General features: G+C 46.6%; 2 protein-coding genes, 1 long non-coding RNA gene and 1 pseudogene across 5 annotated transcripts; 2 read left to right on the top strand and 2 right to left on the bottom strand.

Annotated features, from left to right (window-relative positions):
- Positions 1-48,700: 48,700 nt before the first annotated feature.
- Positions 48,701-722,196, top strand: GALNT1 (polypeptide N-acetylgalactosaminyltransferase 1). 3 transcript variants are annotated; one of them, XM_063922716.1, is made up of 12 exons: positions 48,701-48,758; positions 70,666-70,910; positions 255,745-255,919; positions 337,316-337,482; positions 403,144-403,351; positions 442,024-442,194; positions 510,173-510,290; positions 532,373-532,553; positions 629,399-629,538; positions 665,278-665,376; positions 702,423-702,557; positions 720,494-722,196. In XM_063922716.1, the coding sequence occupies exons 2-12, from the start codon at positions 70,775-70,777 to the stop codon at positions 720,638-720,640; spliced, it is 1,677 nt and encodes a 558-aa protein (XP_063778786.1). In that variant the 5' UTR covers positions 48,701-48,758; positions 70,666-70,774; the 3' UTR covers positions 720,641-722,196. The 3 variants fall into 3 exon arrangements, with proteins under 3 accessions (XP_063778786.1, XP_063778785.1, XP_063778787.1); XM_063922715.1 differs by lacking the exon at positions 48,701-48,758 and adding an exon at positions 48,775-49,022; XM_063922717.1 differs by lacking the exons at positions 48,701-48,758; positions 70,666-70,910 and adding an exon at positions 48,776-49,022.
- A 350,367-nt stretch (positions 722,197-1,072,563) lies between these two features.
- LOC134930973 (U1 spliceosomal RNA) lies at positions 1,072,564-1,072,736 on the bottom strand (annotated as a pseudogene).
- A 28,269-nt stretch (positions 1,072,737-1,101,005) lies between these two features.
- Positions 1,101,006-1,103,118, top strand: LOC134929065 (uncharacterized). The gene is made up of 3 exons (XR_010178249.1): positions 1,101,006-1,101,135; positions 1,102,701-1,102,850; positions 1,102,960-1,103,118. It is a non-coding gene; the product is annotated as an uncharacterized LOC134929065 (long non-coding RNA).
- On the bottom strand, positions 1,101,340-1,103,068 carry LOC134929064 (uncharacterized). Its single transcript, XM_063924906.1, has 3 exons — positions 1,102,986-1,103,068; positions 1,102,698-1,102,910; positions 1,101,340-1,102,074 (listed from the first exon to the last, which is right to left on the bottom strand). The coding sequence occupies exon 3, from the start codon at positions 1,102,061-1,102,063 to the stop codon at positions 1,101,395-1,101,397; it is 669 nt and encodes a 222-aa protein (XP_063780976.1). The 5' UTR covers positions 1,102,064-1,102,074; positions 1,102,698-1,102,910; positions 1,102,986-1,103,068; the 3' UTR covers positions 1,101,340-1,101,394.
- Positions 1,103,119-1,132,150: the final 29,032 nt, after the last annotated feature.

The following is a 1,132,150-nucleotide window of genomic DNA, read 5'->3' on the forward strand; positions in this document are numbered from 1 at the left end:
TCAGTAATTGTTATCTTGATCTCGCTTTTATGAGGAGATCGTCCAAGTATGGGATAATTGTGACACTTTGCTTGCGCAGGAGCACCATCATTTCCGCCATTACCTTGGTGAAAATTCTCGGGGCCGTGGAAAGGCCAAACGGCAACGTCTGAAATTGGTAATGACAATCCTGTACCGCAAATCTCAGGTACGCCTGATGAGGTGGATATATGGGAACATGAAGGTATGCATCCTTTATGTCCAGAGAAACCATAAAATCTCTCCCTTCCAGGCTGGCGATGAACGCCCTGAGCGATTCCATCTTGAATTTGAACCTTTTATAGTATAGGTTCAGGGATTTTAAATTCAAAATGGGTCTGACCGAACCGTCCGGTTTCGGGACTACAAACAGGGTTGAGTAATATCCCCTGTCCTATTGAAACGGGGGAACCTTGACCACCACCTGTTGAAGATACAATTTTTCGATTGCATTTAACACTATCTCCCATTCTTGAGGAGACGTTGGCAGAGCCGATTTGAAAAACCGGCGAGGAGGCACCTCTTCGAATTCCAGTTTGTAACCAAGGGAAACAATTTCTATTGCCCAGGGATCCACCTGTGAGTGGGCCCAGATGTGGCTGAACATTCGAAGATGTGCCCCCACTGGGGCGGACTCCCTTAGTGGAGCCCCAGCGTCATGCAGTGGATTTTTCAGAGGCCGGCGAGGACTTCTGTTCCACTAGCTGTGTTGTGCAGCTTTTTCCCTCTACCCTTACCTCTGGCAAGAAAGGACGATCCACTGCCTTTCTTGTTTCTATTTGATCGAAAGGACTGCATTTGATAATGCGGTACTTTTTTAGGTTGTGATGGAATATAAGGCAAACAAATAAGAATTTACTTACCGATAATTCTATTTCTCATAGTCCGTAGTGGATGCTGGGGACTCCGTAAGGACCATGGGGAATAGCGGCTCCGCAGGAGACTGGGCACATCTAAAGAAAGCTTTAGGACTATCTGGTGTGCACTGGCTCCTCCCCCTATGACCCTCCTCCAAGCCTCAGTTAGGATACTGTGCCCGGACGAGCGTACACAATAAGGAAGGATTTTGAATCCCGGGTAAGACTCATACCAGCCACACCAATCACACCGTATAACCTGTGATCTGAACCCAGTTAACAGCATGATAACAGAGGAGCCTCTGAAAGATGGCTCACAACAATAATAACCCGATTTTTGTAACAATAACTATGTACAAGTATTGCAGACAATCCGCACTTGGGATGGGCGCCCAGCATCCACTACGGACTATGGCCCTCATTCCGAGTTGTTCGCTCGGTATTTTTCATCGCATCGCAGTGAAAATCCGCTTAGTACGCATGCGCAATGTTCGCACTGCGACTGCGCCAAGTAACTTTACTATGAAGAAAGTATTTTTACTCACGGCTTTTTCTTCGCTCCGGCGATCGTAATGTGATTGACAGGAAATGGGTGTTACTGGGCGGATACACGGCGTTTCAGGGGCGTGTGGCTGAAAACGCTACCGTTTCCGGAAAAAACGCAGGAGTGGCCAGGGAAACGGTGGGAGTGCCTGGGCGAACGCTGGGTGTGTTTGTGACGTCAACCAGGAACGACAAGCACTGAAATGATCGCACAGGCAGAGTAAGTCTGGAGCTACTCTGAAACTGCTAACTCGTTTGTAATCGCAATATTGCGCGTACGTCGGTCGCAATTTTAAGAAGCTAAGATTCACTCCCAGTAGGCGGCGGCTTAGCGTGTGTAACTCTGCTACATTCGCCTTGCGAGCGAACAACTCGGAATGAGGGCCAATGAGAAATAGAATTATCGGTAAGTAAATTCTTATTTTCTCTAACGTCCTAAGTGGATGCTGGGGACTCCGTAAGGACCATGGGGATTATACCAAAGCTCCCAAACGGGCGGGAGAGTGCGGATGACTCTGCAGCACCGAATGAGAGAACTCCAGGTCCTCCTCAGCCAGGATATCAATTTTGTAGAATTTTACAAACGTATTTGCTCCTGACCAAGTAGCTGCTCGGCAAAGTTGTAAAGCCGAGACCCCTCGGGCAGCCGCCCAAGATGAGCCCACCTTCCTTGTGGAGTGGGCATTTACAGATTTTTGGCTGTGGCAGGCCTGCCACAGAATGTGCAAGCTGAATTGTACTACAAATCCAACGAGCAATAGTCTGCTTAGAAGCAGGAGCACCCAGCTTGTTGGGTGCATACAGGATAAACAGCGAGTCAGATTTCCTGACTCCAGCCCTCCTGGAAACATATATTTTCAGGGCCCTGACAACGTCTAGCAACTTGGAGTCCTCCAAGTCCCTAGTAGCCGCAGGCACCACAAATAGGTTGGTTCAGGTGAAACGCTGAAACCACCTTAGGGAGAAACTGAGGACGAGTCCTCAATTTCGCCCTGTCCGAATGGAACATCAGATAAGGGCTTTTTCAGGATAAAGCCGCCAATTCTGACACGCGCCTGGCCCAGGCCAGGGCCAACAGCATGACCACTTTCCATGTGAGATATTTTAACTCCACAGATTTAAGTGGTTCAAACCAATGTGACTTTTGGAACCCAAAACTACATTGAGATCCCAAAGTGCCACTGGAGGCACAAAAGGAGGCTGTATATGCAGTACCCCTTTTACAAACGTCTGAACTTCAGGGACTGAAGCTAGTTCTTTTTGGAAGAAAATTGACAGGGCCGAAATTTGAACCTTAATGGACCCCAATTTCAGGCCCATAGACACTCCTGTTTGCAGGAAATGTAGGAATCGACCCAGTTGAATTTCCACCGTCGGGCCTTACTGGCCTCGCACCACGCAACATATTTTCGCCAATTGCGGTGATAATGTTTTTGCGGTTACATCCTTCCTGGCTTTGATCAGGATAGGGATGACTTCATCCGGAATGCCCTTTTTCCTTCAGGATCCGGCGTTCAACCGCCATGCCGTCAAACACAGCCGCGGTAAGTCTTGGAACAGACAGGGTCCTTGCTGGAGCAGGTCCCTTCTTAGAGGTAGAGGCCACGGATCCTCCGTGAGCATCTCTTGAAGTTCCGGTTACCAAGTCCTTCTTGGCCAATCCGGAGCCACGAATATAGTGCTTACTCCTCACCATCTTATCAATCTCAGTACCTTGGGTATGAGAGGCAGAGGAGGGAACACATACCCTGACTGGTACACCCACGGTGTTACCAGAGCGTCTACAGCTATTGCCTGAGGGTCCCTGGACCTGGCGCAATACCTGTCGAGTTTTTCCCAACGGTTTATAATCATGTGGAAGACTTCTGGGTGAAGTCTCCACTCTCCCGGGTGGAGGTCGTGCTGAGGAAGTCTGCTTCCCAGTTGTCCACTCCCGGAATGAATACTGCTGACAGTGCTATCACATGATTTTCCGCCCAGCGAAGAATCCTTGCAGCTTCTGCCATTGCCCTCCTGCTTCTTGTGCCACCCTGTCTGTTTAAGTGGGTGACTGCCGTGATGTTGTCCGACTGGATCAACACCGGCTGACCTTGAAGCAGAGGTCTTGCTAAGCTTAGAGCATTGTAAATGTCCCTTAGCTTCAGGATATTTATGTGAAGTGATGTCTCCAGGCTTGACCATAAGTCCTGGATATTCCTTCCCTGTGTGACTGCTCCCCAGCCTCGCAGGCTGGCATCCGTGGTTACCAGGACCCAGTCCTGAATGCAGAATCTGCGGCCCTCTAGAAGATGAGCACTCTGCAACCACCACAGGAGGGACACCCTTGTCCTTGGTGACAGGGTTATCCGCTGATGCATCTGAAGATGCGACCCGGACCATTTGTCCAGCAGGTCCCACTGGAAAGTTCTTCCGTGGAATCTGCCGAATGGGATTGCTTCGTAGGAAGCCACCATTTTACCCAGAACCCTTGTGCATTGATGCACTGAGACTTGGCTCGGTTTTAGGAGGTTCCTGACTAGCTCGGATAACTCCCTGGCTTTCTCCTCCGGGAGAAACACCTTTTTCTGGACTGTGTCCAGGATCATCCCTAGGAACAGAAGACAAGTCGTCGGAACCAGCTACGATTTTGGAATATTGAGAATCCAACCGTGCTGCAGCAACACTACCTGAGATAGTGCTACACCGACCTCCAAATGTTCCCTGGATCTTACCCTTATCAGGGAATTGTCCAAGTAAGGGATAACTAAAATTCCCTTCCTTTGAAGGAATATCATCATTTCGGCCATTACCTTGGTAAAGACCTGGGGTGCCGTGGACCATCCATACGGCAGCGTCTGAACTGATAGTGACAGTTCTGTACCATAAACCTGAGGTACCGTTGGTGAGAAGGGTAAATTTTGACATGAAGGTAAGCATCCTTGATGTCCCGAGACATCATGTAGTCCCCTTCTTCCAGGTTCGCAATCACTGCTCTGAGTGACTCAATCTTGAATTTGAACCTCTGTATGTAAGTGTTCAAAGATTTTAGATTTAGAATCGGTCTCACCGAGCCGTCCGGCTTCGGTACCACAACAGTGTGGAATAATACCCCGTTCTCTGTTGCAGGAGGGGTATCTTGATTATCACCTTCTGGGAATACAGCTTGTGAATGGCTTCCAAAACTGTCTCCCTGTCAGAAGGAGACATCGGTAAAGCCGACTTTAGGAAACGGCGAGGGGGAGACGTCTCGAATTCTAATTTGTACCCCTGAGATATCACCTGAAGGATCCAGGGGTCTACTTGCGAGTGAGCCCACTGCGCGCTGAAATTCATTGAGACGGGCCCCCCACCGTGCCTGATTCTGCATGTAAAGCCCCAGCGTATACTGAGGGCTTGGCAGAGGCGGGAGAGGGTTTCTGTTCCTGGGAACTGGCTGATTTCTGCAGCCTTTTTCCTCTCCCTCTGTCACGGGGCAGAAATGAGGAACTTTTTGCCCGCTTATCCACGAAAAGACTGCGCCTGATAATACGGCGTCTTCTCATGTTGAGAGGCGACCTGGGGTACAAACGTGGATTTCCCAGCTGTTGCCGTGGCCACCAGGTCTGAAAGACCGACCCCAAATAACTCCTCCCCTTAATAAGGCAATACTTCCAAATGCCGTTTGGAATACGCATCACCTGACCACTGACGTGTCCATAACCCTCTACTGGTAGAAATGGACAACGCACTTAGACTTGATGCCAGTCGGCAAATATTCCGCTGTGCATCACGCATATATAGAAATGCATCTTTCAAATGCTCTATAGGCAAAAATATACTGTCCCTATCTAGGGTATCAATATTTTCAGTCAGGGAATCCGACCACGCCAACCCAGCACTGCACATCCAGGCTGAGGCGATTGCTGGTCGCAGTATAACACCAGTATGTGTGTAAATACATTTTAGGATACCCTCCTGCTTTCTATCAGCAGGATCCTTAAGGGCGGCCATCTCAGGAGAGGATAGAGCCCTTACAAGCGTGTGAGCGCTTTATCCACCCTAGGGGGTGTTTCCCAACGCACCCTAACCTCTGGCGGGAAAGGATATAATGCCAATAACATTTTAGAAATTATCAGTTGTTATCGGGGGAAACCCACGCATCATCACACACCTCATTTAATTTCTCAGATTCAGGAAAACTACAAGTAGTTTTTCCTCACCGAACATAATACCCCTTTTTTTGGTGGTACTCGTATTATCAGAAATGTGTAAAACATTTTTCATTGCCTCAATCATGTAACATGTGGCCCTACTGGAAGTCACATTTGTCTCTTCACCCGTCGACACTGGAGTCAGTATCCGTGTCGGCGTCTATATCTGCCATCTGAGGTAACGGGCGCTTTATAGCCCCTGACGGCCTATGAGACGTCTGGACAGGCACAAGCTGAGTAGCCGGCTGTCTCATGTCAACCACTGTCTTTTATACAGAGCTGACACTGTCACGTAATTTCTTCCAAATGCCGTTTGGAATACGCATCACCTGACCACTGACGTGTCCATAACCCTCTACTGGTAGAAATGGACAACGCACTTAGACTTGATGCCAGTCGGCAAATATTCCGCTGTGCATCACGCATATATAGAAATGCATCTTTCAAATGCTCTATAGGCAAAAATATACTGTCCCTATCTAGGGTATCAATATTTTCAGTCAGGGAATCCGACCACGCCAACCCAGCACTGCACATCCAGGCTGAGGCGATTGCTGGTCGCAGTATAACACCAGTATGTGTGTAAATACATTTTAGGATACCCTCCTGCTTTCTATCAGCAGGATCCTTAAGGGCGGCCATCTCAGGAGAGGATAGAGCCCTTACAAGCGTGTGAGCGCTTTATCCACCCTAGGGGGTGTTTCCCAACGCACCCTAACCTCTGGCGGGAAAGGATATAATGCCAATAACATTTTAGAAATTATCAGTTGTTATCGGGGGAAACCCACGCATCATCACACACCTCATTTAATTTCTCAGATTCAGGAAAACTACAAGTAGTTTTTCCTCACCGAACATAATACCCCTTTTTTTGGTGGTACTCGTATTATCAGAAATGTGTAAAACATTTTTCATTGCCTCAATCATGTAACATGTGGCCCTACTGGAAGTCACATTTGTCTCTTCACCGTCGACACTGGAGTCAGTATCCGTGTCGGCGTCTATATCTGCCATCTGAGGTAACGGGCGCTTTATAGCCCCTGACGGCCTATGAGACGTCTGGACAGGCACAAGCTGAGTAGCCGGCTGTCTCATGTCAACCACTGTCTTTTATACAGAGCTGACACTGTCACGTAATTTCTTCCAACAGTTCATCCACTCAGGTGTCGACCTCCTAGGGGGTGACATCACTATTACAGGCAATCTGCTCCGTCTCCACATCATTTTTCTCCTCATACATGTCGACACAAAAGTACCGACATACAGCACACACACAGGGAATGCTCTGATAGAGGACAGGACCCCACTAGCCCTTTGGGGAGACAGAGGGAGAGTTTGCCAGCACACACCAGAGCGCTATATATATACAGGGATAACCTTATATAAGTGTTTTTCCCCTTATAGCTGCTGTATAGTTAATACTGCGCCTAATTTGTGCCCCCCTCTCTTTTTTAACCCTTTCTGTAGTGTAGTGACTGCAGGGGAGAGCCAGGGAGCTTCCCTCCAACGGAGCTGTGAGGGAAAATGGCGCCAGTGTGCTGAGGAGATAGGCTCCGCCCCCTTATCGGCGGCCTTATCTCCCGTTTTTTTATGTATTTTGGCAGGGGTTAAATGCATCCATATAGCTCAGGAGCTATATGTGATGCATTTTTTGCCATCCAAGGTGTTTATTATTGCGTCTCAGGGCGCCCCCCCCCCAGCGCCCTGCACCCTCAGTGACCGGAGTGTGAAGTGTGCTGAGAGCAATGGCGCACAGCTGCAGTGCTGTGCGCTACCTTGTTGAAGACAGGACGTCTTCTGCCGCCGATTTTCCGGACCTCTTCTGCCTTCTGGCTCTGTAAGGGGGCCGGCGGCGCGGCTCTGGGACCCATCCAAGCTGGGCCTGTGATCGTCCCTCTGGAGTTAATGTCCAGTAGCCTAAGAAGCCCAATCCACTCTGCACGCAGGTGAGTTCGCTTCTTCTCCCCTTAGTCCCTCGATGCAGTGAGCCTGTTGCCAGCAGGTCTCACTGAAAATAAAAAACCTAAACTAAAACTTTCACTAAGAAGCTCAGGAGAGCCCCTAGTGTGCACCCTTCTCGTTCGGGCACAGAGATCTAACTGAGGCTTGGAGGAGGGTCATAGGGGGAGGAGCCAGTGCACACCAGATAGTCCTAAAGCTTTCTTTAGATGTGCCCAGTCTCCTGCGGAGCCGCTATTCCCCATGGTCCTTACGGAGTCCCCAGCATCCACTTAGGACGTTAGAGAAATTAGATTTGCCTGCCGTAGCAGTGGAGACCAGGTCCGAGAGACCTTCTCCAAACAATTCCTCACCCTTGTAAGGTAAAACCTCCATATGCCTTTTTGAGTCGGCATCACCTGTCCATTGGCGGGTCCAAAGGGCTCTTCTAGCCGAGATCGACATAGCGTTGATTCTTGAACCCAATAGAGCAATGTCTCTTTGTGCATCCCTCATATATAAGACAGCATCTTTTATATGTATAAATGGAATTCAGGGTAACCTCCTGCTTGCGATCAGCAGGATCCCTGAGGGTAGCCGTATCTTGGGAAGGCAGCGCTACCTTTTTGGATAAGCGTGTCAAAGCTTTGTCCACCCTAGGGGATGATTCCCACCGTATCCTGTCCGTTGGCGGGAAAGGATACGCCATAAGAATCCTTTTGGGGATCTGCAGTTTCTTGTCTGGAGATTCCCAAGCTTTTTCACATAACTCGTTCAGCTCATGTGAGGGGGGAAAATTAATCTCAGTTTTCTTTCCCTTATACATGTGTACCCACGTATCAGGGACAGGGGGTTCTTATGTGATATGCAAAACATCTTTGATTGCAATAATCATATATCGAATACATTTAGCCACCTTTGGCTGTAATTTTGCATCATCATATTCGACACTGGAGTCAGAATCCGTGTCGGTATCTGTGTCAACTATTTGGGATAGTGGGCGCTTTTGGGACCCCGAAGGTCCCTGCGACATAGGTACAGGCATGGGTTGACTCCCTGACTGTTCCCTAGCTTCAGCTTTATCCAACCTTTTGTGTAATAAATTTACATTGGCACTTAAAACATTCCACATATCCATCCAGTCAGGTGTCGGCGCCGTCGACAGCGACACCACATTCATTTGCTCCTCCTTCCTCAAAAAGCATTCTACCTCAGACATGTCGACACACACGTACTGACACACCACACACTCAGGGAACCCTCTTATCTGAGGACAGTTCCCCCACAAGGCCCTTAGGAGAGACAGAGAGAGAGTATGCCAGCACACACCCAGCGCTATAATAACCCAGGACAAAAACACAATATGTATGTTTACCCAGATAGCGCTTTTATACTCAATTCGCCAATTATGTGCCCCCCTCTACTTTAAAACCCTCGTCACCGTGATCTAAGCAGGGGAGAGTCTGGGGAGCTTCCTCTCAGCGGTGCTGTGGAGAAAAAATGGCGCTGGTGAGTGCTGAGGGAAAAGCCCCGCCCCCTCGGCGGCGGGCTTCTGTCCCGCTCTAAAATACAAAACTTTGGCGGGGGCTCGTAGGTATATACAGTTGCCGGCTGTATATACCCATCTTTTGCCAGGAGAGGTTTATTTGCTGCCCAGGGCGCCCCCCCCCCCCCTCCCGCCCTGCACCCTTACAGTGACACAGTATGTGAGGTGAATGGGAGCAATGGAGCACAGCTGCAGTGCTGTGCGTTACCTCAGTGAAGAACAGTGAAGTCTTCTGCCGCCTCAGATGTCTTCTAACTTCTCATACTCCGGTGGCTTCTACCTTCAGGCTCTGTGAGGAGGACGGCGGCGCGGCTCCAGGACGGACGGCGTGGATGAGACCTGCGTACCGATCCCTTTGGAGCTAATGGTGTCCAGTAGCCTAAGAAGCAGAGCCTTTCAACTCACAGAAGTAGGTCTGCTTCTCTCTCCTCAGTCCCATGATGCAGGGAGTCTGTTGCAAGCAGGCTCCCTGAAAATAAAAAACCTAACAAAATACTTTCTGTCAGAAACTCAGGAGAGCTTCTGAAAAGCACCCAGTCTCCTCTGGGCACAGTAATCAACTGAGGTCTGGAGGAGGGGCATAGAGGGAGGAGCCAGTGCACACCCAAATCCTAAAGTCTTTCTTAAAGTGCCCATGTCTCCTGCGGAGTCTGTCTATCCCCATGGTCCTTACGGAGTCCCCAGCATCCTCTAGGATGTAAGAGAAATTAATTTAATAGCCTCCAAAAGATCAAGAACATCCACAAGTGAACTACCCTCCCCATCAGCAGTATCTGAGTCAGAATCTGTGGGGTCAGTGTAAGTGCCATCTTCATTAGACGAGGTGTCAGTGACAGCAGTGGATTGTGAGGAGATAAGAGCTCGCTTAGAGCTGAACTTAGGCGAGCGAGGGTCAGACTTTTTAGTAGTCAGGGACTGGTTCAACTTCTTCAATTGAGCAGATAAATCGTCCGCCCACCGCGGATTAGCTGCAGGGACCACAAACGGTTGCACCGGCATAGGGGGTCCCATAGGGGGTGTTAGTTTATTAACTAGCGGATATAGAAGTGTGGAAAAAGCAGCCCATGGTGGGTCGTTATGGACCTCCGTTGCCACAGTCCCACTGGGGGGCAAGGAGCCCCCAGAACCAGAGCTCACAGCTGCTATATTCTCCTCATATGGATCTGTGGCTTCAGCAAATCCGGCAGTGTGTTCAGCCCCAGAACCGTTGCCTTCAGAAGCAGACATGATATAACTGGCAGTATCAGGTAACACAGTACAATTGGCAGCAGCACAATACCTCTTACACAAACCCCTGTGCAGTGCAGTTAGCACAAGCAGAGATATAGGAGAGATATGGTGACTAAAATCTAGAGATGTGCACCGGAAATTTTTCGGGTTTTGGTTTTGGGTTCGGTTCCGCGGCCGTGTTTTGGGTTCGAACGCGTTTTGGCAAAACCTCACCGAATTTTTTTTGTCGGATTCGGGTGTTTTTTTCAAAAAACCCTAAAAAACAGCTTAAATCATAGAATTTGGGGGTCATTTTGATCCCAAAGTATTATTAACCTCAATAACCATAATTTCCACTCATTTTCAGTCTATTCTGAACACCTCACAATATTATTTTTAGTCCTAAAATTTGCACCGAGGTCGCTGGATGACTAAGCTCAGCGACCCAAGTGGCCGACACAAACACCTGGCCCATCTAGGAGTGGCACTGCAGTGTCACGCAGGATGGCCCTTCCAAAAAACACTCCCCAAACAGCACATGACGCAAAGAAAAAAAGAGGCGCAATGAGGTAGCTGTGTGACTAAGCTCAGCGACCCAAGTGGCCGACACAAACACCTGGCCCATCTAGGAGTGGCACTGCAGTGTCAGGCAGGATGGCCCTTCCAAAAAATACTCCCCAAACAGCACATGACGCAAAGAAGAAAAAAAAGAGGCGCAATGAGGTAGCTGTGTGAGTAAGCTAAGCGACCCTAGTGGCCGACACAAACACCTGGCCCATCTAGGAGTGGCACTGCAGTGTCACGCAGGATGGCCCTTCCAAAAAACACTCCCCAAACAGCACATGACGCAAAGAAAAAAAGAGGCGCAATGAGGTAGCTGTGTGACTAAGCTCAGCGACCCAAGTGGCCGACACAAACACCTGGCCCATCTAGGAGTGGCACTGCAGTGTCAGGCAGGCTGGCCCTTCCAAAAAACACTCCCCAAACAGCACATGACGCAAAGAAAAATGAAAGAAAAAAGAGGTGCAAGATGGAATTGTCCTTGGGCCCTCCCACCCACCCTTATGTTGTATAAACAGGACATGCACACTTTAACCAACCCATCATTTCAGTGACAGGGTCTGCCACACGACTGTGACTGAAATGACGGGTTGGTTTGGACCCCCACCAAAAAAGAAGCAATTAATCTCTCCTTGCACAAACTGGCTCTACAGAGGCAAGATGTCCACCTCATCATCATCCTCCGATTCATCACCGTGTACATCCCCCTCCTCACAGATTATCAATTCGTCCCCACTGGAATCCACCATCACAGCTCCCTGTGTACTTTGTGGAGGCAATTGCTGCTGGTGAATGTCTCCATGGAGGAATTGATTATAATTCATTTTAATGAACATCATCTTCTCCACATTTTCTGGAAGTAACCTCGTACGCCGATTGCTGACAAGGTGAGCGGCGGCACTAAACACTCTTTCGGAGTACACACTGGAGGGAGGGCAACTTAGGTAGAATAAAGCCAGTTTGTGCAAGGGCCTCCAAATTGCCTATTTTTCCTGCCAGTATACGTACGGAATGTCTGACGTGCCTACTTGGATGCGGTCACTCATATAATCCTCCACCATTCTTTCAATGGTGAGAGAATCATATGCAGTGACAGTAGACGACATGTCCGTAATCGTTGTCAGGTCCTTCAGTCCGGACCAGATGTCAGCATCAGCAGTCGCTCCAGACTGCCCTGCATCACCGCCAGCGGGTGGGCTCGGAATTCTGAGCCTTTTCCTCGCACCCCCAGTTGCGGGAGAATGTGAAGGAGGAGATGTTGACAGGTCGCGTTCCGCTTGACTTGACAATTTTCTCACCAGCAGTTCTTTGAACCCCTGCAGACTTGTGTCTGCCGGAAAGAGAGATCCAAGGTAGGTTTTAAATCTAGGATCGAGCACGGTGGCCAAAATGTAGTGCTCTGATTTCAACAGATTGACCACCCGTGAATCCTTGTTAAGCGAATTAAGGGCTCCATCCACAAGTCCCACATGCCTAGCGGAATCGCTCTGTGTTAGCTCCTCCTTCAATGTCTCCAGCTTCTTCTGCAAAAGCCTGATGAGGGGAATGACCTGACTCAGGCTGGCAGTGTCTGAACTGACTTCACGTGTGGCAAGTTCAAAAGGTTGCAGAACCTTGCACAACGTTGAAATCATTTTCCACTGCGCTTGAGACAGGTGCATTCCACCTCCTATATCGTGCTCAGTTGTATAGGCTTGAATGGCCTTTTGCTGCTCCTCCAACCTCTGAAGCATATAGAGGGTTGAATTCCACCTCGTTACCACTTCTTGCTTCAGATGATGGCAGGGCAGGTTCAGGCGTTTTTGGTGTTGCTCCAGTCTTCTGTACGTGGTGCCTGTACGCCGAAAGTGTCCCGCAATTCTTCTGGCCACCGACAGCATCTCTTGCACGCCCCTCTCGTTTTTTAAATAATTCTGCACCACCAAATTCAAGGTATGTGCAAAACATGGGACGTGCTGGAATTTGCCCAGATTTAATGCACACACAATATTGCTGGCGTTGTCCGATGCCACAAATCCACAGGAGAGTCCAATTGGGGTAAGCCATTCTGCGATGATCTTCCTCAGTTGCCGTAAGAGGTTTTTAGCTGTGTGCGTATTCTGGAAAGCGGTGATACAAAGCGTAGCCTGCCTAGGAAAGAGTTGGCGTTTGCGAGATGCTGCTACTGGTGCCGCCGCTGCTGTTCTTGCGGCGGGAGTCCATACATCTACCCAGTGGGCTGTCACAGTCATATAGTCCTGAGTCTGCCCTGCTCCACTTGTCCACATGTCCGTGGTTAGTGGACATTGGGTACAACTGCATTTTTTAGGACACTGGTGAGTCTTTTTCTGAGGTCTGTGTACATTTTCGGTATCGCCTGCCTAGAGAAATGGAACCTAGATGGTATTTGGTACCGGGGACACAGTACCTCCAACAAGTCTCTAGTTGCCTCTGCAGTAATAATGGATACCGGAACCACGTTTCTCACCGCCCAGGATGCCAAGGCCTGTTATCCGCTTTGCAGCAGGATGACTGCTGTGATATTTCATCTTCCTCGCAAAGGACTAACAAATGAATAACAAGTGGCGCTTGACAATCAGAAAAGTAAAAAACATTTATTTATATAAAATATATCTGGATTACAACAACCTCCCGGGAGTAAGAAACAATATTAAAAATGTCACAATGATATGGATATGCACTGCATTATAACTTCATAATCAATTTATAGAACATGAATTATAAGTAATCTTATTCACATGTGACTATTTCTTAGTAACACCTGGAAGGTTTTAGACCATACTGGGTTCACTATGTGCACACAATAAATGTAAAATGTATAAAGCTGTAAAATGCTCACTCTCAAGATGGAGGCTGTATGCTGATATTCCGGAATATCAGCATACAGCCTCCATCTTGAGAGTGCGGAGGTACCGGAGGTGGTGTGGATCAGCGGGGATGGCTTGTCGGGACTCCCTGCACGGCGCGGCATCAGTTGCATCCGCTGAGACTCTGGTGTGTGTCTCTGTCGGGACGGCGGGACGACACCAGGGAGCAAGGACTGAATAGGCTCCTGCCCAGCGGAGGTTGTAGTTTTTAAATTATTCTCTCTTGCACCAGCTGCATATTGCCATGGATTTGTGATACATACAATCCCTTCAAAACATACAGCCGTGAGTGACTCTTGTTTAGATTAAGCATTTTACAGCTTTATACATTTTACATTTATTGTGTGCACATAGTGAACCCAGTATGGTCTAAAACCTTCCAGGTGTTACTAAGAAATAGTCACATGTGAATAAGATTACTTATAATTCATGTTCTATAAATTGATTATGAAGTTATAATGCAGTGCATATCCATATCATTGTGACATTTTTAATATTGTTTCTTACTCCCGGGAGGTTGTTGTAATCCAGATATATTTTATATAAATAAATGTTTTTTACTTTTCTGATTGTCAAGAGCCACTTGTTATTCATTTGTTAGTTTTGTTTTAAGGGACTGGCAATTCCCTTCTACAGGAGGCTGCTGACAATCTTAGTGCAGTGCTATTCACCTGAGCGCATAGTTTTTTCTTTCTCCTCGCAAAGGACTGTTGGACAGTCAATTGCTTGGTGGAAGTAGTAAAAGTGGTCTTACGACTTCCCCTCTGGGATGACCATCGACTCCCAGCAGCAACAACAGCAGCGCCAGCAGCAGTAGGCATTACACGCAAGGATGCATCGGAGGAATCCCAGGCAGGAGAGGACTCGTCAGAATTGCCAGTGACATGGCCTGCAGGACTATTGGCATTCCTGGGGAAGGAGGAAATTGACACTGAGGGAGTTGGTGGGGTGGTTTGCGTGAGCTTGGTTACAAGAGGAAGGGATTTACTGGTCAGTGGACTGCTTCCGCTGTCGCCCAAAGTTTTTGAACTTGTCACTGACTTATGATGAATGCGCTGCAGGTGACGTATAAGGGAGGATGTTCCGAGGTGGTTAACGTCCTTACCCCTACTTATTACAGCTTGACAAAGGCAACACACGGCTTGACAAATGTTGTCCGCATTTCTGTTGAAATACTTCCACACTGAAGAGCTGATTTTTTGGGTATTTTCACCAGGCATGTCAATGGCCATATTCCTCCCACGGACAACAGGTGTCTCCCCGGGTGCCTGACTTAAACAAACCACCTCACCATCAGAATCCTCCTGGTCAATTTCCTCCCCAGCGCCAGCAACACCCATATCCTCCTCATCCTGGTGTACTTCAACACTGACATCTTCAATCTGACTATCAGGAACTGGACTGCGGGTGCTCCTTCCAGCACTTGCAGGGGGCGTGCAAATGGTGGAAGGCGCATGCTCTTCACGTCCAGTGTTGGGAAGGTCAGGCATCGCAACCGACACAATTGGACTCTCCTTGTGGATTTGTGATTTCGAAGAACGCACAGTTCTTTGCTGTGCTTTTGCCAGCTTAAGTCTTTTCATTTTTCTAGCGAGAGGCTGAGTGCTTCCATCCTCATGTGAAGCTGAACCACTAGCCATGAACATAGGCCAGGGCCTCAGCCGTTCCTTGCCACTCCGTGTGGTAAATGGCATATTGGCAAGTTTACACTTCTCCTCCGACAATTTTATTTTAGATTTTTGAGTCCTTTTTTTACTGATATTTTGTGTTTTGGATTTTACATGCTCTGTACTATGACATTGGGCATCGGCCTTGGCAGACGACGTTGATGGCATTTCATCGTCTCGGCCATGACTAGTGGCAGCAGCTTCAGCACGAGGTGGAAGTGGATCTTGATCTTTCCCTATTTTTGGAACCTCAACATTTTTGTTCTCCATATTTTAATAGGCACAACTAAAAGGCACCTCAGGTAAACAATGGAGATGGATGGATACTAGTATAATTATGGATGACGAGCGACTGCCGACACAGAGGTAGCTACAGCCATGGACTACCGTACTGCGTCTGCTAGTATAGACTGGATGATAATGATATAAAAATATATATATATATCACTACTGCAGGACAGGTATATATTGTATAATGACGGACCTGCTGGACACTGTCAGCACTGCATACTCCTAAACTACTAGTATGAAGAAGATAGAAAAAAAAAAACCCACCACAGGTAGGTATACAATTATGGACGAGCGACTGCCGACACAGAGGTAGCTACAGCTGTGGACTACCGTACTGCGTCTGCTAGTATAGACTGGATGATAATGATATAAAAAATATATATATCACTACTGCAGGACAGGTATATATTGTATAATGACGGACCTGCTGGACACTGTCAGCACTGCAGACTCCTAAACTACTAGTATGAAGAAGATGGAAAAAAAAAACCCACCACAGGTAGGTATACAATTATGGACGAGCGACTGCCGACACAGAGGTAGCTACAGCCGTGGACTACCGTACTGCGTCTGCTAGTATAGACTGGATGATAATGATATAAAAAATATATATATCACTACTGCAGGACAGGTATATATTGTATAATGACGGACCTGCTGGACACTGTCAGCACTGCAGACTCCTAAACTACTAGTATGAAGAAGATGGAAAAAAAAAAAACCACCACAGGTAGGTATACAATTATGGACGAGCGACTGCAGACACAGAGGTAGCTACAGCCGTGGACTACCGTACTGCGTCTGCTAGTATAGACTGGATGATAATGATATAAAAAATATATATATATCACTACTGCAGGACAGGTATATATTGTATAATGATGGACCTGCTGGACACTGTCAGCACTGCAGACTCCTAAACTACTAGTATGAAGAAGATAGAAATATAATGAATGACGGACCTGCTGGACACTGTCAGCAGAATGCGTTTATAGAATAAAAAAAAAAACACCACACGAGTGTTTAACTTTTTCAGGCAGACAATATACTGGTGGTCACTGCTGGTCAGTCACACTGGCACTCTGGCAGCAAAAGTGTGCACTGTTAAATATGTACTCCTGCTATAACTGCTCCCCAGTCTCCCCCACAATTAAGCTGTGTGAGCAGTGAGCACTACTCAGCACAGTCAGATATACATAGATGATATTATCATGCAGCACACTGAGGCTGAGCACAGATATGGTATGTGACTGTGTATCGTTTTTTTTCAGGCAGAGAACGGATTATATTAAATAATAAATAAAACTTGTGGTCACCACTAGTATAACTATCAGCAAAACTCTGCACTCTCTGAGTACTCCTAATGCTCCAGTAAATCAAGTATCTCACTCTCTATCTAAACGGAGAGGACGCCAGCCACGTCCTCTCCCTATCAATCTCAATGCACGTGTGAAAATGGCGGCGACGCGCGGCTCCTTATATAGAATCCGAGTCTCGCGATAGAATACGAGCCTCGCGAGAATCCGACAGCGGGATGATGACGTTCGGGCGCACTCGGGTTAGCCGAGCAAGGCGGGAAGATCCGAGTCTGCCTCGGACCCGTGTAAAAAGCGTGAAGTTCGGGGGGGTTCGGATTCCGAGGAACCGAACCCGCTCATCTCTACTAAAATCACAGAGAAAAATACGTATCAGAGTATATCTTGTGAATATCCTATATTATTATAAAACCTGACGCACCAAGCCCCCTCAGGTTATAGAATATAGGGATAGCAAGTTGAGTCAGAGACACAAATGGAAACTACTCAGCAAGTTAATGCACACACTTATAGTCACAGTTGTACAATGCAGAGGTTATTACTAACAATAATACTGCACTGTACCAGCTTATATAGCTATGTAGTCAATAGATATAACACTGCACAGTAAGAACTGGATGTATATCACAGGGTAATTGTACTAGAAAACCCTGACTAAATGCACTCTTTCTTAACTAACACTGTCTAATAGGCAGGTAGAATACTTAAGTGTCATGTAAAGTCACAGCGCTGACAACCAGGCGGCTTTACACAGGAGGATTTGCCCAAGCAGTCCCAGGAACAGTGTAGCTGAGAGAAATGGCGCCCAGACACTGACAGGGAGTGAGAAAAAGACAGATATGCAGCTCCAGGGCGGGAACATTTGCAGGAAATGGCGCCCTTGGGAAGGGGGAGGGGCTGCATGTCTAAGCCTTATCCTCCTGCTGGCAAAACCACCGGGTACTGTGGGCTACTATTAGAATGGTTTTAAGAGAAAACCTGACCTGCACCCATGCCTTGGTGATCTAGTGGGATTGCCTGTACTGCCACAGTGTCCACCGCCAGCGCGCGCGGCCCGCCTCCCACTGACCGCGCCGGATCGCGATAAAGTACTGGTCCCGCAAGCGGGACCCACTCACCACCTCCCGAAGCGCGGCCACGCGATCCTGGAGAGCCCCCGTCGTGTGTGCCTGACCATGGAAGAAAACCGGAGCCTCCTGCTGTAGTTACCCAGCAACCAGGGCTCGGAAGTGTACAGCGCCGCTGGGGAGAGATGGAGCTGCAGCAGTGAATGTCAAAAGACATATACACACTGCTGCTGCCCTTGAAGTCTTCACTTTTCTTCTAAAAAGCTCTTCTCAGGGCTGCCCAGCGCAGCCCCTCTGTTATGTGCCTGCTATCTATGGCACAAACTACAAAACTGAGCTCCTGTGCAGGGAGGCGGGGTTATAGAGGAGGCGGCGCTATGCATTCTGGGAACAGTCTGTTAGGCACGGCGGTCTTCGGCCGTGCCCTGACTGAGCAGCGGTCACGGCCGCCGCGCCTCTCTCCTTCCCTGTCCCCCGCACGGCGCCTAGCAACGCCAGGACGCCGTGCGCACGATAGCCGCCGGGTCCATGGCAACGCAGGACGCCGTGCGTGCAGGGCCGCCGGGTGCATAGCATCGGGGACGCCACAGGTGGACCGCGTTCCCCTTTGCTAAGAATAGTTAATTAGGTTGCTCGTGCAGCAGGGCAGCTGCACGGCAACTAGTAATTAGGGTCTGGGGGCTGGTCCTGCTGGCCCTCCTGTTATTGGCCAGCAGGGCCTTTTTATGTGAGCCAGCACACTGCAGCCCCGCCGGTGATAGCTTCTTGTATGCTGTTCCTGCCTTGCAGAACTCTGTTCCTGTCAGCCGTGTTTGGTGGATCTTGTTCCCTGCCCTCTGGTACTTTGGAGGTCCGAAGCCGGTCCTGGGAATCCTTCTAGTCCTTGCAAACCTGTTTCTGTCATCTGGGGTTCTCGCCCGGTTTCGTGAGTAGCGGCTTCTGCCGCGTGTTGCGGCCTATGCCGCTTAGTGTTTACTTCACTGTGAATTGGTGCATTTGCGGAGGTTTCCGCTTTCACTGTCCTCCCCGGAACTCGGCGGTGCCGTGTGGGGGAGTGGACAGTGGTTTCTTTGTACTTCTTTTCCTTTGGCGGCGTGCCGCACATACGTTTAGTTTTTAGGTAGTTTATAGCCCCTAGCATTGTTGTTTCAGTTAGATGTCCCCTTGTTATTACCCTGTCTCAGTTCACGCCTTGTCTCTCTTTAAGACCTGAGGGGGCATCGGAGTTGGGCAGACCTAATCCGCCCTTCAAACGTGGCTGCCATGGGCCCAAGAAACCATAGTCGTTCAGGCGTGAATTGATAACACGGGTAAGACAACGGAGGTAGGGTGTTAGGGGCTATTTCCTTCCCATTTCCCAATCCCAGCATTCCGTCTTGGTGCTCAGGACTCACTACATAAGATCTCCTCTGTCCTGAGCATCAGGATCATAACACAGTCAAAGCTTTACAGCCTGTTGGTGCCTTGGATCAAGATCCTACTCTACACCCCTATGTCTTTCCTTGTGGAGCCCAGTGTACCCATCAGCAGAAAAATATTTCAAACACATAATCGGTGACCTATACACATGTATGTATTCATTTTGCAAATCAAACATTTGATTATATTGGGGAAGACAGGGAGGAGGACGAGACATCCTCTATATCAGAAGTTCTCAAACTCGGTCCTTGGGGGCACACACAGTGCATGTTTTGCAGGTCTCCTAACAGAATCGCAAGTGAAATAATTAGCTCCACCTGTGGACCTTTTAAAATGTGTCAGTGAGTAATTAATACACCTGTGCACCTGCTGGGTTACCTGCAAAACATGCACTGTGTGTGCCCCCGAGGACCGAGTTTGAGAACCTCTGCTCTATATGCACTTAGCGGTCGTGGGACCACTGGTTGGGTGTGGGATGACATTCAACCTATAGAGTATGCTGGGACAGTGCTATGGCCTATGATGTCTGATTTGAACGAGCGTTTCACACATACATGTACTTAAGTCTTTGTACACTGATGTTCGAATTCGATATAGGTTCTGCTGGGTAGAGGGAGAAAACACAAACAAATCATGAAAGAGACATATAAAATTTTCATGGTATATATTCCTATCACTCTCTGAACATTGTTTCCGTATGCTAGGTCTATTTCATCACTGAACAAGGGTTATTATTTCAGGTTGTATCCTTCCTAGATAACATAAACCTTTGGAGCTCAGGGAGAGTCATTCATAAACTTTTCTTCCACATATATTAATGAGCTCTTTATCTGCCATGTGTGAATAGCCATTGTCTGATTGTTCCTGATTACCTTCCAATTTCCTGAAATTGGTGAGATTTAAACATACCAGGGATTTATCTATGGTACTGGTGCATCATATAACTAGGGGGTCTAGTTATATTATATTCCTTGTCCACCGGTCACCCCCTCGGTGTAATTCAAGTACCTCAGCTAACTCTAAAAAAAAATGTCACTAATCATGCAGCATTTCATCCTAGAGGTACCTGTTAGCACATCCAACATTCCATTTGGTTTAAGACCTTACCCACTCAAGGGATGTCTGTCAAATGCTGCCTTATTGCTAGACTGACATCTCTGGATGCACTCATTTTCAATTATAGGGTCACAATAACTACAAAATACAGTATTCCTCAGACAATAGCCTATCATGTTACCTCCGAACTCCGTAACTACTAGACCTTTGATTTTCTCTGGCTTTAACAAAGTGATAGGCTGATCCTGGGATCCTATAAAGACATCACTCTTTCCTCCAGAACCAGTTCCAGTCCCGCACTCGACTCCTCATAAAAAACCTCATAAAAATAGAATGTCCTGAAAAATATGTTTGTTAGCGGGAAAAAGAAAGAAAGAACAAATCAAATCTTGTCCATAGCAAATCAATTACAATGACTGGTTTTTCTGTAATCTTTTAGTATGATCAGGTAGTGTTCAACAGTGCCGCCTCTTAGTCTTCATGGAACAGACTCTCTGGTGATACTTCTGCGATCTCACTCCATTTACGAGTTCCTTCCGGACTACCGACTTCCCTGCGATGGGAATCGTGGACCCAAGTCTCTCTCTCGGCTACTTTCACTGGGATCGTGCTGTCAATAAAACTTGGTACGGCCCTTCCCACCTGTCTATTAGGCAACCTGAACATAAGAACAATCACACAGTCTCTTGGTTCAGAATCAAGACAGTTAGTAGTTGGCATTTCAGGAATCAACAGTTTCAAGTTCTTTTGTCAAGTTCTCAAATGCTGGCTCATCTCGATAAGGTACTGTACTGTCACTTCATTGATGTATTTCTTTTTTTTTATATTAATTTTTATTATTTTGCGGGTAAACAAAGCAATTGGGATAGGGATACAGAAAATAAATAGGAGAGGGGGGGTAGGGGGGGTACACACAACAATCAGCATAATACAAAATAACATATAGAGCATTATACAAAACATTGGCCCTCATTCCGAGTCGTTCGCTCGGTATTTTTCATCGCATCGCAGTGAAATTCCGCTTAGTGCGCATGCGCAATATTCGCACTGCGACTGCGCCAAGTATCTTTGCTATGAAGATAGTATTTTTACTTACGGCTTTTTCATCGCTCCGGCGATCGTAATGTGATTGACAGGAAATGGGTGTTACTGGGCGGAAACAGGCCGTTTTATGGGAGTGTGGCTGAAAACGCTACCGTTTCCGGAAAAAACGCAGGAGTGGCCGGAGAAACGGGGGAGTGGTTGGGCGAACGCTGGGTGTGTTTGTGACGTCAAACCAGGAACGACAAGCACTGAACTGATCGCACAGGCAGAGTAAGTCTGGAGCTACTCTAAAACTGCTAAGTAGTTTGTGAGCGCAATATTGCGAATACATCGGTCGCAATTTTAAGATGCTAAGATACACTCCCAGTAGGCGGCGGCTTAGCGTGTGTAACTCTGCTAAATTCGCCTTGCGACCGATCAACTCGGAATGAGGGCCATTGTACGTAGAAAAAGCAATGCAAGAATAAATCATGCCATCATAGAAGATACATTAAGTTAACAGCGGATATACCTAGGCGTCTGGAGGGGGCGTGGGGTTTGGTGAACGGTTAAGCCAATAGGAGGACCACAGGAACCATCGGAGCAGTGGGGATGCTGGGGTGAAGGTATTGGCCACTCCCGCTGTCTCGAATTCGTAGTGCGACTGAACGGCCATTTCTATTGCAGAGATATGGGGAGCCTCGGTGGAACGCCAAAGGCGAGCAATTGAAAGTTTTGTTGAGATGAGGATATGGCCTAGGATATAGCGGTCACCTGGTGTTAAATCACCATAGTATAGATGTAGGAGGGCCAGTCGTGGATGGGGAGAAATATGTTGGCCTAGCACTGATTCTATGAGGTGGAAGATCGAAGTCCACAAGGGCAATCCCAGAAGACATACATTAAAGTACAGACCATGCCACAATTCCTCCAGCACATTTTGGATGTGGAGGGTTGCATCGCATGGAGGCGGGATGGGGTGAAATACAGGCGGTGAAGAAGTTTATAGGATAGTTCTATATGTGATATACATTTAGAAACTGTGTAGCAGGATCTATATATCGTTTCCCATTCTTCCTCTGAGATTGAGCATCGCAGATCAGCTTCCCATTTCATTTGGGAAGGGGGCTTTCTGTAATTTTTGGGGATTATTGATGTAATTATACCATTTGGTAATACCGCCCCTGCCTTCCCCCGTCTCCAGGGACCTTTGAACAAATTTAGGCAAGGAGGGGGGGGGGGGGGGGGGAGATAATGGGTGTCGAGACTCCGTGGAGCCAATGTCTAAGCTGCAAATATTTATAAAATTCCCCATGTGGCAGGAGGAAAATTTCTTGGATCTGGGCAAAAGAGAGGAGTGCACCTTGCGCCATAATATCCTGTAAGGACCGGATTCCCTGTGATATCCAGCCATCGAATCTCAACTCAGGGATCAAGGAGGCTATTCCAGTCAATGATATGGTCGTGGTAGGGAGAGTTATATCATTCCCACTTCGCACTATCTCCAGCCAAGCTTTCCTAGTAGATTGGACAGAGAGAGACTGATTGATTGAAACTGTGCCCTCAGATTTAGGGAGTAACAATACATCGGTCAGGGGTAACGGGGCTATAAGATCTTGTTCAAGTTGTACCCATGATTTATACGTGGGTTGGATATACCATGCCCCTATCTGTGCCAGACGGCAAGCCAATTGATATGAGTGTAAATCCGGATATGCCAGGCCCCCCGTCTCGTTTGGGCCGAGTCATTGTTTTCCTGCCTAACCTTGGTTTCTTGCCTTTCCAAACATAAGAATTAAATATTGCGTTAAATTTGGATAGAAGGGAGTTGGGCACGAGGAGGGGGATGGCCAGGAACAGGTACATAAGTCTGGGAAGGATCGTCATTTTCAACGCGGCTATTCTCCCCAGCCATGATACATGTTGCATCATCCAGTCCGAGACTAGAGTTGTGGATTTGCGCAAAAGAGGGGGGAAGTTAGCGGCTATCAGGTCGTCTAGCTTCGCAGTAATATGGATTCCCAGATATTTGAGCTTTTATCCTGCCACGAGTACGAGTAAGAAGCCTTGAGTTCAGACAAGAGAGGTGGTGTGAAATTAATGGGGAGGGCCTCTGTCTTAGTGTTATTAAGTTTATAGAAGGATACTGCTGAGTATTCGGACAAGAGTGTGTGTAGCGCTTTCAGGGAGGAGGAAGGGCTAGTGAGCGTCAGAAGGACATCGTCTGCGAAAAGACATATCTTATGGGAATGCCCCGAAAATTCCACACCCCTAATCGAGGGCGAGGATCGAATTTTCTCAGCCGATGGCTCCATTGCCATAGCGAAAACTAATGGGGATAGGGGACACCCTTGGCGAGTGCCGTTCGTAATGGGAAAAGGAGATGAGAGCAGTCCGTTCACACACACCCTTGCCGAGGGGAGAGAATATAAGGGTGGAGTAATAAGAGGCAAAGGAGTTAGCTATATCTGATGGGTCGGTTATCTTGATATTATGTGAATTGATGATATATTTCACCCTTTCCTTAGCATTTCCCCCCCGCAATTTGCGTGCAAGCATTCTACCCGCCCCATCTCCTTGCATATAGAACTTCTGCCGCAGTCGGAAAAGGTTTTTACGGACCTCCGTTAATTCTAATTTATTCAGCTCGTTGTTATGATTCCAGCACTCTGGTCAGAGGAGATCTTATGGCAAGGACCGGAGCACTGGAACGGAATGCTGGGGAAGGGAGCAGGACAGGAAAATAGCCCCTGGCGCCCTAACTCTGTTGTCTCACCCGTGTTGTCAGAAATCCCCTGCGAGACTATGGTTTCTTGAGCCCTTGGCAGCCGCGTTTGAAGGGCGGATTATGTCTGCCCAACTTCGATGCCCCCCGGTCTTAATGAGAGACAAAGGGAAACCCGAGACAGGGTGATAACAAGAGGCCCTCTAACTAAACAACCAGGCCAGGGGCTAAGCAAACTCAAAACTATAATATGTGCGGAGAAACCGCCAGGGAAAAGGACAACCAAAATATCCACTTGTCCAATTCTCCTACCCGGCACCGCCGAGTACCAGAGAGGACCTGTGGAAGCGGAACCCTCCGCAAATGCTCCAAACACAAAATATAAAAGGTAAAGCGGCTGAGCCGCAACACACGGCAGAGCCGCAACTCACGAACACCACTGGATATAAAACGGTGATCAGTCAGGACTCCAGGGAACCAAACGACCTCTTGGGATGAGATGACAACTCCCGAATACCGGACTTCTGAGGACTGGAATGAACGGATACAGCAGGACTGGAAACAGACTCTCAGCAAACAAAGGCAGCATGCAGGAAGCTATTACCGGCGTCTGTGAGAAGCCCTGGGAGTGTATTTAACAAGGAGTCCTCCAATCAGCTGCTAAAGGCTGATTAGAATAAATGCCGTGCAGCTGCCTTGCTGCACGGCCAGAGAGCAGGTGAATATCTTAATTTCCTAAAGCCTAGCAACGGGGAATGCGGTCCGCCAGTGGCGTCCCCGTTGCTAGGGTCCGTGCGGCTCAGCGCGCCCGGCGTCTAGCGTTGCTAGGGAGCCGGCGGCTGTACGTGCACGGCGTCTCTAGTTGCTAGGCGCCGGGCCGCGCAGACCATCAAGCGGACCCCGGCGCCTAACACTCGTCCCTGACCTGGGTCAAGTCTCGATATATTTTCTTATTAGAGGGGTTCAACTTGAGCAGAGCATCTAGGTCTTTAAGACGGGCTTCAAGTTCTACCTGTTTTTCCCGGGAGGTCCTGCGTATATAAGCAGCCGCTTGAATTGACGCTCCTCTAATCACCGCCTTAAGGGCGCACCAATGTGTGAATACGGACGTTTCTGCTGGGGTGTTAGTTTCAACATATAGGGAGAGGGCCTGAGCTATAGACCGATGGGCGTCAGGGTTTAAAAGGAGGTAGTCCCTAAGGCACCATAAGGTAGGAGTGGACCTCACTTGGCGGGGGTTCCATCGGACTGAGAGGGCAGAGTGATCGGACCACGATACTGGCAGGATAGAAGCCTTCGAAACCTGTTGGAGAGTCCACTTATCCGATATCACTAGATCGATCCTAGAGTAAGAGCCGTGGACTTGGGAGAAGAACGAATAGTCCCTGCAAGTCGGGTTCTTAGCCCTCCAAACGTCATAAAGGTCATATTCATGCATTATATTTCTAAAGGCATGGGAGCTGTCGCGTTGCGAATTTCCCTTGGGAGGGGGGCGGGCCTGGGATCTATCCACCGCTGGATCAAGGACTATGTTAAAGTCACCCAACAATAGTAAAGCATCCTAAGGAAAGGTATTTGTTTAGTGTTGGGAGCGTATAGCGTAGCTATAGTGACCGGCCTATCTTCCAATTTACCCGTCAGTATAAGGTACCTGCCTTCCTGGTCTGAGATCTGGTACTTTAGAGAGAAATCACAAGAATTTGAAAATAATATTGCCACTCCTGCTCTCTTTTTCGGGCCATTGGACATATAGCCCGAGGGGAATTTATTATCTCTGAGACAGGGGGGTGATGAAAACATAAAGTGGGTCTCCTGCAAGGCTACTATATGTGCCTTACATTTTGCAAAGTGACGCAGGGCTAGTCGGCGTTTATTCGGTGAATTCAGCCCCTTTACATTTAATGATAGTACATTAACCATTAGGCATATCTGAGAACCGTGCTATTATCAGGTTGCAATTAAAATTTATGTAACAGGATCTGCTAGAATGAGTGTGTGTTAAAACTTGGAGAGACGGGAAGAACAGGGAGGGTACAAGGAATAGTAAGAAGGGGACATAGAGCGGGCACCACGAGGGTGCTAAATAGGGTTGCCCAGTAAGGCAACACATGGGGTCGGGGCGAGGTGCGGGGAGTTATCTCCCCCCCACTCCTAAAGCATTCAACCTAAAAGTTAAGTAACTGACCGCGAGGGTCTACGAGGCCCATGCCTCCTCACGGGGAGCTCCACAAATAACATAAATAACATCAAGAGGAGCAACATCGTCCCGTTTAGAGGGACTAAGTTAAGCATGGCCAATATGAGTATAGTGAAAATATTACACAATAAACATCCTACGTTAAACTGGTGCCGCGTAAATGAATAGGGAAAAATAACTACTGTATGTTCCCCCGGGACAACATCCAGGAGGGCACAGCAGCGGCACAGTGTGTCATAAAGGTATGCAGGAAAAACAAAATCACGCTTGACAATGACATACAACCTGGTAGAGGAAATCAGTTTCTAATGTCCATTGTCTGCCATCGTCCACTCCTGCGTCAGCTTGAGAGCTGCCGGTGCCTTTTCAGATGTATCTTCTCTCCTCCAGGAATACAATATTTTCAGACCCGCTTCTGGCGTGATTATCGCGTGCATAACGCCATTACGTCTTACCAACAATTTCGTCGGGAACCCCCAGCGGTATAGGATATCGGCTTTCCTAAGCGCCGAAGTCACCGGGTAGAACGACTGTCTCAAGGCTAGGGTGGCAGCCGAAAGGTCTCCGTAGACTTGTACATCTCCCAGGGTCTTGGCTGGCAGGTCCTGGCGCATAGCCGCCCGCAGTATTTGTTCCTTGATATGGAAGTAATGCATCCTCATTAGAGTGTCTCTCGGAGCATCCTTCGGGGCATTTCTAGCCTTCAGTAGGCGATGGATGCGGTCGATGAGAAAGTCTTCAATAGAGTTGGTTGGGAGAAGCGCCATGAAGAGGTCCGTCGCAAATTGGGTGAGCTCTGCGTTAGTGACGGTTTCTGGAATGCCTCAGAGTTTTATATTATTACGACGTGACCTGTCCTCCAGGTCACATGTCTTCCGCCGTAGGTCCGCGACTTCGGCCTGGAGCTCTTCAAGTTGGGTAATCACCTCATTATGTGACTTCACCACCTCCTCACACTTATTTTCTAGATGATCTGTGCGTTGGCCTATAGCGTCGACCGACTGTTGGCAACTTTGAAGCGCTGTCTTGACTTCCATCGAGATGTCATCTTTAAAGGAAGCCAGTAGTTGCCGCATAGACCCTAGTGTGAGGGGTGCATCATCATCGAGTTGAGAGAGTTTTGTTTGATTCACCCTAGGGGTCACGGATATGTCATTGCCACTCCTGAGTTGCTTAGGTAAGGAGTCCGGTATGACGGAATGTTTCTGGCTTTGGGAAGACGGAGATTGTTTAAAGAAGGCGACCTGGCGGGTTGGGGTCGGGTCTTTTTGGCGTTTAGGCGCCATAGTCCCAATGCGAAAGTCCTCACAATAATGTCGTATATACGTTAAATCGGACCCAGGAGGAGTAGAGACAAGCCTATGTCGGCTCTATGTGCATGCCCCGGCAGTTTTACATCTTCAGGAGCGGGGGGAGTTCCACACATCGCGTTGGAGATCACATCAGAACGGCCCGGGAAGAGGTGAGTCACCCCACGGCATCCGGTCGACTGGCTTTAGCGGGGACAAATTATCCTTATACGTATGTCTAGCTTTCCCTTGTGTCGGCAAATTTGAGTATCAGGGAATGAGCAAACACCGCGCCTACCTCATGTGTAGAGGCACTGAGAAGCTGGTGTATTTTGCAAAGAAAGATGCTGGACAGAGGCAGAACTGCAGTACTGGCTATTTGCAGTATTCAAGATGGCGCCTCTAACTTCGAGTCACAGGCCTTTTATATCTCAGAGCCCTGGGTACCTTGTGAACATTGTTGGTTTTTGCGGGTGTGGGCCGAGGGTTCCGGGGTCCCTGTCTCCCCCTCTCTCGTCTGGACTCCCAGCAGGGAACTCGGCTCTCTTCTGGTGAGGCTCACAGAAATTCAGCCTAAGACTCCAAGATGGCCGCCGGCCAGTGCACAGCTGAGGAAAGTGCACTTTAAAAATATCTCCCGTGGTCTGCCGGTTAAAGGAACTCGTCCTGCAGGCGGCCGGGGGTCTGGGGCAGGCTGGGCAGCGGTGTGGGGAGAGGCAGACGGAGTCTGGCGGTGCTACGGGTCCCGTTCCGTCCACGAACCGGGCCCGGAGCTCAAAGTCGGGACGGCGGCAAACTCGAGGCCCCGGTCTCTGGAGCTCTAGAAGGCCGTGATCGCAAAAACGTTGCCGCGGCCTCCCGGCGGGTTCCCCTCGTCCAGGGAGACATCCACAGCCGTGGGCAAGGTCAGGCAGGGTGGGCCCAAGTGTAGGGAATAGTTGTTATTGCGGGTTTTAGCCTTGAATATGCAGGAGCCCCTGCACAGCACTTCTTCTCCTAATGGCGTCCAAGCCACGCCCCCTCATTGGTGTATTTCTGATCATTGTGCAGATCAATCATGACATGAGGTTGTCTTCCAAAAAACAAAATCAAAACAAAAATTTTGAAGAGGGTAATTCATTAAGTGAGGATCTGGGAGTGGTTCCGATGCTACATAACACTAGTGGCAGTGTCTATGACCACAATAGTCCAGTTTCAAGCTATCACTTTGCTCCTACTCCTAGGGGTACCATATCTACAAACAAATTTCTACACAATTTTCTTTGCGGTAAACACAGCAGCATCGGTGGCGGCAGGAAATCCCTCTACCCAGTTTGAGAAAACATCAATGCACACCAATACATAATTCAAATTCCTACAGGGTGTTAACTGTACGAAGTCGATTTGTATTACCTGAAAAGGTCCGTCTGCAGGAGGGATATGGGATGGCTCTGTTAGTACTACCTTACCAAATGTTCTTCCTCATGCAAGTAAGACAGGTCATTGCTTTCCTGCTTGCCTGAGAAGAGAACCCTGGTACACCCCAGTAAGCTCTTACCAATTTGCACATACCTTTCTTACCCTAGGTGAGCCAGACCATATGCCGCCTCAGCTACGCCTGGGAGATACATCCTGGGGGGCCACTGGCTTACCTCGTCCATCTCTCCAGAGTCCTGAGGACTCTTAACCATACCCCTTCAACTTCCAGACCTCCTTTTCCTGTAGGAAACACAAATTTGCATCTTAATTTAATTGTTGTGTGTTTGCAAATGTAGAGTACCATGAGAATAACTACAAAAAAAAAGGAAAAGAAAAACCTCTCTAGAGGAGAAACAGAAGAAGAAAATATCAGCTCTGCCTTTATCAACGGGCTTTCACTTATGTCTGGTCTCGTAGTAAAGGTCTGATTCAGATATTCCATACCATCATGCATATCAGTGTCTATACAAAATTTCCCTTCACCAGTATTCTCATCATTCCTCCACCCTTTGTGCATGACAAGGCACACTGCAGTAATATACTGGTGCTATCGTGCTGATGAGACATACCGGGTTCGGGCAGAACTTTGAAGGAACAATACGGCATGTGGTGTATGAACTGTCAAATCATGTACCAGTACTACGTCCCAGGTATTTGACCCTTGTTCTACACAACTGTAGTTTATCCCTTGATACTTGGTGTCCTGTTTGGAAGAGACGAAACAGAAACTGCTTCGTATCTGCCAGGGACGACTCAAATGAATCAGCGCACAACAAGTCATCAACATATTGTATCAGCACTGACCCACTCTCAGGCTGAAAGGACTGTAAACAGTCATGCAGGGCTTGGGAGACAATACTCAGGCTGTCACTCGTAATCTTGGGAGAGTCAGGTCCATGTATTGTACCACCCTGTGTGAACACAAAGATGAAGAGGAAAACTGTGAAGAAAACAGAATAGAGGTTGGTGACAGATAAGTTTGTAGAGGTGGAGGGGATTTTAATAAAATGACAACTGGATTGGGCACTATGGGGAATTGATTAACTACTTGGTCTACCCCCCTTAAAGCTTGTGCATGCTGTGTCACTACTGGGACTACCTCAGCCATCAATCCAGTGTCCTGTCCATCATAAGTTCATAGTATACTACCGTGACTGCCTGGTCACTGGAATGACTGATGTCTGATGCACAAGACATTACCACTGGTCTGATGCAGGACAACACAGCAACACTGTAAGGGACTTGTTGTTATTATATGGCAGCAGTGGACATATGGCAGCAGAGTATACCACTGTGACTGCCTAGTCACTGGAATGACTGATGCACAGGACACTACCACTGGTCTGATGCAGGACAACACAGTAATACTGTAATGGACTAGTTATTATTATTATTATTATAATACGGCAGCAGTGGACATATGGCAGCAGAGTATATCACTGTGACTGCCTGGTCACTGGAATGACTGATGGCTGATGCACAGGACACTACCACTGGTCTGATGGAGGACAACACAGAAACACTGTAAGGGACTTGTTGTTGTTATTATTATACGGTAGCAGTGAACATATGGAAGCAGAGTATACCACTGTGACTGCCTAGTCACTGGAATGACTGATGGCTGATGCACAGGAAACTACCACTGGTCTGATGGAGGGAGCAGATATATAATTTTAATATCAAAGCCTGGACTTAGCCTGGACTAAATACAGTAGGCAAAGGACTGCAATCTCCTCCTAACATCTTATTCTCTCACCTACAGGTAATCAAAATAATTACTACAACTCTCAGCAGTTGCACAGTGATCTAGGATACTATACTCTACAGTGTCTGTTTGCTTAGGTAATCAAAATAATTACTACAACTCTCAGCAGTTGCACAGTGATCTAGGATACTATACTCTACAGTGTCTGTTTGCTTAGGTAATCAAAATAATTACTACAACTCTCAGCAGTTGCACAGTGATCTAGGATACTATACTCTACAGCAGGGGTGGGCAATTATTTCAGCTGAGGGGCCACTTGACATTTCCTGTCAGCATCCGAGGGCCACATACAAAATAGCAGCTACCCCCACTTGCCAAAAATATAGGGACGTGGCTTCATGTGGAAGGGGTGTGGGCAAAAAATAATACAGATTCATATTAGGCTGCACAATAGTCTCCATTATTTAAATTGCGCCACACAGTGCCACTTACACACATTACACCAAGTAGGGCCCCTTTTACACATATTACGGCAGGTAGAGAGCCTTTTTACACAATAACATTTCATTTAGGATAATTATTGTGCAGCAAGCAAATTATCCAGTGTCTTATGGTCCCTGGTGAAAGGTGTGACACGGTGACAGAACACGGTGGGGGTGACACGGTGACAGAACACGGGGGGGGATGACACAGTGACAGAACACAAGGGGGGTGACACAGTCAGTGACAGAACATGGGGGGGGGGGGGGTGACACAGTGACAGAACACGGGGGGGGGGGTGAAACAGTGACAGAACACAGGGGGGTGACACAGTGACAGAACACGGGGGGGGGGGGGGGTGACACAGTGACAGAACACGGGGGGTACGACACAGTGACAGAACACGGGAGGGGTTGGTGCAGTGTGAGATAAAAATCTCTCCCCCAAACCTAAAACAGTCTGACGCCACTGCCCGCACACACAAATATACGCACACTGTCATTCAAACTTTCACACACACACACACACACACACACACACACACACACACACACACACACACACACACACACACCCTTTCTTTCTCTCACTTTTCCCATTAACTTACTGATCTGGCTGGCAGTGGCAGGAAGGATGGATCTGTAGCAGTCTGGCTCTTGTCCCGTGTAGCTCCGCCCCCTGAGGTCCCATGTAGCTCCGCCCCCTCACCGGCATGTAGCCCCACCCCTTTTTTGGCTGAACACAGCCGTTGTCACTGGGGACTCTGGAGGGGGGAGGAGGAGGCTGCTACAACGCAGCAGCAGCAGGGGAGAGAGGCGCCGCCGGCAGCTTGGAGGTACTGCAGTGCAGAGCAATGACAAGCAGCTCAGCCGGTCGGGCCGCTTGTCATTGCTCGCTGGTGGGAGGCAGTGGGCCGGGCAGGATCGGTTTGCGGGCCGCATCCGGCCCGCGGGCCATATTTTGCCCACGCCTACTCTACAGTGTCTGTTTGCTTAGTTAATCAAAATAATTACTACAACTCTCAGCAGTTGCACAGTGATCTAGGATACTATACTCTACAGCAGGCATGTCCAAACTGCGGCCCTCCAGCTGTTGTAAAACTACATATCCCAGCATGCCCAAACACAGTTTTGCTGTCAGAGAATGCTAAAGCTGTGTCAGGGCATGTTGGGATGTGTAGTTTCTCAACAGCTGGAGGGCCACAGTTTGGACATGCCTGCTCTACAGTGTCTGTTTGATTAGGTAATCTGGAGATATTGTTTTGTGCAGAATTTAGCCTGTTTAATTGTTAGATATTTGGGGAATTTGGGATGTCCTCCTCCCATATCATTATTTGTTTATTTTAGCTTTATTGCCCACCAGTGGATGTTGGGCAATGGGTGGGGTTTTAATCAGTGAAACTATACCTTACACGTTAATGTTAGTTCATATTAGAGAATACTTGGCTGATTGATCCAGGGTGTAGGACTCTAAGGGAGGAGGCTCAAAGGGAGCAGATATATAATTTTAATATCAAAGCCTGGACTTAGCCTGGACTAAATACAGTAGGCAAAGGACTGCGATCTCCTCCTAACATTTTATTCTCTCACCTACAGGTAATCAAAATAATTACTACAATTCTCAGCAGTTGCACAGTGATCTAGGATACTATACTCTACAGTGTCTGTTTGCTTAGGTAATCAAAATAATTACTACAACTCTCAGCAGTTGCACAGTGATCTAGGATACTATACTCTACAGTGTCTGTTTGCTTAGGTAATCAAAATAATTACTACAACTCTCAGCAGTTGCCCAGTGATCTAGGATACTATACTCTACAGTGTCTGTTTGCTTAGGTAATCAAAATAATTACTACAACTCTAAGCAGTTGCACAGTGATCTAGGATACTATACTCTACAGTGTCTGTTTGCTTAGGTAATCAAAATAATTACTACAACTCTCAGCAGTTGCCCAGTGATCTAGGATACTATACTCTACAGTGTCTGTTTGCTTAGGTAATCAAAATAATTACTACAACTCTAAGCAGTTGCACAGTGATCTAGGATACTATACTCTACAGTGTCTGTTTGCTTAGGTAATCAAAATAATTACTACAACTCTCAGCAGTTGCACAGTGATCTAGGATACTATACTCTACAGTGTCTGTTTGCTTAGGTAATCAAAATAATTACTACAACTCTCAGCAGTTGCCCAGTGATCTAGGATACTATACTCTACAGTGTCTGTTTGCTTAGGTAATCAAAATAATTACTACAACTCTCAGCAGTTGCACAGTGATCTAGGATACTATACTCTACAGTGTCTGTTTGCTTAGGTAATCAAAATAATTAGTACAACTCTCAGCAGTTGCCCAGTGATCTAGGATACTATACAGTGTCTGTTTGCTTAGGTAATCTGGAGTTATTGTTTTGTGCAGAATTTAGCCTGTTTAATTGTTAGATATTTGGGGAATTTGGGATGTCCTCCTCCCATATAATTATTTGTTTATTTTAGCTTTATTGCCCACCAGTGGGTGTTGGGCAATGGGTGGGGTTTTAATCAGTGAGCCTATACCTTACACATGTTAATGTTAGTTCATATTAGAGTATACTTGGCTGATTAAGCCTGGCTGATTGATCCAGGGTGTAGGACTCTAAGGGAGTAGGCTCAAAGGGAGCAGATATATAATTTTAGTATCAAAGCCTGTACTTAGCCTGGACTAAATACAGTAAGCAAAGGACTGCGATCTCCTCCTAACATCTTATTCTCTCACCTACAGGTAATCAAAATAATTACTACAACTCTCAGCAGTTGCACAGTGATCTAGGATACTATACTCTACAGTGTCTGTTTGGTTAGGTAATCAAAATAATAACTACAACTCTCAGCAGTTGCACAGTGATCTAGGATACTATACTCTACAGTGTCTGTTTGCTTAGGTAATCAAAATAATTACTACAACTCTCAGCAGTTGCACAGTGATCTAGGATACTATACTCTACAGTGTCTGTTTGCTTAGGTAATCTGGAGTTATTGTTTTGTGCAGAATTTAGCCTGTTTAATTGTTAGATATTTGGGGAATTTGGGATGTCCTCCTCCCATATCAATATTTGTTTGTTTTAGCTTTATTGCCCACCAGTGGGTGTTGGGCAATGGGTGGGATTTTAATCAGTGAAACTATACCTTACACGTTAATGTTAGTTCATATTAGAGTATACTTGGCTGATTAAGCCTGGCTGATTGATCCAGGGTGTAGGACTCTAAGGGAGGAGGCTCAAAGGGAGCAGATATATAATTTTAGTATCAAAGCCTGTACTTAGCCTGGACTAAATACAGTAGGCAAAGGACTGCGATCTCCTCCTAACATCTTATTCTCTCACCTACAGGTAATCAAAATAATTACCACAACTCTCAGCAGTTGCACAGTGATCTAGGATACTATACTCTACAGTGTCTGATTGCTTAGGTAATCAAAACAATTACTACAACTCTCAGCAGCTGCACAGTGAACTAGGATACTATAGCCTACAGTGTCGGTTTTGCTTAGGTAATCAAATCAATTACTACAACTCTCAGCAGTTGCACAGTGATCTAGGATACTATACTCTACAGTGTCTGTTTGCTTAGGTTATCTGGAGTTATTGTTTTGTGCAGAATTTAGCCTGTTTAATTGTTAGATATTTGGGGAATTTGGGATTTCCTCCTCCCATATCCTTATTTGTTTGTTTTTGCTTTTATTGCCCACCAGTGGGTGTTGGGCAATGGGTGGGGTTTTAATCAGTGAACCTATACCTTACACATGTTAATGTTAGTTCATATTAGAGTATACTTGGCTGATTAAGCCTGGCTGATTGATCCAGGGTGTAGGACTCTAAGAGAGTAGGCTCAAAGGGAGCAGATATATAATTTTAATATCAAAGCCTGGACTTAGCCTGGATGAAAAACTGAAAGAAAACCTGAAACAACAACAGATTAACTACTTATCAATATCAACTGCATATGCAAATTTATCACCCTCCAACTTTCACTCTGTGAACAATATGCAATCCATTTGCAGAAAAGAACATATGTAAGATCTGGTTTCCATCCACAATCAGGATCACAAAGATCTTCTTTGGGACAATTGTGAGTTCATCTTCTCATCTACAAACACTTAAAAAATCTAACAGAATTATCAGGGTGTGGTTCGTTTTATCGACAGTGTCTAGGTCGACAATGTTTAGGTCGACCACTATAGGTTGACAGTCACTAGGTCGACATGGATGGAAGGTCGACATGTGCTAGGTCGACAGGTCTAAAGGTCGACATGATGATTTTTTTTTTTGGGTGTCTTTTCTTCGTAAAGTGACCGGGATCCCAAATTAGTGCACCGCGTCCCCTCGCATAGCTCGCTTCGCTCGCCATGCTTCGGGCATGGTGCCTTCGCTCCGCTTCCGCTTCGCTCGGCACACTTTACCGTTCCAATCGTAGTCCACGTGGATCGTTAAGTATGAAAAAAAAAATAGTGTAAAAAACTCATGTCGACCTTTAGACCTGTCGACCTAGAAACCCTGTCGACCTTCCATCCATGTCGACCTAGTGACTGTCGACCTATAGTGGTCGACCTAAACATTGTCGACCTAGACACTGTCGATCTTCAGACCGGATCCCGAATTATCATTGCTTCTTAACCCTCTCACAATCCTTTCATTTCTTACAGCCCAAATACATTTCTGCACCCACTTTATCTACGCTTTTGACTCATTTCATACTAAATCTACACCCATTGAGCCTACACTGCTTTTCTCACCTGCATTTCTGCAATTCTTCTGCTCTGATTCCCTTAGTCTCCTCTCCTACTTCCACTTTCCCTCAACCTATTTACCTACTTAACACTATGTCAAGGTTTTTTTATACTCCCCACATCACTCAGTGTCTACCTAATAATGTATCTTTATCCTTCCACCCTAGTCTCCTACACCTCCTCCTCTGTCTCCCCTCCATCCCTCTGTTTCCTTCCCCCTCCTTTCCTGTTACCCCACTTTCATTTACCTCTGCCCCATGGTCCTGCTACCCAACAACTCAGCCCTGCTCCCTTTCTCCATTCCCTGTCACCTCCCCATACCCCCATCCACATTACACTGACCTCCCTCCCTGCCCACCTCCTGCAGTTTCCCCTCCTAGCTCAGGCACCCGCACCATCACTACTCTCTCATCATCCCTGCCCTCAAAGTTAATCTCACCTCATCGCTACAGCAACCCTGATAATCTCATTCACATCTCTCCCACAAACTCATACCCCCTATCCTGTGCCCTCTGGAATGCCAGATCTGTTTGTAACAAACTGGTCCCCACTCATGACCTTTTCATTTCCAACTCCCTACACCTACTAGCCATTACTGAAACTTGGATTACGCCCTCTGACACTACTTCTGCTGCTGCTCTCTCTGCTGGGGGCCTTACATTCACCCCCCCCCCGACCTGGGGGTCGCCATGGGGGTGGTGTTGGGGTCCTTTTACCTTCTAGTTACTCCTACCAACTCATACCACCAGAACCATCCCTTACATTCTCTACATTTGAGGTCCATGCCATACGCCTCTTCCAACCAGTCCATTTTAGAGTAGCTGTCATTTACCGCCCCCCTGGCACTGCTTCCAAATTCATCGACAACTTTGCTTCCTGGCTTCCTCACTTCCTCTCTTCTGACATTCCCTCCATTATCCTAGGCGATTTCAACATCCCTATTGACATCCCCACACAATCCACTGCCTCTAAACTCCTTAACCTCACCTCTTCACTTGGTCTCTCCCAGTGGACCTCCTCACCCTCCCATGTGAATGGGAGCTCACTGGATCTGGTCTTCACTCACCGCTGTGATATTTCTGATTTTTCCAACTCCCCATTTCCCCTCTCTGACCACCGCCTGCTCTCCTTTAACCTATCTCTCTCGACTTCCCCATCTCTACCTCCTAAGGCTACCATCACTAAGCGTAACATTGAAGCTATTGACACCACATTCCTTTCCTCCCTGTTTGATTCACTTCTCTCTCCTATTCTCTCTCTCTCATGCCCTGAACAAGCCACTTCCACATACAATGCTTCCCTTACTTCTGCTCTTGACTCTGTTGCTCCACCAACCACTATTCACCCTCGCAAATTAACACCTCAACCCTGGCACACCAAACGCACCAGATATCTGCAAAAATGCTCACGTACTGCTGAGCGACACTGGAGGAAATCACGCTCTAAGGCAGACTTCCTCCATTTCAAACTTATGCTCTCATCCTTCAGTGCTGCCCTTTCTCTTGCTAAACAGTCATACTTCAAGAACCTCATCTCCTCCCAGTCTTCCAACCCCCAGCGCCTCTTTGCCACTCTCAACTCACTCCTCTGCCCACCTCCACCTCGTCTCCCTTCCTCACTCTCTGCTCTTGACTTTGCCACTTACTTCACATCCAAAATTGACTCCATACGTCAGGACATCACATCACACCAGGCCATCAGTAACCAGCTTTCTCCCATCCGTTACCAACCCTCCCCATCCCTCGCACATACTCTGACATCTTTCTCCCATGCATCTGGAGAGGAAGTCATGGCCCTCATTCGTTCCTGTCCCCTCACCACTTGACCCTATCCCTTCCCGCCTCCTCCGCTACCTCTCTCCTTCTGCTTGTTCCCATCTTTCCCACCTTCTCAATCTGTCCCTCTCATCAGGCACTGTCCCCTCTGCCTTCAAGCATGCACTCATCTCTTCTATTCTTAAAAAACCTACACTTGATCCAAACACTCTCTCCAACTACCGACCCATCTCTCTCCTCCCTTTTGCCTCCAAACTCCTTGAGCGTATTGTCTACAACCGCCTTACTTCCTTTCTTTCCTCACACTCACTGCTTGACCCATTCCAGTCTGGCATCCGTCCTCTTTACTCCACTGAAACTGCCCTTACAAAAGTATGCAATGACCTCCATGCTGCTAAATCTAAGGGACACTACTCTATACTTATTCTACTTGATCTCTCTGCTGCTTTTGACACTGTGGTCCATCCTCTCCTACTGCAAATTCTTCACTCCATTGGCCTGCGTGACACTGCCCTCTCTTGGCTGCCCTCCTACCTTTCTGACCGTTCTTTCTCTGTCTCCTCTCATGACTCTACCTCCCCCTCACTTCCACTAACTGTAGGGGTACCGCAAGGTTCTGTCCTTGGTCCTCTTCTCTTCTCTCTCTATACGTCCTCACTAGGTAAGCTCATTAGTTCTTTTGGTTTCCAATATCATCTCTATGCTGATGACACCCAAATCTATCTTTCCTCTCCAGACCTCTCCCCTGCTCTCCTCACTCGTATCTCCAACTGTCTCTCTGCTACCTCTTCCTGGATGTCCCAGCGCTTTCTTAAACTTAACATGTCTAAGACAGAGCTGAATATCTTTCCTCCCTCCCGCATAACCTCACCTCCTAAAATCTCATTATCTATTGATGGCACTACTATCTCCTCTAGCCCCCAAGTGCGCTGTCTTTGAGTAATCCTTGACTCCTCCCTCTCCTTCAAACCACACATTCAGCACCTCTCACAAACCTGCCATTTTCATCTAAAAAAATATTTCCAGGATCAGACCCTATCTGACCCAGGATGCTACTAAGACTCTTATCCACTCACTGGTCATCTCCAGACTGGACTACTGTAATCTGCTCCTGACTGGCATTCCTGACAAATACCTCTCTCCACTCGAATCGGCTCATCTTCCTCACCAAACGCACTACGTCCACCTCTCCTCTCTTACTAGACCTTCACTGGCTCCCCTTCCCTTTTAGAATCCATTTCAAGCTTCTTACACTCGCTTACAAAGCCCTCACCCACTCCTCTCCCATCTACATCTCTGACCTTATCTCCCTTTACACTCCCACCCGTCCTCTTCGCTCTGCTAATGCACGCCGACTCTCCTGCCTACGGATTACTTCCTCCCACTCCTACCTCCAAGATTTTTCACGTGCTACACCACTTCTTTGGAATTCCCTACCTCTCCCCCTCAGACTCTCCACCTCTCTACAAAACTTCCAACGATCTCTCAAGACCCACTTCTTCACCAAACCCAGCCAAATCTCATCCTAACCCTCTGTTCTACGCGCTCTATGTACCCCATCTGGATGTCACCCCTGCCTGTCTACCCCTCCACTTTAGAATGTAAGCTCTCATGAGCAAGGTCCTCTTCCCTCATGTGCTTATCCTTTCTTACTTTAATAATCTTCAACTGCACCACATCCAGCAGACTTCTGCCACCTGATACTTATTCCAGTGTCATCTGCTGATGTAACTATGTTTATTTACCCTGTACTTGTCCTATATTGTCATCAACTGTAAGTTGCTGTTTTCCTGTTTGATTATTTGTTTATGTATTCTGTAATTGGGCACTGCGGAACCCTTGTGGCGCCATATAAAGGATAATAAATAAATAAACACAGTAACACTGTAAGGAACTTGTTGTTCTTATTATTATTATTATACGGCAGCAGCAGACATATGGCAGCAGAGTATACCACTGTGACTGCCTGATGGCTGATGCACAGGACACTACCACTGGTCTGATGCAAGACAACACAGCAACACTGTAAGGGACTTGTTATTATTATACGGCAGCAGTGGACATATGGCTGCAGAGTATACCACTGTGATTGCCTGGTCACTGGAATGACTGATGGCTGATGCACAGGACACTACCACTGGTCTGATGCAGGACAACACAGCAACACTGTAAGGGACTTGTTATTATTATTATAATACGGCAGCAGTGGACATATGGCTGCAGAGTATACCACTGTGACTGCCTGGTCACTGGAATGACTGATGGCTGATGCACAGGACACTACCACTGGACTGATGCAGCACAATACACCACCACTGAACTGATGCAGCACAACACAGCAGCAATAGATATATGGCAGCAAGAGGACACAACCACTGTGACTGCCTGGTCACTGGAATGACTGATGGCTGATGCACAGGACACTACCAGTGGACAGATGCAGCACAATACACCACCACTGAACTGATGCAACACAACACAGCAGCAATGGACATATGGCAGCAAGAGGACACAACCACTGTGACTGTGTAAGAGAGGCTGCGGTGCGTGTGGTGGTCCCTGCTGCCGTACAGGTGTAGTTTTAGTACTCACCAGGCGCCGCTCTCTCTCACCTTCAGGTACCAGAACCTTCAACGGACCTGAAGATTCTTTCGCCGGACCCGGACACGATGACCTAGGAGGAAGGAGATTGCTAAGTGTCGTCCTCCTAACCGTGGACCGAAACGCCCTCCGGAGCCAAGGAAAATAGTGCTTTCGGGCTAGGTGAGGGTCATCCCAGGCGTCCGCCTCAGAGCCCGAATTTCACCTATTGGCACTCTCGCATCAGGTGGAAATTCTACCTTGCACCGGCGTGCAAGGCTCACCGTTCGCCCTGAAGGAAGGGAGACAGATAGGGACACACAGAAGGAACACACAGACCGATGTTACTCACCGTCCTACGTCTTGTACTCCGATCTTCTCCACTTACAGGTCCCTGTAAGGAGGCAAAGAGAGAAACAGCCGTGCAGGGCCTAACTCTAATCTAGTGTGCGTCCGCTACACTAACTGCATAACAAAGCCCTCAAACTGGCTCAAGTGTAAGTGGTGCAACACAAACTATGCACATACTCTATAACAACATTTTGCCCTGCACGGTAACAACACACATCGGAGTACAACATAAAACGGTGCTGTCCCTTTAAATCCCTACCGCTGGAAAGGGGGTGGGCGCCACACAGCCTGCCCACCTCCTGTGCACTTCCTTCTTATAGGCTCAGGTCAAACGGACCTGTCTACCTACCACCTCAGCGTGGCCTGGGCCTAGTGCCCGGTGCCACCTTTATTCACCCTGGGGCAATTATTCACTGGGCCTAACGCCCCCTATTTGCGCACGGACCCGAGGCCCGACTGTACCCACGGGTCTAATGCCCGCCTAACTCGTCCCTCGTGGGGTGACCTGGGCCTGGTGCCCAGGGTCACCTTATATTCCCTAACTGGCCAAAATACTCTAGGGCCTAATGCCCTCTAATGTCTCGCAGGCCTATTGCCTGATGTGCCCCCGGGCCTAGTGCCCGCCTACTGCGCTGGGAGAGGGTGGCTTGGGGCCTAACGCCCGAACCCCCTATTTGATGTGTGGTCGGGTCTGGGTGCTTGGGCCACGGGCCGGGGGGAACCCCGACTGCGCGTGGCCTTGGACCCAGAGAGCCCGACTCACTTGTGCCCACGGGCCGGGAGGGCCCGACTGTATGCCCACAGGCCGGAAGGGCCTGACTTTGCCCACGGGCCTAATGCCCGAACACCTGGTGGTCTAGGGAGGATGCGGCTTATAGGAGGGTGGTACAGGCCCAAGGCCACTTACCAGGATCGTTGGGAGAGGCTGCAGAGGGGAGCTTCGTCAGCTCTTTTGCTTCCCTCTCTCTGCAGCACTCTCCGCCGATACTCTGCTGCTGGGCCGCCAGCTCCGCCTCTTCGTCCTGCTCCGTGCCGTCTTCTAACTTCTTCCTCCGTCCCGTGGCCGGTCTTCTCCGCCGCCGCTGTTCTTCTCTAGGCGTCTTCTGGAGCTCTTCTCTGCTCCGGCGCGCAACTGACCCCCGCCGCCGCCCAGCGCCTGATATAAGCCGCTGGGAGGAGGCGGAGCCATGTCGCGCGGACTCCTATTGGTCCACCGTGACGAGCAACGATTGGCCCGCCGCGGCGGCTCCTCATTGGGCGCCAAGCTGCGAGCAGCGATTGGCTCGCGTCCGGCGCCCATTTCAAATCCGGAGCCGCTGATTGGAGGAACTTGGATCCTCTCGGATCCTCGTTCCTCCATACCCCGGCCCGATCGCCGCGCCGCCTCACAACTGGACAAATACAGCACAAGACACGGACATTGAGAGAACGGAGACACATCCTCTCCAGTGCCGAAGTAAAAATGGCGGGGACGCACGGCTCCTTATATGGAGTCCAAACCCCGCAGGAATCCGACAGCGGGATGATGACGTTTTGCCTTGTTCTGATTTCCGAGTGACTAGGATCCGGGGCTTGAGACGTGAAGTCCGGTAGGGTTCGGTTCTCTGAGAATTGAATCCGCTCATCTCTAGTTTTAATTGGCCATAGAACTTGTGTAAAAATAAGAATTTACTTACCGATAATTCTATTTCTCGGAGTCCGTAGTGGATGCTGGGGTTCCTGAAAGGACCATGGGGAATAGCGGCTCCGCAGGAGACAGGGCACAAAAAAGTAAAGCTTTACTAGGTCAGGTGGTGTGCACTGGCTCCTCCCCCTATGACCCTCCTCCAGACTCCAGTTAGGTACTGTGCCCGGACGAGCATACACAATAAGGGAGGCATTTTGAATCCCGGGTAAGACTCATACCAGCCACACCAATCACACCGTACAACTTGTGATCTAAACCCAGTTAACAGTATGACAACAGAAAGGGCCTCTTAAAGATGGCTCCTTAACAATAACCCGAATTAGTTAACAATAACTATGTACAAGTATTGCAGATAATCCGCACTTGGGATGGGCGCCCAGCATCCACTACGGACTCCGAGAAATAGAATTATCGGTAAGTAAATTCTTATTTTCTCTATCGTCCTAAGTGGATGCTGGGGTTCCTGAAAGGACCATGGGGATTATACCAAAGCTCCCAAACGGGCGGGAGAGTGCGGATGACTCTGCAGCACCGAATGAGAGAACTCCAGGTCCTCCTTTGCCAGGGTATCAAATTTGTAAAATTTTACAAACGTGTTCTCCCCCGACCACGTAGCTGCTCGGCAGAGTTGTAATGCCGAGACCCCTCGGGCAGCCGCCCAAGATGAGCCCACCTTCCTTGTGGAGTGGGCTTTTACAGTTTTAGGCTGTGGCAGGCCTGCCACAGAATGTGCAAGTTGAATTGTGTTACAAATCCAACGAGCAATCGACTGCTTAGAAGCAGGTGCGCCCAACTTGTTGGGTGCATACAATATAAACAGCGAGTCAGATTTTCTGACTCCAGCCGTCCTTGAAATGTATATTTTTAAGGTTCTGACAACGTCCAACAACTTGGAGTCCTCCAAGTCGCTAGTGGCCGCAGGCACCACAATAGGTTGGTTCAGATGAAATGCTGATACCACTTTAGGGAGAAAATGCGGACGAGTCCGCAGTTCTGCCCTATCCGAATGGAAGATTAGATAAGGACTTTTATAAGATAAAGCCGCCAATTCAGATACTCTCCTGGCAGAGGCCAGGGCTAGTAACATAGTCACTTTCAATGTGAGATATTTCAAATCCACCTTTTTCAATGGTTCAAACCAATGGGATTTGAGGAAATCTAAAACTACATTTAGATCCCACGGTGCCACCGGAGGCACCACAGGAGGCTGTATATGCAGTACTCCCTTGACAAAAGTCTGGACCTCAGGGACAGAGGCCAATTCTTTTTGGAAGAATATTGACAGGGCCGAAATTTGAACCTTAATGGATCCCAATTTGAGACCCATAGATAATCCTGATTGCAGGAAATGTAGGAAACGACCCAGTTGGAATTCCTCCGTCGGAACCCTCCGATCCTCGCACCACGCTACATATTTTCGCCAAATGCGGTGATAATGTTTCACGGTGACTTCCTTCCGTGCCTTAATCAAGGTAGGAATGACTTCTTCTGGAATGCCTTTCCCTTTTAGGATCTGGCGTTCAACCGCCATGCCGTCAAACGCAGCCGCGGTAAGTCTTGAAAAAGACAGGGACCCTGCTGTAGCAGGTCCCTTCTCAGAGGTAGAGGCCACGGTTCGTCCGTGAGCATCTCTTGAAGTTCCGGATACCAAGTCCTTCTCGGCCAATCCGGAACCACTAGTATTGTTCTTACTCTTCTTTGCCGTATGATCTTCAATACCTTTGGTATGAGCGGCAGAGGAGGAAACACATACACTGACTGGTACACCCAAGGAGTTACCAGTGCGTCCACAGCTATTGCCTGTGGATCTCTTGACCTGGCGCAATATTTGTCCAGTTTCTTGTTGAGGCGAGACGCCATCATGTCTACAATTGGTCTTTCCCAACGGTCTATTAACATGTTGAAGACTTCTGGATGTAGACCCCACTCTCCCGGATGAAGATCGTGTCTGCTGAGGAAGTCTGCTTCCCAGTTGTCCACGCCCGGGATGAACACTGCTGACAGTGCTATCACGTGATTCTCCGCCCAGCGAAGAATCTTGGCAGCTTCTGCCATTGCACTCCTGCTTCTTGTGCCGCCCTGCCTGTTTACATGGGCGACCGCCGTGATGTTGTCCGACTGAATCAACACCGGCTTTCCTTGCAGGAGAAGTTCCGCCTGGCTTAGAGCATTGTAGATTGCTCTTAGTTCCAGAATGTTTATGTGAAGAGACTTTTCCAGACTCGTCCATACTCCCTGGAAGTTTCTTCCTTGTGTGACTGCTCCCCAGCCTCTCAGGCTGGCGTCCGTGGTCACCAGGATCCAATCCTGAATGCCGAATCTGCGGCCTTCTAATAGGTGAGCCTTCTGCAACCACCACAGAAGTGACACCCTTGTCTTTGGTGACAGGGTTATTCGCAGGTGCATCTGCAGATGCGACCCTGACCATTTGTCCAACAGATCCCTTTGGAATATTCTTGCATGGAATCTGCCGAATGGAATTGCTTCGTAAGAAGCCACCATTTTTCCCAGGACTCTTGTGCATTGATGTACTGACACTTTTCCTGGTTTTAGGAGGTTCCTGACCAGATCGGATAACTCCTTGGCTTTTTCCTCTGGAAGGAAAACCTTTTTCTGAACCGTGTCCAGAATCATTCCTAGGAACAGCAGACGAGTTGTCGGGATTAAATGGGATTTTGGAATATTCAGAATCCACCCGTGTTGTCTTAGCACCTCTTGAGATAGTGCTAAAGCTGTCTCCAGCTGTTCTCTGGACCTTGCCCTTATTAGGAGATCGTCCAAGTATGGGATAACTAATACGCCTTTTCTTCGAAGAAGAATCATCATCTCGGCCATTACCTTGGTAAAGACCCGAGGCGCCGTGGACAATCCGAACGGCAGCGTCTGAAACTGATAGTGACAGTTTTGAACAATGAACCTGAGGTACCCCTGGTGTGCGGGGTAAATCGGAACGTGTAGATACGCATCCTTGATGTCCAAGGATACCATAAAGTCCCCTTCTTCCAGGTTCGCTATCACTGCTCTGAGTGACTCCATCTTGAACTTGAACTTTTTTATGTAGAGGTTCAAGGACTTCAGATTTAGAATAGGCCTTACCGAGCCATCCGGCTTCGGTACCACAAATAGAGTGGAATAATACCCCTTTCCTTGTTGTAATAGGGGTACTTTGACTATCACCTGCTGAGCGTACAGCTTGTGAATGGCTTCCAACACCCTCTCCCTTTCGGAAGAGACGGTTGGTAAAGCAGACTTCAGGAAACGATGAGGAGGATCCGTCTCTAATTCCAACCTGTACCCCTGAGATATTATCTGCAGGATCCAGGGGTCTACCTGCGAGTGAGCCCACTGCGCGCTGTAATTTTTGAGACGGCCGCCCACTGTCCCCGAGTCCGCTTGAGAGGCCCCAGCGTCATGCTGAGGTTTTTGCAGGAGCCGGGGAGGGCTTCTGTTCCTGGGAAGGAGCTGCCTGTTGGTGTCTCTTCCCTCTTCCTCTGCCTCGTGGCAGGTACGACAAACCCTTTGCTCTCTTATTTTTGTAGGAGCGAAAAGGCTGCGGTTGAAAGGTCGGTGCCTTTCTCTGTTGGGGAGTGACTTGAGGTAAAAAAGTGGATTTCCCGGCAGTAGCCGTGGCCACCAAGTCTGATAGACCAACTCCAAATAACTCCTCCCCTTTATACGGCAAAACCTCCATGTGACGTTTTGAATCCGCATCGCCTGTCCACTGTCGTGTCCATAAGGCTCTTCTGGCTGAAATGGACATAGCACTCACCCGAGATGCCAGTGTGCAAATATCCCTCTGTGCATCACGCATATAGATAAATGCATCCTTTATTTGTTCTAACGACAGTAAAACATTGTCCCTATCTAGGGTATCAATATTTTCAAGCAGGGATTCTGACCAAACTACTCCAGCACTGCACATCCAGGCAGTTGCTATAGCTGGTCGTAGTATAACACCTGCATGTGTGTATATATTCTTTTGAATAACTTCCATCTTTCTATCTGATGGATCCTTAAGTGCGGCCGTCTCAGGAGAGGGTAACGCCACTTGGTTAGATAAGCGTGTGCGCGCCTTGTCCACCTTAGGGGGTGTTTCCCAGCGCGCCCTAACCTCTGGCGGGAAAGGGTATAATGCCAATAACTTTTTTGAAATTATCAACTTTTTATCAGGAGCAACCCACGCTTCATCACACACGTCATTTAATTCTTCTGATTCAGGAAAAACTGTTTGTAGTTTTTTCACACCATACATAATACCCTGTTTTACGGTATCTGTAGTATCAGCTAAATGTAACGTCTCCTTCATTGCCAAAATCATATAACGTGTGGCCCTACTGGAAAATACGTTTGAATTTCTACCGTCGTCACTGGAATCAGTGCCCGTGTCTGGGTCTGTGTCGACCGACTGAGGCAAAGGGCGTTTTACAGCCCCTGACGGTGTTTGAGGCGCCTGGACAGGCATTAATTGATTGTCCGGCCGCCTCATGTCCTCAACTGACTGTTTAAGGGAAGATAAACCATCACGTAATTCCACAAATAAAGGCATCCATTCTGGTGTCGACCCCCTGGGGGGTGACATCTGCATATTTGGCAATTGCTCCGCCTCCACACCAATATCGTCCTCATACATGTCGACACCACGTACCGACACACACCGCAAACTCACAGGGAATGCTCTAATGAAGACAGGACCCACTAGCCCTTTTGGGGAGACAGAGGGAGAGTCTGCCAGCACACACCACAAAGCGCTATATATACAAGGGATATCCTTATATTAAGTGCTCCCTTATAGCTGCTTTAATATATATATATATAGCCATTAATGTGCCCCCCCTCTCTGTTTTACCCTGTTTCTGTAGTGCAGTGCAGGGGAGAGACCTGGGAGCCGTTCTGACCAGCCGAGCTGTGACAGAAAATGGCGCCGTGTGCTGAGGAGATAGGCCCCGCCCCTTTTTCGGCGGGTTCTTCTCCCGCTATTTTTCCAGTCAGGCAGGGGTTAAATATCTCCATATAGCCCCTATGGGCTATATGTGAGGTATTTTTAGCCTTGTATAAGGTTTATATTTGCCTCTCAGAGCGCCCCCCCCCAGCGCTCTGCACCCTCAGTGACTGCCCAGTGAAGTGTGCTGAGAGGAAAATGGCGCACAGCTGCAGTGCTGTGCGCTACCTTATGAAGACTGAGGAGTCTTCAGCCGCCGGTTTCCGGACCTCTTCACGCTTCAGCATCTGCAAGGGGGTCGGCGGCGCGGCTCCGGGACCGGACTCCACGGCTGGGCCTGTGTTCGATCCCTCTGGAGCTAATGGTGTCCAGTAGCCAAGCAGCAAATCCACTCTGCATGCAGGTGAGTTTACTACTTTCCCCCTAAGTCCCACGTTGCAGTGATCCTGTTGCCAGCAGGACTCACTGTAAAGAAAAAAACCTAAACTAAACTTTCTCTAAGCAGCTCTTTAGGAGAGCCACCTAGATTGCACCCTTCTCGTTCGGGCACAAAATCTAACTGGAGTCTGGAGGAGGGTCATAGGGGGAGGAGCCAGTGCACACCACCTGACCTAGTAAAGCTTTACTTTTTTGTGCCCTGTCTCCTGCGGAGCCGCTATTCCCCATGGTCCTTTCAGGAACCCCAGCATCCACTTAGGACGATAGAGAAACATAAGGTTTAAAGTGATAGTAGTATGGTAAGTTTAGTTAAATCTGCTATGTTAGGCTATCGGTACACAGCGATGAAAGCAAATTATGCAGGAAATGTAGTTTCTTTTGTTCATCATAAAAAATGGCTTGATAAAAACGACCCTGTAACCCTAGATCCATGCTTTCAGCTTCGCCTTCATTCCATCTTTCTTCACAATTTCTACAAACACGAGACATCAAAAGGCTAAGCTGTACGATGCCCCGTGTACAGTGTGTGCCAGGAGTACGTGTCACCGCGCCTGCAGACAACACTGTACCACACGGTTACGGTTGGTTAGCCCATCATGAGATATGAGCAAAGCTAACGATGCAGTGACTGATACCGGCTAGACATGGAAAGTAAGCGGCAGCAACCATGAGGAGAATTGCCATTCATTGTGATGAAATATGACTGTGACGAAATGATCCCGGTATCTGTGACATCATCAGATCCCTCCCCCCTCCTACTATGTGTCTTGGGCAGCTGCTGTGACGTTGAAGCCGACGCTCAGGCCACTCCCCTAGAGGCGGATGTGAGTGTGTGATGAGCGGGTGATTCTGTGTGTGTGATGCGTTGCTAGGGCGGGCGGAGGTTGTGTGTCCTGCGGGGCGCTCCGTACAGGGGGACGGGAAGGATCAGGAGAGCTGCGCGGTCGCTCCAGTTATTCGGGGGTCATCGATCGTCTATACTCCGTCGTCCTCCGTGTCCGTATGGCCGTCAGCAGGAGATCGCGGCGAGTGTGTCCGGTGTGACTGGAACGGCACGGAGCATGGAGAAGCCGCGGGCACAGTGACAGGTGAGCAGTGTACTGTGTCCTGTGCCGGAGCTGCGGTTGGTGCCCTCAGTACTATCCCTGGCGGCGGTGGTGCTGTGTCCGCTTAGCTTAATGCTCCCAGGCAGGCAGACCGTGTAGCTGGGATAATCTCAGCCCTGACCCGGCACAGATAAACTTATCGTTATTATTGCCGTGTAGCCATCTCTGTGCTCAGCTGCCCCCTGCTAGCTGCTGGGGTGCATTCTCCCGTCGCCTTTATTTGTGTGGTGGCCAGGGGCATTGCTGAGGGTGATGATGTTTCCTGTCTCTAGGGCACCCTGTGTGTGTGTGTGTTGACCTTTTATTCTTTTAAACGCAAAATCATAATTTCTGTAACGTCATAGTGGATGCTGGGGACTCCGTAAGGACCATGGGGAATAGACGGGCTCTGCAGGAGACTGGGCACTCTAAAGAAAGATTTAGTGGCTTCCTCCCTCTATGCCCCTCCTCCAGACCTCAGTTAGAATCTGTGCCCGGCCAGAGCTGGGTGCTCCTAGTGGGCTCTCCTGAGTGAGCTTACTAAGAGAAAGGTATTTTAGTTAGGTTTTTTTATTTTCAGAGAGCTTCTGCTGGCAACAGACTCTCTGCTACGTGGGACTGAGGGGAGAGAAGCAAACCTACTAACTGCGGCTAGGTTGCGCTTCTTAGGCTACTAGACACCATTAGCTCCAGAGGGATCGAACACAGGTACCTAACCTTGATCGTCCGTTCCCGGAGCCGCACCGCCGTCCCCCTTGCAGAGCCAGAAGTACAGAAGCAAGAGAAGCATGAAGACATCGAAATCGGCGGCAGAAGATTCCTGTCCTCCACAGCACACCCGCACACTCCGGTCACTGTAGGGTGCAGGGGGGGGGGGGGGGGGGGTGCCCTGGGCAGCAATTAAGATACCTTTTGGCAATATTATACATATATACAGTCAGGCACTGTATATATGTACGAGCCCCGCCATTATTTTTACACAGAAACGGGACAGAAGCACGCCGCTGAGGGGGAGGGGCCTTCTTCCTCAGCACTCACAGCGCCATTTTCTCTCCACAGATCCGCTGAGAGAAGCTCGCCAGGCTCTCCCCTGCATGGTAGAAGAGGGTAAAAAGAGAGGGGGGGCACATAAATTTGGTGCAAAAGCAATATATACAGCAGCTACTGGGTTAACACTAGGTTACTGTGTGATTCTGGGTCATAGAGCGCTGGCGTGTGTGCTGGCATACTCTCTCTCCAAAGGGCCTTGTGGGGGAACTGACTTCAAATAGAGCATCCCCTGTGTGTGTGGTGTGTCGGTACGTGTGAGTCGACATGTCTGAGGTAAAAGGCTCCCCTAAGGAGGAGATAGAGCAAATATGTGTGTGAGAGGGTGTCTCTGCCGACACCTGTTTGGATATGTAAGTGCTAAGGTGAATTTATTGCACAAAAGATTAGGGAACAGACAGGAAATCTACCCATGTCTGTCCCTATGGCACAGAGACCTTCAGAGTCTCACAATGCTCACTATCCAAAATAATAAACACTGATATCGACACGGAGTTTGACTCCAGTGTCGACTATGATCATGCAAAGTTACAGCTAGAATGGCAGAAAAGTATTCAATATATGATTATTGTAATAAAAGATGATTTGCATATCACTGATGACTCATTTGTCCCTGACACAAGGGTACACAGGTTAAGGGGAAGAAAGCTGAGGTAAATTTCCCTCCTTTCATGAGGAAAAAGAGCGGGAATCTCCAGACAAGAGACTGCAGCTTCCCACAAAGTATTCTAAGGCAGTATCCTTTCCCCACTAGGGCCAGGATGTGATGGGAATCTTCCCCTAGGGTGTCACGTTTGGCCAGAAGGTAGCCCTAGCTATTCTCAGGGATCCTGCAGATAGCGGGCACATTCTGGTACACTACTCGGACCGGCGATTGTGTCGGCATGGGTTTATAGCGCTGTGGCAGCGTGGACAGGTACCTTATCAGCAGAGATTGAGACACTAGTATACATATAGATATGTATAGGTATATATAAAGATGCTGTCTTAAGAGATGTGTGTGTGTGTGTGTGTGTGTATATATATATATATATATATATATATATATATATATATATATATATATATTTTTATATTATTCATGACCAAGGTGACATGTGTATACTGGGTCCTAGAGTCAAAGCTAGGTCGATTTCTGCTTGACGTGTCCTGTAGAATATGCAATGGACAGATGATGCCGACTTAAGAGGCATATGGAAGGCTGTGGATTGTGTGGAGAAGGGTTCTTGGACCTGGTCTCCACAGCTATGGCTGGTAATTCTGATATTTTGCCTTATATTCCTGCACAGCCTAGGAAAGCACGGCATTATCAAATGCAGCCTTTCGAATAAAGAAACAAGAAAGTCCGAGGGCGTCCTTTCTTGCCAGAGAAAAGAAGCTGCACAACACAGCTAGTTCCCAGGAACAGAAGTCCTCCCCGGCCTCTACAAAAATCCACCGCATGTCGCTGGAGCTCCACAGGCGGAGCTAGGCCCGGTGGGGGCACGCTTTCGTAAGTTCAGCCACAAGTGGGTTTACTCCCTATTAGATCCCTGGGCAATAGATGTTGTGTCTCCGGGATACAAGCTGGATTGGGAGAAGATGCCTCCTCACTGACGACCCTGCCGGCTTCCCCCTGCAAGAGGGTAACCGGGTTAACTGCAATTCACAAGTTGTATTTTCAGCAGGTGGTGGTCAAGGTTCCCTTCCTTCAACAAGGAGGGGGTTATTATTCCACCAGGTTGTAGTCCCGAAACCGGAAGGTTCAGTCAGACCCATATTGAATTTAAAATCCCTGAACATATACCTGGAAAGGTTCAAGTGCAAGATGAAATCGCTAAGAGCGGTCATTGCAAGCCTAAAAAGGGGGATATTTTATGGTGTCTCGGGGCAAAAGGGATGCATACCTTCGTGTCCCCATTTATCCACCTAATCAGGCGTACCTCAGAATTGCGGTATTGTCATTACCAATTTCTGACGTGGCCGGTTGGTCTCACCACGGCCCTGAGAGTTTTCACCAAAGTGATGGCGGAAATGATGGTGCTCCTGCGGATGCAAGGTGTCACTATTATCACGTTCTTGGTCGATCTCCTCATAAGAGTGAGATTGAGAGAGCAGTTGCGGAACAGCGTATCACTTTCTCTGGAAGTGTAACGGCAACACGGCTGGATTCTATGTATTCCAGTGTTGCAGTTGGTTCCTACAGCTCATCTGACTCTTCTAGGCATGATCCTAGACACAGACCAGAAAAGGGGTTTATCTCCCGATAGAGAGAGCTCAGGAGCTCGTGACACTGGTCAGGAATCTATTGAAACCAAAACAGGTGTCAGTGCATCACTGCACTCTAGTCCTGGGAAGGATGGTGGCATCGTACGAGGCCATTCCCTTCGGCAGGTTCCATGAGAGGACCTTCCAATGGGGCTTATGGGACAAGTGGTCCGGATCACATCTTCAGATGCATCGGTTAATCACCCTATCCCCCAGGGCCAGGGTGTCTCTCCTGTGGTGGCTGCAGAGTGCTCACCTTCTCGAAGGTCGCAGTTTCGGCACTCAGGACTGGGTCCTGGTGACCACGGATACAAGCCTCCGAGGGTGGGGGGGGAGTCGCACAAGGAAAACAATTTCCAAGGGCGGAGGTCAAGTCAGGAGACTTGCCTTCACATAAATATCCTGGAATTAAGGGCCATATGCATCGCCCTAAGTCAAGCGGAGACCCTGCTTCGCGACCAACCGGTTCTGATTCAGTCAGACAATATCACCGCAGTGGCTCATGTAAACCACCATGGCGGCACAAGGAGCAGGGTGGCGATGGTAGAAGCCACCAGAGTTCTTCGCTGGGCGGAGAATCATGTAAGCGCACTGTCAGCAGTGTTCATTCCGGGAATGGACAACTGGGAAGCAGACTTCCTCAGCAGGCACGACCTCCACCCGGGAGAGTGGGGACTTCATCAAGAAGTCTTCGCGCAGATTGTAGGTCGGTGGGAACTGCCACAGATGGACATGATGGCATCCCGCCTCAACAAAAAGCTACAGAGGTATTGCGCCAGGTCAAGAGACTCTCAGGCGATAGCTGTAGACGCACTGGTGACACCGTGGATGTTCCAGTCGGTTTATGTGTTTCCTCTTCTTCCTTTCTTACCCAAGGTGCTGAGGATCGTAAGAAAAAGAGGAGTGAGAACAATACTCATTGTTCCGGATTGGCCAAGAAGGACTTGGTACCCGGAACTGCAAGAAATGCTCACAGAGGACCCATGGCCTCTGCCTCTCAGACAGGACCTGTTGCAACAAGGGCCCAGTCTGTTCCAAGACTTACCGCGGCTGCGTTTGATGGCATGGCGGTTGAACGCCGGATCCTAATTCCGGATGAAGTTATTCCTACGCTGATAAAGGCGAGGAAGGACGTGACAGCAAAGCATTATCACCGTATATGGCGAAAATATGTTGCTAGGTGTGAGGCCAGGAAGGCCCCTACAGAGGAATTCCAGCTGGGTCGATTCCTGCACTTCCTACAGTCAGTAGTGACTATGGGCCTAAAATTAGGGTCCATAAAGGTACAGATTTCGGCCCTATCCATTTTCTTTCAAAAAGAACTGGCTTCACTGCCGGAGGTTCAGACGTTTGTTTAGGGAGTGCTGCATATTCAACCCCCTTTTGTGCCACCAGTGGCACCTTGGGATCTTAACGTGGTGTTGGATTTCCTGAAATCCCACTGGTTTGAGCCACTTAAAACCGTGGAGCTAAAGTATCTCACGTGGAAAGTGGTCATGCTGTTGGCCTTAGCTTCGGCTAGGCGTGTGTCAGAATTGGCGTCTTTGTCATGTAAAAGCCCCTATCTGGTTTTCCATATGGACAGGGCAGAATTGCAGACTCGTCCGCAATTTCAGCCAAAGGTGGTGTCATCTTTTCATTTGAACCAACCTATTGTGGTGCCTGCGGCTACTCGTGACTTGGAGGATTCCAAGTTGCTTGACGTAGTCCGGGCTTTGAAGATTTATGTAACCAGAACGGCTGGAGTCAGGAAGTCTGACTCGCTGTTTATCCTGTGTGCATCCAACAAGCTAGGTGCTCCTGCTTCAAAGCAAACTATTGCTCGCTGGATCTGTAACACGATTCAGCAGGCTCATTCTGCGGCTGGGTTGCCGCATCCAAAATCAGTGACAGCCCATTCCACGAGGAAGGTGGGCTCTTCTTGGGCGGCTGCCCGAGGGGTCTCGGCATTACAGCTTTGCCGAGCTGCTACTTTGTCGGGTTCAAACACATTTGCAAAATTCTACAAGTTTGATACCCTGGATGAGGAGGACCTTGTGTTTGCCCATTCGGTGCTGCAGAGTCATCCGCACTCTCCCGCCCGTTTGGAGGCTTTGGTATAATCCCCATGGTCCTTACGGAGTCCCCAGCATCCACTAGGACATTAGAGAAAATAAGAATTTACTCACCGGTAAATCTATTTCTCGTAGTCCGTAGTGGATGCTGGGCGCCCGTCCCAAGTGCGGACTTCTTCTGCAATACTTGTATATAGTTATTGCTTACATAAGGGTTATGTTATAGTTGCATCAGGTTTATCTGATGCTCTGTTGTTGTTCATACTGTTAACTGGGTAAGTTTATCACAAGTTATACGGTGTGATTGGTGTGGCTGGTATGAGTCTTACCCTGGATTCCAAAAATCCTTTCCTTGTAATGTCAGCTCTTCCGGGCACAGTTTCCTTAACTGAGGTCTGGAGGAGGGGCATAGAGGGAGGAGCCAGTGCACACCAGATAGTACTAAATCTTTCTTTAGAGTGCCCAGTCTCCTGCGGAGCCCGTCTATTCCCCATGGTCATTATGGAGTCCCCAGCATCCACTACGGACTATGAGAAATAGATTTACCGGTGAGTAAAATCTTATTATTTTCTTTGGATATTACACATGTATATCTATGTATGTGCTACAAAGAGTTTTACTTATACCGCATTCAGATCTCAAATGCCGGATCCCACCCGGTAAAAGAAACGTGTCCTTACCGGGTGGGATCCGGCATTTGCTCCCCTCTGCTGGCTTTCCGACCCGGCAATATACCGGGGCTCATCTCCTGCGCCCTTTCTCCCTATGCTGTGAATGGGAGCCGATTCGCATCGGAACGGCTCTAATTCACACTGCGCCTGACCCGGTATTCAACCCGGGTATAATCCTTCTTTTATACCGGGTTTAATTACCGGGTCAGGCGACCCGCTAATTCCGGCAGAGTGCTTTCACATCGCACACTGACCCGTGTCGACACGGCAATATGCCGTGTCTATACCGGGTTATTTGTGCGATGTGAAAGGGTTATTAGTGTATAGACTGTATTATGGGTGATCATTGGGCTGCACTACCTGTACCCTGTCACCGGTTCTTGCCTTAACCCTTTACTTTCATTGTCTTGAATGTTAGCTGTAAAGCATTATTATGTCATTTATGATTTTATTGCTATGTGTTTTAATAGTCTATGGCAGTGGTTCCCAAACTGTGTGCCGTGGCACCCTGGGATGCCGCGGGACACTTGCAGGGGTGCCTCGGGTTGGTGGTCCAGGACCAATTCAAAATATTTATTATCCATGTAATAGGAAAAACTAGTACTTGTGGCTGCTAGTCATAAAATGTGTACAAATAGAAGAAAATCTTGTCACTCACCACATAACTGAACCTAAGTATGACATATAAACATAATTTACTTAATTTCATTTTTTTTATAAATTTCCCAATTAGAAACTTTTGGACTAGGGGTGCCGTGATAAAAATTCTGATACTCTAGGGTGCCGTGATTCAAAAAAGTTTGGGAACCACTGGTCTATGGGGTCTATTCTGTGGACGCTCTGTGGAGCTGTGGACGCTCTGGTAACACCGTGGGTGTACCAGTCAGTGTATGTGTTCCCTCCTCTGCCTCTCATACCCAAGGTACTGAGAATCATAAGAAGGAGAGTCGTAAGGACTATACTCGTGGCTCCGGATTGGCCAAGAAGGACTTGGTACCCGGAACTTCAAGAGATGCTCACAGAGGAACCGTGGCCTCTACCTCTAAGAAGGGATCTGCTCCAGCAGGGACCCTGTCTGTTCCAAGACTTACCGCGGCTGCGTTTGACGGCATGGCGGTTGAACGCCGGATCCTGAAGGAAAAAGGCATTCCGGATGAAGTCATCCCTACCCTGATCAAAGCCAGGAAGGATGTAACCGCACAACATTATCACCGTATTTGGCGTAAATATGTTGCGTGGTGCGAGGCCAGGAAGGCCCCTACAGAGGAATTTCAACTGGGTCGTTTCCTGCATTTCCTGCAAACAGGACTGTCTATGGGCCTAAAATTAGGGTCCATTAAGGTTCAAATTTCGGCCCTGTCGATTTTCTTCCAGAAAGAACTGGCTTCAGTTCCTGAAGTTCAGACGTTTGTCAAGGGGGTACTGCATATACAACCTCCTTTTGTGCCTCCAGTGGCACCTTGGGATCTCAATGTAGTTTTGGGGTTCCTAAAATCACATTGGTTTGAACCACTCACCACTGTGGACTTAAAATATCTCACATGGAAAGTGGTAATGCTGTTGGCCCTGGCTTCAGCCAGGCGTGTCTCAGAATTGGCGGCTTTATCCTATAAAAGCCCTTACCTAATTTTTCATACGGACAGGGCAGAATTGAGGACTCGTCCTCAATTTCTACCTAAGGTGGTTTCAGCATTTCACCTGAACCAGCCTATTGTGGTACCTGCGGCTACTAGGGACTTGGAGGACTCCAAGTTACTGGACGTAGTCAGGGCCCTGAAAATATGTTTCCAGGACGGCTGGAGTCAGGAAATCTGACTCGCTGTTTATCCTGTATATGCACCCAACAAGCTGGGTGCTCCTGCTTCTAAGCAGACTATTGCTCGTTGGATTTGTAGTACAATTCAGCTTGCACATTCTGTGGCAGGCCTGCCACAGCCAAAATCTGTGAAAGCCCATTCCACAAGGAAGGTGGGCTCATCTTGGGCGGCTGCCCGAGGGGTCTCGGCGTTACAACTTTGCCGAGCAGCTACTTGGTCAGGGGCAAACACGTTTGCTAAATTCTACAAATTTGATACCCTGGCTGAGGAGGACCTGGAGTTCTCTCATTCGGTGCTGCAGAGTCATCCGCACTCTCCCGCCCGTTTGGGAGCTTTGGTATAATCCCCATGGTCTTTACGGAGTCCCCAGCATCCACTAGGACGTCAGAGAAAATAAGAATTTACTTACCGATAATTCTATTTCTCGTAGTCCTTAGTGGATGCTGGGCGCCCATCCCAAGTGCGGATTGTCTGCAATACTTGTACATAGTTATTGTTACAAAAATCGGGTTATTATTGTTGTGAGCCATCTTTCCAGAGGCTCCTCTGTTATCATGCTGTTAACTGGGTTCAGATCACAGGTTATACGGTGTGATTGGTGTGGCTGGTATGAGTCTTACCCGGGATTCAAAATCCTTCCTTATTGTGTACGCTCGTCCGGGCACAGTATCCTAACTGAGGCTTGGAGGAGGGTCATAGGGGGAGGAGCCAGTGCACACCAGGTAGTCCTAAAGCTTTACTTTTGTGCCCAGTCTCCTGCGGAGCCGCTATTCCCCATGGTCCTTACGGAGTTCCCAGCATCCACAACGGACTACGAGAAATAGAATTATCGGTAAGTAAATTCTTATTTTTTGCAGCATTCTATATTTTCCTAGTAGCTCTTTTTGGTTGGGTTTCCTAGTGTTCTTTGGTTTGGTAAGCTGCAGAATTTTTGCCTGCCGCCTCTTACCATAGGTCTTTACAGCAATGAGCGTTTTAGTCATGAATCATGTGGTGTGGCAACTGGAAAAGAGGCCTTACAAATCTAGCTTTAAACAAGAGTAATATCGAGAAAGGTAGTGCCCAAAAAAATGCCACACTATTTTCTTACAGGGTATTCAATCTGGAGAATGGAGGTTTAGAATTTTTGCTACTTTCATTTCTTCCTTTTTACGTTTACTTCCACATTGTCATGATTTTCTTCCACAAATGAATGTCCTTCCTGTCTTATTTCAACTTCAGACAATATCCCTGGTTGTTAATACACTCAAGGGCGGTACTCACGGAGCGATATTCTAAGCACTCTCAGCACACATTGCGCTGTGCTGAGCGGCGGGAGAGATGTGTGCTGAGCGGTTCGCTCAGCACACATCACTCCTGCATCGGCCCGTCTATATGGGCCTTTAGACAGGTGAGAACCATTATTATATAGTGTAGAAATTACGGTTACATTTATTTTTCCGTCTGCATTTGTGACCTTACTAAAACTGTCTAATGGTTTTTTAATAGAAACTTTAGCTTTAGTAAAGCTATGAAATGTATCCGTTCACTTGTTGGGGTTCAACACACTTAAAGACAGGAAATCTCAAGTTTATTTGAATTCCTACCCCCAGGCTCATGCTACAACGATATACAGCTCATGTAACCATCTAGGCACAAATTGTTGTTGTACAGAGGTTTGCATATGTGGTATAGGAACAGTGAAGGCTGCGGAGGCAGGCTCACAGTGGTTAGCTGGATTCTGCAGTTTGCCCATACACCCAGGTTACAGTGCTGAAAATTGACTCCCAAATGTCACACAGAGTTGACATGAATTTAACATGGTTAGTCTGCTACAAATAAATGTTAGGTAATTGTATCCATTTAAGGCAGGTATATTTACTACGGTTCCGGTATGAATGGTCGACCATGTTATGGTCGACATTGACATGGACACATGGTCGACACATGAAAATGGTCGACACATGAAAGGTCGACACATGAAAAGGTCGACATGATATTTTTTACTTTTTTTTGGTGTCGTTTTTTGCGTAAAGTGACTGGGAACCCCAATTAGTGCACCGCGTCCCCTCGCATGGCTCGCTTCGCTCGCCATGCTTCGGGCATGGTGCCTTCGCTCCGCTGTCGCTTCGATCGGCACAGATTACCGTTCCAATCGTAGTCCACGTGGATCATAAAGTATGGAAAAGTTCCCCAAAAGAAAAAAAAGTTAAACTCATGTCGACCTTTTCATGTGTCGACCTTTTCATGTGTCGACCATGTGTCCATGTCGACCATGTCAATGTCGACCAATAGTGGTCGACCTAATGACTGTCGACCATAAAATGGTCGACCATGTGAACGGATACCATTTACTACTAGGGCATGCTAAAGCTGTGTCAGGGCATACTGGTATATGTAATTTCATAGTAACTAGAGGGCCGGATGTGGGATTTCCCTGTTGTAAGGTATAAGTCTGTGCTGGAATTCATGAAGCATATAAATGTAACATGATGTCATTGATAATATTGAAAGACATTTACTGATAGTTTTGTATGTTTTCTAAGTCCTATTCTATATAACATTTAGGATAGTACTATAGACTATAGAAATTTTAACAAACTTTTAAGTAATCTATCCATTGCTCTAACTTTTTATTTTCTCTAACGTCCTAGAGGATGCTGGGGACTCCGTAAGGACCATGGGGATAGACTGGCTCCGCAGGAAACATGGGCACTTTAAGAAAGACTTTTACTCTGGGTGTGCACTGGCTAATCCCTCTATGCCCCTCCTCCAGACCTCAGTTTGATACTGTGCCCAGAGGAGATGGGTGCACTGCAGGGAGCTCTCCTGAGTTTACTGTAAAGAAAGTATTTTGTTAGGTTTTTTTATTTTCAGGGAGCACTGCTGGCAACAGACTCCCTGCATTGAGCGACTGAGGGGAGAGAAGCAGCCCTACTCTCTGAGTTGCAAGGTCCTGCTTCTTAGGCTACTGGACACCATTAGCTCCAGAGGTATTGGTACGCAGGATCTCACCCTCGCCGTCCGTCCCAGAGCCGTGCCGCCGTCCCCCTCGCAGAGTATGAGAAGAATAGAAGACTTCAGAGGCGACAGAAGACTTCATGATCTTCACTGAGGTAATGCACAGCACTGCAGCTGTGCGCCATTGCTCCCATACACCTCACATACTCCGGTCACTGTAAGGGTGCAGGGCGCAGGGGGGGCGCCCTGGGCAGCAATATAAACCTTGTTTTGGCAAAAATATAACATATATACAGCTGGGTACTGTGTATATATGTGTGAGCCCCCGACAATTTTACATTTTTAAGTAGGACAGAAGCCCGCCGCCGAGGGGGCGGAGCTTCTCCCTCAGCACTTGCCAGCGTCATTTTTCTCCACAGCACTGCTGAGAGGAAGCTCCCCGGACTCTCACCTGCTTATACCACGGTAGACAAGAGGGTTGAAAAGAGAGGGGTGGGGTACATAATTTGGCGCAAATTACATACAGCAGCGCTACTGGGCAAACATTAAGTTACTGTGTTATTCCTGGGTTATATAGCGCTGGGGTGTGCTGGCATACTCTCTCTCTCTGTCTCTCCAAATGGCCTTGTGGGGGAACTGTCTTCAGAAAGAGCATTCCCTGTGTGTGGTGTCGGTACGCGTGTGTCGACATGTCTGAGGAAGAAGGCTATGTTGGAGAGGAGCGGGAGCAAATAAATGTGGTGTCTCCGCCGACACCTGATTGGATGGATATATGGAAAGTTTTAAATGCTAGTGTAAACTCATTGCAAAAAAGATTAGACAAGGCTGAAGCTTTGGGACAGTCAGGGTCTCAACCCATGCCTGATCCTATGTCGCAAGGACCGTCAGGGTCTCATAAGCGCCCACTATCCCAGATTGTTGACACAGATACCGACACAGATTCTGACTCCAGTGTCCATTACGATGATGCAAAGTTACAGCCAAAATTGTCAAAATCCATTCGATATATATGATTATGGCAATAAAAGATGTTTTGCACATCACAGAGGAACCCCCTGTCCCTGACAAGAGGGTACATATGTACAAGGGAAAGAAGCCTGAGGTAACCTTTCCCCCCCTCACACGAGCTGAACGAGTTATGTGAAAAAGCTTGGGAATCTCCAGATAAGACTGCAGATTTCCAAAAGGATTCTTATGGCGTATCCTTTCCCATCAACGGATGGGTTACGATGGGAATCCTCCCCTTGGGTGGACAAAGCATTAACACGCTTATCCAAGAAGGTAGCCCTCCCGTCCCAGGATACGGCTACCCTCAAAAATTTTGCTGACCGCAAACAGGAGATTACCCTGAAGTCCATTTATACACATTCAGGTACCTTACTCAGACCGGCAATTGCGTCGGCCTGGCTGTGTAGTGCTGTAGCGGCATGGACGGATACCTTATCTGAGGGGATGGATACCCTAGATGGGGATACTATTTTATTGACCCTGGGGCATATAAGAGATGCTGTCCTATATATGAGAGATGCTCAGAGACATTAGTCTACTGGGTTCTAGAATAAACGCTATGTCAATTTCTGCCAGAAGAGTCCTATGGACGCGTGATGCTGACTCAAAAAGGCATATGTAGGTTTTACCTTACAGGGGTGAGGAATTGTTTGGGGAAGGTCTCTCGGACCTGGTCTCCACAGCTACAGCTGGAAAATCAATTTTTTTACCTTATGTTCCCTCACAGCATAAGAAAGCTCCGCATTATCAAATGCAGTCCTTTCGGTCACAAACAAACAATAAAGTGCGAGGTGCATCCTTTCTTGCCAGAGGTAGGGGCAGAGGAAAAAAGCTGCACAACACAGCTAGTTCCCAGGAACAGAAGTCCTCCCTGGTCTCTACAAAATCTACCGCATGACGCTGGGGCTCCACTGACGGAGTCTGGCCCAGTGGGGGCACGTCTTCAGAGTTTCAGCCACATCTGGGTTCACTCCCAGGTGGATCCCTGGGCAATAGAAATTGTTTCTCGGGGTTACAAGCTGGAATTCGAAGAAGTGCCTCCTCGCCGATTTTTCAAATCGGCTCTACCAACTTATCCCCAGGAAAGGGAGATAGTGTTATATGCAATAGAAAAATTGTATCTTCAACAGGTGGTGGTCAAGGTTCCCCTCCTCCAACAAGGAAAGGGATATTACTCGACCATGTTTGTAGTCCCGAAACCGGACGGTTCGGTCAGACCCATATTAAATTTGAAATCCCTGAACCTATACTTGAAAAGGTTCAAATTCAAGATGGAATCGCTAAGAGCGGTCATTGCAAGCCTGGAAGGGGGGGATTTTATGGTGTCCTTGGACATAAAGGATGCATACCTTCATGTCCCCATTTATCCACCTCATCAGGCGTACCTCAGATTTGCGGTACAGGACTGTCATTACCAATTTCAGACGTTGCCGTTTGTCACAATTATCCCGTACTTGCACGATCTCATAAAAGCGAGATCAAGAGAGCAGTTGCTGAACAGCGTGTCACTTTCACTGAAGGTGTTACAGCAACACGGCTGGATTCTCAATATCCCGAAGCTGCAGTTGGTTCCTACGACTCATCTGTCTTTCTTGGGCATGATTCTGGACACAGACCAGAAGAGGGTTTATCTCCCGATAGAAAAGGCCCAGGAACTCCTGACTCTTGTCAGGAACCTATTGAAACCAAAACAGGTGTCGGTGCATCACTGCACTCGAGTCCTGGGAAAGATGGTGGCATCATACGAGGCCATTCCCTTCGGCAGGTTCCATGCGAGGACTTTCCAATGGGACCTACTGGACAAGTGGTCCGGGTCACATTTACAGATTCATCGGTTGATCACCCTAGCCCCCAGGGCCAGGGTATCACTCCTGTGGTGGCTGCAGAGTGCTCACCTTCTCAAGGGCCGCAGGTTCGGCATTCAGTGCTGGATCCTGGTGACCACAGACGCAAGCCTCTGAGATTGGGGAGCAGTCACACAGGGAATAAATTTCCAAGGTCTTGGGTCAAGTCAAGAGACTTGTCTTCACATCAACATCCTGGAACTAAGGGCCATATACAACGCCCTACGTCAAGCGGAGACCTTACTTCGTGACCAACCGGTTCTGATCCAGTCAGACAACGTCACAGCAGTGGCTCATGTAAACTGCCAAGGCGGCACAAGGAGCAGAGTGGCGATGGCAGAGGCCACCAGAATTCTTCGCTGGGTGGAGAATCACGTAAGCGCATTGTCAGCAGTGTTCATTCTGGGTTTGGACAACTGGGAAGCAGACTTCCTCAGCAGACACGACCTACATCCGGGAGAGTGGGGACTTCATCAGGAAGTCTTCGCACAGATTACAAGTCGGTAGGGACTGCCACAGATAGACATGATGGCGTCCTGCCTCAACAAAAATCGACATAGGTATTGCGCAAGGTCAATAGACCCTCAGGCAGTAGCGGTAGACGCCCTAGTGACACCGTGGGTGTTCCGGTCGGTCTATGTATTTCCTCCTTCCTCTCATACCCAAGGTGTTGAGGATAATAAGACAAGGAGGAGTGAGAACAATCCTCATTGTTCCAGATTGGCCGCGGAGGACCTGGTATCCGGATCTGCAGGAAATGCTCACAGAAGATCCGTGGCCTCTTCCTCTAAGACAGGACCTGTTGCAGCAGGGGTCCTGTCTGTTCCAAGACTTACCGTGGCTGCGTTTGACGGCATGGCGGTTGAACGCCGGATCCTAGCAGAGAGAGGCATTCCGGTTGAGGTCATCCCTACGCTGATAAAGGCAAGGAAGGATGTAACGTCAAAACATCACCGTATATGGCAAAATTATGTTTCTTGGTGTGAGGCCAGGTATGCTCCTACGGAAGAATTCCATCTGGGCCGTTTCCTTCACTTCCTACAAACTGGAGTGAATTTGGGCCTAAAATTATGCTCTATTAAAGTCCAGATTTCGGCCTTATCCAGTTTCTTTCAAAAAGAATTGGCTTCTCTTCCAGAAGTTCAGACTTTTTTGTTAAAGGAGTGCTGCATATTCAGCCTCCTTTCTTGCCTCCGGTGGCACCTTGGGACCTTAACGTGGTGTTAAGTTTTCTAAAATCACACTGGTTTGAACCACTTAAAACGGTGGAGTTGAAATATCTCACGTGGAAGGTGGTCATGTTAGCCTTGGCTTCGACTAGGCGAGTGTCGGAAGTGGCGGGTTTGTCACATAAAAGCCCATATTTGGTATTCCATGTGGATAGGGAGGAATTGCGGACCCGTCCTCAATTCCTACCAAAAGTGGTCTCATCTTTTCATATGAACCAACCTATTGTGGTGTCTATGGATATGCGTGACTTGGAGGATTCCGAGTTACTTGATGTGGTAAAGGCTTTGAAAATTTACGTGGCCAGAACGGCTAGGGTCAGGAAAACTGAAGCGCTGTTTGTCCTGTATGCAACCAACAAGATTGGTGCTCCTGCTTCAAAGCAGACTATTGCTCGCTGGATTTGTAACACGATTCAGCAAGCGCATTCTACGGCTGGATTGCCGTTACCGAAATCGGTCCAGGCCCATTCCACGAGGAAAGTGGGCTCTTCTTGGGCGGCTGCCCGAGGGGTCTCGGCACTACAGCTGTGTCGAGCCGCTACTTGGTCGGGTTCAAAAACCTTTGCAATATTCTATAAGTTTGATACCCTGGCTGAGGTGGACCTCATGTTTGCTTAACCGGTGCTGCAGAGTCATCCTCACTCTCCCGTTTGGGAGCTTTGGTATAATCCCCATGGTCCTTACGGAGTCCCCAGCATCCTCTAGGACGTTAGAGAAAAATAAGATTTTAAACCTACCGGTAAATCTTTTTCTCGTAGTCCGTAGAGGATGCTGGGTGCCCGTCCCAAGTGCGGACTACTTCTGCAATACTTGTATATAGTTATTGCTTCAATAAGGGTTATGTTATGGTTGCATCAGTCATGTACTGATGCTATGTTGATTTTTCATACTGTTAACTGGGTAGTTTATCACAAGTTATACGGTGTGGCTGGTATGAATCTTGCCCTTGCATTAACAAAAATGATTTCCTCGTACTGTCCGTCTCCTCTGGGCACAGTTTCTCTAACTGAGGTCTGGAGGAGGGGCATAGAGGGAGGAGCCAGTGCACACCCAAATCCTAAAGTCTTTCTTAAAGTGCCCATGTCTCCTGCTGAGCCCGTCTATCCCCATGGTCCTTACGGAGTCCCCAGCATCCTCTACGGACTACGAGAAAAAGATTTACCGGTAGGTTAAAAATCGTATTTTTTTATTTTATTTTATTTTTTATTGTTTCCTTGCGTATACATGAGTTGTTTAATATATGTATGTATGTATTTTTTTTTCAATCACTTTTATTATTTTGCGGGTGAGGGGTACAGAAAAGAAAAAAGGGAAAGGGGAAGAGTAGGGGGGTACACAGACAGTTCAGCAATAAAACATAATTGCATAGAGAATATTGAGGAAAATATCATACATTAAAACAACGTGAGGCTAAATCCTTCCAACTGAGAATACTTAATAAAGCGGTATACCACTGACCTAAGTGTCATGAGGGGGTGTGGGATCTGGTGGGCGTTTGTGCCAATAAGTAGACCACGAATACCAGCGGAGCAATGGGCAGGATGAAGAAGAGGTATAGGCCACTTCCGCTGTCTCAAATTCACAGTATGTATGTATTTTTTGTAATATAAGTAAGGCGTTGATTTTTGATTTCAGTCAGAAATTACATAAATATGATGACCCCCCCCCCCCCCACACGACAATAGACATTCAACTGATTTTGTCCTTATTACCCAATCTTTCAATTGCTGCATTATTAAAATATAAATGCCATCACACAATGCAGTGCTCATGGAGTAGATCTGTAACTTGCCACTGCGTGTTAGCAAGAATCCCTAAAACTAGCACGACGTATGCGTTACACTGTGTGAATGCCAAATGTGATTTGAGAGGCAGTGTATTGGAAATGTGCTGGTCATTCCTGGGCGGCTGGGTTGGATTTGTTTGTTTTTTGTGCGTTACTGTTTTAATGGAAAAAAAACTGTAATCTTGTATATTATATTAATACTGTGAAACATTGCTATGTATAATATCGCTTTCACATCGCAAACGCAGGTCGGACCCTGCTTTTGAACCTGAGTCTGACCCGCCTTTATTCCCAGGTTGGTGCCTTTCACACTGAACCTGGGTCACCCATGTTAAACACACTGATGTGATTTAAAATAGACTTTTCTGGCTCACATTGATGAGGTTTCAAAGAAAATAAAAGGAGGATCTGGGGACTTCTCTGAGCAGACACATAAACAGCCAATCCGCAGGTTTTTCTGAGACCCTGGTTGAAAATCCTGAGTCAGAAGCTTTCACACTGCACAGCGGCCAGGGTCCGACCCGTGTTTAACCCTTCTTTCTCTTACGTCCGAGAGGATGCTGGGGTCCACATTAGTACCATGGAGTATAGACGGGTCCCTTGGGAGCCATGGGCACTTTAACAGTTTAATAGTGTGGACTGGCTCCTCCCTCTATGCTCCTCCTACCAGACCCAGTTTAGAAAATGTGCACGGTGGAGCATGTCACAGCTAGGGGAGCTCCATAGGAGTTTTTCTAGTTTTATTATTTTTCTTAGAGTTGGGCACAGGGAGGCTGTGCGGTACCAGGGGGTTATAGTCACCATTTTACACTGTGTAGTCTATTAAGGTTGCACAGTCAGCGCCAGGCTTTTATGATATAACTGCCTACTGGGTCGCTGTGTGGATGCTGGCTCCATTAACTCTGTGTCTCTCTGAAGGTACCTGGGGGGGAAACTGTGTCTGACATTTTCTTGTGTGTGTGTCTGTGTGTGTGTGTACATATTTCTCACATTACCATGTCCAGGGACTCTGTGTTTATGCTGCAGAGTCTGCATCTTCCCCAGAGCAATCCATTCCATGTACTCAGGAATGTCATGTCTCAGTCTTCTGAATCCAAACCGTTGTGGGTGGCTTCAATTAAGGGAATGATATCCCAAATTTCATTTAGGATAGCTCATAATGAGGCTGAAACTCAGGTTTTGAAAAAAAATCTGTTGAGGTTTTGTCTGTTTCTGTTCCCACAGCCTCCTCAAACTCCCCTGGTATATGGCCAAAAGAAGCGTGCTCTTGCCCAAATCATGCAAGTTGACATGGATACTGACTCTGATACGGGAGACGGTGATGGGGATATGCGGGGTGGGGGGTTTGAGGCATCCCTTGCAAAAGGGGTGCAGCTCACGATTGAGGCAATTATGGGTGTGTTACGCATTACTGACAAAGTACCTGAGCAGGTCGAGGAGGCTTACTTTACAGAAAATAAGAGAGCCTCCCTTACCTTTCCTGCGTCTATGGAATTAAACGCATTATTGGAAAAATCCTGGTAAAACCCGGAGAAAAAATTCCAGATCCCAAAGAGGGTTCTTGTGGGTTTTCCCTTTCCACTTTCTTCAGAGAAACCAGGTTCCCAGGAACAGAAGCCTGACTCAGTTTCCTCAAAATCCTCAGCATGACGGTGGACCTCCCAGGTTGGAGAGTGGGACGGTGGGAGCGAGACTCGGACTCTTCAGTCATGTCTGGGTATCATCTGATCTGGATCCCTGGGTATTGTGTCCCAGGAATACAGACTGGAATTTCAAGAGCTGTCCCCTCACAGATTCTTCAAATCAGGCTTACCAGCTTTGCTGACAGAAAGGGCTATCCTACAGGAAGCCATTAAAAAATTGGAAAGGGCAAATGTCATTGTTACGCTTCCACCTAACCTGGAAAGCAAGGGTTACTATTCAAACCTATAGTGGTACCAAAACCGGATGGTTCGGTCAGACCAATTTTGAACCTGTAGTCGTTAAACCCTTATTTGAGGGAATTCAGGTTCAAAATGGAGTCTCTGAGAGCGGTGATCTCAGGTCTGGAGGATGGGGAGTTCCTGGATATCAAGGATGCGTACCATCACATTCCATTCTGGCCGCCTCATGAGGCTTATCTAAGATTTGCACTGCTGGACTGTCATTGTCCGTTCCACGCACTGTCATTCGGCCTCTCCACGGCATCATGGGAGTTCACCAAGGTGATAGCAGAGATGATGCTACTTCTCCACAAGCAGGGTTTGAACATAATTCCTTATCTGGACAATCTGCTGATAAAAGCGTTTTCAAGGGAGAAGTTGATACAGAGCATTGCTCTCTCAACTCATACTCCAGAGTCATGGATGGATCCTGAATCATCCAAAGTCTTATTTGGAGCCGACAAGGAGACTATCCTTCCTGGGGATGATCATCGACACGGAAGTACAGAGGGTGTTTGTGCCGGCGGAGAAAGCGTTGGTGATACAAACAATGGTCCGGTGTGTCCTGAAGCCAGCCCGGGTTTCGGTTCATCAGTGCATTTGCCTTTTGGGGAAGATGGTTGCCTACTACGAGGCTCTACAGTACAGAAGATTTCATGCACGGTCTTTCCAACTGGATCTCATCTTCACATGCACCAGAGGATACGCCTGTCGCCGAAAGCCAGAATTTCGCTACTCTGGTGGTGCAAACTTCTCCCCTACTAGAGGGCCGCAGGTTCGGAATTCAGAATTGCATCCTACTAACCATGGATGCAAGTCTCAGAGGTTGGGGATCAGTCTCCCAGGGGGAAAACCTCCAAAGAAGGTGGTCAAGTCTGGAATCCATCCTTTCCGATAAACATTCTGGAACTAAGGGACGTGTACAACGGTCTTCTACAAGCGGCACATCTTCTAAAAGATCAGGCCATTCAGATTCAGTCGGACAATGTAACGACAGTGACCTACATAAACCAACAGGGTGGAACGAAGAGCTGACCTGCAATGTCAGAGGTAACATGGATCTTCCTTTGGACAGAAAAGCACGCAGTGGCGCTGTCTGCAATCTTCATTCCGGGAGTGGACAACTGGGAAGCGAAATTCCTCAGCAGACATGATCTCCATCCAGGAGAGTGGGGCCTCCACCCGGAGGTGTGTTCTGAGGTGACGAGTCTGTGGGGCGTACCTCACATAGATATGATGGCCTCCCGCCTCAACAAGAAGCTTCAGAGGTACTGTTCCAGGTCGTGAGACCCACAGGTAGTGGTGGTGGGCGCCCTGGTACTCCGTGGGTGTTCCACTCTGTGTATGGATTCACTTCCACTCATCCCAAGGATTCTCAAACTAATAAAAAGAACAAGAGTTCAGGCGATCCTCATTGCTCCAGACTGACCAAGAAGGGCTTGGTACGCGGATCTTCTGGAGTTACTGCTGGAAGACCCGAGGCCTCTTCCTCTTCGCGAGGACCTTCTGCAACAGGGGCCGTTCGCTTATCATGACTTACCACTGCTACGTTTGACGGCATGGAGGTTGAACGCCAGATCTTAGCTCGAAAGGGCATTCCAAACAAGGTTATTCCTACCCTGATCCATGCTAGGAAAGGCGTAACGTCTAAAAGCTACCATCGAATTTGGAAAAAGTATGTGTCTTGGTGTGAATCCAAGAAGTTTCCTGCGGTGGAGTTTCAACTAGGACGATTTTTCCTCCTTTCTGCAAGCAGGTGTGGATGTGGGTCTGTGTTTGGGCTCCATAAAAGTCCAGATTTCGGCCTTATCCATTTTCTTCCAGAAACAATTGTCTGCTCTCCCTGAGGTTCAGACTTTCTTGAAAGGGATTTTGCACATTCAGCCTCCTACGGCACCTTGAGATCTTAATGTGGTGCTGCAGTTACTGCAATCGAATTGGTTCGAACCTTTACAGGAGGTGGACGTAAAGTTTCTTACTTGGAAGACAGTCACACTGTTGGCATTGGCATCTGCAAGACGTGTGTCTGAATTGGGGACATTGTCACACAAGAGCCCCTACTTGATTTTCCATGAAGATAGGGCTGAAAATATATGTGAAGAGAACTACTCGTCACAGGAAGTCTGACGCATTTTTTGTCCTTTATGATCCCAACAAGATTGGGTGTCCTGCTTCTAAGCAGACCATTTCTCGCTGGATCAGCCTTACTATCCAGCATGCTTATTCAACAGCAGGTTTGGCTTGTCCAAAATCTGTTCAGGCCCACTCAACATGTAAAGTGGGTTCTTCCTGGGCAGCTCCCTGGGGTGTCTCGGCTCTTCAGCTTTGCCGAGCGGCTACTTGGTCTGGCTCGAACACGTTTGCTAAGTTTTACAAGTTTGATACTTTGACGAAACTTTAAGTCCTCAGAGGCCAATCAGTTCTGCAGGAACCTCAGCACTCTCCCGCCCATACTAGGAGCTTTGGTACATCCCCATGGTACTAAATTGGACCCCAGCATCCTCTAGGACGTAAGAGAAAACAGGATTTTAATTACCTACCAGTAAATCCTTTATTCGTAGTCCGCAGAGGATGCTGGCCGCACGCCCAGTGCTTCGTATTCCTGCATTGTTACTCTGTTACGTTTGTTGGTTCAGCCATTGCTGACTCGTTCCAAGTTGGTGAGCTTGGCTTTCCTTTTTTGTTATGTGTGAGCTGGTGTGAATCTCACCACTATCTGTGTATTTCCTTCTCTCGAAGTATGTCCGTCTCCTCGGGCACCGTTTCTAGACTGAGTCTGGTAGGAGGGGCATAGAGGGAGGAGCCAGCCCACACTATTAAACTCTTAAAGTGCCCATGGCTCCCAAAGGACTACCCCATGGTACTAAATGGAACCCCAGCATCCTCTACGGACTAAGAGAAAAGGATTTACTGGTAGGTAATTTAAAATCCTTTTATTAGTTGTTTATACAGTATAGTGCCAGCTTACTCAGTTGTTCTTTTCAATTGGGAATAAACTGGTAATCAAACAAGAATAGGTAATGACCGAAGGTGTTTGATTTTTAACTCATTTTTAATTGTTTTTCCTTTTATCTATTGCAGGTTTTAAAAGACTGATGAAACTAGATTCCTGGTACAATCGTGTTTGTTTTTTTTATTTTTGTGTCGTATTTTTTTGCTATCATTTTTATTTAAATTTTGTAATTCTGCTATGAAAAAATTTGCCTATTTTAAGGTGGTCCTGGCCACCTCATTGGTTTGGGTATTTTTGGATATATTTCTACTGCTCTACTTCAGCGAATGCAACAAATGTGAGGATAAGGAGCGGGGCTTGCCTGCTGGAGATGGTGAGTAACAGTGATGTTCCGAAACTTTACAATTTTTTTTTTTTTGTCAGCTCGTGTTTTATTTTATTGTTGAAGCAGATGTTCAGAGTTTGTGTTTTCATGATTATTTAATCTGTGGAACATGATTTAATTGGTGTGCTTTTACTACAGATTACAAATGTAAATTTAGGGGATGATTTAATTCTTATGCGGGAGTTTAGCTCCCGGGCTAGGTGCCCAGGAGCTATTCAATTACTTCCCGTGACTAGACGCTCCTAAAAGTGTGAGCAGAAATAGTAAGGCTTCAGGGCTAGGCAACAACTGACTGCTTTGTCCCACTCTGCACTGGGAACTGCAGCTAACCCCAACATTTTCATGGTAAATAGTGGTCGTTGCAGGAAGTAGTGGAATAGCTCTCGGGTACTAGCCCTCGGAACTAAATTTCAAAGTAAGAATTGATTCACCCCTTTAATTTGTAATATTTTGAGTGTTTTCTCTACTTCAGGCCACACACAAAGTGATTGACACTGGTCATGTCCAATCTCAACGTCTAAGTGCGGTCACCTGTTGTCTGCACTGAATAGCTTGTGTGTTGTAGATTATGGAACACACACATCTCTAGAATAAAGTACCCAAACCAGTCCAATTTGTGTTTTGCACATTTCGGTCTGGTACAAAAGATCGGCGGTGGTGGTAGTTGCGAAGTGCAGCTATTCGTATGCCGCCATCGCTAATTGAATTGTCTCTAATGGTGTGTATTGACCTTGTTGCATATCGTATGGCCTATTTCCCCCCCCCCCCCAATATTACTTTATTGCATATAGTAAACTAATAATGTCACTTAAACCTTTCCTTTTCTGCTGCGGGGTACACTGGTTCCACAGGGAATAACATCCGGGTGTAGAGTAGGATCTTTATCCAAGGCACCAACAGGATAAAAGCTTTGACTGTTCACAGAATGCATTGCGCCGCCTCCTCTATAACCCCACCTCCATGCACAGGAGCTCAGTTTTGTAGTTGGTGCCATGCAGTGCAGGCATACAGTACAACAGGTGACCTGCTCCAGCGGGTTCACTACGGATTGCCGGCGGTCGGGCTCCCGGCGACCAGCATACCGGCGCTGGGAGCCCGACCGCCGGCTTACCGACAGTGTGGCGAGCGCAAATGAGCCCCTTGCGGGCTTGCTGCGCTCGCCACGCTACGGGCACGTAGCGCGCCACACTATTTTATTCTCCCTCTAGGGGGGTCGTGGACCCCCACGAGGGAGAATAAGTGTCGGTATGCCGGCTGTCGGGCTCCCGGCGCCGGTATACTGAGCGCCAGGAGCCCGACCGCCGGCATACAGAAGACCACCCGCTACAGCAGCCCTCAGAAGAGCTTTCTTAAATGAACTTTGAAGACTTCAAGGGCTGCAGCAGAGATGCTGTGAGTGTTAGATGTCACGTTGACATCTCCTGCTGCAGCTCCATCACCTCCCCCAGCGGCGCTGTATACTCCCGCGCACTGGTTGTCGGGTAGTTACAGCGGAGGCTCCAGTTTGCTTCAGTTAGTCATACACCCCGCCGCAGTTTTCCAGGATCGTGTGGCCGCACTTTGGGAGGAAGTAAGAGGGTCCCCCAGGCGGGACCCGCTGGAAACCACGATCCGGCGCGGCCGGTGGGAGGCGGGTCGTGCGCGCTGGCGTGGACACTGTGGTAGTACAGGGACCCCACTAGACCACCAGGGCAAAGGCACAGGTCGGTTTTACTAAAAAACGTTTGTTACATTGCCTGCAGTACCTGGTGGTGAAGCCCAGCAAGGGGATAAGGCTTTGACCTGTAGCCCCTCCCTCAGCCCCAGGGTGCCATTTAGAGTAAATGTTCCCGCCCTGGAGCTGCATCTCTCCCTCTCCCCCTCACCCCTCTCCCGCCCCCTTCCCTCCCAGCATTTGGGCGTCATTTCCTGCATGCTGAGCTTATCCTGGGACTGTTTGGGCAAATCTTCCTCTGTAAAGCCGCCTGCATGTCAGCGCTGCGTTTTACAGGACACTTAAGTATTCTACATGTCTGCTGACAGTGTTAGTTAAGAAACAGTGCATTTAATCAGGGTTATGTAGTACAAGTACAATGTGATATAAAGCCAGTATTTATGAGTGTATAGCTATACTTAGGATTGCTAGTCCAGTGCAGTTTTATTTAGTGTTCACTCTAGGCTGTTTTAGCAGGGCGCCGCGCCCTGCCCGTTTTTTAGAAGGCAAAACCCGCCCTACCTCTTTTGCGGCGCCCTGCTAGAACAGCCGCCCGCTTCCTGCCCTCACAGCGTGTAAAGATGCCGTGCGCATGCGCGCGGCATCCATTCATGGATTGGGAGAGAGCTGGGAGAAGCCCAGCACCGACGGAGGTGCTGGGCACGCCCCCAGACGTTGACTGCCACAGACTCCTTCTATAGCAGCGTCTGTGGGCTGCACGTCCCACTAAAATGACGGGGGCGTGGCCACACCCCTAATTTGCATGACCGCTCCCATTTCGGGCGAGCGGCTTCGACGCACGCATGCCAATGTGCCCCCGAACTCCGGCGCCTTGCCCCTTCATCATCCTAGAAGGAACACTTTTATTGCATGTCATAATTTCTGCATTGTACATGTGACTGTGTGTGTGCATATACAGCTGCTGCGTGACCTCCATTTCGTGTATTCTTAGAACACGTCCCGGGTACCGACGTAAGGTGGTGTCTTCTTTCCACCTTAATCAGGAGACTGTGGTTCTGGCCTTTGTCTCTCCTGAATGGTCTTCCAAAGAGAGGTCTTTGGATGTGGTACTGGCTCTCCGTATCTATGTGAAAAGGACAGCTCCTATCAGGAAGTCTGATTCTCTCTTTGTACTGTTTGATTTTCACAAACGTGGCTGGCCTGCTCACAAGCAGACCCTGGCCAGATGGATTAGAATGGTAATTGCACATGCTTATGTACATGCTGGCCTTCCAGTTTCTGCTACCATCAAGGCCTATTCTACTTGGTCGGTTGGGCTTTCTTGGGCTGCCCGCCGTGGTGCGACCCTTGAACAATTGTGCAAGGCGGCTACGTGGTCCTCGGTGAACACGTTCATAAGGTTCTATGCCTTTGATACATCTGCCTCCCAGGATGCTTCCTTTTGGACGCCGGGTTCTTGTGTCTGCTACAGTGCGTCCCCTCCCATGTGGAACTGCTTTAGGACATCCCCGATGTTATCCCTGTGGAACCCAGTGTACCCCACAGCAGAAAACTAGATTTATGGTAAGATCTTACCGTTGTTAAATCTTTCTGCGAGGTACACTGGGTTCCACAGGGCGCCCACCCTGACTCACTTAGCTTCTTTGGGTTGGTATGGCATTGGCCGCTGACACCTTCTCCTGTCGTGAGAATGTGTATGTGGCTAATAACGGTTGTCGTCTTTTACCTGCTACTGCATTGGACTGGTTAACAAAACTGATCTCCTGTGCACTGAGGCGGGGTTATAGAGGAGGCGGCGCTATGCATTCTGTGAACAGTCAAAGCTTTTAGCCTGTTGGTGCCTCGGATCAAGATCCTACTCTACACCCCGATGTTATTCCCTGTGGAACCCAGTGTGCCTCGCAGAATGATTTAACGGTACTTTCTTGCCATAAACCTCATTATTTTTATTTTATTTTTATTTCTCTGACGTCCTAGTGGATGCTGGGTAATCCGTAAGGACCATGGGGAATAGCGGGCTCCGCAGGACTGGGCACTCTAAAAGAAAGATTAGGTACTATCTGGTGTGCACTGGCTCCTCCCTCTATGCCCCTCCTCCAGACCTCAGTTAGAATCTGTGCCCGGCCTGAGCTGGTTGCACTCTAGGGGCTCTCCTGAGCTTCTAGTAAAGAAAGTATTTGTTAGGTTTTTTATTTTCAGTGAGATCTGCTGGCAACAGACTCACTGCTACGAGGGACTAAGGGGAGAGAAGCGAACCTACCTGCTTGCAGCTAGCTTGGGCTTCTTAGGCTTCTTAGGCTACTGGACACCATTCGCTCCAGAGGGATCGAACACAGGCCCAGCCTCAGTCGTCTGGTCTCGGAGCCGCGCCGCCGTCCCCCTTACAGTGCCAGAAGCAAGAAGAACATCCTGAAAATCGGCGGCTGAAGACTTCGGTCTTCATTAAGGTAGCGCACAGCACTGCAGCTGTGCGCCATTGCTCCCTGTGCACACCACATACTCCGGTCACTGATGGATGCAGGGCGCTGAGCAGCAATTAGAGTACCTTTTTAAAAGTGGCAAATCACACATAATATAGCCTAATAAGCTATATATGTGTAAAATACCCCTGCCACATTATGATTATAAGAGCGGGAGAAGTCAGCCGAAAAAGGGGTGGGGCTATCTCCCTCAGCACACTGGCGCCATTTTCTCTTCACAGTGCAGCTGGAAGACAGCTCCCCAGGCTCTCCCCTGTAGTTTCCAGGCTCAAAGGGTTAAAAACAGAGGGGGCACTAAATTTAGGCGCATAATTGTGTATTATAGCAGCTATAAGGGAAAAATCACTGTGGGTAGTGTGAATCCCTGTATGATATAGCGCTCTGGTGTGTGCTGGCATACTCTGTCTCCCCAAAGGACTTTGTGGGGTCCTGTCCTCAGTCAGAGCATTCCCTGTGTGTGTGCGGTGTGTCGGTACGGCTGTGTCGACATGTTTGATGAGGAAGGTTACGTGGAGGCGGAGCAGATGCCGATAAATGTGATGTCGCCCCCTGTGGGGCCGACACCAGAGTGGATGGATAGGTGGAAGGTATTAACCGACAGTGTCAACTCCTTACATAAAAGGCTGGATGACGTAACAGCTGTGGGACAGCCGGCTTCTCAGCCGCGCCTGCCCAGGCGTCTCAAAGGCCATCAGGGGCTCAAAAACGCCCGCTACCTCAGATGGCAGACACGGATGTCGACTCGGAGGCTGACTCCAGTGTCGACGAGGTTGAGACATATACACAATCCACTAGGAGCATCCGTTGCATGATCTCGGCAATGAAAAATGTGTTACACATTTCTGACATTAACCCAAGTACCACAAAAAAGGGGTTTTATGTTTGGGGAGAAAAAGCAGCCAGTGTTTTGTTCCCCCATCAGATGAGTGAATGAAGTGTGTGAAAAGCGTGGGTTCCCCCGATAAGAAACTGGTAATAGGATAGGTCACCCTAGGGTGGATAAGGCGCTCACACGTTTGTCAAAAAAGGTGGCACTGCCGTCTTAGGATACGGCCACCTTGTAGGAGCCTGCTGATAAAAAGCAGGAGGCTATCCTGAAGTCTGTATATACACACTCAGGTACTATACTGAGACCTGCAATTGCCTCAGCATGGATAGTGCTGCTGCAGCATGGTCTGTTACCCTGTCAGATTGTACCTCGACAGGGATACTATTTTGCTAACCATAGAGCATATTAAAGACGTCGTCTTATATATGAGGGATGCACAGAGGGATATTTGCCGGCTGGCATCCAGAATTAATGCAATGTCCATCCTGCCAGGAGGGTATTAGGGACCCGGCAGTGGACAGGTGATGCTGATTTTAAAAGGCACATGGAGATTCTGCCTTATAAGGGTGAGGAATTGTTTGGGGATGGTCTCTGGGACCTCGTATCCACAGCAACAGCTGGGAAGAATTTTTTTTACCTCAGGTTTCCTCACAGCCTAAGAAAGCACCGTATTATCAGGTACAGTCCTTTCGGCTTCAGAAAAGCAAGCGGGTCAAAGGCGCTTCCTTTCTGCACAGAGACAAGGGAAGAGGGAAAAAGCTGCACCAGACAGCCAGTTCCCAGGATCAAAAATTTTCCCTCGCTTCCTCTGAGTCCACCACATGACGCTGGGGCTCCACACGTGGAGCCAGGTGCGGTGGGGGCGCGTCTCGGGAACTTCAGCGACCAGTGGGCTCGCTCACAGGTGGATCCCTGGGTTCTGCAAGTAGTATCACAGGGATACAAGCTGGAGTTCGAGGCGACTCCCCCTCGCCGTTACCTCAAATCAGCCTTGCCTGCTGCCCTCGGAGAAAGGGAGGTAGTACTGGCGGCAATGCACAAGCTGTACTTCCAGCAGGTGATAATCAAGGTACCCCTCCTTCAACAAGGCCGGGGTTACTATTCCACAATGTTGTGGTACCGAAACCAGACGGTTAGGTGAGACCCATTCTAAAATTGAAATCCTTGAACACTTATATACGAATGTTCAAGTTCGAAATGGAATCGCTCAGGGCGGTTATTGCAAGCCTGGACGGAGGGGATTACATGGTATCACTGGACATCAAGGACGCTTACCTGCATGTCCCCATTTACCCTCCTCACCAGGAGTACCTCAAAATTGTGGTACAGGACTGTCATTACCAATTCCAGACGTTGCCGTTGGTCTGTCCCCGGCACCGAGGGTATTTACCAAGGTAATGGGCGAAATGATGATACTCCTTCGAAAACAGGTAGTTATAATTATTCAGTACTTGGACGATCTCCTTATAAAGGCGAGGTCCAGGGAGCAGTTGTTGGTCGGAGTAGCACTATCTCAGGAAGTGCTACAACAGCACGGCTGGATTCTGAATATTCCAAAGTCGCAGCTGGTTCCTACGACGCGTCTACTGTTCCTGGGTATGGTTCTGGACACAGAACAGAAAAAAGTGTTTCTCCTGGAGGAGAAGGCCAAGGAGTTGTCATCTCTAGTCAGAGACCTCCTAAAACAAAAGCAGGTGTCGGTGCATCAATGCACGCGAGTCCTGGGAAAGATGGTAGCTTCTTACAAAGAAATTCCATTTGGCAGGTTCCATGCAAGGATCTTCCAGTGGGATCTGTTGGACAAGTGGTCCGGGTCGCATCTTCAGATGCATCGGCTGATAACCCTGTCTCCAAGGGCCAGGGTGTCGCTGTTGTGGTGGCTGCAGAGTGCTCATCTTCTAGAGGGCCGCAGATTCGGCATACAGGACTGGGTCCTGGTGACCACGGATGCCAGCCTTCGAGGCTGGGGTGCAGTCACACAGGGAAGAAACTTCCAAGGATTATGGTCGAGTCAGGAGACTTCCCTACACATAAATATTCTGGAACTAAGGGCCATCTACAATGCCCTAAGTCAGGCAAGACCCCTGCTTCAACACCAGCCGGTGCTGATCCAGTCAGACAACATCACGGCGGTCGCCCATGTAAACCCAACAGGGCAGCACAAGAAGCAGGATGGCGATGGCAGAAGCCACGAGGATTTTCCGAGGGGCGGAAAATCATGTGTTAGCCCTGTCAGCAGTGTTCATTCCCGGTGTGGAAACTGGGAAGCAATCTTTCTCAGCAGACACGACCTCCATCCGGGAGAGTGGGGACTTCATCCAGAAGTCTTCCAAATGATTGTACACCATTGGGAAAGGCCACAGGTGGCCATGATGGCGTCCCGCCTCAACAAAAAGCTAAAAAGGTATTGCGCCAGGTCAAGGGACCCTAGGGCGATAGCTGTGGACGCTCTGGTAACACCGGGGGTGTACCAGTCGGTGTATGTGTTCCCTCCTCTGCCTCTCATACCCAAGGTACTGAGAATAATGAGAGGAGTAAGAACTATACTCGTGGTTCCGGATTGGCCAAGAAGAGCTTGGTAACCAGAACTTCAAGAAATGATCTCAGAGGACCCAGGGCCTCTGCCGCTCAGACAGGACCTGCTGCAGCAGGGGCTCTGTCTGTTCCAAGACTCACCGCGGCTGTGTTTGACGGCATGGCGGTTGAACACCGGATCCTAAAGGAAAAAGGCATTCCGGAGGAAGTCATTCCTACGCTGATTAAGGCTAGGAAAGATTCTTCGTTGGGCGGAGAGTCACGTGCAAGCACTGTCAGCAGTGTTCATTCCGGGAGTGGACAACTGGGAAGCAGACTTCCTCAGCAGATACGACCTCCACCCGGGAGAGTGGGGACTTCATCAAGAAGTCTTCACGCAGATTGCAAAACGATGGGAACTGCCACAGGTGGACATGATGGCGTCCCGCCTCAACAAAAAGCTAAAAAGGTAGTGCGCCATGTCAAGGAACCCTCAGGCGATAGCTGTGGACGCACTAGTAACACCGTGGGTGTTCCAGTCGGTCTATGTGTTTCTTCCTCTTCCTCTCATACCCAAGGTGCTGAAAATTGTAAGAAAAAGAGTGAGAACAATACTCATTGTTCCGGATTGGCCAAGAACGAATTGGTACCCGGAACTGCAAGAAATGCTCACAGAGGACCCATGGCCTCTGCCTCTAAGACAGGACCTGTTGCAACAAGGGCCCTGTCTGTTCCAAGACTTACTGCGGCAGTCTTGACGGCATGGCGGTTGAACGCCGGATCCTAGCGGAAAAAGGCATTCCGGATGAACTTATTCCTACGCTAATAAAGGCTAGGAAGGACGTGACAGCTAAGCACTATCACCGTATATGGCGAAAATATGTTGCTTGGTGTGAGCCCAGGAAGGCCCCTACAGAGTAATTCTAGCTGGGCCGGTTCCTGCACTTCCTACAGTCAGGAGTGACTATGGGCTTAAAATTGGGGTCCATAAAGGTCCAGATTTCAGCCCTATTCATTTTCTTTCAGAAATAACTGGCTTCTCATGAGGTTCAGACGTTTAAGGGAGTGCTGCATATTCAGTCCCCTTTTGTGCCACCAGTGGCACCTTTGGGATCTCAACATGGTGTTGCGTTTCCTGAAATCCCACTGGTTTGAGCCACTTAAGACCGTGGAGCTAAAGTATCTCGCGTGGAAGGTGGTCATGCTATTGGTCTTATCTTCGGCTAGGCGTGTGTCAGAATTGGCGGCTTTGTCATGTAAAGCCCCTATCTGGTTTTCCATATGGACAGGGCAGAATTACGGACTCGTCCACAATTTCTGCCGAAGGTGGTGTCATCCTTTCATTTGAACCAACCTATTGTGGTGCCTGCGGCTACTCATAACTTGGAGGATTCCAAGTTGCTTGATGTAGTCAGGGCTTTGAAGATTTGTGACCAGAACGGCTGGAGTCAGGAAAACTGAGTCGTTGTTTATCCTGTATGCATCCAACAGGCTGGGTGCTCCTGCTTCAAAGCAAACTATTGCTCGCTGGATCTGTAACACAATTCAGCAGGCTCATTCTGCGGCTGGCTTTTGCCGCATCCAAAATCAGTAAAAGCCCATTCCACAAGGAAAGTGGGCTCTTCTTGGGCGGCTGCCCGAGGGGTCTCGGCATTACAGCTCTGCGGAGCTGCTACTTGGTCGGGTTCAAACACCTTTGCAAGTTTGATACCCTGGCTGAGGAGGACCTTGTATTTGCCCATTCGGTGCTGCAGAGTCATCCGCACTCTCTCGCCCGTTTGGGAGCTTTGGTATAATCCCCATGGTCCTTACGGAGTCCGCAGCATCCACTAGGACGTTAGAGAAAATAAGATTTTACTCACCGGTAAATCTATTTCTCGTAGTCCGTAGTGGATGCTGGGCGCCCGTCCCAAGTGCGTATTTTCTGCAATACGTGTATATAGTTATTGCTTAATAAAGGGTTATGTTATGTTGGCATCTGTGGTTGATGCTTTGTTGTTGTTCATACTGTTAACTGGGTATGTTATCACAAGTTATACGGTGTGGCTGGTATGAGTCTTACCCTGGATTCCAAAATCCTTTCCTTGTAATGTCAGCTCTTCCGGCCACAGTTTCCTTAACTGAGGTCTGGAGGAGGGGCATAGAGGGAGGAGCCAGTGCACACCAGTAGTACTAATTCTTTCTTAGAGTGCCCAGTCTCCTGCGGAGCCAGTCTATTCCTTACGGAGTCCCCAGCATCCACTACGGACTACGAGAAATAGATTTACTGGTGAGTAAAATCTTATTTTTTTGTTTCCCAGACCAGTCCCCATTCCGGTTCTTAGTAATTACTATATGTGGGTTACACCACTGGTTGATATATATATATATATATATATATATATATATATATATATATATATATATATATATATATATATATATATATATATATATAGAATCGTTCGTTCGTGCTGGTATATTATCTATTGTACCTAATTACGACTTCCTAGACATTTGTTGTTTCTATCTGTTTACTCTATAGTCTCTCTCTCTTTTCTTGGACTTCTTCCTACTTTTTCTCACTCTTCCTATTTCTCCTTCTTCAGCTCTACGTTTTTCCTTCCTCTCCCCTATCTTATCTGTTTTTTATCATGTTGGTTTATTGAGCGGTTTCATGTATCTGTTTTCCAATTTATACGTGTTCTTGGTTGGACTCTGTTAAGTTATTCGGTGGACCGATTCATGGTGCTCTCTTCTTGGCTTCGTATAATATTTGAAATATTTTTGAATTGGGTTATTGATTTAATTGTTGCTCACACACATTATATGTCACTGTTACCATTGTTAAGTCTATTTCTATGCTGCTCTGGTCTAGGTGTTTCACCCGCTAGCCCGCTTGCTGGGACGGGCTGGGTAGGTCTGCTTTTACTAATTTGGGTTTCCTGGCCTAGAGAACGCATAGGTTAGTTGTCAACGACTGCTGCCACTTCCACAAAAGTACAGTCAGCTATCAAATTTGTAACTTGGATTGTTGAGGGTTTAAACACCCCGATCAAGAGAATAAAAATTCTCTCATCTTAAGCCTGATATTGCCCTCTTACAGGAAACTTACTGAAGAACCACTGATCCCAATGTAGAGCGAGACTCCTGAATAGGGGAATTTAAATCTGCCTATTATTCAGCTATATGAAGGGGTGTACTAATTATTTTTAGTAAACATTTCCCATATCAAATAAGTGATTGTTTGTGTGACTCTGAAAGCCGGTATTTATTTATTAAACTCACTATTTATGGAGTTCTTTATACCATAGCTACTATTTATGCACCCAATGGTCCCAATTCACACTCTTATTCTAATCTTTATATTAAGTTACAGGATTGGGCGGAGAGGGAAATTATTTTAAGCGGGGACTTTAATACTGTGCAGTCTCCTGGTTTGGATAGATTCACCTCTACTAGTTTGCATATTTCTACACCCCCCCATCTTTTGTCTTTGCTGACCGACACACTACGGCTTTGTGATCCCTGGAGGTGCCAAGATCCAGACTCCCGTGAGTTCACGTTCTATTCCCACCCACATCATTCAGACTCTCGCCTTGATTTTTGGCTGGTCACTGACACACTTATACAGCGAGTGGCCAAAAGTAAAATAGGACCTATATCTTTATCTGACCATGCCCCAGTCTGGTTTACCCTTAACCTACACTCCCCTGTCTCTCAGTCTTATAATTGGAGGTTTCCAACATATCTTGTGATATCCTCTGATTTTTGCACACATTTGGAACAAACGTACCTTAATTATGTAGACAACAATATTACACATGTGGATGACATTATTCTATTCTGGTCAGCTTCAAAACCTGTGATTCAAGGCCATATCACGGAGTATGTTTCCAGGAGGCGCAAGTTACTCGATACCCAATTGCATGATCTGTCGCTAACCAACTGTACGACTCATTGTGTACTGAACGGGTGAGATTTTCATATGATGTTCAACGGAATACATTTTTCCGTGGGGGCATTAAGTCCGGTAAAATATTGGCAAATCTGGTTCGGTCATACTCTGCTCCTTCTCATATCCCTCATTTAAATACTGATTCATCTACAGCTTTTTTTGATACACCCACTATTTCAGATACTTTCCTGTAGTGATGAGCGGGTTCGGATTATTCGGAATCCAAACCCCCCCGAACTTCACTCATTTTACACTGTTCCGAGGCAGACTCTGATCCTCCTGCCTTGCTCGGTTAACCTCAGCGCGCCCGAACGTCGTCATCCCGCTGTCGGATTCTCGCGAGATTCGTATTCTATATAAGGAGCCGCGTGTCGCCGCCATTTTCACTCGTGCATTGGAGATGATAGGGAGAGGATGTGTAGCGTTCTCTCAGTTTCTGTGCTCAGTGTGCTGCAAATATCTGTGCTCAGTGTGCTGCAAATATCTGTGCTCAGTGTGCTGCAAATATCTGTGCTCAGTGTGCTGCAAATATCTGTGCTCAGTGTGCTTGCAAATATCTGTGCTCAGTGTGCTTGCAAATATCTGTGCTCAGTGTGCTTGCAAATATCTGTGCTCAGTGTGCTTGCAAATATCTGTGCTCAGTGTGCTTGCAAATATCTACGTTCTCTGCCTGAAAAACGCTCCATATCTGTGCTGCATTGTAGTATAGGAGGACAGTGCAGATTTTTGCTGACCAGTGACCACCCGTATTATATAGCAGTACGGTACAGTAGTCCACTGCTCTACCTACCTCTGTGTCGTCAAGTATACTATCCATCCATACCTGTGGTGCATTTTAGTTGTGCGCAGTATATATAGTAGGACAGTGCAGAATTTTGCTGACCACCAGTATATAATATATAGCAGTACGGTACAGTAGGCCACTGTTCTTACCTACCTCTGTGTCATCAAGTATACTATCCATCCATACCTGTGGTGCATTTTTTTTTTGTAAACACATTTTATTGTATTTTCAAAGTTGAACAAATTTTTTGTACAATTACAATGAGAGATACTCCTTATAACAGGTACAAGTAAACCAACCAACAGGTCAAGTATTCGAGTATTGAGCGGGAGTACCATGTACTCTTAAAACTGCAAATTTGTTAAGACAATACAGACAGGTCAAAAGACAAGACAGGAACAATAGGAGTTAAAACCAGAGGTTGGGGTGGGGAATTAGGATAGAAAGGGAGGGCGCAGTAGAGAGAAGGGTTAGACCAAGGATATCAGTGTACAACGTATTATAAGCAAATGACTAGCATATGGATACAATCTTAAACTGTAAAAGATAAGAAGCGATTGACTGAGTATATATGACCGTAACAGTGTAGCAAAGTCCAGGTTATGGTACCACTCAAGGAGGTGGCTGAGCAGGAGGCATTCAGCAAACAAAGTGGGATTGTATTCTGGACCAGTCTTAGTTCCCAAAGGTTAGAGAGAATGTTCGTTTGGACTGAGCGTCCAACGAACGCAGAAATTAGTCCCATTTATTGTGGTATGTGGATAGAGATAATGGTTCATTGAGAAGCAAAGATTTCATGTCAAAATACATGGAGAAGTCGAGATTTCAACTCTTGTATAGTGGGAGCCGTTTTTTTAATCCAATGAAGTAGAACTAACTTTCTCTATCGTCCTAGTGGATGCTGGGGTTCCTGAAAGGACCATGGGGAATAGCGGCTCCGCAGGAGACAGGGCACAAAAGTAAAGCTTTTCCGATCAGGTGGTGTGCACTGGCTCCTCCCCCTATGACCCTCCTCCAGACTCCAGTTAGATTTTTGTGCCCGGCCGAGAAGGGTGCAATTCTAGGTGGCTCTCCTAAAGAGCTGCTTAGAGAAAGTTTAGCTTAGGTTTTTTATTTTACAGTGAGTCCTGCTGGCAACAGGATCACTGCAACGAGGGACTGAGGGGAGAAGAAGTGAACTCACCTGCGTGCAGGATGGATTGGCTTCTTGGCTACTGGATATCAGCTCCAGAGGGACGATCACAGGTACAGCCTGGATGGTCACCGGAGCCGCGCCGCCGGCCCCCTTGCAGATGCTGAAGTTAGAAGAGGTCCAGAATCGGCGGCTGAAGACTCTGACAGTCTTCTAAAGGTAGCGCACAGCACTGCAGCTGTGCGCCATTTTCCTCTCAGCACACTTCACACGCTGTCACTGAGGGTGCAGGGCGCTGGGGGGGGGCGCCCTGGGAGGCAAATGTAAACCTATATACTGGCTAAAAATACCTCACATATAGCCCCCAGAGGCTATATGGAGATATTTAACCCCTGCCAAACTTCACTAAAGAGCGGGAGACGAGCCCGCCGGAAAAGGGGCGGGGCCTATCTCCTCAGCACACAGCGCCATTTTTTCTCTCACAGAAAGGCTGGAGAGAAGGCTCCCAGGCTCTCCCCTGCACTGCACTACAGAAACAGGGTTTAAACAGAGAGGGGGGCACTAATTGGCGATATAAATATATATATAAAGATGCTATTAGGGAGAAACACTTATATAAGGTTGTCCCTATGTAATTATAGCGTTTTTTGGTGTGTGCTGGCAAACTCTCCCTCTGTCTCTCCAAAGGGCTAGTGGGGTCCTGTCCTCTGTCAGAGCATTCCAGGTGTGTGTGCTGTGTGTCGGTACGTGTGTGTCGACATGTATGAGGACGATGTTGGAGGAGGCGGAGAAATTGCCTGTAATGGTGATGTCACTCTCTAGGGAGTCGACACCGGAATGGATGGCTTATTTAGGGAATTACGTGAAAATGTCAACACGCTGCAAGGTCGGTTGACGACATGAGACGGCCGACAAACAATTAGTACCGGTCCAGGCGTCTCAGAAACACCGTCAGGGGTTTTTAAAAAAACGCCCATTTACCTCAGTCGGTCGACACAGACACAGACACGGACACTGAATCCAGTGTCGACGGTGAATAAACAAACGTATTCCTCATTAGGGCCACACGTTAAGGGCAATGAAGGAGGTGTTACATATTTCTGATACTACAAGTACCACAAAAAAGGGTATTATGTGGGAGTGAAAAAACTACCTGTAGTTTTTCCTGAATCAGATAAAATAAAATGAAGTGTGTGATGATGCGTGGGTTTACCCCGATAGCAAATATTGGCGTTATACCCTTTCCCGCCAGAAGTTAGGGCGCGTTGGGAAACACCCCTTAGGGTGGATAAGGCGCTCACACGCTTATCAAGTGGCGTTACCGTCTCCAGATACGGCCGCCCTCAAGGAGCCAGCTGATAGGCAGCTGGAAAAATATCCTAAAAAGTATATACACACATACGGTGGTTATACTGCGACCAGCGATCGCCATCAGCCTGGAGATGTAGTGCTGGGTTGGCTTGGTCGAATTCCCTGACTAAAAATATTTTATTGATATAGAGCATTTAATAGGATGCATTCTATATATATGTATGCGAGATGCACAGAGGGATATTTGCACTCTGGCATCAAGATAAGTGCGTTGTCCATATCTCCCAGAAGATGTCATGGACACGACAGTGGTCAGGTGATACAGATCCCATACGGCACATGGAAGTATTGCCGTATAAAGGGAAGGAGTTATTTGGGGTCGGTCCATCGGACCTGGGGGCCACGGCTACAGCTGGGAAATCCAACCTTTTTACCCCAAGTTACATCTCAGCAGAAAAAGACACTGTCTTTTCAGCCTCAATCCTTCCGTTTCCCATGTGGGCAAGCGGGCAAAAGGCCAGTCATATCTGCCCAGACATAGAGGAAAGGGAAGTAGACTGCAGCAGGCAGCCCCTTCCCAGGAAAAGAAGCCCTCCACCGCGTCTGCCAAGTCCTCAGCGTGACGCTGGGGCCGTGCAAGCGGACTCAGGTGAGGTGGGGGGTTAGTCTCAAGAGTCTCAGCGCGCAGTGGGATCACTCGCAAGTTGACCCCTAGATCGTACAAGTATTATCCCAGGGGTACAGATTGGAGAGTCGAGACATTTTTTCCTCGCAGGTTCCTGAAGCCTGCTTTACCAACGGCTCCCTCCGACAGGGAGGCAGTATTGGGAAAAAATTCACAAGTTGTATTTCCAGCAGGTGATAATCAAAGTACCCCTCCTACAACAAGGAAAAGGGTATTAGTCTTCCACACTATATTGTGGTACTGAAGCCAGACGGCTTGGTGAGACATAGTCTAAATCTGAAATCTTTGAACACTTACATAAAAAGGTTCAAATCAAGATGGAGTCACTCAGAGCAGTGATAGAGAACCGGAAAAAAGGGGACTATATGGTGTCCCTGGACATCAAGGATTACCTCCATGTCCAAATTTGCCCTTCTCAACAAGGGTACCTCTGGTTCGTGATACAGAACTGTCAATATCAGTTTCAGACGCTGCCGTTGAATTATCCACGGCACCCCGGGCCTTTACCAAGGTAATGGCCGAAAAGATGATTCTTAAAAGAAGAAAGGCATCTTAATTATCCCTTACTTGGACGATATCCTGAAAGGGGCAAGTTTCCAGAGAACAGTTGGAGGTCGGAAAAGAACTATCTAAAGTAGTTCTACGACAGCACGAGTGGATTCTAAATATTCCAAAAATCGCAGCTGTTTTCCGATGATACGTCTGCTGTTCCTAGGAATGATTCTGGGCATAGTCCAGAAAGAGGTATTTCTCCTGGAGGGGAAAGCCAGGGAGTTATCCGACCTAGTCAGAAACCTCCTAAAACCAGGCCAAGTATCAGTGCATCAATGCACAGGAGTCCTGGGAAAAATGGTGGCTTCTTACGAAGCGATTCCATTCGGCAGATCTCACGCAAAAACTTTTCAGGGGGATTTGCGGGACGAATGGTCCGGATCGCATCTTCAGATGCATCAGCGGATAACCCTGTCTCCAAGGACAAGGGTGTCTCTTCTGTGGGGGCTGCAGAGTGCTCATCTTCTAGAGGGCAGCACGTTCAGCATTCAGGACTGTGTTCTGGTGACCACGGATGCCAGTCTGAGAGGCTGGGGAACAGTCACACAGGGAAGAAATTTCCAAGGAAGTGTGGTCAAGTCTGGAGATTTCTCTCCACATGAATATACTGGAGCTAAGGGCAATTTACGATGCTCTGAGCCTAGGAAGACCTCTGCTTCAAAGTCAACCGGTGCTGATCCAGTAGGACATCATCATGGCAGTCGCCCACGTAAACAGACGGGGCGGCACAAGAAGCAGGAGGGCAATGACAGCAAGGATTCTTCGCTGGGCGAAAAATCATGTGATAACACTGTCAGCAGTGTTCATTCCGGGAGTGGACAACTAGGAAGATTTCCTCAGCATGAATGAATTCCACCCGGAAAAGTGGGAACTTCATCTGGAAGTTTCCACATGTTTGTAAACCGTTGGGAAAGACCAAAGGTGGTTATGATGGCGTCCCACATGAAGCGCCAGGTCTAGAGACCCTCAGGCAATAGCTGGGACGCTCTGGTAACACCGTGGGTGTACCAGTCGGTGTATGTGTTCCCTCCTCTGCCTTTCATACCCAGTGTATGGAGAATGATAGGAAGGAGAGGAGTAAGAACTATACTCGTGGCTCCGGTTTGGCCAAGAAGAACTTGGTACCCGGAACTTCAAGAGATACTAGAAAGGATCTTGATTCAGCAAGAATCATGTCTGTTCCATGACTTACCGCAGCCGCGTTGACGGGTGAACGCCGGATCCTAAGGGAAAAAGGCATTCCGGAAGAGGTCATCCCTACCCTGGTCAGAGCCAGGAAGGAGGTGACCGCACAACATTATCACTGCTTAGGTGAAAATGTGTTCCATGGTGTGAGGCCAGGAAGGCTCCACGGAAGAATTTCAACTAGGTTAATTCCTACATTTCCTGCAAACAGGAGTGTATATGGGTCTCAAATTGGGGTCCATTAAGGTTCAAATTTCGACCGGTCGATTTTCTTCCAGAAAGAAATTGGCTTCAGTTCCTGAAGTCCAGAAGTTGTTAAGGGAGTACTGCATATACAACCCCCTTTTGATGTCTCCAGTGGCACTGGGCGATCTCAACGTAGTTTGGGATTCCTAAAATCACATTGGTTTAAACAACTCAAATCTGTGGATTTGATATATCTCACATGGAAAGCGACCATGCTGTTGGTCCTGGCCTCGGCCAGGCGAGTGTCAGAATTGGCGGCTTTATCTCACAAAGCCATATCTGATTGTCCATTCGGACAGAGCAAAGCTGTGGACTCGTCCCCAGTTTCTCCCTAAGGTGGTGTCAGCGTTTCACCTGAACCAGCTTATTGTGGTACCTGCGGCTACTAGGGACTTGGAGGACTCCAAGTTGCTGGATGTTGTCAGGGCCCTGAAAATATAGTTTCCAGGTCGGCTGGAGTCAGGAAATCTGACTTGCTGTTTATCCTGTATGCACCCAACAAGCTGGGTGCTCCTGCTTCTAAGCAGACTATTGCTCGTTGGATTTGTAGTACAATTCAGCTTGCACATTCTGTGGCAGGCTTGCCACAGCAAAAAATATGTAAATGCCCATTCCACAAGGAAGGTGGGCTCATCTTGGGCGGCTGCCCGAGGGGTCTCGGCATTACAACTCTGCCGAGCAGCTACGTGGTCGGGGGAGAACACGTTTGTAAAATTCTACAAATTTGATACCCTGGCAAAAAGAGGACCTGGAGTTCTCTCATTCGGTGCTGCAGAGTCATCCGCACTCTCCCGCCCGTTTGGGAGCTTTGGTATAATCCCCATGGTCCTTTCAGGAACCCCAGCATCCACTAGGACGATAGAGAAAATAAGAATTTACTTACCGATAATTCTATTTCTCGGAGTCCGTAGTGGATGCTGGGCGCCCATCCCAAGTGCGGATTATTCTGCAATACTTGTACATAGTTATTGTTACAAAAATCGGGTTATTGTTGTAGGAAGCCGTCTTTCAGAGGCTCCTTTTGTTATCCTACTGTTAACTGGGTTTAGATCACAAGTTGTACGGTGTGATTGGTGTGGCTGGTATGAGTCTTACCCGGGATTCAAAATTCCTCCCTTATTGTGTACGCTCGTCCGGGCACAGTACCTAACTGGAGTCTGGAGGAGGGTCATAGGGGGAGGAGCCAGTGCACACCACCTGATCGGAAAAGCTTTACTTTTGTGCCCTGTCTCCTGCGGAGCCGCTATTCCCCATGGTCCTTTCAGGAACCCCAGCATCCACTACGGACTCCGAGAAATAGAATTATCGGTAAGTAAATTCTTATTTTTTTGCCAAAGTTAAAATAGTGACAAGGAAGGGGATTCGTGAATGGGGCCGAGGACCCAACACCCATCCGTCAAACCAAAATAATAAACATGCTTCAGGTGTGGGTGAGAGTGAGACATTAAGAATTTCATTGATATATCCTATTAACTTACACTAGAATCTATATATTTTGGAGCACCCCCAAAAACAGTGAAATAACTTTGCATTAGACATAGAGCATTTCATACAGACACCTGGTTCATTACTGGACATGTGTTTCCTCTGGGCGGGAAAAATGTAGGCCCTATGAATAAATCTAAAGTGGGTTTCTTGTAAGTAGGCAGATTGCAGATGTTTAGAGTATGCGAAGTATCGGGTACACATGAGATCAGAGTATGTATTGAGGGAAGGTATGTCCGTAACCCAGCTGCAGAGTATTTTATTTGAAAGTAGGGTGACCTCTGGTTTAGCAGAAATGAGCCGGGGATATATGTAATTAAGTCTGTATCCTATGGTTGAGCGGGACTGTAGGAGATGGATAATGATGTGTGTATTTGTCGGAGTGGGGATCGGGCGAGGGAGAGATTACGCATAATGTCTGACCTGGAGGTATAGGTAAAACATGTTGCTGGAAAGGGAGAATTGTTGCTGGATATCAGCGAAGGGGATGACATTGCCACCTGGTTCGAAGACCTCGTTCACGAGTGCCACACCCTTACGTATCCAAACCCGGAACGCAGGGTTGTTCAGGGAGGCGGAGAAGTCAGGGTTACCCCAGAGGGGAAGGTATGGGGAGAACCGAAAATCTCTCTTCAGTTTCATGTGAAGACTTATCCAGTTGATGTAAGTATTGTGAAACAGGATATTTGAATACACCGAGGGAGGGATACTTGAGGATTTAAGGTGTAATAGTGCCGCGGGGGAGAGAGGAGCAAAAATGGCATTGTCAAGTGTTACGTCTGTGAAGGTGGAGTCGTCTAGCAACCAGTCACCCGCATAGCGGAAAAAAACAGAGGTGGTGTAGGATTTGAAATCGGGAATCCCCAGGCCTCCCAGTATTTTGGGAAGCATAAGTTTGGCCAGAGCAATTCGGGGGCGCTTCTTATTCCATAGAAAAGAGGAGATGGCAGAGTTGATGGATAAAATATCTCCATTGGTGAGAGCAATAGGTAGCATTTGGATCATATAAAATATTTTAGGGAATACAACAGTCTTCACCGCCACCGCCCTCCCCAATAGAGATAAAGGAAGATGGCTCCATGACAGCATCAAGGCAGTCACTTTTTGGATAATGTGGGAAAAATTTGCATTATAGAAGTCCTCTACCCTTCTGGTGATCTGGACCCCAAGATATTTGATTTGAGACATGCTAATCTGAAACCGGGAGAAAGCTGGTGCAGAGGCTAGGTCTAAGGTATATGAACCTATCGGCATCAATTCTGACTTTTCTACATTAACCTTATAGCCGGAAACTGATCCGAAGGCTTCGATCAGGGTCATAATGTGTGGGATCGAGGTAAGTGGGTCCGTAACAAAGAGTAGCATATCATCTGCATAAAGGGAAACTTTTAATGTGTAGTTTGAGATTGTTATACCTTTAAAACCAGATGAGTTGCATAGGAGGATGGCAAGTGGCTCGATGGCAATTGCAAACAGGAGAGGGGAAAGATGACACCCCTGTCGCGTACCCCTGTGTAGGGGGAAGCGGTCTGAAATCTGGCCGTTACATAGTATCTGCGAGAGGGGGTTAGAGTATAAAAGTTTAATATACGAGATGAAGGTGGAGGAAAACACAAAAGTAGACATAGTATTAAAAAGATGTGGCCACAGAACAAGGTCAAAGGCCTTCTCTGCGTCCAGTGACAGGATGACTCCTGGTGGGGAAGAGCCTGAGGTGTGTTGCAAGTGTTGTACTGCCGATATGACATTCCGTACATTCAGGACAGAGTGCCTACCTGATATAAACCCGGTTTGATCCGGATGTAGAATAGAAGGTAATATCTTTTTAAGCCTTTCAGACAAAATCTTAGTAAGAATCTTGTAATCCGAGTTCAACAAGGAAATTGGCCTATAAGAGGCTGGCAGGGTCAGGTCCCGGCCTGGTTTGGATAGTACTCTCTGATATAGGCGGCATTAAAATATAAAGGGGCCTGTCCCCTCTGCAATATGTGATTAAAAACTAGCACTAATGTGTCCTGAATGCACGGAAGCATCATTTTGTAAAAGCTACTACCAAATCCTTTATGGCCTGGGGCTGTCTCTTGCCTCAAGGTCCCAACCACGCAAGAGACCTCCGCTGGACTTATGGGGGCTGTCAAATCTGTATCTAGAGGGGTGGCTAATTTAGGGGGAATATAGTCAGAATCAGGGAGGGACATGTAGGCTGCGAATGCGACATTCTCAGGGGATGGAGCAGGGCCAGGTGAGTAAAGGGAAGCATAGAAGTCCTTGAGGACAGAGACAATTTGGACATTAGAGGATGTCAGGAATCCGTCCGGTTTCTTTAGGGGGTGAACTAAAGAGGAGGGTCTCGTGCCATTTAACATGTTAGTTAGCAATTTACCGGACTTGTTTCCAAACCGATGGTAGCGATAGTTAACCGCATATCAGGATTTATTACCTCTAGTGTTTAAGAATTCATTGAAGTGAGTCTTAGCAGTGAGGAAAACCTGTTTTTTGGTTGCATTAGGGCTCTGGCAATAAGCTAAGTAAGCTGTGGATAACCGACTCTGCAATAATAAGAGGCGGCATAAGATTTGTTTAGGCGGGCCACATATGACCGAATGTTTCCCCGTAGGACCGACTTAGCTGCTTGCCAAAATAGAGGGGGGTTGTCAATCGCGTGGGACTGGTTATTTGTGTGGTATTCTCCCCAACTAGTTCGAAGCATAGATTTAAATTCTAAGTAGGTCAAAAGGTGGGATGGGAAACGCCATATGATTTTGTTAGGGGGTTCGTCAGAAACGTGTAAAGAGAACCACTGTAGAGAGTGGTCCGAGACAGAGAAATCGACTCAATCTCCACGGATGAGACTCTTGTGAACAAGGCCAGGGACAGCAACAGGTAGTCTATGCGGGACAGGGTGTGATATGCTGCAGACATACAGGTATACATTTTGACAGTGGGATTTGTAGCTCTCAAGATGTCCACGAGGGACAATTGTGTGGAAAAATGGGGAATACCGTACTTGGGAAGTGAGAGAGTGTGAGGGAGCAGATGATCTATCCAGGTAAACATCAGAGACGAGGTTAAAATCACCACAGACCATCAGACCTTCTTCCATGTAAGGTGTCAATAGCGTAATCAATTTCACAAAGAAGTGTCTTTTGTATACTGTCGGGGCATATACATTACATAGAGTGTATCGTTTGGAGTGAAGAGTAATGTAGGCGATGACAAACCTGCCTTACGTGTCAGGAATCATTTTTAGAAGCTCACAGGAGAGCGGACGTTTAATCAAAATGGCTACACCACGGGACCTGGAATTAAAAGAAGCACTGGCTAATAATTTCCACCCCAACATTTGTAGTTTCAACATTTCTGCATGAACCAAGTGTGCCTCCTGAACAAAAACAATATCTAAATGTAATCTATTACAGTACAGCAAAATTTTCCTTCGCTTCGCAGGGGAGTTAAAGCCCCCTATGTTTATGGACCCAATCTTTATTTCAGCCATTACGTATACACATGCATTGTAATCTGAATTATAAGATATCCAGGGAGAAGGTGCGTGGAACTAGTAGCGCCCATAGCGGGGCAGGGAGGAGGTGAGACACTGGGGAGACAAAAGAGGGGTGAGGGGGACACACAAAAAGAGAGAACATTAAACAACCCGACTAGCGCGTTCAGGACAGATATGAAACATTCACATAACTCCGGAAAAATTTGGAGAACCCATAGGTACAGGGACCAAATCAACATAAACCCGGAGCATTACTCCCTCCGTGCCCGGGGAGAATTAAGATCCTGAAACCTCTTCTGAAGGCGGGACAACATGTATTGGAGCAGAAACCTTATATGATTATAAAGAACAAAAATTGCAAAGACTTGAGCCTCAAGCTTCGGGTCAGAACAGTATGCAGGCGATGAGCAGCAACAGCTGAAAGACGAAAACTGCAGGATCAGTTAATGTCAGAGATGTCAGCATCTGAGCGAGAGCGACCTTCGCATAGGAAGTCAGCAGCGTCATCTGGGGTGGTAAAGTCATAATGTCTATCCTTGTCGAAGATCCTTAACTTAGCGGGATAAATTAGTGCAAATTTTTTCTTGTCGGCAATAAGCCGGGAGCAGATAGGGGAGAAGGCACGTCGTGCTTTCGTCAATTCGGCAGAAAAGTCTTGAAAAAGTCTGAGATATTTGCCTTCCCAATTCAAGACCGGCTGTTTCCTGGAGGCACGCCATATTTCCAACTTATGTGTGTAACTCAGACATTTAAAGATGGGCACTCTGGGGCGGGTGTCATTCTGGCGGGGAGGGGGGCCAATACGATGCTCCCGTTCTATAACCATTTCTTTACAGGCATCCTGAATGCCAAGGAGGGTGGGTAAAGTGTTAGTGACAAAATTCTCCAATGAGGCCCCTTTCAGGGATTCAGGCAGACCCACAATCCTGATGTTATTCCGTCTGGAACGATTTTTCGATTTCCTCCAGCTTATTAATAAAGGCATAGTTGTCTTTTTCAAGACGTTTAATTTCACACTGCATGTCAGCAAATATTGTGGGCTATGGAGCCTATCCTGTTCTCCGCTGTGGAGACCCGTGCGTTTAAATGCTGCAGCTGCGCTGTAATATCACTCACCGTCTTGGTCAGTAACGGGCCCATGGTGGATGAGATGGCGTCCACCAGATCCCCATACAGAAGAGGCTGTCACGTGCCTGGGTGAGGTCTCCGGAGCAGAGTCCTGCGTGTCCGCCACAGACTTCTTGGACGTCGGGGAGTGATCGCAGGAGACGCCGTCTGGCGCCATGACAGGAACCGCTCCTCTCGTCACTTGTAGCAGCGCCTGCTGCTGCGAGCGCGGCGGCTGCGTGGATGTTACAAATTTGTCCATCACAGGTAGACCACCGGTGGGGAGGGTTAAAGCGGTGAGGTTTGGAGGTGGTAAAGCCTTCTAAAAGTGGCAAAGTAGCCGGGCACGGAGCGGAGCTGTGAGAAGGAGCAGCTCAATCCATGCACCCGGAACCGGAAGTCCACCTGTGGTGCATTTTAGTTGTGCGCAGTATTATATAGAAGGGACAGGGCAGAATTTTGCTAACCACCAGTATATAATATATAGCAGTACGGTACAGTAGGCCACTGCTCTACCTACCTCTGTGTCGTCAAGTATACTATCCATCTATACCTGTGGTGCATTTTAGTTGTGCGCAGTATATATAGTAGGAGGACAGTGCAGAATTTTGCTGACCACCAGTATATAATATATAGCAGTACGGTACAGTAGGCCATTGCTATTGATATACAGTGGCATATAATTCCACACATTAAAAAATGGAGAACAAAAATGTGGAGGGTAAAATAGGTAAAGATCAAGATCCACTTCCACCTCGTGCTGAAGCTGCTGCCACTAGTCATGGCCGAGACGATGAAATGCCGTCAACGTCGTCCGCCAAGGACGATGCCCAATGTCATAGTAGAGAGCATGTAAAATCCAAAAAACAAAAGTTCAGTAAAATGACCCAAAAATCTAAATTAAAAGCATCTGATGAGAAGCATAAACTTGCCAATATGCCATTTACGACACACGGAGTGGCAAGGAACTGCTGAGGCCCTGGGCCTATGTTCATGGCTAGTGGTTCAGATTCACCTGAGGATGGAAGCACTCATCCTCTCGCTACAAAAATGAAAAGACTTAAGCTGGCAAAAGCACAGCAAAGAACTGTGCTTTCTTCTAAATCACAAATCCCCAAGGAGAGTCCAATTGTGTCGGTTGCGATGCCTGACCTTCCCAAGACTGGACGGGAAGAGGTGGCTCCTTACACCATTTGCACGCCCCCTGCAAGTGCTGGAAGGAGCACCCACAGTCCAGTTCCTGATAGTCAAATTGAAGATGTCACTGTTGAAGTACACCAGGATGAGGATATGGGTGTTGCTAGCGCTGAGGAGGAAATTGACAAGGAGGATTCTGATGGTGAGGTGGTTTGTTTAAGTCAGGCACCCGGGGAGACACCTGTTGTCCGGGGGACGAATATGGCCATTGACATGCCTGGTCAAATTTTAAAAAAAAATCACCTCTTTGGGATGGAATTATTTTAACAGAAATGCCGACAACATTTGTCAAGCCGTGTGTTGCCTTTGTCAAGCTGTAATAAGTAGGGGCAAGGACGTTAACCACCTAGGAACATCCTCCCTTATACGTCACCTGGAGCGCATTCATCAGAAGTCATTGACAAGTTCAAAAACTTTGGGTGACAGCGGAAGCAGTCCACTGACCACTAAATCCCTTCCTCTTGTAACCAAGCTCCTGCAAACCACACCACCAACTCCCTCAGTGTCAATTTCCTCCTTAGACAGGATAAGCCAATTGTCCTGCAGGCGATGTCACTGTCAAGTCTGACGAGTCCTCTCCTGCCTGGGATTCCTCTGATGCATCCTTGAGTGTAATGCCTACTGCTGCTGGCGCTGCTGTTGTTGCTGCTGGGAGTCGATCGTCATCCCAGAGGGGAAGTCGGAAGACCACTTGTACTACTTCCAGTAAGCAATTGACTGTCCAACAGTCCTTTGCGAGGAAGATGAAATATCACAGAAGTCATCCTACTGCAAAGCAGATAACTCAGGCCTTGGCCAGCTGAGTGGTGTTAAACGTGCGTCCGGTATCCACCGTTCTCTAGGCAGGCGATACCGAGAATGTACACAGACCTCAGAAAAAGAGTCACCAGTGTCCTAAAAAATGCAGTTGTACCCAATGTCCACTTAACCACGGACAAGTGGAGCAGGGCAGACTCAGGACTATGACTGTGTCAGCCCACTGGGTATATGTATTGCCTCCCGCAGCAAGAACAGCAGTGGCGGCACCAGTAGCAGCATCTCGCAAACGCCAACTCGTTCCTAGGCAGGCTACGCTTTGTATCACCGCTTTCCATAAGAGGCACATAACTGACAACCTCTTACGGAAACTGAGGAACATCATCGCAAAATGGCTTACCCCAATTGGACTCTCCTGGGGATTTGTGACGTCGGACAACGCCACCAATATTGTGCGTGCATTACATGCGTGCAAATTCCAGCACGTCCCATGTTTTGCACATACATTGAATTTGGTGGTGCAGAATTATTTAAAAAAACGTCAGGGGCGTGCAAGAGATGCTGTCGGTGGGCCGAAGAATTGCGGGCCACTTTCGGCATTCAGCCACCGCGTGCCGAAGACTGGAGCACCAGCAAACACTGCTGAACCTGGCCCGCCATCATCTGAAGCAAGAGGTGGTAACGAGATGATATTCAACCCTCCTATATGCTTCAGAAGATGGAGGAGCAGCAAAAGGCCACTCAGGCCTATACAGCTACCTACGATATAGGCAAAGGAGGGGGAATACACCTGACTCAAGCGCAGTGGAGAATGATTTCAACGTTGTGCAAAGTTCTGCAACCCTTTGAACTTGCCACACGTGAAGTCAGTTCAGACACTGCCAGCCTGAGTCAGGTCATTCCCCTCATCAGGCTTTTGCAGAAGCAGCTAGAGAGATTAAAGGAGGAGCTAAAACAGAGCGATTCCGCTAGGCATGTTGGACTTGTGGATGGAGCCCTTAATTCGCTTAACCAGGATTCACGGGTGGTCAATCTGTTGAAATCAGAGCACTACATTTTGGCCACCGTGCTTGATCCTAGGTTTAAAGCCTACGTTGTATCTCTTTCCCGCAGACACAAGTCTGCAGAGGTGCAAAGACCTTCTGGTGAGACACTTGTCAAGTCAAGAGGAACGTGACCCGTCAACAGCTACTCCTTCACATTCTCCCGCAACTGAGGCTGCGAGGAAAAGGCTAAGAATTCCGAGCCCACCCGCTGGCGGTGATGCAGGGCAGTCTGGAGCGAGTGCTGACACCTGGTCCGGACTGAAGGACCTGCCAACGATTACTGACATGTCGTCTACTGTCACTGCATATGATTCTGTCACCATTGAAAGAATGGTGGAGGATTATATGAGTGACCGCATCCAAGTAGACATGTCAGACAGTCCGTACGTATACTGGCAGGAAAAAGAGGCAATTTGGAGGCCCTTGCACAACCTGGCTTTATTTTACCTAAGTTGCCCCCCCTCCAGTGTGTACTCCGAAAGAGTTTAGTGCAGCCGCTCACCTTGTCAGCAATCGGCGTACGAGGTTGCTTCCAGAAAATGTGGAGAAGATGATGTTGATCAAAATGAATTATAATCAATTCATCCGTCGAGACATTCACCAGCAATTGCCTCCAGAAAGTACACAGGGACCTCAGATAGTGGATTCCAGTGGGGTCGAATTAATAATCTGTGAGGAGGGGGATGTACACAGTGAAAGGGGTGAGGAATCGGAGGATGAGGTGGACATCTTGCCTCTGTAGAGCCAGTTTGTGCAAGGAGAAATTGATTGCTTCTTTTTTGGTGGGGGTCCAAACCAACCAGTCATTTCAGTCACAGTCGTGTGGCAGACCCTGTGGCTGAAATGATGGGTTTGTTAAAGTGTGCATGTCCTATTTATACAACATAAGGGTGGGTGGGAGGGCCCAAGGACAATTCCATCTTGCACCTCATTTTTTCTTTCATTTATCTGGGCATCATGTGTTGTTTGGGGACAATTTTTTGAAGTGCCATCCTGTCTGACACTGCAGTGCCACTCCTAGTTGTGCCAGGTGTTTGTGTCGGCCACTTGGGTCGCTTAGCTTAGCCATCCAGCAACCTTGGTGCACCTCTTTTTTTTCTTTGCATCATGTGCTGTTTGGGGACTATTTTTTAAATCTGCCATCCTGTCTGACACTGCAGTGCCACTCCTAGATGGGCCAGGTGTTTGTGTCGGCCACTTGGGTCGCTTAGCTTAGTCATCCAGCGACCTCTGTGCAAATTTTAGGACTAAAAATAATATTGTGAGGTGTTCAGAATATACTGGAAAAGAGTGGAAATTATGGTTATTGAGGTTAATATTACTATGGGATCAAAATGACCCCCAAATTCTACGATTTAAGCTGTTTTTGAGTGTTTTTTGTAACAAAAAAACCCGAATCCAAAACACACCCGAATCCGACAAAATTTTTTTAATGGAGTTTTTGCAAAAAAGCGTCCGAATCCAAAATCAAAACACAAAACCCGAAAAATTTCCGGTGCACATCACTACTTTCCTGCAATATTATAAAACTGTTTATGAAGCTCCCCCAGATCATCTCAGTCTAGGAATGCAATTCCTTGAGACGGCGAAATTACCTATATTAACGGAATAGAAAAGAAAATCCTTAACGGATCTGGTCACAGAACCGGAATTACTTTCCTTGATCAAATCACTACAAAATAGCAAGTCTCTTGGCCCGGGTGAGTTTGGAGCAGAATATTAGCGAATCCTTGCTCTCCATTTAATACCCCATTTACCATCTCTTTTTAATGCATTGTTTGAAGGGAAATCTCCTCCTATTGGATTTAGTGAGGACAGAATAGTATTGTTTACGAAGCCTGGAAAAGATCCCCTATATACCCAGTATTATCGACCCATTTCATTATTGAATCAGGATCAGAAGCTTTATTTATTAAATGAATTTCAACACGACTTCAACCTATCCTTTTACATCCTGCACAAACAGTATTTGTCAAAGGTAGAACCTCTGTCCATAATATCCGTACGTTGATAGCAGCAATGTATAGTTCACAACAGCCGGCCTGCCCGACTGCTCTTATAGTAAGTTGCGATGCCGACAGGGTGTTTGACCCCGTCTACTGGTCTCATTTACTTCGTATTCTCCATGTTCAACAATTTGGTGTAGACTTCATCCATCTATTTAGAATGTTATATAAACGACCTCAGGCCCACTTGACTGTAAAATGGTCTAAATTCGTCCTCTCTTACGTCATGTAGAGGGACGCGCCAATGCGGCCCTCTTTTCCCCTTGATGTTTAATTTGGCCCTTGACCCGTTAATACGTAACTTTGTTCAAGATTCCTCATGGCAAGGTATTGCTGTTGGTGAAAACGAAGTTAAGGTTTCTGTTTTTGCTGATGACCTCTTAGTGTACTTCGTTGATCCTAAACGGGCATTTCCATCATTAAGTATATTACATGATTATAATTTAGTATCGGGATTCCTCATCAACTTTAATAAGGCGGAGGCACTGGCATTGGGAAGAGAGGCAACTTTAGATTTAGGTAATTAGTTTCCCTTTGAATGGGCTTGCCCATATTTTATATATTTAGGCTTACGCATTCCATCAAACCTCACCAAATTATATACTGTAAATTTTTCTCATTACATCACTCAAGTGATGGACGACTTTGCAAAATGGCAACACCTCCCTATTTCCTATTTGGGCAGGTGCCACTTATATAAAATAGTCTCTTTCCCTCACCTGCTTTATCCGATGCAGATGCTTCCGTTTTTATGGTCAAAGCGTGATGTCCATATTATTAACAAAGCTATTACCTTATTTATTTGGCTAAATAAACGCCCACGTATAGCACTTTTTAAATAAAGACAACCTCCGTCACTTGGTGGTGGTAATCTCCCTTGTCCAGAGCACTACTACTTTTTCCTCCAATTATAGATATGCTATAGATTGGATAGGGGGTAGTGACAACTTTGTTAATCGAGCTTTGGAACAAGCTGTCTCACCTCAGAATACCTTGTCACACGTATTACATTTTGCTGATAACCCTTCACTACCTGACCTACACCATAATCCATTGTTATATACTCCATGTAGAGCCTTGCGTATACTTAAGAAATGCTTAGGCCTTTCCCTTACAGATTCCTTATTCCTGCCTTTGTTGGTTAATCCACAGTTCCAAGGTGGAGAAGTCAATGAGGTTGTTCGTGATTTGCATCTCCAGGGACTCTGCGCTTATATACATTTTTGAATGTGGAATGTTCAGCGTTCTTAACTCTATCCCAACTGTAAGAAAAATACCCCACTCTTCATTTCCCTTTTTTTGCCTACTTTCAAGTCCATAGTTTTGTTACTAGTAAACTATCACGGCTGCACTCCCCCGATCTCACCTTCCCCCTAGATGGCAGTACCCTGTTTCCCCCATTCATACTTCTTTAATCTATAATCACACAAGGCGGAGGTTGAATTTATCTAAACTCACGACTGGGATGAACAAACGGTCAGACACATTCCCAGACACTGATCTCCCAACAGTGATTTGATGGTGTAATGTGCTCAATAAATATACGTTATGGTAAGAACTTACTGTTGATAACTGTTTCTCTAACGTCCTAGTGGATGCTGGGGACTCCGAAAGGACCATGGGGAATAGCGGCTCCGCAGGAGACTGGGCACAAAAGTAAAAGCTTTAGGACTACCTGGTGTGCACTGGCTCCTCCCCCTATGACCCTCCTCCAAGCCTCAGTTAGATTTTTGTGCCCGAACGAGAAGGGTGCATACTAAGGGGCTCTCCTGAGCTGCTTAGAGTAAAAGTTTAAAGTAGGTTTTTTATTTTCAGTGAGACCTGCTGGCAACAGGCTCACTGCACCGAGGGACTAAGGGGAGAAGAAGCGAACTCACCTGCGTGCAGAGTGGATTGGGCTTCTTAGGCTACTGGACATTAGCTCCAGAGGGACGATCACAGGCCCAGCCATGGATGGGTCCCAGAGCCGCGCCGCCGGCCCCCTTACAGAGCCAGAAGACTGAAGAGGTCCGGAAAATCGGCGGCAGAAGACGTCCTGTCTTCAATAAGGTAGCGCACAGCACCGCAGCTGTGCGCCATTGCTCTCAGCACACTTCACACTCCGGTCACTGAGGGTGCAGGGCGCTGGGGGGGGGGCGCCCTGAGACGCAATAAAAACACCTTTTTTGGCAAAAAATACATCACATATAGCTCCTGGGCTATATGGATGCATTTAACCCCTGCCAATTTTTCCATAAAAAAGCGGGAGAAAGGCCGCCGAGAAGGGGGCGGAGCCTATCTCCTCAGCACACTGGCGCCATTTTTTCCTCACAGCTCCGTTGGAGGAAGGCTCCCTGACTCTCCCCTGCAGTCCTGAACTACAGAAACAGGGTAAAACAAGAGAGGGGGGGGCACTAATTTGGCAGATAAATATATACAGCAGCTATATCAGGGAAAAACACTTATATAAGGTTATCCCTATATATATATATATATATATATATATATATATATATATATATATATATATATATATATATATATATATATATATATATATATATATATATATATATATATAGCGCTCTGGTGTGTGCTGGCAAACTCTCCCTCTGTCTCCCCAAAGGGCTAGTGGGGTCCTGTCCTCTGTCAGAGCATTCCCTGTGTGTGTGCTGTGTCGGTACGTTGTGTCGACATGTATGAGGAGGAAAATGGTGTGGAGGCGGAGCAATTGCCTGTGTTAGTGATGTCACCCCCTAGGGAGTCGACACCTGACTGGATGGTCTTATGGAAAGAATTACGCGATAGTGTCAGCACTTTACAAAAGACTGTTGACGACATGAGACAGCCGGCAAATCAGTTAATACCTGTACAGGCGTCTCAAACACCGTCAGGGGCTCTAAAACGCCCGTTACCTCAGGTCGATACAGACACTGACACTGACTCCAGTGTCGACGGAGAGGAAACAAACGTATTTTCCAGTAGGGCCACACGTTACATGATCACGGCAATGAAGGAGGTTTTGAACATTTCTGATACTACAAGTACCACAAAAAAGGGTATTATGTGGGGTGTGAAAAAACTACCCGTAGTTTTTCCTGAATCAGATGAATTAAATGAGGTGTGTGATGAAGCGTGGGTTTCCCCCGATAAAAAACTGCTAATTTCTAAAAAATTATTGGCATTATACCCTTTCCCGCCAGAGGTTAGGGCACGTTGGGAAACACCCCCTAGGGTAGATAAGGCGCTCACACGCTTATCAAAACAAGTGGCGTTACCGTCTCCTGATACGGCCGCCCTCAAGGAACCAGCTGATAGGAAGCTGGAAAATATCCTAAAAAGTATATACACACATACTGGTATTATACTGCGACCAGCAATCGCCTCAGCCTGGATGTGCAGTGCTGGGGTGGCTTGGTCGGATTCCCTGACTGAAAATATTGATACCCTGGACAGGGACAATATATTATTGACTATAGAGCATTTAAAGGATGCATTTCTATATATGCGAGATGCACAGAGGGATATTTGCACTCTGGCATCAAGAGTAAGTGCGATGTCCATTTCTGCCAGAAGAGGGTTATGGACGCGACAGTGGTCAGGTGATGCGGATTCCAAACGGCATATGGAAGTATTGCCGTATAAAGGGGAGGAGTTATTTGGGGTCGGTCTATCGGACCTGGTGGCCACGGCAACGGCTGGGAAATCCACCTTTTTACCCCAGGTCACCTCTCAGCAGAAAAAGATACCGTCTTTTCAGGCTCGGTCCTTTCGTCCCCATAAGGGCAAGCGGGCAAAAGGCCACTCATATCTGCCCCGGGGCAGAGGAAGGGGAAAAAGACTGCAGCAGACAGCCTCTTCCCACGAACAGAAGCCCTCCCCCGCTTCTGCCAAGTCCTCAGCATGACGCTGGGGCCTTACAAGCGGACTCAGGCACGGTGGGGGCCCGTCTCAAGATTTTCAGCGCGCAGTGGGCTCACTCGCAAGTGGACCCCTGGATCCTGCAGGTTGTATCTCAGGGGTACAAATTGGAATTCGAGACGTCTCCCCCTCGCCGGTTCCTGAAGTCTGCTTTACCAACGTCTCCCCCCGACAGGGAGGCGGTATTGGAAGCCATTCACAAGCTGTATTCCCAGCAGGTGATAATCAAGGTACCCCTCCTACAACAGGGAAAGGGGTATTATTCCACGCTGTTTGTGGTACCGAAGCCGGACGGCTCGGTGAGACCCATTTTAAATCTGAAAGCCTTGAACACTTACATAAAAAGGTTCAAGTTCAAGATGGAGTCACTCAGAGCAGTGATAGCGAACCTGGAAGAAGGGGACTATATGGTGTCTCTGGACATCAAGGATGCTTACCTCCATGTCCCAATTTGCCCTTCTCACCAAGGGTACCTCAGGTTTGTGGTACAGAACTGTCACTATCAGTTTCAGATGCTGCCGTTTGGATTGTCCACGGCACCCCGGGTCTTTACCAAGGTAATGGCCGAAATGATGATTCTTCTTCGAAGAAAAGGCGTCTTAATTATCCCTTACTTGGACGATCTCCTGATAAGGGCAAGGTCCAGAGAACAGTTAGAGGTCGGAGTAGCACTATCTCAAGTAGTACTACGACAGCACGGATGGATTCTAAATATTCCAAAATCGCAGCTGATTCCGACGACACGTCTGCTGTTCCTAGGTATGATTCTGGACACAGTACAGAAAAAGGTGTTTCTCCCGGAGGAGAAAGCCAGGGAGTTATCCGACCTAGTCAGGAACCTCCTAAGACCAGGCCAAGTGTCAGTGCATCAATGCACAAGGGTCCTGGGAAAGATGGTGGCTTCTTACGAAGCGATTCCATTCGGCAGATTCCACGCAAGAACTTTTCAGTGGGATCTGCTGGACAAATGGTCCGGATCGCATCTTCAAATGCATCAGCGGATAACCCTGTCTCCAAGGACAAGGGTGTCTCTCCTGTGGTGGTTACAGAGTGCTCATCTCCTAGAGGGCCGCAGTTTCGGCATTCAGGATTGGGTCCTGGTGACCACGGATGCCAGCCTGAGAGGCTGGGGAGCAGTCACACAGGGAAAAAATTTCCAGGGCTTGTGGTCAAGCATGGAAACGTCACTTCACATAAATATCCTGGAACTAAGGGCCATTTACAATGCCCTAAGTCAGGCAAGGCCTCTGCTTCAGGGTCTGCCGGTGTTGATCCAGTCGGACAACATCACGGCAGTCGCCCACGTAAACAGACAGGGCGGCACAAGAAGCAGGAGGGCAATGACGGAAGTTGCAAGGATTCTTCGCTGGGCGGAAAATCATGTGATAGCACTGTCAGCAGTGTTCATTCCGGGAGTGGACAACTGGGAAGCAGACTTCCTCAGCAGACACGATCTTCACCCGGGGGAGTGGGGACTTCACCCAGAAGTCTTCCACATGATTGTGAACCGTTGGGAAAAACCAAAGGTGGACATGATGGCGTCCCGCCTCAATAAAAAACTGGAAAGATATTGCGCCAGGTCAAGGGACCCTCAGGCAATAGCTGTGGACGCTCTGGTAACACCGTGTGTGTACCAGTCAGTATATGTGTTCCCTCCTCTGCCTCTCATACCCAAGGTACTGAGAATCATAAGAAGGAGAGTCGTAAGGACTATACTCGTGGCTCCGGATTGGCCAAGAAGGACTTGGTACCCGGAAATTCAAGAGATGCTCACGGAAGACCCGTGGCCTCTACCTCTAAGAAAGGACCTGCTCCAGCAGGGTTATGTCTGTTCCAAGACTTACCGCGGCTGCGTTTGCCGGCATGGCGGTTGAACGCCGGATCCTGAAGGAAAAAGGCATTCCGGATGAAGTTATCCCTACCCTGATCAAAGCCAGGAAGGATGTAACTGTGCAACATTATCACCGTATTTGGCGTAAATATGTTGCGTGGTGTGAGGCCAGGAAGGCCCCTACAGAGGAATTTCAACTGGGTCGATTCCTGCATTTCCTGCAAACAGGACTGTCTATGGGCCTCAAATTAGGGTCCATTAAGGTTCAAATTTCGTCCCTGTCAATATTCTTCCAAAAAGAACTAGCTTCAGTTCCTGAAGTTCAGACATTTGTCAAGGGGGTACTGCATATACAGCCTCCTTTTGTGCCTCCAGTGGCACCTTGGGATCTCAATGTAGTTTTGGGATTCCTAAAATCACATTGGTTTGAACCACTCACCACTGTGGACTTAAAATATCTCACATGGAAAGTGGTAATGCTGTTAGCCCTGGCTTCAGCCAGGCGTGTATCAGAATTGGCGGCTTTATCCTATAAAAGCCCTTACCTAATTTTTCATACGGACAGGGCAGAATTGAGGACTCGTCCTCAATTTCTCCCTAAGGTGGTTTCAGCATTTCACTTAAACCAGCCTATTGTGGTGCCTGCGGCTACTAGGGACTTGGAGGATTCCAAGTTGCTGGACGTAGTCAGGGCCCTGAAAATATGTTTCCAGGACGGCTGGAGTCAGAAAATCTGACTCGCTGTTTATCGTGTATGCACCCAACAAGCTGGGTGCCCCTGCTTCTAAGCAGACGATTGCTCGTTGGATTTGTAGTACAATTCAGCTTGCACATTCTGTGGCAGGCCTGCCACAGCCAAAATCTGTAAAAGCCCATTCCACACGGAAAGTGGGCTCATCTTGGGCGGCTGCCCGAGGGGTCTCGGCTTTACAACTTTGCCGAGCAGCTACTTGGTCAGGGGCAAATACGTTTGCAAAATTCTACAAATTTGATACCCTGGCTGAGGAGGACCTGGAGTTCTCTCATTCGGTGCTGCAGAGTCATCCGCACTCTCCCGCCCGTTTGGGAGCTTTGGTATAATCCCCATGGTCCTTTCGGAGTCCCCAGCATCCACTAGGACGTCAGAGAAAATAAGAATTTACTTACCGATAATTCTATTTCTCATAGTCCGTAGTGGATGCTGGGCGCCCATCCCAAGTGCGGATTGTCTGCAATACTTGTACATAGTTATTGTTACAAAAATCGGGTTATTATTGTTGTGAGCCATCTTTTCAGAGGCTCCTCTGTTATCATGCTGTTAACTGGGTTCAAATCACAAGTTGTACGGTGTGATTGGTGTGGCTGGTATGAGTCTTACCCGGGATTCAAAATCCTTCCTTATTGTGTACGCTCGTCCGGGCACAGTATCCTAACTGAGGCTTGGAGGAGGGTTATAGGGGGAGGAGCCAGTGCACACCAGGTAGTCCTAAAGCTTTTACTTTTGTGCCCAGTCTCCTGCGGAGCCACTATTCCCCATGGTCCTTTCGGAGTCCCCAGCATCCACTACGGACTATGAGAAAAATAGAATTATCGGTAAGTAAATTCTTATTATTTCTCCTATGTCCACGGGTTCCACAGGATAACAATGGGATATGATGGAGTGATAGTGGATTGGAACCAAACAATCACAAGCTTTCAGTCCTCCCAGGATGCAACGGGCCCGTCCATATATCCCCGCCCACTGGCTCCGGCAAATCATTTGGATTCCAAAACATTTAGACAGGAACATTATGTAGAACCCTATTCAGGCGATAAGAACACACATGCACACCCTTCCATGCAAAGGGAAGAGTTTAGTGAGTATAAAGATCCTCAAATCAGATGAGTCAGGGTGGGATCCCTGTGGAACCTGTGGACATAGGAGAAATACCGTTATCAACGGTAAGTTCTTACCATAACGTATATTTCTGTTACGTCCTAGAGGATGCTGGGGACTCCGTAAGGACCATGAGGACTAGACGGGCTCCGCAGGAGACATGGGCACTAAAAAGAACTTTAGATATGGGTGTGCACTGGCTCCTCCCTCTATGCCCCTCCTCCAGACCTCAGTTTGATACTGTGCCCAGAGGAGACTGGGTGCATTACAGAGGAGCTCTCCTGAGTTTCTCTGAAAAAGAGAATTCTTTTAGGTTTTTTATTTTCAGGGAGCCCTACTGGCAACAGGCTCTCTGCATCGTGGGACTGAGGAGAGAGAAGCAGACCTGCTTAAATGCTAGGCTCTGATTCTTAGGCTACTGGACACCATTAGCTCCAGAGGGAGTCGGAACGCAGGTCTCCCTTCGCAGTTCGTCCCGAAGCCGCGCCGCCGTCCTCCTCACAGAGCCGTAAGATAGAAGACTTCAGAGGCGGCAGAAGACTTCAGATCTTCTCTGAGGTAAAGCGCAGCGGTAACGCTGCACTCCATTGCTCCCACACACATGGCAGGCACTGATGGGTGCAGGGCGCCCTGGGCAGCAATTTTAAACCTCTAGGACTGGCCAAAATATATATGTGGGCTGTATATAGGAAATTTCCCTCCAATTTTTAAAGAAATCGTGCGGGACTTAAGCCCGCTGCTGAGGGGGCGGAGCTCGATCCCTCAGCACTCACCAGCGCCATTTTCTCCACAGCACACCGCTGAGAAGCTGGCTCCCTGGACTTTCTCCTGCTGAACACGGTGACAGAGGGTTTTAAAGAAGGGGGGGGGGCACATAATTTGGCGCAGTAAATAAATATATATATATATATATATATATATATATATATATATAATAAAAGTGCTATATCTATCTGGGAATTTTTTCCAGGGTCATTGGCGCTGGGTGTGTGCTGGCATACTCTCGCTCTATCTCTCCAAAGGGCCTTGTTGGGGAACTGTCTCCAGATTAGAGATTTCCCTGAGTGTGTGGGGTGTCGTTACGCGTGTGTCGGCATGTCTGAAGCGGAAGGCTCTTCTAGGGAGGAAGTGGAGCAAATGAGAGTGGTGTCTCTGTCGACAACGCCGACACCTGACTGGTTGGATATGTGGAATGTTTTAAATGCAAATGTGAATTTATTACACAAAAGGTTGGACAAAGCAGAGTCCAGGGAATGTACAGGGAGTCACTATGTCGCAGGGACCTTCTGGGTCTCAAAAGCGCCCACTATCCCAAGTAGTAGACACTGATACCGACACGGATTCTGACCCCAGTGTCGACTACGATGATGCGAAGTTGCAGCCAAAATTGGCAAAAAGTATTAATTATATGATTATTGCAATAAATGATGTGTTGCACATCACTGAAGACCCCTCTGTACCGGACACGAGGGTCCACATGTTTAAACAAAGGAAGCCTGAGGTTACTTCCCCCCCCCCCCCCCTTCACATGAGCTAAATGAGTTGTTTGAAAGGGCTTGGGAAACTCCAGACAAGAAACTGCAGATTCCCAAAAGGATTCCTATGGTGTATCCTTTCCCGGCTAAAGGATAGGATACGGTGGGAATCCTCCACGAGGGTGGACAAAGCGTTGATACTCTAATCTAAAAAGGTAGCGCTGCCATCTCAAGATACCGCAACCCTCAAGGCAGGAGACTACCTTGAAGTCAATTTACACACATACTGGTACATTACTCAGACCGACAATAGTGTCGGCTTGGGTTTGTAGTGCTGTAGCAGCGTGTACAGATACCTTATCTGCGGATATTGATACGCTGGATAAGGAAACCATTTTATTGACCCTGGGTCATATTAAGGATGCGGTCCTATATATGAGGGATGCTCAGAGAGACGTGGGCCTACTGGGTTCCAGATCTAACGCTATGGCGATTTCTGCTAGGCGAGCCCTATGTACCCGACAATGGACGGGTGATGCCGACTCGAAGAGGCATATGGAGGTTTTGCCTTACAAAGGTGAGGAATTGTTTGGGGAAGGTCTCACGGACCTGGTTTCCACAGCTACTGCAGGTAAATCAACTTTTTTGCCTTATGATTCCTCACAGCCTAAGAAAACGCCACATTATCAGATGCAGTCCTTTTCGGTCGCATAAATCCAAGAGAGTATGGTAATCTTCCTTTCTTGCCAGAGGTAAGGGCAAGGGGAAAGAGCTGCTAACTACAGCTAGTTCCCAGGAGCAGAAGTCCTCCCCGGCTTCTACAAAATCCACCGCATGATGCTGGGGCTCCGCTGAGGGAGTCCGCCCCAGTGGGGGCACGTCTTCGACTTTTCAGCCATGTCTGGGTTCAATCACAGGTGGAACCCTGGGCAATAGACATTGTTCCCCAGGGTTACAGGCTGGAACTCGAAGGCGTGCCTCCTCGCCGGTTTTTCAAATCAGCCCTGCCGGCTTCTTCCCCAGAGAGGGAGGTAGTTTTAAATGCGATTCAAAAATTGTGTCTTCAACAAGTGGTAGTCAAAGTTCCCCTTCTTCAGCAGGGGATGGGGTATTACTGAACCCTGTTTGTGGTCCCGAAACCGGACGGTTCGGTCAGACCCATTCTGGATTTAAAATCCTTAAACCTATACTTGAAAAGGTTCAAGATTGAATCGCTCAGAGCGGTCATCGCCAGCCTGGAGGGGGGGTGATTCTATGGTGTCCATGGACATAAAGGATGCATACCTTCATGTCCACATATATCCTCCTGATCAGGGGTTCCTGAGATTTGCTGTACAGGATTGTCATTACCAATTTCAGATGTTGCCGTTTGGGCTTTCCACAGCCCCTAGGGTTTTCACCAATGTAATGGCGGAAATGATGGTGCTCCTGGGCTGTCAGGGAGTCACAATTATCCCGTATTTGGACAATCTCCTAATAAATGCGAGATCAAGAGAGCAGTTGCTGAACAGCGTATCACTCTCCCAGAGGGTGTTGCAGCAGCACGGCTGGATTCTCAATCTACCAAAGTCACAGTTGGTTTCAACGCACCGATTGCCTTTCTTAGGCATGATTCTGGATACAGAACAGAAAAGGGTTTTTCTCCCGATTGGAAAAGGCCCAGGAACTCCAGAGCTTGGTCAGGGACCTATTGGAGCCGAAAAGGGTGTTGGTGCATCAATGCACTCGAGTTCTGGGAAAGATGGTGGCATCTTACGAGGCCATTCCATTCGGCAGGTTCCATGCGAGGATTTTTCAGTGGGACCTTCTGGACAAGTGTTCCGGGTCACATCTACATATACATCAGATGATCAGCCTGTCCCCAAGGGCCAGGGTATCTCTCCTGTGGTGGCTGCAGAGTGCTTACTTTCTAGAGGGTCGCAGGTTCGGGATTCAGGACTGGGTTCTGCTAACCACGGACGCGAGCCTCCGAGCATGGGGAGCAGTCACACAGGGAAGAAACTTCCAGGTTCTATGGTCAAGCCAGGACGCTTGTCTACACATCAACGTACTGGAATTAAGGGCCATATACAACGGCCTTCGTCAAGCGGAGAATTTGCTTCACGACCTACCGGTTCTGATTCAGTCAGACAACATCACCGCAGTGGCTCATGTAAACTGCCAAGGCGGAACAAAGAGCAGATTGGCAATGGCAGAAGCCACCAGGATTCTTCGCTGGGCGGAAAATCATGTAAGCGCTCTGACAGCAGTCTTCATTCCGGGAGTGTACAATTGGGAAGCAGACTTCCTCAGCAGACACGATCTACATCCCGGAGAGTGGGGACTTCATCTGGAAGTCTTTGCAAAGATTACAAGTCCGAGGGGGCTGCCTCAAATAGACATGATGGCGTCACACCTCAACAAGAAGCTTTCGAGATATTGCGCCAGATCAAGAGACCCTCAGGACATAGCAGTGGACGCCCTGGTGACACTGTGGGTGTTCCAGTCGGTCTATGTGTACCCTCCTCTTCCTCTCATCTCAAAGTTATTGAGAATCATAAGACGAAGAGGAGTACAGACAATTCTCATTGTCCCAGATTGGCCTCGAAGGGCCTGGTATCCGGATCTGCAGGAAATGCTCACAGAAGATCCGTGGCCTCTTCCTCTCAGAGAGGACCTGTAGCAACAGGGGCCCTGTCTATTCCAACACTTACCGCGGCTGCGTTTGACGGCTTGGAGGTTGAACGCCGGATCCTAGCTGAAAAGTGCATTCCGGATGAGGTCATTTTCTACTCTGATAAAGGCTAGGAAGGAGGTGACGGCGAAACATTATCACCGTATTTGGAGGAAGTATGTGTCTTGGTGCGAGTCCAAGATTGTTCCTCCGGAAGAATTCCATCTGGGCCGTTTTCTTCACTTACTCCAGACTGGAGTGAATTTGGGCCTAAATTTAGGCTCCATTAAAGTTCAGATTTCGGCCCTATCCATTTTCTTTCAGAAGGAATTGGCTTCTCTCCCAGAAGTCCAGACTTTTGTGAAGAGAGTGCTGCACATCCAGCCTCCTTTTGTGTCTCCAGTGGCACCATGGGACCTTAACGTGGTGTTATGGTTCCTTAAGTCTCACTGGTTTGAGCGGCTTCAAACGGTGGAATTAAAGTATCTCACCTGGGAGGTTGTCATGTTGTTGGCCTTGGCATCTGCTAGGAGAGTATTTGAGTTAGCGGCTTTGTCTCACAAAAGCCCCTATCTGATCTTCCATGTGGATAGAGCTGAGTTGCAGACTCATCCTCAATTTTTGCCTAAGGTGGTTTCCTCTTTTCATATGAACCAACCTATTGTGGTGCCTGTGGCTACCCGGGACTTGGAGGATTCCGAGTCCCTTGATGTGGTCAGGGCATTGAAAATTTATGTAGCCAGAACGGCTCGGTTAGGAAGGCAGGGGCACTGTTTGTCCTGTATGCAGCCAACAGGGTTGGCGCTCCTGCTTCTAAGCAGACTATTGCTCGCTGGATCTGTAACACAATTCAGCAGGCTTATTCTACGGCTGGATTGCCGTTACCAAATTCAGTAAATGCCCATTCCACTAGGAACGTGGGCTCTTCTTGGGTGGCTGCCCGAGGTGTCTCGGCATTACAGCTTTGCCGAGCGTCGACTTGTCTGGTTCAAACACCTTTGCAAAGTTCTACAAGTTTGATACCCTGGCTGATGAGGACCTCATGTTTGCTCAATCGGTGCGGCAGAGTTATCCGCACTCTCCCGCCCGTTTTGGAGCTTTGGTATAATCCCCATGGTCCTTACGGAGTCCCCAGCATCCTCTAGGACGTAAGAGAAAATAAGATTTTAAACCTACCGGTAAATCTTTTTCTCCTAGTCCGTAGAGGATGCTGGGCGCCCGTCCCAGTGCGGACTAGATTCTGCAAGACTTGTATATAGTTTTGGCTTACATAAGGGTTATGTTACAGTTTTGATCAGTCTCTGGCTGATGCTGTTTTGTTTCATACTGTTAACTGGTTCGTATATTCCATGTTATATGGTGTGGGCTGGTATGGATCTTGCCCTTAGGTTAACAAAAATCCTTTCATCGTACTGTCCGTCTCCTCTGGGCACAGTTTTCTAACTGAGGTCTGGAGGAGGGGCATAGAGGGAGGAGCCAGTGCACACCCGTATCTAAAGTTCTTTTTAGTGCCAATGTCTCCTGAAAAGCCCGTCTATTCCCCATGGTCCTTACGGAGTCCCCAGCATCCTCTACGGACTAGGAGAAAAATGTTTACCGGTAGGTTTAAAATCTTTTCTCCGACAGGGTCCACAGGTTATCCACAGGATAACAATGGGATTTCCCAAAGCTATTTTTTAGTGGTGGGGACACTCCTGATTAGACAAGTGAAGCTTCGCCCGAATTCAGAGTCATGAGAGGCAAAAGTATCCAAGGCATAATGTCTAATGAATGTATTAATGGAAGACCATGTGACTGCCTTACATACCTGTTCTGCTGAAGCACCATGTTGTGCTGCCCATGAAGGACCTACCTTACGAATAGAGTGAGCAGAGACATTAGCCGGGACAGGAAGATCAGCTCGAGAATATGCTTCTGAAATCAAAATTCGAAGCCATTTTGCTAGCGTCTGTTTAGTAGCAGGCCATCCCCTCTTGTGAAATCCGTAGAGAATGAAGAGAGAATCTGTCTTTCTGATGGCACTGGTACGATCCACGTAGATTCTTAATGCGCGGACTACGTCTAGCGACGTCCTGATACCTGAAAAGCTGATACTACAGTTTCTTTGTTAAGGTGAAATTTATATACCACCTTAGAAAGATAATCAGACCTAGTTCTGAGAACTGCTTTATCTGTATAAAAAAAATCAGAAAAGGAGATTTACATGACAGCGCTCCTAAATCTGACACTCATCTAGCTGATGCCATAGTCGGTAGAAAGAGAACTTTAGCTGTCAGCCATTTAAGATCCACTTTTTATTAAGTGGTTCAAACGGAGCAACTTGAGGGGCTTTGAGAACCAGACTTAAGTCCCAAGGCACTGCAGGAGGAACAAAAGGCGGTTTGAATGCGCAGCATTCCCTGAAAAAAAAAGTACTCTCATCCTGTAAATTGCCAATTTTCTTTTGAAACCATAAAGTCAATGCTGATACTTGCACTCTCAAGGAAGCCACCTTCAAACCCTTATCCATTCCTGCCTGAAGGAAATCTAAGACCCTGGATACTCTGAAAGATTTTGGGTCCATACATCTTTCACTGCACCAATGAATATAGGCTTGCCATATTCTGTGATAAATGCGAGCTGAGGAGGGTTTCCTTGCTCTGAGCATAGTTTGAAGTATCTGTTGTGAAAACCTCTTGACTTCAGGATAGAGGTTTCAATAGCCATGCCGTTAAAGACAGTCGATCCAGATGCCTGTGATAACAAGGACCCTGCATCTGTAGATCTTGACATTGAGGGAGAAGAGTTAGAGCATCCATCGACATCCTCTGCAGATCTATGTACCAATGCCTTCTGGGCCAAGCCGAAGCTATTAGAATCACGGCACCCTTTGCTTGTTTTATTTTCCTCACCACCCTGGGTAGCAGGATGATTGTAGGAAACAGATATGCCAGATGAAAGTCCCATTTCACTGACAGTGCGTCTACAAAGATCGCTCCAGGATCCTTTGTTCTTGACCGTATACTTTTTGTTCAGATGGGATGCCATTAGGTCTATCTCTGGCAAACCCCACTTGTCTACCAGAGTATGAAAGTCTTCCGGGTGTAGAGCCCATTCGTTTGCTTGAATGTCGTGTCGACTGAGAAAATACGCTTCCCAGTTTAGGACTCCCCGAATGAACACTGCGGACAATGCTGGAAGATAAAGTTCTGCCCATTTTAGTATGTGACTGACCACCTCCATTGCTTTTTTGCTGTGAGTTCCTCCCTGATGGTTGAGGTACGCTACTGCCAGTCGCATTGTCCGAGCGGATCTGGGCTCTTTTTCCTTGCAGAGTGTCCTTTTTCTGAATCAGTGCCATGTATATGGCCCGAAGTTCCAACAGGTTTATTGGCAGGCAACTTTCGTCTGTGGTCCACACTCCTTGGAACCATAATTTTCTGTACTCTGCACCCCAGCCCTGAAGACTGCCATCCATTGTCAGGATCTCCCAATTTGATATCCAACAGGGTCTCCCCTTGTCTAGATGGGATATCTGCAGCCACCAGGCTAATGACCTTTTTTACCTTTTTTGAAAGTACTATGATCTGTTTCTTTATTGTCTGATGTACTCCATTCCATCTGGCCAGAATCAGACGCTGCAGTGGTTTTGAGTGGAATTGTGCTTACTCCACCATGTCGAATGTTGACACCATCAAACCCATCACTCGCATTGCTGCGTGAATTGACATTGTTTGACTGTGTAACAACTCCTGAGTCCTTAACTGCACCTTGGATATCTTGTTCCGAGGTAAAAATATTTTCTGTAGACTTTAATCCAATACAGCCCCTAAGTGAATCATCCATTGTGATGAACTCAGAGATTACTTTGCCCAATTTATGAGCCATCCGTGCTTCTGTAGAGAAGTTGTCTGTTGGAGATGGCCCAAGAGCAATTCCTGGGATTGTGCCAGGATTAGAAGATCATCAAGGTATGGAAAAAATTCTTATCACCTGCTTGCGGAGATAAGCTGCCATAACCACCATAATCTCGGTAAATACTGTGGGGGCTGTGGCTAACCCAAAGGGTAAGGCCTGTAACTGAAAATGTTGCTGGAGGATGGCGAACCTGAGGTAACACTGATGAGACAATGCTATAGGAACATGCTGGTAAGCATCCTGTATATCCAGAGATACCATGTAATCCCCTGGTTCCTCGGCCAAAACTATGGAGTGTAACGTCTCCATGTGGAACCGTGGTATCCAGATGTATTTGTTGAACATCTTGAGATTGAGAGTGGTCCAAAACGACCCATTTGGCTTCTGAACCAAAAACAGGTTGGAGTAAAAACCCTGTCCCCGTTGTGCAGGGGGACTGGAATAATGACTCCTGATTGAAGCAATATCTGAACTGCTTCTTGCAGGGCTCTAGCCTTTGCCTCTATTCGAGACGGACTGGTGCAGAAGAACCTTTGAGTAGGTTGCTTCTTGAAAGGGAAAACATAGCCCAGAGATACCGCTTCTTGCACCCATGCATCTGTTGTAGACTGCTGCCATATGTGTGCAAACTGAAGAAGTCGTCCCCCTACCCTGGGGTCCGCCAGGCGGAGGCCCACACCATCAGGCTGATGGCTTATCTTCTGGTTTGGAAGCTGGCCCTCTGGTGGCCCATTGCTTCTTTGCCTTGCCAAACTTATTGTATTGGGGCTGGTTCGAATCACTTTTTCCTTTTGTTTTTCCTTGCGACCGAAATGGCTGAAAAACCGAACCCTTAGGCCTGGGGCTATTATTGGCAGGAAACCTGACCTGATGTATTATCCTGTGTAGCCTGTGAATTTGATGATATATTTACACTCTGTTTATCAGCTTGTTTCCTTGGAGAAGCTGTAGGGTGTATATACCGTAAGAAGGGAGCTGCTTGTATGGGTTAATAATGTACCCTACTCCTGGTATTGAAGCTGTAGGGATTACCCGTTCAGCTATACTGGACAAGGCCTGTGCAAACATAGCCCAAGGTGGATCTATCTGCCGTTGAACAGGGATCTACCTTGCAATCTGCTGAAACGCAAAACAATTTGTACATAAACCATCATGTACCAGATCCTGAGAGGATAATCCCACTTTGCAGGACAAACATGTTATGAGTGTTGGTGTTACTGTTATTGTAACCTCGTCACCTTTGCTGCTCTTAGACATGATAAATAATCAACTTTTTACAGTGTACTACTTATATTATATTAAAGTGATATCAATCTGACCCCATCCCATGCACCAGCATTAAGGCTCAGAAGAAACCACTGACAAACCTATATAAAGTCATCAATCACACTAGCAGTCAGTCACATGTTATATATTAGTCATATGAGCATATTATCAACTACAAACACATTTCAAAGTATGTAGGAGTACATATTACTGAATTCTGTTTTATACATATCTTAGCATATTGAGACGCATTGCGAAGAAAACCACAGTAATATACACAGACTCGTATGCAATAGGCACTAAACTTAACTATTCCTACTGATATAAAATATATAGAAATTAAGTGCTGTGTAACCCGTACTCGGTAGAGTGGGGTACAGGGAGACTCCCCTCACTTCCAAGATCGATCAATACATTCACGAACGCTGAGTGGATCCAGACGCTACTAGTGTACACTGCCGCTCCGGGAACTTTTAGTGAACACAGATGCACTGTGCATGCAGACGCACCGCTCATACAGACACCTGTACTGCGACCGGGTCTCCTCGCGGTAGGACTTTGTGTACACAGACGCAGCGGCTACACTGCGACCGAGACCACTCGTGATAGCGTCTGAGACAGAAGTGAGGCAATCGGTTCATGGTGGGAGACCGATGGAAACTGGTCATGAACTTGGGGAGAGGGGCGACCAGGAGAGCGTCTGATTCCCCACCACTGACTTCAACCCTAGGGATCCGCAGCCTCATACTATTCCTGGTGCCTTATGGTCTCTAAGGCCTATCGCTGGAGCACCTGTGGTGGCGGCGCGCCAGCTACTGTTTGGTAGTCTCCTCCCAATACAGTGAGGCTGTGTCCGTTATTCCCCTTCTAAGTGGAACCGATGCCTTACCTTCTCCCCGTGCTCTGGCCACAGCTTGGTAACATCTGCTGGACCTGCTAGTATATCTGACACAGACGCCCGTCGAGACAGCACTTGTACCGTGGGTAAGCGTTGTGACCCGGCGGAGAGTTGTTGGAGCGACTTTTTCCAATATGCGTGTAAGACGCTGTTAGGAAAGATCACTCAGAAAACGTAGTAAGACTATAAAATAAGAAAACTTATGGCTGCCAAAAACAGCATCCCTGTGACAATCGTCCGGCTCCTGCCGCACCAAACAAACTGATTTGATTGAGCCAGTGGGTGGGGATATATGGATGGCCCGTTGCATACTGGGAGGACTGAAAGCTTGTGATCGTTTGGTGCCAATCCGCTAATGCTCCATCATGTGGATAACCTGTGGACCCTGCTGGAGAAACAACTGGTTTTGTCGTCTTATGCCGAGATGCACTTTAAAATACTGCATAGAGCATATTACTGGTTCACTACGATATGCCGGCGATCGGGCTCCCGGCGACCAGCATACCGGCGCCGGGAGCCCGACCGCCGGCTTACCGACAGTGTGGCGTGCACAAATGAGCACTTGCGGGCTCGCTGCGCTCGCCACGCTACGGGCCACACTATTTTATTCTCCCTCCAGGGGGGTTGTGGAGCCCCACGAGGGAGAATAAGTGTCGGTATGCCGGCTGTCGGGATCCCGGCGCCGGTATACTGTGCGCCAGGATCCCGTCAGTCGGCATACTGAAGACCACCCCATATTACACCCCGACACCGTTTTCTCACAGGAGTGTCTGATAATTCCGTTTTTTTTTTTTTTTTTTTTAAATTTCAACAATTTTTATTGAAAAAGTATTTTTTCTTTTTTTTTTTTTTAGATTACATTACAAAAATACAACATAAACCTAAAGCATTGCTGTCGACGACAATATCAAGCAACATATAGAATAACGCACACAGACATATTAATAATCGGTCGACATCATCAAACATAGGAAGTAGTGCCTTGAGTGAGATATATAGTAAATAACAAGATTGTGCACGCAGTACCATTTCCTAGCTTCCTCAGGTAGCCCTGGGGTGATTATGGTGAAGTTAAGCTCGCAACCGCAGACAGTGCAATGCGGTCACCCCTAACATATGGTGATGACAGCCACCTATCCCATATCGCGTAGTATTTAGTATTGGCTTTCCTGGACACACAGATAAATCTTTCATGTGCCACTGTAGTATTCACTAAAGCAATCCATGAGTCAATATCTGGGTCAGCAGATGCCATCCACGCCCGGGCTATAGAAACCTGTGCAAGAGCACACAGGTTGTGATAATTCCCTATGTTTTAAATGTAACTCCCGTGATGCTGACATTATTCATTGTCTTTGTGTGTGCCCAGTGGTACAGACCTTTTGGACTGCTGTCCAAACGAATATTAATGTTGCACTCCATATCCCTTTTAATATCACCATGCTTTGGGCTTTCTGGAGACATTTTATTACTCAGGATCCTCCATATTCCAAAGGGACAAAATTGTTTCGTGTGGTTGCTGCCGCAAAGAATTTTTTTTTATCCGAATCCGATACCCCTATCCCTCATTTTCCCACATTTAACTTAAATTTATCAAATGGATTTGGTAGATTGCTAGATGCGGAGTCCCGTTCTTCGAAATTCTGTCCCATTTGGTTACCCTACTTGCTCATGCTGCCCTCTACCACCAAGGAATATGTACGTACGGTAGTTCGACTAATAGCGTGGTGTAATACGGAATCTCTCATCCTTGGCTCACCACCCTTTCTCTGACGTCCTAGTGGATGCTGGGAACTCCGAAAGGACCATGGGGAATAGCGGCTCTGCAGGAGACTGGGCACAAAAGTAAAAGCTTTAGGACTACCTGGTGTGCACTGGCTCCTCCCCCTATGACCCTCCTCCAAGCCTCAGTTAGATTTTTGTGCCCGAACGAGAAGGGTGCACACTAGGTGTCTCTCCTGAGCTGCTTAGTGAAAAAGTTTAAGTATAGGTTTTTTATTTTCAGTGAATCCTGCTGGCAACAGGTTCACTGCACCGAGGGACTAAGGGGAGAAGAAGCGAACTCACCTGCGTGCAGAGTGGATTGGGCTTCTTAGGCTACTGGACATTAGCTCCAGAGGGACGATCACAGGCCCAGCCATGGATGGGTCCCAGAGCCGCGCCGCCGGCCCCCTTACAGAGCCTGAAGACAGAAGAGGTCCGGGAAATCGGCGGCAGAAGACGTCCTGTCTTCAATAAGGTAGCGCACAGCACCGCAGCTGTGCGCCATTGCTCTCAGCACACTTCACACTCCGGTCACTGAGGGTGCAGGGCGCTGGGGGCGCCCTGAGACGCAATAAAAATACCTTAGATGGCAAAAAATACATCACATATAGCTCCTGGGCTATATGGATGCATTTAACCCCTGCCAGTTTTTCCTTAAAAAAGCGAGAGAGAGGCCGCCGAGAAGGGGGCGGAGCCTATCTCCTCAGCACACTGGCGCCATTTTCCCTCACAGCTCCGTTGGAGGGAAGCTCCCTGACTCTCCCCTGCAGTCCTGCACTACAGAAACAGGGTAAAACAAGAGAGGGGGGGCACTAATTTGGCAGATAAATCAATACAGCAGCTATATAAGGGAAAAACACTTATATAAGGTTATCCCTGTATATATATAGCGCTCTGGTGTGTGCTGGCAAACTCTCCCTCTGTCTCCCCAAAGGGCTAGTGGGGTCCTGTCCTCTATCAGAGCATTCCCTGTGTGTGTGCTGTGTGTCGGTACGTTGTGTCGACATGTATGAGGAGGAAAATGGTGTGGAGGCGGAGCAATTGCCTGTAATAGTGATGTCACCCCCTAGGGAGTCGACACCTGACTGGATGGTCTTATGGAAGGAATTACGTGATAGCGTCAGCACTTTACAAAAGACTGTTGACGACATGAGACAGCCGGCAAATCAGTTATTACCTGTACAGGCGTCTCAAACACCGTCGGGGGCTCTAAAGCGCCCGTTACCTCAGATGGTCGACACAGACCCAGACACGGACACTGACTCCAGTGTCGACGGTGAGGAAACAAACGTATTTTCCAGTAGGGCCACACGTTACATGATCACGGCAATGAAGGAGGTTTTGAACATTTCTGATACTACAAGTACCACAAAAAAGGGTATTATGTGGGGTGTGAAAAAACTACCCGTAGTTTTTCCTGAATCAGATGAATTAAATGATACCCTTTCCCGCCAGAGGTTAGGGCGCGTTGGGAAACACCCCCTAGGGTAGATAAGGCACTCACACGCTTATCAAAACAAGTGGCGTTACCGTCTCCTGATACGGCCGTCCTCAAGGAACCAGCTGATAGGAAGCTGGAAAATATCCTTAAAAGTATATACACACATACTGGTATTATACTGCGACCAGCAATCGCCTCAGCCTGGATGTGCAGTGCTGGGGTGGCTTGGTCGGATTCCCTGACTGAAAATATTGATACCCTGGACAAGGACAGTATATTATTGACTATAGAGCATTTAAAGGATGCATTTCTATATATGCGAGATGCACAGAGGGATATTTGCACTCTGGCATCAAGAGTAAGTGCGATGTCCATTTCTGCCAGAAGAGGGTTATGGACGCGACAGTGGTCAGGTGATGCGGATTCCAAACGGCATATGGAAGTATTGCCGTATAAAGGGGAGGAGTTATTTGGGGTCGGTCTATCGGACCTGGTGGCCACGGCAACGGCTGGGAAATCCACCTTTTTACCCCGGGTCACCTCTCAGCAGCAAAAGACACCGTCTTTTCAGGCTCAGTCATTTCGTCCCCATAAGGGCAAGCGGGCAAAAGGCCACTCATATCTGCCCCGGGGCAGAGGAAGGGGAAAAAGACTGCAGCAGGCAGCCTCTTCCCAGGAACAGAAGCCCTCCCCCGCTTCTGCCAAGTCCTCAGCATGACGCTGGGGCCTTACAAGCGGACTCAGGCACGGTGGGGGCCCGTCTCAAGAATTTCAGCGCGCAGTGGGCTCACTCGCAAGTGGACCCATGGATCCTGCAGGTAGTATCTCAGGGGTACAAATTGGAATTCGAGACGTCTCCCCCTCGCCGGTTCCTGAAGTCTGCTTTACCAACGTCTCCCTCCGACAGGGAGGCGGTATTGGAAGCCATTCACAAGCTGTATTCCCAGCAGGTGATAATCAAGGTACCCCTCCTACAACAGGGAAAGGGGTATTATTCCACGCTGTTTGTGGTACCGAAGCCGGACGGCTCGGTGAGACCTATTTTAAATCTGAAATCCTTGAACACTTACATACAAAGGTTCAAATTCAAGATGGAGTCACTCAGAGCAGTGATAGCGAACCTGGAAGAAGGGGACTATATGGTGTCTCTGGACATCAAGGATGCTTACCTCCATGTCCCAATTTGCCCTTCTCACCAAGGGTACCTCAGGTTTGTGGTACAGAACTGTCATTATCAGTTTCAGACGCTGCCGTTTGGATTGTCCACGGCACCCCGGGTCTTTACCAAGGTAATGGCCGAAATGATGATTCTTCTTCGAAGAAAAGGCGTCTTAATTATCCCTTACTTGGACGATCTCCTGATAAGGGCAAGGTCCAGGGAACAGTTAGAGGTCGGAGTAGCACTATCTCAAGTAGTACTACGACAGCACGGGTGGATTCTAAATATTCCAAAATCGCAGCTGATTCCGACGACACGTCTGCTGTTCCTAGGGATGATTCTGGACACAGTCCAGAAAAAGGTGTTTCTCCCGGAGGAGAAAGCCAGGGAGTTATCCGAGCTAGTCAGGAACCTCCTAAAACCAGGCCAAGTGTCAGTGCATCAATGCACAAGGGTCCTGGGAAAAATGGTGGCTTTTTACGAAGCGATTCCATTCGGCAGATTCCACGCAAGAACTTTTCAGTGGGATCTGCTGGACAAATGGTCCGGATCGCATCTTCAGATGCATCAGCGAATAACCCTGTCTCCAAGGACAAGGGTGTCTCTCCTGTGGTGGTTGCAGAGTGCTCATCTTCTAGAGGGCCGCAGATTCGGCATTCAGGACTGGGTCCTGGTGACCACGGATGCCAGCCTGAGAGGCTGGGGAGCAGTCACACAGGGAAGAAATTTCCAGGGCTTGTGGTCAAGCATGGAAACGTCATTTCACATAAATATCCTGGAACTAAGGGCCATTTACAATGCCCTAAGTCAAGCAAGGCCTCTGCTTCAGGGTCAGCCGGTGTTGATCCAGTCGGACAACATCACGGCAGTCGCCCACGTAAACAGACAGGGCGGCACAAGAAGCAGGAGGGCAATGACGGAAGTTGCAAGGATTCTTCGCTGGGCGGATAATCATGTGATAGCACTGTCAGCAGTGTTCATTCCGGGAGTGGACAACTGGGAAGCAGACTTCCTCAGCAGACACGACCTCCACCCGGGGGAGTGGGGACTTTACCCAGAAGTCTTCCACATGATTGTGAACCGTTGGGAAAAACCAAAGGTGGACATGATGGCGTCCCGCCTCAACAAAAAACTAGACAGATATTGCGCCAGGTCAAGGGACCCTCAGGCAATAGCTGTGGACGCTCTGGTAACACCGTGGGTGTACCAGTCAGTGTATGTGTTCCCTCCTCTGCCTCTCATACCCAAGGTACTGAGAATCATAAGAAGGAGAGGAGTAAGAACTATACTCGTGGCTTCGGATTGGCCAAGAAGGACTTGGTACCCGGAACTTCAAGAGATGCTCACGGAGGACCCGTGGCCTCTACCTCTAAGAAAGGACCTGCTCCAGCAGGGACCCTGTCTGTTCCAAGACTTACCGCGGCTGCGTTTGACGGCATGGCGGTTGAACGCCGGATCCTGAAGGAAAAAGGCATTCCGGATGAAGTCATCCCTACCCTGATCAAAGCCAGGAAGGATGTAACTGTGCAACATTATCACCGTATTTGGCGTAAATATGTTGCGTGGTGTGAGGCCAGGAAGGCCCCTACAGAGGAATTTCAACTGGGTCGTTTCCTGCATTTCCTGCAAACAGGACTGTCTATGGGCCTAAAATTAGGGTCCATTAAGGTTCAAATTTCGGCCCTGTCGATTTTCTTCCAGAAAGAACTAGCTTCAGTTCCTGAAGTTCAGACGTTTGTCAAGGGGGTACTGCATATACAGCCTCCTTTTGTGCCTCCAGTGGCACCTTGGGATCTCAATGTAGTTTTGGGGTTCCTAAAATCACATTGGTTTGAACCACTCACCACTGTGGACTTAAAATATCTCACATGGAAAGTGGTAATGCTGTTAGCCCTGGCTTCAGCCAGGCGTGTCTCAGAATTGGCGGCTTTATCCTATAAAAGCCCTTACCTAATTTTTCATACGGACAGGGCAGAATTGAGGACTCGTCCTCAATTTCTCCCTAAGGTGGTTTCAGCGTTTCACTTAAACCAGCCTATTGTGGTACCGGCGGCTACTAGGGACTTGGAGGATTCCAAGTTGCTGGACGTAGTCAGGGCCCTGAAAATATATGTTTCCAGGACGGCTGGAGTCAGAAAATCTGACTCGCTGTTTATCCTGTATGCACCCAACAAGCTGGGTGCCCCTGCTTCTAAGCAGACGATTGCTCGTTGGATTTGTAGTACAATTCAGCTTGCACATTCTGTGGCAGGCCTGCCACAGCCAAAATCTGTAAAAGCCCATTCCACACGGAAAGTGGGCTCATCTTGGGCGGCTGCCCGAGGGGTCTCGGCTTTACAACTTTGCCGAGCAGCTACTTGGTCAGGGGCAAATACGTTTGCAAAATTCTACAAATTTGATACCCTGGCTGAGGAGGACCTGGAGTTCTCTCATTCGGTGCTGCAGAGTCATCCGCACTCTCCCGCCCGTTTGGGAGCTTTGGTATAATCCCCATGGTCCTTTCGGAGTCCCCAGCATCCACTAGGACGTCAGAGAAAATAAGAATTTACTTACCGATAATTCTATTTCTCATAGTCCGTAGTGGATGCTGGGCGCCCATCCCAAGTGCGGATTGTCTGCAATACTTGTACATAGTTATTGTTATAAAAATCGGGTTATTATTGTTGTGAGCCATCTTTTCAGAGGCTCCTCTGTTATCATGCTGTTAACTGGGTTCAAATTACAAGTTGTACGGTGTGATTGGTGTGGCTGGTATGAGTCTTACCCGGGATTCAAAATCCTTCCTTATTGTGTACGCTCGTCCGGGCACAGTATCCTAACTGAGGCTTGGAGGAGGGTCATAGGGGGAGGAGCCAGTGCACACCAGGTAGTCCTAAAGCTTTTACTTTTGTGCCCAGTCTCCTGCGGAGCCGCTATTCCCCATGGTCCTTTCGGAGTTCCCAGCATCCACTACGGACTATGAGAAATAGAATTATCGGTAAGTAAATTCTTATTTTTAAATTATCATGCTAATATTATACCCCTTTTCCACCTACGTACCGTGTCCGATCCGGGATGTTTAACACGGCTACAACCCGTGTCGGCTCCCCCGTTTCCACTACACTTCGACACGGGTTATTCCCGTGTCTGATCTGTTTCCACCTAACCCGGGTAAGCTCTGTAAAAGCCTATTGTTGTCATTACACATGGACTTTTTACTGTCTCATCAAGATGATGTCATCAAAAGGACCAAAACAGAGGGGTGATCTCTGTGTCTGACCAGGTATGGCTAGCCATGTTGCTGTGCTGGAGCTTCTGCTGCTGTATATTGTCTGATTGTTTGGAAGCTGCTGCAATAAAAATATCTATGTACCCAGCGCGACTTCAGAGTGTTTTGTTTGCAAGCTGCCTCAATGCCTGCATGTGCCCAGCGTAGTGTTGTTTGCTGCTGCGGTGCCTGCATGTGCCCAGCGTGTCTCCCAGGGATGACATCATCTTCCAGTGCCCCAGAAGCAGCCAATCAGCGTCTCAGAGCGTTACTCTGGTCTGAAAACACGTGTGATGACCGTTTCCACTGCACCGCTGTCCGTGTCATTACCGTGTTCTACCCAGGTAAATAGCCGGGTTGGATTCCCGGGTCACTCAACCCGTGTTGACCCGTTTCCACCTACTAAAAATCCGTGTCGATGCGCGCCCCCGTGCAAAAACACGGGTATAAACAGCTAGTGGAAAAGGGGTATAATACTTTAGTAGTTTAACATTGTTGCTAACTATTCACGTATTCTGTTTATGGCATTCCAAATTTCTGTCTCATCCATCTTTTTGTGGTTTCTGTACCTTACAGTGGTTGTTCTTTTATTTATTATGACATACGATTCCTACCTATAGTGTGTGTTCCTTCTCAATAAATACATTTGAAAAAAAAACCCTAAAATGTCAGCCCTGGACTCCATAGTAATATCGGACCTTTTATAAATTTTCTGTTTTCCAATTGAGCTTTTGTGAGCTTGCCGACTACATTTTGGTGTAAATAAAGAAAGTAAATATTGTTAATTTACCATGAAGCTGGCATATTGTGTAAACTTAAAAATTGGCCTGCGATTGTCTGATAAAAAAGACTTCATATGTGTTACAAACCACTCACCTCTTCACACAAATGTGGATGTATTATTTCAGCATTGCTATAATAATAAGTATCATGTGTATATGTATTCTGTTTACTTGAAATTCATTTGTGAAAGTTGACACTTTTATGCAAGAGCCTTGTATTACAGTTAAGATTTAGAGACTCTGTAATCTTAAATACAAAACCATGCATCTTTTATATTTAATGTTCTTGCCCCTTTAAAGCCAGTGTCCAAAATCTCTAAAGACTCTTTGGGGGGATTTCAATTGTTTGAAAAGTGGGTTGGGTGTCTGTTTTTTTCCCCTGTCTATTAGATAGGAAAAAACAGATACCCAACTGACTTTTCACACAATTGAATATCCCCCATAGAAACGTGGTGATTAGTAAATTTACACTACTGTAGGTTTCACTTATTGATCTATTTAACTTGACTCACCTACTGTAGCCAGGGCTAAGATTCTTACTGTAGGTTCAAAATAACTCTTACTGCTAATTGGTGTGAATACTGTTATTTATTGTGCGGCATAGTGAAAGTGACAATCTGTTAACTGGTAGAGAAAAGTCACAATAACACTTAAAGGTCACAAATTTGGTAAGATTTGGTCATTTAATACTGGTCCAAACATCTGGGACACACTGGGGTTGACTACAACTCGGCAAATATAGTAGTCCTCTTCCTACCAGATATAAAAAAAATTGTTGATAGAAATTCCAGTTATTTTGATCATTTTAGCATAAAAGAATGTTTATGTACAAGAGATTTGTCCTTCTCAATGCTGTGTGTTAACATAAATACATTTTACTCATTAATGGCTTTCCTTTTTAAGAGTTTAAAACTTATAATCCATACAAAACCATATAGAGCTTTTTAAAATGTACGATAAGGAGTGTTTTAACAGAAAAAACAACTTCTTACCCTTTTAATCCCAGTCATCCAATTACATCTTTTCATACTACTAGAATATAAAAAGAGAGGTAACCTAGGATTATATGTCTGCACCCATAATTTTCAGATGGAGATAATACTATCCATTTCATATTTTCAGTAACACAACAGCACAGTTATTAGGAAGTGTTTTAGGAAGTTAGGATTCTTGTCTTGTAGAAGCATGTACCTGTCTACCATCCACATCTTCAGTTGGCTGTGGTGAATAGACAAGATTTGACTGGTCAGTACTTGGACCAAGTAACTGATTCTCTTCCAGCATTAATGGGACCTGTTGGAACAGTCCGAAAAGGACACCACCCAGTAATATAGTGCCTATGTGCGATTATCCTCTGACCATATTTACCAGCAAATCTGATCCGAAGATTAATGATTGGATTATTATTCAGGATGCAGGGGTTTTCAGATAACACAAGTTGCATATCTTGCAGTATGCGTTCCCACCTTTAGTACAGACCGTGCATATGACCAGGGCAGTACCCTTATATGGAGAAAGAGTCCATCAAAAAGTTGAGAAAACTGTCCCTAAGTGGCACAAGACTTATGGTGTTGCTCCTGTAAACCTCATGCAGACAGATCATTTAGTTTATAATGTAAGCTGGTAAAGGAAGTACAAGAAAAACAAAAAATGTAATTACTACTCAACTGCATATCTTTGGGTTCGGTATAATTTAACGGCGGCCGCATGCCAGCAGTCAATATACAGACAATGGCATCGCGGGCGCCAGTATGCCGGTAGTGGGGTGACCATAAAGAGTCTCCTTGCGGGCCCACTGCGCTTGAACCATGTTCTGTTCCCACTCTATGGGTGTCGTGCACACCCACAAGTGGGAATAGTCCTGTTTGGCCGGTATTGCCAGCTGTTAGGATCCAGACAGCCAGCAACTTAAACCTATACCATCGGCGGGATGTAATGCAGTCCGAGATCGCCGGAGGTGCGGGTTGCCGGACAATCTTGGATGTTTTTTAAAGGGATTTTTATTTATTTGTTGTTCTATTTGGCCAAGACTAGATTTTTGCAATAGAAATTTGTAAATGATCAGTGAAGCATAGTAAATAGACCGGTTAAGACTACACATTAGGTTTAAACATGATATTCACTGCTCCAGCTCTGTATCGGTGGATCTGATTTTTCTTTGTTCGGACATTCCTCTGTCATATTTAGTGAAGTGTTCAATCACTAATCCAAGATGGAGATGATTTTAGTCACTGCACTAATATTAGTAACAATGTAGCACATAAATTCGCTCGGAATAAGTAGCTTACCAGGTCAGTCATATATCTGGCCTTATATTTATAAGACATACTGACTAATATATAAGATATAGTGTGTATGTATGTGTGTGTGTGTGTATGTGTATATATATATATATATATATATATATAATATACAGTGATCGCGCTGAGCCCAAAAAAAAGTGGGTCCCAGGGACCCCTCATTTTTAAAAATTGGGGTCCTACCGGTTCTGTTCTGGGTCCCATCGGTATTAAGGTTTTCTCTAACGTCCTAGTGGATGCTGGGGACTCCGTAAGGACCATGGGGAATAGACGGGCTCCGCAGGAGACTGGGCACTCTATAAGAAAGATTTGGTACTATCTGGAGTGCACTGGCTCCTCCCTCTATGCCCCTCCTCCAGACCTCAGTTAGATTTCTGTGCCCGGCCCGAGCTGGTTGCACACTAGGAGCTCTCCTGAGCTGCTAGAAAGAAAGTTTTAAATTAGGTTTTTTATTTTACAGTGAGACCTGCTGGCAACAGGCTCACTGCATCGAGGGACTAAGGGGAGAAGAAGCGAACCTACCTGCTTGCAGCTAGCTTGGGCTTCTTAGGCTACTGGACACCATTAGCTCCAGAGGGATCGACCGCAGGACTCGTCCTTAGTGTTCGTTCCCGGAGCCGCGCCGCCGTCCCCCTTACAGAGCCAGCAGCATGAAGATAGTCCGGAAAATCGGCGGCAGAAGACTTCAGTCTTCACCAAGGTAGCGCACAGCACTGCAGCTGTGCGCCATTGCTCCTCATACACACTTCACACTCCGGTCACTGAGGGTGCAGGGCGCTGGGGGGGGGGGCGCCCTGAGCAGCAATAATATCACCTTGGCTGGCAAAATAACCACAATATATAGTCCCAGAGGCTATATATGTGGTAATTACCCCTGCCAGAATACAGAAAAAAGCGGGAGAAAGGCAGCCGAAAAAGGGGCGGAGCCTTCTCCCTCAGCACACTGGCGCCATTATTCCCTCACAGTTCCGCTGGAAGGAAGCTCCCTGACTCTCCCCTGCAGTCTACACTACGGAAAGCGTAAAAAAGAGAGGGGGGCACTAAATTTGGGCGCAGTTTAATATAATAAGCAGCTATAAAGGGTCATAATTCAGTTAGTCCCTGTATTATTATAGCACTCTGGTGTGTGCTGGCATACTTTCTCTCTGTCTCCCCAAAGGGCTTTTGTGGGGTCCTGTCTCCTTGTAAGAGCATTCCCTGTGTGTGTGTGCGGTGTGTCGGTACGGCTGTGTCGACATGTTTGATGAGGAGACTTATGTGGAGGCGGAGCAGATGCCTATTAATGTGATGTCACCCCCTGCGGGGCAGACACCTGAGTGGATGGATTTATGGAAGGAATTACGTGCAAGTGTCGACTCCTTACATAAAAAATTTGACGACATGCCAAATGCGGGACAGCCGGCTTCTCAGCTCGTGCCTGCCCAGACGATTCAAAGGCCGTCAGGGGCCCTGAAACGACCACTACCTCAGATGGCAGACACAGATGTCGACACGGACATGCAAGTGTCGACGACGATGAGTCAAATTTAATGTCCACTAGGGCCATTTGTGGCATGATTGAGGCAATGAAAGAGGTATTACACCTTACTGATATAAACCCAGTTACCTCAAAAAAGGGTATTATGTTTGGGGAGAAAAAACTACCTATAGTTTTTCCCCCATCTGAGGAATTGAATGAGGTGTGTGAAGAAGCGTGGGCTTTCCCCGGTAAAAAATTGGTGATTTCAAAAAAATTACTAATGGCGTTCCCTTTCTCACCAGGGGATAGGTCACGTTGGTAAACTCCCCCTAGGGTGGATAAAGCGCTCACACGTTTGTCTAAAAAGGTGGCACTACCGTCTCCGGATACGGCCGCCCTAAAGGAACCTGCTGATAGATTTTAGGATAGCCTCCTGCTTTCTATTTACACACACACTGGTGTTATACTGAGACCAGCTATTGCTTCAGCCTGGATGTGCAGTGCTGCTGCTGCTGCTTGGTCAGATTCCCTGTCGGAAAATATTGACACCCTAGACAGAGACACTATATTGCTAACCATAGAGCATATAAAAGACTCGGTCTTATACATGAGAGATGCACAGAGGGAGATCTGCCGGCTGGCATCTAGAATAAGTGCTTTGTCCATTTCTACTAGGAGAGGCTTATGGACTCGGCAGTGGACAGGAGATGCAGATTCTAAAAGGCACATGGAAGTTTTGCCTTATAAGGGTGAGGAGTTATTCGGGGACGGTCTCTCAGACCTTGTTTCCACAGCAACGGCTGGGAAGTCTGCATTTTTGCCCCATGTCCCCTCACAGCCTAAGAAAGCACCGTATTACCAAGTACAGTCCTTTCGACCCCAGAAACACAGGCGGGGAAAAGGCGGGTCCTTTCTGTCTATAGGCAGAGGAAGGGGGAAAAAGCTGCAACACACAGCAGGTTCCCAGGACCAAAAGTCCTCCCCCGCTTCTTCCAAATCCGCCGCATGACGGTGGGGCTCCACAGGCGGAGCCAGGTACGGTGGGGGGCTGCCTCAAGATTTTCAGTGATCAGTGGGCTCGCTCACGGGTGGATCCCTGGATCCTTCAAGTAGTATCTCAGGGGTACAAGCTGGAATTCGAGGCGCCTCCCCCCCGCCGTTTCCTCAAATCAGCCTTACCGACGACTCCATCGGGCAGGAAGGCTGTGCTAGAGGCCATTCACAAGCTGTATTCCCAGCAGGTGATAGTCAAGGTACCCCTACTTCAACAAGGCCGGGGCTACTATTCCACACTGTTTGTGGTACCGAAACCAGACGGTTCGGTGAGACCCATTTTAAATTTGAAATCCTTGAACACTTACATAACAAAATTCAAGTTCAAGATGGAATCGCTCAGGGCGGTTATTGCAAGCCTGGACGAGGGGGATTACATGGTATCCCTGGACATCAAGGATGCTTACCTGCATGTCCCTATTTACCTTCCTCACCAGGAGTACCTCAGATTTGTGGTACAGGATTGCCATTACCAATTCCAGACACTACCGTTTGGACTGTCCACGGCACCGAGGGTGTTTACCAAGGTAATGGCAGAAATGATGATACTCCTTCGAAAAAAGGGAGTTTTAATTATCCCATACTTGGACGATCTCCTTATAAAGGCGAGGTCCAGGGAGCAGTTACTGGTCGGAGTAGCACTATCTCAGGAAGTGCTACAACAGCATGGCTGGATTCTGAACATTCCAAAGTCACAGCTGGTTCCTTCCACTCGCTTACTGTTCCTGGGGATGATTTTGGACACAGAACTGAAAAAAGTGTTTCTCCCGCAGGAGAAAGCCAAGGAGCTGTCATCTCTAGTCAGAGACCTCCTAAAACCAAAACGGGTATCGGTGCATCACTGCACACGAGTCCTGGGAAAAATGGTGGCTTCATACGAAGCAATTCCATTCGTCAGGTTCCATGCGAGGACCTTCCAGTGGGACCTCTTGGACAAGTGGTCGGGATCGCATCTTCAGATGCATCAAATGATAACCCTGTCTCCAAGGACCAGGGTGTCTCTATTGTGGTGGCTGCAGAGTGCTCATCTTCTAGAGGGCCGCAGATTCGGCATACAGGACTGGGTCCTGGTGACCACGGATGCCAGCCTTTGAGGCTGGGGATTAGTCACACAGGGAAGAAACTTCCAAGGACTATGGTCAAGTCAGGAGACTTCCCTACACATAAATATTCTCGAACTAAGGGCCATTTACAATGCCTTAAGTCAGGCAAAACCCCTGCTTCAAAACCAGCCGGTACTGATCCAGTCAGACAACATCACGGCAGTCGCCCATGTGAACCGACAGGGCGGCACAAGAAGCAGGATGGCAATGGCGGAAGCCACTAGGATTCTCCGATGGGCGGAAAATCACGTACTAGCACTGTCAGCAGTGTTCATTCCGGGAGTGGATAACTGGGAAGCAGACTTACTCAGCAGACACGACCTACACCTGGGAGAGTGGGGACTTCATCCAGAAGTCTTCCTACTGTTGGTAAACCGTTGGGAAAGGCCACAGGTGGACATGATGGCGTCCCGCCTCAACAAAAAGCTAAAGAGATATTGCGCCAGGTCAAGGGACCCTCAGGCGATAGCTGTGGACGCTCTAGTGACACCGTGGGTGTACCAGTCGGTTTATGTGTTCCCTCCTCTGCCTCTCATACCAAAGGTACTGAGAATAATAAGAAGGCGAGGAGTAAGAACGATACTCGTGGTTCCGGATTGGCCAAGAAGGGCTTGGTACCCGGAACTTCAAGAAATGATATCAGAGGACCCATGGCCTCTACCGCTCAGACAGGATCTGCTGCAGCAGGGGCCCTGTCTGTTCCAAGACTTACCGCGGCTGCGTTTGGCGGCATGGCGGTTGAATTCCGGATCCTAAAGGAAAAGGGCATTCCGGAGGAAGTCATTCCTACGCTAATAAAAGCCAGGAAAGAAGTAACCGCGAACCATTATCACCGTATTTGGCGAAGATATGTTGCGTGGTGTGAGGCCAGGAAGGCACCAACAGAGGAATTTCAGCTGGGTCGCTTTCTACACTTCCTACAGTCGGGAGTGACTATGGGCCTAAAATTGGGTTCCATTAAAGTCCAGATTTCGGCCCTGTCGATTTTCTTCCAGAAAGAACTGGCTTCACTGCCTGAAGTTCAGACTTTTGTAAAGGGAGTGCTTCATATTCAGCCCCCTTTTGTGCCTCCCGTGGCACCTTGGGATCTCAATGTGGTGTTGAGTTTCCTAAAATCACATTGGTTTGAACCACTTAAAACTGTGGATCTGAAATATCTCACGTGGAAAGTGGTCATGTTATTGGCCTTGGCTTCGGCCAGGCGTGTGTCAGAATTGGCGGCTTTGTCTTGTAAAAGCCCTTATCTGATTTTTCATATGGATAGGGCAGAATTGAGGACTCGTCCCCAGTTTCTCCCTAAGGTGGTATCTGCTTTTCACTTGAACCAACCTATTGTGGTGCCTGCGGCTACTGGGGACTTGGAGGATTCCAAGTTACTGGATGTAGTCAGGGCCTTGAAACTTTGTTTCCAGGACGGCTGGAGTCAGAAAGACTGACTCGCTTTTTGTCCTGTATGCACCCAACAAGATAGGTGCTCCTGCTTCTAAGCAGTCTATTGCGCGCTGGATTTGTAGCACTATTCAGCTGGCGCATTCTGCGGTAGGCTTACCGCAGCCTAAATCTGTAAAAGCCCATTCCACACGGAAGGTGGGCTCATCTTGGGCGGCTGCCCGAGGGGTCTCGGCTTTACAACTTTGCCGAGCTGCTACTTGGTCAGGGGCAAACACGTTTGCAAAATTCTACAAATTTGATACCCTGGCTGAGGAGGACCTGGAGTTCTCTCATTCGGTGCTGCAGAGTCATCCGCACTCTCCCGCCCGTTTGGGAGCTTTGGTATAATCCCCATGGTCCTTACGGAGTCCCCAGCATCCACTAGGACGTTAGAGAAAATAAGATTTTACTCACCGGTAAATCTATTTCTCGTAGTCCGTAGTGGATGCTGGGCGCCCATCCCAAGTGCGGATTGTCTGCAATACTTGTATATAGTTATTGCCTAACTAAAGGGTTATTGTTGAGCCATCTGTTGAGAGGCTCAGTTATATTTCATACTGTTAACTGGGTATAGTATCACGAGTTATACGGTGTGATTGGTGTGGCTGGTATGAGTCTTACCCGGGATTCAAAAATCCCTCCTTATTGTGTCAGCTCTTCCGGGCACAGTATCCTAACTGAGGTCTGGAGGAGGGGCATAGAGGGAGGAGCCAGTGCACACCAGATAGTACCAAATCTTTCTTAGAGTGCCCAGTCTCCTGCGGAGCCCGTCTATTCCCCATGGTCCTTACGGAGTCCCCAGCATCCACTACGGACTACGAGAAATAGATTTACCGGTGAGTAAAATCTTATTTTTATTAATATTAATCTTATTTGGACACTACAGAAGTGTTGCAAGGTGGGGGAATGGGGTGACAGTGCTGCTGGGCTGTGTAGCATGCAGGACACTCTGCCCCAGAGCTTTAACTAGATATTTTGGTGCCCTTTGGCAGAAAGTGAATTGGAACTCCACCTCCCAGAATAGAAATTACAGGTGGTGCGCGCCGCAGGCGCGCGCAAAAATTTAGGGGCATGGCTTCATGGGGAAGGGGCGTGACCACATAATAGTGCCAATTCACATTACACCACACTGTAGTGCCGCTTATACACATTGCACCAGGTAGAACCTCCTCTATACACTGCGCCAGGTAGAGCATGTTATACACACTTCGCCAGGTAGAGCACGTTATACACACTGCGCCAGGTAGAGCACGTTATACACACTGCGCCAGGTAGAGCACGCCGTTATACACACCGCGCCAGGTAGAGCACGCCGTTATACACACCGCGCCAGGTAGAGCACGCCGTTATACACACTGCGCCAGGTAGAGTACGTACCTTCCGCACCACCAGGGCCCTGTGCTGTCACCGCTGTTTCCGTCAGGTAAAAGAAGTGAGAAGAAGTTTGAGGGGGGGGCACCTCGCGAACTGGCTCCCCTGTCACAGGCCCGCTAGCTGGGCGTCCGTAGGGATGCTGGGGACACCTGATGGTTAATGGTGCAGCCCGCTCTTCTCACGGCAGCAGTATGGTGGCAGAGCACGACAGGGGCTGGAGGTGAGGTTCCTGGCCGGTCACCGCTGCTCTCCTTCACACAGATCGCGGGAGAGCACACTGGAGGCAGCCGAGAGGGAGGAAGATATCGGGTTGGGAGGGAGCTGCAGTTCACTATCTTGGCGAGTCACCGCCCGCCCGCAGCACAGCGTACAGCAGCCGCAGAGCCGTCTTTTCTCTCTGTCCGGCCCCCATGTGAAGCCACTGCACGTCACCAGGAGGGGGAGGGGGCACCGCCAGACAGCCAGTGGTAAGGCTCCACCTCCGCTCTGTACGGGCAAGAAGCGCAGTCGCCGTCAATTTACAAGGAGTTGGCTGCAGCGGAGCGCGTCCCAGGGGACCCTCACATTTTTGAAAAGTGAGTCCCCGCCTTCAGATCCGGTTAAAATACGCGCTATAGCGGGTATTTGCGAACACTGTGTGTGTGTGTGTGTGTATGTATATATATATATATATATATATATATATATATATGTATGTATGTATATATATATATATATATATATATATATATATATATGTGTGTATGTATGTGTGTACGGAAGGTGAGGTAATAAAAGCAACCAATGGTGCTAAAAATTGTAGCAGAGCTGGGCAGTTATATAAAAGGATATACAAATTTATTACAATATATAGCACTAAACAACATTGAGTCACAAAGCTGTGCAAAAAATAACATACAGCTAAAATGGTATAAAAACATATAAAGCTAAAAAACATATAAAAGGACATAGGACATAAAATATACAAGGATAAAAAAAGGTTCAAAAGTATTCAAAAAAGGAGAGGAGTAAAGTATCTTAACTTTTAGTGAATGAGGTTAGATCAAGGCAGCACCCCATATATATATATATATATATATATATATATATATATATATATATATATATATATATATATATATATATATATACTAATATATAAGCTAATATATATATATATATATTATAGTATATAAGACATACGACTAAATGGATACTTCTGCTATATGCAAATAACACTTCAACTTTAACCCCTTTGTGTATGACTTTTGTGACCCCCACCTTCCCACTCACTTAGCCTAGTTTAGAACTTTCTCTTAGACTACATTCCAGCATCATAATGAAATGATTAGTCTGTACAGTACTCGCACATATTATATGTTCTATTTTTCAGAAAATACCATTGCTTTGTTTATAACCCCAAATATGACAAAATAACATTGGCCAAAACATGTATTACTTTTTTTCTTTATTCATTTGTTTTTCCCCCCTAAATTCTACAAATAATTATTTTGTGGTAATGTGTTTGGTGTCCATTCTCCTTTCCAAAATGGCATAAATAGGGTTTAGGCATATACTTCTCCATAATAAACTCAGCACTTGAAAATGCATTTTTTTTTCTTTACCGTGTAATGGGGGTAATTCCAAGTTGATCGCAGCAGGATTTTTGATAGCAGTTGGGCAAAACCATGTGCACTGCAGGGGAGGCAGATATAACATGTGCAGAAAGAGTTAGATTTGGGTGGGTTATTTGATTTCTGTGCAGGGTAAATACTGGCTGCTTTATTTTTACACTGCAAATTAGATTGCAGATTGAACACACCACACCCAAATCTAGCTCTCTCTGCACATGTTATATCTGCCTCCCCTGCAGTGCACATGGTTTTGCCCAATTGCTAACAAAAATCCTGCTGCGATCAACTTGGAATTACCCCCAATGTACTGAATTCATGAAAAAGTACTATGGATAGCCCAACACATTGCTGACCTTTGCAATACAAGATTTTTTCAATGCATAGTCCTTTTTGCTATGTGGTAAAAGTATGTAAAGCGTTTTCACTATGCAGGCTGGTAAAGCGGCATGTTTAAATTTGAACTGCATTGAGTAACTTTATCGTGTCAGAATACGGACACCGTTCTCGTGTCAACATAATCTTTGTCAACATACAGTTTACGTACATACCACACAGGATACTGTGCATGCATAATATGTTACTTTTTTGTATTTCTTGTGTTGATTTTAAACTGGAGATTGCTGTGGGTAGAAGGTATTTAATAGGTAAATAGTCTGTATTACATCATGTCTTATATATCTTTGGTGATGTGAATTTGCATGCTAAGAAAGACAATCATACTTTCTGTCAAGGGGGGTACACATGGAGATATCTGTGTTTTAAAATCTAAGCAATCTGACTAGATTGCTTAGATTTTAAACATGGATTTGTCGTGTGTACGCCCCCCAGTGATAGTGATGTGCGGCCCCGCGCATCACTATCGCCGGTTCTAGATTGAGTCTGCATGCAGGCTCAATCTAGCGGGTCGCTCACTTTAGCGTTGTGTGAAGTGAGCGCCCGCCCGTCATACCCCCACCTCGCTCAGCACATTGCGCTGTGCTGAGTGGGGGAGAGATGTGAGCTGAGCCAGTCTGTGTTAAGATCGCTCAGCACACATCTCTCCCGTCAGTACTGGCCTTTAAGGTCTTTGTTCAGACTTGTTCTGCAGATTCTTTATGGTAAATCCTAAATGATAAATATGTTTCAGAAATGTACACTTGTTTATTACAGACTAAACTGTAACTAGTACGTATTTGCAAAACCAGTTCTTCATTTAAACAGGAAAAAGTGTTGAGCAAATTATTATGCTCACCTTTTAGGGTGAATAGTTCAAATGTGAACCATTAAAAAGTCTGGTGTTTGTGAACACTTAATTACACTGTGGTATGTAAATTCTTCATGTAATGTCATATCTTATTAGTTAAAGCAACATTTAAAATGCTTCTCTTACCCATTAGTTATTTACATTATAAAAGCTTGTGCTGAAAATTCTTGAAAGTTGGTATAAACTCTTTTGTTATAAACATTCTGTTTTTGGTTCCTGACTGAAAGTTGTAGTTACAGTACGCTCTGTTTTAAACTTTCTATTTCGCAATAGAAACTGCTTATGGTTCTTATTTTTTCATTCATTGATTCACTTAAACAAGATCATTTTGGTGAAGCTTTCAAGGACCTTTTTATTTTTAGCTGTCTAGTTATGGAGTTAGAAAAAGCTAGTAGTATACTGTTTCTAAGGAATCCTAGTAGATAATGCTGTATCTGATTTTTCTGGCTGTGCTATGATAATGAATTTAAATGTGTACTGATAGTGTTGGCCTGTAATTTTGGTTTTACAATGTTGTGATTTGTGGGTTTGATTAGCTTGAAAGTATCGGAGAAATTATGTAATTGCAAGTGGTACTGTAAATTGTATGTTTCATTAAATCAAAGTGCCACTTGTATAAAAATGGAAATAGTGTTAGTGGTCAGATTGTGCTTCTTATCAGCTGGTCACTATGATGTATCAAACAATATAGAGCGTTTAATGCTGACAAGACCAACTGTCCATACTGTATTTTTTCTTTTTTTTGGATCAGTGGGACTTATTACCCACTAGCAATGTTTATTTTGGATGTTAACTTACACATTCACTAGTGACTATAATTACTCCTCACTACAGTTGGGGAAAATGCAAGAACATTTCAGATGCTAATTCTATTTACAAATAACCTTTTAAGTGATCAAATCTCTCTCTCTCTCGCTAATATATATATATATATAAGAAAACAATGGAGGGCGCAATGGTGAGTGTAATCAAAAGTAATTTACTGGCAAAGTATTCACTCACTTACATTGAAAGTAAAAGGTAACCAGCGCAGTGTAGACAGCTCGTGTAGTCTCCGGATGGCATACACCGATGTACAACGTTGCTCTAGGGATACCAACAGCCGCTCTGGACATCCAGCCGCACGGACTACAAACGGACCTCACACGCCGCTCATCTGGGCACTGGATCAACGTCACAAGTCCTGCTGGTCACGCCCAACGCGTTTCGTCACGGGACTTCGTCAGGGTGTGTGGCTAGCAGCACTATTACAACACACAATTTATATCCAAGCCGCATGATTGATGCAATATACATACATAGTTAAAAATCTACAATAACAGCAGCATGAACAACACTTATACACAACACTAAAACACATTATAGATACAGTATCATCATACATATTAAAACCAAATGGCTTAGTTTATTATAAACATCGTGCTGATAAACACACTATATAAAACCATCTCAATTGACAAGGGTACCCTGATTGATAATTGACGCACCTCATGAAAACGGTCAAGCACTTTTACTTTAACCGCAAACATTATGCTGATGAGAGAAGGTTACCTTTATATGAGTAATACTCTTTGATAGCAGGCTCTAACCTCATTTTTTCATACTGTCGGAATTTATTGAAGAACCATAACTGTTATATTGAGGCGCAAGGAACTAAAAACTACTTCTTATCACTAAATTTTTTTAAATTATTAATTAAAATTACATAAGGACCGCAAAAAATATATATAAATAAACATCAGCAGCCATCATTGCTGAAATATCAGTGCACACAGAACACAAAGGAGCCAATGGCCCAACTACAGTGTGTTAAAGTCACCAATACCAGCAAAAATGGGCCCTAATGCAAAAAGGGCGTGATGTCATAATTCTCATTAAGCCCATAGGGGCTGATAGTGTTTAATGTATGTATCCAATACATTTCCCTTTTTCCTAAAAGTTTGGACACATCACCCCCCCTATCATCCAGTTTCACATGCTCAATTGCTTTAAAGGTAAAATTACTCAGCAACCCTCTGTTATAATTTAAAAAATGCCTAGGGACACTATGGTCTTTAAGTTTATTGTGCTCAAGTAGCCGGAGCTTTAATTGTCGCTTAGTTTTTCCTATATAACGTGCTCCACATGAGCATTCTAAAAGGTAAATGACTGAGGTCGTTTGACAGTTGATCATACTTTTAATTTCCCAAGATTTTAACTTTTTACTGTCCCAAATTTTCTTTCTCTCTTTGTCCATGAATGGACAGACTTTGCAGTGATTACATGGGTAACATCCTGTTACGTGAGTTTTACTTTAACCATGTCTCATCTGTTAGTTTACTGAGATTACTAGGCGCCAGTGAGTTCTTAAGGAATTTTGCTCTCCTAAAAACCACCTGAGGACCTGCAGGTAAATGATCTTTCAAAACTGGATCAAGAGACAATACACCCCAATGATTCTTTAGAATTTTTTTAATTTCATTACTCTTTCAATGTATGTGAGTGAATACTTTGCCAGTAAATTACTTTTGATGATTACACTCACCATTGCGCCCTCCATTGTTTTCTTTTTCACATGTGCTGAGGAGTACAGGTTTTACTCCTGAAGGAGGACTGCAGCAATAATACATTTGGACTAATATATCTCAGAGACTATATTGTTTTAATGCGCGACTTTATTTTTTTATATATATATATATATATATATATATATATCAATTTGTAATGTCCGCACTCACAGCAGTCAATAGTCACCATAGGGGTGCTCCTCAAGAAAGCCCAAGTAGGGACATCCACATATACCGAGTGTATTTCCAGACCACAGATCCAGAATAGAGGGCACTCACCAGTCCAACTTCAGTTAAAAGGATTTATTGGTACATCAGAGTCAATTCATAATGTCGACGTTTCGGCTTAAGCAAGCCTTTTTCAAGACAACCAAGGAGACATCTGCTCAGCATACCAAGAATAAGCATACTGACAACCTCTCACGGGCTCCCCTATATACTGCACACAATCCATTAATTATCTTAATTACCGGAAGTGCATTACCCCATTAGCACACCTTAGGTTCTCTATATTGTTTCTCTCCATCATCAAACGTCTATACAGTGCACATCGTGTAATCATGACATAGGATACATAGGCATTATACATGAATAACGAACACACATCAATATCTAGACTAATTACAGTACTAACCGGGGTTTCTAACTATCGTTCATACCGGAAGTATCCTCTTTGCGTTCCACCGGCATCACTGAGCCTATCTCCACCTAACATCCGTCACGTCATATCCGTCGCGCCATAGCGCGTGACCGGAAGTGCGATCTATGCGTCTCATAGCGGAACTTTTTTTGCGTTCCATCTATTAGTAACTAGAGGGGCTTCACATTATACATAATATCTCCAAAGGAAATACCATTAGTCAGTAATATGCATAGTTGTCACAGAACGTATTTAGCATTATATAGAGTGTGTCTAACATTATATAGAGGAGCCCATAAGCCATCACCACACCACATTAAAGTACACATCACCCTCCCACATTGGATTGTCAGTCACACCATATTAGACCCAATGGGACCAAATGTGTATGTCGGGCAATCCATATGTGACATAGATTAAAACAACTAATTAATAGTATGATAAATTAGCTCATAAATGGTATAGGTACAACTCAAATAATACTCTAGTTTTCAATGTACTTCTCGCTAAAGACCAATCAGGATAAGACACATTCTGTTGTACCCAAATTTTTTTAATGTATAAAGAATTTCAGTGGGTTATTCTCATTTAACCCACGTGGTACGACAGTATCCAATGTATAAATCCAACGTGTTTCAAGTTTCTTCAGTGCGAGTACTCGGTCGCCACCTCGCACCAATTCCGGAACCTGGTCAATGACCATACACCGTAAGGATGAGACCTGATGATTGTACTGGAGGAAGTGTTTCGCTACCGGTTTATCAGTTTCTTTTGTATCAATTGCTGTCCTAATCGAGTATCTGTGGTTTGCCATTCTGTCCCTGAATGACCTGCTTGTCATTCCAATATAATATAAACCACAGGGGCAAATAACCACATAAATGACAAAGGCACTCGTACAAGTAAGATTATAGCGGATCTTAATTTTGGTTCCATTGTGCGGATGTCGGATATCTCTTCCACTTATCATCGAGTTACAGGTTGTGCAACCTTTGCATTTAAAGCAACCCGTTCTCCCTGATCTCAACCAATGTGAAGAGATCTTAGTTGGCTGCATCATGGGTCGCATTAACAACTGGCGCAGATTTGGACCCCTTCGGTAGGCTCTCATTGGGGGGCTGCTCCCCTTGAGATTCAATTGTGGGTCTGATGTCAGCATCGGCCAGTGTTGCTCATAAATGTCGCCTGTAATGTGTGAAGTGTGGTCATATGTGCTCACATGTACCATTCGATCACTTTTCACAACCCGCTCCGCTTTGCTCAATGGATTTCTGAAACGATGATATGCCTTTTTGATACATCTGTTTAGAGTTGTTGGTGAGTACCCTCTTTGCAAAAATCTGGTTTTCATCTCATCTATCTGCAGTACAGCAAGTTCATGTGATGAGTTTATTCTAAGAACCCTCAGGAACTGAGATATCGGTAGACTTTCTTTTAGCTTAGGTGGATGTTGACTGGTTGCTAATAAGGTGGTGTTCCGATCAGTCACCTTCCGAAAAAGCGTAGTACCAAGTCCAGTACCCTCCTTCCACACTTACATCCAAAAATGTAACTGTGGTCTGATCTATATTGTAAGTAAATCTGATGGGTCCCTCCAGTCCATTGAGAGTGTCTATCATATTGATCAATTCGTCCCTTGTGCCAGACCAGAGTAAAAAAATATCGTCAATAAACCTCATATATCTAATCAATTTAGACGCATACCGGGACAATATGTGATTACATTCATATACCGCCATATATAGATTGGCATATGCCGGTGCTAGATTAGAGCCCATAGCTGTGCCTTTAATTTGGGCATAATAATCACTACCATACATAAAGTAATTATGTTTCAGTACCAATGTAGTCAACTCAGTTAAGAATTTTATCGGTGGCTTATTGTGTTGGACTTCAGTTAGATGATGTTCAATTGCCTCTATCCCATCTGAATGCGGGATTACAGTATACAGCGACTGTACATCCAATGTCGCTATTCATATCTCTGAATCAGGTAACACAATATCTCTGATCTTAAGCAAAAAATCTGATGTGTCTCTCACATAACTACTGGTTTTGCTAACCAGTGGTTGCAAAAATTGGTCAATGTAAATAGCAAGTGGTTGAAGAAGTGACCCTTTCGCCGAGACGATTGGACGACCCGGCGGGTCCTCCAATCGTTTGTGGACTTTCGGCAGGGTATACAATATTGGTGTGACAGGATGTTCAACCTTCAAAAATGAAACTGTGTCATCATCAATCCAACCTGCCCCAAAACCCAAATCGATGGTCTCATCTATAATTTTCTTATATATGTTGATGGGGTTACACTTCAACTTCATATACGTATGTTCATCAGAGAGTTGGCGTCTAACCTCTCTGTCATACTGGCACCAATCTTGAATCACCACCGCCCCGCCTTTGTCAGCGGGACGTATGGTGATGTTCTTATTATCCCTTAGGGATTTTAGTGCCGACCTTTGTTCAATGGATAAGTTGAAGTATTTAGGTGACGTTTTCACCCTATTCACCTTCTCTGTTTCTACCATCCGTGTAAACGTTTTAATACTGGCATTATGAGATGTAGGGTCATAGTAACTAGGCTGTTTACATTTATTAGACTCATTAGATATGCTCTTATTACCAAATTGTTCCCTTAGTCTCAATTTACGTCCAAAACGATAATTATCAATCATCCAATTGAACGGATCGTGTGTCGTTGTTGGGACGAAAGAGAGACCAAGTTCCAATACTGACATTTCCGCATCATTCAGGGTATATGAGGACAGGTTAAAGACTGTACTCAAGTCCGTGGTTTCGGACCTCTTCTTTTTACACTTACCACCCCTCCTTTGTTGGCACCTCGGCCTCCGCCTCTTCGGAATGGGGGGTATACATAGTCGCCTGTCCCTAAAAAACGTTCCCTTCTAGTGTCATTAGAATCAGTTGCTTCTCCCTCAGACGATGATTGTTACGAGGAATTCCCTTCATCTAAATTAACTCTCTGACGACGATATCGAAATGGACGTCTGGCTCTATTCTCATTAGAGATTCCTACTAACCACCTGTACACTGTGTAATTTGTAATCACTGTTACAGTTTCCAACTTTTTACGTTTAAATTGTAGTAATTCTTGTTGGTACATATCGATCTGTCCCTTGAGTTTCTCAACCCAGGGTTCTGTTTTATCACTCACAATTTTTTTCATATATAAATTTTTAAAGGCCTCAATCTCAACTCGCAATTTCTTAAGCTCACTAGTTACTTCCTCTATTACAAGGAGAATAAGGTCGGACGAGCACTTATTGAGGACAGCACACCACCTTGCACAGAATGTGGGGTTATTCCTCCCCAGGGTTGGTATATTATGTACCCTAAACCCCCTGGGTATTTTTTTAGATCGGTGATATTCACTGAGGAATTGGCCATGTAGGACCAGATCTGTTTCACGTTTTCTCATTCTGAGGAGTTTATTATATAAATCAGATACTGTTTCAGCGGGTAGTTCAGAAAACTCAATCTGGTCAAAATAGATCTTATCCGCGTCATCATCAGTTAAAGATAAAAAATTGGTTTCAGCTGCCCTCAATAAGTCCTCGTCAAACACATTAACACCTGTTTGAGACATAATAAAAAGAAACTCTATTCTGATCTGGCACAAGTTTGGACAAATGCGAGAAGTACACACTATACCATAAAAGTATATACAATCTTCAAATCACCTCAGTGTGTGACTTGTTCATCAGTACATACTCCCAGCAGAAATACAGATATCACTGGAAAAAAAGATTATAAAAAATCAAAAAAATGTGTAAATAATTTTCATAATTCAGCTTCATCAGCGGGTGCTTGACAAAAAATCCAAAACAATATAGTCCTGGATCCACTAATATCAATTTGTAATGTCCGCACTCACAGCAGTCAATAGTCACCATAGGGGTGCTCCTCAAGAAAGCCCAAGTAGGGACATCCACATATACCGAGTGTATTTCCAGACCACAGATCCAGAATAGAGGGCACTCACCAGTCCAACTTCAGTTAAAAGGATTTATTGGTACATCAGAGTCAATTCATAATGTCGACGTTTCGGCTTAAGCAAGCCTTTTTCAAGAAAACCAAGGAGACATCTGCTCAGCATACCAAGAATAAGCATACTGACAACCTCTCACTGGCTCCCCTATGTCACATATGGATTGCCCGACATACACATTTGGTCCCATTGGGTCTAATATGGTGTGACTGACAATCCAATGTGGGAGGGTGATGTGTACTTTAATGTGGTGTGGTGATGGCTTATGGGCTCCTCTATATAATGTTAGACACACTCTATATAATGCTAAATACGTTCTGTGACAACTATGCATATTACTGACTAATGGTATTTCCTTTGGAGATATTATGTATAATGTGAAGCCCCTCTAGTTACTAATAGATGGAACGCAAAAAAAGTTCCGCTATGAGACGCATAGATCGCACTTCCGGTCACGCGCTATGGCGCGACGGATATGACGTGACGGATGTTAGGTGGAGATAGGCTCAGTGATGCCGGTGGAACGCAAAGAGGATACTTCCGGTATGAACGATAGTTAGAAACCCCGGTTAGTACTGTAATTAGTCTAGATATTGATGTGTGTTCGTTATTCATGTATAATGCCTATGTATCCTATGTCATGATTACACGATGTGCACTGTATAGACGTTTGATGATGGAGAGAAACAATATAGAGAACCTAAGGTGTGCTAATGGGGTAATGCACTTCCGGTAATTAAGATAATTAATTGATTGTGTGCAGTATATAGGGGAGCCCGTGAGAGGTTGTCAGTATGCTTATTCTTGGTATGCTGAGCAGATGTCTCCTTGGTTGTCTTGAAAAAGGCTTGCTTAAGCCGAAACGTCGACATTATGAATTGACTCTGATGTACCAATAAATCCTTTTAACTGAAGTTGGACTGGTGAGTGCCCTCTATTCTGGATCTGTGGTCTGGAAATACACTCGGTATATATATATATATATGTTGGAGATGGTCCGGCACTCCAATAACTGGTGCAATAGTCCCTGGTGCCCTCACTTTCCAATGGGTAAATACAATGCAGATGATGTGCGGCACTCAGGATTAAGAACAAGAATAACCACCGCTGGTGGTTATTCTTGTTCTTAATCCTGAGTGCCGCACATCATCTGCATTGTGTGTATATATATATAATATATATATATATATAATATATATATATATATATATATATATATATATATATATATATATATATATAAGACAGCATAGAGGGGCACTCACCAGAGTTTTGCACGTAAAAAGCATTGATTTTAATTTATACTTATCAAGGTGATTTCTCAGAAAGATAATTCATTCAACGCTTCGATTCCTCAAGATCATCATTAGGAAAATACAACAGGGACAGCATGTACAGCAGGTTGAATCTGTTCTGTGAATGCCAAATTGTTTCCTCACAAATATTTAAAATGCCCGCTCTAATATATATTGTAAATGCCTGCACATCTTATTACCATGTGCCATGAATGTGCACTATACATAGCAAAACACTGCATCCCATAAGAGAAAACAATACACCCACACATTATCTGAGTTCCAAAGCTCATTGATGTATATATTTGTTATTAAAAGGATATGGATTCAATATATATTACAATGTACAGTATACCTATAATTACATGATTACAACTCACACAGTAAGCAGTTAATACATACAGTTACAGTTACATGCTAGCATACAATACCATTATCCTTAAGTTATATAAATTCGTCTTTCCATATCACTCTCTCTCTGTAAAGTAATGCTGGGACTCCATCTTCCTCTGAGACCAAAACAGGAACTGCCTTCCTGTGTGATCAGCAATGTGTTATCTAGTTTGGGGGAGGGGACTCTCTCATTCATGATGAGTCCCTAGTCTCTTTGTATGTGCTAATCAGGTTCAGCCTTGAAAACATCCAAAGGGGCTGGCCTGAGCTTCCTGTCCACTGTCTTAATAAGAGTGATTTTTAGCTTTCATACATGTAATCATAACTATTTGTTGCAATGTCCTATAACTTAATAACAAGTATCAAATTAATCTACACATTAATCTGGTTGCTTTAATAGTAAATATGACAGGTCTATCTTGTTTTGTTCAAATAATACACATACATGACATTACTTCATTTTATATATAATTTTAAATCATCATGATGTCTGGCGCTTGATATTATAATTATGTACTGTATGAGATAAGTGTCAAATCAATCTCTGTGGCATGTCTGTGTAATGCGTGTGTTATCATATATTGCTGTGCTCGCTGCGCGTATTTGCAAGTATAGCGACTTATGTGTGTGTAGTTTGTATGTTCTTTTTATGTAATATTTTTTACTTCGACAGTCCACCCTTTGGCAGCAAACAATAACTGCCATCAATTATTAACATAAGAAAAAAATAATTCATAAATAATCGGTGACCTAGACACAAGTATGTATGCATTTCGCAAATCAGACACTTGACTATATTTGGGCAAGACAGGGAGGAGGACGAGACATCCTCTATATGCACTCTGCGGTCACGGGACCACTGGTTGGGTGTTGGACAACATTCAACCTATAGAGTATGCTGGGACAATGTTTTGGCCTATAATGTCAGATTTGCGGCGAATATTTCACACATACATGTACCTACGTCTTTGTACACTGATGTTTGGATTCGATTGAGGTTCTGCTGGGTAGATGAAGAAGACACAAACAAATCATGACAGTGACATATAAAATTTTCATGATCTACATATTCCTATCATTTTCTGAACATTTTTTCCATTTCTGGAACGTATGCTAGGTCTGTTTAATCATTGAACAAGGGTTATAAGTAGTGTCCTTCATAAATAACATAAACCTTTGGAGTTCGGGGAGAGCCACTCATAAACCTTTCTTCCACATATATTAATGAGCTCTTTATCTGCAGTGTGTGAATAGCCATTGTCTGATTGTTCCTGATTACCTCCGAACTCCATAACTACTAGAGCTTTGATTTTTTTCTGATTTTAACAAACTGATCGGCTAATCCTGGGATCCTAAAAGGAGATCACTCCTTCCTACAGAACCAGTTCCAGTCCCACACTCGACTTCTCATAAAAAAACCTTGCAAAAATAGGATATCCTGAAAAAAAATCCTGAAAAAAAATGTTTGTCAGCGGGAAAGAGGGAAAAGAGAAATAGAATAAAAGAACTCTTGTTCATAACAAATCAATTAGAATGACTGGTCTTTCTGCAATCCTTTAGTACGCTCAGGTAGTGTTCAACAGTGCTGCCTCTCAGTCTTCACGGAACAGAGTCTCTAGTGATACGATGTTCTCTTTGCCTTGCTCTTTGAACGCACAGTTCACTTTGCTCTCCACCTTGCTCTTTGAACACACAGTTCACTTGGAACACACAGTTCACTTGGAAAACACAGTTACCAAACTACACAAACTCGATGAAAGTGAGCAATAAACTACTTTGTCACGAGTTCTCTCTGGGTCAGCGACCTTCTTGCATTGGGACGAGTGGACCCAAGTCTCTCTTTCGGCGACCTTTAGTGCTATCAACAAAACTTGGTATGGTCCTTCCCACCTGTCTTTTAGGCAACCTGAGCGTTCGAACAATCGCACAGTCTCTTGGTTCACAATCAAGACAGTTAGTATTTGGCATACGAGCAATCAACAGTTTGAGTTTGAGAAAACATCAGTGCACACCAATACATAACAATAATTCCTAAAGGGTCTTAACTGTACAAAGTCGACTTGTATTTCCTGAAAAGATCTGTCTGCAGGAGGGATATGGGATGGCTCTGTTGGTACAGGTTGAGTATCCCTTATCCAAAATGCTTGGGACCAGAGGTATTTTGGATATCGGATTTTTCCGTATTTTGGAATAATTGCATACCATAATGAGATATCATGGTGATGTTGACCTAAATCTAAGCACAGAATGCATTTGTTACATATACACCTTATACACACAGCCTGAAGGTAATTATAGACAATATTTTTTATAACTTTGTGCATTAAACAAAGTGTGTCTACATTCACACAATTCATTTATGTTTCATATACAGCTTATACACACAGACTGAAGGTCATTTAATACAATATTTCTCTGACGTCCTAGTGGATGCTGGGGACTCCGTAAGGACCATGGGGAATAGCGGCTCCGCAGGAGACTGGGCACAAAAGTAAAGCTTTAGGACTAGCTGGTGTGCACTGGCTCCTCCCCCTATGACCCTCCTCCAAGCCTCAGTTAGATTTTTGTGCCCGAACGAGAAGGGTGCACACTAGGTGGCTCTCCTGAGCTGCTTAGTGAAAAGTTTAGTTTTAGGTTTTTTATTTTCAGTGAGACCTGCTGGCAACAGGCTCACTGCATCGAGGGACTAAGGGGAGAAGAAGCGAACTCACCTGCGTGCAGAGTGGATTGGGCTTCTTAGGCTACTGGACACCATTAGCTCCAGAGGGATCGAACACAGGCCCAGCCATGGAGTCCGGTCCCAGAGCCGCGCCGCCGGCCCCCTTACAGAGCCAGAAGCAAGAAGAGGTCCGGAAAATCGGCGGCAGAAGACATCCTGTCTTCACCAAGGTAGCGCACAGCACTGCAGCTGTGCGCCATTGCTTCTCAGCACACTTCACACTTCGGTCACTGAGGGTGCAGGGCGCTAGGGGGGGGCGCCCTGAGCAGCAATAAAAACACCTTGGCTGGCGAAAATACATCACATATAGCCCCCAGGGCTATATGGATGAATTTTAACCCCTGCCAGAATCCATAAAAAATCAGGAGAAAAGTCAGCGAAAAAGGGGCGGAGCCTATCTCCTCAGCACACTGGCGCCATTTTCCCTCACAGCTCCGTTGGAGGGAAGCTCCCTGGCTCTCCCCTGCAGTCACTACACTACAGAAAGGGTTAAAAAAAGAGAGGGGGGCACTAATTATGCGCAGTATAAACAATACAGCAGCTATAAGGGGAAAAACACTTATATAAGGTTATCCCTGTATATATATAGCGCTCTGGTGTGTGCTGGCAAACTCTCCCTCTGTCTCCCCAAAGGGCTAGTGGGGTCCTGTCCTCTATCAGAGCATTCCCTGTGTGTGTGCTGTGTCGGTACGTTTGTGTCGACATGTATGAGGAGGAAAATGATGTGGAGGCGGAGCAAATTGCCTGTAATAGGGATGTCACCCCCTAGGGGGTCGACACCTGAGTGGGTGAACTGTTGGAAGGAATTAACAGTGTCAGCTCTTTACAAAAGATAGTGGTTGACATGAGACAGCCGGCTATTCAGCTTGTGCCTGTCCAGACGTCTCATAGGCCGTCAGGGGCTCTAAAGCGCCCGTTACCTCAGATGGCACAGACGCCGACACGGATACTGACTCCAGTGTCGACGGTGAAGAGACAAATGTGACTTCCAGTAGGGCCACACGTTACATGATTGAGGCAATGAAAAATGTTTTACACATTTCTGATAATACGAGTACCACCAAAAGGGGTATTATGTTCGGTGAGGAAAAACTACCTGTAGTTTTCCTGAATCTGAGAAATTAAATGAGGTGTGTGATGATGCGTGGGTTTCCCCCGATAACAACTGATAATTTCTAAAATGTTATTGGCATTATATCCTTTCCCGCCAGAGGTTAGGGTGCGTTGGGAAACACCCCCTAGGGTGGATAAAGCGCTCACACGCTTGTCAAAACAAGGGCTCTACCCTCTCCTGAGATGGCCGCCCTTAAGGATTCTGCTGATAGAAAGCAGGAGGGTATCCTAAAATGTATTTACACACATACTGGTGTTATACTGCGACCAGCAATCGCCTCAGCCTGGATGTGCAGTGCTGGGTTGGCGTGGTCGGATTCCCTGACTGAAAATATTGATACCCTAGATAGGGACAGTATATTATTGCCTATAGAGCATTTAAAAGATGCATTTCTATATATGCGTGATGCACAGCGGAATATTTGCCGACTGGCATCAAGAGTAAGTGCGTTGTCCATTTCTGCCAGAAGAGGGTTATGGACACGACAGTGGTCAGGTGATGCGGATTCCAAACGGCATATGGAAGTATTGCCTTATAAAGGGGAGGAGTTATTTGGGGTCGGTCTTTCAGACCTGGTGGCCACGGCAACAGCTGGGAAATCCACGTTTTTACCCCAGGTCGCCTCTCAACATAAGAAGACGCCGTATTATCAGGCGCAGTCTTTTCGTTCCCATAAGGGCAAGCGGGCAAAAGGTTCCTCATTTCTGCCCCGTGACAGAGGGAGAGGAAAAAGGCTGCAGAAATCAGCCAGTTCCCAGGAACAGAAGCCCTCTCCCGCCTCTGCCAAGCCCTCAGCATGACGCTGGGGCTTTACAAGCGGACTCAGGCACGGTGGGGGCCCGTCTCAAGAATTTCAGTGCGCAGTGGGCTCACTCGCAAGTAGACCCCTGGATCCTTCAGGTGGTATCTCAGGGGTACAAATTGGAATTCGAGACGTCTCCCCCTCGCCGTTTCCTAAAGTCGGTTTTACCGACGTCTCCCTCCGACAGGGAGGCAGTTTTGGAAGCCATTCACAAGCTGTATTCCCAGCAGGTGATAATCAAGGTACCCCTCCTGCAACAGGGAAAGGGGTATTATTCCACACTGTTGTGGTACCGAAGCCGGACGGCTCGGTGAGACCGATTTTTAAATCTAAAATCTTTGAACACTTACATACAGAAGTTCAAATTCAAGATGGAGTCACTCAGAGCAGTGATTGCGAACCTGGAAGAAGGGGACTATATGGTATCTCTGGACATCAAGGATGCTTACATTCATGTCCCAATTTACCCTTCTCACCAAGGGTACCTGAGGTTTGTGGTACAGAACTGTCACTATCAGTTTCAGACGCTGCCGTTTGGAGGGTCCACGGCACCCCGGGTCTTTACCAAGGTAATGGCCGAAATGATGATACTCCTTCGAAGGAAGGGAGTTTTAGTTATCCCTTACTTGGACGATCTCCTGATAAGGGTAAGATCCAGAGAACAGTTGGAGGTCGGTGTAGCACTATCTCAGGTAGTGTTGCGGCAGCACGGTTGGATTCTCAATATTCCAAAATCGCAGCTGGTTCCGACGACTCGTCTTCTGTTCCTAGGGATGATCCTGGACACAGTCCTGAAAAAGGTGTTTCTCCCGGAGGAGAAAGCCAGGGAGTTATCCGAGCTAGTCAGGAACCTCCTAAAACCAAGCCAAGTCTCAGTGCATCAATGCACAAGGGTTCTGGGAAAAATGGTGGCTTCCTACGAAGCAATCCCATTCGGCAGATTCCACGCAAGAACTTTCCAGTGGGACCTGCTGGACAAATGGTCCGGGTCGCATCTTCAGATGCATCAGCGGATAACCCTGTCACCAAGGACAAGGGTGTCCCTCCTGTGGTGGTTGCAGAGTGCTCATCTTCTAGAGGGCCGCAGATTCGGCATTCAGGACTGGGTCCTGGTGACCACGGATGCCAGCCTGCGAGTCTGGGGAGCAGTCACACAGGGAAGGAATTTCCAGAGCTTATGGTCAAGCCTGGAGACATCACTTCACATAAATATCCTGAAGCTAAGGGCCATTTACAATGCTCTAAGCTTAGCAAGACCTCTGCTTCAAGGTCAGCCGGTGTTGATCCAGTCGGACAACATCACGGCAGTCACCCACGTAAACAGACAGGGTGGCACAAGAAGCAGAAGGGCAATGGCAGAAGCTGCAAGGATTCTTCGCTGGGTGGAAAATCATGTGATAGCACTGTCAGCAGTATTCAATCCGGGAGTGGACAACTGGGAAGCAGACTTCCTCAGCAGACACGACCTCCACCCGGGAGAGTGGGGACTTCACCCAGAAGTATTCCACATGATTATAAACCGTTGGGAAAAACTCGACAGGTATTGGGCCAGGTCAAGGGACCCTCAGGCAATAGCTGTAGACGCTCTGGTAACACCGTGGGTGTACCAGTCAGTGTATGTGTTCCCTCCTCTGCCTCTCATACCCAAGGTACTGAGAATTATAAGATGGAGAGGAGTAAGCACTATATTCGTGGCTCCGGATTGGCCAAGAAGGACTTGGTAACCGGAACTTCAAGAGATGCTCACGGAGGATCCGTGGCCTCTACCTCTAAGAAGGGACCTGCTCCAGCAAGGACCCTGTCTGTTCCAAGACTTACCGCGGCTGCGTTTGACGGCATGGCGGTTGAACGCCGGATCCTGAAGGAAAAAGGCATTCCGGATGAAGTCATCCCTATCCTGATCAAAGCCAGGAAGGATGTAACCGCAAAACATTATCACCGCATTTGGCGAAAATATGTTGCGTGGTGCGAGGCCAGTAAGGCCCGACGGAGGAATTTCAACTGGGTCGATTCCTACATTTCCTGCAAACAGGAGTGTCTATGGGCCTGAATTTGGGGTCCATTAAGGTTCAAATTTTGGCCCTGTCAATTTTCTTCCAAAAAGAACTAGCTTCAGTCCCTGAAGTTCAGACGTTTGTAAAAGGGGTACTGCATATACAGCCTCCTTTTGTGCCTCCAGTGGCACCTTGGGATCTCAATGTAGTTTTTGGGTTCCAAAAGTCACATTGGTTTGAACCACTTAAATCTGTGGAGTTAAAATATCTCACATGGAAAGTGGTCATGCTGTTGGCCCTGGCCTGGGCCAGGCGCGTGTCAGAATTGGCGGCTTTATCCTATCTGATTTTCCATTCGGACAGGGCGGAATTGAGGACTCGTCCTCAGTTTCTCCCTAAGGTGGTTTCAGCGTTTCACCTGAACCAACCTATTGTGGTGCCTGCGGCTACTAGGGACTTGGAGGACTCCAAGTTGCTAGACGTTGTCAGGGCCCTGAAAATATATGTTTCCAGGACGGCTGGAGTCAGAAAATTTGACTCGCTGTTTCTCTATCGTCCTAAGTGGATGCTGGGGTTCCTGAAAGGACCATGGGGAATAGCGGCTCCGCAGGAGACAGGGCACAAAAAAGTAAAGCTTTTACCAGATCAGGTGGTGTGCACTGGCTCCTCCCCCTATGACCCTCCTCCAGACTCCAGTTAGATTTTGTGCCCGAACGAGAAGGGTGCAATCTAGGTGGCTCTCCTAAAGAGCTGCTTAGAGAAAGTTTAGCTTAGGTTTTTTACTTTACAGTGAGTCCTGCTGGCAACAGGATCACTGCAACGAGGGACTTAGGGGAGAAGTAGTGAACTCACCTGCGTGCAGAGTGGATTTGCTGCTTGGCTACTGGACACTAGCTCCAGAGGGACGATCACAGGTACAGCCTGGATGGTCACCGGAGCCGCGCCGCCGGCCCCCTTGCAGACGCTGAAGAGAGAAGAGGTCCAAAATCGGCGGCTGAAGACTCCTGAGTCTTCATAAAGGTAGCGCACAGCACTGCAGCTGTGCGCCATTTTCCTCTCAGCACACTTCACACAACAGTCACTGAGGGTGCAGAGCGCTGGGGGGGGCGCTCTGAGAGGCAAATAAAAACCTTATTAGAGGCAAAAAATACCTCACATATAGCCCACAGAGGCTATATGGAGATATTTAACCCCTGCCTAACTTCAAAAATAGCGGGAGACGAGCCCGCCGTAAAAGGGGCGGGGCCTATCTCCTCAGCACACAGCGCCATTTTCTCTCACAGAAAAGCTGGAGAGAAGGCTCCCAGGCTCTCCCCTGCACTGCACTACAGAAACAGGGTTAAAACAGAGAGGGGGGGCACTGATTTTGGCGATATTGTATATATATAAAAGATGCTATAAGGGAGAAACACTTATATAAGGTTGTCCCTATATAATTATAGCGTTTTTGGTGTGTGCTGGCAGACTCTCCCTCTGTCTCCCCAAAGGGCTAGTGGGTCCTGTCCTCTGTCAGAGCATTCCCGGTGTGTGTGCTGTGTGTCGGTACGTGTGTGTCGACATGTATGAGGACGATGTTGGTGAGGAGGCGGAGAAATTGCCTGTAATGGTGATGTCACTCTCTAGGGAGTCGACACCGGAATGGATGGCTTATTTAGAGAATTACGTGAGAATGTCAACACGCTGCAAGGTCGGTTGACGACATGAGACGGCCGACAATCTATTAGGACCGGTCCAGGCGTCTCAGAAACACCGTCAGGGGTTTTAAAAACGCCCATTTACCTCAGTCGGTCGACACAGACACAGACACGGACACTGAATACAGTGTCGACGGTGAATAAACAAACGTATTTCTCATTAGGGCCACACGTTAAGGGCAATGAAGGAGGTGTTACGTGTTTCTGATACTACAAGTACCACAAGAAAGGGTATTATGTGGGAGTGAAAAAACTACCTGTAGTTTTTCCTGAATCAGATAAAATAAAATGAAGTGTGTGATGATGCGTAGGGTTACCCCGATAGCAAATATTGGCGTTATACCCTTTCCCGCCAGAAATTAGGGTACGTTGGGAAACACCCCTTAGGGTGATAAGGCGCTCACACGCTTATCAAGTGGCGTTACCGTCTCCAGATACGGCCGCCCTCAAGGAGCCAGCTGATAGGAAGCTGGAAAAATATCCTAAAAAGTATATACACACATACGGTGGTTATACTGCGACCAGCGATCGCCATCAGCCTGGAGATGCAGTGCTGGGTTGGCTTGGTCGGATTCCCTGACTGAAAATATTTTATTCATGTAGAGCATTTAATAGGATGCATTCTATATATATGTATGTGAGATGCACAGAGGGATATTTGCTCTCTGGCATCAAGATAAGTGCGTTGTCCATATCTCCCAGAAGATGTCAGGGACACGACAGTGGTCAGGTGATACAGATCCCATACGGCAGATGGAAGTATTGCTGTATAAAGGGAAGGAGTTATTTGGGGGTCGGTCCATCGGACCTGGGGACCACAGCAACAGCTGGGAAATCCAACCTTTTTTACCCCAAGTTACATCTCAGCTAAAAAAGACACCGTCTTTTCAGCCTCAATCTTTCCTTTCCCATGAGGGCATGCAGGCAAAAGGCCAGTCATATCTGCCCAGACATAGAGGTAAGGGAAGTAGACTGCAGCAGGCAGCCCTTTCCCAGGAAAAGAAGCCCTCCACCGCGTCTGCCAAGTCCTCAGCATGACGCTGGGGCCGTGCAAGCGGACTCAAGGTGGGGGGGTAGTCTCAAGAGTCTCAGGGCGCAGTGGGATCACTCGCAAGTTGACCCCTAGATCGTACGAGTATTATCCCAGGGGTAAAGATTGGAGAGTCGAGACATCTTCTCCTCGCAGGTTCCTGAAGTCTGCTTTACCAACGGCTCCCTCCGACAGGGAGGCAGCATTGGAAACAATTCACAAGCTGTATATCCAGCAGGTGATAATCAAAGTACCCCTCCTACGACAAGGAAAAGGGTATTATTTTTCCACACTATATTGTGGTACTGAAGCCAGACGGCTTGGTGACACATAGTCTAAATCTAAAATGTTTTGAACACTTACATAAAAGGTTCAAATCGAGATAAAGTCACTCAGAGCAGTGATAGCGAACCGGAAAAAAGGGGACTATATGGTGTCCCTGGACATCAAGGATTACCTCCATGTCCAAATTTTGTCCTTCTCATCAAGGGTACCTCTGGTTCGTGGTACAGAACTGTCAATATCAGTTTCAGACGATGCCGTTTGAATTATCCACGGCACCCCGGGCCTTTTTACCAAGGTAATGGCCGAAAAGATGTTTCTTCAAAGAAAAAAGGCATCTAAATTATCCCTTACTTGCACGACCTAAAAAGGGCAAGTTCCAGAGAACAGTTGGAGGTCGGAAGAGCACTATCTAAAGTAGTTCTTCGACGGCACGACTGGATTCTAAATATTCCAAGAATCGCAGCTGTTTTCTGACGATACGTCTGCTGTTCCTAGGGATGATTCTGGACACGGTTCAGAAAAAGGTTTTTCTTCCCGAGGAAAAAGCCAAGGAGTTATCCGACCTGTCAGGAACCTCCTAAAACCAGGAAAGGTGTCTGTACACAAGAGTCCTGGGAAAAATGGTGGCTTTTTACGAAGCAATTCCATTCGGCAGATTCCATGCAAGAATTTTCCAAAGGGATCTGTTGGACAAATGGTCAGGGTCGCATCCTCAGATGCACCTGCGAATAACCCTGTCGCCAAGGACAAGGGTATATCTTCTGTGGTGGTTGCAAAAGGCTCATCTATTGGAGGGCCGCAGATTCGGCATACAGGATTTGATCCTGGTGACCACGGACGCCAGCCTGAGAGGTTGGGGAGCAGTCACACAAGGAAGAAACTTCCAGGGGGTATGGACGAACCTGGAAAAGTCTCTTCACATAAACATTCTGGTACTAAGAGCAATCTAAAATGCTCTAAGCCAGGCGGAACCACTCCTGCAAGGAAAACCGGTGTTGATTCAGTCGGACAACATCACGGCGGTCGCCCATGTAAACAGACAGGGCGGCACAAGAAGCAGGAGTGCAATGGCAGAAGCTGCCAACATTCTTCGCTGGGCGGAGAATCACGTAATAGCACTGTCAGCAGTGTTCTTCCCGGGCGTGGACAACTGGGAAGCAGACTTCCTCAGCAGACACGATATTCACCCGGGAGAGGGGGGTCTTCATCCAGAAGTCTTCCACATGCTAATAAACTGTTGGGAAAGACCAATGGTAGACATGATGGCGTCTCGCCTCAAGGACAAGTATTGCGCCAGGTCAAGAGATCCACAGGCAATAGCTGTGGACGCACTGGTAACACCTTGGGTGTACAAATCAGTATATGTGTTTCCTCCTCTGCCTCTCATACCAAAGGTATTGAAGATTATACGGTGAGGAGGAGTAAGAACAATACTAGTGGCTCCGGATTAGCCAAGAAGGACTTGGTACCCGGAACTTCAAGAGTTGGTCACGGACGACCCGTGCCCTCTACTTCTGAGAAGGGACCTGCTACAACAGGGTCCCTGTCTCTTTCAAGACTTACCGCGGCTGCGTTTGACGGCATGGCGGTTGAACGCCAGATCCTAAAAGGGAAAGGCATTCCAGAAGAAGTCATTCCTACCTTGATTAAGGCAAGGAAGGAAGTCACCGCGAAACATTATCACCGCATTTGGCGAAAATATGTCGCGTGGTGCGAGGATCGGAGTGTTCCGACGGAGGAATTTCAACTGGGTCGTTTCCTACATTTCCTACAATCAGGATTGTCTATGGGTCTCAAATTGAGATCTATTAAGGTTCAAATTTCGGCCCTGTCAATATTCTTCCAAAAAGAATTGGCCTCAGTTCCTGAGGTACAGACTTTTGTTAAAGGAGTACTGCATATACAGCCTCCTGTGGTGCCTCCGGTGGCACCGTGGGATCTAAATGTCGTTTTAGATTTCCTCAAATCCCATTGGTTTGAACCATTGAAAAAGGTGGATTTTAAATATCTCACATGGAAAGTGACTATGTTACTGGCCCTGGCTTCCGCCAGGAGAGTATCTGAATTGGCGGCTTTATCTTATAAAAGCCCTTATCTAATCTTCCATTCGGATAGGGCAGAACTGAGGACTCGTCCGCATTTTCTCCCTAAGGTGGTATCAGCGTTTCACCTGAACCAACCTATTGTGGTGCCTGCGGCCACTGGCGACTTGGAGGACTCCAAGTTGTTGGACGTTGTCAGAGCCTTAAAAATATACATTTCAAGCACGGCTGAAGTCAGAAAATCTGACTCGCTGTTGATACTATATGCACCCAACAAGTTGGGTGCCCCTGCTTCTAAGCAGACGATTGCTCGTTGGATTTGTAACACAATTCAACTTGCTCATTCTGTGGCAGGCCTGCCACAGCCTAAATCTGTTAAGGCCCATTCCACAAGGAAGGTGGGCTCATCTTGGGCGGCTGCCCGAGGGGTCTCGGCATTACAATTCTGCCGAGCAGCTACGTGGTCGGGGGAAAACACGTTTGTAAAATTCTACAAATTTGATACCCTGGCAAAAGAGGACTTGGAATTCTCTCATTCGGTGCTGCAGAGTCATCCGCACTCTCCCGCCCGTTTGGGAGCTTTGGTATAATCCCCATGGTCCTTTCAGGAACCCCAGCATCCACTTAGGACGATAGAGAAAATAAGAATTTACTTACCGATAATTCTATTTCTCGGAGTCCGTAGTGGATGCTGGGCGCCCATCCCAAGTGCGGATTATCTGCAATACTGTACATAGTTATTGTTAACAAATTCGGGTTATATTGTTAAGGAGCCATCTTTAAGAGGCTCTTTCTGTTATCATACTGTTAACTGGGTTTAGATCACAAGTTGTACGGTGTGATTGGTGTGGCTGGTATGAGTCTTACCCGGGATTCAAATTGCCTCCCTTATTGTGTACGCTCGTCCGGGCACAGTACCTAACTGGAGTCTGGAGGAGGGTCATAGGGGGAGGAGCCAGTGCACACCACCTGATCTGGTAAAAGCTTTACTTTTTTGTGCCCTGTCTCCTGCGGAGCCGCTATTCCCCATGGTCCTTTCAGGAACCCCAGCATCCACTACGGACTCCGAGAAATAGAATTATCGGTAAGTAAATTCTTATTTTATCCTGTATGCACCCAACAAGCTGGGTGCTCCTGCTTCTAAGCAGACTATTGCTCGTTGGATTTGTAGTACAATTCAGCTTGCACATTCTGTGGCAGGCCTGCCACAGCCAAAAATCTGTAAATGCCCACTCCACAAGGAAGGTGGGCTCATCTTGGGCGGCTGCCCGAGGGGTCTCGGCTTTACAACTTTGCCGAGCAGCTACTTGGTCAGGAGCAAATACGTTTGTAAAATTCTACAAATTTGATACCCTGGCTGAGGAGGACCTGGAGTTCTCTCATTTGGTGCTGCAGAGTCATCCGCACTCTCCCGCCCGTTTGGGAGCTTTGGTATAATCCCCATGGTCCTTTCGGAGTCCCCAGCATCCACTAGGACGTCAGAGAAAATAAGAATTTACTTACCGATAATTCTATTTCTCGTAGTCCGTAGTGGATGCTGGGCGCCCATCCCAAGTGCGGATTGTCTGCAATACTGGTACATAGTTATTGTTACCAAAAATCGGGTTATTGCTGTAGTGAGCCATCTTTTCTAGAGGCTCCTCTGTTATCATGCTGTTAACTGGGTTTAGATCACAAGTTATACGGTGTGATTGGTGTGGCTGGTATGAGTCTTACCCGGGATTCAAAATCCTTCCTTATTGTGTACGCTCGTCCGGGCACAGTATCCTAACTGAGGCTTGGAGGAGGGTCATAGGGGGAGGAGCCAGTGCACACCAGCTAGTCCTAAAGCTTTACTTTTGTGCCCAGTCTCCTGCGGAGCCGCTATTCCCCATGGTCCTTACGGAGTCCCCAGCATCCACTACGGACTACGAGAAATAGAATTATCGGTAAGTAAATTCTTATTTTTTAATAACTTTATGTATTAAACAAAGTTTGTGTACATTGAGCCATCAAAAAACAAAGGTTTCACTATCTCACTCTCACTCAAAAAAGTCAGTATTTCGCAATATTCCGTATTTCGAAATATTTGGATAAGGGATACTCAACCTGTATTGCTTTACCAATATTCTTCCTCAAGCAAGCAAGACAGGTCATTGCTCTCTTACCTGCATGAGAATAGAATCCTGGTGCACACCAGTATGCTCTCATCAGCCTGCACCTACCCTCTTTGCCTAGATGAGTCAGACCGTGTGCCACCTCAGCTAGACTTGGAAGGTATGCTCTGGGGGCTACTGGCTTACCGTGTCCACTTGCCCACAGTCCTGAGGACTCCTGGCCATACCCCTTTGTCCTCCAGACTGCCTTTTCCTGTAGGGAACACACATTTTTGTATCTCAATTTACTATCGTGTATTTGCAATGTAGAGTACCATGAGCATAACTCAAAAAGAAAAAGAAAAAAGAAACATCTCTTGAGGAGAGAAAGAAGAAGAAAATGAAAAAGAAAATGTCAGGTTTGCCATACACCAACAAGCATATCAGTGTCTATACAAAATTTCCCTTCACCAGTAATCCCATTCTCCACCCTTTGTGCATGATAAGGCACACTGCAGTAATAGTGGTTTCATCGTGCTGTCGAGATATACTGGGTTTGGGCAGAACTCTGAAGGACCTAAGCATGTGGAGTTTGAACTGTACTTGGGTCCATGTATTGTACTACCCTGTGTGAACGCAAAAGATGAAGAGGAAACTGTAGAGAAACAGAATAGAGGTTGGTGACAGATGAGTTTGTAGAGGTGAAGAAGATTTTTTTAAAATTTGACAACTGGATTGGGCACTACGGGGAAGTGATTCTCTACTTGGTCTATACCCCTAAAAAAAAATTCTGTGTGTCTCATCTCTACTGGGACTATCCCAGCCATCAATCCAGTGTCCTGTCCATCCTAACTTCATAGGGAACCCGGTATCTGAGATAATTTCCTCTACCTGTGATGGACATGCATCTAGAACAGTAGAATGCGACATTAGTCTTCAAGTTTTGTCAAAGGGTAATATTGCATTTATTTTGTACTTCCCATTAGCCAAATCTGTGTTTTCTATATGGCTTATGATTCCTTACTATATGTCCCTTGGTCCCGTCTATGTGTTTAATAATGTGGCTTGTGTTTTCTGTCTAGGGGATCTATATTGACTATTTGTCCTACTACTCCTACAATCTCTGGCAAAATGCCCTTCCTTTCTACAAGTGTATCATATTATTGACCATTAGGGATCTGGGGTTTGGACAGATGGGTCTTTCCTGTGCCAGTATACTTACCGTCCTCAACCTCTCCACCTGTTGTTCTCTGCGCCTAGCACTATTCTTGTGATGTTCAATAGCACACTATCTAAGATTAGCTACTGTGACCCCTTTCCAATTTTGCAAAGAAGTCTGCACCCTGACACTCAATGCCTTATTGAGCCCGTCCATTTGCACAGAGACAGCCATCTCCCATTTGCCGAATTAGTGTTTACCAGTGGTCTTATCCAGATGGAGAGTTTTCTATTACTGCAAGAGACAAAAACAAATTTTTTTTTTAACAAGCTTCTAGGTCATGCGAAGTATTCATTCAATCCTTCTCATCCAGTATTAAGGGTCTGTACATGGTCCAACAAACATTTCCGAGCTCATCTATACTAGGGGCATTACTAGGAATGAATACTTCTTATATGGTAACTGAAAGAAATTCCCGGGGGTTACCTTGTCTCTGTCCGCTTTCCTACTGGCAAATACTTATGTGCGGACAGGTTTTTTTCTCCATTTCTAACGTTACTTTCTTTATTTTTTTAAATTGTATTTATTTTTGGGTTTCACTATATATGTACACAAATGATACCATACCATACTTACCTGTTCCACTGGTCTCAGCCACTTCCCCCACAGGCTACTGCTCTTCTTTTACCGGTTGGATACTCCTCTGGGTGCATGAGAAATGGCTGAACACGATCAGGTCACCTTCTCCTCCTAAATAAAACTTCAACATTCATTAGTACATATATAGGTTACAATCAAATTTATCATATTTTTATTATTTTCTATAGTTTGTATGCTGGCCGTAACTTCTTCCACATCTACATATGGCGGTGTACTTGCATTCTCTTTTTTTTTTCTTCCTACTTGTTTATTGTTGCTACAAGTTCAAACAGTTCTTATATTTCCAATCTTGTCTTATATGACTTTGGTTAAACATACCACCTGCAATACCTTAGGATCAAATTCACCAACCCCTCTTGCTGCCACAAGTTTAAACAATTTGTATGTCTGACCCTTTGTTTTCGGGATTTAAGAAGACCTATTTTACTGCTTAAGTTCTGCAATACCTCTGTTTCAAAGCTGCCCACCCTAGGGAATGGTTCTCTATCTTTGTCAGTCATACGTTTCCATTCAGACAAAAAGACTTCAGCGTGTTGACCATATTTCCCACACATTATACTTTTTCTTTTAAACTTCGCTGACCCCCTGGGCCGTGGCTCTTCAACCTGAACCCTGGTTAAACGTCCCTTACTTGAGCAACTGGCTCCCATAATTGTGGGCCTTTTTCCACAAACACCAAAATACTCAATATAAGGCGACGGTGAAAGTTCTCCGAGCGCTCTTCACCCGCTCACACCCACGTTGGCCAGTACTACAATACACTGTCGATAACGAAGGCAATGTACCCAACTTAGGGCCCCTATTGACCTATATTTACTGGAAGTTTTTAGGAATAACTTACCCTTTCCAGTAAAGTATCTGTCGTTGGAGATTTTGCTGAGAGAGAGACCAGCGAAAACTCCCTATGCGCTTTATTATTCACAAATCACGCTTGCTTATGCTCTATACAGCGCTAATGATACCGCAATTTTACGCAAAAGCTCGTAAAAAGGATATCACGTTGCGCTATATATCGCACCCACAAACGCATGGTCCAATCGCACAGCATATAGGTACTTGTTACTTATCTTCCTTACGACCACTGGAATTGAATCGCAAGCTGCGAAACCTCAGCCAGAGTGTATCACAAACTATATGGGTCACAACACAATTCACAATTCCCTACCATGCTCCTGTGTAAGTCTCACGACTTGCGTATTAAACCTTATACTAACGTGAGTCAGCCGCCTCACGCCACCAAGCCTCCACTCACGGTGTACCACACGTTAGGATCCCGAATTCCCTGGGTTCGAATATCCACTCACTCCTACGTTCGCTCACTCAAATACACTTTTTGGTTTTTCTGTAGAGAAAATTTTAATTCATTCAGATAGGCAGCTATACCCCAGAGGCAATACAGTTTTTTTAAACTAATTTTTTTTATACTAATCTGCTTTTGAAATCTGATAGTTATGTGCTATTGTATTAAATGTCTACTATACCACCTTTTGAACTAAACGACACTATTGTGTAATTTGTACTTAGCGTCCGCATTCTTACGCACTTTGTGTAATCACGCGACCGTGCGTGTCTTACGCTGCGTGCGCAGTCCTTTACTTTGTCCGAGACACGTGTACAAAACACTGCGTCCGCAATAAAACAAATGACACAGCTCTATAAATGTGAACAATACTAATTACTATTGCCCACTAGACACAGCTTGTTCTGTATAAACTTTTATGCAGACCTGTGTTTGTGTCTTTAAGCTTACTTCCTTAAAATACTGTTATTTCAAATTTACCTATATAGCAACAAGTGTATCCTATTTCACACAGATCTATAATGACTCTAGCAATAATCAATAATTTAAATGATATGATTCAGATTGGATAGCTATCTTGCAGAACATACACTGATAAAAATATACACATAATTATAATAATATTATATATATGTAGCATTCACTGGTCTCCTATCAGACTCCTTACCTCTTATTTGAATATCAAAGTTATTTGCTTTTCCACTGCTAAGAAAAAGCTGTTACACAGGTTAATTTGCATTTCAATGTCTATCCTATAGCAAGCAGATTCTACAAGTCTTGGAAGGAAAAAGAGAAAAAAACAAACAAACAAACAAACAAACCCCTTTCTTTCCTTTTTCTATCTGTGCAATTTCTCAAACCAAGCCAAGCATCTATCTCAGCATTTACTCTCATTAGGCCCAATTGAAACTATTTGTAATTGACCATGGCATGGGTTAAATAAAAGCATTGGTAACTCATAAATGGTGTTTGATGTGACCAAGGATAGCTGATTGTTCTGAGCAGAATGAAAATCAGCTATTTTGAAAATGACCTTCCTAAAATGGCCACTGCTCCTCCCCCTTCTACATCCATGAGGATTACACAAAATGGTGGACAGGCCATGTGGTTAATCCAAAATGGAGGACAGACCATGCGGCTTCCTTTGTCACAAAGAAATCACACACCATACAAGTACCAGATGTTTTTAGTCCGGAGTTAAAAAAACAAACAAAAAAAAAAACAAAAAAAAAAAAAAAACTATATCAAAGCTATGCAGCAACTTTTAAATGTACTTTTAACCCTACTTAACAGATAAGCAATCCAATCTGAATCAAACACAATATGACTTATTTGAACTTTGTTTTGCAACAATAAAAATAAATTTTAGCATATTAAATATTATGAGAAATGCATTGTCCCTAGAAATTTCATATCATTGGCTTACTGATACCACAACAATACACGTGGATGTTATTTTCATCAGCTTCGCGATGCGTCCATCGGAGCCGGTCAATTACAGCCGCGTTTGTAATGTACAGTGCATCATTAAGACCCTGATATCCCGTAGGAGCCCTCATCTGTGAATTCCAAATTGTTTCCTCACAAATATTTAAAATGCCCGCTCTAATATATATTGTAAATGCCTGCACATCTTATTACCATGTGCCATGAATGTGCACTATACATAGCAAAACACTGCATCCCATAAGAGAAAACAATACACCCACACATTTATCTGAGTTCCAAAGCTCATTGATGTATATATTTGTTATTAGAAGGATATGGATTCAATATATATTACAATGTACAGTATACCTATAATTACATGATTACAACTCACACAGTAAGCAGTTAATACATACAGTTACATACAGTTACAATTACATGCCAGCATACAATACCATTATCCTTAAGTTATATAAATTTGTCTTTCAATATCACTCTCTCTCTCTCTGTAAAGTAATGCTGGGACTCCATCTTCCCCTGAGACCAAAACAGGAACTGCCTTCCTGTGTGATCAGCAATGTGTTATCTAGTTTGGGGAGGGGACTCTCGTTCATGAGTCACTAGTCTCTTTGTATGTGCTAATCAGGTTCAGCCTTGAAAACATCCAAAGGGGCTGGCCTGAGCTTCCTGTCCACTGTCCTAATAAGAGTGATTTTTAGCTTTCAAACATGTAATCATAACTATTTGTTGCAATGTCCTATAACTTAATAACCAGTATCAAATTAATCTACACATTAATCTGGTTGCTTTAATAGTAAATATGACAGGTCTATCTTGTTTTGTTCAAATAATACACATACATGACATTACTTCATTATATATAATTTTAAATCATCATGATGTCTGGCGCTTGATATTATTATAATTATGTGCTGTATGAGATAAGTGTTGAATCCATCTCTGTGTCATGTCCGTGTAAATGCGTGTGTCACCATATATTGCTGTGCTCGCTGAGCATATTTGCAAGTATAGCGACTTTTATGTGTGTAGTTTGTATGTTCTTTTTATGTAATATTTTTGACTTCGACAGTTCATCTACACCAGTATCCTGGTGATGTCTGGACTCATACTCTGGACCTCTTGGGAGTCACCCCAGTTCATGCTATATGTTCTCTGTGCGAGTGCGACCACATCTGGAATAATAAAAAAAAAAAAAAAAAAAATATATATATATATATATATATATATATATATATATATATATATATATATATATATATATAGAGAGAGAGAGAGGGGTCGGCGGCACTCACAGACTGAGATAAGAGGCTGAATAGCTTCAACGTTTCGGTTTTATTAACCTTCGTCAGGAATAACAAATAACAAACATTGTGAACTTAAATACATACAGACAGGTAACAAGTGCCAATCACCTTCAACATTGAATTAATGAACATCCGGTGACGTCAGTCGGCAGGACAATCCCACCTCTGCTAGCTCACCGGTATCTCGGCTAAACTAATTAACCATCACCATGGTGACTATACAGCAGTGTAGCTCAATCAATCAAGCCACATATCTTTTGTACAAAATAATACAAAACAGATACATAACGGTTAAACAGCTCCTATAATTATATCAAAAGATACTAAATAAAGCTAGAGAACGACAGGTATTCATTTAGACCTGAAGGGAAAATAGTGTTTAAATTATAAATCCACCGTGCTTCCTTCTGTAATAGTAATTTATCACGGTTATCTCCCCTCACGTCTTCAGGAACCATGTCGATCATCTTGTATTTAAGAGTTGCCAAATTGTGTCTCATATCTCTAAAGTGCTTGGCTACCGGTTGATCTATATTTTTACCCTCAAGTGCCATCCTGATCGCACTGCGGTGTTGTGCCATACGTTCCCGAAATTGGCGTTTTGTTTTCCCGATGTAAAATAATCCACACGGGCACCGTATGAAATATACCACATACCGAAAAGTGCAGGTTAAAACATGTTTAATGACTATTCTTTTACCAGTATGGGGATGGGCAAATGTATTTCCAGTTTCCATATATGTACATGTTGTACACCCCAAGCACTTGTAAACACCTGGTTTCTTTACTAAAAAGTGGGTAGCTGCAAGCGGTTTTAACCTAGAGATATCAGTGTGTACAATGAAATCCTTAATATTCCTACCACGTCTGTAGCATGGTAGAATACGTTTATTCTTAAGCATAGATAATTCATCATCACATTGTAATATTGGCCAATGTCGTTTTGCAACACTTACTATATTAGGGGTTGCTGTGGTAAAGTCATTTACCCATATAACAGAATTGTCAATTTTATTAACCCTATGGATCTCTGTCGGGCACTTAGGTGCCAGCATCGCTCTGTGCATCGCGTCAACCAATAATGTATTCGAATATCCACGTTGCAGAAAGCGGAGCTTCATTGTTTCCATCTGTTGTAATTCATCAGTGGGATCAGTACATATCCTATGAACCCTTAAAAATTGTGAATAGGGCAATCCCCGTTTCAGGGACGGTGGATGGAAGCTGGAACAGGCTAGAAGGCTATTACAATCAGTGGGTTTATTATATAATGATGTTTTTAAACCCTCAGCAGTATGTATCACTACCACATCTAGAAAATGTATACTGTCCGCTTGAATATCATAGGTGAACTTGATATTTATGTCCCTGGTATTGACACACTCCATCATCTCAATGAATTGAGTTTTGGTTCCTTGCCAAATTAAAAACATGTCGTCTATATATCTGGTGAAGAAACAAATGTTTCTGGCAAACTGTTGTTCCCCCAAAAACAATTTGTCCTCCACCCCGAACATGAAAGCATTGGCGTACGCGGGGGCGACCGGCGTCCCCATCGCGCAGCCAAGTTGTTGTTTAAAAAATTGGCCATCAAAAAGAAAATAATTCCTATTGAGCACCAGGGATAATAACTGTTCAAAAAAAGATAAATCTGGGCCCGTATACAAAGGGTTATTATGTAACAATTCTTTTACAGCATCCAGTCCCCGTTGGTGGGGGATATTAGTATATAAGCTAACGACATCAATAGTACACAACCAAAACTCACTGGGGAGATCATTGAGAGTAGCAAGTTTAGTAAGAAAACTAGTAGTGTCTTTTAGATAGGTCTTTTGACACTGTACCACAGGCTGCAAAAAAGCATCCAGAAATTGAGACACGGCACTATACACAGAATTAGTGGCAGACACTATTGGTCTGCCAGGTGGAAAACGTTTATCCTTATGTACTTTAGGGAGCATATTAAAAATAGGTACCCTCGGGAACTTGTTAATAAGCGCTCCTGCAGCATAAGGTGTAATGATATGCAAATCCACAGCATGATTAATCACTTCACTCAATTCCTCATTGTAACACTTAGTAGGATCGTTACTCAAAGGTAAGTATACATTAGAATCAGATAACTGTCGATTGGCCTCAGCTCGATAATCAGAAACATTCTGAATTACTATCGCGCCCCCCTTATCAGCGGGGCGCACAACTATATCTGTATATCGAGAGAGGTCAATCAACGCCTGTTTTTCCAATCTGGATAAATTCTGTTTAAACGGAAGAGATTTTTTGGATATCTCATTAACGGAATCAGATAATGTTTTAGAATAAGTTTTTATGGCAGCATTAGAGGAAGGAGGATCAAACGTACTCTTACTTCTAATTGGACAAGGATCAGTTACAAAGTTAGAAGTAGAATTATCAAAATGTTCCTTCAGTCGTAGAGTACGATTTAATCTGCTAATATCAACCATAGTGTTAAAGGGGACATGAGGGTTAGTGGGGACAAAAGATAACCCTTTACACAAAACTTTAGTTTCAACATCAGATAGAACTCGAGATGACAAATTAAATAACATTACTTCGTTTTTGAAGTCTTTTTTTGCTTGCCTTTCGCATTGCTTTGATCGTCGGGTTCTCGGTCTTTTTTTGGAATTTTTTGGGCCCGTGTGCGGACACCTAAAGGGGGACGTCCTCTGCCTGAGGGTTGTCGTGGAATCTCCCCATCAATCTCACTCTGTGAGGATCTACCATCCATTGAGGAATCAGTTTTACAAGGTTGTCTAAATTTCTTCCCTCTGCGAAATCTATTCTGTCCAGGACCTCCGCCCCGCTGGTTAACCCATAAATACACACGATTGTCCTCATAGTGCTTGTTAACAATATCCCTCTTATTCTGTTTAAAGGTTATTAGTTCTTGCTTGTATTTATCAACTTGCATTTGTAATTTAGTTAACCAATCCCCCAATGTATCCTTCTGTAAAATCTCTTTGCCCGAAATCTCCAAAGTATTGATTTTGTCTCTTACTAAGTTCATCTCCCGTGTAGCCTCCTCGATCACCAGGAGTAGAAGATCAAACGAGGCCTTATTGAGAATGGCCACCCATCTCCGACAAAATTCCGGGCTAAAGCGTCCAATAGTGGGGGTATTGCGAATTCTAAATCCATGTTGCTTGATTGATTGAGCTACACTGCTGTATAGTCACCATGGTGATGGTTAATTAGTTTAGCTGAGATACCGGTGAGCTAGCAGAGGTGGGATTGTCCTGCCGACTGACTTCACCGGATGTTCATTAATTCAATGTTGAAGGTGATTGGCACTTGTTACCTGTCTGTATGTATTTAAGTTCACAATGTTTGTTATTTGTTATTCCTGACGAAGGTTAATAAAACCGAAACGTTGAAGCTATTCAGCCTCTTATCTCAGTCTGTGAGTGCCGCCGACCCCTCTCTATGTAAGCTTGATTTGGAAGGCACCCAGCACGTTGTTACCTGGAGTCGTGAGTGCCGAGTCCACGCACTTCTTTATATATATATATATATATATATATATATATATATATATATATATATATATATATATATATATTAGTAGCAAAGGTTACCTTATGGTGCTAAGTGGATTAAAACAGCTGCACTTTTAGAGGAACCTCCTATTAGTTGGGGCTCAGAAGATAACAATAGAGTATAAAACTAAGGAGCGCTTAGAGAGAGTACTGTATATCACAACTATATTGTATACATAAACCACAATATGAGCTAAATTTCATTATTTAATACATAAGAATGTCACAGTAAAAACACAGTAAAGATTCTCATATATCACATATTCAAAAGATTCGATGATTTTCTGTCAGTGAAAGTCTGAATATGACTTGTGATAATTCTTCCTTTACAGCATATGGCACAGATGGATAACAGTACTTGAACAAATAACCCATGTCCCATATCCAAATATTCTGAAATATGGAATTTTTGGAATTAAAACTGAGATAGTGAAACCTTTGTTTTTTGATGGCTCAATGTACACAAACTTTATTTAATACACAAAGTTATTAAACATATTGTATTCAATGGCCTTCAGGCTGTGTGTATATGAAACATAAATGAAGTGTGTGTATGTACACAAACAAACTTTGTTTAATGCAAAAATGTATTAAAAATATTGACTAAAATCACATTCAGGTTATGTGTGTCTGGTGGATATGAAACATAAATGCATTCTGTGCTTAGACTTGGGTCTCATTACCTTGATATCTCGTTATGGTATGCAATTATTCCAAAATATAGAAAAATCCAAAATACGGCTGGTCCCAAGCATTTTGGATATGGGTTACTCAACCTGTATTTGTATTACAGTACCAGTCAAAAGTTTGGACACACCTTCTCATTCAATGGTTTTTATTTATTTTAATTATTTTCTACATTGTATATTAATACTGAAGACATCAAAACTATTAAAGAACGCATATAGAATTATGTTGTAAACAAAAATGTGTTAAAAAAATAAAAATGTTTTATATTTTAGATTCCTCAAAGTAGACCCCTTTTGCTTTGATGACTGTTTTGCACACTCTTGGCATTCTCTCAATCAGCTTCATGAGGTAGTCTCCTGGAATGGTTTTGAATTAACAGGTGTCCCTTGTCAAGAGTCAATCTGTGGAATTACTTGCCTTCTTAATGTGTTTGAGACCATCAGTTGTGTTGTGCAGAGTTAGCGTTAGTACACAGTGGACACCTCTATTGACTACTGCTGTAATCCATATTCTGGCATGATCCACTCAACTCAGCAAATAGAAACGGCAGTCCATTATTACTTTTAAGACCTGAAGGTCAGTCGATACAGAAAATTTCAAGAACTTTGAATGTATTCTCTAGTGCAGTTGCAAAAACCATCAAATGATATAATGGATCTGGTCTCATGAGGACCGCCCCAGGAGAGGAAGACCCAAGAGTAACCTCTGCTGCAGAGGATAAGTTCATTAGAGATACCAGCCTCAGAAACCCTTACTTAAAAGCACCTCAGATAAGAGCCCACATAAATTCTGCACAGTGTTCAAGTAGCAGACAAATCTCACCATCAACTGTTCAGAGGAGACAATTGCTGCGAAGAAGCCACTACTGAGGATGAACAAATGAAGAGAATTGTTTGGGCAAAGTAATACAAGGAATGAACATTACACCAGTGGAAATCTGTACTTTGGTCTGATGAGTCCAAATTTGAGATTTTTGGTTCCAACTGCCGTGTCTTTGTGAGACACAGGACAGGTAAGCGGATGCTTTCTGCATTTGTGGACTGTGTGCACTGTGAAGCATGGAGGAGGAGGAGGTCTGACACTGTTGGTGATTTATTCAAAGTTCAAGGTACAATTAACCAGCATAGCTACCACAGCATTCTGCAGTGCCATGCCATCCCATCTGGTTTGCGCTTACTGAGACCATCATTTGTTTTTCAACAAGACAATGACCCCAAACACATCTCCAGGCTATGTAAGGGCTACTTGACCATGAAGGAAATTGATGGAGTTCTGCGTCAGATGACCTGGCCTCCACAATCATCTGACCTAAACCCAATTGCGATGTTTTGGGAAGAGTTGGACCGCAGAGTGAAGGAAAAACAGCAAACAAGTGCTCAGCACCTCTGGGAACTCCTTAACAACTGTTGGAAAACCATTCCAGGAGACTACCCCATGAAGCTGATTGAGAGAATGCCAAGAGTATGCATAACTGTCATCAAAGCAAAAGGGGGCTACTTTGAGGAATCTAAAATATAAAACATATTTTGATTTGTTTAACACTTTTTTGTTTCCAACATAAGTCCATATGTGTTCTTTCACAGAGTTAATGTCTTTAGTATTAATCTACAATGTAGAAAATAATGAAAATAAACAAGAAACATTGAATGAGAAGGTGGGTCCAGACCGTTTGACTGGTTTTATATAATAAATATATATATAGGATGTATTTTAGAGCTTAGCGGGTTCGGTTCGTTGAGATCCGCCCCCCCTCCCCCCGAACTTCACGTGGTTTATGCGGGTCTGAGGCAGCCTCGGTTCTTCCCGCTTAACACGCAAAACCCGACCGGGGGAAAACGTCATCATCCCGCTGTTGGATTCTCGCGAGATTCGGATTCCATATAAAGAGCCGTGCGTCGCTGCAATTTTTTACTCGTGCATTGTCGATTGAGCGGAGAGGATGTGGCTACGTTCTCTGCCTGAAAAGCTCAATATCTGGGCTCAATGTGCTGCATTGTGGTGACCACCAGTATATAGTAGTACAGTACAGTAGGCCATTGCTGTATCTTGCAGCTCCGTGTCAGACTCTGTTCTAGTATCCTGATCAGTGCTCAGTATCTGCTGCATTGTTGTGACCAGTATATAGTAGTACAGTGCTGCATTGTGGTGACCACCAGTATATTGTAGTACAGTACAGTAGTCTATTGCTGGATCTTGCAGCTCCGTGTCAGACTCAGTTCTAGACAGTATCCTGATCAGTGCTCTTGATCAGTGCTCGTGATCTTCCACGAAGATAGAGCTGAGCTCCGGACACGTCAGCAGTTTCTTCCGAAGGTTGTTTTGGCTTTTCATATCAACCAACCTATTGTGGTGCCAGTGGCTACTGACTCCTCAATTACATCAAAGTCCTTGCATGTCGTAAGGGCTCTGAAGAAATACGTGAAGAGATCTTCTCGTCACAGAAAGTCGTACTCTCTGCTTGTCCTATATGATCCCAAGAAAATTGTGTGTCCTGCTTCTAAGCAGACGATCTCTCGCTGGATTAGGTTCACTATCCAGTACGCTTATTATACGGCAGGACTGCCGTGTCCAAAATCTGTTAAGGCCTATTCTACTCGTAAGGTGGGGTCTTCTTGGGCGGCTGCCGGGGGGGGGGGGGGGGGGGTGTCTCGGCAGCGCAACTTTGCCGAGCTGCAATTTGGTCTGGGTCGAACACCTTTGCAAAGTTTTACAAGTTCGATACTTTGACTGAACTTCAGATAATCAGAAGCCAATCAGTTCTGCAGGAGCCTCCGCGCTCTCCCTCCCATTCTGGGAGCTTTGGTACATCCTCATGGTACTAATGTGGACACCAGCATCCTCTAGGATGTAAGAGAATATAGGATTTTGGTACCTACCGGTTAATCCTTTTCTTGTAGTTCGTAGAGGATGCTGGGTGCCTGCCCAGCGCTTCGTTTTCCTGCAAATGTTTTTTGGTTCAGTACAACTTCATTTTAGTTGAGTACTGCATTGTTACTTGGTAAGTAATGTTTTCAGCGGTTGCTGAGTTTTCAAGCTAAGTTAGCTTGATGTGCCTTTTATGTGTGAGCTGGTATGAATCTCACCACTATCTGTGTAGAATCCTACTCTCAAAGTAAGTTGTCTCCTCGGGCACAGTTTCTAGACTGAGTCTGTTAGGAGGGGCATAGAGGGAGGAGCCAGCCCACTCTCTCAAACTTTTAAAATGCCAATGGCTCCTGGTGGACCAGTCTATACCCCATGGTACTAGTAGCCCACGGTACTAACAGCATCCTCTACGGTCTACGGGAAAATGATTTACCGATAGGTACCAAAATCCTATTTTTAGTTTCATTATGTAATTTAATATATTTTTTCCTGAGTACCCGCGTGAAAGATTTATTTGCAGACAGCTCATCACGCCAACAGAGTGGCTGATTTGGTAAGCTATACACACTTTCCAATTGGCTGCTCCGATATCTCTTGGCAGACTTCACAAATGGTTGGGCATTTTACATAAGCCCGCCTGGTTGTGATGTCACTGTTGACAGATCCTGCAGCTGCCTAATGGACTGGTTGGCTAATTGCCTGCGTACTTATGCAGATGAATTGATATATCTGCTAGATATAACATCACTGGCTCTGCAGCAGGGCAGATCAGATATGTCTGTAAATAACACACAAAAGCTTTATGCAATATATCATTAGTTGGCTGAACTGACAATATATTGCAGAGTGTGTACTCAGCATATCATTGCACTTATGTTCTCTTGTTGAACCGTTTATTTTACCCTTGGATATGACAAAGTTGGTCTCTGGACAAAGCTGTATACAATGTATAATTTTTGCCATTCAGCAAAGCATCGGCACGATTATCTAAAAACTGCATACAATGACGAGATATTTAGTGCAAGCTGCAGGAAGTACTTGAACATGCTAGTAAATAAGTAATTTGACGTTTGGAAATCCCTGTAATCAGACCCATCTTTTTATAACAAATTGTATTAAAGTCTGTGCTTATTAAGTTGCTTTCCATTATAGCTACTCTGAATTGCCCAGAGGTTGTATACTGTATGTAAAACATAATTTCCCCCCCCGCCTCCTACAATAACTGCAATGCAAAGATATGGTCCTGTGCAAACTGACATTTCTCAAGAAATGCTTAAGCTACTGTACTTTCAACAATATTTCACTACAAAGCAAAATTCATTTGTTCATTCTTTCTTGTTTGGCATGAGTGCTATGTCATTAAGAAGGTAAGTGGTTTCTTTGCAGTTCCTGCCTTAATGTCAAAAGCCAAGTGGTCAATGTAATTGAATTCTCTTGGATTGATTTCCTGCACAGTTTGACGACGGTCACATCTCGAAAGTCCTTCATACTCTATCAAGTTTGATTCCTCACTTAGTTTCTTTCTTCACATAATAAAGAATATGCCAGAACAATTGCAGTAGTTTCAGTTTTTAACAAAGCAGGGTACTGTTATACGGAGATACTCCCAATGACAATTTATCAGAGCTACACAGTAACATGGTTCGCTATCATCGTCGTATGAACTTGAAACCAGCAATAAAAAAGTGTTTTGTACATATGAACTAACAGTTTGGTATCATGGAAACCATCTGTTTAAAAAATAAATTGTGATTTTTAAATCTGCACTTTTCCTAGAGTTTAAAATGTATGTTCACTTTAATATGAGAAGTGTGTACTGTAGAGGACCTGCTTATGGACCTTCCTCAACTCCTAAATCTTAATGTTTGGAATATAGTATGGAGCCCGAGGGAAACATGCTTGGACAGGGAGGAGTATGCACAGCTATAATGTGTATCCCTTTATTTCTCTGAAGTCTTAGTGGATGCTGGGTACTCCGTAAGGACCATGGGGAATAGACGGGCTCCGCAGGAGACTGGGCACTCTTAAAAGAAAGATTAGGTACTATCTGACGTGCACTGGCTCCTCCCTCTATGCCCCTCCTCCAGACCTCAGTTAGAATCTGTGCCCGGCCCGAGCTGGTTGAACACTAGGGGCTCTCCTGAGCTTCTAGTAAAGAAAGTATTTGTTAGGTTTTTTATTTTCAGTGAGATCTGCTGGCAACAGACTCACTGCTACGAGGGACTAAGGGGAGAGAAGAGAACCTACCTGCTTGCAGCTAGCTTGGGCTTCTAAGGCTACTGGACGCTATTAGCTCCAGAGGGATCGAACACAGGCCCAGCCTCGGTCGTCCTGTCCCGGAGCCGCGCCGCCGTCCCCCTTGCAGAGCCAGAAGCAAGAAGAACATCCTGAAAATCGGCGGCTGAAGACTCCGGTCTTCATTAAGGTAGCGCACAGCACTGCAGCTGTGCGCCATTACTCCCTATGCACACCACATACTCCGGTCACTGATGGGTGCAGGGCGCTGGGGGGGGGGGAGCGCGCCCTGGGCTGCAAGTAGAGTACCTTACATTGGCAAACAGCACATAATATAGTCTAAAAAACTATATATGTGCAAAAATCCCCTGCCATAATACAAATATAAGAGCGGGAGAAGTCCGCCGAGAAGGGGGCGGGGCTATCTCCCTCAGCACACTGGCGCCATTTCCTCTTCACAGCTCCGCTGGAAGACAGCTCCCCAGGCTCTCCCCTGCAGTTTCCAGGCTCAAAGGGTAAAAAAGAGAGGGGGGGGCACTAAATTTAGGCGCAAACTGTATATGTAAAGCAGCTATAGGGAAAATCACTTTGTGTTAGTGTAAATCCCTGATTATATAGCGCTGTGGTGTGTGCTGGCATACTCTCTCTCTGTCTCTGCAAAGGACCTGGTGGTGTCCTATCCTCAGTCAGAGCATTCCCTGTGTGTGTGCGGTGTGTCGGAACGGCTGTGTCGACATGTTTGATGAGGAGGCTTATGTGGAGGCGGAGCAGGTGCAGATAAATGTGGTGTCACCCCCTGCGGGGCCGACACCAGAATGGGTGGATATGTGGAAGATTTTACACGACAGTGTCAACTCCTTGCATAAAAGGTACGATGACATAACAGCTGTGGGACAGCCGGCTTCTCAGCCAGTGCCTGCCCAGGCGTCTCAAAGGCCATGAGGGGCTCAAAAACGCCCGCTACCTCAGATGGCAGACACAGATGTCGACACGGAGTCTGACTCCAGTGTCGACGAGGACGAGACAAATGTACATTCCACTAGGTCCATCCGTTACATGATTACGGTAATGAAAAATGTGTTGCACATTTCTGACATTAACCCAGGTACCACTAAAAAGTGTATTATGTTTCGGGAGAAAAAGCAACCAGTGGTTTTTCCCCCGTCAGATGAGTTAAATGAAGTGTGTGAAGAAGCGTGGGCTTCCCCCGATGAGAAACTAGTGGTTTCTAAAAAGTTACTGATGGCGTACCCTTTCCCGCCAGAGGACAGGTTACGTTGGGAGACATCCCCGAGGGTGGATAAGGCGCTCACACGCTTGTCAAAAAAGGTGGCACTACCGTCTCAGGATACGGCCGCCTTAAAGGAGCCTGCGGATAAAAAGCAGGAGGCTATCCTGAAGTCTGTATATACACACTCAGGTACTATACTGAGACCTGCAATTGCTTCAGCTTGGATGTGTAGTGCTGCAGCAGCTTGGTCCGATACCCTGTCAGAAAATATTGATACCCTCGACAGGGATACGATTTTGCTAACCATAGAGCATATAAAAGACGTCGTCTTATATATGAGAGATGCACAGAGGGATATTTGCCGGCTGGCATCTAGAATTAATGCAATGTCCATTTCTGCCAGGAGAGTATTATGGACTCGGCAGTGGACAGGTGATGCGGATTCTAAAAGGCACATGGAGGTTTTGCCTTACAAGGGGGAGGAATTGTTTGGGGATGGTCTCTCGGACCTCGTTTCCACAGCAACAGCTGGGAAGTCGACGTTTTTACCTCAGGTTCCCTCACAGCCTAAGAAAGCACCATATTATCAGGTACAGTCCTTTCGGCCCCAGAAAGGCAAACGGGTCAAAGGCGCTTCCTTTTTACCCAGAGGCAAGGGAAGAGGGAAAAAGCTGCACCAGATAGCCAGTTCCCAGGATCAAAAATCTTCCCCCGCTTCCTCTAAGTCCACCGCATGACGCTGGGGCTCCACAGGCGGAGCCAGGTGCGGTGGGGGCGCGTCTCCGGAACTTCAGCGACCAGTGGGTTCGCTCACAGGTGGATCTCTGGGTTCTGCAAGTGGTATCTCAGGGATACAAGCTGGAGTTCGAGGCCACTCCCTCTCGCCGTTACCTCAAATCAGCCTTGCCTGCTGCCCTCAGAGAAAGGGAGCTAGTACTGGCGGCAATTCACAAGCTGTATCTTCAGCAGGTGATAATCAAGGTACCCCTCCTTCAACAGGGACGGGGTTACTATTCCACAATGTTTGTGGTACCGAAACCAGACGGTTCAGTGAGACCCATTCTAAATTTGAAATCCTTGAACATTTATATATAAAAAAGTTCAAGTTCAAGATGGAATCGCTCAGGTTATTGCAAGCCTGGAAGAGGGGGATTTTATGGTGTCATTGGACATCAAGGATGCTTACCTGCATGTCCCCATTTATCCACCCCACCAGGAGTACCTCAGGTTTGTGGTACCGGACTGTCATTACCAATTCCAGACGTTGCCGTTTGGTCTGTCCACGGCACGGCGGGTATTTACCAAGGTAATGGCCGAAATGATGATGCTCCTCCGAAAGAAGGGAGTCATAATTATCCCGTACTTAGACGATCTCCTTATAAAGGCGAGGTCCAAAGAGCAGTTGCTAGTCAGCGTAGCACTATCTCAGGAAGTGCTGCATCAGCACGGCTGGATTCTGAATATCCCAAAGTCACAGCTGATTCCTGCGAAGCGTCTGCTGTTCTTGGGCATGATTCTGGACACAGAACAGAAGAAGGTGTTTCTCCCGGAGGAGAAGGCCCAAGAATTATCATCTCTGGTCAGGGACCTCCTGAAACCAAAGCAGGTGTCGGTGCATCACTGCACGCGAGTACTGGGAAAGATGGTAGCTTCTTACGAAGCAATTCCCTTCGGCAGGTTCCATGCAAGGATCTTTCAGTGGGATCTGTTAGACAAGTGGTCCGGATCGCATCTCCAGATGCATCGGTTGATCACCCTGTCCCCGAGGGCCAGGGTGTCTCTGCTGTGGTGGCTGCAGAGTGCTCATCTGCTCGAAGGCCGCTGATTCGGCATACAGGACTGGGTCCTGGTGACCACGGATGCAAGCCTCCGAGGTTGGGGGGCAGTCACCCAGGGAAGAAACTTCCAAGGACAATGGTCGAGTCAGGAAACTTCCCTACACATAAATATTCTGGAACTAAGGGCCATTTACAACGCCCTGAGTCAAACAGAACCCCTGCTTCAAAACCAGCCAGTTCTGATTCAGTCAGACAACATCACGGCAGTCGCCCATGTAAAACGACAGGGCGGCACAAGAAGCAGGATGGCAATGGCAGAAGCCACAACGATTCTTCGATGGGCGGAGAATCACGTGGTAGCACTGTCAGCAGTGTTCATTCCGGGAGTGGACAACTGGGAAGCAGACTTCCTCAGCAGACACGACCTCCACCCGGGAGAGTGGGGACTTCATCCAGAATTCTTCAAGCTGATTGTAAATCGCTGGGAACGGCCACAGGTGGACATGATGGCGTCCCGCCTCAACAAAAAGCTAAGAAGATATTGCGCCAGGTCAAGGGACCCTCAGACGATAGCTGTGGACGCTCTAGTGACACCGTGGGTGTACCAGTCGGTGTATGTGTTCCCTCCTCTCCCTCTCATACCCAAGGTACTGAGGATAATAAGAAAAAGGGGAGTAAGAACTATACTCATTGTTCCGGATTGGCCAAGAAGAACTTGGTACCCAGAACTTCAGGAAATGATTTCAGAAGACCCATGGCCTCTGCCGCTCAGACAGGACCTGCTACAGCAGGGGCTCTGTCTCTTCCAAGACTTACCGCGGCTGCGTTTGACGGCATGGCGGTTGAACGCCGGATCCTAAAGGAAAAGGGCATTCCAGATGAAGTCATTCCTACGCTAATAAAAGCTAGGAAGGATGTGACAGCAAAACATTATCACCGTATATGGCGAAAATATGTTGCTTGGTGTGAGGCCAGGAAGGCCCCAACGGAGGAATTTCAGGTGGGTCGATTTCTGCACTTCCTACAGTTAGGAGTGACTATGGGCCTAAAATTGGGTTCCATAAAAGTCCAGATTTCGGCCCTGGCTATTTTCTTTCAAAAAGAACTGGCTTCACTGCCGGAAGTTCAGACGTTTGTTAAGGGAATGCTGCATATTCAGCCCCCTTTTGTGCCTCCAGTGGCACCTTGGGATCTCAATGTTGTGTTGGATTTCCTAAAATCACATTGGTTTGAGCCACTTAAAACCGTGGAACTAAAATATCTCACGTGGAAAGTGGTCATGCTGTTGGCCTTGGCTTCGGCCAGGCGTGTGTCAGAATTGGCAGCTTTGTCGTGTAAAAGCCCTTATCTGATTTTCCATATGGACAGGGCAGAATTGAGGACTCGTCCCCAATTTCTCCCAAAGGTGGTATCAGCTTTTCATTTGAACCAACCTATTGTGGTGCCTGCGGCTACTCGTGACTTGGAGGATTCCAAGTTGCTGAACGTAGTCCGGGCCCTAAAAATCTTTCTTTTAGAGTGTCCAGTCTCCTGCGGAGCCCGTCTAGTCCCCATGGTCCTTACGGAGTACCCAGCATCCACTACGGACTATGAGAAATAGAATTACAGGTGAGTAAATTCTTATTTTTTGTATAGGTGTTTATCACATTAGGACATCCTTCCCTCTTGTCAGTGATCGCGCTGAGCCGAAAATAAAAGTGGGTCCCAGGGACCCCTCTCTTTTAGAAATTAGGGTCCTACCTGTCCTTTTCTGGGTCCCATCGGAATGAAGGTTCTTATTAATCTTATTACTGATTCAAATATAAAAACTCAGACTTGATTTGGACACTACAAAAGTGTAGCAGGAGGGTGGAAGTGACAATGCTGCTGGGCTGCTTGGCATACAGGACACTCTGCATCAGAGCTGTAACTAGACATTTTGGTGCCCTTGTGGCAGAAAGTGAATTGGTGCTCCCCCACCTACATGGTAAAGCATGGACAGTATGCGCCAAAGCAGCAAAAAGTTAGAGGCATGGCCACAATAGTGCCAATTCTCATTACACCACAGAGTACTGCCGCTTATACACATTGCACCAGGTAGAACCTCCTATACACACTGCACCAGGCAGAGCGCGTTATACACACTGCACCAGGCAGAGCGCGTTATACACACTGCACCCACCACCTCAGACTCCCCCAGACACGGTGATCGCAGGTGTCAGTGGAGGGGTTTTCCACAGTGATCGCGGGTGTCAGCGAGGGAAGGTGGTGCCTACAGTCATCACGGGTGTCAGTGGGGGTGTAGTGGGGAGGAGTGATGACTGACATGTAGTGCAGCTGCTCTGGTGCTGCAGCGATGGCCACTGACCTGGTCAGTCCATCTGAGTCCAGTGTGACAGATGTAGGCGCCCGCTCACATCTAAAAACTCACTCCCCCAGCACATACAAAGCAACCAGCTCTCACCTCTACCCCCCGCACAACACGTACACAGTCACCGACGCTCATGCCCCCCTTCCCCGCAGCACATACATAGCCTCCAGGTCTCACCCCTGCTGGAACAGCACATACAGTCACCAGCACCCCTTTCCCCTGCAACACATATAGTCTCCAGCGCAACTCGCCCCCCAATCCCCACAGCACATAGTCATCAGTGCCCCTTCCCCCCACAGCACAGTCACATACCTGCCAGCTGTTGGATACCCCACGGCAGAGAGACAGTCTTCTGCAGCCTCCCTGGGAGTCTTGCATGCTGTTCCAGGGAGCCGCGCCATCATGGCGGGACCCTGTGAAGCTGCTGCATGTGAGCAGGACAGAATAGGAGTGGTAAGGCTCCACCTCCTCCTATTTAAATCCAGAATACAGCAAGCGCTGATTTGCAGCTGCGGAGCGCGTCACCGGGAACCCTCCCATTTTTTTAAAGTGAGTCCCTGGACTTCAAAAAGTGTGTAAAATTTGCGATCACTGGTTCTTTCTGTCTAGCACAGAGATTTTCAACCTTTTACAACTCGCGGCACGCCGAACAAGATTTAAATATTGCCAAGGCACACTCAAATATAATGGTGATGCATGGTGCAGTTGCGTGTCCTAGGATGTCATGTCGCAGCTTCTCCATTTATAACGCCTGAGCCACACCTGAGAAAGCCAGAAGAGCCCAAAACTGCCCAGGTCAAAATTAGAACTGGCTCTGTAATCACTATACCCAACAATATTGATTGTTCCAGGGCCTCAGTAGTGGCAAAACACTGACGGGCCTGGCTCTGCTTCTATGGTGGCACACCTGGAGACTGCTCAGGGCACACTAGTGTGCCACGGTACAGTGGTTGAAAATCACTGGTCTAGCAGGTAGGTGGGCATTCATCTGGGAAGACTAAACAATTATCACATCTTCCTCATTCTAAATCATGATCATCACGCTTTCGAGAGGAGGAACTAAGTTTTCAGTTGCGAAGCACTGAATAGTATCAGAGTTTCAAATATGCTATGGATGGGAATGTAGAAGTGACATAACATTAACTTCCACACTCCTGTCCAATTGTAAATAACTTCATCTATGTATTACTCCAGGCTGAACCCTTGGTCCTACTTAGGCTGAATCAGGCAAAACAAATGTAATTTAATAGTTTGAATTGCTGCATGCTGTAGATGCCAAGATCTAAACCTATATTTCTCTTACGTCCTAGAGGATGCTGGGTTCCATATTAGTACCATTGGGTAGAGACTGGTCCACCAGAAGCCATTGGCACTTTAAGAGTTTAACAGTGTGGGCTGGCTCCTCCCTCTATGCCTTTCCTACCAGACTCAGTTAAGAACATGTTCCCAGAGGAGCCGGTCACAGCTAGGGGAGCTCTACAGAGCTTTCATAGTAAAAGTTTATTTTAGAGTTTTTTTTATTTTACAGGGAGGCTGCTGGCAACAGCCTCCCTGCATCGAGGGACTGAGGGGGGAAACAGTGTCCGCCCTGCGGGGTCTGAGTCACTGTCTCCGCTGACTGGGCACTGCGCTCCAGAGGGGATAGATCGCTCCCCACTGCAGGGGAACGCTCACCCCAGCAGCATGCCGCCACCCCCTTGCAGACCTGAAGTTGTGGCGAGTGAGACACCGACCCCCCTAGCAAGCGGGGGGGTCCATGTGAAGATGGCAGCATAAGGGTAGGAGCGCAGTACTAACTGCGCTCCCGGATGGCTCAGCAGTTCCTGGGTGCGGCGCTGTGAGGGGCGCCATGAGCCGGCGCCTTAACCCTACACTGACCAAAAACCCTGTTGGGGTCTGCGGATCTCATTCAACACAAAATCCTCAGGCCAGTATAATCTTGGAAGAGGGGGAAGACAGCGCCATTAAGGGGGCAGAGCTTCTCCTCAGAGCAGACCCAGCAGTGTTCAGTGCCATTTTCCTGACTGGCGACTCGATGCAAGTGTATGAACAGTTCCTCCAGAGCAACTCCAGCTATCTGTACAGTACCAGGGGGTTGTAAAAGGGAGGGGAGGCTGTGTAAAGACTGTGTCGCCTATTAAGGGACACAGTCGGCGCTGGTTTAGGGTTGGCTCCCTATACCTATGATAGCGCGGTGTGTGGGTTGGCTCCAATCTCTGTGTGTGTCTGCCATTTTTGGGGGGTATACTGTCTGCCCAGTACCCTGTTTGTATGTGGGGTGATTGGTGTGTATTTGCAAACATGTCTAGAGACTCTGTCACCTATGCTGCAGAGGATTTATCTTCTCAGGAAGATCCCATCCCATGTAATCAGGATTGCACTGTTGTAGCGCAGATCCCAGCTGGAGAACCGGAGTGGTTAGCCTCTCTTAGTGGGACTATTTCTCAGATTTCTGAAAGAGTTACAAGGACTGAGCATGCAACTCGGGTACTGCAATTCTCTATGGCAGTGTAAACGCTGGTTTACTTACAGGACTAAAAAGCATATACCTTAAACACACTTGATACACTTTACTATTGAGCCGCTGCTGCTGCAGTAATTAACCTTTCACATTTATATTATTTACAAACCTTACGTACACAAGGTCGCACAGTGTACGCACTCTGCGTATGTACGCCGAAAGGGCATAGGGACTACACAGTTTGCGTACACAGGCCTACACGCTGTTAGCACAATGCAGCAGCCCGAGTGGCTGTAAATACACTTTAAACCTTAGCAAGGAAATGGAATTGGACACCAATTATAATTCAAAACTAGGTTGGGGTCTAACCCACCAACGGTTCTTTACTTGTAGGGGGTAATAATATAAACAATACATTACAATAGAATAATGGCTACAGTCAATGGTACATACTTGTTTAGTTACGCCTGTGCTTCCCAGTCTGGTCCTCAGTCATCAGGGTAGATGACCTTAAGAGTCTCTGTGTGACCAGGCATGTAGCTGGCTCTTTTATACAATCTTCCAAAACCTAACATAATGGATACTGTAATCTCTTTGTCCGTTGGACACAGGGATGGTCATTTACAGTACAGGAGAGGTCATAGGTTGGTTTAAATAGGTGGGCGATGTCTGTTCCAGATGCACTTGTAGGTGGTCTCCTCTGGATTCCCGCAGCATAACAAATGTACAGTAAATACAGTTTATATTTATATTCTGCTCCTGCGCATAACTATTTGCAGGAGCGTGCGATCTTCTGCAAACCAACACCGGAATATTGCCCTTAAAATACCCTACAGCTGAATACCAAACACCACCTTATAACCTTGTTCTGTCCGCTTCTATCCTGTAAAGGTGAATCTTTGTTCTGATACCATTTAAACTGTTGTAACTTGCTGGTGTGATGCAAGGAGACTATGTGTACATTGTGCACTATTTAGATTAAATATGTAATGTGTTTTTATGGCTTTTCCATGCTACTACAAACACTACCGTAAATACTCATACCACACGCTAATGCGCAGGACCGCAGGAGCGACCATATGCAAATTGCGAATATGTGCACGCACAGCAGAATAAGTATGCGCACGGAGGCCATCTGTGTGTAGTTTGTACGTGATGTGTGTATTGCAATATTTTTCGACTTCGACAGCAGTATGGTCTGATACTGCTCCCTCGGGGGCCCCCTGCGGTACATTCTCACAAACGTGGTCTTGCCCAAATTATGCAGGATGACATGGATACCGATTCTGACACAGCAGACAGTGATGGGTATGTGTCGAGGGGGATGGAATCACTTGCTAAGGGGTTGCACTTGATGATTGTGGCCATGCTGGATGTGTTACATATTTCTGACACACCTCCTGAACAGGTTGAGAAGGCCTTTTTCATAGACCGTAAGAAGGCCCCTCTCGCCTTCCCAGCATCTAAGGAATTAAATGCTATATTTGAAAAAGCCTGGGAAAACCCGGAGAAAAAATGTCAGATCCCTAAAAGGGTCTCTGTTGCTTTTCCCTTCCTGGAAGATGATAGAAAAAAATGGGAGTCTACGCCTATAGTTGACGCCTCTGTCTCCAGGCAGTTAAAACAGTTGGTTTTACCAGTCCCGGGATCTACCGCGTCGAAGGACCCGGCAGATCGCAAGGTGGATGCTACGCTCAAATCCATATACACGGCTTCAGGGGTTATACTGTGGCCTACTATTGTCTGTGCATGGATTTCTAAAGCTATAGCCAAGTGGTCAATCACTCTGCAGGAGGACTTAACTACGATGGATAAAGGCGACGTTGATTTGTTTTTACGTAACATACAGGATTCTGCAGGGTTCCTGGTAGAATCCATGAAGAATCTGTGTTCCATGGCTGCGTGGATCTCCTCCCATGTCAGTCTCGGCTCGCAGGGGTCTCTGGCTGCGGCAATGGTCTGCGGATGCGGAATCCAGGAAAAGTGTGGAGGGCTTTCCATAAACAGGTCAGGCTCTGTTTGGGAAGGCACTGGATGCGTGGATTGCCTCCCCCTCGCAGGCTCCTGATGTCTGCTTTACCAACGTCTTCCTCCGACAGGGAGGCAGTATTGGAAACAATTCACAAGCTGTATTCCCAGCAGGTGATAATCAAAGTACCCCTCCTACAACAAGGAAAGGGGTATTATTCCACACTATATTGTGGTACTGAAGCCAGACGGCTCGGTGAGACCTATTCTAAATGGGAAATCTTTGAACACTTACATACAAAGGTTCAAATCAAGATGGAGTCACTCAGAGCAGTGATAGCGAACCAGGAAGAAGGGGACTATATGGTGTCCCTGGACATCAAGGATGCTTACCTCCATGTCCCAAATTGCCCTTCTCACCAAGGGTACCTCAGGTTCGTGGTACGGAACTGTCACTATCAGTTTCAGACGCTGCCGTTTGGATTGTCCACGGCACCCCGGGTCTTTACCAAAGTAATGGCCGAAATGATGATTCTTCTTCAAAGAAAAGGCGTCTTAATTATCCCTTACTTGGACGATCTCCTGATAAGGGCAAGGTCCAGAGAACAGTTGGAAGTCGGAGTAGCACTATCTCAAGTAGTTCTACGACAGCACGGGTGGATTCTAAATATCCAAAATCGCAGCCGTTTCCGACGACACGTCTGCTGTTCCTAGGGATGGTTCTGGACACAGTCCAGAAAAAGGTGTTTCTCCCGGAGGAGAAAGCCAGGGAGTTATCCGAGCTAGTCAGGAACCTCCTAAAACCAGGAAAAGTGTCAGTGCATCATTGCACAAGAGTCCTGGGAAAAATGGTGGCTTCTTACGAAGCGATTCCATTCGGCAGATTCCACGCAAGAACTTTTCAGTGGGATCTGCTGGACAAATGGTCCGGATCGCATTTTCAGATGCATCAGCGGATAACCCTATCTCCAAGGACAAGGGTGTCTCTCCTGTGGTGGTTACAGAGTGCTCATCTTCTAGAGGGCCGCAGATTCGGCATTCAGGATTGGATGCTGGTGACTACGAAGGCCAGCCTGAGAGGCTGGGGAGCAGTCACACAGGGAAAAAATTTCCAGGGAGTGTGATCAAGTCTGGAGATTTTTCTCCACATAAATATACTGGAGCTAAGGGCAATTTACAATGCTCTAAGCTTAGCAAGACCTCTGCTTCAAGGTCAGCCGGTATTGATCCAGTGGGGCAACATCACGGCAGTCGCCCACGTAAACAGACAGGGCGGCACAAGAAGCAGGAGGGCAATGGCAGAAACTGAAAGGATTTTTCGCTGGGCGGAAAATCATGTGATAGCACTGTCAGCAGTGTTCATTCCGGGAGTGGACAACTGGGAAGCAGACTTCCTCAGCAGGCACAACCTCCACCCGGGAGAGTGGGGACTTCATCGGGAAGTCTTCCACATGATTGTGAACCGTTGGAAACCAAAGGTGGACATGATGGCGTCCCGCCTGAACAAAAAACTGGACAAGTATTGCGCCAGGTCAAAAGACCCTCAGGCAATAGCTGTGGACGTTCTGGTAACACCGTGGGTGTACCAGTCGGTGTATGTCTTCCCTCCTCTGCTTCTCATACCCAAGGTATTGAGAATTATAAGACGTAGAGGAGTAAGAACTATACTTGTGGCTCCGGATTGGCCAAGAAGGACTTGGTACCCGGAACTTCAAGAGATGCTCACAGAGGACTCATGGCCTCTGCCGCTAAGAAGGGACTTGCTTCAGCAAGTACCATGTCTGTTCCAAGACTTACCGCGGCTGCGTTTGACGGCATGGCGGTTGAACGCCGGATCCTAAGGGAAAAAGGCATTCCGAAAGAGGTCATTCCTACCCTGGTCAAAGCCAGGAAGGAGGTGACCGCACAACATTATCACCACATGTGGCGAAAATATGTTGCGTGGGGTGAGGCCAGGAAGGCCCCACGAAGAAATTTCAACTCGGTCGTTTCCTGCATTGCCTGCAAACAGGAGTGTCTATGGGCCTCAAATTGGGGTCCATTAAGGTTCAAATTTCGGCCCTGTCGATTTTCTTCCAGAAAGAATTGGCTTCAGTTCCTGAAGTCCAGAAGTTTGTCAAGGGAGTACTGCATATACAACCCCCTTTTGTGCCTCCTGTGGCACTGTGGGATCTCAACGTAGTTCTGGGATTCCTAAAATCACATTGGTTTAAACCGCTCAAATCTGTGGATTTGAAATATCTCACAGGGAAAGTGACCATGCTGTTGGCCCTGGCCTCGGCCAGGCGAGTGTCAGAATTGGCGGCGTTTGTCTCAAAAAAGCCCATATCTGATTGTCCAGGGCAGAGCTGCGGACTCATCCCCAGTTTCTCCCGAAGGTGGTGTCAGTGTTTCACCCGAACCAGCTTATTGTGGTACCTGCGGCTACTAGGGACTTGGAGGACTCCAAGTTGCTAGATGTTGTCAGGGCCCTGAAAATATAGTTTCCAGGACGGCTGGAGTCAGGAAAACTGACTTGCTGTTATCCTGTATGCACCCAACAAACTGGGTGCTCTTGCTTCTAAGCAGACGATTGCTAGTTGGATGTGTAGTACAATTCAGCTTGCACATTCTGTGGCAGGCCTGCCACAGCCAAAATATGTAAATGCCCATTCCACAAGGAAGGTGGGCTCATCTTGGGCGGCTGCCCGAGGGGTCTCGGCTTTACAACTTTGCCGAGCTGATACTTGGTCAGGGGCACACCCTGACTGAGGAGGACCTGGAGTTCTCTCATTCGGTGCTGCAGAGTCATCCGCACTCTCCCGCCCGTTTGGGAGCTTTGGTATAATCCCCATGGTCCTGACGGAGTCCCCAGCATCCACTTAGGACGTCAGAGAGAATAAGAATTTACTTACCGATAATTCTATTTCTCGTAGTCCGTAGTGGATGCTGGGCGCCCATCCCAAGTGCGGATTGTCTGCAATACTTGTACATAGTTATTGTTACAAAAATCGGGTTATTATTGTTGTGAGCCATCTTTTCAGATGCTCCGCTGTTATCATGCTGTTAACTGGGTTCAGATCACAGGTTGTACAGTGTGATTGGTGTGGCTGGTATGAGTCTTACCCCGGATTCAAAATCCTTCCTTATTGTGTACGCTCGTCCGGGCACAGTATCCTAACTGAGGCTTGGAGGAGGGTCATAGGGGGAGGAGCCAGTGCACACCACCTGATCCTAAAGCTTTTACTTTTGTGCCCAGTCTCCTGCGGAGCCGCTAATCCCCATGGTCCTGACGGAGTCCCCAGCATCCACTACGGACTACGAGAAATAGAATTATCGGTAAGTAAATTCTTATTTTTTTATTAATAAATATCAGATATATTATACATTTCTTGTCACTCATTCTTCTACCTATTTTGCGCTGGGAAATACCCCCTTTTGTTCACACTTTCCGTATGTATAGTGGAATTAGGTAGTGATTCCACAATTTTCCATAACAGCATTTGAAGTAGAAGTGGGTGTACTGTCTCCATTAGCACTGCGTCAAAACCTTCTGTCCACCTCCTTGAACACCACCAGATGGAGACCCCACTGCCCTGTATGGAGATCGTGTCTGCTGAGGAAGTCTGCTTCCCAGTTGTCTACTCCCGGAATGAAGATTGCTGACAACGCCAATGCGTGTTTTTCTGCCCAGAGGATAAATCTTGTCACCTCTGACATTGCAGCTCCGCTCTTCGTTCCGCACTGTCGGTTTATGTAAGCCACTGTCGTCACAATGTCCGACTGCACTTGGATGGCCCGATTTCTTAGAAGATGGGCCACTTGTAGAAGACCGTTGTAGACTGCTCTTAGTTCCACAATGTTTATCAGCTGGCCGGCTTCCAGACTTGACCACCTTCCTTGGAAGGTTTCCCATTGGGTGACTTTGCCCCATCCCCGTAGACTTGCATCCGTGGTTAGAAGGATCTAGTCCAGAATCCCGAACCTGCGGCCCTCCACAAGATGAGGTTATTGCAACCACCAGAAGAGTGAAATACTGGCCTTTTTGGTGCATGTGTAGATGAGATCCCAACCACTTGTCCAGGAGATCCAGCTGGAAGGACCGAGCGTGAAACCTCCCATACTGCAGAGCCTTGTAAGAGGCCACCATCTACCCCAGAAGGCGAATGCACTGATGAACCGACACCTGGGCTGGCTTCAGGACATCTCGGACCATTGTTTGTATCACCAACGCTTTTTCCTCTGGAAGAAACACCCTCTGCACTTCTATGTCGAGGATCATTTCCAGAAAGGACAACCTCCTGGTTGGTTCCAAATGTGATTTTGGAAGATTCAGGATCCAACCATGTTCCCTGAATAGAAGGGTCATGAGAACAATGGACTGTAGCAGCTTCTCCTTGGACGATGCCTTTATCAGCAGATTGTCTAGATATGGAATTATCTTCACCTCCTGTCTGTGGAGAACCATCATCTCTGCCATCACCTTGGTGAACACCCTTGGTGCTGTGGAGAGGCCGAATGGCAGGGCCTGGAATTGGAAATGGACAGTCCAACAGCACAAATCGGATATAAGCTTGATGTGGCAGCCAAATCGGAAATGTGGAGGTACGCATCCTTGATATCCAGGGATACCAGGAATTCCCCCTCCTCCAGACCTGATATCACCGCCCTTTGAGACTCCATTTTGAACTTGAACTCCCTCAGGAAGGGGTTTAGTGATTTTAAATTCAGAATGGGTCTGTCCGTACCACCCGGTTTTGGTACCACGAAAAGGTTCGAATAGTAACCTTTGTTTTGTATATGGGGTGGAACTGGCACAATTCCCTGTGCCTCCACCAACTTCTGGAAGGCTTCCTGTAGGATAGCCCTGTCTGCCAGCATAGCTGGCAAGCCTGATTTGAAGAACCGGTGATGAGGGAGATCTTGAAATTCCAGCCTGTACCCCTGGTACACAATTTTTTGCACCCAGGGATCCAGGCCGGACGACATCCAGACGTGACTGAAATGTCGGAGTCTCGCCCCCATCGGCCTCACCTCCAGGCTACGCGGTCCACCGTCATGCTGAGGACTTTGGCGTACCTGAAGCAGGTTTCTGTTCCTGGGAACCCGCAGCCGCAGGTTTCTTGGATTTTGGCCAAACTCCACTAAAGAAGATATTGGATGGTTAGGCCTTTCTTGCTTTGGCATTCCGAAAGGGCTGTGATGCAGCTAAAGAAAAGTGCTTCTTCGTAGCAGGTGCAGCTGAGGGAAGAAAAGGAGACTTATCCGCTGTAGCCTTGGAAATCCACGCATCCAACGCTTCCCCAAAGAGAGCCTGACCTGTGTAGTGTAGGGTCTCTTCACCTCTCCTGGACTCCGTGTCGGCAGACCACTGGCACAGCCAAAGTCCCTAGAAGCGTAAATAGACATGGAAGATATCCCTGCAGCCATAGATCCAGGTCTTTCATGGATTCTACCATAAATCCTGCAGAATCCTGAATGTTACGCAAAAACAATTCAACATCACTTTTGTCCATTGTATCCAAATCCTCCAGTTAAGTGCCTGACCACTTTACTATAGCCTTGAAAATCCATGCACTGGCAAATAGTGGGACGTAGTATTGCCCCTGAAGCCGTGTATATGCATTTGAGCGTATTATCAATTTTGCGATCGGCCGGCTCCTTTAAGGCGGTAGATCCTGGAACTGGTAAAACCACCTTTTTTGAGAGTCTGGATACAGATGCGTCCACTATGGGTGGGTGTTCCCATTTTTTCCTATCCTCCTCAGGGAAGGGAAAAGCAACCAGAACCCTTCTAGGTATCTGGACTTTTTTCTCCGGGTTTTCTCTAGCTCTCTCAAATATAGCATTCAATTCTTTAGACGCAGCGAAGGTTAGTGAGGCTTTCTTATTGTCAGTGAAGTAAGCCTCCTCAACCTGTTCAGGTGTTGCATCAGCAATATTCAACACATCTCTGATAGCCTCTATCATCAACTGCACCCCTTTTGCAAGAGATGCTGCCCCCCTCAGCACATCCCCTTCACCTTCTACCGTATCAGAGTCTCTATCCGTGTCATCTTGCATAATCTGAGCAAGAGCACGTTTGTGGGAACATACAGTAAGGGGCCCTGAGGTAACAGAACCGGAACAAACTGCCATAGAGTTCTGTAAAACCTGAGTTGCAGATGCATTCTGCGCAATCCTAGTAGAAATCTGAGAGATCATAGTTTTGATAGAGGATAACCACTCTGACTCATGTCCTAATTACATGGAATGGGATCATCCTGAGAGGACATCTCCTCAGCAGCATATGGCACAGAGTCCCTGGGCATAGCTTTATGGAGACCACACACACACACACACACACACACACACACACACACACACACACTACAGCCCCTTGGTACCGCACAGGATAGCTGGAGTTGCTTGGAGGGACAGCTCTGTCGGCGTCTGCGTACACTAACTGCATGCAGGAAAATGGCGCTGAACGCTGCTGGGTCCGCTCTGAGGAGAAGCTCCGCCCCTTGAAGATGGCACGTCTTCCCACACAAATTCTTTATACTGGCCTGAGGATTCCGTCGCTAGGTGGATTCCGTCCCCTTTTAGCGTCTGTGTACGGAGGATTCTGACTCTAGCCTGGGGATTCAGTCTCCGGTTAGCGACTGTGTCCAGTGTAAGGTATTTAGCACCTGGCTCAGGACGACCCTCATAGCGCCAACACTGTGTGCCGCTGAGCCTTCCCGGAGCACAGCCGCTCAGAGCTTCGCTCCTACCCTTGTGCCGCCATATCTCGCCATCTCCTGATCTTCTGACTCTGGAAGGGGGTGAGCGATCCCCTGTGACAGGGAACGATCGATCCCCTCAGGAGCCTGTCGGCGGAGATAGTGGCTCAGACCCCACAGGGCAGACACTACCGCCCCCCCCCCCCCCCCCCCCTCCCTTTTAGTCCCTCGAAGCAGGGATGCTGTTGCCAGCAGCCTTCCTGTGCCTGAACTCTAAAATAATAAAACTAAAATAACTCCTATGGAGCTACCCTAGCTGTGGGCACATTTTCTAAACTGAGTCTGGTAGGAGGGGCATAGAGGGAGGAGCCAGCCCACACTCTCAAACTCTTAAAGTGCCAATGGCTCCTAGTGGACTCGTCTATACCCCATAGTACTAATGTGGACCCCAGCATCCTCTAGAACGTAAATGAAATATCTTACTGAAGAGGTCTTGCCTTGATGTGGACTGGAAGGTAATAAAATATTTTACTAATAATCAATGTAACTTATTTTACCTGTTAAAATACTTTTTTATTGATTCATTAAAATATAGTTCCTGTTATTTTAGTTCATGCAAAATCATATGGCAACCAACTACTTATTAGACGCACGTGTTTAGAATTCACCAGTAATTGTTTTCTGTCAGGAATCTGTATGCAGCACTGCAGATCTTACCTGTATGCTGATGTGTGGACTTGCAGAGTTCAGTTACTCATTTTGGCTGTCCGTCCCCTGGTAATCGCTGTCGCCCACAGTGCACCCCATCTCGTCCTGATCGGGTACCCTGCAATGTACCTGCCATTTCCGGGCCTGGGCGCTGCCATGGCACTTTTTGTCAGCTGACAACTGAGTCTCCAGTCGAGCTGCAGATGCCTTGTAGAATTTGTTGCTTCCTGAGCATAGTTCTGGGCTCCGCAAGTTTTATTTAAGATGGGATGTCCCCCATAGCAACCAATCAGATTATACTTCTCATTTATCTAGCACCTTCTAGAAGATAATACCTGGAATCTGGTTGGTTGCTATGGGCAACAGGCCATCTTAAATAGAACTCCCATCTTAGTAAATTTACCTCCAGATCTCTATCGGCTATTCCTATAGTTGATCGTTATCTGCTACTCCCATCAGGTGAAGCCTGACTCCTGTTTGTTTATTAAAGCGCTGTAAATTCCAGCCTGACTAATTGAACTTCCACTGTGCCTGTATTCATCTGAAGCACTCACAGTCCAGCCAGGCTACTGAACAACTACAGTGTCTGTATTCAGCCTGATACTAACTAGCTTTGCTGCATCCAGCCTAATCCAATTCACCTGCTGTGTAAGTGTGCACAAAACAACCCTCAGTTCCAACCGGACTCAGTGTTTCTGTGACTTACAGCTCGGCACAGTATTACCATCGGTTACAGTTCGATAAGCATACCATCTGTTCCAGTCTGATAAATCCACTATCGATTCCAGCCCGATTCCTTGTACCATCTGTTCGAGTATTTTCATTTTGCTACAGTGTTATCAAATCAATTTTGGATTTATAATCGTGTCATAAATTGCTGTCCAAGTTTGTGAAAAAGACTAACTATGCTAGGGTCATAGATTTTTTTTTTTTCCTGGTTATCTCTTACCGATCCCCTGATTGCTATACACAGCGTTGACAGTCTGGTTCAGCGCAGGTCCAAAAGTGAATGTTCTCCTTTGCAGAGCCTACCTGCCCCACTGGAGTGGACATAACTGTTACCATATGATTACCTTCTAGATTCCTATAGGTGGTTCTGTAGTGGTATCCCACAAGAAGTAGCCCTGTATAATTGAATGTGTATGGGGCACAGGAAAAGGCGGTCCCAAATATAGAGGGAATTTACCTGCATATCCAGCGTTGACAATTTCTATGATACAGGTAGAACCCAAGCAGAGAGCAAAATAACAATTGGGTATTCACTATCGATCTAAGTGTGGTCAACCCTATGAACCGCACCCCTTTAATAGACCTAATATTGTCATTCACTTGATTTGTTTCGCCTTTCCCTCATTCCTGTGCAGAATATTAATCCCTACTCTTACTAGAGAAATGCATCTGTAATCTGTTTTGTACAATGGAGAGAATTTAACTGTAGGGAAACACTAAGGGACATCTTATATTGAGCTATAGTGGACAGTAGATATGTACGTAAGAAACCGGTCTCAAAGCTGAGCAAATCCTGTTCCATTTCCCCACCTCTTGTCAAATCTACCTTCCTCTCTCCCAATAACCCCACTTGACACTTACCCTCAGTTTGTTCCGACATCCAGTCTGGTCTCTTCACATCAGAAACATAGCCACCAACCTCTCATAACCCCTTTTGACTACTGGATCTCCTCTCTGCCATCTATCTCAAATACAGTTCATCAGTTCAGACCTACACTGGCTCCTTTTGCCCTCCAGAGTTCAATTTAAATTGCGTCTAGTTACAAATCCCTCATAGCCACCACCCTTTCTTATATCTCAGAGTTCATTTCAAAATACACACCCTCTCACCCTCTTAGATGTATCTAGCCTCCCCTCTGGTAGCCAGCTCTCGCTCCCTCCCACTTATAAAGTGTTCTACCACTCCAGATCAGACTCACCTACAGATCTCATAACATTTATCCCCATCTCCTTATTGTAGCTTACATAATCCACACATATATTACTGACTATCTACCCCACAGCAGTCCTAGCCTCCACTGTGAGGCTACTGTATATTTCTTGCTTTTGTTTGCTGTGCCCTTTTCCTATGAGAATATACTGTAAGTTCATGAACAGGGCCTTTCCTACCGTTTATTTCTCTAACGTCCTAAGTGGATGCTGGGGACTCCGTAAGGACCATGGGGAATAGACGGGCTCCGCAGGAGATAGGGCACTCTAGAAAAGAATTAGGTCTACTGGTGTGCACTGGCTCCTCCCTCTATGCCCCTCCTCCAGACCTCAGTTAAGAATCTGTGCCCGAACGAGAAGGGTGCAACTTAGTGAGCTCTCCTGAGCTTGCTGAGAAGAAAAGTATTTTGTTAGGTTTTATTATTTTCAGAGAGTGTTCTGCTGGCAACAGACTCTCTGCTACGTGGGACTGAGGGGAGAGAATCACACCTTACCAACTGCGGGATAGGTTGCGCTTCTTAGGCTACTGGACACCATTAGCTCCAGAGGGATCGAACACAGGTACTAACCATTAGCGGTCCGATCCCGGAGCCGCGCCGCCGTCCCCCTCGCAGAGCCAGAAGCAAGAAGCACCGCGTAGAGCAGAAAAGCGGCGGCAGAAGAAAGGTAGCGCACAGCACTGCAGCTGTGAGCCATTGCTCCCACAGCACACCACACACTCCGGTCACTGTAGGGTGCAGGGGGGGTGGGGCGCCCTGGGCAGCAATAAGGTACCTTTTGGCAAAAGTAAGCAGACATACAGGTAGGCACTGCATGTCTGCATGAGCCCCCGCCATTATTCACACAAAATCGCGGGACAGAAAGTCGCCATGAAGGGGGCGGGGCTTCTTCCTCCGCACTCACCAGCGCCATTTTCTCTTCACAGCTCCGCTGGAAGGAAGCTCCCCAGACTCTCCCCTGCAGAATCAGTAGAGGGGTGGAAAAAAAGAGGGGGGAGGGGCACATAAATTTAGGCGCAAATCAGATAATACAGCAGCTACTGGGTAAACACTGAGTTACTGTGTTTTTTCCTGGGTCATATAGCGCTGGGGTGTGTGCTGGCAAACTCTCTCTCTGTCTCTCCAAAGGGCCTTGTGGGGGAACGGTCTTCAAAAAGGGCTTCCCCTGTGTGTATGGTGTGTCGGTACGCGTGTGTCGACATGTCTGATGTAGAAGGCTCTCATAAGGAGGAGATGGAGAAAATATGTGTGTAAGAAGGTGTCGCCGTCGACAACGCCGACACCTGTTTGGATATGTGTAATTTAGTGCTAAGATAAAGTTATTGCACAAAGAAGGTTAGGAAACAGACAGGAAATCTACCATGTCTGTCCCTATGCTGCAGGGACCGACAGAGTCTCTCAATGTTCACTATCCAAGATAATAGACACCGATATCGACACAGAGTTTGACTCCAGTGTCGACTATGATAATGCAGAATTACAGCCAGGTTGGCAGTAAAGTATTCATTATATGTTTATTGTAATGCAATGTGCATATCACTGATGACTCATCTGTCCCTGTCACGAGGGTACACAGGTGTAAGGGGGAGAAAGCTGAGGTAATTTTCCCTCCTCTCATGAGGAAAAAGGGCGTGAATCTCCAGACAAGACTGCAGCTTCCCACAAATAATTCCCAGGCAATATCCTTTACTCACTAGGGCCAGAATAAGATGGAAATCTTCCCCTAGGGTGTCACAAAAGGCAGCCCTGATGTTACAGCTATTCTCAGGGATCCTGCAGATAGCGTGCACATTCTGGTACACTACTCAGACCGGCGATGGGGTCGGCATGGGTTTATAGCGCTGTGGCAGCGTGGACAGGTACCTTATCAGCAGAGATAGAGACCCTAGTATGTATAGATATATATATATATGGGATATATATATTTATATTAATGATGCTGTCTTAAGAGATATGTGTATATATATATATATATATATATATATATATATATATATAAAACAAAAAATCAACCCTAATATCTTGCGCTATACCTCTAGTTTCAAACCAACAAGAAATACCCTCTGTCAGATAAGGTATTAAAAGTAGATTACAAATAGAAATGGATTCTCGTGGGAGCCAATATGCCTTTTGTATGACAATAATTAAAAGTTTTTATTGTACAGAAACAAACGATATTTATCCTAAGCGTTCGTTATTGACACAACCTTCTAAAAATTCATATAAAACAATATTACAATCTTATACATAAATTACAGTTGGATGTGAGGATTTTACAGCCAGGTGATCACAGTCAGAACTCGAAATGGATGTATCTCCAACCAGATGTTTGTGATAAGGACTTTGTTAACCAGACGTTGCAAAACCCAACGCGTTTCGTCCGTTAGGACTTCATCAGGGGTTTGGAATCAGTTCTTATAGTAGGAGTGATTACCATTGATTAGAAAGGTTTAGAATATCCAATGATTACATCCAATCACATATTCAATTCGATAAATATAATATCTAGATAGACTTCAAAAAAATATATATAAATTTGGTTGAAATTAGATGATGTTACGTTCCCTATTTTCAATCAAGAATGGTGGAACCTTATAGTCTACCTCTGTTTATACATGTCACCAAACAGAGAACTTAGGAAAATTTCAAATCCTGAACGAAACTATTCCTTTTTACAGGAACAAGTGCAACCTCATTGAATACCAACTACCAGGTAGTTGGTATTCAATGAGGTTGCACTTGTTCCTGTAAAAAGGAATAGTTTCGAATTGAATATGTGATTGGATGTAATCATTGGATATTCTAAACCTTTCTAATCAATGGTAATCACTCCTACTATAAGAACTGATTCCAAACCCCTGATGAAGTCCTAACGGACGAAACGCGTTGGGTTTTGCAACGTCTGGTTAACAAAGTCCTTATCACAAACATCTGGTTGGAGATACATCCATTTCGAGTTCTGACTGTGATCACCTGGCTGTAAAATCCTCACATCCAACTGTAATTTATGTATAAGATTGTAATATTGTTTTATATGAATTTTTAGAAGGTTGTGTCAATAACGAACGCTTAGGATAAATATCGTTTGTTTCTGTACAATAAAAACTTTTAATTATTGTCATACAAAAGGCATATTGGCTCCCACGAGAATCCATTTCTATTTATATATATATATATATATATATATATATATATATATAAAAACATGCCCATAGAGACATGAGTATACTGGGTCCCAGTGACAAAAGCTATGTCGATTTCTGCTTGATGTGTCCTGTACAAGGACAGACGATGCCGCCTTAAGAGGCATATGGAAGGCTGAGGATTGGGTGGAGATGGTTTATCGGATCGGGTCTCCACGGCTATATCTGATATTTGGCCTTATATCCCTGCACTGCATAGGAAAGCACAACATTATCAAATGTAGCCTTTCGAATAAAGACACAAGAAAGTCCGAGATGCGTCCTTTCTTGCCAGAGGCGGGGGCAGAGAAAGTCCTCCCAGGCCTCTACATAAACCACCGCATGTCGCTGGGGCTCCACAGGCGGAGCTAGGCCCGCTGGGGGCACGCTTTCGGAAGTGCAGCCGCAAGTGGTTTCACTACCTGTTAGATATTGTCTCAGGGATACAAAAAAAAAAAAAAAAAAATGCCCCCTCACCGACGGCCCTGACGGCTTCCCCTCACGAGAGGGAAACAGTGTGAACTGCATTTCACAAATTGTATATTCAACAGGTGGTGGTCAAGGTTCCCCTCATTCAACAAGGAGGGGATTATTTTTATTTGACCATGTTGTGGTCCCAAAACCGAACGGCTTGGTCAGACCCATATTGAATTAAAATCCCTGAACATATACCTGAAAAGGGGCAAGTTCTAGATGGCATCGCTTAGAGTGGTCGTTGTAAACCTGAAAGGGGGTTCGGGACGTAAGGATGAATACCTTCAGATCCCCATTTATCCACCTCATCAGGCGTACCTCAGTATTGCGGTACGGGATTGTCATTGCCAGTTTAGACCAGGGTAATGGCGGAAGTGAGGGTGATCCTGTGGAAGCAAGGTGTCACTATTGTCACGTATTTAGAAGATCTCTACATAGAAGCGAGATCAAAAGAGCAGTTGCTGAACAGCGTATCACTTTCTCGGGAAGTGTAACGGTAACACGACTGAATTCTATATATTCCAAAGTCGCAGTTGGTTCCTACAGCTCATCTGCCCATCCTAGGCACGATCCTAGACACAGACCAGAAAGGGGTTTATCTCCCAATAGAGAGAGCTCAGGAGCTCGTGACACTGGTCAGAAATCTATTATACACAAAGAAGGTGTTAGTGCATCACTACACTCGAGTCCTGGGAAAGATGGTGGCATCATAAGAGGCCATTCCCGTTGGCAGGTTCCATGCGAGGACCCTTCAGTGGGACTTGCTGGACAAGTGGTCCGGATTACAGCTTCAAAAGCATCGGTTAATCACCCTATCCCCCAGGGCCAGGGTGTCTCTCATGTGGTGGCTGCATGCTCACCTTCGCGAGGGCCGCTGATTCGGCATTCGGGACTGGGTCCTGGTGGCCACGGATGCAAGCCTCCGAGGGTGGGGGTGGGGGGGGGGGCAGTCACACAGGGAAGAAATTTCCAAGGTCTGTGGTCAAGTCAGGAGACTTGCCTTCACATTAACATCCTGGACCTAAGGGCAACGTCAAGCGGAGACCCTGCTTCGCGACCAACCGGTTCTGATTCACTCAGACAACATCACCGCAGTGGCTCATGTAAACCGCCAAGGCGGTACAAGGAGCAGGGTGGCGAGGATGGAAGCCACCAGATTTCTTCGCTGGGTGGAGAATCACGTAAGCGCACTGTCAGCAGTGTTCATTCCGGGCAACTGGGAAGCAGACTTCCTCAGCAGGCACGGCCTATACCCGGGGGAGTGGGGACTTCATCAAGAAGTTTTCATGCTGATGGAGAGTCGGTGGGAACTGCCACAAGTGGACATGATGGCATCTCGCCTCAACAAAAAGCTACAGCGGTATGGCGCCAGGTCAAGAGACCCTCAGGCGATAGCTGTGGATACGCTAATGACACCGTGGGTGTTACAGTCGGTGTATGTATTTTCCCCTCGTCATCTCATACCCAAGGTACTGAGAATCATAAGGAAAAGAGGGGTGAGAACAATACTCATTGTTCCGGATTGGCCAAGAAGAACTTGGTATCTAGATTCGCAAGATATGCTCACAGAGGACCCATGGCCTCGGCCTCTAAGACAGGCTTGGTTGCAACAGGGGGCCCTGAATGTTCCAAGAAGATGGAGCAAATATGTGTGTGAGTGGGTGTCTCCGTCGACACCTGTTTGGATATGTAAGGTGAATTTATTGCACCTAAGTTTGGAGAACGGACAGGAAATCTACCCATGTCTGTCCTTATGTCGCAGAGACCGTTAGTCTCTCAAGGTTCACTATCCAAAATAAGGGACGCTGAGATCGACACGGCGTTTGACTCCAGTGTAGACTACTATAATGTACAGTGTTCAATGTGACGGTTGAACATTATCACCGTATATGGCAAAAATATGTTGCTCGGTGTGAGGCCAGGAATGCTCCTATTGAGGAATTCCAGCGGGCCGTTTTCTTTCACTTCCTAATGTCGGGAGTGTCTTTGGGCCTAAGAATAGGATCCATTAAGGTCCAGATATCAGGCTTATCCATTTTCTTTAAAAAAGAACTGACTTCTCTTCTTGCAGTTCAGGCCTTTGTAAGGGAGTGCTGCATATACAGCCCCCGTTTGTGCCTCCAGTGGCACCTTGGGATCTGAACGTGATGTTGATTTTCTTGAAATCACATTGGTTTGAACTACTAAAATCAGTAGAGTTAAAATATCTCACGTAAAAGGTGGTCATGTTTTTAGCCTTAAGCTTGAGCTAGGCGTGTGTCGGAATGAGCGGCTTTGTCACATATAAAGCCCCTATCTGGTTCTTCATATTGACAGGGCAGAATTGCGGATTCGTCAGCAATTTCTGCCGAAGGTAGTGTCATCTTTTCATATGAAACAACTTATTGTGGTGCCTGTAGCTACCAGTGGCTGGGAGGATTCCGAGTTACTAGATGTAGTGCGGGCTTTGAAGAGTTATGTGGCCAGAACGGCTAAGGTCAGGAAAGCGGAGTCGCTGTTTATCCTGTATGCATCCAACAAGCTGGGTGCTCCTGCTTCAAAGCAAACTATTGCTCGCTGGATCTGTGACACGATTCAGCAGGCTCATTCTGCGGCTGGGTTGCCGCATCCAAAATCAGTAAAGACCCATTCCACAAGGAAGGTGGGCTCTTCTTGGGCGGCTGCCCGAGGGGTCTCGGCATTACAGCTTTGCCGAGCAGCTACTTGGTCGGGTTCAAACACATTTGCAAAGTTCTACAGGTTTGATACCCTAGCTGAGAAGGACCTTGAGTTAGCTCATTCGGTGCTGCAGAGTTATCCGCACTCTCCCGCCCGTTGGGGTGCTTGGGTATAATCCCCATGGTCCTTACGGAGTCCCCAGCATCCACTTAGGACGTTAGAGAAAATAAGATTTTACTCACCGGTAAATCTATTTCTCGTAGTCCGTAGTGGATGCTGGGCGCTCGTCCCAAGTGCGGACTTCTTCTGCAATACTTGTATATAGTTATTGCTTAACAAAGGGTTATGTTATGTTACATCAGGTTGTCTGATGTTTTGTAATTGTTCATACTGTTAACTGGGTTTGGTTATCACAAGTTATACGGTGTGATTGGTGTGGCTGGTATGGTACCCTGGATTCCAAAATCCTTTCCTTGTAATGTTAGCTCGTCCGGGCACAGTTTCCTTAACTGAGGTCTGGAGGAGGGGCATAGAGGGAGGAGCCAGTGCACACCAGTAGACCTAATTCTTTTCTAGAGTGCCCTATCTCCTGCGGAGCCCGTCTATTCCCCATGGTCCTTACGGAGTCCCCAGCATCCACTACGGACTACGAGAAATAGATTTACCGGTGAGTAAAATCTTATTTTCTCTTACGTCCTAGAGCTTGCTGGAGTCCATTTTAGTACCATGGGTATACACTGGTCCACAAGGAGCCATGGACACTTTAAGAGATTAATAGTGTGGGCTGGCTCCTCCCTCTAAGCCCCTTCTACCAGACTCTGTTTAGAAACTGTGCCCGGAGGAGCTGGTCACAGCTAGGGGAGCTCTTAGGAGTTTTCTAAGTTTTTTGTTTTAATGGAGCATTAGGCACAGGAAGGCTGCTGGCAACAGCCTTCCTGCTTCATGGGACTTTGGGGGGGTGGGAGTAGGAATCAACTCTTGAAGTTAATGGTTCTCTATCTCCGCTGACCGGACACTGAGCTCCTGAGGGTGCTGATCGCAAGCCCACGTGGCGACCGCTCACTCCTGCAGCACGGCCGCCACCCCCTAACAGAGACAGAAGATAGAAGAGTGGTGACTACAGCGCCGGTGTCCCAGTTAGCGGTTCACCGGCGGGTATGGCGACACACGGGTGAGAGCGCAGCTCTGACATGCTGCGCTCCATGAAGGCTCAGCAACATACAGTGTAGGTGCTTGGAGGGGTGTCCTAGGCCAGCGCGATCACCCTATACTGGTAAAAGCATCTAACAGGGGCTGAGCCCGCTGTTAGAATATAAGACCTCTGGCCAGTATAATCAAATTGTGCGGGAAGCCGAGCGCCATTACATGGGGCATGGCTTCTCCGAGCGAATCCAGCATTCACCAGCGCCATTTTCTCCCTGCAGAGATAGGAATCAAGAAACTGACGGGGAGCGCTGCCCTTCACATAACTCCTTATCCTCTGCGGTACCAGGGTGTTATAGATGGGGGAAAGTGTGTTGTTAGTACTAATTAACCTATTAAGGTTGGTTAGTCAACGCCGGGCTTTTATCATAACTGCCCACAGGGGCGCTGTGTGGCTGGCTCCTTAGACTCTGTGGCTCTCTGAAGGTACTCTGGGGGAAACTGTATCTGACATTTTCCTGTGTGTGTGTAAGTGTGTGTTTCTCATACGTCCTAGAGCATGTTGGGGTCACTTCAAGAACCATGGGGTATAGACGGGATCAGCAGGAGACATGGGCACCTCAAGACTTCAAATGGTGTGACCTGGCTCCTCCCTCTATGCCCCTCTTCCAGACCCCAGTTTAGAATCTGTGCCCAGTGAGACTGGATGCACTCTGAGGAGCTCTACTGAGTTTCTCTGAAAAAGACTTGTTAGGTTTTTTATTTTCAGGGAGAACTGCTGGCAACAGTCTCCCTGCATCGTGGTACTTAGGGGAGAGAAGTCAGACCTACTTCTGTGAGTTTAAAGGCTCTGCTTCTTTGGCTACAGGACACCATTAGCTCCTGAGGGTCTGTTCGCTAGGTACGCCTAGATGCTCGTTCCCTGAGCCCGCCGTCACCCCCCTTGCAGAGCCAGAAGACAGGTGAGTAGAAGAAGATCAGAAGACTTCAGTGATGGCGTGCAGGGCGCGGGGAGGGGGGCACCCTGGGCAGCATATAAATCCTCATTTTGACACTGGCAAGAGGGGACATTAGTGCCAAGGCACTGTCCTAACCCCCGCCAGTATAAATATTTGTTGAAAATTGCGGGAAGGGAGCGCGCCATTAAGGGGCCAGAGCTTCTTCCTCACAGCTCACATGCAGGGGGGGCGCCCTTGGCAATATAAATCCTTGTTTATGGCAAAAGGCACTCTGTCCAACCCACGCCAGGATAATTAACTATTGAGTTAAGAACTGGTGAAGCGTGCCATTAAGGGGGCGTGACTTCTTCCTCACTAAGCCAGCACACTAATCGGCGCCATTTTCTCCTCACAAGAGAAACGCTGGTCTTCCCTTTACTACTGACGTATATCAGGGTGCAAGAGGGGGTGGGGGGGAGAGAATGTATATGATGTTTGTATTGCGTATAAAAGCGCTGCAGGTCGGTTTTCAATGTAATGTTTTACAGATGGGTGTGCTTGGCGCTGGGGTGTGATCTGGCTTTTTCTTTTCGGTGTCCATCTGACAGAGGTCTGATCCCTATAAGTCCCAGTGTGTCTGGGAGTGTGTGTGGGACATCTGAGGCAGGGAGTTCCTCCCTGGAGGAAGCCATTTTAGGGACACAGAGTGGTAAGGTGGTGATGCTACCGATGTACCAAGAGCCTGCATGGGTGAAGAAATACGTGGTAGTATGCATCATATCAAAGATTAGATAAGGCTATATCTAATGCTGCATGCTGGTTATGTAGAAGATGTGTTTTGTCAGCATTTTGTTCTTTCATCTGCAGGTGACATTCTCTGGGTCACATAAGGTCCATTTACAAATGTTATGACTACTGCTACTGACATGGACTCTGAGTCCTGTGTCGCCGATAGGGATTCCTGGGAAATAAATCAAATAAGACTCCCTCCCACGAGTTTAATATTTTCTTTTCCAGCAGTCACCCCCTGGGTTAGATAGTGCACTGTCTAGTGTGAAAAAGAAGGTAATTCTTCCTGCACCTGACACGGCTTCACTAAAAGAGCCGGCGATCCGAAAGGTGAAAACTATATTAAAATCCATTTATGTTGAAAAGAGTGAACTGCTCAGGTCTACTATTGCTTGCGTGTGGGTGTCTCGCAGTATTAAAATAAAAAAAATGGTAAAAAAGCGTGTCATCAAAAATTTAAACAATTGATTAAAATAAGATTATGGAGGATCTCCTATACAAAGGTGAGGCCTTATTTGGTGAGGATCTGGAGACGTTGGTCTCGGTGGCTACCGCAGGTAAGTCAACATTTTTGCCCTCTTCACCTGCACGGGCAAAAAAGATCATCCTCACATGCAGTTCCTTTTTTCGGCCCAGTAAGTGCAGCGAGAAGATGTCTACAACGGTTTCAGGTTACCTAGAACAGAAGTCTACCCCTGCTTCTGCCGAGTCCACAGCAGCACGCTGGGGATCCCTTGTGAGAGATAGCACGGGGGGGGGGAGGGGTTGGGGCGGGTAGTTGGGGCACATCTTAAAAAAAACAAAAAAAAAACAAAAAAAAACTGCTCAGTCAGGATTGGAATCAATCTGACCCGGATCCCCGCGTGTTACAAATAGTGTCCCAGGGGTACAAACTGGAGTTTCAAGACGTTTCCCCATGCCAAATTTTAAGATTGACCTTGCCAGCGTCTTTTCCAGAAATAGAAGCACTTATGACGGTAATTCAAATTTTATGTCAGGACCAGGGCATAGTCCTGGTGCCTGGGTCACAACAAAGGAAGGTTTTTTTTCAAGCCTCTCTATAGTTCCGAAACCGGACGGCTCGGTCTGACCGATCCAGAACCTACAAAATAAAATAAAAAAAATCTGAATCTCTACTTGAATCGGTTCAAGTTCCAGTTGGAGTCACTGGGGGCAGTGTTTCCAGTCTGGATGAGGGGGATTACAGGGAGTCAGTTGACGTAAAGGATGCGTACCTGCATGTTCCAATTTATCCTCCTTACCAGGCTTATCTGAGATTCGCGGTTCAGAATTGCCATTACAATTCCGGACGTTACCTTTCGGTTTTCTTCACGGCGCTGAGTTTTTTCACCACAGTGATGGTGGAAATGATGGTCCTCCTGCGTCAAGAAAGAGTCAATTTAATTCCTTATCTAGAAGATCTCCTGATAAAGGCGAGATCCATTGAGCGCTTGGTACAAAAACACCGCGCTCTCCCTGTCCATACTCCAACAACACGGTTGGATCGTAAATTTTCCAGGAAAGATTATTTGTTTTTCGGAATGATTCTGGACAGGGTAATTCAGAGAGTTTTTCTTCCGGTGGAAAATGCTCTGGAAATCAATAAAATGGTAATACTAGGTTTGAAACCATTAAGAGTGTCGGTCCATCGGTGCAAAGATGGTGACGGCCTATGAGGCCATACAGTTTGGCAGGTTCCATGCCAGGGTATTCCAGTGGGACCTGTTGGTAAAGGAGATCCCACCTACACATGCATCTGAAGATAGTCCTGTTGTCGGAAGCCAGGATTTCACTCCTGTGGTGGCTACACAACTCGCACCTCTTAGAGGGATGCAGGTTCGGAGTTCAGGACTGGGTCCTGGTAACCACGGATACAAGTCTCCGAGGCTGAGGAACTGTCACTCAAGAAAAAGCTTCTACTGAAAATGCTAAAGTCTGGAACATGCTGGAATTGAGAGCCAGTTACAAAGGTCTTCAACAAGCGGTACATTTTCTTCAAGATCATCCCTTGCAGATCCAGTTGGATAATGTAACAGCAAGGCGGAACGAAAGGCAGAGCGGAAATGGCAGAGGTGACGAAGGTCCTCCTCTGGGCAGGAAAACTTGTAAGGGCTCTGTCGGTAATTTTCATTCCAGGAGTGGACAACTGGGAAACAGACTTCCTCAGCGGACACGATCTCCAGCCGGGAGAGTGGAACTTCCACCAAGAAGGCTTTGCAGAGGTGACAAGTCTTTGCGCAGTTTCTAAAATAGACATGATAACATCTCGTCTCAACGAGAAGCTTCAGAAATGTTGTTCCTGGTCAAAAGAACCTCCGACAATAGCAAAAGATACACTGGTGACCCAGTGGCTATTCCGGTCAGTGTATGTATTCCCTACACTTCCACTGTTCCCAAAAGTTCTCGTGATCATAAGAAGAATGAGCTTTCGGGAAAAAATTTCCTTGCCCAGACTGGGTGCCCAAATCTTTAGGAGTACTAAAAAAAAAAAAAAAAAAAAAAAAAAAAGATCCTGGGCCTCTTCCTCTTTGCGAGGACCTACTACAGTAGGCACCGTGCATGTACCTAGACTTACCGCAGCTACATTTGACGGCATGGCTGTTGAGAGACGGTTTCTAGGCCGAAAGGGGTATTCCCAAGTGAGTCATCACCACTGTTATTCAGGCCAGGAAAGGGGTAACGTCTAAACGTTACCACCGTCTCTGGTGAAAATAGGTGTCTTGGTGTGAATCCAAGAAAGCTTCAACGGAGGAGTTTCAGTTAGGGTGTTTTTTCCATTTCCTACGGGCTGGAGGGAATGCAGCATGAAATTGGACTCCATTAAGGCCAGTTTTCAACATTGGCAATTTTCTTTTGAAAACTATTGGCTTCCCTTCCGGAATTTCAGTATTTCGGGAAAGGCGTGTTGCACGTCTACCTTCCATTTGTGCCTCCAGTGGCACCATGGGTTCTTAATGTGGTGTTGCAGTTCCTTCAATCACGTGGTTGAACCTTTACAGAAGGTGAAGTTGCTGTTTCTCACTCTAAAAGCGGTCATCCTGTTGGCCTTGGCATCTGCAAGGCGGGTGTCTGAGTTAGGTGCCTTATCTCACAAGAGCCCTTATTTGATCTTCCATGAAGATTGAGCTGAATTGAGGACACGTCCGCGTTTCTGTCGAAGGTGTTGTCCTTTTTTCTGCAGGAACCGACCTATGGTGGTGCCTGTGGCTACTGACGCTGTCGCTGAGTCAAAGTCTCTGACTATGATTAGAGCTTTGAGAATTATGTCGCCTGGACGGCTCAGATTAGGAAAACAGAGGCTCTGTTTGTTCTGTCTGTTCCCAACAACATTGGGTGTCCTGCTTCCAAGCAGACCTTTGTGCGCTGGATCTGTAGTGCGATTCAGCATGCTCATTCCACGGCTGGATTGCCGTTACCGAAATCGGTGAAGGCCCAATCTATTAGAAGGGTGGGCTCGTCCTGGGCAGCTGTCCGGGAGTTCTCGGCATTGCAACTTTACCGAGCAGCTGTTTGGTCGGGTTCAAACACTTTTGAAATTTTTTACAAGTTTGATACCCTGGCCGCTGAGGACCTCATGTTTGGTGAATCGGTGCTGCAGAGTCATCCGCACTCTCCCGCCCGTTCTAGAGCTTTGGTATAACCCCATGGTTCTTGAAGTGACCCCGACATCCTCTAGGACGTATGAGAAAAAAGGATTTTAATACCTACCAGTAAATCCTTTTCTCTTAGTCCGTAGAGGATGCTGGGCGCCCGTCCCAGTGCGTACTGTATCTGCAGTTATTGGTTGTAGTTACACACAGGTTGTGTTACGATTTTTGTCAGCATATTGATGAAAATTCTTCATGCCCGTTGGCTTGTGTTCTGTTGAATGCCACTTTCTGCGGCATGCTTGAGGTGTGAGCTGGTAAGATGCTCACCGTGGTTTAACAATAAATCTTCTTTAGAGGAGGTCAGGGAAAGTCTAGAAAACCTTTACCATCATGTTCCCAGGAACAGAAACCAGGTTCTGCTTCCTCAAAATTTTCGGCATGATGGTGGACCTCCCAGCCTGGAGGTCGGGCAGTTGGGAGCAAGACTAAAAGCTTTCAGTCACATGTGGGCATCATCATGACTAGACCCTTGTGTAAAGGAAATTGTTGCCCAGGGATACAGACTGGAGTTTCAAGAATTCCCACCTCACAGATTCTGTGACTTCGCTGACAGAAAGTGCCATTTTACAGGAAGGAATTCAAAAATTGGTTCAAATTAATGTAATTGTTCCAGTTCCACTTCACCTACAACACAATGGTTATTACTCAAACCTGGTTGTGGTACCGAAACCGGACGGTTCGGTAAGGCCAATATTAAACCTATGGTCAATGAACCCCTACTTGAGGGAATTCAAATTCAAGATGGAGTCTCTGAGAGCGTTGATCTCAGGTCTGGAGGAGGGGTAATTCCTAGTATCCCTGGATATCAAGGATGCATACTTTCACATTCTGATCTGGTTGCCTCACCAGGCTTATCTCAGATTTGCACTGCTGGACTGTCACTATCCGTCCAGGCACTGCCATTTGGCTTCTCCACAGCACCGAGGGTGTTCACCAATATCATGGTATAGATGATGCTACACCTCCGCAGACAGGAAGTGAACATAATTCCATATCTGGACGATCTGCTGATAAAAGCATCTTCCAAGGAGATGATGTTGCGCTCTAAATTCGACTACTCCAGGATCATGGGTGGATCCTGAACCTTCCAAAGTCACATTTGGAGCCGACAAGGAGACTGCCCTTCCTAGTGATGATTCTCAACATAGACGTGCAGAGGGTGTTTCTACCGGTGGAGAAAGCGTTGGTGATCCAATCAGTGGTCCGAGCGCTGCTGAAGCCAGCCCGGGTATCTGTTCATAAGTGCATTCACCTTCTGAAGAAGACGGTTGCATCCTACGAGACTCTTCAGTACGGAAGATTCCATTCGAGGTTCTTGCAACTGGATCTCTTAGACAAATGGTCGGGATCACATCTTCACATGCACCAACGAATACGCCTGTCACTGAAAGCCAGAATTTCACTCCTATGGTGGCTGCAAGCTTCTCGCCTACTTGAACGCCACAAGTTCGGGATTCAGAATTGGATCCTTCTAACCACGGATGCAAGTCTCAGAGGTTGGGGAGCAGTCATCCAAGGGGAAAACTTTCAAGGAAGATGGTCCAGTCAGGAATCTCTCCTTCCAATAAATGTTCAGGAACTGAGGGCTATTTACAACGGCCTTCTACAAGCGGCACATCTTTTGCAAGATCATGCCATTCAGGTTCAGTCAGACAACGTCACAGCGGTGTCCTGCATAAACAGGCAGGGCATAACGAAGAGCAGAGCTGCAATGTTAGAGGTAACAAGAATCATCCTCTGGGCAGAAAAGCACACGGAGGCGCTGTCCGCAATCTTCGTTCTGGGAGTGGACAACTGGGAAGCGGACTTCCTCAGTAGACATGATCTCCACCTGGAGGTGTTCGCAGAGGTGTACCTCAAATAGACATGATGGACTCTCGCCTCAACCAGAAGCTTTGGAGGTACTGTTCGAGGTCGAGAGACCCGCAAGCAGTGGTGGTGGACGCACTGGTAACTTTGTGGGTGTTCAAGTTTCCTCCACTTCCACTTATCCCAAGGATTCTCAAACTCCTAAAAAGAACAAGAGTTCAGGCGATTCTCATTGCTCCGGACTAGCCAAGAAGGGCTTGGTACGCGTATCGTCTGCAATTACTGCTGCAGGGTCCGAGGCCTCTTCCTCTTTGTGAGGACCTTCTGCAACAGGGGCCGTTCGCCTATCAAGACTTACAGCGTCTACGTTTGATGGCATGGAGGTTGAACGCCAGGTCTTCGATCGGAAGGACATTCCGAAAAAGGTAATTCCTACCATGATACAGGCTAGGAAGTGAGTAACGTCAAAACATTACCATCGGATTTGGAAAAAGTATGTGTCTTGGTGTGAGTCCAAGAAGTTTCCTACTGTGCAGTTTTAACTGGGACGGTTTCTCCTCTTTCTGCAAGCAGGTGTGGATGTCTGCCTATGCTTGGGCTCCATCAAGGTCCAGATTTTGTCCTTATTCATTTTCTTTCAGAAACAATTGGCTGCTATTCCTGAAGTTCAGACATTCTTGAAAGGGGTTCTGCATATCCATCCCCCTTTGTGCCACCTACGGTACCATGGGATCTTAATGTGGTATTGCAGTTCTTGTAATCAGATTGGTTCGAACCTTTCCAGGACGTGGACGTCAAGTTTCTTAATTGGAAAGCGGTCACACTGTTGGCTTTGTTGTCTGCTAGACGGGTGTCGGAATTGGAGGCATTGTCATGCAAGTGCCCCTACTTGATTTTCTTTGTGAATAGAGCCGAGCTCAGAACCCGTCGGCAATTTCTTCCTAAGGTTGTATCCACATTTCATATCAACCAATATATTGTGGTGCCAGTGGCTACTGACTCCTCAATTACCTCAGAGTCCTTGAATGTTTTGAGGGATTTGAAAATATATGTGAAGAGAACTTCTCCCTGACTTGATCATTAAGGGATTAAGCAGTGTGTGGGTACATATAAACCTAGAACCCTGTATTGTTAGTTATGTCATGAGCTGCAATTCAAGCCGGGATTATGATAAATTTACACGAGTTAAACCAATGACCTGTATAACCTTTTTATTCAAAGCTGCACACTTTTTTTTATTTATGTTCTCCTTAGGAACTGAAAAAGCTATCACTCCAGAACAATCTTTTCTTTCCCTCAGGCAATGAAAAGGTCTTAATAATTTATCCTGTATAATTCCAAAACTCGCAGCTAGAAAGAACAACTAAATGCTCTCACAAATCCCATCATTTGGTTTGTTTACTCAGCTAAGGACAGGGCTGATAATGTAGAGTGGACAAAAAAGAAATAGTCTGGTGCAAAAACTGAAACACTTCTTGTTTTTTTTTTTGTTTTTTTTTGTTAAGAGTAATAGATGTGTCTCCGTAGTCAAAACTGAGTTTGAAACAATTCAGAAAATTCACGCAGAAAACGAAATTTTAATTAAAAACTTACAGTAACTGCAAAATATATCTGAATGTTTGTTTATACTGTAACTCCGCTCATATGGATTCACATGTTTTTTGGAAAGAAAAGCACAATTAAAAACAATTCCCCCCAAAAATAAATTGACTCAAAGAGCAAGTAAGGCCACTGTCTGGATTACTAAATTTCAAAGTCTTTAAACTATTCAGATGAGTAACCTACATTAAATAGTAGGAATTTTGATGTCCCAAAATAATTCCATCATTCACTTTGTCACTCCTGTGCTTGTCTAATATGGCAGGCACTAGTGACTGATCGCTCGGTAGTATACCAAGACTTGGCCAAGTGTCCGTAGTTCTGTAGATGTAATATTAGGGAAATACACAAAACAGTGCAATATAACAAGGTTAAACGGTTATCACTGTATTCTCATCCCCCTCTACACGCAGTGCTTGCCTAATGTGCATATCATTTGTATGTCATTTACATGTTTGAAGCATACTTGTTTCGATATAAACTTTGTAATGTGCCACACAGCCTACCCAGTATAACTTTTCTTTCTGTATTGCTTTCGGTGCGACGTTCAGGCTGTCTACAGCTATTCATGATCGGAGGAAGTATTGCTGTTAGTCACACATAATTAAATGGCATCTGTTCAATTGGAAGCTGGTTATGCTTTGTATGGTGGCAGGTTAAATGGAAGATTTTTGCTGACTATAGCATTTCAGTGCTCATTGTATATTCTAATGTGTGTTCGGTTCTAACCTCAGCCTGTGTACCCATGCTACTGCTTGTTTGCAGCCTGGACTTGACCTTTCTTTGTGTACTGTGGCTCTGCTGTTTGAGTACTGCCTTAACCGGCTGCTACCGGTGGCCTCGATTCCAATTGTTGGCTACCTTTGCTCCCTAACTCTGTTTTGTCTTATTATTTGTATCAAAGGCCCCTCTTTGCTGCTGTTACTCTCTTTCTGCTGCGGGGTACACTGTGCTCCACATGGATTAACATCGGGGTGTAGAGTAGGATCCTGATCCGAGACACCAACAGGCTCAAAGCTTTGACTGTTCCCAAGATGCACAGCGCCGCCTTCTCTATAACCCCGCCTCCGTGCGCAGGAGCTCAGTTTGTAAGTTGGTGCCATGCAGTAAGCAGGCAATCAACAGGGGCGCTGCCATTGCAGCCCATTTTATAGCTTAATCAGAATAAAAGAAGAACTTTTGAAGACTTCAAGGGCTGCAGCTCTCTTATGCATGTTACATAAGACATCCTTTACTGTAGTTCCATCACTCCCCCAGCGGCGCTGTATACTCCTGCGCCCTGGTTGCCAGGTAACTACAGCGGAGGCTCCGGTGTCCTCCTGTTAGTCACACACACCCGCCGCTGCCCTCCGGGATCGCGTGGCCGTAGGTACAAGGGGAAGTAAGGGGTCTCTTTGGCCCGCTGTTAACAGCGATCCGGCGCGGCCGTGGGAGGCAGGCCGCACACGCTGGCGTGGACACTTTAAAGGGCAGCCGCTCCACTAGTCACCGGGACACAGGACACAGGTGGGGGGTTTTCTCTCATAAAAAAACAGTTTTAATCAAAGTCCGCAGCGCCCGGTGGGGAAGCCAGCAGGGGGATAAGGCCTAACCTGTAGCCCCTCCCCCAGCCCCAGAGTGCCATTTCAGTGAATGTTCCCGCCCTGGAGCTGCATATCTCTCCCTCACTCCCTGTCAGCCGCCATCACACGGAGCTGCGCTGTTCCTGGGACTGGTGGGGCAAATCCTCCTCTGTAAAGCCGCCTGCTGGCCAGCGCTGTGCATTTTACAGGACACTTAAGTATTCTACCTGTCACTGGGACAGTGTTAGTTAAGAAAGAGTGTATACATTCAGGGTTGTGTGGTACAAACACCCTGTGATATACATCCAGCATCTACTGTGTTTTGTTATATCTACTGTGTACATATATAGCTATACTGAGTATTACTTTGTATTGCTAGTCCAGTTCAGTTTTATGGTGTATAATTTCTGCAAGGTATGCTTGTGACTATATATATGTGTGTGTGCATGTAGCTGGTGCGTGGCTGCCATATCGGGTATTTCACTCAGCGTGCTACACCTACATTCTGTAACCTGAGAAGCTAAGTGTGTAAGGTTTTCTAAATAATATAGGTTTTCACAAGATATACTTGCTGTGTATTTTTCTTTGTGATTTGTAGTCACCATACATCTCTTGGATTTCCCGGTTTGTGTTGACAGGAAGATCACACTACACTGGAAGTTCTTGCTAGGTATTTTGCTGCTAAGAATTGTACCAAGTTGCCTGATATTGTGCTGCTTCTTATGTCAGCTACACGGGGCAACGGAGCTGGGGCTTCTCCCACATTGCATGGTGGTGATGCTGCAGACATTTTGGAGGAAAATTTGGCAGCATAGAGTTCAGGTTCAGGGGGTTCCTTACACCCTAGTGGGTCCAGTGCATCGGGGGCAACAAATGACTCACCATGGGCTACCTTCTTCACACTGTTAAACACGTTTGTAACTAAATTGGTGCCCCCTGTGGGACCACCTGTGCCAATGCAGCAGTTCATGGTCCCTGCAGTAAATCCGCCATGGGCAGATCATCTCTCCACTCAGTTACAGCAATTGAACTGGTCACTGACTAAATATAAATCTCACTCTCGCCCACCTAAGACAAAGTCATCTTCTAAACGGGCCATTACCTCCTCACAATCTTGTGCTATCCCGGACACATCCTCTGAGGAGGATGGGGGATATACCGACCCCACAGACACTGACTTGGATGCTTCTGATGGGGAAGGGAAGTCAGTGGTGGGTGTCCCTGATTTGATTGAGGCTACCAGGCTCATTCTTCAGGTCTCTGATGAATCTGAGTCTGCGGTTTTCTCTAAAAATCTGGACAAATTTAAACCTAAGAAGGTGGTTAAACAAGTTTTGCCTCATTCTCAACACCTAGCTGACATACGTCAGGAATCATGGGAAAATCCGGGAACAAAATTCGCACTGCATAAGAGACTGTTGGTTCGCTATCCTCTCTCTGCGGAGCTATGCAAGAATTGGGAAACTCCTCCTCCTGTAGATTCTCATGTGGCACGCATGGTAGTTTCCTCTACTCTGCCAGTAACTACTGTCACCTTTCTGAAGGAACCGACGGATAGACGTGTGGAGGGTTGTTTGAAAGCAATTTACACCCTAACGGGGGTTGTGCATAGGCCAACCATTGCAGCAACATAGGCTGCTGAAGCTGTTGAGGCGTGGGCTCAGGAGTTAGAGGCGGAGCTGCCTTCCAACACATCTGAGCATGCTCGACAATGTCTCTGGTATATTACCACGGCTTCTCTGTACATTAAGGAGGCGGCCTCCGATGCGGGGGTGCTGGCGGCCATGGCTGCTACTACGTCCGTCTTGGCCAGACGTATCCTTTGGTTGAGATCCTGGTCGGTGGATATAGATTCCAAGAAAACCCTGGATGTACTTTTCTTCAAGGGAGACATTCTCTTTGGAGAAGACCTCAATAAGATTGTGGCTGATCTGGTTACTGCTAAAACAGCTTGCCTACCTAGTACGGCTCCTTCCGCACAGAAGGCTAAAAGTACTTTCCCTCTGCCCTTTCGTCCTCCAGGTAAAACAAAAGGTCAGGCGTACCCAAAGCAAACTCGTGTTTCCAGACCTGCAAAGCCCAGACCAAAGGGAGCCTGTGCTGCCCATCGGCCTGCTTCCAAAACTGACAAGCCTGCCGCATGACGGGGCAGGCCTCCCTCTGGGGGATCCCAGGGTGGGGGGCCGACTTCTCGGTTTTGCTCAGGAATGGTTGAAGACCACTTCCGATGCCTGGGTAAGGGAAGTTGTCACTCGAGTTTACGCCATACACTTCAAGAATCGTCCACCTCATCGATTTTGGCTGACATATGTTCTTCTGGACCCGGCAAAAGCAAACACTCTGCATTCGTGGTACATACCCTCCTTACCACAGGAGTGGTAGTACAGGTGCCTCTGGTCAGAGAGGCAAGGGGTACTATTCACCGCTGTTTCTAGTCCCGAAACTGAACGAGTCCTCTCAGCCCATTCTCAATCTGAAGTCCTTGAACAAGTATGTACGGATCTCCAAGTTTCATATGGAAACTCTGCGCTCTATTGTTCTGGCTTGGAGCCTGGGGACTATATGGTCTTCCTGGAAATACAGTATGCCTACCTCCATATTCCTATTGCAGTGTCTCATCAGCAGTACCTGAGGTTTGCGGTAAGCAACCTTCATTACCAATTTTGGGCGTTACCCTTTGGTTTGACTGGCTCCCCGAGTTTTCACCAAAGTAATGGCGATCATGAAGGCTACACTCCGCTGTCAAGGGATCAGGATCCTACAGTACGTGAACAATTTGTTGATCCTGTCAAATTCCCCAGATCTTCTCCTGTGTCATCTAGATCTGACGGTCCAGTTCATGAAAGCCCTCGGGTGGCTAATCAAGTGGAAGAAATCCTCCCTGCCTCCTGCTCGGAGCATGTTACACCTGGGAGCGTTATGTTGTTCTTGTCCCAGGAGAAAGTCCTGAAGCTTCAGGACAGGATTCGATGCTTCCTATCTCGTCTGCAAGTGTCGATACATTCGGCAATGCAAGTGCCAGATCTCATGGTGTCTGCTTTCGACATGGTGGAGTATGCTCAATTCCATTCTCGCCCTCTGCAGAAGTTAATTCTTGCCAAGTGGGACGGCCTTCCTCACCGGATCAGATCTTACATGATCTCCTTGTCTCCGGAGGTCCGCCTGTCACTGAGCTGGTGGCTTCAGGACCAAAGATTGAGCAGGGGCCGTCCCTTCTGGATATCCAACTGGGTGATCTGATGACGGATGCCAGTCTGAGCGGTTGGGGCGCGGTGTTGGAACAACACTCTCTTCAGGGTCGGTGGACCAAGGAGAAGTCTCTACTCCCGATAAACATTCTGGAACTGCAAGCAGTGTTCAATGTGTTGACAATGGCCCAGCATCTAATACAGAACTGACCTGCTCAAGTACAATCGGACAACGCCACCACGGTGGTGTACATAAATCTTCAAGGCGGCACTCGAAGCCGCATGGCAATGAGGGAAGTATCAAGGATTCTTCAGTGGGCAGAACGCCATCTGACGCCCATATCCGCAGTGTTCATTCCGGGGGTCCTAAACTGGGAAGTGGACTTTCTCAGTACATACATGCCAGAGAATGGAGCCTCAATCCACAAGTGTTTCAACTTCTCGTGGACAAGTGGGGCCTTCCAGATGTGGACCTGATGGTGTCTTGACACAATCACAAGGTTATGGTCTTTGGAGCAAGGACAAGGGATCCTCACGCAGTGTTCGTGGATGCTCTGTCAATCCCATGGAATTTTCAGCTGCTGTATGTGTTCCCTTCAGTGTCATTACTGCCCAGAAAAATACGGAAGGTCAAGCAAGAAGGAGGAAACCTACTTCTAATCGCTCCAGCGTGGCCCAGGCTGCACTGGTTCTCCGATCTACAGGGCCTCTCGCTAGATCATCCCCTTCTACTTCCACAATGACCAGACCTCCTCATTCAGGTCCCTTGTGTTTACCAGGACTTGGCCCGTCTGGCTTTGACAGCATGACTCTTGAAGCTTCCGTCCTGAGGGCCAAGGGTTTTTCTGAGGCGGTCGTTCAAACTATGTTGAAGGCCTGTAAGCCGGCTTCTGCTCGGATTTACCATAGGGTCTGGAATGTTTACTTTACTTGATGTGCGTCTCACAATCATGTAATTTTCAAGTTTAGCACGGCCAACCTGTTGGCCTTCCTACAATAGGGCCTGGACTTAGGCCTTCGTCTGGCCTCCCTCAAGGTTCAAATTTCTGCCTTGTCGGTGTGGTTTCAGAGAAAGATTGCTGCCCTTCCGGATGTTCATACGTTCACTGAGGGCGTGTTGCAAATTCAGCCTCCTTATGTGCCACCTGTTGCCCCTTGGGACCTGTCAGCGGTTTTGGAGGCCTTGCAAGAGTCTCCGTTTGAGCCTCTTGCCTCTGCTGACCTTAAGTGGCTTTCCCTTAAGGTGCTATTTCTCTGACGTCCTAGTGGATGCTGGGAACTCCGTAAGGACCATGGGGAATAGCGGTTCCGCAGGAGACTGGGCACAACTAAAGAAAGCTTTAGGACTACCTGGTGTGCACTGGCTCCTCCCACTATGACCCTCCTCCAGACCTCAGTTAGAATCTTGTGCCCGGCTGAGCTGGATGCACACTAGGGGCTCTCCTGAGCTTCTAGAAAAAGAAAGTATATTTTAGGTTTTTTATTTTCAGTGAGATCTGCTGGCAACAGACTCACTGCTACGAGGGACTAAGGGGAGAAGAAGCGAACCTACCTGCTTGCAGCTAGCTTGGGCTTCTTAGGCTACTGGACACCAGAGGGATCGAACACAGGCCCAGCCTCGGAGTCCGGTCCCGGAGCCGCGCCGCCGTCCCCCTTACAGAGCCAGAAGCAAGAAGATGGTCCTGGAAATCGGCGGCAGAAGACTTCGGTCTTCAACAAGGTAGCGCACAGCACTGCAGCTGTGCGCCATTGCTCCTCATGCACACCTCACACTCCGGTCACTGATGGGTGCAGGGCGCTGGGGGGGGGCGCCCTCAGCAGCAATATTAACACCTTGGCTGGCAAAAAAATCACAATATATAGTCCCAGAGGCTATATATGTGAAAAATACCCCTGCCAGAATTCCATATAAAAGCGGGAGAAGTCCGCCGAAAAAGGAGCGGAGCTATCTCCCTCAGCACACTGGCGCCATTTTCTCTTCACAGTGCAGCTGGAAGACAGCTCCCCAGGCTCTCCCCTGTAGTTTTCAGGCTCAAAGGGTTAAAAAGAGGGGGGGGGGGGGGCACTAAATTTAGGCGCAATATTGTGTATACAAGCAGCTATTGGGAAAAATCACTCAGTTATAGTGTTAATCCCTGTGTTATATAGCGCTCTGGTGTGTGCTGGCATACTCTCTCTCTGTCTCCCCAAAGGACTTTGTGGGGTCCTGTCCTCAGTCAGAGCATTCCCTGTCTGTGTGCGGTGTGTCGGTACGGCTGTGTCGACATGTTTGAGGAGAAAGGTTATGTGGAGGCGGGGCAGATGCCGATAAATGTGATGTCGCCCCCTGTGGGGCCGACACCAGAGTGGATGGATAGGTGGAAGGTATTAACCGACAGTGTCAACTCCTTACATAAAAGGCTGGATGACGTAACAGCTGTGGGACAGCCGGCTTCTCAGCCCGTGCCTGCCCTGACGTCTCAAAAGTCATCAGGGGCTCAAAAACGCCCGCTACCTCAGATGGCAGACACAGATGTCGACACGGAGTCTGACTCCAGTGTCGACGAGGTTGAGACATATACACAATCCACTAGGAACATCCGTAGCATGATCTCGGCAATAAAAAATGTGTTACACTTTTCTGACATTAACCCAAGTACCACTAAAAAAGGGTTTTATGTTTGGGGAGAAAAAGCAGCCAGTGTTTTGTTCCCCCATCCGATGAGTGAAAGAAGTGTGTGAAGAAGCGTGGGTTCCCCCGATAAGAAACTGGTAATTTAAAAAAAAATTACTGATGGCGTACCCTTTCACGCCAGAGGATAGGTCACGTTGGGAGATATCCCCTAGGGTGGATAAGGCGCTCACACTTTTGTCAAAAAAAAAAAAAAAAGGTGGCACGGCCGTCTTAGGATACGGCCACTTTGTAGGAGCCTGCTGATAAAAAGCAGGAGGTGATCCTGAAGTCTGTATTTACACACTCAGGTACTATACTGAGACCTGAAATTGCCTCAGCATGGATAGTGCTGCTGCAGCGGGGTCTGTTACCCTGTCAGGACAGGGATACTATTTTGCCAACCATAGAGCATATTAAAAGACGTCGTCTTATATATGAGGGATGCACAGAGGGATATTTGCCGGCTGGCATCCAGAATTAATGCAATGTCCATTCTGCCAGGAGGGTATTAGGGACCCGGCAGTGGACAGGTGATGCTGACTTTAAAAGGCACACAGAGATTTTGCCTTATAAGGGTGAGGAATTGTTTGGGGATGGTCTTTGGGACCTCGTATCCACAGCAACAGCTGGGAAGAAATTTTTTTACCTCAGGTTTCCTCACAGCCTAAGAAAACACTGTATTATCAGGTACAGTCCTTTCGGCTTCAGAAAAGCAAGCGGGTCAAAGGCGCTTCCTTTCTGCACAGAGACAAGGGAAGAGGGAAAAGCTGCACCAGACAGCCAGTTCCCAGGATCAAAAATCTTCCCCCGCTTCCTCTGAGTCCACCGCATGACGCTGGGGCTCCACAGGTGGAGCCAGGTCCGGTGGGGGTGCGTCTTGGGAACTTCAGCGACCAGTGGGCTCGCTCACAGGTAGATCCCTGGTTTCTGCAAGTAGTATCACAGGGATACAAGCTGGAGTTCACGGCGACTCCCCCTCGCCGTTACCTCAAATCAGCCTTGCCTGCTGCCATCGGAGAGAGGGAAGGTAGTACCGGCGGCAATTCAAAAGCTGTACTTCCAGCAGGTGATAATCAAGGTACCCCTCCTTCAACAAGGCTGGGGTTACTATTCCACAATGTTTGTGGTACCGAAACCAGACGGTTCGGTGTGACTCATTCTAAAATTGAAATCCTTGAACACTTATATACGAAGGTTCAAGTTCAAAATGGAATCGCTTTGGGCGGTTATTGCAAGCCTGGACGAAGGGGATTACATGGTATCACTGGACATCAAGGATGCTTACCTGCATGTCCCCATTTACCCTCTTCACCAGCAGTACCTCAAAATTGTGGTACAGTACTGTCATTACCAATTCCAGACGTTGCCGTTGGTCTGTCCCCGGCACCGAGGGTATTTACCAAGGTAATGGCCAAAATGATGATACTCCTTCGATAAAAGGGAGTTATAATTATCCCGTACTTGGACGATCTCCTTATAAAGGCGAGGTCCAGGGAGCAGTTGTTGGTCGGAGTAGCACTATCTCGGGAAGTGCTACAACAGCACGGCTGGATTCTGAACATTCCAAAGTCGCAGCTGGTTCCTACGACGCGTCTACTGTTCCTAGGTATAGTTCTGGACACAGAACAGAAAAAAGTGTTTCTCCCGGAGGAGAAGGCCAAGGAGTTGTCATCTCTAGTCAGAGACCTCCTACAACAAATACAGGTGTCGGTGCATCACTGCACGTGAGTCCTGGTAAAGATGGTAGCTTCTTACGAAGAAATTCCATTCAGCAGGTTCCATGCAAGGATCTTCCAGTGGGATCTGTTGGACAAGTGGTCGGGGTCGCATCTTCGGATGCATCGGCTGATAACCCTGTCTCCAAGGGCCAGGGTGTCGCTGCTGTGGTGGCTGCAGAGTGCTCATCTTCTAGAGGGCCGCAGATTCGGCATACAGGACTGGGTCCTGGTGACCACGGATGCCAGCCTTAGAGGCTGGGGGGCAGTCACACAGGGAAGAAACTTCCAAGGACTATGGTCGAGTCAGGAGACTTCCCTACACATAAATATTCTGGAACTGAGGGCCATTTACAATGCCCTAAGTCAGGCAAGACCCCTGCTTCAACACCAGCCGGTGCTGATCCAGTCAGACAACATCATGGCGGTCGCCCATGTAAACCAACAGGGTAGCACAAGAAGCAGGATGGCGATGGCAGAAGCCACAAGGATTTTCCGATGGGCGGAAAATCACGTGTTAGCACTGTCAGCAGTGTTCATTCCCGGAGTGGACAACTCGACCTCCACCCGGGAGAGTGGGGGCTTCATCAAGAAGTCTTCCAAATGATTGTACACCTTTGGGAAAGGCCACAGGTGGACATGATGGCGTCCCGCCTCAACAAAAAGCTAAAAAGATATTGCGCCAGGTCAAGGGACCCTCAGGCGATAGCTGTGGACGCTCTGGTAACACCGTGGGGGTACCAGTCGATGTATGTGTTCCTTCCTCTGCCTCTCATACCCAAGGTACTGAGAATAATAAGAAGGAGAGGAGTAAGAACTATATTCGTGGTTCCGGTTTGGCCAAGAAGAGCTTGGTACCCAGATGAAATGATCTCAGAGGACCCATGGCCTCTGCCGCTCAGACAGGACCTGCTGCAGCAGGGGCCCTGTCTGTTCCAAGACTTGCCATGGCTGCGTTTGACGGCATGGCGGTTGAACACCGGATCCTAAAGGAAAAAGGCATTCCGGAGGAAGTCATTCCTACGCTGATTAAGGCTAGAAAAGGTGTGACCGAAAAACATTATCACCACATATGGCGAAAATATGTAGCTTGGTGTGAGGCCAGGAAGGCCCCAACGGAGGAATTTCAACTGGGTCGATTTCTGCACTTCCTACAGTCAGGAGTGACTATGGGCCTAAAATTGGGTTCCATTAAGGTCCAGATTTCGGCTCTGTACATTTTCTTCCAAAAAGAATTGGCTTCACTGCCTGAAGTTCAGATTTTTGTTAAGGGAGTGCTGCATATTCAGCCCCCGTTTGTGCCTCCAGTGGCACCGTGGGATCTCAACGTGGTGTTGGACTCCCTGAAGTCGCATTGGTTTGAGCCACTTAAATCCGTAGAGCTAAAATACCTCACGTGGAAAGTGGTCATGCTGTTGGCCTTGGCGTCGGCCAGGCGTGTATCAGAATTGGCGGCTTTGTCATGCAAAGGCCCTTATCTTATTTTTCATATGGATAGGGCGGAATTGAGGACTTATTCCCAATTCCTTCCTAAGGTGGTATCAGCTTTTCATGTGAACCAACCTATTGTGGTGCCTGCGGCTACTTAGGACTTGGAGGACTCCAAGTTACTGGACGTAGTCAGGGCCCTGAAAATATGTGTTTCCAGGACGGATGAAGTCAGGAAAACTGACTCGCTATTTATCCTGTATGCACCCAACAAGCTGGGTGCTCCTGCTTCTAAGCAGACTATTGCTCGCTGGATCTGTAGCACGATTCAACTTGCACATTCTGCGGCTGGACTGCCGCACCCTAAATCTGTAAAGCCCATTCCACGAGGAAAGTGGGCTCTTCTTGGGCGGCTGCCCGAGGGGTCTCGGCTTTACAACTTTGCCGAGCTGCTACTTGGTCAGGTTCAAACGCTAGAGTCTACAAGTTTGATACCCTGGCTGAGGAGGACCTTGAGTTCTCTCATTCGGTGCTGCAGAGTCATCCGCACTCTCCCGCCCGTTTGGGAGCTTTGGTATAATCCCCATGGTCCTTACGGAGTTCCCAGCATCCACTAGGACGTCAGAGAAAATAAGATTTTACTCACCGGTAAATCTATTTCTCGTAGTCCGTAGTGGATGCTGGGCGCCCATCCCAAGTGCGGATTGTCTGCAATACTTGTATATAGTTATTGCCTAACTAAAGGGTTATTGTTATGAGCCATCTGTAGGGAGGCTCAGTTATATTTCATACTGTTAACTGGGTATAATATCACGAGTTATACGGTGTGATTGGTGTGGCTGGTATGAGTCTTACCCGGGATTCAAAATCCTTCCTTATCGTGTCAGCTCTTCCGGGCACAGTATCCTAACTGAGGTCTGGAGGAGGGTCATAGTGGGAGGAGCCAGTGCACACCAGGTAGTCCTAAAGCTTTCTTTAGTTGTGCCCAGTCTCCTGCGGAGCCGCTATTCCCCATGGTCCTTACGGAGTTCCCAGCATCCACTACGGACTACGAGAAATAGATTTACCGGTGAGTAAAATCTTATTTTTTGCTGGCTATTGCTTCAGCTAGACTGGTCTCGGACTTGGGTGCCTTATCCTGTAAGTCTCCCCATTTTATTTTTCAGCATGACCTGGCGGTTCTTAGAACGCGGCCAGGTTATTTACCGAAGGTGGTGTCTTCCTTCCACCTTAACCAGGAGATTGTGGTTCTGGCCTTTAATTCTCCTGAGTTGTCTTCCAAAGAGCGTTCTTTGGATGCGGTACGGGCTCTCCGTATCAATGTGAAGAGAATCTTCTTCATTAGGAAATCTGATTCTCTTTTTGTACAGTGTGGTTTTCACAAACGTGGTTGGCCTGCTTCCAAGCAAACTCTGGCCAGATGGATTAGAATTGTGATTGCAGATGCTTATGTCAGGCTTGTCGTCCAGCTCCTGCTACCATTAAAGGCCATTCTACTCGGTTGGTTGGACCTTGGGCGGCCCGACGTGATGCGACCCATGAGCAATTGTGCAAGGCGGATATGTAGTCCTCAGGGAACACGTTTATTAGGTTCTATGCCTTCGATACTTCCGCCTCCCAGGATGCTTCCTTTGGATGCCGGGTTCTTGTGCCCGCTACGGTGCGTCCCCCCCATAAGAAACTGCTTTATGACATCCCCGGTTTTAATCCTTGTGGAGCCCAGTGTACCCCGCAGCAGAAAACGAGATTTATGGTAAGAACTTACCGTTGTTAAATCTTTCTGTTAGGTACACTGGGCTCCACAAGGCGCTCACCCTGACGCACTTGGCGTCTTTGGGTTTGTGTGGCATAGCCGCTTACACCCTCTCCTGTGTTGAGTGTGTGGTGTAATTGGCTACGAGCAATTGTCGTCTTTAGTACCTGCTACTGCATTTGGCTGGTTAACGAAACTGAGCTCCTGTGCACGGAGGCGGGGTTATAGAGGAGGTTGTGCTGTGCATCTTGGGAACAGTCAAAGCTTTGAGCCAGTTGGTGCCTCGGATCAAGATCCTACTCTACACCCCGATGTTAATCCTTGTGGAGCTCAGTGTACCTCGCAGAAAGAGATTTAACAACGGTAAGTTCTTACCATAAATCTCATTATTATTAATTTTTTTTTTTTTTAGAAGGCTTTCCACCAAATTATTAACATTCTTCCAGGAATTCACATTCATGCAGCTATAAGAGCATTAGTAAGGTTGGACACTGATTTTATGCAGCAAGGCCTGGCTCGTCGGCATTTTCAATCTGCACAGTTGTGTTCAGGTCTGGGCAAAGTACAGGCCAGTCATGTTCTTTAACACAGAACTGATCAAAACAGACAATTTATTTGTGTTCTGCACATCACTTGCCTTACAGTCGACTAGCAACAGCTCTAGCGGAGTAAAAATTTTAAGTACCGACTTGTTGGAGAGGTGGCATCCTATGACAGTGCTTTGTTTAAACTTACCGAGTGTGAACCATTCTGCCACTAATGTTTGACTATTGAGTATTTCTGAATATACAACACGTCAAAACCTGAAGCGATTGAGCTACAGAAGAAGATGGTACAACTGATTTCCACTCCTGTCGGCTAACAGTGAACTGAAGCTACAGAGCTGATATTAGAGATAGCATTTAGTATAATCATCATGAATCCATTTATTCCATCCTTTTTTATGTCAACCATTCAGGGTGGTGGTATAATGGTGTGGGGTTTATCTAGGCACGCATTAGACATCACAATATCAATGTACATTGTTTAAATTTCGATCTTACCTGAAAATTTATGATGAATACATGTATCTCTTTATGGCCATAGTGTACCCATCTTCTGATGGCCATTTTTAACAGGGTAATATGCTATGTCTCCAAGCACCTACTATTTCAAGCTGGTTCTATTAACAAGAGCTCAGTTCACTCTAATGTCCTCTACAGTGACCAGATCTTACATCAGTAGAATACATTGTGATAAGGTGTAATAGGAGATTTGCAAGCAACAAATCTATATTGTTTGATGCTGCCAAGTCAACAAGGCCAGAATCGGTTGTTTCCAATTTCTCTTACGTCCTATAGGATGCTGGGGGCTCCGTAAGGACCATGGGGTATAGACGGGCTCTGCAGGAGACATGGGCACTCTAAAGACTTTAGATGGGTGTGCACTGGCTCCTCCCTCTATACCCCTCCTCCAGACCTCAGTTAGATCCTGTGCCCAGAGGAGACTGGGTGCACTGCAGGGGAGCTCTGAGTTTCTCTGTAAAATACTTTTGTTAGGTTTTTTATTTTCAGGGAGCTCTGCTGGCAACAGGCTCCCTGCATCTTGGGACTGAGGAGAGAGAAGCAGACCTACTTAAATGATAGGCGCTGCTTCTTAGGCTACTGGACACCATTAGCTCCAGAGGGTCAGAACGCAGGTCTCACCCTCGCCGTTCGTCCCGGAGCCGCGCCCCCATCGTCCTCACAGAGCCGGAAGATAGAAGCCGGGTGAGTATGAGAAGAAAGAAGACTTCAAATGCGGCTGAAGACTTCAGATCTTCATTTAGGTACCGCACAGCGGTAACGCTGCACGCCATTGCTCCCGCATGTACACACACACTGGTGGCACTGTATGGGTGCAGGGGGGGGCGCTCTGGGCAGCAATTATTAAACCTCTAGGGACACTGGCATAGGTATATACTGCGGAGGCTGTATATTGCAAACACCCCCGCCAGTATAAGGCTCTGAGCGGGACCGAAGCCCGCCGTTGAGGGGGCGGAGCTTGATCCCTCAGCACTAACCAGCGCCATTTTCTCCACAGCACGCTGCAGAGAAGCTGGCTCTCCGGACTCTCCCCTGCTGAACACATGTACAGAGGGCAAAAAAGAGGGGTGGGGGCACATTTATTTGGCGCAGTGAGTATATTTATATAAAAGCGCTGTACTGACTGGGATTTTATTCCAGTGTCCGGTGGCGCTGGGTGTGTGCCGGCATACTCTCTCTGTCTCTCCAAAGGGCCTTATTGGGGGACTATCTCCATATATATCTATCTATATCCCTGTGTGTGTGGGGGTGTCGGTACATGTGTGTCGGCATGTCTGCAGCGGAAGGCTCATCTAAGGAGGAGGTAGAGCAGATGATTGTGGTGTCTCTGTCGGCGACACCGACACCTTATTGGTTGGATATGTGGAATATTTTAAATGCAAATGTGTCTTTATTACATAAGAGAATGGACAAAGCAGAGTCCAGAGAAAAGACAGGGAGTCAATCCATGGCTTTGGCTGTATCACAGGGCCCTCCAGGGTCTCAGAAACGTCCCCTGTCCCAAGTAGCAGACACTGATACCGACACGGATTCTGACACCAGTGTCGACTACGATGATGCGAGGTTACACCCAAGGGTGGCTAAAAGTATTCATTATATGATTATTGCAATAAAAGATGTTTTGCATATCACAGATGACCCCTCTGTCTCTGACACGATGGTATGCATGTTTAAGGAAAAGAAGCCTGAGGTATCCTTTCCCCCATCTCATGAGCTGAACGCATTATTTGAAAAGGCTTGGGAAACTCCAGACAAGAAACTGCAGATTCCCAAGAGGATTCTTATGTCATATCCTTTCCCCGCACAGGACAGGTTACGGTGGGAATCCTCGCCCAGGGTGGACAAGGCTTGGACGCGCTTGTCCAAAAAGGTGGCGCTACAGTCTCCAGACACGGCAGCCCTCAAGGATCCTGCTGATCGCAGACAGGAAACTACCTTAAAATCAATTTATGCACATACAGGTGCCTTGCTCAGACCGGCAATAGCGTCGGTTTGGGTATGTAGCGCAGTAGAAGCATGGGCAGATAACTTGTCATCTGACATTGATACCCTAGATAGGGATAGCATTTTATTGACCTTGGGTCACATTAAAGACGCAGCCTTATATATGAGAGACGCTGCGAGAGACGTGGGGATGTTAGGTTTAAGAGCCAACGCCATGGCAGTTTCTGCTAGGCGAGCCCTGTGGACCCACCAATGGACGGGTGATGCCGACTCAAAGAGACATATGGAAGTTTTGCCTTACAAGGGAGAGGTTTTAGTTGGGGAGGGTCTCGTGGACCTCGTTTCCACAGCTACCGTGGGTAAATCTACTATTTTACCTTATGTTCCCCCACAGCAAAAGAAAACACCACAATATCAGATGCAGTCCTTTCGGTCGCATAAGTCCAGAAGAGGTCGGGGCTCTTCCTTCCTCGCCAGAGGTTAAGGTAGAGGGAAAATAATGCCTGCTACGGCTAGTTCCAGGAGCAGAAGTCCTCCCCGGCTTCTACTAAATCCACCGCATGACGCTGGGGCTCTGCTGCGGGAGTCCGCGCTGGTGGGGGCACGTCTTCGACTCTTCAGCCAGGTCTGGGTTCAGTCAGACGTGGATCCTTGGGCGATGGAAATTGTATCCAAAGGCTACAAGCTGGAATTCGAAGAGGTGCCTCCTCGCCGATTTTTCAAATCGGCTTTACCAGCTTCTCCCCCAGAGAGGGAAATAGTTTTAGCTGCAATTCAAAAACTGTGTCAACAGCAAGTGATTATCAAGGTTCCCCTAGTCCAACAGGGGAAGGGGTACTATTCAACTCTATTTGTGGTCCTGAAACCGGATGGCTCGGTCAGACCCATTCTGAATCTAAAATCCCTAAACCTGTACTTGAAAAAGTTCAGATTCAAGATGGAATCGCTCTGGGCAGTTATCTCCAGCCTGGAAGGGGGGGATTTTATGGTGTCTCTAGACATAAAAGATGCATACCTTCATGTCCCCATATATCCCCCTCAGGCTACCTGAGATTCGCTGTACAGGACTGTCATTACCAGTTTCAGACGTTGCCGTTTGGGCTTTCCACGGCCCCGAGGATTTTCACCAAGGTAATGGCGGAAATGATGGTGCTCCTGCGCAGGCAGGGAGTCACAATTATCCCGTACTTGGACGATCTCCTGATAAAAGCGAGATCGAGAGATCAGTTGCTGAAAAGCGTGTCGCTCTTCCTGAGAGTGCTGCAGCAGCATGGCTGGATTCTAAATCTACCAAAGTCACAGTTGATTCCAACGACTCGGCTATCTTTCTTAGGCATGATTCTGGACACGGAACAGAAGAGGGTCTTTCTCCCAATGGAAAAAGCCCAGGAACTCCAGAACATGGTCAGGGACCTGCTAAAACCAAAAAGAGTGTCAGTCCATCAATGCACTCGAATACTGGGAAAAATGGTGGCGACCTACGAGGCCATCCCCTTCGGCAGGTTCCATGCGAGGACTTTTCAGTGGGACCTTCTGGACAAGTGGTCGGGGTCCCATCTACAAATACATCAGAAAATAAGCCTGTCCCCCAGGGCCAGGGTGTCTCTCCTGTGGTGGCTGCAGAGTACTCACCTTCTCGAGGGTCACAGGTTCGGCATTCAAGACTGGGTTCTGGTGACCACGGATGCGAGCCTCCGTGTTTGGGGAGCAGTCACACAAGGAAGAAATTTTCAGGGACTGTTGTCAAGCCAGGAGACTTGTCTACACATCAACATACTGGAATTGAGGGCCATATAAAACGGCCTACGACAAGCGGTGAATCTTCTTCGCGGCTTACCGGTGCTGATTCAATCAGACAATGTCACAGCCGTGGCTCATGTAAACCGCCAAGGCGGGACAAGGAGCAGAGTGGCAATGGTGGAAGCAACCAAGATTCTTCGCTGGGCGGAAAATCACGTAAGCGCTCTGTCAGCAGACTTCATTCCAGGAGTGGACAACTGGGAAGCAGACTTCCTCAGCAGACATGATCTCCATCCAGGAGAGTGGGGACTTCATGAAGAAGTTTTTGCAGAGATAACAAGTCGTTGGGGACTTCCTCAAATAGTCATGATGGCGTCACGCCTCAACAAGAAGCTTCTGAGATTTTGTGCCAGGTCAAGAGACCCTCAGGCAGTAGCGGTAGACGCCCTGGTGACACCATGGGTGTTCCAGTCGGTCTATGTGTTCCCTCCTATTCCTCTCATCTCAAAAATATTGGGAATCATAAGACGAAAAAGAGTGCAGACAATACTCATTGTTCCAGATTGGCCTAGAAGGTTCTGGTATTCAGATCTTCAGGACATACTCAAAGAAGATCCGTGGCCTCTTCCTCTCAGGGAGGACTTGTTGCAGCAGGGGCCCTGCGTGTTCCAATACTTACCGGGGTTACGTTTGACGGCATGGTGGTTGAACACCGAATCCTAGCTGGGAAAGGTATTCCTTAGGAAGTCATCCCTACTCTGATAAAGGCTAGGAAGGAGGTGATGGCGAAACACTATCATCGTATCTGGAGGAAGTATGTATCTTGGTGTGAAGCCAAGAATGCTCCTACAGAAGATTTCCACCTGGGCCGTTTTCTCTACTTTCTACAAACAGGAGTGGATATGGGCCTAAAGTTAGGCTCCATTAAGGTACAGATTTCGGCCCTATCAATATTTTTCCAGAAGGGATTGGCTTCTCTCCCGGAAGTCCAAACTTTTGTGAAGGGAGTACTGCACATCCAACCTCCTTTTGTGCCCCCAGTGGCACCATGGGATCTTAACGTGGTGTTAGTTCCTAAAATCACACTGGTTTGAACCTATTCAAACGTTTGAATTAACATTTCTCACTTGGAAAGTGGTCATGTTGCTGGCCTTGGCATCTGCAAGGCGGGTGTCCGAATTGGCGGCTTTGTCTCACAAGAGCCCCTATCTGATTTTCCATGTGGATCGAGCAGAGTTGAGATCTCGTCCTCAATTTCTGCCTAAGGTGGTTTCATCATTTCATATGAACCAACCTATTGTAGTGCCTGTGGCTACGGGGACTTAGAGGATTCCAAGTCATTTGATGTAGTCAGGGCCTTAAAAATGTATGTAGCCAGGACGGCTCGAGTTCGTAAAACAGAGGCACTGTTTGTCCTGTATGCGGCCAACAAAGTTGGCGCTCCTGCTTCTAAGCAGACTATTGCTCGCTGGATCTGTAACACGATTCAGCAGGCTCATTTTACGGCTGTATTGCCGGTACCAAATTCGGTAAAGGCCCATTCCATTAGTAAGGTGGGCTCTTCTTGGGCGGCTGCCCGAGGTGTCTCGGCATTGCAACTTTGCCGAGCGGCTGCTTGGTCGGTTTCAAACACTTTTGCTAAATTCTACAAGTTTGATACCTTGGCTGAGGAGGACCTCATGTTTGCTCAATCGGTGCTGCAGAGTCATCCGCACTCTCCCGCACGGTCTGGAGCTTTGGTATAATCCCCATGGTCCTTACGGAGTCCCCAGCATCCTCTAGGACGTAAGAGAAAATAAGATTTTGAACCTACCAGTAAATCTTTTTCTCCTAGTCCGTAGAGGATGCTGGGCGCCCGTCCCAGTGCGGACTGAATTCTGCAAGACTTGTATATAGTTATTGCTTACATAAGGGTTATGTAACAGTTTTGATCAGACTCTGGCTGATGCTGTTTTGTTTCATACTGTTAACTGGTACGTATGTTCCTAGTTGTACGGTGTGGATGGTGTGGACTGGTATGTATCTTGCCCTTAGATTAACAAAAATCCTTTCCTCGTACTGTCCGTCTCCTCTGGGCACAGTTCTCTAACTTAGGTCTGGGGGAGGGGCCATGTCTCCTGCGGAGCCCGTCTATACCCCATAGTCCTTACGGAGTCCCCAGCATCCTATATGGTCTAGGAGAAAAAGATTTACCGGTAGGTTTAAAATCTTATTTTTCTCTATCGTCCTAGTGGATGCTGGGGTTCCTGAAAGGACCATGGGGAATAGCGGCTCCGCAGGAGACAGGGCACAAAAAGTAAAGCTTTAGGATCAGGTGGTGTGCACTGGCTCCTCCCCCTATGACCCTCCTCCAAGCCTCAGTTAGATTTTTGTGCCCGGCCGAGAAGGGTGCAATCTAGGTGGCTCTCCTAAAGAGCTGCTTAGAAAAGTTTAGCTTAGGTTTTTTATTTTACAGTGAGTCCTGCTGGCAACAGGATCACTGCAACGAGGGACTTAGGGGAGAAGAAGTGAACTCACCTGCGTGCAGGATGGATTGGCTTCTTTGGCTACTGGACATTAGCTCCAGAGGGACGATCACAGGTACAGCCTGGATGGTCACCGGAGCCTCGCCGCCGGCCCCCTTGCAGATGCTGAAAAGAGAAGAAGGTCCAGAATCGGCGGCAGAAGACTCCTCAGTCTTCTTAAGGTAGCGCACAGCACTGCAGCTGTGCGCCATTGCTCTCAGCACACTTCACACGGCAGTCACTGAGGGTGCAGGGCGCTGGGAGGGGGGCGCCCTGGGAGGCAATGTAAACCTATTTTTTGGCAAAAAATACCTCACATATAGCCTCCGGGGGCTATATGGAGATATTTAACCCCTGCCAGAATCCGTTGAAGAGCGGGAGACGAGCCCGCCGAAAAAGGGGCGGGGCCTATCTCCTCAGCACACAGCGCCATTTTCCCTCACAGAAAGGCTGGAGGGAAGGCTCCCAGGCTCTCCCCTGCACTGCACTACAGAAACAGGGTTAAAACAGAGAGGGGGGGCACTAATTTGGCGTTAGAAATATATAAAAAGATGCTATAAGGGAAAACACTTATATAAGGTTGTCCCTATATAATTATAGCGTTTTTTGGTGTGTGCTGGCAAACTCTCCCTCTGTCTCTCCAAAGGGCTAGTGGGTCCTGTCCTCTATCAGAGCATTCCCTGTGTGTGTGCTGTGTGTCGGTACGTGTGTGTCGACATGTATGAGGACGATGTTGGTGAGGAGGCGGAGCAATTGCCTGTAATGGTGATGTCACTCTCTAGGGAGTCGACACCGGAATGGATGGCTTATTTAGGGAATTACGTGATAATGTCAACACGCTGCAAGGTCGGTTGACGACATGAGACGGCCGACAAACAATTAGTACCGGTCCAGACGTCTCAAAAACACCGTCAGGGGTTTTAAAACGCCCGTTTACCTTAGTCGGTCGACACAGACACGGACACTGAATCCAGTGTCGACGGTGAATAAACAAACGTATTCCTTATTAGGGCCACACGTTAAGGGCAATGAAGGAGGTGTTACATATTTCTGATACTACAAGTACCACAAAAGAGGGTATTATGTGGGATGTGAAAAAACTACCTGTAGTTTTTCCTGAATCAGATAAATTAAATGAAGTGTGTGATGATGCGTGGGTTCCCCCCGATAGAAAATTATTGGCGGTATACCCTTTCCCGCCAGAAGTTAGGGCGCGTTGGGAAACACCCCTTAGGGTGGATAAGGCGCTCACACGCTTATCAAAACAAGTGGCGGTACCGTCTATAGATAGGGCCGTCCTCAAGGAGCCAGCTGACAGGAGGCTGGAAAATATCATATAAAAGTATATACACACATACTGGTGTTATACTGCGACCAGCGATCGCCTCAGCCTGGATGTGCAGAGCTGGGGTGGCTTGGTCGGATTCCCTGACTAAAAATATTGATACCCTTGACAGGGACAGTATTTTATTGACTATAGAGCATTTAAAGGATGCATTTCTATATATGCGAGATGCACAGAGGGATATTTGCACTCTGGCATCAAGAGTAAGTGCGATGTCCATATCTGCCAGAAGATGTTTATGGACACGACAGTGGTCAGGTGATGCAGATTCCAAACGGCACAAAGGTGTATTGCCGTATAAAGGAAGAGGAGTTATTTGGGGTCGGTCCATCGGACCTGGTGGCCACGGCAACTGCTGGAAAATCCACCGTTTTTACCCTAAGTCACATCTCTGCAGAAAAAGACACCGTCTTTTCAGCCTCAGTCCTTTCGTCCCTATAAGAGTCATATTTGCCCAGGGATAGAGGAAAGGGAAGAAGACTGCAGCAGGCAGCCCATTCCCAGGAACAGAAGCCTTCCACCGCTTCTGCCAAGCTCTCAGCATGACGCTGGGACCGTACAGGACCCCTGGATCCTACAAGTAGTATCCCAGGGGTACAGATTGTAATGTCGAAATGTTTCCCCCTCGCTGGCTCCTGAAGTCTGCTTTACCAAGGTATCCCTCCGACAAGGAGGCAGTATGGGAAAAAATTCACAAGCTGTATTCCCAGCAGGTGATAATCAAATTACCCCTCCTACAACAAGGAAAGGGGTATTATTCCACACTATATTGTGGTACTGAAGCCAGAAGGCTAGGTGAGACCTATTCTAAATCTAAAAAAATTTGAACACTTACAAAGGTTCAAATCAAGATGGAGTCACTCAGAGCAGTGATAACGAACCAGGAAGAAGGGGACTATATAGTGTCCCGGGACATCAGGGATGCTTACCTCCATGTCCCAAATTTGCCCTTCTCACTAAGGGTACCTCAGGTTCGTGGTATAGAGCTGTCACTGTCAGTTTCAGACGCTGCCGTTTGGATTGTCCACGGCACCCCGGGTCTTTACCAAGGTAATGGCCGAAATGATGATTCTTCTTCGAAGAAAAGGCGTCTTAATTACCCCTTACTTGGACGATCTCCTGATAAGGGCAAAGTTCAGGGAACAGTTGGAGGTCGGAGTAGCACTATCTCGGATACTGCTACAACAGCACGGATGGATTCTAAATATTCCAAAATCGCAGCTGATCCTGACGACACGTCTGCTGTGCCTAGGGATGATTCTGGACACAGTCCAGAAAAAGGTGTTTCTCCCGGAAGAGAAAGCCAGGGAGTTATCCGAGCTAGTCAAGAACCTCCTAAAACCAGGAAAAGTGTCAGTGCATCATTGCACAAGGGTCCTGGTAAAAATGGTGGCTTCCTACGAAGCAATTCCATTCGGCAGATTTCACGCAAGAACTTTTCAGTGGGATCTGCTGGACAAATGGTCCGGATCGCATCTTCAGATGCATCAGCGGATAACCCTATATCCAAGGACAAGGGTGTCTCTCCTGTGGTGGTTACAGAGTGCTCATCTTCTAGAGGGCCGCAGATTCGGCATTCAGGATTGGATGCTGGTGACCACGGAGGCCAGCCCGAGAGGCTGGGGAGCAGTCACACAAGGAAAAAATTTCCAGGGAGTGTGATCAAGTCTGGAGACTTTTCTCCACATAAATATACTGGAGCTAAGGGTAAATTTATAATGCTCTAAGCTTAGCAAGACCTCTGCTTCAAGGTCAGCCGGTATTGATCCAGTGGGAAAAACATCACGGCAGTCGCCCACGTAAACAGACAGGGCGGCACAAGAAGCAGGAGGGCAATGGCAAAAACTGCAAGGACTTTTCGCTGGGCGGAAAATCATGTGATAGCACTGTCAGCAGTGTTTCATTCCGGGAGTGGAAACTGGGAAGCAGACTTCCTCAGCAGGCACGACCTCCACCCGGGAGAGTGGAAACTTCATCGGGAAGTTTTTCCACATGATTGTGAACCGTTGGGAAATACCAAAGGTGGACATGATGGCGTCCCGTCTGAACAAAAAACGGGACAGGTATTGCGCCAGGTCAAGAGACCCTCAGGCAATAGCTGTGGACGTTCTGGTAACACCGTGGGTGTACCAGTCGGTGTATGTGTTCCCTCCTCTGCTTCTCATACCTAAGGTACTGAAAATTATAAGACGTAGAGGAGTAAGAACTATACTCATGGCTCCGGATTGGCCAAGAAGGACTTGGTACCCGGAACTTCAAGAGATGCTCACAGAGGACTTATGGCCTCTGCCGCTAAGAAGGGACTTGCTTCAGCAAGTACCATGTCTGTTCCAAGACTTACCGCAGCTGCGTTTGACGGCATGGCGGTGGAACGCCGGATCCTAAGGGAAAAAGGCATTCCGGAAGAGGTCATTCCTACCCTGGTCAAAGCCAGGAAGGAGGTGACCGCACAACATTATCACCACATGTGGCGAAAATATGTTGCGTGGTGTGAGGCCAGGAAGGCCCCACGAAGAAATTTCAACTCGGTCGATTCCTGCATTTCCTGCAAACAGGAGTGTCTATGGGCCTCAAATTGGGGCCCATTAAGGTTCAAATTTCGGCCCTGTCGATTTTCTTCCAGAAAGAATTGGCTTCAGTTCCTGAAGTCCAGAAGTTTGTCAAGGGAGTATTGCATATACAACCCCCTTTTGTGCCTCCAGTGGCACTGTGGGATCTCAACGCAGTTCTGGGATTCCTCAAATCACATTGGTTTAAAACCAGTCAAATCTGTGGATTTGAAGCATCTCGCATGAAAAGTGACCATGCTCTAGGCCCTGGCATGGGCAAGGCGAGTGTCAAATTGGTGGGTTTTTTTCTCAAAAAAGCCCATATCTGTTTTTCCATTCGGACAGGGCAGAGCTGCGGACTCGTCCCCAGTTCTCTCCCTAAGGTGGTGTCAGTGTTTCACCTGAACCAGCTTATTGTGGTGCCTTGCGCCTACTAGGGACTTGGAGGACTCCAAGTTGCTGGATGTTGTCAGGGCCCTGAAAGTATAGGTTCCAGGACGGCTGGAGTCAGGAAAACTGACTTGCTGTTATCCTGTATGCACCCAACAAACTGGGTGCTCTTGCTTCTAAGCAGACTATTGCTAGTTGGATGTGTAATACAATTCAGCTTGCACATTCTGTGGCAGGCCTGCCACAGCCAAAATATGTAAATGCCCATTCCACAAGGAAGGTGGGCTCATCTTAGGCGGCTGCCCGAGGGGTCTCGGCTTTACAACTTTGCCGAGCGGCTATTTAGTCAGGGGCAAACACGTTTGTAAAATCCTACAAATTTGATACCCTGGCTAAGGAGGACCTGGAGTTCTCTCATTCGGTGCTGCAGAGTCATCCGCACTCTCCCGCCCGTTTGGGAGCTTTGGTATAATCCCCATGGTCCTTTCAGGAACCCCAGCATCCACTAAGACGATAGAGAAAATAAGAATTTACTTACCGATAATTCTATTTCTCGGAGTCCGTAGTGGATGCTGGGCGCCCATCCCAAGTGCGGATTATCTGCATTACTTGTACATAGTTACAAAAATCGGGTTATTATTGTTGTGAGCCATCTTTTCAGAGGCTCCGCTGTTATCATACTGTTAACTGGGTTCAGATCACAGGTTGTACAGTGTGATTGGTGTGGCTGGTATGAGTCTTACCCGGGATTCAAAATCCTTCCTTATTGTGTACGCTCGTCCGGGCACAGTATCCTAACTGAGGCTTGGAGGAGGGTCATAGGGGGAGGAGCCAGTGCACACCACCTGATCCTAAAGCTTTACTTTTTGTGCCCTGTCTCCTGCGGAGCCGCTATTCCCCATGGTCCTTTCAGGAACCCCAGCATCCACTACGGACTCCGAGAAATAGAATTATCGGTAAGTAAATTCTTATTATTTTTTTAAATTGTGAATCCATACCATGCAAATTCAGACTTTGACGGTGGGTAAATTGGGATCAGATTTCAGTTGATACCGATATGGCGTTTGTCACGGAGTCACAGTGTGCCTGGCCGTAAGGCAGCGTGTTATGTCGCAGGGTGGTGCAAGGAGCTTAGCTAGGCATATGGCATTACCAGTGAGTTTAATACCAGTTATCATCCACCACGTGTCACTTTTGAAAATCACTAGTGCGCGTGGGTTGGGTTCGCAGAGCTGCCCAGCAAATGACGGCTCACTCAAGCCAAGTATCTCTCGATCTCTAGGTGCAAGCACAATGCCAACATTCTTTACAAATGAATGTGGTTTCTAGGTGAGACATTCTTTGCCGGGCAGCTCTGCTAATTTTCTGGTGTCTTTTCTTGCCATAAATGCATCTTACAGATGTGTCCTGTTACATCCTTGCGCAGTCACTCTAAACAGTGCTTGAAGTCACACCATGCCACGGCGGGACTTGGCAGCGCTGGGTGTATTTTTTTTTCCCTACGAAAATGCATCTTAGACGCAAAGTAATGTCATAGGGAACTACAAGCATCTTCTGCTGATTAAAATTTTCTCTGACGTCCTAGTGGATGCTGGGAACTCCGTAAGGACCATGGGGAATAGCGGCTCCGCAGGAGACTGGGCACAACTAAAAGAAAGCTTTTAGACTACCTGGTGTGCACTGGCTCCTCCCACTATGACCCTCCTCCAAGCCTCAGTTAGATTTTTGTGCCCGGCCGAGCTGGATGCACACTAGGGGCTCTCCTGAGCTCCTAGAAAGAAAGTATATTTTAGGTTTTTTATTTTACAGTGAGACCTGCTGGCAACAGGCTTACTGCAACGAGGGACTAAGGGGAGAAGAAGCGAACCTACCTGCTTGCAGCTAGCTTGGGCTTCTTAGGCTACTGGACACCATTAGCTCCAGAGGGATCGACCGCAGGACCCATCCTTGATGTTCGTTCCCGGAGCCGCGCCGCCGTCCCCCTTACAGAGCCAGAAGCAAGAAGAGGTCCGTAAAATCGGCGGCAGAAGACTTCAGTCTTCACCAAGGTAGCGCACAGCACTGCAGCTGTGCGCCATTGCTCCTCATGTACACCTCACACTCCGGTCACTGATGGGTGCAGGGCGCTGGGGGGGGGGCGGGGGCGCCCTGAGGGCAATATAAACACCTTGGCTGGCAAAATAATCACAATATATAGCCCCAGAGGCTATATATGTGATAAATACCCCTGCCAGAATCCATAAAAAAGCGGGAGAAAAGTCAGCCGAAAAAGGGGCGGAGCTATCTCCCTCAGCACACTGGCGCCATTTCTCCCTCACAGCTCCACTGGAAGGAAGCTCCCTGGCTCTCCCCTGCAGTCTGAAACTACAGAAGGGTAAAAAAGACAGGGGGGGCACTAAATTTAGGCGCAGTATAATAATTATAGCAGCTATAAGGGGATATAATTCAGTTAGTCCCTGTATTATATAGCGCTCTGGTGTGTGCTGGCATACTCTCTCTCTGTCTCCCCAAAGGGCTTTGTGGGGTCCTGTCCTCTGTCAGAGCATTCCCTGTGTGTGTGCGGTGTGTCGGTACGGCTGTGCCGACATGTTTGATGAGGAGGCTTATGTGGAGGCGGAGCAGATGCCTATAAATGTGATGTCACCCCCTGCGGGGCAGACACCTGAGTGGATGGACTTATGGAAGGAATTACGTGCAAGTGTCGACTCCTTACATAGAAAATTTGACGACATGCCAAATGCGGGACAGCACGCTACTCGGCTCGTGCCTGCCCAGGCGTCTCAAAGGCCATCAGGGGCTCTAAAGCGCCCGCTACCTCAGATGGCAGACACAGATGTCGACACGGATACTGATACCAGTGTCGACGACGAAGAGTCTAATTTAATGTCCACTAGGGCCATTCGTTTCATGATTGAGACAATGAAAGAGGTATTACACATTTCTGATATAAACCCAGGTACCACAAAAAAGGGTATTATGTTTGGAGAGAAAGAACTACCAACAGTTTTTCCCCCATCTGAAGAATTAAATGAAGTGTGTGAAGAAGCGTGGGCTTCCCCCGATAAAAAATTGGTAATTTCTAAAAAGTTACTAATGGCGTACCCTTTCCCGCCAGAGGATAGGTCACGTTGGGAAACACCCCCTAGGGGGTGGATAAAACGCTCACACGTTTGTCAAAGAAGGTGGCACTACCGTCTCCGGATACGGCCGCCCTAAAGGAGCCTGCTGATAGAAAGCAGGAGGCTATCCTGAAGTCTGTATATACACACTCAGGCATTCTACTGAGACCAGCTATTGCCTCAGCATGGATGTGCAGTGCTGCAGCTGCGTGGTCAGATTCCCTGTCTGATAATATTGACACCCTAGACAGGGACACTATTCTGCTAACCATAGAGCATATAAAAGACTCAGTCTTATACATGAGAGATGCACAGAGGGAGATCTGCCGGCTGGCATCTAAAATAAGTGCATTGTCCATTTCTGCTAGGAGAGGCTTATGGACTCGGCAGTGGACAGGGGATGCAGATTCAAAAAGGCACATGGAAGTTTTGCCTTATAAGGGTGAGGAGTTATTCGGGGATGGTCTCTCAAACCTAGTTTCCACAGCAACAGCTGGGAAGTCAGCATTTTTGCCCCATGTCCCCTCACAGCCTAAGAAAGCGCCGTATTATCAGGTACAGTCCTTTTGACCCCAGAAAAACAGGCGGGGAAAAGGCGGGTCCTTTCTGTCCAGAGGCAGAGGTAGGGGAAAAAGGCTGCAACAAACAGCAGGTTCCCAGGATCAAAAGTCCTCCCCCCGCTTCTACCAAGTCCGCCGCATGACGGTGGGGGGCCGCCTCAAAAATTTCAGCGATCAGTGGGCTCGCTCACAGGTGGATCCCTGGATCCTTCAAGTAGTATCTCATGGGTACAAGCTGGAATTCGAGGCGTCTTCCCCCCCGCCGTTTCCTCAAATCTGCCTTGCCGACAACTCCCTCAGGCAGGGAGGCTGTGCTAGTGGCAATTCACAAGCTGTATTCCCAGCAGGTGATAGTCAAGGTGCCCCTACTTCAACAAGGACGGGGTTACTATTCCACACTGTTTGTGGTACCGAAACCGGACGGTTCGGTGAGACCCATTTTAAATTTGAAATCCTTGAACACATACATAAAAAAATTTAAGTTCAAGATGGAATCGCTCAGGGCGGTTATTGCAAGCCTGGACGAGGGGGATTACATGGTATCCCTGGACATCAAGGATGCTTACCTGCATGTCCCCATTTACCATCCTCACCAGGAGTACCTCAGATTTGTGGTACAGGATTGTCATTACCATTTCCAGACGTTGCCGTTCGGCCTGTCCACGGCACCAAGGGTATTTACCAAGGTAATGGCCGAAATGATGATACTCCTTCGAAAAAAGGGAGTTTTAATTATCCCATACTTGGACGATCTCCTGATAAAGGCGAGGTCCAGGGAGCAGTTGTTGGTCGGCGTAGCACTATCTCAGGAGGTGCTACACCAGCACGGTTGGATTCTAAATATTCCAAAGTCACAGCTGGTTCCTGCGACACGTCTACTGTTCCTGGGGATGATTCTGGACACAGAACAGAAAAAAGTGTTTCTCCCGCAGGAGAAAGCCAAGGAGCTGTCATCTCTAGTCAGAGACCTCCTGAAACCAAGACAGGTATCGGTGCATCACTGCACACGAGTCCTGGGAAAAATGGTAGCTTCCTACGAAGCAATTCCATTCGGCAGGTTCCATGCAAGAACCTTTCAGTGGGACCTCTTGGACAAGTGGTCGGGATCGCATCTTCAGATGCATCGGCTGATAACCCTGTCCCCAAGGACCAGGGTATCTCTACTGTGGTGGCTGCAGAGTGCTCATCTTCAAGAGGGCCGCAGATTCGGCATACAAGACTGGGTCCTGGTGACCACGGATGCCAGCATTCGAGGCTGGGGGGCAGTCACACAGGGAAGAAATTTCCAAGGACTTTGGTCAAGTCAGGAGTCGTCCCTACACATAAATATTCTGGAACTGAGGGCAATTAACAATGCCCTAAGTCAGGCAAGGCCCCTGCTTCAAAACCAGCCGGTACTGATCCAATCAGACAACATCACGGCAGTCGCCCATGTAAACCGACAGGGCGGCACAAGAAGCAGGATGGCAATGGCAGAAGCCACAAGGATTCTCCGATGGGCGGAAAATCACGTCTTAGCACTGTCAGAAGTTTTCATTCCGGGAGTGGACAACTGGGAAGCAGACTTCCTCAGCAGACACGACCTACACCCGGGAGAGTGGGGAGTTCATCCAGAAGTCTTCCAACTGATGGTAAACCGTTGGGAAAGGCCACAGGTGGACATGATGGCGTCCCACTTAAACAAAAAGCTAGAAAAGATATTGTGCCAGGTCAAGGGACCCTCAGGCAATAGCTGTGGATGCTCTAGTGACACCGTGGGTGTACCAGTCGGTTTATGTGTTCCCTCCTCTGCCTCTCATACCAAAGGTACTGAGAATAATAAGAAGACGAGTAGTAAGAACGATACTCGTGGTTCCGGATTGGCCAAGAAGAGCTTGGTACCCAGAACTTCAAGAAATGATATCAGAAGACCCATGGCCTCTACCGCTCAGACAGGATCTGCTACAGCAGGGGCCCTGTCTGTTCCAAGACTTACCGCGGCTGCGTTTGACGGCATGGCGGTTGAACACCGAATCCTAAAGGAAAAGGACATTCCGGAGGAAGTCATTCCTACGCTGATTAAAGCCAGGAAAGAAGTAACCGCAAACCATTATCACCGTATTTGGCCAAAATATGTTGCGTGGTGTGAGGCCAGGAAGGCCCCAACAGAGGAATTTCAGCTGGGTCGATTTCTGCACTTCCTACAGTCAGGAGTGACTATGGGCCTAAAATTGGGTTCCATTAAGGTCCAGATTTCGGCTCTGTCGATTTTCTTTCAGAAAGAACTGGCTTCACTGCCTGAAGTTCAGACTTTTGTAAAGGGAGTGCTGCATATTCAGCCCCCTTTTGTGCCTCCAGTGGCACCTTGGGATCTCAACGTGGTGTTGAGTTTCCTAAAATCACATTGGTTTGAGCCACTTAAAACCGTGGATCTGAAATATCTCACGTGGAAAGTGGTCATGTTATTGGCCTTGGCTTCGGCCAGGCGTGTGTCAGAATTGGCGGCTTTGTCATGTAAAAGCCCTTATCTGATTTTCCATATGGATAGGGCAGAATTGAGGACTCGCCCCCAGTTTCTCCCTAAGGTGGTATCAGCTTTTCACTTGAACCAACCTATTGTAGTGCCTGCGGCTACTAGGAATTTGGAGGATTCCAAGTTACTGGACGTAGTCAGGGCCTTGACAATTTATGTTTCCAGGACGGCTGGAGTCAGGAAAACTGACTTGCTTTTTATCCTGTATGCACCCAGCAAACTGGGTGCTCCTGCTTCTAAGCAGACTATTGCTCGCTGGATTTGTAGCACAATTCAGCTGGCGCATTCTGCGGCTGGACTGCCGCATCCTAAATCGGTAAAAGCCCATTCCACGAGGAAAGTGGGCTCATCTTGGGCGGCTGCCCGAGGGGTCTCTGCTTTACAACTTTGCCGAGCTTCTACTTGGTCAGGGGCAAACACGTTTGCTAAATTCTACAAATTTGATACCCTGGCTGAGGAGGACCTTGAGTTCTCTCATTCGGTGCTGCAGAGTCATCCGCACTCTCCCGCCCGTTTGGGAGCTTTGGTATAATCCCCATGGTCCTTACGGAGTTCCCAGCATCCACTAGGACGTCAGAGAAAATAAGATTTTACTCACCGATAAATCTATTTCTATTTCTCGTAGTCCGTAGTGGATGCTGGGCGCCCATCCCAAGTGCGGATTGTCTGCAATACTTGTATATAGTTATTGCCTTACTAAAGGTTTATTGTTGTGAGCCATCTATTGAGAGGCTCAGGTTATAGTTCATACTGTTAACTGGGTTTATTATCACGAGTTATACGGTGTGGCTGGTATGAGTCTTACCCGGGATTTAAAATCCTTCCTTATTGTGTCAGCTCTTCCGGGCACAGTGTCCTAACTGAGGCTTGGAGGAGGGTCATAGTGGGAGGAGCCAGTGCACACCAGGTAGTCTAAAAGCTTTCTTTTAGTTGTGCCCAGTATCCTGCGGAGCCGCTATTCCCCATGGTCCTTACGGAGTTCCCAGCATCCACTACGGACTACGAGAAATAGATTTACCGGTGAGTAAAATCTTATTATATGCAACATGAATATATTCTGTGTGCTCTATATGCATCCAAAATTAAACGTTAGTGTTTTACAGGTAAACACTGTAGCAGAGCATTTTGTATGCAAATACAGTCGCAGTCACACACACAATATAGGCATGCAGCATATCATTTTAATCAGCAGAAGCTGCTTGTGCTTCCTATTACATTACTTTGCTTCTAAGATACATTTACGTGGAAAAAATGCAAAAAAAATACAATCAGCGCTACCGAGTCCCGCCGCAGCATGGTGTGACTTCAAGGGCTGTTTAGCTTGATTGTAGCAAGTATGTAAGAAGACACATCTGTAAGATGCATTTACGGCTAGAAAAGACGCCCGACATTAGCAGAGCTGCCAGGCATCTCTCGATCTCTAGGTGCATGCACAATGCTAACATGCCTTACAAATGAATGTACCTTCTGTGGCTTCTGGGTTCCCTTCCCCCAACCAAAGCCAGCATGAGCCATTTCATAGTTGTTGAGGTTAAAAAAAGACAAATTTCCATCGAGTGCAACCTATTGTACATTACATTATTTTATTTTTTAATTATTTTTTTTAAAATATTAATTAAATGCTGTATCCCTGAATATTTTTTTTCAGCTAGGAATTTATCTAATCCATACTTAAACTTATTGATTATGTCCACCATTACTACCTTCTCTGGAAGACAATTCCAAATCCTTACTGCTCTTACTGCTCCTTTTCTCCGTTGGGTATGGAATTTTTTCTCCTCTAACCTCAGTGGGTGTCCTCGTGTCCTATGTAGTATTTTTTTTGGTTAACAAATTGTTTGCTAGATCCTTGTATTGTCCCTTAATGTATTTATAATTATTAATGATGTCCCCTCTCAGTCGCCTCTTTTCCAGTGTGAACATATCAAGCCTTTTAAGTCTTTCCTCATAGTCCAATGCATCTAAGCCCTTAACCAGTTTGGTGGCTGTCCTCTGAACCCTTTCGAGTTCCAAGAAATCTTTTTTATAGTATGGTGCCCAAAACTGTACACAATATTTCAGGTGTGGCCGCACCAATGATTTACACAGTGGTAGGATTACAATCTCATCCCTTGTTTCCATACCCCGTTTTATGCATGATAACACCTTTATTGGCCTTTGCTGCTGCATTTTGACATTGAAAACGGCTACCAAGTTTATTATTGATGAGCACACCCAGATCCTTTTCAACTACCGTTATCCCTACATTTTCCCCATTTAATTTATAAGCTGCCTGATTGTTCTTAGTCCCAAGGTGCATAACTTTACATTTGTCTATATTGAACCTCATTTCCCCATATGTCTGCCCATGCCTCCAGTCTAGTTAAGTCATTCTGTATAGACTCAACATCCTTTTCTGAATTAATTATTCTACATAATTTAGTGTCATCTGCGAAAATTTACACTGTGCTTTCCAGTCCCTCACCTAGGTCATTAATGAATATATTAAACAGCAATGGCCCAAGTACTGAGCCCTGCGGTATTCCACTGAGTACTGAAGCCCATTTAGAGTACATCCCATTAACCCCCACTCGCTGTTCCTTTTTAAACAGCCAATTACTCACCCAAGTACAGATAGTATTTTACACCCCAAGCTCTCTTAGTTTGAGGATTAGTCTCATGTGTGGATCTTTGTCAGAAGCCTTAGAGAAGTCTAAAAATATCACATCCACTGCATGACCCTTATCAATATTATCGCTCAATTTCTCGTAGAAGCTTATTAAGTTAGTTTGACATAACCTGTCCTTCACAACTCTATGTTGATTCCTAGTAATAACCTTGGTATCCAAGTACTCTAGAGTGCTATCCCTTAATATAGATGTCAAGCTAACTGGTCTGTAGTTCCTGGGGAGCGTTTTAATACCCTTTTTAAATATTTGGTCTACCTCTGCTATACGCCAGTCCTTTGGTATAATTCCTGATCTAATTGACTCGCTGAAGATCAAATATAGAGGTTTCGATATCTCTACGTTGAGTTCCATAAGAACCCTGGGGTGGAGTCCATCCGGCCCAGGAGATTTATTTATCTAAATTTTACTCAGTCTCTCCCGGATTACTCCCTCGTTTAAGCAAGTTTCAAGCAATGGGTCATTATTATTATTTATGTTATGCTCTATTCTTATCAACCTGTCCTCTTTCGTGAATACTGATGAAAATAATTTATTAAATAAATCTGCTTTTTCCCCTATCATCATTAATCAAGACATCCAGCTTTCCCTTTAAGGGCCCAATATTTTCCCTTTTCAACCTTTTACCGTTTATATACTTAAATAACTTTTTCGGGTTTGTTTTACTCTCCTTTGCGATTTTGTTTTTCATTTTCTATTTTAGCTGCTCTAATCGCTTTTTTGCATTTATTGTTACATTCCTTGTAGAACTGGAATGATTCCACTTTTCCATCAGACTTAAATGCTTTGAAAGCACGCCTCTTTTTATCCATTTGTTCCTTGACTTTTTTATTAAGCCACATCGGTTTGGATTTCCTACTTCTGTTTTTGTTGACTTTGGGAATATATAAATTAGTGTACTTATTGAGCGGAGTTTTAAAAATGTCCCACATTTCAGCAGTATTCTTACCATGAAATGCAATTTCCCAATTAATCTCCTTCATTGCTTTTTTGAGCAATGTGAAATTTGCTTTCCTAAAGTTAAAAATCTTGGTTAAACCCTTATATTGTTGTTTTTGAAAGCTGATATCGAATGTGATCATATTGTGATCGATATTTCCTAGGGTCCTCCCCTACTTTAGTATTTGTTATTATTTCCTCATTATTTGTTAGTACTAGGTCCAGTATAGCCCCTTGCCTAGTTGGCTCCTCAATTACCTGTGACAAGTAGTCAATTACCTGTGACATTCATTTCCATAAAGTAGTGTACCGGCCATGTTGTGTTTTGTCATTTACTAAGCAGTGCACCCAGTCTGTGAAATCACGATTCCCACAGGAGGTGGGATTAGTGGTGGGGGAGGCTTCCTATTAAAGCAATGGGGAAACCTGGGTAGAAGTACAGTAATCTCAGTGTCATAAAGATAACACTCTCGTAATTGAAAAGCCACACTTGTATATTTGTGTACTAAGTAGCACCTAGAGTGTTTTTCTAATTTTTTTATTTTATGTGTGTGTGCATGTCTGAGACTGTATACGAAGTATGACAGAACTTCTTTTGGCAAAATTAGAAAAAAAACTGGATGGTAATTTTTACATGAATATACAGTACATGTGTGTCCTTTTCGGGAATCTATCTCTAGCTCACGGGCATGATAACCATCAAAAATACCACTATGACAAGACAGCTATGCAGACAGGTGACTGACACCTGCAGTGACATACATGTAGCAATGTTGCTCATTGTAATACTTGCTGTGTGTCCCAACTCAATTACTGAATATAATGTTTTTTTTTATTTTACTTTTAGAGAGCTGTGTTGAATTCTGATCTGTGCTTATCTTTGGCTCAGTGTCTCCAATGCACACAATCTACAGATGTGTCCTCTCACATCCTTGCTGCAGTCACGCTAAACAGCCCTTGAAGTCTCACCATGCTGGCGGCGGAACTTGGTAGTGCAGATCGTCTTTTTTTTCTGCAGAAATGCGTCTTAGGCGCAAAGTAATGTACTAGGACGCACAAGCAGCTTCTGTTGATTAAAATTATATGCATCATGCCTATATTCTTTGTGTAATAGTGGCTCTATCTGCATCCGAAATATAACGTTGGTGTTTTTCAGGTAAACACTGTAGCAGAGCATGATGTATGCAAATACAGTCGCAGTCGCACACAGAATATGCTGCATATCATTTTAATCAGCAGAAGTAGCTTGTGCTTCCTATTACATTACTTTGCGTCTAAGACACATTTTCGTGGAAAAAATGCAAAAAAATACAATCAGCGCTACAGAGTCCCGCCACAAGTATTGTGACTTCAAGGGCTGTTTAGCATGACTTGATGCATGATTTACTAATTAAGCCCAGCGTTCATTAGTAAATCATGGTATCAATGCGTCTGTGACACCTGCACATCACTGCCGAAATGACAGTCCAGGAATTGAGAGCCCACTGCGTAAAAATATGCCTCCTTCATTTATAGTACGCTATACACTTCAAGTTCCTGATTGACTCTTTCGATCTAACCGCTGGTCTGTATGTATAGCATTACAGTTGTCACTGGCATTTGCCAGGGCTCGCTAAAAGTACACTATTACAGTACGATTACTGTACTGTATATCCATCTCCTGCTATTCACTCTACAGTACTGGATTAGTGGAGCATTAGCCACCCAATTGTGAAGATGTGTATTGCATGCTGTGTATGTTGTCGCACCTCAACGTGCCTTAATACAAGACACCTCAACAACCTGAGCTATAGCTAAGGCGCGACAGAAACTAAGTTTAGGTGGAGAAACTGCATTGATGAGAGAGGCTCCATCTGTAGGTTAGTATGATAAATTTGTCTTTATTATTATTATTATTATTATTATTATTGCTGTTGTTATCCTTTTATATGGCGTCACAAGGGATCCGCAACGCCTATTACATAAACAATGAGCAAACAAGAACACAGTCACAGTTCAAGACAATGTAGGACAGGTATGAAAAACAAGGGGTTAGGTGCCCTCAAAGGGAGTATGGAGCATAAGATAGTGTAAGTAAGAAAAGGAAAGAGGAAAGAAGGCCCTGCTCTTGCAAGCTTACAATCTAAATGGTGAAGGGTTGATATGCTAGGCTGTTTTAGCCCTGCCCTTTTACGGAAGCCCTGCTAAAGCGGCATGCCATTGCCATTTTTTGCTACCACATCGTGTATAGATGCAGTGCGCATATCTATTCACATTAAGGGGATTGGTTGGGGAAAGCCCAGCTGCACACCCTCATTAGTGATTATGGTGACCGGGCATGCCCCCATTTGTGTACGGGGGCAGCACCGTCCCCAATAGTGATCACAATGGGACTGCACCCCCTTTTCGAGAGCGCACCTACTGTCCCCTTACCCTTGTGCCCTGCCCTGTCCTCCTGCTTCCTATCAGTAACACTAATAAATTGTTTGTTTTGCTATTGTGTCCATGTGGGTTATCATTATCATTTATCAACAATATGTAAAATATACAGTATCTCCTAGAAGGTCTGTGATGCTTGTTGTCAGATGGGGTAGGGTGTGGGGGGAGCAGTATTTGCTCCCATCAGCACTGCTAATAGGAGCAGTATGGCTAAGCAATGAAGGCTGGCCTGTTATGATACTGGCAGGCAGTGAACAGACCCCTGTTGGTGTTGGAACTCTATTGTGTTGTATATTGTGGCGCTACACGTTATTGCCCGTTCTCTGAATTGCAATACATAGAGCAGCTGCATGGTGACAAGGGTATTTCTTGTAAACACAGCTTTTACAATTTGCACAAAGTTGCAAAAGATTAGCACAATTTTAGCAAAAAAGTAGTAAATTAAAATTAAGACTGGTATACCCTAGGCTGGCACATGGGCCACCAGCTGTACATCCTTGTATTATGGGTTTAATATTTTTATATTTTTATTTAGAGCTCGATGGAGCAATTCAATTGTTTTTCCATTAGGGCACCCTTTAGTATTGACGCACCTAAAAGCAATGAGTTTAGCTGCTAAACCCATCTAAAGAAGTGATTATGGTGGCCAAACAAAGGACTTTGCACATGTCTCTTCTCGCACCTTAAGATACAGCCAGAAGAAATATCTCCCCCCTCTGCTAACAGACATTTAAAAAGAGCAATAATTAAAACACTCAGTTTTCGTGCATCCTAATGGTATAATGGTATAATGGTATAATGGGGCATACCAATTGAATCGACCCCTAACAATTTTTTATTTTGTTTTTTTTTTTATGTGTGGAGTAAACCAAAATGGGCAGGCCATCTAGCAGAAACACTTAACTTGCAGCTCTATCCTATCCTTTCTCCATATACAAGCTCTAGCCACTGATCCACTGACTGCTCCTTGCCAGATTCTATCTACAGTATAAAAGTATAAAAGGTAGATTACTGTGTATGGAGAATAGCACCAATAAATACAGTAAAGTTGATAACTACCTGTAGGAATTATGGGGTAGATTACTTTTTTTAAATAAGTTATTAGCTAGCCAAAGATATAGAGAAACAATCTTTGTAAAAAATATATTTAATTTGGGTTCTCCAACGTACACAGAAATCCCCACCCGCTCCCTATAATCTGTCTGCCTTTTTTTTTTCAATTTCAGATATGTACAGTACATAAACTGTGTTTCAGGCACAACATTTTTACAAACATTGTAAAAAAAATACATTCCGACTATGGGGTATATGCAATTTTGGTCAAATTCCGGCTGGATTTCGACCGTTTTTGAATTTGACACAATTCGACAGTCAAAACCCTCCTGCCGCGACCTGAATTCGACATATTCAATAAATAACGGATTCGATGGTCCCGCTGTCGAAAAATGTACCAATTGACGAATAGTGGGCGGCCTGGATTCAACTTCATGGACGGCACAAAAGTGTTAAAAAAATTGTGAAAAAAATTGCGTGGAGTCCCCCCTCCTAAGCATAACCAGCCTCGGGCTCTTTGAGCCGGTCCTGGTTGTAAAAATACGGGGGGAAAAATGACAGGGGTTCCCCCGTATTTTAACAACCAGCACCAGGCTCTGCTTCCGGTCCTGGTGCAAAAAATACGGGGGACAAAAGACGTAGGGGTCCCCCGTATTTTTCACACCAGCACTGGGCTCCACTAGCGAGAGAGATAATGCCACAGCCGGGGGACACTTTTATATAGGTCCCTGCGGCCGTGGCATTAAATCCCCAACTAGGCCGGGGTACCCTGGAGGAGTGGGGACCCCTTAAATCAAGGGGTCCCCCCCTCAGGCCATGATGTTAGCATGTATGTAATAGTTATACTATCACTGTGTGTGTATTGTTTTTATTTGGGTATTTTTTTTGTAGTAGAACTACAGGTACCAGCGGGCCCGTTTCCCCCCGTATGCTGGTACTTGTGGTTCTCCAAGTACCAGCTTGCAGGGGGAGGCTTGCTGGGACTTGTAGTTCTGCTACAAAAAACAATATTATTATTTTTTGACACATGGCTATCAGCCCCCCCCCCCCCCCCCCCCCATCCGCCGCCCTTGCATGAGGGGGACAGCCTCGGGCTTTGGGTGGGTGGTGGGGGGACCCCTTGATGTAAGGGGTCCCCACTCCTCCAGGGTACCCCGGCCAGGGGTGACTAGTTGGGGATTTAATGCCACGGCCGCAGGGACCTATTTAAAAGTGTCCCCCGGCTGTGGCATTATCTCTCTCGCTAGTAGAGCCCGGTGCTGGTGTGAAAAATACGGGGGAACCCTACGTCTTTTGTCCCCCGTATTTTTACAACCAGGACTGGCTCAAAGAGCCCGAGGCTGGTTATGCTTAGGAGGGGGGACCCCACACATTTTTTTCCGGAATTTTAAAACTTTCACACCCCTTCCAACCTAAAAACATGCACTGATCTCTTCATGTTATTGGCGTTAGTAAAAAAAATATATATATTCTTTTAAAAAATCGATAAAATAATACTTGTGGCTCCTAAGGACAATACAAGTAGATAATCCCTTCTAATAGAAATAGAGCACAAAAAAATTCAGGTTTTAAATTTTTTTATTAGATCACGACAGGAAAATGAGGCGGAATGAAATTGACGAAATGACTGTCGAAAAGCACTGTTGTTTGATCGACAATCTTCAATTGAATATACTTTTGACGAAAAACCGCATATAAACATTGCAGACATGTCGAATTGAAAAAAAGTCGAATTGCCAAAAGTCGAAAATGAAAAGGCAGGTTTTTTGTCGATAAGTACTGTATTGCATTGTCGAATCCAATTCGACAGGTTTTTGGTGTAGAAAATGACCTGTATTTTCGACATTTTCGGCAATTCGACCGCAATTGCATATACCCATATGGGTCTAAAGGGGGTTACCTGCGGAGAGATGTTTACTTTAATTCTAAGCAACTTGCTTAGAAATTAAGCACACATCTCTCCGTGTGTATGCCCCATAGTAATAGACATGCGCAGTCCCGCGCGCCGCTATCGCTGACTCTAGATTGGCCTGCCTGCAGGTACAATATAGTTAGATCGCTTATTTCACCGCTGGTGTTGTAACTTTTGAACCATAACTACTATTTCAAATCTGTTTGCAGCAATTAACTTTTCGGCAAATTCTGATGATGTTTACTATGTTACATGACCCCCTTTCCATTTAAAAAAAACGGATTTAGATTCAAGATGGCCGATTTCAAGATGGCGCCTATGTTCGGTACATACCCTAAAAGATAGCCCACCTAACTTATACTAGTGATGTGCACCGGAAATTTTTCGGGTTTTGGATTCCGTTCCGCGGCCTTGTTTTGGATTCGGACACGTTTTGGCAAAACCTCCCTGACATTTTTTGGTCTGATTCGGGTGTGTTTTGGATTCTGGTGTTTTTTTTTTTTTTTTACAAAAAACCCCTCTAAAACAGCTTAAATCATATAATTTGGGGGTCATTTTGATCCCATAGTATTATTAACCTCAATAACCATAATTTACACTCATTTTCAGTCTATTCTGAACACCTCACACCTCACAATATTATTTTTAGTACTAAAATTTGCACCGAGGTCGCTGGATGGCTAAGCTAAGCGACACAAGTGGCCGACACATACACCTGGCCCACCTAGGAGTGGCACTGCAGTGTCAGGCAGGATGGCACTTCAAAAAAATAGTCCCCAAACAGCACATGATGCAAAGAAAAAAAGAGGCGCACCAAGGTCGCTGTGTGACTAAGCTAAGCGACACAAGTGGCCGACACAAACACCTGGCCCATCTAGGAGTGGCAATGCACTGTCCTCCTACTATATATACTGCGCACAACAACTAAAATGCACCACAGGTATGGATGGATAGTATACTTGACGACACAGAGGTAGGTAGAGCAGTGGCCTTCCGTACCGTACTGCTATATATACTTGTGGTCACTGTCAGCAAACTGCAAAACAAAAATGCACCACAGGTATAGAATCTAGATGGATAGTATGCTTGACGACACAGAGGTAGGTAGAGCAGTGGCCTTCCATACCGTACTGCTATATATACTGGTGGTCACTGTCCGCAAACTGCAAAACTAAAATGCGCCACAGGTATAGAATCTAGATGGATAGTATACTTGACGACACAGAGGTAGGTAGAGCAGTGGCCTTCCGTACCGTACTGCTATATATACTGGTGGTCACTGTCAGCAAACTGCACTGTAATCCTATATAATACTGCTGGTCCCCAGTCCCCACAATAAAGCAGTGTGAGCACAGATATATGCAGCACACTGAGCACAGATATGGAGCGTTTTTCAGGCAGACAACGTATAATACTGGTGGTCACTGATCAGTAAAACTCTGCACTGTACTCTTCCTATATAATATACTGGTGCTCCCCAGTCCCCACAATTAAGCAATAAGCACAAATATTTGCATCAACATTAATAAACGGAGAGGACGCCAGCCACGTCCTCTCCCTAACATTTCCAATGTACGAGTGAAAATGGCGGCGACGCGCGGCTGCTTATATAGAATCCGAATCTCGCGAGAATCCGACAGCGGGATGATGACGTTCGTGCGCGCTCGGGTTAACCGAGCCATACGGGAGAATTCGAGTATGCCTCGGACCCGTGTAAAATGGGTGAAGTTCGGGGGGGTTCGGTTTCCGAGGAACCGAACCCGCTCATCACTAACTTATACCTTAATTAAGTATTCAGTTTTCCCATTTCCTGCACAGTTTTTGAAACAAAAGGGTGTACTGCGACTTTTGAATCACCCTGTAGTATACATCTATTCATAGTATAGCTGCTGACCAAATCCAATTTAAAACGTCAAGTCTTGCTTCATTAATTTCTTTTGCTGTTTTAAATCCATTGGTCAAAGACGCCAATATTGGCAGCTTTGAAAACCCGTTGATTAGGGAGTATGCCTCCAGGTCTGAAATGTTGAATGGGATACAGTTGTTGCTGTGTCTCCCTTTTAGCAAATGTACTGTCCTAGCATGAGTTTAATGACATTTTTTGCTTTGTCAATTTTATAGTAACATAGTAACATAGTATCTGAGGTTGAAAAAAGACAATTGTCCATCGAGTTCAACCTATTTGTGGTGTCCTATGCATGATGATTTGACTAAAATTTCTGACTGATGCTGCTGTCAGCCATTGCATTTTATCCCTATTTATAGTAACTATAATGCATGACTATGCACCATACCCCTGGATATCCTTTTCCAATAGGAATTTATCTAACCCATTCTTAAAGGTGTTGACAGATTCCGCCATTACAACTCCCTCGGGCAGGGAATTCCAAACACGTATTGTCCTTACCGTGAAAAAGCCTTTACGCCGTATTGTGCGGAATCTCCTCTCCTCTAACCTGAGCGAGTGTCCACGAGTCCTCTGTGTTGATCTAACCAAAAACAGGTCCCGCGCAAGCTCTGTGTATTGTCCCCTTATATATTTGTAGATGTTGATCATATCCCCTCTTAGTCTCCGCTTTTGCAATGTAAACATGCCTAGTCTTTCAAGCCTTTCCTTGTATTCCATCGTCTCCATGCCCTTAATTAGTTTGGTCGCCCTCCTCTGTACCTTTTCAAGCTCCAGGATATCCTTTTTGTAGTACGGTGCCCAGAACTGTACACAGTATTCAAGGTGTGGCCTCACTAGTGATTTATATAACGGGAGTATAATACTCTCGTCCCTAGCATCAATACCCCGTTTTATGCATGCTAATATCTTATTAGCCTTCTTTGCTGCAGTCCTACTTTGGATACTACTTCTTAGCTTGCTATCTATGAGGACACCTAAGTCCTTTTCCAGTACAGAATCCCCTAATTTTACCCCATTTAGTAGGTAGGTGTAATTTTTGTTCTTGTTACAACAGTGCATTACCTTACACTTGTCTGTGTTGAAGCGCATTCTCCATTTGGCTGCCCATGCTTCTAATTTAACTAAGTCGTTCTGAAGAGACTCGGCATCCTCCTCTGTATTTATAGCCTTACATAATTTGGTATCATCTGCAAAAATTGACACCATGCTCTCTAGACCTTCTGTTAGGTCGTTAATGAAAATATTGAACAATAGCGGTCCTAATACTGAGCCTTGCGGCACACCACTTAACACTTCAGTCCAAGTTGAAAAAGATCCATTAACCACAACGCGCTGCTTCCTATTATCTAACCAGTTTTTGACCCAAGTGCATATTGTGCTTCCTAGCCCTGATTCTTGTAGCTTGTATATAAGTCTCATGTGTGGTACAGTATCGAACGCTTTGGCAAAGTCTAAAAAGATTACATCCACGTCTTTATCCTGATCTAGGTTTGCGCTTACTGTTTCATAAAAGCCAAGTAAGTTGGTTTGACATGATCTGTCCTTCATAAACCCATGTTGATTCCTTTTAATGACCTTATTGGTTTCAAGGAACTTCTGAATACTATCTCTTAGAATACCTTCCAATACTTTCCCCACTATAGATGTAAGACTAACTGGTCTATAATTACCTGGTTCAGCTTTACTTCCCTTTTTGAATATAGGCACTACTTCCGCTATACGCCAGTCTTTGGGAACCATACCTGATATAACTGAATCCTCAAAGATCAAAGATAGCGGTTTTGCCAGTTCAGAGTGAAGCTCCATTAGAACCCTTGGATGAATACCATCGGGCCCTGGTGATTTATTAATCTTTAAATGTTTTAATCGGTCACAGACTACTTCCTCGCTTAAATAAGTACCTATCAGTGTGATATTGTCATTATTGAGATTGTGTGTCAGTCCCTGAATTGGGTCCTCTCTAGTGAATACTGTTGAAAAAAACTAATTTAGTGTGTCCGCTATGTCATTATCATTTTTGCTTAAGACTCCCAACTTGTCTTTCAAAGGGCCTATACTCTCCTTTTTTAATCTCTTGCTATTAATGTATTTAAAGAATTTTTTGGGATTCACTTTGCTTTCCTTTGCTATTAGTTTTTCAGTTTCTACTTTAGCCGCTCTTATTTCCTTTTTGCAATTTTTGTTACATACCTTATAGTGCTGAAATGACTCTGCATCCCCGTCAGATTTGTATTTTTTAAATGCTCGCCTTTTCTTGCCCATAAGTTCCTTAATCTTTTTGTTAAGCCACATCGGTTTATGATTTTTATTCCCTTTTTTGCTACTCATAGGAATATATTTGAGTGTATATTTAGCTAGCAGGAATTTTAGTACCTCCCATTTCTCCGTAGTATTTTTTCCTAAAAACAAACCTTCCCATTCAATATCCCTGAAAAATACCATCATCATTTCAAAGTTGGCTTTGCTAAAGTTTAAAGTCCTAGTTGAGCCAGTATAGGGCTGTTTGTAGAAACTGATATTGAATGTGACCATATTGTGGTCGCTGTTTCCTATGGGTTCCCCTACTATAATACCCGATACCAAATCCTGATTGTTTGTTAATACCAGGTCTAAGATTGCATTGTACCTAGTTGGTTCCTCAATTAGTTGGACTAGGTAGTTATCATTTAGTGTGTTTAAAAACATACTGCCCCTAGCAGTATCACATGAATCGTTTTTCCAGTTTATCTCTGGATAGTTAAAATCTCCCATCACTACTATGTCTCCTACTCCTGCTGCTTTTTCAATTTGCTTTAGTAACAATTCATCATCAGATGCGTTGATACCAGGCGGCCTATAGCATACACCCAATACTAACTTTTTTGTTCCTTTTTCCCCGCATGCAATTTCTACCCATAATGTCTCAACAGTGTCTACAGTCCCCTCCTGAAGATCTTCCCATATATTAGGTTTTAAAAACGGCTTTACGTACAGACACACCCCTCCACCCTTTTTATTTAGTCTGTCTCTCCTAAACAGTGTATAGCCCTCTAGATTGACTGTCCAATCATGAGATTCATCCCACCAAGTTTCAGTAATGCCTATAATATCATACTGTTTGCTTGCTGCAAGTATTTCTAGTTCACCCTTTTTACCAGTAATGCTTCTGGCGTTTACATACATACAACTAAGATAAGTATTTTCCCTTGCGTTAGGGACATCTTTCACCTTATGTGGCAAGGATGACCTGTAATCGTCATTGGTTAGTGCTTTGGTAAAATCCCTTTTAGTACCCATGTTAGTAACCTTACTGCCTGCTCTTACCCTCCCCCCAACTTCTCCCCCATTTCGATTACTACCGCCGTCCCCACTATTCTCGCTGCATGACCCGTAGTTTCTAGCTAAACCCTCCCCCCAGGCTCCTAGTTTAAAATCTCCTCCAACCTTCTAACCATCGTTCCCCCCAGCACCGCTGCCCCCTCCTCAGTCAGGTGCAATCCGTCATGACAAAAGAGATGGCGCCTGACTGAGAAGTCCGACCAGTGTTCCAGGAACACAAACCCCTCTTTCCTGCACCAATCCCTAAGCCACACATTTACCTCCCTAATCTCCCTCTGCCTCCCTGGACTAGCGCGTGGCACGGGTAATAATTCCGAGAATATTACCTTAGATGTCCTTGCCTTCAGTTTCTTTCCTAAGTCCCTATAGTCTTTCTTAAGGACATCCCACCTTCCGCTAACTTTGTCATTGGTGCCAACGTGCACCAAGACCGCCGGGTCTTTGCCAGCCCCTCCCAACAATCTATCTACCCGGTCCGCGATTATCTGTTATGCTGTAAAAGTGGTGACAATAGCTGTCGCTTAATTTTGAAAATAATACATACATTGTTAAGTAAGTAAGCTCTTTAATTACTCAAAATTCTAAGAAATAGCCTTTATTGATGATGTCAACACATTGTCTGTTTACATTTTAACTGGGAAGCGGTCACCATACCGCTAGTCGGGATCCTGGATGTCACAATGCTGACACCGGAATCCCGGCTAAAGGGGAAATGCCGACACCGGAATTCTGCGCTACAGGCTTTCCTCCCTCTGTGGGTGTCAACGACACCCATAGAGGGAAAATACGTCCTGTGGCGAGCGAGTCAAACCATTGTGCCCACAGCATGGCAAGCACAGCGAGCCCGCAAGGGGCTTTCTAGCACTCGCCCCGCTGCCGGCATACCCGTGGCCCGGTTCCCGCTGTTATACTGGCGGTCAGTATCCTGGTTGCCGGTTTTACGTACTGATCCCTTTTAACTATGTCAATCCTAATCGACTTAATGACTACATCACTGTATTTTGTGTTTTATTTTCTATATGGTGTCACATGTAAGTTAGCTGAAGATGGCCTTTGGGTTCCAGTTTTCTTAAATCTTGTTGATGGTTGAAACCTAAAAATTAGGTGTATTTCTTTACAAAGCCTTTCCACATATAAAAAGAACCAGAGGTAAAATGTCCAGTAATTGTGCTGATCTAATTTTGCTCAAGCAAATTTCACCATGTTTCTTCCAGGTGCTGGTGGTGGTCACAAACCACATGAAGGCCCAGGAGAAATGGGGAAGCCTGTTGTTCTTCCTAAAGAGGACCAAGAGAAGATGAAGGAAATGTTTAAAATTAATCAATTCAATTTAATGGCTAGTGAGATGATAGCACTCAACAGATCTTTACCTGATGTCCGGCTAGAAGGGTGAGTGCGTTTCATTGTATATTATCCTAAAATCTGTGTATTATTGGAAAGGAAACTATTTTGAGAAAATGGTCTGCATAATACTCATTAGGTATTAATTGATATTACCAAAAGAGACAGTGTTGCCTGAAAATTGATAAGTCCATTCTTTAAAACAAGTATATTTAGTATAATTATGATTCAGCAGTAAAGATAAATGTCAGTTATTAAGAACTGATTTTCTTTTTGTAAACATTTTTTAAATCCAAATGTTTTTGTTAAACATTTAGTTCATTGGGGGTTATTCAGGTTTGTTAGCAAACCAATAAAGTTAGCAGTTGGGCAAAACCATGTGCACTGCAGGTGAGGCAGATATAACATGTGAGGAGAGATTTAGATTTGGGTGGATTATATTGTTTCTGTGCAGGGTAAATACTGTCTGCTTAATTTCTACACTGCAGTTTAGAATGTAGTTTTAACATACCCCACCCAAATCTAAATCACTCTGCACATGTTACATCTGCCCCACCTGAAGTGCACATGGTTTTGCTCAATTGCTAGTTTTTTTTTGTTTACTAACAAACCTGAATAAGGCCCATTGTTCCGTGTTCTCCAATATCTTAAAAGCAAAAAAAAGTGGTAAAAATTATGGAAATGTAAAATAGTTTCTCTAACGTCCTAGTGGATGCTGGGGACTCCGTAAGGACCATGGGGAATAGACGGGCTCCGCAGGAGACTGGGCACTCTAAAGAAAGATTCAGTACTATCTGGTGTGCACTGGCTCCTCCCTCTATACCCTTCCTCCAGACCTCAGTTAGAATATGTGCCCGGCCAGAGCTGGGTGCTCCTAGTGGGCTCTCCTGAGCTTGCTAGAAAATAAAGTATTTTTGTCAGGTTTTTTTATTTTCAGAGAGCTTCTGCTGGCAACAGACTCTCTGCTACGTGGGACTGAGGGGAGAGAAGCAAACCTACTCACTGCAGCTAAGTTGCGCTTCTTAGGCTACTGGACACCATTAGCTCCAGAGGGATCGAACACAGGTACCTAACCTTGATCGTCCGTTCCCGGAGCCGCGCCGCCGTCCCCCTCGCAGAGCCAGAAGTACAGAAGCAGCAGATGCAAGAAGACATCGAAATCGGCGGCAGAAGACTCCTGTCTTCACTTAAGGTAGCGCACAGCACTGCAGCTGTGCGCCATTGCTCCTGCAGCACACCCACACACTCCGGTCACTGTAGGGCGCAGGGGGGGGCGCAGGGGGGGGGGGGGGGCGGCGGGCAGCAATTAAGATACCTGATGGCAAAAGTATACATATATACAGTCAGGCACTGTATATATGTGCGAGCCGTCGCCATTTTTACACATGAGAAGCTGGACAGAAGCCCGCCGCTGAGGGGGCGGGGCCTTCTTCCTCAGCACACCAGCACCATTTTCTCTTCACAGCTCCGCTGGAAGGACGCTCCCCAGGCTCTCCCTTGCAGTATACAGGTGCAATAGAGGGTAAAAAAGAGAGGGGGGGCACATAAATTTAGGCGCAGATATATATAATATATATATATATATATATATATATATATATAAACACAGCAGCTACTGGGTAAACACTAAGGTACAGTGTAATCCCTGGGTTATATAGCGCTGGGGTGTGTGCTGGCATACTCTCTCTCTGTCTCCCCCTCCCCAAAAGCCTTTGTGGGGTCCTGTCCTCAGTCAGAGCGTTCCCTGTATGTGTGCGGTGTGTACGTATGCCTGTGTCGACATGTTTGATGAGGAAGGATACGTGGAGGCAGAACAAGTGCAAACAGATGTGGTGTCGCCCCCGACCGGGCCGACACCTGATTGGATGGATATGTGGAAGGTGTTAAATGATAATGTAAGCTCCTTACATAACAGATTGGATAGAGCTGTAGCCTTGGGACAGTCGGGGCCTCAACCCATGCCTGCTCCCACAGCGCAGGGGCCGTCAGGGTCTCAAAAGCGCCCAATATCCCAGTTAGTTGACACAGATGTCGACACAGAATCTGATTCCAGTGTCGATGACGATGATGCAAAGTTGCAGCCTAAAATGACTAAAGCCATCCGCTACATGATTGTGGCAATGAAGGATGTATTAGACATTTCTGAGGAAAATCCTGTCCCTGACAAGAGGATTTATATGTATGGGGAGAAAAAGCAAGAAGTGACTGTTCCCCCGTCACATGAATTAAATGAATTATGTGAAAAAGCATGGGATTCCCCTGATAGGAAGGTAGTAATTTCCAAGAGATTTCTGATGGCGTATCCTTTCCCTCCAACGGACAGGTTACGCTGGGAATCCTCCCCCAGGGTAGACAAGGCGTTGACACGCTTGTCTAAGAAGGTGGCCCTGCCGTCTCAAGATACGGCTGCCCTAAAGGATCCTGCGGATAGAATGCAGGAAGCTAGCCTGAAGTCTGTTTACACACATTCTGGTACGCTGTTGAGGCCAGCAATTGCTTCGGCCTGGATGTGTAGTGCTATAGCAGCATGGACGGATACTCTGTCGGAGGAGTTAGATACCCTGGGAAGGGACTCTGTTCCAATGACCCTGGCGCATATCAAGGACGCTGTCCTATATATGCAGGATGCCCAGAGGGACATTTGCCTGCTGGGCTCTAGAGTAAACGCAATGTCCATTTCTGCCAGAAGGGTCTTATGGACTCGGCAATGGACAGGGGATACCGACTCTAAAAATCACATGGAGGTTTTACCTTATAAGAGTGAGGAATTGTTTGGGGACGGTCTCTCAGACCTAGTTTCCACAGCTACGGCTGGGAAGTGAAATTTCTTGCCTTATGTCCCTCCACAGCCTAAGAAAGCACCGTTTTACCAAATGCAGTCCTTTCGTTCGCAAAAGAGCAAGAAAGTCAGAGGTGCATCTTTTCTTGCCAGAAGCAGGGGTAAAGGAAAGAGGCTGCACCACGCAGCTAGTTCCCAGGAACAAAAGTCCTCCCCGGCTTCCACTAAATCCACCGCATGACGCTGGGGCTCCACAGGCGGAGCCAGGAGCGGTGGGGGCGCGTCTCCGACATTTCAGCCACCAGTGGGTTCGCTCACAGGTGGATCCTTGGGCTATACAAGTTGTGTCTCAGGGATACCAGCTGGAATTCGAGGTGACGCCCCCTCACCGTTGCCTAAAATCGGCCTTGCCAGCTTCCCCCATGGAAAGGGAGGTAGTGCTGGCAGCAATTCACAAGCTATACCTCCAGAAGGTGGTCGTAAAGGTTCCTCTCCTTCCACAGGGAAGGGGTTACTATTCCACAATGTTTGTAGTACAGAAACCGGACGGTTCGTCAGACCCATCTTGAATTTAAAATCCCTGAACATTTATCTGAAGAAATTCAAGTTCAAAATGGAATCGCTCAGAGCGGTCATTGCAAGCCTGGAAGAGGGGGATTTTATGGTGTCTCTGGACATCAAGGATGCTTACTTGCATGTCCCCATTTATCCACCTCATCAGGAGTACCTCAGGTTTGTGGTACAGGACTGTCATTACCAATTCCAGACGTTGCCGTTTGGCCTGTCCACGGCACCGAGAATATTTACCAAGGTGATGGCAGAAATTATGGTGCTCCTTCGGAAGCAGGGGGTTACAATTATCCCATACTTGGACGATCTCCTCATAAAGGCGAGGTCCAGGGAGCAGTTGCTGATCAGCGTAGCACACTCTCAGGAAGTGTTGCGTCAGCACGGCTGGATTCTAAATATTCCAAAGTCGCAGCTGATTCCTACGATGCGTCTGCCCTTCCTGTGCATGATTCTGGACACAGACCAGAAGAAGGTGTTTCTCCCGGAGGAGAAGGCTCAGTAGCTCGTGACTCTGGTCAGAGACCTCCTAAAACCAAAACAGGTGTCGGTGCATCACTGCACGCGAGTCCTGGGAAAGATGGTGGCGTCATACGAAGCCATTCCCTTCAGGAGGTTCCATGCGAGGATCTTTCAGTGGGATCTGCTGGACAAGTGGTCCGGATCGCATCTTCAGATGCATCGGACGATCACCCTGTCCCCCAGGGCCAGGGTGTCCCTTCTCTGGTGGCTGCAAAGTGCTCACCTCCTCGAGGGCCGCAGATTCGGCATACAGTACTGGGTCCTGGTGACCACGGATGCAAGCCTCCGAGGGTGGGGAGCAGTCACTCAAGGAAGAAACTTCCAAGGGCTGTGGTCAAGTCAGGAGACTTGTCTGCACATAAATATTCTGGAGCTACGGGCCATATACAACGCCATGAGTCAGGCGGAGCCGCTGCTTCGAGACCAACTAGTTCTGATTCAGTCAGACAACATCACGGCGGTCGCCCATGTAAACCGCCAGGGAGGCACAAGAAGCAGGGTGGCAATGGCGGAAGCCACCAGGATTCTTCGTTGGGCGGAGAATCACGTGCAAGCACTGTCGGCAGTGTTCATTCCGGGAGTGGACAACTGGGAAGCAGACTTCCTCAGCAGATACGACCTCCACCCGGGAGAGTGGGGACTTCATCAAGAAGTCTTCAAGCAGATTGCAAATCGGTGGGAACTGCCACAGGTGGACATGATGGCGTCCCGCCTCAACAAAAAGCTAAAAAGGTATTGCGCCAGGTCAAGGGACCCTCAGGCGATAGCTGTGGACGCACTGGTGACACCGTGGGTGTTCAAGTCGGTCTATGTGTTTCTTCCTCTCATACCCAAGGTACTGAGAATCGTATGGAAAAGAAGAGGGAAAACAATACTCATTGTTCCGGACAGGCCAAGAAGGACTTGGTACCCGGAACTGCAAGAAATGTTCACAGAGGAACCATGGCCTCTGCCTCTCAGACAGGACCTGTTGCAACAGGGGCCCTGTCTGTTCCAAGAATTACCGCGGCTGTGTTTGACGGCATGGCGGTTGAACGCCGGATCCTAGCGGAAAAGGGCATTCCGGATGAAGTTATTCCTACGCTGATAAAGGCTAGGAAGGACGTGACAGCAAAGCATTATCACCGTATATGGCAAAAATATCTTGCTTGGTGTGAGGCCAGGAAGGCCCCTACAGAGGAATTCCAGCTGGGTCGATTCCTGCACTTCCTACAGTCAGGTGTGACTATGGGCCTAAAATTAGGGTCCATAAAGGTCCAGATTTCAGCCCTATCCATTTTCTTTCAAAAAGAACTGGCTTCACTGCCGGAGGTTCAGACGCTTGTTAAGGGAGTGCTGCATATTCAGCCCCCTTTTGTGGCACCTTGGGATCTTAACGTGGTGTTGGATTTCCTGAAATCCCACTAGTGTGAGCCACTTAAGATCGTGGAACTAAAGTATCTCACGTGAAAAGTGGTCATGCTGTTGGCTTTAGCTTCAGCTAGGCGTGTGTCAGAATTGGCGGCTTTGTCATGTAAAAGCCCCTATCTGGTTTTCCATATATACAGGGCAGAATTGCGGACTCGTCCGCAGTTTCTGCCAAAGGTGGTGTCATCTTTTCATTTGAACCAACCTATTGTGGTGCCTGCGGCTACTCGTGACTTTGAGGACTCCAAGTTGCTGGACGTAGTCCGGGCTTTGAAGATTTATGTAACCAGAACGGCTGGAGTCCGAAAGACTGACTCGCTGTTTATCCTGTATGCATCCAACAAGCTCTGGGTGCTCCTGCTTCAAAGCAAACTATTGCTCGCTGGATCTGTAACATGATTCAGCAGGCTCATTCTGCGGCTGGATTGCCGCATTCAAAATCAGTGAAAGCCCATTCCACAAGGAAGGTGGGCTCTTCTTGGGCGGCTGCCCGAGGGGTCTCGGCATTACAGCTTTGCCGAGCTGCTACTTGGTCGGGTTCAAACACATTTGCAAAATTCTACAAGTTTGATACCCTGGCTGAGGAGGACCTTGTGTTTGCCCATTCGGTGCTGCAGAGTCATCCGCACTCTCCTGGCCGTTTGGGAGCTTTGGTATAATCCCCATGGTCCTTACGGAGTCCCCAGCATCCACTAGGACGTTAGAGAAAAAAAGAATTTACTCACCGGTAATTCTATTTCTCGTAGTCCGTAGTGGATGCTGGGCGCCCGTCCCAAGTGCGGACTTTCTGCAATACGAGTATATAGTTATTGCTTAACAAAGGGTTATGGTTATGTGGCATCGGTTGAGTGATGCTCAGTTGTTGTTCATACTGTTAACTGGGTAAGTTTATCACAAGTTGTACAGTGTGATTGGTGTGGCTGGTATGAGTCTTACCCTGGATTCCAAAATCCTTTCCTTGTAATGTCAGCTCTTCCGGGCACAGTTTCCTTAACTGAGGTCTGGAGGAGGGGCATATAGGGAGGAGCCAGTGCACACCAGATAGTACTGAATCTTTCTTTAGAGTACCCAGTCTCCTGCGGAGCCCGTCTATTCCCCATGGTCCTTATGGAGTCCCCAGCATCCACTACGGACTACGAGAAATAGAATTACCGGTGAGTAAATTCTTATCTTTGAATGGCCTACAAAAATCTGACATAACTGGTGCACAGTGAATAATTTACAGTGCCTTGCTAAAGTATCGCCCCCCTTGTCGTTTTACCTATTTTGTTACATTACAACCTGTCATTTAAATTTTTTTTTAATCTGAATTTTATGTGATGGATATGCACAAAATAGTCTAAGTTGGTGAAGTGAAATGAGAGAAATTTATATAAAAAATAATTTTTATAAATAAAAATTTGAAAATTGGCATGTGCATATGTATTCACCCCCTTTGCTATGAAGCCCTCAAAAGTTCTGGTTCAATCAATTACCTTTGGTAGTCACATAATTAGTGAAATGAAGTCCACCTGTGTGCAATCTAAGTGTCACTTGATCTGTCCGTATAAACACACCTTTTCTGAAAGGCGCAGATGCTGCAACACCACTAAGCAAGAGGCATCACACCATGAAGACCAAGGTGCTCTCCATATAAGTCAGGGACACATTTGTTGAGAAGTACAAGTCAGGGTTCAGTGATCATGCTGAGCCCAAAAAAAAGTGGGTCCCAGGGACCCCTCACTTTTAAAAATTGGGGTCCTACCTGTCCTTTTCTGGGTTCAATCAGAATGAAGGTTCTTATTAATCTTCTTAATGATTTGGAAACTACAAAAGTGTTCCAAGGGTGAGGAGGGGGTGACAATGCTGCTGGGCTGTGTAGCATACAGGACACCCTTCACCAGAAAGTGAATGCGTGCTCCCCCTCCTATAATACAAAGCAAGGACAGTGCGCGGCGAAGGCGCGCAGCAATCATATCGGGCTGTGGTATTGTGGGGAAGAGGCGTGGGCACATAATCGTGCCAATTCACATTACACCACACAGTAGTACACCATGGATTCTACATGGAGAAGAGGACCGACCTGCGTGGGTACATAGGTAAGTATGTATGTATGTTGGTGTGGATGTATGTATTAAAGTTTTACTGTCAAGGTGTGTGTGTGTGTTATGTCTTTATTGGGGTATTTTTTTAGTAGTAGTACTACAGGTACCAGCGGGCCCGGTTTTCCGCTGCATGCTGGTACTTGTGGTTCTCCAAGTACCAGCTTGCGGGGGAGGCTTGCTGGGACTTGTAGTACTGCTACTAAAAACAATATCAAACACTTGTCACTAAGGCTATCAGCCCCCCATCCGCAGCCCTTGGATGGGGGGGGGACAGCCTCGGGCTTCACCCCTGGCCCTTGGGTGGCTGGGGGGGGGGACACCCCTTGATTGAAGGGGTCCCCACTCCCCCAGGGTACCCCGGCCAGGGGTGACTAGTTGGGTATTTAATGCCACGGCCGCAGGGCACTGTATAAAAGTGACCCCCGGCTGTGGCATTATCTGTCCAGCTAGTGGAGCTCGGTGCTGGTTTCAAAAATACGGGGGACCCCTACGCTTTTTGTCCCCCGTATTTTTGGAACCAGGACCAGGCGCAGAGCCCGGTGCTGGTTGTTTAAATATGGGGGAACCCATGTCATTTTTCCCCCCATATTTTTGCAACCAGGACCGGCTCAAAGAGCCCGGGGCTGGTTTGGCTTAGGAGGGGGGACCCCACGCAATTTTTTTTTACATTTAAAACTATTTTAATAACTTAAAAAAGGTGCACAATGAACCCCAGCACGGATCTCACAGATTCATTGTGTTAAAGTCGGCAGTGTTTTGCAATTTACTCCCGTAAAACACTGCAAAAAAAAACGAATGACATCGACATCAGTAAAAACGAAAATGCAGAATACGACAGCTTAGTAAATTAGTCGTAAAAAATTCAAAAAGTTGCAGTTTTACACTTTCGATGTCATTCGTGATTAATCTCCCACCAAATCGGGAGAATTACGAATCTTAGTAAATATACCCCATTGTGTCTTCTTGTACAGACACCTGTTCCTCAACAGGAAAAGACTGTAATGAATGTTAAATAGATTGGTATGTTGATCCTGGCTTGTGTATGTACTCTGCAGAAGTATGGTATGTTATTAGTGTCTAAGATGGTAAAAGCTTTTTGGTTGTTAGCTGTGAATATGTTCAATTTTATACCATGCATGTTTGGTTTTATAGTGGCTATATCTTGGTAAAATGTTTTAACAGCACCTAAAGCATAATGTAATTCTGCAGTGCCTGAATTTAAGGGATAGTAGGCAGGGCACCTAAGATGTGCCCACATGTGGTGAAAATAAGCACTTTTCTTCCATGTATATATACACTAGGGTAGCAGTTAAGGGAGACATAGCATAGCAACTATGCAGCAGTCACTATGTATATGCCCAAAAGAGTGGGCAGCACAAGTTAGCTTTGTTGTACTGCACTGTTGTTATTGCTTTTATTCCATCTTGGGCCCTATCTATGTGGAGTTTGTTTTACACTTGGTGGCCTTCTGGCTTTCTTCCGCAATCCAAAAGGTTAGTGGTAGGTTACTTGGCTTCTGACAAATTGTTAGCGGTAGATTACTTGGATGTTGATATCCTGGTCAAATGGTGCCAAAAGTGGGGGGTGGGTGTGGTGGGGGTTTGGCGGGTATTATTTGCCTGAGCCTGATGAATGGGCTTGTTGGGGAGCAGAAGGGTAATCATTCATTATTGCTCTTTTTAAAATGAGTAGTGTTCATAATAAAGTAAATATTCAGCTAGCACTCGTAGGGATGTAGTTATGTGATCAGCTGTAAGGAGACCGCCGGTCACATTACCAGCAGCTACATCCCTCATCCCCCTAATCCTGACAGTCGACATGTCGATTGTGTGTGCTGTACCACAGTACCGTCTGATAGTTGATCACAAACTTTTCTGGTTCGCTGCACCGTTACACCACCAGCATTTTCTCTAACGTCCTAGTGGGTGCTGGGGACTCCGTAAGGACCATGGGGAATAGACGGGCTCTGCAGGAGACAGGGCACTTTAAGAAAGAATTAGGAATACTGGTGTGCACTGGCTCCTCCCTCTATGTCCCTCCTCCAGACCTCAGTTTGAATCTGTGCCTGGACGAGCTGGGTGCTACTTAGTGAGCTCTCCTGAGCTTGCTAAAAAGAAAGTATTTTGTTAGGTTTTTTTTATTTTCAGAGAGATCTGCTGGCAACAGACTCTCTGCTACGTGGGACTGAGGGAAGAGAAGCAGCCCTACTCACTGAAGATACAGTAGGTCCAGCTTCTTAGGCTACTGGACACCATTAGTTCCAGAGGGATCGTACACAGGATCGCACCCTTGGTCGTCCGATCCCGGAGCCGCGCCACCGTCCCCCTCGCAGAGCCGGATGACAGAAGCCGGTGACAGAAGCAAGAAGACTTTGAAATCGGCGGCAGAAGACTACAGTCTTCATATGAGGTAGCGCACAGCACTGCAGCTGTGCGCAATTGCTCCCACACTAAACCCACATACTCCGGTCACTGTAGGGTGCAGGGCGCAGGGGGGGGGGGGGGGGACGCCCTGGGCAGCAATTAGAGACCTCTTGGTAAAAGTGGGCATATATACAGTTGGGCACTGTATATATGCATGGGCCCCCGCCATATTTTTACACAGAAACGCGGGACAGAAGCCTGCCGCTGAGGGGGCGCGGCTTCTTCCTCAGCACTCACCAGCACCATTTTCTCTCCACAGCTCCGCTGAGAGGAAGCTCCCCAGGCTCTCCCCTTCAGAATCACGGTAGAAGAGGGTACAAGAGAGGGGGGCACATAAAGTTGGCGCAAAAACAGTATATACAGCAGCTACTCGGTTAACACTGTGTAATTCCTGGGAAATATAGCGCTGGGGTGTGTGCTGGCATACTCTCTCTATGTCTCTCCAAAGGGCCTTGTGGGGGAACTGTGTTCAAATAGAGCATCCCCTGTGTGTGTGGTGTGTTGGTACGCTTGTGTCAGAATGTTTGAAGAGGAAGGCTATGTGGAAACAGAGCGGGAACAAATGAATGTGGGGTTGCCGCCGAAGACGCCGACACCCGATTGGATGGATATGTGGAAGGTTTTAAATTATAATGTTACTTCCTTGCATAAAAGGTTGGATAAAGCTGAAGCCTTGGGACAGCCGGGGTCTCAGCCCATGCCTGATCCTATGTCGCAGAGGCCGTCAGGGTCTCAGAAGCGCCCACTATCCAAAATTGTTGACACAGATATCGACACGGATTCTGACTCCAGTGTTGATGGCGATGATGCAAAGTTACAGCCTAAAATGGCTAAAGCCATCCGTTACATGTTTATAGCAATGAAAGATGTGTTGCACATCACAGAGGAAACCTCAGTCCCTGACAAGAGGGTTTATATGTATGGGGAAAAAAGGCAAGATGTGACCTTTCCCCCTTCACATGAGTTAAATGAGTTATGTGAAAAGGCTTGGGAATCTCCAGATAGAAAACTGCAGATTTCCAAACGGATGCTTATGGCGTATCCTTTCCCGCCAACGGACAGGTTACGCTGGGAAATCTTCCTTAGGGTAGACAAAGCTTTAGCACGCTTATCCAAGAGGGTAGCCCTGCCGTAACAGGATGCGACCACCCTAAAAGATGCTGCGGATAGAAAGCAGGAGGGTATCCTGAAGTCCGTTTATACACATTCAGGTACCTTACTAAGTCCGGCGATTGCGTCGGCCTGGATGTGTAATGCTGTAGCAGCATGGACATATACCTTATCTGAGGAACTTGATACCTTGAACAAGGATACTATATTACTGACCCTGGGGCATATAAAAGACACTGTCCTTTATATGAGAGATGCCCAAAGAGACATTAGCCTACTGGGCTCTAGAATAAATGCAATGTCGATTTCTGCCAGAAGGATCCTGTGGACTCGGCAATGGACAGGAGATGCCGACTCAAAAAGGCACATGGAGGTTTTACCTTACAAGGGTGAGGAGTTGTTTGGGGAGGGTCTCCCGGACCTGGTCTCCACAGCTACGGCTGGAATGTCAAATTTCTCTGACGTCCTAGTGGATGCTGGGACTCCGTAAGGACCATGGGGAATAGCGGCTCCGCAGGAGACAGGGCACAAAATAAAAGCTTAAGGATCAGGTGGTGTGCACTGGCTCCTCCCCCTATGACCCTCCTCCAAGCCTCAGTTAGATTTTTGTGCCCGGCCGAGAAGGGTGCAATCTAGGTGGCTCTCCTGAGCTGCTTAGAATAAAAGTTTAGTTTAGGATTTTTTATTTTCAGTGAGTCCTGCTGGCAACAGGCTCACTGCATCGTGGGACTAAGGGGAGAAGAAACGGACTCACCTGAGTGCAGAGTGGATCGGGTTTCTTAGGCTACTGGACATTAGCTCCAGAGGGACGATCACAGGTTCAGCCTGGATGGGTCACCGGAGCCGCGCCGCCGTCCCCCTTACAGAGCCAGAAGAGACGAAGAGGTCCGGTGAAATCGGCGGCAGAAGACGATCCTGTCTTCAGACTAAGGTAGCGCACAGCACCGCAGCTGTGCGCCATTGCTCTCAGCACACTTCACACTCCGGTCACTGAGGGTGCAGGGCGCTGGGGGGGGGAGCGCCCTGAGACGCAATATTACAGTATATACCTTAGGTGGCTAAAAAGAATACATCACATATAGCTCCTGGGCTATATGGATGTATTTTAACCCTGCCATTTTACACAGAAAAAGCGGGAGATAAGGACGTCGTGAAGGGGCGGAGCCTATCTCCTCAGCACACAAGCGCCATTTTCCCTCACAGCTCCGCTGGAAGGACGGCTCCCTGACTCTCCCCTGCAGTCCTGCTTCAGAATCAGGGTAAAAAAGAGAAGGGGGGGCACGTTTGGCAGCAAATAAATATATTAACAGCAGCTATAAGGGAGTAACACTTATATAAGGTTATCCCTGTATATATATATATAGCGCTGGGTGTGTGCTGGCAGACTCTCCCTCTGTCTCTCCAAAGGGCTAAGTGGGGTCCTGTCCTCTATCAGAGCATTCCCGGTGTGTGTGCTGTGTGTCGGTACGCGTGTGTCGACATGTATGAGGAGGAAAATGATGTGGAGGCGGAGCAGTTGCCTGTGTTGGTGATGTCACCCCCTAGGGAGTCGACACCTGACTGGATGATTGTATTTAAACAATTAAGTGATAATGTCAGCAATTTGCAAAAAACTGTTGACGACATGAGACAGCCGGCAAATCAATTAGTGCCTGTCCAGGCGTCTCAGACACCGTCAGGGGCGCTAAAACGCCCGTTACCTCAGTGGGTCGACACAGACCCTGACACAGATACTGAATCTAGTGTCGACGGTGACGAGACAAACGTAATGTCCAGTAGGGCCACACGTTGCATGATCACGGCAATGAAAGAGGCATTGAACCTTTCTGACACTACAAGTACCACAAAGAAGGGTATTATGTGGGGTGAGAAAAAACTACCAATAGTTTTTCCTGAGTCAGAGGAAATAAATGAGGTGTGTGAAAAAGCGTGGGTTTCCCCCGATAAAAAACAGCTAATTTCTAAAAAATTATTAGCATTATATCCTTTCCCGCCAGAGGTTAGGGCGCGTTGGGAAACACCCCCTAGGGTAGATAAGGCGCTCACACGTTTATCTAAACAAGTAGAGTTACCGTCTCCTGATACGGCCACCCTCAAAGAACCAGCTGATAGAAGGCTGGAAAATATCCTAAAAAGTATATACACACATACTGGTGTTATACTGCGACCAGCAATCGCCTCAGCCTGGATGTGCAGTGCTGGAGTCGCATGGTCGGATTCCCTGACTGAGAATATTGATACCCTGGATAGGGACAATATTTTGTTAACTATAGAACATTTAAAGGATGCATTACTATATATGCGTGATGCACAGAGGGATATTTGCACCCTGGCATCAATAGTAAGTGCTATGTCCATCTCTGCCAGAAGAGCGTTATGGACGCGACAGTGGTCAGGGGATGCGGATTCCAAACGGCACATGGAAGTATTGCCGTATAAAGGGGAGGAGTTATTTGGGGCTGGTCTGTCGGACCTGGTGGCCACGGCAACGGCTGGAAAATCCACCTTTTTACCCCAGGTCACTCCACATCAGCAGAAAAAGACACCGTCTTTTCAAACTCAGTCCTTTCGTTCCCATAAGTACAAGCGAGCAAAAGGCCACTCCTTTCTGCCCCGGGGCAGAGGAAGAGGAAAAAGACTGCACCATGCAGCCGCTTCCCAGGAGCAGAAGCCCTCCCCTGCTTCTGCCAAGTCTTCAGCATGACGCTGGGGCTTTACAAGCAGACTCAGATATGGTGGGGGCCCGTCTCAAGAATTTCAACGCGCAGTGGGCTCACTCGCAAGTGGATCCCTGGATTCTACAGGTAGTATCGCAGGGGTACAAACTGGAATTCGAGGCGTTTCCCCCTCGTCGGTTCCTGAAGTCTGCTTTACCAAAGTCTCCCTCCGACAGGGAGGCAGTTTTGGAAGCCATTCACAAGCTGTATTCCCAGCAGGTGATAATCAAGGTACCCCTCCTGCAACAAGGAAAGGGGTATTATTCCACGCTGTTTGTGGTACCGAAGCCGGACGGCTCGGTGAGACCAATTTTAAATCTGAAATCCTTGAACACTTACATAAAAAGGTTCAAATTCAAGATGGAGTCACTCAGAGCAGTGATAGCGAACCTGGAAGAAGGGGACTATATGGTGTCTCTGGACATCAAAGATGCTAATCTCCACGTCCCAATATACCCTTCTCACCAAGGGTACCTCAGGTTTGTAGTACAAAACTGTCATTATCAGTTTCAGACGCTGCCGTTTGGATTGTCCACGGCACCTCGGGTCTTTACCAAGGTAATGGCCGAAATGATGATTCTTCTACGAAGAAAAGGCATTTTAATTATCCCTTACTTGGACGATCTCCTGATAAGGGCAAGATCCTGGGAACAGTTAGAAGTCGGAGTAGCACTATCTCAGGTAGTGTTACGTCAGCACGGGTGGATTCTAAATATTCCAAAATCGCAGCTGATTCCAACGACACGTCTACTGTTCCTAGGAATGATTCTGGACACAGTCCAGAAGAAGGTGTTTCTCCCGGAGGAGAAGGCCAGGGAGTTATCCGAGCTAGTCAGGAACCTCCTAAAACCGGGCCAGGTCTCAGTGCATCAGTGCACGAGGGTCCTGGGAAAAATGGTGGCTTCTTACGAAGCGATTCCATTCGGAAGATTCCATGCAAGAACATTTCAGTGGGATCTACTGGACAAATGGTCCGGATCGCATCTGCAGATGCATCAGCGGATAACCCTGTCGCCAAGAACAAGGGTGTCTCTCCTGTGGTGGCTGCAGAGTGCTCATCTACTAGAGGGCCGCAGATTTGGCATTCAGGATTGGATCCTGGTAACCACGGATGCCAGCCTGAGAGGCTGGGGAGCAGTCACACAGGGAAGGAATTTCCAGGGCCTGTGGTCAAGCATGGAAACATCTCTTCATATAAACATTCTGGAACTAAGGGCCACTTACAATGCCCTAAGTCAAGCAAAACCTCTGCTTCAGGGTCAGGCGGTGTTGATCCAATCGGACAACATCACGTCAGTCGCCCACGTAAACAGACAGGGCGGCACGAGAAGCAGGAGGGCAATGGCAGAAGCTGCAAGGATTCTTCGCTGGGCGGAAAATCATGTGATAGCACTGTCAGCAGTTTTCATTCCGGGAGTGGACAACTGGGAAGCAGACTTCCTCAGCAGACACGACCTTCACCTGCGTTTGACGGCATGGCGGTTGAACGCCGGATCCTGAGGGAAAAAGGCATTCCAGAAGAAGTCATTCCTACTCTGGTCAAAGCCAGGAAGGACGTAACCGCAAAACATTATCACCGCATTTGGCGTAAATATGTTGCGTGGTGTGAGGCCAAGAGGGCCCCTACAGAGGAATTTCAACGGGGTCGTTTCCTTCATTTCCTGCAAACTGGACTGTCTATGGGCCTAAAATTAGGGTCCATTAAGGTTCAAATTTCGGCCCTGTCGATTTTCTTCCAGAAAGAACTGGCTTCAGTACCTGAAGTTCAGACATTTGTAAAAGGGGTGCTGCACATACAGCCTCCTTTTGTGCCTCCAGTGGCACCTTGGGATCTCAACGTGGTGTTGAGTTTTCTAAAGTCACATTGGTTTGAACCACTTTCCACTGTGGACTTGAAATATCTCACATGGAAGGTGTCGATGCTGTTAGCCTTGGCTTCAGCCAGGCGTGTGTCAGAATTGGCGGCTTTATCATATAAAAGCCCTTACTTAATTTTTCATTCTGACAGGGCGGAATTGAGGACTCGTCCTCAATTTCTACCTAAGGTGGTTTCTGCATTTCACATGAACCAACCTATTGTGGTACCTGCGGCTACCAGGGACTTAGAGGACTCTAAGTTGCTTGACGTTGTCAGGGCCTTAAAAATATATGTTTCCAGGACGGCTGGAGTCAGAAAATCTGACTCGCTGTTTATCCTGTATGCACCCAACAAGCTGGGTGCCCCTGCTTCTAAGCAGACGATTGCTCGTTGGATTTGTAGTACAATTCAGCTTGCACATTCTGTGGCAGGCCTGCCACAGCCAAAATCAATAAAAGCCCATTCCACAAGGAAAGTGGGCTCATCTTGGGCGGCTGCCCGAGGGGTCTCGGCTTTACAACTTTGCCGAGCAGCTACTTGGTCAGGGGCAAACACGTTTGCTAAATTCTACAAATTTGATACCCTGGCTGAGGAGGACCTGGAGTTCTCTCATTCGGTGCTGCAGAGTCATCCGCACTCTCCCGCCCGTTTGGGAGCTTTGGTATAATCCCCATGGTCCTTACGGAGTCCCAGCATCCACTAGGACGTCAGAGAAAATAAGATTTTACTTACCGATAAATCTATTTCTCGTAGTCCGTAGTGGATGCTGGGCGCCCATCCCTAGTGCGGATTGTCTGCAATACTTGTATATAGTTATTGTTACAAAAATTCGGGTTATTATTGTTGTGAGCCATCTTTTCAGAGGCTCCCTTGCGTTTATCATACTGTTAACTGGGTTCAGATCACAAGTTGTACGGTGTGATTGGTGTGGCTGGTATGAGTCTTACCCGGGATTCAATATCCTTCCTTATTATGTACGCTCGTCCGGGCACAGTATCCTAACTGAGGCTTGGAGGAGGGTCATAGGGGGAGGAGCCAGTGCACACCACCTGATCCTTAAGCTTTTATTTTGTGCCCTTTCTCCTGCGGAGCCGCTATTCCCCATGGTCCTTACGGAGTCCCAGCATCCACTACGGACTACGAGAAATAGATTTATCGGTAAGTAAAATCTTATTTTTTTGCCATATGTTCCCTCACAACCTAAGAAAGCACCGTATTACCAAATGCAGTCCTTCGATCACAAAAAGGCAAGAAAGTCCGAGGTGCGTCCTTTCTTGCCAGAGGCAGGGGTAGAGGAAAGAAGCTGCACAATACAGGTAGTTCCCAGGAACAGAAGTCCTCCCCGGCTTCCACTAAATACACCGCATGACGCTGTGGCTCCACAGGCGGAGCTAGGCCCGGTGGGGGTGCGTCTCCGAAATTTCAGCCACAAGTGGGCTCACTCCCAGATGGATCCCTGGGCTATAGAGATTGTGTCTCAGGGATACAAGCTGGAATTCAAATAGATGCCCCCTCACCGTTACCTCAAATTGGCCCTGCCAGCTTCCCCCTTAGAGAGGGAAATAGTGTTAGCTGCAATTCACAAATTGTATCTTCAGCAGGTGGTGGTAAAGGTTCCCCTCCTTCAACAGGTAAGGGGTTACTATTCGACCATGTTTGTGGTACCGAAACCGGACGGTTCGGTCAGACCCATATTGAATTTAAAATCCCTGAACATATACCTGAAAAGGTTCAAGTTCAAGATGGAATCGCTCAGAGCGGTCATCGCAAGCCTGGAAGGGTGGGATTTTTTGGTGTCTCTGGACATAAAGGATGCTTACCTTCATGTCCCCATTTATCCACCTCATCAGGAGTACCTCAGATTTGTGGTACAGGATTGTCATTACCAATTCCAGACGTTGCCGTTTAGGCTCTCCACGGCACCGAGAATATTTACAAAGGTAATGGCGGAAAATAAGAATTTACTCACCGGTAATTCTATTTCTCGTAGTCCGTAGTGGATGCTGGGTACTCCGTAAGGACCATGGGGAATAGCGGGCTCCGCAGGAGACTGGGCACTCTAAAAGAAAGATTAGGTACTATCTGGTGTGCACTGGCTCCTCCCTCTATGCCCCTCCTCCAGACCTCAGTTAGGGAAACTGTGCCCGGAAGAGCTGACATTACTAGGAAAGGATTTGGAATCCAGGGTAAGACTCATACCAGCCACACCAATCACACCGTACAACTTGTGATAACTATACCCAGTTAACAGTATGAAACAATAATGAGCCTCATTAACAGATGGCTCATAACAAAACCCTTTAGTTACGCAATAACTATATACATGTATTGCAGAAAGTCCGCACTTGGGACAGGCTCCCAGCATCCACTACGGACTACGAGAAATAGAATTACCGGTGAGTAAATTCTTATTTTCTCTGACGTCCTAGTGGATGCTGGGTACTCCGTAAGGACCATGGGGATTATACCAAAGCTCCCAAACGGGCGGGAGAGTGCGGATGACTCTGCAGCACCGAATGAGCAAACTCAAGGTCCTCCTCAGCCAGGGTATCAAACTTGTAGAATTTTGCAAATGTGTTTGAACCCGACCAAGTATCAGCTCAGCAAAGTTGTAAAGCCGAGACCCCTCGGGCAGCCGCCCAAGAAGAGCCCACTTTCCTCTTGGAATGGGCTTTTACAGATTTAGGATGCGGCAGTCCAGCCGCAGAATGTGCAAGTTGAATCGTGCTACAGATCCAGCGAGCAATAGTCTGCTTTGAAGCAGGAGCACCCAGCTTGTTGGGTGCATACAGGATAAATAGCGAGTCAGTTTTCCTGACTCTAGCCGTCCTGGAAACATAGATTTTCAGGGCCCTGACTACGTCCAGCATCTTGGAATCCTCCAACTCCCGAGTAGCCGCAGGCACCACAATAGGTTGGTACAAATGAAACGCTGATACCACCTTAGGAGAAATTGGGGACGGGTCCTCAATTCCGCCCTATCCATATGGAAATTCAGATAAGGGCTTTTACATGACAAAGCCGCCAATTCTGATACACGCCTGGCCGAAGCCAAGGCCAGCAGCATGACCACTTTCCACGTGAGATATTTTAGCTCCACGGTTTTAAGTGGCTCAAACCAATGCGACTTTAGGGAATCCAACACCACGTTGAGATCCCAAGGTGCCACTGGAGGCACAAAGGGGGGCTGAATATGCAGCACTCCCTTAATAAAAGTCTGAACTTCAGGCAGTGAAGCCAGTTCTTTTTGGAAGAAAATCGACAGAGCCAAAATCTGGACCTTAATGGAACCCAATTTGAGGCCCATAGTCACCCCTGACTGTAGGAAGTGCAGAAATCGACCCCACCGAAATTCCTCCGTTGGGGCCTTCCTGGCTTCACACCAAGCAACATATTTCTGCCATATGCGGTGATAATGTTTTGCGGTCACATCCTTCCTAGCTTTAATCAGCGTAGGAATGACTTCCTCCGGAATGCCCTTTTCCTTTAGGATCCGGTGTTTAACCGCCATGCCGTCAAACGCAGCCGCGGTAAGTCTTGGAGCAGACAGGGCCCCTGCAGTAGTAGGTCCTGTCTGAGCGGCAGAGGCCATGGGTCCTCTGAGATCATTTCTTGAAGTTCTGGGTACCAAGCTCTTCTTGGCCAATCCGGAACAATGAGTATAGTTCTTACTCCTCTCCCTCTTATTATCCTCAGTACCTTGGGTATGAGAGGAAGAGGAGGGAACACATAAACCGACTGGTACACCCACGGTGTCACTAGAGCGTCCACAGCTATCGCCTGAGGGTCCCTTGACCTGGCGCAATATCTTTTTAGCTTTTTGTTGAGGCGGGACGCCATCATGTCCACCTGTGGCCGTTCCCAATGGTTCACAATCAGCTGGAAGACTTCTGGATGAAGTCCCCACTCTCCCGGGTGGAGGTCGTGCCTGCTGAGGAAGTCTGCTTCCCAGTTGTCCACTCCCGGAATGAACCCTGCTGACAGTGCTATCACGTGATTCTTCGCCCATCGAAGAATCCTTGTGGCTTCTGCCATTGCCACCCTGGCGGATTACATGGGCGACCGCTGTGATGTTGTCTGACTGAATCAGAACCGTTTGGCTCTTCTTGCTTCTGGCTCTGTAAGGGGGATGGCGGCGCGGCTCCGGGACCAGACGACCGAGGCTGGGCCTGTGTTCGATCCCTCTGGAGCTAATGGTGTCCAGTAGCCTAAGAAGCCCAAGCTAGCTGCAAGCAGGTAGTTTCGCTTCTTCTCCCCTTAGTCCCTTGTAGCAGTGAGTCTGTTGCCAGCAGATCTCACTGAAAATAAAAAACCTAACAAATACTTTCTTTTCTAGGTGCTCAGGAGAGCCCCTAGTGTGCAACCAGCTCGGGCCGGGCACAGATTCTAACTGAGGTCTGGAGGAGGGGCATAGAGGGAGGAGCCAGTGCACACCAGATAGTACCTAATCTTTCTTTTAGAGTGCCCAGTCTCTATTCCCAGTTGCTATTCCCCTTGGTCCTTACGGAGTACCCAGCATCCACTAGGGCATCAGATAAATGATGGTGCTCCTGCAACGGCAAGGAGTCACAATTATCCCATACTTGGACGATCTCCTCATAAAGGCGAGGTCCAGAGAGCAGTTGCTGATCAGCGTGTCAAGCTCTCGGGAAGTGTTACAACAGCACGGCTGGATTCTAAATATTCCAAAGTCTCAGTTGATTCCTACTACTCGTCTGCCCTTCCTGGGCATGATTCTGGACACAGGCCAGAAGAGGGTTTATCTCCCGATGGAGAAGGCTCAGGAGCTCATGACACTGATCAGAGACCTATTAAAACCAAAACAGGTGTCAGTGCATCACTGCACGCGAGTCCTGGGAAAGATGGTGGCATCATACGAGGCCATTCCCTTCGGCAGGTTCCATGCGAGGACCTTTCAATGGGATCTGTTGGACAAGTTGTCCGGATCACATCTACAAATGCATCGGCTGATCACCCTATCCTCCAGGGCCAGGGTGTCTCTCCTGTGGTGTCCAAGGTCTGTGGTCAAGTCAGGAGACTTGCCTTCACATCAACATCCTGGAACTAAGGGCAATATACAACACTCTACGTCAAGCGGAGACCCTGCTTCGCGACCGATCGATGCTGATTCAGTCAGACAACATCACCGCAGTGGCTCATGTAAACCGCCAGGGCGGCACAAGGAGCAGGGTGGCAATGGCGGAAGCCACCAGAATTCTTCGCTGGGCGGAGAATCATGTAAGTGCACTGTCAGCAGTGTTCATTCCGGGAGTGGACAAATGGGAAGCAGGCTTCCTCAGCAGGCACGACCTCCACCCGGGAGAATGGGGACTTCATCAAGAAGTCTTCACGCAGATTGCAAGTCGGTGGAAACTGCCACAAGTAGACATGATGGCATCCCGCCTCAAAAAAAGCTACAGAGGTATTGCGCCAGGTCAAGAGACCCTCAGGCGATAGCTGTAGACGCACTAGTGACACCGTGGGTGTTCCAGTCGGTCTATGTATTTCCTCCTCTTCCTCTCATACCCAGGGTGCTGAGAATCATAAGAAGAAGAGTGAGAACTATACTCATTGTTCCGTATTGGCCAAGAAGGACTTGGTATCCAGAGCTGCAAGAAATGCTCACAGAGGTCCCATGGCCTCTACATCTCAGACAGGACTAGTTGCAACAGGGGCCCTGTCCGTTCCAAGACTTACCGCGGCTGTGTTTGACGGCATGGCGGTTGAACGCCGGATCCTAGCAGAAAAAGGCATTCCGGATGAGGTTATTCCTACGCTGATAAAGGCTAGGAAGGACGTGACGGCTAAACATTATCACCGTATATGGCGAAAATATGTTGCGTGGTGTGAGGCCAGGAATGCCCCTACGGAGGAATTCCAGCTGGGCCGTTTCCTTCACTTCCTACAGTCGGGAGTGACTTTGGGCCTAAAATTGGGTTCCATTAAGGTCCAGATTTCGTCCCTATCCATTTTCTTTCAAAAAGAACTGTCTTCTCTTCCTGAAGTTCAGACGTTTGTAAAGGGAGTGCTGCATATTCAGCCCCCTTTTGTGCCTCCAGTGGCACCTTGGGATCTTAACGTGGTGTTGAGTTTCCTGAAGTCACACTGGTTTGAGCCACTTAATACCGTGGAGTTAAAATTTCTCACTTGGAAGGTGGTCATGCTATTAGCCTTGGCTTCAGCTAGGCGTGTGTCAGAATTAGCGGCTTTGTCACATAAAAGCCCCTATCTGGTTTTCCATATGGTCAGGGCGGAATTGCGGACCCGTCCGCAATTTCTGCCAAAAGTGGTGTCATCTTTTCATATGAACCAACCTATTGTGGTGCCTGTGGCTATTCGTGACTTGGAGGATTCAGAGTTACTAGATGTGGTCAGGGCTTTGAAGGTTTATGTAGCCAGAACGGCTAGAGTCAGGAAAGCTGAATTACTGTGTATCCTGTATGCACCCAACAAGCTGGGTGCTCCTGCTTCAAAGCAAACTATTGCTCGCTGGATCTGTAACACGATTCAGCAGGCTCATTCTGCGGCTGGATTGCTGCTGCCAAAATCAGTAAAAGCCCATTCCACAAGGAAGGTGGGCTCTTCTTGGGCGGCTGCCCGAGGGGTCTCGGCATTACAGCTTTGCCGAGCAGCTACTTGGTCGGGTTCAAACACTTTTGCAAAGTTCTACAAGTTTGATACCCTGGCTGAGGAGGACCTTGTGTATGCTCATTCGGTGCTGCAGAGTCATCCGCACTCTCCCGCCCGTTTGGGAGCTTTGATATAATCCCCATGGTCCTTACGGAGTCCCCAACATCCACTAGGACGTTAGAGAAAATAAGATTTTACTTACCGGTAAATCTATTTCTCGTAGTCCAAAGTGGTTGCTGGGCGCCCGTCCCAAGTGCGGACTTCTTCTGCAATGCTTGTATATAGTTATTGCTTACATAAGGGTTATGTTATAGTTGCATCAGGGTTGATCTGATGCTCTATTGTTGTTCATACTGTTAACTGGGTAAGTTTATCACAAGTTATACGATGTGATTGGTGTGGCTGGTATGAATCTTGCCCTGGATTCCAAAATCCTTTCCTTGTACTGTCAGCTCTTCCGGGCACAGTTTCTTTAACTGAGGTCTGGAGGAGGGACATAGAGAGAGGAGCCAGAGCACACCAGTATCCAAATTCTTTCTTAAAGTGCCCTGTCTCCTGCGGAGCCCGTCTATTCCCCATGGTCCTTACGGAGTCCCCAGCATCCACTACGGACTACGAGAAATAGATTTACCGGTAAGTAAAATCTTATTTCTCTGACGTCCTAGTGGATGCTGGGGACTCCGTAAGGACCATGGGGGATAGCGGCTCCGCAGGAGACTGGGCACATCTAAAGAAAGATTTAAGACTATCTGGTGTGCACTGGCTCCTCCCCCTATGACCCTCCTCCAGACCTCGGTTAGATTTCTGTGCACGGCCGAGCTGGATGCACACTAGGGGCTCTCCTGAGCCCTGAGCAGCAATATTAACACCTTGGCTGGCAAATCTGACACCATATATAGCCCTAGAGGTTATATAGGTGTAAATTACCCCTGCCAGATTTACACAAACAGCGGGAGAAAGCCCGCCGAAATAGAGGCGGAGCCATCTCCCTCTGCACACTGGCGCCATTTTCCCTCACAGCTCCGCTGGAAGGATCGCTCCCTGGCTCTCCCCTGCAGTCCTGCACTACAGAAAGGGTAAAAAAGAGAGGGGGGGCAATAAATTTAGGCACAGTATAGATAATACAAGCAGCTATAAGGAAAAACACTCTGTATAGTGATATCCCTGTGTTATATAGCGCTCTGGTGTGTTCTGGCATACTTTCCCACTGTCTCCCCAAAGGGCTTTGTGGGGTCCTGTCCTCTGTCAGAGCATTCCCTGTGTGTGTGCTGTGTGTCGGTACTGCTGTGTCGACATGTATTATGAGGATAATGATGTGGAGGCAGAGCAAATGCCTGTGAATGTGATGTCACCCCCTGCGGGGTCGACACCTGTGTGGATGGACTTATGGAAGGAATTACGTGACAGTGTCAGCTCCTTACATAAAAGGTTTGACGACATAGGACAGCCTGTCCAAGCGTCTCAAATGTCTTTAGGGGCTCTAAAACGCCCGCTACCTCAGATGGCAGACACAGATGTTGACATGGATACCGACTCCAGTGTCGACGACGATGAGACTAGTGTACCTTCCAACAGGACCACCCGTTACATGATTGAGGCAATGAAAAATGTATTACACATTTCTGATAGTACCCCAGGTACCACAAAAAAGGGTATTATGTTTGGTGAGAAAAAACTACCAGTAGTTTTTCCTGCATCTGACAAATTAAATGAGGTGTGTGAGGAAGCGTGGACTTCCCCCGATAAGAAATTGATAATTTCTAAACGGTTATTGGCAGCGTACCCTTTCCCGCCAGAGGATAGGTCACGTTGGGAAATACCCCCTAGGGTAGATAAAGCGCTTACACGTTTATCAAAAAAGGTGGCACTACCGTCTCCGGATACGGCCGCCCTGAAGGAACCTGCTGATAGAAAGCAGGAGGCTACCCTTAAAGCTATATATACACACACGGGCATTATTTTGCGACCAGCGATTGCATTGGCATGGATGTGCAGTGCTGCTGCTGCGTGGTCAGATTCCCTGTCGGATAATATTGATACTATGGATAGGGACAATATTTTGCTGACAATAGAGCATATAAAAGACGCTGTCTTATACATGCGTGATGCACAGAGGGATATTTGCCGGCTGGCATCAAAAATAAGCGCAATGTCCATCGCCGCCAGAAGGGGGTTATGGACTCGGCAGTGGTCAGGTGATGCCGATTCAAAAAGGCACATGGAAGTTTTGCCTTATAGGGGGGGTGGAACTGTTTGGGGATGGTCTTTCAGACCTCGTTTCCACAGCTACGGCTGGGAAATCGACTTTTTTGCCACAGGCTACCCCACAGCAAAAGAAAGCACCGTATTATCAAGTACAGTCCTTTCGGCCCCATAAACACAAGAGGGCTCGAGGCGCATCCTTTCTGCCGAGAGGCAAAGGTAGAGGGAAAAAATACAGCCAGTTCCCAAGAGCAGAAGTCCTCCCCCGCGTACGGTATGTCCACAGCATGACGCTGGGGCTTCACAGGCGGGCCCGGGGACGGTAGGGGCCCGTCTCAGAAATTTCAGCGCACAGTGGGCTCTCTCGCAGGTGGATCCCTGGATCCTTCAAGTAGTATCTCAGGGGTACAGGCTGGAATTCGAGACATCTCCCCCTCCCTGCCGTTTCCTAAAATCTGTCTTACCAGCAATTCCCTTTGCCAGGGAGGCAGTGTTGGTGGCTATCCAAAAAACTATATTCACAGCAAGTGATTGTCAAGGTACCCCTCCTTCAACAAGGAAAGGGTTACTATTCCACAATGTTTGTGGTACCGAAACCGGAAGGTTCGGTGAGACCCATCTTAAATTTAAAATCCTTGAACACTTATATCAAAAGATTCAAGTTCAAGATGGAATCGCTCAGGGCGGTTATTGCGAGCCTGGACGAGGGGGATTACATGGTCTCCCTGGACATCACAGATGCCTACCTGCATGTCCCCATTTACCCTCCTCACCAGGAGTACCTCAGGTTTGTGGTACAGGACTGTCACTATCAGTTCCAGACGCTGCCGTTTGGGTTATCCACGGCACCAAGGGTCTTTGCCAAGGTAATGGCCGAAATGATGATACTCCTTCGGAAGAAGGGGGTTTTAATTATACCGTACTTGGACGATCTCCTGATAAAGGCGAGGTCCAAGGAACAGTTGTTAGTGGGGGTAGCACTTTCTCGGGAAGTGCTGCAGCAGCACGGTTGGATTCTCAATATCCCAAAGTCACAGCTGGTCCCGACAACACGTCTTCTGTTCCTGGGAATGATTCTGGACACAGACCAGAAAAAAGTGTTTCTTCCAGTGGAAAAAGCCGAGGAGTTGTCATCTATAGTCAGAAACCTCTTAAAACCGGGACAGGTGTCGGTACATCAATGCACGCGAGTCCTGGGAAAATGGTAGCTTCGTACGAAGCAATTCCATTCGGAAGGTTCCATGCAAGAATTTTCCAGTGGGACCTGTTGGACAAATGGTCCGGGTCGCATCTCCAGATGCAGCAGCGGATAACCCTGTCAACAAGGACCAGGGTGTCACTACTGTGGTGGCTGCAGAGGGCTCATCTCCTAGAGGGCCGCAGATTCGGAATACAGGACTGGGTCCTGGTGACCACGGATGCCAGCCTTCGGGGCTGGGGAGCGGTCACACGAGGAAGAAATGTCCAAGGACTGTGGTCAAATCAGGAGATTTCACTTCACATAAATATTCTGGAGCTAAGAGCCATTTACAATGCCCTAAGCCAAGCAAGACCCCTGCTTCAAAACCAGCCGGTACTGATCCAATCAGACAACATCACGGCGGTCGCCCATGTAAACAGACAGGGCGGCACAAGAAGCAGGAGGGCAATGGCAGAAGCCACAAGGATTCTCCGATGGGCGGAAAATCACGTGTTCGCACTGGCAGCAGTGTTCATTCCGGGAGTGGACAACTGGGAAGCAGACTTCCTCAGCAGGCACGACCTCCACCCGGGAGAATGGGAACTTCATCCAGAAGTCTTCCAAATGCTGGTAAACCGTTGGGAATGACCACAGGTGGACATGATGGCGTCCCGCCTCAACAAAAAGCTAAAAAGATATTGCGCCAGGTCAAGGGACCCTCAGGCGATCGCTGTGGACGCTCTAGTAACACCGTTGGTGTACCAGTCGGTTTATGTGTTTCCTCCTCTGCCTCTCATTCCCAAGGTACTGAGAATAATACGAAGGGGAGGAGTGAGAACTATACTCGTGGTTCCGGATTGGCCAAGAAGGGCTTGGTACCCGGAACTTCAAGAGATGCTTTCAGAGGACCCATGGCCTCTACCGCTAAGGCGGGACCTGCTGCAGCAGGGGCCCTGCCTGTTCCAAGACTTACCGCGGCTGCGTTTGACGGCATGGCGGTTGAACACCGGATCCTGAAGGAAAAAGGCATTCCGGAGGAAGTCATCCCTACCCTGATCAAAGCCAGGAAGTGTCACTGCAAAACATTATCACCGCATTTGGCGGAAATATGTTGCTTGGTGTGAGGCCAGGAAGGCCCCAACGGAGGAATTTCAACTGCGTCGATTCCTGCATTTCCTGCAAGCAGGGGTGACGTTGGGCCTCAAATTGGGGTCCATTAAGGTCCAGATTTCGGCTCTGTCGATTTTCTTCCAGAAAGAACTGGCTTCACTGCCTGAAGTTCAGACATTTGTCAAAGGAGTTCTGCATATTCAGCCTCCTTTTGTGCCCCCAGTGGCACCTTGGGATCTCAATGTGGTTTTGGAGTTCCTGAAATCACATTGGTTTGAGCCACTTAAAACCGTGGATTTTAAATATCTCACGTGGAAAGTGGTCATGCTGCTGGCCCTGGCTTCGGCCAGGCGTGTATCAGAATTGGCGGCTTTGTCTTGTAAAAGCCCTTATCTGATTTTCCATATGGATAGGGCAGAGTTGAGGACTCGTCCTCAGTTTCTCCCGAAGGTGGTATCAGCTTTTCACTTGAACCAACCTATTGTGGTGCCTGCGGCTACTAGGGACTTGGAGGATTCCAAGTTACTGGACGTAGTCAGGGCCCTTACAATTTATGTTTCCAGGACGGCTAGTGTCAGGAAAACTGACTCGCTGTTTATCCTGTATGCACCCAACAAGCTGGGTGCTCCTGCTTCTAAGCAGACTATTGCGCGCTGGATTTGTAGCACTATTCAGCTTGCGCATTCTGCGGTAGGACTACCGCAGCCTAAATCTGTAAAAGCCCATTCCACAAGGAAGGTGGGCTCATCTTGGGCGGCTGCCCGAGGGGTCTCGGCACTGCAACTTTGCCGAGCGGCTACTTGGTCAGGGTCTAACACTTTTGCTAAGTTTTACAAATTTGACACCCTGGCTGAGGAGGACCTCGGTGCTGCAGAGTCATCCGCACTCTCCCGCCCGTTTGGGAGCTTTGGTATAATCCCCATGGTCCTTACGGAGTCCCCAGCATCCACTAGGACGTCAGAGAAAATAAGAATTTACTCACCGGTAATTCTTTTTCTCGTAGTCCGTAGTGGATGCTGAGCGCCCATCCCAAGTGCGGATTGTCTGCAATACTTGTAAATAGTTATTGTTAACTAATCGGGTTATTGTTGGGAGCCATCTGTTCAGAGGCTCCATTGTTATCATACTGTTAACTGGGTTATTATCACGAGTTGTACGGTGTGATTGGTGTGGCTGGTATGAGTCTTACCCGGGATTCAAAATCCTTCCCTATTGTGTCAGCTCTTCCGGGCACAGTATCTTAACTGAGGTCTGGAGGAGGGTCATAGGGGGAGGAGCCAGTGCACACCAGATAGTCCTAAATCTTTCTTTAGATGTGCCCAGTCTCCTGCGGAGCCGCTATCCCCCATGGTCCTTACGGAGTCCCCAGCATCCACTACGGACTATGAGAAATAGAATTACCGGTGAGTAAATTCTTATTTTTTTTGATGACGCCCTTAAGTTATGGGGGGACAGTCAATTAGTGGAGCAGTTATTTTGGAAGCTTGCATTCTTATACAAAGTGAATCTGGCAGTAAATTCTTGCTCATACCTAATAGAAGTGTAAACAAAACAGAGCTATGTCTTCTTATTGTAATATAACCGTTGCTCCTCTATATGTTCCTGCTGCATCTGATCAGCCTCTACTTACCTGTCATATGCAGCAGAAATTGAGGAAAAAAGGAAGAAATTGAATGAAGTAAAGAGAATGTGCAGAGCAATTGGGTTGTTACACTCTACCATACCAGCATTAAAGCCCTGCCAAATTTACTTTTCTCAGTTTTTTTTGTTTTTTTTTAAATTGTTCCAAAAGCATAAAGTTAGACATAGGACGGCAAGAAGTATTGCTTGGGAGTAGAAATTGGCTGTATATTTAACTTATCACTGGTGCTTTTCATGACCGATCCTTATAAAAGTAGTTTTACATGTAGTTCACTCCAAAAATGCAGATAAAAAGTTTAATTTAGACATTTACTGTATTTTAAATAAAATCACGATGCAAGTAGTTTTGTCCCAATGGGTTTTGTCACTTGGGCGGCTTCCATAGGTGGGTCATTTTTCTGTGTCGTGGACACTAGCCGAGATATTCCTCCCTCTTGACTGATATCTCTCTATTGGGTCCTTGCCTCCGCACAACTTGACAGTTTGTAGTCATACTGTAGGTACAGTTCTGTCTTTTAATTGTATTCTGCTGTATTAATTTGTTACATTAACTTCCTCACTGTTTGACACTTTTGGGGGGGAGGTGGGGGAGAGTGGAATTCAAAAAATGGGTTTTATCACAAATGTTTTGACAAATGTTATTTTTCGGGGAAGCCTGTTTTTATTCTCCCGAAAAAGAATCATCTTTTCTTGACTGCGAAAGTACAGCACTTAAGGGAGGTTTTGTTTCAGGACCTCAGCAGGTACTGAGAACAAATCCCAGATAAGTGTGTAGCCGGCAGCGCTTTGGGGGTAATTGGATAGCCCCAGGTTGGGGGGGTAGGATTAATTAGCCACAATAATTTACCCCAACTGATTGAATTCTCTACTTAGTGATGCCTGTATCAAAATACATTAAGTTAGCATAAAGCATATATTAATTTGATTCCTCATGTTTGAATTTGATTCACATTTATAGATCTTAATACATTACTAACATCAGAGTCACTAATGTTTGATCTACATTGTACAATCTGAAAACTTCTTCAGACCCCTCAGGTCCCTCGAAGCGTGCTATTGCACAAATAATCCAAGTCGACAGATGTCAACACGGGGGACATGGAAGGGGATAAGGAAGACATAATGCTACCCTAGCAAAGAGTATTCAAACTATGATTACAAACTTCAGGGAAGAGTTAGAGTAAATTTTAATATAGATACGAAACATGTGACAATGTTCCCTATTTCTGATACATTAAATGCAATGTTTGAATACGCCTGGGAAAACCCAATAAATTAGATTCCTGATTTTTAAGGGACTCTTCACGGCTTAGCCGTTTCATGAAGAAGATAGGACAATATGGGAGACTTCTCCCATGGTGGATACCTCCGTGTCCAGATTATCAAATATATATTGCCGGTACAGATTCACAAAATGAACCGGCTGACCGCAAACTTGAGACTACACTTAGATTTATATACACAGCCTGTGAATCTGTCCCCAGGCCAAATATTGTGAGTGCATGGGTTTCCAATGCTATTGAAAAGTATGCAGAAAATCTATTAGAATATTTTATATATATATATATATATATATATATATATATATATATATATATATATATATATAGCTTTATATACAATTAACAGGGATGCTATTATCTCAACCATAGGTCACATAAATGATTCTGCAGGGTTCATGGTTGAGACCATGACGGACATTGGATTAATGTCTACACGACTGTGTTCCATGGCGGTGTCGGCTCGCAGAGACCTCTGGCTGAACCAGTGGACGGCGGACGCAGAATCTAAGAAAAAGGTGAACATTTTTCCTTACACAGGAGAAGCACTCTTTAAGGACGCATTAGATACATGAGGGTCTAACGCTACATCGGGTGAGTCGGCCTGTCTTCCTTCTGCAGTACCTCCTGCGAAGAATCCATTTGTTTTGGGCCTGCAAGTTCAGTCCTTTCGAGGTGGGAAAACGGAAAGGTCCAGATGCTCCACCCCCCTTCTTCAGGAAAGGAGGGGCAGGAACAGAATAATGTGTTCTGCCAGCTACATTAACATGACGCTGAGGCTTCCTACTGGGAGTTCAAACAGGTGGGAGACAGGGATCCGCTAAGGGTAGGAATTACCTAGGGTCCAAGTCAATGACTTAAAGGCTCCCACCTGGCAGAATTATCAATGAAATTTGAAAACTGAATTTCTGATTACAATTCAGAAGGAAGTCTCTAGGACTAGCGGGGCTAGGCCCGCATCCTAATTAACCTCTGCTTCAAGCCCTAATAAGGTTGACAATGCTAAACTGTTTAAATCAGTATTAGACCTCTCCAAGATGCAGAGGGTCCTTGTCCAGATGTTAACATCATCCCAAATGACGAAATATCTCACAGCACGGCTGTGGAGGAATTAAATGATTCCAGAGCAGGTTCTTCTAGCAGTACCTCCAGAAAGAGTGTTCAGATCACATCTTTGGATGTAACAGTGAGTACGCCATTGAGCTTACACCAAGATTTCATCCCCTTAAAAGAGGGGAAAAGGGTTCCATCTACTCGAGGAACGCAGGTTCAGGAGTCAGACCTGGATCATCCTCTATCAGGAGAAAGTTTGGAAGACAACCACACAAAGGGGATAACTTTCACAAACTATCAAACTTCTTCGCACAAGCAGTATGGAAAGAAGGACATTTAGACTAAGGGGTATATTCAATTGCAGTCGAATTGCCGCAATTGTCAAAAAATTGGTCATTTTCGATACAAAAAACCTGTCGAATTGGATTCGACAATTCAGTACAGTACTTTTCGACAAAAAAAACTGCAGTTTCATTTTTGACTTTTTGCAATTGACATTTTTTCTATTCGACATGTCTGCAATGTTAAAAATGCGGCTTTTCGACAATAGTGTATTCAATTGAAGAATGTCGATTCGACAACAGTGCTTTTCGATAGTCATTTTGTCAGTTTCATTCCGCCTCATTTCTCATACGTCCTAGAGGATGCTGGGGACACCAAAATAACCATGGGGTATAGACGGGATCCGAAGGAGACATGACACTTTAAGACTTTGAAAAAGGGGGGTGAACTGGCTCCTCCCTCTATGCCCCTCCTCCAGACTCCAGTTTTAGAATTGTGCCCAGTGAGACTGGACGCACTACACGGAGCTCTACTGAGTTTCCCTGAAATACTTTTTTGTTAGGTTTGTTATGTTCAGGGAGGCTGCTGGCAACAACCTCCCTACTTTGTGGGACTAAGGGGAGAGAAATTATGACCCACTTCTAGTTAGTTCAAGGGCTCTGCTTCTGGCTACAGGACACCATTAGCTCCTGAGGGTTTGATCGCTGGGTACGCTCAGATGCTCGCTCCCGCAGCCGGCCGTCACCCCCCTTACAGAGCCAGAAGTCAGAAGACAGGTGAGTAGAACAAAAAAGGAGACTTCAGTGACGGCATTTCCACGAGCTATCGTGAAGCATACGGACGCTGTGTGCCAAGCTCCTGGATGGTGGTTTTATTGGCATTGGCGTCTGCCAGATGTTTCTCTGAATTTGGGGGTCTTATCTTGTAAGCCCTTATTTGATATTTCATGAAGACATGGCGGAACTTAGGACCCATCCTCAGTTTTTGCCGAAAGTGGTGTCAGCTTTTCTTGTCAATCAACCTATTGTAGTTCCAGTATTGTCTAATGCTTCCGTTGGTCCTGAGTTCTTGGATGTGGTCAGGGCTCTGAAGATTTATTTCAAAAGGACGGCCCATCATCGGAAATCTGACTTGCTGTTTGTCCTTTATGATGCCTCCAAGAATGGTCGGCCAGCTTCTAAGCAATCTATTGCTCGCTGGCTCAGGTCGACCATTCAACAGGCCTATTCTTCGGCGGCTCTGCCTTTTCCGGCATCTAATCAAGCCCACTCGACGAGGTCGGTGGGGTCTTCCTTGGCGGCTGCCCAAAGTATATTGGCCCTACAATTGTGCCGAGCTGCAACTCGGTCTGGTTCGAACACATTTGTTAAATTCTGTAGGTTCGATATCTTGGCCAATGATGACCTTCAGTTTGGTCTGGCGGTTTTACAGGGGTCTCGGCACTCTCCCACCCGTTTGGGAGCTTTGGTATTTTCCCATGGTACTAAATTACAAGACTCCAGTATCCACTAGGACGTAAAAGAAAATATAAATTTAATACCTTTTTGGTTGGACCTGCGTTACTGTCCAATTATGTTGAGATAGCTGTGTTATCCTGATTAGGTTGATGTTGCAGTCCTCTGTTCTGGTTAGCACCCTCCTTTTCGTTTATGGTTGTGTGTTGGCTTGTTGCCTCACCGTTGTAATGTTTCTTCTCTCATTTTATGTCTGTCTCCTCGGGCACATTTTTCTAAACTGCAGTGGGTGGGGTCAGTTAAAGGCGGTTAATGGAGCTAAGAGGGAATTCCCTATTGGTCTTAGTCTCATGAGACTCAAACAAATCTGATTGTTTGGACAGACAGAGAGGCCCATCCGAATACTACTTTTTACTATTAAAACACTTATGAAGCGATTTGCCAGCTTCCGGGCAGACTATAGCCAGATGGTTGAGGGCCACTGTTCAGCACCTGAATGCTTATTATTAGACTGCATATGTGCTGCTGCAATCATGCATGCAAATAGGATTTAATTGCAAAGTGATTGACAGGAATTGACCGCTTGGAGGTGTTAACGGTGAGTGGCAGCAAAAACGAAGGCGTCATGTTTCAGGACGTATCTTACATTAGCCGTAAACTTTAACAAACATAGTAGCTTCTGGTGCTACTCTCAATCCCAATGTTCATTGTGCTTGCATGTATGCTTTGTATGTGTATGCGACTGCAAATGAGGTGCATTAGCTGTAGTGGGCATCCCTTTTATTTCTGGGCGGCAGCTTCACTTGCTGATATCGGTAGTTGCAGGGCCAAGGAGATCGCAATTGCATTTGCGTCCATCGCTGAATCAGGCCCTGAGTTCATACAGAGCAATTACAGAGACCTCTCTGATCCACGGATGTACCTTGGATGGAAAGTTTGGGTTTCCCTTAGGGGCAGCCATGGTGCATCCCCATGGTAGAAGTGTCCCCCAGATGGATGAAAGCGAAAATACGTTTTTTGGTACTTATCTGTTAAATCTTTCTCTGATTCCATATGGGAGACACTTTGCTCCCTCCCATAATGGTTCTGTGTGTGAGAAGGATGTAGTCCTGTCCTTAGTTCTTTAACCTATCCTTAAAGCTTATGAAGTTCAAACTGAGGAACTGGTTGGAGAGGAGGAGCTTATTGATCTATTTAAAAAAGTTAATCTATTAAATGCTGGCTCCTCAACCCTCACTAAACCCCATGATGGTTTCAGAAAAAGAGATTTAACTGATTCTTTTTAAACCTTTTAATGGCCATCTTCATGATATTTTTGGTATCCGGTCTTTAGGTTGACACTCATTAGGTCAATCACTATTGGTAGACATGGCCATTAGATCGGCATAGTCACTAGGTCAACATGGCAAAGGTCGACATGAGTTTTTCACTTTTTTTCATTTTTTTAACAATACATACTTTACGATCCATGTGGACTACAAATTTCTCAGCGGTAGTGGAGCGAAACACCTTTCCTGTTCGCTCGCCATGCGAGGGAACACGGTGCACTAATTGGGGTTCCCAGTCACTTTACAAAGAAAATGACACCAACATTTAAAAAAAAAACCTCATGTCGAACTTTTTCCATGTGAACCTTTTCCATGTTGACCTAATGGCCGTGTTAACCTATTTCAGGTGTCGACCTAGTCATTGTTGACTAATAGTGGCCGACCTAATGTCTGTCAATCTAGTTACTGTCGACCCAATGATGCACACCCATATTTTTCAGGAGTCTCATTTGTATCATTTGTACGCGTGTGTGTCAGGTGTCGCGCGTGTACTTGCGCGCGCGCACGTGTGTCATGTGTCGCACGCGCGCATGTGTGTGTTTGTCAGGTGTCGTGCATGTACGTACGCGTGTGTGTCAGGTGTCGTGCGTGTACGTACGCGCGTGTGTGTCAGGTGTCGTGTGTGTACGCACGCGTGTGTCAGGTGTCGTGCGTGTACGTACGCGCGTGTGTGTCAGGTGTCGCGCGTGTACTTACGCGTGTGTGTCAGGTGTCGCACATGTACTTACGCGTGTGTGTCAGGTGTCGCACATGTAATTACGCATGTGTCTGTCAGGTGTCGCGCGTGTGTGTCAGGTGTCGCACGTGTACGTACGCGCGCGTGTGTGTGTCAGGTGTCGCACATGTACGTACGCACGCGTGTCAGGTGTCGTGCATGTGCGTACGTGTGTACGTACGTGTGTGTGTCAGGCGTGTACGTACGCGTGTGTGTCAGGTGTTGCGCGTGTACGTACGTGTGTGTGTGCGTCAGGTGTCGCGCATGTACGTACGCATGTGTGTGTGTGTCAGGTGTCGCGTGTATGTACGCATGTGTGTGTGTGTGTCAGGCGTCGCACGTGTACGTACGCGAGTGTGTGTCAGGTGTCACACGTGTGTGTCAGGCACATGGTTTTGCCCAACTGCTAACAAATTTGCTGCTGCGATCAGGCCCTGTGTCTGGTGCTGCGTGTGTATGCATCAGTTGCCGCACGCGCGTGTGTGTGAGGTGTTCTGCGTTTATATATGTGTGAGTGTCAGGTGCTGCGCGTGTATATGTGTGTGTGACAGGTGCTGTGCGTGTATATATGTGTGTGTGTCAGGTGCTGCACGTGTATACGTGTCAGGTGCTGCGCGTGTATACGTGTGCGTCAGGTGCTGTGTGTGTGTGTGTGGCAGGTGCTGCATGTGTATATGTGGTGAGTGGCAGGTGCTTTGCGTGTATATGAGTGGCAGGTACTGCGTGTATATGTGTGTTTTTGTGAGGTGCTGCGAGTGTATGTGTGTTAGGTGCTGCAAGTGTATGAGTGTGTGTGTCAGGTGCTGTGTGTGTGTTAAATGCCACATGTATATATGTGTATCAGGTGCAGCCTGTCTGTGTGTCAGGTGCTGCCTGTCTGTGGGGTATATGCAATAGCGGGCGAATTCGCGGCAATTATCGCCGTTTTTTCAATTCGACCAAATTCGCCAGGTGAATTCCGGAAGGTGGCTTCCGGAATTCACCATATGCAATGAAAAACGGATTCGCCAGAGTCGCGGGCGAAAATCGGCCGATTTGGCGGATTTTGCCGCGATTTTAAAAAACGGGAAAAAACGGGGAAAAACCCGAAAAAAAAATGGCGTGGGGTCCCCCCTCCAAAGCATAACCAGCCTCGGGCTCATCGAGCTGGTCCTGGTTCTAAAAATGCAGGGGAAAAATCGGCCAGGGATCCCCCGTATTTTTAAAACCAGCACCGGGCTCTGCGCCTGATGCTGGTGCCAAAAATACGGGGGACAAAAAGAGTAGGGGTCCCCCGTATTTTTAACACCAGCATCGGGCTCCACTAGCTGGACAGATAATGCCACAGCCGGGGGTCACTTTTATGCCGTGCCCTGCGGCCGTGGCATCAAATATCCAACTAGTCACCCCTGGCCGGGGTACCCTGGGGGAGTGGGGACCCCTTCAATCAAGGGGTCCCCCCCCCCCCCCAGCCACCCAAGGGCCAGGGGTGAAGCCCGAGGCTGTCCCCCCCCATCCAATGGGCTGCGGATGGGGGGGCTGATAGCCTTTGTGATAAAAAAAAAGATATTGTTTTTTCCATTAGTACTACAAGTCCCAGCAAGCCTCCCCCGCAAGCTGGTACTTGGAGAACCACAAGTACCAGCATGCGGGAGAAAAACGGGCCCGCTGGTACCTGTAGTACTACTGGGAAAAAAATACCCAAATAAAAACAGGACACACACACCTTGATAGTAAAACTTTATTTCATACGCCGACACACACATACTTACCTGTGTTGACACGCCGACTGCAACGATCTCCGACGATCCGAGGGTACCTGTCAAAAAATTATACTCACCTTCCAGCGTCCAGAGGTCCAGGTCCAGAGGTAAATCCACGTACTTTGTAAAAAACAAACCGAACACGATCCACCGGACTAATGAAAGGGGTCCAATGTTTTCACATTAGACTCCTTTCCCCGAATGCCGGGACATCACGTGACTCCTGTCACTGATGTCCCTTCAGCCAATCAGGAAGCGCTACTGCCGTGGCGCTCACCTGATTGGCTGGACGCCGTCTGTACTCTGACAGCGCCTCGCAATGCCGCTCCATTACTTTCAATGGTGGGAACTTTGCGGCTAGCGGTGGGGTCACCCGCCGGTCAGCCGCTGACCGGCGGGTGACCTCACCGCTAGCCGCTAAGTTCCCACCATTGAATATAATGGAGGGAGCTGTGCGATGCGCTGTCACAGCGATCAGCCAATCAGGTGAGCGCAACGAAGTTGCGCTTCCTGATTGGCTTAGAGACCTGTCAGTGACAGCTGTCACTGACAGGTCTCAATCGTGGAAAGGTGTCCCATGTGTCAGCATGGGACCCCTTTCAGTCCGTTCTGGAGCGGGTATTTGCGTTTTCTTTTTTTGCCAAGTACGTGGATTTATCTCTGGACCCTGAGGTGAGTATATTGAACTTTGCTTTTCAGGTATCCGTGGATTCTACATGGAGAAGAGGACCGATGTCGGCGTGTGAACATAGGTAAGTATGTGTGTGTCGGTAGTGTGAAATAAAGTTTTACTGTCGACGGTGTGTGTGTCCTGTTTTTATTTGGGTATTTTTTTCCCAGTAGTACTACAGGTACCAGCGGGCCCGCTTTTCTCCCGCATGCTGGTACTTGTGGTTCTCCAAGTACCAGCTTGTGGGGGAGGCTTGCTGGGACTTGTAGTACTAATGGAAAAAACAATATCTTTTTTTTATCACAAAAGGCTATCAGCCCCCCCCATCCGCAGCCCATTGGATGGGGGGGGACAGCCTCGGGCTTCACCCCTGGCCCTTGGGTGGCTGGGGGGGGGGGACCCCTTGATTGAAGGGGTCCCCACTCCCCCAGGGTACCCCGGCCAGGGGTGACTAGTTGGATATTTGATGCCACGGCCGCAGGGCACGGCATAAAAGTGACCCCCGGCTGTGGCATTATCTGTCCAGCTAGTGGAGCCCGATGCTGGTGTTAAAAATACGGGGGACCCCTACTCTTTTGTCCCCCGTATTTTTGGCACCAGCACCAGGCGCAGAGCCCGGTGCTGGTTTTAAAAATACGGGGGATCCCCTGTCAATTTTTTCCCCGCATTTTAGAACCAGGACCAGCTCAATGAGCCCGAGGCTGGTTATGCTTTGGAGGGGGGACCCCACGCCATTTTTTTTTCTGATTTTACCGTTCCAGCAATAAAATAAAAATAAAAATAATATTTTAAAAATATATAAATAATATTTGTGCCTCCCCCCCCAAAAAAAAAGTACCTAATCCCTTCTAATATAAATAGATCTGCTATTCCCAAAAAAAAAACACCAAAAAAAACATGTTTAAATTTTTTTTATTTGTTTTCACCCTCCAAAGTGTGGCGGATTGAAAATGACGAATTTGCTGTCTAAAAGCACTGCTGTCGAATTTCCAAACTTGAATTGAATATGCTTTGGTCGAATTGCAGCACTTGTATCATTGCAGAAAAGTCGAATTTGCAAAAAGTCGAATTTCAAAAAGTCGAATTTTAAAAGTCCGTTTTTTGGTCGGAAAGCACTGCATTGCATAGGCGAATTTTTTTTTTTGGTCGAAAATGACCCGAAATTCGCCAATTTCGGGAATTCGACCACAATTGCATATACCCCTGTGTGTGTCAGTTGCTGCATGTGTATATTAGTGTGTCTGATGTTGTGCATGTGTGTGTGTATATGTGAGTCAGGTGCTGCCTTTGTGTGTGTCATGTGTTGCACATGTATGAGTGTCTGGTGCTGCGTGCGTGTTAAATGCCCCCCCCCCCCCCCCCCCCAACTCACACATACCGAGCTCTCTAGATCTGCTCTCACTCCTGAGGAGCGCTGTCTTCCACAGATGCTGGCAGGTTGTCTTTCCCCTCCTGCCTGTCACCGGCTCTGCTGTAAGCGTTCTTCGACGACTCCTGTCAGCATGCACTGCTTGTATGACTGCAGATCAGTTGTTCTCCTCACACCCCTATATAAATTTTATATATATATATATATATATATATATATATATATATATATATTTATTAGTGGAAATCAACACTGAGGGCACAGGGGACTGTACTGAAGGGGGCAACAAGCAAGGCACAGGGAACTGGACGGGGGCGGCACGCAGGCACAGGACTTTACGGGGGATCGACACTCAGGGCACAGGGGACTATACAGGGGGACGACACATAGGGCGCAGGGGACTATGCAGTGGGGAAATGCACATGGCACATTTGACTGTACAGGGGGGCAACACACAGGGCACAGACGACTGTATGGGGGGCGACACACAAGGTGCAGGGGACTGTTAGGGAGGGGTGATACGCATGGTGCAGGACGCTGGGGACTGTACGGGGTGGTGACACGCAGGTGCAGGGGACAGTACCGAGTGTAAGCGACACACAGGGTACAGGAGGACTGCACAGTGAGGGCAACATGCAGGACATAGGGTACTGTAAGTGGGGCAACATGCAGGGCCAGGGGATTGTACAGGGGGGGAGCGGCGACAGACAGGGTGCAGGGGACTGTACGGGTGGGGGGGGGGCACATACACTGGAATGTACAGGGGTAGGACAACATGCATGATGCAGGTTACTGTACGGGGATATGTGTGACTTGAAGGGCGCAGGGGACTGTACCGGGTAAAGCAACACGCAGGGGACTGTACTGAAGGGGGGGGTGACATGCAGGGTGCAGAGGACAGTACCGGGGGAAAGCGACACTCAGGGTGCAGGGCACATGGGACTGTACATGGGGCAACACGGAGGACACAGGGGATTTTACAGGGAGGGGGGAAATGCAGGGCACATGGGGACTATACGGGGGAGGTGACACGCAGAGCATAAGGGACTGTATGGGAGGTGACATGCAGGGCTCAGAGTACTGTACAGGGGGGTGACATGCAGGGGACAGTACAGGAGGAAAGGAACACGCAGTGTGAAGGGGACTTTACTGAAGGGGTGACACACAGGGTGCTGACTCTACAGGAGTGGGAAACATGAAGGGCGCAGGGGACTGTACGGTGGGGGTGACACATATAGGGCGTAGGGGACTGTACCAGGGGAAAGGGACATGCAGGGCACAGGACTGGATGAAAGCGACATGCAGGGGACTGAAGGGGGCGATAAGCAGGGTACAGAGTACTGTATGGGTGGGGGGACAACACGCAGCCTAGTGTAGGGGGTAGAGTGACATTCAGGACACATAGGACTGTAAATGTAAGGGGGGGGTGTGGCACGCAGGGAACAGTGCAGGGGAAAACGACGCGCAGGGCACAGGACATGGAGAAAGCAACATGCAGGGTGCAGAGGACTGTACTGAAAAGGGGGCCATGCTGGCTGCAGGGAACTGTGTAGGGGGGGACAACAGCAGGGAGCAGGGGACTGTATGGGGAGCTACACCTAGGGTGCAAGGAACTGTATGGGGGGCAACACACAGGGCACAGGGGTGGCCAACACGCAGAGGGCTGTATGGCAGGGCTACACACAGGGACTGTACGAAGGAGTGTAACGCAGGGCGCAGGGGACTTTGTGGGTAGCGACACGCAAGGAGCAGGGGATTGTACAAAGGACGACACACAGGGAGCAGGAGACTTAATGGGGGCGACATGCAGGGGACTGTACGGGGGGGTGACATGCAGGGCGCAGTGGAGAGTACTGGAGGAAAGCGACATACAGGGCGCAGAGTTCAGTACCCGGGGAAAGGGACACGCAGGGCGAAGAGGGAGACATGTAGGACGCAGGGGGACTGTACTTAAGGGGGTGAAACAGAGCACAGGGGACCGTACAGGAGGGCGCAGGGGACTGTATGGGGGGCAGCATGCAGGGCGCAGGGGACTGTACTGGGGGGGTTACACGCAGGGGACTGTACGGGACAACACGCAGGGCATAGTGGGCTGTATGGGTAGGTGACACACAGGGCACTGTATGGGTGGGGGGAGATGGGTGGGGGGAGATGCACAGGGGACTACCAGGGTGAGCGACATGCAGGAGACTGTTTGGTGGGCCATACACATCGGGGAGGGGATGACACACAAGGTGCAGGGAACTCTACAGGGGGCGACTTGTAACAATCTGGGCAGCACTCACCTGGTGAGAAGAATCAGGAACAGGCATGGAGGAGTACACCGATGGACATTCCCTCTTTAGAGTGATCCCAGGCGCGCCCTGTCACCGGCTCTGCTGTAAGCATTCTTCGACGACTCCTGTCAGCATTCAGGAAAGCAACACTCAGGGCACAGGGGACTGTACTGAAGGTGGCAACAAGCAAGCAGGGGACTGGATGGGGGTGGCACGCAGGCACGGGACTGTACGGGGGATCAACACTCAGGGGATCAGTACTAAATCCCGCTGGATGGGATCCCGGCGGTCGAAATACCGACGCTGGAATCCGACCACAGAATCCCGACAGGGGTGGCGAGTGTAGCCGGACACACAGCGGGAGGAGGGAGGAGTGGCCGGACACACAGTGGCAGGGGGGGTGGCCGGGCACACAACGGGAGAGATGTGGAGGGGGGGGGGGGGGTGACCGGACACACAGCGGCAGGGGGCGGTGGCCGGACACACAGCGGGAGAGGAGATGAGGGAGGGGGTGGCCGGACACACAGCGGCAGGGGTGTGTGGCCAGACACACAATGGTAGAGGAGGGGAGGGTGGCCGGACACACAGCGTGGGGGGTGGGGTGGCCGGACACACAGCGTGCGGAGTAGACGGAAACACCGCACCAGGCACGGTGGCCGGACACACAACAGGAGAGGAGATGAGGGAGGGGGTGGGCGGACACACAGCGGCAGGGGGGGGGGGGGTGGTGGTGGCCGGACACACAATGGTAGAGGAGGGGAGATTTGAGTTTAGCTGAGAGCTGGTAGTATATACAGTGGAACTGCAATATCTATCAATGTAACATGAGGTATATGTTCTGATAGTGCCTCTTACCCCAGCGTTCAGAATGCTTCATGAGCCATCATCACCCAGCAGCAGTGCAGGGCACATGTAGAGGCAGGCACAGCCACTAGGAAGCTGTAGCATGTCAGCTCTATGAGCAAGCCGCATAAGGAGATGCCTCAGTAAGGGAACAGTGTCGTTACTACGTTGTGCAGTATAGCAGCAGCCTTTATTTCTTTGGCTGGATCCACAGGATAACATTGGGATATTGTCGAGCGACAGCTAAAATGGCACCAACACGGTCACGTGCTTTCCGGCCTCCTAGGATGCATTGGGGCCTCCACTATATAGTCCCGCCCACTGACTCAGTCAGATCAGTTTTTTGCTTGGTGCTGCAGGAAGCCGCATGGTCACAGGGCTGCTGTGAGAGCAGCCTCAAGTTTTCATTACTTTATTTTTCTAGACTTACTATAATGTTTTTTAGAGCGACTTCTTCTAACAGCGTCTTAAACGCATATTAGAGTCGCTCCAACAACTCCCCACCGGGTCGCAACAACGCTTACCTTCGGGTATCAGTGCTGTCTCGACGGGCGTCTGTGTCGGATGTTCTAGCATGTCCAGCATACTTAACCAGGCTGTGGCCGGAGCATGGGGAGACGGTGAGTCTATGGACTTCCTCTTACTAGAGGGGTCAGGACACAGCTACACTGATTTGGTGGAGACTACAAACAGTGTGTTGATGCGCCGAACATCTCGAGTGTGACAGCGCTACGCTCCGGGGATCATAGGCGCCAGGACTAGGTAGAGGCCGCGATCCTGGGAGTTTAAGTCAACAGGGGGTTTCAGACGCTCTCCTGGCCGCCCCTCCTCCGATTTCATGGCCAGTTCCCGCGGGTGTCTCGTTTCATGAACTGAATGACCTCACTTCCGGCTCAGACGCTACCACGAGGGTACTCAGTCGCAGCTTAGACGCTGCGGTTGTGTACACTGGAGATAAACCCGCTAGACCGAGTTGCAGGCCTTGGCGTCTGCATACACGTGGAAGTCGCTCAGCGTCCGTGTCCGTTGGTGAGCGCCCGTGTCCGTTATCAGTTATCAAGAGCGGCAGTGTACACCAGTAGCGTCTGAATCCACTCAGCGTCTTACAAGCGTATTTGCTTGGATATGGAAGTGTGGTGAGTCTCCCTGTATCCCGCTCTACGGAGGCAGGGTATACAGTACTAAAAAGTAGTGAGAAAGATAAAACAGGCAAAAGGAGCAATCATTCTAATAGCTCCAGCTTGGCCAAGAAGGCATTGGTACACAGATCTGTTGAGAATGTCCGTGGAAGCACCGATACTGCTCCCTCAACGTCCAGATCTGTTAATGCAGGGTCCTTGTTGTCACAGTCATCTGGATCGCCTATCTTTGACGGCGTGGCTGTTGAAACCTCTATCTTAGAGGCTAAAGGATTTTCGAAACAAGTAATCGAAACTATGCTTAGAGCAAGAAAGCCTTCTTCTGCCCGTGTGTATCATAGAATATGGCAAGCCTATATTCAGTGGTGCACTGGAAAAAATTACAATCCGAGATCTTTTAAAGTAGCTAGGATTTTGGATTTCCTTCAGGCAGGATTGGATAAAGGGTTGAAAGTTGCTTCCTTGAGGGTGCAAGTCTCAGCGTTGACTGTATGGTTTCAGCAGAAGATTGCTGACCTATAGGATGTACGTACGTTTCACCAAGGAGTAGTACATATTCAACCTCCATTTGTTGCTCCTGCGGCTCCCTGGGATTTGAATTTAGTTCTTAAATTTCTCCAGGGTCCTCTGTTTGAACCACTTGAGAGAGCAGATCTTAAGTGGTTAACTGTTAAAGTTCTTTTTTTACTGGCAATGGCGTCAGCCAGAAGAGTGTCAGATTTAGGAGCATTATCATGTAAGTCTCCTTTCCTAAGTTTTTTTTCCATACAGAGCAGTTCTCAGAACGATATCTAGTTATCTTCCAAAGGTGGTATCAAAGTTTCACCTGAATGAAGAGATTGTAGTCCAAGCTTTTCAGGTATCGGGACTATCTGCTGGAGAAGCGTCACTGGACGTGGTCCGAGCTTTGAGAGTCTACATAGATCGTACTAGTGCCATCAGGAAAATGAATTCTCTCTTCATCCTATATGGATTCCATAGAAGAGGATGGCCTGCTAGTAAACAGACGCTGTCGAGATGGCTCCGAATGGTAATATCTGAAGCTTATTCTCATGCAGGTCTCCCTACTCCGGCTAATGTCTCTGCACACGTAAGGTAGGTCCTTCTTGGGCAGCACAATAGGGTACTTCAGCAGAACAGATATGTAGGGCAGCCACATGGTCTTCCGTAAACACGTTCATCAGACATTATGCCTTGGATACTTTTGCCTCTCATGACGCAGACTTCGGCCGAAAGTCCTCCTGTGCAATCAGGAGCGTCCCCACCACTAAAATGGCTTTGAGAATCCCGATGTTATCTTGTGGATAATCCTGTGGACCCAGCCAGAGAAATATACGTTATGGTAAGAACTTACCGTTGATAATGTGATTTCTATTATGTCCACAGGTATCCACAGGGATCCCACCCTGACACATCTGATTTGAGGATCTAGACAATCACTAAAACCTCTTCCTTCTTGTATGGAAGGGTGTGCATGTGTGTTCTTATCGCCTGTACAGGACTCTACCTAATGTTCCTGCCTAAAATCGCTGTGGAAAGAACTGATCTGACTGAGTCAGTGGGCGGTACTATATAGTGGAGGCCCCAATGCATCATGGGAGGCCATAAAGCTTGTGACCGTGTTGGTGCCATTTTCGCTGTCGCTCGACAATATCCCAATGTTATCCTGTGGATACCTGTGGACATAAGAGAAATCACGTCATCAACGGTAAGTTCTTACCATAACGTATATATATACTGCGTATGCAGAACACCTCACTGTACTGCAGCTACTAACACCTACTGTCACCTGAGAACATAGCTCCCATACACATCATTCCTGCAGCAGTATTACATGTACATGTAAGAAAGCACCATACAATGCATGTACGCTGTAAAATTCCAACGCAGGTACCCAGAAGATGCAGCCCCTGTGACGCGGAGCATCAGCCCGACATACTATACTCCAATGACAGACACTGATGCACGGAGGATGGAGCTGGTGTGTGGACTGCAGCGGGGAGCACCAGCAGTAAGTCACTTACCTATAAGCAGCCAGATGGAGCCACCAGACACTAGGAGGAATGTCAGCATGTCTCGGTGTGCCGGCTGCAGCATGGACCACTCAGCTGATGAGAGAGCGTAGGGGGCGCCGCAGAGCAGGCACTGCAGTGAGCAGCAGCAGGCGGGACCACACGGCGCACCGCAGGCATCGGTAGGGCAGTATTTTTCGCCTCCCTGATCTTGGGACCTCCCGCAGGATGATGCTGCCTCTCTGACTGCCCCTCCCGCGGCTCCCACTTCGGGTAAGGGGACCATATTGCTCAGTAGGGAGCGGTTTCGTTATGCCTGCTCCTGCGTCTGCTATGCCACTACCCCTTTCCTCCACAGTCCTAATGGGTTGCTGCAGTCTGTAAGGGACCGCAGCGCACACACACCCAGGAACTGCTGGCTCTCCTCCCGCCGCCAGCAGCTACTTTTATAACCTCAGCTGCACGAGACCCCTTCCCTCACTCACTCTCGCTCTACTGGCGGCCACTGCGCAGCCGCAACAAATTGAAATGCCCTATCTCTATAATGGGGCATATTTCTCTAACGTCCTAGTGGATGCTGGGGACTCCGTAAGGACCATGTGGAATAGACGGGCTCCGCAGGAGACTGGGTACTCTAAAGAAAGATTCAGTACTATCTGGTGTGCACTGGCTCCTCCCTCTATGCCCCTCCTCCAGACCTCAGTTAGAATCTGTGCTCCTAGTGAGCTCTCCTGAGCTTGCTAGAAAAGAAAGTATTTTGTCAGGTTTTTTTATTTTCAGAAAGCTTAACTGCTGGCAACAGACTCTCTGCTACGTGGGACTGAGGGGAGAGAAGCAAACCTACTCACTGCAGCTAGGTTGCACTTCTTAGGCTACTGGGCACCATTAGCTCCAGAGGGATCGAACACAGGTACCTAACCTTGATCGTCCGTTCCCGGAGCCGTTCCGCCGTCCCCCTCGCAGAGCCAGAAGAACTGAAGCAGCAGAAGCAAGAAGACATCGAAAGCGGCGGCAGAAGACTCCAGTCTTCACTTAAGGTAGCGTACAGCACTGCAGCTGTGCGCCATTGCTCCCACAGCACACCGCACACTCCGGTCACTGTAGGGTGCAGGGCGCAGAGGGGGGGGGGGGGGGGGGGGGGGCGCGCCCTGGGCAGCAATTAAGTACCTTTTGGCAAATAATAGACATATATACAGTCTGGGACTGTATATATGCCCAAGCCCCCGCCATTTTTTACACAGGAAAGCGGGACAGAAGCCCGCCGCTGAGGGGGCGGGGCCTTCTTCCTCGGCACTGACCAGCACCATTTCTCTTCACTGCTCCGCTGGAAGCAGCTCCCCAGGCTCTCCCCTGCAGTATCCAGGTACAAGAAGGGTAAAAAGAGAGGGGGGGGGGGGGGACAAAAATTTAGGCGCAAAAACGTTATAATCAGCAGTTACTGGGTGGACCCTAATTACAGTTTAAATCCCTGAGTTATATAACGCTGTGGTGTGTGCTGGCTTACACTCTCTCTGTCTCCCCAAAAGCCTTTGTGGGGCCCGGTCCTCAGTCAGAGCATTCCCTGTGTGTGTACAGTGTGTCGGTACGTCAGTGTCGACATGTTTGATGAGGAGGGTTACGTGGAGGCGTAACAAGTGCAGATGAATGTGGTGTCGCAGCCATCGGGGCCGACACCTGATTGTATGGATATGTGGAAGGTCTTGAATGATAATGTAAGCTCCTTACATAGAAGATTTGATAAGGCTGAAGCCTTGGGACAGTCAGAGTCTCAACCCATGTCTGATCCTGCAGCTCAGAGGCCGTCAGGGTCTCATAAGCGGACAATATCTCAGCTGGTTGACACAGATGTCGACACGGAGTCGGACTTCAGTGTCGATGATGATGAGGCAAAATTACAGCCTAAAATGACCAAGGCCTCCGTAACATGATTATTGCAATGAAGGAGGTATTGCACATTGCAGAGGAAAACCCTGTCCCTGACAAGAGGGTTTATATGTTTGGGGAGAAAAGACAAGAAGTGACTTTTCCCCCTTCACATGAGTTAAATGAATTATGTGAAGAAGCGTGGGGTTCCCCTGATAAGAGAGTGGTGATTTCCAAAAAACTGCTGATGGCGTATCCTTTCCCGCCAACGGACAGGTTACGCTGGGAATCCTCCCCTAGGGTAGACAAGGCGCTGACACGCTTATCTAAAAAGGTGGCCCTGCCGTCACAGGATACGGCCGCCCTAAAGGATCCTGCGGACATGAAGCAGGAGGCTATCCTGAAGTCTGTTTATACACATTCTGGTACTCTACTCAGGCCAGCCATTGCTTCGGCCTGGATGTGTAGTGCGATAGCAGCATGGACAGATACTCTGTCGGAGGACATAGATACCTTGGACAGGGACGCTGTTTTACTAACCCTGGGGCATATCAAAGACACCGTCCTATATATGCAGGATGCCCAGAGGGACATTTGCCTGCTGGGCTCTAGAATAAATGCAATGTCCATTTCTGCCAGAAGGGTCTTATGGACTCGGCAATGGACAGGGGATGCCGACTCTAAAAAAAAAAAAAAAAACACATGGAGGTTTTGCCTTACAAGGGTGAGGAATTATTTGGGGACGGTCTTTCGGACCTTGTGTCCACAGCCACAGCTGGGAAGTCAAATTTCTTGCCTTATGTTCCCTCACAGCCAAAGAAAGCACCATATTACCAAATGCAGTCCTTTCGTTCTCAAAAAAGCAAGAAAGTCAGAGGTGCATCCTTTCTTGCCAAGGGCAGGGGTAGAGGAAAGAAGCTGCACCAGGCATCTAGTTCCCAGGAACAAAAGTCCTCCCTGGCTTCCACTATATCCACCGCATGACGCTGGGGCTCCACAACTGGAGCCAGGAGCGGTGGGGGCGCGTCTCAGAAATTTAATCCACCAGTGGGTTCACTCACCGGTGGATCCTTGGGCTATACAAGTTGTGTCTCAGGGATACAAGCTGGAATTCGAGGTGACGCCCCCTCACCGTTTCCTAAAGTCGGCTTTGCCAGCTTCCCCCACGGAAAGGGAGGTAGTGCTGGCGGCAATTCACAAGCTGTACATCCAGCAGGTGATAATACAGGTTCCCCTCCTTCAACAAGGAAGGGGTTACTATTCCACAATGTTTGTGGTACCGAAACCGGACGGTTCGGTAAGGCCCAACTTGAATTTAAAATCCCTGAACATTTATTTGAAGAAATTCAAGTTCAAAATGGAATCCCTCAGAGCGGTCATTGCAAGCCTGGAGGAGGGGGATTTTATGGTATCTCTGGACATCAAGTATGCTTACTTGCATGTCCCCATTTATCCACCTCATCAGGAGTACCTCAGGTTTGTGGTACAGGACTGTCATTACCAATTCCAGACGTTGCCGTTTGGCCTGTCCACGGCACCGATAATATTTGCCAAGGTGATGGCGGAAATGATGGTGCTCCTTCGGAAGCGAGGAGTTACAATTATCCCATACTTGGACGATCTCCTCATAAAGGCGAGGTCCAGGGAGCAGTTGCTGATCAACGTAGCACACTCTCAGGAAGTGTTGCATCTGCACGGCTGGATTCTGAATATTCCAAAGTCGCAGCTGATTCCTACAACGCGTCTGCCCTTCTTGGGCATGATTCTGGACACAGACCAGAAGAAGGTGTTTCTCCCGGAGGAAAAGGCTTGGGAGCTCGTGACTCTGGTCAGAGACCTCCTAAAACCAAAACAGGTGTCGGTGCATCACTGCACGCGAGTCCTGGGAAAGATGGTGGCGTCATACGAAGCCATTCCCTTCGGCAGGTTCCATGCGAGGATCTTTCAGTGGGATTTGCTGGACAAGTGGTCCGGATCGCATCTTAAGATGCATCGGACGATCACCCTGTCCCCCAGGGCCAGGGTGTCTGTTCTGTGGTGGCTGCAGAGTGCTCACCTTCTCAAAGGCCGCAGGTTCGGCATACAGGACTGGGTCCTGGTGACCACGGATGCAAGCCTCCGAGGATGGGGGGCAGTCACTCAGGGAAGAAACTTCCAAGGGCTGTGGTCAAGTCAAGAGACATGTCTGCACATCAATATGCTGGAACTAAGGGCCATATACAACGCCCTGAGTCAAGCGGAGCCTCTGCTTCGAGACCAACCAGTGCTGATTCAGTCAGACAACATCACGGCAGTCGCCCTTGTAAACCGCCAGGGCGGCACAAGAAGCAGGGTGGCAATGGCGGAAGCCACCTGGATTCTTCAGTGGGCGGAGAATCACGTGCAAGCACTGTCGGCAGTGTTCATTCTGGGAGTGGACAACTGGGAAGCAGACTTCCTCAGCAGACACTATCTCCACCCGGGAGAGTGGGGACTTCATCAAGAAGTCTTCAAGCAGATTGCACATCAGTGGGAACTGCCACAGGTGGACATGATGGCGTCCCGCCTCAACAAAAAGCTAAAAAGGTATTGCGCCAGGTCAAGGGACCCTCAGGCGAATGCTGTGGACGCACTGGTAACACCGTGGGTATTCCAGTCGATCTATGTGTTTCCTCCTCTTTCTCTCATACCCAAGGTACTGAGAATCGTAAGAAAAAGAAGAGTGAAAACAATACTCATTGTTCCGGACTGGCCAAGAACGACTTGGTACCCAGAACTGCAAGAAATGTTCTCAGAGGGGACATGGCCTCTGCCTCTCAGACAGGACCTGTTGCAACAGGGGCCCTGTCTGTTCCAGGACTTACCGCGGCTGCGTTTGATGGCATGGCGGTTGAACGCCGGATCCTAGCAGAAAAGGGCATTCCGGATGAAGTTATTCCTACGCTGATAAAGGCTAGGAAGGACGTGACAGCAAAACATTATTACCGTATATGGCGAAAATATGTTGCTTGGTGTGAGGCCAGGAAGGCCCCTACAGAGGAATTCCAGCTGGGTCGATTCCTGCACTTCCTACAGTCAGGTGTGACTATGGGCCTAAAATTAGGGTCCATAAAGGTCCAGATTTCGGCCCTATCCATTTTCTTTAAAAAAAAAAAAACTGGCTTCACTGCCTGAGGTTCAGACGTTTGTTAAGGGAGTGTTGCATATTCAGCCCCCTTTTGTGCCACCAGTGGCACCTTGGGATCTTAACGTGGTGTTGGATTTCCTGAAATCCCACTGGTTTGATCCACTTAAGACCGTGGAACTAAAGTATCTCACGTGGAAAGTGGTCATGCTGTTGGCTTTCGCTTCAGCTAGGCGTGTGTCAGAATTGGTGGCTTTGTCATGTAAAAAAATCTGGTTTTCCATATGGACAGGGCAGAATTGCGGACTCGTCCGCAGTTTCTGCCAAAGGTGGTGTCATCTTTTCATTTGAACCAACCTATTATGGTACCTGCGGCTACTCTTGACTTTGAGGACTCCCAAGTTGCTGGATGTAGTCCGGGCTTTGAAGATTTATGTAATCAGAACGGCTGGAGTCCGAAAGACTGACTCGCTGTTTATCCTGTATGCATCCAACAAGCTGGGTGCTCCTGCTTCAAAGCAAACTATTGCTCGCTGGATCTGTAACACGATTCAGCAGGCTCATTCTGCGGCGGGATTGCCGCAACCGAAATCAATGAAAGCCCATTCCACAAGGAAAGTGGGCTCTACTTGGGCGGCTGCCCGAGGGGTCTCGGCATTACAGCTTTGCCGAGCTGCTACTTGGTCGGGTTCAAACACTTTTGCAAAATTCTACAGGTTTGATACCCTGGCTGAGGAGGACCTTGTGTTTGCCCATTCGGTGCTGCAGAGTCATCCGCACTCTCCCGCCCGTTTGGGAGCTTTGGTATAATCCCCATGGTCCTTACGGAGTCCCCAGCATCCACTAGGACGTTAGAGAAAATAAGAATTTACTCACCGGTAATTCTATTTCTCGTTGTCCGTAGTGGATGCTGGGCGCCCGTCCCAAGTGCGGACTTTCTGCAATACGTGTATATAGTTATTGCTTAATAAAGGGTTATGTTATGGGGCATCCGTTGAGTGATGCTCGTTTGTTGTTCATACTGTTAACTGGATATATTATCACAAGCTGTAAGGTGTGATTGGTGTGGCTGGTATGAGTCTTACCCTGGATTCCAAAATCCTTTCCTTGTAATGTCAGCTCTTCCGGGCACAGTTTCCTTAACTGAGGTCTGGAGGAGGGGCATAGAGGGAGGAGCCAGTGCACACCAGATAGTACTGAATCTTTCTTTAGAATGCCCAGTCTCCTGCGGAGCCCGTCTATTCCCCATGGTCCTTACAGAGTCCCCAGCATCCACTATGGACTACGAGAAATAGAATTACCGGTGAGTAAATTCTTATTTTCTCTTAATTAAAAAAACCTATAACATTCTGAAAAACCACATCCCCAAAAAGCACTACACTGGTACATACTCTATCTAGTAAAACAAACCCCAAGTCTTAATTTGTCCTCTATCCTGAGTTATGACTTCCCAAAAAACTTTCCATAGACTATATGGGAAAACCATCCTCAAAAGCCAACTAGGAAGTCGCAGAAAAAAAACGGACAGTTAAAACTTTAGGTTACTCCCAATTCCTCATTTTATTATTTTGCCCTGAAATTTGGCATGCAGCACCGGGTGACGATTCTACGCGTCCATGCCAAATTTCAGCTCAGTACGTCCAATTACTTTGGAGGTGTAGCCCCTCAAACACCATGCCCCTATCTCAGAAGTTCCCTATGGGAGAATTCCGTTTGTTCGATTCAGCCTTAATATATACACACACACACATATATACATTTTTTTTTTCCTTTTATTTATTCAAAGTATTTCAATTTTGTTACAGTATGTCTTTTTTAATGTCTGCTGAGATACAGTACATTGACCAAGCTGCTAATACAATAACATTTTGTACCTCTATAGATCTAAGGTTTTGTAAATTTATGATGAAGATGCTAAAGTTAGCTCATATGATTTTTTCCAAAAACGGATGAAACCTGTGAAAAGTTGTGTGGCCATCTAAGGTGAAAATCAGCACAGACCTTTCAGTGAAAGGGCATAATCCCATAGTGACTTGTAATGTTGACACAAATCTTTATAACGTTTTCTGGATGTAGAAAAGTACAAATATCCCAACTTTCATGAAGACCTTGAGCAGGATAAGAAAGCAGGATGTGTTGAGGAAGTATTAGCGTGTGTCAGGGTTTGCTGATATTATTCCAGACTTCCTCTCCACTGACCAAACAAGTGTCCTGTATGGTAATCTGTTTTGTCTGACGTCCTAGTGGATGCTGGGAACTCCGTAAGGACCATGGGGAATAGACGGCTCCGCAGGAGACTGGGCACATCTAAAGAAAGATTTAGGACTATCTGGTGTGCACTGGCTCCTCCCCCTATGACCCTCCTCCAAGCCTCAGTTAGATTTCTGTGCCCGGCCGAGCTGGATGCACACTAGGGGCTCTCCTGAGCTCCTAGAAAGAAAGTATAGCTTAGGTTTTTTATTTTACAGTGAGACCTGCTTGCAACAGGCTCACTGCAACGAGGGACTAAGGGGAGAAGAAGCGAACCTACCTAACTGGTGGTAGCTTGGGCTTCTTAGGCTACTGGACACCATTAGCTCCAGAGGGATCGCACACAGGACCCGACCTCGTGGTCCGTTCCCGGAGCCGCGCTGCCGTCCCCCTTACAGAGCCAGAAGCAAGAAGGTCCGGAAAATCGGCGGCTGAAGACTTCTGTCTTCTCCAAGGTAGCGCACAGCACTGCAGCTGTGCGCCATTGCTCCTCATGCACACCACACACTGCGGTCACTGATGGGTGCAGGGCGCTGGAGGGGGGCGCCCTGAGCAGCAATATTTACACCTTGGCTGGCAAAACTAACACCATATATAACACCAGGGGCTATATAGGTGTAAAAATACCCCTGCCAGAATTACAAAAACAGCGGGAGAAAGGGGCGGAGCCATCTCCCTCAGCACACTGGCTCCATTTTCCCTCACAGCTCCGCTGCAAGGATCGCTCCCTGGCTCTCCCCTGCAGTCCTGCACTACAGAAAGGGTTAAAAAGAGAGGGGGGGCTCAAAAATTAGGCGCAGTATATTATAATAATGCAGCTATAAGGGAAAACACTCTCTATAGGTGATATCCCTGTGATATATAGCGCTCTGGTGTGTGCTGGCATACTCTCCCCTCTGTCTCCCCAAAGGGCTTTGTGGGGTCCTGTCCTCTGTCAGAGCATTCCCTGTGTGTGTGCTGTGTGTCGGTACTGCTGTGTCGACATGTATGATGCGGATCATGATGTGGAGGCGGAGCAAATGCCTGTGAATGGGATGTCACCCCCTGCGGGGTCGACACCGGTGTGGATGGACTTATGGAAGGAATTACGTGACAGTGTCAACTCCTTACATAAAAGGTTTGACGACATAGGACAACCGGCTACTGAGCTTGTGCCTGTCCAAGCTCTCAAATGTCATCAGGGGCTCTAAAACGCCCGCTACCTCAGATGGCAGACACAGATGTTGACACGGATACCGACTCCAGTGTCGACGACGATGAGACTAGTGTACCTTCCAATAGGGCCACCCGTTACATGATTGAGGCAATGAAAAATGTATTACACATTTCTGATAATACCCCAGGTACCACAAAAAAGGGTATTATGTTTGGTGAGAAAAAACTACCAGTAGTTTTTCCTGCATCTGAGGAATTAATATGAGGTGTGTGAGGAAGCGTGGACTTCCCCCGATAAGAAATTGATCATTTCTAAGCAGCGTACCCTTTTCCGCCAGAGGATAGGTCACGTTGGGAAATACCCCCTAGGGTAGATAAAGCGGTTACACGCTTATTAAAAAAGGTGGCACTACCGTCTCCGGATACGGCTGCCCTAAAGGAACCTGCTGATAGAAAGCAGAAAACTACCTTTAAAGCTATATACACACACACGGGCATTATATTGAGACCTGCTATTGCCTCGGCATGGATGTGCAGTGCGGCAGCTGCGTGGTCAGATTCCCTGTCGGATAATATTGATACTATGGATAGGGACAATATTTTGCTGACAATAGAGCATATAAAAGACGCTGTCTTATACATGCGTGATGCACAGAGGGATATTTGCCGGCTGGCATCACAAATAAGCGCTATGTAAAACCATTGCCGCCAGGCGGGGGTTATGGACTCGGCAATGGTCAGGCGATGCCGATTCAAAACAGCACATGGAAGTTTTGCCCTATAAGGGGGTGGAACTGTTTGGGGATGGTCTTTCAGACCTCGTTTCCACAGCTACTGCTGGAAAATAAAACTTTTTGCCACAAGCTACCCCACAGCAAAAGAAAGCACTGTATTATCAGGTACAGTCCTTTCGGCCCCAGAAAAGCAAGAGGGCTAGAGGCTCATCTTTTCTGCCAAGAGGAAAATGTAGAGGGAAAAAGCTGCAGCACACAGCTAATTCCCAAGAGCAGAAGTCCTCCCCTGTGTCCGGTAAGTCCACAGCATGACGCTGGGACTGCTCAGGCGGACCCGGGTACGGTGGGGGCCCGTCTCAAAAATTTCAGCGCACAGTGGGCTCTCTCACAGGTGGATCCCTGGGTTCTTCAAACAGTATCTCAGGGGTACAGGCTGGAATTTGAGACGTCTCCCCCCCGCCGTTTCCTAAAATCTGCCTTACCGGTAACTCCCTCTGCCAGGGAGGCAGTGTTGGTGGTTATCCAAAAACTGTATTCACAGCAAGTGATTGTCAAGGTACCCCTCCTTCAACAAGGAAAGGGTTACTATTCCACAATGTTGTGGTACCGAAACCGGAAGGTTCGGTGAGACCCATATTAAAATTAAAATCCTTGAACACATATATCAAAAGATTCAAGTTCAAGATGGAATCGCTCAGGGCGGTTATTGCGAACCTGGACGAGGGGAATTACATGGTCTCTCTGAACATCAAGGATGCTTACCTGCATTGTCCCCATTTACCCTCCTCACCAGGAGTACCTCAGGTTTGTGGTACAGGACTGTCACTATCAGTTCCAGACACTGCCGTTTGGGTTATCCACGGCACCGAGGGTCTTTACCAAGGTAATGGCCGAAATGATGATACTCCTTCGCAAGAAGGGAGTTTTAATTATCCCGTACTTGGACGATCTCCTCATAAAGGCGAGGTCCAAGGAGCAGTTGGTAGTGGGGGTAGCACTTTCTCGGGAAGTTTTGCAACAGCACGGCTGGATTCTCAATATTCCAAAGTCACAGCTGGTCCTGACGGCACGTCTTCTGTTCCTGGGAATGATTCTGGACACAGACCAGAAAAAAGTGTTTCTTCCAGTGGAAAAAACCGAGGAGTTGTCATCTCTAGTCAGAAACCTCCTAAAACCGGGACAGGTGTCAGTAAATGCACACGAGTCCTGGGAAAAATGGTAGCTTCGTACGAAGCAATTCCATTCGAAAGGTTCCACGCAAGGATTTTCCAGTGGGACCTGTTGGACAAATGGTCCGGGTCCCATCTCCAGATGCAGCAGCGGATAACCCTGTCGGCAAGGACCAGGGTGTCGCTGCTGTGGTGGCTGCAGAGGGCTCATCTACTAGAGGGCCGCAGATTCGGAATAACAGGACTGGGTCCTGGTGACCACGGATGCCAGCCTTCGGGGCTGGGGTGCAGTCACACAGGGAGTAAATTTCCAAGGACTGTGGTCAAAACAGGAGATTTCACTTCACATAAATATTCTGGAGTTAAGAGCCATTTACAAGGCCCTAAGCCAAGCAAGGCCCCTGCTTCAAAACCAGTCGGTACTGATCCAATCAGACAACATCACGGTGGTCGGCCATGTAAACAGGCAGGGCGGCACATGAAGCAGGAGGGTAATGGCAGAAGCCACAAGGATTCTGCGTTGGGCGGAAAATCACGTGGTAGCACTGGCAGCAGTGTTCATTTCGGGAGTGGACAACTGGGAAGCAGACTTCCGCAGCAGTCACGACCTCCACCCGGGAGAATGGGGACTTCATCCAGAAGTCTTCCAAATGCTGGTAAACCGTTGGGAAAGACCACAGGTGGACATGATGGCGTCCCGCCTCAACAAAAAAGCTAAGATATTGCGCCAGGTCAAGGGACCCTCAGGCAATCGCTGTGGACGCTCTAGTGACACCGTGGGTGTACCAGTCGGTTTATGTGTTCCCTCCTCTTCCTCTCATACCCAAGGTACTGAGGATAATAAGGAAAAGAGGAGTAAGAACTATAATCATTTTTCCGGATTGGCCAAGAAGGGCTTGGTACCCGGAACTTCAAGAAATGATCTCGGAGGACCCATGGCCTCTGCCACTCAGACAGGACCTGCTGCAGCAGGGGCCCTGTCTGTTCCAAGACTTACCGCGGCTGCGTTGACGGCATGGCGGTTGAACACCGCCCCTGAGTGAAAAAGGCATTCCGGAGGAAGTCATTCCTACCCTGATCAAAGCCAGGAAGGATCTCAGCCTGAAAGTCAGACGTTGTAAAGGGAGTGCTGCATATTCAGCCCCTCTTTTGTGTCCCCAGGGGCACCTTGGGATCTCAATGTGTTTTTGGAGTTCCTGAAATTACATTGGTTTGAGCCACTTAAGACCGTGGATTTGAAATATCTCACATGGAGAGTGGTCATGTTGTTGGCTCTGGCTTCGGCCAGGCGTGTGTCAGAATTGGCGGCTTTGTCATGTAAAAGCCCTTACCTGACTTTCCATATGGATAGGGCAGAGTTGAGGACTCGTCCTCACTTTCTCCCGAAGGTGGTATCAGCTTTTCACCTGAACCAACCTATTGTGGTTCCTGCGGCTACTAGGGACTTGGAGGATTCCAAGTTACTGGACGTAGTCAGGGCCCTGAAAATTTATGTTTCCAGGACGGCTGGAGTCAGGAAAACTGACTCGCTGTTTATCCTGTATGCACCCAACAAGCTGGGTGCTCCTGCTTCTAAGCAGACTATTGCGCGCTGGATTTGTAGCACTATTCAGCTTGCACATTCTGCGGTGGGACTACTGCAGCCTAAATCTGTAAAAGCCCATTCCACAAGGAAGGGGGGCTCATCTTGGGCGGCTGCCCGAGGGGTCTCGGCTTTACAACGTGGCCGAGCTGCTACTTGGTCAGGGGCAAACACGTTTGCAAAATTCTACAAATTTGATACCCTGGCTGAGGAGGACCTTGAGTTCTCTCATTCGGTGCTGCAGAGTCATCCGCACTCTCCCGCCCGTTTGGGAGCTTTGGTATAATCCCCATGGTCCTTACGGAGTTCCCAGCATCCACTAGGACGTCAGAGAAAATAAGATTTTACTCACCGGCAAATCTATTTCTCATAGTCCGTAGTGGATGCTGGGCGCCCATCCCAAGTGCGGATTGTCTGCAATACTTGTAAATAGTTATTGTTACACAAATCTGGTTGTTATGGCGAGCCATCTGTTCAGAGGTTCCGTTGTTATCATACTGTTAACCGGGGTTCATATCACGAGTTGTACGGTGTGATTGGTGTGGCTGGTATGAGTCTTACCCGGGATTCAAAATCCTTCCTTATTGTGTCAGCTCTTCCGGGCACAGTGTCCTAACTGAGGCTTGGAGGAGGGTCATAGGGGGAGGAGCCAGTGCACACCAGATAGTCCTAAATCTTTCTTTAGATGTGCCCAGTCTCCTGCGGAGCCGTCTATTCCCCATGGTCCTTACGGAGTTCCCAGCATCCACTACGGACTACAAGAAATAGATTTACCGGTGAGTAAAATCTTATTATTGTATCGTAACACTTGGCATTGTTAATTTCCAGGAGGTTTCTCTTTGCCAGCTAGTTTAAAAAAAATAAAAAATAAAGCAAAAACATAATTAACTTATATTTTTCATTGTTTCATGTACCTGACACACATTTCAATAATTTGTACAGATTGTTTGTAGGCCCATCAGTGTAAACAGGCATGATCAAAATCCTTTACAGCTAATGCCATTTTAAAGTAAATATGAAATTTGACATTGGTTATTCCACTAAGACTATGTCTAAGCTATAAATGTCTTGTTTAACTTTTGATGATATTAAACAAATATATTAAAGTTGTCAAGTTTAGTGTTTCTCAGCCATTTTTTTTCCACACATGGCAAGCTTTTTGTAAAAATAAAAGTTGGACTAATGCCCCTGTGACCCTGGAATTTGGCGGCTCTAGAACGCTGGAGCAGGGTCTGAGACCCAGGGCTTTTACCCCATACACATGGAGCGACTTGTGCCCGTGTACTAAGTAATCAAGTTAGCACAGATCGCTCAGCACACATTGCTATGCGCACAACGATGTGTGCTGAGCGATCTAGGCTAACCAGTGTTTTCTTTATGCATGCTAGGCGATCTGACTAGATTTATACTGCATGGATGAATGATCTGGCGATAGTGATGCACAGGGCTGCTCATCACTATGGGGCATACACCGGAGCGATTTGTGCTTAATTTCTAAGCGATCTAGTCATATCGCGTAGAAAATAGGCAAAAGTTGCGCAGTGTATATTCCCTATTATCCCGATTTCTCTGACGTCCTAGTGGATGCTGGGAACTCCGTAAGGACCATGGGGAATAGCGGCTCCGCAGGAGACTGGGCACAAAAGTAAAGCTTTAGAACTATCTGGTGTGCACTGGCTCCTCCCCCTATGACCCTCCTCCAAGCCTCAGTTAGATTTTTGTGCCCGGCCGAGAAGGGTGCACACTAGGGGCTCTCCTGAGCTTCTTAGTGAAAGTTTAGTTTTAGGTTTTTTTTATTTTCAGTGAGACCTGCTGGCAACAGGCTCACTGCATCGAGGGACTAAGGGGAGAAGAAGCGAACTCACCTGCGTGCAGAGTGGATTGGGCTTCTTAGGCTACTGGACACCATTAGCTCCAGAGGGACCGAACACAGGCCCAGCCTCGGAGTCCGGTCCCAGAGCCGCGCCGCCGGCCCCCTTACTGAGCCAGAAGCAAGAAGAGGTCCGGAAAATCGGCGGCAGAAGACATCCTGTCTTCACCAAGGTAGCGCACAGCACTGCAGCTGTGCGCCATTGCTCCTCAGCACACTTCACACTTCGGTCACTGAGGGTGCAGGGCGCTAGGGGGGGCGCCCTGAGCAGCAATATAAACACCTTGGCTGGTGAAAATACATCACATATAGCCCCCAGGGCTATATGGATGAATTTCAACCCCTGCCAGATTCCACAGAAAAACGGGAGAAAAGGCCGCCGAGAAGGGGGCGGAGCCTATCTCCTCAGCACACTGGCGCCATTTTCTCTCACAGCTCCGTTGGAGGGAAGCTCCCTGGCTCTCCCCTGCAGTTACTTCACTACAGAAAGGGGTTAAAAAAGAGAGGGGGGCACTAATTAGGCGCAGTATAACAATACAGCAGCTATAAGGGGAAAAACACTTATATAAGGTTATCCCTGTATATATATAGCGCTCTGGTGTGTGCTGGCATACTCTCCCTCTGTCTCCCCAAAGGGCTAGTGGGGTCCTGTCCTCTATCAGAGCATTCCCTGTGTGTGTGCTGTGTGTCGGTACGTTGTGTCGACATGTATGAGGAGGAAAATGTGGTGGAGGCGGAGCAATTGCCTGTAACAGAAATGTCACCCCCTAGGGAGTCGACACCTGAGTGTATGAGCTTATGGAAGGAATTATGTGACAGTGTCAGCTCTTTACAAAAGATTGATGACATGAGACAGCCGGCGACTCAGCCTGTGCCTGTCCAGGTGTCTCAAAAGCCATCAGGGGCTCTAAAACGCCCGTTACCGCAGATGGCAGATACAGACGCCGACACGGATACTGACTCCAGTGTCGACGATAAAGAGACGAATATGACTTCCAGTAGGGCCACACGTTACATGATTGAGGCTATGGAAAATGTTTTTACACATTTCTGATAATACCAGTACCACTAAAAAGGGTATTATGTTGGGTGAAAAAAAAAAAAAAAAACTGCCTGTAGTTTTTCCTGCATCTGAGGAATTAAATGAAGTGTGTGATGATGCGTGGGTTTCCCCCTATAAAAACTGTTAATTCCTAAAAAGTTATTAGCATCATACCCCTTCCCGCAGAGGATAGGGCACGTTGGGAAACACCCCCTAGGGTGAATAAAGCGCTCACACGCTTGTCTAAACAGGTGGCACTACCGTCCCCGGATACGGCCGCCCTTACGGAACCTGCTGACAGAAAGCAGTAAAATATCCTAAAATGTATATACACTCACACGGGTGTGATACTGCGACCAGCAATCGCCTCAGCCTGGATGTGCAGTGCTGGGGTGGCTTGGTCGGATTCCCTGACTGACAATATTGATACCCTAGATAGGGACAGTATATTACTGACTATAGAGCATTTAAAAGATGCATTTCTATATATGCGTGATGCACAGAGGGATATTTGTCGACTGGCATCAAGAGTAAGTGCGCTGTCCATTTCTGCCAGAAGAGGGTTATTGACAAGACAGTGGTCAGGTGATGCTGATTCCAAAGGCATATGGAAGTATCGCCTTATAAAAGGGAGGAGTTATTTGGGGTAGGTCTAACAGACCTGGTGGCCACGGCAACGGCTGGGAAATCCACATTTTTACCCCAGGTAGCCTCTCAACATAAGAAGACGCCGTATTATCAGGCGCAGTCCTTTGGGCCCCATAAGGGCAAGCGGGCAAAAGGCTCCTCATTTCTGCCCCGTGGCAGAGGGAGAGGAAAAAGGCTGCAGCAAACAGCCAGTTCCCAGGAACAGAAGCCCTCTCCCGTTTTCTGCCAAGTCCTCAGCATGACGCTGGGGCTTTACAAGCGGACTCAGGCACGGTGGGGGCCCGTCTAAAAAATTTCAGCGTGCAGTGGGCTCACTCACAGGTGGACCCCTGGATACTTCAGGGAAAGGGGTATTATTCCACGCTGTTTGTGGTACCGAAGCCGGACGGCTCGGTGAGACCTAATTTAAATATGAAATCCTTGAACACTTACATACAAAGGTTCAAATTCAAGATGGAGTCACTCAGAGCGGTGATGGCAAACCTGGAAGAAGGGGATTATATGGTGTCTCTGGACATCAAGGATGCTTATCTCCATGTCCCAATTTACCCTTCTCACCAAGGGTACCTCAGGTTTGTGGTACAGAACTGTCACTATCAGTTTCAGACGCTGCCGTTTGGTTTGTCCACGGCACCCCGGGTCTTTACCAAAGTAATGGCCGAAATGAGTGTCAGATTTAGGAGCATTATCGTGTAAGTCTCCTTTCCTAAGTTTTTTTCCAGACAGAGCAGTTCTCAGAACGAGATCTGGTTATCTTCCAAAGGTGGTTTCCAAGTTTCACCTGAATGAAGAGATTGTTGTCCCAGCTTTTCAGGTACCGGGACTATATGCGGGAGAAGCGTCGCTGGACGTAGTCCGAGCTTTAAGAATCTACATAGATCGTACTAGTGCCATCAGAAAAACAGATTCTCTCTTCATCCTCTTCTATATGGATTCCATAGAAGAGGAAGGCCTGCTAGTAAACAGACGCTGGCGAGATGTCTCCGAATGGTAATATCTGAAGCTTATTCTCATGCAGATCTCCCTACTCCGGCTAATGTCTCTGCACACTCTACACGTAAGGTAGGTCCTTCATGGGCAGCACAACAGGGTGCTTCAACAGAACAGATATGTAAGGCAGCCACATGGTCTTCTATAAACACATACATCAGACATTATGCCTTGGATACTTTTGCCTCTCATGACGCAGACTTCGGGCGAAATGTCCTCCTGCATAATCAGGAGTGTCCCCACCACTAAAATTGGCTTTGGGAAATCCCAATGTTATCCTGTGGACCCAGCCAGAGAAATATACGTTATGGTAAGAACTTACCGTTGATAACGTGATTTCTCTTATGTCCACAGGTATCCACAGGGATCCCACCCTGATGCATCTGATTTGAGGATCTAGACAATAACTAAACCTCTTCCTTCTTGTATGGAAGGGTGTGCATGTGTGTTCTTATCGCCTAAACAGGTCTCTGCCTGATGCTCCTGCCTAAATCGCTGTGGAAAGAACTGATCTGTCTGAGTCAGTGGGCGGGACTATATGGTGAGGCCCCGATGCATCCTGGGAGGCCAGAAAGCTCCTGACCGTGTTGGTGCCATTTCCACTGTCGCTCAACCATATCCCAATGTTATCCTGTGGATACCTGTGGACATAAGAGAAATCACGTTATCAACTGTAAGTTCTTACCATAACGTCTAATTCACACATACATGTACCTACGACTTCGTAAACTAATGTTCGGATTCAATTGAGGTTCTGCTGGGTAGAGGGAGAAGACACAAACAAATCGTGAAAGTGACATAAATTTTTCATGATTTACATATCTCTATCATTTTCTAAACATTGGGGCAGATGTATTAACCTGGAGATGGCATAAGGAAGTGATAAACCAGTGATATGTGCAAGATGATAAAGGCACCAGCCAATCAGATCCTAACTGCTAATTTACATATTGTAGCTGATTGGCTGGTGCCTTTATCACCTTGCACATATCACTGGTTTATCACTTCCTTATGCCTTCTCCAGGTTAATACATCTGCCCCATTGTTTCCATTTCTAGAACGTATGCTAGGTTTGTTTAATCATTAAAGAAGGGTTATAAGTAGTGTACTTCCTAAATAACATAAACCTTCGGAGTTCGGGGAGAGCCACTCATAAACCTTTCTTCCACACATATTAATGAGCTCTTTATCTGCAATGTGTGAATAGCCATTGTCTGATTGTTCCTGATTACCTCCCAATTTCCTGAAATTGGTGAGATTTAAACATACCAAGGATTTATCTATGGTACTGGTGGATCTTAAGACTAGGGGGTCTAGTTATATTATATTCTTTGTCCACTGGTCCCCTCCCCCTTCCCTGTAATTCAAGTACCTCAGTGAACTGTAAAAAAATATGGCACTAATCCTGCTTCTTTTCGTCTTAGAGGTACCAGTGAGCACATTCAACATTCCGTTTGGTTTTAGACCTTACCCACTAGTAAGTGATAATCACTCAAGGGATGTCTGTCACCTTATTGCTACACTGACATCTCTGGATGCTCTCATCTTCAAATATGGGGTCACAATAGCTACAAAATACAGTATTTCTCTGACGTCCTAGTGGATGCTGGGGACTCCGTAAGGACCATGGGGAATAGCGGCTCCGCAGGAGACTGGGCACATCTAAAGAAAGATTTAGGACTATCTGGTGTGCACTGGCTCCTCCCCCTATGACCCTCCTCCAGACCTTAGTTAGATTTCTGTGCCCGGCCGAGCTGGATGTAAACTAGGCCTGAGCTCCTAGAAAGAAAGTATAGTTTAGGTTTTTTTTATTTTACAGTGAGACCTGCTGGCAACAGGCTCACTGCAACGAGGGACTAAGGGGAGAAGAAGCGAACCTACCTAACTGGTGGTAGCTTGGGCTTCTTAGGCTACTGGACACCATTAGCTCCAGAGGGATCGCACACAAGACCCGACCTCGTCGTCCGGTCCCGGAGCCGCGCCACCGTCCCCCTTACAGAGCCAGAAGCAAGAAGTGTCCGGAAAATTGGCGGCTGAAGACTTCTGTCTTCTCCAAGGTAGCGCACAGCACTGCAGCTGTGCACCATTGCTCCTCATGCACACCACACACTCCGGTCACTGATGGGTGCAGGGCGCTGGGGGGGGGGGGGGGGGCGCCCTGAGCAGCAATATTAACACCTTGGCTGGCAAAACTGACACCATATATAGCCCTAGAGGTTATATAGGTGTAAATTACCCCTGCCAGATTTACACAAACAGCGGGAGAAAGCCCGCCAAAAAAGGGGCGGAGCCATCTCCCTCAGTACACTGGCGCCATTTTCCCTCACAGCTCCGCTGGAAGGATCGCTCCCTGGCTCTACCCTACAGTCCTGCACTACAGAAAGGGTAAAAAAGAGAGGGGGGCAATAAATTTAGGCGCAGTATAGATAATACAAGCAGCTATAAGGGAAAACACTCTGTATAGTGATATCCCTCTGTTATATTGCGCTCTGGTGTGTGCTGGCATACTCTCCCTCTGTCTCCCCAAAGGGCTTTGTGGGGTCCTGTCCTCTGTCAGAGCAATCCCTGTGTGTGTGCTGTGTGTCGGTACTGCTGTGTCGACATGTATGATGAGGATGATGATGTGGAGGAAGAGCAAATGCCTGTGAATGTGATGTCACCCCCTGCGGGGTCGACACCTGTGTGGATGGACTTATGTAAGGAATTACGTGACAGTGTCAGCTCCTTACATAAAAGGTTTGACGACATAGGACAGCCGGCTACTCAGCTTGTGCCTGTCCAAGCGTCTCAAATGTCATCAGGGGCTCTAAAACGCCCGCTACCTCAGATGGCAGACACATATGTTGACACGGATACCGACACATTTCTGATAGTACCCCAGGTACCACAAAAAAAAAAAAAAAAAAAGGGTATTATGTTTGGTGAGAAAAAACTACCAGTAGTTTTTCCTGCATCTGACAAATTAAATGAGGTGTGTGAGGAAGCGTGGACTTCCCCCGATAAGAAATTGATAATTTCTAAACGGTTATTGGCAGCGTACCCTTTCCCGCCAGCGGATAGGTCACGTTGGGAAATACCCCCTAGGGTAGATAAAGCGCTTACACGTTTATCAAAAAAGGTGGCACTACTGTCTCCGGATACGGCCGCCCTGAAGGAACCTGCTGATAGAAAGCAGGAGGCTACCCTTAAAGCTATATATACACACACGGGCATTATATTGCGACCAGCGATTGCATTGGCATGGATGTGCAGTGCTGCTGCTGCGTGGTCAGATTCCCTGTCGGATAATATTGATACTATGGATAGGGACAATATTTTGCTGACAATAGAGCATATAAAAGACACTGTCTTATACATGCGTGATGCACAGAGGGATATTTGCCGGCTGGCATCAAAAATAAGCGCAATGTCCATCGCCGCCAGAAGGGGGTTATGGACTCGGCAGTGGTCAGGTGATGCCGATTCAAAAAGGTACATGGAAGTTTTGCCAAATAGGGGGGTGGAACTGTTTGGGGATGGTCTTTCAGACCTCGTTTCCACAGCTACGACTGGGAAATCGACTTTTTTTGCCACAGGCTACCCCACAGCAAAAGAAAGCACAGTATTATCAAGTACAGTCCTTTCGGCCCCATAAACACAAGAGGGCTCGAGGCGCATCCTTTCTGCCGAGAGGCAAAGGTAGAGGGAAAAAACTGCAGCATACAGCCAGTTCCCAAGAGCAGAAGTCCTCCCCCGCGTCCCGTAAGTCCACAGCATGACGCTGGGGCTTCACAGGCGGCCCCGGGGACGGTAGGGGCTCGTCTCAGAAATTTCAGCGCACAGTGGGCTCTCTCACAGGTGGATCCCTGGATCCTTCAAGTAGTATCTCAGGGGTACAGGCTGGAATTCGAGACGTCTCCCCCTCGCCGTTTCCTAAAATCTGTCTTACCAGCAACTCCCTCTGCCAGGGAGGCAGTGTTGGTGGCTATCCAAAAACTATATTCACAGCAAGTGATTGTCAAGGTACCCCTCCTTCAACAAGGAAAGGGTTACTATTCCACAATGCTTGTGGTACCGAAACCGGAAGGTTCGGTGAGACCCATCTTAAATTTAAAATCCTTGAACACTTATATCAAAAGATTCAAGTTCAAGATGGAATCGCTCAGGGCGGTTATTGCGAGCCTGGACGAGGGGGATTACGTGGTCTCCCTGGACATCAAGGATGCCTACCTGCATGTCCCCATTTATCCTTCTCACCAGGAGTACCTCAGGTTTGTGGTACAGGACTGTCACTATCAGTTCCAGACGCTGCCGTTTGGGTTATCCACGGCACCGAGGGTCTTTACCAAGGTAATGGCCGAAATGATGATACTCCTTCGGAAGAAGGGGGTTTTAATTATACCGTACTTGGACGATCTCCTGATAAAGGCGAGGTCCAAGGAACAGTTGTTAGTGGGGGTAGCACTTTCTCGGGAAGTGCTGCAGCAGCACGGCTGGATTCTCAATATCCCAAAGTCACAGCTGGTCCCGACAACACGTCTTCTGTTCCTGGGAATGATTCTGGACACAGACCAGAGAAAAGTGTTTCTTCCAGTGGAAAAAGCAGAGGAGTTGTCATCTATAGTCAGAAACCTCCTAAAACCGGGACAGGTGTCGGTACATCAATGCACGCGAGTCCTGGGAAAAATGGTAGCTTCGTACGAAGCAATTCCATTCGGAAGGTTCCATGCAATAATTTTCCAGTGGGACCTGTTGGACAAATGGTCCGGGTCGCATCTCCAGATGCAGCAGCGGATAACCCTGTCAGCAAGGACCAGGGTGTCACTACTGTGGTGGCTGCAGAGGGCTCATCTCCTAGAGGGCCGCAGATTCGGAATACAGGACTGGGTCCTGGTGACCACGGATGCCAGCCTTCGGGGCTGGGGAGCGGTCACACGAGGAAGAAATTTCCAGGGACTGTGGTCAAATCAAGAGATTTCACTTCACATAAATATTCTGGAGCTAAGAGCCATTTACAATGCCCTAAGCCAAGCAAGACCCCTGCTTCAAAACCAGCCGGTACTGATCCAATCAGACAACATCACGGCGGTCGCCCATGTAAACAGACAGGGCGGCACAAGAAGCAGGAGGGCAATGGCAGAAGCCACAAGGATTCTCCGACGGGCGGAAAATCACGTGTTAGCACTGGCAGCAGTGGTCATTCCGGGAGTGGACAACTGGGAAGCAGACTTCCTCAGCAGGCACGACCTCCACCCGGGAGAATGGGGACTTCATCCAGAAGTCTTCCAAATGCTGGTAAACCGTTGGGAAAGACCACAGGTGGACATGATGGTGTCCCGCCTCAACAAAAAGCTAAAAATATATTGCGCCAGGTCAAGGGACCCTCAGGCGATCGCTGTGGACGCTCTAGTAACACCGTGGGTGTACCAGTCGGTTTATGTGTTTTCTCCTCTGCCTCTCATTCCCAAGGTACTGAGAATAATACGAAGGGGAGGAGTGAGAACTACGTGGTTCCGGATTGGCCAAGTAGGGCTTGGTACCCGGAACTTCAAGAGATGCTTTCAGAGGACCCATGGCCTCTACCGCTAAGGCGGGACCTGCTGCAGCAGGGGCCCTGCCTGTTCCAAGACTTACCGCGGCTGCGTTTGACGGCATGGCGGTTGAACACCGGATCCTGAAGGAAAAATGCATTCTGGAGGAAATCATCCCTACCCTGATCAAAGCCAGGAAGGATGTCACTGCAAAACATTATCACCGCATTTGGCGGAAATATGTTGCTTGGTGTGAGGCCAGGAAGGCCCCAACGGAGGAATTTCAACTGGGTCGATTCCTGCATTTCCTGCAAGCAGGGGTGACGTTGGGCCTCAAATTGGGGTCCATTAAGGTCCAGATTTCGGCTCTGTCGATTTTCTTCCAGAAAGAACTGGCTTCACTGCCTGAAGTTCAGACATTTGTCAAAGGAGTTCTGCATATTCAGCCTCCTTTTGTGCCCCCAGTGGCACCTTGGGATCTCAATGTGGTTTTGGAGTTCCTGAAATCACATTGGTTTGAGCCACTTAAAACCGTGGATTTGAAATATCTCATGTGGAAAGTGGTCATGCTGTTGGCCCTGGCTTCGGCCAGGCGTGTATCAGAATTGGCGGCTTTGTCTTGTAAAAGCCCTTATCTGATTTTCCATATGGATAGGGCAGAGTTGAGGACTCGTCCTCAGTTTCTCCCGAAGGTAATATCAGCTTTTCACTTGAACCAACCTATTGTGGTGCCTGCGGCTACTAGGGACTTGGAGGATTCCAAGTTACTGGACGTAGTCAGGGCCCTTACAATTTATGTTTCCAGGACGGCTAGTGTCAGGAAAACTGACTCGCTGTTTATCCTGTATGCACCCAACAAGCTGGGTGCTCCTGCTTCTAAGCAGACTATTGCGCGCTGGATTTGTAGCACTATTCAGCTTGCGCATTCTGCGGTAGAACTACCGCAGCCTAAATCTGTAAAAGCCCATTCCACAAGGAAGGTGGGCTCATCTTGGGCGGCTGCCCGAGGGGTCTCGGCACTGCAACTTTGCCGAGCGGCTACTTGGTCAGGGTCTAACACTTTTGCTAAGTTTTACAAATTTGACACCCTGGCTGAGGAGGACTAGGAGTTTGCTCATTCGGTGCTGCAGAGTCATCCGCACTCTCCCGCCCGTTTGGGAGCTTTGGTATAATCCCCATGGTCCTTACGGAGTCCCCAGCATCCACTAGGACGTCAGAGAAAATAAGAATTTACTCACCGGTAATTCTATTTCTCGTAGTCCGTAGTGGATGCTGGGCGCCCATCCCAAGTGCGGATTGTCTGCAATACTTGTAAATAGTTATTGTTAACTAATCGGGTTATTGTTGGGAGCCATCTGTTCAGAGGCTCCATTGTTATCATACTGTTAACTGGGTTATTATCACGAGTTGTACGATGTGATTGGTGTGGCTGGTATGAGTCTTACCCGGGATTCAAAATCCTTCCTTATTGTGTCAGCTCTTCCGGGCACAGTATCTTAACTGAGGTCTGGAGGAGGGTCATAGGGGGAGGAGCCAGTGCACACCAGATATTCCTAAATCTTTCTTTAGATGTGCCCAGTCTCTCCTGCGGAGCCGCTATTCCCCATGGTCCTTACGGAGTCCCCAGCATCCACTACGGACTACGAGAAATAGAATTACCGGTGAGTAAATTCTTATTTACTCAGACAATAGCCTATCACATTACCTCCGAACTCAGTAACTACTAGACATTTGATTTTTCTCTGGCTTTAACAAACTGATCGGCTTATCCTGGGATCCTATAAGGAAATCACTCCTTCCTCCTGAACCAGTTCCAGTCCTACACTCGACTCCTCATGAAAAACCTCGCAAAAATAGAATGTTTGTCAGCGAGGAAGAGAGAAAAGAGAAATAGAACAAAACAACTCTTGTTCATAGCAAATTAATTACGACGACTGGTCTTTCTGTGATCCTTTAGCACGCTCAGGTAGTGTTCAACAGTGCCGCCTCTCAGTCTTCATAGAACAGACTCTCTGGTGATACTTTTGCGATCTCACTCCATTTACAAGTTCCTTCCGGACTACCGACTTTCCTGCAATGGGAATCGTAGACCCAAGTCTCTCTCTTGGCTACTTTCACTGGGATAGTGCTGTCAACAAAACTTGGTATGGTCCTTCCCACCTGTCTATTAGGCAACCTGAGTGTAAGAACAATCAAATAGTTTCTTGGTTCACAATCAAGACAGTATTTGGCATATCAGAAATATCTGTTTCAAGTTCCTTTGTCATGTTCTCAAATGCTGGCTCATCTCGATAAGGTACTGTACTGTCACCTCATTGGTGTATTTCTGATCATTGTGCGGATCAATCATGACATGAGGTTGCCTTCCAAAAAATAAAAAAAGACACAAAAACCAAAACAAAAATTTAGAAGAGGGTGATTCGTTAAGTGAAGATCTGGGAGTGATCCCGATGCTACATAATACTAGTGGCAATGGCCCGCATTCCGAGTTGTTCGCTCGCAAGGCGAATGTAGCAGAGTTACACACGCTAAGCCGCCGCCTACTGGGAGTGAATCTTAGCTTCTTAAAATTGCGACCGACGTACGCGCAATATTGCGATTACAAACGAGTTAGCAGTTTCAGAGTAGCTCCAGACTTACTCTGCCTGTGCGATCATTTCAGTGCTTGTCGTTCCTGGTTGACGTCACAAACACACCCAGCGTTCGCCCAGGCACTCCCACCGTTTCTCCGGCCACTCCTGCGTTTTTCCCGGAAACGGTAGCGTTTTCAGCCACACGCCCCTGAAACGCCGTGTTTCCGCCCAGTAACACCCATTTCCTGTCAATCACATTACGATCGCCGGAGCGAAGAAAAAGCCGTGAGTAAAAATACTTTCATCATAGTAAAGTTACTTGGCGCAGTCGCAGTGCGAACATTGCGCATGCGTACTAAGCGGATTTTCACTGCGATGCGATGAAAAATACCGAGCGAACAACTCGGAATGAGGGCCAATGTTTATGACCACAATAGTCCAGTATCACTTTGCTCCTACTTCTAGGGGTACCATATCTACATGCACATTTCTGCACAATTTCCTTTGCGGTAACACAGCAGTACTTGTGGAGGCAGGAAATGCCTCTACCCAGTTTGAGAAAACATCAGTGCACACCAATACATAACAATAATTCCTATGGGGTGTTAACTGTACGAAGTTGATTTGTATTACCTGAAAAGGTTTGTCTGCAGGAGGGATATGGGATGGCTCTGTTGTTATTGCCTTACCAATATTCCTCCTCAAGCAAGTAAGACATGTCATTACTTTCTTACCTGCATGAGAAGAGAACCCTGGTGCACTCCAGTAGGCTCTTACCAGCTTGCACATACCTTCATTACCCTAAGTGAGTCAGACCATGTGCCACCTCAGCTAGACTTGGGAGATATGCTCTGGGGGCCACTGGCTTACCGTGTCCATCTGTCTTTAGACCTGAGGACTCCTGACCATATGCCTTCACTTTCCAGACCTCCTTTTTCTGTAGGGAACACAAATTTGTCTCTTAATTTAACTGTTGTGTGTTTGCAATGTAGAATACCATGAGCATAACTCAAAAAAAAAAAAAAATCTTAAGAGGAGAGAAAGAAGGAGAAAATGAAAAAGAAAATATCAGGTTTGCCATTCACCAACAGGCACATCAGTGTCTATACAAAATTTCCCTTCACCAGTATTCTCATCCTTCCTCCACCCTTTGTGCATGACAAGGCACACTGCAGTAATACTGGTGTTATTGTGATGGTGAGATATACTGGGTTCGGGCAGAACTCTGAAGGACCAATTAGGCATGTAGTGTTTGAACTGTAATCGGGTCCATGTATTGTACCACCCTGTGTGAACGCAAAAGATGAAGAGGAAACTGTGGAGAAACAGAATAGAGGTTGGTGACAGATAAGTTTGTAGAGTTGGAAAGGATTTTACTTAAAATGACAACTGGATTGGGCACTACAGGGAATTGATTACCTACTTTGTCTTCCCCGCGTTAAAGCTTGTGCATGCTTTGTCACTACTGGGACTACTTCAGCCATCAATCCAGTGTCCTGTCCATCCTAAGTTCATAGGGAACCCGGTATCTGTGAGATAATTTCCTCTATGTGTGATGGACATGAATCTAGAACAGTGTAATGCAACATTAGTCTTTGAGGGTATCTAACATACCTTGTACTTCCTGAGCGGGAGTACAATATATGTATTTCACATTTAACAAAATTTTTGTTACGTTAGTCAGGGGCCATTTCTATTAGGAAAAGGAAGGAAGGAAAGGGTTTAGCATTGTAGGTGCCCAATCGTAACTTCAGCATGTTTTTGTCAAAGGGTAATGTTGCACTTCTTTCGTACCTCCCATTTGCTGAATTAGTGTTTTCCAGTGATCTTATCCAGACGCATAATTTTCTATTACTGCAAAAGACAAAAAAAAAATAAAATAACAAGCTTCTAGGTCATGCAAAGTATTCATTCAATCCTTCTCGTCCCGTATTAAGGGTCTGTACATGGTCCAACAAACATTTCCGAGCTCATCTTAACTAGGGGCATTACTAGGAATGAATACTTATATGGTAACTAAAAGAAATACCCGGGGTTTACCCTATCTCTTTCCGCTTTCCTACTGGCAAATACTAATGTGCGGACGGGTTTTTCTCCATTTCTGACGTTACTTTCTTGATTTTTATTTGATTTTTTGGGTTTTGCTATATATGTACACAAATGACACCATACTTACCAGTTCCACTGGTCTCAGCCACTTCCCCCGCAGGCTACTGTTCTTCTTTTACCGGTTGGATACTCAGTGCATGAGAAATGGCTGAAACCAGTCAGGTCACCCTCTCTTCCTAGATAACACTTTGACATTCATTAGTACATATATAGGTTACATTCATATTTTTAATTTCTCTGACGTCCTAGTGGATGCTGGGAACTCCGTAAGGACCATGGGGAATAGCGCCTCCGCAGGAGACTGGGCACAACTAAAGAATGCTTTAGGACTACCTGGTGTGCACTGACTCCTCCCACTATGACCCTCCTCCAGACCTCAGTTAGAATCTTGTGCCCGGCCGAGCTGGATGCACACTAGGGGCTCTCCTGAGCTCCTAGAAAGAACGTATATTTTAGGTTTTTTATTTTACAGTGAGATCTGCTGGCAACAGACTCACTGCAGCGAGGGACTAAGGGGAGAAGAAGCGAACCTACCTGCTTGCAGCTAGCTTGGGCTTCTTAGGCTACTGGACACCATTAGCTCCAGAGGGATCGACCGCAGGACCCGTCCTTGGTGTTCGTTCCCGGAGCCGCGCCGCCGTCCCCCTTACAGAGCCAGAAGCATGAAGATGGTCTGGAAAATCGGCGGCAGAAGACTTCAGTCTTCACCAAGGTAGCGCACAGCACTGCAGCTGTGCGCCATTGCTCCTCATGTACACCTCACACTCCGGTCACTGATGGGTGCAGGGCACTGGGGGCGGGGGGCGCCCTGAGGGCAATATTACACACCTTGGCTGGCAAATCATCACAATATATAGTCCCAGGGCTATATATGTGATAAATTACCCCTGCCAGAATCCATAAAAAAGCGGGAGAAAAGTCAGCCGAAAAAGGGTTCGGGACTATCTCCCTCAGCACACTGGTGCCATTTTTTCTTCACAGTGCAGCTGGAAGACAGCTCCCCAGGCTCTCCCCTGTAGTTTTCAGGCTCAAAGGGTTAAAAAGAGAGGGGGGGGCACCAAATTTAGGCGCAAAATATGTGCATACAAGCAGCTATTGGGGAAAAATCACTCAGTTATAGTGTTAATCCCTGCATTATATAGCGCTCTGGTGTGTGCTGGCATACTCTCTCTCTGTCTCCCCAAAGGACTTTGTGGGGTCCTGTCCTCAGTCAGAGCATTCCCTGTGTGTGTGTGGTGTGTCGGTACGGCTGTGTCGACATGTTGGATGAGGAAGGTTACGTGGAGGCGGAGCAGAGGCCGATAAATGGGATGTCGCCCCTGTGGGGCCGACACCAGAGTGGATGGATAGGTGGAAGGTATTAACCGACAGTGTCAACTCCTTACATAAAAGGCTGGATGACGTAACAATTGTGGGACAGCCGGCTTCTCAGCCCGCGCCTGCCCAGGCGTCTCAAAAGTCATCAGGGGCTCAAAAACGCCCGCTACCTCAGATGACAGACACAGATGTCGACACGGAGTATGACTCCAGTGTCGACGAGGTTGAGACATATACACAATCCACTAGGAACATCCGTAGCATGATCTCGGCAATAAAAAATGTGTTACACATTTCTGACATTAACCCAAGTACACAAAAAAAGGGTTTTATGTTTGGGGAGAAAAAGCAGCCAGTGTTTTGTTCCCCCATCCGATGAGTGAATGAAGTGTGTGAAGAAGCGTGGGTTCCCCCGATAAGAAACTGGTAATTTCTAAAAAGTTACTGCTGGCGTATCCTTTCCTGCCAGAGGATAGGTCACGTTGGGAGATATCTCCTAGGGTGGATAAGGCGCTCACACGCTTGTCAAGAGGTGGCACTACCGTCTTAGGATACGGCCACTTTGAAGGAGCCTGCTGATAAAAAGCAGGAGGCTATCCTGAAGTCTGTATATACACACTCAGGTATTATACTGAGACTTGCAATTGCCTCAGCATGGATAGTGCTGCTGCAGCAGGGTCTGATACCCTGTCAGATAATATTAATACCCTAGACAGGGATAATATTGTGCTAACATAGAGCATATTAAAGACGTCGTCTTATATATGAGGGATGCACAGAGGGATATTTACCAACTGGCATCCAGAATTAATGCAATGTCCATTCTGCCAGGAGGGTATTAGAGACCCGGCAGTGGACAGGTGATGCTGACTTTAAAAGGCACATGGAGATTCTGCCTTATAAGGGTGAGGATTTGTTTGGGGATGGTCTGTGACCTCGTATCCACAGCAACAGCTGGGAAGAAATTTTTTTACCTCAGGTTTCCTCACAGCCTAAGAAAGCACTGTATTATCAGGTACAGTCGTTTCGGCTTCAGAAAAGCAAGCGGGCCAAAGGCGCTTCCTTTCTGCACAGAGACAAGGGAAGAAGGAAAAAGCTGCACCAGACAGCCAGTTCCCAGGATCAAAAATATTCCCCCGCTTCCTCTGAGTCCACCGCATGACGCTGGGGCTCCACAGGTGGAGACAGGTGCGGTGGGGGTGCGTCTCGGGAACTTCGGGTACCAGTGGGCTTGCCCACAGGTGGATCCCTAGGTTCTGCAAGTAGTATCACAGGGATACAAGCTGGAGTTCGAGGCGACTCCCCTTCGCCGTTACCTCACATCAGCCTTTGCTGCTGCCCTCAGAGAAAGGGAGGTAGTACTGGCGGCAATTCACAAGCTGTACTTCTAGCAGGTGAAATCAAGGTACTCCTCCTTCAACAAGGCCGGGGTTACTATTCCAAAATGTTTGTGGTACCGAAACCAGACGGTTCGGTGAGACCCATTCTAAAATTAAAATTCTTGAACACTTATATACGAAGGTTCAAGTTCAAAATGGAATCACTCAGGGCGATTATTGCAAGCCTGGAGATTTTCAGGGTATCACTGGACATCAAGGATGCTTACCTGCATGTCCCTATTTATCCCCCTCTCCAGGAGTACCTCAAAATTGTGGTACAGGATTGTCATTACCAATTCCAGACGTTGCCGTTGGTCTGTCCCCGGCACCGAGGGTATTTACCAAGGTAATGGCCGAAATAATTACCCCGTACTTGGACAATCTCCTTATAAAGGCGAGGTCCAGAGAGCAGTTGTTTGTCGGAGTAGCACTATCTCGGGAAGTGCTACAACAGCACGGCTGGATTCTGAATATTCCAAAGTCGCAGCTGGTTCCTACGACGAGTCTACTGTTCCTGGGTATGGTTCTGGACGCAGACCAGAAAAGTGTTTCTCCCGGAGGAGAAAGCCAAGGAGCTGTCATCTCTAGTCAGAGGCCTCCTGAAACCAAAACAGGCGTCGGTGCATCACTGCACGCGAGTCCTGGGAAAAATGGTAGCTTCCTACGAAGAAATTCCATTCGGCAGGTTCCATGCAAGAACTTTTCAGTGGGACCTGTTGGACAAGTGGTCCGGATCGCATCTTCAGATGCATCGGCTGATAACCCTGTCTCCAAGGACCAGGGTATCTGCTGTGGTGGCTGCAGAGTGCTCATCTTCAAGAGGGCCGCATATTCGGCATACAGGACTGGATCCTGGTGACCACGGATGCCAGCCTTCGAGGCTGGGGGGCAGTCACACAGGGAAGAAACTTCCAGGGACAAATCAGGAGATTTCCCTACACATAAATATTCTGGAACTAAGGGCCATATCCAATGCCCTAAGTCAGGGAAGACCCCTGCTTCAAAACCAGCCGGTACTGATCCAATCAGACAACATCACGGCAGTCGCCCATGTAAACCGACAGGGCGGCACAAGAAGCAGGATGGCGATGGTAGAAGCCACAAGGATTCTCCGATGGGCGGAAAATCACGTGTTAGCACTGTCAGCAGTGTTCATTCCGGGCATGACCTACACCCGGGAGAGTGGGGACTTCATCCAGAAGTCTTCCAACTGATTGTAAACCGTTGGGAAAGGCCACAGGTGGACATGATGGCGTCCCGCCTAAACAAAAAGCTAGAAAGATATTGCGCCAGGTCGAGAGACCCTCAGGCAATAGCTGTGGATGCTCTAGTGACACTGGGTGTACCAGTCGTTTTATGTATACCCAAGGTACTGAGGATAATAAGGAAAAGAGGAGTAAGAACTATACTCATTGTTCCGGATTGACCAAGAAGAACTTGGTACCCGGAACTTCAAGAAATAATCTCAGAGGACCCATGGCTTCTACCGCTCAGACGGGACCTGCTGCAGCAGGGTCCCTGTCTATTCCAAGACTTACCGCGGCTGCATTTGACGGCATGGCGAATGTACACCGGATCCTGAAGGAAAGGGGCATTCCGGAGGAAGTCATTCCTACGCTGATTAAAGCTAGGAAAGAAGTAACCGCAAATTATCACCGCATTTGGCGAAAATATGTTGCGTGGTGTGAGGCCAAGAAGGCCCCAACAGAGGAATTTCAGCTGGGTCGATTTCTGCACTTCCTACAGTCAGGAGTGACTATGGGCCTAAAATTGGGTTCCATTGAGGTCCAGATTTCGGCTCTGTCGATTTTCTTCCAAAAAGAACTGGCTTCACTGCCTGAAGTTCAGACATTTGTAAAGGGAGTGCTGCATATTCAGCCCCCTTTTGTGCCTCCAGTGGCACCTTGGGATCTCAACGTGGTGTTGAGTTTCTTAAAATCACATTGGTTTGAGCCACTTAAAACCGTGGATCTAAAATATCTCACGTGGAAAGTGGTCATGCTATTGGCCTTGGCTTCGGCCAGGCGTGTGTCAGAATTGGTGGCTTTGTCGTGTAAAAGCCCTTATCTGATTTTCCATATGGATAGGGCAGAATTGAGGACTCGTCCCCAGTTTCTCCCTAAGGTGGTATCAGCTTTTCACTTGAACCAACCTATTGTAGTGCCTGCGGCTACTAGGGACTTGGAGGATTCCAAGTTGCTGGACGTAGTCAGGGCCTTGAAAATTTATGTTTCCAGGACGGCTGGAGTCAGGAAAACTGACTCGCTTTTTATCCTGTAGGCACCCAACAAGCTGGGTGCTCCTGCTTCTAAGCAGACTATTGCTCGCTGGATTTGTATCACAATTCAGCTGGCGCATTCTGCGGCTGGACTGCCGCATCCTAAATCTGTAAAAGCCCACTCCACAAGGAAGGTGGGCTCTTCTTGGGCGGCTGCCCGAGGGGTCTCGGCTTTACAACTTTGCCGAGCTGCTACTTGGTCAGGGTCAATTACGTTTGCAAAATTCTACAAATTTGACACCCTGGCTGAGGAGGACCTTGAGTTCTCTCTTTCGGTGATGCAGAGTCATCCGCACTCTCCTGCCCGTTTGGGAGCTTTGGTATAATCCCCATGGTCCTTACGGAGTTCCCAGCATCCACTAGGACGTCAGAGAAAATAAGATTTTACTCACCGGTAAATCTATTTCTCGTAGTCCGTAGTGGATGCTGGGCGCCCATTCCAAGTGCGGATTGTCTGCAATACTTGTATATAGTTATTGCCTAACTAAAGGGTTATTGTTATGAGCCATCTGTTGAGAGGCTCTGTTATATTTCATACTGTTAACTGGGTATAGTATCACGAGTTATACGGTGTGATTGGTGTGGCTGGTATGAGTCTTACCCGGGATTCAAAATCCTTCCTTATTGTGTCAGCTCTTCCGGGCACAGTATCCTAACTGAGGTCTGGAGGAGGGTCATAGTGGGAGGAGCCAGTGCACACCAGGTAGTCCTAAAGCTTTCTTTAGTTGTGCCCAGTCTCCTGCGGAACCACTATTCCCTATGGTCCTTACGGAGTTCCCAGCATCCACTACGGACTACGAGAAATATATTTATCGGTGAGTAAAATCTTATTATTTTTATATTTATTAGTTTGTATGCTGGAGGTAACGGTTTCCACATCTACATATGGCGGTGTACTTGCTTTCTGTTTTTCTTCCTACTTGTTTATTGTTGCTACCAGTTCAAATAGTTCTTATATTTCCGTTCTTGTCTAATATGACTTTGGTTAGACATACCACCTGCAATACCTTAGGATCAAACTCACCAACCCCAGGGAACGATGCCCTATCCTCAGCAGTCATACATACCCATTCATTGCTAAAAGCCTCCGTGTGTGAACCATATTTCTCTCGCATAATAAACCGTGCTGACCCCTTGGGCTGCAATTCTCCAGCCTGAACCCTAGCTACCAAACGTCCATTGCTTCCCATCCAATCGCAGACTTTTTGCCTGTAAACGCAATCCCCAAATGCACAACATAATAGACTGTGATAGACACCTAACGCTTCCACTCGCTCCTTCTCCGCTGATGTACCATGACTCACTCCAATAGTGACCACCGCGTACCCAGTGAGGCCCTAACTGGCTTCTATTCACTGGAAGTTTTAGGAGTAACTTACTTTTTCCAGTGAATATCTACCGTTGAAGATTTTCCTGAGAGAGACCAGCGAAAACTTCCCTTTTGACGTACACAAATCACGCTTGTGTTTGCTCTACACAGCGCTAATGATAACTTTGTTTACGCAAAAGCTCACAAAGGGGGTATCAAGTTGCGTCACGTATCGCACCCACAAACATGTGGTCCAATCGCCCTGCGTTTAGGTGCTTGTTACCTATCCGCCCTATGATCACTGGAGTCGAATATACAAGTTGCGCTCCTCAGCCGGAGCGTAATACAAAACCTTTAAACTTCAATTCACAATTTCTAAACTACACAATGCACAATTCTATATCACGCTCCTCTGCAGTTCTCACGATTTGCGTATTATCTCTATCTGAATTAACGTAAGTCAGCCGCCTCACTCCACCAAGCCTCCACTTACTTGATGTACCACGAGACCCGGATTTCCGGGGTTCAACTCCACTCACTCCGCTTTTACTCACTCAAATGCACCTTGTTTTTCTGTACAGAAAGTACCACTCCCTTCGATTGATGGTTTTAACCCAAAGGCAGTACCGTTTAAACAAAGTCTTACACTAATCTGCTTTTGAAATCGGATAGTTATGTGCTATTGTATTAAATTTATACCATGCCACCTTTTAATTGAACAATTATCGTGTGATTTGTACTTGGCATCCGTACTCCTACGCAACCTTGCGTACACACGCTACCGTGCATGCCTTTTACGCCGCATGTGCGACCCTGCACTTTGCCCGTATCACGTGTACAAAAGTGCGTCTGCAATAAAACAAACCACACAATCTCTATAAATGTGAGCAATACAAACTATTATCACTCACTAACACAACCCACACTTGTTCTGTATAAACCTTTACGTCCTGGCCAGAACTGCATTTTGTGTTTTCATAATTACTCCCTTAACACACTAATACACTATATGTATATAGCAAACAAATGTATCCAATTTCATAATGATCTATAATGACTGCAATAATCTATAATTTAAATGCTATGATTCAGATTGGATAGCTATCTTGCAGAACATACACTGATATAAATATACACATAATTCTAATATTATATATATATATATATATATATATATATATATATATATATAGCAAACAGTTACAGCCGGCACTCCAACAGCATCAGTCCATTACCTGCTCCGGTGCCCTCCCTCAGTCAGCATGACTGCAAATGGACAGGAATCACGGCGGCACTCAGGAGACTGTTATACTTGCAGTAAGGTTTATTGCCAAATGTGCATCCAACACATGTTTCGGGACACAGCCCGTCGACGGGCTGTGTCCCGAAACATGTGTTGGATGCACATTTGGCAATAAACCTTACTGCAAGTATAACAGTCTCCTGAGTGCCGCCGTGATTCCTGTCTATATATATATATATATATATATATATATATATATATATATATATATGCCATTTACTGCTGTCCTATGAGACACCTCACCTCTTCACTGCCCCCAATTTGCATATCAAAGATACTTGCTTTTCACTTCTAAAAAGAAAAAGTAGTTACACAGGTTAATTTGCATTTCAATGACTCCACAAGTCTTGGAAGAAAAGAAAGAAGAAACAAAAACCCTCTTTCCTTTTTCTATCTGTGTGCAACTTGATGTAAGGTAATTACCCACAGACAAGAAAAAAAAAATAACTTAACTCGCCACTCTCACCTATGCCCAATTGAAACTATTTGTAATTGATTATGCATGGGTTAAATAAATTAATTGGTAACTCATAAATGGTGCCAAATTTGTAGATATGTGGAAACTTTGTGGCAAAGGAAACTGATTGTTCTGACCAGACTGAAAATCAGCTATTTAGAAAGTGACCTTCCTAAAATGGCCACTGCTCCTCCCCTTCCATATCCATGAGGTTTACACAAGATGGTGGACACGCCATGTGGCTAGGCCAAAATGGAGGACAGACCATGCAGCTCCTTTGTCACAAATAAATCACACTCTATACAGGCACCAATGTTACTTTAGCCCTGAGTTTAAACACATACACATTTTCTCAGCATACTAACACAGCTATATCATGGCTATGCAGCAACTTTTAAATGTACTTTAAATCTATTTAACAGACAAACAAACCAATCTGAATCAAACACAATATGACTTATTTGAACTTTGTTTTGCAACAATAAAAATATGTTTTAGCATTTTAAATATTGTGAGTCACACACTGTCCCTTGAATTTCATATCAGCGGCTTACTGGTAACAGAACAGAACACGTGGATGTGATTTCATCAGCGTTGCGATGCATCTATCGTTAGCTGATCGATCACAGCGGCGCCTGTACAGTGCATCATCAAGAACGTGATATCGCGGATGCGCCCCCATCTGTAAATGCCAAATTGCTTTCTATCAAATATTTAAAATGCCCGCTCTAATATATAATGTGGACGCCTGTGCATCTTATTACCATGTGCTATGAATGTGCGCTATACATTGCAAAACACTGCATCCCATAAGAGAAAACCATACACCCACACATTATCTGAGTTCCAAAGCTCATTGATGTATATATTTGTTATTAAAAGGATATGTATTCAATATATCATAATGTACAGTATATATATATATATATATATATATATATATATATACATACACACATACAGTTACAATTTACACAGGAAGCAGAAATCCATACAGTTACAGGCCAGCAATATAATGACCATCTCCCTCAATGCTCACTACGCTCCCCCTCCATGCTCAAAGGAGCAGAGTATCAGCAGAAACCCATCTCGTCCAGGACCAGGGGAAAAAGCACACTTCTTCGTGTCTCTTCGGCAATACACTATCGTTTGGGGGAGTGCACAGACTAGTGTAAGGGAGGGAACTTTCTCATTCATGATGAGTCACTGGTCAGTTCATATGTAAACAAGGTCCAGCCCTGATGGTGTAATTACAGGAGATAGCCACTGGTCAAGCATGCTGTCTTCCAGGAAATCCATTGTTCTAATAAGAGTGACTTTAGCTTTCATACATTTAATCATATCTACTTGTTGCAATGAGCTACAACTTAATAACAGGCATCAAATTGATATACACATTAATCTGGTTGCTTTAATACCAAACACAACATGTCCATCTTACTTCGTTCCAATGATACACATACATGACGTTACTCCATTTTATAATTTGAAACTTTATGATGTCTGGCGCTTGATATGTTCAAATTATGTGCTGTATGAAATGTGTGTCAAATCTATCTCTGTGGCATGTCTGTGTAAATGTGTATGTTACCATATATTGCTGTGCGTATTTGCAAGCTTAGCGACTCATAATGTGTGGAGTCTGTATGTTCACTCTATGTAATATTTTTGACTTCGACAGGTCATAAGAAGTACTTTTCATTTTACTATTGTGTGTAGCGGTTTCCAGGCTTATTGTGCCATGGATTCCCTGATTCAAAATAACAGGCATCATTTCTCCTTGACCAGTAGTAGGCTAAATCAAGCTGCCTTACAACTGCTCAGTTGTCAGGACTCATGCACGCAAGCAGAAGTTCTTTATTTTGAAACTTCTTTTTTTTGCATATTTTGACATAACAATCACAGGGGCAGATGTATTAACCCGGAGAAGGCATAAGGAAGTTATAAACCAGTGATAAGTGTAAGGTGATAAACACACCAGCCAATCAGCTCAAATATGTAAATTAACAGTTAGGAGCTGATTGGAGGGTGTCTTTATCACCTAGCCCTTTTCACTGGTTTATCGCTTCCTTAGGCCGTCTCCAGGCTTAATACATCTGCCCCATAATATGTAATTTTAAGTGCAAATCTGACACAAATTAACGTGTAAATTGTTAGATGTTTACTTTTTGTTTAGACTATGTGAACATACCACTGTATATACAGTTTGCAAATATGACTATGATTGTGCGTATATTTTTCTTACATTTATATTGTGCCTTCTTTAATCAGGATGGACAACTGCATACTTACATCCAAGAAAAACTCTTCTTGTATAGAATATTGTATTCAGTAGAGTTTTATGAACACTTTATTTTTATTTTGTTAAGTTTGTCTTTATTAATCCCTTATTTTATTGTCATGCTTGCAGGTGTAAAACAAAGGTATATCCTGATAATTTACCAACAACCAGTGTTGTGATAGTGTTTCACAATGAAGCCTGGACAACACTATTAAGGACCGTGCACAGTGTGATAAATAGGTCACCGCAACATCTTCTCCAAGAGATTATTCTCGTGGATGATGCTAGTGAAAGAGGTGTGTACCATTCCATTTGAAAATAATTGTGAGAAAATTACTTTCATGCGGCAGGCATTTATATATTTACCATTGTTTTTTTATATTCCTATAACATTCATCTTCTTAGAGTATTTCAAAATATGTGATACATATATCTGTATACCATTGAATACATTGTGGTGACAAATTATTCCTATGCACATTCCTGAATATAAGTCATTCAGACAATAGTTAGTCTAAATATATAATACTGATATTTAGTCTATATTCTACATGTTTATAGAATTACTGGGAACAAGTGTAATGCTAAAGTCAATTAAGAGTAGTATTAAATAACTTTGAAAACTGTGCAGGTTTAATACTGTAACTTCAACAATACTTAGAGAGGTATAAATAATTAAGCACATGTTTCTGTATATTAATGAATGAAACATATCTCCTTAGGGTAATGTCACGCTAGATATTAAAACACTGGAGTTAAAATGCCTTGTTAAAGCACTGATACATAATAATGAACGGGTGTCATACGGTATGCCGGCGGTCGGGCTCCCGGCGCCCAGCATACCGGCGCCGGGAGCCCGACCGCCGGCATACCGACAGACTCGCTGCGCTTGCCACGCTGCGGGCACGGTGGTGCGCTACGCGTGCCACACTATTTTATTCTCCCTCCAGGGGGGTCGTGGACCCCCACGAGGGAGAATAGTTGTCGGTATGTCGGATGTCGGGATTCCGGAGCCGGTATACTGTGCGCCCGGGATCCAGACATTCGGCATACAGAAGACCACCCATAATGAACAGAGACTAGTGATTTCTATAGCATGTAAATGCACCTGATTATTCATTTATTACTGCATATTTTGTGTGATGTGATTAAATCATGGTCTTTAAAAAAAATTATATTTATACTTCGTATACACTATATTCAATGCACCTTTCTAGAACTAGGTATGACAGCCTGAATTGATTTTTGCTTGGAACATTCTTTAAAGATTCTGGTCTATGATGACATAATTACATAACACAGTTGCTGCAGATTTGTCAGCTATGTTGCAATTTTCCTGTTCTACCACATCCCACAATGGAGAGATCTGCTGATTTCGGTGGCTTATGAATTTATGGAAACAACTTGAGATGATGAAAAACGTTTAGAATACAGCTCTTCTTAATTATGGTATGCACTACACCAGGGCTGGCCAAACCGGTCCTCGAGATCTACCAACAGTTCATGTTTTCCAGGCCTCCTGGAGATCTGTGGAATAGTCAGTTAGGAATGAATGCAGCACATCTTAATTAGTAATGACTACACCTGTGCATAAACTAGGTGGTCTGGAAAATGTGAACTGTTGGTAGATCTCGAGGATTGGTTTGGCCAGCTCTGCACTACACATTACCTAATGCGATAGATGAAGGAGTCTACAATGCAGGAGCAAACTGTCCCACAGGGGAAACCTCTGGTGGCCCCAATGCCTATGGGCTGCCCTCCTCCCCTAGGTATCAGGTTCCAGACTCTATCCTAGTGCACTTTAATAATGTATTATACGTTTCTCTAACGTCCTAGTGGATGCTGGGGACTCCGTAAGGACCATGGGGAATAGACGGGCTCCACAGGAGACTGGGCACTCTAAAGAAAGATTCAGTACTATCTCGTGTGCACTGGCTCCTCCCTCTATGCCCCTCCTCCAGACCTCAGTTAGAATCTGTGCCCGGCCAGAACTAGGTGCTCCTAGTGGGCTCTCCTGAGCTTGCTAGAAAAGAAAGTATTTTGTCAGGTTTTTTTTTATTTTCAGAGAGCTTCTGCTGGCAACAGACTCTCTGCTACGGGGGACTGAGGGGAGAGAAGCAAACCTACTAAATGCAGCTAGGTTGCGCTTCTTAGGCTACTGGACACCATTAGCTCCAGAGGGATCGAACACAGGTACCTAACCTTGATCGTCCGTTCCCGGAGCCACGCCACCGTCCCCCTCGCAGAGCCAGAAGAACAGAAGCAGCAGAAGCCAGAAGACATCGAAATCGGCCGCAGAAGACTCCTGTCTTCACTTAAGGTAGCGCACAGCACTGCAGCTGTGCACCATTGCTCCCGCAGCACACCCACACACACCGGTCACTGTAGGGTGCAAGGCGCTGGGGGGGGGCACCCTGGGCAGCAATTAAGATACCTGATGGCAAAAGTATACATATATACAGTCAGGCACTGTATATATGTAAGAGCCCCCGACATTTTTTACGCATGAGTAGCGGGACAGAAGCCCGCCGCTGAGGGGGCGGGGCCTTCTTCCTCAGCACACCAGCGCCATTTTCTCTTCACAGCTCCGCTGGAAGGACGCTCCCCAGGCTCTCCCCTGCAGTATACAGGTGCAATAGAGGGTAAAAAAGAGAGAGTGGGCACATTAATTTAGGCGCAGATATATATATATATATATATATATATATATATATATAAAAACAGCAGCTACTGGGTAAACACTAAGGTACTGTGTAATCCCTGGGTTATATAGCGCTGGGGTGTGTGCTGGCATACTCTCTCTCTGTCTCCCCCTCCCCAAAAGCCTTTGTGGGGTCCTGTCCTTAGTCAGAGCGTTCCCTGTATGTGTGCGGTGTGTCAGTACGCCTGTGTCGACATGTTTGATGAGGAAGGATACGTGGAGGCAGAACAAGTGCAAACAGATGTGGTGTTGCCCCTGACAGGGCCGACACCTGATTGGATGGATATGTGGAAGGTGTTAAATGATAATGTAAGCTCCTTACATAACAGATTGGATAAAGCTGTAGCCTTGGGACAGTCGGGGTCTCAGCACATGCCTGCTCCCACAGCGCAGAGGCCGTCAGGGTCTCAAAAGCGCCCAATATCCCAGTTAGTTGACACAGATGTCGACACGGAATCTGATTCCAGTGTCGACGACGATGATGCAAAGTTGCAGCCTAAAATGACTAAAGCCATCCGCTACATGATTGTGGCAATGAAGGATGTAGTACACATTTCTGAGGAAAATCCTTTCCCTGACCAGAGAATTTATATGTATGTGGAGAAAAAGCAAGAAGTGACTTTTCCCCGTCACATGAACTGAATGAATTATGTGAAAAAGCATGGGATTCCCCTGATAGGAAGGTAGTAATATCCAAGAGATTGCTGATGGCGTATCCTTTCCCGCCAACGGACAGGTTACGCTGGGAATCCTCCCCCAGGGTAGACAAGGCGTTGACGCACTTGTCTAAGAAGGTGGCCCTGCCGTCTCAGGATACGGCCGCCCTAAAGGATCCTGCAGATAGAAAGCAGGAAGCTATCCTGAAGTCTGTTTACACACATGGTACGCTGCTGAGGCCAGCAATTGCTTCGGCCTGGATGTGTAGTTCGGTAGCAGCATGGAAGGATACTCTGTCTGAGGAGTTAGATACCCTGGACAGGGACTCTGTTCTAATGTCCCTGGCACATATCAAGGACGCGGTCCTATATATGCGGGATTCCCAGAGGGACATTTGCCTGCTGGGCTCTAGAGTAAACGCAATGTCCATTTCTGCCAGAAGGGTCTTATGGACTCTGCATTGGACAGGGGATACCGACTCTAAAAAACACATGGAGGTTTTACCTTATAAGGGTGAGGAATTGTTTGGAGACGGTCTCTTAGACCTAGTTTCCAAAGCTACTTCTAAGAAGTCAAATTTCTTGCCTTATGTCCCTCCACAGCCTAAAAAAGCACCATATTATCAAATGCAGTCCTTTCGTTCGCAAAAGAGCAAGCAAGTCAGAGGTGCATCTTTTCTTGCCAGTGGCAGGGGTAAAGGGAAGAGGCTGCACCACGCAGCTAGTTCCCAGGAACTAAAGTCCTCCCCGGCTTCCACTAAATCCACCGCATGACGCTGGTGCTCCACAGGTGGAGCCAGGAGCCGTGGGGGCGCGTCTCCGACATTTCAGCCACCAGTGGGTTCGCTCACAGGTGGATCCTTGGGCTATACAAGTTGTGTCTCAGGGATACAAGCTGAAATCCGAGGTGACACCCCCTCACCGTTAACTAAAATCGGCCTTGCCAGCTTCTCCCATGGAAAGGGAGGTAGTGCTGACAGCAATTCACAAGCTATACCTCCAGCAGGTGGTTGTAAAGGTTCCTCTCCTTCAACAGGGAAGGGGTTACTATTCCACTATGTTTGTAGTACCGAATCCGGACGGTTCGTCAGACCCATCTTGAATTAAAATCCCTGAACATTTATCTGAAGAAATTCAAGTTCAAAATGGAATCGCTCAGAGCGGTCATTGCAAGCCTGGAAGAGGGGGATTTTATGGTGTCTCTGGACATCAATGATGCTTACTTGCATGTCCCCATTTATCCACCTCATCAGGAGTACCTCAGGTTTGTGGTACAGGACTGTCATTACCTATTCCAGACGTTGCCGTTTGGCCTGTCCACGGCACCGAGAATATTTACCAAGGTGATGGCCGAAATGATGGTGCTCCTTCAGAAGCAGGGGGTTACCATTATCCCATACTTGGACAATCTCCTCATAAAGGCGAGGTCCATGGAGCAGTTGCTAATCAGCGTAGCACACTCTCCGGAAGTGTTGCGTCAGCACGGCTGGATTCTGAATATTCCAAAGTCGCAGCTGATTCCTACGACGCGTCTGCCCTTCCTGGGCATGATTCTGGACACAGACCAGAAGAAGGTGTTTCTCCCGGAGGAGAAGGCTCAGGAGCTCGTGACTCTGGTCAGAGACCTCCTAAAACCAAAACAGGTGTCGGTGCATCACTGCACGCGAGTCCTGGGAAAGATGGTGGCGTCATACGAAGCCATTCCCTTCGGCAGGTTCCATGCGAGGATCTTTCAGTGGGATTTGCTGGACAAGTGGTCCGGATCGCATCTTAAGATGCATCGGACGATCACCCTGTCCCCCAAGGCCAGGGTGTCCCTTCTCTGGTGGCTGCAAAGTGCTCACCTCCTCTAGGGCCGCAGATTCGGCATACAGGACTGGGTCCTGGTGACCACGGATGCAAGCCTCCGAGGGTTGGGAGCAGTCACTCAAGGAAGAAACTTCCAAGGGCTGTGGTCAAGTCAGGAGACTTGTCTGCACATAAATATTCTGGATCTTTGGGCCATATACAACGCCCTTAGTCAGGCGGAGCCGCTGCTTCGAGACCAACCAGTTCTGATTCAGTCAGACAACATCACGGCGGTCGCTCATGTAAACCGCCAGGGAGGCACAAGAAGCAGGGTGGCAATGGCGGAAGCCACCAGGATTCTTCGTTGGGCGGAGAATCACGTGCAAGCACTGTCGGCAGTGTTCATTCCGGGAGTGGACAACTGGGAAGCAGACTTCATCAGCAGACACGACCTCCACCCGGCAGAGTGGGGACTTCATCAAGAAGTCTTCAAGCAGATTGCAAATCGGTGGGAACTGCCACAGGTGGACATGATGGCGTCCCGCCTCAACAAAAAGCTGAAAAGGTATTGTGCCAGGTCAAGGGACCCTCAGGCGATAGCTGTGGACGCACTGGTGACACTGTGGGTGTTCCAGTCGGTCTATGTGTTTCCTCCTCTTCCTCTCATACCCAAGGTACTGAGAATAGTAAGAACAAGAAGAGTGAAAACAATACTCATTGTTCCGGACTGGCCAGAAGGACTTGGTACCCGGAACTGCAAGAAATGCTCTCAGAGGAACCATGGCCTCTGCCTCTCAGACAGGACCTGTTGCAACAGGGGCCCTGTCTGTTCCAAGACTTACCGCGGCTGCGTTTGACGGCATGACGGTTGAACGCCGGATCCTAGCGGAAAAGGGCATTCCGGATTAAGTTATTCCTACGCTGATAAAGGCTAGGAAGGACGTGACAGCAAAGCATTATCACCGTATATGGCGAAAATATGTTGTTTGGTGTGAGGCCAGGAAGGCCCCTACAGAGGAATTCCAGCTGGGTCGATTCCTGCACTTCCTACAGTCAGGTGTGACTATGGGTCTAAAATTAGGGTCCATAAAGGTCCAGATTTCGGCCCTATCCATTTTCTTTCAAAAAGAACTGGCTTCACTGCCTGAGGTTCAGACATTTGTTAAGGGAGTACTGCATATTCAGCCCCCTTTTGTGCCACAAGTGGCACCTTGGGATCTTAACGTGGTGTTGGATTTCCTGAAATCCCACTGGTTTGAGCCACTTAAGACCGTGGAACTAAAGTATCTCACGTGGAAAGTGGTCATGCTGTTGGCTTAAGCTTCAGCTAGGTATGTGTCAGAATTGGCGGCTTTGTCATGTAAAAGCCCCTATCTGATTTTCCATATGGACAGGGGAGAATTGCGGACTCGTCCGCAGTTTCTGCCAAAGGTGGTGTCATCTTTTCATTTGAACCAACCCATTGTTGTGCCTGCGGCTACTTGTGACTTGGAGGACTCCAAGTTGCTGGACGTAGTCCGGGCTTTGAAGATTTATGTAACCAGAACGGCTGAAGTCCGAAAGACTGACTCGCTGTTTATCCTGTATGCATCCAACAAGCTGGGTGCTCCTGCTTCAAAGCAAACTATTGCTCGCTGGATCTGTAACACGATTCAGCAGGCTCATTCTGCGGCTGGATTGCCGCATCCAAAATCAGTAAAAGCCCATTCCACAAGGAAAGTGGGCTCTTCTTGGGCAGCTGCCCGAGGGGTCTCGGCATTACAGCTTTGCCGAGCTGCTACTTGGTCGGGTTCAAACACATTTGCAAAATTCTACAAGTTTGATACCCTGGCTGAGGAGGACCTTGAGTTTGCTCATTCGGTGCTGCAGAGTTATCCGCACTCTCCCGCCCGTTTGGGAGCTTTGGTATAATCCCCATGGTCCTTACGGAGTTCCCAGCATCCACTAGGACGTCAGAGAAAATAATAACTTACTCACCGGTAATTCTATTTCTCGTAGTCCGTAGTGGATGCTGGGCGCCCGTCCCAAGTGCGGACTTTCTGCAATACGTGTATATAGTTATTGCTTAACAAAGGGTTATGGTTATGTGGCATTGGTTGAGTGATGCTCAGTTGTTGTTCATACTGTTAACTGGGTAAGTTTATCACAAGTTGTACAGTGTGATTGGTGTGGCTAGTAAGAGTCTTACCCTGGATTCCAAAATCCTTTCCTTGTAATGTCAGCTCTTCCGGGCACAGTTTCCTTAACTGAGGTCTGGAGGAGGGGCATAGAGGGAGGAGCCAGTGCACACCAGATAGTACCTAATCTTTCTTTTAGAGTGCCCAGTCTCCTGCGGAGCCCGTCTATTCCCCATGGTCCTTACGGAGTCCCCAGCATCCACTACGGACTACGAGAAATAGAATTACCGGTGAGTAAATTCTTATTTCTCTGACGTCCTAGTGGATGCTGGGAACTCCGTAAGGACTATGGGGAATAGACGGGCTCCGTAGGAGACTGGGCACTCTAAAAGAAAGATTAGGTACTATCTGGTGTGCACTGGCTCCTCCCTCTATGCCCCTCCTCCAGACTTCAGTTAGAATCTGTGCCCGGCCAGAGCTGGGTGCTCCTAGTGTGCTCTCCTGAGCTAGCTAGAAAGAAAGTATTTGTTAGGTTTTTTATTTTCAGTGAGATCTTCTAGCAACAGACTCACTGCTACGAGGGACTGAGGGGAGAGAAGCAAACCTACCTGCTTGCAGCTAGCTTGCGCTTCTATGGCTGCTGGACACCATTAGCTCCAGAGGGTTCGAACACAGGGCCCTTCCTCGATCGTCCGTTCCCGGAGCCGTGCCGCTGTACCCCTTGCAGAGCCAGAAGCCAGAAGACAGAAGAAGCAACGAAATCGGCGGCTGAAGACTCTGGTCGCCATTGCTCCCACAGCACACCACACACTCCGGTCACTGTTGGGTGAAGGGCGCTGGGGGGGGGGGGGGGGGGGGGCGCTCTGGTCAGCAATTAGATTACCTTTTGGCAAAATCTGCGCATAATACAGTTAATAAAACTGTATATGTGCAAAAACCCCCGCCATTAATATTATACAAAACGCGGGAGAAGCCCGCCGCTTAGGGGGCGGGGCCTTCTTCCTCAGCACACCAGCGCCATTTTCTCTTCACAGCTCCACTGGTAGGACGCTCCCCAGGCTCTCCCCTGCAGTATCCAATACAACAAGGGTTAAAAAGAGATGGGGGGCACATGAATTTAGGCGCAATTGTGTTAATAAGCTGCTATTGGGGAAAAATCACTCTTTTTAGTGTAAATCCCTGTGTTATATAGCGCTGTGGTGTGTGCTGGCATACTCTCTCTCTGTCTCCCCAAAGGACTTTTGTGGCGTCCTGACCTCAGTCAGAGCATTCCCTGTGTGTGTGCGGTGTGTCGGTACGGCTGTGTCGACATGTTAGATGAAGGTTACGTGGAGGCGGAGCAGGAGCCGATAAGTGTGGTGTCGCCCCCGACGGGGCAGACACCGGAGTGGATGGATATGTGGAAGGTATTAACCGACAGTGTCAACTCCTTACATAAAAGGTTTGATGACGCAGCAGCCTTGGGACAGCCGGCATCTCAGCCCGCTCCTGCCCAGGCGTCTCAGAGGCCATCAGGGGCTCATAAACGCCCGCTAGCTCAGATGGCAGACACAGATGTCGACACGGAGTCTGACTCCAGTGTAGATGAGGATGAGACAAATGTACAGTCCACAAGGGCCATCCGATGCATGATTACTGCAATGAAAAATGTATTGCACATTTCTGACATTAACCCGGGTACCACCAAAAAGGTTATTATGTTTGGGGAGAAAAAGCTGCCAGTGACTTTTCCCCCATCTGATGAGTTAAATGAATTGTGTGAAGAAGCGTGGTGTTCCCCTGATAAGAAACTAGTAATTTCTAAGAGGTTACTGATGGCGTACTTTTTCCCGGCAACGGATAGGCTACGTTGGGAAACATCCCCTAGGGTGGACAAGGCGCTCACACGCTTATCAAAAAAGGTGGCACTGCCGTCTCAGGATACGGCCACCCTAATGGAGACTGCAGATAGAAAGCAGGAGGCTATCCTGAAGTCTATATATACACACTCAGGTACTCTACTGAGACCTGCAATTGCTTCAGCATGGATGTGTAGTGCTGCAGCAGCATGGTCTGATACACTGTCAGACAACATTGATTCCCTCGACAGGGATACTATTTTGCTAACCATAGAGCATATAAAAGACGTTGTCTTATATATGAGGGATGCACAAAGGGACATTTGCCGACTGGCATCTAGAATTAATGCAATGTCCATTTCTGCCAGGAGAGTATTATGGACTCGGCAGTGGACAGGTGATGCTGATTCTAAAAGGCACATGGAGATTTTGCCTTATAAGGGTGAGGAATTGTTTGGGGACGGTCTCTCGGACCTCGTATCCACAGCAACAGCTTGGAAGTCGACTTTTTTACCTCAGGTTCCCTTACAGCCTAAGAAAGCACCGTATTATTAAGTACAGTCCTTTCGGCCTCAGAAAGGCAAGCGGGTAAGAGGTGCATCCTTTCTGCCCAGAGGCAGGGGTAGAGGAAAGAAGCTGCATCAGGCAGCCAGTTCCCAGGATTAAAAATCCTCCCCTGCTTCCACTAAGTCCACCGCATGACGCTGGGGCTTCACAGGTGGATCCAGGTGCGGTGGGGACACGTCTCCGGAACTTCAGCGACCAGTGGGTTCGCTCACAGGTGGATCTCTGGGTTGTACAAGTTGTATCTCAGGGATACAAGCCGTTACCTCAAATCAGCTTTGCCAGCTGCTCCCAGGGAAAGGGAGATGGTACTGGCGGCTATTCACAAGCTGTACCTCCAGCAGGTGATAATCAAGTTTCCCCTCCTTCAACAGGGAAGCGGTTACTATTCCACAATGTTTGTGGTACCGAAACCAGACGGTTCGGTGAGACCCATTCTAAATTTGAAATCCTTGAACACTTATATAAGGAAGTTCAAGTTCAAAATGGTATCGCTCAGGGCGGTTATTGCAAGCCTGGGAGAGGGGATTTTATGGTGTCGCTGGACATCAAGGATGCTTACCTGCATGTCCCCATTTACCCACCTCACCAGGAGTACCTCAGGTTTGTGGTACAGGACTGTCATTACCAATTCCAGACGTTGCCGTTTGGTCTGTCCACGGCACCGAGAATATTTACCAAGGTGATGGCCGAAATGATGATACTCCTTCGAAAGAAGGGAGTTATAATTATCCCGTACTTGGACGATCTCCTTATAAAGGCGAGGTCCAAGGAGCAGTTGTTAGTCAGCGTAGCACTATCTCGGGTAGTGTTGCAACAGCACGGCTGGATTCTGAATATCCCGAAGTCGCAGCTGATTCCTGCGACGCGTCTGCTGTTCTTGGGCATGATTCTGGACACAGAACAGAAGAAGGTGTTTCTCCCCGGGGAGAAGGCCCAGGAATTGTCATCTCTGGTCAGGGACCTCCTGAAACCAAAACAGGTGTCGGTGCATCAGTGCACGCGGGTACTGGGAAAGATGGTGGCTTCTTACGAAGCAATTCCCTTCGGCAGATTCCTTGCAAGGATCTTTCAGTGGGATCTGTTAGACAAATGGTCCGGATCGCATCTTCAGATGCATCGGTTGATCACCCTGTCCCCGAGGGCCATGGTGTGTCTGCTGTGGTGGCTACAGAGTGCTCATCTTCTCGAGGGCCGCAGATTCGGCATACAGGACTGGGTCCTGGTGACCACGGATGCAAGCCTCCGAGGATGGGGGGCAGTCACTCAGGGAAGGAACTTCCAAGGACAGTGGTCAAGTCAGGAGACTTCCCTACACATAAATATACTGGAACTAAGGGCCATTTACAACGCCCTCAGTCAAGCAGAGCCCCTGCTTCAAAACCAACCGGTGCTGATTCAGTCCGACAACATCACGGCAGTCGCCCATGTAAACCGCCAGGGCGGCACAAGAAGCAGGATGGCGATGGCAGAAGCCACAAGGATTCTTCGATGGGCGGAGAATCACGTCCTAGCACTGTCATCAGTGTTCATTCCGGGAGTGGACAACTGGGAAGCAGACTTCCTCAGCAGGCACGACCTCCACCCGGGAGAGTGGGGACATCATCCAGAAGTCTTCACGCTGATTGTAAATCGTTGGGAACGGCCACAGGTGGACATGATGGCGTCCCGACTCAACAAAAAGCTAAAAAGATATTGCGCCAGGTCAAGGGACCCTCACGCGATAGCTGTGGACGCCCTAGTGACACTGTGGGTGTTCCAGTCGGTTTATGTGTTCCCTCCTCTTCCTCTCATACCCAAGGTACTGAGAATAGTAAGAACAAGAAGAGTGAAAACAATACTCATTGTTCCGGACTGGCCAGAAGGACTTGGTACCCGGAACTGCAAGAAATGCTCTCAGAGGAACCATGGCCTCTGCCTCTCAGACAGGACCTGTTGCAACAGGGGCCCTGTCTGTTCCAAGACTTACCGCGGCTGCGTTTGACGGCATGACGGTTGAACGCCGGATCCTAGCGGAAAAGGGCATTCCGGATTAAGTTATTCCTACGCTGATAAAGGCTAGGAAGGACGTGACAGCAAAGCATTATCACCGTATATGGCGAAAATATGTTGTTTGGTGTGAGGCCAGGAAGGCCCCTACAGAGGAATTCCAGCTGGGTCGATTCCTGCACTTCCTACAGTCAGGTGTGACTATGGGTCTAAAATTAGGGTCCATAAAGGTCCAGATTTCGGCCCTATCCATTTTCTTTCAAAAAGAACTGGCTTCACTGCCTGAGGTTCAGACATTTGTTAAGGGAGTACTGCATATTCAGCCCCCTTTTGTGCCACAAGTGGCACCTTGGGATCTTAACGTGGTGTTGGATTTCCTGAAATCCCACTGGTTTGAGCCACTTAAGACCGTGGAACTAAAGTATCTCACGTGGAAAGTGGTCATGCTGTTGGCTTAAGCTTCAGCTAGGTATGTGTCAGAATTGGCGGCTTTGTCATGTAAAAGCCCCTATCTGATTTTCCATATGGACAGGGGAGAATTGCGGACTCGTCCGCAGTTTCTGCCAAAGGTGGTGTCATCTTTTCATTTGAACCAACCCATTGTTGTGCCTGCGGCTACTTGTGACTTGGAGGACTCCAAGTTGCTGGACGTAGTCCGGGCTTTGAAGATTTATGTAACCAGAACGGCTGAAGTCCGAAAGACTGACTCGCTGTTTATCCTGTATGCATCCAACAAGCTGGGTGCTCCTGCTTCAAAGCAAACTATTGCTCGCTGGATCTGTAACACGATTCAGCAGGCTCATTCTGCGGCTGGATTGCCGCATCCAAAATCAGTAAAAGCCCATTCCACAAGGAAAGTGGGCTCTTCTTGGGCAGCTGCCCGAGGGGTCTCGGCATTACAGCTTTGCCGAGCTGCTACTTGGTCGGGTTCAAACACATTTGCAAAATTCTACAAGTTTGATACCCTGGCTGAGGAGGACCTTGAGTTTGCTCATTCGGTGCTGCAGAGTTATCCGCACTCTCCCGCCCGTTTGGGAGCTTTGGTATAATCCCCATGGTCCTTACGGAGTTCCCAGCATCCACTAGGACGTCAGAGAAAATAATAACTTACTCACCGGTAATTCTATTTCTCGTAGTCCGTAGTGGATGCTGGGCGCCCGTCCCAAGTGCGGACTTTCTGCAATACGTGTATATAGTTATTGCTTAACAAAGGGTTATGGTTATGTGGCATTGGTTGAGTGATGCTCAGTTGTTGTTCATACTGTTAACTGGGTAAGTTTATCACAAGTTGTACAGTGTGATTGGTGTGGCTAGTAAGAGTCTTACCCTGGATTCCAAAATCCTTTCCTTGTAATGTCAGCTCTTCCGGGCACAGTTTCCTTAACTGAGGTCTGGAGGAGGGGCATAGAGGGAGGAGCCAGTGCACACCAGATAGTACCTAATCTTTCTTTTAGAGTGCCCAGTCTCCTGCGGAGCCCGTCTATTCCCCATGGTCCTTACGGAGTCCCCAGCATCCACTACGGACTACGAGAAATAGAATTACCGGTGAGTAAATTCTTATTTCTCTGACGTCCTAGTGGATGCTGGGAACTCCGTAAGGACTATGGGGAATAGACGGGCTCCGTAGGAGACTGGGCACTCTAAAAGAAAGATTAGGTACTATCTGGTGTGCACTGGCTCCTCCCTCTATGCCCCTCCTCCAGACTTCAGTTAGAATCTGTGCCCGGCCAGAGCTGGGTGCTCCTAGTGTGCTCTCCTGAGCTAGCTAGAAAGAAAGTATTTGTTAGGTTTTTTATTTTCAGTGAGATCTTCTAGCAACAGACTCACTGCTACGAGGGACTGAGGGGAGAGAAGCAAACCTACCTGCTTGCAGCTAGCTTGCGCTTCTATGGCTGCTGGACACCATTAGCTCCAGAGGGTTCGAACACAGGGCCCTTCCTCGATCGTCCGTTCCCGGAGCCGTGCCGCTGTACCCCTTGCAGAGCCAGAAGCCAGAAGACAGAAGAAGCAACGAAATCGGCGGCTGAAGACTCTGGTCGCCATTGCTCCCACAGCACACCACACACTCCGGTCACTGTTGGGTGAAGGGCGCTGGGGGGGGGGGGGGGGGGGGGGCGCTCTGGTCAGCAATTAGATTACCTTTTGGCAAAATCTGCGCATAATACAGTTAATAAAACTGTATATGTGCAAAAACCCCCGCCATTAATATTATACAAAACGCGGGAGAAGCCCGCCGCTTAGGGGGCGGGGCCTTCTTCCTCAGCACACCAGCGCCATTTTCTCTTCACAGCTCCACTGGTAGGACGCTCCCCAGGCTCTCCCCTGCAGTATCCAATACAACAAGGGTTAAAAAGAGATGGGGGGCACATGAATTTAGGCGCAATTGTGTTAATAAGCTGCTATTGGGGAAAAATCACTCTTTTTAGTGTAAATCCCTGTGTTATATAGCGCTGTGGTGTGTGCTGGCATACTCTCTCTCTGTCTCCCCAAAGGACTTTTGTGGCGTCCTGACCTCAGTCAGAGCATTCCCTGTGTGTGTGCGGTGTGTCGGTACGGCTGTGTCGACATGTTAGATGAAGGTTACGTGGAGGCGGAGCAGGAGCCGATAAGTGTGGTGTCGCCCCCGACGGGGCAGACACCGGAGTGGATGGATATGTGGAAGGTATTAACCGACAGTGTCAACTCCTTACATAAAAGGTTTGATGACGCAGCAGCCTTGGGACAGCCGGCATCTCAGCCCGCGCCTGCCCAGGCGTCTCAGAGGCCATCAGGGGCTCATAAACGCCCGCTAGCTCAGATGGCAGACACAGATGTCGACACGGAGTCTGACTCCAGTGTAGATGAGGATGAGACAAATGTACAGTCCACAAGGGCCATCCGATGCATGATTACTGCAATGAAAAATGTATTGCACATTTCTGACATTAACCCGGGTACCACCAAAAAGGTTATTATGTTTGGGGAGAAAAAGCTGCCAGTGACTTTTCCCCCATCTGATGAGTTAAATGAATTGTGTGAAGAAGCGTGGTGTTCCCCTGATAAGAAACTAGTAATTTCTAAGAGGTTACTGATGGCGTACTTTTTCCCGGCAACGGATAGGCTACGTTGGGAAACATCCCCTAGGGTGGACAAGGCGCTCACACGCTTATCAAAAAAGGTGGCACTGCCGTCTCAGGATACGGCCACCCTAATGGAGACTGCAGATAGAAAGCAGGAGGCTATCCTGAAGTCTATATATACACACTCAGGTACTCTACTGAGACCTGCAATTGCTTCAGCATGGATGTGTAGTGCTGCAGCAGCATGGTCTGATACACTGTCAGACAACATTGATTCCCTCGACAGGGATACTATTTTGCTAACCATAGAGCATATAAAAGACGTTGTCTTATATATGAGGGATGCACAAAGGGACATTTGCCGACTGGCATCTAGAATTAATGCAATGTCCATTTCTGCCAGGAGAGTATTATGGACTCGGCAGTGGACAGGTGATGCTGATTCTAAAAGGCACATGGAGATTTTGCCTTATAAGGGTGAGGAATTGTTTGGGGACGGTCTCTCGGACCTCGTATCCACAGCAACAGCTTGGAAGTCGACTTTTTTACCTCAGGTTCCCTTACAGCCTAAGAAAGCACCGTATTATTAAGTACAGTCCTTTCGGCCTCAGAAAGGCAAGCGGGTAAGAGGTGCATCCTTTCTGCCCAGAGGCAGGGGTAGAGGAAAGAAGCTGCATCAGGCAGCCAGTTCCCAGGATTAAAAATCCTCCCCTGCTTCCACTAAGTCCACCGCATGACGCTGGGGCTTCACAGGTGGATCCAGGTGCGGTGGGGACACGTCTCCGGAACTTCAGCGACCAGTGGGTTCGCTCACAGGTGGATCTCTGGGTTGTACAAGTTGTATCTCAGGGATACAAGCCGTTACCTCAAATCAGCTTTGCCAGCTGCTCCCAGGGAAAGGGAGATGGTACTGGCGGCTATTCACAAGCTGTACCTCCAGCAGGTGATAATCAAGTTTCCCCTCCTTCAACAGGGAAGCGGTTACTATTCCACAATGTTTGTGGTACCGAAACCAGACGGTTCGGTGAGACCCATTCTAAATTTGAAATCCTTGAACACTTATATAAGGAAGTTCAAGTTCAAAATGGTATCGCTCAGGGCGGTTATTGCAAGCCTGGGAGAGGGGATTTTATGGTGTCGCTGGACATCAAGGATGCTTACCTGCATGTCCCCATTTACCCACCTCACCAGGAGTACCTCAGGTTTGTGGTACAGGACTGTCATTACCAATTCCAGACGTTGCCGTTTGGTCTGTCCACGGCACCGAGAATATTTACCAAGGTGATGGCCGAAATGATGATACTCCTTCGAAAGAAGGGAGTTATAATTATCCCGTACTTGGACGATCTCCTTATAAAGGCGAGGTCCAAGGAGCAGTTGTTAGTCAGCGTAGCACTATCTCGGGTAGTGTTGCAACAGCACGGCTGGATTCTGAATATCCCGAAGTCGCAGCTGATTCCTGCGACGCGTCTGCTGTTCTTGGGCATGATTCTGGACACAGAACAGAAGAAGGTGTTTCTCCCCGGGGAGAAGGCCCAGGAATTGTCATCTCTGGTCAGGGACCTCCTGAAACCAAAACAGGTGTCGGTGCATCAGTGCACGCGGGTACTGGGAAAGATGGTGGCTTCTTACGAAGCAATTCCCTTCGGCAGATTCCTTGCAAGGATCTTTCAGTGGGATCTGTTAGACAAATGGTCCGGATCGCATCTTCAGATGCATCGGTTGATCACCCTGTCCCCGAGGGCCATGGTGTGTCTGCTGTGGTGGCTACAGAGTGCTCATCTTCTCGAGGGCCGCAGATTCGGCATACAGGACTGGGTCCTGGTGACCACGGATGCAAGCCTCCGAGGATGGGGGGCAGTCACTCAGGGAAGGAACTTCCAAGGACAGTGGTCAAGTCAGGAGACTTCCCTACACATAAATATACTGGAACTAAGGGCCATTTACAACGCCCTCAGTCAAGCAGAGCCCCTGCTTCAAAACCAACCGGTGCTGATTCAGTCCGACAACATCACGGCAGTCGCCCATGTAAACCGCCAGGGCGGCACAAGAAGCAGGATGGCGATGGCAGAAGCCACAAGGATTCTTCGATGGGCGGAGAATCACGTCCTAGCACTGTCATCAGTGTTCATTCCGGGAGTGGACAACTGGGAAGCAGACTTCCTCAGCAGGCACGACCTCCACCCGGGAGAGTGGGGACATCATCCAGAAGTCTTCACGCTGATTGTAAATCGTTGGGAACGGCCACAGGTGGACATGATGGCGTCCCGACTCAACAAAAAGCTAAAAAGATATTGCGCCAGGTCAAGGGACCCTCACGCGATAGCTGTGGACGCCCTAGTGACACTGTGGGTGTTCCAGTCGGTTTATGTGTTCCCTCCTCTTCCTCTCATACCCAAGGTACTGAGAATAGTAAGAACAAGAAGAGTGAAAACAATACTCATTGTTCCGGACTGGCCAGAAGGACTTGGTACCCGGAACTGCAAGAAATGCTCTCAGAGGAACCATGGCCTCTGCCTCTCAGACAGGACCTGTTGCAACAGGGGCCCTGTCTGTTCCAAGACTTACCGCGGCTGCGTTTGACGGCATGACGGTTGAACGCCGGATCCTAGCGGAAAAGGGCATTCCGGATTAAGTTATTCCTACGCTGATAAAGGCTAGGAAGGACGTGACAGCAAAGCATTATCACCGTATATGGCGAAAATATGTTGTTTGGTGTGAGGCCAGGAAGGCCCCTACAGAGGAATTCCAGCTGGGTCGATTCCTGCACTTCCTACAGTCAGGTGTGACTATGGGTCTAAAATTAGGGTCCATAAAGGTCCAGATTTCGGCCCTATCCATTTTCTTTCAAAAAGAACTGGCTTCACTGCCTGAGGTTCAGACATTTGTTAAGGGAGTACTGCATATTCAGCCCCCTTTTGTGCCACAAGTGGCACCTTGGGATCTTAACGTGGTGTTGGATTTCCTGAAATCCCACTGGTTTGAGCCACTTAAGACCGTGGAACTAAAGTATCTCACGTGGAAAGTGGTCATGCTGTTGGCTTAAGCTTCAGCTAGGTATGTGTCAGAATTGGCGGCTTTGTCATGTAAAAGCCCCTATCTGATTTTCCATATGGACAGGGGAGAATTGCGGACTCGTCCGCAGTTTCTGCCAAAGGTGGTGTCATCTTTTCATTTGAACCAACCCATTGTTGTGCCTGCGGCTACTTGTGACTTGGAGGACTCCAAGTTGCTGGACGTAGTCCGGGCTTTGAAGATTTATGTAACCAGAACGGCTGAAGTCCGAAAGACTGACTCGCTGTTTATCCTGTATGCATCCAACAAGCTGGGTGCTCCTGCTTCAAAGCAAACTATTGCTCGCTGGATCTGTAACACGATTCAGCAGGCTCATTCTGCGGCTGGATTGCCGCATCCAAAATCAGTAAAAGCCCATTCCACAAGGAAAGTGGGCTCTTCTTGGGCAGCTGCCCGAGGGGTCTCGGCATTACAGCTTTGCCGAGCTGCTACTTGGTCGGGTTCAAACACATTTGCAAAATTCTACAAGTTTGATACCCTGGCTGAGGAGGACCTTGAGTTTGCTCATTCGGTGCTGCAGAGTTATCCGCACTCTCCCGCCCGTTTGGGAGCTTTGGTATAATCCCCATGGTCCTTACGGAGTTCCCAGCATCCACTAGGACGTCAGAGAAAATAATAACTTACTCACCGGTAATTCTATTTCTCGTAGTCCGTAGTGGATGCTGGGCGCCCGTCCCAAGTGCGGACTTTCTGCAATACGTGTATATAGTTATTGCTTAACAAAGGGTTATGGTTATGTGGCATTGGTTGAGTGATGCTCAGTTGTTGTTCATACTGTTAACTGGGTAAGTTTATCACAAGTTGTACAGTGTGATTGGTGTGGCTAGTAAGAGTCTTACCCTGGATTCCAAAATCCTTTCCTTGTAATGTCAGCTCTTCCGGGCACAGTTTCCTTAACTGAGGTCTGGAGGAGGGGCATAGAGGGAGGAGCCAGTGCACACCAGATAGTACCTAATCTTTCTTTTAGAGTGCCCAGTCTCCTGCGGAGCCCGTCTATTCCCCATGGTCCTTACGGAGTCCCCAGCATCCACTACGGACTACGAGAAATAGAATTACCGGTGAGTAAATTCTTATTTCTCTGACGTCCTAGTGGATGCTGGGAACTCCGTAAGGACTATGGGGAATAGACGGGCTCCGTAGGAGACTGGGCACTCTAAAAGAAAGATTAGGTACTATCTGGTGTGCACTGGCTCCTCCCTCTATGCCCCTCCTCCAGACTTCAGTTAGAATCTGTGCCCGGCCAGAGCTGGGTGCTCCTAGTGTGCTCTCCTGAGCTAGCTAGAAAGAAAGTATTTGTTAGGTTTTTTATTTTCAGTGAGATCTTCTAGCAACAGACTCACTGCTACGAGGGACTGAGGGGAGAGAAGCAAACCTACCTGCTTGCAGCTAGCTTGCGCTTCTATGGCTGCTGGACACCATTAGCTCCAGAGGGTTCGAACACAGGGCCCTTCCTCGATCGTCCGTTCCCGGAGCCGTGCCGCTGTACCCCTTGCAGAGCCAGAAGCCAGAAGACAGAAGAAGCAACGAAATCGGCGGCTGAAGACTCTGGTCGCCATTGCTCCCACAGCACACCACACACTCCGGTCACTGTTGGGTGAAGGGCGCTGGGGGGGGGGGGGGGGGGCGCTCTGGTCAGCAATTAGATTACCTTTTGGCAAAATCTGCGCATAATACAGTTAATAAAACTGTATATGTGCAAAAAACCCCGCCATTAATATTATACAAAACGCGGGAGAAGCCCGCCGCTTAGGGGGCGGGGCCTTCTTCCTCAGCACACCAGCGCCATTTTCTCTTCACAGCTCCACTGGTAGGACGCTCCCCAGGCTCTCCCCTGCAGTATCCAATACAACAAGGGTTAAAAAGAGATGGGGGGCACATGAATTTAGGCGCAATTGTGTTAATAAGCTGCTATTGGGGAAAAATCACTCTTTTTAGTGTAAATCCCTGTGTTATATAGCGCTGTGGTGTGTGCTGGCATACTCTCTCTCTGTCTCCCCAAAGGACTTTTGTGGCGTCCTGACCTCAGTCAGAGCATTCCCTGTGTGTGTGCGGTGTGTCGGTACGGCTGTGTCGACATGTTAGATGAAGGTTACGTGGAGGCGGAGCAGGAGCCGATAAGTGTGGTGTCGCCCCCGACGGGGCAGACACCGGAGTGGATGGATATGTGGAAGGTATTAACCGACAGTGTCAACTCCTTACATAAAAGGTTTGATGACGCAGCAGCCTTGGGACAGCCGGCATCTCAGCCCGCGCCTGCCCAGGCGTCTCAGAGGCCATCAGGGGCTCATAAACGCCCGCTAGCTCAGATGGCAGACACAGATGTCGACACGGAGTCTGACTCCAGTGTAGATGAGGATGAGACAAATGTACAGTCCACAAGGGCCATCCGATGCATGATTACTGCAATGAAAAATGTATTGCACATTTCTGACATTAACCCGGGTACCACCAAAAAGGTTATTATGTTTGGGGAGAAAAAGCTGCCAGTGACTTTTCCCCCATCTGATGAGTTAAATGAATTGTGTGAAGAAGCGTGGTGTTCCCCTGATAAGAAACTAGTAATTTCTAAGAGGTTACTGATGGCGTACTTTTTCCCGGCAACGGATAGGCTACGTTGGGAAACATCCCCTAGGGTGGACAAGGCGCTCACACGCTTATCAAAAAAGGTGGCACTGCCGTCTCAGGATACGGCCACCCTAATGGAGACTGCAGATAGAAAGCAGGAGGCTATCCTGAAGTCTATATATACACACTCAGGTACTCTACTGAGACCTGCAATTGCTTCAGCATGGATGTGTAGTGCTGCAGCAGCATGGTCTGATACCCTGTCAGACAACATTGATTCCCTCGACAGGGATACTATTTTGCTAACCATAGAGCATATAAAAGACGTTGTCTTATATATGAGGGATGCACAAAGGGACATTTGCCGACTGGCATCTAGAATTAATGCAATGTCCATTTCTGCCAGGAGAGTATTATGGACTCGGCAGTGGACAGGTGATGCTGATTCTAAAAGGCACATGGAGATTTTGCCTTATAAGGGTGAGGAATTGTTTGGGGACGGTCTCTCGGACCTCGTATCCACAGCAACAGCTTGGAAGTCGACTTTTTTACCTCAGGTTCCCTTACAGCCTAAGAAAGCACCGTATTATTAAGTACAGTCCTTTCGGCCTCAGAAAGGCAAGCGGGTAAGAGGTGCATCCTTTCTGCCCAGAGGCAGGGGTAGAGGAAAGAAGCTGCATCAGGCAGCCAGTTCCCAGGATTAAAAATCCTCCCCTGCTTCCACTAAGTCCACCGCATGACGCTGGGGCTTCACAGGTGGATCCAGGTGCGGTGGGGACACGTCTCCGGAACTTCAGCGACCAGTGGGTTCGCTCACAGGTGGATCTCTGGGTTGTACAAGTTGTATCTCAGGGATACAAGCCGTTACCTCAAATCAGCTTTGCCAGCTGCTCCCAGGGAAAGGGAGATGGTACTGGCGGCTATTCACAAGCTGTACCTCCAGCAGGTGATAATCAAGTTTCCCCTCCTTCAACAGGGAAGCGGTTACTATTCCACAATGTTTGTGGTACCGAAACCAGACGGTTCGGTGAGACCCATTCTAAATTTGAAATCCTTGAACACTTATATAAGGAAGTTCAAGTTCAAAATGGTATCGCTCAGGGCGGTTATTGCAAGCCTGGGAGAGGGGATTTTATGGTGTCGCTGGACATCAAGGATGCTTACCTGCATGTCCCCATTTACCCACCTCACCAGGAGTACCTCAGGTTTGTGGTACAGGACTGTCATTACCAATTCCAGACGTTGCCGTTTGGTCTGTCCACGGCACCGAGAATATTTACCAAGGTGATGGCCGAAATGATGATACTCCTTCGAAAGAAGGGAGTTATAATTATCCCGTACTTGGACGATCTCCTTATAAAGGCGAGGTCCAAGGAGCAGTTGTTAGTCAGCGTAGCACTATCTCGGGTAGTGTTGCAACAGCACGGCTGGATTCTGAATATCCCGAAGTCGCAGCTGATTCCTGCGACGCGTCTGCTGTTCTTGGGCATGATTCTGGACACAGAACAGAAGAAGGTGTTTCTCCCCGGGGAGAAGGCCCAGGAATTGTCATCTCTGGTCAGGGACCTCCTGAAACCAAAACAGGTGTCGGTGCATCAGTGCACGCGGGTACTGGGAAAGATGGTGGCTTCTTACGAAGCAATTCCCTTCGGCAGATTCCTTGCAAGGATCTTTCAGTGGGATCTGTTAGACAAATGGTCCGGATCGCATCTTCAGATGCATCGGTTGATCACCCTGTCCCCGAGGGCCATGGTGTGTCTGCTGTGGTGGCTACAGAGTGCTCATCTTCTCGAGGGCCGCAGATTCGGCATACAGGACTGGGTCCTGGTGACCACGGATGCAAGCCTCCGAGGATGGGGGGCAGTCACTCAGGGAAGGAACTTCCAAGGACAGTGGTCAAGTCAGGAGACTTCCCTACACATAAATATACTGGAACTAAGGGCCATTTACAACGCCCTCAGTCAAGCAGAGCCCCTGCTTCAAAACCAACCGGTGCTGATTCAGTCAGACAACATCACGGCAGTCGCCCATGTAAACCGCCAGGGCGGCACAAGAAGCAGGATGGCGATGGCAGAAGCCACAAGGATTCTTCGATGGGCGGAGAATCACGTCCTAGCACTGTCATCAGTGTTCATTCCGGGAGTGGACAACTGGGAAGCAGACTTCCTCAGCAGGCACGACCTCCACCCGGGAGAGTGGGGACATCATCCAGAAGTCTTCACGCTGATTGTAAATCGTTGGGAACGGCCACAGGTGGACATGATGGCGTCCCGACTCAACAAAAAGCTAAAAAGATATTGCGCCAGGTCAAGGGACCCTCACGCGATAGCTGTGGACGCCCTAGTGACACTGTGGGTGTACCAGTCGGTTTATGTGTTCCCTCCTCTTCCTCTCATACCCAAGGTACTGAGGATAATAAGAAAGAGAGGAGTAAAAACTATACTCATCGTTCCGGATTGGCCAAGAAGAACTTGGTACCCAGAACTACAAGAAATGATCTCAGAGGACCCATGGCCTCTGCCTCTCCGACAGGACCTGCTACAGCAGGGGCCCTGTCTGTTCCAAGACTTACCGCGGCTGCGTTTGACGGCATGGCGGTTGAACGCCGGATCCTAATGGAAAAGGGCATTCCATATGAAGTCATTCCTACGCTGATAAAAGCTAGGAAGGATGTGACAGCAAAACATTATCACTGCATATGGCGAAAATATGTTGCTTGGCGTGAGGCCAGGAAGGCCCCAACAGAGGAATTCCAGCTGGATCGATTTCTGCACTTCCTACAGTCAGGGGTGACTATGGGCCTAAAATTGGGGTCCATAAAGGTCCAGATTTCAGCCCTATCTATTTTCTTTCAAAAAAGAACTGGCTTCACTGCCTGAAGTTCAGACGTTTGTTAAGTCAGTGCTGCATATTCAGCCCCCTTTTGTGCCTCCATTGGCACCATGGGATCTCAACGTGGTGTTGGATTTCCTGAAATCACATTGGTTTGAGCAACTTAAGACCGTGGAGTTAAAGTATCTCACGTGGAAGGTGGTCATGCTGTTGGCCTTGGCTTCGGCTAGGCGTGTGTCAGAGTTGGCGGCTTTGTCATGTAAAAGCCCATATCTGATTTTCCATATGGACAGGGCGGAATTGAGGACTCGTCCCCAATTTCTCCCAAAGGTGGTATCAGCGTTTCATTTGAACCAACCTATTGTGGTGCCTGCGGCTACTCGGGACTTGGAGGACTCCAAGTTGCTGGACGTAGTCCGGGCCCTGAAAATGTATGTTTCCAAGATGGCTAGAGTCAGAAAAACTGACTCGCTATTTATCCTGCATGCACCCAACAAGCTGGGTGCTCCTGCTTCAAAGCAGACTATTGCTCGCTGGATCTGTAGCACGATTCAGCTGGCACATTCTGCGGCTGGACTGCCGCATCCTAAATCAGTAAAAGCCCATTCCACAAGGAAGGTGGGCTCTTCTTGGGCGGCTGCCCGAGGGGTCTCGGCTTTACAGCTTTGCCGAGCAGCTACTTGGTCGGGTTCAAACACATTTGCAAAATTCTACAAGTTTGATACCCTGGCTGAGGAGGACCTTGAGTTTGCTCATTCGGTGCTGCAGAGTCATCCACACTCTCCCGCCCGTTTGGGAGCTTTGGTATAATCCCCATGGTCCTTACGGAGTTCCCAGCATCCACTAGGACGTCAGAGAAAATAATAATTTACTCACCGGTAATTCTATTTCTCGTAGTCCGTAGTGGATGCTGGGCGCCCGTCCCAAGTGCGGACTCTCTGCAATACCCGTATATAGTTATTGCTTAACTTAAGGGTTATTGTTATGAGCCATCTTTGAATGAGGCTCAGTTTTTCGTTCATACTGTTGACTGGGTATAGTTATCACGAGTTGTACGGTGTGATTGGTGTGGCTGGTATGAGTCTTACCCTGGATTCCAAATCCTTTCCTTGTAATGTCAGCTCTTCCGGGCACAGTTTCCTTAACTGAGGTCTGGAGGAGGGGCATAGAGGGAGGAGCCAGTGCACACCAGATAGTACCTAATCTTTCTTTTAGAGTGCCCAGTCTCCTTCTGAGCCCGTCTATATCCCATGGTCCTTACGGAGTTCCCAGCATCCACTACGGACTACGAGAAATAGAATTACCGGTGAGTAAATTCTTATTTTTTACATTATGCTTCACAAATTTTTATATATTTACCAAATGCCACAGAACATGTACTCTGTAATGGATAGCCAAAAAAACTCTTAAGCATGGAGCCTTACAACAGCATTCACCCGGTGGGCCCCACATGCCCCAGTCAGACACTGCTACAGTGCATCCGGAAAGTATTCACAGCGCTTCACTTTTTCCACATTTTGTTATGTTACAGCCTTATTTAAAAATGGAATACATTAATTTTCCCATCAAAATTCTACACACAAAACCCCATAATGACAACATGAAAAGTTTTTTGAGATTTTTGCACATTTATTAAAAAAAAAAAACTAAGAAATCACATGTGCTGTACATAAGTATTCACAGCCTTTGCCATGAAGCTCAAAATTGAGCTCAGGTGCATCCTGTTTCCATTGATCATCCTTGAGATGTTCTTAAAAGTCAATTGGAGTCCACCTATGGTAAATTCAGTTGATTGGACATGATTTGGATAGGCACACACCCTTCTATATAAGGTCCCACACTTGTCAGTGCATGTCTGAGCACAAGCCAAGGATGAAGTCAAAGGAATTGTCTGTAGACCTCCGAGACAGGATTGTCTCGAGGCACAAATCTGGGGAAGGGTACAGAAAAATATCTGTTCCTTTGAAGGTCCCAATAAGCACAGTGACCTACATCATTCGTAATGGAAGAAGTTTGTATCCATCAGGACTCTTCCTAGAGCTGGCGGGCCATCTATACTCTGTGATCGGGGGAGAAGGGCTCTAGTCAGGGAGGTGACCAAGAACCCGATGGTCACTCTGTCAGAGCTACAGCATTCCTCTGTGGAGAGAGGAGAACCTTCCAGAAGGACAACCATCTCTTAAGTTATCCACCAATTAGGCCTGTATGGTAGAGTTGTCTGACAGAAGTCACTCCTTAGTAAAAAGCGCAAAGCAGCCCACCTGGAGTTTGCCAAAGTGCACCTGAAGGACTCTCAGACCATGAGAAACAAAATTCTCTGGTTTGATGAAACAAAGATTTAACTCTTTTGCGTGAATGCCAGGCGTCATTTTTGGAGGAAACCAGGCACCGCTCATCATCAGGCCAATACCATCACTACAATGAAGCATGGTGATGGCAGCATCATGCTGTGGGGATGTTTTTCAGCGGCAGGTACTGGGAGACTAGTCAGGATAGAGGGAAAGATCAATACATAAATATACAGAGACATATTTGATGAAAACCTGCTCCAGAGTGCTCTTGACCTCAGAGTGGGGCGACCGTTCATTTTTCAGCAGGACATCGACTAAGCACACAGCCAAGATATCAAGTGTCTTCAGGACAACTCTGTGAATGTCCTTGAGTGTCCCAGACTTGGATACGATTGTACATCTCTGGAGAGATCTGAAAATGGCTGTGCAACAACTCTTTTCATCCAACCTGATGGAGCTTGAGAGGTGCTGCAAAGAGGAATGGGCAAAACTGCCCAAAGATACTGTAGGTGTGCCAAGCTTGTGGCAATATATTCAAAAGACTTGAGGCTGTAATTGCTGCCAAAGGTGCATCAACAAAGTATTGAGCAAAGGCTGTGAATACTTATGTACATGTGATTTCTTAGTTTTTCAAGCAGCCATTGAGGGTTATTGGGGACAGATTAGTACGATGGAGTATAGACAGGTCCAAAGTAGCCAGTGCACTTTCATTTTATTCAACTGGGTGTGCTGGCTTCTCCCCTCTATGCCTCCTCCTTCAGCTCAGTTTAGTTTAGAAAAAAAGTGCCCTCAGGAGAGGATACACACTCTGCAAGCTCCAGAGTTTTTTATCAAATTTTTTTCAAGTTTCATTTCTTTCGGTATGCTGTATGGGCAACGGCATACCTCCACCGCGGGAGTTAGGGGAGGGGGAGTAGGGGGCGGTCACCGGCCTCTTGAGGTGCAGAGACGCTTCCCCGCTGCAGGACCACCGTCCTGATGGGCTGTCCCAGCTGCAGCATGCCACACACCCCTAATGCTGCATGAAGGTGGTAATCGGTGGTGAGTACCAACCGGGAGACCTGCTATGGGGGTCCCCCAGTTCACTGTGCGGCAGAAGCGCTGGTGAGGCGTACGGGTCCCTCCTTGGGGGGACCCCCTGTAGCCTTGCGTGAGACTGGCTAATAAAAACATTGTACCAAGCATTTATGTGAGGCTACATACATTAGTAGACATAGCCAGTATAAATATTCAAAAGTAGCACCGGCACCATGGTGGGGGGCGTAGCTACACGAGAGCGGGCTCAGCGGCATTTTGGCGCCTTCCTCTGCATAGTAGCAGCAGCCTCACAGCTCCTCCATATCAGTCCCTGGATCGCTTGTACCGGGTGTAGAAGGGGAGACCTGCTATATCTGTGCACAAGTAACATCCCTCTGAGGGATTTCTCATATCACAGTCTCATCCCAAGAATCCTAAAGCTCATAAGGAGAACAAGGGTTCAAGCGATCCTCATTGCTCCAGACTGTCCGAGAAGGGCTTGGTACACGGACCTTCTGGATCTACTACAAGAAGAGCCGAGGCCCCTTCCTCTTTGAGATGTCCTGCTGCAGCAGGGGCCGTTCGCCTATCAGGACTTACCACGGCTACATTTGACGGCATGGAGGTTGAATGCCTGATACTAGCTCGGAAGGGCATTCCGAACAAAGTTATTTCTTCTCTGATACAGGCTAGGAAAGGAGTAACATCTAAACATTACCACCGTATTTGTTAAAAATGTTTCTTGGTGTGAGTCCAAGAGGTTTCCTACGGTGGAGTTTCAACTGGGACGGTTTATCTTCTTCCTGCAGGCAGGAGTGGATTTTTTTCTTGCTTAGAAATACCCCTCCCTTTCGAGCACCTGAATGATATCACTAAGCTAATTGAGCATCTGCCACTATATATGTTTGTTGTGAGAGGCAGAGAGGTTCCTGCATTAGGTGGAGGTGCAGGCCCTGACATGCCACATGGAGCATTATGGGGTTGCTCCGAGGTAGGTAGCTCTTAGCTTAGACATATTGTAGTAAGGAGCCATTATCATGTGGCTCCTTGCTGGCTAATCTTAGACCCAGATTGGGGTAATGGAGGTGTGGTGCCTCTGGACTGGCTCATCTGGATGGCCTTAGTGTGGCATACCTTTACATTCTATTAACACTTTTCACTTATTAATTTTTTAACACTATTTTTCTATTTTAATTGCATTTCATTTTTGTTTCACTTTCTCTATAGCTTCGGCTTCCTAAATACTAATTTATTGACACTATAGTTTTTTCACTGGTATGCTACGCTGGGCTTTCTGGCTTATGCTGGTGTTTTGGGCTGCCACACCCTGCACCTAGATATAGCACTAGGGACCCCGAATATACACAGATGCCTTGATGCGGCTTTGGGGCTTATTCACACATTTGCGCAAATATGTGTAACGAAGATCTCTGAATTCTTTTATTATGTGGAATTTATTTCTGGTTACGGTTATCATTCAGGGTGCTGGGGGAAACAATGCCTTTTTTTCTTGCTTAGAAATACCCCTCCCTTTTGAGCACCTGAATGATATCACTAAGCTAATTGAGCATCTACCAATATATATGTTAGGAGTGGATATGGGCCTGAGGTTAGGATCTGTGAATGTCCAGATTTCGGCCCTATCCATTTTCTTCCAGAAACAATTGGTTGCCCCCAAAAAGGTTCAGACCTTTTTGAAGAGAGTTCTGCACATCCAGCCTCCCTTTGTACCGCCTACGGCGCCATGGGATCTTAACGTGGTGTTGCAGTTTCTCCAGTCTGACTGGTTTGAGCCTCTGCAAGAGGTAGAGGTCAAGTTTCTTACGTGGAAGGTTGTCACTTTGTTGGCCTTAGCTTCTGCTAGATGTGTGTCGGAGTTGGGGGCTTTGTCTTGTAAGAGCCCCTACTTGATCTTCCATGAAGATGGAGCTGAGCAGGTGAGCAGTTTCTTACGAAGGTTGTGTCGACATTTCACATCAACTGACCTATTGTGGTGCCAGTTGCTACTGACTCCTCAATTTCATCTAAGTTCTTAGATGTGGTAAGGGCTCTGAAAATCTATGTGAAGAGGACTGCTCATCACAGAAAATCTGACTCTCTTTGTCCTATATGATACCAAGAAAATTGGGTGTCCTGCTTCTAAGCTGGCTATCTCTCGCTGGATCAGGTTCACTATCCAGCATGCGTATTCTACGGCGGGATTGCCATGTCCTAAGTCTGTTAAGGACCACTCTACTCATAAAGTGGGGTCTTCCTTGGCGGCTGCCCTGGGTGTCTCGGCATTACAACTTTGCCGAGCAGCAACTTGGTGTGGATCGAACATGTTTGCATGGTTCTACAAGTTCGATACTTTGGCCTCTGATGATCAGAAGTTCAGTCAATCAGTTTTGCAGGAGCCTCCGCGCTCTCCCTCCCGTTCTGGGAGCTTTGGTACATACCCACGGTACTAATGTGGACCCCAGCATCCTCTAGGAGGTAAGAGAAAATAGGAGTTTAATTACCTACTGGTAAATCATTTTCTCGTAGTCCGTAGAGGATGCTGGGCGCCATCCCAGTGCTTCATTTTCCTGCAGTTGTTAACTGGTTCAGTACAACTTTGTTGTTAGTTATGTACTGCATTATTACTTGGTAAGTAATGTTTCAGCTGTTGCTGAAGTTTTTCAAGCTTGTTAACTTGATGTGCCTTGTACGTGTGAGCTGGTATGAATCTCACCACTATCTGTGTAAAATCCTTCTCTCGAAGATGTTCATCTCCTCGGGCACAGTTTCTAGACTGAGTCTGGTAGGAGGGGCATATAGGGAGGTGCCAACCCACACTCTCAAACTCTTAAAGTGCCAATGGCTCCTGGTGGACCCGTCTATACCCCATGATACTAATGTGGACCCCAGCATCATCTACGAGAAAATGATTTACCGGTAGGTAATTCAAATCCTATTTTTCCCTCTTGAGGCTGGAATTGGGTTAAACATCAGACTGGTAACTGCCTTTTTCGGCCGATGGCCTAACCAGTGTATTACATTCAACCCCAGAGAGGATTATTTGTGTGTGATATTTGCCCTTTTGTGTATATTTTTATGTATTTTTAGAATAAAACCCTTTTTTAATTTCATTCTCACTCCCACGTTATTGCATATAGAGAGGGGGCTGCTGGCTAAGCGCTCCATAAAGAAACCGAGATATGAGGATGAACATCTGTCTATGAGTGAGTACGGTACGCATCATCATATGTGGAAAATCATATAGAGAATAATACAGGCAAAAGATACCTTTATGTGCGGACATACATATGCTATATTGTGAGTGGGGTACGCATTGGATATTCAGTGGATTATAGAATAGAAATTTAAGGGATTATAACATCATTCTGGTATTAAGGATACATTGCACTGATTTGTTGTTATTGTCTTGTATGCTAGATACATCTTTGGATAGAAGGACATCACATATCGGGATAGAAGATCAGCGTCTGGAAGAGAGACATATGAATTGGTGGATCTTGTGCTCTACACATGGACAATAAGTGTCATACAGTTACTTGCTGTTAATAATATGAAACAGCTCTGAGCGCTTAATGCTTCAGAATTTGTTTTTGTAACTGTATTGCATTTAAGGGTGAAGTGGCCCTTTACATTCTCAAGTTGCTGCACAAGTATGTTTGCGCCTTGGGTACATGATTATTTTTTGGTTATACTCGTATGTCTGTGTCCAGGCTGTCTAAGAAATTGGTGCTGCCGGTACCAGGGTGCTATATCCCTTAAAGAACCGGCTGACCGTAAAATTTAGACTATTCTAAAGGTAACTTATACGGCAGTGTGCGCAGCACAGAGCCCCACAATAGTTTGTGGGTGGATTTCCAGGGCATGATAAAGAGGTCTTATTCTGTTATTGATGGTTTAGAGACTCTGCCTCGTGATGCAACACATTCAGGATGCTGCTATTTTTATGAGCGAGGCTATTAAAGAGTTGTGTAAGATAAATGGCCGCACTACTGATATGGCTGTTTTGGCACGGCGAGCTCTGTGGTTACGCCAATGGTCAGCGTATGCTGATTTCAAAAAGGTGGTAGAAAATCTTCCATTTACAGGTGATGTTTTGTTTGGAGACACATTTAATAAATGGATCTCTCGGGCAACGGCGGGTAAGTCTACATATCTGCTGTCGGCTGCGCCACCTGCTAGACGTTCTTACACAGGACCGACTTTGCAGTCATTTCGTGTGGCAGGGTTCAGAGGAAGGGGCCGGCGAGTCTCCAATGCTCCGAGAGGATCCCATGGTAAGTCCCGAAAACCTGTGGCTGCTGCCTCTCTGGAGCAGACCACCGGATCACCTGCCGCTAAGCCCTCCGCGTGACGGTTGGCCCCGGCGGCAAGGCAATTTTCAGGTGGGTGAAGTGTGGGCGAAGATCTGCCGGGATCCTTGGGTGAGGGATCTCATTTCCCAAGGATACCGGCTGGAAATTCAAGCACTTCCTCCTCACAGGTTCTTCAGGTCGGGCTTACCAGCTTTACCCGCAGCAAGAGTTACCTTGCAAGAGGCTATTCAAAGACTTTTGCAGACTGGGTTGATGGTTCCTGTACCTCCTCTGTCACACAAAGGGGGTGTTTACTCCAGTCTTTTTTTCGTTCCCAAACCAGGTTCAAGATGGGTTTCACCGAACCGTCTGAAGTCTCTGAACCCATATCTGCAGGTGTTCAAGTTTAAAATGGAATCCCTACGGGCAGTGGTGTCCGGTCTGGAGGAGGGGGAATTCCTGCTGTCTCTGGATGTCAATGATGCCTATCTGCACATTCCCATGTGGCCCCCTCATCAGGCTTATTTTAGGTCGCCATCTTGGAGGACCATTTCCAGTTTCAGGACTTGCCCTTTGGCCTTTCCACTGCTCCGAGGGTATTCACCAAAGTCATTGCTGAGATGATGCTGCAATTGCGCATGATGGGAGTCAACATAGTCCCCTATTTGGACGATCTCCTCATAAAGGCTGTGTCCATGGAGCACCTGCTACACAGCATCGATCTAACGACTCATCTGCTTACGGATCATGGGTGGATCCTAAATTTTCAGAAATCTCACCTGGATCCGAACCAACGTCTTCAGTTTCTCGGAATGATTCTGGATACAGTGTCTCAAAAGGTGTTTCTCCCGATGGACAAGGCCTTGACTATCCAGGCTATGATTATCTCTGTGCTCAATACTCGCAAGGTATCCATACATCTTTGCATCCAATTACTGGGCAAGATGGTGGCTGCTTATGAGGCAATCCAATATGGCAGATTTCATGGCCAACCATTTCAGCTGGATCTGCTGGACAAATGGTCGGGGTCTCACCTTCACATGCATCAGGAAGTGACCTTATCTCCGAGTGCCCGGGATTCCTCTATGATGGTGGCTACAAGTTCCTCACCTAGTAGAGGGTAGGAGTTTCAGTATTGACTCGTGAATTCTTCTGACAACGGATGCCAGCCTCTGGGGTTTGGAGTCTGTGACCAAAGGGGCCCAGTTCCAGGGGATATGGTCGAGACAGGAATCTGCTCTGCCGATAAACATCCTGGAACTCAGGGCAATTTACAATGCTGTTCTGCGAGCTTCTTATTTCCTGAAGGATCAGGTCATCCAGGTTCAGTCGGACAACGCCACAGCGGTGGCGTACATAAACCGACAAGGGGGAACAAGAAGCAGAGCGGCGATGTGAAAGGTGTCAACAATCCTCCTCTGAGCTAAGGCGAACGCAAGGGTCATCTCAGCCATATTCATTCCAGGAGTGGACAACTATGAAGCAGACTTCCTCAGCAGTCATGACCTCCATCTGGCGGAATGGGGCCTACACCCCCAGGTGTTTCAACAGTTAATTCACTGGTGGGGCTGTCTGCAGATAGATCTGATGGCTTCTCATCTCATCAAGAAGCTAGGCCGTTACTGTTCCAGACCGAGGGATCTGCAGGCTGTAGCAGGGGACGCACTGACCACACCTTGGACATTCCAGTTTGTGTATATGTTCCCTCCTCTACCACTAATCCCAAGGGTTCTAAAGAGACTACAAAGGGAAAGCATTCAAGCAATTCTAATTGCCCCTGATTGGCCTTGATGGGCATCGTACTCAGACCTCCTAACCATGGCTCTGTAGGATCCTTGGCCTCTGCCGCTCCAAAGGAATCTTCTTCAACAAGGTCCTTTCGTCAATCCAAACTTACAGCGGCTATGTTTGATGGCTTAGAAGTTTTTAGGGAGATTCTAGCATGAAAGGGTCTTCCCTCCCGGTTTATCTCCACCATGGCTCAGGCCAGGAAGAGGGTTTAGTCAAAACATCATCATCGTATCTTGAAAAAGTATGTTTCCTGATGTGATGGTCGAAAAGTTTCTGCCATGGAATTTAGAATTGGTCGTTTCCTACTTTTTCCTGCAAGCGGGAGTGGATATGGGCCTACAGATTGGCTCCATCAAAGTCCAGATTTCTGCACACTCTATTTTCTTCCAGAAACAGTTTGCCTTGTTGCCAGAAGTACAGACCTTCCTAATGGGAGTTCTTCATATGCAACCACCCTTTGTACCTCCCACGGCTCCTTGGGACATCAGTGTGGTTCTATCCTTTTTCCAATCGGACTGGTTTGAACCCTTGCATGGTGTGGAGTTAATATTTCTCACCTGGAAAATGGTGCTGTTATTGTCATTGGCGTCTGCCAGACGTGTCTCTGAATTGGGGGCCTTACCCTGTAACAGCCCTTATTTGATATTTCATGAAGACAGGGCAGAACTTAGGACACATCCTCAGTTTTTACCGAAAGTGGTGTCAGCTTTTCAGTCAATCAACCTTTTGTGATTCCAGTATTGTCTGATTCTTCACTTGGTCCTGAGTCCTTGGATGCGGTCAAGGCTCTGAAGATTTATGTTAAAAGAACAGCTCGTCATCGGAAATCTTACTCACTGTTTGTACTTTATGATGCCTCCAAATTGGTTGGCAGGCTTCTAAGCAATCTAATGCTCACTGGCTCAGGTCGACCATTCAACAGGCCTATTCTTCGGCGGCTTTGCCTTTGCCGCTTCTATTCAGGCCCACTCAATGAGGTCGGTGGGTTCTTCCTGGGCGACTGCCTGTTGTGTATCGGCCCTGCCATTGTGCCGAGCTGCAACTTGGTCTGGTTCGAACACGTTTGTTAAATTCTATAGGTTCGATACCTTGGCCAAGAATTACCTTCAGTTTGGTCAGGCAGTCTTACAGGGGTCACAGCACTCTCCCACCCATTTCGGAGCTTTGGGGCTTCCCCATGGTACTAAATTACAAGACCCCAGTATCCACTAGAATGTAAGATAAAATAGGAATTTAATACGTACCGATAATTCCTTTTCTCCTAGTCCGTAGTGGATACTGGGCGCCCCTCTCAGTGCTTCATTCCTGTTTACCTGTGTAAGTAAGAGCTGTGCTGCACTGGGAACCGGGACCTCACACCGCGCCAGTGGCTTACGGAATAACACTGCTGCTCGTCGGTACACCAACACAGGCAGAAGGCATAGACCGGTGGTCAGCTTGGAGGCAGGTACGTCTAGCAGACCACTAGACGTACCCGCCTCCAAGTTGAGCACCGGTCTGTGCCTTTTTGATGACTTTGAATATTCTTTTCCATTTTCGAAGTGGAAACTGAACATTAACCAGCGCACCTTTCATTTTGTATACATCATGTGGCAACCAGTCCACATGGGTGAGAACCTCGGTACGAGTTTCATTCATTTAATGTGGATTCTATGTCACAGTGATCCTATGTGGTAATGTGGATCCTACCTGGAGGATTTTACCTGTTTTAAATAAAAGTGATGTACCTTATGTGGGCCCCCTCCTTTGTTTCTGTATCTAGAATGAATATTTCTCTATCGTCCTAAGTGGATGCTGGGGTTCCTGAAAGGACCATGGGGAATAGCGGCTCCGCAGGAGACAGGGCACAAAAAAGTAAAGCTTTTACCAGATCAGGTGGTGTGCACTGGCTCCTCCCCCCATGACCCTCCTCCAGACTCCAGTTAGATTTTGTGCCCGAACGAGAAGGGTGCAATCTAGGTGGCTCTCCTAAAGAGCTGCTTAGAGAAAGTTTAGCTTAGGTTTTTTACTTTACAGTGAGTCCTGCTGGCAACAGGATCACTGCAACGAGGGACTTAGGGGAGAAGTAGTGAACTCACCTGCGTGCAGAGTGGATTTGCTGCTTGGCTACTGGACACTAGCTCCAGAGGGACGATCACAGGTACAGCCTGGATGGTCACCGGAGCCGCGCCGCCGGCCCCCTTGCAGACGCTGAAGAGAGAAGAGGTCCAAAATCGGCGGCTGAAGACTCCTGAGTCTTCATAAAGGTAGCGCACAGCACTGCAGCTGTGCGCCATTTTCCTCTCAGCACACTTCACACAACAGTCACTGAGGGTGCAGAGCGCTGGGGGGGGCGCTCTGAGAGGCAAATAAAAACCTTATTAGAGGCAAAAAATACCTCACATATAGCCCACAGAGGCTATATGGAGATATTTAACCCCTGCCTAACTTCAAAAATAGCGGGAGACGAGCCCGCCGTAAAAGGGGCGGGGCCTATCTCCTCAGCACACAGCGCCATTTTCTCTCACAGAAAAGCTGGAGAGAAGGCTCCCAGGCTCTCCCCTGCACTGCACTACAGAAACAGGGTTAAAACAGAGAGGGGGGGCACTGATTTTGGCGATATTGTATATATATAAAAGATGCTATAAGGGAGAAACACTTATATAAGGTTGTCCCTATATAATTATAGCGTTTTTGGTGTGTGCTGGCAGACTCTCCCTCTGTCTCCCCAAAGGGCTAGTGGGTCCTGTCCTCTGTCAGAGCATTCCCGGTGTGTGTGCTGTGTGTCGGCACGTGTGTGTCGACATGTATGAGGACGATGTTGGTGAGGAGGCGGAGAAATTGCCTGTAATGGTGATGTCACTCTCTAGGGAGTCGACACCGGAATGGATGGCTTATTTAGAGAATTACGTGAGAATGTCAACACGCTGCAAGGTCGGTTGACGACATGAGACGGCCGACAATCTATTAGGACCGGTCCAGGCGGCTCAGAAACACCGTCAGGGGTTTTTAAAAACGCCCATTTACCTCAGTCGGTCGACACAGACACAGACACGGACACTGAATACAGTGTCGACGGTGAATAAACAAACGTATTTCTCATTAGGGCCACACGTTAAGGGCAATGAAGGAGGTGTTACGTGTTTCTGATACTACAAGTACCACAAGAAAGGGTATTATGTGGGAGTGGAAAAAACTACCTGTAGTTTTTCCTGAATCAGATAAAATAAAATGAAGTGTGTGATGATGCGTAGGGTTACCCCGATAGCAAATATTGGCGTTATACCCTTTCCCGCCAGAAATTAGGGTACGTTGGGAAACACCCCTTAGGGTGATAAGGCGCTCACACGCTTATCAAGTGGCGTTACCGTCTCCAGATACGGCCGCCCTCAAGGAGCCAGCTGATAGGAAGCTGGAAAAATATCCTAAAAAGTATATACACACATACGGTGGTTATACTGCGACCAGCGATCGCCATCAGCCTGGAGATGCAGTGCTGGGTTGGCTTGGTCGGATTCCCTGACTGAAAATATTTTATTCATGTAGAGCATTTAATAGGATGCATTCTATATATATGTATGTGAGATGCACAGAGGGATATTTGCTCTCTGGCATCAAGATAAGTGCGTTGTCCATATCTCCCAGAAGATGTCAGGGACACGACAGTGGTCAGGTGATACAGATCCCATACGGCAGATGGAAGTATTGCTGTATAAAGGGAAGGAGTTATTTGGGGGTCGGTCCATCGGACCTGGGGACCACAGCAACAGCTGGGAAATCCAACCTTTTTTACCCCAAGTTACATCTCAGCTAAAAAAGACACCGTCTTTTCAGCCTCAATCTTTCCTTTCCCATGAGGGCATGCAGGCAAAAGGCCAGTCATATCTGCCCAGACATAGAGGTAAGGGAAGTAGACTGCAGCAGGCAGCCCTTTCCCAGGAAAAGAAGCCCTCCACCGCGTCTGCCAAGTCCTCAGCATGACGCTGGGGCCGTGCAAGCGGACTCAAGGTGGGGGGGTAGTCTCAAGAGTCTCAGGGCGCAGTGGGATCACTCGCAAGTTGACCCCTAGATCGTACGAGTATTATCCCAGGGGTAAAGATTGGAGAGTCGAGACATCTTCTCCTCGCAGGTTCCTGAAGTCTGCTTTACCAACGGCTCCCTCCGACAGGGAGGCAGCATTGGAAACAATTCACAAGCGGTATATCCAGCAGGTGATAATCAAAGTACCCCTCCTACGACAAGGAAAAGGGTATTATTTTTCCACACTATATTGTGGTACTGAAGCCAGACGGCTTGGTGACACATAGTCTAAATCTAAAATGTTTTGAACACTTACATAAAAGGTTCAAATCGAGATAAAGTCACTCAGAGCAGTGATAGCGAACCGGAAAAAAGGGGACTATATGGTGTCCCTGGACATCAAGGATTACCTCCATGTCCAAATTTTGTCCTTCTCATCAAGGGTACCTCTGGTTCGTGGTACAGAACTGTCAATATCAGTTTCAGACGATGCCGTTTGAATTATCCACGGCACCCCGGGCCTTTTTACCAAGGTAATGGCCGAAAAGATGTTTCTTCAAAGAAAAAAGGCATCTAAATTATCCCTTACTTGCACGACCTAAAAAGGGCAAGTTCCAGAGAACAGTTGGAGGTCGGAAGAGCACTATCTAAAGTAGTTCTTCGACGGCACGACTGGATTCTAAATATTCCAAGAATCGCAGCTGTTTTCCGACGATACGTCTGCTGTTCCTAGGGATGATTCTGGACACGGTTCAGAAAAAGGTTTTTCTTCCCGAGGAAAAAGCCAAGGAGTTATCCGACCTGTCAGGAACCTCCTAAAACCAGGAAAGGTGTCTGTACATCAATGCACAAGAGTCCTGGGAAAAATGGTGGCTTTTTACGAAGCAATTCCATTCGGCAGATTCCATGCAAGAATTTTCCAAAGGGATCTGTTGGACAAATGGTCAGGGTCGCATCCTCAGATGCACCTGCGAATAACCCTGTCGCCAAGGACAAGGGTATATCTTCTGTGGTGGTTGCAAAAGGCTCATCTATTGGAGGGCCGCAGATTCGGCATACAGGATTTGATCCTGGTGACCACGGACGCCAGCCTGAGAGGTTGGGGAGCAGTCACACAAGGAAGAAACTTCCAGGGGGTATGGACGAACCTGGAAAAGTCTCTTCACATAAACATTCTGGTACTAAGAGCAATCTAAAATGCTCTAAGCCAGGCGGAACCACTCCTGCAAGGAAAACCGGTGTTGATTCAGTCGGACAACATCACGGCGGTCGCCCATGTAAACAGACAGGGCGGCACAAGAAGCAGGAGTGCAATGGCAGAAGCTGCCAAGATTCTTCGCTGGGCGGAGAATCACGTAATAGCACTGTCAGCAGTGTTCTTCCCGGGCGTGGACAACTGGGAAGCAGACTTCCTCAGCAGACACGATATTCACCCGGGAGAGGGGGGTCTTCATCCAGAAGTCTTCCACATGCTAATAAACTGTTGGGAAAGACCAATGGTAGACATGATGGCGTCTCGCCTCAACAAGAAACTGGACAAGTATTGCGCCAGGTCAAGAGATCCACAGGCAATAGCTGTGGACGCACTGGTAACACCTTGGGTGTACAAATCAGTATATGTGTTTCCTCCTCTGCCTCTCATACCAAAGGTATTGAAGATTATACGGTGAGGAGGAGTAAGAACAATACTAGTGGCTCCGGATTGGCCAAGAAGGACTTGGTACCCGGAACTTCAAGAGTTGGTCACGGACGACCCGTGCCCTCTACTTCTGAGAAGGGACCTGCTACAACAGGGTCCCTGTCTCTTTCAAGACTTACCGCGGCTGCGTTTGACGGCATGGCGGTTGAACGCCAGATCCTAAAAGGGAAAGGCATTCCAGAAGAAGTCATTCCTACCTTGATTAAGGCAAGGAAGGAAGTCACCGCGAAACATTATCACCGCATTTGGCGAAAATATGTCGCGTGGTGCGAGGATCGGAGTGTTCCGACGGAGGAATTTCAACTGGGTCGTTTCCTACATTTCCTACAATCAGGATTGTCTATGGGTCTCAAATTGAGATCTATTAAGGTTCAAATTTCGGCCCTGTCAATATTCTTCCAAAAAGAATTGGCCTCAGTTCCTGAGGTACAGACTTTTGTTAAAGGAGTACTGCATATACAGCCTCCTGTGGTGCCTCCGGTGGCACCGTGGGATCTAAATGTAGTTTTAGATTTCCTCAAATCCCATTGGTTTGAACCATTGAAAAAGGTGGATTTTAAATATCTCACATGGAAAGTGACTATGTTACTGGCCCTGGCTTCCGCCAGGAGAGTATCTAAATTGGCGGCTTTATCTTATAAAAGCCCTTATCTAATCTTCCATTCGGATAGGGCAGAACTGAGGACTCGTCCGCATTTTCTCCCTAAGGTGGTATCAGCGTTTCACCTGAACCAACCTATTGTGGTGCCTGCGGCCACTGGCGACTTGGAGGACTCCAAGTTGTTGGACGTTGTCAGAGCCTTAAAAATATACATTTCAAGGACGGCTGAAGTCAGAAAATCTGACTCGCTGTTGATACTATATGCACCCAACAAGTTGGGTGCCCCTGCTTCTAAGCAGACGATTGCTCGTTGGATTTGTAACACAATTCAACTTGCTCATTCTGTGGCAGGCCTGCCACAGCCTAAATCTGTTAAGGCCCATTCCACAAGGAAGGTGGGCTCATCTTGGGCGGCTGCCCGAGGGGTCTCGGCATTACAATTCTGTCGAGCAGCTACGTGGTCGGGGGAAAACACGTTTGTAAAATTCTACAAATTTGATACCCTGGCAAAAGAGGACTTGGAATTCTCTCATTCGGTGCTGCAGAGTCATCCGCACTCTCCCGCCCGTTTGGGAGCTTTGGTATAATCCCCATGGTCCTTTCAGGAACCCCAGCATCCACTTAGGACGATAGAGAAAATAAGAATTTACTTACCGATAATTCTATTTCTCGGAGTCCGTAGTGGATGCTGGGCGCCCATCCCAAGTGCGGATTATCTGCAATACTGTACATAGTTATTGTTAACAAATTCGGGTTATATTGTTAAGGAGCCATCTTTAAGAGGCTCTTTCTGTTATCATACTGTTAACTGGGTTTAGATCACAAGTTGTACGGTGTGATTGGTGTGGCTGGTATGAGTCTTACCCGGGATTCAAATTGCCTCCCTTATTGTGTACGCTCGTCCGGGCACAGTACCTAACTGGAGTCTGGAGGAGGGTCATGGGGGGAGGAGCCAGTGCACACCACCTGATCTGGTAAAAGCTTTACTTTTTTGTGCCCTGTCTCCTGCGGAGCCGCTATTCCCCATGGTCCTTTCAGGAACCCCAGCATCCACTACGGACTCCGAGAAATAGAATTATCGGTAAGTAAATTCTTATTATATATATATATATATATATATATATATATATATATATAATTTCTGCCTTGAATGGCTCAGGATTTTGGATTTCCTTCAAGCAGGATAGGATAAAGGTTTGAAAGTTGCTTCCTTGAGGGTTCAAGTATCAGCGTTAATGTATGGTTTCAGCGAAAGATTGCTGATTTACAGGATGTCCGTACATTTTTTCAAGGAGTAGTACATATTCAACCTCCATTTGTTCCTCCTGCAGCTCCCTGGGATTTGAATTTAGTTCTTACATTTCTCCAGGGTCCTCTTTTTGAACCACTTAAGAGAGCAGATCTTAAGTGGTTAACGGTTAAAGTTATTTTTTTACTGGCAATGGCGTCAGCCAGAAGAGTGTCCGATTTAGGAGAATTATCGTGTAAGTCTCCTTTCCTAAGTTTTTTTTTCCAGACAGAGCAGTTCTCAGAACAAGATCTAGTTATCTTCCAAAGGTGGTATCAAAGTTTCAACTGAATGAAGATATTGTAGTCCCAGCTTTTCAGGTATCTGGACTTTCTGCGGGAGAAGCGTCGCTGGATGTGGTCCGGCCTTTAAGAATCTACAAAGATCATACTAGGGCCATCAGAAAAAACAGATTCTCTCTTCATCCTCTAAGGATTCCATAGAAGAGGATGGCCTGCTTGTAAACAGACACTGGCGAGATGGCTCCGAATGGTAATATCAGAAGCTTATTCTCATGCCTGTTCCGGCTAATGTCTCTGCACACTCTACACGTAAGGTAGGTCCTTCTTGGGCAGCACAACAGGGTGCTTCGGCAGAACAGATATGTAGGGCAGCCACATGGTCTTCCATAAACACATTCATTAGACATTATGCCTTGGATACTTTTGCCTCTCATGATGCAGACTTCGAGCGAAAGGTCCTCCTGTGCAATCAGGAGCATCCCGACCACTAAAATGGCTTTGGGAATCCCAATGTTATCCTGTGGATAATCCTGTGAACCCAGCCAGAGAAATATACGTTATGTTAAGAACTTACCGTTGATAACGTGATTTCTCTTATGTCCACAGGTGTCCACAGGGATCCCACCCTGACGCATCTGATTTGAGGATCTAGACAATCACTAAAACCACTTCTTTCTTGTATGGAAGGGTGTGCATGTGTGTTCTTATCACCTAAGCAGGTCTCTACCTGGATGTTCCTGCCTAAAATCGCTGTGGAAATAACTGATTTGACTGAGTCAGTGGGCGGCACTATATGGTGAAGGCCCCAGTGCATCCTGGGAGGCCAGAAAGCTCGTGACCGTGTTGGTGCTATTTTCGCACTCACTCGACAATATCCCAATGTTATCCTGTGGATACCTGTGGACATAATAGAAATCACATTATCAACGGTAAGTTCTTACCATAACGTATATATTGCTCATTGGCTCAGGTTGACCATTAAACAGGCTTTTTCATCGGCAGCATTGCCGCTGCCGAGTTCTATTCAGGTCTACTCCACAAGGTTGGTGGGTACTTCCTGGGCGGCTCCCGGGGTGTCTTGGCCTTACAGTTGTGCCGTGCAGCTACTCGGTCTTGTTCGAACACGTTTGTGAAGTTCTTTAGGTTCAATACCTTGGCCAGAGATGACCTTCAGTTTGGTCAGGTGGTTTTGCAGGGGTCTCAGCACTCTCCCACCCGTTCTGGGAGCTTTGGGACTTTCCCATGGTACTAATGTCATCCCAGTATCCCTTAGGATGTAAGAGAAAATAGAAATGTAATACCTACTGGTAATAACTTTTCTACTAGTTCTTAGGGGATACTTGGCGACTCGTTTTCCAGCTTAGCTGAATGGAAGTATTCTTGTTTGGGTCTGATGTTGTTGTTCCTGTTGGTTAGCGTTGCTATCCTTTGTTGTAGTTAGCATTGCTTTCCTCTGTTTTGGTTAGCACTACTTTCCTTTTTTGTTGTTGTGTGTTGGTTCGTTACCTCACCTCTTTCGTATTGTCCTTAACTCAAAGTATGTCCATCTCCTCGGGCACAGTTTTCTTACACTGAGTCTGGTGGAGGGGCATAGATGGGAGGAGCCAGCACACACTAATGATTTCTTAAAGTGCCAGGCTCCATTGGACCCGATCTATACCCCATTGTACTGAGGTCATCCCAGTGTCCCCTACAGACTAGGAGAAAAAGGAATTACCGTTGGGTATTAAATTCCTATTTTTATACTGAGGGTAACATACAAACTTATAACCACTTGGTGTACGTCCTGTTTGGTAATGTTTAATTTGTAATAGATATGGTCATGTTTCTATGCGGACATACAAACTTATAACCACTTGGTGTATGGGTGCAGAAAATGTTAGCTATATAATATACTAGAAAGTATTGGTTTTATTTACTTGTCAGAAAACCTATTTCTCCCTGATAAGAAAAATGTAAAGAGTTTTTTGTTCTGTTTTGTATGTAGGTGTTACTTCCTATTTGTAAAGAGGCAAATGAATTTCAAACATTTGCTTATTCTTTATACTGATTTAACATCTACACTTGTGCTTCTACTGGGTAATATTTAACAACACATAATGGCACAGTTTTATCAAGCCTTGGAGAGTAATAAATTACACAGTGATAAGGAACCATCCAACCAGCTCCTAACTGCCTTGTTACAGGATCTGTTTTGTTGGTACTTTATCACTCACCAAAGCTTGATAAATCTGGCTCACAGGATTTTAAAAGACTAGTAACATAAGTTAAAGATGCCATCTTCGCTTTGGAATCATATATATATATATATATATATATATATATATATATATATATATATATATATATATATATATATATATATATGTTTGATTGTCACAGCCAACTTTAACCTGGTGTGTGGTTAAATTGTAGTTTTAGGTGTAGAACTAAAGGGCTGTTTTTGGCAAAGGGCAATGACCCTTCTGCTCTGGAAAACAGGTGTTATTGCCACTGTGTTTGTTTTCACCTTGTCATATACTAATCTCAACAAACACTGGTTACCATGGCAACTAAGACTTTAGAGTTGGCAACCAGGTTCTAAAGACTGCTGAGTCTTTGAGCACTTCCATAGAGCGTTGATTATGTAATCCTAACCGAGAGAGAGGCTCATCTAGGATTTTTAACTTGAACAATTTTCCTGATTCCCCAGCAGATCGCTGATCTGTGGTTCTGTTCGGGTCATGGTATCTGGGAAACGTCGGCTAGAGGTTTTAGAAGGATGTGGGTGCTGTGAGCAGTCTTGAGTGGTAACATGCAGACACATAAGATGTCTAAATGGCATGTGGTGGTTTTAGCGCAAGTGAGGAGCATATAGGGCTATTATGGGCGTAGTAATGTGGGCGTTGCAAGGTAATTTTCTCCAGCAGGGTCCACCGGGTATCCACATGATACATTTGGATATAATGGAGTGACAGCGGATTTGCACCAAATGGTCAAATATTTTCGGCTTCCCAGCATGCAACGGGCCCGTCCATATATCCCCACCTCCTGGCTCAGGCAAAACATTTTTTTGTTTGGTGCTTCAGGAGCCCTACCATGGTCAGAGGGCTGCTGGTTTTTAGCAGCCATAAGCTTTTTTAATTTATTTTATTTATTTTTTATACATTTTATTGGATTTTTCACATTATTACAACAAAACATGGTAAACAAATCAAAAGAATAAGGTTGACACATTCATAATACATTGTGTTGAAGACAATATTATTCAGGTGACAAGAGAGGAACAAGTGTAACTGACAGAATTAACAGTATTTCTCTAACGTCCTAAGTGGATGCTGGGGACTCCGTAAGGACCATGGGGAATAGTGGCTCCACAGGAGACTGGGCACAACTAAAGAAAGCTTTAGGACTACCTGGTGTGCACTGGCTCCTCCCTCTATGACCCTCCTCCAGACCTCAGTTAGAATCTTGTGCCCGGCTGAGCTGGATGCACACTAGGGGCTCTCCTGAGCTCCTAGAAAAGAAAGTTTATTTTAGGTTTTTTATTTTCAGTGAGATCTGCTGGCAACAGACTCACTGCTACGAGGGACTAAGGGGAGAAGAAGCGAACCTACCTGCTTGCAGCTAGCTTGGGCTTCTTAGGCTACTGGACATCATTAGCTCCAGAGGGATCGAACACAGGCCCAGCCTTGATCGTCCGGTCCCTGTGTTATATAGCGCTCTGGTGTGTGCTGGCATACTCTCTCTCTCTCTCTCTCTTTGTCTCCCCAAAGGTCCTGTCCTCAGTCAGAGCATTCCCTGTGTGTGTGCGGTGTGTCGGTACGGCTGTGTCGACATGTTTGATGAGCTGGCTTATGTGGAGGCGGAGCTGATGCCGATAAATGTGATGTCACCCCCTGCGGGGCCGACACCTGAGTGGATGGACTTGTGGAAGGAATTACGTGAAAGTGTCAACTCCTTACATAAAAGGTTTGACGACATAGCAAATATGGGACAGCCGGCTTCTCAGCTCGTGCCTGCCCAACTGTCTCAAAAGCCATCAGGGGCTCTAAAACGCCCGCTACCTCAGATGGCAGACACAGATGTCGACACGGATACTGAATCCAGTGTCGACGACGATGAGACTAATGTAACTTCCAATAGGGCCACACGTTACATGATTGAGGCAATGAAAAATGTGTTGCACATTTCTGATATTACCCCAGGTACCACTAAAAAGGGTATTATGTTTGGGGAGAAAAAACTACCAGTGGTTTTTCCCCCATCTGAGGAATTAAATGAAGTGTGTGAAGAAGCGTGGGCTTCCCCCGATAAGAAACTGGTAATTTCTAACAAGTTACTAATGGCGTACCCTTTCCCGCCAGAGGATAGGTCACGTTGGGAAACATCCCCTAGGGTGGATAAAGCGCTCACACGCCTGTCAAAGAAGGTGGCACTACCGTCTCCGGATACGGCCGCCCTAAAGGAGCCTGCTGATACTAAGCAGGAGGCTATCCTGAAGTCTGTTTATACACACTCAGGTATTATATTAAGACCGGCTATTGCTTCAGCATGGATGTGCAGTGCTGCAGCTGCGTGGTCAGATTCCCTGTCGGAAAATATTGATACCCTGGACAGGGACACTGTATTGCTAACCATAGAGCATATAAAAGACGCAGTCTTATACATGAGAGATGCACAGAGGGATATTTGCCGGCTGGCATCTAAAATAAGTGCAATGTCCATTTCTGCCAGGAGAGGGTTATGGATTTGGCAGAGGACAGGGGATGCAGATTCTAAAAGGCATATGGAAGTTTTGCCTTATAAAGGTGAGGAGTTGTTTGGGGATGGTCTCTCGGACCTCGTTTCCACAGCGACAGCTGGGAAGTCAGCTTTTCTACCCCATGTTCCCTCATAGCCAAAGAAAGCACCGTATTATCAGGTACAGTCCTTTCGGCCCCAAAAAGGCAAGCATCCTTTCTGCCCAGAGGCAGAGGTAGAGGGAAAAAGCTGCAGCATACAGCCAGTTCCCAGGAACAAAAGTCCTCCCCCGCTTCCTCTAAGTCCACCGCATGACGCTCGGGCTCCACAGGCGGAGCCAGGTGCGGTGGGGGCCCGTCTCAAGAACTTCAGCAATCAGTGGGCTTGCTCACGGGTAGATCCCTGGATTCTTCAAGTGGTATCTCAGGGGTACAGGCTGGAATTCGAGACGTCTCCCCCTCGCCGTTTCCTCAAATCTGCCTTGCCAACAACTCCCTCAGGCAGGGAGGCAGTGCTAGAGGCAATTCACAAACTGTATTCCCAGCAGGTGATAGTCAAAGTGCCCCTCCTTCAACAAGGACGGGGTTATTATTCCACAATGTTTGTGGTACCGAAACCGGACGGTTCGGTGAGACCCATTTTAAATTTGAAATCCTTGAACACATATATAAAGAAATTCAAGTTCAAGATGGAATCGCTCAGGGCGGTTATTTCAAGCCTAGACGAGGGGGATTACATGGTATCACTGGACATCAAGGATGCTTACCTGCATGTCCCCATTTACCATCCGCACCAGCAGTACCTCAGATTTGTGGTACAGGATTGTCATTACCAATTCCAGACGTTGCCGTTTGGTCTGTCCACGGCATCGAGGGTATTTACCAAAGTGATGGCCGAAAAGATGATACTCCTTCGAAAAAAGGGAGTTTTAATTATCCCGTACTTGGACGATCTCCTGATAAAGGCGAGGTCCAGGGAGCAGTTGTTGGTCGGGGTAGCACTATCTCGGGAGGTGATACAACAGCACGGTTGGATTCTGAATATTCCAAAGTCACAGCTGGTCCCTACGACACGTGTACTGTTCCTGGGGATGGTTCTGGACACAGAACAGAAAAAATTGTTTCTCCCGGAGGAGAAAGTCAAGGAGCTGTCATCTCTAGTCAGAGGCCTCCTGAAACCAAAACAGGTGTCGGTGCATCACTGCACGCGAGTCCTGGGAAAAATGGTAGCTTCCTACCGAAGCAATTCCATTTGGCAGGTTCCATGCAAGGACTTTTCAATGGGACCTGTTGGACAAGTGGTCCGGATCGCATCTTCAGATGCATCGGCTGATAACCCTGTCTCCAAGGACCAGGGTGTCTCTGCTGTGGTGGCTTCAGAGTGCTCATCTTCAGGAGGGCCGCATATTCGGCTTACAGGACTGGGTCCTGGTGACCACGGATGCCAGCCTTCGAGGCTGGGGGGCAGTCACACAGGGAAAAAACTTCCAAGGACTATGGTCAAGTCAGGAGACTTCCCTACATATAAATATCCTGGAACTGAGGGCCATTTACAATGCCCTAAGTCAGGCAAGACCCCTGCTTCAAAACCAGCCGGTACTGATCCAGTCAGACAACGTCACGGCAGTCGCCCATGTAAACTGACAGGGCGGCACAAGAAGCAGGATGGCGATGGCAGAAGCCACAAGGATTCTCCGATGGGCGGAAAATCACGTGTTAGCACTGTCAGCAGTGTTCATTCCGGGAGTGGACAACTGGGAAGCAGACTTCCTCAGCAGGCACGACCTCCACCCGGGAGAGTGGGGACTTCATCCAGAAGTCTTCCAACTGATTGTAAAACGTTGGGAAAGGCCACAGGTGGACATGATGGCGTCCCGCCTAAACAAAAAGCTAGAAAGATATTGCGCCAGGTCGAGAGACCCTCAGGCAATAGCTGTGGACGCTCTAGTGACACCGTGGGTTTACCAGTCGGTTTATGTGTTCCCTCCTCTTCCTCTCATACCCAAGGTACTGAGGATAATAAGAAGAGGAGTTAGAACTATACTCATTGTTCCGGATTGGCCAAGAAGAACTTGGTACCCGGAACTTCAAGAAATGATCTCAGAGGACCCATGGCCTCTGCCGCTCAGACAGGACCTGCTGCAGCAGGGGCCCTGTCTGTTCCAAGACTTACCGCGGCTGCGTTTGACGGCATGGCGGTTGAACGCCGGATCCTGAAGGAAAAAGGCATTCCGGAGGAAGTCATTCCTACGCTGATTAAAGCTAGGAAAGAAGTGACCGCAAACCATTATCACCGCATTTGGCGAAAATATGTTGCGTGGTGCGAGGCTAGGAAGGCCCCAACGGGGGAATTTCAGCTGGGCCGTTTTCTGCACTTCCTACAGTCAGGAGTGACTATGGGCCTAAAATTGGGTTCCATTAAGGTCCAGATTTCGGCTCTATCGATTTTCTTCCAGAAAGAACTGGCTTCACTGCCTGAAGTTCAGACATTTGTTAAGGGAGTGCTGCATATTCAGCCACCTTTTGTGCCTCCAGTGACACCTTGGGATCTCAACGTGGTGTTGGATTTCCTAAAGTCACATTGGTTTGAGCCACTTAAAACCGCTGAATTAAAATATCTCACGTGGAAAGTGGTCATGCTCTTGGCCTTGGCTTCGGCCAGGCGTGTGTCAGAATTGCCGGCTTTGTCATGTAAAAGCCCTTATCTCATTTTCCATATGGATAGGGCAGAATTGAGGACTCGTCCCCAGTTTCTCCCTAAGGTGGTATCAGCCTTTCATTTGAACCAACCTATTGTGGTGCCTGCGGCTAATAAAGACTTGGAGGATTCCAAGTTGTTGGACGTAGTCAGGGCCCTGAAAATTTATGTTTCCAGTACAGCTAGTGTCAGGAAAACAGACTCACTATTTATCCTGTATGCACCCAACAAGCTGGGTGCTCCTGCTTCAAAGCAGTCTATTGCTCGCTGGATCTGTAGCATGATTCAGCTTGCACATTCTGCGGCTGGACTGCCGCATCCTAGATCAGTGAAAGCCCATTCCACAAGGAAGGTGGGCTCTTCTTGGGCGGCTGCCCGAGGAGTCTCAGCGTTACAACTTTGCCGAGCAGCTACTTGGTCGGGGTCAAACACATTTGCAAAATTCTACAAGTTTGATACCCTGGCTGAGGAGGACCTAGAGTTCGCTCATTCGGTGCTGCAGAGTCATCTGCACTCTCCCGCCCGTTTGGGAGCTTTGGTATAATCGCCATAATCCTTACGGAGTCCCCAGCATCCACTTAGGACATTAGAGAAAATAAGATTTTACTCACCGGTAAATCTATTTCTCGTAGTCCGTAGTGGATGCTGGGCGCCCATCCCAAGTGTGGATTGTCTGCAATACTTGTATATAGTTATTGTTTAACAAAAGGGTTATTGTTGAGCCATCTGTTGAGAGGCTCAGTTATTATTCATACTGTTAACTGAGTATAGTATCACGAGTTATACAGTGTGATTGGTGTGGCTGGTATGAGTCTTACCCGGGATTCAAAATCCTTCCTTATTGTGTCAGCTCTTCCGGGCACAGTATCCTAACTGAGGTCTGGAGGAGGGTCATAGAGGGAGGAGCCAGTGCACACCAGGTAGTCCTAAAGCTTTCTTTAGTTGTGCCCAGTCTCCTGCGGAGCCGCTAATCCCCATGGTCCTTACGGAGTCCCCAGCATCCACTACGAGAAATAGATTTACCGGTGAGTTAAATCTTATTTACTCTTCAGGTTGCACATTGTGCAATTGTAATTTTCAGCTTTGTAACAGGAGGAGGCTAAACTAGACAAACCACATCCCTCATGTCAACCCAAGCTGAACACATCATAATCGACCTTGTAGTCTTCAAAATGGTAACAAATACAGATTATTCAACAAACTAATAAAGTAAGAACAGGGGGTTCAAGGGAGAGGGAGAGGGGAAAGGGAGGATGGATATCATCTCCATGTCCAACATCATTTAATAAAAGGAATATTACTTTACTCATTCAATATCTAGTCAGATAGCCATTAATTGTATATAATATTGAAGAAAATAGAGGTGGGTAAATGGGGTCAGCGCCTCTTCTGTCAGAACATCACATTCTGAGTATTGTCGGATCTACTCAAATTTGCTGGGTTACTTGGATATGTCTAGGGAGGTGCAAATTTGGTTTTGTATCTCCTCTGGTTTTGATGAGATGTATACTCCCCACTTGCGCATGAAATCTGAGCCTCTTCCCTAGACATCAAGAGTCTCCTAGTAGCGATCAATATACATATATCTCATAAGGAGAGCATCAACTTACCTCAGTGATGGGGTATGACTAGAAATCCAGGAATTCAGAATCATTTTCTTTGCCACTGTCACAAGGTTCTTCAGAAAGGGAACCAAACAAGAGTGAGACCTACCCAGAGTCCAGTTCTCAAAATGTGCGAACAGTAAGGGAGTGGGATCTAGAGTTACTCTCACGGCTAAAATAGAATGTATATAATAAATCAGCTTATGCCAAAAAAAAATAATTTTCCAGCAGGTCCATAAGTTATGGAATAGCGTTGCTGAGGATGCTTTACATTTTGGACACCGGCCGGACTCCTCCACTACGAAATGATGTCTCTGGCCTTGAGCCATATATGCTCTAAAAATTGATTTAATATGCACCTCTTGTAAGACAGAGGTCCCCAGAGTCCTGAGGGTCCTGTCGTAATATTTCAATAAAGAATTGTCAGTCTCCAAAGACGGTACATCTTTGAGCCAAATCATTTGTGTTTTGTTTATCAGTTTGGGAGCTTTGGGCTTCATCAATATACCATATAACAACCTCGTTTTATACTTATTTTCAGTATAGCGGGAAACAATGTGGTTCAAGGGATCTAAACGTGTCTCTGACTCAGGGCTTGGGGAAATGGACAGGGCAAAATGTGTAACTTGCATTAGAGGGAACAAACTATTACTGGGAAGATTAAATTCAGACTGTAAGGCCCTAAAGGATTTAGCATTGCCTCCTGGGTCAAATACTTGCGAAACAGCTCTTAGACCCTTTGAGATCAATCTTAGACATGCTGAGTTCTCCAAACCTGGAGTGAAGGAGGGGCTACCTCATATGGGTATCCATTCTTTTCTTGTCGATCTTCTATTCAACGTAGTGTTCACTGTACCTCAAGCTTCATAAATATTTTTAAATAGTAAATTAGCACTGATATGTTTAGGGATAAGGCGTTTCGGGGTACGCAATAGAGCTCCGGAAGAGTATGGGTGGAAATATCCTCGTTCCAATTCAAAGTCTGTGAACTTGCTACCTTCTGTTAACCAGTCAAGTGTGAATCTGAACAAAAGTGCCCTGGAATAATGTGTGAGGTCTGGTAAACCTAATCCCCCACTCGCCTTTGGGCATCTTAAGTTCCAAGAAGTAATCCTAGGTTTTTGTTTTTATTTCCAAATAAATTTGTAGCAGATCCTGTCAATATGTTTAATGTCTTTCTTAGTAATTTTAAGGTGCAGCATTTGCAGATAGTACAACAGTTTGGGCAGGAGGATAGACTTTACCACCTCTATTCTTCCCAAAAACGATAATGTTATGTCATGCCACTGCTCCAGGGATTTTTCCATTTTTAAAATGGTGGAGCTAAAATTCAAACTGTAGATCCTAGATACGTCACTAGCAACAAGGATACCAAGATATTTTTAGTGGGAGGGCGTGATTTTTTTTTTTTTTTTGTTTGTAAATACTGTTTATTGAATTTTTTTTGTCAAAGTACAATAGACAATGAACAGTTGGGTGGGGAAGGGGAAGACAGAAGGAAAATGGGAGGGAGGGGAGAGGGGATGGGGTACAGCAATGCAAACATATGATATCAAATATGCGAATCAGGATGGGAACCACGTAACAGAGCGGAGAGCTTTAAAGAAATTATATCATAAACCGTGGGTCAACGGGGGGGGGGGGGGGGGGGGTGCATTTATAGTACGCTAGCCATGGGGACCAGATATCCGTAAAGGCTGATGCACTGCTTTCAACCACACTAGAGAGGAATTCCATATGGTAAGTATCCCAGACGGCGGCAACCACAGTCGCAATGGATGGGATTGTGTGTGACTTCCAGTGGAAAGCTATTTTACATTTCAGTGCGGTCGTGATATGCCAGATGAGCTTCTGTGAAGACCTCTGTGTTCCGGGGATGGGTCTCGGGAAAAGAAAGAAGGACGGGGAAGAGGGCATGTTTACTCCAGTGATTCACAAAATCAACCTTCAAATGACCTTCCAGAGTGATGCTATCCCGGGGCAGTCCCAAAATATATGGAGCAGGGTACCCTCCGACCCGCAACCCCTCCAGTACCTATCTGAGGTGGAAGGGTATATTCTACTCAGTCACGTCGGAACCAAGTACCAACGGACATATAGTTTAAATGAATTCTCTCTATGTCTAATAGAGGTTGCAGAGGAAACTAAGTTCTGTTTAATCTGTTCCCAGGTGTCTGTCTCTATGTTGTCCTGCAAGTCTGTTTCCCAGGCTATTTCGTGAGGGGCAATGTGGGTAGGTTATGAGTAAGCATAAGGCAATATATTGATGACAAAAGGCCTTTTGAGGGAGAACGAAGGAAGCATAATGATTCCAGAGGGGATCGGGACAAAGAGCCAGGCTAAGTGGAAGCTACGTAGTTGCAGGTACTGGAAGAAACATTGTGGGGGGAGTCCATATCGACTCTTTAGATCTGAGAAAGTTGGAAAAGAGCGTAACAATGCTATATCGTTGATAAAAAGAAGGTAATGAACCATCCAATGTTGGAAGGCGTGTGAGGTCCGTCCTTCTGCAAACTGTGGGTTGTCCCACAAAGGTGCAAGAGCGGGAGGGGTAGACAGTAGAACAAAGATCTTAGTGAGTCTGTCCCATAGCGATATGGTGAATGTTGTAGATGGGAAATTAGTGTATTCAGGGGGTTTGTGAGAGCGAGGGATCCATAGAAGGGTGGAGATGGAGCGCACCCGGTCCAGTTCTGATTCCAATTGAACCCATCTACGGGAAGATATGTGCGAGTGCCAGAGAACGGCCTGGGATAAATGGGCCGCATAATAATACAATTTGATATTGGGCACTCCAAGTCCACCCTCCCTGGCTATGTTATACAGCGTCTTGAGTCGAACACGAGGTCTTTTGCCTGACCATAAAAAGCGTGAGAATTTCTTCTGCAAATCTAAAAACACGTGTGAGGGGATCCGCACCGGGAGCGCTTGAAAGAGGTATAAGAGGCGAGGTAAGACATTCATTTTCAGGGCATTGGCTCGGCCAGACCATGAAATGAATTGACCAGACCACCTCAGGAGATCACCAGTAATACTATGAATCAACCCAGGGTAGTTAGCTGCATATAGTTGGGAATATTGTCTGGTGAGATATATGCCTAGGTATTTCAATCGGGATTTTTTCCAATCAAATTTGAAGTTACTAACTAGGGAGGCTTTCAACGGGGCTTGTAGGTGAAAGTCAAATACCTCTGTCTTAGCAGCGTTGACTTTAAAATTGGAAATAACACCAAACTCCTGTATAATTTTGAAAAGGTTTGGGAGAGAAATATGCGGGTTCGAGAGAGTAAGTAAAATATAATCCGCATATAGGGAGATCTTGAACTGGGAGGAGCCTATTGTGATCCCCGAGATATCCGGGCAGTTGCAGATCCCGGACGCCAGAGGTTCTATCATTAGAGCGAAAATTAAGGGTGACAAAGGACAGCCCTGTCTCGTGCCATTTGTAATCGAGAATGGAGAGGACAGTAGACCATTCACTAGGACACAAGCTGACGGGGAGGCGTAAAGAGATTATATGCCCGGGAGAAAACGGCCCGAAAGACCGAAGCGTCGAAGGGTGCAATCCATATACAACCATGATATGCGGTCAAACGCTTTTTCAGCATCCAGCCCCATCGCCAAGGAGGGGGTCTAGGAAGAGTCAGCAAAGTGCAGGGTATCTATCGCCCGTCTGATGTTGTCAAAGGCCTGTCTGCCAGGGATAAATCCGACCTGGTCCGGATGAACCAGGGAAGAGATCATCCCCGCAAGACGGTTAGCAAGTATTTTCGCAAATAATTTCAGATCAGAATTTAGCAGCGAAATTGGGCGATAGCTGCCACATTCCGTGAGATCGCGTCCAGGTTTAGGTATGACAACTATTTCAGCTCTAGTAGTGGAGCCATCGAAGGGTGTACCGGCTAGAATCGCATTGAACAATACTGTCAGGGCCGGGGTCAGTGTTCCACTGAACTTCTTAGACCATCTGGACCCGGAGCTGAGGCATTCCTCAATGATTTAATTGTAAGATCAATTTCCTACGCAGTGATCTCTGCATTGAGCAAATCTATCTGTTGGTTAGAAAGTACCGGAAGAGGGCAGGAAGAAAGGAAGTTGTCTAAGCGCTCCTGCAGACTAGTGGAATCGTCTGGAGTAGGCAGGTTATACAGGGACTGGTAATATTCCTTGAAACAGTGGGCTATTTTCTGGGGGTCATAAGTCAATTTGTGATTTTGACAAATAAAGAAATAGCGCTAGGAAACTGGATATAGAATCTAACACAAATTTAATATAGTGATTAAATTGATACTGTTGCAACAGATAATTACAATACAGTGTAATTGATTAATTCGGGCATATCATAGCACTGCAGAGATTAAAAAGTTCCATATATTCTATATGGTTAAAACATTGGTAGCTGATACTCAAATGGGCCAATTCATCCCCAAGGATTCTGCCACAGTCCAGGAACAATTTGCAAGCGAATGGAAAGAAACCAACTGCTGTTGGAGGTGACCTTACGTGGCTTGGTTCAAGATGCTACTTTATCCGATTAGTTGCTCAGGTCCAATAGTGTAAATGTCCAATTCGCTGAAGATGAAGGTTCCTTTATCTGACTTCTAGGCTCTTATGGGGAGAAGAGGAGACAGAGTCCAGCTGGCCCACCGACGCATTTCGCTGTTTCACCTTGAAAAAGCTGTTTGTAACAGCGAAACGCGTCGGTGGGCCAGCTGGACTGAAACCGGGGCCTCAATTTTGACGTCGGCTGACCGGACCTCCAGACGCTCCGTAGCGGCGGCAAACGGGCCTGTGTGTCAGGATAAATTATCACAGTATAATATATGTACATAAACTGTGACCTAGGCTGTGTGTATAACGTCTGTAGGAAACCTATGAATCTATCAGGGAAGGCAAAACGCGACAGACCATCGTATACGTGGTCCCAGAGCACCATGTCAAACACCTTTTCCGCGTCTAGGGAGAGTATAGCATATGTGGCGTTCGACATGGCACTCCAGGAACCACTTACCGCCAACAACACCCTTCGCACACTGATCTCGGAGCTCTTACCCTGCACGAATCCCGTCTGATCCTCATGAATAAGATTTGGAAGAACCAATTTCAATCGATTTGCCAGAATTTTATATTTGATATTCAATAACGAAATTTGTCTATAGCAGGGCTGGCCAAACCGGTCCTCGAGATCTACCAACGGTTCATGTTTTCTAGGCCTCCTGGAGATCTGTAGAATTGTCAGTTAGGAATGAATGCAGCACATCTTAATTAGTAATGACTACACCTGTGCACCAGCTAGGTAGTCTGGAAAATGTGAACTGTTGGTAGATCTCGAGGACTGGTTTGGCCAGCTCTGGTCTATAGGAACCAGGTTCAGAGGGGTCCCTGCCAGGTTTTAGGAGAACCCTAATATGCGCTGTTATAATGTAAAGGCAAATCCCCAGATTCTAAAATAGAATTTAAAACTGACACCAACATGCATATAATACAGGGGGGGGCAGAAGTTTATATAGCTCAGGGGTAAGACCGTTTGGACCAGGTGCCTTCCCCAATTTTAAATTAGAGATCGTCAGGGTAACCTCCTCTGTGCAGACTTTAGAAGTTAGTAATTCACCCATAGAATTTGGCATCTGCGGGATTGGTAAATCTTCCCAAAGGGACAATTTTTGAGAACTATCTACTGGTGGGGTGGAGTAGATTGTGGAGTAAAAATCTTTCAAGACTTCCACTATCTAAGTCTTTGAAGATGTCATGTTCCCATCTCCCATTATTAGGGGGTAAACCATGGGCGGTTTGCGCTGACCACTCAACAAATTTGAAAGGAGTGTACTCGATTTGTTTGCGAATCTATGGAATTTACAGCTCTTTATAAAAGTATAAGACGCCTCCATTTTGGTAAACAAATTTTCAAAGTGTTTCAAAGTGTTCTTTGTTATAGGAGGCTTTAGTAGCCACCGTTGGTTTAGATTTATAAAGCTGAAAGGAGGACGTCAGTGCATCATGTGCTTGAGTAAATTGTGAGATGGCTTGTTTTTTCTGGGAGACAGTATGTGAAATTATGACTCCTCTGAGCGTTGCCTTAAAGGCTTGCCAGTAGAGTACGGGTTTAGTCAATTTATTGTCACTATTGTCTCTCAAATTCATCCCAAGATTTGAATATTGAATTTTGCAATGATTGAGAAGTGGTAATTGTTGAGGGACATCTCCAACGTATTGAGCTACCTCTATCAGAAGACAATTGTATCTTAATCCAAACAACTGCATAGTCTAAAATCATTATTGGCTCCATCTCCACTCTAGATAGCTTCGGCAAGAGGGTGATTGAAGTCAATATATAGTCTATCTGTGACATTCGCCCAGAACTGCCAATAAACAGGAGTAATCCTTGTCAGTCGGGTGTAATGTGCGCCTAGAGTCAAGCATGTGCAGGGCTCGTGCAAATTCCGGTACACCAAATTTTGGAATCTTAATGTTAGAGGGTGTGGGAGACTGTTTGTCATGGTGAGCAAGGGATAGTACATTTAGGCCGCCTCTAATTACCAGTGGTAAGTGAGAGTGCGGCAGTAATATAGAAGTAAGTTTTGTCAGAAAATGTAAAGAGTATATGTTAGGTGTGTAAATAGAGCAACAAGCAAATGGCATTGTTTCATATGATAATCTACCCACAATGTAACGCCCCATAGTGTCAATGGTGACATCTGATACTTCTATGGATAGGGAAGATCTTGCGATGATCGCAACCCCTCTTGACTTTGAATTGTAAGAGGCTAACACCAGGACTCTCAAGCCCAAAATATTTAACCTGTGGATGTCACTTTGTAATAGATGCGTTTCTTGCAAGTAAACAATATCTAAATGTAACTTTTTCAAATACATGAGAACACTAGGGGAATTAAGTCCACCCACATTCCAGGTACCTATATTCAAGGCCATATCATCCTTTCAATGGTTCCAAACGGGAGCATCATGATATATACATAAATTACTGCAGTATGAGGGTCATGAACAATAGCAATTGGGACTAAAGGAGATGAGGAGGGGAGAAGGGGGAAGAACACCAAGTGGTGTTCAAAAATACAAACAAAAGGGATAAGAAATAACATTCTTAACAGTGGGAACACTTCCACAGACATTAAGCAGTACCTGCCGCTTAGAATGGAATCCGCAAACCGCCAAACTCCGTATCCGGCTTGCCACCAGCCCATTAAGGCTATAACAAAGCATCGTATTACTACTAGGCGACCGACAGGATCACCAAGCCCGGCAGAATGGAAAGCAACTTCCAACCTGTCAAGCAAAGAATCCAATCAGTTTAACTTTCGGAAAAAAAATGGGAGGGGGGAAGAGAGGGGAGGGGTATATAGAGGGGGGGGGGTACTCTACAGTTAACAACACACCTACCAACCGACAATTCTAGGATTGAAAAGCCAGGTAAAGGAGCAACTAGTGCAAAAACCCCACCCTGAAAGACTTAACATCCAACCGGGCCAATAGCCCGCTTTATCTGCCATGGCGGATACCGACAGGGAAAATGCAGAGCTTCGTTTAATGTTGGACAATCAAACTACAAATATAAATTCAGCATAATAGAAGGTACAATAGAAAACTGTATACTATAACTAAAGGCAGAGAATTGGAACTATATTAACCACTAAACATAGATAGCAAATTTGTCGCATTACAGTGAATGGTAGGGCTGGTCAGCAGCAACACAGGTCTATGTGTGAATTATCAAACATGGATAACGGAAATACCAATGTGATGCGGGTATTTCTAAAATTATACTCGTCCACTGAAAGTATATGAGTCATGAGCCATAAATGTTCCATTAAGCCGAATTCAGTCGAATTTCCACAGCGGCAGTTTAGAGCCGATCTCCTGCAGGAATTATACATATACTCATTCACAGTCAGACAGCCTGGGATTATGTGCATCAGCCACAGACACCTCCTTGAGATACGCCTCTGCATCCATGTGCGTTAAGAAATCTACAAATTGGGAACCATTATAAATGTGCAGCAGCTCTGGGTAGAGGAGGGCACATTTCCTGTTTTCCTGGATAAGGCGGGAACATATCGGAGCAAAGTCACGCCTGGCCTTGGATAACTCAGCCGCGTAATCCTGAAATAATAGGATTTTATGAACGTCCCTTACGAGCTGCTTTATCTTGCGGGACACAGACCACAACAATTCTTTATGAAGGAAATTCAAAGGTTTGAATATGACTGCTCTGGGTCTGGCTCGCTCTTGTGGTCGAATCGGGCCTAATCTGTGGGCTCGTTCTATAATCAAGTCGGAGCATCTATCTTCCACATGTAGTAATGCAGGCAATTTTATTTTTATAAAATCAAATAAATCTTGACCTTTGGCAGTTTTTGGTAAGCCTATGATTCTGAGATTCCCTCTATGGGACCTATTCTCTATATCTTGAATCTTGTGTAGCTGCAAGATATCCTTGATGTTTCTAGAAGTAGATTTTTTAAGGTTAGCTATGTCAGCAAAAGTCTCTCCTAAGCGCTGTTCAATGCCAAGGACCCTCTGTGTCAGCTGTGCAAGTTGATTATTAATGTAGGCAGTTTGCTCTTTAAACATTGGGATACTAGTCTGCTTAATGGCTATCACCATATCAGCATGTGTCAGACACCACATTCCTCACATAGTGTGATTTTACCTTCCCACTTTTAGGCTGCTGGGCTGGAAGAGGCTCTTCTGAGGAATCATCAGATCCTGCTGATTGGGAACCGCCATCCTGGCTAAGAAGATCCTGCTCATGTTGCCCCTGAGGGGAGAGAGCACCCTGCGCCAATTTCGTTTTGGGCGCAGCGCTTCTCCTCCCTCCTGGTGCGCGATTTTCCTCCCGGCATCACGGACAAGTACCTGTCCATATAGCGGCACTTGTCCCCCTCGATCTCCGGCGGTGTGGGATGCTGCAGAGAGGCTTAATAGCCTTGTTAAGGGAAGCTGGGGCGGCCGGGTTAGCGGAGCTCACTCCTTCAGCCTCCGCTCATCTGCACGCCGGAACCGGAAGTCTTTAGTTTATTTTTATAGTCTTACTATTTTTTTCTGAGTGCTCTTTATAAGCAGTGTCTTATACGAACCTTAGAAAGAGTCGCTCTAACATCTCCCCGCTTGGTCGCGACAACGCTTACCCACGAGTACAGTGCTGTTTCGGCGGGTGTCTGTGTCGGATGAAATAACAAGTCCAGCAGACGTTACCAGGCTGTGGCCGGAGCACGGAGAGAAGGTAAAGCATTGGTTCCGCTTAGAGGGGAAACACGGCCTCACTGTTTTGGGAAGAGACTACAGTCGCTGACGCAGCTGCCACCTAGAGTGCACCAGCTCTAGGCTTTAGGGATCATAGGCTCCAGGGGGGCAGTATGAGGCCGTGATCCCTAGGGTTGAGGTCAGCAGTGGGGAGTCAGATGCTCCCCTGGTCGCCCCTCCTCCCGGTCCATGACCAGTTTCCTCCGAGTCTCCCACCATGAACTGTTTTCCCGCTACCGTCTGAGACGCTGTGTACTAAGGGGACCCTGTCGCAGCATAGGTGGCTGTGTGACTGGTGCGTCAGTGTTCACTTGGGTGTCTGTGTTCACTATAGGTTCACAGAGCGGCACTGTACACTAGTAGTGTCTGGATCCACTCAGTGTTTGCAAATGTATTGATCCTGGAAGCGTGGGTGAGTCTCACTGTATCCCACTCTACTGAGTATGGGTTATACAGCACTAAGGGGGTAATTCTGAGTTGATCGCAGCAGTAACTTTTTTTTAGCAGTTGGGCAAAACCATGTGCACTGCAGGGGTGGCAGATATAACATGTGCAGCGAGAGTTAGATTTGGGTGTGGTGAGTTCAATCTGCAATCTAAATTACAGTGTAAAAATAAAGTAGCCAGTATTTACCCTGCACAGAAACAAAATAACCCACCCAAATCTAACTCTCTCTGCAAATGTTATATATGCCTCCCCTGCAGTGCACATGGTTTTGCCCAACTGCTAAAAAATTTCCTGCTGCGATCAACTTGGAATTACCCCCTAAGTCTCTATCTACCTTTGAGTACGAATAGTTGGATAAGTGCCTGATGCATATGAGTTGTATAATTATTGCAGTGGTTTCTTTCGCTTTGCGTCTGAATGTGGTTAAAACTTATATAAGATAATGCAGTACTATGTTTCTCCTACATACTTGAAATATACCTTTAGTTGATTGTGTGCTCATATTGCTTATTATACTAATGTATAACTTGTGACTGATTGCTAGTTATAATTTACTATAATTCTGTCTTTTTTTCTGTCTGTTCCGATCCTCAATGCTGGTGCTAAGCAGGGTAGGGTCGGATTGTTTGTCACTTTAACACATCTTATATTGATTACAGTCACATATCGTGTAGTAAACTGTGATAGGGTTTGATTATTTATCATGTCTAAGAGTGGCAAGGGTGAGGAAAATAGTCGCAGCAGCACCAACACTCATCATGTTTGTCATGCAAAGCTGGGTTAACCTCTCAGGATCTGGTTCAGTATGGTTTGTGTGCAAATTGTTTTAGCTTTCACCAAGGTCTCTTGAAAAATTCAATGCAGACACAGGTGCAAGTTGATCCCCCATGGGCTATGTTTGCACAGACATTATCCAGTATAGCTGAGCGGATAATTCCAACATCTGTACCAGGGATAGGTTACACTATCAACCCTTATATGCAGCATTGCACCTGCAGTTTATCATTTCCTGCAGTGGAAGCAGTAGCCTCTCAACAGAAGCAGGATGAAAAGTCAGTGCTAAGTAAATCACATAGACATGAAATAACATCTTCACAGTCTACACATTTTTCAAATGAGGATTTGTCGTAGGAGGAAGACTCATTACAGTCTGGTTCTACATACGAAGATGAGGAAGAAGGTCTTAGCTCAGTGGACACATCTGAGTTAATTAATGCAATGAGGGCCATTCTATCTTTAGAATAATCAGAAAAGCCTGTGTTAAAATCCAGGGCACCTGTATTTAAACGTCCTAAAACAGTTAAGACTAGTTTCCTGGGTCAGAGCATCTGACGGAAATTATGGAAGAGGCCTGGACTATGCCCAGTAAGAAATTTAGAATTATTAGGAAATAAAATTCCAATTATCCTCTTCCGGCTGGAGACTGTTTTAAGAGGGATGTGACTCCCAAAGTAGATATGCATGCCATTCGATTAGTGCGAAAATCTACATTACCTCTGCCTTCAACATCATTAAATGATGTCACGGATAGGAGAGTGGATGGTTTTCTAAAAAACATTTTTTCCCTGTCTAGGGCAATCATTAGACCAGCTATGGCTTCAGCTTGGATGACTAAAGCAGTGGCTGCCTGGGCGGATGCATTGGAAGGGGGACATTTCAATGGCATCTAGAGAGCAAAAATCCCATTTTGCACTTATCAAACAGGCTGCAATATTTTTTGAAGAAGCCTTGGATATGGGTACAATTGCCTCTCAAGCATCAGACTCAGCAGTAGCCTCTTGCAGAGCAGTTTGGCTATGTACATGTAATGCTGATTAAGAATCTAAGAATGTTTTGGAGTCTTTACCTTTTACTGGAGATATTCTTTTTGGTAAAGAGTTAACCAATATTTTGGTATCAGAAGCAGACTTCAAGAAAGTAAAGTTTCCTTCCACATACAAATTCAAGCCTAAAATTTCAGCTTTTCTGTCTCAAGGAAAAGGTGATGGCAAACAGTCCCAATACAACAGGTGTGGTAAGACTAAAAAGCACTGGGCTACCAGAGGGCCGGCTTCTAAAACAGAAGATAAGCCATCAGCCTTGATGGTGTGGGCCTCCACCTGGGGACCTCAGGGTGGGAGGCCAATTTCTTAATTTTGAACAGATCTGGCAGCAATCTACAATAGATGCATAGATGCAAGAAACAGTATCTCACGGTTATGCGTTTGCTTTCAAGAATAACCCTCCTGAAAGGTTTTTTTTGTGTAAGCCTGTTTTTGGTAGAGACGAAGACCAGGGCTTTGCAAGAGGTAGTTCAGAAATTGCTTCAGTCAGGAGTAATCATTCCAGTTACTCCTGCACAAAGAGAACATGATTTTTACTCCAACCTGTTTCTAGTCCAGAATCTGAATGGGTCGGTCCGGCCCATACTCAATCTCAAAATGCTGAACAAGTATTTGGGTGTCTCGTTATCATATGGAGACTTTATGTTCCATCATTTTGGCAATGGAGCCAGGGGATTTTATGGTATCCCTGGATATCCAGGATGCGTATCTACATGTTTCCTATAACCCTGTCTCATCAGTGCTATCTCAGGTTTGCTAGCCTTCAACAGCATTTTCAGTTCCAGGCCATGCCGTTTGGATTGGCCACAGCCCCCAGAGTATTTACCAAGATTATCGTGGTAATAGCAGCTTATCTCCACCAGCAAGGGATAATAATTTTTCCATACCTCGACAGTCTTTTAATCCTGGCACAGTCTCAGGAATTGCTTCTGTGTCATCTGCAACAGACAATAGAGTGTCTGTAGAAGCACGGTTGGCTCATAAATTGGGCAAAATTATCTTGTCCCATCACAAAGGATGACTCACTTGGGGGCTGTATTGGATTCGAGCCTGCATAGAGTAACTTTACCTCTGAACAAAATATCCAAAGTTCAGTTAAGGATTCAGGACCTGTTACATGGTCGAAAGGTATCCATTCATGGAGCAATGCGTGTGATGGGATTGATGGTGTTAACATTCAACATGGTAGAGTATGCTCAGTTCCATTCTCGGCCTCTGCAACATCTGATTCTTACCAAATGGAATGGTTTTCATCAGACAATAAAAACGCAGACTATGGTCCTTACTCTGAAAGTAAGGAGGTCAATAGCCTGGTTGCTAGAAACATCCCATCTGGACAAAGAGGGACCCTTTTTGATATCAGATTGGAACATTTTGACAACATATGCTATCCTTTAGGGCTGGGGAGCAGTGTCAGGAAATAATTTCTTCCAGGGACAGTGGACCAAGGAAGAAAGTTGCCTGCCAATAAATATATTCGAACTCCGATCCATATACATGGCACTGAATCAGACAAAGGACATCCTTCAGGGAAAACCGGTTCAGATCCGCTCGGACAATACGACGGCAGTAGTGTACCTCAACCATAAGGGAGGAACTCGCAGCCAGAAAGCAATGAAAGTGTTAAAGTGAGCAGAACTTCATCTTCCAGCCTTGTCCGCAGTGTTCGTTCCAGGAGTCCTAAACTGGGAAGCTGATTTTTTCAGTCTGCACACCATTCATGCAAACAAATGGGCTCTACACCCGGAAGTCTTCCAGATCCTGTTCAACAGATGGGGGTTGCCAGAGAGATTTCATGGCATCCCTTCAGAACCACAAGGTTCCCGCATACGGATAAAGAACAAAGGATCCCAAAGCGATTTTTGTGGATGCTCTGTCAGTAAGATGGGATTTTCATCTGGCCTATGTGTTTCCTCCCATCGCCCTGTTACCCAGGGTGGTGAGAAAGGTGAAACAAGGAAAGGGTGCCGTGATACTATTAGCTCCGGCCTGGGCCAGAATACATTGGTACACAGATCTGCAGAGGATGACGGTGGATGCTCCATTCCTACTCCCTCGACGTCCAGATCTACTGACTCAAGGACCGTGCTATCACAGACATCTGGATCGACTGTCTTTGACGGCGTGGCTCTTGAGACCACTATCCTAAAGTCAAGAGCATTCTTACAACAAGTACTTCAAACAATTCTCAGAGCAAGGAAACCTTCCTCAGCTCGCATTTATCACCGATTATGGCAAGCCTATATTCAATGGTGCAGTGATCTGAAATTTCAGAGTTTCCAGAGTCATGGCATTCCTTCAGGCAGGAATGGATAAAGTATGTGGAGTGAAATTGGGAGTGCAAGTTGGCGGTGAGATGTACTGTAAATGGTGATGAAAATGATTATAGAAAAAAGTGAAGGTGAAATTAATGGACTGGAGAGAATACTTATCTGGCCAATGATGAGTGGCGATGTTTTGTTCTTGATCTTGGCTCGTCAACGGTTATGGAAAATTTCCTCGGATTTTCGTAAGTGACATGTAATTAGGTAGGTCAATAGGTTATCAATTAGCCCAAATTGACATTATAAGTAAACCTATCTGAGGATAGCAATTTATGTGTGCTTGGGACCTGCAGTCCTTTTAGTGGTAGGGCTTGACAGTTCTATTTGGATAGGCCTTTTTCTGTCTCCATCGTATTTTCAAACCATTTTTTGTGGAAATCAGATTAAATTAATTCAACAGGCTGACTTGTTGGTTGGGGGTAATCTTGCTTGCACACCTCAATTTACACAGGGTGCGATGTAAATGGACTTGTCAAGGTTTCTTTATAGTGACGTGGGGACGTGGTAAATCCTAGGTTAGATGTACTCTGCAGTAAGGATGTCCTCAAATGCACACCTAACTCTCATAGAAAGAAGATATCATGTTCTTATAAAGGTATTTTTTTGTGCAGCAGGAAATGCGTACCGGTACTCACGGATTAAGTGAAATGTTTCAGTGACATCAAGGTATCTTTTTCTGCTCATAGAGACATATGTGTGTGTTGAAGTTAAAATATACAACAACTTAATAAGATACCAACAATAAATAAACAGTCATTTTCCTTTCTTAAAAAAATTAACACGTTGGCCGTATGAGACTCCGCACCGTCTGGAGGACAGGAGTGACCCAATCTATATTCAACCCAAAAAATGACCGGTTCCTTAAATGGTTAAACAGAAAAGCATACAGGTCATACCTTCATCCAGATGAGCAGAGTAATTTCACAACAGCTAAGAGGTTTTCCACCAACTCGTTTCGAGTTAAAAACTCTTTATCAAGGCTCTGTTATCCTAAGATAGGTTTACTTATAATGTCAATTTGGGCTAATTGATTATCTCCTATTGCAGAGCTTCTCAAACTCGTTCCTCGGGGGCACACACAGTGCATGTTTTGTACCACAGGGATCCCACCCTGACACACCTTATTTGAGGATCCTTTTACTCACTATCCTCTTCTCTTTTGTACGGAAGGGTGTGCATGTGTGTTCTTCTCGCCTGATTAGGGCTCTATTAGATGCTCCTTCCTTGAGCTTTGCAAAATAACTGATTTGCCTGAGCCACGAGGCGGGGTTATATGGATGGGCCCGTTGCATGCTGGGAGGCCGAAAAGCTTTGACCATTTGGTACAAATCTGCTGTCGCTCCATCATATCCCAATGTTTCCTGTGGAACCTCTGGACTTAGTAGAAATACCGTTATCAACAGTAAGTTCTTACTATAACGTATATTTTGGTACATTTTTTCATTCATGAAATTAAGGCTAACTTCAGACCCTTTTGAAGTGTGGGGTGTATCGCATTGCCCATTACTGAACTAGCTATTTTAATTAAGCCCGTAGTTCTCAATCTCAACCCTCAAGTTTTCACAACAGGTCATGTTTTGAGATTTTTAGACTGTGGAAGTAGGTGGGATAATTATTGACCCAGCAAAATAGATTAACTCACCTATGCATGATTAAAGAAATCCACAAAACATGACCTGTTGTTGGTACGTGAGAGAATTGGAGTTGAGAACTACTGCATTAAGATACACCTGCTCTTGAGTTTAATATCTGCCATTGCCTTCACATTGTTTTATTTCATTTGTTGTTAAGTCTGCCTCAGTGTACCAGCCAATCTGCTCCTAACTGCCATGTAACAGGCTGTGTTTGAAAATGACAGTGAGGAGCTAATTGGCTGGTACGTTATCTCTCTCCGAGGCTTATCACATAGACCAAGGGTTGCCACCTCATCCCTTTAATTTTGGACACATTAATTACACAAGTTCTGTGGCTAGCTGACTTCAAGACTCCATTTCACTTGGTTTTAATCAGCCACAGAACCTGTGTAATTAATTTGTCCAGAATTAAAAGGATGAGGTGGGAACCCTACATGGACCCCTCTGAATATAATTAGAGGTGGGGGAAAATGATTTTATTATCTCTTGTTACTCCAATTAAGCCATGGCCTAAAATCTGAAATTCCAAAACAAAGATAATTCTAAAAAGAATATAGTATAATGAATTTGGGAACCCTTACTTGCGGACCTTAAAGCACCCAAAAAACAATACATATTGCAGTTTTGGTGTTGCGAATGTATGTGCCATGTTTCCGCTTCAGTTGCTGTCCAAATATAAATATTTTTTATTTATAGTAAGGAATTTGTAGGGTAAAAGGGACATACTGCAAAACAAGCTGTGACATACAGTACATTATAGTGTTACCTCATTTTCAAAGTCTTAAATGCACTGTGCAATTACATTGGGTCCTGACTGAACTATAAAAAATATCAAGTTGAGTTTTATCAGAGTGCTGTTATTTGTGTTTGTATCTTTTTTTACTAGTGTATTTTATCAGTTACCTATCTTTTGTTATATCTACAATGGGAAATTTTCTTGGCTACAATATTTTATGGTGTGTCAAATTATGAACTGAGGTGCCTATCACAACGTTTTTGTTTTCTTTTTGATTTCTAAACATGTTATTCTTTTTATATCAGATTTTTTGAAAAGACCACTGGAGATGAATGTCAGAAAGCTGAAAGTGCCAGTCTATGTCATTCGAATGGAACAACGCTCAGGGCTGATAAGGGCCAGGCTAAGAGGTGCTGCTGCTTCAAAAGGACAGGTCATCACATTTCTAGATGCACATTGTGAGTGTACAGTAGGATGGCTGGAACCTTTGCTGGCACGGATTAAACATGACAGGTAAACATCTCCTAGCTTCTTATGTCAAACTCTCTTCTAATGTGTATGGTTTATTTTTCACAAATATTGCAAGCTTTTGAGGCACCAATTTTCTATGTAGTATTAAAATTTCTCTGACGTCCTAGTGGATGCTGGGAACTCCGTAAGGACCATGGGGAATAGCGGGCTCCGAAGGAGGCTGGGCACTCTAGAAAGATTTCAGACTACCTGGTGTGCACTGGCTCCTCCCACCATGACCCTCCTCCAAGCCTCAGTTAGAATTCGTGCCCGGCCGAGGTTGGATGCACACTAGGGGCTCTCCTGAGCTCTTAGAAAGAATAGACTTAGGTTTTTTATTTTCAGTGAGACCTGCTGGCAACAGGCTCACTGCAGCGAGGGACTAAGGGGAGAAGAAGCGAACTCGCCTGCTTGCAGCCGGATTGGGCTTCTTAGGCTACTGGACACCATTAGCTCCAGAGGGATCGACCGCAGGCTCAGTCCTTGGTGTTCGGTCCCGGAGCCGCGCCGCCGTCCCCCTTACAGAGCCAGAAGCAAGAAGATGGTCCGGAAAATCGGCGGCATGAAGACTCTGTCTTCACCAAGGTAGCGCACAGCACTGCAGCTGTGCGCCATTGCTCCTCTCACACTTCACACTCCGGTCACTGAGGGTGCAGGGCGCTGGGGGGGGGGGGGGGCGGCGCCCTGAGGCAGCAATAATAACACCTTGGCTGGCTAAAATACCTCAATATATAGTCCCAGAGGCTATATATGAGGTAAATACCCCTGCCAGAATTCCATAAAAAGCGGGAGAATAGGCTGCGAAAAAGGGGCGGAGCCTATCTCAGCACACTGGCGCCATTTTTCCCTCACAGCTCGGCTGGAAGGAAGCTCCCTGGCTCTTCCCTGCAATATACAGTAACAGTAAGAGGGAAAAGAGAGGGGGGGCATTAAAATTGGCAGTATATATACATATATTATATGAAAAGCAGCTATTAGGGACATAACTCAGTTAGTCCCTGTATATATATAGCGCTCTGGTGTGTGCTGGCATACTCTCACTCTGTCCCCCCAAAGGGCTTTTTGTGGGTCCTGTCCTCTGTTGAGCATTCCCTGTGTGTGTGGGGTGTATCGGTACGGCTGTGTCGACATGTTTGATGAGGATAATGAGGTGGAGGCGGAGCAGATGCATTTTGAAGGGACGTCACCCCCTGCGGGGCAGACACCCGAGTGGATGAACTTATGGAAAGAAATGAGCACGTATAGATTCTTTACATAAGAAATTTGACGACATGCCAAATGTGGGACAGCCGGGATCTCAGCTCGTGCCTGTCCAGGTGCCTCAGGGGTCGTCAGGGGCTCTAAAACGCCCGCTACCTCAGTTTGCAGACCCGGATGTCGACACGGATACTGATAACAGTGTCGACGACGATGAGTCAAACCTAATGCCTGTCAGGGCAATTCACTGCATGATTGAGGCAATGAAAGGTGTTAAACATTTCTGATTTACATCCAGGTACCACAAAAAAGGGTATTATGTTTGGGGAGAAAAAACTACCCGTAGTTTTTCCCCCATCAGATGAACTAAATGAAGTGTGTGAAGAAGCGTGGCTTTTCCCTGATAAAAAATTTGTAATTCCTAAGAAGGTACTAATGGCGTTCCCTTTCCCGCCAGAGGATAGGTCACGTTGGGAAACACCACCTAGGGTGGATAAAGCGCTCACACGTTTGTCAAAAAAGGTGGCACTATCCTCTCAGGATACGGCCGCCCTTAAGGAGCCTGCTGATAGAAAGCAGGAGGCAATCCTGAAGTCTGTATACACACCGACCTAGTTTCCACAGCAACGTCTGGGAAGTCCGCATTTTTACCCCATGTTCCCTCACAGCCTAAGAAGGCGCCATTTTATCAGGTTCAGTCCTTTCGGACCCAGAAAAGCAAGCGTGGAAAAGGAGGGTCTTTTCTGTCTAGAGGCAGAGGTAGGGGAAAAAGGCTGCAACAGACAGCAGGTTCCCAGGAACAAAAGTTCTCCCCCGCTTCCTCTTCCAAGTCCGCCGCATGACGGTGGGGCTCCACAGGTGGAGCCAGGTACGGTGGGGGCCCGCCTCAGAAATTTCAGCGATCAGTGGGCTCGCTCACAGGTGGATCCCTGGATCCTTCAAGTAGTATCTCAGGGATACATGCTGGAATTCGAGGCGGCTCCACCCCACCGGTTCCTAAAATCTGCCTTGCCGATTGCTCCCTCAGACAGGGAGGCGGTGCTAGCGGCAATTCACAAGCTGTATTCCCAGCAGGTGATAATCAAGGTACCCCTACTTCAACAAGGCCGGGGTTACTATTCCACACTATTTGTGGTACCGAAGCCGGACGGTTCGGTGAGACCCATTTTAAATTTGAAGTCCTTGAACATGTACATAAAAAAATTCAAGTTCAAGATGGAATCGCTCAGGGCGGTTATTGCAAGCCTGGACGAGGGGGATTACATGGTTTCCCTGGACATCAAGGATGCTTACCTGCATGTCCCCATTTACCATCCTCACCAGGAGTACCTCAGATTTGTGGTACAGGATTGCCATTACCAATTCCAGACGCTGCCGTTTGGACTCTCCACGGCACCAAGGGTATTTACCAAGGTTATAGCGGAAATGATGATACTCCTTCGAAGAAAGGGAGTTTTAATTATCCCGTACTTGGACGATCTCCTAATAAAGGCACGGTCCAAAGAACAGTTGTTGGTGGGAGTAGCACTATCTCAGGAAGTGCTGAACCAGCATGGCTGGATTCTGAATATCCCAAAGTCACAGCTGGTCCCGACGACACGTCTACTGTTCCTGGGGATGATTCTGGACACAGTCCAGAAAAAAGTGTTTCTCCCAGAGGAGAAAGCCAGGGAGTTGTCTTCTCTAGTCAGAGACCTCCTGAAACCAAAACAGGTATCGGTGCATCACTGCACGCGGGTCCTGGGAAAGATGGTAGCTTCTTACGAAGCAATTCCATTCGGCAGGTTCCATGCCAGAATCTTTCAGTGGGACCTGTTGGACAAGTGATCCGGATCGCATCTTCAGATGCATCGCTTGATAACCCTGTCTGCAAGAACCAGGGTGTCTCTTCTGTGGTGGCTGCAGAGGGCTCATCTACTAGAGGGCCGCAGATTCGGAATACAGGACTAGGTCCTTGTGACCACGGATGCCAGCCTGCGAGGCTGGGGGGCAGTCACAAAGGGAAGAAACTTCCAAGGACTATGGACAAGTCAGGAGACTTCCCTTCACATAAATATTCTGGAACTAAGGGCCATCTACAATGCCCTAAGTCAAGCAAAATCCCTGCTCCTACACCAGCCGGTGCTGATCCAGTCAGACAACATCACGGCAGTCGCCCATGTGAATCGACAGGGCGGCACAAGAAGCAGGATGGCAATGACAGAAGCCACAAGAATTTTCCGATGGGCGGAAAATCATGTACTAGCACTGTCAGCAGTGTTCATTCCGGGAGTGGACAACTGGGAAGCAGACTTTCTCAGCAGGCACGACCTCCACCCGGGAGAGTGGGGACTTCATCCAGAAGTCTTCCAAATGATTGTACATCAGTGGGGTCGTCCACAGGTGGACATGATGGCGTCCCGCCTAAACAAAAAACTAGAGAGGTATTGCGCCAGGTCAAGAGACCCTCAAGCGATAACTGTGGACGCTCTGGTGACACCGTGGGTGTACCAGTCAGTTTATGTGTTCCCTCCGCTGCCTCTCATACCAAAGGTATTGAGAATAATAAGAAAGCGAGGAGTAAACACAATTCTCGTGGTTCCGGATTGGCCAAGAAGAACATGGTACCCGGAACTTCAAGAGATGATCTCAGAGGACCCGTGGCCTCTGCCGCTAAGACAAGACCTGCTACAGCAGGGGCCCTGTCTGTTCCAAGACTTACCGCGGCTGCGTTTGACGGCATGGCGGTTGAACGCCGGATCCTGAAAGAAAAGGGCATTCCGGAGGAAGTCATTCCTACGCTTATTAAAGCCAGGAAAGAGGTTACAGCAAATCATTATCACCGCATATCGCGGAAATGTGTTGCATGGTGTGAGGCCGAAAAGGCCCCAACTGAGGAATTTCAACTAGGTCGATTTCTGCATTTCCTGCAAGCAGGAGTGAATATGGGCCTAGAACTGGGTTCCATTAAGGTACAGATCTCGGCTCTATCGATTTTCTTTCAGAAAGAACTAGCTTCAGTACCTGAAGTTCAGACATTTGTAAAGGGAGTGCTGCATATTCAGCCCCCATATGTGCCTCCTGTGGCACCTTGGGATCTCAACGTGGTGTTGAGTTTCTTAAAATCACATTGGTTTGAACCACTAAAAACCGTGGATCTGAAATATCTCACGTGGAAGGTGGTCATGTTATTGGCCTTGGCTTCTGCCAGGCGAGTATCAGAATTGGCGGCTTTGTCTTATAAAAGCCCTTATCTGATTTTCCATATGGATAGGGCAGAATTGAGGACTCGTCCCCAGTTTCTCCCTAAGGTGGTGTCAGCGTTTCATTTGAACCAGCCTATTGTGGTGTCTGCGGCCACTAGGGACTTGGAGGACTCCAAGTTGTTAGACGTGGTCAGGGCCCTGAAAATATATGTTTCCAGGACGGCTGGAGTCAGAAAATCTGACTCGCTGTTTATCCTATATGCACCCAACAAGCTGGGTGCTCCTGCTTCTAAGCAGGCTATTGCTCGTTGGATTTGTAGTACAATTCAACTTGCACATTCTGTGGCAGGCCTGCCACAGCCAAAATCTGTCAATGCCCATTCCACAAGGAAGGTGGGCTCATCTTGGGCGGCTGCCCGAGGGGTCTCGGCTTTACAACTTTGCCGAGCTGCTACTTGGTCAGGGGCAAACACGTTTGCAAAATTCTATAAATTTGATACCCTGGCTGAGGAGGACCTGGAGTTCTCTCATTCGGTGTTGCAGAGTCATCCGCACTCTCCCGCCTGTTTGGGAGCTTTGGTATAATCCCCATGGTCCTTACGGAGTTCCCAGCATCCACTAGGACGTCAGAGAAAATAAGATTTTACTCACCGGTAATTCTATTTCTCGTAGTCCGTAGTGGATGCTGGGCGCCCATCCCAAGTTCGGTTTATCTGCAATACTTGTACATAGTTATTGTTAACTAAATCGGGTTATTGTTGAGCCATCTGTTGAGAGGCTCAGTTGTTTCATACTGTTAACTGGGTTTCATATCACGAGTTGTACGGTGTGATTGGTGTGGCTGGTATGAGTCTTACCCGGGATTCAAAATCCTTCCTTATTGTGTACGCTCGTCCGGGCACAGTATCCTAACTGAGGCTTGGAGGAGGGTCATGGTGGGAGGAGCCAGTGCACACCAGGTAGTCTGAAATCTTTCTAGAGTGCCCAGCCTCCTTCGGAGCCCGCTATTCCCCATGGTCCTTACGGAGTTCCCAGCATCCACTACGGACTACGAGAAATAGAATTACCGGTGAGTAAATTCTTATTATTACAAATAAACTTTAGTTTCTAAGACCTGTTTTCAAAGTTGTCCTGCATCAGGAACAAATTGCAACAAATTCTACACAGCATAATACTGTAGAGTTCGGGTAAACTAAAAGAAATGAATTCTAAGTACACAAAAATAATTTTCAGGATTTACACGTGAAGATTTTTTTCGGGCATACTATACTACTCACAGGTGCAGCTGAGGCCCACAGGCCCAGTTCCACTCAATATAGCAGTTTTTGTAATACTAACCTGCGAAGCAGAGGAACTTCATAGATGTTAAAAGCAAAAATTATAGTCCGACTAACAGGAATATTTCTGTACATTTCTCTTATTGAGAAATATAGATGTGTCCTCATCCATCTTGCCTCAATATGCCATATAGCGGAAGATTTCTGGTGTGAGTGAGCTGACAGGTACTATGTAAGTCCGTTAACATAGGGCATCTTTTTTTTTTTGTGCAAAAATGTTTCTTATTTACTACTTGGCTATGTGAATAATGCACAAGCACACTCTGCTGATTAAAATGATATGCAGTATGCCTATATTCTTTGTGCCACTGTGGCTGTATTTGCATGCGAAATACTATGTTACAGTGTTTTCTAGGAAAACACTGTAATGTACCATTTTGTATGCAGATACAGCCACATTTGCGCACACAATGTAGACGTGCAGCATATTATTATAATCCACAAAAGCGGCTTGTGCATCCTATTTACAGAATTTTTAAAATAAAACGCATTTTGATGGAAAAAGTCACACCAAAAGACGCTCGGTACTACAAAGTCATGGCATGGCGTAACTAGAAGGGCTGTTTACTATGCAAGGAGACTATAAGTGGAGATGTAAGTGGAGTCATCTGTAGAAAAAATGTTTAAGGAATGACTTTTAGAAACAGTTGGCAGCTGGGTATTTAATAAATATTTGCTAAATATCTCTAGTTTCTCTAACGTCCTAGTGGATGCTGGGGACTCCGTAAGGACCATGGGGGAATAGACGGGCTCCGCAGGAGACTGGGCACTCTAAAGAAATATTTAGTACTACTGGAATGCACTGGCTCCTCCCTCTATGCCCCTCCTACAGACCTCAGTTAGAATCTGTGCCCGGCCAGAGCTGGGTGCTTTTAGTGGGCTCTCCTGAGCTTGCTAAGAAGAAAGTATTTTAGTTTAGGTTTTTTATTTTCAGAGTGCTTCTGCTGGCAACAGACTCTCTGCTACGTGGGACTGAGGGGAGAGAAGCAAACCTACTAACTGCGGCTAGGTTGCGCTTCTTAGGCTACTGGACACCATTAGCTCCAGAGGGATCGTACACAGGTACGTAACCTTGATCGTCCGTTCCCTGAGCCGCGCCGCCGCCCCCCTCGCAGAGCCAGAAGTACAGAAGCCGGCAGAAGCTAAGAAGACATTGAAATCGGCGGCAGAAGACTCCTGTCTTCACTTAAGGTAGCGCACAGCACTGCAGCTGTGCGCCATTGCTCCCACAGCACACCTGCACACCCCGGTCACTGTAGGGTGCAGGGCGCAGGGGGGGGGGTGCCCTGGGCAGCATTTAGTATACATTTGGCAAACTAACACACATATACAGCCAGGCACTGTATATGTGTACGAGCCCCCGCCATTTTTTACACAGAAGCGGGACAGAAGCCCGCCGCTGAGGGAGCGAGGCCTTCTTCCTCAGCACTAACCAGCGCCATTTTCTCTCCACAGCTCCGCTGAGAGGAGGCTCCCCAGGCTCTCCCCTGCAGTATCAAGGTAGAAAAAGTGTAAAAAAGAGAGGGGGGGGGGGGCACATAAATGTAGGCGCAAATTATCACAAACAGCAGCTACTGGGTAAACACTAAGTTACAGTGTAATCCCTGGGTTATATAGCGCTGGGGTGTGTGCTGGCATACTCTCTCTCTGTCTCCCCAAAAGCCTTTGTGGGGTCCTGTCCTCAGTCAGAGCATTCCCTGTGTGTGTGTGGTGTGTCGGTACGTCAGTGTCGACATGTTTGATGAGGAAGGATACGTGGAGGCAGAACAAGTGCAGATGAATGTGGTGTCGCAGCCGACGGTGCCGACACCTGATTGGATGGATATGTGGAAGGTGTTAAATGATAATGTAAGCTCCTTGCATAAAAGGATGGATAAAGCTGAAGCCTTGGGACAGTCAGTTTCTCAACCCATGTCTGATCCTACAGCTCAGGGGCCGTCAGGGTCTCATAAGCGCCCACTATCCCAGATGGTTGACACAGATGCCAACACGGAGTCTGACTCCAGTGTCGATGACGATGATGCAAAATTGCAGCCTAAAATGATTAAAGCCATCCGCTACATGATTATAGCAATGAAGGATGTATTACACATATCAGAGGAAAACCCTGTCACTGACAAGAGGGTTTATATGTATGGGGAAGAAGTGACTTTTCCCCCCTCACATGAATTAAATGAATTATGTGAAAAAGTGTGGGCTTCCCCTGATAGGAAAGTAATAATTTCCAAGAGATTACTGATGGTGTATCCTTTCCCGCCAACGGACAGGTTACGCTGGGAATCATCACGTAGGCTTGACAAGGCGTTGACACGCCTATCTAAGAGGGTGGCCCTGCCATCTCAGGATACGGCCGCCCTAAAGGATCCTGCGGATAGAAAGCAGGAAGCTATCCTGAAGTCTGTTTTTACACATTTTGGTACTCTACTGAGGCCAGCAATTGCTTCGGCCTGGATGTGTAGTGCTATAGCAGCATGGACTGATAATCTCTCGGAGGAGATAGATACCCTTGACAGGGACACTGTTCTACTGATCCTGGGACATATCAAAGACGCGGTCCTATATATGCGGGATGCCCAGAGGGACATTTTCCTGCTGGGCTCTAGGATAAACGCAATGTACATTTCTGCCAGAAGGGTCTTATGGACTCGGCAATGGACAGGGGATGCAGACTCTAAAAAACACATGGAGGTTTTGCCTTATAAGGGTGAGGAATTGTTTGGGGACAGTCTCTCGGACCTAGTTTCCACAGCTACAGCTGGGAAGTCAAATTTCTTCCCATATGTTCCTTCTCAACCAAAGAAAGCACCGTATTACCAAATGCAGTCCTTTCGTTCACAAAAAAGCAAGCGAGTCAGAGGTGCATCCTTTCTTGCCAGAGGCAGGGGTAAAGGAAAAAAGCTACACAATACAGCTAGTTCCCAGGAACCAAAGTCCTCCCCGGCTTCCACTAAATCCACCGCATGACGCTGGGGCTCCACCGGCGGAGCCAGGTGCGGTGGGGGCGCGTCTCCGAAATTTCAGCCACCAGTGGGTTCACTCACGTGTGGATCCTTAGGCTACACAAATTGTGTCTCAGGGATACAAGCTGGAATTCGAGGTGACTCCCCCTCACCGTTTCCTAAAATCGGCATTGCCAGCTTCCCCCATGGAAAGGGAGGTAGTGTTGGCGGCCATTCACAAATTATATCTCCAGCAGGTGGTGGTAAAGGTTCCCCTCCTTCAACAGGGAAGGGGTTACTATTCCACTATGTTTGAGGTACCGAAACCGGACGGTTCGATCAGACCCATCTTGAATTTAAAATCCCTGAACATTTATCTGAAGAAATTCAAGTTCAAAATGGAATCACTCAGAGTGGTCATTGCAAGCCTGGAAGAGGGGGATTTCATGGCGTCTCTGGACATCAAGGATGCTTACTTGCATGTCCCTATTTATCCGCTTCATCAAGAGTACCTCAGGTTTGTGGTACAGGACTGTCATTACCAATCCCAGACGCTGCCGTTTGGCCTATCCACGGCACCGAATTTTTTTTACCAAGGTGATGGCGGAGATGATGGTACTCCTTCGGAAGCAAGAAGACCAGAAGAAGGTGTTTCTCCCGGAGGAGAAGGCTCAGGAGCTCGTGACTCTGGTCAGGGACCTCCTAAAACCAAAACAGGTGTCGGTGCATCACTGCACGCGAGTCCTGGGAAGGATGGTGGCATCATACGAAGCCATTCCCTTCGGCAGGTTCCATGCCAGGATCTTTCAGTGGGATCTGTTGGACAAGTGGTCCGGATCGCATCTTCAGATGCATCGGCTGATCACCCTGTCCCCCAGGGCCAGGGTGTCTCTTCTATGGTGGCTGCAGAGTGCTCACTTCCTCGAGGGCCGCAGGTTCGGCATACAGGACTGGGTCCTGGTGACCACGGATGCAAGCCTCCGAGGGTGGGGGGCAGTAACTCAGGGAAGAAAATTCCAAGGACTATGGTCAAGTCAGGAGACTTGTCTGCACATAAATATCCTAGAACTAAGGGCCATATACAACGCCCTAAGCCAAGCGGAGCCTCTGCTTCGAGACCAACCAGTGCTGATTCAGTCAGACAACATCACTGCAGTGGCCTATGTCAACCGACTGGGCGGCACAAGAAGCAGGGTGGCGATGGCAGAAGCCACCAGGATTCTTCATTGGGCGGAGAATCACGTGCAAGCACTGTCAGCAGTGTTCATTCCGGGGGTCGACAACTGGGAAGCAGACTTCCTTAGCAGACACAACCTCCACCCGGGAGAGTGGGGACTTCATCAAGATGTCTTCACGCTGCTTGCAAATCGAGGGGAACTCCCACAGGTGGACATGATGGCGTCACGCCTCAACAAAAAGCTAAACAGGTATTGCGATAGCAGTGGACGCACTAGTAACACCATGGGTGTTCCAGTTGGTCTATATGTTTCCTCCTCTTCCTCTCATATCAAAGGTGCTGAGGATTGTAAGACAAAGAGGAGTGAGAACAATATTCATTGCTCCAGATTGGCCAAGAAGGACTTGGTACCCGAAACTGCAAGAAATGTTCACAGAGGACCCGTGGCCTCTGCCTCTCAGACAGGACCTATTACAACAAGGGCCCTGCCTGTTCCAAGACTTACCGCAGCTGCGTTTGACGGCATGGCGGTTGAACGCCGGATCCTAGCAGAAAAGGGCATTCCGAATGAAGTTATTCCTACGCTGATAAAGGCTAGGAAAGACGTGACAGTGAAGCATTATCACCGTATATGGCGAAAATATGTTGCTTGGTGTGAGGCCAGGAAGGCCCCTACAGAGGAATTCCAGCTGGGTCGGTTCCTACACTTTCTACAGTCAGGAGTGACTATGGGCCTAAAGTTAGGATCCATAAAGGTCCAGATTTCGGCCCTATCCATTTTCTTTCAAAAGGAACTGGCTTCACTGCCTGAGGTTCAGACGTTTGTTAAGGGAGTGCTGCTTATTCAGCCCCCTTTTGTGCCACCAGTGGCACCTTGGGATCTTAACGTGATGTTGGGTTTCCTGAAATCCAACTGGTTTGAGCCACTTAAGACCGTGGAGCTAAAGTATCTCACATGGAAAGTGGTCATGCTGTTGGCCTTAGCGTCGGCTAGGCGTGTGTCAGAATTGGCAGCTTTGTCATGTAAAAGCCCCTATCTGGTTTTCCATATGGACAGGGTAGAATTGCGGACTCGTCCGCAATTTCTGCCAAAGGTTGCGTCTTCGTTTCATTTGAACCAACCTATTGTGGTGCCTGCGGCTACTCGTGATTTGGAGGATTCCAAGTTGCTGGACGTGGTCCGTGCTTTGGAGATTTATTTTAATAGAACGGCTGGAGTCAGGAAGACTGACTTGCTGTTTTTCTTGTATGCATCCAACAAGCTGGGTGCTCCTGCTTCCAAGCAGACTATTGCGCGCTGGATCTGTAACACGATTCAGCAGGCTCATTCTGCGGCAGGATTGCCGCATCCAAAATCAGTGAAAGCCCACTCCACAAGGAAGGTGGACTCTTCTTGGGCGGCTGCCTGAGGGGTCTCGGCATTACAGCTTTGCCGAGCTGCTACTTGGTCGGGTTCAAACACTTTTGCAAAATTCTACAAGTTTGGTACCCTGGCTGAGGAGGACCTTGTGTTTGCCCATTCGGTGCTGCAGAGTCATCCGCACTCTCCCGCCCGTTTGGAGGCTTTGGTATAATCCCCATGGTCCTTACGGAGTCCCCAGCATCCAGTAGGACGTTAGAGAAAAAAAGATTTTACTCACCGGTAAATCTATTTGTCGTAGTCCGTAGTGGATGCTGGGCGCCCTTCCCAAGTGCGGATTTTCTGCTATACGTGTATATAGTTACTGCTTAATAAAGGGTTGTGTTATGTAGGCATCCGTTGGTTGATGCTCTGTTGTTTGTTTATACTGTTAACTGGGTAAGTTTATCACATGTTGTACGGTGTGATTGGTGTGGCTGGTATGAGTCTTACCCTGGATTTCAAAATTCTTTCCTTGTAATGTCAGCTCTTCCGGGCACAGTTTCCTTAACTGAGGTCTGGAGGAGGGGCATAGAGGGAGGAGCCAGTGCACACCAGTAGTACTAAATCTTTCTTTAGAGTGCCCAGTCTCCTGCGGAGCCCGTCTATTCCCCCATGGTCCTTACAGAGTCCCCAGCATCCACTACGGACTGCGAGAAATAGATTTACCAGTGAGTAAAATCTTATTTTCTCTGACGCCCTAGAGGATGCAGTGGTCGCGCTGCGCGCCAGTGCTCCCACACACCAACGGTTTTACTTGGGTGCAGGGAGGGGGGGGGGGTGTAACGCGCCCTGGACAGAAAATTGTATATTGTTTTAGGAGGTGTATAGTGTATACACACTATATACAGTCCCCTGCCTGCTTATAGAAGGATAATATAACGGGGCTGAAGCGCGCCGATGAGGTGCGGGGCTTAGCCCTCACACACAGTGTTCAGCGTCATTTTCTCACTGTCCCCGCCAAAATATCTGTACACAAACAAGGGGGGGACACATACTTTTAGTGTTATGTGAGGGATGTATAACACTATTTGCTTTTAGAGATGGGCATGCAATCATTGTTGTGTATAGTCCCTGTCTGCTCCCTGTCAGATGTAACATCTATAGTTCACTTGTGTCGACATGCGTGAGTGTTCTGTCACAAACACCTATGGGGTACACTGTCGGCATCGTCGATACCTGTTTAGTACTTGATACAACAGGTCGGTATTGGTATGCTTGTTAAAAGTAAACATTGTATGGGAGACACAGTAGTATGTGGGTGACCCTGTCAGCACCATCTGTTATTACCGGGTGTAAATTGACATGCTGTAACTAACTTCTACCTGTATATATATTTATATGTATGGTACGGTTCCATGGGCCTGTAGCTCGAGCACAGACATGGTAGTATTTGTGGGGGAGTGATATAAAGATTATATATGTGGGGGCGTGGCTTGGCCGAGCGTGGAGTAAGGAGCTAGGAGTTAGAGCTCCGTCTATCCTGCTTTCTTTATCCTGATTCCCCCACTGGTGACCGCTACTGACCTGGCACACCCTTTGTGACTCTTAACCCTGCTCATTTTGAGGGGTCTGCGGGACTGTATTTCTGCCCTGGGCGGCCGCTGGACGGATTGCGGCCTACACCGCTCGGCCTCACTCCTTCCGCCCGGCGCCGTCTTGAGAACTAACAGCGGAGGGACGGAGCTCCCTTCACTCGTGCCCTCTGCTGTTTCTGCTGATCCGGAGGTCGGCGTGTGCCCCTGTCTCCCCCCACCTTGCGTCTGGCGGGCTGAATGTCTCTGTGTGGCGGTGATTGTTGCTGACAGTGCGGGGGTGCATCTATCTGCACGGACCGTCCCTCCTCACGTCCCCTGCCTCCCTGCACTGCTGGTCGGAGCCTCCCAGTCTTCACTACTCTGCCTGCGGAGCTGCCTAGATACCTGCAGCTATCCTACTCTACCTACACTGCTGGTTGATGCTTCCCTATCTACACTACTCTCCAGGAGGGACCACTCGAAAGCCTGCTGTTGATTAAACTGCCTGACTGCAGTCACTAAAGATTTCATTTTCCCTGCCTGGGTTCATCCACCTATGTGAGACTCTGGAAGCCTGATGATTTCACAGCCTGTGGTGAGCACGTATTGTTTGTTCTATATCATCGCTGCGGGAGTCCTCTCTCTGCACCCGTGTTCCCCCACGGCAGTGCTGCTGCTGCTACCGCTGCTGCTAAGCTTGAAAAATATGCTATAGGCTCTCAGTCCTCCTCCCAACCCATTCGGGGTGCTGCTCCCCATCCCCCCCTTCCCCCTCGGGGTCACTTCCTCCAGAGGACGACACATCTCAGTCGACGCAGCAAATCCTTTTGGCCATGTCCACGTCCTAACACAGAGTCATGGATAAAATCGGCCAAGTACAGGTGGATATCACTTTAATCAGACATGACATGCAAAAGATTTGTGAATGGGTGGGGGAGGCGGAGCACCGTATCTCCGATTAGAAGACGTCACCAATCCTCTTAAAGATACAGTTTCCAATCTTACAACTCAGATGTCGGCGGTTAAGGCGAAGCTTTCCGACATTGACGGTAGACTATGTCGTAATAACGTCCGCTTTGTGGGCTTCCCGGGAGAGCGGAGGGATCCCCCCCCCCCCAGAATCGTTCCTGGAAACATGGCTTCTCCGATTATTTCAGCGCAATGACTTTGGTCCTCAGTTTTCTGTGGAGAGGGCCCACCAATTACCTGCCAGGGCTCCTCCCCCGGGCGCACCTGCACGCACTTTCATAGCCCATTTTCTACACTACAGGGACCGGGATGCGGTCCTGCGGCTGGCCCGCACACAGAGTCCTTTGAAATTTGACAACCATGATATTTCTGTTTATCCGGACTTTGCCGTAGATGTCCAGAAGTCGCGTGCACAGTTCCTTCAGGTCAAAAGGAAGCTTCGTGACCATCAAATTCAATATGCCATGTTGTTTCCGGCACATTTAAGGGTGGTGTATGATGGCTCCACACACTTCTTCAATACCCCTCAGGAGGCGGAGGCCTGGCTGGAGCGTAGACCCCGGCCCCCTATCTGAGGACTGTTTCTCCCTCAGGGGTCGCATTGTCTTCTGGGTTTTGTACTCCTCCTATCCATGTAGTGGGGATGATCTTTAATTTTAGGAGCTGAATGCTAGGATATAGCCTTTTTGTAGAGGCAATAGTTGTCTCTACTCCCTGGGGTTGTTATAGGTTTTCAGTTTAGTTAGGGTTTTTTGGGGTTCCAGGCGTGTCTAGTTTAGGATGGATATGCAGGGAGGGGGGTGGGGGGAGATTTTGGGCCATTTTGGCTTTGTTCTTTTTTTCTTGTATATGTATTGCTCCATGTGTCACTGTTATTTTTTTTTTCTTGAACTGCAATGTGTCCATGATTTTTCTTATATATGCCTTCTGGTCTCCGGATGCTCTGCCTGTTTGCTGGCGGGGGACCGTAGCGGTCCCTTTGCTCCCTCCTCCTCTACACTCTGGGTTCCTCTCTGTTGCGTGCCTTGCTTGCCTTGGATTTCCCTCTTCTCCTTCCTCTCCATATTTGCCCCTTGCTTCTTTTCTCCTTCTGTCCTTTCTCTCTTATACTCATGGCTGCAGGGGTTGATGGACTACGCATACTCGGCTGGAATTTGAGGGGCCTGAACGACCGCATCAAGCGGGCTCTGGTTTTATCTCAGGTGAGGAAGTATAAGGCAGATGTCATATGCCTCTCCGAAACGCACTTGGTTGGTACTAGAACCTTGGCTCTCAGGAAACCCTGGGTTGGTCTCTCCTATCATTCCACCTTCTCTGCTAACTCCAGGGGGGTTTCAGTTTTGGTGCGGAAGTCGGTTAATTTCCATTTAGTTCATAGCCAAATTGACCAATATGGCAGGTATGTATTCCTTAGGGCCTATGTTAACCGTACACTTTTGCACATACTTGCTGTTTATATCCCCCCCCTACAATAATGAAGTACTCCGGCAGGCAATGTTGTTTATTGCTACTTCTCCCTCAGCACCGGTCCTTTGCATCGGAGACTTCAATAATGTTTTAGATAAAGTTTTAGATCGGTGGGCTGAGCTTCCCCCTTCTCTACCCTCTGCTTCCCCGTCCACCACACCGTTTGCGAGGCTGGTTTCCGAGCTCGGACTCCTGGATGTTTGGAGGTTGAGACACCCCATACAACTCCAATACTCGTGCCACTCGGACAGCTTTCACACATTCTCGAGAATAGATTTGGCCCTCGTTTCCCCTGATCTCACTTCTAGAGTACTTGATGTCCAGTACCTACAGAGGGGAATCTCGGACCACTCACCCTTGCTGGTGGCGATAGATTCTGTGCCTGTCTGTGGGGCCAAACTGTGGAAATTGAATCCCTTTTGGTTTTACCTTGCTGACTGACCATGAGGCCTTGGCTCGTGAATGGAATGATTTTGAGGTTCATAATGCGTCCTGTTCTGATCAACTGGTTAAGCATGACGCATTTAAGGCTTCGCTACGGGGCTCCTTCATACGACAAATAGCTAATGTCCAGAAATCTAGTAGGGAGGAGGAGGTGCGCCTGGAGCTTGCCTGTTCCCAATCCGAGTCTGTTTACCTTACTACTAAGACCCTTGGTGATCGAGTCAGGTGGGATTTGGCCAGGAAAGCCTGGTCTGACCACTTGCTTGATAAATCAAGGCACAAATTACTATTCTCCCAGCACACCCTCTATTCACAATCGGACACGGGTGGTAGTTACTTGGCTTTTCTGGCTCGAGGGGAGAGAACTGGGGGTTCCATTTAGCAGATCTGTGATACCCAGGGTGAAATGGTATATGCCACTCCTGAAATAGCTCAGGTTTTCCAGTCCTTTTATTCCTCGTTGTATGCCTCTAAAGTCACTTATACCTCCACTCAACTACAGCAATATCTTTCATGCATTGCCCTGCCGCAGTTGTCCCAACAATCTGTAGATATTTTAGATGCTAATATCACTCCAGAGGAAGTTGAGGCTGCTCTTGCCTCCTTCCCTAATAAAAAAGGCCCCGGGTAGCGACGGTATACCGGTTGAAGTCTATAGACAATACCGTGCATACTTTGTCCCCTATCTTTTGACTCTCTTTAATGCCTTGTTGGAGGGTGATCGTCTGCCTCCCTCTATGTCCGAAGCTATTATTGTGGTGATCCTCAAACCAGGTAAAGACCCTACGGCCCCAGAATCCTACCGCCCAATCTCATTGCTGCCTACTGATGACAAGATTTTGGCCAAAATTATGGCACTTAGACTCAATAGTGTTATCACCTCGATCATTCATGATGATCAGACAGGATTTATGGCAGGCAAGTCCACTCTTCAAAATTTGAGGCGACTGTTTTGTCACCTGCAGATGGGGGACCAGCCCGAGTCGGGGGCTGTGGTGGTTTCCTTGGATGCTGCCAAGGCCTTCGACTCTGTGGAATGGGAGTATTTGTGGGAAGTCATTAGACGGTTTGCTTTTGGCCCCAAATTCATACGCTGGGTACAATTACTATATTCCTCCCCCGTGGCTCGAATATCTGTCAATGGCTATGTGACGTCCCCATTTGCTTTGTCCCGTGGTACTAGACAGGGCTGCCCACTGTCCCCTGCCCTTTTTGCCCTGGCTGTGGAACCATTGGCGTGTCTCATCAGAGCGTCCCCTGATGTTATGGGCATCACTATTGACGGACATGAGGATGTTATTGCATTATATGCCGATGACATGCTCTTGTTCCTCAGAGACCCTGATGCTTCCCTGACCTCCCTTCTTGGTATTGTTGATACATTTGGCCTTTATTCCGTCCTGACTATCAACTGGAATAAATCTAATGTCTTTCCCATATCTGGTATTCTTCCTGACCCGTTGCCAGTTGTGTCCTCCTTGGCCTGGACCCTTCGCTTTCAGTATCTTGGTGTCTGGATCACTCCTCATGTTAATTCTTTTGTTCATCAAAACATTGACCAGGTCACGGTGGATCTGAAGCAACGGATTCATGTATGGAAGAAGCTTCCCCTTACTGTCACGAGTCGCATTAACCTGATCAAGATGGTGATGCAACCAAAATATCTTTATCTATTGCAGCACTCTCCTACCTATATCCCCAAGAAAATTTTTACTAACATTGATAGTGTGCTTTCCTCTATTGTTTGAGGCGATAAAACGCCTAGTGTTGCCCTGAGAGCTCTGGTTAGGGCTAAATTGGATGGAGTTTTGGGCTTTCCCAATCTCCGGGCCTATTATCTAGCTGCTCAACTTGCACATTTGTCTAATTGGATTCTCAGTAGGGATAGTCCCACGTTTGAGAGATTCTTTGCAGAGTATGTGGGGTCTTCTCCCCCTCTCCAGTTCCTTCTCTCTGCCTCTTCTACTGCTGGTCTTCCTCCTTTACTCCATCAGTCGCTACTTGTATGGCGCCAAACTCACTCCTACTATGCATGGCAAGGTACAGACTAACACGCCACTTTGGTTCAACCCAGAGTATAGGGAGTTATTGCAGCTCTCACCGGACAACATATGGATTGGGCGGGCCTTACCACAGTTTCGCAACTGTATGATAACAGTGTTTTCAAATCTTTCACACAACTGAAGGAGGAGCTTGGAGTATCCAATAGATCCTTTTATCACTATCTACAGCTCCGCCATGCGGTGCAGGCACAGTTTGGGACCTCGCCCCCGTCCATTTCTGATTCCCCGATTAAAGACATGGTTATGAATTTAGGTACAAGACACCAAGTTTCCATTTTATATGGTAGTCTTAATGCCCACATCTGCCCGAATATATTTGACCAGCTTAAATTTAAGTGGGAGCAAGATATTGGCTCACTTACAGATGACCAGTGGCTACAGGTGTTGTGTTCTCTTAAATATTCTACTCAGTGTGTCAAATACCAGCAGGTTTATTTCTTTGTTTTGCATAGGATGTATAGAACTCCAGTTTCTTTATGTAAAGCAGGGCTACGGCCTGATAGTTCCTGCCCAAGATGTGGTGCCCCTGAAGCTACCTTTTGGCACTTATTATGGCTATGCCCCACTGTATATGCCTTTTGGGAAGCAGTTTGGTCGGACATTCTGCTCAGTGAGCCTACGCTGCCCCCCCTCTCTTCTACAATGTGTATGTTTGCGCTAGACTTAAAGGAATCCTACTGCCCGGCATTTTACAAATATGTTCTTTCCCTGACTACCTTAGCTAAGGCGATTATAGCGCGTAACTGGTTTGCTACTTCTTCCCCTAATGTGTACAATTGGCGAGCTCTGGTGAATGAGGTGTCGGGACATGAGAGGTGTACACATAGGTCTAGAGGGACCCTACCCCATTACTTTAGCAAGTGGGATAGGTGGAATACCTCCCGTCTGGCTGCAGCTGGAGCACTATTCGCTAACTGATTGAGGCTTAGTATGTGAATTTGTGATATTGCTGTGACACTTATTATCTTTTTCTGTGTGACACAGATTGTATTATTTACTGTATTCTTCCTGTACCTTTTTCTTAGTTTTGTTTGATGTTCTGGTTTTGTTCTGTATTTAATGATTTTTTTTTTTTTCCCTGAAAAACTTCAATAAAAAAATTACACAAGTAAAAAAAAAAAAAATGATATATGTATACTTCCCTCGGACCCCTCGGGGTCGCAGGAATGCTATTTTGCCTGGTTACTACTCCCTGCTGTCTATGAATACTAGGTTTTCTGTCGATTATAATGTTTCCTGGTAGATCCACAACTGGGGCATTCAGTACATGGTCATACACATTATTGTCACTAGGGACCCGAATTCTTCGGACAATCTGCATATATATATATATATATAGAGGTAGGGGAGAAGAACAAGCGCCATATGGTGTAGTAATTCAAGTAATTGGTAAATTATGGACACGTGACTGTGAGGTAAGTACCGGATATAGTCTTGGAATCAGGCCTATCGGTCTCTCTTTTCTCAGTGGCTGCTCCCCACCTGTATGTCAGGAGACAAAGATCATCGCCATATAGCGTAATAACTTTGTAAATATCTTGGGGTACCCTCCCCTATATGTCATACGTACCAAATCGATGTTTCAATCAAGCATATAGGATAAGCTTTTATCCAGATAACCCAAGCAGGTCCTGTATAGTGTGTTTGTTCATTCAATTTTGACCCACTGCCTTGTATAATATTTTAATAAACAAAATACAACATAGTAAATAAATAGAATAAAGGTCTTAGCTCAGTGATACAGGCAGTAAATAGGTAGGTCAGTTTCTCAACGCGTTTCGCCTTTTGGGCTTCCTCATGAGAATACAGAGCCACAAAAAGTACACACATTTATAGCTACTTTCTGTTTAGTACTGTGGTCACATCCGGTTCACATCATTTCCGGAACCGGAAGTAGCACCCGATCGTCATTAGACCTCTATATAAAATACATAAGAAGTGATTATATATCAAAGACATTGGTGAGGCAATGATTCTGTGAGTGGGATGTTTCTGTGGCACACCACGCAAGCAGTGACATAAGTCACCGCTTGTATGTACTCGATTACCGGAAGTGATGCGGCTCGTACCGGCCGCGGCCGCGTCACTTCCGGTCAGGCCTTACCATCCCCAGTGGCCGGCGTCTGTTCTAACATTGACGGAAGTGACACGCCCTTACTGTTAGGTCACTTCCTGTTCCTTTCTGGTGGAAGAATGCATAGTGAATAGGTGTCTTTATTGGCGGAAGTGACGCAAATGCTGTCACTTATGAATCGCCTCCAATAGTAGTGTTGCGGAGGGGGATTGATTGGGTAATCCTTTTGGTGATATATAACCATCCGAGCACATAAACAGTAGCCAAAGTCCAATCCCAAGCTTACATAATATCGACAGTGGGCAGACACCATATGCGTCCCCGGAAATAGCAGATACTGGTTATGGCAGTAGGACCTATTTGTATACATAGAAACCAGCTTCATACATTATTAACCTTAGAATTTTTTTTTTGCTTATAGAAATATATAAAATCATTAACAATGCATATAGATTTGGTAACAGTCAAAAAACCACCCTAAAATCACTCAATATAAACATTATGAACATACATAAAACAACAAGGCATAGTATATGTATAAGACCGTCATAGGTATTAAAATATTAGTTCATATCCTATTAAAAAAATGATATATCTAGCCCTGAAGCGACAGTGGGAGAGGGTGTTTTGTGTAAAATATCTGATTTTGGAGACCAGAGGCAAAGGCTATAGTGGTCCCTACATCTACCTCATAAAAAGGGGCAATCTCATAGCCTTCGTTGTGACCATGCGGTTGGAGGGTATTTAAAGTAAAAATCCAATACATCTCCCGTTGGGATAATTTTCTCAGTAAGTCGCCCCCTCTAGGTCCTAGTTTGACGTGTTCAATGGCTCTGAATGTGAAAGTTTCCTTGAGTTGTGAATCTCAGCAAAATGTCTTGAGAGGTGGTGACTCTCCACTTTATTTTTGATGTTTCGTACATGTTCCTGGATACGAAGTTTCAGGAGTCTTTCTGTCTTGCCCACATACTTAAGGTGGCATCCACATTCAATCACATAGATTACAGATGTAGTGTTGCAGTTAATGAAATCCTTCATCTTAAATTCCCTTGTCTGTTAAGAATTGAAAAAGGATTTCCTATTAGGGTGGACAAACCTACACATATTGCAGTGTCCACATTTGTACATGCCTTTACACTTGGGAAGGCTTTGAGTGGTAATCACCTTGTACTTAATCATGCTGGGTGCCAGGATTTCCTTCAGATTTTGGGATTTTCTAAATACAACTTGCGGATGTTCTGGTAGAAATTCTTTCAGTACAGGGTCCATTTTTAGGATATGCCAGTGTCTTGAAAACGATTTTTTGATTTTAATTTCTTCACAACTGTATTGAGTGATGAAAGGTACTGTGGAGCTTTTCATCACGTCTCTCTTTTTCGGATGGATCAGGGTTTCTCTGTCTAGTTTCTCGCCACGATCAACAGCCTCTTTAATAATTCTCTCCGGATAGCCTTTTTCTCTAAATCTGTCTGCATATATCTTAGACTGGTCTGTGAAGGTTTCATGAGTGCTGCAGTTCCTCCTTATCCTGTACATTGTTGAAAAAGGGATGTTGTTTTTCCATTTTTTAGTATGACTACTGTCATAATGTAGGTAGCTGTTGGTGTCAACTGTTTATATATATACACTGCTGTTCAGGAGAGCCTGTCACTACTCAAAGCTGGATCACTATAAATGTGTTTGTAGCTGATAGGGATCACAACAGCGCAATCCCTCAATTTGTACGTATATGAGGGCTGGATCAATGGTGAACACTGGTGCACTCAGCGCGATCTTGTTTTTAACTTCTTGAATTTACTTGTGGAAACAACATTACCATATAAATCGGTTTCCTTTTCCTCATAACTCTTCCAATATTGATTGACATGAACCCCTGATGAAGTCCTTTGGGACGAAACGCGTCGGGTACGATCTTGTTGTGAGAACATCAGACATCCTGTATACTATACTATTGGATGGAATATACTGATATATCATGTCTTCAACAAAAATTGGAACTTGCATTTTAAATATGTACACTATTTAATTTTTATGTTCACCAAATTTTAATGTACATAGACAATATATGAATAAACTAATTGTTGTTTTATCATTTTGTGGTCATAATCTGGAAGATTAATTTACAAAATTAACGCATATAGCTCCCTTTGACATTCCACATTCATATATTTATATTTCTTTAGGATGTGTGTGTATAAGTGTATTACAATATGTCTATTCATATTATGATTTATAATGAATGCTGAAGTAATAGTATTCCTTCTCATGTGCTGGTCGCTCTGTTGATAAAGCTCTAGGTCGGCCGTGACGAGTTGGTCTCACATCCTCTCAAGGAGTCCGAATGTTTATTATTTTCCCGCCGCGGATAGAATACTGTGAAAGTCAACTCCTGATCGACACGGGCCCTGTCACAAAGGATTGTATACAGGAAGCTAAGTGATATTTTATTTCTCTGCTTTGGGCTTATTTGCATTACATGCACACGAGGGAGTGTTTATATTCGGAAAGACATCCAATAGAATTACTCTAAAGAGAGAGGGGATGCTCCTAATGTTGGTTCTTCGCTATAACATTGCGGCAGGCTGCCGTACGTATACAGGAGGTGTGGCCGGGGGAATGCTGAGGCTGACTCCGAGAGATACTGGAGTTTTTCCCCGGGACGGTATACCGCTGTTTGGGGATTCCTCAGTTTAGTCAATCCCGGCGGATACTGCTTGTAAATCTAACTTTGTGACACATAACTTGGTGACACATTCTTTTGTGGGATGCAGTCGTTTTAACTGGTTTCGATACCGTTCTTTTTTCCTTTTCTGTGCAGACAGTGGAAGGTGAAAAGGTAAGTGTTCTGCAGCCTTGTTAGGTTCGCAGAAGCGGATGTCGTTTTCTGTTTCTACCACATCCACCATGTGGCGCTGAGTCTATCTGGCTGGACCCCACTGAGGTGGGGACTCGTCTACTACTTTTCAGTTAGTCCGGGAATAGACTAGGACCTGTGAGTTAATTATAGAATCCAAAGGGGGACATTCTGGAGTTACAGATGTTTCCCCTCACTGATTTTCTAATAGATCTTGCTGTTTCCCCTCTGGAAGGGGAGGTAGTATACGACGCCATACCAGAGGTGCGTCAGGTTCAGGGCATTGTCCTGCTGTCCCTGTTAAAAAAAATAAAAATAAGAGGTTTAATTGCGTTGTTCTCCGCATTCAGATTACCTGGATGGAGATCCAGGATTGTCTTTGCCATTTCACCGGAGCGATGGCAGTATGTTGGTTTTCTTTTAATATTAAGAGCCATTGTTATTCTGTACTGTGACACTCTCCTTATTAAGGCGAGGTATAGAAACAAGTGGTGCAAATTGTTGTTTCTCTCTTACTGTTCTTCAACACAGGGAATGGCTGTTGTTCCCAACGACGCAGATGTCGGAGGGTGGGTATCAGAGTAGATATGGAACGGTTGAGGTTCTGTGTTCTTCCTGTGGAAAGAGGTCTGAGGATCCAGAGTCTTATCAGATTTGCAGTGACAATCCATCAATATGTTCCGTTAATGAAGCGGATGGGTGCAGCCTAAGAGGACTTTTCGGTGAGCAGGTCAAATGCCAGAGTGGTTTTCAAGGGACCAGTTGGAAATGTGGTCCGGGTCTCACCCTCAACTGCACCGGAATATGAACCTAATGGCCAGGACATCGCTCCTGTGGCGTCTGCTCGGTTCTCACCTTCTAGGGTGGCGAAGGTTTGGGATCCAGGATTAGATCCTGGTGTCCATGCATGCAGATCTCCGAGGCTGGGGAGCAGTCCTTGCAAGGGGCGTATTTCCGGAGGAAAAGGTCAAGCTGGGAAGCTTGTCTGCAATAAGCTTTCTTGAATTAAGAGCTATTTTTAACGAACATATTCTTCGTGGTCTGCCCGTGTTAGTTCTGTCGGACGACTTGACAGTAGGGGCGTAAGTAAGGCGCTAGGGCGGAACAAGGAGCAAAGCGGCAATGGCAGAAGATGCAAAAGTTTGCCGTTGGGTGGAAAGACTGGTAAACACTATGTTAGCAGTCTTCGCTCCGGAGGTAAACGACAGAGAAATAGATTTCCTTTGCAGACGCGATCTCCTTCCGGAAGAAATACAGTCGTCATCGAGATGTTTTCACAGAAGGGACAAGTCTTTGAGGAGTGCCTCAATTGGACAGGTTGGCGTCTCGGCTCAACGAGAGGCCTCAGGGATATTGTTCCAGGTCAAGGGACACTCAGGCTATAGCAGTGGACGCCCTCGTGACACCTTGGGTGTTTTCAGTCGGTCTGTGTGTCCCCTCCGCTTTCACTCTTTCTGAAGGTGATAAACGTAAGAAGAACAAAGATTCAGGCGATCCTCATTGTTCTGGTATAGCCAAGGAGGGCTTGGTATCCAGTTTTTCATGATTTACTCATAGAAGATCCCTGGCCTCTTCCTCTACGTGAGGAACGGTTACAAAGATCCGGGCGTGTATCAAAACTTAGCGTGGCTGCGTTTGACGGTGTGGCGGATTAATGCCATATCCTAGCCAGAAAGGGTAGTCCCAGTGAAGTCATTTCCACACTTCTTCGGGCTAGAAAAGAAGTAACGGCAAAGCCTTACCACCGTAGTTGGCGTAAAGATGTGTCTTGGGGTGAATCTAAGAAGGCTCCTACGGAAGACTTTCAGCTGGGTCGTTCTTCCCCATTCCTTGCAAGCAGGTGTGGATGCAGGCCTAAAGTTAGGCTCCATTTCAGTGCAGTTTTGGCCTTATACGTTTTCTTTAAAAAAAAAGAAAATAATAATTGGCCACCTTTCCGGAAGTTCAGACTTTCATGAAAGGAGTATTGCACATCCAACCTCCATTTGTGGCCCCATTGGCACCGTGGGACCTTGACATGGTGTTGCGTTTTCTTGTGTCACACTGTTTTGAACCTTTATGAAAGATTTTGTTAAAATTTCTCTCTTGAAGAGTGGTCATGCTATTGGCTTTAGCGTCCCCAAGGCGGGTGTCGGAAGTAGCGTCTTTGTCTCACAAGAGCCCCTGTTGGATCTTCCATGTGGATAGAGCGGAATTGAGAACTCGGATAATAGTTCTGCAAATAGTGTTTTTTGTGTTTCGCAGAAACCAGCCTATGTGATTCCTGTGGTTACTTAAGCATTGGCTGATTCAAAGTCTCTCGATGTAGTTGAGGCTTTGAATATATATGTCCCCACTTTGGCTCAGATTGGGGAAACAGAGTCTGTTTGTCTGGTATGCTCCTAGCATGATTGGTGTGCCTGCGTCTATGCAGTCTGTTACACGCTGGATCTGTGATACGATTCGACGTGTTGGTTCTACGGCTGGATTTCCGTTACTGTAGTTGATGGAGACCCATTCTACTAGGAAGATGGGCTTCTCTTGGGCGGATGCCCGAGGAGACTCCGCTGTTCAACCTTGCCGAGCGGCTACATGGTCGGGTTCAAACTCTTTTGCTAAGCTCTACGAAGTTGATACCCTGGCTGATGGGGACCTCATGTTTGCTCAATCGGTGCTGCAGAGTTGTCCGTACTCTCCCGCCCGGTCTGGTGCTTTGGTATAAACCTCATGGTCCTTACGGAGTCCCCAGCATCCTCTAGGACGTATGAGAAAATAGGATTTTAATACCTACCGGTAAATCCTTTTCTCTTAGTCCGTAGAGGATGCTGGGCGCCCGTCCCAGTGCGTACTGTGTCTGTAGTTTTTGGTTGTGGTTACACTCTTGTGGTGTTTCTTTTCTGTCAGGCTGTTGCTGACGTTGTGCATGCCATGGCAGGCAGTGTCTTATTATTGGTTGTGTTGACACACTAGTTGTGTTACATATTCTCTCAGCATGTGGCTGTGTGTTTTTCATGTCGTTGGCTGGTATTCTATTGAATGCCACGTTCTACGGTATGTTCGTGGTGTGAGCTGGTATGACACTCACTGTGTTTAAACAAATTATTTCCTAGAAATGTCCGTCTCCCTTGGCACAGTTTTCTAACTGAGGTCTGAAAGAGGGGCATAGAGGGATGAGCCAGCTCACACCCATTCAAAGTCTTATAGTGTGCCCATGTCTCCTGCGGATCCCGTCTATACCCCATGGTCCTTACAGAGTCCCCAGCATCCTCTATGGACTAAGAGAAAATGATTTACCGGTAGGTATTAAAATCCTATTTTTTCTTTTTTGTGCAGTTTGTCCATACTAAATTTTTATTGCACATGTGTCCTCATTGCTGCAGTCGCGCCAAACAGCCCCTCTCAGTGCCCAATGTCCCATGTGGCTCTACTAGAGTTGGGTGTCTTTTTGCATCTTTTTTTTTTTTTTTACAAAAAAATGTTTTCATTGCAATGCCATATGACTAGGGAAACACTAGGGGACACTGTGACTAATTTGATATGCGACACATATATGACGGAGTCTCTGAATTTGTATACAAAGTGCTGTGGTGCAGCGGCCTGGGCTTTTCTCTGACGTCCTAGTGGATGCTGGGAACTCCGAAAGGACCATGGGGAATAGCGGCTCCGCAGGAGACTGGGCACAACTAAAGAAAGCTTTTAGGTCACCTGGTGTGCACTGGCTCTTCCCACTATGACCCTCCTCCAAGCCTCAGTTAGATTTTGTGCCCGGCCGAGGTTGGATGCACACTAGGGGCTCTCCTGAGCTTCTAGAAAGAAAGTATATAATTAGGTTTTTTATTTTACAGTGAGACCTGCTGGCAACAGGCTCACTGCAGCGAGGTACTAAGGGGAGAAGAAGCAAACCTACCTGCTTGCAGCTAGCTTGGGCTTCTTAGGCTACTGGACACCATTAGCTCCAGAGGGATCGACCGCATGGCACTGGCCTTGGTGTTCGGTCCCGGAGCCGCGCCGCCGTCCCCCTTACAGAGCCAGAAGCAAGAAGAGGTCCGGAAAATCGGCGGCAGAAGACATCAGTCTTCACCAAGGTAGCGCACAGCACTGCAGCTGTGCGCCATTGCTCCTCATGCACACTTCACACTCCGGTCACTGAGGGTGCAGGGCGCTGGGGGGGGGGGGGGGGCGCCCTGAGCAGCAATTAAAACACCTTGGCTGGCATATATATCACAATATATAGCCCCAGAGGCTATATATGTGATAAATACCCCTGCCAGAATCCATAAAAAAGCGGGAGAAAAGTCCGCGAAAAAGGGGCGGAGCTATCTCTCTCAGCACACTGGCGCCATTTTCTCTTCACAGTGCAACTGGAAGACAGCTCCCCAGGCTCTCCCCTGTAGTTTTCAGGCTCAAAGGGTTAAAAAGAGAGGGGGGGCACTAAATTTAGGCGCAATATTGTATATACAAGCAGCTATTGGGAAAAATTCACTCAATATAGTCTTAATCCCTAAATTATATAGCGCTCTGGTGTGTGCTGGCATACTCTCTCTCTGTCTCCCCAAAGGGCTGTGTGGGGTCCTGTCCTCAGTCAGAGCGTTCCCTGTGTGTGTGCGGTGTGTCGGTACGGCTGTGTCGACACGTTTGATGAGGAGGCTTATGTGATGGCAGAGCAGATGCCGATAAATGTGATGTCGCCCCCTGTGGGGCAGACACCAGAGTAGATGGATAGGTGGAAGGTATAAACCAACAGTGTCAACTCCTTACATAAAAGGCTGGATGACGTAACAGCTATGGGACAGCCGGCTTCTCAGCCCGCGCCTGCCCAGGCGTCTCAAAGGCCATCAGGGGCTCAAAAACGCCCGCTCCCTCAGATGGCAGACACAGATGTCGACACGGAGTCTGACTCCAGTGTCAACGAGGTTGAGACATATACACAATCCACTAGGAACATCCGTTACATGATCCCGGCAATAAAAAATGTGTTACACATTTCTGACATTAACCCAAGTACCACTAAAAAAGGGTTTTATATTTGGCGAGAAAAAGCAGGCAGTGTTTTGTTCCCCCATCAAATGAGTGAATGAAGTGTGAAAAAGCGTGGGTTCCCCCGATAAGAAACTGGTAATTTCTAAAAAGTTACTGATGGCGTACCCTTTCCCGCCAGAGGATAAGTTACGCTGGTAGATATCCCCTAGGGTGGATAAGGCGCTCACACGTTTGTCAAAAAAGGTGGCACTGCCATCTTAGGATACGGCCACTTTGAAGGTACCTGCTGATAAAAAGCAGGAGGCTATCCTGAAGTCTGTATTTACACACTCAGGTACTAGACTGAGACCTGCAGATAGTGCTGCTGCAGCGTGGTCTGTAACCCTGTCAAACAGGGATACTATTTTGTGAACATAAGACGTCGTCTTATATATGAGGGATGCACAGAGGGAAATTTTGCCGGCTGGCATCCAGAATTAAGGCAATGTCCATTCGGTCAGGAGGTTATTAGAGACCCGACACTGGACTGGTGATGCTGACTTTAAAAGGCACATATAGCCTTATAAGGGTGAGGAATTGTTTGGGGATGGTCTCTGGGACCTCGTATCCACAGCAACAGCTGGGAAGAAATTTTTTTTACCTCAGGTTTCCTCACAGCCTCAGAAAGCACTGTATTATCAGGTACAGTCCTTTCGGCTTCAGAAATGCAAGCGTGTAAAACGAGGTAAGAGGGAAAAAGCTGCACCAGTCAGCCAGTTCCCAGAATCAAAATTCTTCCCCCGCTTCCTCTGAGTCCACCGCATGACGGGGGGGCTCCACAGGCGTAGCCAGGTACGGTGGGGGGCCGCCTCAAAAATTTCAGCGATCAGTGGGCTCGCTCACAGGTGGATCCCTAGATCCTTCAAGTAGTATCTTAGGGGTACAAGCTGGAATTCGAGGCGTCTCCCCCCCGCCGTTTCCTCAAATCTGCCTTGCCGACAACTCCCTCAGGCAGGGAGACTGTGCTAGAGGCAATTCACAAGCTGTATTCCCAGCAGGTGATAGTCAAGGTGCCCCTACTTCAACAAGGATGGGGTTACTATTCCACACTGTTTGTGGTACCGAAACCGGACGGTTCGGTGAGACCCATTTTATAGTTGAAATCCTTGAACACATACATAAAAAAAAATTCAAGTTCAAGATGGAATCGCTCAGGGCGATTATTGCAAACCTGGAGGAGGGGGATTACATGGTATCCCTGGACATCAAGGAGGCTTACCTACATGTCCCCATTTACCATCCTCACCAGGAGTACCTCAGATTTGTGGTACAGGATTGCCATTACCAATTCCAAACACTGCCGTTTGGACTGTCCACGGCACAGAGGGTCTTTACCAAGGTAATGGCAGAAATGATTATACTCCTTCGAGAAAGGAAGTTTTAATTATCCCGTACTTGGACGATCTCCTTATAAAGGCGAGGTCCAAGGAGCAGTTGTTGGTCGGAGTAGCACTATCTCGGGAAGTGCTACAACAGCACGGATGGATTCTATACATTCCAAAGTCACAGCTGGTTCCTACCACACGCCTACTGTTCCTGGGGATGGTTCTGGACACAGAACAGAAAAAAGTGTTTCTCCCGCAGGAGAAAGCCAAGGAGCTGTCATCTCTAGTCAGAGACCTCCTGAAACCAAAACAGGTATCGGTGCATCACTGCACACGATTCCTGGGAAAAATGGTAGCTTCTTACGAAGAAAAATTCCATTCGGCAGGTTCCATGCAAGAACCTTTCAGTGGGACCTCTTAGACAAGTGGTCGGGATCGCATCTTCAGATGCATCGGCTGATAACCCTGTCTCCAAGGACCAGGGTATCTCTACTGTGGTGGCTGCAGAGTGCTCATCTTCAAGAGGGCCGCAGATTCGGCATACAGGACTGGGTCCTGGTAACCACGGATGACAGCCTTCGAGGCTGGGGGGCAGTCACACAGGGAAGAAATTTCCAAGGACTTTGGTCAAGTCGGGAGTCGTCCCTACACATAAATATTCTGGAACTGAGGGCCATTTACAATGCCCTAAGTCTGGCAAGGCCTCTGCTTCAAAACCAGCCGGTACTGATCCAATCAGACAACATCACGGCAGTCGCCCATGTAAACCGACAGGGCGGCACAAGAAGCAGGATGGCGATGGCAGAAGCCACAAGGATTCTCCGATGGGCGGAAAATCACGTCTTAGCACTGTCAGCAGTGTTCATTCCGGGAGTGGACAACTGGGAAGCAGACTTCCTCAGCGGACACGACCTACACCCGGGAGAGTGGGGACTTCATCCAGAAGTCTTCCAACTGTTGGTAAACCGTTGGGAAAGGCCACAGGTGGACATGATGGCGTCCCGCCTAAACAAAAAACTAGAGAGATATTGCGCCAGGTCAAGGGACCCTCAGGCGATAGCTGTGGACGCTCTAGTGACACCGTGGGTGTACCAGTCAGTTTATGTGTTCCCTCCTCTGCCTCTCATACCAAGGGTACTGAGAATAATAAGAAAACGAGGAGTAAGAACAATACTCGTGGTTCCGGATTGGCCAAGACGAGCGTGGTACCCGGAACTTCAAGAGATGATCTCAGAGGACCCATGGCCTCTGCCGCTCAGACAGGACCTGCTGCAGCAGGGGCCCTGTCTGTTCCAAGACTTACCGCGGCTGCGTTTGACGGCATGGCGGTTGAACGCCGGATCCTGAAGGAAAAGGGCATTCCGGAGGAAGTCATTCCTACGCTGATTAAAGCCAGGAAAGATGTAACTGCAAAGCATTATCACCGCATATGGCGGGTGTATGTTGCTTGGTGTGAGGCCAAAAAGGCCCCAACAGAGGAATTTCAACTGGGTCGATTACTGCATTTCCTACAAGCAGGAGTGACTATGGGCCTGAAATTAAACTCCATTAAGGTACAGATCTCGGCTCTGTCGATTTTCTTCCAGAAAGAACTAGCTTCACTACCTGAAGTTCAGACGTTTGTTAAGGGAGTGCTGCATATTCAGCCCCCTTTTGTGCCTCCAGTGGCACCTTGGGATCTCAACGTGGTGTTGAGTTTCTTAAAATCACATTGGTTTGAGCCACTTAAAACCGTGGATCTAAAATATCTCACGTGGAAAGTGGTCATGTTATTGGCCTTGGCTTCAGCCAGGCGTGTGTCAGAATTGGCGGCTTTGTCATGTAAAAGCCCTTATCTGATTTTCCATATGGATAGGGCAGAATTGAGGACTCGTCCCCAGTTTCTCCCTAAGGTGGTATCAGCTTTTCACTTGAACCAACCTATTGTGGTGCCTGCGGCTACTAGGGACTTGGAGGATTCCAAGTTGCTGGACGTAGTCAGGGCCTTGAAAATTTATGTTTCCAGGATGGCTAGAGTCAGGAAAACTGACTCGCTATTTATCCTGTATGCACCCAACAAGCTGGGTGCTCCTGCTTCTAAGCAGACTATTGCTCGCTGGATTTGTAGCACAATTCAGCTGGCGCATTCTGCGGCTGGACTGCCGCATCCTAAATCAGTAAAAGCCCATTCCACAAGGAAGGTGGGCTCATCTTGGGCGGCTGCCCGAGGGGTCTCGGCTTTACAACTTTGCCGAGCTGCAACTTGGTCAGGGGCAAACACGTTTGCAAAATTCTACAAATTTGATACCCTGGCTGAGGAGGACCTTGAGTTCTCTCATTCGGTGCTGCAGAGTCATCCGCACTCTCCCGCCCGTTTGGGAGCTTTGGTATAATCCCCATGGTCCTTTCGGAGTTCCCAGCATCCACTAGGACGTCAGAGAAAATAAGATTTTACTCACCGGTAAATCTATTTCTCGTAGTCCGTAGTGGATGCTGGGCGCCCGTCCCAAGTGCGGATTGTCTGCAATACTTGTACATAGTTATTGTTAACTAAAGGGTTATTGTTGAGCCATCTGTTGAGAGGCTCAGTTGTTTTCATACTGTTAAACTGGGTATGGTATCACGAGTTATACGGTGTGATTGGTGTGGCTGGTAAGAGTCTTACCCGGGATTCAAAATCCTTCCTTATTATGTCAGCTCGTCCGGGCACAGTGTCCTAACTGAGGCTTGGAGGAGGGTCATAGTGGGAGGAGCCAGTGCACACCAGGTGACCTAAAAGCTTTCTTTAGTTGTGCCCAGTCTCCTGCGGAGCCGCTATTCCCCATGGTCCTTTCGGAGTTCCCAGCATCCACTACGGACTACGAGAAATATATTTACCGGTGAGTAAAATCTTATTTTTTCCATGACAAGTTCTGTTGTGATTCATAGATTCATATACAGTTGAGCAAAGATATGCTATTGGCACAGTGTCTATGTGCCTCCTAGTCACTTCACGTTGCAACTACTGTAAGACACATTTTTCTTTTTCATCCACTAGGGGTCACTGGAGTACTGTTGGGATATGGACTTGCGATAGCAGGGATAGGCACGTTTAAATATTTAAATGTGTAACCCTCCTCCTCCATACTCCCAAAGAGACCTCAGTGTTTATGTGCCTCAGGGATTGCACATCCTCGACTGAAGTTCCAGATATTTTATTTTTACTTTTTATATTTACATTTTTCACCACAGCACTTCCTAGCTTATTAAGAAGCTTGGGTCCGGGTCTGTGTGTGCTGCTGCTGGCAGAAGAGTCTTGTCGGTGCTCAATCAGAGGAGCCCCACCATAGACCTAAATCAGCTTCAGCTGATTCAGCCTCGTAAGGCTGCAGGAGCTTGACGACGCATAAATGAAGAAGCCCCGTCAGAGCCTCCACTAACTTTCTAAGCAAGGTAAGGAGCGGGCAGGCAGCTCACACTGCCGCCGCTCCATTTTATATTTCCTGGTGAGCGGGGTGGACAGCTCATGCTGCTTCCCCGCCAGGTGACTTTTCTGTGTAGCACCGCTGGGAGCCCTGCCCAGCCATGGTCAGCCACGCTGCCGCTGCTGATCGCCTGCGGCCCTCACCGCTACCCGTGGCCAATGCTCCCGGTGTACAACTAAGCTGCAGACAGCATCACGGCTGCCAAGGCTCGACCTCATAATCCGGACGCGGACAGCTCATCCAGCTCGCGCTGCCGCTGGTCCCCGTCACTCCCTCACAAGTGCAGCGTCGCGGTGGCTCAGAGGTAAGATGGCAGCGGACAGCTTCATGGCTGCAGCGGCTTGCCTCTCCCTGTTATAGGTGCATCACTGCCCTCTGCCGCGGACTGCTCTCACTTCTGCTGCGGACCGTCCACTCCACTCCTGGCATCGCTGAGAGGTTCTAATAGCCGGGGGGCTTACAGCCGCGGCTTATACGGGACAAGTGGCGAGGAGGTACACGGGATCTAATGTTGATATATGAGCATACTTGCATTCTGTTTTTTTTTTCTTCCTACTTATTTATTGTTGCTACAAGTTCAAACAGTTCTTATATTTCCATTCTTGTCTTATATGACTTTGGTTAAACATACCACCTGCAATACCTTATGATCAAACTCACCAACCCCTCTTGCTGTCGCAGGTTTATACAATTTGTATGTCTGACCCTTTGTTTTCTTGGGACTTTATCAGACATATTCTTATCCTTAAGTTCTGCAATACCTCTGGTTCAAAGCTGCTCACCTTAGGGAATGGTACCCTATCTTTGTCAGTCATATGTATCCATTCATTGCAAAAAGCCTCCGTGTGTGAACCATATTGTTCACACCTAATAAACCTTGCTGACTCTCTTGGTCGCACCTCTTAAACCTGAACCCTGTTTAAACGTCCTTTACTTGAGCAACTGGCTCCCATAATTGTGGGTTTTTTCCCACAAACACCAAAATACTCAATATAAGGCGACGGTGAAAGTTCTCCCAGCGCTTCCACCCGCTCACCGCCCAGTTTGGCCAGTACTACCATACACTGTCGATAGCGAAGGCAATGTACCAAGCCTAGGGCTCCTATCAGACCTTACAGCACCGTAATTTCTTTCGGTGGAAGCTCTGTTTGGAATATTTTCCTGAGAGAGGCAGCGAGTATCTCTTTTCGGTATGTTTCAGCTGGAATTGTTTGTAGGGTGAAAAACAGAGAAATTAGATAACTATCCTTCACCCTTTCCAGTGAAGCCCACCAGGGAGATTTCCCGACGTTGTCAAAGAAAAACCCCTTTTGTATATGCAATCACGTCTGCATATGCTCTCCCACAGCGCATATGACACAATGGTATCACGTTGTGCTGTGCAGAACACACGGACATGCGATGTAATAGCACAGCCTATAGATACTAGTTATCTATATGCCCTACAATTGCTGTAGACCACCTAGCCTAGACCACTCCAGACCACTTTAGTTGTATGGGATACCACTTCAGACCACTTCAGTTCCTAATAACGCAAGGTAGCGAACCCTACGCCACCGGGCCTCTGCTAACCCGGTGTTACCACTTCAAACCACTTCAGACCACTTCAGTTTATGGGTTCAGTTCCACTCGCTCCTGCGTTCACTCACTCAAATACACTTTGTTTTTCCGTACAGAGAATTTAAATTCATTCAGATAGGCAGCTTTACGCCAGAGGCAATACAGTTTTTAAACTAAATTTAGAGTAACCTGCTTTTGAAATCTGATAGTTGTGTGCTATTGTATTAAATGTCTACTATCCCACCTTTGAACTAAACGACACTATTGTATAATTTGTACTCAGCGCCCGCATTCTTACGCACTTAGCGCAAACACGCGACCGTGCGTCTCTCTTACGCTGCGTGCACAGTCCTGTACTTTGTCTGAGACACGTGTACAAAACCCTGCGTCTGCAATAAATCACACAGCTTCTATAAATGTGAGCAATACTAACTACTATTGCCCACTAGACTTAACTTGTTTTGTATAAACTTTTATACAGAACTGTGTTTGTGTCTTTACGCTTACTTTCTTAAAATACTGTTATTTCAAATTTACCTATATAGCAACAAATGTATCCTATTTCACACAGATCTATAATGACTCTAGCAATAATCAATAATTTAAATGATATGATTCAGATTAGATAGCTATCTTGCAGAACATACATTGATATAAATATACACATAATTATAATAATATTATATATAATATATATTTATGTAATATATATCACTTGACTCTCATAGAACCCCATGCAGTACACACCTACTGAATGAATGCATTTCCTTTAAAGTCTCTAATTTGCATATCAACAGACATTCATATGCCTGTTCGAGAGGGTAGTTAATTAACATTTCAATGGCTATCCTAAACTAGCAAGCAGAGTTAACTGAATCCTAGAGGTAAAAGAAAAAAAACAACTTTTTTTTTCTGTGTGTAATTCTTACATCAAGTATTCATCTCACTATTAACTTTCACTAGGCCCAGCTGAAACTATTTGTAATTGACTATGGCATGGGTTAAATAAATGCATTGGTAACTCATAAATGGTGTTGTTATTATTATTATTATTATTATTATTATTTTTAGTATTGTTGTTATTATTATTATCCTTTATTTATATGGCACCACAAGGGTTCCGCAGCGCCCAATTACAGAGTACATATGCACATAATCAAAACAAGAAAACAGTGACTTACAGTTGAAGACAATTTAGGACAAGTACAGGGTAACTAAGCATAACTACACCAGTAAATGACAGAGATAAGTTCCAGGTGGCCAAAGAACTGCGTGATTTGGGCAGTTGAGGATTATTAAAGTAAGAAAAGGATAAGCACATGAGGGAAGAGGGCCCTACTCGTGAGAGCTTACATTCTAAGGGAATGTGACTAAAGAGAGCTGATTATTCTGGTCATTGAAAATCAGCCATTTAGAAAAATGACCTTCCCAAAATGGCAACTGCTCCTCCCCCTTCCACTTCCATTAGGGTTACACAAAATGGTGGACAGGCCATGTGGTTAGTCCAAAATGGAGGACAGACCATGTGGCTTCCTTTGTCACAAAGAAATCACACATCATACAAGCACCAGCAGTTATTTTAGGCCCGAGTTAAAAATAAAAACTATATCAAGGCTATGCAGCAACTTTTACATATACTTTTAACCCTACTTAAGAGATAAGCAATCCAATCTGAATCAAACACAATATGACTTATTTGAACCTTGTTTTGCAACAATAAAAATGCATTTTAGCATCTTAAATATTATGAGAAACACATTGTTCCTTGAATTTCATATCAGCGGCTTACTGATACCACAACAATACATTAACATGGATGTTATTTTCATCAGCTTCTCAATGCGTTCATTGAAGCCAGTCAATTACAGCCGCGTTTGTAATGTACAGTGCATCATTAAGAATGTGAAATCGCGGACAAGCCCCCATCTAAGAATGCCAAATTGCTTTCTCACAAATATTTAAAATGCCCGCTCTAATATATATTGTAAATGCCTGCACCTCTTATTACCATATCCCATGAATGTGTGCTATATATCGCAAAACACTGCATCCCATAAGAGAAAACAATACACCTACACATTATCTGAGTTCCAAAGCTCATTGATGTATATATTTGTTATTAAAAAGGATATGTATTCAATATATATTACAAAGTACAGTATACCTATAGTTACATGGTTACACTCACACAGTGAGCAGTTAGAACATACAATTACATACAGTTATACGTCATTACATACAGTTTCAGTTACATGCCAGCGATACAATTACCATTCCCTCCAATGCAGCTTATATCTCCCTCTCTCTGTAAATAAATACAGGAACTAAACTGCCAGCAACTCTTCCATCATCCTCTGAGACCAAAAAGCAAGTAACTGACCTCCTGTGTGGTCAGCTTATGTCTCATCTAGTTTCTGGGGGAGGGGACTCACGATGAGTCACCAGTTCCTTTGTATATGGTAATCAGATTCAGCCTTGAAGACATCCAAAGGGCTGGCTGAGTTTCCTGCTTGGAATATCCATAGTTCTAATAAAAGTGATTTTAGCTTTTATACATTTAATCATAACTATTTGCTGCAATGTCCTACAACTTCATAACAAGTTTCAAATTAATCTACACATTAAGCTGGTTGTTTTAATAGTACACATGATCGGTTTATCTTGTTTAGTTCAAATAATACACATCCATGACATTACTTCATTAGATAATTTTAAATCATCATGATGTATGGCGCTTTATATTATTTATAATTATGTACTACATTAAATAAGTGTCAAATCCATCTCTGTGGTATGTCTGTGTAAATGCGTGTGTTACCATATATTGCTGTGCTCGCTGCGCGTATTTGCAAATATAGCGACTTATGTGTGTAGTTTGTATGTTCTTTTTATGTAATATTTTTTACTTTGACAGTTCTTAGTGGGTTGTATGATATGATCATCCAGCAATGTTGGAAGACAAAATGTGAGGTTATGGGGAATGTGCAGAGTAGATGTAACTGGATAGGGAAGCATTGAAGGTTATGTGTGTGGGTCAGGAATTTGGTAGGCTTGTCTGAAGAGATGAGTTTCAGGGAACATTTAAATGTTTGGAGACTAGTGGAGAGTCTTATTGTGCGTGGGAGGGCATTCCACAGAGTGGATGAAGCCCGGGTAAAGTCCTGTAATTTTGAGTGGGAACAGGTAATACATCTGGATGAGAGACAAGGATCTTGTGCAGAGCGGATGGGTCTGGTAGGGAGATATTTTGAGATGAGTGAGGAGATGTATAATGGTGCAGTTTGGTTAATAGCCTTGTATGTAAGTAAAAGTATTTTATATTTGACACTGTAGAATACCGGTAACCAATGGAGGGACTGACAGAGCGGATCAGCAGACGAAGAACGTCTGGCGAGGAAGATTAGCCTTGCAGATGCATTTAAAATGGATTGAAGTGGTGAGAGCCTATGTTTGGGAAGACCAGTAAGGTGTCTATTACAATAATCAATGCAGGAGATGATGAGTGCATGGATCAGAGTTTTTGCAGTGTCTTGTGTAAGATAAGGGCGTATTTTGGATATGTTTTTGAGGTGCATGTAACATGATTTAGAGACAGATTGAATGTGTGAAACAAACGACAGTTCAGAGTCAAGGATGACACCTAGGCAGCGAGCTTGTGTTTAGTTCCTGGTTTGACGTCACAAACACGCCCTGCGTTCGGCCAGCCACTCTCCCATTTCTCCAGCCACTCCTGCGTTTTTGCCTAGCACACCTGTGTTTTTTAGCGTACACCCTGAAAACGCAGAGTTGCTGCCCAGAAACACCCACTTCCTGTCAATCATACTATGAACACTCGAGCGACTGAAAAACGTCGCTCGAGCTTGGGTAAAACTACAAAGTTTTGTGTGAAAGTACTTAGCGCATGCGCAGAATTGGCACTTTTTCACTTGATCGCTGCACTGCGAAAAAATGCAGCGAGCGATCAACTCGGAATGAGGGCCTATACCCCATGTTTCTGAATGGATTCCCAGTATCCCCTACGGACTACCGGTAGGTAATTAAAATCCAATTTTTTTTATACATATGAGAAGAACAACACTATCTGTTCTTAAATGATATTTATATTATACAATGTATTGTGGTAAAAAAAAAATTGGGGGGGGATGGGGGGTTGTGGAAGTTGTCTGATTTTGCATCAGAACTAAAGGCTCTATCAGCCTTGGAAGAAATTCCCATGAATATGAGCCATCTCACTACTGGTTTCCACACTTGTCTGCTTAATGGAGCTAAGTGGTGTGCCTTTTCTTTCGTACTTCAAAGTGAATGTGTTTTCTTCTAACCTCTGCATGTTCAAACTTGTGCTTGACAAATTTTGCTTCAGAATCCTATGCAGTATGGTAGACATACAGGTGCATTTTTCACAGCTGGGTCCAAACTTGTATTTGCGTTGCAGAGTTACAGTATTTACTTTTGTAAAAGACATCCCTTTGGCTTTTATTTTAGAAAACTTAGAGAAAAACTACATATATTTAGTCTGTGCATTCAAACACTGTTGAATTCTCATTTAGACATTCAAATTATATACTGCATTTTACAGTCAGCTTATTAAATACATTTTGTTTCTTAAACATCAGTTTTGCATTTTTTGAAAGTATCTTTAAATTGTATCAAAATAATTTGTTGATATAACATTAAGTAGCCAAAGCCTGAATCCATTAGTAATGCAATTTTGTTTCATCGTTATAAAGGAGGACTGTGGTGTGCCCCATAATTGATGTTATTAGCGACGATACTTTTGAATATATGGCTGGTTCTGACATGACCTATGGTGGGTTCAACTGGAAATTGAACTTCAGATGGTATCCTGTTCCCCAGCGTGAAATGGATCGCAGAAGAGGAGATCGAACTCTTCCTGTGAGGTGACCAATTTAGTGTATTACTTGCTTTTATTTATCAGTGTCAGGTGGTTTGCTTAGGTGTTATGATTGTGCTCTTGATTTTTACAATCTAATCACAGACTAATCACAATTTACAAGAGGTTAATACCACTTACAGTCATTGTATTTCTCTGACGTCCTAGTGGATGCTGGGTACTCCGTAAGGACCATGGGGTATAGACGGGCTCCGCATGAGACTGGGCACTCTTAAAAGAAAGATTAGGTATTATATCTGGTGTGCACTGGCTCCTCCCTATATGCCCCTCCTCCAGACCTCAGTTAGTATCTGTGCCCGGCCAGAGCTGGATGCACCCTAGGAGCTCTCCTGAGCTTCCTAGAAAACAAAGTATTTGTTAGGTTTTTTACTTTCAGTGAGATCTGCTGGCAACAGACTCACTGCTACGAGGGACTGAGGGGAGAGAAGCGAACCTACCTGCTTGCAGCTAACTTGGACTTCTAAGGCTACTGGACACCATTAGCTCCAGAGGGATCGAACACAGGCCCAGCCTCGGTCGTCCGGTCCCGGAGCCGCGCCGCCGTCCCCCTCGCAGAGCCAGAAGAACGAAGAGAAGTGAAAAATTGGCGGCTGAAGACTCCGGTCTTCATTAAGGTAGCGCACAGCACTGCAGCTGTGCGCCATTGCTCCCTCTGCACACCACACGCTCCGGTCACTGATGGGTGCAGGGCGCTGGGGGGCCCTGGGCAGCAATTATAGTACCTTACATGGCTAAATAGCACATAATACAGCTATTAAACTGTATATGTGCATAATCCCCCGCCATAAAGCAGATAAAAAAGCAAGAGAAGTCCGCAGAGAAAGGGGCGGGGCTATCTTCCTCAGCACACCAGCGCCATTTTCTCTTCACAGCTCCGCTGAAAGGACACTCCCCAGGCTCTCCCCTGCAGTTCCAGACTTCTAGGGTAAAAAAGAGAAGGGGGGCACATAAATTTAGGCGCATAACTGTGTATATAAGCTGCTATAGGGGAAAAATCACTCTGTATAGTGTGCATCCCTGCATTATATAGCGCTGTGGTGTGTGCTGGCATACTCTCTCTCTGTCTCCCCAAAGGACTTGGTGGGGTCCTGTCCTCAGTCAGAGCATTCCCTGTGTGTGTGCGGTGTGTCGACATGTTTGATGAGGAAACTTATGTGGAGGCGGAGCAGGTGCCGATAAGTGTGATGTCACCCCCTGGCGGGGCCGACACCAGAGTGGGTGGATATGTGGAAGGTATTACACGACAGTGTCAGCCCCTTGCATAAAAGGTTCGATGACATAACAGCTGTAAGACAGCCGGCTTCTCAGCCAGTGCCTGCCCAGGTGTCTCAAAGGCCATCAGGGGCTCAAAAACGCCCGCTACCTCAGATGGCAGACACAGATACAGATGTCGACACGGAGTCTGACTCCAGTGTCGACGAGTACGAGACTAATGTACAATCCACAAGGGCCATCCGTTGCATGATTACGGCAATGAAAAATGTGTTGCACATTTCTGACATTAACCCAGGTACCACTAAAAAGGGTATTATGTTTGGGGAGAAAAAGCAACCAGTGGTTTTTCCCCCATCAGATGAGTTGAATGAAGTGTGTGAAGAAGCGTGGGCTTCCCCCGATAAGAAACTAGTGATTTCCAAAAAGTTACTGATGGCGTACCCTTTCCCGCCAGAGGACAGCTTACGTTGGGAGACATCCCCTAGGGTGGATAAGGCGCTCACACGCTTGTCAAAAAAGGTGGCACTGCCGTCTCAGGATACGGCCGCCTTAAAGGAGCCTGCGGATAGAAAGCAGGAGGCTATCCTGAAGTCTGTATATACACACTCAGGTACTATACTGAGACCTGCAATTGCTTCAGCATGGATGTGTAGTGCTGCAGCAGCTTGGTCCGATACCCTGTCAGATAATATTGATACCCTCGACAGGGATATGATTTTGCTAACCATAGAGCATATAAAAGACGTTGTCTTATATATGAGAGATGCACAGAGGGATATTTGCCGGCTGGCATCTAGAATTAATGCAATGTCCGTTTCTGCCAGGAGAGTATTATGGACTCGGCAGTGGACAGGTGATGCTGATTCTAAAAGGCACATGGAGGTTTTGTCTTACAAGGGTGAGGAATTGTTTGGGGATGGTCTCTCGGACCTCGTATCCACAGCAACAGCTGGGAAGTAGACATTTTTACCTCAGGTTTCCTCACAGCCAAAGAAAGCACCATATTATCAGGTACAGTCCTTTTGGCCCCAGAAAGGCAAGCGGGTCAGAGGCGCTTCCTTTCTGCCCAGAGGCAAGGGAAGAGGGAAAAAGCTGCACCAGACAGCCAGTTCCCAGGAACAAAAATCCTCTCCCGCTTCCTCTAAGTCCACCGCATGACGCTGGGGCTCCACAGGCGTAGCCAGGTGCGGTGGGGGCGCGTCTCCGGAACTTCCGCGACCAGTGTGTTCGCTCACAGGTGGATCTCTGGGTTCTGCAAGTGGTATCTCAGGGATACAAGCTGGAGTTCGAGGCCACTCCCCTTCGCCGTTACCTCAAACCAGCCTTGCCAGCTGCTCCCAAAGAAAGGGAGGTAGTACTGGCAGCCATTCACAAGCTGTACCTCCAGCAGGTGATAATCAAGGTACCCCCCCTTCAACAGGGGCGGGGTTACTATTCCACAATGTTTGTGGTACCGAAACCAGACGGTTCGGTGAGACCCATCCTAAATTTAAAATCCTTGAACACTTATACAAGGAAGTTCAAGTTCAAGATGGAATCGCTCAGGGCGGTTATTGCAAGCCTGGAAGAGGGGGATTTTATGGTGTCCTTGGACATCAAGGATGCATACCTCCATGTCCCCATTTACCCACCTCACCAGGAGTACCTCAGGTTTGTGGTACAGGACTGTCATTACCAATTCCAGACGTTGCCGTTTGGTCTATCCACGACACCAAGGGTATTTACCAAGGTAATGGCCGTAATGATGATACTCCTCAGAAAGAAGGGAGTTATAATTATCCCGTACTTAGACAATCTCCTGATAAAGGCGAGGTCCAAAGAGCAGTTGCTAGTCAGCGTAGCACTATCTCAGGAAGTGCTGCATCAGCACGGCTGGATTCTGAATATCCCAAGGTCACAGCTGATTCATGTGACGCGTCTGCTGTTCCTGGGCATGATTCTAGACACAGAACAGAAGAAGGTGTTTCTCCCGGAGGAGAAGGCCCAGGAATTATCATCTCTGGTCAGGGACCTCCTGAAACCAAAACAGGTGTCGGTGCATCACTGCACGCGAATCCTGGGAAAGATGGTAGCTTCTTACGAAGCAATTCCCTTCAGCAGGTTCGATGCAAGGATCTTCCAGTGGGATCTGTTGGAATAGTGGTCTGGATCGCATCTTCAGATGCATCGGTTGATCACCCTGTCTCCGAGGGCCATGGTGTCTCTGCTGTGGTGGCTGCAGAGTGCTCATCTGCTCGAAGGCCGCAGATTCGGCATACAGGACTGGGTCCTGGTGACCACGGATGCCAGCCTTCGAGGCTGGGGGGCAGTCACCCAGGGAAGAAACTTCCAAGGACAATGGTCGAGTCAGGAAACTTCCCTACACATAAATATTCTGGAACTAAGGGCCATTTACAACGCCCTGAGTCAAGCAGAACCCCTGCTTCAAAACCAACCAGTTCTGATTCATTCAGACAACATCACAGCGGTCGCCCATGTAAACCGCCAGGGCGGCACAAGAAGCAGGATGGCAATGGCAGAAGCCACAAGGATTCTTCGATGGGCGGAGAATCACGTACTAGCACTGTCAGCAGTGTTCATTCCGGGAGTGGACAACTGGGAAGCAGACTTCCTCAGCAGACACGACCTCCACCCGGGAGAGTGGGGACTTCATCCAGAAGTCTTCAAGCTGTTTGTAAACCGTTGGGAACGGCCACAGGTGGACATGATGGCGTCCCGCCTCAACAAAAAGCTAAAAAGATATTGCGCCAGGTCAAGGGACCCTCAGGCGATAGCTGTGGACGCTCTAGTGACACCGTGGGTGTACCAGTCGGTGTATGTGTTCCCTCCTCTTCCTCTCATACCAAAGGTACTGAGGATAATAAGAAAAAGGGGAGTAAGAACTATACTCATTGTTCCGGATTGGCCAAGAAGAGCTTGGTACCCAGAACTTCAGGACATGATCTCAGAGGACCCATGGCCTCTGCCTCTCAGACAGGACATGTTGCAACAGGGGCCCTGTCTGTTCCAAGACTTACCGCGGCTGCTTTTGACGGCATGGCGGTTGAACGCCGAATCCTAAAGGAAAAGGGCATTCCAGATGAAGTCATTCCTATGCTGATAAAAGCTAAGAAGGATGTGACAGCAAAACATTATCACCGCATATGGCGAAAATATGTTGCTTGGTGTGAAGCCAGGAAGGCCCCAACGGAGGAATTTCAGCTGGGTCGATTTCTGCACTTCCTACAGTCAGGGGTGACTATGGGCCTTAAATTGGGTTCCATAAAAGTCCAGATTTCGGCCCTGTCTATTTTCTTTCAAAAAGAACTGGCTTCACTGCCTGAAGTTCAGACGTTTGTTAAGGGAGTGCTCCATATTCAGCCCCCTTTTGTGCCTCCAGTGGCACCTTGGGATCTCAATGTTGTGTTGGATTTCCTAAAATCACATTGGTTTGAGCCACTTAAAACCGTGGAGCTAAAATATCTCACGTGGAAAGTGGTCATGCTATTGGCCTTGGCTTCGGCCAGGCGTGTGTCAGAATTGGCAGCTTTGTCGTGTAAAAGCCCATATTTGATTTTCCATATGGACAGGGCAGAATTGAGGACTCGTCCCCAATTTCTCCCAAAGGTGGTATCCGCTTTTCATTTGAACCTACCTATTGTGGTGCCTGCGGCTACTCGTGACTTGGAGGATTCCAAGTTGCTGGACGTAGTCCGGGCCCTAAAAATCTATGTTTCCAGGACAGCTGGAGTCAGAAAAACTGACTCGCTATTTATCCTGCATGCACCCAACAAGCTGGGTGCTCCTGCTTCAAAGCAGACTATTGCTCGCTGGATCTGTAGCACGATTCAACTTGCACATTCTGCGGCTGGACTGCCGCATCCTAAATCTGTAAAAGCCCATTCCACAAGGAAGGTGGGCTCTTCTTGGGCGGCTGCCCGAGGAGTCTCGGCTTTACAACTTTGCCGAGCTGCTACTTGGTTGGGTTCAAACACATTTGCAAAATTCTACAAGTTTGATACCCTGGCTGAGGAGGACCTTGAGTTTGCTCATTCGGTGCTGCAGAGTCATCCGCACTCTCCCGTCCGTTTGGGAGCTTTGGTATAATCCCCATGGTCCTTACGGAGTACCCAGCATCCACTAGGACGTCAGAGAAAATAAGAATTTACTCACCAGTAATTCTATTTCTCGTAGTCCGTAGTGGATGCTGGGAGCCCGTTCCAAGTGCGGACTCTCTGCAATACGTGTATACAGTTATTGCTTAACTAAAGTGTTTTGTTATGAGCCATCTGTTAATGAGGCTTATGTTGTTCATACTGTTAACTGGGTATAGTTATCACAAGTTGTACGGTGTGATTGGTGTGGCTGATATTAGTCTTACCCTGTATTCCATATCCTTTCTTAGTAATGTCAGCTCTTCCGGGCAAAGTTTCCCTAACTGAGGTCTGGAGGAGGGGCATAGAGGGAGGAGCCAGTGCACACCAGATATAGTACCTAATCTTTCTTTTAAGAGTGCCCAGTCTCCTGCGGAGCCCGTCTATACCCCATGGTCCTTACGGAGTACCCAGCATACACTACGGACTACGAGAAATAGAATTACCGGTGAGTAAATTCTTATTTTTTTCTGTCACCTAGTGCTAGTTTGTAGGTATTTAAGGCATTTATAGGTATGATGCCTCTCGAGATCAATATGGTACAATAATTGTTATTTTTAGGCAACAAGTAATGAAAGCTTGTTATACAAATATGTCCTCGTACATCTTTGCTGCAGTCATGCCAAATCTTGAGGTGTCAGGTCGCGTGAGAACCTTCAAGCATTGGGCATCTTTTTTACCTCTCTGTTGACAAAAATGCATCTTAATTGCACTGCAACGCGACTAGGATGCATAAGAAGATACTACTAATGTTGACACTTGCATATCTGTGTGCAACTGATGCTGGGTACACACTAGACCACAGGTTCTCAAACTCGGCCCTCAGGACCCCACACAGTGCATGTTTTGCAGGTCTCCTCACAGAATCACAAGTGAAATAATTAGCTCCACCTGTGGACCTTTTAAAATTTGTCAGTGAGTAATTAATACACCTGTGCACTTGCTGGGTTACCTGCAAAACATGCACTGTGTGGGGTCCTGAGGACCGAGTTTGAGAACCACTGCACTAGACCAGTGGTTCTCAAACTCGGTCCTCAGGACCCCACACAGTGCATGTTTTGCAGGTAACCAAGCAAGTGCACAGGTGTATTAATTACTCACTGACACATTTTAAGAGGTCCACAGGTGGAGCTAATTATTTCACTTGTGATTTTGTGAGGAGACCTGCAAAACATGCACCGTGTGGGGTCCTGAGGACCGAGTTTGAGAACCTGTGCAGTAGACAATATGCTCCATGAGCGATATCAACATTGTTTCTCTTACGTCCTAGAGGATGCTGGGGTCCATATTAGTACCATGGGGTATAGATGGGTCCACCAGGAGCCATTGGCACTTTAAGAGTTTAATAGAGTTTAAGCTGGCTTCTCCCTCAATGCCCCTCCTACCAAACTCAGTTTAGAAAATGTGCCCGGAGGAGCCGGTCACAGCTAGGGGAGCTCTACAGAGTTCTCTTAGAAAAATTTTTTTCTCTGCCGTCCTAGTGGATGCTGTGAACTCCGTAAGGACCATGGGGGAATAGCGGGCTCCGCAGGAGACTGGGCACTCTAAAGAACGATTAGGTACTATCTGGTGTGCACTGGCTCCTCCCTCTATGCCCCTCCTCCAGACCTCAGTTAGAATCTGTGCCCGGCCAGAGCTGGGTGCTCCTAGAGGGCTCTCCTGAGCCTGCTAGTAAAAGAAAGTATTTGTTAGGTTTCTCTGACGTCCTAGTGGATGCTGGGTACTCTGTAAGGACCATGGGGAATAGCGGGCTCCACAGGAGACTGGGCACTCTAAAGAAAGATTAGGTACTATCTGGTGTGCACTGGCTCCTCCCTCTATGCCCCTCCTCCAGACCTCAGTTAGAATCTGTGCCCGGCCCGAGCTGGTTGCACACTAGGGGCTCTCCTGAGCTCCTAATAAAGAAAGTATTTGTTAGGTTTTTATTTTCAGTGAGATCTGTTGGCAACAGACTCACTGCTACGAGGGACTAAGGGGAGAAGAAGCGAACCTACCTGCTTGCAGCTAGCTTGGGCCTTGGGCTTCTTAGGCTACTGGACACCATTAGCTCCAGAGGGATCGAACACAGGCCCAGCCTCGGTCGTCTGGTCCCGGAGCTGCGCCGCCGTCCCCCTTATAGAGCCAGAAGCAAGAAGAGCATCCTGGAAATCGGCGGCTGAAGACTTCGGTCTTCATTAAGGTAGCGCACAGCACTGCTCCCTATGCACACCTCATACTCCGGTCACTGATGGGTGCAGGGCACTGGGGGGGGGGGGGTGCCCTGGGCTGCAATTAGAGTACCTTGACTTTGGCAAACAACACATAATATAGCCTAATAAGCTATATATGTGCAAAAATCCCCAGCCATAATACAATTATAAGAGCGGGAGAAGTCTGCCGAAAAAGGGGCGGGGCTATCTCCCTCAGCACACTGGCGCCATTTTCTCTTCACAGTGCAGCTGGAAGACAGCTCCCCAGGCTCTCCCCTGCAGTTTCCAGGCTCAAAGGGTTAAAAAGAGAGGAGGGGCACTAAATTTAGGATATATATATATATATATATATATATATATATATATATATTGTATATAAAAAGCAGCTATTATAGGGATGAATCACTTTCTCTGACGTCCTAGTGGATGCTGGGACTCCGTCAGGACCATGGGGAATAGCGGCTCCGCAGGAGACAGGGCACAAAATTTAAAAGTTTGACCACTAGGTGGTGTGTACTGGCTCCTCCCCCCATGACCCTCCTCCAAGCCTCAGTTAGGTTTTTGTGCCCGTCCGAGCAGGGTGCAATCTAGGTGGCTCTCCTAAAGAGCTGCTTAGAAAAAGTTTGTTAGGTTTTTTATTTTCAGTGAGTCCTGCTGGCAACAGGCTCACTGCAACGAGGGACTTAGGGGAGAAGAAGTGAACTCACCTGCGTGCAGGATGGATTTGCTTCTTAGGTTACTGGACACTAGCTCCAGAGGGCGATCACAGGTACAGCCTGGATGGGTCACCGGAGCCGCGCCGCCGACCCCCTTGCAGATGCCGAATAGAGAAGAGGTCCAGAAACCGGCGGCAGAAGACGTCTCAGTCTTCATGAGGTAGCGCACAGCACTGCAGCTGTGCGCCATTGCTCTCCGCACACTTCACACCAGCGGTCACTGAGGGTGCAGGGCGCTGGGGGGGGCGCCCTGGGCAGCAATGTAATATACCTATTCTGGCTAAAATATATCACATATAGCCCCTGGGGCTATATGGATGTATTTAACCCCTGCCAGGTTCCAAAAAAACCGGGAGAAGAAGCCCGCCGAAAAGGGGGCGGGGCCTATTCTCCTCAGCACACAGCGCCATTTTCCTGCCCAGCTCCGCTGCGAGGAAGGCTCCCAGGACTCTCCCCTGCACTGCACTACAGAAACAGGGTAAAAACAGAGAGGGGGGGGCACTTATTGGCGATATTTATAATATTTGAGCTGCTATAAAGGGAACACACTTATTAAGGTTGTCCCTATATATATTTATAGCGCTTGGGTGTGTGCTGGCAAACTCTCCCTCTGTCTCCCCAAAGGGCTAGTGGGGTCCTGTCTTCTATCAGAGCATTCCCTGTGTGTCTGCTGTGTGTCGGTACGTGTGTGTCGACATGTATGAGGACAATGTTGGCGTGGAGGCGGAGCAATTGCCTGTAATGGTGATGTCACCCCCTAGGGAGTCGACACCAGAATGGATGGCTTTGTTTATGGAATTACGGGATAGTGTCAGCACGCTACAAAAGTCGGTTGACGACATGAGACAGCCGGCAAACCAGTTAGTACCTGTCCAGGCGTCTCAGACACCGTCAGGGGCTGTAAAACGCCCTTTACCTCAGTCGGTTGACACAGACCCAGACACTGACACTGAATCCAGTGTCGACGGTGAAGAAACAAACGTATTTTCCAGTAGGGCCACACGTTATATGATCACGGCAATGAAGGAGGCTTTGCATATCTCTGATACTGCAAGTACCACAAAAAGGGGTATTATGTGGGGTGTGAAAAAACTACCGATAGTTTTTCCTGAATCAGAGGAACTGAATGAAGTGTGTGATGAAGCGTGGGTTACCCCAGATAGAAAACTGCTAATTTCAAAGAAGTTATTGGCATTATACCCTTTCCCGCCAGAGGTTAGGGCGCGCTGGGAAACACCTCCTAGGGTGGATAAGGCGCTCACACGCTTATCAAAGCAAGTGGCGTTACCGTCTCCTGATACGGCCGCCCTCAAGGATCCAGCTGATAGGAGGCTGGAGAATACATTAAAAAGTATATACACACATACGGGTGTTATACTGAGACCAGCAATCGCCTCAGCCTGGATGTGCAGTGCTGGCGTGGCTTGGTCGGAGTCACTGTCTGAAAATATTGATACCCTGGATAGGGACAGTATTTTACTGACTATAGAGCAGTTAAAGGATGCATTTCTTTATATGCGAGATGCACAGAGAGATATTTGCACTCTGGCATCAAGAGTAAGTGCGATGTCCATATCTGCCAGAAGAAGTTTATGGACGCGCCAGTGGTCAGGTGATGCGGATTCCAAACGACATATGGAAGTATTGCCGTATAAGGGGGAGGAATTATTTGGGGTCGGTCTATCGGATCTGGTGGCCACGGCAACGGCCGGAAAATCCACCTTTTTACCCCAGGTCACCTCCCAGCAGAAAAAGCCGCAGGCTTTTCAGCCGCAGTCCTTTCGTTCCTATAAGAACAAACGAGCAAAAGGACATTCCTATTTGCCCCGAGGCAAAGGAAAGGGTAAGAGACTGCAACAAGCAGCTCCTTCCCAGGAGCAGAAGCCCTCCCCGGCTTCTACAAAGGCGTCAGCATGACGCTGGGACCTTACAAGCAGACTCAGGGGCGGTGGGGGGTCGCCTCAAACATTTCAGCGCACAGTGGGCTCACTCGCAGGTGGACCCCTGGATCCTGCAGGTAGTATCTCAGGGTTACAGGTTGGAATTCGAGAAGTCCCCTCCTCGCCGTTTCCTAAAGTCTGCTTTGCCAACGTCTCCCTCCGACAGGGCGACGGTATTGGAGGCCATTCACAAGCTGTATTCTCAGCAGGTGATAGTCAAGGTACCCCTCCTACAACAGGGACAGGGGTATTACTCCACGCTATTTGTGGTACCGAAGCCGGACGGCTCGGTAAGACCGATTCTAAATCTAAAATCTCTGAACCTGTACATACAAAAATTCAAGTTCAAGATGGAGTCACTCAGAGCAGTGATAGCGAATCTGGAAGAAGGGGATTTTATGGTTCCTTGGACATCAAGGATGCTTACCTTCATGTTCCAATTTGTCCTTCACACCAAGGGTACCTCAGGTTCGTGGTCCAAAACTGTCATTATCAGTTTCAGACGCTGCCGTTTGGATTGTCCACGGCACCCCGGGTCTTTACCAAGGTAATGGCCGAAATGATGATCCTTCTTCGAAGAGAAGGCGTCTTAATTATCCCTTACTTGGACGATCTCCTGATAAGGGCAAGATCCAGAGAACAGCTGGAGGTCGGAGTAGCACTAACCCAAGTAGTGCTCCAACAACACGGGTGGATTCTGAATTTTCCAAAATCCCAACTGATCCCGACGACACGTCTGTTGTTCCTAGGGATGATTCTGGACACTGTTCAGAAAAAGGTATTTCTTCCGGAGGAGAAAGCCAGGGAGTTATCCGATCTAGTCAGGAACCTCCTAAAACCAGGAAAAGTATCTGTGCATCAATGCACAAGAGTCCTGGGAAAAATGGTAGCTTCTTACGAAGCGATTCCATTCGGCAGATTCCATGCACGAACTTTTCAGTGGGATCTGCTGGACAAATGGTCCGGATCGCATCTGCAGATGCATCAGCGGATAAAATTGTCCACAAGGACAAGAGTGTCTCTGCTATGGTGGTTGCAGAGTGCTCATCTGTTAGAGGGCCGCAGATTCGGCATACAGAACTGGGTCCTAGTGACCACGGATGCCAGCCTGAGAGGCTGGGGAGCGGTCACACAGGGAAGAAACTTCCAGGGCGTGTGGTCAAGCCTGGAGACGTCTCTTCACATAAATATACTGGAGCTAAGAGCAATCTACAATGCTCTAAGCCTGGCAAAACCTCTGCTTCAGGGTCAGCCGGTGTTGATTCAGTCGGACAACATCACGGCAGTCGCCCACGTAAATGGCGTCCCGCCTCAACAAAAAACTGGACAGGTATTGCGCCAGGTCAAGAGACCCTCAGGCAATAGCTGTAGACGCTCTGGTAACACCATGGGTGTACCAGTCAGTGTATGTGTTTCCTCCTCTGCCTCTCATACCAAAAGTACTGAGAATTATACAGAAAAGGGGAGTAAGAACGATACTCGTGGCTCCGAATTGGCCAAGAAGAACTTGGTACCCGGAACTTCATGAGATGCTCACGGAAGATCTGTGGCCTCTACCTCTAAGACGGGACCTGCTTCAGCAGGGACCGTGTCTATTCCAAGACTTACCGCGGCTGCGTTTGACGGCATGGCGGTTGAACGCCGAATCCTAAGGGAAAAAGGCATTCCGGAAGAGGTCATCCCTACCCTGGTAAAAGCCAGGAAGGAGGTGACTGCACAACATTATCACCGCATTTGGAGAAAATATGTTGCGTGGTGTGAGGCCAGGAAGGCCCCGACGGAGGAATTTCAACTGGGTCGATTCCTACATTTCCTGCAAACAGTATTGTCTATGGGCCTCAAATTAGGGTCCATTAAGGTTCAAATTTCGGCCCTGTCGATTTTCTTCCAGAAAGAATTGGCTTCAGTTCCTGAAGTCCAGACTTTTGTAAAAGGAGTACTACATATACAGCCCCCGGTTGTGCCCCCAGTGGCACCGTGGGATCTTAATGTAGTTTTGGATTTTCTCAAATCCCATTGGTTTGAGCCACTCAAATCGGTGGATTTGAAATATCTTACATGGAAAGTAACCATGCTACTGGCCCTGGCTTCAGCCAGGAGAGTGTCAGAATTGGCGGCTTTATCGTATAAAAGCCCATATTATGATTTTCCATTCGGACAGGGCAGAACTGCGGACGCGTCCTCACTTTCTGCCTAAGGTGGTTACAGCGTTTCACCTGAACCAGCCTATTGTGGTGCCTGCGGCTACTAGCGATTTGGAGGATTCCAAGTTGCGGGACGTTGTCAGAGCATTGAAAATATATATTTCAAGGACGGCTGGAGTCAGAAAATCTGACTCGCTGTTTATACTGTATGCACCCAACAAGCTGGGTGCTCCTGCTTCTAAGCAGACGATTGCTCGTTGGATTTGTAGCACAATTCAACTTGCACATTCTGTGGCAGGCCTGCCACAGCCTAAATCTGTCAAGGCCCATTCCACAAGGAAGATGGGCTCAGCTTGGGCGGCTGCCCGAGGGGTCTCGGCATTACAACTCTGCCGAGCAGCTACGTGGTCAGGGGAGAACACGTTTGTAAAATTCTACAAATTTGATACCCTGGCTAAGGAGGACCTGGAGTTCTCTCATTCGGTGCTGCAGAGTCATCCGCACTCTCCCGCCCGTTTGGGAGCTTTGGTATAATCCCCATGGTCCTGACGGAGTCCCAGCATCCACTAGGACGTCAGAGAAAATAAGATTTTACTTACCGATAAATCTATTTCTCGTAGTCCGTAGTGGATGCTGGGCGCCCATCCCAAGTGCGGATTGTCTGCAATACTTGTACATAGTTATTGTTACAAAAAAATCGGGTTGTTATTGTTGTGAGCCGTCTGTTCAGAGGCTCCTACGTTTGTCATACTGTTAACTGGGTTCAGATCACAAGTTGTACGGTGTGATTGGTGTGGCTGGTATGAGTCTTACCCGGGATTCAAAATCCTTCCTTATTGTGTACGCTCGTCCGGGCACAGTATCCTAACTGAGGCTTGGAGGAGGGTCATGGGGGGAGGAGCCAGTACACACCACCTAGTGGTCAAACTTTTAAATTTTGTGCCCTGTCTCCTGCGGAGCCGCTATTCCCCATGGTCCTGACGGAGTCCCAGCATCCACTACGGACTACGAGAAATAGATTTATCGGTAAGTAAAATCTTATTTTCTGTTAGTGTAAATCCCTGATTAAATAGCGCTGTGGTGTGTGCTGGCATACTCTCTCTCTGTCTCCCGAAAGGACTTTGTGGGGTCCTGTCCTCAGTCAGAGCATTCCCTGTGTGTGTGCGGTGTGTCGGTACGGCTGTGTCGACATGTTTGATGAGGTGGCTTATGTGGAGGCTGAGCAGGTGCCAATAAATGTGATGTCACCCCCTGCGGGGTCGACACCAGAGTGGGTGGATATGTGGGAAGGTATTAACCGACAGTGTCAACTCCTTACATAAAAGGCTGGATGACGTAACAGCCGTGGGACAGCCGGCTTCTCAGCCCGCGCCTGCCCAGGCGTCTCAAAGGCTATCAGGGGCTCAAAAACGCCCGCTACCTCAGATGGCAGACACAGATGTCGACACGAAGTTTGACTCCAGTGTCGACAACGATGAGACATATACACAATCCACTAGGGGCATCCGTTGCATGATTACGGCAATGAAAAATGTGTTACACATTTCTGACATTAACCCAAGTATCACAAAAAGGGTATTATGTTTGGGGAGAAAAAGCAGCCAGTGTTCTTTCCCCCATCAGATGAGTTGAATGAAGTGTGTGAAAAAGCGTGGGCTTCCCCCGATAAAAAACTGGTAATTTCTAAAAAGTTACTGATGGCGTACCCTTTCCCGCCAGAGGATAGGTCACGTTGGGAGATATCCCCTAGGGTGGATAAGGCGCTCACACGCTTGTCAAAAATGGTGGCACTGCCGTCTCAGGATACAGCCGCCTTGAAGGAGCCTGCTGATAGAAAGCAGTAGGTGATCCTGAAGTCTGTATATACACACTCCGGTACTATACTGAGAACAGCAATTGCCTCAGCATGGAGGTGTAGTACTGCTGCAGCGTGGTCTGATACCCTGTCAGATACCCTCGACAGGGTTACTATTTTGCTAACCATAGAGCATATTAAAGACGTTGTCTTATATATGAGAGATGCACAGAGGGATATTTGCCGGCTGGTATCCAGAATTAATGCAATGTCCATTTCTGCCGGAAGGGTATTATGGACCCGGCAGTGGACAAGTGATGCTGATTCTAAAAGGCACATGGAGGTTCTGCCTTATAAGTGTGAGGAATTGTTTGGGGATGGTCTCTCGGACCTCGTATCCACAGCAACAGCTGGGAAGTAGACATTTTTACCTCAGATTCCCTCACAGCCTAAGAAAGCACCGTATTATCAGGTACAGTCCTTTCGGCCTCAGAAAAGCAAGCGGGTCAGAGGCGCTTCCTTTCTGACCAGAGGCAAGGGAAGAGGGAAAAAGCTGCACCAGACAGCCAGTTCCCAGGATCAAAAATCTTCCCCCGCTTCCTCTAAGTCCACCGCATGAGGCGGAGCCAGGTGCGGTGGGGGCGCATCTCCGGAACTTCAGCGACCAGTGGGCTCGCTCACAGGTGGATCCCTGGGTTCTGCAAGTAGTATCACAGGGATACAAGCTTTAGTTCGAGGCGACTCCCCCTCGCCGTTACCTCAAATCTGCCTTGCCTGCTGCCCTCGGAGAAAGGGAGGTAGTACTGGCGGCAATTCACAAGCTGTATCTTTAGCAGGTGATAATCAAGGTACCCCTCCTTCAACAGGGACGGGTTTACTATTCCACAATGTTTGTGGTACCGAAACCAGACGGTTCGGTGAGACCCATTCTAAATTTAAAATCCTTTAACATTTATATAAAAAAGTTCAAGTTCAAGATGGATTTTATGGTGTCATTGGACATCAAGGAATGTCATTACCAATTCCAGACGTTGCCGTTTGGTCTGTCCACGGCACCGCGGGTATTAACCAAGGTAATGGCCGAAATGATGATGCTCCTCCGAAAGAAGGGAGTCATGATTATTCTGTACTTGGACGATCTCCTTATAAAGGTGAGGTCCAAAGAGCAGTTGCTAGTCAGCGTAGCACTATCTCAGGAAGTGCTGCATCAGCACGGCTGGATTCTGAATATTACAAAGTCGCAGCTGATTTCTGAGACGTGTCTGCTGTACTTGGGCATGATTCTGGACACAGAACAGAAGAATATGTTTCTCCCGGAGAAGACCCAGGAATTATCATCTCTGGTCAGGGACCTCCTAAAACCATAGCAGGTGTCGGTGCATCACTGCACGCGAGTCCTGGGAAAGATGGTAGCTTCTCACGAAGCAATTCCCTTCGGCAGATTCCATGCAAGGATCTTATAGTGGGATCTTTTGGACAAGTGGTCCGGATCGCATCTCCAGATGCATCGGTTAATCACCCTGTCCCCGAGGGGCAGGGTGTCTCTGCTGTGGTGACTGCAGGGTGCTCATCTGCTCGAAGGCCGCAGATTGGGCATACAGGACTGGGTCCTGGTGACCACGGATGCAAGCCTCCGAGGTTGGGGGGCAGTCACCCAGGGAAGAAACTTCCAAGGACAATGGTTGAGTCAGGAAACTTCCCTACACATAAATATTCTGGAACTAAGGGCCATTTACAATGCCCTGAGTCAAGCAGAACCCCTGCTTCAAAGCCAACAGGTTCTGATTCAGTCAGACAACATCACAGCGGTCGCCCATGTAACCCGCCAGGGCGGCACAAGAAGCAGGGTGGCAATGGCAGAAGCCACAAGGATTCTTCGATGGGCGGAGAATCACGTGATAGCACTGTCAGCAGTGTTCATTCCGGGAGTGGACAACTGGGAAGCAGACTTCCTCAGCAGGCACGACCTCCACCCGGGAGAGTGGGGACTTCATCCAGAAGTCTTCCAGCTGATTGTGAACCGTTGGGAACGGCCACAGGTGGACATGATGGCGTCCCGCCTCAACAAAAAGCTAAAAAGATATTGCGCCAGGTCAAGGGACCCTCAGGTGATAGCTGTGGACGCTCTAGTGACACCGTGGGTGTACCAGTCGGTTTATGTGTTCCCTCCTCTTCCTCTCATACCCAAGGTACTGAGGATAATAAGAGGGAGAGGAATAAGAACTATACTCATTGTTCCGGATTGGCCAAGAAGAGCTTGGTACCCAGAACTTCAAGAAATGATCTCAGAGGACACATGGCCTCTGCCGCTCAGACAGAACCTGCTGCTGCAGGGGCCTTGTCTGTTCCAAGACTTACCGCGGCTGCGTTTGACGGCATGGCGGTTGAATACCGGATCCTAAAGGAAATGGGCATTCCGGAGGAAGTCATTCCTACGCTGATTAAAGCTAGGAAGGCTGTGACCGCAAAACATTATCACCGCATATGGCGGAAATATGTTGCTTGGTGTGAGGCCAGGAAGGCCCCAACGGAGGAATTTCAGCTGGGTCGATTTCTGCACTTCCTACAGTCAGGGGTGACTATGGGCCTCAAATTGGGTTCCATTAAGGTCCAGATTCCGGCTCTGTCGATTTTCTTCAAAAAAGAACTGGCTTCACTGCCTGAAGTTCAGACATTTGTTAAGGGAGTGCTGCATATTCAGCCCCCTTTTGTGCCTCCAGTGGCACCTTGGGATCTCAACGTAGTGTTGGATTTCCTAAAGTCGCATTGGTTTGAGCCACTTAACTTAACTGTGGAGCTAAAATATCTCACGTGGAAAGTGGTCATGCTATTGGCCTTGGCTTCGGCCAATCGGATTCCAAGTTGCTGGACGTAGTCAGGGCCCTGAAAATCTATGTTTCCAGGACGGCTAGAGTCAGGAAAACTGACTCGCTATTTATCCTGTATGCACCCAACAAGCTGGGTGCTCCTGCTTCAAAGCAGACTATTGCTAGCTGGATCTGTAGCACGATCCAACTTGCACATTCTGCGGCTGGACTGCCGCATCCTAAATCTGTAAAAGCCCATTCCACGAGGAAGGTGGGCTCTTCTTGGGCGGCTGCCCGAGGGGTCTCGGCTTTACAGTTTTGCCGAGCGGCTATTTGGTCGGGTTCAAACACCTTTGCAAAGTTCTACAAGTTTGATACCCTGGCTGAGGAGGACCTTGTATTTGCTCATTCGGTGCTGCAGAGTCATCCGCCCTCTCCCGCCCGTTTGGGAGCTTTGGTATAATCCCCATGGTCCTTATGGAGTTCCCAGCATCCACTAGGACGTCAGAGAAAATAAGAATTTACTCACCGGTAATTCTATTTCTCGTAGACCGTAGTGGATGCTGGGCGCCCGGCCCAAGTGCGGACTTTCTGCAATACGCGTATATAGTTATTGCTTAATAAGGGTTATTGTTTTGAGCCATCCGTTGAGTGAGGCTCAGTTGTTGTTCATACTGTTAACTGGGTAAGGTTATCACAAGTTGTACGGTGTGATTGGTGTGGCTGGTATGAGTCTTACCCTGGATTCCAAAAATCCTTTCCTGGTAATGTCAGCTTCCGGGCACAGTTTCCCTAACTGAGGTCTGGAGGAGGGGCATAGAGGGAGGAGCCAGTGCACACCAGATAGTACCTAATCTTTCTTTAGAGTGCCCAGTCTCCTGCGGAGCCCGCTATTCCCCATTGTCCTTACGGAGTTCCCAGCATCCACTACGGACTACGAGAAATAGAATTACCGGTGAGTAATTTCTTATTTATTTATTTTTTCTAGAGTTTGTTATTTTACAGGGTGTAGCAAGGGACTGAGGAGGATAGCAGTGTCTGCCCTGCGGGGTCTTGAGCCACTGCCTCTGCTGACTGGACATTGAGCTCCAGAGGGGTCAGATCACGCCCTGCCTCAGGGGAACGCTCGCCCCGGCAGCCAGCCGCCACCCCCTCAGGGAGCTGAAGTGTGGCGAGTGAGTCACTGTCCCCACTTGCAAGTGGGGGGTCAGTGTGAAGAGTGCGGCTAGAGGGTAGGGGCACGGTATTAACCGTGCTCCTGGAAGGCTCATCGGTACTGCGGTGCGGCGCTGCGAGGGGCGCCCTGGGCCAGCTCCGGACCCTATACTGACCAAAACAAGCTTGTTGGGGTCTGTGGATCCAGGCCAGCACAAAATCCTCTGGCCAGTATAATATTCAAAGACCGCGCCATTGAGGGGGTGTAGCTTCTCCTCAGAGCGCACCTAGCAGTGCTCAGCGCCATTTTCATGCCTGCAGCTCACTGCCATTGGATGCACAGGTCCCTCCAGAGCAACTCCAACTATCTGTATGGTACCAGGGGGTTGTAGAAGGGAGGGGAGGCTATGTAAAGACTGTGTCACCTATTAAGGGAAACAGTCAGCGCGGGTTAGGGGTCTCCCTATACTCTAATAGCGCTGTGTGTGGGTTGGCTCCAATCTCTGTGTCTCTCTGCCTTTCTTTGGGGGGGGAGGAGGGTAACTCTACCCAGTACCCTGTGTGTATCTGTGGTGTTTGGTGTGTATGTACAACATGTCTAGGGACACTGTGTCATATGCTGCAGAGGATTTATCTTCACAGGAAGACTCCATACCATGTAATCAGGATTGCACTGTTTTAGCACTGATCCCAATTAGAGAGCCAGAATGGTTAGTCTCTTTGAGGGGGACTATTTCTCAGATTTCTGATAGGATTGCTAGGACTGAGCATGCCACTCAGGTCCTCCAGTTCTCTATGGTTGTATGGTCCGATACTGCCTCCTCGGGGTCCCCTGCGGTACATTCTCACAAACGTGCACTTGCAATTATGCAGGATGACACGGACACCGACTCTGACGCTGCAGACGGGATGTGTTGAGGGGGGCAGCATCACTTGCCAAGGGGTTGCAGTTGATGATTGAGGCTGTTAGGGATGTTTTACACATTTCAAACACCGCTCCGGAACAGGTGGAGGAGGCCTTCTTTACAGATAATAAGAAGCCCCCATCCCTCACCTTCCCGGCGTCCAAAGATTTAAATGCTGTCTTTGAAAAGGCCTGGGAAACTCGGGGAAAATAAATTGCAGATCCCCAAAAGAGTCTTTGTTGCTTTTCCCTTCCCAGAGGAAGATAGAAAGGAATGGGAGTCCCCGCCAATAGTTGATGCCTCTGTCTCCAGGCTGTCCAAACAGTTGGTGTTACCAGTCCCGGTATCTACTGCGTTGAAGTACCCGGCAGATCGCAAGGTGGATGCTACGCTAAAATCCATTTACACGGCTTCAGGGGCTATATTGCGGCCTACTATAGCCTGTGCTTGGATTGCAAAAGCTATTGCCAGGTGGTCTATCACTCTACATGAGGAATCGACTACGCTGGATAAAGGTGACGTTGATTTGTTTATACATAATATTCAGGATTCTGCAGGGTTCCTGGTGGATTCCATGAAGGATCTGGGTTCCATGGCTGCAGGGATCTCCTCCATGTCCGTCTCGGCTCGCAGGGGTCTCTGGCTGCGCCACTGGTCTGCAGACGCGGAATCCAGGAAGAGTGTGAAGGGCCTACCATATAAGGGTCAGGCTCTCTTTGGGGAGGCGCTGGATGCGAGGATTGCCATGGCTACCGCGGGTAAGTCTCCTTTTCTACCCTCAGCTGCTCTGGCTACGAAAAAGCTTTTTTCTCTGGCTGGGTCCACAGGATAACATTGGGATATTGTCGAGCGACAGCGAAAATGGCACCAACACAGTCACAAGCTTTCTGGCCTCCCAGGATGCATTGGGGCCTCCACTATATAGTCCCACCCACTGACTCAGTCGGATCAGTTTTTTGCTTGGTGCGGCAGGAAGCCGCATGGTCACAGGGCTGCTGTGAAACCAGCCTTAAGTTTTCATTAATTTATTTTTATAGACTTACTGTTTTGGTTTTTGAGTGACTTCTCTTAACAGTGTCTTAAACGCATATTAGAAAGAGTCGCTCCAACAACTCCCCACCGTGTCGCAACAACGCTTACCTCCGCGGTACAGTGCTGTCTCGACGGGCGTCTGTGTCGGATGTTCTAGCAGGTCCAGCAGACGGGTACCAGGCTGTGGCCGGAGCATGGGGAGTCGGTGAGTCTATGGACTTCCTCTTACTAGAGGGGTCAGGACTCGGCTACACTGATTTGGTGGAGACTACAAGCAGTGTGTTGATGCGCAGAACATCTCTAGTGTGACAGCGCTACGCTCCGGGGATCATAGGCGCCAGGCCTAGGAGGAGGCTGGGATCCTGGGAGTTTAAGTCAACAGGGGGTTTCAGACGCTCTCCTGGCCATCCCTCCTCCGAGTTCATGGCCAGTTCCCACGTGTCTCTCGTTTCATGAACTGAATGACCTCACTTCCGGCTCAGACGCTACCACGAGGGTACTCGGTCGCAGCTTAAACTCTGTGGTTGTGTACACTGGATATAAACCCGCCCAGACCGAGTCGCAGGCCATTAGCGTCTGCATGCACGTGGAGTCGCTCAGCGTCTGTGTCCGTTGGTGAGTGTCCGTGTCCGTTATCAGTTACCAAGAGCGGCAGTGTACACCAGTAGCGTCTGAATCCACTCAGCGTCTTACGAGCGTTTTTGCTTGGATATGGAAGTGTGATGAGTCTCCCTGTATCCCGCTCTCTGGAGGCAGGGTATACAGTACTAGCTAGCCTACTAGTTTGCATTGTTAATTTTTAGTACCTATTGCATATGAGACCTGTATATTACTGTGTTTTCTGCATGTTATGTTGAAAAAAGAACCAGTTAAACAGAAGTACAATTTTCCTACTTATGTATAAGTTATTATGGAGGTTGTATTCTCACATAACAATGTCTAATGCTTTAACATGTGACTGACTGCTAGTATGCGTGCTGACTTTTCTGTGTAATGTCAGTCCTGTTCTGACCCCCAAATCAGGTGCACTGTGGTCAGATTGATTTCACCTCTATACTGATTATAGGGTGTTTTTCAGTCACAAAATTGTGTAGTCAATATCAGATAAAATGTCTGTGAGCGGCAAAAGTGATGAGGAGAATTTGACAAGCACTCCCATAGCCCTAACATGCTTATCTTGTAAGTCAGGGGTAATTGATATGAATCAATTGGTCACTTATGAGGGTTTGTGTGCAAACTGTTTCGCTTTTCAGCGAAGTAAAAAAACAGGCGTTATTTCAACCTCCAGTAGAGCCACCATGGAATATGTTCGCAAAGACGCTGTCTTCAATAGCGGACAGGTTAGCTCCGGTAGCACCACCTCAAGGGTTAGGTTACACTATGAACCCATACATGCAGCTCCCTTCCTATGGTTTGGTTCCAGTAGCTTCTACAAGCAACCAAGGGGCAGGTAAGACTAAGACAGATACGTCTGTATGGCAGACTACACAAGATGATACATCGGATGAGGATGCGGAACCAATAGATTCAACTCCGTATGATGATCAGTCGCAGAGCTTTAGTTCAGAAGATGTAGCTGAACTCATTAATACAGTGAAGGTTGTGCTTTCTCTGGAAGAACCAGCCAAAACAGTGTTAAAAGCAAAAGCATCTGTATTCAAACGAACAAAGTCAGTGAAAGCTGAATTTCCAGCGTCCGATGAGTTGACGGAAATGATGGATGAGTCTTGGGCAGCGCCCAGTAAAAAGTATAAGATTCCTAAGAGATGGGATTCTTATTATCCATTTCCTGCTGGAGATTGTTCGAAGAGAGAAGTTCCTCCAAAAGTAGATGCACATGTTCTGCGACTCGTGCATAAATCTGCTTTACCACTGTCATCTACCTCTTTGAATGATGTCACAGACAGAAGGGTAGATAGCCTATTGAAAAATATTTCTCTGACGTCCTAAGTGGATGCTGGGGACTCCGTCAGGACCATGGGGATTAGCGGCTCCGCAGGAGACAGGGCACAAAACTAAAGCTTTAGGATCAGGTGGTGTGTACTGGCTCCTCCCCCTATGACCCTCCTCCAAGCCTCAGTTAGGTTTTTGTGCCCGTCCGAGCAGGGTGCAATCTAGGTGGCTCTCTTAAGGAGCTGCTTAGAAAAAGTTTTTAGGTTTCTTATTTTCAGTGAGTCCTGCTGGCAACAGGCTCACTGCATCGAGGGACTTAGGGGAGAGAAGTTCAACTCACCTGCGTGCAGGATGGATTGGCTTCTTAGGCTACTGGACACCATTAGCTCCAGAGGGAGTCGGAACACAGGTCTCACCCTGGGGTTCGTCCCGGAGCCGCGCCGCCGACCCCCCTTGCAGATGCTGAAGATTGAAGGTCCAGAAACCGGCGGCAGAAGGCTTTTCAGTCTTCATGAAGGTAGCGCACAGCACTGCAGCTGTGCGCCATTGTTGTCACACACTTCACACCAACGGTCACGGAGGGTGCAGGGCGTTGCTGGGGGCGCCCTGGGCAGCAATGTATAATACCTTATTCTGGCTAAAAATACATCACATATAGCCCCTGGAGGCTATATGGATGTATTTAACCCCTGCCAGGTCTCAGAAAAACGGGAGAAGAAGCCCGCCGAAAAGGGGGCGGGGCCTATTCTCCTCAGCACACAGCGCCATTTTCCCTCACAGAAATGCTGGTGGGAAGGCTCCCAGGCTCTCCCCTGCACTGCACTACAGAAACAGGGTTAAAACAGAGAGGGGGGGCACTTATTTGGCGATATGTATATATATATTAAAATGCTATAAGGGAAAAACACTTATATAAAGGTTGTCCCTGTATAATATAGCGTTTTTGGTGTGTGCTGGCAAACTCTCCCTCTGTCTCCCCAAAGGGCTAGTGGGGTCCTGTCCTCTATCAAAGCATTCCCTGTGTGTGTGCTGTGTGTCGGTACTTGTGTGTCGACATGTGTGAGGACGATGTTGGTGAGGAGGCGGAGCAATTGCCGGTAATGGTGATGTCACTCTCTAGGGAGTCGACACCGGAATGGATGGCTTATTTAAGGAATTACGTGATAATGTCAACACGCTGCAAGGTCGGTTGACGACATGAGACGGCCGGCAAACCAATTAGTACCTGTCCAGGCGTCTAAAACACCATCAGGGGCGTTAAAACATCCTTTTTACCTCAGTCGGTCGACACAGACACAGACACGGACACTGACTCCAGTGTCGACGGTGAAGAAACAAACGTATTTTCCTTTAGGGCCACACGTTACTTGTTAAGGGCAATGAAGGAGATGTTACATATTTCTGATACTACAAGTACCACAAAAAAGGGTATTATGTGGAGTGTGAAAAAACTACATGTGGTTTTTCCTGAATCAGATAAATTAAATGAAGTGTGTGATGATGCGTGGGTCTCCCCCGATAGAAAATTATTGGCGGTATACCCTTTCCCGCCAGAAGTTATGGCGCGTTGGGAAACACACCTTAGGGTGGATAAGGCGCTCACACGCTTATAAAAACAAGTGGCGTTACCATCTCCAGATACGGACGCCCTCAAGGAGCCAACTGATAGGAGGTTGGAAAATATCCTAAAAAGTATATACACACATACTGGTGTTATACTGCGACCAGCGATCGCCTCAGCCTGGATGGGCAGCGCTGGGGTGGCTTGGTCGGATTCCCTGACTGGAAATATTGATACCCTTGACAGGGACAGTATTTTATTGAATATAGAGCATTTAAAAGATGCATTTCTATATATGCGAAACTCTGGCATCAAGAGTAAGTGCGATGTCCATATCTGCCAGACGATGTTTATGGACACGACAGTGGTCAGGTGATGCAGATTCCAAACGGCACATGGAAGTATTGCCGTATAAAGGGGAGGAGTTATTTGGGGTCGGTCCATTGGACCTGGTGGCCACGGCAACAGCTAGAAAATCCACCTTTTTTACCCCAAGTCACATCTCAGCAGAAAAAGACATAGGGGTATATTTACTAAGCTCCCGATTTTGACCGAGATGCCGTTTTTTCATCAAAGTGTCATCTCGGTAATTTACTAAGCACTAATCACGGCAGTGATGAGGGCATTCGTAATTTTTTAAGTTCAGGTAAAAAATTACGAATGAATACACCATCGGTCAAAACGCGGCTGTTTAAGTATGAATCTCGGTCATTTACTAAGAAGTGCAAAGCAAAAAAAGAACAAACACTGCCGTGAAAAATTACAACTCGTAAAAAAGTGCTAAAAAAAAACAGACCTGCTTTTTTTATTCGTGATTGGATAGGCATGCACGGATCCATGAGATCCGTGCATGTATATCAGTGGGAAGGGGTGGGAAAGTGATTATTTTTTCAAAACAAATTGCGTGGGGTCCCCCCTCCTAAGCATAACCAGCCTCGGGCTCTTTGAGCCGATCCTGGTTGCAGAAATATGGGGGGAAAAATGACAGGGGTTCCCCCATATTTAAGCAACCAGCATCGGGCTCTGCGCCTGGTCCTGGTACCAAAAATACGGGGGACAAAAAGAGTAGGGGTCCCCCGTATTTTTAAAACCAGCACCAGGCTCCACTAGCTGGACAGATAATGCCACAGCCGGGGGTCACTTTTATATAGTGCCCTGCGGCCGTGGCATCAAAAATCCAACTAGTCACCCCTGGCCGGGGTACCCTGGGGGAGTGGGGACCCCTTCAATCAAGGGGTCCCCGCCCCAGCCACCCAAGGGCCAGGGGTGAAGCCCGAGGCTGTCCCCCCCCATCCAATGGGCTGCGGATGGGGAGGCTGATAGCCTTTGTTGTAAAAGAAAAGATATTGTTTTTAGTAGCAGTACTACAAGGCCCAGCAAGCCTCCCCCGCATGCTGGTACTTGGAGAACCACAAGTACCAGCATGCGACGGAAAAACGGGCCCGCTGGTACCTGTAGTACTACTACTAAAAAAATACCCAAAAAAAGACAAGACACACACACCGTGAAAGTATAATTTTATTACATACATACACACATACATACATACTTACCTTAAGTTCCCACGCAGGTCGGTCCTCTTCTCCAGTAGAATCCAAGGGGTACCTGTTGAAGAAATTATACTCACGAGATCCAGGGGTCCAGGCTCCTCGGGAAATCCAGGGGTAATCCACGTACTTGACAAAAAAAACAAAACGGTGTCCCGACCACGAACTGAAAGGGGACCCATGTTTGCACATGGGTCACCTTTCCACGAATGCCAGAAAGCCACTTTGACTTCTGTCTAAGTGGGTTTCTTCAGCCAATCAGGGAGTGCCACGTTGTAGCACTCTCCTGATCAGCTGTGTGCTCCTGTCCTCACTGACAGGCAGCACACGGCAGTGTTACAATGTAGCGCCTATGCGCTACATTGTAACCAATGATGGGAACTTTCAGCTCAGCGGTGACGTCACTTTAGGTCAACCGCAGGGCAGAAAGTTCCCATCATTGGTTACAATGTAGCGCATAGGCGCTACATTGTAACACTGCCGTGTGCTGCCTGTCAGTGAGGACAGGAGCACACAGCTGATCAGGAGAGTGCTACAACGTGGCACTCCCTGATTGGCTGAAGAAACCCACTTAGACAGAAGTCAAAGTGGCTTTCTGGCATTCGTGGAAAGGTGACCCATGTGCAAACATGGGTCCCCTTTCAGTTCGTGGTCGGGACACCGTTTTGTTTTTTTTGTCAAGTACGTGGATTACCCCTGGATTTCCCGAGGAGCCTGGACCCCTGGATCTCGTGAGTATAATTTCTTCAACAGGTACCCCTTGGATTCTACTGGAGAAGAGGACCGACCTGCGTGGGAACTTAAGGTAAGTATGTATGTATGTGTGTATGTATGTAATAAAATTATACTTTCACGGTGTGTGTGTCTTGTCTTTTTTTGGGTATATTTTTAGTAGTAGTACTACAGGTACCAGCGGGCCCGTTTTTCCGTCGCATGCTGGTACTTGTGGTTCTCCAAGTACCAGCATGCGGGGGAGGCTTGCTGGGCCTTGTAGTACTGCTACTAAAAACAATATCTTTTCTTTTACAACAAAGGCTATCAGCCTCCCCATCCGCAGCCCATTGGATGGGGGGGGACAGCCTCGGGCTTCACCCCTGGCCCTTGGGTGGCTGGGGGGGGGGACCCCTTGATTGAAGGGGTCCCCACTCCCCCAGGGTACCCCGGCCAGGGGTGACTAGTTGGATTTTTGATGCCACGGCCGCAGGGCACTATATAAAAGTGACCCCCGGCTGTGGCATTATCTGTCCAGCTAGTGGAGCCCGGTGCTGGTTTTAAAAATACGGGGGACCCCTACTCTTTTTGTCCCCCGTATTTTTGGGACCAGGACCAGGCGCAGAGCCCGATGCTGGTTGCTTAAATATGGGGGAACCCCTGTCATTTTTTCCCCCATATTTCTGCAACCAGGATCGGCTCAAAGAGCCCGAGGCTGGTTATGCTTAGGAGGGGGGACCCCACGCATTTTTTTTGGGGATTTTACATTGTTTAATTAAAAAAAAATAAATAAGAACCCCAGCACGGATCACACAGATCCGGCCGAGATTGATTGTAAAAAAAAAACGGCAGTGTTTTGCTAATCACTGCCGTAAAAATAGGTAAAAAAAAACGAATGACATCGACATCGGAAGAAAAGAAAAACCCGAATACGACAGCTTAGTAAATCCATCGTAATCAATTCAAAAAGTTGCAGTTTTACACTGTCGATGTCATTCGTGATTGAACTTTGACCTTTTTTCGGAAATTACGATTCTTAGTAAATTTACCCCATAGTCTTTTCAGCCTCAGTCCTTTCGTCCCCATAATATCTGCCCAGGGATAGAGGTAAGGGAAGAAGACTGCAGCAGGCAGCCCATTCCCAGGAACAGAAGCCTTCCACCGCTTCTGCCAAGTCCTCAGCATGACGCTGGGGCCGTACAAACAGGTGCGGTGGGGGGTCGTCTCAAGAGTTTCAACACGCAGTGGGCTCACTCGCAAGTGGACCCCTGGATCCTACAAGTAGTATCCCAGGGGTACAGATTGGAAATTCGAGACGTCTCCCCCTCGCAGGTTCCTGAAGTTTGCTTTACCAACGTCTACCTCCGACAGGGAGGCAGTATTGGAAACAATTCACAAGCTGTATTCCCAGCAGGTGATAATCAAAGTACCCCTCCTACAACAAGTAAAGGGGTATTATTCCACACTATATTGTGGTACTGAAGCCAGACGGCTCGGTGAGACCTATTCTAAATGGAGTCACTCAGAGCAGTGATAGCGAACCAGGAAGAAGGGGACTATATGGTGTCCCTGGACATCAAGGATGCTTACCTCCATGTCCAAATTTGCCCTTCTCACAAAGGGTACCTCAGGTTCGTGGTACAAAACTGTCACTATCAGTTTCAGACGCTGCCGTTTGGATTGTCCACGGCACCCCGGGTCTTTACCAAGGTAATGGCCGAAATGATGATTCTTCTTCAAAGAAAAGGCGTCTTAATTATCCCTTACTTGGACGATCTCCTGATAAGGGCAAGGTCCAGAGAACAGTTGGAGGTCTGAGTAGCACTATCTCAAGTAGTTCTACGACAGCACGGGTGGATTCTAAATATTCCAAAATCGCAGCTGTCTCCGACGACACGTCTGCTGTCCCTAGGGATGATTCTGGACACAGTCCAGAAAAAGGTGTTTCTCCCGGAGGAGAAAGCCAGGGAGTTATCCGAGCTAGTCAGGAACCTCCAAAAACCAGGAAAAGTGTCAGTGCATCATTGCACAAGGGTCCTGGGAAAAATGGTGGCTACTTACGAAGCGATTCCATTCGGCAGATTTCACGCAAGAACTTTTCAGTGGGATCTGCTGGACAAATGGTCCGGATCGCATCTTCAGATGCATCAGCGGATAACCCTGTCTCCAAGGACAAGGGTGTCTCTTCTGTGGTCGCTGCAGAGTGCTCATCTACTAAAGGGCCACAGTTATGCATTCAGGACTGGGTCCTGGTGACCACGGATTCCAGCTTGAAAGGCTGGGGAGCAGTCACACAGGGAAAAAATTTCCAGGGAGTGTGATCAAGTCTGGGGACTTCTCTCCGCATAAATATACTGGAGCTAAGAGCAATTTACAATGCTCTAAGCTTAGCAAGACCTCTGCTTCAAGGTCAGCCGGTATTGATCCAGTGGGACAACATCACGGCAGTCGCCCACGTAAACAGACAGGGCGGCACAAGAAGCAGGAGGACAATGGCAGAAACTGCAAGGATTCTTCGCTGGGCGGAAAATCATGTGATAGCACTGTCAGCAGTTTTCATTCCGGGAGTGGACAACTGGGAAGCAGACTTCCTCAGCACGACCTCCACCCGGGAGAGTGGGGACTTCATCGAGAAGTTTTTTCCACATGATTGTGCACCGTTGGGAAAGACCAAAGGTGGACATGATGGCGTCCCGCCTGAACAAAAAACTGGACAGGTATTGCGCCAGGTCAAGAGACCCTCAGGCAATAGCTGTGGACGTTCTGGTAACACCAGGGGTGTACCAGTCGGTGTATGTGTTCCCTCCTCTGCTTCTCATACCAAAGGTACTGAGAATTATAAGATGTAGAGGAGTAAGAACTATACTCGTGGCTCCGGATGGGCCAAGAAGGACTTGGTACCCGGAACTTCAAGAGATGCTCACAGAGGACTCAGGGCCTCTGCCGATAAGAAGGGACTTGTTTCAGCAAGTACCATGTCTGTTCCAAGACTTACCGCGGCTGCGTTTGACTGCATGGCGGTTGAACGCCGGATCCTAAGGGAAAAAGGCATTCCGGAAGAGGTCATTCCTACCCTGGTCAAAGCCAGGAAGGAGGTGACCGCACAACATTATCACCACATGTGGCGAAAATATGTTGCGTGGTGTGAGGCCAGGAAGGCCCCACGAAGAAATTTCAACTCGGTCGATTCCTGCATTTCCTGCAAACAGGAGTGTCTATGGGCCTCAAATTGGGGTCCATTAAGGTTCAAATTTCGGCCCTGTCGATTTTCTTCCAGAAAGAATTGGCTTCAGTTCCTGAAGTCCAGAAATTTGACAAGGGAGTACTGCATATACAACCCCCTTTTGTGCCTCCAGTGGCACTGTGGGATCTCAACGTAGTCCTGGGATTCCTCAAATCACGTTGGTCTAAACCGCTCAAATCTGTGGATTTGAAATATCTCACATGGAAAGTGACCATGATGTTGGCCCTGGCCTCGGCCAGGCGAGTGTCAGAATTGGCGGCTTTGTCTCACAAAAGCCCATATCTGATTGTCCATTCGGACAGGGCAGAGCTGCGGACTCGTCCCCAGTTTCTCCCTAAGTTGGTGTCAGCGTTTCATCTGAACCAGCTTATTGTGGTACCTGCGGCTACTAGAGACTTGGAGGACTCCAAGTTGCTAGATGTTGTCAGGGCCCTGAAAATATAGATTTCCAGGACGGCTGGAGTCAGGAAAACTGACTTGCTGTTATCCTGTATGCACCCAAAAAACTGGGTGTTCTTGCTTCTATGCAGACGATTGCTAGTTGAATGTGTAGTACAATTCAGCTTGCACATTCTGTGGCAGGACTGCCACAGACAAAATATATAAATGCCCATTCCACAAGGAAGGTGGGCTCATCTTGGGCGACTGCCCGAGGGGTCTCGGCTTTACAACTTTGCCGAGCTGCTACTTGGTCAGGGGCACACCCTGGCTGAGGAGGACCTGGAGTTCTCTCACTCGGTGCTGCAGAGTCATCCGCACTCCCCCGCCCGTTTGGGAGCTTTGGTATAATCCCCATGGTCCTGACGGAGTCCCCAGCATCCACTTAGGACGTCAGAGAAAATAAGATTTTACTTACCGATAAATCTATTTCTCGTAGTCCGTAGTGGATGCTGGGCGCCCATCCCAAGTGCGGATTGTCTGCAATACTTGTACATAGTTGTTGTTACAAAAAAATCGGGTTGTTATTGTTGTGAGCCGTCTGTTCAGAGGCTCCTACGTTTGTCATACTGTTAACTGGGTTCAGATCACAGGTTATACGGTGTGATTGGTGTGGCTGGTATGAGTCTTACCCGGGATTCAATATCCTTCCTTATTGTGTACGCTCGTCCGGGCACAGTATCCTAACTGAGGCTTGGAGGAGGGTCATAGGGGGAGGAGCCAGTACACACCACCTGATCCTAAAGCTTTAGTTTTGTGCCCTGTCTCCTGCGGAGCCGCTAATCCCCATGGTCCTGACGGAGTCCCCAGCATCCACTACAGACTACGAGAAATAGATTTATCGGTAAGTAAAATCTTATTTTTTTCTCTTATGGGTGCAGTGGTAAGACCTGCTATGGCTTCGGCCTGGATAGCAAAGGCAATGGGCGAATGGATAGAGGAATTAGAGAGTGACATCCCCTCTCCTAGGGAGCAAGAGGATCGTCTTTGCGGTTTAAGACAATCTGCCCAGTATTTAGAAGAAGCAGCTATTGATGTAGGCACTGTTTCTTCTAAAGCTTCAGCCCTGGCAGTAGTCGCTCGCAGAGTAGTTTGGCTACGGACCTGGAAGGCAGATGCGGAGTCCAAGAAAGAATTGGAAGCATTGCCTTTCGTGGGTAATATATTATTTGGAAAACCTTTATCGGATATCCTAGAATCAGAGGCTGAATCGAAAAAGGTCAGATTTCTGGCTACCTTTTACCCTAAGCCCAAGGGTTTAAAATGTTGCTCATTTCGCTGGTAACGTAAAGTGAAAGCTAAAGAGGAGCCTAAGCAACCCCAGTTTAAATCCAGGGGTAGGAAGCAGTGGGCTAGCAAGAAGCCAGCTTCCAAACCTGAACAGAAACCCTCAGCCTGAAGAGACGCGCCTCCGACTGGAGGATTCCAGGGTTGGGGGCCGACTCCTGCATTTTGCACACATATGGCAACAGTCAACAGCAGATGCCTAGGTGCAGAAGGTAGTATCTCTCGTATAGAGTCGAAGGCCAATGCCCTGCAAGAAGCAGACCAAAAATTACTGCAGTCAGGTGTGATTGTCCCAGTACCTCCATCACAAAAGGGACAGGGGTATTACTCCAATCTGTTTCTAATCCAGAAACCAAATGAGTCATATCGACCAATTCTAAATCTGAAGATGTTGAGCAACTACATATGGATCCCAAAGTTCCACATGGAGACGTTACGCTCCATAATGTTGGCTATGGAACCGGGAGACTATATGGTATCTCTGGATGTACGGGATGCTTACCTACATGTGCCTATAGCACTATCACATCAGTGTTACCTCAGGTTTGCCATCCTCAAGGAACACTTCCAGTTCCAAGCTCTGCCCTTCGGGCTAGCTACAGCACCCAGGGTGTTTACCAAGATCATGGTGGTTATGGCAGCTTTTCTGCGCAAACAAGGGATAAGAATATTCCCATACCTAGATGACCTATTAATCTTAGAACAGTCGCAAGATTTACTGTTGAGCCATCTCCAACAGACTTTAGTTTGTTTACAGAGACACGGGTGGCTCATAAATTGGGAGAAGTTGTTCCTGAATCCATCACAGCGGATGGTTCATTTGGGGGCCATATTGGATTCAGACTTACAGAAAGTTCTCTTACCAGAGAAGAAAATAGTCAAGGTGCAGGTCATGGCTCAGGAAGCGTTTCAAGCCCAGACAATGTCAGTCCATGCAGCAATGCGACTGTTGGGTCTGATGGTATCAACGTTCGACATGGTGGAATATGCGCAATTCCACTCCAGACCGTTGCAGCATCTCATTTTGACCAAATGGAACGGAAATCATCAGACAATAAAGAAGCAGATGATAAAGATTCCAGTAAATGTAAAAAGGTCTGTAGCGTGGTGGCTACAGACAGACCATTTAAACAAGGGGAGACCCTTTTGGATAAAAGAGTGGCAAGTCCTGACGACAGATGCCAGCCTGCAAGGCTGGGGGGGCGGTACTCGGAAGCATATGGTTCCAGGGAAAATGGACCGCAAGGGAAAGTCGCCTACCGATAAATCTGTTAGAAATAAGAGCCATTTACTTGGCCCTAGTTCAGGCAAAGGACAATCTACAAGGAAAACAAGTCCAGATCCGCTCAGACAATGCGACGGCAGTAGCCTACCTCAATCATCAAGGAGGAACTCGCAGCAAGAGTCTGATGGAGGAAGTAACTCCCATTCTAAAATGGGCAGAACTCCATCTCCCGGCATTGTCAGCAGTATTTGTCCCGGGTGTACTAAATTGGGAAGCGGATTTTCTCAGTCGGCACATGATTCAGGAAACCGAATGGGCACTACACCCAGAAGTGTTTCAGACACTGGTGAACAGATGGGGTCTACCGGAGATAGACCTTATGGCGTCTCGTCTAAACAACAAAGTTCCGAGGTACGGATCAAGAACAAGGTACCCAGGAGCGGTCCTGGTAGACGCACTGTCAGTAGAATGGAGGTTTCAGCTGGCATATCTGTTCCCTCCAATATCTCTGTTACCCAGAGTAGTGAGAAAGATAAAACAGGCAAAAGGAGCAATTATTCTAATAGCTCCAGCTTGGCCAAGAAGGCATTGGTACACAGATCTGTTGAGAATGTCCGTGGAAGCACCGATACTGCTCCCTCAATGTCCAGATCTATTAATGCAGGGTCCTTGTTGTCACAGTCTTCTGGATTGCCTGTCTTTGACGTCGTGGCTGTTGAAACCTTTATCTTAGAGGCTAAAGGATTTTCAAAGCAAGTAATCCAAACCATGCTTTGAGCAAGAAAGCCTTCTTCGGCCCATGTGTATCATAGAATATGGCAAGCCTATATTCATTGGTGTTCTGGAAAAAATTACAATCCGAGATCTTTTAAAGTAGCTAGGATTTTGGATTTCCTGCAGGCAGGATTGGATAAAGGGTTGAAGGTTGCTTCCTTGAGGGTGCAAGTTTCAGCGTTAACTGTATGGTTTCAGCAGTGGATGCTGGGACTCCGTAAGGACCATGGGGAATAGCGGCTCCGCAGGAGACTGGGCACAACTAAAGAAAGCTTTAGGACTACCTGGTGTGCACTGGCTCCTCCCACTATGACCCTCCTCCAGACCTCAGTTAGAATATTGTGCCCGGCTGAGCTGGATGCACACTAGGGGCTCTCCTGAGCTCCTAGAAAGAAAGTATATTTTAGGTTTTTTATTTTACAGTGAGATCTGCTGGCAACAGACTCACTGCAACGAGGGACTAAGGGGAGAAGAAGCAAACCTACCTGACTGGAGATAGCTTGGGCTTCTTAGGCTACTGGACACCATTAGCTCCAGAGGGATCGAACACAGGACACGACCTCGATCGTTCGGTCCCGGAGCCGCGCCGCCGGCCCCCTTACAGAGCCAGAAGCAAGAAGTGTTCCGGAAAATCGGCGGCAGAAGACTTGTGTCTTCAACAAGGTAGCGCACAGCACTGCAGCTGTGCGCCATTGCTCCTCATGCACCCCTCACACTCTGGTCACTGATGGGTGCAGGGCGCTGGGGGGGGCGCCCTGAGCAGCAATAAAAACACCTTGGCTGGCAAAATCATCACAATATATAGTCCCAGAGGCTATATATGTGATAAAATACCCCTGACAGAATTCCTAAAAAAAAAAAGTGGGAGAAGTCCGCCGAAAAAGGGGCGGGGCCATCTCCCTCAGCACACTGGCGCCATTTTTCCCTCACAGCTTCGCTGGAAGGACGCTCCCTGGCTCTCCCCTGCAGTGTCAAGCTACATAAGGGTAAAAATGAGAGGGGGGGGGCACTAAATTTAGGCGCAGTATATATAATATAAGCAGCTATAAGGGGAAAAAACACTCATTTATAGTGGGATCCCTGTGTTATATAGCGCTCTGGTGTGTGCTGGCATACTCTCTCTCTGTCTCCCCAAAGGGCTTTGTGGGGTCCTGTCCACAGTCAGATCATTCCCTGTGTGTGTGCGGTGTGTCGGTACGGCTGTGTCGACATGTTTGACGAGGAGGCTTATGTGGAGGCGGAGCAGATGCCTATAAATGTGATGTCACCCCCTGCAGGGCAGACACCTGAGTGGATGGATTTGTGGAAGGAATTACGTGAAAGTGTCAACTCCTTACATAGAAAATTTGACGACATGCCAAATGCGGGACAGCCGGCTTCTCAGCTCGTGCCTGCCCAGGCGTCTCAAAGGCCATCAGGGGCTCTAAAACGCCCGCTACCTCAGATGGCAGACACATATGTCGACACGGATACTGATACCAGTGTCGACGACAATGAGACTAATGTAATGTCCAATAGGGCCACTTGTTACATGATTGAGGCAATGAAAAATGTGTTGCACATTTCTGATCTTACCCCAGGTACCACTAAAAAGGGTGAAGAAGCGTGGGCTTCCCGTGATAAGAAACTGGTAATTTCTAAAAGATTACTAATGGCGTACCCTTTCCCGCCAGAGGATAGGTCATGTTGGGAAACACCCCCTAGGGTGGATAAAGCGCTCACACGCTTGTCAAAGAAGGTGGCACTACCGTCTCCGGATACGGCCGCCCTAAAGGAGCCTGCTGATAGAAAGCAGGAGGCTATCCTGAAGTCTGTGTATACACACTCAGGTATTATACTGAGACCAGCTATTGCTTCAGAATGGATGTGCAGTGCTGCAGCTGCGTGGTCAGATTCCCTATCGGAAAATATTGACACCCTTGACAGGGACACCATATTGCTAACCGTAGAGCATATAAAAGACGCAGTCTTATACATGAGAGATGCACAGAGGGATATTTGCCGGCTGGCATCTAAAATAAGTGCAATGTCCATTTCTGCCAGGAGAGGGTTATGGACTCGGCAGTGGACAGGGGATGCAGATTCTAAAAGGCACATGGAAGTTTTGCCTTACAAGGGTGATGAGTTATTTGGGGACAGTCTCTCGGACCTAGTTTCCACAGCAACTGCTGGGAAGTCAGCATTTTTACCCCATATTCCCTCACAGCCAAAGAAAGCACCGTATTATCAGGTGCAGTCCTTTCGGCCCCAGAAGAGCAAGCGGGGGAAAGGAGCGTCCTTTCTGCCCAGAGGCAGAGGTAGGGGGGAAAAGCTGCAGCATACAGCCAGTTCCCAGGAACAAAAGTCCTCCCCCGCTTCCTCAAAAGCCACCGCATGACGGTGGGGCTCCACAGGCAAAGCCAGGTACGGTGGGGGGCCGGCTCAAAAATTTCAGCAATCAGTGGGCTCGCTCACAGGTGGAGTACAAGCTGGAATTCGAAACGTCTCCCCCCCGCCGTTTCCTCAAATCTGCCTTGCCAACAACTCCCTCAGGCAGGGAGGCTGTGCTAGAGGCAATTCACAAGCTGTATTCCCAGCAGGTGATAGTCAAGGTGCCCCTCCTTCAACAATGTTTGTGGTACCGAAACCGGAAGGTTCGGTGAGACCCATTTTAAATTTGAAATCCTTGAACACATATATAAAAAAAGTCAAGTTCAAGATGGAATCGCTCAGGGCGGTTATTGCAAGCCTGGACGAGGGGGATTACATGGTATCGCTGGACATCAAGGATGCTTACCTGCATGTCCCCATTTACCATCCTCACCAGGAGTACCTCAGATTTGTGGTACAGGATTGTCATTACCAATTCCAGACGTTGCCGTTCGGGCTGTCCACGGCACCGAGGATATTTACCAAGGTAATGGCCAAAATGATGATACTCCTTCGAAAAAAGGGAGTTTTAATTATCCCATACTTGGACGATCTCCTAATAAAGGCGAGATCCAGAGAGCAGTTGTTAGTCTGGGTAGCACTATCTCAGGAAGTGCTACGACAGCACGGTTGGATTCTAAATATTCCAAAGTCACAGCTGGTCCCTACGACGCGTCTACTGTTCCTGGGGATGGTTCTGGACACAGACCAGAAAAAAGTGTTTCTCCCGGAGGAGAAAGCCAAGGAGCTGTCATCTCTAGTCAGAGGCCTCCTGAAACCGAAATAGGTCTCGGTGCATCACTGCACGTGAGTCCTGGGAAAGATGGTAGCTTCTTACGAAGCAATTCCATTCGGCAGGTTCCATGCAAGAACTTTTCAGTGGGACCTGTTGGACAAGTGATCCGGATCGCATCTTCAGATGCATCGTCTGATAACCCTGTCTCCAAGGACCAGGGTGTCTCTGCTGTGGTGGCTGCAGAGTGCTCATCTCCAAGAGGGCCGCAGATTCGGCATACAGGACTGGGTCCTGGTGACCATGGATGCCAGCCTTCGAGGCTGGGGGGCAGTCACACAGGGAAGAAACTTCCAAGGACTCTGGTCAAGTCAGGAGACTTCCCTACACATAAATATTCTGGAACTGAGGGCCATTTACAATGCCCTAAGTGAGGCAAGACCCCTGCTTCAAAACCAGCCGGTACTGATCCAATCAGACAACATCACGGCAGTCGCCCATGTAAACCGACAGGGCGGCACAAGAAGCAGGATGGCAATGGCAGAAGCCACAAGGATTATCCGACGGGCGGAAAATCACGTGTTAGCACTGTCAGCAGTGTTCATTCCGGGAGTGGACAACTGGGAAGCAGACTTCCTCAGCAGACACGACCTACACCCGGGAGAGTGGGGACTTCATCCAGAAGTCTTCCAACTGATTGTAAACCGCTGGGAAAGGCCACATGTGGACATGATGACATCCCGCCTAAATAAAAAGCTAGAAAGATATTGCGCCAGGTCGAGAGACCCTCAGGCAATAGCTGTGGACGCTCTAGTGACCTCGTGGGTGTACCAGTCGGTTTATGTGTTCCCTCCTCTTCCTCTCATACCCAAGGTACTGAGGATAATAAGGAAAAGAGGAGTAAGAACTATACTCATTGTTCCGGATTGGCCAAGAAGAACTTGGTACCCGGAACTTCAAGAAATGATCTCAGAGGACCCATGGCCTCTACCGCTCAGACAGGACCTGCTGCAGCAGGGCCCCTGTCTGTTCCAAGACTTACCGCGGCTGCGTTTGACGGCATGGCGGTTGAACACCGGATCCTGAAGGAAAAGGGCATTCCGGAGGAAGTCATTCCTACGCTGATTAAAGCTAGGAAAGAAGTAACCACAAACCATTATCACCGCATTTGGCGATAATATGTTGCTTGGTGTAAGGCCAGGAAGGCCCCAACAGAGGAATTTCAGCTGGGTCGATTTCTGCACTTCCTACAGTCAGGAGTGATTATGGGCCTAAAATTAGGTTCCATTAAGGTCCAGATTTTGGCTCTGTCGATTTTCTTCCAGAAAGAACTGGCTTCACTGCCTGAAGTTCAGACATTTTTGTGCCTCCAGTGGCACCTTGGGATCTCAACGTGGTGTTGAGTTTCCTAAAATCACATTGGTTTGAGCCACTTAAAACCGTGGATTTAAAATATCTCACGTGGAAAGTGGTCATGTTATTGGCCTTGGCTTCGGCCAGGCGTGTCAGAATTGGTGGCTTTGTCGTGTTAAAGCCCTTATCTGATTTTCCATATGGATAGGGCAGAATTGAGGACTTGTCCCCAGTTTCTCCCTAAGGTGGTATCAGCTTTTCACTTGAACCAACCTATTGTGGTGCCTGCGGCTACTAGGGACTTGGAGGATTCCAAGTTACTGGACGTAGTCAGGGCCTTGAAAATTTATGTTTCCAGGACGGCTGGAGTCAGGAAAACTGACTCGCTATTTATCCTGTATGCACCCAACAAGCTGGGTGCTCCTGCTTCTAAGCAGACTATTGCTCGCTGGATCTGTAGCACAATTCAGCTTGCGCATTCTGCGGCTGGACTGCCGCATCCTAAATCTGTAAAAGCCCATTCCACAAGGAAGGTGGGCTCTTCTTGGGCGGCTGCCCGAGGGGTCTCGGCTTTACAACTTTGCAGAGCTGCTACTTGGTCAGGGTCTAACACTTTTGCTAAATTCTACAAATTTGATACCCTGGCTGAGGAGGACCTTGAGTTTGCTCATTCGGTGCTGCAGAGTCATCCGCACTCTCCCGCCCGTTTGGGAGCTTTGGTATAATCCCCATGGTCCTTACGGAGTCCCAGCATCCACTTAGAACGTCAGAGAAAATAAGATTTTACTCACCGGTAAATCTATTTCTCGTAGTCCGTAGTGGATGCTGGGCGCCCATCCCAAGTGCGGATTGTCTGCGATGCTTGTATATAGTTATTGTTAACTAAAGGGTTCTTGTTGAGCCATCTGTTGAGAGGCTCTGTTATATTTCATACTGTTAACTGGGTATAGTATCACGAGTTGTACGGTGTGATTGGTGTGGCTGGTATGAGTCTTACCCGGGATTCAAAATCCTTCCCTATTGTGTCAGCTCTTCCGGGCACAGTATCCTAACTGAGGTCTGGAGGAGGGTCATAGTGGGAGGAGCCAGTGCACACCAGGTAGTCCTAAAGCTTTCTTTAGTTGTGCCCAGTCTCCTGCGGAGCCGCTATTCCCCATGGTCCTCACGGAGTCCCAGCATCCACTATGGACTACGAGAAATAGATTTACCGGTGAGTAAAATCTTATTTTTTCCAAGGAGTAGTACACATTCAACCATACAGTTTGTTCCTCCTGCAGCTCCCTGGGATTTGAATTTAGCTCTTAAATTTCTCCAGGGTCCTTTGTTTGAACCACTTGAGAGAGCGGATCTTAAGTGGTTAACGGTTAAAATTATTTTTTTTACTGGCAATGGCGTCAGCCAGAAGAGTGTCAGATTTGGGAGCATTATCATGTAAGTCTCCTTTCCTAAGTTTTTTTCCAGACAGAGCTGTTCTCAGAACGAGATCTACCTATCTTCCAAAGGTGGTATCAAAATTTCACCTTAATGAAGAGATTGTAGTCTCCGCTTTTCAGGTATTGGGACTATCTGCGGGAGAAGCGTCGCTGGACGTGATCCGGGCTTTAAAATTCTACATAGATCGTACTAGTGCCATCAGGAAAACAGATTCTCTCTTCATCCTCTACGGATTCCATAGAAGAGGATGGCCTGCTAGTAAACAGATGCTGGCGAGATGGCTCCGAATGGTAAAATCTGAAGCTTATTCTCATGCAGGTCTCCCTATTCCGGCTAATGTCTCTGCACACTCTACACGTAAGGTTGGTCCTTCTTGAGCAGCACAACAGGGTGCATCAGCAGAACAGATATGTAGGGCAGCCACATGGTCTTCCATAAACACATTCATCAGACATTATGCCTTGGATACTTTTGCCTCTCATGACGCATACTTCGGGCGAAAGGTCCTCCTGTGCAATCAGGAGCATCCCCACCACTAAAATGGCTTTGGGAATCCCAATGTTATCCAGTGGATAATCCTGTGGACCCAGCCAGAGAAATGAACGTTATGGTAAGAACTTACCGTTGATAAAGTGATTTCTCTTATGTCCACAGGTATCCACAGGGATCCCACCCTGACGCATCTGATTTGAGGATTTAGACAATCACTAAACCTCTTCCTTCTTGTATGGAAGGGTGTGCATGTGTGTTCTTATCGCCTGTATAGGTCTCTACCTAAATGTTCCTGCCTAAAATCGCTGTGGAAAGAACTGATCTGACTTAGTCAGTGGGCGGGACTATATAGTGGAGGCCCCAATGCATCCTGGGAGGCCAGAAAGCTCGTGACCGTGTTGGTGCCATTTTCGCTGTCGCTCGACAATATCCCAATGTTAGCCTGTGGATACCTGTGGACATAAGAGAAATCACGTTATCAACGGTAAGTTCTTACCATAACGTTCATTTCCATCAGCCACATCACAGTACTTTCGGCCCGCGAGGTCTAGAAAGAACATGCCTTCGAACACCTTCTTCAGAGGTGGTCGTGCCAAAGGAAAGAAACCTGCTTTCGCAGGTTCCGAAACCCAGAAGCCCGCTCCTGATACCCCTAAGTCCTGTGCATGACGGTGGACAGCTAGGCCTGGAGAAGGGTCAGGTTTGGGCAAGACTCTGGCAGTTCAGCCACGTCTGGGTGTCATCCGGTCTGGACCCCTGGGTCCTGGATATAGTGTCTAAGGGGTACAGACTGGAGTTTCAAGATCCCCCGCCTTACCGTTTCTTCAAGTCAGGCTTGCCAGCTCTGCTGGCGGACAGAACAATTCTTCTGAAGGCCATCAGAAAGTTGGTGGTGTCAGAGATCATTGTACCAGTTCCGCCTCATCAGCGGAACAAAGGATATTATTTGAACCTTTTTGTGGTACCAAAACAGGATGGTTCGGTACGGCCTATCCTGAACATAGTCCTTGAACCCTTAGCTCAGGGAGTTCAAATTCAAGATGGAATCTCTGAGAGCTGTCCTCTCAGGACTGGCGGAGGCGGAGTTCCTGGTGTCTCTGGACATCAAGGATGCATACATCCACATTCCCATTTGGTCGCCGCATCAGGCATATCTCAGGTTTGCACTGTTAGACGATCACTATCAGTTCCATGCGCTGCCATTTGAGCTCTCAACAGCACCAAGGATCTTCACCAAGGTGATGGTGCAGATGATGGTTCTCCGCAAGCGGGGGGTGAACGTAATTCCATATCTGGACGATCTCCTGATCAAGGCGTCGTCCAGGGAAAGGTTGTTGCTGTCCATCGCGCTCACGATGCAGCTGCTCAGGAAGCACGGTTGGATCCTGAACCTTCCAAAGTCTCATCTGGAGCCGACAAGGCGGCTGTCTTTCCTGGGGATGAACCTCGACACAGAAGTGCAGAGGGTATTTCTCCCGGTGGAGAAGGCGTTGGTGGTTCAAACTATGGTCCGAGATGTCCTAAGGCCTACCCGGGTATCTGTTCATAAATGCATACATCTTCTGGGGAAGATGGTTGCCACATATGAGGCTCTGCAGTACGGCAGGTTTCATGCTCGACCGTTTCAGCTGGACCTCTTGGACCAGTGGTCGGGCTCTCACCTACACATGCACACCAGGATACGCCTGTCTCCGAAAGCCAGGGTTTCACTCCTCTGGTGGCTATAACTTCCGCACCTTCTGGAGGGGCAAAGGTTTGGAATTCAAGACTGGATCCTTCTAACCACAAATGCAAGTCTAAGAGGTAGGGGAGCTGTCGCTCTGGGGTAAACTTTTCAGGGATGATAGTCGGATCAAGAGTCACTTCTCCCAATAAACATCCTGGAACTCAGGGCCGTGTACAATGCCCGCCTATAAGCAGCACACCTTCTACAGGATCGACCTGTTCAGGTGCAGTCGGACAACGTGACCACAGTGGCCTACTTAAACCGATAAGGTGGAACGAAGAGCCGGGCTGCCATGTCAGAGGTGTCAAAAATTCTCACCTTGGCAGAAAGGCACGCAGTGGCGATGTCGGCAATCTTCATTCCCGGCGTAGGCAACTGGGAAGTAGACTTCCTCAGCAGACACAATCTCCATCCAGGAGAGTGGGTCCTCCATCCGGAGGTGTTCGAGGAGGTAAACGTTTGGTGGGGGGTTCCTCAGGTAGACATGATGGCCTCCCGCCTCAACAAGAAGCTATGGCGGTACTGTTCCAGGTCGAGGGACCCACAGGCGGTGGCGGTGGACGCACTGGTAACTCTGTGGGTGTTCAAGTCAGTGTATGTGTTCCCTCCACTTCCTCTGATACCAAAGGTTCTTCAACTCAAAAGAAGAGCAAAGGTTCTGGCAATCCTCATTGCTCTGGACTGGCCAAGGAGGGCTTGGTACGTGGATCTTCTGCTGTAAGGTCCATGGCCTTTACCTCTTCGGGAGTATCTGCTCCTGCAGTGGCCGTTCGCTTATCAAGACTTACCACGGCTATGTTTGACGGCATGGCGGTTGAACGCCAGATCTTAACTTAGAAAGGTATCCCGAGTGAGGTCATTCCTACCCTGCTACAGGCTATGAAAATGGTAACGTCTAAACATTACCATCACATTTGGAACAAGTATGTTTCTTGGTGTGAGGCCAAGAAGTTTCCTGTGGTGGAGTTTCAGCTTGGACATTTTCTCCTTTTCCTGCAAGCAGGGGTGGATATGGGACTGAGATTGGGCTCCATCAAAGTCCAGATCTCTGCTTTGTCCATTTTCTTCCAAAAACAATTGGCTGTCCTTCCTGAGGCCCAGTCCTTTTTGAAAGGGGTTCTGCACATCCAGCCTCCCTTTGTGGTGCCTACGGCACCATGGGCTCTTGATGTGGTGTTGCAGTTCCTGCAATGTGCTTGGCTTGAGCCTCTACAGGAGGCTGATCCCAAGTTTCTCATGTGGAAGGCGGTCACCTTGTTGCCCTTGGCTTCTGCACGACGCATGTCGAAATTGGGGGCTTTATCTTGTAAAAGTCCCTATCTGATCTTTCATGAAGACAGGGCGGAACTTAGGACTCGTCCACAGTTCCTGCCTAAGGTTGTATCGACTTTCCATATCAATCAACCTATTGTGGCGCCAGTGGCTACTGACTCCTCAATTACTTCAAAGGCCTTGGATGTAGTGAGGACTTTGAAGATTTACGTGAAGAGGACGGCTCGTCATCGGAAAAGTGACTCTTTGTTTGTCCTCTGTGATCCCAAGAAAATTGGATGTCCTGCTTCTAAGCAGTCGATTTCACGCTGGATCAGGTTCACTATCCAGCATGCTTATTCCATGGCAGGTTTGCCGTGTCCGAAATCTGTAAAGGCCCACTCTACTCGTAAGGTGGGCTCTTCCTGGGAGGCTGCCCAAGGTGTCTCGGCTATACAACTCTCCTGAGCTGCAACTTGGTCTGGGTCCAACACGTTTGCCAAATTTTACAGGTTCGATACTTTGGCCTCTGATGACCTCAAGTTTGGTCAAGCAGTGTTGCAGGAGCCTCCGCGCTCTCCCTCCTGTCCTGGGAACTTTGGTACATCCACATGGTACTAATATGGACCCCAGCATCCTCTAGGACGTAAGAGAAAATAGGATTTTGGTTCCCTACCAGTAAATCCTTTTCTCGTAGTCTGTAGAGGATGCTGGGCGCCCGCCCAGCGCTGCGTTCTCCTGCTTTTGGTTTTATAGTTCAGTCCTGCCTGGTTCCTAGGTAAGTTCTGCGTTATTTACTGTTTCTGCTGTTGCTGAGTTTTTCCGGCATGTTGGCCGGTTTTGCATGTTGTGTGAGCTGGTATGAATCTCGCCACTATCTGTGTAAGTCCTTCCCTCGAAGTATGTTGTCTCCTCGGGCAGAGTTTCTAGACTGAGTCTGGTAGGAGGGGCATAGAGGGAGGAGCCAGCCCACACTCTTAATCTCTTAAAGTGCCAATGGCTCCTGGTGGACCCGTCTATGCCCCATGGTACTAATATGGACCCCAGCATCCTCTACGGACTACGACAAAATAATTTACTGGTAGGTTACCAAAATCCTATTTTCCCCTTGACATCCCAGGCTGATGAGGTAGTGCATATATACTGCACAATATTGCTAACGATATCATTCAGTGACAGCATCCTGGCTCAGTCCTGTACATGCATCGTCAACAACATAGTCAAAATTGACCTGCATCTACAGACGACAAAAGTCCTCGTTAACGACCACCGAGAGAGCTTTTCGTTAACTATATTGTGCATACACACTGGACAATATAACAAACAACATTGCTCAAAGGGGGGAAAATGAGCGATAGCGTTTAAAATATCGCCTAGTGTGTACCCAGCTTGAGTCTTTGAATCTGTACAGGAAATGCTACAATGTATCAGCCGCAGCTTTTTTTTCCAATACATGTTCTGTTCTGCTCTCTATACAGTTTGTCACACATAATATACAAAGTGTCACATGCTAAATTCATCAGCACAGTCTCCTTGTGCATCCTAACTAAGATGCATTTTTTGCACAAAAGCAGAGTTGCACGAGACCAGGAGGCTCACTCACACAAGGCATCTCGCGATTCATGACTTACTGAGGCTAGATGTATGAGGGCGCATCTCTGTATATGTTTCTATGTGAAACAAAGCACTTTATATTTATAATAATCTGCAGCACCCATTCATTCAAATACACTGCATGGCAAAAAGTGTGTGGATGCCCAAACATCACAGGAATATGTGCTTGAACCTATCATTACAAAACCATAGGCATTAGTGCAGAATTGGTCTCACCCTGCTAGTACAACAGCCTTCATTATTTTGGGAAGTATACCATTAGATTTTGCAGCTTGACTGTGAGGATTCGTACTGATTCAGCTACAAGAGCATCAGTAGATTAGTCACTGGTGTAAAGTATATGCCTGCCTTTCAGCTGTTCATTCAGTGCTTGCAAAGGTTTGTGCCAAGTTATTTCTCTGACGTCCTAAGTGGATGCTGGGGACTCCGTCAGGACCATGGGGAATAGCGGCTCCGCAGGAGACAGGGCACAAAAGTAAAAGCTTTAGGATCAGGTGGTGTGCACTGGCTCCTCCCCCTATGACCCTCCTCCAAGCCTCAGTTAGGTTTTTGTGCCCGGCCGAGAAGGGTGCAATCTAGGTGGCTCTCCTAAAGAGCTGCTTAGTGAAAAGTTTAAGTTTAGGTTTTTTATTTTCAGTGAGTCCTGCTGGCAACAGGCTCACTGCATCGAGGGACTAAGGGGAGAAGAAGCGAACTCACCTGCGTGCAGAGTGGATTGGGCTTCTTAGGCTACTGGACATTAGCTCCAGAGGGACGATCACAGGCCCAGCCATGGATGGGTCCCAGAGCCGCGCCGCCGGCCCCCTTACAGAGCCAGAAGACAGAAGAAGTCCGGGAAATCGGCGGCAGAAGACGTCCTGTCTTCAATAAGGTAGCGCACAGCACCGCAGCTGTGCGCCATTGCTCTCAGCACACTTCACACTCCGGTCACTGAGGGTGCAGGGCGCTGTGGGGGGGCGCCCTGAGACGCAATAAAAACACCTTAGATGGCTAAAAATACATCACATATAGCTCCTGGGCTATATGGATGCATTTAACCCCTGCCAGTTTTTCCTTAAAAAAGCGGGAGAAAGGCCGCCGAGAAGGGGGCGGAGCCTATCTCCTCAGCACACTGGCGCCATTTTCCCTCACAGCTCCGTTGGAGGGAAGCTCCCTGGCTCTCCCCTGCAGTCACTACACTACAGAAAGGGTTAAAAAAATAAGAATTTACTTACCGATAATTCTATTTCTCATAGTCCGTAGTGGATGCTGGGGACTCCGAAAGGACCATGGGGAATAGCGGCTCCGCAGGAGACTGGGCACAAAAGTAAAAGCTTTAGGACTACCTGGTGTGCACTGGCTCCTCCCCATATGACCCTCCTCCAAGCCTCAGTTAGGATACTGTGCCCGGACGAGCGTACACATTAAGGAAGGATTTTGAATCCCGGGTAAGACTCATACCAGCCACACCAATCACACCGTACAACTTGTGATTTGAACCCAGTTAACAGCATGATAACAGAGGAGCCTCTGAAAAGATGGCTCACAACAATAATAACCCGATTTTTGTAACAATAACTATGTACAAGTATTGCAGACAATCCACACTTGGGATGGGCGCCCAGCATCCACTACGGACTATGAGAAATAGAATTATCGGTAAGTAAATTCTTATTTTCTCTAACGTCCTAGTGGATGCTGGGGACTCCGAAAGGACCATGGGGATTATACCAAAGCTCCCAAACGGGCGGGAGAGTGCGGATGACTCTGCAGCACCGAATGAGAGAACTCCAGGTCCTCCTTAGCCAGGGTATCAAATTTGTAGAATTTTGCAAACGTATTTGCCCCTGACCAAGTAGCTGCTCGGCAAAGTTGTAAAGCCGAGACCCCTCGGGCAGCCGCCCAAGATGAGCCCACTTTCCGTGTGGAATGGGCTTTTACAGATTTTGGCTGTGGCAGGCCTGCCACAGAATGTGCAAGCTGAATTGTACTACAAATCCAACGAGCAATCGTCTGCTTAGAAGCAGGGGCACCCAGCTTGTTGGGTGCATACAGGATAAACAGCGAGTCAGGTTTTCTGACTCCAGCCGTCCTGGAAACATATATTTTCAGGGCCCTGACTACGTCCAGCAACTTGGAATCCTCCAAGTCCCTAGTAGCCGCAGGCACCACAATAGGCTGGTTTAAGTGAAATGCTGAAACCACCTTAGGGAGAAATTGAGGACGAGTCCTCAATTCTGCCCTGTCCGTATGAAAAATTAGGTAAGGGCTTTTATAGGATAAAGCCGCCAATTCTGATACACGCCTGGCTGAAGCCAGGGCTAACAGCATTACCACTTTCCATGTGAGATATTTTAAGTCCACAGTGGTGAGTGGTTCAAACCAATGTGATTTTAGGAATCCCAAAACTACATTGAGATCCCAAGGTGCCACTGGAGGCACAAAAGGAGGCTGTATATGCAGTACCCCCTTGACAAACGTCTGAACTTCAGGAACTGAAGCTAGTTCTTTTTGGAAGAATATTGACAGGGCCGAAATTTGAACCTTAATGGACCCTAATTTGAGGCCCATAGACAGTCCTGTTTGCAGGAAATGCAGGAATCGACCCAGTTGAAATTCCTCTGTAGGGGCCTTCCTGGCCTCACACCACGCAACATATTTACGCCAAACACGGTGATAATGTTGCACAGTTACATCCTTCCTGGCTTTGATCAGGGTAGGGATAACTTCATCCGGAATGCCTTTTTCCTTCAGGATCCGGCGTTCAACCGCCATGCCGGCAAACGCAGCCGCGGTAAGTCTTGGAACAGACATGGTCCCTGCTGGAGCAGGTCCTTTCTTAGAGGTAGAGGCCACGGGTCTTCCGTGAGCATCTCTTGAATTTCCGGGTACCAAGTCCTTCTTGGCCAATCCGGAGCCACGAGTATAGTCTTTACTCCTCTCCTTCTTATGATTCTCAGTACCTTGGGTATGAGAGGCAGAGGAGGGAACACATATACTGACTGGTACACCCACGGTGTTACCAGAGCGTCCACAGCTATTGCCTGAGGGTCCCTTGATCTGGCGCAATATCTGTCCAGTTTTTTGTTGAGGCGGGACGCCATCATGTCCACCTTTGGTTTTTCCCAACGGTTCACAATCATGTGGAAGACTTCTGGGTGAAGTCCCCACTCCCCCGGGTGAAGATTGTGTCTGCTGAGGAAGTCTGCTTCCCAGTTGTCCACTCCCGGAATGAACACTGCTGACAGTGCTATCACATGATTTTCCGCCCAGCGAAGAATCCTTGCAACTTCCGTCATTGCCCTCCTGCTTCTTGTGCCGCCCTGTCTGTTTACGTGGGCGACTGCCGTGATGTTGTCCGACTGGATCAACACCGGCTGACCCTGAAGCAGAGGCCTTGCCTGACTTAGGGCATTGTAAATGGCCCTTAGTTCCAGGATATTTATGTGAAGTGACGTTTCCATGCTTGACCACAAGCCCTGGAAATTTCTTCCCTGTGTGACTGCTCCCCAGCCTCTCAGGCTGGCATCCGTGGTCACCAGGACCCAATCCTGAATGCCGAATCTGCGGCCCTCTAGGAGATGAGCACTCTGTAACCACCACAGGAGAGACACCCTTGTCCTTGGAGACGGGGTTATCCGCTGATGCATTTGAAGATGCGATCCGGACCATTTGTCCAGCAGATCCCACTGAAAAGTTCTTGCGTGGAATCTGCCAAATGGAATCGCTTCGTAAGAAGCCACCATCTTTCCCAGGACCCTTGTGCATTGATGCACTGACACTTGGCCTGGTCTTAGGAGGTTTTTCTGTACTGTGTCCAGAATCATCCCTAGGAACAGCAGACGTGTCGTCGGAATCAGCTGCGATTTTGGAATATTTAGAATCCATCCGTGCTGTCGTAGTACTACTTGAGATAGTGCTACTCCGACCTCTAACTGTTCTCTGGACCTTGCCCTTATCAGGAGATCGTCCAAGTAAGGGATAATTAAGACGCCTTTTCTTCGAAGAAGAATCATCATTTCGGCCATTACCTTGGTAAAGACCCGGGGTGCCGTGGACAATCCAAACGGCAGCGTCTGAAACTGATAGTGACAGTTCTGTACCACAAACCTGAGGTACCCTTGGTGAGAAGGGCAAATTGGGACATGGAGGTAAGCATCCTTGATGTCCAGAGACACCATATAGTCCCGTTCTTCCAGGTTCGCTATCACTGCTCTGAGTGACTCCATCTTGAACTTGAACCTTTTTATGTAAGTGTTCAAGGATTTCAGATTTAAAATGGGTCTCACCGAGCCGTCCGGCTTTGGTACCACAAACAGCGTGGAATAATACCCCTTTCCCTGTTGTAGGAGGGGTACCTTGATTATCACCTGCTGGGAATACAGCTTGTGAATGGCTTCCAATACCGCCTCCCTGTCGGGGCGAGACGTTGGTAAAGCAGACTTCAGGAACCGGCGAGGGGGAGACGTCTCGAATTCCAATTTGTACCCCTGAGATACTACCTGCAGGATCCAGGGGTCCACTTGCGAGTGAGCCCACTGCGCGCTGAAATTCTTGAGACGGGCCCCCACCGTGCCTGAGTCCGCTTGTAAGGCCCCAGCGTCATGCTGAGGACTTGGCAGAAGCGGGGGAGGGCTTCTGTTCGTGGGAAGAGGCTGTCTGCTGCAGTCTTTTTCCCCTTCCTCTGCCCCGGGGCAGATATGAGTGGCCTTTTGCCCGCTTGCCCTTATGGGGACGAAAGGACTGAGCCTGAAAAGACGGTATCTTTTTCTGCTGAGAGGTGACCTAGGGTAAAAAGGTGGATTTCCCAGCCGTTGCCGTGGCCACCAGGTCCGATAGACCGACCCCAAATAACTCCTCCCCTTTATACGGCAATACTTCCATATGCCGTTTGGAATCCGCATCACCTGACCACTGTCGCGTCCATAACCCTCTTCTGGCAGAAATGGACATCGCACTTACTCTTGATGCCAGAGTGCAAATATCCCTCTGTGCATCTCGCATATATAGAAATGCATCCTTTAAATGCTCTATAGTCAATAATATATTGTCCCTGTCCAGGGTATCAATATTTCTCTATCGTCCTAGTGGATGCTGGGGTTCCTGAAAGGACCATGGGGAATAGCGGCTCCGCAGGAGACAGGGCACAAAAGTAAAGCTTTCCGATCAGGTGGTGTGCACTGGCTCCTCCCCCTATGACCCTCCTCCAAGCCAGTTAGATTTTTGTGCCCGGCCGAGAAGGGTGCAATCTAGGTGGCTCTCCTAAAGAGCTGCTTAGAAAAGTTTAGCTTAGGTTTTTTATTTTACAGTGAGTCCTGCTGGCAACAGGATCACTGCAACGAGGGACTTAGGGGAGAAGAAGTGAACTCACCTGCGTGCAGGATGGATTGGCTTCTTGGCTACTGGACATCAGCTCCAGAGGGACGATCACAGGTACAGCCTGGATGGTCACCGGAGCCTTGCCGCCGGCCCCCTTGCAGATGCTGAAGTAAGAAGAGGTCCAGAATCGGCGGCAGAAGACTCCTCAGTCTTCTAAAGGTAGCGCACAGCACTGCAGCTGTGCGCCATTTTCCTCTCAGCACACTTCACACGGCAGTCACTGAGGGTGCAGGGCGCTGGGAGGGGGGCGCCCTGGGAGGCAAATGAATACCTATTTTGGCAAAAAATACCTCACATATAGCCTCCGGAGGCTATATGGAGATATTTAACCCCTGCCAGAATCCGTTAAGAGCGGGAGACGAGGCCGCCGAAAAAGGGGCGGGGCCTATCTCCTCAGCACACAGCGCCATTTTCCCTCACAGAAAGGCTGGAGGGAAGGCTCCCAGGCTCTCCCCTGCACTGCACTACAGAAACAGGGTTAAAACAGAGAGGGGGGGCACTAAATTGGCGTTAGAAATATATAAAAAAGATGCTATAAGGGAAAACACTTATATAAGGTTGTCCCTATATAATTATAGCGTTTTTGGTGTGTGCTGGTAACTCTCCCTCTGTCTCTCCAAAGGGCTAGTGGGTCCTGTCCTCTATCAGAGCATTCCCTGTGTGTGTGCTGTGTGTCGGTACGTGTGTGTCGACATGTATGAGGACGATGTTGGTGAGGAGGCGGAGCAATTGCCTGTAATGGTGATGTCACTCTCTAGGGAGTCGACACCGGAATGGATGGCTTATTTAGGAAATTACGTGATAATGTCAACACGCTGCAAGGTCGGTTGACGACATGAGACGGCCGACAAACAATTAGTACCGGTCCAGACGTCTCAAAAACACCGTCAGGGGTTTTAAAACGCCCGTTTACCTTAGTCGGTCGACACAGACACAGACAGGGACACTGAATCCAGTGTCGACGGTGAATAAACAAACGTATTCCTTATTAGGGCCACACGTTAAAGGCAATGAAGGAGGTGTTACATATTTCTGATACTACAAGTACCACAAAAGAGGGTATTATGTGGGATGTGAAAAAACTACCGTAGTTTTTCCTGAATCAGATAAATTAAATAAAGTGTGTGATGATGCGTGGGTTCCCCCCGATAGAAAATTATGGGCGGTATACCCTTTCCCGCCAGAAGTTAGGGCGCGTTGGGAAACACCCCTTAGGGTGGATAAGGCGCTCACACGCTTATCAAAACAAGTGGCGGTACCGTCTATAGATAGGGCCGTCCTCAAGGACCAGCTGACAGGAGGCTGGAAAAATATCATAAAAAGTATATACACACATACTGGTGTTATACTGCGACCAGCGATCGCCTCAGCCTGGATGTGCAGAGCTGGGGTGGCTTGGTCGGATTCCCTGACTAAAAATATTGATACCCTTGACAGGGACAGTATTTTATTGACTATAGAGCATTTAAAGGATGCATTTCTATATATGCGAGATGCACAGAGGGATATTTGCACTCTGGCATCAAGAGTAAATGCGATGTCCATATCTGCCAGAAGATGTTATGGACACGACAGTGGTCAGGTGATGCAGATTCCAAACGGCACAAAGGTGTATTGCCGTATAAAGGAAGAGGAGTTATTTGGGGTCGGTCCATCGAACCTGGTGGCCACGGCAACTGCTGGAAAATCCGCCGTTTTTACCCTAAGTCACATCTCTGCAGAAAAAGACACCGTCTTTTCAGCCTCAGTCCTTTCGTCCCTATAAGATCATATCTGCCCAGGGATAGAGGAAAGGGAAGAAGACTGCAGCAGGCAGCCCATTCCCAGGAACAGAAGCGTTCCACCGCTTCTGACAAGTTCTCAGCATGGCGCTGAGACCGTACAGGACCCCTGGATCCTACAAGTAGTATCCCAGGGGTACAGATTGGAATGTCGAGACGTTTCCCCTTCGCAGGCTCCTGAAGTCTGCTTTACCAAGGTCTCCCTCCGACAAGGAGGCAGTATGGGAAAAAATTCACAAGCTGTATTCCCAGCAGGTGATAATTAAATTACCCCTCCTACTACAAGAAAAGGGGTATTATTCCACACTATATTGTGGTACTGAAGCCAGAAGGCTAGGTGAGACTTATTCTAAAAAAAAAAAAAAAAAAAATTTTTGAACACTTACAAAGGTTCAAATCAAGATGGAGTCACTCAGAGCAGTGATAACGAACCAGGAAGAAGGGGACTATATAGTGTCCCGGGACATCAGGGATGCTTACCTTCTATGTCCCAAATTTGCCCTTCTCACTAAGGGTACCTCAGGTTCGTGGGGCAGAACTGTCACTATCAGTTTCAGACGCTGCCGTTTGGATTGTCCACGGCACCCCGGGTCTTTACCAAGGTAATGGCCGAAATGATGATTCTTCTTCGAAGAAAAGGCGTCTTAATTATCCCTTACTTGGACGATCTCCTGATAAGGGCATAGTCCAGGGAACAGTTGGAGGTCGGAGTAGCACTATCTCGGATACTGCTACAACAGCACGGGTGGATTCTAAATATTCCAAAATCGCAGCTGATCCCGACGACACGTCTGCTGTGCCTAGGGATGATTCTGGACACAGTCCAGAAAAAGGTGTTTCTCCCGGAAGAGAAAGCCAGGGAGTTATCCGAGCTAGTCAGGAACCTCCTAAAAACAGTGCATCATTGCACAAGGGTCCTGGTAAAAATGGTGGCTTCCTACGAAGCAATTCCATTCGGCAGATTTCACGCAAGAACTTTTCAGTGGGATCTGCTGGACAAATGGTCCGGATCGCATCTTCAGATGCATCAGCGGATAACCCTATATCCAAGGACAAGGGTGTCTCTCCTGTGGTGGTTATAGAGTGCTCATCTTCTAGAGGGCCGCAGATTCGGCATTCAGGATTGGATGCTGGTGACCACGGAGCCCAGCCCGAGAGGCTGGGGAGCAGTCACACAAGGAAAAAATTTCCAGGGAGTGTGATCAAGTCTGGAGACTTTTCTCCACATAAATATACTGGAGCTAAGAGTAAATTTATAATGCTCTAAGCTTAGCAAGACCTCTGCTTCAAGGTCAGCCGGTATTGATCCAGTGGGAAAAACATCACGGCAGTCGCCCACGTAAACAGACAGGGCGACACAAGAAGCAGGAGGGCAATGGCAAAAACTGCAAGGACTTTTCGCTGGGCGGAAAATCATGTGATAGCACTGTCAGCAGTGTTTCATCCCGGGAATGGAAACTGGGAAGCAGACTTCCTCAGCAGGCACGACCTCCACCCGGGAGAGTGGAAACTTCATCGGGAAGTTTTTTCCACATGATTGTAAACCGTTGGGAAATACCAAAGGTGGACATGATGGCGTCCCGTCTGAACAAAAAAACGGGACAGGTATTGCGCCAGGTCAAGAGACCCTCAGGCAATAGCTGTGGACGTTCTGGTAACACCGTGGGTGTACCAGTCGGTGTATGTGTTCCCTCCTCTGCTTCTCATACCTAAGGTGCTGAGAATTATAAGACGTAGAGGAGTAAGAACTATACTCATGGCTCCGGATTGGCCAAGAAGGACTTGGTACCCGGAACTTCAAGAGATGCTTACAGAGGTCTTATGGCCTCTGCCGCTAAGAAGGGACTTGCTTCAGCAAGTACCAGGTCTGTTCCAAGACTTACCGCAGCTGCGTTTGTCGGCATGGCGGTGGAAAGCCGGATCCTAAGGGAAAAGGCATTCCGGAAGAGGTCATTCCTACCCTGGTCAAAGCCAGAAAGGAGGTGACCGCACAACATTATCACCACATGTGGCGAAAATATGTTGCGTGGTGTGAGGCCAGGAAGGCCCCACAAAGTAATTTCAACTCGGTCGTTTCCTGCATTTCCTGCAAACAGGAGTGTCTATGGGCCTCAAATTGGGGTCCATTAAGGTTCAAATTTCGGCCCTGTCGATTTTCTTCCAGAAAGAATTGGCTTCAGTTCCTGAAGTCCAGAAGTTTGTCAAGGGAGTATTGCATATACAACCCCCTTTTGTGCCTCCAGTGGCACTGTGGGATCTCAACGTAGTTCTGGGATTCCTCAAATCACATTGGTTTAAAACCAGTCAAATCTGTGGATTTGAAGCATCTCACATGAAAAGTGACCATGCTCTTGGCCCTGGCCTGGACCAGGCGAGTGTCAAATTGGTGGTTTTTTCTCAAAAAAGCCCATATCTGTTTGTCCATTCGGACAGGGCAGAGCTGCGGACTCGTCCCCAGTTCTCTCCCTAAGGTGGTGTCAGTGTTTCACCTGAACCAGCTTATTGTGGTGCCTTGCACCTACTAGGGACTTGGAGGACTCCAAGTTGCTAGATGTTGTCAGGGCCCTGAAAATATGTTCCAGGACGGCTGGAGTCAGGAAAACTGACTTGCTGTTATCCTGTATGCACCCAACAAACTGGGTGCTCTTGATTCTAAGCAGACTATTGCTAGTTGGATGTGTAATACAATTCAGCTTGCACATTCTGTGGCAGGCCTGCCACAGCCAAAATATGTAAATGCCCATTCCACAAGGAAGGTGGGCTCATCTTGGGCGGCTGCCCGAGGGGTCTCGGCTTTACAACTTTGCCGAGCAGCTACTTGGTCAGGGGCAAACACGTTTGCTAAATTCTACAAATTTGATACCCTGGCTAAGGAGGACCTGGAGTTCTCTCATTCGGTGCTGCAGAGTCATCCGCACTCTCCCGCCCGTTTGGGAGCTTTGGTATAATCCCCATGGTCCTTTCAGGAACCCCAGCATCCACTAGGACGATAGAGAAAATAAGAATTTACTTACCAATAATTCTATTTCTCGGAGTCCGTAGTGGATGCTGGGCGCCCATCCCAAGTGCGGATTATCTGCAATACTTGTACATAGTTACAAAAATCGGGTTATTATTGTTGTGAGCCATCTTTTCAGAGGCTCCGCTGTTATCATACTGTTAACTGGGTTTAGATCACAAGTTGTACGGTGTGATTGGTGTGGCTGGTATGAGTCTTACCCGGGATTCAAAATTCCTCCCTTATTGTGTACGCTCGTCCGGGCACAGTACCTAACTGGCTTGGAGGAGGGTCATAGGGGGAGGAGCCAGTGCACACCACCTGATCGGAAAGCTTTACTTTTGTGCCCTGTCTCCTGCGGAGCCGCTATTCCCCATGGTCCTTTCAGGAACCCCAGCATCCACTACGGACTCCGAGAAATAGAATTATCGGTAAGTAAATTCTTATTTTTCAGTCAGGGAATCCGACCAAGCCACCCCAGCACTGCACATCCAGGCTGAGGCGATTGCTGGTCGCAGTATAATACCAGTATGTGTGTATATACTTTTTAGGATATTTTCCAGCTTCCTATCAGCTGGTTCCTTGAGGGCGGCCGTATCAGGAGACTGTAACGCCACTTGTTTTGGTAAGCGTGTGAGCGCCTTATCTACCCTAGGGGGTGTTTCCCAACGTGCCCTAACCTCTGGCGGGAAAGGGTATAATGCCAATAATTTTTTAGAAATTAGCAGTTTTTTATCGGGGGGAAACCCACGCTTCATCACACACCTCATTTAATTCATCTGATTCAGGAAAAACTACGGGTAGTTTTTTCACACCCCACATAATACCCTTTTTTGTGGTACTTGTAGTATCAGAAATGTTCAAAACCTCCTTCATTGCCGTGATCATGTAACGTGTGGCCCTACTGGAAAATACGTTTGTTTCCTCACCGTCGACACTGGAGTCAGTGTCCCTGTCAGTGTCTGTATCGACCTGAGGTAACGGGCGTTTTAGAGCCCCTGACGGTGTTTGAGACGCCTGTACAGGTATTAACTGATTTGCCGGCTGTCTCATGTCGTCAACAGTCTTTTGTAAAGTGCTGACACTATCACGTAATTCTTTCCATAAGACCATCCAGTCAGGTGTCGACTCCCTAGGGGGTGACATCACTAACACAGGCAATTGCTCCGCCTCCACACCATTTTCCTCCTCATACATGTCGACACAACGTACCGACACACAGCACACACACAGGGAATGCTCTGACAGAGGACAGGACCCCACTAGCCATTTGGGGAGACAGAGGGAGAGTTTGCCAGCACACACCAGAGCGCTATATATATATAGGGATAACCTTATATAAGTGTTTTTCCCTGATATAGCTGCTGTATATATTTATCTGCCAAATTAGTGCCCCCCCTCTCTTGTTTTACCCTGTTTCTGTAGTTCAGGACTGCAGGGGAGAGTCAGGGAGCCTTCCTCCAACGGAGCTGTGAGGAAAAAATGGCGCCAGTGTGCTGAGGAGATAGGATCCGCCCCCTTCTCGGCGGCCTTTCTCCCGCTTTTTTATGGAAAAATTGGCAGGGGTTAAATGCATCCATATAGCCCAGGAGCTATATGTGATGTATTTTTTGCCAAAAAAGGTGTTTTTATTGCGTCTCAGGGCACCCCCCCCCCCCCCCAGCGCCCTGCACCCTCAGTGACCGGAGTGTGAAGTGTGCTGAGAGCAATGGCGCACAGCTGCGGTGCTGTGCGCTACCTTATTGAAGGCAGGACGTTTTCTGCCGCCGATTTTCCGGACCTCTTCAGTCTTCTGGCTCTGTAAGGGGGCCGGCGGCGCGGCTCTGGGACCCATCCATGGCTGGGCCTGTGATCGTCCCTCTGGAGCTAATGTCCAGTAGCCTAAGAAGCCCAATCCACTCTGCACGCAGGTGAGTTCGCTTCTTCTCCCCTTAGTCCCTCGGTGCAGTGAGCCTGTTGCCAGCAGGTCTCACTGAAAATAAAAAACCTACTTTAAACTTTCACTCTAAGCAGCTCAGGAGAGCCCCTTAGTATGCACCCTTCTCGTTCGGGCACAAAAATCTAACTGAGGCTTGGAGGAGGGTCATAGGGGGAGGAGCCAGTGCACACCAGGTAGTCCTAAAGCTTTTACTTTTGTGCCCAGTCTCCTGCGGAGCCGCTATTCCCCATGGTCCTTTCGGAGTCCCCAGCATCCACTAGGACGTTAGAGAAAGAGAGGGTGGCACTAATTACGCGCAGTATTAAATAATACAGCAGCTATAAGGGGAAAAACACTTATATAAGGTTATCCCTGTATATATATATATATATAGCGCTCTGGGGTGTGCTGGCAAACTCTCCCTCTGTCTCCCCAAAGGGCTAGTGGGGTCCTGTCCTCTATCAGAGCATTCCCTGTGTGTGTGCTGTGTGTCGGTACGTTTGTGTCGACATGTATGAGGAGAAAAATGATGTGGAGATGGAGCAGATTGCCTGTAATAGTGATGTCACCCCCTAGGGGGTCGACACATGAGTGGATGAACTGTTGGAAGGAATTACGTGACAGTGTCAGCTCTGTATAAAAGACAGTGGTTGACATGAGACAGCCGGCTACTCAGCTTGTGCCTGTCCAGACGTCTCATAGGCCGTCAGGGGCTCTAAAGTGCCCGTTACCTCAGATGGCAGATATAGACGCCGACACGGATACTGACTCCAGTGTCGACGGTGAAGAGACAAATGTGACTTCCAGTAGGGCCACACGTTACATGATTGAGGCAATGAAAAATGTTTTACACATTTCTGATAATACAAGTACCACCAAAAAGGGGTATTATGTTCGGTGAGGAAAAACTACCTGTAGTTTTCCTGAATCTGAGAAATTAAATGAGGTGTGTGATGATGCGTGGGTTTCCCCCGATAACAACTGATAATTTCTAAAATGTTATTGGCATTATATCCTTTCCCGCCAGAGGTTAGGGTGCGTTGGGAAACACCCCCTAGGGTGGATAAAGCGCTCACACGCTTGTAAGAACAAGGGCTCTACCCTCTCCTGAGATGGCCGCCCTTAAGGATCCTGCTGATAGAAAGCAGGAGGGTATCCTAAAATGTATTTACACACATACTGGTGTTCTACTGCGACCAGCAATCACCTCAGCCTGGATGTGCAGTGCTGGGTTGGCGTGGTCGGATTCCCTGACTGAAAATATTGATACCCTAGATAGGGACAGTATATTATTGCCTATAGAGCATTTTAAAGATGCATTTCTATATAGGCGTGATGCACAGCGGAATATTTGCCGACTGGCATCAAGTCTAAGTGCGTTGTCCATTTCTGCCAGTAGAGGGTTATGGACACGACAGTGGTCAGGTGATGCGGATTCCAAACGGCATTTGGAAGTATTACCTTATTAAGGGGAGGAGTTATTTGGGGTCGGTCTTTCAGACCTGGTGGCCACGGCAACAGCTGGGAAATCCACGTTTGTACCCCAGGTCGCCTCTCAACATAAGAAGACGCCGTATTATCAGGCGCAGTCCTTTCGTGGGCAAGCGGACAAAAGGTTCCTCATTTCTGCCCCGTGACAGAGGTAGAGGAAAAAGGCTGCAGAAATCAGCCAGTTCCCAGGAACAGAAGCCCTCTCCCGCCTCTGCCAAGCCCTCAGTATGACGCTGGGGCTTTACAAGCAGAATCAGGCACGGTGGGGGCCCGTCTCAATGAATTTCAGCGCGCAGTGGGCTCACTCGCAAGTAGACCCCTGGATCCTTCAGGTGATATCTCAGGGGTACAAATTGGAATTCGAGAAGTCTCCCCCTCGCCGTTTCCTAAAGTTGGCTTTACCGATGTCTCCCTCTGACAGGGAGGCAGTTTTGGAAGCCATTCACAAGCTGTATTCCCAGCAGGTGATAATCAAGGTACCCCTCCTGCAACAGGGAACGGGGTATTATTCCACACTGTTGTGGTACCGAAGCCGGACGGCTCGGTGAGACCGATTCTAAATCTAAAATCTAAAATCTTGAACACTTACATACGGAGGTTCAAATTCAATATTGAGTCACTCAGAGCAGTGATTGCTAACCTGGAAGAAGGGGACTACATGATGTCTCGGGACATCAAGGATGCTTACCTTCATGTCCCAATTTACCCTTCTCACCAAGGGTACCTCAGGTTTGTGTTACAGAACTGTCACTATCAGTTTCAGACGCTGCTGTATGGATGGTCCACGGCACCCCGGGTCTTTACCAAGGTAATGGCCGAAATGATGATACTCCTTCGAAGGAAGGGAATTTTAGTTATCCCTTACTTGGACGATTCCCTGATAAGGGTAAGATCCAGGGAACAGTTGGAGGTCGGTGTAGCACTATCTCAGGTAGTGTTGCGGCAGCACGATTGGATTCTCAATATTCCAAAATTGCAGCTGATTCCGACGACTCGTCTTCTGTTCCTAGGGATGATCCTGGACACAGTCCAGAAAAAGGTGTTTCTCCCGGAGGAGAAAGTCAGGGAGTTATCCGAGCTAGTCGGGAACCTCCTATAACCGAGCCAAGTCTCAGTACATCAATGAAAGGGTTCTGGGAAAAATGGTGGCTTCCTACGAAGCAATCCCATTCGGCAGATTCCACGCAAGAACTTTCCAGTGGGACCTGCTGGACAAATGGTCTGGGTCGCATCTTCAGATGCATCAGCGGATAACCCTGTCACCAAGCACAAGGGTGTCTCTCCTGTGGTGGTTGCAGAGTGCTCATCTTCTAGAGGGCCGCAGATTCGACATTCAGGACTGGGTCCTGGTGACCACGGATGCCAGCCTGCGAGGCTGGGGAGCAGTCACACAGGGAAGGGATTTTCAGAGCTTATGGTCAAGCCTGGAGACATCACTTCACATAAATATCCTGAAGCTAAGGGCCATTTACAATGCTCTAAGCTCAGCAAGACCTCTGCTTCAAGGTCACCCGGAGTTGATCCATTCGGACAACATCACGGCAGTCACCCACGTAAACAGACAGGGTGACACAAGAAGCAGGAGGGCAATGGCAGAAGCTGCAAGGATTCTTCGCTGGGCGGAAAATCATGTGATAGCACTGTCAGCAGTATTCATTCCGGGAGTGGACAACTGGGAAGCAGACTTCCTCAGCAGACACGACCTCCACCCGGGAGAGTGGGGACTTCACCCAGAAGTCTTCCACATGTTTATAAAACTCGACAAGTATTGCGCCAGGTCAAGGGACCCTCAGGCAATAGCTGTAGACGCTCTGGTAACACAGTGGGTGTACCAGTCAGTGTATGTGTTCCTTCCTCTGCCTCTCATACCCAAGGTACTGAGAATCATAAGATGGAGAGGAGTAAGCACTATATTCGTAGCTCCGGATTGGCCAAGAAGGACTAGGTAACCGGAACTTCAAGAGATGCTCACGGAGGATCCATGCCCTCTACCTCTAAGAAGGAACCTGCTCCAGCAAGGACCCTGTCTGTTCCAAGACTTACCGCGGCTGCGTTTGACGGCATGGCGGTTGAACGCCGGATCCTGAAGGAGAAAGGCATTCCGGATGAAGTCATTCCTATCCTGATCAAAGCCAGGAAGGATATAACCGCAAAACATTATCACCGCATGTGGCGAAAATATGTTGCGTGGTGCGAGGCCAGTAAGGCCCCGACGGAGGAATTTTCAACTAGGTCGATTCCTACATTTCCTGCAAACAGGAGTGTCTATGGGCCTGAAATTGGGGTCCATTAAGGTTCAAATTTCGGCCCTGTCAATTTTCTTCCAAAAAGAACTAGCTTCAGTCCCTGAAGTTCAGACGTTTGTAAAAGGGGTACTGTATATACAGCCTCCTTTTGTGCCTCCAGTGGCACCTTGGGATCTCAATGTAGTTTTGGGTTCCAAAAGTCACATTGGTTTGAACCACTTAAATATGTGGAGTTAAAATATCTCACATGGAAAGTGGTCATGCTGTTGGCCCTGGCCTGGGCCAGGTGCGTGTCAGAATTGGCGGCTTTATCCTGTAAAAGCCCTCATCTGATTTTCCATTCGGACAGGGTGGAATTGAGGACTCGTACTCAGTTTCTCCCTAAGGTGGTTTTCAGCGTTTCACCTGAATCAACCTATTGTGGTGCCTGCGACTACTAGGGACTTGGAGGACTCCAAGTTGCTAGACGTTGTCAGGGCCCTGGAAATATAGGTTTCCAGGACGGCTGGAGTCAGAAAATCTGACTCGTTGTTTATTCTGTATGCACCCAACAACCTGGGTGCTCCTGCTTCTAAGCAGACTATTGCTCGTTGGATTTGTAGTACAATTCAGCTTGCACATTCTGTGGCAGGGCTGCCACAGCCAAAATCTGTAAAAGCCCATTCCACATGGAAGGTGGGCTCATCTTGGGCGGCTGCCCGAGGGGTCTCGGCTTTACAACTTTGCCGAGCAGCTACTTGGTCAGGAGCAAATACGTTTGTAAAATTCTACAAATTTGATACCCTGGCTGAGGAGGACCTGGAGTTCTCTCATTTGGTGCTGCAGAGTCATCCGCACTCTCCCGCCCGTTTGGGAGCTTTGGTATAATCCCCATGGTCCTTACGGAGTCCTCAGCATCCACTAGGACGTCAGAGAAAATAAGAATTTACTTACCGATAATTCTATTTCTCGTAGTCCGTAGTGGATGCTGGGCGCCCATCCCAAGTGCGGATTGTCTGCAATACTGGTACATAGTTATTGTTACCAAAAAATCGGGTTATTGCTGTAGTGAGCCATCTTTTCTAGAGGCTCCTCTGTTATCATGCTGTTAACTGGGTTTAGATCACAAGTTATATGGTGTGATTGGTGTGGCTGGTATGAGTCTTACCCGGGATTCAAAATCCTTCCTTATTGTGTACGCTCGTCCGGGCACAGTATCCTAACTGAGGCTTGGAGGAGGGTCATAGGGGGAGGAGCCAGTGCACACCAGGTGACCTAAAAGCTTTTACTTTTGTGCCCAGTCTCCTGCGGAGCCGCTATTCCCCATGGTCCTTACGGAGTCCCCAGCATCCACTACGGACTACGAGAAATAGAATTATCGGTAAGTAAATTCTTATTTTTAGTGTATGCTGGCTCCTTCCTCTTTGCCCCTCCCCAAACCCAGTTTATGTGCCCAAGGAGCTGAGTGCACATTACAGCTCTCCAGAGAGTTGTCTTCAGAGATTTATTTTAGTCTACTTTTGTACAGGTATACTGGTTGGCAACCAGTATACCTGCTTCGTGGGATTCCGGGGGGGTGGGGGGATGGTGGCCAAACCAACTTCCTACAGAGTTAATGGTTCCTATCCCCGCTGACAGGACAATGAGGTGATGATCTCACCCTCCCAGAGGGTGAGCACACACCAGCAGCACGCCACCACTCCGGAGCAGATGCCGAAGAAAAAAGTCAATGGTGTGATGAGTCAGACACTGGGGTCCCGGTTAGTGGGTCCCCGGTGTAAATTTGGCGGCATTAGGTTGGTGGTCACGGGCCACGGCTGTAGTGGCCACCGGACCCCATAACTGGCATCGTTAAGGACCTCTGTTAATACAGAGGTTCTCTGCACACAAAATAAAGGCTGTTTAAGATAAAAATAGGCTAAAAAGCCATCATGCCAGCATAAATAGTAGTGCAGGGACCGCGCGCCATTAAGGGGGCGGGACTTCCCGGAGAGCGGGACCAGGCAGTAAATGGTGCCATTTTTCACACAGGGCTGCTGCTGAACACTGCACATAGGCTACTCCTTAAGGAATCCACTAGAACCACCAACAGTACTGGTACTAAGTGGGGTTTTAACCGGAGGGGAGCATAATGATGGCAGTTACTACTGTCTAGCGCAGTTAACTGTACTTTGCAAACATTGCATAACCTAGCGGAGTGCGCTCTAGCTGATGTATTGTCCTGTTCCCATTCTCTCCCTGTGTCTCCCCATTCCCGTGTCCGGGTCACTGCTGTAAAGGGGTGTTATACTGTATATAGCTGTAGGGCTTTTTTACATATACATACACATATATATATATATATATATATATATATATATATATATATATATATATATGTGTATGTATATGTCATATTCTCACTTTTTATTTTCCAGACTTACAACTGGTTGGCTTGAACAGCTAACCACTGGAGAAACGGGCTGCCACCCCACGAAATAGAATATTGGGGGAGTGTACTTTAGACACTGGAAATGTATCACTGTGGAAAGGATAGGTCGTTATAAGAAGGACTCAGCGCCATTTACCACCACTACTAGCAATATATATATATATCTCTGGTCATTTAAAAATCTATATATTTGTGTATGGTGCACAGCAACATGACTGACAGCAAACCATTGTGTAACATGCATCATGTACATGCTTTTCACACCAGCCTCACAAGGTTCCTTGTGGTGTGCCCAGTGCTCAATAGCCTCTCAGGGTGGCAGCGGAGGGCCCGAGTGGGTGGAGACTTTTAAATCAATGTTTGCTAATATAAATGCTAAATTAGCCACTGCTAAACAGGAACAGCAAGCCTTAAGACAGTCCATAGACACTGGTATGTTTGCTGTAAAATCTGACCTCAGACAGGCGCCTCAGCCTCTTCTGAAGGTCGCACTTAAGCACACTCTCCCTCAGGTATTGCAGTCGGATTCTGGGACACAGTCTCAAGATGTGGAAGAGGTAGAGAAGGAAGATTCCTTAACCCCTGGGGTGGAATCCCTTATTTATGCTATCAGAGAAGTGTTTTGTATGCTTGATAAGAAAGCATATCTGGGGGAGGAATTGCATTTTAATGTTAAGCCAGAATCCTCTGCCACATTCCCAGTGTCAAAAAAATTAAACACCCTAGCTAAGGAAGCATGGCTAAACCCTGACAAAAAATTTTATATTTCACTGAAAGAACCAACTGACTGCAAAATTGAGACTACTCTCAAATCACTATACATGGCATCACTATACAACGTCCTTCTGTGGTCTGGGTGGATTGCTAGAGCCATAGTAAAATGGTCTGATACTGTCTTTACAGGTTTTGATACGCTGCCTCAAGATGAGACCATCATGCTAATGCATCCTATCCAGGATGCGGCAAATTTTATGTGTGAAGCGGTTAAGTAGTTAAGCATAATTTGCGGCCGTGCTATGGCGGTGTCGGCTCGAAGAGCCTTGTGGTTACAACAATGGTCAGCAGTTGTGGATTCCAAAAAGGGAGTGGAAAATCTCCTATTCACAGGTGAGGCCTTGTTCGGGGAGGAACTGAACAAGTGGATATCCCAAGCAATGGCGGGTAAGTCTACATATCTGCCATCTGCTGCGCCCACTGACAGATGTCCCTATCCGCTGTATTCCTTTTGTGTGGCCAGTTTTAGAGGCATAGTCACAGGTGCCTCCAATGCAGCTAGAGGATCTTGGGGTCAGTCCCGTAGACCAGCATCCACCGGAAGCGTGACCCAGCCTTCTGCTTCCGCGAAGCCCACCGCATGACGGTTGGCTCCAGCAGAGGGGAAAATTCCAGATGGGAGTTCGATTGTTGAACTTTGCTCACGTGTGGGGGGAGTACTGCAGGGATCCTTGGGTGAGGGATCTCATTTCACAGGGCTGTCGCCTGGAATTTCAAGAGTTACCACCTCACAAATTATTCAGGTCAGGCTTACCAGCTTCATCTGCAGCAAGAGCTACATTACAAGAGGCCATACAAAAACTTCTTTCAACAGAAGTCATTGTTCCATTCCCCCCTCAGCTACAAGCAAGAGGTTTCTACTCAAGTATTTTCGTGGTTCCCAAACCAGACGGTTCGGTCCATCCGATATTAAACCTCAAGAATTGGAACCATTATTTGTGGGTTTTCAAATTCAAGATGGAATCACTAAAGGCAGTAATATCCTGCCTGGAGGAGGGGGAATTTCTGGTCTCCTGGATATCAAGGATGCGTATCTGCATATTCCAATATGGCCTCCTCATCAAACATTCCTACGCTTTGCTGTACCTGACCAACACTACCAGTTTCAGTCTCTACCCTTTGGCTTGTCAACGGCGCCAAGAGTATTCACGAAAAGTCATGGCAGAAATTATGTTTCATTTACGCATGAAGGGAGTCAATATAGTCCCATATCTTGACGAGCTCCTGATAAAGGCGATGTCCAGGGAGCAGCTGTTACACAGCATCGATTTGATGACTCGGCTGCTTACATATCATGGGTGGATCCTGAATTTACAGAAATCCCACCTGGAGCCGTCACAGAGGATCCTAGATACGGTACTATAGTAGGTGTTCCTTCCAATGGACAAGGCCTTGACCATTCAGGCCATTGTCCGCTCTTTGCTGAGACCACAAAAAGTGTCGATTCATCTCTGTATTCGTTTGCTGGTCAAGATGGTGGCCTCATACGAGGCGGTACAATACGGCAGATTTCATGCCCAGCCTTTCCAATGGATCTGCTGAACAAATGGTCAGGGTCTCACCTATCTATGCACCGGTGTATAACACTATCTCAGAGAGCAATGATTTCCTTACTATGGTAGCTGCAGATTCCACATCTGGTGGAAGATTGGAGTTTCAATGTCCAGTCGTGGACTTTACTAAAAACGGATGTCAGCCTCCGGGGCTGGGGTGTGGTGACCCAGGGGGTCCAGTTCCAGGGGAAGTGGTCAAGCCAGAAAGCGAAACTTCCGATCAACATTCTGCGACTCGATTTATAATGTGCTTCTTCAAGCCTTCCCTCTCCTGCAGAATCAGGCCATCCAAGTACAGTCGGACAACGCCATGGTGGTGGCTTACATAAACCGACAAGGAGGAACAAGAAGCAGGGCTGCAAAGCGAGAGGTATCAAAGATAATCCTCTGGATGGAGTCAAACGCAAAAGCGATATCTGCCATTTTCATTCCAGTAGTGGACAGTTGGGAAGCGGACTTCGTCAGCAGGCGCGACCTCCATCCTGGGGAAAGGGGTCTTCACCCCCAGGTGTTTCTACTGTTGATTCACAGGTGGGGTTGTCCACAGATAGACCTGATGGCATTCCGTCTCAATAAGAAACTCGTTACTGCTCTGCGACGTCGGTGGACGCACTGACTGCTCTGTGGTCTTACCAGTATGTGTATCTGTTTCCTCCAATCCCTCTCATCCCAAGAGTACTAAAGAGGCTAAAAAGGGAAAGAGTTCAGGCGATTCTTATCGCCCCAGATTGGCCTCAAAGAGCCTGGTATGCAGATCTCTTGGCATTGTCTCTGGAGGATCTATGGCTACTACTATTGATCAGGGGTCTTCTTCAACAAGGACCGTTCATCTATCCAGACTTACAGCGGCTACGTTTGACGGCTTTTGAAGTTGAGAGGCATATTTTGAGAGAAAGGGTCTCCATCCCACGATGGGGTCCACCATGATGCAGGCTCGTAAGGCAATCACGTCTAAACATTACCACCGTATCTGGAAGAAATCTGTCTCATGGTGTAAGGGAATAAGTTGCCCTCCTGTGGAGTTCAGCCTTAGCCAGTTTCTACTTTCCCTGCAAGCAGGAGTGGATTTGGGCCTACGTGTGGGCTCTATCAAGGTTCAGATTTTGGCTCTCTCCATCTTCTTCTAGTAACAATTGGCGTTGTTGCTGGATTTGCAGACCTTTTTAAAAGGTGTTCTCCACATACAGACACTTTTTGTTCCTCCCACAGCTCAGTGGGATCTCAATATGGTTTTGGTTTTTTTCCAGTCGGACTGGTTTGTGCCTTGAATAAGGTGGACTTAAAATATCTGACATTGAAGACTGTCATGTTGCTAGCATTCGCTTCCGCCAGACATGTTTCAGAATTGGGGGCCTTATCCTATAAGAGCCCGTATATCATTTTTCATGAGGATAGGGCCGAGCTTAGAACTTGGCTGCAGTTTTTACCAAAGGTGGTGTCGGCTTTTCATGTAAATCAACCTATTGTGGTTCCAGTTTTGTCCGACCCTTCAGTTGCCCCACGGTCCTTGGATGTGGTGAGGACGTTGAAAATTTATGTTAACAGGACTGCTCGTTATAGGAAATCTGACTCGCTGTTTGGGGGTCATTCCAAGTTGATCGCTCGCTAGCAACTTTTTACTGTGCTGCGATCAGATAGTCGCCGCCTATGGGGCAGTGTATTTTCGCTTTGCAAGTGTGCGAACGCTTTTGCATCCGACGGCACAAAAAAGTTTTTTGCAGTTTCTGAGTAGCTCTGGACTTACTCAGTCGCTGCAATCACTTCAGTATTTTTGGTCCCGGAATTGACGTCTGACACCCGCCCTGCAAATGTTTGGACACGCCTGCGTTTATCCAAACACTCCCAGAAAATGGTCAGTTGACACCCAGAAATGCCCTCTTTCTGTCAGTCACCTTGCAATCGGCTGTGCGAATGGATTCTTCATTAAATCCATCACCCAGCATCGATCCTCTTTGTACCCGTACGACGCACCTGCGCATTGCGGTTCATGCACAGTTTTGCCAAGTTTTAACCTGATTGCAGTGCTGCAAAAAGTTGCTAGCGAGCAATCAACTGGGAATGACCCCCTTTGTCCTGTATGGTGCGACCAAAATTGGTTGGCCTGCTTCTAAGCAGTCCATTGCTTGTTGGATCAAGTTGACAATCCAGCAAGCTTACACTTCAGCAGCATTGCCGCTGTCGACTTCTATTCAGGCCCACTCCATAAGGTCGGTGGGCTCTTCCTGGGCGGCTGCTCGGGGTGTCTCAGGCTTACAGTTGTACCGAGTGGCTACTTGGTCTTGTTCGAACACATCTGTAAAATTTTATCTGTTAGATACCTTGGCCAAGGATGACCTAAAGTTTGGCCAGGCGGTTTTTCAGGGGTCTGAACACTCTCCCACCTGTTCTGGTAGCTTTGGGACTTCCCCACAGTACTAAGTATCTTCCCCAATATCGACTAGGACGTTAAAGAAAATAAGAATTTGATACCTAGCAGTAATTCCTTTTCTCGCAGTCCATAGAGGATACGGGGCGCCCTCCTCAGTGCTCCGTGACCGTTTACTGTTATCAGTAATTTGGTTGAGACTGCAAGGTGGTCCCTGTTTAGAGTTTAGTTAATGTTGCTATCATGATTATGTAATATCATTGCTTTCCTTGTTATGTTAGCTACGCTGTTTTGCATATTGTTACTATTATTTTTGTAATGTTGTTGTGTGTTGGTGCGTTACCGCACCTATGATTAATATATCCTTCCCTTGAAGGGCACAGTTTTCCTAGACTGGGTCTGGGGAGGGGCATAGAGGGAGGAGCCAGCACACACTAAAGATCTCTTAAAGCGCCAGTGGCTCCTGCGGACCGCTGTGTACCCCACAGTACTAAGTACCTTCCCCATTATCCACTACGGATTGCGAAAAAAGGAATTACCGGTAGGTATCAAATTCCTATTTATTTTTTGTCTTGATAAATGTTTAATGTATTTTGTTTTTGTTAATGTTAAAAAGGTTTTGTTTTTAGATACACTCTCTGGATGCTTTTACATCGTGTGGTGGACTCATTTAGTTTTGTTTGTAACATTTGACAAGGACACTAGTGCAGTGGAAATTCCTTTCTTTTGTTTTCCTATGTACTACATACTGATTAACAAAAACTAGCACATGTGTGACCTGAACTTCCTGCTGCAGGTGTTTTATTAGATCTTCTATGTAATCAGTGTCTGGTTTCCAAGTTATTTGTATGGCACATAATTTTTTTGTTTTCCACTGCACCAGTGTCCGAAGTCAGTGTGCGTTACACCATTCCAGCCAACGTTTGGCATTGCTCGTGATAAGCTGAGGCTTGTGTGCATTTCTTTGGCCAAGGAAACTGAATTTGTAAGCTTCAGCAGTCCCATTCTGTGAGTTTCCATGGCCTATTGCTTCATGCTTCTGTTGATAGTACTTACAATTGACAGGGATAACTCTTCAGCAAATGGAACTACTGGAAATGGGTCACGTTGAGCTGAGCTGTTCAATTTGACTCATTCTAATGCCGATTGTTTTTAGTATGTAGATTTATGCCTGTGTGCTTGATTTTATTCATCTGTTGGTTTTGAGTGAAATTACCAAGCACACCAGTTAGAAAGTGCATCTGCATACTTTTGGTCATTTAGCATTGATTAAGTAATGTTTGATTACGTTGGTTTTCCTACTGACAATTGAAAAAAACAAAAACTATATTACATTTCCTTTTCTAGAACTCCTACTATGGCAGGGGGTCTCTTCTCAATTGACAGAGATTATTTCCAAGAGATTGGAACATATGATGCTGGAATGGACATTTGGGGAGGGGAGAATTTAGAAATATCATTTCGGGTAAGTCTAATCAAGTCTGTATAGCCAACAAAGCATGCTTCTTCTTTTTTTATTTTATTTCTCTGACGTCCTAGTGGATGCTGGGCACTCCGAAAGGACCATGGGGAACAGCGGCTCCGCAGGAGACTGGGCACAACTAAAGAAAGCTTTTAGGTCACCTGGTGTGCACTGGCTCCTCCCACTATGACCCTCCTCCAAGCCTCAGTTTTACAGTGAGACCTGCTGGCAACAGGCTCACTGCAGCGAGGGACTAAGGGGAGAAGAAGCGAACCTACCTGCTTGCAGCTAGCTTGGGCTTCTTAGGCTACTGGACACCATTAGCTCCAGAGGGACCGACCGCATGGAACTGGCCTTGGTGTTCGGTCCCGGAGCCGCGCCGCCGTCCCCCTTACAGAGCCAGAAGTAAGAAGAGGTCCGGAAAATCGGCGGCAGAAGACATCAGTCTTCACCAAGGTAGCGCACAGCACTGCAGCTGTGCGTCATTGCTCCTCATACACACTTCACACTCCGGTCACTGAGGGTGCAGGGCGCTAGGGGGGGGCGCCCTGAGCAGCAATAAAAACACCTTGGCTGGCAAAAATACCACAATATATAGCCCCAGAGGCTATATATGTGATAATTACCCCTGCCAGAATCCATAAAAAAGCGGGAGAATAGTCAGCGAAAAGGGGCGGAGCTATCTCCTTCAGCACACTGGCGCCATTTTCTCCCTCACAGCTCCGCTGGAAGGAAGCTCCCTGGCTCTCCCCTGCAGTCTACACTACAGAAAAGGGTAAAAAAGAGAGGGGGGGCACTAAATTTAGGCGCAGTATATATAACAGCAGCTATAGGGGACATAATTCAGTTAGTCCCTGCATTATATAGCGCTCTGGTGTGTGCTGGCATACTCTCACTCTGTCTCCCCAAAGGGCTTTTGTGGGTCCTGTCCTCTGTTAGAGCATTCCCTGTGTGTGTGCGGTGTGTCGGTACGGCTGTGTCGACATGTTTGAGGAGGATAATGATGTGGAGGCGGAGCAGATGCATATAGAAGGGATGTCACCCCCTGCGGAGCAGACACCTGAGTGGATGGACTTATGGAAGGAATTGCGTGCACGTGTCGACTCCTTACACAAAAAATTTGACGACATGCCAAATGCGGGACAGCCGGCTTCTCAGCTCGTGCCTGTCCAGGTGTCTCAAAGGCCTTCGGGGGCTCTAAAACGCCCGCTACCTCAGATGGCAGACGCGGATGTCGACACGGATGCTGACACCAGTGTCGACGACGATGAGTCTAGTCTAATGTCCACTAAGGCCATTCGTTGCATGATTGAAGCAATGAAAGAGGTGTTACAAATTTCTGATGTAAACCCAGGTACCACTAAAAAGGGTATTATGTTTGGGGAGAAAAAACTACCCGTAGTCTTTCCCCCATCAGAAGAATTAAATGAAGTGTGTGAAGAAGCGTGGGCTTTCCCTGATAAAAGATTGGTAATCTCTAAGAAGTTACTAATGGTGTTCCCTTTCCCGCCAGAGGATAGGTCACGTTGGGAGACACCACCTAGGGTGGATAAAGCGCTCACACGTTTGTCTAAAAAGGTGGCACTACCGTCTCCGGATACGGCCGCCCTCAAGGAACCTGCTGATAGAAAGCAGGAGGCTATCCTGAAGTCTGTATATACACACTCAGGCATTATACTTAGACCTGCTATTGCGTCAGCATGGATGTGCAGTGCTGCCGCTGCGTGGTCAGATTCCCTGTCAGAAAATATTGACACCCTAGACAGGGACACTATTCTGCTAACCATAGAGCATATAAAAGACTCAGTCTTATACATGAGAGATGCACAGAGGGAGATCTGCCGGCTGGCATCTAAAATAAGTGCACTGTCCAGGCTTATGGACTCGCCAGTGGACAGGGGATGCAGATTCAAAAAGGCACATGGAAGTTTTGCCTTATAAGGGTGAGGAGTTATTCGGGGATGGTCTCTCGGACCTAGTTTCCACAGCAACTGCTGGGAAGTCAGCATTTTTACCCCATGTTCCCTCACAGCCTAAAAAGGCGCCGTTTTATCAGGTACAGTCCTTTCGGACTCAGAAAAACAGGCGTGGAAAAGGCGGGTCCTTTCTGTCCAGAGGCAGAGGTAGGGGAAAAAGGCTGCAACAAACAGCTGGTTCCCAGGAGCAAAAGTCCTCCCCCGCTTCTTCCAAGTCCGCCGCATGACGGTGGGGCTCCACAGGCGGAGCCAGGTACGGTGGGGGGCCGTCTCAAAAATTTCAGCGATCAGTGGGCTCGCTCACAGGTGATTCCCTGGATCCTGCAAATAGTATCTCAAGGGTACAAGCTGGAATTCGAGGCGTCTCCACCCCACCGGTTCCTAAAATCTGCCTTGCCAACAACTCCCTCAGGCAGGGAGGCTGTGCTAGAGGCAATTCACAAGCTGTATTCCCAGCAGGTGATAGTCAAGGTGCCCCTACTTCAACAAGGACGGGGTTACTATTCCACACTGTTTGTGGTATCGAAACCGGACGGTTCGGTGAGACCCATTTTAAATTTGAAATCCTTGAACACATACATAACAAAAATTCAAGTTCAAGATGGAATCGCTCAGGGCGGTTATTGCAAGCCTGGACGAGGGGGATTACATGGTATCCCTGGACATCAAGGATGCTTACCTGCATGTCCCCATTTACTATCCTCACCAGGAGTACCTCAGATTTGTGGTACAGGATTGCCATTACCAATTCCAGACGCTGCCGTTTGGACTCTCCACGGCACCGAGGGTGTTTACCAAAGTAATGGCGAAAATGATGATACTCCTTCGAAGAAAGGGAGTTTTAATTATCCCGTACTTGGACGATCTCCTGATAAAGGCGAGGTCCAAGGAGCAGTTGTTGGTGGGAGTAGCACTATCTCAGGAGGTGCTACACCAGCACGGTTGGATTCTGAATATTCCAAAATCACAGCTGGTTCCGACGACACGTCTACTGTTCCTGGGTATGATCCTGGACACAGTCCAGAAAAAAGTGTTTCTCCCGGAGGAGAAAGCCAAGGAGCTGTCATCTCTAGTCAGAGACCTCCTGAAACCAAAACAGGTATCGGTGCATCACTGCACGCGGGTCCTGGGAAAGATGGTGGCTTCTTACGAAGCAATACCTTTCGGCAGGTTCCATGCCAGAATCTTTCAGTGGGACCTGTTGGACCAGTGGTCCGGATCGCATCTTCAGATGCATCGCCTGATAACCCTGTCTCCAAGAACCAGGGTGTCTCTGCTGTGGTGGCTGCAGAGGGCCCATCTTCTAGAGGGCCGCAGATTCGGCATACAGGACTTGGTCCTGGTGACCACGGATGCCAGCCTTCGGGGCTGGGGGGCAGTCACACAGGGAAGAAACTTCCAAGGACTATGGTCGAGTCAGGAGACTTCCCTACACATAAATATTCTGGAACTAAGGGCCATTTACAACGCCCTAAGTCAGGCAAGGCCTCTGCTTCAAAACCAGCCGGTACTGATCCAGTCAGACAACATCACGGCAGTCGCCCATGTAAATCGACAGGGCGGCACAAGAAGCAGGATGGCAATGGCAGAAGCCACAAGGATTCTCCGATGGGCGGAAAATCACGTACTAGCACTATCAGCAGTGTTCATTCCGGGAGTGGACAACTGGGAAGCAGACTTTCTCAGCAGGCACGACCTCCACCCGGGAGAGTGGGGACTTCATCCAGAAGTCTTCACGCTGATTGTAAATCGATGGGAACGTCCACAAGTGGACATGATGGCGTCCCGCCTAAACAAAAAACTAGAGAGATATTGCGCCAGGTCAAGGGACCCTCAGGCGATAGCTCCCTCAGGCGATAGCTGTGGACGCTCTGGTGACACCGTGGGTGTACCAGTCAGTTTATGTGTTCCCTCCTCTGCCTCTCATACCAAGGGTACTGAGAATAATAAGAAAACGAGGAGTAAGAACAATACTCGTGGTTCCGGATTGGCCAAGACGAGCGTGGTACCCGGAACTTCAAGAGATGATCTCAGAGGACCCATGGCCTCTGCCGCTCAGACAGGACCTGCTGCAGCAGGGGCCCTGTCTGTTCCAAGACTTACCGCGGCTGCGTTTGACGGCATGGCGGTTGAACGCCGGATCCTGAAGGAAAAGGGCATTCCGGAGGAAGTCATTCCTACGCTGATTAAAGCCAGGAAAGATGTAACTGCAAAGCATTATCACCGCATATGGCGGAAATATGTTGCTTGGTGTGAGGCCAAAAAGGCCCCAACAGAGGAATTTCAACTAGGTCGATTTCTGCATCTCCTACAAGCAGGAGTGACTATGGGCCTGAAATTAGGCTCCATTAAGGTACAGATCTCGGCTCTGACGATTTTCTTCCAGAAAGAACTTGCTTCATTGCCTGAAGTTCAGACGTTTGTGAAGGGAGTGCTGCATATTCAGCCCCCGTTTGTGCCTCCAGTGGCACCTTGGGATCTCAACGTGGTGTTGAGTTTCTTAAAATCACATTGGTTTGAGCCCCTTAAAACCGTGGATCTAAAATATCTCACGTGGAAAGTGGTCATGTTATTGGCCTTGGCTTCGGCCAGGCGTGTGTCAGAATTGGCGGCTTTGTCATGTAAAAGCCCTTATCTGATTTTCCATATGGATAGGGCAGAATTGAGGACTTGTCCCCAGTTTCTCCCTAAGGTGGTATCAGCTTTTCACTTGAACCAACCTATTGTGGTGCCTGCGGCTACTAGGGACTTGGAGGATTCCAAGTTGCTGGACGTAGTCAGGGCCTTGAAAATTTATGTTTCCAGGACGGCTGGAGTCAGGAAAACTGACTCGCTATTTATCCTGTATGCACCCAACAAGCTGGGTGCTCCTGCTTCTAAGCAGACTATTGCTCGCTGGATTTGTAGCACAATTCAGCAGGCGCATTCTGCGGCTGGACTGCTGCATCCTAAATCGGTAAAAGCCCATTCCACAAGGAAGGTGGGCTCATCTTGGGCGGCTGCCCGAGGGGTCTCGGCTTTACAACTTTGCCGAGCTGCTACTTGGTCAGGGGCAAACACGTTTGCAAAATTCTACAGATTTGATACCCTGGCTGAGGAGGACCTTGAGTTCTCTCATTCGGTGCTGCAGAGTCATCCGCACTCTCCCGCCCGTTTGGGAGCTTTGGTATAATCCCCATGGTCCTTTCGGAGTTCCCAGCATCCACTATAACGTCAGAGAAAATAAGATTTTACTCACCGGTAAATCTATTTCTCGTAGTCCGTAGTGGATGCTGGGTGCCCGTCCCAAGTGCGGATTGTCTGCAATACTTGTACATAGTTACTGTTAAGTAAAGGGTTATTGTTGAGCCATCTGTTGAGAGGCTCAGTTGTTTTTCATACTGTTAAACTGGGTATTGTATCACGAGTTATACAGTGTGATTGGTGTGGCTGGTAAGAGTCTTACCCGGGATTCAAAATCCTTCCTTATTATGTCAGCTCGTCCGGGCACAGTGTCCTAACTGAGGCTTGGAGGAGGGTCATAGTGGGAGGAGCCAGTGCACACCAGGTGACCTAAAAGCTTTCTTTAGTTGTGCCCAGTCTCCTGCGGAGCCGCTGTTCCCCATGGTCCTTTCGGAGTGCCCAGCATCCACTACGGACTACGAGAAATAGATTTACCGGTGAGTAAAATCTTATTTTTTTTAGACAATTTTTATTAGCTTTTTCGCTAAGTGTGCATAAACAAAAAGTACAGTACAAAGGGTACACATAGTACTCGCATAACAAAATTGTACAAACAGTCTAGAAAGGCAAATTAACCCTCAAAACATAAAAGTATAGCCATTGGCCTAGGTAACAAGCAAAGATAACTTTGGTAATTTTTTATAATCATAAAATAAGATACAAATTGGGTTGTAAGACTAAACGATATAGCTAATTACACAAAAAAATTAAAATAGGGGGTGATATTTTTTTACAAAAAGGGGGAGAGTTTGGAAGTTAGCAGAGACCAGGGAGGGGTGACAATTGAAAAGGAAACCAATTGAACCAGACTTTCAGTTCTTACTGTAGCTAGACTACAGTGTTACAAATATGGACCGTCAGATTATCTTGATGTTTATTAGTATTTGGCAGTGGCATATTCAGAAGTGCTGTTGGAGCATCTTGAGGTACCGATTTATGTAATACTTGTGAGATCATAATCCAAACTTGATCCCATAATGAACTAATAATAGGACAAAGCCGCCAAGTATGGAGACACCCACCTCTCCCCATTGTCTCCAACAGGTATTTGGATCAGTCAGAGTGAGGAGGACATCTGCAATCAGAGATGTCTTGTAACAAGTCTTCCCCACTTTGACTCCCTTAATCTTAGGGTTATCTCTGATTCTGGCTGCTGGGGTCTCAATGTAAAGAGCAAAGAGAAGTGGGGACAAAGGGCACCACTGTCTCGTTCCATTGCTCAGCTAAAACCGTGGAGAATGTAAACCGTTCATGAGGAAGGTTGGAAGTACAAAGCTGCAAGGGCATTCATAAGGTTTCCATGTAAACCAATGGAGGACAGGGTGGAAAACCTAAATGGCCAGGAAAGTCGATCAATCACCTTTTCTGCATCTAATGCTAAAAACACAGAGGGGAGTTTATGAACAGTAATGTAATGAATAAAGTCTACTGTATGAGGCATACATATTATCTGTGGCCTGGCGTGTAAGAACAAAGTTTACTTGGTCAGTGTTTATTAGTGTGGGCAACACTTCATTCAGCCTATTAGCCAAATTTTGCTGCGAGTAATTTAAGGTTGGTGTTTAGCAACGATATGGGAAGGTAATTTGAACAAAGTGAAGGGTCCTTACTGTATATTGGTAAAACCATAATCTTAGAGGAAGTGGAGTCATGATGGTAAACCATTGGGGCCTGGCCCTTTTAGTTGGCTTTTGGAACTTAAGCTTCTGGGTAAATTCCTCTTCAGTGAAGTCCGCCCCCGATGCCTGGCTGCAGAATCAGAAATTGTTGAGAGGGCACAGATGTCCAGGTAATGCTGAATATTCAGATTATGAGAGTAAATATCAAGTGGAATTTTCAAATTATGGAAAGCCTTGTAATGTGTTAACTGAGGAAATTTAGTATTATAAACTGTGTTTACAGAGGAATCTTTAATCAATGGGATAAATTGTGAAGCTTGTTTGGCTATAAGTCTGTGCAAGAAAAAGCATTTTGCAATGTTGTGCTAGCACCTGGTTAAGTATGCATCTTAATACATTCAAGGAGAGTTTCACAATTACTTTATACAGAAAATAACAGAATAAAAAGGACAAATGTATCCAAGCGCAGAACCAGACAATCAGGAATATAAATTAATTACCCTTTTAGTGAACATTCCTAAGTTAATGGACCTCTAAGCAAGGGTCACATAGCAATACTTCCAGATGATTTAAATTTACATGCTCCAACGGTGTCTGTTTTTCATGTGTAATCTCCTCCATAGATTTCACTCACAGTAGGCAGTGATAAACCATAAAAGAGAAGAAATAGATACCAATAGTGCACACCTTTTTGATAAAGGATTAAAAGTACTTAAAACAAATGCACTCACAAACATAAAAAACTGACAGCATGTAACAATAGGGTGCTCTGCTTACAGAGTTGCAATACTCATCGACCACTCCTTTCAGCACGGATAGCAGGGTCCCGGACACCTTCCCTCTCATGCAAGGTCCATGGTCAGCAAGGTTTCAGTCCACAACCAGTCCTATTAGAATAGCCACCTCGTTTAACGCGTTTCGGATCAATATGGATCATTCCTCAGAAGCGTGTAGTGTTATAATAAACAGTACACATATTAATACCCCAATTTATTATACATAAAGATGCACTAGCCGTGTTCATTCAATCAGTGCCGGAGAACAACCTCCGTTCATGGACTTCCGCGGTATGCGTTCCACTTAGTGTTCCAACCACGAGTCATGTGATCAAATCTTCCAGCTTTGCATCGCGATTCACCCAAAAGCCACGAGGACTTCTGTATTTAGCGTTCCACACAGCGGCACACATAATTTGATTAGAGCTTAAGATCATGGATTTCTGTTTCATTTCCTCATTTGGGAATCCCATATAATTCAATAGGTTTTTCCAGTCCAAGTTCATTTTAAATATACTCCAAGATACGAATATAAAATAAAACCTATAAAAAATGGGGTATTAGTAATAAAAATACAAAAATAATAAATACTAAGAAGAATTATAAAACATTTTAACATCAAGTTGAAAACATTTCATTTCAAAGTCTGAGTTAAGACCAACTGGTAAAAGATTAAAAATCGATTTAATTTTACATTTAGACAGCCTAGTTCCCAGATCCCTCATCCTCCAAGATGGTTTCATTTGCTCAACTGCCCAGAATCTCTTAATTTTGCACTCTTTTTGGTTATGATCTGTTTTAAAATGGGCTGCTAATGAGTGTGCCTCATACCCTTTGCATATACATATATATACACACACTCTGTGCGCCTTGTTTTTAAATATCTCGCAGTTTTTCCAATGTATATACGTCCACAGGCACACTTAATTGCATAAACAACATGTGTACTTTGACATGTTCAAAAAATATTTTAATTTTATATTTGACATTATTTATATTAAAATCTACTATCTTACTCGATGTAATTTTAACAGTGCGACATACGAGACAAAGTCTGCATCTATGAAAGCCCTGAGTTCTTAAGCTGGATCTGGGAAGCTTGTTCTATAATGCTTCTTACAAGCCTATTCTTTAGAGATGATGCCTTCTGATAAATGAAGATCAGCTTATCTGGTAATTCTGTTCCTAAAATTGTTTTTGTTTTTTTAAGGAGGCCCCAATTCATTTCAAAGACATCTTCAATCTCCTTATGGAGGGGATTAAACTTACTGACAAACACCCACTTATATCTATCATTACTCTTTTGGACGGATGCGACATGTGGTTTTTCTTTCAAAAGGTCTTTTCTACATATTTTTTTCAAATTTTTCTTTAGCTCTTTTTATTTCAGTTTTAGAGTAACCTTTTTTAAGAAATAGGTGCCCTATTTCCTCAATTTGTTTATCACAAGTTGCCACATCTTTGCAATTTTGATTTGCTCTAATAAATTGACTAAAAGGGAGGCTATCCAGCCAGTTGTGATGATACATAAAAATTTTTCGATGTAGCCATTTACATTTTCTGATTTTTATAAATTTTTGTCATCAGTATATCATTTTCTACGTAAATCCACAAATCTAAAAATGATAATTCCTGTTTACTAATAGTCTAAGTTAATTTAATATTAAAAACATTATAATTTAAGCCATCTAAAAAGGCATCTAAACATAATGATCTCCATCCTAAATAAATAAAATGATGCCTATAAAGCAATGCCTGGATACCAGGTTTGCCCCTGTTACCTCATTGGTAAAAATATAATGTTCATCCTAGTATGCCATTTACAAATTGATATAACTGGGGGCAGACCTTGTACCCTTCGCTGTCCCCACCTGTTGTACATAGTGAAAACAGTTATTTGTTAAGATGAATAAAATACTGTCTTATATTGTCTTCTTCTATTTTCCTTAGGACATCGCCTGTGTCCTTCAGGAAGGCTTTTGATTCCTGTACTAAAGGTTGCAGGAAGAAATCAACCATTGCTGATAGATTCAATGTTAGACTGTTACAGCCCCAAATTATTGGGCGTCCAGGGGGATGGAGGGGGTCCTTATGGACCTTCGGTAACACGTATATCATTGGTATTGAGGGTTCGTGTATTTAAAAAAAATCACATTCTTTTTTGTTAATGACTCCATCGCAGGCCTTTGTAGTCAAAGTAAGTACCGCCTTAGCTACTTTTGCAGTAGGATCAGTTTTAAATTTTTTTTTATATGTGGCACCAGTAGTCAATTGTCTACTTTTCTCTGACGTCCTAGTGGATGCTGGGGACTCCGTAAGGACCATGGGGAATAGACTGCTCCGCAGGAGACTGGGCACATCTAAAGAAAGATTTAGGACCATCTGGTGTGCACTGGCTCCTCCCCCTATGACCCTCCTCCAAGCCTCAGTTAGATTTCTGTGCCCGGCCGAGCTGGATACACACTAGGGGCTCTCCTGAGCTCATAGAAAGAAAGTATAGTTTAGGTTTTTTATTTTACAGTGAGACCTGCTGGCAACGGGCTCACTGCAACGAGGGACTAAGGGGAGAAGAAGCGAACCTACCTAACTGGTGGTAGCTTGGGCTTCTTAGGCTACTGGACACCATTAGCTCCAGAGGGATCGCACACAGGACCCGACCTCGTCGTCCGGTCCCGGAGCCGCGCCGCCGTCCCCCTTACAGAGCCAGAAGCAAGAAGGTCCGGAAAATCGGCGGCTGAAGACTTCTGTCTTCTCCAAGGTAGCGCACAGCACTGCAGCTGTGCGCCATTGCTCCTCATGCACACCACACACTGCGGTCACTGATGGGTGCAGGGCGCTGGGGGGGGGGGGCGCCCTGAGCAACAATATTTACATGCCAGAATTACAATAACAGCGGGCGAAAGCCCGCCGAAAAAGGGGCGGAGCCATCTCCCTCAGCACACTGGCACTGTTTTCCCTCACAGCTCCGCTGGAAGGATCGCTCCCTGGCTCTCCCCTGCAGTCCTGCACTACAGAAAGGGTAAAAAAGAGAGGGGGGGGGGGGGGGGGGGCACAAAATTTAGGCGCAGTATATTATAATAATGCAGCTATAAGGGAAAACACTCTCTATAGGTGATATCCCTGTGGTATATAGCGCTCTGGTGTGTGCTGGCATACTCTCCCTCTGTCTCCCCAAAGGGCTTTGTGGGGTCCTGTCCTCTGTCAGAGCATTCCCTGTGTGTGTGCTGTGTGTCGGTACTGCTGTGTCGACATGTATGATGAGGATAATGATGTGGAGCTGGAGCAAATGCCTGTGAATGTGATGTCACCCCCTGCGGGGTCGACACCTGTGTGGATGGACTTATGGAAGGAATTACGTGACAGTGTCAACTCCTTACATAAAAGGTTTGATGACATAGGACAGCCGGCTACTCAGCTTGTGCCTGTTCAAGCGTCTCAAATGTCATCAGGGGCTTTAAAACGCCCGCTACCTCAGATGGCAGACACATATGTTGACACGGATACCGACTCCAGTGTCGACGACGATGAGGCTAGTGTACCTTCCAATAGGTCCACCCGTTACATGATTGAGGCAATGAAAAATGTATTACACATTTCTGATAATACCCCAGGTACCACAAAAAAAGGTATTATGTTTGGTGAGAAAAAACTACCAGTAGTTTTTCCTGCATCTGAGGAATTAAATGAGGTGTGTGAGGAAGCGTGGACTTCCCCCGATAAGAAATTGATAATTTCTAAACGGTTATTGGCAGCGTACCCTTTCCCGCCAGAGGATAGGTCACGTTGGGAAACACCCCCTAGGATAGATAAAGCGCTTACACGCTTATAAAAAAAGGTGGCACTACCGTCTCCGGATACGGCCGCCCTAAAGGAACCTGCTGATAGAAAGCAGGAAACTACCCTTAAAGCTATATACACACACACGGGCATTATATTGAGACCAGCTATTGCCTCGGCATGGATGTGCAGTGCGGCAGCTGCGTGGTCAGATTCCCTGTCGGAAAATATTGATACTATGGATAGGGACAATATTTTGCTGACAATAGAGCATATAAAAGACGCCGTCTTATACATGCGTGATGCACAGAGGGATATTTGCCGGCTGGCATCAAAAATAAGCGCTATGTCCATTGCCGCTAAGCGGGGGTTATGGACTCTGCAATGGTCAGGCGATGCCGATTCAAAACGACACATGGAAGTTTTGCCCTATAAGGGGGTGGAACTGTTTGGGGATGGTCTTTCAGACCTCGTTTCCACAGCTACTGCTGGGAAATCAACTTTTTTGCCACAAGCTACCCCACAGCAAAAGAAAGCACCGTATTATCAGGTACAGTCCTTTCGGCCCCAGGAAAGCAAGAGGGCTAGAGGCTCATCTTTTCTGCCAAGAGGAAAAGGTAGAGGGAAAAAGCTGCAGCACACAGCTAGTTCCCAAGAGCAGAAATCCTCCCCTGCGTTCGGTAAGTCCACAGCATGACGCTGGGGCTGCTCAGGCGGACCCGGGTACGGTGGGGGCCCGTCTCAGAAATTTCAGCGCACAGTGGGCTCTCTCACAGGTGGATCCCTGGGTTCTTCAAGTAGTATCTCAGGGGTACAGGCTGGAATTCGAGACGTCTCCCCCCCGCCGTTTCCTAAAATCTGCCTTACCGGCAACTCCCTCTGCCAGGGAGGCAGTGTTGGTGGCTATCCAAAAACTGTATTCACAGCAAGTGATTGTCAAGGTACCCCTCCTTCAACAAGGAAAGGGTTACTATTCCACAATGTTTGTGGTACCGAAACCGGACGGTTCGGTGAGACCCATCTTAAATTTAAAATCCTTGAACACATATATCAAAAGATTCAAGTTCAAGATGGAATCGCTCAGGGCGGTTATTGCGAGCCTGGACGAGGGGGATTACATGGTCTCCCTGGACATCAAGGATGCTTACCTGCATGTCCCCATTTACCCTCCTCACCAGGAGTACCTCAGGTTTGTGGTACAGGACTGTCACTATCAGTTCCAGACGCTGCCGTTTGGATTATCCACGGCACCGAGGGTCTTTACCAAGGTAATGGCCGAAATGATGATACTCCTTCGCAAGAAGGGAGTTTTAATTATCCCGTACTTGGACGATCTCCTGATAAAGGCGAAGTCCAAGGAGCAGTTGGTAGTGGGGGTAGCACTTTCTCGGGAAGTGCTGCAACAGCACGGCTGGATTCTCAATATTTCAAAGTCACAGATGGTCCCGACAACACGTCGTCTGTTCCTGGGAATGATTCTGGACACAGACCAGAAAAAAAGTGTTTCTTCCAGTGGAAAAAGCCGAGGAGTTGTCATCTCTAGTCAGAAACCTCCTAAAACCGGGACAGGTGTCGGTACATCAATGCACACGAGTCCTGGGAAAAATGGTAGCTTCGTACGAAGCAATTCCATTCGGAAGGTTCCACGCAAGGATTTTCCAGTGGGACCTGTTGGACAAATGGTCCGGGTCCCATCTCCAGATGCAGCAGCGGATAACCCTGTCGGCAAGGACCAGGGTGTCGCTGCTGTGGTGGCTGCAGAGGGCTCATCTACTAGAGGGCCGCAGATTCGGAATACAGGACTGGGTCCTGGTGACCACGGATGCCAGCCTTCGGGGCTGGGGTGCAGTCACACAGGGAGTAAATTTCCAAGGACTGTGTCCAAACAGGAGATTTCACTTCACATAAATATTCTGGAGCTAACAGCCATTTACAAGGCCCTAAGCCAAGCAAGGCCCCTGCTTCAAAACCAGCCGGTACTGATCCAATCAGACAACATCACGGCGGTCGCCCATGTAAACAGGCAGGGCGGCACAAGAAGCAGGAGGGCAATGGCAGAAGCCATAAGGATTCTCCGTTGGGCGGAAAATCACGTGGTAGCACTGGCAGCGGTGTTCATTCCGGGAGTGGACAACTGGGAAGCAGACTTCCTCAGCAGGCTCGACCTCCACCCGGGAGAATGGGGACTTCATCCAGAAGTCTTCCAAATGCTGGTAAACCATTGGGAAAGACCACAGGTGGACATGATGGCATCCCGCCTCAACAAAAAGCTAAAAAGATATTGTGCCAGGTCAAGGGACCCTCAGGCGATCGCTGTGGACGCTCTAGTGACACCGTGGGTGTACCAGTCGGTTTATGTGTTCCCTCCTCTTCCTCTCATACCCAAGGTACTGAGGATAATAAGAAAAAGAGGAGTAAGAACTATACTCATTGTTCCGGATTGGCCAAGAAGGGCTTGGTACCCGGAACTTCAAGAAATGATCTCAGAGGACCCATGGCCTCTGCCACTTAGACAGGACCTGCTGCAGCAGGGGCCCTGTCTGTTCCAAGACTTAGTAACATAGTAACATAGTATCTGAGGTTGAAAAAAGACAATTGTCCATCGAGTTCAACCTATTTGTGGTGTCCTATGCATGATGATTTGACTAAAATTTCTGACTGATGCTGCTGTCAGCCATTGCATTTTATCCCTATTTATAGTAACTATAATGCATGACTATGCACCATACCCCTGGATATCCTTATCCAATAGGAATTTATCTAACCCATTCTTAAAGGTGTTGACAGATTCCGCCATTACAACTCCCTCGGGCAGGGAATTCCAAACACGTATTGTCCTTACCGTGAAAAAGCCTTTACGCCGTATTGTGCGGAATCTCCTCTCCTCTAACCTGAGCGAGTGTCCACGAGTCCTCTGTGTTGATCTAACCAAAAACAGGTCCCGTGCAAGCTCTGTGTGTTGTCCCCTTATATATTTGTAGATGTTGATCATATCCCCTCTTAGTCTCTGCTTTTCCAATGTAAACATGCCTAGTCTTTCAAGCCTTTCCTTGTATTCCATCGTCTCCACGCCCTTAATTAGTTTGGTCGCCCTCCTCTGTACCTTTTCAAGCTCCAGGATATCCTTTTTGTAGTACGGTGCCCAGAATTGTACACAGTATTCAAGGTGTGGCCTCACTAGTGATTTATATAACGGGAGTATAATACTCTCGTCCCTAGCATCAATACCCCGTTGTATGCATGCTAATATCTTATTAGCCTTCTTTGCTGCAGTCCTACTTTGGGTACTACTGCTTAGTTTGCTATCTATGAGGACACCTAAGTCCTTTTCCAGTACAGAATCCCCTAATTTTACCCCATTTAGTAGGTAGGTGTAATTTTTGTTCTTGTTACCACAGTGCATTACCTTACACTTGTCTGTGTTGAAGCGCATTCTCCATTTGGCTGCCCTTGCTTCTAATTTAACTAAGTCGTTCTGAAGAGACTCGCCATCCTCCTCTGTATTTATAGCCTTACACAATTTGGTATCATCTGCAAAAATTGACACCATGCTCTCTAGACCTTCTGTTAGGTCGTTAATAAAAATATTGAACAATAGTGGTCCTAATACTGAGCCTTGCGGCACACCACTTAGCACTTCAGTCCAAGTTGAAAAAGATCCATTAACCACAACGTGCTGCTTCCTATTATCTAACCAGTTTTTGACCCAAGTGCATATTGTGCTTCCTAGCCCTGATTCTTGTAGCTTGTAGATAAGTCTCATGTGTGGTACAGTATCGAACGCTTTGGCAAAGTCTAAAAAGATTACATCCACGTCTTTACCCTGATCTAGGTTTGTGCTTACTGTTTCATAAAAGCCAAGTAAGTTGGTTTGAAAGGATCTGTCCTTCATAAAGCCATGTTGATTCCTTTTAATGACCTTATTGGTTTCAAGGAACTTCTGAATACTATCTCTTAGAATACCTTCCAATACTTTCCCCACTATAGATGTAAGACTAACTGGTCTATAATTACCTGGTTCAGCTTTACTTCCCTTTTTGAATATAGGCACTACTTCCGCTATACGCCAGTCTTTGGGAACCATACCTGATATAACTGAATCCTCAAAGATCAAAGATAGCGGTTTTGCCAGTTCAGAGTGAAGCTCCATTAGAACCCTTGGATGAATACCATCGGGCCCTGGTGATTTATTAATCTTTAAATGTTTTAATCGGTCACAGACTACTTCCTCGCTTAAATAAGTACCTATCAGTGTGATATTCTCATTATTGAGATTGTGTGTCAGTCCCTGAATTGGGTCCTCTCTAGTGAATACTGTCGAAAAAAACTCATTTAGTGTGTCCGCTATTTCATTATCATTTTTGTTTAAGACTCCCAACTTGTCTTTTAAAGGGCCTATACTCTCCTTTTTTAATCTCTTGCTATTAATGTATTTAAAGAATTTTTTGGGATTCGCTTTGCTTTCCTTTGCTACTAGTTTTTCAGTTTCTACTTTAGCCGCTCTTATTTCCTTTTTGCAATTTTTGTTACATTCCTTATAGTGCTGAAATGACTCTGCTTCCCCGTCAGATTCATCATCAGATGCGTTGATACCAGGCGGCCTATAGCATACACCCAATACTAACTTTTTTATTCCTTTTTCCCCGCATGCAATTTCTACCCATAATGTCTCAACAGTGTCTACAGTCCCCTCCTGAATATCTTCCCATATATTAGGTTTTAAAAACGGCTTTACGTACAGACACACCCCTCCACCCTTTTTATTTAGTCTGTCTCTCCTAAACAGTGTATAGCCCTCTAGATTGACTGTCCAATCATGAGATTCATCCCACCAAGTTTCAGTAATGCCTATAATATCATACTGTTTGCTTGCTGCAAGTATTTCTAGTTCACCCTTTTTACCAGTAATGCTTCTGGCGTTTACATACATACAACTAAGATAAGTATTTTCCCTTGCGTTAGGGACATCTTTCACCTTATGTGGCAAGGATGACCTGTAATCGTCATTGGTTAGTGCTTTGGTAAAATCCCTTCTAGTACCCATGTTAGTAACCTTACCACCTGCTCTTACCCTCCCCCCAACTTCTCCCCCATTTCGTTTACTACCGCCATCCCCACTATTCTCACTGCATGACCCGTAGTTTCTAGCTATACCCTCCCCCCAGGCTCCTAGTTTAAAATCTCCTCCAACCTTCTAACCATCCTTCCCCCCAGCACCGCTGCCCCCTCCTCAGTCAGGTTCAATCCATCACGACAAAAGAGATGGCACCTGACTGAGAAGTCCACCCAGTGTTCCAGGAACACAAACCCCTCTTTCCTGCACCAATCCCTAAGCCACACGTTTACCTCCCTAATCTCCCTCTGCCTCCCTGGACTAGCGCGTGGCACGGGTAATAATTCCGAGAATATTACCTTAGATGTCCTTGCCTTCAGTTTCTTTCCTAAGTCCCTATAGTCTTTCTTAAAGACATACCACCTTCCGCTAACTTTGTCATTGGTGCCAACGTGCACCAAGACCGCCGGGTCTTTGCCAGCCCCTCCCAACAATCTATCTACCCGGTCTGCGATGTGCCGTACCCGAGCACCCGGGAGACAACAGACTGTACGGCGATCACGGTCCCGGTAGCAGATTGCCCTATCTGCCTTCCTGATGATAGAATCCCCTACCACCACCATCTGACTAGGTACCTCTCTATCTTTTATCCCAACCGCGCCAGAGGGACCGCACCTCTGGATGCTAGAGGGAGCAGTCTCCTCCGACACCGTCATTTCTTCACTATCATCCTCCGATTCCTCGTCAAATCGGGCAAATTTGTTCGGGTTTGATAGTTCGGAGATGTCGTGCCTCCCCCTCTTTTTCTTCCTTCTAAGTGTTACCCAACTGGCTACCTGATCATCATCCTCTTCTACCAGTGACCCCTCCCGCAACTCCTCCACCGTTCTGTCTAAACTACGCTCGAGATTGTGAATCTCCCTCAGTCGCGTAACGGTTTGCTCTAGATCAGTTGCCTGGGCTTCCAGGGCAACCGTTCGCACACACCTCGTGCAGATGTATTCACACTGGGCCGGTAGCTCCAGGTGTGCATACATCTTGCACGACTTGCACTGAGTGAGGTCCTCAATCACAGCCCCTCCCATATTGTTTGTAAGGTCTAACTCCCTGTTACACTCAAAGAAAAAGCGGCAAAAATAAAAAATAGAAGACAAGCAATCTCACTTATACAATAATTAAGCTGGCTTATACTTATCTATCTTTGTGTGGTTCTTGGTCCTTCACTTTTATGCAACCGTAGTACATTCTCCTGCGGCACCTATACTCCACTTAGCAGTTGCAGTTGTTCCAGCTCACTGCACCTCCTTTTCACTCGGCTTCCAGCTCACTTAGTAATCCCAGCAGCACTTGGAAGAGACCAGCCCCACAGAGCTGCGTTTGACGGCATGGCGGTTGAACACCGGATCCTGAGTGAAAAAGGCATTCCGGAGGAAGTCATTCCTACCCTGATCATGCATATTCAGCCCCCTTTTGTGCCCCCAGTGGCACCTTGGGATCTCAATGTGGTTTTGGAGTTCCTGAAATCACATTGGTTTGAGCCACTTAAAACCATGGATTTAAAATATCTCACATGGAAAGTGGTCATGTTGTTGGCTCTGGCTTCGGCCAGGCGTGTGTCAGAATTGGCGGCTTTGTCATGTAAAAGCCCTTATCTGATTTTCCATATGGATAGGGCAGAGTTGAGGACTCGTCCTCACTTTCTCCCGAAGGTGGTATCAGCTTTCACTTGAACCAACCTATTGTGGTGCCTGCGGCTACTAGGGACTTGGAGGATTCCAAGTTACTGGACGTAGTCAGGGCCCTGAAAATTTATGTTTCCAGGACGGCTGGAGTCAGGAAAACTGACTCGCTGTTTATCCTGTATGCACCCAACAAGCTGGGTGCTACTGCTTCTAAGCAGACTATTGCGCGCTGGATTTGTAGCACTATTCAGCTTGCGCATTCTGCGGTGGGACTACCGCAGCCTAAATCTGTAAAAGCCCATTCCACAAGGAAGGTGGGCTCATCTTGGGCGGCTGCCCGAGGGGTCTTGGCTTTACAACTTTGCCGAGCTGCTACTTGGTCAGGGGCAAACACGTTTGCAAAATTCTACAAATTTTATACCCTGGCTGAGGAGGACCTTGAGTTCTCTCATTCGGTGCTGCAGAGTCATCCGCACTCTCCCACCTTTTTGGGAGCTTTGGTATAATCCCCATGGTCCTTAAGGAGTCCTCAGCATCCACTAGGACGTCAGAGAAAATAAGAATTTACTCACCGGTAATTCTATTTCTCGTAGTCCGTAGTGGATGCTGGGCGCCCATCCCAAGTGCGGATTGTCTGCAATACTTGTAAATAGTTATTGTTACACAAATCGGGTTGTTATGGCGAGCCATCTGTTCAGAGGCTCCGTTGTTGTCATACTGTTAACCGGGGTTCATATCACGAGTTGTACGGTGTGATTGGTGTGGCTGGTATGAGTCTTACCCGGGATTCAAAATCCTTCCTTATTGTGTCAGCTCTTCCGGGCACAGTGTCCTAACTGAGGCTTGGAAGTGCACACCAGATAGTCCTAAATCATTCTTTAGATGTGCCCAGTCTCCTGCGGAGCCGTCTATTCCCCATGGTCCTTACGGAGTCCCCAGCATCCACTACGGACTACGAGAAATAGAATTACCGGTGAGTAAATTCTTATTATTTCCTCCTTATAATCAATCAGGTCCATAAGGACCACCCTCTACCTTTATCTGCAGGCTTTGTCACAAGGCTTTTATCCTCCTTGAGTAATCTAATTGCCCTGCATACCTTTTTTGTTATATTACATTTTACCCTTTTCTTTTTCTTAGTCAATTTACTCAGATATTGTCACAATCTCTTTAAAACAATTAAATAAAATTCCTCTCTCATAAGCATGAAAAAGATGACCATTTCTTAAATGTATCTGTTTCTAACCTGTTTGTTTCTGTTCACCCATAAAGTATGTGCCTTTATTACTTTTATCGTATAAAACTTTATTCAGCCATTGTAGACTCTTCTCTAAACTTTCATCAAGAAGGGCTTGTAGTTCTGCACACTTCTGAGAGAGTTGGGAAAGAGCTCTCTGTGAGAGAATCCTCTTATGTTCCCTCTCCAAGTGCATTATGCTTAGATTTAAAGACTCTTTTATGGTGTCCTGAGATTTCTTAACCCTGTATTGCCACCTTATAGCCTCCCAAACTGAAAGGAAAGGTACTGTCCCAGAGGAATTAAGAGGAAAATTGTCCCTCAGATTTTTCTTCACCATATCCTGAAACTGCATGAACTTCAGGAGCATCTCATTTAATCACAAGGATGTCTTTACTGTGGTAGCTTCTAAAGTTCAAAGTAGAGCTCTAGAATGAAGTGATCAGACCAGGAGTTAGGGATATCAATATATGAATAGGTATTGTGAAGGATGGAGTAAAATGTGTAGTCTCTGATTGTAGTATCAAGGATCTTCAGATATCAAACAAATCAACCTCAACCGTTTGTGGAGACAATACCGTATTGAAGTCTCCTCCAACTGAAGTTTTACCAATTGCTAAATATCTAAATTTCATGAAAGAATTTGTAATGGAAACGAGAATGACCAGAAGTAGGAGCATATTAAATTAGAATTATGTAACTCCCCTCTGAGTCAGTCTTTTATTTTACCAAAATAAAAAGGGTAATGTGGACCACACTTTTGTTTGTTTGTTTGTTTAGACACATTTGCCCTCATTCCGAGTTGTTCGCTTGCTAGCTGCTTTTAGCAGCATTGCACACGCTACGCCGCCGCCTACTGGGAGTGTATTTTAGCATAGCAGAATTGCGAACGAAAGATTCGCAGAATTCTGAATAGAAATTTCTTAGCAGTTTCTGAGTAGCTCTAGACTTACTCTGCCACTACGATCAGTTCAGTCAGTTTCGTTCCTGATTTGACGTCACAAACACACCCAGCGTTCGCCCATACACTCCCCCGTTTCTTCAGACATTCCCGTGTTTTTCCCAGAAACGCCAGCGTTTTTTCGCACACTCCCATAAAACGGCCAGTTTCCGCCCAGAAACACCCACTTCCTGTCAATCACACTACGATCAGCACAACGATGAAAAAGCTTTGTTATGCCGTGAGTAAAATAACTAAGCGCATGCGCTCTGCAAACATTGCGCATGCACAGTTAGCGGATAATCGCAGTATAGCAAAAATTGGCAACGAGCGAACAACTTGGAATGAGGGCCATTGTTTGAGTAGTAGGCAGTAGGGAAATGTTTGGATAAGGGTGGGGGTGTGCCCCTGATTTAAAATGTCTCTTGTCGGGGAATACACAATCTCCATGTAACTTCCTCAGTAAGTGAAAGAGCTGGGTGCGTTTTCCAGGGGTGCCAGGACCTTTAGTGTTTATGGGTAAACACATCAAAGGCATGCTGGCAAAATAAGTAGAAGTAAAGTAAACAGATAAGGGGGAGAAAGGGAAAAGCAGCAAAAGTCACCTCTAATTATGGTGGCCAGATACCAGACGCACAAACTAAAAAGTGAGCTCAGTAGTGGGATGTAGTAGTCGGAATTCAGAAGGTACAACTAAGGCTATGTAAAACTAAAAACAGTGATCCCAATTTGTGGGAGGTGATGTTGTTTTACAGGGCACTAATGCAAATATATGTACTCTAGCTTAACAGTGGAAGCTGACATGTCTACTAAACTTAAAGAACAGATAGTGTAAGCAACACAAAGTTAACAATGAATCGATCTCCTTTAAAAGAGAAACCTGAGCAGGTGACCTGTAAACATAGTATGTATACAGCAACCTGAAGCTTTAAAGAAAAAAAAAATAATAATAAAAATAGCCTATGACAGAGAGCCTTGGAAGGGCTCTCCAACAGACAGACCAGCGACATGAAGTAACTTTAGTCTGGAGAGGAGGGCTTTCCATTTGGTAACAGTTCTCCCTGAGTGAGGTGTTCAGTCAGTCAACCAGCAAGCAAAATGGAAAACTCACTTGTATTTGTAGCTGTTCTCCCAGAGAGCTGTAGTCATGGAACAGAGATATCTTCTTTTGGCAATAGTGAATGGAGTCAGGTCTTGGAATATCTGGATTTTTTTAACCTTCAAATATAATGCTTGCTGTGGTGATCATATTTTCAGTCAAAAGAGAGGACCTCTATGGGCCCTATAAATAAGAAAAATGTATGGATCCGCAAAAGGAAATAGGTGAGAACAGTCTAATGAGATAAGACATCGAGCTCACTCGGCAGGTTTTCTTGAAATGTGACAAATGCTCAAATTATTGCGGTCTTTCCCAGTTTTCCAAGTCTTCCTTTTTATCTTGTAGGAAGTCCAGCTCACTATAAAAGTAATCAATATCCAGGGACACACATTTATGGATTTCCTGTACTATATACAATCGTGTTTCCAGTCTAGAATTATGTGACAGCAAGTCCGCTATATCGGCCTTGAGAAGCTTGCATATTTTAAATGTTTTGAATTGTCCTTTTATTTCTGATACTGCACACTGCTAACGGAGTGTTCAATATGTTACAAAGTGTATTGTCTACATGTATGGTTGTATGTTTATATCAATGAAATATACATACTCAGTTAAGGTTAACGTGTCATCATTATTCATATCTACAAGTTAAAATACATTAAAACCTGTTCATTTTATTTTTTCATATTGATTTTCATTTGAAGATATGGCAATGTGGAGGTACACTTGAAATAGTTACTTGTTCACATGTTGGTCACGTTTTCCGAAAAGCAACTCCATACACTTTCCCGGGAGGTACTGGCCAAATCATAAACAAGAATAACAGGAGGCTGGCAGAAGTGTGGATGGATGAATTCAAGAACTTCTTTTATATCATTTCACCTGGTGAGTTCCATCCATGTATAACAGCTATTTATACTAAGCTTCATTGCAAATTTCTGCCATAGCTAAATTACGTTATACATTGTACAATTTTTTTATATATTCATGTTAGAATGACAGATGGGCTATTTATACAAAATGGATATTGCCAGGCTTTTAATTAAATTTTTCTACATTTTGGAATTTTATAGTTTTAAGAAAGGTATTGTAAATTGAGGATTATTCTCAAATTAAAATTAAATAATTACATTAAGCACAGATATCACATAAAGAGAAAAACACATTAAAAGTAAGCTCTCTAAATTTATCTTACGTCCTAGAGGATACTGGGGTCCATTTAGTGCCATGGGGTTATAGACCGGTCCTCTAGGAGCCATGGGCACTTAAAGAATTTGATAGTGTGGGCTGCCTACTCCCTCTATGCCCCTCCTACCAGACTCAGTTTAGAAAATGTGCCCGGAGGAGCCGGTCACGCTGACAGAAGCTCCTGAAGAGATTTCTGCATTTATTTTTTATGTTTGTTATTTCTCTGACGTCCTAGTGGATGCTGGGGACTCCGTAAGGACCATGGGGAATAGACGGCTCCGCAGGAGACTGGGCACAATTAAAGAAAGATTCAGGACTATCTGGTGTGCACTGGCTCCTCCCCCTATGACCCTCCTCCAGACCTCAGTTAGATTTTTGTGTCCGGCCGAGCTGGATGCACACTAGGAGGCTCTCCTGAGCTCCTAGAAAGAAAGTATATTTTAGTTTTTTTATTTTACAGTGAGACCTGCTGGCAACAGGCTCACTGCAACGATGGACTAAGGGGAGAAGAAGCGAACCTACCTAACTGGTGGTAGCTTGGGCTTCTTAGGCTACTGGACACCATTAGCTCCAGAGGGATCGCACACAGGACCCAACCTCGTCGTCCGGTCCCGGAGCACCGCCGCCGTCCCCCTTACAGAGCCAGAAGCAAGAAGAGGTCCGGAAAATCGGCGGCTGAAGACTTCTGTCTTCTCCAAGGTAGCGCACAGCACTGCAGCTGTGCGCCATTGCTCCTCATGCACACCACACACTCCGGTCACTGATGGGTGCAGGGCGCTGGTGGGGGGGGGCGCCCTGAGCAGCAATATTAACACCTTGGCTGGCAAAACTGACACCATATATAGCCCTAGAGGTTATATAGGTGTAAATTACCCCTGCCAGATTTACACAAACAGCGGGAGAAAGCCAGACAAAAAAGGGGCGGAGCCATCTTCTTCAGCACACTGGCGCCATTTTCCCTCACAGCTCCGCTGGAAGGATCGCTCCCTGGCTCTCTCCCCTGCAGTCCTGCACTACAGAAAGGGTAAAAAAGAGAGAGGGGGGGGGGGGCAATAAATTTAGGCGCAGTATATATAATACAAGCAGCTATAGGGGAAACACTCTGTATAGTGATATCCCTGTGTTATATAGCGCTCTGGTGTGTGCTGGCATACTCTCCCTCTGTCTCCCCAAAGGGCTTTGTGGGGTCCTGTCCTCTGTCAGAGCATTCCCTGTGTGTGTGCTGTGTGTCGGTACTGCTGTGTCGACATGTAGGATGAGGATAATGATGTGGAGGCAGAGCAAATGCCTGTGAATGTGATGTCACCCCCTGCGGGGTCGACACCTGTGTGGATGGACTTATGGAAGGAATTACGTGACCGTGTCAGCTCCTTACATAAAAGGTTTGACGACATAGGACAGCCGGCTACTCAGCTTGTGCCTGTCCAAGCGTCTCAAATGTTATCAGGGGCTTTAAAACGCCCGCTACCTCAGATGGCAGACACAGATGTTGACACGGATACCGACTCCAGTGTCGATGACGATGAGACTAGTGTACCTTCCAATAGGGCCACACTTTACATGATTGAGGCAATGAAAAATGTATTACACATTTCTGATAGTACCCCAGGTACCACAAAAAAAGGGTATTATGTTTGGTGAGAAAAAACTACCAGTAGTTTTTCCTGCATCTGAGGAATTAAATGAGGTGTGTGAAGAAGCGTGGACTTCCCCCGATAAGAAATTGATAATTTCTAAACGGTTATTGGCAGCGTACCCTTTCCCGCCAGAGGATAGGTCACGTTGGAAACACCCCCTAGGGTAGATAAAGCGCTTACACGTTTATCAAAAAAGGTGGCACTACCGTCTCCGGATACGGCCGCCCTAAAGGAACCTGCTGATAGAAAGCAGGAGACTACCCTTAAAGATATATATACACACACGGGCATTATATTGCGACCAGCGATTGCATCGGCTTGGATGTGCAGTGCTGCTGCTGCGTGGTCAGATTCCCTGTCGGATAATATTGATACTCTGGATAGGGACAATATTTTGCTGACAATATAGCATATAAAAGACGCTGTCTTATACATGCGTGATGCACAGAGGGATATTTGCCGGCTGGCATCAAAAATAAGCGCAATGTCCATTGCCGCCAGAAGGGGGTTATGGACTCGGCAGTGGTCAGGTGATGCCGATTCAAAAAGGCACATGGAAGTTTTGCCTTATAAGGGGGTGGAACTGTTTGGGGATGGTCTTTCAGATCTCGTTTCCACAGCTACGGCTGGGAAATCGACATTTTTGCCACAGGCTACCCCACAGCAAAAGAAAGCACCGTATTATCAAGTACAGTCCTTTCGGCCCCATAAAAACAAGAGGGCTAGAGGCGCATCCTTTCTGCCGAGAGGCAAAGGTAGAGGGAAAAAACTGCAGCATACAGCCAGTTCCCAAGAGCAGAAAAAAAGAAGAAGAGAGAGCGCAAGCAGACTACATGTACATTTGAACAAATTTATTCATAAAATAAGTTAAATCACAATCAGTTAAAAAGTGACATTAGTTAGAACTAATAATATATTCAATTCAACAAAGAATCCACACTCGGCATATGATATATAATAGTCCCACAGTACTAGTGCACTAGTAAATGATGCAATATTCGGTATACGTTCTTTGTTAGAACCAATGATCCATCAGTCTGGTGTGATTAGTGGTGGCTGATAATTTGATATGCAAATTTTTAAAAAAATATATAGCACTTTAGAAACAGTTCCAAAATGAATGTTTTCCTTTATTCTATATAGTAGTGATATTCTTGCTATTGGATAAACCGGTTTGGTAAAGGTATCATACTGGAATTAGGTGAAGTAAAGTGCATGAGCTCCATCTGTCACTCTCTCACTGTGACTAGTATCCGCAGCTGAATTGCTTACCGCTTCCACAGATGTCCCAGCGGTACTGACCATGAACCGGGCGCCGCTCTTTCTAGCGGCTCGACCTCCCGTTCTCCTGCCGGACCAGTATGGCAGGATATCTCTTTCACTGCCGCCTCCAAAACGGATCGCTGGTGCTCCAGATGATTTGAGCACTGTAGAATGAATCAAATGAAAGCCACGGTCCCCGTATAGCAAGCGGGACCAATGCAGGTGGCTATGGAGCTGGTCAATCAATTCTGGCAGAGATTGAGGGTATAGAATAAATAAACTCGTAGGACTGACGAGTGCCTGGATCCTTTGAGCTCTGACGCGTTTCTCGACCGACAACACTGGTCGTTTCCTCAGAGGGTTGAAGAGCAGCAAGTCCTCCCCCGCGTCCGGTAAGTCCACAGCATGACGCTGGGGCTTCACAGGCGGACCCGGGTACGGTGGGGGCCCGTCTCAGAAATTTCAGCGCACAGTGGGCTCTCTCACAGGTGGATCCCTGGATCCTTCAAGTAGTATCTCAGGGGTACAGGCTGGAATTCGAGACGTCTCCTCCCCGCCGTTTCCTAAAATCTGCCTTACCAGCAACTCCCTCTGCCAGGGAGGCAGTATTGGTGGCTATCCAAAAACTGTATTCACAGCAAGTGATTGTCAAGGTACCCCTCCTTCAACAAGGAAAGGGTTACTATTTCACAATGTTTGTGGTACCGAAACCGGACGGTTCGGTGAGACCCATCTTAAATTTAAAATCCTTGAACACCTATATCAAAAGATTCAAGTTCAAGATGGAATTGCTCAGGGCGGTTATTGCGAGCCTGGACGAGGGGGATTACATGGTCTCCCTGGACATCAAGGATGCCTACCTGCATGTCCCCATTTACCCTCCTCACCAGGAGTACCTCAGGTTTGTGGTACTGGACTGTCACTATCGGTTCCAGACGCTGCCGTTTGGGTTATCCACGGCACCGAGGGTCTTTACCAAGGTAATGGCCGAAATGATGATACTCCTTTGGAAGAAGGGGGTTTTAATTATCCCGTACTTGGACGATCTCCTGATAAAGGCGAGGTCCAAGGAACAGTTGTTAGTGGGGGTAGCACTTTCTCGGGTAGTGCTGCAGCAGCACGGCTGGATTCTCAATATCCCAAAGTCACAGCTGGTCCCGACGACACGTCTTCTGTTCCTGGGAATGATTCTGGACACAGACCAGAAAAAAGTGTTTCTTCCAGTGGAAAAAGCCGAGGAGTTGTCATCTCTAGTCAGAAACCTCCTAAAACCAGGACAGGTGTCGGTACATCAATGCACGCGAGTCCTGGGAAAAATGGTAGCTTCGTACGAATCAATTCCATTCGGAAGGTTCCACGCAAGGATTTTCCAGTGGGACCTGTTGGACCAATGGTCCGGGTCGCATCTCCAGATGCAGCAGCAGATAACCCTGTCGGCAAGGACCAGGGTGTCACTACTGTGGTGGCTGCAGAGGGCTCATCTCCTAGAGGGCCGCAGATTCGGAATACAGGACTGGGTCCTGGTGACCACGGATGCCAGCCTTCGGGGCTGGGGAGCAGTCACACAGGGAGGAAATTTCCAAGGGCTGTGGTCAAATCAGGAGATTTCACTACACAGGTGGATATGATAGCGTCCCGCCTCAACAAAAAGCTAAAAAGATATTGCGCCAGGTCAAGGGACCCTCAGGTGATAGCTGTGGACGCTCTAGTGACACCGTGGGTGTACCAGTCGGTTTACGTGTTTCCCCCTCTGCCTCTTATTCCCAAGGTGCTGAGAATAATACGAAGGGGAAGAGTGAGAACTATACTCGTGGTTCCGGATTGGCCAATAAGAACTTGGTACCCGGAACTTCAAGAGATGCTCTCAGAGGACCCATGGCCTCTACCGCTAAGGCGGGACCTGCTGCAGCAGGGGCCCTGCCTGTTCCAAGACTTACCGCGGCTGCGTTTGACGGCATGGCGGTTGAACGCCGGATCCTGAAGGAAAAAGGTATTCCGGAGGAAGTCATTCCTACCCTGATCAAGGCCAGGAAGGATGTGACTGCAACCCACTATCACCGCATTTGGCGAAAATATGTGGCTTGGTGTGAGGCCAGGAAGGCCCCAACGGATGAATTTCAACTGGGTCGTTTCCTGCATTTCCTGCAAGCAGGGGTGACGATGGGCCTCAAATTGGGGTCCATTAAGGTCCAGATTTCGGCTCTGTCGATTTTCTTTCAAAAGGAACTGGCTTCGTTGCCTGAAGTTCAGACTTTTGTCAAGGGAGTTCTGCATATTCAGCCTTCTTACGTGCCTCCAGTGGCACCTTGGGATCTCAATGTGGTTTTGGGATTCCTGAAGTCACATTGGTTCGAGCCACTTAAAACCGTGGATTTGAAATATCTCACGTGGAAAGTGGTCATGTTGTTGGCCCTGGCTTCGGCCAGGCGTGTATCAGAATTGGCGGCTTTGTCGTGTAAAAGCCCTTATCTGATTTTCCATATGGATAGGGCAGAGTTGAGGACTCGTCCTCAGTTTCTCCCGAAGGTGGTATCAGCGTTTCACTTGAACCAACCTATTGTGGTGCCTGCGGCTACTAGGGACTTGGAGGATTCCAAGTTGCTGGACGTAGTCAGGGCCCTGAAAATTTATGTTTCCAGGACGGCTGGAGTCAGGAAAACTGATTCGCTGTTTATCTTGTATGCACCCAATAAGCTGGGTGCTCCTGCTTCTAAGCAGACCATTGCTCGTTGGATTTGTAACACTATTCAGCTTGCACATTCTGCGGTAGGACTACCGCAGCCAAAATCAGTAAAAGCCCACTCCACAAGGAAGGTGGGCTCATCTTGGGCGGCTGCCCGAGGGGTCTCGGCACTGCATCTTTGCCGAGCGGCTACTTGGTCAGGGTCTAACACTTTTGCTAAATTTTACAAATTTGATACCCTGTCTGAGGAGGACCTTGAGTTTGCTCATTCGGTGCTGCAGAGTCATCCGCACTCTCCCGCCCGTTTGGGAGCTTTGGTATAATCCCCATGGTCCTTACGGAGTCCCCAGCATCCACTAGGACGTCAGAGAAAATAAGAATTTACTCACCGGTAATTCTATTTCTCGTAGTCCGTAGTGGATGCTGGGCGCCCATCCCAAGTGCGGATTGTCTGCAATACTTGTAAATAGTTATTGTTCCACAAATCGGGTTGTTATTGCGAGCCATCTGTTCAGAGGCTCCGTTGTTATCATACTGTTAACTGGGGTTCATATCACGAGTTGTACGGTGTGATTGGTGTGGCTGGTATGAGTCTTACCCGGGATTCAAAATCCTTCCTTATTGTGTCAGCTCTTCCGGGCACAGTATCTTAACTGAGGTCTGGAGGAGGGTCATAGGGGGAGGAGCCAGTGCACACCAGATAGTCCTGAATCTTTCTTTAATTGTGCCCAGTCTCCTGCGGAGCCGTCTATTCCCCATGGTCCTTACGGAGTCCCCAGCATCCACTACGGACTACGAGAAAATAAGATTTTACTCACCGGTAAATCTATTTCTCGTAGTCCGTAGTGGATGCTGGGGACTCCGTAAGGACCATGGGGAATAGACGGCTCCGCAGGAGACTGAGGAGACTGGGCACATCTAAGAAAGATTTAGGACTATCTGGTGTGCACTGGCTCCTCCCCCTATGACCCTCCTCCAAGCCTCAGTTAGGACCTGTGCCCGGAAGAGCTGACACAATAAGGAAGGATTTTTGAATCCCGGGTAAGACTCATACCAGCCACATCAATCACACCATATAACACGTGATAGGAACCCCAGTTAACAGTATGATAACAAAATGGAGCCTCTGAAGAGATGGCTCACAACAAAACCTGATTTTTGTAACAATAACTATGTACAGGTATTGCAGACAATCCGCACTTGGGATGGGCGCCCAGCATCCACTACGGACTACGAGAAATAGATTTACCGGTGAGTAAAATCTTATTTTCTCTGACGTCCTAGTGGATGCTGGGGACTCCGTAAGGACCATGGGGATTATACCAAAGCTCCCAAACGGGCGGGAGAGTACGGATGACTCTGCAGCACCGAATGAGAGAATTTCAGGTCCTCCTCAGCCAGGGTATCAAATTTGTAGAATTTTGCAAACGTGTTTGCCCCCGACCAAGTAGCTGCTCGGCACAGTTGTAAAGCCGAGACCCCTCGGGCAGCCGCCCAAGATCTTCCGTGTGGAATGGGCTTTTACAGATTTAGGCTGCGGTAAGCCTACCGCAGAATGCGCCAGCTGAATAGTGCTACAAATCCAGCGCGCAATAGACTGCTTAGAAGCAGGAGCACCCAGCTTGGTGGGTGCATACAGGATAAACAGCGAGTCAGTCTTTCTGACTCCAGCCGTCCTGGAAATATAATTTTTTAGGGCCCTGACTACGTCCAGCAACTTGGAATCCTCCAAGTCCCTAGTAGCCGCAGGCACCACAATAGGTTGGTTCAAGTGAACAGCTGAGACCACCTCTGGGAGAAACTGAGGACGAGTCCTCAATTCTGCCCTATCCATATGGAAAATCAGATAAGGGCTTTTACAAGACAAAGCCGCCAATTCTGAAACCCGCCTGGCCGACGCCAAGGCCAACAGCATGACCACTTTCCACGTGAGATATTTTAAATCCACAGTCTTAAGTGGTTCGAACCAATGTGATTTCAGGAATGCCAAAACCACATTGAGATCCCAAGGTGCCACTGGGGGCACAAAAGGAGGCTGAATATGCAGTACTCCTTTGACAAAAGTCTGAACTTCGGGCAGTGAAGCCAGTTTTTTTTGGAAGAAAATCGACAGAGCCGAAATCTGGACCTTTATGGACCCCAATTTGAGGCCCAACGTCACCCCTGCTTGCAGGAAGTGCAGGAATCGACCCAGTTGAAATTCCTCTGTCGGGGCCTTCATGGCCTCACACCAAGCAACATATTTTCGCCAAATGCGGTGATAATGTCTTGCGGTGACATCCTTCCTGGCTTTGATCAGGGTAGGGATGACTTCCTCCGGAATACCGTTTTCCTTCAGGATCCGGTGTTCAACCGCCATGCCGTCAAACGCAGCCGCGGTAAGTCTTGGAACAGACAGGGTCCCTGATGCAGCAGGTCTTGTCTGAGCGGCAGAGGCCAAGGGTCCTCTGTTAGCATCTCTTGAAGTTCCGGGTACCAAGCTCTTCTTGGCCAATCCGGAACCACGAGTATGGTTTTCACTCCTCGCCTTCTTATTATTCTCAGTACCTTTGGTATGAGAGGTAGAGGAGGAAACACATAAACCGACTGGTACACCCATGGTGTCACTAGAGCGTCCACCGCTATCGCCTGAGGGTCTCTTGACCGGGCGCAATATCTTTTCAACTTCTTGTTGAGGCGGGACGCCATCATGTCTACCTCTGGTTTTTCCCACCGGTTGACCAGCATTTGGAAGACTTCTGGATGAAGTCCCCATTCTCCCGGGTGGAGGTCGTGCCTGCTGAGGAAGTCTGCTTCCCAGTTGTCCACTCCCGGAATGAACACTGCCGTCAGTGCTAACACATGATTATCTGCCCATCTGAGAATCCTTGTGGCTTCTGCCATCGCCATCCTGCTTCTCGTGTCGCCCTGTCTGTTTACATGGGCGACCGCCGTGATGTTGTCTGACTGGATCAGTACCGGCTGGTTTTGAAGCAGGGGTCTTGCCTGGCTTAGGGCATTATAAATGGCCCTTAGCTCCAGGATATTTATGTGAAGAGAAATCTCCTGATTTGACCACAGTCCTTGGAAATTTCTTCCCTTTGTGACTGCCCCCCAGCCCCGAAGGCTGGCATCCGTGGTCACCAGGACCCAGTCCTGTATTCCGAATCTGCGGCCCTCTAGTAGATGAGCCCTCTGCAGCCACCACAGCAGCGACACCCTGGTTCTGGCCGATAGGGTTATCCGCTGTTGCATCTGGAGATGGGACCCGGACCATTTGTCCAACAGGTCCCACTGGAACGTCCTTGCGTGGAACCTTCCGAATGGAATTGCTTCGTACGAAGCTACCATTTTTCCCAGGACTCGTGTGCATTGATGTACCGACACTTTTCCTGGTTTTAGAATGTCTCTGACCAGAGATGACAATTCCTCTGCTTTTTCCAGTGGAAGAAACACTCTTTTCTGGTCTGTGTCCAGAATCATTCCCAGGAACAGAAGACGTGTCGTCGGGACCAGCTGTGACTTTAAAATGTTTAGAATCCAGCCGTGCTGTTGTAGCACTTCCTGAGAAAGTGCCACCCCCACTATCAACTGTTCTTTGGACCTCGCCTTTATCAGGAGATCGTCCAAGTACGGGATAATTAAAACTCCCTTCTTGCGAAGGAGTATCATCATTTCGGCCATTACCTTGGTAAAGACCCTCGGTGCCGTGGATAACCCGAACGGCAGCGTCTGGAACTGATAGTGACAGTCCTGTACCACAAATCTGAGGTACTCCTGGTGCGGAGGGTAAATGGGGACATGCAGGTACGCATCCTTGATGTCCAGGGATACCATGTAATCCCCCTCCTCCAGGCTCGCAATAACCGCCCTGAGTGATTCCATCTTGAACTTGAACCTTTTGATATAAGTGTTCAAGGTTTTTAAATTTAAGATGGGTCTCACCGAACCGTCCGGTTTCGGTACCACAAACATTGTGGAGTAGTAACCCTTTCCTTGCTGAAGGAGGGGTACCTTGACGATCACTTTCTGTGAATACAGTTTTTGAATAGCCACCAACACTGCCTCCCTGGCAGAGGGAGTTGCCGGCAAGACAGATTTTAGGAAACGGCGGGGGGGGGAGACGTCTCGAATTCCAGCCTGTACCCCTGAGATACTACTTGAAGGACCCAGGGATCCACTTGTGAGAGAGCCCACTGTGTGCTGAAAAACCTGAGACGTGCCCCCACCGTTCCCGATTCCGCCTGAGCAGCCCCAGCGTCATGCTGTGGACTTACCGGACGCGGGGGAGGACTTCTGCTCCTGGGAACTAGCTGTGTGCTGCAGCTTTTTCCCGCTTCCTCTGCCCCTCGGCAGAAAGGATGAGCCTGTAGCCCGCTTATTTTTCTGGGGCCGAAAGGACTGTACCTGATAATACGGTGCTTTCTTTTGCTGTGGGGTAGCCTGTGGCAAAAAAGTCGATTTCCCAGCAGTAGCTGTGGAAACGAGGTCTGAAAGACCTTCCCCAAAAAGTTCCGCCCCTTTATAGGGTAAAACTTCCATGTGCCGCTTGGAGTCGGCATCACCTGACCATTGCCTAGTCCATAACCCCCGTCTGGCGGCAATGGACATAGCGCTTATTTTTGATGCCAGCCGGCAAATATCCCTCTGTGCATCACGCATGTATAAGACCGCGTCTTTTATATGATCAATCGTTAGCAAAATATTTTCCCTATCCATGGTATCAATGTTTTCCGACAGGGAGTCTGACCACGCAGCAGCAGCACTGCACATCCAAGCTGATGCAATAGCGGGTCTCAATATAATGCCAGTGTGTGTGTATATAGCTTTTAGGGTACTTTCCAGCTTTCTATCAGCAGGTTCTTTTAGGGCGGCCGTATCCGGAGACGGTAGTGCCACCTTCTTTGATAAGCGTGTCAATGCTTTATCTACCCTAGGGGGTGTTTCCCAGCGTGACCTATCCTCTGGCGGGAAAGGGTACGCAGCCATTCACCGTTTAGAAATGATCAATTTCTTATCTTGGGAAGTCCACGCTTCCTCACACACCTCATTTAATTTGTCAGATGCAGGAAAAACTACTGGTAGTTTCTCTAACGTCCTAAGTGGATGCTGGGGACTCCGTAAGGACCATGGGGAATAGCGGCTCCGCAGGAGACTGGGCACAAAAGTAAAGCTTTAGAACTACCTGGTGTGCACTGGCTCCTCCCCCTATGACCCTCCTCCAAGCCTCAGTTAGATTTTTGTGCCCGAACGAGAAGGGTGCACACTAGGTGGCTCTCCTGAGCTGCTTAGTGAAAAGTTTAGTTTTAGGTTTTTTATTTTCAGTGAGACCTGCTGGCAACAGGCTCACTGCATCGAGGGACTAAGGGGAGAAGAAGCGAACTCACCTGCGTGCAGAGTGGATTGGGCTTCTTAGGCTACTGGACATTAGCTCCAGAGGGACGATCACAGGCCCAGCCATGGATGGGTCCCAGAGCCGCGCCGCCGGCCCCCTTACAGAGCCAGAAGACAGAAGAGGTCCGGAAAATCGGCGGCAGAAGACGTCCTGTCTTCAACAAGGTAGCGCACAGCACTGCAGCTGTGCGCCATTGCTCTCAGCACACTTCACACTCCGGTCACTGAGGGTGCAGGGCGCTGGGGGGGGGGGGCGCCCTGAGACGCAATAAAAACACCTTGGATGGCTAAAAATGCATCACATATAGCTCCTGGGCTATATGGATGAATTTAACCCCTGCCAGAATACATAGAATAACGGGAGATAAGGCCGCCGATAAGGGGGCGGAGCCTATCTCCTCAGCACACTGGCGCCATTTTCCCTCACCGCTCCGTTGGAGGGAAGCTCCCTGGCTCTCCCCTGCAGTCACTACACTACAGAAAGGGTTAAAAAAGAGAGGGGGGCACTAATTACGCGCAGTATTAAGGGAAAAATACTTATATAAGGTTATCCCTGTATATATATAGCGCTCTGGTGTGTGCTGGCAAACTCTCCCTCTGTCTCCCCAAAGGGCTAGTGGGGTCCTGTCCTCTATCAGAGCATTCCCTGTGTGTGTGCTGTGTGTCGGTACGTTTGTGTCGACATGTATGAGGAGAAAAATGATGTGGAGACGGAGCAGATTGCCTGTAATAGTGATGTCACCCCCTAGGGGGTCGACACCTGAGTGGATGAACTGTTGGAAGGAATTACGTGACAGTGTCAGCTCTGTATAAAAGACAGTGATTGACATGAGACAGCCGGCTACTCAGCTTGTGCCTGTCCAGACGTCTCATAGGCCGTCAGGGGCTCTAAAGCGCCCGTTACCTCAGATGGCAGATATAGACGCCGACACGGATACTGACTCCAGTGTCGACGGTGAAGAGACAAATGTGACTTCCAGTAGGGCCACACGTTACATGATTGAGGCAATGAAAAATGTTTTACACATTTCTGATAATACGAGTACCACCAAAAAGGGGTATTATGTTCGGTGAGGAAAAACTACCTGTAGTTTTCCTGAATCTGAGAAATTAAATGAGGTGTGATGAAGCGTGGGTTTCCCCCGATAACAACTGATAATTTCTAAAATGTTATTGGCATTATATCCTTTCCCGCCAGAGGTTAGGGTGCGTTGGGAAACACCCCCTAGGGTGGATAAAGCGCTCACACGCTTGTATGTAAGAACAAGGGCTCTACCCTCTCCTGAGATGGCCGCCTTCTGGGAAAAATGGTGGCCTCTTACTAGGCTCTTCAATACGGAAGGTTTCACGCAACACTCTTCCAGCTAGATCTGTTGGACAAATGGTCCGGATCATATCTTCACATGCACCAGAGGATCAGCCTGTCGCCAAAAGCCAGAATCTCCGTTCTGTAGTGGCTACAGACTTCTCACCTCGTCGAGGGTCGGCGGTTCGGAATTCAGAACTGGATTCTGCTAACTATAGACACAAGCCTCAGAGGTTGGCGAGCAGTCACTCAGCGGGTGCAGTTTCAAGGAAGATGGTCCAGTCAGGAAGTTATCCTTCCAATCAACATTCTGGAACTCAGAGCCGTATAGAACTCCCTTCTGCAGACCTCACATCTTTTTTAAGAGATTGGTCCATTCAGGTCCATTCCGACAATGTGACGGCAGTAAACTACATAAACCGACAGGGTGGAACGAAAAGCAGAGCAGCAATGTCAGCGGTGTCAAGAATTCTCTGGGCAGAGAAAAACGCTGTGGCGTTTTCAGCGGTCTTCATTCCGGGAGTAGACAACTGGGAAGCAGACTTTCTCAGCAGACACGACTTGCATTTGGTGGAGTGGGGCCTTCACCCGGAAGTGTTCAGGTGCTTGACAAGTCGATGGAGATATCCACAGATCGACATGATGGCCTCTCGTCTCAACAAGAAGCTCAAGCGGTATTGTTCCAGGTCGAGAGACCCACAGGTGGTGGCGGTAGACGCCCTGACAACTCCATGGGTCTATCAGATGATGTACGTATATCCTCCACTTCCTCTGATCCCAAGAGAATAAAAAGGGAAAAGGTTCAAGCAATTATTATTGCTCCGGTGTGAGGATACGGAGTTCTTCTAATCACAGAGCCAATGAAACCAAAGTGATGGTTTATTTCTCACAGCACACAGGAATAGATAATTCACAGGAAACAGAAGTAAATATAACCCAGAAACAGTATACAGGTAGCAGTCCAGATAGTAAGTCCCAGTAGAGGATTTAGGTCCACAGCAATTCCGTGCAGAAGTTCCAGATAAACAGGTCCATACAGCAGAACTATCACTGAGTCCACACAGCAGTGATAGCAGATTAGTCCAGACAGTAGTAAGTACATATAAGTCCACACAGCACTGGTGATGCGTTCCACAAGGTTCCCTGGCAGAGAATCACCCCTTAGCCAGAGTCCTGCGACTAACATGCAGAGCTGACCTGCACAACCTCTTTTAAAACCTTCCAAATGTCCATCATGCCGCACTCACCTGGGGATTAGATGCAGGTTCCTGATTGGTGGGACCCCACCTCAGGTATTTCCCTACTCCCTCCCACAGCTGGCCTTCTCCTGCTGACCACATGCTGGGTCAGGCTCTGCGTTGTCTGTCAGAGACCAGGATGTAACAGGACAGTAAACAGAAGGAACAATGACAGGGACATTGGTTTAAGTCCTGATTGTCCCCTGTGGAGGAGAAGCTTCAGAGAGACATTACCTGGTCCTCAAATGTATTTCCTGTGTGACCATATAAGGATAATAGATGGACTTAATAGGCATAGCAATGATAACCTGTAATAACCTCATATGCAGACTGGCATTCTCCTACAATAACATAACATGACATCACTATGTGCCAGGTCACAGCCCACCTGTATTTACCTGAGTAATACCTCATACACAGACTGGCATTCTCCTGCAATAACATTACATGACATCACTATGTGCCAGGTCACAGCACACCTGTATTTACCTGGGTAAGATTATAGTACATAATATATAGGCTAATGGATGAACACACACATGGGGTAATAGTGACACAAGCCAGAGAGACATGGGAACAGAAGGAATAAAAAGTGCATTAAACGCTATAAAGATTGAAACGCCACAAATACAGTATTAGCCCCCCCCTATATCCCCACATTCCTTCCTCTACTTTTTGTTCCTCGCTCCGAAGTGTTGAGGAAACATTACCACCCAGGAGCAGTGAGCGCAGGGGAGAGAATATCATGTGTGTGTGCACCACCTGAGTCCCACATGGTGATGTCACACCAGACCCATGTGGTAAGAGGCAGTAGTGTTAAACAACCAGCAAGGACAATATTACAATATGACACATTCATTTTCACCAGCAGGGGATTTAGCAATTCAGATGTTGGGTATCCCCACTCCGCAACATTACAAACTTTTACACCCGGCCCACATATTGGGTATACTAATACCTGTGCCTAGGCTGAGTCTGGTAGGAGGGGGCATAGAGGGAGGAGTCAGTCCACACTATCAAATTCTTAAAGTGCCCATGGCTCCTAGTGGGACCCTTCTATACCCCATCACACTAAATGGACCCCAGTATCCTCTACGGCAGTCCTGGCCACCCTGTGGCTCTCCAGCTGTTGTAAAACTACAAGTCTCATTATGCTTTGCCACAGTTTTGCTATTAGAGAGTGCTAAAACTATGACAAGTCATGGTGGGATGTGTAGTTTCACAACATCTGGAGAGCCACAGGCCTGTAATTAAAATCCTATTTTAAGTATGAAAATACTTAAACTGTTAATTATTTTGTTTCACTAAGTAATTTTAATAAATATATAGTCTGTACTCATTATTTCCTTCTCCATTGGAAATGTGAAATATTTTGTTGTTATAATAGTGTACTGTTAACAAACATTATTTTGCAGCAGAAGAACCACAAAGAATAATCACCCAATACTCAAAAGGGACACACAAATAGAGAAGTAGTGTGTTCAAAGTCCGCGCACAACTGCTTGAGACATGTATACCCTTCACCTGTTCACAGAGCTAAACTTGAAAGTTCATTCAATTCCAAGTCACAGCAATTCTGTAAAAATAAATGTGTTCCAGACCAGTGCTTGATAGCAGCGGTGTAGGAGCCACAAAAATGGAAACAATAATAGTGCAGTAGTAAAAACAAAGCTGATGTTTTAATAACAAATTGCACTTACAGAAACAAATAGTTAAAATCACATAGAAAGGACCCAATGGCACACAGGAACACAGCACAGAAGCTCACGGACATCCACAGATGACTTCCAAGTGGTAACGACGGCCTCAATACCGGAATTTTAAGTCGCCAAGTTCTCGAGATATTATGCAACGTCCTTCAGTGTCCACAAGAATGGGTAGTCCACAACCATACTTAACGCGTTTCGGATCACATGGGATCCTTCATCAGAAGTGTGGTAGAAGTCTTAAAGACCTCCTAATGACATAATCACATGCACATGTATGGATCAATCAAATTCCTGTACTTCCGGCGGATATGACATCACCCGGAAGTCCCATGTGCGTTCCAGCTCCGGTTTGTATATCAGTATTCCCCTATATATAAAACACTCCTCTATCATCCTATTAAGGATGACCTACATGAAGGGTCAACAACAAACCAGCGCTGATACGCAACACACAACAAGTGCCACTAGTAAGAAATAAAATTTCTAAAAGTCCGGGCGGATATGACGTAATCCGGAAGTCCGGCATGCGTTCCAGCGCCGGTCTGCGTGTCATCGATCTCTTCCGTCTCAGGCAAATTGACTCTACTTAATTTTGAGGAAATGACCCGCTCGGACGATTATGCGCATTCCGGCGCTGGCTTGCGCCTCACGGATGCGTTCCACCAATTAAAAGATGATCTATAAAGCAAATAAAAAAAAATATATATATTTGTAGATACTAAAAAAACAACTCATCACCATTTAGTTCATAACACAAGAGAATGCATATAGGAAAGGATGTAGTCCAAACACCAAAAAGAAAGGCACAAACCCCCGTGATATCAAGATAGAAAGCAACCCAAATCAAAGTCACTATTCAGACCTTTGGGGATTAAAGTTTTTAGTTGATAAATCCAACGGGTTTCTGCCATAGCCAATCTTTTATATATGTCCCTAGTTCTAGAAATAGGGAGAATCAATTCAATTCCATAGAATGTTTTTATATGACATTCATTTTTACCATGACATTTTTTAAAATGTGCTGGAACGGTGTGCGTATCAAGTCCTTTTCTAATATTGTATATGTGTTCGGCCAGTCTCGTTTTTAATGCCCTGGATGTTCGACCCACATACCTGAGTCCACATGTACCCTCGAACACATATACAACACTACGAAAGTTGCAAGTGATGAACTGGTTAATAGAATATGATTGTCCATCTACTATGAATTCCTTAAATTTATTGGAATTACTTTTTACCGTTCTGCACATTAAACAGCATCCACAGCGGTGAAAGCCTTTTGTACGTATACTTTGACGAATATCAGTTTCCAAACTACTTTTAACAAGTTTATCCTTCAATGCCGGTGCTCGTCTATAAATGAAGGATGGGTATTTCGGTAAATGGTCAGAGAGGACTGAATCTTGCAACAAAAGCTTCCAATTAGATTTAAATATTTTTTCTCTGACGTCCTAGTGGATGCTGGGAACTCCGTAAGGACCATGGGGAATAGACGGGCTCCGCAGGAGACTGGGCACTCTAAAAGAAAGATTAGGTACTATCTGGTGTGCACTGGCTCCTCCCTCTATGCCCCTCCTCCAGACCTCAGTTAGAATATGTGCCCGGCCAGAGCTGGGTGCTCCTAGTGGGCTCTCCTGAGCTTGCTAGAAAGAAAGAAAGTATTTGTTAGGTTTTTTTATTTTCAGTGAGATCTGCTTGCAACAGACTCACTGCTACGTGCGACTGAGGGTAGAGAAGCAAACCTACTTGCTTACAGCTAGCTTGTGCTTCTTAGGCTACTGGACACCGTTAGCTCCAGATGGTTCGAATACAGGGCCTGACCTCGATTGTCCGGAGCCGTGCCGCCGTCCCTCTTGCAGAGCCAGAAGACAGAAGAGAAGCGATGAAATCGGCGGCAGAAGACTCCTGTCTTCATTAAGGTAGCACACAGCACTGCAGCTGTGTGCCATTGCTCCCACAGCACACCTCACACTCCGGTCACTGTTCGGTGCAGGGCACTTTGGGGGGGGGGGGGTCCCTGGGCAGCAATAAAAATACCTTTGGCATAAAAATACACATAATACAGTCTGTGACTGTATATGTGTAAAACCCCCGCCATTTTTTAGTCAGAAACAGCGGGACAGAAGCCCGCCGCTGAGGGGGCGGGGCCTTCTTCCTCAGCACACCAGCGCCATTTTCCCTTCACAGCTCCGCTGGAAGCAGCTCCCCAGGCTCTCCCCTGCAGTATCCTGATACACGAAGGGTAAAAAAGAGAGGGGGGGGGGCACATAAATTTAGGCGCAAATAAGATAATTAAGCAGCTATTGGGAAAAATCACTTATTATAGTGTAAATCCCTGTTATATAGCGCTGTGGTGTGTGCTGGCATACTCTCTGTCTCCCCAAAGGACTTTGTGGGGTCCTGTCCTCAGTCAGAGCATTCCCTGTGTGTGTGTGGTGTGTCGGTATGGCTGTGTCGACATGTTTGATGAGGGTTACATGGAGGCGGAGCAAGGGCAGATAAGTGTGGGGTCGCCCCCGACGGGGCCGACACCTGATTGGATGGGTATGTGGAAGGTCTTAACCGACAGTGTCAACTCCTTAGATAAAAGGTTCGATGACGCAGCAGCCTTGGGACAGCCGGGGTCTCAGCCCGTGCCTGCCCAGGCGACTCTGAAGCCGTCGGGGGCTCATAAACGCCCGCTAGCTCAGACGGTGGATACAGATGTCGACACGGAGTCTGACCCCAGTGTAGATGAGGACGAGACAAATGTAGTGTCTACAAAGGCCATCCGATGCATGATTACTGCAATAAAAGATGTATTGCACATTTCTGACGTTAACCCGGTTACCACCAAAAAGGGTATTATGTTTGGGGAGAAAAAGCAGCCAGTGACTTTTCCCCCATCTGATGAATTAAATGAATTGTGTGAAGAAGCGTGGAGTTACTCTGATAAGAAACTAGTGATTTCTAAGAGGTTACTGATGGCGTACACTTTCCCGCCAACGGACAGGTTACGCTGGGAAACATCCCCAAGGGTGGACAAGGCGCTCACACGCTTATCTAAAAGGGTGGCACTGCCGTCTCAGGATACAGCCGCCCTAAAGGAGCCTGCGGATAGAAAGCAAGAAGCTATCCTGAAGTCTGTGTATACACAATCTGGTACTCTACTGAGACCTGTTATTGCTTCAGCCTGGATGTATAGTGCTGCAGCAGCATGGACTGATACCCTGTCAGACAACATTGATTACCTCGACAGGGATACTATTTTCCTAACCCTAGAACATATAAAAGATGCTGTCTTGTATATGCAGGATGCACAGAGGGACATTTGCCTGCTGGCATCTAGAATTAATGCAATGTCCATTTCTGCCAGGAGAGTATTATGGACTCGGCAGTGGACAGGTGATGCTGATTCTAAAAAACACATGGAAGTTTTGCCTTATAAGGGTGAGGAGTTGTTTGGGGACGGTCTCTCGGACCTCGAATCCACAGCAACAGCTGGGAAGTCGACTTTTTCCCTCAGTTTCCCTCACAGCCTAAGAAAGCACCGTATTATCAAATGCAGTCCTTTCGGCCTCAGAAAGGCAAGCGGGTCAGAGGCGCATCCTTTCTGGCCAGAGGCAAGGGTAGAGGAAAGAAGCTGCACCAGGCAGCCAGTTCCCAGGAACAAAAATCCTCCCCTGCTTCCACTAAGTCCACCGCATGACGTTGGGGCTCCACAGGCGGAGCTAGGTGCGGTGGGGGCGCGTCTCCAAAACGTCAGCGACCAGTGGGTTCGCTCACAGGTGGATCTTTGCGCTGTACAAATTGTATCTCAGGGATACAAGCTGGAGTTCGAGGTGACTCCCCCTCGCCGTTACCTCAAATCAGACTTGCCAGCTGCTCCCAGGGAAATGGAGGTAGTACTGGCGGCAATTCACAAGCTTGTACCTCCAGCAGGTGATAATCAAGGTCCCCCTCCTTCAACAGGGAAGGGGTTACTATTCCACAATGTGTGTGCTACAGAAACCGGACGGTTCGGTGAGACCCATTCTGAATTTAAAATCCTTGAACACTTATATAAAGAAGTTCAAGTTCAAAATGGAATCGCTCAGGGCGGTTATTGCAAGCCTGGAAGAGGGGGATTTTATGGTGTCGCTGGACATCAAGGATGCTTACCGACATGTCCCCATTTACCCACCTCACCAGGAGTACCTCAGGTTCGTGGTACAGGACTGTCATTACCAATTTCAGACGTTGCCGTTTGGTCTCTCCACGGCACCGAGAATATTTACCAAGGTAATTGCCGAAATGATGATACTCCTTCGGAAGAAGGGAGTTATAATTATCCCGTACTTGGACGACCTCCTCATAAAGGCAAGGTCCAGAGAGCAGTTGTTGATCAGCGTAGCACTCTCTCAGGAAGTGTTGCAACAGCACGGCTGGATTCTGAATATCCCAAAGTCGCAGCTGATTCCTGCGACATGTCTGCTTTTCCTGGGCATGATTCTGGACACAGAACAGAAGAAGGTGTTTCTCCCGGTGGAGAAGGCCCAGGAATTGTCATCTCTGGTTAGGAACCTCCTGAAACCAAAACAGGTGTCGGTGCATCACTGCACGCGAGTCCTGGGAAAGATGGTGGCTTCTTACTAAGCAATTCCCTTCGGCAGGTTCCTTGCAAGGATCTTTTAGTGGGATCTGTTGGACAAATGGTCCGGATCGCATCTTCAGATGCATCGGTTGAACACCCTGTCCCCAAGGGCCAGGGTGTCTCTGCTGTGGTGGCTGCAGAGTGCTCATCTTTTCGAGGGCCGCAGGTTCGGCATACAGGACTTGGTCCTGGTGACCACGGATGCAAGCCTCCGAGGATGGGGGGCAGTCACTCAGGGAAGTAACTTCCAGGGACAGTGGTCAAGTCTGGAGACTTCACTACACATAAATATACTGGAACTAAGGGCCATTTACAACGCCCTGGGTCAGGCAGAGCCCCTGCTTCAAAACCAACCAGTACTGATTCAGTCAGACAACATCACGGCGGTCGCCCATGTAAACCGCCAGGGCGGCACAAGAAGCAGGATGGCAATGGCAGAAGCCACATGGATTATTCGATGGGTGGAGAATCACGTGCTAGCACTGTCAGCAGTGTTCATTCCGGGAGTGGACAACTGGGAAGCAGACTTCCTCAGCAGGCACGACCTCCACCCGGGAGAGTGGGGACATCATCAAGAAGTCTTCACACAGATTGTAAATCATTGGGAACTGCCACAGGTGGACAACAAAAAGCTAAAAATATATTGCACCAGGTCAAGGGACCCTCAGGCGATAGCTGTGGATGCACTTGTGACACCGTGGGTGTACCAGTCGGTTTAGGTGTTCCCTCCTCTTCCTCTCATACCCAAGGTACTGAGGATAGTAAGAAAGAGAGGAGTAAGAACTATACTCATCGTTCCAGATTGGCCAAGAAGAACATGGTACCCAGAACTACAAGAAATGATCTCAGAGGACCCATGGCCTCTGCCTCTTAGACAGGACCTGTTACAGCAGGGTCCCTGTCTGTTCCAAGACTTACCGCGGCTGCGTTTGACGGCATGGCGGTTGCACGCCGGATCCTAACGGAAAAGGGCATTCCAGATGAAGTCCTTCCTACGCTGATAAAAGCTAGGAAGGATGTGACAGCAAAGCATTATCACCGCATATGGCGGAAATATGTTGCTTGGTGTGAGGCCAGGAAGGCCCCAACAGAGGAATTCCAGCTGGGTCGATTTCTGCACTTCCTACAGTCAGGGGTGACTAAGGGCCTAAAATTGGTGTCCATAAAGGTCCAGATTTCGGCCCTATCTATTTTCTTTTAAAAAGAACTGGCTTCACTGCCTGAAGTTCAGACGTTTGTTAAGGGAGTACTGCATATTCAGCCCCTTTTGTGCCACCAGTGGCACCTTGAGATCTTAACGTTGTGTTGGATTTCCTGAAATCACACTGGTTTGAGCCACTTAAGACCGTGGAGCTAAAGTATCTCACGTGGAAGGTGGTCATGCTGTTGGCCTTAGCTTCAGCTAGGCGTGTGTCAGAATTGGCGGCTTTGTCATGTAAAAGCCCTTATCTGATCTTCCATATGGACAGGGCAGAATTGAGGACCCGTCCCCAATTTCTCCCTAAGGTGGTATCAGCGTTTCATTTGAACCAACCTATTGTGGTGCCTGCGGCTACTCGGGACTTGGAGGACTCCCAAGTTACTGAATGTAGTCAGGGCTTTGAAAATCTATGTAGCCAGGACGGCTGGAGTCAGGAAAACTGACTCGCTGTTTATCCTGCATGCACCCAACAAGCTGGGTGCTCCTGCTTCAAAGCAAACGATTGCGCGCTTGATCTGTAACACGATTCAGCAAGCTCATTCTGTGGCTGGATTGCCGCATCCTAAATCAGTAAAAGCCCATTCCACAAGGAAGGTGGGCTCTTCTTGGGCGGCTGCCCGAGGGGTCTCGGCTTTACAGCTTTGCCGAGCTGCTACTTGGTCGGGTTCAAACACATTTGCTAAGTTCTATAAGTTTGATACCCTGGCCGATGAGGACCTTGTGTTTGCTCATTCGGTGCTGCAGAGTCATCCGCACTCTCCCGCCCGTTTGGGAGCTTTGGTATAATCCCCATGGTCCTTACGGAGTCCCCAGCATCCACTTAGGGCGTTAGAGAAAATAAGAATTTACTTACCGATAATTCTATTTCTCGTAGTCCGTAGTGGATGCTGGGCGCCCATCCCAAGTGCGGATCGTCTGCAATACATGTATATAGTTATTGCTTAACTAAAGGGTTATTGTTATGAGCCATCTGTTAAATGAGGCTCAGTTGTTGTTCATACTGTTAACTGGGTAAGGTTATCACAAGTTGTACATTGTGATTGGTGTGGCTGGTATGAGTCTTACCCTGGATTCCAAATCCTTTCCTTGTTGTGTCAGCTCTTCCGGGCACAGTTTCCCTAACTGAGGTCTGGAGGAGGGGCATAAAGGGAGGAGCCAATGCACACCAGATAGTACCTAATCTTTCTTTTAGAGTGCCCAGTCTCCTGCAGAGCCCGTCTATTCCCCATGGTCCTTACGGAGTTCCCAGCATCCACTACGGACTACGAGAAATAGAATTACCGGTGAGTAAATTCTTATTTTCTATATCTTTGAAGCTATTGCTGTATTGGCTAATAAAAGCCCATTGATATTTCTCATTTTTTTTCCCGCAGTAGTTTTAGTTTTTAATAACTCCTCTCGCTCCACCTTGACAATTCTACCTCTAGCTTTTTTAATAGTGGATACAGCATAACCCTTTTTGGAAAAGCATTCTGAGACATCATTTAATTGGTTTTCACACACTTTAATATTGCTACAATTACGCTTCACCCTTGTAAATTGACCAAAGGGAATCCCCTCTAGCCAATTTGTATGATGCAGGCTAGATCTTTCTATAAAATTGTTGGAATCCGTAGGCTTTCGATAATTTTTATTTTTTAATAAGCCTTGTTCACTGTAAATACATAGATCCAAAAAGTGTATTTGTGATTTACTATATTCAAAGGTGAGTTTAATTGACAAATGATTAATGTTCAGCCCATTTTGAAAGGAACAAAGAGATTCTTCATCACCTGTCCATATAAAGAGGACATCATCAATGAAACGTTGCCAGGAACACACATGGGACTTCCGGGTGATGTCATATCTGCCGGAAGTACAGCAATTTGATTTATCCATACATGTGCATGTGATTATGTCATTAGGAGGTCTTTAAAAGGACTGTTGTTGGACTTCTACCACACTTCTGATGAAGGATCCCATGTGATCCGAAACGCGTTAAGTGTGGTTGTGGACTACCCATTCTTGTGGACACTGAAGGACTTTGCATAATATCTCGAGGACTTGGCGACTTAAAATTCCGGTATTGAGGCCGTCGTTACCACTTGGAAGTCATCTGTGGATGTCCGTGAGCTTCTGTGCTGTGTTCCTGTGTGCCATTGGGTCCTTTCTATGTGATTTTAACTATTTATTTCTGTAAGTGCAATTTGTTATTAAAACATCAGCTTTGTTTTTACTACTGCACTACAGGTTGAGTATCCCTTATCCAAAATGCTTGGGACCAGAGGTATTTTGGATATTGGATTTTTCCGTATTTTGGAATAATTGCATACCATAATGAGATAGAAGTCTAAGCACAGAATGCATTTATGTCTCATATACACATTGGGGGTCATTCCGAGTTGTTCGCTCGGTAAAAATCTTCACATCGCAGCGATTTTCCGCTTAATGCGCATGCGCAATGTCCGCACTGCGACTGCGCCAAGTAAATTTGCTATGCACGTAGGAATTTTACTCACGGCATTTTCATCGTTCTGGGGATCGTAATGTGATTGACAGGAAATGGGTGTTACTGGGCGGAAACAGGCCGTTTTATGGGCGTGTGGGAAAAAACGCTACCGTTTCCTGAAAAAACGCAGGAGTGGCCGGAGAAACGGGGGAGTGTCTGGGCGAATGCTGGGTGTGTTTGTGACGTCAAACCAGGAACGACAAGCACTGAAATGATCGCAGATGCCGAGTAAGTCTGGAGCTACTCAGAAACTGCTACGAGGTCTGTAATCGCAATATTGCGAATACTTCGTTCGCAATTTTAAGATGCTAAGATTCACTCCCAGTAGGCGGCGGCTTAGCATGAGCAAATCTGCTAAAATCCGCTTGCGAGCGAACAACTCGGAATGACCCCCATTATACACACAGCCTCAAGTCAATTTTAGCCAATATTTTTTATAACTTTGTGCATTAAACAAAGTGTGTGTACATTAACACAATTCATGTATGTTTCATATACACCTTATACACACAGCCTGAAGGTCATTTAATACAATATTTTTAATAACTTTGTCTATTAAACAAAGTTTGTGTACATTGAGCCATCAAAAAACAAAGGTTTCACTATCTCACTCTCACTCAAAAAAGTCCGTATTTCAGAATGTTCCGTATTTCGTAATATTTGGATATGGGTTAATCAACCTGTATTGTTTCCATTTTTGTGGCTCCTACACCGCTGCTATCAAGCACTGGTCTGGAACACATTTATTTTTACAGAATTGCTGTGACTTGGAATTGAATGAACTTTCAAGTTTACCTCTGTGAACAACCTGGGAAAAAGGAGTCGGATTGCTATATTAAGCTCAGTATACATCTTTGTGACTCTGTTTTAATAAGGTGAAGGGTATTCATGTCTCAAGCAGTTGTGCTCGGACTTTGAACACACTACTTCTCTATTTTCTCCATTGGAAAACCTATGCTTCTGTCCTCAGATTTGTTTTTAAACACGGACCGTTTCCAATGCATACCCCATGTATGATTTTTTTTTTTTATGCTTCTAAAAATGTTAATGCTTACTGTAAATGCTAAAAAGTTCTACCCACATTGTTTTGCTGTTGTTTAGTTTGTTTTATTATATAAATATAAGGCCTGTGGCGTGAAATCTGTCAACTGATACTCATTAAATCATTAAAACTTAGGTCTGTTTTGTACGACATGTAAATGTTGACACCCCCTATAAATATTTAGTGTGACTCCTCCTACCACTGCTTGTCTTTTTCTAAAGCTGATCGAGTCATAGCAGTTGAGCGTTCTGTTAGAAGAAAAAAATTTACCCAGGACAAGAGTATCCAAGTGGTCCGGGATCAATTCTATAGTGAATTAGCAACTGGGACAAAGGTGGTGGCTCCTAGGGACTCTCATTGGGCCTACTTAATCTCATATTTACAGTATAGATCTGCTGCAAAAGGAATAAAGAAGGTGCAGAAAGGATAGACTAATTTTAAGCCACTTTCAAGAGATTAAGAATACTAATTTGGACTCTATACCCAAAGTGGATTCAGCACTACAACATTCGAAAGTTAGAAACTTTTAAAATATAACATGGTTTCCATAGGTACAACAATTACAATTTCTCTGATGTCCTAGTGGATGCTGGGGACTCCGTAAGAACCATGGGGAATAGACGGCACCGCAGGAGACTGGGCACAATTAAAGAAAGATTCAGGACTATCTGGTGTGCACTGGCTCCTCCCACTATGACCCTCCTTCAGACCTCAGTTAGATTTTTGTGCCCGGCCGAGCTCGATGCACATTAGGAGGCTCTCCTGAGCTCCTAGAAAGAAAGTATATTTTAGTTTTTTTATTTTACAGTGAGACCTGCTGGCAACAGGCTCACTGCAACGAGGGACTAAGGGGAGAAGAAGCGAACCTACCTAACTGGTGGTAGCTTGGGCTTCTTAGGCTACTGGACACCATTAGCTCCAGAGGGATCGCACACAGGACCCGACCTCGTCGTCCGGTCCAGGAGCCGCGCCGCCGTCCCCCCTACAGAGCCAGAAGCAAGAAGTGTCCGGAAAATCAGCGGCTGAAGACTTCTGTCTTCTCCAAGGTAGCGCACAGCACTGCAGCTGTGCGCCATTGCTCCTCATGCACACCACACACTCCGGTCACTGATGGGTGCAGGGCGCTGGGGGGGGGGCGCCCTGAGCAGCAATATTAACACCTTGGCTGGCAAAACTGACACCATATATAGCCCTAGAGGTTATATAGGTGTAAATTACCCCTGCCAAATTTACACAAACAGCGGGAGAAAGCCCGCCGAAAAAGGGGCGGGCCATCTTCCTGAGCACACTGGCGCCATTTTCCCTCACAGCTCCGCTGGAAGGATCGCTCCCTGGCTCTCCCCTGCAGTCCTGCACTACAGAAAGGGTAAAAAAAAGAGGGGGGGGGGGGCAATAAATTTAGGCGCATTATATATAATACAAGTAGCTATAGGGGAAAACACTCTGTATAGTGATATCCCTGTGTTATATAGTGCTCTGGTGTGTGCTGGCATACTCTCCCTCTGTCTCCCCAAAGGGCTTTGTGGGGTCCTGTCCTCTGTCAGAGCATTCCCTGTGTGTGTGCTGTGTGTCGGTACTGCTGTGTCGACATGGATGATGAGGATAATGATGTGAAGGCAGAGCAAATGCCTGTGAATGTGATGTCACCCCCTGCGGGTCGACACCTGTGTGGATGGACTTATGGAAGGAATTACGTGACCGTGTCAGCTCCTTACATAAAAGGTTTGACGACATAGGACAGCCGGCTACTCAGCTTGTGCCTGTCCAAGCGTCTCAAATGTCATCAGGGGCTTTAAAACGCCCGCTACCTCAGATGGCAGACACAGATGTTGACACGGATACCGACTCCAGTGTCGACGACGATGAGACTAGTGTACCTTCCAATAGGGCCACACGTTACATGATTGAGGCAATGAAAAATGTATTACACATTTCTGATAGTACCCCAGGTACTACAAAAAAGGGTATTATGTTTGGTGAGAAAAAACTACCAGTAGTTTTTCCCTGCATCTGAGGAATTAAATGAGGTGTGTGAAGAAGCGTGGACTTCCCCCGATAAGAAATTGATAATTTCTGAACGGTTATTGGCAGCGTACCCTTTCCCGCCAGAGGATAGGTCACGTTGGGAAACACCCCCTAGGGTAGATAAAGCGCTTACACGTTTATCAAAAAAGGTGGCACTACCGTCTCCGGATACGGCCGCCCTAAAGGAACCTGCTGATAGAAAGCAGGAGACTACCCTTAAAGCTATAGATACACACACGGGCATTATATTGCGACCAGCGATTGCATCGGCATGAATGTGCAGTGCTGCTGCTGCGTGGTCAGATTCCCTGTCGGATAATATTGATACTCTGGATAGGGACAATATTTTGCTGACAATAGAGCATATAAAAGACGCTGTCTTATACATGCGTGTTGCACAGACAGATATTAGCCGACTGGCATCAAAAATAAGTGCAATGTCCATTGCCGCCAGAAGGGGGTTATGGACTCGGCAGTGGTCAGGTGATGCCGATTCAAAAAGGCACATGGAAGTTTTGCCTTATAAGGGGGTGGAACTGTTTGTAGATGGTCTTTCAGATCTCGTTTCCACAGCTACGGCTGGGAAATCGACATTTTTGCCACAGGCTACCCCACAGCAAAAGAAAGCACCGTATTATCAAGTACAGTCCTTTCGGCCCCATAAAAACAAGAGGGCTAGAGGCGCATCCTTTCTGCTGAGAGGCAAAGGTAGAGGGAAAAAAACTGCAGCATACAGCCAGTTCCCAAGAGCAGAAGTCCTCCCCCGCGTCCGTTAAGTCCACAACATGACGCTGGGGCTTCACAGGCGGACCCGGGTACGGTGGGAGCCCATCTCAGAAATTTCAGCGCACAGTGGGCTCTCTCACAGGTGGATCCCTGGATCCTTTAAGTAGTATCTCAGGGGTACAGGCTGGAATTCGAGACGTCTCCCCCCCCCCGCCGTTTGCTAAAATCTGCCTTATCAGCAACTCCCTCTGCCAGGGAGGCAGTGTTGGTGGCTATCCAAAAACTGTATTCACAGCAAGTGTTTGTCAAGGTACCCCTCCTTCAACAAGGAAAGGGTTACTATTCCACAATGTTTGTGGTACCGAAACCGGACGGTTCGGTGAGACCCATCTTAAATTTAAAATCCTTGAACACATATATCAAAAGATTCAAGTTCAAGATGGAATCGCTCAGGGCGGTTATTGCGAGCCTGGACGAGGGGGATTACATGGCCTCCCTGGACATCAAGGATGCCTACCTGCATGTCCCCATTTACCCTCCTCACCAGGAGTACCTCAGGTTTGTGGTACAGGACTGTCACTATCAGTTCCAGACGCTGCCGTTTGGGTTATCCACGGCACCGAGGGTCTTTACCAAGGTAATGGCCAAAATGATGATACTCCTTCGGAAGAAGGGGGTTTTAATTATCCCGTACTTGGACGATCTCCTGATAAAGGCGAGGTCCAAGGAACAGTTGTTAGTGGGGGTAGCACTTTCTCGGGTAGTGCTGCAGCAGCACGGCTGGATTCTCAATATCCCAAAGTCACAGCTGGTCCCGACGACACGTCTTCTGTTCCTGGGAATGATTCTGGACACAGACCAGAAAAAAGTGTTTCTTCCAGTGGAAAAAGCCGAGGAGTTGTCATCTCTAGTCAGAAACCTCCTAAAACCAGGACAGGTGTCGGTACAACAAAAAGCTAAAAAGATATTGCGCCAGGTCAAGGGACCCTCCGGCGATAGCTGTGGACGCTCTAGTGACACCGTGGGTGTACCAGTCGGTTTACGTGTTTCCCCCTCTGCCTCTTATTCCCAAGGTGCTGAGAATAATACGAAGGGGAAGGGTGAGAACTATACTCGTGGTTCCGGATTGGCCAAGAAGAACTTGGTACCCGGAACTTCAAGAGATGCTCTTAGAGGACCCATGGCCTCTACCGCTAAGGCGGGACCTGCTGCAGCAGGGGCCCTGCCTGTTCCAAGACTTACCGCGGCTGCGTTTGACGGCATGGCGGTTGAACGCCGGATCCTGAAGGAAAAAGGTATTCCGGAGGAAGTCATTCCTACCCTGATCAAGGCCAGGAAGGATGTGACTGCAACCCACTATCACCGCATTTGGCGAAAATATGTGGCTTGGTGTGAGGCCTGGAAGGCCCCATCGGAGGAATTTCAACTGGGTCGTTTCCTGCATTTCCTGCAAGCAGGGGTGACGATGGGCCTCAAATTGGGGTCCATAAAGGTCCAGATTTCGGCTCTGTCGATTTTCTTTCAAAAGGAACTGGCTTCGTTGCCTGAAGTTCAGACTTTTGTCAAGGGAGTTCTGCATATTCAGCCTCCTTACGTGCCTCCAGTGGCACCTTGGGATCTCAATGTGGTTTTGGGATTCCTGAAGTCACATTGGTTCGAGCCACTTAAAACCGTGGATTTGAAATATCTCACGTGGAAAGTGGTCATGTTGTTGGCCCTGGCTTCGGCCAGGCGCGTATCAGAATTGGCGGCTTTGTCGTGTAAAAGCCCTTATCTGATTTTCCATATGGATAGGGCAGAGTTGAGGACTCGTCCTCCGTTTCTCCCGAAGGTGGTATCAGCGTTTCACTTGAACCAACCTATTGTGGTGCCTGTGGCTACTAGGGACTTGGAGGATTCCAAGTTGCTGGACGTAGTCAGGGCCCTGAAAATTTATGTTTCCAGGACGGCTGGAGTCAGGAAAACTGATTCGCTGTTTATCCTGTATGCACCCAATAAGCTGGGTGCTCCTGCTTCTAAGCAGACCATTGCTCGCTGGATTTGTAACACTATTCAGCTTGCGCATTCTGCGGTAGGACTACTGCAGCCAAAATCAGTAAAAGCCCACTCCACAAGGAAGGTGGGCTCATCTTGGGCGGCTGCCCGAGGGGTCTCAGCACTGCAACTTTGCCGAGCGGCTACTTGGTCAGGGTCTAACACTTTTGCTAAATTTTACAAATTTGATACCCTGTCTGAGGAGGACCTTGAGTTTGCTCATTCGGTGCTGCAGAGTCATCCGCACTCTCCCGCCCGTTTGGTAGCTTTGGTATAATCCCCATGGTCCTTACGGAGTCCCCAGCATCCACTAGGACGTCAGAGAAAATAAGAATTTAATCATCGGTAATTCTATTTCTCGTAGTCCGTAGTGGATGCTGGGCGCCCATCCCAAGTGCGGATTGTCTGCAATACTTGTAAATAGTTATTGTTCCACAAATCGGGTTGTTATTGCGAGCCATCTATTCACAGGCTCCGTTGTTATCATACTGTTAACCGGGGTTCATATCACGAGTTGTACGGTGTGATTGGTGTGGCTGGTATGAGTCTTACCCGGGATTCAAAATCCTTCCTTATTGTGTCAGCTCTTCCGGGCACGGTATCTTAACGGAGGTCTGGAGGAGGGTCATAGGGGGAGGAGCCAGTGCACACCAAATAGTCCTGAATCTTTCTTTAATTGTGCCCAGTCTCCTGCGGAGCCGTCTATTCCCCATGGTCCTTACGGAGTCCCCAGCATCCACTACGGACTACGAGAAATAGAATTACCGGTGAGTAAATTCTTATTTCTCTGACGTCCTAGTGGATGCTGGGGACTCCGTAAGGACCATGGGGAATAGCGGCTCCGCAGGAGACTGGGCACAAAAGTAAAGCTTTAGAACTACCTGGTGTGCACTGGCTCCTCCCCCTATGACCCTCCTCCAAGCCTCAGTTAGATTTTTGTGCCCGAACGAGAAGGGTGCACACTAGGTGGCTCTCCTGAGCTGCTTAGTGAAAAGTTTAGTTTTAGGTTTTTTATTTTCAGTGAGACCTGCTGGCAACAGGCTCACTGCATCGAGGGACTAAGGGGAGAAGAAGCGAACTCACCTGCGTGCAGAGTGGATTGGGCTTCTTAGGCTACTGGACATTAGCTCCAGAGGGACCGATCACAGGCCCAGCCATGGATAGGTCCCAGAGCCGCGCTGCCGGCCCCCTTACAGAGCCAGAAGACAGAAGAGGTCCGGAAAATCGGCGGCAGAAGACGTCCTGTCTTCAACAAGGTAGCGCACAGCACTGCAGCTGTGCGCCATTGCTCTCAGCACACTTCACACTCCGGTCACTGAGGGTGCAGGGCGCTGGGGGGGGGCGCCCTGAGACGCAATAAAAACACCTTGGATGGCAAAAAATGCATCACATATAGCTCCTGGGCTATATGGATGAATTTAACCCCTGCCAGAATACGCAGAAAAACGGGAGATAAGGCCCGAGAAGGGGGCGGAGCCTATCTCATCAGCACACTGGCGCCATTTTCCCTCACAGCTCCGTTGGAGGGAAGCTCCCTGGCTCTCCCCTGCAGTCACTACACTACAGAAAGGGTTTAAAAAGAGAGGGGGGCACTAATTACGCACAGTATTAAAAATACAGCAGCTATAAGGGGAAAAACACTTATATAAGGTTATCCCTGTATATATATAGCGCTCTGGTGTGTGCTGGCAAACTCTCCCTCTGTCTCCCCAAAGGGCTAGTGGGGTCCTGTCCTCTATCAGAGCATTCCCTGTGTGTGTGCTGTGTGTCGGTACGTTTGTGTCGACATGTATGAGGAGAAAAATGATGTGGAGACGGAGCAGATTGCCTGTAATAGTGATGTCACCCCCTAGGGGGTCGACACCTGAGTGGATGAACTGTTGGAAGGAATTACGTGACAGTGTCAGCTCTGTATAAAAGACAGTGGTTGACATGAGACAGCCGGCTACTCAGCTTGTGCCTGTCCAGACGTCTCATAGGCCGTCAGGGGCTCTAAAGCGCCCGTTACCTCAGATGGCAGATATAGACGCCGACACGGATACTGACTCCAGTGTCGACGGTGAAGAGACAAATGTGACTTCCAGTAGGGCCACACGTTACATGATTGAGGCAATGAAAAATGTTTTACCCATTTCTGATAATACGAGTACCACCAAAAAGGGGTATTATGTTCGGTGAGGAAAAACTACCTGTAGTTTTCCTGAATCTGAGAAATTAAATGAGGTGTGTGATGATGCGTGGGTTTCCCCCGATAACAACTGATAATTTCTAAAATGTTATTGGCATTATATCCTTTCCCGCCAGAGGTTAGGGTGCGTTGGGAAACACCCCCTAGGGTGGATAAAGCGCTCACACACTTGTAAGAACAAGGGCTCTACCCTCTCCTGAGAGGGCCGCCCTTAAGGATCCTGCTGATAGAAAGCAGGAGGGTATCCTAAAATGTATTTACACACATACTGGTGTTATACTGCGACCAGCAATCGCCTCAGCCTGGATGTGCAGTGCTGGGTTGGCGTGGTCGGATTCCCTGACTGAAAATATTGATACCCTAGATAGGGACAGCATATTATTGCCTATAGAGCATTTAAAAGATGCATTTCTATATATGCGTGATGCACAGCGGAATATTTGCCGACTGGCATCAAGTCTAAGTGCGTTGTCCATTTCTGCCAGTAGAGGGTTATGGACACGACAGTGGTCAGGTGATGCGGATTCCAAACGGCATTTGGAAGTATTGCCTTATTAAGGGGAGGAGTTATTTGGGGTCGGTCTTTCAGACCTGGTGGCCACGGCAACAGCTGGGAAATCCACGTTTGTACCCCAGGTCGCCTCTCAACATAAGAAGACGCCGTATTATCAGGCGCAGTCCTTTCGTGGGCAAGCGGGCAAAAGGTTCCTCATTTCTGCCCCGTGACAGAGGGAGAGGAAAAAGGCTGCAGAAATCAGCCAGTTCCCAGGAACAGAAGCCCTCTCCCGCCTCTGCCAAGCCCTCAGTATGACGCTGGGGCTTTACAAGCAGAATCAGGCACGGTGGGGGCCCGTCTCAATGAATTTCAGCGCGCAGTGGGCTCACTCGCAATTAGTCCCCTGGATCCTTCAGGTGATATCTCAGGGGTACAAATTGGAATTCGAGACGTCTCCCCCTCGCCGTTTCCTAAAGTCTGCTTTACCGATGTCTCCCTCTGACAGGGAGGCAGTTTTGGAAGCCATTCACAAGCTGTATTCCCAGCAGGTGATAATCAAGGTACCCCTCCTGCAACAGGGAACGGGGTATTATTCCACACTGTTGTGGTACCGAAGCCGGACGGCTCGGTGAGACCGATTCTAAATCTAAAATCTTGAACACTTACATACGGAGGTTCAAATTCAAGATTGAGTCACTCAGAGCAGTGATTGCGAACCTGGAAGAAGGGGACTACATGATGTCTCGGGACATCAAGGATGCTTACCTTCATGTCCCAATTTACCTTTCTCACCAAGGTTACCTCAAGTTTGTGGTACAGAACTGTCACTATCAGTTTCAGACGCTGCCGTATGGATGGTCCACGGCACCCCGGGTCTTTACCAAGGTAATGGCCGAAATGATGATACTCTTTCGAAGGAAGGGAATTTTAGTTATCCCTTACTTGGACGATTCCCTGATAAGGGTAAGATCCAGGGAACAGTTGGAGGTCGGTATAGCACTATCTCAGGTAGTGTTGCGGCAGCACGATTGGATTCTCAATATTCCAAAATCGCAGCTGATTCCGACGACTCGTCTTCTGTTCCTAGGGATGATCCTGGACACAGTCCAGAAAAAGGTGTTTCTCCCGGAGGAGAAAGTCAGGGAGTTATCCGAGCTAGTCGGGAACCTCCTATAACCGAGCCAAGTCTCAGTACATCAGTGAAAGGGTTCTGGGAAAAATGGTGGCTTCCTACGAAGCAATCCCATTCGGCAGATTCCACGCAAGAACTTTCCAGTGGGACCTGCTGGACAAATGGTCCGGGTCGCATCTTCAGATGCATCAGCGGATAACCCTGTCACCAAGCACAAGGGTGTCTCTCCTGTGGTGGTTGCAGAGTGCTCATCTTCTAGAGGGCCGCAGATTCGACATTCAGGACTGGGTCCTGGTGACCACGGATGACAGCCTGCGAGGCTGGGGAGCAGTCACACAGGGAAGGAATTTCCAGAGCTTATGGTCAAGCCTGGAGACATCACTTCAATATCCTGAAGCTAAGGGCCATTTACAATGCTCTAAGCTCAGCAAGACCTCTGCTTCAAGGTCACCCGGAGTTGATCCATTCGGACAACATCACGGCAGTCACCCACGTAAACAGACAGGGTGACATAAGAAGCAGGAGGGCAAGGCAGAAGCTGCAAGGATTCTTCGCTGGGCGGAAAATCATGTGATAGCACTGTCAGCAGTATTCATTCCGGGAGTGGACAACTGGGAAGCAGACTTCCTCAGCAGACACGACCCCCACCCGGGAGAGTGGGGACTTCACCCAGAAGTCTTCCACATGTTTATAAAACTCGACAAGTATTGCGCCAGGTCAAGGGACCCTCAGGCAATAGCTGTAGACGCTCTGGTAACACAGTGGGTGTACCAGTCAGTGTATGTGTTCCCTCCTCTGCCTCTCATACCCAAGGTACTGAGAATTATAAGATGGAGAGGAGTAAGCACTATTTTCGTGGCTCCGGATTGGCCAAGAAGGACTTGGTAACCGGAACTTCAAGAGATGCTCACGGAGGATCCGTGGCCTCTACCTCTAAGAAGGGACCTGCTCCAGCAAGGACCCTGTCTGTTCCAAGACTTACCGCGGCTGCGTTTGACGGCATGGCGGTTGAACGCCGGATCCTGAAGGAGAAAGGCATTCCGGATGAAGTCATTCCTATCCTGATCAAAGCCAGGAAAGATATAACCGCAAAACATCACCGCAATTGGCGAAAATATGTTGCGTGGTGCGAGGCCAGTAAGGCCCCGACGGAGGAATTTTCAACTAGGTCGATTCCTACATTTCCTGCAAACAGGAGTGTCTAGGGGCCTGAAATGGGGGTCCATTAAGGTTCAAATTTCGGCCCTGTCAATTTTCTTCCAAAAAGAACTAGCTTCAGTCCCTGAAGTTCAGACGTTTGTGAAAGGGGTACTGTATATACAGCCTCCTTTTGTGCCTCCAGTGGCACCTTGGGATCTAAATGTAGTTTTTGTGTTCCAAAAGTCACATTGGTTTGAACCACTTAAATATGTGGAGTTAAAATATCTCACATGGAAAGTGGTCATGCTGTTGGCCCTGGCCTGGGCCAGGTGCGTGTCAGAATTGGCGGCTTTATCCTGTAAAAGCCCTCATCTGATTTTCCATTCGGACAGGGCGGAATTGAGGACTTGTCCTCAGTTTCTCCCTAAGGTGGTTTTCAGCGTTTCACCTGAATCAACCTATTGTGGTGCCTGCGGCTACTAGGGACTTGGAGGACTCCAAGTTGCTAGACGTTGTCAGGGCCCTGGGAATATAGGTTTCCAGGACCGCTGGAGTCAGAAAATCTGACTCGTTGTTTATTCTGTATGCACCCAACAAGCTGGGTGCTCCTGCTTCTAAGCAGACTATTGCTCGTTGGATTTGTAGTACAATTCAGCTTGCACATTCTGTGGCAGGCCTGCCACAGCCAAAATCTGTAAAAGCCCATTCCACAAGGAAGGTGGGCTCATCTTGGGCGGCTGCCCGAGGGGTCTCGGCTTTACAATTTTGCCGAGCAGCTACTTGGTCAGGAGCAAATACGTTTGTAAAATTCTACAAATTTGATACCCTGGCTGAGGAGGACCTGGAGTTCTCTCATTTGGTGCTGCAGAGTCATCCGCACTCTCCCGCCCGTTTGGGAGCTTTGGTATAATCCCCATGGTCCTTACGGAGTCCCCAGCATCCACTAGGACGTCAGAGAAAATAAGAATTTACTTACCGATAATTCTATTTCTCGTAGTCCGTAGTGGATGCTGGGCGCCCATCCCAAGTGCGGATTGTCTGCAATACTGGTACATAGTTATTGTTACCAAAAAATCGGGTTATTGCTGTAGTGAGCCATCTGTTCTAGAGGCTCCTCTGTTATCATGCTGTTAACTGGGTTTAGATCACAAGTTATATGGTGTGATTGGTGTGGCTGGTATGAGTCTTACCCGGGATTCAAAATCCTTCCTTATTGTGTACACTCGTCCGTGCACATTATCCTAACTGAGGCTTGGAGGAGGGTCATAGGGGGAGGAGCCAGTGCACACCAGGTAGTTCTAAAGCTTTACTTTTGTGCCCAGTCTCCTGCGGAGCCGCTATTCCCCATGGTCCTTACGGAGTCCCCAGCATCCACTACGGACTACGAGAAATAGAATTATCGATAAGTAAATTCTTATTTTTTTATGGATTCAGTCTCAAGAGTGAAAATAATTTGGTTAATCAAACTGTATATTGACACTGAAGAGAAATAAAGTCAGCAAAACTTTAATAAATGATTTGGTTGTTACAAAAATGGAATTTATTTCCTTTGTCAAGTTTCAATGGATACAGTTACTCTTGCAACGAAATGTATGGCATCCACAGTGATGGCTAGGTGAGCCCTTTTACTACATTTGTGGACAGCAGATAAGCCATCGATAACTTTTCTACTGTACTCTACACTTTTTGAAAGTGAGTTTCTTTTTGTTACAAAAAGGACATGATAATTCAAAGAGGGACTAAAACAGATTGTATCAATTACCTATAGTGATTTAAAACATATTATTATTTTTTTATTCTTCAAGACAACCGTTTATGGAGGCAAGATTCTGTCACCTTGGCAGACTATATACAAGGTAGCTTCTGGGTAATGCATTCTTGGATCCTTTTAATAATCAATAAAGTCACATTAAAGTGGCTTAGGTATTTTTGTACAGGACTTTATATAAAAAAAAAAATGCAAAATAGAATTCCAAGTATTGCTAAACAGAATTGTGTTTATGAAGTCTTGAAAAAGATAGCATTATGCCATAGCAAACAAACACTTTGAGAAACAAGTGCTTTTCAGAGTGTCTGCATCCCAGAAGATTTATTTATTTGGTTCTGGTTGAAAAATTGTCAGGATAATTTTGCTGTATTAGATCTCAGCCTTAGTCTATTCGTATATTTTGCATGGAGTATTTAAATTCCATCCGCAGTAGTTTTACAGAATGCATACCAATTGCACCATAACATCATCTCATACCTCATATGTCTGCAGATGTAATTTCTAGTTTGTGTCTACATTTAGACAATGCGAAATATGAAAACTTCTCTGAACAAGATACTCAAAGTTGATATTTTGTTGCATGATCATAAATGCTAGCATAAGTCATCTATTTCCTTTTCAAGTTACAACTTCTGTTAATCCATAAAGATAGAGCGTGAGGCAGCAGTGTCACAAAAGTAAATCCTAAAGATTCATTAAGAGTCTTATCCCATCCAACCTTGGCACATGTTTGAAATGAAGGAATGTCTCAAACTAATTTTCTCTATCATCCATAGGGGACGCTGGAGGTTCAGTATCATGGGGTATAAATGTGTGTGACTGGCTCCTCCCCCTGTATACCCCTACCCAGACCAGTTTTAGAGACGTGCCCGGGAGAGCCGGTCACTTACTCTGGAGCTCCAGAGATATATATACATTTTTATTTTCTTACTTTAACACTGCTCTACTTGGGGCGACAACAAGGGAGATCTTGTCTGCTCCGTTGGTTGCCAGTTAGCTTGTATGTTAACTGACTTTCTGCTCCTTCCCTGTTTCCTCTTGCAGTGTAAACAAAATATGTTCTCCTTTTTTTTGGTCTAGCCTCACAGGTCTCGGTCTCCAGATCTGCTGATCCTTCTCGCGGACGACCCTGGTATGTTACCTCTTCTTTCGGGGTTGTTCTGGCACCTACATTTGACAGGTTGGCTGTTCAAGGTGTGGTGATGAAATGCTGGGAACTCTGGTGGCTCAGCATGTTGAGTTTCATTTTATGTGACATACTTTTACGGTGTACGCATGCTTTCCCATCCTATCGGACAGCATAACTTGCCTGGGGTGCAAAGCAGATCTGTGAATGCACTTCTTTAAGGTAAAGCCTCGCTTGTCGGGCTCCACCTTGGTTTCGATAACTGCCTGGCCAGACTCGACATGCTGTCTGGCTTGCTGGCAGGGCTATTGGCACGATATATGTATCCCATGTGATATATGTATCCCAGTTGTCTTGGTGGGTCTCTATATCGGTTGCCACTGGGTCATACTGCATCTTAGGTTGCCTGACATTCTTTTGTCACGTTCCACAGTTCTCTTGGTTGTAGCCTTGAGTCATGGCTTGATTGTGCAGTTTTACAAAACTCTCAGCGCTCTCCTGCCCGTTTGGGAAGCTCTGGGATGTCCATATGGTACTGACCTCCAGAGTCCCCTATGGATGATAGAGAAAACAGGATTTTGCTACTTACCGATAAATCCCTTTCTCTGAGTCCATAGGGGACGCTGGACGCCCACCCTGCGCTGCTCTCTTATGGTGGTGTGGTTATATACCTGGTTGCCCCTGAGGTGGCTGGGGGTCCTTGCGACCTGGCTGCACGGTTTCCTTGTGTTACTCTCATTTTGCCTTATGGTATGGTTATGTGTATATATGTGTTTCTGATGTTCCTGTTTTATGGATTCTCTTTGCTGTCTTGCTTACCTTCTCCTTTGTTGAGCGGGTTGCCGTCTCTCCTTGGGCACAGTTTCTTAACTTCTGGGGAGGAATATAGAGGGAGAGGAGCCAGTCAAACACATTAAAAATCTAAAGTGATGGCTCGCCTGATCACCCCATCTATACCCCATGGTACTAAACTCCAGAGTCCCCTATGGGCTCACGGAAAGGGATTTATTGATAAGTACCAAAATCCTGTTTTCTTCTACGATAGTTGTACTACTGTAGGTAAATTGACATATCACAAATCTGTAATTTGAAGTTTTCAAATGATGGAATGACAAAAAATGGAACTCTGGATTAACGTCTCAAAGCCAGACTAATAAAGAACAACACATCTCTTGTCGGGATCCTAGTAGTTGAAATACAGATGCCGGACTCCAGACACTACTCTAAATACCGGTTGCCTTGACCCTGACATTGATCACTTTCACTGTGCCAGTGTATCCAACGATAATTACACTGGCTGCCAGAGAGGTAAGCCAGGGGGTTGGAGGGAGGTTAGGGTTAGGCTGCGGAGGGGTTAGGTTAGGGTTAAGCTGTGGGGTGGGAGAGTTAGAGTTGGGCACCCCCAAGAAGGGTTAGGGTTAGGCTGCGAGAAAGGTGGGTTGGGGACCACGGTTAGCTTACTTAATTTCTTTGTCTGTGTTTTAAACATCAGGGTGCCACTGTCTATATTTTGACAGCTAGCATCCCAGCTACCGACCCAACAACTCAATATCAACACCTCTGGACTGGTGACAACATCAAATATTAGCAGAAAGGGGAGTGATCATCTCAAAACTGATTCAGGCCATAAGAGTTGGAGTGCTCATCTGCACAATACTATAATACAATGTTTATAAGGAGAAAAGGAAAATAATTTGCAGAAATTTTGGAGGCAAGTTCAGTCTAGTGTGTAATACTACAGTTTTCACCTCAGCTACAGCAATAACATGTAACGATAAGGATGTGTGAGGAGATCAAAGTAGGGAGGCCTTCTCCTGGGGTAGATTGGCACTTCCAAACACACAGCAGCAGGGAAACGGCAAACCAGTCCAGGCTTTTTGTGCATCTGGGCACTAACTAAACAGAATGGTTCACTCTCTTAACAGTGGTAATTTCCGTATTTGGGAAGCTGTCCACACCTGCTGCTTATTCAGTTATCATTTAGAGTATATAAGGGGTATCAGGAACATCATAAATTATCCTACTGGTGATGTCCTTATAACTTAGATGGCTGAAATGCGTTAAGGGATTCATTCCATTGGATTGTTCCAGGTTTTGTAGCAGTCTTTCCGGCTATATCCTTGCTATTTCTGCAGCGGGGTACATTGTTTTCCCCAGGGAAACATTGGGTTGTAGGGGTGGATCTTGATCCAGGCACCAGTAGGCTAAAGCTTTAGACTCTCCCAGGATGCATTGGGGCCTCCTCTATAATCCCGCCTCCAGGCACTGTGAGCTCAGTTTCGAGTTGGTGCCTGCAGAAGCGGGTCACTTAACGGGGGCTGCACCAGGCAGCCCTGAAAAAGCTTCTAGAAGACTTCAAGGGTCGCAGTACTTGTCAGGGCGACATTTTTATTCAATTTTCCTGGTTTGAGCCTTTGCAATCGTTGTAAGAGAAGTTCTTGATGGGGTAGACGGTGACTCTGTTAGCCTTGGCGTCAGCTAGATGGGTCTCGGAGTTAGAGGCCTTGTCATGCAAAAGTCCCCATCTGGTGTTTCATATGGACTGAGCGGAACTGCGCACTCGTCAGACTATTCTGCCTAAGGTGGTCTTTGCCTTTCACATTAATGAACCGATTGTGGTTCCCATCCTACTCCAAAGTGTTGGATGAGGTACGGGCTTTGAAGATTTACGTCAGGAGGACTGCACATTTACGGAAGTTGGATTCTCTCTTTGTGCTGTACAATGTCAACAAGATTGGCTGTCCTGCTTCTAAGCAGTCTATCGCTCGCTGGATCAGGCTCACTATTCAGCAGGCTTATTCCTCAGCTCGCTTGCCTAGGCCTAATTCATTTACTTCCCACTCTACTAGATCGGTGGGCTCATCTTGGGCGGCGGCCAGGTGTATTTCAGCATTACAGTTAAGCCGTGCTGCCAATTGGTCGGGTACGAACACTTTTGAGAAATATTACAGGTTTTATACCCTGGCCTCAGAGGATACTCAATATGGACCTTCCGTCCTGCAGGGGTCACGGCATGTATCCACCTCTCCTGGGAGCATTGGGACGTCCTCACCGTACTGAGGTATCATGCCAGTATACCCTATGGATGTTAGAGAAAAAAGGATTTTAATTACCTGCCGGTAACTCCTTTTCTCGTGGTCCATAGGGGATACTGGGCGCCCACCTCTGTGCTTCAAGATGTTTCCTGCATTACAGTACGTTCCTTGTTTGGATCAGCTTGCTGTCCTCATACTGAATTCAGTTGTATCTGTTCTCTATATTGTGTACTGGTTCTGTTTAAGCATTCCAGTTCTGGTCATGTTTGACTGTTTCTATTACCTGTTTGGTAGCTTTTCTGTTTTCCTCCTCTCAAAGTGTGTTCTGTCTACCTCGGGCACAGTTTTTTCTAGACTGAGCTGTGGGAATGGACATAGAGGTGAGGAGCCAGCACACACACAAAAAGTTTTGTTTAAGTGCACCGGCTCCTATGGACCCATCTATACCCCACCCTACTGAAGTACCATCCCAGTATCCCCTATGGACTACAAGAAAATGATTTACCGGCAGGTAATTAAAATCCTCCTTGTAACAAGTGACACCCAGAAAGACCTCCAATTTTACATAACACTGTCCTGTGCCTAATTTCCAAATTCCGAGAAACTGGTACTGTGGCTGACAAGTCACGGAGTGGTCGTCCAAAAAGTGCTACTGACAAGACAACCTCAGAAGTGGGGGGGATGGAAAGTTCAAACGGTGTACAGTTGACTGAGCCAAGGGGGCACGTACTCCAAAAAAGGGGCCTGGTCACTCAAAAGGGCCGTGTCTTTACGAGGACTGGGGTGGCGAGGCTGACAGTGGGTGAGGGGCGAAGGAGGTAGTCTGTGACCTAGTGGAGACCTAATTGTCTCTTTGGTGATCACTCCATTTTAGTCCCCATTGTCCCCTTCAGTGATCTCTTCTTTTAACTCCCCATTGTCCCATTAGCGATTTCTCCCTTATACTCCCCATTTTAACATTAGGGGTTCTTCCTTTTATTCCCCATTGTCCCATTAGTGATACCTCCTTTAAGTCTCCAGACTTCCTTTCAGGGAACTCTCCATATAGACTCCTGCCCACAGAGCCCTTTGTCACTCCCTCTGCCTCTCTACAGTCCCTGCAAAGTACCCGGGCTAAGGACCGGAACCAGCACCAGTATGTTAGTGTTGATGGCCAACTCTTCTTATGCATGGAGAGAGCGGACGGGCCCCCGAGAAGAAGCACATTCTCCTCCCCAGGTCTCTCGTTGTCCTCCACCACAGCCTCCATCGGGCCCAGCGTGGACAGCCTCGTCTAGATGTCCTCCAGAGGCCGCGGTCAACCCTCTGTCCAGCATGGTGCTCCCAGTGTGGGATCAGTAGCATTGGGATCCCAGCATTCAACCCCAACCACTAGTTCAGTTGAATTAAGTTAGGAGCGTCAAAATATTCCGCCTGGATCCCTGCTCCAAAGCAGTCTTGAAGTTATGATTGCTGCTTTTGAGTGCATATACTGGAGGTGTTTGTGGCTCCAAAAAATGCTACTCTGTGCCTACAATACAACCTGTTTGTGTTTAACTCAGTGTTGGTAATAACAATACTGACTGTTTTCCAATCACCCACACTGTTTTTCATGATCAGCAATCACCAGGGGTTACGCGAAGTTCAGCATAATACTAAGCCACGCACCATCAGCGGCTAGTGCCCTTCCTCCGCCCCCAGTCTGCTGAGACTCAAGCATTGAAAAGGTCGAGCATAGCGCAGCTCAACCAAATGGAAAGCTGTTCTGCATTCTCCCCTAGCAAACCCATCTCCTGCAGCATACATTTTACCACACTCTTTATAACCCAAAAGTGATCTATTGTTTACAAAGCACCACTTTGGAGTACCAGAATACCACTATGTAATATTACTGTACTTCAAGGCACTGACTCACAGCTATCAGAATTATTAAAGTAGTTTTCCTCACATGATTTTTTTTTGAGGACAGGGTGTCGGTGCTGCCGGTGAACTTCAACGTCACTAGTGGAGTCATGGCCACTCTGTCACGTTACTCGGGGCATGCCATGCTGGGCTTCCCCCAAGCTCTCCTTCGAAGGTGAATAGATGCCATGCACGCGGCACGTATTCACACGGCGACATCGGGCACCGAGCAGGCTGTTTTAGCAGGGTGCCGCAAAACAGGCAGGGCGCATTTTGCTCTTTAAAAATTTTGCAGTGTGCTGCTAAAATAGCCTATCATGAACACTAATTAAAGTATCTACTGGAGCAGAGTGATTACCAGATAAAGCTTCCTATATTAGAGTTTGATAATTCAGTATTATAATGGATGCTTTTATTGTAAAATGTCCTAGTGGATGCTGGGGACTCCGTAAGGATCATGGGGTATTAGACGGGATCCGCAGGAGACATAGGCACACTAATAAGACTTAGGGTGTGAACTGGCTCCTCCCTATATGCCCCTCCTCCAGACTCCAGTTAGATTCTGTGCCCAGGAGAGACTGGACACACACTAGGGGAGCTCTACTGAGTTTCTCTGAAAAGACTTTGTTATGTTTTTATTTTCAGAAAGACCTGCTGGCTACAGGCTCTCTGCATCGTGGGACTGAGGGGAGAGAAGTCAGACCTACTTCTTCTGATTTAAGGGCTCTGCTTCTTAGGCTACTGGACACTATTAGCTCCAGAGGGTTCAATCACTTGGTATGCCTAGCTGCTTGTTCCCGGAGCCGCGCCGTCACCCCCCTCACAGAAGCCAGAAGAAAGAAGCCGGGTGAGTATTAGAAGAACAGAAGACTTCAGTGACGGAAGAAGACTTCAGAGTCTCAGAGATACCGCGCAGCGGTCGTGCTGCGCGCCATTGCTCCCACACACCAACAGCACTACAAGGGTGCAGGGCGAAGGGGGGGCACCCTGGGCAGCAATATACCTCTTTAATGAGCCTGGCTAAGCATAGGCACTGTATACGGACCCCCGCCAGTATAAAACGCTAATATAATAGCGGGGCTGAAGCGTGCAGAGAAGGGGCGTGGCTTAGCCCTCACAACATGATACAGTGCCATTTCCCTTACATCCTAGAGGATGCTGGGGACTCCGTAAGAACCATGGGGATAGACGGGCTCCGCAGGAGACATGGGCACTAAGAAAGAACTTTAGGCATGGGTGTGCACTGGCTCCTCCCGCTATGCCCCTCCTCCAGACCTCAGTTTATTACTGTGCCCAGAGGAGACTGGGTGCATTACAGGGAGCTCTCCTGAGTGTCCTGAAAAAAAAGTATTTTGTTAGCTTTTTTTTATTTTCAGGGAGCCTGAGGGACTGAGGAGAGAGAAACAGACCTACTTTGATGTCAGGCTCTGTTTCTTAGGCTACTGGACACCATTAGCTCCAGAGGGAACACACCGCAGTTCGTCTCAGAGCCGCGCCGCCGTCCTCCTCGCAAAGCCGGAAGATAGAAGCCGGGTGAGTATGTGAAGAAAGAAGACTTCAGAGGCGGCAGAAGACTTCAGATCTTCACTGAGGTAACGCACAGCGGTAATGCTGTGCGCCATTGCTCCCACTCAGTACACACACACGGCAGTCACTGTAAGGGCGCAGGGGGGCTCCCTGGGCAGCAATAAGGACCTCCAAATCTGGCAATAAGCGTATATACAGGCTGGGCACTGTATATAAAAGAGATCCCCCGCCAGTTTTTTTATTTTTCAGTGGGACCGAAGCCCGCCGCTTAGGGGGTGGAGCTTGTTCCTCAGCACTCACCAGCGCCATTTTCTCCACAGCACACCGCTGAGAGGAAGCTCCCCGGACTCTCCCCTGCTTACCACGGTGAAAGAGGGTTTTAAAAGGGGGGGGGGGGGCACATAATTTGGCACAAATAGATAATTACAGCGCTACCTGGGTAAACATATAGTGTGTTTTTTCCTGGGTCATTAGCACTGGGTGTGTGCTGGCATACTCTCTCTCTCTCTCCAAAGGGCCTTGTAGGGAAACTGTCTTCAGATAAGAGGTTTCCCTGAGTGTGTGGTGTGTCGGTACTCATGTGTCGGCATGTCTGAGGTAGAAGGCTTTCCTAGCGAGGAGGTGGAGCAAATGAATGTGGTGTCTCTGTCGGCAACACCGACACCTGACTGGGTGGATATGTGGAATGTTTTAAGTGCTAATGTGAATTTATTGCACAAAAGGTTGGACAAAGCTGAGTCCAGGAATTATGCAGATAGGCCCTGCCTGCCACTATGTCGCAGGGACCTTCGGGGTCTCAAATGTGCCCACTATCCCAAATAGTAGACACTAATACCGACACAGATTCTGACTCCAGTGTCGACTATGATGATGCAAAGATACAGCCAACATTGGCTAAAAGTATTCAATATATGATTATTGCAATAAAGGATGTTTTGCATATCACAGAGGAACCCCCTGTCCCTGACATAAGGGTACACATGTATAAGGAAAAGAAACCTGTGGTATCCTTTACCCCTTCTCATGAGCTGAATGAGTTATTTGAAAAGGTGTGGGAATCTCCAGACAAGAAACTGCAGATTCCCAAAAGGATTCTCATGGTGTATCCTTTCCCGGCTAAGGACAGGATACGGTGTAAATCCTCCCCAAGGGTGGACAAAGCGTTGACACGCTTATCCAATAAGGTAGCAGTGCCATCCCAAGATACGGCTACCCTCAGGGATCCTGCTGATCGCAAGCAGGAGGCTACCTTAAAGTCCATTTACACACACTCTGGTACCTTACTCAGACCAGCAATAGTGTCGGCTTGGGTTTGTAGCGCGGTAGCAGTGTGGACAGATACCTTATCGGAGGAATTGGATACCCTGGATAAGGATACAATTTTATTGACCCTGGGTCATATTAAAGATGCTGCCTTATATATGAGGGATGCTCAAAGAGACATTGGCCTGCTGGGTTCTAGAGTCAACGCTATGTCGATTTCTGCTAGACGAGTCCTATGGACCCGGCAATGGACCAGTGATGCCGACTCAAAGAGGTATATGGAGGTTTTACCTTACAAGGGTGAGGAATTGTTTGGGGAAGGTCTCTCGGACCTTGTCTCCACAGCTACGGCAGGTAAATCAAATTTTTTTGCCTTATATTCCCTCACAGCCTAAGAAAGCGCCACATTATCAAATGCAGTCCTTTCGGTCAAATAAAAACAAAAGAGTACGAGAGTCGTCCTTTCATGCCAGAGGTAAGGGCAGAGGAAAAAAGCCGCTGAGGGAGTCCGCCCCGTTGGGGGCACATCTTCGACTTTTCAGCCACATCTGGGTTCACTCACAGGAGGATCCCTGGGCAATAGAAATTGTTTCCCAGGATTACAAGCTGGAATTCGAAGAGGTGCCTCCTCGCCGGTTTTTCAAATTGGTGCTACCAGCTTCTCCCCCAGAAAGGGAGATCATTTTAAATGCAATTCACAAATTGTGTCTTCAACAGGTGGTGGTCAAAGTTCCCCTGCTTCAACAAGGGAGAGGAGGTATTACTCAACCCTATTTGTAGTCCAGAAACCGGACGGTTCGGTCAGATCCATTTTAAATGTAAAATCCTTGAACCTCTACTTGAAAATGTTCAAGATGGAGTCGCTCAGAGCGGTCATCGCCAGCCTAGAAAGGGGGGATTTTATGGTATCCCTGGACATAAAGGATGCATACCTTCATGTTCCCATATATCCACCTCATCAGGCGTACCTGAGATTTGCGGTACAGGATTGTCATTACCAATTGCAGACGTTGCCATTTGGGCTTTCCACGGCCCGAGGATTTTCACCAAAGCAATGGCGGAAATACTGGCGCTCCTGCACAAGCAGGGTGTCACAATTATCCTGTACTTGGACGATCTCCTCATAAAAGCGAGATCACGAGAGCAGTTGTTGAACAGCGTGTCACTTTCACTGAAGGTGTTACAACAACATGGCTGGATTCTCAATATCCCGAAGTCACAGTTCCTACGACTCGTTTGACCTTCTTAGGCATGATTCTGGATACGGACCAGAAAAGGTTTTATCTTCCAATAGAAAAGGCCCAGGAACTCATGACTCTGGTCAGGGACCTATTGAAGCCAAAACAGGTGTCAGTGCATCACTGCACTCGAGTCCTGGGAAAGATGGTGGCATCTTACGAGGCCATTCCCTTCGGCAGGTTCCATGTGAGGACCTTCCAATGGGACCTACTGGACAAGTGGTCCGGGTCACATCTACAGATTCATCAGTTGATCACCCTGTCCCCCAGGGCAAGGGTCTCTCTCCTGTGGTGGCTACAGAGTGCTCACCTTCTAGAGAGTCACAGGTTTGCCATTCAGGACTGGATTCTGGTAACCACGGACGCGAGCCTCCGAGGTTGGGGAGCAGTCACACAGGGAAGAAACTTCCAAGGTCTTTGGTCAAGCCAGGAGACTTGTCTTCACATCAACGTCCTGGAGCTGAGGGCCATATACAACACCCTTCGTCACGCGGAGACTTGGCTTCGCGACCTACCGGTTCTGATTCAGTCAGACAACATCACCGCAGTGGCTCATGTAAACCGCCAAGGCGGCACAAGGAGCAGAGTGGCAATGGCGGAAGCCACCAGGATTCTTTGCTGGGCGGAAAATCATGTAAGCGCACTGTCAGCAGTGTTTATTCCAGGAGTGGACAACTGGGAAGCAGACTTCCTCAGCAGACACGATCTACATCCAGGAGAGTGGGGACTTCATCAGGAAGTCTTCGCACAGATTGCAAGTCAGTGTGGACTGCCCCAGATAGACATGATGGTGTCCCGCCTCAACAAAAAACTACAGAGGTATTGCGCCAGGTCAAGAGACCCTCAGGCGGTGGCAGTGGACGCCCTCGTGACACCGTGGGTGTTCCAGTTGGTCTATGTGTTTCCTCCTCTTCCTCTCATCCCCAATGTGTTGAGAATCATAAGAAAAAGAGGAGTACATACAATTCTCATTGTTCCGGATTGGCCATGAAGGGCCTGGTATCCGGATCTGCAGGAAATGCTCACAGAAGATCCGTGGCCTCTTCCTCTAAGACAGGACCTGTTACAACAGGGGCCCTGTCTGTTCCAAGACTTACCACGGCTGCATTTGACGGCATGGCGGTTGAACACCGGATCCTAGCAGAAAAGGGCATTCTGGATGAGGTTATTCCTACTCTGATAAAGGCTAGGAAGGACGTGACAGCTAAACATTATCGCCGTATATGGCAGAAGTATGTTTCTTGGTGTGAGGCCAGGAATGCTCCTACGGAAGAATTCCATCTCGGCCGTTTCCTTCACTTCCCACAGACTGGAGTGAATTTGGGCCTAAAATTAGGCTCCATTAAGGTTCAAATTTCAGCCCTATCCATTTTCTTTCAAAAGGAATTGGCTTCTCTCCCAGAAGTACAGACTTTTGTGAAGGGAGTGCTGCATATTCAGCCTCCTTTTGTACCTCTAGTGGCACCATGGGACCTGAACGTGGTGTTGAGTTTCCTTAAGTCACACTGGTTTGAACCACTTAAAACGGTGGAGTTAAAATATCTCGCTTGGAAAGTGGTCATGTTGTTAGCCTTGGCTTCGGCTAGGCGAGTGTCGGAGTTGGCGGGTTTGTCTCATAAAAGCCCCTATTTAGTTTTCCATATGGATAGAGTGGAATTGCGGACCCGTCCTCAATTCTTGCCAAAGTTAGTTTCATCTTTTCATATGAACCAACCTATTGTGGTGCCTGTGGCTACGCGAGACTTGGAGGATTCCGAGTCCCTTGATGTGGTCAGGGTTTTGAAAATTTACGTGGCCAGGACGGCTAGGGTCAGGAAAACAGAAGCACTGTTTATCCTGTATGCAGCCGACAAGGTTGGCGCTCCTGCTTCCGAGCAGACTATTGCTCGCTGGATCTGTAACACGATTCAGCAGGCTCATTCTATGGCTGGATTGCCGTTACCAAAATCAATAAAGGCCCATTCCACCAGGAAAGTGGGCTGTTCTTGGGCGGCTGCCCGAGGGGTCTCGGCATTACAGCTGTGCCGTGCTGCTACTTGGTCGGGTAAAAACACGTTTGCAAAATTGACATCGTCATTCACTATTCCTGTTATGTATCGCTCTGTACACATTGCAGCCTCATTAATCCATTCCCCTCTTATTAACACTCATGAGCTTTTAACCTATCTATGTACACTAACTGTCACATCCTCTGTCACCATAAGAAACTATCACACACCTCCCCCAACTATACCCATCTCTCTCTTCTTCTGCTTCTACTAGCTGGTGACATATCCCCAAATCCAGGTTCCATCCACATACCACGCTCACATTCAGCTGATTCACAACGGAATATAAAATCAACAAACCTTATCAAAATCACTTGTCTCCCATCTACCTCCAAGTCACTAAAATGTGCTTTATGGAATGCACGCTCTGTTTGCAACAAATTAACAGCTATTCATGACCTTTTCATAGCAAAAAAATTCAATATGCTGGCTGTAACAGAAACCTGGCTCACACAATCAGACACTGCCTCCCCTGCAGCACTGTCACATGGTGGCCTCCACTTCACACACACCCCCAGGCCTGGTAACAGCAAAAGAGGTGGTGTTGGAATATTACTGTTCAAATCTTACACGCACATCATTTTACCACCTGTTCCCTCACTCACATTTACATCCTTTGAAGTACACTCTATTACAGTGGTTCTCAAACTCGGTCCTCAGGACCCCACACAGTGCATGTTTTGCAGGTAACCCAGCAGGTGCACAGGTGTATTAATTAATCACTGACACATTTTAAAAGGTCCACAGGTGGAGTTAATCATGTCACTTGCGATTCTGTGAGGAGACCTGCAAAACATGCACCGTGTGGGGTCCTGAGGACCGAGTTTGAGAACCCTTGCTCTATTAGGATTTTCACCCCTTTCTCTCTGTGTGTTGCAGCTATCTATCGCCCACCTGGGCAACCCAAAAAGTTTCTGGAAGATTTTTCTGCTTGGCTCCCTCACTTTCTATCCTCTGACATCTCCACCATCATTATGGGTGATTTCAATCTCTCTATTGACAGTCCACAATCTCCCCGTGCCTCTAAACTACTCCCTCTAACCTCCTCTCTTGGCCTCTCCCAATGGACTGACTCCCCTACTCATCAGGAGGGCCACTGCCTTGATCTTGTATTCACCAGACTATGCTCTGTTTCTGAACTCACTAACACTCATTTCCCTCTCTCAGATCACAACCTTATCACATGCATGCTCTCCTCCATTACTTCAAACTCCATGTCCCTAAAATCTACAAGGACACCTCTTACCCGCAGAAATATTAACGCTATTAATTTTCAACAACTATCTACCTCTCTGCAACCACTGCTCTCACCAATTTCTACATTCACCTCTCCAGAGACTGCTGTGTCACACCTTAACCAAACTCTAGTAACAGCACTTGATGAAGTGGCTCCAGCTACCCATCACACTCCACGTAGACTTAGATGTCAACCGTGGCACTCTAAATACACTAGACACTTACAAAAACTCTCACGTAAAGTTGAACGCCAGTGGCGTAAATCTCGTAGTTCAAGTGACTTTCTCACATATAAGACCACCTACCACTCTTATCGTAATGCTCTGGACACTGCCAAACAAACATATTTTCAATCTCTCATCTCTGCTCAAGCCTCTAACCCCAAGCGACTTTTTAAAACATTTAAATCACTTCTTGTTCCTCCCTCACCTAACCCACCAGCCACTGTCAGTGCGCAAGATCTTGCTTCCTATTTCAAGGACAAGATTGACAAGATCCGAAATGAAATGGTATGCTCTTCCACAGCAAGTGACCTGCTCAATTCCCTGCCTGAACCCTATAACACCTTCTTTTCCTTTGATCCTACAAATGAAGATGAAGTATCTGCACTCTTTTCATCTGCCTACTCTAATACCTCTCCCCTTGACTCTATACCCTCACAAATTAGTAAAGCTCTGTCTACTGTGCTCATCCCAACCTTAACGAAAATCTGTAATCTCTCCCTGTCTACTGGTATCTTTCCTTCTCTATACAAGCATGCAGTGATTACTCCCATTCTGAAAAAACAAAACTCTGACCCGAACTCTCTCTCTAACTACCGTCCCATCTCTCAGCTCCCATGCTCCTCCAAGCTACTGGAGAGACTTGCCTACACTCGCCTCACACACTTCCTTAACTCACACAGCCTACTGGACCCACTTCAGTCAGGATTTCGTGCCCAACACTCCACAGAGACAGCACTGACTAAGGTAGTGAATGATTTGGTCACTGCTAAATCTAAAAGACATTACTCTCTACTTATTCTCCTTGATCTCTCTGCTGCTTTTGACACTGTTGACCACTCTCTTCTCATACAAACACTACAATCCCTAGGTATTCAGGACACAGCCCTTTCTTGGTTCTCATCCTGCCTATCTAATCGCTCCTTCAGTGTTCGTTTCTCTGATTCCACCTCTCCTTCGCTACCTCTCTCAGTTGGAGTATCGCAAGGCTCAGTCCTAGGTCCTCTGCTTTTCTCTATCTATACCACATCTCTTGGCAAACTAATCAACTCTTTCGGATTTCAGTACCATCTGTATGCGGATGATACGCAAATCTACCTATCCTCCCCTGATTTGTCACCATCTGTATTGGGCCGTGTCACTGAATGCCTTTCTGCCATTTCATCTTGGATGACATCTCACCACCTCAAACTTAATATTTCCAAAACAGAATTAATTATATTTCCACCGGCCAACAGTAGTTTCCAACCTGATATCTCTATCACTGTTGAGAACTCTGCAATCACCCCTACCCCACAAGCTCGCTGCCTAGGTGTCATTCTTGACTCTGAACTGTCCTTTGTTACCCACATTCAATCTGTCTCAAGATCATGTTACATACATCTAAGAAACATATCCAAAATATGCCCTTATCTTACACAAGACACAGCAAAAACTCTAATCCATGCTCTCCTTATCTCCTGCATTGATTATTGTAATAGTCTCCTGAACGGTCTTCCCAAACATAGGCTCTCACCACTACAATCCATTTTGAATGCAGCTGCGAGGCTAATCTTCTTTGCCAGACGTTCATTGTCTGCAGATCCGCTCTGTCAGTCCCTCCATTGGTTACCGGTATTCTACCGTATTAAATATAAAATACTTTTACTCACATACAAGGCTATTAACCAAACTGCACCAACATACATCTCTTCACTCATCTCAAAATATCTCCCTACCCGACCTCTCCGCTCTGCACAAGATCTACGTCTCTCATCCACACGCATTACTTGTTCACACTCAAAATTACAGGACTTTATCCGGGCTTCACCCACTCTGTGGAATGCCCTCCCACGCACAGTAAGACTCGCCTCTAGTCTCCAAACCTTTTAATGTTCCCTGAAAACTCACCTCTTCAGACAAGCCTATCAAATTCCAGACCCACCCACATAACCTTCAGTGCTTCCCTATCTAATTACATCCTCTGTAGAGTATTCATAACATCACATATCTTGTCTTTCTTTAGTCTCACACCCTCCTGACACTTGGATAACTTTGTGGGGTATCATCATACAACCCATTAAGAACCTATCAATCTGGTGGACCATTATGCAATAGGTAGCATCTATCCTTGTGTATCTATGCCTATTCCCCTATAGATTGTAAGCTTGCGAGCAGGGCCTTCCTACCTCTGTCTGTCTGTTTTTACCCAGTTTTGTTCTATTACTGTTGTTCTAATTGTAAAGTGCAATGGAATATGCTGCGCTATATAAGAAATTGTTAATAAATAAATAATAATAAAATTCTACAAGTTTGATACCCTGGCTGAGGAGGACCTCATGTTTGCTCAATCGGTGCTGCAGAGTCATCCGCACTCTCCCGACCGTTTGGGAGCTTTGGTATAATTCCCATGGTCCTTACGGAGTCCCCAGCATCCTCTAGGACGTAAGAGAAAATAAGATTTTAAACCTACCGGTAAATCTTTTTCTCCTAGTCCGTAGAGGATGCTGGGCGCCCGTCCCAAGTGCGGACTATTTCTGCAAGACTTGTATACATAAGGGTTTACTTACATAAGGGTTATGTTACAGTTTTCCTCAGTCTCGGACTGATGCTGTGTTGTTTCATTCTGTTAACTGGTTCGTATATCCCATGTTATACGGTGTGGATGGTGTGGGCTGGTATGAATCTTGCCCTTAGATTAACTAAAATCCTTTCCTCGTGATGTCCGTCTCCTCTGGGCACAGTTTCTCTAACTGAGGTCTGGAGGTGGGGCATAGAGGGAGGAGCCAGTGCACACCCATACCTAAAGTTCTTTCTTAGTGCCCATGTCTCCTGTGGAGCCCGTCTATCCCCATGGTCCTTACGGAGTCCCCAGCATCCTCTACGGACTAGAAAAAAAAGATTTACTGGCAGGTTTAAAATCTTATTTCTCTGACGTCCTAGTGGATGCTGGGGACTCCGTAAGGACCATGGGGAATAGACGGGCTCCGCAGGAGACTGGGCACTCTATAAGAAAGATTTGGTACTATCTGGTGTGCACTGGCTCCTCCCTCTATGCCCCTCCTCCAGACCTCAGTTGGATTTCTGTGCCCGGCCGAGCTGGATGCACACTAGAGGCTCTCCTGAGCTCCTAGAAAGAAAGTATATGTTAGGTTTTTTATTTTACAGTGAGATCTGCTGGCAACAGGCTCACTGCAACGAGGGACTAAGGGGAGAAGAAGCGAACCTACCTGCTTGCAGCTAGCTTGGGCTTCTTAGGCTACTGGACACCATTAGCTCCAGAGGGATCGACCGCAGGACCCGTCCTTGGTGTTCGTTCCCGGAGCCGCGCCGCCGTCCCCCTTACAGAGCCAGAAGCAAGAAGGTGGTCCGTAAAATCGGCGGCAGAAGACTTCAGTCTTCACCAAGGTAGCGCACAGCACTGCAGCTGTGCGCCATTGCTCCTCATACACACTTAACACTCCGGTCACTGAGGGTGCAGGGCGCGGGGGGGGGGGGGGGGGGGGGGCGGCGCCCTGAGCAGCAATAAAAACACCTTGGCTGGCAAAATAACCACAATATATACCCCTGCCAGAATCCAGAAAAAAGCGGGAGAAAAGTCAGCCGAAAAAGGGGCGGATCCATCTCCCTCAGCACACTGGCGCCATTTCTCCCTCACAGTTCCGCTGGAAGGAAGCTCCCTGACTCTCCCCTGCAGTCTACACTACAGAAAGGGTAAAAAAGAGAGGGGGGGCACTAAATTTAGGCGCAGTATAATTTATAGCAGCTATAAGGGGACATAATTCAGTTAGTCCCTGCATTATATAGCGCTCTGGTGTGTGCTGGCATACTCTCTCTCTCTGTCTCCCCAAAGGGCTTTTGTGGCGTCCTGTCTCCTTTAAGAGCATTCCCTGTGTGTGTGCGGTGTGTCGGTACGGCTGTGTCGACATGTTTGATGAGGAGGCTTATGTGGAGGCGGAGCAGATGCCTATAAATGTGATGTCACCCCCTGCGGGGCAGACACCTGAGTGGATGGAGTTATGGAAGGAATTACGTGCAAGTGTCGACTCCTTACATAAAAAATTTGATGACATGCCAAATGCGGGACAGCCGGCTTCTCAGCTCGTGCCTGCCCAGACAATTCAAAGGCCATCAGGGGCTCTGAAACGCCCACTACCTCAGATGGCAGTCACAGATGTCGACACGGATACTGATACCAGTGTCGACGACAATGAGTCAAATTTAATGTCCACTAGGGCCATTCGTTGCATGATTGAGGCAATGAAAGAGGTATTACACATTTCTGATATAAACCCAGGTACCTCAAAAAAGGGTATTATGTTTGGGGAGAAAAAACTACCAATAGTTTTTCCCCCATCTGAAGAATTAAATGAAGTGTGTGAAGAAGCGTGGGCTTCCCCCGATAAAAAATTGGTGATTTCAAAAAAATTACTAATGGCGTTCCCTTTCTCGCCAGAGGATAGGGTGGATAAAGCGCTCACACGTTTGTCTAAAAAGGTGGCACTACCGTCTCCGGATACGGCCGCCCTAAAGGAACCTGCTGATAGTAAGCAGGAGGCTATCCTAAAGTCTATATATACACACACTAGTGTTATACTGAGACCAGCTATTGCTTCAGCGTGGATGTGCAGTGCTGCTGCTGCTTTGTCAGATTCCCTGTCGGAAAATATTGACACCCTAGACAGGGACACTATATTGCTAACCGTAGAGCATATACAAGACTCAGTCTTGTACATGAGAGATGCACAGAGGGAGATCTGCCGGCTGGCATCTAGAATAAGTGCATTGTCCATTTCTACTAGGAGAGGCTTATGGACTCGGCAGTGGACAGGGGATTCAGATTCTAAAAGGCACATGGAAGTTTTGCCTTATAAGGGTGAGGAGTTATTCGGGGATGGTCTCTCAGACCTTGTTTCCACAGCAACAGCTGGGAAGTCAGCATTTTTGCCCCATGTCCCCTCACCTAAGAAAGCGCCGTATTATCAGGTACAGTCCTTTCGACCCCAGAAAAACAGGCGGGGAAAAGGTGGGTCCTTTCTGTCTAGAGGCAGAGGAAGGGGAAAAAAGCTGCAACACACAGCAGGTTCCCAGGAACAAAAGTCCTCCCCCGCTTCTTCCAAATCCGCCACATGACGGTGGGGCTCCACAGGCGGAGCCAGGTACGGTGGGGGGCCGCCTCCAAAATTTCAGCGATCAGTGGGTTCGCTCACGGGTGGATCCCTGGATCCTTCAAGTAGTATCTCAGGGGTACAAGCTGGAATTCGAGGCGCCTCCCCCCCGCCTTTTCCTCAAATCGGCCTTACCGACAACTCCCTCGGGCAGGGAGGCTGTGCTAGAGGCAATTCACAAGCGCTATTCCCAGCAGGTGATAGTCAAGGTACCCCTACTTCAACAAGGACGGGGTTACTATTCCACACTGTTTGTGGTACCGAAACCGGACGGTTCGGTGAGACCCATTTTAAATTTGAAATCCTTGAACACATACATAAAAAGATTCAAGTTCAAGATGGAATCGCTCAGGGTGGTTATTGCAAGCCTGGACGAGGGGGATTACATGGTATCCCTGGACATCAAGGATGCTTACCTGCATGTCCCCATTTACCTTCCTCACCAGGAGTACCTCAGATTTGTGGTACAGGATTGCCATTACCAATTCTAGACACTACCGTTTGGACTGTCCACGGCACCGAGGGTGTTTACCAAGGTAATGGCAGAAATGATGATACTCCTTCGAAAAAAGGGAGTTTTAATTATCCCGTACTTGGACGATCTCCTTATAAAGGCGAGGTCCAGGGAGCAGTTACTGGTCGGAGTAGCACTATCTCGGGAAGTGCTACAACAGCATGGCGGGATTCTAAACATTCCAAAGTCACAACTGGTTCCTTCCACACGCTTACTGTTCCTGGGGATGATTCTGGACACAGAACAGAAAAAAGTGTTTCTCCCGCAGGAGAAAGCCAAGGAGCTGTCATCTCTAGTCAGAGACCTCCTAAAACCAAAACGGGTATCGGTGCATCCCTGCACACGAGTCCTGGGAAAAATGGTGGCTTCATACGAAGCAATTCCATTCGGCAGGTTCCATGCAAGGACCTTCCAGTGGGACCTCTTGGACAAGTGGACGGGATCGCATCTTCAGATGCATCAACTGATAACCCTGTCTCCGAGGACCAGGGTGTCTCTACTGTGGTGGCTGCAGAGTGCTCATCTTCTAGAGGGCCGCAGATTCGGCATACAGGACTGGGTCCTGGTGACCACGGATGCCAGCCTTCGAGGCTGGGGCGCAGTCACACAGGGAAGAAATTTCCGGGGACTTTGGTCAAGTCAGGAGTCGTCCCTACACATAAATATTCTGGAACTGAGGGCCATTTACAATGCCCTAAGTCAGGCAAGGCCCCTGCTTCAAAACCATCCGGTTCTGATCCAATCAGACAACATCACGGCAGTCGCCCATGTAAACCGACAGGGCGGCACAAGAAGCAGGATGGCGATGGCAGAAGCCACAAGGATTTTCCGATGGGCGGAAAATCACGTACTAGCACTGTCAGCAGTGTTCATTCCGGGAGTGGACAACTGGGAAGCAGACTTCCTCAGCAGACACGACCTACACCCGGGAGAGTGGGGACTTCATCCAGAATTCTTCCTACTGTTGGTAAACCGTTGGGAAAGGCCACTGGTGGACATGATGGCGTCCCGCCTCAACAAAAAGCTAAAGAGATATTGCGCCAGATCAAGGGACCCTCAGGCGATAGCTGTGGACGCTCTAGTGACACCGTGTGTGTACCAGTCGGTTTATGTGTTCCCTCCTCTGCCTCTCATACCAAAGGTACTAAGAATAATAAGAAGGCGAGGAGTAAGAACGATACTCGTGGTTCCGGATTGGCCAAGAAGAGCTTGGTACCCAGAACTTCAAGAAATTATATCAGAGGACCCATGGCCTCTACCGCTCAGACAGGATCTGCTACAGCAGGGGCCCTGTCTGTTCCAAGACTTACCGCGGCTGCGTTTGACGGCATGGCGGTTGAATTCCGGATCCTAAAGGAAAAGGGCATTCCGGAAAAAGTCATTCCTACGATAAAAGCCAGGAAAGAAGTAACCGCAAACCATTATCACCGTATTTGGCGAAAATATGTTGCGTGGTGTGAGGCCAGGAAGGCCCCTACAGAGGAATTTCAGCTGGGTCGTTTTCTGCACTTCCTACAGTCGGGAGTGACTATGGGCCTAAAATTGGGTTCCATTAAGGTCCAGATTTCGGCTCTGTCGATTTTCTTCCAGAAAGAACTGGCTTCTTTTGTAAAGGTAGTGCTTCATATTCAGCCCCCTTTTGTGCCTCCTGTGGCACCTTGGGATCTCAATGTGGTGTTGAGTTTCCTAAAATCACATTGGTTTGAACCACTTAAAACTGTGGATCTGAAATATCTCACGTGGAAAGTGGTCATGTTATTGTCCTTGGCTTCGGCCAGGCGTGTGTCAGAATTGGCGGCTTTGTCATGTAAAAGCCCTTATCTGATTTTCCATATGGATAGGGCAGAATTGAGGACTCGTCCCCAGTTTCTCCCTAAGGTGGTATCAGCTTTTCACTTGAACCAACCTATTGTGGTGCCTGCGGCTACTAGGGACTTGGAGGATTCCAAGTTACTGGACGTAGTCAGGGCCTTGAAAATGTATGTTTCCAGGACGGCTGGAGTCAGGAAAACTGACTCGCTTTTTATCCTGTATGCACCCAACAAAATAGGTGCTCCTGCTTCTAAGCAGACTATTGCTCGCTGGATTTGTAGCACAATTCAGCTGGCGCATTCTGCGGCTGGATTGCTGCATCCTAAATCAGTGAAAGCCCATTCCACGAGGAAGGTGGGCTCATCTTGGGCGGCTGCCCGAAGGGTCTCGGCTTTACAACTTTGCCGAGCTGCAACTTGGTCAGGGGCAAACACGTTTGCTAAATTCTACAAATTTGATACCCAGGCTGAGGAGGACCTTGAGTTCTCTCATTCGGTGCTGCAGAGTCATCCGCACTCTCCCACCCGTTTGGGAGCTTTGGTATAATCCCCATGGTCCTTACGGAGTCCCCAGCATCCACTAGGACGTCAGAGAAAATAAGAATTTACTCACCGGTAATTCTATTTCTCATAGTCCGTAGTGGATGCTGGGCGCCCATCCCAAGTGCGGATTGTCTGCAATACTTGTATATAGTTATTGCCTAACTAAAGGGTTATTGTTGAGCCATCTGTTAAGAGGCTCAGCTATATTTCATACTGTTAACTGGGTATAATATCACGAGTTATACGGTGTGATTGGTGTGGCTGGTATGAGTCTTACCCGGGATTCAAAATCCTTCCTTATTGTGTCAGCTCTTCCGGGCACAGTATACTAACTGAGGTCTGGAGGAGGGGCATAGAGGGAGGAGCCAGTGCACACCAGATAGTACCAAATCTTTCTTATAGAGTGCCCAGTCTCCTGCGGAGCCCGTCTATTCCCCATGGTCCTTACTGAGTCCCCAGCATCCACTACGGACTACGAGAAATAGAATTACCGGTGAGTAAATTCTTATTTTTTTCCACAGTCCCCGCCAAAGCACTGTGTACAGCTAGCAGTGTATACCGAAGCGGTCACAATGATTTAGTGCAATATAGAATAAAATATAGCACTATATTAGATAATGGGCGTGTAGTCATTGAGTTGTGCATAAGTGTCTGTGTTTTCCCTGTCAGATATACCCACTATAGCTTTTTAGTACACATGTGTTGACATGTGTTAGTGCTCTGTCGCAAACAGCTACGAGAATCTCTCTGTCGGCATCGCCGACTCCTGTTGGTACTTGATTCAGTAGATGAAGTGTCAGCAGGTCGGTAGTTGTATGCTTTTGCAAAAAGTAAACACTGTATGGTAGACACAGTAGTATGTGGGTGACCCTGTCAGCACCAACTGTTATTACTGGGTTTAAATTAACATGCTGTAACTAACTTATACCTGTATATTTATTTATATGTATATGTATGGTACGGTTCCATGGGCCTGTAGCTCGAGCACAGACATGGTAGTATTTGTGGGGGAGTGATATTAAAATTATATATGTATACTTCCCTCGGACCCCTTCTGGGTCGCAAGAATGTTATTTTGCCTGGTTACTACTCCCTGCTGTCGACTAATACTATGTTTTATGTCAACCATAAGGTTTCCTGGTTAGATCCACAATTTGGGCATTCAGTACATGGTCATACACATTCAGAACACATTAATGTCACTAGGGACCCAGCGGTTTTGGACAATCTGCTTATACAGTATGTATGATATTATAATAATAATAATAATAATAATAATAATTTTATTTATATAGCGCTCTTTCTCCAACAGGACTCAAGGCGCTTTACAGATATCAAAAATAATGCACATGATACAGAAGATTTGAGTAATACAACAGTAGACAAGCAACACAGACATAAAAGAAAACCTTAAGCACACAGAAAGCATAATGCAGGATTGGTGTAGGCATTTTGGGTAATAACTTCCAAGGGTTGTGTATTCCACCCTCACAAGGTACCAGATGCGGCAGCCATCTTGGGCGCTCAGCGTGGGATTACCCAGGGTGGAATAGTCCACCCCTAGAAGAGATGACACAAAATGGGGGTGATTTCAGAGTCCTACAGTTCAGAGTAGGGTTCCATCAAAACCATCAGGCCTATGTATTTTTCATCCCATCCACAAGTGTACCATATGGGGCAGCCATGTTGGGCGCACTTTGAAGGTTACACTGTGGGAGGTGAGCAATAAAAGGGCCAAGTTCATATATGGGAAGACTGATGTTTATGTAGTAGTATGATGTACCCTGCATGTAGGGCACAATGGAAAGGTGTTCAATCAGTGGAGGTAAACATTACAGGATAAACACATGGTGGGGTGGAAGCGAGCAATGAAGAGAGAAAAATAAACACAATACCTGGTAACTAGTGGCAGAAGTAGGATTGGGATAACATTTTGATCAGATCTTAGTACGCGTGGGTAGGAGAATGTGGGGGGCATACTCAGAATTAATGGGGATGTCCCTGCTGAGCCTGGTCCTGGTGCTGTGCCCCCACAGTTCCCTGTTCATCTTTATGGTTAGGCCCAGGGGCAGACTTGATGTTCTCAGCCAGAGAGGTGGTAAGCCTGGTCTTGGTGTTCTCATGTTTGAGGCGAGGAGAGGCCACATAAAGTTCCAGAGTTTTTAATGTTGTAATGCAGTCCTTCTGTTAATTTGTAAGTTTGTTTACCTTCTGTTTTCCTTCGGTTTAACACAGGTATAACACTGCTGTTGTTTTGAGCTGCCACTTGATAACTAGCCACTTCATATACTAGTCACTGCAGCGTCCTAATAGGCCTGGCGTCCTATGCTATACTGAGTAAATGAGTCTACAAACACATGTCCTATATATATATATATATATATATATATATATATATATATATATAAACCAGAAACACCCTTATCCTGCGCTGTAAAATTGCTGCCTTCTGAAACGGTCCTACTGTTAGCTAGGACCCGACCAGACAACCTCCAAAACGATGTATCAGATGGCGCTAATAATCACTTATTTATTCAACCAGCCAAACAATTGACCACATCAATAAATAAATAATATCAATTTATTAAAAGCATTTCTCTATCGTCCTAGTGGATGCTGGGGTTCCTGAAAGGACCATGGGGAATAGCGGCTCCGCAGGAGACAGGGCACAAAAGTAAAGCTTTCCGATCAGGTGGTGTGCACTGGCTCCTCCCCCTATGACCCTCCTCCAGACTCCAGTTAGATTTTTGTGCCCGGCCGAGAAGGGTGCAATTCTAGGTGGCTCTCCTAAAGAGCTGCTTAGAGAAAGTTTAGCTTAGGTTTTTTATTTTACAGTGAGTCCTGCTGGCAACAGGATCACTGCAACGAGGGACAGAGGGGAGAAGAAGTGAACTCACCTGCGTGCAGGATGGATTGGCTTCTTGGCTACTGGACATCAGCTCCAGAGGGACGATCACAGGTACAGCCTGGATGGTCACCGGAGCCGCGCCGCCGGCCCCCTTGCAGATGCTGAAGTAAGAAGAGGTCCAGAATCGGCGGCTGAAGACCCTTGCAGTCTTCTAAAGGTAGCGCACAGCACTGCAGCTGTGCGCCATTTTCCTCTCAGCACACTTCACACGCAGTCACTGAGGGTGCAGGGCGCTGGGGGGGGGCGCCCTGGGAGGCAAATGTAAACCTATATACTGGCTAAAAATACCTCACATATAGCCCCCAGAGGCTATATGGAGATATTTAACCCCTGCCAAACTTCACTAAAGAGCGGGAGACGAGCCCGCCGGAAAAGGGGCGGGGCCTATCTCCTCAGCACACAGCGCCATTTTCTCTCACAGAAAGGCTGGAGAGAAGGCTCCCAGGCTCTCCCCTGCACTGCACTACAGAAACAGGGTTTAAACAGAGAGGGGGGGCACTAATTGGCGATATAAATATATATATAAAGATGCTATTAGGGAGAAACACTTATATAAGGTTGTCCCTATGTAATTATAGCGTTTTTTTGGTGTGTGCTGGCAAACTCTCCCTCTGTCTCTCCAAAGGGCTAGTGGGTCCTGTCCTCTGTCAGAGCATTCCAGGTGTGTGTGCTGTGTGTCGGTACGTGTGTGTCGACATGTATGAGGACGATGTTGGAGGAGGCGGAGAAATTGCCTGTAAGGGTGATGTCACTCTCTAGGGAGTCGACACCGGAATGGATGGCTTATTTAGGGAATTACGTGAGAATGTCAACACGCTGCAAGGTCGGTTGACGACATGAGACGGCCGACAAACAATTAGTACCGGTCCAGGCGTCTCAGAAACACCGTCAGGGGTTTTTAAAAAAACGCCCATTTACCTCAGTCGGTCGACACAGACACGGACACTGAATCCAGTGTCGACGGTGAATAAACAAACGTATTCCTCATTAGGGCCACACGTTAAGGGCAATGAAGGAGGTGTTACATATTTCTGATACTACAAGTACCACAAAAGATGGGTATTATGTGGAAGTGAAAAAACTACCTGTAGTTTTTCCTGAATCAGATAAAATAAAATGAAGTGTGTGATGATGCGTGGGTTTACCCCGATAGCAACTATTGGCGTTATACCCTTTCCCGCCAGAAGTTAGGGCGCGTTGGGAAACACCCCTTAGGGTGGATAAGGCGCTCACACGCTTATCAAGTGGCGTTACCGTCTCCAGATACGGCCGCCCTCAAGGAGCCAGCTGATAGGCAGCTGGAAAAATATCCTAAAAAGTATATACACACATACGGTGGTTATACTGCGACCAGCGATCGCCATCAGCCTGGAGATGCAGTGCTGGGTTGGCTTGGTCGAATTCCCTGACTAAAAATATTTTATTGATATAGAGCATTTAATAGGATGCATTCTATATATATACTGTATGCGAGATGCACAGAGGGATATTTGCACTCTGGCATCAAGATAAGTGCGTTGTCCCTATCTCCCAGAAGATGTCATGGACACGACAGTGGTCAGGTGATACAGATCCCATACGGCACATGGAAGTATTGCCGTATAAAGGGAAGGAGTTATTTGGGGTCGGTCCATCGGACCTGGGGGCCACGGCTACAGCTGGGAAATCCAACCTTTTTACCCCAAGTTACATCTCAGCAGAAAAAGACACTGTCTTTTCAGCCTCAATCCTTCCGTTCCCATGTGGGCAAGCGGGCAAAAGGCCAGTCATATCTGCCCAGACATAGAGGAAAGGGAAGTAGACTGCAGCAGGCAGCCCCTTCCCAGGAAAAGAAGCCCTCCACCAGTGGGGGGTAGTCTCAAGAGTCTCAGCGCGCAGTGGGATCACTCGCAAGTTGACCCCTAGATCGTACAAGTATTATCCCAGGGGTACAGATTGGAGAGTCGAGACATTTTTTCCTCGCAGGTTCCTGAAGCCTGCTTTACCAACGGCTCCCTCCGACAGGGAGGCAGTATTGGAAAAAAAATTCACAAGCTGTATTTCCAGCAGGTGATAATCAAAGTACCCCTCCTACAACAAGGAAAAGGGTATTAGTCTTCCACACTATATTGTGGTACTGAAGCCAGAAGGCTTGGTGAGACATAGTCTAAATCTGAAATCTTTGAACACTTACATAAAAAGGTTCAAATCAAGATGGAGTCACTCAAAGCAGTGATAGAGAACCGGAAAAAAGGGGACTATATGGTGTCCCTGGACATCAAGGATTACCTCCATGTCCAAATTTGCCCTTCTCAACAAGGGTACCTCTGGTTCGTGATACAGAACTGTCAATATCAGTTTCAGACGCTGCCGTTGAATTATCCACGGCACCCCGGGCCTTTACCAAGGTAATGGCCGAAAAGATGATTCTTAAAAGAAGAAAGGCATCTTAATTATCCCTTACTTGGACGATATCCTGAAAGGGGCAAGTTTCCAGAGAACAGTTGGAGGTCGGAAAAGAACTATCTAAAGTAGTTCTACGACAGCACGAGTGGATTCTAAATATTCCAAAAATCGCAGCTGTTTTCCGATGATACGTCTGCTGTTCCTAGGAATGATTCTGGGCATAGTCCAGAAAGAGGTATTTCTCCTGGAGGGGAAAGCCAGGGAGTTATCCGACCTAGTCAGAAACCTCCTAAAACCAGGCCAAGTATTAGTGCATCAATGCACAGGAGTCCTGGGAAAAATGGTGGCTTCTTACGAAGCGATTCCATTCGGCAGATCTCACGCAAAAACTTTTCAGGGGGATTTGCTAGACGAATGGTCCGGATCGCATCTTCAGATGCATCAACGGATAACCCTGTCTCCAAGGACAAGGGTGTCTCTTCTGTGGGGGCTGCAGAGTGCTCATCTTCTAGAGGACAGCACATTCAGCATTCAGGACTGTGTTCTGGTGACCACGGATGCCAGCCTGAGAGGCTGGGGAACAGTCACACAGGGAAGAAATTTCCAAGGAAGTGTGGTCAAGTCTGGAGATTTCTCTCCACATGAATATACTGGAGCTAAGGGCAATGTACGATGCTCTGAGCCTAGGAAGAACTCTGCTTCAAAGTCAACCGGTGCTGATCCAGTAGGACATCATCATGGCAGTCGCCCACGTAAACAGACGGGGCGGCACAAGAAGCAGGAGGGCAATGACAGCAAGGATTCTTCGCTGGGCGAAAGATCATGTGATAACACTGTCAGCAGTGTTCATTCCGGGAGTGGACAACTAGGAAGATTTCCTCAGCATGAATGAATTCCACCCGGAAAAGTGGGAACTTCATCTGGAAGTTTCCACATGTTTGTAAACCGTTGGGAAAGACCAAAGGTGGTTATGATGGCGTCTCACATGAAGCGCCAGGTCTAGAGACCCTCAGGCAATAGCTGGGACGCTCTGGTAACACCGTGGGTGTACCAGTCGGTGTATGTGTTCCCTCCTCTGCCTTTCATACCCAGTGTATGGAGAATGATAGGAAGGAGAGGAGTAAGAACTATACTCGTGGCTCCGGTTTGGCCAAGAAGAACTTGGTACCCGGAACTTCAAGAGATACTAGAAAGGATCTTGATTCAGCAAGAATCATGTCTGTTCCATGACTTACCGCAGCTGCGTTGACGCCAGGGCGGGTGAACGCCGGATCCTAAGGGAAAAAGGCATTCCGGAAGAGGTCATCCCTACCCTGGTCAGAACCAGGAAGGAGGTGACCGCACAACATTATCACCGCTTAGGTGAAAATATGTTCCATGGTGTGAGGCCAGGAAGGCTCCACGGAAGAATTTCAACTAGGTTAATTCCTACATTTCCTGCAAACAGGAGTGTATATGGGTCTCAAATTGGGGTCCATTAAGGTTCAAATTTCGACCGGTCGATTTTCTTCCAGAAAGAAATTGGCTTCAGTTCCTGAAGTCCAGAAGTTGTTAAGGGAGTACTGCATATACAACCCCCTTTTGATGTCTCCAGTGGCACTGGGCGATCTCAACGTAGTTTGGGATTCCTAAAATCACATTGGTTTAAACAACTCAAATCTGTGGATTTGATATATCTCACATGGAAAGTGACCATGCTGTTGGTCCTGGCCTCGGCCAGGCGAGTGTCAGAATTGGCGGCTTTATCTCATAAAGCCATATCTGATTGTCCATTCGGACAGAGCAAAGCTGTGGACTCGTCCCCAGTTTCTCCCTAAGGTGGTGTCAGCGTTTCACCTGAACCAGCTTATTGTGGTACCTGCGGCTACTAGGGACTTGGAGGACTCCAAGTTGCTGGATGTTGTCAGGGCCTTGAAAATATAGTTTCCAGGTCGGCTGGAGTCAGGAAATCTGACTTGCTGTTTATCCTGTGTGCACCCAACAAGCTGGGTGCTCCTGCTTCTAAGCAGACTATTGCTCGTTGGATTTGTAGTACAATTCAGCTTGCACATTCTGTGGCAGGCTTGCCACAGCAAAAAATATGTAAATGCCCATTCCACAAGGAAGGTGGGCTCATCTTGGGCGGCTGGCCGAGGGGTCTCGGCATTACAACTCTGCCGAGCAGCTACGTGGTCAGGGGAGAACACGTTTGTAAAATTCTACAAATTTGATACCCTGGCAAAAGAGGACCTGGAGTTCTCTCATTCGGTGCTGCAGAGTCATCCGCACTCTCCCGCCCGTTTGGGAGCTTTGGTATAATCCCCATGGTCCTTTCAGGAACCCCAGCATCCACTAGGACGATAGAGAAAATAAGAATTTACTTACCGATAATTCTATTTCTCGGAGTCCGTAGTGGATGCTGGGCGCCCATCCCAAGTGCGGATTATCTGCAATACTTGTACATAGTTATTGCTAACTAAATCGGGTTAGTGTTATTGTGAGCCATCTTTTCAGAGGCTCCCCTGTTATCATACTGTTAACTGGGTTCAGATCACAGGTTGTACAGTGTGATTGGTGTGGCTGGTATGAGTCTTACCCGGGATTCAAAATTCCTCCCTTATTGTGTACACTCGTCCGGGCACAGTATCTAACTGGAGTCTGGAGGAGGGTCATAGGGGGAGGAGCCAGTGCACACCACCTGATCGGAAAGCTTTACTTTTGTGCCCTGTCTCCTGCGGAGCCGCTATTCCCCATAGTCCTTTCAGGAACCCCAGCATCCACTACGGACTCCGAGAAATAGAATTATCGGTAAGTAAATTCTTATTATCATGCAAAAAGAGATAACCCTTTCATAGATACATAGCATTGATGAATGTTAGATGAAATAATGAAGGGTATATATTTTCGCTTCCACTCTGACGCGTTTCGTCCTTAACGAACTTCTTCAGAGGGGTGATCAATACAGCTGGTAAAAGACATATATATATATATCAATCAATACAAGAAAAATACAAAAATTCATAATCGATAGAATGAGGAGAAATGAGAACATCAGATCATAGCTTTGGTTTCACAGAAAGGCGTAAATTTCATTACATGTAACAGAGTATGTCTTCATTTGCAGCCATTTAATGCATTGTTATATTATATCATTCCGGTACATACCTATACTCCAAAATGAATCTTCAGATCTTTAGACCATTTGTCAGTATAGGTTTGTATAACAATTATATAAAGTAATTAACAAAGTCACCTATACATCCATAAATAGTGGAGCAAATGCCAATAAGTACTCTTCAATAAACTTACTTAAAAGTTTGAAAGACTTCTGTCTTAGTTCGTAAGGGTCAATTAGTTAAAATCTGAAAAATAGCCCTAAAATAGGGGCAATACAAAAATAAGGGCATTGATATCATACCATGAAATTTATCTAAGAATTATAGGTGTAATTCTATACATACCACCTCATGGAGAAACTCATATATAAATTTGCGTATATCCACATAAGGACCACCTAAAAAATAAGAAGTTACTCACCGGTAATTCTATTTCTCGTAGTCCGTAGTGGATGCTGGGGACTCCGTAAGGACCATGGGGAATAGACGGGCTCCACAGGAGACTGGGCACTCTATAAGAAAGATTTGGTACTATCTGGTGTGCACTGGCTCCTCCCTCTATGCCCCTCCTCCAGACCTCAGTTAGGATACTGTGCCCGGAAGAGCTGACACAATAAGGAAGGATTTTGAATCCCGGGTAAGACTCATACCAGCCACACCAATCACACCGTATAACTCGTGATATTAAACCCAGTTAACAGTATGAAATATAACTGAGCCTCTCAACAGATGGCTCAACAATAACCCTTTAGTTAGGCAATAACTATATACAAGTATTGCAGACAATCCGCACTTGGGATGGGCGCCCAGCATCCACTACGGACTACGAGAAATAGAATTACCGGTGAGTAAATTCTTATTTTCTCTGACGTCCTAGTGGATGCCGGGGGCTCCGTAAGGACCATGGGGATTATACCAAAGCTCCCAAACGGGCGGGAGAGTGCGGATGACTCTGCAGCACCGAATGAGAGAACTCAAGGTCCTCCTCAGCCAGGGTATCAAATTTGTATAATTTAGCAAACGTGTTTGCCCCTGACCAAGTTGCAGCTTGGCAAAGTTGTAAAGCCGAGACCCCTCGGGCAGCCGCCCAAGATGAGCCCACCTTCCTCGTGGAATGGGCTTTCACTGATTTAGGATGCGGCAATCCAGCCGCAGAATGCGCCAGCTGAATTGTGCTACAAATCCAGCGAGCAATAGTCTGCTCAGAAGCAGGAGCACCTATTTTGTTGGGTGCATACAGGATAAAAAGCGAGTCAGTTTTCCTGACTCCAGCCGTCCTGGAAACATAAATTTTCAAGGCCCTGACTACGTCCAGTAACTTGGAATCCTCCAAGTCCCTAGTAGCCGCAGGCACCACAATAGGTTGGTTCAAGTGAAAAGCTGATACCACCTTATGGAGAAACTGGGGACGAGTCCTCAATTCTGCCCTATCCATATGGAAAATCAGATAAGGGCTTTTACATGACAAAGCCGCCAATTCTGACACACGCCTGGCCGAAGCCAAGGCCAATAACATGACCACTTTCCACGTGAGATATTTCAGATCCACAGTTTTAAGTGGTTCAAACCAATGTGATTTTAGGAAACTCAACACCACATTGAGATCCCAAGGTGCCGAGCAGCTACTTGGTCAGGGGCAAACACGTTTGCAAAATTCTATGAATTTGATACCCTGGCTGAGGAGGACCGGGAGTTCTCTCATTCGGTGCTGCAGAGTCATCCGCACTCTCCCGCCCGTTTGGGAGCTTTGGTATAATCCCCATGGTCCTTACGGAGTTCCCAGCATCCACTAGGACATCAGAGAAAATAAGAATTTACTTACCGATAATTCTATTTCTCGTAGTCCGTAGTGGATGCTGGGCGCCCATCCCAAGTGCGGATTGTCTGCAATACTTGTACATAGTTATTGTTAACTAATCGGGTTCTTATTGTGAGCCATCTATTTAGAGGCTCCTCTGTTATCATGCTGTTAACTGGGTTTCATATCACAAGTTGTACGGTGTGATTGGTGTGGCTGGTATGAGTCTTACCCGGGATTCAAAATCCTTCCTTATTGTGTACGCTCGTCCGGGCACAGTATCCTAACTGAGGCTTGGAGGAGGGTCATAGGGGGAGGAGCCAGTGCACACCAGGTAGTCCTAAAGCTTTCTTTTTGTGCCCAGTCTCCTGCGGAGCCGCTATCCCCATGGTCCTTACGGAGTTCCCAGCATCCACTACGGACTACGAGAAATAGAATTATCGGTAAGTAAATTCTTATTTTAATTTGATAGTAATTCTATAGACTAAATGGGGGTTATATTGGTAGCATAATAATATAATTAATTATACTTCACTTTGCATATCCTAATTCCATGACGTTCTGCTCTGTTAGAGTTACTAATCCTATACCTCTTTTCTCCTCTTCTAAATTACTTAAAGGATTGACTATATAATTATTTTGTATCACTGATTATAGCGCTGCGCTCCACAATCAGTGGAATGCAGTGCTTACTTCCGGATTGAAGGCGCTGTGCTCCACGGAGCGCGACGCCACTTCCGCGTCCATGAGCCGCACAGAGACTAGATTATCCGTCTATGGGATCACGTGATCAGAGACGGTCACGTGATCTCGGGTGGGCTTATACAAACTATCCAGATAATATTGGCTGCTATTTGACATGTGATCGGAGATGATCACATGACACATATTGTAGAGTTTATTTTGTGTGTTTTCATGACCTCTGGAACCTCGTTTTTAGAAATAAAGATATAATGGAGTACTGTTATGTAATGGATTGCCTTCTGTTGTTACTCTATTTCAGTTTTGTGATATTTATTTTATTTACACAACATCTGTTTCTAACTGTCCCTTAATTGTAAGGGTATATATAGTGTGTCAGTTGGACACTGGGTATATGCTCCTGAGGAAGCTGGTAGTCACTAGACCAGCGAAACGCGTTGAGCCACATCCTCGTAGGACCACAGGCATTGGATTTATTCTTCAATTTCCCTGGCAATCTATGGACTCTGTGCATCCACCGGATTAAATCCCAGCACAAGTCTTCTACAGCTTCTTACAGACCCGGACTTCTCCCTGTTTGCCATTTGGATCTTATTGCATGAGATACCTAGGGGGGACTATTTTTCCGGAAGCAAGTCTGGTAATAATTCATGTCATCAATTGAACTTGTGAGCAATGTGGAATAGAGTCCTAGCCAGTAGCCGTGGACACTACGTTTAGAAAGAGAAGAAAACTCAGTGGCACTTTCTCTGACGTCCTAGTGGATGCTGGGTACTCCGTAAGGACCATGGGGAATAGACGGGCTCCGCAGGAGACTGGGCACTCTAAAGAAATATTAGGTACTATATCTGGTGTGCACTGGCTCCTCCCTCTATGCCCCTCCTCCAGACCTCAGTTAGAATCTGTGCCCGACCCGAGCTGGTTGCACACTAGGGGCTCTCCTGAGCTTCTAGTAAAGAAAGTATTTGTTAGGTTTTTTATTTTCAGGGAGATCTGCTGGCAACAGACTCACTGCTACGAGGGACTAAGGGGAGAGAAGAGAACCTACCTGCTTGCAGCTAGCTTGGGCTTCTTAGGCTACTGGACACCATTAGCTCCAGAGGGATCGAACACAGGCCCAGCCTCGGTCGTCTGGTCCCGCCGGAGCCGCGCCGCCGCCCCCCTTGCAGAGCCAGAAGCAAGAAGAACATCCTGAAAATCGGCGGCTGAAGACTCCGGTCTTCATTAAGGTAGCGCACAGCACTGCAGCTGTGCGCCATTGCTCCCTACGCACACCACATACTCCAGTCACTGATAGGTGCAGGGCGCTGTGGGGGGGCGCCCTGGGCTGCAATTAGAGTACCTTACATTGGCAAATGGCACATAATATAGTCTAATAAACTATATATGTGAAAAAATCCCCTGCCATAATATAAATATAAGAGCGGGAGAAGTCCGCCGAGAAAGGGGCAGGGCTATCTCCCTCAGCACACTGGCGCCATTTCCTCTTCACAGCTCCGCTGGAACACAGCTCCCCAGGCTCTCCCCTGCAGTTTCCAGGCTCAAAGGGTAAAAAAGAGAGGGGGGGCACTAAATTTAGGCGCAAACTGTATATGTAAAGCAGCTATAGGGATAAATCACTTTGTGTTAGTGTAAATCCCTGATTAAATAGCGCTGTGGTGTGTGCTGGCATACTCTCTCTCTGTCTCCCCAAAGGACTTGGTGGGGTCCTGTCCTCAGTCAGAGCATTCCCTGTGTGTGTGCGGTGTGTCGGTACGGCTGTGTCGACATGTTTGATGAGGAGGCTTATGTGGAGGCGGAGCAGGTGCCGATAAGTGTGATGTCACCCCCTGCGGGGCCGACACCAGAGTGGGTGGATATGTGGAAGGTATTAACCAACAGTGTCAACTCCATACATAAAAACAATTTATTGTTATAAACAGCATATAATTAAATAAATTAATCATATATCATACATCATTAAGGTGATGTGATACGGAGTTACGGAGCCGCAAAAGTACACACTGTATATATCCAGGACACCTCGACTCAGCTGCACTTAATACCTGGTAGTGTCCATCCAGGTGCGCCTCACCGTTGTGATTTCCAACTTGGCTTGCTGCCACTTCTTTCAGTGCCGTCCGGTCCTTGTGCGATAGGACCCGGCACCAACGTTAACACCCACCGCCGCTGCAGCCGCTTCGTCCTTGTGCAATAGGACACGGCATCAAGAACTGCATATTTGGTGAGAATATACCCTAATAACGGCAGAGGGGTGTCATAATTACGTTGTTAAAGAAGTAAAAATCATCTTTCTTTTGGAGAATCATTGCGCACCATTTCATAAATACTGGCACCATTTAATGAGGCAATTTACAACACTACAGGCATTTCTTATAACAACAGGGATTCAGCTGAATAATAATTGTCTTGGATACTAAGGAACTATTTTTTCCTTTTTTGAGAATACTGGATCAACCACCAGAGGAGATAAAAAAGGGACTATATTAACATATTTATCCCTATTCATTATTCATTTAATATATGTTATATATGATATGGTATGATTTAGTGCTTCTCTATATCTGGCATATGGCTCTTTAGCACCGTTTCATATGATTAATTTATTTAATTATATGCTGTTTATAACAATAAATTGTTTTTATCATTATGTATGCTTGCGCTCTCTATTATAGTTATTTATAGCCTATTTGTATACCCAGGTATAACAGAATACCTTTTGAGAGCAGCATTTATTTATTAGTTAACAATAGAGTGGTCTTATTTCTAAAGCGCCTGTATTGATTTTCCGTCTAGGATTATCTTTTAATCTATCCTTACATAAAAGGCTGGATGACGTAACAGCCGTGGGACAGCCGGCTTCTCAGCCCGTGCCTTCCCAGGCGTCTCAAAGGCCATCAGGGGCTCAAAAACGCCCGCTACCTCAGATGGCAGACACAGATGTCGACACGGAGTCTGACTCCAGTGTCGACGAGGATGAGACATATACACAATCCACTAGGGGCATCCGTTGCATGATTACGGCAATGAAAAATGTGTTACACATTTCTGACATTAACCCAGGTACCACTAAAAAAGGTTTTATGTTTGGGGAGAAAAAGCAGCCAGTGTTTTTTCCCCCATCAGATGAGTTGAATGAAGTGTGTGAAGAAGCGTGGGCTTCCCCCGATAAGAAACTAGTAATTTTTAAAAAGTTACTGATGGCGTACCCTTTCCCGCCAGAGGATAGGTCACGTTGGGAGATATCCCTTAGGGTGGATAAGGCGCTCACACGCTTGTCAAAAAAGGTGGCACTGCCGTCTCAGGATACGGCCGCCTTGAAGGAGCCTGCTGATAGAAAGCAGGAGGCTATCCTGAAGTCTGTATATACACACTCAGGTACTATACTGAGACCTGGAATTGCCTCAGCATGGATGTGTAGTGCTGCTGCAGCGTGGTCTGATACCCTGTCAGATAATATTGATACCCTCGACAGGGATACTATTTTGCTAACCACAGAGCATATTAAAGACGTTGTCTTATATATGAGGGATGCACAGAGGGATATTTGCCGGCTGGCATCCAGAATTAATGCAATGTCCATTTCTGCCAGGAGGGTATTATGGACCCGGCAGTGGACAGGTGATGCTGATCCTAAAAGGCACATGGAGGTTTTGCCTTATAAGGGTGAGGAATTGTTTGGGGATGGTCTCTCGGACCTCGTATCCACAGCAACAGCTGGGAAATCGATATTTTTACCTCAGGCTCTCCCACAACCTAAGAAAGCACAGTACTATCAGGTACAGTCCTTTCGGCCTCAGAAAGGCAAGCAAATCAAAGGTGCTTCCTTTCTGCCCAGAGGCAGGGGGAGAGGGAAAAAGCTGCACCAGACAGCAAGTTCCCAGGAACAAAAATCCTCCCCTGCTTCTACTAAGTCCACCGCATGACGCTGGGGCTCCACGGCCGGAGCTGGGTGCGGTGGGGGTGCGTCTCCGGAACTTCAGCGACCAGTGGGTTCGCTCACAGGTGGATCCCTGGGTTCTACAAGTGGTATCTCAGGGATACAAGCTGGAGTTCGAGGCTACTCCCTCTCGACGTTACCTCAAATCGGCCTTGCCAGCTGCTCCCAGAGAAAGGGAGGTAGTACTGGCGGCAATTCACAAGCTGTATCTTCAGCAGGTGATAATCAAGGTCCCCCTCCTTCAACAGGGACGGGGTTACTATTCCACAATGTTTGTGGTACCGAAACCAGACGGTTCGGTGAGGCCCATTCTCAATTTGAAAGCCTTGAACAATTATATAAGGAAGTTCAAGATGGAATCGCTCAGGGCGGTTATTGCAAGCCTGGAAGAGGGGGATTTTATGGTGTCGCTGGACATCAAGGATGCATACCTGCATGTCCCCATTTACCCACCTCACCAGGAGTACCTCAGGTTTGTGGTACAGGACTGCCATTACCAATTCCAGACGTTGCCGTTTGGTCTGTCCACGGCACCGCGGGTGTTTACCAAGGTAATGGCCGAAATGATGATACTCCTTCGACGGAAGGGAGTTATAATTATCCCGTACTTGGACGATCTCCTTATAAAGGTGAGGTCCAAGGAGCAGTTACTAGTCAGCGTAGCACTATCTCAGGACGTGCTACTTCAGCACGGCTGGATCCTAAATATCCCAAAGTCTCAGCTGATTCCTGCGACGTGTCTGCTGTTCTTGGGCATAATTCTGCCCAAGAATTCTGAATTCAAACTCAAATTGCCTCCTTCTCTGCGAGTTCCTAATGCTTTTCATGTCTCTCTCATCAGACCGTTAGTCTTGAATCGTTTCGAAAGAGCTCTTCCAGTTGGTCCCAGAGTACGAACCCAGCGGGGCGTAGAGTTCGTGATAGAGAAGATTCTGGATTCGCGTTGCCGGTACGGTCGTCTGCAGTATCTCATCGACTGGTCTGGTTATGGTCCTGAGGAGAGAAGTTGGGTGAATGCCACTGACGTCCATGCTCCAAGGTTGGTCCATGTCTTCCACAGAACTCATCCCTCCAAGCCATGTGGGTGTTCGGTGCCCACCCATAAAGGAGGGGGTACTGTCAGGAATCGACTCACCACAGCTGCATCCGTCCGTCGGTGCGGACTCCGTCCGGGGTCTCTACGTTTTGCTGTCACCCGTCTCCCTGTCGCTAGATGTCATCCTGGGCCTGGGAACGCTCCTGTTGTCAGCAGGCGTGTGAGTACGCCGCGTTCCCGCTGGGCCGCGACATGGGCGCCGCCATGACAGTCTCCACCAGTCTGAGTGCGGCAGCCAATCCGGGCTTGGCCGCACCTCCTCATTCTACTCCAGCCAATGCCTGCAGACCAGGTGGTATATCAGGAGCTGCAGGGTGAGCTAGTTGTTGTCCTGAACTTTGTGTCACTCCTGCGACCCATGTGTCTGGATCTGCTCTCCTGTTTCTCCGTGTTCCTGGTTACCTTCCTGGATTTCCGTGTTCCTGGTTACCTTCCTGGATTTCCGTGTTCCTGGTTTCCTTCCTGGATTTCTGTGGAACTACAAGCACCAGCAATTCCTGCATTTACTACCTGGCTTCACACCTTCTACAGCTACAGTGTGTTCCAGCCCTCAGCAGTAGAGACTCTCTCTCCAGGTGCATTCCATCACCTCACCTGTGTATCAGCCTGCAAGCTGCCTGTGCTTTACCATCTGCACTGTGAACTTTACACCAAGTCTCCTGCATCTTCTACCAGGTTTGCTACCAATAACACTATCTCTGCTGGCTCCACGTTTTAAACAACTCTGGTTTCCATACCAGTCTACTAATCAACTGTACAGTCATATTGCTTTTCCATAGACTCTCAGCTTCCATGCTGAACCATTACCATTGCATTATTTATTGTTTATTTTTCTGCAAGTATCCCTGCTGCCTTATTGTTTTACTTTCCCTGCAATAAAACATCATAGCGCACATGCGCAGAAACCCAATCCAGCCTCCTCACTTTTCCATACTACCTCCACTGACCCACTAGCCCCCCTCCGGGGACACAAACAAAACCGAACCTGACAGAAAACGTGCAATTTATAGGGAAATAGGCATTGATACACAAGAAATTGCATTTGTTCTTGGTGGGCTGCAGGGCTGGCTCCAGGCCTACTAACACCCTGAGCGAGATGGCGAGTGCGCTCCTGGAAAAGTGGGCGTGGCTTCGCAACTTTATATTCTCAAACTATAAATAAATATATATTTCACACCCCCTCTACACACACAATTAGCAGCCTCACACATAATGCCCACAGTAGTGTTTGTTACACATAATGTCTCTTGTATAGTGTCAGATACACATAATGACAACAGCAGTGCTAGATACACATGCACCCCCAGTAGTGCCAGATACACATTATATCCCCCAAGCAGTGCCAGATACACATTATATGCCCCCAGGAGTGCAGTGCCAGATACACATGATATGCCCCCACAGTGCTAGATACACATGATATGCCCCAACAGTGCCAGATACACATGATATGCCCCCAGCAGAACCAGATACACATAATATACCCCCAGCAGTGCAGTGCCAGATACACATGATATGCCCCCACAGTGCCAGATAGACATGATATGTCCCAACAGTGCCAGATAGACATGATATGTCCCAACAGTGCTAGATACACATGATATGTCCCAACAGTGCCAGATACACATGATATGTCCCAACAGTGCCAGATACACATGATAGGCCCCAACATTGGCAGATACACATGATAGGCCCCCACAGTGCCAGATACACATGATAGGCCCCCACAGTGCCAGATACACATGATATGCCCCCACTGTGCCAGATACACATTATATGCCCCCAGCAGTGCCAGATACACATTATATGCCCCCAGCAGTGCCTGGTACACATAATCCCCCAGCAGTGCCAGATACACATAATCTGCCCCCAGCAGTGCCAGATACACATAATATGCCCACAGCAGTGCAGTGCCAGATACAAATGAAATTCAGAGAAATAGAGAAAAGGAGGGGCACCCGTAACCCTCAACCCTATGGGAACTTCCTAATGCTGCACTGTTTGGAGAAAATGGGAGGTTGCCAACCCCTAAAATGCAAGAACAATTGGAAAAAACAAATCTGTGCGTAAGAGGATCAAAATTAAAACATAAATTATTTTATTAATAATCCAATATTGGATAAATCAATTAAAATATAATCCCAGGAGTAACCACACAAATATAATAATGTAGCAAATACCACTACTTGATTTAAAGGACCATCTACTAGATAACCAGAAAAATTTTGCAGTCTCTCAAAGATTATAGCTGTTCCTAGACTGGAATTGTAACAATTCACAATGTATTTCCCACATCACAGTTTCAATTCTGTACATTCAGTTAATAATTGTAAAGTGTCCATACTGGCTGGCCAGCCTGTATTTAACTGAAATGCATATTAGCTCTCCAAAGTTCATCCAGAAAGCCAGTTGATTAATGTGCAGAATATCTGTGACACAATCCTGTGAAATAAATGTTGAAGTGAGAATCACCACGCAGCTGCAAGCCGTTTACATACCGTCCCAGTCAGGTAACGTAATGGATGGTTAATAATTAGAGAGTGTCCCGTACAGCTGAGCGGCACCTGTCCTCACGTGCCGCTGGTGCAAATAGCTGTATGTTGAGGATAATAATATAACCAACCCTCTTATCCTGCTTCTAGCCGATGCCCGTAATAGCTGTCTTACCGGGCTACCTCAGGACCTCCGCTGTCTGCGATCCACGTACCGGCGTTTGCTGTGCTGTTTGGGTGCCAGCCAGACAACGCAGCTGGATAGTTCTTTAAAGCTGTGATCAGATGAATGGAGTCCATTGCAGCGGGTTATGGCTGGCGGTATTAAAGTTGTTATCCAACAATAAGGTGGTATAAGATGGTCCAGATAAAAAGGTCACTCTAATGCCGTTACTAACGCGTTTCTCGACCATTAGCCCCGGTCGTTTCATCAGAGGAAATGAAATTCCCCCACAGTGCCAGATACACATTTTATGCCCCAGCAGTGTCAGATACATATAATATGCTCCCGCAGTGCCAGATACATGTGCCCCCTGGCTCACCGCTGCGGGCCTCTCCTGCTGCTGCTTCTGTGTGAGGGGAGGAGAGCGCAGCGTGCTCCTCTGCTGACCCTCCGTGACAGTCCAATCTCCAGCGGCCCCCAGCCTGAAATCATCCGCCGCTCCGTCAGCCAGTCAAAGCTCGTGGTCTGGCAGCAGCTGCCGGTCCGCGAACCCTGATTGGCTGACAGACCGCGTCTTATTTAAAATTGCGACCGGCTGCCAGACACTTTTAGGAGTCGGCACCCAGCGCGACTGCTCCTAAGAAATGTGCTTGGAGCTGACCTATTAGACTGTATGATAGTTACACAGCAATGTTGGCCAAGGGTCGGGCTGATCTGAAAGAGAAAATAAGTGAGGTTATGGGTGGACTGTATAGAGGGAATTTAATTAAATAAGAGCTTATTAGATAGGAAAGCCCGAAGAGGTCTTATAATCATGAATGGGATCGTTTAATGCGTGTCGATGAGCGACGCATATGGGAGAGGTTTGCTTAGGAGCTATTTTGAGATAGGTAAAGAGATGTGTTTTGGTGTAGTTTGATTAATAGCCTTATGTGTAAGTAAAAAGATTTAATATTGAATACAGGTAACAGTGGAGGGACTGACAGAGTGGTGCCGCAGTCGATGATCGTTTAGCGAGGGAGATATGCCTTGCAGCTGCATTCAAAATGGATTTGAGTAGTGTTTTTATTGGGGAAGACCCATAAGTAAAAAAAATGGAATAATCAATGTGAGAAATAATCAGTGCATGGCTTAGAGTTTCTGCATTGTTATGTGTATGGTTGTATTCTGGATATTTTTTTTAGATGTATGTAACATGAGTTAGAGACCAATTGAATGTTTGGAATAAAGAACAGTTCAGAGTCAAGGAAGATACCTAGGCAGCAAGCTTGTGAGGTAGGGCTGATTCTTGAATTATTAACAGTGATAGAATGATCAGGTTGGTAACTACTATTGGCCAGTAGAAAAAATATAAATTTTTGGATAATATGCATGATGAAATGGCAGAAAAGCATTCAGTAATGCAAGCTAATAGAAATGGTTACATAGTTAAATAGTCAGTGAGGTTGAAAAGAGGAAAAATGCCCATCGGGTTCAACTTGTATTCTGTGTTGATCTGTTCATATTATAATGCGCCTGCTGAAGTAATGGTTTAGTACCAATTGACAGCTATGATTCTTACCACTCCCAGATAATTTAATGTTAATATGTTAAATGATGTAGCCAGGATAGATTTTCCAGTTAGAAATGTGTCCAATCAGTTTTTAAATGCATTTACAGAGTCTGCCATTATTACTTTCTCTAGCAAGGAGTTCCAAATCTTTATTGCCCTTACCGTGAAGAACCCATTCCTATGTTGTGTATAGGATTTTCTCTCCTGTAGCCTCAGCGAGTGCCCACGCGTCCTATACAGAGTTATTTTAACAAACAAATCTGCTGCTAGCTCCTTGTAATGGCCCTTTACATATTTGAAGATATTAATAATGTCTCCTCTTAGTCTCCTCTTTTCTAGTGTATACATATTTAACATAGTAAGCCTTTCCTCATACTCCAGTGACTCTAACCCTTTAATCGAATTAGTAGCTCCTCTTTGAACTCTTCCTAGTTCCCGATATCTTTTTTTTTTATAATATGGTGCCCAGAACGGAACACAATTTCTCTTACGTCCTAGAGGATGCTGGGGTCCACATTAGTACCATGGGGTATAGACGGGTCCACTAGGAGCCACTGGCACTTTAAGAGTTTAATAGTAGGAGGGGCTCTTCCCTCTATGCCCCTCCTACCAAACTCAGTTTAGAAAATGTGCGCGGAGGAGCCGGTCACAGCTTGGTGAGCTCCATAGGAGTTTTTCTGGTTTTATTATTTTCCTTAGAGTTAGGCACAGGGAGGCTGCTGGCAACAGCCTCCCTGCTTCGTTGGACTAAGGGGGGGGGGGGGGGGGTGTAGTGTTCAAACCTGAGAGGCTAATGGCCCTTTTCTCCACTGACAGGACACTGAGCTCCTGACGGTGATGACCGTTAGCCGCCCGAAGCGACCGTTCACTCCCGCAGCTTGCTGCTACCCCATAACAGAACCAGAAGCTTGCGGTGGCAAGTGAGTCACTGTGCGACCCGACAAGCGGAGAGCCGATGTGAATGGCGGCAACAGGATAGGAGCGCAGTACTAACTGTGCTCTGGAGAGCTCAGCGGTACACAGTGCGGCACTATGAGGGGTGCCCTGAGCTAGCAAAAACACCCTACACTGGTCACTCAAGGCTGTCAGGGACCCCGGTAATGCTGCCAGCCATACCTCAGGCCAGTATAAAGAATTGAAAGTGCGGGAAGACATGCCATGTTCAAGGGGTGCAGCTTCTCTTCAGAGCGGACCCAGTGGCTTCCAGCGCCATTTTCTCCCTGCAGATACAGCTACAGAGACGCTGACTGGTAGTGCTGTCCCTCCACACGACTCCAACTATCGTGTGCGATACCAAGGGGTTGTAGAAGGGGGAGGAGGCTGTAAATTACTGTGTAGTCTATTAAGGGTACACAGTAAGCACCACGTATTTTGTTTACAACTGCCAAATTAAGCGCTGTGTGTGTGCTGGCTCCAAGCTCTGTGTTTCGCTGAAGGTACTTGGGGGAAGGGGGGGGGGGGAAACTGTCTGACTTTCCCTGCGTGTGTGTGTGTGGGTGTATGTTCTCTCACATAGCCATGTCCAGGGACTCTGTATTATGCTGCAGAGGAAGTTTCTTCTCCAGAGGAATCCATTCCCTGTACCCAGGAATGTAATGTCTTGTCTCAGGCTTCTATCTCTGAGCCAGAATGGCTAAATTCAGTTAAGGGAATGATCTCTCAGATTGCTACTAGGGTGGCTCATACTGAGTCTGAAACTCAGGTTTTAAAGAATTTGATGGTTGTTTGGTCAGGTTCTGTTCCGATTCCTTCTAAAGCCCCTATCATATACCCAAAGAAACGTGTCCTTGCCCAGATTATGCAAGTTGACACGGATACTGACTCTGATACATTAGACGGTGATGGGGATGTGCTGAGGGGGGCGTCATCCCTTGCAAAGGGGGTGCAGCACATGATTGAGGCCATTAGAGATGTGTTAAATGTTAATGACGCACCTCCTGAGCAGGTTGAGGAGGCTTACTTCACAGACAATAAGAAAGCTTCGCTAACCTTTCCTGCGTCTAAAGAATTAAACGCTCTATTTGAAAAATCATGGGAAACCCCGGAGAAAAAATTCCAGATTCCCAAAAGGGTTCTGGTTGCTTTTTCCTTCCCTGAGGAGGATAAAAATAAAATGGGAAAACCCACCCATAGTCAACTCTGAATTACCCCCTTGGATAGAAGTGACATTGAACTGTTTTTACGTAACATACAGGATTCTGCGGGTTTCATGGTGGAGTCCATGAAGGACCGGGTACGCTGAATGCAAGGATATCTTCCATGTCGGTCTCAGCTCTCAGGGGACTCTCTGGCTACTCCAATAGTCTGCAGACGCGGAATCCAGGAGAAGTGTGGAGAACCTACCCTACACAGGTCAGGCTCTATTTGGGGAAGCATTGGATGCGTGGATTTCCACGGCAACCAGGTAAGTTACCTTTTCTCCCCTCAGCTACTCTTGTTACAAAGAAACCCTTTTCTTCCTCGGCATCGCAGTCCTTTTGGACCGCTAAGACGAAGAAGTCCAATCCTCCTACCACTTTCTTTAGAGGTGGTCATGCAAAATCTAAATAGCCTGCTCCTGCAGGCTCCCAGGACCAGAAGCTTGCTTCTGGTTCCTCAAAATCCTCAGCATGATGGTGGACCGCACAGCCTGGAGAACGGGCTGGTGGGTGCGAGACTCCGACGTTTCAGCCACGTCTGGGTGTCGTCCGGCCTGGACCCCTGGGTACAGGATATTGTGTCCCAGGAGTACAGACTGGAGTTTCCAGAACTTCTGCCTCACCGATTCTTCAAATCAGGCTTGCCAGCTTTACTGACAGACAGGGCTAGCCTACAGGAAGCCATCCAAAAATTGTAAAAGTCAGAGGTCATTGTTCCAGTTCCACCTCATATGCAACACATGGGTTACTATTCAAACCTTTTCGTGGTACCGAAACCGGATGGTTCGGTCAGACTGATTTTGAACTTGAAATCGTTAAACCCTTATTTGAGGGAGTTCAAATTCAAAATGGAGTCTCTGAGAGAGGTGATCTCAGGTCTGGAAGAGGGAGAGTTTCTGGTATCCCGAGCCGCTGCATCAGGCTTATCTCAGATTTGCACTGTTGGACAGTCACTATCAGTTTCAGGCACTGCCATTTGGACTCTCCGCAGCACCGAGGGTGTTAACCAAGGTGATGGCAGAGATGATGATTCTCCTCCGCAGACAGGGAGTGAACATAATTCCATATCTGGACGATCTGCTGATAAAGGCATCGTCCAGCGAGAGGAGGTTGCAGTCCATTGCTCTCACGGCTCGTCTGCTCAGGGAACATGGTTGGATCCTAAACCTTCCAACGTCACATTTGGAACCGACGAGCAGATTGTCTTTCCTGTGGATGATCCTCAACATGGAATTTCAGAGGGTGTATCTACCGGTGGAGAAAGCATTGGTGATACAATCGATGGTCCGGGATGTCTTGAAGCCAGCCCGGGTATCGGTTCATCAGTGCATTCGCCTTCTGGGAAAGATGGTTGACTCCTACGATGCTCTACAGTACCGCAGATTTCATTCTCGATCCTTCCATCTGGACCTCATAGACATGTGATCGAGTTCTCATCTGCATATGCACCAGGGGATACGTCTATCGCCGAAAGCAAGGATGTCACTCATCTGGTGGCTGTGAATGCCTCAACTTCTTGAGGGCCACAGCTTCGGCATTCAGGACTGGATCCGTCTAACCACAGATACAAGTCTCCGTGGATGGGGTGCAGTCACTCAAAGGGAAACATTTCAAGGAGGGTAGTCAAGTCTGGAATCCAGTCTTCCAATAAACATTCTGGAGCTAAGAGCCGCATATAATGGTCTTTTCCAAGCGGCACATCTTCTGCGTGATCGGGCCATTCAAGTGCAGTCGGACAATGTAACGACGGTGGCCTACATAAACCGATAGGGCGGAGTGAAGAGCAGAGCTGCAATGTCGGAGGTAACAAGAATCATCCTCTGGGCAGAAAAGCACATTCCGGGAGTGGACAACTGGGATGCAGACTTCCTCTGCAGACACGATCTCCATCCAGGAAAGTGGGGCCTCCATCTGGAGGTGTTCACGGAGGTGACAAATCTTTGGGGAGTACCTCAAATAGTCATGATGGCCTCCTGTCTCAACAAGAAGCTTCGGATGTATTGTTCCAGGTCAAGAGACCCGCAAGCAGTGGCTGTGGACGCCCTGGTGTACGTGTTCCCTCCACTTCCACTCATTCTAAAACTCATAAGGAGAACAAGAGTTCAGGCAATCCTCATTGCTCTGGATTGGCCAAGAAGGGCTTGGTACGTGAACCTTCTGGGTCTACTGCTGGAAGACCCGAGGCCTCTCCCTCTTCGGGAGGACCTGCTGCAACAGGGGCTGTTCACCTATCAAGATTTACCGCGTCTACATTTGACGGCATGGAGGTTGAATGCCAGATACTAGCTCGGAAGGGCATTCCGAACAAGGTTATTCCTACCGTGATACAGGCTAAGACAGGAGTAATGTCTAAACATTACCATCGCATTTGGAAATGGTATGTATCTTGGTGTGAATCCAAGAAGTTTCCTACGGTATAGTTTCAACTGGGACAATTTCTCCTCTTCCTACAAGCAGGTGTGGATATGGGCCTGAGGTTGGGATCCGTAAAGGTCCATATTTCGGCCTTATTAATTTTCTTCCAGAAACAGCTGGCTTCCCTCCCTGAGGTTCAGACTTTTTTGAAAGGGGTTCTGCACATCCAGTCTCCCTTTGTGCCACCTACGATGCCCTGGGATCTTAATGTGGTGATGCAGTTCCTCCAATCGGATTGGTTTGAGCCTCTACAGGAGGTTGAGGTCAAGTTTCTCACGTGGAAGGTTGTCATTTTGTTGGCCTTAGCTTCTGCTAGATGTGTGTCAGAGTTGGGGACTTTGTCTTGTTAAAGTCCCTACTTGATCTTCCATGAAGATAGAGCTGAGCTCCGGACACGTCAGCAGTTCCTTCCAGAGGTTGTGTTGGCTTTTCATATCACTCAACCTATTGTGGTGCCAGTTGCTATTGACTCCTCAATTCCATCAAAGTCCTTGGATGTTGTAAGGGCTCTGAAAATTTATGTGAAGAGAGAACTGTGCGTCACAGAAAATCGGACTCAATGTTTGTCCTGTATGATCCCAAGAAAATTGAGTGTCCTGCTTCTAAGCAGACTATCTCTCGCTGGATCAGGTTCACTATCCAGCATGCGTATTCTACGGCAAGATTGCAGTGTCCTACATCTGTTAAGGCCCACTCTACTCGTAAGGTGGGTTCTTTCTGGGCGGCTGCCCGCCGTGTATCCGCTTTGTCGAGCGGCTACTGGCTCTGGGTCAAACATGTTTGCTAAGTTCTGCAAGTTCGATGCTTTGGCCTCTAAGGACCTAACATTTGGCAATCAGTTCTGCAGGAGCCTCCGCACTCTACCTCCCGATCGGAGAGCTTTGGTACATCCCCATGGTACTAATTTGGACCCCAGCATCCTCTAGGACATAAGATAAATAGGATTTTAATTAACTACCGGTAAATCCTTTTCTTGTAGTCCATAGAGGATGCTTAGCGCTTCGTTGTTCTTTGTTAAGTACTGCATTGTTCTTTGTTAAGTACTGCGTTATTACTTTGTTCGGTAATGTTGTTCAGCTATTGCTGAGTTTTCACGCTAGTTAGCTTGGTTTGCCTTGTTTGTGTGAGCTGGTGTGAATCTCACCACTATCTGTGTAACATCCTTCTGTCGAAGTTGTCCGTCTCCTCTGGCACAGTTTCTAGACTGAGTCTGGTAGGAGGGGCATAGAGGGAGGAGCCAGCCCACACTATTAAACTCTTAAAGTGCACATGGCTCCCAAGGGACCAGTCTATACCCCATTGTACTAATTTGGACCCCAGCATCCTCTACAGACTCCGAGAAAATGATTTACTGGTAGGTAATTTTAAATCTTATTATTCCAGGTGAGGACGTACCAATGATTTGTACAGCGGCAGGATTACATTCTCGTCCCTTGTCTCAATGCCCCGTTTAATGCACACAAGCAGTTTACTTGCCTTCTTTGCTGCAATTTGACATTGTGTACTGTTATCAAGCGTATTCTCTATGAGCACCCCAAAATCTTTTTCCACCATTGTTACCCCTATATTTTCCCCATCTAGAGTGAAGGATGCAAGTATGGGCCCTCATTCCGAGTTGTTCGCTTGGTAAAAATCTTCGCATCGCAGCGATTTTCCGCTTAATGCGCATGCGCAATGTCCGCACTGCGACTGCGCCAAGTAAATTTGCTATGCACTTAGTAATTTTACTCACGGCTTTTTCATCGGTCTGGCGATCGTAATGTGATTGACAGGAAATGGGTGTTACTGGGCGGAAACAGGCCGTTTTATGGGCGTGTGGGAAAAAACGCTACCGTTTCCGGAAAAAACGCAGGACTGGCCGGAGAAACGGAGGAGTGTCTGGGCGAACGCTGGGAGTGTTTGTGACGTCAAACCAGGAACGACAAGCACTGAACTGATCGCAGATGCCGAGTAAGTCTGAAGCTACTCAGAAACTGCTACGAGGTGTGTAATCGCAATATTGCGAATACATCGTTCGCAATTTTAAGATGCTAAGATTCACTCCCAGTAGGCGGCGGCTTAGCGTGAGCAACTCTGCTAAAATCGCCTTGCGAGCGAACAACTCGGAATGACCTCCATGGTTTTTTTTTTTTGTCTCAAAATGGATAACTGTGCATTTTTCTATATTGAACCTCCTTCTTCATTTAGATGCCTAGGTTTCCAGTTTAACTAAGTAATTCTGTAGAGACTCCACATCGCCTTCTGAATTAATTACCTTACACAGTTTAGTATCATCTGCAAAGATTGACATTGTGCTTTCCAGGCCTATTCCTAGATCATTGATAAATATAGTGAACAGCAGCGGGTCAAGTACGGACCCTTGTGGTATTCCGCTGACTACTGGTGCCCAGCTGGAGAACATCCCATTGATCACTACTCGTACTCTGTTATCCTGCCAATTACTTATCCATGTACGAATAGTATATACTAGACCAAGTTCCCTTAATTTGTTGATCAGTCTCTTATGAGGCACTGTATCGAAGGCTTTTGCTAAATCTAAATAAACCACGTCCACTGCTTATCCCTGGTCAAGATTATTGCTCACGTCCTCGTAGAAGCTAAGTAAGTTGGTTTGACATGATCTTTCCCTTACAAACCCATGTTGACTTGTGCTATTAACTTAGTAGCCTGTGTTTGATCCTCTATGCTGCCCCTCAAAATGACTTCCAATATTTTACCCACTATAGAGGTTAAACTAACTGGTCTATAGTTTCCAGGCTTATTTTTAGTTCCCTTTTTAAATAAAGGCACTACCTCAGCTATGCGCCAATCCTTTGGTACCATGTCTGATCTAATTGAACTATGGAAAATCATGTATAGGGGTTTTTCTAGCTGTGACCTAAGCTCCATAATAACCCTCAGATGAAAACCGTATGAGCCTAATGATTTATTAATCTTTACATTGCTTAGTCTCCCCAGGACTACTTCCTCACTTAAACAAGCATCAAGCAAGAGTCATTACCCTCACTATCGTTATACACTACTCTCACCGGCTCATCCTCCCTGGTGAATACAGAGGGGAAAAAATGTTCAATATCTCCGCTTTTAATGTGTCATAGTTTATCAAAGCTCCCAATTCATCTTTTAATGGGCCTATGTTCTCCTTCTTTAACCTTTTACTGTTTATATATTTATAAAACTTTTTAGGATTGGATTTACTCTCCATAGCGATTTGCTTTTCATTTACAATTTTAGCTGCTCTTACTGCTTTTTTGCATCTTTTATTGCATTCCTTGTAATACTGGACTGACTCCTCCCCTCCATTAGATTTAAATGTTTTGAAAGCACGCCTCTTTTTAGCCATTGCTTCCTTGACCTCCTTATTAAGCCACATTGGTTTATGTTTAGTACTCCTGTGTTTACTTCTCATGGGAATTAATTTGTGAATATTGCTTTCATGCAACCCTTTTAAAGCATCCCACATTTCACTGTGTCCTTACCATGAAACAAAACTTCCCAGTCAATGTATTTTAGTTCCCGTCTCATCATATTGGTTATCTTTTCTAAAGTTAAATGTTTTGGTTTCACCCTTATAGCTATGTTTCTTGAAACTGATGTCAAATATGATCATATAGTGATCACTGTTTCCCAAGGTCTCCCCAACTTTAGTGTTTGATATAATGTCCACATTATTGGTAATAAATAAGTCCAGAATAGTTTTACCTCTAGTTGGGTCCTCGACTAATTGAGTCAAGAATTGAGCCTTCAGTGTATTTAAAAAACTGCTGCTCTTAGTTTTTACACATGAATCGTTGCTCCAATTTATATCAGGATAGTTAAAGTCCCCTAACACTAGGATGTCCCCCATTCCCGCTGCTTTTTCAATTTGCTGTAAGAGTTGTTCCTCCTCATGTACTGTATGCTAATATCCGGTTACTTGTAGCATGTGCCAATGACTAGTTTCTTTGCTTCAGTGCCCCCACTTGGGACCTCAACCCATAGCGACTCCACGTTATCTCCAGTCCCCTCATAAATAATATCTATTAAGCATGGTTTAAGAGATGGTTTAACGAAGAGACATACGCCTCCTCCCGTTTTGTTAACCCTATCCTTCCTGAAAAGAGAATTTCCCTCCAAAAGTGCAACCCAGTCTTGAGAGTCGTCCCATCATGTTTCCGTAATTCCTATAATATCGTACTGAGACTTTGATACAAGCCATTCCAATTCCCCAATTTTACCTGATAGGCTTCTTGCATTCGCAAGCATACATGTTGACCTACTAAGACTTTCTATACCTCTCCCCCTGAAGTTAGTATCTTCCCTTATGCTATGGACATAATTTTCTATATACCGTATTGTTGAGCAATAATCATCAGTAGGTAATACATTTGGAATATCTTTGGCAATAACTGTGTCAATAATTGAAGTGTCAATACCCATGCAGAAACCCTTGCCATTGCCGGCTGATCTTTTGCTCCCCCCTTCTCAACCCCAAATTGTTCACTTCCCCATCCTTACTGTTCTCTCTGTTTGACCCGTAGCTTCTAGCTAACCGCTCTCCCCAGGCTCCTAGTTTAAAAGCTTCTCCAACCTTCTAACCATCCTACCCCCCAGCACCGCAGCCCCCTCCTAATTCAGGTGTAATCCATCGCTACAAAAAAGATGGCACCTGACTGAGAAGTCCGCCCAGTGTTCCAAGAAGGCTGTGTCATTTCCTCACTGCCGTCCTCAGAATCTTTGTCCAATAGGGCAAATTTGTTCCGGTTTGGCAGATCGGATATGTCCTATCCCCCCCCCCCTCTTCTTCCTTCTAAACGTGACCCAGCTGTCGACCTGATCATCCACGTCTACCAGTGTCCCTCTCTCCCCCCCCCCCCCTGCAACTCCTCCACCGTTCTATCTAAACTTTGCTTGAGGTTGTGAATGTCCCTCAGTCGCGTAATGGTCCGCTCTAGATCAGTTCCCTGGGCTTCTGGGATGGCAGTTAACTCACATTTTACACAGATGTACCCACACTCGGACTGTTGTGCCAGGTGCGCATACATCATGCACGGAGTGAAATCCTCAATCGTAGCCCCACCTATTTTTAATATGTGCTAACTCCCTGTTCCGAAAATTAAAAAGAGAGGGACAATCTATCTATACGGACAATATATAAGGGACAAAAGAACAATAAATAAACAAAGGACAAATAGGATAAATTAAGTATAATAAAATACAGTAATGGACAAAGGGAGACAATCGATTATACAAAAAGTAGTTATAAGAGTTAATATCTGCTCCCTTCTCTTCCGATCAGCACTTAGATGCAGTGGCTCAGGCTACACTGGTTGTGGCTGTGGGATGCCCGTTTCCAGTTAGGTTCACCTTGCTTCTCTGGCTCATGGCACGGCTCCCCCGGCTCACTGCTCACGGCACCCCTGGCTTACTGCATGGCTTGGCTCCCAGCACAGCTCCCTTCTCAGTGCTCCCCCGGCTCACGGCCCCCCCGGGCTCACGGCACTGCTTCCCCGGCTCCATGCACGGTACAGATAACGGCACTTGCACCTTACAGCTGGTGCGGACGCTCCGTTCTGTTCTGTCCTGCTTGTACACGCGCTCCAGCTCGTCACTTTTGGTTCCGGCTTCTCTCCACGTCTCTCAGTGCCTCAGTAATCAACCAGTCTTGCAAAATGTAACAAATTTGGGGATAGGTAGGATAGGTAGATTTGAGTATCATCTACGTACAGAGTATACTGAAATCTGATTAGTCTGCCAAGAGACATGGTCTAGATTAATAAAAGCAGAGGACATATATGTGAGCCTTGCAGTACTACAACTTAGAGTTGATGAAGAGGAGATGGATTCAGGGAAACGGACACTGAACAAGTTTTTAGGTAGTATGAGAAGCAAAAAAGGGCAGTGTCCTGAAGTCCTATGGAATAGTAGTGTTTGTATAAGAAGATAGTGGTCAAATGTAGTAGTGAGCAATGGTCTTTAGACTAGGCAATGACCACATCATTCACTACCTTAGTCAGTACTGTCTCTGTGGAGATTTACGAACGAAAACCTGACTAAAGTGAATCAATAAGTACTGTAGTGTGAGTTAAAGAGTGTGAAGTGAATGTAGGCAAGTCTCTTAAGTAGCTTGGAGGGGGTGGGAGAGAGGAGATAAGTCATTTTAGAGAGTTAGGGTCACATTTTTTTTTATTTTTTTGAGAATGTGAGCATTAACTGCATGCTTAAACATTGATGGAAAGCTATCAGTAGAGAGGGAATACAGACTTTAGTTAAGGTTGTCTGCTAAGGAGACATCCGGTCGTTGGCATACCATTTTTTACTTATGATGTTATCTTGTCTTTGAAATAGGGAGCAAGATCTTGTGGGGGGGTTAGAGGCTTGAGCATAAATGAGAGATTAGAAATATGTTTGGCAGTGTGTATAACTTTTATGACGAGTGGTAGATAGTCTAATATGTAAGGAAGTAATTTGGAGTACGAGACTTACGCCATTGACATCCTACTTTATGTGAGGTTTTTTTTGGTGTCTTCTTAATTTAGAATGCCACAGTTGACATCTAAGCCTTCATGAAGTGTGATGGGTAGCTGGATTCACTTCATTAAGGGCTATTTCTAGAGTTTGGTTAAGGTGTGATACAGCAATCTGTACTTAATGCTTAATCGAGACTACATAAAGCCTCCCACTTGCTGCATTATAATATACAGTACCTGAATCTAATTATTTGCCTTTGTATTAAGAGCAATAACATGGCATACTTCTTTAGAAAATAGGCATAGCTTATAGACATTATATCGTGTTACTGAAAATAATTACTTTGCAGTACCAATTATAGTTTGTATTCCTGTCATTGAAATTTGAACTGGCTCAAAATAATTGTAGACTGAAAAAATAAACACTATTGCATTGCTTCCTTAATTAAATGCAATTGATTTTTAAGTAAAATTGCTGAACCACATGAATAAAGTTAATTATACTGCTGGTTTTCTGTAAGCCCATGTATTAGTTAATATGAAGCAATTATGAGTTATTTTACATTTGGTTATGTTTCATTGCAGTTTTTAGTAAATGTCTAGGTAGCAAAACTATTCATTTGCCTAACAATTAGATTAGTTGTATACAGATGTATCCTCATACACCTATCCTTTCTGTGCCATATGGTACATGATGCATGGCAATGATCTTCCACTGTTGGTAGTGATTCCTGTGCTTTAGGTACCTTTTCATGTTATTCTCATCATAACTGCATTGGCTTCAAATTAGTAATTTTAATGCAAATGAATTAGTATAAAGAGACAGATTAAACATATCAATGCATGTTACGGATCACTCGTATTACCTTCTGACCCATATCACACACACAAGATACAGTACATAAAATGCCATTGTCAGTGTTCAGGATACCCTTGAATTGTACTTTTGTCTCATTAGTGATGTGTATAAGATGTATATTTGGTGAATAAGTCTGTGGCTGGACACTAGCCACGGCTATATTGCAAAGTATGTGGCATGCCAAACGGGGCTAATTGACGTGATTTAATAGATAGACACATTTCAAGTTTGCTTTTAAATTTCTCATTGGTATTACTTATGTAAAAGTCTAGAATTCATGCACACAGTTGTTTTTCCTGCCATGGATTAGTTGATCAAACATTTGATTTGAATTTTGCTTGTTCAGTAAAGATAAAAGATAACATTTAATTTGGTTGTTTGTTAATAATTATGTAGCACACCTCCTTCTGTGCAGTGTTAAAAATTTAGATTTGCATCACTTTAAAATGCAATTGATCAAATATAGGTCAATAACTGTTTCAGTCATGATATTTCATTAACCTGAAGCCAAATAAATCTGTCAGTCTGTCCATGTGATGGTCTTTAAGCATTTGTTTAATGCCCATTTCTCTGACGTCCTAGTGGATCTGTGAACTCCGTAAGGACCATGGGGAATAGATGGGCTCCGCAGGAGACTGGGCACTCTAAAAGAAAGATTAGGTACTATCTGGTGTGCACTGGCTCCTCCCACTATGACCCTCCTCCAGACCTCAGTTAGATTTCTGTGCCCGGCCGAGCTGGATGCACACTAGGGGCTCTCCTGAGCTCCTAGAAAGAAAGTTTATTTTAGGTTTTTTATTTTACAGTGAGACCTGCTGGCAACATGCTCACTGCATCGAGGGACTAAGGGGAGAAGAAGCGAACCTACCTGCTTGCAGCTAGCTTGGGCTTCTTAGGCTACTGGACACCATTAGCTCCAGAGGGATCGACCGCATGGAACTGGCCTTGGTGTTCGTTCCCGAAGCCGCGCCGCCGTCCCCCTTACAGAGCCAGAAGAAAGAAGAGGTCCGGAAAATCGGCGCCAGAAGACATCAGTCTTCACCAAGGTAGCGCACAGCACTGCAGCTGTGCGCCATTGCTCCTCATGCACACTTCACACTCCGGTCACTGAGGGTGCAGGGCGCTGGGGGGGGGCGCCCTGAGCAGCAATAAAAACACCTTGGCTGGCAAATATATCACAATATATAGCCCCAGAGGCTATATATGTGATAAATACCCCTGCCAGAATCCATAAAAAAGCGGGAGAAAAGTCAGCGAAAACGGGGCGGAGCTATCTCCCTCAACACACTGGCGCCATTTTCTCTTCACAGTGCAGCTGGAAGACAGCTCCCCAGGCTCTCCCCTGTAGTTTGCAGGCTCAAAGGGTTAAAAAGAGAGGGGGGGCACTAAATTTAGGCGCAATATTGTATATACAAGCAGCTATTGGGAAAAATTCACTCAATATAGTGTGAATCCCTAAATTATATAGCGCTCTGGTGTGTGCTGGCATACTCTCTCTCTGTCTCCCCAAAGGGCTGTGTGGGGTCCTGTCCTCAGTCAGAGCATTCCCTGTGTGTGCGTGGTGTGTCGGTACGGCTGTGTCGACACGTTTGATGAGGAGGCTTATGTGATGGCAGAGCAGATGCAGATAAATGTGATGTCACACCCTGTGGGGCCGACACCAGAGTGGATGGATAGGTGGAAGGTAGAAACCGACAGTGTCAACTCCTTACATAAAAGGCTGGATGACGTAACAGCTATGGGACAGCCGGCTTCTCAGCCCGCGCCTGCCCAGGCGTCTCAAAGGCCATCAGGGGCTCAAAAACGCCCGCTCCCTCAGATGGCAGACACAGATGTCGACACGGAGTCTGACTCCAGTGTCGACGAGGTTGAGACATATACACAATCCACTAGGAACATCCGTTACATGATCCCGGCAATAAAAAATGTGTTACACATTTCTGACATTAACCCAAGTACCACTAAAAAAGGGTTTTATGTTTGGGGAGAAAAAGCAGGCAGTGTTTTGTTCCCCCATCAAATGAGTGAATGAAGTGTGAAAAAGCGTGGGTTCCCCCGATAAGAAACTGGTAATTCCTAAAAAGTTACTGATGGCGTACCCTTTCCCGCCAGAGGATAAGTTACGCTGGGAGATATCCCCTAGGGTGGATAAGGCGCTCACACGTTTGTCAAAAAAGGTGGCACTGCCGTCTTAGGATACGGCCACTTTGAAGGTACCTGCTGATAAAAAGCAGGAGGCTATCCTGAAGTCTGTATTTACACACTCAGGTACTAGACTGAGACCTGCAGATAGTGCTGCTGCAGCGTGGTCTGTAACCCTGTCTAACAGGGATACTATTTTGCGAACATAAGACGTCGTCTTATATATGAGGGATGCACAGAGGGATATATTGCCGGCTGGCATCCAGAATTAATGCAATGTCCATTCTGTCAGGAGGGTATTAGAGACCCGACACTGGACTGGTGATGCTGACTTTAAAAGGCACATAGAGCCTTATAAGGGTGAGGAATTGTTTGGGGATGGTCTCTGGGACCTCGTATCCACAGCAACAGCTGGGAAGAAAACATTTTACCTCACAGCCTAAGAAAGCACTGTATTATCAGGTACAGTCCTTTCGGCTTCAGAAAAGCAAGCGGGTCAAAGGCGCTTCCTTTCTGCACAGGGAAGAGGGAAAAAGCTGCACCAGTCAGTCAGTTCCCAGAATCAAAATTCTTCCCCCGCTTCCTCTGAGTCCACCGCATGATGCGGGGGCTCCACAGGCGTAGCCAGGTACGGTGGGGGGCCGCCTCAAAAATTTCAGCGATCAGTGGGCACGCTCACAGGTGGATCCCTGGATCCTTCGAGTAGTATCTCAGGGGTGCAAGCTGGAATTCGAGGCGTCTCCCCCCCCCCCCCCCCGCCGTTTCCTCAAATCTGCCTTGCCGACAACTCCCTCAGGCAGGGAGGCTGTGCTAGAGGCAATTCACAAGCTGTATTCCCAGCAGGTGATAGTCAAGGTGCCCCTACTTCAACAAGGACGGGGTTATTATTCCACACTGTTTGTGGTACCGAAACCGGACGGTTCGGTGAGACCCATTTTAAATTTGAAATCCTTGAACACATACATAAAAAAATCAAGTTCAAGATGGAATCGCTCAGGGCGGTTATTGCAAGCCTGGAGGAGGGGGATTACATGGTATCCCTGGACATCAAGGATGCTTACCTACATGTCCCCATTTACCATCCTCACCAGGAGTACCTCAGATTTGTGGTACAGGATTGCCATTACCAATTCCAAACACTGCCGTTTGGACTGTCCACGGCACCGAGGGTCTTTACCAAGGTAATGCAGAAATGATGATACTCCTTCGAAAAAAGGGAGTTTTAATTATCCCGTACTTGGACTATCTCCTTATAAAGGCGAGGTCCAAGGAGCAGTTGTTGGTCGGAGTAGCACTATCTCGGGAAGTGCTACAACAGCACGGATGGATTCTATACATTCCAAAGTCACAGTTGGTTCTTACCACACGCCTACTGTTCCTGGGGATGGTTCTGGACACAGAACAGAAAAAGTGTTTCTCCCGCAGGAGAAAGCCAAGGAGCTGTCATCTCTAGTCAGAGACCTCCTGAAACCAATACAGGTATCGGTGCATCACTGCACACGAGTCCTGGGAAAAATGGTAGCTTCTTACGAAGCAAAATTCCATTCGGCAGGTTCCACGCAAGAACCTTTCAGTGGGACCTCTTGGACAAGTGGTCGGGATCGCATCTTCAGATGCATCGGCTGATAACCCTGTCTCCAAGGACCAGGGTATCTCTACTGTGGTGGCTGCAGAGTGCTCATCTTCAAGAGGGACGCAGATTCGGCATACAGGACTGGGTCCTGGTAACCACGGATGCCAGCCTTCGAGGCTGGGGGGCAGTCACACAGGGAAGAAAATTCCAAGGACTTTGGTCAAGTCAGGAGTCGTCCCTACACATAAATATTCTGGAACTGAGGGCCATTTACAATGCCCTAAGTCTGGCAAGGCCTCTGTTTCAAAACCAGCCGGTACTGATCCAATCAGACAACATCACGGCAGTCGCCCATGTAAACCGACAGGGCGGCACAAGAAGCAGGATGGCGATGGCAGAAGCCACAAGGATTCTCCGATGGGCGGAAAATCACGTCTTAGCACTGTCAGCAGTGTTCATTCCGGGAGTGGACAACTGGGAAGCAGACTTCCTCAGCAGACACGACCTACACCCGGGAGAGTGGGGACTTCATGCAGAAGTCTTCCAATCTTTGGTAAACCGTTGGGAAAGGCCACAGGTGGACATGATGGCGTCCCGCCTAAACAAAAAACTAGATATTGCGCCAGGTCAAGGGACCCTCAGGCAATAGCTGTGGACGCTCTAGTGACACCGTGGGTGTACCAGTCGGTTTATGTATTCCCTCCTCTGCCTCTCATACCAAAGGTACTGAGAATAATAGGAAAACGAGGAGTAAGAACGATACTCGTGGTTCCGGATGGGCCAAGAAGAGCTTGGTACCCAGAACTTCAAGAAATGATATCAGAGGACCCATGGCCTCTACCGCTCAGACAGGATCTGCTACAGCAGGGGCCCTGTCTGTTCCAAGACTTACCGCGGCTGCGTTTGACGGCATGGCGGTTGAATTCCGGATCCTAAAGGAAAAGGGCATTCCGGAGGAAGTCATTCCTACGCTGATTAAAGCCAGGAAATAAGTAACCGCAAACCATTATCACCGTATTTGGCGAAAATATGTTGCGTGGTGTGAGGCCAGGAAGGCCCCAACAGAGGAATTTCAGCTGGGTCGTTTTCTGCACTTCCTACAGTCAGGAGTGACTATGGGCCTAAACTTGGGTTCCATTAAAGTCCAGATTTCGGCTCTGTCGATTTTCTTCCAGAAAGAACTGGCTTCACTGCCTGGAGTTCAGACATTTGTAAAGGGAGTGCTACATATTCAGCCCCCTTTTGTGCCTCCTGTTGCACCTTGGGATCTCAACGTGGTGTTGAGTTTCTTAAAATCACATTGGTTTGAGCCACTTAAAACTGTGGATTTGAAATATCTCACGTGGAAAGTGGTCATGTTATTGGCCTTGGCTTCGGCCAGGCGTGTGTCAGAATTGGCGGCTTTGTCATGTAAAAGCCCTTATCTGATTTTCCATATGGATAGGGCAGAATTGAGGACTCGTCCCCAGTTTCTCCCTAAGGTGGTATCAGCTTTTCACTTGAACCAACCTATTGTAGTGCCTGCGGCTACTAGGGACTTGGAAGTTACTCGATGTAGTCAGGGCCTTAAAAATTAATATTTCCAGGACGGCTGGAGTCAGGAACACTGACTCGCTTTTTATCCTGTAGGCACCCAACAAAATAGGTGCTCCTGCTTCTAAGCAGACTATTGCTCGCTGAATTTGTAGCACAATTCAGCTGGAGCATTCTGCGGCTGGATTGCCGCATCCTAAATCAGTAAAAGCCCATTTCACGAGGAAAGTGGGCTCATCTTGGGCGGCTGCCCGAGGGGTCTCGGCTTTACAACTTTGCCGAGCTGCAACTTGGTCAGGGGCAAACACGTTTGCTAAATTCTACAAATTTGATACCCTGGCTGAGGAGGACCTTGAGTTCTCTCATTCGGTGCTGCAGAGTCATCCGCACTCTCCCGCCTGTTTGGGAGCTTTGGTATAATCCCCATGGTCCTTACGGAGTTCCCAGCATCCACTAGGACGTCAGAGAAAATAAGATTTTGCTCACCGGTAAATCTATTTCTCGTAGTCCGTAGTGGATGCTGGGCGCCCATCCCAAGTGCAGATTGTCTGCAATACTTGTATGTAGTTATTGCCTAACTAAGGGTTATTGTTGAGCCATCTGTTGAGAGGCTCAGTTATATTTCATACTGTTAACTGGGTATAGTATCACGAGTTATACGGTGTGATTGGTGTGGCTGGTATGAGTCTTACCCGGGATTCAAAATCCTTCCTTATTGTGTCAGCTCTTCCGGGCACAGTATCCTGAGGTCTGGAGGAGGGTCATAGTGGGAGGAGCCAGTGCACACCAGATAGTACCAAATCTTTCTTTTAGAGTGCCCAGTCTCCTGCGGAGCCCGTCTATTCCCCATGGTCCTTACGGAGTTCCCAGCATCCACTACGGACTACGAGAAATAGATTTACCGGTGAGTAAAATCTTATTTTCCCACTGGCATTAAAAATGAAACCTATTGACTCAATTTATTCTGTACTTTATATTGCAGTGAGTAGTGCTGGTGACTTTTAAGTGCAAGTGAATGCATTGGTTTCAGTGGAGCATTTTGCATTGACACCAGCACACTTTGACTACATGTGTTAGCACTAATTACAGGCAAATGTCAAGTGTGACAGAATCCCATTGGTGTTTTACTAACAACAGGGTAAAAAGAATTAGAGACAAATGTGCATATACTTTGGGATCAGTACGAAATTGCGCTGGACGGGATCCCGGCGGTCGAAATACTGACACCGGAATCCCGACCGGCACAATCCCGACAGGGTGGCGAGCGCAAAGCAGCCCCTTGCAGGCTCACTGTACTCGCCACGCTGCGGGCACGGTGCCTCGCTACGCTCGGCACACTAATTTATTCTCCCTCTACGGGTGTCGTGGACACCCACAGAGGGAGAATATGTCGGGATTGTGCCGGTCGGGATCCCGGTGTCTGTATTTCGACCACCAGGATTCCGTCCGGCGGGATCTTGACCACATCCCTATACTTTTACATATGCAAAATACAGTAAATAGCACCATTCAATAAAACTCTACCTGTTAAGCATGTACAAAGTCATTTTTGGCCTTCAAAGTAAAGAAATGATAAATATGCTTAATACGTGTATTTAAATTCTAATTGCTTCTGTTATGAAATTTATGCGAGTATGTATGATCTTTACAGGGGTGACAAAAGTAGACTATGGAGACATATCTATAAGAGTAGCCTTGAGGCATAAACTACAGTGTAAACCGTTTTCTTGGTACTTGGAAAATGTATATCCTGATTCTCAGATACCACGTCATTATTTCTCTTTGGGAGAGGTAAGAACCATGATGAATTATACTTGTCGTATTTTTTGTTTGTTTTTACGGTTGTACTATTTTAAAGCTTTGTTCACTAGTATTAGGATCTCATTCTGCAACCTTCTAGCAGAAAGTAATATCACCTGACAGTGTACTTTTTTGGTTTGATATACATTAATACAGTTTTGCCAGTTTAGTTCTAATTTAATTTTAGTAAGGGTACAAATAAAATTGTGCAGCACAAAACCTCTGAATTGCTTGTTGGTGGTAGGCTTTTACTTTTTGGACTCAATAAATATAGACCAATCAAATATCTGTTTTCGGCAATACAGAGGATTTAAGTAATTTTATCTTGCGTCCTAGAGAATGATGGGGTTCACATTAGTACCATGGGGTATAGACTGGTCCCTTGGTAGCCATGGGCACTTTAAGAGTTTAATAGTGTGGGCTGGCTCCAACCTCTATGCCCCTCCTACCAGACGCAGTTTAGAAAATGTGCCCGGTGGAGCCCCTAGGAGTTCTTTTAGTTTTCTTTTTATTAAGAGTTAGGCACACTGAGGCTGTTAGCAACAGCCTCCCTGCCTCGTGGTACTTAGGAGGAGTAGGATCCAACCCTCTGAGGTTAATGGCCCCTATCTCCGCTGACAGGACACTGAGCTCCTGAGGGTGTCGATCACAAGCCCCCGAGGCGACCGCTCACTCCTGCAGCACTGCCACCACCCCCTAACAGAGCCAGAAGACGTCGGTGGTGAGTTGGACGCCGGCTCCCCGACAAGCGGGGATCCTGTGAGAATGGTGACATCAGGGTGGGAGCGCAGCATCAGGGCTCAGCAGTACTGTGGTGCGGCGCTGTGAGGGGTGCCCTGGGCCAGCGCAATACCCTACAGACTTGTCATCTAAGCTATCAGGGACTCTGTACTGCTGCTAGTATGCGATACCTCGGGCCAGTATAATCCGGGAAGACGCGCCATTTTTGGGGAAGGAGCTTCTCCTCAGAGCGAATTCAGCACTCACCAGCGCCATTTTCTCCCTGCAGATCACAGATCAGAGACACTGTCAGGGAGCGGTGACCCTCCTCATAACTCCAGCTATCCGGTGCGGTACCAGGGGGTTATAGAAGGGGGAGAGTGTTTATTCACATTAAGGACTGGGTAGTCTATTAAGGTTACTCAGTCAGCGCCAGGCTATTATTATATAACTGCCTACTGGGGTGCTGTGTATGCTGGCTCCTTAACTTTTTGTGTCTCTCTGAAGGTACTTGGGGGAAACTGTGTCTGACATATTCCTATGTGTGTGTATGAAATATCTGACATTGCCATGTCTAGGGACTCTGTGTCTTTATGCTGCAGAGTATGTATCTTCTCCAGAAGAGTCTATTCCTTGTACTCAGGAATGCTATATACTGTCTCAGGGAATGACATCCCAGATTTCTTCTAGGATAGCTCATAATGAGACTAAAACACAGGTTTTGAAAAAATCTGTAGAGGTTTTGTCGTATTCTGCTCCCAATTCTCCCTCAAAATGCCCTGGTATATGCCCAAAAAAGTGTGCTTTTGCCCAGATAATGCAAGTCGACACGGATACCGACTCTGGTACAGGAGACGGTGATGGGGATATATTGGGGTGGAGGCATCCCCTTGCTAAGGGGGTGCAACTCATGATTGAGGCCATTTGGGATGTTTTACACATTCCTGACAAGGTACCTAAACAGGTAGAGGAGGCTTACTTTACAGACAATAAGAAAGCCTCCCTTACTTTCCCTGCAAAAAGGAAGTATGGGAGCGCTAGTGTTACATGTGTACCTGCAAAGTCAAAAAAACTATTTATTATTCACAATAATGCTATGTAGCAATAATGTTTACACTCTTTTCAGAGTACTTTTTGATGGGATACCGGACGGCCGGTGAGGAGGTTGCTAGTGTCCGAGTTTCCGAGTTCTGCTGGCTGGAGGTGGAATCCCTATCTAGCTTTCCCTTTCCTACCTTCCCTCCTTGTGCTGCTGGTCACTCGTTCTTGCAGTCGCCCTCCGTTTCTGGCGTGTTTCACTCTACCAGAAAAACTGTACCATCAGATTCGCAGGAACAGAAACCTGGTTCTGTTTCCTTAAAATTCTCAGCATGACGGTGGTCCTCTCAGCCTGGAGATTGGGATGTGGGAGCACGTCTAAGAAATTTCAGCCGCGTCTGGGTGTCATCAGGCCTGGACCCCTGGGTACAAGATATTTGTTTCCCAGGGATACAGACTGGAGTTTATAAAATTCCCACCTCACAGATTTTTCAAGTCAGCTTGGCTGACAGGGCTATCCTACAGGAAGCCATTCAAAATTTGGAAGAGGCAAATGTCATTGTCCCAGTTCCACCTTATTGGGAAAACAAGGGTTACTACTCAAACCTCTTTGTGGTACCGAAACCGGACAGTTCGGTCAGACCAATATTGAACCTGAAAGCTTTAAACCCCTACTTGAGGGAATTCAAGTTCAAGATGGAGTCTCTGAGAGCGGTGATCTCAGGTCTGGAGGAGGGTTAATTTATGGTATCCCTGGATATCAAGGATGCATACCTCCATATTCCGATTTGGCCGCCTCACCAGGCTTATCCCAGATTTGCGATGTTGGACTGTCACTATCAGTTCCAGGCCCTGCCATTTGGCCTATCCACGGCACCGAGGGTGTTCGCCAAGGTAATGACAGAGATGATGCTACTCCTACGCAAGCAGGGAGTGAACATAATTCCGTATCTGGACGATCTGCTGATAAAAGCATCTTCCAGGGAGAAGTTGTTGCAGAACATTGCTCTCACAATTCGACTACTCCGGGATCACGAGTGCACGAGTGGATCCTGAATCTTCCAAAGTCACATTTGGAACTGACAAGGAGATTGTCTTTCCTGGGGATGATCCTCGACATGGAAGTGAAGAGGGTGTTTCTACCGGTAGAAAAAGCACTGGTGATACAATCAATGTTCCGGGATGTCTTGAAGCCTGCCTGGGTATCGGTTCATCACTGCATTCGCCTTCTGGGGAAGATGGTTGCCTCCTACGAGGCTCTACAGTACGGAAGATTTAATGCACGGTCCTTCCAACTGGATCTCCTAGACAAGTGGTCGGGATCTCACCTACACATGCACCAGAGGAAACGTCTGTCGCCAAAAGCCAGGATTTCACTCCTTTGGTGGCTACACATGCCTCACCTTCTCGAGGGCCGCAGGTTCAGGATTCAGAACTGAATCCTTCTAACCACGGATGCAAGTCTCAGAGGTTGGTGCACGGTACCCCAAGGGGAAGACTTCCAAGGACAGTGGTCAAGTCTGAAATTCATCCTTCCGTTAAACATTCTGGAACTAAGAGCCGTGTACAACAGACTTCGACAGGCGGCAAATCTTCTACAAGATTGGGCCATTCAGGTGCAGTCGGACACTGTAACAACGGTGGCCTACATAAACCGACAAGGCTAAACGAAGAGCGGAACTGCAATGTCAATGACAAAGATCCTCCTCTGGGCAGAAAGGCACGCACTGGCACTGTCTGCAATCTTCATTCTGGGTGTGGACAGCTGGGAAGAGGACTTCCTCAGCAGACACAATCTCCATCCAGGAGAGTGGGGCCTCCACCCCGAGGTGTTCGCGGAGGTGACAAGTCTTTGGGACGTACCTCAAATCTACATGATGGCCTCTCGCCTCAACAAGAAGCTTCACAGGTACTGTTCCAGGTCGAGAGACCCACAGGCAGTGGCGGTGGACGCACTGGTGACTCCGTGGTTCTTCCAGTCGGTGTATGTATTCCCTCCACTTCCACTCATCCCAAGGATTCTCAAACTTATAATAAGAACAAGAGTTCAGGCTATCCACATTTCTCTGGACTGGCCAAGAAGGGCTCAGTACGCGGATCTACTGGAATTACTGCTGGAAGATCCGAGGCCTTTTCCTCTTCAAGAGCGCCTTCTGCAACAGGATCCGTTTGCTTATAAAGACTTACCACGGCTACGTTTGACGGTATGAAGGTTGACGCCAGATCTTAGCTCGGAAAGGCATTCCGAACAAGGTTATTCCTACCTGATCCAGGCTAGGAAAGGAGTAACGTCTAAACAATACCATCGGCTTTGGATATGTGTATTGGTGTGAATCCAAGAAGTTTCCTACGGTGGAGTTTCAACTTGGGCGCTTTCTCCTCTTCCTGCAAGCAGACGTGGGCCTACGTTTGAGCTCCATAAAGGTCCAGATTTCGGCCTTGTCCATTTTCTTCCAGAAACAGCTGGCTTCCCTCCCTGAGGTTCAGTCTTTTTTGAAAGGTGTCCTGCACATCCAGCCTCTCTTTGTGCCTCCTACGGCACCTTGGGATCTTAATGTGGTGTTGCAGTTCCTGCAATCGAATTGGTTCAAGCCTTTACAGGAGGTTGAGGTCAAGTTTCTCACTTGGAAGGCGGTCACCCTGTTGGCATTAGCATCTGCTAGATGTGTGCCTGAATTGGGTGCTTTGTCCCGCAAATGCCCCTTCTTCATTTTCCATGAAGATAGAGCTGAACTCAGGACGTGTCAGCAGTTTCTTCCAAAGGTTGTGTCGGCTACTGACTCCTCAATTACCTGAAAGTCCTTGGATCTTGTGAGGACTTTGAAGATTTATGTGAAGATAACTTCTTGTCACAGAAAGTCGGACTCTCTCTGTCTTGTATGATCCCAACAAGGTTGGGTGTCCTGCTTCTAAGCAGACAATTTCTCGCTTGATCAGGTTCACTATCCAGCATGCTTATTCTACGGCAGGATTGGCGTGTAGAAAATCTGTTAAAGCCCACTCTACTCGTAAGGTGGGTTCTTCCTGGGCGGCTACCCGGGGTGTCTCGGCTTTACAGATCTGCCGAGTGGCTTCTTGGTCAGGGTCGAACACGTTTGCTAAGTTTTACAAGCTTGATACTTTGGCCTCTGAGGACCTAAAGTTTGGTCTATCGGTTCTGCAGGAGCCTCCACGCTCTCCCTTCCGTACTGGGAACTTTGGTACATCCCCATGGTACTAATGTGGACCCCAGCATCCTCTAGGATGTAAGAGAAAATATGATTTTAATTACCTACCGGTAAATCCTTTTCTCGTAGGCCGTAGAGGATGCTGTGCACCTGCCTAGCACTTCATCTCCTGCACTTGTTACTTGGTTTGGTACTACCTTGTTACTTGGTTAAGTACTGCATTGTTACTTGGTTATTTACTGTTGTTCAGCTGTTGCTGATTTGTTCAAGCTAGTTAGCTTGGTTTGCCTTGTTATGTGTGAGCTGGTGTGAATCTCACCACTATCTGTGTATTTCCTTCTCTCGAAGTATGTCCGTCTCCTCGGGCACAGTTTCTAGACTGAGTCTGGTAGGAGGGGCATAGAGGGAGGAACCAGCCCACACTATTAAACTCTTAAAGTGCCCATGGCTCCCAAGGGACCTGTCTATACCCCATGGTACTGATGTGGACCCCAGCATCCTCTATGGACTACGAGAAAAGGATTTACTGGTAGGTAATTAAAATCCTATTTTAAACATATCATAATACCAGGCTACAGACATTTCAGTGTATACAGAAAAATTACATTATGATACAGTTTTCATGCAAGAACAAGGTCATAAAAGTAATGACAAATTTAGCTACCATATTCATCAAAATAACATTAAAAAGTGGTCCTTGTGATGATACCATGGTGGTGGTTAGATCTTTGACCCTTGCGAGGCAACTGACCTGACTGTAGATCAGACCCTATATGATTCCCATCCAGGTACATTGGTGTGGGTTAAATAAGTTGCTATGCAAATAGGGGGTGAAAGTTTATTATATAAAAGTATAAGTAAAACTGACTGAAAATGACATATTCCTATAACTAACTAGCATATGTGTTACTGTCTCTGCACTAAACATACACTCTTTGCTCCTCTACCCATGTGGTATGGACCACTTTCTTTATCTGTATCTTACTATGAAGAAAAAAAGATTTCAATCATCTTTTCCTTATCAAGGCTTAAAGCACTATACATCTATTCTTATAATAATTATCGTATAATGATATATTAATATATTATATAATAATATATATTATATATTAATACATTATAATTGTATAATAATAATATAGTAATTTCATTTTTATTATTTTCAAGAAAAAAAAAATATTCAGTAAAAAGAGAAACAATTACCCAGGGAACTGGAAGTGGCCTTTTACAAATATGATAAAATAATAAAATAGATCTAAAAAGCAATATGTATGTCTATGGACTGTGTGCATATACAGTAACAAATGCAAAGAATACGTATCAGTAAACTGTATTATATATAAAAGAAAATGTTGCTGCGGGTATGCTAAAACAAATATATTTAATGGTTATTCATGGAATAGAGAAATATAAGTACAGGTTGAGTATCCCTTATCCAAAATGCTTGGGACCAGAGGTATTTTGGATAACGGATTTTTCCGTATTTTGGAATAATTGCATACCATAATGAGATATCATGGTGATGGGACCTAAATCTAAGTACAGAATGCATTTATGTTTCATATGCACCTTATACACACAGCCTGAAGGTCATTTTAGCCAATATTTTTTATAACTTTGTACATTAAACAAAGTGTGTGTACATTCACACAATTCATTTATATTTCATATACACCTTATACACACAGCCTGAAGGTCATTTAATACAATAATTTAATAACTTTGTGTATTAAACAAAGTTTGTGTACATTGAGTCATCAAAAAAACAAAGGTTTCACTATCTCACTCTCACTCAAAAAAGTCCGTATTTCGGAATATTCCGTATTTTGGAATATTTGGATATGGGATACTCAACCTGTACTAAGAAAACAACATTAAAAATTATATAACCAGCAATAAATAAATAACAAAAAAACCTAAATATAAACATTAACAGTTGTCCGAATGGACAGCACTGCTAAAGCAAATAGCAAATACATTAGTATGTTGTTAAAAAATAAATCCATTATATGAGAGACAATGTCCCAGAACCCTCTGTATCAGCAATAACACAATTATTCAACGGAAGTTTAAATGGACAGTGTACTGTGTGTCAGTGGTTCTCAAACTGTGTGTCGTGGCACCCTGGGGTGCCTCAGATCACTTGCAGGGGTGCCTTGGATTGGTGGTCTAGGACCAATTTATATTAATTATGGTCATCGTAAAAGGCAAAACCAGTGCTGGTGGCTGTCGGTCATAAAATATGTGGAAAAGCAGATTTTGTCCATCACCACACAATTGAACCTAAGGATCACATATGAACACAATTTACTTTTTTAATATGTCTTTCTAAAATTCTCAATAATAGGGGTGCTGTGAAAAAAAATCTGATACTCTTAGGGTGCCACGATTCAAAAAAGTTTGGGAACCACTGGTGTATGTCATTTGAACACTTGTGCTGTATCAAATTAGCAAGTGGAGGTGCAACAATGTGCAACAAAAATATAATCAGTATCCGCCCCAATTATACATTGTATCATTTAGTGGAATCCGCCTCACCGGGCATTACTAGGAAGGTACCCTTAGATTCCACTTATGTAGTGCAAGCTTCTGAGAGAGAGGGAGTGCAAATCTCATTAAAATAATGTATCCATGGGGGGGTTGTATGAACCGGCTAGATACTGGTACATCTCTCTTAAAACTCAGTTACAGCATCTCATCAGTGTTGAGGTCTGTAATTTGACATGGATTCCAAAAACAAAGTGTTTTAATCAATTTAATAGCAGTTTTGCTGTTTTTTTGTAGTAGTCAATATTTCTGCCAGGCTTCATTTATCAAACAGAAAACCTCACATTTTGTAACGTTTGGGTACTTCTGGATTTCTTGGTCCACGTATTATATGGTCTGATATTTGAAGTTTCTGAAATGCCTACTCCTGGAAAGATTAAAAAACCTGTTGTCCATGTTCTTTATTTGTAAATAAATTACTGTAGAATGATGGACTTCACATTGTCTTCTTAAGCAAATTGTAGGTATTAATTTCTTTGCACACTGCAGTACATGTCATTTTATTCATCTTTACCTTTTGTATTTGTTTATTTGTCAGTTATTAGATAAAAACTTGAAAATCTTGCAGGAATTTTCCATGCCTCTATAATAATCTGAAGCATGCTTGCATACAGCTTACCTGCTGTGACTGCATAATAAAAGTATATTCATTACTATTACAAATATTAGAAGCAAATTATTAGATGTTTGTAATTGATTGGTACCAACTGTGAGGGCAATCATGTACATATATATATATATATATATATATAATATAATATTATGAAAAAGGTTGCCAGATTTAATGTATTGCCTGGTGCTCATGTTGGTGGTGCAAGTCATTGTAAAACTTTGCAGCACAAAATTCCACAGACACTCTTTGGATTTATAGATTTATTATCTGTCTCATAATTCCATACCAAACCTTTCCTGAAAATCTTATGTATTTTTTATAATCCTATCACAATAAAACATCTGAGTGACATGGGCGAGTTCCAGTTATCAGTATACAGTATATGCAAAGACTACTAAAGATAAGAAATGAATACAATAGCAGTTGACTAATGTAAGAACCTAACAAAAATGGCATGCAAACTCCATGAAATATTACGAAGTGCAGGATACAGTATGTGTGCACTTTATATAAGTATCATAGAAACACATAGAATTTGACGGCAGAAAACCACTTGGCCCATTCAGTCTGTCCTAAACACATGTACACACTTACACATTAGGGTTAATTTCTCTAAGGTCCTAGTGGATACTGGGGTCTTGTACTTTAGTACCATGGGGTATAGATCGGGTCCACTGGAGCCTGACACTTAAAAAAACTTTTAGTGTGTGCTGGCTCCTCCCCTCTATGCCCCTCCTATCGGACTCGGTTTAGCAAAATGTGTCAGAGGAGCCGGGTTCACTTCTCTGGAGCTCCAGAGATTTTTCTTTAAAGTTTTATTATTTTCAGGTAGATCTGGTTGGCAACCAGACTTCCTGCTTCATGGGATGGGAGGGGGGACCAAACCAACCTCCTGCGGGTTAATGGTTGGTAATCCCAACTGACAGGACACTAAGCTCATGAGGTGCTGATCACACTCCGTTAGTGTGTCTGCCCACGCCGGCAGCTAGCCGACACCCTCTAACAGATGCCGAAGATCCAGGTGCGGTGAGTGTTACACCGGGGTCCCAGTTAGCGGGTCCCTGGTGCAGTGTTGTCAGCAAGTCACGCAGCGGTCACGGGCCTGGAGCTGCGGTGCCCGCCGCAGACAAACTGGTTCTGGGCTACAAGCCCCTCAGTACTCGCTGTCTTGAGGCTTTGTGTGGACTTTATATGGATGTATAATGTTATTTTTAATATTGCCAGTATAAAATCACTGTCGGGGACCGTGTGCCATTACAGGCGGCGGGGCTTCCTGGAGCGGGAACAGAGGCGGAAAGGCACCATTTCCTGCTGCTGCGGATCGTCAAGCTGCATGAACGCTGCTCCTCCAGGGACCCATGCTGCTACAGTCTGTAAACTGGTACCGGGGGGTCATAGAAGGGGGGAGCATGCCAGCAGTAGCGTCAGGTCATACACATACTTTCACACTTTGTGCTGCTGTGTTTCTCTGTGCTGGTTTCCGCTCCTCAGTGTCACACCAGGTGCTCTCTAGGGTCTGTGTGGAGGTATTAGTGGGCTAAGCTGTATTATGGTTGTTTAAAATGTCTATGGACATGGTTATGTGTACTGCTTGTAACTCAACCCCCTCTTCAGCGGGGTCAGTGTTCTGTGTCACCGCAGGGATGCGGTTCACAGGCACCTAACTGTTTAGATAGCTTCAAAACCATGATTCAGAATGTAAATTCAGAATTGGTGACTGCTAAAAGAGAGAGACAGGTGTTAAAACAATCTATTGATTGTGTGGCTAAGGCTGCAGATGCCAAGAAGGCTCATCAGCCCCCTCTAGTGGTATACCATAATGTCACTGACCTAGATTGGGGGTGTTGTGAACTCGGGGATTCTTCCGATGGTTGGGAAGAGGAACCACAACTGGGTCGGAACAGGGGTGACCTGATATAGGATTTCCTCATACAGGACTCTGACAGTAAGGTTTGGTGAAATATGGAAGAGCTTTATTGCAGGAATAGAGTAACTCAATGTCATATAGCAGAAAGGGAACTTATGAGGGAATGTCCAGGCCTATTAAAGAGTTTGTGAGCAATGTTAAGATACTGGTGACTGAAGAAGTTGTGAGCGATGTTTTAAAGACACTGATGATTTGAGGAACTTGTAAACGGTGGTTAAAGACACAAATGATTTAAAGAACTGGTGAGTGGTGATTAAAACGCTGATGATTTGAAGAACTTGAGAGTAGTAGTATAAGATGCTGATGATTTGAAGAACTTGAGTGTGGTGATTTAAGACGCTGATGATTTGCAGAACTTGTGAACGTGATTAAGACGCTAGTGATTTGAAGAACTTGAGTGCAGTGGCTTAAGACGCTGATGATTTGTAGAACTTGAGAACGGTGATTGAGACGCTGATGATTTGAAGAACTTGAGTGCAGAGGTTTAAGACGCTGATGATTTGCACAACTTGAGTGCGGTAGTTTTAGACGCTGATAGATTGTAGAACTTAAGAACGGTGATTAGGGCCCGCAGCCCACGCTGACTCCAAGGAGCACTGGTGACTGGACCGCAGAGAGACACACCATCCACTGGGAACGCTGGAAACTGCTGCGAACTGGCACCTGGAAATGCCGGAGACACTGGAGTACAACTTCAGAGATTCTCGCCGGGAACAAGAGCGCTGGCATCCACTTCAGGGGAAAAGACGATACTCAGGCGCCGAGGTTCTGTCCGGCATCTGACTTTGAATCTCCCGCTACCGCTGGATTGGCGGAACAGTCTGATGATGTCACCTGCTCTCTGCCCACATGATGCCGGGTGTCATGGCGGCGCCCCTGCCCTGGAGAACCGCCAGGAGCCGCGCCAGCCAGACGCCGGAGCCCGTGGCCTACCGAAGGCGGAGGCCGCAACACAGACCAGCAGGCACGCAGGGGTAAGCGCGGCGAACGCCGCCTCTGGCGTGTGACAGTACCCCCTCCTCCAGGAGCGGCCCCTGGACACTTTCCAGGTTTTGTTGGATGTCTGGAATGGAAGATCCGCACCAGTCGGGGAGCCGTAACTTCAGTAGCCTTGACCCAGCTCCTTTCCTCGGGGCCAAAACCTTTCCATTCCACCAAATACTGTAGATTCTTGTGAAGATAGCGAGAGTCAAGAATAGCTTTGATTTCAAAGTCCGTACCATCTTCAGCCTCTGCAGAGATTGGCCTTGGGGAATTTGAATGAAACCGGTTCAAAATGAGAGGGCGAAGAGGAGAAACATGGAAGGAATCTGGTATCCGGAGATGGGAAGGCAATCCCAATTTGCAAACAACCGGATTTAGTACTTGTAACGCGGGGTAAGGACCAATGAACCTCGGAGCGAACTTCATAGTGGGCACTCTTAAACGGAGATTGCGGGTAGAGAGCCATACCTTGTCACCACCCTTGTATTGAGGAGCTGCCCGTCGCCTCCTATCTGCAAAGAACTTATAGCGGCCGGAGACTCTCTTAAGGTTAGCATGAACTCGACTCCAGATTTGACTGAAGTGCCGGAGAGTAGAGGCTGCAGCAGGAAGTTCCTCCGGAGGACAAATGGGTAATTCTGGAACTTGGGGATGAAATCCATAATTAATAAAAAATGGGGACTCACCAGTCGAAGAGTAGTATAAATGATTATGGGCAAACTCGGCCCAAGGCAACAGCTCCACCCAATCATCTTGCGAGGGGGAGAGATAAACACAGAGAAAAGTCTCTAAATCTTGATTGACGCATTCAGTTTGCCCATTGGTTTGTGGATGGTAAGCGGATGAAAACTTGAGTTTTATTTGTAAGGCCGTACAGAGGGCTCTCCAGAATCTTGCAGTGAACTGTACCCCCCCGGTCAGAGACTATTTCCAGAGGTAACCCGTGCAGGCGGAAGTGTTCCCGGATAAATAACAAAGCCAACTTAGAAGCTGATGGTAACCCGGTCAACGGAACAAAATGTGCCATCTTAGAGAAACGGTCAATAATTACCCAGACGGTGTTATGACCCTTAGAGAGGGGCAGTTCAGTAACAAAGTCCATAGAGATATGGGTCCAAGGCCTCTTAGGAATGGACAATGGGTGCAGCAACCCCGCAAGAGGCAGACAAAGAGTTTTGTGCTCAGCACATTGAGGACATGAGTTGACATAATCTTGAGCATCCTTCTTCATAGTGTCCCACCAGTAATATCTTCGTAGAAATTCCCACATCTTTTGAACTCCAGGATAACTGGAAAACTTGGATTGCAACAATCTTGGTTGAAATTTAACTGGCACAGACATTCTTCCAGGAGGAGGGCCCAACGCGGTGGGAGCCACTGAAATAGAAACTGGACTGAGAATCAAAGCCTTTTCAACAGAATTCTCATCCGAAGCCGTTAAGGAGCGGGATAGGGCATCAGCCTTGGTGTTAAAGGTTCCAGCCCGGTACTTAATAACAAACGAAAATCGGGCAAAGAAGAGCGCCCATCTAGCTTGACGGGGATTCAAGCACTGGGCCGTTTTGAGATACAGCAAATTCTTGTGATCAGTGAAAATCGTAATTAGGTGTTTAGCACCTTCCAAAAGATATCTCCATTCTTTCAAGCCAGATTTTATTGCCAAAAGCTCTTTGTCTCCAATGGTGTAATTTCGTTCAGCAGGAGAGAATTTGTGAGAATGGAAACCACATGGATGTAACTTCCCATATGGAGCGTACTGCCAAAGCACGGCGCCAATGCCTACCGTAGAAGCATCAACCTCCAAAAAGAATGGTTTTAAAAAATCTGGTTGTTGAAGTACCGGAGCGGTGATAAAGGCTGCCTTCAACTGAGCGAACGCTGCCTCAGCTTCAGAGGACCAATGGCTTGGGTCAGACCCCTTCTTGGTTAGGGCAGTAATGGGCGCCACAATGGTAGAGAAACCCTTTATGAATTTCCGGTAGTAATTTGCAAACCCCAGAAATTGTTGCACCACTTTTAAGGAAAGAGGCTGAGTCCAGTCCTGAATGGCAGAGAGTTTCTCCGGATCCATACGAAGCTCCGTGCCCGAAATGATGTAACCAAGAAATGGAATAGAAGGGACCTCAAAGGTACACTTGGAAATCTTGCCGTAAAGATGGTTCTCTCGCAATCGAAGAAGTACCTCTTTAACCTGTACTTCTTAGAAAATATCAGAATGTCATCCAAATGTACCACTACATTTAGGTATAACATATCCCGAAAGATTTCATTAATGAATCCCTGGAAGACAAGGGGGCGTTGCTGAGGCCGAACGGCATTACCATATACTCATAATGCCCGTCCCTAGTATTGAAGGCTGTCTTCCATTTGTCCCCTTGTCGGATACGTATCAAATTATAAGCTCCCCTTAACTCGGGCTCCGCGAACTCTATCAAAAAGCTCTGTGATGAGCGGCAAAGGATACTTATTCTTAATGGTGACATAATTTAGACCACGATAGTCGATACATGGCCTCAGGCCTCCGTCCTTTTTCTTCACAAAAAAGAAACCTGCTCCTGCCGGGGAAGTAGAGGGGCGGATGAATCCTTTCTGCAGATTGGACTTGATATATTCCGACATAGCTTGAGTCTCGGGTACAGATAAAGGATAAGTGCGACCCCGAGGTGTCATTTTCCCCGGAATGAGCTCAATAGGACAGTCCCAGGGTCTATGCAGTGGTAACTGATCGGCCGCCTGTTCCGAGAACACATCTGAAAACTCCCGATAGGCCTCCGGAATAATCCCTTCATCCGACTGGGAAGATACACGGAGCGGGTAGACAGGAGTGAGACAATTTGAATGACAAAATGGACTCCCAAGAAATTATCTGTGTCGACCTCCAGTCGACGTGAGGGTTGTGAAGCTTGAGCCAAGGAAGACCAAGAACGAGATCGTGAGGCATCTTCCGAATCACTGGGAACTCCAGATGTTCTTGATGCAAAGCTCCCACTTGCAGCTTGATTGGCACGGTACAACTTGAAATCAGACCATTAGTAATTTGGGTACCATTGATAGCAGTCAACGTAATAGGTCGTTCGACCGACCGTAACTGTAAACCTAGATTCTGGGCACAGGAAAGGGAAATAAAATTCCCCGCAGCCCCTGAGTCCAACAGTGCCTTAACGGTTTTGACTACTGACTCAGAAAACAGAGACACGGAGAGTAAACAGTCCACTGCCGGAGAAGATTTAGAAGAAACCCCTAGCTCGACTTCTCCAGAACAAGCTAGGACTGCCCGTTTCCCGGGCGAGACTTGCAATACTTGAGAAAATGATCCGCAGTTCCACAGTAGAGGCAGAGTCTACCCTCACGACGACGCTGATGTTCTTCTGGGGACAGCCGAGACCGATTAATCTGCATGGGTTCGTCTGGACTCGGAATAACTGTTTGCTTAGACGGAAGAGATCGGAATCTTGACCGATTACGTTCACCTCCTCGTTCCTGCATGCGAAGATCCACCTTTACAGAGTGAGATCAACTGTTCCAAGGAATCTGGCAGATCTCTAGTGATCAACTCATCCTTTAAACGATCAGAGAGCCCATTCCATAAAGCAGCCCAAAGGGCATCATTATTCCAGCACAGTTCTGAAGCTATGGTTTGAAAAGGAATCACATACTGTCCCACTGAACGAGAGCCTTGTCGGACACGGAGCAAGTCATCAGAGGCAGCGGTCATCCTGCCGGGCTCATCAAAGATCCTTCGGAATGACGAGATGAAGTTGGTATAACTAGAAACCAACGGATCCAATCGCTCCAATAACGGTGACACCCACTCCAACGCTGAACCCTCAAGCAGAGAGATAATGTATGCCACTTTAGAGCGATCAGTAGGAAAGTTATGTAAAAGGAGTTCGAAATGTACCTCACACTGATTGAGGAAACCACGGCAATTCTTTGGATTCCCGTTATAACAAGAAGGAGTAGGAAGCTGAAGGCGTGACCTGGTTCCAGAAAAGGATGGAACATTGCTAGAGACAACCACTGGAGCGGATACTGGAACTGGAGCTGGAACCACTGAAGCCAGAGAAGTCTGGATTTGATCCAGCCGCCCTGATAATTCCTGAAGATAATGCATCACCTGATTCTGTGCTGCTTCCTGACTCTGTACTCGGGAAACCAGGTCCTGCATGGTGCTTGCCTCTGGGTTCCGATTCCCCGGATCCATGGGGCCTGAGTATACGGTCACTGACCTAGATTGTGGGTGTTGTGAACTTGGGGATTCTTCTGATGGTTGGGAAGAGGAACCACAACTGGGTCGGAACAGGGGTGACCTGATATAGGATTTCCTCATACAGGACTCTGACAGTAAGGCTTGGTGAAATATTGAAGAGCTTTATTGCAGGAATAGAGTAACTCAATGTCATATAGCAGAAAGGGAACTTATGAGGGAATGTCCAGGCCTATTAAAGAGTTTGTGAGCAATGCTAAGATACTGGTGACTGAAGAAGTTGTGAGCGATGTTTTAAAGACACTGATGATTTGAGGAACTTGTAAACGGTGGTTAACGACACAGATGATTTAAAGAACTGGTGAGTGGTGATTAAAATACTGATGATTTGAAGAACTTGAGAGTAGTAGTATAAGACGCTAGTGATTTGAAGAACTTGAGTGCAGTGGCTTAAGACGCTGATGATTTGTAGAACTTGAGAGCGGTGAATGAGACGCTGATGATTTGAAGAACTTGAGTGCAGTGGTTTAAGACGCTGATGATTTGTAGAACTTGAGAACGGTGATTGAGACGCTGATGATTTGAAGAACTTGAGTGCAGAGGTTTAAGACGCTCATGATTTGCAGAACTTGAGAACGGTGATTGAGACGCTGATGATTTGCAGAACTTGAGTGCGGTGGATTTAGACACTGATAGTTTGTAGAACTTGAGAACGGTGATTAGGGCCCGCAGCCCATGCTGACTCCAAGGAGCACTGGTGACTGGACCGCAGAGAGACACACCATCCACTTGGAACGCTGGAAACTATGCTGCGAACTGGCACCTGGAAATGCCGGAGACACTGGAGTACAACTTCAGAGATTCTCGCCGGGAACAAGAGCGCTGGCATCCACTTCAGGGGAAAAGACGATACTCAGGCGCCGAGGCTCTGTCCGGCGTCTGACTTTGAATCTCCCGCTACCACTGGATTGGCGGAACAGTCTGATGATGTCACCTGCTCCCCGCCCACGTGATGCTGGGCTTCATGGCGGCGACCCTGCCCCGGAGAACCGACGGGAGCCGCGCCAGCCAGACGCCGGAGCCCGTGGCCCACCGAAGGCGGAGGCCGCAACACAGACCAGCAGGGGTAAGCGCGGCGAACGCCGCCTCTGGCGTGTGACACATAAACACTCACTTCCTCAGGTATTCCAGTCTGATTCTGACTCTGATCAGCTTGATATGGATGAGGACAGCTCTCTGTCCCCTGGAGTGGGGGCTCTCATCTTTGCTATTAGGGTGGTCCTCCACATACCAGATCAGGAGGCGGAACTAGATGAGGAATTATATTTTAATGTTAGACCAAAGATCTTAGCAGCCTTCCCTGTGTCTAAGGAATTAAACTCCCTGTCCAGGTAGGCTTGGTTAAACCCTGATAAAAAAATGTAAAGTCCCTCAGAGGTTTTTAACTACGTACCACCTCCCTGCTGAGGACAGGAAACTATGGGAAACCCCAGCCTCCCTGTCAGTCGATACATCTGTATCAACACATCAAATTAGTACTAGCGGTACCAGGGGCTGTATCCCTCAAGGAGCCGGCTGACCGTAAGGTTGAGACCACGCTCAAGGCAATTTACATGGCAGTGGGCACGGCACAGCGCCCCACAATAGTTTGTGGGTGATTTTCTTGGGCGGCAGTCAGGTGGTCTGAAACTGTTATTGAAGGTTTAGACTCTCTACCTCGGGATGAGGTCATTACTCTGCTTCAACATATACAGGATGCTGTAAACTTTATGAGCGAAGCTATTAAGGAGTTGTGTAAGAGAAATGGCCGCACTAATGCTATGGCTGTTTCGGCGCGCATGGCTCTGTGGTTTCGTCAGTGGTAAGCAGACGCTGACTTCAAAAAGGGTGTAGAAAATCTTCCCTTTTACAGGTGATGCCTTGTTTGGAGATTAATTAAATAAGTGGATCTCCCAGGCTACGGCGGGTAAGTCTACCTATCTGCCGTCGGCTGCACATCCTGCTAGATATTCTTACACCGGACCCTCCTTGCAGTCCTTTCGTGTGGCAAGGTTCAGAGGCAGGGGCCGAGGGGCCTCCACCACCTCCAGAGGATCTTGTGGTAAATCTGTAAACCTGCACCTGCCGTCTCCCTTGACCAGACAACCAGATACCCTGCCGCTAAACCTTCCGCGTGACGGTTGGCCCCAGCGGAGAGGTGCCTTTCATGTAGCTTCTCGCCTTCAACACTTCGCCCACGTATGGACTGAGTCCTGCCGGGAACCTTGGGTGAGGGACCTCATTTCCCAAGGATACCGGCTGGAATTCCAGGCACTCCCTCCTCACAGGTTTTTCAAGTTGGGCTTACCAGGTTTACCCACACCAAGAGTTAACTTGCAAGAGGCTATTCAAAAGCTTTTGCAGACAGGGGTGGTGGTTCCTGTACCTCCTCAGTTATGCAACCAGGGTTTTTACTCCAGTCTTTTTGTCGTACCCAAACCAGACGGTTCGGTGCACCCATCTTGAACTTGAAGTCTCTAAACCCGTATCTGTGGATATTCATATTCAAGAGTTCATGGTATCTCTGGATGTCAAGGATGTTTACTTACACATTCCCATGTGGCCCCCTCGTCAGGCTTACCTCAGGTTCGCAATATTGAATGACCATTTCTAGTTTCAGGCCTTACCCTTTATATTATCCACAGCTGCGAGGGTTTTCACCAAGGTCATGGTGGAGATGATGCTGCAGCTGCACATGAAGGGAGTGAATATAGTCCCCTACTTGGATGATCTTCTAATATATTATGTGTCCAGGGAGCGTCTGCTGGGCAGCATCGACCTGACTACTGACAGATCATGGTTGGATCCTAAATTTTCAAAAGTCTCACCTGGAACCAACCCAATGTCTTCAGTTCCTGGGAATGATACTAGATACTGTGTCTGAAAAGATGTTTCTCCCAAGGGACAAAGCCTTGACTATCCAGGCTATGGTTCGCTCGGTCCTTGCAAGGTATCCATACATCTTTGCATCCTATTACTGGGCAAGATGGTGGCTGCTTACGATGCAATCCAATATGGCAGATTTCATGCCTGACCATTTCAGCTGGATCTGCTGGACAAATGGTCAGGGTCTCACCTTCACATGCATCAGGAAGTGATATTGTCCCTGCAAGCCCGGATTTCTCTTTCATGGTGGATACAGGTTCCTCACCTGGTGGAGGGCAGGAGTTTCAATATCCACCCATGAATTTTACTGACAACGGATGCCAGCCTCCGGGGTAGTGGGGCTGGCATTTCCAGGGGATTTGGTCACGACAGGAATCTGCCCTACCAATAAACATCCTGAAACTCAGGGCAGTTTACTATGCTCATCTGCAGGCTTCTCATCTACTGAACGATCAGGCAATCCAGGTTCAGTCGGACAATGCCACGGCAGTGGCCTACAGCAACCAACAAGGGGGAACAAGAAGTAGAGCGGAGATGCGAGATGTGTTGAGGATTCTCCTCTGGGCGTAGGTGAACGCAAGGGCCATCTCCGCCATATTCATTCCGGGAGTGGACTACTGGAAACCGGACTTCCTCCGCAGGCACGACCTCCATCCAGTGGAATGGGGCCTACATACCAAGGTGTTTCAACAGTTAGTTCACCGGTGGGGCTGTCCACTGATAGAACAAACAGAAAAAAGAAGACTGCGCTAAATAGTAAATTTGTATAGTACAATATGAGAGAGCAAATAAATATCTCTAATAAAACAATTTATTACACAATTAATAACACTTTGTAAAAAATATTCATGTCACATTAAATTAAAAATTGCAAATTCATGCAGTGAATTGATAAATTGTTACCATCCATGTGCGTCTGCGGCAAAGGATTTACGCTGGAATAGTCCTTTCCTATTAGCACCCCTGTAGCAAATGATGATGATGAAGTCCAATGCAATAGTTACCCAGCTTGGGTGGGAGTCTAGTGGAGGAGTACTGTGATTTTGACCGTTAGAGGTTGATTTGCTTCAAATGTCCCTTAATGTTGGGCTCCTCATGCAGTACGGTCTGAAGTCTCCTAATCCAAACTGTTACTGGGCTCCTCTTAAGATGTGATGGATAGTGATGTCCAGGGGTTGGTTCGGGTCCTTTCTCCAGCGTACTTGTGGCTTGGTAACACAGGCACTGTCCACAGATAGATCTGATGGCTTCTCGACTCAACAAGAAGCTATGCCGTTACTGTTCCAGAACAAGGAATCCGCAGGCTGTAGCAGTGGACGCGCTGACGACACCGTGAATGTTCCAGTTTATGTACCTGTTCCCTCCGCTACCGCTAATCCCAAGGATTCTCAAAAGACTAAGAAGGGAAAGCATTCAGGCAGTTCTAATTTTCCCCAGTTGGCCTCGACGGGCGTGGTACTCCAAGAAGATCTACTTCAGCAAGGTCCGTTTGTCTATCCAGACTTACAGTGGGTACGTTTGACAGCTTGGAAGTTGCGAGGTAGATGCTAGTAAAGAAAGGTCTTCCCTCTCAGGACATTTCCATCATGGTCCAGGCCAGGAATATGGTTACGTCAAAACACTATCATCGTATCTGGAAAAAGTATGTTTCCTGGTGTGAAAGTAGAAAGATTTCTCCTGTGGAATTTAAAATTGGTAATTTTCTGGTTTTCCTACAGGCAGGAATGGATATGGGCCTAAGTCTAGGCTCCATTAAAGTCCAGATTTCGGCGCTCTCCATTTTCTTCCAGAAACAGCTTGCCCTGTTACCAGAAACACAAACTTTCCTGAAGGGAGTTCTTCATATGCAAACCACCCTTTGTTCCTTCCACGGTTCCGTGGGATCTCAATGTGGTTCTGTCCTTTCTCCAATCGGATTGGTTTGAACCCTTACATAGGGTGGAGTTGAAATTTCTCACCTGGAAGACACTGATGTTATTGGCATTGACATCTGCCAGACGTGTCTCTGAATTATGGGCCTTATCCTGTAAAAGTCCTTTCTTGATTCTCCGTGACGACAGAGCAGAACTTTGGACCCGTCCTCGGTTTTTGCCTAAAGTGGTGTCTGCCTTTCATGTGAACCAGCCTATTGTGGTTCCAGTGTTGTCTGACGCGTCTGTGGGCCCTGAGTCCTTGGATGTGGTCAGAGCTCTGAAGATTTATGTCAAAAGGACGACACATCATCGGAAATCTGACTTGCTATTTGTCCTTTATGAAGCCTCCAAGAATTGGTCAGCCAGCTTCTAAGCAATCTATTGCTAGTTGGCTCAGGTTGACCATTCCACAGGCCTTTACTTTGGCGGCTCTGCCTTTGCCGATGTCTATTCAGGCCCTCTCGATGAGGTCAGTGGGGTCTTCCTGGGCGGCTGCCCGGGGTGTCTCGACCCTACAATTGTGCCGAGCTGCAACTTGTTCTGATTAGAACAGGTTTGTTAAATTCTATAGGTTCGATACCTTGTCCAAGGATGACCTTCAGTTTGGTCAGGCAGTTTTGCAGGGGTCTCGGCACTCTCCCACCCTTTGGGAGCTTTGGGACTTCCCCATGGTACCAAAGTACAAGACCCCAGTTTCCACTAGGATTTTAATACCTACCGGTAATTTCTTTTCCCCTAGTCCGTAGTGGATACTAGGCGCCCGCCTCAGTGCTTCATTCCTGCTTACCTGTGTAAGTATTTGGTTGGACCGATGTTGCAGTCCTCTTCTGTTGTTGGGATAGCTGTGCTATCCTGTTTAGGTTGGTGTTGCTATCCTCTGTTCTGGTTAGCGCCCTCCTTTCGTTTATGGTTGTGTGTTGGCTTATTGCCTCACCACTGTTGTTTTCGTTCTTCTCTCGTGTTATGTCCATCTCCTCGGGCACAGTTTCCTAGACTGAGTCTGATCGGAGGGGTATAGAGGGGAGGAGCCAGCACACACATGCACACACTAAAAGTTTTTAAAGTGCCAGGCTCCAGTGGACCCGCTCTATACCCCATGGTACTAAAGTACAAGACCCCATGATCCACTACAGACTAGGAGAAAAGGAATTACCGGTAGGTATTAAATTCCTATTTTGTGTTGGGGAGCCAGTTAGCCTACCAGTATCTTTTTGAATTGTGGGAGGAAACTGAAGTACCCAGAGGAAACAAACGCAAGCAGGGGGAGAATATGCAAACTCCACACAGCTAGGGCTGTGGTCTGAATCAAACCCATAACCTTACTGCTGTGCAGCAGTAATGCTAACCATTACACCATCCTTAATGCCCATAAATAATAATAATAATGCTTTTAAGGTTTAAGCTTATTTGTATTATAGTGGGCTTCCCCACACATGTTCAGCTTCTAGGCAATAGAAAAGCAATGCAGGCAACTACAAGCAAACAGTAGCACTTCCTATGCACTCTTCCCCATGGTGCTGTCACAGGATTTATTCATCTGTATGTAATTTATTTATTTTAATGTACAGCTTATAGGTGCTATAAAGCCAGGTAATTAAACAGTATGGTATTTATCCCATCCTATAGGCTTTCATTGACTCCAGTTGCAGCTTCTCTTCTATATCACAGATATGAGCTGTTTACAGATCTTGAATAACAATTTAACTACAGTATATATATATATATATATTATAGTGAATTTATCAAGCTTGTTTTCTGGTGATAACAAATTGTACCCCTTTCACACAGAGCAGAGAACCTTGGTTATTGCTTGGGCGAACCAGTGCAACCCAGGTCCCAGCTGTGTGAAAGGGTTGACCCCGGTCTTGTTTCCTGGTCCCCGACCAGGGTTATTCTCGGGTCAGCTGCAGTGTGAAATAGGGTTTGCCACTGATGATTTCAAACCATCGATGTGTTAAAGTTAGTATTAGATAGTTTTGCCATTGATGGTAGAGAACCAATGGAGAAAGAGCAGCAATGACCATTGGTTGGTTAAACCATTGATGGTCCTCCATTGCAAAGTTTTGCAAACATCGATGGTCATTCACCATATATCACCGTTGATGTAAAACAAACTGATGGCCATCCCTAGTGTGACAGGCAGAACCAGGTCATTGATGACCCGGGTCATGCCTAAAAGGCTGCAGATTGGCCGGCACAGGTGCACTTGGAGATGATAACATCTCCTCGGGTCCTGTGTGAGCGCGATGACCCAGGTCCCAGCAGCAGTGTGAAAGGGATAAGTATAACTAAAGCCCCATCTCCAAGCCGTGTTCAGTATCCCGGGTTGGAGTCGGGACTTCAACGTAAAAAAGATTAGTATCTCTTACCAATGAATAATAATCCTTACCATTGCCTATCTTCTCTGACAGTGAACATTTTACAGTTAGACTTGTTACAAAGGTTTATGTACCTCAGCACTTTCGGAGTACACTTGGCCATTAACTGGTTTAATTTGCAAACTTTGAATCCAGTTTATACATGATACACTTATCTGTGACTGATAATTTTAACACAAAATCATATTAAGAGTTCAAGATTTAAAATAAAAAAGGGTATACTAATAAATATATATTACTGTATATTTCTTTAACGTCCTAGTGGATGCTGGGGACTCCGTAAGGACCATGGGGAATAGACGGGCTCCGCAGGAGACTGGGCACTCTATAAGAAAGATTTGGTACTATCTGGTGTGCACTGGCTCCTCCCTCTATGCCCCTCCTCCAGACCTCAGTTAGATTTCTGTGCCCGGCCCGAGCTGGTTGCACACTAGGAGCTCTCCTGAGCTGCTAGAAAGAAAGTTTAAATTAGGTTTTTTATTTTACAGTGAGACCTGCTGGCAACAGGCTCACTGCATCGAGGGACTAAGGGGAGAAGAAGCGAACCTACCTGCTTGCAGCTAGCTTGAGCTTCTTAGGCTACTGGACACCATTAGCTCCAGAGGGATCGACCGCAGGACTCGTCCTTGGTGTTCGTTCCCGGAGCCGCGCCGCCGTCCCCCTTACAGAGCCAGAAGCATGAAGATGGTCCGGAAAATCGGCGGCAGAAGACTTCAGTCTTCACCAAGGTAGCGCACAGCACTGCAGCTGTGCGCCATTTCTCCTCATACACACTTCACACTCCGGTCACTGAGGGTGCAGGGCGCTGGGGGGGGGGGCGCCCTGAGCAGCAATAATATCACCTTGGCTGGCAAAATAACCACAATATATAGTCCCAGAGGCTATATATGTGGTAATTACCCCTGCCAGAATTACAGAAAAAAGCGGGAGAAAGGCCGCCGAAAAAAGGGGCGGAGCCTTCTCCCTCAGCACACTGGCGCCATTATTCCCTCACAGTTCCGCTGGAAGGAAGCTCCCTGACTCTCCCCTGCAGTCTACACTACGGAAAGGGTAAAAAAGAGAGGGGGGCACTAAATTTGGGCGCAGTTTAATATAATAAGCAGCTATAAAGGGTCATAATTCAGTTAGTCCCTGTATTATTATAGCGCTCTGGTGTGTGCTGGCATACTTTCTCTCTGTCTCCCCAAAGGGCTTTTGTGGGTCCTGTCTCCTTGTAAGAGCATTCCCTGTGTGTGTGCGGTGTGTCGGTACGGCTGTGTCGACATGTTTGATGAGGAGACTTATGTGGAGGCGGAGCAGATGCCTATTAATGTGATGTCACCCCCTGCGGGGCAGACACCTGAGTGGATGGATTTATGGAAGGAATTACGTGCAAGTGTCGACTCCTTACATAAAAAATTTGACGACATGCCAAATGTGGGACAGCCGGCCTCTCAGCTCGTGCCTGCCCAGACGATTCAAAGGCCGTCAGGGGCCCTGAAACGACCACTACCTCAGATGGCAGACACAGATGTCGACACGGATACTGATGCAAGTGTCGACGACGATGAGTCAAATTTAATGTCCACTAAGGCCATTTGTGGCATGATTGAGGCAATGAAAGAGGTATTACACCTTACTGATATAAACCCGGGTACCTCAAAGAAGGGTATTATGTTTGGGGAGAAAAAACTACCTATAGTTTTTCCCCCATCTGAGGAATTGAATGAGGTGTGTGAAGAAGCGTGGGCTTTCCCCGATAAAAAATTGGTGATTTCAAAAAAATTACTAATGGCGTTCCCTTTCTCGTCAGAGGATAGGTCACGTTGGGAAACTCCCCCTAGGGTGGATAAAGCGCTCACACGTTTGTCTAAAAAGGTGGCACTACCGTCTCCGGATACGGCCGCCCTAAAGGAACCTGCTGATAGAAAGCAGGAGGCTATCCTAAAATCTATTTACACACACACTGGTGTTATACTGAGACCAGCTATTGCCTCAGCCTGGATGTGCAGTGCTGCTGCTGCTTGGTCAGATTCCCTGTCGGAAAATATTGACTCCCTAGACAGAGACACTATATTGCTAACCATAGAGCATATAAAAGACTCGGTCTTATACATGAGAGATGCACAGAGGGAGATCTGCCGGCTGGCATCTAGAATAAGTGCTTTGTCCATTTCTGCTAGGAGAGGCTTATGGACTCGGCAGTGGACAGGAGATGCAGATTCTAAAAGGCACATGGAAGTTTTGCCTTATAAGGGTGAGGAGTTATTCGGGGACGGTCTCTCAGACCTTGTTTCCACAGCAACGGCTGGGAAGTCTGCATTTTTGCCCCATGTCCCCTCACAGCCAAAGAAAGCACCGTATTACCAAGTACAGTCCTTTCGACCCCAAAAAAACAGGCGGGGAAAAGGCGGGTCCTTTCTGTCTAGAGGCAGAGGAAGGGGGAAAAAGCTGCAACACACAGCTGGTTCCCAGGACCAAAAGTCCTCCCCCGCTTCTTCCAAATCAGCCGCATGACGGTGGGGCTCCACAGGCGGAGCCAGGTACGGTGGGGGGCCGCCTCAAGAATTTCAGCGATCAGTGGGCTCGCTCACGGGTAGATCCCTGGATCCTTCAAGTAGTATCTCAGGGGTACAAGCTGGAATTTGAGGCGCCGCCCCCCCCCGCCGTTTCCTCAAATCAGCCTTACCGACGACTCCATCGGGCAGGGAGGCTGTGCTAGAGGCCATTCACAAGCTGTATTCCCAGCAGGTGATAGTCAAGGTACCCCTACTTCAACAAGGCCGGGGCTACTATTCCACACTGTTTGTGGTACCGAAACCAGACGGTATGGTGAGACCCATTTTAAATTTGAAATCCTTGAACACTTACATAACAAAATTCAAGTTCAAGATGGAATCGCTCAGGGCGGTTATTGCAAGCCTGGACGAGGGGGATTACATGGTATCCCTGGACATCAAGGATGCTTACCTGCATGTCCCTATTTACCTTCCTCACCAGGAGTACCTCAGATTTGTGGTACAGGATTGCCATTACCAATTCCAGACACTACCGTTTGGACTGTCCACGGCACCGAGGGTGTTTACCAAGGTAATGGCAGAAATGATGATACTCCTTCGAAAAAAGGGAGTTTTAATTATCCCATACTTGGACGATCTCCTTATAAAGGCGAGGTCCAGGGAGCAGTTACTGGTCGGAGTAGCACTATCTCAGGAAGTGCTACAACAGCATGGCTGGATTCTGAACATTCCAAAGTCACAGCTGGTTCCTTCCACTCGCTTACTGTTCCTGGGGATGATTTTGGACACAGAACTGAAAAAAGTGTTTCTCCCGCAGGAGAAAGCCAAGGAGCTGTCATCTCTAGTCAGAGACCTCCTAAAACCAAAACGGGTATCGGTGCATCGCTGCACACGAGTCCTGGGAAAAATGGTGGCTTCATACGAAGCAATTCCATTCGTCAGGTTCCATGCGAGGACCTTCCAGTGGGACCTCTTGGACAAGTGGTCGGGATCGCATCTTCAGATGCATCAAATGATAACCCTGTCTCCAAGGACCAGGGTGTCTCTACTGTGGTGGCTGCAGAGTGCTCATCTTCTAGAGGGCCGCAGATTCGGCATACAGGACTGGGTCCTGGTGACCACGGATGCCAGCCTTCGAGGCTGGGGAGAAGTCACACAGGGAAGAAACTTCCAAAGACTATGGTCAAGTCAGGAGACTTCCCTACACATAAATATTCTGGAACTAAGGGCCATCTACAATGCCCTAAGTCAGGCAAGACCCCTGCTTCAAAACCAGCCGGTTCTGATCCAGTCATACAACATCACGGCAGTCGCCCATGTGAACCGACAGGGCTGCACAAGAAGCAGGATGGCAATGGCAGAAGCCACAAGGATTATCCGATGGGCGGAAAATCACGTACTAGCACTGTCAGCAGTGTTCATTCCGGGAGTGGACAACTGGGAAGCAGACTTCCTCAGCAGACACGACCTACACCCGGGAGAGTGGGGACTTCATCCAGAAGTCTTCCTACTGTTGGTAAACCGTTGGGAAAGGCCACAGGTGGACATGATGGCGTCCCGCCTCAACAAAAAGCTAAAGAGATATTGCGCCAGGTCAAGGGACCCTCAGGCGATAGCTGTGGACGCTCTAGTGACACCGTGGGTGTACCAGTCGGTTTATGTGTTCCCTCCTCTGCCTCTCATACCAAAGGTATTGAGAATAATAAGAAGGCGAGGAGTAAGAACGATACTCGTGGTTCCGGATTGGCCAAGAAGGGCTTGGTACCCGGAACTTCAGGAAATGATATCAGAGGACCCATGGCCTCTACCGCTCAGACAGGATCTGCTGCAGCAGGGGCCCTGTCTGTGCCAAGACTTACCGCGGCTGCGTTTGACGGCATGGCGGTTGAATTCTGGATCCTAAAGGAAAAGGGCATTCCGGAGGAAGTCATTCCTACGCTAATAAAAGCCAGGAAAGAAGTAACCGCGAACCATTATCACCGTATTTGGCGAAGATATGTTGCGTGGTGTGAGGCTCAGAAGGCCCCAACAGAGGAATTTCAGCTGGGTCGCTTTCTACACTTCCTACAGTTGGGAGTGACTATGGGCCTAAAATTGGGTTCCATTAAAGTCCAGATTTCGGCCCTGTCGATTTTCTTCCAGAAAGAACTGGCTTCACTGCCTGAAGTTCAGACTTTTGTAAAGGGAGTGCTTCATATTCAGCCCCCTTTTGTGCCTCCCGTGGCACCTTGGGATCTCAATGTGGTGTTGAATTTCCTAAAATCACATTGGTTTGAACCACTTAAAACTGTGGATCTGAAATATCTCACGTGGAAAGTGGTCATGTTATTGGCCTTGGCTTCGGCCAGGCGTGTGTCAGAATTGGCGGCTTTGTCTGGTAAAAACCCTTATCTGATTTTTCATATGGATAGGGCAGAATTGAGGACTCGTCCCCAGTTTCTCCCTAAGGTGGTATCTGCTTTTCACTTGAACCAACCTATTGTGGTGCCTGCGGCTACTGGGGACTTGGAGGATTCCAAGTTACTGGATGTAGTCAGGGCCCTGAAACTTTATGTTTCCAGGACGGCTGGAGTCAGAAAGACTGACTCGCTTTTTGTCTTGTACGCACCCAACAAGATAGGTGCTCCTGCTTCTAAACAGTCTATTGCGCGCTGGATTTGTAGCACTATTCAGCTGGCGCATTCTGCGGTAGGCTTACCGCAGCCTAAATCTGTAAAAGCCCATTCCACACGGAAGGTGGGCTCATCTTGGGCGGCTGCCCGAGGGGTCTCGGCTTTACAACTTTGCCGAGCTGCTACTTGGTCAGGGGCAAACACGTTTGCAAAATTCTACAAATTTGATACCCTGGCTGAGGAGGACCTTGAGTTCTCTCATTCTGTGCTGCACAGTCATCCGCACTCTCCCGCCCGTTTGGGAGCTTTGGTATAATCCCCATGGTCCTTACGGAGTCCCCAGCATCCACTAGGACGTTAGAGAAAATAAGATTTTACTCACCGGTAAATCTATTTCTCGTAGTCCGTAGTGGATGCTGGGCGCCCATCCCAAGTGCGGAGTGTCTGCAATACTTGTATATAGTTATTGCCTAACTAAAGGGTTATTGTTGAGCCATCTGTTGAGAGGCTCAGTTATATTTCATACTGTTAACTGGGTATAGTATCACGAGTTATACGGTGTGATTGGTGTGGCTGGTATGAGTCTTACCCGGAATTCAAAAATCCTTCCTTATTGTGTCAGCTCTTCCGGGCACAGTATCCTAACTGAGGTCTGGAGGAGGGGCATAGAGGGAGGAGCCAGTGCACACCAGATAGTACCAAATCTTTCTTATAGAGTGCCCAGTCTCCTGCGGAGCCCGTCTATTCCCCATGGTCCTTACTGAGTCCCCAGCATCCACTACGGACTACGAGAAATAGATTTACCGGTGAGTAAAATCTTATTTACTGTATTACAAATTTGTATTTTGAAAACATAATTTATGATTGGCTTCTCCTGTCTTGAACTAGTTATTTGATAAAGTTGTTTCACCATAGGTGATGGCAATATGAAAGGTGGTTCAGCACAGGTGATGATACTAAATTAAGTCGAAAGTCCAGGAACAGAGCATTTTGTCTCTTCTGGAATGTGTCATGTTGGGAGGTATAGGCAAATAGGTTCCATCACCTCATAATGCCCATGCCTGTAAGCAAAGAACTTATTTTCTTGAGTACTGTATAAACCAGCACCGGTGACGTGTGATGATGTGAGGCAGAGCCTTTTCAGTCATACTAATGTATAAGCAAGAGTTTTGATTATATGAAATATGAGAAATACAAAGAATATATTATAAATATTATCTTTGTATTATTCCAATCATTTTTGTAGTCATAACTCTGGAGTTAAGACTATGGCAGGTGAGGCACTGCCTATCTTTTCCGCACATCTCTGATCAAAACACACCAGGGGGTAAATTTACTAAGGTGGGAGATTTTTAGAACTGGTGATGTTGCCCATGGCAACCAATCAGATTCTACTTACCATTTATCTAGCTGCTTCTAGCAGATAATAGATCTAATCTGATTGGTTGCTATGGGCAACATCACCAGTTCTAAAAATATCCCACCTTAGTAAATTTACCCCCAAATGTCCAACAGTGTATACTGCTGTACCTGTGTATAATGCTAGCCAGTGCCTCCTGAGTCAGTTACCTCACTGCACTTTCCTGATTAGCACAACACTTGCCATCTCATGTACTGCATCTGCTGATTGGGTTAGTACCTCTCTTGTGTAGTTACTTACACGAACGGTCACCCTTAAGTTGCTGCTCATGATATTTTTTTCCATATTTAAGCCAGTACATCTCCCAGCTTAGTTTACCAATAGATATTAAAATATGGCAAAAAGGGGCAGACTAGATGGGCCAAGTGGTTCTTAACTGCTTTGAAATTCTATGTTTCAAATTCTAAAAGCCAAGTCTATTAAACCTAAATTTCCTGCCCAGCTCTATCTTATTAGATACGGTAGATGATACAACCATGTCATTCCTCAGTGAGGACACCACGCACCTCTCCTAGATAAATATGATAACATGCGCACCTTTTTCTGTCTGGAAGGTTTCATGGTAAATGTATACACCTTTTTTATTTCTACATAGTTTTTGTTTTTCAGTAAGACTTTTCTCCTTCATCCACTAGGGGCCACTGGAGCGTAGTTACAATGGGGAATAGTAGGCAGTAATTGGGAGCTGGCACTTTAAAAAAAATTCTAACCCTGTGGCTAGCTCCTCCCCTACTATCTCCCCTCCAAGCCAGTCTTAGTTTAGTGCCCAAGGGAGCTGGTTCACTTGGGTTTAGCTGAAGAAATTTTTTCTTTTTTCTTTATTATTTTATTTTTCTTCACACACACGCACAGACTGGCAGCTCTGCCACTGCCAGTCTGCACCGTGGGAGCTGCCGGCGGGGTCCCATCGCAGCTGCGTGCGGCTCGGGATGGGCCCCGGCTGAGGGAGACACTGAGCTCTCCTGAGTTGGCGGACACCGCTGCGTGCGGCGCGTGTCGGGACCACTCCATCCAGCAGAAGATTCCGGCAGCACGGCAGCGGTGAGTATCTGACGGCCGGACACCGCTGCGTGCGGCGTGTGTCGGGGCCACCCTCCACCACTGAAAGGTGTGTATATCCCCCCCACCCAGACTGTTGGGATGAAGGGGTGACAGGGGGGTTTCTGAAGAATTGATTTTATTATTGGTGACTACAACAGTGACTGAGCTCCCTTACAGCACCCTAACAACACCCCCAATCCCCCCCCCCCCCCCCGGATTATTATTATTCATTTTTTATTTATTTAAAAAAAAAAAAAAAGTAACAGCGCTGTGCCGCGCTCCCGCTCGCCCGCCCGCCAGCCGCCCGCTCTCCTCACTGCTCGGATCCCCGCCAGCGCGGCTCACAGAGCCGCTACAGGGATCCGACATAAGCATTGCAGTTTTAAATTTGGCGCCGTCAAGGAGGGGGGCGGGGCTTAATCCCGCTCTGCGCGCCCGGAAGTACAGCGCGCCGGGGAACCGTTCTTTTCCTGTCAGCAGCGCGGGACGGAGGCCACGCGACCACAGCAAAAGTAGTTACAGTGGGGAAGGGGGGCACTACAGGTACAATATTTGTTTATTGCAGCCTGTCACTGCACACAGTATCGTGCAGGACAGATCGGCTGCTGTGGCTGAATTCTTTTCCCTGCTTCCCTCCCCTCCCTCCCATTCTGCCTATTGCTGTCTTCCTGTGGGGGAAGGGTATCAAGTTTAGGTGCTGCCATGGCCACTAAAGGCTCCAAGGCAGCTCAAAAGCAGGGTCAGGTTTTAGGTGAGGAGTCACAGCCATCAGCTCAGCCCTCCTCAGAACCCCAGAGCGCCCCGACATGGACGACACAACTCACAGAGGTGATGTCCCTGCTGACTGGGGAACTTAAAGCCTCTCGGAAAGATAGAGAGGCGGCCCAGTTCCGACAGCTTGTCCCGGTACCGGCGCCAGAACCTGCATGGGCAGTCTCATTGGCAAAGTCAGTGGAAGGGCTTTCCAGGGCTGTAATACCTTCCCAAGCCCCGTCCTTTAGTCCCCCCCAACAGGCTGCAAAAAAGAGATTGCTAGCCTCGGTGTTACAGGACTTTGACGATGATATGCCTCAATTAGATGAGGCGGGGCTAGATGTACAGGATGTGGATATCCAGGATACTGACGATCAGGTATATGGGGACTCTGAACCAGTAGCTCAGGGTATAGAGGCTCTTATTACTGCTATTCGCTCAGTGTTACAGGTGGAGGAGACGGAAGACATCTTACGCCCTTCAAGGTTTGGCACCGACCAATACCTGCCGGTGACTTTTCCAGTTTCGGAGGAGCTGGATGCTCTTATAACAACAGCCTGGAAGCATCCAGACGCGAAATTTCAGGTATCAAGAAAAATGTTGTCTTCCTATCCTTTTCCCGCAGATAGCAGAACGCGCTATGAGAACTCTCCGATCGTGGATCCTACGGTGTCTCATCTGTCCAAAAAGACGGTCCTGCCTGTTCCGGGGGCAACTTCTATTAAGGAGGCGTCAGATAGGAAGTTGGAGTCTACCTTAAAGAATATTTACTCTGCGGCAGGGGTTTTGCAGCGCCCGGCGCAGGTAGGTTGTTGGGTCAACAAGGCAATCGAAGCTTGGGCGGAACAATTGTCCTCTGGAATTCGTGACGAATTACCGGCGGATCAATTGATAGACTTGGCAGAACACATCCGTGAATCAGCCCTTTATCTTTGCGAAGCGTCCAAGGACATAGGTGTTCTTGGAGCTAGAATTTCCGCTTTAACAATTGCGGCCCGCAGAGCGCTATGGCTCCGGCATTGGCATGCGGATACGGAATCCAAAAGGGCGGCAGAGGCGTTACCCTTTACGGGTGAGGTTCTGTTTGGTAAGGATCTGGATGCCTGGATCTCTACGGCCACGGGGGGTAGGTCGGCTTATCTTCCTTCTGCTGCTCCAGCCGCTCGCAGACCATATAGGGGTCCCTCTTTTCGATCCTTTCGTGCCCCTTCCAGGTTTCGAGGACAGGCCAGGGGTGGAGCTTCTACCTTCCGTGGCCATAGAGGTAGAGGCGGCGGCAGGGGTAGAGGTTCCGCAGCCTCAGCCCAGTCAGACGTTAAGTCTTCTGGCACTGCCACCGCATGACGGGCCTTCCTCCCACCTGGGAGATCACAGGGTGGGAGCTCGTTTGTGGGATTTCAAGGAGGTCTGGATACAGTCCTGCCCAGATGCTTGGGTCCGGGATCTCATCACTTGCGGTTACAAGCTCGTATTTCAGGAACAACCACCCCAGCAGTTCTTTACCACGGGTTTGCCAGTTTCCGACAACCGGGGAGTTGCCTTACAAACCGCGGTCCAGAAGCTTCTGTCTGCAAGGGTTGTGATCCCTGTTCCCTCGCATCATCGAAAACAGGGCTATTACTCAAGCCTGTTTCTAGTACCAAAGCCGGACGGCTCAGTCAGACCAATCCTGAACTTGAAAGATCTCAATCCGTATTTGAAGGTGTTCAAGTTCAAGATGGAGTCCCTCCAGTCTGTTATTGCGGGGTTGGAAAAAGACGAGTTTCTGGCATCCTTAGACATCAAGGACGCATACTTACATGTTCCCATTTGGCCTCCTCACCAGGCCTTTCTCCGGTTCGCAATACAGGACGCTCATTTACAGTTCCAGGCCCTTCCTTTCGGTCTCTCTTCTGCCCCCAGAGTGTTCACAAAGATCATGGCGGTCATGATGGCCCTGCTTCGGAAGCAGGGTGTGACAATTGTTCCCTATCTGGACGATCTGCTAATAAAAGCAAGCTCAGCAGAACGGTTACTTCAGAATATCCGGATGACACAGGACCTTCTGATCCGACACGGGTGGGTCCTGAATTTTCCGAAGTCTCACTTATGCCCCACACAACGGCTGTTGTTTCTGGGAATGATTCTCGACACAGTCCATCAGAGGGTTTTCCTTCCGCGGGACAAGATACTTTCTCTGCAGACACTGGTAAGACTGGTCCTTCAACACCGTCGGGTGTCAGTATATCTGTGCATTCGCCTGCTGGGAAAGATGGTAGCAGCGTTCGAGGCTCTTCCGTACGGTCGCTTCCACTCTCGACCGTTTCAGCTATGTCTTCTAAATCAATGGTCAGGATCTCATCTGTTCCTTCATCAGCGGGTGACGCTATCTCCAAAGGCACGGTCATCACTGCTCTGGTGGCTCCAGTCGACCCATCTGTTTGAAGGAAGACGGTTCGGCATATGGGATTGAACTCTCCTCACCACGGACGCCAGTCTGCGAGGCTGGGGAGCAGTGACCCTGGGACATCAGTTTCAGGGGCGCTGGTCAATCCACGAATCCGCTCTCCACATAAACATCCTCGAACTAAGGGCGGTGTACAACGCCCTGCTGCAGGCACATCACCTCCTGCGAGGTCGAGCGGTCAGAGTTCAGTCCGACAACGCCACGACGGTAGCATACATCAACCGTCAGGGCGGCACTCGCAGCCGCGCAGCGATGAGGGAAGTCACCAACATCCTTCTCTGGGCGGAGAAGTATGCCCTGTCCTTCTCGGCAATATTCATTCCGGGAGTGGACAATTGGGAAGCCGACTGTCTAAGCCGGCAGGACATGCACCCGGGAGAATGGTCACTACATCCCCAGGTGTTTTGGCAACTGGTCCGCCGGTGGGGAAAACCACAGATCGATCTCATGGCGTCCCGCCTGAACCATCAGTTGCCTCTTTACTACTCTCGGACGAGGGACCCGGCGGCGGTGGGCGTGGATGCTCTCACGGCTCCTTGGAATTTCCAGTTTGTTTACCTCTTTCCTCCGTTCCCGCTGTTGCCGAAGGTTCTGCAACGCATCAAGAGAGAAGACGCTCTGGTTCTCCTAGTGGCTCCAGATTGGCCACGCAGGGTTTGGTACTCCGCTCTACATCTGTTGTCGGTGGTCGAGCCTTGGACCCTACCACTACGAGACGACCTTCTACAACAGGGTCCTTTTTGTTATCCAGACTTACGCAGGCTACGTTTGACGGCGTGGCTGTTGAGAAAGCCATCTTGACAAGGAAGGGGATTCCTCGTACAGTTATACCTACTATGTTTCGGGCTAGAAAGTCGGTTACATCTTCTCACTACTACCGCATTTGGAAGGCTTATGTAGCATGGTGTGAACGTCGAGAATATTCTCCTTCCATGTATAGCTTAGCCCGTCTTCTCCGTTTTTTGCAGGCGGGTTTTTCAGCAGGCCTAAGACTGGGCTCACTAAAAGTGCAGGTCTCTGCTCTTTCGGTTTACTTCCAGAAACGGTTAGCCTTGCTGCCTGAGGTTCAGACCTTCTTTCAAGGGGTTCTTCGAATACAGCCTCCCTTCCGTCCTCCGACAGCGCCATGGGACCTCAGTCTGGTCCTGTCCTTTCTGCAGTCTTCATTGTTTGAGCCCCTGGAATCAGTAGAGATAAAATATCTCACCTGGAAGGTGGTTCTGCTCCTAGCGCTGGCTTCAGCTAGACGAGTGTCAGAACTAGGGGCTCTCTCTTGCAGGTCTCCTTACCTGGTGTTTCATGCGGATAGGGCCGAGCTTCGTACTCGTATGTCCTTTCTACCAAAAGTGGTGTCTGATTTTCACATCAATCAGCCGCTTGTAGTACCGGCCCTCTCAGGGGACTCTCCGGATGTGAGATCATTGGACGTTGTAAGAGCGCTCAAGATCTATGTGGATAGGACTTCGGCTATTCGGAAGTCTGATTCCTTATTTGTGCTGTACGACGCTGCCCGCTGTGGTTGGCCGGCCTCTAAGCAGACCTTGTCTCGATGGATTCGACTGACCATCAGACAAGCTTATTTGGCGGCTTCTCGGGAACCTCCATCTTCCATTTCAGCACACTCCACACGCTCTGTGGGACCTTCTTGGGCGGCTGCCCGGGGGGTCTCTATGACTACTTTATGTCGGGCGGCTACTTGGTCCGGCCGTCATACGTTTGTCAAATTCTACAAGTTTGACACTTTTGCGGCCTCTGCATCTCACTTTGGCCGAGCGGTTTTACAGGACTCTCAGCGCTCTCCCACCCGTTCTGGGAGCTCTGGGACGTCCCCATTGTAACTACGCTCCAGTGGCCCCTAGTGGATGAAGGAGAAATCAGGATTTTGGTACTTACCGATAAATCCCTTTCTCCGATTCCACAGGGGCCACTGGACGCCCGCCCAGCGCTGTTCCTCCTTGTTGTTTTTTGCTTAACGGTTTGCGGTTCAATTAATGACCGCTTGTTGAGTTCAGGTTATCCTGTTTATTATTAGGTTCGATTCCAGGGTTAGTTTGGGTTATCCTGGTTGAGTAGACGTCAATAACCTCCTCTACCTTATGGTTTTCTCTATTACAGCTCTCCTTGGGCACAGTTTTACGTAGACTGGCTTGGAGGGGAGATAGTAGGGGAGGAGCTAGCCACAGGGTTAGAATTTTTTTTAAAGTGCCAGCTCCCAATTACTGCCTACTATTCCCCATTGTAACTACGCTCCAGTGGCCCCTGTGGAATCGGAGAAAGGGATTTATCGGTAAGTACCAAAATCCTGATTGTTCAGAGCTTAAAATGGCATTTCATTCTTCTAAAATGGGCAAAATTGCTGTAAGCAACTCCAGTAAAAAATGAATCACTGGGCTTCACAGTAAATGGGATATGGCATCTGTAACTTCACATTAATTTGCCAGGTGGCTGACCACTCCAGTGAACTGGATCCCCAAGTAACAACTTATTCTTATAGCACTGTGCGTAAATCTATTTGATTATATTATGGTTTTTATCCCTCAGATTAGAAATGTCGAGACAAATCAGTGTTTGGACAATATGGCAAGGAAAGAAAATGAAAAAGTTGGTATTTTTAACTGCCATGGAATGGGAGGAAACCAGGTAAATTTGCTTTCTGTACAGTATTTAAGAGCGTGCCTCAGGCTCCTGTTCTGTAAATACTAAAGATTTGGTATGTATGGATTTTTCTTTAACAATGTTCGAGTTTAATTACTAAATAAATCTTTATTCTCTGTGGTTCGTTATATAGTACCACAACCTTTCACACAACTTAAATATTTACTGTTTGCAAACTTTGTCTGCAGCTTCGACACTAATAAAGTCAATTAACATCCTACAAGGTGGCATTGTTTCTACGAGAATGCTTTTAACTGTGTATCTTTAATGTTTTTTCAATCCTAACTCCAAACATTGCCTGTTGGTTCTGGGAAATATATATTTTCTTCATAATAAGTATAAGGTAATATAATGGTGATAGTCTACAACTTTCTTCATGGATTACAGCATATTGTAAAAAGAAAGAAAACCTAAACACACTGTTTAACCACTTAAGTGAAAAAAAACATTCCCCACAAAAGTGCTCTGAAATTGTTGGGTATTAATTTTATCACTTAATAAAGTTTAAAAAGTAGTTTTAATAATATAATATATTAAATAAATATATATATATATATATATATATACTGTATATATATTATATATATATATATATATATATATATATATATATATTATACAATTAAATAAATTCCCACCACCCCATTGGCAGCAGACCTCCCAGTGTCTTAAATCCTAGTAGTACCCCCAGAGCCCCCTTTAGTAATGGTGGGGAAAAATTTGTTACAAACCAATCCACCACCACCACTACCATTAAGAGCTGCTTTTTTTGTACCCCCCTCCTCCTACCCTGTAGTCAATGTATTTTTTTATTATTATTTTATCCCCACTCCAGCACAGTTTAACTTTATTTTACCCCTTTGCCACCCCTACTGGTGATTGATTCCCCAGTGGGTACACCCCCCCCCCCCCCAACCGCAATGGGTGTATTACACACACAGAGTGCAGCAGAGCGTGAAGTCCCCCATGCTGCAGCTAATCTCTGCACATGCCAGCCGCACAGTATTCTGGGGTGCTATTCTGGCTGTGATGTAGACGGTCAGAGTCCACTTAATCACTGCAGGGCATCCGGGCAAAACACATCTCTTAATCTACAAGCCAGGGCACACAGTGACCTGGCCAGGTATCGTTATCCAGGCTCTGGTCGCATCACATGCGACTATGCCAGTCAGGGTATTAAGGCACTTCAGATAGGTAATGAAAAAGACAAGTGCTGTATTCCGTGTTCATATTTGTATTTGTCACTTTCACAGCATTACACAGTCAAGTAAAGATAATCTTCAAAATTCCACTTATTGCCTTACAAGTAGCCTATTTGTCTTTAGGGGTCTATTTACTAAGCCTTGGAGAGAGATAAAGTAGACTGAGAAAGTACCAGCCAACCAGCTCCTAACTCATTTTTTAAATGCAGCCTGTAACATGGTAGTTAGGAGCTGATTGGCTGGTACTTTATCTCCATCCATTTCTCTGGCAGGGTCCACAGGTTATCCACAGGATAACAATGGGATATGATGAAGCGACAGCGGATTTGCACCAATCAGTCAAAGCTTTCCGGCCTCCCAGCATGCAACGTGCCCGTCCATATATCCCCGCCTCCTAGCTCAGGCAAATCAGTTTTTTGTTTGGTGAGACAGGAGTCGGACCATGGTCAGAGGGCTGCTGGTTTTTAGCAGCCCTAAGCTTTCTTATTTTATTTTTATAGTCTTACGATTTTTTCAGAGCTGTCTTTCTGAACAGCGTCTTATACGTACCTTAGAAAGAGTCACTCCAACAACTCTCCGCCGGGTCGCGACAACCCTTACCCACAAGTACAGTGCTGTTTCAGCGGGCGTCTGTTTCGGATATACTAGCAGGTCCAACAGGCATTACTAGGCTGTGGCCGGAGCACGAGGAGAAGGTAAGGTATTGGTTCCGCATAGAAGGGGAATACGGACACAGCCGCACTGTTTTGGGAAGAGACTACCAGTCGCTGACGCGCTGCTACACCGGGTGCACCAGCGCTAAGGCCTTAGGAATCAGAGGCTCCAGGAATAATATGAGGCCGCGATCCCTGGGGTTGATGTCAGCAGTGGGGAGTCAGATGCTGTTCTGGTCGCCCCTCCCCCGGTTCATGACCAGTTTCCTCGGAGTCTCCCGCCATAAACGGTTTCCTGCTTCCGTCTCAGACGCTGTATATGAAGGGGACCCAGTCACAGCATAGGTGGCTGTATGACTGGTGCGTCTGTGTCCACTGAGCGTCTGTGTTCACTATAGGTTCATGGAGTGGCAGTGTACACTAGTAGCGTCTGGATCCACTCAGCGTTCGCTAATGTATTGATCGGTCCTGGAAGTGAGATCAGTCTCCCCACTCTAGTTAGTACAGGTAATACAGCACTAAGTCTCTATCTACCCTTTTGAGTATGAATAGTTCGATAAGTGCCTATTGCATATGAGTCTGTATACATTTACGGTTGTTTCTTTCGCAATGCATATGAATACGTTAGATCTGTTTAAACATGATTCAGTAATATGTTCTCCTATATACTTAAAATGTAGTTGTAGTTGATGATGTGCTCATATTGCTTAATATACTAATGTATAACATGCGACTGCTAGTGTGATTGCTGACTTTATTTCTGTCAGTTTTGTTTTATTCCGATCCTCAATGCTGGTGCATGGGTAGGGTCGGATTGTATGTCACTTTAAGAAGCTTAAAGTGATTACAGTCACAAATTGTGTAGTACACTGTGGAAGTGTTGATTATTTATCATGTCTAAAAGCGGCAAATGTGAGAAAGGTACACTCACAGCAACACCAACACTCATATCATGTTTGTCTTGCAAAGCTGTGTTATCCTCTCAGGACCTGATTCAGATACAGATGGATCCACCTTGGGCTATGTTTGCACAGACTTTATCCATTATAGCTGAACGGATAATTCATCCCGCTCCTGTACCAGGCATAGGTTACACTTTTAACCATGTACATGCAGCTCCCCACCTATGGTGTATCACTTCCTGCAGCAGCCTCTCAATAGAAACAAGCTTATAAGACGATGGTAAGTAAATCTTCACGCTCACAGGCTACACATGATTCAGATGAGGATTAATCGGAAGATGAAAGCTCAATTAATTCTACTTCGTCATACGAAGTGTATATAGCTGAGTTAATTAAAACAATGAAAGGCATGCATTGCTTTATCCTTAGAGGATTCAGCAGAGCTTGTGTTAAAAACCAAGGCACCTGTGTTTAAACGTCTTAAAACAGTTAAGACTGAGTTTCCAGGGTCTGATCAGCTGACAGAAATCATGGAAGAGGCTTGGGCTATGCCCAATAAGAAATTTAGAATTCCTAAGAAATGGAATTCCAATTATCCTTTTCCAGCTGGGGATTGTTTAAACATGGAGGTGGCTCCTAAAGTGTATACGCATGTAATTCGATCAGTGCGAAAATCTACATTAACTTTGCCTTCAACATCATTAAATGATGTCACGGATAGGAGAGGGGTTGGTTTTCTAAAAAACATTTTTTCCCTGTCTGGGGCAGTCATAAGGCCAGCCATGGATTCAGCTTGGTTGGCAAAGGCAGTGGCTGCCTGGGCTGATGCATTAGAGGCGAATTTCTCTGACGTCCTAAGTGGATGCTGGGGACTCCGTCAGGACCATGGGGATTAGCGGCTCCGCAGGAGACAGGGCACAAAACTAAAGCTTTAGGATCAGGTGGTGTGCACTGGCTCCTCCCCCTATGACCCTCCTCCAAGCCTCAGTTAGGTTTTTGTGCCCGTCCGAGCAGGGTGCAATCTAGGTGGCTCTCTTAAGGAGCTGCTTAGAAAAAGTTTTTAGGTTTCTTATTTTCAGTGAGTCCTGCTGGCAACAGGCTCACTGCATCGAGGGACTTAGGGGAGAGAAGTTCAACTCACCTGCGTGCAGGATGGATTGGCTTCTTAGGCTACTGGACACCATTAGCTCCAGAGGGAGTCGGAACACAGGTCTCACCCTGGGGTTCGTCCCGGAGCCGCGCCGCCGACCCCCTTGCAGATGCTGAAGATTGAAGGTCCAGAAACCGGCAGCAGAAGGCTTTTCAGTCTTCATGAAGGTAGCGCACAGCACTGCAGCTGTGCGCCATTGTTGTCACACACTTCACACCAACGGTCACGGAGGGTGCAGGGCGTTGCTGGGGGCGCCCTGGGCAGCAATGTATAATACCTTATTCTGGCTAAAAATACATCACATATAGCCCCTGGAGGCTATATGGATGTATTTAACCCCTGCCAGGTCTCAGAAAAACGGGAGAAGAAGCCAGCCGAAAAGGGGGCGGGGCCTATTCTCCTCAGCACACGGCGCCATTTTCCCTCACAGAAATGCTGGTGGGAAGGCTCCCAGGCTCTCCCCTGCACTGCACTACAGAAACAGGGTTAAAACAGAGAGGGGGGGCACTTATTTGGCGATATGTATATATATATTTCTCTATCGTCCTAAGTGGATGCTGGGGTTCCTGAAAGGACCATGGGGAATAGCGGCTCCGCAGGAGACAGGGCACAAAAGTAAAGCTTTTACAGGTCAGGTGGTGTGTACTGGCCCCTCCCCCTATGACCCTCCTCCAGACTCCAGTTAGATTTTTGTGCCCGGCCGAGAAGGGTGCAATTCTAGGTGGCTCTCATAAAGAGCTGCTTAGAGAGTTTAGCTTAGGTTTTTTATTTTACAGTGATTCCTGCTGGCAACAGGATCACTGCAACGAGGGACAGAGGGGAGAAGAAGTGAACTCACCTGCGTGCAGGATGGATTGGCTTCTTGGCTACTGGACATGAAGCTCCAGAGGGACGATCACAGGTACAGCCTGGATGGTCACCGGAGCCACGCCGCCGGCCCCCTCACAGATGCTGAAGCAAGAAGAGGTCCAGAATCGGCGGCTGAAGACTCCTGCAGTCTTCTTAAGGTAGCGCACAGCACTGCAGCTGTGCGCCATTTTCCTCTCAGCACACTTCACACGGCAGTCACTGAGGGTGCAGGGCGCTGGGGGGGGGGGCGCCCTGGGAGGCAAATGAAAACCTTTAAAAAGGCTAAAAATACCTCACATATAGCCCCAGAGGCTATATGGAGATATTTACCCCTGCCTAAATGTACTAAATAGCGGGAGACGAGCCCGCCGAAAAAGGGGCGGGGCCTATCTCCTCAGCACACGGCGCCATTTTCTGTCACAGCTCCGCTGGTCAGGAAGGCTCCCAGGTCTCTCCCCTGCACTGCACTACAGAAACAGGGTATAACAGAGAAGGGGGGCAAAATAAATGGCAATATATTAATATAAAAGCAGCTATAAGGGAGCACTTAATCATAAGGCTATCCCTGTCATATATAGCGCTTTTTGGTGTGTGCTGGCAGACTCTCCCTCTGTCTCCCCAAAGGGCTAGTGGGTCCTGTCTTCGTATAGAGCATTCCCTGTGTGTCTGCTGTGTGTCGGTACGTGTGTGTCGACATGTATGAGGACGTTATTGGTGTGGAGGCGGAGCAATTGCCAAATATGAGGATGTCACCTCCTAGGGGGTCGACACCAGAATGGATGCCTTTATTTGTGGAATTACGGGATAGCGTCAACTCGCTTAAGCAGTCGTTTGCCGACATGAGGCGGCCGGACACTCAATTAGTGCCTGTCCAGGCGCCTCAAACACCGTCAGGGGCTGTAAAACGCCCCTTGCCTCAGTGGGTCGACACAGACCCAGACACAGGCACTGATTCAGGTGGTGAAGGTGACGAATCAACCGTATTTTCCAGTAGGGCCACACGTTATATGATTTTGGCAATAAAGGAGATGTTACATTTAGCTGATACTACAGGTACCACTAAACAGGGTATTATGTGGGGTGTGAAAAAACTACCAGTAGTTTTTACCGAATCAGAAGAATTAAATGACGTGTGTGATGAAGCGTGGGGTGCCCCGATAAAAAACTGCTAATTTCAAAGAAGTTATTGGCTTTATACCCTTTCCCGCCAGAGGTTAGGGAGCGCTGGGAAACACCTCCTAGGGTGGACAAAGCGCTAACACGCTTATCAAAACAAGTGGCGTTACCCTCTCCTGAGACGGCCGCACTTAAAGATCCATCAGATAGGAGGATGGAAAATATCCAAAAAGGTATATACACACATGCAGGTGTTATACTACGACCAGCTATTGCGACTGCCTGGATGTGCAGTGCTGGGGTAGTTTGGTCAGAGTCCCTGATCGAAAATATTGATACCCTGGACAGGGACAATATTTTACTGTCGTTAGAACAAATAAAGGATGCATTTCTTTATATGCGTGATGCACAGAGAGATATCTGCACACTGGCATCACGGGTAAGTGCTATGTCCATTTCGGCCAGAAGAGCTTTATGGACACGACAGTGGACAGGCGATGCGTAGAGGAGTTATTTGGGGTCGGTCTATCGGATTTGGTGGCCACGGCTACGGCCGGGAAATCCACCTTTCTACCTCAAGTCACTCCCCAACAGAAAAAGGCACCGACCTTTCAACCGCAGCCCTTTCGTTCCTTTAAAAATAAGAGAGCAAAGGGCTATTCATATCTGCCACGAGGCAGAGGACGAGGGAAGAGACAGCAACAGGCAGCTCCTTCCCAGGAACAGAAGCCCTCCCCGGCTTCTACAAAAGCCTCAGCATGACGCTGGGGCTTCGCAAGCGGACTCGGGGGCGGTAGGCGGTCGTCTCAAGAATTACAGCGCGCAGTGGGCTCACTCGCAGGTAAATCCCTGGATCCTGCAGATAATATCTCAGGGGTACAGGTTGAAATTAGAGACAGAGCCACCTCGCCGTTTCCTGAAGTCTGCTTTACCAACGTCCCCCTCAGAAAGGGAGACGGTTTTGGAAGCCATTCACAAGCTGTATTCTCAGCAGGTGATAGTCAAGGTACCTCTTCTACAACAAGGGAAGGGGTATTATTCCACTCTTTTTGTGGTACCGAAGCCGGATGGCTCGGTAAGGCCTATTCTAAATCTGAAGTCCTTGAACCTGTACATAAAGAAGTTCAAGTTCAAGATGGAGTCACTCAGAGCAGTGATAGCGAACCTGGAAGAAGGGGACTTTATGGTATCCTTGGACATCAAGGATGCGTATCTCCACGTTCCAATTACCCCTCACACCAGGGGTACCTCAGGTTCGTTGTACAAAACTGTCACTATCAGTTTCAGACGCTGCCGTTTGGTTTGTCCACGGCACCTCGGGTCTTTACAAAGGTAATGGCCGAGATAATATTTCTTCTTCGAAGAAAAGGCGTATTAATTATCCCATACTTGGACGATCTCCTAATAAGGGCAAGGTCCAGAGAACAGCTAGAGATGGGTTTAGCACTATCTCAAGAGGTGCTAAAGCAGCACGGATGGATTCTGAATATTCCAAAATCCCAATTAATGCCGACAACTCGTCTGCTGTTCCTGGGGATGATTCTGGACACAGTTCAGAAAAAGGTTTTTCTTCCCGAAGAAAAAGCCAAGGAGTTATCTGACCTGGTCAGGAACCTCCTAAAACCAGGAAAGGTGTCTGTACATCAATGCACAAGAGTCCTGGGAAAAAATGGTAGCTTCTTACGAAGCAATCCCTTTCGGCAGATTCCATGCAAAGGGATCTGTTGGACAAATGGTCAGGGTCGCATCTTCAGATGCACCTGCGGATAACCCTGTCGCCGAGGACAAGGGTATCCCTTCTGTGGTGGTTGCAGGAGGCTCATCTATTGGAGGGCCGCAGATTCGGCATGCAGGATTGGATCCTGGTGACCACGGATGCCAGCCTGAGAGGCTGGGGAGCAGTCACACAGGGAAGAAATTTCCAGGGAGTGTGGTCGAGCCTGAAAAAGTCTCTTCACATAAGCATTCTGGAACTAAGAGCAATCTACAATGCTCTAAGCCAGGCGGAACCTCTGCTTCAAGGAAGACCGGTGTTGATCCAGTCGGACAACATCACGGCAGTCGCCCATGTAAACAGACAGGGCGGCACAAGAAGCAGGAGGGCAATGGCAGAAGCTGCCAGGATCCTTCGCTGGGCGGAGAATCACGTGATAGCACTGTCAGCAGTATTCATCCCGGGCGTGGACAACTGGGAAGCAGACTTCCTCAGCAGACACGACCTTCACCCGGGAGAGTGGGGACTTCATCCAGAAGTTTTCCACATGCTATTAAACCGTTGGGTAAAACCAATGGTGGACATGATGGCGTCTCGCCTCAACAAAACACTGGACAGGTATTGCGCCAGGTCAAGAGATCCGCAGGCAATAGCTGTGGACGCGCTGGTAACACCTTGGGTGTACCAGTCGGTATATGTGTTTCCTCCTCTGCCTCTCATACCAAAGGTATTGAGGATTATACGGCAAAGAGGAGTAAGACTAGTGGCTCCGGATTGGCCAAGAAGGACTTGGTACCCGGAACTTCAAGAGATGGTCACGGACGATCCGTGGCCTCTACTTCTGAGAAGGGACCTGCTTCAGCAGGGTCCTTGTCTTTTTCAAGACTTACCGCGGCTGCGTTTGACGGCATGGCGTTTGAATGCCAGATCCTAAAAGGAAAAGGCATTCCAGAAGAAGTCATTCCTACCTTGATAAAGGCAAGGAAGGAAGTCACCGCGAAGCATTATCGCCGTATTTGGCGAAAATATGTTGCGTGGTGCGAGCAGCGGAGTGCTCCGATGGAGGAATTTCAACTGGGTCGTTTTCCTACATTTCCTGCAATCAGGATTGTCTATGGGTCTCAAATTGGGATCTATTAAGGTTCAAATTTCGGCCCTATCAATATTCTTCCAAAAAGAATTGGCCTCAGTCCCTGAGGTCCAGATTTTTATCAAAGGAGTACTGCATATACAGCCTCCTGTGGTGCCTAAGGTGGCACCGTGGGATCTAAATGTAGTTTTAGATTTCCTCAAATCCAATTGGTTTGAACCACTAAAGAATGTGGATTTGAAATATCTCACATGGAAAGTGACTATGTTACTGGCCCTGGCTTCGGCCGGGAGAGTATCTGAACTGGCGGCTTTGTTTTATAAAAGCCCTTATTTAATTTTCCATTCGACATAGGGCAGAGCTGCGGACGCGTCCGCATTTTCTCCCTAAGGTGGTATCAGCGTTTCACCTGAACCAGCCTATTGTAGTACCTGCGGCTACAGACGACTTGAAGGACTCCAAGTTGTTGGACGTTGTCAGAGCCTTAAAAATATACATTTAAAGGACGGCTGGAGTCAGAAAATCTGACTCGCTGTTTATACTGTATGCACCCAACAAGTTGGGTGCACCTGCTTCTAAGCAGTCGATTGCTCGTTGGATTTGTAACAAAATTCAACTTGTACATTCTGTGGCAGGCCTGCCACAGCCTAAATCTGTTAAGGCCCATTCCGCAAGGAAGGTGGGCTCATCTTGGGCGGCTGCCCGAGGGGTCTCGGCATTACAACTCTGCCGAGCAGCTACGTGGTCAGGGGAGAACACGTTTGTAAATTTTTACAAATTTGATACCCTGGCAAAGGAGGACCTGGAGTTCTCTCATTCGGTGCTGCAGAGTCATCCGCACTCTCCCGCCCGTTTGGGAGCTTTGGTATAATCCCCATGGTCCTTTCAGGAACCCCAGCATCCACTTAGGACGATAGAGAAAATAAGAATTTACTTACCGATAATTCTATTTCTCGGAGTCCGTAGTGGATGCTGGGCGCCCATCCCAAGTGCGGATTATCTGCAATACTTGTACATAGTTATTGTTAACTAATTCGGGTTATTGTTTAGGAAGCCATCTTTCAGAGGCTCCTCTGTTATCATACTGTTAACTGGGTTTAGATCACAAGTTGTACGGTGTGATTGGTGTGGCTGGTATGAGTCTTACCCGGGATTCAAAATCCTCCCTTATTGTGTACGCTCGTCCGGGCACAGTACCTAACTGGAGTCTGGAGGAGGGTCATAGGGGGAGGGGCCAGTACACACCACCTGACCTGTAAAAGCTTTACTTTTGTGCCCTGTCTCCTGCGGAGCCGCTATTCCCCATGGTCCTTTCAGGAACCCCAGCATCCACTACGGACTCCGAGAAATAGAATTATCGGTAAGTAAATTCTTATTTAAAATGCTATAAGGGAAAAACACTTATATAAAGGTTGTCCCTGTATAATATAGCGTTTTTGGTGTGTGCTGGCAAACTCTCCCTCTGTCTCCCCAAAGGGCTAGTGGGGTCCTGTCCTCTATCAGAGCATTCCCTGTGTGTGTGCTGTGTGTCGGTACTTGTGTGTCGACATGTATGAGGACGATGTTGGTGAGGAGGCGGAGCAATTGCCGGTAATGGTGATGTCACTCTCTAGGGAGTCGACACCGGAATGGATGGCTTATTTAAGGAATTACGTGATAATGTCAACACGCTGCAAGGTCGGTTGACGACATGAGACGGCCGGCAAACCAATTAGTACCTGTCCAGGCGTCTAAAACACCGTCAGGAGCGTTAAAACGTCCTTTTTACCTCAGTCGGTCGACACAGACACGGACACTGACTCCAGTGTCGACGGTGAAGAAACAAACGTATTTTCCTTTAGGGCCACACGTTACTTGTTAAGGGCAATGAAGGAGATGTTACATATTTCTGATACTACAAGTACCACAAAAAAGGGTATTATGTGGAGTGTGAAAAAACTACGTGGTTTTTCCTGAATCAGATAAATTAAATGAAGTGTGTGATGATGCGTGGGTTTCCCCCGATAGAAAATTATTGGCGGTATACCCTTTCCCGCCAGAAGTTATGGCGCGTTGGGAAACACACCTTAGGGTGGATAAGGCGCTCACACGCTTATAAAAACAAGTGGCGTTACCGTCTCCAGATACGGACGCCCTCAAGGAGCCAACTGATAGGAGGTTGGAAAATATCCTAAAAAGTATATACACACATACTGGTGTTATACTGCGACCAGCGATCGCCTCAGCCTGGATGGGCAGCGCTGGGGTGGCTTGGTCGGATTCCCTGACTGGAAATATTGATACCCTTGACAGGGACAGTATTTTATTGACTATAGAGCATTTAAAAGATGCATTTCTATATATGCGAAACTCTGGCATCAAGAGTAAGTGCGATGTCCATATCTGCCAGACGATGTTTATGGACACGACAGTGGTCAGGTGATGCAGATTCCAAACGGCACATGGAAGTATTGCCGTATAAAGGGGAGGAGTTATTTGGGGTCGGTCCATCGGACCTGGTGGCCACGGCAACAGCTAGAAAAATCCACCTTTTTTACCCCAAGTCACATCTCAGCAGAAAAAGACATAGTCTTTTCAGCCTCAGTCCTTTCGTCCCCATAATATCTGCCCAGGGATAGAGGTAAGGGAAGAAGACTGCAGCAGGCAGCCCATTCCCAGGAACAGAAGCCTTCCACCGCTTCTGCCAAGTCCTCAGCATGACGCTGGGGCCGTACAAACAGGTGCGGTGGGGGGTCGTCTCAAGAGTTTCAGCACGCAGTGGGCTCACTCGCAAGTGGACCCCTGGATCCTACAAGTAGTATCCCAGGGGTACAGATTGGAAATTCGAGACGTCTCCCCCTCGCAGGTTCCTGAAGTCTGCTTTACCAACGTCTCCCTCCGACAGGGAGGCAGTATTGGAAACAATTCACAAGCTGTATTCCCAGCAGGTGATAATCAAAGTACCCCTCCTACAACAAGTAAAGGGGTATTATTCCACACTATATTGTGGTACTGAAGCCAGACGGCTCGGTGAGACCTATTCTAAATGGAGTCACTCAGAGCAGTGATAGCGAACCAGGAAGAAGGGGACTATATGGTGTCCCTGGACATCAAGGATGCTTACCTCCATGTCCAAATTTGCCCTTCTCACAAAGGGTACCTCAGGTTCGTGGTACAAAACTGTCACTATCAGTTTCAGACGCTGCCATTTGGATTGTCCACGGCACCCCGGGTCTTTACCAAGGTAATGGCCGAAATGATGATTCTTCTTCAAAGAAAAGGCGTCTTAATTATCCCTTACTTGGACGATCTCCTGATAAGGGCAAGGTCCAGAGAACAGTTGGAGGTCTGAGTAGCACTATCTCAAGTAGTTCTACGACAGCACGGGTGGATTCTAAATATTCCAAAATCGCAGCTGTCTCCGACGACACGTCTGCTGTCCCTAGGGATGATTCTGGACACAGTCCAGAAAAAGGTGTTTCTCCCGGAGGAGAAAGCCAGGGAGTTATCCGAGCTAGTCAGGAACCTCCAAAAACCAGGAAAAGTGTCAGTGCATCATTGCACAAGGGTCCTGGGAAAAATGGTGGCTTCTTACGAAGCGATTCCATTCGGCAGATTTCACGCAAGAACTTTTCAGTGGGATCTGCTGGACAAATGGTCCGGATCGCATCTTCAGATGCATCAGCGGATAACCCTGTCTCCAAGGACAAGGGTGTCTCTTCTGTGGTGGCTGCAGAGTGCTCATCTACTAAAGGGCCACAGTTATGCATTCAGGACTGGGTCCTGGTGACCACGGATTCCAGCTTGAAAGGCTGGGGAGCAGTCACACAGGGAAAAAATTTCCAGGGAGTGTGATCAAGTCTGGGGACTTCTCTCCGCATAAATATACTGGAGCTAAGAGCAATTTACAATGCTCTAAGCTTAGCAAGACCTCTGCTTCAAGGTCAGCCGGTATTGATCCAGTGGGACAACATCACGGCAGTCGCCCACGTAAACAGACAGGGCGGCACAAGAAGCAGGAGGACAATGGCAGAAACTGCAAGGATTCTTCGCTGGGCGGAAAATCATGTGATAGCACTGTCAGCAGTTTTCATTCCGGGAGTGGACAACTGGGAAGCAGACTTCCTCAGCACGACCTCCACCCGGGAGAGTGGGGACTTCATCGAGAAGTTTTTTCCACATGATTGTGCACCGTTGGGAAAGACCAAAGGTGGACATGATGGCGTCCCGCCTGAACAAAAAACTGGACAGGTATTGCGCCAGGTCAAGAGACCCTCAGGCAATAGCTGTGGACGTTCTGGTAACACCAGGGGTGTACCAGTCGGTGTTTGTGTTCCCTCCTCTGCTTCTCATACCAAAGGTACTGAGAATTATAAGACGTAGAGGAGTAAGAACTATACTCGTGGCTCCGGATGGGCCAAGAAGGACTTGGTACCCGGAACTTCAAGAGATGCTCACAGAGGACTCAGGGCCTCTGCCGATAAGAAGGGACTTGTTTCAGCAAGTACCATGTCTGTTCCAAGACTTACCGCGGCTGCGTTTGACGGCATGGCGGTTGAACGCTGGATCCTAAGGGAAAAAGGCATTCCGGAAGAGGTCATTCCTACCCTGGTCAAAGCCAGGAAGGAGGTGACCGCACAACATTATCACCACATGTGGCGAAAATATGTTGCGTAGTGTGAGGCCAGGAAGGCCCCACGAAGAAATTTCAACTCGGTCGATTCCTGCATTTCCTGCAAACAGGAGTGTCTATGGGCCTCAAATTGGGGTCCATTAAGGTTCAAATTTCGGCCCTGTCGATTTTCTTCCAGAAAGAATTGGCTTCAGTTCCTGAAGTCCAGAAATTTGACAAGGGAGTACTGCATATACAACCCCCTTTTGTGCCTCCAGTGGCACTGTGGGATCTCAACGTAGTCCTGGGATTCCTCAAATCACGTTGGTTTAAACCACTCAAATCTGTGGATTTGAAATATCTCACATGGAAAGTGACCATGATGTTGGCCCTGGCCTCGGCCAGGCGAGTGTCAGAATTGGCGGCTTTGTCTCACAAAAGCCCATATCTGATTGTCCATTCGGACAGGGCAGAGCTGCGGACTCGTCCCCAGTTTCTCCCTAAGTTGGTGTCAGCGTTTCATCTGAACCAGCTTATTGTGGTACCTGCGGCTACTAGAGACTTGGAGGACTCCAAGTTGCTAGATGTTGTCAGGGCCCTGAAAATATAGATTTCCAGGACGGCTGGAGTCAGGAAAACTGACTTGCTGTTATCCTGTATGCACCCAAAAAACTGGGTGCTCTTGCTTCTAAGCAGACGATTGCTAGTTGAATGTGTAGTACAATTCAGCTTGCACATTCTGTGGCAGGACTGCCACAGCCAAAATATATAAATGCCCATTCCACAAGGAAGGTGGGCTCATCTTGGGCGACTGCCCGAAGGGTCTCGGCTTTACAACTTTGCCGAGCTGCTACTTGGTCAGGGGCACACCCTGGCTGAGGAGGACCTGGAGTTCTCTCACTCGGTGCTGCAGAGTCATCCGCACTCTCCCGCCCGTTTGGGAGCTTTGGTATAATCCCCATGGTCCTGACGGAGTCCCCAGCATCCACTTAGGACGTCAGAGAAAATAAGATTTTACTTACCGATAAATCTATTTCTCGTAGTCCGTAGTGGATGCTGGGCGCCCATCCCAAGTGCGGATTGTCTGCAATACTTGTACATAGTTGTTACAAAAAAAAAAAAAAATCGGGTTGTTATTGTTGTGAGCCGTCTGTTCAGAGGCTCCTACGTTTGTCATACTGTTAACTGGGTTCAGATCACAAGTTATACGGTGTGATTGGTGTGGCTGGTATGAGTCTTACCCGGGATTCAATATCCTTCCTTATTGTGTACGCTCGTCCGGGCACAGTATCCTAACTGAGGCTTGGAGGAGGGTCATAGGGGGAGGAGCCAGTACACACCACCTGATCCTAAAGCTTTAGTTTTGTGCCCTGTCTCCTGCGGAGCCGCTAATCCCCATGGTCCTGACTGAGTCCCCAGCATCCACTACGGACTACGAGAAATAGATTTATCGGTAAGTAAAATCTTATTTTTTCAATATCTTCTAGAGAGCAAAAATCCCATATAGTATATATAAAACAGGCTGCAATGTTCTTTAAAGAAGCAGCATTGAATATGGGTACTATTGCCTCCAGGGCATCAGCTTCAACAATAGCTGCTCGCAGAGCAGTTTGGCTACGTGCGTGGAAAGCTGATTAAGAATCTAAGCAGGTTTTGGAATATTTGCCCTTTTCTGGAGATATTTTTTTTTATAAAGAATTCACAGATATTCTGGAGTCAGAAGCAGACTCCAAGAAGGTCAAGTTTCCATCCACATACAATTTCAAACCTAAAGTTCAGGCTTTTCTGCCCCCTCGGTCTCAAGGAAAAGATAAAGGAAAAAGTGATGGCAAGCAGCCCCAATACAATAAATCTGGTAAGACTAAAAAACATTGGGCTACCAGTGGAACGGTTGGGAAAACAGATAAGCCATCAGCCTGATGGTGCGGACCTCCTATTGGGGGACCCCAGGGTGGGGGGCCGACTTCTTCAGTTTGCACAGATCTGGTAGCAATCTACAGCAGATGCCTGGGTGCAGAAAGCGGTATCTCTAGGTTATGATTTTGCCTTCAAGATGCACCCTCCTCGAAGGTTTTTTTTGAACCAGCCTGTCTCGAGTAGAGACGAAGGCCAGGGCTTTGTTAGAGGCAGTTCAGAAATTGCTTCAGTCAGGAGTAGTCATTCCAGTTCCTCCTGCACAACGATGACAGGGTTTTAACTCCAACCTGTTTTTAGTTCAGAAGCCAAATGGGTAATTTCGGCCCATTCTCAATCTCACAGTACTGAACAAATACATTTGGGTACCTCTGTTTCACATGGAGACGTTATGTTCCATCATTTTGGCCATGGAACCAGGGTATCCCTGGATATACAGGATGCTTACCTACATGTTCCTATAGCACTGTCCCATCAGTGCTATTTCAGGTTTGCAATCCTTCAACAGCATTTTCAGTTCCAGGCCCTACCTTTAGCCACAGCCCCCAGAGTATTTACCAAGATTATGGTGGTAATGGCAGCTTATCTCCGCCAGCAGGAGATAAGAATATTTCCATACCTCGACGATCTTTTTATCCTGGCACAGACGCAGGAATTGCTCTTATGTCATCTACAGCAGACAATCACGTGTCTGCAGAACCACGGGTGGCTCATAAATTGTGCAAAATCGTCTCTGGTTCCGTCACAGCGAATGACTCACTTGGGGGCTGTACTGGATTCAAGTCTTCAGAGAGTAATTTTACCTCTGAACAAGATATCCAAGGTTCAGTCAAGGGTTCAGGACTTGTTACACAGTCAAAAGGTATCCAGTCACACATCAATGCGCGTTATGGGTTTGATGGTGTCAACATTCGACATAGTGGAGTATGCACAATTCCACTTGAGGCCTCTGCAGCGTCTGATTCTTGCCAAATGGAATGGGTTGCATCAGACGATAAAAACACAGACTATGGTTCTTATGATATAAGTAAGAAAATTATTAGCCTGGTGGCTACAGACATCCCATCTGGACAAGGGGATGTCCTTTTGGATATCAGATTGGAAAATTATGACGACATATGCCAGTCTCCAGGGCTGGGGAGTAGTGTCAGGAAGGTTATGTTTTCAGGGGCAATGGACCAAGGAAGAAAATTGCCTGCCAATAACTATATTGGAACTTCTGGCCATATATATGGTACTGATTCAGGCAAAGGACATTCTTCGGGGAAAACCAGTCCAGATCTGCTTAGACAATGCGATGTCAGTAGCGTATCTCAACCAACAGGGAGGAACTCGCAGCCGAAAAGTGATGAAGGAGGTAACTTGCATACTAAAGTGGGCAGAACTTCATCATCGAGCCTTGTCCGCAGTGTTCATTCCGGGAGTCCTAAACTGGGAAGTGGACTTTCTCAGTCGACACGCCATTCAGGCAAGCGAATGGGCTCTACACCCGGAGATCTTCCAGACTCTAGTCGACAAGTGGGGGTTGCCAGAGATAGATCTCATGGCATCCCGTCTGAACAACAAAGTGCTCACATACGGATCAAGAACAAAGGATTCTAGAGCGACCTTTGTGGATGCCCTGTCGGTGAGATGGGACTTTCCTCTGGCTTATGTGTTTTCTCCAATCACCCTATTACCTAAGGTGGTGTGAAAGATAAAGCAAGGAAAAGGTGCCGTGATTCTAATAGCTCCGGCTTGGCCCAGAAGTCATTGGTACACAGATCTGCTTAGGATGTCGATGGATGTTTCATTTCTGCTTCCTCAACGTCCAGATCTACTGATGCAGGGTCCTTGTTATCACAGACATCTGGATCGACTATCTTTGACGGCGTGGCTCTTGAAACCTCTACTCTGAGTCAAGAGGATTCTCACAACACGTAATTCAGACTATGCTCAGAGCAAGGAAACCTTCCTCAGCTCCCATGTATCACTGAATATGGCAAACCTATATTTATTGGTGCAGTGAACGGAAAATGGACCCTAAGTCTTTCAGAGTTTCCAGGGTCTTAGCATTCCTTCAGGCAGGAATGGATAAAGGTTTGAAGGTGGCTTGCTTGAAAGTTCAAGTGTCGGCATTGACTGTATGGTTCCAAAGAAAATTGCCAATTTCTCTTACGTCCTAGAGGATGCTGGGGACTCCAAAAGGACCATGGGGTATAGACGGGATCCGCAGGAGACATGGGCACACTAAAAAGAATTTGACTGGGTGTGAACTGGCTCCTTCCTCTATGCCCCTCCTCCAGCCTTCAGTTAGATTCTGTGCCCAGGAGTGACTGGACACACACTAAGGGAGCTCTACTGAGTTTCTCTGGAAAAGACTTATGTTAGGCTTTTTTATTTTCAGGGAGACCTGCTGGCTACAGGCTCCCTGCATCGTGGGACTGAGGGGAGAGAAGTCAGACCTACTTCTTCTTAGTTAAGGGCTCTGCTTCTTAGGCTTCTGGACACCATTAGCTCCAGAGAGTTCAATCACTTGGTGCGCCTAGCTGCTTGTTCCCGGAGCCGCACTGTCACCCCCCTCACAGAAGCCAGAAGAAAGAAGCTGGGTGAGTATTAGAAGAACAGAAGACATCAGACGGCAGAAGACTTCAGTAACGGTACAGCGCAGCGGTAGCGCTGCTCTCCATTCTCCCACACACATCACCAAAGGCACTCACAGGGTGCAGGGTGCTGGGGGGGAGCTCCCTGGGCAGCAGTTACTGAGGGTCAATTTAACTGTCAGAAGGCATATTCGGTGCCCGGGCACCGTATACAATACCCTTGCCAGTATAATAAATTCAAATTTGAGCGGGACTACAGCGCACCGGGAAGGGGTGGGGCTTAGCCGCACACCTCACCAGCACCATTTTCTCTTTGCAGAGACGCTGGCCCAGACCTCCAGGCTCCTTACAAGTAACAAGGGAGCAAAGCGGGGTGTGTGGGGGAGGGGGGGGGGAGTGGCACATGCAATTTGGTGCTTTTTATCTTTATATTACAGCGCAAACCACATATATTATTTATTTGTAGTATATGGGCGCTGGGGTGTGAGCTGGCATACTCCTTCTGTGTTTCTCTCTACAGGCTTCCCTGTTGGTCTGTCCCCTTGATTTGGCCGGTGTGAGTGTGGGTGTGTCGATACTATGTGTCGACATGTCTGAGGCTGAGTGTTCCTCCCCGGAGGAAGTTACTGGAGGCGCAGAAAAAGATTTTGGAATGGCTCTGTCAGCACAGCCGACTGCTGATTGGGTGAATATGTTGAGTACACTGAATGCAAATGTGGCTTTATTGTCTAAGAGGCTGGATAAATCTGATTCTCAGACACAAACATGGAGGAAATCCATGGAGGACGCTTTGTCTCAGGTACAGACCCCCTCAGGGTCACAAAAATGTTCATTTACCCAGATGGCACATACAGATACCGACACAGACTCTGATTCCAATGTCGATTTCAATGAGGCTACTTTACATCCAAGGGCAGTTAGGAGTATTCAGTACATGATTGTGGCTATTAAAGATGTTTTACATATCTCTGAGGAACCTGCTGTTCCAGACAACAAGGGTTTGCTTATTTAAAGGGAAAAAGCCTGAGGTGAAGTTTCCCACCTCTCATGAACTGAACGCTCTTTGTGAAAAGACTTGGGAGTCGCCTGACAAAAGGTGGCAGATTCCCAAGAGAATTTTTATGGCATATCCTTTCCCCTCTGACGACAGGAAAAAATGTGAGTCGTCTACCAATGTGAACAAGGCTCTATCCCGATTGTCCAAAAAGGTGGCGCTTCCGTCTCCTGACACGGCTGCTCTCAAGGATCTGGTGGATCGCAAACTGGAGACGATATTGAAGGCCATTTTCGTTAATACTAGTGCATTGCTCAGACCTGCTGTGGCGTCGGTATGGGTGAGTAGTGCTATTGCTAACTGGGCTGATAATTTGGCTTCTGATATGGATACCCATGATAAGGATAACATTCTTTCTCTGACGTCCTAGTGGATGCTGGGTACTCCGTAAGGACCATGGGGAATAGCGGGCTCCGCAGGAGACTGGGCACTCTAAAAGAAAGATTAGGTACTATCTGGTGTGCACTGGCTTCTCCCTCTATGCCCCTCCTCCAGACCTCAGTTAGAATCCGTGCCCGGCCCGAGCTGGTTGCACACTAGGGGCTCTCCTGAGCTTCTAGTAAAGAAAGTATTTGTTAGGTTTTTTTATTTTCAGTGAGATCTGCTGGCAACAGACTAACTGCTACGAGAGACCAAGGGGAGAGAAGCGAACCTACCTGCGTGCAGCTAGCTTGGGCTTCTAAGGCTACTGGACACCATTAGCTCCAGAGGGATCGAACACAGGCCCAGCCTCGGTCGTCCGGTCCCGGAGCCGCGCCGCCGTCCCCCTTGCAGAGCCAGAAGCAAGAAGACGTCCTGAAAATCGGCGGCTGAAGACTCCGGTCTTCATTAAGGTAGCGCACAGCACTGCAGCTGTGCGCCATTGCTCCCTATGCACACCACATACTCCGGTCACTGATGGGTGCTGGGGGGGGGGGGGGCCCTGGGCAGCAATTAGAGTACCTTACATTGGCAAACAGCACATAATATAGTCTAACAAACTATATATGTGCAAAAATCCCCTGCCATAATATAAATATAAGAGCGGGAGAAGTCCGCCGAGAAAGGGGCGGGGCTATCTCCCTCAGCACACTGGCGCCATTTCCTCTTCACAGCTCCGCTGGAAGACAGCTCCCCAGGCTCTCCCCTGCAGTTTCCAGGCTCAAAGGGTAAAAAAGAGAGGGGGGGCACTAAATTTAGGCGCAAACTGTATATGTAAAGCAGCTATAGGGAAAATCACTTTGTGTTAGTGTAAATCCCTGATTATATAGCGCTGTGGTGTGTGCTGGCATACTCTCTCTGTCTCCCCAAAGGACTTGGTGGGGTCCTGTCCTCAGTCAGAGCATTCCCTGTGTGTGTGCGGTGTGTCGGTACGGCTGTGTCGACATGTTTGATGAGGAGGCTTATGTGGAGGCGGAGCAGGTGCCAATAAGTGTGATGTCACCCCCTGCGGGGTCGACACCAGAATGGATGGATATGTGGTAGGTTTTACACGACAGTGTCAACTCCTTGCATAAAAGGTTCGATGACATAACAGCTGTGGGACAGCCGGCTTTTCAGCCAGTGCCTGCCCAGGCGTCTCAAAGGCCATCAGGGGCTCAAAAATGCCCGCTACCTCAGATGGCAGACACAGATGTCGACACGGAGTCTGACTCCAGTGTCGACGAGGACGAGACTAATGTACATTCCACTAGGGCCATCCGTTGCATGATTACGGCAATGAAAAATGTGTTGCACATTTCTGACATTAACCCAAGTACCACTAAAAAGGGTATTATGTTTGGGGAGAAAAAGCAACCAGTGGTTTTTCCCCCGTCAGATGAGTTGAATGAAGTGTGTGAAGAAGCGTGGGCTTCCCCCGATAAGAAAATAGTGATTTCTAAAAAGTTACTGATGGCGTACCCTTTCCCGCCAGAGGACAGGTTACGTTGGGAGACATCCCCGACGGTGGATAAGGTGCTCACACGCTTGTCAAAAAAGGTGGCACTGCCGTCTCAGGATGTGGCCGCCTTAAAGGAGCCTGCGGATAGAAAGCAGGAGGCTATCCTGAAGTCTGTATATACACACTCACTTACTATACTGAGACCTGCAATTGCTTCAGCTTGGATGTGTAGCGCTGCAGCAGCTTGGTCCGATACCCTGTCAGAAAATATTGATACCCTCGACAGGGATACGATTTTGCTAACCATAGAGCATATTAAAGACGTAGTTTTATATATGAGAGATGCACAGAGGGATATTTGCCGGCTGGCATCTATAATTAATGCAATGTCCATTTCTGCCAGGAGAGTATTATGGACTCGGCAGTGGACAGGTGATGCTGATTCTAAAAGGCACATGGAGGTTTTGCCTTATACGGGTGAGGAATTGTTTGGGGATGGTCTCTCGGACCTTTTATCCACAGCAACAGCTGGGAAGTCGCCATTTTTACCTCAGGTTCCCTCACAGCCTAAGAAAGCACCGTATTATCAGGTACAGTCCTTTCGGCCCCAGAAAGGCAAGCGGGTCAAAGGCGCTTCCTTTCTGCCCAGAGGCAAGGGAAGAGGGAAAAAGCTGCACCAGACAGCCAGTTCCCAGGATCAAAAATCTTCCCCCGCTTCCTCTAAGTCCACCGCATGACGCTGGGGCTCCACAGGTGGATCCAGGTGCGGTGGGGGCGCGTCTCCGGAACTTCAGCGACCAGTGGGCTTGCTCACAGGTGGATCCCTGGGTTCTGCAAGTAGTATCACAGGGATACAAGCTGGAGTTCGAGGCGACTCCCCCTCGCCGTTACCTCAAATCAGCCTTGCCTGCTGCCCTCAGAGAAATGGAGTTAGTACTGGCGGCAATTCACAAGCTGTATCTTCAGCAGGTGATAATCAAGGTACCCCTCCTTCAACAAGGACGGGGTTACTATTCCACAATGTTTGTGGTACCGAAACCAGACGGTTCGGTGAGACCCATTCTAAATTTGAAATCCTTGAACATTTATATAAAAAAGTTCAAGTTCAAGATGGAATCGCTCAGGGCGGTTGTTGCAAGCCTGGAAGAGGGGGATTTTATGGTGTCATTGGATATCGAGGATGCTTACCTGCATGTCCCCATTTATCCACCCCACCAGGAGTACCTCAGGTTTGTGGTACAGGACTGTCATTACCAATTCCAGACGTTGCCGTTTGGTCTGTCCACGGCACCACGGGTATTTACCAAGGTTATGGACGAAATTATGATGCTCCTCCGGAAGAAGGGAGTCATGATTATTCCGTACTTGGACGATCTCCTTATAAAGGCGAGGTCCAAAGAGCAGTTGCTAGTCAGCGTAGCACTATCTCAGGAAGTGCTGCATCAGCACGGCTTGATTCTGAATATCCCAAAGTCGCAGCTGATTCCTGCGACGCGTCTGCTGTTCTTGGGCATGATTCTGGACACAGAACAGAAGAAGGTATTTCTCCCGGAGGAGAAGGCCCAGGAATTATCATCTCTGGTCAGGGACCTCCTGAAACCAAAGCAGGTGTCACTGCATCACTGCACGCGAGTCCTGGGAAAGATGGTAGCTTCTTACGAAGCAATTCCCTTCAGCAGGTTCCATGCAAGGATCTTCCAGTGGGATCTGTTGGACAAGTGGTCCGGATCGCATCTCCAGATGCATCGGTTAATCACCCTGTCCCCGAGGGCCAGGGTGTCTCTGCTGGGGTGGCTGCAGAGTGCTCAACTGCTCGAAGGCCGCAGATTCGGCATACAGGACTGGGTCCTGGTGACCACGGATGCAAGCCTCCGAGGTTGGGGGGCAGTCACCCAGGGAAGAAACTTCCAAGGACAATGGTCGAGTCAGGAAACTTCCCTACACATAAATATTCTGGAACTAAGGGCCATTTACAACGCCCTGAGTCAAGCAGAACCCCTGCTTCAAAACCAACCGGTTCTGATTCAGTCAGACAACATCACAGCGGTCGCCCATGTAAACCGCCAAGGCGGCACAAGAAGCAGGGTGGCAATGGCAGAAGCCACAAGGATTCTTCGATGGGCGGAGAATCACGTGATAGCACTGTCAGCAGTGTTCATTCCGGGAGTGGACAACTGGGAAGCAGACTTCCTCAGCAGGCACGACCTCCACCCGGGAGAGTAGGGACTTCATCCAGAAGTCTTCCAGCTGATTGTAAACCGTTGGGAACGGCCACAGGTGGACATGATGGCGTCCCGCCTCAACAAAAAGCTAAAAAGATATTGCGCCAGGTCAAGGGACCCTCAGGCGATAGCTGTGGACGCTCTAGTGACACCGTGGGTGTACCAGTTGGTTTATGTGTTCCCTCCTCTTCCTCTCATACCCAAGGTACTGAGGATAATAAGAAGGAGAGGAGTAAGAACTATACTCATTGTTCCGGATTGGCCAAGAAGAGCTTGGTACCCAGAACTTCAAGAAATGATCTCAGAGGACCCATGGCCTCTGCCGCTCAGACAGGACCTGCTGCAGCAGGGGCCCTGTCTGTTCCAAGACTTACCGCGGCTGCGTTTGACGGCATGGCGGTTGAACACCGGATCCTAAAGGAAAAGGGCATTCCGGAGGAAGTCATTCCTACGCTGATTAAAGCTAGGAAGGATGTGACCGCAAAACATTATCACCGCATATGACGGAAATATGCTGCTTGGTGTGAGGCCAGGAAGGCCCCAACGGAGGAATTTCAGCTGGGTCGATTTCTGTACTTCCTACAGTCAGGGGTGACTATGGGCCTCAAATTGGGTTCCATTAAGGTCCAGATTTCGGCTCTGTCGATTTTCTTCCAAAAAGAACTGGCTTCACTGCCTGAAGTTCAGACATTTGTTAAAGGAGTGCTGCATATTCAGCCCCCTTTTGTGCCTCCAGTGGCACCTTGGGATCTCAACGTGGTGTTGGAATTCCTAAAGTTGCATTGGTTTGAGCCACTTAAAACCGTGGAGCTAAAATATCTCAAGTGGAAAGTGGTCATGCTGTTGGCCTTGGCTTCAGCCAGGCGTGTGTCAGAATTGGCGGCTTTGTCATGTAAAAGCCCTTATCCGATTTTCCATATGGATAGGGCGGAATTGAGGACTCGTCCCCAATTTCTTCCTAAGGTGGTATCAGCGTTTCATTTGAACCAACCTATTGTGGTGCCTGCGGCTACTCGGGACTTGAAGGATTCCAAGTTGCTGGACGTAGTCAGGGCCCTGAAAATCTATGTTTCCAGGACGGCTAGAGTCAGGAAAACTGACTCGCTATTTATCCTGCATACACCCAACAAGCTGGGTGCTCCTGCTTCAAAGCAGACTATTGCTCGCTGGATCTGTAGCACGATTCAACTTGCACATTCTGCGGCTGGACTGCCGCATCCTAAATCTGTAAAAGCCCATTCCACGAGGAAGGTGGGTTCTTCTTGGGCGGCGGCCCGAGGGGTCTCGGCTTTACAACTTTGCCAAGCTGCTACTTGGTCGGGTTCAAACACTTTTGCAAAATTTTACAAGTGTGATACCCTGGCTGAGGAGGACCTTGAAATTGCTCATTCGGTGCTGCAGAGTCATCAGCACTCTCCCGCCCGTTTGGGAGCTTTGGTATAATCCCCATGGTCCTTACGGAGTACCCAGCATCCACTAGGACGTCAGAGAAAATAAGAATTTACTCACCGGTAATTCTATTTCTCGTAGTCCGTAGTGGATGCTGGGAGCCCGTCCCACGTGCGGACACTCTGCAATACATGTATATAGTTATTGCTTAACTAAAGGGTTTTTCTCTGACGTCCTAGTGGATGCTGGGAACTCCGTAAGGACCATGGGGAATAGCGGCTCCGCAGGAGACTGGGCACAAAAGTAAAGCTTTAGGACTACCTGGTGTGCACTGGCTCCTCCCCCTATGACCCTCCTCCAAGCCTCAGTTAGATTTTTGTGCCCGGCCGAGAAGGGTGCACACTAGGGGCTCTCCTGAGCTTCTTAGTGAAAGTTTAGTGTCAAAGTCAGAAAAATATCTCTATACACACTGCCATATTTGCACCTCATTCTGGTCCGCGCTGCGCATGCGTGCGCTCTCCCGTGCGTGCGCATACTCACAGTCGCGGGCACCCGCAGGCGCACGGTATGCGTATTTACGGTAGAGTTTATGTGATCGTAGCGTGCGACTCAATCGTTACATATTTTCAGTAATAATGTATTTTGTAGATCATGGTCCCTTTGATAGATTCTGAAAGTTTAGTTAACATAGCATGTTCCTGAACAGAGAGATCCCTCTTTGTTTGATACGAAGGGTCAGACAGGAGTAATACAGTGGTGTTTAGTATCCATCGGAAGAATATTTAATTAGCAATATTCCGGTGTTGGTTTGAAGCGGATCAATCGCTCGTGCGAATAGTTATGGACATAAGAAGTTTATGAACATTTACTTTATTTGCACTTTGTTACCCATGCGGCGGGAAACCCAGTTTCCCTCCCACCTGAGCTGTTGGAAATAGTCACAGCCCACCTGTATGAATCAACCTATGACCTTTTGTTATAATGCGAGGAGGAATTCCTGTGTCCAATGAACAATGAGATTGTAGGGACCATTGAATTGCATTGTGTGTGGAGCATAAATAGAAAGGCCGATCACATCCAGCTCTCACTCTCTTCAACGGTTCTCATTGCTGATAATCGGGAGCTGGATATCGAGGCGCATGCGATTGTTTCCTTTGTGCGTAAGTGTTTCTCCGCAACCATATTGATCTTCTTGTTATTATGAGCCATTTCTCTCTCTCTTCTCTTTCTCTCTTATTTTCCCTTAGGTAGTAATTGTATTGTATTTCCTGTGTAGTTATCTGGTTAGGTAGTCTATGTTATATTGTAGTGTATGATTTGTATTTGTATTAATTCTTTTGCAAGTATATCATTCAAAATATATATATCTTAGGCGTTGGACCCTAAGCCCAGGTATCTGTGTATTTCTTATAGTGTCTAGTATTCTCAGAGCGTCGGTGACGCTCAAACAGCTTTTAAGTTAATAAGGTTACACTAGGTTGCATCTACACCCTATCTCTACACTAAGGTTTTACAGCATATTACATTGTTTCTGGTTTAGATATAAAGGTTTAACATGGTGAGCGTCAGCGCCGCTCGTGATCTCCTCGTGGTCTTGAGCGTCCGCTACGCTGATAGCGTAGCATTACGGTAGTCGCTCACCTATAAGTGTGCCCGATACCAACAGCGTATTCTCATGAGCGTCTGTATCGCTCGAGCAGCCCGCTCCCGATACAGCGTCCGTTACGCTATAGTGTACCATTACGTTAGTCAGCAGCCAATAGCGTGCCTGCCTGTGATCTCTTGGCCGTGAGCGAACGTGACGCTTGAGCGTCTCGACTACGGCTAAGCGATTGTTACGCAACGAGCGTACCCTTACGGTACTTCATACGTAAATAGCGTACAGTGTTCTTAGACCTCACAAAGGGTTTTTATATACGATAAATATTCAGCTTTATCATTAGTTTTAGGTTTTTTATTTTCAGTGAGACCTGCTGGCAACAGGCTCACTGCATCGAGGGACTAAGGGGAGAAGAAGCGAACCTGCCTGCTTGCAGCCAGCTTGGGCTTCTTGGCTACTGGACACCATTAGCTCCAGAGGGACCGAACACAGGCCCAGCCTCGGAGTCCGGTCCCAGAGCCGCGCCGCCGGCCCCCTTACAGAGCCAGAAGCAAGAAGAGGTCCGGAAAATCGGCGGCAGAAGACATCAGTCTTCACCAAGGTAGCGCACAGCACTGCAGCTGTGCGCCATTGCTCCTCATACACACCTCACACTGCAGTCACTGAGGGTGCAGGGCGCTGAGGGGGGGCGCCCTGAGCAGCAATAAAAACACCTTGGCTGGCAAACATACATCACATATAACCCCCAGGGCTATATGGATGTATTTTAACCCCTGCCAGAATCCATAAAAATGCGGGAGAAAAGTCCGCAAAAAAGGGGCGGAGCCTATCTCCTCAGCACACTGGCGCCATTTTCTCTCACAGCTCCGTTGGAGGGAAGCTCCCTGGCTCTCCCCTGCAGTTACTACACTACAGAAAGGGGTTAAAAAAGAGAGGGGGGCACTAATTAGTAGTGCAGTATTAATAAAATAGCAGCTATAAGGGGAAAAACACTTCTATAAGGTTATCCCTGTATATATATATAGCGCTCTGGTGTGTGCTGGCATACTCTCCCTCTGTCTCCCCAAAGGGCTAGTGGGGTCCTGTCCTCTATCAGAGCATTCCCTGTGTGTGTGCTGTGTGTCGGTACGATTGTGTCGACATGTATGAGGAGGAAAATGGTGTGGAGGCGGAGAAATTGCCTGTAATGGAGATGTCACCCCCTAGGGAGTCGACACCTGAGTGGCTGAGCTTATGGAAGGAATTACGTGACAGTGTCAGCTCTTTACAAAAGATTGATGACATGAGACAGCCGGCTACTCAGCCTGTGCCTGTCCAGGTGTCTCAAAAGCCATCAGGGGCTCTAAAACGCCCGTTACCTCAGATGGCAGATACAGACGCCGACACGGATACTGACTCCAGTGTCGACGATTAAGAGACGAATGTGACTTCCAGTAGGGCCACACGTTACATGATTGAGGCTATGGAAAATGTTTTACATATTTCTGATAATACCAGTACCACTAAAAAGGGTATTATGTTGGGTGAGAAAAAACTGCCTGTAGTTTTTCCTGCATCTGAGGAATTAAATGAAGTGTGTGATGATGCGTGGGTTTCCCCCGATAAAAACTGTTAATTCCTAAAAAGTTATTAGCATCATACCCCTTCCCGCCAGAGGATAGGGCACGTTGGGAAACACCCCCTAGGGTGGATAAAGCGCTCACACGCTTGTCTAAACAGGTGGCACTACCGTCCCCGGATATGGCCGCCCTTAAGGAACCTGCTGACAGAAAGCAGGAAAATATCCTAAAAATGTATATACACTCACACGGGTGTGATACTGCGACCAGCAATCGCCTCAGCCTGGATGTGCAGTGCTGGGGTGGCTTGGTCGGATTCCCTGACTGACAATATTGATACCCTAGATAGGGACAGTATATTACTGACTATAGAGCATTTAAAAGATGCATTTCTATATATGCGTGATGCACAGAGGGATATTTGCCGACTGGCATCAAGAGTAAGTGCGCTGTCCATTTCTGCCAGAAGAGGGTTATGGACAAGACAGTGGTCAGGTGATGCTGATTCCAAAAGGCATATGGAAGTATCGCCTTATAAAAGGGAGGAGTTATTTGGGGTAGGTCTAACAGACCTGGTGGCCACGGCAACGGCTGGGAAATCCACATTTTTACCCCAGGTAGCCTCTCAACATAAGAAGACGCCGTATTATCAGGCGCAGTCCTTTAGGCCCCATAAGGGCAAGCGGGCAAAAGACTCCTCATTTCTGCCCCGTGGCAGAGGGAGAGGAGGCTGCAGCAGAAGCCATTCACAAGCTGTATTCCCAGCAGGTGATAATCAAGGTACCCCTCCTACAACAGGGAAAGGGGTATTATTCCACGCTGTTTGTGGTACCGAAGCCGGACGGCTCGGTGAGACTTATTTTAAATCTGAAATCCTTGAACACTTACATACAAAGGTTCAAATTCAAGATGGAGTCACTCAGAGCGGTGATTGCGAACCTGGAAGAAGGGGATTATATGGTGTCTCTGGACATCAAGGATGCTTATCTCCATGTCCCAATTTACCCTTCTCACCAAGGGTACCTCAGGTTTGTGGTACAGAACTGTCACTATCAGTTTCAGACGCTGCCGTTTGGTTTGTCCACGGCACCCCGGGTCTTTACCAAAGTAATGGCCGAAATGATGATACTCCTTCGAAGGAAGGGAGTTTTAGTTATCCCTTACTTGGACGATCTCCTGATAAGGGCAAGATCCAGGGAACAGTTGGTAGTCGGGGTAGCACTATCTCAAGTAGTGTTGCGGCAGCACGGTTGGATTCTCAATATTCCAAAATCGCAGCTGATACCGACGACACGTCTTCTATTCCTAGGGATGATCCTGGACACAGTCCAGAAAAAGGTGTTTCTCCCGGAGGAGAAAGCCAGGGAGTTATCCCAACTAGTCAGAAACCTCCTAAAACCAGGCCAAGTGTCAGTGCATCAGTGCACAAGGGTCCTGGGAAAAATGGTGGCTTCCTACGAAGAAATTCCATTCGGCAGATTCCACGCAAGAACTTTCCAGTGGGACCTGCTGGACAAATGGTCCGGATCGCGTCTTCATATGCATCAGCGGATAACCCTGTCACCAAAGACAAGGGTGTCTCTCCTGTGGTGGTTGCAGAGTGCTCATCTTCTAGAGGGCCGCATATTCGGCATTCAGGACTGGGTCCTGGTGACCACGGATGCCAGCCTGCGAGGCTGGGGAGCAGTCACACAGGGAAGAAATTTCCAGGGCTTGTGGTCAAGCCTGGAGACATCACTTCACATAAATATTTTGGAGCTAAGGGCCATTTACAATGCCCTAAGCCAAGCAAGACCTCTGCTTCAAGGTCAGCCGGTGCTGATCCAGTCGGACAACATCACGGCAGTCGCCCACGTAAACAGACAGGGCGGCACAAGAAGCAGGAGGGCAATGGCAGAAGCTGCAAGGATTTTTCGCTGGGCGGAAAATCATGTGATAGCATTGTCAGCAATGTTCAGTCCGGGAGTGGACAACTGGGAAGCAGACTTCCTCAGCAGGCACGACCTCCACCCGGGAGAGAAGTCTTCCACATGATTGTAAACCGTTGGGAAAAACCAAAGGTGGACATGATGGCGTCCCGCCTAAACAAAAAATTGGACAGGTATTGCGCCAGGTCAAGGGACCCTCAGGCAATAGCTGTGGACTCTCTGGTAACACCGTGGGTGTACCAGTCAGTGTATGTGTTCCCTCCTCTTCCTCTCATACCAAAAGTACTGAGAATTATAAGACGGAGGGGAGTAAGAACTATACTCGTGGCTCCGGATTGGCCAAGAAGGACTTGGTACCCGGAACTTCAAGAGATGCTCACGGAGGACCCGTGGCCTCTACCTCTAAGAAGGGACCTGCTCCAGCAAGGACCCTGTCTATTCCAAGACTTACCGCGGCTGCGTTTGACGGCAGGGCGGTTGAACGCCGGATCCTGAAGGAAAAAGGCATTCCGGATGAAGTCATCCCTACCCTGATCAAGCCAGGAAGGATGTAACCGCAAAGCATTATCAATGCATTTGGCGAAAATATGTTGCGTGGTGCGAGGCCAGTAAGGCCCCGATGGAGGAATTTCAACTAGGTCGATTCCTGCATTTCCTGTAAACAGGAGTGTCTATGGGCCTAAAATTGGGGTCCATTAAGGTTCAAATTTCGGCCCTGTCAATTTTCTTCTAGAAAGAACTAGCTTTAGTTCCTGAAGTTCAGACGTTTGTAAAAGGGGTACTGCATATACAGCCTCCTTTTGTGCCTCCAGTGGCACCTTGGGATCTCAATGTAGTTTTGGGGTTCCTAAAGTCACATTGGTTTGAACCACTTGAATCTGTGGAGTTAAAATATCTCACATGGAAAGTGGTCATGTTGTTGGCCCTGGCCTCGGCCAGGCGCGTGTCAGAATTGGCGGGCTTTATCCTGTAAAAGCCCTTATCTGATCTTCCATTCAGACAGGGCGGAATTGAGGACTCGTCCTCATTTTCTCCCTAAGGTGGTTTCAGTGTTTCATCTGAACCAACCTATTGTGGTACCTGCGGCTACTAGTGACTTGGAGGACTCCAAGTTGTTGGACGTAGTCAGGGCCTTGAAAATATATGTTTCCAGGACGGCTGGAGTCAGAAAATCTGACTCGCTGTTTATCCTGTATGCACCCAACAAGCTGGGTGCTCCTGCTTCTAAGCAGACTATTGCTCGTTGGATTTGTAATACAATTCAGCTTGCACATTCTGTGGCAGGCCTGCCACAGCCAAAATCTGTAAAAGCCCATTCCACAAGGAAGGTGGGCTCATCTTGGGCGGCTGCCAGAGGGGTCTCGGCTTTACAACTTTGCCGAGCAGCTACTTGGTCAGGGGAAAACACGTTTGCTAAATTCTACAAATTTGATACCCTGGCTGAGGATGACCTGGAGTTCTCTCATTCGGTGCTGCAGAGTCATCCGCACTCTCCCGCCCGTTTGGGAGCTTTGGTATAATCCCCATGGTCCTTACGGAGTTCCCAGCATCCACTAGGACGTCAGAGAAAATAAGAATTTACTTACCGATAATTCTATTTCTCGTAGTCCGTAGTGGATGCTGGGCGCCCATCCCAAGTGCGGATTGTCTGCAATACTTGTACATAGTTATTGTTAACAAATCGGGTTATTGTTGTGAGCCATCTATCCAGAGGCTCCTCTGTTATCATGCTGTTAACTGGGTTCAGATCACAAGTTGTACGGTGTGATTGGTGTGGCTGGTATGAGTCTTACCCGGGATTCATAAATCCTTCCTTATTGTGTACGCTCGTCCGGGCACAGTATCCTAACTGAGGCTTGGAGGAGGGTCATAGGGGGAGGAGCCAGTGCACACCAGGTAGTCCTAAAGCTTTACTTTTGTGCTCAGTCTCCTGCGGAGCCGCTATTCCCCATGGTCCTTACGGAGTTCCCAGCATCCACTACGGACTACGAGAAATAGAATTATCGGTAAGTAAATTCTTATTTTCTTATGAGCCATCTCTTACTGAGGCTCATTTGTTGTTTCTCTACTGTTAACTGGGTATAGTTATCACAAGTTGTACGGTGTGATTGGTGTGGCTGGTATGAGTCTTACCCTGGATTCCAAATCCTTTCCTAGTAATGTCAGCTCTTCCGGGCACAGTTTCCCTAACTGAGGTCTGGAGGAGGGGCATAGAGGGAGGAGCCAGTGCACACCAGGTAGTACCTAATCTTTCTTTTAGAGTGCCCAGTCTCCTGCGGAGCCCGCTATTCCCCATGGTCCTTACGGAATACCCAGCATCCACTACGGACTACGAGAAATAGAATTACCCGTGAGTAAATTCTTATTTTTGACTCTTGGTTATATCAAGGACGCTGCAGATTACCTAAAGGATGCGGCGAGGGATGTTGGCCTCTTGGGATCAAGAGCCAATGCCATGGCGGTCTCGGCCAGGAGGGCGCTGTGGATTCATCAATGGAATGCTGATGCCGACTCCAAGAAAAATATGGAAGCTCTCACCTTTAAAGGTATTGTCTTGTTTGGTGACGGCCTTGCTGACCTGGTGTCTACCGCTACTGCGGGTAAGTCATCTTTTCTTCCTTATGTTCCCACACAACAGAAAAAGGCGCCCCATCATCAGATGCAGTCCTTTCGGCCTAATAAATACAAAAAAAGGAAAGGGCTCGTCCTTCCTCGCTTCAAAAGGTAGAGGAAAGGGAAAGAGGTCGCCTGATCGTGTCAGGCACCCAGGACCAAAAGTTCTCCCCCGCCTCTACCAAGTCCACCGCATGACGCTGGGGCTCCCCTGCGGGAAACCGTGCTGGTGGGGGGCCGTCTCCGATTCTTCAGTCAGGCCTGGTTTCAATCGGCCCTGGATCCTTGGGTCTTAGACATAGTATCCCAAGGGTACAAACTAGAGTTTCAGGAGATACCCCCCTCCCCGCCGCCGCTTTTTCAAGTCGGCCCTTCCAGTTTCTCTTCCAGAAAGAGTAGTAGTAAATGCTACAATACAAAAGCTGTGTCAACAGAGGGTCGTTGTGCCGGTTCCACCATCCCAACGGGGGGAAGGGTTCTATTCGAGCCTCTTTGTCGTTCCGAAGCCGGACGGCTCGGTCATACCGATTCTGAACCTAAAATCCCTCAATCCATACTTGAAAATTTTCAAGTTCAAGATGGAATCTCTTCGAGCTGTGATCTCCAGCCTAGAAGGAGGGGGGGGGGGGATTTTATGGCGTCAGTCGACATAAAGGATGCCTACTTACACGTCCCGATATATCCTCCTCATCAGGCCTTCCTGAGAATTGCGGTGCAGGATTGTCATTACCAATTTTAGATGTTGCAGTTTTGGACTTTCCACGGCCCGAGGGTTTTCACCAAGGTAATGGCGGAAATTATGGTACTCCTTCACAAGCAAGGGGTCACATTTATCCCGTACTTGGACGATCTCCTGATAAAGGTGAGATCAAAGGAATAGTTGCTAAGAAATGTGGAACTCTCCCTGTCGGTTCTGCGACATCACAGTTGGATTCTAAATTTGCCAAAGTCTCAGTTGATCCCGACAACTCTGCTGCCCTTCCTGGGCATGATCCTAGACATGGAGCTACAGAGAGTGTTTCTTCTGGAGGACAAAGCTGTGGAAATGCAGACCATGGTCAAGGAGCTTCTGAGACCGACAAGAGTGTTGATTCATCAATGCACTCAAGTGCTAGGGAAGATGGTTGCGGCTTACAAAGCCATTCCGTTTGGCAGGTTTTATGCCCGGGTGTTTCAGTGGGATCTGCTGAACAAATGGTCCTGGTCTCACCTGCACATGCACCGGAAAATAAGTCTATCTTCCAGGGGCAGGATTTCTCTCCTGTGGTGGCTGCAAGGTTCTCACCTTCTAGAGGGACGCCGATTCGGAATCCAGGACTGGGTCCCGCTGACCACAGATGCAAGTCTCCGAGGCTGGGGCGCAGTCACGTGAGGAAGAAGTTTCCATGGAAAATGGTCAAGCCAGGAATCTTGTCTCCACATAAATGTTCTCGAGTTAAGAGCCATTTACAACGGCCTTCTGCAAGCAAAGAACCTTCTTCAGGGTCTCCCTGTCCTGATCCAGTCGGACATAACAGCAGTGGCGTACGTAAACCGCCAAGGCGGAACAAGGAGCAGGGCGTCAATGGCGGAGGCCACAAGAATTCTCCGCTGGGCGGAACAGCACGTGAGCGCTCTGTCAGCAGTCTTCCTCCCGGGCGTGGACAACTGGGAAGCAGACTTCCTCAGCAGACACTATCTCCATCCACGAGAGTGGGCTCTTCATCAAGAGGTATTTGCAGAAGTGACAAGGCGTTGGGGAATTCCTCAGATAGACATGATGGCATCTCACCTCAACAAGAAGCTTCCGAAGTATTGTTCCAGGTCGAGGGACCCCCAAGACTGTGCAGTGGACGCCCTGGTAACTCAGTGGGGGTTTCAGTCGGTGTATGTGTTCCCTCCGCTTCCTCTCATTCCAAAGGTGTTGAGGATCATAAGGCGAACAAGGGTTCAGACAATACTCGTCGTTCCAGATTGGCCACGGAGGGCCTGGTATCTGGATCTTCAGGAACTACTAGTAGAAGATCCCTGGCCTCTTCCTCTAATAGAGGACCTGTTACTGCAGGGGCCCAGCGTGTTTCTGGACTTACCGCGGCTGCGTTCGACGACGTGGAAGTTGAACGCCAAATCCAAGCTCGGAAGGGTATTCCCAGGGAGGTCATCCCCACTCTCCTTAAGTCTAGGAAGGAGGTCACGGCAAAACATTATCACCGTATTTGGAGAAAGTATGTGTCGTGGTGTGAAACCAAAGCAGCTCCTGCGGAGGAGTTTCACTTGGGTCGTTTCCTCCACTTTTTACAGGCAGGCGTGGATGCAGGCCTGAAATTGGGTTCCATCAAAGTGCAGATTTCGGCTTTATCTGTTTTCTTTCAAAAAGAATTGGCTGTCCTTCCTGAGGTTCAGACTTTCGTGAAGGGAGTGCTGCATATCCATCCTCCATTTGTACCACCCGTGGCACCGTGGGATCTTGAAGTGGTGTTGCAGTTTCTTATGTCTCACTGGTTTGAAACTTTGCGTAAGGTTGAGTTAAAGTTTCTCACTTGGAAAGTGGTCATTCTTTTGGCTTTGGCGTCTGCCAGACGAGTATCCGAATTGGCGGTGTTGTCTCACAAGTCCCCATATTTGATTTTTCATGTGGATAAAGCGGAATTGAGGACTCGTCAACATTTTCTGCTGAATGTGGTTTCTTCGTTTCACATAAATCAACCTATTGTGGTACCTGTGGCTACAGATGCTGTGGCAGTCCCAAAATCTCTTGTTGTCGTAAGAGCTTTGAAAAGTTATGTCGCCAGAACGGCTCTTACTAGGAAAACAGAGGCTCTGTTTGTCCTGTATGCTTCCAACAAGATTGCAAATCCTGCTTCCAAGCAGACTATTGCACGCTAGATTTGTAATACGATTCAGCACGCTCATTCTTCAGCTGGGCTGCCGTTGCCGAAGTTCGTAAAGGCCCATTCTACCAGAAGGTGGGCTTTTCTTGGGCAGCTGCCCGAGGGGTCTCGGCACTTCAACTGTGTCGAACAGCTACGTGGTCGGGTACAAACACTTTTGCTAAGTTCTATAAGTTTGATACCCTGGCTGAGGAGGACCTCATGTTTCTCAATCGGTGCTGCAGAGTTGTCCGCACTCTCCCGCCCGGTCTGGAGCTTTGGTATAGACCCCATGGTCCTTTTGGAGTCCCCAGCATCCTCTAGGACTTAAGAGAAAATAGGATTTTAATACCTATTGGTAAATCATTTTCTCCTAGTCCGTAGAGGATGCTGGGCGCCCATCCCAGTGTGGACTGTTCCTTTCAGTTGTATTGATACTGGTTATTTTCGGTTACACAAGTTTTGTGTATCGGTTATTTTCAGCTTGTTGCTGTTGTTAGTTCATACTGGTAACTGGTTTTCCTGCTGATCCAGTTGTACGGTGTGTTTGTGGTGTGAGCTGGTATGTCTCTCGCCCTTAGTTTAACAAAAATCCTTTCCTCGAAATGTCCGTCTCCCCTGGGCACAGTTCCTATAACTGAGGTCTGGAGTAGGGGCATAGAGGGAGGAGCCAGTTCACACCCAGTCAAAGTCTTTTTAGTGTGCCCATGTCTCCTGCGGATCCCGTCTATAACTCATGGTCCTTTTGGAGTCCCCAGCATCCTCTACGGACTAGGAGAAAAGGATTTACTGGTAGGTATTAAAATCCTATTTTACATGATGTGCGTATTTTTTTTCAGGGAATGCTGCACATTCAACCTCCTTTTGTTCCTCCTACAGAGCCTTGGGACTTAAGTCTAGTCCTGAAAGTCCTTCAAGTTACCCCGTTTGAACCACTTAATAAAGTGGATCTTAAATGGTTGACGGCTAAAGTTCTCTTTCTGCTGGCTATGGTGTCAGCTAGAAGAGTATCAGATTTAGGGGCATTATCATGTCATTCCCCATTTCTGATTTTTTTATCCAGATAAAGCAGTTCTCAGAACTAGATCTGGGTATTTTCCGAAGGTGGGGTCTAAATTCCACCTTAATGAAGAAATTGTAGTCCCGGCTTTCCAGGTACCAGTCCTTTCTGCGGGAGATGCATCGCTGGACGTGGTCCGCGCATTAAGGATCTACGTGGATCGTACCAGTGCCATCTGAAAGACAGATTCTCTCTTCATTCTCTACGGATTTCACAAGAGAGGATGGCCTGCTGATAAACAGACGCTGGCAAGATGGCTTCGAATGACTATTTCAGAAGCATATTCTCAGGCTGATCTCCCTGTTCTGGCTAATGTCTCGACTCACTCTACTCGTAAGGTAGGTCCATCATGGGCAGCACAACGTGGTGCTTCAGCAGAACAGATATTTAAGGCGGCCACATGGTCTTCCATTAACACATTCATTTGACATTATGCCTTGGATACCTTTGCCTCTCATGATACTGAATTCGGGTGAAGGATTCTCCTGTCCAATCAGGAGCATTCCCACCACTAAATTGCTTTGGGAAATCCCATTGTTATCCTATGTATAACCTGTGGACCCTACCGGAGAAATATATGTTATGGTAAGAACTTACCATTAATAACGGTATTTCTCCTAAGTCCACAGGATCCACAGTGATCCCACCCTGACGCACCTGATTTGAGGATCATTTTACTCACTAACCTCTTCCTTCTTGTACGGAAGAGTGTGCATGTGTTTTCATATCGCCTGATTAGGGCGATATATGATGCTCCTGCCTTGAGCTTTGGAATACAACGGATTTGCCTGAGCCAGGAGGCGGGGATATATAGATGGGCCTGTTGCATGCTGGGAGGCCGGAAAGCTTTGACCAATTGGTGCAAATCCACTGTCACTTCATCATATCTCATTGTTATCCTGTGGATCCCGTGGACATAGGAGAAATACCGTTATCAAGTTCTTACCATAACATATATTTTGTCTCTCTCCAAGGCTTAGTATCTAGACCTCTTAGTCTGGTAATGTAATGCTATAGTTCTGTATGAAATAATTTACAATAAATGTGTTTTTAAATATTTTGTTTTAAGGTTTCTTAATAAACAAAAGTACATTATATTGTTTTTATTTTTTTTTGTTTTTCTCTCTTTTAAGGTTTTCTCCTACACAGCTAGCAAAGAAATTAGAACGGATGATTTATGTTTAGATGTCTCCAAGCTTAATGGCCCAGTCACAATGCTTAAGTGCCACCATTTAAGAGGCAATCAGCTATGGGAGTATGATCCAATGGTAGGTATTATTGATATCTTTCAAACGTCTTGTGCTCTGAACTTTTGTTTATTCTTTTCCCAACAGTAACGTATTAAACTTCTAGTTTTACAGAAGATATTTTCCAAGAGAAATATTACACTAGGAAGCCATGTTCTCAATTTTTAAGTGCAATAGAGTAGAATCCAGACAACCATGTTGTACTTTTTTTATATAAATATGATTTTAGTGGCAGTACAGTTGACATAGTGGTTAGTATCACTACCTCACAGAACTGAGGTCCTGGGTACGATTCCCACCAAGACCCTAACCGTGTAGGGTTTGTATGTTCTCCTTGTGTTTTGTGTTTGGTTTACTCCATTTTCTTCCATTTTTCCCCCCACAATCCAAAAACATACTGGCAGTTTAATTAGATTCTGGCGAAAAAAAAAAATAAATTATATTTATATATATATATATATATATATATATATATATATATATATATATATCCCTAGTGTATGTGTGTGTACATGCAATATGGAATATAGATTATAAGCTCCACTGTTAAATAATTAATGGTTATTAGAGTCTAATTTGTCTGCTGCAAACCATACAGCAGTCCATAAACTTCTGTTTATAATAAAAAGAGGGTGTGTTTCTCCGGCAGGGTCCACAGGTTATCCACAAGATAACAATGGGATATGATGGAGCGACAGAGGATTGGCACCAAACGATCAAAGCTTTCCGGCCTCCCAGGATGCAATGTGCCCGTCCATATATCCTGCCCCCTGGCTCAGGCAAATCAGTTTTTTTGTTTGGTGCGGCAGGAGCCGGACCATGGTCAGAGGGCTGCCGTTTCCTTAGCAGCCCAAGCTTTCTTATTTTATTTTTATAGTCTTACGGTTTTTTGAGTGATCTTTCCAAACAGTGTCTTATACGCATATTGAAAATAGTCGCTCCAACAAATCTCCGCCGGGTCGCAACAACGCTTTCCCACGAGTACAGTGCTGTTTCGACGGGCGTCTGTGTCGGATATATATTTCTCAATACGTGATTTGAGAAAAGAGATATCGCTCCTCTGATGAGAAAGCACCTCCCTAAATTTAGTCAGAGAATCCAAGCTAGACGACTCATGGCGTTCCAGAACATCTACACGGGCCGCAATTTGAGACATGTCTTGTTGAAGCGCTGTCACTTCCCGAGTGATAGTGGAAAGCAACCGAGTCTCCAAGGCCGAAAAATCTTTCTTCGTGAGAAGTGATTTAACATGAGACAGGATCTCGCTAATCTCTGCAGACAAAGAGGCGGCCTGCGGCGGCTGTGGATTCCCAGGGGACGACATGTCGTCTACCAGACCGTGCAGAGTCGGGGAGGCCGGGACAGTAGAGGAAGCAGTGGGGTTTGAGGTCGGAGTAGTTAAGAACTGACGTAAATCCGACGAGTGTCAGGTCGCAGGGGCTGGGATCGCGTCCGGCTTGGTCTTGGCCTTTCTTTTCTTTATCCCCCTCACCATGAGATCGGTCTTCAAATAAAGCAATGCAGTATTACACTTTCACATATCCTCGGCAATAGAAATGCATGTGGACCGTCGTCGTGCAAAAGCCCCCACGCGGCCTTAGGGCAACATCAGGCAGGCAGAGACATAGCTAGGGAGCTGTACCGCTACTTCTAGCGACAGGACATCTCAACCGGTCTAGTGTAGGTGTGAATGCGAGACACCATGCGCCAGGAAACATGCGGCCGTGACCCCCCCCCCCCCAGGTACCCTGGTCATTTCCGGTCAGAAGGGCTATATTATATATGAGTGGCAGCAGCGGATGACAATGTGTGCTAGTCCCAATAGGAGCAAGGAGCCAGATTAAATAAATGTGGAGCACACCAGTTTGCGGGCGTCAGTGAGACCACCAGCCCTGTGGTCACCCCCCCTCTCCCCCCGCCGGAGCACCACAGACTACGAGCCCGGGGATCGCACTAACGTCCGGGGCTCAGCAGGAGAGAGACAGCCAATGCAGACTCACAGCAAAGATGGCCGCCGGGCGCACGTCGGCCCCGTTTCGTGCGGCGGGTCTCAGGATCTCCGGGCAGCAGGGAGCGTATCTTAGCCGCTGCGGTGCGTAGGACGGAACTCCGGAAGAGGTCCGCGGTCCGATCCGGAGAGCCCTGGAGCCACCGTCGGTATCAGGAGAAAATTGAGGCCCCGGCTTGTGTGAGCCCCGTATGCCGCAACCCGCAGGAGCAGTAAAAACTACTCCCCGATTCCGCGGAACTAACGGGGGCACAGCAGGGGGGATCAGGAGGGACAGCGGGGGATGCTGAGAGAATTTAGGGAGCCCGGAGAGGGGATTTACAAGAATAAAAAAGCCCCGGGTCACAGGAGCTCTTGCAGGACACTGCTGCCTCCTTCAGCAGCCAGCGACGCCATTTATTTAAGAAAATAAATGTAGTTTTTTCTTTTTTCCAATTTTTGGAGTGTCTATTTTGTCCGATTTTGGTTCTCTCGTATCAATACTGTATCAATTTGACTGGTGCCCGATCGTCCTCTGTCTAGCTCCGTGTCAGACTCAGTTCTATTCTCCGGATCAGTGCTCAATATCTGTGCTGCATTGTGGGGACCAGTATATAGTAGTACAGTGCTGCATTGTGGTGACCACCAGTATATAGTCCAGTAGAGTTGTCCATTGCTGTATCCTGCAGCTCCGTGTCAGACTCATTTCTATTCTCCGAATCAGTGCTCAATATCTTTGCTGCATTGTGGGGACCAGTATACTACAGTACAATAATCTAGTGCTGTTCTCGCTGCTCATTGTCAGTTCTCCGTAGTATCATCAGTGATCAGTATAGTCAGTGCGCTGTTAGACGTGCGCCGTTTTTTCCGCCTTTAGTGCATTGGAATTTAGACAATTGATGAAGTTATTGTGTCCCCGGTACAAAATCCCATCTAGATTCCACTTCACTAGACAGGCGATAGCGAGATTTTACCAATTAATATCAGTGATTTATAATTATTAATTACAGTGATCTTGCCAAATAATTCCAGTAATTGTCATTTTCTTCAGTGATTTGGAAAAATAATACCACTGATTAAAACGAATAATTCCTGTGATATTCAGATGTTTGTGTCGCTTAGCTTAGCCATCCAGCAACCACAGTGCTCCTCTTTTTCTCTTTTCTTTGCATCATGTGCTGTTTGGGGCCAATTTTTTTTAAGTGCCATCCTGTCTGACACTGCAGTGCCACTCCTAGATGGGCCAGGTGTTTGTGCAGGCCACCTGGGTCGCTTAGCTTAGTCATTCAGCGACCTCGGTCCAAATTTTAGCACTAAAAATAATATTGTGAGGTGTAAAGTGTTCAGAATAGACTGAAAATGAGTGGAAATTATGGTTATTGAGGTTAATACTATGGGATCAAAATTACCGCCAAATTCTATGATTTAAGCTGTTTTTGAAGGGGGTTTTGAAAAAAAAAACCGAATCCAAAACACACCCGAATCCGACAAAAAATTTTAAGGGAGGTTTTGCCAAAACACCTCTGAATCCAAAACACAGCGCGGAGCCGAATCAAAAACCAAAACACAAGACCCGAAAAATGTCCGGTGCACATCTTATATATATATATATATATATATATATATATATACATCCGCACATTCTATATACTTTACTGGTTACTTTTATTGTGGAATTCTTTCTATGTTTTTAAATGAGAGCTGACGTATGAGTGCTTCCTAGTTATTCAATTAATCACTTATTTCTTACACCTGCTGGACCTGCTATTTTAGCTTTAAATACCGATACCCAGTGATGTGGGAACACACCTTTGAATAAGTCACGTGGAGCGTGACGAAACGCGTTAGAATCTCGCACATACCTTCACCTTGTGACAGGTATCCATCTCTACAGCCAGCAGCATCTTACCAGCGTGTTACACATCGGCTTCATTATTCTGCGGGCGGTCACTTTCCAACACGCGGCTATCTCATCGCTATCTCATCTCCATCACCCATTGGGCATCCCTATAATACCCTCTCTCTGGACAGCACAACTGTGGGCAATGCAGGACTCCTAAACCGAGGACGCTCGGTCGGACCAGCCCCCCTCCTTCCCTTTGAGAGGTATTTCCCATACACTTGTGTGATTGAACTTTCCACAACAAACGGTGAAGCCGCTGATATATGAGACTGTTACAACTGCACCCATACAAACAGTGGTTAACTGAATGGTGTTTGCCTATATTCATGTGGATACTTCTATAATAAGCGACTGCTACTTTTATACACGCACTGGATACTTTATTCTATTGCTGCTGATAGAGTGATACCATTAATTCACATCAGTCTTGAACATAATATTTGTTCTTCCAGCATATTAATCCATGGTATTAATTACATTTTAGCTATTGTTTTATGCATTTGCATTATATATATGTTTTTAGTGACAATTGTATAATACATTTTTCAGTCATACGTTAGCTCTCAGTCATTACTTTTCCCTGCTATTTTGCGCAGCCTGCTTTCTTGTTCTCCTTCCTATTCCATTTAAACACCCACACAGTGTTTACGACAGCGCATCATATCAGGGTAATTCTTAATTTTCATTATTATTATTAACTTCCACATAGGCGCTGTTAAGTGTTTTTAGGTCTGTAACTGTGTCTGTTCCCGGAGGGGGCACTAGTGGGTCAGTGGTGGTGCAGTGGAGGAAACGAAGAAGCAGTATAAAATTCCTGCACGTGTGCGCAATTATATTTATTTAGCACATAGATGTATGACAGTCACTGAAGCACAATAACAATACTGATGGTTCAAGCAAGGAAGCTGACAGAGGTATAACAACAGTCACAGGTGATGATCTGTAAACCAGTGAGAGAAACAACAGTGATGACCGGCCTGGATGCCGATGGCAAACATCGATGGTTGACTTGGAAGTCGATGGTAACTGGATCAAATATGCAGATGATGGTAATGCAACTGATGACAGTGAACACAGGCAATAGTAACTGTGGTGGTTGGTCTGGAAACCAACAGCAATGAATTCACACAGTCTGTGTATATATATATATATATATATGTGTGTGTGTGTATGTATGTATATATATATATATATATATATATATATATATATATATAAAAGCACAAGACCACAAAGCCAAGCAAGGCCAAAGCAGGAGACCGTTTGTAAATTGCAAGCTGGTTGTTTTAAGTGCCAGATGGCATAGCACAGTGCTGAACGCAGATAAACAACACACAGGTGAGAATGTAAGTAGCACCTGGAGAGAGTCTCTTATAGGCCCTACACGCTGGGCGATAATACTCAAAGATATGAACGATCTCGTTCATTAATGAACGAGATACCGTTCACATCTTTGAGTGTGGAGGCACCAGCGATGAACGATGCGTGGCCCCGTCCATATTTGCCTGCACTTCTATGGAGCCGGGTGACGGGGGGAGTGAAGAAACTTCATTCCCCCCGCCAATGCCCCCCCCCCCCCCCCCCCCCCGCGCTGGCGTGTTGCAAGTCGGCCGTATCCGCCGTCTGGCAGCTTGGCGGCCGATCGCTCAATGTGTAGCGCCCATTACTGCATGCAGAGGTGGAAGCTGACTGTGGAAGGAGTTGTAGCAGAGCTGGATGGCTGGAGCCTGTAGTTCCACGGAAACACTGAAGCAAGGAAATCACTGGAGACAGAAGACTGGAGCCAGGAGACGCTGTACACTGGATGTGACGCGTTGTTCAACGCGATGAGACTGGGCCGATGTTCTGGATTTATACTCCCTGTTCAGCAGGCGTGGGATGCTTGAATCATGTGTGCAGACACAGTGCAGGATTGGATGTTTGCAGGTCAGCTGACCGCAATTGTCATGGCGGCGCCCATGCTGCACAGATGGTGGTTACACACTAGATGGACTTCAGGGGTACACAATGACAATGGGCACCGCGCCCGTGGACAGCATTCATGCAGCCGTAGACTGAGGCCGTGACCTCCGGAGGCCTGCACACCAGCTCGCCGGTAAGTGAGTTGCCACTGAATGCCGATTCCTGACAATTTCCTTGCAATTAAGTGTCCGTTTCATATGTTGCTTAATAGCGCATGCAGACCATTCTCGACTCTGATGAATTTTGTCACTTGATATTCACAGAGATGCCTGGTGATAGAGCAGTCATTTTATATGAAAAACTCTCTCTTGGAAGAACAGTATGTAGTAGGCAAAAAGTTGTTATGGGAATTTTTATATTCAGCATCCACAACGTGAGACTGAGCACAACTTAATATGTCCTCATTAATTGTGATGGTGTGAGTCCCTGCCAAGTATTGTCAGGCTGAGTGCTACCATGGCATATGACCCAAATATCTGATGCATTAGAGTGCCTGCAGCACCTTTTTATACAAATGTGAACAGATTCCAATTTCTTCAATTTTATTCAAGCTACATTTAAACCTGTCCTTTCCCTCCATGTTGCTTTTGTTACTTACATTTACTGTATACACTGTGCTTTTCTTTACATACTAGCATTTTTTTAACGATCTGCTGTATTTTCTCTTACGTCCTAGAGGATGCTGGGGTCCATATTAGTACCATTGGCACTTTAATAGCCGTTGGCACTTTAAGAGTTTAATAGTGTGAGCTGGCTCCTCCCTCTATGCCCCTCCTACCAGACAGTTTAGAAAATGTGCCCAGAGGAGCCGGTCACTGCTAGGGGATCTCTACAGAGCTTTCCTGGAAAAGTTTTATTTAGTTTGTTTTTTTACGGGAGGCTGCTGGCAACAGTCTGCCTGTATCGAGGGACTGAGGGGGGGCGAGCAGTGTCCGCCCTGCGGGGTCTGAGCCGCTGACTGGACATTGAGCTCCAGAGGGGACAGATCGTGCCCCGCCACAGCGGAACACTGACCCCGGCAGCATGCCGCCACCCCCTTGCAGAGCTGAAGTGTGGCGATTGAGTCACTGTCCCCCATTACAAGCGGGGGGGGGTCAGTGTGAAGAGAGCGGCTTAAGGGCAGGAGCGCGGTATTAACTGCGCTCCTGGACGGCTCAGCGGTACTGCGGTGCGGCGCTGTGAGGGGTGCCCTGAGCCAGCACGTGACCCTACACTGACCAAAATAAACCTGTCGGAGTCTGCGGATGCAAGCCAGCACAAAATCCTCAGGCCAGTATAATCTTCTAAGAGCGGGAAGACAGCGCCATTAAATGGGCGGCGCTTCTCCTCAGAGCGGACCCAGCAGCGTTCAGCGCCGTTTTCCTGCCTGCAGCTCACTGCCAGTGGATGCACAGGTCCCTCCAGAGCAACTCCAGATATCTGTATGGTACCAGGGGGGTGTAGAAGGAAGGGGAGGCTGTGTAAAGACTCTGTCACCTATTAAGGGATACAGTCAGCGCTAGTTTAGGGGCTCACAATACCTCTAATAGCGCTGTGTGTGGGTTGGCTCTAATCTCTGTGTCTCTGCCATTTTTTGGGGGGAAACTCTGTTTGCCCAGTACCCTGTGTGTTTGTGGGTGATTGGTGTGTATGTGCAAACACGTCTAGGGACACTGTTTCATATGCTGCAGAGAATTTATCTTCCCAGGAAGACTACATACCATGTAATCAGGATTGCACTGTTGTAGCGCAGATCCTAGCTAGAGAGCCAGAATGGTTAGTCTCTATGAGGGGGACTATTTCTCAGATTTCTGATAGGATTGCTAGGACTGAGCATGGCACTCAGGTCCTGCAATCCTCTATGGTTGTATGGACTGATACTGCTTCCTCGGGGTCCCCTGCGGTACATTCTCACAAACGTGCACTTGCCAAACTTATGCAGGATGACACGGACACCGATTCTGACACTGCAGATGGTGACGGTGATGTGTCGAGGGGGACAGCTTCACTTGCTAAGGGGGTGCCGTTGATGATTGAAGCTGTAATAGATGTGTTGCACATTTCTGACACAGCTCCTGAGCAGGTGGAGGAGGCCTTTTTCACAGACAGTAAGAAGTCCCCCCTCGCCTTCCCAGCATCCAAATAATTAAATGTGGTCTTTGAAAAAGCCTGGGAAACTCCGGATCCCTAAGAGGGTCTTGGTTGCTTTTCCCTTCCCAGAGGAAGATAGAAAAAAATGTGAGTTTCAGCCTATAGTCGATGTCTCTAGGCTGTCCAAACAGGTGGTGTTGCCAGACTCAGGATCTGCCGCGTTGAAGGACCCGGCGGATCGCAAGGAAGATGCTGCCCTAAAATCCATTTACACGGCTTCAGAGGCTATATAACGGCCTACTATAGCCTGTGCTTGGATTGCAAAAGCTATTGCCAGGTGGTCAATCACTCTGCAGGAGGAATCGACTACGATGGATAGAGGTGACGTTGATTTATTTTTACATAATATTCAGGATTCTGCAGGGTTCCTGGTAGATTCCATGAAGGACCTGGGTTCCATGGCTGCGGGGATCTCCTCCATGTCTGTCTTGGCTCGCAGGGTTCTCTGGCTACGCCAAAGGTCTTCGGACGCGGAATCCAGGAAAAGTGTGGAGGGCCTACCCTATACAGGTCAGGCTCTCTTTGGGGAGGCACTGGATGCGTGGATTGCCACGGCTACCGCGGGTAAGTCTCCTTTTCTCCCCTCAGCTGCACCGGCTACGAAAAAGCCTTTTACACCAGCACGTCACAGTCCTTTCGGCACGCGAGGCCTAGAAAAGAACAAGTCTTCAAACTCCTTCTTCAGAGGAGGTTGTGCTAAAGGAAAGAAGCCTGTTCCCGCTGGCTCCCAGAACCAGAAGCCCCCAAAGTCCTCTGCTTGACGGTGGACAGCTAGGCCTGGAGGAAGGTCAGGCAGGGGCAAGACTCCGGCATATCAGCCACGTCTGGGTGTCGTCGGGCCTGGACCCCTGGGTACTGGATATAGTGTCCAGAGGGTACAGGCTGGAGTTTCAGGATCTCCCACCTCACCGTTTCTTCAAGTCAGGCTTGCCAGCTCAGCTGGAAGACAGAACAATTCTTCTGGAAGCTATCCAAAAATTGGTGGTTTCCAGGGTTATTGTTCCAGTTCCGCCTCATCAGTGGAACAAAGGTTACTATTCGAACCTCCATATTTCCATCTGATTTCCGCATCAGGCTCATTTCCGGTTTGCACTGTTGGACTATCACTATCAGTTTCAGGCGCTGCCGTTTGGCCTCTTCACAGCACCGAGGGTCTTCACCAAGGTGATGGCGGAGATGATGGTTCTCCTGCGCAAGCAAGGGGTGAACATAATTCCGTATCTGGACAATATCCTGATCAAGGCGTTGTCTAGTGAGAAGTTGTTGCGATCCATTTCTCTCACGACACATCTGCTCAAAGAGCACGGTTGGATCCTGAACCTTCCGAAGTCTTATCTGGAGCCGACAAGGAGGCTGTCTTTACTGGGAATAATCCTAGACACGGAAGTGCAGAGGGTGTTTCTGCCGGTGGAGAAAGCATTGGTGATTCAGTCAATGGTCCAGGATGTCTTAAAGCCTACCCGGGTCTCGGTTCATCAGTGCATCCGCCTTCTGGGGAAGATGGTTGCCTCCTACGAGGCTCTACAATACGGAAGTTTTCATGCTCGAACCTTTCAGCTGGATCTCTTGGACCAGTAGTCGGGATCTCACTTACACATGCCCCAGATGATCCGTCTGTCTCCGAAAGCCAGGATTTCGCTGCTCTGGTGGATACAACTGCCTCACCTTTTGGAAGGCCAAAGGTTTGGAGTTCAGGACTGGATCCTTCTAACCGCGGATGCAAGTCTAAGAGGTTGGGGAGCAGTCGCTCAGGGGGAAACCTTCCAAGATCAAGAATTCCTTCTCCTGATAAACATTCTGGAGCTAAGAGCCGTGTACAACGGCCTTCTGCAAACAGCACACCTTCTACATCATCGGGCTGTTCAGGTGTAGTCGGACAAACATGACCACATTGGCCTACATAAACCGACAAGGCAGAACGAAGAGCAGTGCTGCCATGTCAGAGGTGTCAAAAATCCTCCTCTGGGCAGAAAGGCACGCGTTGGCGATGTCTACACCCGGGATGAAGATTGCCGACAACTTGGAAGCAAACTTCCTCAGCAGACACGATCTCCATCCAGGAGAGTGGTGCCTCCATCCGGAGGTATGCGAGGAGGTAACCGGTTGGTGGGGGGGTTCCTCACATAGACATGATGGCCTCAGCAAGAAGCTGCGGAGGTACTGGTACAGGTCGAGAGACCCACAGGCAGTGGCGGCGGACGCACTGGTAACACCGTGGGTGTTGACATCAGTGTATGTGTTCCCTCCACTTCCTCTTAAACCAAAAGTTCTTCAACTGGTAAGAAGAGCAAAGGTTCTGGCATTCCTCATTGCTCCAGACTGGCCAAGGAGGGCTTGGTACGTGGATCTACTGGATCTTCTGCTGGAAGATCCAAGGCCGTTACCACTTCGGAAGGATCTGCTACTTCCGGGGCCGTTCGCTTATCAAGACTTACCACGGCTACGTTTGACGGCATGGCGGTTGAACGCCAGATCTTAGCTCGGAAGGGTATCACGAGTGAGGTCATTCCTACCCTGATACAGGCTAGGAAGGCGATAATGTCTAAATATTACAATCGCATTTGGTAAAAATATGTTTCTTGGTGTGATTCAAAGAAGTTTCCTGCTGTGCAGTTTCAACTTGGACGTTTTCTCCTTTTCCTGCAAGCAGGGGTGGATATGGGACTGAGATTGGGCTACATCAAGGTCCAGAACTCTGCTTTGTCCATCTTCTTCCAAAAAACAATTGGCTGTCCTCCCTGAGGTTCAGACCTTTTTGAAAGGGGTTCTGCACATCCAGCCTCCCTTTGTGGCGCCAGCGGCACCTTGGGATCTTGATGTGGTGTCGCAGTTCCTGCAGTCAGCTTGGTTTGAGCCTCTACAGGAGGCTGATCTCAAGTTTCTCACGTGGAAGGCGGTCACTTGGTTGGCCTTGGCTTCTGAACGACATGTGTCGGAATTGGGGGCTTTATCTTGTAAAAGCCCCTATCTGATCTTCCATGAAGACAGGGCGGAACTTAGGACTAGTGCACAGTTCGTGCCTAAGGTTGTATCGGCTTTCCATATCAACCAACCTATTGTGGTGCCAGTGGCTACTGACTCCTCAATTGCTTCAAAGGCCTTGGATGTAGTAAGGACTTTGAAGATTTTTGTGAAGAGGACGGCTCGTCATAGGAAAAGTGACTCTCTGTCCTCTATGATCCCAAAAAAACTGGGTGTCCTGCTTCTAAGCAGTAGATTTCACGCTGGATCAGGTTCACTATCCAGCATGCTTATTCCACGGCAGGATTGCCGTGTCCAAATTCTGTAAAGTGGGCTCTTCCTGGGGGGCTGCCCGGGGTGTCTCGGCTGTACAACTCTGCCGAGCAGCTACTTGATCTGGGTCGAACACATTTGCCAAGTTTTACAAGTTCGATACTTTGGCCTCTGATGTCCTCAAGTTTGGCCAAGCAGTGTTTCAGGAGCCTCCGCGCTCTCCCTCCCATACTGGGAACTTTGGTACATCCCCGTGGTACTAATATGGACCCCAGCATCTGAGTCTAGGACGTAAGAGAAAATAGGATTTAGGTTACCTACTAGTTAAATCCTTTTCTCGTAGTCCGTAGAGGATGCTCGGCGCCCACCCAGCGCTGCCTTTTCCTGCATTGGTTTTATAGTTCAGTACTGCCTAGTTCCTAGGTAAGTTCTGCGTTATTTACTGTTTCAGCTGTTGCTGAGTTGTTCCGGCATGTTAGCCGGATTTGCCTGTTGTGTGAGCTGGTATGAATCTCGCCACTATCTGTGTAATGCCTTCTCTCGAAGTATGTCGTCTCCTCGGGCACAGTTTCTAGACTGAGTCTGGTAGGAGGGGCATATAGGGAGGAGCCAGCCCACACTGTTAAACTCTTAAAGTGCCAATGGCTCTAAAGTAGACCCGTCTATACTTCATGGTACTAATGTGGACCCCAGCATCCTCTACGGACTACGAGAAAAGGATTTACCGGTAGGTAACCAAAATCCTATTTTTTGTTTAATTTAATTGTTATTTTTTGTTGTTACAACTGTAGAATATGAAAGGTGGACACAGCAAATTAAGCATCTGAACCAGCCTACTTTTTAAGTAACATTTCTAAATAAATGTGTATAATTATTATATTGTTACTTGCCACTATAGAAAGTGGAAATCTGGTCAGTGGTGCTCATGTTTTACACTGAATCTTCATCTGGCAATAACTTCACCATTGTCAGTCATATAGTAATTGCTCTTCAATCATAAACTGCACTTTAGAACACAATTCCCGGATTAATGCCACTCATTATTTCCATGAGGAGGTGTGGGGATAATTTTACTGGCCAGTAGTAGTCCTGGTGACTAAGGAGTATGAAGGTAAAGGCCATTAGGAGCTCACATACAGCATACTTTTATGTACAGTACTAATGCTACTATGCGGATTGCCATTGCAAACACATCTTTTCTTTTTTCTTTGAGATAAGGGGGTGCCTTATTAATCATGTTTCCAGTGCTTGGGTAAAACCTGGCTATTACCGCTTTCACACCGCTAGCGCAGGTCGCATGCGGGAATTGTACACGGGCCATTCCCAGGTGTGACCTGCCATGGGACCGCTTTCAGACTGGTAATGTGACCCACAATATTCGAGGGCGGGGCTGGAGGCAGTGCTGGCGCTTGGAGATGACATCTCCACGCTGCCGCCTTCTCCATAGTGTGAATGGTTTCCAGATTGCATCGACCCGGGTAACCCGTTCTCACCGCACCTGACCCGGGAGTAGCCCTGCTTTATTCCTGGGTTAAAATACAGGGTCAGGTGACCCGGGAATTCAGGACTTACCCCTTCCACACCGCACATCGACCCGACAATATACCAGGTTATTTGTGCGGTGTGAAAGGTATATGATGTGAGCGGTTATGTCGTCACTGAACATGGTTAAATCAGATTGGCAATACATAGACCTTTTAGCAATTGATTATTTCAGATTTCCTCCTTATATACACTGCTCAAAAAAATAAAGGGAACACTAAAATAAAACATCCTAGATCTGAAAGAATGAAATATTCTTATTAAATACTTTGTTCTTTACAGAGTTGAATGTGTTGACAACAAAATCACACAAAAATTATCAATGGAAATCAAATTTATTAACCCATGGAGGTCTGGATTTGGAGTCACACTCAAAATTAAAGTGGAAAAACACAATACAGGCTGATCCAACTTTGATGTAATGTCCTTAAAACAAGTCAAAATGAGGCTCAGTAGTGTGTGTGTGGCCTTAACGTGCCTGTATGACCTCCCTACAATTCCTGGGCATGCTCCTGATGAGGTGGCGGATGGTCTCCTAAGGGATCTCCTCGCAGACCTGGACTAACGCATCCGCAAACTCCTGGACAGTATGTGGTGCAATGTGGCGTTGGTGAATGGAACGAGACATGATGTCCCAGATGTGCTCAATTGGATTCAGGTCTGGGGAACGGGCGGGCCAGTCCATAGCATCAATGCCTTCATCTTGCAGGAACTGCTGACACACTCCAGCCACATGAGGTCTAGCATTGTCTTGCATTAGGAGGAACCCAGGGCCAACCGCACCAGCATATGGTCTCACAATGGGTCTGAGGATCTCATCTCGGTACCTAATGGCAGTCAGGCTACCTCTGGCGAGCACATGGAGGGCTGTGCGGCCCCCCAAAGAAATGCCACCCCACACCATTACTGACCCACTGCCAAACCGGTCATGCTGGAGGATGTTGCAGGCAGCAGAACGTTCTCCTTGGCGTCTCCAGACTCTGTCACGTCTGTCACATGTGCTCAGTGAGAACCTGCTTTCATCTGTGAAGAGCACAGGGCGCCAGTTGCGAATTTGCCAATCTTGGTGTTCTCTGGCAATTGCCAAACGTCCTGCACGGTGTTGGGCTGTAAGCACAACCCCCACCTGTTGATGTCGGGCCCTCATACCACCCTCATGGAGTCTGTTTCTGATCATTTGAGTAGACACATGCACATTTGTGGCTTGCTGGAGGTCATTTTGCAGGGCTCTGGCAGTGCTCCTCCTGTTCCTCCTTGCACAAAGGTGGAGGTAGCGGTCCTGCTGCTGGGTTGTTGCCCTTCTACGGCCTCCCCCACGTCTCCTGATGTACTGGCCTGTCTCCTGGTAGCGCCTCCATGCTCTAGACACTACGCTGACAGACACAGCAAACCTTCTTGCCACAGCTCACATTGATGTGCCATCCTGGATGAGCTGCACTACCTGAGCCACTTGTGTTGGTTGTAGACTCTGTCTCATGCTACCACTAGAGTGAAAGCACCGCCAGCTTTCAAAAGTGACCAAAACATCAGCCAGAAAGCATAGGAGCTGAGAGGTGGTCTGTGGTCACCACCTGCATAACAACTCCTTTATTGGGGGTGTCTAGCTAATTGCCTATAATTTCCACCTGTTGTCTATTCCATTTGCACAACAGCATGTGAAATTGATTGTCAATCAGTGTTGCTTCCTAAGTGGACAGTTTGATTTCACAGAAGTGTGATTGACTTTGAGTTACATTGTGTTGTTTAAGTGTTCCCTTTATTTTTTTGAGCAGTGTAGTTTTATCTGATTTTTACAAACCTAAAATAGATTAGTCAGTCAACGCTTTCTAGAAAAAAAAAAAATCATTAGATGCTACTTAATGATTTACTGGTTTTGATCCAAGATTAATTTTCAGTGATAAAAAATATTGTTTGACACCTAGCTAATGTTCTATCTTATAGGGGGGAAAAAGTGCAATTTTTGATCCTGAAAGTAAGCTAGACTGTTTACAGAACGACTTATCATTTTGTGATTGTTGTTGTTGCATCCAATATATATATGTTGTGGAAAAAAAGATGGTTTATCACTTATCACAACCTCTTTTCCTTTTAATTGGCACAGCCACCTCCAGAATTAATTTTTTTCCATTCATTCACGTTCTATGTATTTTATTTCTTAACCTGTCATCTAGTAATTGACAGCTTCTCATTGGATCAGAGATGCTTTGTTTGTTTTAATACTGTATGTAGACTCTTGACTGGAGGTACTAGGCAAAAAGGGAAATAAAGACCAGAGCTATTTGGGTGTCTTTAGTTCCATTTTTGGTCCAGTGTACTCCATTCATGAATCTGCTGACTGCCTCCCTCTGTGGCTTTGTAATTACAGGATCATTTATGTTCAATATTGTAGAGCCGCACAATACTATATATAATCTCTATTTTATTTGGGAGAACTGTATATCCATTGACTTTATGCATGGTTCCCATTAACTATCTAAATCCTCCACGACTGACATGGCACTTGTCACTTGGATAAACAGTTTTAAGGTGCTGCCCTTTAAGCCATCCTATTACTCCATATTTGGTAAAGGGTAATATTGGATGACATTATTATTATAAAGGAGATCAATAGAATCTCTCAGCAAAGCTAAACTAGCTCTTAATGTACAGCCAGAGTAACATAAGGCATCATATACTATATTTGCTTTATAGGAAATGTCCTAATTATGCTGCTGATATTTTTCACCTCCAATCTCTACACAACAATTTCAGACCACAGTTCTGCCCAGCTACTAGAATAAATATGGTTTACAGTGTTACATTCTACACACATGGCTGGGGCACAGCTGTTAGCAAGACAAGTGCACAGAACAATACAATAGGATGACACATGCAGAGTCCGCACACTTCAACACCTCTGCGTTGGCCATATTATTATTATTATTATGATTATTATTATGATTATTACATTTTATTTATAGGGCGCCATAAGTGTTTCGCAGCGCCGTACAAAGGACAGTACAGGGAGACAAAACTTAGCATAACAGTAAATAAATAACAAAAATGGAGTGCAGGTAACAAAGAGCAACACAGTTCTCAAAACATAATACAGCTTAGATGTAAGTAGCGAAGGAGTAATCATTGTACTACTTGGGGCTGGCGGCCATAGATAGAGATGAGCCTTTACCAGCAGGAGAGAAAGCAGGTAAAGATGGTCGCTGAGTGAAATGTGTCAAGAAGAGGGTTTAGACAAGAGGAAAGAGGGCCCTGCTCTGAAGAGCTAACAATCTAGTGGGGAGGGGCAACAGACAGATGACATGAGGTACAAGCAAGCAGGTAGAAGCCTGATGGTGGTATGCGAGCAAAGCAGAGATGTCCAAGGCATGGGGCAGGGGGATGGAGGAGCAGCCCAAGGACTAGGTTATGCATTGGAGGGGTACGCTTTGATAAATAGGTGGGTTTTCAATGCCCGTTTGAAGCTTTGCAAGGTCGGGGAGAGTCTAATGGAGCGGGGGAGCGCATTCCACTGAAGGGGTGCAGCACGGGTAAAATCCTGAACTCGTGCATGGGAAGCAGTGACCAAGGCAGAGGAGAGGCAACGGTCGTCAGCCGACCGTAGTGGGCGGGAGGGAGTATGAAGGGAGAGGAGGTTGGAGATGTAGGTAGCAGTGGAATTAGAGATGGCCTTGTACGTGAGGGTGAGGAGTTTGAAGAGGATTCTATAGGGGAATGGGAGCCAGTGTAGATTTTGTTGAAGGGGAGTGGCAGAAGTGGAGCGGCGGGAGAGGAAGATGAGCCTAGCTGCAGAGTTGAGGACAGATTGGAGGGGAGCGATGTGGGAGCAAGTGAGGCCAGTGAGGAGCACATTGCAGTAGTCAAGTTGTGAGATGACCAGTGAGTGGATGATAAGTTTAGTTGCACTCTGGGAGAGCACTAAACATATTGAGCCTATATTACTACAAATCATTATCTAATTCACGTGTATGTGCTATACCTGCTGTTTGCATGAACACTTCATTATACTACATTATGTGGGTACACACTTCCCAACCCTGTTCTGCATTCTGTTTATAAAGTTTGATATGTGTCAAGTGTGTGCAGGTCTGAGTAGCCACATATGAGTGCATTTGCATTCTGAGCATGCACAAGGTATATTCATGACCAATAGTCTATGCAAACAGGTGTGCTGCTCACTGTGTCAGCCTCACATGGTGTCTGGATTCTGAAAATTCCTTATTAGCCATTGACCAAATTCATCCCATCTTTTATATCATATACTGAAATTGTTTGAAAGCTATTAGCATGGCCCTTACTTGCCTCTTTGTTACAGTGTAAAAGGGAAATAATCATAAATGTTTAATTAAAATTTGCTGTAAGCAATGCTATGCTGTCTCTTATTAGAGTTTACAGGGTCCGCAGACTATATATTCAGACTTGCACAGTATGTTATTGCACAGCAGCAAGGAAGTGACTGTGCAATACTGTACAGCTAATATGCTAATGCAGCAGGAGGCGACTGGTGTAAATAGATACTGTACATCCTGCCTGCTTTCATGATCTGCTGTTGAGTCTGTAGGTGCACCATCGGATCACACTGCGTGACCATTGGTTATCTGAGTAACTTTCAGTTTACTGGATCCGAGGTCAACTAAATACACTGACTTCGGCACTCCTACAAAACTGAGATGATTTCCCCCTCCGTTTTGAGGAACATACCTGATCGCTACCCCTTCACTGCCCCCCAGCCTGTCAATCAAGATGGGGTTTAGGGGCACTGCATGCCAGAATCCAGGTCTTGTTCTGCACATGCTCAGTGTCCCCATCATCAGACGTGTACGCTAATCACAGGGTTAGCGTACAACTCTGAATCAGGCCAAATGTTTTGTGTACTGCGGCAGGAGTCAATATGAGACAACCTACAATGATCAGAGGATAGGTAACAAAGAACATAATTATATTGAAATCTTGCTGATTTAAAAAAGAAGGAAAAAGCACCAGTTTGCAGCAGAATTTGTATGTGATTGCTCAAACTTTCTTTTGTCATAGATACATGATAGTTTTACCTTTAAAGAAAACATATACTGTAAATGTTGTTCTTTATTAGGGATTAACTGTAAAACTGGAGATTAGAAATTGTACAAAAAATGTTATTAATATATTTTAAGTATCACCTATTGAACTTTATTACACAGTTCCTTATCCTATTTTCATTTCTTCTAGAAATTAACCCTGGTTCATGTGAATAGCAACCAGTGCCTGGACAAAGCTGCAGAAGAAGACAGTCAAGTACCCAGCATCAGAGACTGCAATGGCAGCCACTCTCAACAGTGGCTGCTGCGTAATGTTACACTTCCAGAAAACTTTTAAAATATAACATAATTGGCAAACAAATTGAGAAAAGGAATAAAAAATGTTAATAAAAATAAAGTAAAAGAATAGACTGCACTACCTCTGCACATGTGACTTGCACATTATTCAAAGAAGGAAACTATTTCGTGCACTTGTAAAATAAGGGGACGGTAGGGCGCTCATATCAGCTCAGACCAACTTGTGGGTTTTCCAGTAGCTGTGAAATAGCCCACCTCTATGAGGATATGAAATAGCATACTTTGTATCAGAACTGTGCACATTGAAGTTTACAAGAAGGAACAAAGTCTCCCTCATCAAGGAATTATTCATGAGACCTAAAGACAATACAAATTAATGTGTGGTTCCCCACAAGAATTGCATATCAATACAGTCAGCTTTCACATCTCTAGCCTCTGCATAGTGTCACTCTACAGAAGGTAGAAGCCAAGCAGCTGTGATGCTCTGCTGACAGATTTATCAACGCCAAGACACCCCATATTCTGAGACAAGAATGTACAGGACAGACAACTGCAGAATCCCAAATACCATTGCAGAATCACACCCGTCATTTCTACGTGCAAAGAAAACAGGGTTTAAAAAGAGTTGAAATTCTATATATCAAAAGTACGATTTGTTGTAGCAAAATCAGATTTATATGTAGATATTTGTTTTGACTTTTTTTTTTCTAATCTATGCTGGGACAAAAAACAATAAAAAAAAAATCACCTCCTTTCTGTTGTGTGATAGTAACAGAGTATATTTTGCATGATGGGCATTTATTTGTAAAAGAAAGATGCTCAAACTAAACTGGGGGGTGGAGAAAGTCTTTTAAGCATTTGTTTTTCTTTTTAAATCTTGATTTTTGTTGTTGGGGTACTGACCAAGGTTCTTGTTGATGTCTATTCTTCACCTTGCCTTCCAAAATGCAGGATTAATAATACAGGTTGAGTATCCCATATCCAAATATTCCGAAATACGGAATTTTTTGAGTGAGACTGAGATAGTGAAACCTTTGTTTTCTGATGGCTCAATGTAAACAAACTTTGTTTAATACACAAAGTTATTAAAAAATATTGTATTAAATGACCTTCAGGCTGTGTGTATAAGCTGTATATAAAACATAAATTAATTTTGTGATTGTACACACACTTTGTTTAATGCACAAAGATATTAAAAAATATTGGCTAAAATGACCTTCAGGCTGTGTGTATAAGGTGTATATGAATCATAAATGCATTCTGTGCTTAGAATTGTTTCCCATCTCCATGATATCCCATTATGGTATGCAATTATTCCAAAATACGGAAAAATCCGATATCCAAAATACTTCTGGTCCCAAGCATTTTGGATAAGAGATACTCAACCTGTATTATCATGCAACATTAGTGTTGTGTTATCTGATGCATTCAGTCTCTGTTTTTGTTTGCGGATTCTAGAAAAAGAAAACCTAGTCCAAAAAAACAAACAAACAAGAAATGCAGTTAAATATAACTGTTTATTTGTAGTGCCCAAGATTCATACTACTGTACACATTTTTTTAACACAGCAATAAATTCTGTTTGTTCTAGACAAAACGTTGTGTCTATAAAATCAAAATAATACCTAACAATAATGTAACACACACATTCACCTTTGCTCTCAGCAGAACTAATGGTTTGTGGAGAAAATCTTGTTTTATTATGGTATGCTTCAGTTTCATGTGAAAATAGATTTACATAATGGTCAGTTTGTTTGTTATGCAGGTTTATTATGGACCAGTTTCATGAGGGACCCATGCAGCAGAGAATGGATGCCCCAGTTGCAAGAGAGCACCACTCCAGTAAGGGAGAACACATGATAGCGTTACTTTGTATTTTTATTCTTTCTAAATCCACCTGTAACGTTAACAAAAAAAAGTGTGCAGTGGGTTTCAAAATTTCTTGAAATCCTAGAGTATGAGCATGTTTTTCACTGCACCCCTAGGCCAAAATTTTCTTTATTGAGAAATTCAAAAACCTTTTTAAAATAGGATTTTGGTTACCTACCGGTAAATCCTTTTCTCATAGTCCGTAGAGGATTCTGGGGTCCACATTAGTACCACAGGGTATAGACACGTCCACCAGGAGCCATTGGCACTTTAAGAGTTTGAGAGTGTGGGCTGGCTCCCCCCTCTATGCCCCTCCTACCAGACTCAGTCTAGAAACTGCCCGAGGAGACAGACATTTTCGAGAGAAGGATTTAACACAGATAATTGCAAGATTCACACCAGCTTACACATACAAGGCACATCAAGCTAACTAGCTTGAACTACTCAGCAACTGCTGAAACATTACTTACCAAGTAACAATGCTGTACATAACTAAACAGAGTTGCACTGAACCAGATAACGGTTGCAGGATAACGAAGCACTGGGCGGGCTCCCAGCATCCTCTACGGACTATGAGAAAAGGATTTACCAGTAGGTAACCAAAATCCTATTTTCTCTTGCGTCCTAGAGGATGCTGGGGTCCACATTAGTACCATGGGGAAGTACCACAGCTCCCAGAATGGGAGGGAGAGCGCGGAGGCTCCTGCAGAACTGATTGACCAAACTTCAGATCATCAGAGGCCAAAGTATCAAACTTGTAAAACTTTGCAAACGTGTTCGACCCAGACCAAGTAGCTGCTCAGCAAAGTTGCAATGCCGAGACACCCTGGGCAGCCGCCCATGAAGACCCCACCTTACAAGTAGAGTGGACCTTAACAGATTTTGGACATGGCAATCCTGCCATAGAATAAGCATACTGGCTAGTGAACCTAATCCAGTGAGAGATTGTCTGCTTAGAAGCAGGATACCCAATTTTCTTGGGATCATACAGAACAAACAGAGAGTCCAACTTTCTGTGACGAGAAGTTCTCTTCACATATATCTTCAGAGCCCTCGAAACATCCAAGGACTTTGATGTTATTGAGGAGTCAGTAGCCACTGGTACCACAATAGGTTGGTTGATATGAAATGCCGACACAACCTTCGGAAGGAACTGCTGACGTGTCCTGAGCTCAGCTCTATCTTCGTGTAAGATAAAGTAAGGGCTTTCACAGGATAAAGCCCCCGATTCTGACACACGTCTAGCAGAAGCTAAGACCAACAACGTAACAGCCTTCCATGTAAGAAATTTGACCTCAACCTCCTGTAGAGGCTCAAAGCAATCCGACTGGCGGAAGGTCCCAAGGCGCCGTAAGCGGCACAAAGGGAGGTTGGATGTGCAGAACTCCCTTCAAAAAAGTCTGAACCTCAGGGAGGGCAGCCAATTGTTTCTGGAAGAAAATAGATAGGGCCGAAATCTGGACCTTCACAGATCCCAACCTCAGGCCCATATCCACACCTGCTTGCAGGAAGAGGAGAAAACGTCCGAGTTGAAACTCCACCGTAGGAAACTACTTGGATTCACACCAAGTGACATATTTCTTCCAAATACTGATGGTAATGCTTAGACGTTACCCTTTTCCTAGCCTGTATCAGGGTAGGAATGACCTTCTTCGGAATACCCTTTCGAGCAAGTATCAGGCACTCAACTTCCATGCCGTCAAACGTAGCCATGGTAAGTCTTGATAGGCAGACAGCCACTGCTGCAGCAGGTCCTCCCGAAGACGCCTTTCAGAAGGTCCGCATACCAAGCCTTCCTTGGCCAGTCTGGAGCAATGAGGATCGCTTGAACTCTTGTTCGCCTTATGAGCTTTAGGACTCTTGGAATGAGTGGAAGTGGTGGAAACACGTACACCAACTGGAACTCCCACGGAGACACCAGGGTGTCCACTGCCACTGATTGTGGGTCCCTCGACCTGGAACAATAGCGCCGGAGCTTCTTGTTGAGACGAGAGGCCATCATGTCTATTTGGGGTAACCCCCAAAGGTCTGTTATTTCCTTGAACACCTCCAGATGGAGACCCCACTCCCCTGGATGGAGATCGTGTCTGCTGAGGAAGTCAGCATCCCAGTTGTTGGCATGAAGATTGCTGAGAGTGCCAACGCGTGTCTTTCTGCCCAGAGGATGATTCTTGTCACCTCCGACATTGCAGCTCTGCTCTTCGATCCGCCTTGTCGGTTTATGTAGGCTACTGTTGTTACATTGTCCGACTGCACTTGAACGGCCTGATTTCTTAGGAGATGGGCCGTCTGAAGAAGACCGTTGTAGATGGCTCTTAGTTCCAGAATGTTGATGGGCAGGCCAGCTTCCAGACTTGACCACCTTCCTTGGAATGTTACTCCTTAAGTGACTGCACCCCAGTCCCGAAGGCTCACATCCGTGGTTAGAAGGACCCATTCCTGAATCCCGAAACTGCAGCCCTCCAGCAGGTGAGGTAATTGTAGCCACCAGAGGAGTGAAATCCTGGCCTTCGGCGACGGACGTATTCTCTGCTGCATGTGGAGATGAGATCCTGACCACTTGTCCAGGAGATCCAGTTGGAAGGCCCGAGCGTGGAACCTCCCATACTGGAGAGCCTCATAAGAGGCCACCATCTTTCCCAACAGGCAAATGCATTGATGAACCGACACCCAAGCTGGTTTCAGGACATCCCGGACCATAGCTTGTATCACCAAGGCCTTTTCCTGCGGAAGAAACAACCTCTGCACTTCTGTGTCTAGGATCATTCCCAGAAAGGACAACCTCTGGGTTGGTTCCAAATGTGAATTTGGAAGGTTCAGAATCCAACCGTGGATCTTGAGGAGGCGGGTTGTGAGAACAATGGACTGCAGCAGCTTCTCCTTGGATGACACCTTTATCAGCAGATCGTCCAGATATGGAATGATGTTCACCCCTTGTTTGCGGAGAACCATCATCTCTGCCATCACCTTGGTAAACACCCTCGGTGCTGTGGAGAGGCCGAATGGCAGGGCCTGGAACTGGAAATGACAGTCCAGTAATGCGAAATGAAGATAAGCCTGATGCGGCAGCCAGATCGGAATGTGGAGGTACGTATCCTTGATATCCAGGGATGCCAGGAATTCCCCCTCTTCCAGACCTGATATCACCACCCTGAGAGACTCCATCTTGAACTCCTTTAGAAAGTGGTTCAATGATTTTAGGTTCTGAATGGGCCTGACCGAACCATCCAGTTTCGGTACCACGAAAAGGTTCGAATAGTAAACTGTGGTTTGCAAACGAGGAGGAACTGGCACAATGACCTGTGCCTCCACCAACTTTTGGACAGTCTCTTGTAGGACAGTGCTGTCTGCCAGCAGAGCTGGTAAGCCTGATTTGAAAAAAATGATGAGGAGGGAGACTTTGCAATTCCAGCCTGTATCCCTGGGATACAATATCTATCACCCAGGGATCCAGACTGGACGATACCCAGACGTGACTGAACTGTCTAGGTCTTGCCCCCACTGGCTCCACCTCCAGGCCACGCGGTCCACCGTCATGTGGAGAAATTTGGCGTAACTGAAGCAGGCTTTTGTTCCTGGGTACCTGCAGCGGCAGGTTTCTTGGACTTAACTCGACCTTCCCTAAAGAAGGTATTGGTCGGTCTGGTCTTTCTAGGCTTGTTAGGCCGAAAGGACTGTGTTGCTGATGAAGAAAAGGGTTTCCTCGGAGCAGGTGCAGCTGAGGGAAGAAACAGAGACTTACCCACTGTAGCCGTGGATATCCACGCGTCTAAAGCTTTCCCAAAGAGAGCCTGACCTGTATAGGGTAGGGACTCCACACTCTTTCTGGATTCCGCATCGGCCGACCACTGGCGCAGCCACAGTCCCCGACGAGCTGAAACAGACATGGAAGAGATTCCCGCAGCCATGGGACCCAGGCCTTTCATGGATTCAACCATAAAACCTGCTGAATCGTGAATGTTGCATAAAAATAATTCAACATCACCCTTATCCATTGTATCCAAATCCTCTAGTACGGTAGCCGACCACTTTACTGTAGCTTTTGCAATGCATGCACTAGCAATAGTGGAACGCAATATGGCCCCTGAAGCAGTGTACTTTGATTAAAGTGCGTTATCAATTTTTCGATCAGCAGGCTCCTTTAAGGCGGTAGATCCTGGAACAGGTAAAATCACCTTCTCAGAGAGTCTGGACACAGATGCGTCAACAATCTGAAGGTTTTCCCATTTTTTTCTATCCTCCTCAGGAAAAGAAAATGCCACCTGTACCCTTTTAGGGATCTGGAATTTTTTCTCAGGGTTTTCCCATGCTTTCTTAAATATAGCATTCAATTCCTTTGACACAGGGAAGGTTAGCGAGGCTTTTTTATTTTAAGTAAAAAAAGCCTCCTCAACCTGCTCAGGTGTGGTATCAATAATATGCAACACATCACTGATAGCCTCTATCATCAATTGCACCCCCTTTGCAAGAGATGCAAACCTCCGCAACACATCCCCATCACCGTCTGTGGTGTCAGAATCGGTATCCGTGTCATCCTGCGTGACATGCACAAGCGCACGTTTGTGGGGGTATATAACAGAGCACCCTGAGGTACCAGAATCAGGCCATACTGCCATAAAGTTCTGTAATACCTGCGTTGCAGATCCATCACTTCCAACCCTGTCAGAAATCTGAGAAATCCCAGATTTGATAGAGGAAAACCACTCAGGCTCCCTTGCTGGTATCTGTGCTAAACCAGTGCTATACGGATTACGTGGAATGGGATATTGCTCCCCCGCCCTTCAGTCCCTCACTGCAGGGAGGCTGTTGCCAGCAGCCTCCCTGTAAAATAATAAACTCTAAAAAAAAAAAAAAAACATTTTTACCAGGAAAACTCAGGAGAGCTCCCCTAGCTGTGACCGTCTCCTCCGTGCACATTTTCTAAACTGAGTCTGGTAGGAGGGAGGAGCCAGCCCACACTCTCAAACTGCCAATGGCTCCTGGTGGACCCGTCTATACCCCGTGGTACTAATGTGGACCCCGGCATCCTCTAGGACGTACGAGAAATTAAGCTTATTGAATTATGTGGTGGTGGACAGGGTTGAACTTCTGTTTGTTACATATTTTATGATTGACAGTCCCAGCACTGTTTTTTTTCTATCACTCACCAGGATCCAGAACAAGCCAGCACTCAGTCTTGTTATCACAGTACCTGGGTGCACTTGCTGCATACCATAGCCATTCAGTGTAGTCAGAACTCACAGTCCAAGACTAGGCATGGCACTCCAGGATTTTGTAAAAAGTTTTTTATATATAGGTAATCAAATGTAGATTGCATTGTCAAATTACATGATACATGCGGCACCAATGTGGTATTTCGGAGCCACACCGCACTCCTTCCTCAGGGGGGTGTTAACATGTACAAAAAGCAACATCAAGCACATAAAAAGCATTTCTAACCTTTTAAAAACTCACCACAGGTGATTATGTCCACTATGGAGACTGGGAGACGCGGCGGACGCTGCCCCATAGGACGCGCACTACTGACCTCATCGCAGGAAGCCGGTTACCATAGTAACCGGACATGCTGGCTACGGCTGTGGGCTGAAAAATAGCAATACAGCTCATTAAAGTATTTAACACACAGCGCTAGCCCAAAGTAAGTATGTAAACAAAGCATATATAAGTATATCAATATCCCGGTCTGTCATAGACGCACCAGCATGCTACATTAAATTGAATAAAACGCTAATGACAATTGGATACATATGTATTGCAATAGAGCAGATATGGAGTGGAAGCACCAAATAGAACCCTATATAATAATAAACATAAGAAAATTAGAAAAATAACAAAAACAACAACAAAAACAAACCTAATTCTAACAAAAGTGGAAGAGAAAATTGAATATATGCATCCAGAGACCAGTAGGAACAAACTGATCTCACTCATCAGAACTAGAGATGAGCGGGTTCGGTTCTCAGGGAACTGAACCCTACCGGACTTTGCCTTCCGAGTTTGGTTCCGAGCCCGTCTCGGGTTTTCCCGCCTGACTCTGTATACCGAACGCGGCAAAACTTCATCATCCCGCTGTCGGATTCTCGTGGGATTTGGGTTCCATATAAGGAGCAGCACGTTGCTGCCATTTTCACTCCAGTCTCGTAGAGTGTATTAAGAGGACGTTTCCTCAGTGTCTGTGTGGGTGCGGGAAAGTGGGGTGGCGAGTCTTGTGCTGTGTTGTGCTGCTCAGTCCAGTGTAGTCACAGTGTTGGTGTCTTCTGCTGCCATATATCCAGTGCAGCTGTATAAAGTGGTGCTGTCCAGTGTATTGTGTGGCATCAGTCCAGACAGTCACAGTGTTGGTGTACTCTGTTGCCATATATCCAGTGTAGCTGCATAAAGTGGTGTTGTGCTGCATCAGACCAGTGGTAATGTCCTGTCTCATCAGTCATTCCAGTGACGAGGCAGTCACAGTGGTATACACTGCTGTTATATGTCTACTGCTGCTGTATAATAATAATAATAACAACAACCACAAGTCCCTTACAGTGTTGTGTGATACCATTTGCATTCTTTTTCGCAATTGCATCATCATACGCGCTGTGTAGAGCATATGCAGACGTGATTTGTTTAAAATAGAAGGAATTTTTCGCTGACTCTCTCAGGAAATCTTCCTAGGTAGACATTCACTGGAAAGGGTGATCGATAAGTTGTTTCTCACCCAAAAAAATTCCAGCGGATAGATACCGAAAAGATCAGGCTTTTTAACCTGCATTGAAAAAGGTGGGGTATTAATTTATTGCTGTTAATACTTCATACTTCCAGTGCTGAGGGGTCTGGTAGGGTCCTCACTGGGTACGCGGGAGTCACTATTGGAGTGAGTCATGGTACAGTCCAGCGGAGGAGTTGGTGAGAGAACTTGGAGGACTTTCACCGTTTGCTTGTATTGTCCATTTGGGGATTGTGACATAAAGTCCACAATGGAAGCCAAGTGCACAAGTGAGAAACATTTGGCAGCCAGGGTTCAGGCTGGAGAGCAGAGGCTAAGAGGGTCCGCTCGGTTTATAATGTGTGGGAAGTATGGTGCACATGGTGAGGTTTTTGTGACAAATGGGTACGAATGAGTGTTGATGATAGGGCATCATTTCCTAGAGTTGGTGGTTTTGATCCTGAGGTATTGCAGGTAGTATGTTTAACCAAAGTCATATAAGACAAGATCGGAAATATAATAACTGTTTGAACTCGTAGCAACAATAAATAAGGGAAAAAAAGAGAAAGCAAGTACACCGCCATATGTGGATGTGGAAGCAGTTACAGCCAGCATACAAACTATAGAAAATAATAAAATAAAAAAAAATGAATGTAACCTATATATGTACTAATGAATGAATGAATGTCAAAGTTTTATTTAGAAGGAGAAGGGGACCCAACTCTGGTTTCAGCCATTTCTCATGCACTCAGAGGAGTATCCAACCGGTAAATGAGGAGCTGTAGCCTACAGGGGATGTGGCTGAGACCAGTGGAACTGGTAAGTATGGAGCCATTTAAGTACATATATAGCCAAAAAAAAAAAAATAATAATAATCAAGAAAGTAATGTCATAAATGGAGAATATCCTGTCCGCACATTAGTATTTCCCAGTAGGAAAGCAGACAGAGATAGGGTAACCCCAGGGTATTTCTTTTAGTTACCACATAAGAAGTACTAATTTCTAGGAATGTCCTTGTCTAGATAAGATATTTTTTCTTTTTTATTACAGTACTAGAAAATTCTCGGTCAGGGTAAGATAACTGGTAAACACTAATTCGGCAAATGGGTCTCCTATGATGCTAAACCCTTTTCTTTTTTTCCTAGCAGCAGTGGCCCCTGACTAACTTAATCAACAGAGATTTTGTTATGTAAATTGAAATGTGAAATACATATATTGTACTACCGTTCAGGAAGTACAAGGTATTTTAGATACTCAAAGACTAATGTTGCATTCCACTGTTCTAGATTCATGTCCATCACAGGGAGAGGAAATTATTTCTACTATATATCCCGCACCAGACATGAATTATTCAATTACAATAGTGATAGTATATTAGAAAACAAAAACCAGCTAATTATACCTTTCTCCTCTAGATTTCAACTTTCGAGTGCTGGAGGTGCTCCTGCAGTCAAAATAGACAAAACATTGTCGTGTTTGTTGCAAAGAGGCAACAAAGAGAATGGATTGCTTTTTGGAGCACTCTTTTATAACAAATTTTCTCTAACGTCCTAAGTGGATGCTGGGGACTCCGTAAGGGCCATGGGGAATAGCGGCTCCGCATGAGACTGGGCACATCTAAAGAAAGCTTTAGGACTAACTGGTGTGCACTGGCTCCTCCCCCTATGACCCTCCTCCAAGCCTCAGTTAGATTTCTGTGCCCGACGAGAAGGGTGCACACTAGGGGCTCTCCTGAGCTTCTTAGTGAAAGTTTTAGTTAGGTTTGTTATTTTCAGTGAGACCTGCTGGCAACAGGCTCACTGCATCGAGGGACTAAGGGGAGAAGAAGCGAACTCACCTGCGTGCAGAGTGGATTGGGCTTCTTGGCTACTGGACATTAGCTCCAGAGGGACGATCACAGGTCCAGCCTGGATGGGTCCCGGAGCCGCGCCGCCGGCCCCCTTACAGAGCCAGAAGAGCGAAGAGGTCCGGAAAAATCGGCGGCAGAAGACGTTCCTGTCTTCAATAAGGTAGCGCACAGCACTGCAGCTGTGCGCCATTGCTCTCAGCACACTTCATACTCCGGTCACTGAGGGTGCAGGGCGCTGGGGGGGGGGCGCCCTGAGACGCAATAAAACATGACAGAAATACCTTACATGGCAAAAAATGCATCACATATTGCTCCTGGGCTATATGGATGCATTTAACCCCTGCCAGAATATACAAAAAACCGGGAGATAAGGCCGCTGAAAAGGGGGCGGAGCCTATCTTCTCAGCACACTGGCGCCATTTTCCCTCACAGCTCAGTTGGAGGGAAGCTCCCTGGCTCTTCCCTGCAGACAGAAAGGGTTAAAAAAAGACAGGGGGGCACTAATTAGGCGCAGTATTAAAACATACAGCAGCTATAAGGGGAAAAACACTTATATAAGGTTATCCCTGTATATATATAGCGCTCTGGTGTGTGCTGGCATACTCTCCCTCTGTCTCCCCAAAGGGCTAGTGGGGTCCTGTCCTCTATCAGAGCATTCCCTGTGTGTGTGCTGTGTGTCGGTACGTTGGTGCCGACATGTATGAGGAGAAAAATGATGTGGAGACGGAGCAGAGTGTCTGTAACAGTGATGTCACCCCCTTTGGGGTCGACACCTGAGTGGATGTACTGTTGAAAATTACGTGACAGTGTCAGCTCTATATAAAGGTTGACATGAGACAGCCGGCTACTCAGCTTGTGCCTGTCCAGACGTCTCATAGGCCGTCAGGGGCTCTAAGCGGCCGTTACCTCAGATGGCAGATACAGACGCCGACACGGATACTGACTCCTGTGTCGACGGTGAAGAGACAACCGTGATTTCCAGTAGGGCCACACGTTACATGATTGAGACAATGGAAAATGTTTTTATACATTTCTGATAATACGAGTACCACCAAAAAAGGGGTATTATGTTCGGTGAGGGAAAAACTACCTGTAGTTTTCCTGAATCTGAGAAATAAAATGAGGTGTGTGATGATGCGTGGGTTTCCCCCCGATAACAATTAATAATTTCTTAAAAAGTATTGGCTGCATACCCTTTCCCGCCAGAGGTTAGGATGCGTTGGGAAACACCCCCTAGGGGGTATAAGGCGCTCACACGCTTGTAAGAACAAGGGCTCTACCCTCTCATGAGATGGCCGCCCTTAAGGATCCTGCTGATAGAAAGCAGGAGGGTATCCAAAAAAAGGTATTTACACACATACTGGTGTTATACTGCGACCAGCTATCGCCTCAGCCTGGAGGTGCAGTGCTGGGTTGGCATGGTCGGATTCCCTGACTGGAAATATTGATATCCTAGATAAGGATAGTATATTATTGCCTATAGAGCATTTAAAAGATGCATTTCTATATATGCATGATGCACAGCGGAATAATTGCCGACTGGCATCAAGTATAAGTGCGTTGTCCAAGTCTACCAGTAAAATGGGCAGGTGATGCGGATTCCAAACGGCATTTGGAAGTATTGCCTTTGAAAGGGGACATTTGGGGTCGGTCTTTTAGTCCTGGTGGCCACGGCAACAGCTGGGAAATCCACGTTTGTACCCCAGGTCGCCTCTCAAAATAAGACGCCGTATTATCAGGCGCAGTCCTTTGTTGGCAAGCGGACAAAAGGTTCCTCTTTTCTGCTCATGACAGAGGGAGAGGAAAAAGGCTGCAGAGATCAGCCAGTTCCCAGGAACAGAAACCCTTTCCCGCCTCTGCCAAGCCCTCAGTATGACGCTAGGGCTTTACAAGCTCAGGCACGGTGGGGGCCCGTTCTCAATGAATTTCAGTGCGCAGTGGGCTCACTCGCAAGTAGACCCCTGGATCCTTCAGGTAATATCTCAGGGGTACATATTGGAATTCGAGACGTCTCCCCCTCGCCGTTTCCAAAAGTCGGCTTTACCGACGTCTCCCTCTGACAGGGAGGCAGTTTTGGAAGCCATTCACAAGCTGTATTCCCAGCAGGTGATAATCAAGGTACCCCTCCTGCAACAGGGAACGGGGTATTATTCCACACTATTGTGGTACCGAAGCCAGACGGCTCGGTGAGACCGATTCTAAAATCTAAAATCTTTGAACACTTACATACAGAGGTTCAAATTCAAGATTGAGTCACTCAGAGCAGTGATTGCGAACCTGGAGGAAGGGGACTACATGATGTCTCGGGACATCAAGGATGCTTACCTTCATGTCAAAATTTACCCTTCTCACCAAGGGTACCTCAGGTTATGGTACAGAACTGTCACTATCAGTTCAGACGCTGCCGTAGGGATGGTCCACGGCACCCCGGGTCTTTACCAAGGTAATGGACGAAATGATATCCCTTCGAAGGAAGGAAATTTTAGTTATCCCTTACTTGGACGATTCCCTGATAAGGGTAAGATCCAGGGAACAGTTGGAGGTCGGTGTAGCACTATCTCAGGTAGTGTTGCGGCAGCACGATTGAGTTCTCAATATTCCAAAATCGCAGCTGGTTCCGACGACTTGTCTTCTGTTTCCTAGGGATGATCCTGGACACAGTCCAGAAAAAAAGGTGTTTCTCCCGGAAGAGAAAGCCAGGGAGTTATCCGAGCTAATCAGGAACCTCCTAAAACCGAACCAAGTCTCAGTGCATCAATGCACAAGGGTTCTGGGAAAAAATGGTGGCTTCCTACGAAGCAATCCCATTCGTTAGATTCCACGCAAGAACTTTCCAGTGGAACCTACTGGACAAATGGTCCGGGTCGCATTTTCAGATGCATCAGCGGATAACCCTGTCACCAAGGACAAGGGTATCCATCCTGTGGTGGTTGCAGAGTGCTCATCTTCTAGAGGGCCGCAGATTCGGCATTCAGGACTGGGTCCTGGTGACCACGGATGCCAGCCTGCGAGGCTGGGGAGCAGTCACACAGGGAAGGAATATCCAGGGCTTAGGGTCAAGCCTGGATACATCACTTCACATAAATATCCTGAAGCTAAGGGCCATTTACAATGCTCTAAGCTTAGCGAGACCTCTGCTTCAGTCGGACAACATCATGGCAGTCACCCACGTAAACAGACAGGGTGGCACAAGAAGCAGGAGGGCAATGGCAGAAGCTGCAAGGATTCTCCGCTGGGCGGAAAATCATGTAATAGCACTGTCAACAGTATTCATTCCGGGAGTGGACAACTGGGAAGCAGACTTCCTCAGCACGACCTCCACCCGGGAGAGTGGGGACTTCACCCAGAAGTCGTCCACATGATTAAAAAACTCGACAGGTATTGCGCCAGGTCAAAAGACCCTCAGGCAATAGTTGTAGACGCTCTGGTAACACCGTGGGTGTACCAGTCAGTGTATGTGTTCCCTCCTCTGCCTCTCATACCCAAGGTACTGAGATTGATAAGATGGAGAGGAGTAAGCACTATATTCGTGGCTCCGGATGGGCCAAAAAGGACTTGGTAACCGGAACTTCAAGAGAGGCTCACGGAGGATCCGTGGCCTCTACCTCTAAGAAGGGACTTGCTCCAGCAAGGACCCTGTCTGTTCCAAGACGTACCGCGGCTGCGTTTGACGGCATGGCGGTTGAACACCGGATCCTGAAGGAAAAAAGGCATTCCGGATGAAGTCATCCCTATCCTGATCAAAAGCCAGGAAGGATGTAACCGCAAAAACATTATCACCGCAATTGGCGAAAATATGTTGCGTAGTGCGAGGCCAGTAAGGCCCGACGGAGGAAATTCAACTGGGTCGATTCCTACATTTCCTGCAAACAGGAGTGTCTATGGGCCTGAACTTGGGGTCCATTAAGGTTCAGTTTTCGGCCCTGTCAATTTTCTTCCAAAAAAGAACTAGCTTCAGTCCCTGAAGTTTAGACGTTTGTAAAAGGGGTACTGCATATACAGCCTCCTTTTGTGCCTCCAGTGGCAATTTGGGATCTCAATATAGTTTGGGTTCCAAAAGTCACATTGGTTTGAACCATTTAAATCTGTGGAGTTAAAGTATCTCACATGGAAAGTGGTCATGCTGTTGGCCCTGGCCTGGGCCAGGCGCGTGTCAGGATTGGCGGCTTTATCCTGTAAAAGCCCTTATCTGATTTTCCATTCGGACAGGGCGGAATTGAGGACTCGTCCTCAGTTTCTCCCTAAGGTGGTTCCAGCGTTTTCACCTGAACCAACCTATTGTGGTGCCTGCGGCTACTAGGGACTTGGAGGAATCCAAGTTGCTGGATGTTGTCAGGGCCCTGAAAATATGTTCCAGGACGGCTGGAGTCAGGAAATCTGACTCGCTGTTTATCCTGTATGCACCCAACATGCTGGGTGCTCCTGCTTCTAAGCAGACTATTGCTCGTTGGATTTGTAGTACAATTCAGCTTGCACATTCTGTGGCAGGCCTGCCACAGCTAAAATCTGTAAAAGCCCGTTCCACAAGGAAAGTGGGCTCATGTTGGGCGGCTGCCCGAGGGATCTCGGCTTTACAACTTTGCCGAGCAGCTACTTGGTCAGGGGCAAACACGTTTGCTAAATTCTACAAATTTGATACCCTGGCTGAGGAGGACCTGGAGTTCTCTCATTCGGTGCTGCAGAGTCATCCGCACTCTCCCGCCCGTTTGGGAGCTTTGGTATAATCCCCATGGTCCTTACGGAGTCCCCAGCATCCACTTAGGACGTTAGAGAAAATAAGAATTTACTTACCGATAATTCTATTTCTCGTAGTCCGTAGTGGATGCTGGGCGCCCATCCCAAGTGCGGATTGTCTGCAATACTTGTACATAGTTATTGTTACAAAAATCGGGTTATTATTGTTGGGAGCCATCTTTTCAGAGGCTCCTCTGTTGTCATACTGTTAACTGGGTTCAGATCACAAGTTATACGGTGTGATTGGTGTGGCTGGTATGAGTCTTACCCGGGATTCAAAATCCTTCCTTATTGTGTACGCTCGTCCGGGCACAGTTTCCTAACTGAGGCTTGGAGGAGGGTCATAGGGGGAGGAGCCAGTGCACACCAGTTAGTCCTAAAGCTTTCTTTAGATGTGCCCAGTCTCCTGCGGAGCCGCTATTCCCCATGGTCCTTACGGAGTCCCCAGCATCCACTACGGACTACGAGAAATAGAATTATCGGTAAGTAAATTCTTATTTTTTCACTATTGATTTAAATAATATTAAGATATCTATAATTTTTTGTATTGATGAATTATTTATTAATATAAGATATTCGTTTTCTTTAAGGGGATGTAAATCAATTCATGTATTTACAGACTGATAATTACTTAAAAAGTATATGTCACTTACTAACATCCCTTTTCATTTTAGGAGTAATGATTAAAGGTTACATTTTTATTATTATAATCATATCATACCGATTTGCATATTAAAATTTGTTATAAAAGAGTGCTCCAAAAAGCAATCCATTCTCTTTGTTGCCTCTTTGCAACAAACACGTTGTCCAGAGGAAATTATTTCACAGATACCAGGTTCCCTATGAACTTAGGATGGACAGGACACTGGATTGATGGCTGAGGTAGTCCCAGTAGTGACACAGCAAGCACAAGCTTTAAGGGGGGTAGACCAAGTATTTAGGAATCAATTCCCCGTAGTGCCCAATCCAGTTGTCATTTTAATAAAATCCTCTCCACCTCTACAAACTTTACTGTCACCAACCGCTATTCTGTTTTTCTTCACAGTTTCCTCTTCATCCTTTGCGTTCACAAAGGGGGTACAATACATGGACCCGATTCTCCCAAGGTTTCAAGTGACAGCCTGAGTATTTTCTCGCAAGCCCTAAATGACTGTTTACAGTCCTTTCGGCCTAAGAATGGGTCCGTGCTGATACAATATGTTGATGACTTGTTGTGCGCTGATTCATTTGAGTCGTCCCTGGCAGATACGAAACAGTTTCTGTTTCGTCTCTTCTAGACATCACACAAGGTCTCAAGGGATAAACTACAGTTGTGTAGGACAAGGGTCAAATACCTGGGACGTAGTACTGGTACATGATTTGACAGTTCATACACCACAATCCGTATTGGACCTTCAAAGTTCTGCCCGAACCCAGTATGTATCATCAGCATGATGGCACCAGTATATTACTGCAGTGTGCCTTGTAATGCACAAAGGATGGAGGATGAGAATACTGGTGAAGGGAAATTTTGTATAGACACTGATATGCATGATGGTATGGAATATCTGAATCAGACCTTTACTACGAGACCAGACATAAGTGACAGCCCGTTGGTGAACGCAGACCTGATATTTTTTTTTCTTCCCTCAAGAGATGTTTTTTTATGCTCATGGTACTCTACATTGCAAACACACTACAGTTAAATTAAGATGCAGATTTGTGTTCCCTACAGGAAAAGGAGGTCTGAAAGGCGAAGGGGTATGGTCAGGAGTCCTCAGGACTCTGGAGAGATGGACAAGGTAAGCCAGTGGTCCCAAGCCTAGCTGAGGCGGCACATGGTCTGACTCACCTAGGGTAAGGAAGGTATGTGCAAATTGGTAAGAGCAGACTGGTGTGCACCAGGGTTCTCTTCTCAGGCAAGCAGGAAAGCAATGACCTGTCTTGCATGAGAAAGAACATTTGGTAAGGTAGCACTGACAGAGCCATCCCATAGTCCTCCTGTAGATGGACCTTTTCAGGTAATACCAATCAACTTCATAGAGTTAACACCCTGTAGAAATTTGAAATATGTATTGGTGTACACTGATGTTTTCTCAAACTGGGTAGAGGCATTTCCTGCCGCCACAAATACTGCTATGTTTACCGCAAAGAAAATTGTTCAGAAATTTGTGTGTAGATATGGTATCCTTAGGAGTAGGGGCAAAGTGATAGCTTGAAACTGGACTATTGTGGTCATAGACACTGCCACTAGTGTTATGCAGCATCGGAACCACTCCCAGATCCACACTTAACGAATCTCCCACTTTGAAATTTTTGTTTTGCTTTTTTTGGGAAGACAACCTCATGTCATGATCGATCCGCACCATGATCAGAAATACACCAATGAGGTAACAGTACAGTACCTTATCGAGATCAGCCAGCATTTGAGAACTTAACAAAATAACTTGAAACTGTTGATTCCTGGTATGCCAACTACTGTTTTACGCTCAGATTGCCTAATAGACAGGTGGGAAGGACCGTACCAAGTTTTGTTGTGTGAATGCCAAATTGTTCCCTTAAAAATATTTAAATTGCCCACTCTAATATATATTGTAAACGCCTGCACCTCTTATTACCATGTGCCATGAATGTGTGTTATACATAGCAAAACACTGCATCCCATAAGAGAAAACAATACACCCACACATTATCTGAGTTCCAAAGCTCATTGATGTATATATTTGTTATTAAAAGGATATGGATTCAATATATTACAATGTACAGTATACACATAATTACATGATTACAATTTATACAGTAAGCAGTTAATACATACAGTTAGTTACAGGCCGGTTACAGTTACAGGCCAGCATACAATACCATTATCTTTCTCATATAAATGTGTCTCTCCATATCACTCTCTCTCTCTCTGTGTAAAATCATGCAGGAACTGGTCTAGAAGCAACTCCATCATCCTCTGAGACAAAACAGCAACTGCCTCCTGTGTGATCAGCAATGTGTTATCTAGTTTGTGGGGGAGGGGACTTTCTCATTCATGATGAGTCACTAGTCTATTTGTAAATGCTCCGCAGGTTCAGCCTTGAAGACATCCAAAGGGGCTGGCGTGAGCTTCCTGTCCACTACCTGTTTGGAATATCTTGTTCTAATAAAAGTTATTTTACCTTTCATACATTTAACCATAACTATGTGTTGCAATGTCCAACAACCTAATAACAAGTATCAAATGAATAATCTACACATTAATCTGGTTGCTTAAATACCAGATATGACAGGTGTATCTGGCTTTGTTCAAATAATACACATACATGACATTACTTCATTATATAATTTTAAATCATCATGATGTCTGGCGCTTGATATTATAATTATGTACTGCATGAAATAAGTGTTGAATCCATCTCTGTGGCATGTCCGTGTAAATGCGTGTGTTACCATATTTTGCTGTGCTCGCTGCGCGTATTTGCAAGTATAGCGACTTATGTAATAATTTTTACTTTGACAGTCCACCCTTTGGCAGTAAACAATAACTTCCATCAATTATTAACATAAGAAAAAAATATTTCATACAATAATCGGTGACCTGGACACAAGTATGTATTTATTTCGCAAATCAGACACTTGACTATATTTGGGGAAGACGGAGGAGGACGAGACATCCTCTATATGCACTCGGCGGTCACAGGACCACTGGTTGGGTGTGGGACAACATTCAACCTATAGAGTATGCTGGGACAGTGCTTTGGCCTATAATGTCTGATTTGTGACAAACATTTCACACATACATGTACCTACGTCTTTGTACACTGATGTTCGGATTCGATTGAGGTTCTGCTGGGTAGATGAAGAAGACACAAACATTGTAAAAGTGACATAAAATTTTCATGATCTACATATTCCTATCATTTTCTGAATATTGTTTTCATTTCTGGAATGTCTGTTTAATAATTGAACAAAAGTTATAAGTAGTGTCCTTCATAAATAACATAAACCTTTGGAGTTTGGGGAGAGCCACTCATAAACCTTTCTTCCACATATATTAATGAGCTCTTTAACTGCAATGTGTGAATAGCCATTGTCTGATTGTTCCTGATTACCTCTGAACTCCATAACTACTAGACCTTTGATTTTTCTCTGACTTTAACAAACTGATCGGCTAATCCTGGGATCCTATAAAGAAATCACTCCTTCCTCCAAAACCAGTTCCAGTCCCACACACTCGACTCCTCAAAAAAAACCTCTCAAAAATAGAATATCCTGAAAAAAAATGTTTGTCAGCAGGAAAGAGAGAAAAGAGAAATAGAACAAAACTACTCTTGTTCATAACAAATCAATTACAATGACTGGTCTTTCTGCAATCCTTTAGTACGCTCAGGTAGTGTTCAACAGTGCCGCCTTTCAGTCTTCACGGAACAGAGTCTCTGGTGATGCTTTTGCGATCTCACTCCATTTACGAGTTCCTTCCGGACTACCGACTTTCCTGCAATGGGAATCGTGGACCCAAGTCTCTCTCGGCTACTTTAACTGGGATAGTGCTGTCAACAAAACTTGGTATGGTCCTTCCCACCTGTCTTTTAGGCAACCTGAGCGTAAGAACAATCACACAGTCTCTTGGTTCACAATCAAGACAGTATTTGGCATACCAGTAATCAACAGTTTCAAGTTCTTTTGTCAAGTTCTCAAATGCTGGCTCATCTCAATAAGGTACTGTACTGTCACCTCATTGGTGTATTTCTGATCATTGTGCGGATCAATCATGATATGAGGTTGTCTTCCAAAAACAACCTAAAAAAAAGACACAAATACCAAAACAAAATTTAGAAGAGGGTGATTCGTTGAGTGAAGATCTGGGAGTGGTTCCGATGCTACATAATACTAGTGGCAGTATCTATGATCACAATAGTACAATTTCAAGCTTTGCTCCTACTTCTAGGGGTACCATTATCTACACACAAATTTCTGCGCAATTTTTCTTTGCGGTAAACACAGCAGCATCCGTGGCGGCAGGAAATGCCTCTACCCAGTTTGAGAAAACATCAGTGTACACCAATACATAACAATAATTCCTAAAGGGTGTTAACTGCACAAAGTCGATTTGTATTTCCTGAAAAGATCTGTCTGCCGGAGGGATATGGGATAGCTCTGTTGGTATTGCTTTACCAATATTCTTCCTCAAGCAAGCAAGACAGGTAGGCTCTCATCAGCCTGCACATACCCTCTTTGCCTAGATGAGTCAGACCATATGCCACCTCAGCTAGACTTGGAAGGTATGCTCTGGGGGCTACTGGCTTACCGTGTCCAGCTGTCCACAGTCCTGAGGACTCCTGGCCATACCCCTTTGTCCTCCAGACTGCCTTTTCCTGTAGGGAACACAAATTTATTATTTTAATTTACTATCTTGTGTTTGCAGTGTAGAGTACCATGAGCATAACTCAAACAAAAAAAAATCTTTAGAGGAGAGAAAGAAGAAGAAAATGAAAAAGAAAATGTCAGGTTTGCCATTCACCAACAGGCATATCAGTGTCTATACAAAATTTCCCTTCACCAGTATTCCCATTATCCACCCTTTGTGCATGACAAGGCACACTGCAGTAATACTGGTGTTATCGTGCTGTTGAGATATACTGGGTTTGGGCAGAACTCTGAAGGACCTAGGCATGTGGAGTTTTAACTGTAATTGGGTCCATGTATTGTACCACCCTGTGTGAACGCAAAATATGAAGAGGAAACTGTAGAGAAACAGTATAGAGGTTGGTGACAGATGAGTTTGTAGATGTGAAGATTTTATAAAAATTTGACAACTGGATTGGGCACTACGAGGAAGTGATTCTCTACTTGGTCTACTCCCCTTAAAAAAAATGTGTTTATCGTATCGCTATTGGGACTATCCTGGCCATTAATCCAGTGTCCTGTCCATCCTAAGTTCATAGGGAACCTGGTATCTGTGAGGTAATTTCCTCTACCTGTGATGGACATGCATCTAGAACAGTAGAATGTGACATTAGTCTTCGTGGGTGTCTAACATACTTTGTACTTCCTGAGCGGGAGCATAGTATATGTATATCATATCTAACAAAATTAAGTTAATCAGGGGCCATTTCTGCTAGGAAAAATAAGCAAAAGTTTAGAGTCCCCATCTTAACCCCAGCAAGTTTTGTCAAAGGGTAATGTTGCATTAATTTTGTTCTTCCCATTAGCCGAATCTGTGTTTTCTATATGGCTTATGATTCCTTACTATATGTCCCTTGGTCCCGTCTATGTGTTTAATAATGTGGCTTGTGTTTTCTGTCTAGGGGCTCTATATTGACTGTGTCCTACTACTCCTACAATCTCTGGCAAAATGCCCTTCCTTTCTACAAGTGTAACATATTATTGACCATTAGGGATCTGGGGTTTGGACTGATGGGTCTTTCCTGTATGTGCCAGTATACTTACCGTGCTCAACCTCTCCACCTGTTGTTCTCTGCGCCTAGCACTATTCTTGTGATGTTCAATAGCACCCTATCTAAGATTAGCTACTGTGACCCCTTTCCAATTTTGCAAAGAAGTCTGCACCCTGACACTCAATGCCTTTTCTCTGACGTCCTAGTGGATGCTGGGACTCCGTCAGGACCATGGGGAATAGCGGCTCCGCAGGAGACAGGGCACAAAATTTTAAAGTTTGACCACTAGGTGGTGTGCACTGGCTCCTCCCCCTATGACCCTCCTCCAAGCCTCAGTTAGGTTTTTGTGCCCGTCCGAGCAGGGTGCAATCTAGGTGGCTCTCCTAAAGAGCTGCTTAGAAAAAGTTTGTTAGGTTTTTTATTTTCAGTGAGTCCTGCTGGCAACAGGCTCACTGCAACGAGGGACTTAGGGGAGAAGAAGTGAACTCACCTGCGTGCAGGATGGATTTGCTTCTTAGGCTACTGGACACTAGCTCCAGAGGGACGATCACAGGTACAGCCTGGATGGGTCACCGGAGCCGCGCCGCCGACCCCCTTGCAGATGCCGAATAGAGAAGAGGTCCAGAAACCGGCGGCAGAAGACGTCTCAGTCTTCATGAGGTAGCGCACAGCACTGCAGCTGTGCGCCATTGCTCTCCGCACACTTCACACCAGCGGTCACTGAGGGTGCAGGGCGCTGGGGGGGGCGCCCTGGGCAGCAATGTAATATACCTATTCTGGCTAAAATATATCACATATAGCCCCTGGGGCTATATGGATGTATTTAACCCCTGCCAGGTTCCAAAAAAACCGGGAGAAGAAGCCCGCCGAAAAGGGGGCGGGGCCTATTCTCCTCAGCACACAGCGCCATTTTCCTGCCCAGCTCCGCTGCGAGGAAGGCTCCCAGGACTCTCCCCTGCACTGCACTACAGAAACAGGGTAAAAACAGAGAGGGGGGGCACTTATTGGCGATATTTATAATATTTGAGCTGCTATAAAGGGAACACACTTATTAAGGTTGTCCCTATATATATTTATAGCGCTTGGGTGTTTGCTGGCAAACTCTCCCTCTGTCTCCCCAAAGGGCTAGTGGGGTCCTGTCTTCTATCAGAGCATTCCCTGTGTGTCTGCTGTGTGTCGGTACGTGTGTGTCGACATGTATGAGGACGATGTTGGCGTGGAGGCGGAGCAATTGCCTGTAATGGTGATGTCACCCCCTAGGGAGTCGACACCAGAATGGATGGCTTTGTTTATGGAATTACGGGATAGTGTCAGCACGCTACAAAAGTCGGTTGACGACATGAGACAGCCGGCAAACCAGTTAGTACCTGTCCAGGCGTCTCAGACACCGTCAGGGGCTGTAAAACACCCTTTACCTCAGTCGGTCGACACAGACCCAGACACTGACACTGAATCCAGTGTCGACGGTGAAGAAACAAACGTATTTTCCAGTAGGGCCACACGTTATATGATCACGGCAATGAAGGAGGCTTTGCATATCTCTGATACTGCAAGTACCACAAAAAGGGGTATTATGTGGGGTCTGAAAAAACTACCTGTAGTTTTTCCTGAATCAGAGGAATTGAATGACGTGTGTGATGAAGCGTGGGTTACCCCTGATAAAAAACTGCTAATTTCAAAGAAGTTATTGGCATTATACCCTTTCCCGCCAGAGGTTAGGGCGCGCTGGGAAACACCCCCTAGGGTGGACAAGGCGCTCACACGTTTATCCAAACAAGTGGCGTTACCGTCTCCTGATACGGCCGCCCTCAAGGATCCAGCTGATAGGAGGCTGGAAAATACTCTAAAAAGTATATACACACATACTGGTGTTATACTGCGACCAGCAATCGCCTCAGCCTGGATGTGCAGTGCTGGGGTGGCTTGGTCGGATTCCCTGACTGAAAATATTGATACCCTGGATAGGGACAGTATTTTATTGACTATAGAGCAATTAAAGGATGCGTTCCTTTATATGCGAGATGCACAGAGAGATATCTGCACTCTGGCATCAAGAGTAAGTGCGATGTCCATATCTGCCAGAAGAAGTCTATGGACACGACAGTGGTCAGGCGATGCGGATTCCAAACGGCATATGGAAGTATTGCCGTATAAAGGAGAGGAATTATTTGGGGTCGGTCTATCGGATTTGGTAGTCACGGCAACAGCCGGGAAGTCCACCTTTTTACCTCAAGTCCCCTCCCAACAGAAAAAGCCGCAGTCTTTTCAGCCGCAGTCCTTTCGTTCCTATAAGAACAAGCGAGCAAAAGGACATTCATATTTGCCCCGAGGCAAAGGAAAGGGTAAGAGACTGCACCAAGCAGCCCCTTCCCAGGAGCAGAAGTCCTCCCCGGCTTCTGCAAAGGCCTCAGCATGACGCTGGGACCTTACAAGCGGACTCAGGGGCGGTGGGGGGTCGCCTCAAGAATTTCAGCGCACAGTGGGCTCACTCGCAGGTGGACCCCTGGATCCTGCAGGTAGTATCTCAGTGTTACAGGTTGGAATTCGAGAAGTCTCCCCCTCGCCGGTTCCTAAAGTCTGCTTTGCCAACGTCTCCCTCCGACAGGGCGACGGTATTGGAAGCCATTCACAAGCTGTATTCTCAGCAGGTGATAGTCAAGGTACCCCTTCTACAACAGGGAAAGGGGTATTACTCCACGCTATTTGTGGTACCGAAGCCGGACGGCTCGGTAAGACCTATTCTAAATCTGAAATCTCTGAACCTGTACATACAAAAATTCAAGTTCAAGATGGAGTCACTCAGAGCAGTGATAGCGAATCTGGAAGAGGGGGATTTTATGGTGTCCTTGGACATCAAGGATGCTTACCTTCATGTCCCAATTTGCCCTTCACACCAAGGGTACCTCAGGTTCGTGGTACAAAACTGTCATTATCAGTTTCAGACGCTGCCGTTTGGATTGTCCACGGCACCCAGGGTCTTTACCAAGGTAATGGCCGAAATGATGATTCTTCTTCGAAGAGAAGGCGTATTAATTATCCCTTACTTGGACGATCTCCTGATAAGGGCAAGATCCAGAGAACAGCTGGAGGTCGGAGTAGCACTAACTCAAGTAGTGCTCCAACAGCACGGGTGGATTCTGAATTTTCCAAAATCCCAACTGATCCCGACGACACGTCTGCTGTTCCTAGGGATGATTCTGGACACTGTTCAGAAAAAGGTATTTCTTCCGGAGGAGAAAGCCAGGGAGTTATCCGAACTAGTCAGGAACCTCCTAAAACCAGGGACAGTGTCTGTGCATCAATGCACAAGAGTCCTGGAAAAATGGTGGCTTCTTACGAAGCGATTCCATTCGGCAGATTCCATGCACGAATTTTTCAGTGGGATCTGCTAGACAAATGGTCCGGATCGCATCTGCAGATGCATCAGCGGATAAAATTGTCGACAAGGACAAGGGTCTCTCTGCTATGGTGGTTGCAGAGTACTCATCTGTTAGAGGGCCGCAGATTCGGCATACAGAACTGGGTCCTAGTGACCACGGATGCCAGCCTGAGAGGCTGGGGAGCGGTCACACGAGGAAGAAACTTCCAGGGCGTGTGGTCAAGCCTGGAAACGTCTCTTCACATAAATATACTGGAGCTAAGAGCAATCTACAATGCTCTAAGCCTGGCAAAACCTCTGCTTCAGGGTCAGCCGGTGTTGATCCAGTCGGACAACATCACGGCAGTCGCCCACGTAAACAGACAGGGCGGCACAAGAAGCAGGAGGGCAATGGCAGAAGCTGCAAGGATTCTTCGCGGGGCGGAAAATCATGTGATAGCACTGTCAGCAGTGTTCATTCCGGGAGTGGACAACTGGGAAGCAGACTTCCTCAGCAGACACGATCTTCACCCGGGAGAGTGGGGACTTCATCCAGAAGTCTTCCACATGATTGTGGTCCATTGGGAAAGACCAATGGTGGACATGATGGCGTCCCGCCTCAACAAAAAACTGGACAGGTATTGCGCCAGGTCAAGAGACCCTCAGGCAATAGCTGTGGACGCTCTGGTAACACCATGGGTGTACCAGTCAGTGTATGTGTTTCCTCCTCTGCCTCTCATACCCAAGGTACTGAGAATTATACGGCAAAGGGGAGTAAGAACGATACTCGTGGCTCCGGACTGGCCAAGAAGGACTTGGTACCCGGAACTTCAGGAGATGCTCACGGAAGATCCGTGGCCTCTACCTCTAAGAAGGGACCTGCTTCAGCAGGGACCATGTCTATTTCAAGACTTACCGCGGCTGCGTTTGACGGCATGGCGGTTGAACGCCGGATCCTAAGGGAAAAAGGCATTCCGGAAGAGGTCATCCCTACCCTGGTCAAAGCCAGGAAGGAGGTGACTGCACAACATTATCACCGCATTTGGAGAAAATATGTTGCATGGTGTGAGGCCAGGAAGGCCCCGACAGAGGAATTTCAACTGGGTCGATTCCTACATTTCCTGCAAACAGGATTATCTATGGGCCTCAAATTAGGGTCCATTAAGGTTCAAATTTCGGCCCTGTCGATATTCTTCCAGAAAGAATTGGCTTCAGTTCCTGAAGTTCAGACTTTTGTAAAAGGAGTACTACATATACAGCCCCCGGTTGTGCCCCCAGTGGCACCGTGGGATCTCAATGTAGTTTTGGATTTTCTCAAATCCCATTGGTTTGAGCCACTCAAATCGGTAGATTTGAAATATCTTACATGGAAAGTAACCATGCTACTGGCTCTGGCTTCAGCCAGGAGAGTGTCAGAATTGGCAGCTTTATCATATAAAAGCCCATATCTGATTTTCCATTCGGACAGGGCAGAATTGAGGACGCGTCCTCATTTTCTGCCTAAGGTGGTATCAGCGTTTCACCTGAACCAGCCTATTGTGGTGCCTGCGGCTACTAGCGATTTGGAGGATTCCAAGTTGCTGGACGTTGTCAGAGCATTGAAAATATATATTTCAAGGACGGCTGGAGTCAGAAAATCTGACTCGCTGTTTATACTATATGCACCCAACAAGCTGGGTGCTCCTGCTTCTAAGCAGACGATTGCTCGTTGGATTTGTAGCACAATTCAACTGGCACATTCTGTGGCAGGCTTGCCACAGCCTAAATCTGTCAAGGCCCACTCCACAAGGAAGGTGGGCTCATCTTGGGCGGCTGCCCGAGGGGTCTCGGCATTACAACTCTGCCGAGCAGCTACGTGGTCAGGGGAGAACACGTTTGTAAAATTCTACAAATTTGATACCCTGGCTAAGGAGGACCTGGAGTTCTCTCATTCGGTGCTGCAGAGTCATCCGCACTCTCCCACCCGTTTGGGAGCTTTGGTATAATCCCCATGGTCCTGACGGAGTCCCAGCATCCACTAGGACGTCAGAGAAAATAAGATTTTACTTACCGATAAATCTATTTCTCGTAGTCCGTAGTGGATGCTGGGCGCCCATCCCAAGTGCGGATTGTCTGCAATACTTGTACATAGTTATTGTTACAAAAAAATCGGGTTGTTTATTGTTGTGAGCCATCTTTTCAGAGGCTCCTACGTTATCATACTGTTAACTGGGTTCAGATCACAAGTTGTACGGTGTGATTGGTGTGGCTGGTTTGAGTCTTACCCGGGATTCAAAATCCTTCCTTATTGTGTACGCTCGTCCGGGCACAGTATCCTAACTGAGACTTAGAGGAGGGTCATAGGGGGAGGAGCCAGTACACACCACCTAGAACTTTTAAATTTTGTGCCCTGTCTCCTGCGGAGCCGCTATTCCCCATGGTCCTGACGGAGTCCCAGCATCCACTACGGACTACGAGAAATAGATTTATCGGTAAGTAAAATCTTATTATTGAGCCCGTCCATTTGCACAGAGACAGCCACCTCCCATTTGCCGAATTAGTGTCTACCAGTTGTCTTATCCAGATGGAGAGTTTTCTATTACTGCAAAAGACAAAAAAAAAACTAGTTATAACAAGCTTCTAGGTCATGCGAAGTATTCATTCAATCCTCCTCATCCCGTATTAAGGGTCTGTACATGGTCCAACAAACATTTCCGAGCTCATCTTGACTAGGGGCATTACTAGGAATGAATACTTATATGTAACTGAAAGAAATATCCAGGTGTTACCTTGTCTCTGTCCGCTTTCCTTCTGGCAAATTCTAATGTGCGGACAGGTTTTTCTCCATTTCTGACGTTACTTTCTTGATTTTTTTTGTTTTATTTTTGGGTTTTACTATATATGTACACTAATGATACCATACTTACCTGTTCCACTGGTCTCAGCCACTTCCCCCACAGGCTACTGGTCTTCTTTTACCGGTTGGATACTCCTCTGGGTGCATGAGAAATGGCTGAAAACAATCAGGTCACCCTCTCCTCCTAAATAAAACTTCAACATTCATTAGTACATATATAGGTTACAGTCATATTTTTCATATTTTTATTATTTTCTATAGTTTGTATGCTGGCCGTAACTTATTCCACATCTACATATGGTGGTGTACTTGTATTCTTTTTTTTTCTACTTGTTTATTGTTGCTACAAGTTCAAACAGTTCTTATATTTCCATTCTTGTCCTATACGACTTTGGTTAGACATACCACCTGCCATACCTTAGGCTCAAACTCACCAACCCCTCTTGCTCATTGATGTATATATTTGTTATTAAAATGATATGGATTCAATATATTACAATGTACAGTATACACATAATTACATGATTACAATTTATACAGTAAGCAGTTAATACATACAGTTACAGGCCAGTTACAGTTACAGGCCAGCATACAATACCATTATCTTTCTCATATAAATTTGTCTCTCCATATCACTCTCTCTGTAAAATCATGCAGGAACTGGTCTAGAAGCAACTCCATCATCCTCTGAGACAAAACAGCAACTGCCTCCTGTGTGATCAGCAATGTGTTATCTAGTTTTTTGGGGAGTGGACTTTCTCATTCATGATGAGTTACTAGTCTATTTGTATATGCTCCACAGGTTCAGCCTTGAAGACATCCAAAGGGGCTGGCCTGAGCTTCCTGTCTACTACCTGTTTGGAATATCTTGTTCTAATAAAAGTGATTTTACCTTTCATACATTTAATCATAACTATTTGTTGCAATGTCCTACAACTTAATAACAAGTATCAAATGAATCTACACATTAATCTGGTTGCGTAAATACCAAATATGCCAGGTATATCTGGCTTCATTCAAATAATACACATATATGACATTACTTCATTATATAATTTTAAATCATCATGATGTCTGGCACTTAATATTATTATAATTATGTACTGCATGAAATAAGTGTCAAATCCATCTCTGTGGCATGTCCGTGTAAATTTGTGTGTTACCATATTTTGCTGTGCGTATTTGCAAGTATAGCGACTCATAATGTGTGTAGTTTGTATGTTCTTTTTATGTAATATTTTTGACTTCGACAGTTGACAGCACAATTTCAGTGAATTTAGCTAAGAGAGAATTGGGTCCACGAATTCCCATCGCAGGAAAGTCGGTAGTCTGGAAGGAACTCGTAAAGGGAGTGATATCGCAGAAGTATCACCCGAGAGTCTGTTCCGTGAAGACTGAGAGGTGGCGCTGTTGAACACTACCTGAGCATACTAAAGGATTACAGAAAGACCAGTCGTTGTAATGGATTTGCTATGGGCAAGATTTGTTTTGTTCTATCTTTCTTGTTCCCGTTGACAAACTTTTTTTTTAGGACATTCTATTTTTGTGAGGTTTTCATGAGGAGTCGAGTGTGGAACTGGTTCTGGAGAAAGGAGTGATGTCTTAATAGGATCCCATCATCACTTTGTTAAAGCCAGAGAAAATCAGAGGTCTAGTAGTTACGGAGTTCGGAGGTAATGTGATAGGCTATTGTCTGAGTAATACGTACTGTATTTTGTAGTTATTGGGACCCAATAATTGAAGATGAGTACATCCAGAGATGTCAGTCTAGCAATAAGGCAGCACTTGACAGACATACATTGAGTGATTACCACTCACTAGTGGGTAAGGTCTTAAACCAAACGGAATGTTGGATGTGCTCACAGGTACCTCTAAGACAAAATAATGCAGGACTAGTGCCATATTCTTTAGAGTTCCAAAGACACATATTTCTGTTTGTAAAGAGCGCTAAGAATTGTCACCCCATTTTCTTCTAGAATATTCTTTAGAGTTAGCTGAGGTACTTGAATTACACGGAAGGGGGAGGGGGCGGTGGACAAGGAATATAATATAACAAGACCCCCTAGTCTTAAGATCCACCAGTACCATAGATAAATCCCTGGTATGTTTAAATCTCACCAATATCAGGAAATTGGGAGGTAATCAGGAACAATCAGACAATGGCTATTCACACATTGCAGATAAAGAGCTCATTAAAATATGTGGATGCGTGGCTCTCCCCGTACTCTGAAGGTTTATGTTATCTAGGAAGGACACTATCTGAAATAATAACCCTTGTTCAATAATGAAACAGACCTAGCATACAATCCAGAAATGGAAACAATGTTCAGGGAGTGATAGGAATATATACCATGAAAATTGTATGTGTCTTTCACGATTTGTTTGTGTTTTATCCCTCTACCCAGCAAAACCTCTATTGAATCCGAAATCATTGTACAAAGACGTAGGTACATGTATGTGTGCAACATTCCTTCAAATCAGACATCAAAGGCCATAGCACTGTCCCAGCATACTCTATAAGGTTGAATGTCGTCCCACACCCAACCAGTGGTCCATAAAGAGGATGTCCCGTCCTCCCTGTCGTCCCCAAATATGGTCAATGTCTGATTTGCAAAATGAATACATACGTGTGTCTAGATCACCGATTATTGTTTGAAATATTTTTTTTTTTATTTTGTAATTGTTTAGTGTGACAGTTATTGTCTACTGTCAAAGGGTGGACTGTCAAAGTCAAAAATATTACATACACACGCAATACAAACTCCAAACAGATGGGTCTCTATGCATTTGCATACATGCATTGTGCACAGCGATATATGGTAGCATACGCATTCACACAGACAAGCCACAAAGATATATTCAACACATATTTCATACAACACATAAATTAAACATGTCAAGCACCAGACATTATAATGTATTTATATAAGAGAGAGTTATAACATCTCATATATATATATATATATATATATATATATATATATTGGAACCGAACAAGATAAACATGTCATGCTTGGTATCAAAATGTTCAGGGGAATGAGTGTGTTGGTTTGATAGCTGTAGTTAGATTGTAGCACATTGCAACGATTAGTTATGATTAAATGTAGGAATATGAAGCCACAATTCTACAGTGAACAAAATAATCTCCCTGGAAGACAGCATGGCTAATCCCTGTGATGTCATCTTCAAGGCCGGATGTTGCTTGCATATGAACTGACCAATAACACCATGAATGAGAGATTTCCCTCCCCTAGACCAATAACAAGACTCAGTCCCAAACGTACTTCCCCCAATACACAGTATATAGGTACTTTCCCCTGACCTAAGAAGTTATGTGTCTGTTTTCTGTTGCTGTTAGTTGCTGAGAGGGAGAGATGGAGCGGACTGTGCATTGAGCAAACTGGGTAAAGTATGCTGGCTGTAAAAGATTATTCTGTAACTACAACTGCTTCTAGTGTAATTGTAACACTAACCATATATATACTGTACATGTGTTATATTGTATGCATACCCTTTTAATATCAAAAATATACATCTCTGAGCATTGGACCTCAGCCACTGTGTGTGATTGCTTGTTTTCTCTTAAGGGATGTAGTGTTTGCGACATACAGTTCACTTTTATCGTATATGGTAATAAGATGTGCCTTGCTTGTGAAGCATATATTAACGCTGGCATTCTAAATATTAGAAATAATCTGAACTTCTCAAATGACACCTAAATCCCTTCTTCCTCCTGTACCCAAGCTCCTGCAAGCCACACCACCAACTCACTCAACGTCAACATCCTCCTCAGTCAGGAACGTTAGTAGACCTGCAGGCAATGTCACTGTCAAGACTGAGGAGTCCTCTCCTAGACGGGATTCCTCCTTAGGATCCTTGAGTGGTACGCCTGCTGTTGCTGCCACTGCTGTTGTTGCTGCTGGGAGTGGATCATCATCCCAGAGGGTAAGTCGGAAGATTACTTGTACTACTTCCAGTAAGCAATTGACTGTCCAACAGTCCTTTGTGAGGGAGATGAAATATGACAGCAGTCATCCTTTTTCAAAGCGGTTAACTGTGGCCTTGACAGCTATGTTAGTGGTATCCGCCATTAGTTCAGTGGGACTTAGAGAATTGTTTGAGGTACTGTGTCCCCAGTATCAAATTCCGTCTAGGTACTACTTCTGTATACAGGTGATACAGAAAATGTACAAAGACGTCAGAAAAAAAGTCACCAGTGTCCTACAAAATGCAGTTGTATCCAGTGCCCACTTAACCACGGACCTGTGGACAAGTGGAACAGGACAGACTAAGGACTATATGACTTTAACAGCCCACCGGGTAGATGTATGGCCTCCCGCAGCAACAACAGCAGCGGCACCAGTAGCAGCATCTCACAAATGCCAACTCATTCCTAAGCAGGCTACGCTATGTATCACCGCTTTCCTTAAGAGGCACACAGCTGACAACCTCTTACAGAAACTGAGGAACATCATCGCAGAATGGCTTACCTCAATTAGACTCTCCTGGGGATTTGTGATATCGGACAACACCACCAATATTGTGCGTGCGTTATATCTGGGCAAATTCCAGCTTAATTTGGTGGTGCAGTATTTTTTTTAAAATGACAGGGGTGTGTAGGAGATCCTGTCAGTTGCCCTAAAAATTGCGGGCCACTTTCGACATTCTGCCACTGCTTGCCGAAGACTGGAGTGCCAGCAAACACTCCTGAACCTGTCCCGCCATCAACTGAAGCAAGAGGTGGTAACGAGGTGGAATTCAACACTCTGTATGCTTTAGAGCAGTGAATTTCAACCTTTTTATCTCGCGGCACACCAAACAATAGTTTAAAATTGCAAAGGCACACCATCAGTTCCCCATAGAAAAAAAAACAAAAACCGCACATTGGCCGTCACAGTAAAAAAAAAAATACAACATACATTGCTCCCCCCCCCTCCAGTGTGAAAGTGTTTAGTGCAGCCAGTAACCTTGTCAGCGATCGGCGTAGAAGGTTACTTCCACTAAATGTGGAGATGATGATGTTCATCAAAATGAATTATAAATTCCTCCGGGAAGACTTTTACCAGCAATTGCCTCCAGAAAGTACACAGGAACCAGTGATGGTGGATTCCACTGGAAACAAATTAATTATCTGTGAGGAATAGGAGGATGAGGTGGACATCATGCCTCTGTAGAGCCAGTTGGTGCAAGGAGAGATTGATTGCTTCTTTTTTGGTGGGGGCCCAAACAATCCATTCATTTCAGCCACAGTCGTGTGGCAGACTCTGTCGCTGAAATGATTGGTTTGTTAAAGTGTGCATGTCCTGTTTATACAACATAAGGGTGGGTGGGAGGGCCCAAGGACAATTCCATCTTGCACCTTTTTTTCTTCTTTGCTTTATGTGCTATTTGGGGACTAGTTTTTTTGTGCCATCCTGTCTGTAACTGCAGTGCCACTCCTAAATGGGCCAGGTGTTTGTGCCGCACACTTGTGTTTCTTAGCTTGGCCATCCAGCTACCTAATTGCACCTCTTTTTCTTCTTTGCATCATGTGCTGTTTGGGGACTAGTTTTTGAATAGTGCCATCTTGTCTGCAACTGCAGTGCAACCTCTAGATGGGCCAGGTGTTTGTGCCGCAGACTTGTGTCGCTTAGCTTGTAGGCCTAAAAACAATATTGTGAGGTGTTAAGACTGGAAATTAGTGGAAATTAATGTTATTGAGGTTAATAATACCGTAGGAGCAAAATTACCCCCAAATTCTGTGATTTTAGCGGTTTTTGTGTTTTTTTATAGAATCCGGATCCAAAACCAAAACACGAAAGGGTGGTTTTGGAAAACCAAACCAAAACACGAATATAGGATTTTTGTACTTACCACATACATCCTTTTCTTTGAATCCATAGGAGGCACTGGAGTACTCTTGGGATATGGATGGGGCATAGCCAGGAATGGTACATTTAAATATTTTAATTAGTAACTGGTCACCCCCTGCATACTCCCATAGAGCCTTCAGTGTTTTTACTGAGCCGAACAGGAGCGATAGAGAGGATGAACCATAGAGAATTACATATAACAGTATAATATAACGGCCAACACTAAAGTTGACACCTAACGTAACTGACAACTAAACAGTTGCCCAATAATAAAAATCACCGTAATATTGTAACAATCAGTGAGAATGTGTTACCAGAAGATCCGCTGAACTTACCACAAGACAGGTAAACTGCTCTGGGTGGGCGTCCAGTGCCCCCTATGGATTCAAAGAAAAGGATTTATCTTGTAAGTATCAAAATCCTGTTTTCTTTTTCATCCACTAGGGGTCACTGGAGTAGTCTTGGGACATATTAAATTTTCCCTGTTGGGCGGGAGAGCTGTTTTGGCACCTGTAACACTTGACGGCCAAAGCTAGATGCTGATGCCGTAACGTATCAAACTTGTAAAAGTGCACAAACGTGTGCACTGATGGCCAGTCACCGATGACCATGTAGCAGCTTGTCTAAGTTGCGTCGTAGAAGCTCCACGACCTGCTGCCCAAGACGTTCCCAAAGAACGTGTGGAATGGTCTGACACTGATGTAGGTAGTTGTAGCCTGCCCATGACGTTCCCAAGAACGTGTGGAATGGTGTGACGCTGATGTAGGCGTTGCAGCTAAGCCTGACGTATGGTATAAGGTCTGCTTGGAAGCTTGCAAAGCCATATTAACTACATTATAGAGAACAACAATGTATCTGTTTTACGTACAATTGATGTTTGGGCTACATAAACGCGTAGTGCGCATACCACATCTAAAGTAGCTGAAATTCCTGAGCCTACTGATAACACAGAAACTACGAATGAATAGTTGATGTGTAACATTATACTATCTTTGGTAGGCAAACGGAATTCGTGTGAAGTTCCGCTCAATGATCATAAAACACCAGATACGGTGGCTTGCATGACAAGGCACCCAATGTTAAAACACGCCTTGCTAAGGCTAAGAGAAACTGTTTTCCAAGTGAGAAAGTTAACATCCACTTGGTGTAAGGGTCCAAAATATGAAGACTGTAAAAAATCTAAAACCAGATTCAAGTTCCATGGCGTTGTAGGTGATATTAATGGAGGTTGTACTCTGAGGACACCTTACAGGAAGTTGTATACAATCGGCAAAAGAGCCAAACGCCTTTGACAGTAAATTGACAAAGCAAAGACCTTCACCTTGAGTGTAGAAACGTAGTCATCCACCTAACCCAGTCTCTAAAAAAATAGTCAAAGATGGGATAGCTTGAAAGATGACGTCGGAAACTTCTGAGCTTCACACCAACCTATATAGGCACGCTACATCCTGTGATAATGAGCTGCCGTAACTGGCTTCCTAGCACATAACATGGATGGTAGAACAGATTCTGGAACGCCCTCCCATCTTAAGAGGGCAGTTTCAACAGCCACCCCGTGAAACGCAGCTGCACTAAATCGGGGTAAAGGAACGGACCCTGTTGTAACAGGTACGGACGTGGCGGAAACGGTCAAGGATCGGCTGCGAGTGGGTCACGGAGATTCGAGAACCATGCTCTCCGAGGCCAATGAGGCGCCACTAGTAGGACCTTCGTGGACTCTCTTTTGGTCTGCTTTTAGCAACCGAGGAAGCAGTGGAAACAGTGAAACAGATGCACAAAGCTGTACGGCCATGCGATCGTGAGAGCATCCACTGCCCCACTGCCTTTGGAGCTCATGTTCTGGACACATACTGGCATGTTTGATGATTTTTGTCGAGATGCCATTAGATCCCCCTGTGGGTAACTCCACCGCTGGACCAACATCCGGAATGCTTCTGAATTCAATGCCCAGTTTCCTGGATGAAAATCCTGACAACTGGGATAATCTGCCTCCCAGTTGTCCACTCTCAGAATGAACACTGCCGACAATACACCTGGTGACGCTCGGGCCGATTGAGGATTCGAGCAACTTCCTGCATGGGTATGCGACCTTGAATTCCTCTTTGTTCGGTAATGTATGCGACCGCCGCCGCGTTGTCTGGCTGCACCTGGACATTCTGAGAGCGGAGCATGTGCACTGCTTGTTGCAGCGCGTTGTAAATTGCCCTGAGATCCAGGACTTTTAATTGACTGTGATCTGACCAGAGACACTGAAGTTGACCATTTTGGACCACAGCTCCCCAACCTTTGAGACTCGCGTCCTTGTAAGAATTATCTAATTCCAGATGCCGAACATTCTCCCTGCGGTGAGATTGTGTACTTGGAGCCACCAGAGTAGTGATGTTCTGGCTCTTGGAGACAACCACACTACCTGATGAATTTGTAGATGCGTGAAATAACATCCAGGTGAAACTGACCATAGTGAACTCCTGCGAACTGGAGTGCGTCGCAAGACGCCACCCTCCTTCCTAATAGTCGAATGCCCAAATGCACCGAGACAGTCTGTGGATTGCGTACTAACTGTACGCGATAACTAACACTTTGTGTGTTGTGTTCAGGTAGGCAAATCCGTTTATCCACAGATTTATTCCTATGCATGAATCCTTTGTGACGGAATGAGGGTTGATTTCTTGAGGTTGACAATCCAACTGTGCTGAACGACGCCATTGTACGTTAGTAAGGCACGTTGTACTGTAGGTGAGATGAGCTATCATGACAGCCATTACTTGTGACTACCCGAGGCGCCGATAAGAAGGCAAACTGTAGTGCTTGAAAGAATGGTTTTTACAGCAAACCATAAGTAGGTCTGATTCGTCTAAGTACGAAATCCAGCGTAATCCAGAAGTACTGTGGATTCCAACCTGCAGTCACCGACTGCAAGTATTCCATGTTGAATCTGTAGTAAGTGACTTACTGGCTGCAGGGTCAGTATCGGACTTACAGAGTCATCCAGTTTTCGGGTGTTGACTGCGGAATCAAACTACTGAGACTACTAGAGCCTGTGTCACGGTCTGCAGAACCGCAGTCTTGTCCTCTGACCCAGACAGACCCCTCTTGCAAATGGCAATGATGGGAAACCGTCAAACTGTATTTTCATATTCTGTGAAGCCAAATTTGCGGATCCACAACTGACGATCGGAGACCTGGAAACCCATTATGGCACTGCCTTGTCAGTGGCTTAGGAGTAAAGGCCGCTGAAACGTTGGTTAGAAATGTCTTGAAGTAGGTGGCAGTACCTTAACCGTATTCTACCACATGTTCTGTGTATGGCTGTTCCTGTAACACGGCCTCGCGAGGACTGAGGTGTAAAGAATATATCCTGAGTATTTCTATTCAGGAATTTGTGTAGACAATGGTAGGAAAACAGATTTTTTTTTCCCCCTCGTGGTCTTCGAAAGCATGTGTCCAAGACAAGACCACACCTTTAGCTAGCATAAGGTAATGCCTCTATTCTCGTTTAGAATCCGACTCCGCCTGTTAAGAACGTAGTCAAAGTACTTGTCGTGCCGTAACTAGTGATAGCTGCAAGGCGAGAACTAAAGAAGCTGTACCTAGAGAGTGAGCAGAATCACAAATGTGATCAGCGAGAAGTGTAAGGTGCTCTTCTTGTAGGGCAAACGTGAACTGTATTGCCATGCAACTACAGCCTTGTTAACCCTAAACCCCCACCAAAGTAAGGATAAGCAACACCCCTACTGCTGTATACTGTGGTTTACGCTCCGACGGGTATGTAAACGTCGTAGTCTGAAACTGGCAAGGTATAACACCAATAATAGTAGCTGTCTCTTATTGGGAAAAAATGTTGTTCAGTCTCCGATGAGAACCTGCCGTACTGCCCTGTTGCTGGCTATGTGATATGAGGGCTGGAGTCGAATCGGCAGCAAGCAACCTAGCTGAAACAGTGAAGGTATAAGATAAATAATCATAATTTTCCCCAGGCAGTACCTGTGCCAGCAGTCCCCCAAAGAGGATCGGCAAGGGTCCATATGTGCAGTCGTATTTGTCTGACATCCAGTCTGACCGACTTTTTCAGCGAAGCTGCTTGTTTGACTTTGCATTAGACTTACTCGTTATGTACACTGACCAGCAAGTACAGAAGGACAGACCAGTACCGTGACTTAGTACCACGTAAGTCAAGTGTGTATAAATCCGCATTACAGTGCACATGTTTAACTGCAATAGTGACATACAAAAACAAAGAAAATAAAATTCCTAACAACACCCTGGCTCCTCCAGAGGCTGAGTGTTGTAGGGCAGCAACTTCCTGGGAAGAACCAGGAAGTAATATTAAAATGGTGTCCAGCCATGTGCTTGCTATAGCAAGAATACACTTTCAATGTTAGCTGTTACACCAATCTCCATATATATATATATATATATATATATGTACACACATATATATATATATATATATATATATATATATATATACACATGTATATATATATATACACATGTATATACATATACAGTATATACCTGTTAGGCGCCGCGGTCCGGGACTTCCTCCCGGCCCGGCGCCTAGCAACTAGGGACGGCGAGCGCGCTTAGCCGCCGGGTCCCTATCAACGCTGGGGCGCGCCGAGCCGCCGGGACCCTAGCAACGGGGACGCCACGGACGGACCGCGTTCCCCGTTGCAGGGTTGATTAATTAACTGTGCGCACATGTTTTCTGGTCGTGCAGCAGGGCAGCTGCACGACATTCATTGTAATCAGGTTCTGGACTCTGATTGGAGGATTCCCTGCTAAATACCTTCTCAGTGCCTCACACAGACGCCGGTGATAGTTTCCTGCATGCTGCTCATGTTTGTGAACGTCTGTTCCTGGTCTGCTGTGCCCGGTCAATGCAGTCCTCTGAGTTCCTGAGTCTTGGTGTTTGTCATCTCATCCCAAGGAGTTCTCCTGGTCCTCATTTACCTGTGACAGTCTTTAGAGGATCTCGCTTGGTTTCGTGAGTGGCGGCTCTGCGGAGGTTTCCGCTTCCATTGTCCTCCCCGGAACTCGGCGGTGCCGTGTAGGGGAGTGGACAAGTGGTATCTTTTGGTTGTTCTTTTCCTTGGTGGCAAGCCGCGCATACATTTAGTTTTAGGCTAGCCAGTAGCCCCTGGGCTTGTTGTTTGAGTTAGAGGGCCCCTTGTTATTACCCTGTCTCAGTTCACACTTTGTCTCTCCTTAAGACCTGAGGGGGCATCGGAGTTGGGCAGACTTAATCCGCCCTTGAAACGCGGCTGCCATGGGCCCAAGAAACCATAGTCCTGCAAGAGTGAATTGACAACACGGGTAAAACAACGGAGGTAGGGTGCCAGGGGCTATTCCCATTCCGTTTCCCTTTCCCAGCATTACGTCCTGCTGCTCTGGACTACTGTATAAGATCTCCCCGGTCCTGAGCCTCCGGGTCGTAACATTTCCCATTCCGTTTCCCTTTCCCAGCATTACATCCTGCTGCTCTGGACTACTGTATAAGATCTCCCCGGTCCTAAGCATCCGGGTCGTAACATTATCACCGGGCCATTAAAAAAAAAAAAGGGGTTTCATTTTTTGTATTGGTAGGCCTAGAAATTTGTCCTCATTAATCCAGCAGGGTTAGGTCCAAATCCCAGTCAGCTTTTGGCCAACCAGATTCAGGAATTAACTCAGATGGTTCAGGACCTTTCTCTTCGGGTGAGATCGCAGGAAGATATTTTGTGAGCCTCCCCGAGTGTGGTTCCTGAACCAAAGATGCATTTACCTGATCGTTTTTTGGGTAGTCGAAAGGATTTTTTTAATTTTAAGGAAGCTTGTAAGCTTTATTTTCGTTTAAAGCCTCGTTCTTCCGGTACGGAGTCCCAACGGGTCGGGATTGTGATATCCTTACTTCAAGGTGATCCACAGACCTGGGCTTTTGGGCTAAAATCAGACGATGCTGCCTTGCTATCAGTAGACGCCTTTTTTAAATCCTTAGGCCTTTTGTATGATGACCCTGATAGAGAAGCATCAGCTGAGAGCCATCTGTGTGCTCTAAAGCAAGGGAAAGGTCCAGCAGAAGCATATTGTACCGAGTTTCGCCGTTGGTCGAACGACTGTGGCTGGAATGACCCGGCCCTGCGCAGTCAGTTTCGCCTCGGTTTGTCTGAAATTATTAAAGACAGTCTCCTTCAGTACCCCACTCCTGAGACTGTAGACAAACTCATGGTGCTTGCCATTAAAATTGATTGTCGTCTCCGAGAGCGGAGGGCTGAAAGAGGAACAACTTTTAGGCCTAGTCCATGTGTATATACTTTTCCTGAGGACGTCGAGGAACCCATGCAGATGGGTTTCTCCCGGCTGTCCCAAGAGGAAAGAACCAGAAGGTTAAAATCTGGTCTCTGTTTGTATTGTGGTGGCAAGGGACATATCGCACGTAGTTGCCCGAATAAGTCGGAAAACGCTTTGACCAAGTGAATGGTGAGGGGGTTCACTTAGGTCTGCAGTTAATCTCCCCTAAAGATTCTTTATTTGTTCCTGTAAAGATTTCCTTTGGTAGCCTCAGTTCGTCGGTGTCGGCCTTCGTCGACAGTGGAGCTGCAGGAAATTTCATGGATTTAGGTTGGGCTAAGACTTTAGGCATACCTCAGCTACCTTTGGATAAACATATTACCATGCACGGCTTGGATGGTGGTCCACTTTCCAATGGGGTTATTACTCACCGCACACCTCCAGTACTACTGACCGTGAGGGCCCTACATTCTGAAAAAATAGAATTTTACCTTACTCATTGTCCGGCAGTTCCAGTAGTTTTGGGCCACCCCTGGCTAGCCCTTCATAATCCCACCATAGATTGGCGGTCTGGGGAGATTTCCCAGTGGGGTCCCTTTTGTTGTAAGGAGTGTATTTCCCATCCAGTCCGGGTTGCGGCTGTTACCCCAGAATCTATTTCTTTGGAATATCAGAATTTTGCCGATGTTTTCTCCAAAGGTAACGCGGACGTTCTGCCTCCCCATCGGTCCTATGATTGTGCTATTGATTTAATTCCAGATGCCACTTTACCTAAAGGGAGATTATATGCCCTGTCTGGGCCAGAAACCACGGCTATGGATAATTACATTCAGGAGAGCCTGAAAAAAGGTTTCATTAGGCCCTCGAAGTCTCCATTGAGTGCAGGGTTCTTTTTTGTTGAGAAAAAAGATGGGTCGCTCAGACCATGTATTGACTTTCGGGCTCTAAATAAAATTTCTGTTAAGAACACCTACCCCTTGCCATTAATTTCAGTACTCTTTGATCAGTTACGCTCTGCCGTCATCTTCTCTAAGATCGATCTTAGAGGAGCTTACAATCTCATCCGAATAAGATCTGGGGATGAGTGGAAGACGGCTTTCAGCACACAGTCGGGTCATTATAAATACCTGGTGATGCCATTTGGGCTGTCTAATGCGCCTGCGGTATTTCAAGACCTCATTAATGATGTGCTTCGTGACTTTCTTGGGAAGTTTGTAGTTGTTTATTTAGATGACATTTTGATCTACTCCGAGTCTTTGGAACAACATGTTTCCCATGTGCGTCTGGTTCTTCAAAAGCTACGGGAGAATCATTTATATGCTAAACTTGAGAAATGTGTTTTCCACATCACGGAAGTGTCTTTCTTGGGGTATATTATTTCTCCCCAGGGGTTTTATATGGAACCGAAAAAACTCCAGGGCATCCTTAATTGGGCGCAACCCACAAATTTAAAAGCAATTCAGCGCTTTTTAGGGTTTGCAAATTATTATAGGCGTTTCATTCATGCCTTTTCTGATTTGGTCGCTCCAATTGTAGCCTTGACTAAAAAAGGAGCAGACCCTTCCAATTGGTTGCCTGAAGCTGAGTCTGCCTTTCTGGCCTTGAAGCAGGCCTTTGTCTCGGCTCCTGTTCTCAGACACCCTAACCCAGAGCTCCCCTTTATAGTCGAGGTAGATGCCTCAGAGGTTGGAGTGGGGGCTATACTTTCTCAGGAAGATCCGGAGTCTCAGGAGTTACACCCTTGTGCCTTCATGTCCAGGAAATTCTCCTCCGCAGAATCCAACTATGATGTTGGTAATCGAGAATTGCTGGCAGTTAAATGGGCTTTCGAGGAGTGGAGGCATTGGCTGAAGGGTGCTAGGCATACCATTACAGTGTTTACTGACCATAAGAACCTGCAGTATATTGAGTCAGCTAAATGGCTTAATGCTCGGCAGGCACGTTGGGCATTGTTTTTTACTCGTTTCAGGTTTATCATCACTTTCAGGCCCCGTTCCAAGAATACGAAAGCTGACGCCCTGTCACGTTGTTTTCTTCCAGTTCACAATAACCATCCTGCTACCACCCCCATAGTTCCATCATCTATCATCCGGGCAGGCCTCACACAGAATTTATTTACACAGCTTGTCCAGCTTCAACAGCAGGCTCCCAAAGTTACTCCTGCTGATCGTCTTTTTGTCCCTGAATTTCTGAGAGGCTCTGTTCTAGCTGAGTTTCATGACAACAAAGTGTCTGGTCATCCAGGTATCACTAAGACCTTGGAACTAGTATCTCGTTCCGTGTGATGGCCTAGTCTCTCTAAAGATGTTAAAGAATTTGTCCGTTCCTGTCAGCTTTGTGCTCAGTTCAAGGTTGCTCGAGCGTTGCCAGTCGGGCAACTCATGCCTCTAGCCATTCCTCTCAGGCCATGGTCACATATATCCATGGATTTTGTGGTGGACCTTCCCCTTTCAGCGGGCCTTCGAGTCATTTGGGTGGTGGTAGACCGTTTTAGTAAAATGGCTAATTTCATTGCTCTCCCCCGGTTACCCTCTGCTCAAGGGTTAGCAGTTTTGTTCCTCCGCCATGTGTTCAGGCTCCATGGTTTACCCACGGATATTGTCTCTGATCGGGGTCCGCAATTCATCGCACGATTCTGGAAACGTTTTTGTTCCTCATTGAATATGAAACTTTCTTTAACATCTGGATATCATCCCCAGTCTAACGGACAAACTGAACGTGTAAATCAGTCATTAAAACAGTACTTACGGTTATATTCGGCCAAACTTCAGAATGATTGGTCTGAATTTCTTCCGTTGGCCGAGTTTGCTTATAATAACTCTTGTCATTCCTCCACTAAGGAGTCCACATTCTTTTCAGTGTTGGGCTTCCATCCTAGAGCAAATTCTTTTTACCCTCATGTTCCAGTCTCTTAGTTGACCTTAACTTCCCGTCTTAGAATTATTTGGAAAAAAGTTCACCTTGCCCTCAAGAAGGCTGCCTTCCGAGAAAAGATTTTTTCTGACAGGTTCCGGCGCCCATGCACGTTTAAGATGGGAGATAAGGTGTGGTTGTCAACCCGCAACATCAGGCTCCGACAGCCCTCGGCTAGATTAGGACCCAAATTTATTGGACCGTTCCTTATCATTAAAAAGGTCAATCCAGTTGCTTTTCGATTACGTTTACCGAGATCACTAAAAATTGGCAATACTTTTCACTGTTCCCTTCTGAAACAGTATTTTTCTTCCAGGAGATTTCTTCAGAGGACTTCCCGGGGTAGACTTCCGGTGGATGTGCAGGGGCAACAAGAGTACTTGGTGGAGAAGGTTTTAGATTCTAAGATGTCTCGGGGCCGACTTTATTTTTTTGTCCATTGGAAAGGCTATGGCCCTGAAGAAAGGTCTTGGGTGTTGGATAAAGATTTACATGCTCCTAGACTGAAGAGGGTATTTTTTCAGGAGTTTCCTCAGAAACCCGGCTCTAGGGGTTCTGTAACCCCTCCTCAAGGGGGGGGGTACTGTTAGGTGCGGCATTGCGCCCGCTCTCTGACAGAGCAGCGGTCACGGCCGCCGCGCCTCTCTTCCTGTTTGTTTCTGCACGGCGCCTAGCAAAGCCGGGTCGCTGGGCGCGCGCTGGCCGCCGGCTCCCTGGCAACGCTAGGACGCCGTGCTTTCAGGGCCGCCGGGTCCTTGGCAACGGGGACGCCACAGGCGGACACGTTCCCCGTTGCACTAATTAAAGCATTCACCTGTTTTCCCCTCCTCGTGCAGCAAGGCAGCTTCACGACATTTGTTTATTAGGCTCTGTGTTCCTATTGGAGGGTTCCCTGTTATATGCCTCCTCAGTGCCTCACACTAACGCCGGTGATAGCTTCCTGCATGCTGCTCATGTTTGGTGAACGTCTGTTCCTGGTCTGCTGTATCCGGTCCGTCCTGCTCCCTGAGTCCCTGTATCTGGGAGTTAGTTAGCCTGACCCGGGAATCCTTCTGGTCCTCGTGAACCTGTGGCTGTCGGTTGGGGTTCCCGCCCGGTTTCGTGAGTGGCGGCCTTGCTGCGTGTTGCGGCCTAGCCCGCTTTAGTATTGTTTTTTGTACTGGAGCATTTGCGGAGGTTTCCGCTTCCATTGTCCTCCCCGGAACTCGGCGGTGCCGTGTAAGGGAGTGGACAAGTTGTATCTTTTGGTTGTTCTTTTCCTTGGCGGCAAGCCGCGCATACATTTAGTTTTAGGCTAGCCAGTAGCCCCTGGCCATGTTGTTTCAGTTAGAGGGCCCCTTGTTATTACCCTGTCTCAGTTCACACTTTGTCTCTCCTTAAGACCTGAGGGGGCATCGGAGTTGGGCAGACTTAATCTGCCCTTGAAACGCGGCTGCCATGGGCCCAAGAAACCATAGTCCTGCAAGAGTGAATTGACAACATGGGTAAAACAACGGAGGTAGGGTGCCAGGGGCTATTCCCATTCCGTTTCCCTTTCCCAGCATTACGTCCTGCTGCTCTGGACTACTGTATAAGATCTCCCCGGTCCTGAGCATCCGGGTCGTAACACCGTGGCAGCAGGGAGAGCTGTCTGCGGTCAGCTCGCCGCTCTCCCCTTCCAGTGCTGATTGTAGTGAACCGCAGAAGGAAGGAGGGATGCCGTGCGGGCGCCTGAGAGCCGGGGAGCGGCAAGCGGCCCTGCAGCAGTGCCGGGGACTGCTCGCTGGCTCCTGCAAGCGCCCAGTGGCGCCGGGTGTAAAATTACTTTATCCGTGGCTGGCGGCAGGGGCTAGGGAGCGGGTGGCTGTTGTGGCAGGCAGCAGGGGAATCATCTGGCCCCCTATTACATACATATGTGAATAAAAATAAATACAGTCATATAGAGGGGCCAGCAATAGAAAGTAATAGAAAGTGAGTGAGCGGCGGCAGTGAGAGCTGCCTACCGCTCAGTACCTGTACCACCCGTGGAGGCCATGACGGGGCTTCTCTGCTAAACTCCGTCCTGCTTCCTTATGCAGCCAGAGGCTGCAATCAGCTCTGCTGATTGTGGTCAATGACGGGGCTCCTCTTATGAGCACTGACAGACCATCTGCTGCCCTTCTGCAGCACCATCGATCCCGGACCCGAGCTTCTTGATAAGCTGGGAAGGAATCCAGAAGAAAAAAAATTAGAATTAGAACCAAAACATAAAACACGAAAAGTGCCAGCCGCACATATCTAATCAGAACACGTTCCAATTAATCTTTTCATTAAGTCCATTAGGTTGTAATGTTCCCAATCTATAGATCCACCGAGATTCTAATCGATGGAGTGCTATAAGTCTATCACCTTCATGGGGTAGAGGGGGGACGTGATCGATGATCTGATATTTCAATACGGACAATGTATGCCCATTCATACGGAAATGTCTGGCCACCGGTTGAGCCATATCCTTGCCAGTAATAGCAGCATTGATTGCCGACTGGTGTGAACCCATACGTTCCCTGAAGGTACGACTTGTGAGTATGACATATAATAAGTTGCATGGACATGTGATACAGTACACAACATACTTGGTGGTGCAAGTCACCATGTGCCGGACATCAAATTTCTTGTGAGTAATAGGATGAATGAATGCTGGTCCAGTAATGAGATGATTGCAGGTGGTATTGCATTGGTGTTGATTAATGCCTTAGGGGATTTGGACGCTCATACTGTACATGTATTTCTAAGTCACGGTATTTTCCACCGCCTTCCCCTACCCCCATCGCTCTTCCCCCCGGGGAGCCTGCACTGGTCATGCAGTAGACATGGAGGGTGTTCAGATCAGGTACAATACACAAACGTTGACTACAGTACTGTGTTGCTCAGTTGCGTCAGAATACACTACTTTTTAGCGGAATGAGTCGCTCCTGCAGATTTACTCTGATTTATGTGAAACCTGTGTGCACCCTTCCATTGAATGTACTACAAAAAAAAAGTGAATGTCACGGGAACACATAGAAAAATAAAATGGTTGCCACTTTGGGACTCGAACCTGGGACTCTCAGCGTGGGAGCCTTCATCGCTAGCCCACAACGCTTCATGAGAGATTCACAAGTTCATGTGTAAAAGTACTGCAAAGAGCGATTCCTTCCCATTGGTGCGCTCCATCCCATTGGTGTTGGTTTATGCCTTAGGGGACTTGGAGGCTCATACATGTATTTCAAAAGCACCGTATTTATGCAATGTACATACCTCCTTTCACACATTAGTTGCGTCTGCATACACAATCTTGCGTTTGCATACACAAGTGTTTTAACATGTTCATTTGTGTCTGTATAAACTATTTATTTTTTTAACTCTCCGTCTGGCCATTGGTCACCATTTATTAAAATTACAGTCGTCACTGACCATTTGCCAGAGCTGTAGATCAATCTGCCGCTATTCGATTTAAAGTTCTGGATTAGTGGAGCATTAGCCACTCCGTGGTGGAGATGTGTATTGCATGCTAAGTATCTAGTTGCGCCTCAACGCGCCTATCCGTGATTAAACTCAGCAACCTAAGCTATCGCCTAGGCGTGACTAAACCTCCATCTAGGCACAGAAATATCCAAGATAACGGAGGACCCATCTGTTTAAGAGGGACAGTTATAGCATCCAGGTTTTTTGACCAAACCGAAGAGGCCCGGTTTGGGTGTATAGTTAGTAGTATCAGCTTTTACAAGTTGGTCCCGTAAATTCCACCCTCATTTGTAACAAGCCATCATCTGTGTATCCCGGAATGTAGGTAGAGCTTTATCTGTAGTAACAATGGGCCAGAAAGCTTTTGTTGCTTGAGGGCTGATAGTTAAAAATTTGGTTGTCCAAATAAATTTATTGACTAGATTCTTGTCACTCCTATTACTTGTCAGCAGTGATGCTCTATCAATCTTCTTTACTCTAGCTTTTTGTCCTTTTGAGATTCTTCCAATTATAGCACCTTCTTTTAAATTTGTCTACCACCACATTCAGGGTAGCTGACAAATCTTCACGATTACTGGTGATCCTTGAGATGCATAACATCTGTGAGTATGGAAGACCAGTTTTTAGTGAAGTAGGATGGTGACTGCTTTATTCGAGCAGTTTATTGTGATCAGTGGGTTTATAAAAGACTGATGATTGTAATTTCCCTTCATATTTGTGACAGTTACCTCTAGAAAATTGATTTTCTGAAGGCTATACAGTGAGGTAAAAAAGTATTTGGACAGCCACCGATTGTGCAAGTTGAGCCACTTAAAAAGATAGAGAGGTCTGTAATTTCCATCATAGGTACACTTCAACTGTGAGAGACAGAATCTGAAAAAAAAACTAGGAAATCACATTGGCCCTCATTCCGAGTTGTTCGCTCGCAAGCTGCTTTTAGCAGCTTTGCACACGCTAAGCCGCTGCCTACTGGGAGTGAATCTTAGCTTATCAAAATTGCGAACGAAAGATTAGCAGAATTGCGAATAGACACTTCTTAGCAGTTTCTGAGTAGCTCCACACTTACTCGGCATCTGCGATCAGTTCAGTACTTGTCGTTCCTGGTTTGACGTCACAAACACACCCAGCGTTCGCCCAGACACTCCTCTGTTTCTTCAGCCACTCCCGCGTTTTTCCCAGAAACGGTAGCGTTTTTTCCCACACGCCCATAAAACGGCCTGTTTCCGCCCAGAAACACCCACTTCCTGTCAATCACATTATGATCGCCTGAACGATGAAAAAGCCGTGAGTAAAATACCTAACTGCATAGCAAATTTACTTGGCGCAGTCGCAGTGCGAACATTGCGCATGCGCACTAAACGGAAAATCGCTGCGATGCGAAGAAATTTACCGAGCGAACAACTCGGAATGAGGGCCATTGTATGATTTTTAAACAATTTATTTGTATATTCTTGCGAAAAATAAATATTTGGATAATCAAAAAGTTGAACTCGATACTTTGTAATATAACCTTGGTTGGCAATTACAGAGATCAAACGTTATCTGTAGTTCTTGACCACGTTTGCACACACTGTAGCAGGTATTTTGGCCCACTCTTCCATGCAGAGCTTCTCTAGATCTGTCATGTTTTGGAGCTGTCGCCGAGCAACGACTTTCAACTCCTTCCACAGATTTTCTATTGGGTTGAGGTCTGGAGACTGGCTAGGCCACTCCAGGACCTTGAAATGTTTCTTATGGAGCCACTCCTTAGTTGCCCAGGCGGTGTGTTTGGGGTCATTGCCATGTTGGAAGACTCAGCCACGTTCCATCTTCAATGCTCTTAACTGAGGGAAGGAGGTTTTTGCCCAAAATATCACGATTCATGCTCTCCTTAATATGGATCAGTTGTCCTGTCCCCTTTGCAGAAAAGCAGCCCCAAAGCATGATGTTTCCACCCCCATGCTTCACAGTGGGTATGGTGTTCTTGGGTTGCCATTCATCATTCTTCTCCCTCAAAACACGGCAAGTGGAGTGTGAAGATACGGGGTTCTTCTAATCACTCAGACACAGAGCCGATGAAACCAAAGTGATGGTTTATTTCTCACAGCACACAGGAATAGATAATTCACAGGAAAAAGACGTAAATATAGCCCAGAAACAGTATACAGGTAGCAGTCCAGATAGTAAGTCCCAGTAGAGGATTTAGGTCCACAGCAATTCCACACAGAAGTTCCAGATAAACAGGTCCACACAGCAGAACTATCACTGATCCTACACAGCAGTGATAGCAGATTAGTCCATGCAGTAGTAAGTACATATGGTGATGCGTTCCACAAGGTTCCCTGGCAGAGAATCACCCCTTAGCCAGAGTCCTGCGACTAACATGCGGAGCTGACCTGCGCAACCTCTTTTAAAACCTTCCAAATGCCCATCATGCAGCGCTCACCTGGGGAGGAGACGCAGGTTCCTGATTGGTGGGACCCCACCTCAGGTATTTCCCTACTCCCTCCCACAGCTGGCCTTCTCCTGCTGACCACATGCTGAGTCAGGCTCAGCATTGTCTGTGAGGGACCAGGATGGGACAGAAGACAGTAAACAGAAGGAACAATGACAGGGAAATTGGTTTAAGTCCTGATTGTCCCCTGTGGAGGAGAAGCTTCAAAGAGACATTACCTGGTCCTCAAATGTATTTCCTGTGTGACCATATAAGGATCACAGGATGGACTCAATAGGCATAGCAATGATAACCTGTAATAACCTCATACCAGACTGGCATCCTCCTACAATAACATAACATGGCAGCACTATGTGCCAGGTCACAGCCCACCTGTATTTACCTGGGTAAGATTATAGTTCAGAATATATAGGCTAATGGATGAACACACACATGGGGTAATAGTGACACAAGCCAGAGAGACATGGGAACAGAAGGAATAAAAAGTACATTAAACGCTATACAGATTGAAACACCACAAATACAGTATTAGCCCCCCCCCCCCCCCTATATCTTTACATTTCCTCCCTCTACTTTTTTTTTTCTTTTTTAATCCTTGTTCCTGGCATCCTGGGTAATGGTAGTGAATTCAAAGAGCCCAAATGGGGTGCTGAATGCAGACCTCTCCTGTGCCTCCCTGGTAAGGGGTATCTGCCAGTATCCTTTGCTAAGATCCAGAGTGGATACATAGTGAGCCATCCCCAACCTGTCTAACAGCTCATCTACCCGGGGCATGGGGTATGCATCTGTCACTGTCACCTCGTTCAGCCTCCTATAGTCCACGCAGAAGCGGGTACTGCCATCCTTCTTGGGCACTAGGACCACGCTGGAAGCCCAGGGACTATGGGACGGTACAATAACACCAAGCGCCAGCATTTCATCGACCTCCCTTTTGATCATATCAATCACCCTGGGGTTTACCCGATAAGCGGGTTGCCTAGTGGGCCGAGCCTCTCCGGTGTTGACATGATGGGCCACTACATGAGTGCGCCCTGGCCTGCTCGTGAATTTGGCCCCTCTACCTCCAATACCTCCCTCATCTGTTGTACCTGGATTTCGGTTAACTGCGAGCCTATGGGCACCACCTCCACTCCTAGGTCCCTCTTGGTTGCTGCTAGAATGTCATGGATGGGGTCAGTCTCTGGGTGATCCATAGGTGGGCAGCATATTGCCACCGCCCCTATCTCCCTTTTGACATATTTATTAAACTATTTATGTGGTAGGAACCCACCGCTTCCCTGTTGTTTCTAGGGCAATAATGTAATCTACCTGGCCCTGCCGATCCACTACAGTATAATACCCTGCCCAGGTCGCCTGTAACTTATGTTTTCGGGCAGGTACTAGCACCATCACTTTCTGTCCAACCTCTAGCTCCCTTTCCTGCGCTCGTTGGTTATAGTATCGGCACTGTCTTTCCCGCGCGCCCAGGGTGTGGTCATGCGCAAGCTGCATCAGCCTCTGCAGTTTCTCCTTCATTTGGACTACATATTCCAAGATGGGAACCTCAGGTTCCTGGAATGACCCTTCCCAGCTTTCCCTGACTAGGTCAAGTGGTCCCCTTACCCTTCGGGCATATAGTAACTCGAAAGGAGAGAATCCGTTGGAATCCTGCGGCACTTCGCGGTACGCGAATAATAGCTGCTGCAAGGACTTCTCCCAGTCTCCCCCCTCTGATTCAGCAAATACCCGCAGCAACTGCTTTAGGGTCGAATTAAATATCTCACAGAGACCATTTGTCTGGGGGTGGTGTGTAAGGGATGGACCCCAAAGTGGTCCCATACTGTCTGCAGCAAGTCCCCTTGAAATTGCGTACCCTGATCAGTAACTACTTCTTGGGGAAATCCTACGCGACTAAAAATATCCATAAGGGCCTGGGCGATCTGTTCAGCATCTATGGATGCCACTGCCTCAGGGTATCTAGTCGCGTAGTCAACTACAGTCAGTATGTATTTCTTTCCTGTTCGGCTCGGCTTCTTAAAAGGCCCCACAATGTCCATGGCCACTCTCTTAAATGGCTCACTTATGACAGGCATGGGTTGTAGGGGCACCCGGCGTTGCAGGGGCACCCCTGAGGCGTTGGCAGACCTCACATGACTCTCTGTACTGTTTTACCTCCTGATTAACCCCAGGCCAGAAGAAATGTCGCAACAGCCGGGCACAGGTTTTCTGAACCCCTAAGTGGCCTGCTAAGGGAATGTCATGGGCAAGGGCCAGCAACCGAGCGCGGTACTGCTGTGGACAAATCAACTGTTTTCTTAGGACCCCGGGCTCTAATGGGTCTGCTTTTGCCGGCACCCGGTACAGTCTCCCCTCCTCCCACATAATGCAATCTTCCTGAGGCCCCCAATCTGTTCGCCCCGCTGCCCTGCGGAGGCTAGCTAGGGAGGGGTCGGTCCTTTGGGCTTCCCTAAATGCTACCCTATCTACTTCCCCCAGATTCTCATCACAGTCAGGCAAGTCTGGTACAGGGTTACTCACCACCGACGGTTCAGGGGTTGTGGCTGTCGTTTCCACCGAGACTCCTGGTGCTGGCAGGAGAGGGTCCTCATGCACTGTCTCCAAAGCCTGTGCTTGGCTCCGGGTGATAGCTCCCACAAAATAACTAGCCAATCCAGCACCCAGATCATTCCCAGAATAACGTGAGTGGGTAATCCATCCAAAAGTCCCACATTTACCTCTCCAGAGTCCAGGCCCCAGTCCAGGTGTACCCTTGCCATAGGTATTACGGTGATCTGCCCTCCTGCCATGGAAATTTTAACTTTCTGTTTCTTCAGTAGTTGGCAGGGGGGAATTAATTCTGGCCGGATAAGGGTGATAGAGGCTCCCGAGTCTCTTAACCCTATTAACTTTTACAGGCTATACGTGGGTCTTCATATTATCCGGGGTAGCTTTCCCAATAGCTGCTACCATCTCTACTTGGTATGCTACTTCCTCCGCCTCTGGCGCATCAGGAAAGTAGTCCCCCTCCCCCTCTCCAAACGATTCGTGGCACACAGCCACCCCGCGGCACGGCATGTTGGACACCTGGTAATGGCCGTCTTACCCGGGTACAGTCTCGGAGTAAATGCCCCACCTGGTCACAGTTGTAGCAGCGCCGGCTTCCAGGTGACGCTGGACCCCGAGGCCCTGAATTTCTGGCTATGGAAGCTGGGGTATGTATTGGGGCCGGCCGGTGAGGGGGCAATGGTAGATCACGATCCTGCTGGGCCCGTCGGAGGGTTGTCCTCTCCTCTGTATTGGCACCTTTCCACCGAGGCCTGTTAGCTGTGAACTCGTCTGCTAGGTGTGCTGCTTTTTCCGGAGTGGTAGGGTTCCGGTCTGCCACCCACTCCCTGATCTCTGTAGGCATCTTGTTTAGCAACTGCTCCAAAATGAAAGCATTTTTAATGTCTGCTACAGTAAGGGCCTTCTTCCCGGCCAGCCACTTATCACAGTTCCTCCGCAGCAAGTTACTGAACTCTATAAATGAGGTATCTCCTTTCCGTACTACAGACCGGAATTTTAAGCGATACGATTCAGCGGTCACCGCATAGCAAGCAGCACACTCCGTACCTCCTCATATACCAGGACCTGTTCTGGGCTCAGGGCATGGAATGCGTCCAGCGCCTGTCCTCTCAGACTGGGTACCAAATATCGAGGCCACTCTGCTGCCTCAATTCTATGCATGGTCATAACAGATTCAAACATCTGCAAATGAGTATCAATATCCGAACTGACCTCATCAAAAGGTGGGACCTCATTATACCTCAGCCGGGATGTCTGCCTTATAGCTTCTTCCGGGGCGGTTATACCGGTCTGCGCCTCCAATGCGGTTCCCAGTACTGATGCTCCTTGTCCTAGTGCAGCCAGCAACTCCCGCAACTGATCTGTACTTCCAACGGCCAGTGCAGGGCCCATTGTAGCGGTTCCAGTGGTACCTTGACCCTCGGCCTGCTCTGGGATGCAGTCCTCATCATCCTCCTGCCCAGGGTGTTCTTGGTCCCATTCAGCTAGCTTTGCCATTAAGACTGCTTTGGTGTCCGATGCATTAAACTCAATCTGTCTTGTTCGACAGAGGTCCTGTAGTTGATCCTTCTTGCTGTATCGGTAGCATAGCGCGGCGGACTCCATTGCCTGCTGTGGTTTATTCCTTTCTGCTGGTGTCTTGAGTGATCCCACCGCTGCCGCCAAATGTGAAGATACGGGGTTCTTCTAATCACTCAGACACAGAGCCGTTGAAACCAAAGTGATTGGTTTATTTCTCACAGCACACAGGAATAGATAATTCACAAAAGACGTAAATATAGCCCAGAAACAGTATACAGGTAGCAGTCCAGATAGTAAGTCCCAGTAGAGGATTTAGGTCCACAGCAATTCCACACAGAAGTTCCAGATAAACAGGTCCACACAGCAGAACTATCACTGAGCCTACACAGCAGTGATAGCAGATTAGTCCATGCAGTAGTAAGTACATATGGTGATGCATTCCACAAGGTTCCCTGGCAGAGAATCACCCCTTAGCCAGAGTCCTGCGACTAACATGCGGAGCTGACCTGCGCAACCTCTTTTAAAACCTTCCAAATGCCCATCATGCAGCGCTCACCTGGGGAGGAGACGCAGGTTCCTGATTGGTGGGACCCCACCTCAGGTATTTCCCTACTCCCTCCCACAGCTGGCCTTCTCCTGCTGACCACATGCTGGGTCAGGCTCCGCATTGTCTGTGAGGGACCAGGATGGAACAGAAGACAGTAAACAGAAGGAACAATGACAGGGAAATTGGTTTAAGTTCTGATTGTCCCCTGTGGAGAAGCTTCAAAGAGACATTACCTGGTCCTCAAATGTATTTCCTGTGTGACCATATAAGGTTCACAGGATGGACTCAATAGGCATAGCAATGATAACCTGTAATAACCTCATACCAGACTGGCATCCTCCTACAATAACATAACATGGCAGCACTATGTGCCAGGTCACAGCCCACCTGTTTTTACCTGGGTAAGATTATAGTTCAGAATATATAGGCTAATGGATGAACACACACATGGGGTAATAGTGACACAAGCCAGAGAGACATGGGAACAGAAGGAATAAAAAGTACATTAAACGCTATACAGATTGAAACACCACAAATACAGTATTAGCCCCCCCTATATCTTTACATGGAGTTTATACCAAAAAGTTTGTTTTTGCTCTCATCTGACCACATTACATTCTCCCAATCATCCTCTGGATCATCCAGATGGTCACTGGCAAACTTTAGACAGGCCTGGACATGTGCTGGCTTAAGCAGGGGGACCTTTCGGGTGCTGCAGGATTTCAATCCATGACGACGTAGAGTGTTACTAATGGTAACCTTTGTGACTGTGGTCCCAGCTCTCTTGAGGTCATTGACCAGGTCCCCCAGAGTAGTTCTGGACTGATTCCTCACCGTTCTCAAGATCATTGATGCCCCACGAGGTAAGATCTGGCATGGAGCCCCAGGTCGAGGGAGATTGTCAGTGATCTTGTATTTATTCCATTTTTTTATAATTGCGCCAACAGTTGATCTCTTCTCACCAAGCTGCTTGCCTATTGTCGAGTAGCTCATCCCAGCCTTGTGCAGCTCTATAATTTTGTCCCTGGTGTCCTTAGACAGCTCTCTGGTCTTGGCCATGGTGGAGAGGTAGCAGTCTGACTGTTTGAGGGTGTGGACAGGTGTCTTTTATACAAATAACCAGTTTAAACAGGTGCCATTAATACAGGTAACAAGTGGAGAATAGAAGAGCTTCTTAAAGAAGTAACAGATCTTTGAGAGGCAGAAATCTTTTTTGCTTGGTAGGTGTCCAAATATTTATTTTCCACAAGAATATACAAGTAAATTGTTTAAAAATCATACAATGTGATTTCCTGTTTTTTTTCCCCTTCAGATTCTGTCTCTCACAGTTGAAGTGTACCTATGATGGAAATTACAGACCTCTCTCATATTTTTAAGTGGGTCAACTTGCACAATCGGTGGCTGTCCAAAAACTTTTTTTCCACACTGTATGTATAGATGAACTTAATAGTAGACGGTATTTGATTGATGTTGTCCATTATATCAGAAAATGCTTCCCCACCGCCCGACGACAGTACACATAAATCATCTATGTATCCGGTCAGCCAAACAATCTGATGTTTATATGTTGGTTCCAGGAAAAATACATTTTCTTCTTGTTCAAACATATACACACTTTGCTGTGCCACGGAGCTATCACTCACCATAAATAATGTGATTTGATCCTTGGCCACCAACCCATGGCACCCCTGCAAGTACTCTGTGGCACCCAGTTTAGGAACCGCTGTGTTGAATGTATTCCTGTTAGCATGTATGTTTTGTGTTTTTGCACTCTGCTTGTTCTGAAAACAAGAATTCTGGCAATACAGAATAGTATTCATTTCAGTCGCACCTCCGCTTACAGCTGAAGAGTTTGTAATGGGACATTTTAATGTACAAAGTTCAGTGAGGGTCTGTTGACAGAACTGCGGGCTGTGTACACCTATATACAGTATAAGCGCACCTGCTTCCAGATGTATAGGGTCGGTGCAAGTACACACTGATAAATAGAATCAAGACAAGTGATAGTGTGCTTTTTACACTGTATGTTTTTGGTAGCACATAAGTCTGCATCAGTCACAAGGTGCACTGCTTTCCAACAGAATTCAAAATAATTATGTTGGAAATTAGTTATGACACTAAAGAATTAAATATATTTGAATACAACAATAATAATTGTATTTTTTATATTTTCTGACCTATCATATTTCTATGTGTTCTCATTTTAACTGCTTAATTTTCTTAAATATTATAATGCTATTATAGTAGAACCAGAATTGCTCTATGGATCATCTGCATATTTCTCAGTACTGGGTATCAACACAATACTACAGTATGGGTAATAGGATGTTAGAATATGAGTGCCATAAATGCCTGTACTTTACAGAAAGCTTCATGAGGTTCCAAGTGTTTCTACACAGTATTGTCTGGTACAGGTACTGTACATTGTGTGTTTGCAATTGATTATTGTATGCCCTGTGAAGTAATTGCTAGTAACCATGGGCTCAAATTTGTAAAGGTAGCAGTTAAAACTACACTAATTACTGATCCCAACTTTACATTGATACTAACTGCAACCTAAAAATACAAGTGACTCATACTGTACAATACTGTGCAAATGTTTTAGGTAAGTGTAAAAAATGCTGCAAAGTAAGAATGTTTTCAAAAATAGAAGTGTTAATAGTTTCTTTTTTTTATCAGTTGACAGAAGAGAATCTAAATCAAATTAATATTTGGTGTGACCACCCTTTGCCTTCAAAACCGCATCATTTCTTCTTGCACAGTTTTTGAACCAACTCGGCTGGTTGTTCCAAACATCTTGGAGAACTAACCACAGATCTGTGTATGCAGGCTTACTCATACAGGCAAATACTTCTCTCTCTCTCTCTCTCTCTCTCTCTCTCTCTCTCTCCATGTAATCCCAGTAAGACTTGATAATGTTGAGATCAAGGCTCTGTGGAGACCATATCACCATTTCAAGGACTCCTTGTCCTTCTTTACGCTGAAGATGGTTCTTAATGGCATTGGCTGTATGTTTGGGGTCGTTCTTCTGTTGCAGAATAAATTTTGAGCCAATCAGACGCCTTCCTGATGGTATTGCATGATTGATAAGTACCTATGTGTATTTCTCAGCATTGAATCACAAAGAAATAGGCAATGTTGAGAGTCATAGATGCAGTGGTCAGCCAAGGAAACTTAGTGCGTTATATGAAAGACACATCATGCTTAGTTCCCTTCACACTTTGAAGATGTCCAGCATTGCCATCAGCTCAGAACTGGCAGTAACCAGTAGGAACCAGGGCCCTCATTCCGAGTCGTTCGCTCGGTAATTTTCTTTGCATCGCAGTGAAATTCCGCTTAGTACGCATGCGCAATATTCGCACTGCGACTGCGCCAAGTTATTTTACAATGAAGATAGTATTTTTACTCACGGCTTTTTCTTCGCTCTGGCGAACGTAGTGTGATTGACAGGAAATGGGTGTTACTGGGCGGAAACACAGCGTTTTCGGGGCGTGTGGATAAAAACGCTACCGTTTCCGGAAAAAACGCAGGAGTGGCTGGAGAAACGGGGGAGTGTCTGGGCGAACGCTGGGTGTGTTTATGACATCAAACCAGGAACGACAAGCACTGAACTGAACGCAGATGCCGAGTAAGTCTGAAGCTACTCTGAAACTGCTAAGTAGTTTGTAATCGCAATATTGCGAATACATCGGTCGCAATTTTAAGAAGCTAAGATACACTCCCAGTAGGCGTAGGCTTAGCGTGAGCAACTCTGCTAAATTCGCCTTGCGAGCGATCAACTCGGAATGAGGGCCCAGGTACACCTATCTACTGTTCAGAGATGTCTGGCTAAAAGTGGTCTTCATGGAAGAATTGCAGCCAAAAAGCCATAAGTTTGACATGGAAACAAGGACAAGCGACTCAACTATGCAGGAAAACATAGGAACTGGGGTGCAGAAAAATGGTAGCAGGTGCTCTGGACTGATGAGTCAAACGTTTAAATATATGGCTGTAACAGAAGGCAATTTGTTCACCAAAGGCCTGGAGAGCGGTACAGTAATAAGTGAAGTATGGTGGAGGTTCTTTGCAAGTTTGGGGCTGCATTTTTGCAAATGGAGTTGGGAATTTGGTCAGGATTAATGTGGTCCTCAATGATGAGAAATACAGACAGGTACTTATCCATCATGTAGTACCATCAAGGAGGCATCTGATTGTTTTCAAATTTATTCTGCAGTGGGACAACGACCACAAACATACAGCCAATGTAATTAAGAACTATCTCAGTGTAAAGAAGAACAAGGACTCCTGGAAGTGATGGTATGGCCCCCACAGAGCCCTGATCTCAACATCATTGAGTCTGCCTGGGATTACATGAAGATACAGAAGGATTTGAGCAAGCCTACATCCACGGAAGATTTGCAGTTAGTTCTCCAAGATGTTTGGAAAAACCTCCCTGTCAAGTTCCTTCAAAAACTATGAGCAGGTGTACCTAGAAGAATTGATGCTATTTTGAAAGCAAAGTATGGTCACACAAAATATTGATTTTAATTTAGATTTCTCTTCTGTTCATTCACTTTGCATTTTGTTAATTGATAAAAATAAACTATTAACAATTCTATTATTGAAAGCATTCTTACTCTGCAGCATGTTTTCCACACCTGCCTAAAACTTTTGCGTAGTACTGTATATCTAGTTGCCCATTACTTCTAGCTATCCCACTACTATCGCAACTGCATTCCTTATCCCCAAATGCTGATTATAGAAATTATATTTGTAGTGCAAATGTAAAAATAATTTCACATATGTTCTGTCTAGGTATCAACCCTTTCTCCGGCAGGGTCCACAGGTTATCCACAGGATAACTATGGGATATGATGGAGCATAAGCGGATTGGCACCAATCGATCAAAGCTTTCTGGCCTCCCAGGATGCGATGGCCCCATCCATATATCCCCTCCCACTGGCTTAGGCAAATACGTTTTTGGTTTGGTGTTGCAGGAGCCGGACCATGGTCAGAGAGCTGCTGTTTTTAGCAGCCTTAAGCTTTCTTATTTTATTGTTATAGTCTTACTAATTTTTGAGTGATCTTTCTAAACAGCATCTTATACGTACCTTAGAAAGAGTCACTCCAACAACTCTTCGCCGTGTCGCGACAACGCTTACCCACAAGTTACAGTGCTGTTTCGGCAGGCGTCTGTGTCGGATATACTAGCAGGTCCAGCAGACGTTACCAGGCTGTGGCCGGAGCACGGGGAGAAGGTAAGGCATTGATTCCACTCACTAGATGGAATACGGACACAGCTGCACTGTTTTTGGAGGAGACTGCCAAACAGTAGCTGACGCGGCTGCCACCCCGGGTGCGCCAGCGCTAGGCCTTAGGAATCAGAGGATCCAGAAATAGTATGAGGCCGCAATCCCTAGGGTTGATGTCATCAGTGGGGAGTCAGATGCTCTCCTGGTCGCCCCTCACCCCGGTTCATTATTATTATTATATTATTACCAGTTATTTATATAGCGCACACATATTCCGCAGCGCTTTACAGAGAATATTTGCTCATTCACATCAGTCCCTGCCCCAGTAGAGCTTACAATCTATACTCACTATCACATGTACACACATTCACGCTAGGGTTAATTCTGTTGGGAGCCAATTAACCTACCTGTATATTTTTGGATTGTGGGAGGAAACCGGAGTACCCGGAGGAAACCCACGCAAGTACGGGGAGAATATACAAACTCCACACAGTTAGGGCCATGGTGGGAATCGAACCCATGACCTCAGTGCTGTGAGGCAGTAATGCTAACCATTACACCATCCGTACTGCCCCAGTTTCCGCCGAGTCTCCCTCCATGAGTTGTTTCCTCGCATCCATCCCAGACGCTACTACGAGGGGACCCGATCGCAGCTTAAGCGGCTGTGTGACCGGTACGTCTGTGTTCACTAAGTCATAGAGTGGCAGTGTACACTAGTAGCATCTGGATCCACTCAGCGTTTGCTAATGTATGATCGATCTTGGAAGCGGGGTGAGTCTCCCTGTATCCCACTCTACTGAGTACAGTTAATACAGCACTAAATCTCTATCTACCTTTTGAGTATGAATAGTTAGGTAAGTGCAAATTGCATGAGTCTGTATACCATTGCTGTTGTTTATTTTGCATTGTGTCTGAATACGTTCGATCTGTTAAACATGATTCAGTAAATGTGTTCTACATACTTAAAATTTTATTGTAGTAGTTGATGTACTCATACTGCTTATTATACTAATGTATAACATGTGACTGACTGCTTGTATGATGCTGATTTTACTATATGTCTGTCAGTTTGTTTTGCAGATCCTCAATGCTGGTGCATGAGTAGGGTCAGATGGATATCATTTTAAAGAAAAAAGGTTAAAGTGATTACAGTCACAAAATTGTGTAGTACACTGTGGACATGCTGGCAAAGAGAGCTTCAGATGACGATTTCAGAAGCATATTCTCTAAGCTGATATCCCTATTCTGGCTAGTGTCTCTGTTCATTCTACTTGTAAGGTAGGTGTTTTTGGGTAGCACAATGTGGTGCTTAAACAGAACAGGTATGTAAGGCAGCCATATGGTCTTCGGTCTACACATTCATTAGACATTATGCCTTGAATACCTTTGCCTCTCACAATGCTGAATTTGGGCGAAGGATTCTCCTGTGCATCAGGAGCGTCCCCACCTCTAAACTGCTTTGGGAAATCCCATTGTTATCCTGTGGATAACCTGTGGACCCTGCCGGAGAAATATACGTTAGGAGAAATACCGTTATCAACGGTAAGTTCTTACCATAAGTCAACAGGTTCCACAGGGATACCACCCTGATGCACCTGATTTGAGGATGCTTTTACTCACTAACCTCTTCCTTCTTGTATGGAAGGGTGTGCATGTGTGTTCTTCTCCCCTGATTAGGGCTCTACATGATGCTTCTGCTTTGGAATACAACTGATTTGCCTAAGCCAGTGGGAGGGGATATATTAATGGGTCTGTTGCAACCTGGGAGGCCAGAAAGCTTTGATCGATTGGTGCCAATCCGCTGACGCTCCATCATATCCCATTGTTATCCTGTGGAACCTGTTGACTTAGGAGAAATACCGTTATCAACGGTAAGTTCTTACCATAACGTATATTTTTCTTAACATATTAGGGAATATTTAACTAGCTTGTTTATATGACAACTTGTATTTTAGGTTTAATGACTCTAACTCCTGCAAAATATCATTTACAACCGTTTACTTGCTGAAGAAAACTACATACAGTAATGCATATGTACATAAAAAGTGATAGTTTCCCTTCATGCTTGTTTAACAAATAGCAAAAATGGATTTACAACTTCATATAATATGAAGCTTTCCAAAATTTTAAGTGAAACACTGGGTAGCCAACATGACATTTAGAGCCATATTTGGTTGGGTTCGGTTCAAGGGCTGATCTGATATGTATTATAAAGACAAAAACGTGTTTTGTTTTGTATTTTTCCTTTTAAAAGAAAAAAGAAAAATCAATGCCAGGTCAGGTAAATCTATTCTGGGGAATCCTTGTTAAGTTTTTATTTTCATAACATATTTTGCCAGAACCTGTTCCTTTGCTATGTAGATTAGTACACATGTAAAGATAAATTAAGGATTATTTACATATTTAAACAAATTCCATAATTTATTCTTGCCACATTTCAACAGAAATTATAAACCTATTTCAGTATACCTATTGATTGAAAATTTTATTTAAAAAAGCCATCCAAAAATACTAATGGTCGCTCACACACAGCTGCTAGAGGGTTTCATATACATGAAGTTCTTCCAATTTATAGGAGCATTTATTTGAACATGTTCAAACATAAAAATTGTATGCATGATATGAGGTAACATGATGTATTTGTGGTACGATGATAGAACAAATGTAATATCAAAATGCAGAGCATATGCAGGTTTAAACCTTAGTGTGTCCCACATTTTTGGAACTACAGATGGGTCCTCTGTTATCTTGACTGTTTCTGCGCCTAGACGGACGTTTAGTCATGCTTAGGCAATGGGCCGAAACTAGGATTTTCGTCACCCGGGGCAAGGAGGTAATTTGCCACCCCCCCTAAAATAAAACATCCAAAATGGAAACAAACAAACCCTGTCAGAATAAAATAATCATATTATTGAAAATTTAGAGAGAAAAAATACATCACTACACTACAGCGTTTCCTCCCAATGGTGTGTATCCGGCAGCTTGTTATTGGTTGGTGCTGAGCAGGCAGCTGGGATAAAGCAGCCTGCTTAAAGACACAGCATCAACAGCTCGCTTCTATAGCATGCACGGTGCACCACACGCTAGTCACAGCATGGCAAAGAAGAGAGATTTAAACAGTAGCCGGCATAGGAAACACCCCAGGTACTGCAGCTCACCCTCACAGCGTCGGAGCCAGCTGTGGGCAGACAGGTGGGTCAGAGACACTGCCCCAAGAGCCGTCTGCTGCCTTACTGGAGCAGCACAGCAGTGCTGGTTAAAAAAAAAACATGTTCTTCTGTAACTTCTCAGCACCCCCTCAAATCCTGCACCCGGGGCGCATGCCCCTTGCCCCCCCCCCCCTAGTTGCGGCCCTCCTTTGGCGATAGCTTAGCTTGCTGAGTTTAATCACGGACAGGCGCGTTGAGACGCTACTAGATACTCAGCATGCATTACACATCTCCACCACTGGGTGGCTAATGCTCCACTAATCCAGTACTTTAGAGCATATAGCGGCAGATTGATCTACAGCTCTGGCAAATGGTCAGTGATGACTGTAATGTTAATAGATGGTGACCAATGGTCAGACGGTGAGAGTTCTCAAAATATATAAATAGTTTTTACAGACACAAACGAATATGTTAAAACACTTGTGTATGCAGACGCAAGATTGTGTATGCAGATGCAACTAATTGTGTAAAAGGAAGTATGTACAGTACATAAACACCGTGCTTTTTAAATACTTGTATGAGAGTCCGAGTCCCCTAAGGCATAAACCAACACCAATGGGGAGGGGTCGCTCTTTGCAGTACTTTTACACATGAACTTGTGAATCTCTCATGGAGTGATGTGGGCTAGCGATGAAATCTTCCACCTCCCACGCTGAGAGTCCCGGGTACGAGTCCTAAAGGGCCAACTTTTTTTTTTTAAATGTGTTCCCGTGACATTCACTTTAATATTATTTCTCTGACGTCCTAGTGGATGCTGGGAACTCCGTAAGGACCATGGGGAATAGCGGCTCCGCAGGAGACTGGGCACAAAAGTAAAGCTTTAGGACTACCTGGTGTGCACTGGCTCCTCCCCCTATGACCCTCAGATTTTTGTGCCCGGCCGAGAAGGGTGCACACTAGGGGCTCTCCTGAGCTTCTTAGTGAAAGTTTAGTTTTAGGTTTTTTATTTTCAGTGAGACCTGCTGGCAACAGGCTCACTGCATCGAGGGACTAAGGGGAGAAGAAGCGAACCTGCCTGCTTGCAGCCAGCTTGGGCTTCTTGGCTACTGGACACCATTAGCTCCAGAGGGACCGAACACAGGCCCAGCCTCGGAGTCCGGTCCCAGAGCCGCGCCGCCGGCCCCCTTGCAGAGCCAGAAGCAAGAAGAGGTCCGGAAAATCGGCGGCAGAAGACATCAGTCTTCACCAAGGTAGCGCACAGCACTGCAGCTGTGCGCCATTGCTCCTCATACACACCTCACACTGCAGTCACTGAGGGTGCAGGGCGCTGGGGGGGGCGCCCTGAGCAGCAATAAAAACACCTTGGCTGGCAAACATACATCACATATAACCCCCAGGGCTATATGGATGTATTTTAACCCCTGCCAGAATCCATAAAAATGCGGGAGAAAAGTCAGTGAAAAAGGGGCGGAGCCTATCTCCTCAGCACACTGGCGCCATTTTCTCTCACAGCTCCGTTGGAGGGAAGCTCCCTGGCTCTCCCCTGCAGTTACTACACTACAGAAAGGGGTTAAAAAAGAGAGGGGGGCACTAATTAGGCGCAGTATTAATAAAACAGCAGCTATAAGGGGAAAAACACTTCTATAAGGTTATCCCTGTATATATATAGCGCTCTGGTGTGTGCTGGCATACTCTCCCTCTGTCTCCCCAAAGGGCTAGTGGGGTCCTGTCCTCTATCAGAGCATTCCCTGTGTGTGTGCTGTGTGTCGGTACGATTGTGTCGACATGTATGAGGAGGAAAATGGTGTGGAGGCGGAGCAATTGCCTGTAATGGAGATGTCACCCCCTAGGGAGTCGACACCTGAGTGGCTGAGCTTATGAAAGGAATTTCGTGACAGTGTCAGCTCTTTACAAAAGATTGATGACATGAGACAGCCGGCTACTCAGCCTGTGCCTGTCCAGGTCTCTCAAAAGCCATCAGGGGCTCTAAAACGCCCGTTACCTCAGATGGCAGATACAGACGCCGACACGGATACTGACTCCAGTGTCGACGATTAAGAGACGAATGTGACTTCCAGTAGGGCCACACGTTACATGATTGAGGCTATGGAAAATGTTTTACATATTTCTGATAATACCAGTACCACTAAAAAGGGTATTATGTTGGGTGAAAAAAAACTGCCTGTAGTTTTTCCTGCATCTGAGGAATTAAATGAAGTGTGTGATGATGCGTGGGTTTCCCCCGATAAAAACTGTTAATTCCTAAAAAGTTATTAGCATCATACCCCTTCCCGCCAGAGGATAGGGCACGTTGGGAAACACCCCCTAGGGTGGATAAAGCGCTCACACGCTTGTCTAAACAGGTGGCAATACCGTCCCCGGATACGGCCGCTCTTAAGGAACCTGCTGACAGAAAGCAGGAAAATATCCTAAAAATGTATATACACTCACACAGGTGTGATACTGCGACCAGCAATTGCCTCAGCCTGGATGTGCAGTGCTGGGGTGGCTTGGTCGGATTCCCTGACTGACAATATTGATACCCTAGATAGGGACAGTATATTACTGACTATAGAGCATTTAAAAGATGCATTTCTATATATGCGTGATGCACAGAGGGATATTTGCCGACTGGCATCAAGAGTAAGTGCGCTGTCCATTTCTGCCAGAAGAGGGTTATGGACAAGACAGTGGTCAGGTGATGCTGATTCCAAAAGGCATATGGAAGTATCGCCTTATAAAAGGGAGGAGTTATTTGGGGTAGGTCTAACAGACCTGGTGGCCACGGCAACGGCTGGGAAATCCACATTTTTACCCCAGGTAGCCTCTCAACATAAGAAGACGCCGTATTATCAGGCGCAGTCCTTTAGGCCCCATAAGGGCAAGCGGGCAAAAGACTCCTCATTTCTGCCCCGTGGCAGAGGGAGAGGAAAAAGGCTGCAGCAGAAGCCATTCACAAGCTGTATTCCCAGCAGGTGATAATCAAGGTACCCCTCCTACAACAGGGAAAGGGGTATTATTCCACGCTGTTTGTGGTACCGAAGCCGGACGGCTCGGTGAGACTTATTTTAAATCTGAAATCCTTGAACACTTACATACAAAGGTTCAAATTCAAGATGGAGTCACTCAGAGCGGTGATTGCGAACCTGGAAGAAGGGGATTATATGGTGTCTCTGGACATCAAGGATGCTTATCTCCATGTCCCAATTTACCCTTCTCACCAAGGGTACCTCAGGTTTGTGGTACAGAACTGTCACTATCAGTTTCAAAGTGCCGTTTGGTTTGTCCACGGCACCCCGGGTCTTTACCAAAGTAATGGCCGAAATGATGATACTCCTTCGAAGGAAGGGAGTTTTAGTTATCCCTTACTTGGACGATCTCCTGATAAGGGCAAGATCCAGGGAACAGTTGGTAGTCGGGGTAGCACTATCTCAAGTAGTGTTGCGGCAGCACGGTTGGATTCTCAATATTCCAAAATCGCAGCTGATCCCGACGACACGTCTTCTATTCCTAGGGATGATCCTGGACACAGTCCAGAAAAAGGTGTTTCTCCCGGAGGAGAAAGCCAGGGAGTTATCCGAACTAGTCAGAAACCTCCTAAAACCAGGCCAAGTGTCAGTGCATCAGTGCACAAGGGTCCTGGGAAAAATGGTGGCTTCCTACGAAGCAATTCCATTCGGCAGATTCCACGCAAGAACTTTCCAGTGGGACCTGCTGGACAAATGGTCCGGATCGCATCTTCAGATGCATCAGCGGATAACCCTGTCACCAAAGACAAGGGTGTCTCTCCTGTGGTGGTTGCAGAGTGCTCATCTTCTAGAGGGCCGCAGATTCAGCATTCAGGACTGGGTCCTGGTGACCACGGATGCCAGCCTGCGAGGATGGGGAGCAGTCACACAGGGAAGAAATTTCCAGGGCTTGTGGTCAAGCCTGGAGACATCACTTCACATAAATATTTTGGAGCTAAGGGCCATTTACAATGCCCTAAGCCAAGCAAGACCTCTGCTTCAAGGTCAGCCGGTGCTGATCCAGTCGGACAACATCACGGTAGTCGCCCACGTAAACAGACAGGGCGGCACAAGAAGCAGGAGGGCAATGGCAGAAGCTGCAAGGATTTTTCGCTGGGCGGAAAATCATGTGATAGCATTGTCAGCAGTGTTCATTCCGGGAGTGGACAACTGGGAAGCAGACTTCCTCAGCAGGCACGACCTCCACCCGGGAGAGTGGGGACTTCACCCAGAAGTCTTCCACATGATTGTAAACCGTTGGGAAAAACCAAAGGTGGACATGATGGCGTCCCGCCTAAACAAAAAATTGGACAGGTATTGCGCCAGGTCAAGGGACCCTCAGACAATAGCTGTGGACGCTCTGGTAACACCGTGGGTGTACCAGTCAGTGTATGTGTTCCCTCCTCTTCCTCTCATACCAAAAGTACTGAGAATTATAAGACGGAGGGGAGTAAGAACTATACTCGTGGCTCCGGATTGGCCAAGAAGGACTTGGTACCCGGAACTTCAAGAGATGCTCACGGAGGACCCGTGGCCTCTACCTCTAAGAAGGGACCTGCTCCAGCAAGGACCCTGTCTATTCCAAGACTTACCGCGGCTGCGTTTGAAGGAAAAAGGCATTCCGGATGAAGTCATCCCTACCCTGATCAAGCCAGGAAGGATGTAACCGCAAAGCATTATCACCGCATTTGGCGAATATATGTTGCGTGGTGCGAGGCCAGTAAGGCCCCGATGGAGGAATTTCAACTAGGTCGATTCCTGCATTTCCTGTAAACAGGAGTGTCTATGGGCCTAAAATTGGGGTCCATTAAGGTTCAAATGTCGGCCCTGTCAATTTTCTTCCAGAAAGAACTAGCTTCAGTTCCTGAAGTTCAGACGTTTGTAAAAGGGGTACTGCATATACAGCCTCCTTTTGTGCCTCCAGTGGCACCTTGGGATCTCAATGTAGTTTTGGAGTTCCTAAATTCACATTGGTTTGAACCACTTGAATCTGTGGAGTTAAAATATCTCACATGTAAAGTGGTCATGTTGTTGGCCCTGGCCTCGGCCAGGCGCGTGTCAGAATTGGCGGGCTTTATCCTGTAAAAGCCCTTATCTGATCTTCCATTCAGACAGGGCGGAATTGAGGACTCGTCCTCATTTTCTCCCTAAGGTGGTTTCAGTGTTTCATCTGAACCAACCTATTGTGGTACCTGCGGCTACTAGTGACTTGGAGGACTCCAAGTTGTTGGACGTAGTCAGGGCCTTGAAAATATATGTTTCCAGGACGGCTGGAGTCAGAAAATCTGACTCGCTGTTTATCCTGTATGCACCCAACAAGCTGGGTGCTCCTGCTTCTAAGCAGACTATTGCTCTTTGGATTTGTAATACAATTCAGCTTGCACATTCTGTGGCAGGCCTGCCACAGCCAAAATCTGTAAAAGCCCATTCCACAAGGAAGGTGGGCTCATCTTGGGCGGCTGCCCGAGGGGTCTCGGCTTTACAACTTTGCCGAGCAGCTACTTGGTCAGGGGAAAACACGTTTGCTAAATTCTACAAATTTGATACCCTGGCTGAGGAGGACCTGGAGTTCTCTCATTCGGTGCTGCAGAGTCATCCGCACTCTCCCGCCCGTTTGGGAGCTTTGGTATAATCCCCATGGTCCTTACGGAGTTCCCAGCATCCACTAGGACGTCAGAGAAAATAAGAATTTACTTACCGATAATTCTATTTCTCGTAGTCCGTAGTGGATGCTGGGCGCCCATCCCAAGTGCGGATTGTCTGCAATACTTGTACATAGTTATTGTTAACTAAATCGGGTTATTGTTGTGAGCCATCTATCCAGAGGCTCCTCTGTTATCATGCTGTTAACTGGGTTCAGATCACAAGTTGTACGGTGTGATTGGTGTGGCTGGTATGAGTCTTACCCGGGATTCATAAATCCTTCCTTATTGTGTACGCTCGTCCGGGCACAGTATCCTAACTGAGGCTTGGAGGAGGGTCATAGGGGGAGGAGCCAGTGCACACCAGGTAGTCCTAAAGCTTTACTTTTGTGCCCAGTCTCCTGCGGAGCCGCTATTCCCCATGGTCCTTACGGAGTTCCCAGCATCCACTACGGACTACGATAAATAGAATTATCGGTAAGTAAATTCTTATTTTTTTTTCTTTGTTTTTGAGTATAAATTAGTGTATTCTGACGCAACTAACTGAGCAACACAGTACTGTAGATCATCGGCGTTTGTGTATTGCACATGACCTGAACTCCCTCCCTGTCTACTCCATGACCTGTACAGGCTCCCAGGGGGGAAGGGTGATGGGGGTAGGGGGAGGCGGTGGAAAAAACAGTGCTTTTGAAATAAGTATGAGCGTCCGAGTCCCCTAAGGCATAAACCAACACCAATGGGAAGGAAGTGCCAACCTTTTTTTAATGTGTTCCCTGTGACATTCACATTAATATTATTATTTTTCTTTGTAATACATTCAATGGAAGGGTGCACACAGGTTTCACATAAATCAGAGTAAATCTGCAGGAGCGATTCTTTACGCTAAATGCAAATACACAACGGTAATGAACAGCCATAGATATAAAGTACCGGTAAATATAAAATAGTGTATTCTGACGCAACTAACTTTTTGATCAACACAGTACTGTAGATTGTCGGTGTTAGAGAATCTGTGTTGTACTCAATAAGAAGGGATCACTGCTACTGTACCATTAACACATCTACACAGTATCAACGTGACTGCAGTTCTCTATTTGATTTTGTGTTCTCTATGTGAGGGGGAAAGTGGGTAGGGCGAGGCAGTGGAAAATACCGTGTTCAAAGAAAAGGCATAATCAAAACCAAGGGAAACTGACACACAGTAACAACCTGGAATGCACGACGGCAGAGACGCACGACGGATGAGGCGCTCATTGCGGCTAAGGACGGTTTCATGGCTGCTGTGAGGGATCGTCCTTATTTATTAGGAGGCAGCGGAACACTACAGCTAGTCCAACCGGGCACCACATACCTGACTAGGGACGGCTTTGCTGGAGTGACGGCAACCTGACCGCTGTGGTGCGGGACCACGCTCGCGGACTTGCGGGTGCTGGGGGCTGTGCACTGCCCATAAAATACGATACCGCGAGTCCCCTCCGACGAACGAGCATCCGCTTACCCGCCTGGCCCAGCCCGGACGACCTGGAGGTGCTACGGAGCGGCTGAAAGACCGGGTGGCCGCTTGGAGTACTCTGACCCCCGCAAGAAAGACGTCCCCTGAATCGGTGACCATCAGGAGAGGCAGCGGAGATGGGGTGCCTGGAACGCTGTCACTGACCTGTTTGTGTTCTCACACCTTCTTTACATGGTACGGGACCACGCTCGCAGGCCTGTGGGTGCCGGGGATTGAACACTGCCCATAATGTAAGACATTGCGAGTCCCCTCCGACGAACAAGCATCAGCTTACCCGCCTGGCTCAGCCCGGACCACTTCAAGGAATCCGGAGACCGCGGTGACCTGGAGGTGCTACGGAGCGGTTGAAAGAACGGGTGGCCACTTGGAGTACTCTGACCTCCGCAGGACAGACGTCCCCTGACTCGGTGACCATCAGGAGAGGCAGCGGGGACGGGGTACCTGAAGCGCTGTCACTAACCTGCAATCCTCGTCTAAACTTCCTCAACCATCCTATCCCTGCCTCTATCCAAACTCTCCCCCAGGTACTAACTTTGTTTGTGCTCTCATACCCTTTTTTCATTAATAACCTATCAATTGCCTAAACTCTCTTCCTATGCTCTAACCCATTCCCCCCTCGTGTGTCTCCCGTGCCCCCCCTCACTTATTCTCCTCTCCCATTCCATGGCCCTTCTTGCTTTTTCTTTTTCCTCTAACCTCTCTATGACCCTCCACTAACTGGGATCTCACTGTGACCAAGGGACTGTCACTCCAAACACCTGTGACTGTCTGCAGGGTATTGCAGAGTGGAATACATTGGGCTGCTTTATTAACAATTCATAACCAGATCCCGGTGTTTTTTCATTATTCACCCAGGCACATCTACCACACGGACAGACCGCCCAAAACATTGGGGGCAGTTTACGTGTTCCTTTAAATTGGGCAATTACGGAGTCTCCTTTTTCCACGGAACTTACTCACTTTACATTAACTTTTCTTAGTGGTTTCTCGATCTATGTTTTCTTTTATTTAGAAACCAAGAGATATTGTCTCCAGTGACGGTGCTGCCACCTAGTGGTCGGATTGGTACTAATTTTTTATTAGCATTTTATTTAGCTACCGACTGATCTCCTCTTGATACAAATACCTATTGTAAGCATTGCTGCATAGCGATCCGACCCTGAGGTTTACAGTTCCTGGGAGGCGGTATAGCTGTGTTTGTTTGTTTTGTTTTTTTTTGTTTTTGTTGTCCCTCCCTTTTTGTGTTAGCACACATCAACAAGACCATAACATATTTTCAGGGGATCATCCAGTTAATTGTATATGTGTACTTGTCCTGCATTTCTTCTCGTAGTTACTCTTTATCTGGAGAGACGAGGGCCCTCCTCTCAGCTGCACGCGGCTGCGTGTTCCAGATCAAAGTTATACCTTTTTTTTTTATTTTATTTTTTTTATTTCTCGCAGATATTTCATGTGAAATGTAGATGGTAAGATAAACCTCAAGGTCCAACCCGCACTTTAGTAAGACTATAACACATTTTCAGGGGGTCACCTAATTGTTGGCGTATGTGGGCTTGTCCTACAGTACCTCTCTTCTATATATTGGTCCATAGTGTTATGGACAGATTTTTGGAAAAACATCAGAATTCCTCAGCAGACATGCCTACTTCTAATGCAAAATCAACTTATAAACGGCAAACTGCCCAAAAGGTGAATGTGTCACATCCCCTAACCCCCCCGTCTCCGATATCTGGAGGGGAGGAGTCTACTTCCCAGTCATATCCCCGTAATATAACATTTCCGTCACCTGCTGAAAATGCCAAGAAGTCATTAATATGTTAATGCTTCTCATAGACAAGAAGTTTGAGGACTTGCATGCTAGGCTGGATACATCTTTAGCTAAGACAGAATCAAACATAGCTAGACTTGACACTTTGGAACAGAGAACCAGTGACGCTGAAGACTCAGTTCATGTTTTGCAACAGGAACTCGCAGCTAAGTCTCAAACCATCAAAGCCATGATGGAGAAACTTGATGACTTAGAAAATAGAAATAGAAGATGTAATTTGCGCTTTATAGGCATACCAGAGTCAGTTTCGGACACACAATTGCAGGCCTATATCAGCACTCTTATTCCGGTGGCACTGGGATTCCCAGATACTGATATCCCACTGCCGGTGGAGAGAGCACACAGGTTAGGCGCACAACGCAGAGACAGAGGTGCCCAACCCAGGCCGTCTATTGCCAACTTCCTCGACTATAGAGACAAGGAGAAATTATTACAGGCATATCGCTCTGCCCCCGAACTTAGGGTGGAAGGCCAAAAAATGTTGGTGTTCCAGGACTTTTCAGTTATGGTCTCTCAAAAACGCAAGGCCTTTTCGGAGGTCTGTAAGTTCTTGGTAAACAAAAAGATTAAATTTGCGCTGCTTTATCCGGCCAAATTGAGGGTTACTGAAATAGCCGTACTCAGCTATTTACTGACCCTCGCCAGGCGAAATCACATTTCTTAAGAAATAACCCTCCTTCACCAGCCCACTCTAACGCTTGTGATGAAAATTGATTTAATGGGTTTTCCTTGACATACGGGAATATTGCATAGTGAAGGGTCTGGGGGACTTTTGGCCTCCTACTCCGGGTGGCCCACCCTCACCTTTATCACAAGCGATGATACTACTGTGTTTACTAGAGGGGTCCCGGGGAGGTGCCCGACTGTGCCTCCAGCCCCTGTTAATAAGTATTCTTATACTGCTAAATCACAAGATATGACCTTGACGGTTTATTTTTTTTTCTGTTTGGTTTCTTTTGTTTTTCTTTAATTTAATATGACGATACTTTGTCAGTTGTGCAAAGTATTGATAGGGTTCTTGTTATTCGTATTATGGTTTTTGACGAAACGGAGCATCCCCTCCGATGAAGTTGGGGATCCTCAGTTATTTGTTTTGGGTCTGTTGGTCTGCCCGGATTCAACTGTTTCTATACAAAATGTTAATGTATTGCTTCAATTTCAAACTGAACTGACCTGCTTCGTTTGTATGTCAGAGACACAGAGATGTGTGGCGGGAGGAGGAGGCTGGGGCTCGAGTCTCAGTCTATTTAGGGCCCGTCCGATACCCTTCCTGGAAATGGGGAAGATCTTCCTTGTGACCACGGGATGGGGGTTGGGTCGGTACTATTTCTCTCCTGTTTCCTTTACTGATGACGGATGACTCCAATGACATCCCTGGTGTGAGGGATAACTCCCATTGTTCCATACTGTCCTGGAACGTGGGGGGACTGAACACCCCGATCAAAAGGAAAAAAATACTCACCCACCTCCGCAGGAAACACCCCTCTATAGCCTTTTTGCAGGAAACTCATTGGAGACTGGGTGATGACTCTACTTTACGTGCTCCCTGGATAGCGAAGTGTATTCAGGCCTCTTACTCTTCCAAGTCTAGAGGGGCGGCTATTGTATTCCACAGACACCTGAGATATGAAATCTTGCACTCAATAGCTGATCCTGAGGGTCGCTATCTAATACTGGATACTCAAATCGAGGGTAAAAAATTTACACTTGTAAACCTCTACGCACCTAATGTGGCAACTGGAGAATTTTTGCGCCGGCTCACTCAGGTCTTGGCTAGCAGGATTAATTACACACTAGTGGTGGGTGGAGATTTTAACACAGTAGACCCTACCTTAGATAAATCTTCCCAAGTCGTGAGGCCCTCCTCCCCATGCTAGAAATATATTCAGGAAATGAAAGACACTTTACACTTAAGTGATCCGTGGCGCCTATTACATCAGACTGACAGATCCTACAGCCATTTGTCCAGGGTGCATGGTTCATTGTCACGGATAGATTACTTATTGTTAGCGGACCACTTTTTGGACCAGACCAAAAACGCTACGTTAGATGACATACTTATCTCGGACCATGCGCCGGTGGGTTTGGAGATATATACTGGCTCCCATGTGGGTGTGGGCTGCCTTTGGCGTTTCCCGGACTACTTGTCCACCTCGGAAGATTTCAAGAAATTTCTACTGCACTCTTGGAATAATTTTGTGGACGATAACATAGAGCATTGGGATAACTCGGTGCTATTCTGGGAGACGTCGAAGGCAGTGCTACGAGGTCATATAATTGGGTATGTAGCAAAAAAAGAGGAAAGACAACACGAAAAAGTATCATGAATTACACGCAGCCATGTCCCATAGCTTTAATGCTTACAAATCCAGTCCTTCTGAGAATCTTTTGGAAATATATCTACGTGACAAAAAATTACTTGATGCCTTTTTAACAGCTCAGGCACAGCAACGGTTAGATTTCACTAAATTTCATTACTATAAATGGGGAAATAGAACTGGGAAATTGTTGGCCACTATGACCAAAGTCAGGAAGAAACGTTCCTTTATTGCGGCCCTGAGGGACAATGCCCAGAATAAAACCTACACTAAAACAGTTGATATTTTAGCACATCTTAGTGACTTTTACACTGAACCTCTATTATCCTATATCCCCACAGGAGGAGCTGCAAAGGGATTTTATGTCTATGGCAAATCTGCCTACACTTAGCTTAGAACAACAAGAAACATTGTATGGGGACATTCGCGAAGAGGAAATTAGAGCTGTCATAACGTCATTGCAACCGAATAAATCTCCGGGGCCTGATGGGTTCACTGGGACTTACTACAAATTATTACAACAAGAGCTAATGCCGACACTACTGGAACTTTTGTAACAAAATTTATCGGGAACATCCCACCTATCCGACATTCTTCCAGGCGTTCACTACACTAATCCCTAAGCCTGACAAGGATCCACTGTCAGCGGATTCATATAGACCCATTTCCCTCTTGAACTCTGATTTTAAAATTTTCACAAAAATCATAGCGAGCAGATTACAATTGATCCTCCCTGACTTACTGACGGACCATCAGTATGGATTCATGCGAGACCGCCAATCAGTAAAAGCCATTCGTACAACAATAGCGGCGACGGTGGCGTCTAGAAATACCCCTAATTCGGAACACATGCTTTTAAGCCTAGACACGCACAAAGCCTTCGACACCGTGTCATGGCATCACCTATTTAGTGTATTACATTACAGAGGATTTAATGAAAATTTTGTAGGGGTTATTAAGCATCTCTACACTGATCCGATGACCTCGTTGCTGGTTAATTGCGTACGGGGCCCTCGGATTACTATGCAAAGGGGTACAAGACGGCTGCCCCCTGACTCCCCTTCTTTTTAATTTATCCATAGACCCCCTCTTCCGAATATTACAAAACTCGCTGATTTATCAGGGTATCCCAATTGGGGATAAAGAGGTAAAACTGTCAGCATTCGCTGATGATGTGCTAATGTATATTGGGAACCCTAAAGACTCACTACAGGTTGTTTTGGATTTATTGGACAAATTTGGAAAAATTTTGGGCTTCCAAATTAATCTTTCTAAATCTATAGGGCTCTATTTAAAGCACGGGGTAAAACGCCCAGGATGGGGGAGACAGATACCTATAAACTGGGCCAACACATATATAACATATTTGGGCATTAAACTTCCGAAATATCCCTCAGACCTATATAGGTTGAATGTAAAAAAGGCGATAGCCCTCATGACGAAAGAATTGGAAGTATGGAATCATTTAATGCTCTCATATTTAGGGAGGGCCAACTTGATAAAAATGTGTACGTTTCCACGATTATTATATATTTTACAGTCACTTCCCGTATTACTCAGTAGATCTGATCTAACACACATAACTAAATTATTTCGGCAATTTATATGGAAAGGAAAGAGGCCTCGTATTGCCATGCATAAGCTGCAACAACCAAAAGCTAACGGCGGCATTAACTTCCCAAACATATTATTCTACAACCAAGCATCTTTATTGAGATTTCTGAGAGACTGGTTAAACGATAAAGACACATATGCGAACACACACCTCGAGGCACAATTCATAAAATCCAAGAGTTTGACAAACTTCCTCCACTGTATCGAAGCGGACTGCGATCAGGGTTTGAAGGATAACCCCCTTCTGTGGTCGGTCTATCGCCTTTGGCACTCCTTGAGACGTTCTGGAAACTTGGGGGGCCACAAATCCTTGTATTTGCGGTTTCTAGGTAATCCCGACTTCCAGCATGGGGAGACAGGATTCCCCTTCACGATGTTCCATAACGAGGGCCTGAGGGACATAGGACAAATAGTTGATAATGAACACGGGAAACCGCTCACCTTTACTCAGTCACAGGAATTATTTCCATTCCTACGCGATTACCCATTGGCATTTCTCCAGTTGCAGCATTATACCAGTTCGGTGCTTAAAACTTTATCGAGGACAGACTTAAATAATGAACTAGATACCCTTTTACGAACCCCACCAGCAGCAAAGAAAGCCCTATCTATACATTACAAAAAATTATTCACCCAGCTAGATCACTGTCAATCAGATTCAGGAATACGAAAATGGCTGTCAGACTTTCCTGAGCTGACTTGTGAAATACTATTACGAAGTTTGCTACATTCTTGCAAACTATTGCCCTCAGCACAATACCAGGAGATGTTTTATAATATAGTTCACAGAGCTTATTTTTGCCCGTATAAACAATATAGGGCGGGTATGGCTGATTCGGACAAATGTCTGAAATGTCATACACCTAAGGCAGACTTGTTACATTGTTTCTGGTTGTGCCCACTGCTCTGCCGCTTTTGGCTTCAGGTACGACAATATGCTATGGAACATTTAATAAATTTCATCCCTTTTACGGCAGAATGGGCGATATTTGGAATAATCCCGGCTAGGCAAAGAATAACAAAGGGGTGTAAGAGGTTGCTGCTGGCAATCAGTGCAGCTGCACGTAAGGCGGACCTTACAATCCTGGATACATAGGGACCCCCCTACTTTATCTCTGTTCAAAGGGAAACTGCATCATATATTTCAAATGCACTGGATTGAAACATCTCTACAGAAAGACAAACTGGTAGGGCAATTTTTTGAGTCCTGGGAAAGCTATATAGCTACCCTTCCGGTAGATTTCCAAGCTAGAATTCGGAATTCTCTGAAAAACACTGAATGGTTTGAGACACGAATGGCAATCGGGGATCCTCCCATAGTACTAGCAGACTAGATGTTGGAGATGCCGTGGAGCCCCAGCCTCCTCATATCTCTGCAATGGATAGGCAGGCCGGTCGTTTAACATATAATTTGTTTTGCACTTTTTTTTCTTTTTTTCTTGAAGTAATGTTTATGGGACTATGCAATGTATATGAGGCTGTTATTTAGAAAAGAAAGAAAAAAAAATCTTATGTTCCCATTTCATCATTTTAAGTCAATACTTGTATGTTCTTGTTTCTTAACGGTGCAACCGTCTTTGTAACATGAAGCAATGTTTTAATAAAAAAAAATGTTATACCTTAAAAAAAAAAATACACTCACCATCCTACTTAGGCTGATCTGAATCCCGGACATAAGTAGCCCTCACAACTTCTGAAGGTATTAGGCTCCTCATGGGTTCCTCGTACTCCAGATATGTGGCCACAAATGGATGTCCACTACCTGTCTGTCGAGCAGACTTTGCCTCCTTGGCCATTTTAGCCTTGACACGGCGCTTGATATCATAAAACCGCTTGAGGCTTGTGTCCTCTGTCCGCTTGACAGTGCCCTCACTGTTCACAGCTGCAACAACTTTGGACCACAAGATGGCTTTCTTGCAGGATGTCACCTTCAATGACTGAGGCCCAAACAGCTGACAATGGTATTTCATGAGCTCACGCACCAAAGTCAGGAACTCAGAAAATTTAAATTTAACATTGCGCCCAGTCTTAGTTGTGGTGCGTGGCTGCGGAGCAGCATCACTGTCACTAGAAGCAGCAACCTCACCCACCTCCTCCACCTCACTCACCTCCTCCACCTCAGACTCAGACATAATTTAGACAAACAACACTGAACACTGAAAGATAAAACCACAAAAAAAACACTCCTCCACTACCTCTACGCAGCACACACCAACCACACATACAAACACTGATATGAGACTTAAATAAGACAAGGACCAAAACTCAGACAAACTATAAATGACTACACGACAAGAATGACAAGACTACTTTCAAACACAATATGTTTGGGGAGATACCGCACTGGTGTATAATAGATATTAAGTGTCAATTTGATTACCAAAATAAAAGATAACAAGAAAACGTGGTTTTCTAATTCTGATATGGTGTTGCACCCTGAGTCAATATAACTACTTGAGACAAAAATATATGGAGAAAACAAGAGACTCTTTTGTGGGCGCACTCTTAACTTGAAATAATGTAGGAAATATTGAAAATAATTATAAATATAAAATTTAACTTTTATTAGTATCACAGGATAAAAATAGTCAATGGTCAATAAGATAGAGTAACATTCAAATATTACGGTAAAGTAAATAGCAAGTAAATACTAATGCTAAATAGAAAAGTAAAATGAACTGAGTAACAGTACAATCAATCACAATTAAATGCTAATATTAGCATAATAAATTCCGGCTGCCAGGATCCAATCAGAGTGTCCTAAGGAATTAATCTGAATAATTTTTGAATATAAATAAGCTGCCAATATGTGTTAGCCCCGCATCAGTAAGTAATTTGAACAGCTTGTGAAAACTGAGGTATTTAAAAGACAAAATTGATAATACAACCAGCTTTCATGAGAAAAAGAGCAGTAGGAAATAAGATAGCAGGGTGAATCTGCTGTCAGAGTTAGACTCTGAGCGTAATGGACCAGTCTGTACTCTACTAAACCGAGTCTTCCACAATGGTCGCCCACTTGAGTACTGACCCAGCCCAACACTGATTAGGCTTCCAAGATCGGACGGCTTTGTGCGTTTCCAGTGTGGTATGATAGTAGAGAAAAATGAACGATTGCGGAAACTCTGGAATCATTGATGAGAGTTCACAAAACTTATAGTATAAAGAATTAGATGAACCCTAAATCAGTGGTGAGAGTCCATGAAAGATAGGTAAGAATTGAAGGAAAGACAAAAGAAAAAAGGAGGGGAGAAAGAAGCGTAACCAATATAGAAGGCCCTATCAGACAATTAGAAGTTAATTGACAATGAGCATTTTAAAGTGGTAATGATAGGATTACTAATAGCAATCACTGGAGTAAAGCAAAGGCTGAACAAACAGCTGTACTGTTCATACATAAACTGAATAGATTGTGGTAAAATACCTTGTAATTTCTACAGCAGTAAATGTCAGATATAATGATCTAAGGTATCTATACTTAAAAATTGTAAGCCCACAGAAAAGTAACAGAATAACAGAGTAGCGATACTGTAATTCTAGTGCCAGTTGAGCTGAAGAGAAAAAGAAAATAACAATGTATCCAGTACCCAGTCAGTATCTATGAAACTGTGAGTACATGTGACCAGTATGAGAGAATGCAGGAGACAGTAAATGTGAGTAAATCAGTGCAGATGCCAGTAATGTGAGTAAATCAGTGCATAGCAGATGACAATTAAATAATTTTACCTTAAAAAATAGGAAAAAAGGTAGGAAACAATAGGAAAAAAATTGCAATGCCAGGCATAAGTAAACAGATACACTGATAGTACCCACAGCAAATCATTCAGCGCGGATGACAATTAAATAATTAAATCTACAAAAAGGTAGAAAAAAAATATATATATAATAATAATAAGGAAAAGATTGCAATGCTGGGGATAAATAGATAAACAAATACACTAATATTACCAACAGCAAAAGACAGGTGGAAAGTTCTGATCCTTGTGCATGAGGTTTCCGTCGCTGAAGGGGGTGAACGTGGCGGCCGTGCTGGAAAAGTACCAGGCTCAGATGGATGAAGGCGTCCGTGCTACGGTCGATCTTAGCAGCAGTAGGAGTGGAGAGTCCTGTGATATGCCGCAATGGATCTCTGTCAGTAAAGGATGGAACGTGCGGCCGAGCTGAGAGGACCTACGGTGCAGGGAGGTGTTAATGTCCCGTGCAGTAATAAGTCTCTGTCGTTGAGAATAGGCAGCGGCGGGTATGCAGCACTCCGGGTATGGGAAACGGAAAGGTGGTCAGAAGGCTGTAAACAGTCTTTATTGTGGTGAAAGGCGCAGGGCAGCAGCAGGTGTCAGTGGAAATGCGGTACTCTGGAGAGCCGGAAAGGAGAGTTGGTTGGAAGACGCGTTTCACCCGTCTGCCGGGCTTGATCACTTCCTGGTGCGGGCTGTATCCCTGCAGGTTTTAAACGTGGTCTGAGCTAATTCGTGTCCAATCATTGGACAGATGTATTTCATAGCAGCTGAGATGAATAAACGGATTTGTTTCTTGCCAGCTGAGATCATTAGGCTCATACAGCCTAACCAGGCTGTGTATTGTGTTCAAAGACCAATTGGACTCGTCAGGAAAAACCCGCAGGTGATATCACATAAAAGAAAATAGGATACACAAAATTATAAAAACAGAAATTTTAAAACACAGCCAAAAGTATTCTAGAACATAAGTTTTACATAACTTTGTATGGTAGAGCAGCAGATTATTACTGGATGAGGGAATATATGCAATTTAGGTAATATTAATAAATTAAAGGAAGCAAATGACCTCAAGTACCAGGCCAGAATAAAGGCTAAACTGCTAGTTGTGATCGGTCTTATTGGACAAACACTTATTAAGGGAGATATAGCCAGGTTATAATAGACCCTTTATGAAAAAGAAGAAAAGAAGGAAGAAATTTTAAAATAAAAAGATATATATATATATAAATAAGGTAGTCAACAGATATGAAAAACGCTATGTAAATAGTGAATAAATAAAATAAAATAAACTACAAAAAATAGAATAAATGGTAAATTATCAGAATTATAGGGGTAATATCAGATAAAGTATACACAATATGTGAGCTAAATTGAACAGGTAATAACTAATTATATTATCAGTAATTAGCCCTCTGGGTGTTAAATTAGATACTAGAATATTGTAGCAAAAACCGGGAAGATTGATAGAAGTTGGGCTCTTGATAGGAGCTGGGATAAAATTGCTGGGAATGACTATGGCAATGAGAAAAATGGAAGTGATGTATGTGAAAAAATTGAATAAATACGAACAAGTGTGTAAAGAATGTGTGAAAAAATTAATTAGTCACTGAATAAAGACTATAAAAGTTTGAATTTAGCTCCCATGGTCCATTGCAAGGACACTGGAGTACCACTGGCTGTCTGTTTGGAAAGTAAGGATTTTCTTTATACCTTTTAGAAGAGGGCTTCATTTAATCTATGATATGTATATTTTTATTGGTCAGACTGATAGGCACTTAATCCTTTAATGTTTCAACTTCTCAGTCTTTAATTTAGATTTACATAGTGCCAAGTGTTATGTACAAAAAGAGTGACATTTAAGGATGATTTTTGAACACACATTGTGCCTCATTTATGAGTTCTAATCAGTATGTATTGGATTCACTATAAGCCTGTTTGCATATGAGCAACAAATGATGTCACAATTTTTAAACTTTCACAGAGGACAGGTGATACAGTTTGTAGTTCAGTACTGCTACCATACTTAAAATCATTGGTTATTATCCAATTGACCCTTAGGTTTTTTCCTGTGTGAATCTGTATGGACAGCTTACTCGTATCTGTATTTCACGTTTGTGTTTGACACATGAGGTATGTCATGATGCTTTAAGAATTTCATCTGTAATAACCTTATAAATATTTAAATATCTATATAATTGTAGAGCTTTATTAATGTAGTTTCCTGCTATCATTAGGGTTATTCATAGTGTATTTCTACCAGGAGACTCTGTGTATAAGAGTTAGCTTACACTGACCATTTAGACAATTATATTGTGATCCATGTATTAGATGCATGTGTGTTTTCCTAATAGAGGATAATAGCGAGGGGGTGGATAATCAAGCTTTCCCTCCCTCCTCTTTCTTTTTTCTCTCTCTCGGTTTTGATTGGCTTATATATACACTAATTAAAATCAATTGATTTGTTAGGTCCATTTTTGGCATGATCTTGCTGTTTTCACCTTCCTTTTGAAAGTTAGAAACATAGGAAATAGCTGAATTCTGATCAATCGAATATATGAGGTATGTGACGCTTCTACTTTATGAACCATACAATGGTTGATAAATCAATTTTTTTGATAGTAATATGAATCAATTACCTTTTAATTAGACTGGCTTGAAGCTTCGGCAGTTTCCTCTTTGATGTTTTGAAGTTATTCTTTGAAAAATTCTGAGTGTCCATTCTGATTGATCACATTTTGATAAATGTTAATACCAAAAGGTATGTAAAATACCTAATGATAATAGATAATATATATGAGTTTTATAATCACAACCTAATTGAGTTCTCATTTTGTTGTCATTAGCCCAATTATTGTCTCTTCGCTCTGTTTCACCATGTCTCGCACATCCTATTGTTCATTGACTGTTCTTTGTACCATACTATTGTTATTATATGATTTTACAGTATTGTATAAATATTGATTGGCTGTCTTATAATTTTTAGACATACCCCTGATGAAGTTTAGTTACTAGACGAAATGTGTTGGGTTGTTATATTTGATGTTATCTCTGAATAGCATATGAGGAAGATTAAAGATATTGCACTAAGTTGCCGATATTCCTCTATCAACTTCAAAGATGGAGTATTCGAAGAGAAATTACATCATTTTGTCTGTGTAATATGATGGACATGCTTCTTTGCTTCTGTACATTTTAATAATTTTTGTATAAAAGAACAGTTCATGTTTATGTTTTAAAATCAATGTTAATTGTGAAACCCACTGGGTTCCCTGTATCTATAGGTTAAAATAACCTTTGGGCGCCAATTTCCTTTCTTTTTATACACATATATATGTGCACGAGAACTTTATATGCACTGGTTTTTGCACATTAAGATTTCACTAGCACTATTGCACTTCTGCATTTGACAAGATGGCTACGACTGCACAGGAAAGCGGAGACCTTACTTCATTCCTGCTCCATTGTGATACATATGACACACTGAGTTTTTCTGATATAGAAGCAGAAAGAATCTTAAGGAACCAGCATTCACAGAGTCGGTTGTACCCTCTGGGGAGGACATTAGATTACCTGTACCACAGCCGTACCTTATCCGATTATTACAGAGCGAAACAGTTACCGAGGGGCTTCAGAGTTCATAATATTCCTACTATCGGCCGATACAGCATGGAATTTTGCAAGAAATGGATCGCTGTATTAAATAAATGATCCATGGACTTGGTTCTACTAGTGGTGAAGGAATCCACTAAGGAGCAGGAGCGAACCAGGGAAAATATATGCTAATTTGAGATGGAACATGCCACAGTTTTATCCCTGGAACAATCCAAAACTTGGATGTCAAAACTTAATGAGCAGGTGGAGCAATACAAAAATAACCTCTTGAAATTTAAGAAAGAAAAACTATGAAAAGTACAGATGGACTATGCCCAGCACTGGGTATACACCTGGTTGGGCAACACTAAAATGGAAAATATCAGGAGGAAGCCCACCCGCAATCCGAGATTCAGAAGCAGGGGTAGGCAATGTTACACTTCAGCTAGCAACTCAGGGGAAGCCAACACATCCTCAGCTATATCTTCAAGTGAGAGAACCCCTTTAGGGGTAAAGACCCGGGCAGAGGTGGCGGCTCGGGGAGGAAAAGGAGGCAAATGCGATGGGGAGGACAAAGGCAAGACCAAAACCACCAAGGGGAAGACACGTTAATTTTCAATTTGTCCACGACCCCCCTCACATCCGCAGAGGTAAGTGTTCTCAGCAAGGGGTTATCATATGTCCCTACTAACTTTGGCGATGACTTTGGGTGGATGGTGGATACATTCAAGTTACATCGCACCCTAAAGATCAAGGAACATTTTAGTAAGATTCCACCCAGTAAAGATAAAACAACATTACCATCAAGAATCCAGAGCTTGGGGCCCAAGTCGCGTTTTGATCCAATTTCTCAAAATGCCTCTCTAAAAACTTTCCATAGGATGCTGGAAACAGCAGGAAAAGAAGCAGGTCCTCACAGATACCATAATTTACAAAGAGAGGAACGTGTTGCTTTGAAAGGACTGGGTAACCGTAAAGACATTGTTATTCACAACGCGGATAAGGGAGGGGCTGTAGTAGTACAGGACGTTGCAGAGTACAAGGCAGAATGTTATAGATTGTTGAGTAATCAGGACACTTATTGCAGACTGAGTTCTGATCCATCACAAGAATACAGAATGCAATTAGTGAAATTGATACAGGAGGCGCAGGATGAGGGGGTTATAACAGCAGATGTTGGTAGAAATCTGTGCCCAGAATATCCAGTAACACCAATATTTTACGCAAACCCCAAGATACACAAGAATGCGCAGAGGCCTCCGGGCAGACCAATCATATCTGCCCGGGGGTCCCTGTGCGAACCAGCTGCAGTGTATTTGGACACCTACCTGCAACCCTGCATCCAGAACACAGTCTCCCACCTAAAAGAGTCTAGCATGCTGCTTAGAAAGTTCTTGTCTATTAAGGAAGTACCAACAGATGTAACACTGGCAACATTAGACGTTACAAGCCTCTACACGTGCATACCCCATGCACAGGGATTGCAGGCTGTGAGGCAGTTGATTACTGGTAAAATACACTATGGAGGACCAGAAGTAGATTTTTTCATAGCTTTGTTGGAATTTACCCTAAACCACAATTTTTTTCATTTCTGATGGGGGTTATTACAGACAGCAAACGGGGTGAGCCAAGGGTTCGTCGGTGGCACCCTCATTTGCAAACTCCTACATGTGGGAGGTGGAGAGAGAGAACTTTTTTGCTGATAAGGAAGTGGCGGATAACCTATTTATCTACTACCGGTATATAGACGATCTATTGCTATTTTGGAAGGGCCCAGAGCAGACATTAAACAATGTGGTGATGACACATAATGCCACAACCAGCCCTATTAAGTTTACCGTAACAAGTAGTAAAACAGAGATCTGTTTTTTGGATATTCATATTAAAATCCAAGATAAACAGATTGTCACTGGTCTGTACAAAAAACCGACAGACCGCAACACCATGTTGAGTTGTTACAGTTTTCATCCCCCAGCGACGGTTAAAGGTCTCTCCTATTCCCAGTTCCTAAGGGTATGTAGAGTTAATAGTGATAAGAAAGAGATGTCAACTCAACTGGATGAGATGGAGCAAAGATTTCTCCAAAGGGGAGCCAGATCAAAAGCCGCAGATAAAAATTGAGAAGAGTTACTGCAACCAGCTTCAGCAAGGGATATGACTAAAGTCATTCCATGGGTTAACGAGTTCTCAACTAAGAGTGAGGGCATCAAAAAGAAGGTGCGAAAGTTATGGCCCATGGTCACCTCTGACCCAGATTTAAAGATTTTTCAGGACAAAAGATTGATGCCAAGTCACAGGAGAGGCAGAAATATCAGGGACATTGTTGTTAAAACGGACATGTCCAAATTAAAAGCAACCCCGGCAAATAATTTTTTATCACGTAAGAATGGATGCTACAAGTGCACAGGTTGCACCACGTGTTCACACATGTCACCTGGAGACAATATTGTCCACCCATATACAGGGAAGAAATTCCCGATCAGGTGGCCGTTAACATGTAGCACAAAATTCGTGGTATATGCCATTATATGCCCATGTGGGCGTTATTACATTGGCAAAACTGAGTGCAAGTTCAAGACAAGGATGGCACAACATAGGCAGGCAATCCGCAATCCTCTGGCCACGAGCAGTGGGGATCAGCCAGTGGCCAGGCATTTTTTGGAAAATAGGCATGGCATGGCAACATTCAAGCACAGGATCATTGATCATGTGCCGGAATTGCCTAAAGGTGGCAATCGAGGACAAGAGTTATTGAGATTGGAGTCCAGGTGGATTTATAGGTTAAATACCTTGAAACCGGGAGGCTTAAATAATAGCTTGGGTCTGATTAATTTTTTGTGAAGACAGGTAGGAATTTAAATTGAGGGGACCGTTATTTCCTAATGAAGAGGTCCCAAATATATAAAAGGTGGGATACATAAAAACTGTATACACAAATGGAGAGAGTGGAGTGATAAAAGGAGAGAGAGCAAGGCAGTGTAGCAGCCAAAAAGAACATCTAACATGTAGCAAAACGTCAAATGCATTACGGTTAGAGACACGTTAATATAGATGTGGGTTTTTGCACAATTGAATATAACACAGGTTCTCAAACTCGGTCCTCAGGACCCCACACAGTGCATGTTTTGCAGGTAATCCAGCAGGTGCACAGGTGTATTAATTACTCACTGACATATTTTAAAAGGTCCGCAGGTGGAGCAAATTATTTCACTTGCGATTCTGTGAGGAGACCTGCAAAACATACACTGTGTGGGGTCCTGAGGACCGAGTTTGAGAACCTGTGGAATATAACATATGTGTTAATACTCGTCCTTTCATCAATTAATTATTTTTTGATGTATGGGTCTTAAATACCAGGAATTTATTCACAGGTGGTAGTAAATGGGTAAATGTTAACACATTGATTAATATCTAGATGAATTGTATTTTTATCTATTGTAAGTTTTAAATGCATATTTTTTTAAACATATATTTATCATGGTTTAATTTAACACAACAGGGCAGCTAGCTGATAACTGCCATAGTTTTATTTATGTATAAGAAGCACAATTTTATTGTGATTATATAGAGCGGATGTTTAAGTGTTCACTTTTCTCTTTCCCCCCCCCAGCGTTGCCATGGTCACGCGGCCCACGGAGCAACGATACGTCACTTCTGTCTTAGATGTGACACACAGAATACCGGACAGGAAGTGCGGCTGGCGTGGCTGCGGCGGACGCTGGCGGGGAAATCAGAAAGAGGAGGGGGGTAAATGTGTATTTATTGTTCACTGTTGTCACTGTGTGTTTGTCCTAAAGACGGGGAGGTGGTCCCCGAAACGTTAGACCTCACGAATATAGTTTTTCACTGACTTCAAAGCCTCTGATTTCTGCTATTGGTACATGTCAGGGACAGGTTCCCTGGGGAGGGCACCGGAGCGAGGTACACCCTGAGGGGGAGGACTGGAGTGCCAGAGCTTATCTTCTATATATATATGGGATGAGCAGTTTTGGATTTTGGAAATCTGAACCCCACTGAACACACTCCGATCCGAGTTGGAACCGAGTCCAGCTCGGATTTTTCCATCAGACTCTGTTCCCAGAACGAGGCAAAACATCATCATCCTGGTGTTGGATTCTCATGAGATCCAGACTTTGTATATTTCACGCTTCTCAAACAGCCACCTTCACTCCAGTCCTGGAGAGTGTAGTGAGAAGATGTGTCTCCTCAGTGTCTCTGCAGGAAAATGGGGTGGCGACCTGCTCTTTTGTATCATTCCAGTGGTGCTGTCTTGTGCTGCATCAGTCCAGTGGTGGTGTCTTGTGCTGCATCAGTTCAGTCACAGTGGTGGTGTCCTGTGCTGCCATTAGTCCAGTGGTGCTGCTGTACATATCAAGTCCAGTGGTGCTGTCTTGTGCTGCATCAGTCCAGTGATGGTGTCCTCTGCTGCCATAAGTCCAGTGGTGCTGCTGTATACGTCCAGTGGTGCTGTCTTGTGATACATGAGTCCAGTTGGGGTGTCCTGTGCTGCCCTAAATCCAGTGGTGCTGCCATAGAAATCTAGTCCAGTTGTTCTGCCATATAAGTCCAATCCAGTGGTGCTGCAGTATAAGTCCAGTTGTGCAGCCGTATAAGTCCAGCAGTACAGCCGTATAAGTCCAGAATTACTGTCGTATAAGTCCAGTGTTACAGCCGTATAAGTCCAGAGTTACTGCCGTATAAGTCCAGTGGTGCTGTCCTGTCCTGTATATTATATACTCCAAATAAAGGGATTATTAATATTTAATCCAAATAATTTTTACAGGGTTTCCCTGTGTGGTGTAGGGGTTATATTAACGCCAAATAAAAGGGGTATTATTCAACTAATTTTTACAGACCTTGCCGTGTGTGTGTGGTCACGGGTACGCTCTGCTGTGCCGCATATTGTTATACTGTATAACTCCAGAAAAATAATGGAGAAATAATGGAGAACAAAAACTTGGAGTATAAAATCGGAGAAGATCAAGAACCACTTCCTTCTAGTGCTGAAGCTGTTGCCACTAGTCATGACATAGACAATGAAATGCCATCAACATCGTTAAAGGGCATGTCAAATCCAAAAAGCCAAAGTTCAGTAAAATGACCCCAAAAAATGAATTTTAATTATCTGCATAGAAATGTAAAATTCCCAATATGCTATTTACAACATGGAGTGGCAAGGAATGGCTAGGGCCCCGGCCTATTTTCAGGACTAGTGATTCAGCTTCAGATGACGATGGAAGCCCGCATCCTCCCGCTAGAAAAATGAAGAGTTAATCTAGCAAAAGCACAGCAAAGAACTGTGCGTTCTAAGATGTTATCACAAATCCCTAAGGAGAGTCCAAGTGTGTCGGCGATTGTGATGCCTGACCTTCCCAATACTGGATGGGAAGAGGTGGCTCCTTCCACCATTTGCACGCCCTCTGCAAATGCTGGAAGGATCTCCCACAGTCCAGTTTCTGATATTCAAATTGAAGATGTCACTGTTGAAGTAGACTAAGATGAGGATATGGGTGTAGCTGGCGATGAGGAGGAAGTTGACGAGGAGGATATTGATGTTGATGTGGTTTGTTTAAATCAGGCACCGGGGAAGACAGTTGTTGTCCATGGGATGAATAAGCCCATCGTCATGCCTGGGCAGAAGACCAAAAAATCCACCATTTCGGTCTGGAGTTATTTCTATCCAAATACGGACAACTACTGTCTTGACATATGTACCTTATGTAAAGGTATAATAAGTAGGGGTAAGGACGTTAACCACCTAGGAACATCCTGTCTTATACGACACCTGCAGTGCGTTCATGAAAAGTCACTGTTAAGTTCAGAAACTGTGGCTAAGACCGTAAGCAGTCCAGGGACACCTAAATCCCTTTGTCCTGTTGTATCCAAGTGCCTGCAAACCAAACCAGCAACTCCCTCATCATCAATTTCCTCCTCAATTAGGATCGGAAGTAGTCCTGCAGGCCATGTCACTGGCATGACTGACTCCTCTTCTATCCGGGATTCCTCCAGAGGATCGTGCATTGCTACACCTACTGCTGCCGCTGCTGCTTTTGCTGCCGGGAGTCATTCAACATCCCGGAGAGGAAGTTTGAACACCACTACTTCTTTCACTGAGCAATTGACCATCCAACAGTCCTTTGCGAGGAGGATGAAGTACAACAGCAGTCATCTTGTTACAAAGCAGATAACTGAGGCCTTGACAGCTATGTTGGTGTTAGACGTGCATCCGGTATCCTCCATTAGTACAGTGGGATTTAGAAAATTGATGGAGGTAGTGTGTCATCAGTACTACATCCCATCTAGATTACACTTTACTAGGCAGGCGACACTGTGACTGTAATTGCGCTTAGAACTGTGACAACACAAAGATGCTTAGCACACTGTTATTCTTGGTATGCCATAAATCCACCATCCATCGATCATCATATTGCTCCAGACATATGGTGGAAGCGTATTACCAAAGATACCTTTATGCGCTTCCACAGAGTTTGTTTACAAGTAAGCTTCATGTAAGTGTATATTCATATTGGTGGTACACGTGGTGTCTTTCCAGTTGACTGAAGGGGAGCAACAATTGGTGGAAGAAAAATCTATTGAAGACATGTCCACGATCCTTTCCTGCTTAATACACCAAGTGGCTATATCTCTGGACATTTTTGTTATTAGAAATACTACACTATATTTCTTTATTGTTTTGCTTATTTTTCATATGTCTGGAGCAAAATGATGATCGATGGATGGTGGATTTATGGCATACCAAGAATAACAGTGTGCTAAGTGTTGTCACAGTTCTAAGCGCAATTACATACAGTAATTTTTTCAATCGTTCTGTATACTTATGAGATACTGTAGGTGACTCATTCATACCGAGTGTAATGCAGCTGGATCTTTAGGCTGCGCTATAAAATATTGTCAGTCCATTTATTGACAGCGAGAATGTACAGAGACATCAGAAAAAGTGTCCTCAATGTCCTAAAAATGCAGTTGTACCCACTGTCATTTTAACCACGGACAAGTGAAACAGGGCAGACTAAGGACTATATGACTGTGACAGCCCACTGGGTAGATGTATCGCTTTGCGCAGCAACAACAGCAGCGGCACCAGTAGTAGCATCTCAGAAACGCCAGCTCGTTCCAAGGCAGGCTATGCTGTGTATCACCGGTTTCAGTAAGCGGCACACCGCCAACAACCTCTTAGAGAAACTGAGGGAAATCATCGCCCAATGGCTTACCCCACTTAGGCTCTCCTGGGGATTTGTGAAATCAGACAATGCCACCAATATTGTGTGGGCATTAAATCAGGGTAAATTCCAGCATGTCCCATGTTTTACTCACACAATAAATGTGGTGGTGCAGCATTTTTTGAGAAATGACAGAGCCGTGCAGGAGACTCTTTCGGTGGCCCGAAAAATTTCAGGACACTTTCGCCATTCAGCGACTGTTTGCTGAAGACTGGAGTGCCAGCAAACACTCTTGAACCTGCCCTGCCATCACCTGAAGCAATAGATTGTAACGTGGTGGAACTCAACCCTCTATATGCTTCAGAGGATGGAGGAGCAGCAAAAGGCCATTCAAGCCTATACATCCACCTATGACATAGGCAAAGGAGGGGGTATGCACCTGACTCAAGCACAGTGGAGATTGATTTCAGTGTTATGCAAGGTTCTCCAACCCTTCAAATTTGCCACATGTGAAGTCAGTTCAGACACTGCCAGCTTGAGTCAGGTCATTCCCCTCATCAGGCTTTTGCAGAAACAGCTGGAGAAAGTGAAGGAGGAGCTCAGTATGTGGGACTTGTCGATGATGCTCTTCATTCTATTTGCCAGGATCCGTGGGTGGTCAATCTGTTGAAATCAGAGCACTACATTTTGGCCACCATGCTCGACCCTAGGTTTAAAGCCTATATGGTGTCTCTCTTTCCAGCGGACACAAGCCTACAGTGGTGCAAAGACATGCTGGTGAAAACACTGTCAGCTGAAGCAGAACGTGACACGGCAACAGCTCCTTTTTAATTTTCTCCTTCAACTGGGGCTGCCAGGAAACATCTTAGATATCCAATTCCTAAGGAACCCACTGGCGGTGATACAGGGCAGTCAGGACCAACTTTGGACATCTGGTCCAGACTGAAGGACCTGCCAACAATTTCTGACATTTCTACTGTCACTGTATATGATGCTGTCACCATTGAAAGAATGGTGGAAGATTATATCGGTGACAGCATCCAAGTAGACATGTCAGACAGTCCGTACCTGTACTGGCAGGAAATAGGCAATTTAGAGGCCCCTGTACAAACTGTCTATATTTTACCTAAATTGCCCTTCCCTCCAGTTTGTAATCCGAAAGAGTTTTTAGTGCAGCCGGTAACCTTGTCAGCGCTAAGCGTACAATGTGGAGAAGATGTTCATCAAAATGAATGATCAATTCTTCCGGGTAGACCAGCCTCCAGAAAGTACAGAGGGACCTGTGATGGTGGATTCCAGCGGGGACGAATTATTACTCTGTGAGGATGAGGATGTACTCAAACTGAAGGGGATGAGGAATCGGTCGATGAGGATGAGGACGACATCTTGCCTCTGTGTGGGGACACAAACAAAACAATCATTTCAGCCACAATCACATGGCAGACCCCGGCGCTGAAATGATTGGTTTGTTAAAGTGTGTGTGTGTACTGTTTATACAACATATGGGTGGGTGGGAGGGCCCAAAGACAATTCCAGCTTGCACCTCTTTTTCTTTGCATTATATGCTCTTTGAAGCATTGCTAGCTTGTTTTGTGGGTGTCCAAACGAACCAATAATTTCAGCCACAGTCATGTGGCAGACCCTGGCGCTTAAATGATTGGTTTGTTAAAGTGTGTTTGTCCTGTTTATACAACATAAGGTTGGGTGGGAGGGCCCAAGGACAATTCCATCTTGCACCTCGTATTTTTCTATGCATTATGTACTCTTTGTGGCCTAGTTTTTCACACTGCCATCCTGTCTGCCATAGCAGTGCCACTCCTAGATGGGCCACGTGTTTGTGCCACCCACTTGTGTCGCTTAGCATAGTCAGCCACCTTTTGGCCTAAAAACAATATTGTGAGGTTTTCAGAATAGACTGGAAATGAGTAGAAATGAATGTTATTGAGGTTAATAATAGCATAGGAACAAAAAACAACAACAAATTCTGTGATTTTAGCTGTTTTATGCTTTTTCCCAAAAAAATACAGATCCAAAACCAAAGCCCACAAGGGTGGTTTTGGCAAAACCAACCCAGATCCAAAACATAAAGAACCAGATCTAAAACCAAGACACAAAATATGAAAAGTGGCCGGTACACACCCCTAATACATACATACATACATACATACATACATACACATATATATATATATATATATATATATATACAAAAATATACCCTTAACCTGCGCTATAATAATGTGGCACTTCTAACTCAATCCTCCTGTTAGTGAGGATTAAATACAAATACCACCTCCAAATGAGTTAGAGGGCGCTATAAATCACTTTCCAAGTAAAAAAAACAGTAGTACATATAAATGACAGGTTATCTCCTAACAATAATTTATTAAAATGTAAAAAACATACTTCCTGATATGCAGATACACCCTTTCAATACACAAATCATGTAAATTGTGTCAAATTGAATTATGAAGAGTATTTTTCTCTCCTCAGCCCTGACGCGTTTAGTCCTATAAGGATTAACTGTATAGGTATGTACTGCTAAATGTCATTATATATTATATAACAAGCTATATTGGCTAGGTGGCGGTTATATGATTTTAAAAACACTATAAAGGTGTTTTATATGTATGTCCTTTTTCTCCATTTTATTTATTGTAATGTTTATTGTTACCAGCTGCACAGACCATCCCTCTGAAGAAGTCCTTATAGGACGAAACGCGTCAGAGCTGAGGAGAGAAAAAGACCCTTCATAATTAAAATTGACACAATTGGCATGATTTGTGTATTGAAAAGGTGTATCTTTGTGTATTGGAAAGTGATTTATAATGCCGCCTAACTCATTTGGAGGTGATATATATATATATATATTTCTCTGACGTCCTAGTGGATGCTGGAAACTCCGTAAGGACCATGGGGAATAGACGGGCTCCGCAGGAGACTGGGCACACTAAAAGAAAGATTAGGTCCTATCTGGTGTGCACTGGCTCCTCCCTATATGCCCCTCCTCCAGAGCTCAGAATCTGTGCCCGGCCAGAGCTGGATGTACCTAGTGGGCTCTCCTGAGCTTGCTAGAAAAGAAAGTATTTGTTAGGTTTTTTATTTTCAGTGAGATCTGCTGGCAACAGACTCACTGCTACAAGGGACTGAGGTGAGAGAAGCAAACCTACCTGCTTGCAGCTAGCTTGTACTTCTAAGGCTACTGGACACCATTAGCTCCAGAGGGATCGAATACAGGGCCCGACCTCGATCGTCCGTTCCCGGAGCCGCACCGCCGTCCCCCTTGCAGAGCCAGAAGACAGAAGACACGACGAAAACGGCGGCTGAAGACTCCTGTCTTCATTAAGGTAGCGCACAGCACTGCAGCTGTGCGCCATTGCTCCCACAGCACACCACACACTCCGGTCACTGTTGGGTGCAGGGCGCTGGGGGGGAGGCACCCTGGGCAGCAATTAGATTACCTTTTGGCAATAAAAACACACATAATACAGTCTAGCACTGTATATGTGTAAAAAACCCCGCCATTAAGTTACACAAAAGGACAGAAGACCGCCGCTGAGGGGGCCGGGCCTTCTTCCTCAGCACACCGGCGCCATTTTCTCTTCACAGCTCAGCTGGAAGGAAGCTCCCCGGGCTCTCCCCTGCAGTATCCTGGTACACAAAGGGTGAAAATAGAGGGGGGGGCACATAAATTTAGGCGCAAAATTTGTATATACAGCAGCTACTGGGTAAACACTGAGTTGTAGTGTAATCCCTGGGTTATATAGCGCTGGGGTGTGTGCTGGCATACTCTCTCTCTGTCTCTCCAAAGGGCCTTGTGGGGGAACTGTCTTCAAATAGAGCATCCCCTGTGTGTGTGGTGTGTCGGTACGCATGTGTCAACATGTCTGAGGTAAAAGGCTCCTCTAAGGAGGTGATAGAGCGGATATGTGCGTGGGAGGGTGTCTCCGTCGACAACGCCGACACCTGTTTGGATATGTGTAAGTGCTGAGGTAAAATTATTGCACAAAAGGTTAGGGAACAGAAAGGAAATCTACCCTGGTCTGTCCCTATGTCACAGAGACCTTCAGAGTCTCTCTATGCTCACTATCCAAAATAACAAACACTGGTATCGACACGGAGTTTAACTCCACTGTCGACTACGATAATGCAAAGTTACAGCCAAGAGGGCTGAAAGGTATTCAATATATGATTATTGGACTAAAAGATGATTTGCATATCACTGATGACTCATCTGTCCCTGACACGAGAGTACACATGTTAAGGGGAAGAATGCTGAGGTAAATTTCCCTCCTCTCATGAGGAAAAAGAGCGGGAATCTCCAGACAAGAGACGGCAGCTTCCCACAAGAGAATTCTCAGGCTGTATCCTTTCCCCACTAGGGCCAGGATGTGTTGAGAATCTTCCCCTAGGGTGTCCTATTTGCACTAGCTATTCTCAGGGATCCTGCAGATAGTGTGCACATTCTAGTATACTACCCAGACCGGCGATTGTGTCGGCATGGGTTTATAGCGTTGTGGCAGCGTGGACAGGTACCTTATCAGCAGAGATTGAGACCCTAGTATGCATATAAAAATATTAAGATGCTGTCTTAAGTGATAGATATATAATTATAAAGCATGCCCAAAGGGACATGAGTATACTGGGTCCTAGAGTCAAAGCTATGTCGATTTCTGCTTGATGTGTCCTGTAGAATATACATTGGACAGATGATGCCGACTTAAGAGGCATATGGAAGGCTGAGGATTGTGTGGAGAAAGGTTCTCGGGCCTGGTCTCCACAGCTATAGCTGGTAAATCTGCTAGTTTGCCCTATATTCCTGCACAGCCTAGGAAAGCACGACATTATTAAATGCAGCTTTTCGAATAAAGAAACAAGAAAGTCTGAGGTGCGTCCTTTCTTGTCAGAGCCAGGGGTAGAGGAAAGAAGCTGTACAACACAGCTAGTCCCCAGGAACAGAAGTCCTCCCCGGCCTCTACAAAAATCCACCGCATGTCGCTGGGGCTCCACAGGCAGAGCTAGGCCCGGTGGGGACACGCCTTCGTAAGTTCAGCCACAAGTGGGTTCACTCCCTGTTAGATCCCTGGGCAATAGAAATTGTGTCGCAGGGATACAGGCTGGACTGTGAGAAGATGCCCCCTCACCGATGGCCCGGCGGGCTTCCGCCCAAGAGAGGGAGCCAGTGTTAACTGCAATTCGCAAATTGTATCTTCAACAGGTGGTGGTCAAGGGTCCCCTCCTTCAACAAGAGGGTGTTATTATTCGACCATGTTGTAATCCCGAAACCAGACGGTTCGGTTAGACCCATATTGAATTAAAATCCCTGAACATACCCCTGAAAAGGTTCAAGTTCAAGATGGAATCGCTAAGAGCGGTCATTGCAAGCCTGAAAAGGGGGAGACTTTATCGTGAATCGGGACATAAGGGATGCATACCTTCATGTCCCCATTTGTCCACCTCATCAGGCGTACCTCAGAATTGCGGTACGGGATAGTCATTACCAATTTCAGACGTTGCTGTTTGGTCTCTCCACGGCCCCGAGAATATTCACCAAGGTAATGGCGGATATGATGGTGCTCCTGCGGAAGCAAGGTGTCACTATTATCACGTACTTGGATGATCTCATAAAAGCGAGATCAAGAGAGCAGTTGCTGGACAGCGTATCACTTTCTCTGGAAGTGTAACGGCAACACGACTGGATTCTATATATTCCGAAGTCGCAGTTGGTTCCTACAGCTCATCTGCCTCGCCTAGGCATGATCCTAGACACAGATCAGAAAAGGGTTTATCTCCCGATAGAGAGAGCTCAGGAGCTCATGACACTGGTCAGGAATCTATTGAAAACTAAAACAGGTGTCAGTGCATCACTGCACTCGAGTCCTGGGAAGGATGGTGGCATCATACGAGGCCATCCCCTTCGGCTGGTTCCATGCAAGGACAATGGAACTTACTGGACAAGTGGTCCGGATCACATCTTCAGATGCATCGTTTAATCACCCTATCCCCCAGGGCCAGGGTGTCTCTCCTGTGGTGGCTGCGGAGTGCTCACCTTCTCGAGGGCCGCAAATTCAGCATTCAGGACTGGGTCCTGGAGACCACAGATGCAAGCCTCCGAGGGTGGTGGGCAGTTACACAGGGAAGAAATTTCCAAGGTTTGTGGTCAAGTCAACAGACTTGCCTTCACATCAATATCCTGGAACTAAGGGCCATATAGAACGCCCTAAGTCAAGCGGAGTTCCTGCTTCGCGACCAACCGGTTCTGATCCAGTCAGACCGCAGGGGCTCATGTAGACCACCAAGGCGGCACAAGGAGCAGGGTGGCGAGGGTAGAAGCCACCAGAATTCTTCGCTGGGCGGAGAATCAAGTAAGCGCACTGTCAGCAGTGTTCATTCCGGGAGTGGACAACTGGGAAGCAGACTTCCTCAGCAGGCACGACCTCCACCCGGGAAAGTGGTGACTTCATTAGGAAGTCTTCACGCAGTTTTGCAAATTGATGGAAACTGCCTCAGGTGGACTAGATGGCGTCCCACCTCAATAAAAAGATAAAAAAGGTTTTACGCCAGGTCAAGGGACCCTCAGGCAATAGCTGTGGTCGCACTAGTAACACCGTGGGTGTTCCAGTCGGTCTATGTATTCCCTCCTCTTCCTCTCAGACCCAAGGGCTGAGAATTGTAATAAAAGAAGGAGTGTGAACAATATTCTTTGCTCCGGATTGGCCGAGAAGGACTCGGTACCCGGAACTGCAAGAAATGCTCTCAGAGGACCCATGGCCTCTGCCTCTCAGACAGGACATGTTGCAACAGGGGCGCTGTCTGTTCCAAGACTTACCGCGGCTGCGTTTGACGGCATGGCGGTTGAACACCGGATCCTAGTGGAAAAGGGCATTCCGTATGCAGTTATTCCTACGCTGATAAAGGCTAGGAAAAACATGACAGCAAGATTTTTTCACTGTATATGGCGAAAATAGGCTGCTTGGTGTGTGGCCGGGAAGGCCCTACAGAGGAATACCAGCGGGGTCGATTCCTGCACTTCCTACAGTTAGGAGTGACTATGGGCCTAAACTTAGGATCCATAAAGGTCAAGATTTCGGCCCTATCCTTTTTTCTCTCAAAAAGAACTGGCTTCACTGCCTGAAGTTCAGACGTTGTTACAGGGGTGCTGCATATTCAGCCTCCTTTTGTGCCACCAGTGGCACCTTGGGATCTTAACGTTGTGTTGGATTCCTAAAATCCCACTGGTTTGAGCCACTTAAGACCGTGGAGCTAAAATATCTCACGTGGAAAGTGGTCATGCTTTTGGCCTTAGCTTGGGCTAGGCGTGTGTCAGAATTGGCGGCTTTGTCATGTAAAAGCCCCTATCTGATCTTCCATATGGAAAGGGCAAAATTGAGGACTCGTCCCCAATTTCTCCCTAAGGTGGTATCATCGTTTCATTTGAACCAATCTATTGTGGTGCCTGCGGCTACTAAGGACTTGGAGGATTCCAAGTTGCTGGACGTAGTCCGGGATTTGAAAATGTATGTTTCCAGAACGGCGGGAGTCAGAAAGTCTGAATCGCTGTTTATTCTGTATACAGCCAACAAGGTTGGCGCTCCTGCTTCGAAGCAGACTATTGCTCGCTGGATCTGTAGCAAGATTCAGCAGGCTCATTCTGCGGCTGGATTGCCGCATCCGAAATCAGTAAAAGCCCATTCCACAAGGAAGGTGGGCTCTTCTTGGGCGGCTGCCCGAGGGGTCTCGGCATTACAGCTTTGCCGAGCTGCTACTTGGTCGGGTTCAAACACGTTTGCAAAATTCTACAAGTTTGATACCCTGGCTGAGGAGGACCTTGAGTTTGCTCATTCGGTGCTGCAGAGTCATCCGCACTCTCCCGCCCGTTTGGGAGCTTTGGTATAATCCCCATGGTCCTTACGGAGTTCCCAGCATCCACTAGGACGTCAGAGAAAATAAGAATTTACTCACCGGTAATTCTATTTCTCGTAGTCCATAGTGGATGCTGGGCGCCCGTCCCAAGTGCGGACTATCTGCAATACATGTATATAGTTATTGCTTAACTAAAGGGTTATTGTTATGGGCCATCTGTTGAATGAGGCTCAGTTGTTGTTCATACTGTTAACTGGTTATGGTTATCACGAGTTGTACGGTGTGATTGGTGTGGCTGGTATGAGTCTTACCCGGGATTCCAAATCCTTTCCTTGTAATGTCAGCTCTTCCGGGCACAGTTTCCTTAACTGAGGTCTGGAGGAGGGGCATAGAGGGAGGAGCCAGTGCACACCAGATAGGACCTAATCTTTCTTTTAGTGTGCCCAGTCTCCTGCGGAGCCCGTCTGTTCCCCATGGTCCTTACGGAGTTCCCAGCATCCACTACGGACTACGAGAAATAGAATTACCGGTGAGTAAATTCTTATTTTATATATATATATATATATATATATATATATATACATACAGGTTGAGTATCCCTCATCCAAAATTCAAAATCACACATTTTTGGTTCCCCTACTAAGATAATGACACAATTATATGTATATTATATTATATATCGATATATACACATTATATATAATATATGTGTCATTATCTCAGTAGGGGACCCAAAAATTTGGGATTTTGAATTTTGGATAAGGGACACTCAACCTGTATTTATATTTAGAGATGTGCAGCGGGCACTTTTCCTGTTCTGTGTTTTGGTTCGGGATCTGGATTCCCGCTCGTGTTTTGGATAGTGATGTGCACCGGAAATTTTTCGGGTTTTGTGTTTTGGTTTTGGGTTCGGTTCCGCGGCCGTGTTTTTGGTTCGAACGCGTTTTGGCAAAATCTCACTGAATTTTTTTTGTCGGATTCGGGTGTGTTTTGGATTCGGGTGTTTTTTTCAAAAAACCCTAAAAAACAGCTTAAATCATTGAATTTGGGGGTCATTTTGATCCCATAGTATTATTAACCTCAATAACCATAATTTACACTAATTTACAGTCTATTCTGAACACCTCACAATATTATTTTTAGTCCTAAAATTTGCACCGAGGTCGCTGGATGGCTAAGCTAAGCGACCCAAGTAACCGACACAAACACCTGGCCCATCTAGGAGTGGCACTGCAGTGTCAGGCAGGATGGCCCTTCCAAAAAATACTCCCCAAACAGCACATGACGCAAAGAAGAAAAAAAAGAGGCGCAATGAGGTAGCTGTGTGAGTAAGCTAAGCGACCCTAGTGGCCGACACAAACACCTGGCCCATCTAGGAGTGGCACTGCAGTGTCAGGCAGGATGGCCCTTCCAAAAAATACTCCCCAAACAGCACATGACACAGAAAAATGAAAGAAAAAAGATGTGCAAGATGGAATTGTCCTTGGGCCCTCCCACCCACCCTTATGTTGTATAAACAGGACATGCACACTTTAACCAACCCATCATTTCAGCGACAGGGTCTGCCACACGACTGTGACTGAAATGACTGGTTGGTTTGGGCCCCCACCAAAAAAGAAGCAATCAATCTCTCCTTGCACAAACTGGCTCTACAGAGGCAAGATGTCCACCTCATCATCATCGTCCGATTCATCACCCCTTTCACTGTGTACATCCCCCTCCTCACAGATTATTAATTCGTCCCCACTGGAATCCACCATCTCGGATCCCCGTGTACTTTCTGGAGGCAATTGCTGCTGGTGAATGTCTCCATGGAGTAATTGATTATAATTCATTTTAATGAACATCATCTTCTCCACATTTTCTGGAAGTAGCCTCGTACGCCGATTGCTGACAAGGTGAGCGGCGGCACTAAACACTCTTTCGGAGTACACACTGGAGGGAGGGCAACTTAGGTAGAATAAAACCAGTTTGTGCAAGGGCCTCCAAATTGCCTCTTTTCCCTGCCAGTATACGTACATGCAGAAAGTCTGACGTGCCTACTTGGATGCGGTCACTCATATAATCCTCCACCATTCTTTCAATGGTGAGAGAATCATGCAGTGACAGTAGACGACATGTCAGTAATCGTTGGCAGGTCCTTCAGTCCGGACCAGATGTCAGCATCAGCAGTCGCTCCAGACTGCCCTGCATCACCGCCAGCGGGTGGGCTCGGAATTCGTAGCCTTTTCCTCGCACCCCCAGTTGCGGGAGAATGTGAAGGAGGAGATGTTGACAGGTCGCGTTCTGCTTGACTTGACAATTTTCTCACCAGCAGTTCTTTGAACCCCTGCAGACTTGTGTCTGCCGGAAAGAGAGATCCAACGTAGGTTTTAAATCTAGGATCGAGCACGGTGGCCAAAATGTAGTGCTCTGATTTCAACAGATTGACCACACGTGAATCCTGGTTAAGCGGATGAAGGGCTCCATCCACAAGTCCCACATGCCTAGCGGAATCGCTCTGTTTTAGCTCCTCCTTCAATGCCTCCAGCTTCTTCTGCAAAAGCCTGATGAGGGGAATGACCTGACTCAGGCTGGCAGTGTCTGAACTGACTTCACGTGTGGCAAGTTCAAAGGGCAGCAGAACCTTGCACAACGTTGAAATCATTCTCCACTGCGCTTGAGACAGGTGCATTCCACCTCCTTTGCCTATATTGTGGGCAGATGTATAGGCTTGAATGGCCTTTTGCTGCTCCTCCATCCTCTGAAGCATATAGAGGGTTGAATTCCACCTCGTTACCACCTCTTGCTTCAGATGATGGCAGGGCAGGTTCAGGTTTTTTTGGTGGTGCTCCAGTCTTCTGTACGCGGTGCCTGCACGCCGAAAGTGGCCCGCAATTCTTCTGGCCACCGACAGCATCTCTTGCACGCCCCTGTCGTTTTTTAAATAATTCTGCACCACCAAATTCAAGGTATGTGCAAAACATGGGACGTGCTGGAATTTGCCAAGATGTAATGCACGCACAATATTGCTGGCGTTGTCCGATGCCACAAATCCCCAGGAGAGTCCAATTGGGGTAAGCCATTCTGCGATGATCTTCCTCAGTTGCCGTAAGAGGTTTTCAGCTGTGTGCGTATTCTGAACAGCAGCGCCAGCAGCAGTAGGCGTTACACTCAAGGATGCATCGGAGGAATACCAGGCAGGAGAGGACTCGTCAGACTTGCCAGTGACATGGCCTGCAGGACTATTGGCTTTCCTGGGTAAGGAGGAAATTGACACTGAGGGAGTTGGTGGTGTGGTTTGCGCGAGCTTGGTTACAAGAGGAAGGGATTTACTGGTCAGTAGACTGCTTCCGCTGTCGCCCAACGTTTTTGAACTTGTCACTGACTTATTATGAATGCGCTGCAGGTGACGTATAAGGGAGGATGTTCCGAGGTGGTTAACGTCCTTACCCCTACTTATTACAGCTTGACAAAGGCAACACACGGCTTGACACCTGTTGTCCGCATTTCTGTTGAAATACTTCCACACTGAAGAGCTGATTTTTTTGGTATTTTCACCAGGCATGTCAATGGCCATATTCCTCCCACGGACAACAGGTGTCTCCCCTGGTGCCTGACTTAAACAAACCACCTCACCATCAGAATCCTCCTTGTCAATTTCCTCCCCAGCGCCAGCAACACCCATATCCTCATCCTGGTGTACTTCAACACTGACATCTTCAATTTCACTATCAGGAACTGGACTGCGGGTGCTCCTTTCAACACTTGCAGGGGGCGTGCAAATGGTGGAAGGCGCAAGCTCTTCCCGTCCAGTGTTGGGAAGGTCAGGCATCGCAACCGACACAATTGGACTCTCCTTTGGGATTTGTGATTTTGAAGAACGCACAGTTCTTTGCTGTGCTTTTGCCGCAAGTCTTTTCTTTTTTCTAGCGAGAGGATGAGTGCTTCCATCCTCATGTGAAGCTGAACCACTAGCCATGAACATAGGCCAGGGCCTCAGCCGTTCCTTGCCACTCCGTGTCGTAAATGGCATATTGGCAAGTTTACGCTTCTCCTCAGACGCTTTTAATTTTGATTTTTGGGTCATTTTTTTACTGATCTTTTGTGTTTTGGATTTTACATGCTATTTACTATGACATTGGGCATCGGCCTTGGCAGACGACGTTGATGGCATTTCATCGTCTCGGCCATGACTAGTGGCAGCAGCTTCAGCACGAGGTGGAAGTGGATCTTGATCTTCTCAACGCGTTTCATCATTCAGACTTCATCAAGGGGTGAATGATGAAGTCTGAATGACGAAACGCGTTGAGAACCTGGCAGTGACCTCATACCAAGTTAAGCAAAATTTTTATATCTTTTAAACTGGTATTATATTGTATTGTGTATATTGTTTCTATCCCAATTTTTTAAAAAGTTTTTTCTTCTCAAATTTATCTTAATTCAATTTTTATGTTTTAAAATTGTACTCAATAAATTTTATATTGTTTTATATAGTTCTACCCTTTCTGATTATTCTTTTAACACAAATATTATATTAGATATTTTTATCCAACTATTTTTACTGCATCTCTCTTAGACACCACTGGTCGCTATATATATATATATATATATATATATATATATATATGTACACACACATACAGTACAAATATATATACACATGTACTGTATATATATATATATATATATATATATCGTGTGTGTGTGTGTGTGTGTGTGTGTGTGTTTATATGTATGTATGGGGATCCGGTCTGAAGATCGACAGTGTCTAGGTCGACAATGTTTAGGTCGACCACTATAGGTCGACAGTCACTAGGTCGACAGGGTTTCTAGGTCGACATGTGCTAGGTCGACAGGTCTAAAGGTCGACATGATTTTTTCACATTTATTTATTTTTTTGGGGATTTTTTCATACTTAACGATCAACGTGGACTACGATTGGAACGGTAAAGTGTGCCGAGCGAAGCGGTAGCGGAGCGAAGGCACCATGCCCGAAGCATGGCGAGTGAAGCGAGCCATGCGAGGGGACGCGGTGCACTAATTTGGGATCCCGGTCACTTTACGAAGAAAACAACAACAACAAAAAAATTCCTCATGTCGACCTTTAGACCTGTCGACCTAGAAACCCTGTCGACCTTCCATCCATGTCGACCTAGTGACTGTCGACCTATAGTGGTCGACCTAAACATTGTCGACCTAGACACTGTCGATAAAACGAACCACACCCGTATGTATGTATATACATATGTATATATGTATGCACATGGATATATATGTACTATAATTAAAATAAAGTAAACTTTTATTGCACTTACAAGTGCCACCAGGAAGACAGCAGGCTGCAGAGGACGCTAGACAGTCATTAATAATACTCATGCAGCTTTACAAAAAAAATATTTTTTTTTAGTGGAGGGGGGTTTATGGGTGCTCGGAAACCCCCCCTGGGTGCGCCACTGCATAGTCTGACTAATCTGGCAACCTCCGGGGAGGTTGATCTAAGTGAGAGTTTACAGGGAGTCTGTGTAAATATTACCACAAAGCTCTCTCTGGGACCACTATACATACAGTATGGTAGTTGATCACATAACAGCTGTGTGAGCCCATGGTCATTTTACCATTCCCAGTTCCTATACCCCTTTGCCTCTTTATGCGGTGTGATGCTCAGTGATACTAACAGGGGGATTCTGCAATTAATGCCCGAGCACTCCCCCCGACTCCTTCCGCACTGTATTACCGCCCACTCAGCTGTGCAGGGACCTCCCAGTCAGCGATGACCACTGTGCTTCTCCTTAGCAGTGCTGAGAAACGGAGCTGTCACCGTGGCAATCTTTCGGCTCACATCAGCTCCGGCCGCTTGTCAATGCTGGATACTAGGTAAACAGTCCCTTACAGTGTCACGGCTCCTTTGCCGACTGGCCGCATAGATCATATCCCGGACAGACTCAATTCCGGTCCCCCAGCTGCTCGTCCGGAGTACACCGCCTACCGCCGCCTTCGGCTATTATCCTGTGCTCGGACCACCAGGGTTGCTCTGCTCTCTCGTCCAGCAGTGGCGAACGCAGGATTTGCATGGGGGGGTTTCCAGAACTGGGCGGTGCCAATCATGGGGGTGGGGACTGAGGTGACCCAGTATATGCTGGGTCCATAAAACTAGTGTGTCTGTGTATATATATACAACCATATACTGCCGGCACTCCACTGAATAAGCAGCTTGCTCCGGTGCCACATCAGGTAAAATGCAAATCCAAGGAAGAAGGCACTCTGGAGTCATCAATGATGGCAAAGTAGCAAATGTGTATTAAAGGTTCAGGTCAAGTACTTTCGGGGACAGCACCCCGTCCTCAGGACCACACCACAACAGTACAATCACAAGACATAGACAACACTTACCCCCTTACACCCCACAGCCCGCGGTAATCTCCTCCCCGTGCCGCCATTCTGCTCCCCAGGGCCGCCGGACGGAGACGCATCTACTGACGCACTCCCGGAAGTCGCTCTGCCTTTACCATAGGAACGTCTGTATGCGTTCCAATAAGCCGGCCATGATGCGTTCCACACATGGTTTTTCAATGCACTCACGTACAGCCGCCCTGTGGGTACAACGGAGGACACAGGTTATAGGGAATACAGCCGGTATACATACCAAAACATTACTCCTTATACAAACAAAAAAAGAGAGAGAATAAAAAATACAAAAAACAACAACAATATACAGTATGGAAATCACCTTGTTAATGTGGATACATATTCATATCCTAGAACACATGTATGAATGCGCACAGAACTATATTAACTAGATCAGGGATTTAGGGAATAATATTACCCACCAGGACAGATAGTGTTACACAAAAGAATTCCAGTTAATTTTGTCATTGAGACCCCCCGGTTTAGTAGTTCCCAACCTCAAGATCCAACGGGACTCCTTAATTAACAATGTTTTTGCTCTATCTCCACCCCGTAAAGACTCCGGAACATGGTCGATAATGAAATATCGTATAGATTCCAGTGGATGATTATGCTCCTTAAAATGTCTAGGGACAGGTTGATCAATATCTTTACCATTGAGGGAAAGTCTGATAGCTGACCTGTGAGCATTCATTCTTTCCTTAAATTTACGTGTGGTCTGCCCGACGTAGAACAAACCACACGGACAGACCACAACGTAAACAACATAACTGGTGTTACAAGTCAGGACGTATCTGATATCCTACACCTTGGCTGTATGGGGATGGTTAAAGTGTTTACATTGGATGATAAATTTGCACGTAGTGCAATCACTACATGAATAGCAACCAGCTGGTTTGGTATATGTATTTGGTGCTTTAGGGATATTCAATCCTGAAATGTCCGTACGTACTAAGCGTTCTCTTAAATTACTACCACGCCGAAAGGCGGCAATCGGTCTCTTATTTTTAAAGATAGGGAGATCTTTATCTGAACAGACTATTGGCCAGAGAGCTTTACTAGCTCTTTTCACAATAGGACTGGCTACAGTAAAATCACTGCTCCATGGTAACAAATTATCCTGATTGCGATTCCTAGGTTCTAACAACTCTGCTCTAGACATATTCAGAACCTTAGTTTTTTGTACTTCTAGCAGTTTGCGATCATACTCCCTACATACAAATTTAGATACTACTTTATCAACTTCACCTGGTACTTGATCCATATTACTGGAGATGCGAGCAACACGCATCATTTGGGATAATGGCAATCCCTGTTTCAAGGCAACTGGATGGTGACTGGTTGCTACCAGCAATGTATTCCTATCAGTAGGTTTATTAAAAACTTCCGTTTCAAATTTATGATCCACAATACTGACATGAACATCTAGGAAGTTAATATCAGAATGACTGTAGGTGTATGTAAACTTAATCGGAGTCTGCAGATTATTAATCTCACCCATCATATCAAGGAACGTCTGTACCCCCCCAGTCCAGAGTAAAAAGACATCATCGATGTACCGTTTGAACAAAATAATATGTCTACTACGTACAGGATCAGAAAAAAATATCCTAGATTCAAAATCAAACATGTATATATTTGCATAAGAGGGGGCGACAGAAGAACCCATTGCACACCCTCTCAATTGCAAATAATACCTGCTGTCAAACAAAAAATAATTAAGACATAAAGTGAGCTCAAGTAAATGCAAGAACAGCTCATGGTCAAACAGCTCTACAGGTACATTGGCCTCAATGAAACGCTTCATCGCCCTCATACCCCCATCATGGGGGATGCTAGTATAGAGGCTGCTGATATCCAAGCAGCACATTAATGTCCCAGGAGGGAGCTCTGGAAAATCTTTCAGAATGTTTAAAAAGGAGGTAGTGTCCTTTAAAAAGGAGTCCTGGTTGAGTAAACAGGGTTGCAAAATGCAGTCCAAGAACTGTGACACTGGAGAATATAACGAGTCTCTGGCCGAGATTATTGGCCGTCCCGGAGGTTTTTCACAATTTTTGTGTAATTTAGGAATTGTGTACAGTACTGGAATTTTAGGGTACTGTACACATAACGCTTCCTGAATTTTCTTCGAAATCTTGTGCTCTGTATATGCCTTTGTAAGAATATGGAATAGTTCCTTCTGGTAGGTGCTAGTCGGGTCACAGGGTAACCTCTTATACACCGCACTATCAGATAGTTGGGACTGAATCTCAGATCGGTAATCGTTGATATTTTGGATAACAATGGCCCCGCCTTTATCGGCGGGCCTGATGGTAATATCCTCATAGGATTGCAGTGACTTCAATGCCATGTGTTCGGCTTTGGATAGATTAAGGTGAGGTTTCGCAGGTGCATTGGCAAATTTGGTTACCGCTTCATCCATCAGTCTACAGAACGTCTTGATTGATGGATTGTTGGAAATTGAATCATCGTTAGATCGAGATCTTTTCTGTAAGAAAGGTCTGAAGACAGAGTCATCACTGGAGGGCGTCCTATTGGCAAAAAATTATTTTAGTCTTAATTTACGGGCAAATCTATGAAGATCACATTTCCAATTAAATTCATTATGGAAATTTGTTGGTACAAAACTCAGACCACGGTTTACTCAACCAGGACTCCTTTTTAAAGGACACTACCTCCTTTTTAAACATTCTGAAAGATTTTCCAGAGCTCCCTCCTGGGACATTAATGTGCTGCTTGGATATCAGCAGCCTCTATACTAGCATCCCCCATGATGGGGGTATGAGGGCGATGAAGCGTTTCATTGAGGCCAATGTACCTGTAGAGTTGTTTGACCATGAGCTGTTCTTGCATTTACTTGAGCTCACTTTATGTCGTAATTATTTTTTGTTTGACAGCAGGTATTATTTGCAATTGAGAGGGTGTGCGATGGGTTCTTCTGTCGCCCCCTCTTATGCAAATTTATACATGTTTGATTTCGAATCTAGGATATTTTTTTCTGATCCTGTACGTAGTAGACATATTATTTTGTTCAAACGGTACATCGATGATGTCTTTTTACTCTGGACTATGGGGGTACAGACGTTCCTTGATATGATGGGTGAGATTAATAATCTGCAGACTCCGGTTAAGTTTACATACACCTACAGTCATTCTGATATTAACTTCCTAGATGTTCATGTCAGTATTGTGGATCATAAATTTGAAACGGAAGTTTTTAATAAACCTACTGATAGGAATACATTGCTGGTAGCAACCAGTCACCATCCAGTTGCCTTGAAACAGGGATTGCCATTATCCCAAATGATGCGTGTTGCTCGCATCTCCAGTAATATGGATCAAGTACCAGGTGAAGTTGATAAAGTAGTATCTAAATTTGTATGTAGGGGGTATGATCGCAAACTGCTAGAAGTACAAAAAACTAAGGTTCTGAATATGTCTAGAGCAGAGTTGTTAGAACCTAGGAATCGCAATCAGGATAATTTGTTACCATGGAGCAGTGATTTTACTGTAGCCAGTCCTATTGTGAAAAGAGCTAGTAAAGCTCTCTGGCCAATAGTCTGTTCAGATAAAGATCTCCCTATCTTTAAAAATAAGAGACCGATTGCCGCCTTTCGGCGTGGTAGTAATTTAAGAGATCGCTTAGTACGTATGGACATTTCAGGATTGAATATCCCTAAAGCACCAAATACATATACCAAACCAGCTGGTTGCTATTCATGTAGTGATTGCACTACGTGCAAATTTATCATCCAATGTAAACACTTTAACCATCCCCATACAGCCAAGGTGTATGATATCAGATACGTCCTGACTTGTAACACCAGTTATGTTGTTTACGTTGTGGTCTGTCCGTGTGGTTTGTTCTACGTCGGGCAGACCACACGTAAATTTAAGGAAAGAATGAATGCTCACAGGTCAGCTATCAGACTTTCCCTCAATGGTAAAGGTATTGATCAACCTGTCCCTAGACATTTTAAGGAGCATAATCATCCACTGGAATCTATACGATATTTCATTATCGACCATGTTCCGGAGTCTTTACGGGGTGGAGATAGAGCAAAAACATTGTTAATTAAGGAGTCCCGTTGGATCTTGAGGTTGGGAACTACTAAACCGGGGGGTCTCAATGACAAAATTAACTGGAATTCTTTTGTGTAACACTATCTGTCCTGGTGGGTAATATTATTCCCTAAATCCCTGATCTAGTTAATATAGTTCTGTGCGCATTCATACATGTGTTCTAGGATATGAATATGTATCCACATTAACAAGGTGATTTCCATACTGTATATTGTTGTTGTTTTTTGTATTTTTTATTCTCTCTCTTTTTTTGTTTGTATAAGGAGTAATGTTTTGGTATGTATACCGGCTGTATTCCCTATAACCTGTGTCCTCCGTTGTACCCACAGGGCGGCTGTACGTGAGTGCATTGAAAAACCATGTGTGGAACGCATCATGGCCGGCTTATTGGAACGCATGCAGACGTTCCTATGGTAACGGCAGAGCGACTTCCGGGAGTGCGTCAGTAGATGCGTCTCCGGCCGGCGGCCCTGGGGAGCGGAATGGCGGCACGGGGAGGAGATTACCGCGGGCTGTGGGGTATAAGGGGGTAAGTGTTGTCTATGTCTTGTGATTGTACTGTTGTGGTGTGGTCCTGAGGACGGGGTGCTGTCCCCGAAAGTACTCGACCTGAACCTTTAATACACATTTGCTACTTTGCCATCATTGATGACTCCAGAGTGCCTTCTTCCTTGGATTTGTATATATATATATATATATATGTATATATATCTCTACACACACATATATATATATATATACACACACACATACATACACACACATACATATATACATAGCATATTAAACATGTATATATATATATATATATATATTTTTTTTTTAATAAGGAGAGAATATTGCGCCACTTGTGTACAACAATAGTGAATAAAGTAATTGAAGGTATGAATATGCCTGAATTAAATGACACTCCCTAAAGGCTTATGCAGGGCGTCAGCTGTCCCCCCGAAAACAGGGATGGTAGTTCCCTGTAGCGAACTTAATAACACACAGGAGGGGTGGGGGGTGGATATAGCGACCAGTGGTGTCTAAGAGAGATGCAGTAAAAATAGTTGGATAAAAATATCTAATATAATATTTGTGTTAAAAGAATAATCAGAAAGGGTAGAACTATATAAAACAATATAAAATTTATTGAGTACAATTTTAAATCATAAAAATTGAATTAAGATAAATTTGAGCAGAAAAAACTTTTTTAAAAATTGGGATTAAAACAATATACACAATACAATATAATACCAGTTTAAAAGATATAAAGATTTTGCTTAACTTGGTATGAGGTCACTGCCAGGTTGCCCAACGCGTCTATTCATTCAGACTTCATCAAGGGGTGAATGATGAAGTCTGAATGACGAAACGCGTTAGGCAACCTGGCAGTGACCTCATACCAAGTTAAGCAAAATCTTTATATATTTTAAACTGGTATTATATTGTATTGTGTATATTGTTTTTATCCCAATTTTTAAAAAAGTTTTTTCTGCACAAATTTATCTTAATTCAATTTTTATGTTTTAAAATTGTACTCAATAAATTTTATATTGTTTTATATAGTTCTACCCTTTCTGATTATTCTTTTAACACAAATATTATATTAGATATTTTTATCCAACTATTTTTACTGCATCTCTTTTAGACACCACTGGTCGCGCTATATATATATATTGTGACAAGAACACTTGGATAGTGTTTGAGGGCAGGTATGTTTGTCCCAGGTTCTTGTCTTACATGTTTTAGAAAATGGAAACTTCTAGGAAAAATGCTTTCGTTTTGTCAGAACCTTTTCAGTTTGCTGTAAAAGCTGGGTAAAGGCTCTGGGAGAGAGATAAGGCGAGTTCTAGACATTGGGCCCAGTTCGGGTCTTTGGCCTCACAGAGGGCTAATCAGGGTTTCAGCTGTGTAAGAGTGTTATAGGGCTGCTAGCCTGATTAGTATGGGCAGACTGCCTGGGAAGACTGGAGGGATCTGTGTGAGAGAAACACGCTTCCTGATACAAGTGAGCTATACAGTGTTTACTGGTGAACTCTGTGTTTTTTGTTTAGTGATAGTTAGGAACATCTTGTGTTTAGTTAGTGCCGGACAGGCAAGGTATTTTCTTTTGGTGTTTGTTTTATTTTCTGTTTCAATAAAACTGGCCGGGGCCAGTTGTACCAGACACTGGACTTGTGTTGTTCCTCAGCTGCTGCGTGCTGCAACATTCACCAGGAAGAGGCGCCTTGCACCCCTACAGTGTTACTATATATATATATATATATATATATATATATAATGTACACACACATACAGTACACATATATATATACACATGTACTGTATATATATATATATCATATGCGTGTGTGTGTGTGTGTGTGTTTATATGTATGTATGTATATACATATGTATGTATGTATGCACATGGATATATATGTACTATAATTAAAATAAAGTAAACTTTTATTGCACTTACAAGTGCCACCAGGAAGACAGCAGGCTGCAGAGGACGCTAGACAGTCATTAATAATACTCATGCAGCTTAAAAAAAAAAATATTATTTTTTTTTAGTGGAGGGGGGTTTCTGGGTGCTCGGAAACCCCCCCTGGGTGCGCCACTTCCCAGCGCACCTCCGGTTCCTCCGCTCTCTCTGCCGCCTGCCAGTCTCTCTCCTTCTTCTCCTGTGTCACCTCCCCAACCGCTGCTCAGCGAGCGCTTCATGCTCTCTCCCCTTCCAGACCTTTCTCTTCTCAGTACCTCACCATGTCCGCGAGAATACTTCCCGTGCAGCCAATTACAACCCCCACTCCTACCACCCACACAATATATATATTATTCACAAATGCACAGCCATTTAATAACCTACAAAGCCACTATATACTCAATACTTATCAAAGGGGGTACAGCAGCACCACTGGACTGGATTTATACAACAGAACCCCTGGAATTCACTTATTCAGCAGTACCCCTGGACTTTATACGGCAGTACCCATGGACTTATATGGCAGTTCCCCTGGACTTATAAGGCAGCACCACTGGACTGTACTTATGCATCAGTACTCTGGGCCTTATAAGGCTGTATCCCTGGACTTATATGGCAGTAACCCTGGACTTATGCGGCAGCACCACTGGACTTATACGCCAGTACCCCTGGAATTATACGTCAGCACCACTGGTCTTATATGGCAGCACAACTGGTCTTATATGGCAGCACCACTGGTCTTATACGCAAGTACACATGAACATATATGGCAGTACCACTGGACTTATACGGCAACATCACTAAACTGGATTTATACAGCAGTACACTTGGACGTATACTGCAGAACCACTGGACTGGACATATATACGGCAGTACCCTTGGACTTATATGGCGACAGCACTGGACTGTACTTATACGTCAGTACCCCTGGACTTATACGGCAGTAACGCTGAACTTATCTATAAGCATCACTGGACAGAACTTATACAGCAGCACCACTGAACTTATATGGCAGTTCCCCTAGAATTATATGGCAGCAACACTGGACTTATACGGCCATACCCATGGAATTATATGGCAGTACCCCTGGACTTCTACAGTAGCACCACTGGACTTATACGGCTGTACCCCTAGACTTATAATGCTGTAACCCTAGACTTATATGGCTGTAGCCTGGAATTACATGGCAGTAACCCTGGAATTATGCAGCAGCACTACTGAACTTATATGGCAGCATCACTGGACTGGACTTATACAGCAGTATGCCTGGACTTATACAGCTGTACCCCTGTACTTATATGGCAGCACCACTGAATTGGACTTATATGGCAGCACCACTGGACTGGACTTATATAGCAGCACCACTGGACTGGACTTATGCGGCAGTTCCCCAGGACTGCACTTATTCGGCAGTTCCCCTGGCCTGCACTTATTCGGCAGGCAGTACACCTGGACTTTATACGGCAGTACCCATGGACTTATATGGCAGTACCCCTGGAATTATACGACAACACCACTGGACTGTACTAATGCTGCAGTACCCCGTAACTTATGCGTCATACCCCAGAACTTATACAGCAGTACCCCTGGACTTATACAGTAGTGACCCTGAACTTATGCGGCAGCACTACTGGACTTATTTGGCAACATCACTGGACATATATGGCAGTACCTCTGGAATTATATGGCAGCACCACTGGTCTTATATGGCAGCACTACTGTACTTATACGGAAGTTCACATGGACATATACGGCAGTAACCCATGACTTACATTGCAGCATCACTGGACTGGATTTATACGACAGTACCCCTGGACTTATAGGGCAGTACCCCTGGACTTTTACGGCAGTACCCCTGGACTTTTACGGCAGCACAACTTGACTGTAATTGTATGGTAGTACCAATAGACTTATATGGCAGTAACTCTGGACTTATACAGCAACATCACTGGGCAGGACTTATACAGCAGCATCACTTTTACAGCAGGACCCCTGGAATTATATGGAAACACCACTGGACTGGATTTATATGCAGAACACTTGGACTTCTACGGCTGAATCCCTGGACTTGTGTGGCTGTACCCCTGGACTTATAGGGCTGTACCCCTGGACTTATAGGGCTGTACCTATTGACTTAAACTGCAGCACTCCTGGACTTATACGGTAGTACCCCTGGACTTATATAGTAGTACTCCTGGACTTATATGGCAGCACCGCTGGACTTTTAGGAAGTACCCCTGTACTTATAAGGCAGTACCACTGAACTTATACGGCAGCACCACTGGAGTTATATGGCAGTACCCCATGACTTATAAGGCAGTATTCCTGGAGTTATACTGCAGCACCACTGGACTGCACTTATATGGCATTACCCCTGGACTTATTTGGCAGCACCCATGTACTTATACAGCAGTACCCCTGGACTTAAATGGCAGCACCCCTGGATTAAACGGCAGCACCCCTGGACTTATATAGCAGTACACATGGACATATACGTCACTACCCCTTGACTTATGCAGCAGCACCACTTGACTGGACTTATACGACAGTACCCCTGGACTTATACGGCAGTACCCCTGGACTTATACGGCAGTACCCCTGGACTTATATGGCAGTACCCCTGGACTAGACTTATATGGCAGTACCCCTGGACTTATACGGCAGTACCCCTGGACTTATACGGCAGTACCCCTGGACATATATGGTATCACCTCTGAACAGGATTTACACCACAGTACCACTGGACGTATATGGCAGCACCGCTGGACTTTTAGGAAGTACCCCTGTACTTATAAGGCAGTACCACTGAACTTATACGGCAGCACCACTGGAGTTATATGGCAGTACCCCATGACTTATAAGGCAGTATTCCTGGAGTTATACTGCAGCACCACTGGACTGCACTTATATGGCATTACCCCTGGACTTATTTGGCAGCAGCCATGTACTTATACAGCAGTACCCCTGGACTTAAACGGCAGCACCCCTGGATTAAACGGCAGCACCCCTGGACTTATATAGCAGTACACATGGACATATACGTCACTACCCCTTGACTTATGCAGCAGCACCACTTGACTGGACTTATACGACAGTACCCCTGGACTTATACGGCAGTACCCCATGACTTATATGGCAGTACCCCTGGACTAGACTTATATGGCAGTACCCCTGGACTTATATGGCAGTACCCCTGGACTTATACGGCAGTACCCCTGGACATATATGGTATCACCTCTGAACAGGATTTACACCACAGTACCACTGGACTTATATGGCAGTACCCCATGACTTATTTTGCAGCAGCACTGGACTGTATTTATATGACAGTACCCCTGGACTTATATGGCATCAACAATGAACTGGACTTATTTAGCAATACACGTGGACTTTATACAGCATTTCTTATGGATTTATATGGCAGTACCCCGGGACATATACGGCAGTACAACTGGACTTATATGGTAGCACCACTGATCTGGACTTGCATGGCAGTACCACTGGATTTATATGGCATTACCCCTGGACTTATACTGCAGCAGCACTGGACTGTACTAATATGGCAGTATCCCTGGACTTATAAGGCAGCAACAATGAAATTTACTTTTTATGCAGTACCACGTGACATTATACAGCAGTACCCATGGACTATATGGCAGCACCACTGGATTATACTCAAATAGCAGTACCCCGGGACTTATACGGAAGTACCCCTGGAATTAAACGGCAGTAACCCTGGACTTATGAAGCAGCACTACTGGACTTATACAGCAGCACCACTGGACTGGACTTATACGGCAGTACCCCTGGAATTATGCAGCAGCACTACTGGATTTATATGGTAGCTCCAATGGATTGGACTTATACGGCAGTACCATTGGACTTATATGGCAGCACCACTGGACTGGACTAATATGGCAGTACCCCTAGACTGCACTTATTTGGCAGTACCCCTGGACTTTACACGGCAGTACCCCTGGACTTATACAGTAGCACCACTGGACTGTACTTATGTGGCAGTATCCAGGGACTTATGCGGCAGTACCCCAGGAGTTATGCGGCAATACCCCATGATTTATATGGCAGCACCACTGGTCTTATATGGCAGTACATCTGGACTGGACTTGTACGGCAGTACCCCTGGACTTATACGCCAGTACCCCATGACTTATACGGCAGTACTCCTGGACTTATATGTTAGCACCACTGAACTGAACTTCCACGGCAGTACCCCTGGACTTTACATGGCAGTACCCCTGGACTAATACAGTAGCACCACTGGACTGTAAATATGCGGCAGTTCCCAGGGACTTATGCGGCAGTACCCCAGGACTTATGCAGCAATACCCCATGACTTATATGGCAACACCACTGGACTTGTATGGCAGTACCCATGGACATATACGTGCGTACCTTTGGAGTTATGCTGCAGCAACACTGGACTGGACATATACGGCAGTACCTGTGGACTTATACAGCACCACCACTGGACATTCATAGCAGCACCACTGTACTTATATGGCAGTACCCCTGACTTTTATGGCATTACCCCTGCACTTATACATCAGTAGTACCCCTCTACATATATGACACTACCTCTGGACTTAAACAGGAGAACAACTGCTCTTTTACTGGACTGGACTTATACGGCAGTATGCCTGGACTTATACAGATGTACCCCTGTACTTATACGGCAGTTCCCCAGGTCTGCACTTATTCGGCAGGCAGTACACCAGGACTTTATACGCAGTACCCATGGACTTATATGGCAGTACCCCAGGAATTATATGGCAGCACCACTGGACTGTACTAATGCAGCAGTACCCCGCTACTTATGCGTCCTACCCCAGGACTTATACAGCAGTATCCCTGGACTTATACGGTAGTGACAGATGGAAAATACCAAGAACGGTGCTCGGGCGCAATATGGGCTGTTGTTCTAATGCTGCTGCTATATAACAGGATTAGTCAATTCTGATACCTAAGCATACACAAAAAGAAAACCAATAATAGCAGCGCTGAATTCAATTAATACTAAAATTTAAAAATGAGATGGATTGAATGAAAACAGATTAAAAAATTTATTAATAACTCTGATTAATAACCAATTAAAAGTCAATGTGACCACCGGCAGAATAAGTGAACCAGAAATGTCCATTCCTTTTAAATAACTGGACACCAGTTTAGGCAGAATATACAGGCTTAGGAGCTGATTGCACAGTCCCAAAAAGGGTTATTACTGCTTCTTAGGCCGCTGGAGGGAGACATATCCCATAGATGATCCTTCAATTGGGAGTTGGTAGCATATTCTCAATCCTCACCAGTATGCGGAGCTTGACTTGCGGGATGGTCCTAAGTACGCCTGTTAAAATCCACCAAATAGCAAACTCTGGGCATCCAGTATGGTCTGGGCACTGGTTCAGCAACAAAGCAACGGTGATCCGGTTGGCGCCTGACGCGTTTCGCTGCAGGTCCTGCAGCTTTTTCAAAGGTGATCTATCTTGTGTGGAGGCAGAGTATTTATACCTGTGGTGATCATTGATCAATCCACACCTGTTCTCACAATCCATCTCAATTAACCATAATTTTCATAAAAACACTTTGTTATTCATATATTTATTATCTCAATTTCATAAATATTAGACTCAGCAGGGCAAAAAAACTTTTTACTTGTTCCTAATTCAAATAAAAACAATTTACAATATTATTCCTCATATTTTACTTCCGGGTAAATGACCATGTGACCATGATATGTATGTAGTTGCTAGGCAACTGCATAATAACTTCCGGGTTATGTGGACACTATTTCCTGTTCCATTTTTTACTTCCGGGTAAATGACCATGTGACCATGATATGTATGCAGTTGCTAGGCAACTGCATAATAACTTCCGGGTTATGTGGACACTATTTCCTGTTTCATATTTTACTTCCGGGTAAATGACCATGTGACCATGATATGTATGCAGTTGCTAGGCAACTGCATAATAACTTCCCTCATCTGTAGGGCCTGGGTTTCGGTTAATTGCGAGCCTATGGGCACCGCCTCCACTCCTAGGTCCCTCTTGGTGGCTGCTAGAATGTCAGGGATGGGGTCAGTCTCTGGGTCATCCACAGGTGGGCAACAGATTGCCACCGCCCCTATCTCCCTGGTGACATATTTCTTTAACCTATTTATGTGGTAGGTACCCACCCGCTTCCCTGTTTGGTCTAGGGCAATAATGTAATCTACCCGTCCCTGCCGATCCACTACAGTATAAGGCCCTGCCCAGGTCGCCTGTAACTTATGCTTTCGGGCAGGTACTAGCACCATCACTTTCTGTCCAACCTCTAGTTCCCTGTCCTGCGCTCGTTGGTTATAGTACCGGCACTGTCTTTCCTGCGCGCCCAGGGTGTGGTCATGCGCAAGCTGCATCTGCCTGTGCAGTTTCTCCTTCATTTGGACTACATATTCCAAGATGGGAACCTCAGGTTCCTGAAATGACCCTTCCCAGCTTTCCCTGACTAGGTCAAGTGGTCCCCTTACCCTTCGGGCATATAGTAACTCAAAAGGAGAAAATCCGGTTGAATCCTGCGGCACTTCGCGGTACGCGAATAATAGCTGTTGCAAGGACTTCTCCCAGTCTCCCCCCTCCGATTCAGCAAATGCTCGCAGCAACTGCTTTAGAGTCGAATTGAATCTCTCACAGAGACCATTAGTCTGGGGGTGATAAGGGGTGGTGCGTAAGGGATGGACCCCAAAGTTGTCCCATACTGTCTGCAGCAATTCCCCTTGAAATTGCGTACCCTGATCAGTAACTATTTCTTGGGGAAATCCTACGCGACTAAAAATATCCATAAGAGCCTGGGCGATATGTTCAGCATCTATGGATGCCAGTGCCACTGCCTCAGGGTATCTAGTCGCGTAATCAACTACAGTCAGTATGTATCTCTTTCCTGTTCGGCTCGGTTTCTTAAAAGGCCCCACAATGTCCATGGCCACTCTCTTAAATGGCTCACTTATGACAGGCATGGGTTGTAGGGGAACCCGGCGTGGAGGTCCCCCGAGGCGTTGGCAGACCTCACATGACTCTCTATACTGTTTTACCTCCTGGTTAACCCCAGACCAGAAGAAATGTTGCAGCAGCCGGACACGGGTTTTCCGAACCCCTAAGTGGCCTGCTAAGGGAATGTCATGGGCAAGGGCCAGCAACCGGGCACGGTACTGCTGTGGAACAATCAACTGTTTTCTTAGGACCCCGGGCTCTAATGTGCCTGCTTTTGCTGGCACCCGGTACAGTCTCCCCTCCTCCCACATAATGAGATCCTCCTGAGGCCCCCAATCTGTTCGTCCCGCTGCCCTGCGGAGGCTAGCTAGGGAGGGGTCGGTCCGTTGGGCTTCCCTAAAGGCTACCCTATCTACTTCCCCCAGATTCTCATCACAGTCAGGCAAGTCTGGTGCAGGGTTACTCACCGCCAACGGTTCAGGGTTTGTGGCTGTCACTTCCACAGAGACTCCTGGTGCTGGCATGAGAGGGTCCTCAGGCACTGTCTCCAATGCTTGTGCTTGGCTTCGGGTGAGAGCTCCCACAAAGTATCTAGCCAATCCAGCACTCAGATCGTTGCCCAGAATGACGTGAGTGGGTAATCCATCCAAAAGTCCCACATTTACCTCTCCAGAGTCCAGGCCCCAGTCCAGGTGTACCCTTGCCATAGGTATTACAGTGATCTGCCCTCCTGCCATGGAAATTTTAACTTTCCTTTTCTTCAGTATTTGGCAGGGGGGAATTAATTATGGCCGGATAAGGGTGATAGAAGCTCCAGAGTCTCTCAACCCTTGCAGCTCCTTCCCATTAACTTTTACAGGTTGTAGGTGGGTCTTCATATTATCCGGGGTGGATTTCCCAATAGCTGCTACCACCTCTACTTGGTATGCTACTTCCTCCGCCTCTGGCGCATCAGGAAAGTAGTCCGCCTCGCCCGTTCCAAATGATTCGTGGCACACAGCCACCCGCGACATGGCAGATTGGGTACCTGGGAATGGCCGTCTTACCAGTGTACAGTCACGAAGTAAATGCCCCACCTGGTCACAGTTGTAGCAGCGTCGGCTTGCAGGTGACGCTGGTCCCCGAGACCTTGAATTTCTGGCTAGGGAAGCTGGGGTATGTATTGGGGCCGGCCTGTGGGGGAGCAATGGTAGATCACGATCCTGCTGGGGCAGTCGGAGGGTTGTCCTCTCCTCTGTATTGGCACCTCTCCACCGAGGCCTGTTAGCTGTGAACTCATCTGCTAGGTGTGCTGCTTTTTCCGGAGTGGTAGGGTTCCGGTCTGCCACCCACTCCCTGATCTCTGGAGGCATCTTGTTTAGCAGCTGCTCCAAAATAAAAGCATTTTTAATGTCTGCTACAGTAAGGGCCTTCATCACAGCCAGCCACTTATCACAGTTCCTCCGCAGCAAGTTATTGAACTCTATAAATGAGGCATCTCCTTTCCGCGCCATAGACCGAAACTTTATGCGATACGATTCAGCGGTCACCGCATATCTGGCAAGCAGCACACTCCGTACCTCCTCATATACCAGGATCTGCTCTGGACTCGGGGCATGGAATGCCTCCAGTGCCCGCCCTCTCAGACTGGGTACCAAATATCGAGGCCACTCTGCTGCCTCAATTCCATGCATTATCATAACAGATTCAAACATCTGCAAATGAGTATCAATATCCGAACTGACCTCATCAAAAGGTGGGACCTCATTATACCTCAGCCGGGATATTTGCCTTACCGCTACTGCCGGAGCGGTTATACCGGTCTGCGCCCCCAATGCGGCTCCCAGTACTGATGCTCCTTGTCCTAGTGCTGCCAGCAACTCCCGCAACTGGTCTGTACTTCCAACGGCCAGTGCAGGACTCGTTGTAGCCGTTCCAGTGGTTCCTTGACCCTCGGCCTGCTCTGGGATGCAGTCCTCATCATCCTCCTGCCCATGGTGTTCTTGGTCCCATTCAGCTAGCTTTGCCATTAAGACTGCTCTGGTGTCCGATGCATTAAACTCAATCCGTCTTGTTCGACAGAGGTCCTGTAGTTGATCCTTCTTGCTGTATCGGTAGCATAGCGGGGCAGAATCCATTGCCTGCTGTGGTTTATTCCTTTCTGCTGGTGTCTTGAGTGATCCCACTGCTGCCGCCAAATGTGAGGATACTGGGTTCAAAATCACTCAGTCACGGTGGTAGATGAAAAACCAACAGTGGTTTATTGAACAGAATGGGTTATAAACAGCTCAGCACACTTCTGTGATCCAATTCTACACGACAATTCCCTCCTGGAACTCCTGACAGAACATTACTTCTTAGTCAGTCTCCTGCCACTCTCTCACCTTCTCCCCTGTTTGCTATCATCAAACCTTTGTCTTTCCTACAATAAGGCGACACCCCCAGAACAGTTTCAGAGCAAAGCTACTTTCACATGTCCAGGCATGTCCCCTAGGCCACAATAGATGTTAACTAAAGTAACCTTACTTAATCTGATTGTGTGGCCTGGAATCCATTGTGTGGGGAAGAACGAGGGGAGGTTGAATGGCCTGACATCTGAGACTGGCTGTATCTACACAACAGCAAACACACAGGTTATCTGTGCAGTCACATTGGGGGGAACATTATTTTACAAACTATAACCCAATAACCAATACATTCATATATATACATCGAAAACATAACTGTACCCTTGTAACAATAACATCATACAATATAATACAATATTGCCTAGTACGTAGCCAAAATACAAATCAACAATCAGTGTAGTCCATGGGTCAGACCAGGGCTAGGGAAGTAGCTGCGTGTCTGTTACCACTGTGCGACACAACGCGCCGGCTGTGTTGTCACAGCGGTAATAACCCTTTTCGGGACTGTGCAATCAGCTCCTAAGCCTGTATATTCTGCCTAAACTGGTGTCCAGTTATTTAAAAGGAACGGACATTTCTGGCTCACTTATTCTGCCGGTGGTCATATTGACTTTTAATTGGTTATTAATCAGAGTTATTAATAATTTTTTTAATCTGTTTTCATTCAATCCATCTCATTTTTAATTTTTAGTATTAATTGAATTCAGCGCTGCTATTATTGGTTTTCTTTTTTATACGGTAGTGACTCTGAACTTATGCGGCAGCACTACTGGACTTATTTGGCAGCATCACTGGACGTATACGCCAGTACCTCTGGAATTATATGGCAGCACCACTGGTCTTATATGGCAGCACTACTGTACTTATACGGAAGTTCACATGGACATATACGGCAGTAACCCATGACTTATATGGCAGCATCACTAGACAGGATTTATACGGCAGTACCCCTCGACTTTTACGGCAGTACCCCTGGACTTTTACGACAGTACCCCTGGACTTTTACGGCAGCACAACTTGACTGTAATTGTATGGTAGTACCACTAGACTTATATGGCAGTAACTCTGGACTTATACAGCAACATCACTGGGCAGGACTTATATAGCAGCACCACTTTTACAGCAGGACCCCTGGAATTATATGGAAACACCACTGGACTGGACTTATACGCAGAACACTTGTACTTCCACGGCTGAATCCCTGGACTTGTATGGCTGTACCCCTGGACTTATATGGCTGTAACCCTGGACTTATACGGCTGTAACCCTGGACTTATAGGGCTGTACTCTTGGACTTATATGGCAGTTCCTCTTGACTTAAACTGCTGCACCCCTGGACTTATACGGTAGTACCCCTGGACTTATATGGTAGTACCCCTGGACTTATACGGCAGCACCACTGGACTTTTATGGAAGTACCCCTGTTCTTATAAGGCAGTACCTCTGAACTTATACGGCAGCACCACTGGAGTTATATGGCAGTACCCCAAGACTTATAAGGCAGTATTCCTGGAGTTATACTGCAACACCACTGGACTGCACTTATATGACATTACCCCTTGACTTATTTGGCAGTACCCCAGTACTTATACAGCAGTACCCCTGGACTTAAATGGCAGCACCACTGGATTAAACGACAGCAACACTGGACTTATATAGCAGTACCAATGGACAAATACAGCAGTACCCCATGACTTATGCAGCAGCACCACTGGACTGGACTTATACTGCAGTACCCCTGGACTTATACGACAGTGCCCCTGGACTTATACAGCAGTACCCCTGGACTTATACGGCAGTACCCCTGGACTTATACGGCAGTACCCCTGGACTTATATGGTAATACCACATGACATATACGTCAGTACGCCTGGATTTATATTGCAGCACCCCTGGTTTTATATGGCAGCACCTCTGGACTGGACTTCTATGGTAGTACCCCTGGACTTATACGGCAGTACCACTGGACTTACATGGCAGCTTCAGTTGACAGGACTTATATGTCAGTACCCCTTGACATATATGTCAGTACCCCTATACTTATATGACAGTACCCCTGGACTTATATATGGCAGTACCCCATTACTTATATGGCAGTACCCCTGGACTAGACTTATATGGCAGTACCCCTGGACTTATATGGTATCACCTCTGAACTGGATTTACACCACAGTACTCCTAGACTTATATGGCAGTAACCCAGGACTTATTTTGCAGCAGCACTGGACTGTATCTATATGACAGTACCCCTGGACTTATATGGAATCAACAATGAACTGGACTTATTTGGCAGTACACCTGGACTTTATACAGCATTTCTTATGGATTTATATGGCAGTACCCCAGGACTTATACGGCAGTACCCCTAGACTTATATGGTAGCACCACTGAACTGGACTTGCATGGCAGTACCCCTGGATTTATATGGCAGTACCCCTGGACTTATGCTGCAGCAGCACTGGACTGTACTTATATGACAGCATCCCTGGACTTATAAGGCAGCAACAATGAAATTGACTTTTTCTGCAGTACCACGTGACATTATACAGCAATACCCATGGACTATATGGCAGCACCACTGGATTATACTCAAATAGCAGTACCCCGGGACTTATACGGAAGTACCCCTGGAATTAAACGGCAGTAACCCTGGACTTATGAAGCAGCACTACTGGACTTATACAGCAGCACCACTGGACTGGACTTATACGGCAGTACCCCTGGAATTATACAGCAGCACTACAGGAATTATATGGTAGCTCCAATGGATTGGATTTATACGGCAGTACCCTTGGACTTATATGGCAGCACCACTGGACTGGATTTATATGGCAGCACCACTGGACTGGACTTATATGGCAGTACCCCTAGACTGCACTTATTTGGCAGTACCCCTGGACTTTTCACGGCAGTACCCCTGGACTTATACAGTAGCACCACTGGACTGTACTTATGTGGCAGTATCCAGGGACTTATGAGGCAGTACCCCAGGAGTTATGCAGCAATACCCCATGATTTATATGGCAGCACCACTGGACTTATATGGCAGTACATCTGGACTGGACTTGTACAGCAGTACCCCTGGACTTATACTGCTGTACCCCATGACTTATACGGCAGTACTCCTGGACTTATATGTTAGCACCACTGAACTGAACTTCCACGGCAGTACCCCTGGACTTTACATGGCAGTACCCCTGGACTAATACAGTAGCACCACTGGACTGTACTTATGTGGCAGTACCCAGGGACTTATGCAGCAGTACCCCAGGAGTTATGCGGCAATACCCCATGACTTATATGGCAGCACAACTGGACTTATATGGCAGCACCAGTGGACTTGTATGGCAGTACCCATGGACATACACGCCAGTATCTTTGGACTTATGCTGCAGCAACACTGGACTGGACATATACGGCAGTGCCTGTGGACTTATACAGCACCACCAATGGACATTCACAGCAGCACCACTGTACTTATATGGGAGTACCCCTGGATTTATATGGCATTACCCCATGACTTATACATCAGTAGTACCCCTCTACATATATGGCACTACCTCTGGACTTAAACAGCAGAACAACTGCTCTTTTACAGCAACACTGGACTTACACGGCAGCATCACTGGTCAGGACTTATACGGCAGTACACCTGGACTTTTACGGCAGCAGCACTGGATTATACAGCAGCATTACTGGATTGGATTTATACGGTAGTACCTCTGGAATTATATGGAAGTAACATGGGACTTATATGGCAGTACACCTTGACTTATACAGCAGTACCCCTGGACTTATACAGCAGTACCCGTAGTCTAAGATGGCAGCACCACTTTACTTATATGGCATCATCACTGGACTTATATGGTAGTACCCATGGACATATATGACAGCACCACTGGACTGGTCTTATACCGCATTACCCCTGGACTTATATAGCAGTACCCCTGTACTTATATGGCACCACCACTGGACTGGACTTATATGGCAGCGCAACTGGACTGGACAGATACGGCAGTACCCCTGGACTGCACTTATTTGGCAGTACCCCTTGACATTATCCCGCAATACCCATGGTCTTATATGGCAGTATCTCTGGACATATATGACAGAACCACTGGACTGTACTTATGCTGCAGTACCCTGGGACTTATGCTGTAATAACCTTGGACTTGTACTGCAGTAACCCTTAACTTATGAGGCAGAACTACTGGACTTATTCGGCAGCACCACTGGCCTAAACTTATATGGCTGTACCCCTGGACTTATACGTCAGTACCCCTGGACTTTTACAGCAGTACCTCTGGACTTATATGGCAGTACCACTGGACTTATATTGCAGTACCCCTGGACTTATATGGCTGTACAACTCGACTTATATGGCAGCATCAGTGGATTGGACTTATACGGCATTAACCCTGGACTTATATGGCCGTACCCATGGACATATATAAGAGTACCACTGGACTGGACTTATACGGCAGTACCCCTGGACTTTTATGGCAGTACCCTTGGAATTATACGGCAGCATCACTGGACTGCACTTGTACGACAGTACCCCATGACTAATACAGTAGCACTACTGGACTGGACAAACACAGCAGTACCACATGACAGATATGGCAGTACCCCTGGACTTATTCGGCAGCACCACTGGATTTATATGGCAGTAATCCTGGACTTCTGGACTTTTCGGCAGTTCCCCTGTACTTTTACATCAGTTTCCCTGGACTTTTATGGCAGTTCCCCTGCACTTTTATGACAGTTCTACTGGATTTATATGGCAGTACCTCTGGACTTATACGGCAGCACCACTGGACTTATATGGCAGTACCACTCAACTTATATTGCAGTTCCACTCGACTTATATGGCAGCATCACTGGACTGGACTTATATGGCATTAACCTTGGACTTATATGGCATTACCCCTGGACTTATATGGCATTACCCCTGGACTTATTTGGCAGTATCCCCGACTTATATGGCAGTATCCCCAACTTATATGGTAGGACCCCAGGACTTATACGGCAGCACCACTGGACTTATATTGAAGCACCACTGGACTTATATGGCAGCATCACTGGACTTATATGGCAGTACCCATGGACATATATGAAAGCACCACTGGACTGGTCTTATACCGCAGTACCCCTGGACTTATATGGCAGTACCCCTGTACTTATATGGCACCACCACTGGACTTATATGGCAGCACAACTGGACTGGACATATACGGCAGTACCCCTGGACTCCACTTATTTGGCAGTACCCCTTGACATTATCCAGCAATACCCATGGACTTATATGGCAGTATCTCTGGACATATATGGCAGCACCACTGGACTGTACTTATGCTGCAGTACCCTGGGACTTATACTGTAATAACCTTGGACTTATACTGCAGTAACCCTTGACTTATGAGGCAGAACTACTGGACTTATTCGGCAGCACCACTGGACTAAACTTATATGGCTGTACCCCTGGACTTATACGTCAGTACCCCTGGACTTTTACGGCAGTTCCCCATGGCTTTTACAGCAGTACCTCTGGACTTATATGGCAGTACCCCTGTACTTATATGGCAGCACCACTGGACTTATATGGCAGTACCCCTGGACTTATATGGCAGTACAACTATACTTATATGGCAGCATTACTGGACTGCACTTATACGGCATTAACCCTGGACTTATATGGCAGTACCCATGGACATATACAAGAGCACCACTGGACTGGACCTATACGGCAGTACCCCAGGACTTTTATGGCAGTACCCCTGGAATTATATGGCAGCATCACTGGACTGCACTTGTATGACAGTACCCCATGACTAATACGGTAGCACCACTGGACTGGACAAACACAGCAGTACCCCATGACAGATATGGCAGTACCCCTGGACTTATTTGCCAGCACCCCTGGACTTAAACTGCAGCACCACTGGAATTATACTTCAGTACCCCTGGACTTATATGGCTGTACCCCTGGACTTATATGGCAGCACCCCTGGACTTTTATGGCAGTACCCCTGGACTTATACGACAGCATCACTGTACTAGACTTGAACAGCAGTACCTCTGGACTAATACGGCAGCACCACTGGACTGTACTTATGTGGCAGTACCATGGGACTTATGCGGTAGTAACCCTGTACTTATACAGCAGTAACCCTGGACTTATACGGCAGTAACACTGGACTTTTCCGGATGAACTTCTGGATTTATTCTGCAGCACCACTGGACTGGACTTATATGGCTGATCCCCTGGACTTATATGGCCATTCCCCTGGACTTATATGGCCATACCCCTGGACTTATATGGCCGTACCCTTGGACTTATATGACCGTACTCCTGGACATATATGGCCGTACCCATGGACTTATACGGCAGTACCCCTGGACTTCACTTATACGGCAGTACCCTTGGACTTCACTTATACGACATTACCCCTGTACTGCACTTATACGGCAGTGCACCCGAACTTTATATGGCAGTACCCTTGGATTTATTCGGCAGCACCACTGGACTTATATGGCAATAATCCTGGACTTTTTCAGCAGTTCCCCTGTACTTTTACAGCAGTTTTCCTGGACTTTTATGGCAGTTCCCCTGAACTTTTACGGCAGTTCTACTGGACTTATATGGCAGTACCCCATGATTATATGGCAGCACCACTGGACTTATATGGCAGTACCCCTCAACTTATATTGCAGTTCCACTCGACTTATATGGCAGCATCACTGGACTGGACTTATACGGCATTAACCTTGGACTTATATGGCATTACCCCTGGACTTATACGGCATTACCCCTGGATTTATTTGGCAGTATCCCCGAACTTATATGGTAGTATCCCCAACTTATATGGCAGGACCCCAGGACTTATACGGCAGCACCACTGGACTTATACTGAAGCACCACTGGACTTATATGGCAGCATCACTGGACTTATATGGCAGTACCCCTGGAATTATGTGGCAGCATCACTGGACTGCACTTGTACGACAGTACTCCTGGACTAATACGGTAGCACCACTGGACTGGACAAACACAGCATTACCCCATGACAGATATGGTAGTACCTCTGGACTTATTTGGCAGTACCCCTGAACTTAAACTGCAGCACCACTGGAATTATACTTCAGTACCCCTGGACTTATATGGCAGTACCCCTGAACTAATATGACAGCATCTCTGGACTGGACTTATACGGCAGTAACCCTGGACTTATACGGCAGCACCACTGGAATGGATTTATGCGGCAGTTCCTAGGGACTTATGCGGCAGTACCCCAGGACTTATGCTGTAGTAACCCTGGACTTATATGGCAGCAACCCTGGACTTATGCGGCAGCACTACTGAACTTATTCTGCAGCACCACTGGACTGGACTTATATGGCTGTACTCCTGGACAAATATGGTTGTACCCCTCGACATTTACGGCTGTATCCCTGGAAATTTATGGCTGTATCCCTGGACATTTACGGCAGTAACCCTGGACTTTTATGGTTGTAACCCTGGATTTCTATTATAGTAGTACCAATAGACTTATATTGCAGTACCCATGGACTTATACAGTAGCACCACTGGACTGGACTTACATGGCAATAGCCCTGGACTTATATAGCAGTACCCGTGACTTATATGGTAGTACCCCTGGACTTATACTGCAGCACCACTGGACTTATATGGTTGTACCAATGGACTTATATGTCAGTACCTCTGGAGTTTTACGGCAGTACCCCTGGACTTATACGGCAGTACCTCTGGACTTATACGGCAGCACCACTGGATTTATATGGTAGCACCACTGGACTAATATGGCAGCACCCCAGGGCTTATACATAAGCTCCAATGGACTGGACTTATATGGCAGTATCCCTGGACTTGTATGGCAGTACCCCTTGTCTTTTACTGCAGCACCGCTGTACTTATAATGCAGTACCTATGGACTTCTACGGCAGTACCCCATGGACTTATATGGCAGTTCCCCTAGATTTATATGGCAGTACCCCTGGACTTATATGGCAGTACTCCTGGACTTATATTTTAAAAGCACTGGACTTATATGGCAGCACCCCATGACATATGGCAGTACCCCTGGACTTCACTTATACGGCAGTACCCTTGGACATCACTTATATGGCAGTACCCCTGTACTGCACTTATACGGCAGTGCACCCGAACTTTATATGGCAGTACCCTTGGACTTATTCGGCAGCACCACTGGATTTATATGGCAGTAATCCTGGACTTTTCGGCAGTTCCCCTGTACTTTTACAGCAGTTTCCCTGGACTTTTATGGCAGTTCCCCTGAACTTTTATGACAGTACTACTGGACTTATATGGCAGTACCTCTGGACTTATACGGAAGCACCACTGGACTTATATGGCAGTACCCCTCAATTTATATTGCAGTTCCACTCGACTTATATGGCAGCATCACTGGACTGGACTTATACAGCATTAACCTTGCACTTATATGACATTACCCCTGGACTTATTTGGCAGTATCCCCGACTTATATGGCAGTATCCCCAACTTATATGGCAGGACCCCAGGACTTATATGGCAGCACCACTGGACTTATACTGAAGCACCACTGGACTTATATGGCAGCATCACTGGACTTATATAGCAGTACCCATGGACATATATGACAGCACCACTGGACTGGTCTTATACCGCAGTACCCCTGGACTTATATGGCAGTACCCCCTGGACTTATATGGCTCCACCACTGGACTGGACTTATACGGCAGCACAACTGGACTGGACATATACGGCAGTACCCTGGACTGCACTTATTTATCAGTACCCCTTGACATTATCCAGCAATACCCATGGACTTATATGGCAGTATCTCTGGATACATATGGCAGCACCACTGGACTGTACTTATGCTGCAGTACCCTGGGACTTATGCTGTAATAACCTTGGACTTATACTGCAGTAACCCTTGACTTATGAGGCAGAACTACTGGACTTATTCGGCAGCACCACTGGACTAAACTTATATGGCTGTACCTCTGGACTTATACGTCAGTACCCCTGGATTTTACGGCAGTTCCCCTGGACTTTTACGGCAGTACCTCTGGACATATATGGCAGTACCCCTGTACTTATACGGCCGCACCACTTTACTTATATGGCAGTACCCCTGGACTTATATGGCAGTACAACTAGACTTATATGGCAGCATCACTGGACTGCACTTGTACGGCATTAACCCTGGACTTATATGGCAGTACCCATGGACATATACGAGAGCACCACTGGATTGGACTTATACGGCAGTACCACTGGACTTTTATGGCAGTACCCCTGGAATTATACGGCAGCATCACTGGACTGCACTTGTATGACAGTACCCCATGACTAATATGGTAGCACCACTGGACTGGACAAACACAGCAGTACCCCATGACAGATATGGCAGTACCCCTGGACTTATTTGCCAGCACCCCTGGACTTAAACTGCAGCACCACTGGAATTATACTTCAGTACCCCTGGACTTATATGGCTGTACCCCTGGATTTATATGGCAGCACCACTGGACTTATACAGCAGTACCCCTGGACTTTTATGGCAGTACCCCTGGACTTATACGACAGCATCACTGGACTAGACTTGTATAGCAGTACCTCTGGACTTACACGGCAGCACCGCTGGACTGGACTTATGTGGCAGTACCATGGGACTTATGCGGTAGTAAACCTGTACTTATACAGCAGTAACCCTGGACTTATATGGCAGTAACACTGGACTTTTCCGGATGAACTTCTGGATTTATTCTGCAGCACCACTGGACTGGCCTTATATGGCTGATTCCCTGGACTTATGTGGTTGCACCCCATGACTAATATGGCCGTACCCCTGGACTTATATGGCCGTACCCCTGGACTTATATGGCCATACCCCTGGACTTATATGGCCGTACCCCTGGACTTATATGGCCGTACCCCTGGACTTATATGGCCGTACCCCTGGATGTATATGTCCGTACCCCTGGACTTATACGGCAGTACCCCTGGACTTATATGGCCGTATCCTTGGACTTATATGACCGTACTCCTGGATTTATATGGCCGTACCCCTGGACTTATACAGCAGTACCCCTGGACTTCACTTATACGGCAGTACCCTTGGACTTCACTTATATGACAGTACCCCTGTACTGCACTTATACGGCAGTGCACCCAAACTTTATATGGCAGTACCCTTGGACTTAATCGGCAGCACCACTGGACTTATATAGCAATAATCCTGGACTTTTTCAGCAGTTCCCCTTTACTTTTACAGCAGTTTCCCTGGACTTTTATGGCAGTTCCCCTGAACTTTTACGGCAGTTCTACTGGACTTATATGGCATTACCCCTGGACTTATACGGCAGCACCACTGGACTTATATGGCAGTACCTCTCAACTTATATTGCAGTTCCACTCGACTTATATGGCAGCATCACTGAACTGGACTTATACGGCATTAACCTTGGACTTATATGGCATTACCCCATGACTTATATGGCATTACCCCTGGACTTATACGGCATTACCCCTGGACTTATTTGGCAGTATCCCCGACTTATATGGCAGTATCCCCAACTTATATGGCAGGACCCCAGGACTTTTATACGGCAGCACCACTGGACTTATACTGAAGCACCACTGGACTTATATGGCAGCATCACTGGACTTATATGGCAGTACCCATGGACATATACGAGAGCACCACTGGACTGGACTTATATGGCAGTACCCCTGGAATTATACGGCAGCATCACTGGACTGCACTTGTATGACAGTACCCCATGACTAATACGGTAGCACCACTGGACTGGACAAACACAGCAGTACCCCATGACAGATATGGCAGTACCCCTGGACTTATTTGCCAGCACCCCTGGACTTAAACTGCAGCACCACTGGAATTATACTTCAGTACCCCTGGACTTATATGGCTGTACCCCTGGATTTATATGGCAGCACCACTGGACTTATACAGCAGTACCCCTGGACTTTTATGGCAGTACCCCTGGACTTATACGACAGCATCACTGGACTAGACTTGTACAGCAGTACCTCTGGACTTACACGGCAGCACCACTGGACTGTACTTATGTGGCAGTACCATGGGACTTATGCGGTAGTAAACCTGTACTTATACAGCAGTAACCCTGGACTTATACGGCAGTAACACTGGACTTATATGGCCATACCCCTGGACTTATATGGCCGTACCCCATGACTTATATGGCCGTACCCCTGGACTTATGACCGTACTCCTGGATTTATATTGCCGTACCCCTGGACTTATACGGCAGTACCCCTGGACTTATATGGCTGTACCCCATGACTTATATGGCCGTACCCCTGGACTTATATGACCGTACTCCTGGATTTATATTGCCGTACCCCTGGACTTATACGTCAGTACCCCTGGACTTATATGTCCGTACCCCATGACTTATATGACCGTACTCCTGGATTTATATGGCCGTACCCCTGGACTTATACGGCAGTACCCCTGGACTTCACTTATACGGCAGTACCCTTGGACTTCACTTATACGACAGTACCCCTGTACTGCACTTATACGGCAGTGCACCCGAACTTTATATGGCAGTACCCTTGGACTTAATCAGCAGCACCACTGGACTTATATGGCAATAATCCTGGACTTTTTCAGCAGTTCCCCTGTACTTTTACAGCAGTTTCCCTGGACTTTTATGGCAGTTCCCCTGAACTTTTACGGCAGTTCTACTGGACTTATATGGCATTACCCCTGGACTTATACGGCAGCACCACTGGACTTATATGGCAGTACCTCTCAACTTATATTGCAGCTCCACTCGACTTATATGGCAGCATCACTGGACTGGACTTATACGGCATTAACCATGGACTTATATGACATTATCCCTGGACTTATACGGCATTACCCCTGGACTTATTTGGCAGTATCCCCGACTTATAGGGCAGTATCCCCAACTTATATGGCAGGACCCCAGGACTTATACGGCAGCACCACTGGACTTATACTGAAGCACCACTGGACTTATATGGCAGCAACACTGGACTTCTATGGTAGTACCCATGGACATATATGACAGCACCACTGAACTGGTCTTATAACTCAGTACCCCTGGACTTATATAGCAGTACCCCTGTACTTATAAGGCACCACCACTGGACTGGACTTATATGGCAGCGCACCTGGACTGGACTGATATGGCAGTACCCCTGAACTGCACTTATTTGGCAGTACCCCTTGACATTATCCAGCAATACCCATGGTCTAATATGGCAGTATCTCTGGACATATATGGCAGCACCACTGGACTGTACTTATGCTGCAGTACCCTGGGACTTATGCTGTAATAACCTTGGACTTATACTGTAGTAACCCTTGACTTATGAGGCAGAACTACTGGACTTATTCAGCAGCACCACTGGACTAAACGTATATGGCTGTACCCCTGGACTTAGACGTGAGTACCCCTGGACTTTTACAGCAGTATCTATGGACTTATATGGCAGTACCCCTGGACTTATATGGCAGCACCACTGGACTTATATTGCAGTACCCCATGACTTATATGGCAGTACCTATGTACTTCTACGGCAGTACCCCATGGACTTATATGCTAGTACCCCTGGACTTATATGGCAGTACTCCTGGACTTATATTTTAAAAGCACTGGACTTATATGGCAGCACCCCCTGACATACGGTAGTACCCCTGGACTTCACTTATACGGCAGTACCCTTGGACTTCACTTATATGGCAGTACCCCTGTACTGCACTTATACGGCAGGGCACCCGAACTTTATACGGCAGTACCCTTGGACTTATTCGGCAGCACCACTGGATTTATATGGCAGTAATCCTGGACTTTTCGGCAGTTCCCCTGTACTTTTACAGCAGTTTCCCTGGACTTTTATGGCAGTTCCCCTGAACCTTTATGACAGTTCTACTGGACTTATATGGCAGTACCTCTGGACTTATACGGCAGCACCACTGGACTTATATGGCAGTACCCCTCAATTTATATTGCAGTTCCACTCGACTTATATGGCAGCATCACTGGACTGGACTTATATGGCATTAACCTTTGGCTTATATGGCATTACCCCTGGACTTATATGGCATTACCCCTGGACTTATTTGGCAGTGTCCCCGACTTATATGGCAGTATCCCCAACTTATATGGCAGGACCCCAGGACTTATAATGCAGCACCACTGGACTTATACTGAAGCACCACTGGACTTATATGGCAGCATCACTGGACTGGACATATACGGCAGTACCCCTGGACTGCACTTATTTGGCAGTACCTCTTGACATTATTCAGCAATACCCATGGACTTATATGGCAGTATCTCTGGACATATATGGCAGCACCACTGGACTGTACTTATGCTGCAGTACCCTGGGACTTATGCTGTAATAACCTTGTACTTATACTGCAGTAACCCTTGACTTATGAGGCAGAACTACTGGACTTATTCAGCAGCACCACTGGACTAAACTTATATGGCTGTAACCCAGGACTTATACGTCAGTACCCCTGGACTTTTACCGCAGTTCCCCTGGACTTTAACAGCAGTACCTCTGGTTTAATATGGCAGTACCCCTGGACTTATACGGCAGCACCACTGGACTTATATGGCAGTACAACTAGACTTATATGGCAGCATCACTGGACTGCACTTATACGGCATTAACCCTGGACTTATATGGCAGTACCCATGGACATAAACGAGAGCACCACTGGACTGGACTTATACGGCAGTGCCCCTGGACTTTTATGGCAGTACCCCTGGAATTATACGGCAGCATCACTGGACTGCACTTGTACGACAGTACTCCATGACTAATACGGTAGCACCACTGGACTGGACAAACAGCAGTACCCCATGACAGATATGGCAGTACCCCTGGACTTATTTGCCAGCACCCCTGGACTTAAACTGCAGCACCACTGGAATTATACTTCAGTACCCCTGGACTTATATGGCTGTACCCCTGGATTTATATGGCAGCACCACTGGACTTATACAGCAGTACCCCTGGACTTTTATGGCAGTACCCCTGGACTTATACGACAGCATCACTGGACTAGACTTGTACAGCAGTACGTTGGACTTATACGGCAGCACCACTGGACTGTACTTATGCGGCAGTACCATGGGACTAATGCGGTAGTAACCCTGGACTTATACAGCAGTAACCCTGGACTTATACGACAGTAACACTGGACTTTTCCAGATGAACTTATGGATTTATTCTGCAGCACCACTGGACTGGACTTATATGGCTGATCCCCCTGGACTTATGTGGCTGTACTCCTGGACTTATATGGCCGTACCCCTGGACTTATATGGCCATACCCCTGGACTTATATGGCCATACCCCTGGACTTATATGGTCATATCCCTGGACTTATATGGCCATACCCCTGGACTTATATGGCCATATCCCTGGACTTATATGGCCATACCCCTGGACTTATATGGCCATACCCCATGACTTATATGACCGTACTCCTGGACTTATATGGCCGTACTCCTGGACTTATATGGCCGTACCCCTGGACTTATAAGGTAGTACCACTGGACTTATACAGCAGTACCCATGGACTTATATGGTTGCACCACTGGACTGAACTTACACGGCAGTACCCCGGCACTTATATAGCAGTACCCCATGACTTATATGCCATTACCCCTGGATTTAAACTGCAGCACCACTGTACTTTTACATAGTTAACCCTGGACTTTTATGTCAGTACCCCTGGATTTATACTGCAGTACCCCTGGACTTATACTGCTGTACCCCATGCCTTATACTGCAGTACCACTGAACTTTTATTGCAGTACCCCTGGACTTTTATGGCAGTACCCCTGGACTTTTATGGCAGCACCACTGGACTTATATGGCAGTACCCCTGGACTTATATGACAGTACCTCTGAACTTATATGGCAGCATCACTGGACTGGACTAATACAGCATTACCCCTGGACTTATACGACAGCACCACTGGACTGGACTTTTTTGGCAACACCGCTGGACTAGACTTATACGGCAGTACCCCATGACTTTATCTGGCAGTCCCTCTAGACTTATATGGCAGTACCCCTAGACTTATACGGCAGCACCACTGGACTGTACTTAAGTGGCCATACCTCGGGACTTATGCGGCAGTACCCTGGGACTTATGAGGCAACACTACTGGACTTATTCAGCAGCACCACTGCACTGGACTTATATAACTGTAACCCTGGACTTATACGGCTGTACCCCATGACTTATACGGCTGTACCCCTGGACTTATATGGCTGTACCCCTGGACTTATATTGCTGTACCCCTGGACGTATATGGCTGTTCCCCTGGACTTATATGGTTGTACCCCTGAACGTATATGGTAGTACCACTGGACTTATATGGCAGTATCCATGGACATATACGGTAGCACCAGTGGACTGGACTTACACAGCAGTACCCCTGGACTTATATGGCAGTACCCTTGGAGTTATATGGCAGTACTTCTGGACTTATTTGGCAGTACCCCTGGACTTAAACTGCAGCAACACTGGACTTATACTGCTGTACTCCTGGACTTATATGGCAGTACCCCTGGACTTATATGGCAGTATCGCCGGACTTATACAGCAGTACCCCTGGACTTATATGGCAGTACCCCTGGACTTATAGGGCAGTACCCCTGAACTTATATGACTGCAGCACTGGAGTGGACTTATACGGCAGTATCCCTGGACTTATACGGCAGCACCACTGGACTTATACTGAAGCACCACTGGAAGTATATGGCATCATCACTGGACTTATATGGTAGTACCCATGGACATATATGACAGCACCACTGGACTGGTCTTATACCGCAGTACCCCTGGACTTATATAGCAGTATCCCTGTACTTATATGGCACCACCACTGGACTGGACATATATATGGCAGCGCAACTGGACTGGACAGATACGGCAGTACCCCTGGACTGCACTTATTTGGCAGTACCCCTTGACATTATCCAGCAATACCTATGGACTTATATGGCAGTATCTCTGGACATATATGGCAGCACCACTGGACTGTACTTATGCTGCAGTACCCTGGGACTTATGCTGTAATAACCTTGGACTTATACTGCAGTAACCCTTGACTTATGAGGCAGAACTACTGGACTTATTTGGCAGCACCACTGGACTAAACTTATATGGCTGTACCCCTGGACTTATATATCAGTACCCCTGGACTTTTACAGCAGTACCTCTGGACTTATGTGGCAGTACCCCTGGACTTATACGGCAGCACCACTGGACTTATATTGCAGTACCCCTGGACTTATATGGCAGCATCACTGGACTTGATATATACGACATTAACCCTGGACTTATACGGCAGCACCACTAGACTTATATTGCAGTACCCCTGGACTTATATGGCAGCATCACTGGACTTGATATATACGACATTAACCCTGGACTTATATGGCAGTACCCATGGACATATATGAGAGCACCACTGGACTGGACTTATACGGCAGTACCCCTGGACTTTCATGGCAGTACCCCTGGAATTATACGGCAGCATCACTGGACTGCACTTGTACGACAGTACCCCTGGACTAATACGGTAGCACCACTGGACTGGACAAACACAGCAGTACCCCATGACAGATTTGGTAGTACCTCTGGACTTATTTGACAGTACCCCTGGATTTAAACTGCAGCACCACTGGAATTATACTTCAGTACCCCTGGACTTATATTGCAGTACCCCTGAACTAATATGACAGCATCACTGGACTGGACTTATACGGCAGTAACCCTGGACTTATACAGCAGCACCACTGGACTGGATTTATGCGGCAGTTCCTAGGGACTTATGCGGCAGTACCCCAGTACTTATGCTGTAGTAACCCTGGACTTATATGGCAGCAACCCTGGACTTATGCGACAGCACTACTGAACTTATTCTGCAGTACCACTGGACTGGACTTATATGGCTGTACTCCTGGACAAATATGGTTGTACCCCTCGACATTTACGGCTGTATCCCTGGACATTTATAGCTGTATCCCTGGACATTTACAGCTGTAACCCTGGACTTTTACGGCTGTAACCCTGGACATTTACGGCTGTAACCCTGGACTTAAATGGTTGTAACCCTGGACTTCTATTATAGTAGTACCAATAGACTTATATTGCAGTACCCATGGACTTATACAGTAGCACCACTTTACTGGACTTACATGGCAATAGCCCTGAACTTATATAGCAGTACCCCTGACTTATACGTCAGTACCCCTGGACTTACACTGCAGCAACACTGGACTTATACACCAGTACCCCTGAACTTATATGGCTGTACCCTTGGACTTATACGGCTGTACCCCTGGATTTATATGTCTGTACCCCAGGACGTATACGACTGTACCCCTGGACTTATACGGCAGTACCAGTGGACTTATATGGTAGTACCAATGGACTTATATGTCAGTACCTCTGGAGTTTTACGGCAGTACCTCTGGACTTATACGGCAGTACCCCTGGACTTATACGGCAGTACCGCTGGACTTATACGGCAGCACCACTGGATTTATATGGTAGCACCACTGGACTAATATGGCAGCACCCCAGGGCTTATACATAAGCTCCAATGGACTGGACTTATACGGCAGTATCCCTGGACTTGTATGGCAGTACCCCTTGTCTTTTACTACAGCACCGCTGTACTTATAATGCAGTACCTATGGACTTCTACGGCAGTACCCCATGGACTTATATGGCAGTTCCCCTAGATTTATATGACAGTACCCTGGACTTATATGGCAGTACTCCTGGACTAATATTTTAAAAGCACTGGACTTATATGGCAGCACCCCATGACATACGGCAATACCCCTGGACTTCACTTATACAGCAGTACCCTTGGACTTCACTTATATGGCAGTACCCCTGTACTGCACTTATACGGCAGTGCACCCAAACTTTATATGGCAGTACCCTTGGACTTATTCGCCAGCAACACTGGACTTATATGGTAGTAATCCTGGACTTTTCGGCAGTTCATCTGTACTTTTACAGCAGTTTCCCTGGACTTTTATGGCAGTTCCCCTGAACTTTTATGACAGTTCTACTGGACTTATATGGCAGTACCTCTGGACTTATACGGCAGCACCACTGGACTTATATGGCAGTACCCCTCAATTTATATTGCAGTTCCACTCGACTTATATGGCAGCATCACTGGACTGGACTTATACGGCATTAGCCTTGGACTTATATGGCATTACCCCTGGACTTATATGGCATTACCCCTGGACCTATTTGGCAGTATCCCTGACTTATATGGCAGTATCCCCAACTTATATGGCAGGACCCCAGGACTTATACGGCAGCACCACTCACTGGACTTATACTGAAGCACCACTGGCCTTATATGGTAGCATCACTGGACTTATATGGCAGTACCCATGGACATATATGACAGCACCACTGAACTGGTCTTATACCGCAGTACCCCTGGACTTATATGGCAGTACCCCTGTACTTATATGGCACCACCACTGGACTGGACATATACGGCAGTACCTCTGGACTGCACTTATTTGGCAATACCCCTTGACATTATCAATCAATACCCATGGACTTATATGGCAGTATCTCTGGACATATATGGCAGCACCACTGGACTGTACTTATGCTGCAGTGCCCTAGGACTTATGCTGTAATAACCTTGGACTTATACTGCAGTAACCATTGACTTATGAGGCAGAACTTCTGGACTTATTCGGCAGCACCACTGGACTAAACTTATATGGCTGTACCCCTGGACTTATACGTCAGTACCCCTGGACTTTTACGGCAGTTCCCCATGACTTTTACAGCAGTACCTCTGGACTTATATGGCAGTACCCCTGTACTTATACGGCAGCACCACTGGACTTATATGGCAGTACCCCTGGACTTATTTGGCAGTACAACTATACTTATATGGCAGCATCACTGGACTGCACTTATACAGCATTAACCCTGGACTTATATGGCAGTACCCATGGACATATACGAGAGCACCACTGGACTGGACTTATACGACAGTACCCCTGGACTTTTATGGCAGTACCCCTGGAATTATACGGCAGCATCACTGGACTGCAATTGTACGACAGTACCCCATGAATAATACGGTAGCACCACTGGACTGGACAAACACAGCAGTACCCCATGACAGATATGGAAGTACCCCTGGACTTATTTACCAGCACCCCTGGACTTAAACTGCAGCACCACTGACCCTGGACTTATATGGCTGTACCCCTGGACTTATACAGCAGTACCCCTGGACTTTTATGGCAGTACCCCATGACTTATACAACAGCATCACTGGACTAGACTTGTACAGCAGTACCCCTGGACTTATACGGCAGCACCACTGGACTGTACTTATGTGGCAGTACCATGGGACTTATGCGGTAGTAACCCTGTACTTATACAGCAGTAACCATGGACTTATACGGCAGTAACACTGGACTTTTCCAGATGAACTTCTGGATTTATTCTACAGCACCACTGGACTGGACTTATGTGGCTGTACCCCTGGACTTATATGGCCATACCCCTGGACTTATATGGCCATACCCCTGGACTTATATGGCCATACCCTTGGACTTATATGACCGTACTCCTGGACTTATATGGCCGTACCCCTGGACTTATATGGCAGTACCCCTGTACTTATACGGCAGCACCACTGGACTTATATGGCAGTACCCCTGGACTTATATGGCAGTACAACTATACTTATATGGCAGCATCACTGGACTGCACTTATACGGCATTAACCCTGGACTTATATGGCAGTACCTGTTATGAACCACAGGTAGTGGTTCATTCCTATTTTATGTTTATAAGTTGTCTTGCAGGCCAGGATTTTCCGTTGCTCTGTTTAAGAATACTCTTGGTTGCTGCCGCTGGTGAGTCTGTGTAATTGCAGCTTGTTCCCATGTGTTCAGCCTCACCTGGCTGCTAATTGCATCTTGTCAGTTTGGAGTCATGCAACAGGGCAGCTGCATGACATTATTAATTAGGCCTCTCTGTTATATGCTGGCTCAGTGCAATTCACAGACGCTGGTGATATGTCTAGGTTTCCAGTCTGCTTGAGTTCTGAGCTTGGTTCCTGCTAGTTCCTGAGCTCCTGTGTAGCAGTGTCAGTCGAGCTGCTTCCTGTGCCGATTCCTGTGTCAGTCCCTGTGTCGATTCCTGTGTCTGATCCCGTGTCCTGCCGTGAGGCGTTCCTGTCCTGAGGTCCAGTGGCTTTGCCTGTGCCTGGTCAAGTTTCTGGCTTCTTGGTGTCCACCGGTCTGTCGTTTGGGATTCTGCCTGTCCTCCAGTTCTGAGAGTCTGTGTCAGCAGCATTGGGAGTTCCTGTCCGTTTGCCAGTATTCGTACCGATTCTGTGAGTAGCGGCTCTGCCGCGTCCGTCGGCCTAGGCCGCTGTATTCCGTTATTATTTTTGTCACTGGTGTCTTGCAGAGGGTTCTGCTTATGCTGTCACCGCCGGTACACAAAAGTATTGTGTCGGCGTGTGGTCAGCATTTCCTTTGTTGTTCTTTTCCTTTGGCGGCAAGCCGCACATACATTTAGTTTTAGGCTAGTTAGTAGCCCCTGGCTTTGGTTGTTTCAGTTAGAGGGCCCCTTGTTATCACCCTGTCTCGGTACACTCTTTGTCTCTCATTAAGACCTGAGTGGGCATCGAAGTTGGGCAGACGTAATCCGCCCTTCAAACGCGGCTGCCATGGGCTCAAGCAACCATAGTCTCGCAAGAGTGTACTGACAGCACGGGCGAGACAACGGAGATAGGGCTCCAGGGGCTATACCCTTTCAATTCCCCTTTCCCAGTATTACGTCCTGGTGCTCTGGACTCACTTCATAACATCTCCCTTGTTCTGAGCACCAGGAACCTAACACTACCCATGGTCATATACGAGAGCACCACTGGACTGGACTTATGCAGCAGTACCCCTGGACTTTTATGGCAGTACCCCTGGAATTATACGGCAGCATCACTGGACTGCACTTGTACGACAGTACCCCATGACTAATACGGTAGCACCACTGGACTGGACAAACACAGCAGTACCCCATGACAGTTATGGACTTATTTGCCAGCACCCCTGGACTTAAACTGCAGCACCACTGGACCCTGGACTTACATGGCCATACCCCTGGACGTATATGACCATACCCCTGGACTTATATGGCCATACCCCTGGACTTATATGACCGTACCCCTGGACTTATATGGCCGTACCCCTGGACTTATATGGCCGTACCCCTGGACTTATATGGCCGTACCCCTGGACTTATAAGTTAGTACCACTGGACTTATACTGCAGTACCCATGGACTTATATGGTTGCACCACTGCACTGAACTTACATGGCAGTACCCCGACACTTATATAGCAGTACCCCATGACTTATATGCCATTACCCCTGGATTTAAACTGCAGCACCACTGTACTTTTACATAAATAACCCTGGACTTTTATGTCAGTACCCCTGGATTTATACTGCTGTACCCCTGGACTCATACTGCTGTACCCCTGGCCTTATACTGCAGTACCACTGAACTTTTATGGCAGTACCCCTGGACTTTTATGGCAGTACCCCTGGACTTTTATGGCAGTACCCCTGGACTTTTATGGCAGCACCACTGGACTTTTATGGCAGCACCACTGGACTTATATGGCAGTACCCCTGGACTTATATGACAGTACCTCAGAACTTATATGGCAGCATCACTGAACTGGACTAATACGGCATTACCCCTGGACTTAAATGACAGCACTACTGGACTGGAATTTTTTGGCAACACCGCTGGACTAGACTTATACGGCAGTACCCCATGACTTTATCTGGCAGTCCCCATAGACTTATATGGCAGTACCCCTAGACTTATATGGCAGCACCACTGGACTGTACTTATGTGGCAGTACCTCGGGACTTATGTGGCAGTACCCTGGGACTTATGAGGCAACACTACTGGACTTATTCAGCAACACCACTGGACTGGACTTATATGGCTGTAACCCTGGACTTATATGGCTGTACCCCATGACTTATACGGCTGTACCCCTGTACTTATATGGCTGTACCCCTGGACTTATACGACTGTACCCCTGGACTTATATGGTTGTACCCCTGAACGTATATGGTAGTACCACTGGACATATATGGCAGTATCCATGGACATATACGGTAGCACCAGTGGACTGGACTTACACGGCAGTACCCCTGGACTTATATGGCAATACCCTTGGACTTATATGGCAGTACTTCTGGACTTATTTGGCAGTACCCCTGGACCTAAACTGCAGCAACACTGGACTTATACTGCAGTACTCCTGGACTTATATGGCAGTACCCCTGGACTTATATGGCAGTACAGCCGGACTTATACAGCAGTACCCCTGGACTTATATGGCAGTACCCCTGGACTTATATGGCAGTACCCCTGAACTTATACGACTGCAGCACTGGACTGGACTTATACGGCAGTATCCCTGGACTTATACGGCAGCACCACTGGACTGTACTTATGCGGCAGTACCCCGGGACTTATGCGGCTGTACCCCAGGACTTATGCAGTAGTAACCCTGGACTTATATCGCAGCAACCCTGGACTTATGTGGCAGCACTACTGGACTTATTCAGCAGCACCACTGGACTGGACTTATATGGCTGTAATCCTGGACAAATATGCTTGTACCCCTGGACATTTACGGCTGTATCCCTGAACATTTATAGCTGTATTATTGGACATTTACGGCTGTACCCCATGGACTTATTTGGTTGTACCCCTGGACTTATATGGTAGTACCAATGGACTTATACAGTAGCCCCACTGGACTGGACTTACACGGCAGTAACCCTGGACTTATATAGCAGTACCCCTGACTTATATGGCAGTACCCCATGATTTATACTGCAGCACCACTGGACTTATATGTCAGTACCCCTAAACTTATATGGCTGTACCCCTGGGGTTATACGACTGTACCCCGGGACTTATACAGCTGTTCCCATGGACTTATATGTCAGTACCACTGGACTTATATGGTGGTACCAATGGACTTATATGGCAGTAACCCTTGACTTATATGGCAGTAACCCTGGACTTATACGGCAGCACCACTGGACTGTACTTATGCGGCAGTACCCCGGGACTTATGCGGCTGTACCCCAGGACTTATGCAGTAGTAACCCTGGACTTATATCGCAGCAACCCTGGACTTATGTGGCAGCACTACTGGACTTATTCAGCAGCGCCACTGGACTGGACTTATATGGCTGTAATCCTGGACAAATATGCTTGTACCCCTGGACATTTACGGCTGTATCCCTGAACATTTATAGCTGTATTATTGGACATTTACGGCTGTACCCCATGGACTTATTTGGTTGTACCCCTGGACTTATATGGTAGTACCAATGGACTTATACAGTAGCCCCACTGGACTGGACTTACACGGCAGTAACCCTGGACTTATATAGCAGTACCCCTGACTTATATGGCAGTACCCCTGGATTTATACTGCAGCACCACTGGACTTATATGTCAGTACCCCTAAACTTATATGGCTGTACCCCTGGGGTTATACGACTGTACCCCGGGACTTATACAGCTGTTCCCATGGACTTATATGTCAGTACCACTGGACTTATATGGTGGTACCAATGGACTTATATGGCAGTAACCCTTGACTTATATGGCAGTAACCCTGGACTTATACGGCATCACCACTGGACTTATATGGCAGCACCCCTGGACTAATATGGCAGCACCCCAGGGCTCATAGATAAGCTCCCTGGACTTATATGGCAGTACCCCATGTCTTTTACTGCAGCACCACTGTATAATGCAGTACCCATGGACTTCTACGGCAGTACCCCAGGACTTATATGGCAGTACTCCTGGACTTATATTTTAGAAGCACTGGACTTATATGGCAGCACCCCTTGACTTATATGGCAGTACCCCTGGACTTCACTTATACGGCAGTACCCCTGGACTTCACTTATATGGCAGTAACCCTGTACTGCACTTATACGGCAATGCCCACCGAACTTTATATGGCAGTACCCTTGTACTTATATGGCAGCACCACTGGACTTATACAGCAGTAACCCTGGACTTATGCAGCAGCACCAATAGACTTATACGGCTGCACAACTGGACTGTACTTATATAGCAGTACCCCAGGACTTATATGGAAGCATCAATAATATAGTAACATAGTAATTGAGGTTGAATAGAGGCAAATTGTTCATCGTGTTCCACCCGTATTAAGTTGTGATGATTTTCACATACCTGCTGAATAATGATTATGACTATATAACTGCTATAACCATATTAATATTTTAAATATTATAACCTTGGAAATCATTTTCAATCAGAAATGTATCCATTCCTTTTTTTAAATCCATTAACAGAGTCCACCATTACCACCTTCCCTGGTAGGGAATTCCAAATCCTTATTGCCCTAACAGTGAAGAACCCTATCCTCCGCTGTATTCAGAACTTTCTCTCCTCCAGCTGCAGCGAGTGCCCATATGTCCTAAACTGTGCTCTTTTAATAAATAATACCTCTGATAACTGTTTGTGATGCCCCTTTACATATTTGAAGATATTAATAATATCTTCTCTTAGGCACCTCTTTTCTAGTGTATACATGTACAACCTAGTAAGCCTTTCCTCATAAACCAGTCCCTCTAGGCCTTTAATCAATTTAGTAGCTTGCCTTTCAACCCTTTCGAGTTCACCAATATATCTGTTTTATACAATGGTGCCCAAAACTGAACACAATATTCCAGGTGCGGACGTACCAATTATTTATACAGTGGCAGGATTATATCTGAGTCCCTTGTCTCAATTCCCCATTTTATGCACGCTAGCACCTTACTTGCCTTCTTTATTGTGCTTTGACATTGTGTATGGTTATTAAGCCTATTATCAATGAGTACCCCCAAATATTTTTCCAATTCTGTTTCCCCTAAACATTCCTCATTTAATATGTAGGCTGCGAGTTTGTTTTTAGTCCCAAAATGCATAACCTTGCATTTGTCTGTATTGAACCTCATTTTCCATTTAGACGCCCAGAATTCAAGTTTAGATAAATCATTCTGCAAGGACTCCACATCTAATTCCGAGTTAATTACCTTACACAGATTAGTATCATCTGCAAAGATTGACTCTGTGCTTTCCAGGCCTATTTCTAGGTCATTGATAAATATGTTGAACAGTAGTGGACCGAGTACGGACCCTGTAAGGCACTGTATCAAAGGCTTTTTTTAAAATCTAGGTAGACCACATCCACTGCTTTTTCCTGATCAAGATTATTGCTCACTGCCTCGTAGAAGCTAATTAAGTTAGTTTGACATGACCTGTCCCTCACAAACCCATGCTGGTTCTTGCTAATAATCATAGCGGTCTGTAGATACTCCTATATTCTGTCCCTAATTATTATTATTATTATTATTATTATTATTATTATCCTTTATTTATATGGCGCCACAAGGGATCCGCAGCACCCAATTACAGAGTACATAAACAAATAATCAAGCAGGAAAAAAGCAACTTACAGTTGACGACAATATAGGACAAGTACAGGGTAAATAAACATAGCTACATCAGCAGATGACACTGGAATAAGTATCAGGTGGCAGAAGACTGCTGGATTTGGTGCAGTTGAATATCATTAAAGTAAGAAAAGGAAAAGCACATGAGGGAAGAGGGCCCTACTCGTGAGAGCTTACATTCTAAAGGGGAGGGTAGACAGACAGGGGTGAGACAGACGGGGTACATAGAGAGCGTGGAACAGAGGGTTAGGATGAGATTTGGCTGGGTTTGGTAAAGTAGTGGGTCTTGAGAGCCCGTTTGAAGTTTTGTAGAGAGGTGGAGAGTCTGAAGGGGAGAGATAGGGAATTCCAGAGAAGTGGTGCAGCACGTGAAAAATCTTGGAGGTAGGAGTGGGAGGAAGTAATCTGTAGGCAGGAGAGTCAGCGTGCATTAGCAGAGCGAAGAGGACGGGTGGGAGTGTAAAGGGATATAAGGTCAGAGATGGGAGAGGAGTGGGTGAGGGCTTTGTAAGCAAGTGTGAGAAGCTTAAAATGGATTCTGAAAAGGAAGGGGAGCCAGTGAAGGTCTAGTAAGAGAGGGGAGGTGGATGTAGTGCGTTTGGTGAGGAAGATGAGCCGGGCAGCAGCATTGAGGATAGATTGGAGTGGAGAGAGGTATTTGTCAGGAATGCCAGTTAGGAGGAGATTACAGTAGTCCAGTCTGGAGATGACCAGTGAGTGGATAAGAGTCTTAGTAGCATCCTGGGTCAGAAAGGGTCTGATCCTGGAAATATTTTTTTAGATAAAAATAGCAGGTTTGTGAGAGGTGCTGAATGTGTGGATTGAAGGAGAGGGAGGAGTCAAGGATTACTCCAAGACAGCACACTTGGGGGCTAGAGGAGATAGTAGTGCCATCAATAGATAATGAGATTGTAGAAGGTGAGGCTATGCAGGAGGGAGGGAAGATGATCAGCTCGGTCTTAGACATGTTAAGTTTAAGAAAGCGCTGGGACATCCAGGAAGAGGTAGCAGAGAGACAGTAGGAGATACGAGTGTGGATAGCAGGGGAGAGGTCTGGAGAGGAAAGATAGATTTGAGTATCATCAGCATAGAGATGATATTGGAAACCAAATTAACTAATTTGCTTATCTAGTGAGGACGTATAGAGAGAGAAGAGAAGAGGTCAAAGGACAGAACCTTGGGGTACCCCTACAGTTAGTGGAAGGGAGGGGGAGGTAGAGCAACATCTCATTCTCTCACCTACAGGTAATCAAAACAATTTCTACATATCTCAGCAGTTGAACAGTGTACTAGGATACTACAGCCTGCAGTGTCTGTTTTGCTTAGGTAATAAAAACAATTACTACAACTCTCAGCAGCTGCACAGTGAACTAGGATACTATAGCCTGCAGTGTCTGTTTTGCATAGGTAATATGGAGTAATTGTTATATGCAGAATTAAGGCTGTTTAATTGTTAGATACTAGGTGTATTTTGGATGTCCTCCTACCATATCCTTATTTGTTTGTTTTTGCATTTATTGTCCACCAGTGGGTGTTGGGCAATGACTGGGGTTTTAATCAGTGAACCTATACCTTACACATGTTAATTTTAGTTCATATTAGAGTATAGTTGGCTGAATAAGCCTGGCTGATTTATCCAGGGTGAAGGACTCTAAGGGAGTAGGCTCAAAGGGAGTAGATATATAATTTTAATATCAAAGCCTGGACTTAGTGTGAATGAAATACAGTAGGCAAAGGACTGCAATCTCCCCCTAACATCTTATTCTCTCACCTACAGGTAATCAAATCAATTACTACAACTCTCAGCAGTTGCACAGTGAACTATGATACTACAGCCTGCAGTGTCTGTTTTGCTTAGATAATCAAAACAATTACTACAACATTCAGCAGCTGCAAAGTGAACAAGGATACTACAGCCTGCAGTGTCTGTGTTTCTTAGGTAATAAAATCAATTACTACAACTCTGAGCAGCTGCACAGTGAACTAGGATACTACAGCCTGCAGTGTCTGTTTTGCTTAGGTAATCAAAACAATTACTACAACGTTCAGCAGCTGCAAAGTGAACAAGGATACTATAGCCTGCAGTGACTATTTTGCTTAGGTAATCAAAACAATTACTACAGCTCTCAGCAGCTGCACAGTGAACAAGGAAACTATAGCCTGCAGAGTCTGATATGCTTAGGTAATCAACACAATTACTACAACTCTCAGTAGCTGCACAGTGAACTAGGATACTATAGACTACAGTTTCTGTTTTGCTTAGTTAATCTGGAGTAATTGTTATATGCTGAATTTAGGCTGTTTAATTGTTATATATTTGGGGAATTTGGGATGTCCTCCCATATCCTTATTTGTTTGTTTTGCTTTTATTGCCCACCAGTGGGTGTTGGGCAATGGGTGGGGTTTTAATCAGTGAAACTATACCTTACACATGTTAATTTTAGTTCATATTAGAGTATAGTTGGCTGATTAAGCGTGGCTGATTGATCCAGGGTGTAGGACTCCAAGTGAGTAGGCTGAAAGGAAGTAGATATATCATTTTAATATCAAAGCCTGGACTTAGCCTGGATGAAATACAGTAGGCAAAGGACTGCGATCTCCCCCTAACATCTTATTCTCTCACCTACAGGTAATAAAATCAATTACTACAACTCTCAACAGCTGCACAGTGAACTAGGATACTACAGCCTGCAGTGTCTGTGTTTCTTAGGTAATAAAATCAATTGCTACAACGTTCAGCAGCTGCAAAGTGAACAAGGATACTATAGCCTGCAGTGTCTGTTTTGCTTAGGTAATCAAAACAATTACTACAGCTCTCAGCAGCTGCACAGTGAACAAGGAAACTATAGCCTGCAGAGTCTGATATGCTTAGGTAATCAAAACAATTACTACAACTCTCAGTAGCTGCACAGTGAACTAGGATACTATAGCCTACAGTTTCAGTTTTGCTAAGGTAATCTGTGGTAATTGTTATATGCATAATTTAGGCTGTTTAATTGTCAGATATATGGGGTATTTGGGATGTCCTCCCATATCCTTATTTGTTTGTTTTTGCTTTTATCACCCACAAGTTGGTGTTGGGCAATGGGTGAGGTTATAATCTGTGAACCTATACCTTACACATGTTAATTTTAGTTCATATTAGAGTATAGTTGGCTGATTAAGCCTGGCTGATTGATCCAGGGTGTAGGACTCTAATGGAGTAGGCTCAAAGGAAATAGATATATAATTTTAATATCAAAGCCTGGACTTAGCCTGGATGAAATACAGTAGGAAAAGGACTGCGATCTCCCCCTAACATCTTATTCTCTCACCTACAAGTAATCAAAACAATTACTACAACTCTCAGCAGCTGCGCAGTGAACTAGGATGCTATTGCTTGCAATATCTGTTTTGCTTAGGTAATCAAAACAATTACTACAACTCTCAGCAGCTGCACAGTGAACTATTATACTATAGCCTACAGTGTCTGTTTTACTTAGGTAATCAAAACACTTACTACAACTCTCAGCAGCTGTAGAGTGAACTAGGATACTATAGCCTGCAGTTTCAGTTTTGCTTAGGTAATCTGGAGTAATTGTTATATGCAGAATTTAGGCTTTTTAATTGTTAGGTATATGGTTAATTTGGTATGTCTTCCTCCAATATCCTTATTTGTTTGTTTTTGCTTTTATTGCTCACCAGTGGGTGTTGGGCAATAAGTGGGGTTTTAATCAGTGAACCTATACCTTACACATGTTAATCTTAGTTCATATTATAGTATAGTTGGCTGATTAAGCTTGGCTGATTGATCCAGGGAGTAGGACTCTAAGGGAGTAGGCTCAATGGGAGTAGATATATAATTTTAATATCAAAGCCTGGACTGTGCCTGGATGAAATATAGTAGGTAAAGGATTGCGATCTCCCCCTAACATCTTATTCTCTCACACACACGTAATCAAAACAATTACTACAACTCTCAGCAGCTGCACAGTGAACTAGGATACTATTGCCTGCAGTGTCTGTTTTGCTTAGGTAATCAAAACAATTACTACAACTCTCTGCAGCTGCACAGTTAACTAGGATACTATAGCCTACAGTGTCTGTTTTGCTTAGGTAATCAAAACAATTACTACAACTCTCAGCAGCTGCACAGTACACTAGGATACTATAGCCTGCATTGTCTGTTTTGCTTAGGTAATCTGGAGTAATTGTTATATGCAGAATTAAGGCTGTTTAATTGTTAGATATTTGGGGAATTTGGGATGTCCTCCTCCCATATCCTTATTTGTTTGTTTTTGCTTTTATTGCCCACCAGTGGGTGTTGGGCAATGGGTGTGGTTTTAATCAGTAAACCTATACTTTACACATGTTAATTTTAGTTCATATTAGAGTATAGTTGGCTGATTAAGCCGGGCTGATTGATCCAGGGTGTAGGACTCTAAGGGATTAAGCTCAAAGGGAGTAGATATATAATTTTAATATCAAAGCCTGGACTTGGCCTGGTGAAATACAGTAGGCAAAGGACTGCAATCTCCCCTAACATCTTATTCTCTCACCCACAGGTAATCAAAACAATTACTACAACTCTCAGCAGCTGCACAGTGAACTAGTATTCTATAGCCTACAGTGTCTGTTTCTCTGGCTGGGTCCACAGGATAACATTGGGATATTGTCGAGCGACAGTGAAAATGGCACCAACACGGTCACAAGCTTTCTGGCCTCCCAGGATGCATTGGGGCCTCCACTATATAGTCCCGCCCACTGACTCAGTCAGATCAGTTTTTTGCTTGGTGCGGTAGGAAGCCACATAGTCACAGCGCTGCTGTGAAAGCAGCCTCAAGTTGTCATTACTTTATTTTTTATAGACTTGCTATAATATTTTTTAGAGCGACTTCTCTTAACAGCGTCTTAAACGCATATTAGAAAGAGTCGCTCCAACAACTCCCCACCGGGTCGCAACAACGCTTACCTCCGCGGTAAAGTGCTGTCTCGATGGGCGTCTGTGTTGGATGTTCTAGCAGGTCCAGCAGATGTAACCAGGCTGAGGCCGGAGCATGGGGAGACGGTAAGTCTATGGACTTCCTCTTACTAGAGGGGTCAGGACACAGCTACACTGATTTGGTGGAGACTACAAACAGTGTGTTGATACGCCGAACATCTCGAGTGTGACAGCGCTACGCTCCGGGGATCATAGGCGCCAGGACTAGGTAGAGGCCGCGATCATGGGATTTTAAGTTAACAGGGGGTTTCAGACGCTCTCCTGGCCGCCCCTCCTCCGAGTTCATGGCCAGTTCCCGCGTGTCTCTCGTTTCATGAACTGAATGACCTCACTTCCGGCTCAGACGCTACCACGAGGGTACTCGGTCGCAGCTTAGACGCTGCAGTTGTGTACACTGGATATAAACCCGCCCAGACCGAGTCGCAGGCCTTTTATTGTCTGCATACACCAGGGACGTGATTAAAATAATAAAAAGAAGATATTTATAACAGTCTGTTATAAATATCTTTTTTACTTATTTTAATAATTCCCCCCCTGTGGCTGCTTGTGAGGGTGGGAGGCAGCGGGAGAGGTGCCTCCCGCTGCTAACATTAAAACTCCGGGCAGCGGGGGGCGGGCAGGGGGCGGGGCGCAGCAATGGGCTGTGAAAGCCCATTGAAAATGAGTGGACAAGCGGCACCTATACTGGTGCCGCAATGACAGGGGCGTGCGATGAATGCACGCCCCTGTCAGTGTCCAGATGTGATTGGCCCAGCGGATCCAGTGCTGGATCCGCTGTCCAATCACCCCTTTCCCGGCTGCAGCAGGCGCCGTGGGCTGTGTGGGCGTCCGCTGCAGCCAGCGCCGCTACTATGGGAGAGACGTCATGAGTCATGACGTCTCTCCCATAGTACAGAAGTGACGAGCCGGCGGCGGACGGACGGAGGACGGACTGAGGACAGCGCTGCAGGAGCGGTAAGTATGTGTGTGTGGTTTTTTTTTTTTATGTGTTTGTGTTGGGGCACAGCAACTGGGGGGCACAATAACTGGGGGGCACAGCAAGAGGGGCACAGCAACTGGGGGGCACAAAAACAAGGGGCACAGCAACTGGGGGGCACTACAACTGGGGGGCACAGCAACAGGGGCACAACAACAAGGGGCACAGCAAGAGGGACACATCAACTGGGGGGCACAACAACAAGGGGCACAGCAACAGGGGCACAGCAACTGGGGGGCGCATCAACAAGGGGCACAACAAGGGGCACAGCAACTGGGGGGCACAACAACAAGGGGCACAGCAACTGGGGGGCACAACAACAAGGGGCACAGCTATAAGGGGCACAAGTACAAGGGGCACAGCAACTGGGGGGCACAATTACAAGGGGCACAGCAACTGGGGGCACAGCAACTGGGGGGCACAACTACAAGGGGCACAGCAATTAGGGGGCTCAACTACAAGGGGCACAGCAACTGGGGGCACAATTACAGGGGTCACAGCTACTGGGGGCAAAGCGACTGGGGGCACAGCGACAGGGGGCACAACTACTTCGGGCACAGCTAGGGGCAAAGCTACAAGGGGCACAGCGACTGGGGTCACAACTACTGGGGGCACAGCGACTGGGGGCACAACTACAAGGGGCACAGCAACTGGGGGGCGCAACAACAAGGGGCACAGCAACTGGGGGGCACAACAACAAGGGGCACAGCAACTGGGGGGCGCAACAACAAGGGGCACAGCAACTGGGGGGCGCAACAACAAGGGGCACAGCAACAGGGGCACAGCAACTGGGGGGCACAGCAACTGGGGGGCACAACAACAAGAAGCACAGCAACAGGGGTACAAAAACAAGGGGCACAAGTACAAGGGGCACAGCTACAAGGGGCAAAGCTACAGGGGGCACAGCTACAAGGGGTACAGCGACTGGGGGCACAACTACAGGGGTCACAACTACTCGGGGCACTGCTACTGGGGGCACTGCTACAGGGGGCAAAGCTACTAGGGGTTAGTGATGAGCGCCGGAAATTTTTCGGGTTTTGTGTTTTGGTTTTGGGTTCGGTTCCGCGGCCGTGTTTTGGGTTCGAACGCGTTTTGGAAAAACCTCACCGAATATTTTTTGTCGGATTCGGGTGTGTTTTGGATTCGGGTGTTTTTTTCAAAAAACCCTATAAAACAGCTTAAATCATAGAATTTGGGGGTCATTTTGATCCCAAAGTATTATTAACCTCAAAAACCATTATTTCCACTCATTTTCAGTCTATTCTGAACACCTCACACCTCACAATATTATTTTTAGTCCTAAAATTTGCACCGAGGTCGCTGGATGGCTAAGCTAAGCGACCCAAGTGGCCGACACAAACACCTGGCCCATCTAGGAGTGGCACTGCAGTGTCACGCAGGATGGCCCTTCCAAAAAACACCCCCCAAACAGCACATGACGCAAAGAAAAAAAGAGGCGCAATGAGGTAGCTGTGTGAGTAAGCTAAGCGACCCTAGTGGCCGACACAAACACCTGGCCCATCTAGGAGTGGCACTGCAGTGTCACGCAGGCTGGCCCTTCAAAAAACTACTCCCCAAACAGCACATGACGCAAAGAAAAAATGAGGCGCAATGAGGTAGCTGTGTGAGTAAGCTAAGCGACCCAAGTGGCCGACACAAACACCTGGCCCATCTAGGAGTGGCACTGCAGTGTCACGCAGGCTGGCCCTTCAAAAAACTACTCCCCAAACAGCACATGACGCAAAGAAAAAAAGAGGCGCAATGAGGTAGCTCTGTGACTAAGATAAGCGACCCAAGTGGCCGACACAAACACCTGGCCCATCTAGGAGTGGCACTGCAGTGTCACGCAGGATGGCCCTTCAAAAAACTACTCCCCAAACAGCACATGACGCAAAGAAAAAAAGAGGCGCAATGAGGTAGCTGTGTGAGTAAGCTAAGCGACCTTAGTGGCCGACACAAACTCCTGGCCCATCTAGGAGTGGCACTGCAGTGTCACGCAGGATGGCCCTTCAAAAAACTACTCCCCAAACAGCACATGATGCAAAGAAAAATTAAAGAAAAAAGAGGTGCAAGATGGAATTGTCCTTGGGCCCTCCCACCCACCCTTATGTTGTATAAACAGGACATGCACACTTTAACCAACCCATCATTTCAGTGACAGGGTCTGCCACACGACTGTGACTGAAATGACGGGTTGGTTTGGACCCCCACCAAAAAAGAAGCAATTAATCTCTCCTTGCACAAACTGGCTTTACAGAGGAAAGATGTCCACCTCATCATCATCCTCCGATATATCACCGTGTACATCCCCCTCCTCACAGATTATCAATTCGTCCCCACTGGAATCCACCATCTCAGCTCCCTGTGTACTTTGTGGAGGCAATTGCTGCTGGTCAATGTCTCCACGGAGGAATTGATTATAATTCATTTTAATGAACATCATCTTCTCCACATTTTCTGGATGTAACCTCGTACGCCGATTGCTGACAAGGTGAGCGGCGGCACTAAACACTCTTTCTGAGTACACACTTGTGGGAGGGCAACTTAGGTAGAATAAAGCCAGTTTGTGCAAGGGCCTCCATATTGCCTCTTTTTCCTGCCAGTATAAGTACGGACTTTCTGACGTGCCTACTTGGATGCGGTCACTCATATAATCCTCCACCATTCTTTCAATGGGGAGAGAATCATATGCAGTGACAGTAGACGACATGTCCGTAATCATTGTCAGGTCCTTCAGTCCGGACCAGATGTCAGCATCAGCAGTCGCTCCAGACTGCCCTGCATCAGCAGTCGCTCCAGACTGCCCTGCATCACCGCCAGCGGGTGGGCTCGGAATTCTGAGCCTTTTCCTCGCACCCCCAGTTGCGGGAGAATGTGAAGGAGGAGATGTTGACAGGTCGCGTTCCGCTTGACTTGACAATTTTGTCACCAGCAGTTCTTTGAACCCCAGCAGACTTGTGTCTGCCGGAAAGAGAGATCCAAGGTAGGTTTTAAATCTAGGATCGAGCACGGTGGCCAAAATGTAGTGCTCTGATTTCAACAGATTGACCACCCGTGAATCCTTGTTAAGCGAATTAAGGGCTCCATCCACAAGTCCCACATGCCTAGCGGAATCGCTCTGTGTTAGCTCCTCCTTCAATGTCTCCAGCTTCTTCTGCAAAAGCCTGATGAGGGGAATGACCTGACTCAGGCTGGCAGTGTCTGAACTGACTTCACGTGTGGCAAGTTCAAAGGGCAGCAGAACCTTGCACAACGTTGAAATCATTCTCCACTGCGCTTGAGACAGGTGCATTCCACCTCCTATATCGTGCTCAATTGTATAGGCTTGAATGGCCTTTTGCTGCTCCTCCAACCTCTGAAGCATATAGAGGGTTGAATTCCACCTCGTTACCACTTCTTGCTTCAGATGATGGCAGGGCAGGTTCAGGCGTTTTTGGTGGTGCTCCAGTCTTCTGTACGTGGTGCCTGTACGCCGAAAGTGTCCCGCAATTCTTCTGGCCACCGACAGCATCTCTTGCACACCCCTGTCGTTTTTTAAATAATTCTGCACCACCAAATTCAAGGTATGTGCAAAACATGGGACGTGCTGGAATTTGCCCAGATTTAATGCACACACAATATTGCTGGCGTTGTCCGATGCCACAAATCCACAGGAGAGTCCAATTGGGGTAAGCCATTCCGTGATGATCTTCCTCAGTTGCCGTAAGAGGTTTTTAGCTGTGTGCGTATTCTGGAAAGCGGTGATACAAAGCGTAGCCTGCCTAGGAAAGAGTTGGCGTTTGCGAGATGCTGCTACTGGTGCCGCTGCTGCTGTTCTTGCGGCGGGAGTCCATACATCTACCCAGTGGGCTGTCACAGTCATATAGTCCTGAGCCTGCCCTGCTCCACTTGTCCACATGTCCGTGGTTAAGTGGACATTGGGTACAACTGCATTTTTTAGGACACTGGTGAGTCTTTTTCTGAGGTCTGTGTACATTTTCGGTATCGCCTGCCTAGAGAAATGGAACCTAGATGGTATTTGGTACCGGGGACACAGTACCTCCAACAAGTCTCTAGTTGGCTCTGCAGTAATGATGGATACCGGAACCACGTTTCTCACCGCCCAGGATGCCAAGGCCTCAGTTATCCGCTTTGCAGCAGGATGACTGCTGTGATATTTCATCTTCCTCGCAAAGGACTGTTGGACAGTCAATTGCTTGGTGGAAGTAGTAAAAGTGGTCTTACGATTTCCCCTCTGGGATGACCATCGACTCCCAGCAGCAACAACAGCAGCGCCAGCAGCAGTAGGCGTTACACGCAAGGATGCATCGGAGGAATCCCAGGCAGGAGAGGACTCGTCAGAATTGCCAGTGACATGGCCTGCAGGACTATTGGCATTCCTGGGGAAGGAGGAAATTGACACTGAGGGAGTTGGTGGGGTGGTTTGCGTGAGCTTGGTTACAAGAGGAAGGGATTTACTGGTCAGTGGACTGCTTCCGCTGTCGCCCAAAGTTTTTGAACTTGTCACTGACTTATGATGAATGCGCTGCAGGTGACGTATAAGGGAGGATGTTCCGAGGTGGTTAACGTCCTTACCCCTACTTATTACAGCTTGACAAAGGCAACACACGGCTTGACAAATGTTGTCCGCATTTCTGTTGAAATACTTCCACACCGAAGAGCTGATTTTTTTGGTATTTTCACCAGGCATGTCAATGGCCATATTCCTCCCATGGACAACAGGTGTCTCCCCGGGTGCCTGACTTAAACTAACCACCTCACCATCAGAATCCTCCTGGTCAATTTCCTCCCCAGCGCCAGCAACACCCATATCCTTCTCATCCTGGTGTACTTCAACACTGACATCTTCAATCTGACTATCAGGAACTGGACTGCGGGTGCTCCTTCCAGCACTTGCAGGGGGCGTGCAAATGGTGGAAGGCGCATGCTCTTCACGTCCAGTGTTGGGAAGGTCAGGCATCGCAACCGACACAATTGGACTCTCCTTGTGGATTTGTGATTTCGAAGAACGCACAGTTCTTTGCTGTGCTTTTGCCAGCTTGAGTCTTTTCATTTTTCTAGCAAGAGGCTGAGTGCTTCCATCCTCATGTGAAGCTGAACCACTAGCCATGAACATAGGCCAGGGCCTCAGCCGTTCCTTGCCACTCCGTGTGGTAAATGGCATATTGGTAAGTTTACGCTTCTCCTCCGACAATTTTATTTTAGATTTTTGAGTCCTTTTTTTACTGATATTTGGTGTTTTGGATTTTACATGCTCTGTACTATGACATTGGGCATCGGCCTTGGCAGACGACGTTGATGGCATTTCATCGTCTCGGCCATGACTAGTGGCAGCAGCTTCAGCACGAGGTGGAAGTCGATCTTGATCTTTCCCTATTTTTGGAACCTCAACATTTTTGTTCTCCATATTTTAATAGGCACAACTAAAAGGCACCTCAGGTAAACAATGGAGATGGATGGATACTAGTATACTTATGGATGACGAGCGACTGCCGACACAGAGGTAGCTACAGCCGTGGACTACCGTACTGTGTCTGCTGCTAATATAGACTGGATGATAATGATATAAAAAATATATATATATCACTACTGCAGCCGGACAGGTATATATTATATAATGACGGACCTGCTGGACACTGTCAGCTCAGCACTGCAGACTCCTAAAGTAAGCTACTAGTATCAAGAAGATAGAAAAAAACAAAGCACCACGGGTAGGTGGTATACAATTATGGATGGACGAGCGACTGCCGACACAGAGGTAGCTACAGCCGTGGACTACCGTACTGCGTCTGCTGCTAATATAGACTGGATGATAATGAGATATAAAATATATATATATCATTACTGCAGCCGGACAGGTATATATTATATAATGACGGACCTGCTGGACACTGTCAGCTCAGCACTGCAGACTCCTAAAGTAAGCTACTAGTATCAAGAAGATAGAAAAAAAAAAACACCACGGGTAGGTGGTATACAATTATGGATGGACGAGCGACTGCCGACACAGAGGTAGCTACAGCCGTGGACTACCGTACTGCGTCTGCTGCTAATATAGAATGGATGATAATGAGATATAAAATATATATATATCACTACTGCAGCCGGACAGGTATATATTATATAATGACGGACCTGCTGGACACTGTCAGCTCAGCACTGCAGACTCCTAAAGTAAGCTACTAGTATCAAGAAGATAGAAAAAAAAAAAACCACCACGGGTAGGTGGTATACAATTATGGATGGACGAACGACTGCCGACACAGAGGTAGCTACTGCCGTGGACTACCGTACTGCGTCTGCTGCTAATATAGACTGGATGATAATGATATAAAAAATATATATATATCACTATTGCAGCCGGACAGGTATATATTATATAATGACGGACCTGCTGGACACTGTCAGCTCAGCACTGCAGACTCCTAAAGTAAGCTACTAGTATCAAGAAGATAGAAAAAAAAAACACCACGGGTAGGTGGTATACAATTATGGATGGACGAGCGACTGCCGACACAGAGGTAGCTACAGCCGTGGACTACCGTACTGCGTCTGCTGCTAATATAGACTGGATGATAATGATATAAAATATATATATATATCACTACTGCAGCCGGACAGGTATATATTATATAATGACGGACCTGCTGGACACTGTCAGCAGAATGCGTTTATAGAATAAAAAACACCACACGACGAGTGTTTAACTTTTTCAGGCAGACAATCACAATATACTGGTGGTCAGCAGACAATCACAATATACTGGTGGTCAGTGGTCACTGGTCAGTCACACTGGCAGTGGCACTCTGGCAGCAAAAGTGTGCACTGTACTTAAAATATGCACTCCTGCTATAACTGCTCCCCAGTCTCCCCCACAATTAAGCTGTGTGAGCAGTGAGCACTCAGCACAGTCAGATATACAGTATTACATATGATGCAGCACACTGAGGCTGAGCACAGATATGGTATGTGACTGTGTCACACTGTATATCGTTTTTTTTCAGGCAGAGAACGGATTAATTAAACTGGTGGTCACTGGTCACACTATCAGCAACAGCAAGTAGTACTCCTAATATGCTCCCCAAAATTAGTAAATCAACAATCAAGTGTCTCTACTCTAGTCTAAACGGAGAGGACGCCAGCCACGTCCTCTCCCTATCAATCTCAATGCACTTGTGAAAATGGCGGCGACACGCGGCTCCTTATAGAGAATCCGAGTCTCGCGATAGAATCCGAGCCTCGCGAGAATCCGACAGCGGGATGATGACGTTCGGGCGCGCTCGGGTTAACCGAGCAAGGCGGGAGGATCCGAGCCTGCTCGGACCCGTGTAAAATAAGCTGAAGTTCGGGGGGGTTCGGTTTCCGAGAAACCGAACCCGTTCATCACTACTAGGGGTACAGCTATTAGGCTCACAACTATTGGGGGAGCCTGCTCCATCATCCCAGTTAGCAGCAGCACTCTCCCCTGTCTGTGCTTACGTCTTCCCGCGTCAGCGAGGGCATAATATTCATTAATTTCTCTCTCTCGCTCTCTCGCTCTCTCTCTCTCCTCCTGTGGATTACTTTGTTTGTAAGTATAATTTTCATTTTTACAGGTACCCCTTTTGGATTCTACTGGACAAGTGGACGTGACCGGCGTGGGATGTAGGTAAGTGATCTCTCTCTCATTTTTACAGGAACCACCTATTGGATTCTACTGGACAAGTGGACGTGACCGGCGTGGGATGTAGGTAAGTATGTGTGAGTGTGTAAGTGTGTTTTAATAAATTTTTACTTTCACGGTGTGTGTGTTGTGTTTTTATTTGGGTATTTTTTTTGTTGTAGAACTACAGGTACCAGCGGGCCCGTTATTTCCCCGCATGCTGGCACTTGAGGTTCTCCAAGTACCAGCAAGTGGGGGAGGCTTGCTGGGCTTTGTAGTTCCACAACAAAAAACAATATTCTTTTTTATACACACTTATGGCTATCAGCCTGGCACCCACCACCCAGGGGTGCTGGGGACAGCCTCGCCCCTGGCCCTTGGGTGCCTGGAGGGGGGGACCCCTTGATTTAAGGGGTCCCCACTCCAGGGGAACTCCGGCCAGGGGTGACTAGTTGGGGGGGTAATGCCACGGCCGCAGGGACCTACATAAATGTGTCCCCCGGCTGTGGCATTATGTCCCTGGCTAGTGGAGTCCGGTGCTGGTTTTAAAAATACGGGGGACCCCTACGTCTTTTGTCCCCCGTGTTTTTGGAACCAGGACCGGTCTAAGAGCCCGGTGCTGGTTGTCTAAATACGGGGAACTCCTGTCCAATTTTTTCCCAGTATTTAAACAACCAGGACCGGCTCAAAGAGCCCGAGGCTGGTTATACTTAGGAAGGGGGACCTCACGCATTTTTTTTTTTACATTTTTTAACCCATTCAGATCCTTCTCCATTAAGTTAATGGAAGCCCTGGACAACAAAATTGCATTCATGTCTTCCTCCCACTCCCTTCCCAAACACTAATTTTTATTTTTTTCTATAAAAATGTACAATATATCACAAGTATGATGAGCAGGCAGGCAGCGGACTGAGGTGCAAATTAGTGGCGGAGGGCTGGGTCAGTTGATGGTGGGCTAGTTTGTAAGCCATTGGCGGTGGCAGCAGGCATCGGCTAAGTGGCAGTAGTGGGCATTGGCTCGGCGGCGGTAGGGGTCATCGGCAGGATTCGGCGGACATTATGGCTGTAGTGCCTCACCAGCCTCTGACCTCACCACACGCCACTGGCATACACGTGGACTCGCTCAGCGTCCGTGTCCGTTGGTGAGCGTCCGTGTCCATTATCAGTTACCAAGAGCGGCAGTGTACACCAGTAGCGTCTCAATCCACTCAGCGTCTTTGCTTGGATATGGAAGTGTGGTGAGTCTCCCTGTATCCTGCTCTTTGGAGGCAGGGTATACAGTACTAAAAATTCCTTCTACTTTTTAGTATGCATTGTTAATTTTTAGTACCTATTGCATATGAGACCTGTATATTACTGTGTTTTCTGCATGTTATGTTGAAACTAGAACCAGTTAAAACAGAAGTACAATTTTCCTACTTATGTTTAAGTTATTATGGAGGTTGTATTCTCATATCACAATGGTGGTCATTCCGAGTTGTTCGCTCGGTAAATTTCTTTGCATTGCAGCAATTTTCCGCTTAGTGCGCATGCGCAATGTTCGCACTGCGACTGCGCCAAGTAAATTTGCTAAGAAGTTAGGTATTTTACTCACGGCATTACGAGGTATTTTCTTCGTTCTGGTGATCGGAGTGTGATTGACAGGAAGTGGGTGTTTCTGGGCGGAAACAGGCCGTTTTATGGATGTGTGCGGAAAAACACTACCGTGTCTGGGAAAAACGCGGGAGTGGCTGGAGAAACGGAGGAGTGTCTGGGCGAACGCTGGGTGTGTTTGTGACGTCAAACCAGTAACGACAAGCACTGAACTGATCGCAGATGCCGAGTAAGTGTGGAGCTACTCAGAAACTGCTAAGAGGTGTGTATTCGCAATTTTGAGAATCTTTTGTTCGCAATTTTACTATGCTAAGATTCACTCCCAGTAGGCGGCGGCTTAGCGTGTGCAAAGCTGCTAAAAGCAGCTTGCGAGCGAACAACTCGGAATGACCACCTATGTCTAATGCTTTAACATGTGACTGACTGCTAGTATGTGTGCTGACTTTTCTGTGTAATGTCAGTCCTGTTCTGACCCTCAAATCAGGTGCACTGTGGTCAGATTGATCTCACCTCTATATACTGACATATAGGGTGTGTTTCAGTCACAAAGTGTGTAGTCGATAACAGGTTAATACCATGTCTATGAGCGGCAAAAGTGATGAGGAGAATTTACCAAACGCTCCTATAACCCTAACATGCTTATCTTGTAAGTCAGGGGTAATTGATATGAATCAATTGGTCACTTATCAGGGTTTGTGTGCAAACTGTTTAGCTGTTCAGCGAAGTAAAAAGCAGGTGTTAGTTCAACTTCCAGTAGAGCCACCATGGAAAATGTTTGCAAAGACTCTGTCTTCAATAGCGGACAGGTTAGCTCCGGTAGCACCACCTCAAGGGTTAGGTTACACTATGAACCCATACATGCAGCTCCCTTCCTATGGTTTGGTTCCAGTAGCCTCTACAAGCAACCAAGGGACAGGTAAGACTAAGACAGATACGTCTGCATGGCAGACTACACAAGATGATACATTGGATGATGATGCGGAAACAATAGATTCAACTCCGTATGATGATCAGTCGCAGAGTTTTAGTTCAGAAGATGTAGCTGAACTCATTAATGCAGTGAAGGCTGTGCTTTCTCTGGAAGAACCAGCCAAGACAGCGTTAAAAGCAAAAGCACCTGTATTCAAAAGAACAAAGTCAGTAAAAGCTGAATTTCCAGCGTCAGATGAGTTGACGGAAATGATGGATGAGTCTTGGGCAGCGCCCAGTAAAAAGTATAAGATTCCTAACAGATGGGATTCTTATTATCCATTTCCTGCTGGGGATTGTTCGAAGAGAGAAGTTCCTCCAAAAGCAGAAGCACATGTTCTGCGACTCGTGCATAAATCTGCTTTACCACTGTCATCTACCTCTTTGAATGATGTCACAGACAGAAGGGTAGAGAGCCTATTGAAAAATATTTTTTCTCTTGTAGGTGCAGTGGTAAGACCTGCTATGGGTAGCAAAGGCAATGGGCGAATGGATAGAGGAACTAGAGAATGACATTCCCTCTCCTACTAGGGAGCAAGAGGATAATTTTTTGCCGTTTAAGACAATATGCCCAGTATTTAGAAGAAGCAGCTATTGATGTAGGCACTGTTGCTTCTAAAGCTTCAGCCCTGGCAGTAGTCGCTCGCAGAGCAGTTTGGCTATGGACCTTGAAGGCAGATGCGGAGTCCAAGAAAGAATTGGAAGCATTGCCTTTTGTGGGTAATATATTATTTGGAAAACCTTTATCGGATATCCTAGAATCAGAGGCTGAATCGAAAAAGGTCAGATTTCCGGCTGCTTATAACCCTAAGTCCAAGGGTTTAAAATGTCGCTCTTTTCGTTGGCAAAGTAAAGCGAAAGCTAAAGAGGAGCCTAAGCAACCCCAGTTTAAATCCAGGGGTAGGAAGCAGTGGGCTAGCAAGAAGCCAGCTTCCAAACCTGAACAGAAACCCTCAGCCTGAAGAGACGGGCCTCCGCCTGGAGGATTCCAGGGTTGGGGGCCGACTCCTGCAATTTGCACACATATGGCAACAGTCAACAACAGATGCCTGGGTGCAGAAGGTAGTATCTCAGGGGTATGGGTTCCCATTCAGGAGGCAGCCTCCTCAAAGATTTTTTTTGCACCAGCCCGTCTCGTATAGAGTTGAAGGCCAATGCCCTGCAAGAAGCAGTCCAAAAATTACTGCAGTCAGGAGTGATTGTCCCAGTACCTCCATCACAAAAGGGACAGGGGTATTACTCCAATCTATTTCTAATCCAGAAACCAAATGGGTCATATCGACCAATTCTAAATCTAAAAATGTTGAACAACTTCATTTGGATCCTGAAGTTTCACATGGAGACGTTACGCTCCATAATGTTGGCTATGGAACCGGGAGACTACATGGTATCTCTGGATGTACGGGATGCTTACCTACATGTGCCCATAGCACTGTCACATCAGTGTTACCTCAGGTTTGCCATCCTCCAGGAACATTTCCAGTTCCAAGCTCTGCCTTTCGGGCTAGCTACAGCACCCAGGGTGTTTACCAAGATCATGGTGGTTATGGCAGATTGTCTGTGCAAACAAGGGATAAGAATATTCCCATACCTAGATGACCTGTTAATCTTAGCACAGTCGCAAGATTTACTGTTGTGCCATCTCCAACAGACGATAGTTTGTTTACAGAGACACGGGTGGCTCATAAATTGGAAGAAGTCGTCCCTGAATCCGTCACAGCGGATGGTTCATTTGGGGGCCATATTGGATTCAGACCTACAGAAGGTTCTCTTACCAGAAAAAAAAATAGTCAAGGTGTAAGTCATGGCTCAGGAAGCGTTGCAAGCCCAGACAATGTCAGTCCATGCAGCAATGCGGCTGTTGCGTCTGATGGTATCAACGTTTGACATGGTGGAATATGCGCAATTTCACTCCAGACCGTTGCAGCATCTCATTTTGACCAAATGGAACGGAAATCATCAAATGATAAAGAAACAGATGATAAAGATTCCAGTAAATGTAAAAAGGTCTCTAGCGTGGTGGCTACAGACAGACCATTTAAACAATGGGAGACCCTTTTGGATAAAAGAGTGGCAAGTCCTGACAACAGATGCCAGCCTGCAAGGTTGGGGGGTGGTACTCGGAAGCCTATGGTTCCAGGGAAAATGGACCGCAAGGGAAAGTCGCCTGCCGATAAATCTGTTAGAAATAAGAGCCATTTACTTGGCCCTAGTTCAGGCAAAGGACAATCTACAAGGAAGACCAGTCCAGATCTGCTCAGACAATGCGACGGCAGTAGAATTCCTCAATCATCAAGGAGGAACTCACAGCAAGAGTCTGATGGAGGAAGTAACTTCCATTCTAAAATGGGCGGAACTCCATCTCCCGGCATTGTCAGCAGTATTTGTCCCGGGTGTACTAAATTGGGAAGCGGATTTTCTCAGTCGGCACACCATTCAGGAAACCGAATGGGCACTACACCCAGAAGTGTTTCAGACACTGGTGAACAGATGGGGTCTACCAGAGATAGACCTTATTGCATCTCGTCTAAACAACAAAGTTCCGAGGTACGGATCAAGAACAAGGGACCCAGGAGCGGTCCTGGTAGATGCACTGTCAGTAGAATGGAGGTTTCAGCTGGCATATCTGTTCCCTCCAATATCTCTGTTACCCAGAGTAGTGAGAAAGATAAAACAGGCAAAAGGAGCAATCATTCTAATAGCTCCAGCTTGGCCCAGAAGGCATTGGTACACAGATCTGTTGAGAATGTCCGTGGAAGCACCAATACTGCTCCCTCAACGTCCAGATCTGTTAATGCAGGGTCCTTGTTGTCACAGTCATCTTGATCCCCTATCTTTGACGGCGTGGCTGTTCTTAGAGGCTAAAGGTTTTTCGAAACAAGTAATCCAAACCATGCTTAGAGCAAGAAAGCCTTCTTCGGCTCGTGTGTATCATAAAATATGGCAAGCCTATATTCACTGGTGTACTGGAAAAAATTACAATCCGAGATCTTTTAAAGTAGCTAGGATTTTGGATTTCCTGCAGGCAGGATTGGATAAAGGGTTGAAAGTTGCTTCCTTGAGGGTGCAAGTCTCCGGTCTTTAAAAATCTACATAGATGGTACTAGTGCCATCAGGAAAACAGATTATCTCTTCATCCTCTACGGATTCCATAAGAGAGGTTGGCCTGCTAGTAAACAGACGCTGGCGAGATGGCTCCGAATGGTAATATCAGAAGCTTATTCTCATGCAGATCTCCCTATTCTGGCTAATGTCTCTGCACACTCTACACGTAAGGTAGGTCCTTCTTGGGCAGCACAACAGGGTGCTTCAGCAGAACAGATATGTAGGGCAGCCACATGGTCTTCCATAAACACATTCATCAGACATTATGCCTTGGATATTTTTGCCTCTCATGACGCAGACTTCGGGCGAACGGTCCTCCTGTGCAATCAGGAGCGTCCCCACCACTAAAATGGCTTTGGGAATCCCAATGTTATCCTGTGGATAATACTGCGGACCCAGCCAGAGAAATGAACGTTATGGTAAGAACTTACCGTTGATAACGTGATTTCTCTTATGTCCACAGGTATCCACAGGGATCCCACCCTGACGCATCTGATTTGAGGATCTAGACAATCACTAAACCTCTTCCTTCTTGCATGGAAGGGTGTGCATGTGTGTTCTTATTGCCTGTACAGGTCTCTACCTAATTTTCCTGCCTAAAATCGCTGTGGAAAGAACTGATCTGACTGAGTCAGTGGGCGGGACTATATAGTGGAGGCCCCAATGCATCCTGTGAGGATAGAAAGCTTGTGACCGTGTTGGTGCCATTTTCGCTGTCGCTCGACAATATCCCAATGTTATCCTGTGGATACCTGTGGACATAAGAGAAATCACGTTATCAACGGTAAGTTATTACCATAACATTCATTTTGCTTAGGTAATCAAAACAATTACTATAACTCTCAGCAGCTGTACAGTGAACTAGGATACTATAGCCTGCAGTGTCTGTTTTACTTAAGTAATCTGTTGTAATTGTTATATGCAGAATTTAGGCTGTTTAATTGTTAGATATCTGGTGAATTTGGGATGTCCTCCTCCCATACCCTTATTTGTGGGTGTTGGGCAATGGGTGGGGTTTGAATCAGTGAACCTATACCTTACACATGTTAATTTTAGTTCATATAGAGTATAGTTGGCTGATGAAGCCTGGCTAATTGATCCAGGGTGTAAGACTCTAAAGGAGTAGGCTCAAAGGGAGTATATATATAATTTTAATATCAAAGCCTGGACTTAGCCTGGATGAAATACAGTAGGCAAAGGACTGCGATCTCCCCCTGACATCTTATTCTCTCACCTACAGGTAATCAAAACAATTGCTACAACTCTCAACAGCTGCACAGTGAACTAGGGTACTATAGCATGCAGTGCCTGTTTTGCTTAGGTAATCAAAACAGTTACTACAAATCTCAGCAGCTGCACAGTGAACTAGGATACTATAGCCTTCAGTTTCTGTTTTGTTAAGGTGATCAAAACAATTACTACAACTCTCAGCAGCTGCACAGTGAACTAAGATACTGTAGCCTGCAGTGTCTGTTTTGCTTAGGTAATCTGAAGTAATTGTTATATGCAGAATTTAGGCTGTTTAATTGTTAGATATTTGGGGAATTTGGAATGTCCTCCCATATCCTTATTTGTTTGTTTTTTATTTTAATGCCCACCAGTGGGTGTTGGGCAATGGGTGGGGTTTTAATCAGTGAACCTATACCTTACACATGTTAATTTTAGTTCATATTAGAGTATAGTTGGCTAATTAAGCCTGGCTTATTGATCCAGGGTGTAGGACTCTAAGGGAGTAGGCTCAAAGGGAGTAGATATATAATTTTAATATCAATGCCTGGACTTAGCCTGGATGAAATACAGTAGGCAAAGGACTGCGATCTCCCCCTAACATCTTATTCTCTCACCTACAGTTAATCAAAACAATTACTACAAATCTCAGCAGCTGCACAGTGAACTAGGATACTATAGCCTGCAGTTTCAGTTTTGCTTAAGTAATCTGTTGTAATTGTTATATGCAGAATTTAGGCTGTTTAATTGTTAGATATTTGGGGAATTTGGGATGTCCTCCTCCCATATCCTTGTTTGTTTGTTTTTGCCTTTATTGCCCACCAGTGGGTGTTGGGCAATGGGTGGGGTTTAAATCAGTGAACCTATACCTTACACATGTTAGTTTTAGTTCATATTAGAGTATAGTTGGCTGATTAAGCCTGGCTGATTGATCCAGGGTTTAGGACTCTAAGGGAGAAGGCTCAAATGGAGTATATATATATATATATATATATATAATTTTAATATCAAAGCCTGGACTTAGCCTGGATGAAATACAGTAGGCAAAGGACTGCGATCTCCCCTAACATCTTATTCTCTCACCTACAGGTAATAAAAACAATTGCTAGAACTCTCAGCAGCTGCACAGTGAATTAGGGTACTATAGCATGCAGTGTCTGTTTTGCTTAGGTAATCAAAACAATTACTACAAAACTCAGCAGCTGCACAGTGAACTAGGATACTATAGCCTTCAGTTTCTTTTTTGTTTAGGTAATCAAAACAATTACTACAACTCTCAGCAGCTGCACAGTGAACTAAGATACTGTAGCCTGCAGTGTCTGTTTTGCTTAGGTAATCTGAAGTAATTGTTATATGCAGAATTTAGTCTGTTTAGTTGTTAGATATTTGGGGAATTTGGGATGTCCTCCTCCCATATCCTTATTTGTTTCTTTTTTGCTTTTATTGCCTACCAGTGGGTGTTGAGCAATGGGTGTGGTTTTAATCAGTGAACCTATAACTTACACATGTTAATTTTAGTTCATATTAGAGTATAGTTGGCTGATTAAGCCTGGCTGATTGATCCAGGGTGTAGGACTCTAAGGGAGTAGGCTCAAAGGGAGTAGATATATAATTTTAATATCAAATCCTGGATTTGGCCTGGATGAAATACAGTAGGCAAAGGACTGCGACCTCCCCCTAACATCTTATTCTCTCACCTACAGTTAATCAAAACAATTACTACAAATCTCAGCAGCTGCACAATGAACTAGGATACTATAGCCTGCAGTTTCAGTTTTGCTTAAGTAATCTGTTGTAATTGTTATATGCAGAATTTAGGCTGTTTAATTGTTAGATATTTGGGGCATTTGGGATGTCCTCCTCCCTTATCCTTATTTGTTTCTTTTTGCTTTTATTGCCCACCAGTGGGTGTTGGGCAATGGGTGTGGTTTTAATCAGTGAACCTATAACTTACACATGTTAATTTTAGTTCATATTAGAGTATAGTTGGCTGATTAAGCCTGGCTGATTGATCCAGGGTGTAGGACTCTAAGGGAGTAGACTCAAAGGGAGTAGATATATAATTTTAATATCAAATCCTGGACTTGGCCTGGATGAAATACAGTAGGCAAAGGACTGCGATCTCCCCCTAACATCTTATTCTCTCACCTACAGGTTATCAAAACCATTGCTACAAGTCAAAGCAGCTGCACAGTGAACTAAGATACTATAGCCTGCAGTGTCTGTTTTGCTTAGGTAATCAAAACAAATACTACAACTCTCAGCAGCTGCACAGTGAACTAGGATACTATAGCCTACAGTGTCGGTTTTGCTTAGGTAATCAAATCAATTACTACAACTCAGCAGCTGCACAGTGAAATAGGATACTACAGCCTGCAGTTTCAGTTTTGCTTAGGTAATCTGGAGTAATTGTTATATGCAGAATTTAGGCTCTTTAGTTGTTAGATGTTTGGGGTATTTGGGATGTCCTCCCATATCCTTATTTGTTTGTTTTTTATTTTAATGCCCACCAGTGGGTGTTGGGCAATGGGTGGGGTTTTAATCAGTGAACCTATACCTTACACATGTTAATTTTAGTTCATATTAGAGTATAGTTGGCTGATTAAGCCTGGCTGATTGATCCAGGGTGTAGGACTCTAAGGATAGTAGGCTCAAAGGGAGTAGATATATAATTTTAATATCAAAGCCTGGATTTAGCCTGGATGAAATACAGAAGGCAAATGAATGCGATCTACACCTAACATCTTATTCTCTCACTTACAGGTAATCAAAACAATTGCTACAACTCTCAGCAGCTGCACAGTGAACTAGGATACTATAGCCTACCGTGTCGGTTTTGCTTAGGTAATCAAATCAATTACTACAACTCTCAGCAGCTGCACAGTGAACTAGTATACTATAGCCTGCAGTTTCAGTTTTGCTTAAGTAATCTGTTGTAATTGTTATATGCAGAATTTAGGCTGTTTAATTGTTTGATATTTGGGGAATTTGGGATGTCCTCCTCCCATATCCTTATATGTTTCTTTTTGCTTTTATTGCCCACCAGTGGGTGTTGGGCAATGAGTGGGGTTTTAATCAGTGATCCTATACCTTACACATGTTAATTTTAGTACATATTAGAGTAGAGTTGGCTGATTAATCCTGACTGATTGATCCAGGGTGTAGGACTCTAAGGGAGAAGGCTCAAAGGGAGTATATATATAATTTTAATATCAAAGCCTGGACTTAGCCTGGATGAAATACAGTAGGCAAAGGACTGCAATCTCCCCCTAACGTCTTATTCTCTCACCTACAGGTAATCAAAACAATTGCTACAACTCTCAGCAGCTGCACAGTGAACTAGGGTACTATAGCATGCAGTGTCTTTTTTGCTTAGGTAATCAAAACAATTACTACAAATCTCAGCAGCTGCACAGTGAACTAAGATACTGTAGCCTGCAGTGTCTGTTTTGCCTAGGTAATCTGGAGTAATTGTTATATGCAGAATTTAGGCTGTTTAGTTGTTAGATGTTTGTGGAATTTGGGATGTCCTCCCATATCCTTATTTGTTTGTTTTTTATTTTAATGCCCACCAGTGGGTGTTGGGCAATGGGTGGGGTTTTAATCAGTGAACCTATACCTTACACATGTTAATTTTAGTTCATATAAAGTATAAATGGCTGATTAAGCCTGGCTGATTGATCCAGGGTGTAGGACTCTAAAGGAGTAGGCTCAAAGGGAGTATATATATAATTTTAATATCAAAGCCTGGACTTAGCCTGGATGAAATACAGGAGGCAAAGGACTGCGATCTCCCCCTGACATCTTATTCTCTCACCTACAGGTAATCAAAACAATTGCTACAACTCTCAGCAGCTGCACAGTGAACTAGGATACTATAGCCTGCATTGTCTGTTTTGCTTAGTTAATCTGGAGTTATTGTTATTTGCAGAATTTAGGCTGTTTAATTGTTAGATATTTGGGGAATTTTGGATGTCCTCCTCCCATATCCTTATTTGTTTCTTTTTGCTTTTATTGCCCACCAGTGGGTGTTGGGCAATGGGTGTGGTTTTAATCAGTGAACCTATACCTTACACATGTTAATTTTAGTTCATATTAGAGTATAGTTGGCTGATTAAGCCTGGCTGATTGATCCAGGGTGTAGGACTTTAAGGGAGAAGGCTCAAAGGGAGTATATATATAATTTTAATATCAAAGCCTGGAGTTAGCCTGGATGAAATACAGTAGGCAAAGGACTGTGATCTCCCCCTAACGTCTTATTCTCTCACCTACAGGTAATAAAAACAATTGCTACAACTCTCAGCAGCTGCACAGTGAACTAGGGTACTATAGCATGCAGTGTCTGTTTTGCTTAGGTAATCAAAACAATTACTACAAATCTCAGCAGCTGCACAGTGAACTAGGATACTATAGCCTTCAGTTTCTGTTTTGTTTAGGTAATCAAAACAATTACTACAACTCTCAGCAGCTGCACAGTGAACTAAGATACTGTAACCTGCAGTGTCTGTTTTGCTTAGGTAATCTGGAGTAATTGTTATATGCAGAATTTAGGCTGTTTAGTTGTTAGATATTTGGGGAATTTGGGATGTCCTCATCCCATATCCTTATTTGTTTGTTTTTTATTTTAATGCCCACCAGTGGGTGTTGGGCAATGGGTGGGGTTTTAATCAGTGAAACTATACCTTACACATGTTAATTTTAGTTCATATTAGAGTATAGTTGGCTGATTAAGCCTGGCTGATTGATCCAGGGTGTAGGACTCTAAAGGAGTAGGCTCAAAGGGAGTAGATATATAATTTTAACATAAAAGCCTGGATTAGCCTGGATGAAATACAATAGGCAAAGGACTGCGATCTCCCCCTAACATCTTATTCTCTCACCTACAGTTAATCAAAAAATTACTACAACTCTCAGCAGCTGCACAGTGAACTAGGATACTATAGCCTGCATTGTCTGTTTTGCTTAGTTAATCTGGAGTTATTGTTATTTGCAGAATTTAGGCTGTTTAATTGTTAGATATTTGGGGAATTTGGGATGTCCTCCTCCCATATCCTTATTTGTTTGTTTTTGCGTTTATTGCCCACCAGTGGGTGTTGGGCAATGGGTGGGGTTTTAATCAGTAAACCTATACCTTACACATGTTAATTTTAGTTCATATTAGAGTATAGTTGGCTGATTAATCCTGGCTGATTGATCCAGGGTGTAGGACTTTAAGGAAGAAGGCTCAAAGGGAGTATATATATAATTTTAATATCAAAGCCTGGACTTAGCCTGGATGAAATACAGTAGGCAAAGGACTGCGATCTCACCCTAACGTCTTATTCTCTCACATACAGGTAATCAAAACAACTCTCAGCAGCTGCACAGTGAACTAGGATACTATAACATGCAGTGTCTGTTTTGCTTAGGTAATCAAAACAATTTCTACAAATATCAGCAGCTGCACAGTGAACTAGGATACTATAGCCTTCGGTTTCTGTTTTGTTTAGGTAATCAAAACAATTACTACAACTCTCAGCAGCTGCACAGTGAACTAAGATACTGTAGCCTGCAGTGTCTGTTTTGCCTAGGTAATCTGGAGTAATTGTTATATGCAGAATTTAGGCTGTTTAGTTGTTAGATGTTTGTGGAATTTGTGATGTCCTCCCATATCCTTATTTGTTTGTTTTTTATTTTAATGCCCACCAGTGGGTGTTGGGCAATGGGTGGGGTTTTAATCAGTGAACCTATACCTTACACATGTTAATTTTAGTTCGTATTAGAGTATAGTTGGCTGATTGATCCAGGGTGTAGGACTTTAAGGGAGAAGGCTCAAAGGGAGTATATATATAATTTTAATATCAAAGCCTGGAGTTAGCCTGGATGAAATACAGTAGGCAAAGGACTGCAATCTCCCCCTAACGTCTTATTCTCTCACCTACAGGTAATCAAAACAATTGCTACAAATCTCAGCAGCTGCACAGTGAACTAGGGTACTATAGCATGCAGTGTCTTTTTTGCTTAGGTAATCAAAACAATTACTACAAATCTCAGCAACTGCACAGTGAACTAGGATACTATAGCCTTCAGTTTCTGTTTTGTTTAGGTAATCAAAACAATTACTACAACTCTCAGCAGCTGCACAGTGAACTAGGATACTATAGCCTGCATTGTCTGTTTTGCTTAGTTAATCTGGAGTTATTGTTATTTGCAGAATTTAGGCTGTTTAATTGTTAGATATTTGGGGAATTTGGGATGTCCTCCTCCCATATCCTTATATGTTTCTTTTTGCTTTTATTGCCCACCAGTGGGTGTTGGGCAATGGGTGTGGTTTTAATCAGTGAACCTATACCTTACATTTATTAATTTTAGTTCATATTAGAGTATAGTTGGCTGATTAATCCTGGCTGATTGATCCAGGGTGTAGGACTCTAAGGGAGAAGGCTCAAAGGGAGTATATATATAATTTTAATATCAAAGCCTGGACTTAGCCTGGATGAAATACAGTAGGCAAAGTTCTGCAATCTCCCACTAACATCTTATTCTCTCACCTACAGTTATTCAAAACAATTACTACAAATCTCAGCAGCTGCACAGTGAACTAGGATACTATAGCCTGCAGTTTCAGTTTTGCTTAAGTCATCTGTTGTAATTGTTATATGCAGAATTTAGGCTGTTTAATTTTTAGATATTTGGGGAATTTGGGATGTCCTCCTCCCATATCCTTATTTGTTTGTTTTTGCATTTATTGCCCACCAGTGGGTGTTGGGCAATGGGTGGGGTTTTAATCAGTGAACCTATACCTTACACATGTTAATTTTAGTTCATATAAAGTATAAATGGCTGATTAAGCCTGGCTGATTGATTCAGGGTGTAGGACTCTAAGGGAGTAAACTCAAAGGGAGTAGATATATAATTTTAATATTAAATCCTGGACTTAGCCTGGATGAAATACAGTAGGCAAAGGAATGCGATCTACCCCTAACATCTTATTCTCTCACCTACAGGTAATCAAAACAATTGCTACAACTCTTAGCAGCTGCACAGTGAACTAGGATACTATAACATGCAGTGTCTGTTTTGCTTAGGTAATCAAAACAATTTCTACAAATATCAGCAGCTGCACAGTGAACTAGGATACTATAGCCTTCGGTTTCTGTTTTGTTTAGGTAATCAAAACAATTACTACAACTCTCAACAGCTGCACAGTGAACTAAGATACTGTAGCCTGCAGTGTCTGTTTTGCTTAGGTAATCTGGAGTAATTGTTATATGCAGAATTTAGGCTGTTTAGTTGTTAGATGTTTGTGGAATTTGGGATGTCCTCCCATATCCTTATTTGTTTGTTTGTTTTTTATTTTAATGCCCACCAGTGGGTGTTGGGCAATGGGTGGGGTTTTAATCAGTGAACCTATACCTTACACATGTTAATTTTAGTTCATATAAAGTATAGTTGGCTGATTAAGCCTGGCTGATTGATCCAGGGTGTAGGACTCTAAAGGAGTAGTCTCAAAGGGAGTAGATATATAATTTTAACATAAAAGTCTGGATTAGCCTGGATGAAATACAGTAGGCAAAGGACTGCGATCTCCCCCTAACATCTTATTCTCTCACCTACAGTTAATCAAAAAATTACTACAACTCTCAGCAGCTGCACAGTGAACTAGGATACTATAGCCTGCATTGTCTGTTTTGCTTAGTTAATCTGGAGTTATTGTTATTTGCAGAATTTAGGCTGTTTAATTGTTAGATATTTGGGGAATTTGGGATGTCCTCCTCCCATATCCTTATTTGTTTGTTTTTTATTTTAATGCCCACCAGTGGGTGTTGGGCAATGGGTGGGGTTTTAATCAGTGAACCTATACCTTACACATGTTAATTTTAGTTCATATTAGAGTATAGTTGGCTGATTAAGCCTGGCTGATTGATCCAGGGTGTAAGACTTTAAGGGAGAAGGCTCAAAGGGAGTATATATATAATTTTAATATCAAAGCCTGGAGTTAGCCTGGATGAAATACAGTAGGCAAAGGACTGCAATCTCCCCCTAACGTCTTATTCTCTCACCTACAGGTAATCAAAACAATTGCTACAACTCTCAGCAGCTGCACAGTGAACTAGGGTACTATAGCATGCAGTGTCTTTTTTGCTTAGGTAATCAAAACAATTACTACAAATCTCAGCAGCTGCATAGTGAACTAGGATACTATAGCCTTCAGTTTCTGTTTTGTTTAGGTAATCAAAACAATTACTACAACCCTCAGCAGCTGCACAGTGAACTAGGATACTATAGCCTGCATTGTCTGTTTTGCTTAGTTAATCTGGAGTTATTGTTATTTGCAGAATTTAGGCTGTTTAATTGTTAGATATTTGGGGAATTTGGGATGTCCTCCTCCCATATCTTTATTTGTTTGTTTTTGCCTTTATTGCCCACCAGTGGGTGTTGGGCAATGGGTGGGGTTTTAATCAGTGAACCTATACCTTACACATGTTAATTTTAGTTCATATTAGAGTATAGTTGGCTGATTAATCCTGGCTGATTGATCCAGGGTCTAGGACTTTAAGGGAGAAGGCTAAAAGGGAGTATATATATAATTTTAATATCAAAGCCTGGAGTTAGCCTGGATGAAATACAGTAGGCAAAGGACTGCAATCTCCCCCTAACGTCTTATTCTCTCACCTACAGGTAATCAAAACAATTGCTACAACTCAAAGCAGCTGCACAGTGAACTAGGGTACTATAGCATGCAGTGTCTTTTTTGCTTAGGTAATCAAAACAATTACTACAAATCTCAGCAGCTGCACAGTGAACTAGGATACTATAGCCTTCAGTTTCTGTTTTGTTTAGGTAATCAAAACAATTACTACAACTCTCAGCAGCTGCACAGTGAACTAGGATACTGTAGCCTGCATTGTCTGTTTTGCTTAGTTAATCTGGAGTTATTGTTATTTGCAGAATTTAGGCTGTTTAATTGTTAGATATTTGGGGAATTTGGCATGTCCTCCTCCCATATCCTTATATGTTTCTTTCTCTGACGTCCTAGTGGATGCTGGGAACTCCGTAAGGACCATGGGGAATAGCGGCTCCGCAGGAGACTGGGCACAAAAGTAAAGCTTTAGGACTACCTGGTGTGCACTGGCTCCTCCCCCTATGACCCTCCTCCAAGCCTCAGTTAGATTTTTGTGCCCGGCCGAGAAGGGTGCACACTAGGGGCTCTCCTGAGCTTCTTAGTGAAAGTTTAGTTTTAGGTTTTTTATTTTCAGTGAGACCTGCTGGCAACAGGCTCACTGCATCGAGGTACTAAGGGGAGAAGAAGCGAACCTGCCTGCTTGCAGCCAGCTTGGGCTTCTTGGCTACTGGACACCATTAGCTCCAGAGGGGCCGAACACAGGCCCAGCCTCGGAGTCCGGTCCCAGAGCCGCGCCGCCGGCCCCCTTACAGAGCCAGAAGCAAGAAGAGGTCCGGAAAATCGTCGGCAGAAGACATCAGTCTTCACCAAGGTAGCGCACAGCACTGCAGCTGTGCGCCATTGCTCCTCATACACACCTCACACTGCAGTCACTGAGGGTGCAGGGCGCTGGGGGGGGGGGGGGGGCGCCCTGAGCAGCAATAAAAACCCCTTGGCTGGCAAACATACATCACATATAACCCCCAGGGCTATATGGATGTATTTTAACCCCTGCCAGAATCCATAAAAATGCGGGAGAAAAGTCAGCGAAAAAGGGGCGGAGCCTATCTCCTCAGCACACTGGCGCCATTTTCTCTCACAGCTCCGTTGGAGGGATGCTCCCTGGCTCTCCCCTGCAGTTACTACACTACAGAAAGGGGTTAAAAAAGAGAGGGGGGCACTAATTAGGCGCAGTATTAATAAAACAGCAGCTATAAGGGGAAAAACACTTCTATAAGGTTATCCCTGTATATATATAGCGCTCTGGTGTGTGCTGGCATACTCTCCCTCTGTCTCCCCAAAGGGCTAGTGGGGTCCTGTCCTCTATCAGAGCATTCCCTGTGTGTGTGCTGTGTGTCGGTACGATTGTGTCGACATGTATGAGGAGGAAAATGGTGTGGAGGCAGAGCAATTGCCTGTAATGGAGATGTCACCCCCTAGGGAGTCGACACCTGAGTGGCTGAGCTTATGGAAGGAATTACGTGACAGTGTCAGCTCTTTACAAAAGATTGATGACATGAGACAGCCGGCTACTCAGCCTGTGCCTGTCCAGGTGTCTCAAAAGCCATCAGGGGCTCTAAAACGCCCGTTACCTCAGATGGCAGATACAGACGCCGACACGGATACTGACTCCAGTGTCGACGATTAAGAGACGAATGTGACTTCCAGTAGGGCCACACGTTACATGATTGAGGCTATGGAAAATGTTTTACATATTTCTGATAATACCAGTACCACTAAAAAGGGTATTATGTTGGGTGAGAAAAAACTGCCTGTAGTTTTTCCTGCATCTGAGGAATTAAATGAAGTGTGTGATGATGCGTGGGTTTCCCCCGATAAAAACTGTTAATTCCTAAAAAGTTATTAGCATCATACCCCTTCCCGCCAGAGGATAGGGCACGTTGGGAAACACCCCCTAGGGTGGATAAAGCGCTCACACGCTTGTCTAAACAGGTGGCACTACCGTCCCCGGATACGGCCGCCCTTAAGGAACCTGCTGACAGAAAGCAGGAAAATATCCTAAAAATGTATATACACTCACACGGGTGTGATACTGCGACCAGCAATCGCCTCAGCCTGGATGTGCAGTGCTGGGGTGGCTTGGTCGGATTCCCTGACTGACAATATTGATACCCTAGATAGGGACAGTATATTACTGACTATAGAGCATTTAAAAGATGCATTTCTATATATGCGTGATGCACAGAGGGATATTTGCCGACTGGCATCAAGAGTAAGTGCGCTGTCCATTTCTGCCAGAAGAGGGTTATGGACAAGACAGTGGTCAGGTGATGCTGATTCCAAAAGGCATATGGAAGTATCGCCTTATAAAAGGGAGGAGTTATTTGGGGCAGGTCTAACAGACCTGGTGGCCACGGCAACGGCTGGGAAATCCACATTTTTACCCCAGGTAGCCTCTCAATATAAGAAGACGCCGTATTATCAGGCGCAGTCCTTTAGGCCCCATAAGGGCAAGCGGGCAAAAGACTCCTCATTTCTGCCCCGTGGCAGAGGGAGAGGAAAAAGGCTGCAGCAGAAGCCATTCACAAGCTGTATTCCCAGCAGGTGATAATCAAGGTACCCCTCCTACAACAGGGAAAGGGGTATTATTCCACGCTGTTTGTGGTACCGAAGCCGGACGGCTCGGTGAGACTTATTTTAAATCTGAAATCCTTGAACACTTACATACAAAGGTTCAAATTCAAGATGGAGTCACTCAGAGCGGTGATTGCGAACCTGGAAGAAGGGGATTATATGGTGTCTCTGGACATCAGGGATGCTTATCTCCATGTCCCAATTTACCCTTCTCACCAAGGGTACCTCAGGTTTGTGGTACAGATCTGTCACTATCAGTTTCAGACGCTGCCGTTTGGTTTGTCCACGGCACCCCGGGTCTTTACCAAAGTAATGGCCGAAATGATGATACTCCTTCGAAGGAAGGGAGTTTTAGTTATCCCTTACTTGGACGATCTCCTGATAAGGGCAAGATCCAGGGAAAAGTTGGTAGTCGGGGTAGCACTATCTCAAGTAGTGTTGCGGCAGCACGGTTGGATTCTCAATATTCCAAAATCGCAGCTGATCCCGACGACACTTCTTCTATTCCTAGGGATGATCCTGGACACAGTCCAGAAAAAGGTGTTTCTCCCGGAGGAGAAAGCCAGGGAGTTATCCGAACTAGTCAGAAACCTCCTAAAACCAGGCCAAGTGTCAGTGCATCAGTGCACAAGGGTCCTGGGAAAAATGGTGGCTTCCTACGAAGCAATTCCATTTGGCAGATTCCACGCAAGAACTTTCCAGTGGGACCTGCTGGACAAATGGTCCGGATCGCATCTTCAGATGCATCAGCGGATAACCCTGTCACCAAAGACAAGGGTGTCTCTCCTGTGGTGGTTGCAGAGTGCTCATCTTCTAGAGGGCCGCAGATTCGGCATTCAGGACTGGGTCCTGGTGACCACGGATGCCAGCCTGCGAGGCTGGGGAGCAGTCACACAGGGAAGAAATTTCCAGGGCTTGTGGTCAAGCCTGGAGACATCACTTCACATACATATTTTGGAGCTAAGGGCCATTTACAATGCCCTAAGCCAAGCAAGACCTCTGCTTCAAGGTCAGCCGGTGCTGATCCAGTCGGACAACATCATGGCAGTCGCCCACGTAAACAGACAGGGCGGCACAAGAAGCAGGAGGGCAATTGCAGAAGCTGCAAGGATTTTTCGCTGGGCGGAAAATCATGTGATAGCATTGTCAGCAGTGTTCATTCCGGGAGTGGACAACTGGGAAGCAGACTTCCTCAGCAGGCACGACCTCCACCCGGGAGAGTGAGGACTTCACCCAGAAGTCTTCCACATGATTGTAAACCGTTGGGAAAAACCAAAGGTGGACATGATGGCGTCCCGCCTAAACAAAAAATTGGACAGGTATTGCGCCAGGTCAAGGGACCCTCAGGCAATAGCTGTGGACGCTCTGGTAACACCGTGGGTGTACCAGTCAGTGTATGTGTTCCCTCCTCTTCCTCTCATACCAAAAGTACTGAGAATTATAAGACGGAGGGGAGTAAGAACTATACTCGTGGCTCCGGATTGGCCAAGAAGGACTTGGTACCCGGAACTTCAAGAGATGACCCGTGGCCTCTACCTCTAAGAAGGGACCTGCTCCAGCAAGGACCCTGTCTATTCCAAGACTTACCGCGGCTGCGTTTGACGGCAGGGCGGTTGAACGCCGGATCATAAAGGAAAAAGGCATTCCGGATGAAGTCATCCCTACCCTGATCAAGCCAGGAAGGATGTAACCGCAAAGCATTATCACCGCATTTGGCGAAAATATGTTGCGTGGTGCGAGGCCAGTAAGGCCCCGATGGAGGAATTTCAACTAGGTCGATTCCTGCATTTCCTGTAAACAGGAGTGTCTATGGGCCTAAAATTGGGGTCCATTAAGGTTCAAATTTCGGCCCTGTCAATTTTCTTCCATAAAGAACTAGCTTCAGTTCCTGAAGTTCAGACGTTTGTAAAAGGGGTACTGCATATACAGCCTCCTTTTGTGCCTCCAGTGGCACCTTGGGATCTCAATGTAGTTTTGGGGTTCCTAAAGTCACATTGGTTTGAACCACTTGAATCTGTGGTGTTAAAATATCTCACATGGAAAGTGGTCATGTTGTTGGCCCTGGCCTCGGGCCAGGCGCGTGTCAGAATTGGCGGGCTTTATCCTGTAAAAGCCCTTATCTGATCTTCCATTCAGACAGGGCGGAATTGAGGACTCGTCCTCATTTTCTCCCTAAGGTGGTTTCAGTGTTTCATCTGAACCAACCTATTGTGGTACCTGCGGCTACTAGTGACTTGGAGGACTCCAAGTTGTTGGACGTAGTCAGGGCCTTGAAAATATATGTTTCCAGGACGGCTGGAGTCAGAAAATCTGACTCGCTGTTTATCCTGTATGCACCCAACAAGCTGGGTGCTCCTGCTTCTAAGCAGACTATTGCTCGTTGGATTTGTAATACAATTCAGCTTGCACATTCTGTGGCAGGCCTGCCACAGCCAAAATCTGTAAAAGCCCATTGCACAAGGAAGGTGGGCTCATCTTGGGCGGCTGCCCGAGGGGTCTCGGCTTTACAACTTTGCCGAGCAGCTACTTGGTCAGGGGAAAACACGTTTGCTAAATTCTACAAATTTGATACCCTGGCTGAGGAGGACCTGGAGTTCTCTCATTCGGTGCTGCAGAGTCATCCGCACTCTCCCGCCCGTTTGGGAGCTTTGGTATAATCCCCATGGTCCTTACGGAGTTCCCAGCATCCACTAGGACGTCAGAGAAAATAAGAATTTACTTACCGATAATTCTATTTCTCGTAGTCCGTAGTGGATGCTGGGCGCCCATCCCAAGTGCGGATTGTCTGCAATACTTGTACATAGTTATTGTTAACTAAATCGGGTTATTGTTGTGAGCCATCTATCCAGAGGCTCCTCTGTTATCATGCTGTTAACTGGGTTCAGATCACAAGTTGTACGGTGTGATTGGTGTGGCTGGTATGAGTCTTACCCGGGATTCATAAATCCTTCCTTATTGTGTACGCTCGTCCGGGCACAGTATCCTAACTGAGGCTTGGAGGAGGGTCATAGGGGGAGGAGCCAGTGCACACCAGGTAGTCCTAAAGCTTTACTTTTGTGCCCAGTCTCCTGTGGAGCCGCTATTCCCCATGGTCCTTACAGAGTTCCCAGCATCCACTACGGACTACGAGAAATAGAATTATCGGTAAGTAAATTCTTATTTTTTGCTTTTATTGCCCACCACTGGGTGTTGGGCAATGGGTGTGGTTTTAATCAGTGAACCTATACCTTACACATGTTAATTTTAGATCATATTAGAGTATAGTTGGCTGATTTAGCCTGGCTGATTGATCCAGGGTGTAGGACTCTAAGGGAGTAGGTTCAAACGGAGTAGATATGTAATTTTAATATCAAAGCCTGGACTTAGCCTGGATGAAATACAGTAGGCAAAGGACTGCGATCTCCCCCTAACATCTTATTCTCTCACCTACAGGTAATCAAAACAATTACTACAAATCTCAGCAGCTGCACAGTGAACTAGGATACTATAGCCTGCAGTTTCAGTTTTGCTTAAGTAATCTGTTGTAATTGTTATATGCAGAATTTAGGCTGTTTAATTGTTAGATATCTTGGGAATTTGGGATGTCCTCCTCCCATATCCTTATTTGTTTGTTTTTGCCTTTATTGCCCACCAGTGGGTGTTGGGCAACGGGTGGGGTTTTAATCAGTGTACCTATACCTTACACATATTAATTTTAGTTCTTATTAGAGTATAGTTGGCTGATTAATCCTGGCTGATTGATCCAGGGTGTAGGACTCTAAGGGAGAAGGCTCAAATGGAGTATATATATAATTTTAATATCAAAGCCTGGACTTAGCCTGGATGAAATACAGTAGGCAAAGGACTGCGGTCTCCCCCTAACATCTTATTCTCTCACCTACAGTTAATCAAAACAATTACTACAAATCTCAGCAGCTGCACAGTGAACTAGGATACTATAGCCTGCAGTTTCAGTTTTGCTTAAGTCATCTGTTGTAATTGTTATATGCAGAATTTAGGCTGTTTAATTGTTAGCTATCTAGGGAATTTGGGATGTCCTCCTCCCATATCCTTATTTGTTTGTTTTTGCCTTTATTGCCCACCAGTGGGTGTTGGGCAATGAGAGGGGTTTTAATCAGTGAACCTATACCTTAAACATGTTAATTTTAGTTCATATTAGAGTATAGTTGGCTGATTAATCCTGGCTGATTGATCCAGGGTGTAGGACTTTAAGGGAGAAGGCTCAAAGGGAGTATATATATAATTTTAATATCAAAGCCTGGACTTAGCCTGGATGAAATACAGTAGGCAAAGGACTGCGATCTCCCCCTAACGTCTTATTCTCTCACATGCAGGTAATCAAAACAATTGCTACAACTCTCAGCAGCTGCACAGTGAACTAGGGTACTATAGCATGCAGTGTCTGTTCTGCTTAGGTAATCAAAACAATTTCTACAAATATCAGCAGCTGCACAGTGAACTAGGATTCTATAGCCTTCGGTTTCTGTTTTGTATAGGTAATCAAAACAATTACTACAACTCTCAACAGCTGCACAGTGAACTAAGATACTGTAGCCTGCAGTGTCTGTTTTGCTTAGGTAATCTGGAGTAATTGTTATATGCAGAATTTAGGCTGTTTAGTTGTTAGATGTTTGTGGAATTTGGGATGTCCTCCCATATCCTTATTTGTTTGTTCTTTATTTTAATGCCCACCAGTGGGTGTTGGGCAATGGGTGGGGTTTTAATCAGTGAACCTATACCTTACACATGTTAATTTTAGTTCATATAAAGTATAGTTGGCTGATTAAGCCTGGCTGATTGATCCAGGGTGTAGGACTCTAAAGGAGTAGGCTCAAAGGGAGTAGATATATAATTTTAACATAAAAGCCTGGATTAGCCTGGATGAAATACAATAGGCAAAGGACTGCGATCTCCCCCTAACATCTTATTCTCACACCTACAGTTAATCAAAACAATTAATACAACTCTCAGCAGCTGCACAGTGAACTAGGATACTATAGCCTGCATTGTCTGTTTTGCTTAGTTAATCTGGAGTTATTGTTATTTGCAGAATTTAGGCTGTTTAATTGTTAGATATTTGGGGAATTTGGGATGTCCTCCTCCCATATCCTTATTTGTTTCTTTTTGCTTTTATTGCCCACCAGTGGGTGTTGGGCAATGGGTGTGGTTTTAATCAGTGAACCTATACCTTACACATGTTAATTTTAGTTCATATTAGAGTATAGTTGGCTGATTAAGCCTGGCTGATTGATCCATGGTGTAGGACTCTAAGGGAGAAGGCTCAAAGGGTTTATATATTTAATTTAATATCAAAGCCTGGATTTAGCCTGGATGAAATACAGTAGGCAAAGGACTGCGATCTCCCCCTAACGTCTTATTCTCTCACCTACAGTTAATCAAAACAATTGCTACAACTCTCAGCAGCTGCACAGTGAACTAGGGTACTATAGCATGCAGTGTCTGTTTTGCTTAGGTAATCAAAACAATTACTACAAATCTCAGCAGCTGCACAGTGAACTAGGATACTATAGCCTTCAGCTTCTGTTTTGTTTAGGTAATCAAAACAATTACTACAACTCTCAACAGCTGCACAGTGAACTAATATACTGTAGCCTGCATTGTCTGTTTTGCTTAGTTAATCTGGAGTTATTGTTATTTGCAGAATTTAGGCTGTTTAATTGTTAGATATTTGGGGAATTTGGGATGTCCTCCTCCCATATCCTTATATGTTGCTTTTTGCTTTTATTGCCCACCAGTGGGTGTTGGGCAATGGGTGTGGTTTTAATCAGTGAACCTATATCTTACACATGTTAATTTTAGATCATATTAGAGTATAGTTGGCTGATTTAGCCTGGCTGATTGATCCAGGGTGCAGGACTCTAAGGGAGTAGGTTCAAACGGAGTATATATATAATTTTAATATCAAAGCCTGGACTTAGCCTGGATGAAATACAGTAGGCAAAGGACTGCGGTCTCCCCCTAACATCTTATTCTCTCACCTACAGGTAATCAAAACAACTCTCAGCAGCTGCACAGTGAACTAGGATACTATAACTTGCAGTGTCTGTTTTGCTTAGGTAATCAAAACAATTACTACAAATCTCAGCAGCTGCACAGTGAACTAGGATACTAAAGCCTTCAGTGTCTGTTTTGTTTAGGTAATCAAAACAATTACTACAACTCTCAACAGCTGCACAGTGAACTAATATACTGTAGCCTGCAGTGTTTGTTTTGCTTAGGTAATCTGGAGTAATTGTTATATACAGAATTTAGGCTGTTTAGTTGTTAGATGTTTGTGGAATTTGGGATGTCCTCCCATATCCTTATTTGTTTGTTTTTTATTTTAATGCCCACCAGTGGGTATTGGGCAATGGGTGTGGTTTTAATCAGTGAACCTATACCTTACACATGTTAATTTTAGTTCATATAAAGTATAAATGGCTGATTAAGCCTGGCTGATTGATCCAGGGTGTAGGACTCTAAAGGAGTAGGCTCAAAGGGAGTAGATATATAATTTTAATATCAAAGCCTGGATTAAATACAGTAGGCAAAGGACTGCGATCTCCCCCTAACATCTTATTCTCTCACCTACAGTTAATCAAAACAATTACTACAACTCTCAGCAGCTGCACAGTGAACTAGGATACTATAGCCTGCATTGTCTGTTTTGCTTAGTTAATCTGGAGTTATTGTTATTTGCAGAATTTAGGCTGTTTAATTGTTAGATATTTTGGGGAATTTGGGATGTCCTCCTCCCATATCCTTATTTGTTTCTTTTTGCTTTTATTGCCCACCAGTGGGTGTTGGGCAATGGGTGTGGTTTTAATCAGTGAACCTATACCTTACACATGTTAATTTTAGTTCATATTAGAGTATAGTTGGCTGATTAAGCCTGGCTGATTGATCCAGGGTGTAGGACTCTAAGGGAGTAGGCTCTAAGGGAGTAGATATATAATTTTAATATTAAATCCAGGATTTAGCCTGGATGAAATACAGTAGGCAAAGGAATGCGATCTACCCCTAACATCTTATTCTCTCACCTACAGGTAATCAAAACAATTGCTACAACTCTCAGCAGCTGCACAGTGAACTAGGATACTATAGCCTGCAGTTTGTTTTGCTTAAGTAATCTGTTGTGATTGTTATATGCAGAATTTGGGCTGTTTAATTGTTAGATATTTGGGGAATTTGGGATGTCCTCCTCCCATATCCTTATTTGTTTGATTTTGCCTTTATTGCCCACCAGTGGGTGTTGGGCAATGGGAGGGGTTTTAATCAGTTAACCTATACCTTACACATGTTAATTTTAGTTCATATTAGAGTATAGTTGGCTGATTAATCCTGGCTGATTGATCCAGGGTGTAGGACTTTAAGGGAGAAGGCTCAAAGGGAGTATATATATAATTTTAATATCAAAGCCTGGAGTTAGCCTGGATGAAATACAGTAGGCAAAGGACTGTGATCTCCCCCTAACGTCTTATTCTCTCACCTACAGGTAATCAAAACTATTGCTACAACTCTCAGCAGCTGCACAGTGAACTAGGGTACTATAGCATGCAGTGTCTGTTTTGCTTAGGTAATCAAAACAATTACTACAAATATCAGCAGCTGCACAGTGAACTAGGATACTATAGCCTTCAGTTTCTGTTTTGTTTAGGTAATCAAAACAATTACTACAACTCTCAACAGCTGTACAGTGAACTAAGATACTGTAGCCTGCAGTGTCTGTTTTGCTTAGGTAATTTGGAGTAATTGTTATATGCAGAATTTAGGCTGTTTAGTTGTTAGATGTTTGTGGAATTTGGGATGTCCTCCCATATCCTTATTTGTTTGTTTTTTATTTTAATGCCCACCAGTGGGTGTTGGGCAATGGGTGGGGTTTTAATCAGTGAACCTATACCTTACACATGTTAATTTTAGTTCATATAAAGTATAGTTGGCTGATTAAGCCTGGCTGATTGATCCAGGGTGTAGGACTCTAAAGGAGTAGGCTCAAAGGGAGTAGATATATAATTTTAACATAAAAGCCTGGATTAGCCTGGATGAAATACAATAGGCAAAGGACTGCGATCTCCCCCTAACATCTTATTCTCTCACCTACAGTTAATCAAAACAATTACTACAACTCTCAGCAGCTGCACAGTGAACTAGGATACTATAGCCTGCATTGTCTGTTTTGCTTAGTTAATCTGGAGTTATTGTTATTTGCAGAATTTAGGCTGTTTAATTGTTAGATATTTGGGGAATTTGGGATGTCCTCCTCCCATATCCTTATATGTTGCTTTTTGCTTTTATTGCCCACCAGTGGGTGTTGGGCAATGGGTGTGGTTTTAATCAGTGAACCTATATCTTACACATGTTAATTTTAGATCATATTAGAGTATAGTTGGCTGATTTAGCCTGGCTGATTGATCCAGGGTGCAGGACTCTAAGGGAGTAGGTTCAAACGGAGTAGATATATAATTTTAATATCAAAGCCTGGACTTAGCCTGGATGAAATACAGTAGGCAAAGGACTGCGATCTCCCCCTAACATCTTATTCTCTCACCTACAGTTAATCAAAACAATTACTACAAATCTCAGCAGCTGCACAGTGAACTAGGATACTATAGCCTGCAGTTTCAGTTTTGCTTAAGTTATCTGTTGTAATTGTTATATGCAGAATTTAGGCTGTTTAATTGTTAGATATCTAGGGAATTTGGGATGTCCTCCTCCCATATCCTTATTTGTTTGTTTTTGCCTTTATTGCCCACCAGTGGGTGTTGGGCAACGGGTGGGGTTTTAATCAGTGAACCTATACCTTACACATGTTAATTTTAGTTCATATAAGAGTATAGTTGGCTGATTAATCCAGGCTGATTGATCCAGGGTGTAGGACTCTAAGGGAGAAGGCTCAAAGGGAGTATATATATAATTTTAATATCAAAGCCTGGACTTAGCCTGGATGAAATACAGTAGGCAAAGGACTGCGGTCTCCCCCTAACATCTTATTCTCTCACCTACAGGTAATCAAAACAACTCTCAGCAGCTGCACAGTGAACTAGGATACTATAACTTGCAGTGTCTGTTTTGCTTAGGTAATCAAAACAATTACTACAAATCTCAGCAGCTGCACAGTGAACTAGGATACTATAGCCTTCAGTTTCTGTTTTGTTTAGGTAATCAAAACAATTACTACAACTCTCAACAGCTGCACAGTGAACTAATATACTGTAGCCTGCAGTGTTTGTTTTGCTTAGGTAATCTGGAGTAATTGTTATATACAGAATTTAGGCTGTTTAGTTGTTAGATGTTTGTGGAATTTGGGATGTCCTCCCATATCCTTATTTGTTTGTTTTTTATTTTAATGCCCACCAGTGGGTATTGGGCAATGGGTGTGGTTTTAATCAGTGAACCTATACCTTACACATGTTAATTTTAGTTCATATAAAGTATAAATGGCTGATTAAGCCTGGCTGATTGATCCAGGGTGTAGGACTCTAAAGGAGTAGGCTCAAAGGGAGTAGATATATAATTTTAATATCAAAGCCTGGATTAAATACAGTAGGCAAAGGACTGCGATCTCCCCCTAACATCTTATTCTCTCACCTACAGTTAATCAAAACAATTACTACAACTCTCAGCAGCTGCACAGTGAACTAGGATACTATAGCCTGCATTGTCTGTTTTGCTTAGTTAATCTGGAGTTATTGTTATTTGCAGAATTTAGGCTGTTTAATTGTTAGATATTTTGGGGAATTTGGGATGTCCTCCTCCCATATCCTTATTTGTTTCTTTTTTGCTTTTATTGCCCACCAGTGGGTGTTGGGCAATGGGTGTGGTTTTAATCAGTGAACCTATACCTTACACATGTTAATTTTAGTTCATATTAGAGTATAGTTGGCTGATTAAGCCAGGCTGATTGATCCAGGGTGTAGGACTCTAAGGGAGTAGATATATAATTTTAATATTAAATCCTGGATTTAGCCTGGATGAAATACAGTAGGCAAAGGAATGCGATCTACCCCTAACATCTTATTCTCTCACCTACAGGTAATCAAAACAATTGCTACAACTCTCAGCAGCTGCACAGTGAACTAGGATACTATAGCCTGCAGTTTGTTTTGCTTAAGTAATCTGTTGTGATTGTTATATGCAGAATTTGGGCTGTTTAGTTGTTAGATATTTGGGGAATTTGGGATGTCCTCCTCCCATATCCTTATTTGTTTGATTTTGCCTTTATTGCCCACCAGTGGGTGTTGGGCAATGGGAGGGGTTTTAATCAGTTAACCTATACCTTACACATGTTAATTTTAGTTTATATTAGAGTATAGTTGGCTGATTAATCCTGGCTGATTGATCCAGGGTGTAGGACTTTAAGGGCGAAGGCTCAAAGGGAGTATATATATAATTTTAATATCAAAGCCTGGAGTTAGCCTGGGTGAAATACAGTAGGCAAAGGACTGTGATCTCCCCCTAACGTCTTATTCTCTCACCTACAGGTAATCAAAACAATTGCTAAAACTCTCAGCAGCTGCACAGTGAACTAGGGTACTATAGCATGCAGTGTCTGTTTTGCTTAGGTAATCAAAACAATTACTACAAATATCAGCAGCTGCACAGTGAACTAGGATACTATAGCCTTCAGTTTCTGTTTTGTTTAGTAATCAAAACAATTACTACAACTCTCAACAGCTGCACAGTGAACTAAGATACTGTAGCCTGCAGTGTCTGTTTTGCTTAGGTAATCTGGAGTAATTGTTATATGCAGAATTTAGGCTGTTTAGTTGTTAGATGTTTGTGGAATTTGGGATGTCCTCCCATATCCTTATTTGTTTGTTTTTTATTTTAATGCCCACCAGTGGGTGTTGGGCAATGGGTGGGGTTTTAATCAGTGAACCTATACCTTACACATGTTAATTTTAGTTCATATAAAGTATAGTTGGCTGATTAAGCCTGGCTGATTGATCCAGGGTGTAGGACTCTAAAGGAGTAGGCTCAAAGGGAGTAGATATATAATTTTAACATAAAAGCCTGGATTAGACTGGATGAAATACAGTAGGCAAAGGACTGCGATCTCCCCCTAACATCTTATTCTCTCACCAACAGGTAATCAAAACAATTGCTACAACTCTCAGCAGCTGCACAGTGAACTAGGATACTATAGCCTGCAGTTTCAGTTTTGCTTAAGTAATCTGTTGTAATTGTTATATGCAGAATTTAGGCTGTTTAATTGTTAGATATTTGGGGAATTTGGGATGTCCTCCTCCCATATCTTTATTTGTTTGTATTTGCCTTTATTGCCCACTAGTGGGTGTTTGGCAATGGGTGGGGTTTTAATCAGTGAACCTATACCTTACACATGTTAATTTTAGTTCATATTAGAGTATAGTTGGGTGATTAATCCTGGCTGATTGATCCAGGGTGTAGGACTCTAAAGGAGTAGGCTCAAAGGGAGTAGATATATAATTTTAACATAAAAGCCTGGATTAGACTGGATGAAATACAGTAGGCAAAGGACTGCGATCTCCCCCTAACATCTTATTCTCTCACCAACAGGTAATCAAAACAATTGCTTCAACTCTCAGCAGCTGCACAGTGAACTAGGATACTATAGCCTGCAGTTTCAGTTTTGCTTAAGTAATCTGTTGTAATTGTTATATGCAGAATTTAGGCTGTTTAATTGTTAGATATTTGGGGAATTTGGGATGTCCTCCTCCCATATCTTTATTTGTTTGTTTTTGCCTTTATTGCCCACTAGTGGGTGTTTGGCAATGGGTGGGGTTTTAATCAGTGAACCTATACCTTACACATGTTAATTTTAGTTCATATTAGAGTATAGTTGGGTGATTAATCCTGGCTGATTGATCCAGGGTGTAGGACTTTAAGGGAGAAGGCTTAAAGGGAGTATATATATAATTTTAATATCAAAGCCTGGAGTTAGCCTGGATGAAATACAGTAGGCAAAGGACTGCAATCTCCCCCTAACATCTTATTCTCTCACCTACAGGTAATCAAAACAATTGCTACAACTCTCAGCAGCTGCACAGTGAACTAGGGTACTATAGCATGCAGTGTCTTTTTTGCTTAGGTAATCAAAACAATTACTACAAATCTCAGCAGCTGCACAGTGAACTAGGATACTATAGCCTTCAGTTTCTGTTTTGTTTAGGTAATCAAAACAATTACTACAACTCTCAGCAGCTGCACAGTGAACTAGGATACTATAGCCTGCATTGTCTGTTTTGCTTAGTTAATCTGGAGTTATTGTTATTTGCAGAATTTAGGCTGTTTAATTGTTAGATATTTGGGGAATTTGGGATGTCCTCCTCCCATATCCTTATATGTTGCTTTTTGCTTTTATTGCCCACCAGTGGGTGTTGGGCAATGGGTGTGGTTTTAATCAGTGAACCTATATCTTACACATGTTAATTTTAGATCATATTAGAGTATAGTTGGCTGATTTAGCCTAGCTGATTGATCCAGGGTGCAGGACTCTAAGGGAGTAGGTTCAAACGGAGTAGATATATAATTTTAATATCAAAGCCTGGACTTAGCCTGGATGAAATACAGTAGGCAAAGGACTGCGATCTCCCCCTAACATATTATTCTCTCACCTACAGTTAATCAAAACAATTACTACAAATCTCAGCAGCTGCACAGTGAACTAGGATACTATAGCCTGCAGTTTCAGTTTTGCTTAAGTAATCTGTTGTAATTGTTATATGCAGAATTTAGGCTGTTTAATTGTTAGATATCTAGGGAATTTGGGATGTCCTCCTCCCATATCCTTATTTGTTTGTTTTTGCCTTTATTGCCCACCAGTGGGTGTTGGGCAACGGGTGGGGTTTTAATCAGTGAACCTATACCTTACACATGTTAATTTTAGTTCATATAAGAGTATAGTTGGCTGATTAATCCAGGCTGATTGATCCAGGGTGTAGGACTCTAAGGGAGAAGGCTCAAAGGGAGTATATATATAATTTTCTCTATCTTCCTAGTGGATGCTGGGGTTCCTGAAAGGACCATGGGGAATAGCGGCTCCGCAGGAGACAGGGCACAAAAAGTAAAGCTTTAGGATCAGGTGGTGTGCACTGGCTCCTCCCCCTATGACCCTCCTCCAAGCCTCAGTTAGATTTTTGTGCCCGGCCGAGAAGGGTGCAATCTAGGTGGCTCTCCTAAAGAGCTGCTTAGAAAAGTTTAGCTTAGGTTTTTTATTTTACAGTGAGTCCTGCTGGCAACAGGATCACTGCAACGAGGGACTTAGGGGAGAAGAAGTGAACTCACCTGCGTGCAGGATGGATTGGCTTCTTGGCTACTGGACATTAGCTCCAGAGGGACGATCACAGGTACAGCCTGGATGGTCACCGGAGCCTCGCCGCCGGCCCCCTTGCAGATGCTGAAACGAGAAGAGGTCCAGAATCGGCGGCAGAAGACTCCTCAGTCTTCTTAAGGTAGCGCACAGCACTGCAGCTGTGCGCCATTTTCCTCTCAGCACACTTCACACGGCAGTCACTGAGGGTGCAGGGCGCTGGGAGGGGGGCGCCCTGGGAGGCAAATGAAAACCTTTTTTGGCTAAAAATACCTCACATATAGCCTCCGGGGGCTATATGGAGATATTTAACCCCTGCCAGAATCCGTTAAGAGCGGGAGACGAGGCCGCCGAAAAAGGGGCGGGGCCTATCTCCTCAGCACACAGCGCCATTTTCCCTCACAGAAAGGCTGGAGGGAAGGCTCCCAGGCTCTCCCCTGCACTGCACTACAGAAACAGGGTTAAAACAGAGAGGGGGGGCACTAATTTGGCGTTAGAAATATATAAAAAAGATGCTATAAGGGAAAACACTTATATAAGGTTGTCCCTATATAATTATAGCGTTTTTGGTGTGTGCTGGCAAACTCTCCCTCTGTCTCTCCAAAGGGCTAGTGGGTCCTGTCCTCTATCAGAGCATTCCCTGTGTGTGTGCTGTGTGTCGGTACGTGTGTGTCGACATGTATGAGGACGATGTTGGTGAGGAGGCGGAGCAATTGCCTGTAATGGTGATGTCACTCTCTAGGGAGTCGACACCGGAATGGATGGCTTATTTAGGGAATTACGTGATAATGTCAACACGCGCCAAGGTCGGTTGACGACATGAGACGGTCCAGACGTCTCAAAAACACCGTCAGGGGTTTTAAAACGCCCGTTTACTTTAGTCGGTCGACACAGACACAGACAGGGACACTGAATCCAGTGTCGACGGTGAATAAACAAACGTATTCCTTATTAGGGCCACACGTTAAGGGCAATGAAGGAGGTGTTACATATTCTGATACTACAAGTACCACAAAAGAGGGTATTATGTGGGATGTGAAAAAACTACCGTAGTTTTTCCTGAATCAGATAAATTAAATGAAGTGTGTGATGATGCGTGGGTTCCCCCCGATAGAAAATATGGGCGGTATACCCTTTCCCGCCAGAAGTTAGGGCGCGTTGGAAAACACCCCTTAGGGTGGATAAGGCGCTCACACGCTTATCAGAACAAGTGGCGGTACCGTCTATAGATAGGGCCGTCCTCAAGGAGCCAGCTGACAGGAGGCTGGAAAAATATCATAAAAAGTATATACACACATTCTGGTGTTATACTGCGACCAGCGATCGCCTCAGCCTGGATGTGCAGAGCTGGGGTGGCTTGGTCGGATTCCCTGACTAAAAATATTGATACCCTTGACAGGGACAGTATTTTATTGACTATAGAGCATTTAAAGGATGTATTTCTATATATGCGAGATGCACAGAGGGATATTTGCACTCTGGCATCAAGAGTAAGTGCGATGTCCATATCTGCCAGAAGATGTTTATGGACACGACAGTGGTCAGGTGATGCAGATTCCAAACGGCACAAAGGTGTATTGCCGTATAAAGGAAGAGGAGTTATTTGGGGTCGGTCCATCGGACCTGGTGGCCACGGCAACTGCTGGAAAATCCACAGTTTTTACCCTGAGTCACATCTCTGCAGAAAAAGACACCGTCTTTTCAGCTTCAGTCCTTTCGTCCCTATAAGAGTCATATCTGCCCAGGGATAGAGGAAAGGGAAGAAGACTGCAGCAGGCAGCCCATTCCCAGGAACAGAAGCGTTCCAACCCTTCTGACAAGCTCTCAGCATGACGCTGAGACCGTACAGGACCCCTGGATCCTACAAGTAGTATCCCAGGAGTACAGTTTGGAATGTCGAGACGTTTCCCCTGCGCAGGCTCCATGAAGGCTGCTTTACCAAGGTCTCCCTCCGACAAGGAGGCAGTATGGGAAAAAAATTCACGAGCTGTATTCCCAGCAGGTGATAATTAAATTACCCCTCCTACAACACGAAAAGGGGTATTATTCCACACTATATTGTGGTACTGAAGCCAGAAGGCTAGGTGAGACCTATTCTAAATCTAAAAAAATTTGAACACTTACAAAGGTTCAAATCAAGATGGAGTCACTCAGAGCAGTGATAACGAACCGGGAAGAAGGGGATTATCTGGTGTCCCGAGACATCAGGGATGCTTACCTCCATGTCCCAAATTTGCCCTTATCACTAAGGGTACCTCAGGTTCGTGGTACAGAACTGTCACTATCAGTTTCAGACGCTGCCGTTTGGATTGTCTACGGCACCCCGGGTCTTTACCAAGGTAATGGCCGAAATGATGGTTCTTCTTCGAAGAAAAGGCGTCTTAATTATCCCTTACTTGGACGATCTCCTGATAAGGGCAAAGTCCAGGGAACAGTTGGAGGTCGGAGTAGCACTATCTCGGATACTGTTACAACAGCAGGGGTGGATTCTAAAGATTCCAAAATTGCAGCTGATCCCGACAACAAGTCTCCTGTGCTTAGGGATGATTCTGGACACAGTCCAGAAAAAGGTGTTTCTCCCGGAAGAGAAAGCCAGGGAGTTATCCGAGCTAGTCAGGAACCTCCTAAAATCAGTGCATCATTGCACAAGGGCCATGGTAAAAAAATGGTGACTTCCTTCGAAGCAATTCCAGTCGGCAGATTTCATGCAAGAACTTTTCAGTGGGATCTGCTGGACAAATGGTCCGGATCGCATCTTCAGATGCATCAGCGGATAACCCTATATCCAAGGACAAGGGTGTCTCTCCTGTGGTGGTTACAGAGTGCTCATCTTCTAGAGGGCCGCAGATTCGGCATTCAGTTTTGGATGTTGGTCACCACGGAGGCCAGCCCGAGAGGCTGGGGAGCAGTCACACAAGGAAAAAATTTCCAGGGAGTGTGATCAAGTCTGGAGATTTTTCTCCACATAAATATAGCTAAGGGTAAATTTATAATGCTCTAAGCTTAGCAAGACCTCTGCTTCAAGGTCAGCCGGTATTGATCCAGTGGGATAAAACATCACGGCAGTCGCCCACGTAAATAGACAGGGCGGCACAAGAAGCAGGAGGGCAGTGGCAAAAACTGCAAGGACTTTTCGCTGGGCGGAAAATCATGTGATAGCACTGTCAGCAGTGTTTCATTCCGGGAATGGAAACTGGGAAGCAGACTTCCTCAGTAGGCACGACCTCCACCCGGCAGAGTGGGAACTTCATGGGGAAGTTTTCCACATAATTGTAAACCGTTGGGAATTACCAAAGGTGGACATGATGGCGTCCCGTCTGAACAAAAAACGGGACAGGTATTGCGCCAGGTTAAGAGACCCTCAGGCAATAGCTGTGGACGTTCTGGTAACACCGTGGGTGTACCAGTCGGTGTATGTGTTCCATCCTCTGCTTTTCATACCTAAGGTACTGAGAATTATAAGACGTAGAGGAGTAAGAACTATACTCATGGCTCCGGATTGGCCAAGAAGGACTTGGTACCCGGAACTTCAAGAGCTGCTCACAGAGGACTTATGGCCTCTGCCGCTAAGAAGGGACTTGTTTCAGCAAGTACCATGTCTGTTCCAAGACTTACCGCAGCTGCGTTTGACGGCATGGCGGTGGAACGCCGGATCCTAAGGGAAAAGGCATTCAGGAAGAGGTCATTCCTACCCTGGTCAAAGCCAGAAAGGAGGTGACCGCACAACATTATCACCACATGTGGCGAAAATATGTTGCGTGGTGTGAGGCCAGGAAGGCCCCACGAAGAAATTTCAACTCGGTCGATTCCTGCATTTCTTGCAAACAGGAGTGTCTATGGACCTCAAATTGGGGTCCATTAAGGTTCAAATTTCGGCCATGTCGATTTTTCTTCCAGAAAGAAGTGGCTTCAGTTCCTGAAGTCCAGAAGTTTGTCAAGGGAGTATTGCATATACAACCCCCTTTTGTGCCTCCAGTGGCACTGTGGGATCTCAACGTAGTTCTGGGATTCCTCAAAACACATTGGTTTAAAACCAGTCAAATCTGTGGATTTGAAGCATCTCACATGAAAAGTGAACATGCTCTTGGACCTGGCCTGGACCAGGCGAGTGTCAAATTGGTGGTTTTTTTCTCAAAAAAGCCCATATCTGTTTGTCCATTCGGACAGGGCAGAGCTGGGGACTCGTCCCCAGTTCTCTCCCTAAGGTGGTGTCAGTGTTTCACCTGAACCAGCTTATTGTGGTGTCTTGCGCCTACTAGGGACTTGGAGGACTCCAAGTTGCTAGATGTGGTCAGGGCCCTGAAAATATAGGTTCCAGGACGGCTGGAGTCAGGAAAACTGACTTGCTGTTATCCTGTATGCACCCAACAAACTGGGTGCTCTTGCTTTTAAGCAGACTTTTGCTAGTTGGATGTGTAATACAATTCAGCTTGCACATTCTGTGGCAGGCCTGCCACAGCCAAAATATGTAAATGCCCATTCCACAAGGAAGGTGGGCTCATCTTGGGCGGCTGCCCGAGGGGTCTCGGCTTTACAACTTTGCCGAGCGGCTATTTAGTCAGGGGCAAACACGTTTGTAAAATCCTACAAATTTGATACCCTGGCTAAGGAGGACCTGGAGTTCTCTCATTCGGTGCTGCAGAGTCATCCGCACTCTCCCGCCCGTTTGGGAGCTTTGGTATTATCCCCATGGTCCTTTCAGGAACCCCAGCATCCACTAGGACGATAGAGAAAATAAGAATTTACTTACCGATAATTCTATTTCTCGGAGTCCGTAGTGGATGCTGGGCGCCCATCCCAAGTGCGGATTATCTGCATTACTTGTACATAGTTACAAAAATCGGGTTATTATTGTTGTGAGCCATCTTTTCAGAGGCTCCGCTGTTATCATACTGTTAACTGGATTCAGATCACAGGTTGTACAGTGTGATTGGTGTGGCTGGTATGAGTCTTACCCGGGATTCATAAATCCTTCCTTATTGTGTACGCTCGTCCGGGCACAGTACCTAACTGAGGCTTGGAGGAGGGTCATAGGGGGAGGAGCCAGTGCACACCACCTGATCCTAAAGCTTTACTTTTTGTGCCCTGTCTCCTGCGGAGCCGCTATTCCCCATGGTCCTTTCAGGAACCCCAGCATCCACTACGGACTCCGAGAAATAGAATTATCGGTAAGTAAATTCTTATTTTAATATCAAAGCCTGGACTTAGCCTGGATGAAATACAGTAGGCAAAGGACTGCGGTCTCCCCCTAACATCTTATTCTCTCACCTACAGGTAATCAAAACAACTCTCAGCAGCTGCACAGTGAACTAGGATACTATAACATGCAGTGTCTGTTTTGCTTAGGTAATCTGGAGTAATTGTTATATGCAGAATTTAGGCTGTTTAGTTGTTAGATGTTTGTGGAATTTGGGATGTCCTGCCATATCCTTATTTGTTTGTTTTTTATTTTAATGCCCACCAGTGGGTGTTGGGCAATGGGTGGGGTTTTAATCAGTAAACCTATACCTTACACATGTTAATTTTAGTTCATATTAGAGTATAGTTGGCTGATTAATCCTGGCTGATTGATCCAGGGTGTAGGACTTTAAGGGCGAAGGCTCAAAGGGAGTAGATATATAATTTTAACATAAAAGCCTGGATTAGACTGGATGAAATACAGTAGGCAAAGGACTGCGATCTCCCCCTAACATCTTATTCTCTCACCAACAGGTAATCAAAACAATTGCTACAACTCTCAGCAGCTGCACAGTGAACTAGGATACTATAGCCTGCAGTTTCAGTTTTGCTTAAGTAATCTGTTGTAATTGTTATATGCAGAATTTAGGCTGTTTAGTTGTTAGATGTTTGTGGAATTTGGGATGTCCTCCCATATCCTTATTTGTTTGTTTTTCATTTTAATGCCCACCAGTGGGTGTTGGGCAATGGGTGGGGTTTTAATCAGTGAACCTATACCTTACACATGTTAATTTTAGTTCATATAAAGTATAGTTGGATGATTAATCCTGGCTGATTGATCAAGGGTGTAGGATTCTAAGGGAGAAGGCTCAAAGGGAGTATATATATAATTTTAATATCAAAGCCTGGACTTAGCCTGGATGAAATACAGAAGGCAAATGACTGCGATCTCCCCCTAACATCTTATTCTCTCACCTACAGGTAATCAAAACAACTCTCAGCAGCTGCACAGTGAACTAGGGTACTATAGCATGCAGTGTCTTTTTTGCTTAGGTAATCAAAACAATTACTACAACTCTCAGCAGCTGCACAGTGAACTAGGATACTATAGCCTGCATTGTCTGTTTTGCTTAGTTAATCTGGAGTTATTGTTATTTGCAGAATTTAGGCTGTTTAATTGTTAGATATTTTGGGAATTTGGGATGTCCTCCTCCCATTTCCTTATTTGTTTCTTTTTGCATTTATTGCCCACCAGTGGGTGTTGGCAAATGGGTGTGGTTTTATTCAGTGAACCTATACCTTACATATGTTAATTTTAGTTCATATTAGAGTATAGTTGGCTGATTAAGCCTGGCTGATTGATCCAGGGTGTAGGACTCTAAAGGATTAGGCTCAAAGGGAGTAGATATATAATTTTAATATTAAATCCTGGACTTAGCCTGGATGAAATACAGTAGGCAAAGGAATGCGATCTACCCCTAACATCTTATTCTCTCACCTACAGGTAATCAAAACAATTGCTACAACTCTCAGCAGCTGCACAGTGAACTAGGATACTATAGCCTGCAGTTTCAGTTTTGCTTAAGTAATCTGTTGTAATTGTTATATGCAGAATTTAGGCTGTTTAATTTGTTAGATATTTGGGGAATTTGGGATGTCCTCCTCCCATATCCTTATTTGTTTGTTTTTGCCTTTATTGCCCACCAGTGGGTGTTGGGCAATGGGTGGGGTTTTAATCAGTGAACCTATACCTTACACATGTTAATTTTAGTTCATATTAGAGTATAGTTGGCTGATTAAGCCTGGCTGATTGATCAAGGGTGTAGGACTCTAAGGGAGAATGCTCAAAGGAGTATATATATCATTTTAATATCAAAGCCTGGACTTAGCCTGGATGAAATACAGTAGGCAAAGGAATGCGATCTCCCCCTAACGTCTTATTCTCTCACCTACAGGTAATCAAAACAATTGCTACAACTCTCAGCAGCTGCACAGTGAACTAGGGTACTATAACATGCAGTGTCTGTTTTGCTTAGGTAATCAAAACAATCACTACAAATCTCAGCAGCTGCACAGTGAACTAAGATACTATAGCCTTCAGTTTCTGTTTTGTTTAGGTAATCAAAACAATTACTACAACTCTCAGCAGCTGCACAGTGAACTAAGATACTGTAGCCTGCAGTGTCTGTTTTGCTTAGGTAATCTGGAGTATTTATTATATGCAGAATTTAGGCTGGTTACTTGTTAGATATTTGTGGAATTTGGGATGTCCTCCCCTATTTCTTATTTATTTGTTTTGATTTTATTGTCCACCAGTGGGTGTTGGGCAATGGGTGTGGTTTTAATCAGTGAACCTATACCTTACACATGTTAATTTTAGTTCATATAAAGTATAGTTGGCTGATTAAGCCTGGCTGATTGATCCAGGGTGTAGGACTCTAAGGGAGTAGGCTCAAAGGGAGTAGATATATAATTTTTATATAAAAGTCTGGATTAGCCTGGATGAAATACAGTAGGCAAAGGACTGTGATCTCCCCCTAACATTTTATTCTCTCACCTACAGTTAATCAAAACAATTACTACAATTCTCAGCAGCTGCACAGTGAACTAGGATACTATAGCCTGCATTGTCTGTTTTGCTTTGTTAATCTGGAGTTATTGTTATTTGCAGAATTTAGGCTGTTTAATTGTTAGATATTTGGGGAATTTGGGATGTCCTCCTCCCATATCCTTATTTGTTTCTTTTTGCTTTTATTGGCCACTAGTGGGTGTTGGGCAATGGGTGGAGTTTTAATCAGTGAATCTATACTTTACACATGTTAATTTTAGTTCATATTAGAGTATAGTTGGCTGATTAAGCCTGGCTGATTGATCCAGGGTGTAGGACTCTAAGGGAGAAGGCTCAAAAGGAGTAGATATATAATTTTAATATCAAATCCTGGACTTGGCCTGGATAAAATACAGTAGGCAAAGGACTGCAATCTACCCCTAACATCTTATTCTCTCACCTACAGGTAATCAAAACAATTACTACAATGCTCAGCAGCTGCACAGTGAACTAGGATACTATTGTACTATTGCCTGCAGTGTCTGTTTTGCTTAGGTAATCAAAAAATTACTACAACTCTCAGCAGCTGCACAGTGAACTAGTATTCTATAGCCTACAGTGTCTGTTTCTCTGGCTGGGTCCACAGGATTATCCACAGGATAACATTGGGATATTGTCGAGCGACAGCGAAAATGACACCAACACGGTCACAAGCTTTCTGGCCTCCCAGGATGCATTAGGGCCTCCACTATATAGTCCCACCCACTGACTCAGTCAGATCAGTTTTTAGCTTTGTGCGGCAGGAAGCCGCATGGTCACAGTGCTGCTGTGAAAGCAGCCTCAAGTTTTCATTACTTTATTTCTCTAACGTCCTAGTGGATGCTGGGAACTCCGAAAGGACCATGGGGAATAGCGGCTCCGCAGGAGACTGGGCACAACTAAAGAAAGCTTTAGGTCACCTGGTGTGCACTGGCTCCTCCCACCATGACCCTCCTCCAAGCCTAAGTTAGATTTTTGTGCCCGGCCGAGCTGGATGCACACTAGGGGCTCTCCTGAGCTTCTAGAAAGAAAGTATATGTTAGGTTTTTTATTTTACAGTGAGACCTGCTGGCAACAGGCTCACTGCACCGAGGGACTAAGGGGAGAAGTAGCGAACCTACCTGCTTGCAGCTAGCTTGGGCTTCTTAGGCTACTGGACACCATTAGCTCCAGAGGGATCGACCGCAGGCCCGTCCTTGGTGTTCGGTCCCGGAGCCGCGCCGCCGTCCCCCTTACAGAGCCAGAAGCAAGAAGAGGTCCGGAAAATCAGCGGCAGAAGACATCAGTCTTCACCAAGGTAGCGCACAGCACTGCAGCTGTGCGCCATTGCTCCTCATACACACTTCACACTCCGGTCACTGAGGGTGCAGGGCGTTGGGGGGGGGGGCGCCCTGAGCAGCAATAAAAACACCTTGGCTGGCAAATATATCACAATATATAGCCCCAGAGGCTATATATGTGATAAATACCCCTGCCAGAATCCATTAAAAAGCGGGATAAAAGTCCGCCGAAAAAGGGGCGGAGCTATCTCCCTCAGCACACTGGCGCCATTTCTCCCTCACAGCTCCGCTGGAAGGAAGCTCCCTGGCTCTCCCCTGCAGTCTGCACTACAGAAAAGGGTAAAAAAGAGAGGGGGGGCACTAAATTTAGGCGCAGTAAATATAATAGCAGCTATAGGGGACATAATTCAGTTAGTCCCTGCATTATATAGCGCTCTGGTGTGTGCTGGCATACTCCCACTCTGTCTTCCCAAAGGCTTTTGTGGGGTCCTGTCTTCTGTTAGAGCATTCCCTGTGTGTGTGCGGTGTGTCGGTACGGCTGTGTCGACATGTTTGATGAGGAAAATTATGTGGAGGCGGAGCAGATGCCTATAGAAGTGATGTCACCCCCTGCGGGGCAGACACCTGAGTGGATGGTTTTATGGAAGGAATTACGTGCAAGTGTTGACTCCTTGCACAAAAAATTTGACGACATGCCAAATGCGGGACAGCCGGCTTCTCAGCTCGTACCTGCCCAGGCGTCTCAAAGGCCATCAGGGGCTCTAAAACGCCCGCTACCTCAGATGGCAGACACAGATGTCGACACGGATACTGATACCAGTGTCGACGACGATGAGTCTAATCTAATGTCCACTAAGGCCATTCGTTGCATGATTGAGGCAATGAAAGAGGTGTTACACATTTCTGATATAAACCCAGGTACCACAAAAAAGGGTATTATGTTTGGGGAGAAAAAACTACCCGTAGTTTTTCCCCCATCGGAAGAATTAAATGAAGTGTGTGAAGAAGCGTTGGCTTTCCCCGATAAAAGATTGGTAATCTCTAAAAAGTTACTAATGGCGTTCCCTTTCCTGCCAGAGGATAGGGCACGTTGGGAAACACCTCCTAGGGTGGATAAAGCGCTCACACGTTTGTCTAAAAATGTGGCACTACCGTCTCCTGATACGGCCGCCCTCAAGGAGCCTGCAGATAGGAAGCAGGAGGCGATCCTGAAGTCTGTATATAAACACTCAGGCATTATACTTAGACCAGCTATTGCGTCAGCATAGATGTGCAGTGCTGCCGCTGCGTGGTCAGATTCCCTGTCAGAAAATATTGACACCCTAGACAGGGACACTGTTCTGCTAACCATAGAGCATATAAAGACTCAGTCTTATACATGAGAGATGCACAGAGGGAGATTTGCCGGCTGGCATCTAAAATAAGTGCATTGTCCATTTCTGCTAGGAGAGGCTTATGGACTCGGCAGTGGACAGGGGATGCAGATTCTAAAAGGCACATGGAAGTTTTGCCTTATAAGGGTGAGGAGTTATTCGGGGATGGTCTCTCGGACCTAGTTTCCACAGCAACAGCTGGGAAGTCAGCATTTTTACCCCATGTTCCCTCACAGCCTAAGAAGGCGCCGTTTTATCAGGTACAGTCCTTTCGGACCCAGAAAAACAGGCGAGGAAAAGGCGGGTCCTTTCTGTCCAGAGGCAGAGGTAGGGGAAAAAGGCTGCAACAAACAGCAGGTTCCCAGGAGCAAAAGTCCTACCCCGCTTCTTCCAAGTCCGCCGCATGACGGTGGGGCTCCACAGGCGGAGCCAGGTACGGTGGGGGGCCGCCTCAAAAATTTCAGCGATCAGTGGGCTCGCTCACAGGTGGATCCCTGGATCCTTCAAATAGTATCTCAGGGGTACAAACTGGAATTCGAGGCGTCTCCACCCCACCGGTTCCTAAAATCTGCCTTGCCGATTACTCCCTCAGACAGGGAAGCTGTGCTAGCGGCAATTCACAAGCTGTATTCCCAGCAGGTGATAATCAAGGTGCCCCTACTTCAACAAGGACGGGGTTACTATTCCACACTGTTTGTGGTACCGAAACCGGACGGTTCGGTGAGACCCATTTTACATTTGAAATCCTTGAACACATACATAAAACAAAATTCAAGTTCAAGATGGAATCGCTCAGGGCGGTTATTGCAAGCCTGGACGAGGGGGATTACATGGTATCCCTGGACATCAAGGATGCTTACCTGCATGTCCCCATTTACCATCCTCACCAGCAGTACCTCAGATTTGTGGTACAGGATTGCCATTACCAATTCCAGACGCTGCCGTTTGGACTGTCCACGGCACCGAGGGTGTTTACCAAGGTAATGGCGGAAATGATGATACTCCTTCGGAAAAAGGGAGTTTTAATTATTCCGTACTTGGACGATCTCCTAATAAAGGCGAGATCCAGGGAGCAGTTGTTGGTAGGAGTAGCATTATCTCAGGAGGTGCTACACCAGCACGGTTGGATTCTGAATATTCCAAAGTCACAGCTGGTTCCGACGACACGTCTACTGTTCCTGGGTATGATTCTGGACACAGTCCAGAAAAAAGTGTTTCTCCCGGAGGAGAAAGCCAAGGAGCTGTCATCTCTAGTCAGAGACCTCCTGAAACCAAAACAGGTGTCGGTGCATCACTGCACGCGAGTCCTGGGAAAGATGGTGGCTTCTTACGAAGCAATTCCTTTCGGCAGGTTCCATGCCAGAATCTTTCAGTGGGACCTGTTGGACCAATGGTCCGGATCGCATCTTCAGATGCATCGCCTAATAACCCTGTCTCCAAGAACCAGGGTGTCTCTGCTGTGGTGGCTGCAGAGTGCTCATCTCCTAGAGGGCCGCAGATTCGGCATACAGGACTGGGTCCTGGTGACCACGGATGCCAGCCTTCGAGGCTGGGGGCAGTCACACAGGGAAAAAACTTCCAAGGACTATGGTCGAGTCAGGAGACTTCCCTAGACATAAATATTCTGGAACTAAGGGCCATTTACAATGCCCTAAGTCAGGCAAAACCCCTGCTTCTACACCAGCCGGTACTGATCCAGTCAGACAACATCACGGCAGTCGCCCATGTAAACCGACAGGGCGGCACAAGAAGCAGGATGGCAATGGCAGAAGCCACAAGGATTCTCCGATGGTCGGAAAATCACGTACTAGCACTGTCAGCAGTGTTCATTCCGGGAGTGGACAACTGGGAAGCAGACTTTCTCAGCAGGCACGACCTCCACCCGGGAGAGTGGGGACTTCATCCAGAAGTCTTCACACTGATTGTAAATCGTTGGGAACGGCCACAGGTGGACATGATGGCGTCCCGCCAAAACAAAAAACTAGAGAGATATTGCGCCAGGTCAAGGGACCCTCAGGCGATAGCTGTGGACGCTCTAGTGACACCGTCGGTGTACCAGTCAGTTTATGTGTTCCCTCCTCTGCCTCTCTCCGGATTGGCCAAGACGAGCGTGGTACCCGGAACTTCAAGAGATGATCTCAGAGGACCCATGGCCTCTGCCGCTCAGACAGGACCTGCTGCAGCAGGGGCCCTGTCTGTTCCAAGACCTACCGCGGCTGCGTTTGACGGCATGGCGGTTGAACGCCGGATCCTAAAGGAAAAGGGCATTCCGGAGGAAGTCATTCCTACGTTGATTAAAGCCAGGAAAGATGTAACTGCAAAACATTATCACCGCATATGGCGGAAATATGTTGCTTGGTGTGAGGCCAGATAGGCCCCAACAGAGGAATTTCAACTGGGTCGATTTCTGCACTTCCTACAGGCAGGAGTGACTATGGGCCTGAAATTAGGCTCCATTAAGGTACAGATCTCGGCTCTGTCGATTTTCTTCCAGAAAGAACTAGCTTCACTACCTGAAGTTCAGACATTTGTAAAAGGAGTGCTGCATATTCAGCCCCCTTTTGTGCCTCCAGTGGCACCTTGGGATCTCAACGTGGTGTTGAGTTTCCTAAAATCACATTGGTTTGAGCCACTAAAAAGCGTGGATCTAAAATATCTTACGTGGAAAGTGGTCATGTTATTGGCCTTGGCTTCGGCCAGGCGTGTATCAGAATTGGCGGCTTTGTCATGTAAAAGCCCTTATCTGATTTTCCATATGGATAGGGCAGAATTGAGGACTCATCCCCAGTTTCTCCCTAAGGTGGTATCAGCCTTTCACTTGAACCAACCTATTGTAGTGCCTGCGGCTACTAGGGACTTGGAGGATTCCAAGTTACTGGACGTAGTCAGGGCCTTGAAAATTTATGTTTCCAGGACGGCTAGAGTCAGGAAAACTGACTCGCTATTTATCCTGTATGCACCCAACAAACTGGGTGCTCCTGCTTCTAAGCAGACTATTGCCCGCTGGATTTGTAGCACAATTCAGCTGGCGCATTCTGCGGCGGGACTGCCGCATCCTAAATCAGTAAAAGCCCATTCCACAAGGAAGGTGGGCTCATCTTGGGCGGCTGCCCGAGGGGTCTCGGCTTTACAACTTTGCCGAGCTGCTACTTGGTCAGGGGCAAACACATTTGCAAAATTCTACAAATTTGATACCCTGGCTGAGAAGGACCTTGAGTTCTCTCATTCGGTGCTGCAGAGTCATCCGCACTCTCCCGCCCGTTTGGGAGCTTTGGTATAATCCCCATGGTCCTTTCGGAGTTCCCAGCATCCACTAGGACGTTAGAGAAAATAAGATTTTACTCACCGGTAAATCTATTTCTCGTAGTCCGTAGTGGATGCTGGGCGCCCATCCCAAGTGCGGATTGTCTGCAATGCTTGTACATAGTTATTGTTAACAAAAGGGTTATTGTTGAGCCATCTGTTGAGAGGCTCAGTGTTTTCATACTGTTAACTGGGTATAGTATCACGAGTTATACGGTGTGATTGGTGTGGCTGGTATGAGTCTTACCCGGGATTCAAAATCCTTCCTTATTGTGTCAGCTCTTCCGGGCACAGTATCCTAACTGAGGCTTGGAGGAGGGTCATGGTGGTAGGAGTCAGTGCACACCAGGTGACCTAAAGCTTTCTTTAGTTGTGCCCAGTCTCCTGCGGAGCCGCTATTCCCCATGGTCCTTTCGGAGTTCCCAGCATCCACTACGGACTACGAGAAATAGATTTACCGGTGAGTAAAATCTTATTTTTTTATAGACTTGCTATAATGTTTTTTAGAGCGACTTCTCTTAACAGCATCTTAAACGCATATTAGAAAGAGTCGCTCCAACAACTCCCCACCGGGTCGCAACAACGCTTACCTCCGCGGTACAGTGCTGTCTCGATGGGCGTCTGTGTCGGATGTTCTAGCAGGTCCAGCAGATGTAACCAGGCTGTGGCCGGAGCATGGGGAGATGGTGAGTCTATGGACTTCCTCTTACTAGAGGGGTCAGGACACAGCTACACTGATTTGGTGTAGACTACAAACAGTGTGTTGATGCGCCGAACATCTCGAGTGTGACAGCGCTACGCTCCGGGGATCATAGGCGCCAGGACTAGGTAGAGGCTGCGATCCTGGGAGTTTAAGTCAACAGGGGGTTTCAGACGCTCTCCTGGCCGCCTTTCCTCCGAGTTCATGGCCAGTTCCCGCGTGTCTCTCGTTTCATGAACTGAATGACCTCACTTCTGGCTTAGATGCTACCAAGAGGGTACTCGGTCGCAGCTTAGACGCTGCGGTTGTGTACACTGGATATAAACCCGCCCAGACCGAGACGCAGGCCTTTAGCTTCTGCATACACGTGGACTCGCTCAGCGTTCGTGTCCGTTATCAGTTACCAAGAGCGGCAGTGTACACCAGTAGCGTCTGAATCCACTCAGCGTCTTATGAGCATCTTTGATTGGATATGGAAGTGTGGTGAGTCTCCCTGTATCCCGCTCTCTGGAGGCAGGGTATACAGTACTAAAAATTCCTTCTACTTTTTAGTATGCATTGTTAATTTTTAGCACCTATTGCATATGAGACCTGTATATTACTGTGTTTTCTGCATGTTATGTTGAAACTAGAACCAGTTAAAACAGAAGTACAATTTTCCTACTTATGTTTAAGTTATTATGGAGGTTGTATTATCATATGACAATGTCTAATGCTTTAACATGTGACTGACTGCTAGTATGTGTGCTGACTTTTCTGTGTAATGTCAGTCCTGTTCTGACCCTCAAATCAGGTGCACTGTGGTCAGATTGATCTCACCTCTATATACTGACATATAGGGTGTGTTTCAGTCACAAAGTGTGTAGTCGATAACAGGTTAAATACCATGTCTATGAGCGGCAAAAGTGATGAGGAGAATTTACCAAGCACTCCTATAACCCTAGCATGCTTTTCTTGTAAGTCCGGGATAATTGATATGTATCAATTGGTCACTTATGAGGGTTTGTGTGCAAACTGTTTTGCTTTTCAGCGAAGTAAAAAACAGGAGTTAGTTCAACCTCCAGTAGAGCCACCATGGAATATGTTCGCAAAGACTCTGTCTTCAATAGCGGACAGGTTAGCTTCAGTAGCACCACCTCAAGGGTTAGGTTACACTATGAACCCATACATGCAACTCCCTTCCTATGGTTTGGTTCCAGTAGCCTCTACAAGCAACCAAGGGGCAGGTAAGACTAAGACAGATACGTCTGTATGGCAGACTACACAAGATGATACATTGGATGATGATGCGGAAACAATAGATTCAACTCCGTATGATGATCAGTCGCAGAGCTTTAGTTCAGAAGATGTAGCTGAACTCATTAATGCAATGAAGGCTGTGCTTTCTCTGGAAGAACCAGCCAAGACAGCGTTAAAAGCAAAAGCACCTGTATTCAAAAGAACAAAGTCAGTAAAAGCTGAATTTTCAGCGTCAGATGAGTTGACGGAAATGATGGATGAGTCTTGGGCAGCGCCCAGTAAAAAGTATAAGATTTCTAAGAGATGGGATTCTTATTATCCATTTCCTGCTGGGGATTGTTCAAAGAGAGAAGTTCCTCCAAAAGTAGATGCACATGTTCTGCGACTCATGCATAAATCTGCTTTACCACTGTCATCTACCTCTTTGAATGATGTCACAGACAGAAGGGTAGAGAGCCTATTGAAAAATATATTTTCTCTTGTAGGTGCAGTGGTAAGACCTGCTATGGCTTCGGCCTGGGTAGCAAAGGCAATGGGCGAATGGATAGAGGAACTAGAGAATGACATCCCCTCTCCTACTAGGGAGCAAGAGGATCATTTATGCCGTTTAAGACAATATGCCCAGTATTTAGAAGAAGCAGCTATTGATGTAGGCACTGTTGCTTCTAAAGCTTCAGCCCTGGCAGTAGTCACTCGCAGAGCAGTTTGGATACGGACCTTGAAGGCAGATGCGGAGTCCAAGAAAGAATTGGAAGCATTGCCTTTTGTGGGTAATATATTATTTGGAAAACCTTTATCGGATATCCTAGAATCAGAGGCTGAATCAAAAAAGGTCAGATTTCCGGCTGCTTATAACCCTAAGTCCAAGGGTTTAAAATGTCGCTCTTTTCGTTGGCAAAGTAAAGCGAAAGCTAAAGAGGAGCCTAAGCAACCCCAGTTTAAATCCAGGGATAGGAAGCAGTGGGCTAGCAAGAAGCCAGCTTCCAAACCTGAACAGAAACCCTCAGCCTGAAGAGAGGATTCCAGGGTTGGGGGCCGACTCCTGCAATTTGCACACATATGGAAACAGTCAACAACAGATGCCTGGGTGCAGAAGGTAGTATCTCAGGGGTATGGTTTCCCATTCAGGAGGCAGCCTCCTCAAAGATTATTTTGCACCAGCCCGTCTCGTATAGAGTTGAAGGCCAATGCCCTGCAAGAAGCAGTCCAAAAATTACTGCAGTCAGGTGTGATTGTCCCAGTACCTCCATCACAAAAGGGACAGGGGTATTACTCCAATCTATTTCTAATCCAGAAACCAAATGGGTCATATCGACCAATTCTAAATCTAAAAATGTTGAACAACTTCATTTGGATCCTGAAGTTTCACATGGAGACGTTACGCTCCATAATGTTGGCTATGGAACCGGGAGACTACATGGTATCTCTGGATGTACGGGATGCTTACCTACATGTGCCCATAGCACTGTCACATCAGTGTTACCTCAGGTTTGCCATCCTCCAGGAACATTTCCAGTTCCAAGCTCTGCCTTTCGGGCTAGCTACAGCACCCAGGGTGTTTACCAAGATCATGGTGGTTATGGCAGATTGTCTGCGCAAACAAGGGATAAGAATATTACCATACCTAGACGACCTGTTAATCTTAGCACAGTCACAAGATTTACTGTAGTGCCATCTCCAACAGACGATAGTTTGTTTACAGAGACACGGGTGGCTCATAAATTGGAAGAAGTCGTCCCTGAATCTGTCACAGCGGATGGTTCATTTGGGGGCCATATTGGATTCAGACCTACAGAAGGTTCTCTTACCAGAGAAAAAAATAGTCAAGGTGTAAATCATGGCTCAGGAAGCGTTGCAAGCCCAGACAATGTCAGTCCATGCAGCAATGCGACTGTTGCGTCTGATGGTATCAACGTTCGACATGGTGGAATATGCGCAATTTCACTCCAGACCGTTGCAGCATCTCATTTTTACCAAATGGAACGGAAATCATCAAATGATAAAGAAACAGATGATAAAGATTCCAGTAAATGTAAAAAGGTCTCTAGTGTGGTGGCTACAGACAGACCATTTAAACAATGGGAGACCCTTTTGGATAAAAGAGTGGCAAGTCCTGACAACAGATGCCAGCCTGCAAGGTTGTGGGGCGGTACTCGGAAGCCTATGGTTCCAGGGTAAATGGACCGCAAGGGAAGGTCGCCTGCCGATAAATCTGTTAGAAATAAGAGCCATTTACTTGGCCCTAGTTCAGGCAAAGGACAATCTACAAGGAAGACCAGTCCAGATACGCTCAGACAAGGATTGGATAAAGGGTTGAAAGTTGCTTCCTTTAGGGTGCAAGTCTCCGGTCTTTAAAAATTTATATAGATGGTACTAGTGCCATCAGGAAAACAGATTATCTCTTCATCCTCTACGGATTCCATAGGAGAGGTTGGCCTGCTAGTAAACAGACGCTGGCGAGATGGCTCCGAATGGTAATATCAGAAGCTTATTCTCATGCAGATCTCCCTATTCCGGCTAATGTCTCTGCACACTCTACAGATAAGGTAGGTCCTTCTTGGGCAGCACAACAGGGTGCTTCAGCAGAACAGATATGTAGGGCAGCCACATGGTCTTCCATAAACACATTCATCAGACATTATGCCTTGGATACTTTTGCCTCTCATGACGCAGACTTCGGGCGAAAGGTCCTCCTGCGCAATCAGGAGCGTCCCCACCACTAAAATGGCTTTGGGAATCCCAATGTTATCCTGTGGATAATCCTGCGGACCCAGCCAGAGAAATGAACGTTATGGTAAGAACTTACAGTTGATAACGTGATTTCACTTATGTCCACAGGTATCCACAGGGATCCCACCCTGACGCATCTGATTTGAGGATCTAGGCAATCACTAAACCTCTTCCTTCTTGTATGGAAGGGTGTGCATGTGTGTTCTTATTGCCTGTACAGGTCTCTACCTAATGTTCCTGCCTAAAATCGCTGTGGAATGAACTGATCTGACTGAGTCAGTGGGCGGGACTATATAGTGGAGGCCCCAATGCATCCTGTGAGGATAGAAAGCTTGTGACCGTGTTGGTGCCATTTTCGCCGTCGCACGACAATATCCCAATGTTATCCTGTGGATACCTGTGGACATAAGAGAAATCACGTTATCAACGGTAAGTTATTACCATAACGTTCATTTTGCTTAGGTAATCAAAACAATTACTATAACTCTCAGCAGCTGTGCAGTGAACTAGGATACTATAGCCTGCAGTGTCTGTTTTGCTTAAGTAATCTGTTGTAATTAATATATGCAGAATTTAGGCTGTTTAATTGTAAGATATCTGGTGAATTTGGGATGTCCTCCTCCCATATCCTTATTTGTTTGTTTTTGCCTTTATTGCCCACCAGTGGGTGTTGGGCAATGGGTGGGGTTTTAATCAGTGAACCTATACCTTACACATGTTAATTTTAGTTCATATTAGAGTATAGTTGGCTGATTAATCCTGGCTGATTGATCCAGGGTGTAGGATTCTAAGGGAGAAGGCTCTAAGGGAGTAGATATATAATTTTAATATTAAATCCTGGATTTAGCCTGGATGAAATACAGTAGGCAAAGGACTGCGATCTCCCCCTAACATCTTATTCTCTCACCTACAGGTAATCAAAACAACTCTCAGCAGCTGCACAGTGAACTAGGGTACTATAGCATGCATTGTCTTTTTTGCTTAGGTAATCAAAACAATTACTACAACTCTCAGCAGCTGCACAGTGAACTAGGATACTATAGCCTGCATTGTCTGTTTTGCTTAGTTAATCTGGAGTTATTGTTATTTGCAGAATTTAGGCTGTTTAATTGTTAGATATTTGGGGAATTTGGGATGTCCTCCTCCCATATCCTTATTTGTTTCTTTTTGCTTTTATTGCCCACCAGTGGGTGTTGGGCAATGGGTGTGGTTTTAATCAGTGAACCTATACCTTACACATGTTAATTTTAGTTCATATTAGAGTATAGTTGGCTGATTAAGCCTGGCTGATTGATCCATGGTGTAGGACTCTAAGGGAGTAGGCTCTAAGGGAGTAGATATATAATTTTAATATTAAATCCTGGACTTAGCCTGGATGAACTACAGTAGGCAAAGGAATGCAATCTACCCCTAACATCTTATTCTCTCACCTACAGGTAATCAAAACAATTGCTACAACTCTCAGCAGCTGCACAGTGAACTAGGATACTATAGCCTGCAGTTTGTTTTGCTTAAGTAATCTGTTGTAATTGTTATATGCAGAATTTGGGCTGTTTAATTGTTAGATATTTGGGGATTTTGGGATGTCCTCCTCCCATATCCTTATTTGTTTGATTTTGCCTTTATTGCCCACCAGTGGGTGTTGGGCAATGGGAGGGGTTTTAATCAGTTAACCTATACCTTACACATGTTAATTTTAGTTCATATTAGAGTATAGTTGGCTGATTAATCCTGGCTGATTGATCCAGGGTGTAGGACTTTAAGGGAGAAGGCTCAAAGGGAGTATATATATAATTTTAATATCAAAGCCTGGAGTTAGCCTGGATGAAATACAGAAGGCAAATGAATGCGATCTACCCCTAACATCTTATTCTCTCACCTACAGGTAATCAAACAATTGCTACAACTCTCAGCAGCTGCACAGTGAACTAGGATACTATAGCCTACCGTGTCGGTTTTGCTTAGGTAATCAAATCAATGACTACAACTCTCAGCAGCTGCACAGTGAACTAGGATACTATAGCCTGCAGTTTCAGTTTTGCTTAAGTAATCTGTTGTAATTGTTATATGCAGAATTTAGGCTGTTTAATTGTCAGATATTTAGGAAATTTGGGGTGTCCTCCTCCCATATCCTTATTTGTTTGTTTTTGTTTTTATTGCCCACCAGTGGGTGTTGGGCAATGGGTGGGGTTTTAATCAGTAAATCTATACCTTACACATGTCAATTTTAGTTCATATTAGAGTATAGTTTGCTGATTATGCCTCGCTGATTGATCCAGGGTGTAGGACTCTAAAGGAGTAGGCTCAAAGGGAGTAGATATATAATTTTAATATCAAAGCCTGGAATCAGCCTGGGTGAAATACAGAAGTCAAAGGACTGCAATCTCCCCCTAACATATTATTCTCTCACCTACAGGTAATCAAAACAATTGCTACAACTCTCAGCAGCTGCACAGTGAACTAGGATATTATAACCTTGTCACAACTGAGGGTTTAGGCTGACAAGAGGAAGCCTCAGTTGTAGGGGCTGGAATGAAGTTAAACTTAGATGGTTTAATCAGACCCCTGGACATGTAAGTGTGGAAGGAAACCCGAAGGTGTGACCATGACAAGCAGGTTAAAAGTCAAATGAAAGTTTATTAAACAGACTCCGTATAATCACAACAGCGTTCACAGTCAGAATTAGCAGTGGCAGATAATACAGTTCCTGGATCACTAAACCATAAAAGGTATCACAGGGCACTGGTAGGTTGCAGAACAGGTGTTATAGTCCTTGGGTAGAAAAACCTTACCAGGCCAGGCTGTAGTAGTGGAGACAACCGAGGAACACGCCAGTAGGTGTATGAGATGATGCTGGTAACTGGAATGCACTGTAGGAGTCACTGGACGGAACCAGCCAGAAGGTGGAGACACGGAGTTAAAACTGAAAGATGCTAGGGTGCGTGGAAACAGATGAAATGAAGAGTGGTTACCGGTGGTAGTGGATACTGCTGGTAAGTAGAAATCCGCTGGGAGAACACCGTCTCTTTAAGGAGGTTGAATTCTGTTGGAAGCAGGTTGCTGGAAACAGATGGGTTAATAGCTGAAAGCTTGGAAGCTGGAAGCAAACGAAGTAATAGCTGAAAGCTGGATCAGTCACAGAGGATTGCAGAGTCAGGCTGCACCGCAGGATGGAAAGCAGGTGCGGGTCTTTTTGTGGATGCTGGAGACAGGAGCTGGAACCTGGAGAAACAAACCACAGGAGAGAGAGACTGGAACAAGGTATGACATTCAAAGCACTGACATCTATCTGGCCTAGACACAGGATACTTATACCTGCTGCTATGCAGGCATTGGCTAGGCAATTATGCAGATTCCAGAGATGGTGGATTGGAGGAATTGGAGCATGTGATCAAATCCAACATGGCTGCGCCCATGCTGGAACCTGGAGGGAAAACCTGGTTTGGAATGAAATGTGCAAACATAGTGATAATGGCGGCGCCGGCCGCGGAGGACAGGAGACGCCAGATGACAATTATATGCTGAGACACTTGGAGGGCAGCAGAGGCCGCGGCAGGCATGATACATGATTCTGAGAACCTGCAGCAATAACACAGTAACGGCGGCGGAGGCCGCGGAGGACGGGAGACGCCATGTTGGATTCAAACATGGCGCCGCTGTGGTAGTGTCTCAGAATGACAGGAGGGATGTGCAGAGTATTGACACAGATGAGATCCGGATTTGGAACGCTGGGCCAGTCTCAGAAGACACCTAAACGGCAGGTAATGGCGTCCAGATACCCGGATCGTGACAGCACCCCCCTTTAGGAGTGGCCCCAGGACACTTCTTAGGCTTTAAATGAAACTTTGAGTGGAAATTTCGGACCAAGGCAGAAGCATGGACGTCTGAGGCATTGGTCCAAGAGCGTTCTTCAGGACCATAGCCCTTCCAGTCAATGAGATATTGTAGCTGACCGTAACGGAAACGTGAGTCCAAAATCTTGGCCACCTCGTACTCGACTCCCCGTTGAGTCTGAACTTTGGGAGCTGGAGGAAGTGCGGAATGAAACCGATTTAGGATCAGCGGTTTCAACAAGGAAACATGAAATGTCCTGGGTATTTTCAAGAAGGGTGGTAACTGTAATCTGTAGGCAACAGGATTGATGACTTGTTCAATCTTGAAGGGACCGATGTAGCGAGGTGCAAATTTCATGCTGGGAACTCTCAACCTCAAATTCTTCGTGGACAACCACACACGATCACCCACCTTGAGAGCAGGAACCGCTCTACGCTTCCTATCGGCAAACTTCTTATACCTGGATGAGGCTTTAAGCAGGGCTGCGCGGACGTTCCTCCAGTTATTTGAAAACTGACGCAAGGTGACATCCACTGCTGGAACAGAAGTTGCGGGAAGCGGTTGGAATTCTGGGACTTTAGGGTGGAATCCATAATTAATGAAGAATGGTGTAGAAGAAGATGAGGAATGGTATTGATTGTTGTGGCTGAACTCGGCCCAAGGAAGGAGTTGAACCCAGTCATCTTGAGAGGAAGACACATGTATACGGAGGAAGGCCTCCAAGTCCTGATTCACCCTCTCGGTTTGACCATTGGTCTGAGGATGGTAAGCCGTGGAAAACTTTAACTTGACTTGGAGGGCTTGACACAAACTTCGCCAAAATTTGGCTACAAATTGTACTCCACGATCCAAGATGATCTCTTCATGAAGACCGTGAAGTCGGAAGATCTCTTGTATAAATACTTGAGCCAACTTGGAAGCTGACGGAAGACCGGTGAGAGGTATGAAATGTGCCATCTTGGTGAACCGGTCAACTACCACCCAGATGGTATTAAACTTGTTGCAGATAGGTAGATCGGAAACAAAGTCCATCGACAAATGGGTCCATGGTCGACGGGGAACAGATAATGGAACCAGTTGCCCCGCAGGCGACTGGCGGGAGACTTTGTGTTGGGCACACTTTGGGCAGGAGGCAATAAATTCCATAACGTCCTTCTTCAGAGTTGGCCACCAGTAGGACCTAGAAATAAATTCAAGGGTTTTCTGAATGCCTGTATGTCCAGCAAAACGGGAAGCATGGGCCCAATGCATGAGCTTCTTCCTTAGAACTGGCTTAACAAAACTTTTCCCTGGTGGAGGCGTAGAGTCCATCCCTACCGTGGAGAATGCCAACGGATTAATAATAGGATGCTTGTCTGCAGACACGGACTCATTTTCTTGCTCCCATGAGCGGGAAAGGGCATCGGCCTTACGATTCTGAGAACCCGGACAGAACAGGAGTTTAAAGTCAAACCTAGAAAAGAAAAGTGCCCATCTGGCCTGATGAGGATTCAGACATTGTGCGCCTTTGAGATATAAAAGATTTTTGTGGTCGGTAAGTATGGTGATTGAGTGGGAAGCTCCCTCCAACAGGTATCTCCACTCCTCCAGAGCGAGCTTGATGGCCAGCAACTCCTGATCGCCAATGGCATAGTTGCGCTCAGCTGGGGAGAACTTCCGGGAGAAGAAACTGCAAGGATGTAGATGTCCATCTTTGGCCCTCTGGGATAACACCGCTCCTACTCCAACAGAGGAGGCATCTACCTCTAAGATAAAAGGAGAGTCGGTGTCGGGCTGTTTCAGAACTGGTGCAGAGATGAACCGTTGCTTCAGAAGATGAAAGGCCTGCGTAGCTTCCTCGGACCACTTGGACGGATTAGCACCTTTCTTGGTAAATGCAGTGATAGGCGCCACAATGGTGGAAAAGTCTCGTATAAATTTTCTATAATAATTGGCGAACCCTAAGAACCTCTGGACCCCTTTGAGGGTTAAGGGTATAGGCCAATTCTGGATTGCTTGGAGTTTCTCAGGATCCATCTCTAGTCCGGAACCGGACACAATGTAACCTAGAAACGGAATGGTTTTAACTCCAAACACACACTTCTCCAATTAACAATAGAGGTGATTGACACGGAGACGGGAAAGAACCTCTTTTACCCAGAAACGATGATCTTCGAGATTATTAGCAAAGATGAGGATGTCATCTAGATAAACCACGACATGGCGGTACAAGATGTCCCTGAAGATCTCATTCACGAAGTGCTGGAAGACTGCTGGAGCGTTGCTCAATCCGAAGGGCAAGACGAGGTACTCATAATGTCCGTCACGGGTGTTAAAGGCGGTCTTCCACTCGTCACCCTCACGGATTCGTATGAGATTGTAGGCACCCCTCAAGTCCAGCTTTGTAAAAATGGTTGCACCACTAACTCTATCAAAGAGCTCGGTAATCAGGGGTAAAGGGTATCGGTTCTTGATGGTAATGTCGTTCAGACCTCTGTAGTCGATGCACGGACGCAGACCACCGTCTTTCTTCTTAACGAAGAAGAAGCCTGCGCCGGCTGGAGAAGAAGATGGTCGGATGAAACCCTTCGCCAGGTTCTCTTTGATGTACTCTTCCATGGAGTGTGTCTCAGGCAGAGACAACGGATAAGTGCGGCCTCGCGGTGGAACCTTCCCTGGAATGAGGTCGATTGGGCAGTCCCATTCTCTATGAGGAGGAAGGATATCAGCAGAGGCTTTACTGAACACGTCCGTGAAGTCTTGATATGGAGGAGGCGGAACATCAGATGACCTGGGGAAGGAAGAACAAACAGGAAGAACTTTGGCTAAACAAGTCTCAGCACAGGAGGGACCCCATGCCAGTATTTGCGTAGTCGTCCAGTCAATCGATGGGTTGTGAAGACGGAGCCATGGAAGGCCTAAAACCACTGGATGTGTGGCTCTTGGAATCACTAGAAAAGAAATATACTCAGAATGAAGAACTCTCACTCTCAGACGAACTGGAAGAGTCCTTAAGGAAATGACTGCGTCAAAAATCTTGCTGCCATCCACGGCAGTCAAAGAGATGGACGAGGACAGTCTCTCGGTGGGTAGGGACCACCGTTTAACATAAGCTTCGGTTATGAAATTCCCAGCTGCTCCGGAATCAAGGAGGGCAATGACGTTCCTGTAACGTTGAGCAATTTGGAGCGACACTGGGAGGTTACAATCATGAGGAGATGGAGAGGAGATCATTACTCCTAGCCGGCCCTCTCCTTGGCGAGCTAGGATCTGGAGTTTCCCGAACGTTTGGGACAGGCGTTGATAGTGTGCGACGGAGCTGCACAGTAGAGACATAGAGACTCGGAAAGGCGTCTTCGGCGCTCAGCGGGAGATAGACGGGAACGACCAATTTGCATAGGCTCATCCTTGGATGGAGATGGTTGACGAGGAGGAGGAGCAGAAGATTTAGGAACGGATGATCTTCCTCGCTCGGTTGCTCTCTCTCTGAACCGTAGATCAACCTTCGTGCATAATGAAATTAGCTCATCCAACTTAGAAGGCAAGTCTCTGGTAGCTAACTCGTCTTTAATGCGTTCTGACAAGCCATGCCAGAATGCAGCATACAGGGCCTCGTCGTTCCAGGCCAGTTCAGATGCCAGGATTTTGAACTGTATAAGATACTGTCCCACAGTACGTGTTCCCTGGCGTAGACGGAGAATCTCAGATGAAGCAGAGGAAACCCGGCCCGGCTCGTCGAAGATGCGCCTGAATGATGCTACAAAGTCAGTATAGGAGGACAGCAGGGGATCAGACTTCTCCCATAACGGTGATGCCCAATCAAGAGCTGAGCCACTGAGGAGAGAAATAATATAAGCAACTTTGGTACGGTCACTGGGGAAGTTGCCAGATTGAAGCTCAAAATGGATTTCGCATTGGTTAAGAAATCCCCTGCAGAACTTTAAAGATCCATCAAATTTTGCAGGCGTTGGAAGATGAAGACGTGGTATGGAAATGGGCAAGGTGGGTGGGGTTACAGCTGGAGTCACTGTGGTGGACGCACCAGACGTGCCAGGTCCACGGAGGGTCGTCTGAATCCCATCCAGCCGAGTAGAGAGATCCTGGAGACAGCGGATGATGTGACCTTGTGCAGCCTCCTGATGTTCAAGTCTTGCTGCCAGTTCTTGCATAGGTCTAGCCGCTTGATCCTGGTCTCCGGCTGGATTCATCTGGTCAGTGCTTACTGTCACAACTGAGGGTTTAGGCTGACGGGAGGAAGCCTCAGTTGTAGGGGCTGGAATGAAGTTAAACTTAGATGGTTTAATCAGACCCCTGGACATGTAAGTGTGGAAGGAAACCCGAAGGTGTGACCATGACAAGCAGGTTAAAAGTCAAATGAAAGTTTATTAAACAGACTCCGTATAATCACAACAGCGTTCACAGTCAGAATTAGCAGTGGCAGATAATACAGTTCCTGGATCACTAAACCATAAAAGGTATCACAGGGCACTGGTAGGTTGCAGAACAGGTGTTATAGTCCTTGGGTAGAATAACCTTACCAGGCCAGGCTGGAACAAGGTATGACATTCAAAGCACTGACATCTATCTGGCCTAGACACAGGATACTTATACCTGCTGCTATGCAGGCATTGGCTAGGCAATTATGCAGATTCCAGAGATGGTGGATTGGAGGAATTGGAGCATGTGATAAAATCCAACATGGCTGCGCCCATGCTGGAACCTGGAGGGAAAACCTGGTTTGGAATGAAATGTGCAAACATAGTGATAATGGCGGCGCCGGCCGCGGAGGACAGGAGACGCCAGATGACAATTATATGCTGAGACACTTGGAGGGCAGCAGAGGCCGCGGCAGGCATGATACATGATTCTGAGAACCTGCAGCAATAACACAGTAACGGCGGCGGAGGCCGCGGAGGACGGGAGACGCCTTGTTGGATTCAAACATGGCGCCGCTGTGGTAGTGTCTCAGAATGACAGGAGGGATGTGCAGAGTATTGACACAGATGAGATCCGGATTTGGAACGCTGGGCCAGTCTCAGAAGACACCTAAACGGCAGGTAATGGCGTCCAGATACCCGGATCGTGACAAACCTGCAGTGTCTGTTTTGCTTAAATAATCAAAACAATTACTACAACTCTCAGCAGCTGCACAGTGAAGTAGTATACTATAGCCTGCAGTTTCAGCTTTGCTTAGGTAATCTGGAGAAATTTAAATATGCAGAATTTAGGCTGTTTAATTGTCAGATATTTGGAGAATTTGGGATGTCCTCCTCCCATATCCTTATTTGTTTGTTTTTGCTTTTATTGCCCACCAGTGGGTGTTGGGCAATGGTGGGGTTTTAATCAGTAAATCTATACCTTACACATGTTAATTTTAGTTCATATTAGAGTATAGTTTGCTGATTATGCCTCACTGATTGATCCAGGGTGTAGGACTCTAAAGGAGTAGGCTCAAAGGGAGTAGATATATAATTTTAATATCAAAGCCTGGAATCAGCCTGGGTGAAATACAGAAGTCAAAGGACTGCAATCTCCCTTTAACATATTATTCTCTCACCTACAGGTAATCAAATCAATTGCTACAACTCTCAGCAGCTGCAGAGTGAACTAGGATACTATAGCCTGCAGTGTCTCTTTTGCTTATGTAATCTGGAATAATTGTTATATGCAGAATTTAGGCTGTTTAATTGTTAGATATTTGGGGAATTTGGGATGTCCTCCCATATCCTTATTTGTTTGTTTTTGCATTTATTGCCCACCAGTGGGTGTTGGGCAATGGGTGAGATTTCAATCAGTGATCCTATACCTTACACTTATTAATTTTAGTTCATATTAGAGTATAGTTGGCTTATTAAGCCTGGCTGATTGATCCAGGTTGTAGGACTCTAATGGAGTAGGCTCAAAGGGAGTAGATATATAATTTTAATATCAAAGCCTGGACTTAGCCTGGATGAAATACAGTAGGCACAGGACTGCTATCTCCCCCTCACATCTTATTCTCTCACCTACAGGTAATCAAAACAATTGCTACAACTCTCATCAGCTGCACAATGAACTAGGATACTATAGCCTGCAGTGTCTGTTTTGCTTAGGAAATCAAATCAATTACTACAACTCTCAGCAGCTGCACAGTGAACTAGTATACTATAGCCTGCAGTTTCAGCTTTGCTTAGGTAATCTGGAGAAATTTATATATGCAGAATTTAGGCTGTTTAATTGTCAGATATTTGGTGAATTTGGGATGTCCTTCTCCCATATCCTTATTACCAGTGGGTGTTGGGAAATGTTGGAGGTTTTAATCAGTGAACCTATACCTTACACATGTTCATTTTAGTTCATATTAGAGTATAGTTGGCTGATTAATCCTGCCTGATTGATCCAGGGTGTAGGACTCAAAGGGAGTTTATATATAATTTTAATATCAAAGCCTGGACTTAGCCTGGATGAAATACAGTAGGAAAAGGACTGCGATCTCCCCCTAACATCTTATTCTCTCACCTGCAGGTAATCAAAACAATTACTACAAATCTCAGCAGCTGCACAGTGAACTAGGATACTATAGACTTTAGTTTCTGTATTGTTTTTGTAATCAAAACAATTACTACTACTCTCAGCAGCTGCACAGTGAACTAGAATACTATAGCCTGCAGTGTCTTTTTTGCTTAGGTAATCAAAACAATAACTACAAATCTCAGCAGCTGCACACTGAACTAGGATACTATAGCCTTAAATTTCTGTTTTGTTTTGGTAATCAAAAAATTTTCAACAACTCTCAGCAGCTGCACGGTGAACTAAGATACTGTAGACTGCAGTGTCTGTTATGCTTAGTTAATCTGGAGTAATTGTTGTATGCAGAATTTAGGCAGTTTAGTTGTTAGATATTTGGGGGATTTGGCGTGTCCTCCCATATCCTTAGTTGTTTGGTTTTGCTTTTAATGCCCACCAGTGGGTGTTGGGCAATGGGTGGGGTTTTAATCAGTGAACCTATACCTTACACATGTTAATTTTAGATCATATTAGAGTATAGTTGGCTGATTAATCCTGGCTGATTGATCCAGGGTGTAGGACTCTAAGGAAGTAGGCTCAAAGGGAGTATATTTATAATTTTAATATCAAAGCCTGGATGAAATACAGTAGGCAAAGGACTGCGACCTCCCCCTAACATCTTATTCTCTCACCTACAGTTAATCAAAACAATTACTACAAATCTCAGCAGCTGCACAATGAACTAGGATACTATAGCCTGCAGTTTCAGTTTTGCTTAAGTAATCTGTTGTAATTGTTATATGCAGAATTTAGGCTGTTTAATTGTTAGATATTTGGGGAATTTGGGATGTCCTCCTCCCTTATCCTTATTTGTTTGTTTTTGCGTTTATTGCCCACCAGTGGGTGTTGGGCAATGGGTGGGGTTTTAATCAGTGAACCTATACCTTACACATGTTAATTTTAGTTCATATTAGAGTATAGTTGGTTGGTTAAGCCTGGCTGATTGATCCAGGGTGTAGGACTCTAAGGGAGTAGGCTCAAAGGGAGTAGATATATAATTTTAATATAAAATCCTGGACTTGGCCTGGATGAAATACAGTAGGCAAAGGACTGCAATCTCCCCCTAACATCTTATTCTCTCACCTACAGGTAATCAAAACTATTGCTACACGTCAAAGCAGCTGCACAGTGAACTAAGATACTATAGCCTGCAGTGTCTGTTTTGCTTAGGTAATCAAAACAAATACTACAACTCTCAGCAGCTGCACAGTGAACTAGGATACTATAGCCTACAGTGTCGGTTTTGCTTAGGTAATCAAATCAATTACTACAACTCAGCAGCTGCACAGTGAAATAGGATACTGCAGCCTGCAGTTTCAGTTTTGCTTAGGTAATCTGGAGTAATTGTTATATGCAGAATTTAGGCTGTTTAGTTGTTAGATGTTTGGGGAATTTGGGATGTCCTCCCATATCCTTATTTGTTTATTTTTTATTTTAATTTTCACCAGTGGGTGTTGGGCAATGGGTGGGGTTTTAATCAGTGAACCTATACCTTACACATGTTAATTTTAGTTCATATTAGAGTATAGTTGGCTGATTAAGCCTGGCTGATTGATCCAGGGTGTAGGACTCTAAGGGAGTAGGCTCAAAGGGAGTAGATATATAATTTTAATATCAAAGACTGGACTTAGCCTGGATGAAAAACAGTAGGCAAAGGACTGCTATCTCCCCCTAACATCTTATTATCTCACCTACAGGTAATCAAAACAATTGCTACAACTCTCAGAAGCTGCACAGTGAACTAGGATACTATAGCCTGCAGTTTCAGTTTTGCTTAAGTAATCTGTTGTAATTGTTATATGCAGAATTTAGGCTGTTTAATTGTTAGATATTTAGGGAATTTGGGGTGTCCTCCTCCCATATCCTTATTTGTTTGTTTTTGCTTTTATTGCCCACCAGTGGGTGTTGGGCAATGGGTGGGGTTTTAATCAGTAAATCTATACCTTACACATGTCAATTTTAGTTCATATTAGAGTATAGTTTGCTGATTATGCCTCGCTGATTGATCCAGGGTGTAGGACTCTAAAGGAGTAGGCTCAAAGGGAGTAGATATATAATTTTAATATCAAAGCCTGGAATCAGCCTGGGTGAAATACAGAAGTCAAAGGACTGCAATCTCCCCCTAACATATTATTCTCTCACCTACAGGTAATCAAAACAATTGCTACAACTCTCAGCAGCTGCACAGTGAACTAGGATATTATAACCTGCAGTGTCTGTTTTGCTTAAATAATCAAAACAATTACAACTCTCAGCAGCTGCACAGTGAAGTAGTATACTATAGCCTGCAGTTTCAGCTTTGCTTAGGTAATCTGGAGAAATTTATATATGCAGAATTTAGGCTGTTTAATTGTCAGATATTTGGAGAATTTGGGATGTCCTCCTCCCATATCCTTATTTGTTTGTTTTTGCTTTTATTGCCCACCAGTGGGTGTTGGGCAATGGGTGGGGTTTTAATCAGTGAACCTATACCTTACACATGTTCATTTTAGTTCATATTAGAGTATAGTTGGCTGATCAAGCCTGGCTGATTGATCCAGAGTGTAAGACTCTAAGGGAGTAGGCTCAAAGGGAGTAGATATATAATTTTAATATCAAAGACTGGACTTAGCCTGGATGAAAAACAGTAGGCAAAGGACTGCTATCTCCCCCTAACATCTTATTCTCTCACCTACAGGTAATCAAAACAATTGCTACAACTCTCATCAGCTGCACAATGAACTAGGATACTATAGCCTGCAGTGTCTGTTTTGCTTAGGAAATCAAATCAATTACTACAACTCTCAGCAGCTGCACAGTGAACTAGTATACTATAGCCTGCAGTTTCAGCTTTGCCTAGGTAATCTGAAGAAATTTATATATGCAGAATTTAGGCTTTTTAATTGTCAGATATTTGGTGAATTTGGGATGTCCTTCTCCCATATCCTTATTGCCCACCAGTGGGTGTTGGGAAATGTTGGAGGTTTTAATCAGTGAACCTATACCTTACACATGTTCATTTTAGTTCATATTAGAGTATAGTTGGCTGATTAATCCTGGCTGATTGATCCAGGGTGTAGGACTCAAAGGGAGTTTATATATAATTTTAATATCAAAGCCTGGACTTAGCCTGGATGAAATACAGTAGGAAAAGGACTGCGATCTCCCCCTAACATCTTATTCTCTCACCTGCAGGTAATCAAAACAATTACTACAAATCTCAGCAGCTGCACAGTGAACTAGGATACTATAGACTTTAGTTTCTGTATTGTTTTTGTAATCAAAACAATTACTACTACTCTCAGCAGCTGCACAGTGAACTAGAATACTATAGCCTGCAGTGTCTTTTTTGCTTGGGTAATCAAAACAATAACTACAAATCTCTGCAGCTGCACACTGAACTAGGATACTATAGCCTTAAGTTTCTGTTTTGTTTTGGTAATCAAAAAAATTTCTACAACTCTCAGCAGCTGCACAGTGAACTAAGATACTGTAGACTGCAGTGTCTGTTATGCTTAGTTAATCTGGAGTAATTGTTGTATGCAGAATTTAGGCAGTTTAGTTGTTAGATATTTGGGGGATTTGGCGTGTCCTCTCATATCCTTAGTTGTTTGGTTTTGCTTTTAATGCCCACCAGTGGGTGTTGGGCAATGGGTGGGGTTTTAATCAGTGAACATATTCCTTACACATATTAATTTTAGTTCATATTAGAGTATAGTTGGCTGATTAAGCCTGGCTGATTGATCCAGGGTGTAGGACTCTAAGGGAGTAGGCTCAAATGTAGTAGATATATAATTTTAATTTCAAAGCCTGGACTTATCCTGGATGAAATACAGTAGGCAAAGGACTGCGATCTACCCCTAACATCTTATTCTCTCACCTACAGGTAATCAAAACAATTACTACAACTCTCAGCAGCTGCACAGTGAACTAGTATACTATAGCCTACAGCAGTGGTTCTCAAACTCGGTCCTCAGGACCCCACACAGTGCATGTTTTGCAGGTAATCCAGCAAGTGCACAGGTGTATTAATTACTCACTGACACATTTTAAAAGGTCCACAGGTGGAGTTAATTATTTTACTTGTGATTCTGTGAGGAGACCTGCAAAACATGCACTGTGTGGGGTCCTGAGGACCGAGTTTGAGAACCTGTGGCCTACAGTGTCTGTTTTGCTTAGGTAATGAAAACAATTACTACAACTCTCAGCAGCTGCACAGTGAACTAGGATACTATAGCCTGAATTGTCTGTTTTGCTTAGGTAATCTGGAGTAATTGTTATATGCAGAATTTAGGCGGTTTAATTGTTAGATATTTGGGGAATTTGGGAAATCCTCCTCTCATATCCTTATTTGTTTGTTTTTGCTGTTATCACCCACCAGTAGGTGTTGGGCAATGGGTGGGGTTTTAATCAGTGAACCTATACCTTACACATATTAATTTTAATTCATATTAGAGAATAGTTGGCTGATTAAGCCTGGCTGGTTGATCCAGGGTGTAGGACTCTAAGGGAGTAGGCTCAAAGGGAGTAGATATATAATTTTAATATCAAAGCCTGGACTTAGCCTGGATGAAATACAGTAGGCAAAGGACTGCGATCTCCCCCTAACATCTTATTCTCTCACCTACAGGTAATCAAAACAATTGCTACAACGCTCAGCAGCTGGACACTGAACTAGGATATTATAGCCTGCAGAGTCTGTTTTGCTTAGGTAATCAACACAATTACTACAACTCTCAGCAGCTGCACAGTGAACTAATATACTATAGCCTACAGTGTCTGCTTTGTTTAGGTAATCAAAACAATTACTACAACTCTCAGCAGCTGTACAGTGAACTAGGATATTATAGCCTGCAGTGTCAGTTTTGCTTAGGTAATCTGGAATAATTGTTATATGCAGAATTTAGGCTGTTTAATTGTTACCCCTCCCTTTTAGCACCAGAGTGAAATCACAGTCTGATTGAGCAGCTCACCATCATATGTGCATTGTATTTAGAGAGACATGGATGGGTCAACATTAGGAGGGATTGCTGACTCCAGAGTGCCATTGAAGAAGTCAGGGGTGTTTCCAGGTAAGCTGGCTCTCAGACACTGTAGGAGCCATTATCATGTGGCCTTACACTGGGAATTTAGACCCAGACATATGTGTAATTATTTATGGGGAAAGTGTGAGGTGCGGTGACCCCAGTGTCGGTATGGATGGGCGGCTTCAGGTCGGCACACCCTAACACTTTATTAACACTTATGATTTTCTCTATCACTTTGTATATATTTTTGGATTATTTTAATCACACCACTTACATAGCACTTCTGTGCTTCTTATTAACACTTATTAATTTTCACCTGTGTGCTGACCTGGGGTAGCTGACCTGTGCCGACGTAACGGGGTCCTGCACCCCAGACCCATACCTAGTATTAGGGACCCCCAGTGACGCAGAAGCCTTGTCGGTCGGACTGGGGCTTAACCTTATATCTGCAGATATACGCAACTAAGATCTCCGTATTATCTGATTATTATGTAGTATTATTATTTTTCACTCAGTGTGCATTAGGGAACACAAATTGTTTTTACGTGCACAGATTAGCAATTTTTTTCCACTGATCGCTACGCAGTGAACAACGGCAGCTAGCGATCAACTCGGAATGACCCCCTATATACTGTACATAGAAACATTGATTTTTACTGCAGGCACTAGGGTTAGTTTAGAGGTATGGGTCAGGGCCAGCAACAGAAATCTTGGGGCCCAGTACACTGATATCTCTGTGGACCCCTCAATCTTCCTTAACTGGTAGAGGGATCTTTAAAAAAAAATGGAGCCTTTGACTCAGACCATCAGTGAGCCCTGCAGGTGGTTTTCATACTGGGCAATCCAGCTTTGCGGTGGCAGGAACATACAGAAAACCGCCAGCGCAGCGACATGCATAATGATGGCAATACAGTATGGACCACAGGGACTGGACAAAGTGATGGGGTAAAAGGAGGGGGGAGGGTTTAGTTGGCCTGTTAATTGTTTTCCTGCTTAAATTGAGCAGTTGGTGGATACACTTTAAAAAGCAATATTGGCACTGTGGCCCCATTATTTCTGTTCTTAATGCTTGGGGCCCTGAACAAGTGTCCACTTTGTCCCCCTGTTGCCGGGCCTGTTCAGGCATTACCTATGGAGAAGCTGCGACATGACATCCTAGGACACGAAACTGCACCATGCTTCACCATTATATTTGAGTATGCCTTGGCAATATTTAAATCTTGTTCTGTGTGACAAGAGTTGTAAAATGTTGAAAATCTCTGTGCTACAGTGTCATCACCATGTTGTTATAAAAACGCCCCAAAACCACCAAAAGATGTGCTTTGGTGGAGGGGCTGCTGGAGGGGCTCCAGTTTGCTACCCCTCCCCAGTATGCCTGTGCTGTAGCTAGTGGAAGGGGCACCATCTTTCCGGTGATCTCTTCGGGAAGATTGCTCTGCACATAGAAAGCAAAGACTTCTGCACATAGAAAGCTTCACTCTCCTGCCCTTGCTGTAAGCAAGGTGATCGGGCCACAAAAGGACCTCTGCCCGTGGGCCACAAAAGGATGCAGTAGGGGCGGCATGCGGCCCGCGGCTTTGACACCCCTGCCCTAGAGTATAAAAATTTGTTTCACGGCACCCCTAGGCCAAAGTTTTTATTGAGAAATTTAGAAATAAAAATATAAAAATGAAGTAAATTGTGTTTATAGCATGTCTTCCTCAGGTTCAGTTATGTTGTGAGGGTCTTGTTTTGCCAATTTAATGAAGTACAAATAATTTGAATTGGTCCTGGACCACCAAACTACGGCACCAGTGCAAGGCCCCCTAACCCCTCCCCCTTTCCTGAGGCACCCCAGCGTGTGCCCCCCTATAGTAGTATTAAGCTCAAGAACCATAATTTCCACTCATTTCCAGTCTATTCTGAACACCTCACAATATTATTTTTAGTCCTAAAATTTGCACCGAGATTGCTGGATGACTAAGCTAAGCGACCCAAGTGGGCGGCACAAACACCTGGCCCATCTAGGAGTGGCACTGCAGTGTCATATAGGATGACACTTAAAAAAAATAGTCCCCAAACAGTACATTGTTACGACCCGGATGCTCAGGACCGGGGAGATCTTATACAGTAGTCCTGAGCAGCAGGGCGTAATGCTGGGAAAGGGAAACGGAATGGGAATAGCCCCTGGCACCCTACCTCTGTTGTTTTACCCGTGTTGTCAATTCACTCTTGCAGGACTATGGTTTCTTGGGCCCATGGCAGCCGCGTTTGAAGGGCGGATTAAGTCTGCCCAACTCCGATGCCCCCTCAGGTCTTAAGGAGAGACAAAGTGTGAACTGAGACAGGGTAATAACAAGGGGCCCTCTAACTAAAACAACAAGGCCAGGGGCTACTGTCTAATCTAAAACTAAATGTATGCGTGGCTTGCCACCAAGGAAAAGAACAACCAAAAGATACCACTTGTCCACTCCCCTACACGGCACCGCCGAGTTCCGGGGAGGACAATGGAAGCGGAAACCTCCGCAAATGCTCCAGTACAAAAAACAATACTAAAGAGGGCTAGGCCACAATGCGCGGCAAAGCCGCCACTCACGAAACCAGGCGGGAACCCCAACCGACAGCCACAGGTTCACGAGGACCAGAAGGATTCCCGGGACAGGCTAACGAGCTCCCAGATACAGGGACTCAGGGAACAGGACGGACCGGATACGACAGACCAGGAACAGACGTTCACCAAACATGAGCAGCATGCAGGAAGCTATCACCGGCGCTAGTGTGAGGCACTGAGGAGGCATATAACAGGGAACAATCCAATAGGAACACAGAGCCTAATAAACAAATGTCGTGCAGCTGCCCTGCTGCACGAGGAGGGGAAAACAGGTGAATGCTTTAATTAGTGCAACGGGGAACGCGTCCGCCTGTGGCGTTCCCGTTGCTAAGGACCCGGAGGCCCTGAACGCACGGCGTCCTAGCGTTGCCAGGGAGCCGGCGGCCAGCGCGCGCCCGGCGTCCCGGCGTTGCTAGGCGCCGTGCAGAAACAAACAGGAAGAGAGGAGCGGCGGACATGACTGCCGCTCTGTCAGAGAGCGGGCGCACTGCCGCACCTAACATACATGATGCAAAGATAATAAAAAAAAAGAGGTGCAAGATGGAATTGTCCTTGGGCCCTCCTACCCACCCTTTTGTTGTATAAACAGGACATGCACACTTTAACAAACCAATCATTTCAGCGACAGGGTCTGCCACACGACTGTGACTGAAATGACTGGTTGGTTTGGGCCCCCACCAAAAAAGAAGCAATCAATCACACCTTGCACAAACTGGCTTTACAGAGGCAAGATGTCCACCTCATCCTCCGATTCCTCACCCCTTTCACTGTGTACATCCTCCTCCTTGCAGAGTATTAATTCGTCCTCACCAGAATCCACCATCACAGGTCCCTGTGTACTTTCTTAAGGCAATTGCTGGTAAATGTCTCCACGGAGGAATTTATAATTCATTTTGATGAACATCATCTTCTCCACATTTCCTGGAAGTAACCTCCTACGCCGATCGCTGACAAGGTGACCGGCTGAACTAAACACTCACTCTTTCAGAGTACACACTGGAGGGTGGGGGGCGGGGGGGGGGGGGGGCGAACGTAGGTAAAATAAAGCCAGTTTGTGCAAGGGCCTCCAAATTGCCTCTTTTTCCTGCCAGTATACGTACGGACTGTCTGATATGCCTACTTGGATGCTGTCACTCATATAATCCTCCACCATTCTTTCAATGGTGACAGAATCATATGCAGTGACAGTAGATGACATGTCAGTAATTGTTGGCAGGTCCTTCAGTCCGGACCAGATGTCAGCACTTGCTCCTCACTGCCCTGCATCACTGCCAGCGGGTGGTTTTGGAAATTTTAGCCTTTTCCTGGCAGCTCCAGTGGTGGTAGAAAATGAAGGAGGAGCTGTTGGCGGGTCACGTTTCGCTTGACTTGACAATTGTCTCACCAGCAGGTCTTTGAACATCTGCAGACTTGTATCTGCCGGAAAGAGAGATACAATGTAGGCTTTAAACTTATGTGGCCAAAATGTAGTGCTCTGATTTCAACAGATTGACCACCCGTGAATCCTGGTTAAACGAATGAAGGGATCCCATCCACAAGCCCCACATGCCTAGTGGAATCGCTCCATTCTAGCTCCTCCTTCAATCTCTCCAGCTGCTCTGCAAAAGCCTGATGAGGGGGGAATGACCTGATTTAGGCTGGCAGTGTCTGAACTGACTTCACGTGTGGCAAGTTCAAAGGGTTGGAGAACCTTGCATAACATGGAAATCATTCTCCACTGTGCTTGAGTCAGGTGCATTCCCCCGCCTTTGCCTATATCGTAGGCAGATGTATAGGCTTGAATGGCCTTTTGCTGCTCCTCCATCCTCTGAAGCATATAGAGGGTTGAATTCCACTTCGTTAAAACCTTTTGCTTCAGCTGCTGGCATGTCATGTTCAGGTGTGTTTGCTAGCGCTCCAGTCTTCTGCACGCGGTTGCTGAATGCCAAAAGTGGCCCGCAATTTTTTGGGCCACCTACAGCATCTCCTCCACGCCCCTGTCGTTTTAAAAAAAATTATGCACCACCAAATTAATTGTATGTACAAAACATGGGACATGCTGGAATTTGCGCACATGTAATGCACGCAATATTGGTGGCAGTGTCCGATATCACAAATCCCTAGGAGAGTCCAATTGGGGTAAGCCAATCTGCGATGATGTTCCTCAGTTTCCAGAGAAGATATAGGATTTAAGAGGTTCTAGAGTGCGCAATACAGACTGGAAATCAGCTTAGTGATATATAAATGAAGTTTCACCTACTTCACACGTATGTCACAATTTTACACAGATAATATATTCCACTTTGGCGCTCTCCGGATTTAACACGTCACTTTTACATGCATAAATCTTCCAAAAGGACGCAACCTATATAATATGTGTCTCTGATGGCAAATACCAATCAGAGTGCACACAGAGAAAAACAAAAGGCACACAATAGTGTAGAGTCTTTTTGTCAGGCGGAGATAATTCTTATTTCAATACATCACACTCACAAGAATCCATATGGTTTTAGGCATATCTTGGTTTCTTTATATCATAAAGTTGTCCCATTCCACAGAAAATGGAGGAGGCGGAGGGCCACTTCGTCTGGAGATTCAAACTCCTATCACTCCAGTTTTCATACAACGAGAGAAAGAAGGCAAATAGTGCAGCAAGCCCTTACAAATGGCAAGTATTTTTTTTTTTTTTTTTAGTGAATTAGTGAAGGACAAAGCCCAGGGTGAAGAAGAATCCAATATAGATCAAGGACACTGGGCGATGGTTGAAAGGGGAAATAAAACAAATAGGTATAACTACCAGAATAGACGACAAAACGAGTTTTCAGGATATGGGAAGTTCAGAAGAGACAATTATAATTGGGGAAACTCACACTATAATATAAGATCAAGAGAGCAATGGAGGGACGAGTGGAGGGAAAATAGTAGGAAAGATGTATGGAGGAATAATCAGAGAACAACATATAATCGAGAGAATATTAGGAAGGAACCCTGGAGGGATGATTTAAGAAGGGAATACAACATAGAAACAACTAATAGATATGAAATACCACCAAATAGAACAGGCCAACAGCAACATTTTTTAGATTGGGATCTCAGAACCCCGAGGAGGGAATAGTTGTAGCCAAACCTGCTGCTCCTAAAAAAAGTAAGAAAACAAAAAGAGGGAAAAGAGGAGGTCTAAAGAAAATAAAATCAAAAAAGAAAAAATCCAATCAAGTACCTACTACAACAAAGGAAATTGGAGATACAGTAAAAATATTTAATCTGAGTGATAGAAAATTAACGGATGTAGAGGAGAAAGTTTTAAAGAAAAGTCTGAAATTTGCCCCCACAAGCGAACCAAGTCCTTTCGAACTGTATATTGATATTAATAAAATTGTGAGGAAGCTTACTATCAAAAAGTTTTTTCTAAATAAACAGACTACATCTGATGTAGTTGAGCAAGATACAGCCCCTAGATCAAAATTTAAAAACAAATCCAGTTTTTATCCAGCAAATGTGAAAGGTAGCTGCATAGATTGTTTTGGAAAAGTAGTAATAAACGAAGTTGAAAAGTGTATTCAAAAAAATAAAAATAAAAAGTATAAAAGATACAATTTGTCCAAAAAGGAATCCATGGCAATTAAATCATTGCAACAGGATACCGACTTGGTCATAAAACCTGCAGACAAGGGGGGTGGAGTGGTACTTATGAATCGATCAGATTATATAAATGAAATTGAAAAACAATTAAAGGAGGGTAACACATACAAACGCTTAAAAAGTGACCCCACATATAAAATTGTAGATGCTCTAAAAGATATAACATCCAGAGCGTTAGAAAGGGATCTTATTTCTAAAGACGAATATGATTTCATCAACATTAAAGAACCCAGTGTACCCACCATATACATTTTGCCTAAGGTTCATAAGGATCCTCTCCACCCCCCTGGTAGACCAATCATTTCTGGGTGCAATGGGATAACCACAAATCTTTCAGCCTTGGTAGATTCCTTTCTGCAGCCGTTGGTAACTGAAAGTAAATCCTACTTAAAAGACACAGGAGACACTCTGAGAAAATTACAGACATTAAAGTGGGACTCAGATTGCTTTTTATGCACAGCCGATGTGAGTACTTTGTACACAATTATTCGACCAGATCTAGGAATAGAGGCAGTATCGTACTTTTTAGATAAAAGTGATATGAAGGACACCATGAAAGAATTTGTTTTGGAGAGTATTCTTTTTATTTTACAAAACAATTACTTTTATTTCAATGGAGACTATTATCTCCAACAAGTCGGTACAGCCATGGGCACCAGGTTTGCCCCCAGTTATGCCAACTTATTCATGTCCCACTGGGAAGAGATGGCGGTGTGGCATGGTGAGTTGGCAGGGGCAGGCCTGGTATCCTGGCATCGTTTTATCGACGACATTTTATTTGTATGGAAAGGGAGTGAGGATACTCTAAATACCTTCTGCAACCAATTAAATTCAAATGATAAAAACATTAAACTAACATTTAATAAGAGTAAACATGAGGTACATTTTCTTGACCTTAGCATTTATATAAGAGATCTCCAATTGGAGACTAAAATCTATAAGAAGCCCACTGATTCAAACTCCTTTATAGAGAGAAACAGTCAACATCATACTAACTGGCTAGAGGGCATACCCTTCAGCCAGTTTGTTAGGGTAAAACGGAATTGTTCTGATCCACATATATGTAGTGTAGAAATAGCCGAAATGTCAAAATGCTTTGAAGAAAAAGGCTATCAAAGACATAAATTAATAGCCGCTCAAGATAAAACTGCTCAACTAGTGAGAGATGAGCTTTTAACTGAAAAACCTAAAAGAGAACCTAAAGAAAATTTTGAATGGGCATTTGTCTCCGAATATAGCTGTCTACATAAAGATATAGAGACAATATTTAGAAACAACTGGAAACTGTTAGAACAAGATCCTATTCTAAAGGGCAAAATTCCCATTAGACCATCTTTTATATATAAGAAATCCAAGTCATTAAAAGATAAACTTGTTAAGAGCTCTCTTAATGAACAAAAACGAAGCAGTGAACGAGTTCGGGGCTTTCATCGTTGCGGGTCATGTTTAGTGTGTAAAACCGTGAAAACCAATACATCAAAATTTAAAGAAATTAAAATAAATGGGAATATTTATAAAATAAATCATTTTATTACCTGCACATCAAAAAATGTTGTTTACGCCATTGAATGTAAATGTGGCCTACTGTATGTGGGGAAAACCACAAGAATGTTAAAAACTAGGCTGTGTGAACACATTTATAACATCCGTAAGGGATTAGAAACACATACCCTTTCTATGCATTTTAAACAACATCATAATTCTAGGGAATGTGCAATAAAAAATTTCTGGGGAATTGAACTAGTAAAGGGTACATGGAAAAATAAAAATATTGAGACTAGGTTGGCAAAAACGGAAATGAAATGGATTTTTAATTTGAAGACATTAGTACCTCACGGCCTAAACGGGGAGTTTGAGTTAAAATGGTTTTTAAATTAGACTATGCACTTTATAAATTATTAACTTAGCAGTTTTTTAAGATCTGCTTTAATATTTTGTTTATTGATTATTGATATGTGTCTGTTTTTTTCATTTTGTTCCCTATATGCACTTTATGACACCCCATTATTGAAATAATACTTGTGAACAACTTCCGGATGGTATCTGACATATAAATATCATTATGTGAAGAGAAACCATCTTGTATGATATATACTAACAAAAAGATGTCCGAGGAACTTGAAATCTATCTGACCAGCATAAAAATGAACATGCCAGCGGCTGAAAAGCATGTTCTTCAAGTTGGAACGCATTGTGAGCCGCACGGAAATGAATATGCCGCTAAACCGGAAGCTGATGGGAGATGCAGTGATTTGGAACGCATCTTGAACCGCATATCGGCAACCGGAAGTAAACGGAGGACGCTGTACCATGTGACCGGAAGTGACAGCCGCTAATGTGTGGCGGCTCGTTTAAACATTGCATCTTAATTTTAAACAGCTGGAACTTATTAAAGTACTTAGGGGGGTATATATAGGAGAAGCTTTTAGTACACCACAATCCGCTTTTGAGAAAGGTAATAACCGAAACGCGTTAAGCGGGATTGTACTGGATATCCTGACGGTTCCTGAGATTCCTCTCTTCACCACCTGGAAGGAAAGCCGTGAGTGCCCGGGACTCTGACTATACCTGCTGAAGGTCATCTTAGCGAGCCAGTGAGGTGTTTATTGGGGAAATCAGGAATAACGTTGTGATATGCCTTTTTATATTTGTTAACATGTGAGTGCATTTTTAAAAAAATAAATACTTGCCATTTGTAAGGGCTTGCTGCACTATGTGCCTTCTTTCTCTCGTTGTTTGAAAACTGGAGTGATAGGAGTTTGAATCTCCAGACGAAGTGGCCCTCCGCCTCCTCCATTTTCTGTGGAATGGGACAACTTTATGATATAAAGAAACCAAGATATGCCTAAAACCATATGGATTCTTGTGAGTGTGATGTATTGAAATAAGAATTATCTCCGCCTGACAAAAAGACTCTACACTATTGTGTGCCTTTTGTTTTTCTCTGTGTGCACTCTGATTGGTATTTGCCATCAGAGACACATATTATATAGGTTGCGTCCTTTTGGAAGATTTATGCATGTAAAAGTGACGTGTTAAATCCGGAGAGCGCCAAAGTGGAATATATTATCTGTGTAAAATTGTTCCTCAGTTTCCGTAAGAGGTTGTCCGCTGTGTGCCTCTTATGGAAAGCGGTGATACAAAGTGTAGCCTGCCTAGGAACGGATTGGCGTTTGCGAGATGATGCTACTGGTGCCGCCACTGTTGTTGCTGCGGGAGGCAATACATCTACCCAGTGGGCTGTCACAGTCATATGGTCCTTAGTCTGCCCTACTCCACTTGTCCACATGTCCATGGTTAAGTGGACAGTGGGTACAACTGCATTTTTTAGGACACTGAGGTCACTTTCTGAAGTCTGTGTACATTCTTGGTATCGCCTGACTAGATAAGTGGAACCTTGATGGGATTTGGTACCGGGGACACACTACCTCAAGCAATTCTCTAAGTCCCTGTGAACTAACGGTGGATACCTGATGCACATCTAACACCAACAAAGTTGTCAAGGCCTGAGTTATCCACTTTGCAACAGGATGACTTCTGTGATATTTAATATTCCTCGCAAAGGACTGTTGGACAGTCAATTGGTTAATGGAAGTAGTACAAGTGGTCTTCCGACTTCCCCTCTGGGATGATGATCAACTCCCAGCAGCAACAGCAGCAGTGCCAGCAGCAACAGCAGCAGTAGGCGTTCCACTCAAAGATCCATCGGAGGAATCCCAGTTAGGAGAGGACTCGTCAGTCTTGCCAGTGACATGGCCTGCAGGACTATTGGCATTCCTGTCTAAGGAGGAAATTGACATTGAGGGAGTTGGTGGTGTGGTTTGCAGGAGCTTGGGTATAAGAGGAAGAAGGGATTTAGTTGTCAGTGAACTGCTTCCGCTGTTACCCAAAGTTTTTGAACGTGTCAATGACTTCTGATGAATGTGCTCCAGGTGACGTATAAAGGAGGATGTTTCTAGGTGGTTAACGTCCTTACCTCTACTTATTACAGTTTGCCAAAGACAACACACAGCTTGAAACCTGTTATCCGCATTTCTGTTGAAATAATTCCACACTGAAGAGGTGATTTTTTTTGGGTATTTTGACCAAGCATGTCAATGGCCTTCTTCATCCCATGTACAACAACTGTCTCCCCAGGTGCCTGACTTAAACAAACCACATCACCATCAGAATCCTCATCGTCAACTTCCTCCTCAGCGCCAGCAACACCCATATCCTCATCCTGGTGTACTTCAACAGTGACATCTTCAATTTGAATATCAGGAACTGGACTGTGGGTGCTCCTTCCAGCACTTGCAGGGGGCATGCAAATGGTGGAAGGAGCCACCTCTTCCCGTCCAGTGTTGGGAAGGTCAGGCATCGCACCCGCCAACACATTTGGACTCTCCTTGGGGATTTGTGATTTAGAACGCACAATTCTTTGCTGTGCTTTTGCCAGCTTAACTCTTTTCATTTTTCTAGCGGGAGGATGAGTGCTTCCATCCTCATGTGAAGCTGAACCACCAGTCATGAGGAACATAGGAGAGGGCCTTAGCCGTTCCTTGCCACTCTGTGTCGTAAATATCATATTGGCAAGTTTATGATTCTCTTCAGACGATTTTAGTTTCGATTTTTGGGTCATTTTACTGAACTTTTGCTTTTTGGATTTTACGTGTTCTCTCATATGACATGGGGCATCAGCCTTGGCATACGACATTGATGGCATTTCATTCCCATGACTACTGGCAGCAGCTTCAGCACTAGGTGGAAGTGGATCTTGATATTTCCCTATTTTACCCTCCAAATTTCTGATCTCCATTTTTTAATGTGTGGAATTATATGCAAGTAATGTATCTGGAATTAGACATATGTCTGGAATTAGATACCATTAGATAGATACCAGATACCACTGTGACTGGAATGATGATGACCTATGCACAGTGACAGGACACTATCACAGCACCCTACAGCAGCAAGATGAAGCTCAAGACACTGTACTAGTAATTAGTGATGAGCGGGTTCGGTTCCTCGGAAACCGAATCCCCCTGAACTTCTCCCATTTTACACGGGTCCGAGGAATACTTGGATTCTCCCGTATGGCTCGGTTAACCCGAGCGTGCCCTAACGTCATCATCCCGCTGTCAGATTCTCACGAGATTCGGATTCTATATAAGCAGCCGCGCGTCGCCGCCATTTTCACTCGTGCATTGGAAATGTTAGGGAGAGGACGTGGCTGGCGATTCATTCCGCTATATACAAATGCACAGCGGTAATGAGTATAAACCAGTGTATTCCGACGCAACTAACTGAGCAACACAGTACTGTAGATTGTCGGCATTTGTGTATTGTACCTGACCTGAACTCCCTCCCTGTCCACTGCATGACCTGTGCAGGCTCCCAGGGGGGAAGGGCAATGGGGGTAGGGAGAGGCAGTGGAAAATACGTGCTTTTCAAATACAAGTATTTGCGTCCGAGTCCCCTAAGGCATAAACCAACACCAATGGGAAGGAAGTGCCAACCTTTTTTTAATGTGTTCCTGTAACATTCACTTTATTATTATTTTTTTCTTTGTTATACATTCAATGGAAGGGTGCACACAGGTTTCACATAAATCAGAGTGGGCGGGGGATTTTCCTACATACAGTAGTATACTGTTGTACGTCTTGTAACCTGATTGGAACTCCCTCCCTGTCTACTGCATGTACTTTGCAGGCTCCCAGGGGGGAAGGGGAAAGTGGGATGGGGGTAGGGCGAGGCAGTCGAAAATACTGTGTTCAAAGAAAAGGCATAATTAAAACCATGGTGAACTTTGCAGTGTATCTTTATGTGCATATACCTCGCTTAGTCCTATCCCCTTTGTGTATTTTAGCTAGGGGATTGTGACGCTCCTTCAGCATTGCCCCATAGCCTGCAAAATCTGGACTGTTACTTGCTCCGTAGCCTAGGGCCTCCGTGGAGCAAGGAGTCATAGGTGGTAGCCATTTCAATTGAGTCTGCCCTGCTACAGAATTGTATGTGTACTGTACGGTGCATAGAACCTTAACAGAACCTCTCCTGCAGCTTTGCCCTGGTTTATGTGAATAAAAAAATAACAAAGTGTCTGGAAAAAACTAACATGCATTCGTACTTTAGAAATCGAACTCGGGACTCTGAGTATAGGAAGCGGAACACTTCACCACTTCGCCGCAGACAGATGAATAAAGCCATTGGTTTTGATTATGCTGTAATGGCTATGGGATTAGGACGCTAACATACTGTACAAAATTCCTAATCTCAAGAGGCAATAGTGAACTTCTAACACGTTTATTTGCGACAGTGTACACTACTGGTTTTATGTTGTTTTGTCTGCGGGACTTGGACGCTCACATATTCATAAAGTACTGTAGATGGATCATATACTGCATGCTGTACTATTTGCGTCTGTACCGTATATACTGTATTAAAAAATGCAGCATAATGAGTATTTACTGTATTAAAAAATGCAGCGTAATGAGTATTTACTGTTTGCAGCGTAATGAGACGCTTAGTAAAGTAGTCCTTGTTATATATTTCAGTATTGTATTTTACGGGAGACCACATGCATGCGCAGTGGTGATTGTAAAAGGCGACATCTGGTGGATGATCGCAGGTATTACACGTAAAGGTACCGCCAAACGCTCTGTCTGCCTCCGTGCGATAAGGTACGCCTCTCTGTGACTAGGCGCGCCTCCCTACGCCCTGGTACGCTGCGTATGCTCGATCGGGACAAACGCCTCAGCCAGTCAAGATAAAGGTGGCTACATCTGTATACATTTTTTGAGTTGCATTGATTTTGATGTCATAACGGTGTTTTTAAAGTTTAACTGCATGTATTGAAATGTCATTTTGGTGCTTTCAATGTTGAAATGCAAGGATTGTGATGTCTTAATGGTGCTTTCAATGCTGAAATGCATGGATTGTGATGTCATGATGATTCTTTCATTGTTGAAATGCATGGATTGTGATGTCATGATGGTGCTTTCAATGTTAAAATGTATGGATTGTGATGTCATAGAGGTGCTTTTAAGTGTTGAATTGCATGGATAATGTTAGGATCTCCTGCTCTGTGTTGCCACGTCGCCATGGCAACCGGGAGGCAAGTGTTAGCGAAGTAACCTGAGCGCAGCTGATACTTTGGTCCGGGTTTTTACTGCGTAGTGATTACAGGCTCTGTGCACGGCAGGGAATCCGGCGCTGGTTTTGTGCTCACAGTCTGTGAGGTCTGAGTGGGGCGTGGACAGCACCTGCTATATAAACCATCCTCTCCGGCTAGGCAAATGCTGCTGAATCTTTGTTTGTTAGTCAGTTCCAGAGAGTTAGCTAGTACTGTGTGACTTTGTATTTACTTGTTGCTTACTGCGAATAGGCCTTGGGATTCGGTACTTCATTCTGCCAATCCAGACCTAGCAGTAAGACTGGAGTCAGTTGTTTAACCTGCTGGGGTTCTTTTGCTATTCTGTGAACCCAGCAGGTTTGCGGCTGTACTCTCAGACCTGCTCGCTTTATCCTCCCTCACTGTGCAGGGCGTCCAGGTGTCAGTTTAGTGGCAGTAAGCTGAACCTGTGCCCTGCAAGTGGGGGTTAGGATTGTGGATACTCTCCTTGTGTCTATATTTCTATCTCTGACCAAGGAGTTTATTCCCACACCCGTTGGTAACCCTTTGGGGTTTTTTCTGTTGCTCTTAGCAACATCATTTCGGGTGCTCCACATGTTAAATCACTACATCTCGTTTCATTGTCCACTCTATTCCATCTGAGCATTCCTGACACTAGGGAGACACCCAGTTCCTGAGCCTTTGGGCTTCTCCGTTCACTTTGTGTTTATTAGTTATTCCATCACCTCCTGTGTATGTTATATTATACTGTCTGGGAGTTTGTTTGCTTCGCATCCCTCTCTGTTCATACACCGGTATACTCCTGTTAGCACTGGTGTGCGTAACAAACATACTGTACAGAGATACTAAGGACGGTGATTTGGCATCCAGTTAAAAGCTGTTCGTGCTAATTAGTACTCTAGTAGAACATACTGTACAGAGATACTAAGGATGGTGATTTGGCATCTAGGAACTTAGGGAGGAGCTTTTATCTCTCCATTATACATAGAAAGATTAAACTTGCCACTGTACATTACAAGCTGTTCGTGCTAATTAGTACACTAGCAGAACATACTGGGGACTCGGACTCATACAGTACTTGCATTTCAAAAGCACGGTATTTTCCACTGCCTGCCACTAGCCCATCGACCTTCACCCCTGGGAGCCTGCACAGGTCATGCAGTAGACAGGGAGGGAGTTATTCACATAAACCAGGGCAGAGCTGCAGATGCCGTTGTACTGTTAAGGTTCTATGCCCCATACGGTAAACATACAATTCTGTAGCAGGGCAGACTCAATTGAAATGGCTACCGCCTGTGACTCCTTGCCCCGTGGAGGCCCTCGGCTATGGAGCAAGTAACAGCACAGATTTTGTAGGTCACGGGGCAATGCTGAAGGAGCGTCGGAATCCCCTAGCTAAAATACACAGGGGCAATAGGGCTAAGCGAGGTCTATGCACATAATTCTACAAAACGGGGGTTCATGTGCCTTGGACATTTTGTCACTTTGTGATGTGATGGGGTCTGGTGTATCGTTATGTGCATGCGCTTATCCCTATCGACCCTGTGTATTTTAGCTAGGGGATTCTGACGCTCCTTCAGCAATGGCCCGTTCTTTAAACACGGTATTTTCCATTTCCTCACCCTACCCCCATCCCACTTTCCCCTTCCCCCCTGGGAGCCTGCACAGTTCATGCAGTAGACAGGTAGGGAGTTTCGATCAGGTTACAAGACAAGATTTATGTGAAACCTGTGTGCACCCTTCCATTGAATGTATAACAAAGAAAAAAAAAATAATAAAGTGAATGTCACAGGAACTCGGACGCTCATACTGTACATGTATTTCAAAAGCACAGTGTTTATGCATTGTACATACTTCCTTTTACACAATTACTTGCGTCTCCATACACAATCTTGCGTCTGCATACACAAGTGTTTTAACATGTTCGTTTGTGTCTGTATAAACTATTTATATTGAGAACTCTAACCGTCTGACCATTGGTCACCATCTATAAATATTACAGTCGTCACTGATCATTTGCCAGAGCTGTAGATCAATCCGCCGCTATATGATCGAAAGTACTGGATTAGTGGAGCATTAGCCACCCAGTGGTGGAGATGTGTAATGCTTGCTGAGTATCTAGAATCGCCTCAACGCGCCTGCCTGTGATTAAACTCAGCAAGCTAAGCTATCGCCTTAGCGTGACTAAACGTCCGTCTAGGCGGAGAATCAGTCAAGATAAAGGTGGCTACATCTGTAGTTGTCAACTGATGTGAAGTTCCAGGGGGCAATCTCAGTTATAAAGAAAAGTATCTGGAAATTGTCCCTAGTTTAAAAAAAAAAAAAAAATTGATCAACTCCATTTATTTAGTATGATATCCCAGGTGATAGGATGCCGGCAGTCAGAACAACATACTTTATTAAATAACACATCTCAAACTACCATACCCAGGATTCAAACCTATAACCTGTTGAATTCTAATCAAACACCCTACCTATTGAGCTATTTGATCCTGCATAAAAATTGTGAACATTATATGAAGCTATTGGTACTTTGCAAAAAAAAGTATCAGCATTACAACGCAGCAGATCCATGCAGTTTGCAGCCACACACTACATGTATCTGCTCAGCCACAATGCTGATTATTTCTTCACAAAGTACAAGGTGATCTCCAAACAGAATTCTCTAGCTTAGAATTATACCTTTCTATGCCAAACCTAGAAGTCGGGCCCCCCACCCTGGGATCCCCCAGAGGGAGGCCTGCACCGTCATGCGGCAGGCTTGTCCGTTTTGGAAGCAGGCTGATGGGCAGCCCAGGCTTGCTTCAGTCTGGGCTTGGCAGGTCTGGAAGCATGAGCTTGTTTTGGGTATGCCTGACCTTGGGTACGCTTTACCTGGAGGATGAAAGGGCCAAGGGAAAGTACTTTTAGCCTTCTGCATGGTAGGAGTCATACTAGGTAGGCAAGCTGTTTTAGCAGTAGCCAGATCAGCTACAATCTTATTGAGGTCTTCTCCAAAGTGAGTGTCTCCCTTGAAAGGAAGCACCTCCAGGGTTTTCTTGGAATCCATATCCACCGACCAGGATCTCAACCAGCTGTATAAAGTATTACCTTGGAACTGGCTCTCCACTCCCCATTATCTGGTTATCATGGCTTCCTCCACCAGTGTCCAGACTCGCTTGCTGAAGCTCGGCCACTTCTTCCTAGCAGCAGGCTCCTGGATCACTGGGCAGCAGAGGTGCTTGGGAGCCGGAAGGGGGCGGAGCAATCAGGCAGGCAGTTGCAGTGCTGCCCAGCTATCTGTGGTGTGAGAAGAAGCAGGGGCACCCCACCGCTGGCAGTGCTGCAGCTAGCGGTGGTGGCAGCGGCGAGGCTGCTGGGCTGGGTCTTGAAAAAGGTGGAAAGAAGGGTGTTACGGCATGGAATGTACAAACTGCGAGACCCTGCTGGTAGCGCTTTTGTCTATTTAGTAGGAAGGGCACGTAACAGCCGGGGGGCAATGGAGGAAGCCCCTTTAGGGCTGGAGCCCGGCGGCAACTGACTCCGTTGTCTCTGGCAGTTCCGCCCCTGGACTAGAGGAATGGTCAAGAACATGGCAACATTTAATGCCAAAAAATGCAAAATCATACACGTCTCAAAAATGCAAAGGCTAACTATAATATTAAGGACATTATAATGGCAAGAGGAAAGCTATCTAAGTATTACTATTTCAGGTGAGCAATGTAACAAAGCAATAGGAAAGGCAAGTCAGATGCTTGTTTGCATAGGTTAAAGAACCAGTAGCAGAAAAAAGTAATACAGGTTGAGTATCCCATATCCGAATATTCCGAAATACGGACTTTTTTGAGTGAGACTGAGATAGTGAAACCTTTGTTTTTTGATGGCTCAGTGTACACAAACTTTGTTTAATACTCAAAGTTATTAAAAATATTGTATTAAATGAACTTCAGACTGTGTGTATAAGGTGTATATGAAACATAAATGAATTCTGTGAATGTACACACACTTTGTTTATTGCACAAAGTTATAAAAAATATTGGCTAAAATGACCTTCAGGCTGTGTGTATAAGGTGTATATGAAACATAAATGCATTCTGTGCTTAGATTTAGGTCCCATCACCATAATATCTCGTTATGGTATGCAATTATTCCAAAATACAGAAAAATCCGATATCCAAAATTCCTCTGGTCCCAAGCATTTTGGATAAGGGATACTCAACCTGTAATGCCACTGTATAGGTCCTTGGTACAGCCACATTTAGAATCCTGTGTTCAGTTCCAGAAGCCATATCTCCAGAAGGCTGTAAATACATTAGTGCAACTAAAATTGTGCATGGCCTACATCACAAAACTTACCTGGAAATACTAAAAGATGTTGATGTGTATAGTTTGGAGAAGGGAAGAGGGAACATACAGTAATAGAAACATTTAAATATATAGGGAGGAATGTAATAGGGTGTGAGAATCAGAAAGTGAGAGATTTTGTGTTTTTTCCTGTTGTTTTTTTGTTTTTTTTGTTTGATTGTTTGTTTTTTAAAGTGGCAATCCTTTACATGGCAAAACCAGGTTGATATTTGCTATGTAAAGGATTGCCACCGTGGGCATGTGTAGAAGGGGCACTGCTACTGTTGGCATTATGTGTGTAAGCTGCACTGATATGGTGGTTATGTGTATAAATGGCACTGCGACTGTGGGTATTATTATTATTATTATTATTATTACATGCGGTGTAATGACAATAAGATAGTGCTACTGTGTGGCGTATTTTGATTTGGGGTGCTATTGTGTGGCCATGCCCCTTCCTTGTGATACCACACCTTCTTTTTTTAAGGAGCGCACTGTCCCTTTATTAAGTATTGGAGAGAGGGCCCAAATTAATAGTTTGCAGGGAGGCGCCAAACACCCTAGCACTGGCCCTTTGGTAGGGGACAGGATTTGCTTCTGCTTGTGCACATATGTTATGATTGCCAGCACTGGTTTTGCCTATAACACTAACTATAAATATTTTGACTTGGTCCTGGACCACCAATCCAAGGCACCCCTGCAAGTGTCCTGAGGCACCCCAGGGTGCAGTTTGAGAACCACTGGTCTAGTGAGTACCCAGGATAATTATTGTAGCTGGTCTGCGGGTAACAGCTCTCAGATCCACTTCTACAAAAAATGCAACAATGTAATTTGAGTGACAAACTGCAGAGATGAACCCTTTCTGTGACTGCTGCACAGGGATCACACAAACTCTATTCATAGGGCTGACTTCACTTAGGGGAGATGTTCTCGCCCCGCAAAGAAGTGCGAGTATATACCGCACTTACGGTACCATTGGATTTACAGATATTTTCTTGCAATACACTATAAGGGTCATTCTGAGTTGATTGCTCGCTAGCAGTTTTTAGCAGCCATGCAAACGCATTGTCGCTTCCCACTGGAGAGTGTATATTCACTTTTGAGAAGTGCGAACACTTGAGCAGCAGAGCGCCTGCAAAATCGTTTCAAAATAAGACCAGCACTGTAGTTACACTTCGTGTGCATTGATTCTAACGACCGAGGGACGGCTTTTGATGTCACACACCCATCCAGCGAATGCCCAGCCACGTCTGCATTTCTTCTGCCACGCCTGCATTTTTCCAAGCACTCCCTGAAAACGGTCAGTTGACACCCAGAAACTCCCTCTTTCTGTCAATCTCCTTGTGGCCTGTTCTGTGATTGGAATGATCACTAGAACTAGTGCAAAACCACAATGGACTTTGTACCCGTACGATGCGCGTGCACATTACGGAGCATACGCATGCACAGATTAGCCATTTTTTTTCAACTGATTGCTACGCAGCGAACAACGGCAGCAAGCGATCAACTCGGAATGACCCCCTATATACATAGAAACATGGATTTTTACTGCAGGAATTATGGTTAGTTTAGGGGTATCGGTTAGGGTCAACAGAGGTGTAGCTAGGGGTCCAAGCGCCCCTGGCAAAGTAAGGGACTGGCGCTCCCCCTGCAGAAAAAGCATTGCAGTCCATTGGCGGTTACCATGTTGGAGCCACAGCAACTGACCCCCTCCCCCACACGCTGCCCTACATCATCGGCTGGGATTCACTGTTGGTGTGAAGCCACTGGGAACATTCTGGTAGCATTAGCAGCAGTCTGTGTCATAGATAGGGAAGGCAGAAGGTTAGCTAGCTAATAGCAATCTGTTGGCAGCAGAGGCTGGGCGGGGGGCTGAGAATGAGCCAACGCTGATCAGTGTCCAGTCTGCTCAGACAAAAATATTTTGTGATCAGGGCTGGTTCTAGACCAAAGGAGCCAATGGCAAAAATTTCCTTTGGCGCCGCCCCCCCCCACACACACACACACATACACACACACACACACACACACATACACACACACACACACACACACACACACACACACCAAAAAAGAACATATCCCAGTTTAACATAACGCTATGTGGTGCAAGGTATGGAGCTGGTCACTTGTATCAGACCTCTGACATTTGCCTTTTCACTGTTACGCACACCAGTGCTAACAGGAGTATACCGGTGTATAAACAGAGAGGGATGCGGAGCAAACGAACTCACAGACAGTATAACATAACGTACACAGAAGGTGATGGAATAACTAATAAACACAAAGTGAATGGAGAAGCCCGAAGGCTCAGGAACTGGGTGTCTCCCTAGTGTCAGGAATGCTCAGATGGAATAGAGCGGACAATGAAGCGAGATGTAGTGATTTAACATGTGGAGCACCCGAAATGATGTTGCTAAGAGCAACAGAAAAAACCCCAAAGGGTTACCAACGGGTGTGGGAATAGACTCCTTGGTCAGAGATAGAAATATAGACACAAGGAGAGTATCCACAATCCTAACCCCCACTTGCAGGGCACAGGTTCAGCTTACTGCCACTAAACTGACACCTGGACGCCCTGCACAGTGAGAGAGGATTAAGCAGGCAGGTCTGAAAGTACAGCCGCACACCTACAGAGTTTACAGAATAACAAAAGAACCCCAGCAGGTTAAACAACTGACTCCAGTCTTACTGCTAGGTCCGGATTGGCAGAATGAAGTACCGAATCCCAAGGCCTATTTGCAGTAAGCAACAAGTAAATACAAGGTCACACAGTACTAGCTAATTCTCTGGAACTGACTAACAAACAAAGATTCAGCAGCATTTGCCTAGCCTGAGAGGATGGTTTATATAGCAGGTGCTGTCCACGCCCCACTCAGACCTCACAGACTGTGAGCACAAAACCAGCGCCGGATTCCCTGCCGTGCACAGAGCCTGTAATCACTGCACAGTAAAAACCCGGACCGGAGTATCAGCTGCGCTCAGGTTACTTCGCTAACACTTGCCTCCCGGTTGCCATGGCGACGTGGCAGCACAGAGCAGGAGATCCTAACAGTACCCCCCCTCTGACGAGGGGTCAAAGAACCCCTACCACCGGGTTTATCGGGGAACTGCGAGAAGAAAGAGCGTATCAGTCTGGGGGCATGAAGATCACAACTGCGCACCCACGACCGCTCCTCCGGGCCATACCCCTTCCATTGCACTAAAAATGACAGCCGACACCGAACCATCTTGGAGTCAAGAACCCTTTCAACCACAAACTCCCTCTGAACCCGTATCAGAAGAGGAGAAGGTCTTTTACTGGAAGAAGGATTACTAACCGCCAGTTTTAAAAGGGAACAATGAAATGTTTTATTGATACCCAATGAACGGGGCAGATCTAACTGAAATGCCACCGGATTGATAACCCTGGTGATCTTATAAGGGCCGATGAACCGGGGGCCTAACTTATGAGATGGCTGTCTCAACTTCAAATTCTTGGTGGACAACCAGACGAAGTCTCCTAATTTGAAGCTGCAGGGTCTTCTCCGCTTATCAAAAACCCTTTTGGTCACTAATGACACAGACACAAGGGCTTTCTTCACTTTCCTCCAAATACCCCTAAGGGCCGAAACCACAGAGGAACCACCAGGCGTGGAATCCAGGGGGTCAAAAGAATTGGCCTTAGGATGATGCCCATACACACAAAGGAAGGGAGAGATCCCTGTAGCAGAGTGAGCCGCGTTGTTATAGGCAAACTCCGCCATGGACAGATGAGCAACCCAGTCAGTATGACACTTGGAGACATAACACCTGAGGAACTGCTCCAAGGACTGGTTCACCCTCTCAGTCTGCCCATTAGACTGTGGATGGTAGCCTGACGACAAACTCACAGAAATCTGGAGATCAGAACAAAATGCCCTCCAGAATTTGGCCACAAACTGGGATCCACGGTCAGAGACCACATCAAGTGGCAACCCGTGGAGGCGCACAACATGCTGCATAAATAACTCAGACAGGCGTCTGGCCGATGGCAACCCAACTAATGGAAAGAAATGCGCCATCTTCGAAAACCTGTCAACGACAACCCAAATGGCTGTCATCCCAGAGGATTTGGTTAAGTCCACCACAAAATCCATGGAAATGTGGGTCCACAGCTTAGATGGAATAGAGAGTGGATGTAATGGGCCGACAGGAACCCCTCTAGGAGTTTTATTTCGGGCACAAACGTCACATGCCCGAACCCACTGATCCACATCCCTAGCCACCGAGGGCCACCACACCGCCCTAGACAGCAACTCCCGAGTTCTGGCAATACCAGGATGCCCTGCCGACCTCTTGGCATGGAATTCCAGGAACACTCGCTGTCTTAACCTAGGAGGCACAAACAAGAGACCTACCGGAAGGTCTGGAGGAGCCTGCTCCTGTGCTCTAAGGACTAATGACAAGAGGTCCTGGGTAATGCCCACTTTAATACATGATGGGGACACAATGGGTAATGGCTCCTCGGTGGTCTCTTGGACTGGAGCAAAACTCTGCGAGAGCGCATCAGCCTTGATGTTTTTTGACCCAGGGCGATATGTTATCAAAAAATGTAAGCGAGCAAAAAACAAAGCCCATCGTGCCTGCCTGGCATTGAGCCGCTTCGCTGACTCTAAATATGCCAGATTCTTATGGTCGGTGAGAATTGAGACCACAAACTTAGCCCCCTCAAGCCAGTGTCTCCACTCCCCGAGTGCATCCTTTATAGCCAACAATTCCCGGTTACCCACATCATAATTCATCTCGGCAGACGAAAATTTACGGGAAAAGTAAGCACGGGGATGAAGGCGATTATCAGACACCCCCATCTGAGAGAGCACTGCCCCAATACCTATCTCAGAGGCATCCACTTCCACCACAAAAGGACGCTCTGGATCTGGGTGTCGCAGCACCTTGGCCGAGACAAATGCCCTTTTGAGACGGGCAAAGGCCGCTTTGGCCTCACAAGACCAGTGAGCAACATCCGCCCCTTTCCCAGTGAGTGCCACCAAGGGGGGCACTATAGACGAAAATCCAGCGATAAATCGTCTATAAAAATTCGCAAAGCCCAGAAAACGCTGAAGCGCCTTCAAACTAGTGGGCTGCACCCAATCCAGGACTGCCTGTACCTTAGAACCCTCCATTTGGAAACCTTCTGAGGAGATAATATACCCTAGAAATGCGATTTGCTGGACTTCAAATTCGCACTTCTCCAGCTTCGCCCCAAGCTGGTGTTCTCTGAGTTTCTGGAGAACTAAGTGTACATGCTTCCGATGTTCCTCCAGGGAATGGGAGAAGATTAGTATGTCATCTAGATAAACAACTAAGAATCTATCCAAATATTCCCTGAGCACATCGTTCATGAATTCCTGGAAGACTGCCGGGGCATTAGAGAGCCCAAAAGGCATCACCAAATATTCATAATGCCCTGAGTGGGTATTAAAGGCAGTCTTCCATTCATCCCCCTCTCTTATTCGGATTAGATTGTAAGCACCGCGTAGGTCAATCTTAGAAAAAATGGTGGCAGTACGAAGCTGGTCAAACAAAACCGAAATGAGAGGCAGTGGGTACGAGTTTTTAATCGTGATACGGTTCAATTCCCTGAAGTCGATGCAGGGTCGCAACGAACCGTCCTTTTTACCCACGAAGAAGAACCCCGACCCAACTGGGGACTGTGAGGGTCTGATAAATCCTTTAGCCAAGTTCTCCCGAATGTACTCTGCCATAGCCTGAGTCTCAGGACGTGACAGGGAGTACAACCTGCTCTTGGGAAGCTTAGCATCCGGCAACAAATCAATGGCACAGTCATAGGGGCGATGGAGAGGTAGTACCTCCGCAACTTTTTTGGAGAACACATCCGCAAAATCTGCATAACATCCTGGCAATCCTGGCAAACTTAGCTGCGAGAGCCTGACTGGAAGGCTCAAGCAACTCCTGAAACAATCACTACCCCAACTAAGAATCTCCCCAGAGACCCAGTCAAATTGAGGGTTATGGGCCCTTAACCAGGGTAACCCCAAAACCAATGGGGCAAAAGAACAGACAGTCACATAGAAAGACAATTTTTCAGAGTGTGTGGCTCCAATAAACAAAGGAATTTGGCTGGTGCAGGAGGTAATTTTATCCTGGGGCAATGGTTCCCCGTTTAACCCACAGATCTCAATCTCTGATGCCAAAGGTACTGAGGGAACAGAGTGTTCCAGGGCGAATTGACGGTCCATGAAAACCCCATCGGCCCCACTGTCAACAAAGGCCTCAGTCTTGACAGTTTGGCCGAGGATCTCCAAAGTCACCGGAATGAGAAAAGTCTTTTTGGGAAATTCTGACTTCTGGCCTGACAGGATATTTCCCATCACCCTCAGGCCCTGAAGTTTTCCAGCTTTTCTGGGCATGATACTACAACATGACCTTTATTCCCACAGTACAAACACAAACCCTGCTGTCTCCTCCACGTCTTCTCACGCGAGGAGAGGCGGGTTGCCCCAATCTGCATAGGCTCCTCGGAATATTCCTCAGAGTCTGAGGTTCCCTTGGCAAAAAAGGAAACTGCGGTCTCCCTTTCAAGCCTACGCTCTCTCAGCCGTCTATCCACCCGGATGGATAACTGCATGAGCTGATCTAAGCTATCAGGCGAGGGATATTGTACCAGTTGGTCCTTTATCTGGTCAGAAAGGCCCCTTCTGTACTGGTTTCTCAGGGCTGGGTCATTCCACTGGGTATCATGAGCCAACCTCCGAAACTCAGTACTATAAACCTCAGCTGGCCGTCGCCCTTGCTTAAGGACCGTAATCTGAGCCTCGGCTGAAGCCATCTTGTCAGGGTCATCATACAAAATGCCCAGTGCCGTAAAAAAAGCATCAACACTTTTAAGCGACGGACAGTCAGGCTGCAACCCATATGCCCAAACCTGTGGGTCTCCTTGTAGCAAGGAAATCACCATGCCCACCCGCTGAATCTCCGACCCAGAAGACTGGGGCCTAAGCCTGAAATATAGCTTACAACTCTCCTTGAAACAAAAGAACTGCGAGCGATCTCCAGAAAAACGATCCGGGAGATTTACTTTCGGCTCCTTAACCCCTGAACTTGCCGCTGCTGCTGCGGGAGCTCCGCTAGCTCCGTTCATTTTAATAGACATCTTATTAAATTGTCGAGTCAGGACCTGCACATGATCGACCACCTGTTGCAAAGTATTTTGAGGGGTATGCTCCATATTCCCACAAAATTTCAACAAGAGTAATGGCTGCTGAATATGTTACGCACACCAGTGCTAACAGGAGTATACCGGTGTATAAACAGAGAGGGATGCGGAGCAAACGAACTCACAGACAGTATAACATAACGTACACAGAAGGTGATGGAATAACTAATAAACACAAAGTGAATGGAGAAGCCCGAAGGCTCAGGAACTGGGTGTCTCCCTAGTGTCAGGAATGCTCAGATGGAATAGAGCGGACAATGAAGCGAGATGTAGTGATTTAACATGTGGAGCACCCGAAATGATGTTGCTAAGAGCAACAGAAAAAACCCCAAAGGGTTACCAACGGGTGTGGGAATAAACTCCTTGGTCAGAGATAGAAATATAGACACAAGGAGAGTATCCACAATCCTAACCCCCACTTGCAGGGCACAGGTTCAGCTTACTGCCACTAAACTGACACCTGGACACCCTGCACAGTGAAAGAGGATTAAGCAGGCAGGTCTGAAAGTACAGCCGCAAACCTGCAGAGTTCACAGAATAACAAAAGAACCCCAGCAGGTTAAACAACTGACTCCAGTCTTACTGCTAGGTCCGGATTGGCAGAATGAAGTACCGAATCCCAAGGCCTATTTGCAGTAAGCAACAAGTAAATACAAGGTCACACAGTACTAGCTAATTCTCTGGAACTGACTAACAAACAAAGATTCAGCAGCATTTGCCTAGCCTGAGAGGATGGTTTATATAGCAGGTGCTGTCCACGCCCCACTCAGACCTCACAGACTGTGAGCACAAAACCAGTGCCGGATTCCATGCCGTGCACAGAGCCTGTAACCACTGCACAGTAAAAGCTCGGACTGGAGTATCAGCTGCGCTCAGGTTACTTCGCTAACACTTGCCTCCCGGTTGCCATGGCGACGTGGCAGCACAGAGCAGGAGATCCTAACATTCACCCATATTGCATACTTTTTCTTGCAGGTTGTGTCTTAATTCAAGAAGTGTTCTAAGTACTTCAGCTTAGTATCTTTACTGACCCCTCTTTACCCCACACTACATAACTGACCCCTCTATACCCTACACTACATCACTGACCTTTCTATAACCATCACTGCATTACTGACCCCTCTATACAGTACACTGACCTCTATTTACCTGCTAGTACATCCCTGATGCCTATATTCCCTAAGCTAAATCCCTGACGCCTCTATTCCCTACGCTACATCCCTGACGCCTCTATTCCCTACGCTACATCCCTGACGCCTCTATACCCTACGCTACATCCCTGACGCCTCTATTCCCTACGCTACATCCCTGATGCCTTTATAACCTACGCTACATCCCTGACGCCTCTATACCCTACGCTACATCCCTGACGCCTCTATACAGTACAATGCATTACTGATCCCTCTAGACCATACATCCTCATTACATCAGAGAGATAGTGAAACACTGGAAAAAATAAGGATAAAGTGGACTACAGAAACTGATGCTCTAAACAAAGGAGAGAGAGAGAGAGAAAAGCACAAGGGAAAGTGGGCAATCGTAACACCATAGAGAGAGGAGAGATAGAAATGCCTGAAAAAGTAAAGGGGGTTGGGTATGGCATCCGGCGCTCGGGATTCCAGCGGTCACATGATACCTAATCCTAATACTAACCCTCTGGGGGGGTGGCGGATAGGGCTAACCCCCAGGGGGTGGCAGCTAGGACTAACCCCCCCTCCTAGTGCCTTCCCTAACACCCCCTCCCCCGGTCCTAACCCTCCCTCCAATGCTCGCCTTCGGGATGTTGGCTGTCTGTGTGCCGGCACCAGTCTCCCAAGTGGTGTCAGGATTCCAACATCGGTCAAATGACCGCCGGTATACCGTCTGCCGGGATGGTAAATGTATCCTGAGGACAGGTAGTGAGTGTGGAGGGATAGGTGGTTCAGTAAAATGTAACAGCTCAAACTGCGATTATTCACTGATAAATTGATTTATAGCTCTCCCTTTTTAACCATTGCAGTCATAAAAGCAATGTTTTTTTAAACTTTTAAATAAAGCTTGTTAGCATCCCCAGCACACTGTATATGCTGGGAGATGTAGTTCTCAATATGAAAACATTTAATTACTGTATGAACTCTAATCCCCCAACTGAAACCTCTCACAAACACACACTCCTAAATCTAGTACACACACACACACACACACACACACACACACACACACACACACACACACACACACACACATTTCCCCAGTACTGACAACTCTCATCACTTCCACACACTGACAACTCCCTCCTGCTCCTCTCCCCACTGACACTGACAGCTCCCTCACAGTCACACACATCCTCCACCCCCCCACCCCCCACACACACACACTGATAGCACACATGCACAAATCCCCCCCTCCTCGACACTAACTGTCACGGACTGCTTGGGCAGCAGGGTGCAGGCTCTGACTTGAAGTGCTGAAATTCAACAGCTCTCTCGAACTTGCAAGGTATGGCTGTGCAGCTGTCTCCAGCCATCTCCTTGCCCACTGTGTAATTTGTGGCGTTCTCTGATGTTCCCCGCTCTGCATCTACAACCGGCACATAATGTACAGCAGTGGTGACACCTGAGTATGGGCCTGGAGAACTCCGCCTACCGGGGGGCAGGGATTAATAATTTCAAAGGGGCAGAGCTAGGAGTGAAGCAGTGGACAGCAGTTGAGGGGCGTTTCAAACTGTAACAGGGTTGGGACAATTTCAGTATCCTTCCCTCACTGTCTAATTGGTCAGTCCCACGCTGATTGCCATAGCGCCCTTTCGAGACTGCAGAACTCTATCCCTTAGCCACGGTTGGCACAGCTGGATGGTGCCCCTGGCAAGTGCCATCCTGGCCAAGGGGTAGATATGCCCCTGAAAGTCAGGGCCAGCAACAGAAATCTTGGGGCCCAGTACACTGATATCTCTGGGGCCCCCTCAACCCCCCCTTAACTTGGCAGAGGGATCTTTAAAAAAAAAATGGAGCCTTTGACTCGGACCGTCAGTGAGGCCGGCAGGTGGTTTTCATACTGGGCTATCCAGCTCTTCGGTGGCGGTGGCAGGGACATTCAGAAAAGGGCCAGCACAGCGACATGCATAATAATGGCAATACAGTATGGACCACAGGGACTGGACAAAGTGATGGGGTAAAAGGAGGGGGGAGGGTTTAGTTGGCCTGTTAATTGTTTTCTGCTTAAATTGAGCAGTTGGTGGATACACTTTAAAAAGCAATATTGGCACTGTGGCCCCATTATTTCTGTTCTTAATACTTGGAGCCCTAAACAAGTGTCCCCTTTGTCCCCCCTGTCACCGGGCCTGTTCAGGCGTTACCTATGGAGAAGCTGCGACATGACATCCTAGGACACGATACTGCACCATGCATCACCATTATATTTCAGTGTGCCTTGTCAATATTTAAATCTTGTTCTTGTGACGTGAGTTGTAAATGGTTGAAAATCTCTGTGCTACAGTATCGTCACCATGTAGTTATAACAACACCGCAAAACCACCAAAAGACATGTTTTGGTAGAGGGACTGCTGGAGGGACCCGTTGGGGGCCCCAGTTTGCTACCCCACCCCAGTATGCCTGTGCTGTAGCCAGTGGAAGGGGCACTATCTTCCCGGTGATCTCTTCGGGAAGATGGTGCCGCACATAGAAAGCAAAGACTCTGGCTTTACTCTCCTGCCCTCGCTCTAAGCAAGGTGATCGGGCCACAAAAGGACCCCTGTCGGATCCCTGCCGGACCCCGGCCTGCGGGCTACAAAAGGATGCATTGGGGGCGGCATGCGGCCCATGGGTTTGACACCCCTGCCCTAGAGTATCAAAATTTGTTTCATGGCACCCCTAGGCCAAAGTTTTTTTATTGAGAAATTCAGAAAAAAATATAAAATTAAGTAAATTGTGTTTATAGCATGTCCTCCTCAGGTTCAGTTATGTTGTGAGGGAATGGTTTTGCCAATTTAATAAAGTATAAATAATTTTAATTGGTCCTGGACCACCAAACTATGCTACCAGTGCAAGAACCCCAGTTTGGAAACTACTGCCATAAAATAAACCTTTTTTGTTTTTTTTAAACTACATGTAATACACCTTAGATCTCAGTTCCTAAAAGGTTTTAAACCCTTGCATACAGTAAACTACACATATTTAAAAATCCTACACCGGGCACAAGTGCTCACGGGCCAATTTCATGGCAGTCTCGGATAGGAGGGCATTGTGGATTCACCAAGGGAATGCTGATGCTGACTCCAAGAAGAAAGTAAGTCTCTTCCCTATGAAGGTGAAGCCTTGTTTGGCGACGGCCTAGTTAATTTGATCTCGGCAGCTCCCGCAGGTAAGTCAGCCTTCTTGACCTATGTTCCCTCTCAACGGATGAAGACGCATCATTATCTGACGCAGTCATTTCGGCCCAATAGATATGCAAGAAGTTAAGATTCCCCTTTCTTTGCAGGTAGAGGAAGGAAAAGAGGGAAGAGGTCTGTAGCCTCTTCAAGATCGCAGGAGCAGAGATCGTCCTCTGCTTCTGCCAAATCCACTGCATGACGCTGGGGCTCTCTTGCAGGAGCCCGCACCAGTGGGGGGCACGTCTAAAACTCTTCAGTCAGTTCTGGAGTCATTCGGACCTGGACTCGTGGGTTTTACAAATAGTGTCCCAAGGGTACAAACTGGGGTTTCAAGACGTTCCCCCTCACCGATTGTTCAAATCAGCCTTAGTCAGCAGGGAGAAGGTTTTTATTCAAGCCTCTTTGTGGTCCCGAAGCCGGACGGCTCAGTCATACCAATCTTAAATCTGAAATCCCTTAATTTCTACCTAAAGAAATTCAATTTCAAGATGGAATCTCTCAGGGTAGTGATCTCCAGTCCGGGGGATAAAGGAGATTTCATGGTTTTGGTAGACATAAAGGATGCCTACTTACATGTTCCCATTTAGCCACTGCATCAAGCTACCTGAGGTTTGCAATTCAGGATTGTCATTACCAATTTCAGACGTTGCCGTTTGGTCTGTCCACGGCTCCGAGGATTTTCACCAGGGTGATGGCGGAAATGATGGTTCTCCTTCGCAAGCAAGGAGTCACAATTATCCCGTACTTGGATGATCTCCTGATAAAGGCGAGATCCAGGGACCAGTTGGTGCAAAACATCTACTCTCCCTGACAGTTCTTCAACAACATGGTTGGCTCCTAAACTTGCCAAAATCGCAGTTGGTCCCAATGACGCGGTTGTTGTTTTTGGGAGTGATACTGGACACAGAAGAGGTTTTCTTCTAGTGGAAAGGCTCTGGAGATCCAGAGTCTGGTCAAACAAATTCTGAAACCAGCAAGAGTGTTAATCCATCAATGCATTCGGTTGCTGGGGAAGATGGTTGCGGCCTACGAGGCCATTCAGTTTGGCAGGTTCCATGCCAGAGTGTTCCAGTGGGACCTGTTGGACAAGTGGTCCGGATCCCACCTACACATGCACCGGAGGATAATCCTGTCTTCCAAGACCAGAATCTCACTCCATTGGTGGCTGCACAGTTCTCACCACCTAGAGGGGCGATGGTTCGGGATCCAGGACTGGATCCTAGGGACCACGGATGCAACCCTCCGAGGCTGGGGAGCAGTCACACAGGGGGAAAACATCCAAGGAAGATGGTCAAGTCAGGAAAGTTGTCTCCACATAAATGTTCTGGAGTTAAGGGCCATTTAATAACTGCAGACACAGTACGCACTGGGACGGGTGCCCAGCATCCTCTACGGACTAAGAGAAAATGATTTACCGGTAGGTATTAAAATCCTATTTTCTCTAACGTCCTAGAGGATGCTGGGGACTCCGTAAGGACCATGGGGATAGACGGGCTCCGCGGGAGACATGGGCACTTTAAGAAAGACTTTAGTTCTGGGTGTGCACTGGCTCCTCCCTCTATGCCCCTCCTCCAGACCTCAGTTTTATACTGTGCCCAGTGGAGACTGGGTGCTTTTCAGGAGCTCTCCTGAGCTTTCTGACAGAAAGTATTTTGTTAGGTTTTTAATTTTCAGGGAGCACTGCTGGCAACAGACTCCCTCATCGAGGGACTGAGGGGAGAGAAGCAGCCCTACTCTCTGAGTTGCAAGGTCCTGCTTCTTAGGCTACTGGACACCATTAGCTCCAGAGGGATTGGTACGCAGGATCTCACCCTCGCCGTCCGTCCCAGAGCCGCGCCTCCGTCCCCCTCGCAGAGCCGGAAGATAGAAGCCGGGTGAGTATGAGAAGAAAAGAAGACTTCAGAGGCGGCAGAAGACATCATGATCTTCACTGAGGTAACGCACAGCACTGCAGCTGTGCGCCATTGCTCCCATACACCTCACATACTCCGGTCACTGTAAGGGTGCAGGGCGCAGGGGGGGCGCCCTGGGCAGCAATATAAACCTCTTTTTTGCAAAAATATAACATATATACAGCTGGGCACTGTATATATGTATGAGCCCCCACCAATTTTACAGTTTAAGCGGGATAGAAGCCCGCCACCGAGGGGGCTTGGCTTCTTCCTCAGCACTCACCAGCGCCATTTTTTCTCCACAGCACCGCTGAGAGGAAGCTCCCCGGACTCTACCCTGCTTATACCACGTTAGACAAGAGGGTTGAAAAGAGGGGGGGGGGGCACATAATTCACAAATTACATACAGCAGCACTACTGGGCAAACATTAAGTTACTGTGTTATTCCTGGGTTATATAGCGCTGGGGTGTGTGCTGGCATACTCTCTCTCTGTCTCTCCAAAGGGCCTTGTGGGGAAACTGTCTTCAGAAAAAGCATTCCCTGTGTGTGTGGTGTGTCGGTACACGTGTGTCGACATGTCTAAGGAAGAAGGCTATATTAGAGAGGAGCGGGAGCAAATGAATGTGGTGTCTCTGCCGACAGCTGATTGGATGGATATGTGGAATGTTTTAAATGCTAGTGTAAACTCATTGCACAAAAGATTAGACAAGGCAGAAGCTTTGGGACAGTCAGGGTCTCAACCCATGCCTGATCCTATGTTGCAGGAACTGTCAGGGTCTCATAAGCGCCCACTTTCCCAGATTGTTGACACAGATACCGACACGGATTCTGACTCCAGTGTCGATTACGATGATGCAAAGTTACAGCCAAAATTGGCAAAATCCATTCGATTTATGATTATGGCAATAAAAGATGTTTTGCACATCACAGAGGAACCCCCTGTCCCTGACAAGAGGGTACATACTGTATGTACAAGGGAAAGAAGCCTGAGGTAACCTTTCCCCCCTCACACGAGCTGAACGAGTTATGTGAAAAAGCTTGGCAATCTCCAGATAAAAGACTGTAGATTTCCAAAAGGATTCTTATGGCGTATCCTTTCCCATCAACGGATAGGTTACGATGGGAAACCTCCCCTAGGGTGGACAAAGCATTAACACGCTTATCCAAGAAGGTAGCCCTCCCGTCCCAGGATACGGCTATCCTCAAAGAGTGTGCTGACCGCAAACAGGAGATTACCCTGAAGTCCATTTATACTCATTCAGGTACCTTACTCAGACCGGCAATTGCGTTGGCCTGGGTGTGTAGTGCTGTAGCGGCATGGACGAATACCTTATCTGAGGGGATGGATAGCCTAGATAAGGATACTATTTTATTGACCCTGGGGCATATAAGAGATGCTGTCCTATATATGTGTGTATGCAAACTACAGGTGGTGCTGCAGGGCCCACACCCTTTTACTTGTCTTGTAGAGCAGCTCTGAAGCTGTTACAGTGCCCAGCTGCTGCAAGAAATCAGCTTGAATGCTTCAGGGGCTTGGGCATGGCCAACATGAGCCCCACACCGAAGGAGGGTGGGGGTGTTTAATGCAAACTTGGGGTTATCCAAGCGCCGCAAAAGGCAGCCATGCCCTGCATGCCCCTTTTCTCTTTTCATATACAGATGAGGGTTCCAGCCAACTTTGGCCCACTGCTTGGATGACATCACCGTATGCAAATCCGTCTGCTGCAGACCTTCCCCCAGGAATGCTTGCAATAGTTGTTGCATATGGTTTAATGTCTGAGGGTGCTTCAGTATTAGGCAGCCTTCCGCCCTCCCATGTTCATCTGAAAAGATGTGGTCTCCCTGCAGTTGTTGTCCCCAGACGAGAGTTCCCTTGTGCTTCCTCAGTTAAATCTCCTTAACTTGACGGGGGTGTGCCCGAGCAGCCGCCCTCCCCAGCCCTATCCCAACACATACTTATCTTGCATATGAGATCTCTTGATCATGAAGATAGTTCTCACAGGTTGAGGTTAATCCTGGCCCCGCTCCCCGCTGGAGAGCGCTGATGGGGACAGCAGCGGGGCTTCAGCAGCAGGGTGAGTATGTGTGGCCAGAGACCTCCCTTCCCATGTGCAGGCCTGCAGAGTGTGCCGCACAGGATGGGGCATGTGGCACTCTCCATCCCTGGGGCTCTTCCAGATGTAGCTCCTCAGCAGTATTTTTCCCGGGCTGCGCGGCGCTCTCCCCGACTGGCATCCGCCCTGGAACACTGCCTTCCTCAACGCAACATCAGCAGGGGGCCCGGGCCTCATCACCATCCAAGGTCTTTCTCATGTATGTATCATGTATGTGTGTGTGATATATGTATGAATCATATATGTTTGTGATATATATATATGTATCTATCTATCTATCTATCTATCTATCTATCTATCGTATGTGTGTGTATATATGTATCTATCATGTATGTATGTATGTATCTATCTTGTATGTATGTGTTCTATCTATCTATCTATCTATCTATCTATCTATCTATCTATCTATCTATCGTGTGTGTGATATATGTATGTATCTATCATGTATGTGTTATATGTATGTATCACACCTTCCTCTATACATATACATACATACATACATACACACACACCTATATCTGTACGTACACTGACATACACACACCAACATCTATACATAAACACGCTGACCCCTAAACGTATACCAACGTACCCACACCTGCATCTATACCTACACATGCTGACACGTGGACGTACACCGGCTTACCCACATGTGAATCTATACATACATGTGCTGACACCTGGACGTACACTGATGTACCCACACCTAACATCTATACATACACATGCTAACACCTGGAGATATACAGACGTACCCACATTTGCATCCATGCATATATAGATGTAGGTGTGTGTACGTCAGTGTACGTCCAGGTGTCAACGCGTGTATGTATAGATGCAGGTTTGGGTACGTCTGTGTATGTCCAGGTGTCAGAATGTGTATGTATAGATGCAGGTGTGGGAATGTCAGTGTAGGTTCAGGTGTCAGCGCGTGTATGTATAGATGCAGGATCTTGTATGTCCAGATGTCAGTGCATGTATGTATAGATGCAAGTGTGGGTACGTCGGTGTATGTCCATTTGTCAGCGCGTGTATATATAGATGCAGGTGCTTGTATGTTGGTGTATGTCCAGGTGTCAGCATGTGTATGTATAGATGCAGGTGTGGGTATGTCCAGGTGTCAGGGCGTGTATGTATGGATATTAGGTGTGGGTACATCAGTGTATGTCCAGGTGTCAGCGCATGTATGTATAGATGCAGGATAATAATCACACAGCGTGCCCCCCACCAACCACAAACCTCCCCCACCCCCCTGTATGACATAAACACCGCTAATTCCACTTACACATAATAATTTCAGTTTGCGACCAGGAGCCGGCAATGTATGTGCACCCAAATGAAGCCACTGTACATGCCCTGCAGGCTGCTATGTACTGCCCAGGTGCAACAAATTTAAATGCCCTATCTTTAAAATGGGGCATATTTTACTAAATTAAAAAAAACTGTAACTTTCTGTAAAACCTTAACCCCAAAAGGCACTACACTAACATCGGGGTGTAGAGTTGGATCTTGATCCAAGGCACCAACAGGCTAAAGCTTTGACTGTTCCCAGGATGCCTTGCACCGCCTCCTCTATAACCCTGCCCAGTGGCGTAACTAGACCTTTGTGGGCCCCATAGCAAAATTCTGAATGGGCCCACCAGCACTCAACAAGAATGAGTGGCGTTTGGGGTCAGAAAAGTAGAGGGGAAGGGGTCTGACAGAGTAGGGGGCAGGACATGAATGAATAGAAACTGAGGTGTACATTATATAAAGAAATACAGTATGTGTGTCTGTGTGTATATCACACACACACATATAAGGGAAATTCAAATGCCCTCAATTATTGCGCCCATTACACTCTGGTTTAGGTGCACAAAGCACCTAAACCTGAATAAAGTAATGGGCGCGATCATGAAAAGACACCGTTTGGTTGCCCAAATGGGTCTCTTTGCACACATTTCAGCTTGTTTCCCCTGGGGGTAGCGAGCTGAAATAAACATGTCGCACCCGTTGGCAGCAACATTAGAATAGCTGCTGACGGGCACGATTGAGGGAGGAAAGGGACATTTGAATCCAGCCCATAGATGCAATGTGAATATGTAATTTGTACCTTCCTATCTTAAAATGTATATAGTAGTGTATACACTAGAGGTCTTTCCGAACCCCCTAATCCTAACATTGTAATTTGCTTTAGGGCGCACCTCCAATTAGTCTAGTGTTTCGTATTTTCACATTAAATACTTTCTTGCATTGGTTGGTTAAAGATTAGATCGTATATTTTTCTAGATATAGCTGTGCATAGTCTACAAGGCTACATGCTTCTCCCCTAACTAGAGATGTGCAGCGGGCATTTTTCGTGTTTCATGTTTTGGTTTTGGATTCGGATCCGCAGTTGTGTTTTGGATACGGACGCGTTTTGGCAAAACCACCCTTTCGGGTTTTGGATTCGGGTGATTTTTTTTTAAAACCTCAAACAGCTAAAATCATAGAATTTGGGGGTAATTTTGATCCTATAGTATTAAGCTCAATAACCATAATTTCTACTCCTTTCCAGTCTATTCTGAACACCTCACAATATTATTTTTAGTCCTAAAATTTGCACCAAGGTCCCTGGATGACTAAGCTAAGCGACCCAAGTGGGCAGCACAAACACCTGGCCCATCTGGGAGTGGCACTGCAGTGTCAGACAGGATGGCACTTAAAAAAATAGCCCCAAACAGCACATGATACAAAGATAAATAAAAAAAGAGGCGCAAGATGAAATTGTAGTGTGTCTCTCCTGCTCAGTGTCAGTTCTCAGTAGTATCCTCATCAGTGCTCAGTATCACTGCTCATTGTCTTGTGCTGCATTGTGGTGCTCAGTATACTAGAGTACATTACTAATAGTCCAGTGCTGCATCTTGCTGCTCAGTGTCAGTTCTAGTATCCTCATCAGTGCTCAGTATCACTGCTCATTGTCTTGTGCTGCATTGTGGTGCTCAGTATACTACAGAACATTACTAATAGTCCAGTGCTGCATCTGGCTGCTCAGTGTCAGTTCTAGTAATCTCATCAGTGCTCCGTATCACTGCTCATTGTCTTGTGGTGCTCAGTATACTACAGTACATTACTAATACTCCAGTGTCTTGTGCCGCATATGGCTGCTATAGGGTGCTGTGGTAGTGTCCTGTCACTGTGCATATGTCATCATTCCAGTCACAGTGATATCTGGTATCTATCTAGTGGTATCTAATTCCAGACATTACCACCGTCTAATTCCAGATATATTACTGGCATATAATTCCACACATTAAAAAATGGAGAACAAAAAGGTGGAGGGTAAAATAGGGAAAGATCAAGATCCACTTCCACCTAGTGCTGAAGCTGCTGCCACTAGTCAAGGCAGAGACAATTCAGTGCCATCAACATTATGTAATGATTATACGATACATTATATATCATATCATTGTATGGTTGTAAAATACAACTTAAAAACTTTAATGAATAAATACATAAAGTAGCTTTTATGTAACCTTTTCAAACCTATTAGCATAGACCGAATCTCATCGTGTGTATAGGCCTTTAGTTCAACAACAGCATGGGACCAGTTAGTGTGTTTTGACCACTGCACAGCACCTGGTGTTATATAGTAAGCACCACTATGGCATAGTATACAGCATTATGGGCCTGATATGAGTGTGACCAGCGGTGATGTGGAATGCAGTAGGAGGTGCTGTTTAGTAAGCACCACTTCTATATTCACCATGCAGTATATTGTGTAAATATAGAATTGTTGGCTGTGTTATGTATTAGAGTAATTATTGCAGCTCCCAGCTAAAATTGCAACAATGTAATTTAGTGACAAGCTGCAGAGATTAACCCTTTCTGTGGCTGCTGCACAACCTCTATTCATATCGCTGAATTCAATTAGGGAGATGTTCTCACCCCGCGAGCAAGCGCAGGTATATGCCACACTTATGGTAACATTGGATTTGCAGATATTTCTTGCAGGGCTGTTTCTAAACAATTTGGCTTCAAATGCGAGATTTAAAAATGCGTGCCCCCCGCCACCATTGGCATTAAAAATTGTGCCCCTCCCCCATATATATATATATATATATAAAAAAAACGATATTTGCATGAGTGCTCCGGACGGGATGGGGGGGCGTGACCTCGCAAAAATGGGTATGGTCTCCATAAAATGGGCGTAGCCTTGCAGGTAAAGACTACCTTACACCCCAGTTCTTGACCCTGCACCAACAGACCTCGGCCACCACAGGGAAAAAAGTACAGTCATTTCCACCATGTTAAGCCCCACACATTAATGCCCTTTGGAACATATTATGTCACTCACCACAATATCTGTGATACACTATGCCCTACAGTAAAGCTTCTAATTACTTTTACAAAAACTGCTCAATGCCAAGAGTTTCACGTGCTGGGTGTCATGCTCATTGCCAGGGGTTTCACTCTCTGGGTGTCATGCTCATTGCCAGGGGGAACGCAGTAGGAGGTGTTATATAGTAAGCACCACTATGGCATAGTATATAGCATTATATATATTGTGAGCAATGGTGATGTTGAGTGCAGTAGAGCTGCTGCTGGGTAATTACAATTGACTACAACCACCAATATATTCTGCTGCACTATATATATGCAAAGCTAATTCTGCTGGGTAATTACAATTGACTACAACCACCAATATATTCTGCTGCACTATATCTATATATGCAAAGCTAATTCTGCTGAGTAAAGACAATTGACTACAACCACCAATATATTCTGCTGCACTATATCTATATATGCAAAGCTAATTCTGCTGGGTAATGCAAATTGAAACATTATTGCATAGTATGTGATTTTAAAGTACTTTTTTAAAGTTTTGAATGATATAGACCCAGTTTAATCTTTGTGGAATGCCTGGTTGTTGTTTTTAAGGTAATTTATTGCCTGGCATTTGAGGGGGGGGGGGGGGGGGGTGGTTACAGATTTCAATTACTGGTTTCACTTGTAATAGTCTTCTACTTAAGTCCAATGGTGTAGGCTGTGCAAAGCTGTTTGGCTGTGCATTTATTGATCTAAGCGTGCATTTTTATCAAAGCGTGATAAAATTGACACATAACAGCAGCGTTCAATCAGCGTTAATTTATCTTCAGCTGATATCGATTGTGAATTGACGTTTCTTCTCTTCTTGTCACCTACAGGTAATTACAATTGACTACAACCACCAATATATTCTGCTGCACTATATCTATATATGCAAAGCTAATTCTGCTGTGTAATGCAAATTGAAACATTATTGCATAGTATGTGATTTTGAAGTACTTTTTTTAAAGTTTTGAATGATATAGACCCAGTTTAATCTTTGTGGAATGCCTGGTTGTTGTTTTTAAGGTAATTTATTGCCTGGCATTTGAGGGGGTGGGGTGTGGTTACAGATTTCAATTATTGGTTTCACTTGTAATAGTCTTCTACTTAAGTCCAATGGTGTAGGCTGTGCATTTATTGATCTAAGCGTGCATTTTTATCAAAGCGTGATAAATTGACACATAACAGCAGTGTTCAATCCGCATTAATTTATCTTCAGCTGATATCGATTGTGAATTGACGTTTCTTCTCTTCTTGTCACCTACAGGTAATTACAATTGACTACAACCACCAATATATTCTGCTGCACTATATCTATATATGCAAATCTAATTCTGCTGGGTAATGCAAATTGAAACATTATTGCATAGTACGTGATTTTGAAGTACTTTTTTAAAATTTTGAATGATATAGACCCAGTTTAATCTTTGTGGAATGCCTGGTTGTTGTTTTTAAGGTAATTTATTGCCTGGCATTTGAGGGGGTGGGGTGTGGTTACAGATTTCAATTATTGGTTTCACTTGTAATAGTCTTCTACTTAAGTCCAATGGTGTAGGCTGTGCAAAGCCGTTTGGCTGTGCATTTATTGATCTAAGCGTGCATTTTTATCAAAGCGTGATAAAATTGACACATTACAGCAGTGTTCAATCAGCATTAATTTATCTTCAGCTAATATCGATTGTGAATTGACGTTTCTTCTCTTCTTCTCACCTACAGGTAATTACAATTGACTACAACCACCAATATATTCTGCTGCACTATATCTATATATGCAAAGCTAATTCTGCTGGGTAATGCAAATTGAAACATTATTGCATAGTATGTGATTTTGAAGTACTTTTTTAAAATTTTGAATGATATAGACCCAGTTTAATCTTTGTGGAATGCCTGGTTGTTGTTTTTAAGGTAATTTATTGCCTGGCATTTGAGGGGGTGGGGTGTGGTTACAGATTTCAATTATTGGTTTCACTTGTAATAGTGTTCTACTTAAATCCAATGGTGTAGGCTGTGCAAAGCCGTTTGGCTGTGCATTTATTGATCTAAGCGTGCATTTTTATCAAAGCGTGATAAAATTGACACATAACAGCAGTGTTCAATCAGCATTAATTTATCTTCAGCTGATATCGATTGTGAATTGACGTTTCTTCTCTTCTTCTCACCTACAGGTAATTACAATTGACTACAACCACCAATATATTCTGCTGCACTATATCTATATATGCAAAGCTAATTCTGCTGGGTAATGCAAATTGAAACATTATTGCATAGTATGTGATTTTGAAGTACTTTTTTAAAGTTTTGAATGATATAGACCCAGTTTAATCTTTGTGGAATGCCTGGTTGTTGTTTTTAAGGTAATTTATTGCCTGGCATTTGAGGGGGTGGGGTGTGGTTACAGATTTCAATTATTGGTTTCACTTGTAATAGTCTTCTACTTAAGTCCAATGGTGTAGGCTGTGCAAAGCCATTTGGCTGTGCATTTATTGATCTAAGCGTGCATTTTTATCAAAGCGTGATAAAATTGACACATAACAGCAGTGTTCAATCAGCGTTCAATCGAAGTGAAAAAGAAGGAAAACAGAAGCACACCAATCTAACAAAACAAAGAAAACTGAAGAACTAATAACAAATGTGAGTCACTTACTCCTCAGATCACTCACCTCCTGATTGTTGCATCTGATTACATAGCACAGAACTACCTTACTTGGACATCCATTTCACCTACAAATGCCTGTATCTGTATTATTGTAATTTTGTTTTTTAAGCACAGCTGCACCAATGCAATTTTACCTGCAAACACTTAAAACATCTAACATAATTACCATTGCTTCTTAAACCTCTCACAATCCTTTCATTTCTTACACTCCAAATACATTTCTGCACCCACTTTATCTACGCTTTTGACTCATTTCATACTAAATCTTCACCCCTTGAGCCTACACTGCTTTTCTCACCTGCATTTCTGCAATTCTTCTGCTCGGATTGCCTTACAGTCTCCTCTCCTACTTCCACTTTAACTCAACCTATTTACCTACTTAACACTATGTCAAGGTTTTCTTATACTCCCCACATCACTCAGTGTCTACCTAATAATGTATCTTTATCCTTCCCCCCCTAGTCTCCTCCACCTCCTCCTCTCTCCCCTCCTCTGTCTCCCCTCCATCCCTCTGTTTCCTTCCCCCACCTTTCCTGTTACCCCACTTTCATTCACCTCTGCCCCATGGTCCTGCTACCCCACAACTCAGCCCTGCTCCCTCTCTCCCTTCCCTGTCACCTCCCCACACCCCCCTCCACATCACACTGACCTCCCTCCCTGCCCACCTCCTGCAGTTTCCCCTCCTAGCTCAGGCACCCGTACCATCACTACTCTCTCATCATCCCTGCCCTCAAAGTTAATCCCACCTCATCGCTACAGCAACCCTGAAAATCTAATTCACATCTCTCCCACAAACTCATACCCCCTATCCTGTGCCCTCTGGAATGCCAGATCTGTTTGTAACCAACTGGTCCCCACTCATGACCTTTTCATTTCCAACTCCCTACACCTACTAGCCATTACTGAAACTTGGATTACGCCCTCTGACACCACTTCTGCTGCTGCTCTCTCTGCTGGGGGCCTTACATTCACACACACACCCCAACCTGGGGGTCGCCATGGGGGTGGTGTTGGGGTCCTTTTACCTTCTAGTTACTCCTACCAACTCATACCACCAGAACCATCCCTTATATTCTCTACATTTGAGGTTCACGCCATATGCCTCTTCCAACCAGTCCATCTTAGAGTAGCTGTCATTTACCGCCCCCCTGGCACTGCTTCCAAATTCATCGACAACTTTGCTTCCTGGATTCCTCAATTCCTCTATTCTGACATTCCCACCATTATCCTAGGCGATTTCAACATCCCTATAGACATCCCCACACAATCCTCTGCCTCTAAACTCCTTAACCTCACCTCTTCACTTGGTCTCTCCCAGTGGACCTCCTCACCCTTCCATGTGAATGGGAGCTCACTGGATCTGGTCTTCACTCACCGCTGTGATATTTCTGATTTTTCCAACTCCCCATTTCCCCTCTCTGACCACCACCTGCTCTCCTTCAACCTATCTCTCTCGACTTCCCCATCTCTACCTCCTAAGGCTACCATCACTAAGCGTAACATTGAAGCTATTGACACCACATTCCTTTCCTCCCTGTTTGACTCACTTCTCTCTCCTATTCTCTCTCTCTCTCTCATGCCCTGAACAAGCCACTTCCACATACAATGCTTCCGTTACTTCTGCTCTTGACTCTGTTGCTCCACCAACCACTATTCACCCTCGCAAATTAACACCTCAACCCTGGCACACCAAATGCACCAGATATCTGCAAAAATGCTCACGTACTGCTGAGCGACACTGGAGGAAATCACGCTCTAAGGCAGACTTCCTCCATTTCAAACTTATGCTCTCATTCTTCAGTGCTGCCCTTTCTCTTGCTAAACAGTCATACTTCAAGAACTTCATCTCCTACCAGTCTTCCAACCCCCGGCGCCTCTTTGCCACTCTCAACTCACTCCTCTGCCCACCTCCACCTCGTCTCCCTTCCTCACTCTCTGCTCTTAACTTTGCCACTTACTTCACATCCAAAATTGACTCCATACGTCAGGACATCACATCACACCAGACTATCAGTAACCAGCCTTCTCCCATCCCTTACCAACCCTCCCCATCCCTCGCACCAACTCTGTCATCTTTCTCCCATGCATCTGGAGAGGAAGTCATGGCCCTCATTCGTTTCTGTCCCCTCACCACCTCCCCACTTGACCCTATCCTCTCCCGCCTCCTCTCTTCTTCTGCTTGTTCCCATCTTTCCCACCTTCTCAATCTCTCCCTCTCATCAGGCACTGTCCCCTCTGCCTTCAAGCACGCTCTCATCTCTCCTATTCTTAAAAAACCTACCCTTGATCCAAACACTCTCTCCAACTACCGACCCATCTCTCTCCTCCCTTTTGCCTCCAAACTCCTTGAGCTTATTGTCTACAACCGCCTTACTTCGTTTCTTTCCTCACACTCACTGCTTGACCCATTCCAGTCTGGCTTCCGTCCTCTCCACTCCACTGAAACTGCCCTTACAAAAGTATGCAATGACCTCCATGCTGCTAAATCTAAGGGACACTACTCTCTACTTATTCTACTTGATCTCTCTGCTGCATTTGACACTGTGGACCATCCTCTCCTACTGCAAATCCTTCACTCCATTGGTCTGCGTAACACTGTCCTCTCTTGGTTGTCGTCCTACCTTTCTGACCGTTCATTCTCTGTCTCCTCTCATGACTCCACCTCCCCCTCACTTCCACTAACTGTAGGGGTACCCCAAGGTTCTGTCCTTGGTCCTCTTCTCTTCTCTCTCTATACGTCCTCACTAGGTAAGCTCATTAGTTCTTTTGGTTTCCAATATCATCTCTATGCTGATGACACTCAAATCTATCTTTCCTCTCCAGACCTCTCCCCTACTCTCCTCACTCGTATCTCCAACTGTCTCTCTGCTATCTCTTCCTGGGTGTCCCAGTGCTTTCTTAAACTTAACATGTCTAAGACCGAGCTGATCATCTTCCCTCCCTCCCGCATAACCTCACCTCCTACAATCTCATTATCTATTGATGGCACTACTATCTCTTCTACCCCCCAAGTGCGCTGTCTTGGAGTAATCCTTGACTCCTCCCTCTCCTTCAAACCACACATTCAGCACCTCTCACAAACCTGCCGTTTTCACCTAAAAAATATTTCCAGGATCAGACCCTTTCTGACCCAGGATGCTACTAAGACTCTTATCCACTCACTGGTCAACTCCAGACTGGACTACTGTAATCTCCTCCTGACTGGCATTCCTGACAAATACCTCTCTCCACTCCAATCTATCCTCAATGCTGCTGCCCGGCTCATTTTCCTCACCAAACGCACTACGTCCACCTCTCCTCTCCTACTAGTCCTTCACTGGCTCCCCTTCCCTTTCAGAATCCATTTCAAGCTTCTCACACTTGCTTACAAAGCCCTCACCCACTCCTCTCCCATCTACATCTCTGATCTTATCTCGCTTTACACTCCCACCCGTCCTCTTCGCTCTGCTAATGCACACCGACTCTCCTGCCTACGGATTACTTCCTCCCACTCCTAACATCCAAGATTTTTCACGTGCTGCACCACTTCTCTGGAATTCCCTACCTCTCCCCCTCAGACTCTCCACCTCTCTACAAAACTTCAAACGGGCTCTCAAGACCCACTTCTTCACCAAACCCAGCCAAATCTCATCCTAAACCTCTGTTCCACGCTCTCTATGTACCCCATCTGTCTCACCCCTGTCTGTCTACCCCTCCCTTTTAGAATGTAAGCTCTCACGAGCAGGGCCCTCTTCCCTCATGTGCGTACTCTTTTCTTACTTTAATGATCTTCAGCTGCACCAAATCCAGCAGTCTTCTGCCATCTGATACTTATTACAGTGTCATCTGCTGATGTAGCTATGTTTATTTACCCTGTACTTGTCCTATATTGTCGTCAACTGTAAGTTGCTGTTTTCCTGTTTGATTATTTGTTTATGTACTCTGTAATTGGGCGCTGCGGAACCCTTGTGGCGCCATATAAATAAAGGATAATAATAATAATAATAATAAATAATATAATATATAGTAGTACGGTACAGTAGGCCACTGCTCTACCTACCTCTGTGTCGTCAAGTATACTATCCATCCATACCTGTGGTGCATTTTAGAAAAAAACATGTCTCGGCAGAGCAATCTATAAATCCATCATTTTTCAGACAGCAACAGTGGGTATTGTAATAGTCACCCAATCCATCACTTTTATAGGGTTACATGCACCCACATGCTACAGCCTGTCTCAATAATTTTACTGTCACGCTGTGTGTGTTTGTGTTTTTATTTGGGTATTTTTTGTTGTTGTAGAACTACAGGTACCAGCAAGCCCGTTATTTCCCCTCCTGCTGGTACTTGAGGTTCTCCAAGTACCAGCAAGCGGGGGAGGCTTGCAGGGCCTTGTAGTTCCACAACAAAAAAACAATATTCTTTTTTTACACACATGGCTATCAGCCCGGCACCCACCACCCAGGGGTGCTGGGGACAGCCTCGGGCTTCACCCCTGGCCCTTGGGTGCCTCGAGGGGAGGAACCTCTTGATTTAAGGGGTCCCCACTCCTCCAGGGAACCCCGGCCAGGGGTGACTAGTTGGAGGGGTAATGCCAGGGCCGCAGGGACCTACATAAAAGTGTCCCCCGGCTGTGGCATTATCTTTCTGGCTAGTGGAGCCCGGTGCTGGTTTTAAAAATATGGGGGACCCCTACATCTTTTGTCCCACGTATTTTTGGAACCTGGACCGGTCTAAGAGCCCGGTGCTGGTTGTCTAAATACGCGGAACCCCTGTCCAATTTTCCCCCCAGAATTTAAATAACCAGGACCGGCTCAAAGAGCCCGAGGCTGGTTATACTAAGGAGGGGGGACCTCACGCATTTTTTTTAACCCATTCAGACCCTTCTCCTTTAAGTTAATGGAAGCCCTGGACAACAAAATTGCATTCATGTCCTCCTCCCTCACCCTTCCCAGTCCCAAACACTCATTTTTTTTTCTTTAAAAATTTATAATATATAACAAGAACAATGAGCAGGCAGGCAGCGGGCATTGGCGGCATCGGACTGAGATAGAAATTAGTGATGGAGGGCTGGGTCAGTTGATTGTGGGCGAGTTTGTAAGCCATTGGCGGTGGCAGCGGGTATCGGCTCAGAGGCAGTAGCGGGCATTGGCTAAGGGTCATCGGCAGGATTCGGCGGACATTATGGCTGTAGTGCCTCACTAGCCACTGACCTCACCGCACGCCACTGTGGGACAGATGTAACATGCAGAGAGAGGTAGATTTGGGAGGGGGAATGTCCTAGCATAACTGTTAATTGCAGTGTAATACTGTAATTCAGCTGTGCAGCATTTGGGGCTAAATGTCAAAGAAGCCAGTATTTACCCTGCACGCAAAACAATAAATGTATTTGCACATACCTCCCAACTATCCCAATTTTTGCAGGACAGTCACTTTTTTGGGGAATGTCTAGCTAACCCAAACACCCCCCCCCCCCCCATAGTCATGGGGAAGGGGGGGGGGTTGAAGGCTCCCTGTAGCTTGTTGCTCTGCAAATATGCACATTGTGGGTAATTCAGACCTGATCGCTAGGGTGTGTTTTTTGCATCCCTGTAATCAGGTAGTTGCCGCCTACAGCGGAAGGGAATATTTGCTGTGCAGGTGTGTGATCACATGTGCACAAGAGCTGCACAGCTCAGCACTTACTCAGCCATTGAGGTGACATCACAAATCCTCCCACAAAACGCCGTGTCCCTCTAGTGTTTTTCCAGACACTCCCTAGAAACATTCAGTTGCCACCCACACAAACACCCTCTTCTTGTCAATCTTCTTGTGATCTCCGGACCGTCGCACTTACGCATTGTGGCGCATACGCATGTGCAGTGCAGACCTGATTGCCCGCTGGGTGAAAATAAATTGAAGCGATCTGGTCTGAATAAGCCTCAATGTGTCTATTCACGGGAGACAGAGGGGCTGGGGCATGGCCTGCAGCTCACAGAGCACCTATAATGACAAAAATGGGAGACATGGCTCATGATCGCGATATACCTGCGAAGGTACGCCCTCTACCGATTGACAGGCAGAGGCATTCGCATTTTCTGTGGAGCACCCGGAGAAAATGTAGGCACACGCACAGGATGAACCCTGCGTATATGCCCCCATCCTCTTCATAGTTTTTGCGGTTGGAACGCGTATTACGATCCAAACTGAATTAGGCCCTATGTCTTATATACACGAGCAGTGTGAAAACATCAATCGATGGGGGTAATTCCAAGTTGATCGCAGCAGGAATTTTGTTAGCAGTTGGGCAAATCATGTGTACTGCAGGGGAGGCAGATATAACATGTGCAGAAAGAGTTAGATTTGGGTGAGTTATTTTGTTTCTGTGCAGGGTAAATACTGACTGCTTTATTTTTACACTGCAAATTAGATTGCAGATTGAACACACCACACCCAAATCTAACTCTCTCTGCACATGTTAAATCTGCCTTCCCTGCAGTGCACATAGGTGGTCATTCCGAGTTGTTCGCTCGGTAATTTTCTTCGCATCGCAGCGATTTTCCGCTTAATGCGCTTGCGCAATGTTCGCACTGCGACTGCGCCAAGTAAATTTGCTATGCAGTTAGGAATATTACTCACGTTTTTTTCATCGTTCTGGTGATCGTAATGTGATTGACAGGAAGTGGGTGTTTCTGGGCGGAAACAGGACGTTTTAGGGGCGTGTGGGAAAAAACGCTACCGTTTCTGGGAAAAACGCGGGAGTGGCTGGAGAAACGGAGGAGTGTCTGGGCGAACGCTGGGTGTGTTTGTGACGTCAAACCAGGAACGACAAGCACTGAACTGATCGCACTGGCAGAGTAAGTCTCGAGCTACTCAGAAACTGCACAGAGATGTCTTATCGCAATATTGCGAATCTTTCATTCGCAATTTTAAGATGCTAAGATTCACTCCCAGTAGGCGGCGGCTTAGCGTGTGCAATGCTGCTAAAAGCAGCTTGCGAGCGAACAACTCGGAATGAGGGCCATGGGGGGTAATTCTGAGTTGATCGCAGCAGGATTTTTGTAAGCAGTTGGGCAAAACCATGTGCACTGCATTTACGAACAGATGATTTTTTATATAAATTTTAAAATGTTAGTAAATGTGTGTTTTTTTTCAACCTGGAAGCCCAACATCGATTAAGATCGATCTTAAATAGACCCCTTTGTTTTAAGGATAACCATGGTTGAGTCCAATGGTTAATTCACATTGACCGAAGTTCTAATTAAGTCACCTGTGCTCAAGCATGATATCCTTAAAATCTGGATTGCAATGACAGCATTTGGGAACTATGCCTAAGGGTTTAATTTTTACATTTATCCACTGACAATAAATCTACCTACAATATCCCTGTAACTGTTATGATTACAGTATTTCACTAAATAATTTAATTTGCTGAACCTTCTGTAAAAAGAAATATTAAGCTGCTGTAATTCCCAGATGCAGCAAATTTGTTAGCTAGTGGGCAAAACCATGTGCACTGCAGGGATGGGGGGGCAGATATAACATTTGCAGAGAGATTTAGGTGGGTTATATTGTTTGTGTGCAGGGTAAATACTGGCTGTTTTGTTTTTACACTGCAATTTAGATTTCAGTTTGAACACACCGCACCAAAATCTAACTCTCTCTGCACATATTATACACCCCCCCCCTGCAGTGTACATGGTTTTAGCTAATAAATTTGCTGCTGTGATCAGATCTGAGTTAAGCCCTATGTATTTGGCACTGGCAAAGGGTTAGAGGCCTTGCTGTAGAGCTCACACCTTTCTTATCATGCATTGTAATATTTCCTATGTCCTGATGTTGTGCTCTCTGCTCCATCCAAGTAAACAGCAATGTAGCGTGGCTATCAAAGAGCGTGAAGATTGCAGATTTCCTGGGATTAATGCTAAGGAATGCTATTCCAGTGGCTGCTGCTTTAATTCAAGTGTCACTGGGGTTAAATGGTGTTTTTACCTTAAAAACACAGGTAGAGTATATAGTACAGTGGTAGAGTGGGAGCATGTAGTGCTATTGATTACAGATTTGATGGAGCTTAAACATGGATAAGGTCCATAGCTCTAAGAGTTTATCTTGTGTATCCTTTATTCTTAGTCATGGTCAGATAAGATTAGAAAATACCATTTAAGTGGAAATTTCCTGTTAGCTGTTTTTCAGTTTGCTCAACTGTCTGATTAACTGGTCCTAAAAAAGGACCAAAGGAGCTAAATTGCCCTGTGATCTAGCTAAATTGCCCCAGTTTAAAAAAAACCCAAAACTAAGCTGCTGTAATTCCTGGATGTTTCCTTACTGCATCAACAGGAAGTGACAAGAAACAATGTAATGTGGAACCGTACAGCAGAAGTGATTGCGGCTACCCCACAATAAGTGCAGCGGAATGTAAGAAGAGGAATTGTTGCTTTGACTCCAGCATTCCCGGGGTTAACTGGTGTTTCTTCAAGTCACAAGGTATGGAGCTGCTGTATAGTTACTCGCAAGTCAGTAGTTGTATGATGCTCACACCTGTTAAGCTGGATACACAGAGAATGCCCTACACAGGGGGTGAAATGAGCGCCCCCCCACCCCCCGTACGCTCAGCACACATCGCGCTGTGCTGAGCGGGGGGAGAGATGTGTGCTGATGAGCAGTTCGCTCAGCACACATCTCTCCCCAAAATCGGGCCGTGAATACGGACCTTTAAACTGGATCCACACTTAGATTTTCTGTCCAATTTTTTTTTTCTAGTTGAAACAAAATTATGCTAATATGTGGCAGCAAATGACAATTGACCATTTGCTCACAAACACTGGAAAACATCCAAAAATGGTCATTTAGATAAATTGGTTAAATCCATTTCATTTAGCTAATTTATCCAAACTACCTTTATTGTATCTTTGTGGGTGAATGATGTGTGGGTCAGTGTTGAGGGTGGTGGAGGAGATGGGTAATAGGCACAGCAGGGTGTGGACAGTCAAATAGTGTGCTTAGAGGTTCAGAGTCATTGTATGAGACTCTGGCAACAGTGACTTGATGAGTCTGGTGTCCATAGGGTGGGACGCACTAACCTTTTTATGCTATTGAAATAGTTCTCCTCCTGACCGACGCAGTTCCTTGCTCCGAGGTTGGTGTATTGTCCTGTTGCGGCGCCTCTCCACTGGGGTCACAGTGAGCTGTGTGGTGTTGCTGGCGCATGCCAATCTCCCCCCAACCTCCCTCTGGCATTTCAGACCTACGTACGCATGATGGGATCTTGTATGATATGCACGTGTGCTGTAGAGATGAAAGTGGTGGTGAGGAGGCAGATCGTGAGATGGGGAAACTTTGTGGACTGTTAGCGAAGGGGAGCACTGGGCAATCTGAGTTGCAAAGAGGGCAGCAGAAGAGGCTATTGCATGTGCACTGGTGACAGGTCCATCCTTGGTGGCCAGCCTCAGTGGTAAAGGGGTACATGAGCTAGTGTCCTTTGGTCAGCTATGTACCATGGCCACCTCCCTACCTCCTATATATTCTCCATGATCTGTCACTTTGTTACGGTCTGCTGCTGGCACTGGTGTATCGTCCTGCAGATGCCGTCTCCGCCCATTGCTGTGACTTCCCCCAGAGTTAGCCACACAGAGTGACAGATCTGGGAAAATATATAGGAGATCATTACTTTCACTTGCAGCCTACCTTATTTTTTGCAGCCTAGCATGCTCCTGACCCCTTCTCTCACTAATACTTATACAACATTCATGAACTCATCTTAAGGTTTCTTTATTATTCAGTCACACTGTCTTGGATCCAAACCATTTCCTGTGGCATTGCAGTCAAACAATTGAGCTATTTATCCTTGCATAGAAAGGTATAATCTAAGCTAGAGAATTCTATTTGGAGCTCACCTTGTACTTTGTGAAGAAATAATCAGCATTCTGGCTGAGCAGATATATGGAGTGTGTGGCTGCACACTGCATTGATCTGCTGAGTTGCAATGCTAATAATTTTTTTTTGCAAAGTACCAATAGCTTCATATAATGTTCACAATTTTTATGCAGGATCAAGTAGCTCAATGGGTAGGGTGTTTGATTAGAATTCAACAGGTTATAGGTTTGAATCCTGGGTATGGTAGTTTGAGGTGTTATTTAATAAAGTGTGTTTATATATTAGTCACACATGGCTTACTTGTACAAATGGCATGTCACCAGTTAGTGCTGACTGCTGATATGCCATTTGCACAAGCAAGCCATGTGTGACTGTATATGCATTTAAGGAGGGCACCCCGGCAATACCACAAACCATTGAGTGTCAAGTATACTAGATATTTCTACATATCTCATGTGCTTTCTCTGAGACCAATCTTGTTATGCCCCTTCCCCACGAGGCATGCGCCTTTTGTCCATATTGCAAAAATAATGGGGGGGGGGGCATATAATTCTCTGTCACAGGGCACTAAAAAGTCTAGTTATGGCTCTGGTATGCATTATGTAATCTGTCAGACCATCTCTCCAACACTGGCTGGTTGGAATAGAAATCCGGTTATCTATGTGAGCAAATGACCATCAACGATTTACTCTCAAACACTAGAAAATGGACAAAAAATGGTCCCCTAAACAAATTGGTTAAATTTTGGGTTTAACCAATTTGTGTAATGACCATTTTTGACCACTTTTCTAGTGTTTGGGAGCAAATGGTTAATTGACATTTGCTCCTATACATTAGCAGATTTTTATTCCATCCATCCAGACTGGATAGATAGCCTGACAGATAATTGTGTAGTGTACGCCCAGGATAACTGTCAGTTATGCTTTCTTTTATGATGGCACACAAATGGGTGGGCAGATCCAGGGCAAGCACTGCCCACTCATGCATAGTTGTCAACTGATGTGAAGTTCCAGGGGGCAATCTCAGTTATAAAGAAAAGTATCTGGAAATTGTCCCTAGTTTAAAAAAAAATGAAAAAAATTGATCAACTCCATTTATTTAGTATGATATCCCAGGTGATAGGATGCCGGCAGTCAGAATAACATGCTTTATTAAATAACACATCTCAAACTACAATACCCAGGATTCAAACCTATAACCTGTTGAATTCTAATCAAACACCCTACCCATTGAGCTATTTGATCCTGCATAAAAATTGTGAACATTATATGAAGCTATTGGTACTTTGAAAAAAAAAAGTATCAGCATTGCAACGCAGCAGATCCATGCAGTTTGCAGCCACACACTACATGTATCTGCTCAGCCACAATGCTGATTATTTCTTGACAAAGTACAAGGTGAGCTCCAAATAGAATTCTCTAGCTTAGAATTATACCTTTCTATGCCAAACCTAGAAGTCGGGCCCCCCACCCTGGGATCCCCCAGAGGGATGCCCGCCCCGTCATGCGGCAGGCTTGTCCGTTTTGGAAGCAGGCTGACGGGCAGCCCAGGCTTGCTTCAGTCTGGGCTTGTCAGGTCTGGAAGCATGAGCTTGCTTTGGGTATGCCTGACCATGGGTACGCTTTACCTGGAGGATGAAAGGGCCAAGGGAAAGTACTTTTAGCCTTCTGCGTGGTAGGAGTCATACTAGGTAGGCAAGTTGTTTTAGCAGTAGCCAGATCAGCTACAATCTTATTGAGGTCTTCTCCAAAGAGAGTGTCTCCCTTGAAAGGAAGCACCTCCAGGGTTTTCTTGGAATCCATATCCACCGACCAGGATCTCAACCAGCTGTATAAAGTATTACCTTGGAACTGGCTCTCCACTCCCCATTATCTGGTTATCATGACTTCCTCTGCCAGTTTCCAGACTCGCTTGCTGAAGCTCGGCCACTTCTTCCTTGCAGCAGGCTCCTGGATCACTGGGCAGCAGAGGTGCTTGGGAGCCGGATGGGGGAGGAGCAATCAGGCAGGCAGCCTTTGGCACCCCCAGACACACACACACACACACACACACACACACACACACACACACACACACCACAAAAGAACATATCCCAGTTTAACATAACGCTATGTGATGCAAGGTATAGAGCTGGTCACTTGTATCAGACCTCTGACATTTGCCTTTTCACCCATATTGCATACTTTTTCTTGCAGGTTGTGTCTTAATTCAAGAAGTGTTCTTAGTACAGATGTAGCCACCTTTATCTTGAGTGGCTGAGGCGTTTGTCCCGATCGAGCATACGCAACGTAGGGAGGCGCGCCTAGTCACAGAGAGGCGTACCTAATCGCACGGAGGCAAACAGAGCGTTTGGCGTTACCTTTACGTGTAATACCTGCGATCAGCCACCAGATGTCGCTTTTTACAATCACCACTGAGCATGCGTGTGGTCTCCCGTAAAATACAATACTGAAATATATAAGGACTACTTTACTAAGGCGTCTCATTATGCTGCATACAGTAAATACTCATTACGCTGCATTATTTAATACAGTATATACGACACAGACGCAAATAGTACAGCATACAGTATATGATCCATCTACAGTACTTTATGAATATGTGAGCGTCCAAGTCCCGCAGACAAAACAACATAAAACCAGTAGTGTACACTGTCGCAAATGGATGTGTTAGAAGTTCACTATTGCCTCTCAAGATTAGGAATTTTGTACAGTATGTTAGCGTCCTAATCCCGTAGCCATTACAGCATAATCAAAACCAATGGATTTATTCATCTGTCTGCGGCGAAGTGGTAAAGTGTTCCGCTTCCTATACTCAGAGTCCCGGGTTCGATTCCTAAAGTACGAATGCATGTTAGTTTTTTTCAGACACTTTATTATTATTTTTATTCACATAAACCAGGGCAAAGCTACATGAGCGGTTCTACTGTTAAGGTTCTATGCACCGTACAGTACACATACAATTCTGTAGCAGGGCAGACTCAATAGAAATGGCTACCACCTATGACTCCTTGCCCCACAGAGGCCCTAGGCTATGGAGCAAGTAACAGTCCAGATTGTACAGGCTATGGGGCAATGCTGAAGGAGCGTTACAATCCCCTAGCTAAAATACACAGGGGCGACAGGAATAAGCGAGGTCTACAGTACAGTATGCACATTATGGTACACCGGACTCGATCGCATAGCACACTGGCAAAATGGCCGCCGCCCCTGAACCCTTTTGCAGGCTATGTGGCAATGCTGAAGGAGCGTCACAATCCCCTAGCCAAAATACACAGGGGCGATGGGGATAAGCTAGGTCTGCATACAGTATTACGGTACACCGGACTCAATCGCATAGCACACTGGCAAAATGACCACTACCCCTGAACCCCCACCTCGTGGCAGGCAGCACTCGGGTATGGAGTGAGAAATGGCATAAGTTGTGCAGGCTACGGGGCAATGCTGAAGGAGCGTCACAATCCCCTAGCCAAAATACACAGAGATAAGCAAGGTCTATGCACATTACGTTACACCGGGCTCGATCGCATAGCAAACTGACAAAACACAAGTTTTACATAAAGCAGGCCAAAGCTGCAGGAGAGTTTCTACTGTAAAGGTTCTATGCACCGTACGGTACACATACAATTCTATAGCAGGGCAGACTCAATTGAAATGGCTACCGCCTGTGACTCCTACAGTAGCTCCTAGGAGGCACTCAGCTATGGAGCAAGTAACAGCACAGATTTTGCAGGCTATGGGGCAATGCTGAAGGAGCGTCACAATCCCCTAGCTACAATACACAGGGGCGATAGGGATAATTGAGTGGCTGGAGGGGGGGGGTCCCCTTGATTTAAGGGGTCCCCACTCCTCCAGGGTACCACGGCCAGGTGTGACTAGTTGGGTATTTAATTCCACGGCCGCAGGGACCGGTATAAAAGTGTCCCCCGGCTGTGCATTATCTGTCCAGCTAGTGGAGCCCGGTGCTGGTTCAAAAAATAGGTGGAACCCCTATGCTTTTTGTCCTCCATATTTTTTGCACCAGGACCAGGCGCAGAGCCCGGTGCTGGTTCTAAAAAGATGGGGGATCCCGTGTCCATTTTTTCACGTATTCCTGCCGGAATTCGACCGCAATTGCATATACTGTACCCCTTAATATCACTGCTTACAGTATACAGTATTTAGACATGAGCTTGTGTACAGTATCTGTCATGAGGTGCTTTTTTCACTGACACTATTACTTTTTTCTATTGTAATATACTGTACAGAGGCGGCAAACTAGCCTAACGGGAATAATCAGCTTCTGCTGAATAAAATGAGATGCTACAGTACATGCCTATATTCTGTGAGTGACTGCGGCTCTATGAAATTAAATCAGAAAATGTAAATATGAAATGCATTAGTAATGTGTGGCATTACTGTACTGTATGTGTATAAGGTGTACTACAATATTTTCTGGTGTAACATAAGGAAAGGGCACTACTGCATGGTCTAATGCAGTGGTTCCCAAACTCGGTCCTCAGGACCCCACACAGTGCATGTTTTGCAGGTAAACCAGCAAGTGCACAGGTGCATTAATTACTAACTGACACATTTTAAAAGGTCCATACAGTAGGTGGAGCTAATTTTTTCACTTGTGATTCTGTGAGACCTGCAAAACATGCACTGTGTGGGGTCCTGAGGACTGAGGACTGAGTTTGAGAACCTGTGGTCTAATGTAAATAAAGATCAATGTGGTGGGGTGTAATGTGAATAAGGGGCAATACTGTTAGGAGTAATGTGGTACTATGATATGATGTAATGAGAATAAGAGACACTACTGCATGATGTAATGTGAATAAAGTTGCAGTACTGTGTTGTGTCATTTCATATTGGGGTATTATTGTGTTACCATGCCCCTTCCCAGCAAGAACATACTGTACACTGTTTTGGGCTGGCACTAAATGTGCACATTGTTCTTATTTAGATTATAGGGGGTAGGAGCGCCAAAATGGGTGATGGTGCTGGGAAAGGGGTGCAGGGTTAGAGGCGGAACTACGTAGCATCTGTGCAAGAGGGCATCAGCCAAAATCTAGCCTAGGGCATCATGTTGGTCAGGTATGGCTCTGATAATACTGTATACTGTACTCTTACTGTACTTTGCATTCAATACAGATACTGTTTGCACACAGGTTTTACATGAATCATTGGCAATGCTGCAGGAGTGTCTCATTAGGCAATCTAAAATATACCACGACTATGGGTGGGGATACAGTAGGGAAGTTCTGTCACCATAAGCTGTCTGCTGTGTATAGCAGATTTCCATCTGGGATGCATTTGTGTGTTTGTAATAAGAAAAAAAATGTTACTGTACATTTAGTGGATACAGTATTTCTCCCCCATAATGACGTATCATACTGTACAGGTACCCTCATGTACTGTACCGTACCATACTGTAAAATTTAATATTTATTGGAAAAGCATCAATATTAATGTAAAAAAAAGTATTTATTACAACATCCGATTCCATGTACTGCACTGATCAAAATGTACAGTACTCTTATTCAGGACTTATAAAACTGAAAATAACTGTTCATACACATCAATAACATTACTACTGTATAATATTCTACATTAGTTTATGCAATAATCAGACAAAGGCAATTTTATAAATTTTTTTAATAATGCACCAATTTAAAATTTTAAACAGAAAATACAGTACAGAACTACATATTTGTGGCTTGACCATTTCTTTCGACTATAACAGGTAATACTTTATACAGGTGATTTATATAATTATTACAATGTTCAGGTGTGAGTACTTCTAGCCAAAATTTCTTTATCCCATCCAACAGCTGCTGTTTTGTTGTTGGCTTCACAACACTCCTAATGTACCTCTTCAATTGAGCCCACACTAATTCGATTGGGTTCATGTCTGGTGATCTATATAAAAAAAAAAAAAAAGCGTCTAGAAAAAATTAATGACATTACAGTAAATAGAGAAAATTAAACATACAATATTGTACTGTTTATTAAACAAAAAAATAAATTTACAGTACTAGAGTGCTATCCAAAATTTTACTTGTACACTGTTGAAAGAATACTCACTCTGGTGGTGTGCGTTCCCAATTCATACCTTTCTCTTCCATAAATTTGGCTGAGGCGAATTTGCTAGCCTATCGCCCTTCCCCCCTGGGAGCCTGCACAGATCATGCAGTAGACAGGGAGGGAATTTAGGTCCTGTGCAATACGCAAACGCCGAAGATCTACTGTATAGTACTGTTTTGCTCACTTAGTAGCGTTAGAATACACTCATTTCACTCATTGCCGCTGTGCAGTTGCATTTAGCGTAAAGAATCGCTCCTGCAGATGTACTTTGATTTATGTGAAACCTGTGTGCATCCTTGGATGTATTAGAGAGAAAATTTTTTTTTTTTTAAAGTGAATGTCACGGGAACACATTAAAAAAAAGGTTGGCACTTCCTTCCCATTGGTGTTGGTTTACAGTATGCCGTAGTGGACTCGGACGCATTTCAAAGGCACAGTATTTTCCATCGTCTCCCCCTACCCCCATCGCCCTTCCGCCCTGGGAGCCTGCACAGGGAGGAAATTCAGGTCCTGTGCAATACACAAACGCTGAAGATCTACAGTACTGTTTTGCTCAGTCAGTAGCGTCAGAATACACTCATTTCATTCCCGCTGTGTAGTTGCATTTAGCGTAAAGAATCGCTCCTGCAGATGTACTCTGATTTATATGTAACTTATGTGCACCTTTCCATTGACTGTCTTACAATGTAAATAAAATAATACAGTGTATTATTACAATTAAAAAAAAAAAAGAAGGCACATCAGGTCTCGAACCCTGGACCCACAGCATGGGAGGTGGGAGCCTTCACCCCTAGCCCACAACGCCTCATGAGGGATTCCCAATTTCATGTGTAAAAGTACTGCAAACAGCGCCCGGCCCCCACCCCATTGGTGTTGGTTTATGCCTTAGAGGACTCGGACGCTCGCATTTGTAAAGCACGGTATTTTCCACCGCCTCCTGCTAGCCCTCCATTCCCATTATGCATTAGCGAACTCAGACGCTCATGTATTTTAAAAGCACGGTGTTTATACATTGTCCTGTACATTCTTCCTTTTACACAATTAGTTGCGTCTCCATACACATACAGTACTCCATACACATACAGTACTCTACAGTAGGTCACCATCTTTTTCCACCACCTCCCGTTACGCCTACAGTATTAACATTACAGTCGTCACTGACCAATTGCCAGAGCTGTAGATCAATCCGCCGCTATACTGTACGATCGAAAGTACTGGATTAGTGGAGCATTAGCCACACAGTGGTGGAGATGTGTAATGCATGATGAGTATCTAGATCGCCTCAACGCGCCTACCTGTGATTAAACTCAGCTATCGCCTTAGCGTGACTAAACGCCCGTCTAGGCGGAGAAACAGTCAAGATAAAGGTGGCTACATCTGTACTTCAGCTTAGTATCTTTACTGACCCCTCTTTACCCCACACTACATAACTGACCCCTCTATACCCTACACTACATCACTGACCTTTCTATAACCATCACTGCATTACTGACCCCTCTTTACAGTACACTGACCTCTATATAACTGCTAGTACATCCCTGATGCCTATATTCCCTACGCTAAATCCCTGACGCCTCTATTCCCTACGCCACATCCCTGACGCCTCTATTCCCTACGCCACATCCCTGACGCCTCTATTCCCTACGCCACATCCCTGACGCCTCTATTCCCTACGCCACATCCCTGACGCCTCTATTCCCTACGCCACATCCCTGACGCCTCTATTCCCTACGCCACATCCCTGATGCCTCTATTCCCTACGCCACATCCCTGACGCCTCTATTCCCTACGCCACATCCCTGACGCCTCTATTCCCTACGCCACATCCCTGACGCCTCTATTCCCTACGCTACATCCCTGACGCCTCTATACAGTACAATGCATTACTGATCCCTCTAGACCATACATCCTCATTACATCAGAGAGATAGTGAAACACTGGAAAAAATAAGGGTATAAGTGGACTACAAAAACTGATGCTCTAAACAAAGGAGAGAGAGAGAGTAAAGCACAAGGGAAAGTGGGCAATTGGAACACCATAGAGAGAGGAGAGATAGAAATGCCTAAAAAAGTAAAGGGGGTTGGGTATGGCACCCGGCACTCGGGATTCCAGCGGTCACATGATCCCCAATCCTAATACTAACCCTTTGGGGGGGTGGCGGATAGGGCTAAGCCTCAGGAGGTGGCAGCTAGGGCTACCCCCCCCCCTCCTAGTGCCTTCCCTTACACCACCTCCCCTGGTCCGACTCCTAACCCTCCCTCCAATACTCGCCTTCGGGATGTTGGCTGTCTGTGTGCCGGCACCTGTCTCCCAAGTGGTGTCAGGATTCCAACATCGGTCAAATGTCGGTATACCGTCTGCCGGGATGGTAAATGTATCCTGAGGACAGGTAGTGAGTGTGGAGGGATAGGTGGTTCAGTAAAATGTAACTGCTCAAACTGCGATCATTCACTGATAAATTGATTTATAGCTCTCCCTTTTTAACCATTGCAGTTATGAAAGCAATGTTTTTTAAACTTTTAAATAAAGCTTGTTAGCATCCCCAGCACACTGTATATGCTGAGAGATGTAGTTCTCAATATGAAAACATTTAATTACTGTATGAACTCTAATCCCCCAACTGAAACCTGGATGGTGCCCCTGGCAAGTGACATCCTGGCCAAGGGGTAGATACGCCCCTGAGGGTCAGGGCCAGCAACAGAAATCTTGGGCCCCAGTACACTGATATCTCTGGGGCCCCCTTAACCCCCCCTTAACTTGGCAGAGGGATCTTTAAAAAAAAATGGAGCCTTTGACTCGGACCGTCAGTGAGGCCGGCAGGTGGTTTTCATACTGGGCTATCCAGCTCTTCGGTGGCGGTGGCAGGGACATTCAGAAAAGGGCCAGCACAGCAACATGCATAATAATGGCAATACAGTATGGACCACAGGGACTGGACAAAGTGATGGGGTAAAAGGAGGGGGGAGGGTTTAGTTGGCCTGTTGACACTGCAGCATACTTACGACTGCAAGGGATATAGGACTCTTGAGTTCACGGGCCAATTTCATGGCAGTCTCGGATAGGAGGGCATTGTGGATTCACCAAGGGAATGCTGATGCTGACTCCAAGAAGAAAGGGAGTCTCTTCCCTATGAAGGTGAAGCCTTGTTTGGCGACGGCCTAGTTAATTTGATCTCGGCAGCTCCCGCAGGTAAGTCAATATTCTTGCCCTATGTTCCCTCTCAACGGATGAAGACGCATCATTATCTAACGCAGTCATTTTGGCCCAATAGATATGCAAGAAGTTAAGATTCCCCTTTCTTTGCAGGTAGAGGAAGGAGAAGAGGGAAGAGGTCTGTAGCCTTTTCAAGATCGCATGAGCAGAGATCGTCCTCTGCTTCTGCCAAATCCACTGCATGACGCTGGGGCTTTACTCTCCTGCCCTCGCTCTAAGCAAGGTGATCGGGCCACAAAAGGACCCCTGTCGGATCCCTGCCGGACCCCGGCCTGCGGGCCACAAAAGGATGCATTGGGGGCGGCATGCGGCCCATGGGTTTGACACCCCTGCCCTAGAGTATCAAAATTTGTTTCATGGCACCCCTAGGCCAAAGTTTTTTTTATTGAGAAATTCAGAAAAAAATATAAAATTAAGTAAATTGTGTTTATAGCATGTCCTCCTCAGGTTCAGTTATGTTGTGAGGGAATGGTTTTGCCAATTTAATAAAGTATAAATAATTTTAATTGGTCCTGGACCACCAAACTATGCTACCAGTGCAAGAACCCCAGTTTGGAAACTACTGCCATAAAATAAACCTTTTTTGTTTTTTTTAAACTACATGTAATACACCTTAGATCTCAGTTCCTAAAAGGTTTTAAACCCTTGCATACAGTAAACTACACATATTTAAAAATCCTACACCGGGCACAAGTGCTCACGGGCCAATTTCATGGCAGTCTCGGATAGGAGGGCATTGTGGATTCACCAAGGGAATGCTGATGCTGACTCCAAGAAGAAAGTAAGTCTCTTCCCTATGAAGGTGAAGCCTTGTTTGGCGACGGCCTAGTTAATTTGATCTCGGCAGCTCCCGCAGGTAAGTCAGCCTTCTTGACCTATGTTCCCTCTCAACGGATGAAGACGCATCATTATCTGACGCAGTCATTTCGGCCCAATAGATATGCAAGAAGTTAAGATTCCCCTTTCTTTGCAGGTAGAGGAAGGAAAAGAGGGAAGAGGTCTGTTGCCTCTTCAAGATCGCAGGAGCAGAGATCGTCCTCTGCTTCTGCCAAATCCACTGCATGACGCTGGGGCTCTCTTGCAGGAGCCCGCACCAGTGGGGGGCACGTCTAAAACTCTTCAGTCAGTTCTGGAGTCATTCGGACCTGGACTCGTGGGTTTTACAAATAGTGTCCCAAGGGTACAAACTGGGGTTTCAAGACGTTCCCCCTCACCGATTGTTTAAATCAGCCTTAGTCAGCAGGGAGAAGGTTTTTATTCAAGCCTCTTTGTGGTCCCGAAGCCGGACGGCTCAGTCATACCAATCTTAAATCTGAAATCCCTTAATTTCTACCTAAAGAAATTCAATTTCAAGATGGAATCTCTCAGGGTAGTGATCTCCAGTCCGGGGGATAAAGGAGATTTCATGGTTTTGGTAGACATAAAGGATGCCTACTTACATGTTCCCATTTAGCCACTGCATCAAGCTACCTGAGGTTTGCAATTCAGGATTGTCATTACCAATTTCAGACGTTGCCGTTTGGTCTGTCCACGGCTCCGAGGATTTTCACCAGGGTGATGGCGGAAATGATGGTTCTCCTTCGCAAGCAAGGAGTCACAATTATCCCGTACTTGGATGATCTCCTGATAAAGGCAAGATCCAGGGACCAGTTGGTGCAAAACATCTACTCTCCCTGACAGTTCTTCAACAACATGGTTGGCTCCTAAACTTGCCAAAATCGCAGTTGGTCCCAATGACGCGGTTGTTGTTTTTGGGAGTGATACTGGACACAGAAGAGGTTTTCTTCTAGTGGAAAGGCTCTGGAGATCCAGAGTCTGGTCAAACAAATTCTGAAACCAGCAAGAGTGTTAATCCATCAATGCATTCGGTTGCTGGGGAAGATGGTTGCGGCCTACGAGGCCATTCAGTTTGGCAGGTTCCATGCCAGAGTGTTCCAGTGGGACCTGTTGGACAAGTGGTCCGGATCCCACCTACACATGCACCGGAGGATAATCCTGTCTTCCAAGACCAGAATCTCACTCCATTGGTGGCTGCACAGTTCTCACCACCTAGAGGGGCGATGGTTCGGGATCCAGGACTGGATCCTAGGGACCACGGATGCAACCCTCCGAGGCTGGGGAGCAGTCACACAGGGGGAAAACATCCAAGGAAGATGGTCAAGTCAGGAAAGTTGTCTCCACATAAATGTTCTGGAGTTAAGGGCCATTTAATAACTGCAGACACAGTACGCACTGGGACGGGTGCCCAGCATCCTCTACGGACTAAGAGAAAATGATTTACCGGTAGGTATTAAAATCCTATTTTCTCTAACGTCCTAGAGGATGCTGGGGACTCCGTAAGGACCATGGGGATAGACGGGCTCCGCGGGAGACATGGGCACTTTAAGAAAGACTTTAGTTCTGGGTGTGCACTGGCTCCTCCCTCTATGCCCCTCCTCCAGACCTCAGTTTTATACTGTGCCCAGTGGAGACTGGGTGCTTTTCAGGAGCTCTCCTGAGCTTTCTGACAGAAAGTATTTTGTTAGGTTTTTAATTTTCAGGGAGCACTGCTGGCAACAGACTCCCTCATCGAGGGACTGAGGGGAGAGAAGCAGCCCTACTCTCTGAGTTGCAAGGTCCTGCTTCTTAGGCTACTGGACACCATTAGCTCCAGAGGGATTGGTACGCAGGATCTCACCCTCGCCGTCCGTCCCAGAGCCGCGCCTCCGTCCCCCTCGCAGAGCCGGAAGATAGAAGCCGGGTGAGTATGAGAAGAAAAGAAGACTTCAGAGGCGGCAGAAGACTTCATGATCTTCACTGAGGTAACGCACAGCACTGCAGCTGTGCGCCATTGCTCCCATACACCTCACATACTCCGGTCACTGTAAGGGTGCAGGGCGCAGGGGGGGCGCCCTGGGCAGCAATATAAACCTCTTTTTTGCAAAAATATAACATATATACAGCTGGGCACTGTATATATGTATGAGCCCCCACCAATTTTACAGTTTAAGCGGGATAGAAGCCCGCCACCGAGGGGGCTTGGCTTCTTCCTCAGCACTCACCAGCGCCATTTTTTCTCCACAGCACCGCTGAGAGGAAGCTCCCCGGACTCTACCCTGCTTATACCACGTTAGACAAGAGGGTTGAAAAGAGGGGGGGGGGGGCACATAATTCACAAATTACATACAGCAGCACTACTGGGCAAACATTAAGTTACTGTGTTATTCCTGGGTTATATAGCGCTGGGGTGTGTGCTGGCATACTCTCTCTCTGTCTCTCCAAAGGGCCTTGTGGGGAAACTGTCTTCAGAAAAAGCATTCCCTGTGTGTGTGGTGTGTCGGTACACGTGTGTCGACATGTCTAAGGAAGAAGGCTATATTAGAGAGGAGCGGGAGCAAATGAATGTGGTGTCTCTGCCGACAGCTGATTGGATGGATATGTGGAATGTTTTAAATGCTAGTGTAAACTCATTGCACAAAAGATTAGACAAGGCAGAAGCTTTGGGACAGTCAGGGTCTCAACCCATGCCTGATCCTATGTTGCAGGAACTGTCAGGGTCTCATAAGCGCCCACTTTCCCAGATTGTTGACACAGATACCGACACGGATTCTGACTCCAGTGTCGATTACGATGATGCAAAGTTACAGCCAAAATTGGCAAAATCCATTCGATTTATGATTATGGCAATAAAAGATGTTTTGCACATCACAGAGGAACCCCCTGTCCCTGACAAGAGGGTACATACTGTATGTACAAGGGAAAGAAGCCTGAGGTAACCTTTCCCCCCTCACACGAGCTGAACGAGTTATGTGAAAAAGCTTGGCAATCTCCAGATAAAAGACTGTAGATTTCCAAAAGGATTCTTATGGCGTATCCTTTCCCATCAACGGATAGGTTACGATGGGAAACCTCCCCTAGGGTGGACAAAGCATTAACACGCTTATCCAAGAAGGTAGCCCTCCCGTCCCAGGATACGGCTATCCTCAAAGAGTGTGCTGACCGCAAACAGGAGATTACCCTGAAGTCCATTTATACTCATTCAGGTACCTTACTCAGACCGGCAATTGCGTTGGCCTGGGTGTGTAGTGCTGTAGCGGCATGGACGAATACCTTATCTGAGGGGATGGATAGCCTAGATAAGGATACTATTTTATTGACCCTGGGGCATATAAGAGATGCTGTCCTATATATGTGTGTATGCAAACTACAGGTGGTGCTGCAGGGCCCACACCCTTTTACTTGTCTTGTAGAGCAGCTCTGAAGCTGTTACAGTGCCCAGCTGCTGCAAGAAATCAGCTTGAATGCTTCAGGGGCTTGGGCATGGCCAACATGAGCCCCACACCGAAGGAGGGTGGGGGTGTTTAATGCAAACTTGGGGTTATCCAAGCGCCGCAAAAGGCCGCCATGCCCTGCATGCCCCTTTTTCTCTTTTCATATACAGATGAGGGTTCCAGCCAACTTTGGCCCACTGCTTGGATAACATCACCGTATGCAAATCCGTCTGCTGCAGACCTTCCCCCAGGAATGCTTGCAATAGTTGTTGCATATGGTTTAATGTCTGAGGGTGCTTCAGTATTAGGCAGCCTTCCGCCCTCCCATGTTCATCTGAAAAGATGTGGTCTCCCTGCAGTTGTTGTCCCCAGACGAGAGTTCCCTTGTGCTTCCTCAGTTAAATCTCCTTAACTTGACGGGGGTGTGCCCGAGCAGCCGCCCTCCCCAGCCCTATCCCAACACATACTTATCTTGCATATGAGATCTCTTGATCATGAAGATAGTTCTCACAGGTTGAGGTTAATCCTGGCCCCGCTCCCCGCTGGAGAGCGCTGATGGGGACAGCAGCGGGGCTTCAGCAGCAGGGTGAGTATGTGTGGCCAGAGACCTCCCTTCCCATGTGCAGGCCTGCAGAGTGTGCCGCACAGGATGGGGCATGTGGCACTCTCCATCCCTGGGGCTCTTCCAGATGTAGCTCCTCAGCAGTATTTTTCCCGGGCTGCGCGGCGCTCTCCCCGACTGGCATCCGCCCTGGAACACTGCCTTCCTCAACGCAACATCAGCAGGGGGCCCGGGCCTCATCACCATCCAAGGTCTTTCTCATGTATGTATCATGTATGTGTGTGTGATATATGTATGAATCATATATGTTTGTGATATATATATATGTATCTATCTATCTATCGATCTATCTATCTATCTATCTATCTATCTATCGTATGTGTGTGTATATATGTATCTATCATGTATGTATGTATGTATGTATCTATCTTGTATGTATGTGTTCTATCTATCTATCTATCTATCTATCTATCTATCTATCTATCTATCTATCGTGTGTGTGATATATGTATGTATCTATCTATCATGTATGTGTTATATGTATGTATCACACCTTCCTCTATACATATACATACATACATACATACATACACACACCTATATCTGTACGTACACTGACATACACACACCAACATCTATACATAAACACGCTGACCCCTAAACGTACACCAACGTACCCACACCTGCATCTATACCTACACATGCTGACACGTGGACGTACACCGGCTTACCCACATGTGAATCTATACATACATGTGCTGACACCTGGACGTACACTGATGTACCCACACCTAACATCTATACATACACATGCTAACACCTGGAGATATACAGACGTACCCACATTTGCATCCATGCATATATAGATGTAGGTGTGTGTACGTCAGTGTACGTCCAGGTGTCAACGCGTGTATGTATAGATGCAGGTGTGGGTACGTCTGTGTATGTCCAGGTGTCAGAATGTGTATGTATAGATGCAGGTGTGGGAATGTCAGTGTAGGTTCAGGTGTCAGCGCGTGTATGTATAGATGCAGGATCTTGTATGTCCAGATGTCAGTGCATGTATGTATAGATGCAAGTGTGGGTACGTCGGTGTATGTCCATTTGTCAGGGCGTGTATATATAGATGCAGGTGCTTGTATGTTGGTGTATGTCCAGGTGTCAGCATGTGTATGTATAGATGCAGGTGTGGGTATGTCCAGGTGTCAGGGCGTGTATGTATGGATATTAGGTGTGGGTACATCAGTGTATGTCCAGGTGTCAGCGCATGTATGTATAGATGCAGGATAATAATCACACAGCGTGCCCCCCACCAACCACAAACCTCCCCCACCCCCCTGTATGACATAAACACCGCTAATTCCACTTACACATAATAATTTCAGTTTGCGACCAGGAGCCGGCAATGTATGTGCACCCAAATGAAGCCACTGTACATGCCCTGCAGGCTGCTATGTACTGCACAGGTGCAACAAATTTAAATGCCCTATCTTTAAAATGGGGCATATTTTACTAAATTAAAAAAACCTGTAACTTTCTGTAAAACCTTAACCCCAAAAGGCACTACACTAACATCGGGGTGTAGAGTTGGATCTTGATCCAAGGCACCAACAGGCTAAAGCTTTGACTGTTCCCAGGATGCCTTGCACCGCCTCCTCTATAACCCTGCCCAGTGGCGTAACTAGACCTTTGTGGGCCCCATAGCAAAATTCTGAATGGGCCCACCAGCACTCAACAAGAATGAGTGGCGTTTGGGGTCAGAAAAGTAGAGGGGAAGGGGTCTGACAGAGTAGGGGGCAGGACATGAATGAATAGAAACTGAGGTGTACATTATATAAAGAAATACAGTATGTGTGTCTGTGTGTATATCACACACACACATATAAGGGAAATTCAAATGCCCTCAATTATTGCGCCCATTACACTCTGGTTTAGGTGCACAAAGCACCTAAACCTGAATAAAGGTTTATGAAAAGACACCGTTTGGTTGCCCAAATGGGTCTCTTTGCACACATTTCAGCTTGTTTCCCCTGGGGGTAGCGAGCTGAAATAAACATGTCGCACCCGTTGGCAGCAACATTAGAATAGCTGCTGACGGGCACGATTGAGGGAGGAAAGGGACATTTGAATCCAGCCCATAGATGCAATGTGAATATGTAATTTGTACCTTCCTATCTTAAAATGTGTATAGTAGTGTATACACTAGAGGTCTTTCCGAACCCCCTAATCCTAACATTGTAATTTGCTTTAGGGCGCACCTCCAATTAGTCTAGTGTTTCGTATTTTCACATTAAATACTTTCTTGCATTGGTTGGTTAAAGATTAGATCGTATATTTTTCTAGATATAGCTGTGCATAGTCTACAAGGCTACATGCTTCTCCCCTAACTAGAGATGTGCAGCGGGCATTTTTCGTGTTTCATGTTTTGGTTTTGGATTCGGATCCGCAGTTGTGTTTTGGATACGGACGCGTTTTGGCAAAACCACCCTTTCGGGTTTTGGATTCGGGTGATTTTTTTTTAAAACCTCAAACAGCTAAAATCATAGAATTTGGGGGTAATTTTGATCCTATAGTATTAAGCTCAATAACCATAATTTCTACTCCTTTCCAGTCTATTCTGAACACCTCACAATATTATTTTTAGTCCTAAAATTTGCACCAAGGTCCCTGGATGACTAAGCTAAGCGACCCAAGTGGGCAGCACAAACACCTGGCCCATCTAGGAGTGGCACTGCAGTGTCAGACAGGATGGCACTTAAAAAAATAGCCCCAAACAGCACATGATACAAAGATAAATAAAAAAAGAGGCGCAAGATGAAATTGTAGTGTGTCTCTCCTGCTCAGTGTCAGTTCTCAGTAGTATCCTCATCAGTGCTCAGTATCACTGCTCATTGTCTTGTGCTGCATTGTGGTGCTCAGTATACTAGAGTACATTACTAATAGTCCAGTGCTGCATCTTGCTGCTCAGTGTCAGTTCTAGTATCCTCATCAGTGCTCAGTATCACTGCTCATTGTCTTGTGCTGCATTGTGGTGCTCAGTATACTACAGAACATTACTAATAGTCCAGTGCTGCATCTGGCTGCTCAGTGTCAGTTCTAGTAATCTCATCAGTGCTCCGTATCACTGCTCATTGTCTTGTGGTGCTCAGTATACTACAGTACATTACTAATACTCCAGTGTCTTGTGCCGCATATGGCTGCTATAGGGTGCTGTGGTAGTGTCCTGTCACTGTGCATATGTCATCATTCCAGTCACAGTGATATCTGGTATCTATCTAGTGGTATCTAATTCCAGACATTACCACCGTCTAATTCCAGATATATTACTGGCATATAATTCCACACATTAAAAAATGGAGAACAAAAAGGTGGAGGGTAAAATAGGGAAAGATCAAGATCCACTTCCACCTAGTGCTGAAGCTGCTGCCACTAGTCAAGGCAGAGACAATTCAGTGCCATCAACATTATGTAATGATTATACGATACATTATATATCATATCATTGTATGGTTGTAAAATACAACTTAAAAACTTTAATGAATAAATACATAAAGTAGCTTTTATGTAACCTTTTCAAACCTATTAGCATAGACCGAATCTCATCGTGTGTATAGGCCTTTAGTTCAACAACAGCATGGGACCAGTTAGTGTGTTTTGACCACTGCACAGCACCTGGTGTTATATAGTAAGCACCACTATAGCATAGTATACAGCATTATGGGCCTGATATGAGTGTGACCAGCGGTGATGTGGAATGCAGTAGGAGGTGCTGTTTAGCAAGCACCACTTCTATATTCACCATGCAGTATATTGTGTAAATATAGAATTGTTGGCTGTGTTATGTATTAGAGTAATTATTGCAGCTCCCAGCTAAAATTGCAACAATGTAATTTAGTGACAAGCTGCAGAGATTAACCCTTTCTGTGGCTGCTGCACAACCTCTATTCATATCGCTGAATTCAATTAGGGAGATGTTCTCACCCCGCGAGCAAGCGCAGGTATATGCCACACTCATGGTAACATTGGATTTGCAGATATTTCTTGCAGGGCTGTTTCTAAACAATTTGGCTTCAAATGCGAGATTTAAAAATGCGTGCCCCCCGCCACCATTGGCATTAAAAATTGTGCCCCTCCCCCATATATATATATATATATATATATATATATATATATTAAAAAAATGATATTTGCATGAGCACTCCGGACGGGATGGGGGGGCGTGACCTCGCAAAAATGGGTATGGTCTCCATAAAATGGGCGTAGCCTTGCAGGTAAAGACTACCTTACACCCCAGTTCTTGACCCTGCACCAACAGACCTCGGCCACCACAGGGAAAAAAGTACAGTCATTTCCACCATGTTAAGCCCCACACATTAATGCCCTTTGGAACATATTATGTCACTCACCACAATATCTGTGATACTCTATGCCCTACAGTAAAGCTTCTAATTACTTTTACAAAAACTGCTCAATGCCAAGAGTTTCACGTGCTGGGTGTCATGCTCATTGCCAGGGGTTTCACTCTCTGGGTGTCATGCTCATTGCCAGGGGGAACGCAGTAGGAGGTGTTATATAGTAAGCACCACTATGGCATAGTATATAGCATTATATATATTGTGAGCACTGGTGATGTTGAGTGCAGTAGAGCTGCTGCTGGGTAATTACAATTGACTACAACCACCAATATATTCTGCTGCACTATATATATGCAAAGCTAATTCTGCTGGGTAATTACAATTGACTACAACCACCAATATATTCTGCTGCACTATATCTATATATGCAAAGCTAATTCTGCTGAGTAAAGACAATTGACTACAACCACCAATATATTCTGCTGCACTATATCTATATATGCAAAGCTAATTCTGCTGGGTAATGCAAATTGAAACATTATTGCATAGTATGTGATTTTAAAGTACTTTTTTAAAGTTTTGAATGATATAGACCCAGTTTAATCTTTGTGGAATGCCTGGTTGTTGTTTTTAAGGTAATTTATTGCCTGGCATTTGAGGGGGGGGTGTGTGGTTACAGATTTCAATTATTGGTTTCACTTGTAATAGTCTTCTACTTAAGTCCAATGGTGTAGGCTGTGCAAAGCTGTTTGGCTGTGCATTTATTGATCTAAGCGTGCATTTTTATCAAAGCGTGATAAAATTGACACATAACAGCAGCGTTCAATCAGCGTTAATTTATCTTCAGCTGATATCGATTGTGAATTGACGTTTCTTCTCTTCTTGTCACCTACAGGTAATTACAATTGACTACAACCACCAATATATTCTGCTGCACTATATCTATATATGCAAAGCTAATTCTGCTGTGTAATGCAAATTGAAACATTATTGCATAGTATGTGATTTTGAAGTACTTTTTTTAAAGTTTTGAATGATATAGACCTAGTTTAATCTTTGTGGAATGCCTGGTTGTTGTTTTTAAGGTAATTTATTGCCTGGCATTTGAGGGGGTGGGGTGTGGTTACAGATTTCAATTATTGGTTTCACTTGTAATAGTCTTCTACTTAAGTCCAATGGTGTAGGCTGTGCAAAGCCGTTTGGCTGTGCATTTATTGATCTAAGCGTGCATTTTTATCAAAGCGTGATAAATTGACACATAACAGCAGTGTTCAATCCGCATTAATTTATCTTCAGCTGATATCGATTGTGAATTGACGTTTCTTCTCTTCTTGTCACCTACAGGTAATTACAATTGACTACAACCACCAATATATTCTGCTGCACTATATCTATATATGCAAATCTAATTCTGCTGGGTAATGCAAATTGAAACATTATTGCATAGTACGTGATTTTGAAGTACTTTTTTAAAATTTTGAATGATATAGACCCAGTTTAATCTTTGTGGAATGCCTGGTTGTTGTTTTTAAGGTAATTTATTGCCTGGCATTTGAGGGGGTGGGGTGTGGTTACAGATTTCAATTATTGGTTTCACTTGTAATAGTCTTCTACTTAAATCCAATGGTGTAGGCTGTGCAAAGCCGTTTGGCTGTGCATTTATTGATCTAAGCGTGCATTTTTATCAAAGCGTGATAAAATTGACACATAACAGCAGTGTTCAATCAGCATTAATTTATCTTCAGCTGATATCGATTGTGAATTGACGTTTCTTCTCTTCTTCTCACCTACAGGTAATTACAATTGACTACAACCACCAATATATTCTGCTGCACTATATCTATATATGCAAAGCTAATTCTGCTGGGTAATGCAAATTGAAACATTATTGCATAGTATGTGATTTTGAAGTACTTTTTTAAAGTTTTGAATGATATAGACCCAGTTTAATCTTTGTGGAATGCCTGGTTGTTGTTTTTAAGGTAATTTATTGCCTGGCATTTGAGGGGGTGGGGTGTGGTTACAGATTTCAATTATTGGTTTCACTTGTAATAGTCTTCTACTTAAGTCCAATGGTGTAGGCTGTGCAAAGCCATTTGGCTGTGCATTTATTGATCTAAGCGTGCATTTTTATCAAAGCGTGATAAAATTGACACATAACAGCAGTGTTCAATCAGCGTTCAATCGAAGTGAAAAAGAAGGAAAACAGAAGCACACCAATCTAACAAAACAAAGAAAACTGAAGAACTAATAACAAATGTGAGTCACTTACTCCTCAGATCACTCACCTCCTGATTGTTGCATCTGATTACATAGCACAGAACTACCTTACTTGGACATCCATTTCACCTACAAATGCCTGTATCTGTATTATTGTAATTTTGTTTTTTAAGCACAGCTGCACCAATGCAATTTTACCTGCAAACACTTAAAACATCTAACATAATTACCATTGCTTCTTAAACCTCTCACAATCCTTTCATTTCTTACACTCCAAATACATTTCTGCACCCACTTTATCTACGCTTTTGACTCATTTCATACTAAATCTTCACCCCTTGAGCCTACACTGCTTTTCTCACCTGCATTTCTGCAATTCTTCTGCTCGGATTGCCTTACAGTCTCCTCTCCTACTTCCACTTTAACTCAACCTATTTACCTACTTAACACTATGTCAAGGTTTTCTTATACTCCCCACATCACTCAGTGTCTACCTAATAATGTATCTTTATCCTTCCCCCCCTAGTCTCCTCCACCTCCTCCTCTCTCCCCTCCTCTGTCTCCCCTCCATCCCTCTGTTTCCTTCCCCCACCTTTCCTGTTACCCCACTTTCATTCACCTCTGCCCCATGGTCCTGCTACCCCACAACTCAGCCCTGCTCCCTCTCTCCCTTCCCTGTCACCTCCCCACACCCCCCTCCACATCACACTGACCTCCCTCCCTGCCCACCTCCTGCAGTTTCCCCTCCTAGCTCAGGCACCCGTACCATCACTACTCTCTCATCATCCCTGCCCTCAAAGTTAATCCCACCTCATCGCTACAGCAACCCTGAAAATCTAATTCACATCTCTCCCACAAACTCATACCCCCTATCCTGTGCCCTCTGGAATGCCAGATCTGTTTGTAACCAACTGGTCCCCACTCATGACCTTTTCATTTCCAACTCCCTACACCTACTAGCCATTACTGAAACTTGGATTACGCCCTCTGACACCACTTCTGCTGCTGCTCTCTCTGCTGGGGGCCTTACATTCACACACACACCCCAACCTGGGGGTCGCCATGGGGGTGGTGTTGGGGTCCTTTTACCTTCTAGTTACTCCTACCAACTCATACCACCAGAACCATCCCTTATATTCTCTACATTTGAGGTTCACGCCATATGCCTCTTCCAACCAGTCCATCTTAGAGTAGCTGTCATTTACCGCCCCCCTGGCACTGCTTCCAAATTCATCGACAACTTTGCTTCCTGGATTCCTCAATTCCTCTATTCTGACATTCCCACCATTATCCTAGGCGATTTCAACATCCCTATAGACATCCCCACACAATCCCCTGCCTCTAAACTCCTTAACCTCACCTCTTCACTTGGTCTCTCCCAGTGGACCTCCACACCCTCCCATGTGAATGGGAGCTCACTGGATCTGGTCTTCACTCACCGCTGTGATATTTCTGATTTTTCCAACTCCCCATTTCCCCTCTCTGACCACCACCTGCTCTCCTTCAACCTATCTCTCTCGACTTCCCCATCTCTACCTCCTAAGGCTACCATCACTAAGCGTAACATTGAAGCTATTGACACCACATTCCTTTCCTCCCTGTTTGACTCACTTCTCTCTCCTATTCTCTCTCTCTCTCTCATGCCCTGAACAAGCCACTTCCACATACAATGCTTCCCTTACTTCTGCTCTTGACTCTGTTGCTCCACCAACCACTATTCACCCTCGCAAATTAACACCTCAACCCTGGCACACCAAATGCACCAGATATCTGCAAAAATGCTCACGTACTGCTGAGCGACACTGGAGGAAATCACGCTCTAAGGCAGACTTCCTCCATTTCAAACTTATGCTCTCATTCTTCAGTGCTGCCCTTTCTCTTGCTAAACAGTCATACTTCAAGAACTTCATCTCCTACCAGTCTTCCAACCCCCGGCGCCTCTTTGCCACTCTCAACTCACTCCTCTGCCCACCTCCACCTCGTCTCCCTTCCTCACTCTCTGCTCTTAACTTTGCCACTTACTTCACATCCAAAATTGACTCCATACGTCAGGACATCACATCACACCAGACTATCAGTAACCAGCCTTCTCCCATCCCTTACCAACCCTCCCCATCCCTCGCACCAACTCTGTCATCTTTCTCCCATGCATCTGGAGAGGAAGTCATGGCCCTCATTCGTTTCTGTCCCCTCACCACCTCCCCACTTGACCCTATCCTCTCCCGCCTCCTCTCTTCTTCTGCTTGTTCCCATCTTTCCCACCTTCTCAATCTCTCCCTCTCATCAGGCACTGTCCCCTCTGCCTTCAAGCACGCTCTCATCTCTCCTATTCTTAAAAAACCTACCCTTGATCCAAACACTCTCTCCAACTACCGACCCATCTCTCTCCTCCCTTTTGCCTCCAAACTCCTTGAGCTTATTGTCTACAACCGCCTTACTTCGTTTCTTTCCTCACACTCACTGCTTGACCCATTCCAGTCTGGCTTCCGTCCTCTCCACTCCACTGAAACTGCCCTTACAAAAGTATGCAATGACCTCCATGCTGCTAAATCTAAGGGACACTACTCTCTACTTATTCTACTTGATCTCTCTGCTGCATTTGACACTGTGGACCATCCTCTCCTACTGCAAATCCTTCACTCCATTGGTCTGCGTAACACTGTCCTCTCTTGGTTGTCGTCCTACCTTTCTGACCGTTCATTCTCTGTCTCCTCTCATGACTCCACCTCCCCCTCACTTCCACTAACTGTAGGGGTACCCCAAGGTTCTGTCCTTGGTCCTCCTCTCTTCTCTCTCTATACGTCCTCACTAGGTAAGCTCATTAGTTCTTTTGGTTTCCAATATCATCTCTATGCTGATGACACTCAAATCTATCTTTCCTCTCCAGACCTCTCCCCTACTCTCCTCACTCGTATCTCCAACTGTCTCTCTGCTATCTCTTCCTGGGTGTCCCAGTGCTTTCTTAAACTTAACATGTCTAAGACCGAGCTGATCATCTTCCCTCCCTCCCGCATAACCTCACCTCCTACAATCTCATTATCTATTGATGGCACTACTATCTCCTCTACCCCCCAAGTGCGCTGTCTTGGAGTAATCCTTGACTCCTCCCTCTCCTTCAAACCACACATTCAGCACCTCTCACAAACCTGCCGTTTTCACCTAAAAAATATTTCCAGGATCAGACCCTTTCTGACCCAGGATGCTACTAAGACTCTTATCCACTCACTGGTCATCTCCAGACTGGACTACTGTAATCTCCTCCTGACTGGCAATCCTGACAAATACCTCTCTCCACTCCAATCTATCCTCAATGCTGCTGCCCGGCTCATTTTCCTCACCAAACGCACTACGTCCACCTCTCCTCTCTTACTAGTCCTTCACTGGCTCCCCTTCCCTTTCAGAATCCATTTCAAGCTTCTCACACTTGCTTACAAAGCCCTCACCCACTCCTCTCCCATCTACATCTCTGATCTTATCTCGCTTTACACTCCCACCCGTCCTCTTCGCTCTGCTAATGCACACCGACTCTCCTGCCTACGGATTACTTCCTCCCACTCCTAACCTCCAAGATTTTTCACGTGCTGCACCACTTCTCTGGAATTCCCTACCTCTCCCCCTCAGACTCTCCACCTCTCTACAAAACTTCAAACGGGCTCTCAAGACCCACTTCTTCACCAAACCCAGCCAAATCTCATCCTAAACCTCTGTTCCACGCTCTCTATGTACCCCATCTGTCTCACCCCTGTCTGTCTACCCCTCCCTTTTAGAATGTAAGCTCTCACGAGCAGGGCCCTCTTCCCTCATGTGCGTACTCTTTTCTTACTTTAATGATCTTCAGCTGCACCAAATCCAGCAGTCTTCTGCCACCTGATACTTATTACAGTGTCATCTGCTGATGTAGCTATGTTTATTTACCCTGTACTTGTCCTATATTGTCGTCAACTGTAAGTTGCTGTTTTCCTGTTTGATTATTTGTTTATGTACTCTGTAATTGGGCGCTGCGGAACCCTTGTGGCGCCATATAAATAAAGGATAATAATAATAATAAATAATATAATATATAGTAGTACGGTACAGTAGGCCACTGCTCTACCTACCTCTGTGTCGTCAAGTATACTATCCATCCATACCTGTGGTGCATTTTAGAAAAAAACATGTCTCGGCAGAGCAATCTATAAATCCATCATTTTTCAGACAGCAACAGTGGGTATTGTAATAGTCACCCAATCCATCACTTTTATAGGGTTACATGCACCCACATGCTACAGCCTGTCTCAATAATTTTACTGTCACGCTGTGTGTGTTTGTGTTTTTATTTGGGTATTTTTTGTTGTTGTAGAACTACAGGTACCAGCAAGCCCGTTATTTCCCCGCCTGCTGGTACTTGAGGTTCTCCAAGTACCAGCAAGCGGGGGAGGCTTGCTGGGCCTTGTAGTTCCACAACAAAAAAACAATATTCTTTTTTTACACACATGGCTATCAGCCCGGCACCCACCACCCAGGGGTGCTGGGGACAGCCTCGGGCTTCACCCCTGGCCCTTGGGTGCCTCGAGGGGAGGAACCTCTTGATTTAAGGGGTCCCCACTCCTCCAGGGAACCCCGGCCAGGGGTGACTAGTTGGAGGGGTAATGCCAGGGCCGCAGGGACCTACATAAAAGTGTCCCCCGGCTGTGGCATTATCTTTCTGGCTAGTGGAGCCCGGTGCTGGTTTTAAAAATATGGGGGACCCCTACATCTTTTGTCCCACGTATTTTTGGAACCTGGACCGGTCTAAGAGCCCGGTGCTGGTTGTCTAAATACGCGGAACCCCTGTCCAATTTTCCCCCCAGAATTTAAATAACCAGGACCGGCTCAAAGAGCCCGAGGCTGGTTATACTAAGGAGGGGGGACCTCACGCATTTTTTTTTAACCCATTCAGACCCTTCTCCTTTAAGTTAATGGAAGCCCTGGACAACAAAATTGCATTCATGTCCTCCTCCCTCACCCTTCCCAGTCCCAAACACTCATTTTTTTTTCTTTAAAAATTTATAATATATAACAAGAACAATGAGCAGGCAGGCAGCGGGCATTGGCGGCATCGGACTGAGATAGAAATTAGTGATGGAGGGCTGGGTCAGTTGATTGTGGGCGAGTTTGTAAGCCATTGGCGGTGGCAGCGGGTATCGGCTCAGAGGCAGTAGCGGGCATTGGCTAAGGGTCATCGGCAGGATTCGGCGGACATTATGGCTGTAGTGCCTCACTAGCCACTGACCTCACCGCACGCCACTGTGGGACAGATGTAACATGCAGAGAGAGGTAGATTTGGGAGGGGGAATGTCCTAGCATAACTGTTAATTGCAGTGTAATACTGTAATTCAGCTGTGCAGCATTTGTGGCTAAATGTCAAAGAAGCCAGTATTTACCCTGCACGCAAAACAATAAATGTATTTGCACATACCTCCCAACTATCCCAATTTTTGCAGGACAGTCACTTTTTTGGGGAATGTCTAGCTAACCCAAACACCCCCCCCCCCCCCTGTGGGGGCCACAGTGTCCCATAGTCATGGGGAAGGGGGGGGGGGGTTGAAGGCTCCCTGTAGCTTGTTGCTCTGCAAATATGCACATTGTGGGTAATTCAGACCTGATCGCTAGGGTGTGTTTTTTGCATCCCTGTAATCAGGTAGTTGCCGCCTACAGCGGAAGGGAATATTTGCTGTGCAGGTGTGTGATCACATGTGCACAAGAGCTGCACAGCTCAGCACTTACTCAGCCATTGAGGTGACATCACAAATCCTCCCACAAAACGCCGTGTCCCTCTAGTGTTTTTCCAGACACTCCCTAGAAACATTCAGTTGCCACCCACACAAACACCCTCTTCTTGTCAATCTTCTTGTGATCTCCGGACCGTCGCACTTACGCATTGTGGCGCATACGCATGTGCAGTGCAGACCTGATTGCCCGCTGGGTGAAAATAAATTGAAGCGATCTGGTCTGAATAAGCCTCAATGTGTCTATTCACGGGAGACAGAGGGGCTGGGGCATGGCCTGCAGCTCACAGAGCACCTATAATGACAAAAATGGGAGACATGGCTCATGATCGCGATATACCTGCGAAGGTACGCCCTCTACCGATTGACAGGCAGAGGCATTCGCATTTTCTGTGGAGCACCCGGAGAAAATGTAGGCACACGCACAGGATGAACCCTGCGTATATGCCCCCATCCTCTTCATAGTTTTTGCGGTTGGAACGCGTATTACGATCCAAACTGAATTAGGCCCTATGTCTTATATACACGAGCAGTGTGAAAACATCAATCGATGGGGGTAATTCCAAGTTGATCGCAGCAGGAATTTTGTTAGCAGTTGGGCAAATCATGTGTACTGCAGGGGAGGCAGATATAACATGTGCAGAAAGAGTTAGATTTGGGTGAGTTATTTTGTTTCTGTGCAGGGTAAATACTGACTGCTTTATTTTTACACTGCAAATTAGATTGCAGATTGAACACACCACACCCAAATCTAACTCTCTCTGCACATGTTAAATCTGCCTTCCCTGCAGTGCACATAGGTGGTCATTCCGAGTTGTTCGCTCGGTAATTTTCTTCGCATCGCAGCGATTTTCCGCTTAATGCGCTTGCGCAATGTTCGCACTGCGACTGCGCCAAGTAAATTTGCTATGCAGTTAGGAATATTACTCACGTTTTTTTCATCGTTCTGGTGATCGTAATGTGATTGACAGGAAGTGGGTGTTTCTGGGCGGAAACAGGACGTTTTAGGGGCGTGTGGGAAAAAACGCTACCGTTTCTGGGAAAAACGCGGGAGTGGCTGGAGAAACGGAGGAGTGTCTGGGCGAACGCTGGGTGTGTTTGTGACGTCAAACCAGGAACGACAAGCACTGAACTGATCGCACTGGCAGAGTAAGTCTCGAGCTACTCAGAAACTGCACAGAGATGTCTTATCGCAATATTGCGAATCTTTCATTCGCAATTTTAAGATGCTAAGATTCACTCCCAGTAGGCGGCGGCTTAGCGTGTGCAATGCTGCTAAAAGCAGCTTGCGAGCGAACAACTCGGAATGAGGGCCATGGGGGGTAATTCTGAGTTGATCGCAGCAGGATTTTTGTAAGCAGTTGGGCAAAACCATGTGCACTGCATTTACGAACAGATGATTTTTTATATAAATTTTAAAATGTTAGTAAATGTGTGTTTTTTTTCAACCTGGAAGCCCAACATCGATTAAGATCGATCTTAAATAGACCCCTTTGTTTTAAGGATAACCATGGTTGAGTCCAATGGTTAATTCACATTGACCGAAGTTCTAATTAAGTCACCTGTGCTCAAGCATGATATCCTTAAAATCTGGATTGCAATGACAGCATTTGGGAACTATGCCTAAGGGTTTAATTTTTACATTTATCCACTGACAATAAATCTACCTACAATATCCCTGTAACTGTTATGATTACAGTATTTCACTAAATAATTTAATTTGCTGAACCTTCTGTAAAAAGAAATATTAAGCTGCTGTAATTCCCAGATGCAGCAAATTTGTTAGCTAGTGGGCAAAACCATGTGCACTGCAGGGATGGGGGGGCAGATATAACATTTGCAGAGAGATTTAGGTGGGTTATATTGTTTGTGTGCAGGGTAAATACTGTCTGTTTTGTTTTTACACTGCAATTTAGATTTCAGTTTGAACACACCGCACCAAAATCTAACTCTCTCTGCACATATTATACACCCCCCCCCCTGCAGTGTACATGGTTTTAGCTAATAAATTTGCTGCTGTGATCAGATCTGAGTTAAGCCCTATGTATTTGGCACTGGCAAAGGGTTAGAGGCCTTGCTGTAGAGCTCACACCTTTCTTATCATGCATTGTAATATTTCCTATGTCCTGATGTTGTGCTCTCTGCTCCATCCAAGTAAACAGCAATGTAGCGTGGCTATCAAAGAGCGTGAAGATTGCAGATTTCCTGGGATTAATGCTAAGGAATGCTATTCCAGAGGCTGCTGCTTTAATTCAAGTGTCACTGGGGTTAAATGGTGTTTTTACCTTAAAAACACAGGTAGAGTATATAGTACAGTGGTAGAGTGGGAGCATGTAGTGCTATTGATTACAGATTTGATGGAGCTTAAACATGGATAAGGTCCATAGCTCTAAGAGTTTATCTTGTGTATCCTTTATTCTTAGTCATGGTCAGATAAGATTAGAAAATACCATTTAAGTGGAAATTTCCTGTTAGCTGTTTTTCAGTTTGCTCAACTGTCTGATTAACTGGTCCTAAAAAAGGACCAAAGGAGCTAAATTGCCCTGTGATCTAGCTAAATTGCCCCAGTTTAAAAAAACCCAAAACTAAGCTGCTGTAATTCCTGGATGTTTCCTTACTGCATCAACAGGAAGTGACAAGAAACAATGTAATGTGGAACCGTACAGCAGAAGGGATTGCGGCTACCCCACAATAAGTGCAGCGGAATGTAAGAAGAGGAATTGTTGCTTTGACTCCAGCATTCCCGGGGTTAACTGGTGTTTCTTCAAGTCACAAGGTATGGAGCTGCTGTATAGTTACTCGCAAGTCAGTAGTTGTATGATGCTCACACCTGTTAAGCTGGATACACAGAGAATGCCCTACACAGGGGGTGAAATGAGCGCCCCCCCACCCCCCGTACGCTCAGCACACATCGCGCTGTGCTGAGCGGGGGGAGAGATGTGTGCTGATGAGCAGTTCGCTCAGCACACATCTCTCCCCAAAATCGGGCCGTGAATACGGACCTTTAAACTGGATCCACACTTAGATTTTCTGTCCAATTTTTTTTTTCTAGTTGAAACAAAATTATGCTAATATGTGGCAGCAAATGACAATTTACCATTTGCTCACAAACACTGGAAAACATCCAAAAATGGTCATTTAGATAAATTGGTTAAATCCATTTCATTTAGCTAATTTATCCAAACTACCTTTATTGTATCTTTGTGGGTGAATGATGTGTGGGTCAGTGTTGAGGGTGGTGGAGGAGATGGGTAATAGGCACAGCAGGGTGTGGACAGTCAAATAGTGTGCTTAGAGGTTCAGAGTCATTGTATGAGACTCTGGCAACAGTGACTTGATGAGTCTGGTGTCCATAGGGTGGGACGCACTAACCTTTTTATGCTATTGAAATAGTTCTCCTCCTGACCGACGCAGTTCCTTGCTCCGAGGTTGGTGTATTGTCCTGTTGCGGCGCCTCTCCACTGGGGTCACAGTGAGCTGTGTGGTGTTGCTGGCGCATGCCAATCTCCCCCCAACCTCCCTCTGGCATTTCAGACCTACGTACGCATGATGGGATCTTGTATGATATGCACGTGTGCTGTAGAGATGAAAGTGGTGGTGAGGAGGCAGATCGTGAGATGGGGAAACTTTGTGGACTGTTAGCGAAGGGGAGCACTGGGCAATCTGAGTTGCAAAGAGGGCAGCAGAAGAGGCTATTGCATGTGCACTGGTGACAGGTCCATCCTTGGTGGCCAGCCTCAGTGGTAAAGGGGTACATGAGCTAGTGTCCCTTGGTCAGCTATGTACCATGGCCACCTCCCTACCTCCTATATATTCTCCATGATCTGTCACTTTGTTACGGTCTGCTGCTGGCACTGGTGTATCGTCCTGCAGATGCCGTCTCCGCCCATTGCTGTGACTTCCCCCAGAGTTAGCCACACAGAGTGACAGATCTGGGAAAATATATAGGAGATCATTACTTTCACTTGCAGCCTACCTTATTTTTTGCAGCCTAGCATGCTCCTGACCCCTTCTCTCGCTAATACTTATACAACATTCATGAACTCATCTTAAGGTTTCTTTATTATTCAGTCACACTGTCTTGGATCCAAACCATTTCCTGTGGCATTGCAGTCAAACAATTGAGCTATTTATCCTTGCATAGAAAGGTATAATCTAAGCTAGAGAATTCTATTTGGAGCTCACCTTGTACTTTGTGAAGAAATAATCAGCATTGTGGCTGAGCAGATATATGGAGTGTGTGGCTGCACACTGCATTGATCTGCTGAGTTGCAATGCTAATAATTTTTTTTTGCAAAGTACCAATAGCTTCATATAATGTTCACAATTTTTATGCAGGATCAAGTAGCTCAATGGGTAGGGTGTTTGATTAGAATTCAACAGGTTATAGGTTTGAATCCTGGGTATGGTAGTTTGAGGTGTTATTTAATAAAGTGTGTTTATATATTAGTCACACATGGCTTACTTGTACAAATGGCATGTCACCAGTTAGTGCTGACTGCTGATATGCCATTTGCACAAGCAAGCCATGTGTGACTGTATATGCATTTAAGGAGGGCACCCCGGCAATACCACAAACCATTGAGTGTCAAGTATACTAGATATTTCTACATATCTCATGTGCTTTCTCTGAGACCAATCTTGTTATGCCCCTTCCCCACGAGGCATGCGCCTTTTGTCCATATTGCAAAAATAATGGGGGGGGGGGCATATAATTCTCTGTCACAGGGCACTAAAAAGTCTAGTTATGGCTCTGGTATGCATTATGTAATCTGGCAGACCATCTCTCCAACACTGGCTGGTTGGAATAGAAATCCGGTTATCTATGTGAGCAAATGACCATCAACGATTTACTCTCAAACACTAGAAAATGGACAAAAAATGGTCCCCTAAACAAATTGGTTAAATTTTGGGTTTAACCAATTTGTGTAATGACCATTTTTGACCACTTTTCTAGTGTTTGGGAGCAAATGGTTAATTGACATTTGCTCCTATACATTAGCAGATTTTTATTCCATCCATCCAGACTGGATAGATAGCCTGACAGATAATTGTGTAGTGTACGCCCAGGATAACTGTCAGTTATGCTTTCTTTTATGATGGCACACAAATGTGTGGGCAGATCCAGGGCAAGCACTGCCCACTCATGCATAGTTGTCAACTGATGTGAAGTTCCAGGGGGCAATCTCAGTTATAAAGAAAAGTATCTGGAAATTGTCCCTAGTTTAAAAAAAAATGAAAAAAATTGATCAACTCCATTTATTTAGTATGATATCCCAGGTGATAGGATGCCGGCAGTCAGAATAACATGCTTTATTAAATAACACATCTCAAACTACAATACCCAGGATTCAAACCTATAACCTGTTGAATTCTAATCAAACACCCTACCCATTGAGCTATTTGATCCTGCATAAAAATTGTGAACATTATATGAAGCTATTGGTACTTTGAAAAAAAAAAAGTATCAGCATTGCAATGCAGCAGATCCATGCAGTTTGCAGCCACACACTACATGTATCTGCTCAGCCACAATGCTGATTATTTCTTCACAAAGTACAAGGTGAGCTCCAAATAGAATTCTCTAGCTTAGAATTATACCTTTCTATGCCAAACCTAGAAGTCGGGCCCCCCACCCTGGGATCCCCCAGAGGGAGGCCCGCCCCGTCATGCGGCAGGCTTGTCCGTTTTGGAAGCAGGCTGACGGGCAGCCCAGGCTTGCTTCAGTCTGGGCTTGTCAGGTCTGGAAGCATGAGCTTGCTTTGGGTATGCCTGACCATGGGTACGCTTTACCTGGAGGATGAAAGGGCCAAGGGAAAGTACTTTTAGCCTTCTGCGTGGTAGGAGTCATACTAGGTAGGCAAGTTGTTTTAGCAGTAGCCAGATCAGCTACAATCTTATTGAGGTCTTCTCCAAAGAGAGTGTCTCCCTTGAAAGGAAGCACCTCCAGGGTTTTCTTGGAATCCATATCCACCGACCAGGATCTCAACCAGCTGTATAAAGTATTACCTTGGAACTGGCTCTCCACTCCCCATTATCTGGTTATCATGACTTCCTCCGCCAGTTTCCAGACTCGCTTGCTGAAGCTCGGCCACTTCTTCCTTGCAGCAGGCTCCTGGATCACTGGGCAGCAGAGGTGCTTGGGAGCCGGATGGGGGAGGAGCAATCAGGCAGGCAGCCTTTGGCACCCCCAGACACACACACACACACACACACACACACACACACACACACACACACACACACACACACCACAAAAGAACATATCCCAGTTTAACATAACGCTATGTGATGCAAGGTATAGAGCTGGTCACTTGTATCAGACCTCTGACATTTGCCTTTTCACCCATATTGCATACTTTTTCTTGCAGGTTGTGTCTTAATTCAAGAAGTGTTCTTAGTACAGATGTAGCCACCTTTATCTTGAGTGGCTGAGGCGTTTGTCCCGATCGAGCATACGCAGCGTAGGGAGGCGCGCCTAGTCACAGAGAGGCGTACCTAATCGCACGGAGGCAAACAGAGCGTTTGGCGTTACCTTTACGTGTAATACCTGCGATCAGCCACCAGATGTCGCTTTTTACAATCACCACTGAGCATGCGTGTGGTCTCCCGTAAAATACAATACTGAAATATATAAGGACTACTTTACTAAGGCGTCTCATTATGCTGCATACAGTAAATACTCATTACGCTGCATTATTTAATACAGTATATACGACACAGACGCAAATAGTACAGCATACAGTATATGATCCATCTACAGTACTTTATGAATATGTGAGCGTCCAAGTCCCGCAGACAAAACAACATAAAACCAGTAGTGTACACTGTCGCAAATGGATGTGTTAGAAGTTCACTATTGCCTCTCAAGATTAGGAATTTTGTACAGTATGTTAGCGTCCTAATCCCGTTGCCATTACAGCATAATCAAAACCAATGGATTTATTCATCTGTCTGCGGCGAAGTGGTAAAGTGTTCCGCTTCCTATACTCAGAGTCCCGGGTTCGATTCCTAAAGTACGAATGCATGTTAGTTTTTTTCAGACACTTTATTATTATTTTTATTCACATAAACCAGGGCAAAGCTACATGAGCGGTTCTACTGCTAAGGTTCTATGCACCGTACAGTACACATACAATTCTGTAGCTGGGCAGACTCAATAGAAATGGCTACCACCTATGACTCCTTGCCCCACAGTGGCCCTAGGCTACGGAGCAAGTAACAGTCCAGATTGTACAGGCTATGGGGCAATGCTGAAGGAGCGTCACAATCCCCTAGCTAAAATACACAGGGGCAACAGGAATAAGCGAGGTCTACAGTACAGTATGCACATTATGGTACACCGGACTCGATCGCATAGCACACTGGCAAAATGGCCGCCGCCCCTGAACCCTTTTGCAGGCTATGGGGCAATGCTGAAGGAGCGTCACAATCCCCTAGCCAAAATACACAGGGGCGATGGGGATAAGCTAGGTCTGCATACAGTATTACGGTACACCGGACTCAATCGCATAGCACACTGGCAAAATGACCACTACCCCTGAACCCCCACCTCGTGGCAGGCAGCACTCGGGTATGGAGTGAGAAATGGCATAAGTTGTGCAGGCAACGGGGCAATGCTGAAGGAGCGTCACAATCCCCTAGCCAAAATACACAGAGATAAGCAAGGTCTATGCACATTACGTTACACCGGGCTCGATCGCATAGCAAACTGACAAAACACAAGTTTTACATAAAGCAGGCCAAAGCTGCAGGAGAGTTTCTACTGTAAAGGTTCTATGCACCGTACGGTACACATACAATTCTATAGCAGGGCAGACTCAATTGAAATGGCTACCGCCTGTGACTCCTACAGTAGCTCCTAGGAGGCACTCAGCTATGGAGCAAGTAACAGCACAGATTTTGCAGGCTATGGGGCAATGCTGAAGCAGCGTCACAATCCCCTAGCTACAATACACAGGGGCGATAGGGATAATTGAGTGGCTGGAGGGGGGGGTCCCCTTGATTTAAGGGGTCCCCACTCCTCCAGGGTACCACGGCCAGGTGTGACTAGTTGGGTATTTAATTCCACGGCCGCAGGGACCGGTATAAAAGTGTCCCCCGGCTGTGCATTATCTGTCCAGCTAGTGGAGCCCGGTGCTGGTTCAAAAAATAGGTGGAACCCCTATGCTTTTTGTCCTCCATATTTTTTGCACCAGGACCAGGCGCAGAGCCCGGTGCTGGTTCTAAAAAGATGGGGGATCCCGTGTCCATTTTTTCACGTATTCCTGCCGGAATTCGACCGCAATTGCATATACTGTACCCCTTAATATCACTGCTTACAGTATACAGTATTTAGACATGAGCTTGTGTACAGTATCTGTCATGAGTAGAGATGAGCGCCTGAAATTTTTCGGGTTTTGTGTTTTGGTTTTGGGTTCGGTTCCGCGGCCGTGTTTTGGGTTCGAACGCGTTTTGGCAAAACCTCACCGAATTTTTTTTGTCGGATTCGGGTGTGTTTTGGATTCGGGTGTTTTTTTCAAAAAACACTAAAAAACAGCTTAAATCATAGAATTTGGGGGTCATTTTGATCCCAAAGTATTATTAACCTCAAAAACCATAATTTACACTCATTTTCAGTCTATTCTGAATACCTCACACCTCACAATATTATTTTTAGTCCTAAAATTTGCACCGAGGTCGCTGTGTGAGTAAGATAAGCGACCCTAGTGGCCGACACAAACACCGGGCCCATCTAGGAGTGGCACTGCAGTGTCACGCAGGATGTCCCTTCCAAAAAACCCTCCCCAAACAGCACATGACGCAAAGAAAAAAAGAGGCGCAATGAGGTAGCTGTGTGAGTAAGATTAGCGACCCTAGTGGCCGACACAAACACCGGGCCCATCTAGGAGTGGCACTGCAGTGTCACGCAGGATGTCCCTTCCAAAAAACCCTCCCCAAACAGCACATGACGCAAAGAAAAAAAGAGGCGCAATGAGGTAGCTGACTGTGTGAGTAAGATTAGCGACCCTAGTGGCCGACACAAACACCGGGCCCATCTAGGAGTGGCACTGCAGTGTCACGCAGGATGTCCCTTCCAAAAAACCCTCCCCAATCAGCACATGATGCAAAGAAAAAGAAAAGAAAAAAGAGGTGCAAGATGGAATTGTCCTTGGGCCCTCCCACCCACCCTTATGTTGTATAAACAAAACAGGACATGCACACTTTAACCAACCCATCATTTCAGTGACAGGGTCTGCCACACGACTGTGACTGATATGACGGGTTGGTTTGGACCCCCCCCAAAAAAGAAGCAATTAATCTCTCCTTGCACAAACTGGCTCTACAGAGGCAAGATGTCCACCTCATCTTCACCCTCCGATATATCACCGTGTACATCCCCCTCCTCACAGATTATCAATTCGTCCCCACTGGAATCCACCATCTCAGCTCCCTGTGTACTTTGTGGAGGCAATTGCTGCTGGTCAATGTCTCCGCGGAGGAATTGATTATAATTCATTTTAATGAACATCATCTTCTCCACATTTTCTGGATGTAACCTCGTACGCCGATTGCTGACAAGGTGAGCGGCGGCACTAAACACTCTTTCGGAGTACACACTTGTGGGAGGGCAACTTAGGTAGAATAAAGCCAGTTTGTGCAAGGGCCTCCAAATTGCCTCTTTTTCCTGCCAGTATAAGTACGGACTGTGTGACGTGCCTACTTGGATGCGGTCACTCATATAATCCTCCACCATTCTATCAATGTTGAGAGAATCATATGCAGTGACAGTAGACGACATGTCCGTAATCGTTGTCAGGTCCTTCAGTCCGGACCAGATGTCAGCATCAGCAGTCGCTCCAGACTGCCCTGCATCACCGCCAGCGGGTGGGCTCGGAATTCTGAGCCTTTTCCTCGCACCCCCAGTTGCGGGAGAATGTGAAGGAGGAGATGTTGACAGGTCGCGTTCCGCTTGACTTGACAATTTTGTCACCAGCAGGTCTTTCAACCCCAGCAGACCTGTGTCTGCCGGAAAGAGAGATCCAAGGTAGGCTTTAAATCTAGGATCGAGCACGGTGGCCAAAATGTAGTGCTCTGATTTCAACAGATTGACCACCCGTGAATCCTTGTTAAGCGAATTAAGGGCTGCATCCACAAGTCCCACATGCCTAGCGGAATCGCTCCCTTTTAGCTCCTTCTTCAATGCCTCCAGCTTCTTCTGCAAAAGCCTGATGAGGGGAATGACCTGACTCAGGCTGGCAGTGTCTGAACTGACTTCACGTGTGGCAAGTTCAAAGGGCATCAGAACCTTGCACAACGTTGAAATCATTCTCCACTGCACTTGAGACAGGTGCATTCCACCTACTATATCGTGCTCAATTGTATAGGCTTGAATGGCCTTTTGCTGCTCCTCCAACCTCTGAAGCATATAGAGGGTTGAATTCCACCTCGTTACCACTTCTTGCTTCAGATGATGGCAGGGCAGGTTCAGTAGTTTTTGGTGGTGCTCCAGTCTTCTGTACGTGGTGCCTGTACGCCGAAAGTGTCCCGCAATTTTTCTGGCCACCGACAGCATCTCTTGCACGCCCCTGTCGTTTTTTAAAAAATTCTGCACCACCAAATTCAAGGTATGTGCAAAACATGGGACGTGCTGGAATTTGCCCATATTTAATGCACACACAATATTGCTGGCGTTGTCCGATGCCACAAATCCACAGGAGAGTCCAATTGGGGTAAGCCATTCCGCGATGATCTTCCTCAGTTGCCGTAAGAGGTTTTCAGCTGTGTGCGTATTCTGGAAAGCGGTGATACAAAGCGTAGCCTGCCTAGGAAAGAGTTGGCGTTTGCGAGATGCTGCTACTGGTGCCGCCGCTGCTGTTCTTGCGGCGGGAGTCCATACATCTACCCAGTGGGCTGTCACAGTCATATAGTCCTGACCCTGCCCTGCTCCACTTGTCCACATGTCCGTGGTTAAGTGGACATTGGGTACAACTGCATTTTTTAGGACACTGGTGAGTCTTTTTCTGACGTCCGTGTACATTCTCGGTATCGCCTGCCTAGAGAAGTGGAACCTAGATGGTATTTGGTAACGGGGGCACACTGCCTCAATAAATTGTCTAGTTCCCTGTGAACTAACGGCGGATACCGGACGCACGTCTAACACCAACATAGTTGTCAAGGACTCAGTTATCCGCTTTGCAGTAGGATGACTGCTGTGATATTTCATCTTCCTCGCAAAGGACTGTTGAACAGTCAATTGCTTACTGGAAGTAGTACAAGTGGGCTTACGACTTCCCCTCTGGGATGACCATCGACTCCCAGCGGCAACAACAGCAGCGCCAGCAGCAGTAGGCGTTACACGCAAGGATGCATCGGAGGAATCCCAGGCAGGAGAGGACTCGTCAGAATTGCCAGTGACATGGCCTGCAGGACTATTGGCATTCCTGGGGAAGGAGGAAATTGACACTGAGGGAGTTGGTGGGGTGGTTTGCGTGAGCTTGGTTACAAGAGGAAGGGATTTACTGGTCAGTGGACTGCTTCCGCTGTCACCCAAAGTTTTTGAACTTGTCACTGACTTATTATGAATGCGCTGCAGGTGACGTATAAGGGAGGATGTTCCGAGGTGGTTAACGTCCTTACCCCTACTTATTACAGCTTGACAAAGGGAACACACGGCTTGACACCTGTTGTCCGCATTTCTGGTGAAATACCTCCACACCGAAGAGCTGATTTTTTTGGTATTTTCACCTGGCATGTCAACGGCCATATTCCTCCCACGGACAACAGGTGTCTCCCCGGGTGCCTGACTTAAACAAACCACCTCACCATCAGAATCCTCCTGGTCAATTTCCTCCCCAGCGCCAGCAACACCCATATCCTCCTCATCCTGGTGTACTTCAACACTGACATCTTCAATCTGACTATCAGGAACTGGACTGCGGGTGCTCCTTCCAGCACTTGCAGGGGGCGTGCAAATGGTGGAAGGCGCATGCTCTTCACGTCCAGTGTTGGGAAGGTCAGGCATCGCAACCGACACAATTGGACTCTCCTTGTGGATTTGGGATTTCGAAGAATGCACAGTTCTTTGCTGTGCTGCTTTTGCCAGCTTGAGTCTTTTCATTTTTCTAGCGAGAGGCTGAGTGCTTCCATCCTCATGTGAAGCTGAACCACTAGCCATGAACATAGGCCAGGGCCTCAGCCGTTCCTTGCCACTCCGTGTGGTAAATGGCATATTGGCAAGTTTACGCTTCTCCTCCGACAATTTTATTTTAGGTTTTGGAGTCCTTCTTTTTTTACTGATATTTGGTGTTTTGGATTTGACATGCTCTGTACTATGACATTGGGCATCGGCCTTGGCAGACGACGTTGCTGGCATTTCATCGTCTCGGCCATGACTAGTGGCAGCAGCTTCAGCACGAGGTGGAAGTGGATCTTGATCTTTCCCTAATTTTGGAACCTCAACATTTTTGTTCTCCATATTTTAATAGGCACAACTAAAAGGCACCTCAGGTAAACAATGGAGATGGATGGATTGGATACTAGTATACAATTATGGACGGGCTGCCGAGTGCCGACACAGAGGTAGCCACAGCCGTGAACTACCGCACTGTACTGTGTCTGCTGCTAATATATAGACTGGTTGATAAAGAGATAGTATACTCGTAACTAGTATGTATGTATAAAGAAAGAAAAAAAAACCACGGTTAGGTGGTATATACAATTATGGACGGGCTGCCGAGTGCCGACACAGAGGTAGCCACAGCCGTGAACTACCGCACTGTACTGTGTCTGCTGCTAATATATAGACTGGTTGATAAAGAGATAGTATACTCGTAACTAGTATGTATGTATAAAGAAAGAAAAAAAAACCACGGTTAGGTGGTATATACAATTATGGACGGGCTGCCGAGTGCCGACACAGAGGTAGCCACAGCCGTGAACTACCGCACTGTACTGTGTCTGCTGCTAATATAGACTGGTTGATAAAGAGATAGTATACTCGTAACTAGTATGTATGTATAAAGAAAGAAAAAAAAACCACGGTTAGGTGGTATATACAATTATGGACGGGCTGCCGAGTGCCGACACAGAGGTAGCCACAGCCGTGAACTACCGCACTGTACTGTGTCTGCTGCTAATATATAGACTGGTTGATAAAGAGATAGTATACTCGTAACTAGTATGTATGTATAAAGAAAGAAAAAAAAACCACGGTTAGGTGGTATATACAATTATGGACGGGCTGCCGAGTGCCGACACAGAGGTAGCCACAGCCGTGAACTACCGCACTGTACTGTGTCTGCTGCTAATATATAGACTGGTTGATAAAGAGATAGTATACTCGTAACTAGTATGTATGTATAAAGAAAGAAAAAAAAACCACGGTTAGGTGGTATATACAATTATGGACGGGCTGCCGAGTGCCGACACAGAGGTAGCCACAGCCGTGAACTACCGCACTGTACTGTGTCTGCTGCTAATATATAGACTGGTTGATAAAGAGATAGTATACTCGTAACTAGTATGTATGTATAAAGAAAGAAAAAAAAACCACGGTTAGGTGGTATATACAATTATGGACGGGCTGCCGAGTGCCGACACAGAGGTAGCCACAGCCGTGAACTACCGCACTGTACTGTGTCTGCTGCTAATATAGACTGGTTGATAAAGAGATAGTATACTACTAATATTATATATACTGGTGGTCAGGTCACTGGTCACTAGTCACACTGGCAGTGGCACTCCTGCAGCAAAAGTGTGCACTGTTTAATTTTAATATAATATTATGTACTCCTGGCTCCTGCTATAACCTATAACTGGCACTGCAGTAGTGCTCCCCAGTCTCCCCCACAATTATAAGCTGTGTGAGCTGAGCAGTCAGACAGATATATAATATATATAGATGATGCAGCACACTGGCCTGAGCCTGAGCAGTGCACACAGATATGGTATGTGACTGACTGAGTCACTGTGTGTATCGCTTTTTTCAGGCAGAGAACGGATATATTAAATAAACTGCACTGTGTGTCTGGTGGTCACTCACTATATAATATATTATGTACTCCTGGCTCCTGCTATAACCTATAACTGGCACTGCAGTAGTGCTCCCCAGTCTCCCCCACAATTATAAGCTGTGTGAGCTGAGCAGTCAGACAGATATATATAATATTATATATAGATAATAGATGATGCAGCACACTGGCCTGAGCCTGAGCAGTGCACACAGATATGGTATGTGACTGAGTCACTGTGTGCTGTGTATCGCTTTTTTCAGGCAGAGAACGGATTATAAATAAAACTGGTGGTCACTATCAGCAAAACTCTGCACTGTACTGAGTACTCCTAATGCTCCCCAAAATTAGTAAATCAAGTGTCTCTCTAATCTATTCTAAACGGAGAGGACGCCAGCCACGTCCTCTCCCTATCAATCTCAATGCACGTGTGAAAATGGCGGCGACGCGCGGCTCCTTATATAGAATCCGAGTCTCGCGATAGAATCCGAGCCTCGCGAGAATCCGACAGCGTCATGATGACGTTCGGGCGCGCTCGGGTTAACCGAGCAAGGCGGGAAGATCCGAGTCGCTCGGACCCGTGAAAAAAAACATGAAGTTCTGGCGGGTTCGGATTCAGAGAAACCGAACCCGCTCATCTCTAGTCATGAGGTGCTTTTTTCACTGACACTATTACTTTTTTCTATTGTAATATACTGTACAGAGGCGGCAAACTAGCCTAACGGGAATAATCAGCTCCTGCTGAATAAAATGAGATGCTACAGTACATGCCTATATTCTGTGAGTGACTGCGGCTCTATGAAATTAAATCAGAAAATGTAAATATGAAATGCATTAGTAATGTGTGGCATTACTGTACTGTATGTGTATAAGGTGTACTACAATATTTTCTGGTGTAACATAAGGAAAGGGCACTACTGCATGGTCTAATGCAGTGGTTCTCAAACTCGGTCCTCAGGACCCCACACAGTGCATGTTTTGCAGGTAAACCAGCAAGTGCACAGGTGCATTAATTACTAACTGACACATTTTAAAAGGTCCATACAGTAGGTGGAGCTAATTTTTTCACTTGTGATTCTGTGAGACCTGCAAAACATGCACTGTGTGGGGTCCTGAGGACTGAGGACTGAGTTTGAGAACCTGTGGTCTAATGTAAATAAAGATCAATGTGGTGGGGTGTAATGTGAATAAGGGGCAATACTGTTAGGAGTAATGTGGTACTATGATATGATGTAATGAGAATAAGAGACACTACTGCATGATGTAATGTGAATAAAGTTGCAGTACTGTGTTGTGTCATTTCATATTGGGGTATTATTGTGTTACCATGTCCCTTCCCAGCAAGAACATACTGTACACTGTTTTGGGCTGGCACTAAATGTGCACATTGTTCTTATTTAGATTATAGGGGGTAGGAGCGCCAAAATGGGTGATGGTGCTGGGAAAGGGGTGCAGGGTTAGAGGCGGAACTACGTAGCATCTGTGCAAGAGGGCATCAGCCAAAATCTAGCCTAGGGCATCATGTTGGTCAGGTATGGCTCTGATAATACTGTATACTGTACTCTTACTGTACTTTGCATTCAATACAGATACTGTTTGCACACAGGTTTTACATGAATCATTGGCAATGCTGCAGGAGTGTCTCATTAGGCAATCTAAAATATACCACGACTATGGGTGGGGATACAGTAGGGAAGTTCTGTCACCATAAGCTGTCTGCTGTGTATAGCAGATTTCCATCTGGGATGCATTTGTGTGTTTGTAATAAGAAAAAAAATGTTACTGTACATTTAGTGGATACAGTATTTCTCCCCCATAATGACGTATCATACTGTACAGGTACCCTCATGTACTGTACCGTACCATACTGTAAAATTTAATATTTATTGGAAAAGCATCAATATTAATGTAAAAAAAAGTATTTATTACAACATCCGATTCCATATACTGCACTGATCAAAATGTACAGTACTCTTATTCAGGACTTATAAAACTGAAAATAACTGTTCATACACATCAATAACATTACTACTGTATAATATTCTACATTAGTTTATGCAATAATCAGACAAAGGCAATTTTATAAATTTTTTTAATAATGCACCAATTTAAAATTTTAAACAGAAAATACAGTACAGAACTACATATTTGTGGCTTGACCATTTCTTTCGACTATAACAGGTAATACTTTATACAGGTGATTTATATAATTATTACAATGTTCAGGTGTGAGTACTTCTAGCCAAAATTTCTTTATCCCATCCAACAGCTGCTGTTTTGTTGTTGGCTTCACAACACTCCTAATGTACCTCTTCAATTGAGCCCACACTAATTCGATTGGGTTCATGTCTGGTGATCTATATAAAAAAAAAAAAAAAGCGTCTAGAAAAAATTAATGACATTACAGTAAATAGAGAAAATTAAACATACAATATTGTACTGTTTATTAAACAAAAAAATAAATTTACAGTACTAGAGTGCTATCCAAAATTTTACTTGTACACTGTTGAAAGAATACTCACTCTGGTGGTGTGCGTTCCCAATTCATACCTTTCTCTTCCATAAATTTGGCTGAGGCGAATTTGCTAGCCTATCGCCCTTCCCCCCTGGGAGCCTGCACAGATCATGCAGTAGACAGGGAGGGAATTTAGGTCCTGTGCAATACGCAAACGCCGAAGATCTACTGTATAGTACTGTTTTGCTCACTTAGTAGCGTCAGAATACACTCATTTCTACTCATTGCCGCTGTGCAGTTGCATTTAGCGTAAAGAATCGCTCCTGCAGATGTACTTTGATTTATGTGAAACCTGTGTGCATCCTTGGATGTATTAGAGAGAAATTTTTTTTTTTTTTAAAGTGAATGTCACGGGAACACATTAAAAAAAAGGTTGGCACTTCCTTCCCATTGGTGTTGGTTTACAGTATGCCGTAGTGGACTCGGACGCATTTCAAAGGCACAGTATTTTCCATCGTCTCCCCCTACCCCCATCGCCCTTCCGCCCTGGGAGCCTGCACAGGGAGGAAATTCAGGTCCTGTGCAATACACAAACGCTGAAGATCTACAGTACTGTTTTGCTCAGTCAGTAGCGTCAGAATACACTCATTTCATTCCCGCTGTGTAGTTGCATTTAGCGTAAAGAATCGCTCCTGCAGATGTACTCTGATTTATATGTAACTTGTGTGCACCTTTCCATTGACTGTCTTACAATGTAAATAAAATAATACAGTGTATTATTACAATTAAAAAAAAAAAAGAAGGCACATCAGGTCTCGAACCCTGGACCCACAGCATGGGAGGTGGGAGCCTTCACCCCTAGCCCACAATGCCTCATGAGGGATTCCCAATTTCATGTGTAAAAGTACTGCAAACAGCGCCCGGCCCCCACCCCATTGGTGTTGGTTTATGCCTTAGAGGACTCGGACGCTCGCATTTGTAAAGCACGGTATTTTCCACCGCCTCCTGCTAGCCCTCCATTCCCATTATGCATTAGCGAACTCAGACGCTCATGTATTTTAAAAGCACGGTGTTTATACATTGTCCTGTACATTCTTCCTTTTACACAATTAGTTGCGTCTCCATACACATACAGTACTCCATACACATACAGTACTCTACAGTAGGTCACGATCTTTTTCCACCACCTCCCGTTACGCCTACAGTATTAACATTACAGTCGTCACTGACCAATTGCCAGAGCTGTAGATCAATCCGCCGCTATACTGTACGATCGAAAGTACTGGATTAGTGGAGCATTAGCCACACAGTGGTGGAGATGTGTAATGCATGATGAGTATCTAGATCGCCTCAACGCGCCTACCTGTGATTAAACTCAGCTATCGCCTTAGCGTGACTAAACGCCCGTCTAGGCGGAGAAACAGTCAAGATAAAGGTGGCTACATCTGTACTTCAGCTTAGTATCTTTACTGACCCCTCTTTACCCCACACTACATAACTGACCCCTCTATACCCTACACTACATCACTGACCTTTCTATAACCATCACTGCATTACTGACCCCTCTTTACAGTACACTGACCTCTATATAACTGCTAGTACATCCCTGATGCCTATATTCCCTACGCTAAATCCCTGACGCCTCTATTCCCTACGCCACATCCCTGACGCCTCTATTCCCTACGCCACATCCCTGACGCCTCTATTCCCTACGCCACATCCCTGACGCCTCTATTCCCTACGCCACATCCCTGACGCCTCTATTCCCTACGCCACATCCCTGACGCCTCTATTCCCTACGCCACATCCCTGATGCCTCTATTCCCTACGCCACATCCCTGACGCCTCTATTCCCTACGCCACATCCCTGACGCCTCTATTCCCTACGCCACATCCCTGACGCCTCTATTCCCTACGCTACATCCCTGACGCCTCTATACAGTACAATGCATTACTGATCCCTAGACCATACATCCTCATTACATCAGAGAGATAGTGAAACACTGGAAAAAATAAGGGTATAAGTGGACTACAGAAACTGATGCCCTAAACAAAGGAGAGAGAGAGAGTAAAGCACAAGGGAAAGTGGGCAATTGGAACACCATAGAGAGAGGAGAGATAGAAATGCCTAAAAAAGTAAAGGGGGTTGGGTATGGCACCCGGCACTTGGGATTCCAGCGGTCACATGATCCCCAATCCTAATACTAACCCTCTGGGGGGGTGGCGGATAGGGCTAAGCCTCAGGAGGTGGCAGCTAGGGCTACCCCCCCCCCCTCCTAGTGCCTTCCCTTACACCACCTCCCCTGGTCCGACTCCTAACCCTCCCTCCAATACTCGCCTTCGGGATGTTGGCTGTCTGTGTGCCGGCACCAGTCTCCCAAGTGGTGTCAGGATTCCAACATCGGTCAAATGTCGGTATACCGTCTGCCGGGATGGTAAATGTATCCTGAGGACAGGTAGTGAGTGTGGAGGGATAGGTGGTTCAGTAAAATGTAACTGCTCAAACTGCGATCATTCACTGATAAATTGATTTATAGCTCTCCCTTTTTAACCATTGCAGTTATAAAAGCAATGTTTTTTAAACTTTTAAATAAAGCTTGTTAGCATCCCCAGCACACTGTATATGCTGAGAGATGTAGTTCTCAATATGAAAACATTTAATTACTGTATGAACTCTAATCCCCCAACTGAAACCTGGATGGTGCCCCTGGCAAGTGACATCCTGGCCAAGGGGTAGATACGCCCCTGAGGGTCAGGGCCAGCAACAGAAATCTTGGGCCCCAGTACACTGATATCTCTGGGGCCCCCTTAACCCCCCCTTAACTTGGCAGAGGGATCTTTAAAAAAAAATGGAGCCTTTGACTCGGACCGTCAGTGAGGCCGGCAGGTGGTTTTCATACTGGGCTATCCAGCTCTTCGGTGGCGGTGGCAGGGACATTCAGAAAAGGGCCAGCACAGCAACATGCATAATAATGGCAATACAGTATGGACCACAGGGACTGGACAAAGTGATGGGGTAAAAGGAGGGGGGAGGGTTTAGTTGGCCTGTTGACACTGCAGCATACTTACGACTGCAAGGGATATAGGACTCTTGAGTTCACGGGCCAATTTCATGGCAGTCTCGGATAGGAGGGCATTGTGGATTCACCAAGGGAATGCTGATGCTGACTCCAAGAAGAAAGGGAGTCTCTTCCCTATGAAGGTGAAGCCTTGTTTGGCGACGGCCTAGTTAATTTGATCTCGGCAGCTCACGCAGGTAAGTCAATATTCTTGCCCTATGTTCCCTCTCAACGGATGAAGACGCATCATTATCTAACGCAGTCATTTTGGCCCAATAGATATGCAAGAAGTTAAGATTCCCCTTTCTTTGCAGGTAGAGGAAGGAGAAGAGGGAAGAGGTCTGTAGCCTTTTCAAGATCGCATGAGCAGAGATCGTCCTCTGCTTCTGCCAAATCCACTGCATGACGCTGGGGCTCTCTTGCAGGAGCCCACACCAGTGGGGGCACGTCTAAAACACTTCAGTCAGTTCTGGATTAATTTGGACCTGGACTCGTGGGTTTTACAAATAGTGTCCCAAGGGTACAAACTGGGGTTTCAAGACGTTCCCCCTCACTGATTGTTCAAATCGGCCTTAGTCAGCAGGGAGAAGGTTTTTATTCAAGCCTCTTCGTGGTCCCGAAGCCGGACGGCTCAGTCAGACCAATCTGAAATCTGAAATCCCTCAATTTCTACCTAAAGAAATTCAATTTCAAGATGGAATCTCTCAGGGTAGGGATCTCCAGTCTGGAGGAAGGAGATTTCATGGTTTTGGTAGACATAAGCATGCCTAATTACATGTTCCCGTTTAGCCACTGCATCAAGCTACCTGAGGTTTGCAATTCAGGATTGTCATTACCAATTTCAGACGTTGCCGTTTGGTCTGTCCACGGCTCCGAGGATTTTCACCAGGGTGATGGCGGAAATGATGGTTCTCCTTCGCAAGCAAGCAGTCACAATTATCCCGTACTTGGATGATCTCCTGATAAAGGCGAGATCCAGGGACCAGTTGGTGCAAAACATCTACTCTCCCTGACAGTTCTTCAACAACATGGTTGGCTCCTAAACTTGCCAAAATCGCAGTTGGTCCCAATGACGCGGTTGTTGTTTTTGGGAGTCATACTGGACACAGAAGAGGCTTTCTTCCAGTGGAAAGGCTATGGAGATCCAGAGTCTGGTCAAACAAATTCTGAAACCAGCAAGAGTGTTAATCCATCAATGCATTCTGTTGCTGGGGAAGATGGTTGCGGCCTATGAGGCCATTCAGTTTGGCAGGTTCCATGCCAGAGTGTTCCAGTGGGACCTGTTGGACAAGTGGTCCGGATCCCACCTACACATGCACCGGAGGATAATCCTGTCTTCCAAGACCAGAATCTCACTCCATTGGTGGCTGCACAGTTCTCACCTCCTAGAGGGGCGATGGTTCGGGATCCAGGACTGGATCCTAGGGACCACGGATGCAACCCTCCGAGGCTGGGGAGCAGTCACACAGGGGAAAAACATCCAAGGAAGATGGTCAAGTCAGGAAAGTTGTCTCCACATAAATGTTCTGGAGTTAAGGGCCATTTAATAACTGCAGACACAGTACGCACTGGGACGGGTGCCCAGCATCCTCTACGGACTAAGAGAAAATGATTTACCGGTAGGTATTAAAATTCTATTTTCTCTAACGTCCTAGAGGATGCTGGGGACTCCGTAAGGACCATGGGGATAGACAGGCTCCGCAGGAGACATGGGTACTTTAAGAAAGACTTTAGTTCTGGGTGTACACTGGCTCCTCCCTCTATGCCCCTCCTCCAGACCTCAGTTTGATACTGTGCCCAGTGGAGACTGGGTGCTTTTCAGGAGCTCTCCTGAGCTTTCTGACAGAAAGTATTTTGTTTAGGTTTTTAATTTTCAGGGAGCACTGCTGGCAACAGACTCCCTGCATCGAGGGACTGAGGGGAGAGAAGCAGCCCTACTCTCTGAGTTGCAAGGTCCTGCTTCTTAGGCTACTGGACACCATTAGCTCCAGAGGGATTGGTACGCAGGATCTCACCCTCGCCGTCCGTCCCAGAGCCGCGCCTCCGTTTCCCTCGCAGAGCCGGAAGATAGAAGCCGGGTGAGTATGAGAAGAAAAGAAGACTTCAGAGGCGGCAGAAGACTTCATGATCTTCACTGAAGTAACGCACAGCACTGCAGCTGTGCGCCATTGCTCCCATACACCTCACATACTCCGGTCACTGTAAGGGTGCAGGGGGGGGCGCCCTGGGCAGCAATATAAACTTATTTTTGCCAAAAATATAACACATATACAGCTGGGCACTGTATATATGTATGAGCCCCCGCCAATTTTACAGTTTAAGCGGGACAGAAGCCCGCCGCCGAGGGTGCGGGGCTTCTCCCTCAGCACTCACCAGCGCCATTTTTTCTACACAGCATCGCTGAGAGGAAGCTCCCCGGACTCTCCCCTGCTGAAACCACGGTAGACAAGAGGGTTGAAAAGAGAGGGGGGGCACATAATTCGGCGCAAATTACATACAGCAGCGCTACTGGACAAACATTAAGTTACTGTGTTATTCCTGGGTTATATAGCGCTGGGGTGTGTGCTGGCATACTCTCTCTCTGTCTCTCCAAAGGGCCTTGTGGGGAAACTGTCTTCAGAAAAAGAATTCCCTGTGTGTGTGGTGTGTCGGTACATGTGTGTCGACATGTCTGAGGAAGATGGCTATATTAGAGAGGAGCGGGAGCAAATGAATGTGGTGTCTCCGCCGACACCTGATTGGATAAATATATGTGGAATGTTTTAAATGCTAGTGTAAACTCATTGCACAAAAGATTAGACAAGGCTGAAGCTTTGGGACAGTCAGGGTCTCAACCCATTACTGATCCTATGTCGCAGGGACTGTCAGGGTCTCATAAGCGCCCACTATCCCAGATTGTTGACACAGATACCGACACGGATTCTGACTCCAGTGTCGATTACGATGATGCAAAGTTACAGCCAAAATTGGCAAAATCCATTCGATATAGGATTATGGCAATAAAATATGTTTTGTACATCACAGAGGAACTCCCTGTCCCTGACAAGAGGGTACATATGTACAAGGGAAAGAAGCCTGAGGTAACCTTTCCCCCCTCACACGAGCTGAACGAGTTATGTGAAAAAGCTTGGGAATCTCCAGATAAAAGACTGCAGATTTCCAAAAGGATTCTTATGGCGTATCCTTTCCCATCAACGGATAGGTTACGATGGGAATCCTCCCCTAGGATGGACAAAGCATTAACACGCACAGCTACAGCTGGAAAATCAAATTTTTTACCTTATGTTCCCTCACAGCATAAGAAAGCTCCGCATTATCAAATGCAGTCCTTTCGGTCACAAAGAAACAAGAAAGTGCGAGGTGCGTCCTTTCTTGCCAGAGGTAGGGGCAGAGGAAAAAAGCTGCACAACACAGCTAGCTCCCAGGAACAGAAGTCCTCCTCGGCCTCTACAAAATCTACTGCATGACGCTGGGGCTTCACTGGCTGAGTCCGGCCCATGTGATGTCATGCAGCCGCTCTGACCACGCCTCTTGTTTCTCCGTTGCCGACCCAATTTTGAAACCCTGCCCCCGCACCGCTCCATCTCCAACTTGGAAATGGAGTGTTGTTGACCCCCCTCCCCCCCCCCTCCCCCTGCACCGATTGACAGGCAGAGGCGATCGCATTATCTGCGGGGTGCCGCAGAAAATGCAGGCGCATGTGTATGCTCTTAGCAATTTTTGCAGTTGGATTGCTTATTGCGATTGCAATCCAACCTGAATCAGGCCCTATTATCTATCACAATGCACTGCGGGTAGTACAAAATGGGGTTAACATAGGAGAAAACCCCCCAGAGCTGTGCTCCTTAACTGTCCCTGGTGGCTAGTGGAGCAGCTGCCCAGTAATCAGTGTCCACGCCAGTGCGCACACGGCCCGCCCCCTACAGCCACGCTGGATCACGGTATAGTGTGGGCACAGAAGCCCCTTACCACCCTTTCATCAGCGGCCTCGTGATCCCGGAGGGCGGTGTGTGTGTGACTGACCTTAGGAAGAAACCGGAGCCTCCGCTGCAGTGACCCAGCAACTGGGGCACGGGAGTATACTGCGCCGCTGGGAGTGATGGAGCTGCAGTAAAGATGTCTATTAGACCTAGCCTGCTGCAGCCCTTGTAGATTCTTATAAAAAAAGTTCTTCTTTTCTTGTCAAAATTAATAGCTAAGAATAGGATGCCTGAGGCAGCCCCCTGTTAAGTGGCCTGCTACTGAAGGCACCAACTACAAACTGAGCTCCCTGTTCATGGAAGCGAGGTTATAGAGGAGGGGGCGCTGAGCATCTTGGGAACAGTCAAAAGCTTTGAGCTTGTTGGTGCCTCAGATCAAGATCCTACTCTACACCCCAATGTGAATCCTTGTGGACTCCAGTGTACCCCACAGAAGAAAAAAATGTGTCACAACCATTGGCAGCAACATTAGAATAGCTGCTGATGGGCACAATTGAGAAAGGAAGGGGGGAAAACATTTGAATCCAGCACATATATGTAATTCGAATATGTAATTTGTACCTTCCTACTTTAAAATGTAATGGATGAACCTCACCCTGTGAGTACTATCTTCATGATCAAGAGATCTCATATGCAAGATAAGTATGTGTTGGGATAGGGCTGTGGTGGGCGGCTGCTCGGGCACACCCCCGTCAAGTTAAGGAGATTCAACTGAGGAAGCACAAGGGAACTCTCATCTGGGGACAACAACTGCAGGGAGAACACATTTTTAGATGAATGTGGGAGGGCAAAAGGCTGCCTAATACTGAAGCACCCCCAAACAACAAACCAAATGCAACAACTAGTGTAAGCATTCCTGGGGGAAGGCCTGCAGCAGATGGATCCAGTAACAGCTCCAGAGTTGCTCTACAAGACAAGTAAAAGGGTGTGAGCCCTGCAGCACCACCTGTAATTTGCATACACACATATATAGGACAGCATCTCTTATATGCCCCAGGGTCAATAAAATAGTATCCTTTTCTAGGGTATCCATCCCCTCAGATAGGGTATCCGTCCATTCTGCTACAGCACTACACACCCAGGCCGACGCAATTGCCGGTCTGAGTAAGGTACCCGAATGTGTATAAATGGACTTCAGGGTAATCTCCTGTTTGCAGTCAGCAGACTCTTTGAGGGTAGCCGTATCCTGGGACGGGAGGGCTACCTTCTTGGATAAGCGTGTTAATGCTTTGTCCACCCTAGGGGAGGATTCCCATCGTTACCTATCCATTGATGGGAAAGGATACGCCATAAGAATCCTTTTGGAAATCTGCAGTCTTTTATCTGGAGATTCCCAAGCTTTTTCACATAACTCGTTCAGCTCGTGTGAGGGGGGAAAGGTTACCTCAGGCTTCTTTCCCTTGTACATATGTACCCTCTTGTCAGGGACAGGGGGTTCCTCTGTGATGTGCAAAACATCTTTTATTGCCATAATCATATATCGAATGGATTTTGCCAATTTTGGCTGTAACTTTGCATCATCGTAATCGACACTGGAGTCAGAATCCTTGTCAGTATCTGTGTCAACAATCTGGGATAGTGGGCGCTTATGAGACCCTGACAGTCCCTGCGACATAGGATCAGGCATGGGTTGAGACCCTGACTGTCCCAAAGCTTCAGCCTTGTCTAATCTTTTGTGCAATGAGTTTACACTAGCATTTAAAACATTCCACATATCCATGCAATCAGCTGTCGGCGGAGACACCACATTAATTTGCTCCCGCTCCTCTCTAATATAGCCTTCTACCTCAGACATGTCGACACACGTGTACCGACACACCACACACACACAGGGAATGCTTTTTCTGAAGACAGTTTCCCCACAAGGCCCTTTGGAGAGACAGAGAGAGAGAGTATGCCAGCACACACCCCAGCACTATATAACCCAGGAATAACACAGTAACTTGTGCCGAATTATGTCCCCCCCCCCTCTCTTTTCAACCCTCTTGTCTACCGTGGTTTCAGCAGGGGAGAGTCTGGGGAGCTTCCTCAGCGGTGCTGTGGAGAAAAAATGGCGCTGGTGAGTGCTGAGGGAGAAGCCCCCCCCCCCTCGGCGGCGGGCTTCTGTCCCGCTTAAACTGTAAAATTGGCGGGGGCTCATACATATATACAGTGCCCAGCTGTATATGTGTTATATTTTTGGCAAAAAGAGGTTTATATTGCTGCCCAGGGCGCCCCCCCTGCGCCCTGCACCCTTACAGTGACCAGAGTATGTGAGGTGTATGGGAGTAATGGCGCACAGCTGCAGTGCTGTGCGTTACTTCAGTGAAGATCATGAAGTCTAATGCCGCCGCTGAAGTCCTTCTTTTCTTCTCATACTCACCCGGCTTCTATCTTCCGGCTCTGCGAGGGGGACGGCGGCGCGGCTCTGGGATGGATGGCGAGGGTGAGATCCTGCGTACCAATCCCTCTGGAGCTAATGGTGTCCAGTAGCCTAAGAAGCAGGACCTTGCAACTCAGAGAGTAGGGCTGCTTCTCTCCCCTCAGTCCCTCGATGCAGGGAGTCTGTTGCCAGCAGTGCTCCCTGAAAATTAAAAACCTAACAAAATACTTTCTGTCAGAAAGCTCAGGAAAGCTCCTGAAAAGCACCCAGTCTCCACTGGGCACAGTATCAAATGGAGGTCTGGAGGAGGGGCATAGAGGGAGGAGCCACTGCACACCCAGAACTAAAGTCTTTCTTAAAGTGCCCATGTCTCCTGCGGAGCCCGTCTATCCCCATGGTCCTTACGGAGTCCCCAGCATCCTCTAGGACGTTAGAGAAAATAGGATTTTAATACCTACCAGTAAATCCTTTTCTCTTAGTCCGTAGAGGATGCTGGGCACCCGTCCCAGTGCGTACTGTGTCTGCAGTTATTAAATGGCCCTTAACTCCAGAACATTTATGTGGAGACAACTTTCCCGACTTGACCATCTTCCTTGGATGTTTTCCCCCTGTGTGACTGCTCCCCAGCCTTTGGAGGGTTGCATCCGTGGTCCCTAGGATCCAGTCCTGGATCCCGAACCATCGCCCCTCTAGGAGGTGAGAACTGTGCAGCCGCCAATGGAGTGATATTCTGGTCTTGGAAGACAGGATTATCCTCCGGTGCATGTGTACGTGGGATCCGGACCACTTGTCCAACAGGTCTCACTGTAACACTCTAGCATGGAACCTGCCAAACTGAATGGCCTCATAGGCCGCAACCATCTTCCCCAGCAACCGAATGCATTGATGGATTAACACTCTTGCTGGTTTCAGAATTTGTTTGACCAGACTCTGGATCTCCATAGCCTTTCCACTGGAAGAAAACCTCTTCTGTGTCCAGTATCACTCCCAAAAACAACAACCGCGTCATTGGGACCAACTGCGATTTTGGCAAGTTTAGGAGCCAACCATGTTGTTGAAGAACTGTCAGGGAGAGTGCAATGTTTTGCAACAACTGGTCCCTGGATCTCGCCTTTATCAAAAGATCATCCAAGTACGGGATAATTGTGTCTCCTTGCTTGCGAAGGATAACCATCATTTCCGCCATCACCCTGGTGAAAATCCTCAGAGCCGTGGACAGACCAAACGGCAACGTCTGAAATTGGTAATGACAATCCTGAATTGCAAACCTCAGGTAGCTTGATGCAGTGGCTAAACGGGAACATGTAAGTAGGCATCCTTATGTCTACCAAAACCATGAAATCTCCTTCCTCCGGACTGGAGATCCCTACCCTGAGAGATTCCATCTTGAAATTGAATTTCTTTAGGTAGAAATTGAGGGATTTCAGGTTTAAGATTGGTCTGACTGAGCCGTCCGGATTCGGGACCACGAAGAAGCTTGAATAAAAAACCTTCTCCCTGCTGACTAAGGCCGATTTGAACAATCAGTGAGGGGGAACGTCTTGAATACCCAGTTTGTACCCTTGGGATACTATTTGTAAAACCCACGAGTCCAGGTCTGAATGAATCCAGAATTGACTGAAGTGTTTTAGATGTGCCCCCACTGGTGCGGGCTCCTGCAAGAGAGCCCCAGCGTCATGCAGTGGATTTGGCAGAAGCAGAGGACGATCTCTGCTCCTGCGATCTTGAAGAGGCTACAGACCTCTTCCCTCTTCTCCTTCCTCTACCTGCAAAGAAAGGGGAATCTTAACTTCTTGCATATCTATTGGGCCGAAATGACAGCGTTAGATAATGATGCGTCTTCATCCGTTGAGAGGGAACATAGGGCAAGAAGGTTGACTTACCTGCGGGAGCTGCCGAGATCAAATTAACTAGGCCGTCGCCAAACAAGGCTTCACCTTCATAGGGAAGAGACTCCCTTTCTTCTTGGAGTCAGCATCAGCATTCCCTTGGTGAATCCACAATGCCCTCCTATCCGAGACTGCCATGAAATTGGCCCGTGAACTCAAGAGTCCTATATCCCTTGCAGTCGTAAGTATGCTGCAGTGTCCTTGATATGATCCAACGTAAGGAGTATCCCATGTCTCCAGGATATCTATATCGGATGACAAGGTATTCGACCAATTCTTGAATACTACTACTCACCCATGCGCATGTAATGGCAGGTCTAAGTAATGTACCCGTGGTAACATAACTAGAAATAATGTAGCTTCCTGCATCCGATCCGCTGGATTTGTGACAGGGCCCCGTGCAGAACAGGGGGTGACTCCCACTTTATTCTGTCCGCGGCAGGAAATGAATAAACAACCGGAAACCTTTTGGGGATTTGAAACCATCTTGTCGAGCTGGCCCAGACTTTCTCAAACAGAGATGGAGGAACGTTACATCAGCTTTCATTATATATCTATATATACATACATATAGACCCCTTTGTCAGGAACAGCAGGGTCCTCAGTGATGTTAATATGTCCTTAATATCCACAATCATGTACTGAATGCTCCTTGCCAATATTGGATCTAATCAGGAAATATTATGGTCGACATAGGAATCAGTATCCGAGTCAGTATCAGTGTGTAGTAACTGGGCAAAATAACATTTTTGCGGGGCCTGAGGGAAAAGAAGCATAGCCATGAACATCACATCTTTTCTCTACGTCTGTGTCTGGGACACAGATTTATCCAACCTCACTCTGATATTACTGAAACTTTCACCCAGTCAGTTATTGGTGGTGCCAACAGGGCCACCATCATATGCCTGCATTCCTAATATAGTTTCCTCTTGGGAAAAACATTCAGCCACCGACATGTTGACACACATGTACCAAGTACCCACAGACACATCGGCTTATGGGGGATAGACCTACAGTAAATCTGTCAGAGGGACAGATAGGATTTTTCAGCTCACAACCCAGCGTCGAAAGTACACAGTCAGGAAATAATAAACTCTATAGTGATAGACTTGTAACGCTCTATAGATGTGCTGGTGAGGTGAGGAAAAAGCCCCGCCGCTGTAATGGCACGCTTCTGTCCCGCTCAGAAACAAATAATTAATTACGCTGGCGGGGTAAGGACAGTGCCCAGGCACTAATGTCCACTTTTGCCAGCCTTTTGTGAGGAATTTATGCTGCCCAGGGTGCCCCCCCCCCCCACGCCCTGCACCCTGCAGTGCCTGTGTTTGTGTGGGAGCATGGCGCACAGCATTCCGCTCGCTGCGTGGTACCTCAGAATGCCGTCACTGGAGAAGAAGTCTTCTGTTCTTCTGCTACTCGCCTGTCTTCTGACTTCTGGCTCTGTAAGGGGGTGACGGCAGGCTGCGGGAGTGGACATCTAGGCGTACCCAGCGATCACCACCCTCAGGAGCTAATGGTGTCCTGTCAGCCAGAAGTAGAGCCATTGAACTCACTAGAAGTTGGTCATACTTCTCTCCCCTAAGTCCCACGAAGCAGGGAGACTGTTGCCAGCAGCCTCCCTGAAAATAAGAAAAACTAACATAAGTCTTTTCAGAGAAACTCAGTAGAGCTCCCCTGTAGTGCATCCAGTCTCACTGGGCACAATTCTAAAACTGGAGTCTGGAGGAGGGGCATAGAGGGAGGAGACAGTTCACACCCTTTGAAAGTCTTAAAGTGCCCATGTCTCCGGCGGATCCCGTCTATACCCCATGGTTCTTAATGTGATCCCAACATCCTCTAGGACGTATGAGAAAACAAATAACGCACACACGAGGAGGAGAGAACAAAGGAAGCTATAAGGAGGGGAGGGGGGGGGGGAAGGTAAGGTAGTAAAGGCATATTGGATAAACTACAACTTTATACATATTCATTAATGTACAAGTAGTTAGAAGTAGAAGAGCTCTAACAGAAACCACAAAGCTTATCTAAAGCCACACCACACTGGATATGCCCAATCTCATTTGATCTTTGAAGCAAAGCAGTATTGGACTTTGTTACTACCAAGCAGTCTCCCATCCATGTATTATCAGATTCTTTAGGTTTTTTTAAACTACCAACACCCTTTTCTTGGTACATTTAATTTTTACACGTATTCTTTTATGTACCAGAAGTTAGAAGTAGAAAAGCTCTAACAGAAACCACCAGCTCATCTACAGCCACATCACACTGGATTTGCCCAATCTCTCCTGATCATGGAAGCTGAGCAGTGTTGGTCCTGGTTTTAGTACTCGGATGGGAGACCACCAGGAAATACCAGGAGCTGTGTGTATTTTTACAATACCAACACCGTTCTCTTGATGCATTCCATTTTGAAACATTGGGGCAGATCTATTAAGCCTGGTGAACTGATAAAGTGCAAAGTGATAAAGTACCAGCCAGTCAGCTCCTAACTGTCATTTTTCAAACCCAGCCTGTGACATGGCAATTAGGAGCTGATTGGCTGGTACTTTATCACCATGTAAATTATCATTCCACCAGGTTTAATAAATCGGCCGCTTATTCATTTATGTACGAGTAGTTAGAAGTAGAAGAACTCTAACAGAAACCACTAAGCTCATCTACAGCCACACCACACTGTATATGCCCAATATCACCTGATCTTAGGCCTGGTTTGTTCTTTAATGTGAGACCACCTGGGAATACCAGGTGCTGTAGGTAGTTTTATACTACCAACACCGTTCTCTTGATGCATTCTATTTTGAAACTTATTCATTGATGTAGAAGTTAGAAACAGCAAAAATCATCTACAGCCGCATCACACTGGATATGTCCAATCTCATCTGATGTTGGAAGCTAAGCAGTGTTGTGCCTGGTTAGTTTTTGGATTTCAGGTCCTGCCTTCTGGTTTGGCCACGGCACCTCGGAAATTCACCAAGGTCATGGCCGTGATGACGACCCTTCACCATCGGTGGACCAGGGAGGAATCTCTCCTCCCAATAAACATTCTGGAATTGCGGGCAGTGTTCAATTCATTGACACTGGCCCTGCCTCTAGTACAGAACAGGCCTGTTCAAGTACAATCGGACAACGCCACCACGGTAGTGTACACAAATCATCAAGGCGGCACTCGAAACTGCATGGCAAAGCTGGAAGTATCAAAAATCCTCAGTTGGGTAGAACGTCATCTGCCAGCAATATCGGCAGTGTTCATTCCCGGAGTCCTCAACTGGGAAGCGGATTTCCTCAGTCGTCAGGACGTTCACGCTGGAGAGTGGAGAGGCTGCAGCAGAAATATCTGCACTGGTGTCAGTAGGTGACAGAGGCAGGGAAGACTGAGAGATAGTGGGTGACTGAAGCATGTATGAGTGGGAGATAGTGGGTGACAGAAGCCGGGGTGACTGGGAGATAGTGGGTGACTGATGCAGGGGTGACAGTGATAGTGGGTGACTGAGGGAGGGGTGATAGGAAGGGGTTGGGTAAGTATGGGAAGAAAGTGGGTGACAAGGATAATAAATGAATAAGGCAGGGATGATAGGGAGATAGTGGATGACTGTGGCAGGGGTGACAGGGACAGTAAGAGACTGAGGCAGGGTTGACAGGGATAGTGGGTGACTGAAACAGGGGTGATAGGGTGACAGTGGGTGACTGAGGCAGGGGTGACAGGGATAGTGGGTGACTGAGGCAGGGGTCGCAGGTATAGTGGTTGACTGAGGCAGCGGTGACTGAGAGATAGTGGGTAACTGAGGCAGGGGTGACAGGGAAAGTGTGTGACTCAGGCAGGGGTGATAGGGAGATAGTGGGCAGCATATCTCTGCATCACTGCAGCAGCACATTCCTGCTTCACTGACAGCAGCACATCCCTGCAACGTTGACAGCAGCACATCCCTGCAACATTGACGGCAGCACATCCCTGCCTCATTGACGGCAGCACATCCCTGCCTCACTTATAGCAGCACATCCCTGCCTCGCTGACAGCAGCACATCTCTGCCTCGCTGACAGCAGCACATCACTGCTTCACTGACAGCAGCACATCACTGCTTCACTGACAGCAGAACATCCCTGCCTCACTGGCAGCAGCACATCCCTGCCTTACTGACAGCTGTATATAGGGCCTAATTAAGACCTCATCCCTGCTGTGCATATTCACACAACAGGAGATCAGGTCTGAAGTGCGTGTGTGCTGGTGCCACAGTGCACCGGCACATGCCAGAGATGTGATCAGCATCTCTGCCCAGTGAGCGCCTCTGCCTGATTGACAGGCAGAGGCGGTCACTGGGCAGGAGGAGTCGGGCCAGCGGCGTTGTGCCGCCATTTTGGGGGCACAGTCAAGACAACGCAGACATGACCGGACCGTATGGGGGCGGGCCGTGACGGCTGCGTGACCCGGACAGCAACGGGCCTTATTTACTAAAATCTCAGATAAATTTTATGGCATTTATGTTAGAGATGAGCGCCTGAAATTTTTCGGGTTTTGTGTTTTGGTTTTGGGTTCGGTTCCGCGGCCGTGTTTTGGGTTCGAACGCGTTTTGGCAAAACCTCACCGAATTATTTTTGTCGGATTCGGGTGTGTTTTGGATTCGGGTGTTTTTTCCCAAAAACACTAAAAAACAGCTTAAATCATAGAATTTGGGGGTCATTTTGATCCCAAAGTATTATTAACCTCAAAAACCATAATTTACACTCATTTTCAGTCTATTCTGAATACCTCACACCTCACAATATTATTTTTAGTCCTAAAATTTGCACCGAGGTCGCTGTGTGTGTAAGATAAGCGACCCTAGTGGCCGACACAAACACCGGGCCCATCTAGGAGTGGCACTGCAGTGTCACGCAGGATGTCCCTTCCAAAAAACCCTCCCCAAACAGCACATGACGCAAAGAAAAAAAGAGGCGCAATGAGGTAGCTGTGTGAGTAAGATTAGCGACCCTAGTGGCCGACACAAACACCGGGCCCATCTAGGAGTGGCACTGCAGTGTCACGCAGGATGGCCCTTCCAAAAAACCCTCCCCAAACAGCACATGACGCAAAGAAAAAAAGAGGCGCAATGAGGTAGCTGTGTGAGTAAGATTAGCGACCCTAGTGGCCTAGCTGCCGAGTGCCGACACAGAGGTAGCCACAGCCGTGAACTACCGCACTGTACTGTGTCTGCTGCTAATATAGACTGGTTGATAAAGAGATAGTATACTCGTAACTAGTATGTATGTATAAAGAAAGAAAAAAAAACCACGGTTAGGTGGTATATACAATTATGGACGGGCTGCCGAGTGCCGACACAGAGGTAGCCACAGCCGTGAACTACCGCACTGTACTGTGTCTGCTGCTAATATAGACTGGTTGATAAAGAGATAGTATACTCGTAACTAGTATGTATGTATAAAGAAAGAAAAAAAAACCACGGTTAGGTGGTATATACAATTATGGACGGGCTGCCGAGTGCCGACACAGAGGTAGCCACAGCCGTGAACTACCGCACTGTACTGTGTCTGCTGCTAATATAGACTGGTTGATAAAGAGATAGTATACTCGTAACTAGTATGTATGTATAAAGAAAGAAAAAAAAACCACGGTTAGGTGGTATATACAATTATGGACGGGCTGCCGAGTGCCGACACAGAGGTAGCCACAGCCGTGAACTACCGCACTGTACTGTGTCTGCTGCTAATATATAGACTGGTTGATAAAGAGATAGTATACTCGTAACTAGTATGTATGTATAAAGAAAGAAAAAAAAACCACGGTTAGGTGGTATATACAATTATGGACGGGCTGCCGAGTGCCGACACAGAGGTAGCCACAGCCGTGAACTACCGCACTGTACTGTGTCTGCTGCTAATATATAGACTGGTTGATAAAGAGATAGTATACTCGTAACTAGTATGTATGTATAAAGAAAGAAAAAAAAACCACGGTTAGGTCACTGGTATATACAATTATGGACGGGCTGCCGAGTGCCGACACAGAGGTAGCCACAGCCGTGAACTACCGCACTGTACTGTGTCTGCTGCTAATATAGACTGGTTGATAAAGAGATAGTATACTACTAATATTATATACTGGTGGTCAGGTCACTGGTCACTAGTCACACTGGCAGTGGCACTCCTGCAGCAAAAGTGTGCACTGTTTAATTTTAATATAATATTATGTACTCCTGGCTCCTGCTATAACCTATAACTGGCACTGCAGTAGTGCTCCCCAGTCTCCCCCACAATTATAAGCTGTGTGAGCTGAGCAGTCAGACAGATATATAATATATATAGATGATGCAGCACACTGGCCTGAGCCTGAGCAGTGCACACAGATATGGTATGTATGTGACTGAGTCACTGTGTGCTGTGTATCGCTTTTTTCAGGCAGAGAACGGATTATAAATAAAAGTGGTGGTCACTGGTCACTATCAGCAAAACTCTGCACTGTACACTACTGAGTACTCCTAATGCTCCCCAAAATTAGTAAATCAAGTGTCTAAACGGAGAGGACGCCAGCCACGTCCTCTCCCTATCAATCTCAATGCACGTGTGAAAATGGCGGCGACGCGCGGCTCCTTATATAGAATCCGAGTCTCGCGATAGAATCCGAGCCTCGCGAGAATCCGACAGCGTCATGATGACGTTCGGGCGCGCTCGGGTTAACCGAGCAAGGCGGGAAGATCCGAGTCGCTCGGACCCGTGAAAAAAAACATGAAGTTCTGGCGGGTTCGGATTCAGAGAAACTCATCTCTAATTTATGTGCAGTCTAGTTTGCACAGTTGATAGAGTGTTGATCTTGCACTATCAATGTAAGCCTCACATAGGTTTGATACACATGTAAGTTTGTTTTTATTTTACTACATTGTGGTTTGTGGCTCTATACCATGTAATGCATGTCTTTTAACAGTAGTCAAGTCTTCCAATGTGCTTGTTAGTGAAACCCAATAGATAGCTTTATTTTATTTTGTTTCTTCAAATATTGAATGCATATGTCTTATAACTTTTTTTTTCAATATATAAACATTTTTATTATAAGATTTTCAATGAAACAAGTACATCCAAGTTGCAGATTATGGATTGTGAAGGACAAATCAACCATATAAACAATTTAAGCAATTTAAATTGCATGCAGGTAGTAGAATATCAAACTCCTTGGATGAGAGTTGGTCGTAATAAACTAGGATAGAAAAGAATAAAGTAGAAAATAAGATTTTAAACCTACCGGTAAATCTTTTTCTCGTAGTCCGTAGAGGATGCTGGGGACTCCGTAAGGACCATGGGGATAGACGGGCTCCGCAGGAGACAAGGGCACTTTAAGAAAGACTTTAGTTCTGTGTGTGCACTGGCTCCTCCCTCTATGCCCCTCTATGCCACAGTTAGAGAAACTGTGCCCAGAGGAGACGGACAGTATGAGGAAAGGATTTTGTTAATCCAGGGCAAGATTAGAGATGAGCGGGTTCGGTTTCTCTGAATCCGAACCCGCCTGAACTTCATGTTTTTTTTCACGGGTCCGAGCGACTCGGATCTTCCCGCCTTGCTCGGTTAACCCGAGCGCGCCCGAACGTCATCATGACGCTGTCGGATTCTCGCGAGGCTCGGATTCTATCGCGAGACTCGGATTCTATATAAGGAGCCGCGCGTCGCCGCCATTTTCACACGTGCATTGAGATTGATAGGGAGAGGACGTGGCTGGCGTCCTCTCCATTTAGATTAGGGTTGAGAGAGAGAGAGAGAGATTGACCTGAGGCTGTGATACTGTAGAAGAGAGTGCAGAGTTTAGTGACTGACGACCACAGTGACCACCAGACAGTGCAGTTGTTTGTTTTATTTAATATATCCGTTCTCTGCCTGAAAAAAACGATACACACAGTGACTCAGTCACATACCATATCTGTGTGCACTGCTCAGCCCAGTGTGCTGCATCAATGTATATATATATCTGACTGTGCTCAGCTCACACAGCTTATAATTGTGGGGGAGACTGGGGAGCACTGCAGTGCCAGTTATAGGTTATAGCAGGAGCCAGGAGTACATAATATTATATTAAAATTAAACAGTGCACACTTTTGCTGCAGGAGTGCCACTGCCAGTGTGACTAGTGACCAGTGACCTGACCACCAGTATATATAATATTAGTAGTATACTATCTCTTTATCAACCAGTCTATATTAGCAGCAGACACAGTACAGTGCGGTAGTTCACGGCTGTGGCTACCTCTGTGTCGGCACTCGGCAGCCCGTCCATAATTGTATATACCACCTAACCGTGGTTTTTTTCTCTTTCTTTATAGTCATACTAGTTACGAGTATACTATCTCTTTATCAACCAGTCTATATTAGCAGCAGACACAGTACAGTGCGGTAGTTCACGGCTGTGGCTACCTCTGTGTCGGCACTCGGCAGCCCGTCCATAATTGTATATACCACCTAACCGTGGTTTTTTTTTCTTTCTTTATACATACATACTAGTTACGAGTATACTATCTCTTTATCAACCAGTCTATATTAGCAGCAGACACAGTACAGTGCGGTAGTTCACGGCTGTGGCTACCTCTGTGTCGGCACTCGGCAGCCCGTCCATAATTGTATATACCTCCTAACCGTGGTTTTTTTTTCTTTCTTTATACATACATACTAGTTACGAGTATACTATCTCTTTATCAACCAGTCTATATATTAGCAGCAGACACAGTACAGTTCGGTAGTTCACGGCTGTGGCTACCTCTGTGTCGGCACTCGGCAGCCCGTCCATAATTGTATATACCACCTAACCGTGGTTTTTTTTTCTTTCTTTATACATACATACTAGTTACGAGTATACTATCTCTTTATCAACCAGTCTATATATTAGCAGCAGACACAGTACAGTGCGGTAGTTCACGGCTGTGGCTACCTCTGTGTCGGCACTCGGCAGCCCGTCCATAATTGTATATACCACCTAACCGTGGTTTTTTTTTCTTTCTTTATACATACATACTAGTTACGAGTATACTATCTCTTTATCAACAAGTCTATATTAGCAGCAGACACAGTACAGTGCGGTAGTTCACGGCTGTGGCTACCTCTGTGTCGGCACTCGGCAGCCCGTCCATAATTGTATATACCACCTAACCGTGGTTTTTTTTTCTTTCTTTATACATACATACTAGTTACGAGTATACTATCTCTTTATCAACCAGTCTATATATTAGCAGCAGACACAGTACAGTGCGGTAGTTCACGGCTGTGGCTACCTCTGTGTCGGCACTTGGCAGCCCGTCCATAATTGTATATACCACCTAACCGTGGTTTTTTTTTTCTTTCTTTATAGTCATACTAGTTACGAGTATACTATCTCTTTATCAACCAGTCTATATTAGCAGCAGACACAGTACAGTGCGGTAGTTCACGGCTGTGGCTACCTCTGTGTCGGCACTCGGCAGCCCGTCCATAATTGTATATACCACCTAACCGTGGTTTTTTTTTCTTTCTTTATACATACATACTAGTTACGAGTATACTATCTCTTTATCAACCAGTCTATATATTAGCAGCAGACACAGTACAGTGCGGTAGTTCACGGCTGTGGCTACCTCTGTGTCGGCACTCGGCAGCCCGTCCATAATTGTATATACCACCTAACCGTGGTTTTTTTTTCTTTCTTTATACATACATACTAGTTACGAGTATACTATCTCTTTATCAACCAGTCTATATATTAGCAGCAGACACAGTACAGTGCGGTAGTTCACGGCTGTGGCTACCTCTGTGTCGGCACTCGGCAGCCCGTCCATAATTGTATATACCACCTAACCGTGGTTTTTTTTTTCTTTCTTTATAGTCATACTAGTTACGAGTATACTATCTCTTTATCAACCAGTCTATATTAGCAGCAGACACAGTACAGTGCGGTAGTTCACGGCTGTGGCTACCTCTGTGTCGGCACTCGGCAGCCCGTCCATAATTGTATATACCACCTAACCGTGGTTTTTTTTTCTTTCTTTATACATACATACTAGTTACGAGTATACTATCTCTTTATCAACCAGTCTATATATTAGCAGCAGACACAGTACAGTGCGGTAGTTCACGGCTGTGGCTACCTCTGTGTCGGCACTCGGCAGCCCGTCCATAATTGTATATACCACCTAACCGTGGTTTTTTTTTCTTTCTTTATACATACATACTAGTTACGAGTATACTATCTCTTTATCAACCAGTCTATATATTAGCAGCAGACACAGTACAGTGCGGTAGTTCACGGCTGTGGCTACCTCTGTGTCGGCACTCGGCAGCCCGTCCATAATTGTATACTAGTATCCAATCCATCCATCTCCATTGTTTACCTGAGGTGCCTTTTAGTTGTGCCTATTAAAATATGGAGAACAAAAATGTTGAGGTTCCAAAATTAGGGAAAGATCAAGATCCACTTCCACCTCGTGCTGAAGCTGCTGCCACTAGTCATGGCCGAGACGATGAAATGCCAGCAACGTCGTCTGCCAAGGCCGATGCCCAATGTCATAGTACAGAGCATGTCAAATCCAAAACACCAAATATCAGTAAAAAAAGGACTCCAAAACCTAAAATAAAATTGTCGGAGGAGAAGCGTAAACTTGCCAATATGCCATTTACCACACGGAGTGGCAAGGAACGGCTGAGGCCCTGGCCTATGTTCATGGCTAGTGGTTCAGCTTCACATGAGGATGGAAGCACTCAGCCTCTCGCTAGAAAAATGAAAAGACTAAAGCTGGCAAAAGCAGTAGCACCGCAAAGAACTGTGCGTTCTTCGAAATCCCAAATCCACAAGGAGAGTCCGACTCCAATTGTGTCGGTTGCGATGCCTGACCTTCCCAACACTGGACGTGAAGAGCATGCGCCTTCCACCATTTGCACGCCCCCTGCAAGTGATGGAAGGAGCACCCGCAGTCCAGTTCCTGATAGTCAGATTGAAGATGTCAGTGTTGAAGTACACCAGGATGAGGAGGATATGGGTGTTGCTGGCGCTGGGGAGGAAATTGACCAGGAGGATTCTGATGGTGAGGTGGTTTGTTTAAGTCAGGCACCCGGGGAGACACCTGTTGTCCGTGGTAGGAATATGGCCGTTGACATGCCTGGTGAAAATACCAAAAAAATCAGCTCTTCGGTGTGGAAGTATTTCACCAGAAATGCGGACAACAGGTGTCAAGCCGTGTGTTCCCTTTGTCAAGCTGTAATAAGTAGGGGTAAGGACGTTAACCACCTCGGAACATCCTCCCTTATACGTCACCTGCAGCGCATTCATAATAAGTCAGTGACAAGTTCAAAAACTTTGGGTGACAGCGGAAGCAGTCCACTGACCAGTAAATCCCTTCCTCTTGTAACCAAGCTCACGCAAACCACCCCACCAACTCCCTCAGTGTCAATTTCCTCCTTCCCCAGGAATGCCAATAGTCCTGCAGGCAATGTCACTGGCAATTCTGACGAGTCCTCTCCTGCCTGGGATTCCTCCGATGCATCCTTGCGTGTAACGCCTACTGCTGCTGGCGCTGCTGTTGTTGCTGCTGGGAGTCGATGGTCATCCCAGAGGGGAAGTCGTAAGCCCACTTGTACTACTTCCAGTAAGCAATTGACTGTTCAACAGTCCTTTGCGAGGAAGATGAAATATCACAGCAGTCATCCTGCTGCAAAGCGGATAACTGAGGCCTTGACAACTATGTTGGTGTTAGACGTGCGTCCGGTATCCGCCGTTAGTTCACAGGGAACTAGACAATTTATTGAGGCAGTGTGCCCCCGTTACCAAATACCATCTAGGTTCCACTTCTCTAGGCAGGCGATACCGAGAATGTACACGGACGTCAGAAAAAGACTCACCAGTGTCCTAAAAAATGCAGTTGTACCCAATGTCCACTTAACCACGGACATGTGGACAAGTGGAGCAGGGCAGGGTCAGGACTATATGACTGTGACAGCCCACTGGGTAGATGTATGGACTCCCGCCGCAAGAACAGCAGCGGCGGCACCAGTAGCAGCATCTCGCAAACGCCAACTCTTTCCTAGGCAGGCTACGCTTTGTATCACCGCTTTCCAGAATACGCACACAGCTGAAAACCTCTTACGGCAACTGAGGAAGATCATCGCGGAATGGCTTACCCCAATTGGACTCTCCTGTGGATTTGTGGCATCGGACAACGCCAGCAATATTGTGTGTGCATTAAATATGGGCAAATTCCAGCACGTCCCATGTTTTGCACATACCTTGAATTTGGTGGTGCAGAATTTTTAAAAAAACGACAGGGGCGTGCAAGAGATGCTGTCGGTGGCCAGAAGAATTGCGGGACACTTTCGGCGTACAGGCACCACGTACAGAAGACTGGAGCACCACCAAAAACTACTGAACCTGCCCTGCCATCATCTGAAGCAAGAAGTGGTAACGAGGTGGAATTCAACCCTCTACATGCTTCAGAGGTTGGAGGAGCAGCAAAAGGCCATTCAAGCCTATACAATTGAGCACGATATAGTAGGTGGAATGCACCTGTCTCAAGCGCAGTGGAGAATGATTTCAACGTTGTGCAAGGTTCTGATGCCCTTTGAACTTGCCACACGTGAAGTCAGTTCAGACACTGCCAGCCTGAGTCAGGTCATTCCCCTCATCAGGCTTTTGCAGAAGAAGCTGGAGACATTGAAGGAGGAGCTAACACGGAGCGATTCCGCTAGGCATGTGGGACTTGTGGATGGAGCCCTTAATTCGCTTAACAAGGATTCACGGGTGGTCAATCTGTTGAAATCAGAGCACTACATTTTGGCCACCGTGCTCGATCCTAGATTTAAAGCCTACCTTGGATCTCTCTTTCCGGCAGACACAAGTCTGCTGGGGTTGAAAGACCTGCTGGTGACAAAATTGTCAAGTCAAGCGGAACGCGACCTGTCAACATCTCCTCCTTCACATTCTCCCGCAACTGGGGGTGCGAGGAAAAGGCTCAGAATTCCGAGCCCACCCGCTGGCGGTGATGCAGGGCAGTCTGGAGCGACTGCTGATGCTGACATCTGGTCCGGACTGAAGGACCTGACAACGATTACGGACATGTCGTCTACTGTCACTGCATATGATTCTCTCAACATTGATAGAATGGTGGAGGATTATATGAGTGACCGCATCCAAGTAGGCACGTCACACAGTCCGTACTTATACTGGCAGGAAAAAGAGGCAATTTGGAGGCCCTTGCACAAACTGGCTTTATTCTACCTAAGTTGCCCTCCCACAAGTGTGTACTCCGAAAGAGTGTTTAGTGCCGCCGCTCACCTTGTCAGCAATCGGCGTACGAGGTTACATCCAGAAAATGTGGAGAAGATGATGTTCATTAAAATGAATTATAATCAATTCCTCCGCGGAGACATTGACCAGCAGCAATTGCCTCCACAAAGTACACAGGGAGCTGAGATGGTGGATTCCAGTGGGGACGAATTGATAATCTGTGAGGAGGGGGATGTACACGGTGATATATCGGAGGGTGATGATGAGGTGGACATCTTGCCTCTGTAGAGCCAGTTTGTGCAAGGAGAGATTAATTGCTTCTTTTTTGGGGGGGGTCCAAACCAACCCGTCATATCAGTCACAGTCGTGTGGCAGACCCTGTCACTGAAATGATGGGTTGGTTAAAGTGTGCATGTCCTGTTTTGTTTATACAACATAAGGGTGGGTGGGAGGGCCCAAGGACAATTCCATCTTGCACCTCTTTTTTCTTTTCTTTTTCTTTGCGTCATGTGCTGTTTGGGGAGGGTTTTTTGGAAGGGACATCCTGCGTGACACTGCAGTGCCACTCCTAGATGGGCCCGGTGTTTGTGTCGGCCACTAGGGTCGCTTATCTTACTCACACAGCTACCTCATTGCGCCTCTTTTTTTCTTTGCGTCATGTGCTGTTTGGGGAGGGTTTTTTGGAAGGGACATCCTGCGTGACACTGCAGTGACACTCCTAGATGGGCCCGGTGTTTGTGTCGGCCACTAGGGTCGCTTATCTTACTCACACAGCTACCTCATTGCGCCTCTTTTTTTCTTTGCGTCATGTGCTGTTTGGGGAGGGTTTTTTGGAAGGCACATCCTGCGTGACACTGCAGTGCCACTCCTAGATGGGCCCGGTGTTTGTGTCGGCCACTAGGGTCGCTAATCTTACTCACACAGCTACCTCATTGCGCCTCTTTTTTTCTTTGCGTCATGTGCTGTTTGGGGAGGGTTTTTTGGAAGGGCCATCCTGCGTGACACTGCAGTGCCACTCCTAGATGGGCCCGGTGTTTGTGTCGGCCACTAGGGTCGCTTATCTTACTCACACAGCGACCTCGGTGCAAATTTTAGGACTAAAAATAATATTGTGAGGTGTGAGGTATTCAGAATAGACTGAAAATGAGTGGAAATTATGGTTTTTGAGGTTAATAATACTTTGGGATCAAAATGACCGCCAAATTCTATGATTTAAGCTGTTTTTTAGGTTTTTTGGAAAAAAACACCCGAATCCAAAACACACCCGAATCCGACAAAAAAAATTCGGTGAGGTTTTGCCAAAACGCGGTCGAACCCAAAACACGGCCGCGGAACCGAACCCAAAACCAAAACACAAAACCCGAAAAATTTCCGGCGCTCATCTCTAGGCAAGATTCATACCAGCCACACCAATCACTCCGTATAACTTGTGATAAACTACCCAGTTATGAGTACGAAAAAACACATAGCATCAGTGCAGGACCGATGCAACTATAACATAACCCTTATTGAAGCAATAACTATATACAAGTATTGCAGAAGTAGTCCGCACTTCGGACGGGCGCCCAGCATCCTCTACGGACTACGAGAAAAAGATTTACCGGTAGGTTTAAAATCTTATTTTCTCTAACATCCTAGAGGATGCTGGGGACTCCGTAAGGACCATGGGGATTATACCAATGCTCCAAAACGGGCGGGAGAGTGCGGATGACTCTGCAGCACCAATTGAGCAAACATGAGTTCCTCCTCAGCCAGGGTATCAAACTTATAGTATTTTGAAAAGGTGTTTGAACCTGACCAAGTAGCAGCTCGACACAGCTGTAGTGCTGAGACCCCTCGGGCAGCCGCCCAAGAAGAGCCCACTTTCCTCGTGGAATGGGCCTTGACCGATTTCGGTAACTGCAATCCAGCCATAGAATGCGCTTGCTGAATCGTGTTACAAATCCAGCGAGCAATAGCCTGCTTTGAAGCAGGGGCACCAATCTTGTTGGTTGCATACAGGACAAACAGCGCTTCAGTTTTTCTGACTCTAGCCGTCCTGGCCACGTAAATTTTCAAAGCCCTGACCACATCAAGTAACTCGGAATCCTCAAAGTCACACGTAGCCAAAGGCACCACAATAGGTTGGTTCATATGAAAAGATGAGACCACTTTTGGTAGGAATTGAGGACGGGTCCGCAATTCCGCTCTATCCACATGGAACACCAAATATGGGCTTTTATGTGACAAAGCCGCTAATTCCGACACTCGCCTAGCCGAAGCCAAGGCTAATAACATGACCACCTTCCACGTGAGATATTTTAACTCCACCGTTTTAAGTGGTTCAAACCAGTGTGATTTTAGAAAACTTAACACCACGTTAAGGTCCCAAGGTGCCACCGGAGGCACAAAAGGAGGCTGAATATGCAGCACTCCTTTTACAAAAGTCTGAACTTCTGGAAGAGAAGCCAATTCTTTTTGAAAGAAAATGGATAAGGACGAAATCTGGACCTTAATAGAGCCTAATTTTAGGCCCAAATTCACTCCAGTTTGTAGGAAGTGAAGGAAACGGCCCAGATGGAATTCTTCCGTAGGAGCATTCCTGGCCTCACACCAAGAAACATAATTTCGCCATTTACGGTGTAATGTTTTGACGTTACATCCTTCCTAGCCTTTATCAGCATAGGGATGACCTCAACCGGAATGCCTTTCACTGCTAGGATCCGGAATTCAACCGCCATGCCGTCAAACGCAGCCGCGGTAAGTCTTGGAACAGAAAGGGCCCCTGATGCAACAGGTCCTGTCTTAGAGGAAGAGGCCACGGATCTTCTGTGAGCATTTCGTGCAGATCCGGATACCAGGTCCTCCGTGGCCAATCTGGAACAATGAGGATTGATCTCACTCCTCTTTGTCTTATTATCCTCAACACCTTGGGTATGAGAGGAAGAGGAGGAAATACATAGACCGGCCGGAACACCCACGGTGTCACTAGGGCGTCTACAGCTACTGCCTGAGGGTCTCTTGACCTTGCGCAATACCTCTGTAGCTTTTTGTTGAGCCGGGACGCCATCATGTCTCTCTGTGGCAGTTCCCACCGACTTGTAATCTGTGCAAAGACTTCCTGATGAAGTCCCCACTCTCCCGGATGTAGGTCGTGTCTGCTGAGGAAGTCTGCTTCCCAGTTGTCCACTCCCGGAATGAACACTGCTGACAGTGCACTTGCGTGATTCTCCACCCAGCGAAGAATTCTGGTGGCTTGTGCCATCGCCACTCTGCTCCTTGTGCCTCCTTGGCGGTTTACATGAGCCACTGCGGTGACGTTGTCTGACTGGATCAGAACTGGTTGGTCGCGAAGTAAGGTCTCCGCTTGACGTAGGGCATTGTATATGGCCCCTAGTTTCAGGATGTTGATGTGAAGACAAGTCTCTTGACTTGACCAAAGACCTTGGAAATTTCTTCCCAGTGTGACTGCTCCCCAACCTTGGAGGCTTGCATCTGTGGTCACCAGGATCCAGTCCTGAATGCCGAATCTGCATCCCTCAAGAAGGTGAGCACTCTGCAGCCACCACAGGAGTGATACCCTGACCCTGGGGGACAGGGTGATCAACCAATGCATCTGTAAATGTGACCCGGACCACTTGTCCAGTAGGTCCCATTGGAAAGTCCTCGCATGGAATCTGCCGAATGGAATGGCTTCGTATGATGCCACCATCTTTCCCAGGACTCGAGTGCAGTGATGCACTGACACAAGTTTTGGTTTCAATAGGTTCCTGACAAGAGTCATGAGTTCCTGGGCCTTTTCTATCAGGAGATAAACCCTCTTCTGGTCTGTGTCCAGAATCATGCCCAAGAAAGACAGACGAGACGTAGGAACCAACTGCGACTTTGGGATATTGAGAATCCAGCCGTGTTGCTGTAACACTTTCAGTGAAAGTGATACGCTGTTCAGCAACTGCTCTCTTGATCTCGCTTTTATGAGATCGCTCAAGTACGGGATAATTGTGACACCTTGCTTGCGCAGGAGAACCATCATTTCCGCCATTACCTTGGTGAAAATTCTCGGGGCCGTGGAGAGACCAAACAGCAACGTCTGAAATTGGCAATGACAGTCCTGTACCGCAAATCTGAGGTACGCCTGATGAGATGGATAAATGGGGACATGAAGATATGCATCCTGTACACAAATGCGGATAACAGGTGTCAAGCCGTGTGTTGCCTTTGTCAAGCTGTAATAAGTAGGGGTAAGGACGTTAACCACCTCAGAACATCCTCCCTTATACGTCACCTGCAGCGCATTCATCATAAGTCAGTGACAAGTTCAAAAACTTTGGATGACAGCGGAAGCAGTCCACTGACCACTAAATCCCTTCCTCTTGTAACCAAGCTCCTGCAAACCACACCACCAACTCCCTCAGTGTCAATTTCCTCCTTAGACAGGAAAGCCAATAGTCCTGCAGGCCATGTCACTGGCAAGTCTGACGAGTCCTCTCCTGCCTGGGATTCCTCTGATGCATCCTTGAGTGTAACGCCTACTGCTGCTGGTGCTGCTGTTGTTGCTGCTGGGAGTCGATCGTCATCCCAGAGGGGAAGTCGGAAGACCACTTGTACTACTTCCAGTAGGCAATTGACTGTCCAACAGTCCTTTGCGAGGAAGATGAAATATCACAGCAGTCATCCTGCTGCAAAGCGGATAACTCAGGTCTTGTCAGCCTGGGTGGTGAGAAACGTGGTTCCGGTATCCATCGTTAATTCAGAGGCAACTAGAGACTTGATTGAGGTACTGTGTCCCCGGTACCAAATGCCATCTAGTTTCCATTTCTCTAGGCAGGCGATACCGAAAATGTACACAGACCTCAGAAAAAGAGTCACCAGTGTCCTAAAAAATGCAGTTGTACCCAATGTCCACTAGTCCACATGTCCGTGGTTAAGTGGAGCAGGGCAGACTCAGGACTATATGACTGTGACAGCCCACTGGGTAGATGTATTGCCTCCGGCAGCAAGAACAGCAGCGGCGGCACCAGTAGCAGCATCTTGCAAATGCCAACTCGTTCCTAGGCAGGCTACGCTTTGTATCACCGCTTTCCATAAGAGGCACACAGCTGACAACCTCTTACGGAAACTGAGGAACATCATCGCAGAATGGCTTACCCCAATTGGACTCTCCTGGGGATTTGTGACATCGGACAACGCCACCAATATTGTGCGTGCATTACATCTGGGAAAATTCCAGCACGTCCCATGTTTTTCACATACATTGAATTTGGTGGTGCAGAATTATTTAAAAAATGACAGGGGCGTGCAAGAGATGCTGTCGGTGGCCCGAAGAATTGCGGGCCACTTTCTGCATTCAGCCACCGCGTGCCGAAGACTGGAGCACCACCAAACATTCCTGAACCTGCCCTGCCATCCTCTGAAGCAAGAGGTGGTAACGAGGTGGAATTCAACCCTCTATATGCTTCAGAGGATGGAGGAGCAGCAAAAGGCCATTCAAGCCTATACATCTACCCACGATATAGGCAAAGGAGGGGGAATGCACCTGACTCAAGCGCAGTGGAGAATGATATCAACGTTGTGCAAGGTTCTGCAACCCTTTGAACTTGCCACACATGAAGTCAGTTCAGACACTGCCAGCCTGAGTCAGGTCATTCCCCTCATCAGGCTTTTGCAGAAGAAGCTGGAGACATTGAAGGAGGAGCTAAAACAGAACGATTCCGCTAGGCATGTGGGACTTGTGGATGGAGCCCTTAATTCGCTTAACCAGGATTCAATCTGTTGAAATCAGAGCAATACATTTTGGCCATACATTGTATCTCTCTTTCCGGCAGACACAAGTCTGCAGAGGTTCAAAGACCTGCTGGTGAGAAAATTGTCAAGTCAAGCGGAACGTGACCCGTCAACAGCTCCTCCTTCACATTCTCCCGCAACTGGGGGTGCGAGGAAAAGGCTAAGAATTCCGAGCCCACCTGCTGGCGGTGATGCAGGGCAGTCTGGAGTGAGTGCTGACATCTGGTCTGGACTGAAGGACCTGGCAACGATTACTGACATGTCGTCTACTGTCACTGCATATGATTCTGTCACCTTTGAAAGAATGGTGGAGGATTATATGAGTGACCGCATCCAAGTAGGCACGTCAGACAGTCCGTATGTATACTGGCAGGAAAAAGAGGCAATTTGGAGGCCCTTGCACAAACTGGCTTTATTCTACCTAAGTTGCCCTCCCTCCAGTGTGTACTCCGAAAGAGTGTTTAGTGCAGCCGCTCACCTTGTCAGCAATCGGCGTACGAGGTTACTTCCAGAAAATGTGGAGAAGATGATGATCATCAAAATGAATTATAATCAATTCCTCCGTGGAGACATTCACCAGCAATTGCCTCCAGAAAGTACACAGGGATCTGAGATGGTGGATTCCAGTGGGGACGAATTAATAATCTGTGAGGAGGGCGATGTACACAGTGAAAGGGGTGAGGAATCGGAGGATGATGAGGTGGACATCTTGCCTCTGTAGAGCCAGTTTGTGCAAGGAGAGATTGATTGCTTCTTTTTTGGTGGGGGCCCAAACCAACCAGTCATTTCAGTCTGCCGTGTGGCAGACCCTGTTGCTGAAATGATGGGTTCGTCAATGTTTTTCTTTTCAATCTAAGCCCCTGCAGTTTTCTGTAAGCATCTGCTTCGCTATGATGATCAACAAGTCACAAGGGCAAACACTCAGGGCTGGAGGCGTAGATCTTAGGACCAGACACCCAGAGAGGCAGCGAGGCAGATTGTAATGCAGTGCGCGCAGATAAGCAGCGCAATGGTAAAAAGGAGGCATGGTCTCATAGGTAGGGGTGTGGCCTGGTGGCCTGAATCTCCATTTTGTTGCTCCGGGTATCCCGGGGGTTGAGTGCTGCACCCTGGGACTAGTGTGTGAGTGGTGCTGGCTCCTGCACAGTGACAGAAACTGGGTGTTACACGTAATGTCACAGTGAAACACCCATATTCTGTCACTGAAGAGGAGCCGGCACTTTGGTGTCACCCCCCTTGGCGGGTGACACTCGGGTGTGGGCCGCAACCCCGTTGTGATGCCACTGACCCATGGGAAGCTTTACGTGGCTTACCCATGTGTTAGTAGCCCCAAGCATCTTTTGTGTTAGTCCCTGAAGAAAAACTTCAAATATTTACATATAAATTTTGTAATCAATGGGCCTAATTCAGTAAGGATTGCAAATTCTGCTAAGTAACAGAATTTGCAATCCTTTGGTTCGCATGCTGGGGCCACCCAGCATGCCGCCTCCCTTCTTGACCACGCTGAAATTGCAGTCGCAGTGCAGTTCAGCGTGATCATAAAAAATGGGTTAGCCTCCTGTTGGTGCAGACTGTATGTGTGCGCAGGAAGCCGCCACCATTTTTGTGATCGCAGCGGCTGCATGTGATGTCATGCAGCCGCTCTGACCATGCCTCCTGTTTCTCCGTTGCCGACCCCATTTTGAAGCCCTGCCCACGCACCGCTCCATCTCCGACTTGGAAATGGAGTGTTGCTGACCCCCCCCCAGCACCGATTGACAGTCAGAGGCGATTGCATTATCTGCGGGGTGCCGCAGAAAATGCAGGCGCATGCGTATGCTCTTAGCAATTTTTGCAGTTGGATTGCTTATTGCGATTGCAATCCAACCTGAATCAGGCTCTATTACCTATCACAATGCACTGCGGGTAGTACAAAATGGGGTTAATATAGGAGAAAACCCCCAGATCTGTGCTCCTTAACTGTCCCTGCTGGCTAGTGGAGCGGCTGCCCAGTAATCAGTGTCCACGACAGTGCGCACATGGCCCGCCCCCTACAGCCACGCTGGATCACTTTATAGTGTGGGCACAGAAGTCCCTTACCTCCCTTTCATCAGCGGCCTCGTGATCCCGGAGGGCGGTGTGTGTGTGTGACTGACCTTAGGAAGAAACCGGAGCCTCCGCTGCAGTGACCCAGCAACCAGGGCACGGGAGTATACTGCGCCGCTGGGAGTGATGGAGCTGCAGTAAAGATGTCTATTAGACCTAGCCTGCTGCAGCCCTTATAGATTCTTATAAAAAAAAGTTCTTCTTTTCTTGTCAAAATTAATAGCTAAGAATAGGCTGCTTGAGGCAGCCCCCTGTTAAGTGGCCTGCTACTGAAGGCACCAACTACAAACTGAGCTCCCTGTTCATGGAAGCGAGGTTATAGAGGAGGGGGCGCTGAGCATCTTGGGAACAGTCAAAAGCTTTGAGCCTGTTGGTGCCTCAGATCAAGATCCTACTCTACACCCCAATGTGAATCCTTGTGGAGTCCAGTGTACCCCACAGAAGAAATGAATGTGTCACACCCATTGGCAGCAACATTAGAATAGCTGCTGATGGGCACAATTGAGAAAGGAAGGGGGGAAAACATTTGAATCCAGCACATATATGTAATTTGAATATGTAATTTGTACCTTCCTACTTTAAAATGTAATGGATGAACCTCACCCTGTGAGAACTATCTTCATGATCAAGAGATCTCATACGCAAGAAAAGCATGTGTTGGGATAGGGCTGTGGTGGGCGGCTGCTCGGGCCCACCCCCGTCAAGTTAAGGAGATTCAACTGAGGAAGCACAAGGGAACTCTTGTCTGGGGACAACAACTGCAGGGAGACCACATCTTTTCAGATGAACATGAGAGGGCGGAAGGCTGCCTAATACTGAAGCACCCTCAAACATCAAACCATATGCAACAACTAGTACAAGCATTCCTGGGGAAAGGTCTGCAGCAGACGGATTTGCATACGGTGATGTCATCCAAGCAGTGGGCCAAAGTTGGCTGGAACCCTCATCTGCATATGAAAAGAGAAAAGGGGCATGCAGGGCATGGCGGCCTTTTGCGGCGCTTGGATGACCCCTAGTTCGCATTGAACACCCCCACCCTCCTTCGGTGTGGGGCTCATGTTGGCCATGCCCCAGCCCCTGAAGCATTCAAGCTGATTTCTTGCAGCAGCTGGGCACTGTAACAGCTCCAGAGCTGCTCTGTAAGGCAAATAAAAGGGTGTGGGCCCTGCAACACCACCTGTAGTTCGCATTGTGCGTTGGAAGGCACAAAGTAAGCAGACGGGAGAAGTCAGGATAGTGCGCAAGGTTAGACTATACAAAAATAAATAGAAAGCGCTATACTGAAATATGAATCGGCTGTCACAATTAATTGGCACCAATATAGACTGCAGCCCTCAAGTAAAGGGGGTGTTGAATCCCACTAAATATTATCAAAATACAAAAACCACAAATTGAGGGCGCTGTCTAAAGATAGAGATCATTTATTAAAAAATATATATATCTTTCAATTGTACATAAAAAACAACAATGCACCATTCGATTACTTTTACTTCAAATGTATCAATTAAACAATAAAATTATTACTTTAAAATTGACTGATAGCACGGTCATAAGCAATATTCCTACTTATGGATACATATAAACTGATCACACCATCTGAAATAATTAAATCATGATCTATATCACAGTGAGATATCTTTTTAGATCCTGCCTCCTGTAGAATAAATGTCCAGACTTATCCAGAGGAATAAAATTCCACATGCAGTGGTATTTAAATACTTGTATACTCCCGCTGGTAAAGGTATTCACAGTGCTATTTGGAAAACGGATCTTTTGAAAGTTATTAATCAGTTTTACGGGTGTAGCATACACAGGTTTTAACGGGCGTCCCCGTTCTCTGACCTCTCAGTATATTTATGTTTATGTTGTATTTCTCAGTCAGTGGAAACCCCTGTATTTTATTGCTCACCCGTATCTTGTTGAGACTGGCCGCCGAGAACTGCGTCTCTTTTCCGGTGTCTGTCTCTTCGTTCACCTCAACGGTATTGCCGCTGTGCCGGAGGACTCACAGTGTGGCGGTCTGCCTCTGATTCAATCTGTTACCGGCAGCTGGAGTCCAAGGCGAATTTACGGCTATTTGCAGGAGCGGCTGTGGTGGTTTAGCCGGAGGCGTCTCCCGTCTTCCGTAGGTGAAGCAAATTAGAGTCTCACCGATATAGAAATTAATCTTTGGTTCAGATGGTTGTGTCCACAGGTATGAGGGTGACACTTAACGCGTTTCTCAGCCCTATGTCAATGGCTGTTTCCTCAGAAGTATGCAAATAGCCGTAAATTCGCCTTGGACTCCAGCTGCCGGTAACAGATTGAATCAGAGGCAGACCGCCACACTGTGAGTCCTCCGGCACAGCGGCAATACCGTTGAGGTGAACGAAGAGACAGACACCGGAAAAGAGACGCAGTTCTCGGCGGCCAGTCTCAACAAGATACGGGTGAGCAATAAAATACAGGGGTTTCCACTGACTGAGAAATACAACATAAACATAAATATACTGAGAGGTCAGAGAACGGGGACGCCCGTTAAAACCTGTGTATGCTACACCCGTAAAACTGATTAATAACTTTCAAAAGATCCGTTTTCCAAATAGCACTGTGAATACCTTTACCAGCGGGAGGATACAAGTATTTAAATACCACTGCATGTGGAATTTTATTCCTCTGGATAAGTCTGGACATTTATTCTACAGGAGGCAGGATCTAAAAAGATATCTCACTGTGATATAGATCATGATTTAATTATTTCAGATGGTGTGATCAGTTTATATGTATCCATAAGTAGGAATATTGCTTATGACCGTGCTATCAGTCAATTTTAAAGTAATAATTTTATTGTTTAATTGATACATTTGAAGTAAAAGTAATCGAATGGTGCATTGTTGTTTTTTATGTACAATTGAAAGATATATATATTTTTTAATAAATGATCTCTATCTTTAGACAGCGCCCTCAATTTGTGGTTTTTGTATTTTGATAGTGCGCAAGGGCATAGAAGGGAGGGGCTCAAGAAAAGAGAAGTGGAAACAGACAGCAAACTAGGCTGGAGAGAGACCTGAGACAAAGAGATCTGAATTATACCAGAGCCAACCAGGGGAAAGCACAAATGCAGCCCCCCCCCCCCCCCACCACCACAAATTATGCAGTCGAGTTTCCCACATTTGGGGAAATCACAGAGGTCAGCATACCCAGAATGCAATGAATGAACCTCACCCTGGGAAAACAATCTTCATGACCATGGTATCACCTATGCAAAATAAGTATGATTTGAGATAGGGCTGGGGAGGGCCGCTGCTCAGGCACACCTCCATCAAGTAAAGAAAATTCAACTGAGGCAGCACAAGGGAACTCTCATCTGGGGACAACAACTGCAGGGAGAACACATTTTCAGACGAATGTGGGAGGGCGGAAGGCTGCCTAATACTGAAGCACCCCCCAAACAACAAACCAAATGCAACAACTAGTGCAAGCATTCCTGGGGTAAGGCCTGCAGCAGATGGATTTGCATATGGTGATGTCATCCAAGCAATGGGCATAGTTGGCTGCAACCCTCGTCTGCATATGAAAAGAGAAAATGGTCACGCAGGGCATGGCGGCCTTTGTGGGGTTGCGCTTAGATGACCCCTAGATCGCTTTATACACCCCCATCAGTGTGGGGCTCATGTTGGCCATGCCCCAGCCCCTGAAGCATTCAAGCTGATTTCTTGCAGCAGCTGGACCCAGTAACAGCTCCAGAGTTGCTCTACAAGACAAGTAAAAGGGTGTGAGCCCTGCAGCACCACCTGTAGTTTGCATACACACATATATAGGACAGCATCTCTTATATGCCCCAGGGGCAATAAAATAGTATCCTTATCTAGGGTATCCGTCCATGCCGCTACAGCACTACACACCCAGGCCGACGCAATTGCCGGTCTGAGTAAGGTACCTGAATGTGTATAAATGGACTTCAGGGTAATCTCCTGTTTGCGGTCAGCAGACTCTTTGAGGGTAGCCGTATCCTGGGACGGGAGGGCTACCTTCTTGGATAAGCGTGTTAATGATTTGTCCACCCAAGGGGAGGATTCCCATCGTAACCTATCCGTTGATGGGAAAGGATACGCCATAAGAATCCTTTTGGAAATCTGCAGGAGATTCCCAAGCTTTTTCACATAACTCGTTCAGCTCGTGTGAGGGGGGAAAGGTTACCTCAGGCTTCTTTCCCTTGTACATATGTACCCTCTTGTCAGGGATAGGGGGCTCCTCTGTGATGTGCAAAACATCTTTTATTGCCATAATCATATATCGAATGTATTTTGCCAATTTCGGCTGTAACTTTGCATCATCGTAATCGACACTGGAGTCAGAATCCGTGTCGGTATCTGTGTCAACAATCTGGGATAGTGGGCGCTTATGAGACCCTGACAGTCCCTGCAACATAGGATCAGGCATGGGTTGAGACCCTGACTGTCCCAAAGCTTCAGCCTTGTCTAATCTTTTGTGCAATGAGTTTACACTAGCATTTAAAACATTCCACATATCCATCCAATCAGGTGTCGGCGGAGACACCACATTCATTTGCTCCCGCTCCTCTCTAATATAGCCTTCTTCCTAAGACATGTCGACACACGCGTACCGACACACCACACACACAGGGAATGCTTTTACTGAAGACATTTCCCCCACAAGGCCCTTTGGAGAGACAGAGAGAGATTATGCCAGCACACACCCCAGCGCTATATAACCCAGGAATAGCACAGTAACTTAATGTTTGCACAGTAGCGCTGCTGTATGTAATTTGCGCCGAATTATGTGCCACCCCCTGTCTTTTCAACCCTCTTGTCTACCGTGGTATAAGCAGGGGAGAGTCCGGGGAGCTTCCTCTCATCGGTGCTGTGGAGAAAAAATGGCGCTGGTGAGTGATGAGGGAGAAGCCCCGCCCCCTCGGCGGCGGGCCTCTGTCCCGCTTAAACTGTACAATTGGCGGGGGCTCATACATATATACAGTGCCCAGCTGTATATATGTTATATTTTTGCCAAAAAGAGGTTTATATTGCAGCCCAGGGCGCCCCCCCTGCGCCCTGCACCCTTACAGTGACCGGAGTATGTGAGGTGTATGGGAGCAATGGCGCACAGCTGCAGTGCTGTGCGTTACCTCAATGAAGATCATGAAGTCCTCTGCCGCCTCTGAAGTCTTCTTTTCTTCTCATACTCACCCGGCTTCTATCTTCCGGCTCTGCGAGGGGGACGGCGGCGCGGCTCTGGGACGGACGGCGAGGGTGAGATCCTGCGTACCAATCCCTTTGGAGCTAATCCCTTTGGAGCTAATGGTGTCCAGTAGCTTAAGAAGCAGGACCTTGCAACTAGGAGAGTAGGGCTGCTTCTCTCCCCTCAGTCCCTCGATGCAGGGAGTCTGTTGCCAGCAGTGCTCCCTGAAAATTAAAAACCAAACAAAATACTTTCTGTCAGAAAGCTCAGGAGAGCTCCTGAAAAGCACCCAGTCTCCACTGGGCACAGTATCAAACTGAGGTCTGGAGGAGGGGCATAGAGGGAGGAGCCAGTGCACACCCAGAACTAAAGTCTTTCTTAAAGTGCCCATGTCTCCTGCGGAGCCCGTCTATCCCCATGGTCCTTACGGAGTCCCCAGCATCCTCTAGGACGTTAGAGAAAATAGGATTTTAATACCTACCGGTAAATTCTTTTCTCTTAGTCCGTAGAGGATGCTGGGCACCCGTCCCAGTGCGTACTGTGTCTGCAGTTATTAAATGGCCCTTAACTCCAGAACATTTATGTGGAGACAACTTTCCCGACTTGACCATCTTCCTTGGATGTTTTCCCCCTGTGTGACTGCTCCCCAGCCTCGGAGGGTTGCATCCATGGTCCCTAGGATCCAGTCCTGGATCCCGAACCATCGCCCCTCTAGGAGGTGAGAACTGTGCAGCCACCAATGGAGTGAGATTCTGGTCTTGGAAGACAGGATTATCCTCCGGTGCGTGTGTAGGTGGGATCCGGACCACTTGTCCAACAGGTCCCACTGGAACACTCTGGCATGGAACCTGCCAAACTGAATGGCCTCGTAGGCCGCAACCATCTTCCCCAGCAACCAAATGCATTGATGGATTAACACTCTTGCTGGTTTCAGAATTTGTTTGACCAGACTATGGATCTCCAGAGCCTTTCCACTGGAAGAAAACCTCTTCTGTTCCAGTATCACTCCCAAAAACAACAACCGCGTCATTGGGACCAACTGCGATTTTGGCAAGTTTAGGAGCCAACCATGTTGTTGAAGAACTGTCAGGGAGAGTGCAATGTTTTGCACTAACTGGTCCCTGGATCTCGCCTTTATCAAGAGATCATCCAAGTACGGGATAATTGTTACTCCTTGCTTGCGATCACCCTGGTGAAAATCCTCAGAGCCGTGGACAGACCAAACGGCAACGTCTGAAATTGGTAATGACAATACTGAATTGCAAACCTCAGGTAGCTTGATGCAGAGGCTAAATGGGAACATGTAAGTAGGCATCCTTTATGTCTACCAAAACCATGAAATCTCCTTCCTCCGGACTGGAGATCACTGCACTGAGAGATTCCATCTTGAAATTGAATTTCCTTAGGTAGAAATTGAGGGATTTCAGATTTCAGATTGGTCTGACAGAGCCGTCCGGCTTAGGGACCACGAAGAGGCTTGAATAAAAACCTTCTCCCTGCTGACTAAGGCCGATTTGAACAATCGGTGAGGGGGAACGTCTTGAAACCCCAGTTTGTACCCTTGGGACACTATTTGTAAAACACACGAGTCCATGTCCGAATGAATCCAGAACTGACTGAAGAGTTTTAGACGTGCCCCCACTGGTGCGGGCTCCTGCAAGAGAACCCCAGCGTCATGCGGTGGATTTGGCAGAAGCAGAGGATGATCTCTGCTCCTGCGATCTTGAAGAGGATGCAGACCTCTTCCCTCTTCTCCTTCCTCTACCTGCAAAGAAAGGGGAATCTTAACTTCTTGCATATCTATTAGGCCGAAATGACTGCATCAGATAATGATGCGTCTTCATCCGTTGGGAGGGAACATAGGGCAAGAAGGTTGACTTACCTGCGGGAGCTGCCGAGATCAAAATAACTAGGCAGTCACCAAACAAGGCTTCACCTTCATAGGGAAGAGACTCCCTTTCTTCTTGGAGTCAGCATCCGCATTCTCTTGGTGAATCCACAATGCCCTCCTATCCGAGACTGCCATGAAATTGGCCCGTGAACTCAAGAGTCCTATATCCCTTGCAGTCTCACGTAAGTATGCTGCAGTGTCCTTGATATGATCCAACGTAAGGAGTATCCCATCTCTCCAGGGTATCTATATCGGATGACAAGGTATTCGACCAATTCTTGAATACTACTACTCACCCATGCACATGTAATGGCAGGTCTAAGTAATGTACCCGTGGTTACATAACTAGAAATAATGTAGCTTCCTGCATACGATCCGCTGGATTTGTGACAGGGCCCCGTGCAGAACAGGGGGTGACTCCCACTTTATTCTGTCCGCGGCGGGAAATGAATAAACAACCAGAATCCTTTTGGGGATTTGAAACCATCTTGTCGAGCTGGCCCAGACTTTCTCAAACAGAGATGGAGGAACGTTACATCAGCTTTCATTATATATCTATATATACATACATACATATAGACCCCTTTGTCAGGAACAGCAGGGTCTTCAGTGATTTTAATATGTCCTTAATATCCACAATCATGTACTGAATGCTCCTTGCCAATATTGGATCTAATCAGGAAACATTATGGTCGACATAGGAATCAGTATCCGTGTCAGTATCAGTGTGTAGTAACTGGGCAAAATAACATTTTTGCGACCCCGCGGGGCCTGAGGGAAAAGAAACATAGCCATGAACATCACATCTATTCTCTACGTCTGTGTCTGGGACACAGATTTATCCAACCTTACTCTGATATTACTGAAACTTTCACCCAGTCAGTTATTGGTGGTGCCAACAGGGCCACCATCATATGTCTGCATTCCTAATATAGTTTCCTCTTGGGAAAAACATTCAGCCACCGACATGTTGACACACATGTACCAAGTACCCACAGACACACCGGCTTATGGGGGACAGACCGTCAGTAAATCTGTCAGAGGGACACAGAGGATTTTTCAGCTCACAATCCAGCGCCAAAAGTACACAGTCTGGGAAATAATAAACTCTATAGTGATAGACTTGTAATGCTCTAAAGATGTTTTGGTGAGGTGAGGAAGAAGCCCCACCGCTGTAATGGCGCGTATCTGTCCCGCTCAGAAATAATTAATTACGCTAGCGGGGTAAGGACAGTGCCCAGGCACTAATGTCCACTTTTTCCAGCGTTTTGTGAGGAATTTATGCTGCCCAGGGTGCCCCCCCCCCCCCGTGCCCTGCACCCTGCAGTGCCTGTGTTTGTGTGGGAGCATGGCGCGCAGCGTTCCGCTCGCTGCTCGGTACCTCAGAATGCCGTCACTGGAAAAGAAGTCTTCTGTTCTTCTGCTACTCACCTGTCTTCTGGCTTTGTAAGGGGGTGACAGCAGGCTGCGGGAGTGTGCATCTAGGCGTACCCAGCGATCAGCACCCTCAGGAGCTAATGGTGTCCTGTCAGCCTGAAGCAGAGCCATTGAACTCACTAGAAGTTGGTCATACTTCTCTCCCCTAAGTCCCACGAAGCAGGGAGACTGTTGCCAGCAGCCTCCCTGAAAATAAAAAAAACTAACAAGTCTTTTCAGAGAAACTCAGTAGAGCTCCCCTGTAGTGCATCCAGTATCACTGCGCACAATACTAAAACTGGAGTCTGGAGGAGGGGCATAGAGGGAGGAGACAGTTCACACCCTTTGAAAGTCTTAAAGTGCCCATGTCTCCTGCGGATCCCTTCTATACCCCATGGTTCTTAATGTGACCCCAGCATCCTCTAGGACGTATGAGAAAACAAATAACGCACACACGAGGAGGAGAGAACTAAGGAAGCTATAAGGAGAAGAGGGGAGGGAGGGGGGATTGAAAGGTAAGGTAGTAAAGGCATATTGGATAAACTACAACCTTATACATATTCATTAATGTACCAGTAGTTAGAAGTAGAAGAGCTCTAACAGAAACCACAAAGCTTATCTAAAGCCACACCACACTGGATATGCCCAATCTCATTTGATCTTTGAAGCAAAGCAGTATTGGACTTTGTTAATACATGGATGGGAGACTGCTTGGTAGTATCAGATTATTTAGGTGTTTTTAAACTACCAACACCCTTTTCTTGGTACATTTAATTTTTACATGTATTCTTTTATGTACCAGAAGTTAGAAGTAGAAGAGCTGTAACAGAAACCACCAGCTCATCTACAGCCACAGCACACTGGATTTGCCCAATCTCTCCTGATCATGGAAGCTGAGCAGTGTTGGTCCTGGTTTTAGTACTTGGATGGGAGACCACCAGGAAATACCAGGAGCTGTGTGTATTTTTACAATACCAACACCGTTCTCTTGATGCATTCCATTTTGAAACATTGGGGCAGATCTATTAAGCCTGGTGAACTGATAAAGTGCAAGGTGATAAAGTACCAGCCAGTCAGCTCCTAACTGTCATTTTTCAAACCCAGCCTGTGACATGGCAATTAGGAGCTGATTGGCTGGTACTTTATCACCATGCAAATTATCATTTCACCAGGTTTAATAAATCGGCCGCTTACTCTTTTATGTACGAGTAGTTAGAAGTAGAAGAACTCTAACAGAAACCACTAAACTCATCTACAGCCACACCACACTGTATATTCCCAATATCACCTGATTTTAGGCCTGGTTTGTTCTTGGATGTACCAGGTGCTGTAGGTAGTTTTATATAGTGATGAGCGGGTTCGGTTCCTCGGAATCCGAACCCGCCCGAACTACACCTTTTTTTTACACGGGTTCGAGCGACTCGGATCCTCCCGCCTTGCTCGGTTAACCCGAGCGCGCCCGAACGTCATCATCCCGCTGTCGGATTCTCGCGAGACTCGGATTCTATATAAGGAGCCGCGCGTCGCTGCCATTTTCACACGTGCATTGAGATTGATAGGGAGAGGACGTGGCTGGCGTCCTCTCCGTAATAGAAAAGACTAAGAGTGACATTGTTATAATTGTGGGGAGGATTGGGGACGGGGAGCAGCTGTTAGGGAGTACAGTGCAGGGTTTTGATTATACCACCAGTGATTTTAATCCTTTGTTTCTCTGCCTGAAAAATTAAAACGCTCCACCATATCTGTGGCTGTGCTCACTCAGTGTGCTGCACTGCTGCATGATATATCTGTGCTGAGTGCACTGCTATGCTCACACTGCCTAATTGTGGGGACTGGGGAGCAGTTATAGCAGGAGTACAGTGCACAGTTTTGCTGACAGTGACCACCAGTCCAGTATACGTTTGTCTGCCTGAAAAACACTGTGGTGTTTTTTTTTTCTTTCTTCATGCTAGTTTGTTTAGCAGTCTGCTGACAGTGTCCACCAGGTCCGTTATACAGTATATTATATATATAAGCACTAAGCAGCAGTACGGTAGGCCACGGCTGTACCTACCTCTGTGTCGTCAGTGCACTCGTCGTCCATAAGTAATATAATACTATACTATCCATCCATCTACATTGTATACCTGTGGTGTTTTTTTTTTCTTCATACTAGTTTAGCAGTCTGCTGACAGTGTCCACCAGGTCCGTTATACAGTATATTATATATATAAGCACTAAGCAGCAGTACGGTAGGCCACGGCTGTACCTACCTCTGTGTCGTCAGTGCACTCGTCGTCCATAAGTAATATAATACTATACTATCCATCCATCTACATTGTATACCTGTGGTGTTTTTTTTTCTTCATACTAGTTTAGCAGTCTGCTGACAGTGTCCACCAGGTCCGTTATACAGTATATAATATATATAAGCACTAAGCAGCAGTACGGTAGGCCACGGCTGTACCTACCTCTGTGTCGTCAGTGCACTCATCGTCCATAAATATAAGTAATAATAGTATACTATCCACCCATCTACATTGTATACCTGTGGTGGCTTTTAGTTGTTCGCAAAATATGGAGAACAAAAATGTGGAGGTTAAAAAAATAGGGAAAGATCAAGATCCACTTCCACCTCGTGCTGAAGCTGCTGCCACTAGTCATGGCCGAGACGATGAAATGCCATCAATGTCGTCTGCCAAGGCCGATGCCCAATGTCATAGTAGAGAGCATGTAAAATCCAAAACACAAAAGATCAGTAAAAAAATGACCCAAAAATCAAAATTAAAAGCGTCTGAGGAGAAGCGTAAACTTGCCAATATGCCATTTACGACACGGAGTGGCAAGGAACGGCTGAGGCCTTGGCCTATGTTCATGGCTAGTGGTTCAGCTTCACATGAGGATGGAAGCACTCATCCTCTTGCTAGAAAAAAGAAAAGACTTGCGGCAAAAGCAAAGCAAAGAACTGTGCGTTCTTCGAAATCCCAAATCCCAAAGGAGAGTCCAATTGTGTCGGTTGCGATGCCTGACCTTCCCAACACTGGACGGGAAGAGCTTGCGCCTTTCACCATTTGCACGCCCCCTGCAAGTGTTGAAAGGAGCACCCGCAGTCCAGTTCCTGATAGTGAAATTGAAGATGTCAGTGTTGAAGTACACCAGGATGAGGATATGGGTGTTGCTTGGGCTGGGGAGGAAATTGACCAGGAGGATTCTGATGGTAAGGTGGTTTGTTTAAGTCTGGCACCCGGGGAGACACCTGTTGTCCGTGGGAGGAATATGGCCATTGACATGCCTGGTGAAAATACCAAAAAAATCAGCTCTTCAGTGTGGAAGTATTTCAACAGAAATGCGGACAACAGGTGTCAAGCCGTGTGTTGCCTTTGTCAAGCTGTAATAAGTAGGGGTAAGGACGTTAACCACCTCGGAACATCCTCCCTTATACGTCACCTGCAGCGCATTCATAATAAGTCAGTGACAAGTTCAAAAACTTTGGGCGACAGCGGAAGCAGTCCACTGACCAGTAAATCCCTTCCTCTTGTAACCAAGCTCGCGCAAACCACACCACCAACTCCCTCAGTGTCAATTTCCTCCTTACCCAGGAAAGCCAATAGTCCTGCAGGCCATGTCACTGGCAAGTCTGACGAGTCCTCTCCTGCCTGGGATTCCTCCGATGCATCCTTGAGTGTAACGCCTACTGCTGCTGGCGCTGCTGTTGTTGCTGCTGGGAGTCGATCGTCATCCCAGAGGGGAAGTCGGAAGACCACTTGTACTACTTCCAGTAAGCAATTGACTGTCCAACAGTCCTTTGCGAGGAAGATGAAATATCACAGCAGTCATCCTGTTGCAAAGCGGATAACTGAGGCCTTGACAACTATGTTGGTGTTAGACGTGCGTCCGGTATCCGCCGTTAGTTCACAGGGAACTAGACAATTTCTTGAGGTAGTGTGCCCCCGTTACCAAATACCATCTAGGTTCCACTTCTCTAGGCAGGCGATACCGAGAATGTACACGGACGTCAGAAAAAGACTCACCAGTGTCCTAAAAAATGCAGTTGTACCAAATGTCCACTTAACCACGGACATGTGTACAAGTGGAGCAGGGCAGACTCAGGACTACATGACTGTGACAGCCCACTGGGTAGATGTATTGCCTCCCGCTGCAAGAACAGCAGCGGCGGCACCAGTAGCAGCATCTCGCAAACGCCAACTCGTTCCTAGGCAGGCTACGCTTTGTATCACCGCTTTCCAGAATACGCACACAGCTGAAAACCTCTTACGGCAACTGAGGAAGATCATCGCAGAATGGCTTACCCCAATTGGACTCTCCTGGGGATTTGTGGCATCGGACAACGCCAGCAATATTGTGCGTGCATTACATCTGGGCAAATTCCAGCACGTCCCATGTTTTGCACATACCTTGAATTTGGTGGTGCAGAATTATTTAAAAAATGACAGGGGCGTGCAAGAGATGCTGTCGGTGGCCAGAAGAATTGCGGGCCACTTTCAGCGTGCAGGCACCGCGTACAGAAGACTGGAGCACCACCAAAAATACCTGAACCTGCCCTGCCATCATCTGAAGCAAGAGGTGGTAACGAGGTGGAATTCAACCCTCTATATGCTTCAGAGGATGGAGGAGCAGCAAAAGGCCATTCAAGCCTATACATCTGCCCACGATATAGGCAAAGGAGGTGGAATGCACCTGTCTCAAGCGCAGTGGAGAATGATTTCAACGTTGTGCAAGGTTCTGCTGCCCTTTGAACTTGCCACACGTGAAGTCAGTTCAGATACTGCCAGCCTGAGTCAGGTCATTCCCCTCATCAGGCTATTGCAGAAGAAGCTGGAGGCATTGAAGGAGGAGCTAAAACAGAGCGATTCCGCTAGGCATGTGGGACTTGTGGATGGAGCCCTTCATTCGCTTAACCAGGATTCACGTGTGGTCAATCTGTTGAAATCAGAGCACTACATTTTGGCCACCGTGCTCGATCCTAGATTTAAAACCTACGTTGGATCTCTCTTTCCGGCAGACACAAGTCTGCAGGGGTTCAAAGAACTGCTGGTGAGAAAATTGTCAAGTCAAGCGGAACGCGACCTGTCAACATCTCCTCCTTCACATTCTCCCGCAACTGGGGGTGCGAGGAAAAGGCTACGAATTCCGAGCCCACCCGCTGGCGGTGATGCAGGGCAGTCTGGAGCGACTGCTGATGCTGACATCTGGTCCGGACTGAAGGACCTGCCATCGATTACTGACATGTCATCTACTGTCACTGCATATGATTCTCTCACCATTGAAAGAATGGTGGAGGATTATATGAGCGACCGCATCCAAGTAGGCACGTCAGACAGTCCGTATGTATACTGGCAGGGAAAAGAGGCAATTTGGAGGCCCTTGGACAAACTGGCTTTATTCTACCTAAGTTGCCCTCCCTCCGAAAGAGTGTTTAGTGCCGCTGCTCACCTTGTCAGCAATCGGCGTACGAGGTTACTTCCAGAAAATGTGGAGAAGATGATGTTCATTAAAATTAATTATAATCAATTCCTCCATGGAGACATTCACCAGCAGCAATTGCCTCCAGAAAGTACACGGGGATCTGAGATGGTTTATTCCAGTGGGGACGAATTAATAATCTGTGAGGAGGGGGATGTACACAGTGAAAGGGGTGATGAATCGGAGGATGAGGAGGAGGTGGACATCTTGCCTCTGTAGAGCCAGTTTGTGCAAGGAGAGATTGCTTCTTTTTTGGTGGGGGCCCAAACCAACCAGTCATTTCAGTCACAGTCGTGTGGCAGACCCTGTCGCTGAAATGATGGGTTGGTTAAAGTGTGCATGTCCTGTTTATACAACATAAGGGTGGGTGGGAGGGCCCAAGGACAATTCCATCTTGCACCTCTTTTTTCTTTCATTTTTCTTTGCGTCATGTGCTGTTTGGGGAGTATTTTTTGGAAGGGCCATCCTGCGTGACACTGCAGTGCCACTCCTAGATGGGCCAGGTGTTTGTGTCGGCCACTAGGGTCGCTTAGCTTACTCACACAGCTACCTCATTGCGCCTCTTTTTTTTCTTCTTCGCGTCATGTGCTGTTTGGGGAGTATTTTTTGGAAGGGCCATCCTGCGTGACACTGCAGTGCCACTCCTAGATGGGCCAGGTGTTTGTGTCGGCCACTAGGGTCGCTTAGCTTACTCACACAGCTACCTCATTGCGCCTCTTTTTTTTCTTCTTTGCTTCATGTGCTGTTTGGGGAGTATTTTTTGGAAGGGCCATCCTGCGTGACACTGCAGTTTCACTCCTAGATGGGCCAGGTGTTTGTGTCGGCCACTAGGGTCGCTTAGCTTACTCACACAGCTACCTCATTGCGCCTCTTTTTTTTCTTCTTTGCATCATGTGCTGTTTGGGGAGTATTTTTTGGAAGGGCCATCCTGCCTGACACTGCAGTGCCACTCCTAGATGGGCCAGGTGTTTGTGTCGGCCACTAGGGTCGCTTAGCTTACTCACACAGCTACCTCATTGCGCCTCTTTTTTTTCTTCTTTGCGTCATGTGCTGTTTGGGGAGTATTTTATGGAAGGGCCATCCTGCGTGACACTGCAGTGCCACTCCTAGATGGGCCAGGTGTTTGTGTCGGCCACTAGGGTCGCTTAGCTTACTCACACAGCTACCTCATTGCGCCTCTTTTTTTTCTTCTTTGCGTCATGTGCTGTTTGGGGAGTATTTTTTGGAAGGGCCATCCTGCCTGACACTGCAGTGCCACTCCTAGATGGGCCAGTGTTATGCACACCAGTGCCTGCAGGAAAGCACTGGTGTCAGAACTGTCATGCACTCCAGTGTCTGCAGGAATGTACCGGTGTCTGAACTGTTATGCAAAACAAATGGACTCACAGACAAACTGGGGAACATGACATAACGTACACAGAAGGTAATAGGGTAACAAAATACACACAAAGTGAACAGAGAAGCCCAGAGGCTAAGGAACTGGGTATCTCCTTTGTATTAGAACTGCACAGATGGAAAAAGCAAGATGTTGTGTTTTAATACATAGAGAACCCGAAATGCTGTTGCTAAGGGCAACAGCAAAACCCTAAAGGGTTACCAACGGGTGTGGCAGTAAACTCCTTGGTCAGAGATGGAATGATAGACACAAGGAGAGTCTCCACAATCCTATTTCTCACTTGCAGTGCACAGGTTTTAGCTTACTGCCACTAAACTGACCCCTGACACCTAGCACAGTGAGACAGGATTAGACAGGCAAGTCTTAGAATACAGCCGCAAACTTGCTAAGTTCACAGAGTGGTAACAGAACCCCTGCAAGCTAAACGACTGACTCCAGTCTTACTGCTAGGTCTGGATTGGCAGCGTGTAATACCAAATCCCCAGGCCTATTTGCAGTAAGCAACAAACAAATACAAAGCTACACAGTACTGGCTAACTTTCATGAACTGACTAACCAACAAAGATTCAGCAGCATCTGCTTACCCTGAAAAGAGGCCTTATAAAGCAGGTGCTGTCCACGCCCCACTCAGACCTCACAGACTGTGAGCACAAAAACCAGCACCGGATCCCCTGCCGTGCACAGAGCCTATAACCACTGCACAGCAAAAGACCCGAACCGGAGTATCAGCTGCGCTCAGGTTACTCCACTAGCACTTGTCTCCCGGTTGCCATGACGACGTGGCAGCACAGGGCAGGAGACCCTAACAGTACCCCCCCTCTGACGAGGGGTCAAAGAACCCCTACCACCGGGTTTATCGGGGAACTGTGAGAAGAAAGAGCGTATCAGTCTGGGGGCATGAAGATCACAACTGCGCACCCACGACCGCTCCTCCGGGCCATACCCCTTCCAGTGCACCAAAAATGACAGCCGACCCCGAACCACCTTGGAGTCAAGAATCCTTTCAACAACAAACTCCCTCTGGCCACGTATCAGAAGAGGGGAAGGTCTTCCACTGGAAGAAGGATTACTAATCGCCCGTTTTAAAAGGGAACAATGAAATGTTTTATTGATACCCAAAGAACGGGGCAGATCTAACTGAAATGCCACCGGATTGATAACCCTGGTGATCTTATAAGGGCCGATGAACCGGGGCCCTAACTTATGAGATGGCTGTCTCAACTTCAAATTCTTGGTAGACAACCAGACGAAGTCTCCTAATTTGAAGCTGCAGGGTCTTTTCCGCTTATCAAAAACCCTTTTGGTCACTAATGACACAGACACAAGGGCTTTCTTCACTTTCCGCCAAATACCTCTAAGGACCGAAACCACAGAGGAACCACCAGGCGTGGAGTCCAGGGGGTCAAAAGAATTGGCCTTAGGATGATGCCCATACACACAAAGGAAGGGAGAGATCCCTGTAGCAGAGTGAGCTGCGTTGTTATAGGCAAACTCCGCCATGGACAGATGAGCAACCCAGTCAGTCTGACACTTAGAGACATAACACCTGAGGAACTGCTCCAAGGACTGGTTCACCCTTTCAGTCTGCCCATTAGACTGCGGATGGTAGCCTGACGACAAGCTGACAGAAATCTGGAGATCGGAACAAAATGCCCTCCAGAATTTGGCCACAAACTGGGATCCGCGGTCAGAGACCACATCAAGTGGCAACCCGTGGAGACGCACAACATGCAGCATAAATAATTCAGACAGGCGTCTGGCTGATGGCAGCCCAACCAGTGGAACGAAGTGCGCCATCTTCGAAAACCTGTCAACGACAACCCAGATGGCTGTCATCCCCGAGGATTTGGGCAAGTCCACCACAAAATCCATTGAAATGTGGGTCCATGGCTTAGATGGGATAGAGAGTGGATGTAATGGGCCAACAGGAACCCCTCTAGGAGTCTTATTTCGGGCACAGATGTCACATGCCCGAACCCACTGATCCACATCCTTAGCCACCGAGGGCCACCACACCGCCCTAGATAGCAACTCCCGAGTTCTGGCAATACCCGGGTGACCTGCCGACTTCTTGGCATGGAATTCCAGGAACACTCGCTGTCTTAACCTAGGAGGCACAAACAAAAGACCTACCGGAAGGTCTGGAGGAGCCTGCTCCTGTGCTCTAAGGACTAATGATAAGAGGTCCTGGGTAATGCCCACTTTAATACATGATGGGGAAACAATGGGCAACGGCTCCTCGGTGGTCTCCTGGATTGGAGCAAAACTCAGCGAGAGCGCATCAGCCTTGATGTTTTTTGACCCAGGGCGATATGTTATCAAAAAATTAAAGCGAGCAAAAAACAAAGCCCATCGTGCCTGCCTGGCATTGAGACGCTTCGCTGACTCTAAATATGCCAGATTCTTATGGTCAGTGAGAATTGAGACCACAAACTTAGCCCCCTCAAGCCAGTGTCTCCACTCCTCGAGTGCATCCTTAATAGCCAACAATTCCCGGTTACCCACGTCATAATTCATCTCGGCAGGCGAAAATTTACGGGAAAAGTAAGCACAGGGATGAAGGCGATTATCAGACACTCCCATCTGAGAAAGCACTGCCCCAATACCCATCTCAGAGGCATCCACCTCCACCACAAAAGGACGCTCTGGATCTGGGTGTCGCAGCACCTTGGCCGAAACAAATGCCCTTTTGAGACGGGCAAAAGCCGCTTTAGCCTCACAAGACCAGTGAGCAACATCCGCCCCTTTCTTAGTGAGTGCCACCAAGGGCGCCAACTATAGACGAAAATCCAGCGATAAATCGTCTATAAAAATTCGCAAAGCCCAGGAAACGCTGAAGCGCCTTCAAACTAGTGGGCTGCACCCAATCCAGGACTGCCTGTACCTTGGAACCCTCCATTTGGAAACCTTCTGGGGAGATAATATATCCTAGAAATGCGATTTGCTGAACTTCAAATTCGCACTTCTCCAGCTTCGCCCCAAGCCGGTGGTCTCTGAGTTTCTGGAGGACTAAGCGTACATGCTTCCGATGTTCCTCCAGGGAATGGGAGAAGATTAGGATGTCATCTAAGTATACAACTAAGAATCTATCCAAATATTCCCTGAGCACATCATTCATGAAATCCTGGAAGACTGCCGGGGCATTACAGAGCCCAAAAGGCATCACCAAATATTCATAATGCCCTGAGTGGGTATTAAAGGCAGTCTTCCATTCATCCCCCTCTCTTATTCGGATTAGATTGTACGCACCGCGTAGGTCAATCTTAGAAAAAATGGTGGCAGTACGAAGCTGGTCAAACAAGACCGAAATGAGAGGCAGTGGGTATGAGTTTTTAATCGTGATACGGTTCAATTCCCTGAAGTCGATGCAGGGTCGCAACGAACCGTCCTTTTTACCCACGAAGAAGAACCCCGACCCAACTGGAGACTGTGAAGGTCTGATAAATCCCTTAGCCAAGTTCTCCTGAATGTACTCTGCCATAGCCTGAGTCTCAGGACGTGACAGGGAGTACAACCTGCTCTTGGGAAGCTTAGCATTTGGCAACAAATCAATGGCACAGTCATAGGGGCGATGGGGAGGTAGTACCTCTGCAACTTTTTTGGAGAACACGTCCGCAAAATCTGCATAACACCCTGGCAATCCTGGCAAACTTAGCTGCGAGAGCCTGACTGGAAGGCTCAAGCAACTCCTGAAACAATCAGTACCCCAACTAAGAATCTCCCTAGAGACCCAGTCAAATTGAGGATTGTGGGCCCTTAACCAGGGTAACCCCAACACCAATGGGGCAAAAGTACAGACAGTCACATAAAAGGACAATTTTTCAGAGTGTGTGGCTCCAATAAACAAAGAAATCTGGCTAGTGCAAGAGGTAATTTTACCTTGGGATAATGGTTCCCCGTTTAACCCACAAATCTCAATTTCCGATGCCAAGGGTACTAAGGGAACAGAGTGTTTCAGGGCGAATTGGCGGTCCATAAAAACCCCGTCGGCCCCACTGTCCACAAAGGCCTCAGTCTTGACAGTTTGACCGAGGATCTTCAAGGTCACCGGAATGATAAAAGTCTTCTTGGGAAATTCTGACTTCTGGCCTGACAGGATATTTCCCATCACCCTCAGGCCCTGAAGTTTTCCGGCTTTTCTGGGCATGATACTACCACATGACCTTTATTCCCACAGTACAAACACAACCCCTGCTGTCTCCTCCGCGTCTTCTCACGCGAGGAGAGGCGGGTAGCCCCAATCTGCATAGGCTCCTCAGAAAATTCCTCAGAGTCTGAGGTTCCCTTGGGAAGGAAGGAAATCTCAGTCTCCCTTTCAAGCCTACGCTCTCTCAGCCGTCTATCCACCCGGATGGATAACTGCATGAGCTGATCCAAGCTATCAGGCAAGGGATATTGTACCAGTTGGTCCTTTATCTGGTTAGAAAGACCTCTTCGGTACTGGTGTCTCAGGGCTGGGTCATTCCACTGGGTATCATGGGCCAACCTCCGAAACTCCGTACAGTAAACCTCAACTGGCCTTCGCCCTTGCTTAAGGATCGAAATCTGAGCCTCGGCTGAGGCCGTCTTGTCAGGGTCATCATACAACATGCCCAGTGCCGTAAAAAAAGCATCAACACTTTTAAGCGACGGACAGTCAGGCTGCAACCCATATGCCCAGACCTGTGGGTCTCCTTGTAGCAAGGAAATCACTATGCCCACCCGCTGAATCTCCGACCCAGAAGACTGAGGCCTAAGCCGGAAGTATAGCTTGCAGCTCTCCTTGAAACAAAAGAACTGAGAGCGATCTCCAGAAAAACGATCCGGGAGATTTACTTTCGGCTCCTTAACCCCTGCAGGTGCTGCTGCTGCGGGAGCTCCACCAGCAGCCTGGGAGGTGTGCATTTTAATGGACAAATCATTAAATTGTCGAGTCAGGACCTGCACCTGATCGACCACCTGTTGCAACGTATTTTGAGGGGTATGCTCCATATTCCCACAAAATTTCAACAGGAGTATTAGGCTGCTGAATATGTTATGCACACCAGTGCCTGCAGGAAAGCACTGGTGTCAGAACTGTCATGCACTCCAGTGTCTGCAGGAATGTACCGGTGTCTGAACTGTTATGCAAAACAAATGGACTCACAGACAAACTGGGGAACATGACATAACGTACACAGAAGGTAATAGGGTAACAAAATACACACAAAGTGAACAGAGAAGCCCAGAGGCTAAGGAACTGGGTATCTCCTTTGTATTAGAACTGCACAGATGGAAAAAGCAAGATGTTGTGTTTTAATACATAGAGAACCCGAAATGCTGTTGCTAAGGGCAACAGCAAAACCCTAAAGGGTTACCAACGGGTGTGGCAGTAAACTCCTTGGTCAGAGATGGAATGATAGACACAAGGAGAGTCTCCACAATCCTATTTCTCACTTGCAGTGCACAGGTTTTAGCTTACTGCCACTAAACTGACCCCTGACACCTAGCACAGTGAGACAGGATTAGACAGGCAAGTCTTAGAATACAGCCGCAAACTTGCTAAGTTCACAGAGTGGTAACAGAACCCCTGCAAGCTAAACGACTGACTCCAGTCTTACTGCTAGGTCTGGATTGGCAGCGTGTAATACCAAATCCCCAGGCCTATTTGCAGTAAGCAACAAACAAATACAAAGCTACACAGTACTGGCTAACTTTCATGAACTGACTAACCAACAAAGATTCAGCAGCATCTGCTTACCCTGAAAAGAGGCCTTATAAAGCAGGTGCTGTCCACGCCCCACTCAGACCTCACAGACTGTGAGCACAAAAACCAGCACCGGATCCCCTGCCGTGCACAGAGCCTATAACCACTGCACAGCAAAAGACCCGAACCGGAGTATCAGCTGCGCTCAGGTTACTCCACTAGCACTTGTCTCCCGGTTGCCATGACGACGTGGCAGCACAGGGCAGGAGACCCTAACAGCCAGGTGTTTGTGTCGGCCACTAGGGTCGCTTAGCTTACTCACACAGCTACCTCATTGCGCCTCTTTTTTTTCTTCTTTGCGTCATGTGCTGTTTGGGGAGTATTTTTTGGAAGGGCCATCCTGCGTGACACTGCAGTGCCACTCCTAGATGGGCCAGGTGTTTGTGTCGGCCACTAGGGTCGCTTAGCTTACTCACACAGCTACCTCATTGCGTCTCTTTTTTTTCTTCTTTGCGTCATGTGCTGTTTGGGGAGTATTTTTTGGAAGGGCCATCCTGCGTGACACTGCAGTGCCACTCCTAGATGGGCCAGGTGTTTGTGTCGGCCACTAGGGTCGCTTAGCTTACTCACACAGCTACCTCATTGCGCCTCTTTTTTTCTTTGCGTCATGTGCTGTTTGGGGAGTATTTTTTGGAAGGGCCATCCTGCCTGACACTGCAGTGCCACTCCTAGATGGGCCAGGTGTTTGTGTCGGCCACTTGTGTCGCTTAGCTTAGCCATCCAGCGACCTCGGTGCAAATTTTAGGACTAAAAATAATATTGTGAGGTGTTCAGAATAGACTGAAAATGAGTGTAAATTATGGTTATTGAGGTTAATAATACTATGGGATCAAAATGACCCCCAAATTCAAAGATTTAAGCTGTTTTTTAGGGTTTTTTGAAAAAACACCCGAATCCAAAACACACCCGAATCCGACAAAAAAAATTCGGTGAGGTTTTGCCAAAACGTGTTCGAACCCAAAACACGGCGGCGGAACCGAACCCAAAACCAAAACACAAAACCCGAAAAATGTCCGGTGCACATCACTATACTACCAACACCGTTCTCTTGATGCATTATATTTTGAAACTTATTCATTGATGTACCAGTAGTTAGAAGTAGAAGTTAGAAACAGCAAAAATCATCTACAGCCGCATCACACTGGATATGTCCAATCTCATCTGATGTTGGAAGCTAAGCAGTGTTGTGCCTGGTAAGTTTTTGGATTTCAGGTCCTGCCTTCTGGTTTGGCCATGGCACCTCGGAAATTCACCAAGGTCATGGCCGTGATGACGACCCTTCACCATCGGTGGACCAGGGAGGAATCTCTCCTCCCGATAAACATTTTGGAATTGCGGGCAGTGTTCAAGTCATTGACACTGGCTCTGCCTCTAGTACAGAACAGGCCTGTTCAAGTACAATCGGACAACGCCACCACGGTAGTGTACACAAATCATCAAGGCGGCACTCGAAATTGCATGGCAAAGCTGGAAGTATCAAAAATCCTCAGTTGGGTAGAACGTCATCTGCCAGCAATATCGACAGTGTTCATTCCCGGAGTCCTCAACTGGGAAGCGGATTTCCTCAGTCGTCAGGACGTTCACGCTGGAGAGTGGAGAGGCCGCAGCAGAAATGTCTGCACTGGTGTCAGTAGGTGACTGAGGCAGGGATGACTGGGAGATAGTGGGTGACTGAAGCATGTATGAGTGGGAGATAGTGGGTGACTGAGGCCGGGGTGACTGGGAGATAGTCAGTGACTAAGGCAGGGGTGATAGGGAGATAGTGGATGACTGTGGCAGGGGTGACAGGGACAGTAGGAGACTGAGGCAGGGGTGACAGGGATAGTGGGTGACTGAGGCAGGGGTGATAGGGTGACAGTGGGTGACTGAGGCAGGGGTGACAGGGATAGTGGGTGACTGAGGTAGGGGTGATATGGAGATAGTGGTTGACTGAGGCAGGGGTGACAGAGATAGTGGGTGACTAAAGCAGGGGTGACTGGTATAGTGGGTGACTGAGGCAGGGGTCGCAGGTATAGTGGTTAACTGAGGCAGCGGTGACTGGGAGATAGTGGGTAACTGGGGCAGGGGTGATAGGGAGATAGTGGGCAGCAGATCACAGCCTCGCTGACAGCAGCACATCCCTGCTTCACTGACAGCAGCACATCCCTGGCTCATTGACAGCAGCACATACCTGCCTGACTTATAGCAGCACATCCCTGCCTCACTGACAGCAGCAGATCACTGCTTCACTGACAGCAGCACATCCCTGCCTCACTGGCAGCAGCAGATCCCTGCCCAACTGGCAGCAGCAGATCCCTGCCTTACTGACAGCTGTATATAGGGCCTAATTCAGACCTGATCTCTGCTTTGCATATTCACACAACAGGAGATCAGGTCTGAAGTGTGTGTGTGTGCTGGTGCCGAAGTGCACCGGCACATGCCAGAGATGCGATCAGCATCTCTGCCCAGTGAGCGCCTCTGCCAACACATACTTATCTTGCATATGAGATCTCAAGATCATGAAGATAGTTCTCACAGGGTGAGGTTCATCCATTACATTTTAAAGTAGGAAGGTACAAATTACATATTCAAATTACATATATGTGCTGGATTCAAATGTTTTCCCCCCTTCCTTTCTCAATTGTGCCCATCAGCAGCTATTCTAATGTTGCTGCCAATGGGTGTGACACATTCATTTCTTCTGTGGGGTACACTGGACTCCACAAGGATTCACATTGGGGTGTAGAGTAGGATCTTGATCTGAGGCACCAACAGGCTCAAAGCTTTTGACTGTTTCCAAGATGCTCAGCGCCCCCTGCTCTATAACCTCGCTTCCATGAACAGGGAGCTCAGTTTGTAGTTGGTGCCTTCAGTAGCAGGCCACTTAACAGGGGGCTGCCTCAGGCAGCCTTTTCTTAGCTATTAAATTTGACAAGAAAAGAAGAAATTTTTTTATAAGAATCTACAAGGGCTGCAGCAGGCTAGGTCTAATAGACATCTTTACTGCAGCTCTATCACTCCCAACGGCGCAGTATACTCCCGTGCCCTGGTTGCTGGGTCACTGCAGCGGAGGCTCCGGTTTCTTCCTAAGGTCAGTCACACACACACCGCCCTCCGGGACCACGAGGCCACTGATGAAAAGGAGGTAAGGGGCTTCTGTGCCCACACTATACCGTGATCCAGTGTGGCTGTAGGGGGCGGGCCGTGTGCGCACTGGCGTGGACACTGATTACTGGGCAGCCGCTCCACTAGCCACCAGGGACAGTTAAGGAGCACAGCTCTGGGGGATTTTCTCCTATATTAACCCCATTTTGTACTACCTGCAGTGCATTGTGATAGGTAATAGAGCCTGATTCAGGTTGGATTGCAATCGCAATAAGCAATCCAATTGCAAAAATTGCTAAGAGCATACGCATGCGCCTGCATTTTCTGCGGCACCCTGCAGATAATGCGATCGCCTCTGACTGTCAATCGGTGCTGGGGGGGGGGGGGGGAGGGGGGTCAGCAACACTCCATTTCAAAGTCGGAGATGGAGCGGTGCGGGGGCAGGGCTTCAAAATGGGGTCGGCAACGGAGAAACAGGAGGCGTGGTCAGAGCGGCTGCATGACATCACATGCAGCCGCTGCGATCACAAAAATGGTGGCGGCTTCCTGCGCACACATACAGTCTGCACCAACAGGAGGCTAACCCATTTTTTATGATCACGCTTAACTGCACTGAGACTGCAATTTCAGCGTGGTCAAGAAGGGAGGCGGCATGCTGGGTGGCCATGCCCTGTGATGGGTGGCCCCAGCATGCGAACCAAAGGATTGCAAATTCTGTTACTTAGCAGAATTTGCAATCCTTACTGAATTAGGCCCATTGATTACAAAATTTACATGTAAATATTTGAAGTTTTTCTTCAGGGACTAACACAAAAGATGCTTGGGGCTACTAACACATGGGTAAGCCACGTAAAGCTTTCCATGGGTCAGTGGCATCACAACGGGGTTGCGGCACACACCCGAGTGTCACCCGCCAAGGGGGGTGATACCAAAGTGCCGGCTCTTCTTCAGTGACAGAATATGGGTGTTTCACTGTGACATTACGTGCAACACCCAGTTTCTGTCACTGTGCAGGAGCCAGCACCACTCACACACTAGTCCCCGGGTGCAGCCCCCAACCCCCGGGATACCCGGAGCAACAAAATAGAGATTCAGGCCACGCCCCTACCTATGAGACCATGTCTCCTTTTTACCATTGCGCTGCTTATCTGCGCGCACTGCATTACAATCTCCCTCGCCGCCTCTCTGGGTGTCACCAGTGATAGTGACACCTCTGCCATGCTTGTAGCAGCTGGTCCTAAGATCTACGCCTCCAGCCCTGAGTGTTTGCCTTGTGACTTGTTGATCATCATAGCGAAGCAGATGCTTACAGAAAACTGCAGGGGCTTAGATTGAAAAGAAAAACATTGACAAACCCATCATTTCAGCGACAGGGTCTGCCACACGACTGACGGAAATGACTGGTTGGTTTGGGCCCCCACCAAAAAAGAATCAATCAATCTCTCCTTGCACAAACTGGCTCTACAGAGGCAAGATGTCCACCTCCTCCTCATCCTCCGATTCCTCACCCCTTTCACTGTGTACATCCCCCTCCTCACAGATTATTAATTCGTCCCCACTGGAATCCACCATCTCAGATCCCTGTGTACTTTCTGGAGGCAATTCCTGGTGAACGTCTCCACGGAGGAATTGATTATAATTCATTTTGATGATCATAATCTTCTCCACATTTTCTGGAAGTAACCTCGTACGCCGATTGCTGACAAGGTGAGCGGCTGCACTAAACACTCTTTCGGAGTACACACTGGAGGGAGGGCAACTTAGGTAGAATAAAACCAGTTTGTGCAAGGGCCTCCAAATTGCCTCTTTTTCCTGCCAGTATACATACGGACTGTCTGACGTGCCTACTTGGATGCTGTCACTCATATAATCCTCCACCATTCTTTCAAAGGTGACAGAATCATATGCAGTGACAGTAGACGACATGTCAGTAATCGTTGCCAGGTCCTTCAGTCCAGACCAGATGTCAGCACTCACTCCAGACTGCCCTGCATCACCGCCAGCGGGTGGGCTCGGAATTCTTAGCCTTTTCCTCGCACCCCCAGTTGCGGGAGAATGTGAAGGAGGAGCTGTTGACGGGTCACGTTCCGCTTGACTTGACAATTTTCTCACCAGCAGGTCTTTGAACCTCTGCAGACTTGTGTCTGCCGGAAAGAGAGATACAATGTAGGTTTTAAATCTAAGATCGAGCACGGTGGCCAAAATGTAGTGCTCTGATTTCAACAGATTGAATCCTGGTTAAGCGAATTAAAGCCTCCATCCACAAGTCCCACATGCCTAGCGGAATCGCTCTGTTTTAGCTCCTCCTTCAATGTCTCCAGCTTCTTCTGCAAAAGCCTGATGAGGGGGATGACCTGACTCAGGCTGGCAGTGTCTGAACTGACTTCACGTGTGGCAAGTTCAAAGGGTTGCAGAACCTTGCACAACGTTGATATCATTCTCCACTGCGCTTGAGTCAGGTGCATTACCCCTCCTTTGCCTACATAGTGGGCAGATGTATAGGCTTGAATGGCCTTTTGCTGCTCCTCCATCCTCTGAAGCATATAGAGGGTTGAATTCCACCATGTTACCACCTCTTGCTTCAGATGATGGCAGGGCAGGTTCAGGAATGTTTGGTGGTGCTCCAGTCTTCGGCATGCGGTGGCTGAATGCAGAAAGTGGCCCGCAATTCTTCGGGCCACCGACAGCATCTCTTGCACGCCCCTGTCGTTTTTTAAATAATTCTGCACCACCAAATTCAATGTATGTGCAAAACATGGGACGTGCTGGAATTTGCCCAGATGTAATGCACGCACAATATTGGTGGCGTTGTCCGATGTCACAAATCCCCAGGAGAGTCCAATTGGGGTAAGCCATTCTGCGATGATGTTCCTCAGTTTCCGTAAGAGGTTGTCAGCTGTGTGCCTCTTATGGAAAGCGGTGATACAAAGCGTAGCCTGCCTAGGAACGAGTTGGCGTTTGCGAGATGCTGCTACTGGTGCCACCGCTGCTGTTCTTGCTGCAGGAGGCAATACATCTACCCAGTGGGCTGTCACAGTCATATAGTCCTGAGTCTGCCCTGTTCCACTTAACCATAGACAAGTGGACATTGGGTACAACTGCATTTTTTAGGTCACTGGTGACTCTTTTTCTGAGGTCTGTGTACATTTTCGGTATCGCCTGCCTAGAGAAATGGAACCTAGAGGGTATTTGGTACTGGGGACATAGTACCTCAATCAAGTCTCTAGTTGCCTCTAAATTAACGATGGATACCGGAACCACGTTTCTCACCACCCAGGCTGACAAGACCTGAGTTATCCGCTTTGCAGCAGGATGACTGCTGTGATATTTCATCTTCCTCGCAAAGGACTGTTGGACAGTCAATTGCTTACTGGAAGTAGTACAAGTGGTCTTCCGACTTCCCCTCTGGGATGACGATCGACTCCCAGCAGCAACAACAGCAGCGCCAGCAGCAGTTGGCGTTACACTCAAGGATGCATCGGAGGAATCCCAGGCAGGAGAGGACTCGTCAGACTTGCCAGTGACATGGCCTGCAGGACTATTGGCTCTCCTGTCTAAGGAGGAAATTGACACTGAGGGAGTTGGTGGTGTGGTTTGCAGGAGCTTGGTTACAAGAGGAAGGGATTTAGTGGTCAGTGGACTGCTTCCGCTGTCATCCAAAGTTTTTGAACTTGTCACTGACTTATGATGAATGCGCTGCAGGTGACGTATAAGGGAGGATGTTCCGAGGTGGTTAGCGTCCTTATCCCTACTTATTACAGCTTGACAAAGGCAACACACGGCTTGACACCTGTTGTCCGCATTTGTGTACAGGATGCATACCTTCATGTCCCCATTTATCCACCTCATCAGGCGTACCTCAGATTTGCGGTACAGGACTGTCATTGCCAATTTCAGACGTTGCTGTTTGGTCTCTCCATGGCCCTGAGAATTTTCACCAAGGTAATGGCGGAAATGATGGTGCTCCTGTGCAATCAAGGTGTCACAATTATCCCGTACTTGGGCGATCTCATAAAAGCGAGATCAAGAGAGCAGTTGCTGAACAGCGTATCACTTTCACTGAAAGTGTTACAGCAACACTGCTGGATTCTCAATATCCCGAAGTCGCAGTTGGTTCCTACTACTCGTCTGTCTTTCTTGGGCATGATTCTGGACACGGACCAGAAGAGGGTTTATCTCCTGATAGAAAAGGCCCAGGAACTCATGACTCTTGTCAGGAACCTATTGAAACCAAAACTTGTGTCAGTGCATCACTGCACTTGAGTCCTGGGAAAGATGGTGGCATCATACGAGGCCATTCCATTCGGCAGGTTCCATGCAAGGACTTTCCAATGGGACCTACTGGACAAGTGGTCCGGGTCACATTTACAGATGCATTGGTTGATCACCCTGTCCCCCAGGGTCAGGGTATCACTCCTGTGGTGGCTGCAGAGTGCTCACCTTCTCGAGGGACGCAGATTCAGCATTCAGGGCTGGATCCTGGTGACCACAGACGCAAGCCTCCAAGGTTGGGGAGCAGTCACACAGGGAAGAAATTTCCAAGGTCTTTGGTCAAGTCAAGAGACTTGTCTTCACATCAACATCCTGGAACTAAGGGCCATATACAATGCCCTACGTCAAGCGGAGACCTTACTTTGCGACCAACCGGTTCTGATCCAGTCAGACAACGTCACCGCAGTGGCTCATGTAAACCGCCAAGGCGGCACAAGGAGCAGAGTGGCGATGGCACAAGCCACCAGAATTCTTTGCTGGGTGGAGAATCACGCAATCGCACTGTCAGCAGTGTTCATTCCGGGAGTGGACAACTGGGAAGCAGACTTCCTCAGCAGACACGACCTACATCCGGGAGAGTGGGGACTTCATCAGGAAGTCTTTGCACAGATTACAAGTCGGTGGGAACTGCCACAGATAGACATGATGGCGTCCCGGCTCAACAAAAAGCTACAGAGGTATTGCGCAAGGTCAAGAGACCCTCAGGCAGTAGCTGTAGACGCCCTAGTGACACCGTGGGTGTTCCGGTCGGTCTATGTATTTCCTCCTCTTCCTCTCATACCCAAGGTGTTGAGGATAATAAGACAAAGAGGAGTGAGAACAATCCTCATTGTTCCAGATTGGCCACGGAGGACCTGGTATCCGGATCTGCAGGAAATGCTCACAGAAGATCTGTGGCCTCTCCCTCTAAGACAGGACCTGTTGCATCAGGGGTCCTGTCTGTTTCAAGACTTAACGCGGCTGCGTTTGACGGCATGGCGGTTGAATGCCGGATCCTAGCATTCCGGTTGAGGTCATCCCTACGCTGATAAAGGCTAGGAAGGATGTAACGTTAAAACATTACACCGTATATGGCGAAATTATGTTTCTTGGTGTGAGGCCATGAATGCTCCTACGGAAGAATTCCATCTGGGCCGTTTCCTTCACTTCCTACAAACTGGAGTGAATTTGGGCCTAAAATTAGGCTCTATTAAGGTCCAGATTTCGGCCTTATCCATTTTCTTTCAAAAAGAATTGGCTTCTCTTTCAGAAGTTCAGACTTTTGTAAAAGGAGTGCTGCATATTCAGCCTCCTTTTGTGCCTCCGGTGGCACCTTGGGACCTTAACGTGGTGTTAAGTTTTCTAAAATCACACTGGTTTGAACCACTTAAAACAGTGGAGTTAAAATATCTCACGTGGACGGTGGTCATGTTATTAGCCTTGGCTTCGGCTAGGCGAGTGTCGGAATTAGCGGCTTTGTCACATAAAAGCCCATGGGGTAAATTTACTAAGGTCCCGATTTTGACCGAGATGCCGTTTTTTCTTCAAAGTGTCATCTCGGTAATTTACTAAACTCAAATCACGGCAGAGATGAGGGCATTCGTAATTTTTTGGAAGTAGTTGTAAAAAATTACGAATGAATACACCATCGGTCAAAATACGCCTGTTTAGATATGAATCTCGGTCATTTACTAACCATTCGTAATTGTAATGTCTGCCGTGAAAATGCATTTGCGGCCGTGAAAAAATACAAATCGTAAAAAAGTCCTAAAAAAAAACGCACCTGCTTTTGAAAAGCGTGTTTACATGTGTACTCAATTATCCATTACTCACACCTGAATGTTTGGCCCTATAAAAGTGTTCCAGGCACATTTTGAAATTCTCTCACTCTGAAATGGCAGCTGTGGTGTGTGCCAATGACTTTCTGTTTGCTGTGGGATACCTTAGACTGCTCCATGAGGCTTCCAGAAATCAGGGCCAGGTAAGTGAACATGGTCAGCAGGTTGTCCAGGTGCCGCGGAGGCTGCGCCAGCCACGTTTTTTTAGGGGTCGTTTAAACTTAAACGCATTGTCCGATGATAGGGTCATACAGATGTTCCGCCTAAATAGAACCAACATTTTCCGCCTGTATGACCTTGTCAAACTGGGACTAGACCCTGAGACAGCACGCTCTCGCTCTGTCTCAGGCTTTCACAAACTCCTGGCTGTGTTACACTTTATGGCTACTGGGAGCTTCCAGGCTGTGGCAGGCGACGTTATTGGTATCTCACAGCCAACCTTTTCAAAATATTTGAATCAGGTGAGTCAAAAAATACATAGCCGGTTATGTCTAAGTGTTGCTTCTGTAAGCTCTTACAACACAGTATTGTATAGAATACCTAACATGACATTCACCTTAGATTGTTTAATGTCCACTCAGGTTTTGGATGTCTTGGATCCACATATTAATGCCTCAATCTGCTTCCCTACCCAGGAGTCGGAGTGGCGTGCTGTCAGGGTAGCTTTCTATGAGCTTGCTCGCATGCCCAATGTGCTGGGGGCCATAGATTGCACACACGTTCAGCTGAGATCACCTAGGGGCCGGCAATATATATATACTAATAGACATATGGCCCAATCCACTAATGTCCAGGTGGTCTGTGATGCAAAATTAAAAATTATGAGTGTTGTTGCAGGTTACCCTGGTGGCTGCCATGACTCCTTCATCCTCAGTCAGTCATCGCTCTTCGATAAATTTGAGGACGGACAAATGCCTGATGGCTGGCTGCTGGGTATGTTTAAAATGTGTTGTGTGTATGTCTTTTAACAACAAACTCTATTTTTGACTAGGGTAATGAATAATCTTACACATGTACTAATATTGACTATATCTGTTTTTCAGGTGATGGTGGTTACGGCTGCTACTCTTGGCTCCTTACTCCATTGTCCCAACCTGATTCTCCTGCTGAACACAGTTACAATCATGCACATAAGGCTACGCGGAATGTGATAGAAAGATGTTTTGGTGTGCTGAAATCACGGTTTCGGTGTCTGGATAAATCTGCAGGCCTTTTGTTGTATAGGCCCTCAAAGGTGACTAGAATTGTGTTCTGCTGCTGTTTTCTCCATAATCTGTGTTTAAGTCAACATCTGGCACATGATGAGGGAGAAAGCAGTCAGCAAGCAGAGGAGTTAGAAACATCTGGTGACAGTGTGAGTACATATGTAGGGAGGCAGGTACGGCAAGAAGTGATTCAGCGGTATTTTTCGGGTAAGTTTTTGTAGGATGTAATTATCCTTGACTAAACACTTTGCAATACAAACAATCGTGTGTTTTGTTACTTACTGTTTGTTGTTTATAGTGGTGTGTACATTGTAGTTAGTTTATGTTATCAATACATTGTCATTCATTACCCCATAAAAACATACATACATACATAGCAGCTTCTACAATGTTTGAGACGGACACAGGAAGTTGTGTGTTTGTCAAAACAAATTTTTTATTGCGTTACACAAATGTTTTTGATGTATTATTTTTTGCGCTTGTGTGTGCTGGGTGCTGTGCTTTGTGCTGGCTCACTGGCACGTGCTCGGGAGGATCGCCGAACAGGGGAGGTTACTGGCGTTTGGCTAGGGGTCGTGGTTCCAGAGCTGGAGGTCACTTGTTGTGCTGCCATCAATGTTATGTTGTTGCTCAAATTATTTATGCTGGCATTCAGTTGTGTGTTGGTTGCAGTGTGGCTGGCTACAATCCGGGATAAAGATTCATTCACAACCTGGTTGTGCTGTATTAGTTGTATGAGTGTTTGGTGCTGGCGCTGTTGCTCATCAATGATGCGCGTTAAATGAGCCAGCATTTGGTTGTTGTCTGCCCGTATTTGCTCCATCGATGTTGCGATTCGGCCTACTTGGACAATCAGTCTGCCCGAGTTGCGACTAATGCGCGGTAGATGATGGGGCAGGCTGGCAAGGTGTTGGGTATGTGCGGTCAGGCTGGCATTGCTTTGGGTCTGTTGGCTTGTCCAACTGGACCAAAAGTCATCTGGAATTTGTGGCTGGGGTGGAGCTTGTACCAGTTGTGGACTCATGGAGGCTTGGGGGATATCCTGCGGCTGTATTGGCTGGCTCGGGTCAACAGGTGTTAGTTGCAGTGTGAATGTTGCCTGTTGGTCTTGTCCCTGCTGGTCCACGTCGGGCATCAAGCTTGGCTCTGTATGGGGTGGACAACATGCACTGTTTACTTTACAAATAATATATTTGCTAGTTCTAAACATTTCTACATTCATAATACTCCATTATTTTTGTATTTTGAGTTGTGTTTTTAAACTTATAATTTATTTGGTTTACAAACACATATATACCATCACAGGCGTGCACATAGACTGACTTGCGGAATCCTCACCTAACTACCTCCCCTCCACAGCATTACAGTGTTCTGTCACCTCCCCTGTCCAGGATATAGACTGCTTACCTGGATATTCCCGAGGAGCGGAGCAAGTAAGCAGTCTACATACAGGACAGGGGAGGTGTGTGAACACTATAATGGTGTGGAGAGGGTGGTGTTTTTTTTTTTTTTAAGCCAGTAATGTGTTGTTATTTTTATGTGCACGTGTGTGGCCTAAATTTTTACAAATGTCTGTTCATTTTTAAATTTGATGTTGGCGATAGCAACCACTAAGATATTGAAAAATTCTGCATTTGCACCTTTACAAATTTAAGACGTAACATCACATTGTTTGTTATGGCAAACATGTAATCTCAACTACAACTCACATCATAGTAACTGTACTGTGTAGATTATTTGCTATGTGTTTAGTTTATGTTTTGACTCACCAGATAACTGAGGTGATCTGGGCTCATCACTCTGTGGACTCGCCAATAGTGCCTGTGGTGGCTGGGGTGAGACTGCAGAAATGCGCCGCCTGGGTGGGGAAGATGGAGCCGCAGATTCAGAGACAAGACGCCGTGTCTTACTTGGCCTCCTGGGTAAGTGCCCCGAGCCCTGTGATGGGCGCCTTAGAGGAGGGCGGCTTACAGAAGCAGAACCTATGAGAATATATAAACATTAATATTTTGTACTTCTATGTGTTTGCAGAATATGTGACTACAGTGAATTCTTACCTGCAATCCCAGCATCATCCTGAGTTGTCTGTGGCCTGTCTGGCCGGCTGGTCTGTCGGACTGTTGAAAAAGTTGAAAAAACATTATGACCATACTTTGTCAAAAAATGCTAACTGCAAAGCCTTAGTGTACTGTAACCATCTTGTACGTATTGTAAATTAAACTAATTTCTGCTTAAGATCTTCGTGATTCCTTAATTTGTTATGTATATAAAAATGTACATGGTGTTGCACAAAAAAAAACTGTAACATTGATGAATTATGTGTCAGATATTGCATAGATTGATTACTTGCAACTTGAACCAAAATGTAAATTAAAAGTTTATTTAAAAATTGAAGTAAAAAAAAACACATCATAACAAGCTGCTATTAGATACAACAGCTATGTCCAAGCAATATCTCATATTAATTATTGCAACTACACATACCAGCATGCACTGCACCTGATTTTGCATTATAAATTTTAAAAAATACAGCCAAGGCAAGATGGGAAATGCAGTTTCAAAACACAAAAACAGCATAAGGGTGCATAGGCCTGCAATACATGACCAACAATGTATGCATACATTTTAAAAATAATTTCTCCACCATTATCATTTTGCACACTTTAAAAAATAATTTCGATTTATCAAACTCACCAACCTGCGTGGGTCGGTCCGAATCCCGGACATGAGTTGCAGACACCACTTCTGCTGGAATCAGTGCCCGCACAGGCTCCTCCCACTCCCGATAGGTTGCCCGGAAAGGGGGGCCACCCCCGGTTTTGCGTGCTGATTTAGCCTCTTTGGCCATCTTGGCCTTGACACGGCGCTTTATGTCATAGAACCTCTTGCGACACGTGTCCTCAGTCCGCCTCACCACACCCTCACTATTTACGGCAACTATTACTTTCCCCCACAGGACAGACTTCCTGCGGGAGGACACCTTGGCAGCATCCTGACCAAACAATTGCCGATGGTGCTTCATCAGCTCACGCACCAACGCCATGTTTTCAGCATAGCTGAACTTAATATTCCTGCCAGTCTTGGTAGTGGTGCGTGGCTGCGGAGCTACAGCACCATCACTCTCACTGGAGAATGCAGCAACAGGCACCCCCTCCTCCTCCTCCTCACTAACCTCCTCCCTCTCACTAACCCCCTCCACCTCACTCACCTCCTCCACCTCACTAACAGCCTCCACCTCACTAACCGCCTCCCTCTCACTAACCTCCTCCACCACACTGACCTCTGAGTCAGACATGAGGACAAACGACACAAAACACAGAAAAATCAATACAGAAAACACACTCCTCCACTACTACTACTACTACACACCACACAGCCAACACACACGCTCACTCACTCACAAACAATGACAAAAGACTATAAAAAAAAAACAAGGACAAAAAAGTTTACAAACTGTGAAAAAACAATACTACAAATATGACAAGACTACTTACACACACAGTACAGCACTCAACAATCACAAAACTCCGCACCAAATCCACCAAAAACTCCACCAAACTCACCAACTCCAAATACACCTTCCTCTCTCCTCTCCACTAGCTAAACCCACGAGGTGCGGTGTGTTTGGGGCGGTTTTATAGTAATGTGCACAGACACTCCTCCATCACGAATACAACCAATCACGGACGCGTGACAAAAACGAAACTTAGGACTAAAAACGCGGCCGCAACATCAAAATCACTGCCGTAACAGACATGTGACGCAGTCGTAAAATAAACTAAAAACACGGCCGCAAAACAACCAAATCGGCCGCATTCTACACCAGAAAACCACGAATGACATCGACATCGGACAAAACAAAAAATACGAATACGACAGCTTAGTAAATCCGTCGTAACAAATTCAAAAAGTTGCAGTTTTACACTTTCGATGTCATTCGTGATTATTCTCCCACCAAATCGGGAGAATTACGAATGTTAGTAAATATACCCCCATATTTGGTATTCCATGTGGATAGAGCGGAATTGCGGACCCGTCCTCAATTCCTACCAAAAGTGGTCTCATCTTTTCATATGAACCAACCTATTGTGGTGCCTGTGGCTACGCGTGACTTGGAGGATTCCGAGTTACTTGATGTGGTCAGGGCTTTGAAAATTTACGTGGCCAGGACGGCTAGAGTCAGGAAAACTGAAGCGCTGTTTGTCCTGTATGCAACCAACAAGATTGGTGCCCCTGCTTCAAAGCAGGCTATTGCTCGCCGGATTTGTAACACGATTCAGCAAGCGCATTCTATGGCTGGATTGCAGTTACTGAAATCGGTCAAGGCCCATTCCACGAGGAAAGTGGGCTCTTCTTGGGCGGCTGCCCGAGGGGTCTCGGCACTACAGCTGTGTCAAGCTGCTACTTGGTCGGGTTCAAACACCTTTGCAAAATACTATAAGTTTGATACCCTGGCTGAGGAGGAACTCATGTTTGCTCAATCGGTGCTGCAGAGTCATCCGCACTCTCCCGCCCGTTTTGGAGCATTGGTATAATCCTCATGGTCCTTACGGAGTCCCCAGCATCCTCTAGGACGTTAGAGAAAATAAGATTTTAAACCTACCGGTAAATCTTTTTCTCGTAGTCCGTAGAGGATGCTGGGCGCCCGTCCCAAGTGCGGACTACTTCTGCAATACTTGTATATAGTTATTGCTTCAATAAGGGTTATGTTATAGTTGCATCGGTCCTGCACTGATGCTATGTTGTTTTTTCATACTGATAACTGGGTAGTTTATCACAAGTTATACAGTGTGATTGGTGTGGCTGGTATGAATCTTGCCCTGGATTAAGAAAATCCTTTCCTCATACTGTCCGTCTCCTCTGGGCACAGTTTCTCTAACTGTGGCATAGAGGGAGGAGCCAGTGCACACCCAGAACTAAAGTCTTTCTTAAAGTGCCCATGTCTCCTGCGGAGCCCGTCTATCCCCATGGTCCTTACGGAGTCCCCAGCATCCTCTACGGACTACGAGAAAAAGATTTACCGGTAGGTTTAAAATCTTATTTTCTACTTTATTCTTTTCTATTTTAGTTTATTACGACCAACTCTCATCCAAGGAGTTTGATATTCTACTACCTGCATGCAATTTAAATTGCTTAAATTGTTTATATGGTTGATTTGTCCTTCACAATCCATAATCTGCAACTTGGATGTACTTGTGTCATTGAAAATCTTATAATAAAAATGTATATATATTAAAAAAAAAAAGTTATAAGACATATGCATTCAATATTTGAAGAAACAAAATAAAATAAAGCTATCTATTGGGTTTCACTAACAAGCACATTGGAAGACTTGACTACTGTTAAAAGACATGCATTACATGGTATAGAGCCACAAACCACAATGTAGTAAAATAAAAACAAACTTACATGTGTATCAAACCTATGTGAGGCTTACATTGATAGTGCAAGATCAACACTCTATCAACTGTGCAAACTAGACTGCACATAAATGCCATAAAATTTATCTGAGATTTTAGTAAATAAGGCCCGTTGCTGTCCGTGTCACGCAGCCGTCACGGCACGCCCCCATACGGTCCGGTCATGTCTGCGTTGTCCGGACTGTGCCCCCAAAATGGTGGCACAACGCCGCTGGCCCGACTCCCCCTGCCCAGTGACCGCCTCTGCCTGTCAATCAGGCAGAGGTGCTCACTGGGCAGAGATGCTGATCGCATCTCTGGCATGTGCCGGTGCACTGCGGCACCAGCACACACGCACTTCAGACCTGATCTCCTGTTGTGTGAATATGCACAGCAGGGATCAGGTCTGAATTAGGCCCTATATACAGCTGTCAGTAAGGTCAGGGATGTGCTGCTGCCAGTGAGGCAGGGATGTGCTGCTGGTAGTGAAGCAGCGATGTGCTGCAGTCAGCGAAGCAGGGATGTGCTGCTGTCAGCGAAGCAGGGATGTGCTGCTGTCAGCGAGGCAGGGATGTGCTGCTGTCAGCGAGGCAGGGATGTGCTGCTATAAGTGAGGCAGGGATGTGCTGCTGTCATTGAAGCAGGAATGTGCTGCTGCAGTGAGGCAGAGATATGCTGCCCACTATCTCCCTATCACCCCTGCCTGAGTCACACACTTTCCCTGTCACCCCTGCCTCAGTTACCCACTATCTCCCAGTCACCGCTGCCTCAGTCAACCACTATACCTGCGATCCCTGCTTCAGTCACCCACTATACCAGTCACCCCTGCTTTAGTCACCCACTGTCACCCTATCACCCCTGCTTCAGTCACCCACTATCCCTGTCAACCCTGCCTCAGTCACCCACTATCTCCCAGTCACCCCTGCCTCAGTCACCCACTATCCCTGTCACCCCTGCCTCAGTCTCTTACTGTCCCTGTCACCCCTGCCACAGTCATCCACTATCTCCCTATCACCCCTGCCTTAGTCATTTATAATCCCTGTCACCCACTTTCTTCTCATACTTACCCAACCCCTTCCTATCACCCCTCCCTCAGTAACCCACTATCTCCCAGTCACCCCGGCCTCAGTCACCCACTATCTCCCACTCATACATGCTTCAGTCACCCACTATCTCCCAGTCATCCCTGCCTCAGTCACCTACTGACACCAGTGCAGACATTTCTGCTGCAGCCTCTCCACTCTCCAGCATGAACGTCCTGACGACTGAGGAAATCCGCTTCCCAGTTGAGGACTCTGGGAATGAACACTGCCGATATTGCTGTCAGATGACGTTCTACGCAACGGAGGATTTTTGATACTTCCAGCTTTGCCATGCAGTTTCGAGTGCCGCCTTGATGATTTGTGTACACTACCGTGGTGGCGTTGTCAGATTGTACTTGAACAGGCCTGTTCTGTACTAGAGGCAGGGCCAGTGTCAATTAATTGAACACTGCCCGCAATTCCAGAATGTATATCAGGAGGAGAGATTCCTCCCTGGTCCACCGACCCTGGAGAAAGTGTTGCTCCAACACCGTGGCCCAGCCCAAAAGACTGGCATCCATTGTCAGGAGGACACAGTTGGAGATCCAGAAGGGATGGCCCCTGCTCAACTGTTGGTCCTGTAGCCACCAGCTCAGTGTCAGACGAACCTCCGGAGTCAAGGAGATCATTTGAGACCTTATCCGATGAGGCAGGCCGTCCCACTTGGAGAGGATTAACCTCTGCAGAGGGCGGTAATGAAATTGAGCGTACTCTACCATATCGAAAGCCGACACCATGAGGTCTAGTACTTGCATCGCCGTGTGTATCAACACTCTTGGGCGAGAGAGGAAGATACTGTCCTGAATTTTCAGGACTTTCTCTGGAGACAGAAACAATTGTTGGCTGTGTGTGTCCAGCTGTGCCCCTAGGTGCACCATGTTCCGAGCAGGGACCAGCGAGGACTTTTTTCAGTTGATGAGCCACCCGTGGACTTGTAGGAATTGGACCTCTAGTTCCAGATAACTGTGGAGAACCTCTTGGGAGTTCACCAGGATCAGCAAGTCGTCCAGATTTGGCAGGATCCTGATTCTCTGATGGTGAAGGGTCGTCATCACGGCCATGACCTTGGTTAATATCCGAGGTGCCGTGGCCAAACCAGAAGGCAGGACTTGAAATCCAAAAACAAACCAGGCACAACACTGCTTAGCTTCCATCATCAGATGAGATTGGACATATCCAGTGTGATGCGGCTGTAGATGATTTTTGCTGTTTCTAACTTCTACATCAATGAATAAGTTTCAAAATAGAATGCATCAAGAGAACAGTGTTGGTAGTATAAAACTACCTACAGCACCTGGTTTTCCCAGGTGGTCTCACATCCAAGAACAAACCAGGCCTAAGATCAGGTGATATTGGGCATATACAGTGTGGTGTGGCTGTAGATGAGCTTAGTGGTTTCTGTTAGAGTTCTTCTACTTCTAACTACTCGTACATAAATGAGTAAGCGGCCGATTTATTAAACCTTATGAAATGATAATTTGCATGGTGATAAAGTACCAGCCAATCAGCTCCTAATTGCCATGTCACAGGCTGGGTTTGAAAAATGACAGTTAGGAGCTGACTGGCTGGTACTTTATCACCTTGCACTTTATCAGTTCACCAGGCTTAATAGATCTGCCCCAATGTTTCAAAATGGAATGCATCAAGAGAACGGTGTTGGTATTGTAAAAATACACACAGCTCCTGGTATTTCCTGGTGGTCTCCCATCCAAGTACTAAAACCAGGACCAAAACTGCTCAGCTTCCATGATCAGGAGAGATTGGGCAAATCCAGTGTGCTGTGGCTGTAGATGAGCTGGTGGTTTCTGTTAGAGCTCTTCTACTTCTAACTTCTGGTACATAAAAGAATATGTGTAAAAATTAAATGTACAGTACCAAGAAAAGGGTGTTGGTAGTTTAAAAACACCTAAAGAATCTGATAATACATGGATCGGAGACTGCTTGGTAGTAACAAAGTCCAATACTGCTTTGCTTCAAAGATCAAATGAGATTGGGCATATCCAGTGTGGTGTGGCTTTAGATAAGCTTTGTGGTTTCTGTTAGAGCTCTTCTACTTCTAACTACTGGTACATTAATGAATATGTATAAGGTTGTAGTTTATCCAATATCCCTTTACTACCTTACCTTCCCCCCCCCCTCTCCTCCCCTCCTTATAGCTTCCTTTGTTCTCTCCTCCTCGTGTGTGCGTTATTTGTTTTCTCATACGTCCTAGAGGATGCTGGGATCACATTAAGAACCATGGGGTATAGACGGGATCCGCAGGAGACATGGGCACTTTAAGACTTTCAAAGGGTGTGAACTGTCTCCTCCCTCTATGCCCCTCCTCCAGACTCCAGTTTTAGAATTGTGCCCAGTGAGACTGGATGCACTACAGGGGAGCTCTACTGAGTTTCTCTGAAAAGACTTATGTTAGTTTTTTTTTATTTTCAGGGAGGCTGCTGGCAACAGTCTCCCTGCTTTGTGGAACTTAGGGGAGAGAAGTATGACCAACTTCTAGTGAGTTCAATGGCTCTGCTTCTGGCTGACAGGACACCATTAGCTCCTGAGGGTGCTGATCGCTGGGTACGCCTAGATGCCCACTCCCGTAGCCTGCCATCACCCCCTTACAGAGCCAGAAGTCAGAAGACAGGCGAGTAGCAGAAGAACAGAAGACTTCTTCTCCAGTGACAATTCTGAGGTACCACGCAGTGAGCGGAATGCTGTGCGCCATGCTCCCACACAAACACAGGCACTGCAGGGTGCAGGGCGTGTGGGTGGGGGGGGCACCCTGGGCAGCATAAATTCCTCACAAAAGGCTGGCAAAAGTGGACATTAGTGCCTGGGCACTGTCCTTACCCCGCCAGCGTAATTAATTATTTGTTTCTGAGCGGGACAGAAGCGTGCCATTACAGCGGCGGGGCTTTTTCCTCACCTCACCAGCACATCTATAGAGCGTTACAAGTCTATCACTATAGAGTTTATTATTTCCAAGACTGTGTACTTTTGGCGCTGGGTTGTGAGCTAAAAAAAAAACTCTCTGTCCCTCTGACAGATTTACTGTAGGTCTATCCCCCATAAGCCGATGTGTCTGTGGGTACTTGGTACATGTGTGTCAACATGTCGGTGGCTGAATGTTTTTCCCAAGAGGAAACTATATTAGGAATGCAGACATATGATGGTGGCCCTGTTGGCACCACCAATAACTGACTGGGTGAAAGTTTCAGTAATATCAGAGTGAGGTTGGATAAATCTGTGTCCCAGACACAGACGTAGAGAAAAGATGTGATGTTCATGGCTATGCTTCTTTTCCCTCAGGCCCGCAAAAATGTTACTACACACTGATACTGACTCGGATAGTGATTCCTATGTCGACCATAATATTTCCTGATTAGATCCAATATTGGCAATGTCACGATCCGGGTATCTGGACGCCATTACCTTCCGTTTAGGTATCTTCTGAGACTGGCCCAGCGTTCCAAGTCCGGATCTCATCTGTGTCAACACTCTGCACATCTCTCCTGTCATTCTGAGACACTACCACAGCGGCGCCATGTTTGAATCCAACATGGCGTCTCCCGGCCTCCGCGGCCTCCGCCGCCGTTACTGTGTTATTGCTGCAGGTTCTCAGAATCGTTTATCATGCCTGCCGCGGCCTCTACTGCCCTCCAAGTGTCTCAGCATATAACTGTCATCTGGCGTCTCCTGTCCTCCGCGGCCGGCGCCGCCATTATCACTATGTTTGCACATTTCATTCCAAACCAGTTTTCCCTCCAGGTTCCAGCATGGGCGCAGCCATGTTGGATTTGATCACATGCTCTAATTCCTCCAATCCACCATCTCTGGAATCTGCATAATTGCCTAGCCAATGCCTGCATAGCAGCAGGTATAAGTATCCTGTGTCTAGGCCAGATAGATGTCAGTGCTTTGAATGTCATACCTTGTTCCAGTCTCTCTCTCCTGTGGCTTGTTTCTCCAGGTTCCAGTTCCTGTCTCCAGCATCCACAAAGAGACCCGCACCTGCTTTCCATCTTGCAATGCAGCCTGACTCTACAGCCTTCCGTGGCTGTCCAGTTTCCAGCTATCTACTATCTGCTTCCAGCAGTCAGCTTTCAACAGATTTCAGCTTCTATCAAACACCGTTGCAGATCCAGCGGATCCTATCTTACCAGCAATATCTTCTATCACCGGTAGTCATCTTTCAGCTAATCTGTTTCTACGCTCCCAAGCATCTCTCATTATCCACTCTGTGTTTACCTGGCTGATTCCATTCAGCATTCACTCTGTGTTTCATCATCCGGCTGATTCCACTCAGCATCCACTCCGTGTCTTACCACCTGGCTGGTTCCATCCAGCTGATACAGCAGCATACTCAAGTTACAGATTCACCTGTTACAACTACTGGCATGTTCCTCGGCTATCTCCACTACTACAACCAGGCCTGGTAAGGTGATTCCATCAAAGGACTTTTACATCTGTTCTATACCTACCAGTGCTCTGAGATACCTCCTATGGTTATGTGATCCAGGAACTGTGTTATTTGCCACTGTCTTTGATTTACTTTGAATGCTGCTTGTCATTTCACGGAGTCTGTTAAATAAACTTTTATTTTGAATTTTAAACTGGTTGTCATGGTCACACCTTCGGGTAATCAATCTGCACTTACATGTCCAGGGATCTGATTAAACCTCCCAGGTTTAATTTAATCTCAGCCCCTACAACTGAGGCTTCCTCCCGTCAGCCTAAACCCTCAGTTGTGACAGTAAGCACTGACCATATGAATCCAGCCGGAGACAAGGATCAAGCGGCTAGACCTATGCAAGAACTGGCAGCCAGACTTGAACATCAGGAGGCTGCACAAGGTCACATCATCCGCTGTCTCCAGGATCTCTCTACTCGGCTGGATGGGATTCAGACGACCCTCCGTGGACCTGGCACGTCTGGTGGGTCCACCACAGTGACTCCAGCTGTAACCCCACCCACCTTACCCATTTCCATACCACGTCTTCATCTTCCAACGCCAGCAAAATTTGACGGATCTCCAAGGTTCTGCAGGGGATTTCTCAACCAATGCGAAATCCATTTTGAGCTTCAACCTGGCAACTTCCCCAGTGACCGTACCAAAGTTGCTTATATTTTTTCTCTCCTCAGTGGCTCAGCCCTTGATTGGGCATCACCGTTATGGGAGAAGTCTGATCCCCTGCTGTCCTCCTAAACTGACTTTGTAGCATCATTCAGGCGCATCTTCGACGAGCCGGGCCGGGTTTCCTCTGCTTCATCTGAGATTCTCCGTCTACGCCAGGGAACACGTACTGTGGGACAGTATCTTATACAGTTCAAAATCCTGGCATCTGAACTGGCCTGGAACGACGAGGCCCTGTATGCTGCATTCTGGCATGGCTTGTCAGAACGCATTAAAGATGAGTTAGCTACCAGAGACTTGCCTTCTAAGTTGGATGAGCTAATTTCACTATGCACGAAGGTTGATCTACGGTTCAGAGAGAGAGCAACCGAGCGAGGAAGATCATCCGCTCCTAAATCTTCTGCTCCTCCTCCTCGTCAACCATCTCCATCTAAAGATGGTCATCTACATCCTTGCAGTTTCTTCTCCCGGAAGTTCTCCCCAGCTGAGCGCAACTATGCCATTGGCGATCAGGAGTTGCTAGCCATCAAGCTCGCTCTGGAGGAGTGGAGATACCTGTTGGAGGGAGCTTCTCATTCAATCACCATACTTACCGACCACAAGAATCTTTTATATCTCAAAGGCGCACAATGTCTGAACCCTCATCAGGCCAGAAGGGCACTTTTCTTCTCTAGGTTTGACTTTAAACTCCAGTTCTGTTCGGGTTCTCAGAATCGTAAGGCCGATGCCCTTTCCCGCTCATGGGAGCAAGAAAATGAGTCCGAGTCTGCAGACAAGCATCCTATTATCAATCCGTTGGCATTCTCCACGGTAGGGATGGACTCTACGCCCCCGCCAGGGAAAAGCTTTGTTAAGCCAGTTCTAAGGAAGAAGCTCATGCATTGGGCCCACGCTTCCCGTTTTGCTGGACATACAGGCATTCAGAAAACCCTGGAGTTTATCTCTAGGTCCTACTGGTGGCCAACTCTGAAGAAGGACATTATGGAATTTATTGCCTCCTGCCCGAAGTGTGCCCAACACAAAGTCTCCCGCCAGTCGCCTGCGGGGCAACTGGTTCCATTATCTGTTCCCCGTCGACCATGGACCCATTTGTCGATGGACTTTGTTACTGATCTACCTATGTGCAACAAGTTTAATACCATCTGGGTGGTAGTTGACCGGTTCACCAAGATGGCACATTTCATCCCTCTCACCGGTCTTCCGTCAGCTTCCAAGTTGGCTCAAGTGTTTATACAAGAGATCTTCCGGCTTCCAAGTTGGCTCAAGTGTTTATACAAGAGATCTTCCGACTTCACGGTCTTCCTGAAGAGATCATCTCGGATCGTGGAGTACAATTTGTAGCCAAATTTTGGCGAAGTTTGTATCAAGCCCTCCAAGTCAAGTTAAAGTTTTCCACAGCTTACCATCCTCAGACCAATGGTCAAACCGAGAGGGTGAATCAGGACTTGGAGGCCTTCCTCCGTATATATGTGTCTTCCTCTCAAGATGACTGGGTTCAACTCCTTCCTTGGGCCGAGTTCAGCCACAACAATCAATACCATTCCTCATCTTCTTCGACACCATTCTTCATCAATTATGGATTCCACCCTAAAGTCCCAGAATTCCAACCGCTTCCGGCAACTTCTGTTCCAGCAGTGGATGTCACCTTGCGTCAGTTTTCAAATAACTGGAAGAACGTCCACGCAGCCCTGCTTAAAGCCTCATTCAGGTATAAGAAGTTTGCCGATAGGAAGCGTAGAGCGGTTCCTGCTCTCAAGGTGGGTGATCGTGTGTGGTTGTCCACGAAGAATTTGAGGTTGAGAGTTCCCAGCATGAAATTTGCACCTCGCTACATCGGTCCCTTCAAGATTGAACAAGTCATCAATCCTGTTGCCTACAGATTACAGTTACCACCCTTCTTGAAAATACCCAGGACATTTCATGTTTCCTTGTTGAAACCGCTGATCCTGAATCGGTTTCATTCCGCACTTCCTCCAGCTCCCAAAGTTCAGACTCAACGGGGAGTCGAGTACGAGGTGGCCAAGATTTTGGACTCACGTTTTTGTTACGGTCAGTTACAGTACCTCATTGACTGGAAGGGCTATGGTCCTGGGACCAATGCCTCAGACGTCCATGCTCCTGCCTTGGTCCGAAATTTCCACTCAAAGTTTCCTTTAAAGCCTAAGAAGTGTCCTGGGGCCACTCCTAAAGGGGGGGGGGGGGGGTGCTGTCACGATCCGGGTATCTGGATGCCATTACCTGCCGTTTAGGTGTCTTCTGAGACTGGCCCAGCAATCCAAGTCCGGATCTCATCTGTGTCAACACTCTGCACATCTCTCCTGTCATTCTGAGACACTACCACAGCGGCGCCATGTTTGAATCCAACATGGCGTCTCCCGTCCTCCGCGGCCTCCGCCGCCGTTACTGTGTTATTGCTGCAGGTTCTCAGAATCGTGTATCATGCCTGCCGTGGCCTCTACTGCCCTCCAAGTGTCTTAGCATATAACTGTCATCTGGCGTCTCCTGTCCTCCGCGGCCGGCGCCGCCATTATCACTATGTTTGCACATTTCATTCCAAACCAGTTTTCCCTCCAGGTTCCAGCATGGGCGCAGCCATGTTGGATTTGATCACATGCTCCAATTCCTCCAATCCACCATCTCTGGAATCTGCATAATTGCCTAGCCAATGCCTGCATAGCAGCAGGTATAAGTATCCTGTGTCTAGGCCAGATAGATGTCAGTGCTTTGAATGTCATACCTTGTTCCAGTCTCTCTCTCCTGTGGCTTGTTTCTCCAGGTTCCAGTTCCTGTCTCCAGCATCCACAAAGAGACCCGCACCTGCTTTCCATCTTGCAGTGCAGCCTGACTCTACAGCCTTCCGTGGCTGTCCAGTTTCCAGCTATCTACTATCTGCTTCCAGCAGTCAGCTTTCAACAGATTTCAGCTTCTATCAAACACTGGTGCAGATCCAGCGGATCCTATCTTACCAGCAGTATCTTCTATCACCGGTAATCATCTTTCAGCTAATCTGTTTCTACGCTCCCAAGCATCTCTCATCATCCACTCTGTGTTTACCTGGCTGATTCCATTCAGCATTCACTCTGTGTTTCATCAGCCGGCTGATTCCACTCAGCATCCACTCCGTGTCTTACCACCTGGCTGGTTCCATCCAGCAGATACAGCAGCATACTCAAGTTACAGATTCACCTGTTACAACTACTGGCATGTTCCTCGGCTATCTCCACTACTACAACCAGGCCTGGTAAGGTGATTCCATCAAAGGACTTTTACATCTGTTCTATACCTACCAGTGCTCTGAGATACCTCCTATGGTTATGTGATCCAGGAACTGTATTATTTGCCACTGTCTTTGATTTACTTTGAATGCTGCTTGTCATTTCACGGAGTCTGTTAAATAAACTTTTATTTTGAATTTTAAACTGGTTGTCATGGTCACACCTTCGGGTAATCAATCTGCACTTACATGTCCAGGGGTCTGATTAAACCTCCCAGGTTTAATTTCATCTCAGCCCCTACAACTGAGGCTTCCTCCCGTCAGCCTAAACCCTCAGTTGTGACATGCAAGGAGCATTCAGTACATGATTGTGGATATTAAGGACATATTAACATCACTGAGGACCCTGCTGTTCCTGACAAAGGGGTCTATATGTATGTATATATAGATATATAATGAAAGCTGATGTAACGTTCCTCCATCTCTGTTTGAGAAAGTCTGGGCCAGCTCGACAAGATGGTTTCAAATCCCCAAAAGGTTTCTGGTTGTTTATTCATTTCCTGCTGCGGACAGAATAAAGTGGGAGTCACCCCCTGTTCTGCACGGGGCCCTGTCACAAATCCAGCGGATCGTATGCAGGAAGCTACATTATTTCTAGTTATGTAACCACGGGTGCATTACTTAGACCTGCCATTACATGCGCATGGGTGAGTAGTAGTATTCAAGAATTGGTCGAATACCTTGTCATCCGATATAGATATCTTGGAGAGATTGGATACTCCTTACGTTGGATCATATCAAGGACACTGCAGCATACTTACGACTGCAAGGGATATAGGACTCTTGAGTTCACGGGCCAATTTCATGGCAGTCTCGGATAGGAGGGCATTGTGGATTCACCAAGGGAATGCTGATGCTGACTCCAAGAAGAAAGGGAGTCTCTTCCCTATGAAGGTGAAGCCTTGTTTGGCGACGGCCTAGTTAATTTGATCTCGGCAGCTCCCGCAGGTAAGTTAACCTTCTTGCCCTATGTTCCCTCTCAACGGATGAAGACGCATCACTATCTAACGCAGTCATTTTGTCCCAATAGATATGCAAGAAGTTAAGATTCCCCTTTCTTTGCAGGTAGCCAGGTCTGTAGCCTCTTCAAGATCGCAGGAGCAGAGATCGTCCTCTGCTTCTGCCAAATCCACTGCATGACACTGGGGCTCTCTTCCAGGAGCCCACACCAGTGTGGGCACGTCTAAAACACTTCAGTCAGTTCTGGATTCATTTGGACCTGGACTCGTGGGTTTTACAAATAGTGTCCCAAGGGTACAAACTGGGGTTTCAAGACGTTCCCCCTCACCGATTTTTAAAATCGGCCTTAGTCAGCAGGGAGAAGGTTTTTATTCAAGCCTCTTCATGGTCCCCAGCATCCTCTAGGACGTTAGAGAAACTAGGATTTTAATACCTACCAGTAAATCCTTTTATCTTAGTCTGTAGAGGATGCTGGGCACCCGTCCCAGTGTGTACTGTGTCTGCAGTTATTAAATGGCCCTTAACTCCAGAACATTTATGTGGAGACAACTTTCCTGACTTGACCATCTTCCTTGGACGTTTTCCCCCTGTGTGACTGCTCCCCAGCCTCGGAGGGTTGCATCCGTGGTCCCTAGGATCCAGTCCTGGATCCCGAACCATCGCCCCTCTAGGAGGTGAGAACTGTGCAGCCACCAATGGAGTGAGATTCTGGTCATGGAAGACAGGATTATCCTCCGGTGCATGTGTAGGTGGGATCCGGACCACTTGTCCAACAGGTCCCACTGGAACACTCTGGCTTGGAACCTGCCAAACTGAATGGCCTCGTAGGCCGCAACCATCTTCCCCAGCAACCGAATGCATTGATGGATTAACACTCTTGCTGGTTTCAGAATTTGTTTGACCAGACTCTGGATCTCCAGAGCCTTTCCACTAGAAGAAAACCTCTTCTGTGTCCAGTATCACTCCCAAAAACAACAACCGCGTCATTGGGACCAACTGCGATTTTGGCAAGTTTAGGAGCCAACCATGTTGTTGAAGAACTGTCAGGGAGAGTAGATGTTTTGCACCAACTGGTCCCTGGATCTCGCCTTTATCAGGAGATCATCCAAGTACGGGATAATTGTGACTCCTTGCTTGCGAAGGAGAACCATCATTTCCGCCATCACCCTGGTGAAAATCCTTGGTGCCGTGGACAGACCAAACGGCAACGTCTGAAATTGGTAATGACAATCCTGAATTGCAAACATTAGGTAGCTTGATGCAGTGGCTAAATGGGAACATGTAAGTAGGCATCCTTTATGTCTACCAAAACCATGAAATCTCCTTCCTCCGGACTGGAGATCACTACCCTGAGAGATTCCATCTTGAAATTGAATTTCTTTAGGAAGAAATTGATGGATTTCAGATTTAAGATTGGTCTGACTGAGCCGTCCGGCTTCGGGACCACGAAGAGGCTTGAATAAAAACCTTCTCCCTGCTGACTAAGGCCAATTTGAACAATCGGTGAGGGGGAACGTCTTGAAACCCCAGTTTGTACCCTTGGGACACTATTTGTAAAACCCACGAGTCCAGGTCCGAATGAATCCAGAACTGACTGAAGAGTTTTAGACGTGCCCCCACTGGTGTGGGCTCCTGCAAGAAAGCCCCAGCGTCATGCAGTGGATTTGGCAGAAGCAGAGGACAATCTCTGCTCCTGCGATCTTGAAGAGGCTACAGACCTCTTCCTTCTCCTTCCTCTACCTGCAAAGAAAGGGGAATCTTAACTTCTTGCATATCTATTGGGCCAAAATGACTGCGTTAGATAATGATGCGTCTTCATCCGTTGAGAGGGAACATAGGGCAAGAAGGTTGACTTACCTGCGGGAGCTGCCGAGATCAAATTAACTAGGCCGTCGCCAAACAAGGCTTCACCTTCATAGGGAAGAGACTCCCTTTCTTCTTGGAGTCAGCATCAGCATTCCCTTGGTGAATCCACAATGCCCTCCTATCCGAGACTGCCATGAAATTGGCCCGTGAACTCAAGAGTCCTATATCCCTTGCAGTCGTAAGTATGCTGCAGTGTCAACAAGCCAACTAAACCCTCCCCCCTCCTTTTACCCCATCACTTTGTCCAGTCCCTGTGGTCCATACTGTATTGCCATTATTATGCATGTTGCTGTGCTGGCCCTTTTCTGAATGTCCCTGCCACCGCCACCGAAGAGCTGGATAGCCCAGTATGAAAACCACCTGCCGGCCTCACTGACGGTCCGAGTCAAAGGCTCCATTTTTTTTTAAAGATCCCTCTGCCAAGATAAGGGGGGGTTAAGGGGGCCCCAGAGATATCAGTGTACTGGGGCCCAAGATTTCTGTTGCTGGCCCTGACCCTCAGGGGCGTACCTACCCCTTGGCCAGGATGTCACTTGCCAGGGGCACCATCCAGGTTTCAGTTGGGGGATTAGAGTTCATACAGTAATTAAATGTTTTCATATTGAGAACTACATCTCCCAGCATATACAGTGTGCTGGGGATGCTAACAAGCTTTATTTAAAAGTTTAAAAAACATTGCTTTTATAACTGTAATGGTTAAAAAGGGAGAGCTATAAATCAATTTATCAGTGAATGATCGCAGTTTGAGCTGTTACATTTTACTGAACCACCTATCCCTCCACACTCACTACCTGTCCTCAGGATACATTTACCATCCCGGCAGACGGTATACCGGCGGTCATTTGACCGATGTTGGAATCCTGACACCACTTGGGAGACTGGTGCCGGCACACAGACAGCCAACATCCCGAAGGCGAGTATTGGAGGGAGGGTTAGGAGTCGGACCAGGGTAGGAGGTGGTGTAAGGGAAGGCACTAGGAGGGGTGGGGGTAGCCCTAGCTGCCCCCCCTGAGGGTTAGCCCTATCCGCCACCCCCCCAGAGGGTTAGTATTAGGATTGGGGATCATGTGACCGCTGGAATCCCGAGCGCCGGATGCCATACCCAACCCCCTTTACTTTTTCAGGCATTTCTATCTCTCCTCTCTCTATGGCGTTCCAATTGCCCACTTTCCCTTGTGCTTTACTCTCTCTCTCTCCTTTGTTTAGAGCAGGCTTGTCCAACCTGCGGCCCGCGGGCCGCATGCGGCCCAGGTCGGCTAGTAATGCGGCCCAGTGCAATTTTTTATTTTTTCAGAAATTCTAAAGTTTGAAGTTACACTGCCAGCGCTTGCGGCCGGAATGCGGCCGGGGCACGTCACAACGGTGACGCCAGCGCGCTTCACCCGCCCCATCCATTATTTTTTTTTGCAGAGTACGGACACCACATGTGAAGCTGAGCCCGCCCCAGCAGGCTGTCGGCACATCCTGATTGGATTGCTGCCGCTGGGACCAGCACCAGCTCACGCCCTCTCCGCTGTCAGTCACAGTGTAGCCCTCCTCCGCTGCATAGCGGCACACGCGACTGAGCAGCACGAGAGTAGAGGAGCCCAGCGGAGAAATTGGTTCTACAAGAACTCGTAAGTGAGCCGGGGATGGGGTATCTGAAGTCCGTGGCCGCGCCGCTGTACAGTGTCCCGGGGGGGGGAGAGGAGGTCAGAACCGCTGTACAGTGTCGGGGGAAGGGAGGGTCTGGTCTGAAGTCCAGCGCCACGCCGCAATACAGTGTCCGGGGGGTTTCTTGGGAGCTGGGATGGACTTGATGTCCAGCACTGCAGCAGTAAAATGAGGCCGGCGGTATCTAAACTCCATAGTACAGATTGGTTCGGGGGGAGGGGGGTAACGAGGATGAAGTCAGGTGCCACTGCAGTACAATGTGTCCGGGAGGGGGGGGGGGGTTTGGGGTCCACTGTCAGTCACAGTGTAGCCCTCCTCTACTGCATAGTGGCACACGTGACAGCAGCACGGAGCTCAGCCCAGCGGGAGAAATTTGTGGGCCCTTGAAGAAGCACAGTGTGGAGGGGGGGGGGAGGGAGAGGAGGAGGAGAGGAAGAGGACTACAGTGTGCGTGTGGGGGGGGGATGCATTGGTGGCTGAGAAACAATGTCAAACATCTCACTAACTTCATTTCCAAGTAAGTTTAATATGTTAACTATGTTCTCTATGATTTTTTTGGATGATCAGGTATCGTTACTGTTATTTTATTTTATGTGCGGCCCAAACCAAATTTTCATCTTCTAATGTGGCCCAGGGAAGGTGAAAGGTTGGACCACCCCTGGTTTAGAGCATCAGTTTCTGTAGTCCACTTATACCCTTATTTTTTTCAGTGTTTCACTATCTCTCTGATGTAATGAGGATGTATGGTCTAGAGCAGTGGTTCCCAAACTGTGCGCCGCGGCTCCCTGGGGTGCCGCAGCGCTGTGACAGGGGTGCCGCAGCCTAGCAGCCGCATGTCTTTTTTATTTTTGTACATTTGAGCGTCAGTGTGGCTACGGGAAGGGAGTGCGGGCAGCAGGAGAGGCAGGCCAGGAGAGGCTGGCCAGTGTCCAGGTGGCAGTTCGCCGGCGCCGGGGGTAGCGGGTGCTGGCGGCAGCTACGGACATACAGTGCGCAGAGTTAGCCGGCGCCGGGACGGGAGGGGGGGCGATACGGAGGGAGAGAGTGCAGGCGGCAGCTGCTGATTACTGCTGTGTGCAGTTAGCCGGCACCCAGGAGGGGGGGGGCATGGGGGGCAGGGACAGAGTGCAGGCGGCAGCTGCAGCTGGGCAGTGTGCAGTTAGCCGGCACCCGGGGGGATGGGGGGCAGGGAGAGAGTGCAGGCGGCAGCTGCAGCTGGGCAGTGTGCAGTTAGCCGGCACCCAGGAGGGGGGGGGGGGATGGGGGGCAGGGAGAGAGTGCAGGCGGCAGCTGCAGCTGGGCAGTGTGCAGTTAGCCGGCACCCAGGAGGGGGGGGGGATGGGGGGCAGGGAGAGAGTGCAGGCGGAAGCTGCAGCTGGGCAGTGTGCAGTTAGCCGGCGGGGGAGGGAGGAAGAGAAGAGCTGCGTCCGACCAGTGTGGATATAGCCAGCGCCGAGGGGAGGTGGGGGGTGGGTGTTTGTGCGGGATGTGCTGGTGGCTGTGCCCAAAGTCAACCAGCTCAGGTGCTGGGGGAGTCACCCTGCGGGGAGGGGAGGTGTTATTGTGCAGGTTGTGACTTGGTCCTTTGGGGAACCTGTGACTGGGATCAGCCGGCAGGGGTGCGGGTGCAAGCAGGTTGCAGTGGCCAAATAGTGCGCTGAAGTGGCCGAGGAGTGCGCTGGAGTGACCGAGGAGTCCGCTGGAGTGACCGATGTTATTCCTGTTAATGAGTGCTGTTAATTGTTATTTAAAAGAAATCGAATTAAAGATATATATTTTCTTCCTGGATTTCTGTTTATTATTTTTAAATCAAGTTAATAAGTCATTTTTTCCTCATCTAAATAATGATAGCATTGTTTTGACCCAACTACTTTAAAAAAGGGACAGTTCGGTAATTATTTTGGCTTAAGGGTGCCTTGAAAAAGTCAGGGAGACCCAAAGGGTGCCTTGGACTAAAAAAGTTTGGGAACCACTGGTCTAGAGGGATCAGTAATGCATTGTACTGTATAGAGGCGTCAGGGATGTAGCGTAGGGAATAGAGGCGTCAGGGATGTGGCGTAGGGAATAGAGGCGTCAGGAATGTGGCATAGGGAATAGAGGCGTCAGGGATGTGGCATAGGGAATAGAGGCGTCAGGGATGTGGCGTAGGGAATAGAGGCGTCAGGGATGTGGCGTAGGGAATAGAGGCGTCAGGGATGTGGCGTAGGGAATAGAGGCGTCAGGGATGTGGCGTAGGGAATAGAGGGGTCAGGGATGTAGCGTAGGGAATAAAGGCATCAGGGATGTACTAGCAGGTATATAGAGGTCAGTGTACTGTAAAGAGGGGTCAGTAATGCAGTGATGGTTATAGAAAGGTCAGTGATGTAGTGTAGGGTATAGAGGGGTCAGTTATGTAGTGTGGGGTAAAGAGGGGTCAGTAAAGATACTAAGCTGAAGTACTTAGAACACTTCTTGAATTAAGACACAACCTGCAAGAAAAAAGTATGCAATATGGGTGAAAAGGCAAATGTCAGAGGTCTGATACAAGTGACCAGCTCCATACCTTGCACCACATAGCGTTATGTTAAACTGGGATATGTTCTTTTTTGGTGTGTGTGTGTGTGTGTGTGTGTGTGTGTGTGTGGGTGCCAAAGGCTGCCTGCCTGATTGCTCCTCCCCCATCCGGCTCCCAAGCACCTCTGCTGCCCAGTGATCCAGGAGCCTGCTGCTAGGAAGAAGTGGCCGAGCTTCAGCAAGCGAGTCTGGAAACTGGCGGAGGAAGTCATGATAACCAGATAATGGGGAGTGGAGAGCCAGTTCCAAGGTAATACTTTATACAGCTGGTTGAGATCCTGGTCGGTGGATATGGATTCCAAGAAAACCCTGGAGGTGCTTCCTTTCAAGGGAGACACTCTCTTTGGAGAAGACCTCCATAAGATTGTAGCTGATCTGGCTACTGCTAAAACAACTTGCCTACCTAGTATGACTCCTACCACGCAGAAGGCTAAAAGTACTTTCCCTTGGCCCTTTCATCCTCCAGGTAAAGCGTACCCATGGTCAGGCATACCCAAAGCAAGCTCATGCTTCCAGACCTGCCAAGCCCAGACTGAAGCAAGCCTGGGCTGCCCATCAGCCTGCTTCCAAAACGGACAAGCCTGCCGCATGACTGTGCAGGCCTCCCTCTTGGGGATCCCAGGGTGGGGGGCCCGACTTCTAGGTTTGGCATAGAAAGGTATAATTCTAAGCTAGAGAATTCTGTTTGGAGCTCACCTTGTACTTTGTGAAGAAATAATCAGCATTGTGGTTGAGCAGATACATGTAGTGTATGACTGCAAACTGCATGGATCTGCTGCGTTGTAATGCTGATACTTTTTTTTTGCAAAGTACCAATAGCTTCATATAATGTTCACAATTTTTATGCAGGATCAAATAGCTCAATAGGTAGGGTGTTTGATTAGAATTCAACAGGTTATAGGTTTGAATCCTGGGTATGGTAGTTTGAGATGTGTTATTTAATAAAGTATGTTGTTCTGACTGCCTATCACCTGGGATATCATACTAAATAAATGGAGTTGATCAATTGTTTTTTTTTTTTTTTAAACTAGGGAAAATTTCCAGATACTTTTCATTATAACTGAGATTGCCCCCTGGAACTTCACATCAGTTGACAACTATGCATGAGTGGGCAGTGCTTGCCCTGGATCTGCCCACCCATTTATGTGCCGTCATAAAAGAAAGCACAACTGACAGTTATCCTGGGCGTACACTACACAATTATCTGTCAGGCTATCTATCTAGTCTGGATGGATGGAATGAAAATCTGGTAATGTATAGGAGCAAATGTCAAAAAAACCATTTGCTCCCAAACACTAGAAAAGTGGTCAAAAATGGTCATTACACAAATTGGTTAAACCCAAAATTTAACCAATTTGTTTAGGGGACCATTTTTGTCCATTTTCTAGTGTTTGAGAGTAAATCGTTGATGGTCATTTGCTCACATAGATAACCGGATTTCTATTCCAACCAGCCAGTGTTGGAGAGATGGTCTGCCAGATTACATAATGCATACCAGAGCCATAACTAGACTTTTTGGTGCCCTGTGACAGAGAATTATATGCCCCCCCCCCTCCCCATTTTTGCAATATGGACAAAAGGCGCATGCCTTGTGGGGAAGGGGCATAACAAGATTGGTCTCAGAGAAAGCACATGAGATATGAAGATATATCTAGTATACTTGACACTCAATGGTTTGTGGTATTGCCGGGGTGCCCTCCTTAAATGCATATACAGTCACACATGGCGTGTTTGTGCAAATGGCATATCACCAGTCAGCACTAACTGGTGACATGCCATTTGTACAAGTAAGCCATGTGTGACTAATATATAAACATACTTTATTAAATAACACCTCAAACTATCATACCCAGGATTCAAACCTATAACCTGTTGAATTCTAATAAAACACCCTACCCATTGAGCTACTTGATCCTGCATCTATTCTAACCTCCAAAAACAGATTCAGTTGCATTTTCCAGCGTGTTTTGTTTGCGCCTTTGCAAATGTCTTACATCGACAAACTTATTTAGTACTATTTTGCAAATAGGGTTACATTGTCGCAACATTGTGTTTCCTAATTGCTTGATTTTTTAAATGCAACAATTGATAAAGACACCTGATAATTGCTCTGTGGAGTCTTATTTTGTGTCTACTTCTTATCTACATTGAATTCCCTACCTCTAATCAAGGCATTTTTAAATGCTGGGGGCTGCCAGGACGTGAGGCCTACCTAGACTTTAGATCTGAATTTGAATGTACTTGTGAACTAACTTAATTTCCTACTTCTAAATTCATTCCTAAATTCACTACTTGCGTGAATCCTGTAGTTGGGCATTTTGGGACTTCGATTGTGGGCATTGTTTTGTGTCCAGACCAGCAGCAGGTGGTGTGCATTTGCTGGAAAGGCATCGAAGACCTCCAATATGCTGCATCTCCTGATGTGTGTCTCCCTCAAGTAGCTATCAGCAAATGCCTGCTAGACATCCCATTCCAAGCTGATTGTGACATCACGGAACATGCATCATAGAACAGGCATGCTAGAACGTGGCCCTTCAACCTGCGACCCTCCAGCTGCTGTGGAACTACACATCCCAGCATGCCCTGCCTCAGTTTTAGCATACCTTAATAGCAAAACTGTGGCAGGGCATGCTGGGATGTGTAGTTTCACAGCAGCTGGAGGGCCACAGGATGAAGACCCATGTGCTAGAGCCAAGCCGCAGGTACATTGAATGCTAGCAAGCTGAATATTTAAATCCTTTTTGTTCAGCAGCATTCCAATGCGGAAGATTCCATGGAACCAGAGATCCTTCCATTGAGAAGGACATGCTGCCTGGATGACTACACTGTGCAAATTAAATCACGGAGCCAGTTGGCTTGTGGGTGGCTCTGGTGACTGGGTGGTTGGGTGGGTGGTGTGTCGGAGGTGAAGCACATGCAAATGATTGTGTATCATCCAGCTAGTGAGAGAGAAAGCTCATGCAGGAGTGTGCCTGCTTGTCAGTGGGTTATGCACCTTGCCAGACGTCAAATCTACATAGAGCAGCTGGAGAGGACAAGAGCAGGTTTGCAAAATATAGATAGAAGAGCATATATGCTGGCACATTCTCCATGATTGTGTCAGCTTATGTTTTGGTGCACTGCACTTTCCTCCACTAAGTTTTAGCCATTTTGGTTAAGCTCAAGTGTAGTTGCTTCTCGGCCTTTTGGCTGTGATCTTGTATCGTGGTTGAAGGGTCTGCTGGAGGGAGGGATAGTTTTCTTCATTGGCGAAAGACCAAAAATATTCCAGGATGGAAGGCTTGGGAACACTATCCGTTTTTCAGTTGTGGAAGAGCACAGAGGTTGGATTGGACTACATTCTATAGTAAAGGATATCTTTCTATTTATTGACCCTCCCCTTATATGTGTCTGTGTTACAATAAAGCTTCGGTCTTGTGATTCCCTCACCCTCTTACACTCCACACCCATAGCCTTATTAACTGTTGTATTATTGTATAGTTTAAATGTATAGTGCAGTTCATGATTTATAGTGTAGGCTGGCCTGTGCTGTAGTTCTTGAACTGTACTATACCGACAGCATTTGTATTGTGTTTTGGCTGTGCTGCAACACAGTACTTATGTGTGTAATGTTTATGTATGTTTTTTTGCTTCTTTATGTCAATAAAGACTGCTTTTTCAATCCAATATCTGAAAACAATCAATGTTTATCTTTGATGGCAATAGAAGTGGTATGATATTTGCTGCTTTTGAAAGGCAATATCTGATATGTCCCCTATCTGGGAACCATATATTAAATGGCTTTTCAGAAAAGGGAGATGGGAGAAGAGCTTTCAGTACTTGTAGGACCGATGCACATTTCCTATTCTAGCCTCCAAAAACAGATTCAGTTGCATTTTCCAGCGTGTTTTGGATGCGCCTTTGCAAATGTCTTACATCGACAAACTTATTTAGTACTATTTTGCAAATAGGGTTACATTGTTGCAACATTGTGTTCCCTAATTGCTTGATTTTTTAAATGCAACAATTGATAAAGACACCTGATAACTGCTCTGTGGAGTCTTATTTTGTGTCTACTTCTTATCTACATTTAATTCCCTACCTCTAATCAAGGCATTTTTAAATGCTGGGGGCTGCCAGGACGTGGGGCCTACCTAGACTTTAGATCTGAATTTGAATGTACTTGTGAACTAACTTAATTTCCTACTTCTAAATTCATTCCTAAATTCACTACTTACATGAATCCTGTAGTTGGGCATTTTGGGACTTCGATTGTGGGCATTGTTTTGTGTCCAGACCAGCAGCAGGTGGTGTGCATTTGCTGGAAAGGCATCGAAGACCTCTGATATGCTGCATCTCCTGATGTGTGTCTCCCTCAAGTGGCTGTCAGCAAATGCCTGCTAGACACCCCATTCCAAGCTGATTGTGACATCACGGAACATGCATCATAGAACAGGCATGCTAGAACATGGGTCTTCAACCTGCGACCCTCCAGCTGCTGTGGAACTACACATCCCAGCATGCCCTGCCTCAGTTTTAGCATACCTTAATAGCAAAACTGTGGCAGGGCATGCTGGGATGTGTAGTTTCACAGCAGCTGGAGGGCCACAGGATGAAGACCCATGTGCTAGAGCCAAGCCGCAGGTACATTGAATGCTAGCAAGCTGAATATTTAAATCCTTTTTGTTCAGCAGCATTCCAATGCGGAAGATTCCATGGAACCAGAGATCCTTCCATTGAGAAGGACATGCTGCCTGGATGACTACACTGTGCAAATTAAATCACGGAGCCAGTTGGCTTGTGGGTGGCTCTGGTGACTGGGTGGTTGGGTGGGTGGTGTGTCGGAGGTGGAGCACATGCAAATGATTGTGTATCATCCAGCTAGTGAGAGAGAAAACTCATGCAGGAGTGTGCCTGCTTGTCAGTGGGTTATGCACCTTGCCAGACGTCAAATCTACATAGAGCAGCTGGAGAGGACAAGAGCAGGTTTGCAAAATATAGATAGAAGAGCATATATGCTGGCACATTCTCCATGATTGTGTCAGCTTATGTTTTGGTGCACTGCACTTTCCTCCACTAAGTTTTAGCCATTTTGGTTAAGCTCAAGTGTAGTTGCTTCTCGGCCTTTTGGCTGTGATCTTGTATCGTGGTTGAAGGGTCTGCTGGAGGGAGAGATAGTTTTCTTCATTGGCGAAAGACCAAAAATATTCCAGGATGGAAGGCTTGGGAACACTATCCGTTTTTCAGTTGTGGAAGAGCACAGAGGTTGGATTGGACTACATTCTATAGTAAAGGATATCTTTCTATTTATTGACCCTCCCCTTATATGTGTCTGTGTTACAATAAAGCTTCGGTCTTGTGATTCCCTCACCCTCTTACACTCCACACCCATAGCCTTATTAACTGTTGTATTATTGTATAGTTTAAATGTATAGTGCAGTTCATGATTTATAGTGTAGGCTGGCCTGTGCTGTAGTTCTTGAACTGTACTATAACGACAGCATTTGTATTGTGTTTTGGCTGTGCTGCAACACAGTACTTATGTGTGTAATGTTTATGTATGTTTTTTTGCTTCTTTATGTCAATAAAGACTGCTTTTTCAATCCAATATCTGAAAACAATCAATGTTTATCTTTGATGGCAATAGAAGTGGTATGATATTTGCTGCTTTTGAAAGGCAATATCTGATATGTCCCCTATCTGGGAACCATATATTAAATGGCTTTTCAGAAAAGGGAGATGGGAGAAGAGCTTTCAGTACTTGTAGGACCGATGCACATTTCCTATTCTAGCCTCCAAAAACAGATGCAGTTGCATTTTCCAGCGTGTTTTGGATGCGCCTTTGCAAATGTCTTACATCGACAAACTTATTTAGTACTATTTTGCAAATAGGGTTACATTGTTGCAACATTGTGTTCCCTAATTGCTTGATTTTTTAAATGCAACAATTGATAAAGACACCTGATAACTGCTCTGTGGAGTCTTATTTTGTGTCTACTTCTTATCTACATTTAATTCCCTACCTCTAATCAAGGCATTTTTAAATGCTGGGGGCTGCCAGGACGTGGGGCCTACCTAGACTTTAGATCTGAATTTGAATGTACTTGTGAACTAACTTAATTTCCTACTTCTAAATTCATTCCTAAATTCACTACTTACATGAATCCTGTAGTTGGGCATTTTGGGACTTCGATTGTGGGCATTGTTTTGTGTCCAGACCAGCAGCAGGTGGTGTGCATTTGCTGGAAAGGCATCGAAGACCACCGATATGCTGCATCTCCTGATGTGTGTCTCCCTCAAGTGGCTGTCAGCAAATGCCTGCTAGACACCCCATTCCAAGCTGATTGTGACATCACGGAACATGCATCATAGAACAGGCATGCTAGAACATGGGTCTTCAACCAGCGACCCTCCAGCTGCTGTGGAACTACACATCCCAGCATGCCCTGCCTCAGTTTTAGCATACCTTAATAGCAAAACTGTGGCAGGGCATGCTGGGATGTGTAGTTTCACAGCAGCTGGAGTGCCACAGGATGAAGACCCATGTGCTAGAGCCAAGCCGCAGGTACATTGAATGCTAGCAAGCTGAATATTTAAATCCTTTTTGTTCGGCAGCATTCCAATGCGGAAGATTCCATGGAACCAGAGATCCTTCCATTGAGAAGGACATGCTGCCTGGATGACTACACTGTGCAAATTAAATCACGGAGCCAGTTGGCTTGTGGGTGGCTTTGGTGACTGGGTGGTTGGGTGGGTGGTGTGTCGGAGGTGGAGCACATGCAAATGATTGTGTATCATCCAGCTAGTGAGAGAGAAAACTCATGCAGGAGTGTGCCTGCTTGTCAGTGGGTTATGCACCTTGCCAGACGTCAAATCTACATAGAGCAGCTGGAGAGGACAAGAGCAGGTTTGCAAAATATAGATAGAAGAGCATATATGCTGGCGCATTCTCCATGATTGTGTCAGCTTATATTTTGGTGCACTGCACTTTCCTCCACTAAGTTTTAGCCATTTTGGGTAAGCTCAAGTGTAGTTGCTTCTCGGCCTTTTGGCTGTGATCTTGTATCGTGGTTGAAGGGTCTGCTGGAGGGAGGGATTGTTTTCTTCACTGGCGAAAGACCAAAGATATTCCAGGATGGAAGGCTTGGGAACACTATCCGTTTTTCAGTTGTGGAAGAGCACAGAGGTCGGATTGGACTACATTCTATAGTAAAGTATATCTTTCTATTTATTGACCCTCCCCTTATATGTGTCTGTGTTACAATAAAGTTTCGGTCTTGTGATTCCCTCACCCTCTTACACTCCACACCCATAGCCTTATTAACTGTTGTATTATTGTATAGTTTAAATGTATAGTGCAGTTCATGATTTATAGTGTAGGCTGGCCTGTGCTGTAGTTCTTGAACTGTACTATACCGACAGCATTTGTATTGTGTTTTGGCTGTGCTGCAACACAGTACTTATGTGTGTAATGTTTATGTATGTTTTTTTGCTTCTTTATGTCAATAAAGACTGCTTTTTCAATCCAATATCTGAAAACAATCAATGTTTATCTTTGATGGCAATAGAAGTGGTATGATATTTGCTGCTTTTGAAAGGCAATATCTGATATGTCCCCTATCTGGGAACCATAAATTAAATGGCTTTTCAGAAAAGGGAGATGGGAGAAGAGCTTTCAGTACTTGTATGACCGATGCACATTTCCGATTCTAGCCTCCAAAAACAGATTCAGTTGCATTTTCCAGCGTGTTTTGGATGCGCCTTTGCAAATGTCTTACATCGACAAACTTATTTAGTACTATTTTGCAAATAGGGTTACATTGTTGCAACATTGTGTTCCCTAATTGCTTGATTTTTTAAATGCAACAATTGATAAAGACACCTGATAACTGCTCTGTGGAGTCTTATTTTGTGTCTACTTCTTATCTACATTTAATTCCCTACCTCTAATCAAGGCATTTTTAAATGCTGGGGGCTGCCAGGACGTGAGGCCTACCTAGACTTTAGATTTGAATTTGAATGTACTTGTGAACTAACTTAATTTCCTACTTCTAAATTCATTCCTAAATTCACTACTTACATGAATCCTGTAGTTGGGCATTTTGGGACTTCGATTGTGGGCATTGTTTTGTGTCCAGACCAGCAGCAGGTGGTGTGCATTTGCTGGAAAGGCATCGAAGACCTCCGATATGCTGCATCTCCTGATGTGTGTCTCCCTCAAGTGGCTGTCAGCAAATGCCTGCTAGACACACCCCATTCCAAGCTGATTGTGACATCACGGAACATGCATCATAGAACAGGCATGCTAGAACATGGGTCTTCAACCTGCGACCCTCCAGCTGCTGTGGAACTACACATCCCAGCATACCCTGCCTCAGTTTTAGCATACCTTAATAGCAAAACTGTGGCAGGGCATGCTGGGATGTGTAGTTTCACAGCAGCTGGAGGGCCACAGGATGAAGACCCATGTGCTAGAGCCAAGCCGCAGGTACATTGAATGCTAGCAAGCTGAATATTTAAATCCTTTTTGTTCGGCAGCATTCCAATGCGGAAGATTCCATGGAACCAGAGATCCTTCCATTGAGAAGGACATGCTGCCTGGATGACTACACTGTGCAAATTAAATCACGGAGCCAGTTGGCGTGTGGGTGGCTTTGGTGACTGGGTGGTTGGGTGGGTGGTGTGTCGGAGGTGGAGCACATGCAAATGATTGTGTATCATCCAGCTAGTGAGAGAGAAAACTCATGCAGGAGTGTGCCTGCTTGTCAGTGGGTTATGCACCTTGCCAGACGTCAAATCTACATAGAGCAGCTGGAGAGGACAAGAGCAGGTTTGCAGAATATAGATAGAAGAGCATATATGCTGGCGCATTCTCCATGATTGTGTCAGCTTATGTTTTGGTGCACTGCACTTTCCTCCACTAAGTTTTAGCCATTTTGGGTAAGCTCAAGTGTAGTTGCTTCTCGGCCTTTTGGCTGTGATCTTGTATCGTGGTTGAAGGGTCTGCTGGAGGGAGGGATTGTTTTCTTCACTAGCGAAAGACCAAAGATATTCCAGGATGGAAGGCTTGGGAACACTATCCGTTTTTCAGTTGTGGAAGAGCACAGAGGTCAGATTGGACTACATTCTATAGTAAAGGATATCTTTCTATTTATTGACCCTCCCCTTATATGTGTCTGTGTTACAATAAAGCTTCGGTCTTGTGATTCCCTCACCCTCTTACACTCCACACCCATAGCCTTATTAACTGTTGTATTATTGTATAGTTTAAATGTATAGTGCAGTTCATGATTTATAGTGTAGGCTGGCCTGTGCTGTAGTTCTTGAACTGTACTAT

The sequence above is a fragment of the Pseudophryne corroboree genome, chromosome 5 (assembly GCF_028390025.1).
Source record: "Pseudophryne corroboree isolate aPseCor3 chromosome 5, aPseCor3.hap2, whole genome shotgun sequence".
In the NCBI taxonomy this organism is placed as follows: Eukaryota; Metazoa; Chordata; class Amphibia; order Anura; family Myobatrachidae; genus Pseudophryne; species Pseudophryne corroboree.

Bases quoted from the DNA above. Each gene is read 5' to 3' on its own strand.
- GALNT1 (XM_063922716.1), top strand. From the start codon at position 70,775: ATGAAAAAATTTGCCTATTTTAAGGTGGTCCTGGCCACCTCATTGGTT. The intron at 70,911-255,744 runs GTGAGTAACAGT...TGTTTCTTCCAG, and splicing joins GGGCTTGCCTGCTGGAGATG to GTGCTGGTGGTGGTCACAAA. The intron at 442,195-510,172 runs GTGACCAATTTA...TTCCTTTTCTAG, and splicing joins GATCGAACTCTTCCTGTGAG to AACTCCTACTATGGCAGGGG.
- LOC134929064 (XM_063924906.1), bottom strand. From the start codon at position 1,102,063: ATGCCCGACGTGGACCAGCAGGGACAAGACCAACAGGCAACATTCACA.